General features: G+C 38.0%; 11 protein-coding genes and 1 long non-coding RNA gene across 21 annotated transcripts; 4 read left to right on the forward strand and 8 right to left on the reverse strand.

The window, feature by feature from the left end:
• Positions 1-20,958: 20,958 nt before the first annotated feature.
• Positions 20,959-48,414, reverse strand: LOC124156866 (A disintegrin and metalloproteinase with thrombospondin motifs adt-1-like). The gene is made up of 17 exons (XM_046531357.1): positions 48,216-48,414; positions 46,967-47,151; positions 37,709-37,889; positions 37,204-37,384; positions 35,002-35,048; positions 34,740-34,922; positions 32,036-32,247; positions 31,833-31,882; positions 31,484-31,625; positions 30,767-30,895; positions 28,160-28,322; positions 27,901-27,996; positions 26,367-26,490; positions 24,978-25,081; positions 23,930-24,053; positions 23,626-23,801; positions 20,959-21,613 (listed from the first exon to the last, which is right to left on the reverse strand). Exons 1-17 carry the CDS (start codon positions 48,300-48,302, stop codon positions 21,320-21,322), a joined length of 2,478 nt encoding a protein of 825 aa, XP_046387313.1. The 5' UTR covers positions 48,303-48,414; the 3' UTR covers positions 20,959-21,319.
• Positions 48,415-137,612: 89,198 nt separating this feature from the next.
• On the forward strand, positions 137,613-195,950 carry LOC124157519 (clotting factor B-like). Its single transcript, XM_046532319.1, has 9 exons — positions 137,613-138,116; positions 184,220-184,515; positions 187,093-187,492; positions 189,109-189,209; positions 190,666-190,754; positions 191,966-192,101; positions 192,774-192,912; positions 193,386-193,531; positions 194,291-195,950. Exons 1-9 carry the CDS (start codon positions 137,930-137,932, stop codon positions 194,441-194,443), a joined length of 1,647 nt encoding a protein of 548 aa, XP_046388275.1. The 5' UTR covers positions 137,613-137,929; the 3' UTR covers positions 194,444-195,950.
• A 3,367-nt stretch (positions 195,951-199,317) lies between these two features.
• On the reverse strand, positions 199,318-226,980 carry LOC124157520 (serine/threonine-protein kinase greatwall-like). Its single transcript, XM_046532320.1, has 14 exons — positions 226,829-226,980; positions 226,681-226,736; positions 226,476-226,576; positions 226,160-226,251; positions 225,935-226,056; positions 218,666-218,772; positions 216,458-216,567; positions 214,093-214,246; positions 207,841-208,362; positions 207,446-207,594; positions 206,712-206,907; positions 201,707-201,820; positions 201,382-201,594; positions 199,318-199,636 (listed from the first exon to the last, which is right to left on the reverse strand). The coding sequence occupies exons 1-14, from the start codon at positions 226,928-226,930 to the stop codon at positions 199,590-199,592; spliced, it is 2,085 nt and encodes a 694-aa protein (XP_046388276.1). The 5' UTR covers positions 226,931-226,980; the 3' UTR covers positions 199,318-199,589.
• Positions 226,981-234,657: 7,677 nt separating this feature from the next.
• Positions 234,658-246,114, reverse strand: LOC124158143 (kinesin-like protein KIF21A). The gene is made up of 5 exons (XM_046533327.1): positions 246,080-246,114; positions 245,308-245,428; positions 242,403-242,576; positions 239,793-239,998; positions 234,658-238,736 (listed from the first exon to the last, which is right to left on the reverse strand). Exons 1-5 carry the CDS (start codon positions 246,112-246,114, stop codon positions 238,652-238,654), a joined length of 621 nt encoding a protein of 206 aa, XP_046389283.1. The 3' UTR covers positions 234,658-238,651.
• Positions 246,115-251,441: 5,327 nt separating this feature from the next.
• On the reverse strand, positions 251,442-252,491 carry LOC124156867 (serine/threonine-protein kinase greatwall-like). The gene is made up of 5 exons (XM_046531358.1): positions 252,340-252,491; positions 252,192-252,247; positions 251,987-252,087; positions 251,671-251,762; positions 251,442-251,567 (listed from the first exon to the last, which is right to left on the reverse strand). The coding sequence occupies exons 1-5, from the start codon at positions 252,439-252,441 to the stop codon at positions 251,442-251,444; spliced, it is 477 nt and encodes a 158-aa protein (XP_046387314.1). The 5' UTR covers positions 252,442-252,491.
• Positions 252,492-256,021: 3,530 nt separating this feature from the next.
• LOC124157521 (kinesin-like protein KIF21A) lies at positions 256,022-418,231 on the reverse strand. 7 transcript variants are annotated; one of them, XM_046532323.1, is made up of 29 exons: positions 418,129-418,231; positions 417,743-418,042; positions 328,465-328,687; positions 327,628-327,870; positions 326,505-326,819; positions 325,968-326,126; positions 325,109-325,217; positions 324,823-325,025; positions 324,433-324,622; positions 323,950-324,129; positions 323,028-323,336; positions 320,869-321,033; positions 319,894-320,115; positions 318,573-318,796; positions 311,006-311,270; positions 301,948-302,074; positions 300,683-300,887; positions 299,307-299,471; positions 297,807-297,979; positions 296,251-296,499; positions 280,121-280,369; positions 277,208-277,373; positions 275,115-275,220; positions 274,283-274,469; positions 271,181-271,345; positions 270,819-270,939; positions 267,914-268,087; positions 265,304-265,509; positions 260,169-264,247 (listed from the first exon to the last, which is right to left on the reverse strand). In XM_046532323.1, exons 2-29 carry the CDS (start codon positions 417,778-417,780, stop codon positions 264,163-264,165), a joined length of 5,223 nt encoding a protein of 1,740 aa, XP_046388279.1. In that variant the 5' UTR covers positions 417,781-418,042; positions 418,129-418,231; the 3' UTR covers positions 260,169-264,162. The 7 variants fall into 7 exon arrangements, with proteins under 7 accessions (XP_046388282.1, XP_046388279.1, XP_046388280.1 ...); XM_046532324.1 differs by having other exon boundaries at positions 417,743-418,061; positions 418,129-418,215; XM_046532326.1 differs by lacking the exon at positions 260,169-264,247 and adding an exon at positions 256,022-256,544 and having other exon boundaries at positions 417,743-418,208.
• Positions 418,232-428,618: 10,387 nt separating this feature from the next.
• On the forward strand, positions 428,619-441,670 carry LOC124157522 (trans-1,2-dihydrobenzene-1,2-diol dehydrogenase-like). 3 transcript variants are annotated; one of them, XM_046532329.1, is made up of 6 exons: positions 428,619-428,726; positions 428,988-429,205; positions 429,345-429,636; positions 429,764-430,013; positions 436,846-436,996; positions 439,662-441,670. In XM_046532329.1, the coding sequence occupies exons 2-6, from the start codon at positions 429,004-429,006 to the stop codon at positions 439,763-439,765; spliced, it is 999 nt and encodes a 332-aa protein (XP_046388285.1). In that variant the 5' UTR covers positions 428,619-428,726; positions 428,988-429,003; the 3' UTR covers positions 439,766-441,670. The 3 variants fall into 3 exon arrangements, with proteins under 3 accessions (XP_046388285.1, XP_046388286.1, XP_046388287.1); XM_046532330.1 differs by lacking the exon at positions 428,619-428,726 and adding an exon at positions 428,764-428,778; XM_046532331.1 differs by lacking the exon at positions 428,619-428,726 and adding an exon at positions 428,875-428,891.
• A 2,352-nt stretch (positions 441,671-444,022) lies between these two features.
• Positions 444,023-759,304, reverse strand: LOC124157523 (voltage-dependent calcium channel subunit alpha-2/delta-3). The gene is made up of 29 exons (XM_046532332.1): positions 758,667-759,304; positions 539,756-539,837; positions 538,495-538,605; positions 511,675-511,756; positions 511,471-511,614; positions 505,397-505,528; positions 504,563-504,828; positions 503,307-503,417; positions 501,865-502,057; positions 498,623-498,759; positions 497,258-497,350; positions 497,007-497,087; positions 496,328-496,402; positions 494,521-494,541; positions 491,886-492,005; positions 491,096-491,167; positions 490,637-490,778; positions 486,178-486,223; positions 485,913-486,058; positions 480,402-480,443; positions 477,272-477,365; positions 466,307-466,450; positions 465,037-465,170; positions 464,710-464,858; positions 464,208-464,474; positions 461,174-461,297; positions 458,989-459,463; positions 453,487-453,787; positions 444,023-449,393 (listed from the first exon to the last, which is right to left on the reverse strand). Exons 1-29 carry the CDS (start codon positions 758,759-758,761, stop codon positions 449,274-449,276), a joined length of 3,999 nt encoding a protein of 1,332 aa, XP_046388288.1. The 5' UTR covers positions 758,762-759,304; the 3' UTR covers positions 444,023-449,273.
• Positions 506,361-690,430, forward strand: LOC124157525. Its single transcript, XR_006864609.1, has 3 exons — positions 506,361-506,516; positions 507,135-507,245; positions 690,285-690,430. It is a non-coding gene; the product is annotated as an uncharacterized LOC124157525 (long non-coding RNA).
• Positions 759,305-766,810: 7,506 nt separating the features above from the next.
• On the reverse strand, positions 766,811-811,273 carry LOC124157526 (exosome RNA helicase MTR4). 2 transcript variants are annotated; one of them, XM_046532334.1, is made up of 17 exons: positions 811,074-811,273; positions 810,900-811,001; positions 803,931-804,179; positions 803,555-803,729; positions 803,129-803,443; positions 801,690-801,942; positions 797,504-797,635; positions 796,191-796,351; positions 795,830-796,106; positions 789,274-789,446; positions 787,713-787,873; positions 784,497-784,662; positions 782,777-782,965; positions 779,497-779,660; positions 774,405-774,567; positions 774,073-774,235; positions 766,811-767,574 (listed from the first exon to the last, which is right to left on the reverse strand). In XM_046532334.1, the coding sequence occupies exons 1-17, from the start codon at positions 811,175-811,177 to the stop codon at positions 767,417-767,419; spliced, it is 3,105 nt and encodes a 1,034-aa protein (XP_046388290.1). In that variant the 5' UTR covers positions 811,178-811,273; the 3' UTR covers positions 766,811-767,416. The 2 variants fall into 2 exon arrangements, with proteins under 2 accessions (XP_046388290.1, XP_046388289.1); XM_046532333.1 differs by having other exon boundaries at positions 784,497-784,665.
• A 3,921-nt stretch (positions 811,274-815,194) lies between these two features.
• LOC124157527 (integral membrane protein GPR155) lies at positions 815,195-857,634 on the forward strand. Its single transcript, XM_046532336.1, has 16 exons — positions 815,195-816,518; positions 816,736-816,855; positions 818,439-818,608; positions 824,343-824,653; positions 828,384-828,505; positions 829,968-830,133; positions 834,792-834,947; positions 835,042-835,125; positions 835,560-835,786; positions 837,478-837,620; positions 838,855-839,037; positions 842,623-842,716; positions 846,082-846,403; positions 849,074-849,234; positions 852,667-852,807; positions 856,102-857,634. The coding sequence occupies exons 1-16, from the start codon at positions 816,415-816,417 to the stop codon at positions 856,385-856,387; spliced, it is 2,790 nt and encodes a 929-aa protein (XP_046388292.1). The 5' UTR covers positions 815,195-816,414; the 3' UTR covers positions 856,388-857,634.
• A 37,379-nt stretch (positions 857,635-895,013) lies between these two features.
• Positions 895,014-1,070,412, reverse strand: LOC124158144 (inhibin beta chain-like). Its single transcript, XM_046533328.1, has 4 exons — positions 1,067,530-1,070,412; positions 904,085-904,428; positions 899,836-900,716; positions 895,014-898,774 (listed from the first exon to the last, which is right to left on the reverse strand). Exons 1-3 carry the CDS (start codon positions 1,068,119-1,068,121, stop codon positions 899,949-899,951), a joined length of 1,704 nt encoding a protein of 567 aa, XP_046389284.1. The 5' UTR covers positions 1,068,122-1,070,412; the 3' UTR covers positions 895,014-898,774; positions 899,836-899,948.
• Between the last annotated feature and the right edge of the window lie 83,021 nt (positions 1,070,413-1,153,433).

Here is a 1,153,433-nt window from a genome sequence, read left to right on the forward strand (position 1 = left end):
GGGAATTAACGCGGCTGAGCGAAATTGATGTTGTCGGGGAGCTACTCTGACAGTAAGCTTATGTCTGAACTATTGACATTGGGTGTGGATACGAATAAGAACATTTTTGCAACACAAATTAGAATAGACAATTTCCCTAAGAGACGTATATGACTTTATAGGATTTTACCTAATCATTAATGTCATTAGTACCTACCTATTCGTGGAATTATGGAGGCAATTTCATATTAATATGGCGAGGTCTATACAACCAAAAATGGTTCCTACCCATTTCACCATATTCATGACTGGTGAACTTGAATTTATCATAGGAAGTGTGTTCGGATAGAGTATTTCATAAAAATAGAGATTGAGGACAAAACTGACGCGTTATTTCATTAAAAGCAGATAAATCTCCATCAAATCTAATGATAGCTTCATGGCTTAGGTCTTGATGCTTCAATAAAAAACGTGGTGTTATAATTGAATTCGCTAGAGACCGCAAGAAATACACTCTGGATGCGTTTTTTTTGGCAACCCTCCCATGCTCACAAATACATTAAAAGCTAACGAATAAATCGGACATTAATACGAAGCGTAATAAGGCAATTTTTATCCCCACATACGATAAAGACATAAAAGAAAACTTCTTCCAAAGAGAACTTCTAATGGTAACTCTGATCCATTAAGCTACCAATGTTACACCCAATGAACTACGACTCGGTGAGGTTATAGGACCACGATGTAATGAGGTTCGCCACAATTGAGAAAATCGGAGGAAAGAAAAGAGACGTGGGTTTTTGCGTTTATCATTGAAGTGCTCTAAGGAAATAACTCAATTTTGTAACGTCCATTACCCTAAGTTGAACAACTACCCATGATAGCCATATCTTACCATCAAAAATATTGCCGACTTTGCAGTAAAATGTTATAAACGAAATCAACAAGAGTAAAATAAATATATTTGAAGAGTAGTCGACTTTAAGTAGCGGTGAGAATAAAATGAAGTACTTCCATCTAATAAACGAGCGGCGATTTTATTTACACTGGTACATACATATTTTTATTATGAAGGTGCGAAAGCCTTTAAGATTGTTTCAAGACAGAAAAAATTTAGTTTCTAATACCATCTCACAAAAACCAGAAGCTGCGATTACAGACAAATAGACAGATATTTGAGGTGTAAAAATATAATATCGTTTAATGATATCAATCGTGATATTTATTAATTTTTATCGGAACGCTCCCCTATAAGAGTAAATAGCATAATTTTTACTTGCAATATTTGCCTTGAATGATAGAGATAAGTGGTAAAACGAGCAATTTTTCTAGGCATTGAGACTTCCCCTACAAGTTCTATGCAGGGTAAACCCCTGATAGCGAAGACTAACTAAACTTATCAACCAGATTTAGTTAAAGAGCAGGCGGTATCAACTCTCTTCCGCCGGCACCGTCTGAAACGGAGCCGAGGTTTCAAAAAGGTGAAAATACGGATTAAGAAGGCAAGGTAACCAGTTGTAGGTTGTGCATTCTAATTTAATGAGGGGCGAAAAACTAAAACGAGCCGACAATATGCACGATGCAACCCCAGGGTTAAATTATATACATCTGTGATGCAAATGAGCGTGTTTGAAACAAAGAAAACCATTCCATCACCGGTGAAGCGCAGCATTTCTCATCGGTGGGATTGTGTTTCAAGGAACACTGACGATAAATTCGCACTAAACTTAGGCATCTTGTTACCCTCATTACATTAATGATAAGATAACGAATCCCAAATCGTCTTCTAGTTAACAGAGTAGATCATTTGGAGATAAAGCGAAAGGAAAACTGGTTACTATGATCACTGGGCTTAAAAAGGCCCACTTCCAGAGATTCAGAAACCATGGCGTGACCATGGAGAACGAAGGAACATTTACACATTTCCTTTGTGTGGAAATTCCGAGTTAGATTTCCCAAAGGAGAGCATTTTCGTTTTCTCCCATAATTTCCGGCCATCAGGCCCCAATTAAAGATTTCGAGGCGCAAAAAATGGCGCTTAAAATCGTGCAATAGCAAAGGTAAACACCGAATCGCGCCCAGGATATTTAGATTTAACAGATAATTTTCGAAGTCTTTAAAGACTCAATCCCAATTACGGTAGATTATTTATGGCACAAAGTCTATCGTACGCCTTATTCTAATACCCATCTCACCATCCTTGCATTGGCATCTTAGTTTAAGAAAAAAATGATCACAAATGCCTCCATGTAAATATTTGCAAACGTATTTATATTAACAGAGGTGATAGATATAGAGAGGTAGGAACTGAAAGATTTATGCCGAGGTGTGCGAAATTGCAAAACATATTTAACGAATGAATCAAGAAAAGATTGCCAGCAAACTTGAACAGAATAATTTCCTCTCGGAGGAATTTGCTTCCCCTTGTCCAAAATCCACACCTAGAAAGCAACAAGGATCCTAAGAAAAATATAAAAGAAAACAGTAATTGTATTCAATTAAAAAATTCCCTTTTGAAGACCTTACTTGCCTACCTACGCTTGGATGGAAGCAATTACATATAGGTACATAGAATAAAAATGAAGTACCTACGTTCTTATGTAGCAGGTGAACCGTCAAATCTGAAACAGATGGCTTTTATTCGCTCGCAAGTTCAGGATTTACTGAAAATGCTACTAAAATATTTGCTTTGAGACACCGAAATTATCATCAAGAGCAGTGATGGCATTGAGTTCAGTGTTCATTTCCCCATTACTTGTTACCGTCAGATTCTGAACATACAAGTTGATAGTGTAATTCATTCTGTCAAAAAGATCACGGCAGAAAATACGTATTGTGTAAGTAATTCCCTGAAAATTTGTACTGGGCGTGAAATCCTGGGCTCCCAAACTAAGCACGATAGCGAAAATGTATAGTATAAACATTTATAGTAATGAAAGCGTTAAAGACTACAAATCGCTAGTCCGGGAATGATGAACCCATAAATCATGCAAGTAGCCGTATTATTGAGAAAAATATTTTTAAGATAAAAAGGTAAGGTAATCCCTATCATTTAAAAATGTACTTCCAAGATACTTCCATTTCAATACTTCCATCTGTGACATTGTACTCCAGTAATGCAAGATTTTGATGAGCGGGAGACCATGAGTGACCCGAGTTCACGTTTATGTATTATTTTGTAACTTTTACCACTGATTCCTCAAATGATCACTAAACAGCTGCATGAAAATGATCTCACACTCAAAAACGAAACAAAATGATGTAAGTATATACTGAAAACTGTCAATGCATAAAATATTTATGTGTGTAGTAAAACACAAGCATTCCATATAGCTCCTCATACTCTTTCCATAGATTGATTTGTAACTGTCCACCACTTTTCTATGGCCTGTTTCAGCCATTTCAACTGAGTATTAGAACGGTATCCTTCACTATACACTCTATATACATCGACCTTCAGCGAATATGTTTCCAACCGCCTTCCTTTCTGGGCAAGTTTCATCATCTAATCACGGTTTTCAAGGCGTTACTCACATTTATTCGAACCTCTAATGTATATGTAAAGATAACACTTTCATTATTTCATTAGGTACATTGATCAAGAGAAATATCATTCCCATCCTCAGAAGCACATAATCATGAGTTGCTAGGCTCATCTATAGTAGATGATGTTTAATTTTGAAAAATGAAACTATTTTATAATTTTATGGAACTATTTCCAATAAAATCAAACAAAGGAAATATAAATTATTCACTATAAGAGGAGATGGAATCATCAATTAACTAAAAGAATATTTCAGAATGAAAATATTAAATGAAAACCATGAGATGAGCTTCGGCAGACATTTCGGCTTGATGATCATGGGACCCTGGCAAATCATTTTCTCTTTTAGCCCAAATCAAAGCGAGCCGAGTGCTTTTTAGTCCAGATGCATAAGGAGATTTCCGAGTTCCTCAACTATTTCATAAGCGAGGGAATCTTTCATATCGTTACGCTTTTTTACCTTCCACATCTATGTTTCCACACCGCTGATATTTCCCACGGCACTTTACCTGGTTCTGTATTCACTACTCCAACGTTTCAAGAGTATTATTGTGAGATGGGATATTTTCCTCGATTGCATTTTTCATCTTTCCATTCAAAAGCTTGTTAGCCCTATCAATAGCAAATGACTCATACAACATTACAGGAATGGCTACGTCATTAATTAGATATTTTCTGAGAGTAAGAAAATTATTGTTCAGTTGAATTCAATAGGGTAGTTTCCTTCATCAAAGAAAACGAAAGGCATTGATTGCGATTCGTTACCCACCATCAGTGTATTCATAATATATAAATTATTTCGTTTTAGAAATACCGGTTTAGACGAATGACAATGGTCCATTTTTATCCCCATTTGAAAAGGGCCAGATTGGCGCCCATGCGATGCCACTCCACGTGACGTCACAGGGACCTAGTTTCTATAGGAGATATGTACATCTTCTGAGGTTACCAATGCATGCATTAGGCGCAGAGCTCAGGGAAACATGTCTCAATAATCACTTATTAAAACTGGCTAAGGTCGGAAAGTTTTCCTCGTTCGATAAGGTATTAATAATCCTTATTTAAGCCAAGCGCTACCAGCCAGCAGGGTACTCAGCTACCCGCTAGCAGCCTGCGACGTATCAGCGCTAAGCCTCGCCTCAAGGTCACCTCACCGGGCTGGAGGGGGAACCAGAAATACGACGTACGGAGAGATTTCCCGGCATTCATACTTACGCGTCGTGTTTTCGCGCGCTTGAAAATTTTCACTTTTCATTCAATCGCGAAAAATAGATATCGTCATTTAAAAATCTAAAAGCGTGAAATACGTACTCCAGGAGTAATAATCTTTCGATTTAGGCAATAAAAAAATTATAGGACACCACCCTATTGATTCGGCTTTTACTTTGTGAAAATCCATGTTGAAATGAAAATACACAACCTTGGTAACTTTTCACCGGAAAATTATTTATTGGTACGACGCGTTTCAACGCATTTCGACGCTGTGCACCAAGGTATTCGAGCGTACTTGAGAATGACGCCTCAGCGTCGAAACGCGTCGTACCAATAAATAATTTTCCAGTGAAAAGTTACCAAGGTTGTGTATTTTAATTATTGTTCAGTCTCATTTCACTGTGATGACTTACATTAACAGCCTCCTGATTGCCTAATGTGGCCTAAATGAGGAAGAAGCCAGGGAGGTCATCGTTGAATTGCTCCACTCATTTAATGGACCCAATTTTTACATTTAAAGGTGAAGGTGAAAGAATTACGTTTCAATTTGGAAAAACCTGTAAGTATGAAGGTCTTTTGCGACTAATACAAAGATTTTAACCTTAAACGATCTCCGGATATTGCCTGAACTAAAGGTCATGAGTTTGAATGTCACAAAAAAGGCACCAGGTGCAAAATTGTGTCCCAATCATGTCAAATTCGGGTGAATTAGTGAATTTACCAAGGCCTCAAACAGCAAATAAAACCCAAAATATTCAACAAAGATGTTTCCACCCCGTCGAAAATTTGATGATAATACGTCTGTTTATCAATTCCTCTTTCACAGTAAATTTAACCCCACATCATTAAAATTTATCTAAAAAAAACCTTGCCAATGTCTATAAGCAGAAAAGCGAAAGCTCGTTTGCCACTTTGGTATTACGAGAACTCTAAAATTATAATATTGTAAAAATACTTCCACGTGTGATATTGTTCTCCAGTAATGCTACGTTTTGATGAACGGGAGACTATGAGTGACATGAGTTAATGCTAATGTATCAGTTTTTAACTGTTACCTATGAACGTTATCACAATTACTCTAGTTCAAGTGAGTTGAATTGAAGTAAGTTTCCCAAATGGAACTCTAACTCAAACTCAACTTTTATCTGAGATCTAAACCTCCGAGTTAGAGTGCGGACTCAAGATTGAGTCAGGCGCTGGAATAGGGCCCCATATACATATAATACATCCACAAACATGTTCGCTAATCGCTAAAATAATCTGCAGTAATTATAAATTTATGGTCAATGCCACTCCAGATTTACATTTTTATTCGAAAAAATGCGCTCAAATGGTATACACTACCTGGCCGAAGCACTGAGGCCTTAAGCTTAAAGCAATAAGCTTACTATGGAGCACCAAGGTATTCGAGTTATACCAGTTCTGGGGTGATGAATTTTACAGCACTTGAATTTGACAGCAAATATGATTCCTTCAGATTTTACGTGATTTTCTTGAGATTCCATGATTTTTAACCACGATTTTACGGAAGAGTTGGCCACCTTGATAGCATTAAGAATCCCTTATGTCTGGCATCACTTTATTGTTGTCCAGTTCCGTCTCCAGAGTTGAAAATGCTGGAATTCAACTGAAAATAGGTTATCGTTCATAGTATGGTATTTTAGGGAGGCGACCGACAGCCGAGGTCATTTGCGCTATAAGGAAAGGAGTAGGTAAGGAAGTGTGGAGAGAAACTCGGCGTCGGAATTAGCCTGCTCTTAACGAAATGCGCCAAGGGGACCACGGCCTAACGTCCTATCCGACGGACGGCGGGGTGCGCTTGAAATTTTCTTCACACAACATTCAAGCAGAGATCCGGCAGTCTCTGAAAATTCTCTGCTACCGCTGGGATTTGAACCCGAGCCCGCCGGGTGGGAAGCCAACACTCTAGTCACCACGCCAACCCGATCCCCTCCGTTCTCGAAATTAGCTTTCTCTTGTAAAAATATATCAATTGGACCACAAATTAACGTCCCATCCGACGGACTGTACGCTGAACTGGAAGTGCTTCCCTCGAAACACAAAAAAAAGGGATCGACCGCTTTAGAAATATCTTTAGTACCACCGGTAGTTGAACCCAGACCTTCCAGGTGGGATGCCAACTTACTAGCCCCTGCACTGACCCAAACTAACTCGATTCTCATTAGCCTACATTCAAGTAACTTATGTACAGTAAAAACAAATCTTTTGAAAAATCTCTGTCACTATTTTTTGCAAGTGGCAAGCAGTTGGGTTGTCATCTAGTACCAGAGATGAACATAACGATTCAATTGGGCTTTGGTAAACGTAAACCTAGTAGCATTCAATAAAAAGGCAGTCATTTTACACACCAAAACTTCAGAAATGTTTTAATGAAAGATCTGTATTGCAGGTACTTCAACCTCTGACCACTGAGCGTAAACAAGTGGTTAAGCGAGCTGGTAATCATGGGTAGAAATGGAAATCGAATCGACGTCTCATCAATATTGATACAGCATCGCTAACCTGGTCGCTGGAATAAAAAATATACTCCAATACAGTTGCGTGAAGATGAGAATCGTGGATTAGCCACATTTCACGAGGATCCAAAAGATAAATATACATTATTCATAATTATATCGTCTAACTATTATCATTTTATTATCTGGATTATTGTTTCAATTGATAGCAAAATATACCGTTTACAGTAAATTTTGGCTTTCGGGAAATACTTAAAAGGTATTAACTCAGAGATAAACTATTTGGAATAATATCATTGCATTTTCACAGCCGAGCGTCTAATGCACGGGGAAATAGCTCGTAGTCCAAATGGCGGCAAAATATTTCAACAAAAACAGAACAACTTCAATTCTTCGAGACGAAACTTGGAAAAATACTATCTTAATCGTGAATTCGACAAATATCGAGGAAGATAGCAGCGCTTATGGATAATCATTGGTATGATCAAAGCTATTAAAATTTTCATTATGCTTTGGAATGTCCATAAGCTGTCAACATTGGTATTCTGTCTGCGCTGGATGGTGATTTCACGTATTGGTCTTCGTGAAAACTAAGTAAGCCAAGATAAAAGGATGCATCACTCCTGCTCAAATAGTCTTTTTTCTCAACCTACGAAGTATCCTCAATGTGGATGATTTGCTGAGTAAACTCATCCACCTAGTCCCAACTACCGATAAACTCTCTGTGGATGAGTTTGGGAGACTGTAAATGTTTCTTTATTAATAACTGATGTAACCATTAATTACTTAATTTATTTTAAATCCCATTTAATTCAATATCAATGCTAGTTATGTAATTATGCAGGAAAAAATATTTAGAGCAAAGTTAAGAGTGCAGAAATGACTGTTTAAAACTCTGGTAGCTGAACCGAATTTCATCCACGCGGTAACCATATCTTATGTCAAGTTAAGAGTCCTGCTCGACCAGTCTTTTTCCTTGACCTAATACTTGTTTAAAATTTACGTTATCATTTTTAAGATTTCAGGGGGCATAGAGTAAACTATTATCAACATTTGCTCGAACGCTAAAAATGGAAATTTTACCCCAGTATAATATCGGTGGTGAAATTTACAGGTAAATGCCAAGAGTTTAAAATCTCTGTAACGTGAAAATTTCGCGATGATGGCGTAAGTCTCGAACGATTAAGAGACCACGCAAAAAGACAAAACGCGACCGGTTAAGCGGCAGTGATCTTCCCTCGTAAGTTGCAACATGGGAATCCCGTGTTTTCGAACCACCGCACCGCTGTAACCACATGCCCACAATCTGATGGGCGATGAATTTATTCTAATCAACTGGTTCCTTTTGTTTTAGCCGAAAGCGAAATCGTGCAGTCACCCTGAACGCACCCCCCGTACACTGTCGCTCTCAAACACTCAATTTACATGCGGCCCACTTCCGGTGGCGTCGCTTCCGCCTCCTGGAGGCGGTCGACCCGTGGCCACGGATGGCTGAGCGCGAACTGATGGCGGAGACACGAAGCGAGGACTCCGATTCAGGAAGGAGAGGAAGTGGAAGCGCTCGTCGGGCAGGGCCGACACATCCATCTACCAACTGCCGGTGCTTGCGGCCTACGCAGCATCTTAGAACGCCCATTTATAACCTCCGAGAGAGGAAAGACGTAATGGGGAAGGAAATGCGGGACCTGGGATCCGCACGTTAATGCACTTTCTGCGGTCGGGCTAACAATAGGGTATGCTACGACACTGTTCATTCTCAACAAAGTGGGACCCGGAGAAGAGATTACGAAGCGGTAAGGCCTCACAGGAAATATTCATTAAAGAGCGCGCATAATAGCAGCGCGGCAACCAGCGCGCACCAACGGTGCTACCATTGAAACCCCAACTATCCTCATTGTTACGAGAAATAGTTATCAAATTGTATACTTGTAAATAGATGTTTTTAGATTCCCGGTGGAGGGGACCGTCTAGTCGTTTTCGTCACAAGGAATGATAAAAGTGTGGAGAGAAATCCGATGTCGACATTAGTCTGATCTTGACTACATAGTGTAACAATGGGACCACTGATTAACGTCCCATTCGACGGACTGTGTGCTGCGCTCTTAGAATAAGATATTGTTAAATTTTGATAATGTTAACTCTCTGTACCATGATTATTTCGCTATGATGGCGTAAAATGGAGATTAGTGAGTACTCAATCGGATGGAAATAAAAAAATTAATGACCATTATGAACAATATGAAAACCAACGCTACTGCTGTATTCAGCAATTCATACTCATCAGATTCATTGTGTGATCGCAGATTTTGCTTTTTCTATCCTAGAACCTTGCGCAGAAGACAATGGGCACTCTTATAGATATTTATTCTTATGAGAAAGCAATCAAACATCACTGTTTTGAACTATCGATCTCAAGGGTAATTGGATAAGAAAATTGGCCGAGGAAAGCCTCGAATAAGTTATATATAACAGGCGATGGTAGATAATGACGGAAGAAACATGTAATATGAATTTAATGAGGTGATAGGAGAGTTCATTGAAGGGCTATTTTAGACCAATGTCAACATTTTTGAACGGTGATAATGATTTTATTTCCTCTGGAGTTTAAGTCTTGAATAGACTGATCGTAGCCAACGCAAAGAAATGCACAGGGGAAAAAGGCATAATGTTAACTTTACACAGTATTTTATGAAGGATACATAAGGATACAAATGAGTAAATAGTAGTAAAATACAGTGATTTGATACTTTCCCGGCGAATTACATTGGTACCTAAACTTCTCACGGGATTCCCACCGTATTAAAAGCTCAATTTCTGGCGACGCTTAGAGTTCCGACTCGGGACTAATCCTCAGGGCTGCTAAATTTCTTTTTATTTAACGACAAATTTATTTAATTAACGAAATTCAGCAGTTCCGAGAACAAGCCCCAAGTAAGAACTCGATACCTGGGTAGAAATTGAATTTTTAACCCGGTGGGAATCCCGAGAGAAGTTTACCCAAATAAATAATATTAACGTCCCATTCGAGTGCTTCAATCATAGGATAAGATACAGAAAAAATTAAACATTTTTCTCTCTTTACCATGATAATTTCGAGATGATGGCATCAGTGATAAATGAAGATTAGTGAGTAGGTATTCAATTAGATGGAAATAAAAAATTCAAAACCATGCTAAAAACTTTGAATAAACCTACGCTATCGTTGTAGCCAGCGTATCAGACTCATCAGATCCATTACGTGGTCGGGGTAATGATAAGCAATAATAATAACTACCCATGTGCAAAATGCAAAACAGATTAATATAAATCAAATGATAAAATTAGAGCATCACGAGCAAACAGGAGGTTCACCATCGTGATGTGGAAGGAAAATACGATCAGACTTGACGGAGACTCCACCGAAGGCCATTAATCCCATCCGCCCCTTTCAAGACGCAATTGAGATGGGGAAGACGGGGAGAGAAACCGATCCGCACTGGAACTTCGAGAGGGAAATTTAAAGACCGAGAGAGTCAGAAAGAGAGATGCTAGCGGCGGGGGTGGGGGAGGTCAAACATTGAGTGAGCGGAGAACGGAGAAATACGAATGTCGAGGCAGGGGGAGGAGGTGAGAGGTGGGGGAGAGGGGTCGGCAGAAAGAAGAAGATGATTTTCGAGGCGTGGGAAGGAGGGGTATGGCCCGAAAGAAAGGAAAAGGATGTCGGGAGAAAGTGCCTCTTCTCCCAGAGTGGATTACACTTGCACCTTTCGCCGCAGATGTGTTGTTTTTGCTTTCTTCGTGAGGAGGAGGATGGGGGTTTGATGAGCAGCGAGAGTTGTTGGCGGCAGGGTATTTGCGTTTGCTTATGGGCACGCGGTAACCATATGGGAAAGTGCTTATGGACAGTGACGTTGTCGGCCAAGGATGTACATCGCGTTTTGCTAGCAATTTCCTTACGCAACGTTTATCTTGCGATCAAAGCAACTTGATGACGGGCTAGGTGAATGTGAATACAGAATAATGAATGGGATTCTTGAATTTATTCCTCGAAAAATCACGCGTAAATAAAATTCTACGAACATTATTGCAGAAAATAATTTCGCAAAGTTTTGAAATGTCATTTATGTATGTGTATAATGTTTGTCAATATTACGGAGAGATACACTCAAAATAATGAAAATAACAGGAGACCTTCATGAGCATGGGAGAAGTGCTGATCGCAGATTAATTCTTTGAACAGTTCATTACTAGGTATATCCTAAAGTGTGTATCACTCATTAAAAAAACATAAAAATTAACTTATTTGGAATGGTAACAAGGTGTTCATTACATGTCGTTGCATGCCACGTTGAACATATGAGTGGCGTATGAGATGATAAAGTGAAATAATAAAAAGTACTCAAGTACAATAAAAATATTGAAATAATTAAATCTAAGCATCATCAGCATTCGTAATCGAATTGCCTGTTCAATCAAATACTCCAACGCTCAAAATCAGGTTCATAAATATCGGAAAGAGATTGAGAAGTTCTCTAACAATTTCACTATTCGATTATAATTTTGAGTGAAGTACGTAATTGCAATAATTAGGAGATGGAGCATCTGTTAAAATCGAGAATATAATTAAAACTCCATGCGTTGAAAATTATCTTTATATGAAAGGAGCATACATGCTCGTTCAATCCTATAAACCAGATTTTCCACCTTAGCAAGAGAGAGTAATCAACACCGCTATCTTGGAGAAATTGCCCCAATCGAACGCATTTGGAACATACAGTGCTAAAAAATTCCATTAAGGTACGCAAATTACTTTGATACTTTAAAATCCTTGATTGATCATGATATTCATGGGCAACTTTCCCTCCGGGTGCTCTTTGGATTCAGAAGACGATAATTACGAATAAAAAAGTTTTTGGCTCCGGAATCCTCCGCACTCGAGACTCACTCTCACACATTGCAAATGAGCAATTATTGACTTTTGACAGGAGAGAAAGTGGGAACAAAATATTTGATTTCTGAATCTTTCTCCTGCAGCGTGTGGAAAATTCGGAACCAACAAACTTACTCTTTTTACCGAAGGGAAAATAAACACAAAAATCTTCATAAAACACACAAGAAAATCTAAAACAATAAAGAGTTGTCGGGACTTCTATTACATTCAGCCGATGATAAGCAATCGCAAAGCAACTTTTATCGACGAATTCATAACGGGAGAATTAAAATTTCCTCATCGACTAATCTGAAGTCCAATATTTCAATACCCTACTTTAGCAGTCCGAAAAATGCTGATGGACTTTGAATGTTGACGAGTACCGGTTACACAACTGTTTTACAGAGCAGCGGACACCGAATGCATTGTGTACTCGTCCCGTTGTGCCACTTAATTGATTTCGATATTTATCAGAAGGATTTGCGCACATGGTATATTGCGCCGATAATGAAGGACATATCGGAAGATCGGTCTGAGAAAAATGAACAATTTCAGAATAAAAATTCTTAAAAAAAACTCTCGATTTTAAACCAATTAAAGACTTTCACCCCACTATTCTAATACCACTACAGAAAACTTAGCATGTAATAAAGGCACTTCGGATTACAATTAACTCCATTTCGACAACGTAAACACAAGCAGAAAAAGAATCAAAGGACGCAAAAAATGAATAAAATAGAGGCGCATTGTCTGTTGTGAACATTTCTTTTATCAGACGCAGTCACAACTGAGAAACACAAGACAAAATATGCTCTCACACTGACACAATTAAAATGTTTTCCTACCTTCCATGCTGACGATATTAGCAAAATGAAATTATAAAAATCTCAGCCTGTTTGAGTAATGTTAGAAACATACACACAGACAATGGTGCAGCTAGGAAACGACTCTGGGGAGGTTTCAAAAACATAAATCGAAAATAATTCTATCGTGATCACTACAATTCAAGTGGAGATACTCTACAAAACAGAAATATTTAGTGGTAATATTAAATAAATAGGTATAATGTTATTTTAAAAATAGACTTTTTAGTAAGTACTACTAACTTCCTGGATTGACTTTGCTGGAAGGGGACAAAACTCTCTCACCTCCGTCGCTGTATCCAAGGCCACAGTAATTATTGTAATGCTCCACCTCCACCTTTTATGAACGGCAGTCAATCTAATTTTGAAGACGGCTATAAAAAGCACCCAAAAACCCTCACCTGAATTCACCGATTTCGAAACAACTTCCACTTCATTGATTATGGCAGTCATCTTCTTCTCTATAACGTTATTACCAGATCTTCTTCGTATAGTTTATGCTACGAAAAACCACAGACTGTGCCACCAAAGAGCTTAGAGTCTAATTCCCATAGATACCATTTAGCCACTAAATGAAAGACAGTTTCAAGAGAAACTCACTCCAAGTACTTGCGCTCACGATGTTGGACCCCGCTAGCGTCACTAATAATTGAATGCAGACATGGGTGGACGGTTAATTAATGCAAACATCCATAAACGACGGCTAATACAAATACGATTTCAAGTGACAACAAAATGGTAAACACACGCGTAATCAACGGTTTTCTCACAACTTTTTTAATAAAGAATAAAAGAAAAAACACTCACTGATTTACTCACTCTACCTTAGTGGGCACTTAAGCCATAACAGTTAGAGCGCTTTCACGAAATACATACACTCAAGTGGTGTTGCTAGTGTTTCAAATTGATAACAATTAGTACTTTCAAATAACCAATAAAAATACAATTGGATAGGATAGTCAGATGATACACTCCTGGTTCACGGAGATAACTATTTCACTGGGATTATCTTGGTTCATAAAACGACTATATGATAAAAGTGACGAAATAATTTAACTGCAAAGATACGGGAGACATAAAATTAAATTATAGGAAACCACGTGGCATAAATGAAGGTAAATATTGTCAGATGTATAAAACATGAATCTTGCAGTCTTGCCAAAAAAAATAATAAAATGCCTTCGAACGAATCCCTCTTGTCACCCGACTAATTACAACATATCATGCCAATACTAAAGTATATTTACTCCATATAGGTTATCTGCTGCGAACTATGACGAAAAATGCAATATCAGACAGCCTTTTCATCAGCAAGTAGTATGGTGCGCTGTTGAGAGAAATATTCAGGGATAATTTGGAGAAACTTAGTGGGTTAGAAAGTGGTAAATGAGTTTATGGAAGTGATATTGTAAGATTACGACTTGAGCCGCGTATCAGAACTAACAAGGCCACATGTAAATATATTAGTGACGCAAAATTGAGTGCAATTGTAACGCATTTCCAATTAACTTCAAGAAAAATTTCATCGTCATATGCAGGAAAAAATGTCGGGAGGATTTTTAGGGGAGGGCATACATTCAAGGGAGGTTTATTTGGAGGAGTAACTCTTTTAAGATCGTTTCTCTAGAGCATCTCGGGGGAAAAGGCAGTTGCATTAAGCCCTAAGCTGAAAACGGCTATGATTTGCCGGCCTCGGTGGCGGCGGGGTAACGTTCTCGCCTGCCAAACAAGAGGTCGCGGGTTCGAGTCCCGCCTGGGTAGTTTCCCCGGTCCAGGGCATGGTCGTTTGTGTACGTATTCTTGTTACATTTGTTGAACACCCCGGTGTAAAATGGCCAATAAGAGCTGTATCCGGTAGTTTGAGAATAAAAATTTAAAAATTTCATCACCTTCCAATACGGCTAAATGAGGCGTGAAAAAAAACAGTATTACGGTTACAATGATATATACCTCTATCGGCTACGAAGAAAACCAAGAGCAACAATTAATAACCACGAACAATGTGCATTTGAAAAAGTTTAATGAAAAATCACATTCTTATTTGATCCGTGCTTACTTTCTGCCAATGATCCACAGGAAGTAAAAAAAAACCATACCGGAGTAGTGAAATTGAAAGTTCGAATTACATTAGTAAGAAAGATAGCTACATTTCAACTTGAGAGCAAGAATTCATGAAATTAGAGAAATGGTTTTAATATATCACAGCCAAGGGCGTACCCAGGATCATAACTAGGGGTGGCAAGCCGTGGTCTAGGGGGAGGTGTAAGCCAAGTTGTGACATTTTAGCATGGAAAAGGCGAATGAAACCAACATTTTAAGAAAATTATTACAGCGCTTTATTAGTTTATGAGATTATTTCCTTGAAAAAATAGTTTTATTTTAGTTACTTAGTTATATCTTATACTAATACATATCATTTTTCGTGGGTTTAAAGAAAATTTGTTGAATACTTTCGTCTCAATTCAGTACTGACTTTTCTTAAAGACTTTGTGATTTTTGCTTCACGAGGAGGGGGGGGGGGGGGGAAGCTGCCCCTCACTGGGTACGCCCATGCACTGAGCGATAGTGGCAAGAGTTAGGCAGAACGCACAGTCGGATTAGGGGAGGGGGGAGAGCGAACCCCCGTAATTTCTGGAGAAATTGGAAAGATAACAATTTTCAAGGTGGCTGTCCAATTTAAGTTTTAGTTTCATCAGATTAACAAACGATTTGTAACATTGTTGAAATAATTATTTTTTTAAATGCTAAAATTTGATATGATTGATGAATATATAAAAGCCACTTGCTTACGTATGCCAGACTTCAGACGCACTGTTGCTGAGAGGTATTGCATGCCACCTAGTCGCGACGGTAAGTAATGAACTCTCCCCGAACCCTTTCTCCCAAAACAACGACCTTGATCCGGCCCCGCCAGAAGGATGGGCAAACCATTCATTTCTATTTGAATCTTCTGCACCACAAAAAATCACCCACGATACCAAGAGAACTGCAAACCCTTTCACTGATCTTAGAGTTTGGGGGTTTGTCATGCAAGTTTTTATTAAAAACTTTATGAACGATATCACTTTATCGTAAAATACATCTAAACAGTTAGAATTATGCAAAGATAGCTAAATTAACACCTATCGGTGCATTCACTCCTACGTCACGTCAACATGCTATTGAACTTCAAAATTCACTCGAATATTTCATTGATCCAAGAATATTCCATTGATCAAATTCGATTCTTCGAAATTTTGATTTCATTATTTTGCGGGTAAAAGAATTACATGACACCTGCCCTTGACATACAGTTCAGCGCAGTATCTCGCACACTCTCCTTGCCCACTTCGTCTAATGAAAACTACAAAAAAAGGAAACAAATGGATATTATTTTTTATGAATGATATTTAAATTTGCTCTATACATGTAAAAAGTGTCATTTGCTTCTACGAATATAGTTAGTTATTTTAGAATTACATATGATTAATTTCCCCATCATCGTTGCATGAATAAAATATCAAGTTGAGGAACACGCCAAAGGAAACATTCAATTTAATGCATTTTTCGCAACGAGTCTTATTTTGGCATCTTGTGACTCATTTGAAATCTGGCACCACTACTTGGCACTTTTTCCTAAAAAACTATGTCAAGTTACATCATACCTTACAGCCAATGGGGTCGCATATAGAGGGGTGAATATAGGAGAGGGTGCGTAAATTTTGGAAAGCACAATCTTACAACGCAAAATTGCATCTTCAATGAATGCACAATGTTGGGATACTAGTTGGCTCAGTAATTCAGGAAAATGTATGATATCGTATCTGCTTCGTTGGAAACGTTTGACATTCATATTTAACAGCACAAAACTTAGCTTTAATTGCTAAAAATAATCTATTCATTTATTTTTCACGTCTTTCCCTTCTACAGAGGCAAACTCTCTCGCAGAATAGCGACACAAAAGGGTGGATCATTCTATCTAAATTCACTGCAGTTTTGAGTGAAGACAACGCTCATTTGCCAAAACAAACTTTCATCGAAATAAAAAGTGCCGTCGAAGAAAGAAATTCCAGAAAATTTACCAATTTTTGTGGAAACAACGAAGTTGTGTGTTGTCTCGTACTTACAATTAGTGGTCGAGTTTGAAGTTTTCACCTCTAGCTACCTTATAAGAAGAATTCCCGAGTATCGTATGAGCGAGTTACATATCTACTCATTATTATTCTGCGTGAAAAACGAAAAGTAATGCCGAGGCAATCAATCGCTTATAGTTATAAACATCAAGGGAAAATATAATGTGGGTCCTTTGCCCCCCTTATATTGACCCCAGATGTTTGAAATTTTTTAATGTTTGATTTAAATTTGAATTAACCTACACGCTCAATATCTACCAAAGATATTATCTAAGTGAGATGCTGATGAAAACGTTGACATAATATTTTCGAAGAAGGTAAACAAGAGTCATCGATATGTGTCGAGAAGTTTTCAACAGATGTGCCCAGACCGAAAACCACGCCTAGTTCATTTCTTTTTAAATCGAGGCATAGGAAAAACGAATTCAACTTGGTTGAAGTGTGGAGAATAAAAGCATTTAAAATTATAAATGAGGCCAAAACTATGAAAATTGAATAAAAAGTACGATGCTCTAGGTACGTACGTATGATGACGTACGTACACAGCACAAGTTTCCTAACTTCCGGCATGCTACCTGGAGTGCCACAGCACTCTGGTACCTTTCGTGCATAAGCATACTTGTATTTTAAGTCCCATGACTACATGGTGACGTTCTCCACATCTGTGTCTATTTCAAATATCCTGTAACAATTGCAGATGATCTTTCTAATGAGGGAAAATGAAAATTATTATCGAATCTGATTTGTTGGCAAACGAAACGATCGTATCCCGGATCATCCGTAGACGAGACCACGCGACAGATTTCTTAATATAAATAATCGATAGCTCAGAGATACGTGATGATAAGAGTGCAACTTAATCTGAATAACTCTACAAAAAGAAAACGTGTTGTATGTAATTTGACTGGACTTGACTGTTACCACGAAGTATCTAACCGGATGAATCGACAGAAGATTATAGTTGGAAATAGTCAATTAAGAAGTACGTCAGTAAAAAGTTTAACACGACGCAGGAATTAAGATAATTATTCTCATGTTATTGTAACGTAATTATTCGTGGATCAGGAAAATGTAATGCGTACACCGGAAAGCATTTCTCACACGTTCGGGCGACAGTGTAGTGAGCGGAAATTCCAAATTAATTAGAGCCACTTACCACGTCTCAGGAAAGATCGACGCGTTACACAACCTAAAGGGGAATAGAGGAAAGTGATAAATTTCCTCCGCCTGTAAGTAGACCATCGGTATTGCATACTTTCAAGGAATTGCGTTCTCTTATACCGTTAATTGATCGGACATGTTTGCAAAAACATGTGAATTGCCGCTAATTTATTCGATTTTTTTCATATGCATGATGAGCTTAGAAAAATACATTTCAATAAAAGATATCTATATTCTAAAAATGTTTAAAATATCCATGAAATAATTGCAGCAGCCTATTTTGTAATACATTCATTCATTCATTTTCTGAATTATGTTTTCCGTCATATTATGAGTTATGACTTCTTTACTTCCTGTGCATATTTTGCACCCATTCCATTAAAAAGTTCTTGATTGGCAGAGAGAAAAAGAATAAGAAAAGGGGGAGGATAAGAAAGGGATAGTAGATATAAGTGCTGGGGGAGTGGGGATTGACCAGTTGTTAGGCTATGGAAGTGATAGGTGGATGCATCAACGAACAGCAAATCAAAACGACCGACTACAAAGGTTCTCCTGCATAGGCAATTCGATTTCATGAGATGATGGAGTGAAATTTAATTATTAATAATATGTTCAAGGATTACTTTTGCATTATTGCACATTTCCATATTGGAGTCCACATGAAATAGAAATAAAATATTTTTTTACCACATTATAGGGAAACAAAGGAAGATATAGTTTGAAAATTTCAACTGAATTTTCATAAAAGTATATATATATATGAGTTAAGGGAAATAAAAAGTTGTAGTATAAGCATTTAAAAAAGTAATACAATACCAAATTAAAATTTCAATAAAACCTTTTAGATATGAGTATTGAGGATAATTTCATTTCTGTAAATATTAGGAGCATGAGTACAATATATTTAGCTCGATGAGTGATTAAAATAAAGATAACAAAGCGGCCAAAGTCTTGATAAATTCCCCACCAGGAATGAAAAAAATATGCAATGGCATGTCGTACTATTCAATACCCAAATAAAAAGGCCCAAATGTGTTGAAATCACCAAAATTTGAATGAAAATTGAGAATGAGAAAAAAAATACAATCAATGATGGTGTATAGGTTTGCTATGGTAAACATTCACGAATATTTGGAAGTTACGCAACTTTTGCCCCTGAATAGACGCAACACAACACACAAAATGGTATTTAGAGGCGAAGTATTTTCAAGGTATGTAGGCGATGAATGAGCTAACATAAATTTATTCATGATGAAATATGTGCAAATAGCTAATCCATGATTATCAGTATGCAATACTGACTCTCAAAAACCATAAATTCTTACGTAACATCCTTCAGAATTCAAACCGAGTCACCAGTGACGAGACAAATGAGAACAAGTGAGTATATCCTAAACTTTTATTAATTACTAGCCGGCCACCCGGCGCTGCTCGTGAGGGATAGTACCCAAAGAATTCGGAAACCTTTAACTTGGAATTCATGGCCATATGGCAGTATTTTAGGTAAAGGAACAAAGCAGGGATGAGATGGTATATATATATAACAGCAAATAATGAAAAAGTGATTTCTGTGTACCGCGCCCTGAATAAGCTTATACCCCGCTTCTAAACATTGATCTTTAGGTGTGTCGGTTCGTGCTTAGACCAAAAACGTCGTATGAAGACATACTTCAGCAAAAAGGGTTGCCATTTTCCCATTTATCAAGAGGTGTCAAGAGGTGTGCCTACCCAATAGGATGTCCAACCACAGAAGTTGTATGACGTAAGGTAACAAACGGTAATAAGCAAACGACACAATGGACACAGGAGCATGGAGCACTACAGGCTTTGGAAGCATGAGATGCACCTAATATTTCCTAATTTTGGTGTCAATTCCTGCAGTCTTATGGAAATGTATAGTAGGCAGATAAACAGACATCCTCTTTTGTAAATATAGATAAATTTATTATAAAGAATTAAATAATAGTCCTGGATACTGAGAATCTCAGCAAACTTTGAACATAAAAGGTATTGCTCATCTAAGAGATATGATCATAGGAAATAATGATCGATCTTATCTTGAAAGGCTAAGGGAGGTACTCATATTTTCAAATTATGATGAAAACAATGAGCAACTTTTTGCAATCTAATTATGTTCAACACCACTCTTGTATTTTTGAGCCAAACAGTCAAAGATATTCACAGCCCATAAAGATGTTATTCGTAGCAAAGACAATATTATACCTTTCAATTTTTCTGAAAAAAACAAAATCATCACTTACATGAGAGATAAAAATATCAAATCAAAACATGACTTATGATTTTAATGCAATGATTATAGAGAGAATAAATGTATCAGCTCTACTAGCTCAAATAAAATGCATGAATAATGCATAAATCGTATAATTACTTGACTCACCAGCCTTGGATGGAATATATAGAAGACAGAAGGAAATGGAAACAACTTGCATACAGTGTTGTATAAAATTGCATATTATGATCAAGATGGATCAATGATAGCCACAATGATGCACATTGTAATGTTCCTCTTTTCATATAAATCTATTTGATCTCCAACTACTGCACAAAGATTTTTTCACAAACACTTTTATTACCTAATATTTTAATTTATTTACAAAATCATTTCAGATGTACCAGGTTTAAACTCTTTCATAGAGCTTGATGAGTATATATTGAAAAAGGTTGCCATTTTTTTACAAAAAATGAGAAAAATTTCATCATTGTTATGAGTCATTTTCATTTCATTGGTAATAGACGAAAAAATCCAGTGAACAGAGAGGGAAACTTGCAATTGATCTTTCTAAATATTTATCATTCAATTCTGAATCAAATAGATAGAACTATAACAACAAGCAGTGACTTAAAAAAGAATAGATTAATGTTCTCAATTCAAAGTGATATCTTACAAAAAAGCATGCCTTAATGTCACAAGTATGGCTGATATAAAAGCAATGACATTACATTCTTAATACATATAAAAATAAAAAAGTATAAAAATGTACTAGCAAATTGTAAATTCAAAATTATTGAATTTTGCAGAGTTGTAAAAATGTTAAAACAAGTTAATTATATTCTTCTTCAGTTAAGAAATAATCAAGAGATTCCTTAGGAATTTCCCTGTAGTCCTTGTCTTCAACCCAGTCATCAGATGGATGCTTGGTTTTTTCTGGAAGTAGAGCTGTCAGTAGTGGCTTCCCATCTGGTCCAAGGCTTAGGTATTGAAGAAGTTGGTTGCTATGACCCTCATCAGTGGAATTGAGATTTCCTGCAGCATTTTGGGCTGGCAGTAATGAGTCCTCATCCTCCTTTGCCAACTTGGTGGTGACAAATGACATACTCTTGCCCAGGCGAAAGTTCTGGTCAGAATATTTCCAAAAGGAAATCCAGTCATAGGGAAAATAGGCTTGGAAAGGCACATACATGCAGGTTCTGCTTTCCCACAGGTTATATCAACTCATTCACTGAATAGAACTTCTTCAACAAAATTATCATAACATAACCACAAATTTTACCTCATCCAGTGAGTCAAATTTTGCATTTGTAGGAAACAATTCAGCAACATAAAGATAGATGCTAATTATGTAGCCTGAATATTTTAGATATGAATGAAATTATTGTGCGCCTCTTTGATAAAATGTGAGAAATCAGTGAATAGGCTGACAAGAGTAGACTCAGGTAGGTAATAAACAAAAAGAGAGTGATCATGCATCAACGTACACCATTATCTAAATAATGTTTCATAAGCTCAGTAAAAGTTCCCTGAACCCTGTTTCCCAGAAAGGGGTGGTCTGGCCAGGTTGGTTGGCCGGATATCGCCAAGGGCCCAAGCATAGGGGGCCCCTGCAACACTCACATCTAGCATATATGAATGGTGCAATGAAATAAAACTCAAATTACTTGAACCAAATTTTTTTTGCAATTACAAAATTCTACTTTTTCATAAGTTGCTTTATCTACAACATACTTTGTGTAAAAAGATTATATATAAGATAAAAATAAGGTATTAGAAGAAAACAGAGAATCTGATGCTTTTTTGAAAGGGTTATTTTGAAAAGGTTATTTCAGAGGTTTTTTTATTTCAGAGCAGTTTCAAGAAACAAATTAACTAAATAGATGATAGAACCAAAATATATTATACATTTTTATAAGCTGTGAAATTCTAACTCTTCTTCTTTTCTTACAAAATTGATATTTTTCATTCACTTTTATCCAGTTTTTAAGGGCCAGAATAAGGTCAAAATACATTTCTGGGCATGCAATTTCCATAAAATTTTCCAGGGGAGGACCCCCCAATCCTCTGGTAATGAGGGCCCCAATACAAGCTCCAACCAAGGGCCCCCAATCACCCCAGACCACCCCTGTTCCCAGAGCATGACTTCAAAATCAGAACCCTTGTTTGCTGAATGCAATTTGATGTTTCACATTCTCATGGCCTATTGTAACTTTGGATAGATGATTAGGTAAATAGCATCACAAAAAATACTTCCTCCGATGAAGACTTGAGAAAAATAACATGACATTTGATAAGCATCACTGCAGTGATGCTTATCATATCACACAAGAATTGCATTTAATTATTAACCTATAACTTCCTGATAATTTCTTTTTTACTCCACTCCTATATGAGATTTCACTAACAGTATTTGAGGAGCAGTCCAAAATTATTCACTTCCATGTAAAAGATTTCAGAGTATAAAATATTTTTTTCCATATAACTAGCTCCTATCTGATTTCCGCTTGATTTGAAGGGCATCAATGCAGAGTGATAATAATTGGAGTTTGCATTAATGGCTATATAGCTTGAACACAAAATACTCAGCTTCTATGGCAGCATGAAAACTTTTTCTAGTCATTGAGATTTCAAGTAGGTACTAAATAATAAAAACATCTCAAATGTTTTCAAAGAATAACAAGTCAATGCAATTTAATTCAATGGCAAGACAAAGATGGACTAATACATAATACAGTTGAGGACCTCAAATCCAGAAAGCTTGGGACCGAAGGGCTTCTGGATTTCTGGTTTTTCTGGATTTCTGGTCTTCATAGCATATTTAGTAAATTAATTAATTAATACATGTGCTCAGGCTCTTGTACTTGATATTTGATATCCTTATGTGTCCCTGACAAGGTTCTTAGCGTATGTCCATAGTGTGTGCTAACTTCCTACTCATCCCAGAACAAGGCTTGGAGAGTGGTGCCACGAGGTGGCAAGTCAAAACACTATACAGAGGAATTTTCAAATGTTCTGGATTTCGGGTATTCCGGGTTTCGGGATTCTGGATTTGAGGTCCTCAACTGTATTATGAATAATTTTATAATAGGGCTATCAAAAATTTACTCAAAGACAACATGGGATATATGTACTTACTTCAGGTAAACAGTGATGGTTAATACAGAAATAATCTGATTTCCCATCATTGTGACACCAAGTCCCATCAGGAAAGTATGGATTCACTCCCAAATCATTCAGATCTAGTCTAGGAGTGTAATATGATCCTGTGTCTTTCCGACGGCAAAAAATAGCGCACGACATCCACAGCCGTCCTGTTGAAATGAGAATGATAATTTAATGAATTGATACACTCAATCAAGTTGAGTACAAATGCCTAAAGATAAACACTTCCAAGGATATTAAAACTTGCTTTAATTATTATTAACCTCTATTTACAAACCTTCTTCATAGGGAGCTTGTAGTCCTTTTCCCTCAGGATCCAACGTTTTCAGGAGTTCACTGAACTTCTTGCACCTTCGAGATGCATGTTCCACAACAGGCATTCGGCTGCCCTTCTTGCAGAGCTAAAGATTAAGAGAGATTTTTTGGTATAGTTATCCAATTTAGATCTGTATTGTAGTAATTATGTTAACTAATTTACCATTGATTCATGCTGGTGTGAAAATGAAGGTGCCTATTTTACCATTAATACAAGTAGTGACACTTCCAAAATTTCTGAAAAATTGGGAGAGCAGGTAAAATTGTAAGGGGACTCTCCAATAAAAGTTTTGGTACCCTTGCTTATGAAGCAATGTTTAAAAATAATTGCCGAATATCTAAAAACCACTTGTACACATATGTCAGATCTCTGATGCATTACTGCTCGGAGATATTGCATACCACCAAGGCATTGCAGAAGGCAGGTAATGAATAAATCCTTCCACAATACAAGAACTTATGTCCATCCCTATTTAAGGTGGGCAAAAAGCTCCCAATATACCATTTCTGTTTAACTTAAAATTTCCAGGAACAAAAATACAAGCTCTGATTCTTTATTCTGAATCTGCAGCACACCACTAATTCATTGGGTACAATCTATCACTAGTTAATTCACTCTATCATGCATGAAGATGGGTACTTCCAATGGAGATAAATAGGAGCTATCACTACATATATATTTATGGTGAAATAGGCACCTTCATTTTCACACAAGCATATTTATATACCAATCAATACTTAATTAGTTAACTTAATTTTCTATGAGCTATACAGCTATTACAAACACCTGAACTTATAAAAGTAAGTAATACAAGTAACTAACCTTATCATCACTATTATAATCCATTTTCGGGTGTACGTCTGAGTGCTTAATATTTGTCTCAACGTTTTCCTGACGACGTTCCCAGTAAGTGGAATGAAACGTTGAGACAAATATTAAGCATGCAGACGTACACCCGAAAATGGATTATAATAGTGCATCTAATCGCTGCGAAAACCTTAAAACTAACCTTATCATCCTTGCAAGTTGCTACATCAAAACTTGGGCCATCGCAACCATCATCAGAATTTACTGGTTTAGGGTTGTCACAAGTTCTGTACCGTTCTTGAAATCCTGAAAATATGTTTCCACAATATTGAGCATTTCTTGGATGGAGAGACTATTAAGAATATTTTTTCTTATTGTACAATTATATTGAGACAAGCCAAATTATGGAACTTTCAGATAAGAATGGATTCAGATGATAAGCTTTTCATCAATAAGTTGAGGTGCTAAATTTACCAATTTAAAGTTCAGTTCATTCCAACAGCTTTCGTACCCATAGTACTTAGTACATAATTAAGTATAAAAACTTTGACAATATAGAATGCATAATGATTCCTAGCAATAAATATCACAATCTTGTCAGGGGAAATCTTTTAACTGAGCTCTGAGATTAAAAAATTATGTCATCCTATCAATATGGGTCAGGAGGAAAGGGATACAAAGTGCATTTAAAAAATACAGAATGATTAGCCAATTTTATTCTATATCTGGCCTCAGCAGGCTCCTATGAACAAATTTTAGCACTGGAACACAGGAGCATTCATTTTGACCACAACATTTCATGCACCGTCCAACTTCTCTCTTCTACTATTTTAGCATTTCCTGTATCAAGATAACCAAACATGCATTTAAATCAAATTGAGTCTTTAATTAACACCAAAAATACAGTGCCATTGCCTTTGTCCTGCTGAGTGTGGAAATCAATTTTTTTTGCTTCAAAAACAGCAAAATTCAAAGTTTAAGCCACATGGCACTTTCCTTATTTGCCTACAAAAACATAAATAAAGAATAATGTCCTCAGCATCTATCAAATGCAGTGAAAATGTCAGGGTAGGCATCCTAGCTCTGTTGAAAAGTTTCTATGTCATAGTGTTAGATTGAGACTGAATAAACCTTTTCTAAATTGAAAAATAAGCATGTATGTAAGCAACCTGGCCTTTCTTGAGTGCTGCTTCAAAGAGTACTTCAAATCATACAGAGTGCATGAGACAACTGTGGTGGATGTTAAAGATTGGGGCCCTACTATTAGGGTCTGCCACCTTGTTGAGGTTGCTGCCCTAGGCCTCTAGGAAGGCCGCCAATTTTGAAATACCTTTGAACCTGCAAATTTGAAGCATGGGAAAAGCGCTATATATGGACAGAGACTGCAGGCCATAAAAGAGCAGTTCTTCTGTCAATCAAACTCGATAATACATTGTGAGTGAGACTTCCTCCAACCATCGCCAACGTGGATATAACTCTATCAGTTAGCATCGCAATATAAACATGGCATGGTCAATGCGATGAGAGGTTTATACATCACCTCCAACAACCAATTCATCAAAAATATAAAATCAAGAATTCCATACTACACCTTTGGACTTCTCAATGCATCCTGAGGAACAACCAGAGGACTTCCAATCGCTCCAACCACCTTTCATTGGCTTTATTGGTTTCGCTGAAGCTTTTGCCTTCAAACAATTACCACCTTGGCATGCCTAAAAATGAAACCACAAAGTATAGATATCCACAAAAATCAGGTATTCATATTTGACATCTCTCACAAAGATTTGTATATACAAAACTAAAAAAAAGATGAACTAGGTCAAGTCGTCTTTTTCCAAGGTGAATGAATCTCAAGACTGCACTAACCAAACAAGATGTTGATGCCTCAAGTCCACACTGCGACACAGCAGACAGAGGTGGTGCTCACTAAGCCACTGTCTTGTTCTAAGCAGGGCTTTGGAAAATATCTGTCACAGAACAGTGACTAACATAAGAGGGGTTTCTTCCCCGAAAGTGGCTCAATAAGCACCACCTCTGTCTCCTTTGCCACAGTGTGGACTTGAGTGACGTCAACACTTTGTTCGGATAATCCAGTCTTAAATTTGCTTTGGAAGAAGATAGATGGCTTGGTGGTGTAACTGGTAGCAAACCTGACTGGCCATCTGGAGATCTGGATTCGAATCCTGGCTAAGCCAAATGATTCTTTTATGACGATTTTCATCCTTGGTGTACATAACTTTGCAACTGAGTGTGTGGCAGCATACAAAGTTGCTCGCTCTATGAAATGTATTCAATAATGCAAGATCGGCTAAATGAGGAAACCTTTTTGTCAATCAATACACACTTTGACAAAACTGGGAATATTTTGTCTTTCTTGAGGCATATTTACTCAATCAGGAGCTAAGCCATCATCTTAAAAATTCAGATTACATAAGGTACATACACTATTTTCAATAAATATATGCCAGTACTTCAAATACAGAGATTTTAACACCTGAGAAAATACAGATGTAACACTTTTAAATTTTAGATACAGAGAAATATTTTTTTTGCTCTGTATCCTAAAATATTTGAGACGATAGCACAAATTAAGATAATATAATGTATGCATCTTCAGCAGACCCCCTCCCTCTAATGTGTGCAGTCTGCATAGAGCAAATTTCATATCAGATTTTGAATGTATTTTGGAGTAGAGAAAATTTGAACCCAAATTCAGAGAAGTTGAAGAGTTGCATTTTGTGAGAAATGTGTCGCAGAAGGGAAAAAACAATCCAATGGGGCTGTAGGAGTAACTATTGTGATGCTTGAAGTTACCGCTGAAACAAAATACCCCACACCATTTTTTTTGTTTTGGTATGAGCCCGTATGGTGGTGCCCTCTGGTAGTTGTTTTTTCTCCCCCGCACATGTGCTCATGTTCTTGTGTGTAATGGTGTAATTCCTGCCAAATAAAGTGATTTCTCATATCACGTGCTTCTATGTTATCACTAAAGTGTGAATAAACAACAGTAACTAGGTGCTATAGATTTCAGCTAATGATGACATTCCTAAAAACCTTTATTTAACACATCAAGACTTAAGAAGAAGACCAATAGATTGATAAGTTGTCATTCAAATACACACCTTTCCATTTCCACAGACAGTTCCCTCCAGAGCTGGGCCAGCATAATAAAATCCAGAGCGATGTGGTGTCTTACACTTCAGGTTTTGACATATTTCCTGGATGTAAAAATTTTGAGGAATTAGCAACAACAATTCCAGTGACAATACTGGAAAAATTAAACTGACAGCACTCGAATACAAGAACGTGAGCATAAAATTTTCATTGCTGCATGTTGTTTCATTGATGCATTTTGTTTCTAATCTCTAATAAAGTTCGCACCTCCAAATTATTAGTCTGTACAGTAGCATCTCTATCTCTCAGCAGAAACTGGCACTGCTTCCTAGATCCCCAAATTGCACCTGGGTTTCCGTTGAATCTTCCATCATGGTCAAGATCAGGGGTCATAGCTTTTGTTGGAAGGTCATTCAGACATTTAGCCCACCTAAAAACAGATTTTATGTCTAATTAAGGAAATGCCTCCATGAAATAAACATGTAGTGCGCATCCATTTGTAAGATTCATTATTTTAGGTAAAAGTAAAGCTGCCTTCAACCATGGTGAACTCTTCTGCTGCAGCTCACTCTCCATAAACCTACTTATCACATATATACAGAAATAAACAAGAGGCAAAATTTTGAGATAACATCCACCTTTTCCGATTTCAAATTTATAAAGAGTGATAAATTAATACAAGGAAAATATAATGAATCAAATAGGAAATTAACTTTTCAAACTTGATGTATAAACTCAAAGCACTGCTACAAATATACACTTGTTGTCAGTAATCAATGGTGAATACATAAATAAAAAAATTGGGAGAGGAGGTAAGACCAATGTTAAGTTTAGTGATCAAAATCACGTTTAGTAATTTCAAATAAGCACACCTTATGATATACTTTTATTTTAAAAAAGTGAAATTTAAAAATTTCGGGATATTATTATCGCCCATGCCAATAGTGGGACAACAGATGTATTCATCCATCCTTCCCATTCCTGTACCCCAATCTTCCCCTCCGACAAGTTTGGAGGAGCCTAGTCAGCACTTGTTCTCTCTCAATCCAATTTAAATCCTCAATATTGCTGCAATGCATAGTGGTAAACAGCTTTTCCAATTACATATTCATAGTTATCATCTCTTGCCTGATAAAGACTGAAGGGTTGGATGACCTGCGTTAGGCTTCCTATACATTTGCCCCTGCCAGGCACCTAGGGTAGAGACCTCTGACAGGTGGTGGTTGATTAATGAATAAAAGAGTATAAAAGAGTAATATAGTATTAGTGTCATTTATGGTACATAAACCTTTGCAGAAGCTTACCTCTGTGTAGTTGGTTGGTAATATTTCCTCAGTCCAAAGTCTTTTCTTCACTAAGGATAGTGCAACTGATATGTAGCTTGGTAGTACAACAAGTAACATAACTTACAATTGGAACATCCAGGTTTGGATTTATCAAGTCAAAAACCTTGTTGGCAGAAATTTCCTCCCTTGAGTGATGTATTTTTGATTGCTGTAATGCACCTAGTATATGATTGCACCCTCCCTCGCTTTTCAATATCCTCCCCCACCAGGGGCGCAGCCAGGAATTAAGGGTGGGGAGGGGTTTAAGTGCTACTAATACCGGGGTGTGTGGGGTATGGAATACCCACCATGATAAGCGGCAGGTGCGAGATTAATAAATTGCCAAATTTTAAGATAAATGGTTCAAAATGGTGATGTTTACGGCTTTCTGAAGGATATCTTATTAATCCTTTCACTATTCTATTAGTAATATCAATCCAATTTAGTAAAATGGATTTAACTTAAAAATTTCTCTGAGCTCTGGGGGGGGGGATTTTATCCCCCAAAACCCCCCCCTCGCTGCGCCACTGTCCCCCACCACTGTACTCCTGACATGCAGCTTCATGTAGTCAGCAGCAAAGGTGAATAAACATGTGACCCAAAATCTTCCTTAACTCAGATTTATTACCTTCCTCCTTGCAAGTTGAACGATAAAATGTGAAACTTTCGTCATCTACCTTAGCACCCATGAATATTACTAGTGATGGGCATTGTGCAAACGTTAAGATAGATATAATAGTCAAATAATGCCTTTGTCAATTTTGGTGCCACAAAATTTCTATTATTTACATTAGTAACAAAATAATTTTTTTTTTTGTTTCTTTGTTCTATATTTTCCGAAAAAATTGGTGGTTGGGTGAATTGCTTGTTTGAATCGTTGTAGATATTGCACTACAAGTGCGTTCCGGAACTGCTAATTTTGCCATGATATCACCGGCAGAAGGACTCTGTGTGACTCTCCTCCATAATTCCCCTCACTCATTTAGCATCCTGTTCTAATCTACAGGTTCCATACCTATTTTAGAATATTTAAAAGTGAAAATTCCATTACTTTTCAGGATATATATTTAGGGCCACTTTTCAAACTCAACATTCCATTTACATAATTTGTCTCCTCCATTCATTTATCTACCCCTCATCCCCAAAGCTATTGACTCTTTGAAGTCTCACAGTGCAAGAATCACATTGTTGTGTACCGTGTGCCAGGGGCACAGCTATGAATTAAGGCTGGGGGGGTTTAGGTGCAACTAATACCAGGGTGTGTGGGGGTATGGAATACCCACCAGGATAAGCGGTAGGTGCGAGATTAATAAATTGCGGAATTTTAAGATTAATGGTTCAAAATGGTGAGTTTTACGGCATCTCTGAGGGATATTTTATCAATCCTTACACTATTCTAACAAAAGGGTCACACCATCACTATAGGTGACTATATTCAAAGTCTATGGTTTGTATGTAAGTGTACGGTTTGAACCGAGAGTTCTTATCATAAAAAATAAAGTAAGAGCATAAAAATGGTTCTCAATTCCTCCATTCAAATGACAGTTACCCGAGATTGGCCATCACATCCGCACTGCAGGTAGACCATGTAGTTTCCCCTTGCGTTCCTCTGGAGGGAGACATAACATATCCTTCCTTTGGGCAGGAATTTTGAGTGCTGTCATGGTGCATTCCCAGGCTTCAGAGATAAAAGTTTAAAACTAAGTAAGTAAACACACAAAATACATTAACCCTCTCCATATTATACATTTTGATTTGCATTAAGAAATAATTTCAGTATGTATTTGAATGTCTCACCAATTCAGTGACACAAACATAAGAGGTTTTCCTTTGAAAATTATTCATAAATTTTCTTTCAATTTTAAAATAGAAGGAAAACCAAATAAAAATTACTTTTAAATATGTAATAATGTATGATTAAAATTTGTTTGCTATTTATCACTGGTAAAATTTCATCAAAAAATTATCTGGGTAAAGCGGAGTGCATTATAGCCATTATCCAGGGTTTGAAATTGATTAAAAGAGTATTTTCAAAGAGACTGTGTGAAATTTCACTATTAACTCTTGTCTTATTTCTAGATAACGATGTGGCTAAGAATAGGAGTTTGAAGTTTGTATTAATGGCCTTGATAAAAAAGTGTGCTCTTGATTTTAGAGTATGTCCATGACAACCTTACACATATGTAATGAAAAAAGATATTTCATGTGCATGTTGTTTATACCAAAGAAGAAGGAAATTTATAGAAACTTTTAGGATATGACTTACTTGTGTCCGATTTCATGGGCCATAACATAGACTGCAGTAAAGCCAGCGGATGGGTACGGTTTACCGAAAGAATTAGTTGTGCCTAGCTCTCCAATGACACAGTTGTATTTATCGGAGCATATGCCACCAACTGTTGCCAAGCCTGATTAAAAAAATATGATTAATAAGTTAATCATATTTCACGCTTTTGCATAATTTACGACTCTTATTTCACTTTAAAATCACCATATGAACATTCAATGAAAAACATCGTGAGCTGAGTATTTAAAGAATGAATTATTGGAAAGTCCAAGGGCTATATAGTATATTAAGCAAACCTATTAGTTGAAAAATATTTGAAAGACATTACCCATAGTGACACCACTCTTTCTTCCTCCTTCAATGGCATAGAAATCCAACCTGAAAGAGTTAAACAGATGCTCTTTAAAGTCCAATGAGCACAGAGTTCTTAATTTAAAAACAAGCTTAGAAAACATAAGCTTAGTTCTGAAAATTATACACAAAAGGTAAAAATCTAAGGCTAAAACACTGATAACGAAACATGTGGCGTACCCAGAAACTAGAAGGCCAATATCCCAATGATCTGGATTTGTGTCACCCTTGGGATTTCTTCGAGATGCATATGCACAGAAATTATCCAGCAAACTTCCTCTTTCACCATCCAATGGAACTGCTGAGGGTTGACGAGTCATTAATTCAAGTAGCACTATCACTATATCCAAAGATTTTGGCCCCAGGCTGGGATGGCGATATAAAGCTTGAATCTAAAAAGAAAAAAATAAACAGGATAAAAAAATCCCCCCAAAATTACCTGAAAAAATAACTGACAAATAATCTTTACTTGTTTTCCAGGAATTTATTTATGTATAAACTTTGTTGGAATGCTGCAGTTTGGCTATTGACTAAATTTTCTGGTATTCAAGCCCTCACTGAAAGTGATAACAATCAACATGAATACAAATTCTGTGAATACACAGAAATAGTATTGAAAAGATTAAAGATAAACATATCAGAACCATGACCATGATACACTCATGGGTTTGGAGTCATGCATCAACCAAATTATCCATTAGGTAGGGGTAGCATTCAAAACACCTACAGCGGGTAACAAGGAGGAAGGGGTTCATTCAATGCAATAAAGCTCTTATTACATGCCTGTTGACATGGGCTACTTAGGGGTCATGCATACACCATATCACCATTAAGGTAAAATTTGCTATGAAAATTTCATTCAGTTCCACCGAGATTCAAACCTACATGTCTTGATTGTGAGCCAGGTAAGTCAGATAATTCTTTCATGGCAAATTTTTAGTGTATGCATTCTCCCATGCACGTCACTGAGTACAAAGTCACTTGTTACATGCAGTGCTTTGGAAAAATGTTCATTGCCGTTAGGTTTTTCTCTTAGACACTGGGTCAGAAAGCACAACCTTCAATGTCTATAGCCAGGGCCGGCCTTAGGGCGGGGCGACCGGGGCGACCGCTTTGGGGGGCCCAACTGCGTGATGGTATCATAACGGCATAATTACGAAGTCTGAATTTGGGAGGGGAACACATACTTAGCCAGAGAGTGGTAGGGATTCAAAATGCTCGAGTTTGTAGATATAGAGTTTAATATTTTAAGTGAAGGGCCCCGCACTGAAGGTTCGCCCCTAGCCCCGCATCTGCTAGGGCCGGTCCTGTCTATAGCACAGTGCAGACTGGAGACATTAGCACCATGTTTGGTAAACTTAGGCTGAAGTTTGCCTCGGAGGCATAAGTGGTAGCATATTGTACTAATACCGAAATTGCACCAGTTAAAACTACTAAGCTTATTGATATTAGGTAATACTGCTGTAATAGCTGGAAAAATTAAGATATTTTATCTATATTTATGCCCAGTAACAGTACAGGATTTATACATAAGACTAGCAGTGACCCACCCACATGCACTGCACTCAGGTTGACATTGCTGGGCTACTGACTGTTAACTTGTTGCTTGTCAATGCCTAATCATGAGAATCATGACCCAATTGTGAGAAATGGTCATAGGGAGTTTGAGGGACATGGAATTAATTGTGGTAATGCAGTGCTAGGCTCTCCTTTGCAAGAGTTTTGCAAACTTGAACTACTGCTGTGGGGAGACGGGAATTGATTGTGGCTTGCCACTCCCGTTGTACATCTCCCGTTTTGTGGGCAGGCTGTTTTTGGTCTGTTTTTGCATGTTTTTTTGCCCATAACTTTACGCAATGTTGGGCCACACCTCTGGGACCAAGTATAAAATGCGTGTGCAGAGATTCTGCATAGAACGCAAACTATGCGATGTATTTTCAAAAGCATGCATCATGTCATGCAAGTACAAAGTTACTCATCTCTTTAATCATACCTACGGGTGAGAATTTTTCATTTTCATTAAATGCCACCAGACGACTTGGACTCCAGCCACTAATTATCTTGCTGCCGCTGTGATGTGGTGAATGTCTGTTGCCCAAGCATTGCTCTATCTTTCATTGGCAGACTGCATTTTACTTTCACATTCAATGCAAGCAGACCACTTTGACTCCAATCCACAAATTCACTTCCTGCCATTCTCAACACTTGCCATCGTGGCTGTGAGGCAGGGGGCCATGAAGTTTATGTTCAACGTAGACAGACTGACATGCTACAAACTTAATATATATAGATACTAACACTATAACTTAGGGCCCTCACTTCCTTAGAGAAAAAAAAAGTTATCTAGGTGAACATTGGCCTTATGCATTAGTAATATAATGAGAAATCATAAAAAATTCAAGGTAAATATTTATTATTTCACTATCAATTAACTTCTTCATTATATTTCAGCTTAACTCTATAAATACCTAGCAAATCATGGGTGAAACTGTTAGATAATATCTGGACTTTTTAAGGGTCCCATATCTCACATAGCTTAAGTCCAAATACTTGATGAATGCTTGGTGATTTTGCTATCCCATCACCTCCCTAGCCTTTTCCTAGGATGCTTCCCGACTCCTCCTTTCCTAATCTCCTCCATTTTTACGACTCCACCCTTCTTCTCCTCAAAGCAACTAGTTTTTTAATGGAATGGGAGGGACATATTAAGAGAAAGAATGATCCTGGGACCAAAGTTAAAATTGCAAATAAAATGACCAAAAATGGATTATCTGTCATTTATAATCATCCATTTGAGGGTATCTTTTTATATGGTGGGGTAGTTGAAGTTGTACTTTATGCATATGCATTCAGGCTTTTCTTAAGGTTAAATCAGATTACTTACCCCATTCATGTATGCCAACAGCATATCAATTATCTGCTTGTCATCATTGCCCATGAAAGGTGAAAACATTTTATAACCAGCTTGATCAAAAAATACAGCTGTTTCCATAGTGTACTTGTCCAATTTATTTGAGGCCCTTCGTACTCTTCTCTTCATCCTCATATTGTTGTGAAATATATCATCCTAAAAAATAAATTTTGAAAACTCACTTTACCTTGACAGAAGATCTTTCATCTGAAATAATATATTTTTTAGTACTTACCTCTCTTGCTGCTTCATCATCTGATTCAATGGTTTCAATGAAGTTAACTGGAAAACAAAAATATCAATCTCACTACACATCAATAACAGAAAAATAGGAATCCACTTGTAGTCAGGAGAGAAATATTATAAAGAAAAAGAGCTCAATGAGGCAGTACCCAGAGTACCTAGATCCTAACTTAAGGATTTAGTTTACATACTTCCTGTCAATGGTAGAATTATGAAAGAAGTACATACCAACAATTATTTGCCAAAATGAATGTCTTATATAATGAGATTTAGCAGACAAGAAGCTAATGAGAGATAACATATAAAAAGAGACAATGATAAATGAAGAGCAAACTTAGTGCATGTCCACAGTAATTTTATTTGGTACGACGCGTTTCAGCGACCTTACTTCGCTATCATCAGGTACAAAATGCCATATTTTCATCAAGAAGTCATATATATATACAATCATGCAAATGGGAGGGGTATATTTATGAGTCGGCAGAAGTGGGAGAGGGGTTGGGGGGTAAAGGATGGGGGAAGGGGGTGGGGAGGTGGTTGGGATACGTAAGGATTTGGGGTTCGGTTGAAGGTTTGAGCTGTTAGCCCTCCCCCCTCTCAAACCTTCAACCGAACCCCAAATCCTTAAGTATCCCAACCACCTCCCCACCCCCTTCCCCCATCCTTTACCCCCTAACCCCTCTCCCACTTCCGCCGACTCATAAATATACCCCTCCCATTTGCATGATTGTATATATATATGACTTCTTGATGAAATTATGGCATTTTGTACCTGATGATAGCGAGGTAAGGTCGCTGAAACGCGTCGTACCAAATAAAATTACTGTGGACATGCACTAAGTTTGCTCTTCATTTATCATTGTATCATTATGTTCCACAACATCTCGCCGAGCACCGTTGAATACATCTATAAAAAGAGAGGTTTTATAGGGAACTCCTCTGAGTCTCATTAAATTGTAAAATCACTGTCCTTTAACAAGAATGCTAAATTCTCTGCTTCACATCCGCTCATATGATATTCAGGATACACATGGATGCAAATGAATACAGGACTAAAACCACAGCAGAAATTTCTTACTATTAAGTTTTAATTGTATCAAATATATTTAACAGATATTTTTTAAATATGGAATTTATCAAAAAAGGATAAAACTTCAATCTTCAGTCAGTATTTTTGAGGTATCAAAGAAAAATGCTGTCCCAAATAGACAAATGACATCCAAAGTGTTTTATTCATCTCTTTACTTCTGTAACTTTAAGCATAGTTTACGTCCTGAGGTAGTTTGTCTAATTGAAGTCAAACTGTATCTCAAGTTACAAGAAAAAAAATGAGCAGACATGTACATTCTAGGAGAGATTTCAATATTACTAAGCAGAAACAATATTTTTCTAAATGCTGAATTGAATTTTTTTGCTTTGAATCTTCAGAGCATTCTGCATTAACCCTGATATATGATACAACCTCTATTTCCAATGAGCGAGAAATGTTTAGAGCTATTTATTTTTGGTGGGTTGAACATCCATCTTCAATTGCTTTCACCGAGATGATTGCTTAAAAATGTTTTCAATTACATCCCTTTATACCCATGTGAGAGAAAAAGAAATCTCACAGAAAGGGGTCCCATGAAAAAAGTAAATGAGGAACCTTTTATAAGCGACTGTGTATATATTTTTTAAAGGATAGGCTGCAGGAGCTGGAGCATTGTTATGGCAGGGACAGCCCCAGGTGTTTAGTGTCTTCAAGCTGCACTTTCATTCATGTGAAGCACATATACCCCTCAGATATTTGACTTCTATTTCAAGTCTTGCTCTACCAAAGCCATCAACAAAAGAAGAACAGGGTCTGATTCGCCTCAAGAGAGATAAAAAGGGAAGTTCTGGACCACAAGTTATTCTTGAATATCAGACGTTCAAAAGATGGCGTTAAAAAGCTCATCTCATAAAAAAGATCTCAAGGGTACCTACATTACAACTTCTTAAAGCTGACATACTAATATACTGACTCGGAATGGTTGTACTTAATAATCATTATGAGGAAGAATTCCAACTATAAGAGTGCTATACAGAAAAATTATGATGAAGTAAACCTCTGAGTCTCCTCTTGTATGATCATTACAGCAATAGGAACCCTTTACAAATACTTCGTGAACTAGAATTGTGCCGTCAAATTTGACAAATTGAGAGGAATACTCACCAGCATCACTGGCAAGAGCTCCTTCCACAATGTCCAGAGGAGCACGTCTTATTATATGAGGAGTGAGGTCTCTCCCCTCGTGATCTTTCCTCTCTTCATCTCCCAAATCAAGGAAAGGATGTAAACGAGGCGCAAGTGGATGAATCTCCAGTGTTTCATTTCTCAACACCACAAAGCCATTCTGAAAATACATTATTCTTTAAAATTGATGATTTGGCCACATGCTCCTTAAGCATACTTCTACAATAATACACTGAATAATTAGGCGAATTATATTCAAAGGGCTGTTGTTAACATAGTAGAACGTCAAACAATATGTACCACTCCAATTAGAATAAGTATATACGTATCTGAAAAAAGAAAAAAAAATCAAGCTATTGATAATGGGAACATTTATTTAGTTTAAGTATTTTTATGAAGCTTCCCTAATCCTAGAATTTCAGAGGAATAAAGTTCATGTGATACATCATATTGAATAACGTCCGAATTGTAAAATATAACTCACCACAAAGTTTTCCTGACATAAGCTTATGGCTGCTGTAGAGTGATGGTCACGGTGTAAATAATGACAACTTGGCATACCTCGCTCATAATCAAAATTTTCCAATCCATCTTCATCATTTTTGACCACTTTGAAATTCGGTGATAGGAGATTCTTGTTTTGTCTTAGCCGCAAAGAAATTTTCCTAGATAAACAAAATAGAGAAAGAAAATCAATTATATATCTTATAGATGGCAAAATAACATTAAATTCTCATTAAATAAATCATTAAATGTATTAAAGCACTCTTACTAATCGCTATGGTGTTGTTTTGGGTATCAGAAGTCTCAGTATGACTGAATAATTTTCGATTTTATTCCCTTATACCCTGTGAAAATTCACCCTACTAAAGTTACAAGTAGTAACGGCATTTAGGGAAAAAAATAAAATACATACTAGGGGCTCGTTAACATAATTATCCTCTAAGTACTTAAGTTCTTTAAGGAATGAAATATGGTACAAAGTATCAGCTAGAGAACCAGATAGGAGATGGTTGCAATGCTAGCTTCTCATCACGAAGGACTGGAAACGCATCTTAAAAAATATTAGCGTTGAAAACCTTTGATTTCTTTTCATCCTTGCTCGCAGCCCCATTTGATGACTCCTCAATCAAACTCTCTTGCCCTTATGGCCGCCAATGAAATCATTTTTTTTAAGATGACAATTAATTTGATCGAAATGTATTTCTTCGAAAAATCATCGGATATGAAAACTCCTTCACTTTCATTTCTACATAGGTTGCTATCGACTATTAGGCATTGGGGGAAATTAAAAGCAGAGGGGTACCGCGGTAAAATGGCGCCCAGGACAAGCACATGGCTGGTACTATTGTTTTCAAAAGTATGTAGACACCCCATAGTCCCACTTAACTGATGGAGCCGGGTCGTGAAAACTTGTGAGGCTGGCACATAAAGCGACCTGCATCCCTCACTCGTATGCCACCAAGAGCCGACGAGGACGCAGGTGGACGCGACCTAGCAACCGAAGCTGGAGTCAAACTGCAGGAACGTAAGCCCAATCAGAATTAAGATTAGCGGATGGAATGTACTGGGTTAACTCACGTCCACACACAATTTGAGCCGTCTGAGTGTTTTCTTTCGGGCTCCGTGATTTATGGCTTTCTTTAGATTCATATCTGGACTCACCGTTTATATCTTACCAATACGTCGCTCCGCGGCCGATTAGGTCTATACTGTGCGCGGTAGTTGCGGTGAAGTTCTGAGAAGGTTCGAATCCGAAATTATATATTTTTTTTTCACTTTATAAAGGAGACATCCTGAACATCAAAATAATCTATGCAGATGACTCAAGAAAAAGTAAGTGCTGAATTTTTTAAACGACTGAAGTTATTAAAATAATGACTTAATCAACGCTAACTCATATCAAAAACAGGATCATTCACGGTGAAGAAATAATCAGGGGAGGTAAGAATAGTTGCAGCTTCGTGTCTTTTCGGCTAATTACTATCAAAACTTATTAGAACGAAACGTATTTAACATGTGTAATCTACATGCATTTCGAAAATATACGAGCTATGGAAGCTTATAGAGATTTGTGTATTTTTTCAATGCAATAAAACATACGCGGAAAGTCCAAATAACTGAGGGTGGAGCATTTATAGGAGGACAAAAGTTTGAGTTTTCAAAGAAAAAGCATTTACCTCGTTTCGAAGTTTCGGAGGCATTTCAAGCGAGAACAGTGATATTCTAAGAAAGCGTGACGAGTGTGGCATTTGACGTTTCCCAAATAAAATCAATGAATAGTCCTCCATTGGCAGGATTTAAAAGATCTGAAAGTGGAAGATATGATAGCGGTGAAATATTCACCAGCCAATTCATCATCAAGATCGGAAAATGTGATGAAGGCTTGTTTATGAAAAACTGAAGCTTGAATCACTACGTCAAAGTTGCTTCGCCATACGTGTAGGTAACGTCCTACTCGATCCATAATTTTTAAAATGTTCTTAAAAATCTGGAGCATATAAATTAAGTGTTCAAGAAAAATCGTTTTCATTGGTAACTGCAAAGTTCATCCAAAAAAATATTTGCGTTGCCATTGCTCTGTAACTAAGAAGTTTTCAACCCCATGTTTCTGGACAAAAAATGCTTTAAATTTTCTTCCCTACCATCTCTTGAAGTATTGTAGATTCCTTCTATAACACCCATATTAAGGCTCCCGGATACCTAGTCCAAAAACTACGCTGCAGACGTCTGGGCAGATTCGTCTGACGCCTCTGTTATTCTATGCACATAACATTTGAATGCATATTTACGAAGAAGAAAGGTCGATATTTGAAAAGATTATCGTAATTTTTCATTTCTCGTTTTTCACGCTGCAATATTGACCACGGAAAAACACGAAATTCGGTAAAATTGGCTACCTGCTACGGCGTGTATAATGACGGAACCCAAAATTTTTTACAGTCTTTATAAACTTTAATCCTTTATCTTCATATTAATCCATACCATTTTAATGCAGTCCTCATAGAAGCGGCAATAAATCAATCTATGCGAACCTTTGCACGCTATTTTTGCGCTCTCCACGGCGGCGACATTCTCCCGTTCACATCGCCCTCAGCCACTGAGCGAGTCTCATCGTGGCAGTGGAAGGGGACAACGCTTGCATGGAGTCTCTTGCCTTCAGTTCGCCGGCAGCCGCCGAGCTGCCGGGTATGGCGGGAGAGAATGCTGTGTCATTGCTCTTTGCCGCGTGAGGGTCGCTCTTGTATGTGTGATGCGATCTTCGGAGCCGAATGTTAATCTTGTCCAACAACACGCTCAAGGACATGAATTGTTTCACGGTAGGAGCGCAGAACGCCACGTACTATTTAACAGTACATGACCTTATTGCCAAAATACTGTCTTACCATGATGATTTTTCCCTGAATCTTTTGTTCCGATGTAATTACAAAAAAAACATATCAATACAACCAAGATGCATTTCCCACATTGCATGCGAGGAGATATACTTCGTACATTTGCTATCGGTAATGCCGGTTTATTCTCAGCGAGGAGGATTGCTACAAATGACCCTGGTCAGTTTATATCCGCTTCAGTACTGCATTTTACTCTGATACATCAGTTCATTTCGAGATTAAAAGTTTCCTCTCATCGGTGCAATCTTCCTTGCCATAATTTTATACGAAAAATAAGATCAATTACATTAATTCTGCTAAAAATGAAAGATTAGCTTTATATTTATGAGTCTCGAATGTTTATTTTTAAGAAATTCATTAGTTTAAATGCCTAAAATTATGTAACAAATATAATTCTTGATAGCTCGAGTCACGTCATAGATTACGCATCGTGTACCAGCGTGCAGATTTACATCCGTGTGTTCTATCACCGAAATTTTCAATTTTTTGTAATTGAAGTTTTTTATAACGTGCAAGTCAAGAACTCATGGACAACTTGTACTATGCATGATGCATGGAAACATGTTTGCTTAATTCATAAAAAACTTGCTAATTCTAAATTGGTAATTGTAATAAAAAATGCTAATTCTGCGGTGCATGCATTTGTCAATTGCCAGGAAAATATGTAAGACATCGGTCTCTTACAACCCACGCTTGCACTCTACGGTCCCTAAAATAGAATTTTTCTTTGCTTCTTTTTTGTCTATTTGATCAATTGAGACGGAAACTTAGATGAGTAAGTTATAATGCAAAAGATATGGCAGCATTTTCGAATTCGTAATTCCTACATACAGGGTAATGGTCTAATTTTTCTGTGGAATGAGTGTCGTTTTTTGGAAACTTAAAAATAGATAAAATATTTTAGGACTAGTTTTGGGTCTCTCATCATTTTAAACTTAAACAGAATATCATATCGCACACTATTTAATTGATTCAGGGATCCATAATTTTTTAAAGAGGTAACAGGATGCACGAATGAGGAAAGAATTCCGCACTCGCGTCATCGCAATCCACGCAACACCGCATATTTTGCAGCATAAAAATGAGATAATTTGATTCTCATCTTCCCACTGTCCTATTCGTCTCTCGTCAATCCTTAGACCCTTGGTTATTACTACTATTGGAAACTATTGAACCGCTCGTTCACATCACTGGGCCTTAGGTCGTAGGCGGCGGAAGACTGACTTGATGTTTGTGTGTTCATTGATGTTGCCACTTGGTCTTCCACCTCTGGCAGCCCTTCCTTACTCTAGAATTTTATTTATACGCTATTATTATTAATAAAACATGTGCACCTTCCCATACACAATTTCGTCGATTTACCTGCGAAGCCAATATTTGCAGTAAATACGCCGCAAAAAGCATCTTTTTTAACGCTATATTTTTTTTACTCACGTCTCGAACTGAAAGCTTTGGTTGAATAAGTAATCGTCTCCAGAATCTCCCGAAGAACAAAGGAACATATTCACCAATAAAATAACTTTTTAACAATTTTATCAATTTACTTTTCATGCGTGAATAGATTATGTGAACATTCACGCCCATTCTAACATTGGCAACAACGTCCTCCAACGATACACCGCCTGAAAGTAGCCAAAATGATTGAGTCCGTCGTGCATCGATACTTATTAGTCAATTTATCTGTAGCATTTTATAAAAGTAAAATAGTAAAAAAAATTATAAAATTAATTTTTTGCGATATATATGTTATGCTTCGTTAGTTTTTACCAGAAAGACTTCTGCCGGGAATTGCATTTGAAAAGGGATTTAAAAGTTTTCTTTACAGAGTAGCGCCATGCAAATTGCATTAACATATGAAAAAATATGATATAAGAGTGAAAAGCAAAGAAAAGAAAGCATATTTTTTTCATGAAGAAAGCATTGGTGAAGTGGTATAGCACCCTTGTCCGAAACTTATTTTATTGCTGGCACTGATAACTCAACATTTTTATATATCTCACAGCGAGCATCATTGTAATATATGGTAATGAACAAATTGATAATATTAACAGTGACTCCAGAGATGCTACAAATACAGATCTAGAAGATACTCCGCAAACCAACAAAACAAAATCTGACGCAGAAATTGCCCATATGGTGCTGGTAGAATTTATGCCACCTCCCATCCAACATAAATATTGTGGTGGATATATGTTATGGTAGAGAGAAAATTTAACTTCAAAAGTAGCTTCAGTATTAATTGGGAAGCTGAGTAAGACAACGGTAAATCCGGTAAGCGGTATGGATTCTGGTTGTAGAGTTTGAGGAACGACCCACCGACTTAGTAGCAGTTCAAGTCTACAAGTCCGCTATCATTCGTATGGAGATAGAAGTAGACGAGGTAATAATAAGTGAAATGCCTGGTTTAAAAAAACCAAGTAATGATGGGGAAGTATAACGCCTCAGTCGGGGAGGGAGGAAGGGCTGGGAAATAGGAGATTTTGGGTTAGGAAACGCGAAACGAGCGGGAAGAGAAATCAAAAAAATATTGTAGGAGAAACAAGTTATTCGTCACAAAGACCTAGTCCAATTATCCTAAAGTGCAAAAGTCCACCAGGAAGAGTCCAAGGGATACGGAGATACATCAGAAAGACCACATAATAGTATAACAGATGTAAAGGAATGGCGAAAAATATATCGCATTCTCCCTAAGGTGAACGAAACGAAACCTAATATTCAAAAGACTCGTAAAATAATAAAGGTGAGGAAATAGAACGTTGAAACTTTAATGGGAATGTGAGGATAGATTACTAGAAATCTCTGGAGATTCGTATGACAAAGAAAACTTGGATAACGAAGGAAATTAAAAAAGAAATGGTGGTGATAAGGAAGTGGAAGAACGTAGACACAGTACAGGGAAAATTCTAAGTAAAAATAATCATCTATTACGGTGAGAAACTAAGAAGGGAGAAAGAATTGGTGGAAAACAAGGAGAGACACTGCGAGGAAATGGAAAAGATTCAGAAGTAACGAGAGGTAAACGCGTTGTACGTCAAGGTGAAGTCGCTATCTGGCGGCAAAAGAGGACAAGCCATGTCAAAAATTAATGCTAAAAATGGAAGAATGCTAACTGAGCAAATCGAAGTTCAGAGTAGATGGATGGGGAAAGAGGAGGATCTGCATGGCATCGGAAACAGGCAGGAAAGATTTAACATGTAGAAGAAGCAGTGGTGTGGCATAATCTTGAGCCAAGGAAGAGGCCGCTTCTAAGACATGGAAATCAAGGGAGCTCTCCCTGATATGACCATCGTCTCCCTGATTTCGCGACAATGGAAAATAAGGCAAAGTGGTAATGAGAATATTAAAGAGAAGAATAGAGAAAAGGACTATCGATTACTTGGGCGAAGATCAGTTTGTATTCAGAAAAGGTAAGTAAAGATGTTGTTGAAGTTTATTCGGGATTGCCACCGGATAAGGTTCTCCATCTCTGCCGACGTTTCGATGGCCGGGTCGTCCATCGTCATCAAGCCCTGATGACGATGGACGACTCGGCCATCGAAACGTCGGCAGAGATGGAGAACCTTATCCGGTGGCAATCCCGAATAAACTTCAACAACATCATACGCCGGGAAAACCTCAGATCTTTCTTCGGTATGTAAAGATGCTATTGCGGTTATGAGATCGCTCGTGAAGAGGAACCTAAGCTATAATCAGGTTGTGTTTGCCTTATTCGTGGATTTTGAAAAAGTATTTCATAGAGTGGACTGGACAAAATTATGGATATTCTCAAGAAAATAGGCGTCAATTGGAGGGATAGGCGACTCATTTGTAATCTTCATTTGGCCAATACTGCGCAAGTGAAGATAGCGGACGGAGAAACTGGGAGGGCAAGCTTTGCCCGAGTAGCCTTGTAGATAGTGAACAGTCTTGCCTTACTAGGCAAGACTGTTCACTATCTCCATTGTTTTCTGGAGTATATGCTGAGGTGGTGGCAAGAGAAGCGTGGGATGAGGTGGGAACTGAAGTAAAAGTGGGAGGAATGATGTAAAATCAGTAAGGTTCACGGACGATCAGGCGTTGATTAGCCAGTCAGCGAGAGGGCTGAAGAGTATAGTGGATGCATTACTCAAGAAATGCGATGAATATGGCATGAGGATTACTCACAAGAAGACTAAAGTCATAATTAAGTTAACCAAATTTCCAGGAAATATAAAATTATCCACGCAACGCTTTACTCCCTCCGAAGTAAATGTTACCATAGAGTAAGAATATATACTTACTCTATGATGTTACCCAAAATTTATTAAAACAATTAATAATGTGTTAGTACAATCATAATTAAACTACTTGATAACCTTCTGGGGAGGGGTATTAAAGTTCGAGCAAATGGGTGCTGATTCTCCAAAAAGCAATAGATTGATTGCTATAAAATATAATTTGAACCGTCCTTCCCTATATTTGTAGATTTACAGTTCTCCCTTTACGTCATCATTACCTTTTCTAAGTATTCAAAATTTTCTACCCCATACGAGGATATAAACCTAAAGAAGAAGCTGAAACCAATGCATTAAATTTAAATCTATAAAAATTTATATTTTGCCGACGCGTAATTTTTCCGTTCAAACGCTCATTTATCTATGTAAGACGAAATTGTTTTCTTGATGGTCAGAAATTATAAGAGGATCAAATAGTTTAACATATTTTTTAAAGATTAAATAAGTGGTAACTTATTGTAGAAAATCCAAATAAATTAATTTGTTGATAGTGCGTTTAATGCTCAATATATTTTTTTTTGCACGGCAGGCTGAGATTTAACAAAAATTGCTATTTTTTCGAGCATTTATTATGTTTCGTATCTGGTCTCAGCTTACTAATTTTTTCAATTCGTATTGTCATTTGTCTTGAGGTATCCTACAGGCAAGACCTAAATGGGATTCCTACTTCATCCTAATTTATTTGAAATGTGCTTTTAATGATAATTCCACGGATAAATAAAAATAAATTGGTCAATTTATTATTTATGCGGTTCGTAAAGATTCACGAGCTACGATTGAGACACAAGATAAAAGTAAATGGACAAGAACGGAGAAAGTGAAGCGGACGGAGACGAAGAAGAACGACGAAGTGTAGGACATAGCAAGGGAGGCGAGAAAACTGTGTTACAGGAAAGAATGTTGGGTAAGTGAGAGATAGAAAGGAAATAAGAGATTTGATGGAAAGGAATTTCATAGTGAATTGAAGAGGAAATCCATGATAGGAGGAAGTACAGCCAGAATGTTTAGTAAATACTCATTACAAACCTACCTTAATCGGTAGGTTACTTTAGTAATTATATATAAATTTGGACACATTTTTGTACGGATTATATTTATGAAATTTTTATAAGTGCCTAAAATACCATAGCATGCGCCTTCGTCATCCCTAACGTCCAGTTGCAGCCTTCAGGAAGAAGAAATTTCCTCCCGAGATTCTACACTTGATGATTACTGTGAAATCCGATAAGGAAATATTTATCTGAAGCGAAGATCAAAAGTTTCTTTGAAATCCAGGGGAAACAGAATACTCCACGAAATATACGAAATAATATATAAACGCATTGTATATTTTTCTTTTGTACTCCACGTGGATTTAAGAAAAAAATTAGATGGACAAGGCTTTATGGGAAAACCTCATGGACGAGAAGTTAAAAACATTTTACCGTCTTCCAGAAATACTTAAATTGGAAAAACTAAGAAATTAATATTTTTATGTATCGGGAGTTACGTTTTTCATTGAAAACGAAATCTCTAAAACATTTTGACGGGTTGAAACACCATGAAGAACAAACGATATTCTCAAAAAATGTCAAGGAATAATAAAACTGTACCTTTCAATTCTCACTTGCCGGATTTTCTCGCTACTACATGAGATTGCTTTAATTAGTAACCAAATCAATTATTAAAATTTTTTTGAATACTTCCGGGTTTTTGGAGACGAAATCTCACCAATCTCTGTGCTCTACACTTCCGTAAATAATATCCATTTCCCAATCTCGAAGACCACCGTGTTGCCTTGAGATTCGTCTACTTCCATGCGGCGCAGAGGCTGAGCACGGTGACACTCGGCTGTTCAACAGTCGCAAACCCGAGCGAGAAGGTTCCCAAAATTTCAGTCATCTAAACCCCATCCCCTCCACATCGCCTCCCCTCCCTTCCCTAAGCACTGCCCCCCTATGTTCCCTGCCTCGAGACCAAGGTCACTTGCTAGTCGGCTAGGCTCGCTAGCCACTAGGCCGAGTTTTTGAGGGGTGGGGGGAAAGATCCACAACTCGAAAGTGGCCGATGTACCCGGGAGCCTTAATGCTATTCTTTGAAGAGAAACTTTCTGACCTGCCCAAGGCGTCGAAGTCATAGAGTAGTTCTTCTTCCTCCCCATTCCCGTCTTCGCTATCTGCTAACACAACCAGTGGTCTCCCCAGCAGGATGACTTCATAGTCCGGCACGAAACCACCTCTCGGTTGTAGCTCCCCAAAGTAGTACCTGTGCTCCTCGTCGCTCATCAGCTCGTGCAGACGCTGTGAAAAGCAAATTCAGTTGGTTTCACCGCTCACAAATCAAATAACTACTCGTCAATGGCGTACCAGAACGACTTCGCATTAATGCGGGCTTCTTAAACACTGGAGAATACACACGAGGAGTTTTGGAATACCGTAGAATTTGCTGGAACTAGCACGCGTAGAGAAAGCAGTTAGGAAAAGGAGATTGAGCGAAATTTGAACTAACTTCAACCCTAGAACATATAAACATGATTTGACCATTTAAAAGTCACACCAAACTGATGTATATATCTTCCCTCAGAGCACATATTAATCATGACATTAATTTTAATTGACGGCCAATAGTTTTTAGAACTATCGATAGATATTGCGATCCTTCTTTGCTTTAGAATGTTATTCAGAGAAATTTGAACTTCGTCCAGCAATAGTTACGTGAAGTCGAGTAACACCGTTTAACTTTTCCGTAATTTAGCAGACGATTTTCTTCAGTATATATTGAGCTACAAAGTCACGCCAAAATTCGCCAAGTTAACCTCGTTAACAAGAGCATGAGTTGACCTAAACTCGAAGTTCAGGCATTGAGAAGAGCATCTACTTTTTTTATAACTAAGAGCGTTTACAACAACTTCAAGCGGCTCAGCGTAACCATTAATAATTGAGAAAAATTCAACTTTCTCTTAACTCTAGATAACGAATAGGGAAGAAGTGTCCCAGCCCTATCTGAATCAATAAAGACACTCAAGTAAAAACTCTAATTATGGCTTTATTATTAGTACACAATATGAGAGCTGTGACTGAGGAATATTAAACTTGTCGGTCTCGGTCATAGCAAGTTAAAGTACACCAGGAGTACGAGGCTGATGAGGGAAAGTTCTCTATTTCCCATATAGCTCCTTTGACCGGTCGTACACAATACACTATCCTGTCCACAAGCTCTTCGCCAGCGAATGGCAACCAAGTTCTGCGGTACACCTAGCCGCGGAGGACACTAGCGAGGAGCAGTCGGTTTATCCAGTGCGCCATTGACCAGCCAGTGACAGCGAACACTAGACCACAATCCAACGCCTCTCGGAATAAATCACCTTGGGGTATCCCCTCAAGTAGCTGCATTCCATCGATCCAAGGAAGCAAGCAGCGGAAAACACTAATAAAACCACGGCTATAGCCATGGTTGGTTCTGTGGATGGGCTCGCCGGTAGAACTCTGGTCAGGATGGTGCCACGGGGTATTTCTGCGTTCGTTCACTTCCTCAGGCTCACCAGTGCACCTAAAAGAGGTGCCTCGAGGTAGTATCCATATATACCCTCATCAATACGCGGCCCCGCCTTCTTCTTTATTCTCACGCGGCCGTGAATTAGTTATCATATGCTGGCGGTACCTCGACGAGTCCCCCTCATGCGATGGGACGCCTGCGGCACCTGGGTTCACGGTCGACGAACTCCAGGTTAAACCTCCCCGCGTCTCAATCGGATGGCGATTGTGACAGAAAAATGAGTTCGTGTCGATGACAGGAGTGCTGCCGAAAATAAAATAATTGGTGAGGTGGATTGGGGTATTGACGCCAATCGGGTTATGATATTAACTTCTTAAATGAACATCAATTCGCGATAGCTCCAACTGTTGTGAGGGTGTTACATGTGGATTTTACTAAAACCACAGAGTATTGTCATGTCACAGGCTAACGTTCGATATTTGTTCGCTGCTGCGAAAAGCTAAACGCTGCTGTGTTGGCTTGGCAAGTTAAATTAGAATGATGGAAATCACACCATCTTGAAAAAAAATTCCTGCGATTGAAATTCACTGATAATAATTGAAGCATTGACATGGGAAAGATGGTAAAAGTCACTAAATGTGAATTTTACAGGAGACGAAAGAAAAAGGTTTGCCAACAATGTGAAGCTTATACAGTAGAACCTCGGATAACGGCCACAATCCGTTCTAGAAATCTGGCCGTTATCCGGATGTTCGCTATTTTCCCCATAAGAAATAAAGGAAATATATATTAGTGTACACATTTCGTCAATCGTAGCAACTAATATATTGTACAAATTGACATTCAACCTTGTCCATGTCTTTGGCATGTGTATGTACTACCTTTTCCATGCAAAAACGAAATTCCAATTTTCCTGACTTTCTACCTTTCCCATGTTAACGCTTCATTTAATGATCAATTTTTCAATTGTAGTTGTGGACTTAGGTAATAAATCGCTTTTCCAAGGTTTGCGTAGTGGCTCAATTTGCCAATTTGCCGAGAGCTTGGGTACGATAAACCCAGAATTCATCCATTTGCCAAAACGAGTACAACTCCCTAACATGTTGTAAGAAATTTAGTTTCATGGTAAAATCATAGCTCCTTTTATAGGTAATGGAGGGTATGAGTAGTTTTTTATATTTTAAAAATATTCTGATTATTGTAAAAATGTGCTGCTATAGCTTCGAATGTCCTAAAAAAAAGATCGTGGCGTTGCCAAAAGTTGCTTTAAGGACGAGGGTCGGGTTCTGGCTTCCCCCAGCGCTGCTCATTTGTCATCTCCTCGGGACGCGAGGCATTGACCTTGCGAGAATACACCCGCTTGATTCTCGTCTTATCAACCGCTGAATTTCCGTGAGATTTTGTATCTGCTCATGTTTTTTTCGAGGGAAAGTGTCAATTTTTCGCGTGCCGCTGCGGGCATTTCTCGCGAGACGAGAAGGCAGGAGTTTAAGGGTCAGAGACACTTTCTCGGCAGATAAGTATGTGACGCTAGGATGTCGCAGGTGTTCGCGCGAATCGACAATCGAGCGCCATTCCAATTAGCATTTGGTCCGCCGGCCCGCCTTCTTGTCCCCTGCAATTCATCCGGAAACGAATCGCGAGACCAAGTATACGATGAATACCTACGGGTGCACAATATGATAATTACATGTGTTCACGCATGCGAATATACTCAGATTGCCATTTCCTCGAGAGTCGGCGAGGACGTTCCCCCTCTCCGAACCAAAGCTAACACTTATTTCCATTTTTTCATAAATAATAATTTAAAAAAATACCGATTTAATATTTGGGATTCAATCAAAGGAATGTTGCATGCCACGCACATTTTATTCAGGGCAAATGCATTTTTTAATCGGCACATTTTTTCGCGGTTTGAACCGACCGATGCTATACAAGCGTAGACTGTATGAGAGCTATACCAATTTACTCAACAAGTATTTTGATTCCGAGTTCAGAATTTGTTAGCAAATAACTCAAATGACAGTATAGTGAGCTATTCACGTTTACCTTGATGGCTATCACCCGCCTTGTAATACCACTTTGGGGAATGACGTTCTATTCTATATTTCTATTCCAGCCGATATTATTTTCGTATGCGTCTTCTAACCTTCTTTGTGGCATATTATATAATCCGAAATTCTCTTCCACTCAAAGATTTAATACTTTATAATATATTACATCATCAGCTAGACAACTAAAATCTTCATCTTGCCTTGTCAAGCTAGAGAGTGTAATAATCAACGGTCAATACAAATAATACTTACGGACCAACGACGTCAGACTCCATTATATAAGTTTTTTTTCGCCATCAAAATTGAAAATGAGGACGAAAAAGCGATTGTTTTCTTATTAAAAAGATGAATCTAGGTTGTCAATGACTCAAATCAAATTTATCTCCACAAGTAAGGAATACATTTACTTCATACATGTTAGGTGAATGCTCGAGCAATCATGGATGTACCCACGGAAATAGGAATTAACTCCATTGAGAGATGGACCAATCTCATTGCATGACTCAGAGTTGACAATAGAAGTAAATAAAATAAATCCGGTAAGAGTCACGGGTAAGCCGACAAAGAATTTATTGCACCTGGCGAAAGAGACTTTTGGAAGAGCTAAGAAGAAGGGATTATGCATGGATGAAATGACAGCGGAGAAAAAAATAGTCCATGATATAAAATTGAAATATTTATTTATTGAATATAACTTTTGTAGTTAGATGAGACTAGACAGATTAAAGGAAAATGGGTGACTGGGGCAGACCCGTAATTTTTGGAAATTTTGAAAATCTTTAAGTTGGCTCTCAAATGAAAAATTTTATTCCATCTGCTTCAGAAAAAAAATATTATCGATTAATATTTAAAAGCCACTTGTCAACGCATATCAGACCTCGGACGCATTATTGTTGAGAGTTATTGTATACTACCAATTAATGAACCGTCCTCTCGAAAACAACGACTTTAATCCGTCCCTGGATGAGGCCATATGCAAAGGTATTTTAGCAGTACTCCTCTTATTCTCCTAATGACAGTAGCGAGTTAGCACATAGTGTTCATGTTATCATTCTAGGCTACAAGTTACTTTATTACAAAATTCACCACATAATATTAGGCTCTTCTGCTTGGTAATATTAATTTATTGAATAAACATTAGTAATGATAAATTTAAACGCACAAATACAAGCCAGTCAAAATTTTAAGGACATTTAGGAAAAAAGAGCCGATAATGAATTTGCATGTGGTCGGAAACACTTAAAATACTATTTGAATATTATAATTAGTATGCAAATGATTTAAAAAAAATAAAGAATGAGTCCGTCGAAGACAGTTTAACGATTGCATTTCAGATTTTATTTCAACTTTGTGGCCATAAAAAGCCATCGGAGACTTTAACGACAAGGTAAGGGAGGTCCCCGAAATATTTTTTCGCTTCGGTACGAGTGCAGGCGAGGTATTCGCCTCATGAATTTACGAGCGGCTGAAATAAAAGAGAATTCTCTCCAGCCTGCCCATAATAAAGCACATGCAGGTGCTCGGCGAGCAGACGCCTGTCATTCGGGTCGAGGGGGTTGGTTGGAAAGAAAGGAGGCGACTGTACGGAAATTGGTTTTGATGGAAGATTACTGGTAGAAGCTCACACTTCTATGATTCGTGATGGATGACTTTCTGTCACAGACGAAATCACCCAATTAAGATTTCCTCCATCCCCCATAAATTTCGACTCTTGTTTTTGGGACTTGTTCTTTCGCATGGTCTACGACCGCGACAGGTGACTCGCATACGAATCTTTATAAAGCCCACATTCGCCAAAAAAACGCAATATCAGGGTGACAAAAAAATCTATCTCCACCTGGGTATTGCAAAAGATAACATATTGTCATTGGATAGACAAACTATTCCTCACCGGTAAGACAAGAGGGTTTTAGTCAGTAAAATTTACAGAGGTCAACCAGATTCTAAAACTGTTTTTTTAGCCCAAATTCACAAAAAAACAAATATCAGGTTAATAAAACAATCCATCTTCACCAGGGCATTGCAAAAGGGAACAAGATACTGGATAATATTCCGTACCCTTAATAGAAGAGGATTTTTGAGTTAATAACATTTACAGAGGCCAGCCACATTCTAAACCTGTTCTTTTTTATCAGTCAAGAGGAAACGAGGAGATGAAAAACATGTAAAACGACTCATAATTAATATTAAATTAAGGATATTTTTATTAGTTTTTTGATATTAATAAAGAAAGTTTTGTTCCGGAGGCCAGTAAGTTTGTCATTGTACAATTCTCAAATAAAATAATGACTGAAGTTTTCCATATAGGCATTGTCAACAGTTGCAATGCTTTTTCGTCATCCGTTCTGATAAATGTAATTAAAACAAACACCTAAGTGAGCTATTAATTTTTTGAACACCCAAAGGAAAGCGCCGGGCAGAAAATTAAGGAAGCATGAAAATTGAATACGTCCTACTGATAACAATTTTCAAAAAATACATTTCAACAGAAACTAACAAGTCTGATCGACTGATGCAAAAATTTCTTAAGCCGCTCCAAGATCCTTCATCACTCATAAACTTTACGTTTCAACCCAAAGATGTTTAGATGGGTGTATCCCAGCATTGATATAGCCATAGGAGTGTGAGTGCGCCACGTGGGAAAATAGGGAAGGATAGGTGGAAAGAAAGTTGGCATGGACATTTGCCTACTCTTAATGGAAGGTGTCAAGCGGACATCAGGTTAGCGTCCCTTTCATCGGACGGAGAGCTATTCCAATGATTGTCCTCCACACCAAAGTGACACAACACCAAAGCAGGGATCTGTATACTTAGGAAAATAATTAAAAAAGAGAAGCTCTTTTCCAGATTTTATTTAACATACAACGTGTCTCGACTCAAGTTATCGTTAGATGCTAAACAAATATTTGAGAAGAAAACAAAAATCTAGGAGCTGGGGAACTAATGATAAGTAGAGAGAAATGGGAAGGGAACGAGAGTAGCATAGGCTGCCAGTCTCTACATGTACATGTACATAATACCCTGCGAGCTACCTCTAGGATGTTTGGCAGGGATCAATCTCCAGTATGCAAGAGGATTCCCACACGCACATCACACGGACATAAAAATGTTACGCATACTAACAAATTATACTTCCACATCCATGCAAAGGCAAAACTCGCCTACAAGTCATGAAGGCAATCTGCCAATAAAGCTAAAACACAAAAAAATGCTATTAGAAATACTAAGAAAATTCAGAATTATGCATTAAGGAATACTTAAGTCATTAGGCTACACTACAAGTCAATCTATTTATAAGTTCTAAGTTCTACCGCTGCTGTTATGGTCTCTTATTGATCGTAGGAAAAATGCAATTTTGAATCTATCAGTTCTACAGTCTATCTCTCTTAATTTATCAATGTGATCTAATCTAGCGTAGTATGTTGGCGTTCGTAAGATATGGCTAACTAAGTCGGAAAATACTCTGCTCTTGAAATTACGTAATAGGTGTAGTCTATTTTTTCTATTTTTTTTCTCTGAGAAGAGGGAGGAAAAATAAACGGCTGGTGTGTAACATAAATTTGAGGCAAAGTGCTTCAAGTTTTTGGATGCCTTCCGCTGTATCAAGCCTGAATTCGTAGACGTTAATTATAAAAGTCTCAGTCGTCGCCAGGATTTGAACTCCCGACCCCGCGCTCACAGGGGAGGAAGCCAACCAACCAACCCGATCCCAGAATGAAATTAAGATTCACAAGAGGCAGCAGGAACGGACCGCGAGGCATTACAGATAGGCTGAACAAAAACAGTGGCTCCGTTAATGCGCGAGGGAGCAAAAATCCCCTTCTAAAAACCGTTTAGCATCTCAAGAGAACGCAAGCGTGACTTTTTCGCTCCACAAAGTAAGTGCGACCGTTACGAGGGAGTGGCGTCGATTGGGGGGGGGGGGGGCGGGGGTGCAAAAAGGGACTGAGGTGGGGGTTGGGGAGGGGGCGACTCATTAACGACAAAAAGAACGACCTGTGGTGAGGCGAAGTTCGAGTTCGCCGGTCCCATCGCTAGTGCCACGTGTGAAGGTCATTTGACAAGGAGCTTTTCCATGCAAATTATTACGCGCCCAAAAATGTGCAATCAAAACAATGTCGTGAGAATGAGAAGGTTGCGCGAATGCATGAATGGTTGCAAGGGGTACAGATTTTACATCCTTCCGTGTCTTAAAAATTGGCGTTAGGAGTCGATAGAAAAAGATCTCATGGTCTAAGTTCTGAGTAAATGGCTAAAGTTTTAACATTCCCTGCTACTACTGCATCCACTGGCTAAAATACTTATCCACCTGTACCGTAAGATGTGAAGGGATAATTTTTGACAGAAAGGGTTACTTATATCACTGTCTATTCCTTGTGCCTTATCTATGAGACCAGGGAAGATACAATTCATCAGAGAAAACGGTAGGCAGCGTATCATCATCCTAATGAAATCAGAGTTTCAAATGCGAATAATTGTCTGGCGTCACACAGGAATCCCTACACTCAATAAAATATTACGGTATCCTGACAACATAAAAAAGGTTTGCCCTAAACTTAGGTTAAACAGCGTTTGAAATATGGTGACTACCGTGGTTCAATGAAATATTTTCTCTATCAAGACCATTTTGCGTGTTGCAATCTTTGGTTTGCTGAAGGAATATTCTCTTGGAACTAATTTTAAGAGCAAAGAAGTGGGGTATATCAAGGAGTTCATTTTGACGCTTGGTTCATCCTGGTCCGTTTGTGTAACACAGCTATTACGCACTAAGGGCGGTCTGGCCAGGTCGCCTGGTAGCCGATTTCTGAGGGCCCTGAGCTTAGGGGGCCCCCACAACGTTCGCGTTTATGGTGAAGCGTATTTGAAAGGTGTAATAAAAAAAGACTGAGATTACTTCAATCAAAGTTTCATTGCAATTATTAAAGTCTACGTTTTCATTAAGTAGTTGCTTCACTTACAACATACTGAGTGTAATAATGTTTTGTGAAAAAATAAATAAAATAAAGGTGTCAGAAAATATAAGATATCCTGATGCTTTTTGACAGGGTCATTCGAAAGAGTAATTTTAAAGTTTTTTTTTTTAATTTAAGGGCAGTTTCAAGGAAAAAAATCACTGAGTAGAGTAACAGAACCATAATGCATCATTAAATTTTATAAGCTGTGAAATTCTCACTTTTCATCGTATTTTTTTCTCTCGAAATTGCTATCTTTATTAACTTCGATGTACTTTATAAGAGCCAGAATAGCGTCAAAATCCATTTCCGGGCATTCCATTTCGTAAAACTTTTCGTAGGAGGACCCTGAAAATCTCGGGAAGGAGGACTACATTACGAGCCCCAGCCGAGGGCCCCTAATCACCCCAGACCGCCCCTGCTTACACAGAATCGATTGCGGACCACCTGAGACTTCTAGATTACGCACTTAGCACAGATTGTTTGACCAGTTAATAAATTTTCAGTGAGCCACAAGGATACCATTTTTCGAACAGCAATATAATTCCTCATTCAATAGAAACGATAAAATAAGATTGAAATACTTCACCGAATGAGAGGCATAGAGATGTATTTTTTTCTGCTAACAACAAAGGATCGTAATAAAACTTCACCACATAAAAAATAAAACAAATGAACTCCTAAAATTTTAATATTTAAAGTAAATATTTTAACAATATGTACTCTTCTTCAGGCTAAAGCTAGCGACTTAACACCTCTCCCCAAGAGCCTACCGAGGCCACTTTCTGTGGCGTAGATGCCTAGATAAAGCTTAACTGCTGCCTCCAAGATCTGCGTGACCTTGCGTTCGACTGAGTGGCGATCTAGAGCGCGGGTCTAAATTTTATTTGTTAGCACGCAATAGATGAGAAGTCCACTCTTCCTATTCCAAGGCAGAATCATTTCCTTCCCTTCAAAAGACATGCTGCTTCGTTGCCAGATGGCTATTTCTGCACTGGCGCCACTCTAGATACCTCCGCGAAAAAAGAAAAGTTTCGAACCCATTTATTAGTAGCCGGAAACCCACTCTGCTGAAATCACAGGGGAAATTAAGCACGTTTTGATGCCAGGCCATTTCTCCGAAATGACTCGGATCGAGGGCGCAAAGGCGTGATTTGTGGCGCCTAAGAGAATGCTGTCAAAGTGAAAACAATCACAGGTAAGGAAACCGAAGAACGTTTGAATGATCAGGGGGTAATAATGGAGATTTAAGGTTTATAAACATCACGAAATCATTAAAGGATTAAAAAAATTAGGCAATTTCTGCTTTCGGTAGGATGACAAGAGGATTTTACCAACCAATATTTTAGATCGCGGAGATGTAATGGATAATTGAATCTTACGAATAAGATGTAAATTTTGGAAAAACCTACTCACACCAAACTGATTCATCGTAAACATCATGAAAGGAATGTTGGAATAACTCGCAGAAAAGTTTCTCATAGCGCAGATGAAACATTGACTGTCCCCGCAATTTTTGGTTTACATGCTGTACCACATACCGCAACGAAAATCTATGAAAAATATAAGGATAGATGGAATGAAAGCTGCAGCTACACGAACCTCCACAAAAATTTCCAAGACAATGAGTTCTATTAATAAAAGCATCACTCACGCTTAGCAGGAAATACTAAGTCAATAAGGCTTCTCTATTCATTTGAAATTATCGACGCTATGAGATAATATGCATGCTGCTTTTAGATAGCAATTATTAATGTAATATAATATTTCAACCTCCACAACATTCAATCAAAAACACCAATCAAATCCAATAAACAACATTCTACCGAAGATGCAATAAGTGGGATAACAAAAATATTTTTCCAAACCAAATGAAACAATATGTAAATTTCAAGTACCCAGAAATAGAATGATGCAATAACGGTTGGTATGACCCACGGTGGCAATAACAAGCGAACCATTTAATGATGTCGTTGACCTTTTCGACAAAGGTATGCACCGAGGAGCAAATGAGAAGTAATTTTTCTAGCTTGCGGTCAGAAGGTAGTGTCAAGGTAATCTTAATGCAACGGTGATGTAGAGAATAATGGCCACTCAACCGAGTAAATAACGAGCTGTAAGTGACTTTCAAGTTTTCAGTACGGGAATTATTCCCTCTCAGCAGAATATTTGTGCTGCGGAAGAATTTTTAACACAAAACCAACTTGTTATTCGCAAGAAATACCAATGCATTAACAAGAGTAGGCTCATTAAACAGAGAATCGTTCGAAAAATTAATCTTGACAGAACGCTTCAGCTCATTAGCTAATGAATACGACGTTAATGCATGGTTCAGTCCGGCTTTTATGAAATACAATTGGAACAGAAGAACAGCTGGGCACTGCGTAGCTTTCGAGCACGCAGTATGCGGATACTTGAACGATGTTCTTTTCTTATTTGACAAGAAATATTTTTAAAAGTGAAGGCATTTATGAATTAATACACCTTTTGCGATTTTCCAATCTCTGGAAAATCCTATTTAAAGACATGATAGAGCCCTTACTCTGGGAGACTCAACGTGATGAGAATGAAATAAAATACAAAGCTGCTACATAAACTATTGAAAAACACACCAAACAAAATAATGATCGCAGGCTGTCCCAGCGTATTGTATCGTGGAAGGTTATTAGGGATTTCCACCGTGTCAGATTCTCCATCACGGCCGACGTTTCGATAAACAAGTGGTCCATCGAAATTTCGGCCGTGATGGAAAACCTGGCTCGGTGGAAATTCCGAATAATCTTCCAGGACGTGTAGCAAAAATTTTAAGAATTCGTTTTCGATATAATCAGAAATGCAATTACATTTTTACGTAGGAAGAAGGAGTATTTTCTTTCCAACTAATTATTAGTCTGCGAGAAAGAAGAGAAGGAATAAAATTTGTAGTCAAATGCATAAAAATATTATGCTGAAAGTAGAAAAAAATCAGAAATGTGGGGAAGGAGAAAGGATGACACAGAGAAGTGGAAATAAAAACGAAATTTATTAGCCAAAGAAGATACATACATCGTGAGGTTTAACGGCACGTTTTTACTACCGACTATCGCTTCAGATAGCATATCGTCGCTCTAATAACCTAGAGCTAACTAGATTTAAAATGAACCACAAAAATTTTGTTCAGCGTAAATATCGAATACCGTAGCGACTGGTCTTACGTAACACTAGAAAATGACATAATAATACTAGAAATTTTATCGGTAAAGAACTTCGATTTGTTTTTTGAATAAACTACCTGTTTACGGTACATTTCCAAGATTCAATTCATTCATTCATCGATCAAGTAAAATAGTGCCCATACGATAACAGAACATGACATAATTCTAACGATATTTCATATCGATTAAAAAGGAAATAAGTAGGATGACGAGGCAATATAACGTTTCGTAGGATAAGCTAAGTTTAATCTTCCTTGGTGGTCACGGTTTTCGGCTATGACTTCTCCCTCAATTCGTATGCTACGCCTGTTTCGCCTGATAAAAGGTGTAATTTTATTTTTGTTTATGGCCAGACGTTAATGGATAAGGGATTCAAAAACATGCGTTTCATTGGAAAAAAGAAAAAGACAGCCTTAAACCTCAAAGGGCATCAACAAGTTTTAGGGAGGTGATAATGTATACCTATCTGCAATGAATAATGGTGAAGATTCAATACAAGAGTAAAAAAAATAATCAAACAGAAAAATAACATTATAAAACCAGCTCATTTCTGAGTACCCCTACTGTAACGTGTTATTATACAGAAAATATACATTAATAGCCATGGGTATAAAGTTTTCCTGGATCGGGAATCGAACTAAAAGCCGAAGCTACTCTGGAATTCTGAAAACTCTCTGGTTTATGGTATTAACGTCATAAAGAAATGACCATTCCATTGCCATATAATAGGCAATAATGGAATATGTTTTTTTGTGACTCATAATGGCTCCAATGCAAAATTTGAACTAAATCGTTAAATTTCGATTTGACAAATGAGATGAAGTGTCATTTCATAGTCACAAACAAACCCATTTCGTGCTTCCGGAAACATCCTAAATCCGACACCTTTGAAAAATATTATTCATTTACGAGGGAGTGCTCAATAGTTAGCCGATTGCAAATTTTTGGCTAGAATTTAATATTCTAATTTCATTTAATTTTTTATAATTTTAAGAGGAATAATCGATTTGAATCGGTGATTATAAAAAAAACTTGAGATTAAATTTGTAAGTTAGATAAAGTTTTACAATACGATTGAATGTATTTTAACAGCCATATGCAATGGACTAATACCATGTAAGGGATTCCGCAGCTACTGGCTTCCTATAAAATGTGTCGTTTTGCCACAGAAGGAAATGACCTTATTCCAATATTCATAATGATGCTCAAAGCGAAAAATGTCTATTATTAGTAACGTAGATTAATATAGACTTCAATATCGCATGAAGGCTGTAAATTAAAAATGAAATTTATCAGAGCATTACGAAAGCAGTGGTGAAGTTTTCTGGCTCAATGGACCGAGAATATGAGACCGACCACCCCTGCGGGCATTCATAAAACATCGCGCTCCAGGTGCACCCGAAAATTGCGTCTCTCGGCTCTAAAGGTGGCCACATAATATAAGAGCGGATTTATCGACGCCGAACATGCAAGGACGTCCATCCCTTGTCCGAAATTCTTGAAAAATACTGGTCCAAGCCCTGGAGTGAGTTGTATGAGCAAAAAGAGCGCAGGCTGGCGAAAACGTGTGGGTAACTTGGAGGCGTGTAGGAGTCGAGGAAGGAAGAAAAAGCAATATGAAGGATTAAGAAGAGATGGTTGATTAAGGGATCTTCTATGTAAAACACGTCGAACATTATTTTATTTATAACAGTAATTCTTAGTAGGTATATACACAATTTTTCTCTGTGACAATTTTGATGTGCAACCTCCGAAATCGCATAACAATCTTCAAACTGTAGGAAAATACTGAGAATTAAATGGAAATAATTTATGCCACTATCCTGTATACAATCAAAACCATTGCGAAATTCCTCTCAAAATCATTGCTGCCAAATTTGTTTCATTTCACAAATAGGTGCGGCTATCTGCTCCGCAAGTTGGAATGAGATCATTAAAATATGTATTAAATTTATATTATTTAAATGACATGTTTTCATGAGCACATTAGGTAGGGCAACGTTCTTGCAAAGAGCAGTATCGATTAATATAGTCAATTTCGGAATAAATGAATTGATTATTTCGTTTCACCGGTGAAAATTGCGGAGGAGATTCACGAATTGATAGCATGTAGTAATGGAACCCGAATAAAAGATGAGTAGGGGAATGTACGCAGATGGAAGTAAGTACCTATTATAAAAGGAGATAAACTTTTATTAGTATTGACTGGGGCACGTAAGGATGTGGAATAAATGTCATCGTCACGTACTTCCATGGTAAAAACGTTTGCCACGGGTCTAGGTATGTGAATAGGGAAAGTAATTGCGGTTGACAAATGAAAAAGAAATTAATGGTGAATGTAGGAGACGAGGTAAAGAGAGCCAGAAAGGTAACTTCAGTGGTGTCCGGTTTAGAACAGTTTTTAATGAGGAGGGTGACACATGGTTACTCTACCCACAAGTGTATTTGGCAACTGAAAGAGCAGTTATAAAAAGTGTAGCTGGTTTTCTATCCACGATTTTGCTTGTAATTCCACAAATAAAGTAAACATTCTGTCTCAATGATGACGCCAGGGCGTTGAAATCGTAGAAAATTTGAAGACCGTAGAACATTAATATAATGAATTGCAGACTTAAAGAGAGTTTTATGAAAGTTGTAGTACCGATGAAATGCAGGCAAGATGTTTAGGCGGGATAAGCATACAATAACGAGGCACAAGATGTAATTGTGAACTTCGCCCAACTGCCCAACTTCGAATCCAAACACTGGGGTATTAGCTTTGATGACTCATAGGCTATCCGCATGTATAACGGCTGGATAGTTGTGATTAGATAAATGAAAATATGATCAAGTAGTCACAAAATAATAAGAATAGTATTAGCCTAGCGTGCAGAGCTTCTGATTTACGTTACAAGGTTCACACCAAGGAGATCCTCTGTGAAATTCTCAGTGGATACGATCAAGGAAAATCTCCCGTAGTGCTACGTGGTCCAGGGAGAGGAACTGGGCTCCTACACGGGATACTAGAAATACTTTTGCCTCAGGTGTAGTCCGGTTCGAGGTCCACCCCCCAAAAAAACAATCTTCAGGTTGGTAGAAACGAGTAATTTAAGGATTTAGTTGCTCTCGAAAGATAATAGGCACGCTCGCTCTGAGGTACCCTACGCCAATTACGGAGAAATTACATCAATGACAGGTGAAATGAAAAGTGAGGTCTTCCACAAGTGAATAGTAAAGGTATAGCGACAAGTAGATAAAGATCTTAATCCTGGTTGAGTTCTACCCTAAATAACTCCAACCATCAGGCTGAACCAATAAGCAAGCGAACCAGTAATATGTTGCTCTAGTGATATGATAAAGACGCTCGCCCTAAGGCAGCCCAAAGGTGGAGAAATCACATCTACCCCCATTGAAACGAAAAGTGAGATCTTCTTCAAGTGAACAGTTGAGGCTTGAGCTACTCGAGACATAAATTATAATTCCACGTCGGGCTCTACCCTAAACTATCCAAGCCAACCAAATAAACCTCACCAAATCCAAATATTGGCTTCTACTGAGGGACCACCTTTACGCCTATAATGCTAAAATTTGTTACGATGAATTATGTCGATTGTTTCTTAAAACAGTCTCAATCTAATTGCCGGTTTTATAGTGTCTGGATAGCGCTGACAATAAGATGATAAAGCCTTCCAGTTTGCCTGGCGATGACTAAAATTTCTGGTTAGCATGAAGTCTGATCTTATACAGAAGCTAACCGGAACTTTCAACCTTGATGAAGTAAAAGGCTGTTTTCATCTTATGGTTAGCGTTAACCATAGCGTGAAGGATTGAATCACTCAGTGAAGAAGAATTTTGATATCCAATAGATACTAGTGTCCTATTGATAGACACTTTCCCAAATGTGGAGGGATTACATCGACTAGCGCTTTCACGGAAGGTGGGGTCTTCTTCAAGTGAGCAGGATTCGACAAAAGGAACCACAGAGAGAAGGAGGAAAGGGATGTGGATGGTGTGGGTGGGGTTATGGGGGTGGGGGAGGTAGTAACAGGAGGTTGGTGTGGGAAGGGCCGGATTTGGATTTGGGCATCTTGTGTGTCGGCGGGAGGGGCCTGCCTATACTCCTCTCCGCCGCTGTGGTTAAATGTCAAGGACAAACCCGGGACTGCTGCTGCCGCCGCCGAGACGGACCAGGGCCGCGCTCCACGCCCCGGCCAACACCCACGCACGAAAGAGAACTTCCCGAAGACAAGTCAGCAAACGTCCATCCGAAGGGTAGGAGAGACAGACCGGGCCGCGCCCCATCGAAAATCCGCGCGAGGTGTAGTGTCCCTCGGGGACTTTGGAAACGGAATATTTGAGCTCAAGCTTCAGTGAGTATGCACAGCAGATGCAAAGCTAATGGAATCATAGTGGGTACTCTAGCCCATTATTTTATAGTATTACATCGTGTTTAGACTATTTTCTAGATGTAGGAGCGCGGTGACCAACGGCCGTTAGCGACTGAACCTATCAGTCACTCGGGAGTCTACTGGCAGCTAGACTCCCACGCTCCCAAAACCACTTAATGAATCTTCTGCTGGGAAATTTAGGAAAAAAATGCGTTTTTCCTGCTTTCTTGTTAACATAAAATAGCTGCTTATGGTCTCATCAATAATAAATGTTCTGTTTAAAGTATTTGAAGTGTTCTCAGTCTCTGATCGTGAGATTTGTATTCAGCGGCCTTCAATTTCTTACTTTACCAATATAGTTCCTTCAGTTTTGTAATGTTTTTCTGTCTTCTGTTTTTCTTTCTCCGTATCAAGTTCTTCTCTAGGTCTTCTTCAAGAGACTTTTCCTTCAAATTTTCCCTCGGACACATTTATCACAAAAATACCATATATTATGACAAATCCTATCCACCTAGTCCTTCCTTGGTTTATGGTTCCTACGAGTTCTCTTTCTTCTCCCATTCTTAGGTCAACCTCCTCGTTTCCTACCCTTTCCGTCCATTTGATCTTCAGCACTCGCATGCAGTAATATGTCTCAAAGGCTACAAGTGTTTTCTGGTCACCTTCTCCGATTGTCTTTACAAATAATTCGTGTACTTGATGAGAGTATACTTAAAATAACACAATAACTACATATTTGCAGTGGTATGCTATAATTACCATGTATTAAATCAGTTCACCGACACTGATCTATTTTTCTTACCAAGTCTAGAATCATCCTCTACATAATTCATCACCCTGTATCGCCTACTTCGGGTAATGCCGCGAGACTCAGAAGGGTGTATGTATTTTTACTTGTGTCTTAAGTGTCAATCAATAGCGCATTCAGGATAGTAAAATTCTCCTTCACGAAGTGCTCCAATCCTTCGTAGACTTAGTAGTGAGAGACTGTTTCATAAAAACATGGAAAAATTGGAACAAATTTCAGCATTAAAGGCGTAAAAGTGGCCCTGAGTAAAAGACAATTTTAGACTGGCAAAAATACCAGACTGGTCTCTCGTTCTAGCCCCCCTAATCACGTTTAGACAATTATGGAGATATAAGTTTGCGGCAACAAACGACCGTTTCCACTTCTCCAATTCAGTCATTTGGGAAAGCAATGGTAGCTGGAGTCCCAGTGCCCAAGCTTCCAAACCACTTTAATGACACTTCTGCAAGGAAATATAGGAAATTCTTCGTTTTTCCTGCTTTCTTGTACACATAAAATGGCTGATTATGCTTATATCAACAATCAATGTTCCGTTAAAAATATTTTGGGTGCTCTTAGACTTTCATACTACCACTGATATGAAGCGCATGTCTAATTTGATACGCGATTAATAATCATGCCAAGCTCAAGGAAAAAAAGTTCAAAATGTTGATTAAAGTATTGAATTACTTCGTATAAAAAAGGAATTTCCTCGTTTCCGCCATATAGCTCGTTTGAAATTCCCTGGTAATTCGGTGGAAGAGACGACAGAGAAAGGGAGAGAAATGACATTCAAATAATATTACATGAGTAGATCAAGTCCCTAAACTGAAGCAGGTATTTTTAAGTCACATTTAAAAAAACACGCATAATCAATCACATTTTAAAACATTTTCCAAACAAAACCAACGGGAAAAAATTGGGTATTATTCAGGGGCTAAGTCTAAAAATGGGAAATTTGCTAAAATTTATCCATTATTTTGAAAAATCACCTCCTGCATTCGACGTTGGTAAACTTCTGGTCGCGGAGAGTAGGTATGCTCGGGAACACTGCATCCGGATATCGAGGACATTATTAAGGACTTTGTAACTCAAGGTAGGTATTTTGACCTTCAGCAAATCTGTGGATGATAATAATAAGATGGCTAAAACTGCATAACTTTGAATACCACCGAGAAGGAATCATTTAATTTTTCTAAATATTTCTCTCAATATTGCCTCTCAATATATTACAAATCATAGGCTTTCTGTACTATTATTAATATTCACATCTCTCTTAACTACAATTATAATTTAGATAGAGTGCAAAAAATGACCATGATTTTGCTATCTTCCTAATCATTTATTATTTAACCTCTTTCCAGCTCATCTATGGAGTCATGGCAAACATTTTCCAGACATTCCTTAATATTCGTCACCATCTCAAAATTCTGCTGAGTTCAATATTTCCAAGTCTCAATACTTAATGGCGCCGCGGCGACAGTTTTCTTCCATAATAGGGATGCAACCCCATCGCTGATATCTGAGACTGAGAATTCTATCTGTCAAAACGTTTAATGCAAAGCACATCTGTGAAAACCTTTCATTCTTTCTCTATAGTTTTTTTTTCGAGTGGCTCGTTTCTGAATATATAACATTCATGGGCCTATTCCAACACTCGCGGCAACAGGGAATATATCATTTCGAATTAAGCGACGATTAATTTGGGAGGAAGAAAAGACTTCAGATGAAAAATTTGAATTGGGAGCTTTTTTTCATCCAGATAAAGTTGAGACAGTGGCGCGTGAAGTCCCTTTTATTAGGAGTTAGCTTTTCTGGATATGCGTCCTAATTTTCTCTGGTAACGTCTTTACTTCAAAATTTCTACCAGAGCAGAAGCCCTTATTTATACTTGTCTTCCGCATTTAATCAAAAAGCTGTAAGTGGAGGCTAACACATCATACTTCGTTTCTAATTTCCACCGGTGGACCGATTTGAAATTTCTAAATTAGTAAGTAACACAGTTTCCAAATATTTAGTCATTATACTACGATATTTTGAGGAACTGAAGTAAATCAATAGTACTGATTACCAGCAGCATTCAAGAAAAGAAACTGTTATTTGGGAAGCAATGATTATTGTACGGATAGAAATGAGGATTTCGTACAAATTTATGCCAATGAGAAGTCTTTGCGGCACATCGAAACAACCCTTAAAAATTCCATCGATAAAATTCCATTAACGCTGCATTATAGATTTAAATAGCATATTTTCAAATATTTGATAAGAAACCATTGCAAAACCTTTGCATGAAAAAGGCGTTGACTAATTACAATCTCATCTTAAAAATATTGCGCAAAAAATGATAAAAAAGCAAAATAATAATAGTTTTTATTTCAAATTTTTTATTTCATATTTAAATTAAGTTTCTAACGTAAAACATCCTCATTTTCTAATCATCCAAAAAAAATTTCTATCTAAAAAAAATGATGAAAACTCAAAAATTTTCCCAAATAAAGTAAATTCTTTGACGCCCCGAAAGATCTTTCATCTCTCGCAGTTAAATTGTTAATATGCCAAGTGGCTCCTCAAGGTTCCTCGAGAGTTGAGTATTTTTTCTTCGCTGTCTTCCTTGAGGCATATCGTCATTTTTCTTTTGCGTAGTTCCCATTTATCCTCTGATCCGCCCTTTGATATCCACACTCGGCCAATTACTAATGCTCTTACTTCAGTCGTCTTTTTCAGCTCGCCATATCCGTGACTTATAATGGAACATTGACATTTATAAATACCCAAGGCTCTCCTCTTTGCTAACTGTATTTATTTTAAACGAAATATTCAATCATTCTCTACTTTTATGAATAGTTTATTTTTACACCAAGGTCATCATCAACTATTTGTATATAAGAAGATGGTTCTTTCAATTATTAGTAAAAATAGAATTACAAGATTGATGTATGCAATTAAAAAGAGGCTGATGAAGGATTTAATTTAAAGTTTTGCTTGTGGCCATTCTCCTTTTTTCCTGCTTGCTGTCTTCGCTGAGTAAGTATGAGGTTAGTAAATAACTTTTATTTTACGGTTATTTATTTTGATTAGTACAGGTTAATGCTCGCCACTATATAAAATAATGTTACAGGCACAGCAAAAGTAAGAAAAAAAACATTTCGGGAAATGGAAAACAGAAAGATGAACAACAAATAAATGAAGGTATTGTTCACTATTCCAAATTCATCGTAAATAAATAGGACATTCTTCCACTTCAATTTCTCTTCTTAAAAAATTAGTATAACCACCTTCTTTAGAGGATGAACCACTCATTCAATTGCATTTGATTTTTTAAAATTTTATTATGGTTGTTATTTGTTTTACTCTTTTTTCGAAGTAGTAAATATTGTTTTTTCAATAGCTTGGAGTATGTTATGCAAGCGTGATTATTAAGGGGACCCTTTTTAAGTTAAACTATCACAAGTTTATTGTTGTTATATTACTATCACGAAAAAATAAGAGATAAACGTAGTTTTTCATTATATTTAGAATTTTTTCAATACCGTGCTGAATTTGATTTACTTTCATTGCATTAAACTGATTTTTAATGGTATAGCAAAAAATTTGTATCCCAATCATCTGATTAAGGATGACTTGGTATCCCTAAGATCTGCTCCGCGTCATAGGTAAGTGCTACGAAAATTGATAAAATAGATATCAGTGACTCATACTTCCCAAAGGTGGTGGACGATAAAGAGCCCATTAATTCGCTTAATCCTGGCGTGAATGAGATAAAAATAGTTATGATTTAAATCGCGGCCTCTTACGTCACACCAGGAGGCAATGATCTCAAGGGTTATGAGGGTCCCTTTCCCCTCTCTCTCTTTCCTCCTAACCGGATTTATTTCGGCGGAGGAGGTGGAAAAAGAAGAGCCAGCGTCCTGCTCCAGAGGGAAGAGGTATTTCCATGGCCTTAAGAGGACGCCACACTCACGTTCTAGCGGTCAATTTTGTATTACTTATCCTGCCATATTAATTGCCTTAAAATGCTGCTATTTCCTTGGAATTTGCAGAGTATAATAAAGTACACTCTATTATTTACATTTGCATTCATTTCAAACAAAGACATTTTTATCTCTGAGAAATTAATGAAATAAAGCTTCACCTTTGAGTCAAGTTTTCGTTTCCTTTCTTCGTGGTCACTGATTTAGTTACCAAAATTTTGATGGCTACCTCAGCCATCGACTAAAGGATGCTATGGTAAAGTTGAGGGAGTCTTATTCAAAGAATTCATGATCGATGAATAAGTTATAAAAATGATATTTAATTGCTATTAATCAATTAGCCACTGCTGAATTTTGATCGCCAGCTAACTTTGGTGGGCTTAGATATTAAGGTTTGTATTTTAAAAGACAATGTCACAAACAGAAATTTTTCCACGGATAAAATTTTGAGGTGAAAGTTTCATCTTTCAGATGAAGATTGATGAATTGATTGATACAAACACTGAAAATTTCAAGATAATGCCGTTAATTTTTAACAAGCAGCAATCGTTGGGAAAAAAGATTAATATTCGAACGGGGAGGAACCCCTCTCTCCAGTGGTAATATATTAAGAGAGAGCAGCTGTTAGGGATGGCTAGAAATACGAAGAAGATCAAAATGGATGGGAGATGTAAAAAAAAGAATGGCAGGTCTACGATACCGCCAGCGAACCAATTAGATCTTGATGTGCTATTTGTCCGAAAAGTCAGAAATTAAGTTTGCAGAAAGAGGAAGGGCTGAAAGAATATAAAATAATAAACTTTCTGCCTTTGCATTGGGAATGATGCACTACGCGCAAGAACATCCTTCCATGTTACATTATAAGCCTGTCATCATGCATCAAATTAACTTCTAAAGCCTTCTTTTTATACAGTTGAGTTAAGACCTTTTCTCCTGTAGTTTTGATTAGCTCTGCTGGAATGTCATATATTCCTGGGGCCTTATTCTTTCACAGGTCTATTGCAGCGTCCAATTCCGATCTTAAGATGGTCGCTCTAATGTCATCCTTTTCTACTTCATTTTCCTCTTAGATAATTTTTTAGCTAAGTTTGCTTCCGTTGCATAATTCCTCCAGGTATTCCTTCCATCTCTCGGCTTTGTCTTCGTTATCAATTGAAATATTTCCATACTTGTTCCTAATGGTATTACATCTTGTGCTTCGTTCCTTGAAATGGTTCCTCACTGTTCTACAGACCGCTTCCAATTTTCCTTGTACGAGATTATTTTCCCTCGCATATGTTCCTCATCCACGCTCCTCTGGCTTTCCTCGCTTTGCGGAAAATCTTGTTCTTTATTCTCTTGTAGCAAGCCTGTCCTTCCTCAGTATTCATATTCTAATACTTCTTTCGTTCTTCAATGAGGTCAAGGACTTCATCCGTGACCCATTTTCTTAACACATTTTATTCTCTCTAGAACTTCTCTAGCAGCCTCCTGAAGCCCACTTTTGATATTTTTCCAGCAATTCTCCACTGATTTCTCAGTCTAATCTAATCCTATCTTGCTTTCCCCTTCTTCTTTAAAGACCTGTTGACAGAGGGGTAGCCAGGAATTTTGTTCGGACGGGGTGGGGGTTCAAAACCAGGAAGATAAACTTTTGAGAAACAGGGTACTAAGTTGAGGGTTTTAAATTAATTTTAACACTTTTCATAATCTAAAAAACTTCATTTGCCAAAGAAATCTTTTGTAAGTTCATGATTTTTCAATATTTTGTTTTCTACTATGAAGGAAAGCAATTGTTTTTTCATATTTAAGGGGGTGCGGACCCCTGGGCTTCCCCCCTCGCTAAGCCACTGCTTGTTGATTTTTTGGCTCCTTTTATACCTTCTTCGCAATAATTTAATACCCAGGGAAATTGAAAATCACCTGTTTACTATGCCTATCCAAATAAGTATAAATTCCTTAAAATCTAACGTTAACATTTATTGTTGTCAGTATCATGAACATCTATCGATTTCTGTCGAAAAATCCCATATCAAGATTGGAAACAAGGGTGGCACTGCAATTTTCCCGTCACATTAGTACACTCTCCATTATCAGATAAATAGTTATTGAAATATATTTTTATAGCCCAAAATTTGAGGTTCGATTTCTCGGTTTTCCCAATAGATTCCCTAACTTAAAGGTCGTAAAATGATAAATTCAGCTGCAACCATCTTGTCCTCGAAAAGAACTACTCGCGAAGACGCTAAAAAGAGAAATCGATGACATGAATAGCACTCAGCCAGCTGCAGAACACTCCACTATCGCTTTTGTCAAGTGGAATTATTTGTTACCCGATCGGATGCTTCATAACAATGCACGTTTTACAGCAAAAGGAAAAGCTGGTACACGGTCGAGAAGATTTTATCTACCAGAGATGGGGAAATATACGTTACTTTACTACTGGTGGACTCAAAGAAAACATTCTCACCTGTTTTCGCGAATCGAAGGCATTACCTATATTGTGAGACATATTTCAGGTTATTGAGTATTGTATTATGATGACTTTGAATAGCTTCACCAAGCCTTCAATGATATGCTTCAAAGATAAGCGAGAACAAGAACACGTATCCTGTTCGAGAAGGTGAACAGGAATACAAAACTCACGGAACGCCAGTAAATTCTCCAGCCCCCACTTGCAGCCGATAATCTGCGGTTAGCATTTCGGACCACTCTCGAATATGGGATTCGTACCAAGTACTGATGACATTAAAATACTCAATGTCACCCATAACTCAACTCATTGCCCTCAACTTAACTATTGTCTGTTACAACAACAAAGAATATCTGACTGGTGCATCCTTAATTCAATGTCTCAAATTATAAAAATATAATGTTACCTCTTTCAATCATAAGAAATCACCCACTTTCTTCAACTACTCCCAGGTGAAGTTGTGCCCAAAACATCTGTCATTTTTGAATATTTGTCTTTTGGTAACCTTTATTTCTCCGGAATATGATTTGATGCTTTCCTGGCGTATTATGTGGGTAAGCTCTTCTCGGGATTCCCACCGGGTTAATTTATCCATAACGGCCAACGTTTCAAGCTCCGCCTCGGGGCTCATCCTCAGGGCTCAATGTTAACAAAAAAATAAAACAACATTCAGCCCTGAGGATGACCCCCAGTCAGAGCTTGAAACGTTGGCCGTTATAGGTAAATTAACCCGGTGGGATTCCCGAGAAGAGTTTACCCACATCTTTTCTCGGTTGTCACCAAGTCTATTCGCGTGTACGGAGAAGATTTTATCCATCATGGAAGTGGAAATATACGTTACTATTGGTGGACTTAAAGAAAACATTGCCACTAGAATTAAAATAAGATATTCAAATGTTAAAACATTTACATATATCATTAGTTCGTCCTATTTTGGAATATGACTCCTTGAATTTGTATCCAAATTATAAAAAATCATGTAAATGGTATTAAAAGGGTCCAAAAGAGCTTTCTTAGAATTGTAAATTTTTATGTTGGCTTCTCTGCGTATGATGTACGACACTGAGACAATGGAAATACTAACTTTATATCCACTACATGTTGGAATTCAGTGAAATAAATTGATATTATTTAACATATCATGTGATAAAATAATAATTTTTCCATCACTGCTTTAATTAATAGCATTAAAAATCACATTTCCTTCCATTATAAGTACTAAATTATGCTACATAAAATACTACAGGAGAAATTTTACTTTCAATTCCCCAACAACAAGCTTTTCTCAACTATATAAATCTTTGATAACAAATTTTTACATATATAGCGTCACTATAGCTATTTTTAATAACTTAAACTTAAAATGAAAGAATGAACCAATCAACATTTTATACGTAAAACATCATATGAATAATTCATCATGTAAATATCTTTACAGTATAAGAATAATGATAATCCTGATCATGTGCCATTTTAATTGTACAATTAATTCTTGACATGCTTTTTAATATTATTCATCGTCTTCTACAATAATAAAAGTATCACTTTTAAATGGAATTATTCCCGTATTGAAAAATATTATGATTATAAACTCACAAAATATCTCATAAATTACCAGTGTCGCATTGATTCAATATATGTGGTAAACTACTTTTGTACAACTCAGATTTACTGAGATAAGATCGACCACGATAGCTTAAGCATATAATCGGGGGATCATTTGAGCCATGAAATTTTTAATCGTCATGCAGACCTTTTTCATGTAACTGTAACCTCTTATGCCACGAAAATGATGCAAAGGGAAATATTTTTGTGATATAATAGAATTTAATGGTAGTAATATAAGGTGAGCAATTGGATATAAATCAGGTAGAAAAATTGTAAAAGATTCTTTTCAAGAAAGTGATTCTTAAAAATGAAATTATCTTATCTATCACTATCAGAATCTATTATCGACAAAAAAGTTTATTAGCTTCAGAAAAAATGGTAGCGTCGTTTATTTTTCCTGTAACTTGGCCTAGATAAAAATTTCGAAGGAAGTGCATCGTAATTTCGGGCATCTAGTTTGATTCCGAGTCAGACAAATGATTGTCATAAGATAAATTGCCACGTATGCCAAGGTTGTGTTTTTATTCATTGACCTTACTATTAAAAATATTTGTTTTTTTTTATTTTCTGATAGGTTCATACCACATTGACTCCTAGTTATATTGTCAAAAATTTCATTATGTTAGAAGCAAATAGCAGCGTTCACATCTCCCGTAAAAATAGATACAATGGTAAACCTCGCTTTTGGTAGCAGCGGTCTATATCAATTCATTAGAAATTTGGATTTTAATAAATTATTTCCATGTCTCATAATATACAGAACCAAATCTCAAGAATGAACGTCGAACAGTCTTTGAAATTATTCTCATCGATCGAAAATGAGGAGATTTCAACGCCCGAAGCGTTCTATAGCTCTTAAGAACTGTTCCGAACAAAACGTCGGATTAGTGTGGACTTACAGTACCTAGCCCATAGATAGCTCAATGAACTCAACTTGCAAAATTTCTATTGATTCTATAAATTTTCATATCTATCGTGATTAATAGGTCATATTTCAAATTAGATGAACTTTTCTGAACATCAAGTAAACATGATTATCGTTGAGAGCGTTCCAAGTATCTATAAAGGTGGATGTTGGATGTCATCCTGATGATACGATGCGTGATAGCTTACAGATTTCAGCTAAACATTTTGGGTCTCAAAGAGGACCCAACTCCATAATTAGACGAAAATAATAAATTTACTGGCACGCACTAATTTTAAGGCTAAGCCAAACGCTGATGTCATAGAGAGAAATCGTGTCCTCAACGTTTTCACACATTATTTCTTTCCGTTAGTTTGCACATTTTAGCTATGTAATCATCCTTTTACCTCTAAGTCTTTTACAATCATTTGGCGATCAGAGCATATTTTTAATATCAACTCGTGAAGATTCTTCGTACACACGAGCACTTTCAGCGAGCAACAAAAAAGTATACCACTCGCTACTCCGAGGTTCTCCGGAACATTTGTTAGAATGAACTCGCCGAACCACAGTATAGGATTTCAGGGGTGGAAATTCAAGCACTCTTCAAGCCACTGAATAGGGTATCTAATTTTAAGTCGAAAAAATATTCATCTTAGCACTGTAAAATCATTCGGCTGTTATAATTCAAGCTAAGAACCTCAACTCATCGTTTGCTCTTGCTGTGCAGTAAATGCGCCATAACAACTCAGTTTTAGAAATATGCATAGAAAGTAATATTAAAAAATTTATTGGGATACTTAAAATATATAATGGGGGATAAAATGAGAAAATCTTATGAAACCAGGCTGAGAAACAGCCTAAATATCGCAAATACCACACTGAGAATGACATTCAAAATTTCTCGAAGAAATGCATTCCAATAAGCACTGATCGCATATTTTTTTTCAGTGAGGGGTATTTGCATTGGCCGGAGTTCCTTGCCGATGTGGCGTCGCAGTTATATCCCAGGAAATGCGGTAATTTGCGAGACAGACAAATACAGTAAAGGCCCTCGCACTGCAGTTCACGGCCTCAACAAGTGGAATTATTAGGAAGACGTATTCTCATTCATAACAACTCATTTTTAGAAATATGTATAGAAAGTAATATTAAAAAATTTACTGGAGTACTTATGGTATACAATGGAGGATACGCAACCTGGTACAGAACTTTAGGCATATTTTTATTGCCTTTCAAAACGTAGGTATGTTAAATTTACGTAAATAAGGTCAAGTAAAGTAAATAGTAAATAATAGTAAATTCTAAGGATCCAATATGACCCAAGCATGATAACAGACTAACTGAGCGACAAAAGATACGCAGCTGAAGCAAGGAAATTTGAAGCACAAGAACACACCCAATCACAATGATAAACAATCACTATCATAACTTAATCTCAAAATTATGTAAAATAAATATTTCACGGTTGATGTTTTCATCTACATGCGTTGGTGACTTTAGCCCAATTTTATCTTTCACGAAATCTGAATTTATCATCGTGGCAAGAAATGACAAGCTTGCTGCAATTTGGCATCTAACCTACCGTAACACAACGGAAAATCGAAATTTAGGAATGACTAAGTGGCCAATTATATACAAAATTGGGGTAAAACATTTCGGTTTAACCGATGAATAATCACTTAAAATCATAAAATAGGGGCTTTTTGGCACGACTCCTGCACTGAATCGATCATTTGAGTTCATCCGGCATTCCAGTCCGCAGTAGGGGGCGCCACTGCCCGCGTTCACCATCGGAGCACAATACCCTTCTTTGCATAGAACTCTCATTCAGATTCTTCGCCGTTACATTTCCTAAACGAGTTATCGCCTTATACCCATACGGTGAGGATATTATAGGGATTAAGATGAAGATGAGGGCAAATATGTGAAAAGTGAATATGAATATTTAAGTGGTGAGTTGATTGGTGACAAGAGTGAGAGTATAACAACTATTGAAAAAACTGGCGGCAGAAGCGCTGCAATGATTAATTAGTACGATTAGTCTCCATTCCAAATTCTGGGGATTAAAACTTGAAAAAGTTATTGATTAATATCAACAAAGATTCAGGAAATATGCCGGCTATTGTAGCTATATGACACAGGAAGAGTAAAAATTACAGCTGTCTTGGCCTAAAAAAACCGATTCACATTTAAGAAAAATATTTCAATCTCTATTTATAAATTCATAAAATATCAACCAAGGGAGCACTTCCGACGTTTTTCCCTCCATCAATCCCCGATGCAAATCTCAAAATAATTTTCGTGCGTGTCTATGTGGCAACTATTAGAAATAAGGGTAACTTCTAGTTAATAGCTGCAATAACATAATAAAAGATCGACCCTCACCGATTTAAAGTGGCTTTAAACGTTGCAACTCATGCATCAGCCTGCACAGATCTTGTCGGAAAAGTGAACATTTATATTGCTTCCAATATTCAAGCTCAGTCACCTTGCATAAAATTTAATTGGAACTATCGTAAATGTGGCATCAAAACCCTCGAGCTATGGAAATTTTGGGGTATACGACTCGGGCATGACTAAGAAGAGTAGGGCGTGAGCGCGAAGTTCAGTGATTCAGTGCAACGGTTATCGGAGAGAAGAGGAGCGGAATAAGGGTCCATAAAAAGAATGACCAGCAGAGGTACGGAAGGGCTTGGAATTCTGAAATGGTGACTGATGCGCTAGGATGAGTTATTGCGGGAATAAAGTGAACGAATGAAGGCAGGGCAACTGAGGCTGGCGATGCACGCTTAGACGACGGACACACGAATGACTCACCGCGAGTTGACTGAATTTTAAATTTTCTCATTGGCGAACATAGAGGTAACACTCACCATTACTCGAGAAAATTGGACCTTCATTACAAACTTATATACGCTTATCGATCTCAAAATGTAATTGAGAAATTGCGAGTCGGATCATTTAATACCCTTACATTATCTCTAAGCGACTTTAGAATTCTCATCAGAAATCCGAAATTTAATGGGATATTTTCAAAGTGGACCCTCTTCTACAAAAAATATTTTTTCGAATGTGCTGGAGAGAGAATTTACCGGAAACAAAATTGATAGGTCCGGAGGTGATAACCTGCATGGAGCATTGCATGTAAATGGGGAGATTGCTGTACAACCATGAAAGTGAATTTAGGATTTTATGCTGCTCAGGTTCACATATACAGTGTATTATAACTTCCGAGCCCACTAAAAACCAATATCTCGGGAAAAAATTACGTTACATTTATCAGTTTGTGCATTAACCTCAGTTTAGTGTGGGATTGAATATTTGTTTTGTTATTATAATCTTGTTTATTAACATTGTAAAATTCAGCAGAGTATTAATTTATTTCATACGGCAGGCAGTGCCCTAATAAGAAATCATCATGCAACTTAATGAAAATTTTCGGCGATTAGGTCGCCGAATTTTTTCTACCCCCGCAAAAAATCTACTTCTGAATCACGAAGATTTAAAAGCTGCAAAATTTGCATCATAGGCATTATTTCACTGCCAACGTAAAGTTAAAACCAAAATAAAATTTGTTGAAACAAAGACGCTTTCATTACCTTTGTAACATGCCGAGGAGAACAGCCGAAATCGACAGGTATCCGCGAAAAAAATATGTACTCCACGTCGTATCATCAAAAAGACACACATCACGTATGAGTGCGAACGCCATTTTTACGATCCATTACCCGAAAAAGTAAATAGTACACAGCCGCCATGGAGTCATGCAAGAGATAGCCGAAATAATATCATGCCTGCATCATGCGGTGGAAAAAATGAGGGGTCGAGGGTGTTAAAGGGTTAATGAGAGAGGTGGGGAGGCTCGAGGAGAGGCACGGTGGGATGGAAGGGGGACTAAAAGGGGAGGTAGGGGGTGGGGAAGCCGTGCTGAAGTCACTGACGGAGGGGATGGGGACAGGTCTGCACCGCGTCGTGGGTCTTTGACCCCGCAGCGCTGGAGGCGTTGAGCTTATCCACACACATGGTTTTCGCGCGTGTGTCGGTTTGCACGGGTGTGCTACGCGAATGTGTGTGTTCTCGGGATGTGTGAAGTGGGAGGGGAAGGGGTCTTTTTTCGGCGGGAGGGTTGGGGGATCTCCTGTAAAGGATACGAAGAAGGGGGTGGGGAGGTGAAGGGGATGGGGCGGGCGAATGGCCCTGCCAATGTGAGCCGCATCCCTTTGTTTTATCTTTTCTTATTTTTTTTCGAGAACGCGTGAGGGCCTGTGGAAGAAGGGAGGGGAATCCTATATATCTTCCTACCTCCATCCCTCCCCCCATCGCATGCTTCTTCTTATACTTTTCCTACCTTGGCCGCGAAAAATAAAACTGCAAGAGAGATTTTTGTGGAGGAGAGAGAGATGGGAAGACTTCTGTGTTTAGGAGATGAGAAGTCCTCCCTATCACAGTTCCTTTAACTCGTTTTCCAATTCTACTGCCTCTCTTATCTTCCTCCAATTCCTAATTCTCTTCGGCTTTGAAAATATTTTCCTTCTGGTTTCCTATCGATTTGTACACCACTGAATCACCTAATGGAGTTAGGCTTTACTTCGTAGTATTAGATAATAGACATTGTGCTGAAGTCGACAAAAAGATTTATGAAATACCCTCCAGGTGCAATAAGGCGGCGATATGCAGATAAAAAATTGAAGATGACTACAAATTACATTCTTTGATTAAATTAAGATTTTTATGACCCACGTCTTTCTGTATTCTTTCTTCTTCTTATATATAATCATAGAGTAAGTATATACTTACCCTGCGATATAATCCATTTCTCTTCGTCATCATTAGAATTGCATTTTAATCAATTTTATACCAGTCTCTTGTCCTTAACACTAACAGCAAACGTTTTTACTTTCTATTTCTGTAGTTTTTTCTGTTCCATTTCTAGCAACCTTTGGGGATGTATCCCGCATCAGGCCTGTATATGTTTCTAACTCGCTATGCTCGCTGGGGGGGCTCTGCCCCCCCTAGGCCCCCCCGAAAAAGGCCTACGGCCTGTTATGCTCGTTGTGGGAGGTCTTACACTTTTTGTTTGCTACTTGTTACTTAAGGATCGTTTACTTTAAAGCTGGCTAGCTTAGGTATAAGCGATATTTCCACTTTCACGTAAAACGAGCGCATGGTACGTAGGCTACAACATGAATGTATATATTTATAAAGAGAAAAGTTTTTCTGAGGGGCTAAAAAAGTAAAATAAATTTCTACGAGTTTCTTTAACTTATTCAATTCAAATACAAAAAACGTTGAGACCACGTTCCACTGCAACACCCAATGCATACGTAATATCATAGCATAACGACTTTACGATTTACAATGAAAAACACGTTTATTAATTATTTTCCACAAAACTCAACCAAATTCTTATATCATATACGAATAAGATGTAACAGCTGTTCCCCGCTTCGTAAGCGAATTACGTAGGGACTGAATATCAATATCTAGAAACAAATGCGCCTTAGCATGAATTGGGGCTAGTATGACGAATTTTATCGAAATATTATTGATCCTGATCGCGAATGATTTCACTTCAGAAATACCTCTATTTAAAGTTTTAATGAATCGGGATACACAAATATCTCAGCTTTAATATCCAACGCAATGCGCAATAAATCTGGTGAGTAACGGATCACAGCCTTTGGTGTACAAGACATTGTGAATGTCAAGATTTCGATAATTTTCACAGTTGAATAACTTAGTCACTCAAGGAAACGTGATTTTCGCAAGACAAATAATTGAATAAGAAATACCTTTATTTGCACTTATCTTCCATATTGTATTATTCACTGCCTATTCACTCCTGCAGCTCACGGATAACAATACATATTTAAAGCTGGAAAGTAATTCATTGATTGGGTGATTGACACAAATTAGTAGCCCAAACTGTGATAGGTGTGGGTATATGGAATATTGGACGTAAAAGTAAAAAAAAATTGATCGGGAGGAAAAATCTGAAAAGTTGAAAAAGTCGATTAGTTTTCGAGATATATCGACTTGAATTAACATAGGAGCCTTATGGGACTACGACTTTTTCGCATTTATTTTGTACTTTAAAACTTCCGAGGAACATGATATTCAATGGACATGGACTAGATTTTTTGGTCTATTTTTTGGTGTGGTTGTCATAGCGACGAATTGATATTTAGTATTTTTTATTACTGTTTGAATGCTCTCAATGCTTTTCTTATGGGAAAACTTTGGGAATTTTTTGACCAACTTCCAATAATCGTACGACAAATTCCTTTGCCAAAAAGTTAGATAATTCTTTGGTTAATTTTTTGGCTATCTTAAAATTTTCGTACGTCGATACAATTCCGAGGAATAAACGATTTCGATTTAACATTGTCGTGATGGGCGAATTTTCAAACTCGGATTTCAGCCTTGAGACATGTGCCATATGAAAATTTGGACTCTTTAGGAAAAACCGTTAGAGGGTTCTCCGAACCCTCACGTTTGAGATCACTTTCTCCGTATCCCTCTTGGGTTATTCATAATTAAATTCCGAAAAATGTCCTGCACGCGAAAAATCATTGTCGCCATTTTTTTGTGGAGCATGCAATCTTGAATATCTTAGCAACCGTTTAAGCTAGAGAAATGAAATTTTCAAAGTAATACTTTTATCAAAATGGTCAACTTTTGCAATGATGACCATTTCGCTCGATCGATTCATGTGCGAGTTATATCGATACCAATCTCCTTGGTTACGCTTAAATCGCTAATAACTTTTTTCTTAATCAAGGCATGAATAGGAAAGTCATATATAATACTACTGTTAATGTATTTTCTTCGACAAAAGTTAAATCAAGCGAATCGAGCGATTACAGTCGAAGTTATAATCGATAAAAGGTTGCATTCGATTGAGCCATTTTTCAGACCTATTTACATAGTTACGGGGATAAAAATTATAAAAATATGTAAGGGAAGAAATGAATTATGCGTACACATAAATTATTTAGATGAGGATTGTTTCCTAACGAAGATATATCAATATGAATTTATATCTTTTTGTATTAGGTCCCCGTAAGAAATACACGCATCGCCCTATATACGTCACCAATATAAGAACATAGGCGAAATTTTGAAAGCGGGGATAGTAGAGAAGAGAGGGATAATGTATGGCCATCGCATGGAGGGGTTATCAATAGGATGCGAATTTTTCAATACAGGTGGCAGTATAGTCGAATGTACGATACGATTTTTATAGCAAATACGGAAATTGGCATAAAATGATAAGTGTATACGTTGGACCAATGAAATTTAGTGAATTGGTACATCATGGTATTCCTCACAATGCGCAATGGAAACATGTTTTGTATATAGTCTCACGCTCGATATATATCGAATCTACTTTTTCTTAAAATATATCAAATTGCTATAGTATTTAGGATTTTACATCTAAGGACATAGTAGACAAGGAAATACATAGTAAATACCCATATCCCTGAAATTAAACCAAAAACATTGCGAATTTCAAAGTGCAGATGTCAGTATGATCGAAAAGTCGATTCGATTATTATAGCAAATACGTTAATTGGCATAACTTCAATTGTGTTTCCGTTGGACCAATGAAATTTGGTGAATGGGTACATCTTTGTATTCCTCACAATGCCCAATGGAAATTTGTTTTGTATGTAGTCTCACGCTCGATATATATCGAATATAATTTTTATTAAAATATATCGAATTGCTATAACACATAGGACATATTTGACCTGGTATTATATAGTGGATACCCATAGACTGTAAGTTAAACCAAAAGCAACGCGGATTTTAAAGTACAGATGTCAGTATGATCGAAGAATCGATTCGATTATTGTAGCAAATACGCAAATTGGCATAACTGGATTAGTATATACGTTGGACCAATGAAAATTGGTGAATGGATACATCTTGGTATTCCTCACATTTCCCAATGAAAATATGTTTTGCATGTAGTCTCACATTCGATATATATCGAATCTGCTTTTTCACAATTCATATCGAATAGCTATAACATATAGGATTTTACACCCATGGGCATTCTTGACCAGGAATTATATAGTAGATGACCATAGACTGGATATAAAAAAAATGTCATTGCGGATTTTACATTACAGATGTCAGTATAATCGAAAGATCGAATCGATTATTGTAGCAAATACGCAAATTGGCATAACTGGATTAGTATATACGTTGGACCAATAAAAATTGGTGAATGGGTACATCTTGGTATTCCTCACATTGCCCAATGGAAATATGTTTTGCATGTAGTCTCACATTCGATACATATCGAATCTGCTTTTTCACAAATTATATCGAATAGCTATGACATTTAGGATTTTACACCCATGGGCATTGGTGACCAGGAATTATATAGTAGATGACCATAGACTGGATATAAAAAAAATGTCATTGCGGATTTTACATTACAGATGTCAGTATAATCGAAAGATCGAATCGATTATTGTAGCAAATACGCAAATTGGCATAACTGGATTAGTATATACGTTGGACCAATGAAAATTGGTGAATGGATACATCTTGGTATTCCTCACATTTCCCAATGGAAATATGTTTTGCATGTAGTCTCACATTCGATACATATCGAATCTTCTTTTTCACAAATTATATCGAATAGCTATATTATTTAGGATTTTACACCCACGGGCATTGTTGACCAGCAATTATATAGAAGATGACCATAGCGTGGAAATAAAATCAATATCGTTGCGGATTTTACAGTGCAGATGTCAGTATAATCGAAAGATCGATTCGATAGTTATAGCAAATGCTGAAATTAGCATATTTTGATTAGTATATACGTTGCACCAATGACATTTTGTGAATGGGTACATCTTGGGATTCCTCACAATGCCCAATTGAAATATTGTTTGTGTTTAGTCTCACGTTCGATATATATCGAATCTACTTTTTCTTAAAATATGTCGAATTGCTATAACATATAGGATTTTACATCCAAGGACTTAGTTGACCAGGAAATATAGAGAAGATTTCTATTAACTGGAATTAAAATCTACGGCATTGCGGATATTACAGTGCAGATAGCAGTTTTATCGAAAGATCGATTCGATAATTGTAGCAAATACGCGAATTGGCATAACATGATCAGTATTTACGTTGGACCAATGAAAATTGGTGAATGGGTAAATCTTGGTCTTCCTCGCAATGCCCAATGGAAATATGCTTTGCGTGTAGTCTCACGATCTATATATATTGAATATGCTTTTTCTTAAAATATATCGAATCGTTATTACATACAGGATTTTCTATCCACGTACATAGTTGACCAGGAATTTTAGGGTTGATGATCGAAGACTGGAACAGGATTGCGAATTTTCAATACACGTGTCAGTATACTTGATAATTCGATACGATAATGATAGCAAATATACCAAAGCTATTTTTTTCAAATTGGAATATCTTGAGAATAACTATTTTTTAGTACCAAAGAAATTTGGGGAATCGTTACAATTTAGTATTTTACACACTGCATTATGGACATATGTTTTGCGAGTGGTACATCTTTATATATTTATCAAAGGAATCTGCGTTTCATTTTCAAGTTTCGCTTATCACAACGCTTTTGGACTTGAAAAATAACCACAAAATCATCACTGTCTTGAAATTTTAAAAACCTTATTCCAATTATGTCTCAGTGCTAAACTTAGCCTATTCAAATAATGAAGTATCCGTCAAATAAAATCATATTGAAAATAACAAATAATTTTAAAAGTAAACAATTAAGTTACTTACCCTTTCAAAAACCGGCAGGGAAAATTTGGAATATTTTTAATACTTATGGACCCATTACTCGACAACACGTGACACAACAATGTTCCCACCCTCCTAATTACCCGCTTGAAGAATTCAAGCACCCAATCGACTCGTTGTACATTAAAAAGGAAATTAACGGAAAAAAGAACGTGAACAAAAATAAAAAGTTATCACCATTACAAAACACGATAATAAAATCATTTTTACCAACCTATATTATGTAAGACTTGTTTAAAAGTCTTTCTACTACAATCGTGTATCGCCAACAAGATATGAACTATAGTCAACAGCACGAATCATATTTCTAATATGGCATTTAGAGCACTTGTTAACTTTGAAATTAATAACCACCACACTCTCGACGTAATATACCAAAAGCAACAACTAATTTCTTACCTTACATTTCTCCGCTTTTGATTTGAATGCGCTTTGATTTAAACAGATGTTTGTTCTTGAGGAAAGAAGACGCAAAGAAATAGACACTTCAATTATTACTTTCTTAATTTCCTACCTTATATTTATCAGTTTTTCGTTTCATTTCCTTTATCTTCTTTCCCAATTTAGCTCCTCTTGTTTGCATAAACAAATATGTTGCTATGATTGTCCGTTTGTATGACTGCCGCGCCGCCATTGGAATTTGGTGGCCATTTTTTGAACTAATCCCTATACTCACTTTTAATTGAATAGACGGATAAATAATTGTAAATTTAGTGTTTTCATAATTTTTCCTGGGGTTTCAGACAATTTTAGAGGGGGTCTTCATTAGACTTTTTGCCGTATCTCGTCTCGTTCACCCCAAACATTTGTATACGTGAATGAATGAATGAGTGGTCGTAAGTGGTCTTTATAGTAGATAGATAGATTCTAATTTTATTTCTTAGTTTCCCGCCAGCCCTGCTGCTACAACTTATTCATTAAATACGCTAGTCCCTTAAGAGAAAATGCCATTCATTCATCTCTTATTCTACTAATTTCTCATTATTTCTGTTTCTTCTTCACTGCGTATATTTTTCTTCTTAAATATTTTTCCATTCCCAAACTCACGTCCCATTAAGCTTAATTTACTTTCTCAATCGCATTTCTACACCTTTCATTTCTTATATTCTTCGCGATCCTTGCGTCTGTCATTACGATGTATACCTTCCACCCACGAATTTTTCTACCATTAATCACGATTTCTAGCTATCTGTAGCATTTTAGAACTCTAAATCTCTTTTGCTACTTTAGAAATCCTAACTTACTGATCTCTGTTTCTCTCCATCATGCACTCCACCTTAATTATTATCGTTTTTTAGCTTTCTTTTCGCTGAAATTCGTATACTATAATATTGTTCTCCGTTTTCGTCGTACTTTTTACAACAGTTTAATTTTTGTAAAGATTCCCAACATTATTATTTCAAATTGCCCAAAAATGTACTTTTTTCTCTCGTAATTCTCTTTGTTTCTTCTATACTTTGTGCATGTTTCCCCTGGATATTGGGTCGGTACGAAGGCTAGAGCTTATGCTTCTCATTCTAGTTCGACTCCCAAGAAGTCGTGCAGATTTTACATAGGCAGCTTCATACTTGCTTGGGCACCGTTTGCAAGGAAAGTCATCACTACTCCTTCATCCGTTGCGTCGGATGATACGTTAAATTATGGTCCTCGTGTTGCCTCACCATTCCTTCATGATGCAAATTACCACAAATACACGTTTACCGATATCAACAGTATATCCTCAATTATACGGAAACATAATCCACTCCGAAAGCAAAATCTAGCTATTTCACTTCGAATCAACTGGTCCTTAAAATTTCACTGCCAATCATTCCATCCATTCTCTTTGGTCTCCACAAGAGAGGACGTGAAAGACAGAACACATATGAGAAGTGGTAGGTGCTGTGGGGGCGAGGAGAGAGAGCGTGGGTAACACCTAAACGAAAGAAAGAGATGGATTGTGACGGGTAAGATACAAAGGATCACTTTGAGGAACTTCTCACTTGGAGAGGCTAACGTGGTTTTGCAGAATTGCTGAGGCACCTCACTCACAGTTCTCTTCAGCGATTGAAGGGAGATGGATGACACCCGAGGAGCCATTGTGTCGCGGAAATACCGCATATACCCATATACCACTTGCCCTCGAGTAAGACGCCCACCTTGTTTTTTGAGCAATGGGTTTTGGAAACAAATAATTTAGAAAAAAATATGTGCAAGATAAAGTATATCATAAAATGAATAACGACAGAATTTTTATTATTATCATTATACCATTTTCCTTTGAAAATAGCGGAGCCATGTGATTGGTTTCGGGAACAGAGGGCGGGCCCGCGGGGATATACTCTAGAGACCAAGGGCCCAAAATGGAGACCTATTCGACCGCGATATCAATAGGCGGGAGGAGAGAGGATTAAAATGAGGCGCCGCAGAACGACGCCTTCTAGGGTACGGGTATGGGTGAAAGGGTATGAGATGGGAGAATCTCGACGCGATGAAGGCGTATGAAGTAATGAAGGCGATGTGATCTACCACCAGCGAAACCGAATTTGGTGTAGGTACTTGAAAAATGGAAGATTATTTTAAGGCCTGATTGCAAGGTACTTACACGAGCTACCCAAAAATCTTAAGTTGGGTCCATCCTGAGGAAATTGATTAATGCAACCCCTTCGTTCACTTTATAATCGGCTTTCAAAAATGTCCGCAGCATAGAGATGAGCTTAGAACGATCCATTTATTCCCAATGTTTGAAATAGGGTAGGAATATTTTAACTAATGCAATACAACTTATGAATTCGTTAGATTATAAACATTCAAAATACATTTTTCGGTTGAAAACATTACTTTATGAATTTTCCCGTGAAATTCAGATCGCTCTACCGTCTACGTCGTAATTGACGACTTTAGTAGACCAATTCATATGCGTTGTGAATGACACCACGTAAGAGGCCGACGGGAGAATCTTCTAAAGGAACGTGGTAGCCTAGTGGGTTTGAAAATCCTGGAAGCGCTCAGTTACCTTGGGTAAGGAACTGGTCACCTTACACCGAGTGTGCGAAAATCACACATGTGGCTTCTTCCGAGGTGAGATCTATCCTCACGTACCAAAACCAGCCTCCAGGTGGAACCTATTAGTGAAAAGGAGAATCCTCTATTGTAATATTCGTAGTCCCCACATTTTTTTCACAGTTGTATGAAGATATTGACCACAAATAATTTAAAAAAGACCTGTTAAAAGATATAATAATAAAAATTTATTCATAATATTTATTTTTCTGGCATAACTAGAGGAAGTTAACAACAGCTCCCATCACACAGTGCTGGATTTCAATCCGAAGTTGTATCAACCCACTCATTCGTCGACCCTACGCCCACGTACAATTTTCAAGGACCAAGCATCCATCACATTAAGACAAAATTTATGCCGGTATGCATAATATACTCCTTTATAAATTAGGGAGAAGAAGAAAGAACTTTAAAATATTTTTTTTCAGCTTCTGTTTCCCAAAACAAATTATAATATGGTGCGTTAAAATGCTCCCTAAGGCATTCAACCAACTACGTTCGTTATGATGTTTGCAAAATAGTACTTACTAGTTAAATTCTTTCTGTGGAGATTCATCCACATTTGGCAACCAAGGGCCCACTCCAAAAATCCATAAATTATTAAAATTAGAAAAGATGTGAATAGTTGATAATTTCCTTAATGACATTATTATAACCGACTAAATAAACAGTAAAAAAACGACATTTCCTGAAAGAAAAAATTACGTCTTATTCCATGAGTCCCAGTTTATAACGAGGCGAAAATGAACAAAATGTGACGTTTTTAATGGATAAGCGAGGAAAATTCAATTTTACAAAACCTTAAAATTTTACCCAGACTTATAAAGAGCTTGAACTAGAGATAAGAAATATACCTCTTAGTATTTTATGCAATCGTATGCAATAGTCGCACTTCAAAATTGACGCAATTTTTCAATACTATCTTCTGTCCTGTTCGGAGTTCACAAATCTTGAATGAACAATTGATAAAAACTTACTCGCCCATGAGGTATCTAATACCAAATTCGCGGTGGATGAGTCACCGTTCCAGGATGGTGTCATTAAGAATATTAAAGATTGAATGAATGTGAAGTAAGAAACCCATTATTGAAAGCGTTGAAAATAAAACAAAATCGTCAAGAACATTAGTTGTTTCATTGGATCTACATTTAAAATATAATAAATTAAAATTAAAACGACAGCTTTCATTACACATTATAATATTTGCCGGCGCAATAATCGCGATTTGTGTGCTTCGCCTAGCTTTTGTATGATCCTTAATTTAGCAGATCAGATTGAAAAATGAATATAAAAACGGATGTAAACAAATTTAAGAATAACAGATGGAATTTCAATGGAGCTTTTGCCTTTTATTCAGCCGAAGGGACAGACTGAACGATTTAAGTTAGGCTGACAGTGTGAAAAATTTTTCTTCGAGCATTGAAGTCTCCGTATTCAAGCTCTTGCATTTTTATTTCATATGACTTGAAATTCAACAAAGTTACTTCCTCGCTCCGTGGGAAACCTGCATGAGAAGCAAACTCGATTGAGCGAGTGTAGCTAGCACGTTAATTTTGCGGAGCATCGTCATTGCATATTCATTTGATGTGTTCATCACCACTCACCCCTAACGCTGTTAAGCGGAACGAATTGAATAACGCAGGGTACCTACCCATTTCATGTCCACGGAAAATTCTTCGAGTGACGTGAGAATTATTGAGCATGCTATCTCAGTTGACTCTAAAACTTGATTATTGCTCAATTAAGGTTAAACCCCAGTCGTAATAAATCGTTTGAAAAAAAAATTTCCCAAGCGATACAGCCTTCCTTCCAATTTTATCCCGCATTTTTGCTATTCCCAAAATTAATACTCTTCCAACATTTCCAATTGTTAATACCTAATCCAAGCATAAATCACACAAATAATTATTTCATACGCCTTTAAGAAGGGAATGAATTCAACTGTGAACAACTCGTTGCATTCTTGAAAGTAATTTTCATTATATTGTATAATTTGTGTGAAAATTAAATGTAGGAATGAATATAAAAATGTGTGGCTGTCAACTTACTGATCATGTTTAGAAATTTAATACACAGTTCTCGATAAATTTCGCACTTATCAATCATTATTCTATCGTCAGGTGCTGACATTGTATCTTCTGAATATTATGACCGTTTCCAAAGGTATGAGGTTCTTCATGAATACAAATATAAATTCATATCCCAGCTAACGAATCAATTGTCAATGTAAGACATCTCCTTCAAGAAAAGCAGAGCGTTTTAAATGCTTCCAGTAGAACTTTAGGGCATCATAAGTCACGGTGTGTCTGCATTCATAGCTGTAAGGTAAAGGGTTCCTTAAGTAGCAAGAATAAATGCCTCATTACTCCTCTCCCAAAGTTACAACTAAGGATTCAATAACGTAACGATATTGCGAGTCACACAATGCATTGCCTAAGTGTACGAAATGGTACCAGCTATTCATCAAAACGATGATGACTCACAATAATAACTTTCAAATATTTTCATTTGCCACATCCTTATGCCAAGCATATCCTCCAGAGGCCCAATTTGAAAGCATGGCTATGAATCAAACATTCGTGCTGTGACCAAAAAATATAATTTTTACTTTCACCCTTTTCAAAATATAGCGGGATCGGTGGCGTTGGGATTCCATCACGATCACAAATTGAGGCCGCGTCAGCTCACATGCTTAGGATTTTGGCACATATTTTACGACCGGATGCTACACCCTGTGCCAACTCAATTCACCATTCTCGCGGCGGTAGTCGGGACCTTATCGAAATTCCCGTCGAGAGAAATAAAAAAGATGTAGAGGTGTTTAACCGGGAAGGAGGGAAAAACAAATCCATCGGAATCATCGACAAAGCAGACAACAACTCCCATGGGCGATGAGATGATAATCACATAAAAGCGACGAAAAAGAGGCGATACTCTGACTCATCCGCATTCATATTCAGTAGATTGAGCGTTTCCTCCAATTTGAACCGTTTTCCTTTCCCGTTCTCCTGCCGACACTGCCACCGCCCAAGCACTCAGCTGTTTCACTGAAACGTTGAGTTTTAAATCGTCCATAGAGCACCCGCATATGAAGCAGAATACTCTTTACTCTCACGCCTAAGTTTTGCGTTGTGGATTTTCTTCACGGTTTATTCACCTTTGAGTTCTTTCCAAAATTTAAATAATGAATTTAACCGATGTGAGCCATTTTTCTCTCCTCATATCCCTCACATCGAAAATAATAATTGATAAGATATAAAGAATTCAGCAAACAAACTGTGCCACACTCAATTAAATTTTACGCGCTTCACAGGTTATTTTTGTTTCCCTACACTGATTTTATGCCCTTCATCCTTCCTGCAGCCTAACAGCGTTCAATTCCTTTCATTTCCCTGTAATTGTTTCCAATATTCCTCTTTCATTCCGCTAGTACAAAATTCATTGGCGAAACAGGCGCTAAATCCGATCAGACTGTCTTTCGAGCTCGAGGCTTCTGATGGGTCTCAGGTTCAAATCTAGGGTAAAATATTTTGAGGCTTACTAAAAACATCCTCGAGATAGCTCAAGGAAACAAATAGCTCACCAATCGTGGAGGCTTCGCTGTGACAGTGTGACACTTCTTTGGCTTTACGCTATGAAATACGCGTAGTGCATCATCAAAAGCATTCATAATTTATGTAAAAAAAACTCACACGTAGAGAGAAAAAAATGCTTGAAAATTATAAACTAGTGTACATAGCTGATAACACATGATATTTCCACCTTGGCGAAAAGGATATGCGTATATGTTCTGATAAGCAGAACAGCCAGCTGTTCTTGGGCAATTTAAGAGGAGTTGGATGCTTATTTGGTTGAGAGTTTATCACAAGGATTTCTGGGCAGCTTTTTAAACTAAAAAAGAAGGGAAAACATGGAAGGATTAGCGCTAATAAAAATGTAATTTATTTCACAAATGGAAGAAGAAAAGCGGCTATTAAAATCAACATATCTTATGAGTTTCAAATATTACTCCTTTCCATTGACAATCTCCAACTTCTTCGTACCTTGGTAGAATATGATCCTTGTAGATCTTCCTGTAGACGCACGGCTCATGGGACTTTTCCCTCAATTTTTTGAAGAAAGCGATACCCTATCTTTTCAAGTGATTTTCTTAGTTTATTGTCAAATAAAAATTTCTCCAAGTTCACTCTGTTTTGATTGAAATATATCAGTGATTAAGATAGCTTCACCTTGCCTCAAGGAATTATTTTGGCTGGTTAGAGAACTTATACCGATTGTGATTTTCCAAGTCACTCTCGTGAGTGTAGGCAGGGTTTAAATGGCTAACCGTCATCATATTTACTTTTTTCGTCAGCCATTCAGAAATGTGACAAAACTCATTCATTTGCATTATATTTGCTGATATATTCTAAGAGGACGAAAAGTTTGTATTTCGCGGATTATATATAAAAAGACCATTTTTGAGACATATTCAGGTACTAATTTGATGGAGTTAAATGAATAATGTTGGTACGCTTACTATCGGTGGGAATGGGCTAAAAAGGAGGGAATGCGCTATCTACTTTACTTAATACAGTTCACTCACATATGAGAAAGTTAACTTTTTCCTCTAACTATTCATTTAGTGAATGTTAGGGACTTCCCCGGAGTTTCTGGAGTGGCAAAGATTGATTGTGTGTCAAAATGTTAACTCACGGAAAAGGATTAACTCACGAGGAAAAGAGATATGAACCCAGTTCGACTACAAGAATTTGCACTCTTGGTCACATATTTCTCTCACTAAGTGCGTGCACGTTGCTTGACGGCGATCCTAACAGAGCGATCAAGGAAAACGGTGAACTTATCCTTTGATGTGACTCATTCGCTGCTGGGAAAACCTATATCCTCCCAGACTTCCTGCTCGTGACACTTCGCTCACTTCGAACTCTCCTCAGTGCGAAAAGGATTTTATAGACGAGGAATTGAAATATCTGAGTTTCTTTGGAGAATCGTTTGGGAATCAATTGGATGGCATGGAGAAAGATAAAAGCTTTCCAACTCACATAAATAAATGACATACGCTAAGCCCGTTGTACTCGTTATCAAAGAAAAATTTTACTCAGAACAAGGATGCTCGGGTCTTCCGATTGTCGATCAGGTATGCAGCCATCACTCACTCACCAGTAATTCAACCCGAAGTTTAGGTTGGATAAGTTAGGGTAGAGCTCACCCCATATCCATCAAAAATTCATCACTTTTGAAAAAGCTATACATCTTTAGAGTGAATAATTTGAATGTGACTGCGTCTGTTTTAAGTAATACGTTCAAGTAATACTTTATTGTACATATTTTATTGGCATTGCAACTAATCTTACAAGCAGCAGACACCTTTGAGAGAGACATGAAAGAAAAAGAGGTAAACGACAATAACGAAACTGGGCTTCTCATCTTTAGTCAACGGAAATAATTAGCAATATTCGCAGTAGTGCCGTAGCAATATTATCACATTTATAATTCTTCCACGAATTACACCAAGACTGAATAGATAAGAATTTCGTAAAGTTTTGACGAATTTTGGGCGAGACGCATCGTTAATTTAATAATTATTAAATCTAAGTAATATACTTGGCCGTGTTAGGAAGAATTAATATAATTCAGTCCTTTGCTTAAAATAAATCAATAATTTGAAATTTGAAGGCGGTGAGTTCATCAACAGTTTTAAATAAATTATCTACGTAACCTAATTTTGATTAAAAATTGAAACAAAGTACCATCTCACAAAAGCGAGACCGAAATGATAACTTTTTCATTCATTTAAAATTAATCCACAGGCAAAATCTATCTTTCACGGGTTTGCGAAAATATGCCAGATTCGATAGATTTTTTAAATCACGATTATCTGTGATTAGGGTAAAACGAAATTATTACCGTGATCTATATGAGGAGAGCACGAGTTCTTAAAATTTAATTTAAAATGAATAACGTGAAAGATTTCCTGAGATTCTAAAATCAATACATAACAAATTCTTTGACAAATATGTAGACTGAGAAATAATATATGCAATTGGGCTGGTTGAGTACAGGGAAGATAGGTTAGACCTGGGTACGGAGTACATTTAAGTCCCAGGTTCATCGTTTCAAAGACACGCTGGCAATTATAATTGAAAACATTGGAAATTTTTGTAAAAAAAATTGGTATTGTTAGATTTGGATACAGACAACAGGTTTTTGGAGTGCCTATAGCTCGTTTTCCTCGTGAAATAAACTGCTACAATACCATTGGTTGTTAAAGTAACAAGATACGAAGATTATTATTTGAGGCTAGTGATTTAACTCTTTGCACCCATGCGTCATTTATAAATGACGCGACGAATTCAATCCATAATTGAGGCCTCAATTGAGTTAGGACAGAAAGACAAAATTGATTCAAAGGATAAAATTTGTTTAGCGAAGTACTTAAGAACTCTTTATTATCGTATTATTAGGCATTTATCATTGCTTTCGATCACCGGAAGTTCCCACCTTCCACTATGATTTATGTTTGCATGTGATTTGATTATTCAACTATCTTCGAGATTTTTTTAATTACCCACATTTCCAACAGGTTTGTGATTTGATCCTTTTCATCAACCACAACAATACAGAACAGATTAAAGATTTTTCCATTCCGGTATCAAATTTAAATTAAATGAAAATTTAATCAATCAAATTTGTCGTTAAATGAAAAAAATCGAGTTTCTTGCAAACGTTATCATAAAAAATATCCGATATTAATTTAAATACTTCATGGTTATCTTTTCTAATATCTTATTCTTTTCTAACTTATAGCTCGTAATGTATTTTTACGAAGAAGCGCTGATGAGTGTAGTTATCATATTGGAAATAATTTCAAAGCCCCCCAGAGTCATTTTGCAGCCACGGTTCACGCACCAAGAAAAAATTAAAATTCACCTACGCATACTTTGAGTCTAAAATTTTTTTACTTTAATAGTGACGTCAGAATAAACGTTTGCGAATGAATTTGATTAACTGAGTTGAATAAAAGCCGAATACCCAAGGAATACATGAATAATACTTGAATTCTGTACAGCATAATTCCACCCTACTTCGTTTCATCAACATCAATAGTTTCATTTCACTGATAAAATTCTTCTAATCAGAACCCCAGAATTGAATTCAGGGAAATCTTTATAAAGACATATTTTCATTAATTACGAAAATCTCAATTAGGCAAGCCTTCTTCCACGTCCTCATCAAATGCCTGTGCCTCTGCCATTCCATCACGTTTGATCGCTTCATCAAAGCACCGGTTGCAAGGTACAAAAGGTGCCAGTGATTTCTCTCAATCTCGTCTGGTGATTATTTTGCCCATGTCGTGTATTCCACAATTACCTGATTTTTATCCACCAATTTGGGCGAAGCGTATTAGACGATTAGGTAGGTGAAATTACCAAATACACCCTTCTTCCGCCTAAAATTCAGGTAATACGAGTGTAATGATTGGTGGTTGGGAGCAGTACTTAAAAAAGAATTATTTTCAGGGAGCGATTTCTCGGAAACCTTAAGATTTTAATCAAGTGTTGAATGATATGATTAATTTTGTCTGAATTTTTCAAAAATAGGTATTCATTCTCTTTTTAAAAATTCGACGCTGTAATATCCGTTAACTTCTTCTTTGATTCGTAAAAAAATGATAAGAACATGGTTTAGTAATATCTGCATGCTCGATGAGGCCCAATTTTTCAGAGAGAGGCTTCTAATTCTTCTTAATTACTTACTGCAATGCCATATTCTCTCTAATGTGCAAAAAAACTGGCGTTAGTTGAATGAAAAAATCGAGTTTCTTGTAAACGTTATCATAAAAAATATCTCATATTAATTGAAATACCTTATAGTTACATTTTCTAATATCTTTTTTTTAATATCATAGCTCGTAATGTATGTTTACGAAGATGCACTATTTAGTGCAGTTATGATTTTGGAAAAAATTTCAAAGCCTCACAGGATCATTTTGTGGCCACGCTTCTTATAGATCACTAAGAAAAAAATTAAATTCACCTACGCATATTTTGAGCCTAAAAATTTTTACTCTTTTATAAGCAAATATTTTTTTCAACCACAATGCCGCATGAAGATCATAGTCGAGATAGAGAATCAGGTCGCGACAGAGCACTAAATATAAAGGACAGGCAAACTCGCCAAATCATTGGGTATCTATTTAAAGTAAGGAAAGAAGTTGGCTTGGTGCGTTTGAGATAAATAAATTTGAACTTCGGTCGCTGCTTTACAGCGTCAGAGGCTGTTTGAGCTCCCACTCCTGCAAGAGCATAAGAAGAGACCAAGTCGAAGGCCACGCGTGCTTGGTTGCCAAACGACCTAACTTGAATTCGCCAACCAGCATCGGCGAACCGTACACATGTACTGTATTCCGTATTGGTACTTTGATGTTAACGAACACGGTGCAAACCAGTGCAAGAAAAATTTGATTAAAGGAATTCATAACGGTTCAACAATTTAGGCTTCAATTGGTGGACGTTAGACATATTTAAATAAATAAAAGATCGTAGCACTTTTCCACAAGAATTTTTCATGCGTACAACGCATTCTTGTGGAAAATTTCTACGATCTTTTATTTATTATAATATGAATTCATAACGACTTATCAAAAGGTTGATAGAGCAAATAAATCCAGGAAATAAATATCTGCTTTGATTCTATATCAAGATAAAATTGCGAACGGCAGCTCAATAGTTTCATTAAATTTTAATTCATTCATGTCCTTAATTACGCTTCATTCTAATATGTTTTTTCATCCTAAGCAATCATTGAATGTAACAGCCAGTGCTAGCTAACGAAATCTAATGAGTATTTAATGGACTCTTCGATTGCTATTGGATTATTTTTCAAGTTAATTTTAAGTTTTAACAGAGGCGAATCATAGACATACGGGTGGCAAAATTGAACCCGAGGAAAAAGCATTTCTCTCAACCGTTTGCATTTTTCAACAGAGCGTAAAATCATAAAAATTATTATAATAAAATTTATGATAATTCCCATATGAATGATTAATTATGCATTCATCATCTTAATCAGTCAACAATCGTACGACTGGTTTGACGCACCTCTCCAATCAACTCTCCTATCTGCCAGTATTTTCATAGTGACGTAACTCTTCCCTTTTACATCCTTAATAACCTGTTCTATGTAACTCATTCGGGGCCTTCCCATGCCCTTCTTCCGGCACATCTGTTCTCGGCGATTGTCTTCATCATGCCATCATGTCTCATGAAGAGGCCAACTAAGTTGTCCCGTCTTCATCTTACACTTTTTAGTCGACTTAAGACTTTTTACTCCCAAAATTCTTAACGCATCCTCATTACTTAACGGTTGATCTATTTTATCTTCATAATTTTTTGTTAGCACCATATTTTGAATGCTTCGTGACTTATCTACCGTCAAATCCTGGCTCCCATACAGAAACATGCTCCATATGTAACATCTGATGAATTATTTTCTTACTTCTATCTTGTTCTATGCTTATATTCTCAGTTGCAAGTAGATTTTTCTTTTTTAGAATGCCCTCTACGCCTATGCTACCATACTGACCGATTCTTTGTCGGATTATTCTTTATGGTCGTTCCTTAAAGTCGATTATATAATTTGTAGAGCACCCGAGTTTCCAACTCACCAGCAGTACAAATCAACATGAATAAAGAGGATCTAATCTTCAACAGTTTCGGGCGGGATCTCCGTGGCTCTCTCGCGTGTTACAGAAGCTGTTGACCCCTTCCCGCCCAATCCTTCTTCCCCGCCCACACTGGAGTGCCTGACAAAAATGACAGTCGCCAAGCGGAATAGCGGACGCGTGAGTGAGAAACTGCGCATCTCATCCGTGATGACGAGTGCGAAGGGGGGCGATTTTCTCGTGACGCCGACAGCCTTGGGGATTTGAGAAGCCCGCGACCTGTCCTCCTGCGGTCCGAACAGAGCGGCTCCACCCACCCACCATCGCCGCCCCCCCCCCGCCGCCGCCGTCGTACCCACCACGCCCGTCCGTCCCAACACTCGAAGACGTCCATCCGGATTGATACCATCTCCATCGTGTGCCCCAGTGATTCGCCCGTTTCTCGGTTGGTAGGTTTAAGACGGGACCACGGCCCACGGATGTAACGAGAAAAGTCACAGTCGAAATCTTCTCTCAAGATTACGCTGTAATATACACACGTTTATGCGATATGTGGACTTCGAAGCAAAATAGAGCGTTCGCTAACCAATCGCAATGGACCCTCTCCACTGTTAACTTAATATGCGTACATGAGTAACATCTGTAAAGTAGTGGGAAATGTCTATTTCACTTTATTACGGCAGCAATATTCTTCAATAATGAACATTTTTCTAACCTTAGATTAATATATAATCAACTCTCCATACTATGTATGTTTGTTTGGATGATACTTTCCGTTCAGATTTTCTCGGATGGTGGGTTTAAGACGGACCAATGGCCCACGAATTTAGCGAGACAAGCCACAGCCGAAATGTCATCTCAAAGTACATAGGCGTACTTTCCTCACATTTACGAGAGATGTTGACTTCGCAACAAAATAGATCGGTCGCTACCTATCCGCACTGGATCCTATCTAAAATGAAATTGTTAAGCTAAAATGAGTAATATCTTTTGAGAACTGAGTGATAACTATTTCAGTTTATTACAACAACATACTTTAAAAAAAAGAGAAAATACATAAAATTTGATATTGTTACATAATTTGTTTCAATGTCTCATTTCATACAATTTCTGTGTAACTGAATAAAATGTGTCTGTTAGTTTCTGTGTGTTACTTTTGGAAAAGGGTAAGGATATTTTTTCGATACATTTTACGGTGTAAATACATACTCTACTCAATGCCGAAATTCATACAATCGACATGGCACATATTAATCGCCTTTTTTCTTCTGACTGTACTGTAATTTTGAACCAATGGGTTAAAAGATACCAGGTTCTTATCAAAGCTATTATAATTATTAGTTATTCTTAGCCAGGCCGCCGCATTAGTTTGACAAGATACTAACAGCAAACACGTCAGTATCGAGGAAGGTGAACTTGTGCCGCTGTTTTATCTACGACGGAACCAGCCACAAAAATCCACATAAATAAGAACGTTTCCTCGTTGCTTTAATTGATGGCGAAATTGGTTTCAGGTACTCAAAATCTTAGTATTGGCAGTATTTGTACAAGTTTTTGTTGATTTTCAGGATTATTATTCATCAGTGGAATTTTTTGCACAATACAAATGTAGAACACCGAAAAAGGGTGAGTGAGAGTTTTAGTTGCCTTGAAAAAGTATGAGCCCACAAAAATAAAATTCAATGACTGAAAGTTTTATTTTTATGGGCAATTCTTAGGCCTTCATTAATAGAATAACATTCCATGTTTTCATGGCTATGATATTCAGGGACTACTTTTGCAAGAAAAGAGTAGGTAACCAATTCATTTTCATTAGGCATGGAAATTATCACAACCATTTTTGACCAGCAACTGACTAGATCAAGGCAATACAGTTCCTTCACTTTATATTTTATGGAACACATGTATTACAATCTGGGCTCAGTTCAAATTGAATAACTGTTGCAACCATAAGATTTTTTTTGAGGTAATCACGCATTTCGGCTATTGGGAGGATACTCGACAAACTCATTGAAGGAAATGTAAAGAATGTTCCAACATAGGTCTACCAAAGTATCATAGTACCTATCAAAGAACAGGACTCCTTGCTAAGAAAACAATCGATAGGAAAAAATGGATATTTTTTCATGTGCCTTTGTTTTTTACGTATTCATGGAAAATTTTGAGGATATTTAAGAAAAATTTATTTACTCGGCTAGTTCCAAAAAAAAAACGACTAATATTCCATAGACTTCATGTAGACTACATTTTCTTCCATTATTTCCAACGGAAGAAAGACGCCAAGAGTAATCTAATTAGCAATAAATAATCCAAGAGCTCGTTAATTATATATCAAACGTGTCAATTTTCTTTATCGATAAATCAATAAATACCACCTGCTTCCATTGCTAATATTTTTAACGTCAATAAGAGACCAAAAATAATATAATACGCAATAAATAATCCAAAGGCTCATCAATGCGAACAGGCTCTTTTACACCTATTTGTTTTAAACAATCATCCACTTAGATCTTACGATATTTGTTAATTAAAATATTTATTTATATACATAAGAAGTTATTGTCTAGGTATCTATTTCTTAACGTGACTGTCACAATTGATGGACTGTTTTTATTTATAAAGATTACTCAGAAGTCATCGGTAGTCCACAAACCACAGCATGATTTAAAATAGTATTAAACTGTTTCCATCACAATACTTGATGAAAGAGAAAGCCTCTTTCGTGACATAAATTTGGCAATGTGGTTTGAAAGAGCGGCAGGTTACACAAGCATCTGATTGAAACAAAGAGTGTGTTGACGCCAATGGAAATGAGAGTAAGTCCTCAACAGGAAAATGGCCGCCTTACCGGATCGCAAGAGGACATTTGGCAAACATGAGGTTCGAGGACACCCTCTGCCGACGTGGGCATCTTGAGGTGCAAGAAAAGCGTCCAATCGCCAGCAAACGAAATCGAGGTTTATTCGAGCGTTCAGTTTGACGCAGCCTTATTGCGAAAATCCGTTGACCGGATTATCCTACGACTGCAATTACACCTTTCCACACGGAATCAAATGACGCCGTTTCTTTTTTAAAAATTTAAAAGTGAAAGGTTTCACAACCAAGAGAATACTTTCTGATCAATCTACGGATTGAAGAACTTAGCGAAGGAGAATACGTAAAGAAAATGAGTAAAATTGGAAATTGCAATATTTCCACCGAGTATTGTTTTGACACTACGCGTTTCGTTGTTAAAAACAACATTATCAAGTGTAACATAAGTCTTAAGAGTTCATCCTTATCTTAGAGTCTTAGTACTTGAAGGGATGGGGTAAGGTGGAGATGTTACACTTGATAAGGTTGTTTGTAACAACGAAACGCGTAGTGTCAAAAAAATAAAACTCAGTGGATATATTGAAATGTCCAATTTTACTAATATTAAGAACTTCCACCATATCGTGCCTCACATCATACAAGGTAAAGTAAATTATAGTGGAAATGGGGAAGGAAAATTTAAGGCTTGTAATCTTTAAAAAATAAATACGGGTACGTAAATTTTACAAAAAGAAAAACTTATAGGAATGGTTGATGGAATATAATGATGACGAAATGTGAAAAAAATCATATACTTGCTCCAATTTTAATTCTTCCAAAAGTAAAATGAAGCGACCAGTTTATATGATAAAAACACCACTTTCCTTGGTTTGCGATGAAGAAAGTTGACATTGACTTTCCACCGAATAAAAAAAAAACAATTTATTTTTCACAAAATATTCATATGATTCATTCCTTCTTAACTTGTAATTCCACGCATTCATACGACTTTAGGCAAATTCTATCTAATGATCCTTTAAAATAAACAGATATTTAGGAAATGTTAATTGCAAGTATGTGAATTTTTATGCAATAAAACTGAGGTAGTAATTTAATTAAGATAAAAATTCTGTAATTGGTTCCTTTTTATTCCGCTTCATGTGATGTTTTATCCAGTATTCGTCGGTATCCAGTATCCAGTATGATACACCGTACACTATCTCTATTTCTCGCTCGAGAGAGAATGAAAAATGAGCATAATTATAATATGGAAAACTGGTGCAGTCATAGAGAACACGTACCAATAAAAAAAATATATTTTTTTAACGATATGTCCACCGTCAGCCAGGCCGTATATTATTTAAAAAAAACTCCATGAAATCCTGAGCAGCATACACTGAAATGAAAAATGTACCTACATGACCTCATGGTAAGGAATACACCCGGATTTTAGAAACAGAAACGGTTTTTGTTAACCCTGAGCACAAACCTTGGCTAACATTAAGTGTATTGTCGGCGATATTCCAACTGTCTTCAAAGGCGGGCAAAACCTATAATTCATGTGCGGTTATAATTTAAATTTCAAGGTAAGAGCGGTTTACCGAGGTAATCAGGTAATACCTGGAGAACGTTCTGAGTCAACAAGGGGTGTTTGGCAGCATAACGAACGGCTATGGTTGACGTTACCACCTGAGGCATTGAAGTTGAGATATTGCGGTGAAGCACATTCTAGAAGACATGATTGTGACGAAAAATGCCCCAATGCGAAACCCAAGATGAAAAATGCCGCTTATGAAGTCATAGCTCGCTATAAAACGGGCATTACTCTGAAAATGGTGAGCTATTACAGAAAAATAGAGATTTTTGCAAATGATAAATCGATTCTCGGAAAATTACTCATAACTAGTCGACTCTAAACGCCTCCATTCATGAACGATAAAATCTTTATGGAAAAAAATCATTGAGGAAATAATTCTAGGCTTTTACTCATGCGCTGATATCAAACATGGTTCCCAACCAGACCCCGCGGCGACATAATACCACGTGTTATGATAGTATCGGAAGGAGTATATCTTTGGGAGACTTCATGCAATATTCACTTTGTATTTCATTCATATTTTCCTCCCTGACGGGTTCACTATCACTAGATAGGCATTTTTTCTAATTAATACAAGAGTAAAGTAGTGCAACTGTACGTCTGTGAAGGCATATCGCTGAATATTCCATTTTTATTTCTTTAAATATATCTTTGAAAATAATTCAAAATGAATTGAATATTGTTCCTATAACAATTGCATTCGGTGAATTTGGGGAAAGGAAGAGAATAGAGGAATAATATTTTAAATTCGCTAGCCTATTGAAAATTTTGCAAAAAATCGCACGTTTTAATTGCCCATAATGCAGCAGGTAATGCAGCGTTAAATGCTAAAGACTGGTTTTTAAATCCAGTTTTATATCCTGTACTACTAACTTAAATATAAAAATTCAATAAAAATATGTTAAATTTCTATAACAGATTTATCATGCGGAACAGCAAAAACTCAATGAAGCTAAGAAATTAAAACATTCGTAATAGAAGGTAGTTGCACTTTTCCAAAATTATTTTAATGCGTACGACGCATTTCGACTCACACTCTCTTGCACAAGATTAGTCCTTTGTTTGCTACCAGATAATGGCTATGTGAGAATAAACGCATCGTACGCATTGAAATAACTGTGGAAAAGTGCAACTACCTTTTATTTCACTATGTCGGATTTGCACTATATCACGCCGGAATGGGTTGAATTTAAAACATTTATATCATTATCCAAGACTTTAACCCACTGGGAGATCAAGATCCTCTTTAGCAGTAGATAGTAAAACCCAAAAAAAAAATAGATTAATAAACTGAAATAATGGAAACATTTGTCATTCCCAAATATTTAGCCGGCTTCTTTCTCGACTAAACAGTCATATTTGTATATTAATCTATACGGTTCGCTTCCGTTTCATCCCAATACGCATAATCACATAATATAAGAGCCTTATAAGAATGCCGTTTACGCTCCGCGACCCGTAATAATGCCTTAATTATTAATTTGCGAGTCCACCACTCCCAAAAGGGGGGAAGGGGGACTCCTCCGATCTGGGATGGAGTAGAGTGGCGAGAAACGACGAGAGAGGAGAGGACCTGGGCTAAATCAGGCCTTCCCCATTATCCATCTCTCTCCGAGCTCCAAGACTCTCATACCCCCGCGAAAAAACAGACTGGGGCACCGCCCCTCCTTGAAGACTCCCAACACCCATCCCCCTCTCAAACCGCCAGGGGCAGATCTCGGAGGGCGTGGTGGACGTTTGGGATGGCGAAGGAGGGTGGGGAGGTGACTGGAGGCTGCGATGAGGTGGAGTGAGAGAGTGTGGGGGGGGGGGGAGAGAGGAAGGGGAGGGACAGGGCAGTCAGTATAGGGTGGGGGGGGAGAAGGGTAGATCTGGGGGAGGAGTGGGAAGGTAGGCAAGCTGCCAAGTTCAGGGCCGTTCAAGCATGAACTTATTGTCGAATGCCAAGGTCAGTGAGCGTCCATGAGCTGGAGATGGGGGGGTGGGGTGTCGGAGGAGGGGTGGATGGGAGTGAGAGAGGGGGTGGGGGGAAGAAAGAAGAGATGGGCAAATGGTGATGAGGAGGTGGGGGTTTAGGGCTGTTGGAGGAGGGAAACGTAGAAAGATGGATGTATGCACGAAAAAGAAGAACGGGGGATAGAAAATTTTCCGAGGGGGGGGTAAGGAAATAGTAATTGCTTCGGGAACACAGAACAACCGACGCTAAAAACCAATAGCTGATGGTTTCCCGCAGCGGGAAGAGCCAACTCATTCGCCACGGTAGTGAATTAATAGAATCAAGGGAAACATTCCTGCGGGTCTTGGGTGAGGGAGCACACGCCCAAGTCAATTGAGGGATTGGATGCGATTATTGTTTTAGAGGCTATATTTTTTCTCCGCTTCGATGGGAAACATTGAGTAACACTACGGGCCTGAATGAGCGACGCCTTACCATAATTTATCCAACAAACGATCCGCAGAACTACAGAGGTATCGTGGTCTGCTGAACACTCACTCAGCTAAGTCAACGCATCTACAAACTTGGTGATACTTACACCGATCTATAAGAAATGTCAAATCATCGGGGATGTTTCCGAAAAGCGTTACGCAACATAAAAACAAAATATATTAGGGCTGGCGGTTCACATTCTTCTCTCTGTTTTCCGGCCTAATTAAGTTATATTTTCGAAGAAATTCCACAAACGAACCCAATTTTATTATAAATTCATTCCAGATATTTGGAATCATGTGGGAAAAATCATCGGACTCTCAAGCAAACGACAGGGGAATTTTCCCTAAATCAGACAACTTGAAATGGAATGGCCCAAGTGAAAGAAAAACTCGATTTTTACCTGTGTGTGCCAGGACGATGTTTATATTATAGCTAGAGACATAGTAAACTAGAGGAAAATATGATGTCCAAGAGCTAAATCAAACTGTGACGGTGTCTCAATAAAATAAATATCTGAATATGTGGTAACAAAATACACTAAATTGATGAACCGCAGCACGGTAAATTATAGGTAGAATACGTTGAGTCTTGGAGAGAAAATTAGAACTGAACCACTGATACGAAGTTTTTTTTCGATCATTCATATAAATCCACAATTCATAAAATTACGGACAGCACGGTCCACTCTTCTATAATTACAATTAATTTTTTACGTTAGCGACTGTCCTCATACAACCAATTCACCTCGATTTGTGCTAGGATGATTCCTTCAATCACTGAGTGAAATAAAATCCCTTTAAAAATATCGGTGAATGATACAAGAAAATAAGTAAAATTATCATCATCATCATCGCTGGTCAACAATCTTAAGATCGGGATGATTCAGCTCTTCACTTAATTCTCCTGTCAGCTAATCTTTTCACACCTACGTATTTCTTCTCTTTCACATCCTTCTTTACCTGTTTCATAAATATTTTTCGAGTTCTCCCATTTCCGTTCTTGTCATCTACTGGTCCCGTGAAAGTTGTCTTCATCAGGCCACCAGGTATTAAGATATGACCGGTAAGAGAGTTCCGCCTTCTTATCAATGTTTTCACGAGGCTTCTCTTCTATCCAACTCTTCTTTGGACTTTATCAATACTTGCTCGGTCGACCAGTAGAATCATAATATTAAAATGGTAGTAGTGAAAATAAATAGAGGTACATACATCATGATCGTTTAAAGGACACTGATGGGAATGAAAGGATCTTAGAGTACATAGAAAATCGTCTTTTTTACTATAGGCCATTTCATGTGTCTATAATTGAATACATAAGTCATAAAAGGTAAAATTCATACTATTAGCAGAAGCATAATTAATATTACCATTCGGTAAAACATGTCATCGCGGGATTCATGGAGACGGAATTCTGTCGAGTGGTCAAAACGAATATAAATGTAACTCTTTTCCTTAAGTTATATCATGGGGCACTTCAGCCAGCTCCGATAAAAGACATAATAAGCACCCAGACTGTGTAATATTTTTCGAAATTGAAAATTGGCTTCGATACACAATCAACTCTACAATTCTGACGTACAAAACTATGCAGAACGAGTCATTCATCGCATTGATGAATGTATCGCGTAATCTCACTGTTCTCCATGGTTACACTCTACGTCTCCTAATTCCTCTAAGCAAACTTTATCCATCGAAGAAAAGTAAAGCAAGTAAATAATACATTACCTCAAGGTGGGGAAAATTTTTTAACGGGCACCGCCCGTTGAATATATATAAACAACAGCGATTTTCAGCTTTTCCGCAAGCGACAAAATTTGCAGTGCCAAAACCTAAGATCACGTGATGGTTATGATGAGTCTGATTGGCTGACTACGACAATAGCGCTTGTTTTATGCTGTATATTTCCATTGGAAATTTGGTTTTCACTATAGTGCATGCTCATGAAGAGGGATAAACATTGGGATTTTAAAAAATTAATAATAAATTTTTAAGTATTTAATTCACTAATATTTTCCCATATCCCATCATAATATTTGATGTAAGGTAATTTCCCGATGAAAAGATTGGGTGAAGACATGGAGAATTTGAAGAAGATATGGAAAATATAAGGTGTGAACCGCGAGAGATCATCACCAATTATTTTAAAGTGGGAGATTTCAATTTTGGCCTCCGTTTTTGGTTACTGCAAAGCCACCATGGGTGATCTTGTTCATATTTAATCCTAACTGCCACCCGAAAATATACTGGAATTGAAGATATAATGTTGTTTAACTCATTTTATCATAGGAAATTTGAATATTATACCCATTAGACTAGGTCCAAGGAGTCATTTGCGTCGTTGTCAGAGAAGAAGACACATTAAAAGGCTTGTTTGTACGGAGAACTGGCCACGGAAGTGAATTAAATGGCTGTCGCAACCTTTTTTTATGCGCTAACCTTATACCAAATGACCCAGCGCACTCATTACTCACGAATGACTGAGTCAGGAGGGGATTCACTTTCCCGTCCTCATTATACCTCATGTCCGCCTACTTTCTCCCGAGATATGCCCTGAGCGCTTCCGCTCGCGACTCGAAGGCGATTAAAGGTAAATTTAAAGTAGTAAACCAATTCATTCGATTGTGTACTTGAATTAATGTTTGTTAGCAGAAGCTTCAGTTCCTTAGGGTCTGATAAGTTCCGTTCACGGCAGCTTATCTTGACGTAGATTGACTTGACATTTTTGGGGTGATTTGCTCTAAGGAAGTTAAACATGCTCAATTAGTAGAAGGCATGATATACGGTAGAGGCGATCAAATACTAAGGTCATGGCACCATAAGGAAGGGTAGGGTAAGACAGACGGAGAGAATCCCGGAAAGAGTGACGTCAAGGCAAAGTTGGCAGTGCCCGAACGCACTTTCCTTAACTTTTTTTAGAAGTGAAATATTAATGTGTGTTTTTTTAATTGCAAGTTATTTTGTAACAATTGTTTTCGTTTTGGCTACGCATGAATATATCATAAATTTTTAAGCAACAAAATTATTAAAAGTGTTATTTGACAATTATGTCTTTCGTTAACCAGCGCCGGAACGGCGTTCCGGTACCATGGCACCCATGCCCTGATCTTAAAGAAAGACGCAAAGGGGACCACGGTCCCACCCGACTGACGGAGTGCTGTACTTGAAGTGCCCTCCTCAAAGCACTCAAGCAGAGATAGGGTAGTCTCTGAAAAATATCTGCCACAGCCGGGAATAGAACCCAGACCCACTGAGTGGGAAGCTAGTATTCCGACCACCACACCAACTGGATCCCTAAAGTGGTAGTAGTGGAAGAAAAAGGCCTTTTTGAGAATAGAGGCCTTTTTGAAAGGTGGTCCTACCGGAGAATGCGTGACATATCATGATGGAGAGTGTGATTGATGAGGAAGTACTACGAAGAGCTGATAATGTGCAATATCTGTTGAACACAATGAAAAAGAGACGCAAGAACGGGATAAGCCATTGTATAGGAAATGAGGACTGTTAGGAACCATTGTGGAGGGCTCATATCAAGACTAAAATGCGAGAGGTAGTTCCAGAAATTGCCAAAATATAAAATTGACACTTTCTCCGAAAGCTCAGAGGGACTTCTACTAATTTCATGTTTCACACAACTTACAATTTTATATTATCTTTTTTTCTTAGCTAAACCTCTTTTAATTAATGATTAAATAATTCCTGGAGTATAGGTCATATAAACATGACCTATACTCCACGAATTATTTTTTACAATTTTATTAAAATAATAAGAGCTGACTTTACTTTTAATAACACCGCCTAATTAACCGTACTTCTTCGTCGTAACGACTACGGTCTCCTAAAACTCAAATAGAACAACTAAATTGTCGAAATCATTAATATTGGGAATAAACCCGACATAGAAAAACAACTGAAGGTAATAAAGATTTTTTTTAAATATCGAGCACGATCAAAGCAACACATTTTAGCAAAAAATGATGAATGGATTGCACACTATCTAAAATACTTAGGAACACGGAAGAATCAGTATTAGCTTATGGGAAAAGTAGAGTCCCTTTTTTTGTTGCTTATATCATTAATGTCCATTACAAGAAGCTGAAATAACTTACGATGCATTATATACATAACAGATGGCCGTACGTGTATGCAACTCACAATCAGTAAGAGTTGGAGCGCCCAGACGGCTCAGGATATCAAGCAGAATTTCACAAATTCTAATAAATTAATCACTTCTCTAAATTACTTTATTCGAAATGGACATTGCTGAAGAATAGTCAGAGGAAAGTGGAAACAGAAATTAGTTACGATGCCAAGATAAATGGGCGGTCCAAAATTGAGGCATATGAATGCATAATTGTAACCTGTGAAAAGAAAAATTACTTGCGAATGAAAGAGCAAATTCGGAGTTGAAGGGACATTTGATGGCGTAAATCTGACTCCATGCATAGCAGAAAGTTTAAAAATGGAAAAGCGTTAGTAATTCGCACACGTATCGCAAAATTCAAAGTTACGTCATTAGAATTCCAGTTCGCAACATCACTACGGCACTAAAATATCAGCATGTATTCGAACTCTTCCATCCAAAAAGGAATATAGTACTAGAATCTATTTTATCATCAATTCGCAAGACGATCTGTTAGAAAGTATGGACTGGAAAAAGAGAGTACTGAATAAAATCGGTAAGTGGGAAGGGAACGTCCAAATCGGGCTCAACCCGATATGGGAGCGAAATTTTTCTTTTTACGGGAAAGTCTGACCAATAATTTCTCTCATGCTGACAGGTTAAAGAAATTACTATATATTTATAGTATCTTTATAATGCAGACGTAACATATTTTAAAGCCTCCCAAGCCATGGATACTCAGGCGGGACTCTAAACCTAATGCTCCTTGCACATTAAACCGCACGGGGCTTTTTCTAATAGTCCACTGAAGAAGTGTACGAGACCTTTCACATTGTACGGTTTAAACACGGGCACGGGTTTTAGCCGCATTGTTGCCGTCCGGTGCCACTGGGGCCACACGGCAACCGTATCGTCTTTCTGCTTAGTGATCCACGTAAACAAATGCACACTGATTAAGGATTTCCCTCTAGGAACGAGGTGGCTCAGGGAGATAAAATAGGCACCTAAACTACCATGTGTGACATCCACATCCTACACGCCTGTGGCTTAGTCTGGGGTAAGCTCCGTCCTTACCTATCCCAACTAACCTTTGGTTTGAATCACTGAGTAAGTGGGTGAACCTACTCCTACAGGTTGGGGATGGTAGTAACCCCAACCCACAAAAATGTGCTGTTACGAAACCATTTAAGAAGCCTGAGAATACAGATGGATAGGGGAGTCCAAATCCCATATCGTATCGTAGCGCCGAGGAAGTAGAGGCAAGAATGATTCAACAAACATACGCTGCTAATTTAAAGTTCTTATACGAACGAGAATCGTTCATTCATCTGTTCTTTTACAAAAACTGAGTATTTTATCCCGCAACTTATGCAAATGCGGGGTATTTAAGAAGAGGCCTCCTGGCAGGTCATTTTTTATGATCCATTGTTTATAAAAAAAGCTTGAGGTATCTTCTTCTAATTTTCATGGTATATAGAGTAGACCTTCGCCAGTATTTGCATCTAATTCAAATTTGAACGACTTTTCTTAGTAATTTTTCTGAGGGAAAATTTTAATTTTTGATTAGGATCTAAATTCTCTAAGGACAACTTTAAGATCTTAGCGTACGTTTTAAACAAGCAATACACCACGGAAAAAGACAAAACACCACCGGTCGAGTGGAATTGATACACTTCTTCAGATATAATCTTTCCGAATACTTTAGAAGAATTCCACCATGGCCTTATGATGACAAAGAAACTATACTGCATAGTCTACAGACTGTCCCAATAATCGAGTGTAATTTGTGGTCTCTAATTTTAGGCACTCAAAGTTGTGCGAAATTTGATTTCGCCTTATAGGGTTTCAGTGTTAAAAATTTCGAGATAGAATGAAGTCTGAATGTTTTTGTGAAAATGTAATTTCCTATCTAACGATCGCACTCTCATTGTTCTATCAGCTCTGGCGGATTTCACATACACGAGTTTTTCATAATATTTCGGTATAAGAGCCAAAAAAAGCGCGATTTTCTCCTTTTCAATACAGGAACAGCAGGTGGGACTACCGTTTGCCGCTCTTGTGATTATATGTTCCAGCGTATGACCTCACGGGGAACCAGCTCATACATAATGTGTTGGCGCTGAGCGGTTGGACTACGAAATTACGCCACAGCCGAATAAGTGAAGGTCGAGCCAAAATATTTGGTCCCATAAAAAAAAGATGCAGGTTGAAAATATCTTTTCGGCTTCCTTCGGAGGGCGACATTTGCGAATGGGCCGCCAATGTTTATATTTAACTTGGCCTTGAAGAGTGGACGACCGTGTATCACGAAACTCCTTTCGTAGGATTATACGTCAATGTCGGGGTGGCTCTTTTTTCCTTTCTTCAGACTGCTAACGTATGCATCAATGAGTTCGCTTTATACATCACCATTAAATTATCAACTTTTCATTTTTCACAATACCGAAGGCGATGACAAGACTTTGGTCTTCTCTCGAAGGCAGAAGGAATTCCAAATAGCATTTACGTAATTGGTGTTGGAATTTTTGAGATGGCGGCAAAAAGACCTGGCTTTTCACTTCTGTAACAGCAATCTGAAACAGAATTTTCTTAAAATTGTTAATTAACTTAATATGAAAAACAATGGATACGATTAGATGTTTATGTTTAATTTACGCTAAAAGCTTTCCGTGTTGTGCTAAAATTAAAATTTATCATTACTGCCTAGCTTTTATTTGGATGCTGGAATGAATAATTTATGATAAACAGCATTAAATATATAAGATTGTTCAATATAATTCGCACTGCAACGGTTTCGTGGGCTCTTAGTTGCTAAGCACTCAAGTTTAAAGGCTATATTTTCCACGCTAAAAAAATAGACCAGCTAAAATTTTGCATGGTTGTTCACCGATCAAACCCTTTCTATTATCGATGCATCTTAGGAAAGCCAATTTTTATAAATTATTGGTAACTAAACGCATGTAAAGGCAATTTTTACCCTTTTGGGGAGAAATTCAGTCACAAATAAGGCGGAATATGAATTCATTAGAAGCAATTCGGGAAAACCAGTTTTCGTTTCGCTTCGAACCAAGTTAGAAAATTGCAAGTAAAATATGTACCAAAAGAAGTACAAAATATGTAGGTCAAACGCTGCAATACTCTACGACGGGAAACTTTGGCGTGCATCAAATAACGCCTTTCAGATTCATGAATTCATGGATGTGTAATACCGTGATATCATCCTCAGGGGTGCGTTATTCCTCGCAAGAGGGTAAAAGGCATTTAATTAGAGAATATTCGGGAACGAGTTTTAGATAAGGTAAAGATACAATGAAGTATTTTTGTAGGTACTTGATAACAGACTACAACAGGTTATTTAATGTAGTGGTCTCTCATTGAAAAATGGGTCACAATTCATTCCTGCGCCAATAATGCGGGTAGTACGAGAATTTACCAGAACCATTCGCTGGAAAAGCCTTATCTTTCTAAAAGCGAAGGCAGGGTGTTGTTCCTGATTTGTTTGAGTTAATCCCGCCCATAGAATGATTTTGTATGTCTTTTGTTTGTTTCATTGAATTGTGGGTAAAAAGAATGAGAATAAATGTTAACTCGGAGGACTAACTGTAAGAATTTTATTTCGGAAGTGAACCGAAATTTAAAACGTAAAAGTAATGCTAGAGAGGATTATAGCGTCGTATTCTAACACAGGGCAATTTTGTATTTAATTTTGCAGATTTGAGGTATTTCCCGTTAAACCTGTATTCAAAAAATAATGATTCCGCAGAAATGGTAAATCGAGCAGGATTGTATACAATCTGCACCCCAGAATTTGCTGGGAATGTCATCTCATGAGAATTGGCCTCTACACCTTTCTACATTTGAATGTAGGACACAAGAGAAGCATACTCAGTATCGGTAAAGTTAAATAATTACAACCAAGAACAACTTAAAAGGTATCCTCGATATACTCATCATGTGATCTCGGGGTTTGAAAGCTGATTCATTGGTGAAAATTAAAGTAACGATTTTTATAGACTAGAATAAGATACAAGCATGAATTTCCTTAGGTTGACTAGATAAACGTCCCTTACACAACTATCCACAATCACACAAATCTATATAAATCTGAAAATAATAAACCTTCCAATTAATACCACCATTCGAGTCACTTTAATTATCAGTATTAATAAATATAGAGATGAGAAGAGCGTGGGAGGGGCTCGGCTATCGGATGGACCACTCCTCTCGTTCCGCCTGCAGGATTTTCCTCCTTCAGCCCGCCTTCCCAAAAATCTTCGCCCCACTTGCTCGAAAAGGCCCACACTCCCTATCTATCGCACATCTCCCTCTTCACAGCCTTGGGCCCACCCTAATTCAACGTTTGCAATAACGAGGAAGCTCATAAATCGAACAGAAACCTTTTAGCAATATACCGATCTCTCCATAAACCGCCGAGGATGGGAGGCACCACATCCACCCTTACCACAAAGCCGTCACCTGGCTCGGGCAAGGAGGACGCAGAAGGCATCGCCTACGGCTGGTACTTATTCCCCTCACCACTCGTTTTTTCGGGGAAGATGCGCGGGGCTTATTGCAACTGGCCCGAGGAAATAGACGAGGAATATTACAGCATTATAAGGTTTCTTGGGTGAATATCTATTTTTTATACCACTTATTTTTCAAATAGCATGGGTTTCGATGAAAAATCATCATTAATTGGTCTAAATTATTAGCTATTTAATACATATTATTTAGCTTATTATTAACGTCTGATGATGATGATTATCTATCGAAACCTTTGTTAAAAAAATAAGTGGTATGACTAATATATATCTATATTATCATAAAATGGAATAGCATATGGTTTAACATGAATTAGAAAATTTTATTTATGCATTTTATAAATGACCATGCAATGTTCGCAAAGATATATCATTCCCAGGATCGTTATGTAAGAGTTCAAAGAAAAAGCTATTGAAGAGAATAGTGCTTTACGGTGTGGAAACGAAAGGAGGACGAGAAAAGATTGAACGCGTTCGAGATGTTCGTGGAGTAGGATGGAGAAGGTGACGTGGACGGAGAGGAAGTACGACGAGATGCTAGACATGTTGGGTGACGATAAGGCGATTCTGGATGATTACGAAGGAGAAGGAGACGGAGGGTTTGGGTTTTTAGAAACTCAGTTGAGCTGGAGTAGTTGTGGTTACGTTCAGTGGTAAAATTTACGAAATGATACATTTCCTTTAACTGTTGTCATTCTTGATCTCCCGCTACTCAAAATATTTACATGAGATACATTTCATTGAAGATACGTGAGGCGACGCCGGCGGACATCTTGGGACCTGGCGTCTCAATTGGAGTTGGGACGCAACAACAGTGGAGCATAGTTGTGACTCGGTCGAGGTCTCTTCACACCAATCGAGTCGAGTTTGAGTCCAGATCAAGACTTGAATAACGTTCTGGAATACAGCCTTAAGTATCAAAAGGCTCATGAATCATGTGATACTCTCTCCTTCACCCGTCTCAGCAGTAGGAGTTTGTCTTGCCTTCTTCACGTCCATACTTCTGATCTCCCCCTACGCCTTCCTTCCTTGCCCGGCTCCACCATCCACCCTTCCTTCCCACTGTGAAATCAAGGGCCGACGGCGAGGTCAACCGCTCTCTGTCAGGGTGGCAAATAAAAAGCGACTGGGGATAATGTGCTAATGGGGGCCCATTCGCTCTCGAGTGCAGGGCAGCACGGGGATTTTCGGATGGTCATCCGGGACTGGCTACGTGCTCAACTTTAAAAATTCTTTTGCGGACACTCGCATTCACTCCTTCGGTCGATACAATTATCATGGAGACTTGAGCGTGCTACAAAAAATATTTCGTGTCATACATTGTAATACGAGGCGGGTTTTTTAAGTAAGTACCGTTTTGAAATATTTAAGAAAACAGCAAAATTTTAGTAAAAATTTTATTTTCACATAAAAGCCTACTCTTTAATTAAACTACTTTTCCACACAATTCCAGTTTTCCACATAATTTCTCTTATTATATCGAGCAACAAGCTTTTATTTTCCGTCGTCATAGAAAATTGCAGCCTGAGTTGAAAGCCACTGCAAAATCCTTACAGAGCTACAAAGACTAAATAATTTTGAAACCGCATCATATTTCAAGATTTGAGAGAAGCAATAAAATAAGATACAATCATACTTTACGAAACGCATAAGAATAGAGGTTTGTTTTTTTTTTACGGATAACAAAGGACAGTAGGCAAAAAAAGGGCCAAAATATTTCCAACGCACACATAAACTTAAAATTTTAAAATTATTTTATGCAACATCCACTCTCAGGTTTAAGGCTGGTGTCCTAACTCACCGGTAAACGCCAGTGGCGGATACATATGGGGGGCGAAGGGGGTGCGCGCCACCCCTCATATGAGGTTTCCCGCATTGCTGAACATTGCAGAACCACAATTGTAACTTTTTTGTATCATAAGATAGCATTGTCTCGTATATGCCTAAAATCAGTTTAAATAAAACTATATTAAATTTAGCATGTAACTTGATTATTTTTAGTTACGACAAAAATATAGGTAGCTCAAAATATCTATTTCGCCCCCCACTTGAGTTTTTTCTGTATCCGTTACCGGTAAACGCTGTCTGGGACAGCTTGCAGGTAATGCACGGCGGTAGCCTAGAGGGAAAAGCGTTAGTGGTCAAAGCATCGACTACTTAGCCATAACGCTAGGACTCGAATCTCGGTACAAATAATTATTTTATAAATGACCTTAGACCAGCCAGCGTAGAATATTTACGAAGCCAATCGATAGAGAAAAATAGTAATTATCCCACGGAGGAAATATCATTCGCCTTCACCTGTACTCTCTTCCTTTCTGGAGGGTGGTATCCCCTAAAAAGAATACTAAAACCAATTAAGCTACCGAGGAAAAGCAGCCATCAAAATCCACTCAGGGAAAGTTCTCCTTCATAGCTAAATTGGTTAACTAGCTGCAAATTCATGGTATCCTGATTTAGGGCTGATCCGAATGATTTTTCTCTCAATAATATTTTCCCCACGTGTTCAAGCTACTTCGATTCCAAAATTTGATATTTAGATGAGGGCGGAAGTGTGGAGCCAAATTTAGCAGAGCAATGTCATTAAGAGACGAGAATGTAACTCAGCTCACTTGCCTTGTGTGCGTGAAAATTCAGTGTACTGAGACTTCACTGTAAATATGTGCAAAGTGTTTTAATTTAGCGGAAATAAAGGTGTGAATTAAATTTTGGGAATATTTGAACTCAGTAACAGCCGCTGCTTTTTTTTGTAAATGAGATGTTTGATGGAGCTGTTTTCCGTGAGGTGAGCATAGCGCTAGTTGTGGTGTTGCGTCCAGTCGTTATGCCTATCCGGAGTGTTTTCCAACGAGCGTTTTTAAATTTAAAATATGAAACTCCTTTAATCCATGAGTCCATATCTCAAAGTTCCTTGCCGTGTTGATGTATCGATCACTCTCATTCCATATGATGGTGAAATACATTGGTTAAAACGTCGCCCCTTATTAGCCTTTCCCAGTGCCTAAGACGAAAACGTTTTACAAATATTATTCGCCGGAAAAGGAATCGGTATTTTATAAATCACTTGAATTCCTAGCTACTAAAACCTCCTAAAAGTGCTTTCTCCACAAGCTTGTATTGCTGCATGATTTTAGGCAATGCATTAGGGGGATTCCTTTCTTTTTGGAGCTCGAATTTAAATTTCAAATTGAAACTTACAAAAATATGCTTGGAACCCACATAGCTAACTTTAGAAAGCTTAAGAAATAGCTAAATTTCATCAGACGCGTTGCTTCTTCAAATAATATCCTTGCATGGTTTTCATTTTTCGATGCCAGTGCTTATTTTATTGCTACTATAGCAAATTTTAAGATTCATACAATCTGTATAGCGTATTTGAAAAAAAAAATACAAAAACTTCACGACATGACTAGGGAAATATTCGTACATGTTTAAATAGTGTTGCAAACCCAAGATTGGCACACTGCAGCCCTCCATTTCTCTCTAACTCGAGATAGTTCTCTCACCTCCCCGAGTCTCATCTTCCCCGTATCTGTCCTAGGTACTTGTCTTGCTTGTACATTGGTCTTCTTCTGGGGATTTGTCCAATAGTTTTTCCATCCATGTTGTTTCCCATGCTCATGGGAAGTAGAAAACTCAAAATTTCACTTTATTCACGAATAGCTTCATGAAGCGCTAAAAAATCGTCGACGCGTCGAGATCCAGCGTTTAAAGCATCCACAGAGATTGGTTGAAGAAAAAAATATATCACTTTTTCGACACTATTTATTTTGGCACCAAAGTAAAACTCATCGAAAAAGTGCTATCTCGTTTTCTTTAACCAACATTTATTCTTTCCACTACAATCAAAACCCACGTAAAGGTTAATATTCGAAAAGGAGTTATTTTTGTTGGTCAGATATGGTGGAGAGAGACCTTGGGCAGGGAGTTCGTGATAGATATGGAGAGACGAAAAAGATCAAACGACTCTAAACCCTTAGCAACACGCGCCCGCGAGGGTAGCGCCAGTGCACGCTTGCGGTTTTTTCGCCGCACTTTAATATTTTTGGTTTTCCTAGATATACATTAAATTCTTATGGTATTTTAACGCTATTTCCGAAATTGGGATAACTTCTAGTGTTAAAATCACTTTACATATTACTCTCTTTCAAGTTTAAAGTATACCGGGACTAGCCGCAGTGATAACTTTTACGGGAGTCACCCGCAATGCACAATCGTGCGAAAGATCCACAGAGAAAAAAAATCATCCGCCTCGCCAAATATCATCACCAATCCCGGTCAAGGCGGATGATTTTTTCTCTGTGGATCTTTCGCATTATTTTCTTTCATTTATTAACAAAATGAAGCATATAAATATGCAAATTTCTTCATAAATACTTTGAATAATTTTTCTTAAGGAATTGCAGACGATAATGCTCTTAGTCAAGGAAAAGGTGCAGAAATAGAATACCAAAGTGTGCCACCAGTGATCTATTCACAGTAAACGCGCTATTTCGATTTTTCGAAAAATACAGCAAAATACCCGCTGAGTGTGTGACTGAGGGTTAAGGACGACAGTTCTCCATGCTCTTTTTTCCACTCAACATGTCTCTCCTTGCCTCCTCTTTCTGTTTTCTGCATCCTCATCTTCCAGTGGATACCGCTCCATGGCAATATCTCGCTCAGTAAGCCTGAATAATACGACCATTTTTTCCGTCCCCTATGAGAGATAGTGATGCTAAAAAATCAAGCCTGAATCACAAGATCATTCTTTCCACCCCTTTCGAGAAATAGCTCCAGTGATCGTTCCAATGATGGTGGAAAATAACCGTTTCACGCGATCATTTTCCGGGACAGCTCCAGGGATGGAAATCCCATCTTTTTTTCCATTATTCGGCACGTCCCTTTTTGTGACGCTGGAACCATCGATGGCACGATATTTCACCCAATCAGAAAATTTTTCAAATGGGAGATGCAAATTTAGAACAGAGCAGTGTCCAAGTAAATTGAGACTTTCAAGATGACAGCGTACCTATGTTTTCAATGAGAAATTCGTCGTGAAAAAATACCGCTTCAGTGAGAGGTTTCCGTTACCATAAGGATCTCCATCGTACTTCTCAGCATGGCGCACGTCCCTTAAAACTTCAATCAGATATTTAGATCTCAGATATCGTAAACAGAAAAAAACACGCCGCGTTTAGCTCATGATAGAATACGAATTCGAAAGAACTGAAGGGACAGCGAAAATTATGCAAAGAAGGTGGATATGGATGGTTAGGGGAAAACAATCGCTTATTACCTAAAATGAAAGCTATCATATCCTTGGTATCTGAAAATCTCCGGAGCTCTCATTAAGAGGGAGAGACGCGTGTAAATCGTGTGATTCAGTCCGTGCCGAAGAAGCGTCATTTGAACTCCCTTTCCACTAGTTCAACCAACATGCTATTGATATCTCCCACATCCTACTCAAAGATCTTGAAACAATCCTGTTTTTTACTCCCTCGCCCAAGTCCCTTACCTCGATCGCCGTATTATATAAAACGATCGTTCGGCTGACCTTGCGAGAAGAGATTCGAACGGTCGTTTTCGAGAATGCCAACCTCACACGTTGTAACTTCAAACGGAATAAGAAGTTACGGCTTCATCGGGATTGTGGTTTAACTAGTAGTGCGGAAGACTCAGCAAATGAACTTGATTCCTCCAATTTATACGTTCAAGCAATGAACATGGAAAAAAGAGCAGGAAGAAAATGCCCTTTTATGTTTAGTTCAGGAGTCATTGTTTTAAGCATTGCACCAATTTTTCAATTAGTGCGGCCAGAAATCGACAAGAATTAGGAATTGTTTTCAAAGTTCTAATAAGAATGTTTTGTTTCATGAGTAACTTAAAATGTATACTAAGAGTAATTATAAGAATCAGGCAAGTCCCAAGTAGTTTCCCACAAAGATGTTTTTATTAGGTAGCGTCTAAGAAATATGCTTTGCAAATTGGCTTAAATGCAAGTTGTCTACTATAAATCAATCATGCAAGGGAAATTATGAATTAAGTTAACTCATCCTTTTATACGTCCAAGATACAAATCGTCAAATTCAGATTGATTTTGACATGATTTTAATTAAATCTGCAGTATGAAAGACTCAGAAATTAAATTTATTGCCAAACATTAATACATCAAAGTGACATAGATTGAAATAAAGGGTGACAGGAAAATGGACTTTTATAGCAAGCTTCATTTAAGAATTACTGCTATTTGTTCGGTTCCATTTATCATGAGCGTCTAGCAATGACGAATGGTTTACGGATTTTTTTGAAGTTATAAAACAAGCATATTGTATAATGAGTCACTTAAAATGTATGATGACGAATCAGGTACATAGAACAGTAATTTTTTCAGTAGGTAGTATGTTTGCATTTGACAAGTAAAGTCAAAAAAAGACGATATTCCGACCGTTTCACAAACAAACGGTCAATTATATCATGCAAAAGGGTCTCATAAACCCATTGTACTCATCCTTCCATCCATGAAAGTTACATATTGTCATCACCTAACTACAAAGTTACTACATAATTTTTTATTTCGACGTTTTTCCTCGACAGCAGTAAGCTTAGTAATTTAGTAGCGCACCTTATACATGAGTCCTGAATAAAAAGTCAAACCAGATATTTTTCTCCTCTTCGAATTTCTCACATTATAATTTCTAAACAATGAATAATTTTCTGAAAATTTGGATTTTTCTACCGCAATAATACGTCTATTGCGAATTTTATAGATTATTTTTAGCCTTAGAAAACTTAAGACTGCCACAATGCCCGCCCTCTACACATGTTAAAACATCAAAGGAAGTAGCGGTACGTCGATGCAAAGTAACTATCCTTTTCAAATGAATTTGAAGGACAAGCCAGTATAATCTATGCACTGAGACACTTAAGATACAAACTAAGTGAATTTAAAAAAGAAGTTTTCGGAATGCCACTGGCTATGCGATTTATACGAGGAATACGTATAGCAGGAACGAGGAAAACTCGATTACCTCTCACTCAGTTCCCACGCTCCTGAAGACAAAGAGCGTGTACACAAGAAAGAGGGCAGAAAACTTCCATTTGCTTTCTTCCTATGACTTTTTCACCACCTATCTGATCTTTGCCACTCGATTGAAACGACCCAATTGAACCACGTAGTGGCACCGTTACATCAAGGACTGAGAACCAGGACAAAAACCCCGGCTACATCTCGACCTTAATCGAATGACGCAATATCGGAAAGACATAAGTCAGAGCGAAACATATAATTGAGAGAAAAAAAACATACCTCACAGATTTCGCGAGGAGGAAAAATCAAAGAGGCTCAGACGGAAGCGAGGCATCGGAGAGGGTTAAAAGACGCACAGGCTTTGGTTAGCATGCCAGTCCAGGGCGTGGCTGTGCAGCATCAGCAGATATTCTGCCCCATTCGACTTCCCTTTCATCCTCCCCCTCGACATTTCCTTCAGACCGCCCGCCCCCTTATCCAACCCTTTCTCAGGCCTGAGGACCCCTCCCCAACCCGCAGACTAAAGCCCTCCCCACACGGCCATAACACGAGCCCTCACACGCAAGGCGACCTCCCCACCCGAAATTCGGCCAACACGTGAGACAGCCAACGCCTTTTTCTTTCGAAGATCTGCCCACGACACCAGCGGAAGAGAAAGAGTGCCCCGCTTATAGAGGTAGGTGCCACTAAGGAAGTAAAAGTTATTTTAAACTAGATGACATGGTGGACTTCGTATCACCGTTATCAATGCGTTCATATTATATAGACATGCGTTATATACGCAAAAATTAATTGCTGTTCGTTCGTCCGGCAAAAACTCGAAAATGGCTACACCGATTTGGCTAATTTTGGTTTTAACATTGATAATCTTATCATTGTGTTACAGATATTTATGCCAACAAATAAGAATTAACCTACATTTTTTTTCGGTCAGCACCGTTATGGTAAAATACCTTGTAAGTGGACATGATATTGTCCTCAGGGATGCCGACTTCCAAAAAATATTGGGAGGGCCCAAACCGGGGATCTTGCCCCACGAAATTTTATAAGTAGTAAGTTTTAAGTTTCCTAAGCATTTTAGAAGAGTCATATGATCAACATTAGAACCATGATAAGTCGAATCTTGATATCTGGACACTACGGGGAAAATCGACAAGCCTGACACATTTTTTACTCACACCCATATGAGCAGAATGTCCTCCTGCACCAAAATGTTTATAAGCGTATGCAACAAACTATTTTAATATAAGTACTATTAAATTACGTCAATAGCATTAATTACAAGTTAACCGATACAAATTATATAATTGTCTTTTTTTAACCCCGCTGTCGATGGAGCATACGTAGGCGTAAGAGAGGCTCATTAAAAGTTCAGTCATCGATTGCCAATAATTTGTGAGTAATTAAGGAAAGTTACATTTTTCTCTAGTAATACTGTTTTATTCATTCATTGCATTGCACTTCTAAAATTAGTAAATTGCAATATTCCATATCTCCCTTCCTCAGATTCACTTTTCCCGACTACTTCCTTAATTGCAGCCTTTAACGCCTCCTCAAATTACGTTATTACTACTCGCGATGGTAATGTAAACTGAGAACATATGGGGATGGCAACGCTTAACACATATTGACCATTTCTTGCTCTTAAAAGTCGAATTCCGTTTCCTCTGCGGTGGGTATAGGAGGCACAGGGAGAGGGCGGCGTCTCAAGGACGCTCTCCTTCTCCTTTGATGCACGCGACTGTTGACTTCGGCTCACGCGATCTCTGCAAAGGCGTTTTCGCATCTCCCAAATGAGCGCGTAATTCGTGCCTAACGGAGATGAGACGGAAATGCCTCTTCGAGGGGAATATTTTCAGGAATGACTCCCATCGCTGCGAGGTGAAGAGTGTACATTCTCACCATTTTAACGCACACTGCCAAGTCCATAGAGTAAGAATTTCGTATCTATATGCTATAAACCCCACTTCCGACCACTAAATTACTGACTAACTGACTGATGCATGTAAATGTTTGGGGTGAACGAGACTAGATACGGCAAAAGTGATAAATCGACCCCCACTAAACCTAAGTAAAAATGGTAGAAACGCTAATTTTTCTATATATTTCACTTTTTTCAACGGCCTCTTCGCCTCAAATTTTTGGGGTTATTTGGAGGTCAAAAAATTGATGATAATGAGAAATTTGAACACCGCGGTTACGCTTATTAATGGCACCAAGGTCATTGCGACAGCATTAGTCCACACCTCGTAACAGTCGGAAAGCCTGGAGGCCAAGAACTGTTTAGTATTCCTAGGATTCAATTTGAGTCGTTAAGATATCACCGAAAAATACGATCCTTTAGGAACAATCGGTGACAAAAATTGTAAGAACTGGGAGTGGCCAAAAAACGCCGCAGGATTTTCCGGGAGGGTCTGGGCGGGGAAGGGGCAGAGCCCTCCCAAAGAGTAAAAGCGAGTTTTAAATAAAAGCGAAGCCCTAATGCTACCCAGATTAAGGAGAGAAACGTTATCTAGTATCACTACAAGGGATAAGAAATATTTGATCAGTACTCCCCACCCAAGCAGCATCATATGTCAATTTTATACCTAAGAGGTATGCATTTTAGATCTCTTTAACGTATCCATCCATTAGGAGATATTAAAGTGATATGAATCAAATATCACATTGGATATTAAAATTTTATGGTATTTCGCATTATGAGAAGCTTATGTAAAAAACCAGGGCATCAAAATTTAATATCACTGCTGTTGGTAAAAAAATATAAACCTGGTGACGTAATAGTACCGGGCCAAAAGTAGGCTAGCGAATATTTTTCATAGCAGCGCGCCAAAAGAGTTTGTAGAAATTTAAAATAAAATGACTCCTTCTCTTTAGAATTCAAGTGGTACCTAAGCTTTTATATAAACAAGGTATCACCAAGGGTTGCCTATTTTAGATCAAAAATAATTAATTGGTAAGTATCCTTTTGATAACAAATTGTGTAATAATTTTCAATAAATAAAGGATATCACCAATTATATCTTTTTGACATAAAATGATAAGAAAACGATATCACTGTATTGCTTGAGATAACTCTAGCCGAATAATAATGAAGAACAAATTTGTAAGTTCTCCTGAGTTTAAAGTCAAGACGGTTGGATATCCATATAATTGCCACACCATGCAAGTTCAGATGGCCCGAAATGGGAAGATCTTCCTATTCCACAGCTAATACAACATTGTTGTGAACATGAGGGGAGCATCGGTGGCGGGCTCTGAAGATAGCCCAGGGTTCCAGGGGCGAACGAGGGGTTCGGAATCTGTTGGTTCCGGTGATTGAGTTTATGGAGAGGAGAGATTTGGAATTCTAGAGCCTAAGTATTTGCCGTCAATCTCGTCTTACTCTTGTTTTATTTTAATGAATTAAACTACAATAAATATTTAAATATCTGACTCCAACTTTTGATTCTAACTATTAGATTCCAAGCGTTGATATTTCCATGCGAATTCCAATTCTATGATTTGGAGAAAAATTCTGTCGTATCCGAAAAAAAGTCAAAGAATCTTGATTGAAAAAAGTATTGTGAAGGGATTTATCATCGACAATTATATACCATCTACCTCTTTTCTAATTACGGAAAATATTTTCCGAGGAAAAGATAATAAGAAAAGGTCAATTCTCCTAAGGAAATATGTAAATTAAAAGTATTCGGTTACCTTTGAACAATACGTCAGTCATCTAGAAGAATTCGGAAACAAGCTTGTTCTACTTCCATAACGATGAATGGCATCATAGAGAAAGTTTAAGTACTGGAGGCACATTTGATGATTTGATAATACATTTGATGATTTGAGTGAACGATCTATATTGTATTAAGCACTAGTTTTTTAAAATCATTTTTTTAATGCTCTGTACACTTGATCCATTTGAGGTCCCTATAAGTCCACTATAATATTTACAATGCCTCGAACAGGAAAATTATAACGAAGATCAATAATTGTAAGTGATATTCACTTGGTTGTTCACTGAATACTAGCTTCTACTAAATACTTAACTCAAGGCCGTGATTAACTCAATCCAGAGATTCAATTGCTGAAAGCATATTAAGCAAAGACGCGCATCAAATGACTATTATTTCGGAATCCTGAGACTCTTTAGTGTAATAGTAGACTCATGATATGATAATTAAGAAGAATATCACCTATGTTTGACAAACATTTATTTTACAATACGAGGCACGTAAACAGTTTAGAATCTGAATGCATGATTCAACTAATGAAATTATTTTTAATTTAATAGTATCTCGAATGTAATTAATTAAATAATCATTGGGGTAAAATCATTACGGAGGCTTCCACCGTGATTAAATTGATGATTAGTTTCCGGGTTAATTCCGCGTCGACTCATTTTTTATAATTGACAGTTTTGGGCGCGTCCTCGGGTCCAAATGATCTGCATAGCTGCAATTCTTTATTTATAAGGCTAGTCAGGGAGGAAACTACACCTCCTTACCACAGTCCAAGGAAATGGATACGATCGAGAACTGATTCAGAAAATCGCTCGTAAGGAAGAAGAAAAATGACTTGAGGCCTTGGATAATGCAAAAGGCAAAGGCACATGCTCTCTTGCCACATGTCTAAGGAACTTCGGAGAGAATCGCAAGAGTTCTCGCCAAACACGACGTTTTGACGAGATACAAAAGCTTAAAGAAGACCTCTGATTTCCTCCAGAGTGAAAAAGATCATCACCCATCTGATATTTATGAAGAAGTGTATGAAGTATCGTGTACCTGTGGCCAATCATAGAACGGGCAAACATCTAGATCCCTTAAATGCGGAACAGATGAACATCGTAAGGCAACCGAAAAGAAAAATTTTCGACTTTCTGCCGTTGCGGAGCATGCATGGTCGGAACCTGGGTACGTCATACTATTCCAAGAATCAAAAATCATCGCCAAAGAAAACAATTATTTATCTCGGCTAAGGGAGGCGATAGAAATAGAGAATCATGAAAAGACCTTCAATAGGGAGGACGGCTATCCTTTAGCTTCCAACAGCTCTTCCAACAATGGAATTCAAACCGAGCAAATCAGCGCGCGCCTGACGAACCTTAGATATAAAGAACTGCAGCTCTTCAGATCGTTTGGACCAGAAGACGGGAGCTGGAACGCGCCCGAAACTGTCGTCCACCAAAAATGAGTGAACCCGGAAACCAATCATCAATAATTGGGGTAATTGCAAAATTAGGTAGGTAGTAATTACCAATCTGCATTAGGGTAAATGCAATACGGCGCGTAATTGCTATAGTTGATTAAAAAGTTTAAAACCAATAACTGGCAGCATCAGATTAGAATAAAATGAAAATTAAACTACCAAATTTGTGGGAGTAAAAATGAACTAAGCAATTAATTAGCATAAAAATATTAGAGTTTAAGTTAAAAGAGAAAATTTTCGATACGATTTCTGGTGATAAGTGGCCGATTATAAAATGTGGGTCTTATCAGTAAATGAAATCATGCAAAAAATCTCTAATGCAGCTGAGTGTAAAAATATTGGAAAATGATCATATTTGAAAAAACTATCAATAGTTTGATAATATAATTATAAAAAGCATGGATAATAAGGTGACCTCTGCCATGACTCGCAGTATCACCAAATAATGACTCAACATTTCGTCATTCTTAACGGATATTTGAAGTTGTTGATGAAAATAATTACGGGAAAAAGGGCATTTTTAATTCCTCAGTGATTGATCTTTGGCAATAATTTCTTCTGAAAATTTCAATACGATGCAACTTCATGTAAATCTCTTGGATTTTTTTGAAAGCCTCCGCTGTAAGAGGAATAATTTTGATTGACTTCTTCCCTGAATTCAAGGTTCCAGGGACTTCGTAAAATGACGTAAGGTTAAACAGCGAGGGTAGGCAACTCTCACAGCAATGATATTTTCCATGGTTATAACACGAAAGGATGCGATTAAGTTTTCACAGTAGGGAATTACCTCAACGGCTTTGACCGCAAAATTTGACGGCAATCGGATATTTTCGAATCCTTCTCGAAGGTAGGATGAAAAAAAGAAGCTAGGTATTCTCAAGACTGCCACCGAACCGGAGTGCGTCAATCTTTTGCGGTTGCGAAACTCGCTTGACCGCAACTCAGTTGAGGAGATAAACGAAATTTACTTTCCTTGCCTTAACAAAAATCTCTAACACAAAAATCTCTCAATAAATTAACAACTTCACGCAAAAAATATCCAACTGGGGCACTTATACTGACAAAATACCTATCAGAAAAATATTACAACATACTGAGTCCGGTGGCCTAGGGGGTAGAGCGTTAGGCTGCTGAATTCAAATAGTTAAGTACATAAATCGCAATACTTAATTTATATATATTGCAATAGAAATTAATTGTAGTTCGTCTACCACAGAGAGTCCCATAAACTGCTTTCACACCAAATCACATCCATTTTGATAAGCTAACAACTGACTATAATCCAAACCTTCGCTTCACTAAAGCCATTATGACGACTTAAGGCACACAATACTCTATCATCTATTAACACATGAATGAGAGCAAGGAATATATTGTATTCCGTATTTATAGGAATTAAAATAAAACTTATGGCTTTGGACTCTTTAGCAGTGAAACATGGTTTTTGACGAATGCGATACTCTAATACGTGCATATTAATAATGCAGTACCTAGGTTTCACGGTTGGCACGTCATTAATAAGATGATGATGGACCACGTCGAAACGTACATTAATATGTGGAATTACAATATTTTTTACTTTTCATTGTGTGAAGTCGATTTTATGAAGCCACGCCCGAGGCTAGGAACTATAAAATACGTGGGTTGAAAATTATAGGATTTCAAAAACATGAAAATTTCCATGGGTATTCATGATTGTAAAAAAGGACGATGAGTTGTTCAATAATATAATGATTGAAATGAAGCTGAGGAAGTAGATTCACTGAAAGCAGAACGGTTTGGAAACTGTACCGAGATATGCAGGGTATGAGATGAATAATTGACGGGAAAGCACTGAGTTTGGCAACTAGAGGGAGAAGAAAAATAGAATTGAGGATTCTCGTATTCCCATTGATTTATTCCAAAAATTGAGCGCCTGTTTAAAAGGCCTGAGGTAAATTTTTAAATAAACGACAAACGAGTGAAATCATCGCAATCCACTCCACAGTTTTATTTATTCTGATAAAAGTTTGCGTCACGGTAATGTGAAACTTTTTCATACAGGAATATGCCTGCTTTCGTCCAACTATCAACCATCTTTAGAACGAATCTTGTTTGAATTACAAAAAAGATCATGCCATGTTACCCTACGCAGTAGCCAAAAATTGCTAACTGATGAATGACTAACGGTCTTATTTAATTATATTGGAAAATGCTAATAACCAACTAAGGAATTTTTAAGGAAATAACTGTGGCTAACTGGATATCTTTATGGAATCAAACGTGAGTGAATTGCTAAGAGCGAAAATTCCCTGGAGGTAAAATTCGCAATTCAGGCGAGCCAAATGACTTTTTTCTGGGTAGAATTTTGGAACTCAGCAATCTAAGAAGATGAATTTGACGGCATAAATCACTGACTTTCGCTTTCATGGCCAAAAAATTTAAAAACAACATATTACCAAAACTTAGTTTACGTAAATCAATACGAGCGATACTTTCAAAAATTAAATATATTTCTCATTGGGTGAATTAAATGATAACTGCTGAATATAAAACGAGAGTTCAAGAATAAAATAAAAAATAACAGCCTTAAAAGGTTTGATTCCCCACATAGTGAAGAGGAAAAATTCTTGAAAAGCGAGATTTATCATCAACGGCGGTAAGACAAGTCATAAATACCCAAGAAACAGTAGTGTGTCTTGAAGACTTCGAATGTATTCCATTCTTTTTTATTCCATTATCTGCCTCTGCCGTCTCGTTTAATTTAATTAGAGAGCCATGTTTGCCATTCGCAACTGACTTCGGATTCAATCAATTCACTTGAATGCAAGGCATTCCACAACTCATCTCCACTTTCCCAACATCCATCCTCTCGTGTCAAACCAACAATTCCAACTTCACGCAAGCTTTTAATGTCCACTCTTTATCCCCGTTTACTTTTTGCACGATCACCTTACAAGATCTACTCGTATTATTTTCCATCGTTTTTCCCCAGTTGATGCATTAAAAATTCCCCGTTCACTGCAACCATGTAGGGAGCAACCTCGTTAACCTCACTATATTCGTTCAGCTCGCCTGAAGCCTTATTACCACTTCATCTAATTTAAGTCTCTCGTCCCAAGCGCATTCCACTGACGCATTATATTCTTTGATTCAGAGGTAAATGGTCTGTTCTTATGGTCTCGTAGTAAGCACTTTACTCGGCCATTATCCTCCATCCATGCAATGAACCCTTTTCCCATTCAGGATGAGGAACCATCGTGTACTGAGCTAGAGAGGATCATCTTAATCGCCTCATTTTCTGTTCCTCTCAGAGTTCTTTATAGTAAAAACGCTTCCTGAGCGCTGCCTTTGTTTTTCCACGCCATTATATGGATGTAAAGGCTACCGCACTTCCCTCGACTCAAATCCTATTTTTTCTTATACCGATAAATTTAACCCTACACAGCGGAGGGTAAAAATGATGTCGCTTATTAAATCCGAGTGTGAAATAATCTCATTAATACGCAATTAATTATATTATTACGCTAATTTTGAATACAAATGGAGGGAGTAAACACAGAGAAAATATTTTTTTTAATTCCAGGAACAAAAATATGATGGAAAACATTCATCTAATTAAAATATAAATTGAAAAATGAGTAAGAATACAATTTAACTCTCTATATCCATTAAAAAAATTAAAAACCATCGATAAGGAACATGTTGGAGACGAGAATAAAGTTTGCCCCTGAAGTACATAGTATTTTTGTATCGATTTTCTTGCGGAAAAAAGGTTTTTACGCTACAAGTAGACTATTATTTATGCAACTAAAGTTACTAGAAACTATGAGAAAATATTCTGAAAAAACAGAAAGTTATTCCCTGATGAGAGCTAAAAGGCATGATTACTTCGACTTCCCCATCGTGTTTGCAGTTTCTATTCATGGAATTAACTTGATGCACAATCCAAATTCGCAATCAAACCAGCTATGGAATCAATTTTCTTCATAATTGAGAGTATTTCCTCTTTATCGAAGTATAATACTTATTTTAAAATGACGTCAGCAATTCTGAAGCAATAGGCCGTGGCGGCGGGGATAAGTTCTCGCCTGCCATACCAAATGTCGCGGGTTCGAGTGTGATCGTCTGTTGTTGATTGTTAAAACTCCCGATGTAAAGGCCTCATTGTGCTACTTCGGTGTTAATGAGATTAATAAAATAAAATTATTATTTCTAGCGCATGGTCTCGTTATGGTAGCATAAAAAAATAATGGAATGACGTAAACCATAGAGACGCTAAGGTGACTACATAGATGAACCCCAGTCCGTACCGTAAAAGCTTAACTTACGTCGCAACTTAGGGCGCGTATGTTGATCGGTTTTCAAAAATTTACGCAGCGCGGTTATGAGTGCTATGCAATTTATTTATTTTCCACATTTGTCATAGAGTATTTTCATTGGCGAAGGTTGGAGTTATTAATTTATGGATTCGATAGATCTTATCATCTCGAACATGGATTTCGGTTTACAACCCTAAATACAGGCAGTGAAGATTTCTCACACCGAGTAAGGGACATAGATATTTTCGCTTCTTCTTCAAGCACCTTCAAAAGATATGTGAGAAGTAATGTTTCTTGAATGTTTACCTTTTTTATAATGTCATATCTGTATTCTTATTTTTAAAAATTCCCATTCATTTATTACTATTACTATGATATTTTTATTTTAAAGCTCTCCATTATACCCTTGATGTGTCTTTTTTTTTTACTAATAATCAAGTACTTGTAATCAATGTACATACATAGGGTTTTCTTTCAACCCGTTAAATAAATATATTATTATTATATCTTCTTTCATCGTTTCGATGTGCAACTCACTCGTCGCTTTCAGGTGTCTTTCCGTTGTAATCTCGCGTATAAACACAGAGGCACGAACGGAATGACGATGGATTCCTGAATACCCTAGGGACGAAGGGCGAATGGCACATCGAAACGTTGAAAGGACCTATGGAGGACCTAACTCGGGGTGAAACCCGAGAAATCTTCACTAATATTGTTCACCGGAGAAAAACAGACATTGCATAGCCCTTAATATAAATCATTTACCCGTGAAATTCGTTGAGTCGTTGATATCGCGTATCGCTGTAAGCTTAACTTCCGTATGAGACGTAAAATAGAGGGGAGAGCACTGGGTTTGGAAACAAGATCATATTGTGTTTACTTAACGCAGTAACTAAAGATTACTAACGGATGCAGTGACCAACGGTCTTCCTTAGCTACATTAGCCAACACTTATAACCAAAGAGGGATTATTTAGGGAAACACATTTGGAATAGCTAACTGGGTATCTTTGAAAAATCACCCGTAAGTGCATTGCCATGAGGGAAAATTCTCTAAACGCAGAAAATTCAATCTGGTGAGTAAAATGAATTTTTCCTCGATGGAAATTTGGAATTTAGTAAGCTACGGAGATGACTTTGATAGCAAGCATTCCTGGCTTCCGTTTTCAAGGCCAGATAATTTTTTTTAAATGCAGCAAAAAAACTTGCTCTTAACGTAAATCATAACGGATGATACTTTTTAAAAATTAAATGAAACTCTGCTGCTTAGTTTCCCCTCAAGTTTTTCATTTCCAAACTCTTTCTTCCTCCTCTAAACGACAAAAAATGATCATGGCATGCGGAAAAAATTCACCTGTGTTTTCTTCTCTCTCTGACCAATGGTCCATGTCTTTCCGAAATCACAAAAATTAGTCCTCATTAAAGTACCCGCCACGACGCGTCTTCAGCCGAAAATGAGGCGGTTAGACTGGCGCCATGCGTCGCGGGCCGAATTTTTTCTCCGAATCCAACGCATTGAAATACGTTTCGGATTTTGTAAATAGAGCTTTCGCTGAAGGAGGAAATCGTGAATTCAGGTCGGAAACAGATAGAAGAGAATGCCACGACTAATCATATACTGAAATTATTGGGGTCGCAATTCCATTTATTCAACCATTTTCAACTGACAAGGAGGTAAACAGTTTTCATTTGCAAATATACTCATATAAGATTTGTTATAAGGCGTGGTTATCCAAATTAAAGGCAGCTTCAACGAGTTCAGCAGAGAATCAATAACTTAGGTAAAGAAAGTGTTAATAAAAATTAGCGAAAATTCAAATTATAAATGCAATAAATTTTACTCCAATTTCCAATCAATCATTAGAATACAGACCTAATAATTTTGAAATCAAGCCGTATCTATTAGAAAACAAATAGAATTATAAAAATGGAAACATTTTACGCTATATTCTTCCCAAATAAAATAAAAAAGGAATAAAAGTTCAATAAAAAGTATATGGTGGCTGGCAACAAAGAAAAGCGTTTACATATATTTCGATCCACAAATTGTGAATTGAGATCATTTTCAATAAAACCAAAAGGTAAAAAATGCGATACGAAGCAGCTATAATTTCCAATGTAATTATATTTCCAACTACAAGAAAATTTAAATACAATTATGGAGCAATATTAGTTTTAGTTCAAATAAAAAACGCCAGCTGGCTAAATAAAAGAAAACTATACCCTAAAGATTTTTGCAATGGAGGGAAGGTGCTCGACTCACTCTGAAAAAGGGCATAGAAATCCGTAACACCTTTTCTAGCAATAGTAATATGAACTCTTTAAATATATTGAAAAGCTTAACAATTTTTTCGCGACAAATGATTCACAAAATCTCAATATAGCTCTATGTGATGTAGATATTTATTGACGTATTCTCGGTATTTTAAATTTATAACGAAAAGACTGTATCTTATTGTTAGGAAAAAACAATCATCATATTACTAATCAACGAATTGAAGTCAAATATTTTGAAATTAAGTCAGGCATAAGTTGTCACGGCTCAAATACCAATTCTAAGGACCTGAGGTAAAGAGCTTAAGAGGTAAAGAATTCTAAGGACCTGAGGTACTTGATAGCAATTCGTGCGTGGAAAAATGTACCGCGAAGGCTATTCAAAGACAGCTGTACCTCGAATAACCGCAGAAAAATGAAAATGCGAATGGAATGTATAGCGAACCTTTTTAAGCCAGTGATTTATTTTTCCTCCCACCCAGATCTGTAAGCAATGACTTCTTCACCAGCAATGGCCCCGAGTGCATTTATCTGCAATGAAAACCCATTGCCGCTGCTCCTTGACGGACTGGCATTAGATTCAAAATTTCAATAACACGGCTATTTAAAAGGAATTATAAAAGAATATGAATTACTATGATGGATACGCACGAAATGCTGCGTTGGAAATCTTAAAGCACCTACGATTAATATTGAACAAAATGAAAGGTATCATTGATAACAACTCACCTGGATGCGAAGTAGTTGGATTTTTTAATATTATATTTCCAACTACAAGGCAATTTAAATACAATTATAGAGCGATATTACTTTTCATATGATATGCAACACATTAAAATATGTAAAGCGTAAAACGCAACGGATACATATAACTAGTATTGAACAATTTAAAAGAAGTCATTTGTAACAACCCAAAAGCCATTATCATGTCAATCAGAATGTTCTCAAGAGCTCCATAAAATATTTCCTCAATTACATGGTTAAACAATAGGGTGAAATTCTAAACAGGCTGTGACGATGAAAAATCTAATTATCGGAAATCGAGGGATCCGGGTTCGAATCCCGGTCAAGGCGAATGATTTTTTCTCTGTGGATTTTTCGCACAATTGTGCATTGCGGGTGACTCCCGTAAAGTTATCACCGTGGCTAGTCCCGGTATACTTAAATTCGTCAAGAGAGAACACCCCTTGTGTTCAAAGTTCGGGCTTTACCCTCCGGCTGTGGCGCCATGCGCACGATTTGGACTGCTCGTCGCATAATATGCTCGGCAGTCCATACCACCATGTCCGGTATAGTCCACAAATTTCCACAGGGAAGAATGACGCCTCGGTAGCTTAACTGGCTAAAGCACTCGGCCGGAAATCGAGGGATCCGGGTTCGAATCCCGGTCAAGGCGAATGATTTTTTCTCTGTGGATTTTTCGCACAATTGTGCATTGCGGGTGACTCCCGTAAAGTTATCACCGTGGCTAGTCCCGGTATACTTAAATGCATGCTCGTTAATTACCAACGAACATAGATCGAAATTTCATAATCATTCAAAATTACATGAACAAGCAAATCATCACTCTTAAGACCGCGTAAAATAAAATAAGTCTATGATATCCCCGTTGGTGAGAGAGAATCCAAGTGAAGGGAATGTATTTATAAACATAGACTGACTATTATTTTCGTGTTTAATTTATGGAACCTGCACGATAAGTCTTCACATGTCTATTGGCGAACGCCGACATAGGAAACAACAAATTTTGATTTAAAAACCTCGTGAATCACTGTAGATGGGCGACATTAATAAATGCACACGGATCAAAACGCTGGAACATATTCATATCACTGGCGCTAGGCTAAGAACCGGATCCAGAAACCACACGGACGCAGTCACATAGAACACATGCTCTCTCCCTCCGAGCCAGCCCATCAAAGGCCGGGGTCATCTCTCCAGCGCCGACTGCCAATTTTCACGGCCACCCGGAAAAAAATTCGTCCTTCGCCTCCACGGGACTGCCTTTTCGATTTATTTTGCCATGGCTCTGATCCCTCGATCTTACGGAATTCCTCAAGTATTGCTCTATCACCATTGCAGTTATGATCTAATTTTAGAACACATGAATTCACAATTCATCATCACAGTCTTATCAATTTAGCTTATATTGGTTGAAAAATCAAAATTACCAAAGGTACTGAGAAGAAAAAATGAAGAGTTGGTATGATAGAAATGCAAATATTGGTGTAACTGCTAAGTATATACAAAATAGGTCCACATATTTCGCCAAGAACCTTCATTTTTTCAGCGAGTTATTCAACGGTAAAAAGGGAAAAGTTCACTTTCGAGAAGTTTGTCTGGGTCATATACTTTTATTGAAGACGGAAAAAAACTTGCGCAGACGACAAAATTCAATCGGATTTGGTGTGGAATGGATGTGGGACAACGGTAATAAGATGAGTCATGCCTTTTTTAAAGTGGCAACGGTTCTGGTTAGCTCGATAAAGTGCGATTCATGGGGAAACACTTTGAACGTCATCTCACCGTAGACTATAAATATTTTCGCAAATCGTTTTACAATTGTTTTTTTATTTCATTTCACCAGCATTCAAAAAGAAAGTACATATGTCGTGTTTTTAAAAGTCTCTTACAAAATGCACCAGGCATTTGAAGGCTCGGAGAATTTTAGATCAATGATACGTTTTAATTTCTGAACATGCAAATATCTATCATAAAATCTTTATATAAGACTGAATTTAATAACAATAAAGAGTCATTCAGAAATCGACAAATGGCATGGTAAATGAGTTTTCAACACAAATAACAGCCATGAATACAAGAAATTTAATTAAATTTACAGGGCCGCTCTACATTTGGAATGTGCAATGACAAGATGTAACCACCATATAATACGGATGAGACATTATTTGAATTTTCAAGGCATAGAGTTTATATTACTATTTATACTTTAAATTTACATGAAAATAAGAGACGAATACAATTTTTTTCCTGCATCCGAATAAAATTTCCACATGAATAAATCTGCGTAATCTCAATATATACAAACAAATATGGAGTGCTACTTTCTGGAAGCGACATAAAGACCTAGAAACTTTTCTTTCCTTCCCTGAGATTCTTATTTCAGATATAATTTTATAAAGATTTTTCATTTGAAGCCGCATTTGTATGAAACACAAATATCTTTTTCTCATTTTTTGTACTTCCATGTTCTAAATGTACGTAAATAGCCATGGAACATTGTGAGAAGGACAGAAAGCCCGTTTATAAATATTAAAGTGAATTGAAAAATATCCGCAAAACTATCAGAGACAAGGATGAAAATCGGCAGCCAAATCCCGAGCTGGCGAGGAAATTCGCCAAGACCTCTTAGAATACATCCACTCGCGAGGGCCTCAGTTATACGATCTCCATTCTTCTCCCGCCGAGGGATCACGGACAATGGAGCGCTCTCTCCGGCGCGAAGGGCGTGTATTTTTTTTCCGTTTGCTCAAGGGGTGGGGTGGTCGGGTGGTAAAACAGGGAGTTTGGAGGTGGGGTCCAGGGAGGTTGTAAGGGGAGGAGGAAGGCGAAGAGGAGGAGGAGGAGGTCGGCCAAAGAGGTGATCCTCGAATTCGTTCCTTCACCTCGCGACCAAAGTCGAGGCCCCGCCCATGCAATTCCTCACCCCTTCCCCCACAAAACAAGTGGTCCTCCTCCCAACAACCCCCATCTACGTCCCACTTCATCCAACAGCCTCTGCCGGCTCCTCTCTTTTTTCTCTCTCTCTCTATCTCTCCTCCTTCCTCCTCCTTCCACCGCGTATCCAAACAAACCTGCTCGCTTCTCGGAACCGAAAAAAACTAATCTTTTCGTATCATCACCGAAGAACTGCGCTCATAGTTGGGAGAATCAACAAATTATCTTATTAGATTTAAAGCTAGACTTCGTAGAAATTACACAGTTAAAGACGACCATTACTCTTACGATAAAGTAAGAAATTTAAGTTAAAATTAAAGCCTTACGCTTATATTTGAGAGAACTGAAAAAATATGTTAAAATATTAGAGTTAATCTTTGAAGATAAATACAGATAAAGTTGAAAATTACTTCTATAAAATTTGACAGCATTGAAATAACATATTAACCGACTAGAGTTTAATATTTCGACAAATTAAACATTTAAAGCTATCAATTAATTAATTTCGAAAAGGTAACTAATTTAAGCTAAAAATGAAAGTTTGTAAGTATTGCCTTTAAAATAACTTTATCTAGTTACCATTTCTGGACAGGTTTTTCTCAAAATATAGTAACTTATGGTTACATCATCTTCGAGCATTACTCTGGGACCTACATCATTCATGGCATTATTGGATGTTATGGATGGATCGATTAGGATGCATGAATATTCTGTGAAACGAAAGGAACTACTCAAATTTTCCTGAAACCTCTTGAAAAACTTTGCGGCTTAATCCGACCACGTTGGCTTATGAACCATTAATATATATATCAAAGAACGCTAATTGAGCTTTAATACCTCTTAAAACTGAAGATTAAACGAAATTATTGGATAAAATTTTAAAAATCAATTGAATTTTTAGATCAAAGGAAACTTTATCGTTAATTTTTTTTCATCCCCAGTACGACTACACACAGCTGTAAAACTCCACCGGTTTACTAATTTCCTCATATTTTCCCAAAGGATTTCCATATCCAGTATTATTCCTCCCTTTTATCTCTAATGGGGAAACGTCTACCTCCTAAAAGATTATTAATCGCCATCCCGTGAAAGAGAGAGGGCCAGCAGAAGGATTTCACGCTATGGCACTTCCTGAGTCCCGAAATTTTTCCGCGAGCGACTCGAATCCGATGATTTCCGGCCATTACACGGGGTATTCCAGACGCAAATTGAAAAGCATGGCGAATTGCGGCAACACACGATGACGATCGAGACAAAACTCGAGGTATGGGCAAAGTGGTTTGGTCATTAAACAAGAAGATGAGCATTTCCATAAATGTTTCAAAGGGAAGTTTTATAGTTGCTTGCAGTATAATTTGTAGTCACCGATGCGGTTAGATACGTAATTTGATTTAGAATAAATGGAGTCTCACATTTTATCACCTGTTTCACCGGGAGCAATAGAGGGTTTTGTAAGAACCGATGAACTAAGAAAATTAACCAATGCAATGGAAATAATATTAATCCGCGGGCATGTTACGGAAGCTATAAAAAATCTAAACTGTATTAAGTTATAAGAATTTAACATGAATATCGATTGTGATGTGATTTGATTAAGGCTAAATATATTTATAAAACGATTGGGAGAGGATCACAACATAAGGTAATTAAAATAATTGTACCCTAAACTGGTATGTGTATAAATGTCTATACATGCTCGACTCAATGCCTAAAGAATAGATAGTCATGAATCTATAAATAATTGAAGCCCTCTCTTAGGGCGGGAAATAATTACAACAAAATTTTACCGGATCGAAGAATAAGAGTTTCGGTAAGAGGAATAGTGCCTCATTTAATTTAGTTTTTTTTATCATTACTAAGTCCTGCATGTCATTAGTCAAATCTCACATGAATTCTGAGCAAATTGAACAGATGGCATAGCTAAATACCAATCGGAGGAGGGTGTACTAGAAAATTGTCCCATTCTCCATTTCTGTTATTATACCTCCAGGAACTGGCGGCACGAAGAGAAGACCAAGGTCACCAGATATCGTTTATGGAAGAGCCAATGCAAAATAAAAATCATAGGCTCAATCAAATTGAAAGTGATTGATTTAAAGAAAAGTATTGCTTACCATTAGAGTTAATGGAATGAAACCTAATAACATAGAAGTAGACAATGACTTATTGCTATATTTTACTTACAAGCTCACGTTATACCCGAAGCATAGTTATTTATGATAAACAGTCTGTTAAACGATGCTATCGATATAACTATCAAAAACTCTAGATCAATGGAATAAAGGAGAGGGACTTTTTTAATAAACGAAAAGGATAGAGGAATTAGGCTTACCAACCGCCTTGTAAAAATTCCTATTGGTCAAAGAACACAACCCGAAGAGTTTGGTAACTAAAACTTTTATAAATACTTAAATTTGTAATTACACAGTATTCTATGATAAGGCTAGTAGTTTTAGGTAAAAATACTGAAGACGGCACGGAGAAAGAATCGATTTTTTTAATATTTTGTTTTTCCAGTGAATGATAGGCATTAAAGTTTGGGGCCAATTAAAGAGAAATATAAGGCAATGATTAGAAAATTTCATTAGGAAAATTTTTGGACGGGTGAATGCCTTACTGTTCATGAAGGCCCCGCCCCTTCCCCAAGGACCGACCCCAAATAATAGATGATAGGAAACCCCCGTGAACTCCACCAGCCCCCAGGGTGCGATCTCATCAAATTCTATACAGTCAAAATTTCTTTGATTGCCCCTCAGAATGAAGCATATCGTAGCCGTAAGAGATAGTTAAATTACACAGCAATAAAATGCTACAAACAGGCTTGCGAAGCATACTTCACTTATAAAATGAGATTATTCCGGAGAAGCAATGAAATCAAGGGAAGGAATACTCTTTAGATTACTCTCTCCCTGTTTGAAATTGAAATATTTGTTTGGCAAGGGTTTGGCCTTTCAAATAGAAATGTAGGGAAATAGTTCTACGCATTACAAATTCTATGCATCCATATTTCGGTCATCGTAACAGAAATTGCATTACCTGGCAATTGTTTTATGACACCAGCCCAAATTACTGTCCAGCTCATTCCATTTTTAGCCACTCCATGATCAAATTACTTTCATGACTGCTAGAAAAATTGGATGACCAACCTACCAGAAGTAAATTCAAAAATATTGATAAAATTTAAGTCGGTAAAAGACTATGGATGGCCGTATGGAATCACACCAATTGTAGAATACGGCCTAGGGTCATTGGAAAAATGGTATTGGGTTCGCATTCATTATTAGTAGGTATTCCCGTCTAGTCGGAAGGAATCACGAATCGGAGTGTTTCTTAAGGCAAGGATTTGGAGTAGCGATACCCAGGAAGTGAATATGGAGCAGCTATACTCACAATTGTCCTGGTGTACCACCAAGGATTTAGTAAATATTTTGGGATGAGATGAATATTTTATAATTAGAAATGAATACTACCACAGTGACTTCAGCCTTTCATATTATTTATTGCCCTTTATTTTTCCTTTCCGGGTTTAATTGGATCAAAAATGTACATGGAAGTATACCATGAGGAGATAAGTGGGCAACCACAAGGTCGCGAATTCGTATATCATCTTTAGCCACGTATCCACGCATTCATTATCGATGGGTATATTAAAACCAAGCTATTGAGTTAGACTTAGCAAAAGTCTACATTTATTGCTCACCAAAAATCTATCCTTAATCCATTACATTAATCGCAAAAAATACTGGACAGTTAGTATTTAGCATATCCATGTCCTTATCTTTAGCTTAACACGATGAAAGCGCGATTCCCCATATCAGTAGGCCTTTGCTAGCAATAAATCACATTTTATGACATAAGGGAACGAAATTGACTCGTAGCACCCAGAAACCCACGAACATTATCCGCGGAGGCAGAGCTGGGGTGCTGAACAGTTAGGCAAGGTCTAGATTTCGATCCTCAACTCAGGGAAGAAGAAGAAGAAGAAGATGATAAATGGCTGATCACACGATGAGGAAGAAGTGGGACCTCACTCACTTAGGGGATAGAAACAAGGGCATGGGGCGGATTTTTTTGGCAAGAGTGGGAGAGGTCCTGAGGGCTCAAGAAGAGGAGAGAGAGATAGAGAGACGGAGAAAGATTTGGAGGCGGTTGAGAAGGAGGTGGAAGAGCATGGAAAACCGGAGAGGGGCGTAGGAGGAGACCTGCAAAGTAGACACCGCTGAGGAGAAAGGAGGGGGAGAGTGGGAGGTGGATAGTCTGGAGTGGGAAGGGGATGAGTTGAGGGAAGGAGGGAGGTGGCAAAGGAGGATGAGAGGAAGAAGAAGATGGTCGGAGAGATGGAAGGAGGAGGGATGGAGAGACTTGGAATTATAACGGAGGGCCCCTACGGAGAAAGAACTAGAGGAGTGAGAAAGGGGGGAAAGTGACCGGTGGAGTGGGGGGATGGAGGGGAAAGTGCGGAGAGGGGGTAGAGCGGGGGAGGTCGCAAAACGTTTATAAAAGGCACCACGGCACTATCTTTGGCAGTCAGAGCCGATCCGGTCGCGGAGAAGATAAGACGGTGTTTTTTATAAGTACTAGTACTTCGTCGCCAGGGGAACAGACGGAAAGGTGGGCGGTTTTGGATCGGGACGAAGCCCGTTTGCTGAGCCACACACACAGTGTATCCCATCTATCCTTCGGAACAAAAAACGACCGGCGAGCGACCTCTCGAGTTGTGATTGATTGACCCGAAAGGTGGTGACTTCAACGTCCGTCGTAAAGGTGCTGTGCTGTTCTTTTTTCAAAGCTGTGATAGGCAAAAGAGTGCGAGGCAGCGTGACACCAATGGACCATGGCCCGCCGGGAGCACAACGTGCCTTGGACTAGATACCCTAGCAGGTTCCCTCCTCCTCGACTTCTGCTGCTGATATCTTTGCCCCTCGTCATTGCCATCCTCCCCTGCCTCACCTCGGCCGATCTCGACAAGAAGGCGCCCGTGTACCGAACCTACGAGACGGACGATGCTGTGATCATTGAACGTAAGTAAGAGACTTAGAAGATATGCGTTGCAAGTGTGGAGGGAGTCATTGACCGTGGTCGATTCATAAGAATTTCCCCGTGGAAATAATACGAGTTTCGCGCAAGAAGCAAACATCTTACGCGACAATTTTCAATTTCTTTATGACCTGTGCTATGCTGTATCATGGTATAGGAGCATGGACAAAGATAGATAGTGTTACATAATGGTGGTTATATTGATATGCATCGATATAAAATTTGCTACTCATTCCTAAATTAATCAATAGACATCAGAATATTACAAGCAGGCAAAAATGGATCCAAAAAATACTGAGAAGGAAGGTTTGAACCTAAGATAAAATTTGGGACTGGTTATTTTAGCTATCATATACGTATTAAGGATATTGACAGTCATATTCTCAAGGAGTTTGGGAGGTTACACGGCCAACCTGTGGTTTTGAAAAGATAAGCAGTCAATCTTATTGCAAATTGGAATTAATCATGCATGTGCAAATGAAAATACCAATCCATTTGGATCTATACTATTTATCCATAATCCATATAAATCTAATTTTGATCCAAAACGCAATATTTTGTAAATAGTACTTCAAATTTATCTAATTTAAATAGCATATCAATTAAAGTTTGGAGCACATTAGCTTAAAGTTTGGAGAGCAAATTAATATTCGTTATCAAAGCGGCTTTTCGCTGTAATTGCAAATGTATATCTTTAAGGATTGTGTGATGATATATTTACGGAATATCAGTATCAATAAGGAAAGATATAGCAAAGCAAATCGTAAATTAAGCCAGCGTAATAGAATATTCTCAAAGTAGATGCTCTTTGTTTCGCAAAAAGTCCATCTAAATATCATAATAAATACGAGAAGTAGAGCGTAATGGGGAGAGAATGAATTAAAACGAAAATGAAAAATGAAATGAAAAAAAATGATTGATAATAAAATGGAGTAGTGCCGTACGAACAGTGCAATTGGGTTTTTGTTCCGGTAAATTCTGAGAGCTGAAAAATATTTCATGAAGTGTAATCGAAATAGCCAACAATAAAATGATGGTAGTGATCAGCAATTAGGCACTCAAAAAATTAATTTAAGGCAAAGATAAGATTTATGACCGCAGCCCTCAAATACTGCCCAGCCACCTCAATGGTCCTATAGTTATTATATCCGTATAATGTTTTACTCTTTTATGTATTCCCCTCAATATCCCATCGCGCAGAAAAATAAATGGAGAAATATCGAGGCGGGAGGTAACTATCCACATTTTATCGAATTATTCATTCAATAATCAATCGCTCTCGAATCAACAAATGCATTGCATTCAAAGGAAATTCCTAGATAATAAATATTAAGCCAATCTACCTCACGCGACTTGAAAAATCCTTCGAGGTCTCGTGGGCCATGGCGAAATGTATGTAGGTATCTTTCGCACCGTCGGCCTTGGCACGTCTTGTTTTTGGCAGAGGACTGCATTTCGATACCGATTCCAAGAGGGCAGCAGAATGTACAACGCACAACGAAATGTGGAAAGAATCACGCACAGCCCGATTTCAGCATCCGATCAACATCTTGGCCATTTTAGCGATGCATCATCTTAAGTCTACGTCTTCCCCAAGAACGAGCTCGGGATTAGTTCCGAAATAACTAATGGATCTCCCTGGATTAATATGTAAATTTTGATATTAATCTCACTAAGTGCATTTAAATTGGCAAAATCAAAAGTAAGCTTTCGCTTTCAAAGTTATCATAGTATTTTTTAAGTTGATGCATTCCTCCTAGCCAGTCTATATCGTGAGTCTTCAAAATATTCCTCCCCTTTTAATATGATCAAAACTGACTTAAACATTTCAGGCTTGGTATAAAACCTTGTTAAACGGTGAAAAAACTTTGCTTTGAAATTCAAAAAATTACTGCAATGGACATGAATTTAATGTAGACTGAAATCAAAACCGAGTTTCATTGGCACCTAATCCAGCGGATTTTAAAATTTGATCTTAATTCATTCTCAGCTGGATTTTTTAATTCGTGTTTAGTCTGAATTTAACCAATAATTTTATAGTTAGCGAAATGAAAAAGTTTACCTTTACTGTGACGCTTTAGCTCATGCCTTTTACAGTGAAGAATTTTTCCATCCTTGTGCACAAGTTCGCATATATGATGAATTAAGACAGGATAGTTTTGATTAGTATGGTTTATTCGTCAGAATCCTCATCGCTATTCATAGAATATACGCTGGTGCATGAATAATACCTATTTAAATTCTTCATCAAAATATTATGCTGTTAAGAATATTCCAATTAATAAATAAATATTTTTCCTTATTTCAATCTTCATTTACCAGTTCATTAGGAGACAAGGAGTCATTAATACCATGGCATATCATAATTTTACTCCAAATTACGGATCTAATACAGGAAAACGAGTTTGATAATACAAGACAAAAGCAAAAACTTAGCAACACAAAACATCACACATTTACATGAGATCGTCTGCACATCACGTGCGATGAAATCATTTTCCGGAAATACTCGCACTAACTGGTAAAGGTCATTAACCGGCTGAGCACTTTCAATGGAGGTGACCATATCATCTCCTCTTCGAATACATTAGGTGAGAACAAATCTCTTAGAATTCAGCACGCTTACTGAACACTCAGTTACGACTGGTTTAGAAGGAGAAAAAAATCCTGAGGAAAAGAAAATACGAGTGTTTCCACTCGGGAATGCGACCGGGTTATAAGCGTCAACATCATCGTCTCCATCTTCAGCCAGAAGTTTTCCTTCCATTCATTTCATTTTCCATCCATACCACTCTGCGTGAGTGATCTCACTGAACGTCAACGAGCTACAAACACCAGGGAAGATATCCATCGAGGAAGACGGAAATTTTTGGCTTTTGCGCCATTCAATATAGGCAGGTAGGTTGCTTTCATGAATGAAGTAATTACCAAGAGAAACCAAGATTATATTTTCGCTGGCCTACTCGAGGCAAGAAGGTCAAGCGAGATATCATCTCGGAAGAGCCATTTGCCAGTCATTTGTTTGGCTCTTACGTTCGAATAAAGGCTATGAAGCACCTGGTACCACCATGAAGGAACAAAGAAGTATCAATTATGAATTTGAATTGAAATACAGAAATACATTAAATTCTCAATGTTCTAGAAGGAGAGAATAAATAGCATGTAAACGACGATAAGTTTATGTTACATTAATCAATATTTACATATTAATCGTGATCTTTTGGATAGTAGTAACTTAGTGCTGTGCATCATGAAAGGCCGAGATGAAGTTGGAGAACCTGAACCGGTGGAATACCCGAGTAACCTTCCACGATTATATACGCTGGGAAAGAATGAGACCATTCTAGTACTATGCAGTCGAATTTTGTTCTACATTGAGTACAAAATTATTTACAAATGGAAAATGTTATTTATCACGTACAACATCGCGATTTACGAAGAAGGTAAACCAGGATTCAAGTCAAAGTGATAGTTTTGTCAAGTAAATATCGTTTAGGAATAATATATATAAATAGAAACCAGGTGTCTGTTTCAGCCGATTTTCCAATGAAGCCCCCGAGTTGACCTCAGTTTCAAGTTCACGCGACAACTGTACCTGAAATTGCTTCTACATCAACCCTACACAAGTCAGTTGTTTCACTAGTAAACACATTTGCCCGCAGGTATTCTAGCCAGGGCTGTATGGAAGGGGATTCCAGGCACCACACTAACCAGATCCCGCCAACCGCCAATGGAGCGCACGAAGAATCCTCATTGGGGAAGTGAATCAGGGGAAACAGTCTGAATGGGAGGTGGGGAAGGAGAGAGAGCTCCACCAGAGGAGGAGGGGGGCAGAGGCGGGACGGGAGGGAGGGAAGGGTTGAAAGCAGGTTGGCTGTGTTGTTTACCACATGCATCACATATCTGCTCGTGTGAGGCATCGGTTGTAACCTTGGTCAAATGTCAATATCCTCCGGTGAAGCGGAGCGGGCACCCTCTCGGCTAGAAGAAACCCCCCGGGGGATACCTGGGGAGCGGGGTCTTGGGCGGCGAGGGTGTGTAGCCAGGGGGGCGGCGGAGGAGGTGAAGATGCCGAGACCTCCTCTGCAGTCGCCGCGGTGTACACCCTCCTCACCTAGAGGCAAGGCGGGAGGAGGCAGGGGGATGCCGCACTCCACGGCTACTTGATTCCACACGGCTCGCGCTCCCCGGGTCATTGTCCTCATCACGAAAGGAAACACACAGACTACTACGACACCACTCCTCCATGACTGTATTTTTTCGCCAAAGCTTTTAATGAACTCATCCGCTTAGAGTTCATGAATAGTACTAATGGCTGCAAAACCAGCTTCAAGCACTAAAACGTTTTAAAAATGGCAAAGTTTTCTCGGAAATATTTCAACGCGATCAAGCACTGAGGGGCTGGATGCGCGTTATTTTTAGAGGAGCTCATAGATGCAGGCTTCTTCGAATCGCACTGGTTGAGTTTTCTAAGAAGCAAGAGTTTTTTTTCCACATATTTCAAAAATAAGAACGAACATCAAGTTTGCATGAAACCTAGATCGTGGATACCGGAATGAAATCAAGCATTGCCGAATTCCAAGCTGTGATAAATCCAAAGACGTGATACTGGATTAGTAGACCATAATAAAATTTGATATGAAAGTTTCACATACTTGCGATTAGGCAAAGACAAATGTAATTGCGTACTTTGTTAATTATTTTCAGAGAAAAAAAAAAAACACCTTCAAGAGGCGATTTAAGCAGGTAGTAATAGTTCAGTCGATGGCCATTCATGTTTGCAATTTATCTAACTGCATCGATTGAAGGAAGAATGATTGGAGGTGTAAATATTAATACAGAAATTCGAGAGAAGGTCTGTATGCAATGAAATTATGCTGGAAGAAGAGAAAATTTGAGCTCATAAAATTTTGTTGCTACTGCAATTATTTTAGAGCAATGTAATCTAGGGAATGAGTAATAAAAAGTAGCAAAAATTATACTCTAAAGTAATTAAACCAAAGATTGTTTTGCTATATGTCTCTCTAAATCCTCGCCAGCTAAATATTTTATTTTATATAAGTCATTGATTTGACGTGCTTCAAACACGCCAATGTATCCATCCTTATTCTTACAGTTAATTTTTGCCATCTATTAGCCCTTCGAAAAATCTGTCTCGAAGCTTTTATGCTATAAAATACTTGCAATAATTGGTTTTCCCATTAAAATTAAGTAATTACTGCAAAGACATCCCTAGTCACAAGAACTTGAAATTTTTAATAAGAATTTCGACAGTTGCAAACAAAGGATGTTTCAATGGAAATCATATGGTTAAAATTAAAAATAGTAAACTTGGATTAGGAGAGAGACAGAAATAAAATTTAATAAATAAAGGTTGGGTGTAACATTTCGCATTGCGCGAGATTAATTTCGGTCACATTTTCCATTGAAATCAAGTGTAATCCAATTTGAAACGTTTGAGTCGCAAGTTATCACAATATCATTGAGTAACTTACCACCTAATTGCAGCCATGCACCATTATTTTTTCGTACGAAATCTTTTTTCTGTGTCTTACAGAAGTTTTCATTCTTTAAGGCACAGAAAATGTATTTCTGGTGTCAGCAGCTAAAAACAGATTACGGAAGATAATTATTTTTAAAGGAGATTATTCTATGACGGGTAATTTGAAAAAATAAAAATCTAATTCCTTCCTATATATAATTTATTTTTAAAGGCGAAAGTCTGCATTCATAGAATTTCCATCAAAAGATGTAACAAGTTTTCATTCTTTGCATCATTCTTTTCAAAGACTCACAATTGTATGGGAGAGATTTGAAATAAGGGCCAGAATAAATATATATTATCCTAATCCATGCAAACATCAGTGAATTTCCAAAGAAAAAATAGAATAAAAGGCGATTGGAAAATGCAATAGGAAGTTTTTTTAATTTTTTTATGCAATTTTAAAAGTAATGCACCTGTAAAGTGGAAGGATAAGATGAGGGGAGGAAATAGGAGGCAACGAATAAGTCAAAAAATTTCGTGCGATTGATAGTTAACATATTTTTACGTTTTTTAATAAAGATGCATTTTCTAAACTAAATCATCACTTCATTTTTGATGAGCGCTTCAAATAGAGCATTTATTTCTGTTCCGCCGAAACTGACTTTTACTCGAGCCTTATCTATAGCCTTATATATATATATATCATGTTACTAAACTTACGAGACAAAACGTAGAAGTAATTACCTTCAAAGCACACAGAAAAGTTTTTCAGGTACTTAGTGCATTATAAAAAATGTCTTGAATTAGGCTTAAGAAAAAAATTATCTTATAGAGCTAGATTCTTTATTTTTTAACCTCTTATGCTCTAAGCTCAGTTATAACATGATACCACTGATAAGTACGATAATCAGGCAATCAAGAGGAAATTTGTATCTAAAGATATGAAGACGATGCGACATAATAGCATTTATGGAAAGACATATCAGGGTGCCAGATAACCATAACAGGTTGGAACCAACAAGGGTTTACCACTGAAGGACTAGGACAAACATGAGACCAAGAATACTCGAGATGAATGCAATGTAACCATTTACATGCATAACACCTTTGGATTGGACTCATTGGAACAATTAAGTAATTACATGTATCGCAAAACTCCTTCAAATGCACCAAATAATAACAGGTAATCCTCTAACGTGTCAATTGATTGAAAACAATAACATATCCTTCGCTGGGAATCATTGCAAATATGCAATAGAATAAGAGAGATTCGCCATGGATAGCATTTATTGATTAAAAGTAGCTAAAACTTGGGTAAAATTATTCAATCCTTATGACAAGAAAGGCACTTTCGAAGTGAAATCCTAAATATGGGTGGATTACGTGATGAAAGCTCTCAAACGCCAAGTAAACACTGGAATCTACCGCTAAGGTGACCTCTATTTTTGGCACCTTTCTCGCCCGAATTGAATTCCGAATATCTTATACCTTCTGGAGATACTGAACCATGTGCCTGAAACATACGGCTGTGTACCGGTGCAAATAGCCGTGTGTCCTACACATGCACAAAATGACACCTTGACACTAATGTAATATGAAATTTAGAGCTTGGGGCAAGCAGACATACAAGTTCGCTTCGCAAGCAACAGCCGTGGCTAGCAACCAAATCAGAATAAAGAAGCCAGGTTATTTTTTTGTTAACACCTTAGAGAGAGTGAAAAGAAGGATGGATGACGCGCAGAGCAGAAGAGATCGCGACGAGAATAATAAAAATATGTACACAAACGAAAGAAATAAAAGAAACCGAGACTCGTGGACGGATAGCACGCGAGGCGTATAATGTATGCCGAAGAGCCAGGACGTGTGGAAAATGAGGAGGGGGCGCGCACGGGAGGCGATGCTCTTCTGCGAGTGGCGAAGGACACGCCGCGGAGGGTGAGGCGGGCGCGTGATGGATCGCGGGGGGAGACTCCTTAAAGGAATCGAGTCGCCCGCGCGCGCCAACGAGCTCGACGTCGCTGGCCGCCGCCGTACGCACGCTTCCGAGGCGACGAAATGCGAGAGTGCGCATGTCCAACGTATTCTCTTACGCATGTGCGAGCGGGCCGCAAACGCTACTGGCTCTTGTGGCGGACTGGAAGAATTGAAAAGATGGCAATCTTTGAGGTGGCTCTACAATTAACACTTATTCAGCGGAGAAATTCACGGGATATGCACCGCGTCTGTCCATCTTCGTAGATGACAGTTTCGCCGGAAATGTAGCGGGCTTCTTCTGACACACGCGGTGCATATCCCGTAAACCTCTCCGCTGAATCTTCACCACACCGCGAAAGCCCATTAAATATTGTTATTGCCAGCCTCGGTAGCTCAGGGTTAACGTACTCGCCTGCTAACCCATAGGTTACGGGTTCGTTGGGGACATCACTTCTAAGGGCTTGGATTTACGTAAATGTCAAACAAGCTAAAGGTAAGAGTCCTAACTCCATATGTTGAATAAACACTGGTGTATTTCACCAAATTAATTAACAATATTTAAAAATAAATAATAAAAATCGGGAATAAACTTGTCTATCCATATCATACCTCATGTACTAAGAGTTAGTGCGTACCTCCAAGGCGTCGCGGCCGCGCCGCGGTATATAATGAACGCCCACCTCCCCCAAAACAACGACCTTAATCCCCTGGGGTCCAAGGGAGAGTCTATGGGGTTTGTACATCATAACTCAAAGTAAACCGGAGTAAATTTAAACAGGTTCACATAAACGGCTTCTGCGCAGGTGACCAAGAGGGAAATGGCAAAATTAGAGGGCACGTGAGATGGGTATGACTGGCTGTCTGCGTTGATAGTGTTTGTTTTCATACTGTTTGTTTCCATTGAAAACTCTATTTCCCCTTATTTAAATACTCACAAATAGTAGGTAGCTTTTGATCGGTCTCCTGCTTGAGTAATATTTTTTCGTTTGGGAACACCACAAAAAAATAGGATAAAAACACCGTTAGGATAAATATAGGAGAAAGGTAGTCCAATCGATACACCTGGATATCAAGATTTCCTTCCACCTTGAAAAAACTCATCTTCCTCACAATTATTAGGCTCTAATAAAATGTATTCATAAGGGCTTCATATGCTGACCATTTCAATTCTCCCTTTCGATACTGAAGTTGTGGTTTTAATATTTGCTTCAGCTTTTGGCTAATGCGCAGCCAACTTGAGCGCTCTTCTGTTTATTTACTCTGATGGAGAGAAGGGTAGGCAAAAGGAGGGCCCGTAGCATAGAATTCTTTTGAGAGCGAGCGAAACACTCATTTCGGTATAAATGCAACTGAATTGAACGAAAGCTCGAGGAACACGGTTAATGGAACTAAGCACCCTCTCTTGTACCGTCCAATATTATAGCAGTGGACAGTAGATTATTCTTCATTTCTACTGATACAGGAGAATTCGATGCGCTCAAACAGATAACTAGAATTATTAGAATCTCTCTGATTTTGTATTCGAAAACAATACTTGTATCTTTGGACTTGGATGAATTCCAGACCATAATATTACGGAATTTCTACGAATCCGTGCACAATATACAATAGTCTGATGACTAACTCAATCAGAATTAGACCTGCAGATCGCCGAGTAATTATCCTAGTGTCTATGGGATTAAATTGGATTATTTCAGCTTTAATCAATGGAAAATCACTGACACATCGAATATTTCGTCAGGCACGTCTATCTCCAAGAAGAAAGCCACAGTTATTATCGATAAGTGTTGGAGGCTACTAAGGTTACATTGACCCATTCATCAGACCGTGAAAAGAAATTATCATCTGGACGGTTGATCTGTATCCATCTTGAGGCATATTTCCTGTTTGAAAGGTAACACATACCACGAAAACATGAGACAAAAACACCGTTACGATAAACAGATGGTAAACGGCGTCCAATCAACACACCAAGATATCAAAACCTCCTTCAACCATTATAAAACTCTTCCCTCCTATACACTAAATAAATCTATTTCAAAAATTCCATTCCAAAATAATGAATTGATGAAAACATCATTCAGCACTACTCTCTGGAGTGAGAAGTGCCATTCCTGACGTACCTGCTAAAAAAAATAAAGCCGCATCAGGTCAAACACGTGAATGGCCCCGAAAATCTTTTTACTTTTGCAAGTGTAGACGTTGAAAGGATTCGCAACTTATACTCCAGGAGAGCATATTAATCAACCCAAGAGACAGGCAGGCATTGTGGGTATCAACTGAATACATCATAACGGTTTTCACAAAAGCCACCGAGTAACGCGCGAAAGATGGTGCCGCAACGGTAGACGGATGCTGCAGACGACAACAAGTCTCCAGTCCGCTTGAAACATGGATGGAGGTTAATAGCATCTGGGTTTGAGCACAAAAAAGCGGCACACCTCGAAAGCACTCTTCCTTTACTTTTTATGGTTTTCATCTCACAATCAGTAGGGACTGTCTCAAAGAGTTATAGTATAAAAATCCCTTGCGTCAGCAGAATGCTTGCTCTATTGAAAGTAGGTTGTACATGAACGTAATAAGATTTTCAGAATTTTATCCGGTTTGAGATACATCATGACCACTACTAGGAGAGAACAAACGATCCGAGCACTAAGATGCAATACCACTCATTATCAGCAAACTGCTACTCTAAAAAAGTGTTTAGTGCAGGTGATCACAGAAATCCCCGTGAGAGACCATCATCATGACTTTTAAGGATTTTTTGAATTAAGGTATGAAACGCTATCTCTCTGGGAAAAATGTTTTTGACACAATATCAACACAAAGCTAATGAAGAAACCCTCAAATGTATGGAAATTTCTAATTCAAAAGAGAAAAAAAGGTGGCAATAGAAAGCCTAAATTTGCTAAATAATGTAGATACATCTAAATGAACTATTCACCATGGCATGCTGACACAATCAAGCAAACCATTGCAGCAGTCATGTCATTACTTGCGTTTTTTATCATTGACGAGAGTAGCTTTGATTTGAACCTCTTGGATGTAGACAAATACATAATGTAAGATTTACAAGCAAGGAGTGATATCCTGAAGCAGTTTTATATCTGATAAGCAGAGAAACATTACCAAATCACATTTTTATGTTCACGACAAGCGATACATTAACAGGTTGAATGAACGACTGAACTTGAAATCTGGGAATAACGGTTGATTGCTGAAAAAAAAACACGCAAAAAAAGATTAGCTGATGAAGTAATTTAGTCAATGGGTTTCCAAAAGAATCCGTCCAACGTGTGTTTCACTTCCTCATATGGAGACCTCGGCTTTCATTTCTCACGATTTCCAATTTCGTAATCCCATCGGCCGAAGCCGCCGAGGCAATAAACTTGAAAACGGATGAAATTTCAAGTTCAAATTTTTTCACGATACCTAAGCACGCCAAGTCATCAACCAGCCAAGGCCACCCGGGTAGCTATGCTAACGAATGGACTTTGAAGTTCAGATGAATTCCATAAGGCCCTTAAATACCCGCGACGGAGCATAAATTAATTAGCTCCCGACGTAACTTTAAAATTTCCCTAAAGAGATGAGGGTATTCAAATGAGGGAATTCAATTATTTCCATCATCAAGATAATAAATCGCGAGTCTGCGTTTACGTAATCGTAAATTTCACGGCTGACATCCTCATTTAGGCGAAGACGATATAATGAATAAAGAAAAAGAATCTCTTCTTTTACCCGACGTTATCCAAACAAAAGTTTCCTGAATAAAGTATGATTTCTTCCTCCCTTTCCAAAATGATTAGGAAATTATATCGTTTTAAAATATCTTTAAAAAATCCTGATTACAGTACAATCCTGAACCGTTCACTAAAGTGCTTGACGAGGATACCATAAAGAGATGCTGAGAAGCAAAAGAAGAATTACCTCCTTTTCAGAATTTTTATTGTCTAAAATAATTGAGCATATGCGGTATATTTTTTCTCTGATTTCATTTAATTAATTGAGTTTGGAGTCTCATCTCAATATTTATTCCCCGCTATAAATCGAACACTCATGCTAGCAGAAAAGGATCAGTCTCGTCTCTCCATAGGTAGCCAACCAGAGATCTGGACGTTGGCATTGATTAGAGTTGATTTTCCTTTGGCAGGTCATTGACTTGAAACAATTCTACTCAACAAAGAGGTGCATGAAAAGTGGATAGATGAAGGAAGCCAACGATTCCTTGATCCAGGAATCCCTCGCCTCATAATAGTGTACGCAATAAATTGTTTGCAAACAAACACGCCCCGAGTGACCTCAAACGTCTAGTTAGCGGCGCAAAACGGAGAAGACGTCGACCGCATTCATTTTTTTATTCGCGCGCACATCCAACCGCCGTGTTACGGCTTTTGGACTTTTTCTCGTTCATCGGAATCTCGTCGTGTTAACCCATGGATCGAGTTCTAACTGGCCAACAGGGGGAAGGGTTACCTTGGGGAGGGGGAATAGGGGAGAAGGAGGTGGACACAGACAACCACACGCACAGGAGGGAGCCAATGACCTTGAAGGGAGGAAGAGATGGAGGAAAAGAATAGAAGGAAGAAGGGGTAACACGTAGATGAATGCGCGGGGCTGAAATGAGGACAGCGAACTGGGTATTCGGACAGGAATGAGATCGCAGACATAGCGATGCGCAAAAAATTTGAAGTGATGAGAATGATGAAAATCAAGGATAAGTGATGAAATGAAATTTCCTTCGATTACTGCTGAAGACAATGTAATAATTGAGGAATGTTTCAAGACTGAGACTTAGCCAAGGAGGAGCTTTAGGGGCTACAGCAACTCCCTGAATGCTGCATCACTCGACTAGCCTTCTTTCCTGAAGTATTACTGGTTAAAAACTTAAGCTGTCATCTTGATATTTAGCTGTATCTCACATTGGAGAGTGATACCTCAGTATTATCTTAGATGCAAAATGTTCATATTTACGATACAGGCAAATGTTGACACGGGTGCACTCTATACACCCTGAAATTTTCAAGATAACTGCTTAAACACGAATAATACAAGGTTATCATAATAATAATGCGGTTTCAGTATATCATAGGAAGATAGTAGGGATAGGGTGGCAGAGCTCTTTCATAGACTACCCGATCTTGCTGAAGTGCCTTGAGAAGGGCACTTCGAATGCAGCACTCCGTCCGTCGCATCGGATGTGTGGCCCTTGGCGCCTTCCGTTATAACTAGGCTAATGTCGACGCCGGGTTTTTCTCTTGCCGAGCGACTAAGGGTGCAGGTATTGAAATATATAAATTAAGTAAAAAACTGTTCGACACGACGAATTCGAAAAATAAAAAAAACTTATACCGTAAGTGGTCTGTTTTCATTTAAACCATGTTCAAAGCCGCATTATTCTTTAATGATAACCTTGTATAAAACGATATACGCTCAATTGAGTTGGAGTTATTCGTCTCATTAGGGTTTGTCAAAAATATCGAGCACGATTTATATAAATACAGAGGGAATAAAAAGTCAATTACTGTATAATCACTCGTCAATATTGCAGCGTGAAAAACGAGAAATTAAAATTTGCAGCACTTTTCAATAATATCAATGTTTATTCTTCGTACATGAGCAATTAAATGTTACGTGGGTAGCATGGTAGAGGCCTCAGACGAATCCGCCCAGAGGACTGCAGCGTAGTTTTTGGCCGAGGAACCCGGGAGCCTTAGAACTTTCATACGTTCATCCTTTTGCAACTGTGGCGTAATTACACAACAGCAACAAAATACCTCAGGTCAAGTGGGATTGATGCGCTCTCTTAATAGGGCTGATCGTAGAAACGAAGTAAATCCCATTTTTATGTAAAAAAAAACGGTTGCCTGTTTGAGGGGGATAGGGAAAGGTAGTCGTTGATTCAAATCAAGTGGGCGTCTCAGCACCTGTTGAGTTTCGCCGACATGGGTATCCCATTGTTGTGCACCGAAGGCATGATGCTGAAAGGGGTCACACGGCACCCAACCAGACCAAGAAAAAAGAACGCGCAGTGTGGCTCGTCCTGAAGCGAAGTTTTAAGGCCGTTTTACACGGTACACGGAATTGCGCAATCTGACGTACGTGCGAAGGCGCAATCAAAATTGCGTCGTGTAAAGCGGCGAATTGCTAGAACTCATGCGAGAATGCGTGTATGCGAGACGGCAAAATAGCCCCTGTTCTAATTTCGTTCATGCATTCGCGCAATTCCGCGCCATTTTAGAAATTAATGCAGCTCAAACCTGCGCAATTCCGTGTACCGTGTAAAACGGTCTTTAGGAGGAGAGGCGAATATTCGCCGCCTTTTTTTCCGACGCGGAACGCTAAATAACGGCAGAGACGACTTAGCAGACGATATGGCGTGTGCGAAGACAGAAAGAATGAAATGGGACACCATCGAATACCTCCATTCCTAGCGAAGGAAATGATTTCTGCGCCTTCCTCAAGAAAAAAAGGACTGTGACCCCTACCCAAAGGGACGGCATAGAGGAGGCCTCAGTAAGTACCGTAGAAGCTTGATTTTTATTGCCACTTAGTGAGCATTTTAATCTGTTTTCAAAAATCACCGCAGGTCAGCGATGAGTGAAGAGCGATCCATTTATTCTAAATATTTATAGCATAATATTTACAATTATGAGTATAACTAACTATATACATCAAGGATGAAATTCGCCAAGAAAACTAATTTGGCTTAGCCGGGATTCGAATCCGGATCTCCCGATTGACAATACGGAATGCTACCAGTTAAACCACCAAGCCTACCCACAGGTGGCATACCTGACTGCCAATTGGGAGATTCGGGTTCGAATCTCGGCCAAGTTACATGATTGTTTTCATGGCGAATTACATCCTTGGCATAAAATACTTTGAATTTGAGCGAGTATCTGTGTGGCGTATATAACTTTGGTGGGGAAAAGCATTGAAAATTTATGACTAGGATAGATCACATCATAACGACTAAGATTGCCGGTCAACTGCCCGAATTATAGCTCATTTCTACGTGACATTCGGATCGCTCTGCCCGTCAGCGACTCTTGTAAACCCATTCAAATGCGCGACGGGTGACCTCGTATTTAGAGGCCGAGAGGAGAACCCTCTATTGTAATATTCGTGCCCCCACCCATCCACGAGGGATATGAATTCATTTAACCTACTCCGAAGGCGGGTCCTCCCTAAGGGCGGTGCCAACGGAGCGAAGAAGAACTCAGAAATAAACAAGTACGGGTCAGCTGGTGCTCCGAAACGCCGATGACCCAGGTGCCATATTCAAGGAAGGCTCACCGACAACGGAAGGCAAAATGGTTTAGATCCCTACAAAGTCACCGAGTGTAAATTATCAAAAGAAGGCAGTTTTGGTTTTAAGCTTAAAGGATAACAATATTTGACAATTTTCACTGAAGCATTAAAGTATCGATGCAATCCAACAATTAATAGTCATATATTGTTCACGGCTTGCATCATGTAATTTCTAAACAAAAATGTAGGTAAAACTAAGTATTCAACTGTAGTAACCAAGAAGATAATAAAATTGAAAATATTGGAATTGCTGGACATTCATGCACTTCGTTACACGCTTTGTTTATGCCCGCATTATTATTACATTCCGTCGGAAATGATTAATTTTGAATTCTATTAAGAAAATGAGAACTTCATATTAGCGTAAATAACTAAAGATACAATGGTGGTCAGAGATCAAAGAATATAGTAATGTATGCTATTTATTCATAGCGTCGCCGTAATTCACTGGTGTACTCGCTATTTACTGTGTCGTTAGAGTTAAAAAATATTCGTAAAGAACGCAGCCGACGAAATGATAATTGTTATGCAGCATAAGTCCACGGGTTAGGAAAAAGAGGTAAAAGGAATTTCTGCGACATAACAATTCAAAACATTCGCCGCGTACCTCCATCGCCCGTGCTTCCAGCCTAACGGGATCTAATCGCCAATCGACTGACTGACTGACTCTCTTTCCATCACGCGACTGGAAAAAATTAACAAACACAAACGCAATGGAGGAAACTATCGTGGAATGGAACCTACCTCACGTGCTGAGGAGTCGCTGCCTCTCGTCCTCAGATGACGGGACTCTTCATCTGCCGATCTGATGGGAGAGGAGTGGGGAGGAAGACCCTTCCTCGCCGCACTTACTCCCGCAGTCTCCTCTTTTCCAAGGAATTGTCACCACGAAGAGTCACACTCAATTCTTCGGCTCGCAATGAAAGACGCAATCTAAGGGGAAGGAAACGAATCATGGTAGTCGGGAAATATTTTTATGGCAGAGGCGAATAGGATTAGCTGCATTCAAAATTATTATACAAAAATACTTTTCTAAGGGTAAATATCCGCGTATACCGTAATTAGATATTAAGCGATAAAAATACGTGGAAATTTACCCGAAAAAGAAGTTCTTTTCGTCACCAATGGTCCGCGAAACTTTCATCACCTAGCATAATATTGTAGCAACTTTGTTTCTTTCTCACTCGACCTTAATTTTAACTATAATCAAGGACCAACTAAATTATTACGACCAAAGCTCAGTTGACGAATATAAGATGACTCATTTAAATCTCTGTCAAGCATACTCATTCACTCGACAATAAACCCGCCTACTTCAATTTCAGAAATAATTGCAGGCCTTAGAATAGCAAAAACGAAAGTAATATACACTTAGGAGATTTAAAAAATTAACAGCGAATACACTATGGACCCACCTATAGCAGAAAGACGTCAAAGGCATTCCGATACGCCTACTCGCCTAAAAGAAGGTGACGCTATTCTAAGTATTTCCTGTGAGAAAGCTTGAGGCGCCCGACTTCTGGCACGAAAAAATGCTAACATAGTGGCCTAGCGTTCATTCACCTTTCCTTCTCCATTCCGTACTTAATAATTGACAGTCGCAAACACCTTTCAATTTTGAGCATTGGATGAAATTTGAATTTCGTCCCGTAATATTTTAAGAGAAAAAGCCTGCAGAAAAATTAAGCTTATAATACAATTAATACGGTCTTGAGTGGCGTTCGTTTATAGAGCGATATTATATCCAGTTGAGTATATTTTCAAATCATAAGATGTAATACTCGCAAGACCTCACCAATAATTTAATTTGACGCTTTTTATTTATTCGATATAGTTTATTTTTCGACATGGATATGAAGTAGCTGCACACGCATATCTTCACATTCCAAAATCTAGCTCGATACGCAACCAATCAGAGGAAAAAAATATGAATATTAATAATGCATTCGAAGAAGAAAAGGCTGTGCCTCAGCCAAACGTAATGCTATAACAATGAATAATTGTACTCCAGTGCCCAAAACGATTCCTATGAAAATTCTATAGCGCAATGAGCGAATTATTTCCATATTCCGTATTGAGACTCTCCAGACCAATAATACATCGGATCCGTTACCTAGCTCTAAGGTTGTTGAGGGAAGTATAATAACATTAAATACATGAATGCTTGACACATAAAGGGCTTGAAACAAAATTCTGCCCACTTTAAGCCTAAGCTTGTGTATTTACCATTGCCTAAGGCATTAAGGTTGTACGTTACCATTTTCATAAGAACAACGAGGAAAAATGTTTACAGTCCACGCATGAGCGCCGAGAAGTCCATTTTGTAGCAACAGGTTTATGTGTTTAAAACAATCCCTCCAATTTCATCACGCGCACATTAGCGTGCCTCTTACCATGCATCTTAAAATCGGTAGTGGCCAGTAAACAACCTATCGTTCACTGATATGCCTTAAAAGAAATTTATTTTAGATTTTATCATTTCTTATTTTTTAATCATAGGACTGAGCTTTAGGGAATTAAATACAAATAAACGACATTTGAGATGCGGATTATTCCCATCTATGCACCTCCTAAGAAGGAATTTTTGGTGGTAAGACGTGCTTTCGTAGGTTAAATAAAATACGATACCTCAGCAAACCGTTTTTATGCTAAGTCCCAGTAATGGACTAATTTTTCTACTATTTTTAATGGAATGGAGTAATGGAGAACATGATGAATCTATAGCGTAGAAGTACAGTTCATATACTAAATTTTACTCTAAACTCTATTACGTAAATTAAGACTATACTTTATCACGTTATTGATCACTTGACTAATTGTGATCAAAAAATTGTAGTATACCTTTTGACTGGAAAAGAAACTTTCTCAGTCAAGCTCAAAGGCTGGATATCTGAGAATTCCGCAGTATCTAGACTTGAAACAAAAGCTATCCTGGTTCAGCTGGATCATTTTTTCACCATGAAAGAAACTCATTATTCACCAAAAAAATTATAGGTTATGTGCCGACATTTGATGGGTGAACGCGAATGTAGGGTTTCGAGAAGAAATGACGGCTAAATTGCCTTTAACACACGGGAAACTGAAACCTGTTTATCACCACATAATATTCACTCGTGACATGGAAATTAAAATTCCAGAGAGCCATTGAAAGGTGAGAATCGACGTAGAAGAAGCATTGTAAAAGAATGAAGAACTATACTCAACCTTCTACATATCATAGAAGTATAACTGAGAAGCAGAATATTTCTGCATACATTCGTCCCTAATTCAGATTCATTTATACCGATATTATACTTCACCTGAAACAATTTTTACAACAAAAGATGACTAGTAGAAATGGATACAAAATGAAAATTTCATCAATCTTTATTGGAAAATCTTCATAACGGCTTCAGATCACCCTGACAGTACGAGCATACGGCACAAGACACTTAATTACTACCTGTTACAAAAATATTATATTAAGAAGTAAACAGAGAAATATGTATTGTATGTAAACGTATTTCCTGCCCATTTGAAGTATGAGTCCTTATCCTAATACCCAGTAAGAACGTCAACCATCTTGTTGCTGCCAGTAATATCCCATCAAGTCGTTGTTCGAAAAACTGAATGCATACTGTTTTTTTATCCAAACGCTTTATTTAAATTAATAAAGTGGCTGAATTCTAAATGTCTAACGCTCTGAACGGATACGAATTGAAAGAATTATTCTCTGAGAGATAATGAGATCTGGAAACAATTACGCGCCTAAAATGATGAATGATTGACGCACTGCTAACAAAATAAACTGTGGAGTGAAAAGGATATACCTATCTTACTCGTAAACGCACGATTAGTATACGGGCCAGTATGCGCAGAGCAGATGCGTGTCTACTATCATCAACATAGCATTCAAAGATTTTAAGGAAAAATATTTCCGAAATTTCCCAAGTTCGTACCTTAATCTACGGAAAGATCATTTTAAAAATAATAGGTGATTTGCTTAATAACATGCGCGTCACCACGGGGCTCCTTAAAGCCTAAACCAAGACTAAAGCCGAGGGCATATCAGCCCCTCTAATGACGGATTATGTTGATACATTTCTATCCGAATCTGCTGGACGAACTGAACGCTAGGCATCCAGTCTCTCTCATGGAGACCTTCCACAGGGAGTTTTAACACCCCTACTTATTAGTCCTCTTTGGACCTTTGGATTCGTGAGGGTGAAGGGAGCGCGAGATAGAGGCGACAGGCAGATGGCTATTCGGAGGCCCTTTTGCGGGAAGGGGTGGGGATGGTTGGTAACGATGGATGTTTGGGGAGGGGGAGGCAGTATGGTGAGAAAAGGGGGGCGGTCAGTAATACAAGGGAGTGGGAGGAGGTTGTTCCGCCCTCGGTCCAAGGTCGTCTGCCCGTGGGATGATGCGCGGGAGTTGTTCGGTCCACGCCAAAGAGGAGGAGGAGGAGGAGGTGGGTGGGGAATTTGCGGAAGGCAGAAGGGAGTGGCAAGTGAGGCGAGATGAAACTCCGAAGGGTGGGGAAGAGGCGGCGACACGCCACTCGCTGAGCATCAGCGGTGCTGTTTGTAGTGAGCTGGACGGGCCACTTCTCAACGGACTGGCCCGATGGAAGGAAAATGAGATGTTAGATAGTTATTATCTGACGATCCTGTCGCTGGTCCGCTTACCCCCTGGAATCCTAGAAGGCGTTGCCGGTGTTTAGGTTTTTCCAGGGACCGGTCCAGCAGAAATTTTACGCGCACTCATACCCTGAGTGGTGAAAAAACTAATCGGGTGGGACTCAAACCCGCGAAACCCCGCGCACTTTACCCCGTCGCCACGCACCATGGCCAACAAAAATTCTACAGAAACAGTTATGAATTCAAAACATGGACAAAACTAAGAGAAAGTAACTCACTCACAGGACTTCAATCCCAAAATTGGATCTACATCCGTTTATCCTACTTCCAAGCTACTTCCTTCGGTTTCCTGATTATCTTTGTGCCCTTCTCTTTGTACCAAGTGCTTATCTCTGGGTCCTCCTCATGGAAATGTCGTTCAATTTTTTCCTCTATTTTACTCCTTAATAAATTGCTATCTATGTCTTATGATATGGCCTATCCACCGATCACCTCCTTTGCGTATAGTGCTCCACAATTCCCTTTTTTCTCCTATTCTTAGATACCCCTCGTTTCTCACCCTACTTGTCCATTTGATCTCCAGCATCCGCTGCCAGCAGGAGGTGTCGAAGGTTTCAAGTTTTTTTTTATCGTCGGCACGAGTAGATGGTAGAGAAACATAAAATGCTATACTCAACGGTGGCGCGGGGCTCGAATGATGCTTGTAACACTGAAAATTCAAGCTACGTCCGTAGCTCAGTGGTCTGAGCAGCCACTCGGGAAGCGCAAGGTTCACAGTTTCATTTTTGGGGAAGGTATTTTCAAGCGTTTTCGTCCATTATTCCATTTCCAAACCACCATTGCGTCCAGCGTTCTGGATATAAATATTTTCCCTTTAACTACATTTATATCTTTACTTTGATACCTTATATAGGTTAGGATGTTTTTTATATTTGCATTTTCACCAATGACGACCAAGTATAAATAAGATATATGTATAGGTATATAGAATCAGCTGATCAGCTCACCATTAGACGCACTCACTACTTCAACCTGAAGGTCAGAGCTCATCGCAGACTATGCCATGGGCGAGATAATTTCACTCACACACAAGTTTTTTTCATAGGTCGCTTGCGCCGTGAGGAAATTGGCTCGAAAATTTAAAGGATCCACCCTGGAGCTGAACCCAGTACCAAGCAGCTAAGCATTCCATAGGTCACCACGCTCCGTATGATAGGTATTCAAACCCTAGAATAGCTTTCGGTGTATGTGGTTGAACATACATATAAAACAACAGCAGAAGGTCGCCTGCAATATCGGAGTGAAGGCGACGGAGGCTTCACAATATATTAATGCAGATGTACATAACTATGCTCTTGTTCACAGTTCTTACTCGTCAATATCGTGTCGACCGCAGAAATGGATTAAGGTAGTTTTTTGTGTGTAGGAGTAACTAATTTCCAGAACGCCTGAAGAATATGCAATACCACTCTATTAATGATGTTCTGAAGGATCTCGGTCGAAAAATCAAAAGAGGCAAAAGGTATCAGCGTAGCCTTCTGAACTAGGGAAATTAATATTATGTCGAAGAACCCCGTGAATACTTTAATATCAGAGTATAGAAGAGGAAAGTTGAACTTATACCATGTGTTGTTGGTCATTTATTTACATTGATTGAGAATGCAATTAACCGAAGAAAATTATTCTGAAAATATTAAAACTGCATCTGATTTGAAAATCTTTAGTAGGTCACAAAAAATCAGGTCATGTAGGCATAGGTAAGACAGTTAGGATACAAGGCAGAAGAATGTGATCCCTAATGTTTGCTCTAACAATGTATCAACATTCAAAAGATATTTTCAATATAGAAAAACCCTTCCCGAATACTGACATTGAACCCTCAAGGTCTCGACCAATTCGCTGCACAAGATTCTCGCAACATCTAAGGAGGATATACATCCGGTCCAAGGTTTTCTTCTGCAGCCACGCCCCTCCTTCCCCTTTGTCATACTTACTTTACTTTCCCTCTCTTCGAGCAGGGAAAAGTTCCGCCTCCATAAGCGAATGGATCCAGAGGACACGCAATGGCCTCAATTTCTCCTCCAAGCGAGTCACCAGCGAGCACAGTAGTCGGACGTCAAGTGCCAGCAATGGCAGAATGGTAGCTCGGCATATCCAGAAGCGAAACCAAAAGGGTATAGGCGGTCTGGCTCGATGTAAGACAGAGATGAATATACGTTCTTCCTTCCTGCAGCACATACGTTCCTGGATTTGACCCGGAATACATTTTCAAGCTGTAAGTCTTTCACACCGTAAGAAATATAAACAAGGTAAATTGTTGGTATGATTGGGATAATAAGACAGTGTTTTGGGTGAATAAATGAGTCGAAATACAAAATATAAGTATAGCACGCCGCATCTTTTCTTTAAAGAAGCTATAAAAGGAACTGAATTATCGATGCAGCACATAGGAAACAAGTACTCAACTAAATATGACTTCCAATGGTAGTTGATTATTCTTTCATATTAATATGTACCCACTCTAATTCTTCTTTTGGTGATTTTACGAATATCCTTTTGCAAATCTTTTGTTTTTCTGATTAAAAGAACCAATTATTGATATTTTCCAGCAATAAAAATTCAAAATATAACTAACTTATCAGTATATAGCGACGATTGGAGCACTATCGCTAAAACGGTCGTATTTATAAGATCGATATGCCTTAGTTCACGATTTTTTGTCAAGGATAATCACATGACAGCATTAAATTATTTACAAAAATAAAATAATAATTTTAAAAATATAAAAATATTATAAATTCATTGACTGGAATCTTCACCCATCTTTCACGTCAGTTCATCATGAAGATTAGTTTATAAGCGGATCCCAAAGAGCACGTTCGGTGAAATTTAAAAAAAAATGGGAGCCTAATATCTTGATGAATTAAGAGGGAAATATCCAACTGGAAAGATTTTTTGCTAGGAATGAACTGAATATCTAAAAAAGAAGATGAGGATAAAATTAAAAGCATATTGGCAAATGATGACCATCTGTTCACAAAACGTGGAAACTGTGTAATGCTAGCGGCTAATCTTTATGGAACCACGAAACAGGAAAAAAACGCGCTTAGTCAATTTGCTTTTCCTAGAGGAAACAGATTATTAGGCAAGATGTTATCCTATGTTGAGGTCAAGTGGCTAAAAATGTCGTATATAGCAGTTTCTTTCCTCCATGAAGGATATAAAGACATCCATGATGGTACGCAGTCGCATTACGTTTATCACTTTTTAATGGACAGATAAAGTTCAATTTCACTCGACTTCCCACAACGAAAGCAAGCAAAAAGTTTAACGATGGCTCTGCATTCAATTTACCAAGGATTGGTTATTATTCATTTGCTTTCTACACGATGCCTTTTTAATATAGGTAGGCAGAGTACCTTCAAATGTACATGGCAGCGGAATATATTTTGCGCACACGATGAATTCGAATTAATGACTTAAGAATAGAAAACTAACATCGCTATATCCGGAGTAGTTTTACATGATTATAAGACCGTGGGAGATATTCCGAAAACCCGAGAAAGCGTGGACGGCTAGAGTAAGATTACTTAGCTAAATACCTAAGGGTACTGTATTCAAATTTAGGTCGAAGCCGTTGGCCACCCCTAAAAAATTCTCACAGCGTGAGGTGGTCAAGAGAGTTTGCCGGCCTCGGTGGCGGCGGGGTAATGTCCTCGCCTGCCAAACAAGAGGTCGCGGGTTCGAGTCCCGCCTGGGTAGTACTCCCCGATCCAGGGCATGGCTGCTCGTGTACGTTTAATTGTTACATTTGATTAATACCCCGGTATAAAATGGCCAATAAAAGCTGTATCCGGTGGTTTGAGATTAAAAAAAAGAACGATATGGCCACCATTCCCTGAATGTGTGAATCCTGAACGTATGTGGCTTAATTCGGGGCGAGCTTTATTCTCACCGATTTAATTCTACCTTGAGATTTAAGCAGTAGTGAGTGAGTAAGGAGAAAACAACACAGATCTCGACCAAAGGTCACTCGCGAGTCCCAAACCATTAGTTATAATAAAAATCTATGAAACCATTTATGCTTTCGTCTACGGTTTTAAGCTCATCGGCAATAACGGTCATACTGAGGAGTACGATCGAAATAATCTGTAAGCAAACGATGCCACGAGAAGGCCACGTGTTCCAGTCCGAAAGGAGAATTCGCTCTCTTGTGAGATGTGTGTGAGACACCGGGCGCTCTCAAAAGGCCGCACCGAACAGCTAATAAATCCAAGCCCCACGCTTCCCAGGACGTAAAGGGTGGAGCCAGATGAGTGATACACGTGTGAGAGGAAACCGGAGGGTTGGCGTGCAAAAGGACGTAGAGTCCGTCGCTTAACGGGACGGTCGAAGGGAAGTGGCCGGCAGCCGCCGACGACGACAAAGCTCAGAGATCGCAAAAATCACTTTTTGTAAACATCGACAACGGTGAAAAAAAATCCGCACACCGCGACAGTTTAAAAACGTGTAATATTCAGTCGCTATTTGCGAATGAGTTCGCGAATCCAAGACCAACCATAATTCGATCAATGTCTTCAGCTAGAATGCAAACAACCCTTATTTCGTTCCAGGAACACTATAAAACCGTACTCATGACCTATGATAGCAGCAACGTTAATAGATTTTATCTTGGGTGAGGGAAATAACAATTAAGGTTAGGTTAAGAAAGTTAAAATGAGGACACACCATGATACTTTGATTTGAAACATGTGCGAAATTTAAGAAAAGGTAGAACGATAATCCTAGTAGAGTGATGGGAGGTACTACAAAGCTCTATGTGTCGGGCGATATAAAGTTATATTAAAACTTATTCTCATTTCGGTAGGGGCCAGCACTCTCTCCCCCATTCATACTCCCCTCTATGATATGCATTAATGCGTGAAAGTAAGGAGCAAATGGTGCCGTGAAATCATCGATTATCAATTTTTTTCGCTACAAAATCCGAGAATCAATCTTCCAACAATTAAACGTGAATGACACATTGAATCGAACCCATTTTTATCAACGAAGTAATATGCCAAAAAGTTAGCGAAAAATCGGAATAGCTCATTTATTCAATCACAATAACGTCCATCAAAAATGAGTCACAAAAATGCAGCCTTTTGTCTTGGTTACTCTCTATCACAGCCCCTCGTGTTTTAATAACTTGTCAGAAAGAAAATGAAAATAAAGACAGAAAAATCACGAAAGATGACAGAAAATGGAAATAGTAAATTGAATGAAAAAAACTGGAGACTTCTATTATATTGGTTCTCTTTTAGAGAGACGAGTTCTGTTTAGAATGCAGATGTGTCTGATATATGTAATCGCTACAAAGGAATCCGTGCTCGATTTTTCAGATGCACTACGTAGATATTTAAACATAAAGTATCGAGAATAAGGAATCGTCAGTGGAAGTGGATACAACTAGGAATCACAAGTACAAGAAATTGCTAGAAGTAGTGCAAACGGGCAGGAATCGCGAGTGCAAAGTAATCGCAACTCAGTAAGTGATGATGGAATCTACCAAGACCATTTGTATTCGATACAGAAAAGTAATCGTTTAGCCAATGTGTAGTGTGGAATGAGGACAGAGAAGAAGGCAAGAGGACGAAGCCTAGGCCCTCTCCGATGGATTAGGTGATGAACTCAGAGGCGGAGGGCCGGGGAAGGGAGGGAGATAAAGAGGATCGTGTCCCAGCATCACTATCTGGGAGCCGAAGTCGTTTTGGTTTGGTAGGAGAGAGGGGGCAAAGATTGCAGAGTGAAGTGGCAGGGTTGTTTCGGAGAGGGATGGCACGGGCGGCTGCTGGGTAAAGGGGGTAGGGAGGCGAGGAATGGGTTCGTTAACCTCTCGAGGCACTCTTGTGCAAAATGGAGGTGGGCCAAAAGTATCCGAAATGAGCGGGGAGGAAGGGAGCTGGAGGAGGTGTGGGATGCGAGGTCGCGGAGAACTTCCCAACTGCCGTGGCAGTCGTGGATGCTGTCGGCCCATCACATCTCTTCTTTTTGCTGAGCGAGGTCTCTTCTTTTTTTGCGAATCTCGCGGTCGCAAGGAAAAAATGAGCAGGAAATGCCAGTATAAGATCTTCCCAATTTTATTGAAATTTCAATTATGATGGGATAGATATTAATTTCGATTAGACGAAATGTGCTTGCATGAAAGAGATCATACACTGGTAAGTAATGGCTAAATGATAGAATGTGAATATTAAGGCATTCTGCTGGTCCACACACGTTTCACAAACTTTGTCCGTGTATATGTATCATAGAATAATAATTTATGGCTAAAAGCAAAATTATTAAACTGAAATTTTTTCGTGCATTTCATTTAATGGTCAGATTTAAATCAACAATTCAGCGAAAAAAGGTAAAATAATGGCTTGAAATGCTGATTATTAGTTTCGAAGTATAAAACTGCTAACCATTAATTTGTATAACTTCGTAGAATATGGCCTTTAATATCGCCTTTTTCACGGCCACAGGTTCCATTGGTACCCAAACTAAGGAACTATTACGAGAATCGATCCAGTCAAAATTATATTCAAGGTCAAACAAAGCGACTAAAAACCGCTTATGCCCAAATAATTGGAACATGTTATACAAAATATATTGTGAGCGCATGAGAAATAAAAGGCGTAGATCAAAACTAGGAATGTTATCGTTAATGGCTTCATATAACGTACATAGCAGACGGATATACCGATGAATATTTTAATGACGCAATTTCGTACACGAGGAAGAGACACCGTTCGTCACTCGTTTCTGTGGTCTTCAATAGTTACAATCAAGCATGAATACAAATCGGAAAGCAGCCGAGAAATCTGAAACCTATTACGAAATATAAATTGATAAATATTCATAAATTCATCACTAATTACTCTAGATATACGTAATATCCTTGCCTAAAATTGAAAATTTCATCTGAGAAACCTATCCAGAAACCAGGAAGAAAATACCAAAAGATTATATTGGTAGGAATCTATGGCAATATCCCAGGATAGCTTCTAGAAGGTCGACTAAAATTTTACCGTGTTTTTTACAGGGTAAAATGATTCATGGCAGACGTTACGATGCTCACTTGGATCACTATATGCGTCGAATTATTTTAAATAGAAGAGAACCCGAGAGGAATTTCTTCGGATAATTCGCCAAAAAAGCTTACGATCTCATTTTCTGATGGTCATAAAATTACCACTTAGGTGCTTGATAAGCATTTTAAATGAAGACCTTTGAGGTCGACTACACCTCCATACGATGAAAATACGAAAAGCGTCTCTGAAGCTTCTTACAGTCCGTTGGGAAAAATGCCCATAACTTCAGGTACAACAGCCAAAAGCTGATTAATGTAGATAATTATTGGTTGCCCTACTCTGCTCCACCAAATGTAACCACTCCAGACGAGGAAGTACGTCATATCCAGACTTGACAAAACCAACACACTTAATGGTTAGCGTATCCTGAACGCTGTCGTCCAACATACCCATAAGCGCACCTTCAGCATATACGGGAGCTTCTACCGCTACCTCATCCAGCTGCCTCCATCTTTAAAGTCGAGGGCTAAAATAGGAATCTGACTGTCATGGGAGAGCAAATACATTTTTTTCCTTACTTTTGCAGTAGTTCGAATGGCATACATTCCATTCCTTCGTCTTATCAGTTTTTGTGACCTAAGCAGAATAAATTGCTGATGTGCGAAATGAGGACCTTACTATACTAGAATATAACTTACCATACTTAAAATAACATTGGACTCATTATTCCCACCCGAATGGTCCAATTTTTCCGGGGGTAATAATTAGCTAAAACTCAAACTATCATCTTGAAATTTTTCAAGGTATATAGAGTTGACTCCTCCAAAATTTGATTTTATATCTTTCTTTTCTCAGAGGGAAATTTTCTACACTTGAGATACAGATAAGTGTTGACATAGGTATATTCCATCTACCTGAAAATTTCAAGATGATAGCATAAGTTTCAAATAAATAATATATCAGGAAAAAGACAAAATACGACCGATAAAGCGATAGAGGCTCGTCCTCGTGTTTCATAATCGCCAGCAAATTTTGAGCAAAAGGCAGCGTAGCAATTCTTGAGAATATATTTGTTGAAATTAATTTAAAAGACTAGCCATGGGGTTTTTGTCGCCATCAAGATGAAATATATACCTCCTCTTTTATCATACCATAAAGTCTAATAAAATAAAAAAACACGACTGCCTGTCCTTCGAAGATAGTAAAATCTAAGCCAAGGACGACGAAAACACTTGCGGCACCATAAATATTCTTAGTTTTTATTAGTCGTGTAGACTATCTAGTAGACTCCGTGCGATCTACAATCATGCAAGCCATATGTGAGTTGAAAGAAGCATACCACTAAGGATGAAAAAAATACAACATATGTTCACTTCCGGTCAGAACTAGCGTAAACTCTCCGTAACATAATACCTATACATCGCACGTAAGCATTATAAGTAAACTGTGAGTTTGTTTGTCAAAAGGGCCTGCTGTTGAGTTACTTAGATAGAAGTAGGTACATTCCCCAGCGCTCAAAACATAACACTTTTTTTGGGTAGTTCTGTAGTGTTAAACTTTTATTGCAAAAAAATTCCAGAGAATGTGGTAACGCCAAAGCAGGTGGACAAAGGAGTGAAAAAATAATGGGATGTTTTAAACTTATTGTCAGAATGGAGTACTAAATATCGTCAAACGCTGTGTACAATTTGGTGAGGAATATAATGGAGGGAAAAAATGAAGGAAACGTCCCCCGAGGAAGACCAAGACGAAATTTGATGATTTGAAGACCAAGATGAAAGAGAAAAGACTGATAAAGAAGTGCACAAGGAAGAATAACATCAGGGAACTGATGGAACAAGCCCGAGAAAAAGAGAAACGGAGGGCTTCGCTATACCAATCGTAGGATTGCAATACTGAGAACATTCCGTGAAACTTCATTTAAGGTGCACATAAGATCACACTGAGGTGCGACACAATTTTTAAGATAGTGTAACATCAATGCCTAAGGAATGTGGTCCTTCATCTTCTCTATGATCTTGAAGTTTGCTCCTCTATCTCAACACTAACAGAATTCAACGCGACCACCGCCTTGCTCACACCGATTAATACATTTGAGAGCTAAGAAACGTTCGCTTTGGATGAGCATCCACTAGGAGAATCAAAACGTCATCACGCATTTTTGATCGCTGATTTGATGCAGTGTTAGCGAAACTGCAACAGGAAGAGATACGTAGCACCCATTTGCCTCTGGAGACTTCAACGCATGTTCGCAGTATGTGAGTCATCCTCGACCGTAACGGCACACATCTATCCAACTAATGTGGCAGCAAACGAGATGCCTTGGACACCGCATAGAGGGGAATACAAATGCGAAACGCCGCTGTCTGAAGATCTTGATCTCGATCGCACGCTAAATGGAGCGGAGAAAGGTGAATAGCGATAGGGTGAAGGCGATAGGTCCCAACGCGGGCAGTACCACGCGATTGAGGCGATAGCATTGCTCGGCAAGTGTTAAGGAGGAAAGCGCGGGCTCAGATGTGCTGTGGAGTACTGGCACAAGGATCCTGGATGTTGGTAGGAAAAAATATTTATGCGATGAGACATTACGTGACACTAGCTCTGATAATATCATTGTATCGGAGTATAGTAAACCCTACGGTGAACTATCATAGCAAAGATAAACCGGTTAAAGTTTGAGATTTAAAACTAAAATAACGAATAGATCGGCGTTACATTTCTCATTCTGGTTTTTAACAGTGCGAGGAGCTTAGGAGTATTCCTAATTTGAACCACGTTCCATAAGACCTACCATTACCTTGACTCTTCACATCCGAGAATAAATCTCCACAATCAAGGGTAAACTCGAATTAATTCACAAGGATAAGACGATAAGTTTCTACATCGCTGCCAAAAGTAAATGGCTGCTTTTAATTCATCACACAACAGAGTGCACTGTCAAAGAAATAAAAGTAAACCGTTTTCCATTACATGTGCTCCACACAGAATTCGAAGCAGCTGAATTCATCTCACATGAGATGAATATAACTAAATGAGCAAATATAATGAAATTGAACGAAGTTCCCACCGAATCAGCCACATTATTAAAAAGTGTTGCCAGTGAAAAAGCATTATAACTGAGTTACTGTATGGAATAGGATGAAAATCCTCCCCAAACTATGGTGCTGGCCAGGGTTAGACTTATTCTTAACCAGCTACCGTTTCCATGTATCACTCGTTGTAATTTATTGCTTTACGATGGGAATTTTCGAGACTCTTGTTTAAAATCAAGACAGCTATTACGAAATCATGAAATTATCGGAAAACAAAAAGTGACAATTAGCGTATAATTCAACCACGAAAACGATAGGCTATCTCAAAGCACTGGCACACTGTTGTGACACGAATCGTGAAACTGATGCTATATATAAATACCGAATTTTCCAACCCAAAAGCATTTTAATACAATATTAACTAACCAGTTCCCATTAACTTAGGTGAGACGTAGGCATAAAAACACCAGTCATTTGAAGGGAAATAAATGGAATCTTAATATCCCTGTCCATACGGACAAGCGGAGTGTCGCAGCTGAAATCTGCGAACCCGTTCCTCTTCGATATGTATCTCTCTCTTTCTCTTTTTACAGTTTTCATTTTGCATACCTTCCTGCCTATAGCGAATGCTCCCCTTCGAAACGAGAACGTGGCGAAACAGTAGATCGAAACACGTAGGAGAAGGGAGAGGGGGCGAGGGAGCTGGAGGTAGTTGACCTCTTCAAGGCTGTATTTCAGCGAACATCCCAGCGGTCTGAACCCTCCACGAAAAATTCGTCCTTCTTTCTTCGCGACAATTCATTCTCAGCGATCTGGTTGAAAAAAAATAACGTCACTGCCAACGCCCAAATTGGATTTTCGATTGGCATAATCCCGGCACAAAATGAGCAAAACAAACACGCTGAGATTGAAGATGTTTCAGACAACGTTTCCGCTAACCAAATCGGCTCAAAACAAACGGGTTTGGATATATTTTGATAAGGTTTTTGATCGCGAGGCAAAGCACGCATGTAGACGCTCATCCCCGATTTGGTATGCCGACGTGATGGTCCATTTAGTCTCTCCCGGATAATAAATCTTTCACTTCAGTCGCTTATAACATAAGGTCGATAATATATTGCGCTTCCACTGCCTAATTTCAACCAACTCTGACGTGATTTAGAAACAAAACCGTTATTAAACGATTTAAGTTTTTCCTGGTGAATACTTCTGACAAATATTTCTCGGGTTTGCATCCAAGTTAAAGCTTTTATGTAAGCCGACGTTTCGGACGTCGGCTTACATAAAAGCTTTAACCTGGATGCAAACCCGAGAAATATTTGTCAAAACCGTTATTGATTAAAAAGCAACCCGACATCAATCCCAGAACTATGGTGAGTAAGATTCTGTGCATTTTCTGCAATTTAATTGGCCATTTAAACAAACGACTGCCAACAGAAGGATTGGAGCCATCTATGTTCAAATGGATTTTTCTCAACAAGAACAAGATATGGTACCGAATCGCTCAAATATTAGAAAATGATGAATCCGCTTGAAATAGTGTATACTAGTTAGCGTGCTGTATTAATTATTAATTAATTAATTAATAATTATGCTGCTGAGGATAATAGTATTCTATAGAGAGTCAACAAAAATATTGTTGGCATTTTTCCATAATTTTACTATAGCAATAATCCAGAAAAAACTATCTCCAAAAAAGTCCTAACTTACAGGAAGGGTGAAAGGTAATTCCATCGTTTCCAAAGCATGGTATTTTACCATTTAACTATTTATAATCATTGAATTCCCTAATGACTAAAATTTCTGAGCGCACCTCTCAACTACAAAGCGAATGTGCAAAATACGAATGTAAATTGACCATAATTCAAAGGATTCGAGAAGGGTACTGATTCATTCAACAGCCAAATTTCAAAGGACGAATTTTTCAGAAATAATATCCATATTAACAACCTGGCACTCAATTTCATTAAACAATTATTCAAACAAAATATTTATACATCGCATAAAAACGCCCATACTAGGCCAGGAAAAGAAGCTCAAAAAAGAGCAAAACCTTGCAATTTTTTCAAACTGAATCGATTTGCATAAAAATTTGGGATTAGGCTAATCTTAAATCCAATTCAAAATCTACATAAAGCCGATGGGCGCTTTTTATTTTTTAGAGGTGGCATACACTAACATTATTTCGTATTTCCAAAATTTATGGTGTTATTTTAAAAATTAGAGCAGTATTTACGAAATTGTAGAAATGTGTTTTCACTTTTTGCTCCAATTTTTGCAAAATTAAGGATTTTTAATTAATCAAACTTGTATGATTAATTCATAGTACCTTAATAAAGAGAACTGTTAAAGGAAAACGATCAATTTTAGTTAGGGTGGTGATTAGATTGTTGTTTGCACTAATTTTTTTCGTAGAAAAAAGTAGGGACTGACCTTATTTTTATCATAAGTTGCTCAATTCTCGTGCTGAAGACTTTTTATGTTTGTTAAGAAAGGAATTTAAAAATGAAACCTAGGCTTTTCTCGAAAAATGCATATGAATGCATATGCTATTTGACATTGGATCTCTAAAATTTACGTTTCAAAAACAAAATCTATCCATTAAGAAGCCGTATCTAGGTTCTTATTGGTTGTCATGGGAACATTTTAAAAATATTTCTTTGTTGTTTTGTGAGCGACAATTTTGCAATTCACGGTTTCTTTTATTAATGCGTATTTTTCAAGTTATTTGCGAAAAACCGATTTAAAACGTTGATTTTTTTTCGTCAAAAACAGTAGCTTTTAATTGCAAATAACTCGAAAAATACTAAATTTACGAAAAAATGTAATGAAAACTTTTTGCTTACAATTAGAATTAATTTGTCCATCGATTTCTATGGTCAAAATATTATAAAATTTCCACCCCCGAGATGAGGTGGAAACCACCACCAGGGTAAAAGCGCACGTCGGAATGATATAGATTTTGATTGTTGGTCTATTCCCTACCTTCCGTCAAAATTTCACGTAAATCGATGCAACTTGAGAGAATTTCAAGCCAAAGTGCTTCATTTCCTGGACTATTAGAAAATGATAATGTCTCATCTTTAAGAACGATAATTTTTCCAGAAAAAGCAAAAAATTAGAAAATGATAATAATAAAGACGGCTACGCGCCGCACAGAGGTCCTCTTATATTTAGCTGAAAGGAAAATACGAAGCGAATCACCAAGATAGTAATTTTTCGTCCAATTATGCGATAATTGCGAATAATTTTTCTCATCTCTTTAATCTCATTTCTTGGCGCCACAATGTCGATAAATGATTTTAAGACGTAGAGCATTCATCACAGTTCAACCACAATTACCATGAGAAATTACGCCGTAGCGTTCATAAAGGGCATTTACTGCGAAGGAAACTCTTACGGCAATTACGATTGAGAGGTTTAATGCGAAATAATATTCGGTAGTAAATTTTTCTCCTACTCATTTAATTTTTTATCTTATAAGTATTAACATATGTTGCTTTTATATGATTTCTATGCTATTTTTAGAGAAATCCATTTGAAATCATAAAAAATTACAACTTGCTAAAAAGTCGCCCAATATACTGTTATCAGTTATGAAAAGAAACCCCATAATGAATTTGGGTTTCAACTATGACGGCTTTACCTAACTCTAACAGAAGTGATTTAATGAAAAAAATGTTCTGAATTCCAATCACGAGAATGCTGTGTACACTTCCTTCTTGGAATCAAATCAAACTTTCCGAGTCCAAAAAACGGTATTCTAAGAAACGTGCCCACTTATCTAACGAGATTTTATTTCACATAGTGGATGCGTCAAGACAATGGTTGGCAGTAGAAAACTCATTGCCATATCTGAGACTAAAGAGCTCTCAATGAATATTTGCGTAATGACATTACTCCGAAGACTTAGTTTGCGACCAGAAATCCGTTGAAATCGCTGTTAATAGGATGCATCAATCTGTAAATATGTTTTATGTCATTTAACCTAATAAATACGACGGGGAAATATGCAAGAATAAATGGTGATATAATGGGTTTCACTGGGGGAAAGCAAAAACTCTTTGATGGCCTTGAAAACATATCTTCCATGACTCTGGGAGAGAAATATCTATTTTAGGAATTATTATTCAGTTTTTAGGCTGGTCTTCATTAATAAAATGCAATATTTTGGAGAATACTACGGCACTTTCTTACATAAAAAATTGTACGAGTGGTGGCAGCGCACTTGATGCCGTTCTCTCGATTCACAATTGCTAATACTTTCTAAAATATTTCGAGAGTCCACCGCCAGTTGCGAACAAACCTTGTTCCGCAAAATTCAAAAACGCTATAGATAATATAAATTATGAAAATTTACAATCCATACAAACAAAACTATGACAATAATCAGAGTGGAGAACATCATTTGGCGGTAAAACTACACAGAATGGGATGAATGACAACATTTCTATCAGAGTTTTGGTAAAAATACTAGGTAAAGCGAACAAAATGACGGATATTTGCTGCTAAAAGCGCCTGACACGAAATTACTATCCTGTAGATGTATCAATGAGGTACACCGTCATTCGTCGATAAAAATTACAAGAAAAGAATTCAAGGTAATAAGAGAAAAAAATATCTAGTGGGTTTAATATTTGTTCTCATATAAAATTAAAAAAAAATAGTTTTAAAATCATTAGACCTGGCACAAAAAATACCACTGCTAGGTATTTTTCCATATCATTTGGTTCAAATACCTTAGGGCTCAGCCCGCTTTCTTCAGTAACTGTACCTAAAAAATATTATTCTCTAAACTCATATTTTTGCTCATCCTTTATTGCCCGATTCACCCTCACGTACGGATCATAATTCATGAGGCAGAGCGACCTTTAGGAATTGGTAGCGCAGCCGGAAAGTGGTTCTGAAGGTATTTACGCAGATTAATGAAAAATATTTATGATCACATTACCTATAGTGGAGCTTATTTAATAAAACTACAACTTATGATATGACCATATTAATAAAATAAATGGAAACTCAGTCAACCATCAGTCAGATTATCAACACAGAGGTTGCTTTGATATGGGGGTAGATGTGGGCAGAACTCACTTTGGACTAAACCTCAGTCGTTTGAATTACTCACAATCAAGGTAGGAGGGGGCAGTTCCTTTCTCTAACCCACCTCACACCGTGAGGATATATTTTGGGGGTGTCAGAAGGCTTCATTCGAATTCGAGCCCCGAACCCTAGGATCAGTAGGGAAACGATCAATCCAAAACGCTTCTCAAATGCCATCAATACAAGTTTAAAAAAAAGTATATTACACAATTTTATAATACGAATTGTAGTTGGCATCTCTCCTTGAAATGTTATTATGGTATTAATTCCATAATTAAGGGCGTAAATGTGAGAAGGCACAAAAGGCCCGGACACCGCTCGAAATGAGTAATTGTTTTAGCGATTAAGCTGTATTATCCCACCGCTTGGAGATGCGTAATAGTATATAACAATCCAACAATCAGTTTAATCGTGCGTCGTAACATTTTTTAAAGTCACGTGTATTTTAAACATAAAGTATTATCACACATTCAGAGATTCAACCCTTACATTGGTTTTGGATATGTGTGGACAGAGTTCACCCCTTCGACAGAATCGCATACGTTACTGCGGAAATTCCGAATGGACTGGTAGCGTGAATAGATTGTACCTTTGGCTGGGGCCAAGATCAATCATAGGTTATCATACATTAAGTATTCCACCAGTTTAGGTAGGTTTACCGCTAATTACTCGCTCCATCCAAATCTTATGTCTCTTCCGTATCTCCAGAATTTTTCTCTTCCCATTTAGCTCCTTTCCCTGAGCCACCTCGAACCTCGAGGATTTTCGTCTCAGGGTGTCGGTCGTCTTCACCCGCAATTTCATCCTGAGACCATCCGATCAGCATCCCAACATTCTAACCACTGGGCTACCCAAAACATCATCCACTCTATAAAATAAAATACAAATTTCGTTTAACAATGCAGAAATTTATTTTCACCGTAGGTTTATACTGAAATAGCCTTAATTATAATGGCTTGGTATCCGTAGACGTTTGTCTTCTAAATCCACCTGGTTCTTTGAAAAATGTATAACTTAAGGCCTCTGGCGGAAGTAGTTAATATTACCCGATTTTCAGCTAATTGCGCATCTGATGCCCGCATCTCAGTCCACACCTTTCTAAAGCTAAGGAAAAGTGAGAGAATAAGTGCCCCTCGGAAAGTTGTCTCCTTAGGATATGTACGGCGGGCAGTCGCCACCAGGGAAAACATTTGGGGGGGAGGGGAATACAGCCCCCACCCTGGCTAAGTGCCTGGACGAGTCCGTGATTGTAATTGCTCAACCCCATCTTAGCTTGACCTTGTTCCCTCTTGCCCCGAAAGGTGTAACACGCTACTGCCCAGAATTACCTCGCCGGGGCCCCCGTTTAGTTCAACAGACAAACACGCGCACACCTACTTGCTAGAAGCAGAACCTTTTTCCCCCATAGACATGTTGAAGAGAAAGAGCGCCAATGGCAGGGCGCGGGAGGGCGTGCGACCGAGCGTTAGTGACTTGTTCGGCGGCGGTAGCGACACCACAAGGTCGACGGCTCTTGAGAGCATTCACACTGGAGAGTGGAGTGGGCCGGAGGGGCAAGGGCGAGCTATGGATGCAAAGAGACGACAATTCACCACGACCGAGGCGGAGGAGACACTTTGGAGAGCTCTGCGGACATGCTCGACATGCCATTTCAGCTCCGCAACAAGAGATCAAGTCTTGGCCGGAGTAGGGGACTCTCGTCCTTCGGCAGAATCGCATACGTTACTGCGGAAATTCCGAATGGGCCGGTAGCGTGAATACCTTTGGCTGGGGCCAAGATCAATCATAGGTTATTATACATTAAGTATTCCACCAGTTGAGGTAGGTTTACTGCTAATTACTCGCTCCATCCAAACCTTGTGTTTCCTCCGTATCTCCAGAATTTTTCTCTTCGCGCCCTCCATGACTATAACTTCGCCGTTCTTCTTATCCGTCCACATTAACTTCCTCTTCCACAACCACATCTCGAAGGCCTCCATTCTTTTCTTGTTCAATCTAAGGTTAAGTTAAGTATGTTTAAACAAGGACACCTCATCAATATTAATGGCTTTTGGGGTAACCAGCGTCAAGATTTTAAAATGGCAAACGTTTCCTCTCCTATGCCGTGGACCTCATCAGGGCCAATGGCCTGATGAGGTCTTCTGTATAGGAGAGGAAACGTTGGCCATTTTAGAATCTTGAAGCGGGTTACCTCAAAAACCATTAATATTGACGAACATGGACAACGAAAGTTTAAAGTCAATTACGACCTCAGCACCTTTCGTGCTTCACAAACTATTCCGAGAATCAGTATCTTACAGGACACACAAAGAAAATTTCACACTCAATAAATCCTGCAAAATTCATGAAGGAATTCCTTGAGGAAAGAGACGAGATTCACTAGTTAAAACGAAAACAAACCGAGTGAGACCTTGAGCGCTCGGTGGCAGCACGTTTTTTCCTTTGTAAGTGCCGCTAATTCGAAATTATCGTGCAGAAAAAATCAAAGGCGACCAAGCAGAAGCACGCATTCGAGTTTGTATAGTACCAATGAGTCGGGGATAGTGAGCAATGACTCGCAGGTTAGACGGAGGAACGCGATTAGTTCGGTGCTGTTGCATCTATAATGATGCCGCCAGAAATTACCATGAAGATATATATGGGCATAAAAACAAAACTAAATGTGACTAAGGCAACTCCTTCCCTTTGTTATTCGGAGATGTAAACGCGACTGCCATTTTCAAGCGCTAGAGCAAAGTTGACGACTCATTTAGTCGACAGCTGCAAAGTAACGACATCAGTTTAATGCTTAAGCGTGCACATGTCCACGGAAGCTTCAGCTTCGATAACATTAAATGAAATACTTATCGACAGTCAGTAGGGATATTCATGAAGCTAAAATACGGGGAATGACACTTGAACATGTAGCTGACCATATTCGTCCATAATAGAGCTACCTACACAAATGCGGTCTATGTCACAATTTTTAGATTATTTTCTCAAAAACAGACAAACCCGCAAGGCTGAGGCGAAAGTGCGTGCGTGAAAAGTAAATGTTGTATTCTTTGAACAATAGACATTTATTTGTTTCCCGAAAAAATGGTATAACTTTAACCACTCTAGGTGTTTCTAATTTATAAAAGAAAGATGATACCAGTCTTCCTTTTTGTATACCAACCAAATATTTTGGATAGGATAAGCGATGAAGTGTAATGGTAGTATTAAAAATCCACATTAAGGACAGATTCGAATCTATAGCCTCCAATACATCAAAACTATGATAAGAAATTAAATTTTTCAATATTCTTCGGAAAATTGGCCACAATTTTGAGTGAACCGAAAATTGATTTTTAACATTTGCTTTCTTGCCGGAAGTTGATGTTTCATCCCTAGCTTTTCACTAGGGATGAAACATCAACTTCCTATAATATTGAAAAACACAACCCTAACTCGAATCCTTGTGCTGCATTTACCATTAGAATCTTAGGCGATATAAGCCAGTTCATTATTGGTGGATTCAATTAAAATTAGTGATCATATTTCAAGCAACTATCTATACCCTCCAAAAACAAAAAGGTATTAAACCGATTTATTAGTTGTTGCTGAAAAGTTCCATAAAATTTTTGAGGAAGAGAAAATATATTTGTTTCAGAAACAAACTTTCTAAAGTTGTATCTTTAGTTAGCTCCCCGTGTCTCATTCTTATTAAAAACGAGGAAGTTTTTACATTACCATTGCATATTTTCCTTCTCATCGCCAGATCAGTTAGTCAAAAAGCCACACGATACTGGAAGAAATAAAGTTTCCCACGGACAAAACTTCCCCGGCACGGATAATTCGATTCAGAGAAGAATCTTATTAGGAGATAGATAGGGGCCCTGTTTTTTTTCTGATACGAAAAGTATACTCAAGTATGGTAAGTATTACTTGTCATACTTACCAAAATGCACACATTACCATCGCACGTAATGTATGTAAGATGAAGCACTGCAGTACTATTATCAGTACTTTCAATAACATGCAGCCATAAACACTGAATATTCTTTACGAAAATTAGATCTAACGCTAGCGTTCAAGATGAAAATCTAGCACACTTTCCACAACAATATTCCCGTCCCTTCCCCACACCTTTTCAACAGGGGCCAGGTAACGGTTCCCCATAACTGAATTTGACACGTTCATTCCATAAGTTGAGTCCTTACTTCACGGAATAGTTTTCAAGAGGTCTAGGATGTTACTTTCACCGTGGTTGCAAATGCAAACGAAACCTCAGCAGGAGGTCCAAGTATGATAATTCTAGAGGCGAGCCCTCGTATCTTCTTGGCACCTAGCCAGATCATTAAAACTCGCCAGCCTTGATGCATTGGTCGATTAACCATTGCCCGTAGAGAAGTGTGAGAGAATAAAATTTCAAACAATGGTGTGAGCCTTGCTTCACCCAGACGTCAACTATGTCATCATTTGAAATAGAGTTCATGCATAAGACATCAACCCCAAGATAAAAATTCAAAATATGTTATTAAACGATAGGATAACTCGACGTAGTGTTCTTCATGAGGAACCATAATTCGTGTTTTGCATCCATGATTAACAACCCCAATTTTGGCATAATTTCGAGCTACTAACGTTTATAACGATTGAAATTTCAGTTTAGAGTTAATTTTCAATCCATGAGCGCATGAAGATGTGAAAATAATACATTTTCTCGCTGGTGTGCATTTTCTTAATGGAGGTATGATGACCTAACTTGACGTAACTTTTTTACCTTGACTAACATCGTTAAAAATGTATTAAGGCACACTGGATATCGACAATGCCAATGCATTTTCCTGCCTATTTCTATGCAATTCCAACAAAATAATTCTATTAAATTCTATGAGGCATTTGAAACAAAAATTGTCATAAGACGAGATTCTTTAGTAGCATTTAAAAATATTTTAAACCTAGAAATGAATTTTTACGTTCCTGAGTTCAAAAATAAATTACGTCATCAGTCAGCTGATACAGTACCGAAGATTAGAATCAATGCAATGGAAGATGTGGTGAAATTTTTAGTTTTCAATAGATCAGTACAACTTAGCCTAAAACGTGAAAATATGTTGAACTGAAAATAATTATATTAATGTTTAAAATCAAATATGAAATTCAATCGAAGACCCACAAAATTAAGCTAAGAAAAAAGATGTGGTTTTTTTCTTTCCCAAAACAGTCTTATGCTCTCAATATAAAGGCTAGGCTAGCGGCAAAATAACTCCTCGGAGAAGCGAACCCGAGCCCCACGGCCAGAGATCCGCTACTCTCTGGAATACACCACATTTTGAAGATGAGAAGCGAAAAACCTAACCGCACTAAAAATTATTTATTGGCGAGTGATCGCTCCCGACTAGATCTCGTCTGGGTTTCATGGGAATTAAATGGAGGCCGAGGGCTAATGGGAGAGGGGATTGGTGGCAGAAATTACGGCCGAGATTGGGGAGATGGTGTTGGGGGAGACGCCACCTGGGGGGTGGAAGGGTCGAGGTCCTCCGTTGGGGCCCTTGCCTCTCCACGAGGTCGTTCAACCTCCTCTTGGTGCGGCGGTTGAGTAGCTTCTTTATTCCACCTCGCCTTATGCTCCTCCTCACTCCGTTTCACTACCCCCATCTCCAACGGTGGCCAACCCTCCACATCTCCGCTCAACACCCAGTGCCACTGGAACTTAAGGAAGATCGTGAGAGAAATTATGCTCTTCTACACACTACTCCGCAAGCCGCCACAATAGGCGCGTGGCGTGAGGATGTATTCATCCAGCTCGAGCAATCATTTTCAATGACGCTGAAAACGTACGCCATCTTTTTCAAAGTTTCACAGCATGCATGGTCAATCGTTTTCAGCATTCGCCTCCATCCCAAATTTGACCTTCCATTTTACCTTTTAAATTTAAATTAATTTCTCACAATCAATTATTTAGTATTTGAGATAAAGTCAACTGTTGAATAAGGTGTACTGTGATTACTCTGAAAATCTCAAGATGATAACATAATTTTTACGCAAGTAATCCGTCTCCATAACTGACCGGTATATAGGCTGGTATGCGTTCTCTTACGAGGATACAAAAAAGAAGAAAACAATCTGGTTCGCGTTGTGAGTTGTTTGACTGCCTGAGTTCAGCTTGATTTGGAATTTATTTAGTCGTACTCTGTTCCGGGGAGAAAGGAACTCCTCTGCCTAACCTTTCGGCAAAATCGCTCTCTCATTGTATCGTTTCTGCCGGGCGAGGAAGAATGAAGAGGCTCTAAGATAATGTTCTCCGTGACGCTCTGACATAGATCTGTTCTTAATTGCTCAATCAATTTAATCCCAGCCCATAGCCTCCGAGCTAATACCCTAATTCATGCAAAAGCGGTGAAACGCTCTACCTTCGTAGCAGTTTTTGGCGAATCGTGCAGCTTTCCTTCGCATATAAGTTAACGTAAATTTTACGAAATTTCAAAAGATCTAGCTTTAATCAATCGACCTACGGCCGCTAAAATTGGATTTCCGGGCTAAAATATTTGAAAGTACGGTGGATCTTATGGCAATACTTGTTTAATCACAGGAAAAATGTTGATTGACAAAAATGTGTGAAGAAAACTGACATAATATTCGCCAAACTATAAGGATTGTGATAATACTAAAACTTTGGCTCGCCACCGTACCAATTTTTGAGCTATTAGCCAAAGAATTCTATGGTTGGAGTCCACACGCGTTAGCTACGTAAAAATGGCGGCGCGGCCGGCTCAAATAGCTGGAAAAGTATTGAAACATTAGGGCTGAATTATCCGCATACAGTGTACACTAATGTTGCCTATTAACCTCGATGGTTTTCGACTATCACGGAAAAAAATGTTACAATATCGCGCGCGAAAATTATTTGTTAAAGATGTCACAATCACAAATATGCGCATTACATGGCGTATTAATCACGCTCGACGATTCTAATTTCGGGACGAACTACTTATTAAAAAAACTTCATCCATCGTTTAAACGATTTCAGGTAAGTGCAGCAGATTTTAGTCGATGGAAATTTTCGTTCATTGATGATAATTGCTTTGACTACTCGTCGCTCGCAGAAATCAAAAAGAAGGCACTTCATTTTTTTATCTTAGATATTTCACCATTTTAGATAGATCACTCCATTTCGACCGGTCCTTTTTCTAGACCTCTGGTATAAAGGTTGGCATTCGTCAGAGAAAATACAATCCCTTTCTTCCTTACAAGCGCTCACACACAAGTTATACAATGCACACTCGATCAAATCTTTTTCAACTAATCGAGTAATAATAAATATATTCAAACGATGGAAATTCCCAAAACCGAAAAAATTACAAAACCTTGAGTGTTTTTTTAATATGAGGAGATTATCCGTGATCAAATTACATACAAACCTATGGAAATCGAAAACTCTCCAAGCGAATGGCTGAGCGAAGAGGCCTGACCCGTATTTGAACCCACAAACCTCCAATCATTGGCATCACAAGCCACGTTCGAAGGCCAAAAGTTGACAACTTTCTCGAGAGTGGGTATTGTCAGATTTCGACCACAGCGGATCACGTCGAAAATGTTGATTCTTGTGAAAGGATTGCTTTGCGTGATTTTTGGGACGCAACGAAAAATCCCGTTTCAGTGCATTGCCTCAAAGGTGAAACTGGGTCGTCACTCATCCTGCTGTCTTAAAAGTGTAAGTGATGATATTTCACGATTCACGATTACCGTAACCATCGAAAGATCCAAGAAACGAAATCATGTAAAAATACATTTATCAAAGGACGCTGTCATCGGTCATTCGATTAGTAGGATGCATATGAATATTCCTCTTCCCAATGAGCCGCGTCTTCGAGTATTCTTCAAAGAGCGACTAACATCAAACCCTCGACCATAAAAGTCGCTGAAGTTACAAAGATTAAATAACCCTTCCAATGCAAGAAAAAAGAACATGAGGAAGCTAAAAAATAAAATGCACACTATAAACAAAAAATAATTAAAATCTTTCCCATCAATTATTGTCAGGATTTCTAAACCATACAAAAAATATCCTAGTCTATTGATCTTTCCCGAAATTGATATTTCTTACGGAATATAAATAACCTTCTGGAAAAAAAAACTTCAAAAAAGGGGAGTAGGTTTTCGGTTAGTTACGAAAAAAAGCAAAGATTTTTCAAACATCCATAATACTTTTTAAATTATTACTTGCAATGGAGATTTTAAAAAAATAATTTGTCAATAAACTCATTAAAATTAGTCTTTAAGAGCAAAAAAATAACAAAAGTCCAATATCCACTGAAATCTTATCTTCCAAAATTTTTCCTCCCTTCCCAAAACTTAGTTCAAAATATTTTCCGAGATTGTTACAAGAGGCTCCATCCATTAAGCTGATAAATTGAGAATATTAAAAAAAAAACGTACCTGGTTATCATGCACTGAAGATGGAGCTTCAGCAGTGTATAGTAAAACTAAAATAACATGGAAGAAACAAATTTCCTCGGTTGAGATGATTCAGAATCTTTATAACCCATCACAATAATTATACGACTTCCCAGTTATCAACTGATTATATATTATGGTCCGAAACGTATACCGTTTAGCGCTTTATATCTTTTCAAATTTTAAGCATTTTCAACGACGTCTTCAAGTATCACGAATGTATCCAAATCATAGTTTTTTTTAATAGTGGACACAAAATGATATTTAAATTAATTTTGGCTTACTAAATAATTTTAAATTGAACACAATAATTTGAAGAACGTATTTTCTCTGCCATTTACGTGCCCTCTCTATCTCCCCAGTTATGGATAAAATCACAGAAATATAAAAAATAGTAGCTCAGGATCCAATAAGGACTGATATTTCGGGATAAAATACATTCCAGCGCAAATTCATTTAGTTACTTAGATAAATGTAATGAAAATATGGCGTGATACTCGACTGAGTGATATCAAATTAAGGGAGAGTGCTATTCACCTCGTGATTTTATTAATTGCATTTATGATATTAAGGGAAAGCTGAGTCGACAAAAATAACTATGCAAGCAGTAAAATATAATCCTCGATAATTTTCCATGATTTTATAAAACTTTTATCCTTCGGTTAGAATATATAGAAACTGGAAGAATACAGAAAAACTTTGCGAATTAAATCTTCATAGATCGCCATAAGAAATTCGTCACCATAACTTCCGTCCCTATAGGTACACCGAGCATAACTCACTCCAACGAAAACATAGCACAACAAACACCGACCTAAAATAAATAGTAGAGCCATGGTTGAAACATCACATCCTGTTCGTATCATCTCAAGTCAACAGTCGTGAGAATACTTCCAAAAAAAGAAGCTGTAAGATGGATTCGATTAAGAGCGCTGGTTTTGGTATTATTGTAAACATTTTAAAATGGATATTTAATCAATGAGATATTCATAACTGAGCTTCATTAACCACCACCAAATATATCAGTTGTTCACGAAGAATAATGACGAAAATTTCCAACATTATGTAACTTTCAACCAATGACTTCCAGTGAATTCGCTCGATTAGATTTACATGGCTTACTGGTCCGACTCGCATGTTACATGATTACTAGTAAGATTTTGCTTGAAAAATTTACGAGCGGAGGAAGTAAATTATGATATATTTATATTTTTAGAGCAATTACAATTCCGTATATTAACATCATTCGCGGTATCGGAGTTACGTTGGAGCTTTTTGGGGAGATCAGGAAAATGAAGACTAAATTATTTTCTGTATCCACGTTATACGCCATTAAACGTCTTTACTATCGTCAGGTAGCGCGAGGTTTAAAGTCAAAGATAAGCTCCATACTATTCCCGCCACTGATTCACATTAAGACCAGGGCGCATCGCTTTCATTACCTCCTCCTCATATCCGTGGCCGTATTAGGAGGGACCTCACTCGCCAGCAGATTCGACGGCCAAAAGAAACAATGACTCATTCCTTGGCGCAAACTGTAACGGAATCACAAATGAAGTCACACACGCCTCTACTCTCTCTCTCCTTCGACATTGTTAGTAGGTGGCGCCTGGGAGGCTCGCAGCCTGAGATGCAGCGTGCATGGCGGGCTGGCGGACAGTCGCGGCGCCCAGACGAGCGATAGACCACGACCGTGCGAAAGAGGACAGCGTTAGAGCCGCATGTCGGGCCCGACGTGAAGGAATCGGCCGACCCGTCGTTCCGCGCGAATGGTTTCTCGGTTCCGAGAACAGTGAGAGTGCTCGCTTCACCGTCGAGAATCCGACGGCCGAAAATCAACATTCGATTCTCATCTAACTTTATACGGGAGTGGGGAAAGCTCATCGGAAATATTAACTATAATGTTCCAGGTGGCTGCTTAGTAACCAAAAGCTAAGGCCAACTGATACTCCCAACTTCAACATTATTATGGGAAACGGAAAAACTAGCTCTTGAAATGCGAATGAATGGATTTTATTGAAATCCTGATATTTATCCACCTTTGTGAGCATTAAATTTTACGGAAAGAAACTCGCCGTAGTCAGTCTATAGCAGATCCGTCCAAGTGTGCTGGAATATTGCCATTTCAATCTTGGTCGCAAGTGCAAAAGCCTAAAAGCCCTCTTGTTTATGCTTACTCCGAGAGTAAATGACGAAGATAGGAACGTTTTTTACGGAATACTATCCAGGGTTAGCTGGACTATTGGTTTGAGGGTTCAGCTTTGGATACGTTGATCACGTATTTTAGTCTGTACGTCACAACGATTCAAATTAAAATATTCATGGTCCATTAGGTGCCCAAAATGTATTGCTAACTGTAAGTAGCTGACAAGGGAAAATAATTGGTTGCCCATACTAATTGTATAGTATACATTGGATTTGTTTAAGGACCTCTCATAGAGAAAGCAAAGGCAATGGACATAAATTAAGTATAAAAGCAATGATTTATATGGTCCAGGTGGCTGCTGATATGTCACTTATGCCACTATTGGTATGAGGCCTAATTTTAATGCTCAAGGAGAGATAGAGAAGATCAAATCCATGAAACCGTTGCCACACATTCAGAAACTTTGAGATTACCAATGATAAATTTACAGTACAGGCAAAATTTCTCCATCAAAAATAATATCTAAAAAATCAATCTCATGCTGGTTGACGTTAATGATGAGAAATACAGTACCCATCAGGAGAGGGATCTGGAGGTTCCTGCCCCAAAAAATTTCAACGGGGATGTGGACTAAAGTGAAGCTCCTCCAAAATGAACACCCTCATCCCCCATGTACCATTAATAATTTTTGCAAAATTGATTACTTTTAGTATATTTTGAATATTTAGTTGTGGTGTAAGAAACAATATTTATATGTAGTTATTTTAGCAATGTTCCTCACAAAATCAGTACCAGTGAGAAAAAATCTAGAGGTGCACTTACCTTATTCCAGAGGGAGTAATGGTGAGCAATTAAAATGCAGAATGGCTTTTGAGACAAACCTCTTTTCATGTGAATTATTAATGGCCAAATAAAACACTAATAATCTGTATTTTTTTCAGTGGTGGAAGACAGTGTTCGAGAAGATAAGAAGAATAGGAAGGAGAGGTCAGTAGGAATTTTGGAGCTGGACAATGGAGTGGAAAGAGAAATCAGTGCTCTTAGCCAAGGATCATCATGGAGCATTGGACAAGCTTTACAAATTGGACCCTGTTTTAGTAGTAAGGGACAGCTTGGAAGATGCACAAGTTTTAGGCAATGCTATCCTTACTTCAAGCTACCAGACTTGAACAACTGGGAGACATGGATCCTAGGAATGTATGACACTTGCAGTTATTTTTCAGCTAATGGTAGACAGGTAAGAGAAAATAAATTACAAACATGCTGCAATAACTCTGTGTCACCTGAGCAGGTTTTGCAGCCAACTAATGCCCTTTCTGAAAGTTCGACAAAATGCTTCCACCATTATTTCAATATCAACATCTTTAAGTAAGGTATTAATCAGCAATGTGATACTGTAAAGAGCATTAAAATATATTGACTAATGAGTCATTGAATGAAAATGTTAAATTTAAATAAGAAGGCTCAACCCAACAAAATAGAGGCATCAGAAGAGTAAATAAAATCTTCCTGGGTACCCTTAAAGGACCTTGATTAAATGATTACAGTACCATGAAGGACGGTGAAAATTAGGATTAGTGGCCTACTCATATCCACAAAGTCAAACAAACAAAAGTCATTCCATCTCATTACATAAAATGATTGTCCCTTTGGATCTCAGATTTGGTTTAAAAATTTAGGACAAAATCAACTCCAAAAAATCCCTAAGACTACTTTCATGTGATTTATTTCCATTTCCATTCCACTGAAAAATATTTTTAAAACATCTTTAGCGTGACTCATACTTTTTCCTATGTCTCTACCATTGTTGCCATGGACCTACAGATGCTTCCTCATTTTGAAGTATTCATAATACTGACTTTGAAATGTTTAATTACATTGATTAAACTGTAGTAATTTCACTGCTTTATGGCATAATTTGGAACAAACCACAAATGTACCAAATATGCAACAAAGAGTAAAATAGTATTTCAGTTCCTTTACTTTACATTGCTATAAAAAGTAATTCCTGCAGCTATATAAGTAGTAAATGTGAATATCTAACAAAAAGGCATGCCAATCAATTTATGTCATCTCTTTTTTTAAATATTAATGATAAAACATTTGTAAATGGCTTCTCAAATGCTGTATCTCAGAATTGGCCAGAAAATTTTTCATATAAATGTTCTGAATATTAAATTCAATAGTTATTCATTTGCATATTTAAATTGAATTTTTTCTTTAAATATGCTATTGAATTACAAGAATGGTTTAAAAGTATGCATTGAAGCTATAGCCATGAAGACATAAACCTTTTGGCATTCAATGCACTTAAATTTTGAGAATGATGCAATATCATTAAAGTACATCATCATATAAGTAGATGTAAAAATATGACACCAACAGTACTTTTCTCTGTTTTCTACCCTAATCCACTGTGCTTTTCTCTCATAAACAATGCCTCCACCCCATGAAAACTTAGATTTTACACCTAAACATTTCCTCCCTCTGCTCAAATGTATCCAATGTAAAATACATAGTAAAAAGAAACATATTGAATTGATAAGAACCCATTATCGCTCCTCCATTGGAAGAGTTTGTTAAAATAGAAAGTGTCCACATTATGATCTTAAAAAAAGGCTTAGATAACCAGCTCCTACAACCCATTCTAGGACATTGGAGGACTTTTTTTTTCAAAATATTTCCATAATACATTCAACTTATAAATGAATGTCTGGAAAAAATAATTAAAGAGTCGCAATAGAAACTCTTGCTTTATCTATCATCATTTACATTGTATTCATTGAGATCAGATGTTATAAAAAAGTTAACATTCCTTTTCCATTTATGCTCTTTTGTCAGTAGCCTAGTGCTCTACCTGCTGACTATATATGAGTAAGACTGTATAGGTTTTACTTTTACGGGACAAAATGATTCATCTCCCATCATGAAGCATTACCATTAGGCATATTCAGCCATACTGAGTGATTGGCTCAGCTCTTGGAGCAAGTGAGTTATGTGTAGGCCATGGAACTAACAGACCCTCTCACAGAATGATCATAATGTTATGATCTACTTATCACTGAGAAAAAGTGGCTGAAAGCAACAATTATTAACAAAAAATGCTAAAATTTTAGTAGAAAAATCATCTGAAAATGCTCACCTGCTCTTAGCAAATTGGAAGTCCTGGATATCAGAATTCAGAGTAGCACAAAGGACATCCATGATATTAACTGCTTATTGTTTTGGGAGGCCAAAGTTTACAGGACTTCCCTTGATCAGCATGCATTTTGGCATAACAGGGAAGAGAAGGAAGGAAAATGTTTTAGAACAAGGCAACTGTCACATAGATGTTGCTGGCCAATATTCACATTTAACATACTTTAGATACACTTGTTGTACCCTTGATGTCCATCAAAGATGATGACTAAGGTAATAAGGGATTCAATACAAGCACAACTAGTACTAATCTGAGTTTAAACACTCAAGTCATGGTGGGCTATGCATAGCAAGGCAAAGGTATGACTGGCTTGATAGTCACTTCAGTTTAATTATTGAAAGTCTTGAATTTCATAATTCATACTGGCACAAATGACTTCCATGGTACTAGATGCTTATTATGTTTTGGGAGGCCAGAGTCTGCAAGACTTCCCTTGATCAGCATGCATTTTGCAAGAAGGCCTGGTGTCTTATTGACATGGCAGTATAATGGGAGTCGTAGGAGAGGGAAGAATATCTGGTATGACTTTTCATGGTGGAGTGCCTTTTCATGTACATAACTACATACTCATTATTCTTTATGGAGACTATCAGTGACTAAAAAATTGCTTTCCAGATGTTTGGAGTCTGCTGCACCAACCCCACCTTCTCCACTCCGAGACCCACTCAGCCACCACGTCCAACAAAACCTCCAAAACCAGCAGAAGAGAAACCACCCGCTCCACCAACAACAACGCAGCTTGGACCATACCCAGGAGGCAATCCAGTTCCACCCAACTGGCCACCCCCAATCCCCACTCACCCCCCTGATCACACCATCCCTCCTCTTCCAACACACCCTCCTTCTCCTGGTTGGCCAAGGCCCCCTGCTGCTGTGACTACCACCACCACGCAGAGACCGACTACCTCATGGACCACCACCAGACCAACGACCCAGAGGCCTTCATACCCAGGATGGCCCCCAACTACAAAGCCTATCACGACAATCACAACCACGACACAACAAGCTCCTGTGGGTAAGTCTCAGAAGTCAGATGGTCAGTTCAACTGTATTAACCACGAACTGGAGGAATAGTATGATGAATTAAATTAAACTTTTAGTTAAAATACACCTTTTTATATAGAGGACTGTAAAAAAAGTATTGCTGAATTCATTTCATCAGATAAATCACATATGTTCACATTCTCCCACTAGCAAAAATATTCTGCTTCACCTGGCTCCAGCAGAAGGTAATGTTCCAGAAAACATTTAGGGGTTATTCACAACAGAGGAGCTTTTTTAGAACATCTGTTGAGACTGTATCTTTAAAAAATTTCAGGGGCTTGAACATTGATTTCCTCACTGTCTAAGGTATTGTTTCATTCAGGTAACTACTGTAATAACAGTGGTCAAACAAGATGGCTGAATTTAAAAGTGCTTTGCACCACTGCAGTATTTTTCTATTTTACCTAACAATAAGTGTAAATAGTGCCAGTGATTAGTATGGAACAGCCTACTCAAAAGAAAATGAATATGAAGCACACCCTCGCTTTACAATGGGTACAACTTCATCACGATTTGACACGCGTTCTGAGCTGATTGTGCACTCCCATATTAAAATTTAAAACTTCACCCATTTTGTTCCCAATTGCACATACATATGCTATACACACTTAAATTTTTTACGAAACAAATTTTTGAGCATAGCAATATTTGCTGATTCTTGTGGCTAATTCCTCATCTGGAAATAATGCTGGATCGATATACAATGGAATTAGCTTAACAATTGGTCCCCTGGAGCATATTAAGATAGTAAAGTAAGTTCAACAGTAATTTAAAGAAAATAATTATCTAAAATAAATCAATTCCACGAATTTAAAATATTCAACTTGACAATGAAAGACAATCACAACATTAAAAGTCTATATAAGATGTAAAAACCCAAACTTCAGATAATGAATCCTTAGAATTGGAAAGTTGGACCACATAGGGACAGCATTTTTAGCACCATGGTGTCTTCAGCTCAGAGAATATAAATGTTATGCTCATTATAGAAATAGATATTATAATTACATATCGATAGCCAAGTTCTAACAATGCGTATCTCAAATTCGGCTGGTTTGAGACAGGTATCTTAAAATGAGTGTAATAACATTAAAAAATAAAATACTAACAAAAAACAACTCTTTGTTTGAAAATTCATGCTGCTTTTTCAGTTTTATGAACTTTTGATTTTTAATTTCAGTGTACAAATAAAAAAATAATCGTTTTTTTTCTCTCCTGAAAAGTTGCTATTTTTGAGATATGTGTTATTAGAACTTAGCAATCGATATAGATATTTTCTGGTTGAGTAAATAATAGCTTTCAAAACAACTACCTTGAATTCCTTGCTTTAAGCTCCAAGATTCGAAAAAACTATCCAACATCCGGAAATAATATATAGCCATGGGTCTGATATAGGAATATGAGATAGGAGGAAAAAGTTTTACTTTAAGTTTAATTACTCTCCTCCATCTGGTATTCATTGCTTTTGAATAAACAGAATTTCTACAGCCATACTGATGTCTGCCATCAGCTCAGTGACCAAATGCATACATTCAGTTGAAATTATCATACAGTTAAAGGCACCTCACCTGTTTTTTTCATCAACAGTTCCCATTCAAGTTGCAAATTGTGGAGCCAAGAATGGATCTCCTGATCAAGAGAGGATAGTCGGAGGACAACCTGCTGACTTGGGAGAATGGCCATGGATTGTGAGTACACCTCATTACCTACATGTGATTTAAAATGTTTTATGAATACGATTGAAAGAATATACTTGAATCTTGAATTTTAAACGTTGAAACCCCGTAAGGCCAAATGAAAATTTGCTGTTGGACCCACATTATAGGGTCTTGAGGTCGAAATTTAAAAATTTGGGACTAAATTTCTTCAAAAAGTCAGTGATACTTATTTACATTTTCAATAGTCTGATATTTATACACAACTGCTAATCAGTGTCAGCAGAAAATCAATCAATTTATTAAACTTCACAATCTTCTGCAACAAAACTACTATACCCCTTCTCAATGCTCCCAGGAAGGTTTTTCAAAGCATGATAGATGAAATGATAACTTATGCTTCAATACATAAATATGGAGGCACTTTCTCGACTCTATCTCTCGCAAGTAGCCAATTTTCGTCTGATCTAGTTGCAGTGACCATTGTTTTCCTCAGAATACTAATTGCAAAACGGGGATTTGAGCTATACAGCCTCAAAGATGTAGCAAAGGAAAAAACTCAAATGACTATATAAAAAGCTTTCAGCCTTGCATTGGAAGTGCTTCCTTTTTCCTTCAGCACCAAAATATGTATTTGCCTTATTCCTCGTCCCCTTGCTGATCACTGACCATGCTCTCTTCAGAGCTATTTTCTCCCAGAAGTGTGAAGCCGTCTGTGGGTGAGTGAATGTGTGTGACTAGTTACATATTGAGTACGTATCTGCAAACCACTGGGTATCCTTAGCAGGCCTTTTCCTGTGAAGATTACCGGTATTATGGAACAAGAAGCCTTAGTTGAGGTCCCTACAGCCCTCACAAAGGATCTTGATTTGTTTGTGTGAGTGAGCGTGTGTGAATTTGGCTATTCCAGTTGAGAGGTTGGAGTTTGGTCCCTGCGGTGAAATTCTTCCTTCAATCACACCAACACAGTGAAAAGTTTATTACAAGGTGGACGAGCTTTGGGAGATTTTTATAAGGCCATTTGAATTTTTCACTTTGCTTCAGCTTACTGTGATCCAAATTTATCATCCGTTCATTAATCAGTGCAGAATTCATGGAGAAAATGAAACCTGATGATTCATTGCAGTATTTCAACTATAAATTTTTCACTGGTAGAATTAGCAATTAAAGCTGATGTCATTAAAAATGATACCCACCTGGCTATGACCAGTTTGGATATAACCGGCAGCATTTGCATTTGATTATAAATATTTAATTGAAAAATGTGCTACTACATCAGATAGGTTGATTTTGGATATAAATGCCAACTTCATCCCCAAAGACTATTGAAGCAATGAGCACTTTCAGTAAAACTTAATTGGATAAGAAATTTAACTTAGAGTAAAAAATTGGGTAATATTTACTGTTGATAAAAACATATTTTTGTATCGAAATTCTTACACTCTTAACTGTTCACTAAATAATCTGTGACGTCTCAATCTCTTTACAGGCAGCATTGTTTAATGGAGGACGACAGTTCTGCGGAGGCTCCCTCATTGATAGCACACACATTCTCTCTGCTGCACATTGCATCGCTCAGTAAGTTAATATGCAACAAGTAATAATTTGTAAAACAGATGAATGTAAAAATGAAATGATGTATTTGGAACAGTGCTTCCGAAAACATTGCTCACAGAATCCCCGGATATACATTTTCACCTCCAAAGAAATGTGTTAAGATGAATGGGAATGCCTAAGTATAAATTCATTAAACAATTCCTAAAATTTCATTAAAATGTCACTGAAAAATGCATTTCATAAATTACTCTAGGCTAATACAATGGCATGTGCCCCATATTCATACCCAGTGAGAAATGGGTGATGGAATCCACATTGACTTGTGGATATATGGTGGTGGTGGATATTGAGTGGTTGGACCCACGTGGAATCCACGTTGATTTCAAGTGGATTTGTGGTGATTAGCATAAAATGTTTAACAGAATTTCTAATTTGTGGAACTTAACGCTCTGGTGACATTGCGTCATTTATCATCCTGAAACCATGCTAGTTATGTGAAAATGTATCGCACATTCTATTTATATATAATTCGTGGAAAGGCAGCCATGAGAGCACACGAAAAATTGTAGACATGAAATGTCTATTTCCAGTGTACAAGTAACTTAAACCGATGAAAGTGCGATGTAGACCATGAATATATTCAATCCCAGTGAGCACTGGGTGGTGGCATCATCGTGGAATCCACCACAAATCAACGTTAAATCCACCGCAAATCAACGTGGAATCCACATTGATTTCAAGCGGATCTATGGTGATTAGTATAAAATATTTAACGGAATTTCTAATTCGTGGAACTTAACTCTCTGGTGACATTGCATCATTTATCATCCTCAAATCACACTAGTTATGTGAAAATGCATCGCACATTCTATTTATATGTAATTCATGGAAAGGCAGGATTAGTATTATGTGTAAAATAGAATCAGCAGGTTTTCAAGCATTTGCATAATAGGCGGATTTTATTTTTATACCCGCTACACTAGCTCCTGCTGGATCACCAATTATTTTTTCATCAAAATGGGGGCAAATGATGTACAGCATGACACAGAAACTTAGAAAATTCTAAGAAGATTAAATTAATCAAGAATTGATTACCTGCCTCTTTCAATAATCTGCTTGAGCCTTCTGCTCCACTACGATTGATTATATCATAGCTCTACCACACAAACATAATTTTGGCTTGATGTTAAGTGTTAGTGTAAGTATCCTACTCATCAAACTTTCCCTTCCAGTATGAGTTCCTGGGATGTATCTCGCCTTACAGTTCGATTGGGTGATCACAATATAAGGACTGATACTGAAACACGTCACATTGAGAAGAAGGTAAAACGACTGGTCCGGCACAGAGGTTTTGACTCTCGAACACTAGTAAGTATTTTTAAGCCATACAAAACTACATCTATAAATATATTAGAACAATATATTAAACTACATTAAAGCATTGCTTACTTGTTTCCTTTTAATCAAAGTTAAATATCATATTTGCATATTTTGTGATACAATGTATGAAATAGAGAAAATTGTCAGCTGTTCAAAACCCTTTAATTGTGGTTTCAATTCACCTATGTATTTTGCTGAGAAGTATTCACCATTATACACTGCTGAACCATGACATGCTAATACGTAGCAGGCATTCATTAACCCTTTTAGTGCGGCAGGCTTTTGTCGCCTGGGCGAAAAGTGCGGCGGGGCCGAAATATTGGCTCTTACATAGTACATTATTTAATTAACAATAACGTATTACATAGATACATTTTATTTTGGTAAACATAAAAATATTTTGTCAATATTCACCATGTTAACCTCAATAATTAAAAGAAACCGCTTATGGGTATGTCATAAAATAGCTTTGTGTTGTTTTTTTCCTATAGTTGCTACATTTTATGAAAATACCCTCTATACCCCAGAGAGAAGGATAGTACTAAGAGGATTACAAGTAAATTCAGATGATTTTTATCACACATGTACTATTATTCCATTTAGGAACAAGTTAGAAAATCCAAAAATAAAAATCTTAATGATACCTTACTTTTCTTCCAGTATAACGACATTGCTATCCTAACACTGGACTCACCAGTTACCTTTACCCGCAATGTAAAACCAATCTGCTTACCAAGTGGAAGTGCACTATATGCCGGACAGACTGCTACAGTCATTGGATGGGGAAGTTTGAGAGAAAGTAAGTCACTGATGTATTGTTCAGTTATATAGAAAGGAAAAGATAAACCCTACAATGTAAAAGAGAATTAATATTTTGTTTTAAAGTCCACTTCTTTCTTTCAAATTTATTTCAAGGTGAGAATTTGTTGCCTGTTAACTGCGGCATTTTTGTGCATATGCCATGTGGATGCTTTATAAATAAAACAAAACATTAGCTAGCAAGTCTGTTAATGATTTGGACCAAGCCCTCAACAACTATACAAAATTAATAGTCATTATAAATACTGTTTTCAAACTTATTTTGACATATAATATAATAATAAATATGTACAGCCATTTAATGTCGCATTACAATAAAGATAATGATAAGGGAATAGCAATCCTAAATTTATTGAGCGAGTTATATCTCATGATTACCGCATGTCAATTGTCAAAAAAGAAGTTAGGGAACTTAGAAAATCTACATGTATTGCTAATAAAAAAATGTTACAGGTGGTCCTCAGCCTGCTGTTCTGCAAGAAGTTCACATCCCTATTTGGACAAATAAGGAATGTAAACAGAAGTATGGAAATGCTGCCCCTGGTGGAATAGTGGAACATTTTCTGTGTGCTGGAGAAGCCTCAATGGATTCTTGCAGTGTAAGCCTCCCTTAAAGCCATTACAAATTCTATTTCTATCATTCATAACTAATATAAATGAACACATAAGAAAAAACACCCAGAATTATGAAAGCTTTCACCTGCATCATAATTCAAAAGATATTCTTGATACAAATCCCCCAAGGCACTATTACCTAAAATTTGAACGCAGCAAAGTTCACGAATGGATAAGGTAAATGATCAAACAAAACAAAGAAAGGGTCAGCAAACCGATAAATCATGAAATTGGTATGATGAATACAAAATCTTCAAGCCTTTACTTCAAGCCACTTAGATAAATATATCCTACATGAAGTATAAACTACTATCCAAGCAGTCATTGGTGTAAAGAGACATCTATATGAATATCAGTGCCCTTTTCAGAAACTCCCCTGATTTATCAAAGTTTCCACAAGATTCTAAAATCTCAACCAAGTTTCTAGCAATTTCTTGTAATGATAACATGTTATCTCGAGTAAAACATAATATAAAATGTCATCGCATGATTTCAACCATGAAAGCGGTATTTTAATTAGAAGAGGGTACTCCATTCCTGGTATTATAAAGAAATGACTCTGAAGAATATCTCCACCATAAATACATCCATTACCTTATTATTTCCAAATTCATAATTTTCCCACCCATTATCCATGTTAAAACATGACTTCACAAGTCATAAAAAGAAAGATTATTTTATTATTGTTTTTACCCAACAAATATTATAATAATTAACCAAATATGTATGCTGATTTTTCACAGGGTGATAGTGGAGGGCCACTGATGGTAAATTCAGGACAATGGACTCAGGTAGGCATTGTGAGCTGGGGAATAGGATGTGGCAAAGGACAATATCCAGGTGTCTATACCAGGGTTACCCACTTCTTGCCATGGATAATGAAGAATTTGAAGTAAGAAAGCTGTGATTGAATAAAGAACATTTTTGGTGATATGGAGTCGGTTCAAAAGGAGGTGAAGTGAATCAAGTCAATCTAATGGACCAATCAGTTGACGTGAGATGAGTTGTCCATTTTATATCTTTGAAAAATCAAGATTAAACCATCAACCTAATGATGGAGGATGCTTCTGTGGACCAAAATTTGTAGAATAATAAGTCTGCAGTGGACTAGAAAACCATCAAATGTCACTCAAAAGAGATTTTCTCTTCATTAATGGATGGATGTGGAAGGAGAAATGCTTAAAAACAATTGATAAAAGTTCTCTTCCATGAGAGTGCACAAAACATCTGCACTGAAAGGTGAGCAATGTATCTGTAGATATAAATGATATGGAAATAACTACAAAGGACTGGGATGTGACATTCACATCACATGGGCACAAGCTCCAGGTGACATTTTAGAAAATTGCAGCACAGGTGAACCAAATTGAGGTGTTAGGGGTTTGCAAGTTTTCTATCTACTCATAAATAGTAGCAGTTCCTTACAATTCATGAAGCATCATTGAATACCTGTGACTTTTTTTAAGAGAAATTAGGTGAAGAGACAAATCAAAACTAAGAATAAGTGCCATTGCGGTAAATTTAGCCACTTGAGAGCTTAACCTGAAGTGACTCTGGTAAATATAAGAAATAAGCCTTAGAACATTTCAAAATACATTGTAAAGCTATTTTTTTCCAAATTACAAAATTTCACATTATTGCATCAAGAAATCATTTAAATAAACAGGCAGCTTTATCAAGCCTCAGCTTTTCTTCGTTGCTGCCACTTTAAAAATGCCTGTTGTCTTGTGATTGGAAAAATGTTAAGATAGATGGTTAACCATTCAAATAACCAAATTTAAATAACCATTATATATTTTCAAAAAATTGAATTTAGAATAGCATAAGATCCACTCCAGGAGAACAGTTAAAGTTGCAGCTCTAAGTCACCTTAGCAAATAAAAAATTACCTCAAATACAGTAATATCAGATGTTTTACCTTCTGCTTGGATATCAAGGTACATAAAAATGTACTTTATATATTGCTCAATAAAAATACACATGGAGACCATTGAAAAAATATCTTCACTGAAATGTCAATTCACAGTAGCAAACGGGGTCACAGAGGCAACATAATGCAATTCTGTTAAATGGTGTAAAGCCACAAGTCTTTGTCCATAAATTCATACAATGAAGTATTTTTTTCCATTTTGATAAGTGCCACTATAGACAAAGGAGTTGTTTATTGCAGATACTTTGCCATCTCTGGCTCATATTTTGGTTTCTTGAGTTTCAAAAGAATCGAAGGTGAAAAAATAAGCTTATGTATCCTACCTCAAATGACATTCCATTTCTTCAAGATCTAAGTTTTAATATTGCTTTCTATGTGACAAAATCAAGCATCTGATATCTTCAAAAGATTTGGGATGGATTCTTCTCCGCAAAAGGAGAAAAATGCAATAAAATTTAACTTATTAAAAACTACTCGTATGCTATCATCATTTCTGCCATAAAGAGTTAGACTTCTTGTAACCATTTGTTAACTTTGAAAATAGTTGAACAGATTCCATCAACCTATCATGAAGACTAACTAAAGCATTAAATTCTTTAGAGATGAAAATTATATCATCATGTATCACAACTTGTGGAAATTTTTATACCACAAAAATTGGTAATTTCCTACAAATAAGATTATGGCATAATTATAAGACAGAATAGTGTTTTGGCAGCATTTGAGACAAAAAATTTCACCTATCTTACATCACTTGAAATTCCTTGAATTTTTTCATTATTCTTAGTCCTATGTTTAGATATTCCATGCACAAAATGAAAAAATGAAACCCCAGGTTACTATCACATCATCATCAAAGGCACCTTTCAGATAGACAAGATTGGAACAAGGAGTACTTTAGGATACTTCTAATGAAGAGCAAGATAAAGGTAATCAGAGTCTTGATTTGGCTTGGTACAGTAAAATAACGCAACTGATACCACTATTTGCCCTCAATAGGCAAGTTATGAGCACAAGTTGTATACAACTCTGGCACATGACAGCTGGTTATTAGCATAGAGATAGGTTGACCATTGAGCCACTAGATTGGGAGCCTTTAACCTCTGCAGTGAACCAAGCAAGCTAACAAGTAAAAATTGGTAAGCTACTTCATAGGTAGGCAGAGCCATTTTGATCAACATTATTTCAAATGCAGCAAGATCTGATAAGATGAAAGTAATGCTTGTAAAGGTCACAGAGGATGGATTGAACAACCAAAACAAATTTCACTCTGTTATGTGAAAAAGTCATTAACCTCAACATAAGAAGATGAATTAAGTGCTTTGAAACAATGAAAAAAAAGTCTTCCACTCATTACAGTCAAGTCAACTAACTATAATTTTTTTCCTACCTGAAAGCCATACAGACTGTAGATACATATTGAGGGAAAATTAAGATAGACATCTAATATAAACAATAGTTTGAGGCACCAAATTAGGGTAGAGAGACTGAATAATTCAAACCATATATTTTTAAGTTAACATTTTTTCTAACTACATACATATTTGACTTAACTGTACTGCCATTTTGATGTAACAAATGGCATTTGATCATTTCTAATTACTCAAAAATTAGTCCAACGACAAACCTAAGCTTGATTTTTTTATGGTAGCAATTTTATGATAAGTACATACATACATATGTCTCAGTTTTTTGTCAAGGTGACATATGCATTATAAAATCAACCAACACTTTTCTTATTCTTGAGCAAGAATGAACATAAGAAGTTTGATAATGAATTACTTCATGCACTGACACTTTTTTACTTAAAAATTTCAATCCATACGAATGGCTACATGTCATTTTCAAAAGATAGGCTCACCTAAGCCTGAATGAACTACACACCAAGTACAGTGCAACTTCCTTAAAATGAGACCCAACGGTGCTCAAATAAACTCTCACTATAGCAAATTGCCGCTTTACCAGAAGTGGAGCAAATAAGAGCCAATAAACCCATTGTCAACACATATAGGAACAAGATTAGTGCGGCGAGGGAGTCATTTCTATCCGATACACTTAAGCATAAATCCAGATGAAAGGCAATGTTTTTTGTAGCATCACTAAATTTCTTCACCGTAATAATGAACTAGCCATTCAATATAAGTGCCGTACTAAACAAAAACCATGCTAAGGATTGCTTCGTCAACATTATCCAAATCACAACTGACAAAGCCATTTTTCGAAGTAAGTTGTGCATTCATGTGATCAATCTCTTATTTTGATATTTTCCATTGAAAACTCAAACTATTGCTGATGTAACAACATCACGATTATTTGATGCGTATGTTAATTGTTCCTGTACATTTCGCAGAAGTTGTGTGTTAAAACGAATTGCATTTGTTCCTGCAGACGAAAAAGGTGGAAGGTGATAGAACAATCCCGCCTCGGAAACCTTTTCTATCATGCATTGTAATATTTTCATTATCTACACTAAAGAGTCTGTGAGACATTCCTAATGAAGTGATTAAATTTGCCTATGTTTCAAAAAAGTTCTATTTTGAGTGTTAAGCCCACGACGTTATTGAAAGGATACATAGATTGTATCCACAGTACTGCAATAAAAACGATTCGAATTAAAATTGGTAATACATATAAGAAAAGATATCAACTTGATATTATTTTATGAAAAATATATTGCAGATATTACGTTGATGTCTCTTAAGTAAAACAAAAGCAAGCAGCAAGAAACTGCAACTAATATAACACACATGGATAAGATCTGCAACAAAAAAATGAAAAAGAATACACATCTGATGGACCCTTAGGCCAACAAAACCTGCAAGCATGAATTTATTGATTTAATATTCTCAATGATGACTGCGAAAAATAAAAAAGAATGCAAAATTTTTTTTATTAAATAAACTAAAGGCGCAGCATCAGCTTTTCACGTACGTCATCGTTAACAGCACTGTCGACTGCTCTCTGCTGCCCGAGGTACAAAAGATCTAAAATTTGTGAATGTAAACGCCACAGTATTTTCACCGATATGAACAACTGATTTATCGAACAATGATATACTACATGAATTTCAGACTGAGCACTCCATATTAACTTCATTTCTAACAGATCGCCAGCAATTACAGAGATTAGTGACTCTTGGTGAAGATTTTCCGTCAATGGAAACTCTCGCTATGGTGAGTGCCAACACCTCAAGGGCCTCGTAAAAACATATGTATTTTTTACATGCTAATCATAGGGTCAATTGACGGTGCTTCGGCTATCTCTCGTAATGGTGGGATGCTCGCAATAGCCTGTACTCGCTTTAACGCGGTTCCACTGTATTTTATGAAAAATTAATAAAGTGTGAAAGAGTATCGATCATAGATAACGCTAGCTATTGTAACATAAATCCACAAAGTAACACCTGGCACCATCAGTTATAATTTTCAAAAGAGCCTGTAACAAAATGTGACTTTCAAATGCAATTTCCAGGTAATCTAACAAATTAAGCTCTTTTCTGGTCCTCTGTCAATGAAATGATAGATCAAATATTGAAATTTTCGTGAAAGTGCTTCATTTCTCAATGCAATTAAAAGAATAATTAATTGAGCAACATCATGATCATCTGACAACAATAATTGGATCTCAACATAGGTAACAGTGAAAAACGAATCTCTGTGAGTGAGAAATATTTACCAAAGCCTGAATACAATAGTAAGAATACAAGAAATATCAAACAGAAGAACCAAAATAAAGTATCTTCTTCAAAACTTAAAAAAAAAATGTTTATATCAATATAGGTATTAATTAAAATAAGAAATGCAATTATTTTTTTAATGATTTAAGATAAAATAATTATCTGAGAATTATAAAATGGAAAGATTCATAGATATGCATCTTTTCAAAGAATGCATTTCAACATCTAAAAAATATGTATAAAAAATGTGAAATCTGCATGGATTAACGGAAAAATAGATGAGAAACCAAGACACATAAATTAGAAGAAATAAAGACATGTATTCTTAATTTACATATAATGCCTCAACATTGGTAAAAAAAACAAATTCACGACCACACACAATTAATGCTAAGGCATTTAGAATTTTGTTTTACAGGAATAAGTTCTAGAATTTTTACATATCACAGCTTGACATATTAAGGTGCTGAAGAATGTTGCGAGCTGTAATTAGAATAAAAAAATAAAAATGAGGAATATGGATAAATCTCCTGAACAACAAAATAAAAAATCATATTTAATAGAACCGATAAAATTAAAGCAAATACACAAGCACTCAATGCTGTTCTCAGGAAATCTCATTAAATACTTGAAACATACTATGCTATGACCACAAAAGAAGAAATAAGCACTGAAAAAATCATTAAATTTGACCTGGATTTTACCAGAACTTGACCCACAATCAGGAGATTGTTGAACAAATCTTGAGAAAGTCCTATGAATTTTTCACAGTAAATTTCTTCATTTGACATTTAAATTAGCATATGTATATGTTTATGAATAGGGAAAGAAGTTGTTAATTATACATAAATTGCTCTACATAATTTTTAACTTCTACATAATTAAAGTAACCTTCATGGAGTAACACATGCTGAATGTCCCTTCCGAAATAAGTATAAAAAAAACTAATAAAGCAGAAGCGTCAAAAAGATTCAATTGCAAATTTTTCAGAGAAAAAAAGATTCCAATGACTTTTCATTCAAGGTCACATTACAAGAGAGTCAATAAAAATTTCAAAATAAAACTTAAATTGCATGATTTCACCCCAACAGAAAGAAGTTTCTCAACTAGCCAGTAAATCAAAGTGATACATTTTGATACTCAACTATTTGTCATAAAGTTAATATCACTCAGATTACGCAAAAAATACCTATACATACCGTAAATTTAACGAAAATTAATGCAATCAAATCATTCTCTTACCAATGCAAGGACTCAGAAAAAGGTAGCATTGGAAAAGTTAAAACAATTCAAGTAATTTCATTCAAGAGCACATTATTAAAATCTTTCAGGAAAACACTGCTATTAATCCGATGCATAGTAAATATGTAACCAGCAAAGAACATTTTCGAGCCAGCAGAAGTCAGATTGACATCCCAACTTTACCACAGCCGCCAACCTTTAGTTAGAGTTCATTCTGATGTCAATAGGAATTAATTAACCTGGCAAAATCTATTTTAATCTAACTCACATCAAGAGTGACTAGCTAAGAGTGACACCATTTGAAACCATTTTAACTTTCACATGTAACAAACTGATGTCATTTGACGCAAAAAATTTCTTGTGGGTATTAGCTACCAAGCAAATTTTAAAATAACACACTATACAACAACGAAATTACAAATTTTAGTGATTTTAAGGTACATTATAAAACAGGAATTTAAAGAGAAATCAAAATCATCAGAATATGAATAGCATCACCATTAAATCTTATTGAGTAGCACATAAACATTTTCCTTTTACTCTTCTTAACAATGTAGAGAGAGATAGGGATTTTATGGAACATTAACTCAAGCAGTAGCAGTAGCAGCATAAAAATTGTGAAATAAAGTGACATAGCACCAAGTTGGTGATACCCCATGGCACCCAGGCAGTACTCCAACAATATGCCCGCCTCACCGCTTGACTACAGCAATGTACGGCATGTTCAATCACAATATTATCTTTTTGCTGTACCTCTAGTGTTCTCTCCTTACATTATTTCACATTTCCATGATTTCCAGGGCTAAATTACATTTTCCTGACAGTATGAACCCATGATCATTACAGTGCCACTTGTTTTTCCAAAAAAATGAGAAAGGGGATTCAAAGAAAAATTAAAAAAATATTATTTTTGTCCATATAAGGGTATTCTTATGGACACACATAATAAATAATACTTTTGATGATATATTATTATACCACAATACCTTGAAAGTATACTGTATCAGTTTCATCACCAGGCTCTGGAATGAAAGGTGCTGTCGAATCCTTCAAAGTATCCCAAGAAATTTTGTGAAAGAGTTTCATCTCTTTCACGCCAGCAGCTTTAGGTCTTATTTCAGGATCCAATGTCAGTAAGGCAAAAATTGCTTCTACCATTTCATCAGATAGCGCCTCATCTCCCTCAGGCCATTCCAGCCCTTGAATAAAAAAAAATCAGTAAAATCCACATGTTTTATGATACCTTTAGAAAGCATCTGAACAAATTAAATGAAGTACAACCAGGCATAAAAGATAAATGAATTTTCTCACTTCTCTGAAGTATATTATCAAAAACAGCCTCAGGGGTTTCATCATTGAAAGGAGGGATTCCAGTGGCAAACTCATACAAGCACACTCCAAGTGCCCACCAGTCAACTGCTGGTCCTGAAAGCAAAGAGGAAGAGACTTAATTCAGAAAATCCTTTTACTATTTGACTGGTCATCATATGGCAGCTGCAGGTATGGGCTGGAATAAATTTGTGAATTCCATGATGTCCATCACTAAACTCAACAAACTTAAGTCAAATATGGGTATTATATATTAGTATCCGAAATATACTTGCATAGTTCTATTCGTGTACGTTATGGCTGATCTGGGGTAGGTAAAGCATGTGGGGGTGAGCAAAGGGAAAGTTTCTTAGCATGTGACCCTTTGCCAACACAATGAGAGCAGGCATAGCTTAGGGCATAGGAAATTCTCTAGCTCTCAGACCTATAACCTGTAACATGCTCAACACCATGACTCTGCAAGCAGTGTCGCCAAACCAGTCGGCTAATTAATTCCTGGAGCTCTGTGAAAGGGATTATCCTCAATGCCTTCAACAGGATTTAGAATGTTGTCCCAGCACCAGAAAGGTTTTCTTGTAATTAGGGATGGACCTATCCAGGATTTTTTTTGGACCCGGATCCAGATCGGAGCCGGATCTTCGGATATTTTCGGATCCAAATGCATTTTCAATGGCCTGCTATACAACGAAGTTATTATTCATGTTTATTTTGGGTGCATAAAATCAGAGGAATGCTTTTTAGATTTACATACACATTTTAATACTTTTACTCATTAAAAATCATTTTTATAAGCTTTCAAATTATTTAAAAAAACGATAAAATCTTTACACGCTCAGGATCTAAACTGTTATGGTTGCATTTGGAAATGAAAAAAATTTTCAATCTTTGGATAAACCAATGACTGAATTTTAATATTCCTCACATAAGTTTCCCCCAAATTTTGTAACTTTCTCATAACATACTGACTTGTGTTCCACCTGCAAATGCTTCAGTTGCGGTAAGGTGGATTTTGCACTTCTTTGCGATAGTTTCAATTCAAAGTGCATGCAAATGATTCTCTTTATATCAATAAAAATGTTTCCACACAATGAATGACATTTTTATCGGTATATCATGAAATTAATTTGCAACTGCACAATCTACCACACAATTAACAATGTTTAGAACAACATTAGAGTCACGTGCGACAAGTTGCGGGAACAGAACAAGACGATCGCTCAGTGAGAGGAAGGGGTGGGCAGCAGAAGCGCATAGAGGATAAGCGGAGGGGAGGGAGCACGCTCACCCCATCTTACAAGCAATGAGGCTATGAATGAGGGAGTCAAGGATAAACACGCTACATCTTGCTATTTTGTGACGTCGCTGTTTTCAAAGCGAAGCCTGGCGAGATATGTGATTTATACAGTTGGCGTTTCCAGGGCGTATCTTTTTTTTTAACAGTACTGATGCTACGCCTGCTTCTTTGAAAATAGTGCTGTTTGGGCAATGTTGAATATTGGTATAGTCTTGTAACTACTAAAAAAATTTAGTTTCAATCAATCTGAGCTTAAAAAACCTAAATATGTTAGAAATGTGACGCATTTGGTCTCATTCTTTTTTAATCTCGTGAACGTTATCCAATTGCCAGAAACTATCAGGACATCTTTGGCTCCAGTAAGTCACTCATCAAGCATTTCTTCTCCAGAAACGGAGAATTGAAGCAGGTAAGATGAAAAAGGTCAGCGGGTAAGATAAAAGAAGATGAAAGAGGGTGAGATGGGGTAGGAATGAAACATGCTTCCATTGTTCTTATGTAAATTGATATTTTTCTTTGAAGATAGTGATTTATGAACTGTGTGGTCTCAGAAAGGAAAAAAAAATATCATAGGAATGGGGTGATGGGGGGCCGAAGGTTTGTTTCTTCTAATCTGTGGTTTCTAATTCTTTTGACGTGGTTGTTATCCTATGGCGTTGAGATTCTCCCGATGGTTGTTCAATCTCTTTGTAAGATTCACACTGTGTGCCTAACATATTTTGCCATAAAAATTCCCGCAACTGAAAATCTGTTGCGTAACCCCTACGAGAGCTTTTAAACATAATGGTTTTTGAGTAGGGCAAGCATCGCAGTGCAACCGCATATGGAAAAGTTGGATCGGAACTCTTTCCACTCCCTCATTTGGGACACAGCATTCACTGAAGCATAAATTTAAAATTTTGGATCTAGATCCGATGCCTTCAGCGAATTTGGATCCAAAGTATCCGATAAAGGGCAATATCCACAGATATTTGAATCCGAGGTATCCGATCTGACCATCCCTACTTGTAATTGATCAGAATAATTCCAACCGGTAAGCAAGGTCTCATGTGGGTCATTCCAACTAATGCTGATGGAATTAGAATTTTGGTGTGCTCCAACTGATCAGAAGAAATTCATCCAGTTATCCACAGGTGGACTTATTTCACTGAGGAGAGACTAATCAGAATGGGGGTTCCAAATGGATACACATGACATATGCAATTTTTAGTTACAAAAGTAAAATTTTTAAAAACCAATAGTGATAGAGATACCCCTTGAGCATTTTACTAAAAGTAAATATGAATTTAAGCGAGCAAAGTGTAATTATTTTTACATATTAGAAATTTTTCTGCCAAGACAAGAAATTAACAAAGAATAAGTGATCAACGACTTGGCTCCATTCATGCCAGAACCATTGGTATCATCATCATTAAACAAGGTTGGTAAATTTACATCACTTTCCTAATTGCATTATGCTTGTTTACTAGCTTTGATACCTATATAGCTCAAGCAAATAATCTAATGAAGGCAGATTTCCTTCACTCATAATAAAAATACAGTTGACAACAAAGCACATCATGTTAATGTGTAGAGAGGGTAAGGATGAGGACTAAAAAATCATTTTACATTGCATTGAACCTGGGAAAGGGTGCGCGGGGTGTATATCACTCCATGCTTCTTCATTTAATAAGAATAATTATTAGTATCAATTTAATTCGGTGGACCTATTTAGATTAGAACAAGGCATAACTATGTATATCATTCCAAGGAGAGAGAAAAAAATATTTTCTTTCCGGTGTCGATGACACCCCTCACAACTTCTTATGCTACATTTTGCCGTGTGCCCTCTCCTGGGCTAAAGAACCATTACCGAATACCATGTTGCGGACACAGAATTATTGGTATCATTTTCTAGTAATTGACCTTACCCATTGATTAATTAGTTGCAGCGTGTACAATGTGAACTGTTCCCTACTCCCTACTAGTCTGATTCCAGAGTTTGATCAGTGAAATTGTGACAGAGAGATGACTTTTGGTGTCTCAATGTATTTTAGGCTGCTCAAAACAAAACTGAGGTTTTAACATTTTCCTTCATATATAATCTCTACCTCTTGTCATATATGAGAACCTTAATGACACCGCAATTTGTGTATACTCTGAAACAAAAATTTGGTAACATTTTTATAAAATTATTTCAGGCTTGATTTAGTTGAAGTTTAGGTGAACAAATGAATGAAGGCTGATAGCAGAAAACCTTATCGATGAATCCATCAAGACATGAAAACATAGAGCAAAAATAGCTGTTTTCTGCTATCGGCCTTCATTAATTTGTTCACCCAAAATGTTTCCCCCTCCCACTCCCATCACGCCAATTCCTTATGCCCCCACCTGCTACCTTGACCTGGGTATAAATACTGACAAGGGGAGACCACGTTCCTTGCTCCGCATTTTTCAATGCCATATTTTTTATGGCCTTCAGAATGGTGAATACATCTCTGAACTAGAAGTGGTCACTCTGCATAATTTATACACCACGGGTGACGGGTTCCTCTTGCTGATCTAAAAAAATTAGCTACAACACCTCGAACTTTGAGATCTCGCAATATAGACAGTCAAAGTACATTGTAGGAATACACGAGACCATTCTAGCCCAGAATGTGCGTACAATGTTGAAATCCTTGGTTTTCGAAGATTGACGTATTTTATATGCCAGCTCGCCCGGTCCAGAGTTATCAACTTTTATTTTATCCTATTTGTTAATTGAAATTATATTGTGTAATGGTTCTTTTAGCACATAGGTACTGTGTATGTAAACTCCCTTTGGAGTGAAGTGAATTACAAGTGTTCGAGAGATGTGGCATTTTATATTTGTTTGTGTTCTTATTAATTATGTCTGTACGCATATTGTTGCTCATTGCGAGCCTTTAATGGTATATGCTCTCGTAAGAGTGTTTTTCATTCTTAATGTGGAAGTAGATCAGTATTAGCAAAGAAAAAAAACAACATTTCCGCGCACACAAACCCTTGCTAGTGTAGTCGTCGTTTCTCCGTGTATAAAACGACACTGCTTAAATACCTAAACTCCATTATGATGATCAAAAAAATTGTCTCATGTCTATGCTTGCTGCAATCAAAATTAATGAAGAACTTAACGCCGTATGATCGCAATGAAGACACCTTATCCGTCTGCTAAAGGGTGCGATATTTTGGAATTATATACAGCTTGTTAAAAGCACTGCATGAAAATTAATTAATTACAGCCAAACTAAGGCCCATTCAACAGAACCACTACTAGTTCAGAGATGTGTTCACCATTCCGAAGGCTATAAAAAATACGGCATTGAAAAAGGCGGAGCAAAGTACGTGGTCTCCCCTTATGAGAGAGTGTTGCTTGTATCACCATGAAAATGACAGAATGTGTTGAAACTATGGTCGGTTGTTGAGTGTTGAATTAAAAACTGTGGAAATTACCATTTGCGTTCTTCATTTTGGTATCATTTGGTTTTTTTCAAATTCCGCATTTTTTCAGTTAACCAAGTTGATTCATCGGAATTTGATGAGGATGAATTATTCAGTTAAAGAAAGCACTAGAATAGGTGAATAATTTAACTTAGAGCATGATTGATGGCCCAGACCTTAATTAATACAAATAATTATTGCTAGTCATAATTTTAGAATTTCTCTATGACAGGATTAGTAAAAGCCATTTACCATGCCCTTGTCGAAGTAGAAGCTCGGGTGCCAAGTAATCTGGTGTCCCCAGAATCCGATGGTCACTCATTGAAGAGGCCTTCCGGCCTCTTCGCACTGACTTTGGGGTTTTGAAGGGATGGTCACTTCGAGGCTGAGGAGTACTGGGCACCCAGGTATCCATGACTTCTGAAGAGCTCATTAGCTTTTCTTCACACTTGAGGCGAAAAGTACACAACATTTTAAATGATTTTGCCATTCATTGTCCTTTCAAATCCATTATAAAATACACAAGGTAAGTAGCACCTTCCCATAAATATAAACAAAGCTAATGAACAAATCCATGTACTTGTACAAACTTGAGATTGTATGCAACGACATAGATGCATTAACAAACTTGAGATTTTTTGTGACAAAATACAGAAATACTTTCCAGCCAGAAATTGCATCAACTGTTAAATGTTGCATCTAAAATAATAAGAAAAAATGAAGACAAGCTTAACTGCATGTGCTGGGCCTTTGAGCCTCGATTTGTATCTATTAGCAGAGATTATGAAGAGTTGATTGTACATACTTTGTATACCATAATTGAATTAATCAACTTGCTTCATATCAGGATGTACATAATTTACATTAGAAAACCCAAGCTTTATCACATCACCATCTAAGATAAGGAATAATGTTACTGAAGAAAACAGACATCTGCCTCAAGGGAAAAAAATCAAGTCCCAAAAATTCAAAGGTACATATCTTACCAAGCTATGTGATGCAGGAGACTTGGGTGTCTCAAAGCGTGTTGTTTTTATAACAGAGGTAGTTTTACTAGATAAGAGCTGAGCCCTGCAGGTGCTTGTAGTTGAGAGAGGTGTGGTTATTTGCTTCATCAATACATGAGATGAAGAATCTAAAAACAATAGAATGTGTGGAAAACAAAACAGAGAGTAAATGAAAGGAAAAAAAGGAAGAATTTAGCAGGTACTCAACTCAAAAAGTAGCAACAAATTTTCAAAGAGCTAGTAGCAAAAAGCAATTTTTTTAAATTATAGGTAAGAGTATCTAAATTCAAAAATATTTTGAAACTATTTTATAATTGATAACGGAATACTAATAAAAAATTTGGTTAAAGAACAACGGATTCAAAGATACCCACCATTTCCTTCCAAATGTTCTTCAGCACCAACCAGAGAAGAAACAGATGCATCCAACACACTAATCTCTTCCATTTCCCCACCACCATTACCACCAGCATGACAATCGAACAGTAACTGCTCAGGACTCCTCTTGATATCTTTCCTTTTACAAGAATCACTAATGTCTAAACTATCAATATCTGTAGTCAAACCACTGTGGCAAGATCTATATGAAACTTCATTAGAAACTGGTGATATTCCTGGTGGAGAGTGTAAAGATGCCATTTGAAGAAAATTCCTCTTCCTTTTCAGTCCTGGTAATCCATCTGAAGAGCTAGTATTAGCGTCAATTTCAGATAGAGGCTGGGTAACATTGAGAAACGTATCTTGAGGGACATCCTGACATGTGTGAAATGAGTCTGAGTCTGAAACAGGCGTAACAGATTGTGCATTTTCCTTTAGCTGTGGCGTAACCATTACTTCAGTTGCTCTTGACACCTCAGGGGAGAAAACACTGTCATTCGAATATGCAGACCCCATTCCTATAACGTGAAACCATACAAATAGTTAATGAAAGTATTGCATAAAAGCCTTAATAACCAATTTTAATTCACATCCACAGAAAAATCCATGTCAAAAATCAATCCATAAAATAGTACATACATACATACAATGGATAAATTAAATTTGTTTAACTTGTAACTTTCACACAGCAATGAGTCATTTTTGCCTTTGATAATAAATTCATTATTTAACCCAGACTCTATGCCATCTCAAAGTGTATGCTCAACAAAACATAACTTATGTACAGCAATTTACCACTAGTCTGCCTTGTAATGCAGGGTGGCCTTCCACTCCTCTCTTGGAACAGGTTTTCTCAACCTAAGGTTTCAATCACAGATCATTAGGAAGGATTAAAAAACTTGAAGAATATCTACTTGTGAAAAGGGATTAACATATTTGTATATATTAAACAAAGTCGAAAATCGTGATAGTTACACCATTTATAACTCAAGAATAGCTGTACCGATTTTGATGATGTTTGTTTTTTTTATTTTTCTCAGCTAAGGATAACAGAATAAACATTAAAAAATAGTAAAAGTACATGAAAAAAATTGATCTTCATCTTAGGGTTATTTTTTGTAGTTGGTAACACTGCAAAAGCTATCAAGTTGGTCAAAAATAGAAGATTCGATTTGCTTTTACCAATTTAATGCCTGAACTTCTTAATAATATTTAAAAAATCCCAGTAGTTAATACAGTTTAAAATATTAAAATAACATTAATATCATTTAATTAAAGCTAAGCACAGCTCAAATTGAGTTGTCAATTAACGCATCTTTACCATGCAAGTAAACAAATCTTCAAGCAATTGTTGACTAACAGTAATGGCCATGAACCTTTCGATGAATCAAGCGGATTGATTTCTTTTCCTTGGAATTTTTACAATTTCTTATTATAAAAAAATGAGCTAATCAACAGTGTTCCCGAACATGATTTATAACCACAAAATTCACAAATGGTTGATTGAGCAAACAATTTTGGCAACTAAAAATGAAGACGTGGATGACTTTAACTTTGTAATTCAGAATGAAATTGTTGGTACTCTGTATTCACTCAAATCTATTGACTGTGAAACAAACAAAGATGAAGTCACCAGAGATCAATCTAAAATTTTGTACTTCTTGGATGTTACTGGCTTACCACCATACAATTTACAGCTGAAGGTTGGCTCAATGGTCATGATGCTTTGAAACCTAAACCAGCCAAAACTATGCAATGGAACACATTTGGTGATTAAAAACTAATAATCAATGTGATTCACGTCACTACTCTCAAAGGGAATATCAAAGATGAGGAAGTTCTCATTCCGAGGATTCCCAAACTGATATGCCTTTAAGTTAAAACTAATTCAATTTCTGTGGCATTCGCGATGACAATTATCAAGTCACAAGGTGAGTGCTTGAGCTCTGAATCTAGAAACGCCATGTTCTTCTCATGATCAAATATATGTTGTATGTTTACGTGTTGGTAAAACATCCGATTTATTTTTTCTTCCCCCCGATTACAAACCAAAAACTGGTATATCAGAAGGTACTTGACTCATGTGAATAAAGCCAAATGTGTAGGATAGACTGGGGCACGTTTACTTATTGAGAACTGGGGCAGGTTTACACAGTGCACTTTTCTGAACTGAGTTATATCTAGCATGCCACAAGTCATAACATATTAATACTATTCTCCAGGGGCTATTTTCACAAGATATTGAGCATCAGTCAAGCATCGGTCCAGCATTGTGTAAACTTGCCACAAGAATGGGGAAAGACTTAGACCTAAAAACATTCTTTTACAATTAAAAATGAAAATGGGCCAACAACAGAATTCATAAAATTTTGGCTTAATTAACTGCTTAACAAAACCACAATGTCTGAAATTTCCTAAGTTAAGACACTAAAATTGATGATGGTAAGAGCTCACTGAATGAAAATATAGGTGATTGCATTTCAAGGAATAAAATAAACCGTTGTCATTCATGCGTCACCCATCATAAAACTGCAAATTTCCTAAGATAGATTTCAAGTAATTTTAGGTGTGCAGTGCGCACAACATAAACGTTGACCCACTGCCATTCCATTCCTAATGGGGAACTTGCATGATTTTTTTTTATTTCACAGGCGGACAGAAAATTATTTTCTGAATATAACAAAGAAAACCGCATGTAAATCTGAGTTTTCCTTCGCGAGATATTTATTGATAAATATAACGAATTTTAAAGCGCGGGAAAAACTCCCTCACCCCCCAAGCCACTGCCGACGAAGCCTCGATGACGTCAAAGGTGCCTAAACATCACGCGAAGCTATTGTTGTGATTGTTTGTAATAGTTGCCAGCAGTTGTGAGAGCTTCGTTTGTTAGACGTGTTGATTATTTTATATTTAAAGATAAATATCCGACGATAGAGGCTTGGAGGCCCTCATATTTTGCATTATTTATAATATTAATATCTGAGTAAGGGCATAAAATATAAAACTGGAGCAGTTAAACCAAAAATTTTATAATACCTAAATAACATCGCTGTAGGAGTCTGAGCCACGGCCATTGGAAGGGGGATACGTTAATTGTAAGTTGGTGTTATCGACGGCATATCATTCATGTAAGTATGTAATTAGAACGATTTTGATGTTTACTAATGTCCGCTTAGCTTTGATATACAATAACTTCATCCGTTTATTCGTAGGTACCGGAGAATTCGTCGTTTAGGACTGTCTGTGCTTGTATTATGGGGTGAATTCCAGTCAATGTAACTTTTGCTCGCTGATTGGAGACATCTAGGAACATTTTTGTGCCAAAAGTGTTATTTTCAACGTGACATCTCCCGTTAAGCTACTGCTAATAATCACAGTGCCAGTGGTTGTAATGCACAAAGTTTGACGAGGTTGAAAAATATCGGCCAAGAGTTATCAGTGTTCCATTGTGATTGAATTGTAAAAAGTGCTATTACGCTATCGATAAATGTCTAACAGTAGTGTGAAAATTGTCAGTGGCGTGCTAATCTCCGTTGTTCACCGTAGATATGACATTTCACGATCACGCTATTGAAATAAAACCTGTGGGTGAAGTTTGTTATTCCATTATTTCAACGAATAGTAGTGAGAAAAGTCACCTGTGTCACTTGTGTGGGCTAATTTAAGGGTTTAATTCAGTGAATAAATAGTTGTTTTCATCATAACGAGTTCTGTTATTGTTGTACGTGATGAATATAAGAATGTGACAGTGACATCCAGTTTTTGATAAGAGTATTTGCCTATTTCCCACTATATTTTTATGGTATATGCTAGTATATTGTTTATGGATTTACCTATATTATTGAAATAGGTTGTAGCTTGTGTGTGTGTTGGCAGCGGAACCGATTCGCGATCTCACATGTGGATTGTGTGCAGACTGTTTTGCTGTGAATTCGTACCGTAGGACGGATAGGACTACCTTCTCCGCTAATCCGGCGTTGCCAAATTCAACAGCACAGCTAACGATCGTTATCCTCCAGTATTACAGGTTTCTTTTACAACTCGATTTGCCGCCGACGTATAGCAATAATTTGTCTCAACAAAGTCCATGAGGGTCGTGGCATCAATTTTTGGTGTCCTAAAAAAAGGCTGGTGTCCTAACACCCCATGCCACACGCCTTTTAGGCGGCTTGCGGGGTATTATGTACACGTAGATGAATTTCAGGTGTACTATTCGAACGAGTGGCAACGTTATCATCCATTTTTCTGATAACTAAAACACACAAAGTGAAACGCTTGCACTTCATCATCCCGATGCCGCATTATTAATATCCCAAGTAATAATCTAGGCACAATAGCAATAGGAAAACTTGCCCAAGAATAACAGAACAAAATAAAGTGACGATGAGCGGCTAAATACTCCCTCAAAACAAATTTTACACCATGCGCTCAGCGTATTTCCCTACTCCCTACAGTTGTTTAGGCACCTATGACGTCACGCCTGGCCTCGGCAACGCTCGGGTGTCTTCGTGCAGTGGTCGGCTCTGAGAAATTTTTCTCGATTTAAATGCAATTTTTTTATTTCTTTTGATGTTGAATGGAGAAACTGAAGGTATTTTTGCGAGCTAATGTATCCATTTGACTTATTCAAAATAGTTTTTAGAGCAATCTACGACCCATGCAAGTTCCTCATTAAGTATGGAAAGTTCAATAAATAGACATCGTATGTTGATACTGTGAATGCTGTTGCGAGAATTCACCACATTTAGATATTCCAAGTCCCATGATGAAATATTTTTTAAAAGAAAATGGCAAATTAGTTGAATATGTAGTTCTCGTAGGATCAGGGTAAAGACAGCCAAGCTCTGAGATGGCAATTAAACCACTTAGATAGCCATATTTTCAATTATGCAACTTAAAAAAATTATATTTTTAAAAACTCCGGTAAACCTTCTTATCTAAGATGCTTCTGTTATTCAGATTTCTAGATTATTGATCTTCAACAAGTAAATGAAAATGCTACCTACTATAACAACAATTAACTTTATTCTTAATGCACACATTCTCGGAAAGCATGCAGGCATTTATTAGAAAATGACAATTATTTTCACCCATCATGGCTATTTGAGGAAAGACAATACATAATAGGAAAGGTGATGAAGAGAATTAATAGGTAGAAAAGAAAAAACAGATAGAAGCCACAGATAGATGATGAGATAGGTAATAAATAGAGTAATTATTGGAGTTGAATATCCATGAATGAAAAAAGTGCTGGTTTCTTAAAAATGAAAGGAAGAGAACATTTTACCACTTCACAGAATATTCTCCCATTTCACTTTCAAAGAATTAGGTACTTCCAGATTAGAAGTTGAATTTATCCAGAATACATACATGCAAATAGCCAAAACGATATGAAAACGGAGTAAATATATAATTTATGCTACAAATCTGCATGAAGCAATGCATTGGAAATTTTCAAGTTGCCACATCGTAAAAATGGATAATCCGCAGAAAATATAAATTTAATCTGCCTTTATGAACATACACACATGTATGTGGTGCATTCAAGTTCTAAGGCCTCTAATTTTTTTCTATGTGGCTACTCACCCAAAACTATGAGACTGGTGTTACGTCTCGACATAATCTCCCAGTAAACGTACACATTAACGTACACATATCGACACCGTGATTCCATGGCCGCGGTGAAGGTTTTTTATGGGACTGTTTTGACCACAGGAAAATCGCCTTGATGGTTTTGGTTTGTTGTCACTAGATGTCCTGCCTTGATGGACGCCTTTCGTCACATCCATAACTCCATCACTTCATGTCTTCTTTAACTGTCGATGGTGATAAAATGTTTCACACCATGATAAGGCAGAAAAAGAATGATTGCACGCTGCTCATATCAGGAAAACGTCACCATTTCCAGTATCCGAAACAGTTCTCATCCTAGACGCTGCCGAAAGAGTCCAGTCAGTCCTACAGTTCAGCCATTTCTGCCACGTACTGACAAAAAAGTGCACGCTCGTTTAAAAAAAACACATATGTTTCTATTTGTTTCCAGTCTGGAGAAAAGCAATTGGAGGCCTTGGAACTTGAATGCACCTCGTACATAATGGCAGATTTTGAGTTCTTTTCTGTAATTACAATTCACTAATTCCATTTTTCTACCACATGTGTTTCCATTAAATAATTCTGATAATCAATTACTTTGAGACTACTGCGTATTAAAATTATCAATCACTACATGAAGAAAAATATCTATTTACCTATCATTTCTTTAGAATCGTTGAAGGGCTGATTGGAAGCCAGTCCTGAAAATGAAAAGCAGGAGTTTTTGGAAAATTGAAACCTTCCTTTTGGAGTGCTGCTATCCCTCCGATTTGGCTGGCAACTGCTAACTATGGGTACGCGACTTGCACTCTGAAATAAATTATGAAGGTTGATTTAAAATATATAATACATTCAACACTCACAACAATGCTTGCTCAAGAAAATCATAAATATATTAAGAGATGGCAGTAATAATAATTTTCATAGGGGAGACAAGGAAGGACTAGGACACATTTTGGAATACAATTTTTGTGAAAAAATTATCGGCTTGAATCAATTTTTTTTGCAATCCTTTTTTGCCTTGACCCTTAAAAATTCCACAGAACATTCTTCGATAAATTAGAATAGGTGAGCACTGTGGAACTTAGAATGTTCTGAACATATGACATTTGTCCCAGTCCTCCCTTATTCCAGGAGGAATGGGATGGTTAAGTGGGAGGAATTGGTACTTTAATTAGGAATTGGTTAAGTGAATACTAATTGGTACGTAAAAATGTTTGAGTTTGTGCCAAGTAACTGCCATTTACAGGAAGAGTTAATTTTCTTCTTTTACTCAATGAAAATAGTGACTGAAGTGCATCTAGAGCTCCAAAAAGTTTTCAAAGATGCTGCTCAAAGTGAAACAACATGCCGCGATTGGTTCTGTCACTTTAAAGATGGTCATTTCAACGTCGAAGACCGTCTGTATGAGGGAAGAACAAATTCCTTCGAATATGCTACGGAGGCAATGTTTGATGAAGATCCATCTCAAACTCAAGCAGAGCTTGCCGATGCATTAGGAGGATGCGTTATGGAACAGCAAGGAACTCTAGTTCCTTATGACTCGAAAAAGTGATTCCACAGCATGAAAACGCCTGACCTCACATTACCAAACCCGTTAAAACCTACCTCGAAACGCTTACATGGGAAGTCCTTACCCACCCACCATATTTCCCAGAGATTGCCCAGTCTAATTATTACTTGTTCTGTTGGATGACACATGGTCTGGTCAGCAGTTTCATATGACAGAATCAAAAAAATGGCTTGATTCATGGATAGTCTCAAAAGATGAACACTTACATTAGAAGCTCTGCCATAATGATAGGCAAAAGTTGTAGCTAGCAATGTACAATACTTCGAATGATTTATTACAACAATTTCTTCACTATTAAGTTGAATTTTCATTTTTTTTTAAATTGTGGGAACATAGTTGAGCACCTAATATAATTTTGAAAGGTCTGCTTAGTGACAATAAAAGTGTTGATTATCAAATGTTTTTGTATCACCATTTTAGCTAGCATAAATCAATTCTGTAAACTTTAATTTTCATCCTCGCATACAAACATGTGTCAAATCATATGCATTTCATTAATCGGGATTAAATAATGATGCATAAGCTGTCTGCCATATTGTTCAATATACCTTGTTTGAGAGCTAAATGGACAAGAATTGTTCTTTGTGTGGTGCGAATGCAACAACACTCCCAAATAAACCTTTCCTGTCAAATATTTCCCTATCCCTGCACTTGGTCAAGCTGTCATTTTCATTTTGCTGAACTCAGAATCTCATCACATTGAGAGTTACTGTGGCGGAGCTCTTAATTTCAAGCACCGTCACCAAGGCCAGCCACCTGGCCGAGGTCGTTGCCTTGGGACCCTGAGTTCCCTGCTGTCGCCACCAGGGTACGCGGAACCGAGCATCAGGAAGGCACCGCGAGAGAGAGACGCTGACGTAATGCCAACGGAGAAGGACTATCGCACGTGAGACATTGAGCTAGTGAATCGCTTACCATCGCAATAAACGTGATCGAATTTACTTTCTTAAAAAGAGGTTAATTACCGGAATACCCCATAACCCCTTCAGTTACCAATATCGAGAATCTGCCAACCTTAAAGTAAAATCTTCTGTCATGGTAAGTCATTTGACATGGCAGTCAGTCAGGTGAGTTATTTACTAAGTATGTATGATTCTTACGGCCTTCTACCAAGTGACCAATGTTGAACCGTTACCATAAATTATAAACATTTCTAAGCATCAAGCTGAAAGAATGTGTTTCTTAGTTTATGAAAGCATTCCATTGATCAGTCTTCACTTTACTGAAAGCCAATGATGATCATAGATCCCTAAAATTATTAATCTCAGGTGATTAAAAACTTTAATCAAGATAGCTAAATAGAGAAATTAAAAACCATCCCACCAAATTAAATCAGAATTACCAGATCACCAAAACAAGGCATTTTTCACAAAATTTAAAATGTACTGCATATTCAAAAGAATTAATAAAATAGAAGTTATAAGAAATACTGCTTCCATAAAACTCACAAATGAAAGGTGAGAGGTGAGAGATAGTAACTGCCCTGGAGTCCTCTTCATTAATTCTTTTTCCAGCTTGTTTTGTGGTGTTTCTGTCACAAGATCTGCTATTTCTAGGTCTGAAATGCACAGTAAATTCTTTTAGCCCTTAAATAAAAGCAACTGAGTCATATAAGCACATTGAAGATATAGTTATTTAAATGAGGCATAATTTAACACAAGTTTATATATGTATCACCCCAATTACATACAACCAAGAAACCTGTACGGTCAAAAGAAAAAATTCCCGTTAAGACACTCCAGTTGGCTATACTTCAGGCTCAGTGGCTGATCTATGGGGGAGACTAAGAGGGTTTTAGCCCCTCCCATTGGGTCAACACATACACTAGATAAAATCAAAATTTTTGGAGTTTACCACTCAGAGAAAAAGTATTTTTTGTTACACATATTTTTCAGTATATTTACCTTTTTTAACAAATTAAAATACAAATTAGTTTTTAACTTACAGTCTATTAGAAGTATCAGAAACCCCATACAGTATTCATAAATCTACTAGAGGTGGGTTTATTTGGACGAACCGTTCACTTTGAGCCTGTTCAGTATAAAGAACAGTCCAAAATATCAGTTAATGACCTACAGTGAGGGGAAATCAGGTCGAAAATACTGTTTATCAGGCGTTTAGAGAATATGAAAGCTTAGTTTGGTATCATATGGTTTGCGCAGCATGTTATGATAATTTCAAGCAAATTCTGTCCCGGACTTTACATTGGTTATCCCTGTCCAGAAAAATATATGCTGTAGTATAAGCCAGAATTAATATTTATCAACTCAGCGTCTGAAGTCACGTATTTAGCACCAGAAAAGTTATTAAATACTCCTCTTATGAGCAACTTAGACTTTTATCTACAGCTAACTGTTCTTTATAAATATTTTTAGAATAACATCATTTGTGAGTACATATCTCTTTTAGACTCCTCTGTAAAATATTATATTTTTCTCCTCATTACAGCCTAAATCAGGTATCTATCCACTCAAACAATGCAATCAACAGGCAATAATAGCATGCGTAAGACAGTGAGAAACAATAAGTTTCATTGCCAAATTAGCACTTTTGGTAGAATGTAAAAAAAATAGTAAAATTTTACAGCCATGGAATTCTGTAACATATTTAAGCATTGAACATGGGAAACAAAGGAAGAGTTAACGTTTCAAGGGGTATTTATGAGCAATGAAGCTAAGTGGTAGCAATATAGTACATAAAATATCGCGACATGAAAAACCTTTTGTCATCAAATGGAATTGCTGTAGATAACATATTTTTTCATTCCTTCAAAAATGATGCATATATGCCTCTACAGACTTCCTCTAGAAGAGTACAAAGTCCTTCCCCTTTGATGTCTAGTAACACTACAAACAAGTAATTTGGGGACAGTTTGAGCCAAATTTTTGTTTCCCAAAATCATCACTTCAGACCTCTTAAAGCTATGCAGGATAAAATATAGATTAACCCAGTTAAATTTTAATATCATCACGAATAATTTAATAACAAAATAGTGGATATAACATGATTTAACAATTTCTGTATAACTTTTCGAATTGCTGAAACAGAGTTTTGCATTGATATGGCCAATCAAAATAAAGTTTTAACCTAATGTTTAAATTAACTTTTAACCATAGTAAAAATGACGAACAGATTACCGACCCATGAATCGACCATGAACCTGAACCATCGCATCCTGTTCATCTAACACAAATGTTCAAATGAACACGAAATCAAAATGAACATGAGATCCCAAATGAACCTTTCTAACCAGAAAGCCCAATTATGACATTTTTTTTAAATAGCTTCGAGGAATATTAACTTAAAAAGTTTAATGTGACAAATTTGCAAAGTATTTGCGTAAGTCTGAAGGATTAATTTTTTGATAGATATCAAGGAGGGTGACACGGTACTTTTACGGCATCAGTATGAATCTAAAACCCCAAGCACATATTTTGCCCTAACATATATACATGCACATACACATTTATAGCATTAAAGCCCCTTGTCACAATACCATAGCAAATAGAAAAAATAAGCTGAAACCACCAATGATTTTAGAACATATTAAACATTATCAATAGATTTATAGGATAAAACTTATGAGGATAATGTTCAACAGCCACACAATAAAGGAAGTGTTTATAATATTATTACTCACACAATACTCAACTCACCTCGATGAATGTTAGTATCACAAAGTCCAAAATCAGTCAGTTTGACATGTCCTCTTGCAGATAAAAGCATGTTGTCTGGCTTTATGTCACGGTGAACTATTCCATGCCTAGGGTAAGAAATGCAAGATGACAGAAGACCACAGTAATGGGTAATTAAACAAGTTAAACAGCAGATTTAAATTTTCAACCCTATTCACAACAACTCAACTTAGTTTATCCTCAGAGCACCTACGAGCGAAATTTTTCATCAATCACTGTAATTAATTGTACAACTACCATCTATTCTAGAGAAATTTGGGCAGAACAATAGACGCCATCCTTATGAAGGGTGTGACTTCTGATGGATTCAAGATACAAAATGAGCTAATTTTGCAGGAACTTTTTTTAAAGTTCAAATTTAGCCAATTTTGACTATTTATTTACGCATTGTAATCCTAACAAATATGAACATAGTCTATAATCACCAATCCTATGATTGACTTGACATAGCTCTCCACCAAGTGTCTTATCCATTTATATTTTAACACCAACATCATTCTTCTGCTTTCATCCTCCATCTCCTGCTCTCTCTATCTCACCATATTTTTCAATATCTCACAATTTTTCATTAGCATTGACTCTGTTACGTACATTGTATGGATTGGTGCCGATACTCTTTGAATTGATTCCTCTTTGGTAAATAATTCCAATTCAACATATGATTGCATTCACTTTGCGATCAGTCCTTAATTTTGTAAAGTGAGGGTTATATTTCTTTTGTAAATTTGACATAGAATGCTAATTTTGCTTTACCATGAAGAAAGACACTACCATAAAAAGTGCATGTATTTGAAATGTTTTGCTCAATAACTGGCATAAGCTTCATAGCGTGGCGACAGTATTAGGGATCGCTTAGGGATTATTGAGGAAGGTCATCATTACATATGCTGGAACGGGTTGGAAGGGGTGCTAATCCACCTGTTTTGACGGGAGCTTACACGAAGTAATACATTTTCTCTTGAAAATGAAAAGGAGACTTGTGTATACTCTTTTGTACATGTCTCTAGAGGACAAGGAAATGACAAACAAAGAATAAAATGTAACCCAACATAGAAAAAAATTCGTTATTCATAGAGACAATGTATGTACTCTGCGTGCAAGAAATGAAAATGGGAAGAGAAAATGTTCAATTGTATTTGGCTCAACTATGTGGAAATTAATACACGAAAATAAAAAGGAGACTTCGTTGCTTTCCACAGATTTATTTCGTACGTACGACATGTGTTGAACGATAGAGGTCATTATCAAGTACAAAAATTTTGAATTTTAAGCAAACATATATAGGTACTCTTTGAAGAGGTTGGGGGAAAGAGTGGAAGGAGTGGGTGTCAGGAGGGGGGGAGGGGAAGGTACTGGGTTGGAAACCCCTAGTGGGGGTCCCTACACCGTCCTCCAACGGTTGTTTTCTCAATACACCCCCCTCCCACTTGGAGTTTCCAACCCAGCACCTTCCCCTCCCCCCCCTGACACCCACTCCTTCCACTCTTTCCCCACACCCCTTCAAAGAGTACATATGTTTGCTTAAAATTCGAAATTTTTGTACTTGATAATGACCTCTATCGTTCAAAACATGTCGTACGGACGAAATAAATCTGTGGAAAGCAACTAAGTCTCCTTTTTATTTTCGTGTATTAATTTCCACATAGTTGAGCCTAATACAATTGAACATTTTCTCTTCCCATTTTCGTTTCTTGCACGCAGAGTACATACATTGTCTCTATGAATAACGAATTTTTTTCTATGTTGGGTTACATTTTATTCTTCGTTTGTCATTTCTTCGTCCTCTATAGACATGTACAAAAGAGTATACACATGTTTCATAGTCTAGTCATTTTGCTATCGAGCTCTTCTCATGTTGCATTACCTTCCTGCACTGTGATTGAGACGTGAAGATATCATTCCCGCTACGATTTGAAGACTGCATTTTATATGGTATTTAGCGATTTTTTTATTATTACTGCTATTTATCCTAGTGGTTATTTATTTCACTTTTGAGTACTTATGTAAACCGCTTCATTTTCCCTAGTCCGCTCATTCTTGAAGTAAGAAGACTGCTGTCGTCAGTTCCCTACTTCCAATGACTGCTGGAGCTTGAACATATTGTATTTCAAGGTACCTTTTCTGCATAACGCATTTTCTCAACGGTAAACTAGTTTTTTATTTTTATTTCATAAAACCAGAGCCGTGTTCAATCACAAAATATTTGCCTGTTTTTTTCCTTGGCAGGATGTCAAGCATTAGTGAAAAGGAAATACAAAGAATTTTATAAAATTCTTCAGATGAAGAAATCGATGGTGTTCCTGATATTCCCAATTAATCTTCAGACTCTGAAAGTGACCATGAAAGTGAGGCATCAGAACAAAGCGACTGTGAATAATGTACGAGCACTGGTGAAGAGTTTTCAGCTGGTGAAGAGTATGTGAGTAAGGTAGGAACTACAGTGCAACCTCGATAAAACGACACCCCACAGTGCACCAATAAACACTCGCTATAGCGAATTGTCGCTTTACTGGAGGTGGAGCAAATAATAGCCAATATACCTGTTGCGAACAGTTATACAGGAACAGGAGTGGTGTGGCGACAGATAAATTTCTATCCGATAAACGTAAGTATAAATCCAGACGAAAGGTGATGTTTTTTTGCATCACTAAATTTCCTTACTCAAACAACGACTTACTATTCAAACTATTTATAAGCCCCGCACTGAATTAATATCATGCAAAGCATTGTTTTGTCAATCATTATGCCAATGCACAACCGATGAAGCCATTTTTCTATGCACTTAATTAGTGCATTTACGTTATCAATCTATTATTTTGGTATTTCCCACTGAAAATTCCAAAATTAACTAATAAAACTGTATCGCGGTTATTTAATGCCTCAAATGTTTCCATTGGTGTATGTTTATTGTTCCTGTACATTAAGTGGCAGTGAAGTGAAATAACGTATTGCATTTGTTTCTGCAGTCGAAAACGGTGGAAGGTTGTACAACGTTCCTGCCTTGGAAGACTTTTTCTATCAGTTAATGTAATATCTTAATTATCTACGGTAAAAAGTTTGCTAAGCTTGAAAAATGATGTGATTAAAATTGCCGTTGTTAAAAAAAGTTCCTTTTTGAGTGTTACCCTCGCGACGTATTTGAAATAATACACCGAGTTTACCACGGCACTGCAAACGAGAGTCAGTTTTTCTGTGAGTTCTTCCAGCGGCCACCAGGGGATGCTCGGCTATCCACGTGACAGAAGAGAGCGCCAGTACGACTCCGAGCACTGTCGCGAATAGTTCACCCTTGTGAATCCGCAACGGAGAATAAATACGTCCATCCAGACAATTCACGCTCGCTAAGGCGCACTACATACCTTTAGAGGCATCATTGCAAGAAATACCTCGTACTGCAAGGATTTTGTCGGGGAGTAGTATGTAAAAAAAGTTCCGTTTCGTCTATGTTATATCACGTGGGGAATACTCCTTAAGATACTTATGATCGGAGTCCTTTCTTCCACGACTTCGGGTTTACACCGCAGGCATCACCAGCAATTATGAGGGGAGATAACGCCACCACATAAATTTGAGACTGAGCACTCCATTAACTTCATTTCTAACAGATCGCTAGCAATTACAGAGATTAAGGAGTCTTGATGTAAGTTTTTCCGGCGGTGAAACCCTCGCTATGGCGAGAGCCAACACCAAAAGGGCCTCGTAAAAATGAATTTTTTAAAACGCTTATTATAGGGTCAATTGACGGTGCATCGGCTATCTCTCGTAATAGCGGGGGTGTCGCTATAGCCAGTACTCGCTTTAACGAGGTTCCACTGCACTTGGTCATCTATTCCTCCCCGCACCGGACGTATCCGAGCCCATAATATAATCAAAGGGTCCATGGGTAAAGTGTTACACCCCGCAAAATTGAAAATGGAGAGCCTAACTGGGATATGTACACTATTTATAAATGACACTACTGTAAAATATACAAACATGGAGATGGAACACACTCGCAGAATTTCTGGTCAGGAAAATGCAGCTCAATGGAAACCATGTGACAGGCAAGAGATGTACGCTTTTTTTGGATTGTTACTACCTGCTGGCCATTTGAAATCCAATTTTTCTAATTACGAATCTCTATGGGAAAAATTATACGGGCCACCAATCTTTCGTGCTACAATGGGGCTAAAGAAATTAAAAATTTTTTTACGTTTCTTGCGTTTTGATGATAAAGGGACGCGTGTAGAGCGCACAAAAAATGATAAATTGGCTCCCATCCGTGACATATGGAATGAGATAAATGACAACCAAAAAAAGTATTATGTTACAGGCGAAAATTTTACAGTAGATGAGCAATTAGTTCCATTTTGAGGGAGGTGTCCTTTCGGACAATATATACCGTCAAAGCCAGACAAATACAGTAAGAAAATTTCGTGGATTTGTGATTCTAAAAATTATTATCCCTTACTTAGTATTCCATACTTGGGTAAAGGTGATAAACGAGCTTGTAATTTGGCCTTGTCTGTAGTTCTATCCTTGACAGAAACTTTCAAAGGGAGTCATAGAAATATTACTTGTGACAACTGTTTCACTGACCTTGAACTGGCTCAGACACTTCTATCGAGTGGATTAACTTTAGTGGGGACAGTTAGAAAGAATAAGAAATTTCCGCCACCTGCATTTCTTCCAAACAGATCTAGACCAGAACATTCAGCACTATTTGGTTTTAGAGAGAATGCGGCATTAGTTTCTTTTGTTCCGAAAAAAATAAGAGTGTGATACTTCTTTCCACAATGCACCATTCTGGTGAAATTAGTCAGAATGGGAAACCAGAAATAATCACGTACTACGTTGAAACAAAGGGAGGAGTAGATTCATTGGACCAACTTGTTCACGAATATACGTGCAAAAGAAAAACTAATCGCTGGCCATTCGCATACCTAATGAATGGATTAGATATATGTGGAGTAGCGGCATACGTAATATGGTGCACACTCAATCCAGATCGGAATAAAAATAAGCTCAATAAGAGGTGAATATTCATCCTTAGCCTTGCAGAAGGACTAATAAAACCACAAATCCAATCACGCTCATTGAAAGGTCTCCAACGACCTACACAAGCAGCAATTGGGGTTTTTTATGCCGAGGTAGAAAATAATTCAACCAATGAAACACCAAGGAAGAAAAAGAGATGTTTCATGTGCCCAACAGCAAAAGGTAGAATGCAAAGACAATTTTGTCATGTAAGCTGTAGGCATGTTTGTAGCGAACACAGTAGAAAAAGTGTTGTTTGCATGAAATGTAAAAAGTAATGTGCATTTGACAAATATTTGGTTTGAATTGTCAATATATTGTAAAATAATCACTATGTACATGTGACTATAAATATTTTGTGTTTTCATGTTGTGAAAACAGAAAGAATTAGTCAAAAGAGTCTACTGTGCTCGCTGTTTGACTATGTATGAAATTAATAAGTAATGTAAAACTTTTGTTAAACAAAAAATAATAAATTTTATGTTAAATGATTCTATAGTGCACAATACATACAAATTGATGTGAAAAGTAATATTTTTCAATGTTTAATAGTTTAAATTAAAAGCATAAGTTAAAAGAGTCCATTGGACTCACCTTGCCCGATTACGTCAGAAAAATATGTTGCCCGTATTAGGGTTAATCTATTTATGCCAAAGGTCTCAAAAATTCAAAATTTACTCTGATTCTTACACTTTGTAAGTATAAATACTTACAAAAGCAATATCTGAAAGAAAAAACCATTCATCACATCCTAATCGTTTATCATGTGTTCCAAAAATGGAACAACAAGCAAATGCAATACCGTAATGAACTCAATTATGAAAAACTATCATTTCGATTCATACATTAATTAAATCACCATTAAGAGTGATAGTTTGACAAAAACTTATTTTATGAGGATTCATTTCATTTTTTACATTAGTAAGTGGTATTTCTGAGACAGTACATAGAGTAAGTTTACTTTTTTTGCTTTACATATCATTGATTATCTGGGATGAAAATCATGAGACAAAGTCTTGAGGACTTAGGGATCAAGGCATGAATATATTAATAATGAATCTAAGAGACGATCTCTCCTTACTGCCAGGCTCAGCAGTAATACCATATGTATTGATATAGTGAAAAGACCCATGGAAACAAGATTCAAGAGGGTCTTGGACCCTCATCTGGCTTACTTCATGAAGTTTCTTAGTATTTTGCTATAATAATTACCAGCAGAGCAACAGTAGGCTTGATTACATTTCTTACCCATCAATAATCTGCTATCTGTCACCATCTCCTCATACACACAATCTTGATTAAAGTTAGTCGAGTGACTTGTCTTTTCTTTCTATTCTTTTGAGAAGAATGAATGATCTGCTGCTTAGGAATGACTCAGACACTAGGTGAAACAATAGCCACAACACCATCCATCCAATATGCCATCTAAAAACATTACTGCCTTTTCTCTCTCTACTCACTGCCAGATGGCTCACTAAATGAGATTTTACAACAAGCACAATACTTGTTATTAAGTAAATGAACAATAGTTAGTATTTTCCTCGATTCTTATTAATAAACTCCTTCACAAAGTGCAAAAAACCGAGTTACCACTCAGTGAAGTCATGGCAAAATTAGCAGTGCTGGAACGCACTTTCCTTAACATTTTTTAGCAGTGAAATATTATTGTGCATGTTTTTTGTTATAAGTTATTATTTACATTTTATTGCAAAAATTTGTTTTAGTTACGTAAGTATATAATAGAAATTTTGAGGCAACAAAATTGATTAAAGTGTTACTTGACTATCATGTCTTATTTTAACCAGTGCCGGAACGGCATTCCGGCACCATGACACCATTGTTACCAACACCATAACCGGGGAATCAAATAAATGTAAACCCCATAAACAATAAAGGGTGCTTTCCAATCGCGTATCTGCACTGATCTGTTTTAAACTGTTTAGCTCAGAGCGTGTTCCAATCGCAGGTGTGACGTCATCTGCACTAAACAGATGGGAACACATCCTGCACCATTGTTCGTCTGCGCTAATGTGTTTCAATCTGTTGCGATGTGAGCTAATCTGCGCAAGGTGATTGAAAAGCACCCAAACTTAGGACACTAAGCTTGATCCATATGTTAGCTTAATTCATCAGCAAATTCTTAAGTTTTATTCATGACTTAGAATCATTATGCATAAAAAAACTCTTGACTCTATAAATAATCAAATTCCTTACCTATGGAGATACTCGAGTGCCAATGCCACTTCTGCAGCATAAAATGTCGCCATTGACTCTTCAAAATATCCTGAATTACTTAGAAGTGATTTTAAATCACCACCAACCATGTATTCCATGACCTGAAATGGGCACATACTTAGCAAAACAGGGAATACAAAACACCTCGCAACCCATTAGGGTTCCATACGTGCAAAGTGAAAAAAATCTAAAGAATATACTTACCAGATAAATACAAGTATCTGTTTGAAGTGAATAGAACAACTGCACACAAAATGGACTTCTCGCCAAAGCCAGAGCATTCCTCTCGGTGACCACTACCATCGACAAGAATAAAATTAATGCCAGACCAAAAATGTGGATTCAGGGAGAGTTAACTAACACATAGGAGTAGTGGTAAATCATACACATTAAGAATTCACTTTTTCAACGAACTGATACACGTAATACAAGATGTGTGCTCTCTAGTTAATTATTCAAGCTCGGACCAATTCATGAACACGGTGTTAGATAATGTTGGACGAATACAACCATTGCTTACCATGACTGACCATATTCTTCTTTATCATGTCTGATTTTCGCATCATTTTTATTGCATACAACTTCTTTGGATTGGTCTTTTTACTTCCCAAAAACACCTTCCTGAAAACATGAGAACGTGCTGTAAACATAACATGCCGGCAAACACTACGTACCCCACTTTGGGGCATAAAATAACTAAACATTAAATGGGAACCCACACTTACCCATAAGCTCCCCGACTTATTGGCTTTATTATGGTGAAATCATTGATATCAGGAGGCTAGAACAAAAATTTGTAGCAATAAGAATTCAAAACGTCAACGGTCAACACATTACATCGACAGATATATTATTCATAGGACACATAACTACCTTGGCAGGTTTCTTGGCTGACAGAAACAAAGTACTATAAATAGAATTCTCCGTGCCAGTTGCTTGATTAACTCGGGCATCACCGACGTCTTCTTCCATCATTTACTTTCATTTCCCACGTTTGTTTCGAAATTAAAATATCGATGTATGTCGATCCTCGAAAGTCGATATCTGAGGTGGCAACTATCGATTGATCGAATACATTGATACTTGTGAAACGTAACGCGGGTAATTTGAATACCAATTTTGGCGTTCATCTTTGTATTTCTTCGTGGGATTATCCAAGTTAACCTTTTCCCTACGGAGGCCGTGTTTTCATGGCTTGAACGGAACTCTAGCGTTCATATTAACGGATTTCATCATCACCTAGAACAAATTTTGGAGACGCTAAGGTTAGATGTATAATTGTTATTTTTAAACCTTACCAGCAAATTTATAGGAGTGATATTGTAATGATTTGCATCTAAAGATATTCGTTAATCTGTTAGCCACATTCTAAGTGTACATTTGTGGTGAAATTCGATAAAATATCCGATTTAACTCCTATGAAAAAAATCCCTTGTAATGTAATTAAATATGATTCTCTCAGTTCTTTGTCGTGAGCCAAAATTACAGTGACTATTTTTAATAACCTCTTTTCAACCTTTGGATACAAACGTATTACAAATGAATTTCACTATGAATGCTAATTAATGCATATCCTAAAAATTCGTAAATTTAATGTACAAATAAGGAATGTTTTACGTAGACACATGTTGTGAGAAGCATTCCATACCATTGCAGGAGAGAGAACTGCTCTACCCAGGTAAACTCCCATATCTTGGTTCTCTGGTCAGGTTACATTAAGGTGGTCTGCCCTGTTCACCTTACAGGCTTACTTCGGGACAAATTAGAGCATTAATGCTTTCTTGGAAAAACTTATCACTCTTCAACTGGCACATCCAAGAGTAGATTGGTGCAAGTAGCCTCCTACTGAAATATGTGGAAGAAAATAACCTCACTCTTCTTGGAATAACTCATTTTCTTCTCAAAATTTTCTTGGCGTGTATTCAAATTTAGCCATTAACTCTCTGTATGCATTCTGCTACCTATACAAGGGATGGTTTCTGTAGAAGCCTGCTGTGCGATGCAACCCATACCATGAATGGAAAGAGAACTGCTCTACCCAGGTAATTACTCAGGATCCATTAAGGTGGTCTGCCCTGAGCACCTCACAGGCTTACTTCATGACACATAAGCGCATTACTGTTTTCTTGGAGAAACTTATTACTCTCCAACTGGCACACCCAAGAGTAGATTGCTGCAAGTATCCTACTATCCCAGGTGTTTTGTATTTTTTCTTATTTTGTGCGTAATATGAACTAATATTTATCTAAGTGAAATTGCTTTGTAAATATAATTTAGCCATTTCAAACAACAAATTTGTAAGATTAAAGTAGTTTTATGAGAATTTTTTGGGAAATTATTCTTCTAAAAAAAATTTGAAATGTTTCATTCTCATGTTTTCAGATAACTCGTGGAGAGCAGACGCAAATGAGGAGAGTGTGGATTTGGGCATCATGGATCTAAAATATGTTTATATCATAAATCGTAAATACCTTGAAGTATGCTAGGAACATTGAAAGATTTCATTCCCTTTAAAGTATTTGTTGGTCTATGATATAATGCCCTTTTGCTGAAAACCCTGAAAATAACTGTAGAACTTTGTTTAAAAGTTCTATAGGCATTGCAAAATGAAAGGTATACATTGATGAACTTAAATTTTGCAGCAATAGTAACAATTAAAAAAAAAATTAAAATCGCACTAGTAACAATAAACTGACTGCAAAAGTACACCGTGATGGGCTGCCTTCGGGAAAATGGTCGAGGATTATATTTGTCCAGTTGCCAAGGGTCCGGCACTCCTCTATGAAAGGTCGTTAAGTGGAGGAAGCGACTACCTGGACAATTCCTCGCCGAGAAACAATTCCATACAGGGAGAAAAAGAAATGCTCAAAGCCTTCGTACAGCCAAAAGCAACTTCCCGTGAAGGAGCCGAGCGAAAGGGTTAAGCATTCACTGACTTTTATGAACATGAGATTTTATAAAATGGAGAAAAATTACTATATTTATTTAATTTTATTGAGTTTCACTATCACTGTATCACAAATATCAACTGATACATTATGTACTCATAAACAGAATAAAATGTTGTATAGATGCAGTATAACAGGTACCTACATTATCTGCTGAAAACATGTTCTAAAACTGCCTACACAGTGAAATTCAATCATCATTTCATTATACTTACCTTAGCATGTCATTATGACGGAAACTTTGAAAATTATCTTTCCATCAGAAATTACTTACCTTCCGCTTAAGCATAAAACCATAGCTAGTAGCAAGGAATTCTTTTTTTAAATTTATCCCTGCTACAGGCAATTGGGGATTTACTTAATTTTTTGCAGGTATTTGTCATATGCATGCATCAATGCAGATCATGCATTGCGGGCTTAAATTTGGTACTTTGAGTATTGAGCCACTTTTCCTCCTTCCCCTAAATCCCCCCAAGTAGGCATTGAAGTTTCCTCAAATATTGCTTTCTGTTCTTTGAGGCACATATTCTTGAGAAACTTCTTGTATCCTTACAACATAATTTCCCTTATTCCAAGTTATTTGGAAACAATGAACCAGCTACACTGTCACATTCGTTCACAAAAAAATCTTTAGACCTGTCAAAAACTTTTCCCTGATATCAAAGGAATGATAATAAGATAATTTTTCATTATGGCCTCCATATAGTTAAGCAATTTTTGAAGACCATTCATAGGTTTCAGCAAACAGCCACCCTGGTAAAACTTTGAGATAAGCAGAGCATGTCCTTCAGAAGAATGAAACAATTTTACGTGGACGCCAAGATAATGCCTTTGCAAATTTTTATAGCTGAAGTCATTTGAAACTTAAATGATAATAAAAATAATTTATTGATCCGAAAAACACTGTACAAAATAATTCATTAAGTAAGCACATAGGACACGTAGGAAAAATTATAAAAAATATGTGTAATGTTTAAGTCATCATTAATACTATTAAAACACCTCATGATCAGGAATTTTCGTAAATTTCTCTTAAATCCACTAAGTCTGTCCTCTTGTTTTATATTAGCTGTTAAGTGGTTATGTAGTTTAATGCACATATTTAGATGACTCCTCTTTCATTATTCTTAACAGTCTGAGATATTTCTTTTTCACATAAATTACAGAATAATATAAATAAAGATGGCACTGCCTACAGCTTTAATCTCAGAAACAGTGGTCGGCAGTGAGCTCTATAGTGTACTTAAAAAGTAGTTCTTTTTTGGATTATGAAAACACTGTTTAAGAATGACGTTGATCCCCACAAGGCTATTCCCTAGGATATATGTGTATGTCTCAAAATATTTTATCAAATATATATCAAAAATATTTTAAATCGAACCCTTAAGAAGAATGAGTTCAGCAATAACTGAAACTGAGGCAAAATCAATCGCCTTCAACCTAGGCCAAGGTTCAGCAAACTTTCTTGCCTACAGATGGTATGTTCAAACTGGTATATCTATCATGTTTGAATACATAAATATTTTAAGCATTTTGAAATTTACAGTTATACAGCCATATATTTTGCTGCTTTAATACTGCAGGGATGAATGATAATTCATGACAAATATTTTATAATAAGCTTTATTATCCAAAGGATAAACACTACATTGCACGAATGTGCAATGTGCCTGAGGATTAATTCTATATATATTTACAAATTATTTGCACCGAGATTCGATTGATGTAAACAGACAAATAAATACTATAAAACGATCTGTACATAACAATACATATCAAGGTTTAAGATCATAGCACACATCAACTGATAAAAAGAAACACAAAAACCACATTCGCTAAAAGATCATTCATCACAAAATACAAACACATCACACGTGACTACCGAGTAGTTACCCGAGCACAAAATAAAAATACCATAAGGTTTTTAAAACTTCAAAAAATATAGTTCATGAGCATGGCAGGAATGAATTGATCCCCTTTCAATAATAAAAAAATCTCTGTCAGGAATCAAGATCGAAGGTACCATGATGTATAAATGTAACTTAAGCTTTCTTCTTTCATCATCGAATGCTGTCTTCTGGTGACAGATCATAACGTCCTCTGGATTTCCAAATTCCAACGGTACCAAGGCTATTTAGGATTTGAGAAAAGAAAATGCATTAGCACATCATTTATCTAAAAAAATTTACGTGCAAAACAAAATGATAAGAGAAAACCAAGACGAGATATTCAAAATGCATTCATGCAAAAAATATCAATACATAATATCAAAACTTTATATTTAAAAGTGAATACTGTAAATCATTATCAAAAGAAAGATTTTCACCAAAATCATGGGTGGATAAACATGCAATACATCACAAATGCTGTCTTAAGGTAAGAAAATCATGAATGTTGAAAACAGAATTAACACCACTAAACTGCTGAAATAAAATTACAAAAATTGAAAAACTAAACCATAGCAGTAAATCACTTTGATGGGTTTACGTTAGAACACCAGGGCAGCCAGCAGAAACAGAAAATGAAACAAAAATATCTGATCACATGATGACTGTCAAATTTTTCACCAAATTGACAGAGGTGTTCATCGACTACTGGATGAACAGTGGTGAAACAAAAGAAAAATAATATTAAAGATAGCATTAACTCATAAATGTGTACATAAATAAAAGAGCCTAGTAATACCTTTGATGACCTGAAAATTTATCACAGGATACAAGCACAACGAAGCAAAGTTGGCAATTATTAAATTAATGCAAAAGAATTCAATATAGCAACATAAGGTTTCAAGTAAAACTGAGCGACAATAGCAGCAAGTTTTTCAAAGGAAACCCTGAAACATCAAGCTGTGTATTACAACAAATGCACAAATAATTACTAAGCAGTAAAGGAGCAAATATGTGTAAGGAAATAAACATAATAAACATAATGCATGATGCAAGGCAGTGTTTAAAATAGTTAATTCACTGGTGCAGATGAGCTCCTAGCACAATTAATGTTTTTAAGGAAGCAAAGTAATCTGAGTATGAAACACAATAATGACTGATTAAGTAACTTAAAAATCATCAACTGCATAGAGCATACTAAGTCATAAATTCACTTAATGAGTCCATAATGGAATTAAATTTAATAATAAAATTAATTAATACCAAAATTAGCCACCCCAATAACTCCTCAAGTACTTCAGAGATTTTATAATTCACGAAAATGCAACCCTCATTTGCTCATTGAGATGACCAAAAGTACACAGGAAATAAATAGTTATCATAAAGAAATAAAATAAAAAGGACATGTAGTACAATAAATGAAGGCTCTAAATGGAAGAATTTTGATTGTGCTTCATGCACATTAGTGCAACATACAGGCGTGTGAAGCAGCATTAGCCTCAAAATTTAGCTTCTAGCATAAATTGAACAACAATAAGGAATAAAAAATTTTCATACCATTTTATCACAAAGCTGCAGGATGATTATTCATTGTCTTCTTCACACTAACATTTAAAATAATTAAATGGTGCACTAGCATAACCGAGTCATTCCGTTCAGATTAAAAAAAAATTGGAAAGAAAAACCAAATGCATAGACACTCTGTTGACTGATGTCCATTCATTATAACAAATCAAAGAAAATCAAGCTCGTGCCATACGCTGAAGTCCACTTGGATTTATCAAGATATACAAGTACATGACTCCCCAAAAATTCACTTGAAATATCATTAATACACTTTTTATATGAATCTTCTATAGTTTGAGAATTTATTTTGGAAACTTTGAGTTCACTCCTATTTAAATAAATACATACAGTGTGGCTGGTATATAAGTATGTACTATAAAATACAGCAGCCTCCCGATTATCTGGCTGTGGTATATCCGTGTTGCGGATTATCTGCGCATGATTTTCACGCTCGCTCAATTTTTTCAGTGATCTTAAAAGAAAAAAAATCAGACAAAAACTCATCGGAATCACAGCATTAATTCTAGGATACACCGGGCTTATTATATGTGTTAGAATCCCCTTCGTAAAACGGAAGCGATCATGTGCTAGCTGTATTCACGGGAGCCAGTTTTCGAGCAGTGGTTTTGAAGCATTCGTACAAACCACTTTTCTGTATTCATGATCACACAGCCACGGATGTGTGGTTTTGGAAACCAGGCCTTACATGGAGCATTAATAATACGAGTGCAACCATGTTATCGCCACTGAAAAGATCGCAAACTGGCAAAGAAATCTCTCAATGAGTCCGGGAAGCACTCTTAAATAACCGAATAACTGCATAAATAATTATATATGGTTTGTTTTACGTAAAAATATGAACATTACAAAACATTTAAGAGAAAGTTTGGATTATCCGTGTTTTCTTATTATCCGTGCTGTCTCTCCCCATCATTAGCCCAAATAATTGTACAGTGGAACCTCGTTAAAGCGAGTACGGGCTATAGCGACACTCCCGATATTACGAGAGATAGCCGATGCACCGTCAATTGACCCTATAATAGGCATGTTAAAAAATTCGTTTTTACGAGACCCTTTCGGTGTTGGCTCTCGCCATAGCGAGGGTTTCACCGCCGGAAGACTTTCATCAAGACTCCTTAACCTCTGTAATTGCTAGCGATCTGTTAGAAATGAAGTCAATGGAGTGCTCAGTCTCAAATTTATGTGGTAAACTGTCGTTCGATAAATATAGTGATTGACGAAACAATGCTTTGCATGATTTTTATTCAGTGCGGCGCTTATAAATTGTTTGAATAGTTAGTCGTTATTTGAGTAAGGAAATTTAGTGATGCAAAAAAACATCGCCTTTCGTCTGGATTTATGCTTACGTTTATCGGATAGATGTTTATCTGTCGCCGCACCTCTCCTGTTCATGTATATCTGTTCGCAACAGGTATATTGGCTATTATTTGCTCCACCTCCGGTAAAGCAACAATTCGCTATAGCGAGTGTTTATTAGTGCACCGTGGGGTGTCGTTATATCGAGGTTGCACTGTATATTGTAGCCCGAGTGTATTGTATATAACTAATCCCTAGATGTGATTGGCCAATGCCTCAGGCACTTACATTGAATTTTTAAGTATACATCCAGATTCTTATATAACACAGTATGTATGATATAAATAACAATAAATTAATACAGTTAATATAGAATCATCTTTTTCAATACCTACTTATATACCAGCCACACTGTATTGAAACTATGTTAAGTCCACACAACTTTACTTGATAAGTCTCAACCAGTTTCCAAACTCATGTGTCATTCTCAAAAGGAAATTCTCTTTTTGAAAATGAAATTTTTTTTCTTTGCTCTAGAGAATGACATGTTAGGTTTGAAACTGGTTGAAGTTTAACACACAAAGTTGTGTGGAATTTACCAAGTTTCAATTCATTCCCTTAGCCATTATTAACACAACAGAAAACATTTTGTGATCAAATCAAATAACACATGTCCGTAAATATTAACGTGCATCACTATTCCTCAGCAAATTATTTGGTATCCCTTGCTCAGGATTCTTAATAGATGGTCTTCATCAAATGAAAATGAAGCAGAAAATATTTACGAACTTTTTGACTGAAAAATTTAAAGCAATCATGAAAATAAATGTGTATAAACTGTAAACTGGAGAATATAATGAATAATAAGTTTTCTGGAATTGAAGAATTATACTGCAACTACATAAACATGATAGGGATTCACCTGAATCAGGGGAAAAGTAAAGAATAATTCAACAACTGTAAAGATTTAAATAACTAATAATCATATGATACTCTAGCAATAATATCATTGCTATTATAATTTATTTAAGAAGAATTTTCAACAAAATATAAACAAATAAGACCAAATTACTTATATAAGGCTCATATCAATACAAACTCTGAACATAAGTTCTACATACGTAGAATATTCCAGTCTCTGATAACCAAATCACACTCGTTATTTGTTATTGTGATACATTTTGTATTTACATGCATCAAATATGCATCTGAGTCTGCTGCATTTAAAATTTTGGCAAAATTAATGCCAAAAATTGATTTACTGGCAATTTCCAAGATAAAATATCACCTATCAATTGAATACTATTTGTCCAACCACCAACTTCCCCAAATCTGTTTATAAATGAGAATGAATCGCCTGCATTATATCAAATAATGCTGTAACTTGAAATTTTGTCAACTTGAGACCCACTTCAAATTTTGCAAGACTGTTTTCTCACAGATAACAGCACCAGAAAAGTATCTAAGGACATATAACATGTCTAGAGATTGTTCATGTTTCCAAAAATTATTTGGAAGAAATACCTTGATTCATATCAATTCACTTCACTACCAACATTACTGCACTCTTAAATCTGTTGTTTCGTTTTACCTCCAACGTTGTAGGCCTAGCCATATAGCCATCCAGTACATACGAGTCATAATGAGATAGTAACAAGAGTATTTCAAGAACAGCTACATATTGTCAAGGTTCATTACAAATTAGAAATAATACATGGTTCCACAGTAATGCAAATAACACAGCCTTATTCTGAGGGTATTATATTTTAATCTGTATGAGTTATCACAAAAACATGACCCTTTGGTTGACCAAGTCAAGAAATGCCAACAAATGAATGATAAAGATTCATGATAACAAAGGGTAACAAATTATGTAGAGAGGTTCATTTTGCCAATTTTTTCTTGCAGCAAATTGTACTACCAAGCAAAAGCTGCCACCCCATACTGAACAAAATGGTATTTTTTATGAGAAAGAACATAAGTATTTTTATGCACAGACACCTCTGCAATGATGGCAATGAATCCAAATCAGTTTACTTTAATTCCAGTTTGGATTTCAATTCAGCATGAATAATTTCAGGCAATGACACGGTTCCCACAGTCTATATCCTAAAAGTTTCAAGATTAAAATAAAATTCAAGGAGGAAAATACATATTTGTGAAGAGTAAACATCACAGTTATTTGAACTCTTTAAGCAATAAAATTAGGTACCTATATTTTTATGAATTTGTCAAATGTACTAACTTAAAAAAAAACATTTCTTAGGTTGTGAAAATAGTAGCTTTATCAAGTTTCAAGATTGGTGAATGTACTATGTTCACATGTTGAATTGGAATCAAGTTACAGAATTCCTTAACCATCTCTCAAGAGATGCTCAATGTCATACTTGCCTCAAAATTGTAATTTCTAGGACAAAAGCTCTAAATCCAAAATTGGTACTTGATTTTAGTAAATAGACACGGGGCACAAAATCGCACTGAAAGTGATCCTAAAAATACATTATGAACATGGGACCCTCAGAATTATAGGCCTTTGTAAAAAAATCCAATTGGTTAGGCTATGATAAATTAGTTGCATTGCAATTGTATTACATATCAGCATTAGGAATTTACATTAAAGTATCCAAAATATCTCAGTAAACAATGACAGATTTTGCAAATGTTTAACCTAACAGAACTGGTTTCCTTTCCATTTAACACTAGAAATTCTCCGGGCAAAATAAAACAGAATCATCATATCCTACTCATCTGTCTTCATAATTATGTACACTACAACCCTCATTTTTCATTAAATGAGTAGTTTTTCCTGTCCTGAGTCCAGTCCAACCATATTTTTTTAATGAACACCAACTCCAAGAGTCAGATCTCATAAAGCGTTAGGATTTTACAATCCAAAAACTAGCATAAAACATAAAATAACTTTCATTACCTTCCAAATGCAGTTAAAATAAAATTATAATGGGATCAAAATTTTGAATGAATGAAATCACAGAGACAGTAGTAATAGTGAAGCTCAATGATACCATCCCTTGACTTCTCTTCAAACATGCCATTTATCTCACTAGATATCCTACTACTGCCAAGCCTTTCTGGTTTAACAGGATAGATCAGCAATCCAACCTTGCTTTAATTTATCTACTAGGTGTTTATATACCAAAGTAGAAATTCTGAGAAAAAAATTGTCAATTAAAAAAAATAAGATTCCAAGTTTTTCAAGTTCCAGGCCATTTGACTACCAAATAATGACTGAATACAGATGAATTGCCCAGTTAAACTCCCACCACTATCCACATAACTTAAAACAGTTCTTAAAATTTCTTAAATTTCAGCTGTAATGGGGAACAACTGGTTTATGAGTAAATTATTCATAGAATAAATTGAGTAAACAATTCAAAACCATTTGATTTTTCAGGAGGAGAAAATATTTTTCATTCCTCAGATATATAGACAATTAAATCATGGCCATTCCCAATACTAATTATAACAATTAGCATCGTCAGGGCCATGGTACCAATGATGATTAATTTAAGTTTGTGTCAAACCAATAAGAAAAACTTTGCACACTTCCACACGATATTTTTTAATGACTGTGGTTTCGTCAAACTGTCAACATCGTCAGACAAAACTATGGTCAAAAAGTAAAATAATCCTATGGAAATAGGCGAAGGTTTTCCTGTTGGTTCGACATAAATAATAGATTCCATAAAGTAATGACAGATGTCATCCAATTGGTTAATTTAAGTCTGGTTCACGTCTGAAATACTAAAAAATATTCCCACGGTATTTCCTGCAAAAGAATTCACCTGACTGACAAGCTACGAGACCAACAGATGTCATTTAGGACAACTAGTAGAGCAGTAATTCTTGAAAATATATAGAATTAGAAATATTGGTTTCAAGTAAAAGTATTCAACCTACTGTTTTGCAGTCATTCCAAGAAAAAGTAACAATGCAGTGTCAAGTGTAAACAAAATTCATCTACCGGACCACATTAACCCTGGAATTACTTTTGTACTTGCTTAATTTAATGTAGTTAACATGCAAAAATATTATATTTATTTCACAAGATAATATGGATATGCGATGAGATACTTCAATATCCACACCTGTAAAAGATTTTCTAAAACAAATTCCTTGATGACAAAAACCACACCTTACGTTGTAAATGTACCTACTACTCATTGTGCAAACCAACGCCACAATTTTTGATATTTTTTATTTCAGTTCCTTATCATTCTAACAACCAGTTTGAATTACCATGAATTCAGCCTCCAACAGGCCAATTAAACTTAACAGGAGAACTATTAAATTAACATACATTATTGAACATACATGCATTGATACTTAACATATAATGTGAGATCATTAACAAGCACCAAATTTTAAAACCACCAGTCTTAATCACCATAAAAAATTCGACTCCAAATCACATTATTATCCCTTCCGGTCTCTTTGCAACAATTCAACATGAAAGATAAGGGAAAATAGCAAAAAAAGAAATTTCAATGCTGCAAAGAATTTCACTTGGGATTTAAAAAATGAAACATGTATTCACAACAAGAAAAATTGGCATCACATCACTCTAAAAAAATGCACACAACACACCCATACATACAAAAAACTATGTGTTGTTAACTCCTGAAAAAACTTAAATGCAAACGCAAATATCCCTTCACAGAAGTGACAATTATCAACATATTTTTTTACTCTTTTACAGCGATTTATATACAATATAATACACCAATCTCACAATGAAGTCAGGAAATAACACAGCCTGATGCAGACAAGAATGCAGAAGAGTAGCATCGAAATCAAGGCAAACATCATTGGGAGAGAGGAAATTTGCACAAGCTGATTGCACACTAATGGGCATTAACTTTGGGTTTTGCGGACGCGGTAAAGGGATCAATGAAGGGTTATACTTCAAAGTAACTTCACTTGGGACTCCACCATGACCCTCTCCGCTCCCGCCCGTGTCCTCAGAGGGATAGCTCAAATACCCTCCCGGTGGACATGGTCATGGCATTGTATTGAGGTGACTTCCACACTTTCACTTCCCCAGTGCTGAAAAACCACACAAGTATCCAGGATGAAGGGAGGAGCGGGTAACAAGCGCAAAGTGAGAAATGAATTGGGAGCTAAAAGAAGAAGTCTACGGATGATAATCACCAAAAGATATCCTCACTTGGAAAAGTGCAGATGAAATGGATAACAGATTGACTGAGCATATTGACTTTAAAAGTGCACCTCCCATTATAATAAAGATAGTGAAGCATATCTGCCGATTAAATGGTTCAATACCTACGGTAAATTCCACCACAACCATGTCTGTACACAATATCATTTTGATGGCGTAACAGAACATTGACAGACTAGCAGAAAACATTTGTAATATTAAGAGATGATTAAATTGCTGCTTGTACTATGAAAAGTTAAGGGGATTACTTTTGATCAAACATGGTCATTTAACTGATACAGGAACAGATCCAGACATAAGGTTTTTGAGGGAAAGAGTAACTTCCAGGAATAGCCATTTTGAGTGGATAGGGGGAGTCAATGGATTCAATTCCACCACCAAGTTTTAGGGGTACAGTCTGAAGAGAACCTCTTGAAAACTATAAATACTGTTAATATATATCTTATTGAGCGACATCAGGGCTTGAGACTGACCCCCTCAAGTGAAAACACCCCACCCAAATCTATCCCTCTCCCAAATGATCCCCCTAAATATTTTCTTCTTATACAGTATAAATTGACAATACCATTAGGTTTATTTCTGAATTGACTCATAGTATATGAAGACATTGTTGCATTCTAATGATAAAATAATATAAAATTTCATCCTATTATCTTAGAGCCCATGCACATTTTTGTGCATAATTCAGAAAAATCTAAAATCAACAACAGTAACATCACCATGATTCAATGCAATAGGAATATTAGTTTCAGCAGTGGTACTATTGAATCCAGCACCGCTAAGTAAAAAGATTTCCTGTAAATTATGTATAAGAGTGCCACCACCATCAACATGATAAAACTCATCCGTTAACTTCTGGGGACAGTAGTTTCATTGTGATCATGAATTTGAGAATTAGAAGGAATACTAAAAAGAGAACTTACTTGCAAGCAGTGAAGACATGAGATGCATTTGTAGCCAAGGCATTAATTGGAGATGAATGAGCTTGCATTTCACCAAGCAAGTGGCATGTTTCCGAAGACCATAATCTCACCACCCCGGATCGACAGCCAGACAAAAGCATTTGTCCCCCTCCTCCTGGCATGAAGGTAAGCCCACAGACCCAGTCCTTGTGGGCATTATTCACAGACTAGAAAGATTCAAATAAAGAGAGTTGATACATTAGCTGAAATTATTTCCAAAATATCACCAAACGGTAGTACCAATTTATTAATAAAAATTCATTCCATTCCAACACAACTAAGATAGAATATGAAAAATATATGCTGAGTGATTGGCGGTTTACTGTCAAAAGGCCTGAGTAACGCGTGAAAAAATATGGATAAATTGAGGCCAAGAAGTCCCTGCCATGGTATGCACTAGGAATCATGAGGAATGACGTCTGTGCACAAGGATATCTATTATGGAAGTCTCATCATCTGCATTACTGGGAGAAAGGTGGTATGACACCACCTAAAAATAAGGATGAGGAAGTATGAGTGTAAGTGAATTAGCAGACTAATAATCTCCCATCTCAAGAAATATGTAATTGATATAAAATGCTATTGAATAATTATGGAACAAGGAATGAGTTTCCACATGCTAACACTTGGTACAAACATTTAAAATTAGTTTGGACTTAATGGTTAGTATTATCAAAGTTCTCTTGAAACTCTATAGGGTTATTGTCACATACTATATAGGCCTATGTGATACTGTATATACTTTGTTTCTGTATACATAATTAAAATTTTCTCCACTGTAAATCTTTAGCTCGCTTCATTTTAAATTACTGAAATTATTAGTTTTTCCTCATGTGTAGCAGAGTAATGAGGTCACTAATCGCAATGAAAGAAGAAATAAGTCCTTAATTCAATTTTTATAGCACCCTACGTATTATTTAGTTCCACTGCCATTCAATGATTTCTGTTTAACTCACTTTGTTAACAAAGCACTTTTTGTCATTTTTCTCTTCTAAAGTTTTACAAGAATATGTCACTCATAACACCCATGCCCTATTATACCTTCGCTAACCTGATCTATTCTCCCTCTTTCACCCATGCCTAACAGGATTATTTTATTAAAGTATACCGGGACTAGCCACGGTGATAACTTTTTACGGAGTCACCCGCAATGCACAAATAGTGCGAAAAATCCACAGAGGAAAAATCATTCGCCTTGACCGGGATTCGAACCCGGATCCCTCGATTTCCGGCCGAGTGCTTTAGCCAGTTAAGCTACCGAGGCGTCATTCTCCCCTGTGGAAATTTGTGGACTATACCGGACAAGGTGGTCCACAAATTTCCACAGGGGAGAATGACGCCTCGGTAGCTTAACTGGCTAAAGCACTCGGCCGGAAATCGAGGGATCCGGGTTCGAATCCCGGTCAAGGCGAATGAGGATTATTTTATTAATTAATACGGTGCAAAAGATGCAGAGACAGCATGACATACCTCAGTAAAAACAGACTATACATAAATTACTTGTCTGCAGTCACTATATCTTTCCCCTTCATTATAATGAATCGTCAAATCAAATATATTGTTAGATAAGGTTTTGAAGTTGATACTCAAGATAATTAGGGGAAAATACAAGAATTCAAAATCCAAATGGATCTAAGATGTGACTAAATTTTCAACAGTTGAGAAGAAAACTATTTTTACACGAAAATAATTTTCCAAGGTATATTTCCTTGCTCCAAATGGGCTAAGTGAAACTGAGGCCAATTATTCTAATACAATTCTCTTGCCACTGGAAAGAGGCTATTTTACTAGTCCCATGACAAAGCAAATAGACTCTCTCTAATTCTACAGTTCCATATTCCCGACATGCCACTTGAATCTCGACAAAGAGGAATCCATGTAATTTGCAATGCATGGCCAAGTCTTCAATTTATTTAGCAGAGATCTTTTTTGTACTGTTACTATCATTTTTTTAGTCAGTAAGTAATAAATAAAATGTATTTAAGAATTCTTCAGATACTCCTGTTAGTCTTATGTCTGCTACACAGTACAGCAAACCTGCAGTCTGCTCATAAGGGCCGAGTCAAGCCATTTCCGCGGAGCATTAGCAGTGCATGTACCAGTCTCTGACTTTGCAATAAAGAGTCATAAGAACAACTGTGTCCTACTGTTGACAAATATAATAAGGAGAATTTTTATTAACAGTGGGGGAGAGTTTCAGCAGGTGAAGACAAATGAAATTACTCTGCAAAAAAGTAAGTTTCCCTTACAAAGCATACTTTGAAAGTATTGCCAGATTATAGATGTTCCCAGATCAGGGGTGCTCAATGGTAAGAAATTTCCATCATCACCTTGGCCATAACTAAATGAACACTTAACTATATTTGATTAAAATGAAACCACAGGTGCTAAAGACATCCATTAATTATAATACTTCACTTCTCCTTGAAATATTTCTGAGTAAAAGACTGAAGTAGAATTTCAGTTACCCTTTTGATTGACTATGATCACGAATTGCAAAATGCAAAGAATAACATGGAAAATTTTCAAAGAAAACAAAAGATAAATAGTATGCAATTGTCATTTACAAACCTGGACCAACTCCTCTTTCGAGAGATCCCACTTTTTGATGGCCATGTCTCTTGATCCTGAGAAGAGCATATCTCCATGCAATGCGAGAGCTTGAATACCATCATAGTGAGGTGGTTCAAGATTTACTTTTGGATTATAATTGTTCATACTTCCTCGGCCATTAACTTCGAACACCTGAATGGAATGAAAAATTTGTACATAAAGAAACAGAAGGAATTCCATTCCAAAAATAAATTCTCCACATAGGGTAAAGGGTGAATAAATACTTGCAATTAATTACAATCTTATTTAGCCTGGCAACATGAGGCAGCATAAAATTCACTTATGCTGCCTCAAGGTTCTCTGTGAACTAGGAGATTATCAGGACATGACACTTCAAATTCATTAACCACAAAAAGGAAACAAGGCAGTAAAATAAAGTTCAATAAAATGGAGTAATGCTATGCTTGCGAGGCTGCCTCACTGGTCATGATAGACTATTACTGTCTACTCTGTGGACTCCTCTGTTTTCAGTCCTAATCCATGTTCACTTTACTTATTTTTTTATAAAGTACAAAATTAAAATGATAGCTCATTCAATGGTCAAATAATTTTTTACCATTGTACGAGCTATCAGTCAGCAAGTTTGAGATAACACACTTCCAAACTTTTCTACCATCACCATACTTGAGAAACTTGGGAAAAAAGATTCCAAGATTCCTGATTTTTCATTATTTCATTTTATTTTCTAATTCCCATGATTTCACTTTACTTTTTATTTTCCGCAAAAAAGAAATTAAATTTCACCGATCTGTAATAACAGCTCATTATCTTGCAAAAACAACTGACAGAAAGACATAAAAATGAAGGCCACAACATTATCATTATGAAGAAAATATCAGTTGCACCACAGCTACATATAACTACTTGTGAAAACACTAATGAGAGTTGTGTTTCAAAGAAGTCTTGGCTTATTCCCACAATTGAAACTAGGTTTAAATTACAATATGTAAGTAGTCAGAACTTAATACATTAGACTCTCATAATTACAAAGTTTACAGGGACTGAAAAACAAAAGGTTCGTAATAATGAAGTTCGTTAGAACATTTCTTTTAGGAATGAAATTGACGAGAGGTGAATCTGAAATGACAATAGCTTCTTATCATTTATACAAGAATAAGCATTAATTTCACTCTCTAGAATTTTTTGCAACTAAGGAGCTTTATCAAAAAGTAATAACTTACAATATTCTCATTTCGCTTTGAAGTCATCTGCTTGAACAGTGATCTTAGGGAAAACAAATTACAACTGCCTAGCTCTTGCCCTCTATAACTTCTGAGTTATTTCTCTCACATCACTTAAATTCTGAGTGTTATGCATGCATGTCATTTTGCATATTATATCCACGTTTCATAACTCTACACCTTATACATCAGTCACAACAACAGTTTCCACATTTTTTACTGTCTAAGTATGGAATTCCAGGGGAAAAGAGCGACTATAACTTCTGAGTTATTCCATTTACATCACTGTTATTCTGAATGTAATACACACACGTCATATTGTATATTATTCCCAAATAATAGAACTCTATGATGCATATCTCAGCCACAACAAGAGTTTTAACGTTTTCTTACTGTCTGAAAATTGAATTCCAAAGGAAAACAGCAACTATAACCTCTGAGTTATACCTTCCACAAAACATAAATTCCGAGTGTAATTCACACAAGTGATTTTGCATATTATATCCTTATTACAAAACTCTATGACAAAAACATCAGTCACAACAACAGTTTCCACGTATTTTAATGTCTGTAAACGGAATTCCAAGGGAAAAGAGCGACTATAACATTTGAGCTATACCTCTCACATTACTGATATTCCGAGTGTAAAACAATCACTTCATTTTGTATATTATATCCAAATTTTAGAACTCTATTAGAAATTACTTTCACTAACTCATCATAGGTATTCCCATTTTCAAGACCATCTGGCATCTACAACATTCATGCGAGAAAAAAACCCCTTGGCTGCTGCATGATGCAATTGAGGGTTGATAGCTTCCCAAATACAGTTAGTCCTTGACATACGTAAAAGATGCGTTCCAAAACCTTGTTTGTAAGTTGATAGACCTATGCAAATCAAAATGGTTGATTATCCAGCAGAATGCAACACTGCATTACAATTGAGTATTAACTCACAATTGCGACAAACTGATCTAGTGCATTCGTTGTGGCTGGAGCCAAAAAAATTCACCGACCACAGAAGGAAGAGCAGGAAAAATGCTGAACAGTTCCTGCCTTCACAACGGATTATTTAATACGTTGTTCAGACTGTGCCCAAAAGTGCAAGTTCCTCTACGCCTTACCGCGGCCAACTCTCAAGGTGCCAAATTTGAAATTTCGGGCTCATTTGAATTCTTCCAATGTTAATATCTCCGAAAGTTCATAATCGGATGTTCATAGAAAGTGGACTTACTGTGTGGCCAATTTTTGAGTGGTAACGAGTGGGTCACATGAATGCCTTTCCCTATCTCTAGAACTTTGAGATAAAGTTCTTTCTGAAACCACCAGGACCCAGACTGAGGTTTGTAATTTTGCAATAACGAAAATTTTGTAATAACATTTCTTTTACAACAGATTGTATTAGCCTTGTCCTCGGGACCAACCTTTGTAAAAATGAGAACTTTGTAATAAGGTTGCTCATATTAACGATAGTCTACTGTACAACTGAAAACTAATAATAAAATATGGCCTTTTTTTTACAAACATGATATCATAACAAAAGAGTAAAATAATTGTGACTTGGAGACAATGCCAATAATTTCCTTAAAAAAGAAATCACTAAGTATCAAAACAACTTTCTTCAAGATATGCAGATCACTTTCATGGATCTCAACAAACTTCAGGGGTTTTTTAATACTCACTTTAATATAGTGATCTTTAGAACCAGTAACCACAATATCTTCTTCTTCAGATATTTTTCCTACTGCAAGGCACATTATAGCTGCTTGATGTCCACCTGTTAATTTTGCTGTAGCTGCAAACCTGTTAAGAAAAATTATTGGTTAAGATATACAATAAAAAAGGTAGGGATTTCATGAGAAAAGAGTAAAAAGCTCAAGTACGTAAGAATTCTCTTTATAAGGATATCATAAAAACAGTAAATCGATACGTAGGATGAATGCACCTAAAATGAATCCTAGTGGGGGTCCCTACACCGTCCTCCAACGGTTGTTTTCTCAATACACCCCCCTCCCACTTGGAGTTTCCAACCCAGCACCTTCCCCTCCCCCCCCTGACACCCACTCCTTCCACTCTTTCCCCACACCCCTTCAAAGAGTACATATGTTTGCTTAAAATTCGAAATTTTTGTACTTGATAATGACCTCTATCGTTCAAAACATGTCGTACGGACGAAATAAATCTGTGGAAAGCAACTAAGTCTCCTTTTTATTTTCGTGTATTAATTTCCACATAGTTGAGCCTAATACAATTGAACATTTTCTCTTCCCATTTTCGTTTCTTGCACGCAGAGTACATACATTGTCTCTATGAATAACGAATTTTTTTCTATGTTGGGTTACATTTTATTCTTCGTTTGTCATTTCTTCGTCCTCTATAGACATGTACAAAAGAGTATACACATGTTTCATAGTCTAGTCATTTTGCTATCGAGCTCTTCTCATGTTGCATTACCTTCCTGCACTGTGATTGAGACGTGAAGATATCATTCCCGCTACGATTTGAAGACTGCATTTTATATGGTATTTAGCGATTTTTTTATTATTACTGCTATTTATCCTAGTGGTTATTTATTTCACTTTTGAGTACTTATGTAAACCGCTTCATTTTCCCTAGTCCGCTCATTCTTGAAGTAAGAAGACTGCTGTCGTCAGTTCCCTACTTCCAATGACTGCTGGAGCTTGAACATATTGTATTTCAAGGTACCTTTTCTGCATAACGCATTTTCTCAACGGTAAACTAGTTTTTTATTTTTATTTCATAAAACCAGAGCCGTGTTCAATCACAAAATATTTGCCTGTTTTTTTCCTTGGCAGGATGTCAAGCATTAGTGAAAAGGAAATACAAAGAATTTTATAAAATTCTTCAGATGAAGAAATCGATGGTGTTCCTGATATTCCCAATTAATCTTCAGACTCTGAAAGTGACCATGAAAGTGAGGCATCAGAACAAAGCGACTGTGAATAATGTACGAGCACTGGTGAAGAGTTTTCAGCTGGTGAAGAGTATGTGAGTAAGGTAGGAACTACAGTGCAACCTCGATAAAACGACACCCCACAGTGCACCAATAAACACTCGCTATAGCGAATTGTCGCTTTACTGGAGGTGGAGCAAATAATAGCCAATATACCTGTTGCGAACAGTTATACAGGAACAGGAGTGGTGTGGCGACAGATAAATTTCTATCCGATAAACGTAAGTATAAATCCAGACGAAAGGTGATGTTTTTTTGCATCACTAAATTTCCTTACTCAAACAACGACTTACTATTCAAACTATTTATAAGCCCCGCACTGAATTAATATCATGCAAAGCATTGTTTTGTCAATCATTATGCCAATGCACAACCGATGAAGCCATTTTTCTATGCACTTAATTAGTGCATTTACGTTATCAATCTATTATTTTGGTATTTCCCACTGAAAATTCCAAAATTAACTAATAAAACTGTATCGCGGTTATTTAATGCCTCAAATGTTTCCATTGGTGTATGTTTATTGTTCCTGTACATTAAGTGGCAGTGAAGTGAAATAACGTATTGCATTTGTTTCTGCAGTCGAAAACGGTGGAAGGTTGTACAACGTTCCTGCCTTGGAAGACTTTTTCTATCAGTTAATGTAATATCTTAATTATCTACGGTAAAAAGTTTGCTAAGCTTGAAAAATGATGTGATTAAAATTGCCGTTGTTAAAAAAAGTTCCTTTTTGAGTGTTACCCTCGCGACGTATTTGAAATAATACACCGAGTTTACCACGGCACTGCAAACGAGAGTCAGTTTTTCTGTGAGTTCTTCCAGCGGCCACCAGGGGATGCTCGGCTATCCACGTGACAGAAGAGAGCGCCAGTACGACTCCGAGCACTGTCGCGAATAGTTCACCCTTGTGAATCCGCAACGGAGAATAAATACGTCCATCCAGACAATTCACGCTCGCTAAGGCGCACTACATACCTTTAGAGGCATCATTGCAAGAAATACCTCGTACTGCAAGGATTTTGTCGGGGAGTAGTATGTAAAAAAAGTTCCGTTTCGTCTATGTTATATCACGTGGGGAATACTCCTTAAGATACTTATGATCGGAGTCCTTTCTTCCACGACTTCGGGTTTACACCGCAGGCATCACCAGCAATTATGAGGGGAGATAACGCCACCACATAAATTTGAGACTGAGCACTCCATTAACTTCATTTCTAACAGATCGCTAGCAATTACAGAGATTAAGGAGTCTTGATGTAAGTTTTTCCGGCGGTGAAACCCTCGCTATGGCGAGAGCCAACACCAAAAGGGCCTCGTAAAAATGAATTTTTTAAAACGCTTATTATAGGGTCAATTGACGGTGCATCGGCTATCTCTCGTAATAGCGGGGGTGTCGCTATAGCCAGTACTCGCTTTAACGAGGTTCCACTGCACTTGGTCATCTATTCCTCCCCGCACCGGACGTATCCGAGCCCATAATATAATCAAAGGGTCCATGGGTAAAGTGTTACACCCCGCAAAATTGAAAATGGAGAGCCTAACTGGGATATGTACACTATTTATAAATGACACTACTGTAAAATATACAAACATGGAGATGGAACACACTCGCAGAATTTCTGGTCAGGAAAATGCAGCTCAATGGAAACCATGTGACAGGCAAGAGATGTACGCTTTTTTTGGATTGTTACTACCTGCTGGCCATTTGAAATCCAATTTTTCTAATTACGAATCTCTATGGGAAAAATTATACGGGCCACCAATCTTTCGTGCTACAATGGGGCTAAAGAAATTAAAAATTTTTTTACGTTTCTTGCGTTTTGATGATAAAGGGACGCGTGTAGAGCGCACAAAAAATGATAAATTGGCTCCCATCCGTGACATATGGAATGAGATAAATGACAACCAAAAAAAGTATTATGTTACAGGCGAAAATTTTACAGTAGATGAGCAATTAGTTCCATTTTGAGGGAGGTGTCCTTTCGGACAATATATACCGTCAAAGCCAGACAAATACAGTAAGAAAATTTCGTGGATTTGTGATTCTAAAAATTATTATCCCTTACTTAGTATTCCATACTTGGGTAAAGGTGATAAACGAGCTTGTAATTTGGCCTCGTCTGTAGTTCTATCCTTGACAGAAACTTTCAAAGGGAGTCATAGAAATATTACTTGTGACAACTGTTTCACTGACCTTGAACTGGCTCAGACACTTCTATCGAGTGGATTAACTTTAGTGGGGACAGTTAGAAAGAATAAGAAATTTCCGCCACCTGCATTTCTTCCAAACAGATCTAGACCAGAACATTCAGCACTATTTGGTTTTAGAGAGAATGCGGCATTAGTTTCTTTTGTTCCGAAAAAAATAAGAGTGTGATACTTCTTTCCACAATGCACCATTCTGGTGAAATTAGTCAGAATGGGAAACCAGAAATAATCACGTACTACGTTGAAACAAAGGGAGGAGTAGATTCATTGGACCAACTTGTTCACGAATATACGTGCAAAAGAAAAACTAATCGCTGGCCATTCGCATACCTAATGAATGGATTAGATATATGTGGAGTAGCGGCATACGTAATATGGTGCACACTCAATCCAGATCGGAATAAAAATAAGCTCAATAAGAGGTGAATATTCATCCTTAGCCTTGCAGAAGGACTAATAAAACCACAAATCCAATCACGCTCATTGAAAGGTCTCCAACGACCTACACAAGCAGCAATTGGGGTTTTTTATGCCGAGGTAGAAAATAATTCAACCAATGAAACACCAAGGAAGAAAAAGAGATGTTTCATGTGCCCAACAGCAAAAGGTAGAATGCAAAGACAATTTTGTCATGTAAGCTGTAGGCATGTTTGTAGCGAACACAGTAGAAAAAGTGTTGTTTGCATGAAATGTAAAAAGTAATGTGCATTTGACAAATATTTGGTTTGAATTGTCAATATATTGTAAAATAATCACTATGTACATGTGACTATAAATATTTTGTGTTTTCATGTTGTGAAAACAGAAAGAATTAGTCAAAAGAGTCTACTGTGCTCGCTGTTTGACTATGTATGAAATTAATAAGTAATGTAAAACTTTTGTTAAACAAAAAATAATAAATTTTATGTTAAATGATTCTATAGTGCACAATACATACAAATTGATGTGAAAAGTAATATTTTTCAATGTTTAATAGTTTAAATTAAAAGCATAAGTTAAAAGAGTCCATTGGACTCACCTTGCCCGATTACGTCAGAAAAATATGTTGCCCGTATTAGGGTTAATCTATTTATGCCAAAGGTCTCAAAAATTCAAAATTTACTCTGATTCTTACACTTTGTAAGTATAAATACTTACAAAAGCAATATCTGAAAGAAAAAACCATTCATCACATCCTAATCGTTTATCATGTGTTCCAAAAATGGAACAACAAGCAAATGCAATACCGTAATGAACTCAATTATGAAAAACTATCATTTCGATTCATACATTAATTAAATCACCATTAAGAGTGATAGTTTGACAAAAACTTATTTTATGAGGATTCATTTCATTTTTTACATTAGTAAGTGGTATTTCTGAGACAGTACATAGAGTAAGTTTACTTTTTTTGCTTTACATATCATTGATTATCTGGGATGAAAATCATGAGACAAAGTCTTGAGGACTTAGGGATCAAGGCATGAATATATTAATAATGAATCTAAGAGACGATCTCTCCTTACTGCCAGGCTCAGCAGTAATACCATATGTATTGATATAGTGAAAAGACCCATGGAAACAAGATTCAAGAGGGTCTTGGACCCTCATCTGGCTTACTTCATGAAGTTTCTTAGTATTTTGCTATAATAATTACCAGCAGAGCAACAGTAGGCTTGATTACATTTCTTACCCATCAATAATCTGCTATCTGTCACCATCTCCTCATACACACAATCTTGATTAAAGTTAGTCGAGTGACTTGTCTTTTCTTTCTATTCTTTTGAGAAGAATGAATGATCTGCTGCTTAGGAATGACTCAGACACTAGGTGAAACAATAGCCACAACACCATCCATCCAATATGCCATCTAAAAACATTACTGCCTTTTCTCTCTCTACTCACTGCCAGATGGCTCACTAAATGAGATTTTACAACAAGCACAATACTTGTTATTAAGTAAATGAACAATAGTTAGTATTTTCCTCGATTCTTATTAATAAACTCCTTCACAAAGTGCAAAAAACCGAGTTACCACTCAGTGAAGTCATGGCAAAATTAGCAGTGCTGGAACGCACTTTCCTTAACATTTTTTAGCAGTGAAATATTATTGTGCATGTTTTTTGTTATAAGTTATTATTTACATTTTATTGCAAAAATTTGTTTTAGTTACGTAAGTATATAATAGAAATTTTGAGGCAACAAAATTGATTAAAGTGTTACTTGACTATCATGTCTTATTTTAACCAGTGCCGGAACGGCATTCCGGCACCATGACACCATTGTTACCAACACCATAACCGGGGAATCAAATAAATGTAAACCCCATAAACAATAAAGGGTGCTTTCCAATCGCGTATCTGCACTGATCTGTTTTAAACTGTTTAGCTCAGAGCGTGTTCCAATCGCAGGTGTGACGTCATCTGCACTAAACAGATGGGAACACATCCTGCACCATTGTTCGTCTGCGCTAATGTGTTTCAATCTGTTGCGATGTGAGCTAATCTGCGCAAGGTGATTGAAAAGCACCCAAACTTAGGACACTAAGCTTGATCCATATGTTAGCTTAATTCATCAGCAAATTCTTAAGTTTTATTCATGACTTAGAATCATTATGCATAAAAAAACTCTTGACTCTATAAATAATCAAATTCCTTACCTATGGAGATACTCGAGTGCCAATGCCACTTCTGCAGCATAAAATGTCGCCATTGACTCTTCAAAATATCCTGAATTACTTAGAAGTGATTTTAAATCACCACCAACCATGTATTCCATGACCTGAAATGGGCACATACTTAGCAAAACAGGGAATACAAAACACCTCGCAACCCATTAGGGTTCCATACGTGCAAAGTGAAAAAAATCTAAAGAATATACTTACCAGATAAATACAAGTATCTGTTTGAAGTGAATAGAACAACTGCACACAAAATGGACTTCTCGCCAAAGCCAGAGCATTCCTCTCGGTGACCACTACCATCGACAAGAATAAAATTAATGCCAGACCAAAAATGTGGATTCAGGGAGAGTTAACTAACACATAGGAGTAGTGGTAAATCATACACATTAAGAATTCACTTTTTCAACGAACTGATACACGTAATACAAGATGTGTGCTCTCTAGTTAATTATTCAAGCTCGGACCAATTCATGAACACGGTGTTAGATAATGTTGGACGAATACAACCATTGCTTACCATGACTGACCATATTCTTCTTTATCATGTCTGATTTTCGCATCATTTTTATTGCATACAACTTCTTTGGATTGGTCTTTTTACTTCCCAAAAACACCTTCCTGAAAACATGAGAACGTGCTGTAAACATAACATGCCGGCAAACACTACGTACCCCACTTTGGGGCATAAAATAACTAAACATTAAATGGGAACCCACACTTACCCATAAGCTCCCCGACTTATTGGCTTTATTATGGTGAAATCATTGATATCAGGAGGCTAGAACAAAAATTTGTAGCAATAAGAATTCAAAACGTCAACGGTCAACACATTACATCGACAGATATATTATTCATAGGACACATAACTACCTTGGCAGGTTTCTTGGCTGACAGAAACAAAGTACTATAAATAGAATTCTCCGTGCCAGTTGCTTGATTAACTCGGGCATCACCGACGTCTTCTTCCATCATTTACTTTCATTTCCCACGTTTGTTTCGAAATTAAAATATCGATGTATGTCGATCCTCGAAAGTCGATATCTGAGGTGGCAACTATCGATTGATCGAATACATTGATACTTGTGAAACGTAACGCGGGTAATTTGAATACCAATTTTGGCGTTCATCTTTGTATTTCTTCGTGGGATTATCCAAGTTAACCTTTTCCCTACGGAGGCCGTGTTTTCATGGCTTGAACGGAACTCTAGCGTTCATATTAACGGATTTCATCATCACCTAGAACAAATTTTGGAGACGCTAAGGTTAGATGTATAATTGTTATTTTTAAACCTTACCAGCAAATTTATAGGAGTGATATTGTAATGATTTGCATCTAAAGATATTCGTTAATCTGTTAGCCACATTCTAAGTGTACATTTGTGGTGAAATTCGATAAAATATCCGATTTAACTCCTATGAAAAAAATCCCTTGTAATGTAATTAAATATGATTCTCTCAGTTCTTTGTCGTGAGCCAAAATTACAGTGACTATTTTTAATAACCTCTTTTCAACCTTTGGATACAAACGTATTACAAATGAATTTCACTATGAATGCTAATTAATGCATATCCTAAAAATTCGTAAATTTAATGTACAAATAAGGAATGTTTTACGTAGACACATGTTGTGAGAAGCATTCCATACCATTGCAGGAGAGAGAACTGCTCTACCCAGGTAAACTCCCATATCTTGGTTCTCTGGTCAGGTTACATTAAGGTGGTCTGCCCTGTTCACCTTACAGGCTTACTTCGGGACAAATTAGAGCATTAATGCTTTCTTGGAAAAACTTATCACTCTTCAACTGGCACATCCAAGAGTAGATTGGTGCAAGTAGCCTCCTACTGAAATATGTGGAAGAAAATAACCTCACTCTTCTTGGAATAACTCATTTTCTTCTCAAAATTTTCTTGGCGTGTATTCAAATTTAGCCATTAACTCTCTGTATGCATTCTGCTACCTATACAAGGGATGGTTTCTGTAGAAGCCTGCTGTGCGATGCAACCCATACCATGAATGGAAAGAGAACTGCTCTACCCAGGTAATTACTCAGGATCCATTAAGGTGGTCTGCCCTGAGCACCTCACAGGCTTACTTCATGACACATAAGCGCATTACTGTTTTCTTGGAGAAACTTATTACTCTCCAACTGGCACACCCAAGAGTAGATTGCTGCAAGTATCCTACTATCCCAGGTGTTTTGTATTTTTTCTTATTTTGTGCGTAATATGAACTAATATTTATCTAAGTGAAATTGCTTTGTAAATATAATTTAGCCATTTCAAACAACAAATTTGTAAGATTAAAGTAGTTTTATGAGAATTTTTTGGGAAATTATTCTTCTAAAAAAAATTTGAAATGTTTCATTCTCATGTTTTCAGATAACTCGTGGAGAGCAGACGCAAATGAGGAGAGTGTGGATTTGGGCATCATGGATCTAAAATATGTTTATATCATAAATCGTAAATACCTTGAAGTATGCTAGGAACATTGAAAGATTTCATTCCCTTTAAAGTATTTGTTGGTCTATGATATAATGCCCTTTTGCTGAAAACCCTGAAAATAACTGTAGAACTTTGTTTAAAAGTTCTATAGGCATTGCAAAATGAAAGGTATACATTGATGAACTTAAATTTTGCAGCAATAGTAACAATTAAAAAAAAAATTAAAATCGCACTAGTAACAATAAACTGACTGCAAAAGTACACCGTGATGGGCTGCCTTCGGGAAAATGGTCGAGGATTATATTTGTCCAGTTGCCAAGGGTCCGGCACTCCTCTATGAAAGGTCGTTAAGTGGAGGAAGCGACTACCTGGACAATTCCTCGCCGAGAAACAATTCCATACAGGGAGAAAAAGAAATGCTCAAAGCCTTCGTACAGCCAAAAGCAACTTCCCGTGAAGGAGCCGAGCGAAAGGGTTAAGCATTCACTGACTTTTATGAACATGAGATTTTATAAAATGGAGAAAAATTACTATATTTATTTAATTTTATTGAGTTTCACTATCACTGTATCACAAATATCAACTGATACATTATGTACTCATAAACAGAATAAAATGTTGTATAGATGCAGTATAACAGGTACCTACATTATCTGCTGAAAACATGTTCTAAAACTGCCTACACAGTGAAATTCAATCATCATTTCATTATACTTACCTTAGCATGTCATTATGACGGAAACTTTGAAAATTATCTTTCCATCAGAAATTACTTACCTTCCGCTTAAGCATAAAACCATAGCTAGTAGCAAGGAATTCTTTTTTTAAATTTATCCCTGCTACAGGCAATTGGGGATTTACTTAATTTTTTGCAGGTATTTGTCATATGCATGCATCAATGCAGATCATGCATTGCGGGCTTAAATTTGGTACTTTGAGTATTGAGCCACTTTTCCTCCTTCCCCTAAATCCCCCCAAGTAGGCATTGAAGTTTCCTCAAATATTGCTTTCTGTTCTTTGAGGCACATATTCTTGAGAAACTTCTTGTATCCTTACAACATAATTTCCCTTATTCCAAGTTATTTGGAAACAATGAACCAGCTACACTGTCACATTCGTTCACAAAAAAATCTTTAGACCTGTCAAAAACTTTTCCCTGATATCAAAGGAATGATAATAAGATAATTTTTCATTATGGCCTCCATATAGTTAAGCAATTTTTGAAGACCATTCATAGGTTTCAGCAAACAGCCACCCTGGTAAAACTTTGAGATAAGCAGAGCATGTCCTTCAGAAGAATGAAACAATTTTACGTGGACGCCAAGATAATGCCTTTGCAAATTTTTATAGCTGAAGTCATTTGAAACTTAAATGATAATAAAAATAATTTATTGATCCGAAAAACACTGTACAAAATAATTCATTAAGTAAGCACATAGGACACGTAGGAAAAATTATAAAAAATATGTGTAATGTTTAAGTCATCATTAATACTATTAAAACACCTCATGATCAGGAATTTTCGTAAATTTCTCTTAAATCCACTAAGTCTGTCCTCTTGTTTTATATTAGCTGTTAAGTGGTTATGTAGTTTAATGCACATATTTAGATGACTCCTCTTTCATTATTCTTAACAGTCTGAGATATTTCTTTTTCACATAAATTACAGAATAATATAAATAAAGATGGCACTGCCTACAGCTTTAATCTCAGAAACAGTGGTCGGCAGTGAGCTCTATAGTGTACTTAAAAAGTAGTTCTTTTTTGGATTATGAAAACACTGTTTAAGAATGACGTTGATCCCCACAAGGCTATTCCCTAGGATATATGTGTATGTCTCAAAATATTTTATCAAATATATATCAAAAATATTTTAAATCGAACCCTTAAGAAGAATGAGTTCAGCAATAACTGAAACTGAGGCAAAATCAATCGCCTTCAACCTAGGCCAAGGTTCAGCAAACTTTCTTGCCTACAGATGGTATGTTCAAACTGGTATATCTATCATGTTTGAATACATAAATATTTTAAGCATTTTGAAATTTACAGTTATACAGCCATATATTTTGCTGCTTTAATACTGCAGGGATGAATGATAATTCATGACAAATATTTTATAATAAGCTTTATTATCCAAAGGATAAACACTACATTGCACGAATGTGCAATGTGCCTGAGGATTAATTCTATATATATTTACAAATTATTTGCACCGAGATTCGATTGATGTAAACAGACAAATAAATACTATAAAACGATCTGTACATAACAATACATATCAAGGTTTAAGATCATAGCACACATCAACTGATAAAAAGAAACACAAAAACCACATTCGCTAAAAGATCATTCATCACAAAATACAAACACATCACACGTGACTACCGAGTAGTTACCCGAGCACAAAATAAAAATACCATAAGGTTTTTAAAACTTCAAAAAATATAGTTCATGAGCATGGCAGGAATGAATTGATCCCCTTTCAATAATAAAAAAATCTCTGTCAGGAATCAAGATCGAAGGTACCATGATGTATAAATGTAACTTAAGCTTTCTTCTTTCATCATCGAATGCTGTCTTCTGGTGACAGATCATAACGTCCTCTGGATTTCCAAATTCCAACGGTACCAAGGCTATTTAGGATTTGAGAAAAGAAAATGCATTAGCACATCATTTATCTAAAAAAATTTACGTGCAAAACAAAATGATAAGAGAAAACCAAGACGAGATATTCAAAATGCATTCATGCAAAAAATATCAATACATAATATCAAAACTTTATATTTAAAAGTGAATACTGTAAATCATTATCAAAAGAAAGATTTTCACCAAAATCATGGGTGGATAAACATGCAATACATCACAAATGCTGTCTTAAGGTAAGAAAATCATGAATGTTGAAAACAGAATTAACACCACTAAACTGCTGAAATAAAATTACAAAAATTGAAAAACTAAACCATAGCAGTAAATCACTTTGATGGGTTTACGTTAGAACACCAGGGCAGCCAGCAGAAACAGAAAATGAAACAAAAATATCTGATCACATGATGACTGTCAAATTTTTCACCAAATTGACAGAGGTGTTCATCGACTACTGGATGAACAGTGGTGAAACAAAAGAAAAATAATATTAAAGATAGCATTAACTCATAAATGTGTACATAAATAAAAGAGCCTAGTAATACCTTTGATGACCTGAAAATTTATCACAGGATACAAGCACAACGAAGCAAAGTTGGCAATTATTAAATTAATGCAAAAGAATTCAATATAGCAACATAAGGTTTCAAGTAAAACTGAGCGACAATAGCAGCAAGTTTTTCAAAGGAAACCCTGAAACATCAAGCTGTGTATTACAACAAATGCACAAATAATTACTAAGCAGTAAAGGAGCAAATATGTGTAAGGAAATAAACATAATAAACATAATGCATGATGCAAGGCAGTGTTTAAAATAGTTAATTCACTGGTGCAGATGAGCTCCTAGCACAATTAATGTTTTTAAGGAAGCAAAGTAATCTGAGTATGAAACACAATAATGACTGATTAAGTAACTTAAAAATCATCAACTGCATAGAGCATACTAAGTCATAAATTCACTTAATGAGTCCATAATGGAATTAAATTTAATAATAAAATTAATTAATACCAAAATTAGCCACCCCAATAACTCCTCAAGTACTTCAGAGATTTTATAATTCACGAAAATGCAACCCTCATTTGCTCATTGAGATGACCAAAAGTACACAGGAAATAAATAGTTATCATAAAGAAATAAAATAAAAAGGACATGTAGTACAATAAATGAAGGCTCTAAATGGAAGAATTTTGATTGTGCTTCATGCACATTAGTGCAACATACAGGCGTGTGAAGCAGCATTAGCCTCAAAATTTAGCTTCTAGCATAAATTGAACAACAATAAGGAATAAAAAATTTTCATACCATTTTATCACAAAGCTGCAGGATGATTATTCATTGTCTTCTTCACACTAACATTTAAAATAATTAAATGGTGCACTAGCATAACCGAGTCATTCCGTTCAGATTAAAAAAAAATTGGAAAGAAAAACCAAATGCATAGACACTCTGTTGACTGATGTCCATTCATTATAACAAATCAAAGAAAATCAAGCTCGTGCCATACGCTGAAGTCCACTTGGATTTATCAAGATATACAAGTACATGACTCCCCAAAAATTCACTTGAAATATCATTAATACACTTTTTATATGAATCTTCTATAGTTTGAGAATTTATTTTGGAAACTTTGAGTTCACTCCTATTTAAATAAATACATACAGTGTGGCTGGTATATAAGTATGTACTATAAAATACAGCAGCCTCCCGATTATCTGGCTGTGGTATATCCGTGTTGCGGATTATCTGCGCATGATTTTCACGCTCGCTCAATTTTTTCAGTGATCTTAAAAGAAAAAAAATCAGACAAAAACTCATCGGAATCACAGCATTAATTCTAGGATACACCGGGCTTATTATATGTGTTAGAATCCCCTTCGTAAAACGGAAGCGATCATGTGCTAGCTGTATTCACGGGAGCCAGTTTTCGAGCAGTGGTTTTGAAGCATTCGTACAAACCACTTTTCTGTATTCATGATCACACAGCCACGGATGTGTGGTTTTGGAAACCAGGCCTTACATGGAGCATTAATAATACGAGTGCAACCATGTTATCGCCACTGAAAAGATCGCAAACTGGCAAAGAAATCTCTCAATGAGTCCGGGAAGCACTCTTAAATAACCGAATAACTGCATAAATAATTATATATGGTTTGTTTTACGTAAAAATATGAACATTACAAAACATTTAAGAGAAAGTTTGGATTATCCGTGTTTTCTTATTATCCGTGCTGTCTCTCCCCATCATTAGCCCAAATAATTGTACAGTGGAACCTCGTTAAAGCGAGTACGGGCTATAGCGACACTCCCGATATTACGAGAGATAGCCGATGCACCGTCAATTGACCCTATAATAGGCATGTTAAAAAATTCGTTTTTACGAGACCCTTTCGGTGTTGGCTCTCGCCATAGCGAGGGTTTCACCGCCGGAAGACTTTCATCAAGACTCCTTAACCTCTGTAATTGCTAGCGATCTGTTAGAAATGAAGTCAATGGAGTGCTCAGTCTCAAATTTATGTGGTAAACTGTCGTTCGATAAATATAGTGATTGACGAAACAATGCTTTGCATGATTTTTATTCAGTGCGGCGCTTATAAATTGTTTGAATAGTTAGTCGTTATTTGAGTAAGGAAATTTAGTGATGCAAAAAAACATCGCCTTTCGTCTGGATTTATGCTTACGTTTATCGGATAGATGTTTATCTGTCGCCGCACCTCTCCTGTTCATGTATATCTGTTCGCAACAGGTATATTGGCTATTATTTGCTCCACCTCCGGTAAAGCAACAATTCGCTATAGCGAGTGTTTATTAGTGCACCGTGGGGTGTCGTTATATCGAGGTTGCACTGTATATTGTAGCCCGAGTGTATTGTATATAACTAATCCCTAGATGTGATTGGCCAATGCCTCAGGCACTTACATTGAATTTTTAAGTATACATCCAGATTCTTATATAACACAGTATGTATGATATAAATAACAATAAATTAATACAGTTAATATAGAATCATCTTTTTCAATACCTACTTATATACCAGCCACACTGTATTGAAACTATGTTAAGTCCACACAACTTTACTTGATAAGTCTCAACCAGTTTCCAAACTCATGTGTCATTCTCAAAAGGAAATTCTCTTTTTGAAAATGAAATTTTTTTTCTTTGCTCTAGAGAATGACATGTTAGGTTTGAAACTGGTTGAAGTTTAACACACAAAGTTGTGTGGAATTTACCAAGTTTCAATTCATTCCCTTAGCCATTATTAACACAACAGAAAACATTTTGTGATCAAATCAAATAACACATGTCCGTAAATATTAACGTGCATCACTATTCCTCAGCAAATTATTTGGTATCCCTTGCTCAGGATTCTTAATAGATGGTCTTCATCAAATGAAAATGAAGCAGAAAATATTTACGAACTTTTTGACTGAAAAATTTAAAGCAATCATGAAAATAAATGTGTATAAACTGTAAACTGGAGAATATAATGAATAATAAGTTTTCTGGAATTGAAGAATTATACTGCAACTACATAAACATGATAGGGATTCACCTGAATCAGGGGAAAAGTAAAGAATAATTCAACAACTGTAAAGATTTAAATAACTAATAATCATATGATACTCTAGCAATAATATCATTGCTATTATAATTTATTTAAGAAGAATTTTCAACAAAATATAAACAAATAAGACCAAATTACTTATATAAGGCTCATATCAATACAAACTCTGAACATAAGTTCTACATACGTAGAATATTCCAGTCTCTGATAACCAAATCACACTCGTTATTTGTTATTGTGATACATTTTGTATTTACATGCATCAAATATGCATCTGAGTCTGCTGCATTTAAAATTTTGGCAAAATTAATGCCAAAAATTGATTTACTGGCAATTTCCAAGATAAAATATCACCTATCAATTGAATACTATTTGTCCAACCACCAACTTCCCCAAATCTGTTTATAAATGAGAATGAATCGCCTGCATTATATCAAATAATGCTGTAACTTGAAATTTTGTCAACTTGAGACCCACTTCAAATTTTGCAAGACTGTTTTCTCACAGATAACAGCACCAGAAAAGTATCTAAGGACATATAACATGTCTAGAGATTGTTCATGTTTCCAAAAATTATTTGGAAGAAATACCTTGATTCATATCAATTCACTTCACTACCAACATTACTGCACTCTTAAATCTGTTGTTTCGTTTTACCTCCAACGTTGTAGGCCTAGCCATATAGCCATCCAGTACATACGAGTCATAATGAGATAGTAACAAGAGTATTTCAAGAACAGCTACATATTGTCAAGGTTCATTACAAATTAGAAATAATACATGGTTCCACAGTAATGCAAATAACACAGCCTTATTCTGAGGGTATTATATTTTAATCTGTATGAGTTATCACAAAAACATGACCCTTTGGTTGACCAAGTCAAGAAATGCCAACAAATGAATGATAAAGATTCATGATAACAAAGGGTAACAAATTATGTAGAGAGGTTCATTTTGCCAATTTTTTCTTGCAGCAAATTGTACTACCAAGCAAAAGCTGCCACCCCATACTGAACAAAATGGTATTTTTTATGAGAAAGAACATAAGTATTTTTATGCACAGACACCTCTGCAATGATGGCAATGAATCCAAATCAGTTTACTTTAATTCCAGTTTGGATTTCAATTCAGCATGAATAATTTCAGGCAATGACACGGTTCCCACAGTCTATATCCTAAAAGTTTCAAGATTAAAATAAAATTCAAGGAGGAAAATACATATTTGTGAAGAGTAAACATCACAGTTATTTGAACTCTTTAAGCAATAAAATTAGGTACCTATATTTTTATGAATTTGTCAAATGTACTAACTTAAAAAAAAACATTTCTTAGGTTGTGAAAATAGTAGCTTTATCAAGTTTCAAGATTGGTGAATGTACTATGTTCACATGTTGAATTGGAATCAAGTTACAGAATTCCTTAACCATCTCTCAAGAGATGCTCAATGTCATACTTGCCTCAAAATTGTAATTTCTAGGACAAAAGCTCTAAATCCAAAATTGGTACTTGATTTTAGTAAATAGACACGGGGCACAAAATCGCACTGAAAGTGATCCTAAAAATACATTATGAACATGGGACCCTCAGAATTATAGGCCTTTGTAAAAAAATCCAATTGGTTAGGCTATGATAAATTAGTTGCATTGCAATTGTATTACATATCAGCATTAGGAATTTACATTAAAGTATCCAAAATATCTCAGTAAACAATGACAGATTTTGCAAATGTTTAACCTAACAGAACTGGTTTCCTTTCCATTTAACACTAGAAATTCTCCGGGCAAAATAAAACAGAATCATCATATCCTACTCATCTGTCTTCATAATTATGTACACTACAACCCTCATTTTTCATTAAATGAGTAGTTTTTCCTGTCCTGAGTCCAGTCCAACCATATTTTTTTAATGAACACCAACTCCAAGAGTCAGATCTCATAAAGCGTTAGGATTTTACAATCCAAAAACTAGCATAAAACATAAAATAACTTTCATTACCTTCCAAATGCAGTTAAAATAAAATTATAATGGGATCAAAATTTTGAATGAATGAAATCACAGAGACAGTAGTAATAGTGAAGCTCAATGATACCATCCCTTGACTTCTCTTCAAACATGCCATTTATCTCACTAGATATCCTACTACTGCCAAGCCTTTCTGGTTTAACAGGATAGATCAGCAATCCAACCTTGCTTTAATTTATCTACTAGGTGTTTATATACCAAAGTAGAAATTCTGAGAAAAAAATTGTCAATTAAAAAAAATAAGATTCCAAGTTTTTCAAGTTCCAGGCCATTTGACTACCAAATAATGACTGAATACAGATGAATTGCCCAGTTAAACTCCCACCACTATCCACATAACTTAAAACAGTTCTTAAAATTTCTTAAATTTCAGCTGTAATGGGGAACAACTGGTTTATGAGTAAATTATTCATAGAATAAATTGAGTAAACAATTCAAAACCATTTGATTTTTCAGGAGGAGAAAATATTTTTCATTCCTCAGATATATAGACAATTAAATCATGGCCATTCCCAATACTAATTATAACAATTAGCATCGTCAGGGCCATGGTACCAATGATGATTAATTTAAGTTTGTGTCAAACCAATAAGAAAAACTTTGCACACTTCCACACGATATTTTTTAATGACTGTGGTTTCGTCAAACTGTCAACATCGTCAGACAAAACTATGGTCAAAAAGTAAAATAATCCTATGGAAATAGGCGAAGGTTTTCCTGTTGGTTCGACATAAATAATAGATTCCATAAAGTAATGACAGATGTCATCCAATTGGTTAATTTAAGTCTGGTTCACGTCTGAAATACTAAAAAATATTCCCACGGTATTTCCTGCAAAAGAATTCACCTGACTGACAAGCTACGAGACCAACAGATGTCATTTAGGACAACTAGTAGAGCAGTAATTCTTGAAAATATATAGAATTAGAAATATTGGTTTCAAGTAAAAGTATTCAACCTACTGTTTTGCAGTCATTCCAAGAAAAAGTAACAATGCAGTGTCAAGTGTAAACAAAATTCATCTACCGGACCACATTAACCCTGGAATTACTTTTGTACTTGCTTAATTTAATGTAGTTAACATGCAAAAATATTATATTTATTTCACAAGATAATATGGATATGCGATGAGATACTTCAATATCCACACCTGTAAAAGATTTTCTAAAACAAATTCCTTGATGACAAAAACCACACCTTACGTTGTAAATGTACCTACTACTCATTGTGCAAACCAACGCCACAATTTTTGATATTTTTTATTTCAGTTCCTTATCATTCTAACAACCAGTTTGAATTACCATGAATTCAGCCTCCAACAGGCCAATTAAACTTAACAGGAGAACTATTAAATTAACATACATTATTGAACATACATGCATTGATACTTAACATATAATGTGAGATCATTAACAAGCACCAAATTTTAAAACCACCAGTCTTAATCACCATAAAAAATTCGACTCCAAATCACATTATTATCCCTTCCGGTCTCTTTGCAACAATTCAACATGAAAGATAAGGGAAAATAGCAAAAAAAGAAATTTCAATGCTGCAAAGAATTTCACTTGGGATTTAAAAAATGAAACATGTATTCACAACAAGAAAAATTGGCATCACATCACTCTAAAAAAATGCACACAACACACCCATACATACAAAAAACTATGTGTTGTTAACTCCTGAAAAAACTTAAATGCAAACGCAAATATCCCTTCACAGAAGTGACAATTATCAACATATTTTTTTACTCTTTTACAGCGATTTATATACAATATAATACACCAATCTCACAATGAAGTCAGGAAATAACACAGCCTGATGCAGACAAGAATGCAGAAGAGTAGCATCGAAATCAAGGCAAACATCATTGGGAGAGAGGAAATTTGCACAAGCTGATTGCACACTAATGGGCATTAACTTTGGGTTTTGCGGACGCGGTAAAGGGATCAATGAAGGGTTATACTTCAAAGTAACTTCACTTGGGACTCCACCATGACCCTCTCCGCTCCCGCCCGTGTCCTCAGAGGGATAGCTCAAATACCCTCCCGGTGGACATGGTCATGGCATTGTATTGAGGTGACTTCCACACTTTCACTTCCCCAGTGCTGAAAAACCACACAAGTATCCAGGATGAAGGGAGGAGCGGGTAACAAGCGCAAAGTGAGAAATGAATTGGGAGCTAAAAGAAGAAGTCTACGGATGATAATCACCAAAAGATATCCTCACTTGGAAAAGTGCAGATGAAATGGATAACAGATTGACTGAGCATATTGACTTTAAAAGTGCACCTCCCATTATAATAAAGATAGTGAAGCATATCTGCCGATTAAATGGTTCAATACCTACGGTAAATTCCACCACAACCATGTCTGTACACAATATCATTTTGATGGCGTAACAGAACATTGACAGACTAGCAGAAAACATTTGTAATATTAAGAGATGATTAAATTGCTGCTTGTACTATGAAAAGTTAAGGGGATTACTTTTGATCAAACATGGTCATTTAACTGATACAGGAACAGATCCAGACATAAGGTTTTTGAGGGAAAGAGTAACTTCCAGGAATAGCCATTTTGAGTGGATAGGGGGAGTCAATGGATTCAATTCCACCACCAAGTTTTAGGGGTACAGTCTGAAGAGAACCTCTTGAAAACTATAAATACTGTTAATATATATCTTATTGAGCGACATCAGGGCTTGAGACTGACCCCCTCAAGTGAAAACACCCCACCCAAATCTATCCCTCTCCCAAATGATCCCCCTAAATATTTTCTTCTTATACAGTATAAATTGACAATACCATTAGGTTTATTTCTGAATTGACTCATAGTATATGAAGACATTGTTGCATTCTAATGATAAAATAATATAAAATTTCATCCTATTATCTTAGAGCCCATGCACATTTTTGTGCATAATTCAGAAAAATCTAAAATCAACAACAGTAACATCACCATGATTCAATGCAATAGGAATATTAGTTTCAGCAGTGGTACTATTGAATCCAGCACCGCTAAGTAAAAAGATTTCCTGTAAATTATGTATAAGAGTGCCACCACCATCAACATGATAAAACTCATCCGTTAACTTCTGGGGACAGTAGTTTCATTGTGATCATGAATTTGAGAATTAGAAGGAATACTAAAAAGAGAACTTACTTGCAAGCAGTGAAGACATGAGATGCATTTGTAGCCAAGGCATTAATTGGAGATGAATGAGCTTGCATTTCACCAAGCAAGTGGCATGTTTCCGAAGACCATAATCTCACCACCCCGGATCGACAGCCAGACAAAAGCATTTGTCCCCCTCCTCCTGGCATGAAGGTAAGCCCACAGACCCAGTCCTTGTGGGCATTATTCACAGACTAGAAAGATTCAAATAAAGAGAGTTGATACATTAGCTGAAATTATTTCCAAAATATCACCAAACGGTAGTACCAATTTATTAATAAAAATTCATTCCATTCCAACACAACTAAGATAGAATATGAAAAATATATGCTGAGTGATTGGCGGTTTACTGTCAAAAGGCCTGAGTAACGCGTGAAAAAATATGGATAAATTGAGGCCAAGAAGTCCCTGCCATGGTATGCACTAGGAATCATGAGGAATGACGTCTGTGCACAAGGATATCTATTATGGAAGTCTCATCATCTGCATTACTGGGAGAAAGGTGGTATGACACCACCTAAAAATAAGGATGAGGAAGTATGAGTGTAAGTGAATTAGCAGACTAATAATCTCCCATCTCAAGAAATATGTAATTGATATAAAATGCTATTGAATAATTATGGAACAAGGAATGAGTTTCCACATGCTAACACTTGGTACAAACATTTAAAATTAGTTTGGACTTAATGGTTAGTATTATCAAAGTTCTCTTGAAACTCTATAGGGTTATTGTCACATACTATATAGGCCTATGTGATACTGTATATACTTTGTTTCTGTATACATAATTAAAATTTTCTCCACTGTAAATCTTTAGCTCGCTTCATTTTAAATTACTGAAATTATTAGTTTTTCCTCATGTGTAGCAGAGTAATGAGGTCACTAATCGCAATGAAAGAAGAAATAAGTCCTTAATTCAATTTTTATAGCACCCTACGTATTATTTAGTTCCACTGCCATTCAATGATTTCTGTTTAACTCACTTTGTTAACAAAGCACTTTTTGTCATTTTTCTCTTCTAAAGTTTTACAAGAATATGTCACTCATAACACCCATGCCCTATTATACCTTCGCTAACCTGATCTATTCTCCCTCTTTCACCCATGCCTAACAGGATTATTTTATTAAAGTATACCGGGACTAGCCACGGTGATAACTTTTTACGGAGTCACCCGCAATGCACAAATAGTGCGAAAAATCCACAGAGGAAAAATCATTCGCCTTGACCGGGATTCGAACCCGGATCCCTCGATTTCCGGCCGAGTGCTTTAGCCAGTTAAGCTACCGAGGCGTCATTCTCCCCTGTGGAAATTTGTGGACTATACCGGACAAGGTGGTCCACAAATTTCCACAGGGGAGAATGATGCCTCGGTAGCTTAACTGGCTAAAGCACTCGGCCGGAAATCGAGGGATCCGGGTTCGAATCCCGGTCAAGGCGAATGAGGATTATTTTATTAATTAATACGGTGCAAAAGATGCAGAGACAGCATGACATACCTCAGTAAAAACAGACTATACATAAATTACTTGTCTGCAGTCACTATATCTTTCCCCTTCATTATAATGAATCGTCAAATCAAATATATTGTTAGATAAGGTTTTGAAGTTGATACTCAAGATAATTAGGGGAAAATACAAGAATTCAAAATCCAAATGGATCTAAGATGTGACTAAATTTTCAACAGTTGAGAAGAAAACTATTTTTACACGAAAATAATTTTCCAAGGTATATTTCCTTGCTCCAAATGGGCTAAGTGAAACTGAGGCCAATTATTCTAATACAATTCTCTTGCCACTGGAAAGAGGCTATTTTACTAGTCCCATGACAAAGCAAATAGACTCTCTCTAATTCTACAGTTCCATATTCCCGACATGCCACTTGAATCTCGACAAAGAGGAATCCATGTAATTTGCAATGCATGGCCAAGTCTTCAATTTATTTAGCAGAGATCTTTTTTGTACTGTTACTATCATTTTTTTAGTCAGTAAGTAATAAATAAAATGTATTTAAGAATTCTTCAGATACTCCTGTTAGTCTTATGTCTGCTACACAGTACAGCAAACCTGCAGTCTGCTCATAAGGGCCGAGTCAAGCCATTTCCGCGGAGCATTAGCAGTGCATGTACCAGTCTCTGACTTTGCAATAAAGAGTCATAAGAACAACTGTGTCCTACTGTTGACAAATATAATAAGGAGAATTTTTATTAACAGTGGGGGAGAGTTTCAGCAGGTGAAGACAAATGAAATTACTCTGCAAAAAAGTAAGTTTCCCTTACAAAGCATACTTTGAAAGTATTGCCAGATTATAGATGTTCCCAGATCAGGGGTGCTCAATGGTAAGAAATTTCCATCATCACCTTGGCCATAACTAAATGAACACTTAACTATATTTGATTAAAATGAAACCACAGGTGCTAAAGACATCCATTAATTATAATACTTCACTTCTCCTTGAAATATTTCTGAGTAAAAGACTGAAGTAGAATTTCAGTTACCCTTTTGATTGACTATGATCACGAATTGCAAAATGCAAAGAATAACATGGAAAATTTTCAAAGAAAACAAAAGATAAATAGTATGCAATTGTCATTTACAAACCTGGACCAACTCCTCTTTCGAGAGATCCCACTTTTTGATGGCCATGTCTCTTGATCCTGAGAAGAGCATATCTCCATGCAATGCGAGAGCTTGAATACCATCATAGTGAGGTGGTTCAAGATTTACTTTTGGATTATAATTGTTCATACTTCCTCGGCCATTAACTTCGAACACCTGAATGGAATGAAAAATTTGTACATAAAGAAACAGAAGGAATTCCATTCCAAAAATAAATTCTCCACATAGGGTAAAGGGTGAATAAATACTTGCAATTAATTACAATCTTATTTAGCCTGGCAACATGAGGCAGCATAAAATTCACTTATGCTGCCTCAAGGTTCTCTGTGAACTAGGAGATTATCAGGACATGACACTTCAAATTCATTAACCACAAAAAGGAAACAAGGCAGTAAAATAAAGTTCAATAAAATGGAGTAATGCTATGCTTGCGAGGCTGCCTCACTGGTCATGATAGACTATTACTGTCTACTCTGTGGACTCCTCTGTTTTCAGTCCTAATCCATGTTCACTTTACTTATTTTTTTATAAAGTACAAAATTAAAATGATAGCTCATTCAATGGTCAAATAATTTTTTACCATTGTACGAGCTATCAGTCAGCAAGTTTGAGATAACACACTTCCAAACTTTTCTACCATCACCATACTTGAGAAACTTGGGAAAAAAGATTCCAAGATTCCTGATTTTTCATTATTTCATTTTATTTTCTAATTCCCATGATTTCACTTTACTTTTTATTTTCCGCAAAAAAGAAATTAAATTTCACCGATCTGTAATAACAGCTCATTATCTTGCAAAAACAACTGACAGAAAGACATAAAAATGAAGGCCACAACATTATCATTATGAAGAAAATATCAGTTGCACCACAGCTACATATAACTACTTGTGAAAACACTAATGAGAGTTGTGTTTCAAAGAAGTCTTGGCTTATTCCCACAATTGAAACTAGGTTTAAATTACAATATGTAAGTAGTCAGAACTTAATACATTAGACTCTCATAATTACAAAGTTTACAGGGACTGAAAAACAAAAGGTTCGTAATAATGAAGTTCGTTAGAACATTTCTTTTAGGAATGAAATTGACGAGAGGTGAATCTGAAATGACAATAGCTTCTTATCATTTATACAAGAATAAGCATTAATTTCACTCTCTAGAATTTTTTGCAACTAAGGAGCTTTATCAAAAAGTAATAACTTACAATATTCTCATTTCGCTTTGAAGTCATCTGCTTGAACAGTGATCTTAGGGAAAACAAATTACAACTGCCTAGCTCTTGCCCTCTATAACTTCTGAGTTATTTCTCTCACATCACTTAAATTCTGAGTGTTATGCATGCATGTCATTTTGCATATTATATCCACGTTTCATAACTCTACACCTTATACATCAGTCACAACAACAGTTTCCACATTTTTTACTGTCTAAGTATGGAATTCCAGGGGAAAAGAGCGACTATAACTTCTGAGTTATTCCATTTACATCACTGTTATTCTGAATGTAATACACACACGTCATATTGTATATTATTCCCAAATAATAGAACTCTATGATGCATATCTCAGCCACAACAAGAGTTTTAACGTTTTCTTACTGTCTGAAAATTGAATTCCAAAGGAAAACAGCAACTATAACCTCTGAGTTATACCTTCCACAAAACATAAATTCCGAGTGTAATTCACACAAGTGATTTTGCATATTATATCCTTATTACAAAACTCTATGACAAAAACATCAGTCACAACAACAGTTTCCACGTATTTTAATGTCTGTAAACGGAATTCCAAGGGAAAAGAGCGACTATAACATTTGAGCTATACCTCTCACATTACTGATATTCCGAGTGTAAAACAATCACTTCATTTTGTATATTATATCCAAATTTTAGAACTCTATTAGAAATTACTTTCACTAACTCATCATAGGTATTCCCATTTTCAAGACCATCTGGCATCTACAACATTCATGCGAGAAAAAAACCCCTTGGCTGCTGCATGATGCAATTGAGGGTTGATAGCTTCCCAAATACAGTTAGTCCTTGACATACGTAAAAGATGCGTTCCAAAACCTTGTTTGTAAGTTGATAGACCTATGCAAATCAAAATGGTTGATTATCCAGCAGAATGCAACACTGCATTACAATTGAGTATTAACTCACAATTGCGACAAACTGATCTAGTGCATTCGTTGTGGCTGGAGCCAAAAAAATTCACCGACCACAGAAGGAAGAGCAGGAAAAATGCTGAACAGTTCCTGCCTTCACAACGGATTATTTAATACGTTGTTCAGACTGTGCCCAAAAGTGCAAGTTCCTCTACGCCTTACCGCGGCCAACTCTCAAGGTGCCAAATTTGAAATTTCGGGCTCATTTGAATTCTTCCAATGTTAATATCTCCGAAAGTTCATAATCGGATGTTCATAGAAAGTGGACTTACTGTGTGGCCAATTTTTGAGTGGTAACGAGTGGGTCACATGAATGCCTTTCCCTATCTCTAGAACTTTGAGATAAAGTTCTTTCTGAAACCACCAGGACCCAGACTGAGGTTTGTAATTTTGCAATAACGAAAATTTTGTAATAACATTTCTTTTACAACAGATTGTATTAGCCTTGTCCTCGGGACCAACCTTTGTAAAAATGAGAACTTTGTAATAAGGTTGCTCATATTAACGATAGTCTACTGTACAACTGAAAACTAATAATAAAATATGGCCTTTTTTTTACAAACATGATATCATAACAAAAGAGTAAAATAATTGTGACTTGGAGACAATGCCAATAATTTCCTTAAAAAAGAAATCACTAAGTATCAAAACAACTTTCTTCAAGATATGCAGATCACTTTCATGGATCTCAACAAACTTCAGGGGTTTTTTAATACTCACTTTAATATAGTGATCTTTAGAACCAGTAACCACAATATCTTCTTCTTCAGATATTTTTCCTACTGCAAGGCACATTATAGCTGCTTGATGTCCACCTGTTAATTTTGCTGTAGCTGCAAACCTGTTAAGAAAAATTATTGGTTAAGATATACAATAAAAAAGGTAGGGATTTCATGAGAAAAGAGTAAAAAGCTCAAGTACGTAAGAATTCTCTTTATAAGGATATCATAAAAACAGTAAATCGATACGTAGGATGAATGCACCTAAAATGAATCATTGCAAGCATTCTATTACAAGGATAGTATGAAGGTGTAATCCTCACTAACTAGCAACAATAATTCCTGCAAAAGGCAATTACTCACTTCCTGAGGTCCCAAACACGAACTTTGTCTCCACCAGCTGTATACAAGGTAGTACCATTAGGATTAAGAGCAACATCATTCAAATGAACTTCTCCAGCTGGCAATGATAAGGTCCTGGATGGTGTATTGAGAACTACTGGTCCATTTTGACCTATTCCAGATGATCTATAAATAAATAAACCACAATAAAATAAACCAGACCATTATTATTACAGTCAATTGAGAATGAATGTAAAAAAATATCTCAATTCTGCAGAGCTTCTACCATCTGTCCTGAAAGCCAAAACAAATAAAAGAGAGAATATGCATGATAACTTATTTCTAATACCAAGTCTAAAATGGGCATAAACTATAAAGCAGATGCAAGAAGCTGTTAAATATTTCTTATCTCCAATTGGAATCAAGGCTGTGGGAAAAAATTCGAAATTGAGGAACAGACAGACTGTTGAATAATAACATCATGCCTTGTCAACAGGACTTTTTGTTATGACCACTTTTTTCATTTGGCAGTTTCCTGAGATGTTGTTTATTATATCCATTCTAAACTCCCAATGTATTTATCTAGAATTCTTAAAACACCTGCAAATAATTTTTCAGTGCTAAAAACCAGATTGAATGACATCAAGCACAAGTATCATCTACTTGCAGCATTCAATAATGTCATTATTCTCAGGGGCTATTAAACATTAATCTTTTACATTCAATAATATAAAATGAAACCATTTTCTCAGTTAATAAATTTTCATTTCTCCATAAAATTATTAAATTTAATATAACCATGCCTGGCTCACATTTTTCATGTCTTGGATGTAAGGATACTGTCAACTGCAATATCTAACACCCTCATTTTGGCATATTTCTTACACCAATAGGGTATTTTCCTTCATCAAAGAAAACGAAAGGCATTGATTGCGATTCGTTATAATTAGTGTATTCATAATACAGTGGAAGCCCGGTTTTGCAAGTACGGCTTTTTACGAGAATCCCGTTTTTGCGAATGTTCTGAATGCCATAAAAAATACAGCATTGAAAAAGGTGGAGCAAGGTACGTGGTCTCCCCTTGTGAGTATTAGAAACTGCAAGAAATAGGTGCCTTTGTGGGAAATATCTTCAACCACCGCATCATGCCGTATTTCAGTCAACATTTCGGCCAATATTCCTAACTGATGGATTTACTGACTAACATTCGAAAACTGTACAAAACTGATATTACTGTCTTAACATATTCCCAAAATTATAAAAAAACTTCCACCACATACCAAATACATTGATTCCGACTAGTTGTGCTGTTTTAACAGATTTATTCGGCAATCAAAAAATATAAGAACGTGAATAAAATCTCCGAAACTGGAGGAAAAAATATTTTATATGATTGAAAATACCACGTTTCTTTCTTTATATATGTTGAAACTCAACCAGAATGTGCCTGATAATGACTCGTTACCTGTTTAATTTCGTTAAATACCACGGATACAAAAGAAAAACTGTAAGTACGAATGATTATGTGACTTTGGTGGGTTAATTCAACACCTTCGGATGCAACGAGTGCTAGTTTTTACGAGTGATTCCCGAGGGATTATGAGCACTCGTAAAACTGGGCTTCTACTGTATACAAATTATTTAGATTTAGAAATCCCAGTTTAGACAAGTGCTAATGGTCAATTCTAACCTCATTTGAAAAAGGGCAGATTGGTGCCCATGCAATGCCACTCCACGTGACGTCACAGGGACCTAGATGCTATTTGAGTAGTCAGGAGTTTTACATCATCTAAGATTACCAATGCATGCATGAGGCATAGAGCTCAGGGAAACATTTCTTAATGATCACTTATTAAAATTGCCTATGGTCGGAAAGTTTCATTCATTTGGATATTAGGGTATTAAACCTTTCACTGCTGTTCAATCTCCGAAAACCTTCTCCTCACATGCAGCGAAAAGATCAAAATGCCTTTAGTTGGGCCATGGGGCAGGTACTTACAGGATGGGCGTAGTACACCCTCGTAGGGTTGCTAATCCGGTACCCTTTCCTTGACGAGCTCACCATCACCAGCCCCTCTCTTCAACCCTCCAAGCGCGGGGTCTCCCTCCAGAAAAGTCACCGCTCTGACTGCAATTCGAAAAATCAAGCAATCAATCTGATCATAAAAAAATGATTGTTTGCATTGCACTCCTGCCAATCAAGCATTCAAGTACGTCTTTGAACTTGTTTCTGTGATGAAGAATAACGATTTTACTAACTTTGCTAAAAACGTGGCTGCGGATCTCCGGAAATTGGCCATTATAGCAAAGTTAACAAAATCGATATTTCTCATCGCAGAAATACGGTTCCAAGATGTCTTTGATTGCCTGATTGGCAAGAGTGCAATGTAAACAATCATTTTTTGATGATCGGATTGATTGATAGATTTTCAAAATGCAGTCAGAGCCGTCACTTTTGGGGAGGGAGGCCCCCCGCTCAGAGGGTCGAATAGAGGGGCCAGCGAGGGTGAGCTCGCCAAGGAAAGGGTCCCAGATATTAGGGATACTTTGAAGTGCTTCGGTGAAAGTGCATGCCTGGGAGGAAGAAAAAGTACGTCCACAGCAGTCTGCCGTGCGAACGTACCAGGTACATTCACAGCAGTGAAAGGGTTAGTAATCCTTAATTAAGCCATGTGCCAACTGCTAGCAGCCTCCATTGTAGCGGTGCTCATAGCCTCGCACCAAGGTGGACTCACAAGACGGCAGTCGGAACCAGAATGACATCACACAGGCTTTTCCCAGCATTCATACTTAGCCGTCGCGTTTTTGCATGCTGGAAAATTTTCACTTTTCATTTAATAGCAAAAAATAGATATCGTCATTTAAAAATCTAAACCACCCTATTGAACATAATGAATTGACACAAAGTAATTTTGTTTACATTGGTTTTTTATGATGCTTTTTTTTATGCTAGCAGAGGGAGGTTAGGAATGTTGATGGGACCTTACTAGTAATGTGATAGGAGAAAAACGTTAGACAGCCAGGCAATTGAGCCTCTTCATACTGATATCCTGAGTACCCGAAAATGGTATTTGTAGATAAAAAATATGACTATATCCATGAACTACTAAAGGCAATACTCACAGTAATGTTTTGATGCATCTGGACTGTGGACTCAAACGAAGATCCCACACTTTAACATAGGCTGCAGAAACAGAAAATACCAGTCGACTTGGTTCATTGTACCGCACAACAACTACATTATTTGGATGACCAGAGAGGGATTCAATTTCTTCCCCTCTTCTTAAGTCCCACACTTTAACCGTGCGATCTAAAGAAAATAAATAAATATATTATTAACAGAAAACACAAATTCAAAGAGGAAATATGTAATATGGTTAAATGATACCAAAGATTTGTATCCTTAATTTCAATCCATATTGACATGAGATTTTAATCATATGGTTGGTAATGGCAATGATAGAAACACACATAGATGGAGGAAGCATAAGGAAAATTAGTTTATAAAACGACCTTAATATAAATAAATTTGAACTTATGAGACTGATTTTTAACCTCTAAAACTTAATATAAAAATATAGGATATTTAATTTATAATGATTCCAAGGCCGCATAATATTTACAAGCACTGGCTGACAAAATAACTTCATCACAAAGTGTGTAGAAAGTATACTTGTATAGATTTAGAAATTCTCTCTCATCATTGGATACCAAAGGAAATGGCTGATTTTTGTCACTCTTTAAAGTTTATATGATAAAGGTTACTGAAATTACTATGAATTTCTATACACACAACAGATGCGAGTGTGATGTATTAAAATTAGGATGATGTGACAGTAAATTGAGAGCTTTTCTTCCAAGATGCAAACAACAGTCTCTTTCTTTCTCTACTGATTAAAATTTTTGCCAGATTTAAAAAAGATGGTGAAGAGAGAGAGAAAAATTCTATAATTACCTTTGGAAGCAGTAAATAATAAATCATCTGTAGCACAAACTGATAAAACTGGCTTGGAATGCCCTTCAGCAATATGAGTGCATATTAAAGGTGCTTTGGGTGTTGCCTGAAATAGTAAATATTACATTTGTGAGTGATTGAGACCAGATGCAACAGCAAGATGAAAAATTAGTATATTTTAGAATTGATAGTGTGTACCTAAATTTGTAATTTTTTCCAGAAAATTATTAGATAAAATCACTACTGCCTTATAATATGTGAGCAATAAATACTGAAGATGAAATTATTTGAATTCCAGAATGAAGAAATCATGATTTTGCATCTGACAAACATATCAATAAAGTTGTTGAAATGACACATTGCAATATTTCCACTTGAAATATTGCAATGTGTCATTTCAACAATATTACGAACTTCCACCACATCGTGCCTAACATCATACAAGATATCAATAAAGGGCTAAAAATAAAAAACTTAAAAAAACATTGATAATTAAAACGTAAGACTGATTTATACAGTAATATTATCATTTACCTTTGTAATGATTGAAGTCGCTATCCCAAGAATTTGTAATAAAGATTCAAACAATGATCCACCCAAGCATGCTACTGCACTTAGAATAATAAGAAAACCCTTTTAAAGGAATTTTTAGATGTGCCAAATGCAAAGACAATTCCTCAAGTGACATGCCTCCGAGAGCAAAATTGTGTCTTTAAGTTATTAAGTCTTTATGGTTTTTTTACCAAAAGATCACAAATACAGAGGTGACATGGAAGGACTGAGTGGCTTTGTTAGAAAAAATTGTTTAAATTGAAACAAACTTTGGAGATGTGAGCTAAATTACTATCAGATAATTATGCACTCCCACATACTAAAATTTAGTTATCTCCAAGATAATGACTACAGGCAGTTTTTAAAGCCACAATAATCAAGTTCACTTGATGACGTATGACAATGATCTCATATGACAATGTACCGTCGGATTCAAAAGTATTGCAACGAATGAAGTGGCGCCACTTTCGCCGTAGTTTGGAATCCATTTTGGTATTTTCTCTTGTACCTGTGGGAGAGAAATTTGAGCAATCCCTACCTCCCACAGTATTTTTATTACAACATCATTAAAGGGAAATGTACGTATATTTGCAATGTTTAATGCCACATAAATTGTGCAGCTCATGCTATATGATAAATCCACCCCAGAACTTCAATTTACTTTCTCTCGGTAATTATACGATCCATCAAAGTATATTTTCCTACAATTACGCTACGCTACCTACGCTTTCATTATGAGCTTTCTCAATTCATGAAACAGAATGAACCAGTCTTCTAGTGTCACAAAATCGAACTGAATTTTAACAGGCAGTGGCTTTATTTGCTGTGATATTCCAGTGGATATTTTATATGTATGTTATGTTTGCTATCTCTCATCCAAAAACTCAGCGTAGGTAGCATAGCGTAATTGTAGGAAAATATACTTAGACGGATCGGATAATTTATGAAAGAAAGTAAATTGAAGCTCTGGGGATGGATTTATTATACAGCATGAGCAGCACAATTTATGCGGTATTAAATATTGCAAATATCCGCCATACATTTCCTTTAATGATGCTGTAATAAAAATACTGCAGGAGAAGGGAATGTTGTTTAAATTTCCATCCTACAGGTACAATGGAATACACTGAAACTCAGTTTCCAAACTGTGGCAGTGATTCATTCGTTGCAATACTTTTGAATCCGACTGTACAAACTACATTCAACAGAGTAGACTCTAGTGGTCATCACCAAGTTAATGACTTTAGTACTATTATTGCCATTCGAAACATTATGCTCATTTTTTTAAACTATGCATAGACCACTAGATGCCTCCCACTTTCGATGTAGTTCTTAAATTGTAACATGTGACCATTGTCCTTTCCTCATCAAGTTAACCCAAAATCAAGTTGTCTTGAGTAATCAACCTTTTCAAAAACACCTCATGCTAAAGCCAATGTAATCTTCAAACTTTATTGTTCTAGCAAGACACATGTATACATGTACTTAATACCATACGTACATCAATTAATGGAATTGTTTAGAAAGCATCAGATACTCACTCTTCCTTGATAAAGAGTAATCACGCCTTGACCAGGAAGATGCTCACTGCCAACTGTTGTACCAGAGGTAAGCCTTGAGAAAACATTCTCCTCTCGACTAATTTGTCTTCGATATCCCGGAGGAGAGTTAGGGGGAGTTGAGTCCAACCCCTGCTCCCTGGGATCACTCAATATACATTACCATTGCCGGCCAAAAGTGGAAGATTTATTGATATGAGGTAAATGAGTAAGGGATTGATGGAAAAATAAACAGTCCCATCATGCAAAGGCAGGGAGAGATAACAATGAAAGGCAGAAGTAAAAATAAGATGTATGAAAGGAATGTAATCACACCAAGGAATAAAACACAAATCATTAATGAAGTTGAGTAAAAAGAATTGAGGGGTTTGCAGAGAATAATTTTAGAAAAAAAATACAGGAAAGTGAAAGGGTAAAGTGTATGCCGGCATTCAGTTAGGTGGCCAGGGTGCATGGAAAAGAGGATACAAATTACAAGTTAGTTTGTTAATGAATTAGATATTATTCATCAATATCATGCACTACTAGACATTCTGTTATATATATATTTCTAAAAATAACAGCCAATCACATATTTTATCATTAAAAATGTACATCTAAGAAAATAACGATATTTTTTAAGCTCCTCAGCAAGGTGAATTGCAACATCTCTAATTTAAACTCCCTGAAGTCACAAAAAGAGCAAAACAAATATTCAAAAATTTAAAATGAAAATCAAATGACCATGCAATAAAACAATGCATCAAAAAGCCACTCCAACACAGTTATGAAATTCTGACATGACTTGCCTGAGACCCAAAGCTGAACTCTGGAAGAATATAGATAGAATATATTCCCATTATAAAAAGTGGAATTCTTAGGCACAAACAATGTCTTTCAAGTGAAAATAATTGGCTATCATTTTTACAAATTGTATGAACCTATTATATCAATTAACAAAATGAATAATGGATAATATTGATTTAGGTTTCATGGAAACTTGTACAGCAAAAATGAAAATATTACCACATGTTATTCACCACAGAAGTATCAAGGCTTTACTTCATGAAAAGACTGGAAATCAGCAATGAAGTACCTCTGAGGTAATCAATTTGATCAAATGGAGAACTTAAATTTATGGCTTTAACTCTCCATGCTGACAAAAAAAGTTTAATATTTACTGCAAATATGACAATAAAATGCTGTCAAATGATTCTCAGCATACACAAAGCAAGGCCTAATTAACATGTGAATTAGAGAAATTATTTCATTAAAGTATTCTTAAGTTAAATGAAGAAATTGAGAGAAAACAATCTTTATTTATAGTACCATCATTTTCAGAAAGACTTCATTCCAATAACAGCTAATAATTTTCACTATTTAACATTCAAGTTGAAAAGAATAAAATAGTACTGACAAGTGAAAAACTTAATTATTTTAACAAATATTTGATACTGGTATGAGTTATTTTTGTGGCAATAAAAGCAGCAGAGCTAATAATCAAGGCACACCACAGTACAAAAAATGTTTTAAAATTTAGCAGCCATTTAAGCAAAAATTATTGCTGCAAAAATTTTCTGTCATTCATTGGCTATGTTCATAACAAATACATTTGCATCATATTCTGGTTGCCTTAGAATGGAAAGAAGGGTCTTCAATTGACACCTCCTAAATATTTCAACGATATCATCATTTTTCTGGTTAAGGTGGATTGATTACTAGACAGAAAAGTTTCTTGATGAAGGCAATACCACATTTAGATTAATACGGTTGGCTTATGAACATTTTTAACACCAAATGATCCTTACTTGTTTTAGTGAGTTTAATTTTTCCAATATTAAACATGTATTGGACTTGTTGGAGGGATATTAGATTCTATTTTGTTGGCAGTTAAAATGTGAAAGTAATACTTTTAGGCAATAAAAATGTTGATCAATATTATTAGCCATTGACAATTTGTGTACAGATACCACGGCCAATAGATTAAGCCAATAGGGTGTCATTTTGCAACTTTTTTCTTGAGTTGAACTGTAATACTCGGCAAAAAGTTTCCTAATCTAATATTATCTTCTCTCGGATTTTTTATGCTTTCAAAATTTCTACAAAAATAAAAGATATGGTCATTTCAATACATACTAACATCTAATACATAACATGCCAGTTATACGGAAAATTCATATCATATTGGCAAATACATAAAATGATCCTTGCTGTGCATTGAGCAACCTCTAAGTGAGGATTGGACTTATTCTTTTTCATCACATTTTGCTTTAAATTATCCCATTAATTTTTCCAGCCACTACCAATTTTCACATTCCTTAAGATTTCCCATATTAGAGATATTCACCCCAGAGAGTTAAAAGGAAGATGAGACTACCTAGTTCCAATCTCACCCAATAAAGACGAATTATTATTATTATTATATATTATTACCACTCTGACTCATTTCAACCATTTGCTTTAATGATTACTAATGAATTGAATGCAAAAAGTCTTTATCATATAATTCAAATCCAAACTAGAGAATTTTCTGCTGGTTGTCTACTGCATACAAGGACAATCTAAGGTGATACCGATACCGCATAAAGCCATGTAATTGATGCAAAAAAATTGGCCAAAATTCCGGAAAATTTAAGTTAAAATGTAAGGGTTCACCATGATTGATGCTTTGGTACCTAAAAATATGGCCAATATGGCTGAAAAAATATTCCTATTTTTTTTCCTGCAGAATTTCAAAATTTTTCATAGGACATCTTATGTTGGTCAAATACTAATTCCATCATATATATACACAGCTTAGCAACTTTTACCGAAAATTAAATTCACTTCAAGGAAAAATTGGCAAAACAGAACACCTTATCTAACCACTAGCAGTAAAGATTCATGGTAAGTGCATCTCACCCCGACCCCACTTACATGGAGCCGGGTCTTCCACCAAGGCTTGAGTAACCACCCGACCCAGCAGGCAATGAGGAAGCATTGGCAGAAGCTGACATACTGGGCCCAAGGTTGCGACGAGCCAAGCGAGGCGAGGTAGTAGCGAGGTGAGCTTGGGTCTGATCATAGGTTCGTCGACCCAAGAAAGGTGATGGTCTAGGCTGGGCAACAGTTGTGGACTGTCCTCCATCACCCACCCCTATGCCGCCCACCCTGTTTCCAAGTGTTCTGAAGGCAAGGGATGGAAGTGATAAATATTGTGGAATAATGACAAAGGGTATATTTCATTGTAATACACTACAACCAAGTTAGCATCAATGCAAACACTTTTCCAAGACATTAGAGCATGCAATCCTGAAATGCAAATTAGTAATGGTAAAAAAGCATTTTGTTCTTAAGCTTAATTTTGTGTTTAAATAAGAGAGATTAAGAGGGAAGGTTTCTATACAAGGAGTCATCAAGGGAATAATTTGTGGAGGTTGATGAATGAACACGTCATTTTATGAAACAAATCAGCATAAGAATTTCTCCCTATGAAGGGTCGTTCCTTTCCAAGGAAATGTGCCCCCTCTCCTTCCACTATGTCCACTTATCCTTGCATTTTCTTACACTGACATAAAATTTAAGATAACATTTGGGAGAATAAGATTTGCACAGTGAAAAAAAAACACACTTTAATAGGCAACATTATGGTATGTGAACAATTTTCTTAAAAAATAAATAAATTCTTGAATTCACTTCTTTTCCATTATGTAACATAGCTAAAAGCATTCCAGGTACTTGGCAAAGTTTTTTTGCACCACCAAAATGAAGACTTCAAATCCCATACTCATCAGGGTAATCTATTAAAGTAGACTTGAATCAATCTCCATCGTGGTAGGCTATAGACCTTACCCCAGAGTCATATTGTGTATTGTCCAAAACCTGGGTAAAGGGGGAGGGATCCTATTACATAAGAAATGCATGTACTTCAGCAATCATTTCCTTTGAATATTTTGAACTATTCAATTGGAACTATATTCCAAATTGAATGTAGACTTTCCCGTGGATTAGGACAAGAATAGAAAAACAATTATTAATCCTCTTTCGGAATTCTCTCTGACTCACAAAGAACCTCAGGTTATGAATTGATTTAAAATGACTGAAGACATCTTTGCCGTCAAATCTGGACTTTAATTCTGACTGAAATTTTTCATCTCCAAGGTGTAAAATTAAAAAAATAGAGTGAACCTTTTTTGTGCAGACGTATTTTCTGTACTTTACTTTAAGTTCTGAAATTTCATCTATTATCACAAATGAAAAAACGACTTCGTTTTCTTCCACTAATTTATTTTCACGGTACGGCATGTTTCGACCTTGAGCGGTCATTTACGAGTACAAAGATTTGTCAAAAGTCGGGTAAATTTATACCAGGAAGGGACTTGGGGAGGTTGGAGGGGGAAGAGGGTGTTAGGAGGGGGGGGGGGTAATGGGTGGCGGTTATGGTGAGGGATGGGAAAACCACTGCGAGGACAGTGTTGATGACTATATGCAAAAGGGTCATTAGTAAAGGATTAGGGTGGATGTGGGTTATCAGTAGGTGTGGGGTTGAGTGGGAGGTTAGGGTTTTTACGTCCTTCAGTGTAGTTTAGAGATACTTTTAGGAGGGGGGAAAACCTTTCAAATAGGATGTCGTTGAGTAAGGGACATTTTCCCATATTCTTCCTTATTTCAAGCTCTTCTTTCTTGTCCATCTTTTTTCCTTTGTTCTCGAAGTGAAGAATCTCCGGTATGAAGTCGCTTACATGTTCTTCTTCCCAAAGATGTTTTGCGAAGTGGGACTGTGAAATATTGCAGTACCGGTAACATCTTTCATGTTCTTTAATTCTGCTCTCGAATGCACGTCCGGTCTGTCCCACATAAGCCGCTTCACAGTCGTTGCACTTTAATTTGTAGATATCTACAAATCTATCTACTATCTACTATCTACAAATTAAAGTGCAACGACTGTGAAGCGGCTTATGTGGGACAGACCGGACGCGCATTCGAGAGCAGAATTAAAGAACATGAAAGATGTTACCGGTACTGCAATATTTCACAGTCCCACTTCGCAAAACATCTTTGGGAAGAAGAACATGTAAGCGACTTCATACCAGAGATTCTTCACTTCGAGAACAAAGGAAAAAAGATGGACAAGAAAGAAGAGCTTGAAATAAGGAAGAATATGGGAAAATGTCCCTTACTCAACGACATCCTATTTGAAAGGTTTTCCCCCCTCCTAAAAGTATCTCTAAACTACACTGAAGGACGTAAAAACCCTAACCTCCCACTCAACCCCACACCTACTGATAACCCACATCCACCCTAATCCTTTACTAATGACCCTTTTGCATATAGTCATCAACACTGTCCTCACAGTGGTTTTCCCATCCCTCACCATAACCGCCACCCATTACCCCCCCCCCCCCCCCTCCTAACACCCTCTTCCCCCTCCAACCTCCCCAAGTCCCTTCCTGGTATAAATTTACCCGACTTTTGACAAATCTTTGTACTCGTAAATGACCGCTCAAGGTCGAAACATGTCGTACCGTGAAAATAAATTAGTGGAAGAAAACGAAGTCGTTTTTTCATTTGTGAACTTTAACTTCCACAAAGTTGAGCCTGACACCATTGAACGTATTCATCTATTATATAAACTTGGACAATGTTTGTTTTGTTTACCAGCTGAAATTATGAGGGAAATCTGACAAGGAGGTCATAGGTTACTAAAAAGAAGGTGGAATATACATTTTTATGATTATCTTAAGCCTTTGAATCTACTGAAAAAGCATTTATTGAAGAATACTGACACAGATAACACCCAATAATGTCCAATATGATTCTACAAAGAAAAATAATGGTCGGAAAACCATAATATATCCTTTGTGAGAAATATTAAAAATTCATGAAATTATGTTATTCAATATTATGAAGTTCCAAGGTTTTGGTCCCAATGACTTTGTTTTATCACGAGTTAACTAAACATATACATGAGGTATATTCATTAAAGCATATAATTACATAAAAAAGAAGATATCACGTAGCAAATTAATTATTCTAATTATTAAAAAAAATATTCACTATTAATTTCAACCATAAACTTTGAAAATCTAAGCAAAGTTTGGTTAGAATATATATATTATATATTTCTAGTGAGGTACCATTCAATAATCATTAAAATTGAATTAATTAAATGACAATTCACAATTATCCAAGGCTCTGAAATTACATGAGTTATCTAGCATCACTTCAAAATAGGGGTGGACGGGTCAAAATTTTAAGGTTCGGGTCGGGTCGGGTATTTTTTTTGACCCTCGGGTCGGGTCGGGTCTCGGGTCGGGTCGTATCCAATAATTTGATCATAATTTTTTTCTTGAAGCAGAAATGTCAAAAAATATGTTTATGAAGGCCAATAAAAGGAAATAAAAATAAACAATCTATACCTAAATGGTAGATTAGTTTAAGTGTATTCACTCAAAACAGAAATGCAAATGCATATCTGAAACAGACTACTACAAAAATAACACAAATAAATAAAATACTAAGTTGGATAATGAGGTCAAGGTAAAACAAACATCTTCCTGTATTTCCTGTAAATATATCCCAAAGTCAATTCTTCCAGTGCACTCAATTTCAGATAGGCTATTATTAAACTCAGTGGCCCATATTACAAATGTTTAAAATCAATGACAAATATACACAAGAAATATTTTGTTTCCATAAATGTGTTACTCTTTAATTACAAAAGGTTAAAGAAACCAAAAACTCAGTCTTAAAAAAATAGAATGATAACTGATGAAAGCTAATAACAATTATCACTATCCATTAATATTTGCCTTATAATAATGACTTATGTCTAGTTATTTACTATTAATTACACAATCTATAAATTATTAGTTTTTTGCCAGAAGTGAAAAATATTAAACCTATTTTTTTTACACTAATAATACAAAGGATGAAAGTAACATGAACAAATGAAGTAGTCCTTCGTGTAAATATAATCTGGAAATAAAAATTTGAGTTTTAACACTTCAAAAACAACAGCATTCCTGTCTTCTAAAAGTTTATTATACATCCAAACTTTTTAAATTTTGGTGTAAGAACACTAATGGTCACTAAGAAACATATCTAAACTTAGAATGGAAGGAGCTTAATATTTGTGTTGTTGCTAGTACTAATCTTTCATATTCATTACGTGATTTTTCGCTTGCCGTTGGATTTTTCAGCATGATTCAAATAAAAATGAATGCATGTACATACTGAGGTCAGTGAAAACTAATTTCATGTAATAGCATAGATATTGTGTCATTGTTGCTAACATATATTTCAACATGAAATATTTTCATACAACCGTTCTGTAAATGCACATTTTAATTATTTTATTTACTGTATACCCTGGTGAAAATGAACTGTTCACGAACCGTTCAAGAAGCATTAAACGAAGTGTTCGGAACCTGTTCACTAAGTGTTCATTAACTGTTCGGGAACCGTTCACGGACTGTATTTTGGCCCATTGAACTGTGACGAACCGTTCCAATAAGTTGTTCAGCAGGCGTTTCCCAGCTGTTCATGAGGTGTTCAGCTGTTCATGAGGTGTTCAGCTGTTCATGGAGTGTTCTGTAACCGTACAGGAAGTGTTGAACGATGTGTTCAGAACCTGTTCCCTAAGTGTTCATGAACTATTATTGAACCGCTCACGGACTGTATTTTGGCCCATTGAACCGTGACGTACCGTTCCAGTAAGCTGTTCAGCAGGCGTTTCCCAGGTGTTCATGAGGTGTTTTCAGATGTTCGTGAAGCATTCTTTTAACTGTACAGGAAGCGTTTACCATAATACCAATGATGATTAACATCTCGAAGTGTAGGTCTGACAATAATAATTGTGTAAATAACAATTGTGAGAATAATATGCAAAATTGTTTACTAACATTTCGATATATTCCTTATACCTTATTCTGGGCTATGAATGATAATGGTTACATTAAATTGATACATGAATAGGCAAGGGCGAATCCAGGATATTTTTCTGGGAGGGGCAAATGGGTGTGACAGGCGAACAGTCTTCTCATATTTGAGATTTAGAGGGTAACAATATGCATAGAAAAATTACTGTACAATATGTTTTCTTTATCTTAACAAGATACTTATTAATATAAAATTATGGAAATGATTGAGACTCCCAATTAAACAAAAAGAATACTAAAAATCTTGTCGATTTTTCAAGCGTCTAGGGGGGGGGGGCACGTGCCCCTCCCCCCTAAATCAGCCTATGCATAAAGGAATGAAAGGTTATTACAATGTTTTGTTACAGTAAAAGAATATATGTAAATAGAATTCAATTTTACATACATAATATGCCAAAATTCTTGTCTCTTCTTTTACATTTGTGTACAATTGAATTCTTTCTATATTTTTTGTGACCTACAATCCAAGACATTAATCATCATTGGTGTAATTGTAAACACTTCCTGTAAAGTTAAAAGAATGTGTCATGAACATCTGAAAACACCTCATGAACAGCAGGAAAATACCCCATGAATAGCTTATTTGAACAGTTTGCAACGCTTCAATGGGCAAAAATTCACTCCAAGAACGTTCCCCAACAGTTCAAGAACACTTCTGCTACAGTTTCTGAACATTTCGTGTCACACTTTTGGAATGGTTCTTGAACAATTTATTTTCACCAGGTATGCAACCTTTATCATTCATAACAATTGTATATCATTCTCAGACCTATACACCAAGACATTAATCATCATTAAATAATTGAGGTCAAGAAAAAGAAATCCATTTAATAATACCAGTGCTTGATCAGGAAGCTGTGGTAGATATGTTTACAAACTGTAGCTAGGCTGAACTGAAGTGTTGCATACCAATGAAACTAAACTGTTCAGGAAGAGCTCTCAAGTCTTGGGGAATTAAGATTTTCAATCTTCTGGGGTTATTTGCAGTACTTTTAGTTATTGCACAAGCTCAGGATTGCATTTGAAAGTCACACATTCACCACTTTATTTACTTTGCTCACATTATTGCTGTAAATGCATAGCAACCTCAAAACATTTGTACTTATATATTTACACTTTTATTAAAACTTTCAATGTAAATATATATTACCCTCATTATACCAATTTGGCAATTCTTGCGTATTTCACCAATAACTCAGCATAAACATTCACTCACAGTTAGCATTTTTGAATTTTTGAACATATTAGCTCTAATTTTAAATGTCTTCCATTATAATGCTCTCATTCATGTTTCTTTTAATTCATGCTTATCATTTATGCAAAATAGTGAATCATGAATAGCATTAATTAAATTTTACATTTAGTAACTGTGGAAGAAATGGGTTGGGCTATTGAATTTAATAATCTGTTCAGAAAGCGTTCTTGGCCAACTGTGCTGAAGCCGTGCACATGACGTTCCATTCATGGGCCGTTTGTGGGTACCAGGTTAGAGCGTGTGAACAATTCCCAAACACTTCATAAACGGCCTAGGAAATTTGTCAAGTTCTAAGTCAATATCTGATCCTAATTTTGCTTAGAAAATTATGAACACAATGATGGTTGTTTTCCTTAATTCGTGGTGATATGTTAATGATCATCAGTTAAGTAAATTAGTGAATCATGGCTAAATTATTTCATTTAGTAACTGTGGAGGAGATGTGCAGAACTAAAATATCTGTTCAGGAAGCGTTCATCTCCAACTGTGCAGGAGCCGTGCACAAGGCGTTCCATTCATGGGCCGTTCATGGGTACCAGGTTAGAGCATGCGAACAATTCCCAAACACCTCATGAACGGCCCAGGAAATTTTTCAAGTTTTAAGTCAATATCTGATCCTAATTTTGCATAGCAAATTATGAACACAATGATGGTAGTTTTCCTTATGATCAATTATGTAAAATAGTGAATCATGGATAAATTATTTCATTTAGTAGTTGTGGAGGAGATGTGCAGAACTAAAATATGTGTTCATGGAGCATTCAGGAAGCGTTCATGTCCAACTGTGCAGGAGCCGTGCACAAGGCTTTCCGTTCATGGGCCGTTCGTGGGTACCAGGTTAGAGCGTGCGAACAATTCCCAAACACTTCATGAACGGCCCAGAAAATTTGTGAACCGTTTGCACAGTACGTGCACAGCTTACGAACAGTTAAGCGAACAGTTCATTTTCACCAGGGTATACTTAACCTCAACCCGTTTCGACGCCACACTCACGTCATTCTAAGGACGTCTGGCAATAAAAATTGTAAAGCAAGGTCTTAACTATACAATTCTCTTGAGGGTGCGGGGACATGGGAAGGAGAACGTTCTAGAAGGGTTCAGGGTGCACTTGGGATTCGTTGGGAGAGTAAACTGGAAGAAAGGGCAAAGAAAGTCGGATATTCAGGAATATGGTTCCTATTAGCTAAAAAAAAGTCTGTACCCCAATGTACACCGCATGGTTCCGATTGGTTTTATGGCCATAAATCTCTGTAAAGGCCAATCTTAACTGCCACACACACTACTCCACCCATTTCCGCTCTCTTCCCCGCACCGTAACCTTGCAAATATTCCTTGCTCTCTCCTTTCTCTTCCAGTTTGTTCACCCAGGGCACTCCAATTGCACCAAGAACCCCACAGAGCGCTCTCCATTAATTCGAAGAAATCCTTTCATTTACAACTGCAGCACATCAGGTTTCTTTCCAGACCTGTTAAAACGACTGGACTATGACGTTAAAACCGGCCGAGACAATTAAAAACTGGAAGATTGATAAACGTGGGTTTATTTAAGTAATTTTAGCAGTGATCATGATTGGCTGATTGAAGTAATGGGTTAAATAATCTTCCAGTAAGTCGACGTGTCGACAGTAATTTGGTTTCGTTTTTTATGCTTTCCGTATGGAAAATTAAATACACCGAACCCTTCTGGAGTTTTGTAAACAAGGGGAGTGGAACGCGTTTGGGCAGGGGTAACATCAAGAGTTGTTATATGAACGGGTAGATGGAAGGAAAATACTCGTTCCGTATTCTAGACTTCGCAGATAGCCGCTTAAAATAGGCAAAAATGGAAAGCATGGCTATTTTTATAAACTTATCCTCACATATATAATTTTAATGAACTTATAAGTTTTTATAAAAATAAATGAACTTAAAAATTTTTATAAAAATAAAGCTGTTAATATTGATTCCACTCCAGCCAAAAACAATCCTTTTAAATCAATGTTAAACATTTCTAAGATATCAGCTGCTGAGATAAAGTCGTAGTCGCATTGACAACAGCATTGGCATCTGCAACGGCCTTTTAAGAACAGGTCGGGAGTCTCCTTCATCTATGTCTCCGTAAACTAAAAGAATGATATAAATATCATCATTTACCTTCACAAACCTTAATGAGGTTAGTAGGGATGGGTCGAATAGTAGATTTCTCGAATTCGAATATCAAATCATTGCTCGAATATTCGAATACCTCGAATTTAGAATACCTCGAATACTAAACGATGAATGTGAAAATGTTTGACTAGGTCGCTTATGCAGCAGGAAACCCAAGATTTTGGCGAGTAATTGTGACTGCCTTTAAAGGATTCAAACAGGAATTTAGCTGATTAATGGAATATTTTAATTTTATATAAACAATAGGGTAGTTTCCTTCATTAAAGGAAATGAAAGGCATTGATTGTGATTTGTTACCCACCTTTGGTGTATTCATAATATACAAATTATTTGGTTCTAGAAATACCGGTTTAGACCAATGGCAATGGCCAATTTTATCCTCATTTGAAAAAGGCCAGATTGGCACCCATGTAATGCCACTCCAGTTGACATCACAGTGACCTATTTTCTACACGAGAGGATAGGAGTTTACATCGTCTAAGGTTACCAATGCATGCATGAGGCACAAAGATCAGGGAAACATGTCTTAATAATCACTTATTAAAACTGGCTGTGGTCCGAAAGTTTTCTTCGCTTGATAAGGTATTAATAATCCTTATTTTAGCCAAGCGCTACCAGCTAGCATGGTACTCGGCTACCTGCTAGCATCCTGCGTCGTGTTAGCGCTCAGAGCCTCGCCCCAAGGTCACCTCACTCGCGGCAGCGGGAAGCAGAACGACGTCACGCGGAGTTTTTCCCGGCATTCATACTTACCCGTCGCGTTTTCGCGCGCTTGAAAATTTTCACTTTTAATTTAATCGCGAAAAATAGATATCGTCTTATAAAAATCTAGAATCGTTAAATACGTACTCCAGGAGTATTAATATTTCGATTGAGGCTATAAAAAATAATAGGAGAGCACCGCATTTGAGCATTACGCCAAAATGCTAAGCCTCCGTCGTCTTTCTTCGTCTTTCCGGCATTTATTTTCCTGCGTAAAATGCTTAAATAAAGTCAGAAATATGTCTTGTTTGGTCTTATTCTTTTTTAAATTACGCGCTTATTACTAATATTTCAATCCAATAAAAGCGTAATATCTATTGGCAAATGGAAGGAAATCCAGGTGGCAGCACTAAGTTAGGTGTCATGGCCGAATAGGGAGGATCGCCCACTTTAGTACGTTTGTTTGTGTGGAACGATAACCTGCGAATACCCGAGTTTTATGTTCTTATTGAAAGCGTCATTGTTCTTATTGACAATTGCATCTGGAAGGGAATCCAGGTGACAGCACTAAATTAGGTGTCATGGCCGAATATTGAGGATCGGATGCATTAGTACGCTTGTTCGTGTGAAACGTTAGCCGGCCAGCACTATACCGTTTAGCCGAATATCAATGGGATTATGATGAAAAACTTATAAGGAAAAGTTCATGAGCAACAAATTGTGCGGTGTTTATGATTGCACCGACCAGTGTGAGACAAAAGCTATCTCTCTACATAGATTCCGCAACACCCCTAATTTGGGAAAGAAGTGGGAGCACGTCATGAGAATGGGCAAGAGTGAGCTAGCATGCTAGTTTTATTTAAGAAAAAACAAGAATGGGTCATAGAGAAACATATGAAGGCATGACACCTTCATTGTATCATTTAATGCCTACTTAAAAATTGTTCGCGTAAGTATGGAGGTGTCAGAGGATGAGATGCAGACGGAAAGAAGGTTGAACAAACTTGCAATAACTATCAATGAATTTTCAGATATCCAATAAGCCAGGAAAGTTAAGGTTGGGGAAATGATTCGAATCGCGACAACTGAGAATTATATGAATATTCCCGGCCGACTACCCACCAATTGCCGGGACTAAGTCTGCTTGAGACAAGTAATTTCTCCCAAAGTCGCACAAACTTTTCGCAGGCGATCCCCCCCACGATCGCCGGGACATCTTCCGCCCGGGGGCGGGTCAAAACCGGGTCGGCCCTTAAAACATCTGTCCCTTTCTCATTCAATAACTAGGCCCTGCTCTTCCGAATACGATGCGGTGCGAAACCCCGACGTTTCTAAGGCCTGCGTGCTTCGTTGGGTTAAAGGATTTCTCGAGTCGCTTAGCCCAAATGGCCAAAATTCCGGGGCCGAGGCACGGAGACCCTCGCGCGACCCGTCTCGCCACTTCCCCATCGATCCTCGCTAGCCGGTGAGAGTCGAGTGACTCCACATAGCAGTCAAAACGCCAATGCAAGGGGAATTCCACGCACGACCACACCGACGTCGAATTCCCTTAAGAAGAATAGATTATTGAGAACGGATGGCTTATGTGAGTAGATGCCTATCATATTGTTTGATGATTTTAATAATGATATATCTCTTGTAATGATGGTGGATAAAATCGTCAAACAATACACACGAAAACGGAAAAAGAAGCGTCAATTTTCTTCTGAAAAGCTTTTATCTCGTGTGACATGCCATTAATAACGCTTGTTTGTATGCTAAAGCCCATTGCAAGAACCAAATACTCCAACAGTGCTTCAACCATGACAGGTTACAGCATTCCACCTCATAGCCCTCAACGAGGGACCTCTTGATGTCTCTATTGAACTCCAAAACGTCAGATGTGGAGAAAATTACTTCATCCATTATTCACAACTGAGATTTACCATATACATCAGTATTCGCTTCACAAAATTGCTGAAAACACATCCGTTTCGCACACCGCTAGGCTGTAGCATTAGTAAACAAACCGGCCGATCCTCCATGTCTCATTTCTGAAATTGGCCACCAGATGTCAGCTACTTTGATTCCTGTTGCCAATAGCCGAAAGTCATTGTTAGACAACTTTTGGGCTAGTAGATGACTCATGCAGCAGTTGACCTCCAGAAATGGGGAACTTCGAAGCAGGTAAGCAGAAAAAGGCCAGTGGGTGAGTAGAGGGGGGGCGTGAGACAAGTATTTATTTTTCTCGTGTAACTTGATATTTTTTTCGAAGCTAAGGCCTTCGTAATAAGATCCCTGCGTGAGCTGGGACCTTATGTTTGATTTCGGAGAAGAGGAAATCGTCGGAGGGGGTGGGGCGAATGCTGAATGGAGGGGGAAAGCAGATCGTGGGAAATGCGCCAATGTCACTATCCCACGGCACTGATGAGTTCCTCCCTATGGTAGTTTCATCTCCTGAGGAAGAAGGGTGAAACGCGATTCTATTTTTTTACGGTAACTTGATATTTTTTCGAAGCTGAGGTCTTCGTAATACGATCCCTGGGCAAGCCGGGACCTTTTGTTTGATTTCGGAGAAGAGGAAATCGTCGGAGGGGGTGGGGCGAACGCTGAATTGAGGTGGATAGCGGATCGTGGGAAATGCGCCAATGTCACTATCCCACGGCACTGAGCTTCTCCTGATGGGGGACACCTGGGATTTTCGGATTTTTTTCACCCGATCAATTTCGGTTCCCCACGTTGAACTCTATTCACCGCTCTAACCCGCGAATTTGATGTAGTTCGTCAGCTTGCCTAAAACGGCGCTGCATGCACTAAACGACTAGAATTCTCCTCATTTTTTCGAGTCAACTACCAACGACGTGCGAGCGACAGTGTATGACGCGAAATTAAAAGTACATATTCGAGACGGCACCTTTGGCATAAATATTCCAGATCTCGAATATCGAATACTTTCTAGTATTCGAGGTATTCGAGTATTCGCGGATACTATTCGCACATCTCTAGGGGTTAGGCTTTAAAAACTTTTCAGCCTAACCTGGTGCCTAGCCGAGAAGTTTTATTCGTTACCGCAGGTGCTAAAATGGATAAGAAATGGAATATATGCCGTATCCCATTTGTCAAGTTATTATCGATCGGAAAGAAATAATATTTCAGCCCAATAACGCATATATGTATAATGTTCAGCTGAAAATATGGAAGTCAATACCAATCACCCGTGAATATTTCTTTATAGTCCCTACTATTTCATAGTTCAGTGACGGAGTCAGACTGAAACGTAATTGGGCCGGCAGTCGTCACGACTGCCTGTCGCCACTCCTCGCTACTGCGTAGATATTAGAAACTACTTTCTGCCTTTAGCGCCCTTAATTGATGCTAGCCTTCTAATGTCAGCTAGTTCTGATTATTGCATTCTAATATAAAATAATGTCTAACTTTAACGTTACTTAGGTTTTCTTAAGATCGCCATTTACATAGAAAATATTCGCTGGCTTGTATTTTACGACTTTTAACGCCATAAAATGTATGAAATATGTTATATTTTGAGAGCGCTGTCACAAATGATGGCCATAATCAATTTAAAATGTTGCTGGGGACAATAGAAGTTATAAAAAAGAAAAGTGAAATGTTTTTCGCGATGGATAAAATTCTCGCGATTTTCGACCCGACCCGATTTTGACCCGAGATTTGAAACGGCCCGACCCGAAGGTCGGGTCAGGACGATGACCCGACCCGACCCGAAAATTTCGGGGCCCCGTCGACCCCTACTTCAAAACAAGTCTATGGAGGTTCAAAACAAATTATGCAATGACCTACAAATATAGCAAATTAATTTTTCATTAACAGTGGTATAAAAAGAGTCATATTACAAAATTGTATGAAATGGAATGAAGGCATTCAAGCCAATATTAGTCTCTAGATCAGTTCTTCTAATGTAGACAAAATAATGACCTAATGATTGAAAAACATGTTGCCCCTAATAACAGCACACTCCCGATCATCAGGCTGCGGTTTATTCATGTTGCGGCTTATCTGTGCATGAGTTTTACGCTTCTTTGATGTTTTCCGCGATCTTTATAAAAAATTAATTGGACGCAAAACCACTGTGATATTTGCATGTCAATGCAAGGCTAGACCGGGCTTATTATTGCCATTAGATTCCTCTTCGTAAAAGGGAATTATTTTACTTACTTTTTGGCAAGAAATGCTTCAAGTTTACTTGAACGTCTGCTCTAGCATGCAGATGACGATCAGCGGTGGGGAAAAAAATCTTGATTAATTTTAGAAGATTCCTCAATGGTTAGCCAATCGCAAATTAAGATGAATGTTGCCTACAATCAATAAATATTTATATTCCATATTGAAAATATGCAATTATTACCATGGCCTTGTACTCTGTTGAATACGGCCCGAAGGAACTGGAGACTTAGTCGCACTCAAACATATTAATGCCGAGACTATTCAAAGTCAAACTGTAGAGGAAGGGAATAGAAGAAGTGAAGGCAGCAGTGGAAGTGGAAGTAGAGAATGCATAATTCATAGCGAGGCACTCGCCTGCGCAGAAAAATTGCCCAAAGTCCTGGTTTCGTATAACTGCTGCTGTGTGATGGGGTGATTGCGCGGCCATTACCTTCACGGAAGGTCCTTTTTCATGTTATCTAAACAGTGCAATCACGATTGCATTCAATGATAACAGAACTGCGTCCCGCATTAATTGCATACCGCGCTACTTGCGCGAGATGCGAGTATGCAGCGTGGTGCCTGAAATTGTAGTTTCCGACGTCGCTCAGCGGTTTTGAAGCATTTCTGCAAAGCAATTTTCTGAATCTGTGATCTCATAGGGACGGGTGCGAGGTTTTCGGAAACCAGGTATAACATGGAGCAGTATAGGAATACGAGTACAATCACATTTTCGCCACTAAACAGATCGCGGTCAGGAGAAGATAGCCGTGAATGATTCTGGAAAACAATCTAAAATAGCAGACAATGTGCATAAATAATAGTAAATTGTTTGATTTACATGAATTATGAAAACTACATGGAATTTAAGTGAAAGTTTGGATTATTTGTGCTTTCCGATTATTCGTGCCGCCTCTCCCCATCATTAGCCCGGATAATCGGGAGTATGCTGTATGATTCATACTCAGCTGGACCACAAAATAATCAACAAGGATTAAGAGAAGAATAGCAATTATATAAAGCAGATTAATAGATAAATGCACTCTTAATGAGCCCTTACAGCAGTCTACCATTATAAAATACAGTAGAACCGCAATATGACAAACAGAACAAGATCAAAATTTTGCAATACGATCAATTTTGCGAGGTTCACATGACATTCAGATTAGGGAAGCTTCGTTACAACAATATTTCACAATTAAGGATGTGAACCTGTCTTAATGACTGAACATGTTCATCATGAACAACCAATACATTTATGATTTTTTAATCATTTACGAGTCATTCAGAAGAATGAGTTCAGCACTAATGAATTAAGTCCACTTCATTTAAACTTAAATTAAAAGATATGACATAAATGAAATTTTGATGAATAAATATAAACTTCAAAACATGCCACAAAATCATCAAGTATCGATTGAATAAAATTTTAGCTTTCACATAGTAAATTTCACCATGATAAATTCGCTACTTAGTTGGTCCCAGGAATTTCATAGTATAATGACAGTTCTTCACTAACACTTTTGCTTACCTTTCCGCTGACCGTAGGGAACAGTAATTCACTAGTCTAAAAGCCCTTATTTTGCTGATTTTTTTCCCTTATTCATCCTAGATACAGTTGTAAATATGAATTAGACGCATGAGTTAAAAAAACAATTTCAATTTTTAAGAGCTCTGTTTGCCTGAGTGAAAGAGAAGTTGAATTTTTTAATGTCTTCAACAATGAACATAGGGGGTATAAATTCAAGACTTAACTGAATACCTGAGTAAAATTTGAAACCATGTTTCATATGGAATAATCTAAAAATATGCTATCATAAGTAAATAAAGTAATAAAGTGTAATAATCACCCATCATGCAAAAAGGTTACCACTACATCACTAACAGATAAAGCCAATTTTTTATCAATGAGTTTATCTAAGAACTAATGCGGTTAAATTCAGCTATACTAAATGTAGAAATTTTCATTTATTCCTTCAAACATCTTCAATAAGATTCAAGAGAAGGAATATTTAAGAATTGTTTCTGTGCACCCTAATATTAAACCTCACTGTGGATGACATGTAAATAAAGTTCTGTATGAATCATCCTTCAAAGTCCTGTAGATACATTCACAAACTGAACACTAACAAATATGTACAAAACATAAATATAACCGTTCCTAATATTATTTTAAACTGTAGTAACAAACAGTTAAAACTGATACTTGCTCACAAAATCACACATTAAATGGAAATATCCTCTTCAGAACTTAAATATAAAAGCCAAACACAGTAACACCCTAAAATTAGGATGCAGAATAGTGTCTTTCAGAACACACCCTTTAAAACACTAGATTTGGAATGACCCAGAGGCCTAAACCTGAAAAGCAACAGGAAGTATTCAAAACATTTAACTTATTAATCCTAAAACCACTAGAACAAGATGAATTTGGAATATGATATGTTTAGAAAAACAATGAATGCCAAAAGCATGTAGAATTGAATCTTTCAAAGTTTAAGGTAAAACAATAATTAGATCAGTGTCACTTGCATGATGCAGAAAGAAATTTTGATGAAAACTTCGAAAAAATTAGAAAGTGTCACTTGGATTATGTAGACTTGAATATCTTCATTTGAAGCAACTTATAAAATGCAATATGTAATAAATAACGGAAAGATAAATTTAAAAAAGTGAACAAAAAATTGCCATTAAAGAGGCATGGTAATGGACATAACTTTAAAATTTACAAGTTTTGGAGCTAACTTTTAAATATTGTTAAGTTATTTCATGATGCCCCAAGTTATTTCATCATAATCAACAGCATATTAGGTACAGTACTTCAAAAAAAAGACTAAATTCATTAAAAAACTATAGGTACTCACTTAAGAGAACCTGGAGCACTAGGAACACGAGTCAGGGATCCTTTCTGGGAAGCGTCATCTTCACTAACACTTTTCACATCACCACATTCAGAGTCTTCTCCAGATACTTCCCGATTTTCACCACGGTTTTGATTTGGATACAGCAATTCACTTGGCAATGCTGTTCTCCGACGGGCCTTAGCGGTCAAAGCAGTACTAGAGGGAGGAGGTGGGGGGCCCATGATGGAGAAGGATGGATTGCTGGCAGCTCTGAAATTATTTTTAGGCACAGTCAATACATACACATTTATATACATACTTAGATGTACTACATTCAAGCATCAATTCTTATTGCATTATGGTAAACCCCAATTATCTGCAAAATAATGGGTAGAGGAGTCACAAAGAATATGAGAACAGGGATAATGTAAACTTTAACTCTTATATCTTTAAGTATCCATTATGATTGCATTAACAGAAGAACTTCAGTCAAAAAATTCTAGGGACCCAAAAAGCAGCGACTTCGTCACTGTGGACTTAGCAATTGCAAAGTTAATATTTTTTCACCAAATTTTTTATGACACCATAGCTTGTAATATATGATTCAGAGATGTGGAAAAAATTCTTTGATGATGTTGCATTTTTCTGAATAACCAGGAAATTATGATGAAAGAATTATAAATACAACGATCATTCACAAAGAAAACATTCTATCAATGTTTGAAGAGGCTCACACCCATTCTTTACCCTCAATGGTGTAAAAATGTTATTTCCATGACAGAAACTTGTCTATTGGCTGTATTATTCATTGAAAATAGTGTACACACATATTAATATGAAGCATGTGGCACCACACCAGTGTACACTCCATTTGCATATAAATCGATAACTTGTAAATGGCAACTGAAATTTGAGCTCTAGGAAATCAAAAGCGCAAAACTATGATTAAACATAAATTTTTATATCTAGTACAGTATAAATGTTGGTAGTCTCACGATTTAATACGGCAGACATATAAATTGCACAACTGAAACAGCTGCCTTACGTCTGAGTCCCCTCCCACTCCACTTATCGCATGAAACCCTTAGGGAGAGTTACTGCCACTCCCATTATCGTTTTGTAGCACAGCGACACTGCCAAAGGAGCCGACAGGGAGACTTAAAGTGAAAGAAGCAATGAACTTCTGCAGAAGAGGATTGAATTGTCGTGAAAGAGGCATTGAGCCATGAAGCACTTTCAGAAAGTTTGCTCTTTTGCCGTGCTCTGTTCGCAGAGTGCTCAATGTCAACAACTTCCAGCATGACTTGCAGAACCAAAATATTTTATATGGCCAAAGGTGCTCCACCATGCCGGATGTAGATGGGCACCTTAGCATCCATAAAAGTTATCCAGCCCACAGTTTGACACCGGCTACTGTGCAATCCTATGTGCTTCAGTACATCCATTTAGACCCACAAGTGAATTTACTGATGAAGTGTTGAGGTACGTTTAGGAATATTGGAAATTTTTTATAAACCTAAAATACAAAGCACTAAGCAAATATGCAGCTCTGCCAATTGAATTACGAGGTCACCCACCTTTCAGGTGATGCTGATCTAGATGAAGCATTTGACGAGTAAGTAGGAGATGTTCCTTCTTTATCATCACCTGCCCCGCTTTCAATGCCTTCCAAACGCACAAACACATCCCACTGTTCTTGGGTCAGCACATGCTGCAACAGCTCATTCTGCACAGCAGAAGTTTTCTTTTCCTGAAATAGAAATTGAAATTAAATAATTGCCACATAATAATTTCCAAAAAAAATTAAATCTAACGTATCCTGAAAGCTTCTGAATATAAAGGACACTCTTTTCCAAGTTAGACATCCCAAGGACAGTGCTCTAATCAGTTAACTCAAACACATATCTGTGCATTACCAAGATAAAAATAATTTGTAGAGCATTAAATGCTATCATTGTACATATTTATATCGATACCCTGCTTCCTTATTTTTTAACAGAGGGGTTACTAAAATTCCCAGATTTATTCAAACTCAACATGTACGCTAAAAGTAAAAATAAGATGTGGCAGTGACGGTAAGTATTTTAAGCAGCATGTGCCAGCATTCACTCGGCTAATCTCTTTGATGCAAATTGGTCATTAATGACACAAACCAGTTCTAAGAATAAATGTGCAACGCTAAGATTAATATCAAGTATGCATCCAAGTGCTGAGCATGTTCTGAAAATTCACTATCTTATTTTCAGCACACACGCCATTGACACTACATTGTAGACTAGTTTTCTGCTTCAGAGCACAGACGTGCATCTCTAATTATGGCCGACTATTTTTTCAATTATCTAGAATGAATGACAACATGTATTTGCTAAACATTCATCTTCACACACAATGGAAAATAGGTATAGTAGTGTTGAATACTGTACTTATCTGAATACAGTCCCCCCTTTTTTTCCAAAAATGCCCGAGGTACAAGTAAAGGGGGGGGACTATATTCTTATGCATTTTAAAAAATTTTTCCCAAAATTGAAGCCTCAAAATTAGGGATTACAATATTTGGAGGGGGACTACATTCAGACAAATAGGGTATTAACCTGATAACAAAGTAAGTAAAATCATGATATGAAATGAATTTTAACAGTTTTAGATATCCATCCGAATGACATGTTAGGAATCCGAATCAAGTACCAAAGATTCATCCAAATATGATGAGTCAAAAATCACCGAACAACTTCAGCAGCATTGAGGATTTTTCCATATTTTTTACTACCTTCCCTGAAATTCTACTACTTCGCAGATAAATTAGAATTGCCTCACTTATTAAGCTTCCCATGTTTTCAAGAAGAGTTGCCACCCTATGTGAAGTACAAGAATTGCACAAAAAATCCACAGAGGAAAACTCATTCGCCTTCACAGGGATGGCCTTCCTCCTGAAACATCCCCGCTGGTCAAGGCAAATGAGATTTCCCCTGTGGATTTTTCACACAATTTGTGCATTGCGGGTGACTCCGTAAAAGTTATCACCGTGGCTAGTCTCCGTATACTTAAATACAAGAATTACTTCTATTGCGACTACTTACCTGAGTAAGCTGAGCCTCCATCTCCTTAATATTAGATTCTTTTTGTGATACAGCACATGTTTGATTCACAGTCATATTAAAAAGTTTTTCAATGATGTATCGAGCTTCATCTAAATCTTGCAATGATGAGACAAAGGTAGTTACATCTGCAGGGGCGGCTTCCTCCTGAAAATAGAAATTATTGGTATCTATGGATTAATATTAATATGGAATAATTATATGAAGGCCATTCAAAATTATTTCACCCAGGATAATGTAAAAACATCACAATTAGAATATTGAAAAGCTGGAAGTGACTTAGAGTTCATTTCAAATATCTTTGCAACTGAGAGGCAGGCCCAAGTTTTTCAGTGGAGGGTGGAGGGCAGGCAACTTCCTGCAAGTAACCAAAATGCAACACACAGAGCCTCCAAGAAGTTGTAGTTTTCACACCTCCGTGGTGTACACCTCATAAGTTAACTGTGCTGCCAAGTGGGAAGAGGGTTTTTAAGACAGTCTTTCCTTTCCATTCACTGACAGTCTTTCACTCACTGACAATTCAGAGATCACAAAAAAAACTCTCAAAATCACTGTACGTATTGAGGAAGCTAAGCTTTCTAATCCCCCCAGAACATCTCAAGTCCATTTACTATGCTCTTTTCAACAGTCACTTGAGTTATGGGCTAGAGATCTGGGGTAATGCCCCAGCTACAAAATCTGTTTTTCTGTTACAGAAAAAAGCCATAAGAATAATAACTCATTTTCCCTCAACCGAACATTGTAGGCCATTATTCAGGAAACTGAAAATATTGACTCTACAGTCTGTATGTATATAGAGTACTAGTGCATACGAAAGACAATCTCCAGTCTTTTACAATTAGATCCGACATACATGACCACGACACTAGAAGAAATAATCACCTATTTGCAGGTCAAATGAGACTAAATATAACACAAAATTCCTTTGCAAACATGGGCATTAAGCTCTTCAATCATTTACCTGAGTCTGCAAGAGGAAGCAACAGTACAAAATTCAAATCTGTAGTACACTCCTGGCTAGCATCTAAATCGCTGCACTCCGTGAATGAGTTTTTTACTCAGGCAGCAGATATGGTTTTCTGAATAATCCTGTCTTTATTTAAGTTGCAAATTGTTATTATATATGTATGTACAATGAACTGACGAGGTAAAGTGTAACTATTTACTTAACGACCAATAAATCTATTATTATTATTATGAGAAAACATGGCAACGTCCACCCCTAGAGTGGCAAGTCCCTCCTCCTGCCACTCCAATCATTCCGAGCTTGCACGACTGGGCTAGTCATGAAGATATTTGAAAAAGGTCATAGTAGGTAAACTTAATGTCACAAAAAGTATGAGCAAAAAATGGCATACCTTAGCAACTTCCATTTGCATTATATTTGTCTGGCATTCTTTTATGCTTTCTTGGACATAATCTATGTTAGCTCTCAAACCTTCAATTTGTTCTTCCAAGTCAGCTAGGACACTCTCCTCTGTATTATGAGACATCACAGCTTGATTGTGCTTGCGAAGCGCATGCTCCAAAGAGTGACCAAGGTGATCTCGACGCTGCAAAAGTCTGCAAAGACAAAAAAATGCATGACTTTAATTATAAAATAAATGAATTAGAGCTATTAGATAATACAGATTTCCTTGTGGTCATAATATAGGAAAATGAATTATTTATGTTATTTTATTCCTCTAGAATACAAATAAATCAACATTATGAAGGCATTCTTTGCATACATACCCTAATTTCATTACCACAAGGATTTATACTACACTGAAATGCATACACCCATACCTCGCATAGCACAAGGGATGCATTCCATGGATTCTTTGCGCTAATTGAATTTGCATTGAGACCATTGTAACATGGGTAAGATAGGGACACATTCCCAGTAGCATAGTTGTTGGGTATCGTATTTCCTATAAACCATCCTGCTTTTTCCTGGATGTTAGCCCACCTGCTCGAAAGGTGGGAATTTCAAAAGCACACAAAAATTTATTTTAACGAGAAAAACATCTTTTAATGCGTGCCTACTATCTTTAAAGATTTATTAAACAATGAATGTTTATATAAACAAAGTCTTCCAAGGCCTAATAGGAATATATGTATGGTGTACAGAAAATTCAATACCCAAGACTTATGTTACCAGGAACGCATCCCTATTTTCCCCATGTTAAAATGGTCTCGAATAATGCAAATTTGATTAGTACAAAACCCCATGGAATGCATCCCTTGTGCTAAGTAAGGCATGGGTGTATTGATAAAATCAGATGAATGAGCTTCTTTTTCTACATTTGCACATAATTTAATCGCCTATTTTATACATATGACTCCGAAGCTATTCTGCACTGCAAATTTAAGAACAGAAGATTGATGAGACAAGAAATTTTGACACAGTATGTTTATTTGAGATGATTCTTAAATGAAACATTCATACAAGCTTCATTATTACAAACCTCCGGTATTTCGGTCCCATAAACTTCGTAATAACAAGAGTCTACTTATTAGCAGGCACCACTGTCCAGGCTATACATCTAACCCATCACCAATGTGTTGACTTTATTGCTGATACAACTTAAAATGTCTATTTCTGGTTTATATGTTAATGATGTGGACATATTTACACTACCTTTCCATTTCCATTTCCAAAGCAGATACAGCTTGCTTCCCAAGAGCGATCTGAGAAATACTTTTCTCCATAGCCTGCCATTTCTGCTTTGCAGCCTTAGGAGAGAAGGACTTGGCGGTTGATGCCACTGCAATAAAAGGTAATATAAATATGAGATAAGTAACCAGCTTCAAGAGTGGAATCATATCATTCTACATGAAAAACAGCATGAAAAATGAAAACATGTCGTACCTCCATATTTTTCAAACATTAAATATCATTATATCTTTTCATGAAAAACTAACATTCTGTATGACATTAATTACATATGTATCGAAAAACAAACGTTTTTAGAGGAACATTAATGCATACCACTAAGAATAGATGACTATGATTTAAAACATAACCTGCATATGTACCCTGAACTTTTGTACTTAAAGGAATGCATGTTGTGAAGTACAGCCTCAATAATCCGTCATTCGATATAAGTACCATGTTAAGGGGAGAAGTATTCATCTGAATGGGATATTATAATAGCTAGAGTACCACAAGCATCAACACTAGGGCCATTTCTGTTTTAACATACATATTAAAGACCTATCTCACAGCATAAACATTGATTTACTATTATATTATATGACAAAACAGCAGAACACACCAAAAAATCCATCAATAACCTAGCGCAGTCAGCTATTGAGACAATGCATTAGTTAAATGAATGGGTTACTTCTAATGCCTTGAGAATCAGAACATAAAAACAGTACAGTAACAGCCCAGAAGTAAGTATGCCTCAATACCTCACCTAATTCACTTTAACACTTAAAAAATCAATACGACTTTACGGAAAAAATATATGAAGCAATGCCCTGAAGCATACATAAACTATCAAAATTTCTTGAGAAAATACGAAGTTCTTTAAATTTAAGGGAAAAAATAGATAAATCCACAAATTGGCGAAGCCATAACAAGAAGCTTGATTAACTTGAATGAAAAAATCAATAGAGTAATAATAATAGTTCCTGAAATTTTCAACAGTGCTTGCTAACAGGATAAGTATCACTTAAGGAGGAGATGAGGTTCCATTAAAAGGTCATGAAAAATATGGGGATATTTTCAATAGCTCAGTTGTAAGTCAGACACATACATTGCCCAACTTCACCTTGTCTAAAGAGCAAGTAAGTGAGTAAAACAGCAAATTTTGGATTTGCATACTACAGAATTTGCAATATATTCAGTGTGCAAAACAAGCAAAAGGCATTGTGATCATGCTTAAACAGTGCATGAGATCTTTATTAATGTTTCATTAGTAATACCTGGAAGCACCACGAATGCAAAATTTTTTTCAGGGACGGCAAGAATATCCAAATATTTCCAGTCACCTTCTCCAACCTCTTTGACAACACCACCATCTAGCAAGGCTTCCGAAAGTTTTCTTCTCATACCTATCAGGTAATTTTCAAATGTGGAATAACTAAGGTAGAGTAAATAAGAACAGACCTTTCTGACAGCCCATCTTTTATGATTTAAATATGGCAATGCCTCTGGCATCCTGCAATATCAATTCTCATCTACCTATATCTTATTTGGGCTTCCCTATTTCAAAATGCAAATTGAAGAGTCTGAAAAATCTGTAAAATACTAATTACTTGCCTTTTAATATGTCTTCCACATGCAATAATGGTCAAGATTTGTTTTATTCAGGTATTCAGTGACTTTAAAACATGGAAAAAACTATATTGATAATGTTACAATATTTTACTTTAATTTTAATAAATGAAAATTACATTATCATAAGACTTATCACAGAAATCTGATCAGTCATGCCCCATAGAGCATGCAAGGATTTCAAATACATGTACAACAAAAAACATCATCCTCCAAGATAATAATAACACCACTATCCTGACTAAAAGACACTAGTCCTCTAACCATTATTTATTTCACAACATACTCAAAGGAAATCTTATTGAGCCAATAACAATATGAGTTTACAACAAGAATTAATGGACAATCAAAAGCACCTTGCCCTGGCTGGGAGTTCCTGGATTGCAAATTCATGACATGTTGATATTATTTCTTTGAAGCTATCACCTATTGTTAACGCAGTCTTTATTTACAAATACCATTTGCCTTTTCATGTCCTATCCAAGGTATCGTTTTCTCAAAATAATAATTAGTAAATCATGTTCCTGATGAATACTATCTCACCACTATTGTTCTCAAAAAATTATGCCATACACAAATAATACATTATTTGTACAGTCTCTTCTTCAAAAGTCAGCCTAAAATCATAACTTGCACTTGGCTTCAATCACGTAATAAATCAATTTGTTCAATATTACTCAAATGAAAGTCTTTCTTTGATTTGCCATTGGTGTTGCTTTCAATACCTAAGACCGTACTTAAAAATGTTTTCATTTACAATCGGGGTACTCCTCCAAGTATGTAAACTCTACCAAAATGACATGAAAACAGAAAAATCTAAAAAGAAAAAAAATATTTGTGGTAATGCACTCAAGCAAACTGTGCTCAGGTGACCACATGTACAAGAAGGGAAAAATTGGTGGAGAGTTTTTGGAATTAGAGACTTAAGTAATCAGAAGGAAATTGCCTATTTGAAATATTTTACAGAAGCCAATGGTGTAAACAAGAAAAATTTGCCAATCCATATCGATGTTACAGATGTCATTTCGTCTTACGTGACTTAATATCTCCTTCAAGATGTTTAGCCTTAAAATTTTTAATTTCAACAAAAACAAAAAATTAAATTTATTCACACTTTACACTCATTCTGCTGAATGTGAAGCTTGGTTGCTATTGTAGGAGCGCAAAGTTTATTTTGGCCAACAGCCATATTTTATCTTTCTGTGACTGACAAGGAGACTTTGCCTAACTGATGTCAAGAAAGAAGATGAGACCCTTTTTATTTGAAAGTAGACAGTTAGGTAGGAATACTGCTGAAGGGTTTTGTCCAAATACGCCCGGGTTTGAGAGAAAAAAGCATTTAAAAATTTAAAAATACGGTCACGTTCAATTTAATTAAAAAATTTCGCCCAATTGTTTAAAGGTCGATTTGGCCCAGTGGTACCGTATCGCGCTTACATTTTGAAAGTCCAGGGTTCGAGGCTCGGAATGAGTAATTTTTTTCCAGTCTGCCACTTTCCTCATTTTTTGTACTTTGTTCCATCTTCTTCAGATTTGTTGATTTCAGACGTTACACGTTTTTTTACTAGACTGCTTTTTTAGAATAAGCCTTAAATTGACATTCATGTCGCTAGCTTACCTTGCTTCGAATTATTCTTTCCGTTGCCGAGATTCATCCAAAAAGGAGTGATATAACTCTGATGCTGATACGTCGTAGTAAATGGAACTCGTTTCCGAAGCAAAAGATTTTAAACATACCGACTTCGAAGAGTTTCCCAGGTCCCTACTACGAGTAGAGTTTTACCTGTCTACCTCTATGATCAATTTTGAGTACTCCAAGTGCTAAACGTTGTTCTTCTTACATTTATTGCTGTTAATTAGTCTGTTTTTAACTTGGTAATTGTTAGAAATGTTTTATATGCTAAATTTTCAGAATGAAGTGAGAATCGTTACTCATTATAGCTCTCGCCGTCGAATGGACCCCGACTATTGTTTGGTGGGCGGCAGGTACGCGGCTATTTTTGGGCTAATCAGCGGTGCCTTAATCGATTAAGAGATCTCTTACCCGCCGTCTCTGTTTGGACAAACTATAGGACGAATTTTATTTTAACACGTGCTAATCCAAACTGGCGGTCGAAGTTCCGTCTTAATTTTTTTATTGAATTATTCAATTTACGTATCCTTTTTTGATAGGATATTGATCGTATTTTCCTATCTTTGGCATTAGTTTGAGCCTAAACCTTCATCAGTTGACATCCGAAGGCAGAAGTTTGGAATAAGGGCTTCATAATTTAGTTTACCGTGCGAAATAAGTATTTTACCTGTGTATACAATGGAATCAGATCCAATCCCTGGGCCTTCTAGTGGCAGTGCCGTAGACGATTGTTATTCAACGTCAAAACATGCTTTTAGCAAAGATGATTTAACGGGAGCTGTTCGTCATTTTGAATGTAGGCATATTTTAATGATGTAAATAATGCTATTTGTAGCAAAAGATATTCGTGGTCCATTATTTTTAATAGTATTTATTATTGAATGCAAATATTTTATCACATTACAGACACTTTGCGTGGGATGCAGGCTATTAACGACCCTAAAAACGCTTCTGTCACGCGATGCTCCAAACTAATCGGAGATGAAGTTGTTGGGAGTTTTTTGGATATTTTGAATGAGTTCAAGTTTGAAGAAGTAGAGGAGCCGTTTAGTGCCGGTGAATCTGACGATCTCCTAGTGCCGGATGATGTAACAGGAATTTTAGGCGAAGAAAGGTCCAGTGATGACTCATCGCCAGATGGGTATACGATCGCTTTGTGGAAGCCAGAAACATGAATGAGGCGGTGATGACCCGGTCTTTACAGGAATGGGCCATTTCCGCGTCGTTTCAGCACATATCGCAAGAGTTTGAATTCTCTGCGAGTGCTTCATGGGTGGCATCTTTTAAGAGGAGACACTGAATTGTACAACGCAAAATAACGAAATACGTGTCTACAAGGGAGCATGCTTCAATCGAAGAAATCTTGCAATCAGGAATGAAGTTTCAGAAGCAAGCAAGAAGCCTGATTTCCAATTATAATAAGGATTTCGTAATAAACACAGATCAGACCGGGTGTGCGTACAGGGTTGATATGAAGAGGACGCTCTCTAACAAAGGAGACAAAATTGTTAAGGTGGCTCTTGGGAGCGTGAGGAAAATGACACACTCATATACAGCGCAGTACGCAATTACTGCATCAGGAAAGCTGCTTCCTAAAGCTTTTTTTGTGCATGCAGGAACCTGGAGGTGATTTTGGTCCGCGAGAGTGTGTGAAAGTGTGAAGAAAATGGAGAATGAATTTGGAAACGTTTCCGTTGTGTGTTCCAAGTCTGGAAAACTTACAACTGCGTTGTATATTAAGTTTTTAAAAAATGTTCTCCAGCCATACGTTAAAAACAATACATTTTTATTGCTTATCGATTCCTGGGGGGCCAAACTAATGCTGCCATTTACGATGAACTATTTATCGACGAGGAAGGAGAACCGTTATGCAGCATAAAAATTATACCACCGAAGTGCACAAACGTATGCCAGCCGTGCGATGTATACTTTTACAGACAGATAAAACAGTTTATTGCACGAATCAAGAACTGCACCTTCCTTCTTCAAGGGCAAAGGGAGATTTCCTCACGTGAGGATGGAATAAAAATTCATTCCATTGTTCATCATCAATTGTCCTCGCCAGCATTCAATAATATGCTTAGGTATGCTTGGTATGCGTCAAAGTTAGTAGAAAATAGAAGTGTTTTCAAGAACTTACGGGAAATATGTTTCCCTGAAGACTTAAGAAAACGCAAGTGCAAATGTTCAGGTAGCAGTTTTATTAAATGTTCATGGTGCTTTTCAATTTTGTGCTTTTCTTGTTTTTTTGATGCATATCATCCGAGTTCATGTAAAGGGGAAATTAATAAATAAAAAAGGAAAAATTGGAAATGGCACTGCCAATATCAGTAATATTCAATTCCTTTATTCTGGTGCCCTATATTACTGAGGTATTTCCTAAAATAAATGGTCCTGTATACGGCAACAATTCCTCGCGGGGTTATACCTTATGGTCTCATGAAAGGGAGGGAAAACTGAATGATATCGTGCTGCAGAGAAAAGCACAAGGAAGTAGCAGAAAGTGGGAGTCTAGGTAGGCCATGGAAAAAGAAAACGGAAGGGATGAACCGACAAACCAATCTAAAAATGATACGATCGTATGGACATCGACTTAAAGCGTTGCGGGCCATGAACCAATTTCAAGTTAGCCTAGTAGTATTATCCAGCTAATAAAAAGTTCATATGTGCCAACAACTCCTTCCCCAGTTTATACAGTTTGTTTGAAAGCTCTTTCCCGCTAAATACGCAGAAAGAAGGAGACTGATATTGAGGGGAGGGTTAGTTAGGGGGAGCATACCTCGCCTACCGATCGGTTAGGGAAGAAGGAATAGGGGATAATGATTGACAGGGTGGTCAAAAATGACTTTTTGGACACTTTACACATTCCGAAAAAAAAATACAGAACTTCAACCTCCTATCCAGTTTATTAAGTGTTAAAAAAACCTTTGTCCTATTCGTTCAGCCCTTCAACTATCCAAGTGTAAAGAACAAAATTTATTTTCAAAATCCTACCTGCCGCCCACCAAACAATAGTCGGGGTCCATTCGACGGCGAGAGCTATAATGAGTAACGATTCTCACTTCATTCTGAAAATTTAGCATATAAAACATTTCTAACAATTACCAAGTTAAAAACAGACTAATTAACAGCAATAAATGTAAGAAGAACAACGTTTAGCACTTGGAGTACTCAAAATTGATCATAGAGGTAGACAGGTAAAACTCTACTCGTAGTAGGGACCTGGGAAACTCTTCGAAGTCGGTATGTTTAAAATCTTTTGCTTCGGAAACGAGTTCCCTTTACTACGACGTATCAGCATCAGAGTTATATCACTCCTTTTTGGATGAATCTCGGCAACGGAAAGAATAATTCGAAGCAAGGTAAGCTAGCGACATGAATGTCAATTTAAGGCTTATTCTAAAAAAGCAGTCTAGTAAAAAAACGTGTAACGTCTGAAATCAACAAATCTGAAGAAGATGGAACAAAGTACAAAAAATGAAGAAAGTGGCAGACTGGAAAAAAATTACTCATTCCGAGCCTCGAACCCTGGACTTTCAAAATGTAAGCGCGATACGGTACCACTGGGCCAAATCGACCTTTAAACAATTGGGCGAAATTTTTTAATTAAATTGAACGTGACCGTATTTTTAAATTTTTAAATGCTTTTTTCTCTCAAACCCGGGCGTATTTGGACAAAACCCTTCAGCAGTATTCCTACCTAACTGTCTACTTTCAAATAAAAAGGGTCTCATCTTCTTTCTTGACATCAGTTAGGCAAAGTCTCCTTGTGAGCTGTACTGAGCGAGGGTTTCTCCCTCTCAGAAAAATGGCAGACCGCTCTCACCGAGCGTGTCCTGAGTGCACATATTGCTTGAAGTAAAGCCAATAGCATTGATTATTTATTCGGATTAACTTACAAAATATCTAATGAATGTAATAAAAACAATGTACAAATGACATCAAATCATTTTTGAATTAATTTTAATACCATTATATTTATCCCAAAAAGACAATGAAGCACTATGTATTTCAATTTCACTCACTTCTGATGTATAATACTATTAGGAGCATTAATAAGGCGTGTGTGTAAGTGAAAGCTTGCCAGCCAGCAATGTTATATTTATTCTCTTGGAAATCAATGGATTCATATTCTATACCACCACAAAGGTTAGCAGAAATAGAGTGGAACTGATTCTTGATAAAAGCAATCTTCAACAACATAAGACGACATGCGATACTGGAGTCCTCATTTATTTACTTTAGAGGTAACATCTACATGATACTCAAAAATGAAAGAGCATATGGTATATTCTCATGTCCTGTGTTGAAGACATAAAGAATACTTTGAATGATAAGACAACAGCCTCACTGATCCATGAGGGTTTTTTCCTAACCAACATCAGTAAAAAGGATCTTACACAGTATAATAAGTTTAATATAATAAATGAAAATTTCCGTAAATTCACCAGAATTTTAAATTATGAAATGGACTAATTTGGTGCACGTCAAAATTCTACAATGAATTTCAGGCAAATAGCTGTAGTGCAACAAGGTGTGATACTCCTAACTGACAAAATAGTACGATAAAGCACCAATCATCTATCATCCAAATAGCAATTCATTGGATTTTCCAACAATCAATTCTTTATCCACTTCCCCAAACCCTTTCTTATATTCCTCCATTCTCATTTTCCGACCCTGGCCTTCCCATTATAGCAGCAAGTACTGGAAATGATCATGAATGGATTATCCAATTTTTTCACTCTTTGTGATTTCCTCTACATTGCCAAATATAATAGGAACTTTACTGCATAAAACTTAAGAAATGAAGTGCATAATGGAGAGTGATTTTTTTCAAGTAAAATAAAATAATGATAATTAACTCTTGGTGAAATAGAGTACAAATTCTACGTGTTTATGATTAGTAATCCACATATTCTACGGAAATACAAAGGAATTAATTCAAAGGATGATTAAAATTTTAAGCAAGTCGTTCTAAAAGCAGTAAAATTCTAGCTCCTATCACACTAAGAACTTTAAAAAGATTAGTTTAAAGTATGCCGGGACTAGCCGCAATAGTAACTTTTACGGGAGTCACTTGCAATGTACAAACGTGCGAAAGATCCACAGAGAAAAAATCATCCGCCTTGACCGGGATTCGAACCCGGATCTCCCGATTTCCGGTCAAGTGCTTTAAGCTACCGAGGTGTCATTCTTCTATGTGGATATTTGCGGACACTACCGGACAAGGTGTTGCTGGACTGCTGGGCATATGATGCCACAAGCAGTCCAAAGCGCCGCAGCCGGAGAGCTGGCCCGGACTAAGAACACAAAGAGGTGTTTGCTCTTGACTAGTTTAAAGTATACCGGGACTAGCCGCGGTGATAACTTTTAAGGGAGTCACCCGGAATGCACAAACGTGTGCAGGGAAGAATGATGCCTCGATAGCTTAACTGGCTAAAGCACTCGACCGGAAATCGGCGTATCTGGGTTCGAATCCCGGTCAAGGCGGATGATTTTTTCTCTGTGGATCTTTCGCACTTTGAAAAGATGTCACAAAGGTCTATCTTCCAATTCTGGGAGGAAAATTAAGAGGAGGAATGGAAAAGAATCAGTCTAAATGTGATGGAAATCTGTTATATGTAAGTCAAAAATGTAAATCACAGATAACTTTCCAGGTAAAGTTTTTACCACAACAACCAAAATTGAGTTATTAAATATTCTAGGTAGAAAGTTACCAGTGTTTTTAATTTTTGACCTGCTTTGCCATTTATGACTACAATTGGTAGTATAACTTACCATTCTTCACCCTTAGATGGCCAGCAGCACGAGCACTAAGGACCCCAGTAGCTCCTCGAGCAGCTCGTTGTTTCCGTAATGCTGACACTTCTTCATTCCTTCGTTTGAGCACAGCCTCCTTTGCTCGTTTGTCAGCTTCTAGACTCCTAATTTTGTTTTCGTTACGCCTGGTTTCCTTGCGCAACTGAGCAATTTCTTTAGCTCGCCTAAGGTCAGATTCCTTATGGCGTGTAAGTTCCTCCTTCATCTTGTTCACAAGCTTAACCTACAAGAAAATAGAAGAAGAGCATATCAGTACATCACTTCCCGAAATGAAAATCAGCAACAATTCCCCCAAAAAAAATTCTAGGGATGTGCGAGTAGTACCTTTTGATCTCAAGTCAAATATCGAGTCGAGTTGTAAACTACTTGCGAGTGTCGAGTCGTGTCGAGTTTTTTAACTTAATTTCTGGACTTGGCAATTGATAATGCATGCACAACATATTCTCACTTTTACAATTCCCCTCCGAATTTTATCTCCTCAATGCTTAGCCTTATGTAAAAAGGAAAAGGTGATGAGGAAAGTTGATGGTATTTTTATAAGAATTAAGAGATGAAAGGAAATTAAGGCATCTTAAACAGTTCCATAAGCCAATTGAAATGAATTAATCTCTAGTAATACATCAGACTCCCGATTATCCCGCTGCCGTATATCCGTGTTGCAGATTTACTGTGCATGATTTTCACTCTCGCTCAATATTTTCTGCGATCTTTAAAAAAAATTAAATCAGACGCAAAAGCACTGGAATTACTGTATATTAATACTAGTGTCATCAACTGGCTGTTCGAAATGGTCCGGCAGGTGCTGCCCCTCTGGGGGACGCCGAGGAACTCGGACGGTCGAGCCAGTAAGGAGGGTGACGCGCAGTCAGTCGCGCGGAATGTGTGTAGAGAGACGGTGCGAGTTTTGTTAATGGAGTATCACTCGAGTGCTGTAATAATCCTTGCTACCTCTGTTATTAAACCACTACCTCACAGTTCAGAAGTGGGATCGACCAGCGAGCTGCGGTGGAGTTGTTCGTGCACATCCAGCCATCAATAGATAGAACATCAAAAACCCCAGTGCAGACTGAGTAAGGTGAGAGAGTGTGGTTCTAGTGTAGCAATGACCAGTCCGACGAATGCGTCGTGGGATGGCGAGTGTCGCGTAGGTAGCTTCAACGGGGTCCATTCTGCGGAAGGAAGGGACGCGACTGAATTGGCGGGAACATGTCGAGAGCAGGAGAGCGAGGCCGGCGTGGCCAGGGAGCATAGTGAGATGCACCGAGAGGCTACCGCTAAGTGGGTTCTGCCTGCGTCGACGCCGTTTGCCGCGAGAGACAAGGCTAGGGAGGATATACAGGCAAGAGGACCCAGTGAGCAACCGCGCGAGGCTACTGTCGTGTGGCCTACTAAGGGCAGAGAACCGTCGTTGGGAAATTGGCGGTATCCTGTCGGAGAGAGTAGCGTCCTTAGAAGCGCAGCGGAGAGGGAACAAGCGCTTTTGCAACACGAGAGAAAATTGTTAGAGAGAGAAAGGAAACTTCTAGAACGTGAACGAGATCTTTTAAATGGGCAATCGTTAGTTCTTGATAAAAGTATGGTGGGTTATCGAGAAATAGCAGAGCAATTATTGCCGGAGTTTGAACCTTCGCTAACCCTGGGGTTCACGGCGGTACAGTGGGTCAGGCGAGTAGAGAGCATTGCATCAGCCTACGGATGGGACGAGTCGATGTTGTTAGCCCAATCCGTTAGTAAGTTACGCGGAGCGGCGAAACTATGGTTGAATAGCGTAGCCGAGGAAGTACACTCTTGGGAGGCGTTCAAAAAAGGACTATTATATTGTTTCCCATCAGTGGAGGACCAAGCCGACGTGCACTTGAGTCTTACAAAGAGAAGAATGCAGCGTGGCGAGACGCATGAGTCATATGTTTACGCGATGAAGACTATCGCTAGGCGTGGTGAAGTAAATGAAGCCTCCCTTATCAAGTACAGTGGAACCTCGTTAAAGCGAGTACGGGCTATAGCGACACCCCCGCTATTACGAGAGATAGCCGATGCACCGTCAATTGACCCTATAATAGGCGTGTAAAAAAATTCGTTTTTTACGGCAACCTTTCGGTGTTGGCTCTCGCCATAGCGAGGGTTTCACCGCCGGAAGACTTTCATCAAGACTCCTTAACCTCTGTAATTGCTAGCGATCTGTTAGGAATGAAGTTAATGGAGTGTTCAGTCTCAAATTTATGTGGTAAACTGTCGTTCGATAAATAAGTAGTTAATTTTGGTGAAAATATTGTGGCATTAGCATTCGCGAATGCTTCATCTTCTTTTGTTCCTCGGGCGGCAGAAAGCAGTCGGCAGCATACCCGCACGTCCGTGAGTTGCGTGAATAGAAAGCATTTGATGGCAGTCACCATGGCCAAAAAACACCAAACACGTCTAAGCGAGAAAATAAAAATAAAGGAGTAATATGAGAGTGTCGAAATTAATTTATCTTCCTATTCGCTCTGCAAAATTAAAAAAAACAAAAGCGCCCAAGGAATGCAGACGATGAAGAGTAATAAGAAGCTTTGTTCGGGTGGTTTTGCCCACTCAAATCTGCGGGAACTTCTGAGGAAGGGGCTACGCCTAAGCCTAAAGCGGAGTATTTCAGGGATAGATTGCGAATCGAGAATTTTAAGAGTGCGGAAGGTTGATTATACTAATGCGAAGCACCAAAGCGTTATCTCCCCTCATAATTGCTGGTGATGCCTGCGGTGTGAACCCGAAGTCGTGGAAGAAAGGACTCCGATCATAAGTATCTTTAGAAGTATTCCCCGCGTCATATAACATAGACGAAACGGAACTTTTTTACATACAACTCCCCGACAAAACCCTTGCAGTATGAGGTATTTCTTGCAATGAGGCCTCTAAAGGTAGGTAGTGTGCTTTAGCGATGATTTAGGATGTACGAAGCAATGATACTCAGCGTGAATTGTCCGGATGGACGTATTTATTCTCCGTTGCGGATTTACAAGGGTGAACTATTCGCGTCAGTGGTCGGAGTCGTACTGGCGCTCTCTTTTGTCACGTGGGTAGCCGAGCATCCCCTGGTGGCCACTGGAAGAACTCACAGAACAACTAACTCTCGTTTGCAGTGCCGTGGTAAACTCGGTGTATTATTTCAAATACGTCGCGAGCGTAACACTCAAAAAGAAACTTTTATTCAACGACGGCAATTTTAATCACATCATTTTTCAAGCTTAGCAAACTTTTTACCGTAGATGATAAAGATATTACATTATCTGATAGAAAAAGTCTTCCAAGGCGGGAACGTTATACAACCTTCCACCGTTTTCGCCTGTAGAAACAAATGTAATGCGTTATTTCACTTCACTGCCGCTTAACGTACAGAAACAATAAACATACACCAATGGAAACATTTGAGGCATTAAATAACCGCGATACTGTTTTATCAGTTAATTTTTGAATTTTCAGCGGAAAATACCAAAATAATAGAATGATCAGGTAAATGAACTAATTAAGTGCATAGAAAAATGGCTTCGTCGGTTTTGCATTGGCATAATGATTGACGAAACAATGCTTTGCATGATTTTTATTCAGTGCGGCGCTTATAAATTGTTTGAGTAGTTAGTCGTTGTTTGAGTAAGGACATTTAGTGATGCAAAAAAACATCGCCTTTCGTCTGGATTTATGCTTACGTTTATCGGATAGATGTTTATCTGTCGCCGCACCACTCCTGTTCCTGTATATCTGTTCGCAACAGGTATATTGGCTATTATTTGCTCCACCTCCGGTAAGGCGACAATTCGCTATAGCGAGTGTTTATTAGTGCACCGTGGGGTGTCGTTATATCGAGGTTGCACTGTACATTCTAAATGGCATGTGGGATAAGGAACTAGTGAAGCTGCTGACTATGTGTGACTTTGAAGATGTAGAAGGACTATTACGCAAGATAAGACGATACGAGAGTGTCACTGATAGGGCCAAATTGGGAGATAGGGCAAACTTTCACAATCGACCTCCTGTGACCATTGACAAAAGGGCTGAAGTCAAGGAAGTGAGGGGCGAAAGGACGCATACCCAGGGTGTTTGTTTCAATTGTGGAAAAGAGGGGCACCTCGCTAGGGAGTGCCGAGTAGCTGCCCGTGAGAGAGTTTGTTACCGGTGCAAGCAGACGGGACATATGCAGAAAGATTGTTTGCAGGCAACACCGAGAACGACCCAGAATGAGAAAAAGTGGAACGTTAGGAAAATCACTAGACCCAATTGCATCATAAAGGACGAGTACCACAAGTGGATAGAGATAAACGACGACAGGGTGGTTGGCTTCGTTGATTTAGGAAGCGATGTTGTCACCCTGAGAAGAGACGTTGCACAAGAACTAGGAGTCGAATATGAGGCGAGCCAGAAGCGTTTAGTTGGGTTTGGATCAAGGGGTTGTGAAGCTATTGGCACGAAACGAATGATCTTGAAAGTAGACGATGTGAATGTGGAAGTAGAGGTTTTAATTGTCCCAGAAAATTCTCAGGAGGATGCTATCATTGTAGGGCGGAGTGCCTTAGACCAACCAGGAATTCGGGTCGAAAAGGAGTTTGGGAGACTCACCATTTCCAGAGAAAACGCCGACCTTAGTGAAAGAAAGAATTCTCAAGTGCGGAAGGTGGAAGAGGAGTCACGGATCCAGAAAGACGAGATCCACATGAACGAGAACCTGACGACGCAAGACGAAGGGGCACTATGCGACCTCGTAAATAAATTCAGGGGATGTTTTGCTAAAAACTTAAGCGAGTTAGGCAAGGCGAACTTCACCAGCATCAGCATTGACTTGAATGACGACAAACCCGTGACGTCACGTCCGTATCGCCTGCCTTACGCAAAAAGAGAGAGCATGCAAAAGGCGGTAGAACCTGAGATGGTGGACTCAAAAATATTCACCACCAGAATTCAGCAGGAGGATTGGCTGTTGACCATGCAGCTGCAAGATCCGAGTCTCCAGAAAATACATGCGACATTGAAAAAGCCAGCACAGACAAACGAGGATAAGCAAGTGCACACTGATTATGTAGTAAGAGACCATCGAATATGTCGAAGAGTGGAGGGGGGAAGTCGTTGGGTGGTCCCAAGAGATGCGATTTGGAGAATCATAAAGGGGAGCCATGATGACATGGGACATTACGGAGAAGAAAAGACTCTGGAACACCTGCGAAGATATTTCTGGTTCCCGAGGATGAGACAAAGGATAAAGAGATATATCGCAGCCTGTATCGAATGCGCGTACCACAAGAGACCAGGCGGGAAAAGGGAAGGAATACTGTACCCAACTAAGCGCGAGGGTACGCCTTTTCATACCGTTAACATAGATCACCTAGGACCGTTCCCTCGTAGCAAAAGAGGCAGTGAATACATCCTCGCGTACCAAGACAATTTTACGAAGTTCATAGTACTACGAGCTGTGAAAAACACGAGGTCAAAACCAGTCTGTGAGGCCTTGAGTGAGATAGTTAGCTTGTTTGGTTGTCCGGACCGTATCATCTCGGATAGAGGAACGGCATATACGTCGAGAGAATTTGAGGAATTTTGCGAGGGGCATCAGATAAAACACATCAAGAACGCCACTGCAACGCCTAGGGCAAATGGACAAGTAGAGAGATCAAACGCCATAATTACTCGAGCTATCACTACGATGAATTCAACGGAGGATGGAAGTGATTGGGATGGGCGCTTGAAAGACATTCAATTTGCCATGAACTCGATGAAGAACAAGACGGTGGGAGCCAGTCCACATGAACTGTTGTTTGCGTACCGCCCGCGGAATGCGTTAAGGAACCGAGTTGTAGTGACATTGCAGGAAGATGAACATGAAGTGAGCAAAGAAGTGATAGAGGAGGTTAGGAAGGAAGCTTTAGGCAGGATGGTAACATGTCAGGAGAGGCAGAAGAAAAGGTTTGACGAAGCTCACAAGGAGCCAAGAAAATACGTGCGGGGAGAGTTAGTGTTAGTCGAGCGAGAAGCCCAGGCGACGGGAACGTCTCGAAAGCTAGCACCCAAATTTAAGGGACCATACAGGGTGGAGAAGGTATTCCCCAGGGATAGATATTTGCTGACAGACATCCCAGGAGCAGCCAGAACCCAGAGGAGGTTTCATTCGGTCTTTTGTGCAGATCGAATGAAACCATGGTGCCAACCCCCACCAGACTACGACCCCGATGCTGTAGAAGAAGATGACAACCCACCCCCATGCAGCCCCGGAGACCAGGGAGCCCACGAGCAGATCCAAGAGGACCCCGATGCTGTAGAAGAAGATGACAACCCACCCCCATGCAGCCCCGGAGACCAGGGAGCCCACGAGCAGATCCAAGAGGACCCCGATGCTGTAGAAGAAGATGACAACCCACCCCCATGCAGCCCCGGAGACCAGGGAGCCCACGAGCAGATCCAAGAGGACCCCGATGCTGTAGAAGAAGATGACAACCCACCCCCATGCAGCCTCGGAGACCAGGGAGCCAACGAGCCGATTCAAGAGGAATCCGATGCTGTAGAAGAAGAGGTCAGCCAACCGCAAGAGCGGGCCGAGGACGGCCCTGAAATCAGGAAAGGCCGACTGTCATCAACTGGCTGTTCGAAATGGTCCGGCAGGTGCTGCCCCTCTGGGGGACGCCGAGGAACTCGGACGGTCGAGCCAGTAAGGAGGGTGACGCGCAGTCAGTCGCGCGGAATGTGTGTAGAGAGACGGTGCGAGTTTTGTTAATGGAGTATCACTCGAGTGCTGTAATAATCCTTGCTACCTCTGTTATTAAACCACTACCTCACACTAGGATACACCGGGCTTATTATTTCAATTAGAATCCCCTCAGTAAAATGGAAGCGATCGCTCGCTAGCTGCATTCACAGTAGCTCCGTGTTCCTGTTTTCTAAGCGTAGCAGTGCGCAATCGCGCTCCGTGATCACGGACCCACGTCCTGCAGCAGTTGCAACCCAGGCAACGTGTGCAAGATTTTTGTTCTTGGGAAAGGATGTTTTATTCAATGATTTTTTTAACTGCCTTTAACAAAAAAATAGATCTTTTTACTGACTTTATAAACTGAATTTTGGTCCATTTTTACATCGCTAAGTGAAGCTTTTATTTACCATAATCTAGGAGCCCTACAAATAATGTAATATTCAATATGCATATAATAAAAAACAAAAGACTTGCGGTGCTCCACGTGTGCAAGTTTTATATAATCGAGGGTGACGGTTGCATCAGGATTTAGGAGTCGTATTGATGTAGATTGACTTGCAAAGTGTTCAGCATATTTTTTAAAATTTTCATTTTTACTAAAAATTTGTGAAAAAATGCACATTCAGTAATGAAGTACATATTCGAGTGAGATGCTCTGAAAAAATTTAAGTATTCGTGTTCGATGTACGAATACGAGAAAAATGCTATTTGACCCATCTCTAATTTTTATTTCTCTTAACAAATGCCATCATGTCCTGGAGATATGCAAAGACATCAATGCTGAAAGGTGGAATATATTCTTCAGGTATGCAGATAAAAACTCACCTTAGCTCGCTTCATTTCAGTCAAATCTGTCCTCAATTGACGCATTTGAGTTTCATAGTGTGTTTGATTCCTTAACAGCCGAGCATGCTCTTTTTTGGCAGCTTGCAACCTCTGAAGCTCTTTCTTCATATCTGTTAAACGTTTCTCATACTCCTCCTTTACTTTCTTCACTTTATCAGCCCCTGCACTGCCAGCAGAAAGGCTTTGGTTGGCACCACTTCCACCTGTTCAGCAAAGTAATTTCTTGATCAAAAGTACCTTTCCAGAAAAATCTTCTCGGGATTGCTCGTGGGTTAGATTATTTAAGAGCGCCGAAGTTTCGGGTACCGACTCGCTACCCATTCTCACGGCTACTAGCATGAGCTAGTAGCCGTGGTGGCTCATGCTAGTAGCCGTGAGAATGGGTAGCGAGTCGGTACCCGAAACGTCGGCGCTCTTAAATAATCTAACCCGCGCGCAATCCCGAGAAGATTTTTCTAAAGTTATTCGCCGGGAAAGTGTAAAATCATACATACCTTTCCAGAGATTAGTTTGAAATAAGTGAAACAGTATAGCTAATAATCGATGAAAATTTTTAACGAACTCTGTCCTTCAAAATAAATGAAAACCTCACTATGTACTATTGAATAATATTTGAAGCAGCATCAAAGAGACAATTAAGGAGACCGCAAATCATACATTACAAGAGATAACTAAAGCACATGTTATTTTCCTAAGTACAAGAGGCAAAGACTAAAAATTCAGCCACTGTCAAAATCATGCGGTTTTTGGGCAAGTACTAATCTTTCAGTTGGGATGCCATAGTTTCAAGCACCAAATGTCACTGAATAATGAGTCCATCCATTTTAAGTTTGAAAATGAGTCCTGAAAGAGATCTCTTTTACAATGCTAACCATGCACTTTTCATTCATGATACCAATTATTTTCATACGTAAACACAGGTTAAATTCTATGGTTAACACAATAATTTAACAAATCACTGTTAAACTAATATTGCACTGAATCTTTGGACACTAAGGTTATATAGAAGAAAGAAGTTTCAACCATGATCAGTGGCATTTCTCAGCCAGGACTACATTTACTTGCAATTTTCAAATATCGTTAAATAAAATGAGACAAAAAATATACTCGAAACAGAGGCTTCCATGAGGCTTTCAGTTGGGGCTAACTCTGGTGGATTACTGATTTACTGAAAATTCTACATGAAAAAATGAACTGAGGCAGAGGTAAAACAAATTCACTAGAGTCTGATCAACAAGACATATTATTAACTTATCAAGCACAACAGTTTCTAACAAATAATGATAATGATGAGGCATACCAGTGATAGAAGCCAGCACCTTATCCCGTTCTTCCTGGGTATCCTGAATTCGCCTCTGCAACTGAGTTAATTTATCCTCATAATGGGCTCTCATAGACTGCAATCGTCGTTGTGATAATTCAAGCTCCTCAATCAGTTTCTGTTTGATATTTATCTCAGATGTCAGTTCAGCCAATTCCATGCCATATTGAGCATTGACTTCCTCTGGTGTACCACCATCTTCTAAAATCGAACAGTGAAAAAGGACTTCAATTTACTTCAAACTAATGTTAAAGCACAAAGGAACAACAACATAGAGTATTACGCACATAAAAATTACCTACACACTCAAAATTCACTACATTCCTTCATACATTGAAATAGCAATAAAACAATATATAAATTATGAAGTGGTACAAAGGGTCATACGAAGGATTTAGAGACAAATTTAAAGATTAGATTCATATGCACATATCTGTAAATACAAAAAAAGACACACACAAATTATCCAATAGAAATTTTAAGGGAAGAAATTTTAAGTGCCATAATAATTCCAACAAGTACATTATATAACACAAAATTACACTTTGAGTCACATTTTACTGATGTATTCCACATTCAATGAGGAGATATTCTTAGCCACAATAAGAAACTGAAATACAAATTATTTATTTTTATTCAAGCTACAAGAAATGACATTAACAAATATAATGCTTCATTAACCGAGATTCACAGAAAAAAAAATTGATTTATGGTTAGAATTTAAACTACTGCATTGATTTCATACACTTTAATGAACATTTTTTCAAGAGTCAAATGAATTACAATGGCACTTAACACTCCTTACATTAGTAGGGATGTAAGTGGTCCTGTCAAGGAAGAACTAATAACAAGGCATGTATGCCAAGTGCACAGATTCATGCATGGATGGAAAATTCTACCACTTGAGGTACACAAATGCAAGCAATCCTCACCGTGAGAGGCATGCTTCCTTACCTTTTTCTTCTGAATCCGTTTCACTTTCACTCTCATCCCCTCCTCCTTGGTTAGATTGGTGGTTGGAACAAGAATGACAGGAATTCAGACACAGACATGTTTTCAACACTTCTTTATCATTTTCAACAATTAAATTTCTCTCACTTCCATTCTCTTCTATAGTCCCTATCCAAACAATTCAGTCATATTCAATCAAATATCAATCAACAGCCTAATGCCTTTTATTTTTGCAAATGCAACATGCCACAAGCATTACCAATCCATTAAAAAGAAGATATGATCATGCACGAGTATTCGATGCAATCTTTTCAATTAATACCTTGAAAATATAAGTACGTATGTCTAAAAATAGATACCACTTGCATAAAATATTAAACATCCTGTTAATAAATCTTCCATTAATAATTTATGAAGCAAAATTCAAGAATCTAACCAAAACTTGGCCACAACAATGTAAAACTGCCCGAATATGACCTATAGAGAAGGGATGCACTTTATACTTGACTGTTTAGTGAAATATAGGCATGTGATGGATTACTGGCAAAAGGTTCAGAAAGCCACAAAAGACCACAAAATTTTTGAAAATATCAAAGGAGGGAATCTAAAAATAAAAAGGAGGGAAAATATCAATGGGAATTTGATTTTATTATTCTTGAATAGCAGAACATGCTTTCCATAACTTCGAGCGACTAATGGATAATCTCAAAACATAATTAATCTCTCCGTATCGAGTACTTAAAAGACTTTAATAGTGTTAATGATCATCTTTAGATAATTGAGTAATAATTATAATTTATACTCCTTTATTATAGCAAAATAGTCAATGAGAATTACTCAAAAGCAAGCAGGGAAATAACCACTTTTGGTGATATAAGTGGATTACAACAACTTATAACTGCCCATAATGATACCTCCGCTGCAAAAACGCTCAGCAGTTGCCCACGGAATCAAATCCACTCATCTAGTAGCCCAACAATACGAATCCGCTCAGCTGGCAGTGTCCGGAGCATAAGCGCTCATCTCTTATTCTCCAAGCTTGGAGGTGAGCGTATTGTTTCTTGCTTGGAGTGATTCGTATTGATGGGCTACTAGATGAGCAGATTTGATTCGGAGGGCAATTGTTGAGCATTTTTTGCAGTGGAGGTATCAATAATACACATTAGAATAAATGCTATACCAAATTCCCTAAGAAAAGATTGAATATTTCGGATAATTGTTCTGACTGCTGAGAACTACGGTTCTATCATATGACACACAAAAAATTCTGCATGCAGTAATGGAGGGTAGTAACTTTCCCCATCCCTTAACCCAAATGGGGAAGGAAGTAGCTTAAGAGCCTTTATCAGGTATTATGTCTGACATCCTCTGTGTTTGACAGACAATGCAGCAAGACAGTAAAATATGTCCCACGTGAATAAAAAATGTGGAAAAGTGAATTTATGCCCAAAATGGATTCTTTGAATGAAATTATAGCCTCATTAGAGAAATGGGGACAAACAGAAAGAAATTCAAAATTCAAAAGTAAAATTTCTGCATTTCTTCTCATGGATAAATGGGATGGGGTAATCCAATCAAAAATAAATTTGCAATCCCTTTAGAAATTCAAACGATGAAGGGATAAGGGAAATTGTGATGAAAGACAATTTTCCTCCCAAATATTCCTTCATAGTTTTTGATCTATAAACTGAGAAAACACAATCACCCAATGAGTTAGTGACATCTTCTGCCTTGACAGTTCCTTTTCAATAACTTGTTCAGGAAGAACTCCTTGAGAGAAAAAATCATGATGTAAGCATCAATGAATCATGTCAGAGATAAGGCAGTTAATTTTCCACCGTAAATAGCTCGAAAAGTAGGCGACACATTGAAAAATGGAAAAAAGTGTCTTTTCATTTTGCAAACTAAAACAATCAATAGTTTAAAAAATTGTTGAACAAGCACATTCTCTGATTTTTCCTGGATTGCAAGGATTTTCTGGTTGGTAAACACCACTCTGGAATTTGGGCTTGTAGTCTTCCATAGCATTCTGGATCTCTCCATCTTCCGAGTTTTTGCTGCGTTCTTTGTCAGCAGATGGAGAAATCCATGAAACCACATTGGAATAAAATTCTTCCCCAGCCACCATACACCTCTGATTACAACAAAATTGGCACACTCACCTCTTTCCTCTGAGTCGCTCTCCCCACTCTCATCTTCCCCTTTGTCGCCATCCTCCTCCCCCTCTCCCTCTTCCCCCCTCTCCTCCACGGCACCTTTCTCCTCGTTGCCATCCTCGCTCATGCCGTTGCCATTCCTCCCACTCTCCTCCCCACCCTCTTCATCACCTCCTGCACCCACTCCAACACTGCGACTCCTCTTGGTTTTGTACTGTTGCTTCAGCTGCTGCATGTCACGCTTCACCTCCATTTTTGCCTTCTCTAGCAGTTCACCAACACTGGGCATTTCACCAAAGGATATGTCATATCCACCTGTAGAAAAAAAATGACTCCCTAATAATTCATATCGATCACAAGGATTCTCATGTAAGGTGTGGTAAGACTACCAGGACAATTTAAGCAAAGCTGTTACGTATTACAGTATATTCTTATTTTACAACTACATACTTTCAAGTAAGACCTCATGGGATTTATTCAAACTGTTGTCTGATAATTCACTTGAACAACATTTTCTGCCCTATGAAAATTAGAACTACCAATTCCCTGAGCCAAAAAGCTAAAATCATCTATTTAAAGACAGCTTTTACTTTTTCGTGACTCATGCTTCGTTCTAATTTATGTCTCAACATAAAGCATACATGGACTAAAAAAACTTTGGCCAATTCAAAGACTAAATGTTTCTTCAAGAATAATGGCATTTGCATGTAGCTTGCAACCATCAAAACTCAAGATGAGACAAATTCAAATGTTTGAGTAACTTCAGAAAAATTGATAGCAAAAGAATTAAGTACACATAGAACTCCATTCTTTAATACACACCTACATTGTCCTACAAGCACAGCTACATTAAAGCCACAAGCAGAAAAAATGCCAGTGCTCATCATCTAAATACATTCGTCAAATTCCAAGATATGCATTAACTTACCAGACATTGCAACATGTGGACTAGCGCCAAAATTTCGTGCACCACTAGTGGGTGATCGCACATTTGCAGCATTTTTACGAAGTTGTTGGCAAGTAAATTCTGATTCTAAAAGCTTAGCACGTAATTCTTCTATCTCTTTAACATAACCTTGGATCATTTCAGAAACATCTGAATCAGCACCTGCAATAGTAAAAGAATACAAACACATTAAGAATGCAACTTTAAATTACCTAAGTAATTTTCTTATTTACAAACACCAATATTTTTTAATTGCATGGATAGAAATAAAAAATATTATTCATCTCTGAATAATATAGAATTATCACCCTACCATATGAATTAAAAAAAGGAAGAACAATTTTGATTCAAGAGGCAAAACTAGAGTAAGAACGATGGTGATTTTCATCTTTACAAACGTTTTATTTTAGCTACTACTTCAATAAAATAATTTCTGAAAGAAAATTAATCATTCAAATCTCTTACCACTATTAATCCAGCTTCCAGCAGCTTTTTCTGCCAATATTTGAGTGTTTCTGCTGCTTAGTGTATCAATGGTTTCTTGCATAGCCTTAATTCTCATCCTGAGATTATTATTTTCATTTTGCAACATGTTATTTTCATAAAACATATCATTAACAGTCTCCGTTCCATCTTCTCCAACAACTCTCTTACCCTGATAAATAGGAAAGTGCAATGTACATGCATTTAATTTGTTCATAAATTACATAATTTTAAATAACTTATTAACTGTATGATTTCACACTAATCATACATGATATTTCAATTAATTTAATCATAAAAACAAGAAAAAGTAATTACAGTACGTGCAGCTAATTAGAAATTCCTAATAAAATGAATGCAAAAAATAATAACCTGTTTGTATTCCATAAGTTCCAATTGTAGAAGTTGAATTTCTTGTCGCAAAAGGCATATGGTGCGAGAAGACTTATCTTGATTAATTGTGACACGATTCTTAATATTACGTGCACGATTAGCATATTTAAGCGTATTCAGAGTTTCCATGAAATCTCGGTCAGAAGGAGAGACACATGCAATCATCACAGTCCTGCTATTACCTGAAATATTCATTGATACATAAATCAATTAGTGATCTGGAATGTATTTATGAACAGCGTGATCTAAGAAAGAGATAACTTACCTCCTAGGGAATCTTGTAATAACCTAGTTAGCTTAGAGTCCCGGTAAGGAACATGTAAAGCTCTTTTTGATTTATCTCCAAGAGCAGATATCACATTGCCAAGAGCAAGCTGTTAAAAAAAAGTCAGAATTTTACATCAACAAGTTATTTTTACAAATATTATCAACAAAATGACATCACAATGGCATAAATCTGTCAACACCACTACAGTGATTCATTTGCAACAATTCTACAAGGTTTATTTACTCCAAGGGTGAAATTTACCATGAAAATATTATTCGCTTAATCCAGGGTTCGAAGCTGGATCTTCCGCCAGTCAGATATGCTACCAATTACACTGGCAAACAATTGCTATGTATCATGTAGCGTATTGACCTTAGCTATCTAGTTAATCAGATTACTCATACACACGGGAGTAAGATAATGACTAAGGCATGACACAAAGCAAAACAAAATACTTCACCCCAGGAATACAACTTTTTTGCATTCACCAAATTACAGAATATAATCAAGATATGAACTTCATACAATTTGTTACTGTTTATAAAAATATTATTGAAAATCAAGTGTTTCCAGTGGCGCTCACTCAATAAAGGAATAGAGTAATATTTACTAATACATGGTATCTAAACATAAATTTACCCATAAGAGAATATATTGTATTATGTGGGATTCGTAGAATTCCCACCAGGTGAGCTGTTCTATTAGAGCCGACGTTTCAATGACTCACTCTGCCTTCGTCCTCAGGACGTTGAGTGGCTAAGTGGTAGAAAAACTCACCTGGTGGAAATCCTGCGAAGCATTCATCTACATCGTGCGCCAGGACAGCACCAAATATTATATATTAGATAATCCTTACCAAACCACAGTTAATGGAAATGCCTTCCCTTGCCCGTTCACCCGTAGCTCCAGTGCGCTTCAGTCTTTCAGATCCCGCCAAATCCACAAAATGGAATTTAGCCGTTAACGTTTCAAATTCCTTAGTAGGTTGGTTTCCTGAAACAACATCCACAGCCATCTGAAAGGAAGTTAGAGCCAATTCATTAACCATGTAGTAGAGATAAGTATGAAACAGTATTATCATTGGATAACAAGCAATACTACAAATGTAACAAATAGCAAGTGAGAAAGGATTGTATTACGAATACATGTTTTCTATCTTCTGCGATATACATCTGTGTAAAACTTCACTCAAACCTCTTACCCAGATTCCAAGAGATTTAAAAATATATTGATAATTTCAGTAAAAGATATCAGAATTATATAACTTTGCAAATGAATGATTCTGTCAACATCTTAAAAAAAAAAAAAAAAATTCACGTCAACATTATCATCTAAGTTCTCAAAATTACAGAAAACTAACATTCAACACGGGCTATTCATTTTTATGTCTTACCTCTCCATTTTCCTCATTTTCATTAGTTTCTCGGACCATTCTTTGCTGCTTAACGTGAAGGGTAAATATGGCATGAGATCTAGAAGACTGCGTATTCATTTGAGTACTAGCTGTTGTTCTGGACAAAGCACCTAACCTAAGGCATTGCAGAGCTTCTTCTGCAGATCGTACAGCCCGCATTGTCACCCCAACCACATAGATACCACCCATAGCATCTTCGTGGATTCTAATTCCACCACCCATCTTATGATGACCCTGGGGAGGTATCACAGCTACAGCAGGTGCTAATGCCGGTCCATTGCCTAAGGCAGCTCCCTGCACACATGGAGAATATAACACACAAATTACTAACAATAACACCAAGTAATATATATTATAATAATAACCATTATCATCTTTAAAAAAGTTAGAGTTGCAATGGGTTTTCTGAATTTTATTCAAAGAACTACAACAACACTCCTCAGTTTAAATGGTATCAGTTAATTAATAAAAAATAAGTTACTCCTAGTTAATTAATACAAAAAGAGCATTTCCCCACTCACGATCAATTATGTAACGATGTACTACCTTCAGTGCCAGAGCTTACAAAACTCACCAAAATATTTACAAGCAAGCTCAATTTTCTGAACATAGTAACAAGGATATTATTTAGGGAGTATAGCAATTTCTCAAATAATTTGAAAATTAAATTTTCCATCAAAATTTCATTTACTATGTTTCTTGTTGTCTTTCATGCTGTATTAAACATGAACTCTCTTTATGCAATACCTAATGAGCATTCAAAATCACTCAGAGAACATACTTTTGGAAGAAAGCAAATACCCTTTCCCATTTAACATGGACCATTTTCAACACAGACATGTAATTATATATATTAATATGGTACATTTAATATTCTCCCAAAAAGGTAGACTGAGAATTATGCATATAAAATTGAAACATCAACTGGGAGCATTTCAAGTGTATATTGCTACCTACACAAACAAGACCCTTGGGGTTAAAGCAAAATACAAAATATAGCTTACCAGAATGATTTAGCATCAAGGAATCAATAACCTTTGTAATTTTAGATGGATCAGAGAGCATCATAACTTTTTCTAGCAGTAAAAGAAAATATCCTCACCTTGAGAGCAGCAGATTCCCTAACTGGATCAAAGAGATCAATAACTTCTTCATTATACAATTCCATAAACTGAGCAACAACACTGAACTCAGGAGCAGGGTCACCAGCTTCAACAGCCTTGTTGGCTCTTTGCTTGATACCATCAAACAAATGACGAATAGCACGAGGAATGATTCCCACTTGATCATCAGGCAGAGCTACATCAAATCCTGTGCCCATTGTATACGTCTTCCCAGAGCCAGTCTGAAAATTGAGTTAAAGGAATGACACATATGATTAACAGCACATAAATACACTACACATATATGAATGAATTGTTCTAATGCCGAGTTCAAGACAATTACAGAAGAGAAACATAACAACAACTTCCAAAATTTGGTCATAGGAGTCTCTCTCATCAATATATATAATTCATTAATGTAAAATGCAGAACAGGAATCTAAGGGATATTTCTACTTCACTTTCTTCTCCACCCAATATAGTGAAAAAAAGGATAATAATGATTTAATTCTATAATAAAAATGTATTTACCAAGTATATAAACAAAAAGAATGAATAAATGCAATTGAGAGGCACTATTTTCTTTGCTCATCATTCAAATCCAAGATACTTCAAAAGGATAAAATCACAACATACAATATTTTTCCTGGTTTTCTCTTTCTCATTGTAGTTAAAACATCATGGCATTAAACATATTCATGTGGTACCCAGCATTGCTCATTTTAGCCCATTTAACATATGAAACAGGAATGGGTTTTAATTTTTCACATTCCTACCAAGGATGTGGTAGTAGGCATTACTTACTAACAAAGCTTAGTTTCAAATGAAAGAGCATACCTGACCATAGGCAAGTACTGTGGCATTGTAACCATCCAGAGATCCATCCACTAATGGAGCAACACATGTATGGTATAGGCTTTCTTGGTCAGCATCCATATTAAAAACATAGTCATATGTAAAAGCTTTATCTGAGCCAAGACAGACCTGTGGCTCCCCAGGTGTTACAGCAGTGCATACTCGGCACATATCAATCACTTCCCTTGCTATCTGTGGTCGGATTCTGAAATAGAAAAGAAAATATTGAAGTATAAAAACACATTCAATTTAGCTGGTCTTGTAGTTTACAGAATCTAAGAACCTAGCCCAATTAAAAGAAATAATCAATTACATTTGAAGTCATTCGGTAATCTTATTGAATTCATATCAGAGGAATTATAAGGCGCACATTTGAGCCATAGAAAAAAAACGTAAAGTGAAAGCCTGTTTCTTGAAGCTTGAATTGAAAACTTAATGTTAATATACAGGGTGTGCCTTGGTAGAATGCTCTAAAGGCTTTCAGGCAAGACAATATTATTCCAACATTTTATATTTTATTTCAAAATTTAGAATTCCACGTAAATATCAACAATGTTCCGTGATGTCTTTTGTAGTAAGAACTCATAATTTCTATTATGGAGATATAGTAAAGGAGTGCTCTACAGTGAGCATCATCTCAAAATAATTTTTTGTGATGCAATTGGTCCTGTGATTGTTTCATTTATATTTTAGTAAAGGTTTCCTCCTGCTCTGCAACTGGCTGCGCCAGCCTTTTTGGGGGAAATTTTCAACAGAAAACAGCAGAGCCAAAAACATTAGGCATCGAACATTCAAGTTAAATCCCTGAGCCACCTAATTCTTTTTTAAGCCCTGTCAGTTAAAAAACTGTATCGTGAGGATTTAAGAGGGGGATATCTGAACACATGGACCAGATTTGAACCCAGGACCCTCGATTCGCACGCCACTGCACTAACAGTGACTTCACCGTGCCCCCTAACCCTACAGTGCCAGCAGAAATTCCTCCAACTTCGCCGCATCGTGATAGTTTTCAATCCACCGTCCGTCGATTCCTCCAAAGACACGGGTGGGTGAGCATGTGGTAGCAGGTGGGCGGGCGGGAAAGGCGAAACCCGGTTGGAAACAAGTGATGGGGAACTGCCCCTTCGCGCGCGCGCCGACTATGAGGAAGTACGTCTGGACGGGCGGTCGCGGAAACGAAGCGCATAAGAAGAGAAGGGGTTCACGTCGGGAGTTTGAGCGGGACAGCACTCGGGCGTCTCCTCCCTCCGCGACCAGAGTAAGCGGAGACGAGAGCCGAGAGGGTGAGTGTAAACAAGCAGAACAGGCATGGGAGTGGCGATTAAAAGTAATCGTTAACACTGTAATTAACTGTTAATATTGATGGATACCTTATATAAACGTTCACTATTGACTAATAACAGTTTGAATAAGGGATTAGCAACCTTTTCATTCCTCCGAACTGTATATTCGAATAGGCATGTCACTTCGGATCGAACTTATATTTGGCAAGACAAATGGATGAAAATTACAGCAAATAAAATATTATCACAATATTTTCCCGAAATATTTTTCATTGAAATATTTCGGGTGGGCTTTACTACTGTGGTGCATACTTTTCACATGAAATCTCCCTTTTTAAAGCATTAAATTATAGTTATCTATTACTACCGCGGACCACATGCAACTAATTACGGGGTTTCATAGGACCCGCGGGCCGGGTAGTCAACCATGGTTTACCTTTCTAATGAACAGACAAAATTGACTCAAATTAGTTTTAAAAGTTACTTTTTCGTGGCTACCGGCTTATCACCACTCAGGCGCAAAGCTTCCATCAGTTTTAGAGCACCAAAGAACCTTCTAAAAACGCATTTGCCGAGACGCGTCTAAACGGTCACGACCAAAACGCTAAAATAAAAAATTGTGCCATGAAAATACAATGCGAAAAATAAACAACGAAGACGAAGAAACTCAAATTTTTTTATTAGACTAAGCTTCATAGTTACGAAAAACCTACCTAAAAGAAACTTATTAGGTAGGTTTTTCGTACTTTTACTTAAGTAACTTTTTATTTTAATGTAATCACTTTAAGAGGACGCATCACTTCCTCTCCACCGGTCGTATTACGACTTTTTGCTCGACGAATTCCTCATTATAAACTTATGTCAAAATGTTCGGGCTACACCTGCATTTACCTGAATCTAAAAAACAAAAATTTTGCACGTGAGAAAATACCAGGTATGATTTTTAAATTTAGAATACAGGAAAATGTTAACAGGGGACGATTCTATGCATCCTAAAAATTACAAGATAATACCGTGCAATTTAAACTGCTAATCCGTTAGGAAAAAATGCTGGTCAAGAGGAAGCGATGCATCCTCTTAACTAAGTAACTCATCTTCCGAGAACAACTTCAAATTGGATCAAGATAACATTGGTTAATACATTAAACTGGATAATGACATACAAACAAGAAGAGATTTTTGTCTAAATTGAAAAGAATTTGCATTAATGAATTTTTGGGACAAGAAAACTAACAGAAAAATTTGCAATTTAATGGCTCATTCTAAATGGGTGATTTTTCCTTTTAATTGTAATCTTATAAATTGTGATTTTCATTTTTTACTTTTTAATTCTATAATATTTTTTTAATTCAAACACATTTTTTGTCCACACATCCAGGGGGAATATAAAAAACAGCAAAAAATTATAATCGAATAGGGGAAAAAATATTTTAATATTGTGTGAACTGTATTACTGGTCTGGTTGTGATAATTTGGTGCTGAAAAACGTGCACACCTTGCATCAACTATAATTATCATATTTACAAAAATAGTTTAATTTCATTGATAACTTTGCCAACTATGGGTGGAGGAGAAGGAGAACGGACGGTTGGCTGACAAGAGGGGGTGGATGTGGCGGTGGCTGAAACAAAACTCCGAGGAGGGGTCGTTCACAGGAAGTCGCCCTTGTTAGCGCTTGGGAAACCTGAAAGGATATACTTGAGACGCAACAGGCGTCGCCCCTTCCGCATGACACATCCATTGCGAAAAAACATGAATGGAGAAACGGACACCGTTACAACCCTACACGGTGGATACGCTTTAGTTACCCCCGCTGCCAATTAGACCTGCCAATCGCCCTACCGCGAACGAACGCTCCGCAACGTTTTCATTTCCTCCGGGTTCATTCCAACGGGCAGGAGACAGCTGTAAGCCGAGACGTCTAAGGAAGCTATTGGCAACTCGAAGTATGCACTCCTCCTGAAGGATATCAAGATTTGACGCGGAAATATTCGCAGATGTCGGCAGACGCAGAACTTGCGCCTGTAGTTCTGTGCACTGTACTGGTATATAAGGCACAGTTAATAGAGAGTACTAAATATTCAGCAAAAAGCCCTCTCGGGATTCTAACCGGCTGACCTGTTAGTAGTCCCTGGTTACTGGTGTTCTAGACGTCCACTCGCTGATGATGGAAAGCGAGTAGCTATCCGAAACGTTAGCAACCATGGAGCATGTCACCCAGAGGAAATTCCAAGACGTCTTACTACACATAATTCATCGGGAAAGCATCCGAACCTTCATTTAATATTTTAATTACGCTATCTATTACGTCTTGAAAATTACAGGCTGTATAGAGTGTACTTATGTTAAGCTTAAGCTGCATCTCAAGCAAAACAAAATTGTGAAAATACATAAGCAGGGGCAGATAAAGGATTTCTTTCTGAGGGGGGCACAAGGAAGGCCGTATTCAGGATTTTGTTGGGGGGGGGGGGCACAAGGATACCCCGTAATACAAAACGAACGCAATGATAACGGGACCGAATTAAAAATCCTGCATATTTTGTAAGGGTCTGGGGGGAGGGCACGTGCCCCCGTGCCCCCTCCTTAGATCCGCCTATGTACATAAGTAAAACTTTCAAAATTGACATAAAGTCAAACTTTAACACGGGTCTACTTAATAAACATTGAATATTTCACGATGATAGTTAAAGCTTTAAAGATCACTAAAGAAAGACTGGTCGAGCGAGAGTGATGCGAACTCTTCAATGAGATATTTCTTTTGAAAGACGTTTGAACACGGCGCACGCCACTATTGAAAATCGAAACGGCTCATTAGTCATTACACCCTCACGGGCTATTTGGACGCTGGCAGCCAAGGATAATGTCATGGATCGACGGCACAAAAAGGCAGAGGGAGTCTTCTCTCGTATTCCGCCCGAAGCTTTTCGTCATTCCCTTAATCCCCTTTACCTTCTGACCTCAAATAACCACTAAATAGCCACGATAAAGTGTATCGCGGGAAGTGATTAAATAGGATGAAACAGCGGACTGTAATGTGTGCGGCGGGTGGCATTTTGTTAGGATAAAATAATAGAGATCAAAAGCCACAACCTGTATACATACATAGTACTACAGTGACATGTTGACTAACAAAAATATTGGATTCGCAGGTAAAAATAAACGGTAATGATGGTGTAAAGATAACCATTAGTATCAAATTAATATTGAGGAGAGGGTGCGGAAAATGACGGCTCTATTTCAAAAGTATGCTCAAAATAAGTTCCGGGAGAACATTACGGATGCCAAAAGGGTGGTTAAAATGAAACACACAAAGTGGTACGCACCTTCGCATACGTAATAATTAGACCGCCAAAACATAAATGCGTTTATCGTAATAAGCAAGGAAAACAATTGATAAAGGAAAATGTCTACCAGATTATGAAATAATGACTCTTTGATGGAAGAACTGAGACATTAGTAGTCAGTATCCTTAGCAGAGCATATTGGCCTTAATACTTCAAGCACTCAAAATGTTAAATAAGAGCATAGCATCTGGCAACCGTATTAATGCAAATAATGAGAGATTGTGAAATTCTCCAGAGCCATGATCATGCCTCATAAATTCCGCATGACGACGACATAGAATTAGGCCTCACCGGCACACAACCTGCATTTCACTGGAAAGAGGCATTGAGTCATCTGCAAAAAAACCTGGACGGTATTCAATGGTTAGTTTTCAACGCGAGGAATAATTTTGCCTTTTGATATCACTTCCGAGTGGAAGTAGTCCAGTCATTTCTTTTCGGCACATTACACTCACCTTCACCGAGTATATTTTCATGCACCAATTATCGTTAGGTTCGACCCTGCTATCAATCACGAGGTTATGTGAAATGAAGGCACACCGTTACTCTCATCACATTCTGGCAAGCAAAAATATATAGCAGTTAAAATGAACCTTTAAAAAAAACTGGCAATTAAGGTACAGGCCCGGGCAGAAATGCTTTAATTTTCGTTAAAAATGTGATCATTACGCGAGCTTTTAACAACAGCAATTGCTTAAATGACTGTTAGTTGGAGTGCATGCGAACGATAACGGAAAATAAGGGATTACTTCACTAGCAGATTCAAAAGTGCCAATTTTGGATTCCGTGGGGAGAAAATACAACTTAGCAGATGAATTTACCGTTAATGCAGCAGGAAATCCCTGAATCAGGTGAGAATCAGTGTCTGTGTCCAAACAGTTAAGGAGACAGTCAAGGATACCTAGCAAGAAATGGAAAGTAGGTCTGACGGGACGAGAGACTGCTAAGCGCTGGTGCCACTTGCCGCAGCGAGCCAATGTTTACGCGACGAGACGGTGGAAAAATGAGGTCTTCCACGTAAAATCGTGTAAAGAAACGAAATGAGCGTTTTCGAGGTAGAGGTGATACATTAATTTTCCAGCTTAAAATTCATCAAGGGCGTCCGCAAAAATTCCATTATAATCAACATAAAAATCATATTAGGTGAGAATATGCGCTCTCCACTACAGATAACTGCATTTCCAGCAGAATTTATCGTATAGAACTGCAGTCAAATGGCTTTAAATGCATATTCACTTTAATATGAGCGATTTAAAAAAGAAGCGCTACAATCACGTCATGCATTAGTTGAAATAAAAAGAAATGAACAATACTAAGTAAGAAACTCGAAGAAGAGTTACTTATTAAAAGTGACTTTCGATTCAAAAATCGATTATTAAGTTACCAAAAATGCATGTATAAGATAAATACGCACCAAAAGACTTTTATTTTCGAAGTTGTCTCAAAATATTCTAAACTTAAGGCACAACATGTTATGCATAGAGAAGCGGATAAAATAAACAATGACTAAGGAATGCAAGATCACTAAGCACCCCCTCGGAGTAAATTCGGAAATGATATTTTGCCTCGGATGAAAAGAGTCACGAATGGGACCTAAGTACTCAGTAGTACTTAGGTTCCGAATACCAAGTGGCGATATAGCATGAGAAAACATAAGTAGGTCAGTTATTGCTGAAAGAGCGAATGCAATTCCGCGAAATGCTATTTTAATTGACGTCATGCTGCTACACGCCGAATGGTATAACTCCAACAAACGATGCACACTCCGCCCGTGGGAAAAGGGTTCATTTGCCTCGTGATGACCTCTCCTTGAGATCTTTCAAGTCCTCGATGGAAGAAAGAGTAATGAGAGGGTTCGGTGCGCCATTAACCACCCATATCACACGCCAGAGCCAAAGGTAATACCTGAGGGTGTTCTTGATGCAAACGCCAAAAAGGCCCAGAAAAATCGATTCCACACGTTCCTTTGAACCCAGGAAGTGAGGGAATAATGTTATTTGGTAAGATACGCGGTAAAAGAGAGGAGCTTCCCATTGCCTAAGGCGGGAACAGACTACAAGAGGTAAATGAGCATCTTATTTATGAAAAAAGCATTTTAAGAAACTGAAGGTGATTTTCAAACAATGGGTTACTATACGAGATTGAGGAAGATGATACGGATGAAGTAGGTCGTCCAGGAAGACCACTAACAGAGGTTAAATATAAAGACGCTTTTAATGAAAAAATGACCGAAGTATAGATTACAAACTCATTCTATTCTCGCCTTGACCAGAGAGCTGTGAAAAGAAAGTGAGCAAGGCATTGATTAAATAAAATTATTAATTGCAATAAAAATGAAATATAATACAAATTAAGCGATCAAGGAGAAGTAAATTGAGTAAATATCTTCATAGAACCTATATTTACACTGACAGCTGATAAATACGCCTAGCTTCAAGAATTAAATACATTTTTTCCTAATATACCAAGTTTTACCCTACTATCTACGATAAATTGTTATCTGCGTGCAATTAAGGGTTTACGGTGGACTCACTTCAATAACTACATGATAATAACTACAATAAGAGGAAAACAGGGAATAAGTAGATACCATTCCACTGCCAAGCGATGGGGTACGGAAGAACAAATCAATTCCCACCTTTGCACAAATTAAACGAATCAACTGACAGTGTAAGACATCAGATCCACATTGCATTTCTTATCATCTGCGTCAGAATACTTGAAAAGATATAACTGAACAGTTACACCATCATTTCAACGATGCAAGAAACCCATCCTTCCTCAGCCCTCCTCAAAAATGAGGAAATATTTTGCCGTTTAAGCTGTCTAATGTCCACCGCAAGGAGCAATTGTAGTACTTACCCAATCTAATAGTACTATCGTACATCCTTGATTTTTTTTAATTTCACATATATTTTAAATAGGAAACATAATGAAATATCCTTCTTTGACTTATTGTGGAGTCGTGATACTAAACCTATCCTTACATCGAACTTGGCCCAGCAAAAATTTCATACACAAACACTACCCTAAAGATGACATATAAAACACCACATGCATCGCTTAAATATATGATACACATTTAATAGTAACCAATACATTTTAAAACCTACGGAATAGAAATGACTAATTGTTTTTCCAGAAAATTACCAATCCTTGATACACAAATGAATCACGAAAGGAAAAATACGTAGTCTTGCCTCACAATGAAAAGGGGAAGGTGAATATTTTACAATGATGGTTCTGATCCGAACGCCACGATACCACGCGATGTCCCTAGAGATAAGGCTGTAATATCCCATGAAATTCCGCCTCCTCTTGATTGTAAGTACATATCTGCGCTAGACCACGAATGAAACGAGAATGGCGTTCATCCATTCTTCAGGACTTGCTCGTCTGCCAAGTCCGCGAGTGGAAGACTCAACCGCCGTGCCTTCAGATATACCCTTCCTGTCTCGTACTCATTCATTAGTCTACCCTCAAGAGTAATATGGAACACGAACACGTGTCTATAATCAACAAACCCGCCTAAATTCAACCAACGATAGACACTTAAGAGCCTCATATTTTGACAATAATTTGGGTATGAATGCATATAAACCTCACATTATAAACCGCATTTATTAAAATTCTATTTTATTCTTTCAAATTTGTGACGAAGCATGTGCCACAAATCCCATTATTCAAACATTATCTCATCACCGCTCCTAATTATCGCAGCAAAATGACTGAATCCTCATTTTGAAGCTTAGCTTGTGCTTAAGACGTCGAATCTCAAATAGCATGCTAACTGTTAATATTGCTAGCAGTGTTGTAAAAAAATGGTACGAAGATACCTGCACTACTTTGATGCTTTATTTTTAGCAAGAGGGAGCCACACTCATTAAAATCCCAGGAGTAATCAGCGCAAGGATTTCACATCAGAACCGCAGCGCTATTCAGCTCTATCCCAGGATTTCTCTGGGTTGTTATTGTCACGTGACCTTGAGCTACAACACTTCTACTATACACCACACTGTTGACGCTTGTGAATCATGGGAATGCATGAAATCTAGGGGAAAAATGGGGATTACATGGAATAAGGATGACTCTTTCTCCTTTTCGGAAATTCGGCTGCGTCGTACCAGGCCGTGGACGACTTGCAAAATTACACAGCTAAAATTATTGACTTTTATCTGGATTCGAACCGGAATGATAGGGCGAGAGCGCCAAGAGCCGTAACTAATCATCCTAACTTGGTTTACTTTAAGGTTCCACCGCTATTTGGTCCACGGTTTGGTTTTTAAAATTCGTGGACAAATTTTTTTCGTCGAGAATTTTGTGTATCACTAATATACTCAGCACTGGGATATCGCCGATTCAGATTGCGCAAGAGGCCATTCTCATCCATGGGAATGAAAAACGCATGCAAAACCTTAGATTAAATGCAGGAAAAGAATTTCCACTTTCATCAAGCCTTCAAAATACTTCACAGTAGCATCCACGATTTATCAAAACGAATTAGGAAGATGTTGACAGAAAAAATGAGTTGCGAGCCTTTACCGTCAACGATACTTTGTTTAGATGGCATATTTCTTAAATTATATTTCTACCAGACTCGACTTCAAGAAACGAGTTCTTTTATTATTTAGCAATTATCAAATATATAACATAAGTAACAACTAATACTTGGGCCTAATACTTAGCATCCTATTCCAAAATTTCCGCTTTTAATTACCTAAAAAAAGAAGTTGATATACTCCCTCTAATCATCCGTTCCTGAAACCTATAAGTATGAAAACAAGAACTATCAAATGTAAGCGATCATTGACACGTTGCTAACTGGAATGGCTAAAAAATTCTTGAATTTAATCCGAGCATTATGAGAAGAGGGTCAATACAACGGGGATGATATGTCATATACATTAACCGTCATGAAGATTAATAATAGTTTCATACATATATCTGATACAGACAGTTTCGGTTTCAGTACGGCAAAAACACAGATTTCAACATCTTTCGTAATTTTATCCGGCACAATCAAATTTGAGAAGAGGACCGTCGGGTTTTAAATAAATATCCATGGATTACATAAAATATGACATCAGCTCCCAGTTTGGACTTTCAACAGATTCTATAGCGTTAAGGGGACGACTATTTACTCCAGACAAAGACGCTGATTCAATCGAAATTTCTCCCCACCATGAACAAAACCCTTGCTTGCGACGAGAACCAAAACGGGTTGCAACGATCAATATGCCTACATAGTGGCAGACTGAAAAATTTGTTGGTATAGCGAGGGCACCATTATAGGAGAGGAAATCAACCACTTACCTCTTGGTGTACAATCAAATATCCAAGCTAACAGGTGGCAAAATGGTGAATGAAAGAAGATGAAACGCGAATATTCGTCAAAAATAACACATAATTGAATGAAATCAGGCCCAAATTTCCATCGCAGTTTTTTTCAAACCAGAAATAGAAACTTTTCTCAGCTGATGTCAATAAATGCTATTGGCTTTTTAGATGACGAGGCATTTGCCATTTTTCGTCGAAGGTAACAATTAATGTAGGTCCATGGCGTTCTTTAATTATAAACGGAAAGCGAAGGCAGCAGCTTTTAAGGAAAATGTGATGAACAGAAACTAATGTATTTTGCTAAAAAAATGTCATACTCCCGTCTAAATAAATATTTTAAGATGATTTTATAACATTGCACACAGCATGGTGGGCACTGGTTTTTCGTAAGGTCAAAATAGGAAGTGATGGAAACAGGTATATCGATAGTGATGAAAGATCATAGCGTTTTTCTATTTTTAATTTGAAGTCAAATAAACCAACAATCCAACCATAATAAACCATCCGACGAAAATAAACCAATTTTCGAATGTGCGGCCAAAACCGACGTTAGAAACTGATATTACTATGACGCTGCGGATGTAAGAAGGTACCACTGCTCTTTAGCATCCACGCTTTTTTTAGTGCATACTATAAAGACAAAAGACATCGCAATTATCTCCCATGGTTTGATTTGGGAAAGAATCTATCTACTCATACAGTCTAACCACTATCCTCATATGCAATCCAGTGAGAATTAACTAATTATTATTAATTCTAATTAGTTTTCTTGGGAGAAATAACCCAATACCACACCCGGTGGGAATTCCGAGAAATTTTTCAACAATACATACTAGGAATGAAAATTCCAGCTTTTAATAAAATCAATTTTTAAGGTTTTTATCAATTTAATTTTTTCTATTTTTCATAATAACACTTAAGTTGGGGTTTCTATGTTGGCCTCGGCTTTTGGTTACTGCGAAGCCACCGTAAGCACTCTTAATTAGATTTACACTGAGATCCAGATAATTTCATCCTCCATGATTCCAACTGACTCATTTCCCTGCAAGGGTCACCTAGCAATTGAGGACCGTGAGGTGAGGCACCCAAGGCGCATGGTACTCATCTTTCCTCTGAGTACACTCGATTTCGGTACCACAGATGAATCACGAGCATAAGGACAAGGAAATCGATCCGAGATATCGAAGAGAGCGCGAGACAAAAGCTCTCTGTAATGGGCGGGGAATAAGGAGAGCGTGCGGTTACTGCACCCAAAACAATCCTCCTCGAGGTCTCGCGACCGTTCCTCCACTCTGGGGCAAGGACCCGCGGTTATGGTGAGAGGGGTTTCTCATAGCCCACGCAGCTCAAAACAAAATCTAGACGCCTATCGCATCCTCCGGAATGGATGGAGAGGAGGGACAGAGAAAAATTACAGGGAGCGGGAGACGGCTTATGACGGCGGATTGGTGGGAGGTAAAGGGGAGAGAGGGTACGGAAGATTGCCGAGCACGGGAGAGTCGTTCGAGGGAAGGGAAAGACTGGTGGGTTGCCGGCTGAAGCACTAGTGTGTGTGTGTGTGTGTGAATGTGTATTCTGCGGCCCACACTGTTGGGAGCGCACGAGACACTCCCAAAGCCCACGCCTACCAGCTCCCCAAGCGAGAATCCAACCCACGCCTACTTGCATGCGCTCGTGGCCCAGCCACGATCCGACCGACACCTCCCTACTAGTAGATGCTCGAGGTGAGCCACTGCAGCGGTCCCATGCCTCGAGATGCACCAAATGTCATCCACTGACCCCACACCAGTGACGTTGAGCGAAACGATTTTGTGCACGCTCGGTGCATCGTGAAATTTCTGCTGCACGGCCCTCTTAAATCCCAGGAATTAAGATGACGAATGAATTCAACTGAAAAACAAGAGATGGAGTCGAATATGCTCCCAGTAATAAAAGATGGATTTTGGATAATAACCCTTTCATAGGAGCGTAAAATCCTAGGGAATGCAGCGCATAGCTACTAACTGGAGAGTCAAATGTTTACATTCCGGATGCAAAAATTCACACTCCTGCGACTTGGTCTGGAGCATGGATATGCCTGGAGTAAGCTCTACCATCATCTTATTCATACCAACCTCATTACACCTGGTTGATTCATTGAATGTGTGAGTGAATATAATATTATTTTCATACTTCTAATTTCGATGTGTTCATCATCATCTTCCGATATTGGAGAGTCCCTGAGGATACGTCGAGAGTCGAAACCCGTTGTATGAAAAAACAATAAAATGGAAATTAACTATAAAATATTTCACCATTGTTTCAAGCTGATAATTCTCCGCCAGAGATTAAAATGAAACTACCTCTGATTAGTTTTAATTTTAATTATTATTTTGTTGCGCTTCCCTCTGCTTATTTAAATGTTGTACGTGTGGTAATGGGGATTTAAAATGTTAGTTTTGACAACTGAAAATTACTTAAAGTATGTTCTCTCCTTTGACCGGTCTTAGTGGGCGCTTCATCAGCTTAACTATTAAAATTTAAATGGTAACAGAAAAAAAGAGCCTCGTGGGATACCTCGGGTGCCCGAGGGATTGCAGGTGATATTTTTTAAAGAAAAAGCTCAGACCAAATTTCCCGCTTTACTCTTCAAACTTTACGTACTGAGAAACTTAAAAAGAAAGGAGAGATATTAAAAGCGCTGATACGTTTGAGTAGTACAGATTTGATTTGCAGGTGAAGTACATATCTTTTACGCTCGATAATAATGGGTAATTATATTTTACAAGGGACCGAAGGAAGAATTGGATGGATGAGGAAGATACTTAGTGAAGATCCATCATGAAATATGAAGTTAAACACTTTGCAATTTCTACATAAAAATTCATTTAACTACAGTCGACATGTTTCTCAGCACTGCAGCATTATCAAAACTCAGTCAGAGCAGTCTTGATAATGCTGCAGTGCTGAGAAACATGTCGACTGTAGTTTAATGAATTTTTATGTGGAAAGTGCAAAGTTTTTCACTTTTTATCACCGAAGGCACTATCATACAGTGGGTTCTAATAGATACAATTAATATACGATAGAAAATATTCAAAATGCTAACGCAGTAGAGTTACCAGTTATTTTACTCGTACGTAACACGTTTTCACCTTCATTAGGCTTAAAAAAATAAAAAAACGAAGTCTTTGAAAACGAACCAAGCCCAATGAAGAATTTGTTATTAAAATGAGCTTTATTCAGTCAATGACTTCAGAAAACTTTATTTAGCGATCCAACCACTCTAATAAGCCGACATCATAGACCCCGCTTATTACGGCCGTCTCCGAAACTCTGGGTTCGTGCGGATACATAGCAAGCAATCAATCATCCAGATACACCAAAACTAGTTATATCGAATCGATTTGCGACTGTTTTGAAAAGTACGTCAGTCTGTCCCACGCTCTTTGACGCCCACAGCGCTCTACAAACCGGATACGAAGAAAGTTTCGGAAGCGGTCACACAGAGCAAAGCAAGTTTCTTAACGAAACCAATAAATCCTAACTCCACAGGTACAAATGGAATTCAAAAGAATTCAACAATGATGATTTTGTTTCAGCTCAATACCCTCATTAAACACTTGTTACGAGCCTTTATTAAATGCCATATAAGAAGCCTCGTTGAAAATGTGAACATATTGCTGCCTATGTGGGAAATGGGCCCTTGCGAGCTGGGATTCGGACAACATACCGAAGGATCCCGGGTTCTGACTTTTTACGATGCGATTTTCGAGTTCCAAAACTTTGTGTTGAATCGAAGGTGTCCAGGGAAAATATAAATCTAGTTTCCCCAGAATGTGTGGAATCTACGAGCCTTAGCCCAAAACAATCTTTTGGACAACACAATGAGTAAGACTGCAATCGAAAGGTGGAGCCATGCGACCTTACAAAGCAACCTGCGATAGTTTTCGATTCTTTCTCAACCCTTCCTTCTCCTTCGAGGTATGCACGACATTTGCACTCTCTTCTCATGAACGTTAAATAAAAAATCTGAAATACTATGATAGATGTTGCGTTGCCGCAGTGAGTCGACGCAAGTTTCGCCATCGCCTCCTTTGATCCAAGCTCTCCGAACCCCTAATTACTGACCGCATGAAATCAGAAGTACGACTATACCTAAGAACACTCGGAAAAAATACCAAACATAATCCCACAGCAATAGTCCATGAGAAATTTCCCACCGTAAAACATCCTCTCCGATTGTTCTTACCGTATGGATGCTCTCATTTAGCCATTAAGAGTTTCGCGATCGATGATGTTGCAAGTGAAGCAAATTAAATTTCAGAGCAGCGTTTTGAGGAGAACGGAGACACGAAAGGCATGGCAAACGCCCAATCATCGATTGCGATGACGCTGTCATCGTAACTTTAATGGCTTGCATCCATACTCAGCTTGCATTCTGATTGCATCCGACGCGAAACTAGCGGCGCACCAAGAGTAAAACTCAGAAGCGCGAACTTAAGTTCCCAGAGTCGACCACCAGCTATCGCGTTCGAAACTCCGATCCAAAATCCGTTCCAAAATAGAAAAAGAAGCTACACCGAAGGGCTGCATGGCCCAAACATCAGATTTGCAGAGTAAAAAGAGCAGCAGGTCCTAGAGAGCCTGGGAATAAATTGAAAATGGTGAGACACTCGTAGCCTAGAACTAATTCCGTGGGGCGGAGTTAACATTAATGAAGATTTAAAAGATTTCTACGGCATAAAAACGCTAAGGTTTTAACGTTGCATTCATTTTTATTGAAAAAAATGAACCCATGTACGCCAAAGCTGGAATCGGATTTTTAAAACAAAATTCGTTAGCACAACTGAATCGAGGATGTCACAACAACAACACAAACAAAAATATAAAAACAAATTTCTAATATTTTTATAAACTGCAAGGGTGAAACTGAGTTAACAACAAGTTATATTAAAAAATAACAGAGTTCAAATTAAATTCACGAAACGCCTCCCTTTCAAGGAACAGGCACCACTCCAGAAATGAGATTTCCTTAACGGACGAAGAGAGCTTTCTCAAGGACGAAACAAGTATTGTTATCATTCTGCGAGATTAAATCCCGTATCCCAAAGAGGAGTCGACTGAACCCTCATTTCCATCAAGGATGATGCATTAAAGCTCACGTCATTATCTCGGACTTGATCGCGTCCGGTTGTGCGATTGTCTCTAGGCGAGGAAGTGAGTAGTGGAAGCAGAAAGCAGCTAGGGGAAGGAGGAGGCATTCCAAGGCTTTCGATTCGCACACCCACATCTCTTGAAAACGTAACTGTCGCACGAGTCGGTCGTGGCAACAGCAAATCCCACAATCACTAAATCCTGCTATTATTTGCCAATTTTATAATGCATTGTTAAAATTTCACGGAGTTTGAGAAGAATTTGAAGTATTCTTCTGTTTATTTCCTCTTATCTTTACGCTAACTTCAGCCTAGGACAACAGATTTCGACAACTTGAGAAGCACTACGATTAAACAATATCAAAGGTTCCCTACGAAAAACGTCCCAACAACAAACTGCCACTCATAACACGAGAAGTAGAAACTTCATCAAGTTAGAACCAGAGAGATTAATACTTGTAATCTTTGGAAAGTCGTGTCCAGAAATTAAGACATAATAATATTACATTGGTAGATACGTCACAGAAATGAATTTTTATCGAATCTACTAAGCGAGTACTCAAATGTAGTAATTGAAATAACCTGGGAGAAGCAAAATTTTATGCAAAGGAAAAAAAATACTCCAGAGCATCATTTCGGTATCAGGCTTGCTTGAAAAAAGTCACTTTGGTAAATCAAACATGGTTCGAAGAGGGAAATTTTGAAACGACACCTGCAGCAATCATTGACCGTTTCACATCAATTTTTGCAAAAATGCGAAAATATTTTTACAAGCAAGCAGCAAAGAGAAGATTTTTCCATCTAAGTATGAGAAAAAAATCCTAGCAGTAAGTTACTCCCATTCTTTATTGAAGAAACAGACTCATCGATCTTTGATTATTCATAGAGCAGATTGCCAAAAAAGTAAGTCCCACGTACGATGCCTGGCGTGCAATTTTAAAAAGAGTTACAAGAAACCTCTGCTGTAAGAGGCGGCTTCATACTTCCCACAGCCATTCTTTTCGAAGAGTCACGTTCCTCCCCTTCCCACTTGTACCGTCCACTTGAGGCGACTCCTCATCGCTCAGTGCGAAGATGCCCTCGAGACAAGCGAGCTCAAAATCGCGTACTCACTATGAAATAAAGTCTGCGTAGCTGCCGTACCCTTGCGGGTATAGGTGACAAGAGGGTGCAGCAGTCGCACTCACACGTAAAACGCGCGTAAGTCAAGGTCGTCTTCTTGGCACAACCAGCTTTAAGGCGAACGAAGACATTTCTAATGAACTACGAGGGTCGTTCAATAAGTCCTTAGATTTTCCGAGAGATTGCACGCTTGATTAGTCAGCTGTTAGAGTTTCAGCAGTTCTCATGTCATAGTTTCCTTAACGTTGGCGATTGTAGTGAACAACTTTCATATGTTTAACAAAAATGGATAAAAGTGAGTTTCGTGCGGTGATCAAAAAGTAGTTTTTAAAATAGTTAGCGCCGAAAGAAATCAAAGCTGAGCTGTATGATGTTCACTTCACATCTGTTCATGTTTTTGCAACTATTTACAATTGGATAAATGAATTTAAGCGTGGCCGTACATCCAAAAAAATATAAACATGGTTCCGGACGCCCTGTGGAAGTGTCTACCCCCGAAATGATTGACAAAAACCACGATATGGTTTTAAGTGACAGACAAATCAAAGTGTGCGATACAGTTGAGGCCACAGGCATATCGCAACTTACAATCTCTCTAAGTTTGCACGAAAAATTGGGTGTGAAAGAAATCTCGGCAATATGGCTGCCGCGTTTGCCCGCAGTAGAGAATAAACGAAATCGTGTGGTCAACTCCGAGGCTGTTTTAGCGCCTTCACGCCACAATCCTGAGGATGTTCCAAGTCAACACACAGCCGTTGACGAAATATGGATTCATCACTACACAACAGAGACAAAAACAGTCAAAACAATGGAATTCTGAAGGTGAACAGGCTCCAAAGTCGGCGAAGATGATCAAATGGGGCGGTCAGGTCACGGCAACGACATTTTGGGATGCATGCGGAATAATCTACATCGGTTACTATGGAAAGAGAAAAGCGATAACAGGAGAGTATAATTCCTCGTTATTGGACCGGTTAATGGTAGAAATTAAGAAAAGCGTGCTCGTTTGAAAGAGAAAAAAGTTCCTTTTTCAAATAGACAATGCACAGTTGCACATCTACGCAGTTGTATTGGCTAAAATTACGGAATTAATCATCTATTTTTAACAAAACTTTCCGTATGCACAAGATTTGACCGCCAATAACTTTCTTTAGTGGACAAACGTTTACATCTGAGGAGTAGGTCATAGCCCAAAATAATGCCTATTTTGTGGAGATCCCGAAATTCAACTTTTTGACGACTTAAAATACTTGGTAAATACCAATAAAAATTATAGAGCTGAAAGAAGAAAGCTGAAAAATATATTAAAAATTACCCAAAATAAATTGTTTTTTTACCTTTTTCTAAAGACTGAACGACCCTCGCACCAATCAGACTACTTTTATTTTCCTAGACTAATCCCACACTTTACGATTCATTGCTCCCGATCGAGGAGGATGATTGTTGCAATAACAATTCTTTTCGCACAATTTCGAGAATAATACGTGTTATTGTCTTGAGAGTGATAATAAGACAATATGTATACATATTCGTTCTAAGGAGTGATGCTTACTCATGGTGGTCACTGATTTATCAGTCTGAATTTCCCCGACTTTTCCAGCATTTTCAGAGTACGTTCCAAGTTTTCCAGAATAATTAATAACGAATATAATTCCTGTAATAATTAATAAAAATTTAATTCAAGGCGGATAAATAAAAGCCTCAAGTCAAATTATGTAAAATCTGGACATAAAAAAGACATTTTACCATTATGAAGCACCACCTAGGCGAAATACTGAAACAGAGATACTATAACATTGAGCATAAGCGAATGAGGAAAAAGCATCATCTGATTTATAGAGCCAATATGATTTTTCCAGATTAATTGTGTTATAATCCGTGACTTTCCAAGTTTTCAAAAAGGGTGGTCATCCTTTTATAGCTTTAATTTTCAAGAAAGGAATTTCCGTCGGGGTTCTCATGTCTCCGAATTATGGAAGAAGGTTGAGTAGATTAGACCCTCTTTCGAAGAGAAGTTGTAGTAGAGGTTTCCGGATATAAAAAAAATCCTACCCGGATATGAACATTGTACTTAGTAAACAATAAAGCCTCTGGCTGTTCTAAAAAGAATTATACCAGATTCATATTCTTAACCATACCCTCCCTTGTTGCCCTCATATTCTCAGAGAAAAATGGCCTGTTCGCCATCGCTGAATTATAGCAATCAATGAAAAGTGAGAAGGAAAGTATATTTCCTTACACATGGACTAAATTTCTTTTTTGGCCGTACTTCAACCATCGGAAAAGCGCTAAACAAGTTATCACACGACCATAATTCATGGTAAATAAATCATTACTATTTTTATTTCTCCTACCACCGAAAACAGCATATAAGTATTGGCCTTTTATATCAGGGTTTAACAAGTTAACAATTTTATGCGCATGAACAACCATGCCCTGGATAGGAAAAACCTATCTAGGCGGGTTCGAGACCCGCGACCTCTTAATTGGGAGGAGAGATTTAACCCGCGCCACCGAGGCTGGCAAATGACGTTTTCACATGTGAATTGTACGATTTGACAGAGAGAAAAATATTTATTACTCAGGACAAGCTCCTTTACGATATTCTTGAAGCTAGGTAACGGCAGCGGAAAATGTGAAGGCATACAATCGCCTTCGAATGAGCATCGACAAATGGATCATCCGTCACTGCTCATTTGTGACCTTGCGAACCCACTTGGAGCAATGAAATGATGAGGCCAACCAAGCCATCGGAAGGACAACAAAAGATGAATTATGGCCATACGTTTCTGCCTGATGCCTAGTCCAAACATGCGTACATTATAAGAGGTGAGGTAAGCCTATGCGAATCCAAGATCATTATAATTCATGCAACTAATCATTATGCTGTGCACTTCACCACGACGCCAGAGAATCGGCACCGGCAGCCTCGGATATCGCTTGATGAGCACTCAATTTCTCACAACAGTACTTGACTACGATGGGAATGAGCAGCAGTGACTTATCCACGAATCAGCATTTAAAAAGTACAGCAGACATGCAGAGCTAATTTCAGACGTGGGAATGCACTTGAGGATATTAGACTTCACAACGTAATTCTTCCCCTACTTAGGTATTACTACGGGAACTAATGCCGGACTCAAGGCTAAAAGAAAACGGTCTTAAATTGCAAAGGTAAACGAATTTGGTTATCGTCCCATCATCTCCGACGCAGTTATGAGTATCAATGGTTAATAGGGTTAGTCACAATCAAGAAAATGAGTCTCGGTGATAATTTCATGCGGGCGCACAGAGTAGTCGCCCTCAATCTAAAGGTAAGAGTGCTAGTTCTCGCTGTAAGTGAGTGGGAAGCGAAGAGAAACAATGTGGAGCGACGTCGTTCCCACTAGGCCGCAAGGGATTCAATTCTTTCTGCGTCGGTAAATTTCCGACATTAATGACTAAAATCTGTGATACGGCCGCACGGAATTCACATCAAAATGTTTCTGAGAAAAATTGGAATCCAACTATTAAACCCATAATGTTAAGAGGTGAGTACCCCCGAAATAAAATTAGGCGAAAATAAGGTGTCAGCCATCTTGCTACCAATAAATTATTATCCATATTTACCAACAAACTGACGGCAAGTTCGAGGAAATGATAAGAAAAAAATCACAGGAAGTAAACAATGTATAAATCTTTTAACTTCTCACGGAAATTGAAAGAGCATCTGTTTATAAATATAAATTAGAACTATTAGTGCTGGCCTCGGCATAGAAATAGAATAAGTTAGAACGCCAGGCTCGGTGGTTGTGGGGTAAAGTCATTTCATGCCAAACCGTAGGTCGTGGGTTCGAATACCGCCTGGCTGGGTGGTCCTTGTCCAGGGCATGGTTGTTTGTGTCGTACTTTGTTAATTCCTCCGTTTTAAAGGCCTCTATGTGCTATTTACCGGGAAGTTGGAAATAAATAAATAAATTGGAGCTCCAGGAGAAACAAAAACATAAGACTCTATGAAATATAAATAACTGGTATAGCACTGAATGAAGTGCTAACCCTAAGATATGCATTGATCTCCATTATAGTAGGAATCTCACATATCTCTTGATTCCAGTCAAAATATAGTTTTCGACAAAATAAATCTTTAAAACTCAAAGAATCTTTATCCTTAAGGTGTCTCACTATCCCTCACTCGCTAGAAAAAAATCACACCCTCTAATAAAAGAGAAGATAATTGTCGAACACTTCAAATACTGGAGATGCTTACTATTAAGTAACTCTGGGAGTGATCCGTATTGCTCTTACTTGGTGATGATAGTAGATACAAAATATGATAGGCACATAAAACTCCGCACAGTTTGAAACTACCTGTCAGTGATCTATTTATTTCGATCGTTAACCCTAATTTCAAGGCAACACTGACGAAAATGCGAGAACAATGCCATATTTGTGGCAAAGTACAAATTACCGAATTCGAGTCGAAAGTTTGATCAAGAATTACATCGTTCCTATGGTCTTATATAGATGATCTACGTTGAAATATTCTACATTAACTATATTTCACCCTGTTTAGAGTTTTTAAAAATGCTGATTAATGGGATAAGCTTTGACGTCTTTCACTCATACATTTACGAACTGATAAGGCTTTTACCACTGCCGCTTATTCTGATAAGTTAATTTGTAAGTACCCACGCAAGAAAAAGCATGAACTATCGTTATATGCCAGTTTATAGAACATCTTAAGGGGCAACAAAGTAGCCGCCCATGACGTTCGCAATCGCTTTGGAAAAAGAAATATAACTAAGCTCGCTGAGAAAATATATTATCTTTAGCAGCTTCCAACAGGGTCCAGAAAGAGAATCTCGCAGGTATGACAACGGGAAACTTGGGAGGCGCATCGCTCACTTCTTAAGGGCATTTCAACCGTGCGGAAGCTCTCTCGCGAAAACCTTCAGAAAGTGCGAAACTTTTCCTAACACCAGGGGAGAAATTTCAGCGCATCCAAAAGAAATTTATAGTAAAGAAAAAAAAAGAGAAAACTTCATACACACGCAGGTAACTACGTTCGAGGACGTTGCTCCACGTGAAACAAAAGAATTTCCGGCATGGATCGCAAGAAAACTTAGTTTCCAAATGGCCTATTCTGAAATACTTTACAACAGACCAGCAATAGTGAGGAACATAATTGAAGTAATTTAATGTATAATATGAATCATTGTTGATCTAATAATAAGCGAGAAAATAAGAAGAATATCACTTAAACACACAGTTAACCGACCTAGATTTCAACAGTTAAACCGTAATTATTAATTTTTATGAATTTCCACTTTGTTAATTAAATACTCACCATGGTTTCAACTGATTTCAGTCATCCGCGAGCTCTAAAATGAATGAAATGAGTTGATACCATAGCCGGTTTTTTATTAAATACAGTGAAAATTTCTGAAGTTGGTCTCTTATTTTTATCGTTTTGTATTTCAACAAAATAAGTACGAAGCTTTTAATTTCATTAGTAATTACTAAGGTCCATACAGCTCCATGGTAATCAGTTAAAACATGTGTCGGTTTAACAAAAATATTCTATCAATTATTTTGAAGGTTTATTTTAACTCACAATCAGTGAAATTATTCCCAAATGAAAGTGAAATCCCACAGAATATGGCCTACTAATCTACCCTTTATAAACTTGCTCTATCGGGTCAAATAGGAGTCGGTAAGCCGGAAGCTGTGGAAACATAACATTATGACCTTAACAGATATATTTTATTACTTTCACGATTAAAATATCAATAGTGCTTAAAGAAGGAGTAAAACTTAGTTCAAATATTACTTAGTGTAATACTTAATTTCAGGTTTAAAATATGTCATTTAGGGAGAGAGAAATTTAATGAAGTAAAAGTGACATTAATTCAGTCTAGTCAGGCCAAAATTTGTACAGGATGGAAGTATTTGACATCTCAAATGAGATTTCAGCATAGAAAAAAGAAAGGTACGGACGAAAACACTACTTTCTGAAATTGCACCTAGCATAATGAAAAGGTGGCAATATTGCTCAAGCATAAATGAGCTTGGAAACCACTACCGTGCCAACAAAACTAACCACCACCATACTACTTTCACTGACATAAGTTAACATGAAATATACCATTTAAAAACCCTCTAAATCTAAAAAAAATACATTGTACGATTATAAATGGATGTGTCGTGATTATAAAAATACATCACGATATACTATCGAGATTATAATCAAATATCTTCAACTATAGCATGGCAGCTCCTTAAAAATTACATCGGCTGCATCGTAGCACGTGACCCGAAAGAATCTCCGTGCATAAATATTACCGTCGGTAAAAAAAATCAAAACGATACCGCGGATCTTCCGAAATGAATTCACACACAGCGAAGCGCGAACGTACGACCTACGGGCGTTCCTATCACTCCCTTCGCTCGCCCACGGAATAAAATAAGGAAGAGAACGACACGATTAAAAAAAATGAAACGTAATTCGCCGCGGAGAGAGAAATTGGTGGGCAGAAGAAATGGCAAGCTGTGGAATGGGAAGAGGAGAGGAAGTGGGACATGACTTCGGGAGACGGAAAGAATAGGCAGCCTTTACACGGTACTCTCAAGCGGAGGAGGAGACGGGAAGAACGAAGCAGAGTGTCCAGGAAAGTTTACAGCGTTAATCAGTATCATAGAAGAGAAATGTACTCGCAACAGTCACCTTTTCCAAAATGTAAATGTTACCTGCAGTTCACATATTTACATCTGAAAGAGATCGTTACCTTCTGTTTACTGACGCACTCAACAAGCTTACGTATACCAAAAATGTGTACGCCTAAGATCATCCATTATAATTATATCACTACTTACACAGCGAATTAATGTATTCGTTATTAAGGTGTTCTATGCAAAATACAAAATATTCTCGTGCACTAACTTCCAAGGAATTTTTCCATATGTTTTGCGAAACATAACAGTGACAGTAGATTGTGCAAGCAACTAAACTAATTCATTTTTTAAACTGTAATTGGTACACATAACTGAGAACAAATTTTTAAGATGGTCTATACCTAAATCGTGTTGCTTTTAACTGGTCCTTGACCGTAATAGTCGAGGGAGTTACAGCTTGAACCATCTCTGATTTCAGGCTACAGGTAATTTTTTAGTGTTTGTTAGTTTTAACGCAGCGTCTACGCCAAAAACGTTTTAAGTAGGCAAAATTTTATCCAATACAACTGTATCATTGGTAAAACATGGAATTGCAGATAAAATACATTTTTATAGTAAATACTACTGTCGCTAACATACTCTCTTTCAAAAAAAGCATAAATACATCATTGTGCATTTAACCTCTCCGTTATACAAACAGCTACAGAAGATGAGGTTGGAGATAGAACAAAGAACGAGGACTGGTGCGACGAACGCAAAAGGAAGAGGAGAGGTAGGGGAGAGCGAGAGAATCTTCGCCTTTTCGAGGGGGCGGGGGGCGCCTGGCGCACAGGTGGAACCCGAAAAGACAACGTCATCCGCACGCTCTTGTGGGAGAGCAGCTCTTTGTGACTCCATAAGGGCGTGAGAGTCGGACGGCGACGCAGCCATAAGCGGTTCCTTTGATTTGTGACCATCAATCCATTACGTCACGAGGGGGCCGAGCGAGTTCAAAGGGATATTGACATGGCTGAAAAATAAAATGAACTGTACGTAAACCTTCATTGCCCATGAGAAAGCGTAGTTACTTGGTCTTATTCCGTAAAAAATATCATTACTTTACGCATCTAGCGTTTACGTTTATTGGGCTTGAAGGGGTCGAAGTTAAAGCGAAAAAGAAAGAGAAGGAGAGATATATTTAAATTTCTATCTGCAGAAACAGAAAAAAAGTTTAAGAGTTATTAAAAGAACTAATCAAGCAAACTGACAGTATAAAACTCAAAGGATGCGGCACAAAATTTATTGCATCAACCTCGGCTCACCAAAAACAGTAATTTACTTCGAAAAAATATTTCATTCGACTATTTACTGCCGGAACACTATCTATATTAAGAAACAAATTACTTAATGATATGAATAAAAATAAAACAAAGCCTTCCATTCAATAATACCGTGGTAAAGAGGAAATTGTAAAATCTATTGGAGATAATGCACAAGCATTAATGTAAGTAATCATTCACTTGGCTTAAAAACTTCTTTATAGAAACTACTCGTGAGTCATGCCCTACGGAAAGGAGTGTTTACGAAACCAAGCGAAAAATCAATGTTTTTTTTCCTTCGGTTTAGGTGTTGAATACCAGAAGAAAACCTGCCATGAAGACGAACTTCGGTCCGCTGACGATCGCAAATATTCACGTAAAAATTAAAGCTTGATATTGACAAAAACATTGCAACCTGAAGTCCACAAATTGAGAGAATGGTGACGGGGAGAGTTTCTCACCGATTAAATACTGAAAATAAAAAAAATAAGTACAGAAACATAGTGTAAGCAAGTCCATATCATAAAAGCATATTTAAATATGAAAATATTTATTAAAAACTTATCAGAGCAAGTGCGGACTGACTATACTTATAAAAATTTAGTTCAGCAGGGATAAAGCAAGATGTTCTCATCTATAGCTACATTTACTCAACGAATGGATCTAAGAAAAGAGGATCACTTCAATAATGAATTAAACGAAGCCGACGAAAACCACAAATTACCTACGTGGGAAAACTCAGAATTTACTCACGGCTGTTGTTGTGTGCTTTAGCCAAATGTTTGGGATTTTTTTTACTGATTTTCCAAGGTGTACAATGAATGTGCCGCTAAAATTTAACCTTCGAATTCAAGTCAAAATTGACTAAGCAAACTCGTATCTTTGTAAATACAGATCTCTCGCCAAAAAGCGATAAGACAACACTACCATGATGAACTCAACCCGAGAACTTGATTCAAAACTATCTGAAAAAACCGCATTTAGTGCAGTTTTAGGACAAAAATTTTGTGGTATTAGAATATGTATAATAATCAACTAATAATGATTACGTGGGCCCAGCTATCCGGGTTAAAGTCACCGTAACCCTAGGACTTGCAGGATGTAAAGCTGTAAATGAGCCATCACAGGCAAATCTCTATGCCACCAGTAGCGAAGCGAATCCGTAAAGAGATAACCAAGAAAGTATGGAAGTTATTTTTTTCTTATTTTCTCCTTTAAATATGGATGACCTCCTTTTAACGATTAAATCGCCAAATATAGATTCAGAGAGATTTTAACGGAGAATAATAATGAACCTTACACACGTAAGGTAGATTTTAACAGCTTCATCCACGAGAGGCTACTTCATCCTAAATTATTAATATACTATATTATTTATATTTTTACTATATTAAGGAGTCACGTCTACGATCGCCATGAATTTTATTATTATTATTATTATTATTATTATTATTAAAATTGTTACAAGTAGGCATTTAGCCTGGTGGTAACAAGTACATATGATGAAAAAAAAAACAATAGAAAACATTTGAAAAAACAATAGAAAACATTATACAAAGCCCTTGATCCCTACTTCTTCAGCCGCTTTTTAAAACTATGTAAATTTTTCGGGAAGGACTCAAATAGTTCTGCTGGTAGGTCGTTCCAGTCCCTTATGGTCCTATTCAAGAAGGAGAACTGCTTCGCATTTGTCCTTTGTGATCAGCACTGAACTGGTGATAATTTTTTCCAACAAAGCTGGGTTTTGATATGTCCTTCCCAAATTCTTTCCATGCTTTTCCCCCACTCATTATTTTAAATATGCCACATGATCAAGCCATTAGTTCCAAGTTGCTTTTTGCTCCCTTACCGACATAATAATAATAATATGTGACAGAAACTAATATGATTGGCTACCTACGACTAATACCAACAGATTCAGGAGTTATGAAGTGGAACGCATCCATTGATGCTTAACTTCCAATGTTAACATTACAGCAGAAGTGCCAAGCTAAATTTTCGGAAAATAGGAAAATGAGTTTCATTGAAGTGCCATGAATCTCAATACCCCAATTTTTATAAATATTGAGATATCTTGTCCAACTGAAGTCCACAGCTAAGAGCAACGTAAATTTCACACTCAATCCTTGCGTGTATGATTATTACGTAGGTTTCCGCGGTGATTAAATTGATGATTGGTTTCCGGGTTATTTCCACGTCGACTCACTTTTGGCGGACGACAGTTTCGGGCGCGTTCCAGCTCGGACCCGAAGACGGGACCCGGAGCGCGCCCTAAACTATCGTCCGCCAAAAATGAGTCGACGCGGAATTAACCCGGAAATCAATCACCACTTGCGTATATGATCTACAGCTATCTATGCAAGGCATTTCTTATTTTTTTCATTGTCAGTTATAGGACACACTGACTAGGTAATAGTTTAATACAAATGCATACCTTATTAATTGAAAATGATAACCCATCTTCATAAATTCCGTATAAGTATTATGACCACGTACTGCACAGGTACAACCGAGAATAACGTCAGCCCGAAAATAGGTCTTGGCGTCAGGTCACTTCTGTGTCAGAAGTGACCTGAAGACGCCAGCAGGATGGCTGGAGAAACTGTCGTCACCTATGGACAACTCAACGCGGAGGAACGCCCGGATGCCCAGACTCTCAATTTACATTGCTTCCGAGGTAGTGGCTAAATCCGTAACCACTTCTCTTAAGGCCGTTTTACACGGTACACGGAATTGCGCAGACTAGAGCTGCATTAATTTCTAAAATGGCGTGGAATTGCGCGAATGCATGAACGAAATTAGAACAGGGGCTATTTTGCCGTCTCGCATCCACGCATTCTCGCATGGGTTCTAGCAATTCACCGCTTTACACGACGCAATTTTGATTGCGCCTTCACACGTACGTCAGACTGCGCAATTCCGTGTACCGTGTAAAACGGCCTTTAAGTCCGCGCGGAGCGATGTCTGTCGTCAACGTCAGAACAACCTCACTCGGATGATGAGCAAGATTCGACGCCCACATTCGTACATCCAAATTACAAGGAATAACGTACGGTCATTTTATTCCAAGAAGCATACATCTTCGTCAAGAACCCATAAGAATCACACATATGCCACATACTACCATAAAAACTATTCTATTAGAATATCCCGTTCAGATGTTCAATGGCCACGTCAGCTTTGTATCTGAACATTTCTCATAATCATAATAGACATACTGAATAACACAAGCATTGAAACTCGTCCCAGAAAAAACATGCAATTCTGATCCCACACGTGACCTTCTAAAGACGACTGACTTCAAGGTGGTTCCTCAAATCCGGTAACCAGCTGGAACATGGATAATTGCATTCTTAGTTTGGATAACTCGCTATAATCCTAATGCAATAGAGTTGAAATCTTACAAATAGAGCATGCCAACTCGGGAATAATAAATGAGGTCATGCAACCATATTGGATTCCCAACAGACATATATGTCTCTAGCCACTGCACGCAAACTTGAGGGAAGGGGTTTACCACAAACCAGGCAGTTTTGTAATGAAATTTTCTCAATTGCCAGACTATAAACTAATAATTAGGGAGACTCAGTCTCACTATGTAAAATATAAAACTCTATTTAGAATGCATTATATATCCACTTCATTTCAAACGCCATCACCTAAAACTTGAAAGTAATCAAAAATTGAACAAAAAATAGGACCGTGAAACAATTATCGAATTTGGCGGACAGGTCAAATCAAGCCCGCAGGCCGTCGGTTGAGAATCGCTGCTTTTTGGCGCGCAAGGCTTCCGAAATGAGGGACGAAGGAAATTTCAAGAGTTAGAAGGTCGCAAAATGGGTTTCCTTATGCGGAGAAAGAAACGTCGGTTACCCAGGGATCCCCGATGCTCCCACTACTCTAGCAAAGAAAGGGGACGCGGATAACGGTTTAGAAATTTGAAATACAAAATGATACGGAGATGCCACCAGAAAATATAAAGACGATGGGTGCTGCATGATGCTAACGGACGAGGTATCAAGTGACGAAGAGTGGCGAGTCGAGGGCAGTGACGTCTCCGCCTCACTATCCGCAGAATGGTCAACTGAAGGTCAACAAGCCGGCGGTGCAACCGAAGAATTCAAATGATCTCGGGCGCGAAAACCGACGCGACGCATGGTAGACGTTACGTCTCCCTGGGCGATCGTCGCACTGGGAAGGCTACAACGATCGAGTTTCCTTTTCATGGCATCACCCTATCCCTTGCATGAAAATGGATTTAACAACTACTGCAATTAGGGGATCACTATCAAAGAAATCAGATTTTGCTTGCTTATACTATCCACACCTTCTCCGCTAGGAGAACCTTCCGGAACAGAAACATACATACACATAATTATAGAGTGGACTTTTGCTAATTACACAGGAGGAATTGAAAATCACTAGCGATATCTAGATTAGTAATTATTTTTCTTATCGTTATTGAATGATATCATTGGTATTCGATGCGCTGAAGCATCAGCACAGTCGAGTTGAGAGTGAGAGGTTGTGGTTGATTTAATTTACCAAGAACAATAGAAAAAATGTCCAAAAATATATAATTCAATTGAAGTCGTTTCAATATTATTATTAAAACAAATACATATTAAAATTTGCGAGATAATTGACAAATAATTGCGCTAAAGTGCCGCACAGCAAATAAATACATGGTTAGAAACGTAAATTTTCTAGGAGTTCGTAGGCGACATTTTATGGAGAAAGGCTGTGACTGATCCTAAGGAAAAACGACTGGTAGGCGGACTAAACGATAAATTTATCACGCTAACTGCGGCGGGTTTCCTGGCCTATTTATTTGCATTCTCGGCCTCCTAGTCGTTCTATCTTTCAACCACCTTCGCGACCCAACGGGCTCGATCTCCCTCTATCACTCTTCCTTCCAAGCTTTCTGTCCGACTCGACCGACGTTTTTCGTGTTCAAGATCGTGGAAGAGTTAAGGGTGTGAAACAACAGGAACGGATCCATAAAGCGAACTCCTTTTCGGGTTGAATGATCGATTCGCTCCGAGATTAATCGCTAACGCGCAGATTGCGGAATGAAAGTACAGAGCTGCTCGCATCATGCGAACCAAGGGGTATCATTTCATAGCACAATGAAATCCAATTGAATTCACTAAGTGACGGTACACCTTAAAGCAATGCGTAGCATAAGCTCACTACAAAGATCTCCTATGGGTTATAAGACAACCGCATATACATTTCTCATTTTGACGGGCAATTTACTGATTTGTCTCAGATGGAGACTGGCCCGATCCAAAGATATGCCTTAAGAGACTGACTATTAGGCTCCCTACCACTGCCCCACAGACCGTGGGCTCGGATTCAGCCAAGGGCAAGCAATATTCATCAGGTACCAATATAGCACTGGTTCCTGGAATACCTCGAACACTTAACCTCGACCAATATCAAAATACTGTCCCAATAGATATGATTCATGGAAGGCAATGGCACAAAAATTAATCCTTCTTATTAACTTCAAAATCAACTTCGCTTAGAAAACGGTATTTTTAATAATTCCCATTTTACTTACAACAGACGCCAAGGTTATGAAAATAGGCAATAGAAGACCGATGGCAATCCTGCATCAATCAGCTAGTACAATCGCCTCTGTATATTTCTGCCATCAGAAAGTTATACGTAAGAAAGCTCTCAGTTGTAGGAGGAACCCTCTTATTGCTTAATAAGTTATACTTGGATACAATAGAAAAAGGATCTAACGAAACGACTCATAATTACAACAAAAAAACTATAACCGCTCACAGATTTTGTCCAGTGGATAAAAAGCCAAAAGCCTCTCGGTCTCTTCATTTCACAATCAGAAAAGAATATTGCCGATGCTGCAAGGTAAAATTTCATTTTTGTTCAACTTTTGAAGTCAGTAACTATTCCTTATCAAGCTTTAGACGATACAAAAATCTAATGGAGCAAATGTCCTCAATTTCTGACATCATACTACAAAAACAAATACCACTTAAGACGTAAAATAGGAATGTAATGGGAAACGAAAGCAATCTTACTGTTACATCGACGAAAATAATTAAGATATGGTCATAAAGGACTCAAAAAGCGTGAACGAAAGTGACCGAAAACGCAGGGGACCAGACTTCATGGTATTTTTTCGCCCAAAAGGTAAACCGAAATACATCAATTCTTTCGCCCACAGTTACAAAAATCAATTAACCCAAATACATACAAAAACTCACTCGATACAGCATTTTTATTGACAAAACAAAAATAATTCCGTGGCCGGAAGCGAGACCCCTACTTAAAAGACGCAGGTCAACTAACTGGGCCATCGCCAGGCACACATCTGCGCCGCCGTGGAAAATCGCGTGCGTTTAATCAGACGAAAAAAATGCTCCCTTCAAATCTTAATCTTCCCTCGCCATGCCTCGGCGCAACTTTTATTCGAGTTCAAGTGGGGGCAGGAAAAGGAGGGCGAAGTCACTGGGCAGATATCTACCTATACAGTCTCTCCCATCAATTCCACACTTCCCTCTCATAACCCAATACTCCAGTAGGTTACTTAAAGTCTTCCCACACCATGTCATGGTCTTCGACTGTGGGATTGCCCTATGAAATTTCCGCCGGAAGAGAGCGACAGCTAGGATCTTCCGCGGTCTGATAAAAAATGTAGCATTTTCTCGCCCTTTTAAAGCCCAGCTATGGGATGGAACAGATGGAGGCGTTCAAGTGGGCGCTAAACGCGCCTTCGAGCGTCGCATATTTTTCTGCCCACCTAGCTCCAGGCATTCAGCCATGGTGAGTGGGCCAGGTGAACTAGTATGCACAATACTTAAAGATGCAAGATGACACCTCCAGGAAGAACTAGTTCAACATCAAACGCGATGAAACTAATCACACCATACCGACTGCAGACATTCAATTAATTATGGAACAGAAATGTGAAATTAATTTTAACCACACATGGTTCCCACCAGAACTGAAATATAAAATTCATCCATTAAACAATTTTTTCCAGGTTTTCACGGTCTAGATGTCGTCAAATTCACGGTTTTTAGATAAACTGTTTTAGGCAGAAATATTGATCGCGTAACGATCATCGGCCGCAGGTCGACTAAAAATTTTACAAACGCGACAGTCGCCGTGACTGCAAACGCAGCAATGGAAGTGCTATCTCTCCTGACGTTGCTAGCAAAATTCAGCTCCGGCTTAAGTTTGTGAGCAGGAAAATGGAGGGACCAGGGTGCCAGGGAAATTAAGATGTGTCCGAATTTTCGCCAGGGTTAATGAACATTTTGGTTCCCAGTCTTCCGGCTTTGGTACAGGCTTAAGGTCAATGTGTCATCACGGCACGCGGACCAACAATTGCGCTTAGAACATACACGTGCAGATACATGCGTGGACAGTGTCTGCGCATGACTGACCTTCAAACATGATCGGCATTTCTATTTTTCTTTTGCTCTTTCAATCGTAGTTCTATAATCAAGTTTGAGAGATTTTTAAGGTTAAATGACGAAATTCACGGCTTATTCACGGTTTTAAGGTTTTCACGGTTGAGTGGGAACCCCGCCACAACGGGCCCGAGTCAATACACGAATTTTCCGACGGAAGAAATAGGTTACAGAAATCCCAACAGTAAACCGTCCGAGGTGATGACAATAATCGCAATACCGAAAGCAGAAATTAATTGAGGATGGAGAAAAAATGCAATCTATAACGCAAGAAAACTCGAATGATCCAAGGAACTTCCAGATAGAAAAAACGAGAAATCGAAGCAAGGTGAAATTTTGAAGGAGCAAAAAAGAACTAATTTCCTATTGTAAAGTTTTATAATTAAGGTACGGCCTTAATACTTATTTGGATGATACTGGGGAAATAAAAATTGAGATTAATAATTAAAAGTATAAGAGAAAGTGAGACTAGTTTAGAGGATTCATTAAACCTTCCATGGATCAAATGATCTTTGAAAAACACTGACTGACATTTGACCCGATCGCAATTTTCACATTTAAACATGATTTCAAATCGGTTTGGAAAGATCATTATGAAAGGCTTACAAGCAAATTAAGTTAATATTAACAGCTAAATGCCCAGCACTGAAAAGCACCAGAATAGATTCCGAGAGAATGTAGAGTAACAGGCGGAAATCTTAAATACTAGGAACATCAACGAGTCAGATATGAAGTAAGTGCTCCAAATTTTACTTTAAAATGTATGTATTGCTCTTCCGCGGGTTAGGGTCCATACAGGTTAATTAGGAAGCCCACTATCACCTCATACACTTTAGTCCCTAAAGGCATCTGTAGGGCAAGCATGAGGGGCCCCGCATCGTCTGTGACCCCAAACTTGCAATGCCATTGAATTCTGATATTTCCTGCACCCTTATCAGAGTGCGCGTCTGAGTCACACAACTTTCACTCCATGGCCTTCATTTCGGAAAGGTAAATACATCTTTGTGCGATGTCTGGCTAAGAAAAACGAGCCACAAGTGCCAAACATAACAGAATCATAAAATCCTTCGCCGTTACTCATTGTTTCGCATAACGCCGCGATAATATTACGTGAAAGATATATCTACAAGCTAAAAAAATTAACAAAAAACTAAGTGATTAGAATTGGAATGAAAAACGTAATTAATGAAACAAACGACAATTTATATTGAAGTAATTCGGCTTAAAAATTCAGACTGAAATACAAAATCAGTTGATGCCACTGGAACCGAGCACTACATGGCGAGAAAAGCTACCTGCCAAAAATGTCCAAAGACTATCCAGGAATCGACACTGCGAACGACTAATACATCGAATTTAAGAGCCAATCCTCTAATCACCAGCTTACGACGAACAAAATTAAACGCTCAACGGATGCGGTAATACTTTTGAGGTTTATTTCTCTAGCGAAACTCTTCAACGACAAGCCTATAAAATCATAGAATTAAATCCTACAGGAAATTCGAGATGTAAGATAACGCAAGGCCCAACGCGACTGGAATCGGCATGAACCTTGAGAAGCCGAAAATATTCCATAAATTATTACGACCTAACCGTTACACCGACAGCTGATATTACAGCCTGCTCCATTGAAATATGATGTCCCTTTCCGGCATTGGCGAAAGCACAATTCCAATTAAGGATGGACCTATCTAGGACAGACAGGATAGAGGATCGAGGGGTATACGTAATTAAGACGAGCACGGAGGGAGAAAATGCGCTTTAAATGGCTGGATGGTTCAATGATACATCTCCGCTGGATGACAACATCTGGAAAACGGAATACTCATTATATATAAACTTTTCTCGGGATTCCGCGATGTTAAGATTATGTAATAGCGCCGAAAAAAAGAGAATAGTTTATATATTCTGTTCGCCGGGCAAGTGTAAAATCTGGATACTCACTGTTAAAAGAAACAACACAGTGAGGGCGACTGCACAGTTACTTAAGGCAAATGGATTTGTAACTAGGTTGTTAAAAGCGATCATTTTCGAGTAAGTACGGCAACAAATACAATTAGGCACCAAAGAAATGAAGTTCAGCTGAAAACCACTCTCAGAACAGATGATTACCTGTGGTTGAAATAGCGATGAGTACGATTCCAGCGGACTTTTAATTCAAGAGGTATAACGAGAGGCAGAAAATATAAATTTATAGCTAATTACGAAGAAAATGTACTCTCTTTACGACGAGAACCTTGATTTCTTTTTCTATCTATTACCAGAACATTACATGGCCGTTTCACGGGGTGGCGTGACTTGATTGCTAACGAATCACTCGTTCCCCACCTAGCGAAACTCTTCAACGATATTTTTGAGCATTAAAAATTGTTTCCGACGTAATTCTTATCCTTCCCCACCAAATGGATTAGATAGCGCTACACATTGAGGCAGTTCAATAGATATTTCATTCTTATAATGTGAACTTTACTGTATTGAGTAAGGTCGTGAGGATACATAACACTAATACGAGGGAGCGTAGTGGAGTAGGAAGGGTAGGTCGTTGGGCTAGTGATCAATGGGTTGCGGTTTCTAATCTCCTTGCCTTGGAACTGCCCCAAATGAAAATTCTCGCCGAGCGAGGTGTTCCATGGGTAAGAACTCCTTACCCTGAAATTCACACGCTTGTGACGCAGACCGGGATAAGTTCTATCATCATAAACACCAATTTCGACCAAATTTATATTTGTCAGATTAAAAGAATGCTCTCCATCAAAACATTCGATAACAACGAAAATAATACGCGCAAGTTATGACACACAATACATCGTGCTTTAACAAAAGCCAATTGGGAAGTCCATGCCTCTTCCAAGCGTCTGGTAGGAATTCGGAACTCGTAAACCTTGAAACATATTTGAAGAAGAAGTTTCTCTAGCTGGCCATCAACGATACCAGGGAAATTCGTTTTGTTGCCGTTTTTAGATAATTTAATAGTACATAAAGACTATCACGTAAAGAATTTTGAGGTTTTTCACTGGATTAGTTTCCAGAACAGTTTACATATGACGAATGCTCTCTCATCATCCAGAAACTAATTTAAAGAAAATATCCAAGAAAGGCTGGCATAAAAATAAGGGAAGACGAAGGCATCCACTCGTATTTCAAGGCTACGAAAAAATTTATTTGTAGGTCCCTGATTGGTGGCCTCCCCGCACTGCGGCTGAACGCACTATTGCGTGACGTTAAGTAAAGGACTCGATACACACGCACATATGCATAACCGAAAAATGTAACCATATCCAATGGAAACTTCGAACCTTCTCGGGTAATATAAACACCAAGAGGAGACCGAAGTTGCGACAAAGGTCGGGGTCACGGGCCCACAAACGCCTTCACACGCAAGGGACCGCCGAGAAGGATTCAACACCCACAATGGAGCCTTGATACCGCCGGCATATTTGAATCTGGATGATACGCCCATTTTTTCTGCTCCTTTTATGATGTTTATACACTATTCACTCCCTCTAGACCGGGTTTTTCTCGCCAAGAGTAACGCAGTTAAAAATTACGCTATAGTCTTCAAATTTTCAAGGTATGTAGACTATAGCCCCGACAACATTTTTCTGTATCTCCAATTTGAAATTTTCACCTAAAACTTTTCTCGGATGTAAACTTATAGCAAGAAATACTAGTATATATTTACATTTAAAAATTTTTCATATGCTTATCAAGGTGATAGCATAAGTGTTAAACGAGTATTTAGTCGGGAAAAAACAGGACAACTACACGACGATAAAAACAACGACACGAACAGTCGAGAGTGCGTGATGCGTCACCTTAAGGGATAAATCAAATGGTCGCACACTCGCTCACATGCACATTCAACCCGGAGTTTGGTTTGGATGGATGAGGGTGGAACTACCCTCAAAATAAGCCGCAGGCGCATGTATTTCTCGTATTCAGGGTAGACAACCAGTTCTTTCCCTATTAAGAGGAGTGATTATTTTTTGGGCGCGTACGTTCGCTTCAGCCAGGATTTGAATCCAAGACCCTTCGATATGAAGCCTATACCTCTAACCATTAAGCCGGAAGGCTTCCCAATGGTCACATAAAATAAATTATTTTACGCGAACACTTTCAGGAATGCTTGGTATATTCACAGCTTTTTCCATCATTAACACTTTTTCTCAGCCTCTGGAGACGCATCGGCTACCGTTATGCCATAGGCCAATCAGATCTAACGGTCACGAAAATCGTAAGGGAATACTGGAACTGTGAAAAAGATCTGGGCAAGAATATGTTTTAAACAACCATACTGTTGCATAATATACCAGTAAATCTGGGATGATTTGATAATAAATTTAGGGATTTGACGCTAGAAGTGTAGGTTCACAAGGGAAAATTATTCGAGGCTTAAATAAAAAGAGGCAAATAACTTAGAAATTTTCCATCTTTCGCCAGTCATTACGGACCAATCTTAGGCAAATTAGCACAATACCTATGTAAGAGGGAAAACTTTAGTTTTGAATACAATAAATTAAACTTATTTTCTTTGCCAGTAATAATTCTAAATTTTATTGATCTACTTACGTGAAAAGAGTTCGAAAGAAAGGAAATAAGATGAAAAATTTCGGTTTCAAGAATAAAAACCAAGTCATCCTATCTAAAAAGATCATTACACAAAAATAGATAGCTTAAAAGGAGTACTTAAGGAGCAACAAAAATACTACCCTACACTTTATGACTACAAGCTGCTCCTTGGAACACCGCAGATAACATTACACTGCCACCGATGTTTTCGCAACTCTTAACTCGATACACCCAACTTGATTTTTTTTATATTCCCTCTCCAGAGGCTAAGAACCACAGAGAAACGCCGCCGAGCCGTCTGGCAGAAACGCTGGCATGCTATCTCTTGCATAACAAGACTAAGGATGGGCTTCGCAAACACACCACTTCCATTGGCAACAAAAAAGGGAAATCAAAGGAAACCTGCGACCTCTGGGCGCTGTTTAGAATAAAGAGAGACGAGAAAGTGCAATTGTTGTTACCAAACTATAGTCACAGGGAGGAGGTAATGCAACACGCACGTTAAGAATAACAATTGCGTGGCACACACAAGAGAAGCATCACCCAACAAGTTCGACAAGCTTTTCGGACAGGCTGCCGCGTAATGAAGTGAAATATTTTCAAGCATATTCGAGCGAAAAAAACTGCTAACATTCAAGAAAAAAATAGCATTTCTAAATTAAAACATAAAAAATATACCCCGCGCACTTTTTTTACCAGGGATACTAAAGGGATTCGTACACCACAGTTCGGGAATAGCTGGAATGGCATTATGATTTTTCCACTCTACTCAACCAAATCCCAAAAAGTTGCTTGACGGCCAAAAAGAGAAGAGTTACCTAACAATGTTCAAACATACAATATTCATTAATATTAGAATGAATAATATAATATATGAAATGCACGAATGATACATATCAAATTAATCGATAGAGAGAGAAATGAGAAAGACTTAAGAGGATTAGGAGACAGAGAAATCTTATGACATGGGGTATCATAATCTGCCAAATCATGAGACATGATTGCATGATAGAGAAACTTATCGAAAGGCAAATTTAAGGGAAGATTGGTTGAGTAATTTCTCATAAAAGATATAGAGACCAAGCGATTAAGGATGTTAAGGAAAACAAAACGTTAACAAGAAAAGATAAGCTCATAGGAAAATCGAGAGGAGACCTGCATCAAACCAATTTTAGAATATGACTACTGATACACAAAAAATGAAATTTACATTAAATATAAAATACCAGTGTTCCAAAAGAAGAGAACACGCTTTAAACTATATTAGAAGATGCTTATTAATCTCTAAATGAAGGAAACTTAATAATTAAGTGTGACTGCAAAAGATGGTATCACGTTAAGAATTACAATCAGTGTAGCATAAAAACAGAAATGATAGCTGACGCCAAACTCTTCAACGGTTGGAACAAGGAAAGTGAGGCAATATTTCTATTTCTTACTGCGCCAAGATATATGATAATATTCAAGGGGAACGTAGCTGTGGATAGTCAAGGAAAGGCATAATATAAGATGTGATGTAAGAAGACACGACATCATCAAGATTCCCCAAAGCACGTAAGCGACGGAGAGGAAAAAAAATAAATTTTCAAGGAGAAAACGGCACGATACAGGCACGCAGGCACATATTTACAAAAAATTCCGATCGTTATAACTTACAAGGAATTCACTCATCAAAGGTGTGTTATTAAGTGCAGCCCTTAGTAATTATACCATCAGAGACACGTTCAAAACTATGCATTGAGCAAGTTTATACTGGTGTTACGCCAGTAGAACCGTTAATGATTCAAGAAATATAAAACTCCAAAAACGTATTTCCGACAGAAAAAAAAAACAAAATACAGCATGCGAAGGCGACAAAAAAGTCAGAAATTAACCAAAGCGCACAACAATTACAACTTTACAATTCATTAAGTTTGAAGATGAGAAAATTACTAATTTGACGGAAGTTGTAAACATCTAAAGTAAGGTAAGTTGTAAACGTTAAAGGTGAGTTGCAAACGCACTAAAACATCAACATTACTTAATCTGAACAGCATCTTGGCAGAAGCAGATCGTGCAATTTTTTAATAATTGGAATGCACTGATACAAAATATAGTATTTCAACGTAAGTGTATTTGAATAAAACTAAGTATAAAGACTAATTAATTAATTCTTGAAATTCTGAAAACTTGAGGATTGAAGGAGAATGTAATATTCCCTTGGCAAAGTAGTTAGTGTGATCACTCTATAAAAGAAAACCAGCTAAAAGGAAAATAAGTAAGATCAAACCATTGCATCGGTTAGGTACTCAAAGACCACCTAGGAAATACACTGCCTTCTTACATAAAGATAATTTAAAACTATCCACTCAACAATCATTCCTGAAACCTTTTTCCATGTGTACTATCTAGTCAAGTAGTCTACTATTCATTCGAGCAGGACCAAAAAATTTAGAATATTACCATGCGTAGAAATAGAAGAAAAAAATTCTTAGCGAATCATCATAATTTTTTTGCTTGATTTCTTTCAAAAATTAAAAATAAACCTGACTAAAAATGTCTAAATTAACCGAAAGTTTTTATGGCTGGAATCAATTCCAGCTGCTCATCGCTTAAATTACGAAGAGTTTAATCAATCAACTAATGACCTCATGTAAACTTTAGAGATGGTCAGAAGAAAAAGTAGACGAATTTTCAAGGTAACGTACCTACCCATATCAAATTTAGAATACTATAAAAATCCAAGAAGGAAACAAATCAAAACAGGTTTCTAGTTATGCGCAGTGCCAATGAATAAAAAGCATACTTCTATGTCTGCCAGAGTGTTAAGGCAAGCAGTAATTACTTAGTACCTTGCTTTCATATTCATGGAGTATTCTCCGTGATGTTATTGTTTTTTTTTAGCCTCTAGGCTATGTTAAGATCCATGTTTATGTAAGGTGTGACAGTGATCGATACCATTCCACACAGTGAACTTCGACCTAAAACTTACTTATGGAATCCTGCCAAACGCCTTGGAAAGATTTCGTGACGAAATAAAATTACATCCTTTCGTAATGCCCAACGATTTCTTTACGACAGCTACCCAGCCGTCATCTTAAGTCGCGCATATAAACGAATCCATTATTGAAAGCGCAGTAAAAAGAGATAAGAGCCCACCTCCTCATGTCAATTGCGCGACAAATCATAAGACTTGACTCCGAGGCGCAATCTGTTCCGGTATAATTAAGAAGACTGTATTTGATTTTAAATGTTTTAAATAATTCTCTTTTTTACTTAGGAATTTATTATGTAAACGTGAAAAGTCACTGATCAAAGTACATTAACATACACATATAATCTTTCACGTATTAAATCTAGAATGATAAAAGAGAATTACATAAATTGGACATTGCAATATTTCCACTGGGTTCATATTTATGATACATAGAATATATATTATTTATTTATAATATACACACTATTTCAATGTCCAATTTTACTAATATTAAGAACTTCCACCACAACGTGCCTCACATCATACAATTTAAAATGCCTATCAAAATAAATTAGAACCAATTACAGGAGTTTAACTATCCAGAGTCTCACTTTCGTCGGTATCATCCATCGGCGACGCCATCACTCATTCACGTCCACACCATTCGTAAAGCACCTCTAAAATCTTCCTTAAACATTCTCAAGGCAAGCCTTTCCTAATTTATTCAGGAATGAAAACACCTCAAATGAAATATACACGTTGGAAATTCTATAATTTGGTTATAACTTGAACATCACGACGTAAGTAACTTTCACTCATGATTTTCACGCGGAGGAATGAACATGAAATTTAACTTGTCACCTTCCCTCTACCCCCCAAGCAACACAGGCAAAAATTGCGCGAGTAAGTCACCGAGAGGGGGAACTATTACAAACGATGACCATATAAGAGGAAGACACGCGATTGATGTCTCCTTGAAAATCGCAGCCCTTTATTTACCCTTGAGAATGGCACGAAACTAGCCACACAGGAGAAAGGGGTGCGGCAAACGAATTCCGGTCAATAAATATGAGTCTATACGCAACCTTTCCAGAAACCAGTCGGGCACAGGGTCAAGATCGAAGATGAAACCGCAAAATTCACGAGCAGAGAAGGTGACTCCAGGGATAAAACAGGTGTAGGAAAAAGAAGGCCGGAGGGATATTTAGGCAAGGACGGAGGAAAAGAAGGTTTTTGGGTATAGAGGAAGGGAACGTTGAGGTGGCCGAATTGACTTCGATCCACACCAAAGATTCGACTCCTGCGGTCAGACTCGTGATTACGACTCATTCGTTATCCTTGCATGCGATCTCGGAAACAAATTAACCAAACGAGGTTGAACTTAAATGCCAAGTCCATTAACTTATTTTTACCACTTCACTTTTGGTCAAACATTTAAGTTTTTTAACTCGGCAAGCCATTATGCCGCAGCTGTGCCATCGTTATCATATCAAAAGGTTTAAGTGCCCACAAACTCGTTTATGCAGAATGATCATTCCTGCCACAAAGTTCCCAAGGTAATCAGATTGACTCACAATAGAACCCAAGTTCAGCGTTTTATTAGAGTATGATTTATTTTGTTTAATAATTTAAGCAATTTTTAGGGTGGCAAGAAGCTAGGTATTCTGAATGGCCATCAAGTCTTGCCAACTAGTGGTCAGGTGAAAGTGTGAAGCTTGCAGCAATTATTCGTATCAGTCATTACTTACGGGAAATTTCCATCCTTTTGAAAAAAATATCAATTACTGAAATATTCCCGCCAAAAATCATTCCGTATATAACAGCAATGCATAGTGTCTCCTATATCGCTAAATAGGATACAGTAGATCAATAATATATTATAGGGAGTCTGATATCTTGAAGCAGAGTTGGCACCGTAAATTAGGACCTAGTAGGGATTCGAATAAGTCGCAGTCAAGACATTTTCTGATACGCATTCGCTATCTCATTTTTATTCAACAACTCCCTCTTGACACTTCAGTATTCTTTTAAGTGTCTTCATATCTGGAGCAGAATTATAACCAAACTATGAGCTATAACTATGAAATATAACATGCGCACGTGCGACACCACCCACTTTCAGGTTTCGCTGAGCACTAAACGACGCCAATTACAAATTATGCTACGCACACCCGCCAAATACATTAATAGCGTATAGCGAGGCTCACTCATTACTTCAACCTAAAGGTTAGTTCGGATAGGAGAGGGTGGAGCTCACCCGAGACCATTAGTGCGTGAACGTCAGACATTCAAGGAGGGAGGCAGAATTTCCTTTACCAGCGCCGCTATGATGAGTTTTTCTTTTGGCCGCCCGAATACTTCAACGGGATTAGAACATAACACCCTTCGACGAGTGGGCAAACCCCCTGTACCCACTAAAACCAATTAAACCGGTACAATGCATAAATGCCATAGAAACGCTTCTGGACAAATGACTACTCGATGCAACAGACAGCTCAAGGCTGGCTGAAGTGGATGGGGACGCCAAGTTTACCTGACGTACCGACGAGACCTGCAGCGCCCACTGGAGGCAGAGGGTCGCCCAGGAGACACTGCCCACACTTTACGCTCATGTTATTGTTGTGATTGTGGGCGAGCCGGTAGGTGTGGAATGAGCGGGGTGAAGGGAGCCGATGGAGAGCATGCATGCACGTGGGCGGTGCAAAAAGTCAAGGAGCGAAAGGAAGGCTACGACAACTCACGACTTTAACCAGTAGTTGTGCAAAATATCATAGGACATCAGAGGCAAAGAAAGGTGTTCTTCAACTGGAGGATAATCAGGGAAATTGCAGAATGACGCTGTAGTCATAAGCCCACGCGGGTGCCTGAGAGTGAAAACACCTTACTGAGAGATGTCTCTGGAAAAAATCCTTTTTCTCGACCTGAATGTGAAACCCCATGTCCTCATTACCTGTCTGGTTACAATGAGAACCAGGATATTAACTGGTATCCAGTTTCAAGACTCCCTCAATAATTATAAAGAGTGGATCGTTGTCTTGATTATAGACCGAAAATACTAAACCTTGAAGAAGACTCGATGGAGTCCGCTTATAAGTAGCTAAACTGCTTGAGACGACAAGTAAGCAATATCATTTGCGACAATTAGGATTTGGATAGATCACTTGCTTGATTTTTTTGGAGAGAGGAACAGAGCTGGGAGCAAACGCGCCGGCGTTATTCTATACTTAAAGAAAAAATGAAATTCAAGCACGAAGGTAGGCGATGAAAAAATTCAACTAGCAGAGGAAGGCTTCCGATATATGACCAATAAAACACTCAGTGGTGCAAACCAAGAGAGGACATCAGAAGCAAAAAAGAGCTTTCGTAAACTTGAATACACCCCGAGGAAAATACTAAAATGACGCGGTAAGAAGGTAGACGCTTACGCATCTACACGACAAGACACCTTGTAGGGAAATTCATCAAAAAAATGATGAAAGCTTGTTTTGAAATAAAGCTTCTTATCTTTCTTGAAAAAGAGCTTTTCTTCATCTATCCCATGAATTCTCTATCGTAAGATATAACCCTCTTGTCTTAAATCCAACACAAACGCTAAACATTTAACATCCCAGGTATCGCAGTATAGCATAGCAGGTATAGCAGTGGCGCAGTTGGTTTCAAATGTTTGATTAGCCAATGTTGAGCAAAAAATCGTTGATCTCGACAGAGATTTGATCCCGAACCTCCTGATCATTGGCCAAGCTATCGAAAACGTAGGATTTTCATTGATTTCAAGGTTTTGTTGAAGAGCAGCATATTGTTGTTCATAGTCAATGTTATCCCAGGATAAACGAGCTAATTAAGTATGCAGAGGAGCCAAGAGAGCCCGCATAGAGTGGCTATGTGATCGGTGAGCGGGTTCATTTGCGCCAATAAAGAGAGTCCTATACATACGCATTTGTAGGATATTTTGGAGGGAGGAAAAAATCGTGGAGAAAACGTGTTGCCTTTACACTACACTTAAAAAAGGGGTCAAGGAAAAACAGGTTGACGCTCCATCCCAAGGTCATCGCGCAGCGCTAAATAGTGTTCACCGCCTAGCCCCCAGGTAGTTATCGGAATTTCAACAGAAATTACCGAAACTTCCAGGAATTTAACCAGGGGTAAGGATGGATCATTTTATTCCCACGTGTGCTATTTATTTTGAACGTGCAAAGATAGATTGTAGTCACTATGATTCTAAAAAAAACTAAAGACGACTTTTAAAAGTTTTTAATACACCTTTATTATGTTTGGCATACACGAGTATTTTCTTTACTTTAAATGAGTAATATTTTGAGAAGGATGGGAGGTTCAGGAGTAATTGAATGATGTTACCATATAAGCCCTTCCCAGAAGCAATTCTATTATTACAAATAACCCGATGTAAAAAAGGAAAATATCCGAACTTGCAGTGGTATTATCACCAAGAGCTCGGCTGTTGAATAAGAGTTAGGCGACAAATTATGTCTCCTTCAAATGAGTCTCGCACCGGTTGTTAACATAGCCATTCAATAATTAATATGTTCCAAATCATGCTTCTCATAAAGACAATCCAAAGCCTAAAAGTTACTAAGATCAGCCAGAAAGCGCAATAACGCAAGACGAAAATGTGCGAAAATATAGTGCTGCATAAGTATGTAGATATAAACGCATTAGTTTCTAAGCACAGTTTCCTCTAGCGTATAAAGGAGCGAGTATGTTAATACAAACCTGCACGATTTATTAAGAAATGACAAGCACGAAGACGCGAGAACAAGACGGAGACATGCCGATAGATACAAATACACCGTCCTCCCATGAGTGACAAACGAATTCACTACACCACGAGCAGATATTTTCCTCAACTTCTTTCTTCCAACATTTCTCAACCCTCCACTTTCAACGTTGACGTCCAAACGCCGACTCAAAAGGTGGTATTTTCATCTACTACAGAACTAACCAGACACCCAAATCTCACTGATAACAGTACGCCTGCGTGGAACGAGGAGTCAAGGTAGAGGAATGAAGCAGAAGTGGAAGGAAGTTACTTGAGGTGTTGCCGGGTTCATTACGGATTCCCATCGGCGCGGCACGTATGGGGGGTGGGGTGAGACGCCTGTGCTGCGGGGGTGGAAGGATTCGAGTCGGTGGGAGGGGGAACGGGAGGAAGGCGTGGAGATCGTATCTAGGGGCGGATGAACCCAGTTCCGCCGACGCCGCCTCGTGCGCTGATGGGGCCCGCAGGGAAACGCTCACTGCCGTGACGCGTGATGAGTGACTAGGAAGAGCGGAGACGCTTCGAAGGAATTTTAAAAATGGGGGACCGAGGGGAAAAACATGGGACGTGGGTGGATTAAATGGTAGGGCTGCTGCAGGCTTTAACTGACTCCTTCCGCCCGACTGCAGAATAATACCTTTTAAAGGGCCCCTTTTTTCGTTATTCTCCTTGCATTGACAAAGTGACATTAGTGTTTCAGTCTTCTCTGAGACGATATACAATTATTTCAAAATGATAGCACACTGAAGCAGTTGGGTAAAAGTAATTTATTACACCTATAGAGGAATTACCAGAGGTCCGTGACATAATTATGGACCTCTGAGGAGCATATATCACCTTATAATAGTAATGCCATAAAAATAATTTAATTTATGAATGTTGGGTTCACTTAAGAAAGTATAGAGATTATTTAGGCGACAGGAACCAGGTATATTGACGTTGTGCAGACTCATACTAGTCATTTATTGATTTATATTTTGGAATTTTATAACCCGCTAGGGGTGACCTCAAACAATACTTCACAATTTGTAGGTGCAATCGCGAAAAAGGTATACAATGATTATTCTAGATGGATTAATAACTGGCGTTTGAAAACTAAAATTTAAAGCCCGGACAACCCATAGGAAGACGAAAGCCGATCTCAAGTCTTTTGCGCATTCATTACAGCATGAAAGTTACCTGCAATACATTCGCAAAAGTTTACATACAGATATCAAATGAAATTTCCTGCCAATAATCATAACATTATTTCGACAGAATGATATTATAACCACGTATCGCACAATTTTTCAGCAAGAAACGTAATAATAGGACATATATATGGAAAATATCTGATTACCGACGACTTATGAGAAGATCGAAAATATTGGACTTTAAAGACATATTTTATATGCTCAATGAACCGTGATAAATTTGAATAAAGGAAAAAAAAACTTAAAATAAAGATAACGATGAATGAATAAGGATGAACATATAAGAGGAAGAACGGATTATCTTTTGGAAATAAAGGAGTAAAACTTTGTCAGGTCCACTATTATATTAATATGGGCACGACCCGGGTTTTGTAACGTAGTTAAATCTTCAGTAAACTACGTTAAAGATGTAACTACGTTACAAATATAATAGTGAACCTGACAAAGTTTTACTCCTTTATTTTCAATAAGGAGAGGTTTCACAAAGTCAAGCCTGAAGTTCTCACAATCAGTTATATTTTGGATTATCTTTTCCTTAATGCGGATATGCAAGTGTGTGTATGTAAATATTTTTATTTATGGCCGAAGAAAACGACTACAGATCTCGATGTCGTTTTAGCTACAGTTACGCTAAGATAAAGGTGAATCTCGACAGGTGAGTCATGACAAAAACTAGGATAAGCCAACGGTTACGGTGAAAGAGTTTTGAGGGACTAGCCGACAATTCCAACCCTTGGGCCAATCATCAAGATATAAAAACAAAAGATCTGACAAATCGATACAGCACACAACCCCATCAAGCAATTTCTTGATGGATCGAGGAGTACATCCTCGGCCCCTTTTGGTGGTTTTTCTCCTCGAAACCAATGATTAAATTGATGGAACAACCACCTCCTTGACCTGGTTAGTTCACCTCCGAAGGCTCATTTTTTCACTACAATGTAATCGGCTTCCTTTATAACCATCAAATCAGAGCTAGGGGCAAAAAAATAAAGTTTCAATACGAAGGTAGGTTGAGCAGTATCTAAAATCTATTCCATAATCACCATGATTTTCCACTGAGGACAGTCAAATCATTAGAAATAGACTAAAATTAATCTAGGCAATGTGCGATCATTGACAAGTTTTAATACGATTTTTTTAACGCTGATTATAGGGATGGAATTCAGGGGATAAAATTCCCTAAAAATGCAAAATGTCGTTCTCCTCTAGGTAAAACTGGGTTGGAAACTCTATACCTTGTTTTCACGGTCACGGTAATGCGGTGATATGGCTAAGCCACTTCTCACTCCGCCCATTCTATCTGAAACTATGTGTAACACGAGGATCGCCATAATCCGCCCGTGAGAAGAGTACACAAAAAGAGATATCATGCATCCAAAACCCCTTGAATACGTGCTGGACACTATGTTCTACCACTCCTCTTCAGACCCACGGATTGAGAGGTAATACTGAGTATCTTTGGGAGTTGAGCAAGCGTACGTTTAATGAAAAAAGGAATTTAAGGTAGTCTTAGGAATAAGTGAGCAAAATTGGAGTACATCAGCAGGAGAAGATATCTATGTCGAGTGGCAATGGCCAAAAGAAGCAGGAACTTCAAATGGGAAGAGATTTCTATAAATTTCAAAATAAGTGGTGGCTGCAGAGCTTTACGGTCTCAACGATGAGAAATCTCTTCCCACGGCGACGAATTGACCTATTCTCATAAATAAAATCCAAATAGGCCCCCGTAAACACACCCAAAGATTATTCTAGACAATATTTTAGTCGGGCGTTGTCCGTCATGACAAATAGTATCGCAAAAGAGCGTAGGAATGGAAACTGAATGAATCTTGATCACCAATATTACCCATGCCCCATTCAAAAAATGAGGATTAACTGGTCAATAATGCCCACGAGATTCAAAACATTGTCAGGTAGTTTAATAGTGAATGACTACATGTCCCATACTCATTTCGGGGCTCCACACAATATATTCCGAGACACAAGAAACTGGTATCCATACTTAATACGTAAGGACTACCATTTTAATTAAAACGTAACGCCTTTACATATCAAAAATTCCGCTTCCGCATTTCCCGACGTTTCTAATCACGCGAGTTTTACCACGGGTTCTCCAAAAACAAAATTATTCCCCATATTAACAAGTAGAAACTTTCCATATACCAGCATATCAAATAGGAATAGTAGAACCATCTCTGGAGTAAACATTCGAAACCCACAACTTCATAAGGGATTGACATATCACATGTCTCCAGGTGTGTCAAGGCCACAGGTAGCTTTGTTTACTACCTACATTCAAAACCAGTTCCATAGCAATCCCAATCGGCACAGTCAGTATAACGTATAGGATTCTTAACGCCAGTTGTACTAGGATCGCGGTAAATACGTGGAATGAGGAATTTGATGCGAAAGTAGGAGGACATACCTAATGAGCTCTACACATTACACAAGGTCATTTAAGTGACAGTGGGGCCCCGTAAAACACGGCATTTACAGTTAATGAGTCATGGCTATAAATTACGCAAGTGTTCCTTCGATAAAGAAAACAAAAAAAACTATGAACTCAATATCCAGTAACTAACAGGCTCGTTCGCCAGTTTTATTTCACTGTTGATTGCGATAGAGCTTGAAAAATAAAGAGTCAGTCATTTAGAGTCAGTAAGAGCGTTTTATTCCTCGATCCATCACCTGCTTCTCGAACTATCAGAGACGAAAAATCGACGGCCTTAACCCTTCCGCGGATGAGCTGATGACGTCACGAGCTCATGCGCAGTGGTTGGCCGCCTATATACTACCCCTCGGCCTTGCTCAAACAAATTAGAATTCGACGTTTCATTCTGAAATTCTGCATCCCTCGCATTTTAGTCTTTGTCAATAACGCAAATGTATCGTCCATAGCACATAAGCAAAACGTAAAAAATGTTCACTAAAGTCAAAAGGAAAAACGAGAACATCCAACCGTGAAACATGAGCAACGAGGGCAAGATTTGCCAATCTTCAAAATGCTCATCCATGCGGAACAGTTATGAAGAAACCAGTTCCCACGTCAAGTATAAAATTAGACTTTAATGTCTCCAAGGTTAATGATTCGCCTCGTTTTACGTGATAACTACCCAACGGAAACTTTTCAGAAAAGAAAACGTACGTCGAAAGAAGATTTTTTATAATATGAGTCAAAGATGTTCTGATTTGAGGAAGAATTCAAAAAATAACCACGCAAACGACACAAGAACCCGGCATTCTTTAAAAAAAAATTCAAAGCCATTCCAAGACGAAGCAACCGGGAGGACGATACATTAACCTTAGTTTCACTTCAACCCGACGGAGGGAAGTGATTAAATTTCTGGTGTTCCTAAACATCCACTTCCGTAAGCAGGCATTAACGAGGATCGTGAGAACACGCCCGCGCAGCCCGTGAAAAATCTTCTTTCGAAATGTCTTCCGGATAACAGCCTGTTACCAGAATACATTTCACACGGTTATCCAGGCCCTAATTAAGGACATGCACTGCTTCTTTTCGTGCGTCGCGGAAGGTTATGACGCGAGGTTCGGAATTTAATAGAACATGTGAAGCTAATGAGGATGCTTGAGATAGTTCAAATAATTGATATTTCAACCTCTTTCAGGGACGGGCATAAAAAAATAAAAAGAGCAGTTAAGTGAAATTCGAGTACAGAGGATATATTTATATGAAATTATACATAAAGGATAGAAATATTGGTTGGAATGGAAAATTACGAGGTTCATCTGAATAAATAAAAAAATATTAACTTTTTACGGTTGGAGCAAGAAGCTGAAGAGCTCCGAGAGACCTGAAAATATAATAATATCATTTAAACTACACTAAATATAGAAGGTGAGCTGTTTCGTTTATGTTTAGGGATAAAGAATGCTAAGACTACTAGGGATAAAGAAGAATACTAGAATGAGAAGTGTACAGAGGGGATCGAATAAGTGGGCATTGGCAAGGACAACGAAGTAATAGACTGCAACAGATTCAAATCGACAGTATGAGTAGCCCTGGTACCAGTCATTTCCTCTGCCATATTTACTGCAGATCATAGTGCGACTAATTTGAAAACGATATAGCCCTAAGATGTGTAAAAATATGTCATTCACCTATATTCGATAAATAAGAAACCATAATTCCATTCTTAAGACATCCCATTGCAGAAATTTAACAAGCTCGATGAGTTTAGAAAAAGATGACGTAAAAATGTAATCAATGAAGCATAGAATTTAGTCCGCATATAACACGTGATAAAAGTCAATAATTACTACCAATCAACTGATATGGAGTAGGCACTGTTTGTCATTTTATTCGAAGCGTCAAAATTCAAAGTACAATACAAAGTTATTTAAAGTTAGATACGTAATAGCTGAGTATCATTTCAGCCACACCAAAGAAATTGCTACTGGGTGAAAAGGAGAATCTGGTAAGTTAATTTAATTACGCACATATTTGAAGCAAGACTAAGACGATTTTGAGAAAAGGGAATCTCGAAAGCACTCGACTTGCTGGTATATAATTCTCTTAAAGAAAATACTACTTTTTGAAAATAATTAGAGAATAAGTATTGTTAAGATAGCAGAATTGTGCGTTAAACGTGACATAAGAGAGAGGAGGACAAATAAGAGATTATTCACACACCTGTCTCTCACTTTACGATTAGCTATACCTTCACCTATCCAAACCAACCTCCGGGTTATATAACCTGAAATATACGAGACACAGAGAGACAACGAAGATATTTAAGGGCAACTTTTTCTGGCAATTGTCATGAGAGCATGGAGAAATATCCCATTATGCAATCATGATAAACAAGTCGACGATAAACCGCCACAATTATAACATCGGCAGTGATGTCGATTGCAGTTGCAATTTAACGCAATCCGGTGCGGCGGTGCGTGAGGGAGTTGATCGCTGGCTTTCCCCGTCGATTCGCTAGTTAAAGGGACTCGGTGGCCTCGTGATATGCACTCGAATACCCTCGGGGATCCAACAACGGTACACACAAATGTAAATCGTGTCCCAGCCGGCTACAGAACCGGGGCTGCCTCACTGGATTAAGATGGATTTCCACGGTAGGGAAACAGACGTGATTGTTGTTGAGAAATTATAACTCAAACACCATTAAAGGGAACGCTCAATCACAGCCGTACAGTTCCCTGAATCGCACCGCGATATCAGTTTTGTACCACGAAAGACGTGACGCATCAAAATAAATCAAGTACGCTGTGACACCACGTCAACAGTCATACCTTATACTGCCATTAATCCACTATTAATATCATGTCTATCACTCTTTTGGCTAGCGAAAATCACATGAATCTTTAGACGATACAATGGTGCTACATTCTTGCAGTTCCAAGACTTCACTACCTAACGTCACCATCCTACATTTATGCGTAAGTATTTAATTTCAATTATTAAGTTCGCTGACATAGCTTTCTTTCCACTTTGTGGCAAAGAAATTTCAGTTCCTTCCGAATACATTTCTATAGTTTACACAATCAAAAGCATTTCATAGGGCATAAACATGAAATAACGAATAGTGACGCCTCTAAATTATGTCTACAGTATTCTGAGTTTGATAATTAGAAATGGTGAATAGGTAAAAATTGGAAACCCTTCAAATAAAAAGCGGTGTAAGACCACACCTGGGAAAATCTAGGTTTCTAAGCATGCACATTTTTAAAATCTTAGCTCTTCTTATTCTTAAAACGCTTAGCTCGAAACATTTATCATGCAAATCCTCGAATAGAAAATGCAATTGAAACAAAATGATGCACGTGTTACAAAAAGATTCGATAGCACACGAATTGGTATTTATCAATGATAATACTTGACGGCACCGCTGTATCGGAAATAGTGTAACCTACAATTCCATGTAACAAATCATAATGTTATAAGATGAGTCACATTTCCCAGGTGATCGATAACTGCATCTGACATCGCATGAATCTCTCACTCGAATCGAGGGACATCGCTCGGCAACGACATGGGAAGACGACAGAGAGTAATTGCGGTAAAGGTACATGGATTAAGTTCATGTGGAAGACGAAGGGGGTCGACGAGAAATGAAAAGACGGAGAGATGCTGGGGGAAGAAAACACAGCTGGTAAGGAGGAAGCGAGGGCGTGGGAAATACGTTTTAAAGGAAGTGAAGGCGAGGGTGAACGTGGCGATGAATGGAGGGAGATAGGACGATGGTTGGAGGACATGGGAAAAGACATGGCAGCGACAGAGAGTATAAGACTAGGAGAGTGTGACCTTACATTAAGCCACGTTCCCACAACTGGGGAAATATAGGTTCCAAAAGGTATAATAATCCAGCTAATTACAAAACTTTATTCGACTGACAAACCTGACAAAACTTTATTCGTATGAATATCATTTATTTATTGGTTTTTATTGTTTTCCCAACAACATAATTACAGACACGCATACAATGCATGACATGAGGCACGATGAGGTGGACATCCTCACTACTGATTAGATTTTACAATATTTCTGCAGAATGTATTTCCGCATGACGCGTTTCGTTTTTTTTCAAGTGCCTAAAGAGCGTTGTAGGGACAAATAATACGTTTTGAGCCAATACGTAAAAAAATATATTCTACCAAAAAAATGCCCCATAAAATTTCCCAGTGGTATGTAATTTTCAATGCCCATAGAGAGCGGTACTGTCTTATTACCGACATTATTTCAGAGCATAAACCGATTAAGTAAATTTGAAGAGCTAGTTTCGAACAAAATCCAACAAGTCCAACGCGATTTTTATGTCATTTTAAATATTATGGCTTAAATTCATTCCACTAACTGAACAGAAAAACTCCAAAACTGTGGCATTTAGACCTTCCCCGATTCCTCTCAATTCGAGAGGTGTACGTAACTTCATTCTAAGAACACAAAATTGATCGTTTCTACATTATTTTTCCGGACGATTTTTAGGAAAAGAGGATGGAAGTTCCGGGGGTATGCTACGAACTTGAAATTCGACAAGAGAGCCACGAAACGGGAAGGGAGGGGCGCTGACTCGGGTGCACTCGGGAGGGTCTATTGCATGACTGATGGTGATATACGCCATCATGGAAGGGGAGGGCTGATGGGAAACGGCTTAATGGAATGGGGTGTTGGAGGCTATGGGGAAAGTACGGGATTGTTTATTCAACCACGGGCCGAGTCATTAAGGGAATGCGCCCGTGAGAAATGAAAAAGTCTGAAACACGGCGCCTAACACGTCCTTTACCCAATCTAAATCTTCTCCATGAATGGCTATTGCTTCGCCAAACCTATTTCGAGGGAGGCAGAATCCATTACATTCGCCATTCACTGCAGCAGAATTGAACATCGGCATTCCACGGTCAACGTGAAAACCACCAACATTCGTTGATATAAATGCGACAGCAAAGAAATAGAATCATGCCACTGGGTGTGTCGTAAAAAAATTCAAATAATAATACATTACATCTCTGGGTTAAATTCAAACAACAAAGGCTTCAATCTGCTGCCAAAAAGTCGTTGGGAGTGATTGAGACAAATTACTTACACAGCAGTGATGCAGAGATAACTGTAGCGCAGGACTTGTTCATGTGCCAGTGGGAATAGATCACGCATCAAGTTACCCAAAGCCCACAAGCATTGAACGTGAATTGAATGTTCAAGAGTGAAATATTCGTTAGGGACTGTTTAAAGATCACTCCTGACTAACTCACTAACAATAAGTCTCTGCTACACAAGTCAGAAAACATTTTGACTCAGAAAATATTAAGTGTTGATTTCAGCAACGGTGAAGTATAGCAACGACTACAGCAGAACAATAAAACCATCGGAATATATACTTTCCGAAACGAAAATAACAACAAATAACGCTAAACCCACCACTAAGCCGATGTGCGTACTTTCTCCGCGAAAACCATGCCGAATCTTGCTACGGGATAAAGTTACTCACGACTGCTCTAATTGCAGAGAGGTAGGTAGAACGGCAAGATACCATAAGAAATCAACCACGACAAAAACGTTCATGATTCCTTAGCCGTGTTTGGAAGTGACGAGGAGAAAGTTTTAAGGAGTTCGTAACGATTTCAGCCAATAGAGTTCATAAAACGTGCAATACTGGAGCAAAAAGAGACCGACAATCCGTTTAGTGGATCAATGAAACACTTCATATTTTCAAAGGCCAGAACAAATCCTCCCAAGAACTCAAGACGTTCTTTTCATACCGTATGAAAATAAACTTACTATTGTTCATAATTACGTAAGTCACTATAAAAAAGGAAAATTTACACGTGCGAATGGGTTGGCAAAGTCCTGAACTATCAAGATAGTAGATAATAACAAAAATCGAGAATAAATTTCTAAAAAAAAAGCAATTGAGGCCAGGGAGAGCCATCGATATTTTATACTCACATGAGAACGAAGTATCTAAATAATTATATCGTAATTAAGCGTCCACGGAATAATCGAAGGAAGAAAACTAATGTTACTAGCATGATGCCTTCATTAATTCTAACGAAAACATAGTTCACAATATATCCACAGTTCTTCAGCCAGCAGACAAGCACGATGACCTATTGCAATAATTGGATTAATAATGAAGATCTTAAGATAAGATAAGACATCAGCCATGCACGCAACCAAAACTGTATGCATGGCAACATTCTCTTTAACACAATCTATGTGAGATATGTGTGTGTGTGTGATGTAAGACACGGTAGAATTTTTCTTTCGCGCAGGAATCATTGAATCTCACAACTTTCATACAACATGAGTACCAAAAGAATAACAATAATGTCCTCTACCTATTGCTCGGACACCTGGTCTTCACAACTGCGATGGTACATTGAGAAATACGGAAAATAATCCCTTAAGAGGCATATTATACGAAGAAAAACGTAATGCAACTCATTCTCGCATACATTGCATCGTGAATGTTACGAAACGAATAAAACTCCCAAGCGATATGTCAGCAATGACGGCGTACACCAGGAATGTCTGGTAATGTATCCGCAGCAAGCAATTAAGGGAATACGTGGCGCGTGTCATCGATCGCGACTTCGGTGGGAATTACTAAAATCTTGATACGCAGAAAAAGTTACGGGGCAAAAATTATAATTTAACGCATGCCATCCTAAGTCAGGAAAAGAAGAAAAAAGCTGTAATAGACTGGTAACATTCACTACACAAGAACTAGCTTCAAATTAACCACTACCATCTATCACGTGATACTTTTTAAACAATATAATCCCAATCTACCGATTGAGACCTTATCATGTTCTTATTTCATTGGAAGTTACTCAGAATCTACTTATTTTCAATCACAATTGAAAATTGACTAATAAATATGGGGGTGACGTCAGTAGATATGGATGAGTTTTTTTTCCAGCACTTAAATAATTTTATCAAACATAACTGATGATTATGAAAGTTATACCGCATCGGAACCAGAACCAGAGACCAAGGAGTTATCAACCAGGATCGTATTAAATACGCTAACACGGTCGACTTGGATGATTTTATAACGTGGCCCGCTTAACTGCAACAGGCACCAAAATGTTTTTGCCCAACAATTATGATGGAGGGAAAAACTGAAGGAGTTCGGAGAAAGCCCACATTAGTTCCTGCGCGGCGGCGAACGTCTCACGCCAATTAAACAGAAATGATGCGATGAAAATTACAAGGAGGCGAAAGCAGCGCGATCGGAAAATGCGATGGACGACGAAGATTTGCATTTCCCCCACAGGAGATTTTCTTTCCCGAAAAGAAGTTTCTTTTTCGGCCAAAAGGAGACTTTCACCCGCCATAGGCTACGGTCGTCTTAGCAAACAGAGATGGCATAGCGAAGAGCATTGAACGACCATTTTTTTATTGGTGGTCGACCCCGGCTTTCGGACGCCGGGCGACCTCTAACGAGGTCATCGCAACTTAATAAGATGAATGAACTTCTCCTTCGTCGTCCTGGCCAAATGATGACTTTAAGGACGCGAATTTAATGACGCCCACGCTTGTGTGTGATGATATGTTCAGGACTCTCGCAGAGAGAGAAAATGAAATAAATGAAATGAGACTGATTTTAAGTAAACGTTTTCAACGTTTTATTTAGACAAAAATTGAGCTCTTCAAAAGGCATGAGCCACTGGGTTGTAAAATATTTATGCTAAATCGCCCGAGTACCATAAAAACACGACCTTGGTTCAGCTAGGACTGCGCTCGAACCAGCAACCTGGCAAAGTCACACAAAGTAATTATAAGGACCAAGTAAAATGAGGTGAAGATTAAATTCCTAACTAACATTTAAAAAATCCGATATTCAAACGTGCCTTCCTTTGTTTACTATAAGATATGCCAAGCGATGAATTATTTCCTCAGTAGTTGCACCATACCTGATCAGAGTATGCTCTTAAACTTATTACAATTTTCCACTGCTTCTTCCTTTTCAATCAACCAAGGCCACTTTTATCGTAAAAACCTACGTGACGGATTTCACCAGGAAATAAGACCTAGTTACCGATGTGATATATAGAAAACCCATTTTTCACCTTTTAATTTATTTTCCTTATCCCCCAAACAAATTTCACGGCGTAGTCCATCTTTTTTTTTAACGCATAGCTATGGGACGATGACCAAACCCATAACGTAGATAGACACGCGCAATTAACCATTCGTGAATTGAAAACGCGAACTTCTAAGCAGCAGAGGATTTAAGACAATTTACTATTAGAAACGAATAATTAAGAACATTACTGTAAGCAGCATGCTGAGCTACGCATACTCACACAACTCTCTCTATTCTCACACGACTCCCACACATCTCAGTCTATGAATCAACCACCATCTCTCGACAAGGATAGATCCGGAAACCTTCTTTCCAGTGATCCTTTAGACCACTTCCGCACATCGCCTTATGTCTTACATCTTATCGAAATACACGAATAACGGCAGACACGGAATAAAGTTGTCCAAACCACGTCATCGTTTTATTCCAACGGGCTCATATTAAATGTCGACAGGAAATACAAAAACCGCAAGAGATAGGGATTAAACAACCGCAAATAATATAACGAGACGTCGTATCACTGCTATCGTTAGTGGAAATCCGAAAGCTTGATTGATAAAAAAAAAAGTTATTTCCACTTGAAAGGGAGAATTAAATTTTTTTAAATAATCCGTCATATCTAATGATTCTAAATAAATGTCTAGAGGTAAAAGTAGCCCAAATACGCTGTGATAGTAACCTAGATATTCCGTCATCCACCCTGATACAGAAACAGCAATACGATAACTCGAATATTAATGACTCGATAATTTTGACAGGAAAATTCATTATCGACCTTGACGACACGCAGCCAAGTCTTCCCAGCATATAACAGGATGATACATGAACTTGAATACTACGCAGAACAGTGACATCATCATCCGCGATAGGTATAAAAGCAACTCCTTAGGTGCGCCAGAATGATGAATGCAAGGGCAAAGGCAATGGATTTTCTCCGCAGTTTCAGCGGGGCCATTAGCAGAAAAACCCCCACCTAGACGAGGATAAATTGTTTCTTTGCACGACTCGAACCCATGCCATATGTTGACAGTAATTTCAATCTACGCTTCATACACTCCCATTGCAGGTAGATTTATGGGAAATCTACGTTCACATAGAACCATAATTTTATAAACCATTTATGAGGATAGTGGCAACACCAAACTGAATTAAATCGCTTTGAAATTAAATCTACGATAAAATTTAAGAATTTTATTCAGAATTCATAATTGTCACCATAAGTATTTAAATTCTAGCGCTAAGGTTTAATTTCATCTCCAGAGGCAAATAAAATATCGAAAAAATGGAAGTGTTAATGGAGAGAAACAGCCTACAAAATAAAATAAAACGATCATATTATTCAGACCCCCTTGGACAATAAATATCCAGCATAAAACAAAATTATTGATTAGAACGCGAAGATCCAGTCGGCACGAAGCGGCGCAATATCCAGAGAGAATTCAAGGGACCTGAAAACATATTTCATACTTGCGAACAAAGCGGACAAATTGGCCAACCGCACTCACTCTCAGGCGAGGCACCTTCCCCACGAAAACAGCTCCGCAATGTATCGCATTGCAGACTCATACACACGGTGCACCAAGCGAAGGAGAGAAAATAACATTATTATTTTGCGGCGCGGAGTTGAATCTCTCAGATCATCGAAGTGCATCGCGCCACGGGTCGTATTGCAGGCGTCGGGAATCTTAACGGAGAGGCAGGTGGTGTGGTAACTTGAATCCGGGAGACGGAGTGGATCGAACCGGCAGGCCGACTCCGGGGGCATTGCACGTGGAATGTGATGTTACAGCGGAGGGATGTTTAAATATATGGCCAAACAAACCCTAAGAAATCCTCCGTGCCTTAACGCTTCTATCCCCTCAACAAACTCCGATGCAGCTCTTCATTAAAGCGAAACACACAGCTGAAATCTTCGTCCAACTTGAAATAAACAACGACGTATCTAAATACTGATAAGTTCCAGCACAGTCATAATTTCTTTAAAATGAGTATACCACAGATATTAAGGCGTTTGACCTATTTAATCTCAGACGCTGGAAAGTTAAACCCAATAATCTGACAAAAAATTAGCAACGATAGAGACTTGGAAAGATAAAAAAAACCGTAAACATCACTACGATCTTCCCGATAAGTCAAAACTAAAAGATGTTAGAGCTTTAGGTTGATGGTAAAATCTTCCGTGAAGTTAGAACAAACTCAGCGAATTTTGTTGAAAATGAGTTTAGATGCGTAATATTTCGAGAATATTTTGTGGATTCGACATGCCCTGATTTCCGATTAGCCATTTCAATAGGATAAATATTTATAGATAATTCTTAGAGATAGAAATTTTCCAAGATCAGAAGAGGTTGGACACCTATTTCACAAGAATCCTACTGCACATCGAAATTTCTCATACTGAGTAAAACCTAGGCGTTTTAAAGATAATTGCTACGCGATGAGTGTAGGACCAAAATTAAAAAAACGATCATTTAGAGAAATGTATGGCACGGAAAAAACTTAAATTAGTCAAGATAAATCAAAACTTTTTCATAAGAATTACGTTTTTGGACATTTCAAACTCTATTGGTAGTTCCAAGATGGAATCAATATGTTGTCAGAATCAGAAAATAAGGCACAAGGTCCTTATGCTTGGTTAATATCTGAAAAAGACGTCTCCTCAGACGCTCCTTTTCCAAGCCGCTCAGTATATCGGTGGAAGTATGCGTATAACAGAATATTTCAATTCGTTGTTCTTTTCACTGCCGAATTATGACCCCGAAATCCCTAACTAAACCTACAATGTAGAAATAAATAACATCAATATACTATTTTTCTTTCATTTTCATAAGCTGTAAACTTGCGTAAGTCCTAGTTTAAAGGTTTCCCGTTTTCCCATACCGTCAGTATGAGAATAATTTAGAGCGCAGAATAAGAAACTGAAACATAATACGCGAGATCCAGTATCAAATTCAGAGCCTTAAAAAATACTATCATCATTATTATCATACGAAAGCATGCCTCCAACATACACTGTTTACGTCAAAGGCAGTTTTGGGCTAGTTCGGGGTACATCAACAGCTACGCCAGAGGAGAATAATACAAAAAATTATCTACGCTTAACTAATTTCCTTCACAAGCAAAGGGTTTTCTAGCTTATAAACCGAGTAGGTACTAATAAAAATTATTATTTCAATAGAGAGGCTTGGAGTAGGCTTCCACATCATCAAAAGACATTATCCAAATCACAGTCCCTCGCCGACCACTACACCCAGAGGCGGAGTTAACACCTAATAGGCTTTACAAAATTAAAGATCGTACTTGCGATTGCGGAACGTGAACATTATGCGTGAGACCGTTCAGAAAAAAAATCTCAAGCAGCTGCGAGTAAATTGACGTCGGACCTATTTTTTGTTCCTTTTCGCCTCCCCTTGATTGCCAAAAAGTCATCCTCTTACGGCAATAGAGCCACTGGAGGGTTTTCTCAAGATTTAGCGACCATATGGCGAGACGAAATCAAATTGACCTGCCCAAAAGTTTTTACTTACAAAAAATGGATTGTTTGAAAACGGAGTGAATACCAAAATGTAATCATGATTGCTTTAGAAACCACTAAAAGACGCATTTCGAAGGCCAGATTACGTCGATTGCAATATGAAGGCCGTTACGCAAATAAAAATCACACATGAGAGTAAACATTGAAGTCAGGGGAAAGGCTGTAGATAAACCAGGCCGCGAAATGAAAGGTGCCGAGCGGGAAAGCGGCTTAGGCGGGAATCATCAAAGAGAGGTGCCACGAGCGAAAGACCGAGTGGCCGTCAAAGGTGAGGATGGAACCGGATTACGCAGCGATTCAAATCGTCGTACGGCTTAGCCTCCCTTCGCGAGTCGCACCTAAATTGCTACCTACGCTCATTTCCTGTAAGAGAAAAAAACGGTGCTATTCCATGGCACAAGCAGCGAGCCGAAAAAGTGAGGCAATTTTCTCAAATACTATAGAAACTGTTCTCAATCTTGACTTTAGAAGTATTTCCCATGACATGGAATACTGATGAAATTACATACATTCCGCTCGCCATATTCAAAGAAGTCTCAACCCGCATTTCACAGACTAATCGCACCAGGAATGTGATAACTCGCACCGCTGAAGATCTCAAATAGATTTGTACAAGCCCATACACTGCTTACACCTCATCTATGTTCCGGCGAGCTGTATTCATAATTCTTAGTACACAACGAAAGCCTGACGCGACCCTTTCAGAAACGAGCGCCCCTTCAGACAGTACGGAGTGAACTGTAAAACGAACACAGTTGACTGGAGCATTAGACGAGGGAAAGCAAAGCAAAAAACTTCCCCAGGACGTTCCATGGTTCAGTGCATTCTCGCCGACGCAGACAGGGATAATAGACAACCTTGAGAATAAATAAAAACAGTATCTAGCAGACACTATTCCACGACCAAGGGGGGCGCAAGGAATACCTTATTCGACTCACCACCCTAGGCTGCCTCACAGGATTTAGTTAGGGAAGGGTTAGGGGTCTCAATGCATGTTCTCAGACTGAAGCCCTCACCTCGCGGCCAGATGTACGTAAACCGACGTCTTTTTAAAAGGCTTTCGCTCTGAATTCCAGACGCAGGGGGACGGTTGAAATCGAGGGCATCCAGCGGAATGTACCAACGAATCCATGGAGTCTGCAGCAAATATTATTTAATTATCACAAGACGGAGTGCCACGAAGATGAGGCTATAAACTTAACGATTTGTATCAACGATAATTTACAATACACGGTTTTCGTACAAGTAACCTGGTGAATCGTAACTAAAAGTACTTCATGAACGAGGCGACTTCAAATAAGACATCGGCGGAAACGAACTCTGTTGCGTCATGAATACCTATCATCGCGGTAATGATTAACTTATTTTATTTAGGAGTAATCAGGAATAAGTTTTTACAATAGATGCAAGGGCCAGTATTCTTTAAAGATATTGTGGTAATTACAAAATTAAGGCAACAAATTTAAGCACTGTACTATTTCCATAATCAAACTCATTATTTAATCAGCTAAAATAATTAACAGCTTTTTTAAATTTAAGGTAGTTGGGCCGCAGGAAACTGTTACAGGGATAACACGCGGCCGGATGACCGCCGACGTCAGCTCTACAAGACTGATAATTAATGCACGTGAGAAATCACCTTGTCATTGATATACTCGCAACCGTAATAATAATATCACATAACGACACAATTATTGAGGGTATTCAAAAGAGAGCTGATTAGATTATCAATTTACATCCAAAATAAATGAAAGGCAAACGAATCGGTAGTTTTATCAATTGATGGGAAATTAATTCAAACTGTTAATCCGATCGAGGAAATCGAGTCTAAAAGGAAGCGTTGCGTAACATGCGCTAACACCGAATATGCATCTTATGGATGTGAGGAAACACTTGAGGCGACGACAGAATCTCCTTTCGTTGACATTCCCAGGTGCTAAACCGAAGGAGACATAGATGCTAATTCCTCCCATATTATCCCCTCGACGTCAAGCGTTAAGTCACCACACGTGTGTCCATAAAACACCAATTCATAAGGCTGGGAGAAATAATGCTACCTTTCTCCCGGCTTCCTAAGATAGAGAACAGCGTCCTTCCAGAGAATTAATGCACGTTCAGGCGGACAGTTAAGGATAATTACAAAACGATTTACAACGAGTACAGAACGTTTTCCTACAGATAAAACACCCATAGCCACAGATGCGATGCTCCATTCATTAATTTACATTAAAATATCCTTTCACTAAAAGGATACTACTAAATACTACTTAGTTACTACATCGCACTTTCTTCCACAACTAGTAAAAAATAACGTCATTCATCATTTAAATAGAAACTAATCTTTAAACTGATTACGTTTAAACTTGTAGACGCGAAGATGTATAATTGATACCGCATTCAGACACTGAAGCGTCAAATAAAACATTTTCCTGGAGCTAAGAGTAAATGTTTTATGGCAATTAAGCGACCAGCTTAAACGTACACCTTCGCGAATATTCGCGAAGGTGTACGTTTCGCCTAACTCCTGGCTACTCAATTAATTTTGAACACTGATGTAGAATATACGGGAGAGAATTCTAAAATATATGCATCACAGAAAATATAGTACAATACATCCTTGACGTAGCTAAGAATCGAACTTTCGTGTTCCAAATGTTTACATATCTACTTGAAAGCTCCAATAATTACGGAGAATTAAAAGAAAACTAACATTTTACGATTATGAAAAATATGAATTGTACAAAATAATTCGGAACATGAGAAAACTAGATGATCGCGACAAAAAAATTATTCGAAAAAATACAAGTAACACACATTATCGTAGTTACTTCAACAAGAGTTAACCTAGACCCTGATATAGTCCATTGATCGAGATATGTCATCTATGAATTTACGGTAGGTGAAGTTGGTAAAAGTTATTCACGGATATCAGAGCCGTGATGAAGGTTTTACAGTTGCCGCTACGGCTTTAGCATTCCAATTAATCCTTGAAGTTATCTAATAAATACCCTCTGAGATTTGTATTCTATTAATATCCTGCAAAAGTTTTATGTGGAACACCACAGCCGAAATTAGCACGAAATTCGCACCCGTCGCCGAAATAAGAGGGTGCGGCCTCGCGTCACGATCGTTCAAGGCCGCGGAAACGTGAACGGCAATGCTGCACCGTCAAAATGCATGTGTGGGTGGGAAGCACTCAATGGGTACGTAATCCATTAGAAGATCTCGGGAAAGTCTTTAGCGTGAATGGCAAATAGCCAAGAAGACACGAAAGAACCTTTGGTTAAAGGAGTCGTTCTTTAGACCAGTTACACACGTCACTCCTTTCATTGGAAACTTGATTCCTCAACAGCTATCAGCGATATTATTTTACTGTGACATATGACGCAAAAGAATTAAGACTAATGCCATAAAACAATTAAAATGAAAATCACATTAGTCTTAGGGGACAAACTACAAAGTCCACTGACTACATTCAATAGCAAATTGGAACTGCACGAAGATTCTAAGATAAACTACGACAATAAGAGACTGTATATTCGCGAAGAAAGATGTTCCTGCAAGTCCCAACAAATAATAGGCGTATTAAATCGAAACAATATGGATAATTAGGATATTTTGCCCCCGTATTTTTTCACAGCAAACTAGGGTAACATAACTTGGTTGTTACACAAAGATGGAGAGGGTGATACCAAAAATTCTAAATTTTGATAATAAAACAACACATAAAAATTACTGTATAATGTTGTATATTCAGGTCAGGTAGTAAAGTGCATTTGTACAAAAATGTTCAAAATGTAACTCGTAACGACACAAAATAGAATTTCGAGTGAAAATCATTCTTTACAAAGATCCAAGCCTTTAAAACTATATTCTACACATTCACAACAATAAGTGAACCTAAATACGAAGTAGTTCAAATCTCGAAGTTTTAATCAACTCAAACCTTCGCATTATCAACTATCACGTACGTGCCTACGACGCGAAAGGCCCAAGCAGAGTCCCCGAGAGACAACTCAAAAAATGAAAAAGAATACCTAAAGGTTGTTTTGTTTTGAGTCTAAAGCACAACATAAACGTCATACTATTAGCTAAGTCCGAAAAAGGTCATTTAAAGAAGAGAGTAAGCACAGTGAATCAAAAGAACCGACCTCTCAGTTAAAGAACCTACAAAGTACTAATATTTAAGCAAGCACAGAAAAAAATACTACGTCTCAAAAAGCATCACGCTGAGTAAACATCGGAGGCGGGTGAGAATTTTGAGGGAACGCTGCTCACAAAAAAAACATGAAAGGGAGAAAAATGTCAAAAAGAGCGACCGTGAATGGCCTTTCCATTACGGATGATTTAATGGTGTTAACAACTCGAGGTAGATAGCGAAGTTAAAGAAGAGCCGCCACGAATGAGATAACCTTGCGCTTCAAAACATTTCGTATCTTCACATTGAACACGAGCAAAAAATCGTACGGCAATGCTAACTCGAAGTCAGCAGGATAGTTTCCTCGCTAACATGAAATTAATACAATTGCATTAGGGAAATAATTTAAGAGTATTATCAATTAACGATCACACAACACTTAGCATTGTATAAACTGCTGTGTGCCTGAGGAGCAGACTTAAATTGAAAAATCACCGTTAAAAATAATTCTACCACATTTGTACAAGAACCATGAAGTACGACTTAATTCGTTCATCGATAGTTCCTCATTATGAGGGAATAATCAACCACACCACCAATACGACCGTTCTCAATAGAATAGAGAGACATGCGGCGATTTACAGCATACACATACCAATTCATTAAATCACAACACAAACTAAATTAAATGGTTAAATCTGATTCGGTACGATGTAAATTTTCATATATAAGTGCCCCTTACTCTGTTCACTGTGAAAGTGATATACAAAGATAGAAATTATCCAAATTTATTTTATTCTCAATAACAAATCTCTATTATGAAACAACGAGAGACATTTGAGCCCCTAAAAGATCTCACACAATCAAGAATTAATCACACTACTGCTCAAAAAAGAGAGACTGTTGCAGTTTCTGGATCAGAAGATGTATACCTATTGTTGCTACACCTTACCATCTGAACAAGGGCATTGATTTTGAAAAAGAAACTACGTGGTGAATAATTCCACCACATTAGTACAAATTTCTGCAAAAATTATAAACAAGGTATATAGGGGTGTTTACTTCCGGTTCTGATTATAAAGTGAAAAATTACACCGTAAAAAATAACTATCACGCTACCACGAGTTCGATACAACAATCATCGCCAGAATTTACTGCCGACGAGAAGTTTAGGGCCAGTAAAAGGAAATTTTATAACTTGTTTTGAAAGGCGTCAGTCTTCGAATAAAGAAAAATTTTCAAGCCCTATTGCTTTCCTATATTTTACGAATGAAAATTAGTGTATCATAAAATAACACTACAATTCTTTTAATAATATTCAACACATTAATTAATGTGACTCGAGCACAGATAAATCGGTAATTAGTTTAGCTACATAGAAAGTAACTGAAGTGAGTGGTCAAAGAACTGACGATAGTATCCCCTTTAAGACGGAGATGCTCTTTAAAGTAAAACTGCTGTCATACCTACAACGAAAAGAGTTTACCATTGCTGTCCCAAAGGTGCCAATGTCAAATGAAGCTAAATCATTAAAATCTAACACCGTAAGTGGGATGAAGCATTTTCCAATCATGATGGAGGAACTTATTTCGCCGAAAACAGTTCCGGGAATGAAAACGAAGACCTTTGCATTTGACAATAGTTAAAATATCCACAAGACTTCAAAAGCTTTACTCATATCTTGATCGCTGACATTGGCTATTCCGTTAAATTCATGCCCTAATCGAAGGATCCATAATCACCAATAATATTCTTAATATTTTAGTCTTAAAAAATAGAAAATATCCAACGTCCCCTGAAAGCAACTGACTTTGAGCGAAACAAATCATCCGGCGTTCGCCAGTAATTTTCAACACAGGATAACTGTATGATAGCATCAACAAAGTACGCAATGTAATATCAGTGACTCTAGAAAGGGACATTCTGAAAAGAAAATATGCGACGGGAACCTTTGAGACAATGTGACAAATTTCCGACGTTTTCCACTTAATTTTTTAAAACGCACTACATATTATTTATTATATCACTACTAGACTATAATCTATTTATTTATACGCCCCCAAAAAAATCACCTACACCCACTAATCAACAACACAGTTGAAAGGAATTTAGGAGTGAACTCTCGATTGGAAAATGGTACCTCAGGCAACAACCTGCCCCAAGAACAAGCTAAGTGAGGCCAATACGTTATCCATCTCATTTCCCGCACTTACAAGCAGCCTCGAGCACCTAATAGCAATAGACTCATTACTCTCATCAATATGAGCCCAGAAAGAGACCTCTCCGACCTAAAATTTAACACTGGAAGGCGTCAAAACGTCAGGCCGTGGGATAAAAATAAAGGAACAAACAAATTCCTCGAAGCGACTGAGATGCTAATTAAATGAGCGCAGAGAAAGAAAACGAAAATTGCTACGGGAGCAAAGAGGTAAAAAAAAATAAAAGCAGAATTTGACCTGCGGGAGTTGGGAAGGAGACAAAAGACATTTGGTAGGAAGGCTCTCGAGGGAGGAAACGGCGGCATTGTAGGGGGAAAAATGGGCCGGCGAAGGGAGTAAGGAGAGAGGAGGGATGGCTGGAGACGGAGGGAGTCTGCGCGATGCAGGGGATCGGCTTCGCAGGGTCGATGGGGGATGCCGTCGTCTGGTCGGCACGCTCTGGGGCTGTAAGGAACCGTGTGTGCATAGGCAGGCAGGGCGAGGGATAAGAGATTACGCACGCCTACAAACCCTTTGAGAGGCATGCTCATTCACTGGACGGTGGCGGACAATCCGATTCGCTCCGAATCCTTCCCTCACAAGCGTCGAAAGGTTAAATCTCAACGGAACCAGGCGATGAACAAGCAGCCTCCCTTTAGTAAACGTTTGTGTTTCCTTAATTAAGAAATTAAAGTTATCGCTCCAATGGTTCCGCCTCTCATATCGCATGAATGATTACTTCAAGCGATATAGAAGATCACAGCACTAAAATATAATTTCCATGCCATGTAAAATCTGTCGTACAACAGTTGACATCCGAAAATATATCAATGAGTACAAATTCTTAATTATTACCAGCACAACTGATATTGAGAGCAATCATAAAAGAGATGAAATTCGATGGAACTCAAAATCTTCCATCTAGTAACTTTCAACGTAGAGAGGATGCACTTTAATTGTGCCACAACTAATGCTGCACGAGAGTACATATCTGCCATAAATTCAACTCAACTCATCTATTCGCATACTGCGTACGACTCAAGAGATCGAATAAGGGAATACTCAACATTTTTCCGACATAAGATGTGAACGCCTCTTCCGCCAACATATGACAACAAGTAAACATCTCAATATAACCTTTGGCATCCAAAACCTGTGTTGTTGGTGTTGACATTTACACACAGACCACCTCGAGACACGATCAATATCTAAATTGACTCCCGACTCGAGATAACTTCGAAATTAAGATTATCTCAAGGCAATCTAACTATGAAGAAAACAAGGTTTCACTCATAGGGTCAAGTGACCGATTAAAGATAAATGAAATTAAGCGTTGCCTTCATAATAAAACTTCATCAGCCAGACACGTTGTAAACAGGGCAGAAATCTGGTAAAATACTTCGAATGATTCACAAGCCATCCTCAAAATTCATTTTAAGAACTAATATTTTAAAATGCATAATAAGGTTTGGTCTGCAGAATAATGCCCAGACCTAATTCGTTCTTTCACAGTGGGTTCTCGAAAACGTGGAAAGAGTAAAATAGTCTTTAACTTTTCACGAAAAATACAGCAAAAAGATGAAATATTGAAATACCTCAATTAGCGAGATAAGAAATCAGTTGCATCGCATGTTTGACATGCTTATGAAGTTTCTTCTTAAGGAACCAAGAGAGGAATTCACCAGGTACCATATGTTATGATTTTGGGGAAATAAAAATAATCTGGTTAAAACGTTTCCCAGTTCTTCATATTACCGACCAAAGTTTCAAAGTGTTCTACAGGCATTATCATGGCATAGAAAAGCGATGGATTGTCGTATGTACCTTCATGATGACTGCAGAATATTTGAAAATACGAGAGATATTATTCAAAACTGTGAAACTTCATTGAATTCAATATTTTATTTAATCCACATGAATTTTAACAAAGTTAGGCCAGTATCAAGTCAAATTATCATTACATTGCAGCGTTATAATTGATGACCATGATTTGGATAAAATAATGCTTCCCAAAAAAACTTCCCATCTAGCATTGTCACATGCCTTCGATATTTGTCAATGGGAGGCTGTCGTCAGATGACCGAAGAAAAATCTTAAATCCTCACGTTTCTACCAGTAGTAATAACACCAGGCGACTCACAACACACGCGTCTACGTCATGTGAAAAAGAAGAGATGCTGGATAAAGCGGTGTCGTCACAGACCCGTCTGTTGATTGACTCGCCTAGAAAGCAAATAGGCAAACCTACGTCCGTGGGCCTAGAATGCCTCTCTTAGGAATAAATGGGAAAGCAAAACCGGCTCGCCTCCAACCTCTTCAGCATTCGGTCATCGCCAACGTAATATCAGGATAACAACCATATAAAGAAAACCCGAAATACGGCACCGAAAATGCTAAGATCGAAAACATTTTCTACGTCGATGTATAAAAGCAAATTTTAGCATCAAGATCGCCTCTACTTCGATATTAATATTAAAAAAACGATTTTATGTGCATTGAAATTGACTCATACGTAAAAGATCAACATCAAAGAAACTTATAAGCATAAAAAGAATAGAAGTATAACATTATCGAACACGTAGTCGTCACAATATAGAGGGCTGGGAAAAAATAATTTTGACTCAAGTTCCTCAAGGTGTAAAACTTCAATATCATTAGCTTCGATTCAACCTTCCACATCAAGAATGTTTTTATTCACAAACATGCACGAAACCGATTACTGAAAATTAAAATGGTTAAGCTAATGTTCATAATCGATGGACATTATGATTTTTAACTTCTAATATCCGAAGTCCCACCATAAATATTTTAAAATTACCCTTACACACGATTCCCAATGCGTATGAATAAGACTTACGTTCGCTTGCGGATTTAAATGAAAAATGTACGACAATTTAACGAAGGAACTGTTTTTTACAAAAATAAACGTCAAATGATGAAAAATTGTAGATAGTGACCATGATGCGCGAGCTAATAAACACGGCACAGTTTCGCGACGGTTTCGTCAGAAATGGGAGATGTTCCTAAACCGATCGTTATAAATTTAAGAAAGAAATTTAGAGTAAGTTTATCACACTCCTTGCGTTTAGAATTCATTTCAAATGAAATGAAATGGATAAAAATCAAAAGCATGCATCATGCATACACGCAGCTAAAAATTGACTCAAAATATTTATAATACCTTCCCATTATGTCTGCTCATGCATTCTGTTGAATCACGAGCACCCGAATGCATACAGATGCACAAGGGAACAACGGAGCACTTTAGTGAATAATTTTCTCCATTCATAACGCTCCCTAATGGACCCAAGGCCGCATCTCATGCCTCCTTTCACTATAGTCCCGCGAAATCGTATCTGAATGACTTCCATCTCTGCGGCGTGAGCAAAAAGATGTCTAACAACGTCGCACTCACAGCTGAAGAATGACCATGAGCGTTGAACGCAGCTTGGCAAAGAGAAGTAAGCGAAACTGGCTCCAGTGAGTAACATCGAAACATCCAGACATATCTTCGTAAATAAGCTGGGCAAGAAAATTCCAAGGAGTTATGCCAAAACGAGAATGACCAAGTAGAAGATACTTTGAAGTAATGAAATCCTGGAGTGAAGATCTTTCGTTAACAATTGAATTCCAGCCAAGATCCGGAAGCCATAAAATTACTTTAAGTTTACCATGCGTCCTCTTCCGTGTGACGCGTACAACATTGGAGGGAGTTATTCTCAATAAGAAATGAGAATTTGCAAGGAAAAATTTCACTTCTAGGAAAAGTTTTATTCTCCTCAAATTTCCATTACTCGTGGATCTATGAAGTCGTGATATACATTACGACGGACTCTAAATGAAGGAAACATGTTTTTTCAAGGCAAAGGGAAAATGGGCACTTTTCCAAATGAAAACTCTCTCAGCATATGTTTGCAAGAAATACATTACGATTCCTGGCCTTCTCATATTCAATTATGAAGAAAATCCAATAATCCAGTTTTGCCATCTGATAATGCAACGGTGGGAAATCGGAAGGTCAAGTATTATTTGAGGAATTGACTATCTGTTTGAAACATATGCATTACCCTATGTAAGAATAAGATTATCGATTTATAAAATTTACTACCGAAAATTACGAGGTATTTCATTAAGTTCACCCATCGCAGCGACTATAAAATGGAGCGTTGAAAAATTCATGGAGCTAAAAACCCACCGGCATAGGGGAAACATGTCCGATCCTAAAATTTCATTTTTACTAAATGGTTCAAAACCACCATACAGAGCAAAAGCGTACTACAGAGAAATAAACGTCTCTTCTCCAGCTAGCAAACGCCAGAAACTCTTCATCGCCATCCCGTAGCCGTAAACCGTCCGCTTCGGACTTTACTTCGAGTCTTGGACCACAACCATTGTTCCGCGGCGGAACGCTCCAATAAATCAAAGAACCCCACCTGGTATTTATGCCACCATAACTCTCCATCGCATCGAAGAACCTCCCTATATGAACTGCGCCCCGCAGTACGTCCCTCAAGGCCTGCGATTAGGAAAACGCAGGCACATAACGCGATCTTCTCCCCGGGTTAACCTGTAGTGAAGAGGTGGGCGATACAACGCAGGGAGAAGGGGAGTGGGAGATACCTTACAGGTCCGCGAGGGATGGGTAGACAAGGAGGAGGAAGTGGGAGGGGACGAGAGTAGTAAGAGGGCACTTAAGAAAGAAAAAAAAATACGCGACGAAAACAACACACGCCCCAAGTTACGCAAGCCAAGTTCCTCTCCCTGGCGAAAAAACCGAACGCATTCGCGCTCTCCCGCAGCAAAAACACGCCGTGTGGACACCTGGACGCTTCCGACCCTATTGACGAGTCTAATTTCCGAGAAATTCTCCGCTGGTGCGGGTGGATCGAAGATTTTTCGATAAAGAAACAGGCGAGATAGGACCGGAGGGGGAGATGATGGGTCCCGAGCGTCTTATATGCCGTCGACGGCGAACTTGCTGGCCGACCGGATGGTTCTCTGACACGGTTTCGGAATCTGAAACAAGGATATCGGGAGAAAAAATTCTTTGCGCGAGCCGAGCTCTTGAACGCGAGAAATGACTAGGAATTTAATTCAGCCTCCCAAAGGAGGACTCCCATTGTCTCACGTCGAGGTTATGGAAGAAAAAAAAGAGAACAGTAAATGGTAGTGAATATAAAGGTACCTTATATTTTAAGTGCAACGCGGAGAGGAAAATAGATTTTAAAAATTCCAGCTTCTTATAAAAATTGCGCACCTTTCCTCTTAAGACGTAATTCATCAATAATAGACTAATAATAACACTTGTGTTTTCCAACATTTTCAAGGTAACTATTACGTTCGGTATACATCAAGAATTGAGGAGGAAAAAATCTTTAACTCGAGGTATACGACTTATATGGGCAAGAGAGATACAGATTTGTACCAGCTACAATTTATCAATAAGGTCAATGAAAAAGGCAACTGAAAGAAAGCGTGAGAGGATAAAAAAGGCATTTAATCTCACACTATTTCATAAGAATAGAAGGGGTTGTAAATGAAGGACAAATTAAATAGTAGGTTAATATATGAAATAATTATACAATTAAAATAACATAATAAAATTGAGCCTTAACCCATCGGCGATAAATAGGTACTTGAAATTAACGGGAGAAGTACAACTGGAATTAACTAGAATACTAAAAAAAACATAGGAATGCCAACATCATCAGTTCTTTACATGGTATATAGAAAATTTTGTTTCATCTTTACGCACTTAGCATGAAAATGGTTATAGGTGTCTATGGGTGAATTTCGTGGAATTCTCTAAACAGTGGAATAGGTGTCGATAAAATGATTTCCATTGGGTTTGTTTATTTCACAAACACGTTTGAAAAGAAATGTTAAAGAGAGCACAGAAATAATCGTCACAAATTACAATATACTTAACAAGAAGGATTCTTTAAGTAGGATAATTGAAAACAGTCGACTTCAATTCAAATTGGATGGCGACATAAAACCGTAAAATCTTGAACGAAAAATAAAACTACCATACTAAGCCTACAAAAGGGCATGCAAGCAAGGTATATTTATTGAATTTGTATCTCTTCTTTAAGTCATAGTAAACCGGGCTGACATAAACACCCAAAAGTAGAATCTAAAAAATTCTACATTCATAGACTACTCGTCTGATTAGCTACGTTATATTTTCGCTCAGTCACTGAAACGAACTAGCGGAATGACTGATATAGTATGCAACTGCATAATGCGAATTTTTATTAAACTATATCAAATCCAAAAATTGCATTAAAAAGTTACAGCAAAGAAGGGCTTCCAGAAGGAAAAAAGTAGCTGGCTGATTAGAACAGACACATGTATAACCAGGACAAATTCGAAAATTCAAGCAACAAAACACGATCGGATAAGTGGACTCATCAGTCATAATGAAAACGCAATCAACGAGAAATGGGGGATGAGTGTGTGAAATATTTCTCCGAAATCCTCGAGTTCATCGCGGCCGCCTTCTTCCAAGACAACGTGAGGGCAATGAAAGCATTGGATTAAAAAAACTTAATGAATCGTCCGAAAATGAGAAAGTGAAGGAGAGTCGAAATCTCAAGCGTTTGGGTCGGCTACGAAGTGTCCCCCACGCTGGCTTAAAAAGGGTCAAGAGCACACACTTCTAGGTGACGTGAAATCCGAATACCTTGGTCTGTGGGGCCCGCGTCACGATTCTCACGGCTCACAACGCTGGAAAACGGCCACACGCGTTTATGCATGTTAACGAAACCGAGGAGATATGAGAATATAAAATAACGCGGGGAGGTCATTCATGCGAGAGGAAGAAATTGAATCCCTCAAGACGAAACTCACGAAATCGAGGGAGCACGATAGCCAGAAAAATAACAGGAATGACTTCTTTGAACAAATGCGGGCCGAAGCTTAAATGGATACAATACTAGATGGAAAGAGTGGACTCCGATAATAATAATTGAATTTCGAAGTTCGAAGGAAAATGTTTCCGCTATATTACATACAGAAAATTTTTATCGCCAAGTTAACAAACAGAAACCTTACAACTAAGTTAAAAAATGAGAAAGATTAAAAATTCGGTGGAATGGTTCTGACGCTGGAGAGCATAAAATCAGTTTAACATCAAATCAGCTTATAAAACACTAAATGAGTTTGGACGCACAGGAACCACTTGGATTATTGCATTCACAGACAAGCATCTAGAGAACCTCATATATTATATTACGACGACTTCAAATCTATAAAGAAAATAAAACCAGAGGAAGAATTATATATTATCCTAGCTCACCATAAAACCACATTCGTAGACGATTCTACACAGCGGGTACTTTAAATATATTTTAGGGGAGTAAAAATATTTGTATGTTATCGTAGACGAATACCTACGGCTCGAAAAAAAGTTTCCAAGCACCTGGAGGCGAATGAAAGGGGAATGATACAGATGAGCAACGCGAATAGTAGAATATCTCCCAACAAAATGTATCCAGGTATAAAGCATTCAACAAGAGACCAATTTCCATTCAATTATCATGCCCCATTAAAAGGATGAAGCACAACTCGCCATGCCTATCACCAGCCATCTTTTACTTCAATTTTCATCAATACCTCGTCGAAGATACTTGAGGATCTTCCATGAAATAACTCGGCTCTCTACCTCGGGGATAAACCTCTATGGGCTCGATATCCACATATGGCAACCAGTTTCGCGAAAGAAGGTAGCGATAGCTTCCCACTGGGATCGGGAAGACGTATGAAAACGCATAAAGTGTATTGGGGAGAAGATCGCGCCGTAGACTCAGAACTCTCAGCGGGGCCTTTTTCAAGAAAAAGCTACCGGTATCTCTCCATAAAATATCGCCTAACCGTAACCCAAGGACAAGAAGATCTAAAAAAGAACTACCCAACTTAATTATTCCCACGTATAGCTACTAAAGGATTTGGCGCGACGGTAGTTGTCGGTGCCAGCACGGAAAAATGGATAAAAAGTCGAAACATTTTCCGCTGTAAAATATGAAAGAATATCTAAAATTATCAAATGGGGAAAGAAACACTCCAATGGCCGTAACAAGGGACCTCGTCACAGGTACATATAAACAAAACACTGTGTGGTATGCTGGAACGGGAAAATTCGCAGCAGTGACCAACCCCAGCCTTTTTTTTCGTCACTCAACCTTGTTGAAGTGAAGCTTTGTCCTCAGTTGCGTTGAGAAGGGAATCTTGGATTCCGAAACCGGTACGCTTTTCCCGTCCAGGTGGCAGTTCCATCGCTCAGTTTTGAGCATATTCTCCCGGAGTTTATACCCACGGAGTAAGTGTTGCTTGTGTGATTGTGTGTGTGTGTGTTTCTTAACTTGAGCAACCTTAGCGAGGCCCCCCAAAACCCTCGCGAAGGTTCCTTCATAGTTAAGCGAGTGATTGGTTTCAACGTGAGCAGCCTTAGCGAGTTCCCACAACCCTCGCGAAGGTTTCTACACTGTTGATCGTGTGTTAGTGAAGGGTTTCCGGTTGAGAGGCTGGGGTTGGTCACTGCTGCGAATTTTCCCGTTCCAGCATACCACACAGTGTTTTGTTTATATGTACCTGTGACGAGGTCCCTTGTTACGGCCATTGGAGTGTTTCTTTCCCCATTTGACCTTGAGGCCGTAGAGCTCAACTTTTTATCTATCTAAAATTATACTTAGCTTCACAAAACGATTAGCTTCTTATCTGGTCAATGCAATTTATCATAACTACCTTCAGCTCTTAACACAATAAAACAGGCAACATGAATATTTCAATCACATTATCCAATGGAAAACTGTTGGTTTGCTTTCCTACTCTTAGCTTATGCTCTTTAATGCAGATGGAAGTATGGACAACAATAAAAATACATGCGAAATTGAAAAATAAAGTTACAAAACACTTCAAAAAGGATAGCCGGGCGAGGAAAACATGCCCTCTTTCAAATTGTTGCTTGAATAATTTCGTAATATTAAGATACACAGGTTTTATATTTCTTCGGAAAATCTCCGAATTCATGCGACCGCTGTTCACCAGGAAATTCCACAGGACGTCGAAAGAAATAGGGTAATTAAGTATCGAGGATATAAGTTGCACCCGCCACGCTACAAAAATACACGTTGAAAATCCATTGTGGCAAAATTTTCAAGTGAAAAGAAAGCTATACATCAAAACACACTACCAGGCACAAATATGAGTCTAAGAGAGAAATCAATATCAGCTACGCCTGTGATGCGATAAATTCAAAGCCCAATTGATACAACTCCTTATAAAACTAAGATGAAAAAACCAGAAGAAAACAAAACACCTTCAGCATTCAAGATCAATCGTGAATGACTCGTCCCCCAAACACTTCTTGGAATACGAGTAGCTGTCACCAAGTATTATGACCACGCCAGAGACAAATTGAATGCCTTGCCGAATCTAGTAGCCATAGCCATTTGCAAAGTTCGATTCGCAGAAAGGATGGGATACTCCCAGAAGGCCACCATAAACTGCGGTTCCACAAAATATACGTCCTTACGCCGAATGCACAACGTTCGCACAACTATGAATCATCATTTTCCTGCGTAAATTTCCAGGGAGAGGTAACGAGTGTCTCCAGCTGCGCCGCGTGGGATATTAAGAGAAATTTCATCAGCAATCCCAACCTGTCAGCACCCGGCAGTTATCGCTCTCAAGTTTGCGAATCGCTGACGACTTCCTACTCCCAAGTGTTTTGGATATTTTCACACCAAAGCTTTGTGAATTAATCCAAAAGGGTTCGGAGAGTTTCCAAATGTAGGCCAAAGACTCAACCGAGCTACCTTTCACATTCTCCATCGCTACCTAATGCACCTTTTTATCTTATCTCCACTGAGTTCAATAGGGTGGTAGCCATTTTCCAAAATATCGATCGGGGTATAAATATACCATTGGCAACAGAAGTCGACTCGGGTATAATTTGAGGTGTCTATATACAAAACTAACATCGCAAATATATAAACGATACATATTCTTGCATATAAATATAAAATGGTGATCTGTTATACGACGATACAACATCTTCACTTTTACCCTATCCAAATAAAAAACCAGAGAGGATTATTCTTTTACGTCCATTAGAGATTCCTTCAGAGAAGGGCACCGAATGCAGACTCCTCGCATTGGATTTCGTGAACTAAAGAATTCTAGCAACGACCCCAAATCTTACGATCCTTTTCACGCAAAAGTAATTTTTCGAGCGACCAGATTCAACAACGCAGTTGAGGAAAGATAATAACTTATGAGTAACTTTTTTCCGCACTTTTTGTGACATTATTAAATAAGTACACACCCAAAACAATTAACCAAATAATTAATACATTTAATAATCCGAGATTATAAAATTTAGTTTTTCCAGAGAATAATCCGAGTTTACTAAAAATTAATGAGAAAATAAAGTCCATGGATAAAATAAATTGAATAAAATAAAACGAAAGCCATCACGGGAATACAAAGGTTCAGCGCTAAAAAGGTAAGGAGACGCCAATGAGTTCTGAAGAGCAAGCATTTATCAAAATACCTCCACGCGTGACATGATGGCTTAGGAAAATAATGTAAGTAATACAAATTATCGTGTCAATCCCAGAAAATATACCTCTGTGCAATGCGAATCCGTCCTCAATAAAATATGGACACCCCGGTGGTCACCTCAGAAACGGCGAACTAGCTATCACAAAACAAACAAAATTTTACATAGAATGCCAACCAGACGGGAAAGTCACAAATAAAAAAATGAGTGTGATGTAATAGTTATTAATCGAAAACTTATAAAATTGAAAAACCAAAACCTAAGCCAGTAATTGGGGAAAAAATTCCCTAAAAATATACCCAAAATCCGCTCCACCTCTCATTTATACAGTTGCTTTCATTTATTTCATGCATTACGCGACATCCAACTCAAACCGATGACATAAAAAACTTAGTCGTGTCCCATACAAAACGAGCACAGTTAATAGCCAACATTAGCACCCAGTATGTTTCACATTTTCAGACAATTGATACCGATGATAGCCGAAATGGAACCAACTAAATCAATGTAATTTAGAATAATAAGATATCATGAGAAAGAAAATATAATCCCTAACAAATCAACGTCATTTTCACAAATAATCGATGGAATAAACGTTAGGAACTGTCATCGCAAACGAAATGATACAAGGCCGCATCATCCATTTAAGGATCGACACCGCAGGACACAACTCATGGATCCTTGGCGAGATCATGAAGGCTCTAACTCTCAAACGGGAATAAACTTTTCAGCAACACTGGCGGGCCTCACGGGAAAGAGGGGAGTTTAATTATGAAGGTCAGCGCCACCACTTGCGGCAGCCCGAATCCAGAACGGGGACTGTGCCGGAGATGGGAGAATTGGCGAGAGCGGAGACCGCCGCCATTGAAGGCTTTAAAAACCCCTGGCGAATCGCGACGAGGGAGCCCCAGTCTCCAGAACTCTCCTCTTGGCCGGTGTCCAAAAAAACAGTCGGAGAAGAGGATCGAAGGGAAGTTGTAAGGGAAGGTGTTGTCGGAGGGGAAGCAAGTACCGGAGGGAAACGGCGGCGGGCCAGGGGAGTCCTTGAAGGGCTTTGATAGGAGGCAGCCAAGCCACCCCCAATACCAAAGACCCAGCCGCCCCTGCCGGCTTGAAAGGGGCAATGCCAGTTTCCCAGAGGCTCAAAATAGGTCTTTCTTACATTTAATTTGTGATTATTTTTTTAAATTGTGCTCCGCAATTGGTGGTAGTGACAATAATTCGATCGTTATCTCCATACGCGTTTCATCGTAAATATAAGTGTGAAGTGCATCATTAATACATAAATTCAATGCTGGTATGTACCACGATACGAGCTCTGAAATATTCGATCATATACTACTTTAACTAACTTATTTCTATGAATTTAAAGAAAAAGCCCTTCTTGCGTTCAATTGAAATTATCCCCCCATTGAATTCCCTTCATCAACTGCAGCACTACTGCCTCCCCCGACAAACGACCCGGGTGAATACGATCGGATGAGGGAGGGATATGAAGCACAAAAAACAAGAGAAGACCCGAGAGTTCCTTGCGGATGCGATAATTATTTCGCATCGAATGCTTTATTAAGAGAAAAAATTTAGAAGTGAGCTTCCGTAATTACAGCGAGGTGAGAGAATGGATTAAATGATTTGATACAATAGGCGATGCGTATTTCATCATAATGCTTATTTTTTCGAGCGAATTTTTAATTACTTCACTATAAAACGATCACATAGACCGGCACCTCGCCTTCCATTCTGGACATCATTTTCACATTTTTTATTGTGTGAGCATAATTAGAAAGTAAATGTATAAAAGTTAGCACATTGATGATTCATAAAATGGACCTTTGGATATAAAAATAAGTTTTAAAAATTCGATTCCCTCGCAAACATAAACATTTGATAATGACACTCTCAAGAAATTAATCTTAAAAACCCTTTCAATCATACCAAAAAGCTAAGGTTTTTGGCTCAATTTCGCAGAACTGCCGCACTACTAATTAGTAACTAAAAATGGAAGATTCCGCCGGAACGCGGACTTCCCAAAATGGTTTTGAAAATAATTATTATCATTAAGAAACATTAAACTACAACCATTATAGTTGATGGCAACCAAGTTCACCTTTAAAACTTAAAAAAATATTGCCATCGAATATACTAGGCCAAAATTTAACCATACTCGGAGAAGTTGGCATTTCTGTTCAGTAAAATCCTTTCTTACGGTGTGTGGAATACGGTGTGAGGGGATAAACAAAGCCCAATTTTAACTAATATGAATTTTAACAAATGATAATCCCAAGATTAAGAAGGAATGTTTACGACGGATCATGCACCACATTACGTGGCAGATGGTTATAGGACCACTGCGAATAGCTTTAAGCTAACGAAGAAAGGTTCCCCGGTTCAAATCCTGGTGAAGCCTTAGAACAACCCGACAGGCTTCCTTGTACCCCAAATTTAGTAGTAAATAGCATATGGGTAAACGCATATGTCCCGCTAATCAGGATGTACTCCCACTACAATTCCATGCAATATTTCTACCCTATAACCATTAAAAAAAAACATATGCACTTCAGCCCTTGAGAGGGTTACAAGTCACAAGCACGGATCCCAAGAGTCACTCTAACTACCTCGCGTAAAATATAGGCAACACACACAGTTCGTTCGATGAAGTACCTTTTCAGGGTCCCCACTCTAGCTATATTATAAAATTCACAGTTTTTTCATGTTTTCATGGTTTAAATGCCGTAAAATTCACGGTCTGTTGGTAAGCCATTATAGGCAAAAATATTTATCACGTCAGAATCACCGGCCCCACGTTAACTAAAAATTTATCAAACACGACAGTCACCGTGAATGCAAACGCAGCAATTTAAGTTCTAGCTCTTATGACTTCATCTAACGTTAGCAAAATTCAGGGCCGGCTAAAGGTCGTGAGTGGGAAAATGGAGGGAGCAGGGTGATAGGGAAGTGAAGAAGTGTCTTATTTTTCGCCGGAGTTAATGAACACTTTGGTTACCAGTCTTCCAATCACAGGCTTAAATTCTATTCGTCGTCATGGTACGCGGACCAATAACTGCGCTTCGAGCATACGTGTGCAGAAAAATACGCGGACTGTCTGCGCGTGACTGACTATGAAACATGATGGACACATCGATTTTTCTTTTAATCTGTCAATCGCAGTTCTACAATCAATTTTGAGAGATTTGTAAGGTCCAATCACGAAATTCACGGCTGTTTCCCGGTTATTAGATTTTCACGGTTGAGTGGGAGCCCTGGCATTGAATCAGGTAGCTTTCCTTTGTATTTCATGACTACGTTAGGCCACTCCTCGGATGCGTATCCGAGAAGCGGCCTGACGAGTGCTAAACAGCACCCCTTCGTTTTCGTCCGAAAACCTTCCCACAGCACGCTCGACTTACCCTACCTTGTTCAGGACTCAGCCACAAATATTTCTTCTGTGCGTTCCACATGATCGCTACTCCCAAATATTCGTCAGCTCCAACCACAGCATATACGTAAGGTTTGACGTTCTACGTAATAAATGCATTACAGTGCGGTCCAATGAGGAATATCATACAACTGTTGTCAGCCTTGATTGATCGCGCTACGTGAAACTAACACCGCGATGCAATACCTAGATTTGAATGTGACACGGTTTGGAATGAGGAATAACAGGAAGAAAATAGGGTGACAGGAGACAAATGGAAAGGGGGATTTAAAGGAGCAGTTCGTTTTCCATATAGTGGAGGGGTCGTCACCCCTCTATGGGTTGAAGTAAGAGGTGGGATAGGGGTGCTTCGTTGGCAAGAGGAGGATCAAATGAAAGGGAGAACAATGGTGAGAGGGAATTCAAGAGCACTGAGATCAATTTAAAAGACGGCACACCACCAGTGCAAGCGTTGAGGACGCGGTGAACTCACGCGCCGCCCTGTTACCCACCCCCCGGGGTGACGAGTTCGGAGGGAGGTGCGCATGAAAGAGAATTGATGATGAAGGTTCGTCCGCAAGCCTACATTTGCGCATTTATGTCTGCATTGCATCTCCGACCAGCAGCGATTAGCGATGTAATTACAAATTAGAAGTAAGGTATGATGCCAGAGGACTTTGTTTATTTACCTACCTACAGGTATCATTGTCCTAAACTAGTTAAACCACAACGGAATTCCGTACGTCCCTATTATGTACTTAAACGACGCAACACACAATAGAGGACTATGCAGCGGCTTAACTAAATTACTCACAAATCACACATGGAGAAAAATTCACCTAGTCACGGACCGGAAGCGCGATCTCCAGAATCCCTTTCGGTCGCCGAAGGAAAGAACAGAGCAGTAAGCGCGAACTGAGGGGTGAATGCGAATGGCAAAATAAAAAGCTATATAAAATGATTGTAGTGTTCTCGTGATCAAGTTATCCACACAGGAGGACATTAAAGTCTATCTCTTAAATGAACAACAAAATCGGAGTATTAGGAGAGTGTGTTAATTCCAACATTGATTCGATACATACATAACACACTCGCACATGAAGCAAACCTTAGTGCAACTCTTTCACCTCGAGGAAGTTGATAAACATGTTGAATAACGTCAAGCTAGCAGTAGTAACACATTTGGGGAGAAATACATTGATGCCTGAGAATGCGAGCTGAAATTTTATTAGAAAAAACTCTTTGAAATAACTTGTGGGATAAAAATAATCGATGATTGCATTCTCCACAAGAGGCTGTTTCTAAATTTAAGAAAGAATTCTCTTGACCTAAATTTTCTTTTGAAACAAATATATATTTTTTTAAATAATGAGCATCATGCCAAAAAATAACCGATGGACTTTCGTTGAGGTGAATCCGGTAAAAAGGGAAGCAAAATCAGGCTCATTCATTAGAATCCTAAAAATTCGTCAAGGTCATAGTGAACAAAAATGTACAAAATATTTTCTCATCCTATAGGTCAATTAAGGTACATTCAAGAAAATTTTACAAACTAATTTTAGCGCGGAGCATCTCCAACGACAATGGGAGAGTAACCGATGTAATTAAGGATCTGATTTGTTAATATGAGCGGATCTCGTCAACTTGTCCAGATTAACTTCACCATATGATTACCTCGGCAACTCTCTTCGCCCAATAAGTTACTCGGCGATTTAAAATTTCAACTCGAAAGGTAACTGCGACTCCAAGACAGACGTAATACACTGCATCCAAAACCACGGGAATATGGGAAAAACCTACAGAAGTTATAGTGCCCTGGGTAAAGTTAATTTTGGTTTACTCAAGCTGCAGATATTCATACTTTCTGATGGCAAAGCAATACACTTGTGAAGGAGGGCACGGATCCTCAACGGTAAAATTCATCAAGAAATACGTCCGTCAAACAAAATCATTTCACTGGAAAACGAATCGGGAACCAAAATTCCCACGCATGTAAGCTCAGACTAGAAGGAAGTTGCGCGGAAAACTTTTTCACCATGATCTTCAAAGAACATGAAATATTAGTGACAGTGGCCCCGAAAAGCATGCTTAATTAAAAATGAGTTCAAAGATTATTTTCCCCAAAAACTTACAATGACGCTTGAAATCATCCCAGGGAAATTGGCTCGATAAATTAGCACGTTGACTATTTTTATAATGAGTCTTCGTTCAGTTTTAAATATACATCAAAAACTGCCTTTAAAGGGTATGCATGTGAAACCAATATAAAACAGGAAAAATTGAGTTTTTACCCTCTTCATATTCCAGGGATTCATTGTTATATTAGATTTTTAAAAAACATTTTTAGCGAAAAATACATGAATTTTTAAATTCGTCTATAAAGATGTGAGGCACAAGAAAAATGAAAGGAGAATATAAGGTTTCGAAAACCAGCAATACAAATGAATGACGTCAACATTTTACTATATATTACTACAACCATTAATTTTCGACTCTTTGAGTTGGCAACCAGTTGTTACCCCGGCATCGGCTTAGGAGTACCGTGTAGTAGCAGAGGAAAAAGCGCACCAACCCGAATGTTATTCTACGTCATTGCGCTTAGGTGATCTGGGGCGACACCCACGGGATCAAGGAAGGAAAGACCCAGTGAGTGCGGACGGAATTTGCCGCAGCGCATCAGCGATGGATTTTGCGGCTACCCAGGAAAAAGTGAGACCAGGTAATAATGGTTACAGTCCACAAACTATTTGTCCATCATCGACTTTGACATACTTCTCGAAATCTAACTGGAAAATAAAAACGTTGGCTCTAGGATAAGTGTAACTTATATAGACTCATGTGTAAACAATCATTGAGGAGTTCAGTCATATTGTTCAGAGACAACAGATCCTTAAAAAACAGGAAAAATTGTGCATTTCGTCTTTTCCCCGTATTTATCATGATTGAAATACCTCTTTAAAGGCCTGGTTACACGATACATTAACACGAACGGGTTAATGTCTAATTGTAAATGTATGAACGCGTGAATGAACACGAAAATGTACCGCGTAACCACCCAACTTGTGCGAATGCATGAACGGAAAATAGAACCTGTTCTAATTTGGTTCATGCATTCATGCATATTCCGTTCCGGTCCACCAAAAATCATTCACGCAAACGTACATTAACTTGTACGTGTTAATATACCGTGTAACCAGGCCTAAATATATTTCTGCGAAAAATAGAAATTGATGGGGGAAATATGGTTATGAAAACCGGCGAGACAAATACATGGTGTCAATAAATATCAGACTTGGTGTCAAAATACGGGGGGATATGAACGTCATCAGAAAATAAGCAATCAAGCACTCGCCAAAAATTATTAAGAGCTAAAAATCGACATTGACTGAATGGAGTGCGCTTGATGTTTAAAAATATGACTCCTAGTTAATGTATAACTCCCTACATGACTACCTACTGGAAATATATCTCATTGCATTAGGGAAAATAAATTTCACGTGAGAAACGGTAACAGCAACGAGCGACATCCAATCTTTCCGGGGTCTACGGGTGGATCAGTCGAGCGAATAGGGTGCTTGTCGATATAATTTTCTCAGTCACTTGTGGGAGTTCCCTCAAAACAATTTCCCACTCATGCTGCGAGAAACCGACAGCAAATCGGTGGATCTAAGAATTTTCCAAGGAATAGCGCAATACGGGCGCATAAACACATGCCTGGGAACTGCGGAAGGGACCTCAGGCCAGTTACCGGCGAGTTGTGAAGCTTGCACAAGGCGGGAAGAGCTAAATGGAGTGAGTCGCCCATTTAAGGTACTCGGCAAGTGGAAGTCGGCAAGAATGAAGGCAAACGTATACCTGTTCCGGCAACTCCAAGGTGAAAAAGTGAAGAAACTACTTCCAACCGAACGACGGAGAGACATAAACCTTAGCGCTAGAATGATTACGTAAAGTGATCGAATTAATGCCTATTATTCCTAGGAGCCGAGCTGGGTTCTTAGTAATTTAGTAAAATCTACGCCGGGCACGGGTCGGGCTCTAAACGCGGGTTCAAATCTGCGTGAAGCCACTGGACACCTCCGAATACATATCCTCGAATCGTAGGGAAAGAAACTGTCCGCAGCCCATTACAATAAAAATGTGTTATTCACACGAAAATTGCTTCGTTCTGGGAGAAATCTACCCTCACCTATCCAAATAATCCTTCCAGTCTAGACACTGAGTGAGTTATACCTGTAGACGCACAAAGATCATAGATGATTACCTGAGGAGATTCCCGAAAGCTGTGATCGTTTGCACACATATTGCTGGGGAATACAAACGGTTGGCAGAGTAGAAGGGCAAAAGCACGAAAGGGCCAAGCTTGATGTCTACACAGGAAATAACAAAGCGCGCTCGACGTCACTAAGTAAAAGACTTCAACTCCTGGGATTAATTACCGGAATTGATAGGAAAATATCAATAAGCTGAACACAGTCGGCTGTTAATCAGGAATATGAAATCGCCGCACAAAAAATTACAAAAGGTAGACGGAACTAGTTCTCAAAAATCCTAAAAAACCGAGAACACAAGAAATTAACAGAATAAATCAATCGGCATGGATTACTAGTTTCCAAGTTCAAGTCGGGGTAAATACTTGTCACCTAACCAAGAATAGATGACAATTACATCGATCCCAAATCCACTGCGTCTCTTAAAATTTCGTGACTGCCATGAGCCCACTGCAAATATAACGCGAGTATTATTTCTTTCTTTGTCTACCGTTAGTCTCCAAATTTCTACCACTACAAAAATAAAACGCGCTAGAACTTCGATGTGGAGGAAACTGAATACCAAGCCAGCCACTGAACAGTAGACGCGATATTTGATTTGGGATCGACGTTTGTTTACATGGTGCTGATTACACTAAGCCAATGAACCCGCGTGGACACTGTATTAGGAACATTTTGTCCGTCCACGAATATACCGCAAGAACCGCAGAACTATCGACCAGACGAAAGGTCAATCACACATGCCCTCGCATTTACGGCAATGATATTAAGACAGACAGGCAAATGGTTCATTAACAGAGGATATTGGGGGGGGGGGGTGTGACGCGATTAAATTTGAGGAGGAAAACTTAAAGGGCCACTGTACAAAAAATGTCATATCGACACGAATTTTGGCAATGAGTGAAAAACATCTTATTATCAACATGACAGGTGCAATAGTTACACCTCGAGTTATAATTCATTATGAATAAAACCAAATTTTTAATGAGTTCATCATATTGTGCCACGATTCTTTGGAAGACAATTGCAGTCCACTACATCATACTCCTTCGATTATATCTTATAAATAGTAGACTGACACAAGCGAACTGACAAGGGGTTTCATCAATAACAAGAAATTAGAACCTTAAAGAGGAAGCTGATGACAGCAGTCTAGAGTGAGAAATTAATGACCGAAATCGACCATGACTATGCCAGATAGTAGAATCTAAATAATGAGCATAAAATACTTAAGCACAGCGACATTCACACTGTAGACTAAACCCTCTCTAAATCCCTGACAATGTGAAGACGCCTAGGCAAATAAATACTTACAAAATATCACAGTGAAGGAGCGGAGAAGCAGATCTGCAGAACGGGCATTAGAGATTCAAATAGCAGCATGAAATAGGCTTGCTGATAAAGGCTGTGCCTGATAATAGAAAATTTTCAAACTCTCTACAAGATATACTGAAATTCATCGGACGCGACACAGCTGAGCTGAAAATCTGAGAAACAAGTTATGCTGTGGAGAAGCTGAAATCAAGACTCTTCGTTTAAGAATTAAAAAGAAACCGTAAGACCTTTTGATAACGAAATAAAATGCGTTTCTAAAAAGTCGTTCATAAGAATTAAGCCATAAATGCTAAAATATTCCTCATTTAATTAAAAGACAAGTAATAGCTGCAACTTCAATTAAATAATATGCATTACGCATGTAAGAAATCCCGTCACATGGCCCACAAGATACGATATTATAACTGAACACCATAGTACTCGACATAACCCACACAGCACAAAGTGAATAATATGCACATAATATTCAAATATTATGCGAATATTATGCCACCACAATGGTATAAAACGCGCATATTATGTACATAATATGTGCATATAAATGGTATAATGTCCTCATAAATTGCGGTATTATGCGCATAATATGCGGAATATATGCAGTGATGGAATGGCATAATATGCACATAATATTCAAATATTATGCGAATATTATGCCACCACAATGGTATAAAACGCGCATATTATGTACATAATATGTGCATATAAATGGTATAATGTCCTCATAAATTGCGGTATTATGCGCATAATATGCGGAATATATGCAGTGATGGAATGGCATAATATTTGCATATATACGGAATATATGCACCTTTTATGTACATAAAAGGTGCATATAAATCGTATAATGTCCTCATATATTCCGTATATATGCAAACATTATGCCATTCCATCAGTGCATATATTCCGCATATTATGCGCATAATATCGCAATTTATGAGGACATTATGCCATTTATATGCACATATTATGTACATAATATGCACAAGTTATACCATTGATGTGGCTATATATATGCACATATTATACCCATATATGCCATTTATATGCACCTTTTATGTACATATTATACCATGGATGTGGCCTAAAATATATGCGCATATTATGCCCATATATACCATTTATATGCTCCTTTTATGTACATATTATGCACGATTTATACCATTGATGTGGCTATATATATGCACATATTATACCCATATATATATGCACCTTTTATGTACATATTATGCACAATTTATACCATGGATGTGGCCTAAAAAATATATGCGCATATTATACCATTTATATGCTCCTTTTAGGCACGATTTATACCATTGATGTGGCTAAATATACGCACATATTATACCCATATATACCATTAGTATGCACCTTTAGGTACATGTTATGTACATTTTATACCATATCTACGAACCTTTTATGCATATTTTATACCGTTGATGCGTGATAACATGCAGTTGCATAATATTCGAAAATTACATGAATAAAAATTGATTTCTGGAAACGAGGAGAAATTTAATGAATCATTCATGTAGACACAGCATAGGTACATTGCACTAAAACAAGGCACAATCCTTCATCGTTGTATCACAAATATACAAATATTCAGTTAGGAGTCCTATATCATCGCAAATTTGGTTTAAATATCATGTGAATGACATCTAATGACAAACATTCGCCCTTCCATAATCGTTACTCATGAAATTGCGATTAGAAAGTACAAAGTATGTCACACGAATTCACAATCACAACACTCGCGATGATTCCTTCCATGACATCCGCATGGTTGAACATCTACGGTCTTTTCTTAGCGAATGTATTAAAAATGGTCCAAAATGTGATTCCAAGCCACAAAGAGGTCTTCTAATCGTATAATTATCTCTGTGTTAGTCATAGAGTTGTGGCGAGCAATCACGCAAACGATGTAAGCAAGCCGTTCTTGAAAATGCACTCCGAAACAATAAAGATAATATTGTCATTAATAATCACAAACTAAAATAATTATATGCATATATGATCAAGTACGTGATATCTTCAGGGCGAAAGTGCAGCTCACAACCTGGTTCAGTACTTAAGTGCCAAAACTTCGTCTTTCCTTGGAATAGCCTCCCTTCACTTTTCAAGCTGGGACTCTGACTGAAAAAGTACCGTCATAAGATATACATTTAGGTAATTAAAAAATTAATTAAAGTACTGGGAATAACACTCAAAATTAGGAGCTGATAATTTCAGATTTGCTTTCTACCCTATGACAAACGACAACGACTCACGTACGTGTACTTACTTTGATTTTAAATAAAGTCCTGTTCTTCATACCATGAAGCTTATTATTCCTTATCGTATATGCGTTACCAGAATAGTACTGTGACATAAATTAGTTCCGTAAACCCATCTTTTCCTCTTTAATATTAGATTTTTCAATAGACGTTCAATTCTCCCAACTACGGCAATATGGCTACGGCAACAACTAACAACAATGAACAACAACACAACGGCCATGGACAACGGCAATATGGCTACCAAGCTGCGTACCTCGCCAGACCGGAATATGCCGGTGTGTAAAATAAAAAAATAATAATAATTGTGGAGTATTCTGCGAACGATACGAAATTGTTAGTGATATATTAAAACATAAGTTTTCACATTTTTTGATACAGAGGATGTATGATCATCGATTTTTACGGATACAACCACAGTTTACGGCGGCATAATATTTAAATATAATGTGCATATTATTCGCATATTATGTGCATAATCGACGGAATATTATTTGCATATTATGCCTATCCATTTATGCAACTTTTATACTGAATAGGATTTTTGAGTTTGCTGGGTGGCCATAGATTTATGATTCTTATATGAATCATAATTAATGATAAAATGTTACTAACAACGAAATAATATACATACAATGTCAATATTATTAATAGTTTACGGCGGCATAATATTTAAATATAATGTGCATATTATTCGCATATTATGTGCATAATCGACGGAATATTATTTGCATATTATGCCTATCCATTTATGCAACTTTTATACTGAATAGGATTTTTGAGTTTGCTGGGTGGCCGTTAATTAATGATTCTTATAAGAATCATAATTAATGATAAAATGTTACTAACAATGAAATAATATACATACAATGTCAATATTATTAATAGTTTACGGCGGCATAATATTTAAATATAATGTGCATATTATTCGCATATTATGTGCATAATCGACGGAATATTATTTGCATATTATGCCTATCCATTTATGCAACTTTTATACTGAATAGGATTTTTGAGTTTGCTGGGTGGCTGTTGATTTATGATTCTTATATGAATCATAATTAACGATGGGATGTTACTAACAATGTAATAATATACATATTATGTCAATATTATAGTAATAGTTTACGGCGGCATAATATTTAAATATTATGTGCATATTATTCGCATAATATGTGCATAATCGACGGAATATTATTTGCATATTATACCTATCCATTTATGCAACTTTTATACGGTATAAATTTTGAGTGTGCTGTGTGGGAAGAGTCGATATCAAAATAAATTAAATATCTAATTATATAAACAGCTATCAACACTGGAATACATAAGCAGGGTGTATCACCTAATGTCCAAGAAATTTCGAGCAGGCACCAATATAAGAAGACAATGTAATTAATCTACTATCATAGCACCAACCGACATTAGAATCGAGAAAATTATTGGATACTCCGAATTAAATTATTCCGCATTCACGCATAGAATAAACTATAGTAGGATGAGTACAACTGACACTAGAACAGATTCAATTATTCAGGAAAGATTAAATAAAATTTCCAAGAAAATAACACATATCGCCACATTTTGCCGTACCAAGCAAAAGCCAGTTGCAAGGATTTAGCACATTTAACACAGGTCGTTTAATAATTTACGCCAAGCAAAAATTGTAAATAAGGATATCAGTTGGTTCTAGGGTTGTTGATCAGAGCTTGTAGAAGGGTTCGGAATATGATGTATACAAATCTGGCACAGCGTAATACTACACCAACATATTGAAGCATATTGTAATCATTGTAAACGTCAACAAACACCGAGGGTAGGCGTTAACAAGATAATAAATTTAAACATCCACTTACCTAACCGCCACTCTCACTGATGAGTCGTCGTCTGCCATTATTTAGATGTTTCCTTTGTAAACACAAGTGATACAACTACTTCATTCAATAATTATGAAGGATTGAGACGTAGAAGCACAGTTGAAATAAACACGATAGATTCCAGATTCCTTTCCGCAACATAAATCACTGCAAGATGTCTTCTAGCGATGTTTCAACATGAGAACACAACTTTTCAAATTAACGAAAACATTGGCTGACTGGTTATACTCCCAGCAACCAAACGAAAGAGACGGGGGCATTTCATGCCTGCATATGTTCCTGAAATTAACGAAACTCCCTATAAAGATGTTTAGCGCCTAATATTATTCGTACTTTTTCAAACCACGTGCATTTTGAATCCTTACCGTTGACGGAGTGCCGGTAAACTGCCAGACACATCTGACCAATCTGACAAAATATCGTTACGTCGTTCGAGGAATACGAGGATTGTGAGAACTGCGGGAGGGGAAGAGGCAAAGGAGCCAACCACGACCAACCGCCCAAGAGATCGAATTTGAAATGAATTTGAGTGGGTGCTGCCATCTCTTGAGTATAGGGTATAACCTCTTACTGCCTTAAAATGTCATGAGAGGGTTAAAGGCGCCTTTATACGGATGTCATTATTTCGGGTCCACGATGTTTACGAAGCTAGTGGTGAATGATTCTCTTAAAATATACGCTAAAAAAACATCAGAAATTTAAATTTTTAATAAACCATTACAAAAAATCGTCTGTCTGTCAAAAAACTCATAAAGTTCTGAATTTAACATTTATGATTTCTTAATCAAAATATGATAATTTTTTGTCAAACCCCTTTTTGAAAAACGGTCATTTTCAAAGTAACATATAGTTTTTTATTACATTGAACAGCCATATTATGTTAAAAATTTCCTTTTAATTGCCAATACCGTGAAATACGTACAGTGAAATTTATCAAAATGGATCATAAAAATGGAGTAGAATAGTACATTAACTTACATGTATTGGCAATATAACCAAAATGTAGTTTTATACAAAAAAGCACCTTTTAAGAAACATTCTCCAAATAAGAGGTGGAGCAGAGAATGAAGCTTGCTCCCCTACACTAAATTTTATGTAATTTACAAGCCTGTGGCTTGTGTGAAGTGGCTCCATGGAATACTCACTTATCTCATAATATGCATATTCTCACTCATCAACATAACCTTTGAATAAAAATACTGAGTGCAAAATATTTTTTTCTAGCTTTTAAACTCACTTTGCTTTAGTCTCCATTGCGAAATTCTTCAGATGCTATAGTTGAGCTTGATTTGATGAATTTGTGCTAGATGGTTGACATGGTGGGAAGAAGTATTGACACACAGGCGTAGTAGATGTATGCGATTGGAGAATCGTCAGCAGATTATCAAAGTGAGCCATAGACAATATGCTTTAACCTTAATTGTACCTTAATCAATGATATTGCATATTCACAGAATATGTTCAAAAATATTTTTTTTAAAAGAATATCACACATATTATGAGGACATTTATAACCACATTAATTGAAAAAACATTTTTCTGCCAAAATAGAGTGCTAGGCTTTGGAATCAAAGTCACTATTTATAAAGCTAATTAGTACCTTTGGTATAATGATGTTAAATGATTTTTGGATGAACCTCGGGCAAGTATTGTTAGAAGTAAGAGTACTTGAAACATATTTTAATAGTGTCAGTAGATCCAGAAATAAATATATATAGCCTTCCTGATCTAAAAAATGGTACATATTACCATCCAATTGTGGGACCAGGATTTATTTTAACCCTTTCGCTGCTACAAGCGGGAATACCCGCAAAAAACATTATGGTTATTGCCTGCGACATGCGGGGAGATTCCACGACTTTCAAAAAACTTTTCCTTTCAACATGACATGCGGGTAAATATCTACGTTTTCAAAAAACCCTCCCTTCGGTCGTAGGTGCTGTCATCTGCTCGAAATTCTAGCGGAACTACGTCCATTCGTGCGACGACATTCAGCGACGTCAAATGAATGATTCAATTCATTTTTTTCTGGATAATAGGCAAAATAATGGAACCGATGAAAAATCTATTGAAACAGCAAAAGGGTTAAACACCCTTAGTCATATGGCAATTTTTCACCCATCTCCATGATTGTTCTTGTTTCTGTCTCTGCATAATTAAAGAGAGAAATTTTGAGAAAAAGGAGGATGCATAAAAATACCAGTGAATAATATACACCAGTCTATTAATTGTTTATGATATCTCCAGTAATCCATTTAGGCAGTGATGTAGTGAGTGGGGAGGACCGGGGGGTCCGAACCCCACCCCTCCCAAAATATTTAAAAAAACAATTACTTTCCTTCATAAAAGGAAATAACATATTGAAAAATCATTAATTTACAAAAGATTACTTTGAAAAATGAAGTTTTTTCGATTATGAATAGAGTTAAAATTAGTTTTAAACCCTCTACTTGGAATCCTGTTTTTCAAATATTCTCTCAACCTCGTTTTGGACATCCCTCCCCCTCCCTGAACAAAATTCCTGGCTATGTTACTGCATACATATAGGCTTCTGCCCTCTGTAATGTACTTTTATTCTTGCAACCATGCAAAAAATAGTTTTACTAGCTCTCCCAACACTTTACTGGTGCTCTGTGTGTCATTTATACCACTTTTAGCAGGTGCTACTTTACATCAATTAGTGCTGATATTTCTATTAATTCATTAAATGGCTTTTAATTTTGGAACCTCTGCTTAGAGGTGTCATGAAGTTTGTGGAAATGTTAAGGGATGCATTCCTGAAAGCAGAGTTAATTTTGATTCTTGAAATTTCTTTATCTGCAGTGCCAAATAAAATAGCAAAAGAGAATTTATAAGGCACTGGTGCTGTTAGGTCAAACGGGATGGAGCACTGCGAAGTTCATTTAAGCAAGTGTGAATATGAAATGGAGGGGTTCAGATGAGTTATTTGTACAGAAAGAATGGAAAATCATGAGGTAAAAATAGCAGCATCATAAACATAATGTTTAATTAATACCAAGCCTCTCCCATGCAGGAATTCTCCCTTGTTGTTGACAAAAACAGGGAAAATCAAAGTCTCAACCACTTTTATTTGAATGGGTTGATGGCATTGTTATGTAAACCAGTCTTTTAAACAATGGGTCTAGAAAAAATTATATCTATGATAATTTTGAGCAATCTTTCTGTAATGGATAGCTATAAGGTAAGAAATTTTTGGATTTTAAGACTTTCATGTGGTAGCACATAGCATGCTATAGCATATTCAATAGTACTGTAATGGTAGAGCCTTATAATAGAGGACTTCTAGAATGTTCACCTGCAGTAGTGAGCCTAATAAGAGGTGGCTACCCTGCATTTATCCTCTTTCCCTCTTCCAGTCCCGTTGGCAGGAGATCATCGAGCATGGCACTAGCTTATAGCAACGTGAAAAACTTAGATATCGTCTTCTGATGGGTCACATTACAGTGCAAATCAAATAATGCAGAATTGGCTCATAAGCATAGTTTTGAGAAGGTCAGGTGGAGCCTGCCTCCCTAATGGTAATTTTTCTTAAAAAAGTACAAAACCTGTAGAAAAGCCACAACATTTTAGTCTTTAATAGTACTTAAAATTCTGTTTTCAGTGGGTAATTTAAACAAATTTTTCATGGAAGGGACCCCGTTTCACTGGGGGATATACCTTAGCCCCTAAACCCTGGCAGGATTTTTGCCCCGCCCCCTACATAAAACTCTGAACTGGATTGGCCTCACTAGTGAGCATGTTTACCATACACCTACATAAACAGTGCACTGTCTATGTAGGTGTATGGTAAAGATGGCGGATACATATCAGGGACACAGGGGGTACGCACCCCCCTTGCGGGGCCAACTTCATTGCTGAACCACAAATGTAACTTTTTTATTTCATAGGATGGCATTTTCTTGTGTATGTGTATAATCAGTTAAAATAAAACTTTCTTAAACTTTGCATGTAAATTGATTATTTTTCATTACGATAAAAGTATAGGTAGCTCAAAATATCATCTTTTGCGCGCCCCCCCCCCCTCCCTTGAGTGTTTTCTGCATCCGCTACTGTGCATAGATGTAATCAAAATAATGTTATTCCAGATCCTGCCTATCCTAGGATGAAAACACTTATTGTGGATGTCAAGATATTCAGGGATATATCAGTTGTCCAAGTTGGTGGTGGCAGGATGAAGCTTCATGCATGTCCTGCTCTTGAACGATTACTGGAAATATTCATTTTTTAGGTTCACTGTCTCCATGTGTGGGTGGAATTTTTTCCCTGGTAATAGGGTCTTCCGCCACCTGGTGACCTCGGGTAGTAACCTCAACCAGGTGGCACATCCAAGTGCCAATCAATCTTGAAACTCCTCCACATTATTCAAAGAATATAACCACAACATGAGTGGAATTCATCAAATCGATCTAAAGCTGAGCTACCTATCAAATTTCAATCTTTGGAAAAAATTGTACATTGTAAAATATATTCTGGTCTTATAAGGAGTCTACAAAAAGCATTTTAATTAAATTCTAAAACCATATATGACAAGTCTTCACTTAACATTCACCATCAGGTGGCAAGGACATAATTGTTAAAACACAGCAGTGTACCTCAGCTGGTCATTCACAATAGGGAAATTGCATACTTTTTATAAACAGTATGCTGATATACTACAGTAAACACTTAGTACCGCAATATACTTTTTTCCGCTTAAAATTCAGTTTTTACCCTAGAAAATGACTCCCAAAAGTCTCCCGAGTTTCGCGGGCTAAAAAATACCTCCCCCACTAATCTTTGGCCGTGACGTCATAGTTCAGTACGAGTCCAAGATCCAAGCCCAGTAACTGCAGGTTTGGAAGAGCCACGTTGCGTTTAAAGGAGAACATGGCTGAAATAAGGAAAAATTACAAGTGGTGCATTGTTCCTCTGTGCAATAACATCCCAGAAAAAATTTTCGTCTGCATTCCCACGGAGGAAATTAGAAGAAAAGCCTCGATGCATGCCGTCTGTCGGGATGAGCGATGATGATGTCGGAAAAATAAGAGTATAATAAACGGAATGATAAACCCGTGTGCTATGTGAGCGAAGATAACTTTAATATTAATAATATATCCATATTTCATTGACTGAATAACTTGAAACTGAGATTTTTCGATAATTCGGCCGCCGTAGAATAAAAACTCAACTTCACAACAAAAATCGAGATAGGTGTTTCTCGATGGTTATGATGGACTCAAATTATTTATGGCACTTGTTCAATTTCAGTTACGGAAGGACATAGAAAATTCCATGATGTTTAAAATCAAGAGAGGAAATATGAAAATACAGAGCAACATTGATCCTCATGCATTCGAGTGCCAGCCAAGAAGACAGCGTTTTCTTCTACTGTCGGCGTCAAAATGATGTGCCGCAGTACTTTGCAAATTTATACCCTGGCTTCACTGCATGCTATAATAATGAACTATATGTCATTTTAAAGGAAATTTTTACCTAAATTCTGATTTATTTTATTACAAAAAAATTGAAAAATGTATATAGACACGGCCAGTGCAATATAAATGACTCCGCGCACCGAAAAATTAGCCGTTTTGTCAACTTCATGAACTTTGCAACTCAACCTAAGGAAAACTACTACGTCTACAGCATTCATCTTCCGCATTAATTTACACTCGTCAGTGCCGATTAATAAAATGGCTTTTGGGTATTTTTAGAACTTATATTTTGTTATAAATTAATGAAAATATTTAAACATCGTCTTGTCCCAAAGATAAAGGAAGTTGTAGATGGAAAAAGAATGGAATCCAGAGGTGGTCACAAAAAATGAATCGCAGCATTCTTTGATTTTATTCTACGCCGGCTTGCTTTTCAGAAAAAGTTGAGTCACAATGAGGAATGTTCCGCGGCCCTTGATTTGGAAACTGTGGAGATAGAGGAAGACGTGTGGATCAGCAATTTCCATTTAGTTGGTTGTCAGGATAAACCAAGGATCCATTTAAAGGTTGTTAGGCTATCGTATAAAGATAGGACTGATGTGCACCACAGGGGAAATGGGATGTTTGAGGGAAAGTCAAACCCAAAGTTGTCCAAAGAATGTGCAGTTCTATGTTGCTCTTTCCCAGTTAAAACCAAATAGAAATTGGATTGGAATGATATTTTCACCACGGGTTCCAGTGATAGTGAGAGTGCAGGTGATCATGGTCATCGTCGAAGGTCATCCCTCTAGGATTTCCGATACGGAATTTTTAAGTGACAACCGATCGCAATGACGATGAGCTCGCCTTTAGAGTAGGTTTCAGATATATCGTAAGAAAAGCTCCCAAAATGTATTAAAGACTCTGTTTGGAAAATATTCAAATTTTAATGTTACTTTAGGAAGGCCTTCCAATTACAAAAGTAACTTATTAACACCTGAAGACGTTGTATTTATTATATTAATCAAAATGCGATTAACCGATTCTTTCTGCAGAATAGGAAGTGGTTTCGGGGTTTTGAGTTACAAGATGGTAGATTGTGTTGGAAGTTCGTCTATATTATCGCTACTAAATTGAAACATTAATAGTCTGGCTTCCTCAGAGCTTCCTGTCGCCCTCCAGGCAAGGTATTTTTAAGTTGAAAGTATCATCGACAGCTTCGAGGTGGAAATAAGTTCACCGTAATAAGCCGTAAACTCTCTACCGGACTGCCAAAAGAATACACATTTCACATGAGTATACGCTTTCGCCAATGTTATACGCAAGTCTCACTTTGTTATGAACTATAAAACATTTCAGATGCACATCGGTTGGTTCCTTTAAAGGTTCCTTAATTAATTGCGACGATGTTTCCCGGGCGACCACCATATCGAATTCCCATCGTAAAAAATGCCCCAGATATGATACGCTAAATTTTTTTCGCGTATAGAAGCCGATATTCACTTTTAACATTGTTTCTTATGGGATATATGTTTCGATTAACGTCATTTCGTTAATCGTCACATTTTTCAGGAACGTTAAACGAGGACTCACTGTACTGGAACTAAGAAATGCCTCACAACCAAGCCGTCGCTTGTGTCCAAATGCCTATGCTGCTTCCTTCGCTTCCTCGTACTGAACTATGACGTCAATTTGCCGCTAGCCAATCATCGGGCGTTTTCGAGTCCCACTCGTATTTGAAAATTCTCTTGAACTTTAATGAATAAAATATCGCTAACGACATCAAAAAGTAATAAAACCTTTTCACTGTGAAACGCAAACATGTATTTCTACATGATTTTGGAGCTCACAACTGTTTCTGAAATGTATGCAAGTTCCCTATTATCCTAAAAATGCAGAAGAATACCAGATGAAATTAATGTTCTCACAATGAAACAACATACGATGAGGGGTCCCAACTGTCAAAAGTAGATGCCAAATGAGTTTCATGAAAAAGATCAAGTTCCACTTCATGGTAATAGGTTTGTATAGCATCATATAGACATTTAAAAATTTTATCCTTTGCTGGTCATTTTGCAGTACTTTTTCCCATTTTAACTAGGCACATACAGGACTTTTCAAATTATGAAATTATTTTTGCCTGTATTATACTCTTCATTATTTTTCAATTCACCAGTGTAAAAACAGACATCATTCCACATGTTGCACTCTTCCACTGACAGTGTGTTCGGGGGTCCCAGGGCGGGCCCCCGCAAAGGATACGCTCTCGAGGACCGGGAACCAAGTCAGAGACTTATACGCCCGAGCCTCTCGAGAGGGGGAGGACAGATAGGAACAAAGGATTAGAGGCATCGCCGCGATTAGAGCCCGACGACGCCTCCAGGGAAAGGACGGGGAAGGAAGGACGGGACGAGGAATCCTGCACCGTCACAAAGGCGGGCAGGTCCTACTATTAGCGAAACCAAGCAATATGCAATTAATATGCTACCAATTCTAGTAGATTTTCCTATGAGGAAGGAAAATCTATCGATCGAATCGGTAGATTCTTCCACTGACAGTAATTTCCAAAGAAAAAATTGGCATTGCATTGAGTAACAACAAGACTTACCTTATAACCAATTGGGGCCTGATGTCGGGTGGAGCCGACGGAAATTTTCGAATGCATAACACCTGACGTCGGGTATAGCTGTCATGGAGTTTTCAGCACAAACTAGCAGACTTCGGCTCTGGCCAACACGAGAGAAGGAAAGTGACCACTGAGGTAGCAATTGTCTGATGCATTCAGGCTCGGCCTGGGACCCAGCTTAGCGAGTCCTCAGGGCCACTCCCCATGCAATAAAGCCCGACCCTTTCACTCATTTATGATCATCCTCACTGCAAAAATCCATTGCGAAGTGGTTATATTGCCAATAGTTTTTTCAATTATATATTTTGTTGCATACTACAATTTTTTTTACTTTGAATGAATTCTTCGTTTCCTTCTGTGTGATAAGTGATATTTAAATGAAATTTTGGCATTAAAAATAATGGACTTCCGGACTTATGGCCTTATTACCTTTTATTTACTAACTTTATTATTATTAACACTAGAAATCCATTTTAAATTCTACAATACTTAAAAAATGTGACTATATCTTTCAGAAGAATTAATTATTGAAAACCAAATATTATGTTTGTTTGAAAAAAACACTGATGACACAATAAGTTGACTGTGGATTCAAGCTATGGCAGGGTTAGAGGATGTAGTACAGTGGCCGGGATAAGGGACAGGGGCCCCGTTGAGCTGGGTCCCAAACCTGAGGGATGAATTAATACCCAGGCAACTCACCCCCAAAAAAGAGCTCTGTACAGAGAGGTTTAAAATATTCTCATGCTACTCGTAGCATGTAAAATGTTTTCAAATTGTAGGTGCTGGCAGGAAACGGTTAATTTGAATATTTTCACAATATATTTTAAGAAAATTTTGCATTATTTAATCTTTGGGTCCCAACCAAACAACCAATAGGTCTTTTAGAAGACAGACTTGATTTTAATAGAACATGACAACAGACAAAAATAAAATATGCATACATATCTATCATAACATATAGTTCTCAGTCATTATTGTAAATATTAATTTAAAAATTATTCGGTGGTGGTGGGATAACAGAATGAGAAAGTTTTTCTAGACTATGTGATACATAGCAGAATGGATAAGGGTATCAGAATATCATATTTACCTGAAGAAGTTGCGCACCTTTTCTCCAGAAATGCCAGTGAAAGAAAGAAAGGGAGCCGGTGAGAGGCTTACATTAATATGGATAGGATATGATAGGATATCCTCCAAATTTTAATGTAAGTCATGTACCATTTTCCCTCAAATTCTTTTCATTTATTTCTTCAGAGTGTAGCATTGAAACTTGGAAACTTTTGCAGGAATTTCATTTTAAACATTAGTTAACCTTATTAATCGCCGTAATGTACATTTATTGATTTAGCAACGAATCACGAGTTCCTGTATTAGACTGCACTCAAAAAGCGCTATAGCTATAGGAAAATATATATATCCTATAGGAAGGTTTTTTTTTCATCATGAACCGGGCCAAAAATGGGGGTGCACAGGATACCCAAGGGTGTGGCTTACACGAGTAAATACGGTAAATGAATAGGTCAAAGAAATTAGGTACTGAAATAAAGACAACGCTGAGGCAAATTTTAGCCTGGAAGTTCAAAGTTACACAGAGAGTTGGGGAAGGGTATGATGGGCAATTTACCCTACGCCTCCAAATACAGAAGGCCTCAAGGAGGTCATAACCCTGAGCCCTGAGGATGATTAAGCAAGGAGACAATTTTACCAGCAGGAGAATTAAAAAAACTTTCTATTATTTTGAATGAATTATGGGTTATAATTTTGACTATATTTACGAAGATTTCGTTATTTCACTAAGAGGATTATTTCTTTCTTAGAAAAAATGTACTCTCACGTTCATGGGCGTACCTAGAATCAAAACTAGGGGGAGGGGCAAAAACTAGCCGTGGTCGTTTAAGTTGTAACTTTTTGCACAGAAAAGGTTAATGAAACCAAAATTTTAAGGAAATTATATGACAGCAATTCATTAGTTTTTATAATTATTTGCTTGGAAAAGTAATTATTTTTATTTTAGTTTCATTTCTGATAATAATATCATTTTTATTCAAAAGGAAACTTTATTCATAACTTTTGTTTTGAAATAAATTTATTTTCGCTCCTATATGGGGGGGGGGGGGGGGGCAGTTGTCCCGCTGGGTACGCCCATGCTCACGTATTCAAAGTATTTTGAAAATTAATTATAAACTGACAATATTTTTAGAACTCGGTTTCAACACTTTTTCTCCCATCAATAGCATAAGTTACTTGCTAAGTTCAACACAGAACTCAGCGAAATGTAATGCTGAATTGTTTTGAGAAACTCAAGAAATAGCTCCACCAATAACATCTCTATTACTTTTTCGAACTTGGAGAGATCTAATTCGCTGCTGCTTCCGGAATTTCGAAATTGTTTTGGCGTAGTAAAAGAAATTGCTATTCCTTTCGGCATATTATAAATCTGCTGGGATTACAAAAATTCCAGTTGAAACCTATTCCCGTTTATCTCGAGTATCCCCATGGGTAACTGTGACTATATTTACTATCATAAAGTTTTTCACTCACCTCCCGTTTTCAATTTCGCTCTGTTCTTTCAAAAAAGATATCTGCAACCGCGTCCAAATTCTAACATATATTATAAAATTTCAAACATAGGCGATTTATCTCTATCCTCAGTCATTCGCATTAAATTTACATTCTACTAACCGAAAATCTCGAGAAAAATTGAAAAAAAACGAATAAGTTTATCCTAAATCAGCAAAAAATGCATTTCATGCCGTTAGTCCGCTGAAGCAAAACAACAAAAGACGCGCCATAAGCTCTCAATGCAGCTATGAAAAATTTATCCTGCGCTGCTAAACAATAATATAACGGTATTGATAGAGCAAAGGGGAATGACTTTATTTTAAAATTCTTTCTCAATCGGTGACGGATCCCTAACTCTGTACGTAACAAATATATTGTTTTCTTTCTAAGAGTTATTTGTATGGAAACCCGTAAGTACAATAAGGAAGTTGCCCGCAGCCACGTTTAATTGTGTGAGATAATGCGGATGCCGTGAGATGGCGATATCGAAACACGTTATCACGGCATAGTTCATTAGTTTTTTATACTGTAGTCGAACTGATATGGAAGTAGTCGGTTCTAGTTAAAGATATATACTTGGCCAGCCTCTATCATTTTGTTTTGTGATTCCACCTTTCAGAAAACTTTACGTGGAAATGGCCACTAGGTGGGGAATAGCTAGTGCCGGGAAGATAAGTCATGACTTTGTTACTGCTTTATCCACTCTCTCAACCGACGAACACCAAGTTGTTGCAGTTGCTGCAAGAGATTTGGATCGGGCGAAGGAATTTGCTGCTCGGCATCGAATACCGACGGCTTACGGATCCTATGATAAATTGGCCAAAGATCCCAATGTTGGTATGTTTTTGTCATAAGTTTATGCGGCCTTTGCTCGGAAAATTTCTTAAGCAATGTAAATATGTTTTCTATTTTCCTATGATGGGTATCATAGGTGTGTTTATTAGCATACGCATTTAATTTTATGTTTATTTCACAGAGGTTGTCTATGTGGGCAGTATCAATCCCCATCATAAAGCAGTGTCTCTAGCAATGTTAGCGGCAGGGAAGCATGTTTTGTGTGAGAAACCTTTGTGTATGAATGAAAGAGAGACAAGAGAGCTTGTGAATGAAGCCCGTGAAAGAAAGGTTTTCCTAATGGAAGCTGTCTGGAGTAGATGCCTTCCTGCGTACGAATGCCTTAAAAAGGAACTTGAACTTGGTGTTATTGGAGAAGCCTTGCAAGTGGTAGTAACGTTCGGTGTCAAGCTGGACAACGTAGACAGAGTGTGGTGAGTAATTCTTGTATTTTTTTGCTGTCCCTGTAGTACATTGTCAGTTTCCTTGTTTTCAAGGAGTCGATACTAATTATGTGGTTTGAACATACCTTCTTCCTTGTTTCATTTTGTGATCAATAAGGATGAAAGAACTTGGTGGGGGGACCACTCTTGATATTGGAATTTATTGCCTGCAATTGGCCATGTTGGTATTTGGATCAAAGACACCTTGCAGCGTTAAAGCTGTCGGCCACCTCAATGCAAATGGTGTAGATGAAAGTACAAGTGTAGTGATAACCTATCCTCGCGGGCAAACTGCGACTTTAGTGACTCATGCACGAGTTGAATTACCCAACGAAGCCCTGGTGGTTGGCACCAAAGGAAGTATGAAGGTAGGTGATTTAAAAAAATTTCTTTGGTTGTTCATCTTAACCCTATTGTAATAACGTTATTTTTTGAGTAAATATGTTTCAAATAAAGGTGTAGTTGAGACTATTGCTATGGTTTAAAGTCTTGTTGTGATATATTCTGGTGACTTTAAACAATCCTTTAAACTCATATTATAGTAAGGTATCATCAGTGTTTTATCTGAAAGCTATTTTGGACGTAAAACTGATGAATGGGTGCACTCGTATTTGTCAGGCTTGAAAAAGGAAACAGCTAGCAGAAATATTGCTACCCATGAAATGTTTGTGCGATGTTGTCAATGTTCACTCCCTTCAACGTCATCTGTTCAAATTTACATCCTCTCTAAATAAATCCTCCATACATTTTTTCTGGCTATGGCCATTGACTGGAAAGATATGCCACCTACTGTTTGAAGAAACAGTTGCTCTCTTTTTGGGTTGAATAAGTTTGTTCACATTTTAAGTTCATGCTTGAAACATTAGGTGTCAACCTGGAACATCTGTTCAAGGTGTCTGGTATATAATTTTCTCCTATCTTCTATTGATAGCATGTTGATTTGCTATCATATTTCAGGAATCAAGTTATCTCCATGAAATTACTGTTGACATAACGTGGTCCTTTTTTCATGTGGATCCTATTCTTTGATTTACCTGGCTTAGGTTGACCTAATCAGCATGATGATTTTTGCATGGCACCTTGGCTAAACAGTAGATTTCCTGTAGTAATAGGGATTTTTATTTCATTAAGACCTTGCAGACATGGGCGCAGCTAAGAATTAAGGTTTGGGGGGTTTTTAGGAGAAACTAATACTTTGGGGTGTTGGGGTATTGCATACCTGCCAGGGTGGTAAGTGGGAGTTGTGGGGGCCCTCCTCCAGAAAATTTTAAGATTAATGGTTCAAAATGACTAGTTTTGCCGCTTCATGAGAGATATTTGAGTAATCCTGTAATCCTAACACTATTCTATAAGTAAAATGGATTAAACTTAAACATTTCTCTGAGCTCAGGGGGGGGTTTTATCCCCCAAAGCCCCCCTCGATGTGCCACTGCTTGCAGATGTATGTAATGGTGTGCACAATACCTGGGACTAGGCATGTGAATTTCCTTTACTCGGGGGACAAGTCCTCTCAGTGGCATTCCTTGGATATTAGAGCATACTTTGTTATGAGTTTTCTACAGCTTCTCATGGGATTTGAACACAGGACCCTTCAGTCAGTAGCCAAGTGCCCAACCCACTAGGCCATCACACTTCTTTCATATCCTCTATAATGCCTTAAAATTTATTATGCTTTTCCATAAGTGACACCAAATCTTGCTTTTTCAAAGCTCAGTGTGCCTCTTTTTTTGGGTGAAATGAAAGTATGTACTGGATAATAATTTTACTGAGTAACAGAAGCCCAGGGCTTACGACAGAATAAGTGATTCATATCTGTATTGCATACAGGGAGGACTTGCATTTAATCATAAAATATCTTGCTCACAATAGAATCTACTACTCACTCTGTTCCCTAGTGAATATCTTATTTTGTGTAAGTGATCCACATTTACACGTCTTGCATTGTTTTGAGCATAGCCTGAAATTTCATACATCTACTTTTTGGTCTTTTAGAGACTAATGGTTACTGAGCCATTAAAGCTCATAGAAGGATCATCTTAGTGCTCAAACTGCTCTATCTAAGACACCAATTGAACAGACAACAATTAATTTATATGTCACCTGGAGGGCAAGTCTGTAACTCTCTTCTCTCCCGAAAATGGGAGAAAGGAGATTCGTGAAGCGCCTGCGCGAGAGTAGTTGCCCGCCCCAAGTCTCTAGGGCGCCCCGCCGGAGAAAGGAGACTATTTGTCGCCTGGGAGAGTACTAGTCTCCCGACCCAAGTCCGTAAGCCCCCTCAAGCGCCTTTGGCGCCCCAGACGGGCGCTTCAGTTATGTCCCCCTCAAGAGCCCGAGGTATCTCTTTCTCCCATGGAGAAAGTGCGTATCTCGACAGTGTTTTGTTGTATTTTCTCAATATGGCGCGTTTTCTTTCAAATCATAGAATATTATTGCTCGTATATGAGGTGCATTTAAGAGAAGTGGGGCAATTAACACCAGTGAGAAATTGTTGCGGAATATTAATAAACCGTTTGAGGAGAGGGAGGAAGATTTCCGGCCGCATTAGCGAAGAAGGTTGTCCTATCCGTCCTTCGATGGTCCGATTCTCTTCCTCCTGAAAATCCATCACCAACGCTTAGCTGGAGAGCCTCAACAGCAGGCAAAAACACCGCAATCCTATGATATAACAATTATCTGTAGCTCTGAATTCTTTTCGTGTAAGTAGCGGGTTTTAGAAAGCTAATGCTAATTCAGAGAGCGCAAGAAACGCACTTTAAATAATGAAAAATAACTTCTAAACAAGTCCTACCTATGAAAAGCAATAGATAGTTAATGAAACACAAGACATGCCCTTATTGTTAAAAGAACTTATTCCATGACAATGTAACAGAGTTTCACTATTTCATTGGTTTCACGAATACGACTGCTCAGCAAAACCGTGTGCACACACATATGAGATCGCGAATCGGTTCCGCTGTCAACACATACAGAAGCTATAAATGTACTTCAATAATAAATGAATATCCACAAACTAAGTACTAGCATACACACCGTAAATATAAAGTGAGACATAGGCAAATAAAATAAAAAAACTGGAAATCACTTCCACTCTTTTATTCATCACGAACAACTTACAATCACTAAGCTCGTTATGATAAAAACAACTATTAATTCACTGATTTAAAGCCAGAAATTAGCCCACGAAAGAGGCACAGGTGACTTTTCTCACTTTTATTCGTTAATACACTAGAAAAAGTGACTTCACACACAGCTTTGATCTTGATAGCTTGATCGTGAAATGTCAATGTACCTATACGATGAACAACGGAGGTGAACACGCCACTGACAATGTTTACATTGCTGTCAGACATTAATCGATATGGTAATAACACTGCTTACAATTCAATCACGATGGAGCACTGATAATTACAACTCTTAGCCGATATTTTTCAACCTTTCCAAACTTTGTTCATTGCAACCACTGGCACTGTGATTATCAGCAGAAGATTTACGGGAGTTGTCACATTGACATTAACACAATTTTGGCACAAAAGATGTTTGCACAAATCTGCAAGCAGCGAGCAAAAGCTGTATTCACATTTGAAATATACTTTTCAACTTTGGTGAGGTTGTAATTGATACGAAATGAAGAATTTACATGGTGACAAGCAACATTTACCGGCAATTGGATTTAGCCTTGCAACCGCTTGCAAGCGAGGAATCACTGCGCGCGGTCAAAAAAGTAGTCCCGACTTTAGTAAGTCATAATGAGGTTATTATACATTCAATAGAGAAAATATTTGCATGGCTGAGTTTGAAATAAAATTAAAAACGTTTTAAAATTGCACACGGTTAATTTTTCGATAAATCAAGCTCCAATATCAGATTCGCCTTAGAAATTTTTCATACTACTCATCGGAGCGAGTTTTCTCCCATCCGAACGGGAGAAACAGTTCTCTCTACCGAGTTACGAACTTGGGTCGGGAGACAATTTTGGGCGAGAACTCTCTCTCCCATACGAGGCGCCCCAAGTTACCGACTTGCCCTCCTGGAGGAATTATTGTAATTAAGAGGAAAAGAAATGCATTGACCAATTCTTCCTCTGTGAGTTCAGTTGGTAGCTTTTTTATCCACAGAATTTAGTTTAGAGCATTTTTTTGCTGTGACTACTAAAGAAAGCACAAAGACCTCCAAATGCCTTATCTTTGTCCTTATTGTGACTTATCTCTACATGATAGAGATTTATGCTTTGCTGTCAATTTTATTGGTCAAAAAATATCTTCTTCAAAGTCTTCAAATTGGTGTCCAGATGGATCATTTAGCTAATTAATGATCTTCTCAGGAATTAGACTGCAACAGTAGGTTATGAGATTTCATTGGCAGGATCATGTTTATTGAAATCTTGCTGGAAATTGAAAACAGTGGAATAAGAAGAAATGTAAATAATATCCCTCTGGCTCTATGTATGTGTTTGGGAGTTCTGTCATATTACTGGAGAGAGTATATCCTTATAAAACAGGAAAAAATGGGTTTTTCCTCTTTTCCACATCATGATCTAAATTTCTCTGCTATATTTTTATTTTTTTCTTGAAAAAAGAGGGATAGAACCTTATCTAGTTATATCCTATGGTATTAGATACAGGAGAAATGAATGAAGAAAATATGATAAAGAAACTTGGCAAAACAAGTGCGGCATCTATAATTTTCACATTGAGTAACAAAATATTTGTGGTTTTGTACGCCAATGGAAAATGAATCGGAGCCCTCCCAAAATTAAAAAAATGAAAAGGTGATTCATGAGCCAAAATTATTAAAAGTACTACTTATCAGAGATGGATTAAGATTGCTCTTATGGGGTTCACTACTTTCCACAACGACTATTTAGTATGAAATATCTCTTAGCGATAATACCCCTGCATATATTAAAGTGGCTTTCAGATATCCTGTTATTATTAAAAAAAATTTTTTTTGACCTGGCGAAATAAATCTTTCATTGGAGAACCACCTTAATGATCACCATCTTTCCTATTTTTCCTAGAATTACGGGGGATGGTCGCCCACCACACACAAATATGCCACTGCAAGTAATAACCCAATGACCAGATCTGGTTTGCAAAGTGTACTAAAAGCAAGACTCCCAGTTGATAATTGTGTATATCCTCAATTCTTCTCTTGGAACGATTTTCACAAAAAATCATCAGAAAACATGATTCAGCAAATGTGCAACATCCTCATGTAAAAGACCATGAAGATGGGTTGTGTTTCAGGAAGATGTTCATTCCCATGTTTCTGTTCCTTGCAAGATCTATTGCTCGGACGAAGAGTAAAAATATTGAGATTGGGTTGACAAACTTCCGTTGTTTGTATGTCTTTGATGGTTTTGTAAAGCTGAGTTAATGTCTTCTCCCCTGCATTTTTAATTAGTTCTTTGGATGCATTTTTGCTCCAACAAATTCCTATCTTAAAATTTAGGCTCCCAATTCATCCTTCTCTACATTGCTTTCCTCTTAGGTTACTTTCATGCTTACATTTTTCTGTTGTTCAACCCTTTCATGCATTCATATCATTCCTTCATGGTTATCACATCATCTTCATGGTTAAACATCAAACATGGTCTTCATGGTCAGGTCTACTTTTCCCCATTTCAGGGAAAAGTAGATCTGGGTTTTAATAGATCGTTTTGCATGTTCTTTAAAAGTCTCCTAGTCTCACTGTCGTAATCAAGTGATCAAAGGAGAAAGAATTCTTTAGATTATCAAATTTGATATAGGTAAATATCCAGTTCAAAATGTAAGGTGTTACTGGCAAAATCCATGTTCTGTATTTGCATCTGCTGTGGTCGTTATTAAATTTACTTAAACCTTTCGAGGCGGCAGAGTTTTCGTCTTAGCATGACTGCTGTACTGAGCCCCAAGAGACTCTTCTATCTCGTGGTACGGAGCATTTTTGGAGGGCATTCGTTAAGAAGGGTCTCACTGAACCTTTTTGGACCCCACCACGCAGGGACTTCGCATTATCTCGGACTCCGAGAGTAGTTGTGCTCCCTCTTTTCCGGGTTGACGACCATACCTGCGGCATTGGTTTGCGGTCAACTTATGTATTGCTTATATGTATTTAGCAAATGGATAATTGTTGCTTTCACGTAAATTGCAGACGATGAATTGAATTCCTCATTTTTATCTGAACATTGTCAAAATTTTAAGCTAAGTTCTAACGCCATTATTAACGCATTCAATGCAGCAACAATTTCCATGTTGATGTTTATACATAACTCGAGATATAAGTTAATATTTATCGTAGATTTTCATTTAAAAATTGTAAACGCTGCTCAAAAGACAAATAATTCAATTATTAGTTTATTTTTCTTGAGAAATGAACAAATATTTATTTCGAAACCTGACTGGATAAACAATTGAATGACCGCCGACCCATACCTGGACGAGGGGTCCGGGTACCTGCTCCCGGGTTCCGAGGGTAAATCCTAAACCCCGCAGGGTTGGGTCCCGAAACAAAGACGTCGTATACCCTTGACCTTCTTAAAAGGGGGAGAGCTAGATAAAGTATATGTATGGTTTTCCTTCTCCTGGCTAGCAAAATCTCACACGTAAATATACGGCCGTCGTCTCCCGGGTCAGGAAACGTCCACACGTATATATACGTGTATAGTAGGGAAAAGGTTAAGGGTCAAACTTCCTGTTTTACATGGTGCAAGTAATCGTGCAATCTGATGTATATACGAAGGTGCAGTCAAAATTGCATCATGAAAAGTGGTGTAGTGCTAGAACATATGCTAGGATGCAATTATGCAAGATGGCAAAATAGCCCTTACTCTAATTTTGAGCTTGCATTCTCACAATTTCAACTCATGTTTTCAGTGCTAATTTACACAATGATGTGCCCTGTGTAAAACAGCCTTAATCATGTTTGAAGTATTCATATGATGTCGTAACATCCTCTGTAAAATATAAGTAAACAAGTAACTTTAGAGTTTGGTGAGACTTCTATTCTTTTAATTCAAACTAAGTTGCATTAGGTTACCTTTGATTTCTTAGAAACTGTTGTGAGAGGGTAAATATAGTATCAACAATTTACTGCAGTATGCTAAAATATGAGGTATATTTTTAAACATTATTATTGTACAATATCTAATTATGTACTGTCCAAATAAGGTCTAACTAATCTTAATGTGTCTTTTATATTATGCATCCTATTCTTTTTCAGTTATCTAGTCCATTTTGGTCTCCTACAAACCTTAGGACACCTGAAAAGACCAGGGATTTCTATTTGCCTTCTGCATCCCAGCCATTCAATTTCATGAACAGTGCTGGTCTTCGCTATGAGGCTATGGAGGTGCGCCGTTGTTTACAGCAAGGTTAGTAATTGCATCAGAAACTGCTTGAAGGTATATTCATCGTGCCAATTAGAGATTTATTTTACTCAAATTATCTTCATATTTTCTTAAGGTCATTAAAATTTTGATGTATGTATTTTATATTTGTAAATTTTGGAAAAGCATTTTCCAACCTATTATACCCGTGACCTGCATTTTCATATAAAAGTGATTGAACAGGTATCCTTTGGTTAACACATTCACTTTGAAGACAATGTATGGGTGCACAGCAGTGTAGATACAATTTCCAAAATTACAAAATCAAAGTTGCAATGTTACAATATTCACAGTATTCATCAGATAAGGCCTTTGATGACTTTTTCTCGTTTTCCATCTTGAAGAAATGGCTTGGGGGACAAATATTTACGTCTGACCTGGAGTTCATCTCCCAAACATATGTCTTTTTTAGGAGATTGCAAAGTTATACTTTTTAGATGGCTTAAGGTGTTTAAAAAAATGCTTACATAAACTTATAGAGTTGAAAGTAAACGATGTTGAAAGGTATTAGGTGTGCAACTAAGTCCCCGCTGTTTGTTAACAGATGGCTCTAGCAGTGATTACTGGTTGATTTTGACTTATCGGAAACCTCACAAATTAAGTTTCTTGATTGAAGCTTTCGCGGCCCATGATGATTAAAAATAAGTCACATACGGGTGTATGCCGCGTGTTGTGATGGAGATAGCCCCGACGTTTCGCGACCGACTGCTGGTCACTTTTTCAAGGGAATAATGAAATTATTGAATGAAATTATTCCCTTGAAAAAGTGACCAGCAGTCGGTCGCGAAACGTCGGGGCTATCTCCATCACGACACGCGGCATACACCCATATGTGACTTATTTTTAGTCACAAATCAAGCTTAGAAATTTGGTAAATAAATCGCTTGACAACAATGGCAAGTTTTTTTAGTGTAATATCCTTATTGTTGCGTAAAAATGTCCAAGTTTGTGCCAGGTAACCGTCATTTGCAGGGAGTGTTTATTTTCTTCTTTCATTCGAAGAAAACAGCGGCTGAAGTGCATCGAGTGCATCAAAAAGTTTAAGGAGATGCTATTCTAAGTGAAACAACGTGCCGTGATTGCTTCTGTTGCTTCAAAGATGGTAATTCCAATGTTGACGTGAAGGAAGACCAAAAACCTTTGAAGACGCAGAATTGGAGGCATTGCTCGATGAAGATGAGTACCAAACTCAAGAAGAGCTTGCTTATGCATTAGGAGTTACCCACCAATCCATTTCCAAGCGATTGAATGCGTTGGCATTTATGCAAAAGCAAGGAACTTGGATTCCTTATGATTCTAAGTGATTGTACAGCAAGACAACGCTTGACCCCGCGTTGCAAAACCCGTTAAAACCTACCTGTAAACGCTCAAATGGGAAGTCCTAACCCTCCCGCTGTATTCTCCAGATATTACGCCGTCCGATTATTTCTTGTTCTGTTATATGGCACATGGTCTGGCTGATCTGCAGTTGCGTTCATATGAAGACACCAAAAAATGGCATGATTTGTGGGAGAGCCTCTAAAAATGAACACTTATACCATTACAGTATTGGCCTCCGCCACAATGATGGGAAAAAGTTGTGGCCAGTGATGGAAAATACTTCGAATGGTTCATTTATAACCATTTTTTCACGATAAAGTTGTATTTTCGTTCAAAAAACAGCGAGAACTTAGTCGCGCACCTGATAAAAAAAACTGACCCATAATAATTTATTTTCTACCTTTTTCTAAAGAATTATTGAACCGCCATCGTAATTATTGAAAACCATTAGTCTGATAATTTTTTTGTTACAAATTATGTACCTCTCTTTCAACTTCTAATAATAAAGGGATGCCTTGCAGAGGCCTGACAATTTTTATATGTGTGGTAACTTCTTTTAGGGAATCAAAACCCCAAGTTGCTCCTATGGCTGATGGTGGCCCCACAATATATTTTGTTGTCCCATTTGAATCAGCAAGCAAACACATATTTCAAGGCTTCCCACTGAGATGCAGATATCTTCTTAGTCCATTCATCTGATATCATATTGGGAGATTGTGCATAATAATAATAAACTAAAGTATTATTGATAATATAACTTTTCTTACTCCAGTTCAATCATTTATGAGATGAAATTGGGTGTAGAGAGTTGTGCTCCTACTATTTAATACCTACTTAATTTTTTAGCCAAGGAAGTTGGGTAAGACATTCTGAAATTGCTAGCTAATTGATGCTTTGTTGTTTTCTACTGTGTTATATCATTTAAATGTTGACTTAAGGGTATAAGTGGGATTATTAGTTTTGTGGTCCAGCTCTTATGCGTTTGCGTCCTGAAGGAGCTTCTTGTTTGAAAGAGGAAATATTTTGCCAGTGACTCACGCATTTTAGGGGTCATTTAGTCCTAACCACATTTAATTAATTTAGATGTCTAATTTTTAGTTACTTAGAGTAACTTGATGGGATTCAGATTATCTAAATAAATATAAGGTGCCAAACACTACTGTAGTTGTTCTAATGACTGCAGCCTTGAAATTCTTATGTATGTACGGAGGTTTATTACAAATTTTTGAAAAATTACTTGGAGATTATTACCAATAGGTTTGAAGAATAGGCTCAGGAAAAACTGGAATTGTGTTGTTTTAATTTAAATTTTCTAATAAATTTCTTTCAGGACTTCTTGAAAGCCCAAAGATGACTCTTAATGATTCCATCAAGTTGGCATCTTTGATGGATGAGGTGAGGAGACAAGTTGGAGTGGTTTACCCTCAAGACTAATGCATTTATGGTCTGAAATTGTTATTTTCTTTATAATCAACATGAAATTTTGTATTCCTTCATCTTTATAATGGACTGTTATGACGTAATTTTTAACATACTTGTATTGTTACATATTTTTTATTTTAGTTGCTTTAGCAAGTGAATTGAGTTTTAAAAAAACACTTGCATCAACTTTGCTTATTAAAAATAAGGCAAATTGTTGATCATAAATGATAGTAAGTAAAATGCTACCAAAACTGCCTAGATATTTCCAATTCCTAATTCAAAACATTCTAATAAATGGCGTAGAGCACTGCTTACTGTTACTGAGCCACACAAAATGGCATTTTCACATTGATTTGCAAAATTGGTTATTTCACTGATTTGATATTGGCCATTAATCTGTGTGTTGATATTTTTACCTTTATATCTCTAGCTGTTCATTAGTATTATTCTTGGTAGCATGCGTAAAAAGTAGGAATGATGTTAGTGATTATTTTTGTTGATTCATGAAATGAAGAATTTGCCTAGTCTTATGATAATGTTAGGGAAATTCTTTTTTATATTGTTGGGAATTAAATGCATTTAAATATGAAAATGTTCCTTTTATAAGTATGTAACTATTAATATTTTATAAATAAGAAAAAGTTTACCTTTGTTAGTAATATTTTTTCGTGGTTGATTCGATTTATAAAATTAAATAAGACATTGAATCAGTGGGAATGCTTTATGAGTCCTCTTCATTTTTATAACAATTGTCAAAGTTAATTGAATGATCTTCACTTGAAAACAGTGTGTAATTGGGTGAAGTGGAAAATCATGTTAGGTTGAAAAATGGCACAAAAATTTAGTTTTTTTGCTCCTGTGAAAAGAGGTGTTTGAATATAGATGAAGAATTTTGACTTGGTGGAGAAAATGAAGATTGGTTCATAAGGGTGACTGCAACTTTTGGGTGATATGTCAATTTTAATTGCTGTTGTTAAAAAACATTTTCAAATGAGGAATAACTTAAAGTTTTTTACTGTTACATTTGTAGCTTTTTTCAATGAAATAATGTCCGATGAAATTTCAAGGTCTATATTATTTTTGTTTGAATATATTTCTCCTTTATCATCACTAAATTGTGTCCTTAAAGAAACATTCCTAACTATTGAACTGAGCTTAAAAGCACTGATTTGTACATAGTATCAACTTGTGGCATGCTCACTTTGAGATAATTAAACGCTCACTTATAAGTGAATTATCTTGGCATCAGCAGTCTGCCATATTGGTGAGGCATAATAGGCAATGATAGTTTTTTCTCTTTCTGCCAATCGCACTTCACTTAAGAGTATATTTACTATAAATTATGAGGTTTTTGTGGAATAATAATTTCTTATTAGCAGTGGAATGTGATATGTTTTATTGCAAACTCCTGACATGTGATGAAAAAAGGTCTAAATTTTCAAACTTTCAGAAGGGCATGTCTATGATAATTGATTTGTGTAATGAAGAGTTCTTGGGGAAGAGAACTCTGTTTAATGCAAGCCAGTCAGGAGTTGGTCGTAATGGTGTGGTTAAAATTCATGCCAATCTTCCATGGGTAAATTGGAACATAACTATGTAACTGTGCCTGAGTGGTTAAGTTTGAGTATAATCTGGTACAATTGTTACTGGTCTACTTAAGTTTGCCGAGCCAAAACGCACTGATTTGCACTGTAATGATTCATAGAATCTTTTGTTGATGGTAGTTAGTAGTTCCTACGTTTTAAACGAGAGAGTGAAAAATGCCTGCTTTAATGAAGATGAGTCTTTCTTTGTGCAAAAGCTGTTAAGTTTTCATGGAAAAATTGATAAGTCTAGTTCTTGCCTTACTATGTCAAGAAGATTCTTGATATTGCATCACTGCCAAGTGATACAAAATAAATACAAAAATAAAATGTCCATGAGTCTTTATTTTTTCCTTTTGATTTATGAAACCCTAACTGTGTAGATAATGTGGGATTTGGCATCATACATCAATTGAATGCTTAACGATTGAGATTATTCTAGGAATAACTGCAAACTAACCAGCAGTGTACCTTTACAGAGTCACCCATAAATGCTCGTAAAAAGTGATCATTCGTGAGAGGAAAATTATTTCCCTTGGTGGGGACTCCTGGATCTCCTGAATTTTCAGCAGGTGCTATACCGATTTAACTACATTGGCACATTCTTCCCGTGCAGAGTTTTGTTGTCTTCAAAGGAAAAGATGGTTTATGCTGCCAGACATGCAATGCCACAGGACAAGTTAGTGAAAGTAGCACCACAGCTCCAAGACTGGAGCCAAAACTTTGAATGGCCCCAAGTCAAAGGAATAAATCCAAGGCCAGAAGATGGCCAAGGTATATATAAAGCCACGGGCTGTTGTGAGTGTCTACTAACTAGCCATTGATAGATAATATCTATGGTGAATGCCATATGGTTCAAAGTTACGGCTTTCTCTGTAAACTGATATATTATTTTCTGATCTGTCTCACTCAATTTTTTTCTTGTTTTGGAAATGATTTGGTATGTATCATAACCACATAGTATTGCGATTTACTTCTGTACCAAAGGAAGCATACTATTTATGCTACATGTCCAAATGCATTGCTCTCAGGTTTACATTAAGGTTTGATGTTACATAATTGCAGACATTTTGCCGTGATGGACAAACCTCATGGGAAGGGAAGGTTCTCAGATGAAAAAGTGGAAGAGGTGCAATTCCACTCTCATTATGCTGCACCTCGAATATGCAGCGAGCATATGGGATTTGGCTGAAAGATTGAACCCTTTCTCGTCGAATGCTGCACACATGTGGCAAGGATTTTCTTCGCATAAGAATGAAAGGTGCACATGAGAGGCATCAACTTTCTGATTCAATTCACGAAAGCCACATACCGTATTTGTCTGAATATATTCCCCCCTTTTTTCCGAAAATGCCCATGGTAAAAGTGAAGGGGAGACTATATTCAAACCCATTTTAAAATTTTTTTCCTGAAACTCAAGCCTCAAAATTAGGGGGGCGGGGGACTGTATTCGGAGAAATACGGTATATGTATACGGCGTGGGGTGGAGGAAAGTGACCGCCGTGGACACAATAGCCCCAGCTGTGGTCGCCCCTCGAGACCCAACTTAGAGCGATTCCAGGCCCTTCCTCAGGCACACAGATCAACCTTTTCTTATCCCCTCCGTGTGGTCACCTATTGCTATTTTCAGTGTTTTTCAAAAAAAATATTTGTTGCTTATCTTACAAGTCTAAAGTAAGAAATTCTTTTTTCGCTTATCACATGGAAATTTCAAATGGAGTTATAGCATCAATGTCAATGGAGCTCAGTCCAAGGGCATACCCAGCATCAAAACTAGAGGGGGGGGGGGGTGCAAGCCATGGCCATTCAAGTCTTAACATTTTTGCATTGAAAAGTTGAATTAAACCAACATTTTAAGAAAATTATAACCGGGCTTAGTTAATATATAAAATTATTTGCTTGATAAAAAATATTTTAGCTACATGTCATACTCTAATATCAACCATGGGTTGAAAGAAAATTTGTTGAAAACTTTCGTTTCAATCAAGTGCTGATTTTCCATAAAAACTTTTGTGGTTTTTTTCTTCAAGGAGGGGGCAGTTGCCCCCACGTGCCCCCCACTGGTTACGCCCAAGGTTCAGTCCAGTTTCAAATCAGTCAAAATGGAATAGAAATATACTAAATCCATCAATATGTATGAACTTTGTTGAAATTTCTCCACGCTGAGAAAAACACAGGGAATTCGTTTGATATGTTGAAAAATCAATGGGAACAAATATTGTTTTATATAAAACATTTCATTCGGTTGACATTGGACTTGCAATGTGAAGGAGTGTTTTAATCCTTCTAGGGTCTCCCAGGACTCTGTCGCTCTTCGGCTGATAACTATGACATGCTTAGTGAGGCAGAAAGTTTCACTGCCGGTCATTATGACCAGTGCAGAGGTCATCATGTTAGTAAGAGCAAAATAAGGGGTGAAAGCTGATAAAGCAGCTTACTTTATAGTTGGACTTCGTATTATTTTTGCATTATTAGGGTATTAAAAAGTTGTAAAGCTGTTAGTATAATTAGGTGCATGTAAAGTAAAATGCTTTATATTTACTGAATATTTTCTTGAAAATGAAGTTTCCTTCGTAATGCCATGAATTTTTTTTGAACCACTGCTGTTGGATGGTACACCAAATCATGTACAGAAAAGGTTCAATTGTGAAAGAGATAGGCACAGGTAATGTAAAAGGACATGCACTGCAGTACAAATGCATTTTGTTTATTGGGATAGACATGGGTAGTAGTTACAAGAATGCACAAATGCTTAAAAAAAAATAAACATCACAATGCCCATGTCATTTTTCTTATATTTGTTTGTAATTAAGCCCATTAACACACAAATGACAAAAATCATATGAAAACAGTGGACAGCTATCTGCCAGCACTTTAGACAAAGATGTAAAGAGATGTATATATTTATATATGTTATTGAGAGTACAAAAGTAATGGGAAGTGAAATTTCAAGATGAACTTCCTTGTCAACAATGACTCATAAAATAGGAGTCTAGTAGCTAGAGGGGACAAATTGCTATCTACATTGTTAGGGCATGTATATATTCATATTTTTCATAATCTACAAACAACAGCAATCATCAACATCATAATCTGCATAAAATCTACAACCCAACATGTTAATTGGGCATATTTTTGGGGGTGAGTCAAGAGGTGTTGGAGGGAGAAAGTTTTATCTTAGGTAGCCGACTGCATCATGGAGTTGGCAGGTAAATGTTGCAAAAGTAGAAGAGGGGAAAAAACTGCTGCTTACAAATTAATTAACATTCATTTTCAGCACAACCAGCTCAGAATTGAAAGTTTGATATGAACTATTTTGAAAATTGCATTCACAAACAACCTCTACATCTCTTTAAAATGCTTGATTCCATTGATTCAATGACACAGGCTAATGACAAGAGATGCCTGTCTGGTATAAAAACAACAGTTCATAAAATTTTAAACAAAACATTGAAAACTTAAATATTCACCATAAAGTGTGACTAACCAGAAATGCTACCCTGACACAAGTATAACCTTCAATTAACATTTTACAGGATTTTTGATATAACATAGACGATTAAATTGCAGTCATCAATAGCTACAGGGAAGCATATTTTTCAATCCCAACATACCTCTTGCCATATAAAACACTTTAACAATTTCAACTAGTGCCATCAACAATATTTAAGTATTCAAGATTGAGTGATAATGTACACATTTTTGCCATGAGTTGAAAACTCAAATCTTTTAGTTAACTGTAATAGAAGTGATGAGGCTTTCAATAGCAATTAGTCTTAACATTAAGCATGTTGAGTTTGAAGAGGTCACAAATGCATTCAGATTCACTCCCACTCTTACAAATCACTGTAGCCATAAAATGGTGAACAGAATCAAGCCACAAGTAATAATATACTTGAACTTGATCTTGATTACACATTGAAGTTCATGACAACAATGAGCACATAGGCAAATTTTCATTTTTGCTACCTTTCACTCAAAGAGACATACAATATGGGGATGTATAAAATTTTCACGTGCATACAGACGTACAAATGCTTGCATTTACAGAAAAAAAGTGTTCTCAAGCGGAAAACAACATTGGACACTCTCATATTATTTCAAACATCTTATGTAAAACAATCCTCATTAAAACATTTATTAGATTGAGTCAAACTATTGTCAATTACTCCTTCAATTCAGCATTTATATTTTGAAATCACTCTGACTAATGAGAGGGAGAGACGATTAGGAAGTATTAAGTGACCAATGAATGAACTTAAATGACACAAATGAAAAAAAGGAAACTGGGTAACAATGATATGTCTTTTGACTCAATCATTTTCAATGAAAATAATCTACCATAAAAACACCACAATACATTGCATTTACCAGTTTATCAAAAGCAACTGAAATTTTAAGCCATAAAACTCTCATCACCAATGCCACCAAGGAGACTATCTCTTTAGAAACCTCCTTAATTAAAGAGTAAATAAACCGGCATGAAATATATATTTATGCTATGCTTGGACGTGTAATATATGAAGTAGATAGGGAATAATTATTTAAATTATAATTTTCTAAAAGCCTTAAATATTTCAATGTTATAGGAGGGATATCAATGAGGTAAGATCACTATTTGTGTATGATAATGATGAATGATTACGATGATTTATTTGTCAAAAAATGACTTAGGATCCATGCTCCTTAAAACTACACAGAAAATGATGCCACATTTAAATGTTAAAATGAAAAATCAAGCAACACTTTGCTCTAATATTGGCATCATGTCCTCATGTAGGAGTAAAAAAATGTAAAAATAAAAGAACAGAGGGAGATATATAAGAGACAGATGCTGTATTGGGGGACTTAAAGAGCACCGTGGGTTGAAGCTTTACCCCTCCTTCACACTGCAGACCCACCCATTAAAGTTCACCTCCACTTCTTTTACCTACTTATTTATAATCACCTTCGCTGACCACTTCCCCATGCCCATTAAATTTTTTTCTTCTTTGGGCCAAGCATCAAAGCTTATATGATACCAAAATAAATTATTTAATTGTAACTGCACCTCATCCCTCTGTTGCATTTTTTTTAAATTCTTACTCACCCTATGATATGATAGCCCTATTGCTGCCTATTGCATACACACTAAAATGTCTGATTTACCTCTCTTAACTTTATTTTAATAATATTTTGGTTGAATTGGAAGACTCATGTTTTGCAGTTACCCCATGAAAAGACATAGGCTCACATATAAGGCATTCCCAACCTGCACACCAGTATTTTACGTTTTTCAATTTTTAAAAATCTTTCCCTCCTCTTTCTCCTTCACCGAGTTGGTGCAATTGGCTACCCCAAGCCACCGCCAATAAAATCTGCTTTATGTCACATTGTAAGCACATATTGGATCATGTACACCTGGCAGTGGAAGACCAGGATCATTAGTAAAGCAATGTTTTCCATTCACTATACACTTGCACTTTGCAGATCTCCTCTTTTCCCACTCAATTTTAACTCACACTTATTTCCCAAAAATATGTTATGTTAATCAGGGAAATATGCACGATAAAAGTGGTTGGGAATAGGGAACCGAGGTGGTTATCATTCGCAATCATAATGCTGGAGCATTTGGAGCTTACGTTCCCCCTCTTGTACATTTCAAACCATCATAATAGAGTGACGCTTACTCTCATATATCTTTGTACTAGTACAAGCACCGCCCGTTATTTTTTAGTGGCTCATATTCGTTTCAACCATAAAAAATCTCATGAGACAAAAGACATTTTTGGCGAATGTTATACCTAATTAAATTTTGACAGTTGTAATCACAATTGCCAGTTTATGCAGATTTAAGGGAGAGTTAGATAGAGAGATAGATATGGGGAAATATCGCATTAAAGCTATCTCTTTTGCAAGTTCTTATTTACGCAAAAATTACAAAAAATAGTAAAATAACGCATTCACTCCTAAGATATGTCATTCACACAACGCACAAGAATCACACATTTATTAAAATACCCAAACATCAAAGCCAGGATTTGAGTCGCTCCTTTAGGCCAGGGGTGAAATTTGTGAAAATAAGAAAATTTTTCCATGATAATTTGTGCAGTTTACTTTGAAAATTGTGAGGTAGGCATTATTATCATTGATATAGGCTTCTCACAATTGTTATTTCTCAAGTATTTTGCACAATTTAACACATCTGAACCATAGAGTAGGTAAATTAGTGGAACCCACAACACATCAGAGTGCCTTGAGATATGTTCTGCCAAACTGGCTGGACCTTCCTCATTTGAACTCACTTTGATACAGGAGATCCATTTTACTGAATTGAAATGTAGAAAACATTGGTTTTTGATACTTATGATTATGTATTGATCTCATTTTTGTTCAGCCAAATTAATCACTGAAGCTTACCTCTTATTGCAGGCTCCCCATTCCAGATTAATGTTTAACATCACAAAAAATCATTCTATTACATACAGGTTACAATTGATAGGTACATATATGTTTCTTCCACACATCTGACATAAACATCAAAACATTTAAAAAAGATTTTTATTTATTGAAGATTTTTTGCCTTTCAAAGAATATATATCCAAAGCTTTCTTCATTGCCTCCATCAAAAATTCTTGCAATGGATTTAAATAAATAGTTTTGGAACTGTTAATTATGATGCTTAAACGTTTAAATAAAATGGCACAATATTAGACACTAATGGAGCAAATTCCGAGATAACCATCCTCAGTTTTTCTCTATGCTAATGGCACAATAAACCCAGTGTCTTTCCCATAAACTTGCTCTTCAGCAAAACCATTGTGTAACGTGAGCATGGCTAGAAATGCTAGAAATGAATATTTGAAAATTATTGTGGATGAAGATTAGAGCTGAGGATTTACTTTCACTTAATATTCATCCCATTAAAGGTCAGATCAGAAAATATTGATTATCTACAGAAAAGGAACAAGCCAATTCGTTTGAGGGTGAGTATATAAAAAAGAGACAGGGAATGGTGATGGCCAGTTGAAAAGGATTATTCCAAAATTACTCGCTGAATGTCTACGACAAAATATTTTAGGTCCCGTATACTCATCACTTGCCAACTGCTGGCTTGAAGTGAAATGCCTTTACATTCTTCTTATTCTATGAAAGCAACTATCATAGTGCTTTAGAGCTTCCCAAGCACTTAACCCCAATCTCTTCTCTTGATCTGCCCAAAATCTTGAAATAATTTACATGCATTCACCCATAAATAAAATTTCTGAACGCTCACCTTTACCAATGACACAATATTTTAGATAACCCCTTATCTTTCAACTGTTCCCTAGCATCCTCTTAAGCATCCTAAAAATTCCAATTTATGATGGTTGTGCATAGTGCATGAAAAAAGTTTTGATTGCACAGTCTTCAGTTGTAATATATCCATGCTTCCATAATTTTGTTTTCCAAAACAATGTGTTTACATAGAAATAAAACTCCTAGAAGGGTTGCCAATAATGCTTCAAATGATGAATAACAACCGGTAGAGGGTCAAAGGGAGATTATGTCACAAGTAAACACCCAAACACTCACACATCATCCCCATTCCTCAGTATGAGGAATATATCCAAAACACAACATGAAAACTATAACTGATGTTGTGTTTTTTTCATTTTCCCAATACTAACCTAAACTGGTGGCTTTTTTTCATCAAGTTTACAGATAACTTTTCCATTCTGAGGCATTCTTTCACGCTAATTTGTAATTACCATTCAAAAAGTTCCTGCCAAGTCAAAGTCACTCTTTGCAGCCTTTGTAGGAGGTGCCAACAACACAAAATGGCACACTAAAAAGCCAGCAATGTTTTGCACCATTGTAATAATACCATCAAAACAGTCATTACCACCTCATTTTCATTACTTGAATAATGATTCCATGTGTATTACGCATACCCATGCACCATACTAATGAGTCCTTTAAGAGGATATACTCGCCCAGTAATGAATTACGGCACTCCAAATGGTTAGGAGAGCTGGTAACAAAGCAACTGTTGACTTCAGGCAACCACTGCCACCACAGAGGCGAATTTCACTCTCCTGGAAAGAAAACAAGATTAATGTACCATGCACTATGCTGATTATGTACTTTTTAATGCTAATCACATTTGAGAAGGCTCCCCAAGTTGAGATAAAATCATAAGTATACAGTTGTTTTTCATAATAATGTAAAACGAGGTAAATTTATGTAATAAAATTTCAGAGAGATACGACTCCTTTTTGGTAATTTCAAAAAAAAATCCACTAATTTTTTCTACTAATTTTAACAAAGTTCATTATGAATATTTAAACTCTAGTATATGATGGTAACATGAAAAAAGTGATTTGATCTATCATGGCCAATAATTATCTGCAATATAATATTATACATACATACATACATATATATATATTCTAGCTGACCCGGCGAACTTCGTACCGCCTAACATTCAATGAACTTATAGTTTAGTTGCACAATTTATAAATAAAGAGCGGCTGTATCGTTTTAATCATATTTGATTTATTATAAATTAAATGAGAAAATATTGATGAAATAAAAATTATACGCATTCAGTTGCTGGCTATTTGTGTTATTAACCATAAAAAAATGTTTTTAGGTCTAAGTCCGTAGCGTAAACTTGGCTCGTTCACGGGGTGGGTTAACGCAACGCTAGACCAATGCTTCACTGATGCTCAAAATAGTGGAAGAAAAGCCCCTATGAAGCAGCATTCGTATCAAATGACTTTAGGCGCGCCAGTTATAGTATCTCTGTTTGGAAAAAATGCACTGCGTAAACGTGCTGCATGCGTAAACGCACCACGGTGTGCCCTACACATTCGGGTTTAATGTCTCGTGTCAAGCGCCTTCTGATAAACAACAGTTTTTGTTTTGTTATCAGGCGCAAGATAAAGCGAATGAAGCTAAATAAAAATAGCGAAGTGAAGCAGTGACGCAGCGAGGGGAGTTTTAGGGGGTTAAAACCCCCCAAGAGCTCAGAGAACTTTTTTATAAAAACTTTTGTTACTAATATTAGGGGGACGGATGGGTAACAAACAAAACATATTTAACTATTCACACAGCCGCAAAACCCACTATTTTGAACCGTTTATCTTAAAAAATATCTGGGGGAGGGCCCCCACACCTCTCGCTTACCTTGGCGAGTTTTCTATACCCTACAGACCCGCCAGTATTAGCTGCGCCTATCCTTAATTCCTAGCTGCGCCCTTGAAGCGAAGGAAGTAATGCAGCAGATGGTTTACCGACTCGTAAACATACCACATACTGTTTACCATGAGAAAATCATGGGTTTTCACTGACACATGAGAACAAACATCACAAAAACTGAAAGACTGACCATGCGATTTGTTAATCGTTATCACGAATGCAACACGAATTGGAAATTGAATACGTTTAAGCTCAAAAGGGCATATAAGTTGGAATCATGGAACCTTCGGATTGAGAACTTCCTCATCTTTGAATTTTCCTTTGAGTATAGTGGCGTGAATCACTTTCATTATCAGTTTTTTTAATAACCAAACACGTTCCGTTGGATAGTTTTGGTTGGTTTAGGTTTCGAAAGATCATGAACACAGAGCCTACCTTTAGCTGTAAATCGCACCGTGGTAAGCCAGGTGCGTCCAATGACTTTAAATATTCAGATAGAGTTAGTGACTTGTTTGTGATAGGTTTAGTGATTAGTTGGTGACTTCGTCTTTGTTTATTACAAAGTTAAAAGATTTGAATTCATGCAGAGTACACAGACATTACTGATAATCAACAATTGCTTGGAGATTTGTTTACACACACGGTAGTTATGTGTTTGTTTACAACTCAATTCGAGCTGAGCTTACCTCTAATTCAATTATTTTAATACTCTTCTAATTTTACTTTAATATTTTTAACATGTTTGAACATTAAAATTTTTTTAAATATTGTTGAAAAAATCAGTCAATGCATTCGTAAAAACGAAAAAAAAAAAAATCTTATTTTTTGACCGTATTAACAATCAACTCCTAAAAACATATCTCTAACAATAAGATAAAGTTGAATTTTTTTTGTGAACTTTTCCTATTTTTTAATGTCCTATACGTTATCCGGGGCTGAGACGAATCCAAAGAGCCTAATGTCACTAAAATCGGTGCAGCCGTTCTCGAGTTATAAGTGTTCTAACTAACACGTTTTTCGACTTTCTTATATATATATTTTCGACTTTCTTATATATATATTTTCGACTTTCTTATATATATATTTTCGACTTTCTTATATATATATATATATATGTATATATATAAATGATGATTTTCAAACAAAGAGGATTTTTCTTCACCATAACTGCTAACAATTAGAGCATAAACAAAATACTCTAAAAGCTTAATGAAGCCCATAGAATTTGGCATGAATTTCTTAAGAAGTGAAAAGCCGCAGAACCACATAAGTGAAAAGACAGAATCTTCCTTGATTTTGAATCTTTTGTTTTACAGATATAAGGACAAGCATAGCACAATTACCTGCATAAGACCACATGATAAATGCCAGCGATCGGAAAGACTAATTATAAGTGTTATTAGAGTATTAGATCCTGCTTAAAATGTATCAATGTGTATATTATTTAAGCATTGCCATAGTTTTTTTGTTGAAAAAATGATACAAAATGAAGAAAAAAATCAATAAATCCTGAAATGGTAAAGGAAAAAAATTCATAAAATTATTTTCCTTTACCATTCAGTTCATGACGACATCTTTCTACCGTCAACACATTACGTGAACTGTTGACTAAGCATTATTTGGAAGAGGAGGTTATATAATTACAGTAAACCTTATCCAGTAAATTAAATCATGTATAGATTTACAAAGAATTGTATTGGATATTGATAACAAACATCAGCTGGACGCATGATTTGGCCAAACGTTGGTGGTGGTAGTGTTTCCCACCCACTTCATTAACTATGATCAATACTTGATATATGCATGAAAGATCTTCAGTATTCAGGAATGTAAGGTCCAAATTGTAAGGGATGGAATGGTGGTTGCAGCACACCCAGGATAACTGACACCCACCAAGCTTGAGTGAGGGATAGGTGAGAAATGTATTCTGCCACGGTAATGCATATTTCGTAAAACATATATAGCCCCAATTTTAACCCATAATTCATAAACTAATGATATTTAGTCTCATACACTGAACCACTAAGTTTGTAAAATGTAAGAAAATTTGGATGATAATGGGTATATATTTAAGCAAAAATTTCTTATTCATAAATTTAAATTAACAGTCAATTACTGATAGGCACTTTCTCTTGTTAGACAGTGAAAGGAAAATTATGATCAACTATTTCTGGCTGATTGTGGAAAGAGTGGATCAGGGAGATGTTGACATTCAAAACTCAAAGGTTTAAACTGATAAACCTTTGAGTTTTGATCACTGATCATGCACCTAAATTCTCCCTTCCAAAGTAGGACGTCATCATGAAGTTATAATGATACTCTCCTGGGGTATATAAATAGCTGACCCCTGCTGGCTGGGTCCAAACATCAGGTATCAAAATAGCTGACAAGGTTGGTTTTGTCAGTCAGAGTAGTGGCAAAGGGTGTCTTTGGCCTGCACAAGGAAATTTTGAGTACCTTGGGGATCTAGCAGGGGTAAAAAAAGAATTTCGAGAGTTTCTACTCTGTGCTGATATTTTAACATCTTTGCCACAGTTATTTGCAGTCATTCCATTGAAAATGCATGGTGTTTAGAATCATATTTAATGCTGCATTTGTTCTTGCAATACATTTGATGAATCATCTGGTAACCACAGTGTACTTGAGTTGGATCCCCACTGTTTCATTTTGGGACAGTGATCCCATATTGAATACATATACATATGTACTCTTGTATCACAGGATACTTCCTGGAGTATATAAATAGCTCACCCCTGCTGGCTGGGTCCAAACATTAGGCATCAAAATAGCTGACAGGGTTGGTTTTGTCAGTCAGAGTAGTGGCAAAGGGTGCATGATCCCTTTGATATCCATGATAGTACATATCACCTTTCTCATTCAAGTCAGAATCTTCTCCTCCTCCTTTCATGTTTTATGAAGATCATCTATCATGTCTAATGCATACTGGCTGATACATAATGAATCTGAAAGTGCCTCTTAAAAACTTACCTCTGGGTGATAATTCATACACTTTGGTGGCCTTCTCCGGTAGAGGGCATCTTTAGGCCTGGGGCAGTGGTTACCACCAGAGCCTCCATTGGCCGGACTGGACGCAGGTGGTGTGGAGGGAGATGAGGATGGTGATAGCGCTTCATTTCCACTTGCACCCGTGGCACCACTCACACTCGTTGCAGCACCTGGCACCACTTCACGAGGAACTATGCTGAGAAGCTTACTTCCACAAGGACAAAGTGTGTCCACCACAAGGAGGATTAAATTGCTGTGAGGGATCTTCTGGACACTGAAAGGCCTGCAGTTGAGAAAATTCATTTAGCAACAACATTTTTTATTAATGCGTACCAAATATAATCACAAAATACAGCTCAAAGGAAAATTTTCCCACAAAGTCAAATCCTACATCACATAATTTATGGAGTTAGGTTGTGAATACTATGTAATACTCTTATACACAAAATTTCTTACTATATACACATAAATGCTTTCTAAGCCTGATGCATGACTGAAACTAGGCTTTATGTTCTTCCAGGAATTCCAACAAATGTTACCACGATAGATTAATTAATATCATCAGGGATTTACAAATAAATATAAATCTTACTAAGATGTTCGATTAATTACTGTAACACCAATAGGTCTATTCTTACACTTTTTCTTTTAGCAATTTCATGGTTGGGAAAGATTGGCAACCCATATTGAAATTATTTATATATTTGTAAACAATATAGGTATAATGCTTTAAGTAACATATATTTTCTAAATTGATGTCTTTAGATGTCTTTAGCCAGGAATCTTGTCTCAAAGTTTCAAAACTTCAACATAAATGTCATATATGTATATGGTGGTCAAATTTAAGGTAAACTAATGAAAAATTTTCCATAATATTCTAAACTATTACAAGTATTTTATTTGGCATCCTCCGCAGCAAAAAATGCCTAAGAGAGCAACTTCCCCTCACCCAGTCTCATGCCACTGAACTCAGAGAAACTGATCCAGCCTGAGAATACATAATGGGCAATGCGTATTCTGAAGGAAAATTACTAGATGGAAATATTTAACCATAGAAGAATTTCCACACTTTTTGGCCTTATTTTTCGTACAAGAATTATCACAATTACCTCTGATTATTGAAAAGCTCATCCTTCATATGACTTGCATTGCTTCAGGAGAGAGAAGTCATGTGATCAATTCATGTCAATTCACCAAGCCCTTCAAATCAATGAGCACCTATCTACTTTCTCTGACGCTAATACCCCTCTGACTGACTGATAATTCAAAATTAGCCCCATTATAGACGCATTCAAGGAAACAATGGATAAAGTAGTGACCCCCTCATGTGACCTGAGTTTGAAAGAGCCTATGGTTCCAATGGCTTGTGCTGGGATATAGAGCATATATGAGGGGAAAGTGCCACAGGTACGCAATAAAGATGTAAATGTTGACGGAAGTAAAGGGTTTGTCGCTGCAAGTCCTCAAATACCAAGCATCTTCCAACTCAGAAGTGACTGGAAAAGGACATTTGGAGAAGATGGTAAATAAATGATGCAGCATCATTTTGACTGTGACCAATCCTTTTATGTGGATAACTTTAATAACAGTGTAGCCAGTTCTAGATTCCATCCAAATGGGAAAACTAACATGATGGGGACACTGAGGAGAGGCAAGAAAGGTACTCCTCTTTTGGTGCTCTGCCAGAAATTAAAGAAAGGTGAGGTGGTGGAGGCCTTTTCTGAGGATGAAATTTGTATCCTAAGGTGGAAGGATAAGAGGGAAGTGCGGATGATCAGCACTGAATTCAGTGCAAAAAAATTATTAAATCCATGAAAAGACATGGGTGCACCCCAAAAAATCCTCACGCGGTAGTTGAATACAGTAATTACAATTGTGGCATCGATCATTGGAATCAAATGATGTCTTTCCTTCCCATTGAATCCACCTACTGAACTTACTGTTACTGAACCTTTATTTTTTATTCGCAAAAATATTTGGAAAATTCCTCTCATCAACTTTCAAATTCAAATTATAGAATCTCTTTTGACAATATCTATACTTTCGACTCCTTTGAATAGACCGTCATTTTAGCCCGCCTCATCCAAAACCAAGGGCTTATCAGGACATTTCCCCGATTATATGACAAACACAAAAAACAGAAAAGACGAAAACAGAAGAGATGTAGGCAGTGCTTCAAGAAGAATGTCTGCCAGGACACATCATATTATAGCCCCAACTGCCTGGCTGGGCCTCGATTGTGTCTTTAGTGTTTCCAGAAGTATCACAAGAATTTGTTATCCTGAAAATTATTTACCCAGGGGGACAATGTTTTTTAAAAATGCGCGCCTTTTATGTTTTCTATTTAAATTTGTTTCTTTTTAAAAATGATATTATTTGATGCATAGTGATTAGGAAATGAAAAATTCTTCTTTGTATGCTAGTCAATTTCTGATTTGTAAAACAATATCTTTCATTGCAATAATTCTTTGTTTATACGATACAAATTTTCCTTTTTATTTATAAACCTATTTATGCCATTATAAAATCTTGTCGAGAGGATATCATATCATTCAGTGGCATTTTCCATCACAGGGAACAACACTTTTGCAAGAAATATTGGTAATACTCGCAATACTTACTTTAGTGCAATAAAACATTCAAAATCGCATTTAAATGTATCATATCCAGATTTAAAAAGTTAATATTAGCTGCATTATTACATATTTTCATTAGTTTTTTCCAGAAAGTGATTACGTGTGAACGGGTTGTCGCTGGAGTACTGACACAGAGCAAAGAAATATAGGAAACATATAGGTGTGTTGCGGGAAGATATCCCAAATTTTACAGGATACTTAGAAAATTTTAATTTCAAATTTTTAACAGATGAAGTGTTATTATTATTATAGTATTCGGGTTACTTTTGGAAAAAAATAGGGGAAAGCATGTACCCAGCATCACAACGCATAAGATAACGTCGTTAAAATAATAATAAAAAATACAAATTTTTGCCAAAATGTCAGCCACAGGGCATTTTCTCTGGAAAACGGTCAGTACGGAATGTGATAAGTTTCAAAGCAAAATGCCAGACAGCCAACAAACCAATTTGAAAAAAAAATCACTTATACATACATTATCATTATAACAGCAGACATCTTTCACCAAGCATTACAATGTGAGTATGTAAAAGGAAAAATGAGTCAAGATACTATGCATCAGTCTTATTATCAATACTTTTTCCAGAATATCTCTGACAAGCCAGTCATGACTCAAATGGTACCTAATGTTACGTATTTTCTTCTTAAATGTTCATTATACTTTGATGATACAAAAATTAACATACAATTGTCTCTCATGTAATAAATTAAACCTCAGCAGGATGACCTTCAGTTGCATGGCTTTCTCAGATGAATGGTCTAAGTGGGTTTGCCCAGCGTAAATATGTGCAATTCAATGGGAAATCACTCTCAAGTGTACGACTTTCAGTTCTACACCTTTCCCAGCACAGATGCGCGATACCTAAAATCTGCAGACAGAAATGTTGCATTTCCCATGGAGTGGACTGTCTTAAGTTTCAAGCTTACAGCCATCAATCAAGGATTATTAACTTAAGCAGCCTAACCCCATCCTTATATTTCAATCATAATTTATTTAATTATATTTCACATTTACTGATTTGGAGTAGAATATATTTTGTGGTGTTGTATGAGAGATATACACAATTTATTTAAGGGATAAACAAGGATTTAATTATATTTATTTTATCAAAAAGTGAAAATTCTTTTTTTTTCATTTACCCTAAATAAGCACGCAAACAATGTTTCTTTTATTTCTTATCTTTGAAGCACTATCATTTCCACCTACCTCTTAATCTCAAGTAAAGCTATTTACACTATCTCATAAGGAATGAAGTACCTCCACCAAGTCACTTAAAAAGTAAATGTGTATGTAAGTTGCAGTATTTTCAATATATTCATACAGCATAAAATAAAAAAAGAAATTATTCATAAGTAGAAAAATTGAAATCCAGGAGCAAAAAGCACATGCATAATACACTATGGAATTATGATACATGAATAAAGATAAATTGATTATGATTCCTCCATTTAGTCAAAGAAAAATTTATGTCCTGGGTTTCAGCATCCCATACTATCCTCCAGAACAAGGTATGAAGATGCAAGGATGGAAAATATGGAGCTGGAGGAGACATGTGCCCACTCTAAGAAAAATAAAAGCAGCACCATGCAAAAGTGAAACACATATACGGATTGTTGGCCACATTAAATAAAAACCTCTGGCCTGAAGGGTGGATTTCAGGAACAAATGCATTGGGAGACAAACCCTTAATAACTATGGGCATTTCAGTGATAAAAATGATGGCTTTAACTTTCAGCATAGAAAAAATGGAATTTACAGCATGGTTGATGAAAGTTTTACAGATTTACTATGCCACTGAATTGACAGATTATTAACAGTGTATGCAACCCACACACCACCAAAGCCCTTCCTGATGCAAATTTCTAGCTATGTTATTACTAACTGCCTCTATAAAAAAAAACATCAAAATATCACTGTATATAGTTACTCATGAATCCGTATCCCATTTATAATCACGGATATACTTTTTGTGTCAGAAACCCGAAATAGCCATTAACTGAAAATGGCCAGGGATACCAAAACCTAGGTGGAGTCACTTAGACTAAAGGCGTGGAATCATGTCCAAGTAGTTATTAATTATTCATCACATTCCCTATGCTTTGACTTTAAGATTCTACTTCATTTAATATCTGATAGAAATTGTGCTAAAATTGACACATTATTCCCATTAAGTCTTTCTTGAAACTGCACTGAAATTTGGATAGAAACACATGATACCATGATTTACAATTGAGTTTCGTGAGATATCAAACATAAAAGAGATATCAATGAAAATTTGTTCAGGGGAAATAAAGTTTTCCATACTCTGGTTTCAAAATATAGATCGACTGAACATTATAAAGCCTAAAACATACTTTTAACAAAGTCAAAAGGAAAAATGTTTAACTTAATTTAAACAAGAAATTTAACTTTTAACCATTTAACTAACAACCAGCATGCCAATTTGAGTACAAATATTATATGAATTAACATTTTTTACACTGAGGTTTCACTCCTTAAAACCATTTAATGAATATAGTGAAGAAAACGCAAGAGCACTAATCGATTAAAAATATCTTTTACACACAAAAACATTGGCCCTGGCTACTTTGATGGATTAATATGAAAATGTAACCTTTAATCAATAAAATCTAGTAATCAACCTTAGTGGTAAAGTTTTAAATTTAAGTTCGGTAGAAAATATTACTTTCCCATAATTATTTTCTGTTTTCCGAGGTATTCATTGAATTTCTAGATTAAACAAAATTCATAGACTAACTAAATTCGTTCCAGAGAATGGCTACCCTGGAAATAAAGTGTAAGACTAAAAGGATATTTAGATACATGAATTTAAGCTCCTTCATTCACCTTTCACATCCGGTCACATGGCAATTGGTTAACTTCCCCTTCAGTGGATTAAACAACCCACTTGTGTTGAGCCTCTCAGGTTGCAGAATATAAAGGTCAGTTCTCTTGTTGCACGGCCTTGCATCACTCATTGGTCCATCGTAGGTTTGCGTCAGATGAGGCCACTTCCTGGGGTAATGCTGACTGCCCCAACGCCCACCAGAGGATCCACTACCCCACCCTCCACTTTCCCTCCAGGGGGTGCTGCGGTTAACGGTAAGGGGGGTTGGACTTGGGGGTGGTGGTGGAGGTGGAGGCAGGGCAGCTGGTGGAGGCGGAGGGGGCAGGGCTGAACTGCCCCCGCCACCACCAGTGCTCTCCACCTCCTCTTCCTCCCCTCCTGCTCCAGTGTCCTCGTCATCTTCATCCTCTTCATCTTCCTCCGCCTCGCCTTCCTCATCCTCATCATAGGATTCATAGTCTTCCTCTGGCAAGTCTTTGGGAAACGAGAAATGGAAAAACATAACATGTACGCACTATGGGTTAAAAATGTTTCTCAACAAATAGAGTGGCACCACATATGCTGGTAGTCTATAATTGATTGCCTCTATTGCTGAATGTTATTCCATGGCCAAGCTCATGAAGATCGAAAAATAAAACACTACAATGTCATATAAAATTCAACGTGATATTTGAAGTCCACCCCTTAAGGAAAAACAAGTAATAAACAAATAATTTAAACTAAACAAATTTTTACCCTGTATTTTGAATGAAAAGTAAACAAGCGAACTTGTTACTATGATACCCTGCTACTTAAACTTATCGAATACCCACCATAGAAGGACGATAAGTGAGCTGCAGAGAGAATTTTGACATCAAACAAATTGTTTCACCTTACACCAATTTAGGTAAGTTGATTAACTACATTACAAAAGCCTACAGTTAAACATCCATATGTTGTTACAGTTTTAAATTTTAATTAGTGCAAGGAGACTTAAGAGGAACATACTATGCGATAATGAAGCCTTTCACACCCCTAAACAAAAATTCTAAAGTGTAAGATGGCCAAGATAACAAGCCCTCCATGAGTGTGAATTTCCCATACTAGTGGAATAATCCTGGATGAGCTTAGCCCCAGTCAACTTATAATAAACCTTTGGGTTGAAACTCTTTCTGATTAATAAATAATGTACTTATAAAATTGAAGACATTGAAAAAGGTTGGTAAAAGAATAAATTGTATAAATACTACATAAATTTTATTAAAACTCAAGCCTTATTTTCATCAGGCACATGTCGATGCACATCCAAATCCAGTTTTAATCAAATTTAAGAATAAAGAATGTGCTCGTAAAAGTTAATCATATTTCTGCCTCTTAAGATGAAATGCCAAAAAATGAACCTTGAAAAAGTAATAAATTTAAAAAATTGTGGGTAAAGGGTACAGCTACTAATCCAGGTGCCAAACCATTTTTAATGTATGGTCATTTTTAAAGAAGAAATTTCTCACAGAAAGTCTGATCAGAGCATCATGGAGCATGATTATGCACACTCAAAGATTATCACGACACATATTATGCACCCAGCAATTTTAGAGGATTCTACACTGCAACACTCAAACAAGAATCAACTTTGGAGCATTCATTTCTTCCATTATAGAAGGTTCAGATGGTAAATTCACTCGTAGTTTGTGAGGATAGCTATCTTTATTAATGTTTTCCTGGTAAACTTTTGAGCATAGGAATAATAACAATAATTAAAGATCTAAGTATGAGTACACAGCAGCGGATCCAGTATAGGGAAAAGGGGGAGGGGGCTAGATGGGGAGCTTGAGGGGTAACTTCCCAGCAGTAGTGAGTAGTGGGGGTCTGAAAAATTTCACCATTTCATCTATAGCAAATTGGATACCCCAGATGGGGACTATAGCCTCTCTGGATCAATCACTGTGAGTACATGAAAATTTTAAACCAACACACTATGAAAAAGAATCTGCTCATTGCAGATTTGGAATTAGATAATTTTGCTACATGGATATTCCCACATTCTAAGCCATTGAAGTTTCATGACATATTTTTAGCTCTTAGAATCCACTCTCACAAGCAATAAAATGCACAGGAAGAAAGCTTGCAATAAATAATAATATTCACTGTCAATTATGTAAAGAGAGATGCATGCTGTTCAGGATAATTTTTAATTGGAAAGCTCACCACTAATATCATCACCAGTAGGTTGAGCTTCAGTCGTATAAGAATTCCAAAGTTGAGGTAGTCCTGTGTAAAGAGCAAGCCATGACAGCCGGGAGACCGTCCAACTCACTACTCCATGGAATGACTGGAAAGAATAATTGAGATATTTATGAAAATTTTATTAACTATGAGTGATGATGGATAACTTTGCACTGCAAGCAATAATTGCAGATGAGAAAAATTTCAATCAAATGTACAGTTTATTCACAATAACATGGCTGGTGACCATTTGCAAGGAGAGAAAAAATGGTAAGGGATAGGGCAAATTTGTGTGGTTAATGGTAAATGAATAAAACAAAATTTTTATTTAATTTGTTACAAAATGATCTTCCAAAAAGTAAACTTGCCAACGATCGAAGGTATCTGGTGGGTTTTATTCAGAGTTGATATACTATAGTTAACTATTGATTTAAAATGGCTCATCCATGGAATCCCGCTAAGTAAATGCCGCATGCTCAATAGAAGGGATTACACCACCAAATATTTTGTCTGGTTTATAAAGCAATGGGTGTAAGAAAGGCTCTCACCAAATTTTACCATTGAGCGCAGAATAATTTCGCCCCTAGAGCAGTTTAAAGTTTCAACTTGAATTCCGCGACAAAAACTTATTTCTCGGGCGACGCCATGTTGATGACGTGTGAACATCATGATATCTGCATTGCTTGCATAAGGAGTGCATTGTCTCGTACGTTAATTCGAGTATAAGTAAATACTAGATAAAACGGAGAATTTTAAATGAGTGGGAGGAAACCTTATGTATATTTTTGTGTGCCGAGATGTGAATTTACCTCTCGTTAAACGCCAGAAAAATATTTTTTGTGGTGCCAAACAACCCATACCGGGGAAGGCGGTGGTGCGACGCTGCATGGAGACTGCATATTCCTTCAGAAATAGGCTGTTATAGAATGTGTGAGGGCCATTATTAATATAAATCTCTTCTGCTTCTCAAAGAGATTTAGTTTCCATTGCTCCTTATGTTGTCTTTGACCACACATCGCAAAAAATTCGTATGTGCTTAAATATATACGCACTTAACGGAAAATTTTCCTTTTTAATTGCAAATATATCATTCTGCTTCAATTTATGTTGGATATAATGATTATTTCGTGTGCATTTACTGCATATTTGCCCTGGTGTTCACTCTTTGTTTCTATCTTGCGCATTAAAAGCCAACCTTTGCAACGGAAAAGGTCTTCGACGCTAACCTGGTGATGTATCAAATAGTACAAACTAATACATGATAATCTCAAATTTGTACTCCAGGAACACTACGATATCGAATTAATCACAATAAAGAGAAATAAGCACATTTGACTCCCGGTGCCGCCATGTCTATAAATAGAAGAACAAATAGTTAATAATAAACGCGGATAACTTTGCAAATCTTACAACAAAACAGAGAAACCGGAGGCAAATACTTACTGAATGAATACTAGCAATTAGTTTGAACTAGCATTTATCGGAAAAAAATAATTGACAAATAATAAATTATGTGAGACTCCTTTTGCCAGACTTCAAACTGTACGTTAATGCTAACGACAGGATTTTATCCACCATTTTTCTCTTAATTTTAAAATTTCGCATCGGCAACAATAAAAGCATAATATCAAATACAGCGAAATTACGATTATAAGAAACCTGTTAATAAGTAGGAAAAGGAGCTGAAAGAATTATGAGAGACAGTCCCGACCCCTCAATCTTCACTACCAGAGCTCAAAGCGTTGCTCACTAGGCCACTGCCGCGGCGACCCGTTACATGGCAAAAACTATATAATAGTTACTTTAACCACTAAGGGTAAAAACCGGTGCAAGTATGCAGTAAATGCTCACGAAATAATCATTACACCCTAAATAAATAGAAGCGGAATGATAAATTTGCAGTATAAAATAATTTGTCTCTTTGTGTGCATGTAGATATATAATCACAAGAGGAATGTCAGCGGAGTGCAGCAGATAACTACGAAAGGATTATAGGATAGTAAATTTCCTTGAGAAGCAGAAGTGGTGCCACAAACTTTGTCCTAAAACTTTTGAAAGTGACTGTACGTGTAACTCTGATGTAAATATAAGTGAACTTACGGATTATTTCATGTAAAAATCCCCATCTCTGAGTTACTCTTTCATTTTGATAAAAATTCTTTACCATTTTTCATAGTACGTAACTGACTTGAACATTTATCAGGAAAATAGGTGGACCAAAGCGAGACCTCTGCTTTGAAAAAAATGCTATTCCAACGAAATTTGAATGCTAATCCTAAAAGAAACGGAGAGAACCCCGAATTTCCTCCCTTCAGAGGGCAAGAAAACAGCTTTAACTATAGCACATTTGTTCATTTATTTCACAATTTACATCCGGAAACTAAAAACCAGTAATAAGTAAAGGATTTTATGATGGTATGCCCACAAGTTAAAACATCCACGATAATTGCCGTGATTACTGTCTCTTTGAAAAGTGTAAACATTTCATCTTAAGAAGTTTCATTTCAAAGAAATGATTGTTTTTTAGACAAAAAATTGTCCACAGTCCCTGTTAATAATGTCAGTACACTTCTGGTATCTGCTAGAACAAAATTAACATTGTGTTTCGCCATGACGATAAACTTTTGGCTACTATTTCCACGAACGCAGTGTGTTTACGGCTTCTTCAAGCATTACTCTCGCGACATTCATGAGGTTCACACGTCACGCGGCGTCAGCCAATAGAAATACGTTCCGCGCCGTGGGCGTGGCCGAAGCTCCTAGCGGACTTTCAAAGCTACTTATCTCGGTTAAAAATCGAATTTGAGCCCTAAAATTTGGCGTGTGTGTTTTTCATTCATATCTTTTTGGTTTTAAATAACGAAAACCAATTTTTAATTTTGCCCCTATGCCCTTGCCCCCCTCCTATTACCTATCTGAGTTAACATTTACACAGCCTCACGATTAAGGGCTGAGTGTTAGCCAAGTTATTATGAATAAGCTGTTGAACTGTTGGTGCCACCAAAAATTTACTTACAAAGCCATGAAAAGGAGTGACACGACATGCCGAATCGCTGAATGGTGAGTGGTCATCTGTGCAAGCTCCTTGGTGGTCCCAAACACTTACTTTCCGATATATTCTATCCTGAACTAGGGAGTCCATGATTGTACCATCAATTTCACCAAAGAACTTTCCAGTATGCGATGCTTCTTCTGAGATGATCACAAAACCATTGCTGTCCAGTACATAGCAGTCTAATTCTTCTGACGCACAGGTTTTGCGGCACCCTAAGGGACCTAAGCACTAAAAAGAACATTTCAAGGTAATTTTATCACTCAGTTTCAAAGAATATGTACAAATGTAAATGAGATTTAAAATTGAGCTTCATCATTACAAGATCATCTAGGTAGAAAGAAAGAGGATCTCCAACAGAAATCAGCGCAGTTATCATTAAGATGGGAATTTTTATACGCAGAAAGTGATCAAATAACTTAAATAAAGCCCTCAAGTGGCTAAAACACGTCAAACTTCAACTTACTGTTGATGTTATGTTGAGGAACTGCGACGCTAGAGCTGAATGTCTGAACTGTAGGCCCACAACTGCTGCTGGGGCACGATAACCTTTATGGTCCACAAAGACAGCATGAGTTGCAGTTACCAAAGTCTTATGAACATAATTTGGGTCCCCTGTATTTGAAAAATAGGTAAGTGAATTCACTGTGCAATAGATAAGTGTATTAAAAAATTCTGTCAATCACTCAACACTGAAGTTATTACACTTCTATTTCTGATAGTAAAGGGAAATACATACAATGGAAAACAGCCATAAATAATGAAGATAAAATTGTTTAAACCATAGAAATACCTGACATGATTGCATCCCCAGCTTCAAAATCAACAGTAAAAACAAAACTATCAGGCTCCACCCCATACTGCTCCACAGCACGTTTATACCATACTTCATCAATTGCTCGCCTATTACTCTCCCCAAAGTGGCTCCTGCAATTGCAAATAATGAATCACAAAAAATATTAATTAGTTAACACTGATTATGATATATGAAAATGAATGAATAAATCAGTTTTCAACTGTATTTAAAAATTAAACAAAATTATTGGTACAAAATATACATTAGATATTATTTTATTACTCAATCAATTACAAATTTAAATCAGCAAAACAATTTACATATGACAATCAACTAATGACTGGATTCATATTAATTAGCGGTTGAAGCAGGAAAATATAATAGAAAAAACATAACAGACTGGCAACAAAAATGGAGTGGTGATATACTAACTTTATTTTGTATGATTGAAATTATTATAAAAAAATAGAAGTATCAACTAAGAAAAAAGTGCCGAAACACTTTCCTTTAAAAAAAAACTTTCCTTTTTTTAAATAAACCTTGCTATTGAAGTATTTTCAATTCTTACAACAGCTCAATATTTCAAACTGTAAAAGGAGGAGACAACAGCAAGTGATAATTCATAAAACAGATAATTAGTATCCAGATAGTCAAGAGTTGACTATAAGAGATTAACACAATAAAAAGACTGTCATTCCAGTTCACAGAACCCTCTAATGTTTCAACTAGTAACAATCCTTAAGCATCATAATTATCTAAGATATTAGATGTCTACATTAGTATCGTCATACGATATCTACTTTCAGCATTGAGACCAGTCAACATTTAAAGAATCCGAGGACTGAAAGGTAGGGGATACTTTCTTATTTTAGTACAGACTTCCACAAGGTTTTGGCTGAGAAGATTTAATTTTTCAATGCATATACCCATAATTGAAATAAATTTATTAACATTTCCATTCCAGCTGACCTCCACTTGACCAGTGCGCCAACAATTTTTAATGGTGGCGAATGTCACAGGACATTTTGCCGTTTTATATACATAAAGTCACTGAAATAATATTTGAAAAAAATTACTGCCCAGATTATTTCCTTATATCATTGAATGAATTTTGATCAGAAGACTCCCTTCTTTTTCGGGCATAATAATGCATCTTCCATTTTATGATGAGAGTCATGTTATGAACAGCCTTATGGAACAGATGGACCTTGGGAAAGTCCAACTCTATTGTATTACCTACTCCATCCAATTATTCATATTTACTTACGAAGCACTATCTGGAGCCTCCTCAACATTTGAAGGAGGAGTCCCACTCCTTGCTGAATTACTTTCTTTATGATCCACCCACCTCAAAAGACCACTTCGAGTAGCAATGAAAGACCTTGTCACACCAAACATCTGGTAGCCTTGTCTGTAATGATAAAGTTTCGGTGTGGGTTGGAGCAATGGGCGATTTAAGGTTAATAAGGTGGAGGGGCCAATTTAGGGGAAATTTACGGTTCATGGGTTATACCAAGGTTCAGAGGTTAGGAGCCCAGGAATGGAAGTGAAATTAGATATTAATTTCACCTCATTGTACAATCCTTGATAAATTTCTCAAGGAAATAAGAAAATCAGATAAATATTCAGAAAATTGATTTTTTAGATAGCAGAATAAAATGCCACATTTTTTGTAATTAGTGAAATCATAAATTAATCCATACATGCATCAAAAATATAAAGATGATGCAGGTTTATCTTCCAACTTGATAAATATTTGAGAAAAAATGATTCATTGAATAAAGTGGCATGTATTTTAACAACATAATCATTCATCAAATTGTATTCAAATTTAATTCAAAATAAACACATAGCTGGCCTTTTCATGAAAAATAAGGAAGCTCATATATAGGAATCCACCAGGAAAGATGTGATTGATCCTCTGAAGAGACAATGCTGCTATCTGCAAAAAGAAGAAAAGTTATAATCAAATGAGCATTATCTTAATATCCCATAACTAGTTAAGTCAGCATGTAAGAAAAGTTTCAATAATTAAAAAAAATGATCCTTGAGTTCTGAAGGCAGAAAATAGAAAACAGTGTTAATAGGCCCATGTGCTTGCAAAAGAGAAAAATATATGAATTAGCATCCATATGAGCAGACAGCCAGCAACCTGGAATGAAACTTAGGCATAAAAATGCAAACAAAATCATTAAATGATCATGAAAAGGCCAACAACCTAAAAAAAGAATTAACACTGGCTGTAAATATTTCAAGAATTTGATTGATAGAATATATTTTTGTAAGTTAATTTCCTAGTAAGTAATTTTCATGTTTCATATTTAACTTGATAGTTGAAACTATTTTATTTAGACATAAGCAAAAGAATTTATAGCTGAATTGCAATTAGACAGAATTTCGAAAACATTTTGACGTCTCATAAAAACTCAATGCATATGCTTCAGCATTAGGTCAAGTGAGCCAGGCAGTAGATCACACACCTAAAGCATTTTAAGCCCTTGAGGTGTTGGAATTAAAGTTTGCAAATAAATATTAAACATTGTGCGAGTTCTGCCAAAACATAGACCGTGAATAACATAGAACAGCTACACACAAAAAAACAATATGCAGTCCGTGTACTTTACCTGTGCAACAGAGCCATCAGCGTGGCTATTGGGCTTATAGTACAAAACAGGAGTCACAGTTAGTGAAAGTCAATTAATGTGCAAAAGTGATACATTTATTAGTAATAAAATTTAAAGGTGCAAATTATGCTAGAAATCAATCCAAGTCCCCAATAAATTTATGCTCAGCTGAAGGTTCCTATTATCATACACTCAAAACCAAGAACTTAATAATCCAATGCATAATTTTTAAGAGGTTTGATTACAATTCAATAGCTACCAATAAATACAAAAGAATTGTTCATATTATGTACATTGAGATGACAATATCCACTGAGGGTGATATCAGCCACAAAATGTAGCCCTTTCAGTTTAATCATTTGCCATGACTCCATGGAATATCCAAATTTTAATCACAATCTGATGAAATAGCAGGATATAGTTTAAAATCTACAGCATAAATGATAACACACTGATGTGGAATTAAAAAGTATTTGGTAAGCAAATGTATTTTAGATCTTTAGAAAAAAGACAATCCCCAAAAATTGAGACCACCGGATTAGCTGAGATGACTGTTTAAGAATAGAAGTGGGAGGATACAAGTGGCGCCAAATAAATGGCAAAGATATTGAAAAGATTAATGGAACTGAAGAGAATCGAATTACAGGATCAATTAAAACATCACAGGATAGCAATTGGAAAATTTTGAATATCGACAAAGGCTGAAAGCAATGTTATGGGGGAAAGGATAGAAGAGCAGAACCACAAGTTTGAGATGCATTAATAAATATTAGAATGGAATGGGGCACAAGCAATGCTACAGGGAATGAGGGAAGAAGAAAAGGGATATGAAATGCACAGAAAATTAGCAAAGGACTGGCAGGTATAGCAGAAAAAAGAGATAACATGTACATATGCATATGTATGAAAATGCCAACAGAATGAGGGGAAATGGAGAAAAGGCTTTGAAGTCCAAACGATACAAACTGAGGAATGGCAAAAATTCATTCGAGAGGAGATCAAGAAGTTGAGAAAGAAAGCGATGGTTAATGATGACATAATTAGAGGAATGATGCAAAGAATCCTCATCTAGATAGAAAAAAATGAAGAAATGGTGAAGCAGCAATTGTCCAAATATAGGACGGAAGGAACATCCACGAATAAACACTGAGAGAAGTGGTGGAAAATCAACGATTGACAGAAACTCCAAAATCCATGGTCCAAATCAAGATGCTCGACTTTTCTAGACAGAGAAGTTGAACATCAATGTGCTACAGCCAGGAAATAAAAGAAAATATGAAGATCCACCAACTATCTGGAACAGACATGATGAAGAGAGCCTAACACGGGATGAAAGGGCAAACTGAAGAATGGTTTGAGGCAATGGACTATCTACATACATGATTCCACACTCATTCCAAGAGATGTTCCAAAATTGATATTGAGGCTGTTATAAATGGAAATAGAGGAATGATGGGTATCGGAAAATAGAATCAGGTGGAGAGATCAAACAGAGAGAAAAACATTACGTAAAGGATTAGCCATTTTTCAAGAAATGACTACAGATTAACCAGTGGTGTACCTTTTGGGAGTCACCCAAGAGTAAAGACATTAAACTCTAGAAATAAAAGTCATTTGCCTTGACCAGGATGTGAACCAGGGCCTAGTTATTGTTTCATTAATATTTCCATTGTATTGATATCCTTATTTATTAGGGGTTGTTTTTTCCTACAGAGCTGATCTAGATGATTCAGTACTGTTGATTTATTCAACAAGTACAGTTACATTTAAATGGGAGGAATGTTGACATGAATCTACCTAAGAGTTGAGATGATGGAAGGAAAAATAGAGCGAGGGATATGATTGAATGAATTGATTTTGGAATGCCTAACGAGAAATCTTCAAAGAGAATAACATCTAATCCCAGCATTTCAACTACAAATAAAGGCCTTCAACAAGAAGGAGAATCATTACATGCTAACCAATGAAGAGCAAAGTCATTGGACAAAGTATCTGATGCTAGAATTTAGGTGGAAGGAGGAAGAGATCATGAGTTAAGGCAAATGGAAACTTCCAGATGGCAGATGGCAGGCTCTGAGATTTGAATATTCAACCAAATTCATAAATATGAGATTGAACCATTCTTTTAAGTATACCAGGACTAGCCTTGGTGAAAAATTTACGGAGTCGCCCGCAAATGCACAACTGTGTGAAAATTCCACAAAGAAAAAATTATTTTCCGCGACCAGGATTCAAGTTTTCCTGAATATACACAATTACTTATACCACTCATTTTTTTATCAGAGCACGACCTGGGTTTCGATGAATTATCATCATCTCCAGGCCTGAAACTCCAGGAAAACTTATAATGGAATACCACAAAGAAAAGCAAGAGTTAGTGAATTTTACCAGGATTCAAACTCAGATCCCTCGATTTCTGGTCAAGTACTTTAGCCAGTTAAGCTACCGAGGTATCTTTCCCCTCGGTGGAAATTTATGGACTACACTAGACAAGATGGAATCATTGTCTGGAATAGTCCACAAATTTCCACAGAGGAGAAAGATGCCTCGGTAGCTTACTTGACCGGAAATCGGGGGAATTGGTTTGGAATCCTGGTCAAAGTGAATGATTTTTTCTCTATGGAATTTTTAAATGAGATTGAACCATTTGCTGATGAGCTGTTCCACTTGTGAAGTTTGTATAGAAGGATTCAGATCAATATGACTCGAATAGTAAACATTTGTCAATTACATAATATGCACATTTCTTTCAATATAAAATAGATACATTTCATAGATACATGGGAATTGCCGAAGAGGGCAGTTGCCCTCTAAGTTCAAGTTTGTAGACATCTTTCAATGACAGGATACAACACACAGTATTCAGCCCCGTGGAGAATTATAATATCAAATCTGGCAATTCTCATTTATACATACAAAAAAATTTTACATAGATAATGGACTATTCAGTCCAACATGAAAAAAAAATCCAAAAATAAGAGAGATGGAAGAAAATTTGAAGAAATTTTGCAATGTTAAGAGCATCATTATATTGCATTTAAATTATCACCTCGGTAACTAACTATCCTAACGTAAACTTACCGAAGTATCCAAGAAGCTGCAAGGAAATATCATGTACTGGGTGGAAAAATATTCTATGCATATGAAAAGTTCTCGACTTATACCCAGAGGCTATAGAAACTTAAATTACAACACAGATTTTGTAACAAATCACTCTATACCTCTTTGCAACACCAAAATAAAAGGTCATCAACAAACAGTTGTATTCATTATCTCTTGGAAAGGTTGTGATGCCAAGAAATGAAAGTTAAATGTTTCCAAATAGTTGAGAATTGTACATTAGGCCGGCCCTTATTTTTCAGAATTGCGAAAAGTTATGTTTTCCTAGCGGTGAATTCTTCTCGGGTTTCCATCCGGGTGAGCTCCATCTCCATCGCTGCCGACGTTTCGATAGAATCCTTTTCTATCGTCATCAGGGCCGATGATGCCAGTAGGAAAATGCCAGGTTTATATATCCTCGGTCGTTATGTTGGGTCGTTCTGATTGGCGGAGAAAGAGTGCGCTTTTCCCGCCACTTTCAAAATCGGGTTCCATGCCTTACTTAAGTTGAAACCCTCGTCTCTGTTGAAGTTTTTCTTGGAGAGTCATATTTCAATTGCCTCCTTGGTGAGACGATCCCAGTAGCTGCTGGAGTGGCAGAGCATTTTGGTGTTTTCCCAGCGAATCGCGTGGTCGAGATTGATGGCGTGCTCCGCAACCGCCGATTTCGATGGTTGGCACAGCCGGAGATGACGCTTATGCTCTTTGATTCGGGTCTCGATCGTTCTTCCCGTTTCACCGATATACTCCTCACCACACTCGCATGGTATGCTGTAGACACCAGGCATTTTCAGTCCTGCAGGGTCTTTGGCACGGACTAAGACTTGTCTTAGTTTTTTGTGAGGCAGATGCACTGTCCGTATGCTGTGTTTATGAAGAATGCGCGAAATCTTGCCGGATACCGTAGAGACGTACGGCAGGTATGCGTTGGCCACCGGTTTCCGCTCTTCTTCATGTGTCTTCCTTTTTCCTTCAAAGGCCCTTTTCAGGGCCATGGAGATTTCTCTCGAGCTATAACCATTTCCACGGAATGTCTTCTTCAGATGTCCGAGTTCTGCAGGAAGGCTTTGTTGGTCGGAAATGACTTTGGCTCTATGTAATAAAGATGAAAGAACCGCTGATCGTTGTGCTGGATGGTGGTGACTTCTTGCGTTTAAGTATAAGTCGGTGTGAGTCGACTTTCTATAAACCTTATGGCTCAAACTCCCATCTTCTTTCCTTTCACCAACAAAGCCTTCCTGCAGAACTCGGACATCTGAAGAAGACATTCCGTGGAAATGGTTATAGCTCGAGAGAAATCTCCATGGCCCTGAAAAGGGCCTTTGAAGGAAAAAGGAAGACACATGAAGAAGAGCGGAAACCGGTGGCCAACGCATACCTGCCGTACGTCTCTACGGTATCCGGCAAGATTTCGCGCATTCTTCATAAACACAGCATACGGACAGTGCATCTGCCTCACAAAAAACTAAGACAAGTCTTAGTCCGTGCCAAAGACCCTGCAGGACTGAAAATGCCTGGTGTCTACAGCATACCATGCGAGTGTGGTGAGGAGTATATCGGTGAAACGGGAAGAACGATCGAGACCCGAATCAAAGAGCATAAGCGTCATCTCCGGCTGTGCCAACCATCGAAATCGGCGGTTGCGGAGCACGCCATCAATCTCGACCACGCGATTCGCTGGGAAAACACCAAAATGCTCTGCCACTCCAGCAGCTACTGGGATCGTCTCACCAAGGAGGCAATTGAAATATGACTCTCCAAGAAAAACTTCAACAGAGACGAGGGTTTCAACTTAAGTAAGGCATGGAACCCGATTTTGAAAGTGGCGGGAAAAGCGCACTCTTTCTCCGCCAATCAGAACGACCCAACATAACGACCGAGGATATATAAACCTGGCATTTTCCTACTGGCATCATCGGCCCTGATGACGATAGAAAAGGATTCTATCGAAACGTCGGCAGCGATGGAGATGGAGCTCACCCGGATGGAAACCCGAGAAGAATTCACCGCCATAATACGCCGGGAAAAAGTGAAATCTATGTTTTCCTATTCTCAAAATGATCCAAATGAGATTTGTTTTCACGTGTTAAAATTTGGTTACTTTAAAATAACGGCAACCCGTGCCCCAAGGGCCCTAAGTACTAAGGACCCTCAATGGAGTTTTTTGGGGTCGAAAAAGGGCTATTTCTATGTAAAACGTAAAAGTAAAGCCCTTTAGGGCCAATTTTCTGTTTGTTTCAACGTATCTCTAAGCGTTTAGGAGATATCGTCCGTCGTAATGCAATCCCCCCCAGGGCGCCACCCCGCACCGCTGAGTCGTTTGCCGAGGGAGGGGAGGGGGTTGAGGGGAAGTCTCTAGTAAGTGGTGCGGGACATACATAGTTACACATTTCTTCAGATTTCAGCACCAGCTAAGATGTAATTGAGAGACTTCCTCACTTTTTCAACTTTCATCATGGCTTCCAATGAATAAACTGGAAAGCATATACATACATATATCAGGAAATCAACCGCAGAAATAGAGGAAGAGGAGAATTTGTTTTGAGGGTTTCCTACTGCATGGGATAATTAACTTAGAACCAAAACGACAATCTATTAAAAGAGTTCGGTATATGGAAGGAAAATATAAGTTATGATGACATCATTACAATTCCGGGTCATTCATTCATTCAGGAAACAAGGCTCATCCAAGGGAAAAATTGCTCACAAGAGTTTAAACAACAATAAACCTCTTGACGTCAATGAGCAAGGCATAGGAGTCAAACAAAACATTGAACAAAAGACTTCTAGAAGAGAATTTTGAACGCAAAGAAGCTGCAACAGCCATGTACATAAAATTCCACCATTCACGACATTTTCTAGGAGCTGCTTAATCTGAATCCTACTGACATATGTAACCATTTATCAATACTTATTTGAGAAACCATTAATTGATCATTGATAATTAGGGACTCTGAAATTTTGTGGTTTTTCAGGAATTTTCTCATAAAAGCATGGTTGGTATTTTGCAATTTAAAGCTGAAATAGTTTTAAATTTACCATTTTATTGTTCATTAAATTGGACAAAATTTTGTGAATATCTTTTTATTTTTAAAATTCAATTTTTTTAAAGCTGTTACCATGATTTTTTAAGTTTTTTTTAAAGACTTTAATTCCAAAGACTTTCCACCTAAACTGTTAATAATGGGTCATTATCCTTGGGTATGCAAAAAGAGGATAAACTATGGAATTCACTGACTAATTTTGGTGACTCTATAGATGCCTTCTTTATGAAAGAAAGTCACAGCACAGCAATTCGATGCCAATGGTCGAGGATAAGACACTGGAGTGTCACCGAAATCGCGGGGAGCTTAAAAGAACAGCTAATATTTCTGTATGATAGGGCACACAATTTGTTCTGAATGAAATTTTAGCAAAAATAACTCATGCATACTGTAAGAGTCATTTTGAATATGATGCAACCTCAACAGCACGGCAGGTAGGTTCCTATAAAAGAGAAGCCTCAAGGCAGATACATATTTCCCATTCTCAGTATTTCTGGATGAAATAGTGTCACCACTTGTCTCCGGTTCAATCGGAGGTACTGCTAATCACAAAAAATCATAATGCAGAAAAGTGACAGCATATTTAACTACTATTTAGTTGCTACAGCTGTTAACTAGATATCTTTTTCTTTTAACTCCTGCTTATGAAATTCGGGCTCAATTACAAAATTTACCTGCAGTCAGTATTATTTTTTACAGCTTTTCATCAACCAATTTTCATCACTTTTCATGGCCCCTACACGTTATGATTTGAATTCCCAGTACTAAGAAAATTTGCCATTGGCAAACCATACATACTTACAGGCTGGATGGCTATATATTTATTACTTTTCAGGGTCCTACACGTGATACTTCGAACAAGCAATACTAAGGGAATTTTTCATACACAACCCATACATCACCATACCCAAGGTAACAGGTTGGGTGGGTGTCGACTCAAATTTGTGATGGCCAATATTTAGGATATATCTCTATAGGTAGAGTATTTCGTGATCTATCAATGAAGGTCAGATTGAATAACCTTGCTAATTATTTGATGTCTCTAATATGATTCTTCACAATTTTTAAACGAGAAATATCTAAATATGTTTTTCACCACCAAAGCATGAAATTTGCTATTTTTACCCTTTTTTTCTCAGGTTTATTTACCACTTCTCAGCGTCTTCTATTGATAAACAATTGGGAGATATTTCATAGTCAATCATCAACTGATCATTACCATGACTCTGTCACCGCCAATCAAATAAGCTTAATACCAGTTGAACAATTAAAAGAAGTCAGCTGATTATCAACAAACGACCGTAAAAATAAATTTTCCTAACAAAATTAAAAAAGGCCAAAATCTGTCTCTCTGTAATCTATGCAAACAAAATCTGTCATACTGTAATAGATGCATACAAAAACCCTCATTTTTGCATTCTAACAGCAAGTTAACTTATAAATAACAGAATATTACATAATATACCAGTTAATACCATTATTGCACTTACTTCCTTACAGCTAGAGACAAACCTTAAAGGAACAAAATCTGCAGCCTATTAAAATACCTGACACAAAGAACAACTTAATACATTCAACATGCCACGACAGGATTTCCCACAGCTTTTGTCCTATCAGGTGACTGCACTGATGGAAATCCCTGTCATTGTCTTATAAACCAAAAGTGGATTAAGTTTCAGTCACTGGATATGTCATTCATAAACATTGACATATGCTAAGTGTTAAGGGATCAAACACATCCCCTATGAAAAAATTGTATAAACCCGTATAAAATTTGTATATTGTGTATTTTACAATTGCCATGACAATGTATAACAATGTACACAAATTTTATACAGGTTTATACAATTTTTTCATAGGGGATGTGATTATCACGACAGGGTTGATCTCAGATTAAAATCATTACTATTGATCAACATTTTTTTCACTCTATATCAATATGTACATACAATCAAGCAAACCTCAAAAAACAGTAAAAATACCAATGGTTTGAAGAATGTTTTTTAAAGGCATTTGATAACAGGAACCTTATCATTAACTGAGCAAATATGTAGATTCATTATGCAGGTACATACTCTTAAATTTTCAAAACAAATTCAGATAAGGGATCATTTAAAAAAATGAGTCCACTTTCACGGAAGAGCATGAAATAAAAATCCTTGCTTAAGCATTAAATTGAGAACACAAATGTTATAAAAACATGTCTTTCACATTTGAAAGATCAAATGAAGTGATAAGACTGACGTGGGGACTAGCATTGCGATGTGATAAACCAAAAACTGGAATTATCGTGATAGCATGCATTATAACTGGTTAAATATCTTTAAACTTATAGTACAATGACTCATGCAAGTAGTGCCTATATAATGTGCAGGTGCATAATCCAATTATGTGATGGTGGGAACAACAAAAGTGCACCATATCTACTTTATATCCTGCAGTTACATCAACTCTCTTTCTCATCTTGTTACACATAAACATTACAATAATTGAATACTATAGGTCCAGGTTCTCTTCACCACCTTGGTTGAAACCAGGGGTGGATTTATAGCAATAGTAAGGGGTCTGCAGCACCCTCAATTGGGTCAAAAGTTGCACTAGGTACATTAATTTTTCAATTTCTGGAAACCTCCTGAAATCCTTTACCCCAGGGAGACCCAGCCCCCCCAGGATGAGTCACAGAAAATATTTAATCTTAATACACAACATTTAAAATGCTATGGAAACATGTCAATAACTGAGCCCATTATGAGGAGTAACATTTTTTTCAATCTCACAACAGGTTTCACTCATTTCACTTTCCAGCCATTTGAACAACAGTATTTCAAATCTTGAATGCTCTGGTATAGAATTGTACTTAGAGAAGGCAACCGGCAGCTGAGGTCATTTGAGCCATGAGAGAAGGGTATTATCATAATAATTAATTAAATATGCGCTTTTGAGCAAAACATATAAAATACAATTACCATGAATTAAGTAAGCCACCTTAAGAATGTAGTATCTTATGATGATGAAATGTGCAAGAACCAGATAGCAGCACAAATTTATTCAAGAAAACCACATGTAGAGCGAATCCTTATGATATTCAGTCAACAAAGAAACTAATAAAATTCAGATGTTAAGACCACAAGAATTTCCTCATAAAATTGCCTCTAGGAGTTACTTAAGAATTAACCTGATCCATGACTCCATGTTCAAAGCAAAAAAATGCAGTATAATAGGCTTAGTGAGAGGAGGCAGGATATGGCAGGAAAAGGAGTTGATATAAAAGCAGGATAATTAGAAAGTGCTTTCCAAGTGCATTGAAATATTTCTTGATTCATATCTGCATGTGACTTTTATGCATAATGCTTTGGTGATTTTGATGCCAGTAGCATAGCTTAATTTTTTTAGAAAAATGCATCATAATGCTTGGTGCCATAACTGGATTAGATGGGAATGTCTGAGTTACATTAATCAACTCACTGCTTGTCCTCCTTGACTGGCTTTGCAACATTCCTCTCAAGACCATCGGTTACCAATGCATCGAATACCAATGACTGCAGCAGTGTCTTGTCACCTAAATGGATGAGAACATTTAAGTATTTATCAATTTGGATATAACATAAAAATATGATAACACATAAATGCAAGCTTACTTGTATGATATCAGATTTTACCACTCATTTAGGAAGTGAGGCTGCCTAGTGGGTAGAGTGCCAAGCCACTGATCATAGGGTATTGGGTTTAAATCCTGGGGGAAGCCTTCGGACACCCACAGACAAAATTCCTCAAAGAGTGAGGTGGCCCAGGGCAAGGAGCTGTACTCCCTCCCCAGAATGTGTGAAATTTACATGCTTATGGCTTAGTTCGGGGTGAGCTCTACTCCCAACCAACCTTTGGGTTGAAGCACAAAGTGAGTGAGATAACATGTCTAATAATTATAATTGATCAGATTCTCTTCCCAGAATTGTGAAAGCACATGATTTAAAAATCGCGAGTGAACAGAATGAATTTGAAAGCAACAAAACCAAGGATATAAATAGTGGATTGAATAGTGACATAAAATTTTCAGGAGAATTATTAGACTCTTACCCAATCGATATGCTGGATATATAAGGAAAGGACATTTTCCGATAATGAACACTATGGCTATTCATCTGCCACACAAGATGATAATTGAGGCCCCTACAGTAACTTCAACTAAATTATAATTCAATGCACATCATTTATCATCATCCTCTTAAATTTTCATTAAAAAATTCTCCTAAAGCAATCTTTCATTAAATGTTTAATATACAATTAAATTTTCACCAAGAATTCAACCTACATTAGAGGTTCCGTTGAAGTACATACTAAATATGTCAGTATGACAAGGTATTTCAGCTTCAATGTTATTAGGTGAAGTGAGACCAACAACGAAAATACATTTGGGTTGCTCAATTTATAAATTTAGAAATTTACTTCATAAATTTCTATGAGACAAAAATTACATTAATAAGTTATTCATATTCATATAGTTAAATAATATGTCATCATCATCACTGGTCAACAATCCTAGGATTGGTTTGACGCAGCTCTCCACTCAGTTCTCCTATCAGCTAATCTTTTCACACCTACGTATTTCTTCTCTTTCACATCCTTCTTTACTTGTTCCATATATTTTGTTCGAGGTCTTCCTTTTCCGTTCTTGCCTTCCAATTGTCCTTCGACGATTGTCTTCATCAGGCCATCATGTCTCAAGATGTGGCCTATAAGGTTGTTCCGTCTTCTTGTTAAGGTTTTCATGAGGCTTCTCTTCTCTCCTACTCTTCTTAGGACTTCCTCGTTACTAACTCGGTCGATCCATTTGATCTTCATCATTCTTCTGTATCACCACATTTTGAAGGCCTCTATCCTTGCTGTCTCCGCTGCGGTCATTGTCCATGCCTCACTTCCGTAGAGGAGCATACTCCAAACGTAGGTTCTTATAAAGTGTTTCTTTACTTCCATATTTAAGTTTCCCGCTGTAAGCAGGTCTCTCTTTTGGTGAAATGCTCTCTTCGCCTGAGCTATTCTGCTGATAATTTCTTTCTTACTTCTCCCGTCACTAGTTATCTTGCTTCCCAAATAACCGAATTCATCCACCTCTATCAGTTTTTGCTTCCCTATTTTAATTTTGTCTTGACTTCTTCTCTTCTGCTGCATACTAATACCTTTGTTTTCTTCGTGCTTATTTTCAGTTGATATTCACCCATTATCCTACCCATATTAACCAGAATATTTTTCAAATCCTTCTCTGTTTCTGCTATAACGGCTATGTCATCAGCAAATCTTAGCATGCTAATTTTATCTCCATGGATATTCACTCCCAATGCCTTTTCTTTGATTTCCTTAATGGCTTTCTCAATGTAAACGTTGAAAATTACGGGTGACAATGTACAGCCTTGTCGCACTCCTTTCTTAATTCTTGCTTCTTCACAGCTGGGCATAAACTTTGGATGATTCTTCTGTCATTGTAAAGAACCCCAATTTATTGAAGGATTCCAAGCATTATGCTCCAATCCTTATTGTCAAATGCCTTCTCTAAGTCCACGAACGCAACGAACGTTGGCTTGTTCTTTTCCATTCTCTTCTCTATGAGCAGTCTAAGGGCCAATGTTGCTTCCCTTCTGCCTTTGTTTTTTCTGAATCCAAATTGGTCCTCATCCAAATACTCTTCTGCTCTTCGTTCTATTCTTCTATAGATGATCCTTGTCAGTATCTTCAACGCATGTGTAGTTAGGTTTATGGTCCTAAAATCTTCGCAGTTCTCCGCTCTTTTCTTCTTAGGAATAGGGCTTATAACATTCCTATCGAAGTCCTTTGGTATCTCACCTATCGAATACAATTCACTAATGATTTTGTACAGCTGGTTCAATGTCTTCTCTCCTGAACTTTTAATTAGCTCTGCAGGAATATCATCAATGCCAGATGCTTTTTATATCCTGAGGTCTCTAACAGCCGCATCAAATTCTGATCTTAAAATTGTAGCTCCCATGTCACCGGCATCCTCTTCCCTCTCGTTTTCGATAGTATTCGTTCTTAGGCTGCTTCCTTTGTACAAATCTTCCAGATATGTATTCCTTCCATCTCTTCCCTTTGTCTTTGTTTTCAATCATTAGTTCTAAACAATATGTACTAAAGTAATATTTTTTCCAATACACAATAGCAAAATTTTCCAGTGTGAATGTGGATGAATACTATGAGGTGAAGCCTTAAGTTCTAGATTGCCAAGTAGATGGCCTAATTTTTTAACCTTTGATATGGAAGTTTACGGAGGAATGAGTGAAGGAGAACAATATTTATCACTAAAGCTATGCGCTTTTAGTGACCCAAAATAATGTAACAGTTCAGTTCATCTATACTTGTAATAAAAACTGTAATTCAGACAATAAATTATGCCTACAACGTTCAAGAAAAATTTCTTTGTAGTTTAAACTACAATTATGGAAATAAACATTGTTGAGCTGAACTAAGGTGTTACCACATTTGATGATAATTTGGTGCCAAAATTATCACTAATGAAGTTAGAAGGGTTAACTTCAACCAGTGTTTTGATATATATATGCCATTGATTAGCACTGTTTATACTCACAGTAGTAAGAATCCCTTTCCATCTTCTTCGGTGGGTTGAGTCCTAAAAAAAAAAAAACATTTTTAGAAAGTTCCATTGGATACAACATATACTCGGAGGAGACTCTTCGCTGCTGCGCGTCTTGCGAAGAAAGAAAAGGGATACAAATATTTATGGCTAAGGCATGGGACAATACTCATGAGGAAGAAGGAGAATGATCAAGTAATCACTCTGAAATCCTCTGATGACCTGGAGAAACTGTAAGCATTCTGTGAGTGAGTTATGTATGTCTTCAACCTATCTTTACTAACAAAATGCAGAGTACTGTTAATGATAGTGAATTCAATGGTGGCAGGTTCCTTGTCTTGCATCAAAATATAAGAAGTCTAAGAGCTAATTTTGATAAATTTGTATTTCAACTAATTAATCTCGATATAAAACCCGCTGTAATTGTTTTGACAGAAATTTGGGTCAATGACACTGAAGTATCTATGTATCAAATAACTGGCTATCGGAGTTTTGATGTGTGTAACAATAACTATAGGGCTGGAGGAGTTATTGCATATGTAGCAGATACTTATGAGTGTTCTTCTATTGATCTGGGTGAATTAAAAACTGCTGATATGGTTAAAATATCAGTAGGGATAAATGATTCCTCTTGGATAAGCATTATTGGTGTATATAGACTTAATTTTAATCCTGTTGAACATTTTTTGAGTGAATTGGAGAATGTATTAACCATCTCTAGTGAGAGGAATCTAATTGTAATTGGTGATATTAATTTATGTATATTACAACCCAACGATATTTCCTTTGAATATCAAACCCTTATGGCTAGTCATGGACTGGACCAGCTCATTCGAGTACCAACTAGAATTAGCAAAACGGGTAGTACATGTATAGATCACATTTTTTGCAGAAGTAGAGATAACTATAAGTATGAGGGAAGAGCGGACGATTGGGGTTTAACAGACCATCATGCTGTATCATGTTCTTTAAATATTAATGTACCCATTAATATATACGAACGAGTTTATCGAAGCCATTGCCGGATAAACTTTAACCATCTAAATAATAGTTTGCTAAGATGTGACTGGAATGATGTTTATTCACAACAAAATGTCAATGAAGCCTATGAAATATTTATAAATAAATTGAAATGCTACATTGAAAAAGCTGAATACGTGTCAGACAGTAACAGATCGGGAGGAATGAAGAGGCCATGGATGACTTACGCTTTGTGCGGGAGAATTTCTAGGCGAAATTTTCTGTATAAAAAAATGAGGAAACACCCTGAAAATGAAAAGCTAAATAGGTACTACGCATCGTACACGCAAAGATTAGAATATGATATTAAAAAGCGCAAAGAAAAGTATTACAGGGACCTATTTGATAGTAATGTCAATAATACCGCTGCTCAATGGCGCATTTTAGATTCACTCACGGGAGGAAAGCAAGGAAATGAGAATTGTGTAAAAATTAGAACTAGTAATGGTATCGTTGTCACTAAGTGCCAGGACATTGTAAACGAATTTAGTTCACATTATGGTAAAGTAATTCAAGAATTGACCCAGAACAATTATTTTGAAAGTAATACGAATAAATACAAAGAAATATTCCCAACCTCCAATTCAATTGACTCGCTGTTTTTTGTTCCTACTGATGCGAAAGAAATTAGCAGCATTATTAAGGAATTAAAGTCTAAAAAATCTAAAGGTGTTGATAATATTTCCACACAAGTTATAAAAGAAGTAAATGCAAATATTTCGGAGGTCCTTGCCCATATTGCTAATCTAAGTATGTATACTGGAATATTTCCTAAACAATTAAAAACTGCAATAGTGATACCAATTTTTAAAAAAGGTGATAAAATGAACGTAAATAATTACAGACCAATATCCCTATTATCTGTATTTGCTAAAATAATAGAAAAAGTTGTTAAAGTCAGACTTCTTAAATTTCTAAATCAGCATAGTTTTTTCAATAAAAACCAATTTGGATTTATGAGTGGTAAGAGTACAGAGGATGCATTATTAAAATTCTGTTCAGAGCTGAACGACGGACTGAATAAGAACTGTAGAGTTGCTGGCTTATTTGTAGACATTACCAAAGCCTTCGACTCCATTAATCATAACATACTAATGAATCGATTATGGGAAGCGGGTATACGTGGCACCGCATATGATTGGTTTCAAAGTTATCTTTGTGATCGAGATCAATGTGTGCGTCTCAAAAATTGCTACAGTGAAAAGATTCGACTTACCTGTGGTGTCCCACAGGGTTCTGTGTTGGGACCCATACTGTTTTTAATATATGTAAACAATTTATGTGCTGGCAGGTTTAAAGGTCAATTAACGTCATTCGCAGATGACACTGCACTAAGTTACTCTGTTAATAGTGTTGATGATCTATATGAACACATACAAAGTGATCTATTAACACTCAATATGTGGTTTTCGGCTAATTATATGTTGTTAAGTGAAAAAACGAAATATATTATGTTTAGCATGAGTAAATCTACCTCAAACAAAAGTAAACTATACTATCAATGTGCAAATTGTATAAAAGATAATGTTACTTCCTGTGATAAATGTATTTTGATCGAACAGGTTAGTCACATAAAATATTTAGGTATATATTTTGACCAAAATTGTAAATGGAAGTCTCACATAAATAAATTAAAATCAGAAATGATTACTATTGTAAGAAAATTCTACTTCCTCAGATACATATGCCCTGAATCAGTGTTAAAAATGGTATATTATGCTCTCGTTAATTCAAGATTGCAATACGGAATAGCCTGCTGGGGTGGAGCATATTTTATCAACATTAAACCATTGATAGTGGCGCAAAAAAGGGTTATCAGGGTTATAACACGATCGTATAGGAAAAGCCACTCATTTCCTCTATTCAAAAAATTAGATGTCCTCCCACTAAGGCATTTATTCATTTATAAAGTCCTTAGAATATTCTATAACCGTAGTGGTGAAAAGGCCCGACCACAAAACTATGACATTAGAGCTTGGAGAAACTTCCATATACCTAGGCCGACGACCGAAATTTATCGACAGTCATACAATTACTTAGGGCCTAAATTGTTTAGCATGTTGCCGAGTAATGTAGCAAACTCGGAAAAAAGATGGGGATTTAAATCCGCAGTTAAAAAATGGCTTATGATGTGTGAGGAAGTAGAGTTTCTACTAAGAAAGGTGGGTTAAAAAGTTTACAATAAAAGGTATATTGTATATTCTATGTATGTAATTATGCGTTTATATAAGAAAAATAAGAAAAATAGTTATCCTTGTCCAAATATTTGAAATACGTTTTGTAATAATGAATGCAATCGGCAATAGAACAAATAACTGAATACAAAGAAATTTTACTTCTCATGTGTGCTAGCACCAGACCTATGTAAAAAGTTTATGATGGTAGCCCCAAAACTACTAAAAGGGGTACCTATATATTCCAAAATATTTAAGTATGTTCTAAAATGTAATATTTGATTGTAAATGGAATAAATTATATATTATTATTATTATATTATATACAGAAGAAGTCAATGATAACAAATACAGTACATAGCCAGGCTAGCACTATGGCAAGTAATTTTTTTTGTGCTAGTTAACCAATGTAGAAACGCTTACGGAAATCATCCATAAACAATGACTACATTGCTAATGTACCCATTGCTAATGGATGCTCACTCAATGTGAATGGAAGCTCATTATAGTGCTTGTGTTTGCACTAGTGACCCTATTTCACTAAGGATTTCGTCCAGGATGCATGATACTCAGGATAATCTTATACTAAACTTCAACTGCAGGATGGTTGTAAGCTTATTTCACCAAGGTAAGGCATCATTGCAGCAGGCAAATGAAACCTCATATTCTTCTCTCCAATTTACTGATATCATCAACCATTTAAATCTGGATTTCCTAGCCTGAAGACGGCCAGAAAGCTAGATGCAGATGAAAGCAATATTACACCTGAATGTCCAGCATTGTAGCATTGTAGCTCACAGAATCACATGAGGTTCCTGTGGCGATTATCCATGATACTTTTAGGCCTTCTTCCATGCATCCTCAAAAATAATGAATGGCAAACTCTTAACTATAGCCTGGATGCGGTCCTTATCTGTTGGCTTTTGACCTTCGCAACTGCCCAGATAGGTATGGTGGCAGCCAATCACTAGGCTTGCAGCTTCGTGCCTTCTTTGCATACAAAACAATTTTGCATATTGGATTTTTGCATAGCACGGATTGCCTAAAAAATACTCAGTGACCATTGAAAGGAATGTCACTCAGCAATGCCTTGAGAATCACACAGTGAGGTAGTACATATATGAAAAATTCTTTTACATGTTACACATTGAATAAAAGAGGCATACTACATTTGCATGCTTAATTTCTGCCGTCATCACCTACACAGAGTGATCGATATCCCAGTGAAAATACATCAAATTTTGTTTTTTTAAAAATATTATACTTGAGGTCAATTTTTTAACGAAGAAAAACAAAAAATTAAGGATTGAGAGAAAAGAAGGCTTAAACCAATAATAAAAAAATAGAACTTTGATGGTACATTGCCATCATTGTCAACTTGAAGGTTTACTGTGCCAAAGTGAAACACTACTGATAGGCATGGGCGCAGCTAAGAATTAAGGCTAGGGGGGTTTTAGGCGCAACTAATACTTCGGGTTGTGGGGTATTGCATACCCGCCAGGGTAAGTTGGAGTTGCAGGGGCCCTCCTCCAGAAAATTTTAAAATTAATGGTTCAAAATGACTAGTTTTACCGCTTTATGAGAGATATTTGATTAATCCTAACACTATTCAATAACTAATACTAATCCATTAAGTAAAATGAATTAAACTTAAGAATTTCTCTGAGCTCTGGGGGGGGTTTTATCCACCAAAAGCCCCCCTTGCTGCGCCACTGCTGATTGGAACAGTGTTAATGGAAGAGTAAGTGTATTCAGTATATATTAATTACACTGAGATATGAGATAAGAGAGAAAGCATTAAGATGAATAATATTGACAATGCTTGGATATTGAAAGTAATGAGAAAAAATCTCCAATTTTATTTAAATTCCTCTTTCTATGGATGGAATAATGATATACATATTCCTAAAAACACTTAAGTGAACCAACAGTAAACTTGTTCATAGCACACCATACAACCTTGATATCATTCAGAATATTAATAGTCTGAAGTCAAAAAATTGAAGAGGGTCATGATTTTCTCTTCTCGAGAAAGAATTGTTTTTCATTCCATCAATTTAATCTTTTGATTCAACAATGATAATATTGATTGAAATGTATTTAACACTTTATTTCAAGTACAGCAAGTCCTCTAATTCTTACTTTCAACAATGGAAGTGCATAAAATACAGCACCAGAAAAATTCAATACTGCACTGACTACAGCAAAAATTTTATTCTGACCCTTCACAATAATTATGCTGCAAAATTAATTTTTTTAGATAAACTTAGGGAGGCTAAACATAACTATTTGAAGACACAGGTAACTTTACCTCGTTCCTTTTCATGCTGAGGCGATCTTGGTCGCACAGACATCCACTTCCAACCAGGTTTTCTGGTTCTGGCAATGAAGTGAATGACCTGCTCTTCAGGAGTATGGAACACATGCTCAGATTCATGGTTATACTCACAATAAACCCTGCAAAAATAAAGGAAGAAAGAAACTTAGAAAAGGCTGCATGTTTGTTTACAGCTTTTAACATATAAATATATTTGTATGGTTCAGAGAGTCAATTACCCTTATAATAAATAACTTACCAATCAGGGTGAACTTTCCAGTTGGAGCCCTCAAAGTATTCTGACACTGAAACAAAGAGTAACAGCTATAACTTAATAAGATATTGATTGTATTACACATATCTATGCTCAATAAATTATCCATTCTGATGAATGGCAGACCACAAGTGTAAACATTGGGAACTTTGATGACCTCAAATCAACTTATCACTAAAACAGATAGCACAGAACAATAATTTTCCCACATTTGAAATACCCTCATTATATAGCTTTGATTTTAACTTTTTATCTCTTCTATTCAACAGATATGCAAGTGGGAAATCCAGTACAGGTGGCCTAGTTTCCAGTTTAACCCGTCAACGCCCTCGGGTGCCATATGGCACCGCAGTGCAGTGCCGAGCCCAAGCTCATACAATGTAATTAATGTGTGATTCTTAGCATACATTTCAGTTCGCATACTTAGTAGAAAGTTCATTCTCTTATTAAATCAGTGTAAATTGTGTTTCTCACCACCTCGGGTCGTCCTATCGGTTTCTGAGTAAAAGGCTTTTCTCCAGATCCGTGAGTTATGGGTACTCGATCGAAGTAAGTGCATTTTTTTGCATATAATTATTAGACCGTTTACAATTTATACCGTGATGTTTTCGTGATTTGTAAATTACAAACTAACACTTATAAACGAATAAGCAGTATCAGGTGATGCTAAGTTGATATATGAGAAGTTTATACCAATGGTCATATTTTGCTCTTGATTGTGATTTTCATCTTCATATTTCAACATGATGCAATTATCTTCACAGAAATAGGTACTGAACCTTTTGAAAATATAAATTAGCTCTTCTCAAAGCTTATTTTTGTACTAAATTTTGTGAAATAATATTTAAATTATCAAAATATTGACTCTCATATTTCCTCCGGCGTTGATTTGCAGTTGTTTCCATGGTTTCTGGGTTCCACTGCATGGGATTTATTGGTGGATTGATTACACTCTGGGTTAATTTAATGGTTATGATTCTTAAATAATTATCTTTCAAAATGATTTGAATACCTACTTAGTCTCTTTCATTTCTTACACTATGCCCTTTTTAGTGTATCTGTACTGATAATGCTGCATTCATGCTTAAAACGACATGATATTTATATTTGCAGAAAATATTCTAATAAAGTGTTCAATAATAAAAAAATTCTTCAATTACTGATGCCATGTCACTGTCTCCAATATAATATTTATATTTTGTTCACTTAGGAATTTAACTCTTCGAGAGGTTTTAGACCTCCCAGGGGAAGAAGTGAAAAACATCCAACAAATATTTGCCGAGCCACCAGATAGCGCTGTTTTGACTGACGAGGATTCAGGGGATGAAGACGGTGGATTGGTTGACAACTTATCTGGATGTCAGCTTGGAGCTAAAGTAGAGATTCAGTATTAAAAGGAGGTGAAAATGATGACGAAGAATTAGATGAACAAAGTGGCCACAATATCTCAACAATCCAGGGGGACTCTGGTGAACCTGTTGCCGGATCGTCGTGCAATTTGAAAAGAAAAAGAGCGCTGGATCTTAAAAAACAGAGTGAGGAAATGGGTGGAGATGTATCTATCTGCAGCTTGAAAAATAAGAATGAAAAATCTAAATTTTCACGGCAGAAAATCACGATATCAACAGTGCAGGGTCATTCTTCCAAAGCACTGACTGTTCAGACCTCCAGAATTTAAATGCTGTGAGTACGTTTGAACTCTTTTTTGATGAAGAAGTTATAAAGTTTTTAGTCTCTGAGAGCAATAATTATGCTCTCTTCTGTAATTGCCCTTCACCGAATATTTCTATTGAAGAGGTGAAATTATTTTTGGGAATTTCAATTCTCTCCGGCTATAATGAGGTTCCTGACAAGTGCAATTACCGGCAGGAAGTGGGAGACATGCGGAACGATTTTGCATGCAATGCGATGCGAAGGAACCGTTTCCTGGAAATCAAACGCTTTTTACATTGTGCGGACAACAATGCTTCTTATCACACTGATAAATATTGGAAGTTGAGACCTCTGATGAGCCTTTTGCAGGAACCAGTGGCGGATACAGAAAAAACTCAAGGGGGGGCGCAACATATCTTGAGTTGTCTTTACTTTTATCGTAATAAAAGATGATCAAGTCACAGGCAAAGTATATGAAAATTTTATTTAAAGTGATTATAAACATGTAAAAGACAATGCCATCTTATGATATAAAAAGTTACAATTGTGGTTTTGCAATGTTCGGCAATACAGGCGGACCCGCAAGGGGGGGGCGCGCGCCCCCTGCGCCCCCCATCTGTATCCGCCACTGGCAGGAACGAATTAGGGAACAATATAGACCTGAGCAAAATATGGCCTAAGACGAGAGTATGGTGGCATACTACGGATCCCATGGATGTAAACAACTTATAAGAGGTAAGCCTATTAGATTTGGCTACAAGATGTGGTGCTTAAACAGTGCCTCTGGATACCTTATTGACTTTGAGGCATACCAGGGGAAAAGACATAATGGAAATGAAGTATACGAAAAGCGGTGCGGAAAAGCAACAGCTCCAATGTTATAAATTTTGGTCAACCTCAGAAAGGATGCACGGAACCTGCCATATATTTTCTTTGACAACCTTTTTACAGGTAGGCAGTATCTTTGTTAGTCTGATAAAATTATGTTTTTATCTGGTTAGCCCGAGGGGAAGGAAATAAGTTTTGTTCTTTCTTTTGTTCAAGGAATGAACCTCCTGATTGAGCTGAAGAGTAGGAGCTATAGTGGCACCGGTACACTCCGAAGCAATAGATTGCCGAAAGACAGTAACCTCACCCTGAAATCCATTTTTCAAAAGAAGCCACGGGGAAGTTACTAGTGCAGTTATGATGAGGGAAAAGCTATAATCCTCGTTCAATGGGTGGACAACGGGGTTGTAATGGGTGCATCAACACGCTACGGAGTGAACCCTGTAACTAGTGTAGCAAGGTATTTGAGTGGTGCCAAAAAAAAATTTCTGTGCCACCACCAAAACAATTTGAAGTGTACAATGTGAACATGGGAGGTACCAACCTCATGGACCGAGGCATAAATTGTTACAGGGTGGGTGTGCGCCATAAGAAATGGTGGTGGCCAATTTTTACATGGTTGTTGGATGTCTGTGTACACAACACTTGGGTTTTAATGCGTAAATCAGGAGTGGAAATATCGCAACTAGAGGTAAGAAGTCTTAATGTTCAAATATATCTAGGTAAATACGAAACTAGCTCATATCAGGGACAATGAATAGGAAAAAATGCTGGACGCCATACGTCAGATATTCTATGACACGATGGCAGAAACAACCTAGTTATTCCTACTGCAAAGGGAAGTAGGAGGAGATGTGCTGGGGATTATTGCATGTCACAAACAAGATCCCAGTGTAAAAAATGCAATGTTGGCCTTTGTGTACAATGCTTCGCTTCTTACCATTCCAAATCCAATGCATAATAAATAAAAATAAATAGAGGTTTTGCCATAGCTGAGGACTATTGACTCTTCCCAAAATACCTTTAGCAGCAAAGAGACCCCGCTAACGCCCAGTGGTGCCATATGGCACCAGCATGTAACTCTGGTTCTATTTAATATTTCGGGTCAAAATTTTAGGAGCATTCTTTATTGCTTTTATGTATCACATTTTTTCATTTTATAAAAATGAACGATGGTTGATTAAAAAAAAAACTTTGGGCAGGTTAACAGTCCCTTCCAAATGTATACTACATCGCAATACACAGGTGAGATGATGGTTGCCTACATGTAGGATAGTACAAATAAAATACAGATCCATGCTTTTCGGTAGTTACAATTGGATTGAGACCAGGCCCGTGCTGGGCCACTGGGACGTATCCCGGTGCACCCTCCAGCCTGGATATCTTTGGTGCCCTCCTGATCCAAAACTGACAAAATATTCAGTCAGAATACCAAAATTGAGCAGTTAACTTGATTTCAATGATGTTTCATTTAACAGAATACATAATAAACACCGTCTTGAATAAACAAAATAATAATTTAAATTATTATAATTCGATCAGGTAAGATTCAATATAATCTCAAGAGTGCAAGGATTAAAATTTCAAAATTAATTTATTATATTCCACACCCCCAGTAGTCCTCCCTCAGCATAGTGCTGGTGCCCTCTGGCCACGGCCATCTACTGCCCTAAGGACGGGTCCAGCATAGGCCTGATTGAGACCCTGGGTGGATATAAAAGTAATCGATTTTTTACCCTGACCTCAAGAAGGGGGAGGTAGGAGGAAGGAAAAAGGAAGTAGACACTACTGGACCTCTTGGGTAGGGATTGTGACGGAATGGAAAACGATGGAGGAATGCAGTGCAGTCATTAGGGTGACATGGGCTACTGGATTTATGGTTCCTAGAGAAATAGAAGTTCATCCTATGAAGAAAATGATCCAGAGATTTAGATCACTTTAGCTACAAAACACTAGAACTTACCATTAACAAAGCTGTGCTTTATCTCTTCCTCTCCTTGGACTTCAAAAATTCCATAATTATCAGGCAGTGCAACTCCTAGAGTAAATGGAGTGCCCTCAATTGGATGATAAAAATACTTCTGTCTTCTAGTTGTTACACGTTTCTGAAATGTTAAGAGCCTCACTTAGTGAAATATTAACATGGAATACATAAAGCACAAACTTTAAGAAAATAAGGGTAGACTAGATGTTGATTGCAGTTAATATAATTGGCATAAAGACTCATAAAAGATTTAATATATTTTTTAACTAAATAAATAATATTTCTTTAATTAATGGCTGTTTCTCCGAAAATAATAATTTACACAACTTTACCCAAAATGCTGTATCTAACCAAAACACATGCAAAATTATGGATAGGAATGTTTTCACAATTTCAATATAATACATTCAATTGAGGCAGAGTTGGTTAACTTCTTACCATGCCATCACAGTGCACCTTGACATTCAGCTCTGTTTCACCCTCTTTTTGGTCAATCATTTCATGCCGCATCTAAAACACCAAAACATGGAGTGATTTTAACAACTAAAAATGTTAAATAAATACAGGTTTGATTACTGAAAGTCATGGCACAGGTATGTAAGTTATAATTTTCATATCTATCTAAACCTAGAATGCATTTTAAGAGGAATAACAATACCAGAACATATATTTTACTTTGAGATAGGTAAATGAGAATTTACGGAAAAAAAACCCTTGCGATATATTTGCACCATAAAAGTAGAAAAAAAGACATAAAAGTATTTAAATAATAGAATACTTTGGCAAAATTTTTCATATTTCCATCAAAAACATTTCATAATCAAGGGTAAAATGTATCGAACTGGTTGCTTCCTAACATTGATCCTAATATTAGCGTAATAAAGTCTTCAAAACTGACAAAGTGTGGAAAACTCCACATTTCAAGAACAATGCCTGAATTAGAATTTTAATGAAATACATACTTCCACGATAAAAAAATGGCCAAATTTTTCATTTCTCAAAATTCATTCGTGATGCCATATATTTCAGATAAATATTCAACTTCTGTTGCATAAATTATAACTTGTCAAATGATTATGTAAACTTCATATTGAAACAACAGCAATTATGCCCTAGGGTTATCATTATGAATATTTTTAATTAAGGCTAAAAAATCAAAATTATTCATGACTACTTTATTAACATTTGTACAACAGAAGGAAGTAATGCAACAAGAATTTGTACTCACGTCCAGAAGGAGAGAATTATTTTCACGGGCTCCACTTTTATCACCTTCATAACTAACTTTATTATCAATAAGCTCAACTTCAGTTATATCTACAGGTGATGGCTCTGGTCTCAAAGAATTCTGTAAAAAAAAAGAAATCAGTTTTAAAAAAAGCATAAAATTATTACACAAAAATCTTAAAAGTTAGAACAATGAATTAATTTAAATTAAGAATGCCCCAAACTTATTACAGATGTTAATAGCCCAATGAAATAAATAACAGAAACTGTAATAAATTTATTCTAATTATAAAGCTATAGGAAATTAAGAGCCATCAGTTGACCAAGAGAGAGTAACATACTGTATTTGCATGAATCTATGATGAATACGATTCTAAGATGACCCCCTCTTTTGGAACTCAACTAGGGAAAAAATTTTTTAGAAAAAATATTTGTTAGACGAATACTTGTGCCTATACATTTATTCTATTTGCATTTTTATATTTATGTTTGTTGTTGCTTTTGTTTTTTATGTTCATTATCTTTTGTTTATCTTCTGGTTGTGGTTTGCTTTGAATATATCCACGATGGGAGTTTTGAGGTTGCAACTCCAATAAATATAGTAAATTTCTATATTATTTCAGTTACCTTGGCACCAAAATATTGAGGAATTAATATTAACGATAGACGTAGCAGAATGCTACTCCTACCCCACAGTTGCGAGCACTGCCACTAGAGTCCATCACCTTTAACATTATTGCTTGCTGCGATGCCGATGCGAGATTGCTTGATGTGCTCGGCTAAATGATAATACCCTCCTATGACCTGAAAGTCATGCTTATGACCTTGTTACCACCAAGATGCAGCTGAGAGCTTGGAGAGGATACGAAAGTCAGTAGTCAGCAAAAGATTACATAAAGCCTGCCACCACGGTCATCGTGAGAGAGAGCTCCAGACCAAAGAGTCATTTTTACTACCTGCAGAGTAATTGGGCGATTGATACAACAGGCCAAAGGTATTTATTGTTGTTTTATACCAAAGTGGCCATAAACCAATACTCCCAACAAAAGAAATAAATGATAAATTACTTAAGAATTAAGTTTATCAAAATTTGTGCTCGAAAATGCTCTCCTTGTTGCTACACACGAGAAAATCTTAATCGAATCTTGTCTACAGCATCTAACATTATATTCCGAAACACCAAATACTCTTCCAGCTGCAGAATTGGAATTTTTCTCTGCAAATAATGTAACTTTTCTTATGAAAGAAGCAGTGTAATGACTTCTTTTCAGTGCCATTGTAATAATCTGAAAGGCGTGGGATCACAACTGAATCAATCTCTCTCTAATCAGAGGCAAAAAATGTTGCCTTCTTGCCGTTGCCCTGAGACAAATGCCACGACTTTGTAGTAGTCTATTCCGCGATGGCACTGAGGCTTTAACGTTACAATTTTGGTAATTTGTAACCAGTCACACGAACATTTTGTGAGTTGATCAAGCTTTAACTTGAACAGAGCTGAATGAACCCAGGGCAAAGCAGGTGAACTCACGGACACGGCGACTCACCGCATCTTTACCTGCTGCCAAAAAAAATAAAATGTTTTTTTTTACTTAAACACAAAATTAAGTAAGCTAAATTACTGTTCAGTTATTTTTAATGTTGGTTTTTGTTGTATGGCTATCAGGTGGCAAACTCAAGTATCCATAATTTTTTTTGGATGTAGATTATGCAACTCAATTGAAGTTGGGAATTTTGCATCCAATTGTAAGACGAACTCTCTTTTCTACAGGAGAAGGGAAGGAAAAAAACATCATCTTAGATTCATGCAAATACGGTAAATAATTTGGTCGCTTTGCATGAAAATGAGTTAGAGAATAATATTTTATAATCCTGAGGTTGGTAACATCCTCATAACAATAGGCAGTTGGTATGCATTAAACACAAAAAAGTTGGTAAAAAACCTGGTGAAACAATGTACAAGAATAGTGAATAGTGAAAAGTGAAATGAGGAAAGGAGAGAGTTTGATTGAGCAGATGTGCCCGCCAAAAAGGGGGGTGAAAGAGAAAAAAAAGTTATGAGGAAGAGAATGGGAGATGAGAAACAGGATGCAAAGGTAAAAGCGAGAAAAGGAGTTTGGGGGAGAAGGAGAGCAGATGAAAGGCACACAAGGCAAGCACGGATGTGAAGGAGAGCTCCTGCTCAACTTAGAGAGGGGAGATTCTGAGGCTAGCAAGGATATCGAAGCCGATAAACGTTACCAGATGATGATAAGTCCAAAAAGGATCTGAGATTTTTTCATACAAAATTATAAAAATTGACTCCTATTCTTGCCAAATTATCCATGAATATTTTGATCAGTAAATAAATATATGTATTTACTTATTGCTTTAAATTGGGCTCAATCTTATCTTCGAAAAAATTAAATTTATGTACGTGAATGAATAAGATAATTAGCGTTTGTTTTTTGGACTTTAAATGTCTTGCCCATGATTTCTGTTAATGGGTTGTCATTGAAAGACTGTTTATAAGGTAGGATTAATTAAGGTAACCAGTTTGAGGGTGACAATGTACATAACTTAATAAGCCAATGGACAAGTTTTTAAAGTTAGATTGCAACATCTAATTATCATTCTTAATTCAATGTGATCAAGCCTACCTGTTTATTGCTTCCTCCAACCTGAAAAAACAATAATTTTAAATATTAGTATAACATTACGGTCAGAAAATTTTGATAGGTAAACAACAAGGATAAAAATTAGAAATAAGATAACTTTTTTTTCCCAAATTTGAATATTGACCTGATGTGCTAAATTGTACCAAGAATATCCATTTCATATAATAATTTAATGCCCCAAACTAGGTATCTCAGAACTCTTAATAAAATAAAATAAAAATTTTTCTTTTATTTTTTCTAATGAATAATGTATTTCATTCCGTACACCGATATATTTAGAGACATTGATGTGGTAGATGGAGATTGATGGAGATTAATAGCAAAATATATATTTGGACAAATCATGCACCTAACAGCAAATACTGACAAAATTTCAAAGTTATATATTAGATAAGCTAATATTTAATTTCTTCCTCGACCACTGAATTCCACAAATAATTCATTATTAAAACTTTAATTAAAACGTTAATAAAAAGTCATGTATGATCTTTAAATGTAATTTTCATATCACAGATGCACAATTATTGTCTTATTAGTCGTGATAAACTTATTACTTCCTATAGACTTAGGAGTGAAATAGGATGAAGGAGAAGCAATTTACAAAATCATACACACAACAGGTTAAAAGACATGGATTTGATATATAAAGCTGCAACAAAAAGAACTAGCCATATATTTTTAAATATAAATAAAGTCATATTACTCCCAATTAATTGTGTATGAGTGTCATCCTTCTTAAGCGCTCCACAATCTTTATAAAAAATAAAACTGGGTGCAAAAACACCAAGTTTATCATATTTTAATGCAAAGACATATAAGGCTTATTATTCCATTAGAATTGCCTTCCTATACATAAATTATTTTTTTCCCTTGCTGTCAAGGAATGTGTGAAGTTTACATGGACGTCTGGTTTAGGATTACAAAATACAAATGGAAAAAAACTCTTGATTAATTTTGGAAGATTTCTTCCTTGGATAACTAATCCTGAGGTAATAAAATGTCATATATGATCTTTAAATGTAATTTTCACATAAAAAATGCACAATTATGCCTCGCATTAATAATCAACAATTATATCCTCACAAGCGGTTGAACACAGCACAAAGAAACCAAATTTTTTTGGTCGCATGAAGGCATAAATGGTCCCAAGATATCATTTGTCCTCCAACTTTCACAAAGTGGTGATTACTGAAAATGAGCCAGGCTTCTAACATACAGGTACGACAGATAAGGATATTGTTTATGCTGTGATCACTCAAGATCAAATGGGAGAGGGAAGGGAGTGTGGAAGAAAAGACAGAGACGGAAGTGGATGCTGACATAATGGGAGTAGTAATCGCATGAGTCATAGCCAGCTGCACACCTGTGTAGACAGTTTGCTTGGATCTATGGAGCATTGGGAATATAGATAAAATGAAGTTATCACAGCTAAAAAGGTCTCTGGTCATGTGAAGAGAGCTCTCAATTAAAGAAATCTAAAATAACAGACTATGTGAATAAATATAATTAAATACTTTTATTTGGTATTTGATAGATTTGAGAATTTATTATAAATGTTATAAGAAATAAAAATGAAAGTTTGGATTTTCCATGTTTTCTAATTATTCGTGCCTCCTCTCCCCACCACTAGTTGGGATAATTGGGAGTTTACTGTTTTGCACATGAGAGGCAATTTATTAACGACTATAACACTGTAATCATCGTTAGATTGTTGGCACTATGGTGGCAAAATTTGTTTTTCGTCCCTAAATGTTTAAAACCAATGGAAATGTTTGTAAATTTTACTTACAAATGGCCTTAAATCTGGATGGTAGAGAACATGGCCATTGTTGTCCACAATGAAGGAGTATCCATTGACACCAAGCTAAAAAGGAAATAATAGAAGGGATGTCACAATATTCCTTTGGTATTTTAAAAGAAAAAACAATACCCAAAAAATTCAAATACTGCTATAAATATTAAGGCTGACACATAATACAAAGTTTTGGCTTTCACTGGCCTTGAATTTCTGAATCAGAAAAAAGGGTGAGGCAAGGATCTGTTGGATCACATCGTATTGGTCGATCATGCATTCTTTCGCAACATGTTATTTAAACTCTTTTACTTGGCAAATAAAATTATGGAGACGATCTTAAGTTTTTTTTACAGAGCTTTCCTGCTTATTTACAACATTTATCAAATTATTTTCATTCACTTCTTGTGATTGTTAATTTAAATTTTCCATTACTTCAGATGGTAAGAGTTCACCTTTGGAACCAACTATCAAGAACCGAGGACTGGACTGGTACTAAGAACCGAAAGGATTTAAGAACCGACTCATCCTTAGTTTTAATCAGACAAAAGCGATGGAAAATTTCTTTGTACTTGATATAATACAAATATGAACAAACTATACATCCAATATAGATAGAAAAATGTACCTTCTCTATCAAATACCGCAAAAATGTTTATATGAACCTATGCTTTACCTTGTAAGGAGGAACTAGCTTCTTAATCTGCTGAATTGGCACATCTATTCCCACAACACCAAGCAAGTTAGCAACCCGTACCTGTTGAGGAATACATAGATTTAAAAAAAAATGAAATTGGTAGGTCACAATAAGATTGTTAAGGTAGATAGCTAGATCCAAATGAGATCCACATTCATCAAAATTGAACTTAGGAAGACATAATTTTTTAACTAAATTTGCAAGATATTCACACAAAAAAGATGACTTACTGAGTAGTTGCGACGGTCGAAAATAGGTGTGGAAACAGTGGTCATTAACTGGTATTCAGGACAGCTGCCACCAGCAGATCTTACACACCCACTCTGCACGAAGACAATAAAATGTAAAATATGCACAATCAATGAAGGAGATATAAAAGAGCAGTAATGTTTTGCATCATATGTGTCTTTAACTAAGTTATTGCTATTTTCAACATCATTACAACTAGGGATGGATGGATCCAGACACGGACTGGATCATTGATTTCACTTAATGCACTACTCCCTCAAACGTCGATCCAAAATTTCTCTCCCAGTAATCCTATCATTTAAGATATCCAGATATGTCTCGTATCACTTGCAGAAAAAGATGTTAGCATACTTTTCTTATGGATTGCGCGACATATGGACATAAGAGGGAATGAAAGAGCGGACACTGCTTCAAAGGATGCCTTGACCAATGGCTGTTCATCAACGTCTTTGGTGCTGGTGTTTGATCTTAGATCATTGCTGTGAGTGCCAGTTTTGAAGAAATGGGAAGACATGTGGACCAGTTGAAGTAGTAATAAACTGAGTCCAATTAAACTAGTAAAACCATCTTGGCCCTTCTAAGTCAGAAGAAGCAGGACACTGATGGAGCCGCGCTGCTTCACCTGACACCAGTCCCTGTCATTAGTCTGGTGCATAATAGCACAAAGTGACATAGCTGAGATCAAAGTTTGAAGTGTAATAACATGGGGCGCACAAAAAATGTTAAATTATTTAACTAGCTCTCATAATGAAATCATCATCATAATCTCATTTCATAAAACTGCAGCTAACTCCTTCACTCATGGGAGCATTTTCACACAACATATTAATTAAAGCAATACATATCAGAGTAAATTTTGCTAAACAAGAAAATTTTGCTCCATTGTCATGTAATTGCAGTTCACAAAAATTTGGTGCCTCCACCAATTTGGTAATGATGAAAAATGCCAGATTGATATTTTTTTCAGTGGATTTGGATCTGATTTCAATATCCGGTGGGAAATAATATCAGCAAATATTTGGATCTGACATATCCTATCCGACCTTCCCATTACAATATTTAAATTCCATTAGGATCACAGTCAATAAATGATTTTCACACAAGTGGTAACAAAACATGCTTTTAAGAGAATTCCAAAGAAGTTTCCCTCAAAAAATGTAGGAAGATAGCAAAAATTCATTCAAGAAGAAAAGGAATTCCCAGAGTTACCGTATCCATGTCATACCTCAATTCAGAAATACATGTACTCATTCATAATATCTGTCCCTAAATTTAATAAAACGACTTCATTGACATTCAGATACTTTTGTATTTTCATAATTTCATTAGAATTAAAAACTACTCACCTTGGTATCAGCATAAACAGGACTCCACTGAATAGGGTGGTCATTCTGATACATAACCATGGGGCGAGCCATCACTTCAATGTATTGCAAAACCTTATTTCTCACTTCATGGGTGGCACCAATTTGAACAAAGTAACCTGTTACAAAAAGAAGCAAAATGAAAATAATGAGTTTCTTGCCTAAATGAAATTACTTTTTACCTAAATCAAATGCACACTACTATTGACACAAAAATGAATAATAAAATACACATACAAAGAAAAATAGCAATATTTCCAACATAAGTACAAATTCAACATTATATTTTTTAAACTACACAGCACTTTTGAGGTTCTTCCAATAATTAAATACAGCTATTAATAAAAAGAGTTTAGCAGCCCTCTTTGGAAGCTGTTCACAGAGAACTGGCAAAGCAATACAGAAATAATTTGTCTATCAGCAAGGAGGACCCTAAAGTACATATATGCCTGACCTAAAATAAGTATCATTCCATTTTTTAGACTACATAGCTATTTACTTCAAATTATCGATTTCTGCCTATAGATCAACACACTATCATTATTTACACGTAAATGCACAACTAGCTCGAAGTGCTAATTGTTTTAATTAAGCTTTTCCAGGTGAATAACTTGAATGAACTGCTCTTGAGTTTCTAAATGGGTCAGCATCAGTGGCGGATATGGATGTTCAGGAGGCGTGCCCCCCCTTGCAGGCCCGCCCGTATTGCTAAACATCGCAGAACCACAATTATAACTTTTTTTATATCATAAGATGGCTTTGTCTTGTATATGTGTGTAATGAATTTAACTAACATTTTCTTAAACTCTGCATGTGACTCGATTATTTTTTATTAGTAAAAAAGTAAAGGTAACTCAAGATATCTTTTGCACCCCCCTCGAGTTTTTTATGTATCTGCTACTGGTCAGCATGCTGTTGTCCGACATCATGATCATCATCTTCCCAGAGGATGTTGGGAAAGTATCCCAACGAAATTTCGGCCAACATCAATCGGACACTGACCTAGTTGGAAAGCCAAGAGCAGTTCATTCACACAACTAGCTTCTTAATTGCTGGAATTTGGCAATTTTGACATTATAATTTAATGAAAAAGTTTAATTTATATAATTTAACATCGTAATGGAAAAGAGCAGTAGCCTTGAGGGTACAGCACTTGGCTACTGAAAAAAGGGTCCCATGTTCAAATCCTTAGTTTAACTTTTGAGCTCCCTCCACTAAAATCGTCATAAAACAGGTCGGCCCTGGGAGAGGAAATGCACCCAATACCCTGAATGAGTGACATACACCTGACTAAAGGTTGCTCTGAGATGGGGTCTATCCTCACCAAACCAAACCTACCTTCAGATTGTAATGCAAGTGAGTAAACCTCTCTCTAAATTTTTCTTTGGTTCTTTCCAAGCTCTCTGAGAAAGTCACAGCAAAAACAAAGAATTCCATGATAATTCAGATTCTTCCACATTACTGAAAATTCTGTGGCTTATTTCACAGTTCTATAAGGATGAGCACACAATAAGGTCGCTTATATGAGAAGAGAAAAAATTTAACGCGTAATAATATCAGGTTTCTGATTACCACAATTATGTGCTTAAAATTTAAAGTATGATTATTTGGATACATATCAAATACATTTACGATCAATATTACTGACCTTCCACAATATATTCAATACAGTTGGCTAGCACAGTCATGATTCTAGGTTTTTCATCTTATTTTCTCTCTACACACATTTCTGGTCAATGTTTCATAAAGTACTAGTATATGATACCTTAAAACAAGTTCATGGGTGGGGTCGATCTAATGGGCCTAAAAAATCACAAAATTGACAGAAAGGCAAAGATTAATTTCTACTTGCAAATATTTTTTGATATGTTGGGTATTGCTGTAAATAACGCTATTTATTCACAAAGCTATATAAAAGCTAGAATCTTGAGCATAAGGCCACTTTGCCTCTCCAATACAAGTTTATTTTAGCAAGGTTCTCTATCGGAAACCATTCCAATATGAAGAGAGGTGTTTTGGCTGATCCTGTCCGTAGTATTAGGAACAGCATGAACAGAAGTTATTAAAAATGCCTAGATGAAAGAGGTGTGCTGAATATGCAAAAAATGACAAACATTAAAAACTGAATAACTAATATGTGTGGAATATACCAGGTTTATTTGTGTTTCACAACAGGATGCATTGTCATCACCATTCGTAGGACTTCAGTCATACGAAAAGAATTACATGTAGTATCTTTCATTTTTTGACATAGTTGTTTATAATTAATTTTTATGGATAAAGTATGTTTCTCATTGATAGCAGTTGAAACAATATACAGTAAAATTTTATCATGATCGACGTTGATGGATGCTCTGAAAAAATTGGAAATTTTTCTGTTATATTAGTTTAATTATTATTTTTATAAATTTATCGACATGCCATACGTTACCATATGCATGGAACTTTAAAATTTTTAAATGAGATTTAAAAAATACCTTTAAACAATATTCATTGGCCCAATAAATAGCAATAAAACACACCATAATCAGCACCTGTGATTTTCTTATGCTGAATGAATTTTACCCTTACCTGAGAAGACTGGGAAGTCTGGGACATATTTGTCCCAAACTGTATCTCAGACACTTAGAGAGATATCACTTTTATTTAAACGTTTTTGGAATCCACGCATCAATACATATTAACCTAAAAATGTATATTGTTTTGCAATTTAATGGCTGCAATCCTTATGGACCTTAAAGGGTTAAAATTGCTACTTAACGCGTTGCGAGAATTCTCGTCATTTTTTCCCAAACATTCCGGACGATTAACGAAGATTCTCATCATTTAGGTGCGTCAACGTAAACAATTTTAAAGCATACCGCGAGCGAATTCGTATTGTACGCTTTAAAATTGTTTAGGTTGACGCGCCTAAACGATGAGAATCTTCGTCATCCGTCTGGAACGTTCGGGAAAAAAATGACGAGAACACTCGCCATCCGTACACAACGTGTTAATTTGGAATCTGAGTTATGCTTTTCTACAAATTTTACACCTACACCATTGAAAAAATTACACTTTCAATTTTTGAGATGGGGAATGAAAGGAAAAGGAGAATAGAGGCAGTTTGGAAAGAAAAAGTTAGGGAGCATTAAGGGGACTGGCTAATCGACAGTTAATCCAATAGATGGATAATTGAATGATGGATATGGTTGAAGCTCAACTGAAATAGTATAAAAACTAACCCTTGTTGGCACAAGCCATCCAATTGAGATCAGGAGCATTCACAGCATCTTTGCCCACCAAGTATGTAAACACTCGGACAGGCATGTGAGGCCAATTGTACTGCTTGAATATCTCCCGGAAACTATGAGGTGCACCATCAGTGATGATCATGATTGCCTGATTGCACTGGGATCCTTGTCCTGTGCGATTGTACTGGAAAAAAGAAACAGCCCTTGATGATTCATAACTTGAAATTAATTCTGAGGTAACAACATTTTCTATGACGGGGCCTATATATGTCACTACATATCAACGGGACCAATAAAATATTTATTATTTATTGTTTGCTATGGTTACAAGAAAACCATAGGCAATGCTTTATTACAAGACGGAGAGGTATTAGCCAAAAGTAACTGTGAGATTCAATCTTGGCACTACTAGATCACATTTTCATGAGAGACTTTTCCAAATAATTAAATTTTTAAGCATGCATTTCTTCAGCTACTTCAGCGTGATGTGCTATTTTTCAACCAGCAAGAGCAAAACCATGAAGTTTAGGCAATAATCAATTGCATTCATTTCATTAAAGGAACAAATACAGTACACTCCCGATTATCCGCGCTAATGTGGTGGAGAGATGGCACGAATAACCGGAAAACACGGATAATCAAAACTTTCTCTTAACTGTCTTGTAATGTTCATAATTTACGTATAACAAACAATATACTACTATTTATGCAGTTATTCTGTTATTTAAGAGTGCTTCCTGGACTCATTGAGAACTTTCTTCGCCAGCTCACGATCTTTTTAGCGGCGATAACATGGTTGTACTCGTATTATTAATGCTCCGTGTAAGGCCTGGTTTCCAAAACCACACATCCCAGATTGTGTGATCATGGATACAGAAAAGTGGTTTGCACGAATGCTTCAAAACCACTGCTCTACATTGGAAACTACACCGTAAGGCACCACGCCACGTAGTCGCGTCTTGCACAAGTAACCAAGTTGCAACTGCTGCGCGACGTATATCCATGATCAGGGACCGCGGTCGCGCACAGCGAGGCTTGGAAAACAGGAGCACAGTGCTCCCATGAATGCAGCTAGCGCGTGATCGCTTCCGTTTTACGAAGGGGATTCTATTGCAAATAATAAGCCCTGTGTATCCTAGAATTAATGCCGTAATTCCGATGATTTTTCGCCCATTTTTTTTTCTTAAAAAATATAGCGGAAAAAATTGAAAGAGAGTGAAAATCATGCACTGATAATCCGAAAACTGGATAAACCACACCCGGATAATCGGGAGTCTGCTGTAAAAAAATCAAAGATGAACTAGTTATTTTTATTTTAATAATTAAAGAAATGATGTTGGTATTCTACAGAGCAAAATATCTTAGTACAACATTAAAATACGTAACTATTTGGGATTTAATGAAGAATGATGCATTATATCAGGGATACTTACCTTATGAAGGAGTTCAAACGCTGTGATCAAGGCTGACGAAAAATTGGCGATATTTTCTGGTTTGATATTATCTAAAGCATTCCTTAGTTCTCGTATATTGGCTCTACTTCCCTAAAAGGAGTAATGATAGCCAGATTAGAGAATCATTCTTCAAAATACTTATACATTAAAACTTTCACCAAAAGATACAGATAGGACCTTCCCTTAACAGTGATCTCACAGGACCATTAATGAAGAGAATCCGGTGGTAATATGCACTACTAATTCATAGAAAGAAAAAGTGAAGGAAAATTCAATATTAATCTTATAAAAAGAAGGGTTTATTTAAGACTTGAAAGCCTAGAGGTTGCCACCTTAGCATAAGATTCTCCTCCTATTAGACGGCTATTCAACTCAGATGAAATACAAGAATGTATCTGGACTTAATTGTTTACTTTATTCGCATCCTTGTTATTCCTTAGATCAGAGTGACAGTTTGCTACAAATTTTTTCGTTAAAAATTAAAGCTATTGTAATACTGCACAAGACAAATAGGAATAGGACAGAAGCTGTTAATGATATCAATAACTTTTCCACACTCCTATTCAGGAGAATAAAGTATTTCTAATTTTCACAGCCAATAATTCATACGATCCACATTATTATTCAAACGCTGTCAGACGACACAAAAAAAGTCTACACATTATATAAATATAAAATAATGAATTTATTTCCTTTCCAAATTCATTGATTTCTATATTCCATAATGATGATGTCAATGTCAATCTGTTAAAGGAAAACGCTGAATTTGAGAACTCAAATTTTTCTTCATTATATACATAACATGCTGCCTCAGTACTTACTAAAGGAAAGACATATTTTAAGTTAAACGTAAATGAATGCAGGAAATAAAATATTTGTATCGCCATTGAAAATTTTTAACTAATACACATATAAAAATTTGTACATGCATTCATGCCTTAAATACTACATGTTCTAGAATTATACTTTTCTTAACCAATGCTTATTAGTATGTATCATAACATGACAATGTCCTTAAAATTTAATTTGAAACGATTAGAATTATCATGATAACCAATATAATAAGAAGATGACTTTAACTTTTAAAATATAAGGAGTTTATGGAGCTTAATAAGTTATGAGCAGAAGTAGAACACATTCAAGCTGATATACATCCCTTGATTGAGAAATATAATGGGCAGGACGTTGATATTATGAGGTAAAAATGAGATTGTACAAGATTATTAAATAGTTACCTGAACCAGCATGTCCTTAAAGCATGGAACAATACTCTCAGTGGTGTCTGCAAAGCGAAGTATGTTCACAAAGTCATCAGCTCCCAGTGTGTCAAGGATTGCCGATGCAGTTGTTCGTGCAAGTTCCCTGCGAGAGCCACTCATTGACCCAGAGGCATCAAAAAGGATGACCAAATCTTTGGGACTAGTGGCTGCAGAAAGGTACCACTGTGATGTTCTGAAGTCCTCATCTGTACTGGACACTGAGCCTGTTGGCCATTTGCTTGCTGCAAATGAATAAGCCATGACATAATTTTTAAGGAAATAAGAATAAAAAATAGAAGCACATTGCATGGTCAAAACAAAGAACAAATACGAAGTTCAAATTTTTTTCATTTGTTCTGCAACGAATGACAACAGCGGATATGTTATACTTTGCAGGGATTTTCAAAGGTTCCTGAGTAAATCAATGGTATGTAGCCCATATCTCTGTTTTGATGAAGTGCTAATCACAAATAGGGAAGCTACCAAAGTCATATATCTACAAAGCTTAAATGCAAAAGGTGAAAAATTTTCCTTTAGTAAGCATATTGAATATGTGGAAATACTGTGGATTCTGGAGGATGATTCCAATCATCTGGAGGCATTTAAAAATAAAAATGTTCTAGCTTATGGCATAATTAAATCTGATCAAGCATAATATATCCTTCTATGGTCAATTTAAATGATACATAGTACACAGAAGAGGAGCAATGATGATAATACGCATCACTATTTATAAATACAGAAATTTTGCCAAGGGATTAAAGTCATAATCATAATCCTGGGTGAAAGATAAGCAAGAACAGAACCAACCTGGATAGCGCCTAAGAAATCCATGGGCACTTCCAAAATACTGCCAGGTAAGCGTAGGATCAAGCTCATAGTTTCCAATGAATACCTGGTCAAGATATTCTGACCATTTGATAGCATTTCTCACGTCAGCGGCTGTAAAGGGGAAAAGAAAGAATCCAAATTAAATAAGTAGCATCTAAAAATAATAAAAATTAGAAAATTGTTATTTAGCCCTAAATAAAGAGCGCCCTAGTTCGGGGTGATCACTGCAAGTGACTTGCGCGTGAGTCAGACAATTTAATGACTTAATGAATACTTCTTCATTGCAAAGCATTTTGAGGCATTAGTCGAGAGAGATGGATGAACACACCATACTATAGAAAGTTATACGACACTAAATACCAAGATAACAGAATTTTGGAGAAAAGTACACAAAACACGAGCCTGAAGGTGACATGGCGACAAAAAAATACAAAATTTAAACAAAGAATCGAAGAATAGGCAGGTCTAACATTATCACTATAACAACAAAGTCATAACGTTCGTTCGTAGGTTTCAGTGGCGTTAAATAGATGAAGGCAGCATTATGACAACTATATTGACTTCACCTTGATAATTAGTATGGCCCTTAGATAGGGACCGTGAATAGAAAAACTCAGCCTACCCAACCTCCTGCTACCTACCTCCGAAAAGGTTCACAATCGTAGTTACCCTAGACCACTAGCTGTTCCTCCTGAATATTCGATTCTCATTGAACTAAACATGGTCATTTGCTACAACCTCCAGCAAAGAATAAGGTTGATACACAATAGTAAAATACCACATATATTTGCCATTCTTGAGTCGTGGCGCCAAACAATTGACTATCGAAAAGTACCTTTCGCCATGAAATCGTTTTCTATTGGCTCATTGGTTTATTTAAACCATTTAAACTATCGACTGTCGAGGGTAATCGAGTTGCGAGATTGAAGTGAGACGGTAAAAATCATTAAGTCTGAAGACAATTCTACTGGGGTTAATATTCAAGTTATTGTTGTACTATCCCTGTATCAGTAGCGCTTTAATTAAGGACAAATGGCTTTAATGTAAGGAAGCGCTTGGATCTTTCCTTTTTAAGGATGACGTCTCACTACACACCAAGGTATCTTGTTCCTCCAACCACCTTTTTTTTGAGAATGTCGTTTTTGAGATATAGAACTATGGTGATAGCCAGAGGTAGTAACGGGAATGGTATATTAGCTAGCCCTCATTAATTAGCTGCTTTACATTGCATCAGGTGAAATTTGATACATTACTAAAAATTATGACTATATGTCGATTTCTCGGTCAGTGGTCACGTTCACGTGAAACTAACCGGCGGAAATCATCCTGCTGAATACCTCATCGATACTCGCCGTTGAGTCGGCGTGTTGTGACTATTTATGGGCATTACTGTTACCGGTTGATCGTGCGAGTAACTGTTGAGTTTGACTCAGCTGCAGCATTGGCTGAACGCGACCACTGCTTGAGCATTTAACGCTGCGTACGTATTTATATGGCCGCCGGTATTTTAAAAGGAGCTGGTAGGCTTCCTTTTTTAAATTGTCGCGGCGCATTAGATTTGCGTGGTGGGAGAGAGAGAAACGGTACTTTAGTCGCTCCTATATCTCAGATTGGGGGTTCGCTTTGAATAGCTTGTCGTCTCTAGAGGGACTTCCTTACCTGAGAAGAAATTGTGACAGTAGCGTTTATACTTATTAGTCTTTTTACTCTTACATAGGCTTCAGAAAAAGAAGAGTTCCAAATGATGCATCAGAGCTGGCCTATCGGGACATCACACCGAGTGGTCAAGTGGCGCTTGGAGGCAGTCGCGTTCAGCCGACTGAAGGTGGTACGTATTTTCTGCGTAACACTCCATGGTTATTCTCCGTTAAGTCAAGATTGGCCAAAATATTGTGATTTCTTGCATCAGTAAGATGGGAGGCATAAAGATGTACTCCGCTTCCGGAGTATCAGTGGGTTATGCCCAGCCACTCATCGGAAGTGTAGCCATATCATGACGAGTGGCAGTGCCGCGCTGAAGTACTCCTACGAACGGCAAGTGTGACGTATGTACTGTTTTAGGTACATATAAAGTTTCAGTTAAGTAAGAAACTATGATACGGTCCGTTTTTCCATTTTTCAAGACGAGAATAATTTTAGATCTGGGGTCAGCTACCACCGGCTCAATGTGGCCCCCGATCTTGTGTGTGGCGGCTCGATGGAGTATTAGCTGTTGATTACTTCAAACTGTTTAAGGTTTTCGCCTGAATTACTGCGATTAGTAGATCTGGGATTCCCTTCCTTGCTCAAAGCGTCTGTACCGGAAGATTTCTGCTTCGTCTTCAAATCACCCGGCCCCATGCATTTCTGTGTCTAGCGAACTGCTTCTCAAGTAATAAATTACCGTGGTAATAATGATTATCCGTTCTTGAATTGTCACCATGGATTAACCCTTAGAGTGCGGGAACGTTTTCATACGTTTTGCACGCTGACTGCGGCATTTACCCAAAATTTTTATTGCAACTTGGATATCTTGCACTTGGACAATTTCAATCACCATAAGGATCGCTTAGGGGCATAATTCTGCAAGACCTGCCCTCGTGGCAGGGGGTGCCTCCCGCAGAAGGGGTGTCCCTTGTGTAAAGGCTTGCAGCTAAAATCGTGAACTCCCGCAGCCCAAGGGTGAAATGGGGCAGACGGGCATGGGAGGGGTGGGGTAAAAAGCCTCAATTTCATCATTATCCCAAATGTATCTATGTGACCCCCCCACCTCCCGGTTTAAATTTTTAACGCCCACTAGTCGCCTTGGGGTTTCCAAACCACGGCGTAATATTCAGAGGAGCTCTATGAACTTTTGGTAAAGAAACAATATTTGGCCCCTCACAATTAAAAAAAAATCTGCGATCGGTTCACTTTGCGGAGTCTCTCGCTAGTATAAGAAGTTCCAAACAAATTTTGGAGATAACTTCCCTCCCCTTCAAATTTCCCTAATGCTTTAACCCGAAGGTTTGTTTGGGTTGGTGAGTGTAGAGCTCACTCTGGTCTAAACCCATGTCGCGTGAATTCCACACATTAAAGGTTGGAAAGTTAACGCGAAAAAGCACCCAGGCTTACAGTCGTTTTAATATTGTAACGGGCGGTCATTGCGTTAATATAGTGGTGTATCTGACTGAATCCAGATTAATTAATGGTAGTTTTGGTAAGCAATCCTTCTGAATTATTAATTAGAATTATTTCACCTAACAGTAACCAAAAATATAGCTGCTTAGATTTGAAAGAATTTAACGGCTTTCACACCTTATGAAACAGTTCACACCCAGTAAACAACGACGAACTTTTTGATAAACCATTTGATTTGAAGAAGTACTTTATTTTTTTATTTTATTAAATTTTCACGAAACGAAATTTACTTAGAATCACTTAAGCATACACTCCTTCAAAGATAATCGCTCTGTGTTCCACTGTGCTGCCACTTTCACCGTGCCAGTGGGATGCTGAATCGCATGAAATCAGCCTCACTTTTGCTTCGTAGGCAGAGAGATTGGAACCAACTCGAGGAAAGCGATGAAGTTCGTTAGGTTCGACGCCTTTGACCTTTCTCACTTACAATTAGTTCTGCGTGTACTATATTACTTTTATGCAAAAAGCTACATGTTGGTGTGCCTACTTACAGTGAAATTGGAATCATCAAACTCAAAACTATTAAAATGGTAAAATTATTTTTTTTCGCGGAAGGTTGCTTTTGCCGTAATTTTCACCGCTGTGCGGCGCTAGAATATAAATTAACAAATATTCCTTCGGACTCATCGACTTCTTCGCCAACTTTCCACTAAAAATTTGCGAAATTTAAATTCTGATCGCTTTTTTTTTTTAACACCAAGCTCTTTTTCAAAGACTATCTATTGGTATTTACATATAAATCTGCCGCGGTACAATGCTATCGATGGCGACGCATTTAATTGTTCAAACAGGTCTAGTTTTCCATGTAATTGGCTGACATAAGTAATTAATGGTAAACTTTCCAGATAACTGAGCCGGTAAACTCAGGTGCTCTAATCATGCCAGAGATTTCACTGCAAACGTCGGTCGCAATATGTGTTAAACGGCGCTGCGATTCCTGCCGTGCGGGCGGGAAGCTGAGTCACATTAAATCAGCCTTGCTTACGCTGCGTCGGTAGAGCGATTGGAACCAACGGCAACGTGAGGAAAGCGATGAAGGTCGTAAGAGACGATGCTTATGGCCTTTCTCTCTTAGTTCTGCGCTGATTACCTTGCTTTTGTGCAAAAGTGCATTCGACTGAATTTTATGTGAAGTATTCACCGCATTGTCAGTGTTAAGACGGTGGTGACTGCCCTCGTTTCACAAAATTCCTCGAATTTTTCCTTTTTCAATCCTAATTTCGGAATATTTTTTAACAGTTTTGGATTGAGTACACCAAAGGATGAAATTTACACCCGTGCGCGTGACTTCGTACAAAGTCAATTGTTACTGCAGTTTTGGATTTTTTTACAGTTGTTCTCTCGGTGCTTTCGGTGTAATTGAAGCTTCACCTAATATTCATAATGTTTCAGTTACTCTCTCGCTCGATACATTTCAGATGCATACGTAGGTTATTCTATTTTTTTCGTTGATTACTTACATTTTTTCGTGAAAAAGCTTGCTGATTATGGCTGCGATGAATGCTAATTTTTCACCCAATGGAAGCAATTAGAGTGAATGTATAAATTTGAACTTTTTTTCGAAGGATGCTAGAAGTAAATATGTATTTTGATGGCTTTAAGACTTGTTGTTTGGTGTGAAATTAGCGAAAAGTATTCCCGCTCTTTCAGATAAAAGGTGATCAACTATTTTGGCCGAACGAAAAGAAAAAGCTCTAAAAACTCGTCTCTCAGAAGAATCCACTCGCCCGCCCGTTTGCCCTAACATCATCGGTTTGAAAGCGATGGCAGTGAGAACTATGTACTGCATGGAGGCGTAGTATGCTCAATACTTTCAGCCATGTGGTATTTGTGGTAAATGGTTACCTAGCTTAGACGTACCACAGGTCTCAGCTATTCTTACTTCCGAAATATCTCACATTATAAATTATTGGGATTTGTTATCCTCTCTCTCTGATTTTGTTGCAAAGTTATTGCTTTAAGAAGTGGTCAGCGGTTTAAATTCGGTTTTTGCGCTGGCTTTCGTACCCTTCCCCTGACATTTTGCCTTTAGACAATCATGCAACCTGCGTCTACACTGTACCACAATGGCGTCATGAAATGGTCGCCTAGGCCTTGAGCGCGAGATCTGGTCTGTATGTTCCCCGTGGTCTTGCATTGCTCTGTTTTCCACCTCGGAGTAGATGTAAACAGATCGCTCAGGGTTGCAACGTTGTAGTTAAATGCTGAGGACAACATTGAAATCCTCATCTTCAACATTATTATAGGAATTGGGAAAATTTAGTGAATTAAGTATCTGTAAATAGGTGTTATTAAAATCCTATTTCTTTCCTTCAACGTGATATTTCAAATTAAAAGGAAACAAAATTTTCAATCGAAAACACTTGCAAACAAACGCTGTTTTCGGAATCAGCAAATCAGTGATCTTCCCTGACACAAAGAGGTTCTAAAGTTTTTGCTTTCCGACTTTATTTTTTATTTTTAACTTGTAAGAGATTGACTGAATGAGGAAGATTTTTTCCCTCTTAGCTCATATGTCTCTTCCACCTACCGTATTTTCAAATGTTTTGGGTCCGAATGATTCCGGCTCAGCAGTACTCAATGCATAAACTGTTATGCACCGAAACGTAAACCAACGTATTTAATGCAAACATGATTTTTAAACACAATCCCACGAAAACTTCCGATTTATTAATACTTGTAATAAATGTTATAATGAGGGATCATGTTTTACCAAATATAAAAACACGATGACAAAAAAACTTTCTATCCATATACGACTCTCAAATTGATTGTAAATAATACCCAAATTTCTCTGAGATGTGCCGGAACTCCGTTCCGGCCGAAATTAAGAACAGAAGCTCAGGGATGACCCCATTCAGGGTCGACATTCAAGTGATCTAATGGCCACTCACCTTTCTCGTGCACTCCGGATGGCAGGAGTACACAACTGAAGTTGGAGTTGACTGCGAGGTAGCCAAAGTGTGGGTCGAGGAAGAGGTTGATGTCGCCTTCGTCCCCACGGCCTCCCCCGCCGTCCCCGTCACCGCCATCCCCGCCTCTGCCCTCCCCCTGCCCGCCACCGCCGGAATCCGCGCCTCCGTAGTAGTCGCTCAAGCGGCGGGAGTTGACGTAATTTAAGGACGAGTGGCGGTCGAACTTGTGGGCCAGGGCGGCTTGCTCGGCTTGCTCCATCAGTCTCTGCGAGGACAAAGAAAATTAGGGCATGAGCGCAAGGAATTAACATGCATAGAAATGGGCATAAAATTCTTTGTTCCAAGAAAGGGTTTATTGTTATTATATGAATTCCTCTATTCTCGGCTTAATGTGCCGGTTCCGTAGCCATTTAGCTTTTCAATAAATGGCAAGATTGCTACATTCGTTATGGTTGTAATGCTAATGGTCACTGTTTAGGAATTTTTTAAAGGTACGGGTCGTGAAAAGTAATATTATAATAGAAGTTACATGTACACACATAATTAATGATAGTTGCAACTTACTTAAGTTTCTAATGAATGTTTTTGGTATTATTTTAGTACATGATATTTCGATTTGCCGTATTGCGACCGAATTAATTTTTCATCTTTGTTTTACTTCTTACGTTGAGTCTTTGTACTTCTCTCATAAGTAAAAAAAGTATATTACAATCGATTGAGTACATTCTAGCGATTTGTTTAGGAAATGAAAATTTCAAGGTAAGCTCAAAGTATGCATGTATTTCAATCAAAGGTGCAATGTATTTCAATACAACGAGTTTGATAACTATAGTATTACTAAAATGTGCCTCATCTGAAGCTGCTGTTAGAAAGCTCATCACCTTTTGATTTGAAAGCCTGTTCATTGTTTAATTTTGCAAAAAAAATATAATTGGCATCCAGTGTTCAAACTTATTACATATATTATGGAAATCCCAAGCTCTATCTTTTTCTTTAGTGTAAACATAATGCTAACTTCCTTTTTGGACAACCTTCTACACCATTCACATTATCGCTGATAAATGAAAACTTGAAATACGTGCCATATGAAAACTACGTTGTCAGTACAGGCGAAGGCATTCGCTCCAAAATGTCGAGGATTCATCATCCTCACGTTTTGTTATTCATATCCCGATCGTCCATCCCACTGGTTGGCTGGCGTAGGAAAACGATTCGATAATCAAAGCTATGGTTATTTTTTGAGCGACAAATGTTTAATTTTGTGGCTGCCAGGTAATTTTTAAATTTGGCTAAAAATCATAATTGATATCCCGCGTCCGAAATTTTTATTTGTTTTATGGAAATCCAAATCTTTTATTATCCGCTTGTTTTTCTATAGTATAATCTTGATGCTAACTTCCTTTTTGGGTAGGTAACCTTTTGCACCATTTACATTATCACTCATTCAAAAAAACCTTGAATATAACCGTGCTATATAAAAACCACGTTGACAGTACAAGCAAACGCATTCGCTCCAAAATATCGAGGATTCTTTTTTTCCTCGCATTTTTTTTTATTCAAATCCGGATCGTCCATCCCATTGGTTGGCTGGCGCAGGAAAACGATTCGATAATCAATGCTATGGTTATTTTTTGAGCGACAAATCTTTAATTTTGTGGCAGCGTGGCAATACGGTCGACGAGCCGGGAGAGACGGCGAGAGGGGAGGCGAGGGAACTAACGAGCGAGGCGGGTAAGGGGGCGTGGCGGATCGGATGGAGGAGGAAAAAAAAACAGAAAAAAAATAGCGGGAGAGGAACGAGCGTCGTCCATAGTACGGCCTTTGATGTTCCCCAAGATTTTTCATTAATGGTGTCGTTGCTTCGACCGGCGCCTTCAATGAACACCAGCGAGGAGACGGGCGGGAGGGGAATCGATCGGATGTCTCCACGGTACCATGCCGCACTCCGCCTCGCCGACCACCACCAAGGCTGCCTTAGATCACGTTGTACGTAAGCACATACCTAAGCTCCTAGGTGTAATTCAGCGTCGTAGCATTTGGTCCCAAATTATACCCACGCAATAGAAGTCACTCGGAAAATATTTGTTACTTAAATTATTAGTGTCAAATTACAGCTTTTTATTGCTTGCACTACAGTAAACATAGTGGCCCTTGTACGTACAATTTCTCTCATAGCGTAACATTCGTCGTGTTAAAACAATGTTTTAATAGGTCACTAATTCTCATTTTAATGCGGAAAATATTTTTACCAATCGCGTTCATTTCGCTTGTCACCATACTCTAGTATTTAATATTGATTGTATAGATTCATTGATCATTTAAATAGTAGATATATAGCATGGGAAAAATATTTGTCGAAAAATTAAAACTATCATGAGACGACATGAGGAACTTACCCTGTACCATTAGCATCACGAGCCTCATAGACCTCTCCGCGCATGCGCAACTCGAAACAAGTAGCTTAAAACCATGCCACATATATGGGCTCTTCAGGTGAAAATATTAACGGTATGACGTCAGTGGTATCGGTTGCTGTTGGGGCCACCTGGATCAATGGTAAAGAGAATGAGGGAGTGTTTCTGTTGCCGCATATGAATGAAGACTAGATTTGGATTGTTCTTTTAACATGAATGTACATTTGACAAACAAAGCCATAATGCCCTTGGACATGATAGAAGCTGAAGTATACATTTGACGCGGACACCCGGACTTCTTAAAGTAATTTTGTGTACGGCTGATATTTACATGCAACATTCGCAATCTTTTTTGTTATAAACTTTTATTTTCATACGGAAAAAATGCTTTCATTTCCATTCCAATTTGTTCAATTTTTATGAATTCGATGTGAAATTCCCTAATATCGTATTAACATTGACTTGAGATAATAAAATATAATGCTAGCTGACATAAATAGTGCTTTTCTATTCTGTTAATCTCATACCATAATCTTCAATTTCAACTTACTCGATTAGAGTTGCCCATGCAACATGCATTTATATGGTCTGAGTAGAGCTTCATACAGTCCCATAAGTGGTGACGGTATCATATGACTCAGCAGGTCTGGAGAAAACTCGTAAACATTTGGATATCTTGATGTTTGCTTGAGCAAATAATAACCGATGTCTTTCTGAAAGACACGGAATAATTCATAGAGCCGCGTTATATTTTCAGGCCTGATAGAAACAATAAAATGAGAGAGATATTTTTGCGAACGGATAGGTAGCGGAATTAGTTTTTCCACCGAATTATGAGCACTTGAATATTTGCTAGATTCAACTATGGAACTAACTAACTTTCCTAAAATGCTCGCATAATTTTTCAACAGTATTCTCGTGACGGTTTACGGCAGGTGTAGTAACATCTTTATTACTTTATTATTAATATTATATCATATTATTAATATTAATTTCATAGATTCGTCGATCATGTGAACAGAAAATTTATTGCATTGAAAAATTATTTTTCCAAAATTAAAAATATTATTAGGGGCCGTGAGAAGCTTGCCTTAACTATTTACAGTGGCAGTCAACTCTCTCAGAACGCGCACCTAATTTTTAAGAAGTATTCTCGTACCGGTTTACGGCTGGTGTCCTAACACCTCCCGCCACACGTTTATCGAGGCGTCTTGTGGGGTGGTGTGCAAATTGTTTCTGGTTTGGACGATTATTTTGCCTTAGTTATGTTTCTACTGCTTAGTGATCGAGGGACTCCACGATACCGTCGCACCATTCTCTACACACCATATCGTCGACTACCACTGCGGCTGCTGCCTCCTGGCGGGGCTAGCGCAGACTTCTTGCCCCCACCTCTTCCCCTCCCGGGTCCACTCTCACAACCACCGTTTTCTTCTCTCATAACCTCCTCACCCCCGCCTTCCCTACCCCTGCTCCGGGAGAAAATTTAGACCCGTTGGTTATCGCAGAGGTCAGGCATAATAAGAAGAAATATATCACGGGGCAAAATGAGGGTAAGGAATGGGAGGGAAGAGTTGTGGGTGGAGGAGGGTCGTCTCGGGAGGAAGGGAGAGTGAAAAATACCCCTGCGAAAAAGACGCTCCCCATCTCACCCCACTCAGCCGACGGCTTCCCTCACCCCTCGCCCTTTTCTTCTACCTCGATCCTCCCCCAGAGCGCCTGAAAAATATTTCTTTTTTAAATTTCTTTATTTTTACCCTTAACCTCTCCTCGCACATACCCCACTCCTTCCACTCAGTTCCTCATCTACGAAGTGTGACACCCACCACCATGGCCTTCTGATATCCCCCATCCCCCGCCTTCATTTTTTTTCTTTAAATCCATCTTTTTTCGATTTTCTTCGTTCTGTTAAATATTTTACAAGGTCCAATATCCCAAACTTTAATCTTGCGAATCGCGATCCTGTGCTGTAACTATCCCGGGGTATCTTCGCGAATGATGGGAAAAATAGCGTCGATTGTTTTCTGAGGATTGCTCTATATAAAAAGCTGACGTTTTCTCTGACCCCCTCAGTGCCTCGTGAGGGTGATTTACTGAGTGAGAGGAGTGGAAAACATTTTGAAAAAGATATACTCCGGGGAAAATGATGAAATTAATTTTGTTTTTGCAGTAATAGTAAATTACTAATCATGACGCGCATTTATGAATTGAGTGGTAATGGATGAGGTCGTGCCGGTCGTATAAGCCAATTGTCACTTTAAGCAAGGCATTTAGTCTTGGTGGCCATTTTTTGCGTTCCATGTTGCAAATGAAATACTGTCATTGAATTAACCAATGAACACAAAGCTGTTAATTGAGGTCGTAGCTGCTTTGGACGATTACCTCCGAGGCTGTGACTGAAAATCTATAATCACAGCATTCGTTGACTGTATTGCATTTTTCTCAGGCGATAGACTATGGTATTCATGCTGTTTTTTACGCTTGGTTCTCCAGATATTTAGATTGATCTGTCAACGTTACGTGTTCATGGGATACAGCATTTTACTTGTAATAAATCGCTACGCCAACCGAGGCTGTGAATGACAAAGATTCAATTTGAATGGATCTCAATGGATTTTGAGTGAAATTTTTTTTGATTGTCCCCTTGGATTTAATAATTGAAATTTATAACTTTTTACATTGTTTGATTTAAAAATTGGAAAATATCGATGAATTCTATTATTTTTCAACATCACCTAGATACTTTTTTTTTGCCACAAATCTGACTAGAATCATTAATTAGTTCTAAGTCAATATTTACCCTTAAAACACTTAAGGTTTTCCGAATGATGAGAATGTGTTTGAATGTTAAAAGGGATAATGTTAGAGTCCAAGATTTTGTAACGCTTTGCCACAATTTGCTCGAAATAAGGCGATGAACACACTAAATGTCGCCTCAAGAGAAGGTTTTTTTTCACACTTGACGGAAATATATTGCTGGTCCCTGAGCCACCCTTAAAGTTGGTCCTTCGTCTCCTTTTCTCTTCCCAACCGTCCGTCTTTTATTCGATTTATCCATTTACTTCCTTTATCCCCTTTCTTCCTTCCTTTTGCCCACGTCACCGAAAGAATCTTCAATTTTCTCCATCCTCTGGACACTAGATCACCCAACCAGAAGTCACCATTGTCTAATTTCTTTCTCATTCATCTTATTCCCATGTCCTTTCTTTTATTAATTTTACTTCGTATTTTCAAGTAGAAGATACGAAAGGTGTTAGTGTATGTCATTTTTCATGACATGATCGTATTTACATTACATCTTCATGCACTGACTCTGGCAATATCTCTTTAATTTCGATGGTTAAGTTCCTTTCTCTGTCGTTATCATTTCAGCCTAGCGTAATACAGCTGCATTTTTTATGCGAGATCCTCGCCGCAATCCATCTAACAAGGAGCATTCCTTTCCTCGTACATATTGACTTTAGCAATTATTAATTTTATTTGGAATAAAAGAATGTTACCGAAAATTTAACTTCTAGCATAAGAATTTTTAAGAAATTTAATTAATTTTCGGTTTGAAAACACTATGAAAATCATAATTACCGAAATAGACTTAAACTTTGATAACTTCATCTACTAATTGGTGAGATAGTGCATTTAGAGTCCATTTCAGCGTGTGTTCAGTGGAATTTGCGATGGTCGTTCACTGAATTAAGAATGCTTTATCTGCTTGTATGTCTCATGGAAATATTTTCAGTCTACGGGTAGGTAGCCTTAAAATTGATTGGGGATTTTTAATAGATTTATGACGAATATGACGGTGAAGATCAATCAATCAGGTAAAAGGATTTATTTACCTTGCGGTATAGAAATTGAATGGTTCATTTTAGTAGGTGGTCGGGAAGGAGGGATAATGTAGATAGGACACGCTTCATGTGTAACTCAGGGAAATACATAACATGGGTGTAATGCTTGTTGGAATGGATTCCGTCTTGGGCCAGTTAAAAAAAACGGTCGTGCGACTAGAGATTTATGAGCAGTGTTTCCAATTGCTGTAATAATAGGAACATTCAAGTTTTATTTAGCAACGCTAATTTTGGCAGAAAGATGGAATTTATGGAGAAATTAATGTAATTTATGTCTCAAAGATGCACATAAAGTGGCTATAAGCCGTATATGTAGGAATAAACTATAAACTAGAGCTTGTTTTTTTCAGGAAGAAATTTCAAGTTATTTAAATATTTTTCGCTCTAATATTCGTTGAATTCTATTGATCCTGCGAATTATGATCGTTCGTGTTCATCATGCGACAAAATGTTTAGGAATTGATATCTTGGCATAAACGATTTATTGATGTTATATAATCTTATTACCAAACTTTTCCTTCCTTTGCAAGCAACGTCGTTTTACTGTAATAATCACTGGATTGCATACTATGTGTTGTTTATTTCCGCAAGGTATACGTCAGTTAATACATATTTATATAAGACTTGGGTTGAAGAACTCGTTTTAATATAGCTAGTTTTGTATCTTGGAGACTTAGATCTCCCTTGTTCAATAAGTTCAGATTTAATATCGCTAGCTTCGGAGCTTTGAGACTTATCTACCTAGTTCAGTCCTTAGCAGCCGTCACATTTGATGTAGCTCAGGAGGATGTGGTGGCCGAAGTACTCTTCACGTCTGATTGAGGACGGACGTGATATCCAAATTTAGGTATCGAAAAGAATTCTTCTCCCTCGAAAGAGAGGCTTGTCTCCAGCTTAGCTCAAAAACTCCTGGTGGGACTTTTCCGTTAGAGTTTCGAGTGGTTTGAGGGAGTGATACGGGAGAGGGAGTGGGGTGCAAAGAGATCCTAAATATCCTCCGCTTGCGCGTATTGGCAGGCTCTTTTTGATTTATATTTTTTCCTGCACCGCCGAAGCTAACCGTTCCAAGACTGCTCTGTAGAGAGAGATAGACTACTCCGTAGACTTCAGTTCGAGGCGGTTCCTTCACCTCTGCCTATGACTCACGGATACTATGGCGCCCTCATGTCTCGAGAATTTTAAGAGAGAGTGGTGTAAGTAGAAGATTGGAGAGTAGCGATTGGAGTTGAACCTAATAATTAATTTTTGTGATTTTTTTACCGGAGAAGTTTTTGTAGGAGACTGAAAATAGCATTTGTACAGTTCCAACAAGTATATCTTTCTGCATTATTGTCCGTGACTTTCTTAGTATGAAATCGTTTCACGCTTGACGTGGTGGAAATTCGATGTATCGACGATAAAATATAAACGACAAATGGTTATTTCCACACTTTAATATAAAACTCCACTACAGACCATGGTTTCGGCACTCCGGACCTTAATAATGACAGAGTGTCGACACTATGGTCGGTGGTGGAGTTATTCATTAAAGTGTCGAAATTACTATTTGTTGTTAACATTTTATCATGGATGTATATTTTATCACGTAATTTTCTTTTCTGTTCAATTCATAAATTTCCAATTGCTCTGTTAAACTAATTATACGTGAAAATTCTGTAATTAATTAATAGCAATCGCTCATAGTATAATTAGTTCCATCTTATTATTTTCTGAATTCTCATAGGTTGATACGAAGGAAAGCTATATAGAAATTTTTTATCGGGATAAAGTTGGTTAATGCTGACAGGGTTCATGAGCTAATTTTAGAGTTATTTTAAGCAGCAACTGATTACTAGTAATTTTAATAACATGGTGATTTCATAACAATCAGTTTATAGCTGCTCTTTCTTCGTTAATTTTGTGAAACGCAAAGAAAAATGTTTAAAACGCTTGCGCATTTTTCTTCATTCGGAACATATTTTTAATGCATAGAAAATTTGATTATCCCAGAAGACCTTAGAGTGTGTTGTCAAAAGTCAGCACGCATTTATACCGAAGTAACTCTTATCATGCAGATGTGGTTAACTATTTTTAGCCACGCTCTTTTCCATGTGAATAAAAGAATCGTTTGATGCTGCGTTTTAATGAAAGATTTTATTATTAATCGGTACCCAGTCCTTGCATTTATGAGAATTTATTACGTGTGATAGAGGAACACATTGCTATGTAAAAATTTTAGACGTATTTTCCACAATGTTGAATTAAAAAAAAGTTGAATATGGTGATTTTGAATTTTTATACGAAGTTAGATTGTATACATAACATTCATCTTGCTCTTGCTTTAATGAGAAATACTTAAATGTTTTATTTCCGGTTGGTTAAGGCGTATTCTGTATTGTAAGACGTGATTTTTCGTAATGAAACAGTATAAGAAGTGATTATTGCTAAGGCACATGTTGAGTTTTGACTCTGAGTAAGTTTACATACCTAATATGCATCCAGTCTTTGCATTAGGAGTAATACTCTCATATTTTTTCCACTCGTACGGGGAGTATGTTGTTCAGTAAAAATTTCTGATGCGCCCTTTTTTAACGGAATGGGTGCGGGTTGGGACAGAACCTTTGGGTTCAGGCGGGGACAGATAGGGTTGGCACTGTCCGAGGGGTGGATTGCAAGGGCAAGGGGTTGAGATGGGGTGAACCAGGGTCACTTAATTCCCTGCAAGCCTTCCTTACATCCGCCATCTGTCTCATACCACTACCCGAGACCCCCCCCCCCAACCTCTTTTCCTTCCCTCGCCACCCCTTATCTGCATATCCCGCCGTGAAGTTCCGGCCTGAAGTTATTTCATTCTTTCCTCTCGGCCTGTATCTGCCATGCTGCTTGAGTGTCCTCACCACCTTCTTCCCCCCCCCTCCCCCAACTCACGAGCTCATCTCTCCACCCCCCACCGCCAGGTTTCTCCTTTCAGACATTTTGCGACATTCTCTCTCTTAGAGGCTTTTTTCTCTTCATTCCTTCTCTCTCTCTTTCTCTCTCCAGGCGAACTTTTCAACTTCACCGTCTAACCAATCTCTCCTCACACCAACCTCCAGAGCTCAGTTCTTCTCTTTCCTCACAGATCTTCCACCTTCTTGTGACTATCTGCTTTTCATTATCTCAAGATTCAACTCGGAATAAATGATTCTGAGAATTACTGAGAATTAGTGTGGGCAAGCTACTAGCTTTTACTAGGTTTGTATTTTTTCCGATTTTTTTCCGTGCAGAATGGCGCAAGGTGTTTGTGGACGCAAAATCCAGGAATTAGAGATAAATATGTTCTCATGCGTAAGAATTAGCGTTGCAGTGCGTGCATATCGGTTTCATCCTCGGTAAAGATTAGCTTCAGCTGATATTAGCTGGCGCCAAAAATATAGCATAATGATAATTCTCATTACCTACATAGCTAAAGAGTCGCTAATTTCTACTCTATCTTTTGTTAGCAACCCAATATAATTCCTGCAATGAACGCCCAGAAAATTAGTTCTCGTGAAGAGAGTCTGCACTGCCTCCGGATATACATGTGTTCCAATACGAATAACATTTTGGAATAACACTGAAATACGGTTTTATGCCTATAATTTATTTCAAGGCATTTTCTAGATGTTCTCATAATTCATCATTATTACCTCTTGTCTTTTTTAAGTGGAGTAAGTGTGCAATAAACTTGAATAAGACCTCGTAGTTTATTTCATCGTAAATTGATAGCTAAAAGTTGACAAAATTAATCATTACGAATCGGCTTCGGAAACAATGATATGACTTGGAGATATTTTTGATAATATTTTTTCTTCCGTCGTCTGAGAGAATTAAAAATTGCGAGGTGTGAAATCTAGAATACAGGAACAAGATTTTGTAGAAATTGAGCGGGTGAATCCTTGCCAAAATTCTTATAAAACACTAGTCAGTATTTGGTACGCGTTTGTGGCATTACGTATTACTGTAAAATAACTCATAGTTCTTGAATATAAAACCTGCATCTCGTTATTAAAAATAATTTATATATTGAACGCCGTAATTTTGGTTCCGTTTTCCTGAATGACTGATTGGGTTTTCCTAGAATATTACCCTCCATTGAAAATAGAAATTCTCTAATTTCAGCTCTTAGCCGTGTTGCAACTCGAAGTATCACATTAAATATTTCGTTACGTTGGATAAATTCATTTGTAGGAGAGAATGATACTTCTTCTAACTTAAAGAGATCCCTTATTATTGCTATTAATTCCTGTTTCTCGGAAGTTTCTGTGCGAAATTCGGGAGGCCATTCTTAAATTTTTGTTTCTGCTGCAAGAGTAATTGATTTCAAATGGAGTAAAATCATTAACTAAAAATTGAAATAATATTTAACTTCATAAGCCGAGCTCAAATCCAGTACACGCTTATGTCTTTCTTATTTTCCGCCTGTATTAAAAATTTCTAGGGCGAGCGAATAACATTTTGGTTTAACATGGTGGTGTTTTTGACCATTATTGATCACTGGAATTATGTGCATTTATTATTTAATCAGATTGTTGTCTAACCTCCGTAGTTTACTTTTCGCACTGTTAATCCACCCACCGATGTCTGTATGCTAGCTAGGATTGAATGCATGTGGCTTTAAACTTTTAAGAATTGAATAAGTATATTTATATTCATATAAATATATAGCATACATGCATCTACGGTTATTCATAGAAACGAATACATCGCAAATTTTTCCTCGTTAAATTCAAAATGATGGAGACAAGATGAATAGGATCTGCCCGCTAATGAAGTTGGTATGCAGCTGATAATTTTTTTAGTAGAAAGATATGAACTATATCGAGCGGTGTGGTTCTCTGTTTTCTACAGCTAATAATGTCCATTAAATGCGCTCTCTTTTTACCGGCACAGAATGAATGATACAGTATTAACCCGAAAAAAATCCCAACATAATGCCAAGTTAAGTTCTTTTTATCACAGCTTGCTTTGGTAAGAAAAAGGTGGGGTCTATTATAAATTTGAAAAAGCCGCTGTGAGGTTTTTAACTAGCATTTAAGGTCAAGAAAAGAGTGGCATATTCGTTGTTTTCCGGTAGTTTTAGATTGTTTTCCTCGTTCTAGCTACAGAGGCCAAAAACTTTAGGACATGTTCTGCATTAACGAGCTCTGTGAATTACTGTATTGCATTTAATTTTAATCATTAAATACAATAATAACTGACTTTGTATTCTTTACAACCTCCGCACCTCAATTTCTTCTTACAGCGAACTAATTGAACTCATGGTCTGCAATGCGTATTTTTGCTTCGTGAGCATCAGAGGCTAACGCGCTTTACGGGTATGCAACACATGACGACACTTGTGTTAGCTTTGGTATCTAATCACTAGGCGTTTTTACAGTGTCCCATTTTTCCAATGGCTTTCCAACAAAGATAATATTACATCTACATCCTATCTACATCACTATTAATCACTATCTACACATAATGAAATGGTCTACATTACGAATCGTGCGTATTATGTTAGCACTGCAGCACTAAATTAAATCTACCACCCAAATCAAAAATATTGAATCGGAGGAAGAATTGAAAAAAGAATACTGGGTTATGTAGCAAATCTCCGACGACGGGAAACTTCTTTTTTCTCATTTTTTTCTTCCCATATTCCTTCTCCATCGCTGCCGGGAAGTTTCCTATACTTTCATTAGTAATTCCGCCGTGATCTTGGAGAGATCAACATGGATTAAAAGTATTTGGAGCGGGCTTGGAGCAGCGGGGGTGGAAGGAGGGAGTTATGCAAGGGGCGGGAAAAAGAGGTTCGATAAAAAAGCGACGTGAGGGGGTAGGAGGAGTAGAGGTCCGACGCGTGGAGTGTTTTTTTTTTTGGGAGGGGGTTGGCATGGGGGTGCTAATGGGACCCATCCGTTGGAAATCTCCGCACGCCACGAGGGAGTTGGGGGAGGCATTGGCGGGGAAAAACGTTGGGCCCAAGGATTGGGTGTGGGAGGAGATAAATGAAAAAAGGGCTCAGGGTGTGGTTATTTCTAGGGCTTGAAAGGGGTAGGATACTCATGTTAGTGAGTTTCGGAGGTGATCCGATGGAGGAAGGTGTATTTTGGGGACCCTAGGAGAAGGGTGGTGTGAGAATAAAGTAGTTGTGAGAATTGGTGGGAGGGGGTGAAGCATGAACAAAACAGAAATGTCGTTTGTGAAGATATACGAATAATCAACTCCGAAATAGGGAGAGAAAAACCGATAAAATAGAAAAAATTCCAGGCCCTGAGGGAGGATTTATTCAGTCAGATTTTTAGTTACGATTAATCGCCTTTTTCTATCATATGTTGTTACTTTACAAATTAATGTATTTTCAATTATTTAATCAACAATTTGGATGGCATGAATGATTTCCCCATGTGTCAGCAAAGCTATTGGCCTCTAAGATTCCATCATGAATTTTCTAGCGGAGGAAATGATCAATATCGATGGACTACAAGCAGTTGGGTGCGATGGAACTGCGGTTAACACCGGAAGCCATGCCGGAGTAATCAGGAGAATGGGAATGGCCCTATGAAGACCTTTGCATTGGTTTGTTTGCCTGCTTCATTGCAATGAACGTCCGTTGAGCACCGTCATAAGAACTGATGGCCCTGGCAAAATTTGTTATCGAAGTTTACGCTACAATGCGGTTTTCAATAAAATTGAGACCACATTGCACGGAAGGCCCGAAGCATATTATGAACATGATTTTTCTTATGAAATATATGGATAGAGACATCAAGTTACGCCTCTACTCTAGAATTCAGGGAAATGTAATTTTGCTCACCCAGAGAATATTCTGCTTGCAATGCTAGCCGATAAACGCAGGCAAATTCGTACAATGGCCATCACAAAGACATTGAAATCGAGAGAAACTCAGCGGGAGGAATTGAGGAAATTCGAAATTCCAAAGCTAAACTTCGATGCTCAAAATTATATCGACTTGGTTGACTGGGAAGCAATTGAGGTAAATCAAGCACCATTAGTAGCTGGGATGACAAACAAAGACTTGGAAGACCTTGTTACGGAAAGAGCTGTATTAGAAGTACATTCTTTTCCCTGTCCCTTACAAGCAGTTGAAAGGATGGTACAAATGATAACATTGGCATCAAAATCCGTGTGCAGTACAGAACGCAGGCATGGATGGGCATTGTAATGCATAAGAGACAGAGAAATTCAGCCGAAATTCGAAAAATCACAATATACTTTTGTCAGAGTAATTGATGTGCTTACACAATCGTGTCCTTTGAAAGGTTGGCTGGGGGGACACGGGTGGTAGCCACTTCCTCGTGGTGAGTTCTGGGTAGTTTCTTCACGAAACTAGCAGGGAGCTACTTAGTGAAATGCTTGGTGTTCAGGTTCTGTTCTTCCTCCTTGGCTGAATTACTTGTTGAAAATAGCTCCACAGGTACATTATTCGTCATTATGATTGATGTTAATTTAAAATAATTTACCTTATGATCACTTTTTGTGGGATTATTTACTACCCTTTGATGATTTATTTGCTAAAAACTTAAATTCAATCGTAATAAATATTATTTTATCTGCGATTTAGCCCCCAAAATGGAATTTTAGAAACGTAGGCAAAAATAAGTTGTGTTGTGCGGGTGGTCCATTCTACAATTTTGTTGTTAATTCTTAGACGTTGTTTTGACCATAGATTTTGTCAAATAAACTTCAAATTTCATTTTTATAAATTATAAACATGTATACACTCTTAAATATTATTCATTATCCCACGTTTAAAACAAAATTCGTTTTCATAGCCGTTCGATTCTGAAATCAGCCTGATTTTTCGCTAAAAAAATTTAAACTTTAGAGCTCGGACGGTAGTGGTTAATATCATCCGATTTGAAAAAAATTGTGCACGAGATCCTTATATCATTTTCAACTTTCCCGCATAGGGCAAATTTAATCAGGAAAATAAACCTTTTTTTCGGCCCACCCTATTGGGCATATCTGTTATGGGATTAATTTAGTGAAAGGGGTTGATGATGAAGAGATTAACGCGAAAAGGAAAAGAGTAGGTGAATATTGGACATTGGTGTTGGGAGGGAGATGCATGGTGCTAGAATTGGAAGAAATAATGAAAGGGTCACGAGGTAATGTGTATCCATTTCGAATATAGTTGAGCAGCTTAATTGAAGAACATGTGGTATGAAAATATTTATTTGAGGCTACAATTTAATTAGCTGGAAGTGGTTTTAATGAATAAAGTATATAAAATTCACTTGAGGTGCTGTGACGTTGTAAATTTTGGCCTTACTTTTAAGGTCCAAGCCTGTTTATGTACTTTATTTTTTCGTACTCCACCGAAAAGAGCACTCTTATGGCGTTTTTCATAGGGTTTTTTCCAACAAGTTAACTATTAAAGGTACACAAATATTCATTCTCTGGATAGGGGCGAAATATCCAGGAGGGGCTCGAACCTGCGACCTCTTGTTTGGCCGGGAACTACTTCACCCTGCTGGCACCGAGGCCGACACTTGGTTTTTATTTGTTATGATAATTTTCCATTGAAGATAATAGTTGAAAATAAAATCATAGGTCAAAAGATGACATTCATCGTTATCATTCGGAGTTGGAAACATTAATCGTGACGATAATGTTATGTATTTGAAAACAGAAGGTGTGCCACTCTAGTCTTGTGTTTCTCCTGCAATTTTAGTGAAGGCATACATTCCAAGCTATTTTCACACACGTAACAGTCAATATCTTGGTCCATATTTCTTATGCCCCTTGAAAGTGTCTCAAAGTTCTCTTTATGTTCTCAATATGAGCAATATTCCTTATATTATGGAGCCTCACAAATTATTAGGATTTAACAATATGTGGTCGGTAGATTGAGTGTTTATTTGGCTTATTTTTTTATGATCGATATTTTTAAATACCTACAATTTGCACTTATAATGGTTTGTTTATTTCTAAAATATTCCTGTTTGTTTATTAAATTTATGAGTTTTGGATTTTCCAAATTCCAGGAAATTTCAATTACTCGCTCTGAAGTACTCATTGAGATGCCATACACTTTGATGGTTTAGTAAATTACGATAACTACCAATTTTAACATGATAACTTACGCACTGTGTATGGGAGTTTAATTCTGAGATGAAAATAAATAACTTTTTCCTTTGTATCAGTTGAAAAATAATAAATGCAGATTTATCAGAGTAAATTGATGTGTCATGAAATAACTATTTCTTTTTATTTAATGCGAATAGATCCATTTGAAAATTGAATTTTCTCTCATGTTGATATAATGTAAAAGAAATAGTAATAGCCGCCAATATTTTTTGCTTCGCGACATAATTTAAATGCCGGAAAACTTTTGTCTTCTGATTTGATTGTTTCGTTTATATCATTCGTGGAACTGTAGGCACTTAATTTTACTTTACCTCAATGATGATTCCATATTTTTTATATTCAGTAATAGAAATCACTCTCTTTTTCTCCTAAAAATTTCTGAACATAAAAATAGAAGATTGCTTAGACGCTGTGACAGTGGAAGCACTTTTCATGCCCCTTAGAATTTTCTGATTTATTTTGGTGATCAGTTGATATGTGGAGTTATTCAGAAAAATAAAACTTTGGTGACACAATCATCTTTTGTACGTTCACAAATGAGGAGAAAGGATAGAATAGTAATTTGCGTTGAAAAAATACCCCCATTTCGCGATTTGAAATTTCCGCGAGGAATTGGGTCAGGCGGTGGGGACGAGCTATTGAGACGCGCAGAGGGGCCTCCCATGTGCTCACCAAGCGACCTATTTGGCTGGCCCGTCGTCGCCCATGCATTAGGCAGTTCGAGCCCCCAACGACCCACTGGGGGGCCGGAGTTCTTGAAACTCAAGCTGTTCCCTTGAGTGCACCACCCTGTGGGCGTTGAGGAAGGTGCGGAGTGGGGAGAAAGATGCTGGGGGGACACGGTATTTTGGGGTTGAGGGATTTCAGAGTGAAGAGACGTAGAGTACTCGGGCCTTGTGGAAAGGTAGAGTTTGTTGCGGGAATCTCGAGAGGAATTGTCCGTAGTTGAGGCCTTACGAATGCGATATTTTCGAAATGCCGTGCATCGATTTTGGACCGCTGGGTTCTTTGAGAAATAAAATTTACTTCGTGCGAAATAATTTTTCCAGTGGTTTTTTATGACATGCGACACAGAAAGCTCTTCATTTAGTGGGCAATTTTTTTTTTTTTTGCGTGATCGATATGATTCACGATCGTCGTTGTGCTGCTGAGGTCTTTCAAGTCAATGGGACGAATAGTGCAATGCTTTAAGCACCAATAAGCGGGGAAATGAAGAAATAGTGGCTGTTACTTAAAGCTTGTCATCCAAGAATCATATGTTTCTCAATGACTATCCTAAATTTTCAATTGTGATACAGCATATACAATCGTTCCAATATTCGCAATGGCTCAAGAGATTGTACGGAAGTAAAAATGTAGCGTTCGTAAAATGGAATGCAAGGATCGGCACGACATACCATGGTCAATCTCTAAAAAACGTATATTTTCTACAGTCAATATTTGAAAAAAATTAATTTTTGCTTTTATGAGAAACAAAATTGTGTAATTATAGTTTATCAATAATAAAATATAATGACGTAAGTGGCGGAGATCGTTAGCATTATTTACACTTTTTTGAAATTTTTACTTTTATGCTGTCTACGGACATCATACATATGTCCACGGACACAGCAGAAGAGGAATATTGTGTTTACTCTCGAGAAAAAGCTTGTTTTATTTGTCTTTGTACATTATGTAACTATTCATAGTGTATCATCATATCCGTTACCATCTGTCATGTCCATGGACTTTGGAGTTCCAGAACATGATGTTTACGGACATGATGTCCACAAAGATTACGATTTGCTTTAAATTAAGTTATAGTTGGGACTGACAATAGGTTAGGACACTGTCCTTACTACATTAAAATTGCTTTTTATAGCTGTAAAAGAAATCTCAATTGTAATTAGTAAAATATTTTACTTTTACTAATTTTTACTTGTCCACGGGCATTACTGATGATCTTGGCTCTTTCAAAAAACTAAAGTAAATTTTTTCTTCCAGCGTTAAAATATTCACCAAACCAAGTATAAACTCAAAAAACCAAAAATCGCTGACAATTTCCTTCTCTACACACTGGTTGTTCAGGGCTGCCGCCATCTCCTATGAATAATTCCCCCTTTTCCCTGTGTGTCCACGGACATTGCCTTTTTGGGTAGGGCAGCAGCACGAATTTTTTTTTTAATTTATTTTAAATATTATGAAATAAAAGAAACCCAAAAAGCCTATTTTTGAATTTTATACTGCTGTAACTTGCTTAATGAAATATTTTATATTAAGTTAATTAGCAAAGGTTATTTATTCAATAAACACCTCTTTGAAAACATAAGTGGGATTCTCCACGGACATGACGAATCATATTCTGTGGATATTAAATTTTGGGAATATAATTTTTTTATTTAATGATTTGTCACTACAATTAGTAAAAGGGCACATAAAATAATATTCCAGTTTAGGCAGTCCATGAACATAATTCAGTACGATAATGGGAGAATGACCCACCTACGATGTTACGATCAAATGTATTTATAATTATTACAACATTCATAGTGACTCAAGAGATTGAGGGGGAAAACATTTGTAGTAATCATAATATATATGGAGATTGTTTGATTGTCTTTAGTGATCTCTACTTTCAATGAACAGTGCACCGTACAATATCGTCTTGGAAAAATTTAATGCTGCTCCACTATTGGATACCAGGCCCCGCACGATGTACCTATGATGTTACGATCTTAAAAATGAGAATTTTCTGGGATGGATCAAGTTTTTTACAGCAACAAATCGATATCGCAATGCGAAAATGAAATTTCGAGTTAGACGCAGGTCTCAGGGAAGTAGGAGCGGTGTGGGGAGGGTTAGGGGTGGGTGCACTAGACGTCTACTGAGATGCTGGAGGGTGGGGGGTGGGTGGTGTAGGCCTATGAAGGGGTGCGAGAGGATGCCTTGGGGTGGGAAAAGGAGAGGTAAGAAGCGATCGATGGCGACTGGGCGAAGGGGGAGGGGTTTTAAAGGGGCGGCTGAGGTCGAGGGGCAGATATTCAAAGATGGCGAGGGAGGGGTAATACGTATGTACCTACTGTACAAGATCTAGTACTCTCTCGGCGCGTGCTATCGGTATAGGGTCTACGGGGTCTCCATCGTATGAATTGGTTCTTTTATGTCGACGTTTCGATGATCGAATCGTCTTCACTGATGGTAATTGCGCGGAAATAGCTAAATCTTAGCTAGCACTCTCTTCAGTGAACACGTGTACCCCTAGTGTGTGTCACGTAATGTTGGACATTTAAGCATCGATTTGTCTCGGAGAAAAAAATTAGGGACGTATCAAAATGAAATGCAATGTATTAAACTATTTTTGAGAATAGTCACCTATGAAAGGTGACTGCGCTTCTACTAAATGATTCTTGTGACACCCAAATGCACAATAATATTGCTCCATTTTGCCAATCGCACGCAAGCCTCGTGACACAATACCCACGTTGCCGTTGAAACATTCGAAGTCTGTTGGAACCAAAATAGAGACATCACTTATCCTTTATTTCTATCCTTACTCTAATGTTGAAGATGTTTTAGTACGCAATTCCTGCGATAACATCGGCGTTTTTAAATTATATGAGTGCTATTTATTCATGGTGCGTAGAACTCTCATTGAAATTTATTTTACTCTGTATTGAAGTATTGTCATCGTAGGTAATGACCTCTTCGGTCACAATTCTATGCCTAAAAATCGACCCCGGTCGCTCGTGGTGTCAGGAATCCACCCCGTGGTTGGCGTGGCGGTCACATTGTTTTAATCTGACCATGTTATCATGCTGGTCTCCACCCACCGTGGGTCCGGGTTCAAATCTTGACAGTTGCGAAGATTTTTCAGAGACTGTCAGAGCCTTGTATGATAGCTTAATAGCCCTTCAAGTTTAGTACTCCGTCAGATAGGACGTTAAGCCGAGGTTTATGTGGCGCCTTTCGGTATGAGTAGGCTAATTTTGACGCCGGATTTCTCCCCCTTTCCTTCCTACTCTTTCCTCCTGGCGCGAATGAATTATATATTGGTCACCTCCTTCACGAAACGTCGCCGGAAAATGATCAAGTAACTCGTCAAGAATCCTGCAGCCCTTCACCGATGAAAAATACGTATGGTTGTGGATTAGTAACATGAATAGCAAGGTTATTTTCCATTTTTGAGATTGAAATTTATAATGCTAACGTTTTCTGTTGATACCCATACCATACTACGAGTTGACACACTGGTGAGTGTGAGTGATATAATTTATTGAAGGTATGAATCGAATGATGGTTTATGGGTTTATGGTAGAAAATAAGGAAAGTAGAACGGTTTTAGTATTAGAATTCCATATTTTATTAGAAAAATCTTCTACTAACCCGGTAACTTACTAGTGAGTGAATTTATTCTAGCAATATTTAGGAAACCTTTTCGAGAACGAAGCTTCGGACTTGTAGTGAAATCTATCTTACATGCTTTTGGTTGTTGTCGGCTCACATCAATGTAATCATCACCACGTCTCCACTTTAAATTTTGTCGAAGACTTAACGTCCCGAAAGTGTAGTCTTGATATATGAAGATGTTGATCAGTAACGAAACCATGGTCGAACAAAATAAATCACCTCATGGAAAAAGTTAAGTTTTTATTCAACTCCAAAGATAATTTTAATGCGTTTTCATGTCATTTTCATTCCTGAAACAGTACATTTGAATTCTTCTTTTAAAAAATTGCATTATTTTGAAAACACATCTGCAAATGGTTTTTTACTAATCACTATTCATGGTGATACTAATTGATTATAGCGCACATTTTATAGCTTTGTGAGCTGCTTTTTTGTTGTGTGCGGAACTGAAGCGTGGAAATAATAGTTATTGTTATAGTTGAGATTTTAGAATTTTCGGTCCATAATTAAAAAAAAAATTAGGAAAAAACGTTTCAATTGTATTTGCGCTTCTATTATTCATCAATGGGTATTCAGTTAATGGCGAGTTATTTAGAAATTTAGACGATATACACATATATTTTATGACGATTTTGAGGAAATTCCCATGGATTTTAGGTTTAATTTGAGGATAATTGTCAATTCCTATATTATTTTGATGCTAGAACAATACAATCAATATAATTTGCCTCATTTGGATTATCGTAGAATGCATATATTACACGGATGACAGTGGTAAGAAGAAGTCGAGTAGAACATTAGTCGATTAGGCCAAGTCTCTCATTTCCTATTCGGTAGCAAAAATCAGGATACCTTTTATTTATAACTATAGGCAATTAGGCTAATGTTAAAGTTTCAAGATTACGAATTAATGATGAGGACGACATTTAGAAAGCGAGAAGAATGGTCTTTGTTGCCTTAAAGGTCACGTTGGCGACCGAGTGTTGCGATTAAAAATTCACTCAGAGGTTGTTGACTTTTCCGAAGTCGAGGTGTAGTTCGCCCTTGTTATTTCTAGTAACAATCAAGAGAGAGAACAGATGTAAGGTCGCAACAGGTCTAATTACACGGTCTAGATAAAACCAAAATGGTATGGTTTTTCAGGAATGATTTCATTTTAATTTTGCCTCTATTATGTCTTTCTTTTCCATTGGGCATTAAGCATGTAGATGCTCGTGTGGGAATCGTATTTGTACCTTTACCCTAAGAGTAAACATATGTGAGAGATAATCGGCTACTGCGCATGGTACCTAGATCTGATCGGCGCGGCATGAAAAGAGGGTTTATTTTCATGCTGTTTATTTAGATTTTAAATTTAATTATAGTAAAATAAAATGCTCATGTTGAGGGAGATGTATCATTTAATAACATTTTATATGCGTTTTATTTTCTCACTTTTTCCATTTCTCATGATAATAGAGTGTTGGCTGCAGCTTTGGCTGACTGCGCAGCAGGAATTATTGGGTATATTTATTCGGGGTGGTAAAACAGGGTGCGCTGTAATAATAATCCTTAATATGTGTTGACTAGGTGATAATTCTTACTATCGAAAGACAATTCGTAGTAATTTTGCGTTTAAATACCTCACATTCATTTAACTTCTCAAAATTTATCGGGGTTATTTAGACAAATATTCTTATTGATTGAAAATTTATAAATTCCTTATTCTGTGGGTTTCTTTTCGGATATCTTGTTTGAAGGTGTAGGTCCTCTTTTTGTGATAATTTTTTTCATCTTCGCAGAGAATGCTATTTTACAATGACTTGGTGTTGGAATGATTAAGTAAAAACGTTATATTACTCATTTTACATCTCCTATTGGTGATGTAAATCATCGAGAAACAATTTCACAATTGATGCGTGGTTTGTGCTGTAATTGAGGGAATATGCCCTTAATTGGCCTGGTTATTGATAATTCGAGGTACTCCAAGTTATGTTGTGTGCATACATTAAGTAAAAATGATGTAACAATAATGTCAAATGAAAATTAGCTGGTAAGATAAATCTACCACCAATTAGATGCTTACCGATGCGAATGAAATCAAAGCTGACCGCGGAAAAATATTGCGTGTCCCAGTCCTCATTTATGATGGAGGCCGCACTATCTGTCGCGGAAAGCGTCCAGGTGAACGGCGAGACTAGAGCGAAGGAGGAAGAAAGAGATGTAGCAAACCAATCCTCGGATTGATGACTTGTGACGATGACCTTAAAAGCCGGGCGTGAACGCGCGCGTGTGGAGAGGCAGTACGTGAGGAGGAGAGCAAGAAACGGTCGGTGGAGGGGTAGGTAAGAGACAAAAGGCGCGTTGGATAAATTGTGGAAGTCTCTCTTGCGTCGGGGATAAAAGCCGCGGGTGAGAGAATAGGTGAGTGCATGTGTTTGTACGTGTGGCGAGAGAAAGAGGGAAGATGCGGAAGAGATAGAACTCGCTGGAAAGAGTCGCGAGAGGCGTCTCTCTCTTTCACACCGGTTGAGCCCCGTTGAGTTTTTTGACGGAGTGGAAAGGCGTGCTTGGCGCTTGCTGCTGGCGCGACATTGGTTTCAACCGTTAGCCTCGTAAGGGATAGGGGAGTGGGTATGGGTTCGCCGGAGCGACTCGGAGAGTGGGAGATGTTGTGCCAACGAGGAGTGTATGGGCGGAAGCCTATGTGGTGGGGAAAATAAGTCGTGAGTCGAGGGATGTATGGGATGATAGTTATGGGTTGATGCTCTCCGTAACCTTTCAGTTTGACTCATCTGCGAATTAAACGTTTTTAACGCGCGCGATGAGGGTTTTCTGGTTTTGTCTCTTGTTTAGCTTTCCGTACGCTTTAGCCACGATGGAGCAGGTATTCAAGTGAATAGGAGGTCACCAGCAGACGGTCAAACCCGTCTCTTTTCAAGGAGAAAAGAGAAGAATTTTTCGGTTGTGTACCGAAATTAACGGGACTCACATTTATTCTAACACAAATGAGCGATGGTGGAGAAATTTATTTTCATGGTCAATAAATTTGAACTAGTTCTAGGAAACATTTTTTCTTGTGTAATGTAAAACAAGTATTATAATGTTTTTACAGAATCATTTCAATACCAAGTCATTGATAAATTGTATCCATCAAAAAGATAGAAAATGTTATCACAAAAATTGTAATAACCTTAAAACAAGACATCATGGAAGAAAGATAAAGAAAAGAAAGGAAATTTTTCTTTTTCATTTTGAGAAAAAAGTTTTTGTAACGTAATATATATTTCTAAATTTCCTTGATAGCATTAACTTAAAAATGCGTGACGGTTACGTTGAGATATCTCTGTCAGCCTGTTTTGATTCCCCTAATCATAATCTTAATTACCTTTTGAAGCCAATTTAGTATTATTATTTATATTTAATGCTCCCGCTCGACTACAGTTTTACTTATAGTCTCAGAAGATTGTAGGTATCGGCTAATTAATTATTCAGGTATTTTTTGCCGCGGTTAACACCTTGCACAACTTAATCAATGGGATATTCCGAAAAACTACGAAAGAGTTTCATAATTTACAATATTTCGATCCTTTTCCTATCCGATACTTTGTAGTAACTAATTTTTTTCCAAGATATAATAAAAATCGTGACGAATTATTAATTGCAAGTAGAGGGGTCTAATTATGTCGATCGTAATTTCAATATGGAGGTCATTTTTATCCGAGTAATTAATTTAAATCCTCTGATAAAACCAATTACAGAGTTGATATCAAGGAGAGAGAACCAATTAATTTTGATTAAAAGGATAATTATCTTGTAAATTTAGATGAATATGCATTTTGCGCGCGTGAAAAGGAATTGCGTGGTAATATTGGTAACATTATTAATTTAATCGTAATGACAGCAGAAGTCTATTTTGACATTGCTATTAACATATACTATTTACATTTGGATATAAACCTGTTGGATTGTTTTTGAAATAATTTGTTCTTGAAAATATGCTACTTAGTGAGTAATAATTAGTGAGGTAATTGTGCAATATTCCTCCTTCCCTTGGTCGGTATAGCCTTTAATTTAAACACCACATGTAGCTTTAAAAGTGCGAATCGCTTGGTGACTTGGGAAGCGGTTATAATGATGAATGTGTGTGACATTACGACGTCATTTTATTCGCCTCAATTGAAAATCCCATGCCATTTATTCAGGGCCCACGGTGGCCCTCTAATCTCGAGTACAATGAGCATGGTTTTGTAATTGCCCATCGCATATGACTCGTGCGTTGCTCCCGGGAGTTGAGCGTAAATAACTTTGGTGGAGCACTCACCAGGGGGCAGTTCTCGTGCGTCCGACGAGAGGACTTTGGAAGGCGTTGAGGTCGAGGCGAGAGGAAAAATTAACAAGTCCCCCTCGAGAGACAGTCGCAAGTGGCTAGGAGAAAAAATATGGAAAAGGGAGGCGAAGTTCAGAGCGACTGTCCAGACGGGAAACTATACTCCCCTGGAGTTTCTCTTGGGAATGGTCGGAATAGGCTGCTGGTGGTCGTACAGAAAGGGTCATGTGGTCGCGCTGAAGACTTGGGTTGCCAACTTTCCTATTTATTTACAGCTGAAATGTATGTAGTAGTTGTTTTATTATGATGTAATGTCATTCCTCTGTAGATTTGCCAAGAGTATGCATCTTTCTCTCTTCAACTGTCGTAATTTATCCTCATATCGCTACGAATTACTCGCTTAGAACATACGTTCTCCCCTTTACATTATTCAGGGTCGGTATGAGGAGTAGACCTTTCCTAACATTCGCCTATGTCTCAAAAATGAATATTATATCTGAGAAAATTTTAATGTTAAAATTTCAAATTTTGAATACATGAAAATGTTGGTTTGGGTCCATTCTGTGTGCCATATTTCTACATTATTACGTAAGTTTTAAATTGGCAATTCGTGGCGAAAAATATCCGGTGGAGTTCGTGCCATGAGTACTTTGAATCGGTATCTAATGTGTTGATGTATTTTAATTTTTGTTTGTGTAGTCAATGTTTAAGGGCATTAAAGTCCCAGAATGCGAAGTCATTTCTGTTTTAGTATTTTATTCGGTTGCTACCATGTGCATAAAATTATTTTCTTTATATATCAATACAATAAGCGCTTTTACAGCTAATAATTTAAACTTTGGTTAAATACTTATCTTCTTTGAATGCCATTAAGTGTAAACAGAATGATTAACTTTCCGTTATCTGCTCGATAAAATGCCATGTTTCCTGTTTAAATTGTTTTAAATCCCCGAATATTCGTTATTCAAAAGTCGGCAACTCCATTTAATGTTTTCGGGTTAACTAAGTGGATTAAAGAAAGGGGAGGTAAAAGTTCACTTTTACGTTCCATTTAATTCTTTTTTCCTTACCATATTTTCGAGAATGCATTAGAAAAGTACAAGTTACATAGTATTGTCTTGTCTGGATTAAAGTATTCCTGAATTTCCAATACAGAATAAGCCAACAAATACGTGATGGTTGAATTGAGATATTTTAATTTTTGAGGACAAATTACCGAAAGAAATTTATCCCGCCGAGGCTTAAATTTCTCACATAATTAACTAAACCTATATAAGCTTGGGACAAGAACGGTTTCCCTCCCATTCTCTTGAAAACGCTCCTAGTTGGAGGAGTGAAACGTCTAGCAGATAATTTTACCTACGCAGCGGTTCCCGAAAGCAACCACCAACATTAACTAAACTATACTTGACGGTTCAATTCCAAAGATATTTTTTAAAAAGAATTTCGTCACGCGTCAATTTAATCGCAGTGACAGCAAAAAGTCTGTTTTTATTTCACCAACTAGAGTATAAATAACCTTTTGAAATGGAATATACAAAGCAAATTTTAATTTCCTCTTGGCCGCCGTGGATGGGACATTCGCCGGCGGGGCTGTGCGAGTAACAACGGGGAGAGTTACCCCGGCGTCGTCTCGGGAGGAACTCAAGGATCTCCTCACCCATTCTCTCCATCTACTCTCCACCCTCACCCCCGCGCCTCCAACCTACGAGAATGATCCCTGGCGCTTCCACGAGTATGTTCGGGATCGCTCAACTGGTCTCCCACGTGCTCGATTCCACTCGTACAACCCGGTTGTATCCATCCTCTTCGCTTCCCCTTCTCGAAACTCAGTCGCTAATACGACAGCGTAGCTTTTTCCAGCGAGTCGACAAAAAGATATCCACGGTGAACCTGACCAACGCCCAAGTCTCATGAAGTCTTCAGAAATTCTTTCGTGGAATGCTACTGAATGGAATGCTACTGAATTTGGCGTTGCTTTTTTTCACGAATCCGTTGACCGGAGCCCTGCATTGATACGCGAAAATTTTCGAGTGCTGTGGCTTTCATGTAAAATTTTCTCCTTGGTGCACATAAGGAACAGCTTGCTCTCGGCAGCCTTGTTGCTTATGTTGGATTCTTGGGTTTTTCGCCCACATTGCCTTCTTTTCAGAGATTGTAATGGTGGCATTACTCCTCATTTTCTAAGCTGATTGAATACTTTTTTCGTCTGGAGCTGTAACAAAATTGATTCAATGAGGGATAACCAGTCGCTAATGAGGTAATAAGACTCTTCAATTGGACACCATTTTGATTATATCAATCAAGAAGTATAATTTTTCACCACAAAAAGTCAAATAACTAGTATTGACTAAATTTAAAGAATCAGATACTTGCAACTTGCTTAAAAATCACTAGTATTATTTTAAATTGAAAAACTTATCTGAAAATTTCTGTTGATTTGAATGCATCCATGGCTATCGGTAAAATTACTTATTCCAAACATCACTCTCCTAGCGTAGTTTTCAGGGAAATCCGTTTTTCATCTCGAAGTAGCTTAAGATTAATGTAGCTAAAATAAGGGATACGGGGTGCTTACCAACACTGCAGCGGTATTCCTGAGTATTATTTCGATTTTCGAAATTTGAACCAAAAATTTTACATCACTTGGGATAATTTTTGCTATCATTTAAGGAGGAGTGTGAAGTAAGAAAAATAGGTTTAAGGATAGTTAAAGATAAAAATAGCAAAAAGTGAATGGGTTCATCGACCGTGGAGGAAGATCAATCTTAGTCATTTTCTTTCGCTTTAATGTTGCGTCATTTTTGATCTGGCGTTTGAAAGCGTTTAGGACTTACTTTTTTGGACGGCGAGGAATATAAATCCTTTCCCATGGTGATAGGTTGAGCTTTGGGGTACTCATTTGAACATTCGGGTAAAGGAAACGAAGAAAGAAAGTAGATGAGGTACTTACCGTTAATGCGCTCATTTTGATTTCCATCATATTTTTCACTTCCTGGGCCATTTCCCGAATCATGAGCAATCCATCTTTCCTTGAAACTTGCGTCTCCTGCTCTTGGTATTTCTGGAAAGAAAGAGCCATTGGAAACAATTCAATGGATTTTTGGAAGCGCATTTATCCTGATTTGTTTGTCATATTTTTCCATTCAATCATTTTAACGATCAGAGAACTAGCAGTTGTAAGAACTGGAGACAATGAATGCGAAATATTATTATAACATTTATGTGAAAGAATTGTTGATAAAAAAAGTTGCACCAAAGTGAGAAGTTAAAAAAAGTTTAAGTTTAAAAACTGTGATCGAGGTGTTAACACTTGTCGGCATTGGCTTGGTTTCAATCCCACGATATTTCGTTTAGAGTAACGATAATATAAAAGATGTATCATAAACAACTCCAATAATATGGTTAAAATTGTTTTTTGAAGTTGATGCTCAGAATTATCGCATTAAAAGATAGCTCAAATTTGAATTTTAGTGATCATACTGGTTTATAATTTGATGAAGAGTTATCTCATCGAAATAGGTTTAGAACCGAGAACTCCAGTTAGATTGCTATCATGAAATAAATCCTCTACTTTTATGGGATCACCGGATTGGGCATGATTACATTGTATTCGAGGAAACCTGTGCTGATGGAAGTTAATAAAGGATTTTACAACTTAGCCACGTTTTTGTTAGACTGTTCAAAATATAAAACTGTGATTCATAAATGGTCTCATAAAATGCAGCTATGTTTTAAAAATGTTTTTAAGATGGGATTTGCCTCGATAAAATTTAGTTAGCACTCTCTATTATTTATGTACAACTTACCTTTGCTTAACCTGTAAGCTATTATGTGTAATTGAGTGTGAGGAAAATTTAAGAGTGGTTTCTGGGGTAATTGAATATCTCCCTGCCGTACTGAGGAAATTAAAACCTCAGAAAATAAGGCGAGCTTTCTCAGTCTGGAAAGTATTCGGTTTTGCAGGTCTTAAGCGTTTTTCCTGAGACAAATGTGTCAACAGTAAATTTCGCGGGAAAGTGTTAATGGAAATGAGCTGGAAATAAATCCGATTTCACGCAACTTGAACTTCGCGGTTATGGATGTAAGTTAGGCGAACACTAACAAACGAAACTTGGTGCTGAAACAAGTCTGGTTCCTATTGATATACGATTCTCTGGCCAATGAAAGGAGGCCCGCCTCCGCCATTCGTCGTGAATTAGTACTATACTCACCCTCTGTATCTTGTTCATCTTCGTAAACTGCCTGCCAAACTCCCAGAGGTCGACGCCAAACTTGAGGGCCCAGTTTTTGACTCTGGAAAGAGAAAAAAACGGAATGAGTTACAAATAACTCAAAATACTTAAGAAAGAACATTCATGCAAATGCTGAAGCATAAAAAAATGCTCATGAGCTTCAAGATGGTTGGAATGCATTTAAATTTTTTTTGATCGCAAATTTTACCATCGTATAGAGTATGTAACGCGTCAACCTAGCTTTTATTAGATGCTGGGGAAAGGAAATAATGACACTGACAAACTGCATAATTAGCTTTAGATATATTCGTTTTGATTGATGTTTAATAAAATTAAAAGAGTATCCCTGTATGGAAAATTCGAGGAAAGAACTTTTAGTTTCTCTAAACCCACATAATGATCTATATTTGATCTTATCTCTTTAATTATACCGCTGCATTTTTACTTTAGCACACCACATATAACGCTGAGTATATTGTTTGTCAGACTTCATAATATTTAGCATGATGGTAGATTATAAGTGTTGTTTTTTTATTTTAATTACCTCTTGGGGTACCAACTCTTGCATATTTGCACGTGGTGGCTAGTAATAGATACCATCGAGCTACGTTAGAAAACGAGAACATCTCGTAGAAATTAAATCAATTCCTGGTTATGCTTTATCGGCCAATTTAGATTATTATGTCTGAGCGTAGAATACCTCTCATGGTGAACAATCAATTATCCTCTAAATAGGGAAGGTGGATAGGTAGGAGGTAGGGAAGGTAGCTGGTAGGTTTGAAGTGGACGGTATAGTTTTGAAGGTAAAATGGGATGGAAGAATTTGGGATAAAATAATTCTCAGAAAAAATTAATTTTTGGGAGCCGAAATCCATGAGAGTACCTATAAATTATATTTTAGGGTTACTGTTTAGGATGTGATTAATATTCTTCCTCCATCTTATTAATCCTCATGTCTAATTTTAGAACCGTAATATTCCCAAATATTGTACTTTGTGTCAACACTTCAAATCTATGACATTCGCATAATGAAGAGGGTTGCAATTGAGCAGGAAAGGTTAACGTTCTTAATTTATTCGCAATAATATCTGCGTACTTGAAAATATTTCATAAATGCCCGTTTCTGTGTTATTATCTACGTACTATCCCGCAAGCCGAGTTGATGAGCGTGTGGCGTGTTCGGATGCCAGCTGTTAACACGAAAGAGAATCCATATTATTAGAGCTTAACACATTCACTGCTGGGCTAAATTTCTTTAGTCTCCCCGATGGCTGAAATGTTTTATTTCTTTAATATTCTCTTTTTGACATTTAGAAACTATATCTAAATACCTTTTTGCATTTTGGACATTGTTTATAAAAAAAAACGACTTGCGACACAGTGTCGACTGCCGCCGTAAGAAAGCCCCTCGAATAGGTTTTGCTTATGCAGTCCCGCAAAACACGGGAATTCCTGCTTGTTCACATTCGCTATGGTGTACTGTATTTGTGGCAGGTTTTGTATCCATCCAGTTTCCTAAGAATTTGTATACGGGCTCAATAGTTATAGATTATTTTAGTGCGAGTCATTTTTATGCTTGCGCAAGCATTCGAAAGTGGCATACGATCACGTGTGCGTAGATCAACGCCAAGAGCGCGTCATAGTTTTTTGGGTACACGCAGAATATATCTCATAAAACAACAAGAATTCACTAGTGTATAGCTTAAAAATAGTTAATCTAAGTAACTCGCACACATACAACCAAATAAAAATTGATACATGAAATATAAATTACTGCAAAAAAGCGTAAAATGTAAAAAAATCCATTTTCTCGGTTGGATTTTCCAAATAATGTTACTTTGTCAGATTCTCTCTTTATTCATGTCAGATCAATAAGTTAAGTTTATTGTAAACGATAGGTATATATTTGAGATCCAAATCAATTTTTCAGTAACATTACACATTTTTTACCATCCATTACTTTTGGACATTGAAACCAAGTAGACTTTCCAGAAACATAAATATTTATTTCAACATCCTTATGAACACTTTTTTACAAGAGAAAAACATATAATCATAAATTACAAATAGGTAAGATATTTTTTACAAAGAGCAATATGTAATAATATCAGTACAGTCTTTCATTTATAACCATGAAATCGTTCAAAACAGCTTTCAAGACATAATCCTGGTTTGCCTGGACATAGATCGCAGTAATAGTTCGACTCTATTCGCATGTTTGCATTTTTACATATAACACATCTCTTTCTTATTTTTCTATTTTTTTCATTTCGGGGAACTTCTTTCGGAACATGGATGTTTTTTGACTTGGGATTTTCTTCCCAAGATTCAAGAGGTGGCCGATGTTGATAAATTAGTGATTGAATCACACTATCCCGATTTTGCAAAAGAGTCAATTTTTCATTATTGCTGAAAATATTGTACAGTATAAAGGCATTGTTCAGTATAACGTGGAATATGTGAACGCCAACTTTGGCATACCAGCGAAGAGTTTTTCTTTCACAGGGGTAGTATGCTAATAATTGGTCACATCGGTCGACCCCTCCCATAAACTCGTTATAATTTAGGACAGCCTCAGGTTTTTGAGTAACCTTACCAGAGCGGGATTTGTGTTCAGACATACGGGCGCCAAACTCTGAGGACACAATTAGAACGTCACGTTTGTCCCGCCATTTGAGAACACAGATGCCATTATTAGAGTAAGTTGCTTCTACATTACCAGGCTTCAACTTTTTTTGCACTATATCTGATGGGTTACCTTTCCGGTTCGCCTTCAAGGTTCCTGTTACGTATGTTTTACGATCAAGACAGTAAGCTGTTAGACCAACCCCAGAATAATAGTTATTCATATATATTGCATGGCCTACATCTAAGTGATCTTTTATAAGGTGTTTCACGACCTTTTCAACATGGCCAATTCCACCTACTACCTTATCAGCAGAACCACAATATATTCTCAATTTCAACAATAGACCGTTAGGCTGTGTCAACATGTATAGTTTGATACCAAATTTGTGCCTCTTATTCTGGATATATTGCCTGAAGAAAAGGCGTCCCCGCCATAACAACATTGACTCATCTAGGCTCAACTCTTTAGAGGGATAATAAATGTCTGACATTCTTTGATGAAATAACTCCACCAATGGGTTGATTTTGAAAAGTGGGTCTGACGGTTTAGGTTCACCTTGCTGAGGATTTCTCGCAAAATGAAGAGTTCTAAGAATAAGTAAAAATTTGTCGCGCCCCATGGCATTTCGGAAAAGGGGAAAGTTATACACCGAATTTTTCATCCAATAATGTGCAAAACTGGGTACATGAATATGACCAGAAAGATAAAGCAAACCCAAGAAAACCTCTAAATCATCACGGTTGATGTCTTTCCATCCATTTATGCGAGCTTTAGGTGAAACATTCTTAGATGACAAATTTTGTGCCTGCAAATTTGTCTGCTGCAATATTAAATCGAATATTTGATCAGAAAATAACAAATAAAAATAATCTAGAGGTTTATTTCCTTGAGGAATTATTTTCAACCCAGAATTTCCTGAAAAAGGAATTTGTGCGGAAGGATGCGCGTTTTGACACCAAGTCGATATTGATGGTTGCCCTGCTGCAGCTGGTGGTACATTTACAACAGATGCACCGTGATTTTGGGACACTTGACTCCCGGGAGATGGTATGGCTGGTCGGCTAGCTGACATCGCGGTTGTTACGGCAATAGATGGAGTTGCATTTGGAAAAAAATCAACATCACCTGCCTCTTCTTCATCATCATCACCTTCCTCATCTTCATCGGTGCATTCCACTGGGCTGGATTCCGAGTCAGAATTGAGATCCTCTTCCCTGTCAGAATTCTGCAACGCATCGAGTAGCTCCTCGTCTGTCCACTGCTTTTTGACCGGCACACGGGATTTTGTTTTCTTAGGTGAAGGCGATCCAAACAGCAGGCCACTGGATGTAGGTCCAGGCGACGTCAGTGAAGAGGAAGTGCCACGAACAACGGGGGATGGCTCGCCAGAAAAGTTCAAGGAATTAGATAAATGCCGTTTGACGCCGTATTTTGGTTGATCCATGTCTAAAAAAATCATTGAAAAATAATCCAATGTAATGAATCCTTAATTCAATGAGTGCAAATATACAGAATAATACTTCATTATTACTCGTTGCAAAAAGATATCATGTTATCCTATATAAGTTTATCAAATCACACCAAATATTTATAAAAAAATAAGTAGAACTTACCGTTGAAAAAGTGGACTGAGCAGAAAAGAAAAAACAAGACGACTGCCGCCGGTAATATCCTTCGGTCTTGACGGGATCATAGCAAACACTGAACTAAATTTTTCTCCTTGGCAAAAGGAACCGGGCCTTTGAAGGTGGGGTACACTACATTGACACATTATGTATCGATGTCCAGAAAACACCTCCACGAAAAAAATGTAGACATTGTGTGTAAAGCCGTTATAAGATACGAAAATGTTACACGATACGGGCAAGAAAGATGAAATTAAATACAAATTAATTTCTACCAAGTGAAATGAATCTAAATAAAATGCATGCGGTGAAAAAATTCCGAAAAAAAATTCAGGAGCCAATGAACCCACCTTACAAATTGAGTATCTTGGCCGGCAACAAAAAACTCTAAACTCACGGCGGAAACCACCGGAACTATCTGTCGACCTTTCTGAGGGCTGACAATGCATCGGAAAGAAATTCGCTTCAAGCGAAACCAATATGGGCACTAAAAATGTAAAGCAGTCAACAGCGACGCACTGTCGACGCCCGCCGGCAGAAACAAACTTGCCACGCGACACAGTGTCGCACGCCGCAGTGAACGTGTTAAGGTAAGCTTTGAAAGAGTTTTGTGTATAGCCATTTGGTGTTATTTCTATAGCGAATTTTTTTCCTTTAGCGTTTGCGTATAATATATTCCTCTTAAGTTCTTATGTTACGCAGAAATTTGGTGCCTTTAAATAGCTAACACGGAGTTATGATAAAATATTAACAGTGAATGGTAATTTCCATATTTTAATGTATAACTCCTCCACCAATCACGTTTTTTACACTACGTCATTTTAAAAGCACCTCATATGGAATTATATATTTAAGTGTGGAAATTACCATTTGTTGTTTATATTCTATCTTGGATATATCGCATTTCCACCCCGTTAAGCCTGATACGATTTAATGTGGACTTACTTTTGATTGCGCTTATTTTAACTTATTTCAGATGACCCCAATACCGTAAAGGTTAGAGAGTAAGATTAGGAAGTTCTAATAATGCTTCGCGAGCTAGGGTAATGAATGGATAGGTGCAGACGGAGTATGAGGGAAGAGAGAGAGAGAGCGAACAAATGAAGTGCTTTCTGCGCAAATAGTTAGCGGAGAGAAACAACACGGTACAAGTTCGTGTCGGTGAGTTAGTACTAGTCATAGCCTTGGTGGTGTGGGAAGGGTTGAGCCGTTAGGGGATTGCGGGAGAGGCGAGAGGTGGCGTGGGCGGCGCGGTGCGGGCGTTGTGTGAGAGTGAGTGGATGTAGGCGAGGACTAGTTCGCTACAGTTTGCGAGAGAAATGTGTTTGGGAGCGTGGAAATCCAAATGTACAACCTCTTCCCCTCCCTTCTAGGTTCCCGTATACGTGATGCCCTGGCAAGAGCGGCGTCGTGCTCCGCAGCCGGTCGTATAGATCACTCCGTCGCGACGTAGGCAGTCATAATCGGCTGGAAAATTAGTAATCATCTCGCTCTGTGCCAGATCGGTTTTGTCTGAAGTGGTATAATTTCAACGGTTTTACATCGAGCGGATTTGGAGCGCGAGCCGGCTCGTGTAAACTGGAGCGAATTATTAGGGAGTTCATCGCCTCAGTTGGGGATTTATTCGCACTGGAGGGCGCTTTGTTGGAGTGGAGACGTAGCGCTGAAAGAATAAACTGCATAAGGGTTGCTTCTCAGATGAAATAAATCACCTTAGGTTTTTCATTTTTCGAAGTAAAATATAGTGGCTGAAATCAAGAGTCACTCAAGTTTTTAGGTCACTGATATCTTTTAGAAAATAAACTATCGTAGCATTTTAGGATTACGATGAATATTAAATTACCTCTAGGTATTAAAATTGTCATCATGGAAATCAGTCAGTTGTAGATTTTCTATTTTGTCCATTATGGCTCTACTTTTAAGTCACGTTTGAAGTGCCTCGAATATATTTTCATTAAATAATGATAAATTTGAATCTGATGAGTTTTTTTTCCATTTTCGATTTCTTTTCACCACTTAAAATGTTAATTTCAAAATAATTATTTTAACCTTATGAACAAATCACTGTAGTTTTGTCGATAACCGCTTTCAAACCACCTCCCAAGTTACAATTTTCAGGTTTTAAAAGCTATCATTGAGGGTTTTGGTTCATATTTGGAATCCAAACTTTATATTTTGAGCATTTATCCACCAAAAATCCGAAGAGGGTTCTTGCGTCGAATCAATGTGTAGCACAAAATCTTTTTGACTAGTGGTTTACCGTCACACGTATACATTACTAGTCCGTCCATTAAATCAAAACATCACATTGATGCAATTTGGCATGAATGCATGATGCATGAATTTTAAACACTTGCGAATGAAGCTGCATAACTGTGGTAATGTTGGTGAAATGGAATCCTAAGGGGAAAAACTTGTGTCATTGAATTTCCTGTTAAAAATTGATCGAGGCCATTTGAGGATAATGCCGAGTCCAAGAAACCTTTCTTATTACTTTTACTATGTTATTATAAGTTATATATGTTACACATTTGGGATTGTTAAGTCACAGAAATGCTTTAGACTTTCTCTCTAGGTTAAACGAAATAATCCCGCGATCTCTGTGGAACAATCAGTGAAAATTTTTGCAGGCTTTGCGAGTAGGATTCGAGATTAGAGTGTAGATTATTTATCAGAAAGAGTTTCGTCGCAGAAATGTAATTTTACACTCTTGGTTACAATTGATAATTGCTCTCTAAATTGGAATTGAATTGTAATTATTTCTAGTAAAACTTTGTCTTTGAATGCATTTTACTGAATTTCCATGTGAGAGATCAAGTGCAAGCTCCTTCGCACCAATGCTATTTATTTGTGATATTATACGGTTTTTACTCGCATTTGAGGTCGCTCATTGTGAGTTATCGCGCAGGTGCTGCACCCGTATCATGATGTAGATATGCGTGTTGGCGGTGCGTTATTAACGTGGAAATTAGGGAACAAATATGTAATACTTTATAATAATACTTTATAAATGTGGCACATATAAACTTTGTTTAGAGAATTTTGTTTTATATTTAGAGATTACATTTAAATACCATATGAAATACGCTACCTACCGTAGTAAAATATTTCCATTCCTCAAGCATGATCGATAAAATACACTTTAAATATTAAGTTCATACGATCTTGAGTATTTCAGCACGGCTGTTTGAGGTAGATTTACCGGAATCGAAACTTGGCGAAGGTGCACTTAAAGGAGCAAAAATTCAGGTGAAATCTACCTCAAAAATCCGTGCTGAAATACTCAAGATCGTATGTACTTAATATTTGAAAGTATATTTTATCGATCATGCTTGAAGAAATGCTTGTTATACTTTTATGTTTTTTTTTCAAGCAGTAGAAACAATCCAAGTAAGATTAAATTTTAATCCACATGAACCAAGATCCTTTCCCTGCTTTAAGAAAGCCAGTACAGAATATCCTTTTGTCAGAATATCAGGTGTTCTGTCAAAATGTCATATGAGATGGTTGTTCTTAGTCATAGGTGAAGTCGAACTAAGATTCACTTGATAATTGGCGGTTGGTTCTACTGGGCTACAATGGGTATTGAGCCTCCTCCTCCCACATTATTTTAGTCTCCTGTTGAAATCTAGGTGATAATGTAATATTTCGAAGGCTCTGTAATATTTCGAAGGCTGCGCAGACCTCAACGCTATCCACATTTTTTCAATGTCTTTGGCAATGGATGCATATAACTCACAATAATTACCTTACTAAAATGAATGTCTTTAACAAATTTGTATTTTATGCCTACATGTTTGAGTTGTTTATCTTGCCAAAGTTAAATAGATATCATACTGTCTAACGAAATCACATTGCTCATGAATTGATGGTAAGGTTATCGGTGTAAATTTCAACAATCCCTGACCGTGGCCACTCATCTTCTCGTTGCTGTAACTGAAACGCACGGCCGTGATATTTAAAAATCCTCTTCACACGCGTCTGTTTCGAAGTCGGGCGCTCATCGTGCGCATATTTCTCGGGTTGCCGGTGGACCCGCTCGCAGCTCTCGGCGTCGGTAGCAACTCTCCTCGAGGGCGGATGTATCTCTGGCGATAATCTCTTGACGAACATTTAATTAGGCAAACTAGGGAAGGTTTCTTCCCTCTCTTCCCATGCCGCTCCGTGGAAGAAAGTGCGCATCGTTGATAATCGGGAAGGAGAGAACCACGGTGGAAATCGCGAATTCGTTTAGGACGTGGAACTCTGGAGTGCTTTAAGGCGATCAATAAGCGAGGGAGGCTTGGTACGGAAGAGTAAAAAAAGGAAGCAAATACGAGAGAGGAATGCTGGAGAGGTGGAATTGTGGGGGGATGGGGTTGAGAGGGGGTTAGAGAGAAAGCCAGACGCTGGAGGAAAGAGAAAAGATACGTATACGGTGGATATTATATGTTGTGACTATGTAAGTTTTCTCTCAGCGGATGGTATAGGCGTAATAATACCGGAATGTGTTGCACATACATGCGGGTTATGTGATTTTATGTACTTTATGCGCAATAAAAAATAATGACACACGTAAGGGCATTGGCCTTTCGCGATGGAAACCACGGTTCTCGTTCGATCGCCGAAGTATCATTGGGCCTGGCTCGAGTTGAGATGTGTGACGGACCAATTCGCCCCGGGTGATGATATCCACGCCTGCTTGATGTTAGCGTGAATTGCATTGGCCGTACTGCTGAGTGAACTGCCAAATAATTGAACTGATATTAAAGGTGTCCGATTGCACAAAATCTTTTATCCAATCTACTGTACGTAGTCGCGTCATGTCAAAACTATAAAATTTATAATCTCTATGTTAGAGACAGGGATGTGTTATGATTGTATGAGAGATAGTACCCAAATACTTTGGTTGATTGAAAAAAGATTCAACATCCTAGCACTAGGCCAAAGCTTATAACAATTTTTTTTCGGTTTCTTAAAAATGTTGTTTTTCTGTAAAAACTAGTTTGTTACTTGAAGCATGATAATACTGATTGGTCACACAAATTATTTTACGATTGCGTTAGAGCATAAATATGACGTTATTTATATGCGTATGACATCATGCTGTAAGCCTTCAGTAATAGATTGCTATCAGTTTTATATAACCGTACGAATTTGTGATAGTGTGTACAGTGTTTACCCTATTTTTATTGCGACCCTCGATCGACTGTTAACATATTCAGCATTGAAATCAATTCAAAAGGGATGAATTAGCAACAGAGCCATATTTTGCCTCTCGCCGGGGTATGGCAAAATGCTGCAAAATACCTATTCGTACTCATGCTTACCTATGTTTCGATATGAGACCGATTGAATATTAGCTTATTATGGATTGCCAACAGATTTCCTCTGCATTATTCACTTTCCAAAAGTGTTGTTTACTAGCAGAAAACACGTGGCAGTGTATACTGACTAGGTATCCCAGATAGAGAGTTAAGCGTAAACCACTATTTTTTTTCATTCGTCGTAATTACACATTAATTTGTTTATCGAAAGCTAATAATCCTAAAAACGGATCACGTGTTGTTAAAATTAATCACATTTTGATTAACGTTGCTTTTTATATAATTTTGTAATTATTGTGCAAACTATATTCATGCGTGAATTGGTGCTGAATGCTTTTATTTGTACCTATCGATCTTCCTCAGGTTTATTTAACGCTTACGCCAGATTGCTCACGCTACTTTACTTTTAAAACTCTTACCGTATTTGGTTTATGTTGTGTACATTTTTGTGTATAATAAGTCTTATTTAGGTAAAGTTTGGTTCACAAGACCATACGCGCCAGAATTTTTCGTATTTATTGAGTAATCTTCCATAATTTATTGAAAGCTAATAATTTAGGCTAGTTAAACGAGGGATTTGGCAGATTATCAACAATACGATTGCGCAATCACATCCATTTTGAGGATAATTGTTTCAAACAATTAAAATCTCAGATTTTCACCCGTCCATAATTATTTGATGCCCACAAAAATACAAAGTATTGAATAAAATGTCGAAAAGACTGGGTACCCAAGAAAAACCGTTTTCATAGTAACTGAAAATTGTATCAAAAAATATTTTGCGTTGCCATAGCTCAGTGACTAAGGAGTTGCGAGCCCATGTTTATAAATACGTATATTCTTAAAATTGTCTCCCTTACCTCCTCCTGAAGTATTACAGATTCTTCCTGAAACACCCTGTATTGTGGCGACACCATTGAGTTTATGGTAGCGAACGTAATGAGCATAAAGATTGCCTGGAATAATCACTGGACTTGTGCGTGAAAAAATTATCATGTGATTCGGGCTGAAGTTCTTTCCTTCCTATCGATTGATCTTCCACGGATTTACTGAAAACTGGTGACTTAATTGTCAACAACGGTAGTGTATGTATCAACGGAGTCCCTCTGCGGAGACTCTCAGAAAACGGATAGCGGTTATGTCGTGGAGTGGCGAAAGAGATTTGACGTGAAGGGAAGGTTAAAATGGGTGAGTCGAGGGATGGGTTCTCTCTCTCTCGTCGGACTTAAGAGGGTGTGGCGAACTTCCTCCCACGGTGGTGGTGTGTGTTGAGAGGGAGAAAGAGAGCGAAGCGGATGAGGCTAAAGGTGGGAGAGGCCAGGCCGAGGGGTTAAGGGGATGGGAGGCGGAAAACTCAGTGATTGTGTGTGTTTGAGAGTAGGTAGGGGATGTGGGGTAGCAGCTGAGAGAATGGGAGAGTGCAAAGGAAAAGGTTGACGGGGGAAGATGTCTCGGATAAAACGGCCCGAATATCTGATACGACCTCAACTCAACCCACCTATCTTCTTCTTCTCCGCTGCACAATCCTCCTGCCCCTCCCTATACCTCCTCCCCCTTACCAGCGTTCCATCCCGATGCACTCTCCCCCGCCCCTTGTTCCCTATCTCCTCCTCGCAACACTACTCTCCGCGCAACCTCAAAATCCCTCACATTACGTACTACTTCCTCCTACTTTTCCCCGACCCCGCGTACTTCGGATAACCACTCCAGCCTCCCTCTCTCTCTCTCTCTCTCTTCTCGTCTTGGATTCACTTTGTCTCTTCCTCACGCTGTTCCGCGCGCGTTTTCTGATTCCCTCCGCGTTTTATTATTCCTATTTCATTTTTTTGTGACGGTTGTTGCCATTTCCGCAAGGGGAAAACACTCCCAGCATTTCGTTCGTTTGGATGCAGTCATTATCTTTTAGCGATTTGTTTATAACTACGGGGATAGCGAGTAATGTGATTGCCTCGTTCCGGGTTTAATTCCAGCGTTTACAGAAATTAAGTTCATATTCTGGACCATAATTGCTTATGGGCACTTATTATATCATGCCTGTGTACAAGAGTACGCAATAATTTTGAAAGGGTATGGTTTGCAATGGTGGTTAAACTGCTGGTTGACAACCCCGTGAGTTCGGAGAAAATTTAAATTATGGCAGAATAGCTTCAGAGGAATCAAGACCGATCCCTGCTTGAGTTTTATGTTGAGCGCTGCTGAAGTATAGCATCCCGTCCGTCGAATGGGACGTTAGGTTGACCACCTTTTATACCTTTCGTTAAGACCAGGCTCATAGCAATGGCGAGTTTCTCTTCATCCTTCCTCCCCTCCCATTCCTCATCGTAAAAATTAACTGCACTGTCGGTTAACTAACAATTGGACGTGAGATAATAATAAAGCCGATATCTTGAAGACGCTGTCATCTATACGGTTGTGCAATGGACTCTCAATCAGACGATAATTCATTAAAATTCGGGTGAAATCTCTCGACATTAACATGCACGAATAAATTGTAGTTACTAAAGCTTTTGTGTTCTCAGGAGTGAAAAATAAATCTAATCGCGGATTTTCGGGATCCATGGCTAATACGCTAAGCGTGTGGAATATAGGTTTACTTGCGGTTGAGGAATTTCATCATTCCCGACTTCCAGCCCCTCGTATTTTCCGATTCCGCTCGTGTTACCTCTTTTCGTGTTATTTTTATCATCATTTGCCTTCCGAGAGTGGGAGAGAGAGAAAAGAAATCCAGCATTTTCTTTTTTCACGCGCTTGTTCCGAGCGTCGCACGACGCGGCGTCGGAAATGTTGGAAGGGGTTCAACATTCAATGCACGCGGGGTTCTCCAAAGTGGGACGGTGACCGCACGCGGGGTATTACTAGGCATTTTTTAAAATCCGCACGGGATTAATTTTTTCAAAGGCGATTGAACGACTAATTATTTTCTCTTCGCCGCTCTGGTGACATTCCGTTCTTCCCTGTGGTGAGTGCACGGCGGGAGCAGGATGCCGCACCAAAGCGGAACCATGAAAAAGGGGAACTGGAAATTGCTCGAAAGCATAGACTTCATTCGATACGAGCCATGAAGCAAGACGAGAGATTCTCTAGAACACTCAGAACTATGTTTCCAAGAGGAATGCTGGATCAGTATTATTGGTTAATTTCGGGAGGAGTAGTGAAACTGAATTATTGGTTGATATTAGCGGTTATTAGAACAGTATTTACAAAGTAATTCACCAGAACCTTACTAATGTGGTCATAGAGTCAGAAAGAAGCATCATCAGAGTGATTTTCTTAGTATAGTTTTACGCATAATGATGAGCGGTACCCATAATTATACGATTAGGGTTGTTATGTTCTAATGAGTAATATGCTATACTTAATGGAATAAATGCTCCCCTTGCAAATTATTTGAACCAAGCGTTGTGGATTTCAATCTGTACGATCCTTATGAAAGCCTAACTTCATTAAAAACTGATCTTAACTTGAAGTAGTGACTCAGTCATGTAGAGAATTGTATACGCAATAAATGTTTAGCCTCAGACTATATTTTCACTGAAAACTAAGGACATTTCTTAGAAAATCGAAGTTGGAATTATTTCCACAAGGTAAAATATATACAATTTTTGATAAGATTGCATGATTATTGTGGCATGGTAGCATTGAAGTACTGCATTGGGAACTACATAGCAGGTTCGATTATGAAACATCCTAGAATTCTGAATTTTTTGCGTATAATCTCAAGTGATCTTTGTAGGAACGGAACTGTTTTTCCTACCATGAATGTGAAAATATCACTCCCCTGCCAATTTAAACAAAGGGAAATTTACCCGCGTCTGCATTCTGTCGACAGAGAGCAGGGTGATGGAGCGAAGGTTAGCTTTGAGTAGGAAGAGTTAAATTTCGGTTGCTATCATATGCTAGACTGTAGACAATTCCATTCCGGAAGTAATTGATTTTTAGCTATTTGGTAATATTGGGGTGGTCAGTCATGAAAAATTCCGTAAAAGATTTATCGTGTGAACTAAATTTATCGTACGGTGGATTGCGAGCGAAAATTGTCCGGTGATTTTAACAATTGATGGAAGGATAAAATATTTTCTCGAAGAATTTTACCTTTTTTCACGAGTGTATAGTAACGTTTTCGAAGTAATATTAGATTCAGGATAAATATACAACTTACAGCTCGAAAACATATTTGTATGTGAATAAAATTAGTTTCTTTGTACTCGGAGACATCATACAAAGAAACAACAGAATAAGCTAATCAATAAAAATGACATAAAAATGTTGCCTTATTTTCATTATGTTAATACTTTTTAGTTCTGTTGTTAGTCATTTTTTTTGGAGAAAAAGCGAGAGTAAAAGTGTGAATCAGCCTGGTCTCCGCTGTTTCCACCTCATGCATGCAGAATCGCATGATGTGGCATCATATTTCAATGTTCAAGATACGAGGGAAATGCTTTTAATCAAAATTAATATGTAGATACTAGATATTTTTCTTGACTATTTTTTGTGAGTAGCAGTACGTTTTTACGATTTTGCTCTGATGTAATGTTTTTCCTCAACCTGGATAAAGGACTAAGAATTCTCGATCCATTGAAAAATGAATGACGAGGTATTTCATGCTGAAATAGGGAGTGATTAGTTCACACCGTTTTATCATTTCGGCATGCCTTTGAAGCCACAGTAGCTTAGTTTGTTTTTACTTCCTCTAGTCCGGGATGTTCCTGCAAGTTCTATTTCAGGATTCCGAATCATCTGCATGATCCAATCCTATGCTAATTGTGGTATTTGGCGGGCGCTAAGGGGAGGGGATATATGTACCTGTACGGGACCGCGGCGACCTCACTTGGTGGAGAAGAATGCGACCACGGGATTGTCCCATCGTCGTCTCGGGACACCCACAATCATTTGGACGTCTCTATTCTTTTAATTCCGGAGGTCCCCCTCCTCTAACCCCTCCCACCCGTCCGACCCATCCCACCCACCCAACCACCCCCACCTCCTCACCCCCGCAGAGATGTGGGTCACGCTGAAAGCCAATCCGGTGCGTCCGCCATTGGGATAATCGATGCCGATAGCGCCTTACTCTTGGGAAGAGGTGGTCCCGAAAGATAAGTGGGAAAGGTTACAGGCCGGACAGAGGAAGGAAAAAGAAGTGTCGAAGGGGTGACCCCTCGGAGGGGAAGAGGTTGTATTGCTTAGATTGCTTGAGCAATGGAGAATGGATATCTTAAAGAATTTCACGGATGGCATCATATTAGAACCCCATTACATATCCAGGTTTGACTGAAACGATAAATTAAGATAGATATTTTACCGAACGGGTAGGTATGGGAATTCGTTTTCCCCCTCACTACAAAGGACTTGAAGAAATGCTAGGCGTGATTTCGTTGGAGCATTTCCTTTTTATGTGTAAACGGCTTGGTGTCCTGACACCCCCCGCCGCACGCTTATCGAGGCAGCTTGCGGGGTAGTATGTAGATATATTCATGCACCCACATGGGTGGAATTTGTACGTAGCGCGATTACAGAACCTGAATCCGTGTTCGAATCCCGGCAGTATTAGACACCTGCTTTTGCATCCGGTACTTGTATTCCGAATGAGTGTAGAGTCATAATGATTCGGTCGTGAAGTTTCATTGATAGTGTTAGTCCAACTTTTTTTTGCGTTGTTTGCTTCAAAATGAACATCATTAAAATACGTTTCTCCACTCTGTAATTGTATCCTGCTATCTAGTTACAGTGTAGGTTGGCAGTTGTATTTTAGCACAGTTGTGTAACTTGGTCCCTAGTTCAAATCATGGCCTTGTAGGTGACTTCCTCTTCCGTTGAATGTAACGTTCAGTATTTTTGCTCCATAAGAGTGTATTTTTGTTGGTCCGGACTCAGTTTTTATTGCATTAAGAAACATGCTTCCTCTTGAAATCCTATTAGGAAATTAATCTTAAAAATACTGCCATTACTGAATTACTGGAAAAAACAGAAATTATTGAGATCAATTATCTGAATAAAAATAAAAGATGAGCATTTTTCTTGATGTGGCTTCTTATGAAACTTTTTGAAAATTGCTTAAAGTTATGAAATTTATTTTCGATAATTATTAGGTAGATATATTTATGGGAAGTGATAAAAAACCATCATTTTGCAATCCCTTTGTAAACACCGGAGTCACCATTACAATTTATGCATTTCGGTCTATCTATGCTGAGTTCCTCTACGTAGAACCTAAAATCGTGAAGATAAATGATAATGATAATTTGAGTTCATCGCCATTTCTCCAATCATTGGATGGCTGAGGTGTTCCCTGGAAAAATAAACACATTTTCCAGGCATTCATCACCGGCGAAGTTTACAGCATTCCCATGTTCTTCAAGCCGCTGCTCATACCTGGGTGCAAACTTTTGGAGTCGAGACACACTCGGACGCAGGCCTGCTCACTACCAGCAGACAGACAGACAGTGGCAACGAGCTCCGTCGTGTCTCACTCCTTTCCCTGACCAATTCACTTTCGTCCTATTCCGAACAGTGAGGGAAAAGGACCCTCAAATCCAGCCTTCTTTACGGGACACAACAGTTACTCGGACTTCTTCCCCCGCCTCTGACGCAATGGCTAATGGAGCCGTTATGCGCAGTGCCTGCCCACTCGTCCTCCCCCCAAAAACACATATACGAGCGCTCCGTTTCCAAATCAAGTCATTATACCATAAAATTCGGGATTTTTTTTTGCCGAGTGAAATAAATATTATAATAGGTTAATAATTAGCATGTTTTCAATTCATTCTAAGAATTATTTCGTCTGCTCAAATCGATTTATGAATTTTCCGGCGTAGTCTTTAGGAAAATTCCATAATAGTAAGCATGAGTGCCATTCCCAAAGCGTTAGTGTAATCTGGCGATTTCTTTTTATAATTAATTATCACCAAAAATGACCTTCTGCATACGATTGTAAGCTTCTGAAAATTATAAATGTCTCATGTTGTTCCCATATTGCCAATATATGCCGACATTTTGGATTACATTTAGCGGTAACTAAACTTCATCGCATGATCATCAAATTGTCTATCACTCCTTAACTAACCGCTTTATCGAAGCAGTATAGCTTAGTGTCTAAAGGAAGATGTATTTCATATATTCATGCGATTAGACGTATCAGTCCAAAGGTGTTTTATTGCCTATAAATAAGTTCTTGGAGTATGCTTTTAAGTTCAGAATATCATGCAAATTTACGTAATTGCAACCGGTAATATCGCACTAAAATAAACCTACCTGATTCATCTTACCCAACCGTTTAATTCAAATTCGACTGAAATAATTGAGAATAACTAATTTGCTGAATGAAAATAAAAGACGAGAAATGATTACATTGATGAAGTTTGGTTTCGATACATATCACTACCCTTGCAACCATTCTTATATGTTTTAAATTAATTAGCGAAATGTTTGGATGTATTAAGAATATCGTTATTATAAGGTTACGTAAAAAAACCTCAGGTTGGGCAGAATCACAGAACACACTAAAAAAAGATAAAAAACACTCACAGTAAGTACTAAATTTTCGGTGGCGTATTACCACCTTCCTCAGAGTTAGGTAGGAGACTTTAGGTAAAGGATAGCAGAGGGAAGGGGAAATAGTCGGGAGGTAGGGTCCAAAGAGGGTAAAAGGGGGGTAAAGAGTGTGCTGAGGCAATTAAGGGATTATCGGTTGATATTTAAGCCGGGAGGAAGAAATGCTTTGAATAGCCATATGTAAGTTAATTCAATGGAATTAAGTTTGAGTGGGTGGTCTGTGGGGGGAAGGGAGGCTAAAACTGATACATTGTATTATAAGGTTTATATTTTATAGGATTTCAAGCCAAAGATGGAAAAACTATTTATCCGAAAGAGAGTAGCATTCGTAATTTCATTTTCAGCGTGTTGAGACGAGAGCCGTTTAGGTCTGAGCAACTTTGCAGTGCCCCTTGCGCTCACATATATATTCCACAGAAAGTGAGTTATGGGTACTCCTCTCTCCATTTTTTAGGAAGTATGGAACTGGTGCTGCCTTCTTTTTGTTTGTGAAAAAGTAACTCGCAGACCATCGGTTTTAACGCCGAAGTTTTCGCCCGTTTTTCCGCCCAAGAACTCTCCTTCCTGTGATACAGTACTTCCTCGAAATCTCCCCTTATCCCCTCTGTCTTTCCAACTCAGGTCTTTCTTGTTGCGGATTTGGATCGGTTATATCCTCTCTACTATTACAAAGCCAACACGACGGCTTAATGCATTGTTTCCACCTACGACTCGACGTCTCCCTCGGGTACCGCATTCGGTTTGCTCTAAAAGGGTGCCAAAAGTTTTTCGAGTGCATCGAAGTCTTTTTTTCGTCGGAAATTGATTCCAAAAAAGATATTTTTCACCTCGAGCATAACACAGAGCTTGCATCTGGACCTCACCTGAAAGTGTAGATTCATGTGGATGTTGTTTTTTTTAATATTAGATACCTTTTGTAAAAAAGTAAGCTAGTAAGGAGTTAGGACCTCCATTTATTTCCCCATTATACAATGATTGTTCTGGAAATTGCAATTTCGTGGGGGCTTGTTAAGTCTGCTGTTTTTTTCGTGAACTGATTTCAATCGAGGGAAGTTAATGGTGATTTTAATCTCATGAAATATCAAAAAATTACGTGATGGTTATCAAATGACTGCCCTGGGATTTTCTGTTGCTCGATTTAGAGTTTGTATAACTCATTCCACATCGAATTATCTTTACGATTGCATTATCAATCAACGCAATCGATACAGGGACTCAAGTAAGTGAATTTTTCCTACCGGTATGAGATACGCTGTTTTACTATAGGATATGTGTTCCAGCGTTACGAAGAGGGAAAAAATCGTGCCTCTGGACTATTTTTTTTCGGAGCATGGCTAATGCTTGCTAGAAAATGAGGATTAGGATTTGATGAAAATGCTCAACCACTTGAAGTGTTGAATGTTCTGTCGATATACTATTTTTCATTAAAAATAAATGCTTAATCATTGTAACTGTGTTATGTCAATTCTGGTAGTTAAACTGTGATAGAATTTGATCTCATCCGATTCTTATCTCGACCTCATTCATGTAGATTTAGTGTACTGTGAGGCGCGTTTTCACGGAGGTGTTCTGTTCACAACATAAGAAATTTATCTTCCTTTCCTTTTTAATAATTCATGTTATCTTACAAAACAGTTGAACGATGAATTTATTCATTCACGAATAGTTTCATGTTCGTGATGAGAAATATTTTCGCCGTATGCGTAAATTTGAAACGTATAACAGCCTTTTTGAAATAAATTATTTTTCTCCATTCAAAGCACCTCATCTGTTACTCAACAGGCTAATATTTTTACCCAATATTTAGCTATATTTTGTTTTTTTATAATTATATTTCTTGTTCATTCTCCACGATGATACTAAGGTCTAAATAGGAAAGGGCGGACGGGTGAATTCCGAATTCGCTCGTGAGCTCACTCCGAAAGAGATAGCAATTGACGTGAAGTGTGGTGGTTCATTAGGCAGAGCCCTATCATTCCTATGTTATGTACGATGCGTATTCAAATTATCTACCCCGGGCCCAGTATGGAGGATTTGCTTTTCCTGAGAGGTCTTCTCAGTCCTACAGGTCATGACCCTCCTCTACCCGTTGCGAAGCAGCGGGTTCCCTTTCGGGGAATCGATGAAAAGATAGTCCTTCCTAGACCTTCGATGGAATTAACTACGTTTTGTATGGTGGGACGGGGGCAGTGGAGCTGGCAGAGCTTAGGGCTTTCTCGTACCGGAGAGAGAGGCGACTGAAGGGAGGGAGATCGGGGCGCGGAAGAGAGAATGCACGTTGATGGGAGGGACGTGAGTTTCGTCGAGGAGAGACTAAGATGTGTGCAAATGAGGTCCCAATTAACTGGTGCACAATAGCGCGGGTCGATCTGACCCGGGATAGGGAAAGGGATCTCTCCAAACACACGGGGGAAATGGGTTGCAGGGCGAGTGGGAGGGGAAGCTTTGGGGAACACTAGTTTCCTTGCGCTTCCTCATGCCGGCCTGTTGAGGAATGAAAGGTCAACTCGGGGAAGTGGAAGGACGATAGAGGGAAGGGCTGTAGGTAAAAAAGGAATTGACGGAAGTCGAGGATCTTTAACGGAGAGCAAGCAGGTGAAGTGGTCGAATGAATGAATGCCGTACTCTCTAGGGCTAGTTTTTGGTGGTAAAATCATGATTACAGTCGTCTGACGGAACATCATGGTCTCGTAGGAACGGTTTTTTGCACGAGAGCTTATCGCATGTTTGCAACGCAATATTCTTCCTTGCCTAAATGAATGGTTTCGTCGTTCAGTTGAGGAACAGTATCTCCCTCCGTTTTATAGCAATTTTATGTGTAATAGATCATAAGCTCAGTACAGTATTTGAAATTGAAGTGGCATATTGCATCAGAGGCAGTGAATGATGATCTCCTAATATTTCAAACCTCTTTCTGTTTTAGCTATAAATTCTATCACGATTTGGAAAAGACGAACTTCTAGTTGTTTTCTTTAACTGTGATCAGTAGTTCAATCAGTTTTTCGCTTTATAGCGAAAATAATTCAGTCTTTTATTCGTGGCTGTTTATGCGTGAATATACGTGCGATTTATTTTTCTTTGTCGTGCCAAATATCTCTATCTGCTTGTAATTGTCACAGATAAGTAGATGTTTAAAAGTTCGTGCGGCCATGTATTATTCATTTAAATCACACTTGTGAGTCCTAATTCGTGACACCAAAATGGGCTTATATTACAACAGGAAAGTGAAATAATAATAAGTGAGCCTCAAGCATTCCTCAAATGGTTAATGTTTTTGGAGCCAATAATCTTCAGCCCCAAGTAAAGCGATGGTTTGAGAAATGTATTGAAGCATATAGGATTTGTTTTATTAATTAATTACTTCCGTTCATTCATTTTCGAACCGTGAACTGCTAATCGTAATTTTATATTATTATTCGCCTCATTGAAATTAAGGTTCACTTCGTTGAAGTGCTGAAGTCGCTGAGAAGTCAAATCCGCGAGTGAAATATCTTTAGTATTGAAAAATAAATGTAAGGTAATCACTTTATAACTTATATGATATCGTAAATCCATAACCATAATTTTGGTCCGTGTATATTGAAGTACCTAGCCTACAATTCTTCCTAATTCCTCAGAATGTAATCACGAAAAAAACATGCTCTTTTGCCGTACGCTGAGTGGGAGCCAACGCGATTATCAGAACTGGCTTATCGCAGACTGAATGCCTCAGCTAATGCACGAGGAAGGTATTTTGGTTTGACATTCCTTGATCAATCGCAGTAAATGAGAAGATGCTTTTATTGGTGATCCAAGCTGAAAGCATACGAGCATAATCCTGTGAGATCCGTGGGTGATAGCATGCTTCTGTTCGTCAATGTCCTGGAAGTTCCCGTACTAATTGGACCGTATTTTTGACTCGGCGCGTTGTTGGATGTGCAAATAAGCTATGCCCTAGTGTTAGAGGTTACCTGTTCCCTACCGTTCCCTCAGGCTATTTGATCAAGGCATCGCAAGTTTCAGGCAGCGGTGGAGTCCTTTTCGGGAGTTGGTTTTGAGACCTCGAGGGCAAACCGCATTCCAATGTTCCCCCTTCTGTGCCTTCGATTGCTCTGGGTTGTTCTGGGGGTAAGTTTGATACCTAACTCTCGTTCCGCGATGTTTTTTTGGTATAGGGGAGACTTTGCGGCTATTAATGCGTTACAGACTACATTTAGAACGATGAGGCAACTTAAAATTCCGTTTAGGTGTTTGTTTTATAGAAAATTATAGCATATAAACTGTGGCAGTAATTTTGACGTTAAGTAATTTAAACGTTAAGTATAAAGTTCTATGTGGTGATATTAATGGCAAAATCTTAGATAATCTATAAGAGTTGTACATATAAGGAAAGGAATACGTTCAGCTTGTAATTAACTGAATAGGTTTTATTGTTGATGGCGATGGTAAAATGGCGAGTACCATTATACTCGCTAGGAATTTATGGAATAGGAAATAAAACAAATAACTAATTTCATCATCGTTAATGAGAGAGTTTTTGAGAGTGTTTTTTAAAATCCACTTATCCGTCATATCTCTGGGGCTAAAATAAAATCAATCATCATTGTTTTATCGTCTATTTATTGTGTTCATGCCGATATATCCGTATTAGCTTTCTAAATATTTTCATGCAATTCTTTCCAAGGCTGTAAACACTTATTTTATTAAAATTAAAATTAAAGAAGCCCCAGAATAAGCGTGTATTCTACATAAGTAATTTACCGCACGAGAATGATCAATATTTTCTTTAGGACAGTTACGTTTGACTTTATTCTTTTACAAGGGTTTCTTCAGGTAACGAATCAAAGGAAGAGAGTGATAATTTTTACGAAGGCCGACAGTTAAAGGCGATGGTGTGGAAGAGCGAGCAAAATAGCGATGTAGTGAAGGCAATCAAAAAGACTACCATGGCATTTTTACGGCATCGAAGATTCATTGCTCTGGGTCGGTGGGGCTCAGAAGGAAGTTCTCGGGACCACGTGGGAAAAGTTTATGAGATTGCGGAGGTGAGAGATTTTTTTCTTTCAAGAAGAAAAGAGGTGAGGTCAGGGTCAATGTTTAACATGGAAAAGTGTGTTTTTAAAATTTAGTTTCGACTCTGCAAATGTGTCAACATTTGATAATCACAGCCGTAGCATAGAGTAAAACAAATCAGTAGAAAGTGTTTATGAAAGTCTTTGTGTTCTTATAAACTGAATTTACTGAGAGGACTTCATTATATAATTCTTACACCGGTGTTCGTTAAAAATTATTTCAGAATGATTTCAATTAGAACACAAATTCCAATATTTTCAATAACTATTTTAATCACTTCGTAAATTATTAAGATCCCGGATGTAGCCATTAATATCTTTAATATATAACGCTAGCATAAGGTGATTGGTATCCAAAATGCTCTCTTCGAAAATATATATTTTTACTCCAGCAGACGAAAGATAAATTTGAGATTAGAAAATGGTGTTGAAACGAAAGAATCTCAAGGGCTTCGAATTATCTGCATGTGTAGTAAAATAAATTAATGAAATAATCTCAGAAGTTTTTACAATCATAGCTAATTCAATGTTGAAAACTGGAGCGTTCCCAAGTCAATTATTTACTGACGTCATCTCACCAATCTAAAAGATTGGTTATAAACTGGATTCCAATCACTGCAAGGCATTATCACTATTGCCAGTTTTTTTTAGATTAGAATGTCAAAAATTTGATAAAGAAAATCGTTTTAAATAATTTTCTTAGTTTTTTTTCGTATTATCTCATTGTTAATCACTAATCAATAATAGATTTGATTTTCTCAATGCTAAGTTCGTGTAGGATGCCACTAAGAAAATGTTTTAAACTTTTCGAGGTAAGAATTGTGGCTACAAAATTGGGTAATACTTAAATGAATGAAATTTAGACAAAGTTCTCTGGAAAAATTTAGACAAAGTTCTCCACCTTTCATATTTTATAACAAAAAAGTTATGGTATTTTCAACTGATAGTTTTTATTCTCTTTTCTAAGGTAGTTGTTCTCAGAGATGCATTCAAAACGTCTTTATGGAAGTCTTGCGAAAATTCCATGGAAATATGATAAAGTGAACAACCTTTGAATTTTTTCCAGCCTAAGGCTTATATTTTAGTTACAGGAGACGTAATAGTTATTTATCAAAGATGCATCAATTAAATTTATTCAAATATTTTTATCCTCACCTTCTAGAAGTTTTCGTTACAATTAGTATTTTTCTCGCGACGATTTCGTCAATCATCTCTTCAGAAACTTCCACTGTGGTTCAGTTTCCAAATGCCCTGGATATCTGAGGGACGCTTTGTACCATAGGTACGAGTTGCAAAGCATTAGGACGAGTTTTTAGCCGAATTTCATTATTACTCTAGGTCTGTGACGCTTTCGGAAGATTACTGAGATCAATATTATCGCAATTGTTTCTTCGAAATTTATGAATTTTACATATCATCTTATGCTTTCCTCTTTCAAATAACATAATTTTCATAAATCTTTGTCCTCCTCGCTTTCTAAAATAAAGAAAATCCAGTTTCATAATACTCTCCAAATCTGTTGTGTGTGATCTATCGTGCGTACGAGTTGTAAAACTGTCAGTCGAAACCATATGTGGTCTAGTTGTATGAAGCATTTATGGGATTAAAGGAGTCATATTCAAGTTTTGTCTCCATAAATTAACCAATTAACGTGTTTCCATCCCCAGTTTCTAAAACATTTATTGACTTGGAGTTTTTCCCCCGCTGCTCAAGTTGCCAATTTTTTTAAAGAATGCAATGCTAGGGCGTCTCAATTCCGCACTATTTATGTTTGCAATCATGGGTTCGATGTCAAGCTTCATCATCAGGTGCAAACACAAGGTAAAAAAAATGTGAATGACTGAAAGTTTAGTAATGCTATGGGTTTTCCCGTAAGAGCAAATGCAAACGCATACAACTATTTCTGCTCAAGGAACAAAAATACTAATACACCTGGCACAATTCTATTTGCAACAAAAAGCAAAAATAATACAGTGAAGCAAATATTACCCCAAGTGATCAATGGGAACATACCTACAGAAACGAGCAAGAGGAAGAAAAAAAAACATAAAAAATACAAGGTAAAAAATTGCCATTTAAAAAAGTTTTTCGTAGTAAATACCATCAAGTAATGGTGAGACAACTACGATAATTTTCTCTTCAGGAACTTCCACTTCGGCTAATGTTTCAATTCCCCTCGTAATTTGGGTGGTGTGATATAGGTTATGGAAATACTCCCCAGTGAAACGGGATCTCCGAGGCACTTTCGTGGAAAATTTATTGAAATTAGTCTCTGGAAACAGTGCTACCGAAAACTTAAGTATTTTGGCACTTTCATATTTACACTTTTTTCGGACAAATAACCATTTAAGTTGGGGTGCCAAGTTACCCCCGCTCCCCCAAAACTCCACCCATAATGCCACTTCGCTTAAGTTTTCAATTCCCCTCGAAATTTGGGTGGTATGATAGCCCATGCGTACGAGTACGTGTGCTTACGAGTTGCAAAGGCGAGAGGACGATGCCGTCTGCACGCTGAGGGATCAGGAGAGTGGAGAGCGTCACGCGCGAGGGAGCGAAACGGCGGGGCGGGGGGCGTGGAAGGCGTAATGGCGGCGCTAACGGCCGGCCCGCGGCGATACGATCATCGCGACGGTGGCGGTGGTGGGGCCATCTCCGCCTCCCCCCCCCCCCCCACCGACGACACCCCACGTGATTCCGAATGACGCCACTTGGCTACGCCGAACCCCTCGATTCCGCCCTCCAAACCTAGCGAGCACAGGCGAGCCTTTGCGCACCGCGATTTTCATTGAAATACGAGGATCCATTTGAGTTAGCCAATTTTCGCTGGATTTTCGTGATTTCTTTCAGAGAATTGTAATTCATTTTCGCGTATCTAGGGTCCAATTCTTGTTACCATAAATTGTTTTTTATAGTACAGTCATAGTGAGTAGATTGCGTCATAATGCTGAAGCGATTTGATCTCTGCAAAAAAATGCATGCGTAGTAAGAGTTTGACTAATAAGAATTTCTTGCGGGTATAAAGCGTATATGACAGTTACTCGCACTCGTGCAATACGTTTTTTATGCTTCATAACATGTGATACATGCGCGCGATATTCGAATACTGGTTTTCATATCTCGAAACTTGTAATGTTAGTGTTAAAATATTAGTAGATTGAGAAATTGATTGAAGAACTGTGTCAAACTGATTTCCGGTTTGATGACTCATGATGTTGGTAATTTCGAAAGTTTTAGATTTTTAACGCGCGAATCAATTCCTGGATCCCACACATTTGGTAATTTTTGTCGATTCTGCGGTTCAACTTGCGGTTTTGTTGGGAACTGAGTAACTATGTTCAATGATAATTCTCAGCTATATTATATTTTGCTATTTTCCAGAAAGCCTATTCCTTATACCTTATTCCTCTCTTATTTTCCAACTTTTCGGTGATTCATTTTAATGTTTTAGAACAATATGTATTTGGCACTATTTGTGATAAGTTTCTCGATTACCAGAGCACTCTGGGAGATAACAATTTTAGCCATAATTCTTCACTGTCTGCCGGAATTGTACAATAGTACAGGCAAAAGTATTTAGCTTTATTTCACGAGAAATTTTCCAATTCATTGACATAATAACTAAGATTTCCTCAAGCAACAATACTTCAAGCACTATTTTCTTAAGATCACCAGAGATGATCTGATTGGTCGTAGAAATCCAGTATTTTATTTGTTTAACATGCTTTTTCTTAATTCTCATAATACCGCGTAATATTTATCGCTAAGAATCTGTGAACCTCAGGGGCTGCTTGCGTACAGCGCTCATATTTTTCTTTGTTACATGATAAATTCATGGATTCGAGGGTCGAACTGCTAATTTTTTTCTGGAATATTTCGTACATTTCATTTATAATGGAGTTTTATTCGTTAAGTCTATTTTAGACCCTAGAGAATAGCAAATTTTACATGTTATTATGATTGAAGGGGTTTTCAAAGATCAGGAGACCATGGGAGATCGCGCGGGGAAAGAAATGGCCTATCCGTTTTTATTGTGGAGAACAGTAGCGGGGGTGTGGAGGAAAAAACATGAAGCAAGAAAAGTATGCTCTTCTGAATAAAGTGTGGGTATGGGCCCCGGTATTGGCTTCGGAGCACGGCAGGGAAGGGATGCAGAACCTATAGTGTGGAATGCGGGGTGTGGGAATGGCGGGGCCAGAACACGGCAGGGAAGCAGGGATGGGTGTTGCGAGGGTTTTGGGAAGAAGAAAGCGAACGACGACGGAGAATGATGTGGGACGTGAGGTTCAATGGCGGCAATGCGAAGGGAAAGGGCCTCGTTGCGAATGGAGATTGATTCCGAGGGTGTGAGGTGATGTGGATCTATTCGGGCCCGAGCCTCCCCACCCTGTTCTGCATCTCATTGCCGAAATCAAAGGAAGCATAGGGCCCACAGTTACGTATCTCCTCCCAGTAATTGGGATGATTTTGCTAGGCTGGTACCGTTGAATCTACGGTGAGCCGAGTGGCAGATTTCGATTATTTTTGTAAGGAGCAGTGCTTTTTCAACGTATGCAAACAATTGAAGTTTTTAGAGTCCACTGGGTCCATCGATCTGGGATTTTTGTTAATATCACTCACTGATTGTGTTTTTTCCAAAGTTTCGAATCGTCCATTGAAACGACGGAAGAAATTGACTGAATGACTCGGTGGTGAATCCGTATAGTATGAAAATTAGGATACTATTGGCTCAACTGATGCAAGTAGAAAAAATATTAGCTGTGGCATAGCTATTGATTGCGGTTTCGTGCCTCTAATATTCTTATAAACTCAGAATTGATGATCCTATTGAGTGTATAAGGTACGAGTATTTTCCCGTTGTGGTGATTTGCATGCGTATATCACATTAGCTACGATCAAGTGAACAAATTGATAATATTATGTGGTCTACTAATCCTAATGAGAGAGTTTTATGTGCTCCTTTTAGTGTCACGTTTTCGAATGTCAACTCCAAGGCTTCATCTTGCCGTTGGGTCTCTGGAATTAAGTCAGTCTTCATGTCAAGTAAGAATTAAGTACATTTTTGCTCTAATTATTTAGCGCAGGTCGCTCTTCTAATATTGTGATAGCAAGATATCAATATCAATTATCAAGCTCAGAAACTGAATCGACGTTGCGTTACTTGTCAGTATCCCACTGATGGTTATCAACTGAATACGAAAACCATGTCTTAATTCGCTAAATAACGTATTAATGAGTGAAAAAACGTTTTTATACATGCCTCTAACTAATTGGAGTGGAGTTTGTCGACGCATATTTTTGATAGCAATCATAAAGTGTATTAGTTAGAGAACTCCACCATTAAAACGCGTCGAACATTATTTTTAATTCAAAAGTCAAAGAGGTTATCAAAGCACAAAAATGTATTCATTTGACAAGGACTGGCGTATGATTATCTGCAGCATACTAACAAGATCGTTCAGGTTAAGACAGTAAACTACAAAAAATTGAATGCATGAGCGGAGTAACTAAAATAGATTAGTATCAACAAGGCAAAGGCGATAGAATTGAACTTTTCATCCCCTTGCTCGGCAACATAGAGTAGAAGGATAGCTTGCGCCGGGAAAAATGTTACACGTTTCTGAATGATGGGCGCAGGATTTGGCGGCGAATGGAATAGAAAAGAAATAAGATTACCTCCTCCGGAAAGAAGGGATCCTCGGAGACACTCGGTATTCAGCCAAGCTGCGTGAGGTCCATTCATTGCATACCAAAGACCACCTCGCATTACATGGAGAAATGATGCGCTCACGTTAGCTCTCGAAATAAATTCAACTGTAGTTCATGTCAGTAACACAATAAAACGTTCAGTGATGATCATTATGTTTCCTGATTGAAGTAATACTTTTTCATTTTCTACCTTAGCACTCTCGTACTTTTTTTTACCAGCGTTTTAACCTGCCGTAACTATTTAAAGGCCATTAATGCCTATTGCAATCAGGTTTAATTTATAAAAAACTAATGATTTATGGAAATTAGACCGAAAAGATGAAAGTGATATGCTAATTCATAACCTTTCCGACCTGATTTTTTTATGCAGTTCCCAGAATCAGCATTTCATCCCTTGTTTCAAAGATGATATTAAATGAATTTATAAATGAACCCTATCGAGTTAATGCATTTTTTCACAATGAATGTGGGAATATTACTAAGATACATATGGTATGTGGTGCATAATTAAAACCTGCACGGTGGAATAACATTTCGCATTATTTTAGCTTCACATTCGTCCGTATCTCCTTTTCCATAGTGTTACGCAACACCTACAAGAGATTTAATTTCTATGTTGTAGTGTAGTTTTTAATTGGTATAAAAATATTAATTAGCCTCTAAGCCAAGCTTTTGATCTCCCGCTAAAAGGAGAAAAGAGAAAGAGGTAATTCTCGTATGTTTGCTTGGAGAAGTTAGGGATGACAGTGTTGAAAATAACACTGTGAAGGTTTCGAGGTGAAAGAAGAGATGGAGAGAGGGAATGTAAGAGGAGAAACTTGTGGAGATTACAAGAAGCAGGAATGAAAATCATTAAATTTAATGCCTTTTAGTGACTTTTTTTTGTAAACTTTACATGGGATTCCCCAGTTTTGTCGATACAATTCTTAGCTGAAAACAATAATTATATTTTATTTACTCTACACATTTTTTAAATTAAGTTTCAGCGTGTGTTGATTAAATGATGTGTTTATATCAATCCATATTGAGATTATTCATGATGAATACCTAGCTCGTTTATGTGCAAAATTTAACTAATATTAATATATCGTATTATATCGCGATAGAAGAAGTGCTAGAGTGTGATACCGAAGCGATAATGTACATTTGCAATGAGACTTCCGGATTTGTTAGTGTATTAAACAGTTCGCGGTTTTTTTACATGCTCCCTTAACCCTGGGCATCACTTTATCCCCGCTCCGTGGCAGAAAGAGAAAAGCCATGGGTTGTGGTTTTGGACGACAGGGGATGTTGTAGGGCGCGTGTGATACAGGATCCGACATGGCGAAGGAGAAGAAGAAAGGGAGAGAAAGAGAGGGTAAGAGTGGGAGGAGGAGGAGGAGGAAAGACGGTGTGGATGTCGCAAACACGCTAGGAATACAACTTGGAATCGATACGTTAGCAGAGGAGTAGTAGTGGGGGTGGTGGTGGAGGTGGAATAGGAGGAGGAGGAGTCGAGAGAGAGGCGACGTGATTTTTCGGGGAGGGAGAGGAGTGGTGGCTGGTGGCTGCATTGGGGGCAGTGGGAAGGGTGTGGCGGGGGAGGGAGGAATGGGGTTGTTGGGTGGGTGGCACACGAGGGGGAGAGAGGGAAGGTTGTTGTGCTACGGGTGTGGGAGGCTTGCGAAGGAGAGTTAAGGTGGGGTGGTAGGGGTTGGGAGGTCGGCCCAGATGACTCTTGACGCAGAAGAAAGGGGAGCTGGAAGGGAGTTGGAAGAAGAAAAGTGTGATACAGGGAGAAGGGGTGGGTGAAGGTGGAGAAAGGGATGTGGCAGTGATAAAAAAAGGGCCAAGGGAAGGGAGAAAGGGTATATATATGTGTGTGTGCGAGTGAGTGGGGTATGGTTAGGGAGGGGATTAGGGTGTAGGGTTCGGGTGGAACCAGCCTGGGGGATGGGGAGGAACTGCTGGTCAGCCGAAATAAGTAGCCGAAAGGTTGAGGAGCTCTGGGTGCATGGGGGAAGGATCAGGGAGGGTGGGGAAAGGCAGCTAAAGGAATTACAGCGGCTGTGCGCTCGAGAAATAATAATCTGAAAAAAATTCTAAGTATCGCGGGCAGGAAAAATACGTGTACATATGTGTGTCTGGAAAACATGGGGAGAAAAGCATGTTTGGAAAGATTTGAACGAGGTTAGAAGTCGTTAGGACCGAGCAACAATTGGGAGGTGGAGATTAATGTCATAGAGTTGGAAAAATATTGCCGTTTTTGTCACAGAAAGCTGGAATATTAGTGAAGATTGATGTATATTTTTTCAAATGTTCCATGTTGTTATAGTGTATGAAGTTGTAAGCTAACTTTCTCTCATGAGCATTAGTTAGAAACATCTTACGACTTTCTTACCAATCAATACTCGTAGAGTTGACCGAATGGGTGAATGTTCGAATTATTCGAATTTACAAATTTGTATGCGTTTGATTCTTTTTTGAGCTCTTAGACATTATTTTGTTATGTGACGGCTCAAAAAGTAGTAAGTACATGTAATTATATGCCGATACAAGATTTTTTCAAAAAAATTACGCTATGATGCACCTTAGATCCATTTTGGCCACAGTTGTAATTTTACTCTCGTTGTAATTCACATTTTTACCATACCTATACAAGAGCATTATGTGAGAGCGTGTGTATATTTGTGGTTTTTAATGCGATATTTTGGAATTGAAATTAAAGGTTAAGTCAACAGTTATCTATAAAATGGAGATTTTTAAAAGTTTTGTGAAGCAAGATTTTCTTTGTTTTTCTGCGCAACCTTTTCAAGTTAAGTCGCCGAGGCGTCCTTATGACCTGAGATTTTTTGGTGGCTGTTCCACCCTCATTTCTAAATTGAAGTTGTCTCTCTAACGTGGGCTCGGTGGTTATTTGTCACAGTATTTAGCCCCATATTCTCGGCGTATATCCACACGTCAACATCATGAATTAGTCCAGTTAATCGAGCCTATTTCGTTCCGTCCACTTTTTTTTGCGAAAATTGACTACGCGTTTTGATTAGATACCAAAAGGATTAGATACTAGAAAACTGGAGCGTTGAGATTTCTTTCGGTAACTGTGGAGGAAGGTGAAGAACTCTTAAAGTGTTTGAGAAATTTAAACGTGCTATAATTTTGGGTGTTAATCCCGTGAAAAATTGCAATCAATACTTTCGTGTGTGAAAATGGTTTACCAGTATATTTTCTGACCATATATTTCCTGATATATTTCTGTTGAAAACGTTCGTTTTACTTCTTTCTCGAAAATAAAATATATAAAGAAGCATTCAAATATGTGAGAAATTTCATGGGATGGAGGAATTAAATCGTATTAATGCATCTTGTTATCTCCCACTGACGGGTACCTATCGTTCCTTATATCCAGCATATTATCTGGAAAAACTGCTTTTACCGCGAGAGCTTGGGGTATGATTCGCTTGCTTCCTCAGCCCTACCTGTGACTGAAAATTCCTCAACATAAGTGAGAGAGAACCCGAGTTTCATTGGGAGCTTTCAACCGTCTGGTTTGCGGATTACTAAAGAAATAATGGATACAGGAGCGTTACGTGGTGAAACGTACCTTATAATCCCACGCGGAGGTAGCCGAAATGGACAATAGCGCACTTCCAGTACGCTGGACAAACGGGATCACCCGTGTAATGAATTGGAGGTACAATCCTCAAAATAATTCTAGCGAAAAAGGATGAAGGTTCTTCGGGTTTCTTAATGTTGATTTTTCGCCCGCGAAACATATAGATCCCTTGCACTTTTGATTAAGAAAAAATCTAAGAAGAGGGAAAGCTGTATTGTATTTTTATCTAGCCAAAGTTAGAGGAACTTTTCAATGCTTGAAAAGAAAATTTCGCAAGATCATTCTCAGTGGTTCAACCCGAAATTTTGCTTGTATAGGTGAGGGTAGAGTTAGACTAAGACCCAGGCTTGCATTATTTTGAGATTGGGGCCAATTTTCTTTCCCTGGCTCACCTCGTTCTGAGAGGATATTTTTAGAGTGATCAATTTATTGTTTAGTACTTTTATGGTGTTTACAATAAAATTAGGGAGGTTAATTTTTTCCTAAAGCATCCTTGTTTTTAGCCGCAAATTGGGTTTACGTATGATAAGGAGTGTATGAGTTTGCTGTATGTTAGCGGATTTTTCTCCGATGGCCAGATGAAGTGGTCGACATGATGGCATTAAAAAATCGAGGTAAAATTAAAAAAAAAAAATACTTCAAAACTTTTGAACATGTGTTGAAGTGAAATAAATGTTATAAAATGAATTGTTCTATTAATTAATTTAGAGGGTGAAGAAAGTATCTTTGGCTTGGAACGGATTCTTTCATCTTACTTTATGGCGAAAGCGCAATAAAATAGACCAACATTAACTATGGGATTTTTGACCTTTTATTAACTGATCTCTGTCATTATTTGCTTTGATTTGCTATAGTTACGAGAGATATATAATGTGCCACTCTCGAGTAATATTTTTAGCGGAATCCTGTACTAATCAAAGCGGGTGAGTCACGGATTATGGTCATCGTAGGTTTTCCATTAAAATTGCTTAAAACTTGGTCTAGAACGTGCGTCATGTATCGAGGAGAGAAAGAGAACTATCGTAGGGTCGTATCGTATATATGGGTACTTCACGAGCGCATCAAATGGGAAAGGAAGCCCGTCTGGTTGTGAAACGGCTGAAATGAATGCTACAATGAGGACACTGATGAGGTGACCTGCCCGGTAGCTTTCGATAGCTATCGATTGCGATAAAACCAATAAAGATGTCTTCAACTTTATATGGCGGGCTTGATTAATCTTCTCCCAAGACATCACTTCTTCTTAGAGTTATTTTCTTTTTGTTGTACGTGCCATTTCCTCCTTTTGGCTAATTCTTTTCCAATCGAACTGGATAGAACGGCCAACGAGATGATTCGGCGAATCTAAAGACAAGAAGGAAGATGGCGAGGATAAACGACTTCTCTTCGGACGTTAACGGAGCGATCCATTAGAGTTACATCGAATCGATTTTTACTAGGTCTCTGATTTATTTGGTAACCATGGAAAAGTATTTGCCATAATTCGCTGAATCTGCCCAGTGGAGCAGAACTTGGGGAAACAACTTCGACTGTGAAGTAAGCCTGTACAGTGCTCATATTTGGCAGCCTATAGAATTTCCTCGTTAATTTTCGTATGATGGGTCGGTTTTGAATCAAAATTGGTCAAAAATTTTCGCTTTATTGGTACAAATTAATTTTCTTGGTTTGAGTTACTGTATCTCCCACTGAGCTTTTAATCTAGGATGCAAAGGGGAAGTGATGGTAATCAACTGTCTCTATAGAGTTAGGTTTGACACCATAATGAACTGATAAGGGTTGATACTCTGAGTAATTCAACTTCCTTTACTCACTGTTTTGCATAAAAACAACTTCAAACTCCATTTTATAAAAGCAATTAGCGCGGTAGTTTCGACGGTATCTGCATGTAACTGAAAGTGACTCTCTGTCGATAATCGTCGATTTCATCGATAATTTTTATTGAAAAGCCTAAGAAATTTTACCAGAAAAATTTTCGATGTGCAGAATTTGAATGTTTTTCCGTTACTAATTAGTTAGCATGCAGATAAAAACGCAAAATTTCCTGTTTTTTCTCTTTTTCTTCTCTGTTTACTGGTAAACGTATTACTTAACATAGCAGATGTCACCGTCTGAACGTTAAAAGTGTATTATGGCGAGAATATAGTCAATGAGCCCATTTGATTTTTCCCTCCATAAGTATTATTATTTAAGTATTACTTTGGAGAAAAGTCGAAGAGATGAAATATTTCTAAATTTAACTTTTATACGAGATCTAGCCGCCTAAAAATTAGTCCTGGACTAGGGTGGGTAACTGGATGGTGGTGAGCTTCTTTGATTTTTCTCTCACCGAAAGGGAATGCGTAATTGGTTACGCGTTCACGAGCTGCACGGACAGGAATCGTGATCATGGAGCATCCCGAAGGCCACAGGTAGTAGCTGAGGAACAAAAGAGATGGCGCATTTGCACAAGTAACGGGGGACTTTCTCTTTCTCCTTCCCACACCCTTCCGATACCTCCCGCTCAAAACAACAACGTGTCTCATAATCCGCGCGGTCCATGGGCTCCGCGCCCCTTCAGCCGGCCTTGGGAGTCCGGGACGGCGGACATGGATGCGAGACTGCGCGGGATTTTTGGGAGGGGCAAGGTGTGTGTGCTTGTGTGTGGGAGGAAAATAGGGATGGACAGGTAGAGATGTAGACGCCGCCACTATCATGGTGCTGTATGGTGTACGTGTGTGTGGTGCGGTCGTGAGGACTGGAAGGAGGAGGTTAAGGGTGGAGAAAGGAGGAGGGACTCTGAGGGTTGGGCCAACGGGAAAAATTTCAGGGTTGTGGACGGGTTTAAGAGGGACTCGGAGCAGGGGTAGGAGTTGCACGAGGTGGCAGCGGCTAATATAATCTCAGGCTATTTAAACGCGCCTATGGGCCGGTACCACAAAATAACTTAAAAGTTTGCTAATTAAAAATATAAAGAACAACTTAGCCTTGATGGCGGCAGGGTAGAGTATTCACCAGCCAAACCGAAAGTCGCGGGTTCAAGGCCCGCCTGGGTAGGTAGCCCCTATCCAGGAGATCGGTGTTTGTGTTTTTTCATTGTTAATTATTGAATATTACCCGTCGTAAAATGCCACATCTGTGTGTTTTCGGGGCGAATGGATAATAAAATAAAAATAAAATAACTAACGCAAGCATATGCAATTAGTCATTGGCTTTTCAGGCTAATAAAATTTTGGCATGATTGAAAGTACTTCCTATGCACTTGATTATTTAGTATAAAAAGACGTGGGCTAGAATATTAAAGTAATTCAGTGGTAATTTATAAATTCACATCGATTCATCGTAAGCGATTATTATTCTTCTAAATGTCTGCCTCTGATTCCGCTGTGGCAGAAACGGCACCTGTAAAAACTCTAGGGGGGGCGCAAAATATATTTTGAGCTACATATACTTTTATCGTAATGAAAAATAATCAAATTAAATGCAAAATTTAAGATAGTTTTATTCAAACTGATTATACGCATATACAAGCAATAACTTATGATATAAAAAAGTTTCAATGGTGGTTCTGTCATGTTCGGCAACGCGGACAGCAGCAAGGGGGACGCGCGCCCCCTGCGCCCCCCATATGTATTCGCCACTGCGCGGTGGCCACACACGCCTTCATTAGTACTCAGACTAGAGTACGTATAATCGTGCTAACACTCGTCCGCCCTTTCGCCGTAGGTGTAACGTCCGGGGGTGGGGTGCGCTAGTAATGTGCTCGGAGTAGAATTTCACGGAGATGGGGAGAGGGGCAAGGTAGTGTGGGAGAGGTACGGTCGCTTGGAGTGAAAGTACGGAAGGGGTAGTAAAAGGTATTAATTAGAAGAGAAAGTCTTGGATCACCTTAATCGTGCTGTGGTGAAAATGACCATGGCTGTCTTTTTGTCGCGATTAGGTAGTTATATTGTATAGGTTAAATTATATTTTTTACCAATACTTACAATTAGTGGATATCCTAGAAAATGTAAAAATGTTGCTTATTTTATTTAAAAGATTTAAAGGCCAATTTATATATGAAGATAGGTAATTAATAATGCCGTTTTTCATAATTCTTGTTTTGTATTACTTATGCCGTTGCTATTTCGCTGCTTTCGAATGCATGAATTTAATATGACGTTTGCACTCTGCGGTTTTGCTTTTCGCTGGAGCGTGTAGTAATTTTTAATGTAGTGAAGGATATTAATATAGTTAAAGCTTTCAGAGCTGTGTACTTTTGTAATGTATTTTAACTGTCTATCTAATTTTAAATTTGCATGCAACGGATTACAGGCACTAACCAATATTTGGCAGACTAAAATATTTTGTCTTTGTCATCTCTAAAAATGTCTGTAGTTAGCTGAGAGATCATTTCAGCCTGAGTGTGCTTGTGCAGGAATAGTATGCAATTAAAAAAACAATATCAATACTAAATTCGATGAGAAATAATTTGAGATAAATAGCACAAAATCGAAAATAATGTTTTGCCCCAATTATTATCACTTCTTCTTCTCGATCACTTGATACCTCAAGAGAGAGGTGGAGAACTTAGAGCCGGAGAAGTAAGGTGGGTAGGGTTTTTCTTTTGTGTCACTTTACGGAGGGATGAAATGTGTGGGAAAAAAGGAGGCGGTGAGATGGCCGATCCGCTCGAAATTTTTCTGGAAGGGAAGGAATTAGTTAGAGGGAAGGAATTGAGCCCACTGTGGGAGGAAAGTGAGACGGGACGAGTAGGAAAGCAGAAGATAATAGGAGTTTTCCCCGTTTTCAATAGGCTTACATTTTTTTCGTGGAATTTCTCGGGGGCCGCATTCAAAATTTTGTTAAAACCGGGAAACTTTTACGCAAGTTGTCAGTCGGGATTGGAGAGAAAGCGTTGGGTGTTGTGGCTTGGAGGGTGGGGGTTTTGAGGGCTTGAAAGTGAGAGGGGGAGAAAATTTTTATTGTTTTGGAAAAAAGAGGAGTGTTATTGTTAAGAGATGGAGACGGGGAAGGATGGAAGACTTCCGGAGAGTGGGTAAGCGTGAGATGGCAGGAGCGGGGGTGGAGCGCCTGAATGAGCTTTTTGACGGCGATGAATGTGTTGGGGAGAACCTAGCGGAATGGTGGTAGAACCGCATTAATTTTTCGGCCGTGTTTAATTTAATATTTCCCACAGTGTCGTCGTGAAATTCGAAAGGAATGGCGGATGGTGGGGAAGTTCTCTTACGCGGATGTCTTGGAGCGTAATTCCATTCTTTACAGTTTCACTGGGCCCAGAGAGGATTTGTTTTGTTCACGATGCTTTAAAGAGAGACCGGCTACTTCCCTCGAGTCCGGTAGATGGAATTGGAGCCCTACCTAATTACGCAGAAAAATGAAAAATATGCTTCTGTTGAGGAAATATGAGGCAATGCGTTCAGAATTATTCGTTTATTCTACGCATATTGATTATTGTCGCTTAAGCAATAATTAGACCATTTAGTTGACGCTACTGTTAAATTTTCGTTTATAACAAGGAAGTTCCTCTGTAGAATTTTGTATCGTACCAATATCACTACAAAAAGGTTTCCGTTGATTTACCCCGTTTTAATAAAATCGCGTAACTTATAACGATCTTATTCTTCAATATATTTTTAGATGTTACTCGGCGCAACGGATTATGCGTGGGACTACAAATCAGAATATCTCAGTTTCGAATACTGGCTCTGTCATCAATTTTTCCTTATATTGTTTGTGGTTTTTACAAGATGGTTTTTTGTATCCTCCATTGCTTTAGCCTTTGCTATTTCACATTCATTTATTCGAAGCTTGGGGTAACCTACTAAGCTTCACTTTTATAAAATATAATGAGAAAATAGTGCTAAAAATAAAAAATACACCTAAAATACGCGTTTTTATATAAACTAAACTTTTTTAATCAAGGAAATTAAATTTTTTCAAGTATTTTTTTTTAATTTTCGTGGGTCGAATGATGAGATAGAAGCGGAATGCAGTAGACTCTCCTCTCCAATCGGATGTTTAGATTAGGGATTAAACGCGGCCGTCTCGCCGAGGAAAGTTGTGTCGCTGGCCTAATTCCACCCCGTCTGTGTGAACGCTGGAAATACGACGGGATACTCGGAATCGTTCGAATGTGATGAAGAAAATGTTATTTTCCCCATCGACCAACCAGCCGTAGAAATCACATGATTGCGGAACCGTCCCGAAGGGATTAAAGGTGACGTGATTCACTTCCAGGGGGAGTGAAGTCGGAAGTCAAAATCGTCGATTGTGAAATGGAAGGAAGCAGGATGGCCAACCACTCGGAACATCATGGAAAATCGAGATAAACCAGGGAATTCTTTCGAGTTCCCGGGAGTACAGTCTCAAAAGGGTCTTTCCATGTGCACCCTAACCGATCCTGTACGATTCCTTTCAAAATTGGTAACGGATCAAAAGATCTCAATTTCGAATTCTGGCACTGTCGTCAATTTTTCCTTATATTTTTCATAAGATGGTTTAGCGCGTATTCCATCGGTTTATACCTTGCTCTTACACAATTTTTTCTATGCTACGGTTTTTGGCCTAATACACGTCACATTTATGAAATAAAGTTGAGAAGATAATACAAAAAATATTGTTAGTTTCACTTCGTGATTCCCTTCTTGGGGGATTATTGGTGAAACTGAAAACCGCCGATTGTGGCATGGGAGGAAGCAGGATGACCGATCACTTGGAAAATTATGGAAAATCGGGATAACCCAGGGAATTTTCTTGAGTTAACGGAAGTATGTTTTCAAAAGGGCCGTTCCAATTCAATGCCACATGTCACCATAACCGATCCTTTGCGATTACTTTTAAATATGCCATTTAGGGAACATTGTAAGTATGTATCCATAAATCTAGATACTTCCCAGCAAGCTGCCTCAGTAAGCGTTTTAGGACACCAGCTTTTACTAGTAAGAAGTTTTCGCCATTAGAAGACCATTAGAAGTTTTTGATAGCATTTTATAAAAATCCCTTTTTTCAGCAGAGAAACAAAGTCTCTAACCTATCTACTCTGAAAAGTATCCTAGAATTCTTTTTTGTTTCCACTTACATCGCGATAACTGGCAGGCATAGCATTCAAAGTCATGAGTCGTCCAGGGCCTCCGGCAAAAGGGCAAACTGACGGCTAATCGAAGCGCTTGGCTCAAAGCTTCTGTAGTTTAAAAATGGTGCGTTTACGATCTAAAAGTCATTAGCAATTTTGGTCCCAACCGCCGCAGTTATCCGGAGTTAAAATTTCGTAACACAATTTTTCTCCACCCTGTATACTCAGGAAATGCAGGAAAATCTCGGGAATTTCATTTCTCCGATTGACCAGGCGGGAGTGGGCGACGAAGTTGGACCAATGGGTGGGCGATGATAAGAGGGGTGGTGGGGGTATGAGAATGGAGAAGGGTCGGCGTCCCGGAAGTGGCCTGGAACGTTGCAGAAGCAGATTGATCGGTTGCGGTTTCGGAGGGAAGCAACAGGGGGTGAGTGTGGGGACTCGGGTTCGTGGGTAAAGGGAGTGAGCGGCCTCATCTATACAGTGAGAGGTGAAAGTAGTGATTGGATTAAGATAGTGCCACAGAGTATTCGTTTGGTAGTAAAGGGAGCGACTGTCCTTGCTAAAAGAGTCTTTGGAGAGATCATCGCATGGAATTTGCACCCTTGGTCCCTTTTGCCCCTATATTTTTCTGCTTCCTTTACGAGGGCAAATAGTTTGCTTAAACCTCTTAACCACCTACTTGGAGTAGCAGTGGTGAGAAATGCCAAAGATATTGAAATAAAATGTAACATCTTACAGAAAAAAATTCTGTTAACTCATTTTTCTGAGCAAAAATTTTAATATATTCTTTATCTATTAATTCAAAAATACTTTTCGAGTAAAATACATTGTGGAGTGATATATTTTCACACAAAGTCACTATTTTCTGGGATCTGGTGGAGGAAACCTTGATTATTGGTTCGGAAATCACTCATCATGTTATGGGTTATGAGACTGGTAAAGTTAAACAACGAAATCGAAATATTTACCAGGGAATGTTTTTTAAAATCAAAATTCGTCCTTTAAACATTACGCTACAATGAATCACGATTGTACTACGAGAGGCTAAATGTATTAGATTGATAAATGTATTAGATTAATCTTCGAAAATTCGCAGAATCCTCGATTACGTTCGATTTTTACAGAAATAAGAAAATCCAAATGTATAATCAGTATGCTGTGGGTGACGTGTTCGTACATTAGATGGTGGATATATGCCCGATATTTTTAGAGGATTTGGTGCTTGTTCTAATATAAAATACAATTTCACCTTCATGGAGCCAAAATTTAGCCCAAACGTAAGGCTCGGTTTAAAACCCCTCGCATAGTCCAAATTTATTCATGTATACGGAATGGGTACGCTATCAGAAAAATGCATAAATAAAGACTTTCATACGCATAATTAGTCCCCTGAGATACAACGTTAAGATGACTTCCCTGTCAACCATAATGCCGGATTTTTCCTCGCCAGTGGATGTGCTACAATCTAGCAACATTGTTATGTAATTTCATTTGATGAGTTAGAAATTATGATTCCTGTTTTCTAAAAAGGAAAAATTTAATGTGATAAAGTTTTTCTTACATATTCTTCTTGCCCTACGTGGTAATGTGGTACTAATTCTGGGGTAATACGAAAGGTGTTAAAATTGAAGCCTCGCAGTTTCGCCAGAATGTTCCGAAGCTAGTGATTTGGAAATCCAAGATTCTACGTATAATTTAATGTTCTTTTGGAATTACTAAAGCAGAGGATTGGAATTGAATTATCGCCTCTCCGGGATTTTCGCTTCAATACCGATCTATCCAGCTGGATTAATTTCGAATGAAGATTATTCAGCGATGGAGGAAAGAGTATGTGAGCGTGTATTTGATTGAAAAATCTACGTTAAGCATCTTGCATAGTGTGGGAGAGAGGAAAGTACGGGTTTGACCCATGCGTCAGAATTTAGGATAATATCCGTTCTTAGAAAAAGAGGGAACGTTGATCCAAAATCGATTTCATCGGAAGTTTGTAATAGCGTTGAAAAAAACGATGAATGAAAATTTCCGACGCTAATTAGAAGCCCAATCGGTGAGCCACCGCTGAGCTGGATGTGATGAATTTGCAAAGCATTATCACCCAAACTGGATGATGAGATAAAAAGGGATATAAATGAGAAATTGTCGGTAGAAGTCCCTACACGATATTTTAAATTCAATGGAAGAGATTGATGTACATCTTTTCACCACGTAGAAATTCCAAATCCCGGTATACTTTATTTTTATTTGACTCATTTATTGCCTAGGGAATATCTTGGTCACTATTTATGGAAGAAAATAATTCCGCTGTGGCCTTATAAAACTTTTTACTTTACTTTCCCCTCTAATTAAATTTTAAAATATTATCGGGATCGCTTCCATTGGTTTATCTACGATGTGTTTTAATTGATTTTTATTCAAATTGATATAAACGAGAAAAACCTTTAGCGTGGAATAATTCTCTTGATAACGCTCCCAGTAGGAGAAGTGAAACGTTGAGTGAAAATGCTACGTATGCAGCAATACCCGAGAACCTCCTCAAGCATAAATAATGTTAACGGATAGGTCGACGAAAAAAATTAATTTTTGAGGGAAGATGTTAGGTTTAATGTGATTCTACCAATGAAAAAAAAATGAAATTTGTAATGTCTGCCGTAAATACGAATGAATATCTCTGTTGTAGTGCTATATGCTAGGGAATTGTTTGTTGCATTGTATATCCAAAAGTGTGCCCACGTGGTATGTTAAGCTGACCGAATGAATGTCCTTCTTAAAGCAAATATTTTCCTAGTTATGAATGTGAATACCTTCTCAGTTCTGCATTTAAATAAAACCTTATAATAAGTCAAATGATAGCATAATAATAAAATTATGCAATCGTAATGCTGACAGGTAGCATCCTTATTTGATTTATTTTGGGATATGGTGTTTATTCTATGATGGTGACCCCACACCGTTCAAAGGGTCCTGCATAAAAGTGAATAGAAACGACCAGTAATTCGTCTGGAAATCGAATGAAAACATGGCCGTTCGAGCGGGAGTGATGTGTACTATCAAAACTTGGAGGCAGAATCTGGCGCGTTTTTTTCGACTTTCTCGCTTCGATGTTATCCGGTATGGCGTTGTCGTTTGAGGAGGTGACCAACGCGTAAGGTCATTCGCGCACTAAGGGATGGGTAGGGTAAGAAGGGTAGAGAGAAACCCGGTTTCGGCATAAGCCTGCTCGTGAGGAAAGTTGCTAAGGGTACCACGGTTGAATGACATTCGTTGGATAAAGTGGCACACGGACAGACTTCCAGATTTCGGACGGACGGGGAATTCGCATTAATAACTAGAAAAATTATTGCTTTAGAGGGAAAATATCGGTCAGCTTCACATATCACACAGGCTCACTTTTGAGAAAACAATACAACAAAAGTTTCTATAGCAAACAGCTCCATGACTGAAGTTTAAATTCAAAACGAAGTATATCCCTTTATCAGAGACATCAACATTTACGAGATAAGGGCATGAAACATCAACATTTTTGAGACAACGACGTGTGAATTTTCTGAAGTGCCCTTTGCGAAGTATTCAAGCGGGGATAGGGAAATCTCTGTAAATATCTGCCACCGCCGAGATTTGATTTCGAAACCTCGGGGTGGTAAACCAGCATTCTAGCTATCATACTAACCTAATCCCCAATGTGATCCGAAGAAGCGACGACACGGAATGCGTCGCGTCGGGGGAGGTAAACGTTTCGACCTCGCAGTCCATCGCGATACCCCTCCGTCTTCCCACCCTCTCCCTCCACCAAAATAAATATAAAAACAACAAAACGGGGGATCCGCCTACCCGCGTGGCACGACTGCCGAAAAACCCCGAAAAACTCCTCAAACCCAGAGTGGAGTGGTGTGGCGTTGGAATGACTGCGAAGGGGGTTTTGAATGAGAGTGAGGGGGAGAAATACAATGACAGAGAACCCTATGTTCCGTTGGTTCATAAATCTCCAAGTTTACGGCCGTTAAGCCATCCATACCACTCATCCCTCCCATTCCCCCGCCTCCGGCCTACTCTTTCATACTCTCCGCCATTTGCGCGATTTCCGAGGGGTGGATCGGGAGTGGAATAGGCAGGGAGCGTGGCCAGGGAGGGGTTCGGTGTTGAGGAATAGAAGTGAGAGGGAGAGATGTTGGAGGTGGGGTAGTTCGGTGCGAGGGATGTGGAAGAAGGTTTTTAACGGTTGGGAAGGGGGCAGTTTCTATAAGGGCAGGAGGTGTTGGAGTTTATCGGAGGGGAAAATTTCCTGACGGATCAAAGAAGGAAAAGTGGATGGCGCCTTGGACCGCGAAAGTGATGCCATTTTTTTTATCTAATGAACGAGGGACTGGAGCTAGTTATATCTCTAATTAAATAAACAGAAGTTGTTGTAAACCATATTCATAACCTTATATATGATTTACTTCGAGGTAATATTTATTTACTTGAATATGTTACTGATTTTAATTCCGAAAAAAATAAAGAAAAGATGAGCACCTCGAATCATGTAATATCGCATAAAGTGTAGTCTAATGTGAATTATTTCTATTTAATGCTTGTTTGTATCAATTGTTATTGCTTCGCTTTACTCCATATGTGAAGATAAAAAAGCTTTCGCGTTATTAGATATTGCTAGATAGATGAGGGTCTACTCCTTGTGACTGGTTGACTTCGAGATGCTGCCTTGTCGGAATTAATACTTATTGGTATATTGTTTCCTTCGTGGCATTTGTAAGCAAAATTCAGTGAGTGAAACTTTGTGATACCTGTCTTGTACCGGTTTATACCGTATGGTAAATTATGCGGTGCGTCTGGCGATAGTTTAAACATTTCTCTGAATTACGCCGCCATTTTATTCTATTATATGAAATCCCGTATGACGTTTTAAGTACCATATCCTTTTAGACAGTATTCACGATTTATATACCCAGAAGTTGAATAAAATAAGTTTCAGTAGTCGGGTGGACAATGTAGGGCTTTAAAAAATGGAAAACAAAGGACATAATTCTCGCTTAGCTGTGCGTTGGAATTAGATTTGTTGCGGAGAATTGCAGGAGGAATGCAGTTGGTAAATTTATCACTATAGAACGGTATGAAAAGTAGGACTGGAGGGAAGCGAATGTTTGATATCATGAGCGCAATAGGTGACAATAATCCAGGCTCTCGCTAAATTTGATTTTAGATGAATGCATATTTAGTGAAGATATGTTGTGCTGAATGATTTTAGCTAATAAAAAAGGGCCAACATGAAGATGAAAAACGAGATTGAAAGGTTTAAAGTACACGTGACCTTGGTCAGAAATATAAGAAAAATAAGAAATATCTTCTTTTACGCTCCTTATCTTCCCAATTAGACCGTTTAAGAATAGTTTGAAGTATCAATATCCATTATATTAATTTTTTGAGCCAGTTTTAGGAGATAAAGCAACAATAAACGGTGTTTGAACGTGCGAGACGAATGAAGAGTACTTAAGAAGTTGATTATATATTTTCTGAAGGTTTTAAAATTGTGAGAATAACGCGAACAAGTCATAAAGGCCGTTTTACACGGAGCACGTAATTATGCATTTTAGAACAACATTTATTTCTCACATGGTTGGTATTAATTGCGCCATCATCATAGGTTGGATGAGGTAGCGTGGTATGGCACGCGAGGTAGGAGTGACTTGGAACGCGATGGTGGGACTTTGTAGCTTGGTGGGTGGAGCGTTTGTCTGCTTACCGAGTGGTCCCGGGTTCGAATCGGATAATTAATAATGTCGATTGGAAACGTTCAAACACAATCCTAAATCGGGTATTTGAAATATATTTCTAACCTGCCACGTGAATGGCAGTGAAATTAAGAGTAATTGTTAAAGGAAAAAAATGACTTGTACCGGAAATCGAAATAATCGCTGATTCAATTGCTGTGGGAATCAAGAACATGTACAGTGGTTGACGCAATTCTCTGATAAACCAAAGGTCCGTGGTACAATTACCCTTCCATGTTAATTTTTCCGTCATCATCACTGGTCAACAATGCTAAGGTTGGTTTGACGCGGCTCAGTTCTCCTATCAGCTAGTCTTTTCACACCTAAGTACTTCTTTTCTTTCTCATCCTTCTTTACCTGATCGATATATTTCATTGGAGGTCCTCCTTTTCCGTTTTGGCCATCTACTTGTTTTCGACGATTGTCTTCATCGGGTCATCATGTCTCAAGATATGGTTTTTACGGTCGTTCCATTTTATGATCAAGACTTTCATGAGACTTCTCTTCTCTCCTATAGCAATTCCAATCAAATAGCAATTATTCTAAATAGGGTAGGTAAAGTACAGATAATTTCTCAGAACGTACCAATCAATTGCTAGCGTACTAAGTAGTAATGATGATCCCTTCTCCTGTTCCCTCCACTCTCTCTATTTTCCCTTTCTCTCTCTCTCTCTCTCTCCACCCTTTTGGTTCCGTCGTCCGAACCCAAACCCTACCCCCACCTCATCCCTTCACGGTAACAACACTGCCCTGACCCCGCATCCCTCTCACTCCTTCCGTCCCAAACTCACACTCCTGCCCTCTTCTCTTTGCAGATCGGTTTGAATTCGGGTAAAATCGTAGGTGAGGTGGAAAAGGGGTCTGGGTGGTCTCCCTCCCCCCTTCTATCGTCCCTCCAGGAAATGGTGGCATAAGCGTATTTGTGAGGGGTTTTGTGGAGGCTCGGCTGGTCGGGAGAGCTGGGGAAATATTCCTTTCCGCCCTGCATGGTCAATATCTCTTTCCGAATCTGATTTTGAGCACTGATTTCTGTAGCGGGATGGTTTCTGAAATGTTCTCTCTCCTGTGTGTTGGTCCGGGCCTCTGGTCTGGGATTTCGTTGGTACCAAGGGCTTTTCCCAACTTGCTGGCTAAGATTAGCATGTCAATGCAGGGACCTATCTGAAGCTGGGTACGACGCAGGAAAGGCATGAGGGGATTGATTGTAGTGATAGTTCAGCTCATGTACTCGTTATGCTAATATTTTTTCCTTTAATTCACCAGGTATATTGTTACCAAGAAAATTTTACCCTTTTTAAAATTACATTTCCCATCCTCTGAATGTTATATGCCACTGACCATTTATGGACTATTTTCTTCTTCCATTTCCATTAAAGTTTAATAATCTTTTTATATACTTATTGTAATCCTAATCTCTATCGCGCAAACAATTAATTGGAATGTAATCTGCATGGATAAAAATTCATCTTATGAAAGTCTTTCCAGAGTACCGGGGAATTACATTTTATTCTGAACGTTGCGCTAAATTTTCTGATTTTTTTAAAAAGTATTCAATGTGAGTATAAAGTTATTTTTAGAGGTTCTGACTTAATACGACGATCTCTCTGTTCTAAAAAAACATTGAATTTATTATCACCTGTGTTAACATGCTTTACAATTGTCTGCTGCTCTGGTTATTGTCTTTTAATCACTGACTTCTTTCTAGCTATTCACCCATAATATCCGCAAGTTATCCGCAAATATAGTCTATTTGGATAAAATACGTTAACTTGCTAAGATAGAGCTGATCGACTAATTATCCCATGAATTTAGTAGAATCTGTATTGATTTTTTTTAACAAATGAGTCTGTTAAATTCCACATGCTATAAGAGGGTGCAAGAAAAATGGAAGCACAGACTTCCCAATTTACGTGTCTAGAAACGTTCAATTTGAGCTATCGCAATCTTTTACTTCACCTTCCTGGCCAAAATTTATAATTGACAGAAAATTAATCATTTATTTAGCTTTTTCTCCTATTTCCCTCTATTTGGTATAGAAATGAATGCCATAGAAAGAAAGTGGTTGACAAATGGGAGCCAGCAGGACTAAAAAGCCTGCAATAAAATGGTTTTGTGACCGGGAAAGGGGGAAAATAGCGAACAAGGGAGAGAGGATAATAAATGGAGAATGGAGAAACCCGTGGTGCGGAGCTTTTTTCGTATTCATCAGACGATACGAGGAGGGATTGAGACGAGATGGATGGCGATGGAATGGGAAGAGAAAAAACTGAAATGAGGCAATTGATAATTCTCCTTTCCACCCAATCCATTCCTAATATCAAGATTATCCTTAAAAATAATTACTCAAGATCGGAGATATTCTTTTCGTCATCATTCATTTGACAATAAAATAAAATTTGTTTATTTATCATTTTTGATATTAGCAATAGATTAATTTATGCATTTACAGCCTTGTCAATTAAATAAATATCTCCTTTAAAATAAGAGTGTAATGCTCATGAAGGGGTGGGCATATTTTTACGCATTAAATATTTTTATGGCGATTGTTTTTAGTGTGCAACTGCTGTCTTCTTATGGTGAGGGGAAGGTTTAGCTTGTTCTCCTTAATTATAATAGATTTTTGCGCATCGTGATCTACTAGGCAACAAAGGAAACTGTGGAATTTCATGTAGCTGTTAGAAAATGCCTTGAAAGAAAATTCCTGAGATTCCCATGGGGGTGTTTGCAGAAGATGATGGATTCCGATAAAAATTCTTCAGAATTTCCTTCCTATAATCACAAAGAAAGAAATGTGCTTTGTTTTTTTGCGTTCATGAAGATAATTTTATGGTGCCATGTTCGGGTTAAACTGGTCCCCGGTTGTTAAATTGAAGTACTTCTATAATGGAGGAATAGCTACGGAGTATTTTTGTGGGGATAGCGAATCTATCGTTTTTCACAATCAAATAGCATGATAGTAAAGCGTAAATGGTAAATGCTGTATGTAGCTAAGTGTCTTATTGCCAATTATAAACCTTTCAAATATTATATTTTTCCCAGGATAAGTATATATCGCATACTTTGCGACATGGAATTAGGAAATCAGAATACCCCTTTTCCTTTTTGTCTTCCTCCTTTTATTTCTCCTGTACGCGTGAATTATCCAAATTAGTGAGAGAAGAGTTAGGTGTTAGTGAACGATTTGACTGTGGGGTCACGGTGAAGTTTTTGTGTCAGTGAAGGAGTTATAATTTCTATCGCAAGGGTCACCAAGTACATGATATCGTATTTTGCAGAGAGAATAAATACCATGAGTCGCATAACATCGTATAACAAATAGGAGAGTTGGCTTTTACGATATCTGATCTACGTAATGGTCATAGTTAGCATAAAATAGTAGCCGTAGGCTATTTTAATCAAGATGAGTAAAAATTTTAATAGATATTACCATCCAAATTATGGTTTTACTATAAAAATAATTTCAAATCAATATTGTGACTTTGTTATTCCCTCACTACATGCATTTGGATTCATTCTTCGCTTATGAATTGTACACAGGATACGTACCATAAGTACAGCAAACGACTGTGTATCTAAATGAAACGATTTTCTACTATTTCTATTATTACTAGTATTGCCTGTACCGTATCTAGCGCAGTACCTGTGCTATAATTATTCAGAGAAGGAGAAAAAAGAGAGATAAGTCATTCTTGCGTTCTGTTTCACGCAAATCGTCATATCGAAGCGCTCAAAGCCACCCCATTCCGCGTAATGTGGCGATTCTGTGCGAGTACTGGACGATGCCATACGCACCGAGCGTAATGAGAGCTCCAGCCGCGTCCCACTGGGAGTCCGATGCATCCGGGCAGTTTTGTTTTGTGCTTTCCATTTCCGTCCTGGGGTTGCGGGCAATGGTAACGATTGCCACTCTGTGTCGCTTTTCCATTTGTTGAAAAAAACTTACCACTACTGTGAGTGGGTAACCCTTCGCTTGGGAGTCAGCTATTATGAATCTATACTCAGAAAGGGATCGGTTTGACCAATCTTCGACAGTTTCGTTCAGGACGCGTTAAGATTTATAGAAAAAAAATCCAATTTTGGTGTATTCATTGACATATTTTGTGCGGTTTGATGCAGCTTTAATAGGGCGTAGCAGTAGAAAGTAACTTATTTCGCACAGTCGGGTGTTTCAAACACTTCTTCATAACATTGATTAACAGTCGCTGATAGATTTTATAATTTTAAAACTCTTCTTAATAATGGTTATGTTAATAACACAGCGAAGTAATAATTTCAGTTGCATTGGATGTGAGAGTCCAACTGTGTCAGTCATTCGCCTATAAGAGGACTAGTGGGTAGTTTGGTGTGTTGGAGTTATTATTTAGGGCTAGGAATTGTCGTGATAAGAAGATTTCGCAAGGAAAGTTGGAGTGAAATCCGACATCTTATAGTCGAGAGTGACTCAGCGTCACCAATGTACTCTCATGCTGTCAAATGGTTGAAATTTCGCCAAGGATGAGGGGCTAAAAATAAAGTTATCGTGATTCCCTAGTAAACGGCAATTTTTTGAGGCCTCGGTTAAACAATAATGACTCTAGTTCGTATTTATAGTCGTCTCCATAGAAGGCTTCCAAAACACTTCTCGTCTCCAATCGAATCCTCTTACTATCACTAATAAATGTCCTGCGTGAAGAAAAAAATGATTTCTTTTTCGTAGGAGAGGCAATATTCGTGTCAGATTGTTTATTTATCTTAAATGAAATCCTGTTGAAACTATTATTACCATGGTCCTATCACAACTCTCTCTCACTCCAAACTGCATACAGAGACTCATCACCCATTTCCCCTTGCTTGCCAAGGAGTAAGTATTCCTCCGCAGTAGTCCTATATAAGTCTTGGATTGCAGGTAGGCTGGGTTCGGGGCTGGTTTCGGGTGCTTGTTTCGGATGCTGGTTTCCGGATGCAGGTTTTCCGGAGGCAGGATTTTCCGGAGACAGGATTTTGCGAGGCAGGGCCTTTGAGGAAGGGCCTTTGCGCGAAAATCTTTTGCGCGAAAAACCTTAGCGCGAAAAGTCCTTAGCGGGAGAAGTTCTGCGGATAAGTTCGGAGGAAGTTCGGTGGAATTTCTGGGGGGGGGTACCAGAAATTTTGGGGGGGGGGGGCACTAAAAAATGCCACACTATCATCATGGCAACTGCATGTTTAGCGCATCATTTCGGCAGCTTTACAATGCGCTATAAGTGAATTGGATGTTCAACGATGTTGCGAGGGCGTATTCAAGCGGTCGAATCGAAGAAGGGAACGCTTACAGGCTAAGGACGGGGCGAAGGGTGAGGTTACGTGGGTGGAAAACGGGGCAGAAGGAACGAAACGGGCCAGAAGGGCCTGGTGCAGAAGACGCCGAGGGGGCGAAGCCATTCCACATAAACTCCGTTTCCCAATGCCCCCCCCCCCCCCCAGAAGCCTCCTCCTCTACCTCTACCCCGTATAGCCTCCACACGAGAAATATTATTCTTATCACCCTGATCCCCGTTTTTCTCCCCTCCACGTTCCTCTTGTTGCTTTGTCCCCGATCCCCTTGTCCTCCGTAAGGAACCCGTTACGTGCCTTCTTCTTTGCCACAGCTCCCCTAGCCCTGAAATTCCCGCACCCATCCCAATTACCCTGGGTATATTCCTCTGAAATTCTGCCCACAAAACGAATCCTTCTTCCAAAAATATCCGCGCCACTGCTGCTTGTTTTAAAGTACGTAGCACTTCGATGGGCGTTTTTAGCGAGCATAGTGAATTTGATGCATTTATATGAGGTATTTTGATTGAAAAGATTCCTGGAAAGTGAAATTAATTTTCAATCTCACTTACAGCAATCTTACCTCTCAAAAAAACTGCCGATGGAAAGAAATTGTTTCCGCTCTGGTACTGGCAACTAGCAACTGTCAGTTAAGCAACACCTTACATTCCCGAGCCATGCGTCCTCCACGCCAATAAACATGACGACTTTCAAGTTCCTTCGCATAGCGCCTCGTATTTCTTAGGAAACTGCCTCCAGTTATTATGAAACACATATTTGCGTTCTAATAAATACAAAGACGTTTATGGTCTTACAATTTGTCTCAATCCTCTCACCGCTCTCTGTACCAGTATGTGCTCTTTTTCTCTTTCATATCTTTCAGCAAACCACACCTGATAGCGGTGTTTATTAGTAATTCACTATTTGATTGCTTGATGGGAGGGGGACGACGAAGGGAAGTTGAGGGTTTACGTACTACATTTTTGGCCTCGAAGGAAAGAGGTGGAATTCGGGTAGTGCACGAAACTTTTTTACATTTCTGCTTGAATTAATAGCCTTTTTATACGACTTTGGTCCGGTGTGGAATAAATCATCTGGCGTTTACGGAAGGCAACGTACAGCAGCTGTAATTTGCATCATGTGAGTACTACGATAAGGAAATACGGATATAAAATTGTTCTTGTTTGAGGATATAACCGGTAAAATGTACCAAAAAGAACGCAGTTTATATATATTGACAAAGAACTGAGTAAGCGAAAGTGTTAATCACGCAGCACCATTGCCATCTGTGTCCCAATCAAGTAGGTAATTAAAACTTGAAAACAAACCCAGCAACAGCTTGTAATTAAGGCGAATTTTCTGGATTAAGCAGACGGAAAATTTACCTCTCTTTCATAAGCGCTTTTCGTGTAGAGTAACCTGCGACCACATTGTTTTAGGATGAATGCGGTTAAGATAAGACACTAGCTAACGATGCATTTCCCTATTAACATTTCTGTCTAAAATTCATCCTTACTGATTGTGAGCGCAAACAGCACGATTTTTATTCGTTGCTCTCTTCTTCAGGTTATTAATTCCTACATTAGCAACCGTATTTAAAGCGCAAAACCACTTGGTAGGCAACTGTATCTGAATAAAATTCTGAAATCTGAAAAAGGCGATATTATGGCTGTAATAACAGTCAAAATTTAGAGATTATTGTATGGCCTTTTACTGAGAGATCCAAGCATCGAGTTCACCTTGCTTTGGGCTTGTTGACTTAGGAGGAGGCCTGTCAGAGGTTGATGGCGATCTCAGAAAATATCTTTCGCTTTCAATGTAATTTCCAATACTCGCAATTGTCAGTAATTAGTATGCATAAATGTATCTGTGAAAGGCATCAGCAACTAACAATTTTCGGAATAAGGGATGAAATAAATCTTCTTTACTATTCATATTTCATGGAGCGCACTTCAAATCGAATATTGTTTGGGTCAGTTCATGAGAATAGCTCAATACTACCGTTGCTAGTAGCGTCAATAGATAATTGCGTAACTTTTGCTGAATTCATATTTTCTAAATCAAGTTTTCAAACCGTTTGAACAACTAATACTCCGGTTCTATATTATTTATTTCCGTTTTATTTATTGTTTCATTAATCCTTTGTCTTTCCCACGTTCATGAATTGCGGCACACCCTCTATCTTGCATTTTTGATGCCTAGTACCTCTCTTTGCGGGCTCCATTACATTCAGCCTTAATTTTCTCTTTGCACCCCTTCTTTTCTCACGAGCCATTACTCTTTTATCCATATAATTAATTGGTTATTATAGTCTTATTTGGTCTCTCCTTAAACGGAAGGAAAAGGAGGAGCGTTTATTCTGCGTGTGCCCGTTTCTACAACTTCTATTCCTTGTAATTTCATATCGAACTTACCCTTACCTCTAAACCTTTGCGGCATGTTCTTCTCAGAACGCACTATTTCCATTGCAATTAGCCAGTCTCTATGCTTATCCTCTTTTGAAGAAATTTCACAAGCATTTCCTGGGTAAATATTATCAACTCTACTAACATATAATTAGCTCACTGTATTTGATTGTACCGAATTCAGCATAGATGACTACCACCGATTATTCAGAAGTTTGAATGCTCTTCCTCCTTATGAGAAGGTAGCCAGTAGGCGGTCATTGTCTGTTAAGCCTCTCAAAGGCATAAGGCCCACTTCGCCATTTTCCATGTGGTTTCCAGGAAAGACCTTCAGCCCCAGAAGGGCTTTCAGGCGCCAGAGAATAGGGATGCCTCGATGAAGCGAAGCTTGACGTGGACGCTTTTGACTTTTCTTGGTCTCTTGTTTGTTTCCAATCCACTGGCCCAGCGCGTTCAAAGGGGCAGTTTTAACGCCGCACGGAGAAATGGTGGCCTCCCGGAAAACTGCTTCCGGATTAGTTTCCTCAGGGTTTCGGGTTCAGCTTTCTTTTGTCTGTCGTATTCTCATTCATATACTACGGAAACTGTGACTGATTAAATGTTTGTTCTATTAATCTTCTTATTTTAATTAGATGCTATAACGTACTTATGCAATCATTGAGTTATAAAACTATTTTAATCAAAGGTCACTGTCGTGGGACGCATTATAAATGCCGAAGTAAAATGGCATACAAAATAGCTCCTGTCAGGCCCGTTCCGACCCTCCAAGCATAACTGGCTCCCATGTATATTAAAAGTGAGTATTCGATTGAAAAAATATTGCATTTTTAAGCGAAAGACTGTCGTCTAGGATCCAAGTAATGTATCTTCCATGTAACTTTTATCGTTTGTATATAAATCGACCATATCTCGTGAGGGAAACGCGACACGTGGGACTAGGCTTCCGGGCGCGTGGTGCTGTTATGGCACGCACACTGAAAACAATTGAATGCTGATCGCTATGCACCGCTTACGGGAGCAGTTGAAGCCAGGCTGCAGCAAGTTCCGACATTCCAAACATGGTCGACTTCCATTTATATTAAATGCGAAGAAATATGCTAAATTCGATCGGAAGAAGAGTCCATTTTGACGTGAAAAACTGTCGTCTGGGAATCAAGTAATTCATCTTCCAAGTCGCAACCTTATTCAAAATACATGAGCCGATAAAAAAGCTTCCAAATTGTGCGATTTACCGGGAATTTAAATGGAGCCCGATTCTAGAGGTCCTCCTCAAGGTGGCCACAAGCGTAATTTCTTGGCATCAATTTGGGAAGTCGATCGTTTACAGTTCCTTGAATTAGATATGCATACCCATACCGCAACCCTCGCTTAACCATGTTCCCTAGCTTTCTGGGGGTGACGCCACTGATTCTCTCCTACAACGGGAGGTTTGCTGGTCCCTTCTGCGTCGGGCATCTTCAGTACGTTCGGGGACGAGATATCCGAACGGATTAGAGGGGGCCCCGTGGCGAGATCTTAACGTTCGAAACCGGATCAAGCCTCGCTGTGTGCTGTTTGTCTCAAGCGTCCGCCCGTCACGCCCTCCAACCACCTCTTCCTCTTCACCTTCCTTTGCTCCGGAACCTCCCACCCTATCTTCCCTCTCCACAGTTCCACATAGCCCGTTCTCAGTTCTCTCTTTCTCTTGCCCACTCGCGGACCTCTCTTTCTCTCCCTCTCTCACTCTTTCCCCCAGCTGCCTTCCTTCCCAGACTTGCGTCCTCTCGCCTAGGGTCGGGAGACTGCGATGTATCGACCGCGATGCTCGATACTCGCAGTATACCATCCATGTTTGTCTCCGAAATACTACTGCTACTCAGCATTCGAAGTGCTGATTTGGAACAATTTTATTATTCCAGGATGACGGCTTATTTTTTTTATGCAAGTTTCTCCGCATAATTCAAAAGGCCGGTGGTTTTTGAGGCGAAAAAACTGTCTAATGCATTTCGAATACACTCGCCTTCCTTTCCAGACTTGTGTCCTCTCGCCTAAGGCCGGGAGACTGCGATGTATCGACCGCGATGCTCGATACTCGCGGCATACCATGTTTGTCTCCGAAATACTACTGCTACTCAGCATTCGATGTGCTGCTTTGGAAGAATTTTGTTATTTTTTTACTTTTTGCACCCAAGTCGCTCTGCATAATTTCGAACGCAGGGTATCTTTTGTAAAATATTCTCGGGTTTGGCTCCTATTCGGGCAAAAACGGTACCAAAAATGATAAAATAATTTGTGAATTATCCGCCGGGGAAGCCTACAATTTTTAGCCGGGTAGCAATTGTTTTTAGAAGGTGCTGTGTGAAAATGCATACGCTCTACCCAGAATTTGATTTGCAGCGATTAATGGCAATCTACGTTCAGTTTGTGAACCCTGTGTCTTCTCTGAAAATACGGTATTGAATAGCTAAGACTAGAGCTAAAACTAGACCAGTGTATAAATGGTGCACGACTTCGTAACGGGATGGATCAATTTTAAAAAATAAATATCGCGTGATACAAAATGGTTATATGAATTGTGATTATGCAAGTAGTGAATGCAAATTATTATCAATGTTATATAAACGGAAAAATATTAGTTATTGTGGCAGGCAAGACAATTCGAACTAATTGAACGTGATAAAATGCGTTCGTTGGTCCATTGGGTACATTGGCCGTGGAGGATAAGGGTTTATTATATGAAGATGTATCAGTGAAGTTGCTGAATGGCGAAGTAAAATTACTCATGTGAATCATTGCGTAACCTTCAGATGCGTGGTGGAGAACCAGGGGTCTAATGGCTACTAAATTTTCTTCCGTAGAAAAAAATCAAAACAAAGGGTGCCATCAGTGATAGCTGAGCCACACACTTTCATAATGTGTGGATATTTATGTGGAGAGAAACGTTACGGAGCAGATCAAGGACACGATGTTTTCAAAAATATGTGGAGTGTTTCTCTGTATTGATATAAATGTAGGGATATTTAAATTAACGACTAAATAGAAAAAAAAATTCTGTGGAGAGCTGTGAAAATGCAGTTTCGTTGCAGTGATGACAAGCTTTAAGTTTTATGGCAGCGTTATTGGTCCTTTTATGGCCACGTACGATTTGAGTTTTATATTTCTAAGAATCCTTCAGATATTCGTGATGCCATTTATAGGACCTATGGTTGAGTTCATCATCCTCTGAAGAAATTGTTGCTCTTCAGAATTACATTACAATAAATAATTTACTGAAGTTAGAAGACTCAAGTAAAATAAGGAAGTATGATCCGTTTTATTATTTCATAGATATTATGACATACTGTATCAACAACATTCTATACAAACGTTTGTTGGCGGAGTGAAAACCCTCGCTGGCTAATACTGGGGTTGCGGGTTTGGATTCCGCCTAAATCTTTCAAAGTATGAGAAATTCTGCCGGCGCGGTCCCTGGGAAACTTTGACGCAGTCTACGCCTCCAAGGATTTCAGAGGAAAACGAGTCTCGGACCGAGTCGTCTGATTAAATATTAAACCATCAACGATATTTAGTTTCAGTTGGAGATATAAGGACTTGACTTGTTGATTTTATCAGAAGTAAAACGAAGCTGTCAACTGACGGTGGGTTGATAGGAGAGAGGTACTCCTTAAGAGCCATTCCATACTGTAGTCTAAGCAAGCCCACTCAAGAAAGAAGCAAATCATTATGTATCAACGGGCGCTAGCCTCATAGGTGATATATGATGTACTTTACACGGTGTAACAAGATGTGAAAATGCGGGTAAATTTTGAAATACATAAATAAAATTCACTAATTCATGTTTTTTCGGTACCCTTCATTATTTGGGATAACGAGCATCCCCGGTCATAGCATAGACCTCCCTCTCCCCTAATCTGATTTGGAGCATATCTCGTACCTGGCGATGCAGCATTCACATCGTAGCGCGATGCGGAGTGAAATCCAAGAATCGCATGCCCCTACAATTTCCTCCCTCAAAAGGGCCCGCCTCCCACTGCGTCCCCTAACCACCACACACCCCCCTTAGGGCCCCTTTCCCTCGCAACACCCGGGGCGGCGCGACGGGGAAGGTTCAGGGTTCTCTCTAGGTAGCGCGATGGGGGGAGGGTTTGGGGGACAAGGAAGAAGAAGGGGGTGGGGTGGGTGTAAGAGAAGGGGCGCCAGCAATCGATGATTCAATCTGGAGAGCCGGGACGAGGGGGGCGGGAGGGGAATAAGAAGGTGGGGATGAATCTGAGAGGGGTGGGAAGGTTTTTGGGGGAAGAACGCGAAATGAAGATGCGTTAGAGGATAGGGCGAATGATTGGAGAGAGAGAGAGAGAGAGAGCGAGACCGGGGGATTTTGCGAAGGATATGAATGAAAGAGTAGGCCACTTAAAAGAGGATGCATTAGTATTCCCCAAACAAGTTTTTCCGTGAGGGAATGCTCCTTCATTTTTTGGTGTAGCGATCATCCCTGATTACATCAGAGTTTTACCAACTACCTCCGGTCTCACCTAATCTCAATCGGAGCATATAGTTATATTTATAGGGGTTACCTTTTATACGATATCAGTGGAGATATATTTCTGCGCCGAGAGTATTTCAAGTGTTGTATCCTATTTTTGGATATGAAAGGCACAAATTCCATAGCGTAATCTCCTATTTGTTATACTCAGGCGGTATATTTTCTCGGGTGTAAAAATGCACATATGCGTAAGTAGATAGGGCGAATGGTTGGAGAGAGGGAGAGAATGGGGTATTTCGCGAAGGATATAAGCCAAAGAGTACTCACTTAAGAGGACGCATCAGTCCGCTCCACCGTTCTTGTTTGCTTGCGTATTACTATTTTTAAATGCATTCTATCATTCTTAAATTTTCTGGGTATGGTATTTTGGAGGATGTGACCGACAGCTGTGGTTGTTTGCGCAATGAGGGAAGTGTGTGGAAGGAAATTGGAGAGAAACCTAGCGTCGGCATTAGCTTGCTCTTAATGGAAGTCGCCACCGATATCACAGCTTAACGTCCCATTCGACAGATGGCGTGTTGAGCTTGAATTGTGCTCCACACAAGACTCAAGCATGGGTCGGGCAATCTTTAAAAATTCTCTGCCACCCGGTTGGAAATATAATGTCGTTCTAGGATGACATTCTCCATGTTGCTCTGGAAGATATTATGTATAGATTTCATATGAAGGTATTCTACGTTATTATATACAGTATGACTGTACAGAGTGATAATTGAATGAAGAAGAGATGGTAAATCAGCAGGAACATTGAAGTTAGAGACTGTAGAGGAAGGAAGAGGAACTTGTTTGAAGGTTGGAGCTAGGAGGATAGTTTATCCTCCAAAAAGAGTGGGTGGATTTCTTCGAAGTCTAAAGGGGAGGGCACAAGTCTGAGAGAAAATAAACTAGTGAGCAGTTGCTGAATGTGAGGATGGAAGAGAGCGGTTGTAGAAGTTTTACTTCCAAGTAGAGAGGCATAACTTGATCTGAGACAAAGGAATTTCGAGCAAGTTTCGGATCAAAGTTTTGACCAAGAGACTGGCGAAAACATGAATGCGGAACTTGGTACGACAGAAATTGTAGCCCAGGGATTTCTTTTCGGTTCCCAATGCAAACGGTCTCAGGAGGTTGGTAAATTTTGAAGTCTCCTCAGGATTATGAAAAAAATGATTAAATATCGCGAAAAGTAATTCACGACGAGAGATGATAAAAAACCTCCTCTAATTGCGATTTTTTAATCGAATTAATTTGTATTCCCTAGTATATATGACAGTTCTATTGACCAGCAGGATTTGTTCCACATCCAATGAAGAGCCTTAGACTAAAGTATAACACGAATGAAGTTTATAAATTCCTTTGATAAAAGCTCATTTACCGTGGCAAGGGTCAATATAAGGATAACTACATTTTTCCAAGAGACGCGAGTCTTCATAGCGTAACTAATTAAGTTTTTAAGGATTATAACTAAAGTCCAAGTCAGGGGTTCTTATTTTCTTATATGGACCTTCACCCTTCTGAGTATAAAAAATATTGAATCTGTGAAGGTTGTGACCACTCTCTGACTGCAGTTGTTGCAAAAAAATATTGGTTTGTTTTGTAATTTCATGGTCTGGTGTGGAATGTTTCGATGAAATAATAACTCACGTTAAAACGTGGTCCCGTTGTCGCCTGTGGTCAAAAGGAAGCTAGCGTCGACGTCGGGTTTGCTTCCACCCTTCCTTCCCTATCCTTCCCCGCAAATGACCCTAGCGGTCCGTGGCCCCCTCCACTTCCATATAATACAATTCTATAGTCAGAATGTGGCCCGAGTTCATGTCCCGCCGATTTTCAGACGCTGCCTACATGAGTGATGTGTGGAGGACACTTCAAGCGCAAGACTCAATCCGTCGGATAGGACGTTAAGCCGCGGTCCAAATTGCGCCTTTCGTCAGGAGTAGGCAAACGTTTACGCCGGGTTTCTCTCCACCCTTCCCCTTCTATTCCCATGGCGAAAATGATCTTATCGGTCTGTCACCTCCTCCATATACCTTACCATATCATAAAGAAAGGAGGAGAATTGTAAACGTGTAGGAAGGAAAATATGAAGACAGGAATAGAAAGAGGGAGACATAGGAGACGAGGTGGGGGGGGGGGCCTTTTTAGTGCCGCAAAATTACATTTGAACGCCTGAACAGAACGCTTGTATTGACTCCGGCAGGAAGCGGTGGGAGAGGTGATGGGAAAGATAAGGCGTGAGGTGGAGAGGGGTCTGAAAGGGTTGTGAGAGGCAAGGAAGGAAAAAGAGGAGTGGAGGAGGAAGAATGGATGAGGGAAGGGGAGGAGAACGTTGGGTGGGAGGAGGAGGAGGAAAAGAGAACAAAGATGTTTATTTGGAACTCCTCTTAAACTCAATATACTTTCTCTCTTCTTGTTCCTCCTTTCACGGGCGCCTTCACTTCATCGCTCCGCCTCCTCCTTCAAGCCATCCACGCGGAACTTCTCTTCCTTCCTCATCCTTTTCCCCCTCGAGAGAAAAAAGCGCTTCAAACGAGTGAAATCAGGAAGGATGTTGTGATTGTCGGGGCGACCTCTCCCCTGGTTCCTCCGCATCTTCTTCTCGCGGATGCTTATAGTTGAGATGTGAAGGAAAGGTTGGGAGCGAGTGAATTACATAGAGGAGGTATTAGTCTGCCTTGTTGAAGCTTGATTTTTTTTCGCGACTTCGCTCACTTTCTATTTCATCCATTTAATCTAAATAATTTGCCAGCCTCAGTGGTGGCGGGAGAAAGTCCACCCTAATAAACAAGAGGTCGCGGGTTTGAGTTCCGCCTGGGTAGGATTGCCCCTATCCAAGGTATGGTTGTTCATCCTCGTGTAATTGTTAACCTGTTGAAAAACCCTGATGTTATGAAAGGCCAAGATGCTGTTTCCGGTGGTATGAGAATAAATAAATAAATGTTTACTGCATAGTATTTACATATTTAAAATACTTGCACTGGTCTAAACTTTGTGCTAACAAAGCGATTTGTTGGTTGAACAGAGCAGATTTTCTAAACGTACGCATAAAATCTTACGCATACTCTTTGAGTGGAATAATATGCTTATATGCAGAAAATTCAACCGTGTATGCAGTGGACAGTGAACTCAGTCCCTGAAAACCATAGGTGTAAAACAACTTGGTTATGCCAGTCGTTGTTGAAATTGCTTGATTAATAAGGCAAAGCATTAAGAAGTATGTAGTTTTAGAAGTATATAGAAGTAGAAGTATATAGTTTTTAACGAGAAAATAGAAAAATATTACAAATAGCAAAAATACGCATTTTCCCGTTGAATTCCCGATACATAAAATGGTATAACGAGAACGATTCTCCATGCTGTCATGCAGAGGACGATCGTTACAGAGGTGACAATAAGGCGGACTATCATGAGTGTCCAGTCCTTATTATCGATGTCCCGAAACAAGTTTCCGGACAAATATTTCCCAAAATGTCCGAGGAATTATATATGGGTATAGAAATCAAAGTGCACTAAAAACATTCAAAACTATATTAACAACGAATCATATTTGTAGAAGAGGATTAAATATTTTGCTTCCAATATTGAAAGAACTTCGTAACTCACTTCAGTGAACATCTCGGACAAGTCCCGCGACCTGTCTTCGGGCAAAGTCTGGTGGCAGTGTAAACACACCTTTAAGGTGGGCATTGTTTTTTCTTTTAAGCAGCCCCCCAATTCGAGGACCTCGTTTTTTCACCTCTTCCCGCTTCAATAGCCTCGGTGACTCTGGGAATTCTTTCGTTTTCTGCGGAGGAAAAACAAAAACAGGAAAAAAAGGTGCGAAAGGGTTTGGAAGGCATCGCGATTAAAAAAGGAAAAGAGGCGAGGAAGAGAGGTGGAGAGTGAGCGTCGAGAGGAAAAGGGGAGATTAAAACGTTGAGGGATAAAAATTTGATGAGGAGATTAAAGAGAAACAGCTGGAAGGGTGGGGGTGGAATGGAATCTCGTGTGTACGAGAAAGCGAGCTTTAGGGACGGGGGATGGCGGATGTGTTTGTAGAAAACGACCAGAGGGCGATTATAATGCGAGGAGGTCCCACGAAAGAAATTATGATGATGCTCGTCTCTTTTTGGGGGCTTCGTGTCGGAACGGTGGGAGGAGAAGGCGTTGGAGTCTTGTGGATGGCGAGGAAAGGGGTAAGTGGCCGGGGGAGGGAGTGAAAATCAGCCAGTGGCGTGAAGAGAGAAAGAGGGAAAAGGATAGGCAACAATAATGTCTTTATTTTAAGCAACGAAATAGGGTGTCTTTAAGTCACTTTTTCCTCATCACCCCATGTCTTATGGTGGGATAAAATTTACATGCATAAAACAAAGGCTCTAAATCATGGTGGCAGTTATAAGAACATTTAAAAGATTTGTACCCAAAGAATACAGTCGATGCGAATTTAAAACGATAAATATGCATGTGAAATGTTCTATGGATAAAATATAAATTGTATATCCATTATAAACCATATTACGTGTACAAATATAATTTGGGTAAAAAAATATAGATACAATGTTTCGAGTGAAAGCCTGGCAGTGATGCGGAGGAGAGAGAGAAGGATAGGCAAAATGCCTTCATTTTACGGGACGACATTATAAATCTTCGAAGCTCCTCTTTCTCATAGCATATGTCTCATGGCAATCATAAAGGCAGTTTTAAGGATATTAAAAGATTTTTGGCTTAATAATTGAGTCAAATTGGCCTTAAAACCAAACTACAGTACGCTCAATGTACAAAATTTAGGCAAAGAATGTATAAAAGATATTTCATTAAAGATTATTAAATGCTATTATGTAATTCATAACTATTACATTCGAGTTAAGAGATGAAAGTGCACTGAGAAAATTCAAAACTAGATTTCCAACGAAGTTTTCCGTATTTGTAAGTCAATTTCAATTTTTTTGCAAAAATTGATAAATCTTCGCTGCTCGCGTAGTATTTTAAATGAACCTCAGAGAAAAAGAAACTCAATTCACGAAACACTGGTGCAGTCAAGGCATCTGACTCATTTCCTTGAGAGATATACTATTTCAAACCGTATACGTGTGTGTGTATGCTACGTGGAAATATCTTCGTACGTTTAGATAGAAATAAAAGGAAAAGATGGAGTGTCGTGGTGGGAGAAATGCTATTCGTTAGGACGGGAAAGACGGCACGGGAGGGGAAGGGGTAACGGGGAGGGATAATCGAGGTGGTTTATTCGGAGAATTTTTTGGACGGGGGGTCGCAAACGAGGGAGAAGGCGGTGAAGGAGTGTAGATTAGCGGGTCAAGAGGAAGACGGGTGCGGGGGGCATGGAGGGAGGGAGAGATTGTGGGTTGGGAGAGTGAATGAAGAGGTAGATTAAGGGGAGCTGTATGCGAAAGTAGAAAGATATGGGGACAGAAGTTAATTGGGAGAGGGGAGGGGCCGGGAGCTGCTTGGGGGGTGGAGGTTGAAGAATTAGGGGCATACGCGGGAAGGAGTTGGGGGTGTCAAAGTGGGAGGAGGTGGGAAAGGTTCGAGGACAAATGGCTGGTTTCTTTGCCCTTTTCGTTTTATTATTTTTTCAAGGCACCCTAAACAGCGAGCAGAAACTGCTTGCACGGCTCTTTAGATGTTGAAGATGGTGATTCGTATTCTCCGAGCCGGGCGTATTTTAAAAGTGCAATGATGATGTAGTAGGAGTAGCAAAGTTATTTCTCCATATTCCGTGAAACCTTTGCATCTGTTGGAGATGCACAAATTTTCTAAAAGTGGTGTCAGATTGAGTACTGAAACGTCAGCCAGCAGGGATTACTTAATCCGATGAAGAATATAAGAACATTTTCTCCGGGTCATTCATAGGAAAAATAAATGTTCTTACTTCATGTGATTTGCAAAACTCTTGTCTGGCGGAGTAATTCACGATCTATATATTTTTTCAAGGCGCCCTAATAGCAAGACCTGATGGTTAACCCGAGAAGATTCTTAGTGGTGTAATTAATCGTGGTCATTGAATGGTTTGATTTATTGTGTTCCTTGCAATTTAAATCTCTACTCACAAAAAGAGTACGATTATTTGAGCGCTAATTTATAAAATTTATATTTAAAACTCGGTTGCTCTAATGATTTATCTTGTAGGTTATGTGACCACTTATATTTTGAATGGCTTCAACATCTGTTTTCAAATAGAAAATTTTCCTTACTAGCATTAGTATTAGGATGTAACTGACGGAATATTTTACTGAACACGGATTGTATTTAAACGTGAGCATTTCACGGTTACATTTGAAATTATAATTTTAGTATTTTTATCATTTCAAGTTTTAGGATGCTAGCCACTGGCTTAAATTTGTTTCATTTTACCCACCTAATTAAGGCCAAAATGACACTTCGAGAATACCAACGATATCTGATAAAATAAGCTTGCAAAGCTATAAAATAGAGCACAATGGAAGTCTTTTTGCCAGGATAATCTTTATCACTGTAAGATCCACTTTTTTGCTCAGTGAACGCTAACTCTTGGAGAAATGTATTCAGGGGTCAGGGGGTATATTTTTTTAATCGTACAGCCATTCTTGAAAATCTCTCAATATTAGCACTCTTTGTTTAAATTATAACTTGAGTTCTATTAACTGTTTTGGTAGAAGGATGTGTCAGTGTACGAAAACGACATGATAGTAAAGCGTGTGCGAAATTTCATCTACAAAATGGGCACCAATTAGAATTAATGATAATTTATCACTTTACACATTTTAGAACCCCCCTGGCGTTAGAGTTCTACATATTAAAAGTAAATCCAATGGTTCTGTTAGTATTGGACTGCAATATGTGATTCTTCATCGAGTAATGTAAAATATTCAGTAAACTTCAGTATTCTACTTCTATAGTCTGGCAGGAATATTTTCAGAAAAATATCTAAGTCTCTTTCGGTGTAAAATGAAAAACCTGCTCCTTAGTTGGTATTTCTGTGTATTTCTCTAATATTATAATATAATATATTCGTAGCCTGAAATCTTTTTATGTAAATTATATTATCCAGAAGATCCTGCATGCAATTATTTTTGTTCATTTTTAAACACAATTGTCGTGAACAGAAACCTCTTTCAGCTATGTGTTTAAAAATACGTTTAATTTTCGCCGTTTCTAATAGAAACAGACATATATATTCGCGTATATTTGGGCATTTTTAATTTATAACCTGAGAAGGAGACTCAAGCAAAAGAATAAATCATAAGGAGTGAATTCCATCACTAGGAAGCATTCAGGATATCCACAAAAGGGTCAGATGACGTGAAAGTCACATTTGAATGGCGGAGTGCAGATGCTTGTACTTCCTGGGGCGGGAGGAAAGAGTGGAGTGCAGGACAGAGAGCTAAAAATATAGGCACTTCAGAGGGTTGAACCCGGGCTTCGTGGATGAAAGTCTTCTTCGCGGTGGGATCCATTCTCAGCCACTTAGTGTGCGCTCGAGTTTTAATTTAAGGAGTTTTGTTGTAGCGGGATGGAATATACGGCACGATACTCACTGAATAAGCAGGTATTCCGGAATACTTCGAATTCTGAAAAAGGTGAGAGGGGAAAAATGGTTTCTTAGGTGAATATCCATTATTTATACCACTTATTTTTAAATTTATGGTCTGATGATGATTGTTCATGGAAACCCGGGTCGCTTAATTTAAAAAAGAGGTTGTGTAACTATAGAAATTTATTCCGGATACCTTAAAATGGAATACCACATAGTTAAATATAAGTTAGTGAATTTATTTATGGGAAAAATGAATCACGAACTTGCTTTCTCATAAGTTTATAATATGAAAACGCCGAAGTTTCCTCCCACCTTTCATAAGTAGATGACTTCCTTAGAGTTACGGCTCATTACCGTGCTCAGAGAGGTTTTATTGAGGGAGGGAATCGGTCACCGAAGTATGAACAACAACGAAGTGCGCGAGACACATGCACCACTCCGAGGAGTAGCTGAGAAGCGGTGACCCGTTCGGCCGGATTTCATGACGTCATCAGCTTATCTGCGAAAGGGTTGTGACCGTCGATTATTCTCCGCGAATAGCTGGAAAAGTAAGCGGCGGCTCGAAAATTGGAAAAATATGTGCCTCTTTATTTTAACTGTTTCACAGTGGGAAACTGTGAAAAATTATGAAAGAGCCCATTTTCATGGGTTGATTCTTGGCCATCTTTCAATTTAATGGTGAAAAAGCGTTACTTTCGGCTACGCCTCTTGGTATAATAAGCTCCAGTGATGCTGCGTAACTCTGGCTAAGTCCGAGGGCGAAGGAGTGGAGCTGATTAGCGGTGGAATTACTAGGAACAAGTGGAACGAGTTAGGAGGAGCCGGGGGACGCGACGTCAACCAGATCAACTTCTGCGATAAGATGGGAGCCCTCTGTGGATCACCAAAATCGAGATAGCGTATGAGATGGAGGGAGGTCTGTTAAGAGCAGTAGTGAAATGGGATTAAGTGCAATTAAGATAAGATTCACCTCTTACTTAATTGCTTTTTCGCCTCAACCATGATAATCAATGAACATCCGGGCCTTGTGTATAGGTTTATTTCTGCCTCTTCTTAAGTTAATTCACCTGGTCTAGGTGGTTTCTATCGTATACTGAAAATGAAGAATCCTCGGTTCATCAGAAATTGTATTCCATAGTGTCGTCCATTTTAACTTCCTAGAAACCTCCAATCAAGCTCTAATCAGCTTATAAATTCTCAAGTCAAGAGTTCCATTTTGTTTCCTTTTATAATCATTTAATACACCTTTAAATATGGATGTTAATTGATGATTAGTTTCATAGATGAGTTTTATTTACCATTCACTAATCTACCGTTTTTCATTTGAAAAAGTGAACTCTGGTGTTCTAATGTACATATTGATTATATTAGATCTGATACTTTTAACTCTATTACTATTACTGTTAATTTGATAAAATAGAATGAGATTCTACGTTTTTGATGCATTGCACATATTCATAATCGTTGGCTGACATTGTGGTTGAATGGATTCCATTTTACTTCTACGACTTGGTATATTTTTTCATTTAATATTGGATCATCGCATTAAATACTTTAGAACTGAACATTAATAAATTCCATATTTTATCGTGATTGAAATCATGCATACGTTTCATTGTAAAAGCTGCTCTAGCATTTTCACTCCTTTTGGTTGTAAAAAAGGGGACTTACAAGGGCTTTTTCTTGGAGTTCTCTCTCACTCTTTCAAATTAGAATTTTTCCTCAGCCGACCTTTTTCATCGTATTTTCGATTCATACTGGAGCCACTTCTCTTCTTCCCTTGTAGCACTGCGGGATGTCTTCCAAAGTAGCTGCTCGAATTTCGATGCTCGCATCCCATCGAAACAGCTCGTGGAAATCAGCGAGACTGAGACAGTAGCCCGTCTTAACGTACTACCATCCGGGATCGTTTCGGGGGCCGCCGAGTCGAAACTCCCAAGCCCTAGATAAAAACTGCGGATCGCGGGATCATGGATTATCTTTTATATTTCTCTCTCTATCTCCCTCATATTTCGGATCATCTATACGGACGGCCTGTCTGCGTGGTAATGGAGACGTTTCTTTACTCTTGATAAAAAAAACAAAAGAGGAACGGAAAGAAGAAAGGAAAAAGGAATTTTGAAGGGGAACCGGATGCGTTGTTGAACTCGCCAGAGTTATGAAATGAAAAACGCAATCGATCACGGCCAGCGACCGGCGTTAATTTTTTTTGCACACACTTTTTTTATTCCCCTTCGAAGAGGGTCAAATCGTGGATATGCAACGTGAATAGGATTTTACTGTCGGGAGGAAATGAATAACTGCACGGCGCGGTGAAATTTAAGGTCTTAGCGAGCGTGCGGCGGCATGAAGTCCCCGCGGAAAATGATAAAAAAAAGACATTGGATGACAACATTTACACGGTGGAACTATTATTCTTTTCCTCGTTTCGCGTATTTTTTCACTCGTGGAAAAACGAAATGATAAAGGTAAAAGCCACGTGGAAAAAGAGAGACCACTGATGGAAACGAAATTAGGACGCGAACTGCGGGAAGAGGATTCCTCCTTCTGGAGGCGATCATGAGGAATTTTGGGAAAGTATTTCTTCCGTTGTAGGAGACCAGCAGTGACCTTAATTGGCATAAACAATTATTACCGTTTGTGTAGTTGAATTAAGGTTTAGTTTTCAAGAATAGGGAATGAAATATCCTTTTAAAAACTAGCATTTTAAAAATAATTGAAGGCGTCGGTTATGTCCTCAGTGCAAAGTAGGAAACAAATAACATTATTGGGAGTGTGTTTGAAAATATTCTCAAAGTGATTGAATGATTGTATTCTTGGCACTCGCTGAAAGGTGTCGGTTATTTAGCTTAAAGATTAATTATTTCAGAAAATGATAATTGCACACTTTCGTTCAACCTTAATTATTTAATGCCCTTAAAAATCTACAGCACTAAATATGTCTATAAGGATTGTTACCCTAGAAAAACCGTTTTCATGTTAACTAAGGAGTGTATCCAAAAAAAAATTGCGTTACCATAGCTCAGTAAGGAGGGGCAATCCCATATTTATGGCCAAAAAAATGCTGAAAATTGTCTCCCCTAACACATCCTGAAGTATTGCAGATTCCTCCTGAAATACCCTGTATGTACCTATAAATGTCCTTTCCTTCCTTGTTAAATATAATTTTAAGTTAATTCCGTTTGCACCTATGCGGAACGTACGATAATTTTATACAATTTGAAAGTAATCGGTGATCCTGCTTGAAGAAACATCATTAATCCATTTGAAAGCCGCATTATCTGGCCGAGAAAGGTACTTTGCACAAAACAGGATCTCCAAAAAAGTTTTCAAACATATTTAAGTGCTCTTCCTTGCATCGGAGGATTGGAACCAAATTCCTGCTACAACGATGAGAGAGAGTCAATGTGAAAGTTTCCGTATTCATCTTATCCTAAGTTGCCTAAAATCCTTTCTTTACTTAATATCTCAGCTAATTTCATCCTGATATAGGAAATGGAAGTGCTTGCTCATTGTCAGTGGAGGTTGCCTTACATGTTGGTAAATGGAACTGAGAAATTATTCAGCTTGCTTGTCCTATCGAGTAATTAGACGACGACTCATTTCCCCCCGACCAAACTTTTTTGTCACAGCTTTACATAATTTAAGTATACCGGGACTAGCCACGGTGATAACTTGTCGGGAGTCACCCTCAGTGCACAAATTGTGCGAAAAATCCAGAGTAAAAATCATTCGCCTTGACAGGGAGTGTACCTATTGAGTTTTCTACTGTCTAAATTTTTCTGTTTGTCACTTTTTCCGAATTTCCCTCGATATTTTCTCCTAAAATTCTGGATGCGCGTGGAAACGTCGCTGCGGCTGATGAAATTATGGCAGGTATCTTCTCACCGATTAGACGGGAAAACGGGGATAACAGACTAAAATAGAGAGGTCTTGTCTCTATACCTTAAACAATTCAAGATGATAGTTTAAGTTTTAAACAAACTTTTAAGGCCTGACTACACCTTACTTTTACACGTACAAGTGAATGTATCAATGAATGGATGCGCGAATAAACACATGCACCGTGTAACCACCTAAATTGTATGAGTGCATGAACAGAAATACAAACTCTTCTAAATTGGTCCGTACGTTCGTACGTGTTCAGTTTTGGTCCACTAAAATTCGTCATACAATTAGACATTATCTCGCATGGGTTAATGTATCGTATAACCCATACCTTAAGAACTAAAGTAGGCAAAAGGAAACTGTGATGGCGTAAGTCGCTCGATTGGTGGCGGCGGTGGGACAAATTCCTTGAAATTCCGAGGTAAGCGTAGTCGCTGAATGCATCGCCATTCAAAAGTCACTCCGATAACGGCAATTTCGATGGAATAAATTCAGTGACAACTATTTGAATGTCGATTTACATGTCCCTCCTTCCGTCGTGGACTTCGTGTATCCTCGGGGATGGTTTGAAAAAGAGAGAGAAGAAGAGAGAGTGACGAACGGTCTCTGCTCTTCGAGTGAGTTCGACAGAGGCCGCGAAGTGGAGGGCGGAGAGTCAAATGAGGCAGCCATTGGAAGGGATATTCCGTTTGCTTTATGACGAGCGACAAGAATTTTTGACAATCGAAACAAGGTCTCGGACGGAGGACGAAAAGAAAAAAAAAGGAAAAGGAAAAAAAAGAAAGCGGGGCGTAATAAATGCGCAAATCGTTTCTGTGGCAGGGGGTGGGGATTTGCCTCGGTGATGATTCAGGGAGGGGTTGGGGGTGGATGAGCGATTTGAAAGGAGATGGGGAGTGGGGGAGCTGTGCGTTGTATAAGGGGTGTGGGTTGGGGAAGTTAGGGGTGGAATTAGGAGAGGAAGGAGTGGGGGGAGGAGGGATGGTTCGCCGTACATGGGCTCCCGCTCTGCTCGCACCAACCGGGACAGCACAACAAGCGATACACGATCATTCGCAAGCCCGTTCTAGATTGCTACACCCTTCATTCGCAGCGATCCGTGGAAGATACTCTGGGAGCGATATGCAGCCGGATACGGATACCCTCCGACCCAAAAAAAGCCACCCTCCTATAATAAATCTGTGCACGCGAACGTAGACGTTGAATCTTCGACCCTGGATCAGAGATCATCTCAAATTTCCTACTCGGATGATGCCAAATAATAAGCTTCTAGAGTTCAAAGACCCGTGGCAGTCGCTACGATGCCAAAATTGCTCTAAATAGTCGGCTTTGGGTATACGTGCTTCTTTAGAGGTTTGTTATTATCTTGAGGACAGCTGAAGTAACATATTCGTATCACTTATTTTCCTTGTATTAATCTACCATACATTAACAAAAAGGCGTGAGCTTGCAAAGACCAGGAGTGTCTAGAGACACTGGTGGCAATACCTCGAAGATCTTAGAGAGGAGACGAACATACTTCGTAAAAATGAAAAAGTAGCTGATAGTAGAATTGAGTGGAGAGCTGTTTAAACCAATATCAGGACTGTCAACCTATGATCATGAGGAGCCGTAGTTGAATTCCTTTATTCGAGATAATTCAATCGACCTCATCAGGTGATCCTCCAGAACGATTTTTAATTTGCTTGGAATTGAGTGGGAAGCTGCGTCATACCAATTCTAGTATTGTTGACTGATGGCTCCGTCACTCAGTAGTTCAACCTGCTGTTTGGCAATGATTGGTGAGAGAGGAATTCACCTGAAACTAAGCCACAGGTGAATTGATTTCGCAAATTCAGATAGGGGGCAGTGCCTTTCCCTGAGACACCTCGCTTGTTGAGGATTTTTGTTTGTGGCATCCGAAGGCTTCTCTCGGGGTCCTCCAATCAATTGCCCAACACTACCCATTTGACTACTACCCTTCCCCTGATTACTGATGATGAATTTGACGGTGAATTCTTGATGTATTTCTATTCTTCATGGGTCGAAGGCCAATTTCGCATTCAACAAGAAAAACTACCTCTTCGCCGTCAGCAAAATTTACTTTTAGAGGAGGAAATTAGTAGTGAGGATTTCCGAATGCAGCTTCCTAATGTACGATTGTAAGGCCTGGACATATGGAAAGAGATTGCGGGTATTTGAAGTATTGTGTTACAGGAAAATACTGAAAATACCCTGTATGGCAAGAGTCACGCTCGGGGTGGTGTCTAAAAGGATACGGAATATACGATGTCTAATTACAATGCTAAATAAGAGTTGGAACACCTGGATTGGCCATATACTCCGACGTGAAACCCTGGTCCAAGCCATACTGGAAGGTAATAATAATAATAATAATAATAATAATAATTTGTCTTTATTATACAAGCGAATTTAGGACAGCATTGTCCTCTCTTACAATTAACTTGTTAGACATTCACAAACATCCATGCCCTGGATGGTGGTCAAACCACCCAGGCGGGATTCGAACCCGCGACCTCAAGGTTAGCAGTCGGGGACTTTACCCCGGCGCCACCGAGGCCGGCAAAGGTACTATGGAAGGAAAAAGCATAAGGGCCTAGACTAGAGTTCATGGGACACTTGGTGAAGGACCTTGGATGCCAATCGTACAAAGAAGTAAAATGTTAAAATAAAATGAATTAAGTTACAATCCCACGATTGTTCTGCGACAACCTCTCACTTTATAGGGTCTTAGGCCAATCTTTTTACTTCTTATAAATTAATTAAAGTTCTACGGCCGTTAAACTGTTGAAAGACAATGAATTCTCAAGGCCGTACTTTTTACTAGGAATTCATTTTTTTTCAACTTTTTAACGGCCGTGGAACGGTCATTAATGTATAAGAAGTTAAAGGATTGACCCAAGACTCTTTAAGTGGGAGGCTATGGGAGACCAATCCTGGTATTGTAACCAGAGAATTAGATGCGCCCTAGAATACTCTTCACCTTACCTTGCGTTCTCTCATCCCCGCTCTCCCTTCCCATTCATCTCCTTCCACTCCCTTGTAGCGCCCCCGACCACGCAGAGGGCGCGCGGGGGCACACACGACTCCGGGTATCGAACCCGGAGTTTTTTTTCGGTGGTCGATGGAGCAGACGCCCTACCCGACCCGCGCGCCGCCATAACGCGATCCTCGCCCCACGCCGCCCGGGCCACCGCACACCGCCATCGCTGCCACCGTCACGGTCACCACGGACGGGAACTCCCCACTTCGGTCACCCCACTCTCCATTTTTCAACGCACGGTGATGATCGTGGCGTCTATGGTTTCTAAAATTACGCATTTGCGTACATTGCATGGTGTGGTTACGGCTCGAAGTAATAGGCTCGTTTTCATTTCTTATTGCTGTCGATTGCGATAGATTTGAAACACATCGAGATCCGTATGATTTAAGACTTTCCCGGCCAATGCAATAAATAAACTTCGCGGGTTTGCGCGCAGGTCGGAAAAATTAAGCTCTGACCCGCGCGCAAATCTAAGAGAAGTTTATTCATAGAGGCCTGTATATTCACGTTTTTCGATCCGTTGCCTACTTCTCTAGCTATTCACGGCGAAACATCAAAGGGCTTACCTATAAATTCCAAATGGAAATATCTGCCTTTTATTTTGGAGACCGTTCTACTCAAGCTTAAAAACATATATTGAGATAACCTAGTGGTCGGTGATGCGATGCCCATAGGTCATAAATGTAAAATTCTTAACACTCAATTTCTTATCAAATTCCGTGTTTAAAATGAAAACTGTGTTTCGAAAGAGCTGCATTTTTCTATTTCCCACTCCTACTGAAGCTCAATTTTATTACTTCTCATCAATGGACATAAGCTCATACAAACAATAGGTTTATTTGCGGAAATCATAGGTTGTGGCTAACCACGCGTTCTCATTTTTGAGGGAGGGAACAGTTGTAGGACCGGTGCGCCGCGGCGGCGTGTAAGGACTTGGTGGACTTGATTTTAGTGGAGATAATTTTTGGCAAAATAGCGACCTCGTTGGAAGACCTTTAGGTTTGTTTTGTCTTTTCTTTTGGTTTTGTTTGTCGTCCTGCACCGTGCCTATGACTGCTTTTATTCGCCTTATCAGTTGCTTGGAGTGGAAACATGGAATACGGTCTCTTTATTCCCATTTGGGGAACTTCGTTGTAGCAACCGCGTACCCGTTGCAGCAGTAATCTTATCTTAATCCTTTCTGCTGTCTGCGTACTAACACTAAGGAGGTTGCAGCTGTTCTGCTGCCGTGATGCCGTCAAAGAAACTCGGGTGCATCGTCCAAATGAATTAACTTCTTCTCGTGGACTACCCTACTTAAGGAAAAAAAAAAATTCTATTTTTTCTACTTTTTGGCATAATTCCTCTGAGATTTGAAATAAAAAAACTCAATCGCTAGTATTTGGAGCCGAGTAGAAATATTTAATTTCGTGGTCTGTGGCATAGATAAGTCAGCGTTACTGGCCAATTAAGAAATATACAGATATATTTTCTCATATCCCTATCAATGAAACTCCTGATTTATTTCAATGATTGTACGAATAAAAAAACCGAAGATGATCTCATGATTCCCGCATACTTTGATAGGATAACGAAGCTAGATGAAATAGATGGTTTTATTTTCAAGAAAACGGAGTATAGTGACCGAAATAGTAGATATGAGGTAGTCAAGGCTATTTGAGAGAATGATTGCGTCATCATCGTTAAGTCAACAATATTGAAATTGATTTTACGCAGCTCTCTATTCCACTCTCATATAAGCTAGGTTTTAATGTACATCCCAAATAACTTGTCGTATGTAACTCATTTGGGGCCGTCCCTTGCCCTTCTTCCTATCCACCTGTCCTTCGTTGCTTTTTTTCATCAACCATTTTTTTTCATGTTGCTGCCTACTGAGTAGTGCTGTCTTCTTTTTAACGTTTTTAGAAGACCACTCTTTACTCCCACTCTTCTTACCACTACCTTATTACTTACTTGGACAATCCATTTCATCTTCAAAATTCTTCGCTCGCGCTTCATTTCCAATGCTTCCACTTTCGAATGATTACGTTCTCAGTTTATTATCCTTTCATTCATCTACGAAATGAACGTGGAGTGGAGTTTTTAAGGGTGATATGAGTGGTTAAAAAGGATTTGAATAAGGTGTACAGTGGAGAAGAAATATGCGTATTGGGTTCGCTGGGGCTAATTTGGAGCATATCAACTGCTCTAAAATTTGTAACGAGGTGAACGTGGGGCATTCCTTTGACTCAGTCATTCATCACCCACGTTTGCCACAGTATCGCAGTCTACCATTCTCTAATTTCATTTCCCTCTAGAATGAATATTTTCATCTCCCTCGTATTTACATCGCTTAGCCTTGTCGCCGTCCTGTTTTCCCCCGATTTTTCCTCCCTTAATTCTTTCTGGGCTCCGACAAGAGACAAAGCGATATAGGCATCAGTGTGAAACCTTTTGGAACCCTTGTGTCGAAGGCCGACCTAATCGATATTCATCAGCTGTCGCGTTAGGACGCAGCAGACAATTCAGACTCATTGAAGCCGACGAAGCGGCATGAATGTGGACGTGCTTTTCATTGAAAACTTTTTAAGACCAAAGTGATTTTTTCGCCATCATTAAAAGAATTAAATTATGCCTAACTCCCACGTTGCCCTAAGTCATATATATTTTGTAGACGTCAAGTATTCCGATGGTTGTTGATTATCATGAAATCCAGGTTGGTTTACCGATGTTTTTTTCTCTGGGAATTTAAAAAAATAGGAGCATGTGAGAATCCCAATCTCTTAATGCTTGCTAATGTTTGGGAATAAATTTGAATTTTGCAGCGACAGTTCATTCATACTTTGTAAAAAGTTAAGTTTCATCAGATTCGCGACATCCAAAAACATTGACAATTTCTAGTAGGTGAATCGACTTTGGTTGGTTTAGCAATTAAATAAAGCTATCTTCTCTGTTAAAAAAGGATGTACACATCGTATGTGGTAGCTCCTCAATATCTTCCTCATCACATTAGGGCTACAATGGAAGCGATAAATGGATTGCTGTTTCAATTGCGACTATATGTGTAGTTTTTGATAACTTCCAAAGCGAGTTTTTTTGTAGTCTGAGGCTAAAACTAAGGATAAAACCTCTCTAATGTATGAATCGATGTATTTGTTATTTCAGGTTAGCTACTCAAGTTTGCCACTCCGTTTTTTACTGAGAAAATTGCAGAATTTCGATTATGAATGATAGAAAGTTGTTGCGATGTCTCCTAAGAATTATTCATCATTCAATATATCGAAAGTGGATCAGAGAACTTTTGCAGATAACGAACAATCCTTCCCATTCTGCAGGTAGCGAATGCAATCTATCGCAGAGTACATTAGTTTCCATACCGTGTAGATTTTATGTAGATGTAAATATGCCACTCGAAAAGAAAGTTAATTTTATCTACAAAAGCCTCGCACTCCGAGGATTTAATGTTTGGGGTTTTAGAGGGCTTCGCAAGGGAATTGAGCCCAGGACCTATCGGTAGCCCATCGGTTCACCCTGTTGGCTACTTCGCTCGCCTAATTTCATTAGCATTCGGATATTCCTTTCAACGTAGAATCTTTTAAATGGAGGATTTCAGGATTTCCCGGTGCATCGATAGTAGGAAGAATCAGTATGTTTCTCACCAGGTCCATGCGTTGATTTGTACTGGCGCTGTCGCTTTAAAGACGATGACACACTACGTCCTCGAAACGTTGGCCCAAATCAGCCTTTGGAACTGATGGGAAACCCAGGAACTCTTTCTCGTGTCAAGATTTAATTTACGTTTGTGACATTAATTATGAATTAGAATATGAGTTTTTCCCGGCGCATGGCTTGAAGGAATAATTCTCCAGGTTCCCATTGGGTGTGGTTTTTGGTAATTGGTCTCTACGTTTCGAAAGATGAGTCTACCATCGTCTTCAGCAGTAGAATGTGAAGCCAAATTTTTGTCGATATTTTATATATTTATATCCTCGAGTTCCTTGGTTGTTTCTTTCTCGATTTTTGTTTTCCTATATAGTGATTGATTATGCTATTCCACGTATTGCTTAATTGGAAACCTTTGTATCTATTGATTTTCTGATTTCTTCTAGGTCAATTTCAACCGCTTCTTTTACAATGTGATCCTAACAATTATCCGTGCGCCATAATACCTTCGTATTTTTGAAATTCATTATATGGCCGAGGTCCTGGCATGGCTGCTACCGCTGATTTCAGTGGGTAAAACAAGAATTTGGGTCCACATTCTACCCCTGAAGACGATGGCAGACTCAGCCTTCGAAACTTTTGGACCAATTATCCAAAACCACACCCCGTGTGACACTTGAGAGTTATTCCTTCAAGTGTATATAAGATTTTAAAAATTTTAATTTGAATGGCAATCTTTGATAATGAAGTCAATTGCATCACATTCAGCTCACCTGGCAGAAAGATGCCGACCACGATTCGCTGCAATAGTTAGTTTTGCTTTCCCAATAACTCATCCCACTACCTTTAGAATGGTTAAACGACTTAGTGATAACCTGTCATCCCGCCTCTGTTCGTGGGTCTGGACCACGTTTTTCATCCTCCCAGGACTTCCAGAATCCTTCCTCTAACATCTCCCCTCCTTCCCCGTTTCCTCTTTCCCTTGTTCCAATTACTACGAGAGCGTTGAACGACTCGTCGAAGAGCAGGCGGTTCTTATTGTTTGCACGTAGCGCGCGCACTAATATGGCCCGAATTGATGGGGCGGGGTGGGAATATTTACCCCAGCCTTTTTGCTGCGAGTTACTTCAAACGTGGCGGAGTGGTCGTCTAGGAAGGAGTTGCGTGGAGGCTGTGAATGGTTTGCGATGGATGCTCTTAGCTATATTCCAGTTTTAGCATTGTAAAGTGACCTTTTGGGCATAGTGCGAGACGCAAAGAAAAATCTAGAAAGTAATGATAGGGCAGGGAAAGAAAGGGCAAATTTTAAGGAAAATAAGGAAAAAAATGTTAGGCAAATTATGTAGAAAATATTTTAAGGCTTTTCCTTTATTTCAGCCTCCAATGTTATATCGGCAAGTCTTCCCAATCCTCGTGGTTTCACTTTTGGCTTCTCTCTGCGTTTTTGAGCACTCTGTTTATACGAACTCTGGTGATACACCCACTATGAATAATGTAATAGCTTTTTTGAATTGGAATGGTAGTATTATTATTTCGAGCGAAAATATCATTCCCGTCAAATTTAGGACTCGCATAGCAGAATTAATCGTGCATTTCAGTTTGATTGGATCTATTTTTAAGATTTACATTTGCTAACCTTTTCTCATTTTCTATTCTAAAAGCGGTATGATTGGGTGCTTTTGCGTGCTTTTATCGTTATCTGTTAGTTTAAGTGCTCTGTTTACACTTACTCTAATGTAATTCAATTGAAATTTAACGCTTTTTGCGTTAACTCGAAGATGAAAAGGTATCGTAGTTGTGATCTTTATTACATGAAGACTAAATCCGCGCTCTAATGGCTCTAGTACTTAAAGCCTCGACGAAATTTGCGTAAAAATGAAGGTAAAAAGGCTTTGCATACGTGCACCGTAAAATACATGGATTAAAAAAGGAATAGCGCTTATCTCATATAATTTTCATGAATTCTACTCCATAGGTAGTGGTGGAATTTGGAGGAGGCGACCGACAGCTGAGGTACCTGCGCCATGAGGGAAGGTTAGGGAAGGATGGATGGAGAAAAACCCGGCGTCGGCATTAGCCTGCTCTTAACGAAAGGCGCCAAGGGGACCACGGCTTAACGTCCCATCCGATGGACGGAGTGATGTGCTTGAAATGTCCTCCACGTAGCATTAAAGAGGGATCGGGCAGTCTCTGAAAATTCTCTGCCACCGCCGGGATTTGAATCCGAGCCCACGGGCTTGGGAAGCCAACACTTTAGCCACCACACCAACCCGATCCCCCTAGCGAGGTTTCAATGCTTTTGCGTCATCTTTAGTTATGCGCTAAAACGTCGAAAACAAGTTTTTTCCAGTATTAATAAATTGGGCATGTAAGATACCGTCTTATCATTAATTAGCTAGCATGTTTCACAACATATAGAGTTGTTTCAGGCTTAATCTGTTGTAATTACAGCATATTCATAAAATAAAAGCAGCTGAAAAGTTTTCACATATGTTTAATGACACTTTAAAATCATGAATATGTTCTACAACATCTCGAGTGTAAAAGCATTTTTGTCGTTGAACTCATGCTGAAAATGGCTACCTGTGCCTTATACACAGAGGGAACTGAAGGGTATTAAGTTCGCAGGGGGAGAGAGAGAGAAATACAGAAGAAGAAGGGCCCTTGAGTCTCTCGTTAAATGAGTGCGTTTGCATGTTAAAAGTGTCGACTGAAAGGAGAGGGGTGTGGGTGTGCAGCTCCTTCCTCCGCTTCCGAGTCGGGTGCGGAGAGAATGACGCGTTCCTTCCGTCCGAAGCGGGGTGCGGCGCGAGGGAAGGGAGCCGTGGAAGTCGGGCATCTAATGCACGACGCGGAAAAACGGAAGGTTTTCTTTTATTTTTTTTTAATTCCTCGTTTTCAAGTAAGAGAGCTAAGAGTAGCACGTTCGCTTGCACACATTCAGAATACGGAGGGTGGCGGATGCGAAGAGGCCTTCTCGACGTCTCTCCTGAATTATAATTAAGAATTTAAGGAAGAATTCGACTACAGAGATCTTGAAAGTTTATCCCAGTGCCAATGAGCGCGTAAAAATGGTAAGCTCTGTTGGTTCACTGAAGTACCTTATGTTATCATGCAGGGGCGGACATAAGGGCTCCTTTCTGAGACTGTTGCTGGCATCTGAAACCATATTTCCAGCAATTTGAAGTGATTATTTATCTCATTTCCATTTTAGGCATACGAATTGGCTGATTTATTGACTGAGTGGGACTTTATTCTTTCTGCATCAGATTGTACACTTGATATTCGAAAATGGTTGAGAAACAGTGGATGCAAAACGATGGGTTAAGCTAGCTTCTTTGACTCATGGCTGAGTTTTGGTTAATAAGTAAAACTAATTTTCTGCCTCATCTATCCGTTAATTTATTCTCTCAAAGAAATAGTTGTAAATAGAAATAGTTTACGAACCTTTCCGCAATGAAAGGAAAGAATTTGATTAGTTAAGGTGAATAAATTGTCTCCATATTTGCAGAACTTATGAGTTTTCGTTTGCACACCTACATGGAAATAGTTTTTCCTAGTGTTTCATGCAGTAGTTTCGGTCGTCCACCTTTGACTGTTAAACTCTTAACGAAGGAATCACTAGTTTCCGTGAATACATCATCCAGGACCCAATATTTGTGCTGCGCATGAGGCGACTCATTGGCGTATAGTTATCTCTATGCGGTACATTGTGGTATATAGAGCTGGTTAAAATTGAATTAAAATGAATCAGTCAAATTTCGTATAATTTTTAACAAGTATTATGCATTTTCCATCCATATGTTTCCTTTCCCTGGTAAAATATATACGAGGTGATTGCTTAAAACGAATCGGTCAGTCCTCAGTGGGATACATTTTTCTATATGTAGAGGGTACCCGCATGTTTAATAGGACATTTTGCTGTAGGTATAGGGTATCTGTAGGTATGACAAATAGGTTTGGAAGGGTTCTCTTCTGCAGCTTCAAGCTTAAAAACGGAGTATCACCTTTGATGTCAAACATTTACTCCATTAATATCTCGAGGCGAGAGATGCTCCTTGTTTTCTGATGAAATCGACGGAATAACCTGCAATCCATGTTACTATCCCTCCCACACCTCCTTTCACCCCCTTCTTTGACCAGCCAGGCGCTAATTTGCTCCCTCTTGTGCGCAACTCCCATCCGGCTCTCTTCAAATGTGAAAGGAACAGAGGGACTTAGAATTTTGCTGTACTATTATCCTAAATGGGGTTTTCAATTTCGAGGTGTAACAATGATACGCAGAACAACAATTTTGCGGACTCTTATTTTAATATAATTAAATTTTTCGAGCATGCTAAGGAAAGTGTGAGCAGTGTTTCAACAGATGGATGGATTCAGACATTCCAAGCCACTGTTGATGGTAAACGCCTTATGAGTTTAATCATTGGTGTATTCATTTTCGTGCTAAAATTCAAGGTGGCTGATAATCATGTGGATAAAACACTGTGCGGACTCATTAATGTGCGTACCGAGGCATAATTTTCCAATCCAATTTTAAGTGCATGATAAAGCGGAGAGTTCGCAGTAGTAACTGAGCGTGTAATTAATGCAAGTGTTGACATGAGCTAACGTTAGCTTTTGGTGGAAGATGGTTAGGAAAAGTGAAGAAAGAGAAATTTAGCAGAATCAGGAAAAGACAGTAATTAAGTTATTTTATAATATAATCAATTGAAACAAAACGAGAAGAAACTGGTTGTTCAGAATATTGTTGCCCAAGAGGTGAAAAGTCTCAAATATTATTATACTTTGAATAGTAAAATAGATGTTGACAATAGGAATGAAGCGTCTAAATGAATGGTAACACATTACTTTTCATGTAAGCTTCGAAAGGTCCCCGTTGGCCATCCCATCTTGCTCACTCTTATCCTCCAGGTAGGCGTAGTATGAAATTCTGCCTATTAGAATGGTCTTATAACTAAACTTAGTGTTAAACCTTCTTATGAAACTTAATATTAAACCTTCTACTTTTCACTAGCTCATTTTCTTACTCTTTATTTTTTAGCTATATTTTTCGGTACTTCATGCCAAACGTTTGAGAACCATGACTATGACGCTGAGTCGTTAAAACTACAGTAGGTGTAGAATGAAAATCTGTGGAATACAAAAGTATTATCGAATTCAAAACAGGATTAAATTCCCCGAATAATTTTTAAATTGACTTAATATTTAATCAATATTTAATAATTAAAATTATAGGTATTTCTAGAAAATAGCACTGAGCTGGCGAAACGTGGGTCTTTCATTATTTAAGTAAGTGTGGACATTATTAATGTGTTTCATTGCGAAATTTAGTGTTTTATGAATAAAAATGTGGATGTGAATGAAAGAGGAGAAGGAGGAGTCGACCTATAGCTGAGGGTACCTGCGCCATGAGGGAAGGTTAGGGAAGGAAGGGTGGAGTGAAACCCGGCGTCGGCATTGGCCTGCTCTTCACGAAAAGGGCCAAGGGGATTACGGCTCAACGTCCCATCCGACGGACGGTGTGTTGCGCTTGAATTGTCCTCCACATAACATTCAAGCAGGGATCAGGCACACTCTGAAAATTCCCTGCCACAGCAGGGATTTGAATCCGAGCCCAAGGGGTTGGGAAGCTAACAGTCTTGCCACCATACCAACCCTACCGTCAATAGAAGAATGAATTGGGGCAGTTTGAGATGTTGATACGGAGTAGAGTGAAGGAGGGGATGAATAGAGAGGAGGAGGAAATGCTAAACATGATTGGTGAGGAGAGGGAACTTCTTGAGAAGACGAGAATAGAAAAGGGTGTGGATAGAGAGCAGAGGAGGGGATAGATGATATGTTAAAAACTGCAGTAGAGATATGATTGTGAGATAAGCAGGAAAAGAGAAGGGAGAGAACAGAATAAATGGATAGAATGAATTGTTACAGGACTTACGTCGTGTCAAAGAGAAAAAATTGTATGGAAAGGTAGGAGGCCCGTTTTTTTTGTATTCCGAATGAAAATGACCGCATTCGGATAGCTGTTGGATCTTTAAATGGATTGTTCAATGAGCATTGGATTTGTCGAAGCAATAACGATGACACGATTGAAATTAATCCTTCCCGTGGAATAAGTGAGCCCTTTAAGTGAACCGTTACTCGCGCGCCGTAGTCGGTTACTTTTTGAACTCCCAAAGACTTAATTGGCTAATTCTGCGACGTCATCTGAATTTGAGCTCAAACTCGGAAATGGAGAAAAACTCCCCAGCGTGGTAAATGTAATTGTCCATGTCGATAACCCCAACCAGGAGGATACCTAAGATAGTCGCCGTAAATAAATTCATTTTACGAATACAAAACCGCTTGATGCGCGCGGAGGAGGGTGCGAAGATAAGATAAGAGTGTAAAAGTAAAGGGTTTGTGTTAAATTAAAAAATAATATTCAGATGCAAAATAAACTTTTAGAAGCTTCGGCTAGAGGACTTGTTACTTAAAAAGATTGTCTTCACAAATAACTACATATAAATTAGCTTCATCAATGAAAAGAAATTAAATGTAACGTGAGCTCGGCAGATCGAGTGACGAGTGGGCCCTAATGAAGGGACGCGCCGAGCAGAGCATGTGGGACATCGGCACGTGGTGTCGAGCGCGTGAAAAAAGCGACAAATTCTCCCACGTCCCGAAAGGAGCAATACCTTTTCTTAATGCGAACTTCCTAGGCACGTATGGCACACGTTTTTTCTCAGGGAAGGAAGGAGATGGGGTATGAGGACGGGAGTGGGGGTTGCCTGGATATATAGGGCAGGCAGTGGTGAGGGGGAGGAGGAGGCAATCGATTTCCAAGGCAGTGGAACGTAGACATTTGGTTCCGCCCCCTAACGCCTATGCCACAGCTGGGAGGAGTTTTAGGTGTGCGGGAGGGTGTGGAGTGGACTACGCCTGGTGGGGGTGCAGCGACAGTCATGGGGGAATATACTATATGAGTGGGGGTAGTTCTTATGTTTTCAATTGTTTATTGGGTTGGTGGGGTTAGTGTGTTGGCTTCCCATCCCGTCGCCCCGGGTTCAAATCCCACCGGTGGCAGAGAATTTTAAGAGACCCCCGATCCCCACGTGAGTGATGTGTGGAGGAAACTTCAAGCGTAACACTCCGTCCGTCGCATGGGACGTTATGCCGTGGTCCCCCATACCCCTTTCTTTTGGAATAGGCATTGGCCGACGCCGGATTTCTCTCCTCACTTCCTTCCCTACCCTTTCCTGTGGCGCAGCTAACTTAACCTGTCGATCGCTACTCCAAATACCATAACATATGATTCTTAATCAGAATGAGGTCGTTCACTTGATATCACGATTCATCCAAAATATTTCGGTGTAGGGATGGAAAGCGTAAGGTGAAAAATAATCTTCCTATTTTAGTCAATCTCTCAAAAATTTCAAATAAAAATGATGAAAGCTGCCACCCTCTCTTCGTGTTCTGGTGTTGTCATTAGTGTTCTGGTTCATTCGCTCATACAAGACGAACTTTTCTCTGAGGGAACGAATCGCTCACAAGAGTGTAAACATCAACCAGCCACGCCGCGAGGCTTATGCACAAAGCCGAGAAGTAGATGAGAAATGATGAATCATTCATCATGAGCTCGTAATGTCATCAAATTATCCGAGTTAAAGCCATCAATTTGTCGCAGTAAATACATTGAGAACTAGAAAAAGAAACGAAAACGGATAAATACATGTCTTATCATTTTTCAAGAAATCCAGATATTCAATTATAATAAATCTGAAATAAAAATTTTAACACATATATTTCATCGAAGTCTATGACCAAATTTGACAACTGGAATGATATCTTTCAGAATACCAGTTTAGTATCAAAACAAGGTCAATAATTCACGTACGTTAAGATATTAAAAAGTATTAAAAACAAAGAAATTTGTGGACGTTATAGGATCCATGCTTTGATTTTCTCATGCCTAACAGTTTTGTCTGATTTCTTGATATTTCCGAACAGTGTCCTAAATTTTATTGAGAGTAGCTTGTATCCAACCGTCATGCAGAATAGACTTGTGCTTCCCCGGCGTATCGATTGAATGAAATTCTCTCGGGTCTTCCACCAGGTGAGTTTCTATCATCGCTGCCTTCCTGGTGGCGACCAGCGAGTTGCTGATCGAAACGCCGTGGAGCAACCCATTCGTTGGAAGACACGAGAACATTTCGTTCAACTTTGACGTATGATCTAAATGATATAGAAAACCCTGAATAACTTTTCGTATGGAAGTTGCCATGGAGGAAACAATAACGAGAGTTGTTGTTGATTTTGGCGGTGTAAGAAAAAGAACACGAAAGTTTGCAATTTTGTACGTCAAATCTTATGAGGAAAATGAAGAAAGAATCATAAATTTAAGTTGTGATATGAAAAATGATTCAATCGCTGCATTACGACAACCTTGTCCTCATATTATGTGAAAAAACATGTTTAACCCCGTAGCCGTAACGTAGGTAATTTTTGAGCAAGGAAAACGCTTCATGGAACAGTCTTCTGTCCCCCCTCGCAGTAGGGACGCACAAGTGAGCTTATAGGGAGGGGACAGTTTTCCATTACCCCTCCCCAACGTCCCCTCACCCCTTCTCTCAACTGTCCTATACCCCATTCGCCCTTGCTTCCCCCCTCGACCACACTCCCCTAATCCAGCCTCGCCGCAAATCCATCTTTGCTCTCCTCTTCCTTCACTCCAACTTAACCATTCAATCCTTCCCAAATCATCTATCCCCTTCCTTTTTGTTATCGTTTCTGTTGCCTCTAACTTGGTCTCCTCTTCATTTCCCCCTTCCTACCCGAAACCATCTTTCCTCTTCATTATCTTCCTTCCGCATCTTCCTCATTTCTTTCTGCTCGCAAGATCTTTAGCACCGAAATTTTTTCGCTACCCATAAGATGTGAGTCATTTAAAAAGGAGAATTCAACTCAAGAAATACTTACTACATATAATCTTGGGTTGATATTGTCAGTTAAAATTTTATGGAGGACGAAAACTAACGTTGACGAATTCATTCTTTTTGAGATTGTTCAGTAAAATTTTTCTGTACGATATTTTAACTCTGTCATTCTCAAGGTTGAGGTACGGTTGTGCCATGTTACAATAAACGCTAACTAGGTATTATAGAACTGGTCTATATAGTCAATTTTCTTGCTTAATATTTACTTATTATCTCTCCGTGATTGTCTCGGTATTCATGTTTATTGATCAAGCTCTTATCAAGCATTGGATTCATTGCGAATTAGTAATCTCAGTTGCATAATATATTCAGAGACTCTTTATGATGTCCCAAAAAGTTACGCCGAATATCTCGCTTTTTCGATGAACTTGCGTTATAAGCTTGAAGGTACCATTTATTATTGACTTATCTTGTTTGGTCTTTTCTATCCCGCAGCCATTAGCTGTTCTATGGAGAAGAGGTTTATTTCAAGAAGCCTTCATGTTCGCTGACTGTAATTCAGGAAGCCGCTTATGTTATCATCATGTTAAAGTAGAATTTGCCTCTTTAAAGATTCTAGACTTAATCCGATTGAAGGTTTTTATGGCTAAATGCATTGTGCAATGGATGAAGATGAATGAGAGTCATCCTAAGTCATTACTAATTGAATTAAATCGTTTTATTGGCTCTGCAAGTTAATGGAATAAAGGTGCACTCGGTGGTAACAGCGAATTTTTCCATTTTCTGCTTACTCCACTACATGATATCACCGTATCTTAATCATTAGTAATATATTTTCTGATTTTTACTCTGTAAGAGTGAAATTAATTCTCCAGAGATTCTATTTGAGCATTATACGTTTAGGAATAATCGTTGACCAATTGTGCACGGATGCGCGGGAAGAATAGCTTGCTTTATGTACGAGTTCTAGCCTGTTCAGGTTTATTCCATGTACCTATAAATGCCGCAGTGTTCTTCTCAGTTTCTCAATCCCCAGCTCTTGCATCGTGACGGAGCGAGGACATCTAGCCTTTTGCGTCGGGGCCACCCTTTCTTATCTTTACCAATCTTCCACGGTTTGATCTTCCTCTCCAACCCACATTCTGGGGGGTCTTCTGTCGCCTGCTCAAAAATTAATTCTTTCGCACTCCCTTACCCCCATAGTTCTGAATCCAATTTATTCGCTGCTGTGAAGGCGAATTCGCCTTCCCAGCAGCGAAGTTCGAGTTCCTAAAATAGGCTTTCGATCTGTTTAAAAATTTCTCATTTCATATTGCTATTCTTGAAAATAAGTAACTACCTGCTGGTTTATTTTGCAATGAATAGGTACTGTTATTGGACTTAAAAAGATATCGCCAGTGGCCATCATTAAGTTACTTCCGTTCAAATTTTTTTGCTTCTATATTTGATTTGAAAAGTTGCATTCATACTTTTTGTAATTATTTTACATTTTATTCATTTCCTTCTTTGTCACAATTCTTGAATGCATTATGTTCCGCTATGTACCACAAATGAGGTATGAAATCTGGCGATAGGTTTTAACGCTACGTTGGCGTGTATTCGCTGGAAATTAGTCATTTCCTTGCTTATAACTATATTTTTCTGCAACTCTTGCGTAAATCATCATTTACACGGAGCAGCCGCTTCCATTTTGTAATTTCCTGTAGCGTTATGCTCTCAGAGGGGTACTCCGAGCGTCGAAGAAGTCTTGACATCCTCGCTCCACAGTCTCAAACTCTGGCCGGGATAATGAAGGCAATTACTCATCAATTCCCTTCTTCCTTTCTTGCCCTCCCTTTGTGTCCTGGACCTATCATTTCCTCTTCCCCCTGTCTCTCCGTGTTCCCTTTCACTCCGCCGCTCACTTCAGCTCTTAAGAGGGGAAAGAACGCTGTGCCACGTTCCTAAGTTCCTTTCAAGAAAAACGACACTGAATGCGCGCAACTTAATATTTAAATGGATAAACATATTTTGGAACTGAAGCGGTAGGGAACGTAATATGAGCGCAAATATTGTTTGTTAGTTAATTAGGTTCGGAAGGAAAAGGATATTAGGAAAATATATAAATAGAGCTTCCTAACTTTAAAGTTAAAATTGTAATATTTTGACTCTATAATATATTTGGGTATTTCTTTAAAAAAAAATATTGGTTATTATTTGGGCGTCCCAATTATCATGACGGACTATGATATCCATTGTATTACATTTGTAAATTCATACCAATAAGGGCTGTGAGGGCGTGGTTGCATGTTAGTAAGAACGATCGGCTACTGATCAAGGGGCCCTGAGTTCTAAATCGGTTTTATTATTTGGACTCTTACTAGCACAAATCCTGGCAGTCTGAGGTGGCGCTCTAAAGGAATCAACCCATTATTTTCCGATTTCAGTTACTACTCTCCTCTTCATTCTTACAGTTTCTTCTTACTCGCATACTTTCACAATTGCCTTCATGATGCTTGGACTAGTTATATTATCATCACTACTACCATAGCTTTGCTATTCAAAACAAATACTTCTTTGTAACTCTTTATGTATACATAAAAATTTCGGCTTGTATTAGACTTACTCCGAAGTTAAAATTGCTGTTTAAGTACAGAGCATATACATTAATCAGTGAAAATATTTTTCACCAACACTTTTTCTGATGTTTGGGTGAACTCTGGTGGACATTACTATTCAAATTACGTAGTTTGAATTAATGGACAGCATGAGTTTGCTAATAAGTCAACAGGTAGTATGGTCGGGCACTTAAGATGCATTTTAATTATAAATATTATTTGCCATCTTCAATACGGTATTAACTTCTACCTGAAACCTACACTTTTTACGTCAAGACAAGCATCACCATAAGAGCCCATAGAAAATGCAAATTCAAGGAAATGTATCATGAGAAGCCTAATTTATAATATCAGCCGTTCGTCAAGAATGGATACAAGAGTTTATTTCATCAAAGTGGCATTGATTTAGTCCTTCGGTAGAACTGCCCTGAAACATAAAAAAAGCATTATTTTTTGCTCATTGATTCTCTAATTTTGAGAGTCATCTACCCAATCGATTTTCTCATTTGCCTCTAGTGAAAGGATGCCGTGGAACTGAAAGTGGGGCGACATTATATGCATAGGTCGCCTCCTTCATTTTTTGAATGAGCTTCCAACACTTCGAGTGCTTTGAACGCCTAGAAATTATTAGAGTAAATTGAGATTGCCGCATGTGAAGTTTATCTCTCTCTTTTTGTACGCTACCTAAGAAATGTAGACAATGTCATGCAGATACCCCAGGTGAAGCTAAGAAATTGCACATCCAGACATCTAGTGAAAAACCTCCATTTTGATACATGGATAATTGCGCCTTGTGCGCCTCGCACTTTGTGCATAGCGAAGCTAAAACTTGTCGGAAAGGGCAAGTGGGTGTCTGGGAAACTCGGACGTAAAAATAATTCAAGGATTGCTTAAGTCATAGACAGATATGCGACGCTCCACACTACTCATTTAAAGACCTTTTTCTCGGGATTTCCATCGGCGTCAGACCGTTCTTACTGTTCAATGTTTCGATGAAGGACTCGTACATCTTCTTCAGGGCTTAAATTACGTTTAAACTCCGATATTGGCTGCCACAGGAGTAGATAGTCACAAAAATAGTCCTTAACAACCATTACTTCGACAAGCACTTGTACTGCACTTTAAAGAAGAGGTTACTGATACCCCCACTTCAAATGAAGCCAAGACAATCCGCCCCTGGCCATCTTGAGAAGGACCTCCAGGGTTGCGGTTCGTTTTGATACATGCGCAATCGCGAATCTTCGAAGTTTTTTTCTCGGCTCATAAATTTCGGATGAGGTTGCAACTAGAAATAGAAATTACTTGAATACCTGACGTCAGTTTTCACGCTAAAAAGCCATATTCTTCCAATCGAATTTGGCTGATTTCCACATTAAAAATACATGAGAGTCGGTCATGTTTGGAGGGTTGGAACGATCTTTAGCCTGGCTTCAATAACTCTTGTGCGGGGTGCATAACGATCAGCGCTAAATTGTTTTCTATTTAGTGTGCGTGCCTGAACAGCAAGAAGCGCCCGGCAGCTTAGTCCCACGTGTCGCGCTTCCCTTGTGTGAGGTGTACAAGTGTTAGACAAATGATAAAGATTCACTTTAATTCCGGCGTGATTCTTTGGAAATTGTTAATATTTGTCATTGTTAAATCACTTGGTCTTATTTCCACACTCTTTTATTTCCACCAAACTAAGTTTTACCACTTGAAAATAGCATCATACGCTGAAATAAAATAGTGTGGAAACAAGACAAATGTTGAATATTTGACGAAGCTTTCTTCCTCTCTCTCTCTCTCCTCCCATCATGAGCTGTGTCCTTCCTTCCCTTCGCCTGTTTCTGCCCTCATTTCTTTCACTCTCTCGAGCCACTCCCTTCGGATTCGTTTGGAAATTCTTTCTATCTTTCATATCTACGTATCCATCCCTTTTCTTCTCTTTCCATTCCCATGAATTATGTAGATAAACTACTGAACCGTTCCTACTATATTGGCAATTTTGGTCATTAATATTCGCTTGATAAATTTACCTGTTTTCCGGAAGGTATCATCTTCCGTTAGGGTTTAATCAAAAAGCTTTGTTGTGATCCTGGGTGAAAACTTGGGACATCTTCACACAAAAATCCTCGAAGTGCAAGGTGGCATTGGGAGGAATTGTCTCCCCTACTCTGACTGTGTGAAAATGTCACGGCCTAGTCTGGGTCTCACCGATCCAAGTCAACCTTCGGGTTGAATGCCTGAGGGAGTTACTACTACAGAATTACCTCTGTCAAGCACATATTGAGGGAAGAGGTTGTTTGTCTATAAATTTCCTCCAAGAACTTGATTAGTGACTCCGAATGCTGAAACATCCGAATATTTCATTAAAAGATTGATGTGAGTGCATAAAGGCAAACAAGACAAATGTCTATTTATTGTTGTTAAAGGTGATGGGAACTTTCTTGGAGGTTAGAGTCTAGTCTCGTGAAGCATTCACTTATTTATTCCCAATGATGTGTACTGAATAACGTTGTACCCTTCCTTCCTTTCGCCCGCTTTTTCAGTTTCTTGTTTCCCTACCTCCAGCCACTCCCTTCAAATATGTCTGGGAATCCTTTCAATATTTCATACGCCCCGTTTCCCCGTCTTTCATCACCAGTTGTTAACTCTCCAACTCTTCCTCTACCTCTCGTTCATCCCATATTCGATCTCTTGAATTTATTAGTTTAGACACTGCAGCGCTCTTATGTATGAGGTGATTTCAGTCGGTATTTGCATTTTTGGCGATAGATAATCCCCGAGAACTTCAGCAACAATATTTTTGAAATTAATATTCGCCTGGAATAATGCTACAGAGAGTATTATATATGTGTAAAGATTTTTTATAATATCATTTGTACTGGTTAAGAAAAACAAAAAAAATCAATTTTTATCCTCGTAAATTGCCATGGGAGAATTTCCCCGGACCGGGAAATGATCCACGGACCGGCTTCGGGGGCTCGGCGCAAACCATTGTGATACCGTTATCTTGCCATGGGAATTCTGGAATCTGGATAGCGTAGTGGATTCCCATGGCAATACCGGGATAGCGTAGTGGTCTGCGCAGTGACTCGGAAAGTCATAGGTACGTTATTCGATTTCCGGTTCAGGTGAATTTTTTCCCATTGCACTTTATATTAATTTCTCCGTCGTGCACGCGGCAGGACTGAATTATTTCGCATAATTTCCCCTGCTGTTGTTGGACGTGATGAGCCTTCTTATGCAGAATACCTCACAGCTTTCAGAACTTCTACCCTCGCTCTTGTTTACGCTTTGTAATTTTTACAAGCGTCAATAATCAATGTAGTCTATAGGGGTTTTGCAATGGGTTAGTGTGTTACCCCTGCTAAAGATTTCATTGTTAAGTCGTTAATCATCGTCAGGACTGACGTTGAGGACTCATTATTCCCGCTCAACCTGAGTCGTATTTTGTTCTTATTTTGTTCTTTTTTGTGACTTATTAATTGTTTCAAACCGTGAAGCAATCATTCTGAAATTTCGAGGATACAAAGTTCATCTTTGTGAACATCTGTCCGTTTCTCAATTATAAATAGTTTATATTCGAAAAACTACTGCGATCATAATTTCATATTCGAGATGCCAGCACGCTAATGCTGACAAGGAACTTTTCTGTTTACTCTGAACCTTTCTATGTAAGTATAAGTATTCTTTCCCAGTATAAGTTTAAAACAAATAATACAACTCGGAAAATCAACGTTCGAGCATAATAGATGCAGCGTATTTAGCCGGTTTTTAAGTTAAATTAAACATTTCAATATTTCCTATGAATTTAATTGATCTCTACGCACATCGTTGTTACAACAACATTCTCAAGTGAATAATTTGCAGTCATGTTCTTCCTTATACATACCCTACTGCTGAAGGAGATAGGGTAAAGAAGGAAGGGTTTGGGTTCCTCATACCCCCTCTCCTTTAGCAGAAGGACATGTTAAAGGAAGAACTTGGCTGAAAATTATGCACTTGAAAATGTTGTTGTAATAACGGTACGCGTCGTGCTCAAATAAATTGTTTCATTCAATTAACATTAATAACTTCCACCACGTCATGTCACATATCATACAAGATTCTAGTATCGTTGGACAACCATCCAGTATACTCGCGACATATTGGTTGAAATGAATCTATTAGAGATCTGGTGGAAAACCTGCTTAGCCCTCACTGATAGAGAACGCTGATAAAGCACTAGATCTGGTATCAGGATCAAGACTAGCACTAGATCTGGTATCAAGATACGAATAACGTTGGACGACCACCCAGGTGATTGTTTTTTCCAAAAATCTCTTTATTTTTTGTCTACAAATGTCAGTTTTTGATCTCACTTCTTCCAGCATCTCTTCGTTTTCTTCCCAACGTATCCCCCTCTTCTTTTTATTAACAACTCTCAGAAATCATTAAGTAACAGTATTTAATTATCAAGCGTTACAATCGCCTGAAATGAATCTATTAGATACCTGATGGAAAAACCTCTCGGTCTTCCCTGATAGAACACGCTGGTAAAGCATTAGATCTGGCATCAAAAATTTTTGGCTTTCCCTTTCTTCCCGTCCTGCATTCCAGCCAACCCTCTTCCCTTTCCGATATATTTTCTCCGACTCTCTCTCTCTCCGCTTTCCCTCTCCATTTCGCTTTTTTTCTCTCTCTTACTCCTTCTCCTCCTCTCGCTTATAACTTTCTCCTCCTTTCCCTTCTTCTTCACCTCCCCTCCTCCGAACCCCTTCCTCCTTCCCCCCTACCTCCCCTCTCCCTCCGCGCACACCAGCTTATCGATCGATTCTGCCAGGTCACCGCTCCCTCGGTCCCCTTTGCCTCACCCTCCCTAACCCACCAGCCCCTCCCCGCGGAGCCCTTGCCTGGTCCAGCACCAGGATGCTGCCAGCCTCCGCTCGCTCGCTGCTGACTAGCTGCTCTGCTACCGCTCTGCCTGCCGCTCGGCCGTGGCTCGGTGTGCTGGTCCCCTGCTCCGCTCCCCTAGCTTCCTACACGCAGCTATCTTTCTCTGTGCTTCGGGACTGATGAGTTGCACGTAGGAGTCGCCAGTGTGAGCACGGTGCACAGTTTCGGCAGGGTTTTCCTTCAATATTCCATCAGAAATCGTCCTCTAAGGATCGGTGAGAAAACCATTGAAAATTTGGGACGCTTCTAGTAGCGATAGCCGGAGAAACTATGGCGTCGATGTATTCGGGGTTCGATTCCCGAGAGAATAAGGCTACACTTTATTTGTAGGGTTTCGGTGGTGCGATTTATTTTTATTGATCATCGTCCAATGTCAAAATGTAAAATGAGGAATATTATTTATGACAGCCGTTTAACTATTCGGACAGTCACAATAATAAAAATCTTATGACAAAAACTCCTGTAAAATAACACCTGGTGGTAAAAAAAATGTCCAATTTGATCTCAACGTTAGAAAACGAGGTCTCTAACCCATCATTTCCAAGGGCTGCTAACAATCCGGACACATCGTTCACTAACATACCACTTCAATCGTCTCTCAGTATTTCGCTCTTTTAGTTCTGATTAGGTTAAGTTACTGCTCACCCCAGGCTAATTTGACGTTAACATTTCACACATTCAGGGTAAGGTAGACAGTTCCTTTCCCTGCATCCCTATGCACCAAATGTTTTTGAATACTAGATGGAATGGCATAGAATGCTCTTGCTTGTGGCCTGTAAAGACAAGTTATGAGACATTTTGGTTAGTTTCTGATTATCTGCTCATGATTGACCCAATACCTAGTCTTTATTCCTGGACACATGTGGCCATAATCAACCATAGAAGTTTGTCTTATGCACTGTTTGACCATGCAAAGGTGTAATCGTTGCATCGACTTATTTACTTCACAGAATAATTTTGTTAAATGATTTGATTATGTAACGTATTTTTAGTACATAAAATATTGTCCAGCAAAAATTTATAAATATTTTGCTAGTCAGGTTAGCTATAGTGTATTTTCCTAATCTATGAAAATTGTGGCTTTCTGAATCGGAATTGATTCATCCATAATGTCATTAGACCAAAAACTTGCTTTCGTAAGCGTTTTAATTGAGGTTGTAGTTTGGTCGGTGTAGGTTTTTTTCGCCATGCGTGTAAAATCTTTTTCTATGCCAATTTAAAACCCTTTTATAGTCTAAATAATTTGTCCAAAACATCCATTATTGGACTAAAAATATCCTTCGCAACTTTTTTGATTGAAAGAGGGGTAGTTAGGTTAGAGGTAGGATTTACGCTAGAAAATCCTTTTACTGTGGCTAATTCTAAATTCTTTCACAGCCATCACCAATATGAGTCGTCCAAAATTTTCATTGCTCGACCAAACATTTACTTTTGAAAGTGTTTAAGAGTGTTATATAAATGAAGCGGCTGAGTCTTTCAGGAGTCGTAATCGAAAAAATCCTTTCATTGGATAATATTTAATTTTTCCTTTACCATATTTGATGTTATTTCCCCAAAATATCAAACTAGGGATGTTCCGCTTGTCATGATGACATAAAACTTTAGTAGAACGGGGTAGATCTAAGGGTAAAGCATTGCTTATGGTCTCTCTGACATACTCTGACATCTAGCTGAGTCTCCCGACAGTATCTTACCGAGGTCACATCTACTTAACTGGAGAATGAATTGTATTGAAAAGATTAAATTGCTTGGCCATGTATCTATCTGGGATATTCAAATTTCCTACATTTATGTAGTTAATAAAACTACTGTTTAACTGTCGCTTAATCGAAGTAATTGCGACGATATTTGTATTTTGGCGATTAACATTGGCTCAAGAGTACTGAATTAATCGTAAATTCAGAATACGCATTATTTGCCGTGTTTACCTTGAAATGATTGACTTTTGTAAGGAATCAAAAAAAAAACGTTCTCCTAATTCTACCGGATGCGATTAGTACTCCAACGCATAATCATGCCCTCTTTTCTTGATTTTTCCTGTGCTCTTGCTTGTGAATTTTACATGTAATGAAGCACTTAGGTTGGTTTCAGATTATATGCGTACGATTGGAATCATTATCTAGTCTCTATTTCTGGACCTTGGTGGCCATAATCAACTCTAGGAGTTCGTCTAATGCCTCATTTCATCATGCATATGTGTAGCTACTCACTTGCTCCGAATAATATACTTCAAAGAGTAATTTATGAATTTATTTAGTCATGTAACGTATTCTTCACTGCATCAAATATTATTAGCAAATATTTTAACGAATTTATAGGTTCGTAGTTGGTTTATCCCATTCCCATAATAGCAACTCAAAGATGATTTTTTTCTTGTGAAATTATTATTCCCATTAAAGAAAGGTAATGGAACATGCGGTTACCACAGTTCACCCTAAAGGCAAACAGAATTAGAATGCTAAGAGGCAGTGTGTGGGATGGTTTGTTTTTCACAAAATTAAAATCTATGTAAAATCTATGCTTTTCTATCGCTAGAGTAAGAGGTGTCAAGATCACCGATGATAGGTAGTATAACACATATAGTACTATGAATTTGATGCACCTACTGCCGGGAATGTCTTTTCTCCCCTCGCTGAGAAATAATTAATGAACTATAGCGCTGGGAACGGAGACTGTATCTACCGTCGAAGGGCACGGATGGTTCTCATTGAAGTCTCTGTAATAGATACGTGGAGTAACAAAAAGAGCGGGGCTGATTTTTTTCCGAAAGAAATAAAATGTCATCCGGGAAGAAGTTCTTTTTTTGCCCATCACCAGTGGTACCGTTCCTCGCCGCTCTCGTCGCTGATGACATCGAAGTGTGGTTGGGGAGGCTTACGGAGTTAGTTGGAGGGGGAGGGGTACCGCCACCCCATCACCTCTCCACCCATCCGCTCAGAAATCTTCCCTGAACCCCTTAACCCTATTTTCCATCCCTCCCGGTCTTTCTCTTTCACTTAAGACCTCTCTCTCTCCTCTCTGCCTCCATCGCCCACCTCTCTCTCTCCTTCGTCAACATCTGCCCTCTCCTAGGTCGGTGAGACACCCCTGTGAAAATTTGGGACGCGTCTAGTGGCGATGTCCAGGGAAAGGACGGCGTCTATGTGACCGAGGTTCCATTTCCGACAGGATAAGACTTTACATTCAGAATTTCGGTGGTGCGATTTATTTTTTAACCGTCATTCAATTTGAAAACAAAACCTGGTGAGGAAAAACTCATCAAAGTTCCTCTAATCTGAGATTTCAAGGTAATTAAATGAGTACTCTACCAGTCCTATCGATAACTACTCTACTCATCCAAAAAAATCCTAGTGTTGAGAAACTCGTCCAAGTTGGTATAACCTGCGATTTATGGGTTGGCAAATCAGCACTCTACCAATCATTACTCTGCCCAATAATTGTGAAAATACCTAGTGGTAAAAAAAACATCCAAATTGGTTTAACCTGCGATCTCAAGTTTATCAAATGAGTACTCTACCAGTCCTACCTGTGATTACTCTACTCATCCGATTAAAAGAAAAGCCTTGTGTTGAAAAACTCACCCATATTGATCTAACCTGCTATTTCAAGGTAATCAAGTGAGCACTAAGGGTAGCTAAAAATCCGGAGACATTATTCACTAACCTAGCATTTCAGCTCTCACCTTGTACTTCCTTCTCTCATCTCTGATTAGGTATCGATAGAGCTCACTCCAGGATATTTTAAAGTCATTAGTAGTTCACACATTCAGAGTACGATAGAGTCCCTTTCTCTGAATCCACCGAAGATTTTTATTTTGAGCATCTAAAGGCTTCACCGAGATTTGTATTAAGATAAGTAGGCAACCGCTCGAACTGCAGATTCACCACACCCCCTTGAGATATCATAGTCCACTCAATTTTCCTCCATTTTAGCTCTGCGCAAAATGATTTGTCCGTAGGTAATTATGAGAGTATTACAACTAACATTCCTGTTTTTTTTAAATTCAAGCGTCAAAATTTACTGTCTGTGTTCTCATTTTTACATCTTGACTCGGGAAAAATCCAGAAACCAGCTCTTACTACATAAGCTATAATCTCTCAGGATTCCAACCGAGAGAATTAGTTGGTAAACAGATAAAATAGATATATTTTTGAATTAGCTATCATGTTATTCTGAAAGTGGGAAAGTGTCCGAGAAGTAGCATGAAATATAAATGGTGAATATATATCAGTGGGAAGTAAAAACCAAATTGTGCGTTGGAAATTAATAGAAAATAACTTTGGAATATGGTGTATTACGAAGAGAAAGAAAATGGATCAATGAGGCTTTGCAGAACTTTTAAATTCATTAATTCATATTAATCTTCGCACGCCTCGCATATTATTGGTGCAGTAGAAACAAACGTGTTTACGGGAATGAGAGTGCTACATAGAATTTGCTACGTACATTTTTATGAAAATTCCAATGCTTATAATTCATTTTATAAAAATAATATTAGTTTTATTATTCAGCAAAATTCTGATTCTATTTTGGTGTAGCCTTTAGCGAAGTCATCGATATTATATAATGTGCTGGACTCATATTGAACTATCATTTCGAAGAAGGGAGAGAGTATTTTAGATTGACTTCCTTAGTTTTATGTAGCCATTTCAATGGAATTGTATTAATGATAAATTAGCCTGCCTCGTAACCTAGCGGAGACTCAGAAAAATGTGATATATGGCTGCAACTCTGAATTGCATAAGCCTGGAATATCTATTCAGAATGCTTATCTTTTCATCATCTAAAAGCTAGTTTGTAAGGTTTTTAAAGCCCTCGTCTTACTACTCTTAGAGCGTCGTTCCAGTGCTTTCAATGAAACATTCCAAGCTGTTTCTCGACGCATTGATTTTTGTAATTAAATTCCTAATCTCCACCTTGAAATGAGGGATCGATAATTTCTTAGCCCCAAGGGGTTTCATCCTCCAGCTTGCGATTCTACGCGTGATTTTCCCTTTTCAGCGAAATAAATGCTCCTCCCGCCCTCGTGCCTAGGTGACTACAACAGTGAGAGTAGTTAAAAGCTGGCTAAGGTGATAAGATCCTGTTTCGACCAATAAGGCGCCTATTCAGCGTTGATGATCAGAACTGTTAATCCCGAGTGAATAAAGACGGGGCAAAGAAAAAATATTGTGAATAAAATTTCCATAAAAATTACTGAACTTTCGCCAAAAATTTTAATCTTTTATATAAATTCATAATAAATGCATTGAATAATTCATATAAAAATCTATTTGCACCTAAGCAATATAGATTCATTGTTACTTGTTTATTCCTTGCATATTTGTTCCTTGCATGATAAAAAAATGATAATATGCATAAAACCTACCACAAGAGACCGATAAATTTAGATTTTATATGTATAGGAATTTTTAGTTCTTGAATAACAAAATCCATCATTATTTGCTCATGTATTACGTGCGTTTGCATTTTTTAATTTTAATTGCGACAGAAAGCAGCATTTTTTCGGAATTTTTATAGACTGGAATGTTTAATAACATTTTGCTGCAATGTAATGCGAAGGAGATCTAGATATCTTACAGTTTGCATACCACATAGAAGTCAGAATTCATCAAGCATCCAATTTTCATATACGTAAAGAAATTATGAAAACAAATATTCCAGCTGTTTTTCGAAGTGTATTATGCGCAGCAGTAATCTAGATGGGAAAGCTTAAGAGAGAGTCTTCCCGGAGACCACGCTAGTCCCTGGTTTACTTCAAAAGGATAATCTCAAGAAGCATACGGATTTCTTGATTGTGCGTTTCCTTACCCTCCCAAGTTTATGGAACACAGTATTAACCCAGGTTTTATAAATCATTGCCTCGATAAAAAAAAACCATTAAAAGTACTCTTTTAAAGTGAAAGCGCCAAAATATTTTTAAAATTATTTTTAACTTTTACATTTGTTATTTTTCGTTTGAGATACTGTGGAAATATTTTCAGTCCATTGCTTTGTATTGCCTTAAAACTTTTCGATGAGGTGTACAGATTTAAAAATTTAAGGTGTCGTATTTTCCGGCTGCATCCCTAAAAAAATTTAATTTAAATTTTAACCATGTAATATTGCTTTTAAAAACGCCCTCTTATATCCTCATAAAGATGGTGATTGAGCCTAGAAGTCGATGAATAACGCTCAAAAAATATTTTCATATATCCCAACTTCTGGATTTTTTTGTTTGAAACCAAATTGTCTACACCATCGTACGAATTCTTTACTTATCAGGAGAGTTTTAAATTTTACTTAGAATTTAATGTTGGAATAAGCGTGCCAGACCTATTCATTACAATAGCGGAGTTTCAATGGCATTGTACTTTAGGGTCTGAGCTGTGAGCTGTTAACGTGGAAAATAAAGAGATGGATATAATGCAGGATCGTTGTGTACTTATAGTTAAAAAATAAGAAGTGTACTTCAGGATTGAATGGATGAATGTGACATAGGTGAATAGACTTGTTAATTTAACTGGAAAGAAGTAAACTCAAGGTGAGGCTATGATCGAAATAGTACTTCTAACATATTGAGTGTCTCTTGGATTCCATGGCCGATATTTATTTCTTTTGTTTCCATGCACGAACTATGGGCTTTCATCTTATACCAATAGTGGAAAATGAGTATTATTTGCTCGAGTAACGTCGTATTTATCTTTTGTCTATGAAAAAATAAATAACTTTTACTCCACATGACAGATTTAAACTACGGCAGACAGATTCCACTTTTACGGTAAAAATTCATCCGACTATTCGTGTACATTTCTTGCGGAATGGTTGGGATTGAAATATTTTCCCTACCGTCTCAGACCTATTTTAACGCTTTAAATATTCATTTCTTTCATTGACGCAATTGGTGTGACATTATTATTCAATTATTCTGCATAAATATTCTAATTTAAAAGTGCCTACGCCCTCGCGCAGAAAAAGGAGGTAAATGTCGTTTTAAGAAGGGAAGGGAACATGTAACTCATTGGAAATAGTGTATTTTCTTCAAATTAATTTTAAAAGGTACGGTATGGTATTTGGAGGATGCGAACGACGGCTGATGTCATTTGCGTCATTAGGGAAGGGTAGGGCAAGAAGGCTGGAGAGCAACCCGACGTCGCCGTTAGTCTGCTGTTAAGGAAAGGCGCCAAAGGGACCACGGTTTAACGTCACAATCCACGGGCCGAATGCTGTACTTCAAATTACCTTCATTAAGCACTCAAGAAGGGAAAGGCCAGTGTCTGCAAAATCTCTGCCGAAGCCGGGATTTGAACCCGAACCCAATGGGTGGGAAGTCAACTATCTAGCCGCTACACCAACCCGATCCTCCCTTATCGAGCGGTGGTGGCGATACAAGGCGGAAAAAAGGGGTTGAAATTGTTTCTTTTATCAACCTCTAGATGAAATTATTTAAGACAAAATACCTGGTGGAAGGTTTTCTCTCAGATCAGAGATATTTGATCTCAGGCAGAAAAAAACTATAAGGCTCCTATTTCCGTTAATTCTCAGCATAAGATTTCTGACTGCGTTACGATAAATGAGCTGATCTATCCTTAAAGATTTTCTAATCTATAGTATAAAATCCCCCTTTAATTTCCATCAAACATAAATTATACCAAGAGTGAACGCTTATTTATGAAGAAAAATTATTTATACCCTACGGTATTTATTACTTTATAAAAACTAACAAAATAATTACCTGGGAAACGGTCGCGAAAGCGTGTATTATTTTTTTATTGCTTTGCATGAATGACGGTTATTTAATATTCCCTGGCCATAAACTTGGTTTTAGTTTACTTCCGCCTCTGGAATGAAATGTCTCTGTACAATCGCAATGTTACGCGTTCGGATAAAAAACATTTGACTTCTTATGACTTATTGATTTCTTATATTCCAATATATAGAAAACATGATGAGGTGACTGACTGTTCAGGAACATTATTTGTTAGTACACAGTGGTCAGCTTTATTTTTACTTTTCATTTTCTTTCTTCTTAAAATAAGTTTCATGTGAAATGCCCTGAACTTATTTAACGTTATGAAAGATCTAAGATTTTTTCGGCGAATAAACTGGAGGAAGAGTTCTCGGGTTACCAGCCGGGTCCAAGGGTTTTTCAGCCTTCGAAACGTCAGTGCTGAAAAACCCTTGGACCCGGCTCGTAACCCGAGAACTCTTCCTCCAGTCCTTTAACGTACTTGACTAAGTCGAATTTTATAGTCCCATGTACACCATTTTCGATGTCAGAATCGCTCTTCTACCTTTTTCAACTCAGAAAACTCTCATCGCGCAAAGGATGGAAAAAAATCAGGGGTGGATGATAATATCAAGTGTTATTTTAATCATACTGCAGTCGAACTGAAATATTTTGAAATTGGTACTTTGTAATATCCGAAATAAAATATATTGGCATCAAGGTAGCTCTACTATCTTAATTTCATCAACTGCTGACTAACTTCTTCGAGCTTTATGACACAAATTTTAGAGATCTGATAATATCTGATGTGAATTAACTAGGGCTTGCCACCATTGCCAATAATTTTGGCGTTTTGCCTGGTATTTGAATCGAAGTCATTGTTTTTCGTGCCCGCTGAAACATTTATATTGGAAGTATATATGTTGAAAACAAATTTAATGGATACTAACTTTCCGGAAAAATAAATTTTTAAGGCTTCATATATTAAATTAATCAATATACACAATGAAATTTAACAGGATATAGGTATTTTTCGTACTGGACCATCATCATTATTTTTTCTAATACTCCTCGGTAAAGTATGGTATCTTTAATGAGTACCTCTCATTCTTGTCACTTACCCCTCCCAGAAACTCTGCCTCTAAAATTGGCCCGATCCCATACGACCCCTCCGGATACAGAATTATGTGTTGCTTTTTTCTCATTTTCACTTTCCAAGAGCAAAAATAACGCGAGAATCTCCCATTTCCCCTTCACCCCTCCAATCTCACTCCTTTTCAAGCCATGAGGCTGTTTGCGAGGACGACGGCCACTTGTCTTACTTTATCTCTCCTCACGATAGAGGGCTCACAAGTGGAACACTTGGCCGCACCCTGACACAAACACCGAAACCATTTCCCTCCCGTCCTCTCGGCGTTCGCCCACCAGGAAACCCCGTTTGCAAACCTCTTTTGCCCTCCAAAGGACCCCCACGGCTTTGGCCTAGTCTTCAGCCCACCTCCTCCACCTACTCCTCGACCCCTTAAAGTGAGGCGAGGGGGTGGGTAATGGGCTAAAAAAAAGGTTAGGGTAAGGTCCCCTTGAACCTCATCATCCTATTCTGCTCTCTCTCTCTCCCACAATTCCCTCTACCCCCACCTCCGACTCCACCGGGGCCGGATATAGGCACCCCATAACCAATCCCCCCGTAATCAACGTCATCAACATCCCGGCTCACCTCTTCCCTCCGGGCGAAAAACAAGACTCCTCCGCCGGCAAGGGTCCCTTAAACCAGGCTAGCCACTAAGTAACTAGAATAAAATTCCAGACCTTTTCCGGGTTTTCTTAGTACTTCTTCATTTTTTCGGTTACTCCCAGATGTGTTTTATGCATCATCAGTAGAAACTTTAAAATCTGAATCATTTAAAATACAAAATTATCGGGAAGGAGACAAACATTTATTTTACTTTATTCCCAAGCCACCGAATATAGCTCATTTGGCCATTTTAATTGGGTTATTCACCAAATTTAACAATTAAACGTACTCGAACAACCATGCCCTGGATAGGGGAAACCCATTCCAGGCGGGAATTGAACCCGCAGCCTTTTGATTGGCGGGCGAGGACTTTACCAAGCCACCACCGAGGCGAGCGGGTATTTAATATTAAACACTGTCAACCCAATAATTTATTGGAGGTTATTTTCTATATTTACGAGATCATCTGCACAATATTTCAAAATACATTGTTGGAACCCTTTTTGGGATGTAAAATAATATATATTGCGGGTAACACAATTTCGTGGTGATATGCAGGGGGCTTGAGGACAGTCGAAATTCAGAGTGATTCCGAATACGCAAGGCACTCGGGAGGATGATGTTTTTGAAACTTTCCAAAGATTTGAAGATATCCAATGAAGTAAACTAGCTCTCTAGGTTTTGACGAAACACAAAATAGTAACATAAGTTCTTCATTTCATTTCCTGTATCAATATTAGGAAATTTTCCCTTCTTCGCATACAATTTTTCGTTGGACCATGACTACTTGATTCATAATAACTATTAAATATGCCTTTCGCGTTTGTTTTTAAAACAATGTTTTTTCATTATAGCCGGTATCGTTCTATGTTAAAATGTAATTGCAATGCGTAAAATGTAGTTATATAATTTTTACAGGATTTTGAGTGAACTTATATGTATTAACTTTTTTCTCTTTTACTGACTTGATACTTGTTTCACTTAAGTCACCTTGAAAGTTTTAGTAGATTGAGGAAGAACCTTTGTCTATTTTCACCAGCAACTTAGGTATGACATTTTTAGCACGGAGAAAATATTACCTAACTCAAAATTTTTTTTATTGTCATAGATGAAAATTTTTCGTCATTATTTTTTCCGAGGTTAAATTTTCATTTTTGAAAAGTACTTATTATGCATGCTCAGAAAAATGTAGGGGACAGAATTAATTCTAAAATAGATTTTTGCTACGGAATAACCGATCCAACGGGAGCGATGCGTCCTCAGACAATTCACGGATTTTCCCCGACAGCATCATATTCCTGGATTTTCCCAACCTCCCCGAGAGGGTGGCCACCCTGTCCTTAAAACGCGCTGATGGGAGGGCGCCTCCCCCTCGGTCGCTGCATGGGAAATTGCAGTTAGGGCTGTGGGCTGGGTGGGTTGGGCACAAGGTTTCCGACACGCCCCCTTAGACGACAAGGATAAGTATGACGTAGCTCGACGCGCCCCGGGGTGAGTATTTCCAGCTGCCCCCGCACCCTCGTGAACTCCCCGAGTCCCACGCCGCCGTCACTGGAAAACATTTTGGAACGGAGACTGCGGTTACATTGCTGCACGGTATGTGTCTGTCTGTGTTGCCAAAATGGCATTTATTAGGGTCCGTGGTAGAAATAGCTTGCATGGCAAGTACCAGTCTGGTCCCATAGGAGGCCTCGTTTTTTACATTGATGCTGCAACCGCGTCATTACAATCGTAGAAACAGTAAAATCAGTTTTATCGTTACATGGCATCATCATGATCACATCATGAATCATCAATCTGAAGATTGGATTGGCGCGGCTCTCCACTTAATTTTCCCTTTATCTCATCTTTCATACTAGCATTATTCTTCTGCTTGGCATTCTTCATCACCCGCTCCTAAGATTCCCTATGCTATTCTTCCACTTTACTTGCCCTTCACCAATTTTTTCATCCCACCACAGTTACTCATGAAATGGTCGGGGTAGTTTTTCCTTTTTTTCCCCAAGATTTTTAAGAGACTTATGTTCCATTGTTCTTAAAAAAAATTTCATGGCTCACACATTTATAAATTTTATTTTCATCATTCCATTAAATGACGGAGGAGCTAAAATTAAAATTATACAATTGTGACCGCTAGTGGCTATACCTTGGGGATGGTTGTGGATAGATCAAGGTGGAGGTAACCGCATACGAATTAGGAGCTCCAGACGTGTGAATGTCACATATTTCGGGTTGAGGGACCAATTTTTTTTATCTTTGCACTGCGATTTCTGTTTGTAATTGACAAAGGCTTCATCTGGGATTTTAACCTGGAGCCCTTCGGTCAGCATGATATCATCTTATCCCCTAAGCTACCATAACCCCTGGCGTGCGTGAACTTCCGTGAAATGACTGAACTTGAAGATACACTTCGACTGAAAAAAGCTGGCAACTGAATTAAACAAATTTTTGCTGGGGAAGTTTGTTTGAGTAATTTATTGCTAGAGTTGGGTTTTGCTGTAAATAATTTTTATTTTTAAGGTTTTGGTATGCTCAAAATAGCTTCTTTACTATTTCCAAAGTCACTGTCCTTGGAAACACAATCCAACGATAGTCCGCAAACTGTAAGTTAATCTATTAAAATGGATACAACATACCCGAGATAATTTATTCCTTAGCCTTAAAAAACTTCCATAAACCATCTTTGATATTGTGCTCATAAATATAGGACTCTGTTGTATGCCCTTCAAGAACTCTGTAAATGAAAATTTACATAGGAATAGCTACTTGACGTGATTTATTTATAGTAGTTATCATTCTTTGCTACTCTTATTATCCTGGGTGATATACGACTATCAACGCAATTAAGTCTTAAAAGTTGCCTACGTTTCTAGGATGATATCCGAAACCAGTATACCGGGAAATAGCGTATTATGGAATTAACGTGATTCCCTTTGAACACCAGCCGACTGTTTTGCAACGCGAGTTGCCAACCAGTGGCAAACGTGTGTGGACTTGTGTACAACGTGGCAGACTTTAGTGCTACTGGTTTCGGATGAATTTATGATTACTTCACATGAGCAACCCGAGTCTTCGCATGTGTGCTTATAACTTCCGTTGCGGGTATTTGCAGCCGGATTTCCTGTGTGAGTGACACTTGTGACATTTCCTTTTTAGACTTTTATACTTTGCCAGAGGATGCATGATTTTCGGATTTGATGATTAAGTAATTAATATTCCAAAAATTGTGACTTCGAGCTCGTTCTATGTCGCATTTCTGGTTTGACTTTTTGATTTGTAGATTGTATTTTTTTAATTCTACTTATATTTAATTCAGCATTATCGTATAATGTTGTGGCTATCATGAATGGAAACTCGTCAAGTCGGATATCGAGGTTGAAGTCTTACTCAGCTAATTTTTAAGTGGAATATATTTTATTTGTGTGGCCCTATTGAATTATGAGATTATTGTAAATATTTTTAAACATTGAATTTTGCGTATGAATGAGGACGCTTTCAAAAAAATAAATGTATTTTCTTACAAATCTGGTGACCTATGATTCTGGAACACCTGTTTGTATGACTACTCGGAATTGAGTCGTTTAGCGCATCAAGCGTATCCTTTCGTTGTCAAATTTTATTTCACGTGCAAACTCGCGACTAGGGTTCAAAAGTACCTATCATCATATTCATTTGTAAAATTAGGACGCAAAGTGAAGGTAATTGGTCGAGTCAACTGGGTGAGCATCTAAATAATTCATTTGATTTTCTACCATTCGTTGAGTTATTGTTGGCCTTTTAAGTCCTTCGGCTTGTTGCCAACAAGGTAGCGAAATATTTGGAAGATGTTAAATTGATCGCTATAGCCTTAATCCATGGAGATTTATATACTTTTATAAAAATCTGTTTTATATACTTTTATAAAAATCTGTTCTAACTTTTAGGACAATTATTTCGTATCGGAATCCAATGAGGAAGCAACATCCCTTGTTCGGTTCATGAAATAGGAGTTTAATAAATGACGTAAAATAGTATGAGAGTAACCAATGCCAAAAACTGCCTTTGTTTCCTATTCTTAATCGGAATTTGAATTGAGCAATTTAAAAGATGGAGGAAGGCTATTTTGGGCGCTTAGAAATGACAAAAAAATTAGACTAGTTAATAACCTAGACACACAATGAGTTCATCATAGGTGTTTGTACATTTTATTTATCCCGTTGATTCAGTGCAATTGAATTGAGAAATAAAAGGAGTAATAATTCAGTACCTTCGTTCACATTCAATGGATTAAAACATGAATAAGCGATACAATGCACCACCTCTTGATTGATTCTAATGAAGAACTGCAATCAACGAATCTCTGATGATGATTCTTCAGTGTGATGCTGCTCTCCACTTTAAAAGCCATTTCTAATCAGCCTTCTGTTCTCCTAGCTACCACGCTTTACTAGTCCCTATTATCTATTTTTTCCTTAATTTCCACTACTCTTCTTGGATATGCACTCTTAAGCCTAGTGATTGAACGTCTCCTCAGCCTTATCAAGAACACCAATAAAAATGTCCTGCCCCATCCATCACTGCTATATCCTTAAATCGCAACTTTTCTCATTATTTCTTCCTGCACACGTATCCGAAAAGTCCCCAATCATGCCCCAACCACTTCCTCTCTCTCCTCCGGGGACCATTTAGGAAGTGATACCAGTAATAACTTAATGCTCTTCGGACCCGTCCCACTCAAAATATAAGGGTGAGGGCCATCCGATTCCATTTCTACCTACCTCGCTCTCTTAATTTTTTCGTTCCCTCCGCTACTCCTTCCCCTAAAACTATTCCCCGTTCGACCCCATCCCGGTGACGGATAAAGAGGGTGGGGAAGGGTCCCCCCCACAAGTGCAAGAGAATATTTTTTTTGCCAGGACCGATACTTTGAAAATTATAAACCGAGCATCATCCATGTATGAATTCTGCCGGTCTCGGTGGCAGCGGGTTTACTTCCTCGCCTGCTAAACCGAAGGTCGCGGGTTCGAGTCCCGCCTAGTTACGTTTCCCCTATCCAGGGCATGGATGATCATGTCCGTTTGTTTGCTATTAAAATCCCGTTTTAATGGCCAAATAGCACTAGTTCAAATGGTGTGGCAGTAGATAAATAAAATAAAAAAACTGCTGTTAAAAATTACCAACCCTTTATTGAAATTTATTATATAATTATGTTCGGGAAGTTCACTCGGCTTTACCCCCAAATTTTGGGGATAAGAGGAAGTTTGAACCCCTTGACCTCCCCACTCGCTACGGCCGTTCATGGAAGTCCCCCCTCCCAAAATATATGCCTGGATCCGTCCCTGCCCCGTCCTCTCCTTATTCCTTCGTGCTCTGATCACAAGTATAGTCGTTGAATGTGGGTTAAGGGGAACACTTTCGCGCTGATTGACATTTTCGCGCCGCCCTACTGTTTCGTGGGGGCAAAGATGTTGGTGGCTGGGTAGTGGGAAGGAAAAGGAAGGAAAAGTGAGTACGGGAGATGGATTTTACGGTGGAGTGGGAGATGGGGAGTTGGTGGGAAAGGAGGGCAGCGATCGATGACTTCGGATGGATTGTAAAATAGGAAAGGTACAGGAAGGGGAGCGAGGGAAGAGTTACATGTGGGGAGGTACGGAAGGCTCGGGGGTTGAAGGAGGAAGCACCGGTGAACGCCCAGTGCGATAATATTTTTTTGTTCGCGATTGCAATGGGGAATTGAGGCATAGTGAGCGACGCGGAAGTATCCTTGGCGTTGCATTCGATCAATTTCTGGTGGTTTTAGATCACTAATTCTTAAAAATGAAGGTTTTCTCCTAAGTGGAAGAAAGTGGGCACCAAGATTAGCCCCTGTCCGACACTAATAGTAGTTAGCCTGGACCTGCGAAGGACTTCCTATTGTTAAACATGACGAGAGAAATACATATATTTTTCAGTGGAGGAAAGGTTTCTCGTTTAGTGGTGGTTCTACCGAATAGTGAATACTTTTCTGGAGCGGGAATTACTTTTGATGGTTTTTTATTATGCTTCCAGTTTTTTGAAAACAGGTGGATATTAATTTGACGTTGAAAAAATAGGTTGGCATACGATTTTTATCTTTTTCAGGTTACGTTATTACCTTTCGGCATGCTGCAATATATTTAACCATACATTAAACTGTTCTGAATTATTTCATTTTTACATATTCGTATTTGCGTAACTTTAACCATATCTATTTCTGGGTTACTCCCCGCGGAATATGAAGTGTTAGGTTACAGTGGACGGAATTGAGAGCTGCGCCATACTTAAATATACCACCCCTTTGATTATGGTATTCAAAGTAATAATCATCGTATTAAATCATGAATGCTAGAGATTTTCTCCGTTGTAAACGAGCGCTCTTCAATTAAACAATTTATCATTTTATTCTCACCTGAAACTATGTTGATCACGCGTTAGTATAATTTTGTAAACGTAGTGTAGAGGGCACCCAAACACTGAGGTTTTGCCGTTAGCTGAAGTAAAAAAATGGGGCTAAATGTTGCAAGGTGATTTGTTTCGAGGCTCATTTGTAAATAATTTACAATTGAGAATAATTATATCCAGTGAATTATATCCTCCTCGACATATTTATATCCTTTCACTGAAGCCAATTGTTTCATTTTTTATTTATTAAAGCTCCTATATTATAAGTACCTCAATATATTGCTGAAACTTAATAGGTTTTTCGATTGAATATGTGAAGCATAAAAGGCATTTGCAGATATTGCTATATTTTATTCTCGAATATATTCTCTCGCAAGAGACCCGCTTGAAACTTAAATTTAATTTCCACAATGAACAAAATGATGATCAAATGACTTGCGTGGAATTTTTATTCCAGATGACGTGGATGTTAGATCCAAAACTCTTTTTTGGTAAACAATGAGTTCAGGGGACTAATTATAAATTTCCACCCCTCGACCCAACGATTCGAGGCAATCAGTTGATCCCCGTAATTATGTCCGATTCTAGACTTCCAGAACGGGATCCCCCGCGTGAGAATCCCTTCGAGAAGAAGGGAGGCTGGGATGAGTATTCGGAAATGGCGGACGCAGGAGTAGAAGATGAGGCCCCATTCCTCGCTATATATCGCCGGCGAGATGGGATTTTTTAAATGAGAACCCCACCACTTATTAATTTTATCCCTTTTGCTGCTGGGTCAACGAGGTGATAATAGAGAGCAGATAGAAAGGATAGCCAGGAAGTATGAGACGGACCGAGATTGTTGGAGGGAGAGGAGACAAAACATTAATGAAGTTTCTGCTCGGGCCCCGTAATTCGAGGAGTTTCGTTCAGCGAGAAGAAATTCTGAAAAAGAGGCGATTCTGGGTATGGCCTTCGGTAGAGGAGGAGTTTTTCTGCGAGCCTTGTGAATTTTAAAACACCTAGTGCTTCAACGGCGGATATGTTTTGCTTTTTCTCCCGCTCTCAGTGGAGACAGCCCGCAAGCCCGAGTGAATACCGTCATTTCCAACTTCTTTGTAATACAATGGAATAGTGTCGAGTACCGTGGAGTTTTTGAGGTTTAATTTTGCTTGGTTTTCAACTCCAGACTATGTTAATGCCGATTTTTTCGTCACACTAGTCTTGACATGACCTAAGGAAATTGTGATTTTAGGGATAAGCTTTGCTTTTATGTGTGCTTGGAAAATTGTAATTTACCTTAAAACCTCTCGCTATTTCCCTTGGTTTATTATTACAATAATTAGCCTACTGAGGCGAGGTCGACTTTGAATATATATTTTTACTTTTTATGGATATTGATTTTCATTTGAAACAAAGGTTTTTTAACACTCGTATCTAAAGCCGTTTATTTTGTAAGATACGTAATCTCCCCTCATTTTTTTCACAGCCTTTAGAGAAATTCATGAAGAATGGCAGTCTTTTTATTGTTAAATGATAAATGGACGTGAAGGCGCATTGGCTGGATGCATTTGTTTGTTGAGTCAGGTAATATTATAGTGTAAAGTGATAATTGGCGCCTACGATTGAACGAATGCACTAAAGCAATTCAGAAAAATAGCTCCTCTTTAACTTGGAGAAGTAAGGAATTTAAAAAATAATCTAGCTAACATACCCTCCTATATCCCTAGTGTAAGTATTTAAAGCAATTCTTGGCGGAGTGTAATAGAAAAGGTATTATTGTAATATTGAATATCGAAACAGGAATGCATTATTGTGGGCGGTCATACAATGGGAAAAGTATCAACTTTCCAGATTTTATGTTGGTATAATTAAAGTATAAAAAGGACAAAATTGTGAATTGTACCAGTAAATGAATCTTGTGCCACAGTAGCAGAATATCAATGATTGTACCTCTTTAGTATTGATTTTTGACCGGAAATGAATAATGATAAAAATTTCAATTTTCGCCAAATATTTAATAATGTGTAAAATGATTACCTCTCATTAGAATTAACTTGACCTTCGTTAAAACGTATGGTATCAAATTTTAAGGATATGATCATTGCTTATTAGCCTTTACCTCCCCCATTTCACCTTTATTTATTAATTCTAAATGTCATGAACGCAGATAATTCCTTTATGAAGGCAAACTCCCGCTTTGATTATTAGCGTGTACAATGAAACTCGATTGTTCAATTTTTATTGTCGTTGAGTACTAATACGCTACTCGTTCAGTGGGCATGAAACATAGAAAATGGCTGGATTGAGTATAAGAGTTTCCCTTTATGAAAATGACAGCAGTGAAGGAAAAGAAAAGGTGTGGTTCCTCTTTTTGTTCGTTTTAAATAAAAAAATTTCGTTTTCCATACTTAGGTCCGTTTATTTTTCGTGTTCTGTTGTAATCATGCCCGAGCGATATCACAGAGAAGATATTCAAAGTGTGCTAATTTTCAAAATTCTTGCGGCGCAAATTGTGATTCTGGTTGATATGGTGCTGTTGTGGCTGTTTCATCAGTGCTTTGAATGTGTCTAACTGCTTTTTCTGACTTTATTGTGGTCTACTTTGACTAAAGATTCTTTTTCAAGGACGCAGTGTTGAATAAAAAATCTGTATTATCCTCATCGATTCCTTTAATGTTTAATATTTTTGAGGTAATGGCCTCAAAATGTCGTGGGAAATTAATTGTCTGCTCATGATGGATCATGAAATTTCTTTTATGTGAAATTCACCTAGTTTGTACATATCACCGTGGAGCACATAGTAGTAGTCCTTATACTGTAAAATTGTTTTATATTACATATTTCTTAGAAAAAGAGCGGAATATAATATTTTGATTCAATACTATGATGTAAAGGAAGGTAAAAATTCCCCGGTTCGCCATCGGGTCATTGGCTGCATGCCTCCCGACGTTTCGAAGAACGATCCAGAAGATCTCCTGAGGATGAAGAAGAAGTCAGTTTTCGAAACGCCGGGAGACATGGAGCCAATTACCCAATGGAGAACCCGACAATCCTTACCTGATACGCAGGAAAAATCTAGCTCTTACAATACTGTGATGTCCTTAATGTGAGCTGCTATTCGAATACGTTTTCATTCGCGAGATTGGTACCGTGAATTAATTTAGCGCTAGTCCCATTTCCCCCCGCTAACTTTTTCTCCCTTTCGGCACGATGACTGCCTGTTCCAATCTCCAGCGTTAGACGCTTCTAGCGTGGAGGATCCCTTGAAAACCCAACCCATTCAAAATCTCTCCTCGCACTCCTATCGAACCACTTTTCCCCTCCCCAAAACCACTCTCCTGCTCCTCACGGAGAGCCCCTCATAACGTTTTGAGACCTTTGCCAAAAGGTATGGGAAGCGCAGAAAGAAAGAAAGAATCAAAAAATCCTAAAAATGAGATGAGGAAAAAATTGGCGGGAGGAGTGAACAAGGGCGGTGAGTTGGAGGTGGGAGGAAGAGTTATCCCAGAAACTTTCTTATTAACGAATACCTTCGAGACAGGTTACGTCCGTATATTTCATATCCTCCCACCGTGTGTCGGTTTTTGAGGATGGAAATTAAGTTCCATCGTGCTTTTTAAGTATTCTCGAGGCCATTTCTCCGCTCCGAAAAACCCTTTTTCCCCAACCCCCCTCCGACCGATCTTCCGTTCTCCCTGGGCCTGTTTCGGCTTCTTTCACATTGCCATCGCCCGTTTGCCACCGTTCTTGTTACTAGGAATGCCGAATGAGGCGGTGGCTATGTGAATATTGGGCAAGTAGCGATACAGAAGGAAGGATGGGGATAACTGGATGGTACGGGCGATGACGAGCGATTTAGTTTCAAAATTATAACTGTGCAAAGGAGCTGTAAGGCCAAAAATAAATCCCTAAAAATCGATTTTCGCCACTCACTCTTTTGGACAAAATTTGAATCTTTCTGTTGCTGTATTTTATTTCATTTGCCTTGCACATGAACAATGAAAGCATATGCAGCGCCCAGCCTATAGTATGCCGATATCCTCATGAAAGGATTTATAGAAATATTAAATAGATCACCAGAGAAAGTAAGAAGAACGAGAAAATTTACGTAGTTACAACTTCGTAACTAAATTGCGATGAAGCACGGTATTTGATATGGCGCATTCTTCGTTCAACTTTTCTCTGATTGATAAGTAAGCAAATGCATGGATGTTGCTGTGTTTTAGTGGATTCCATATCGTGAGCTTAACATCTTAATGATATCGCATTTGTATCGGGGAAATTGATCCCAAATGAAGCGTTGATGTATTGAAGTTCAAAAGAACCTTGGACCCGGGTTTACAATCCGTCTGGTTCGTAACAAAAACCTGCTCTAACGTTTGGATGCTTGCAACTGCCAATCTATGCCATTGTTCAACCCTTTAACAATGTACAAAATATTATTGTCTATTAGTCCCTGACTTACTCTTGTTAGGGGCTGTAACATATCGAGGCGATAATGCATAGAGGTGAATTTCGACGAGCATGCGTAAGTAATTAATCATGCACTAGGTTTTCTGTTTTTCCTGCGCACATTTTTCTCTGCTTTTGTCAGATTTCCAGTGGAGCAATAAGCTAACTTTTCATTTCGGAAAATAATAAAAGGAAAAATAATAATGAAGATCATGAAGAAAATTAAAATGCGTCCTATAATCGGGTGAGACGAGAAAAGGGTTTGCCTCCCTGCTGTTTCATTGACATCACCACCGGCAGGACATTCTCCGCATCTCCTTTCCTTCCACAGGGCTTTCCTTTCAACTCCATGCATCGTTTTACTCCTCTTGGCCGTTAGTCTGCATCGTATCCACGCTGAAACCATTCTCCACCTATTCTATTCTATTCTCTTTCTCTCATTCTCTTCTATTTCGTACTTCTTTCCCTTAAAGTAAGTATACGGGAAGTTATTAAAATTTCGCAGCATTGGTTCGTCAAGGTCCTTCCTGCTTCCACGCTGGTTCTGAGAAAAAAGATTTTACTGCTTGTTTTTTTATGACAAAGTTAGTCAAATTTGGCATTATCGGATTGCTAGTTCTTTCTGTCCTCCAAATTTCTAGGAATGTCAGTTTTTCAACAAAACCAGGGGTCTCCATTTTTACATTCATTGACGAGGTAGAACCTTCTGAGGCCAATGAACTGTCTAAAATCCTATTTACACGGTACATCAACACGTATGGGTTAATGTCTAAATATATGAATGCGAGAATGAACGCCAAAATGCGCCGTGTAACCGCCCAACTTGTGCAAATGTATGCACAGAAAACAAAACCTGTTCTAATTTGGTTCACGCATTCGTACATGTTCCGTTCCGGTCCACAAAAATCATTCATGCAAACGGACATTAACTCGTACGTGTTAATGTATCGTGTAAACAGGCCTTAAGGCTCTGTCACATTCCATTATTGCTTAAATTTTCCAAACTCCTTTGCTCGCATGCATCCTTGATCCTTAATGTCGACCACATTAGCATTTATTTATTTATTTGATACTTCCCAGCCTCATTTTTTCTGTTAATCGCAAACGTTACAGCTGGTAGCTGCTTCAATATATAGAAATTAAATATCAAGATTTTCAACAGCCAATACTCGATAACTCGCTTCGCAGGAATCATTTAACTTGACCTGTCGTTTTACCCAGATCACTAGATAGTTATGTAACTACGTATACCGCTAACTGTGTTAACCCTTTCATAAATTCTTTCGGAAGGTATTTAACAGAAGCGTAGCCATGATGTTGCACACAATTTTTATAATATAATAATATTCTTTATATTATGGCAAATTAATCATGTATAACAAGTGTCTGTTTCCAGGTTTCTTATTCTTCTCCATGGCTACTATCTTTAAATATTTTACTATTTTGAAAATTTAAGTCGTAATTTGAATGATACAGGGCTTGAGCTCGCAAAATATATGTATCATCATTTTTATAGTCTTATACGTCATGCAAAGCCTGGCATACATATCGGCAGATCTGGGTGCGAATCCCAAGAAAACTGAGCTACTTATTCACAGTGAAGTTCTTCCTTGGTTATTCATACCTTTGAATCCGTGCATGTGACTGCGTGACAACAGTGCGCTTCAGCCTTAGGGCCGTATTAAATATCGAACAGTACGGAAGGAACTGGCGGCACAGTCAAGGTACAAAGATGATAGAATCAAAACATCAATTTTGTTTATAATAGTTTTTCTCTTACACGTGCACTTATACGTGCCGTGCTTCAGCTTAAATTGTGTTCACTATCTTTCCTAATCCTTCACAAGTGTGACGCGGGATGCGGTGCTAATTTTTCGTTCTGCTGATCCACCGGCATTCATTATTATTTATATTCCCCACTTCGTTTCTTCGCATGCATTCATACACCTCGTGAAAAATAATATCATTCATCTACTCATTCGGTTTTTCGTCGTCTCTTTTTTTCCAGGGACTCACTCTCTCTGCTGCTAACGAATTCAAAAATTTCTCTCCCCTTCCTTATCCTCGACAAATGCTGTACTGAGATTTCATTCTATCTGTTGCTCCACTGGCTTTAATTATAGCTCGTTTTTTCTTGCTTCCTTTCGTCGCTTGCATCCTCTCTCCTCGTGAAATAAAATATAGTTTCCCTGCTTCTTCACTCCTCAGACCCGTTCTTCAAGGCTCACTCCGTTCGGCTAACAGCTTCAATGCAGTTTCAAAAATTTTGTCTCCCGAGGACAAAGGTGCGGAAAGGCTCTTTTGATATTTTTTGGGAAAGTACTTAAACCCCTTTACTGAATCTCTCTCCACCTTTTCCTCTTTCCTCACCGTGTGGAAAAAAAACAATTACTCCGTTCTCTCCGTTGCCAAAAGAAATCCCTCAACGACTCCTGTCCCTTCATTTCCTGATTTTATTTTCCCTCCTATTTTGGCTTTTTTGATGATTTCAAATTTGTAGGATTTAAAAAGTTCCTTTTCATTTTGGTTAAAATTGTGGCGACCCGTCATTTGTCAGCTAAGGAAATAATTTTGTGATGGGGTCGTGCTCTGTTTTGTGGATTAATTTCTGTACTAATTAAAAAAATACAAATTTGAATAATTTTGGAAAAATGAAACTTTCCAGTTCGACTCCAATAGCTGTCTTCTTTTTATATTTTTCTGATAAAAATATTATTTCCTGCTGAAACAGATGAATAATTGGTGCATGATAATTGATCGCTCTATTTTAATAGCTGGGAAATCGTGTGACTTTAAATGTCATTTATCATGTCATCTATTTCAGATCAGGTTGCGACTTGGAATATAAATTACTTGGAGTAAATTAGGATTGCAATGTTATGAATGAATGGCATCGAGGTGGGGAACTGGGAATCAGCATGCCATAGAAGCATCGCCACAACTCGGGAATTAAATCTTTGACGCAAGCCATATTACCAGGATTATTTTGGAGTCCGTTCTCTTACATCGCCATGTCCATTTTCAAGCATTTGCGCATTATCAATTGGCGTCGTAGCGTTACGTATTCGGAGAACCGAAAGCCACTCGTTCTCGCATGTGGGCGAGAGTGGTGGGTGGTAATGGCCGTCGAATGGGTACATTCATGCCTCTCCTTCTTTCACTAGGCTCCTCACTCTTAGTGTGGGCCGTTGTGCATAGCGAAGCGCATAAACGTTGGAAAAGGGCAAGGGGCGTCAGGCTGGGACTCGGACGTAAAAAATATTCTGGGGTTGCCTAAGTCAGGAGGGAGATAGGGTGTGCAGGCGGTACCCCCTTTTTTGGGAAACGGATATGCGACGTCCCATTTAAAGACCTTTTTTTCGGGATTTCCATCAGGTCAGGCTGTCCATAGTGGTCAACGTTTCGACTGACCCTCATGGTTTAAGTTGCGTACACTCTGATATAGGCTCCCACTACAGTCGTTTTTTTTATCGACTATTACGCTCGACGCATAAAGGGAGACTGTGTACTGAACTGTAAAACAAAGAATGCTGATACACCCTTTAAGCCAAAAAATTGCGATTTTACATGTTTCAAATATTTAAAGAATCAATGTGTCCACATTTAAAACTATTTGACCAAACCTAACAGTGATTGTGACTGCACCTATTCAAAGTTAGCATATGTCCATGTTGAACCAACAAAAAAATGTTACTTTCCACTGGACGATTTATTACAAAATCATGTCTTCGTCGAACAGCCGACATCATCGGGTGAGCAATCAATAGAATAATGTCTAAAAATAGCTAAACTGATCAAGAGCCGTTTAACCAATTTAAGGACTTCAGTCTTTTAAGTGCAATCTTGTTGCTCACCTGATGAAATCGACTGCTCAACGAAACCGTGGGCGTGGAAGTTTTTTTTCATTTTGGCTCAACTTGAGTTATAGATTCGACAAAGTTACGCCAGATACGATCTTACTAGTAATAAAAAAAACCGTATTCGCCACTGTGTAAAATAATTACAGAGGGTGAAAGTGGAACTCCGCCGTGTGTGACGGAGTGAGTGTGTAGGCGTTGAGCGGGCCGGATAGAGATTGAGAGTGGGTGAAATAAGATAGTGCAGTGGTTGTGGGAGGTTTGTTTAGTCGGGTTGAGATGAGTGTGGGGTAATGCTCTCGCGGGTGGGAGTTACGGGATGACACGAGGGCGTGTTATGAGGCGGGGGCGGGGCTTGCAGTCCCACCTTTAGCCGCGCATATGGGCGGAGGGGAGGGTTTGAGGGGGGGAAGGAAAAGGTGGCGGGAAGGAGGATTTGGGAAGAGAAACGGAGAGGGGGGAGAGGATGTGGGAGAGAAGGCGGTGTAGGCCAAGCAAGGGGGTGGAGGCGCAGGTTGGTGGGGTCGCATTGTTCATTGTGTTCTCCCCCTCCGCGCGGATTCCCTTTCTTTTCGTCCTTCTTTTCGTCGTATCTTATCCTTTAACTCCCTCCCTCGCCGGCAGAGGGCTCGTAAAAACGGCGCCGCCGCAGAAGGAGTTTTTGAGGCGGTGGAGCAGTGATGTAGTGGAGACTCAAAAAAGGAAAGAAGAAAAAGGGTTTTTATTTCGGCTTTTTATTCCGACGTCTACGGGTAGGGGAGTGAAAGGGAGGTATCGAAAGGTGAGGGGATTGGAAGAGTTAGAAAGCGAAGGAACAGTGGCTGGGTAGGGGGCATTTGGGAGTGAGTCGATGGTAGGGGGAATTGATTTGGGAAAATTTTTGCGGAATAATGTTTTGCGGAATTGTAAGGTTATTAGTGATTGATGAGAAAGCTAGAACTGAATGGGGTCGTTCGCTTCGTGGAACAGTCGACATCGTCAGGTGAGCAATCAATAGATCAGTGTTAAACAATGAGTAGCAAAGATGTGAAAAATGAAGAAACACAATTTATTTAAATTACCCGGCTGATAGTAGAAAGAGATAAGTGATGACGGAAAAAAGTTTTCTTATTCAGCCATTTTCTGATAGCCTCAAAATGAAATGCAAAAGTAGCAGCCCCTTTTTCATGAGTTTATGACGTCATTTAAGTTCAGGTTCATTAAGTTGCTCAGACACACCCAATCCTTGACGGATGAAGACGCTCACTGTAGTGTTTATAACAACGGACCTCGTGAGTTGGATACGCGAGGCCAAAGAGTAGCATAGAAACGGTGAGTAGCGAGTTAGCTACGTCATAAAATTATCTGCGAAAGGGTTGAGCTCGTCCATTTTTCGCAGCGAATGTATCTGGAAGTAGGCGACGGATAGAAAAGCGGAAAATATGTCTCTTTTTTACACGCTTAATTTAAATCCAATGTTTCGAAGGCCAAAACCCCTTTTTAATCGTGATATTTCTAAATCAAGCGTATGTTAATATTAAAAAGTTCTCTATCCATTCCTGCCGACTTGAAATAGTGTAACATTTAAGCATACCCATTAATTGCTATCTAGTCCCATTAAAAAGAAAAGCAATCCATTTGGTTTCTAGCTTAACAGCTATTCGGTTTCCTGTCTAATATACTGCGCATTCGCAGAATGAACTAGAGGACTCGAATGCAAAGTGCATATTTGTTTTTTAATGAGTGTTCATTTTTTTAATGGAGCTCATAATAAATAGAGTCATAAATTTTACCAATGAAGTCTGCAGCTGTTACTTACTCTACACATTTATTATAACTCCAGGATTTACATATGGTTTCACATGATTTTAGGCTTAATTCTAACTCCTGGTTCTTTGAGCTATTCCTTTTCTTGAAATGTTTCGGGAAACAATTTCCATATCTGTAATTAATGATCTAGTAGTCGTTATTCATTGCGGCGATTTATTTTTCTCTGTCTTAATTTTCAGAATAGATCTCGTCGCATTATTCGTATGTATCGTGTGTTATGCACTTATACTGGCTGAAATTTCGTGTATTAATTATTAAGACCTCTTAATAAAAACAGGAGTGCTGGTGGCTGGATTTTTATTCCTTTTATCCTCTTTTATTTTAATGCAATGAAGTTCCTTTAACCCCACCTTTTTTCTGAGTCTTATCGTGAGTTTAAATTACGTAAGATGGAAATGAAAAATATGATAGAATGACGGTATCAATGCAAATATGTTTTAATCCGATCGCCAAAATTGCCACGCTTGTATATTAAGGACACTAAGTAATAAAATGTTCAGTTAAATATGAAAATTTAGGGATGTGAATGTTAAGGAAATAAACATAGGCCTAAATTTTATCATTAAATCGTAAATGTAGCTTGTAGAAGTCCGCGGTGGTCACTATATACTCAATTAACTCAATTATTACTCAAAAAATTTTTTATTCCAACACATAATTATAAACTATCACCTTGTTAAGGAGAAAGTCTTATCACGCCTCAAACAATTTAGAGATCGGCGGAATGAATTTGATGAATTTTAATTCGGTTCCGCTTAACGTTTTGTAATACAACAAAAAAGCCTTTAATAGAATAAACGAAAGATAAACCATTCGTCAGAGGGTGTCAGAGGGAGGCTTAGTAGGTTGAGCGGTAAACTACAGCTTGAAGTGTCACTGTTTAAAATTCTGGTGAAGCCTTTTAGTCTCCCAGCAAGAACCCTCGTGGTTTAAAATGGTCCGGGGAAAATATTTGGCCCAGATTTACTGAATATGTAATATTTGCACGCCTTTGGTGAATGCCGGGATAGGTCTGACTTCACCTATACAAGCCATCTTCGTGCTGAAGCATTAAGCTAGTGAAGTCAGACCTATAAAAACGAACAATAAGATACGAGGGAAAGTAATATCTTCGACTATTGTACCCCCTGTGGAAATAGTTTGGGAAAAATGGGGTAAAATCTGATGGATAGGGTCAGGAGGGAACCTTATTGTTAGAATAAAGACCCGTGACCTGTCTCTAGATGGTGAATATTTTTTGCAATTATTTGCATTTTTGCCTAGATTAATTATTAGAGTATTTTTTTTAAAATAGTTGTTTTCGGCAGAGCCTAGGAATATTTTCGTCGGATTTATCGATGTTATCATAATAAATGAGTGAGGTATTACTCCATGCAAAAAATTACATTTCAATAGTAGATGTTGAGTAATTTTAGGTTGCCTTGAAGGAGATCCTGTTTAAGGCTACCTTGAAATAATAATACATTATGATTTTTCTTAAAGATACATATAGCTCGTGTACTGATACCATGATTATCTCCTAACAGTGTAAGTGCGCACCTTAAAGCCACTTACTAAAAGTTTACTTATAACTCATCTACTTCAATTATTTAAAATAATGTTTTCTCTAGTCTCTCTTTTTTGAGAAGCCATAAAAAAGGTTATCTAAATTGGATTAGTGGAAAATCGTAAGGTTTGGTTTTACTTGAGAAAATTGCAATCTTGGTTTTTGTCCCGTCGTCGGCTCCATAGTGTCATATTTTTTAACGCCTGTCCCTGGGCGGCGGCTTCTTCGCATTCCTCCCTTAAAAATAGCCCCTGGAGTAGCACTTGGCCGGTGGTAAATCAAGGGATGCGTGGGGAGAAGAAGTGGGGTTGTGAGGTACGGCGTCAGATTTTTTGGGGCGAACGAAGGCTCTTGACTGTGTCTCTCTGCCAAGGGCATGATCCAGGAGAAATGCATAAAAGGTTGGTGAGCGGAGAGAGAAGACTCTTCTGGGGTGGCAGCGTTATGTTTACGTTGGAAAGTATATTTTCACTTGAATTTCGAATTATCTTATACTTAGATTGTTTTGCCTGGACAGCTAAATACTGGCCTTGGAAATAATCGTTTGGGGAGACGTAACTGCTGAAGGAAATTACGATTGAAGCAAAAAGAATTATTCTTACGTCGTATTGCGACGGTTTAGCTGTGAAGCGACTGATTAGGCAAAGATAGGTATTTGATTTGAAGACCTCTGATGATAATAGCGAGACGCAGTTAACCTATTTATTTATTAGGGATAGCTGGCAGTGTGACTTTGAAATAGGAGTATTGATACTCTCCCGTAAGTAATGGATTTCCCTCTCAATTTTTTTTCCTATTCAGGTCATCATTTCACGAGATATAGCATAATTTCAGTCTCTGTTTAAAAATCGTAGTCCTGGCGGGGAAGAGAGAGCCATTCTGTATTTCCGGATGAGGACTCAAACTCAGATGACGTCACAGATTTATCCAAGTAATAGTATTGTTTAGAAATGCAATAGGAGACAGCGCGAATGCGGCGCACGAGTAACGGCTCACATCCTTTCCACTCAATTCCATCGAGAAAGTGTTCACTTCCACGGGAACGATTCATTTTCATCGTGCGATGGTTGTTTCCTTGAGAAAGGAATGACTCATTTAACGGTCTACTAGAAGATCCAACGGTTCTCCGAATGTTGTCGTTTTCATTAGGAAATACAGAATATCACCCTAGACGTAGACGTGTTCCTTGAAAGGACAAATCCCTCTCTGTCGACCGATTGAATTTTTCTTTTTGGCGACGCCTTACTCCTTTAAAACAATCATCATCATCTAGAAATTATCAGAGCATGTACACGAACAATAGACCTTTGTTAACATTTTCCTTTTACTCAAATATAAATTTTTTTATCGGAGAACATTTTGAGGTAAAATTTTCAAATTTAAGGTACAGTCAAAAGTTGAACAAGATCGACTTAATATAGCCTGAAATTTTAAGATGATAACATAAATTTTTAGCGTGTTATCTTTCAGCAAAGACGACCGTACGAGCGAGAGAGATGCGTCCTCAAAATAACTCAGAGCGTTTTTTACATGTATCATGCATCACTAAAATTTACATTTTTTTACCTTTCAAAAACTTTTTTCTGTCGTAATAATTCACATTCACAAATTGAGACATCATTAATCAAAGAAAACTACGTTAAAATCATCAGACTTCATGACTTGGTTAATTTTACAACATTGCAGGCCGTTGTAACAACGCCAAAATACTCGGTAATGAAATCTTTGAGAATGTTATCCTTCGTGACTTAATAGTTCCTCTATGAAGACCATACCCGTGTCAGGAACCAATAAATTGGCTGTTATGAATCTCAACCCGAGAAAAGTTCCTTAACGCTCTCGTCAGGAAATGATTGCGGAGGAATTTTGCGAAGCGCCCAAGGCATTGGATGAGAGCTTATTATGACATCGGCAACTTTATATGCCCAGCTCTTTGCAAAGATAAATTTCGAATTCACCTCCGATATCTTGAAATATGGTTATCGAATTAAGAAATAGATAATACCGGTATACTTATTTTTTTTAACTCAGTAACATCCGGAATAAAGGAAATCCGGACATTGTTTACGGGTAATTTATTAAATATTTTCAGTAAAGTTTCCCTCTGTACCTCCTGCCTCTCCACCTCCCCTCTTTATCAGCGTTTTCACTGACGCTATCTCTCCCCTTGTAGCTATTTATGGCTTTTTTTCCGCTCACAAGGGACAGGGATGAGAAACTGAAAAAATGGAGTTATTTTCATTTTTTTGTAGAATGGAAAGCGTTTTTCGGCATTTTTTGATGGTAAAAAATGAAAAGCGTTTCCCACGACTTTGAAACCAGACCACTTTGGTAAAAATGTCCACCCCCGCTCTCCTCCACCCCCACCCTATACCCCCCCTATTTGCCTTCCCGTGCTGAACCCTGCCTTCACCCACCCCCCTTCACCTTACTTCCCTTATTTTCCGCCTAATTCCCCCTCACGAGGGGTCTTTCTCCTTTAAATCCTCTGACGGGGAAGCATGGACATGGTTGTATCGTAACAAATCAGGGAAGTCACTCGAGAACTCGCAACGCTCTTTTACGATTTTTTTCTAAGTTTTTTTTTTTTTTACGAGACGCCATAGAGACCTTTCGTATTTCCCTGGGAATTGAACCCGTGTGCCTCATGCGATAGTTTTGCCTTCAACAAACATTATCATCCTTTAGTCATACCAAAATGAGGGCTGGTAAATAATTCGTGAAGTTGGCATTTAATTCTCAAAATGAAACCAGAGAAGACATCGGAGAGGTGTGGAAAGTGGTAGATCAAACAGAGCAGAGTCAGTCACTGTAGGGCGCACTTCGGATGTAGAGGCTCTCTTACGCTCAAAAACGGAAGTAAACTTCCTATCAATGAATAGAGATGGCTGAATTTTTGTCAGTGAACTTGAGCAACAACAATATGTTATGTATTTGTTTCATTGGAAGTATTAAGATTCCTTTGATTCCCGCTTTCTTAGGCTACGATGAGAAATTTACAGTAAAATGAAAAATTTAGTGCACGGCGCCTAAGATTAAAATTAGTTTATGGCCCGCTTAGACTTCGCTAACGGCAACCATACGTCTCATACTAAACTTATCTTTACTTAAATAAATAATCACGATCTTTTATTACTTCAAGTTACTAATGTAATTGTAATTAAATGGTGAGTCTAACGAACGTTTGCGTTTCTTGCGTGCGCAAGAGTAGCTTGGTAGGTTAGGTTATGATTTATTTACACCCCATAATTTCATTATTAATATTACTTTACAATCTTAAGATTTGTTTGTAACAGTTTCTATCGTATTAAATCATCGCATCTACGTCTCATATAAACTTTAAAATGCACGAAACATTACCAAGCTTCCTTTAAAGTTGGTCGAATACCTAAAACGCTGATTCACCGATCTAAACAAAAAGTCGTTGTTTATTATTTATTCCTCAAGAACGTAATCTTTTTTATTGATTTGGCGCGCTTTTTGCCAGTAGGTATTTTTTGCAGTGCGCCTCTATTCTGGTTTTTCGTCTCCGTTCCCCGCGTATCTCGTTAACGAGATGGAAATTTATCGAAAAGTAGATAAGCTATCCTCACGCATCTTTCGAGCGAAAAAAAGAAATACGGCGAAGAAGAGTAATGGTCTCTAGTCACGATTTGCGACCGTGCTATACCGCAGGCGCTCTTTTCGCTGAAATATATTTGAATTTAAGCGACACCCTATCGTTCTATTTGGGGTCCATTAACTTCTTTTTTTTTAAATGGCCAATTAAACATTTCGGGCCCTTTTTTATGGGCTTGGGGCGAGAAAATTACCGCCCAGTCGACACCTTGACACACCCCTAGGGTGTAAGGTGAGACGGAGGTGTATCGGTCCGATTGATCAGAAAGTCCGGAAAAATTGTGTTTAAAGATTCGAAGCCACTGGAGGCCGAGTATACGTCTTTTATTCCACAATCCTTCTTTCGAATTTTTTGGGAACACCTCTAGGCCGTGTGAATCACGGAGCGAAAATATTTACGGCCGAAAGTACAAGGGTTGAGTTGAAAGGGATAGGATGATGGCCGAGTGTATCTGTCGCTGCTGTTGGGAGGATTCATCTTAATTTGCGGCTATCGTGCAGGAAAAATATGGAAGATGATCCCTAATTAAATTTTACGGGACTTGAATGGTGGAAAATGCAGAAGCAGTCACCTAACATTTGGTTATGCCTAAATTTTTATCCACCCTCGTATTTGAGCTGAATGAAACAATTAGTTAAGTTATTTCCATAATCGACAATGGGACTCGAGAAAGGGAAGAGATAAAATGTGTGATCAAATTGCGTTTTCTATTATCTTACCATTAGCGAAAGAATCTGAAGAATCACAATCCATGGCCCCATAGAATGTGGTTAAATCTCCTACCCGGTACCCCTCCAGGGATCTTATTTATGCGTAAAATCTGCTGTATATACCACCGAAACAATAATGGTTACTCGATTTTTAACCCAGAACCATGGTATTTACGTAATTTTCATTGCCATATCTTGATGAAATGTAGGAATCCCAATAAAAATACTGGACTCGCTTGAGCTAGAGTAACTATGGCAAGGTTCAGTGGTAAATTAGCAATAAAATACATGTTCCTAAACTCATGGTCTCCCGATCATCAAAAACTGGCATTTAATGGGGACAATATCACACTTTTAAGCATTTTTACGAGTGATAACTCATATTAAAAACGAGAAGCGACGACGGAGGACCTCTTGGACTTGGGACCAACTTTTAGTTTGAACTCAACTGATCAACTTTGGCTGCTCAATTAGCAGTATATTCTGAGTAAGTTTCGGGACTCACGTGAGTTCTCGTGATACCAGCGTGTCAACCGAGTCGAGCTTGAGTCAGGATCAAGACTTGAGTTACGTTCTGGATTATGGTTCTGAGAACAGCGCTCTCATCAGGATAGTACTGGGACTGTGGTTGTCAGGTTGGTGTCCAGAATTTCGGAGGCCTAGGCTGCTAATTGGCGATGGATTTGATGCTGCGATATGACCACCTGCGGGGCTTATGAGTAATGGTGATCACTTCATTGAATCAGATTTCCTAAACTAAAAGAGGAACGGGGGGAAGAAACGGCGTGAGAGAATGCGTAATTTTGGCAACGGGGAAGTAATGATGCGCGAGTCTCGTAGGAAAAGACTGCAGGAGTGGGGGCGGAACCAAATATCACCCGCGGACAAAACAAGGGTGGAAATAGTTAAAGAATTTTTAGCACAATGGTGGACTTTCTCAACGAGATGTATTTTTAGTACTTATCGCTTACATATTGTGAGAACTTTATGACAGTTCCTCCAAAAAATGTTTAAAAGATTGGGATCTGTATCAAATCAGGCTAAACCTGTCACGCATTCTATGAATGAAGATTTTTGAGAAACGATCACCCAGAGGCACAGGAATCAGTGCAGCCAAAAATCTGAACCGTATGCATATCGAATTCACAAGATCAGAGAATAAGCCTTAACAATAGAATTAATTGAAAATACTGCAATCTAGCTTAAGAGATTAGATGTTTCCTATTTGAATAAGTGATGTTCCACTGTTTTCCATTATATTTTTAACGGATGATGTCATGTGTTTCATATCGTAGTTTTGCAGTTGAATCAGAGCTTGGCAGCAATACAAGAATGTCATTCAAACGTGTGATCATATAAGTTTTTCGTGTTAATTTTTATGCATATGGAAATTGAAACTACCACTCTGAAACATTAACTCTCAGAGAAACCACAACATGAATTTTTTGGAGTATTGTGACATGTTTAAACCTCCGTACCAATTTTATGCATCGTATATTATTAAAAGTCAGTATAGCTGTATTGGAAGGTTTATTTCTAATCTGTAAATATTTAGGCCGCATGTGCTATTATGGGATTAAAAAATCAATTCATGGAAAATACTTGTGTTTCTTTAGTTTGATGTATAAGTATATCATTGAGAATCCTAACAAGCCCAAGCCCAAATGAAGATGATGATCCGCAAAGAGGATGTAGCTACAGTAAGGTACCATTCCTAAGCACTTAAGGTTTAATATATTTTTCATCGAGATTGTAATTGATAATTACGAACACTTACGCTTTCATGAGTGCAATCCGTCGCGTCGCTTTGAAAGAAACATATGTACCGTGCGCAATTCTATCTCAGCTCCACTACAGAAGAACCCGATTCTTCCTCCGAGGTAAACCGACTCCATATTTGTCTCGGATCTTCTCCCTCGTCACGTTCTCAACCTCCTCTTCCTCTTAACGCTAACCGTCTCCTCCCCTCTTCCTAATTACCTCCATACTCTCAACTACCCCCCAATGTGTAGGTGGAAATAACCTTAGATGTCTTGCGCTCCCAAACAATAACTGCTCCCCGGAAGTTTGCGGCAACTGCTTAATGCAAACCTTCCCATCCTTTTATCCTCCTCCCCCGATCCCCGGCTCCGGTTGCACGAGATGGGTCCCGAAGTTGCGGCCTCGCGAAGGGGAGCACTCAACTGTTCTTCCTCGCGACACCCAACCCATCCGAAACACTATGGTCTTCCGCTACCCTTTCTCCCTGCCTCAACTGATGACAAGAGTAGCATATTTTACTCTCTCTCGCTCAGAAGTTGTCAAGCAGCGACGAGTTCACGAACGTCACGTTAAGGATGCGTCAAACGCGGAAAGAGTCTCGTCCAGGTTGCAACGTCCCTATTTTTAGTAACTATGTCATGTGCATCAGTGTTGCAATGTTTATGTAAATTATTTATTGAGTGGGTGAAGATGGTTGATTTTTATTTTAAATGATACTGATTTTTGTGCTTCTTTTTCTTCCCGGACGATTCTACCTGAAACTCTGGTAAGCGTTGTCTGTGCTCAGGTTTTCCAGGGAGCGAATCAACAGAAAATTGCAAACAAACCGCTTGCGGCGAACAACTCACTCATTCATGATTCCAACAAATTTTTAATCGGTATAACCTCTACTAAAACAGCTTAGAGAACAACGTATTTGAATAGAGATAACAACGCTGTCGTTAACCGGGGGTAGTTCATCTGTAGAATACGTCATAAAGTTACAGTATGCTATGGGCTAGTAAAAACTGCTTTTCCTTCGTTCGCAAAAGATGATTTGAGTTCCAGAGGTAGTATGATAAATGCTTGGAACGAAGATCAATTTCACCAATAATTCCCTACATTTACAGTATTTTAGAGCGTTTTTTTATCACGTAACCGCTACGTCTGTCGTTTCTTCTTCTATTCCTTTAGAATTAAGAGTCGTGAGTATTCGCCGTATCTTTTCGAATATTTACAGAGGTCATCTCATGAGCCTTTAAAATTCTGATTTTGAGGAATTGTATTTCCCTATTTAATTGAATTTTTATGCTTAATAGGAATAGCGTAACTGATTGGAGGAAAATCTTCAACTAACTGGTAATGTTAGTTGCAGTGCATCTGTGGTATACTACTAAATTTTAGATGATTGGTAACATTCGAAGTTTCAAGTTTCGCAGCTTAACAATCATTATTTCATGTGGTACAGGGGATGTTTCTTGTAGCTAGTCAAATATGTGTCTCTTTTCATAGGGTGGGTAGACCACTGTATGTTGCAAATCCGGAGGAAGGTGAGGCTTATTTATGCATCTTCATCAAATGGCTAATTCACATTAATTTGTAAAAATAATAATAGTTCCTCTAATTATCTCAGATAATCCCAATCACTATCATTTCAATATTGACGAAACGCACCTACAACCACCCAGTCCCTGGATACTCCAGTGGAACTCGAACCCGCGAACTTTGGTGTAATAGGTGAGGACTTATCCTTGCCGCCATCGAAGCTAGCAAACTTGAAGTTAATATGATGCGAAAATTCCACGGAAGAAAAATCATCCACCTTTTCCTGGGGTTGAAGAATTTTCAAAATTCATACCGAGTGCTTCAACAATTTAGTCTAGTCTGCTTGAATATTTCTTAAAATTTTGGCATCTAATGATAGCCTACTGAATTATAAATTATATTTTCTATGTGAACATAGCCACCAACATAAAAACGAACATTGTGATACAATTCAATTATTACCTAAGTATTTATTTAACTGAGTATTTAGCTCTATTGATGAAATGTCATTCTTATTATATTCTCATCCAAAGTATGATGTGTATAATTTTTATTTTCTCTTATTTCTTGCAAATTTGCCTTTCGTACTGTTTCACTAACCGTTACTCTCCTCCTTCATTCTATTTACCAAATTCTGACTTAATTACAAGCGTCCTGACAGGTCTACCCTAAAAGTTTCCATCCTCTCTCTCCGTTTCCGTTTCCGTAAATATCTGTTTAGGGAGTAATATACATTATTATTAGCACTGTTGATAGCGATTCGTGGGACGAGACGAGGCTAGTGGAAAAGATGAGAGGGAGTAGTGAGAGAGAGAGAAAGTGAGAGAGAAGAAGAGAGGAGTTGGACTAGACCCCTGCGCCGCCCTCGCGGCGGGCAGAGTTACTTGCCCAATCGATAGAGGGCAGCAAAGGCGGCTGCGTCCTCTCCTTTTACTTTATATCTTCTCACACTCACAAACACTTGCATGCAGGGTCTCACCTCTCATGCCCTCACCATCCCTCAAATCTCATCCTGCGGACCAAGAAACCAACCCAATAGTGTTAAGCGTAACTTTGTGGGACTCCATTTTCGTATGATGAATACAACTTCGTAGGCATGTTCTTCGGAGTTCTTCATTACCACTGTACTGAACACCTCAACACTGAGTACCCTATCGGGCTGCCCTTTGCAGAACGTCGATTATGAAATTAAAATTTACTTTGTACGTACTACATTGACAATTTATTACCGGCGCTAGTATCGATAAAATATTATCAAGTGTCGGACAATCGTTGTTAGTAAATTTTTGCTGAACGTACGAAGTGAATTTTATTTTCCTCTTACTGATTCAAAGTGATAATTACTGTATAGTAATAAAACTGGGTTGGTGGAATTATAAAATGAAAGCGGATAATATTTTACCAAATAAACTACCTCCCCTCCTCATCCTCCAATGCGTTTCGACTTTATGACCTTTCCAGAATCATCAAAGTAATGGTCTTAATGTTCTGCCATCTTACGTGCCAACTTAAAAAATATGTGTACGTTTAATTTCTATATCTTCATTAGCAATATAGGCGGCTTTCTCTATCAATCTCGAGTAATGATAGAGGACAATTTAATATTTGTAAAAGAACATTGCTAAGTTTTGTATAAGAACTTTTTAAATAAGAACTTTGCTAATTACCTGCAAAACGAAGATGCCTGTCTTGACATGATACAATGCGAAATAATTAGTGCTGAACGAGAGTACAAAAGCTAATCTTTTGGCTTAGTTTTATTTTATTATTCGCTTGTTGATAATGATTTTTTGTCTATTATCTCGATATGTTAAGTTGTATTAAATCCCACCGGTGTTTCTCTAACCCATTTTTCTATGTGAACAGTCGCTTAATACACACTATTTTATTATTTCACAAATCATTTTACCTAAAATTTAAAACTTCTCTGCGGTCATTTACAAAAAAGAAACCAATCTCTTCTATTTTCGTTTCCTCATTTTATTATACTGCATAAAGCACTCAAGTTTCCCCTTCGACACGGTCCCTGATAATTATTCGCTTGTTACGTGGGCCACTGAGAGCTACGGCGTAACGAGCAAGACATCAGTGCTTGTTAAACGCTTGCGATTGTTTGTGTGCCACAGTCGGTGCTTAGACGCAGTGGATGTGATGTAACCTTATTTTCTCTCCCTCTATACCCCTGTATCACTTCAAACGTCTCCCTCCCGACATGGCTTGATCCTCCGCACCACGTCTTTCTCGTCTCTTCTCCTCCATTTCCTTCGTTAATTTGTGGGGAATCCTTAGCGTGGAGAAATATACATCATCCAGCGTGTTCCTCCCACCTATTTCAAGCCCGCCCCATGCTCCTGGGACACTCCACCCCTTCTAAGGGTTTTGCACCCCTTCGCTGACGAGCCCCGGCCTCTCTTGCCATCCCTCCCCGTCTCTCATGCCACGCTCATTTCCTCCCGCCGACACCCGCGGCGCTCACGTAGCCCGTCACTCTTCTTCCGCCTCGTCCTCCCCCCCGCACAAACCGCCTCGAAAACCCTGAAATTTTTTCTCCGGAGACCCTTCACCCCCTCGGAACCACCATATCCCTCGCGTCTCGTTCTCTCTCCTTGTCCGTCTTCCGCTGTTGCTTCACTTGAGTGTATGTATGTATGAGTGAGGAGGAGACCGACCACCTTGTTTCTGAAGACGTCCTCTGCCCACCTTACTCATCTCTCCCGTGACCCCTTCTCCTCGACCCCTTCTTTTTCTCCTTGGCCTCTTCCATCTGCGATACCGCTTGTTCAAGGTCAATAACTCTCTTTTCTCAAGGAATGGTTCCAAGGAGGAAGATGTTAATTACCGAGGGTTAATTAACCTCTATTAGGTATTTACTCGATAGTATAATTTTCATTATACCATCGAGTTTCATGATATGGCCGATTATATTGTCGCTTCTGTTACCTAAGGTTTTCAAAAGGCTGTTTTATCGTCAGGAAGTGAATGCCTGCTTGAGAGACTTATAATTGAACCCTTCCACCCCATTAATTTCAATCACTAGCAGTTATCCTACCTGACCTCTGTGCCTGATTGAATTTGTGTCCAAAAAACGTGAGGGTGTTTAATTGCTATCAGGTTCTCCACCTCGCGAGATGATAAGCCGCAGTATGCATGTATGGATTAGTCTGTCATTTCCTTTAGAACCAAAAGGAAAGATTTTTTCGCAAAAATTCCATGGAGAAAAAATCATTTGCCTCGGCCAGGATTGAAACCAGGTATGTATTGGGGAGCTTGGTATCCTAGTGAGTTGAGCGCCTAAATGCTGATAGAAGGACCCCGCGTTCAAATCCCGGGTGAAGCCTGCGGACATCCCCATTACAAAATACTCAAATTTTGATATTGACTCAAAATAGACGCGGTACAACGAGACATCACTGGAGTCCCAACTCAAATTGAGTTGCCAAGTTCCAAGATGTACGCCGCCATCGTTTTACGTTTTTTAAATGTGTTTTGTTTTGTTTCTTTGTTTTGTTGTCTTTCTTAAATATACTTACAAGTGCAATTGTGTAATATTGTACTCCAGTAATGCCAGTAATGGACTGGAGAACATTAATGAAAATACTTTAGGCAAATGCATTTTTTTTTAAATTTTTAAATCGATCTAACTCCAGTGAGTTGCCCTGAAGTTCGTTTCTAAAATAAGAGCAGTAACTCATATTCAAGTTGAGTTAAAGTTAAGTTTGAGTTAGGCTCGAAATCGCAATTATTTAAAATAATAATGTGGTTGGAATGGAAGAATAAGATAAGACGAAGACAAAGTGCTGTATTCCTGAACCTGACTCAATCTTGCGTCCAAACTCTACCTCTACCTCTCACTTCAGATTCGAGTCAGGTTGAGTTTGAGTTAGAGTGAGAGGTAGAGGTAGAGGTAGAGTGAAGACTCAAGATTATGAATACAACACCTTTTCTTCGTCTTTCTCTCTCTCATATCTCATCTTTCCCGTCAAACCACATAATTATTTTAATAAATTGGGATTTCGAGTGAACGACTAGATTCCACCCTACCTCGCGTCTGCCATCTGTGACCGCTCCCCTCTCTCTAACCTTATATGGCCTCTTCCGTCCGCAGCGATGCTCGCTCAAGGTCGAAAACTCCTCTTTCTTCCCAGGAGGATGCCTCCTCTCCTGTGGACCCTTCTTTGCCCCCATGCTCTTGCCCTCAAAATGATTATTCGCCAAGCTCAACCCACTATTCTCCCGATCGCTAATCGTATCGTTTCCACGGCTCACCCTCCGAATGAGCAGTGATGGTCGTTACTTTTCATTAATTTACATGTTTTTGTTCTTTCTCAATCTTATTGCCGGCTCGGCCGGCAATAAGATTGAGAGAGAACTACAACTGGCAACTATCGTCGGCCAATCCTGAAAAACTACCTCGCCAACAATATAAATTCTCTACTGGCTCCCAATTCTATTTACACTTGTATTTTCGCGGTCGGCAATGGGATGGAGTGAAGATAATGAGATCAGCTGTGTTTTGTCCAATATTTTGAAGAATAAAGGAGAAATGGCGATGAGTTATCATTATATGCGAATGAATATGGACGTGAGTTTCAAAACAAATGAAAAATTATTTTCTTTGGAAAACACGCATACATTTTTATTCCATTGTCCTATAGAGAATATAACGTATGATCTTCATTGCTTTCTCCCCATGGCTTCTCCGTTCTCCAATTTAACTTAGATCCTTCCATTCGAAATTGTCTTTTTTCCTTTAATCAAATATACCTTCACTACACTAAACAAGACTTGAACCGCTCCTTGTCTCTGTTACTCTCGTCTTGTATTACTAAAGACAAAAATATTTGCTTAGTCTGTGATGATTCGTAATAGCAGGCATCCCTCCTAGCCTCACCAAAAGTACCCAATCGAATGTATACTCCTTACAGTTTCTCATTAGATGCATTAATTGTTGTCGTTCTTCTCCCTTTTTATGTTCACGTTGAACACGTTGTCAAATTCTGTAAAAAAAACAAGGAATGCCTTTGGCTGATTTTCGTAAAGAAAACCATATGATTGAATTGAACCTAATCGGTGTCTTCAAGCTGTCATCTGCTGTGGAATACAAGGAAAAGGCTAGTGATTCCGTAACGCAATGTGATTTGTGGGGTGATTCATTAAAATGTCGTTTAAATGCTTTGGCAGCATGAATTGTAGAAAAACAGTGCGAAAAACGATAGACGACTGCATAGACCGAAGACAAAGCTTGATGCAATGATATGAAAAAATTTCCTAAAGTTTTACACCCGTGCATCACATACATGGGAGCTACGCTCTAGACTGAGAAAATTATTTAGTAATATCTCCGTAAATATTATAAATAATTGACCTGTAGTGACTTTCTGATAGTGCTTTGAAGAAAAGAGGAAGTATTCTATGCGTGTCTCATATATACACTCAATGTGTACAGAATCAGAGAGAGAAGTTGATGTAGGAGGAGTTATGATGGGCGCTATAAATAATTAGCAGGTGGCAGGTGGGATTTTATATTTTCATTTTGATTTTTGGTGACTATTTGATTTATTGTATCCTTTAATGATAGTTAATCATTTTTTTACCTTATCCTGTCACAATAGTAATATTTGTTGACCGCTGGTGATGGCCTATCACGCGAAGCCAATGGAACGTTGGAGATTGATAAATTTAAGTTATGTATCATGGCGAAGAGTTAGGAATTCGTTGCGCTTACTTGAGCAGAGTAAAATGCCATATCATACCCGCTTGAGATGGAAATATTCTACCTTAGTCAGGCCATCCTATATCTTACATCACATTCCTGTTTATGCATTCCGCGTGTCAGGCGGAAACTCTAGCAGCAATTACCTTTTCACCCTTCACTATGCTCTTCGGTGAGTGAAATGCGTTGGCTACGAAAGATATTATCCCCGCTCAAATGGTTCTATCTATCAGTCCAGCGATTGTAAGGTCGGTATGGATTTTTGGGATTACGTCATCGGTTCCCGAACTGAGAGAAGCGTAGTGGAGGTGGGGTTCTAGACCCACTCTGGGGGAGAGCTCTAGGAAGGGGAAGGAAGGGTACAAGGTTCTTTATAGTATCCTAAGTTTCTTACAGGGCTTGAGGGACACCTCAGCGAAACAGGGAAGAGTTTCTTAAAGGTCCGCGGATGCATGGAAGGATTCTATTGGTTGATTCATCATAGGGAATTGAAATTTAATTCCAGAATCGAATTTCGATTAATCGACTTTCGATTTTGGCTTTCGAAATCGATTTTATAATAATGCGATTTTTTTTCCATGTTAATCGAAAAATCGGAAGCGTAAAGTAATATTAAATGGTAAAGTTATTTATTTCTAATAAAGTTATTTATTACTATTATTATTATTAATAGTAAAGTTATGTATTATTATAAATATTTTTAATAGTAAAGTAATTTTATGCTGAAATACGGATGTGTTGTTGAAAAAAAGGAAAAAATTGGGCTAATAGAAGCACTAGGGATAAGAACAGAATACAAATAACTTTATTAATACAGTATATTATCTTAGCCACGGTAGTAGCACGCGGTTTTCATGTTACGCGATAGCAAGCAGGGCGGGGAAGTATGCAGCTAAACAAACATTACGAGATAATGCAACGGTCATGTGTTCGATACTTACGAAAAACTAAATGCATTGCAAACATTGAAGCTGATTTGTAAGTTATGGAACTAAAATAAATTACGGAGGTAATGCGAATTTGGCTATTTTCTGTTATGAAGGTAGGCATTTTATTTTTACTTCTCAGTCATCATCCGCATTTTGGCAGTTGATATGCAATTAAAAATATAATGTTCTCAACGCATATTTTGAGCTCAAAGGCTTTTAACAGGTATTGTTTATTTTTTCCTAACTTTCAAGGCTCACAATGAGGAAAAAATAGACCAAGTAACCTGACCAAGCTAGCAGGTGGGTTGGCGAAATATTGCTATGATATTGAAATAAACGCGGAATGAATCCCGAACAAAGAAATAGTTAGTAGTGGATCCGCGGAAGCCCACTCGTTACACCTTCATATACTTAACTCGTCTAATCGTGATGATGGCGGACGTAAGGGAAATGCTGATGCTGCGGCATCAGAATCACTTTTCATGTTCATTACTCGGGATTATCTTGAAATTCACTGTTTAACGCTCCCTTGATTTTTGGCACACTATCATAAACCTCAATCTGGTCCTTACTCAGATTAATGATACAGTGTTAGTACACCTACCGGGTGTCAAGCTCAGGTGACACTTTGAGGACATAGCGGGGGTTATATTTTTAATAGTTTGCTTGCTAAAATACTGCCAAATAGCTCCTGTTGGAGCCATGACTGATGAAAAGGACGGCTGTTGTGGGCTTTTTCCAAATTCGATGTATCAACAAAAAAAAAACTCTCCGTACATGCCACACAACGCAATTGAAATTCATCGACCACAGTTTCACCTTCTCCTAAAGGCATTTTTCAGACCTTGAAAATTCCCACGGAGCAGGTGAAACTGTGGTCGGTGCTGTACATTTTAACCCAATGTTGCTTCTAAGTAACATCAAAAATGCGTCCATTTTAAGCTATATTCAGGGAAGAATTAAACCACGGTCCGAACAACGATTTATGGACCACGGTCCAGCAACCTGGCACGCGCCCCATATTTCCAGTGCCCTCCGCACTGCTGTGTGGAGTACGAGAGTGGAATACGCGCAACTCTCTCATCCCCACAATCCCTTCATCTCCCCCGCAAGATAAACTCTTCCCTCCCGCCGCCGCCGCACGGCCCGCCGTCGCCATATCCTTTGGCCGAGAGCGGGAGCCCAGTGGCCCACACAAAGCTCACCTTTTCATTCCCCTGCTCCTCCTTGGCATGTGCTCCGCTCCGCACCCCGCACCCGCCCGCTCCTGGGGAGAAACCACCTTGGGCGTCCCCACCTCTCCCACCGGTGTACACGCCATCGGAGATCCTCGGAAAAGGGCCCTCCAGACTCCTTCCTTGGAGGAGGAGGAAAGGGAATGGCAGGAGGGTGTTCTACCTACCTATCCACCTACCTCTCTCTCTATCTCGCCGTGTGTTTGTGCGTGCGGTTCCTTTTTTTCTTACGGTGCGGAAGGAAGCTGATGTCGGGGAGTGGGATGGGCCACGCAAGAAACACGCGGTCGAGGCCTCTTTCAAGGGAGCGGACGGGGTAAGGGGTTTTGTGAATAAGGATATGGAGGGTGGAGAAGAGGGCGTGTAGGAACATGTAGGGGTTCGGGGTAACGTTTTAGCCGGGGCTAGTCGGAGGAGGAAAGGGGTTTTTGGTGCTTGGAATGAGCGTATCTTTAAAGGGGGTGGCGGCGTCCGTGGGAGCTCAAAGAGGATGGAATTCGGGCAGCACAGGAATTAGGCTATCGCCGGTGGTGGCGAGGGGATGAAAAGGTAGGGGGGTGGGGAAGGAAGGGAGGAGAAATGGGGGAGGGGGAAGGGAGGGGTTAGGGGGAATGGATACTCAGGGTCTGTTGTGGAAGGGGCGACTCTCTCTCTCTTCCCTCTGGTGCAGTTTGTATGAGCTCGGTGAAGGGGTCGGAGGAGGGAGGGATGATGGGGAGCCGGGATTGGTGGAAATGATTAAGTGCGCGCGATATGTGGGAATGAAGCGTCCGTAAATGGCGTCAAGATGTTTTCCTAATGAATATTTGACCCCTTTTATTCTCCATCTTTTCGTTCGCCCCAGACTTCGCCTTTCTCTCCCCCTTTCAGTATCGTCTTATGATTTCCATGACCCGTTACCACGGGGAATGAAGAACCTTTTTAAAATATGATTTATTTTTTTATGAATGCAGTGTTTTTCTGTATCGTGCTATTGAAATGCATGTGTGGCATATTCTTTATCCCTCTATTCATTTCTGTGGCAGAACATGTGTTTTTCTTGGGGATTTTGCTTAAAGCCTTTTTGCACTCACTTCATGTATTTCATGCCATTTATCACGAAATATTTACTAAATTTCTCTTGAAACAACCTACAATTAATGAAAATACAATTTGTTTTCCAATCATCATTGCGAGTTGTAGGAAGGTAGTTTATTGGACTACTTACTAGAAACACAAGAAACTTTTTTTTAGGTAAACTTGGTTCGTTAGTTTTTCTAGTAATAAGTGACTAAGGTATGCATATTATTACCATCATATTTTAAAAATTCTTTGATAAATATTTTCTAATTCTAACGTATAAGCTTTGGAGAACATTTCACTCATACTAATATGAATTCTTACTGCTGTTAAACATTTACCATTGGGCTATTTATTGTGGAAACTAAAATCTCTGGCATTTGAAAGTGCATGATAATTTTGTAGACAGCTTTTCCTGTATCTGGAAATTGATCTACACGTTAGCAAGAAACTAGTCGGTCAAATTTTAAAATATGTCACTCTATGTCCACAACCTACAACAGGTTTGCGCTTGATTTTCAAGTATATTTATTAAAATAAAATAATTATTGGGTTTGTATTGATGATTTTTCTTTCCCCCTATGTCCTTAAAATATTTCAAAGTTTCGTGATTCAATTGGATCACCTATTTACATACTGTAGATTCTTATTTTCACTACGATTTACAATGTCAGCGTGAATTAGGATGATGGGAATAGTGTAAACTATAATTAAAATATAATTTACTAATTTGATATATTTTCATTGTGTAATAACCGGATTTAACTCACTCCACATAGGGGACTCTCTCATCATAATTGTACTACCCTGTAATTACCGGTAAGGATATTTCCTATAAATATACTTGTCGCTGGAGTTACTTTCAGTCTTTCTGTGGAGAACTTTGATTTTATATTTTAATTACAAAATAAAAACCACCCATCATATTTCTGAGGGTCCGTTTTTCCTTTGACGCGTTTACACTGGAAGGAAAATCTATTCCATTAGCTCTCTTTTGCCAGCGGTGGCTTTTCAGTGAGGCTTTCGGTTTAGGAGAAAGAGAATACGATAGAAAAGCATTTTGGAAGCACTGGTGATGGGTTTTGAGGGGAAAGAGCTGTGGGTATGAAGATAAAAGGAAGGATGCGGAGGAGAATCATAAAGTGATGGAAAAATCCATAAATATTATATTTTATGCTCGATTTAGTCATGCTTTCATAAAATTTAAGCCAACATTGGTTAACCGTAGGATGAGATTAATTTTTGGTCTAAATTTCAAACTTCATATTGCAGGAAGGCGAAACCCGCGAGAAAATTTTTTTCCAAGTAGCAGAATAGCCATTACGTGAGCATTTTCCTGGGTTCCTATATAAAAGACATAGTTTACGTTATATTCCATATTTTGTTTCCATTTTAGATAAACGGGTTTATCTGTAATACTGTTTTAAAAATTATACATTTTCCCATCGGAGAAATGGCAACAAATTCTTTTCTAATTCACAATTAGTTTGATAATACCGACCTATAGGTATTATGTCATGCGTTCATTACTTTATATTACCCTGATATTACTAGAATTTAGAGCCTTAAAGTGTTATGCTTACGAATCAAATTGATGCTGGGCAGTCAATTTCTCAATTGCATAGAAATATTTGAGTTCTAGACACAGCGAAATATATTGCTTGAGAAATTGGATTTGTTATCCCTGGAATGTCGCATCATATTTTTAACCATAATTTATGATAAGGCACTCAATTGAAGGTGTTTATATTTGGTCAGGTAATAGCTCTTAAAGATGATTCTCGACCTTTTCACTTCGTGGAAATTCATCGTAATAATAAACAAACACCCGTAGTAATGTATCCCACTAACTTATTGACTCAACCAGTGTCAACGTTTGCTCGTCATTTTCAAGAGCTGTCTCAGAAAATGACGTGTTAACGACGTCATTTTCTGAGACAGCTCTTGAAAATGACGTGCAAACGTTGAAACCGGTTGAATTGATGAATGAGTGTGGAAAATCAGTACGTCTGTTTGCATCTTATAACACGTATAATGACTGACAATAATAATAACATGGGATGTAAGAGTAAGCAGTTTAAAAACGTTTTTCATCAAAACGCATGTATGAATTTTCGTTAATTAGTAGGTACGCGAGTTGATGAGAAAGGAAAAAATTTTTGTTTTAGAACGATATTGCATGATGGGCGTTTAAAAATGTTTATAAAATGTGTTTGACGAGGAAATGATTTTTTCCCTGCTGATCATACGTATCCTGCACAATCGCATCCCCTTCTGTTTATTCCACGCCCGCTTTTCATCTTCAGGCCTCCTCATTTTCCTCCTCGAAACTCGCACCCGGCTCCTTTCCTTACCATTCATTTTCTGTACCGTTCTCAAAGGCTTTTCCTTGCATTTCGTAGCACTTAGGGCTCTCTCTGCGGGAAGCATCCGCGAGGCCGAATGCGATGGAGAGAGTTGCGACTGTGCGAGGTGTCGGCCGGATACGACAATACCGGAAAAGTTCGTTACATTAAAAAAGGTCTCGAATTCAAATAATTCTATGAGTGCGGTGGATTTAATTTTTTTGCCTGACTGTTCTGTTTCACGATCCTCATTTTTCTCTGAAATTGATGTACTTTGTATCTCTGACGTAATATTCTAATTTGATAATTTAATAATTCTTTTTCCTTCGGCTTGTAAATGAAAAAGAGGATTTTAAGTTTCCGTTGGTTCAAACTCGGGAATAATTGAGGTTTGTGTAGATCTTCCATTGATATCATCTCATCTCGAATTTTATAAAGGTGAGTGTTAAAGACTGTAGTACACTGAAGTTGTTAATTTTTTCATTGTTTGTGGTTTGTCATAGTTTAGATTTATTCTTTTGCAATTACAAGTTATATTTCAGAGATAGTACAATGTTTTGTTACCTTGGACACTCCAGAACCCTCGCTTGGTTTTTAAATTACAATGATACTTGATCGCATTCTAAATTAGGCCAATAAGATTCTAATTTTAGTGGAATTAAAATTGTGCCGTCGATAAGATTTATCTCCACGTTGACATGGTTCGATATTTTAAAAATTTCTCTGTATTTAGCATATTTGTAAAATCTTCCCCTGAGTATTATAAATCAGTATCATTTTTGAATGGTTTATTAGTTTTCATGTCAGCCATAGTAGTCACTGAAGAATTGTTTACAGTTAATCCTCAATGCGATGTTTTTAGTGCAGGGCATGAGATTATTTTTTGGCTCCTAGGATGAGAAATTAAAGCAAATTGGAATGGAATCTACAATTTGTTTAACTTTTGCAATTAAGGCGAATAAAGTTATTTTCTTCGTTGATTTCCAGGTGCCCTTCCGTAACATCATTGTTTCTCTTGGTTAGAACACTACCCACAGTCAGTGGCGGATCCAGGATAGGGACAAGGGGGGGCTAAGTCGGGGGTAACCTCCCAGAAGTATTGCGGGTCCGAACAAAATTACCGTTCTATCTAGTGGTAATTGGATATTCAAGGGGGGGCTATTGCTCCCTCACCCCCCCCCCCCCATAGATCCTCCACTGCTCTCATAAGAGTTAGCGCGCAGGATATGAGAATAAATCAATGACATTCAAAAATGCAGACAGACACAAAAAATGCAAAATTAGAGGTTCTTTGACTTGTGCGCCGCATTGGTTATCGTTAAGGCGTGACTTATGAGGATATCGTTAAAAGGTAATGGATGTCATTCATGCCTGAATCGGGAAAGAGATGTTCGGAATGTATAAGATGTCACCATGTTTTTGATGGTATAACTTGTATCTACTGATATTGTGATCAAAGCAGGCGCGTTCTTAACATTCAGAAGTCTCTCTTTCTGCCTCACACGACCTATACGCATTACTCGTCTTGCATACTCCTCCAACCCTCAAGAGTAAGCATAAAAAATTCAAAAACGTTCTTTTTGGATACGCATGGCACCAAAGTAAAAAAAAGTCAGACATCTCACGATAGGTCGGATTGGCTGAACATATCGATAAAAATTTGTTTTCGTGTTATTTGATTGTGTTGGGAAGGTTATTACCATTAAATTTATTACTCGCCAGTAAGGAACAGTATAAGGCATTTGATAAAATTTATTTATAAGTATCTCATTTGCTAACACCTTCCATTTCTCATTGTAGTACTGAAGGCGGGGATTCATTGTTAGCTTCTGGTTTTGGTTACTGCGCATACACCTTGAGCACTCTTGTATAAATTTACCCCGAGACCAACCTCTTTGGTTCAAATGTAGACACGGAGGGAGGATGGATTTTTGAGGGCGAAGGCTTAGGGCTCTGGACGTGGAAGAGGAGAAGGGAAAACTACTGCAACTGATTCGCGTGTGGAAAGCATGAAATATATAAAAGGCCGCGCGTTGAAGTGACAACGGGGAAGCTTGGAATAAATGCAGTCAAAATATACGGTCGGCAATAACAGCAACAAAACATCTCAACCGTTCTGGTCCTTGGCGGTTTGTATGGGCGTGAAAGGGTGGTATAAAGATTCAGAAGGAGAGATGTTTAAATCAGGAAGAGACGGAGACAAAGGAGACGAAGACGAGTAGAAATGGGGTAAATGTAGGTGGGAAGTGAGGAAGGATTAAATAGGGCGTGAGGGTCTAGGAGATTATCCCACTCTCTTGATGAATTAATTGCAGTCTGCAAGGTTTTTATACTGTTTTTTATCGAGTCCCGTTCTTTATCTTGTGCTAAATGCAACGTGACTTCGAAACCACTCGAATTAAATGATATTAAGTTATGCCTTTTTAGATCTGTTCTTCACACTTATTGATGAATACCTAGCTATGAAGCGAATTTGCTTGTGATTGGGAAACTGGTAATTTTGAGTCTCTTTTTGCTCTTAATTCAGCCGTTATAATTTTAATTCGTGGTGTGGAAAACGAAGTTCCTTTCTATTAATCGTTAATAGATTTATCTCTTTACTTTCTATCTATTATAAAGAATTTCCTTTGTCGAATTCACCGGAATATTTCCGCTCTCATGAGAACCAAATCGTAGGGTTAGTTGAGATGGGAAGGTCACGGCGATAGCATTATTGTTTACAATAAACATAAATATAAACAGAAAAAGACAAGTGTGCAAGTGATAACGAATTAGTTTCCGAAATACTACTGAATATGAAGGCAAATTTGTTGAGAAAACTTGAAATTTTTCCCGCGATGAGAAAGCTCTCCCCTAAACTATAAGACTTATGTCAGACCTAACATGAAGGTGACATCGTCAGACTTACCATTTGTCAGTTTCCTTTGTGTATGTTATCATGAGTGGCAAACAGGTGAGGCTTAAAAAGTAATCGTGAATAATCCTCCTTTCGTGAATTGGTTCCATTTCACTAGAAATCCATTGTCTGTTCTGGCCGTCAGAGAAAAAAAATCGTATATTCAGGACAATGCCGTGATGACTACCCCAGCCTTAGGAAATCGCATGAATCTGCGAGTAGCAATCCGTGCAGTCTCCGGTGCTATTTATATCCTCGTCTCCATATTACGCATTTGATTCGTCTATGTCTTCACGAAGCTCTCTCCAGGAAATCACATCTCCTCCGAAGCCCTAGTTCTCTACGCGTAATACATTACTCGCGGAGAAAATGGAGTAGGTAATATGTTCCCAAACGACGAAGGTATTTTAGCTTTCCAGAAATCTCATAGGTCATAGGTTAAGCCGTTGGAAGTTCATTTCCCACCAAATATCTGTATCTCAAATGTTGGGACTCACCCATTTCATTCTTCTATGATCATGGCTCGTATTTTCTTACCTCTCTACTGCCCGTGAGTTCTAGTCCTTCCCTCAATGACCGGGTTAAACCTACGAGCTAATGAACTGAAACTGTAATAACGTCACCACTCATGAAAATGGCGGCTAACTTTCGTGCTTTTTTATTTTCAGCTTGTGATAGAGTGGCTGAATGAGGAAGATTTTTTTCGTGGTAACTAATCTTTCATATTTCATTGAATTGCGCTATCAGGTCTTAGTAATCGGCTCAATTTTGGTCAGTGAATTTTATCGTCGGTGGAATTTGCCGGTCGCTTAATTTTCAGCGAGAGGATTTGGCCGTGTAAACTCATGAATCGAAGGTTCGTTTCGGATGGCAGCGATGGCCCAAACCACCGAATGAAGATGTGTGGTCGTGGTCGTAAGAGGGCGAGGACGACGTCGAAAGTATTGGCATGCGGGAGCGCTTTGTTGTCCGTATCCTTCCTTTCTCCCTTCTTCTCCTCTCGACTCGTTCTCTATGCTCAACAGCGCAACAAATTAGTGCGTATTCACCCGAATGATTACTGTCTTTAGGTTACCAGGAAAGCTCTCGGAAATGTTTAAAACGTTAGAAAACCTCAAAGGCCAAAGTTAGTCATGGTAATTCTAGGGCATCGTTGTAGGTATCTCACATCATCTTAGCCCTCCCGCCAGCTTTATTACTGAGTTATCGATTGTATTCCTGACGAAAATCATTAGTCAATTAGAGACTTCGGTTATTTATACTCGACGATTTCAGAGTATTCAACTAAATCCTCTTAAAAATTTTATCAACGAAGCTGTAAACGTTTTGTACCACATTTGAAAATACCGTTGCAATGCTTACATTGAAAACCTAAGGGGTAGCAAGAAGATATATCTTTAGTGATTTCAGAGATCCTCATTGAAATCCTTCATCAATCGCCTATTTCGAAGCCTCTACAAATCCTGTTGAAAACCCTTTCATAGAATTTATAAATCCTAAACAATCCAATTTGAGGCACAGCAAAAAAACCTACGCAAGTCTTTTGAAAACCTCTTGAAAACCCTTATGTGATGAAACTTGTTCTCCAAATCAAAACGATTGAGGTTTGAATCATCTATTCGATCTCTAAATAAAACATTTCAGAACCCTCCTGAAAATTACTAATGTTCGTTTGGGATATGAACATGCCGATTTCGACTGCGTAGTTTTGTTGGCAATGGAATTATTATTTCCCAAGGAAATCCCGCTGCTGTAGCATATGCACAATTTATTACTTCCACTCACAATGGAAGTTACGTTTAAAATGACTGTCTTGTTTAGACTCCTTCGCACCATGATCAACAGAATCATCCGATAGATGCCCACCGACTGCGTGAGGTCCAAAATTGAATGCGAGAAGGGAGTGAGTCGCCGGTTAAAATGGCGGATGGACCCGAGAGAACTGCGAGAGAGTCGGGCGGGCAGACTCAGCTGTCCAAATCGACCCACCCTCACGCCCACATCGCTCCAGCTCCAGCCTTTTCCCCCTCGCCTATCCCCCCTACCACCAACTGTCCCAGCGTTCCACACTGCTTCCGCTCTCCCCCATTGCTACCAATAGTCGTCTCTTTCCCTCTCTCTTGTCCAATCCTTTTCTGCTTTCATCTCTTTACGACTCGTTGTCGATCCTTCATCCGTGCGTGCCAACGCAACAAATTAGCGCGTGTTCTCTTCACTGATTACTGCCAGTAGGTTACCAGGGTCGCCGTTTCTGAAGGGTTTGGGAGGTTAAAAACCCTCCAGATCCACCAAAGTTGGTCATGGTGATTCTAGGGATTTATGGAAAATTTGTATTGTAAAATGATGTTATAACTGAACCTTACTTATTCTTGTTTAGTAATTCCTTTAGTGCCAACGCAGCTAATTAGCGCGTGTTCGTCCCGCTGATAACTGCCAGTAGGGTTACCTGGGGCGCTGTTTCCTAAGGGTTTTGAAGGTTAGAACTTCAGAGTCAAAGTCTGTCATGGTAATTATTGGACTTGTTGAAAATTAAAAAAATATGAATCTTCAACTCCTTTTACCCACAACATCTTGAGTTTTTTTCGCATGGTCCCTTTGGAATGAGCTCAAAGATTAATACTTGTCCTCGGAACGACGGTATTTGTGTGAGAAAGCCAATATGGCCCAAAATTTGGCAATTGTACATCATTTCCCTTAGTTGAATACCTTTTAGCATCTATAATTATACTAGCTCATCACTTTGTAATCTACAGCTTTTCCAATTCTCTATAATGACTCGCACTCACTGTCAGCTTTGTCGTTGTTTAAAGTCTTTGTGCTTGACTTTGTGTGAATGAAGCGCCAGTTTAATTCATTGTCTCTCGAGACTTTCAAATGCTTTGATAGTGCTCGTAAGTGGCAGTTGCAATTATTAGTATTGCGGCAGTTTAAGCAGTCTCCCAAAAGGAAGATTCAGGCCTCCATTTTATTCTCACGACGACTGTCAAGTCTTTCCGTTTTGCCACGACTGGCAATGAGAGCTTGGAAATGCAGTGATTTGTAGCTGGTGCAGATAACTTTGATCTCTCTTTCACAGCGCCTTTCTTCTGCTTTTACTATTTAGTTGCTCCTTCTGAGAAAGAGGTTACTATTTTTACATATTCATGTCCAGTTCTATGAAAGTATGATACTGACTGGTATTATGCAATAAAAAATCAACGTAAAACGTGTTGTTCCGCGAAAATTTCACGAGAAACCTCTTATAGTGTTAAATCCGTTTGGATCTTGAAACGAAAAAAAACTCCTTAATTTCATCTATTTGACTTGTAGTCTGTGAATGAGAATTAGAACATAGGAAAATATTAGTATTAATTTTTCTCGTAATGAGCAAAATTTGTATCAATAACCTCTTGCAGTCATAATTTTCGTTATAATTAGCTCTCTAGTGCTCGATTTTTAATTTATTAAATTCGGTTTTCGAATTTTCTCAAAATAACTCCGAGGAGGTAACTCTTATTTCGATTTGTTAATGCGTACGCCAATTTTAATAGATCGGCAGCTACATTTCTTGAGCATATTCGAGTGAAATAATATCGAAAGTTGGTAATATTATGCAATAAATATAATAAATAATTTGCTAAATAGCTAATGGAAAGTGATTTATTTCCTAGCGGCGGACATGTACGTTTCTTACGAGGCTGAGAAATTCTGTACGAGGAAATTTTATTGAGGCAGCTGCTACCCTAAAACCCCGCCAATGGATATGGCAAGCAATCTATGAAATGTTTTCCTTGCATGCTAACAAAGAGTGCGCTTATCTCCCGCTCGACATGTCTATTTTGGTGTCGCATTACTCGTTTAAGATATGAGCATTGCGTTAAATTTACTAAAAATAAATGTTAAATTTTCAGGGCAGACTGAGTAGCCACTGGTAAAAATTTTCCTGCATCTCAAATTTGAAACTTTTACTTCGTTATTTTCTTATTTTTATGTTTTTTGTTTCCAATTCTGTCTAATACTGACCAAGGTCTATTCCATTTACCGTGAAATTTTCAATATGATAACCTACGCTTTAAATTAGTAATAGGTTGACTTACTAGACCAAATGTGACTAAACGAGAGGGAGTAATACCTATTCTAAAGGGATTTTATTACTATTTAATTGCTATTTTTTATTCTTTTGCATGAATGAGCAAACATAAAAGACTTCAAGTCTCATAGATAAATAGACTCCACCGAGATTTGAGCATTTTGACCAGCGACGGGATTTGGGCTTTATTTTTTGATTAATTTGCTAATTCCTGGAAAATTTCAACTTAATTTGAAAAAAGTAACTTAATAGTAACGTTTCGTCTTCACAAACTCTATTCCCATAAAAAATAACAGAATATCCTTATATATTCTTAGATAATCCTTATCCTTAGATAATATTTGCCAAAGTTAGCGGATGTAACATTTTCTCTTGGAATTTCATACTACTATTTGTAGATCTTTGTTATGTTCTCCTCTGTAATTAATATTAAAAATCCCTTCCTTCATGAAGTTGTGGTATCTTTCGAGAATACACTCTTAGAGTAGACGGCTAATTATATGAAAACTTAACGTGCTATTATATTGAAAACAAATGATATACTTGGGAATAAAAATTTGTAGACCTCGCGACGAAGTGGGCGGATATTTCGGAGGGTTGTTCACCTAAAGCGTGGTAACACGTGCTAGAGAAGGAAGTTACTTTATTCCAAGGCGACCCACATTAACCCCTTTTCGCCGCGGTTCCCCCGTCGCCCTGCAAACCAGTTGCAGAAGTGGAAACAAAGGGAAACACTCAGAATGAGAACTCATTCCCAAGCAGGGGATTGGGGGAGTATGTTGGTATTTAGGGCGTAACTCGTGCTGAAATGGTGGGGAAGATAACATGAGGCAACGACGCCAAATGGTATCACTGCTCATTTCACGAATTGCTCCTCGGAGGCCAAATGTTCTCGTGAGCCTTTCTCTGAACAATGTGCGCTTCCACTGAGTTATTGGTAAATAAATCACACAGAATGGTGTTATACCATAATGATTGGGCAAAATATAAATATTCTCAAAAATGTTGTTTTCCCTTCCTAATAGGGGACGGGAAGAACTAAGAGCATCTATTTGTTTTAGATTAAGGAGTAACGCAAAAATATCGTCTGTAAATCGATAATTGAAATCTGAAGCCATTTGGATGCTGATTTTAGTAAAATAATGGAGAAGTTTCATTGCCCACGAATTATTCACGTAATTACTCTTTTATATTAATGTGTATCGAAATATCCTCATGGCTGCACTAGCAAGTTTTTGCGTTCTCAAAGCGTATTCGCGATTTGATTTCTATCACGGGAAAGGCTACTGTGAAGAGAACATAGAGCAAAACTATTTGCTCGTATCTTAATGGAGTTTCTGCGCCAACTACGTCATTTTAAAAAATAACTCAACATTAACTTTTCTCGTACATTGCATACAAGTGCTTTTCCCATATAAGCAATTGCATACTTCCTGTTATCTGCATAAGTTAGCGGACGTTGCAATTTCTCTTGGAATTTCATACTACTGTTTTCAAAGCTTTCTTATCTTCCTTCCGTAATTTGTATTCAAAATACCCTCCTTAATAAAATTTATCCCTCCTTACTCCCATTTCTGTTTGACTGATACACCGTGCCTCGTGTAAAATATAAATGATTATATGTGCGGAAAATATACCTTCTGGTAACTGAAATCTTACTTGTTTTGCTCAGCAACATTGATGAAACACTTTTTTGCCTATTTCCATTCCATGTCTCCTGGTTTTGATTCCCCATAGTAACGGAGATTTCAAAATACCATCATTGTTTCTGGAAATTTGTGCCGCGCCGAGTACTTGAATCCAGGCCCTCGGCGATAAATGCAAGTTTTCTGATCACCATTCACAACGAAACCGATCCTCTCCATATCCTTCGGTCTTAGAATTTAAATCTTCTGTTTCTAGCTTTTTGGGCGCTCTTTTCTTTCCGAAAAAGAACTCATTCCCCACTTAATTTTTTACCTTTGGGAGAAGAGGAAGAAAGCGAGGAATTGGGCCAAGTGAGCTTAATGATCGGTAATCTTTGGTAAAGGGCCTCGGGTCTGGCACAGAAGTGTTTGGTAATGGTAAAAACCTGGTTCAGTGTGAGGTTGAAAAGGGTTCCCCAAGGATGACCAACGAGTCACGTCGTCAGAGGGTTATAAAGTAAATAATTGTGTCCATTAGAATTTGGAGTAGTTCTTTGAAGCCTTTGGAATGGGTAGAATCGAGCTAATAATGAGTTAATCTTAGACTTAGGGTTAAACTTAGACTAATTAGACTAACGTTCTTTTCAAAATAGAAGTATGTTTTTATGAAATGAGCAATACTTAACTTTTTACTTCTCCCTTAATCATGAAAAGTCAAGCTACACTATTACCCACAGTCCGTCACTGAATGAATCTTTCACTTGGAGTAGCTTTCAGCCGTATTTATTTAATAACTAGATGACCCGGTGAACTTCGTATCACCTTCGTATCTTATCTATGTAGATATAAATCCATTTCAGATAGTTCTTATCGCTAAAACTTGGAAAAGGCTAAACAGATTTGGCTAATTTTGGTTATAAAATATCTATGGAAGTCAAACATTTTATGCTCATCCCGTCTTTCAAACACGTTTATCTAATACATGTGTTACAGACTATTATATCAACAAATAAGTACCTACCTACATTTTATCGGTCAGTATAGTTTGTGGCCAATCACTATTAAATGGGATTATTAAATAAAACTTCCTTACAATTCAAAAGAATATAATATCTTCATCTATTTTAAATACAACACAGTTACAATACAGTTAATAAATTTAATGCTTTCTGGCAAAGAATATTTTTTTCGACGTGTAAATATAGAAATATGACGAATCATTTGAAAACAAATGTCATATTTTTTAGGCCTATAAGGGTTTGGAATCATTTTAAATTCCAGAAACTAATGAATGTAATGGATCTGGTGGTAGCACCAATTGCGGCAATTTTACTTTTACACCAGCACAACATAATCCAGTAGATTCACCGCTGTATCTTAACGCCCTACAATAGTGACTAATGATGTTCATTTCCCCAACTGCTACTGATTAATCGGCACAATAATCTAAAACCTGATCGTAGTAGAATGCTACTCGTTCCAGGATCACAGGAGCAGTGCGATTCGATCTATTGATTTCATTCTGTCATGCTCACTGCTGTTGTGTTTGATGTTCACGAATTCGTTGCATTCTAAGCCTATCCGCTTCATTTTCAGCCACTCTTTAACGCAATTCTGCCATACCAACACTACCATTATTATTACTACTATTATTCTCTCTCTCTCGCTGGTCATGAGTACGGTTAGCACCTAAGGTAGCTCGTCGGCCATTTGATTGAATACTATGACCAAACGGTTAGTAACAAAGTTAGCCTAAAGTAAGTGAAAAATGTTTTCGCGCGCTAAATTTGTGAATAACTAATGTCAAATGAACTGTATAACGGCTAAATCAAATTATTTGTTTTGTCAATAAACTGAGAAATTGATGTCAACCTACGTAAAAAATAGGAAGGGACGTAAAGGGGACAGTATGCCAAAAACGCCAAATTTCAGCATTTTTATGAATGTTATTTCAAAATTCACCGTCAATCACGTATAAAACGAAAATCGATTGCAAGAATAAGAATTTGTATTTATTTTTCTTTTCAAAGGTATATGTTTCAATATCATATTCAATATGTGACCATTATCACTGATTTAAATGTGTAAAGAAAAAAAGGTTTGCAGGTATTGACAACGAACTTAACATGTATCTCTTATGTAAATGGGTGAGGGCCCATTCCAAGGCCTCATGGGCCCTGTATAATGATATTCTCACCTTTTTAACCTTCCCTGGACTTTCACGAACATTGTAAAACCAAAATTAGCCAAATCGGTCAAATTTTTATTATATAGGCTATAATAATTGGATTATTGGTGGAAACCCTTATCAAAATAACTTGAATGCTAAAAATAATTTTAGTATCAGAAGATAAATCCTGCTAGTGGAGAGGGAGAATGGAGTGGTTCTCAATCATTCAGTATTTCTGAATCAAAACAGGAATTAGCGGAGTATAAGTAATCCGTATAGATAAGTTTCCAATTTTCAGAAAGATAGCATCAAATACTGAAAAAATAGGCACATATACAGAGATTTGTGTTATTTTTCTGGATTTTTACGAAATAGATGAGGATTTTGAACAATATGACGACAGAAATTTAACTAAGCATCTATTCTCTATGATATGTGCTGGTTCAAGGTGTATGTCCACATATGGAACCACTGAGTAATATGTCCAGAGTTATCTAATAAATTGTTTTATCCATCTGTAATGGTGCATGGTATGTAAAGTATCGTTGACAACATTTGAAATGAAATATATTGTTTTCCTGCTGATGTTGATGGTGGTTCTAGAGACAAGAAGTTGATATTGACGGTATTTTTTGCATTCCGAGTTCCTTAAAGCATTCATTTTTCATTTCGAGTGTATGTGAACCTTGTGAAATTACATCCTCGGAGTCTGTTATAATATCTAAGCGAACCGACCTCAGGATATTCGGAAGTGTTGATGTTGGAAGCGTCGATCATTGAGAAACTTTCCTTCATTATTTCCCCATCGCTAGGTATTCTTCTCCCTCACACTGTTTCTCATTCAGTCTTCTCGGAGAAAAGAGAAAAAAATAAAACTTTAAAAAAATATAAACCCACTTCCTTTGTTCGCGACTCCATTGCCCCATTGTTGCCATCTAGTTGACTCCATGGGGGACGTGAGATTTATGTGAAACAGGAATAAACGAAAACATTTGGGGTCTCATTTTTTTGAGCGCATTAAAAGGGTTTTCTTTTCTTTCGTAGTGGGGCGTAATTAGGGAGGGAAACATGAACTTTTAGGACCCTAATTAGCGTGCTCGCCCATCATGGAATCGAATGTCCCCCTACTTTTTTCCTCCATTTATTTAAATGGGTGTCACCGTAAATATAGTCCGAATGTTAGTGTTTCAAACCATTTTTTGACAAAAAATTTGTATTATTCAATATAAACTACAAGTTTGTCATTTTTTTCTATCATATTTATTTTCATCCACCACAATATAATTTACATTTCTTCGAGTAAATTACATGGACATGAGAGTCTAATATTATGTGATTTGCTTAAACTGCCTTTGAATTACAGATCTTCAGTTTATATTCATTAATATATATTTGTGCTTTTCCAATCAAATATTTTTAACTTAAATATTTACAATTTTTTTCATCGCTAAGCGGGATCATCAGTTAACTTTTGCATACCTTGCGATCATAATATGATCATCAGGTACATATGTAAATGTACCTAATGATTACGCTTAGCGGTGATGCATTGTACAAATATTGGAGTTAAGTGGGGAAATCCAGATTTATAAATAACATCCACGAACTAGGACCTGACGTTGCGAATCGTATACTCTTTAGTTTAGTTTTTTTATTTTTTATTATTGCAATATGTACTAAATATCATTTATTTGTAACCAGTTCGCAAATAATGTACTGGGAGGAGCATAGTGGCCTCGTGAACAGAACGTTTGGCTGTATTGAGCGATGTGTTACGGAATCAAAGCTTGTGCTTAACCCCTACAGAAATCCTAAAGATATAAGGTAGCCCACGGAAAGGTATTGCTTAGGCTTGTTTTTAAAATATTTTTTCTCGGATTTTCGATTTCATCCTTGTTAAATATACTATGGCGAGTAGAATCTCTGTGTTACTAAATCAAGTCAATTTTTAAACTAATTAGTAGTCGCTCAAGAGCACTGAATTTAATAAAAACTCATTTAAAATTCGACGAATGAGTGAGTACATGTTTGAGGGGTTGAACAAAAACTGGCGTCTTAAAGGGCCAAAATTCTCTCCGATTTTTCGTTCAAGCAACTTGTTCATTGGAAAAACATAACTGTCGCTGCATTTGAGCGACCTCATATTGTTCAGCTATGGACTTGATAAGTTAACCATATAGATCCTAATCCCTATTGCATATTTGAAGAGGTTGAAATCGAAAATCTGAGAAAAATTAGAAAATAAGCAACTTCCTTGTGTGTTCCATTCACTTTCCTGTGGCTTAGTTTAGGATGAGCCCAAGCCTAATGCATCTAACCAACCTTCGGGTTGACACAGTGAGTGAGTGGTTATACAACTTGTGTGAGAAACGTAGCGGTAACTATTTCCTTCTTTTCTTGCAGATAAACATTCTTAAAAGAGCGGATGCGTGAATAGTTAGCAGTTGTTCGCAGAAACCTTTGGCACCTGTGGCGGACCAATACGTGGGATCTCCATCTACATCCTTCATCAACAATCGAGACTGGATCAGCAAGGGAAAATTCCACATCGAATGGTAAGTATTATCTTTTACCTCAACCACATTGCCTTTTACGATAATGCTCAGGGGCATTGTCGCTTGCCTTCCAGGTGCATATATTTTTTACCATGAATTTAATTTCGTAGTTGCCTGAGTTTATAATTATGTGTAAGATTGAAATAGTTTGGTGGATTTGGAATCTGTTTCAATGATGAAGTAGGCGAATGCGAGGTCAAATATAGAATGAGGTCTTATGTAAGTGCGGAAAACATCTTCCTATTACTTATTAAGTGTATCTAAAACAGTTACTGATGATTTGAAATTTCGCCGGCTGTCTATTGATTTTTCATTTGTGTTCATATTCAGCGTGTATTAGCTGTCTGCAACCAGCCCTAACTGTGGTGACAACATAATATTAAGCTTTTATTGCTTTTTAGATCCTGTTTACCACACTGTAATATAATTTTTTTTAATTAAACAAATATGGGCAAACATATTAAGGTGAGTATGAGCAACCAGAATAACAAAAATAACGATAAACTTCAGCCATTAAAGTCGCCATCTTAAATACTAAAAATACTCTCAGCGACTGAGTTCAAAAAAAGAGTTCAATATATATCTTCGTAACAGCAAGTTTCCTAGACTTCATTATTCGATGCACAGGAAGGAATGCTCGCAAAATAAACATCAAAGAAAAAGGCATATGAGGTGTGTTCCTAAAATAACGGGAACTAATTTTTTAAATTACTCGCAAGTTTGTAGAGTTCGAATGTCAATTGTTTGTTATGTTGGTGTACATACCCCTTGAAGTGTGATAAAAATTTCAGCTGTATTCATTATTTACTTTGTCCGAAGCAGCCGCTTAGGTTAGACGTGTTTTTATGAGCTCGGCAATATCTGGCTCACACTTCACTGCTTGTTCGTGGTTTTTGGCGGAAAAATATGCTGTAAGTTTGCCCATACGTCCATATTCGCCAGATATGGCTCCGTGTGACTTTTATCTATTTCCTAAAATAAAAAGACCCTTAAATGTTCGTCGTTTTACAAGTATAGATGTCATTAAAAGGAGTCGACCAGAGAGGTAAAGGCTATCCCAAAGATTGAGTTTGGGAAGTGTTTTGAGGATTGGAAGAAGCGCTGGCACTACCACATAATGTCTAATGGGAACTATTTTGAAGGCGATATCATTAATGTAGACGAATACTTTTAAAATAATATATTTTTCACTGAAATTCCTGTTATTTTCTGAACACCCCTTGTATAAGTTGCAACATCACGGATTCGTAAAATTCTTAAAACTATGCTCATCATCATCACCATCACTGGTCAACAATCCTAAGATTAGTTTTAAGCAGTTCTCCACTCTATTTTCCTATCAGCTAATCTTTTCACACATACTTATTTCTTATCTTTCTTATCTTTCTTTACCCGTTCCATATATTTTTTTCGGAGCCTTCCTTTTCAGTTCTTGCCATCTACTTGGCCCTCGATTGTTTTCATCAGGTCATCAAGATATGGCCTAATAGGTTGTTCCAACTTCTAATCAAGGTTTTGATGAGGCTTCTCTTATCTCCTACTCTTTATAGGATTTCTTAGGACTATGTTAAAAAAACATATTTAAGTAGCAAATAATTATAAAGTGTCGATTTGAAAGTCCGTTTATTGGTACTCCGCATTAGGTTATGAGTGCAGGGGAGAAGAAAGAAGGGAGGTGCTCCAAGGTGGAGGGAAGGAAGGTCGTGGGGAGTTTTCGGGGCAAAGGAGAAGCGGAGTAAGGAGGGGAGTGCGGAGGGGACCCACTTGCACGAAGATATAAAGCCATAAGAAAAGATTTACGCGCTAATATGAGAGTTGAGTCGGGTGGAGTGGGAGGGAGGAGAGAGAGGAGGCGGGGGTGGCACTGGGGAGAGGAACCAGGGGGGAAGGGGAGGGGGAAGAGAGGATGTTTGGATAAGGAGGGGAAGTAAGGGAATGGAGGGGGATGCCGGGATAGGTGACTGGGGCAGGGGGGTGGGATGGATAGCGGTAGGAGGGGCAGAGTGCAAAGATCAATGTGAGGGAGAAGGGGGATAGCGGATTGTGGAAGACAGGGTTTGGGATGGTGTGAGATGAGATGTATAAGGGATTGAGTAGGGGAGTAGAAGACGCGATAATGCGCACAAGATGGGGGGGGGAAAGAAGGGTGCCGGAGGACGTTTAAGGGGCGTGTGGGGGTGGTTGTAAGAGGGTCAGGGCGGTGTTGGGGGTATATGCGCACCAGGGAACACAGAAAACGGGGGAAGCTCTCCGGTTTGTGTGTTTGCGCGTGTGTGTGTTTGTATCGTTTCGCGCCCGAAACCTATTTGATTTGTAGGGCGATGCGCAGATATTTCGTACGTGGTGGCGCTAGCTCTTCGCATTCCCTCCACGCAGGGAGACGCGCAACAGTGCTCTTTTGTTTTTTTTTCTCTGGTACCGATCCCTCCCGTGGGGTGGCAGGGAGAGAAGGAATCGCTCCGGCACGTCGGCCATTTGTCGCAATTAGCAAACGTGTGGAAGTGGCTGTTATCGGGTCAATGATCCCCTCCGATGGTGCAATAACCGTTGCCTTTGTGAAAGCGGTCGTCCGTGCGTAGTCCACGCACCCTTTTATATGGGGATCCTTTGAACCATAGGGATGTGTACCCTCTTGCCCTCGATTCCATTTATTAGGCTTGAAAGGATGTCAGCGCGATGGAAGAGCATTCACGAGCGATTGCGGAGTGAATGGTATAGAAAAAGTCTGTCTTATTTGAATGGAGTCTTAATTTGGGTAAAGACTCTGTTATTTCTACGAAAAATTTCGACAGCTTTGTTCTCATTTAAGCTGTTAGCTATGTATCTCATTTAATGACCATTTTCTGATCAGGAAATATTTTTTGTTAGTAGAAAATATATTTTTCAATCCAAATCTTTTTATTACAATAAACACTCCCCTCGCTGGTGGTTATATCAACCTATGCGTTTGTTCCCGGTCTTTCGTCGCTAAGGGTTAGCTGGCAATAGATAAGAGGATGGAGTAACAATCGTAGCGGCATGTGCTTATGTCTTCGCTATCCACGAGTCAGCAACCTCTAAAAAGAACAGGAATGAACACAATAGCAATGTTTGAATAGGCGAATATATGACCACGTACTAGATGTCGAACCATAGGCTATGTTTTGGAATCCCGCATTTAGAGTTAAAATATCAATTATTAAATATTTATGGAAATGTACTGCTCGAAAATTATCGTTTGCTTCAATTAAATCGTTTTTATGCCAATCAAATTTGAAGCATAAAACTTGTGGGTTTTTCGACGAAATGTGTGAAATCTACAGCGGTAATTGATGACGATTGCGAGAGAGATTAATTTGTTAGAAAACTAACGAGATGCCTTTGATGTACGAGATGTCTTCGGATTATTCAAATGATGTGTGGCCAAAAATGGTCTCAAGGGATAATTTGGTCTCTCTCTGGTATTGACCAGCTGGAATTGATTTTTTCTGCATTTGCGCTTCAAAATATAAATTACATGCAATAATATTTACACTACGATGATGATGAGGTATTTCGATAGAAGAACGAACTTCGTTTATAGACCTATTATTTAACCCGTTCATAAACCCTCGCTACAAAGCAATGTTTGATGTGGTATTTGAAGAGGCATCAAAAGGATTGAAGGAGAAGTGTTAACTCTGTGTCCTATTCCAGAATTCCCTCTTCATACTCTTACGGTATCATTGAAAATACCAGTATAATAGTAATGTATTATATTTTTCCTGTAATCCTCTATGTTGCTTGAATCCAAAGATCTACTTACTTCTTGCTGTCATGAAACAATAATGACACAATAATTCATGCATCATATTTTACCCTACCATCACCATGGAGGACTAAAAGTTAAAATCAGGAATTGATTCACCTAAATAATGCATTCTATTCACTCACATCATTCACTCATCGTTATGTGCATCTCTCCCTTACCTACTTCATGGGAGAAGACCACCTAATACTGAAATCTTTCTTTACCGCTTGACGTTCGTGCTTTGCATGGTGAACTTCAAAGACGTTTTTCACGGATAAAGAACTAAGTATCCTTCTGGAGCATTTTTTGGCCACACAGCATGTGACACAACCACAGTCATCATTATGAGTGTTCACATTGGGAAGTTAATTATTAACTAAAGCTAATGAAATTTATATCTGATTCTAAAGAAGAATATTGAAAATAATAATAATAATAATGATAATTTTATTTTCCTAAATGATTGATTTTAAACGCAGCGATATTGATTGAGAAAAATCATTTGATATTTTTATTTTCTGTTCTTCCAAACCACCAATACTGTAGTCACCTCTTGGATATTCACGTTAATTTAAATTTATTAAGGAAATTGAGCAATTATTCTGTTGTTTTTTGGCTGGAAAACGTATTCTGATTTATGTATATAAAATAAATTCAGTCTGATTTCAATAAAGGATTCATATCAGAGATATTTGAATCATGATTAGTAAAACATCGGCCGTCCATATTCCAATGGTTAACAATCGGAGGACATGGGAGCTTGAACACTGACCGACCTCGCACCGGCACCGGTAAAATGCCGGTTGCCGGCCATTGCCACTGAGGATCACCGGTGCCGGCACAACAACCGAGCAAGTAATCGTTTCACCGGTTAAAATCCGGTGTGTTTGCAAGCAGCGTAATGTGATATTGTTGAAAATACCGGTTTATAGTATTGCAAGATATTTTCCCATTGCAGGATTTTCCCTCTTCTTACTCTAGTGGTAACCTTGATAATGATAGCATATAATAATAATACGAATCGAGATATTTTGTTAGGTTAAGCTGTCTTCTCCTCGCAGCGATGAAATTCTTATTCGAAATGGGTAACGGATTTTTGTCTCCTTGGCTTTCAATTTCGAGGCCGGATATTTTCCATTGTCTTCATCCACCGTCTCAAAGCGCTCCTTCATCGCAGTCTCACTCTCTCTCTCTAAGATTTACAGATCTCTCTCTCTTTGGGCGCGTTATCGAACCGTGGCGCCCTCCGGCCCTTACCCCCTTTTGTCTACACGGGCCCGCTCTTTGGCGTGTGCCATCGTCTACGTCATCACTCCTCCTCCTCATCTCGAAATCTGAACTCTACTCGACACCCACAACTCAAATTATTTTTTTTCAATACCCTCAACCTTCGAAATGAGCACTGTTTCATTCATGAGGAGGGATTTTGACTGCAGGCATGTGGGACAATTGCTTGAGTGAATGTTAAGGTTTGGCCTACACAAGTTTGTGCATAGGCCTTTTGCGAACGTTTCGTGAAATTTATATGTCATAATAAGGCCTTGGAATTTCTTCCGAAATTCCATTAAAACAACCATTTTGTTATTCACGAATTATGTAGCAACAGTGGGTGGATCAGGGCCTGGTTTAGATGAAAAAAGGGCCCTAGGCTATTCCAGTGGTGAGGCTCTTTCACCTCCCTGCAGTTCGTAAAGTAAGTTCGTAAATTTCATGAGAGATAATAAAATACATCATCACTATGATATGCACCAATATATTAAATGAAAGCTGTAGTAATTGGTACTAACTTTTATAAAAAATGAATAAGTGTTCGCTATTTTTAGAATAGTGTAATTTTTATATTGCTAGCCATATAAAAATTACACTATACTAAAAACAGCAAATCCTCTAAAACCTCCATCTAATCCATCGTCCTAAAACTAATACAACGTATTTACTGTGATGAATACAGTCAATGAAAAATATGCACGAAAATATTGCAGTTAAAGAAGAAAACATAAATTCCGTCAAAGTGCATATTCATATTAGGAATAACGATGATAGAAAAGATGAAAATCCACGAAAATAGTACAAAATAGTAATTTAGTGTGCGACAAGATGTAAGATGAGATTCACTCAACACCTTATGTCCTGTGGATCCAAATTGTTTCCTAACGAATTGAGTCTTATTCTCTTGAACAAAATTTGACTATCTATTTGTTGTATGTTTTCTATGGTCGTGCACTTGAATATCGTGGCAATATGCATTGACTTCATTCCAGGATGCTATTACCCACACGGAAGATTGGGAATAGAATAGAAGAAAAAGCAAGGAGGGCGAGAAAATTTGCATAGTTATAATATCTATACTTCAAGGCGATGGAGCACGGTATTTGAAAAGACGTTTACTCCGCAGTGGTCTTTAACGATTTAAAGGTTAACAAATGTATTTGTTATCAAGTCACCCTGCTCCTTATGCGTGGCCTTGGAGTAACATGTAACAATAGAGAAAATCGAGTTACGTGCAAGAGCATTGGAGGGGCCACTCCAGTTGCTTGGACATTTTTTTGGCCCATAGTTAAAACACTGAAGGTGATATGGTAACTTTGAAGCCCGGGTCGATATGATATTTATATTTGCGATAAAATGAACCTCATTATACCATTATGGAAAAATTTCATTCCATCTCGCCACAATCCTCGGATTTTACGAGGGAGGTTTTCTTCAACCTCTGTTCGCTCATCAAAAATACCATACAAGCGACAGGCGGGTACTGCGCAGATAGGGAAATTGCGCGTTCTCCGCACCACATGTTCAAGTCATTTCTGATCGTAAGTTGTTAGCTTAATATTAGTAGCATTCTCATTAACTACATTGCCTCAATTAATTCTCCCGCCAAGTGTGTACTACGGAGAGACAGACTGAAAACTCGCCGAATGGCATCAGCGTTGACATGTCTTGACCTTAATACCGATAAAAGAGATTTTTTAATGCACTGTGGCTTGAGTGTGAAACGTTACGTCCATTCCCATTCAAAACAAAAGAAGAGACATGCTGGCTTCTGGAAGTGTTCTGATCAATGACAACGACCGTCATCTCAGCGCTGATGCAGCCCAACTGCTCCGTGAGAAAGTTCAGTCGGACATTTTAGATCACCCGCCGTGCAAAACCGACATGGTGTCGTGTGACTTCCATCTTTACGCTGAAATGAAGAAGTGGCTAGGGAGGGAAGAGTTTTCAAACGGGCGATGAGCTCCGGGTTAAATTCGTAGGAGGTCATTGACGGCAACATCCTATGAAGAAGGTATAGTAAAGCTTGCCCACATGCACGACAAAATCCTCAATCACCGAGGCGATTAAACCAAAAGGATACCACAAGTATGCTCAAAATTAAAATTGAAATAATTTTTAATCGATCACTTCGTCTTCTGTTCATGACCCATCGGAAGTTGAAAAAAACGACCCTCATATATAAAGGTTTATTCTAAATGATGGACCTATTTTCAAAAATAATTCATTTTCATTTATTATTACATTTATTAAATTGAATTGACAACACATTATGAAAAACACTTTCAAACTTCCTCTTTTTATTGGTATAAAGCTCGTTAATTTTGTATATATACTTGAATAAATACGACTTTTATAAATGGAATAATCATTTAGAATAACCCTGTGTTTTACCATTATACCTTGCTGCCAACCTTGGCGCCTGTTCTCGTTTATAATGAAACCTCGTTCGTCCTCAGATACGCAACCCTGATTGCTTCTCGATGATTCTCTTGTTCGAATTTTTGCGAAAAGTGAACATGGGTCACAAGAAAACTTGGGACTTCACTCAATAGTTATATAACCAGAATAGACCCCATGGCCGGAGTGAATGCACCTACAACATCCCTCCAGCAGTGATCCCACGGCAAAGAGCACCTTGCCTCCGCGATGCTACCGCACGGAATGAGTGTACACTATTTTCTTACGGTGCAAAAAAAACTCTCGCTGCCTCATTCGCTTTGTCGGGGTGGCATCTCTCGCATTATCTCTCTCCTTCTATCTCTCTCTCTCTCCCTCTCTCTCTGGGCGGGAAGAGCATAAAACGTAGGGATATCTTTTTGCACCCCCCTCTCTTTCCTCGGGAGAGTTTTCAAGGTCAAATCCAGGGCGGAGAGAGATTGAATTTATGTTGCCTGGGTTGAACCCGAGCGCCGGGGTCTCCCCAGAAATCAAGAGACTGTCGCTTCCACTAGCTAAGGGGCTCAAGGGTCCGCCTCCTCCCCTCGCAGGGATCTCTCTCTCCCCTCCCCTTTCGTTACATCTCTCGGGCCAATCTCTCCCGCGCGTCCCCAATCCTTCTTGCCTCCCACACCGAAGGGTGGGACTCTTCTCTCGCGAAAGGAAAAGTCAGACGTGGTGAAAGTACGATGGTTTCGTCCCGAGAAGAGCAGTTTGGATCCGGCACGATATTTCAAAATCATAACACGGTCGTATCGTGGTAGGTACCCAAGGTTTTTTTTTAACTTGGGCTTTTCAACATTTTTCCATGGCTCGCTCAGGTTATTTCGCGTCGTCTAGCACTGAATTTAGCATTAGCGTAGATAAGAGGGTTCCAGATAGAAGGAGGGGGTAAGAATGCCCGTTAGGCCCCCAGGAAAATTTGTCATATCGGAAATCTGCCGGCCACATTTCACACAGCGCTAGAATCGTGCGCTTGCAACCGAGCCATTGTAGGGTGGCGCGCTATTTGGCCCCGTTCACACTACTACTAACTGGCAGCAAGTCGAGGTACCCGAGTTTGAGGTGTTGTATTTATGTGAATACTTGATCGGCTTTAATGAAAAAACTGGAAATGAAGGAAATTGATTTATACCTTTCCTTAACATCAAAAGAAACTTATCCTTACATTAACTATGAGATTCAACGGTGTCAGATGAAATTTTTGGAACATGTTACGAGGATTAGTAAATAAAAGATTTATCAATGCCCAACTAGACTTTTAATTGAGTAAAACGCGTTTCAACACTTCTCCGTCATCATCAGGTACACTCCTGATTGAGTGAACGTGATGATGACTGAGAAGTCTTTATACACTTCGTAAGAAAATTCTATATTATTCCGTAAATATCGCTTTTATGCTGATGGTCGACCATTATTTTCTTACCACCTGCGTCTCTTATATGGTGTGATTGGCTTAGGAATACACATGAGGTAGATATGAGAATATATTATTTTAATTTGGAAGTGTATGAAGTTTTGTTATTACTCAGCATTTTACGATTGCCTGGTGGAGTAATTTGAAGTATTGCTGATTGGCTAATAAGAGATTGGACCGCAAATCCCAACTGAGGAAAATTAGTTGTTTTAGGCACATTTTCTTCTTTTGTATTCATAATGTTAGAAGAATTAGAGAGTTTTGGTGTAATTAATTACTTATGTAAACGTAGTATGATTTTAGAAATTTATCTTTACTCTACAAAATGACACAATATTTGCTCATTATTAGTGATTAACCGACTTTCACCTCAAACTATGCTTAGTAAAACTTACTAAAATTTTCATACATTTAATACATACTAAATGACTCCCCTTCGCCCTGCAGAATTGAGCCATTAATTAAATACATGTATTCTTGTGTACGCGAGAGAAATATTTACGTGAAGTAAAAGAGAAGTTCTCGCACAACTTTATCTATTTCAGTAATGAGCTCTGTCCTTATACCTGGTAATTTCTCTGATATTTTCTTCAGCTTATGATCTTATGGGTACATAATTCGTTCGAATAAGGCGAAAAAAGAACCACTTTCCCCAGAGAATCAACCCTGAAGGTCGTCTACGGATTAAAATTGCTGATCTTGGCAGTCTGCCGTGCTCCCTGTCGAATTTTATCTGGGGAATATACCGCTCCTCCCTTGCCGAGTCTGCTTATTTTGAAAAAGATGCGTATCCCACTCTCGGGAAAAAATATGGGGTTGGCTTTGTATCTGAGCAAATCCTCGCGGGAAACAGAAAGAGATGAAGGGAGAGAGTGAAAGTGAATAAAATTTTTACTCGTTTCATTCTTTGCCGCCGCTCTGAAGTTTTGCGTTGGCGAGATATCTTCCAAGGAAAATTTTTACGATACTGAGAAAAAAGGGAGCATTTTTGCCAGTCGATACTCCGAGTAGCTTTTGGTTAACTTTCCAGATATTTCTCGTATTCCCGATATTTTCTTGATGTTGCGCATTCCTTTAAAATAAGGCTAGCGTGAAGGCAGTAGTCCTCAATATGATGGTGTTCCTTTATTAAACCATATTATTTTGTTCCTGTATTTCTACATTAACCTGATGTTATGAAAGTTATAACAATAAGAGCATGCTACGCTTTGCGAAAGTTAGCGGTTAACATATAGAGTCGTATAAAATCTCCATACCCATCCTCAATACAATAATTTATTCTTCGATAAATATCGCTTTCAATGGTATTGCTTTCTTACTATTTGCGTCACTTGTATGGATTATTTGGCGTAAGAATATGCATGAGATAATTTTCATTTATTTGAAGCGTATAAAGATATATTATTCCGTAGAATTTTACGACGTTTAACTTTTTCTAATTCCCTCAAGATTCAATAGCCGGAATGCACATGAAATGGCAGCCATTTTCTTGGGTTTTTCATGAAATCGGAAGTTCGCAATATCATGAATTGTGGAACATGGCTTCTTTTTGGAAATTTAACGATCCTATAAGGCTTGTAAAAGGATTTTTTTCAAAGGTGATATTATCTTCATGTTCATTACTCCCTTAGCGATTGATCTAACGGCTAAATGGTAATTAGCTTAAGAAACGTAGTGCTAGCAAACAGTCATGTAGTTAAAATGAATAAAGTCCTCATAGTTTTTACATATTACTTCTAACTAAATGCTTTTGTGTCACATATTTTCAAATGTTACCTTATGGGCTAAGATGTTAAGAATATGTAATGCTTTAAAAAATTGTACTTTTTGCATGCACATTTCTGTTTTAAAGTTAACAATTCATCCATTACGCAATTAGCTCTATTATTCTAGACTTTTGAAATTAAATGTCTGATGCCTCTTAATACATTTAGGCTGCAACAACTAGAAGTACGCGTACTTACCCATGGAGATTGTAGATAATTTTGCTTATAATCCTGATAAAAGTAGAAATAACCCAGCAACCAAATCGTTTCACTTACCTGAAAGAAAGAGATAAAATTATTAATATTTTCATTGCAGCATAAAAATGTTGAACAAATATTGTTATCTATATACTAAATTCTATGTTCTTAAAAATATTTAGAAATGTGGAAGATAGTTCGTGTGATTACTCAGAAGGCAAATTTATTTTCCTGCAATCTTGAAACTACATGATTGACTTTGAGAAAATTCGTAATTTTATGACTTATTTTTTATTAATGGATGAGGGCGATACATCGTGGAATTTGCGTACGTCAAACGAGTTAAATGAAAATAATTTGTTACCTATCCACTCAGCTTCATTATTATCCCGATCGATTTCAACGACAACGCTTCATTTTCTAGGGAAACTCCTGGCCCGAAAATAATTTGTGATGGTCTCCAGAATGGTGGTGCATTAAGTAACCGTTATTTTATACCTGTGAAACGTTATGTTTATATCTAATGCCAAAAAATTCCAACATTTTTACCCTTTACACTCTTTTTCTTCATACCTATAGCTTTCTTTTGCATTTGACTACATCTCAACTCTTCTCTCGAAGTGAAAATTAGACCGAGAAATCCTCAAACTGGAACGTTCCAAATGTATTAAATAATTAATATATCAATACACCGCCAATTTATGAGCAGCGAGAATCACGCTGTAAGGGAAACGAGGTCTAGGTTCACTGCCGTCATTGCATTTATAAGTTTAAAAAATTCGCGAAGAGTTTGATTACCATAGGTCGTGAATTACACCAAGAATAGCATGCCATCAAAAAGGAAACTTATTATCTTGTTGACCAATGAAGGCGGTCCTAACTTTGCCAAGGTAATGTTTCCCCCGTAGCTAGTAGGACATTTTATTCTCGGGTTTACATTCGGGCTAATTGATTTATCACTGGCATGATTCGGCAGTTCACATTCGTTGCCGTTTAAACAAAATTCCTCCGAAGGTGAATCGAATCATTATTCTTAGGCGTACCAGAGGACAACGCTAAGCAAGTTCCTTATTTTTCATGACAACTTTCCCGGAAAGCGTCTAGTTCATGGTTTTTTTCCGATGGCAATTAATGTGGATTTTAGCGCTTCTCACGCATGAGTTTAGAAATAAATAATATGTTTCGACAGCTCACTCTTTTACCTTCTTGTAGAAGAATAGAAGGAGAGGCTGTTAGGTAAAGAGGCTACTTTTCCGATATTTTTAATATTAAACCGAATAATCTCTCAAATAATGATATTTGGTGTTGTCCCTATATGAGAGGTTCCATTTTGTTTTCAAATGCTCTTTATTCGGGTATCAATCCAATACAAATTGCGGATTGGCGCGTAATAACTTGACTCCCGTCCATCTCGGCAGAACTCGCTCCTTCCCCTCGATCCCAACATATTACCTTACTTGCTGTCTTTCGGTATCGATCTGTTGCCGCTGAATTAATGACCGTGCTCCCGCCTATCCCTCAGTAATTAATGCCCTTTTCGGTTTCCTCCCTTTAGAGCTGCAGCCACCCTCGCTGCCGTCCCTCCGATAACATTTCCCAATCATTCATGTCTTGGACGTCGTTTCCCCCTTTCGCCTCCTCACTGCGGCTGCCTTATTAAGGGTCCCCACCGAAAGGGACATCCCCCCTTCCTGTCCGCCTCTCCAGCATCCAGGAAGGCGCCGCCCATCCGATGACCATTTGTCGAAAGGCTTATCCTCCGTTATATCACCTCCTCAGCACGGAATGGGCATGTGTAATGAATTTCTGTCGCTGAAGCTGACGTCTTTAGGTGAAAGTTTTGCTAAAATGTATTTCACCCTAATGATTATCCGCCAAATTATTCTGTAGTGATGCGTAAAATTCGTGAAATATTTGAGTAAACATGTAATACTCAATTGTTGGCGTTTTTATTGTGCTTAATCACGAAGACGGGTCCGCCGTTTCTCCGAAAATTAGCGAACGTGAGTTTTTGCCGTAGCTTACGTGTGTTGTATCCTGCTCTCTCTACCTCAGAGTTGTAACTTCTGCTTTCCTCAATTGCACTATATGAGATTTTAGGTGTTAAATCCTACTTTAAGCAAAACATTGCAAAATGCTCAGTTGTAAGTTTGCAGGAACAATGTCATTTAATCATTCCCACAATTATTTTCAACTTAGATACTTATAGAGTACAACCTCATACTTCTAAGGCTATAATGTTGACCCCAGATGACACATCCAGAACTAAGGTGATCACGTGCAGTGATGCAGGCTATCGGTGAAGCAATGATAAGAAAAGTTGTACAACCCAGACGGCGGACTTTCGGCAACGTAAGAAAATACTAGATAGTGCCTCCATTTTATTTCAAATTTCTCGCAGATAACACTATCGCTCTCATGCATTTGAACTTCAGCATTGTTCCCATTTAAATCAGATTATGTTTTTGTGAACAATGCTCGATAAGACGATTCATACCCGCTTGTCCAATACAATTTTGTCTTGATTTTATCATTTAAAGTATATTATATCACCTTGAAAGTTTCAGGAATATTGAGTGGCCTTCACCATAATTATGTGAATCGGAAGTATGAACATTTTACCACAGTCGCACGCACCATAAAAATTAGCTTTGGTTCTTACCGAGATTTTTAATATTTATACCTGGACGACGGTTTGGCACCTTGTGCTATTGTCAGGTTTACATTATGGGTCATGATTCCCGTATAAAATATTCACAACCATACGTGGTGGAAAGGGAAGTAGGGGAGAGGTTAATATTCTAATTTCTTCAGAATTAGTTTATGAAAGAGACTAGTTTATGAATTAAGTCTGGTAGAGGTTAGGAAAAGGGGATTATAGGAATTTAATGTATTTGAAAGGGTAATGGCCAAGCGACTTATCTCTGACACCGTCGGGATGTTAGGTGGTTTCGAATGAGAAGTAAGGTTGAGGGGATCCTAGTGTCGTAACGCTGTTACAATACACTGCAGTTTATATGAAGTTAAGCTTTTGTAAAAATAAGCTTGAGAATATGAATCACTCCAATAAGGACATAACCGGCTATGAAGCACCGGAAGTCGCCGCCCGCCGCAGACCATTTGCTGCAGGACTTTTCCTCCATTAAGTTATTTCCTCAGCGCGGATGAGGTAGCTCCCTTCTGTCACTGTTGCTGGTGTCCTAAGGAAAACATTTTTCTTACTTACTCTTACCCCTGGGGCCATTGCAAACCAAGTCTTTGGTCGCGCCAAAAAATTGTCTCCAAGGCCTCCTATCCTCTGCTTGCGTTCATCTTTCTCAAATATTCTCGTCCTTGTCCTTCCATCTCAATCTTGATCGCCATGTTGATCTCTTTCATTGAAGTGATCCTTCCAATCCTCTCTTTTTCATCTAGTTTTCATCCTCTCTCAGCACATGGCTCAGCCATCTTAGTCTCTTGCGTTTGACAATTCCTTGTCTGTTACACAGCACTCTTCATTCTGTTTATTTTTATCCGTCATGTGCTGTCTTCTAGGATAAGGCCAAATAATCTTACTAATATCCTATTCAAAGAAGTCACAAAAGAAACTTTTTAAAAATTAATGTTAAATTAAAGAAGGCTTTTCTTTAATGAATGCTATTCTGATAATATATATATATATGTAAGTTTTAAACAGGGAATGCCACTGAGTGAGTTTTAAACTAAGTATACGTTAGGAAACCAAGACAAAATACGACTGCTCCAGCGGAAGTGATGCGTCTTCTCTGAAGTAGGGACATATCTGCAGATGAACACTACCCGAGGCGTAAGGACCACCCGTCCAGGGGTGACAAAGGTTCGCAAGCGAATATATCATCGGCTTCCACATCTACGTGTACGGTATAGTTTTTGGTTGGGGCGACTGACAATTGAGGTTATTTGCGCCATAAGATTGGCGGGAAAGAGTTGAGAGTAACTCGGATTCTGCATTAACCGGCTGTTAACGAGAGGCGCCTAGGAGACCATGACTTAACGTCCCATTCGACGTACGGGGTTATGTACTTGAAGTACCCTTCACAAAGCACTCTTGGAGGGAATTGGATAGTCTCTGAAGAATCTTTGCCACTGCCGGAATTTGAGCCCGGGACCACTGGGTAAGAACCAGCACTCAAGCCACCACACCAACTTGGTCCCCATGGGAGAGTATTCTAAAGAGATTATAATAAAATGGAGACGTAATATAGTGTTTTCTTAGGATGTTTAAAGTCCGTCATCTGGGTGATGTAACTTTTACTATCATCCCTTCAGCGATGGCCTGCATCACTGCAGCCGTTTACCTTAGTCCCACGTTCGCCGTCAAAGTCTACATTCGAGCCTAGGTTCTGAAATAAGTGCCCGAGATAACAAAAAAATAGAATTGGTTAAATTACTTTGTTTCATTGAGCGTACGACCGAGCAGCCTGTACTGCTCTATTTTGTACAATGCAGTTACGACTTAGAACGGCCAGGAGTTGAGCAGGAGTGATGCGTTTTCTCTTAAGATGGTATGCATCTGCAGATGGACGCCACCCGAAGCGTCTGCTGCGCACCCCAGAGGGGTGACAGAGGTTCGCCGGCTAAAATGTCATCGGCTTCCACCTCTGTGCGGGTCCCTAAATCGCCATCCGATTGCCTTCCCCTCACACCCTCCACGCCATCCCCTTTACTTGCACGAGTGACCGCGCGCATCAAAGAGTGAGGAGGGGAGGGAGGCAAATTACCCTCTCGGACACCCACGCCTGGCGCTTCCGCGTCGGCGGGAGGACGTCACAGCCGGGGAGGTGGGCGGCAGCAGATATTGTGTGTGGGCGGCATGGAAATGTTTAGCAGGGTGTGGTTGGGAAGAAAAGGTGGGCGGGGGATTTACGACGAGACCGACAGGGAGACGGCCTCGGAGGGTTACGGGAGACGGAGACGGGGGTGGGAGGAGCAGGAAAGTGTAGGAATGGTGCGCTCGACCGGAGTTCGGTGACCTCTATGACGAGACGGGATTAGGGGTAGAATGGAGGGGTAGGATTCTGTATTTTTCTAATTCACCTCGTGGGAAAAGACTTGCATAGCATATCTATGTATCATAACATTTATATTTGCGGATATCAAGTCATGCAAGCTGCTCCAAATCGTGTGTTATTTTTGTCTCTAATTTTAGGCACTTAAAGTCGCTTAAACTATGGTGAAAATTAGCTCGCATAACATAAAATGTAGTATGTTTTTTATGTATTCTAAATTTTACAGTTTTTATACTTTTACCTCATTGTGTAGGTCCTAAAGCAAAATTTTAAGTTCCCTCGTAGGGTTTCTATGTGGATTTTTGTGCGCGTTTAATTATTAATATTTAACAGAAACTCCTATGTAAAGGCCAAAAATTGCTGTTTTTGGAGGTGTGAAAATAAATTTAAATTTAAAAAATATAAAATTCTAGACAGAAAAAGTCTGAATTTCTTGGTAAAAATCTAATTTCTCAGGCGTTTTGGATTTGAAAAAACAATGAAGCTAATTTAATTTTTTTATCCAACCGTGAGACTTAAGTGGGAAGAGATTTGCATGGCTTATCTTCATATCGTCAAATGTATATTTGAGGATATCAAGTCATGGAGGATGCTCCAAATCGTGTGCCATTTGTCGCACCTAATTTTACGCACTTTAAGGCCTGCGTTTGTGGTGAAATCTAGCTCGTACATCAGAAATGGTAGTATTTTTTATGAAAATCAATTTTTTTTATATGTTAGCCCTTTGAACTCAAAATGTGTGTCCTAACGCATGAAACATTTGAAAAAAGCTAACCATAACACTTGTAGGGTGACAGTGGTGGTCACCATCAAGGTCTAAAGGTTGGTGATAGTGAAACTTGGCAATCACGATGTCAAAGCGTAGGTTTTTAAAGGTGCCAAAGTCAATGGTAGAGCCTAGATACGCGTATTGCCAACTTTTTCACCTTCAGGGATCTTCCGTGGGTCAAATGTATCTGAGGTATGTTCCGCACCATCTGGACTATCAGAAAAGGATATTTGTGTTTCTGTTTCTGCATAAATTAGGATCATCCTCAAATGTATAGTATAATTTGTATACCTTAAACCTTAAGCAGTTTTTCTTGCATATTCTGATAGCTGTGACTAAAGTAGCCTTATTCATTTTGATCAGAAAATATAGTGGGTTTGCCTTACTTAGATGTTACTTCGTGAATATAAATAAAATTTTTAAATTGACTGATAATGCCCACATCAGCTTCCGCGGGAAATTCATTTTTCATCCATTTTTCTCCTGTATCTTCCTTCGTGATTATGAAATTCACATATCCGAAACTAAAGAGCGTTTTCATTTTACCTGAAGGCTGGATGAGTCTCGATTTTATCTCGTCTGAATTATTTCCCAGAAAATATTTAAGGCACGCAAACTGAGAATTATGCAACAGAACATACTTTCATGTGAAGCAAATAGCCTATATTCAAGGTATTAGTTTCATGGAAGTTTATTTATTATTCTCTGAGTGAACCATTATAGGTTACATCTGTTGTTTTGAAATTTTCGGCTATTAAATTGCATTGTTTTGTATAACCCGTTTTCCCAATAATATCGTTGAGAATTCCTAAAAATGTGTATATATATTCGTCCTTCGCTTAATTAGTAGGAATCTTACGTTCGTAAGCTTTATTTATTATCGGGTGGTAAATTTGAACGCAGACTTTATTTCCAATGTTTGCGGATTGTGAAATTCATGAATCAAGAATGTACAAATCGATAAACAACTTTCACTCCATATTTTCGGTGCTTTTCTTACCTTAGCATATTTTTATAGTTATGGTTGAGTATTGGTACTGTACTCCTACATTGGCAGTAAGTTTTGGTGCTTCCGTATTACGATGGTTTTATCTCATTCTTGGGGATGTAGTGAGGGGCGCACTCAAGCCTTATTGGTCCGCAAACTCTCGGAGTGAAAGCATTACATGCCTGAAGGGCGTTCGTGGTATCCCTTTAAACCGTTTAAAGCCCATTTATGGAGGGGGAATCTTTTTTTCAAGAATATTTTCATCAAAGCAAAGCAGGCCTCACAGCACTGCCCCACTCACCACCCTTGACCGCTCTCAGTACAACGATGCCAGTGAGTTTTAAAATTTTAATCCGTACTGCTATCAGTTTACTCTATTACTAGTGGAAAATCCATTCAGAGGAGTGACAAAAACTCCTGAGGCGTGTTTCTACGAAGAATTAAACTATTTTCCTTGTCAATGTGATAGAGATAAAGACACCTTTTTAAACTCCTCAGCGTCGTAGTTAGTTTAATGTAGGTTTCAATTAGTTGTAAAGTAAACTATCAAAGTAGTAAGACGGAGTATCTACGAAGGTATTATTCAGAATTAAAATAAGAAATTGGACTTCTTTGCAATAATACAGCAGTTTTATGTCCATGCACGATTTCATGTAAAATATTACAACCAGTGCGAATACCCGCCCAAATACAAACGAATCCAGGTGGTTCTTAGCTTGAAGCCAGATAGTATATATTCTAGATAAAAATTTTATTCTTTAAATGTTTGAGTGATCCAATTTTCTTTTCTGTAAGCTCTTCATTTCCTTAACCGTTGAATCGATATAGTCCAGTGTATTTTCAAGCTATATTTTGTATTTATTTTTTTAAGGGAAAGACTTCATAATCTATGATAATATGTCGTGCAATATCAGTTTTAACTCGATATAGGTGATATGATTGTTCGATGCATGGAAATAGAGGTCTTTGAAGATTTAATCACTGCTGTATGAAGCTTTGAGGTTCAGATTAGGGGTGTCAGTTCCTTTTTGCTGGACACCGAATTAACGAAGTCTTGTTTTTGAGGAAATTGGGCCTCAAGGATTTTCATCTTGAGATATAAAGAGACTTATTTCAGACTTGAGCCACAGACTGTTGGGTTTTCTACCCTACGCTCTACCCTTTGGACCCCAAAGAAGCTGCTTCGTTGAAGCAGAACCAGTATTTTCACTATTCTGTTGTCCGTCGTCCGACTGTATTAGGTGCTCATATGTTTAAATGAAATTGTGTCGCTGTTTTTGATCTTTTGATTCCAACCAGCGTGTGTCAATTTGGGCGGGACGCCAATGGGCACACAGAGACTCAAGAGAATTAGTTTGTTTTCAGCGAATCACCAAAAGTCACTCTTGAGTCGATCGATTGTAAAGAACCCATTTTTGCGGAAAAATTCAGGGTCCCACAACCAGATAGTGACTTATTTTTGCAAAATTATATATACACATAGAATACCTAGTATATTTACTAGTAGACATTGCCAATTTCGTCATATATAAAGTTGTTATCCATCTTATAAATAACAACTGACATAAAAAATGGCAATTGCTGGTGGTGGCGGACTCAAGCAGCTTCTTATATGCATGGAAATTTATGTTTGCTAAAATTTTTCACTATCTGATTTTTGCACCACACTTTAGGCACATATCGTATCAAAGTGAAGTCGCCGAATAGAACTTAGTGTGAAATTGCTCATCGGTAAAAACAGCTGTGCTCATTTCTTCCTATGGTATGACATTTTTTCCATCGTATCGAGACGAATAATCATTGCCCCGGCCCATAGCGCTGCTCGCTGGCACGATGTACGAGAGAGGCATGGCGGAGGGCGTAATGGCGTCGTAGGCGGGCGACACACTAGGGAAAGTGTGACGTCAGTAGTAGTAATATTGAGCGTAACGAGCGCAGGAGGTTCGCTCTCGTGCCTATTTTTCTCTCAAGGCCAGAAACAACAACGCTTTGGATTCGCAATCGGCCAAAAATTTGGAGCGATCTCTTTTATATTTAAAAAATGAATTCTGAAATTATTTTGACTGGGAGAGAACGCAAGAGAGGAAGAGGCATTTTTATATCTCGTTCTATTATAACGTGAACGCCAAGAGTTGTAAACATTTTCATGAGATGATATAAAGAGGAATGAGGAAAAGTTAGGAATGGTTATCGAAGAGAGCTATCTTCAAGAGTAGGTACGTAGAAGGTTGTTACGGTTGTTGGAACAGCCTGTGAGGAAAATATATGGTGAATGACTGTGGGGCATTGGGTTAGTAGGCTTTGGGTGAGAGAAAGTTATGGATTGAATGAAGAGAGGTGGTTCACCTTTCTTATGCAGATCTGTATACGGAATTTATCATAGCGTAATATTCAACCTTCGTTTATCAGACTCTAATGGAAACGTCTACAACGCTTGAATTCTCATGTTGATGGGTTATATTATTAGCTTCATTTGTTTCTTCAGTTTGAATGTACTATATGGGACTAACCGACCCGGTGAACTTCGTGCCGCCTAATAATCAATTAAAATTTAGTTACACCATCAATAAATCAAGAGGGACTGTACTGATTTTTTAACTTATTGTAATAAATATAGAAAAATCATTTCTAATATCTAATTTTTATGTCTTAACTAAGGAAGTTTTGACGTTGCAGGTTTATGAAGCAGTTAATAAAGTCCAAATTTTATGCATTCAGTTGTTGGCCTATTAGTTTTTCTAACTGTAAAAAATGATACTTTTAGGCCCAAGTTCATGTAATGCTAGACCGATGCTTGATTAACGCTCGTGGAAATTACCCCCTGGGGTGCAGCATTAATATGTCATGACTTGTGGCGCGCTTGTTATAACTCGGTTCGGATGAGAGCACTACCTAAATGTGCCCCGGTCTACCCTACATATTCTCTTGATTTAAGTACTTTCTGATGCACACCTGTGTTTGTTTATTTATCAGATGAGATAAATAAAGCGGATAGTTTACCAACACGTGAACATGTCACACATATTTGACCATAAGAAAAACTTCGGTTTTTTTTTATTCAGACCACAAACACTCATCTTCCGATTTGTTAATCATCATCGCGAATGCAACAAGACTTGAAAATTGAATTCGTTTTAACTCAAAGGGCATATCGGTTGGGATCATGGAAATCCTCGGAATGCAAACTACCTCATCTCTGAATTATCCTTTGATTGTAGTCGCATGGATCTTATTGATTATCAGATTGTTTAATCACCAAAAGTGTTCCATTACATACTTTTGATTGATTTAGGTTTTGAAGCATCATGGCCACCGAGCCAACCTTCAGCTGTAATTCATGGGGTGGTAAGGCATATCCAAAAAGTTTAAAAATTCAAATGGATAGTTGGTCACTTCGTCTGCGTTTGTTACAAAATTCAACATATTTGAGTATATGAAGAGTAAATACGATTTGTTTCTGAATTACGAAGTATAAGTCATCCATATCTTCGCTCTTAGCCGTCAAAATCGCTCCCTCATTCAACCATTTGTGATTTTTGTGGTTATCAATCATGCTCGGGAACACTTTTCTGATGAGCTCAAATTTCGTGAAAAGAATTTGCAAAAATTCCGAGGAAATGAAATCAATCTGCTCGATTTGTCGGTAGAAATACGGCCATTACCGTTAGTCAACCATTGCTTGGAGATTTGTTTACTTACATGGTAGAGATGCGTTAATTGACAACTCTGGTCGAGTTGTACATAGCCACGTTTAGCTCGAATTAAATTAATTTAATATATTTTTAATATTTATAATGTTTGTTAACGATTAAAATGTTATTATTGTTGTTACGAAGCTCAGTCATTTTATTGGTAAAAACAAAACAGTTCATCTAGTTTTGACCGACTTGGCAGCTTGTTCAATGTTAGGTACCATCTCCTAAAAGAATACCCTTAAGATCAAGATTAATTTTTTCACGAACTTTTGCTATTTTTCAATGTTTATTCTGTTATCCGGGGCAGAGACGATTCCAAAAAACTAAATAAATATCATTAAAATCGATACAGCCGGTCTCGAGATATAAATGGTGTAACTGATACGATGTACTACTTTTTTATATTTTTATAGACAAAATATAGTCGTATTTGGGAGCTTTAGGTGCCTTATCCCTTTTTCGCCTCGATTTTATTGGGTTACAGCCAAAAAGATTCCTTAAAATTATCCTAGAAACTAACTCGCATGTATTGACCACGCGTAAGCCTGACTCTGCTACACCTGTTCTAAACTTCCCTATTCATTAATGCTCCTTAAACAGTTTAAACTATAGTATTGACAGTACTTGTTAATCACAAGTAATTTAATTTTTCTATATCAAGAAAATGGCTGATTATTTTCCCCTTTCTTCATCTACTAAGTTTTTAATTCTAGTAAACGCGCCACGATTGTATGATTGGCTTTTTGGCACCCTCTCTGTTGTTATTACTGTCCACCTTCCGAACGTAATACGAGAAAAAAATAATTTCCAGCACCGGACGCTTAAATTACTTCATTTTTCCGGTATAAGATCCAAGATTATTCCAGCGAATACCTTGTTTTTGTGAATTCCTCACTGATATACCATCGGTTCCAAGTGCATATGCGTTCAATCTTCTGGAATACCCACTTGCATAAATTGAATACTTTTTGCCTCAATTTTGTGGTAATACATGACTGGTTTATAAACTTTGTTCACAATTTTGATTAGAAATTGACTTAAATGGACGACCGGTTTCATCCAACAGTGACCATCAAGCACCCATTAAAGATCCTAACGTCAAAGGAAATTTCAGATATACTGGTGGTCTTAGGTTTAAAATGCGTTAATGAGTGGAAAACCATCCCATAAATTCAAGGTTGATGATTATTCATCAGCCCCAAATATGTTCGAAAAGACCCCCGACGTTACGTCCGCTTCCATCATTCTTAATTTCACTCTGTGGGAAACTTAATGGGATGAATATACTTGCACTGAATGTATTTGGCCAATTGGATGTTGAAAAAAAATTGGCAGAAAGCAGAAGTTGGAAGAGTGTGTAAATATAGCAGCAGGGCGCCCTTCTTCTCCGCCTGTCATCCTATCCTAATTTTGTTCTTCCCCTTTGTGTCTCCGTATTCTATATTACTGGAAACCTTGACCACTTGTGTGGCAGGCAAGGACTTTACCCCGCCGCCTCCGAGACCGGCAAAGAGAATTTTCGTTCACAGTTTTTCAAGTAAATCACTTGTTGATAACCGCGCCGGGGTAAGTCTTACACTGTTTAACTTGATTCCAACACCTTCTCCTCACCAGAGTAGTGACTTTGGTACCTAGCTTTGTCTCATGGAATCTCTTAAGTGTATCTTCTCCGACATTTTTTCCTGATTGGAGTTCTTGCCATCACTGGGTTATTCTCCTAACAGAATTCCTCACAACTTTCTCCTTTCTCGCTCCGCAATCCTAGCCCGATCTCTCCTACTGAGCTCATTCTGTGAACTGAATTAAAATACAAAGGAAAGATGCACGATTCGTAAAAACTGTTATAGGCGTACAGAAAATGCTACAAAAGATGTTAAACGAATTTGGCTGAGAGCAGCTAGACACTCGGAGACTGCACGCTAGGCTTAGATTGCTCGAGCAATTGAGAATGGATGTTTTTCCGAGCAACACGGTAAACATCTTATTGGAGCCCTACTATATTTTCAGTATATACAGGAGCGATAAATTAAGAGAGATATTTTTCCGAACGGATAGGAATGAGAATTCGTATTTCCCTTGTACGATAAAGCGCTTTAATTATAACCAGGCGTAATTTCGTTAAAGCATTTACTTTTTATTTGTAAACGGCTGGTGTCCTAATCCTAACAACTCCCGCCACACGCCTATTGAGGCGGCTTGCGGAGTAGTATGTAGGTGTAGATGTTTCGTGTTACCATATTTTCCCTATCCGATGACTACATATCAATCCCCCATTACTATCCAGTTTTCCAAGGGGGTGGAAGGGAGTTAAATCATAATGAACGGAAAAAATTGTGAGGACTGGCGTGGATTTTGAACATTGGAGGGTGCTCGGTGGTGAATATAACGTGGAATGGCGGCGTGGAGTGTGTGTGAGAATACGGGGGAGGCAAGCGTCCGTACGCATATACATCATAGAGGCGATTGGGGGACGCAGTTAAAAAAAATATACGTACGCGATAGCGAGTCACCCCGACCGTCAGGTGAAAGCGAAACAGCCGTATATCATTAGCAACCTGCCATCTGAGAGGAATGCGTCAAAGCTTAGCGAGAGTGTAGCTTTAAAAAAAACCTCAAAGGGGAATGCGTGCTAGCGACCTGCGGAGTTTTAGTCTCGACGCGCAGGCGTGTCGCGAGGGGAGAAAATGAACTGGTCCCTGAATGCATAAAATATTTGATATTTGTATGTGCGTACGCGAATGGAGTGCATTAAGAGCGTCTCTAAAGCTTTTTTAGGGTTAAAAGTTTTTTAATAATCCCAACTATAGTTTGAATGTCGTTTCCATGCAAGTTGATAATCGATTTGTCGTTGAATGGGGACCATAGACTTCTTTAGCGCAGTCGTGGTTTTCAACGATTTAGGGAAGGTGGGTGTTTACGGAAACGAATTTGTTTTCTTCCAAAGCTGTTGAAAGGCGTAAGTGGCGTGTTCTATCTGTTAAATCTAATTTTTCGATTGTATTCAATTTTATTAAATACGCGAAACTATGTATTTTGCTATTTAAGTAAATGAAAGGTCGTAGCACTTTTCCACAAGAATTTTTAATGCGTACAACGCGTTTCGGCTCACTGAGCCATCATGAACTTATGTATTTTGCCTTTAGATAGTTGCAATTTTTCTCTTGAAAAATTGTAATACATTCTTATATCTGCTTACTATAAAAGCGTTAACTTGTATTCTTTTATTTGAGTTATTAAATATTTTAATATTCTTATGTTCTTTGGAGAGGGTGTAAGTATTAGCGGTAATGGATATAAATGGATTGTTATTAATGTGATCTTTTATTTTTAATTTGATGAACGTTGATTTAAATTGACAGAGACTAACATTTGACAGAAAAATCTACCATTTATCACTTTTATATTATTGTTTCATACTTACGTATTAAATAAGTTCCCGCAATATTTACATATATTTCTGGTTTTATTAGGACTCTAAGTTACGACCCTGTTGCATCTGTATCTACGATTAGTATAGATTCTGAAGCGTAGTAACTTTTTCCATTCAGTTTTTTAATCATAAGATGGTTCATAACAGTGATTCCAAACTTTTAAGAGCCACCGCTCCACTAGTTAGTATAGTATATCCCTCTATTTTCTAATTCGTTACATTTTTTTCTGTGCGTTCGTATTGATATTGGAAGTTCATAGGCTTTGTAGCAGCTTTTTGAAACAAAACACCCAACTGCTAATTGTAAGATTTGTTTCATAATGTCTTTTGTGTGTAATAGCTGTAGTCTTATGTGTAAATAGATACGCACCTTCAGACATTTTACCAATAAGGCAGTAGGTCCCAACATCAACCCAATGCACATAGTAACGCTGTTTATATTTTCACCTGAGAATCACATTCGTGAATTGGTTTTCAGATAGTTCTTTTTTCGGGTTACGCATGCGCAGCGCGACTTTTATCTATATGATGCTCATACTTGAGAGCAGGCTCCTCATGACTTCAAATGAAACATTTTTACGTTGTGACCAATATTTTGCCGTAGAACGCATAGTTTTTTCACCCCCTGCAGTGCAGTGACGCCACCTAGATATAGGGGGAAGAGTTAGCGAGAGCTGGTTTAAAAAATGCAACTTCTCCATTATCTCGAATGCTCAGTAACATTTGTGTATCTTTGCGTGAAACTATTCTGTAATGAGCTACTATTCTCAGAAAAACCGAACTGATTCATTTTTACGCGACATTATCCAAGTGTAACTCTTAATGAAAGAAGTGAATAAAGCAGAGAATGAACCAGGCTTGTTTTAGATTGATATATATTATTAGTGTAAAACTTTAATACGTTCAATATCAGTTCAACTTTCAGATGAAGATTCAAATGTAATTGACAAATCTTTTTTCTTTGAGACTTCAAAATCCTTGAATAATTACATTTCAATTACAGATATCTATCAACTATCCTACTTTGTTTATACAACTGCTGTACACACCAAAGATTTGGACTGTCTCGTCCCAATGAGCACGAAAAGCGGAGCCGTCTCTCTGTGACAATAACTTGAAGAGCATTAGCGGCTGCTGTTAATGGATGGCTTCATGAGATTGCGTCGGAATTATCACTTCAGCGAGCGATAACACTAAAGTAGTTAAATGCCAACGCTCTTTTTTATACGACCTCGTAAGTCTGATGTATCAGAGAATTGATCTATCGGTAGTGGGGTGAACTTAAGAGAGACTTCCACCCCTGATAAAAGTTATATGCATTCGATATGCACCGGTGGCACACATTCCCTGAGCAATTGAAGAGCTGTGCTCATTTTCAAGTCCACGGTTTCGTTTTCTCGTGGTAGTGTACGAATTTGAAATCAATTATTCGCAGATTTAACCTGTTAGGCGTTCATTTTCAGAATCCTTCTCTGCCTTTCAGTGTTTTTACCGATGGTGGTAAAAATTCAGTAACACTTACTCACTTTTTGAAAGACGTGAATTCACGCCAATCTACTTATTTGAATAAAAGCTTGTTAAGATATAAATTTCATTTTTTAATCTCTTTAGATAACTAATATTATCAATTCAGTAACTCCAGTAATACTCCAGTAACACTCCAGTAACAGTAAGTAGCAACTCCAGCCGCCCTTTAGATGTGTAGTCTAAAGGGCGGCTGGAGTTGCTACTTAATGCACGAATATTGAATATAGAATAGAATAGAGAATCTCCTTTTGCAATATTCGTGCCGTGAATCATGGAAGGAGACATCTTTAGTTAAAAATAACCTGCATATAATATAGTATTGAGAAGTAAATTCCGGAAAAGACATCGATGCGGCTGAGAAGCAAATAAACCCGATTTCACCGCCTTCTGTGAGACAGCTGGCTGTTAGTTCCTCAGGATAATAAAAGATGGCGAAGAGTACGTATTATTTTTTCTATTAATTCCCCAATCTAATGAAGCTAATTCTTTTGCTAAGTGCTAAATTCAAATCCATGAAGATTTATTTCTAATCGCATAATTACAGGACACATAACTCCGTTCTATGCGAGATCTTTCCATACATTCGTGTCGCAATGTCCCTCAGTGGTGAGAACGAACGAGTGTGTAGGATTACAATCCGTCGAACGGGGCCGCAGTTTTGGAGAGATAAAGTCTCAGCCGGTTCACTCGGGGCCGGGGATGATCGAGACGATCCCCTCTCGAATGGTAGGGGGAGGTGCGCAGTTAAATGGGCCTGCCCACATCCTGGGCCCGGTGAATGCCCTCTCTTTCTCTCTCTCTCTCTGCTGACCGGCTGGACGGGGAGGGTTGGGGGCGGGAAATCACGGGGAAACCATCCGAGAAGCCCCCCAGACGCCCTCTCCGAGTTAATTGCATCGGGGAAATGAACAGGGCGGGAATCGTAATCTGTGAGACAGTCGAAAATCATTACTACGAACACGACTCGCCTTCTCTCGTGCGCTGTCCGATCGGAGGGGATTAGTTGAGATTGTAGTACCTAGGGTGGTTCTTCCTTGTAGTCTGCATGTATGTACAACTTATGCGCGAGCCGAATGGCTGCGCTGGATCTGTTTTCCCATAAGATAAATTCACGGAATAGGGGAATGTCATTCTGAAGTAGCGATGGAAAAATGTCCGTCGAAATCGATTTTTCAAGCAATAGATTTTTATTGGAAATGAAAAGTTTGATCTAAAAAAACCGAAATTTGAACCAAGAGATCGAGTAATCGAAAAAGTCGACTGTTCTTTGAAATATAAGTTTGTGTAGGAACATCTTTATTTTTTCCTCGAAAAACACTCAAAATACACATTTAAGTAGAAAAAATCTACTCAAAATGTATGCTCGAATAATTTGAGAAAAATCAAGCGAAATGGTCGAGATCAAAATATAAAAATCGAGTTTGATGGAAGCTCGAAGATTATTGCTCGATCTCAATCACCTCGATCTCTGACTATCAAAACTGGATTAGGTATATATATTGATAGAAATCGAGTTTTCCATCCTTAGAACTATGGTAGACAAGGAATATAATAAAAGAATGAATTTACGAGAGAGTAAAAAGAAAATGATTTAGCACTGTAGATCTTATTTTGAGGAAGTTTCCTACGGCCTTAATAAAACGATACCCTACTACTTATTAAAACTCTAGGTATCAAAATTTTTCAATTTTTCTTATAATTGCCACTCTCGGCATATATTCACAGTTCTGATCGGTTATTCATGTTGTTATTTTATAATCATGGATAATTATTAATTTTTTTTTAGTCCGAGACTTGATAACTCGGAAAGGATCGAGAAATCTCAAGGAATAAACTTGATTTTATCTTCAGTAAAAAAAATTCACCTGTGGATGACGTAACGTAGCTGGACCTATCTTTCGATCTGCACACATGGAATTCAAATTTTCACTCTTGATTACTGAAATTTAACGATTAATCAAATGTAACGATTACTCGCACTCATAACGGTATAAAGTACAAGTAAAAATTACTTCTTACAAAATTAATCGATTACGAATAAAAATTTCCTAAATGTAATCGCTAATGTTTAATGCATGCGTAGAAGCAAAAGTAGCACTGAATTTACTCTGAGCGATCAGCCCCCCTCCCCCTCCCCTGTGAACCCTCCCCTCTTCTCGAAACGTTTTTCTGGCTGATGCCTTTGTCGCTGGTGTAGCCTTTTTGTCGGCTTGTACCCAACTTTTTACTGGTCTTATTTGTGGCAATTATGTAATTAACCCTTTCTAACCCAGAACTGCTTCTGGGAGAAATCAAATTTCAAGACTTCTCATTTTTTTAAAGTGAAAATTTTCTACTCAATCGTAATAACTGTGTGAGATACACATATCACCATTAAACATTACAGCACAAAAGAACGCGTAGTTTCAATCTTTCCTGAAGAGAGCTTAAAATTTATACATTTTTAATATTACTTAGAAGCAACGTTGTGTCATAATGTGTTAACTCCGTGCATGCCTGCATTTTCGCTTTGTAATGACTTCCTGCCCGCCTGAGGATTTTCCACATTCATTCGTCAAAGCAGTCATGAATAATGATGTGAAGGCAGAATGGAAGACGAGGAAGATAGAGCAAGACAAGTGCGGGGCGTGGAAGGCCTCATTGACGACTGCCTTAATATAAATGTCTATTTCTGGGCCAAACGCACTCTCTCACTTCTCAGATGGTTTGCGTCACTCCTATTCGTGCTATTTGAAGCTCTCTCTCTCTTAAAGAAAGATTGCTCAGCGAGCGGGATATCCTGGAAGAAAGATTTAGTCCTCTTTCGCTTAGAGTAAATTCAGCGCTATTTTTGCTTCTGCTCATGCGATCGAGATTGAAATGGAAAAATCCTAAATGCCGTGATGAGCTTAGCAAAAAATTGAAATTTTTACCTCTTTCTTGCTTAGTACAAAAATTACAGCCATTATTATGCACTAGACGCAGTGGTTCCCAACCGGTGTGCCGCGGCACTAAGGGGTGCCGCGAGATCTTTTGAGGGTGCCGCCAAAATTTCACATTACATATTTGTATCGTAATACTATTTTTTTTATTTAGGCAGAATCAGTGTAAACAGTATTCTCATATCATCTAGGACTAGGTATAAGGTGTTGTTGCATGCAAACTCTCGAAATGAAACAAATAAATAAATAATATGAAAAAAGCTACGGAGATTTTAAATATCTATTTCCTTATAAGGGTGCCGGTAACTTTTGAAAGGCTTTCCAAGGGTGCCTCAAACAAGAAAAGGTTGGGAACCACTGCACTAGAGACTAATTTTTAACAAAATAAGATGAATTTTGTACTTATAATATCTCAGACGATTTTCACTACTCAAATCTGAAAATTACCCTCATTTTTGCATTGCTGATTTTGTCCATCATACCAAGTTTCTTAAAAATTGGTGGTTATGAAAAAATATTGATCCAAAAATCATAGGAAGACGGATTTCAAAAACCTTTCCCAGTTGAGTATTTGCGTGCGCGAAGGTGATTTCATTAAAATTTATTGCAGTGGGTGGTTAGTGATTTCAAAAGGTCTACATGAAAATATTCAGATTATTTAAAACATAGTTAGTTTTTACTTTTAATTTTAATTGTTTTCACATCGTTAACATTACTGCCTAAACGTTCACCCAGTTTTTCGGATCGTGACGTCATCTTATATATGCTCCACTCGCCAGCTTATTCATTGTAAGGTGTAGATAAAATACTCCACACACGTTGAAATGATTTTCACAGTAGCTCAAATGCGATGATAGAGATGGCATCGTCTTGAAATACTGTCGAGCGACAACTATCCACTTTCTTTTAAATACGAGATTGACATGAGATGAGACTTTTCATGAGACATGGAGGTCGTGTGTTTCAGTGCAATTGCAATTTCTTAGATTTTAATGGTTAAAAATAAATTACCGGTATCTTTTATTGGCGTACTATTTTCAAGATAGCATTTTAGGCTGTTAAATTTTTTTTTATCCCCGTTTCCCATAAGTGAGCAAATTTTCTATTTAATTTTCGTTTACCCTTCCTCTTAAATCGCTGGTTTCCTATTATTCCTTCACGGTGACCGCGAGTGTTAGATACAATCATGTGATTTCAGATAGTTCTCAGTCTGGGAGATTTCGCTCCCAATTCTGGGGTACGGAGCTGGAATATTAAGCCTAACTTCATTTTTCGAATTCGTATTGTTCTTCCTACTTTGATCTCCTCCTGCGTCGCTACCCTCTATCCCCGATCTCCATTCTCATTCCGTCCATATTGACACGTTTGCGGGGGAAAATACAAATTATGCTATTTAAAAGTAAATTAGGATAGTAGATTTTCCTATGAGTATTGTTCTGCATCTGTAAACAGTGAATTAGCAACAGAGATACACCTCTTAAGTTATGTTTTCAAAAGTTCTCTGCCAGTTCAGTATATATTAAACTGCAACTGATGCAGATAGAGATTCCATTACTCTTAGATTCGTATTACGAAACTGCAACTGTGAGATTTGCATGAGATTGCGAGTAACCAATTTGGACCTTTTCATTCTGACGCTACTCCTCAGCGTACTCTACTTTTTGCCTTTTATATTCAATATCTTCTCTACCTCCTAGTTGCAATAACGTTGATATCTCAACACTCATTTCTACTTCATTCCCCTATTTCATTTCAACCTTAGCTATTTCCCTCATCATTGGTCTCCGAATCATGTCATCACGGTGGCCAGCCTTGTGATTTCATCCGTTTTCAGCTGGAGATATTTCGTTCTCATTTCCAGAACACGGAGCCATAATATTAAACCGGATTTGATCTTCCACCTCCTATCGCTCTTCTTACTTCCCCCCAAATTAACTACTATTTAACCCCCTTCTCCACTCTCATTGCATCTACGATTACACGCGTATATGCGAATTTTAAAATTGTGCTATTTTAAAATGAAATATAATATGAATTTAGTTATCCTCTACCCATAATTCTATATTCGTATGCAGAGATGAAGCAAAAAGGCTGAACCTCCAAGTTATGTTTGATAGACTCTCTATTTATTCATTTAGGCATTTCATTGCAACTGATGACCATCTCTTAAAACGGACATCAACGGCCTTCCCCCGATTGCATTTCAGTATTATCTCCCTCCTCCATCGTTGGTCTCTTCAGTAAGTCAATGGCTCTTCCCCAAGGTGGGTTTTGACGTATAATAGTAGAGCTCACCACAGACCAAGTCACACGCTTGTGAATTTCATACATTCAGGTAGGGGACCAGCTCTTTTCCATGGGCCACCACTTAACGACAATTTTTTCGGGATTTCATCCGAAATGTGAACCCATTCGATCAGCACCTCAGAGCTCTACCCTCTGATTCACCACGATCTCTTGTTTTACGAACCATTGCTGTTCTTATGGGAGTCAAAAATTTAACATTAATTTAGTGTAAATATATTTTTTGTTTGGGGGTACCAGAAGGCTTAAGCAAGGATTTGAACCAGATACCTTTCAGTGATCAGGCAAGCAATAGCGGCCTCGTTGGCGCCGGGGTATCGTCCCCGACTTCCAACCTAGAGGTCTTGGTATTTACCGTCATCCAGAGCATGGATGTATGTAATTGTCAAACAAGTTAATTTTAAGAGAGGACTATCTAGTCCTAAATTCGCTTGTGATAAATAAATACGACATTATCATTAAGCTCTCTACCCGCTAGCCTACCCAAATCCCACCGTTGGCTTCTTAACCTCTTGATTCAGCCAGCCTCCTCCAGATTTCAGCCAGTTTTCAGCCCGGGATATTTCGTTCCCATTTCTAGGGCACCGAATATCGAGCTGGACTTTATTTTTCCACCTCGTATCGGTCTTCTTCCTTTGATCTCCTCCACCCCGCACTCACACGTCCCCTGCTCTCTAACCCCGTTCTCCACTCTCACTCCGTTCACGTTTTTGCTTTTATATCACTTTCTCTCTCCTTCACTGCTTGCACCTCCTTCCATTCCACGCCATCTCCCCACCCACCCCAACCCTCGTCCATATGCCACCTCTGCCTCATACCCCACCCTCACTCTTCCCTCTCTTCCTTCCCTCTTGATCGAACAACTCCCGGCGGGGCATCCCGCGAACTCTCTCCCCTATCCCTCCGCAAAACCACTCCCCCCCCTTCCCTATCCACCCCCTGCGCCCGGATCCAGAATCCTTCTCCCTCCCCCCTTAGCCTTTCCATTTCCCTTCCCGAGGACCCGACTCAACCAAGGCACGCAGGGGTACCCTCACTCCCCTCTCCCCGACCTACGTTGGGCCTGGGGGGAAAGAGGGTGCCGAGAACCCCTCCCCTTTTCTCCTCCCTTCCCCTCCACGGCTTCACTTCCCCTCCTCCCTCGGCACGCGTTCGATATCCTCGCCTTACAAAACTGCAGCCCTTCCTCCCTCCCGCTTTTCCTCCAAAAAAAAGCTCTCCGGTGGTCCTCCTCTCCCCTGCCACTGCCTCTACGTCTCTCTCTCTCTCTCTCTCTCTCTCTCTCTCTCCCTATCTTTTCCTCTCTTTTGCTCCTGTTATACTAGCCCCGTGATGCCGCTACTCACGGTCGGTCGCTGAGATCTAACCATTGCGCACCCTTTCTACGCATCTTTTCTCGTGACGTCAACTGGTGAGCACGGAGGGGTGGGATGACGCGGGAAATTCTATCATTTAAACCAGTATTTCTCATATTTTACCACAATAATTTGTCTGCATTGTATGCCAAACCTCAGTATTGTCATCCAGCTTATTAGGTGCCTCTAACTTTCATGTTATAGTCCATAAGATGAACGATATTTACGAGCCGAGTATACCTGCGGCCATATTTTTGAAAGAGGGATTTTCACCCATTTTTTCCGTTAAGGTGTGTGGCAGTGTGTCCAAAAAGACGTTTCAAGCAAATGTGCAACGACCTACCTTGTGCAATAGTGTAATAACCAGCTTTGTATATGTAACTAGATAAATCGCATACCCTCTCTCCTCTAACAATGCTGAATATCAAGCACATTGATAAATTTCCACCGAATTTATTATCCGCCTCTCTCCCCTCTATTTATATTTCATTCTCAATAATGCTAATTATACGATTACTAATTACCCTGCATGTCACACCGTTGGCCTCTGAAAAGCCTTTACGCCATCTGTGAAAACTAAGAGGAAGGAGTTGAATTGGAGAACTTTGTTGTATTTTGGGTGCGGCAAAGTTTTAGAATGAGTTTTTTTATTTATAATTTAAGTTAATTAAAGCACTAAATAGTTCGTCCACTGATATGACGCAATCTAACCTTCAGTGTGACTGCAGTAGACTATTCTGGGTAACTGTCCTCTCTGCATTCCTGTTTTCGTGTTCGAATCTCAGTGCAGTCATTTTTAAATGGCGTATTCTATCTCTTTAACGCACCCGTAAACATATCTTAATATGGATATCATATCAAATATATCTTTAATGGGTTGACATTGGAAGGAAAGTCCCATAGTTTAGACTTAGAAACAAATAGTTGGGGAATGTGATGAAGGATACCAGGAGGAAGGAAAGGGACTAGAAATGGCCAAGGAGAAATTATGGGTTTCAGTATATCAGTCCTAGGATTGTAATGCAGTGTATGAAAATTGAAACTGCATTCGAAGCCCGAACAATCTTAATCCTTATTTTCTCTGAGCATGTGGTTTATTTTTCTTCCCTTTACAGTTTCCCGCTACCAGACATTAGAATATACTCTCCTATTTATCTTTTTTAGTACTCGTATAATTTTCTCTCCTCTCTTCTTCCCCCTCGACTGATATCATTGCATTTCACCCGTACTCGCGAGCGCCAACTTGTCTTGTTCACTCTCTAATGTGTATATCTGTTCCACAAATCCTAGACGTGTGTCTCAATATGAGGGTTGGTTCAAAATAGTATTCACGTCATACCATGCATCATGCATGTAAAAAATGCGTCTTTACTCGAAGGTTTTGCCGAATAAGGCACTTGAGTATTTTTTCGTCACAAATCATGGGAGATCGATTTGATTCACTGACTTCCCAGCGAGAAGGAGCTGATTTTCGTTTCCAATAGCAGAAGTTTTCTGTTCTTTTTGCACTTTATTCATGTGACTACATAGAATTTTCCGAGTGTAGCATTGGGACAAGTCTCTACGAATACTCGGTGTGGCTGTTTGTGAGAAAATGCTTAAGAAAGTGCTTAAAATTTGACTAAAAGTATGCAGCTTATTGTAATGGCTCTCAAGTGGTTTTGCGCTTATTAGTATTGCTAGATATTTTCAATGTAAAAATAATGATGTTTCTGTTATAGTTTCATAATAGTTCAATACACCTTGCTCCTCAACAGTAATGTCGTAAATACCTACATTGTTAATCTCTATAGTCTCCTGTTTGTTAAAATAAGGCCATTCTTTTGCATCGATTTTTTTATTTTAAAACTTGTCAATTTTTTAAATTTAAAATAAGTTTGCGCTATCGCCACAGAATAGAATGTGCTGTAACTTCAAAACCTGGGTAATTCCTCCCATTACGTTTTCGTAAAAACTCACCTCAACGGTGCATAGGGTTCACTTCAAGTAGATGACCAATTGCAATAAAGTTTTCTCGGGTTTCGCTCCGAGTCAGGTCCTCCATGTCTCCTTTCAACGTTTCGATGGGCGAGTTGCTCATCTAAAAGTTGGAAGGAGGACCTGACCCAGTGCGAAACCCGAGAAAACTTTACTGTAATTGTTCGCCGGGCGAAAACCAAAAATTATATCAGATGACCAATTGTATGAAGCCTGCCAAAACTGAATGGGCCAGTATTATAAAGGCAATGCAAATGGAGATTATTTATCAATCCAATTCATTGGGTCGAAGCACTTGATTAAATGTTTTAAAGGATTTCTAAACTAATTCGGACTTATTGTCATCCTACTCGCACAGTATTCAGAATACTATGACAACATTGTGGAAGTTACCTGTTCCGAAGGCCTTAAAGTAATGCCTTTTTATTTATTCTTGTAATAAATTCGTAATTCTGTCATTAGAAAAATCGACCATACAATCAAAAAAAGTTGTAAATATATCATTACAGGCATTTACAATTTTCTTTCTGTGTATCTTGTACCATTATCCGGGCTTTACTCCCCATCCATATTTTATATTTACCTCTTCCAGACGGTCGTCCGGGAGAAATATGAACAGACGCGGTGTAAATCCCGGAAAAGCTACATTTTTTAGTACATTAACCCGCATAAGCCTTCAAAAGGATTGTTTTATCACTATTTTTAAACTTTTTCGATTTGTTCACTGTCTACAATACAGGAGGTCTCTGTTACGTTCCTTGGTGAACTCTCTCACCACATCTGGAGTGATGGATCCTTCCTCTCTCATTTCCATTCTGGCTCCATCAGCAACCTATTATGTCCTTAATTTGGGGACGTCATGGTCTCCTTGCTCCGAAAGCGGAGATAACGATTTAATTATCGTGGCGGAAACCGACGCATTAATCTAGTGGGTCCCAGACACATTTAAAAAATCCACAAAGTAAAAGGAGTTAACGAGATATGAATCTTTGGCGTATGGTACAGCGGTTCTCAAATCCAGAATAGCTATCATTCTTCGGGTTCAAATAATGACGCTGTCTACATATTCTAAGAACTGTGGTATCATTTTCTATTTTGACGACAGACTGGACGGAGCAGATGCGTGATTCAATCTGTCCTCCACTCCTACGGTGTTATTAGTGATTTAATTCATTTGGATTGTGAACGCAGTGATTGTACTGCCGAAGAACGGGGAAGAAGTTTGCTCCCATCCTCATAGTTCATACGTATGAATTAATTTAGTTCGTGGTTGCGAGTTCATTTTATATCTCCCCGTAAATAAGATTTTTTAACATGACTCTAAATAGCTTAAGAAATCTGTGTAGCCATCTACACAATGGTATTTATTGTGTAGATATTGTAATAATATTTATTGATGTGATATTTTAGTGTAACGCAATGCATGAATTAATAATGAAATATATATTTGATTATGATCACTTCTTAAGGTCAATACATTGCCCTAAAATTGCGGTAATAGCATTCATATTACGAGACTAACAGCCTATGTGTGTGCTTTCGGACTAGCCTTGAACTACCACACATCCTGGAGGTGGCGCACAAGGGATGATGGAGATGCATTGTAGTGACCAGGGGCTTTAATATCGGTTCCTGAATTGGGTTCCCTTTCTATTTATTTGGTGGAAGAAGAGCCGTAAAATGAGTTACACTAATTCTAATTTCTTGAACAAAGCAGCTCAGCTGAGTCATCAGAAAACTCCAGGCTGCTAACAGATAATTAGTGGCTGCCCTTCAGTATGCTTCCGCTTTAATGCTTGTATTCGCTTAGCAAATGCTATTTTATGGCTTCAAAATATTCTTTTTTAACGCACAGTGAATGAATCGATATGCATTTCACTCTCAGTCTCTGCATTCTGAATGTGTAGGTTGATTTTTCTCTGCATGGTGCCGTAAAATTACTAACTCTGTGAAATGCAGCCACATACAAAAGAGGGCTAAGAGGTGTCAGAGAAGTGAGATTTTAACCGAGATAATTACATTTTTCTCGGCAAAATCTTTGCACCAATATAATAATTCAGGTCTCATCCAGCTTCTTTGCTAATTTACTTACATTACCTACATACTCAATATACGGTCTCAGGAATGTCAGAGGATTACGTACTTTTTATTTTTTTCTATCGCTTAACAAGGAAAATTTTAAATACGCATAAGACACAATGAACAAGAGTATGATATGCTCGCATTATAGTCAATCGACGTCAACTGAGCCCGCATGCCAGAATGCACCTCGTTCGGTCAGTTTTCGATGAGATGAAGATATTATTTCCATAAGATGATGAGTGTCCTGTGTTCATTCCGTAATGCGGGTCATCAGGGAGTGCAAACAGAATTCGGTGCAAATTAACTTCCTCACTGCTCTTGTCGTCGAATTGTTCGCGCGGACGAACTCTTGAGCCAGTAACGCTTCATCGATCATGCGATTTATATTCATGCATGGAGGTGACGGGGTGAAATTTGGTGGGCCATTTGTATCCGTGTCAGACAGGTTGGCTGGTTGGTTACTCGTGGTGACCACGGATAATAAGGGTAATTTGCAAATCAGATAGGTATCTGCGTCATTGTTTTAAGGGGTAGTATTTCTGCCTACTTACATATTTCAAATATGTGTCCCTAAAGCAAAGTGTTAATGCTGAGAATTGGCCACTTTATATTGGCGTTATTTTATTCCGTGATATCGTCAATTTCGCCGTACAGAGCCATTTTTTCCCGTTGACTGGAATCGTTGGGTACCGAAAAAACGGGAGACAATAAATTATTAAGCATATTTTATACTGATTTGATAATTCTTCTTGTTGTATGTATTTTAAAATAATATTTTTAGAATGAATAATATTTAAATGAATTATGAATTTAGCAATTTTTGTTTACGCTGTTCTTGATAACGACTTTTGCACTACTACATCCTTTTGAGTATTCAATTTTCCTTATCCATAATAGTATTTTTTGGACACAATTGATGAAAGCCTACAATTATATACTTATTTTATCATTGCAATTACCGCCGCCCAACCACCGTGACGTCAATTTATTAGCATTACCATCAATTGTACTTTAATCAATAAGACTTCCAACAGTGTGCTAGCGAACATGAATTGGGCAATTTAGAACGAGGCTAAAAGAAATGCAGCTACGGAAACGACTCCGAGGCGATATGCTCGGGGATCGGAACGTTGCGGAGGGAGGGAAAGGGGAGAGGTATGAGGGTGGAGGTAGGTTACCGGTGGTGGGTGGGCACGAAGGGGGGTGATGGGTTGGGTAGGGAGGGGTATAAAGGAATGAGCGAAAAATTCCCCCTTCCCCTCTGCCCCCGTGTGGAACCGAGCTTTATGATTCTGTTTTCCCCATCTTACTTTGGCTTCCATTTGAAAACAAATTTCCCGATCTTACCGCAGGTTCCTGTATGTCTCCCTCGCTTTACCCCCCCTTCCAAACCGCACGGTCTGCCCTGCTTTCTCCGCATCCTAGCACCCCCCATCCCCCACCTCCATTCCCCCAAAGAATAATAAATCCACGCCGTGGCCCCTCTTCCTGCGTCCCACTGACTCTATCAACCTCCTCTCCCGAGGTTCAATAGGAAAACATTTCCTACCGCGATATCCCACGTGAAAATGTATTCTCTCCGTGAACATATTGATTTTTAATGTGTAGTTTCGTCCTTTTGACTATTCGATCGTGGTGGGTTGTTGGCGAGGACTATGTGAAAGGAGTGGGGGAGGGAGCGAATCACCCCTTTTGTATCCTCATTTCGGGTAGCTCTGTAAGTTTTTGGTGTTCATTCGAGTGCGAGCGGTATTTCACGTGTATTTTCTTCCTCCAATGATTAACTCGGTTCTAGTGTGTGCATGCCAGATTGCGAAATGAGCAGCATTTGTCGGATTTGTACAGCTAGCACTATATTGGAAATGGTGTCGTAAAAAAAGTGAGAAAGAAAGCCGTATTTTCTTCTTTTTATTCATAAATTAAAACTATTTTCACAGAAAATTACAAGTTTTTTTAGAGGAAGTCCATATTAGATCCTTTATTGGGACGCTTATATCATCAAATTGCCCATTTAGGAATTTAGATCCGTTTGTATTGAGTTGAATATCTTCAGGGAGGTAAAATAAAAATGTAATGACCCTAATGAATTATTTTAATAATAATGCCTTTCAAAAAACTCTAGTCACAATAATTTGAATATTAGACTCTTGATAATGATATCTAATCATTTATTTTCCTTAAAATGTCTATTTCGTTTAAAAGTTTGTTGAAACATTTCCATCCCTTATTGCGTTACTTTCATTATTATTGGTTAACAGCAGGTAAAACATTGAATTAAACTAATGCCATTGCCGAAAAATTGCCATCCTCTGCAAATGAGTTTTAAATGAAAATTGTACTGTATTAAGTGAATCATCTATGGAACAAGTGCTCTCGTAACAGATAGACGTACAATAAAAATTGAGATTGGAAAAAATAGGTGCCGATGCCTCATAAATGGTAAGTAGATTATAATATCTCATAAATAAATTCAATTAATTTGCTGTAATTGATCATGTTATTGGTGAATTTTGGAAAACCCTTTTTTAAATTTATTCTTGCATGTAAATATTTAGTTATTTTAATGTTTTCAGAATGCACGCTGAGATATGGCCATAACATTATCTTATGTCCATATAGAGTTCACTGAAAACACGGCGCATCAATATAGTTGCGCGATCTTGGAACTCGGAGTAGGCTATCATGTTTGACTCACCGCTTCGAACGCCTAAATATCCTCCGAAAATCTCAAGTTCCTCTCATTACCTCCGTTCCTTGCGTCCAATTGACGCCCGACCTCCGTGGGTTGTACCAGAGGCTTCTAGAGAATGCGCTATGATGATATTAAACTATTTCATTACCGGAGGACTGCCTCCGGTACGCAGTATTAGCGTATACTCATTTTTTTCGCTGCCGACGGCGCCCACCTCTAGTTTATGCACTTCTGACGCTTTCGTCTTGCGTCAATAGCGCGGTTATATATTTCGTGGCGACGGAGAGACTTCGTTATATCCTGTCACTCGGTGGTCGGAAAACAAGGGAGCTGTCGACGCTCAGATGTCCTTTTACCTCCCCGCACCCTGTGGAGGCCCTGAAAACCCCTCCCTCGCCCAATTCCACTCATGTCTGGCACCCCTCTTCTCCTCCCCAACAGGGCTCATCTCAGACCTGTCCGCTCTCCTCTTGGCAGACAAGGGCTAGGTACGCCCCTCCCCTCCCCTTCAGCCCCCCTCCTAGGCACTCTCCCTCTCTCCTCTTATCCATCCTTTCCGCCCTTCAACTCTGCTATCATCCACTCTTCCTCCTCTTCCCCGCCCGTTGCAGTATATACTAAGAACGATTCCAGTCATGACGATACTCGAGTGCAGTAGAGCGCCGATTATCCGTCGTTCCATAGTTGATAGGATAATCGGTGTCTACGTCAATTCTTCCACAACTGTCTAAAGTACCTCTAAGTTTATTTCATTACAACTGCACTATTTCATTAAGTTAAACTTGCATTAGAATTTACACCTACCGTCTACCCCACCGGTTTATTTTACCTTTATTCCTCAATTAAAAATGAGTAATTCAATGAAAAAGATTAAAAATATGAGTAAAATACTTGGCTCAGAAACATAGTTCAAAACTACTGCAAAACTCAAAGCACTGCATGAAACGAGTGACTTTGTTAGCAGTCACTAGCACGAGTGCAAAGTTTAATACATCAAAGGAAGAAGTTCGCCATGAAAACATAATTGCCATAGCCAAGATTCGAACTCGGATCTTCCGATTGCCGGTCAGGCATGTTAGCCAGTGACACCACTAAGTCATTTTCTCAGAGCCAACTTCGGGAAAAAATGAAATGAAACTCAGATTTAACTGTGGTGTAACTGGCTAACACGCCTGGCCGATAATCGGTATATCCGGTTTAGAATCCCGACTAAGTCAAATATTTTTTCATGGCGAACTTCATTCTATGGTTTATTTACTGGAAAACTGTTGATGATTAGATTACCAATCCCATCGATTACCAATTGGTGTTTGGCACTGCATTCTTTCAGGTACGATTCTATTTAAGCTGTCTTTATATTTAAGGAATACCATTTTCCTAATGCGTCTAAAGTTGAAAACCATTGATATGTCTGGAATTTTTCATAATTATTGGTGGATTATGACTCTATTTTTGACCAGCGCAAAAAGTTCAATGCTATAATAATTCTGCAATGATAGCGGGACTGTGCAGTAATTTTTTAGTTTGAATTGATTGTTATTATATCTACTATCCATGGCACACTTTTCGTGATTCGAGAAAATAAATCTATCATTGGAAAGTTCTCTTAATTCAATCTCATGATTTTTTTTATAGTTAACTTTGTCGATTCGCCGCACAGAAAGAGGCATGTAGTTATGATGCTCCAGCAGGCTCTTATCAGGCACATACCACTTATCGATTTGTTTCTCTGTAAAAAATATTGTTCACCGTGCGAATGGCAGCGTGGGACTCACAGCGCTTGGTTCCTCACAATCCATCCTAGTGGAATACAAAATAGCGCAACATGCACAATAAAATGCATTATTAGCAATTATTATTATTTTTAATCAGTGATTATCATTGTATCATCAATTATATATTTATATTTTTATTAAGATAACTATTACCTATATTTTTTATTAAATCGGTGGTACAGGAAAAAATAAATGTTCTATATTATGTATAAATTATTTTACAATGCTTATGCAAAGTTTCATATTCCTAGCTCATAATTAATCTTTCGAAGTTTTGGCCAGCTTTTTTTTCAATCTCAGCCTGCTCTGCTTCGTCTGCTTCTTTTGCCGGGTGTTTTACCCCCATGAGTCTCCTGTTGTTTGACGGCGAATCATCCATGGCCCATCCTCGCGTGCCAACGGGAAATGATACGAGAGCCGAGGAGGCTGACGCACCCCCATGATCAGATATATTTTAATAATGGGGCGGAGTGGGGGTGCGGTCTAGGGAGAGAGGGCGATAAGGTAGCGGACGGAATGGAGCCTTCAAATTGAGGGAGATAGATGGTCGTGGGAGGTGCTCTCAGTTTAAGAGTTCACGCGTGACGAGGGTGAAGTCTCAGGGATCTTCTTGAAAGTCCTTCCTTCGTAATCGTGGGGTAAACACGCTCGCACTTTCCCTTTATCGTTAGGTGATGCGGATTTTCATGGCCGCGTCGAAATATCTCTCTCGTTCTCACTCGCTTAAAAGATAACCACGATCGGACGATAAAAGTGGTTCACGACCCATTTTTTTCAGATAAAATGTATTAGTGGTGCGTTATGATCGCGAGGAAAAATTCAGTTTCACTTATAGCGCATTTCATTTCGCCCGTGGCGTATTTCCTGAATTTTAGTTTTCATTTTGATTAATATATTTTCAGTGCGAATTATGCTATAGCTCAAAATTCTATGAGGACTTTTCGACATTCACACACTTATTTATGTTATCGATGCCCAACCATATCACAATACGAGGGATATTCGTTCCTTCTATTTAGTTTTAAAAAAATAGTTTTATTATTAGTAACAGAGCTTGGAACCATTCTAAGTTCCGTATTGCACTGAAAATGTTTTTATAAATGATATTCTTTAAAATATTATCAACAAAGATCTTTGTTAGTTAATACGTCTTCGTTTATAATACATTTTTTTTAAATTTATTTTATAATATTTAACGGGTTGGCATCACTTTTTGTAAAAGAAGTTGATGACGTGTTCTGAATTACAGGTTATTGAGGATTTTATTGATGAAATGGCGGCAAAATACACTTGACCCGTTGGTACAACAAAAACTGTTGATTTCCAAATAATAATTCCATGAATATTTGTACAACCCAAAACTTGCAGATTATAATAATAGAAAAAAATACAAGAATTTTATCAAACATTGCAGATTCTATAATTCATGATGCATTATTATAACGAGCAACTTCTTCAAGTACGAATATGTTAATTAGTATTTATCCTCAATTGACATAACTAATTACTTCTATATCACCTGCTAAGCAATGTTTATGGTGAAAATAATTTTTTACCTTGTATGATTTTATTGTGCTTGCTAGAGTGTCTCAGTCTTGGCTGAAGGTAATCAATCGCTTTTGAGCCGATTTGTGGTATTTTTATTACCGGGTGCAAAACTGAAGGATCAATTCTAGAAATCTGTTCAAAGATTCCGAAAATTTGTCATCGGTCCTCTATGCTCAACAAGCCACTGTACCAACCTTAGTATGAATTTTCTTAAAGAATTAGTCCCAGTAAAATATCGTTATGAGATAAAACTGTCGAATACCCAATATAAATAAAAGCGATGAATGAGCGATTTCCTCGACGTACCTAAAGCTTTATTTTCAATCGAATAGCTGAGTGTTAAGTCAGTTTAAATATCGGGGGTATTATTTTTCTGCCACATATACACACTGTTTTCCATGACAACTTGGGGAGGGGCATCGGATATCCGAAGATAAGTGATTTTCACAGCCCCATCGTGCATGCATTCCGTGGACCTAATAAAATACGAAGGAAAGCTGCGCGATTCGTCAAAAACTGCTACGGGCCTACAGAAAGTGTTACACAGATATTAAGCGAATTAGGTAGGGAGCCGCTAGAGACTCGATGGCTAGGCTTAGGTTGCTTGAGCAATTGAGAATGGATATTTTTGCAACATGAAGAACATCATATCAGAACCCCACTACATTTACAGGGCTGACACAAACGTTAAATTAAGAGAGATATTTTCCCGAACGGATAGGTATGGGAGTTCGTTTTCCCCCCGCACGATAGAAGACTTTAATAAATGCTTGACGTAATTTCGTTAGAGCAGTTGCTTTATGTGTAAACGGCTGGTGTCTTAACACTCACACCTCTTGAGGCGGTTTATGTGGTATGTAGATGTAGATCTTTTGGGCATAGCCGAGGCAAAGTGCTCCCTATTTGTCTCCCTGGGGTTCTCAATGACAGCTTGGGTGCGATCAGTGCTGAGTATTCTGATGCCCCGTTCACACTACCATCATTCTCAACCAGCGTAAGATGGCGTCAGAACCAGCGTGCGTTCACACTTACCATGGTTAGATACTGGCGACATCTGATGAGTGGTAAAGTAATTCCAAGTGAAAAATTAATTGACAAGAGCGAATAACCTGTTGGAAGGAAGTAGAGAATGTGCAGGGCAAAGTTCTTGTGTTAATTGCAATGATTTTCAACGTATGTGCATATTATGAGCTGCTTATGAATTAAATATTGCATTCCAGCGTCGTCGAGCATTGTTCCTTGCTACGTAGAAGTTAATTCAGATGTTTTCGTCCAACTAATCATTTCATCGATAGCGTGGTTTGCATTTTTCTTCTGATCTATTGAATACGAATTAAAGCTACTATTAGTGATAATTAGGTTGATATCAACAACATATACTACTGCTTACCCTTGATTCGGATGTGTTGACAAATCATTGATGTAGGTGAAGAAAAGAGGACCTAATCTTGAGACTTAAGCCTCAATTGAGGCACACTTGTGGTGATTTGGGGTTGAGATACACTTGTCGCTGCATTACAGTCTTAATAATTATTTTTTTCTGATTTTGACAAAGGACATGATCCAATGTGATGCTATGCCATAAATTAAAACTATTTTACTTCAATTAAATGGTGATAAGTTGTAGAAATGTGACTGGATTGTTGAAATGAAACTTATGAAATAAGAGAGAGAACGTGGTATTTTTTGTGAGATGTAGTATCACCCGACTTTGCTAACTTTATTTTCTATAGTTATATCTGACTAGCAGTTAGCCTGATATTTTATATTGATATGGGAGGAACTTTTGTTCAAGGATGAACATAAGTGATCTTTTTCAAAATGGGACAAAGAACTCTTACCAAAAACATTAAAATTATTGTGACCATCGGATTTTTATTAAGGTAGTTTCGTGCATTTTATATAATTCTAGCAAAATGTTTATAGAGATAATTCAATATGTCCGTAACAATACACTGCGAGCTAACGGATAATTCACTATGAGCTATAGTTATATCGCACAACTTACATCAGGTTTAAAATCTCAAAATATACAACAAATTACGGAATGAATTTATAACACTTTCCTCAGAATTAATTCTGATAATATAGTTAAACAATAACGGCCGTCTCCTTTTCGAATGCTTTACTTTCTGTTTTCTTTCCTCCTATCCGACCTTGTTGCTACTTCACCTTCCTCTTTTTCTAACCAGCTTTTAACCAACTTGCGTTCACACACGCATAAACTACCGCCAAACGTGGTCGGAAAACGGTGGTCAGAATCCCAACCACGGTTAACGGTAACTTGCGTTTACACCTCGTTTTGCAACCATGGTCGGGGCTAACCGGCGTAAAAAGAGCGTAGTGTGAACGGGGCATGACTGGGAGTGAAGCCAGGGATACGACGACGCGACGTGCTCCCTTCCGTCTTAATGCTCTCACATCTATTGGTCGTCAGTGGGTGGGTCAGTTGCTCATACTGCTCCCTCTCCATCGCCTCTAGACACAAAGTACGATTTCGAAATAAATGTTAGCCAAGACCGACTTTAGTACTGCTATTCACTTATTGTTAGTAAAAGATTCAACCCAAAGGTTGGTTTGCATGGGTGGGGAAGATTTAACCCCAAACCAAGTCGCGGGCGCGTGAATTTCACACATTTTACAATAGGGGGGCCAGTCCTTTCTCTGGGCTCCCTCGAACTTCGAGGATTTTGGGGCGTCTGAAGGCTTCACCCAGAATTTGAACCCGGGACCCCTCGATCAACAGCCATGCTCTCTACCCACCAAGCTTTTATGCTCCTAGTAGTATAATTGGAAATAGATTTTTTTAGCAAATGGATTACAATTAGGCCAATAGCTTTTAAAATGTATTAATGGGCATTCCATTAATTTTGATGTATAACGTAGATAGCTGTTACGTTATTAAATCTTCACAGATATACGGATGGTTGAAACAAAGTCTATTTTTCTATCATAATAATACGAATAATATTTCAAGAATGAACATATATAAGTGATTCAACTGGTTCACAATTTGTTTTAAGAAAATGAGAGTAGAAATTTGTTTGTTTCAATAATGCATATCTTTGGAGTATAAATTCTAAAAGTGGTTATTTACATTTTTGGATTCGAAAAATTCAAGTACTAATGAAAATTGCGCAAAGAATTTTAACACAGAGAAGAGTGATTTCACATCAAACCCTTTTCAAGTTTGAGGGATACGAGGGCTCTAAGACTCAATTTTTCACTCTCAATCCCGGCTGACAACATATTTACATGTAAGGGTGCAGAATTAAGTCCTGGGAAATCAACCATATATTAGAACGTTAAGAAGGTCAAACAATTACGAGTGTGTAAACGTACCCTGTGAGTAAACGTGATCCAGTCTTTTCCACTTTTTGGCAGGAATCCGAGTATGGATCTCTTCCCTTGCAGTTATGGGACATAAAAACCAGCATTCAAAATGACAGCATGGAAGGTTGTGTGTTTGAATGACGTCGCATCTAAGAAGTGCTTTGTTCAGCACCTTTGTTGTGACACGCGATGTTCGTAAATTAATTTTTCGAGGAAGCCCCTTCCGTCCATTCATGTTCGCTTCATCACATCGAACATCAGCGTGAAACGTCTTTCTCTTCCATGATTAAGCGACCAAGGATAAAATTGAGTGCTCGGAGGAGGTCGTTCTCCATTTGTGGGGCTGAAATAGTGATTCGGTGCCATCGCCGGAATGATGGGAGTCAGGCGGTGCCATGTCACGTTTCCCGGCTCTTGATAGCCCAAACCTTTTAAGTTCCAAAAACATCGCGGCAACAATTTCCTGGTTTTGCCATCCCTTTCAACTCAGAGCTGGAAATAAGTTCCTGACTTGTGATCGCATTCTAATGGAAATGGTTTCTCAATTTGCGACACCAAAAGGGAAGAAAGCATATTTTCCTCACTTTTCTTCATGAACAGAGTAATTTCAGGCTTAACCTGGTGGAATTTAAACGTATTCAATAATAGTTATTGAGGATTTCCCACGAAGACTTTACTATAACTTCCCACGAAGACTTAACTTTCACTTAACTCTCTTTACAAGTTCAACTTCTTCATTTATGACATCGTTATTGGCAAAATTATAGAAATCATCCAATACGTTTCACAAGGGAAAAACCATGTCTTGATAGAAAAAATTATAGTATTCATATTCAATCGAAATTAGAAATTCCGTCATGTCTTTTGCATAATGTTCTGAATTTCGATAGAGGAGATATTATAAGTTTCCTGGCTACCGTAAAATCTCTTTTGTAAGGAAAAATCACGTCTTTTAAGTAAAAAATACGGTTTTCATCTACGCTACTCGAACGAGGTTCTTTCAATAAGTCCTTAGAATCTCCGAGATATTTCTCTCTTGGTATCAAAAATTATTGTTAACCAGAAAGATCGCTCGCGATAAGTCAGCTATGTCCATCCCATAGATTCATTTCCGTTGTCAATTGAGGTAAACAACTTTCATTTGTTTTTAGAAATGAAGAAAATTTAGTTTCGTTCGGTGAACGAACACGTGATTGTAAAGGGTTAACGCCGAAATAAATCAAACATGAGTTGCTTTGGAATGCTGGACTCATATTTAGGTTAACAAAGCAGCCGCCTTGAGCGTTCTCATATATATATATATATTTACTCTAACCATAGATTTTTTCCTTCAGGGTGAAAACTATGATTTTTTCTCTAATTCTCATTATCTAACGCCCAATGTGGCTGCTTAGTAACCTAACGCTGAGTACAGCAATGAAACCCGCTATTTATTTCAACGCCACTTCGGAACAATTTCTATGGAAAATGGCAAAGGTAAGCATGGGATACCTATCCTCTATATCATTTCTACTGTATAGATACCTTTTTCTCAACTTATACGCAACCAAACTCTACAAATGAGGTACCAAAATGCACAGAATTTATCAGAGAACATGCGACGGCATATCTTACTTCCTAATTATTGCTATTGTTTCCTAAAATTGATTTAAAAATAATAATAATCGATTTTAAAAAATCGATTCCGGCAAGATTGTCCTCATCCCAAGAATACAGTTAACGCCGTCGGAACCCACCATGCCTTTTAACTTGACTCGCAGACAATTTCCCATTAAGGTTTCCTATGCGATGACTTTTAACAAGGCTCAGGGTCAGACTTTGCAAAGAGCTGGCTTATTCCTGCCTGACCCTGTATTTTCTCATGACCAACTTTATGTAGCATTCTCTGGGGTAAGATCTTTTCAAAATATTTTTGTAAATATTAAGGAAAGCGCTAAACAAGTAGTAACAGAGGATAGTGTAATTACGTCCAATGTTATGTTTAAAGAGGTCCTCTGACCTAAATTTGTACATGAAAATTCCAATTAAATTTGAACATAAGACCCTGCCTTTTTTTCTACATTTTAAAATTAGAAACGCTCCTATCCCTCTGAGGACCTGCATTGAAAAGAGCGGGGGAAGCCCGCTGGGAGCGGGCGCATCACGCTCGTATAAATATATTTTTATAGCTATTGAATACGTGTTTATAATAAAATGCCACTCCTGCTATCATTCTCATCATACTACGGTTTTCCCTCCATGAAGAAAACTAAGAAAGAAGAAAACCATTGATTAGAGTAAATATATTCTTCTTGTAGCCAGAAAAAACGGAATCGTCCCACTCCATTCTTTCTGTCGCTACATTTCCATCACTTTAGACGAGCGAGAACATGCATTCCCGCTGTGTCTGCAACGTTTTGCGCTATTGTGCCGTTTGATCCCGCCCGTTCTCCTCATAAATCTACGCCGAAGACTACAGGTGCCGAAATGTGTTGTACCACCGTCGTTATGCTTTTTTCTCCTTTGCATGGGAACTCGGGGGCGAACCTCCGCCGCCGTCTCCCGCCATCTCCGAGATGGTGCAAAATGCTCACGCGACGCACTTCAATCAGAGTGGTCATCACGGGCGGGCGGTAATCGCCGTGAAAAGGCGCGGCGAGCTGGAAGTGAGCGAGGTGACGCCAAGCTCCGTACCCCCTTCCTTCCTTGCATTCGTCCATCTCCATAATTGAGGTGGACCGGGCTGAAATTGAAAGGCTTGAACTCTTCACACACCGTGCGGCACGGGGGAATTTAGAAGTTCAAAATGACTAAGAATTGTGCTCATAATTAGATTTTAGTCCCGTCGTGGAATAGAATTCTTGTTCACTATTATGTACGCGGTTGAATGAAGGTTGAAGGTTGAATTTTCAAGGAGGAGTGATGCGAAAAAGTGGAATATTTGACCGAAAGAGTACTTTTGCGTAGCTTCCAGAATACCTTTTTATTCTAAGGATTTATTTTAATGTAATTTACTGTCTCTGGAGTGACCTCCTGGAATGGTTTCATCATGGAAATTTTATTCCACATAAAAACTTCTGAAGGCCGAAATTTCATGGAGGACAAAAGTGAAAAGGTGGAATATTTGACGAACAGAATTCTTTTTCGCTGTTCCCAGAATACCTTTTTACACTAAGGAATTATTTTTATGTAATTTATGGTTTCTAATGTGACTTCCTGCAATGGTTTCATCATGTAAATAGGGATGCTAACTTTGTTAGTCCACGTGAAAACCTCATTCAAGCAGCCCATTTTTCATGATATTCCGTCGTCTACATGAATTATTTTGAGGAAATATTCGTCCTATACCGAAGTAATTTATAAATTGTGATGTATGTCAACTTATTTTTGTGGTAAAATGTTTTTACTCTCAACGTAAATGGAAATTCATATTTTGAACTTTTTTTGAAGACGGTATTTTTCTGACGAAAGGACTTTTTTCAAATCAGAATCCATATTTTGAGGAACAAGAAACACAATACATTTTTATAATTGATTTCAGGGAAATTTTTTGCTTTTTTGAACTTAAACAGGGGAAATCGCGTCGCTGAAAAGGAAAAAAAATGGTTCTTAATTTACTAAATCTGATAAAAAGTAATAAAAAATGGATGATATTTTGGTCAGCAATTTTCCGTAATACGCTAAAAATATTCTTATTCTCTTCACTAGAAAAATGTATTCTTTTATTGATTTCCTTCATTTTTCAGCCTTCATTCGGTTCTACGATATTACAACCAGTAAAATAAACATCACCACCCCAAGTGTGCGGTATTCGCCTTCCATTCAATACCCATTGGTTGCTATTTTGGCTTTACGTATTTCAACCCATGTTTCATCCTACATTGAGATTACTTAGATGTTTAGCTAGTGACGTATATTTGCTCTCGACACTGCAGAAATTCTATTTTACTATGGATTTAACGTTCATAATTAATAAAATTCCTTTGAATAAAACGGCTAGCAGTATGAATGACTGAGGTGGGACTTGGGGTCTATTTTCGTTCTGCAAATCAAATGATATTCAGAGATAGTTGCCCGTTACGCTTAAATTATGTTTACATTTGCAAGAATTCCAACGAGAAAGCCAACGAACTTAACGTAGGTCATTTTGCTTGAGAATATCTGGGATTCGTCACGAACAATAACATCTTCTACTGCGAATCAATCTGATCCTACTCCCAATGCAATGTAACCGTTTCGTAACACAAATTATCCCTTCTTCAGTGGGCTTACCCGGAGGCCGCGGGTTCGAATCACGCCTGGGTAAGTTTTTCGCCTCCCAGGACTAGGATTGGTGCGCATGTCAGACAGTTTAAGTCTACTGAAGATTTAAAGTCCTGATTTCGCTAGACGAATAAAGACAAGATTGTTATTAATTACGGGATACAGTAGGTGAAACATAGAGTGTATAGTTGAAATGAAAAAAAAAGAACTTTTAAATTTTCCTTACATAATTTTATTCGACTGGTTTCTTCGCCATGCGTTATCATCAAGCCATCTGAATGCCCCGCGACGTAACCGGTTCATTAAAATTTTGTATGGGAAGTTTACTAACAAGAAGACATCGCGAGAGTGATGTTCGAGATTTGAACGACGATATTATATTATATTATATAAAACTATACGCAAAATATATTTAAAAAGTATCTCGGCTTCATTCTCCATAGGCTCGGGTTCATGAGATAATCGCAAGTAAGGATTTCGCGCGGTATCACTCCGTTAGATGAAATCAATAAAATATACTGAAAATAATAATTACTAATGTAATTGACTTAAATATAAGGAATTTGGCATGAAACAACGATTCCCTCCATAAAGTGGAATACCTTACTTCAACATTTATCAAAGCATATAATCATATAATACGCTATTCTTCTACGCTATTCTTCTTAATACGCTATACGCTGGGACACATGCCATTAATGAGCATTTAAAATCAATAAAAGTCTACTGAAGATTTAAATTTATTGGGAAGTTCCGAGGAATTTAAGAGGGCAACCGTCGCACTGTAATAAACATTCATTTCACTCTTTACCGTCTAGAGGTAGTCCAACGAACAATTGAATCCCTCGGTACTCATAGAGGTATTCACGGATCTTCGAAATTCAAACTAATTTCGATAACGCGCTGAGTCCTTGTAAGGTTTTTATTCATTTTAACATGCTGAAATTACGTAATGTGTACGTGGAGCGTATTCCTTGTTCCCACGAATAGAACAGATGGGAGCAAGATGAAGGGAGGAATCAAAAGGAAAGCGGAAGGTTGGAGGAAGAGCGAAGCGGACAATGAGAGGAATAAGAAGCCCGTGCTTAGGCTCTTTACAGAGATAAACACGTCTGGACCATTTAAGAGGAGATGGAGGTGGACCTGGAGGGAATGGGGAGGGGAAGTTTTGCCTCTGGAGGGGCGTTGCAGAGCACGCTATGTTCTTCTGGATGGCAAAGGAGAAAAGACGCCTCCTCCCCACGTTTCCCCCTCACACTCAGACCCTTCCCTTTGATCTCACGTGCAGCATTAATCGTCGAATGAGAAGGAGAGCAGGGAAGGCAAGAGTGCCGAGACCGGAAGCGTCAGGGGACGCGTTAAGGGTGTAGAATCCGGTGAGGGCGACTTTGATTGCATCAAATGTGGAGGTTGGGTCAAAAGCGCCATATAGTAGTGATTTCAGTTTTTCGTGTTGACAAGATTCCAAACTCAAATTTTCTTCGTCAACGATTGATGCAGATGATTTAAATCAAGCTAGAATGCTTCGATTGTGTGGAATTTGGTGGTTTTGATTGCGTCAAATTGCGGCGTTTGGTCAAATGCGTCCTATAGTGGTGATTTCCATATTTTAGTGACAGGATTTTAAAATAAAATTTTACATCGTTGACAAGGGAGGCATATGACTTAAATCAAGCTTTGATGGGTAAATATTACTTTCGGTTCGCATCCAATATATTTACGTGATTTGCTTCCTGGTTTTCATTCAAATTTAGGGTACTCGTTGAGGAGACTTCATTTTGAAGCGGTTCGTACATTTCGGATGAGGAATAATTTATGCATATCCAAATATTTTAGTTCTCATTTCTGATTTTGCGGTTTTGCGAGCATGAGTTGTGGTTGAGCACTCTTTCGCCAGCCATTCTAAAATTAAAACTTTTTACTCATAGGTATCGGCTACACTGTGGTGGAGATTGAGAACTTATTTGAATACCGACGCATAATAAATTATTATAATTAATCTTTTAAGTTAATTTTAGGGGAAATATGCTTACAATTTGCAATTTCAATGTTGTGAACGAATTATCCTACGTAAATATGATATACGTATATTATTGATGGAAGATGGCAAAGCCATCCACGGTTTCGAGGACAACATACAATAATTATTTTGTAAATAAGCTCTATTTTCTCATTCGTGTAGCAATTATCTTTCGCTCATGATAGTAAAATAAAACATTTCACATCCTGGGTTCGTAGTGACTTACGTTCACTTGAAAGCAAATGAAATTTCAGCCTCTCATGAATCCATAGCATTGCTAATTTCTTGACTGCATCTTGGCAGAGTTTTTATTGTTTTATAACCTATTTAATAAATTCTAATGGATTTGTTGGCCTTTTCTTCGTTCCAGCTCTTGAATGTGACGCCATGGCTACCAAGAATATTAAGTCACCGTGACAAATGCATGACATGTATGCTAGCGTTGCAAATGACTCTTCCTTGAAAGGGCATTTTGGTCATTAAATTCCCTTTGATCCGCCATCGGAATGAGTGAACTCTTTAAGCTCACCACTTATTCAGTAAACTCGGCGACTCTCTTTCCCTTATGCAAGCGGCCTTAAAACAATCTAATAACGAGAGAGGGTGTTTTGGGGAAGGGAATCCAGTTAAGTGGCGACGAAACGTTATAAGTGAGTTTGGAAAATCCACTTTCAAAGTTTGCTGATCCTGAAATGGGATTTATGTTGACTAATGGCTTGAATAACTGAGGGAGTTTAAAGACTTATTTAAGTATACCGGGACTAGCCACGGTGGTAACTTTTACGGAGTCACCCGCAATGCACAAATTGTGCGAAAAATCCACAGAGGAAAAATCATTTTTATCAACGGAAAGAGGAAAAATCATCAAAATTTCCACAGGAGAGAATGACGCCTCGGTAGATTAACTGGCTAAAGCACTCGGCCGGAAATCGAGGGATCCGGGTTCGTATCCCGGTCAAGGCGAATGATTTTTCCTCTGTGGATTTTTCGCACGGAGTTTAAAGAGTTATAATAGAGGGCTGTGAAGTTGAATCAGTGTTCAGTACTCGGCTGGAATAGTAACTGATGTTTGCTTCCTCCTTGAGGTGTACGTTTGTTTTTGAGGTATCGAGATGCACCATAAGCATGACGGTACGAGCTATGTAATAAACGTGTACCTACTTTGAATTGGCACCATGACCTATAATTTTTCTACGGACTTGACCAAGTTATGTGCCCGTGAACTGTGAGGAGAAGTGGAAAATCTGTTACTGGCAAGGGGAGGATTATGTCTGAAGGTGACCGATATTTATGTTCCTAATTTATCTTATTTAGCGTAAGAATTAGTATTTGGATTTGATAACATACGTCAGGTGCAGTCAAGAGTTTCTTGGCAATGGCACCAAAGTGTTGAAATCTCTTAAAGTTTGTAAAGAGCACGACTTTTAATAAAAAAATTTCCCTGCATAATATGTATACAGGTTGTCGTGAAAGCTCAACTATTTTTTCATTTGATAGGAAATTTTATTTCGTGTAACTTTTGCTTGATGCACTCATTTGATAAAAATGATGGTGCATATTATGATTCCGTACCCAAGGTGTGTCGGTGGTTATGGTCCTCTTCAATGTTATTTCACGCACGAATTATTGTTTGGATTTGATCACACATATGTCATTTGCAGTCAACATTTCCTTGGAAATAGCCCTGATATGTTGAAACCTAGAGGGTAGTAAAACCATTATGGAATAGTAAAGTCTATTTTGATAAGTACAGTCCTCATTAATTTATAAATTACGTATCGGTAGAAAACTGTAATCTGAGTTGATCGATAGCGAGTCATCTAAGGAAGAGATAAGTGGGTCAACGCCTTAATAACTAATTTCAATTTCAGCAACCCTCGGCGGTAAAATTTACGGAAAACACATCGAAAAGAATCGTCACGCGAGGAACGCTACTGGACGGACGAAGAGCCAGGGTGAGGTCGGAGTGATTTAGGGTTGGAGAGTAGCGCGAGGGGGTTGGGGTTTATTTGAGAATGGGGAAGAAACCAGATTTCCTCCTCCTGGCCCTGGAGTTGTTTGTTTACGAAAAATCCACTGGTTGATCCGCCCCATTTTCTTTGAGGGGTAAAAGAGGGAGTCCGAAATGTGGTGAGCTGTCGTGAGTCCTTGGCTACCGGGAAAAGAATTATTGTTTCTTTTGAATGTGGTAGGGATAAGGATTTCGGAGTGTTTAAAAAAAGACTTAACATTTGATCAGAGGAACTTCTATCACTGTAAAGGTCAACAAAGAAAGTTCTCAGGCGGCTTATTTTGTTCTGAGACCGCAGGACGAAAACACTGAGGAAGGCAAATGGTACGCGTGGCCTTGGAGAATAATTTAGCGATACCATTCTGCGCTCGGGTTTTTTTTGGGCTCCCTGCCTGAAATATAATTGATTTTAACTTCTCCCAGCAATAGCTGGAATTCATGATAACACAATAAATCATATAATCAATAGTTTCACACGTCACTTGGAACACTCGCTACACTTTAATAAAGACACTTTGTGAATTTCCCTTTGTAATTTCGACATTTATGAGGTGGCAGCTGGCTATAACGAAAATATTTAAGTACATCAAAGTCATTCATACCTGACATGGCCAAATTCTCGCTATTTGTATTGAACATATTATGTTCATGTACGACTTTCTATAGAGTGACTACGATGTATATTGTTTCTTGATCTTGCTAGTTAAATTTATCTTCATTCCAGAAGCTTCAAATAAATTTCTCAGGGCTGCTTTTATAGTGCCTAGTTAGCGTTGACCGGAACATGATTCTGTCGTAATTTTATCTTAAACATATTTGAAAGTTAATGCAATGAAAATTAGTTATGGATAATGGCTATTTAAACAGGTGACCTCAAGTTGAAGACGTAGTTAGTTCTGTTTTTATGCTCCAGAAAAACTTAACTAGACGTTATAAATCCGGCCCATAGTATTTTCTGCGTGCTCCTTCAAACACTGTCTTCAGCATTTCATCCCCCTCGACTACCCAACTATTTTCACCACTCCTGAACCACGATTTTTCTCTCCGCACTCTTCATGCTAAGCACCACACGGTCATTATTCGTTCGATACGCTGCACTTCCTTCCTCACTCATCGATTTCATGTTCAGTCGGCTCAAGTTCTTTTTTTTTTCTCAGCGCCAATGTTTCCATCATGCAACCGCGTCGTACATGCATTTTATCGGAAAATTCTTTACAGCCTAACAATTTTTCTTGACTGCAATTTTATTACATTTTTAGCAGATGATACGAATACTATAATTGAAAATAAAGATGCACCATCGGAGTCAATAGATATTTTTTCAGACTTAAGGAAGGTGGGAATAAACACGAGAAAGCGAGGCGACGGCGGAGAATGTTTAATAAATATGAAATGGTATCAAAATTTAGGCCATGGTTTTATACCCAAAGGTGAAGAATTTTTTACTAGGTGCCATGAATATCACGAACTTTCGACGATTTAGTGCTATTTTTGGCTACATAAATAGTAAAATACCTCTTAGTAAAAACCAAACTTGGATAGAAATAATAGGTTCATTTCCTTTCCTTTGACAATTTATCCTTTAATTAACACTTATGCCAGTATTTTAGCTAAATAATGCGATATTTACATGTTTATATCGTGTTTTGACCTCAGTTACTGTAATTAGTTATTTCATCAAAAATTAGGTAGCCGGATGAATTGCTTCGTCCAATTTTTTAAATTTACTGTCGTCTAGGTATATTGAAGAGGAAATTTTAACAAAAACGATGTTTGCTTACTTTCTCTGTCGAACTCCCTTAAGTTGCTTCGCCGTAAAGAAAATTATGATACATGTCGTCGATATTAGACAGTCATTGACATAGTAGCAAGAGTAGTGTGGGTGGTTATTCCAAATCGCTCTCGATTTCTCCCTCCCAACTCATTACAACAACGTCTTTAAATATGAGATGAGTTTGACTCGCTCTTCAATGAAGACAATATTAATTATTTCGTTGCTACTAAATACAGAGTATCTAGCATAGGGTTGGTGGCTATTCCAAATCGTTCTGGATTTCTCCCGCACAAGTCATTGCGACAAGGTTTCGTAGTTTTGAGGCGTTTTTGAGTCGCCCTTCAATGAAGACAGTATTTATTTATGTCTTTGCTACAATAGTATATGATAGAAGTATTTTGCTAAGGAGTAGCAAGTGTGGAGTAGGTGGTTATTCTAAATAGTTCTGGATTTCTCCCGCCCAAGTCATTGCGATAACGTATCGTAGTTATGAGGCGTGTTATTTCTGCTTCTGATTGGAGGTAGTACGTACGTATGTGAGAGAGGGAGAATGAATCCCGCTGGGCCATGTCGGCTTCGTGTGTGCGATGAAAATTCTGTGCGCTCAACTCGGAATTGGAGCATAAGGGAAAAAAATAAGCGGGTGAAGGAAACTAAACTACTCCGCCTATGGGGTAGCCTCCACCTTTTTCTTCATTCATTTCGCGGTGCTACTCATTAATTTACTCGACTTTTTTTTAAGCTCTCACGACCGCCGCTGTGCCGCGCGGCCATAGAGCGCGGAGCGTTCGCGCCATCTATCGCCAGGGAATCAATTACTCAAGTAAGAAAGGTTTTTTTATTTAAGTCCTCTCATATACTCACGCGGCCGCAGTTGATCGGATTTCTCGAACCCCGCCGAACTTGCGAGTTATTAAATTTGCTAATTAAAAGTATAAAACTTCCGTAAAAGTTACACAGTGGGGATGAAACTGCAGTGGATAGTGGCTATATGATCCCATATTATTCTCCTCTAAATTTTTCTCCAATACCACTCTTTCGACTCATTTTTTTAGATTTTCTTGTACGTAAGTATAGAGCCGAATAACCGGATCTTTGGATAAAATTACATTACCAGACATTGGTAGAAGTCACAACCATACGTCCTTTATTTATAAAAATAATGTTTTTCAGTTTCACTTAATATATGAATATATTATGTGAAACTGAAGAACTATAAATGAACGAGAGAAAATTACTTTGTACAAATTTTAAAACTGTAAGTAATAAATAACAATTGAAAGTGGTCCGTTGGATTTAAATTTTACAATGCGTGCAGTTTCAGCCGCGACACTTAATTTTATATTTATCTTAAAATCTTCGTTATTTTGTAGAATAAATCCCGATCACTCAGCACTCGGGCCCTATTGTGAAGCTTTCATGCGCCATTTATTAGAGCGACACATTTCTTGTGAAAAGTCTTTTCATGTATACGTTTTTAAAATGGAACATATTTACCGAGTTCGGATAGCAAATTTGAACATTAGACTTGTTGGTCATCTACGTGCTGGTTCTGAGTTGATGCCCATGAGTGGAGGTCCATGGGGCCGGAGATCAGCCGATGCATTGGCCATTACGTTGTCTTCCCTGATGGATTGTTTACTGTGGAGATTCCCAATGGCGTCGGGTCTCTGAAAAGTCAATACTCTACTACGCTTACAACGCCCGCCAGATAGTACTACTACTATTACTACTCCTACTACGGAACACCTGCTTGCGTTCCGTTTCAATGAACTCAATGCGTCCGAACGTTGCATTTTGCAACCCTGTATACTTTAAAAAGAAAAGGAGGAAATTTAATAACTACGTGTCATGCGGAGATACTGTACTTTCGCGAAACCATACTTGAAGGCACAGAATAAGCTCTCTAGTTTTATCCAACACATAAATATAGTTACTAGGTGAGAAAATAACAAAGTAAATAGTAATCAGTCAAACTAGTCAATTGGATATAAAATTTGCAATACATGTAATTATGCCTGTTATCTTCTTGCAGGCATTAATAGCATTATTATATTTTGCATTTTGAAAGCACTTGCGTATTTTTGGGATTGATTTTTTTCTAAACTGTTGACGCTGTGACAAAAGAAAATATATGGCTGGTGAAATTATGTTAGAATTTTTACGTTTCATAAATTCAATTTCACTGCTCTTTGTGCGGAATTTGTGGCCATTATATATAATTAACGTATTTATGTTTCTGTTACGACGTTAGTGCGCTAGTGACTCAAATAACAGACTGGTGTCGTCCGAGCTTTTATGTTCCAAATGACCCTCACATTAGGGCGCATCTTTGTCAGTTTTGGTATGTTAGAATTGTATTTTGACTTTTCTAGTGTTCTAGTGGAAGGCCATTAAGGAATAAAACCAAGAGTTATATTATGAAATTGCGAACTGTCTCATTTTTATCCTGTACTTAGATGTAATAATAAAATAGAAGACATCTTCATGAACCCAAATCATATTAAATGTGCCCACACAGCTTTTCTCGTGTACAGTTTCAGTAATTTTTCTTTACATACCTTCCTCTTTGTGTCACATGTGTCTAAAACATTTTATTATTGTATTCTTTGGTTTTACCATCAGGTCTTTTGAAGGCCACGTTCATTCCCCGTCGTTAGATGATGACTATTGGCTAATTGATAATTGTCCTCGAACGTTATAGTGATTTGACTTACTCTGAGTATTAGCTTCGACAGAAATTGGGCCGCTGATGAAACCAAATTGAACCAGCCGCTGAATGGTGTAATTTTATGACTACAAGGAGGCCTCTAGAGCATATTTTGCATCACAGCCAGGAAAAGTTAATGCTTGTAAGTGTAGCCATGGCTTTCGATCTTGGTTTGTGATGTGTAGATAAAGTGACTTGCGTCGGGGAACTGACCGCTAATGTGTCTGTGTTAATCGAGCTGATTGTATAACAACAACAGAAAAAACATGCGAAACATGAAAAAATATTATCTACTATATCTTTCATGGAAAGCTGAGATTATTTTTTTTTTGAAACAGTGAACGTTTTGGATACAAATTATAGTGCACCAACCCACTTTCCTTGGATTTTTAATGCATGGAGCCTATGAATGTACGCAAACTAGAACCATGACTACGAAGATATGGAAAAAATTTTTAAACTTTCTTTCGTGGTATTTAAAGCCTGATAATTATATATCAAAGCAATTTTGCACTATAGCAATTCCGTACGTTAGCGGCATAATGAGTTTTTGCGGCGAAAATTCACCAAAGGCCTTTGGAAAAGTCTGAAGAGGTTTAATTATTATTACAGTATTCTATAGACATTTTACTGGTTAAGGTAGGCTTGCATGGAGTAATTAAGAAGTATATTATGTCAGTCTCCCCTTCCGTCATGGACTTCCCTCGTCGATTCACTATAAGACCTACTCCCTTTCGTTATATCGAAAAATCCTATAGTCTTCCTTCCTCTCCCTCGTTTACCCAGAGGTTAAGTAAAGAAATTCAAACTTAACAGATATAAAAAGTTGGGGAGTACATAGTTCGCTATCAAACTAAAAAGATGAAATGATTGTGTCACATTAGTTACTTAAATCAGAGCAGTTAAACCTATGATTAGAATTCGGAGAGAACTAATATTGCCATTATTTATTTTGTAGCTCATGTAGTCCATAAAAAAACACTGTCAAACAGTATTAACAGAAATTCAGACTTTTAATATGATGTTGAGGCAGACTTTATGGCGTTAGGCGTAACTTTATTGAATTCCATGAAAATGTGTTAAATTCCATTAAAATAATTTAGGGTATTCCTCAGAATTTTATGATTATTTTATCGGCATTTAAATTGGGAAATATGTTAAAATTCTGTAGAGCGTTATAAATTTTATCATTTTATTTAGTGGCATACATGGTCCTCATAAAAATCCTTTTGCTTCTCAATTTTGTCTATCTCCTAAAAATCTCTAAAATGACTATGTGTCTCGGTATTTACTAGGTTGATGTGTTAGAACTGTCATATCGTCATAACGACGGATAAAGAGAAACACATATTCCTTAAATGTTGAACTACAAAGTGAGGTGATTCTTCCATATTTTGTAAACTCATTTGTATATTAATATCCTGGCTCATCACAATTTGTAATGAATTTTTTTCTTTTTCTTGTAAGGAGCATATGATTTGAAAAAAATACTATATATTGACTTCATCAAAAATGAAAAAAACATATACATTCAGTAATTCCAAGCTCTCAATCTTTATTGGTAAATAAACGTCAATGCCTCATTTTGCATTATCTCCCAAAGTAATGAAATTAAAAACTATCCTCAAAGGCTCACCCCGCTTTTCCTCATTTCATGTGTACCAATGCGTAAGATAGAGTGTACCAGACTTGGAAATGGTACTATGTATCGAAACTGAGAGTCAAAACATATTGCCATAAAAAGTAGAAAATTGAATTTTATTCACCGTCAGAAACCTTTCTTGGCTCAATATTAAAAAATTATCCTCCTCGTCTCTTAACCATGTCGGCTAAGAAGGTTAAACTCAAAACTCAAAATCCGAGCCAGTTGTATCCAGTTTGGAGGGGAGGTTTGCAGTTGGGGTGGCGATGGAAACTAGTCCTCAAAAAACTCGCCTTATTCCAGTAGACGAGGAGTGTGGTAAGGGGATGAGATAGAGTCATAAGAACACGCGTAAACAGCATTTAAGAGTAACGACCCGGCGAGAAGTTTGGGCCGCCGCCCGCTGCGCCAGGGAGTTGACAAGGGAGGGCCCGAAGGAGTGTCTTTAAGGGCATGGGGAGGAAGGGGTGGTTGACTCCTGCTCGAGGAGGCGGGGAGGAAATTAGGCAGATGGGAAAGCGAAGAGATGATGACAGTGAGAAGGAAGAGAGAGAGAGAGACGAGTTTGAGAAGCGAGGGGAAGAGTAGAAAGAGTCGCATGAGCAAGGATTGCGTTTCTAACCAGAAGCCTGGGTTGTAGGATGGTCCTAAGGGGTTGTTCGTTCAGGTCCGAAATCGATATTCATTTTAAAGGCCAGTTTTTATTTCAAAAATTTAAATAAATTTAAAGTTGATTCAGTGTCTTGAAGAATAGGTCTTGAAAAATTTTAAGTGCAAATTTTTGCCAAAGTTTCGGTATATTTATACACCTTCATTTTTTCAACGAATTGGATTTGCTTATGTTTCTTTGTCAATAAACAAATCCAATTCATTGCAACAAAGACCCGATGAAGGTGCAAAAAATTTACCGAAATCTTGGCAAAAATTTGCATTTCAAATTCTTCCAGACCTACCCTCCAAGACATTGTCTCAACATTAAGCATAAAGGTCAAGGAAAAAAGCTTAATAAAATCAAATTAAGTACAGCACGAATTAATAACATTCACAGCTTAGGGGCTTGTATAGAAGAAAAACATTGCGAATGCCATTTATTGTTATCATTGAGTACTAACCGTAAACTGCCGCACACGTATCAAAATTGAGTTAAATGGTTTTTTAGCTGCTTCGGTGTCTTTTACGGAGTTTAATTCTCCATTCCTTGTTGTATCCGAGTTATTTTTCATCCAAAGATGTCTTCTTCTATTATTCACGGTTTGAATTAACAAATCACGGGTCACAAGTGCATTAAAACACGTAAACAGATAACCACGACGCTGCGCGTTTCCAAAATATCACGCTAATTTTCTAATTTCAACAGGTTTAGGGTTTTTTTCTGGACGCCATTGGCGTAAAGGTACAATAATCCCAAGCTAAGTTCCTCCTATATGTAATCAATTTGGTCTTTAAATCGGCCTTAAGAATACGGTTCAGGAATGGAATAGATCAGTTAAAGCGGAAAAATAATCTTCCCCGTTCAGCTCTTACAAGCTAAAAATAACGAACAGCTATCTCTATACAAGTTTAAAATGACAAAATACGGAAAATGCTGCCTACCTTTCCATGATTTGGCGACGTCGTTAGAGTTCTGGTTCATTTACTCATTCAGAATGAACTTTTCACTGAGGGAAGGAATCACTCACGAGAACGAACACCAGCGAAACACGCGTGAAACCTGCACAAGTCCGAGGAGTAAATGAGAAGGGGTGACGCACTCGACATGAGCTAGTAACGTCATCAAATTGTCCGTGAAAGGGTTGATACCGTCGATTTTTCGCCGCCATTTGGCCGACAAGTTGGCAAACGGTCGACGTACAGAAAAATGCGAGTCTATTTATTTTTCAAGCACAGTCATAAATAAGTATCAGGTTAATTTGCATTTAAGTGTTCCTACAAAACTATTTATTCCAAGCAAACTTCTTTTGGTGGGCTTGGGACGAAGTTGGGTGCGATCATGATGCATTGAAAAATTCTGTTGCCTTTCAGGCTCAAAATTATGGTGATTACAAATTGCCTGTCATATATTCCAAAGATGATCCAACCACATGAAAAAATCTGAGAATGTAAAAGTTTCTATTATGTCTTAATAGGTATGCATCTATTATGAAATACACATCAATGCTAAATAACTAGCCCCGAATCAGAAGTCTAAATGAAAATGCTTCAAGAATTCTTACAAGAGTGATATGCGGAGGAAACAATTATATCATATATTACATGATATTATTTGAGGGGAGTCACTCATCATTATGAATTACAATACATACAGCTTTACGTCGTAAGAGGTATAAAAATATTTTTTAGGAATAATCGAAAAATTATAAACGTTACACATTGAATCAGGCGTCTTTTAACAGTGATACAAATAATATTTTTACAAAAACTTACAATTTTAGAATATTACTGTGAAACTAACGATAGCCTTATTAATATTGAATTTAATCACTTTTCATGTAATGATAATGAGGTGACGTAGAAGAATAAATGAGGTCTTCATTCTTTCCTCACGATTCCTAAAAAGAAGGGTAATTCATCCATCAACAAACTGTTGGTTCTGTAAAGAATGCATGTCCACACCAGCGGTGTTTAACCCCTCTATGACTGTGCCATCAAAACTTCCAAAAAGAGCTGGGTGGGTAACTCGGGTACCCAATCATTTTTTTCAAGATAATGAAGTTTTTTATTTCGCTTACAATTAGTATTTTTTATTGTGCATTCTCAATAGAGGTGATCTGAATTTATTTTTTATCTGCACCCAGTGCTACACATATCGATAAATAAATATCCCTACTGAAGGAGAAAAATATCAAGATCAGTGCGCAAATTGAGAAAAAAGAATCAAAATATTAAAAAGGTATATTATAATTTTAGCGAATGGCTGAAAGTCTCAATTTTTTCTTATAACGTTATTGAGAAAAGTCCCAAGGATGCTGTGAGCCGCAGTTGAGGTTGGTCAGAATTTCAGCATGAGATGTTTCGGGACAGAATGCGTGCCTCAAAAGAAAGAAATAATTACAGTTTGAATTTATCAATCTCATTCTGAAGGTCTGTGATATTGGATGGATAAATATTTATGAGAATTAACAAAGACTGAGTTGAGTTGAGGGAAAATTGAAGAAGAAACAAAAGCAACGGCAACACTGGAAGGAGATGATTGTCACGAGGAAGTAGCGAGTTGAAACGTTCGCGTGTGTATGTACTATTACACTCTGTGGTTCGAAGTCAAATGTAATATAAAAAATGAATGCTAGGATGAAGTAAATTTTCAATGCCCGGAGGTGAAGAAGAAACTCAAAGATTTTAAGTTAGGATAAGGTGAGGAACAACAAAGAGCTATAGTAGCCAAAGGACTCAATGGGACCACTCAAGCAAAAGAAGAATATGGCCTACAGAGAAAACACTAGTGTATTACTTCGGAAAAAAATAATTTTGAAAGAAGAGGAGGACCTCCCCAAAAATATTAGACGAATAAAATGTGCGAGTAATTAGTATGAATGACAGGAAACCGAACCAGCGTTGGTTTTATAGAGTGGAAGCTTCATTGAACCAATTTTAAGCCAGAGAGACTTATTCTAGCGAGCCGCCCATACTTAAAAATGAGTGAAAAATTGAGGCCTAGCCATGCGGATTTTTTTCTCGTGGTTTCTATGAAAAGACTGACGAAAAGAGGCTAAAATAATGGAGGAATTCCTACCATAAAGACCGAAAAATATTTATTATCCACGCGAGGGAACTCCAGCAACGGGGGCAAGGCAGAAAAAAAAAACAACGAGAGGAGCGAAGGGAGAGGGAATAAAGTCTTTTGAATTTAAACATCAAACGGCACAAATACTGGAGTAATACGCAAATCCCCCGGGGATAAAGCTTTTGAAAATTCCATGAATCGTAAAAAATATCCTTCCATAGTGAGATATTTTGTGTAAGGAACTACTACGAAATTAAAGACTGCACCACCGTAGAAATGAAAAAAGTTTTCAAAACTCAACGAAGGTGACCTGATAAAAAAAGCATTGTTCATATAGCTTACTTTCTCATTTCCTTATGAGGCTGTTAGCTACTGGATTTTAACTTAAAACAGAAATTATCTGACGGATAATATCTTATTTTAACCGCAAGACCATCAGTAGTTCCCATTAAAATGATTTTACTTATAAAATTTGGATTATATCGGAGAAATAAGAACTGATAACGCTTTAAAATATTATATCTAAATCCAAATTACCAGATTCACTCCATGTTGAAAGTATTTTTTATGTAATGTTTCATTTTTATAGAGAACCTATATAATAATGCCTATTACGACATTTTTGGTACATATCAATTCGCACCTTATTTCTTAACCATATTTTGATGATTTCACTAGGAACATGCATTAATTAATTTTAGCAGTGCTCATGATTGCTGTATGGTTTATTATTTCTTCCCCAAAAGTATCGATCAATGGAAATTACACTATGAATATGTTAGGATAAGATTTAAGAAAATTATTGACTTTTGTAATCCACCATTATAACGAAATTTCAAGGGAAAATGTATGCTTCACTCTCATTTCTGTTCAGTAATATGTACATGAGATGCTGAGGTGTACAGCATTGTTTTGGTTCTATTTTGTATAATCGTCCACCAATAATTTTTTTTATCCTATAACAGTGCGGAAAGCAATTTTTTGAACGAATTAGAATACTGCTCAGGATTTAAATGAGAAAATTATTGTCGGTACAAAGCTGTTTTACATAGTGCTATGTAAGTAGTTACGTAACGCTGGGAGTTTTATATGCTATGATTATGCATGCGACATCAATGTTGCGAATTAATGAAAGATTAGCCTTAGCTTGGCTAGTGTAAAAGAATAAGAAGAACTTATGAGTACTTAACCATATCAGCATTGGAACGCGGGGATTATTCATCAAAGAATCGATTGGAGAATTGTTTTACATTGTTCCAACACGTGATCATCCAGGGGAACGGAAAGTCTAAATTTTGAGGCTATAGTAAAATTGACTTGACGGAAAGATGCAAGACAAGGCAGGGAAAATGGAAAAAGTATTCAGGTAAGTCTGGATAAAGTAAGTCTGGACTCGGTAAAATAGATTTTTTGTTCTTTCTTCCACCACTTTTCCGATCCTCACGACTAAGATTATGCAAAGTTTTTGTCATAAGAAAGCTCATAATATTTTCTTAGCGAACATATTTGACGGGAAAAATGAGAGGTGCAACCACTGTGTTAGGTTTTAGGATCATGTAGCATGAGATGGAAAGAAAAAATGGAAACGAAAGGCTATAGCCCTATGCCCAGCTGAAAAAAGCAGGAAAGAACAAGGGTACGTGGCTATCACAACAAGGGAATTCCTTCAGAACTCTTTTATTTATCATTACTCAAGCATATTTACTGAGCTCTTCAAAATGGGAATGGGTAAGCCGAAAATGAATCCATTATTTTTTCGTAATTCTGTGTCTTATCTTATGATTGGGAGTTTCAAACAAAGGATTTTATTCATTCATTCCAAGAATATGGATGATGAATACTCAGATTACAAATAAACGGTCTTCACATTTTAAAATAATGGGTGAAAAGAGTGAGTGTAATAAGAGTGATATGAGTGAAATATATTCATAAAGGCCTACGGTTTTAGTAAGAATAATTTCATTCCCTTGTTAATTAATTACTGACGGTTAGTTGAACATAATATATCCGGGTTGTACTTCATACATACAGATGTAATTTTTTCACTACCAATGTAGGGAAACCGTCTAGATAAGCGCTCATATATATCTCCATTGAAAATTCCAGATTTTTGCCGAAATAAGCGTTAATAACGCCTATTTTATAAACTTTCCCCATGATTGAAAGCGGTTCTGCATTGCATCTCTGCGTCAGGTTCATTCCACTGTGTCATGAAAAACAAAAACAGTAATCATGTTTCATTAATCTTAATTTACGTGAGCATTTATCTTTAACAGGTCCGCTAGAGTGGAGGCAAGATTTCGGTGAGCGGAGTTGTTCAGGGGAATCCGGTGATATCGACCGAGCACAAGCTGCATGAGGGCCAATTTCATTGCGCCGACAGCGGTCCAGAGGGAAAGCCCATCTCTCTCTCGGCCCATATTATTTCGGATGCAAAACTCCGCTTCCAGGTGGAAGGAATGGCAGTAATATCAAACAATTATGATTAGGGGGAACCCTGTTCTCTTGCATTTATACCCGATTGTAATTGTGTGCAAGGCGGAGGACGCTGTGACATTGATAAACGAAGCCTGCAAATGGTGCTTTTCAATGTCCTTTTGCGAGCAAGAGGTGGACAGCTAGTAGGTCTTGTACTAGCTTTCCGCCATAAGAGTCCGAGTTTGAGGGAATTCCATGGACCGAATCTGATCCCAATTTGGTGAGGACGTAAGACGCAATACATTGGCTAGCGGACCTTTTAGTCCTCTACGACTCTCAGAGAAAAAGTAGTGAAACGCATACAGCGAATTATGCGTGGATTTTCTTTATCCTTATTTCAAGGAAATTGCGAATTTCGTACAATATAAACTTAAAATGACACCGGTTTCAATGCTATGCATCGTTAGTCGGTGGTGATGTATGATGCAATACGTCGAAACCGGTCATTATAAAGTTTGCATTGTGGCAAATTGACAATCTTGCTATTTAGTTATGGGCTAACAGAGTACGTAATCATTGGCTGTTGGGCCCATTCCTCATTCCGTAAATCACGCATTTGCCCTTTTCTAACCATTTACATATTTTGAGTGAGGGGAAAGCAAGCTAAGGTTTCTGTCACCTGCATCCAATTATCAAATAAGCATTGGCGCTTCGGGTAGATTCCAAAAAAGCAGACGAGTAATTGAAGAATTACGTGGATGTAAGGCTCATTCGCGCACAGAAGGTGACGCTAGAGAGGGGAAAGCGGTTGAAGAGGGTAGGGCAAGAGGGGTAGGGGATTCTCTCGGAGTCCTCATGGAAAACCAACTCTCCCCTCCTCTTGTCTATCCACCCGCACATGCTTAACCTACCACGGCCTCAATCTTTAGGCCTTCTTGTTCTTCAAAATATGAACCTTCCTTTTGGGTTATGTTTAGACCGCTCCATATAATTTCAATCATGAAAAACTCGATCAAGGAGGACTTAGCTGCGTATTTTAAAACTCAAGCACCTCGAAAGCAGCAGTTTAGTCCCCACTAATCGACTCTTTTCGCTGAGAAACATCTCGAGCGATCCAAACACATCCTCCTAAGGTTTACCATATTCTGTAGACCATTCTGAGCCCCATAAGATCCACAACATGAGGACAGTATGAGGGAGATCCTAAGCGAGAAAAGATCGATCTAAGAGGATTAATTGTGTCGTTAAAAGCGCGTTTATTCTTGAACGCAGCAGCTCGTCCTCCAAGATCAGCCTTTTTCAGGTCGGAATTTTCTCCTGGAGTGTAGACGCAACCAACATAGTTGTGCCTATTCTGTAGAGCAATGGCGTAATTATATTCCCTATATAAGAATGGATGATAGATACTCACTCGTTGTGCGGGATGTCCTCATCCTGCTCGAGCGTGTATGGGACAAAGGCGGTGAGCAGGAGAGCCGCGAGGGCTGTCCACCGCGAGAGCACCATCCTCCCGGGGCGCGCCGGCCGCCACCCCCGGCGGCCTCCCTTCCTCCCGCCCGGCACCACTTCCGCGACCAAAAGCCACACCACCGTGTCACAGCGACAACACCACCACTACCTCCAGCATCCTTCCCCTCACCACGGGGACCAAAAGAACCTTGGGGAGAAAAAAGCTACTTCTACGGCGTTGTCGCGTCTTTGGCTTCCGGGCACCTTCACGGGACGGGTCGGCCAAAGACGTAGAGGTATATGTGTATCCTTCTAATGTCCCTCACCCAAGGTACAGACTCCTTCCACACTGTGTCGTCTACAGTCCCAGCGGGAGATCCCGCGGGTCAGTGGGAAACACCGGTTGTCGTTCAAAGGGTTTTCCACCCTTGTTGGTCTCGGGAGTAACTTGGTTTTTTCGTGCAGGGACGGAGGTTGGTGGGTTGGCCGGTTTTACGGTGGGGCAAAGTCGCGGAACGCGGTCGCTCGGGCTCTTGGTGGAGGCGGAGACCACCGCTCTTGATGCGGGGCTGAAGAGGCGGCGAAGAGTCAGCGGGGGGGGGGGGGGGGGGATTTTGCGTGCGCACGTCACAGGGGACTTGGCGACGAGGTAGGGACCTTTGCGAAACCAAACTGCGACAGTGCGTGTCTGTCGTGATGGCTGCACCACTGTGGGTAGGATCCACCACCACACCACAGGGTTCCTCCGAGGGAGATGCGTCAGCAGTTGTTCTCTTCAATTCTTCTGGTGCGGCATAACCGATCCAGCCGGTGGTATCCGATCCGCTCGGGCGATGCTGCGCGTGGCGTCCTGGATTTTTGGCGGGATACGTCGAGACGTCTCACCCGACGGAGGGAACTCGATGGGTCTCCTGCGGAGCCACGGGTTTCGAGGAGCCGCGGCGGTTGTTAAGCGGAGGTTTCGGTGCTGTACAAGAGGGGGATTTGATTACGCTTTTTTGCAAATCAGGCGAGAAATATCAGTGTGTCGCGGACAAATACGCCGAAGTTGCCGCCCGGCGTGAGGGCCCTCCTTTATCTCTACTCCTCTCTTCCCTTCTCTCGTACGTCCGCGAGAGGGGGCGAGGAGTCGAGGAGGGATATAGGGGGGAAGGGAGGCGGGGGTGGGGCGTAGGGGAGGGGGATGCGAGCGGAGGAGGGGAGGGGACCCCCCTCCTCGTGTGATGTCTCGTACTACTAGTCGTCGGCGTGGGCACGCCGTCAGATGCCTCCAGTGCACGCGCATCCGGGGAAGGGGGGTGCGGCGGGGTGGTGCAGTTAGTGTGTCGCTCAAATCTCGGATATCAAGTAAAGTCTGAATGGATAATCAAGGGGGTTCGTTTATATGAGTGCCAGATATTGCACTGCCCATTAATTTATTAAAACTTCATCATTTACATGCACCATTTTTACATTATCCTGACAATCATTTAATATTTTTCATAATTGTTTCACTTATCATTATATAATTATTTTCATAATGTGTCACCAATTTTAACAAATTCTGGTCGACATGGGGATATTTCCTCCTCTCCTCCAAAAATATGTTTTTTTATTTTATGCGCTGCTTTATTGCGGATTATAATGGATAATTTTAAATGTCGATTTATCTTCTCTCCTCAAGTCTCCTGCTAATAATTAGATATAGTGACGGTCAGTCGAGTCACTCTAGAAATTCATTATCAAATATCTCTACCATTGCTATGTGTTGTCATTATTTAGCTGTATTTATGATCACTTAGGTATCTTTATTTTTTATAATTGTTGATGCGTTGATACGTAATCTGAGGATAACGCGCTTAAGCGTCACGTTGGAACACATTCATGGTCAGATTTCAATAAATTACTGGACAGTATAAAATCTTTTTCCCATTTATATAACACATATCCCGGACTAATGATGACCAGAAATAGAAACGGTTGAGTATCTTTAGAATCATGTAGACTAAAAAAAGTGCTTCAATGCTTTAATATTCAGTCCGTCTAAATTCTAAAAAGCTCCTCTCTGATTATCGATTTAATCGAGGTTCAAAGCTGTAGCTAGTAATATGTTCATATAAAAATCAGTCGATTCTAAAATATTCGAACGCTCTTGATTCAATAAATAACCGAAAACAATCTCAGGGGAACGCCTCTGAGCGCAATGATGAAGGTTGTAATTCCATGACGCTGGGTTTTTACTCGCAAATTGGACTCCGTCAACGTGGAAATAAATCATGTCGACAGATGGGCAGTAACATGCCTTGAAAATGAAAGACAAGTCGTTTTCCAAAACTTCGGCCTAAACAACTGCATTAACCTGGTGCAGAGCCCGAGAAATATACCTAAAAATTATGTCGAACTTAATGAATTTCCTGAAAAATATTGCGAAAATAATAAACTCACAATCGACCAATTTTTTACAAATGGAGGAATGAGTACCCTGCGAATGAGTACCATCGCGAATACTCTGTGTATCTTTGCGCACCTTGGTTCACCAAACAGAAAAATTACTATCAGGGACTAGCGATTCGAGTCCCTCGCTGTTTTTTCACTATTTTCAGAGTACACCGCTTCCGCAGTTTTTCGAAGAAATATCATTTCTACGCCGTCATTCATTACGATACACGACGTTTTGTCATCGTAACCTAAATAACTTCCGACTGTTGCTCGAGAGATTCGGTGTTTGCAGAGGCTGCAACGTCACACCCTTTCAATTTGGGGCCCATTTTGAATAAGATCAAGTCGGTATTCCCCTCTCGGGCAATAATGATCCAGATTCAAGCACCCCAGTGGGAGTGGCTGTAGGCACGGCAGACCCAGAGCGATTGCTACATTCACACCCGCGCGTGGGCCTGCTTTATACCCCTTCTGCACCCTGAATGGTTCCCCTGGGGAGTTGCTACCCCTGCACCTCACTTAAGAGGATGGAGAATGGAATAGAATGAGAGGAAAGGGAGTGGAGAGAATGCCATTTTCAATATTCCGATTGAGAAGTGAGTGGGATGGAACGAAAGAGATGTGTGGCCAAAAAAATATGGGTATCCAAATTTTAAAGATGATTTTTAAAACATGAGTAATCAATTAAATATTTCTGAATGGTTGCATTTTTGAGCGGAAGTTGTATTTACTCATTGATTGTAAGATAATAATATGGATGCGAATTTCTAAACCAATGACTAAATTATTGAAATAAATACTATCAATTTTCTACTATTACATATATTCATGTTTATGCAGTGGGAAAATTGAAAGTATTTATTACAATATGGAAAATTTCCACTCCATCACTCTTGAATATTCGGATTTTATTCATTAACAAAATTGCCGTCATTTACGAAAAAACTCAAAATGAATGTTTAGAGTACGGAGATATTTACTACAGAGTAGAGGGGTTGAAATTGAAAAATCTTCATTGATTCCTCTCGTTAAAATATAACAAAAAATAGATTCCTGAGGGCTGCATGGAGTACAAAAAAATGGATGTGGTGAGAGAGTAGTAGGGGAAGAGGTCGTAGAATATTATTTTTTCTCTGTTTCGCTTCGGATGCTGCAGGAGTAGTGGCATACGCGGTTGTGTGCCAGTTCCCCCCGCCCCCCTCCGCAACCCCCTCTTCGGCACAACCCCTCCTAGGGGGAGAGTGGGGGGACGAGGGGACTATTGCGGAGGGGAGATATTCTCCCTCTCTTCGCGCGGCGAAGGTGGCGTTGCCGGCAGCTGCGACGGTGGCGCCTGCGGCGGCGGGACGGGAGAAATGAAATCGGTAAATGAAAAAGGGTGGGGGGAAACGGGCCATGGGAAGGGACTGAGGGTTTGGGGGGGGCAGGAAATGAAGGGGACAGGGTCCCTGTGTGTGGAATATTCCCTGTACGTAGGTTGGCAAGGGTAGCAGCTCTCACTCTAGGGGATGGAGAGAAAAAAAGCACAGAGCTTTGGTGGGAGGATGGCGGTGAGAATGGGGTATAAAACACTCACTCGATGCAATTCAAATACAAACGAGGGGGGACAGAGGGGTGGTGCCAACGAAGGGAGACGATGGTGGATGAGAGATCGAGGGGAAAAAGTGACTATTCGACGGTGTGTGTGAGACGGAGAAAAAAAACACGAGCGTAATCGTAAAAAAAGCCCGCCAAAACGCACGAATGACTGATTGTACATTATATTATCTTAAATGAACCGCCCTTCCAAGACAGTCCCACTTTCTGACTTCCCGCGTTGTAATTAGCAACTGTCCACGCTTTTCGCGATATCTCACTTGCCGTCGACTTTTTTGGGTAATCATGAAGGTGGATTGATACAATTATGGGTGCACGGGAGGTAACCGAAGGGAGATGGTGTAATCGGGCAGTTCTATCTAATATTTGCTTTGCCTCATGCAACTCGAGCGCCTCCGAAATAACTGCGTTGAGCTCATCTGGTAGATCCAATTGCGCTTCATATGTGGATGGCGCCTCGGAATGGTCAGCTTATGCTTAATGTGCTCTTTATTTTGGAGCAGAGGTGGGTTGATGACTTATTAGTATTATTTGTTCCTTGGGTGTAAAGATAAATCCACGATAATATCAAACGAACCGAAATAAAAGTACAAAATTCAGCCGATTTCTTGTGGTAAATTCCGCTGAAATTTTTGGTCGTTGGATATCACGTGATTTTTTTTACCTCTCAGAACGGAAGAGTTGTCTTTCGGATTATGCAACGGTCATTATCTATCACATGGAAACAACGGGGTGGGTATTACCAAGTTGTTCCTGGCAAACAGCGGTTCTGTATGAGCAGTACTGTTTTTTTAGTAATGGTTAATTCATGTTTTTTATCAATATTTTTTTCATTTGCCTTAAATAAGGTTACTTTAATTTCAGTGATCATAATAGAACGCTTTCGATTAACGTGTGGGAAACCCTCCCACAGTCGTTACCCAGCTGCGTTACTGACGGCTGTTATTTGCTAAAACCTGATTCAGCTCTAATTATAGAAAGAAAGAATTCATGTCTCTCGCCTAGAAAAGAACATGCTTTTCCGTGGGTAAAACTTGAGCTTTTGCTTGCGTCGCATAATTTGGTGCAACACATCAGTATCAGGCTTGAAAAACCTTGGCGATTAGGATGTAGAAAAGGAGGAGCAGAAAGGAGCGATAGCTTCCCTCTGCATCGCGCTGGAATCTAGGAATGGGAAATTTTTCCCCATTTTCCATCTTCGGGGGCATGGTGAACTTACAATTAGAGCATTTGGCTACTGACCGAAGGGTCTCTGATTCAAATCCCAATGGAACCTTTGCACGCCCCTAAATAAATTCGCTGTGCGAGCTGGGCAATTGAAAGGAACTGCTGCAACGCCTAACCTGAATGTGTGATTCACTAATCAGTGGCCAAGTCTAGAGTAAACTTTACCCTCAGCTGAGGTTGGGTGTCTGGAAGAGGCGACTTCAGGCAATCTGGAGGAGGTCATTTGCGCCGTGAGGGATAAGGGTAGGATAGGAAGAGTGGAGAAAAACCCAGCGTTGACCTGCTCTTAACGAAACGCCCCATGGAAACCTTGACTCAACGGAGCCGTACGGGGTGCTGTCCTTGACGTGCCCTCCACAAAGCACTCGAACAGGGATATGACGGTCTCTGAAAATTGTCCATCACCGCAGAGATTTAAACCCGGATCCACAGGATAGGAAGCTTCTTCACTCTTCTCTTCACGCCAACTCTTCAACACATCAACCCGATCCCACTCTACTCTCTCCTATCCAGACTAACCTTCAGGTGAGAGCAACACCCTCTCCGCCCTGCTCTGTAAAGTGCCACCAACTTATTCGCTGCCTTCGAAGGCATGCAGTTGGTTCCGTGGACACCTTTCGTGGTGTTTGGGGATCGTTCCAGTACATTACGGCACGGGGGCGTGGATGAGAAGAAAGATCGGGGGATAGAGTCAGAAACCCACCCCCTTAACTCGGTCCCATCTCCCTACCCCCCGAGGCCGCAATAACCCGCGGCGCGGCGTTGGTAGGGGTTGTTTCTCATACCCCACGCTCATCCAAAACCCCTTCCTCACACCCTGATACCATCTCCCCACCCCATCGGGCATCCCTGTGCATCTGACAGGTTCATTTATTTATTTGTATTTCGTTTCCGAGGGCAATAGTCTCCCTATGGGGAACGGATGCTGCGGAGGGGCGGGTTCTTGTGAATGCTAGGGTACCTACGTGCGTGTGGGTGGACATCAGGGTTTTCAAGAGGGTTTTGCGTTCGTGTCTGCGTCGTGTGAGCGCGAACCAAACCTACATATAGTTCCCGTGGTAGGGAGGAACGTCTGGTTCGGTCCACGCCCCGGCCGACGGAAAAACTACCCTTGCTCCTCCCTTAGCCTTCGTTTCTCTCTCTCTCGACCCTTCCCGCCACGACAGTGGTGTCCTCATCCCCTCCGCGGACAACATTATCGATCCTCAGTTGGCGCCCTTACCCTCTTCCCCGCTCTGGTCCCCCATATATTTCTCCCTTCCCCCCCCTCGCGGAGTGTGGATGGGCTTCCCAGACTCGGGAGGAGGTTCGGCGGGGAGGGAAGGGGTCCCCGCCGCATAGTCAACCACCGCCACCCGCCGCGCTTTCTCCTTCGCGTCGCATAGGAGGCGCGCGCGTCGCCCGCCCGACGCCGCGCCGGCTGGCCGGGAAGGGGCGCTGCTCACCCAGTTGGACGCCGGCGTCGCCCCGTCTGCGGCGACCAGAGGGCCCCATTCCCCGCTCTGCTGCCGAGAACCCAGTTGACGCGTAGACGCGCGTGTCAGCGAATTGACCAGGGAGGACGATTTTCCTCAGGCAAAAATGGGTCACTTGGAGCGCTTTTCTAAATTCAATTAATGCAAAGTTTTTCCCTCAGTCTCGTTTATGTTTAATAACAAAGGGGTGCACCGTAGGAGATGACGTGATGCGCACTATGTAAAAAAATGCGTACAATGCGTACAAAAAATATACTTGGGAAGGTCGCGGATATTAAAACGTTAAATGAAATAAATAAAAGTATCACTTTGATTGATGAATATTTTTACCTTTTACAATGAAGGGTGCACAATACAACTCCTCTAATCTTTTTTTTACAATCATATTTGTCATATTTCATCCTTTCTATCACCCTATTGCTTGCATTAACATTTCGTTTTAAAATTCACAAATCAAAAGTACAGGGGGAATATTCCTGGTACCTTGGCATCTTAAGTTTAGGAGTTAGCAACGCCAGCTTTAATGCTCTTTACCCACCATTGCTGATGCCAATCAGAGTTTCTGCAGGAGCTGAAGTATGAAATGTACCGATAAATCCTGGTTTTCAAGGCCAAAATTTTAAAAAGTCCAGGTTGCTATAGTGTTTTTATGAACCATTGTGCTGTTTTGAACATACTACTGATTATAAATTATTTAAATGAGTCATTCAATAATAATGAACAAAATAAATTAAAAAAACAAAAGCATACCATTTCATTGGGAGTAAGTTACAAAAACAATACAACAAGAAGTTTTCAGAAGACTAACCTGAGAGAGGTTTGGGCTCTCACTCTGTTAAATGCTGTAAATATAACACTGAGTCCCAGAGAAGAAATAGGCCAAGTAATAATGATAAACCCCATTCCAACACCAGTATTGAAAAATAAACTAATTTGCAAGTTGAAATAGTGTAACTTGATGGCAATCTATGTACAAAACTTAGTAAAAATTGGTCCATCATCCCCCAAAGAATATTATGCGTGTTTCACAATGCATGCTCTTGAACAATGAAGGTTTCTCATGTAAATAATTGCCACTTTCAAATGGAAATTTCCCTCTTTAAACTGATATTCACCAATTATTCACAGCAACTTTCCTAGTTCTGAAGATTTACAAAGTTGTAGTACCCTGAGTTCTGAGATTTCATGCATTAATACACAACTATCACATTGGCATCACAAACCTCCAAACATATGATTCCAAAGTAAGACAAAATCCCTCTGCTAATTACTTCACCAAGGATAGGTGTTTTCACCATATTTTTGTCCCTAAATGTCTAACATAAATACTGGGTGATTATATACGTGTATGGATGGACAAATTGCAAGAGGCAAATTAAAAACAAAATCATTAAAATATCAACTCTGTCTTTAGAGTCATGCCATTTCATTTATTTGACCTTACTTTCAGTAACAAAAATGGTATAATTTTACTACATGCATTAATGCTTAATTTTAGGAGAAAGTAAATTCTCAATTTATAAATCAAGCATTAATATAAGTAAACATCATTCCTGGTGCACATTTGTACATTTTCAAAATGGATGTAAATGGCCTAATTGTCATCTATAAACATAGTTCTGTACCTTATTCATAAAATTAATTTCTTCCAATTCATGATCTCCGGCCAAGACACATATTCTCTTCTATTAAACTGCTGAAATTTTAATGGAAACGGAATGATGGCACATTAGAAGAAGATTTTAACAAATGTCATGAATTGATTTGTCACAAGAACAAAGATTGAGGCTCTGGTTAAAGAGACCCAATCATGCCTTACATAATATCATGCATACCAATAGCAGTAAATGGCTGATGCAGCATGATGCATAAGTATTCACATGATCTTCGGAGCACACATTGTCAGCACAACTTTACGTCAGTCCTTTCATTGTACACAACTTGATGCTCTGGTTTAAAAAAAAATACCTTTCAAACTGCTCACTTGACATATCACTCATAAATACAAACTGGCTGCAAATACAATGTCTCTTTTCATCAACTTAATTCCTTCACTGAATTTGTTCTCCAGTTCTGTGTTCCCAATGTTTTTTGCAGCCTGACACAGCTGCCTTAAAACTTCTTCTAGCCTTCTCATACACCTGATGATGTTACCTACAGTGGAATAAAAGTAATGTATAAATGCAGTAAAATCACTGTAAGAGTAATAATAATACACCTACAATATTTTAGAAGATCTTCATTAACATTCATCAAGATTTACTGCACTAGATACACAGGTGAAGATGTCATTTGTAATGATCCAATCCATTTAAAAACTTGGCTACGTCCATTTCATCACCACATAGTCTGAAAAAGAACTGCAGTAGAAGCCCGGTTCAACGAGTGCTCATAATCCCTTGGAAATTAATCGTTAAACCAAGGGCTCGTTGTACCCGAAGGTGTTGAGTAAACCCACCAAAGTCTCAAAATCGTTCATATTTACAGTTTTTCTTTTGTTTCCGTAGTCTTTAACAAAGTTGAACAGGTAAAGAGTCATCATCATGAACAATCTAGTTGACGATCAACATATTTAAAGAAAGAAACAGGGGATTTCCAATTTTATAAAAAAACTGCTTATATGCTGGTGTTGGGATAATGCTCAGAAAGAGCACGAGAATGCAAGTGAAAAGCTTCCTACAGTACAATGAAAGGATAGTTAGGGTAAAGTTCGAGACTAAGCCAGAAGATGCCATAGTGGTACAGGTTTACATGTCTACGACAGACTATGAGAAGGAAGAAGTTGAAAACGTCTACGATGATATCAGGGAAGTAATCAAACAGGTATAGGGTGAAAAAATCTTATTGTTTTAGGTGATTGGAACGCTGTCGTCGGTGAGGACCAGGACTGAAGAATGTCTTGAAAATATGGATTAGGAAATCAAAATGAAAGAGGAGAAAGGCTCCTGGAATTCTCCACAGAACACAAATTAGTGGTTGCCAACACGCTATTTAAGAATCACAAGGGAAGAAGATATACATGGAAAATGCCAGGAGACAAAAGAAGATTTCAACTAGACTATATTTTAGTGAAGCAGAGGTTTAGGACTGTAAAAGCTACCCGGGGGCAGATATCAATAGTGATCATAATCTAGTGATGATGAAATGCCATCTGAAATTCAAGAAATCAGCGAAGAATGCATGGCAATTAGAGAAACTTAAGGAGCCAAAAAATCAGCACGCCTTTAAAGAAGTAGTGGAGAAAAAGATAGGAATAGATCAGACTGAAAAATTAGCAGAGAACAGCTGGACAAATATCAAAAGTGGGCTTCAGGAAGCCGCTAGAGAAGTTCTAGGGAAAAGAAATTGTGCTAAGAAAAAGTCATGGATCACGGATGAAGTCCTAGACCTCCTAGAAGAATGGAGAAAGTATAAGAATACTACTACTGAGGAAGGACAGGCATGCTACAAGAGAATAAAGAACGAGATTTGCCGCAAAGCGAGGAAAGCCAGAGAAGCGTGGATGAGGAACATATGCTAGGACGTTCAAAACAACCTCGTACAAGGGAAAGTTGAAGCGGCCTACAGAATAAAGAGGAACCAGATCAAGGAACGAAGCACAAGATATAACACCATAAGGGACAAGAATGGAAATATTGTAATTGAAAATGAAGACAAAACCGAGAGATGGAAGGAATACCTGGAGGAATGTTATACAACAGAAGCAAACTTAGCTCAAAAAGTATCGAAGAGGAAAGTGAAGTTGAAAAGGATGATATTGGAGCGAGCAGCTTAAGATCAGAATTTGACGATGCAATAAGACACCTGCGAAAGAATAAGGCCCCAGGGGTTGATGACATTCCAGCAGAGCTAATCAGAAGTGCAGGAGAAAAGGCCAAAACTCAACTGTTTAAAGCTATCTGCAATATGTACTCAACAGGAGATTTACCTAGTGACTTCGAGAAGAATACCATCATTCCCATACCTAAAAAGAAGAGAGCAGAGAAGTGCAAAGACTTTAGGACCATAAGCCTGATGACACATGCATCTAAGATTTAGACAATAATCATTTACAGGAGAATAGAACGAAGAGCAGAAGAATTCTTGGATGAGGACCAATTCAGATTTAGGAAAAGCAAGGGCACAAGGGAAGCAATTCTGCTCGTAGAGAAGAGAATGGAGATAAACAAACCGACTTTCATAGCATTTGCCGATTTGGAGAAGGCTTTTGATAACATGGAATGGAATTCAATGCTTAGAATTCTGAACGAAATCGGACTGCTCTACAATGATCGTAGAATTGCTCATAGTTTATATAAAAACCAAGTAGCTGTGATCAAATGTGGACCCAACGGTGCAGAAGCAAGAATAAAAAAGGGGTGAGACAAGGGTGTGCACTTTCCCCTTTAATTTTTAATGTTTACATAGAGGAAGCCATCAATGAAATAAAGGAGAAAGCTTCGGGTGTAAATATCCACAGGGAAAAAATTAGTATGCTTCGATTTGCTGATGACATAGCAGTCATAGCACAGTCAGAGAAGGATTTGAAGAAGACTTTGACAAATATGGAAAGAACAATGGCCAGATATCAGCTGAAAATCAACAAAAAGAAGACTAAGATATTAGTCTGCAGCAAAAAAGAGGAGGCTAATACAAATATTAACCTAGGAAAGCATAAGCTTGAAGAGGTGAAAGAGTTTTCTTACTTGGGAAGCCAAATTACCAACGATGGACGAAGCAAGAAAGAAATAGTCAGTAGAATAGCACAGGCAAAGAGGGCTTTTTACAAAAAGAAGAATCTTCTTACAGCTGAGAATACAAGCATAGAAGTAAGGAAACAATTCATCAGATGCTACATATGGTATATGTTTCTCTGTGGAAGCGAGGCTTGGACGTTGACAGCAGCAGAGAAGTCAAGAGTGGAAGCACTCAAAATGTGGTGCTACCGAAGAATGATGAAGATAATATGGACTGACCGTGTAAGCAACGAGGAAGTGCTAAGAAGAGTGGGAGAAAAGAGAAACCTCCTAAAAACCTTAAGCAGAAGACAGAAGAACTTGGTTGGCCACATTTTGATGCACGACAGCCTGATGAAGACTATCGTAGAAGGTAAGAACAGAAAAGGAAGACCTCGAACAAAATATATGAGCAGAAATACGTCACTATGAAAAGGTTAGCGGATAGAAAAGAGAAATGGAGAGCTGCGTCAAACCGTTCTTAGGATTGTTGATTGATGATGATGATGATAAAAAAATATTAATTTCCCCAGTTTCAGTAATTTTATTCCCATTCTTCCGTTTTTTGACTGCCAAAGAAAGCAGTAAAAGCAGCATAACAATTCAGAATCAATATGTTTGGAATGCAGTGGAAGCTTTTAGATAATTTTGCAAATACACCATGCCGGCAATATCAGTTTTGTCGAGTTTTTGAATGCATAACCAGTACATCAGTTAGTTGGGAAAATTAGCGGAAAGGTTCACTGAAATACAGCATGATTCGGTGGTTGACGATATTTCTCCCCATTGGAAATGTAGTCAGGTTTCACCTTTAACATCGCACTGTTTATGGGCAGTACTGCAGACTTTTGTTGACAAAACCACTTGAATAGTGCCCATTCCTCCTTAATGCAAGGAGCGATTTTTTTCGGCTCCGGCTGCATCACACGCCCAGCTAGATCAGTTTGTAATATCGTGAGTTAGAGCACGATTGTGATGCAATGTTGCATTTTGTAGGATAACTGTACTTCTCAATGCCTGTCATACAGTCCGGCTGATGAGAGTTGCCCGATGACGGCAAAATAGGAAGGGCGGATAACCCTATGCCAGCACGGTTTACAGCCAATTGCTGTCCCCCAACACACCCTCTCCTCGTCTCACAACATTGTCAATGCATAAGGCGCACTGAAATAAGCCTGATCCACCAAAACAAACCCATTCTTCGAATGACCAAAAACAAGTGATTCTTCCTCTGGGTCCTTGACACTCGTCGTCCCTTCCAGCTCCTTTCTTTGCGGAACCCTTTGTAGGCATTTCCTTTTCTTACCTGGCAACCTTGCCCCCTACCCCGACCAGGACCATTCTGTGTGTCATCGGACAACTCTCGGTGGACGTACTGTAGGTTCATCAACTTTCGAACAAGGTCTTGGAACGCATCCAGTTCGTACATCAGACTTAGTGTATTTGGGAAGATATCAACCCTCGATTGTGTCATGCTGCATTCTTCTGATGAGAAACTAAAGATGTGTGAATAGTATCTGCGAATACTCGAATACCTCGAATACTAGAAAGTATTCGATATTGAATAATTATGCTAAAGGTACACTCTCCAATACCTCAAATACTTTGAATTTCACGCCATACACTGTAACACGCACGTCATTGGTAGTTGACTCGAAAAAATATAGAGAACGCTAGTCGTTTAGTGCATGCAGCGCCATAATATGCAAGTTGATGAACTACATCAAATTCGTGGATTAGAAGAGTGAAAAGAGTTCGACGTGGGGAACCGAAAATGATCGGGTGAAAAAATCCGAAAATCCCCGGTTTCCCCCACCAGGAGAACCTCAGTGCCGTGGGATAGAAACTACGTAGCACGATTCCCAACATCCGCTACCCCCCCGATCCATCAGCCCTCGGCCCCACCTCCAACGCTTTCCTCATCTCCAAAATCAAACAAGAGGCCCCAGCTTGCGCAGGGGTTCGTATTATGAACACCATAAATGAAAAGCTTCAAAAGAAAATATCAAGTAACAGGAGAGTAATAGAATCCTGTTTCATTCTTCCCTCTTTTTCCCCCACTGACCTTTTTCCCCCTACCTGCTTTGAAGTTCCCTATTTCTGGAGGTCAACTGCTGCATGAGTCATCTATTAGCCCAAAAGGTGTCTAACAACGACTTTGGGCAATTGATATTACACCTTTATTGGATTGAAATATTAGTAATGTGCGCATAATTTAAAAAAGAATAAGACCAAACGTGACTTATTTCTGACTTCATTTAAGTATTTTACGCAAGGAAATAAATGTCAAATATATACAACGGAGACTTAGCATTCTGGCGAAACTCGATATCCTCGCAGCTGAGCTTCTCGGAAGTTAATGCGTTATTTTTTTCTGAAAACATATATCAAGTTACAATTTATGAGTTATGCTATAAATCTCTATTGTCACAGTCACAGACAAAGGGATATTTTCTCAGATATTTGGTTTCTCCCTGCTAGCAATTCAAATTCATCTGCTATCTCGTGAGAACTTTCAAAGATGGACTGAAAATAATTGAAGAAACTCCGGTGGAGAAGCGTGTGTATTTTGCAAAATGCCTCGGATTGTCCGCTAGCACTTGACAGCAGGAGTGGGGGTAAAACGAACTACCTGTTGAAAACAAGAAGTTGGATGAAGCCGAGTATCAGATGGGCGTGCCGCTGAAATAGCCTTTGGTAGATAAGAATGTATACATCAGACAAAAATCCATCATAGCTGAGTAAATACCGAGACAGCATGGAATCATTTTTTCACAAGGTGGTGTGTTCCCTTAGGATATTTGAAAGAGATGTTAATTGAATCAACTGCATGCCCAAATGGTTACCATAAAATTAAATATTCCATTAATCAGCTAAATTCCTGTTTGAATCCTATAAAGGAAATCACAATTACTCGCCAAAATCTTGGCTTTCCTGCTGCGTAGGCAACCTAGTCAAACATTCCCGCATTCATCGTTTTTTTGTCTATCCTCTTGAAAAACGATAGATCGAGGTTCCACTGTACACCTTATTTACACATTCATCAAGTGAAATAGAACAAGAAACGTGCATTTAATATGCTTTGCGCAATTCTAGTACATATTCGAATATTCGAGCAATGATTTAATATTCAAATTCGATATTCAAGTTCTTCAGAGAAATCTGCTATTCAACCTATCTCTATGAGAAACTAAAACGAATTTTCCTGTTTATATATATTTCCCCATAATTTAATCACATTTATTAAATTCTGTTTTTTCTGATTCTTCCTTAAAGAAACGTTCATACAAACTTCGCTATTACGAACCTCCGGTTTTTAGGTCCCGCAAACTTCGTAATAACCAGAGTCTACTGTAGTTGATGCTTGCTCAGCGGTGCATCGCCCTCAAAAAATGTCTGTCGCAACACCTAGCATACACAGTGGAAGGACCTTTTTGGCCTAGCTAAATCAGATTAATTTTACATGTAAAACATAGGCCGTTTGGCGGCACAAAGACTATCACTCGCTAAAATGCGATTCTCATAAAATGCTGTTCTCGCTAAACCAGGGTTCCACTATAATTCCAAGCTGCATTTCATCCTTTCATACCAATGAAAAATTGTTTTATCAATGGTAGGCGTGTACAGTTAATATCTGCAGGAAGCTAATAGTTTATCAAAAACATTTCCAATGCCATATTGGCACTGCCAATGAATCTCCATTTCCCAAAGAATTGCATTACGCATTCCATTCATAGTGCACCATACATCTCAAATTTATTACGACTATCTCTAATAACTTTGCTGTTTGAAAGACAACCCTGAGGTATAAATTTTGCAGAGTATGAAAGACCACCTTCATTGCAACTTTCATTTTGCATGCAACTGAAAAATGCATCAACCATGATAGTGCAAATATTCTAGGTACCACACATAGTGTTAAATAGGTATTACTTGCCTTCAAAAACTTCTGTCATTTTGCATAGCTGAGCAAAGGAGGCACCTTTACACCACGCAAATACAATATCCATGAGGAAGGGTCGAAATTGATCTACATAGTTGTCTTCATTTATATCCAGCTTTGCTTCTTTGCTAATCTGAGCTATTCTTCTGGCCAAATCCTGGAAAGAATGATAACTAGTTTGGAGAAGAAATGTAAATTGACTTTTTCTAATCTGCATTTCATAGGAAATACATATGTAAATACAAATAGGAAAAATGGTGAAATCATTTGAGCTCACCACTGAAATGGATTCAATAGAAATGAGCTGAATTTGCAGAGCACCTTACCTGCATTTGGCGCAATGCACCAGAGAGTTCTTCAGATATTTTAGGAGCATCATTGCTTTTTTCTTCACACACAAAACAGCTTAGTAGGGCAACAGTCTGAGCAGGATTCAAATTTGTAAACATCCCCTGGAACATCATCTCTGTCATCAGTAATTCATCAGCACTGAAAGGGAAAAATCACAATTATTAAGGGGACACAGGGATTTGTAGTATCAAACATTTTTTAATTTTAACAAGAAATTTAATGACTTAAATATCATTAGGGCACTCAGTACCATTAATCTTTGCAAAGGACATCTCTTATTCATATATATGTATGAAGATATCCCTTCTCCTACAGCCTTGTGCTTCACTCATGTTTCTATCAAATTCACTTGACTACTATCTCCACCCTTCACACTTAAAGCCACAGATAGAGCAGCTTTGTATCCAGCCATTACAACACTAATTATGTCTAAATGAAGCGGATTGTATATGACTTCAGCCATCAAAACTGCCACAAAATCCATTCTAATTCTTCCTTTTTTTAAATCCTCTGGTAGGGTCTGAAGGATTCACCCACGGTTTGAACCAAATACCTGTTGATCAGCAGCACAAAGTGGTCTGGGCCAAAACACTCCTCAATTTTTTTAACCATACAAAAAATCGAACAATGTCAAAAATAACAATATATTTCTTTGCATTACTGTCAAGGAAAGTATATATTTTTGTTCAATGTAGGCTCCTTCATGATGTAAATAACGATTTAATAAACAATGGATGAGACTCTTCGAGTTCTTGAAAATATATGAGATTGCAAACTTAACCTCATAACATCTTACAAAGAGATTGAACGATCATTGGGAGAATCTCAATGCCATAGGATAACAACCACGTCAAAAGAGACTACATCGCAGATTAAAAAGGAGCACCCTAGCCCTTCATCACCCCATTCCTCTGATATTTTTTTTTCTTTCCGAGACAACACAGTCCATGAATCATTATCTTCGAAGGAAAATATCAAGTTACATGAGAACAATTGAAGTGTGTTTCATCTGTACCCCATCTCACCAACTGACCTTTTTCATACTACCTGCTTCAATTCTCTGTTTCTGGAGAAAAAATGCTAGGTGAGTGACTTACTGCACCTGAAGATTTCTCATTAGTTTTCGTCAATTGGATGACATGCACAAGATTTAAAAAAGAATGAGACCAAATGCGTGGAATTTCTAGCACATTTACGTTTTTTTTAAGCTCAAATTGACTGAAACAAATTTTTTTTTGTTACTACAAGATTATACCAATATTCAACATTGTCCTAGCAGCATGATTTTCAAAGAAACAGGCACAGCATAAGTACGTCAAAGAAGAACATATGGCCCAGAAATACCAACTGTATATATCACATTAGGGTGTTGCTTATTTTTTCTCGGATTTTTGTTTTCTACATCTTAAAATATGCTATGGGGTGCAGAATGGATATCCTTAAAATTTCAGCTCAATTGTTTAACATTTAGAAGTCGCTCAAAGAGCATAAATGCAATAACATTAAATTTTCCCGATTTTTTTAAGTAACATCATTTTCAGGGGTAACGCACGATTTTGCAGCCCTTTTGGGCCAAAATTCACTCCATTTTAACATCCGCTCAACAGTTTTCCAGGAATATAATACTTCCCCACGAGCTACAGCAGCGCGTCACACCCCTGACCGCGAGCTGGTCGCTCGCAGGCCACATCACGATCAACTGACATGTCCTGCGCCCCTCACTGCCTTACGCCCCTCGCGCCTTTACAAGCGAAAGTCGGATTAAGAAAGGAGGAGTCGAATACCATGTTGGCGTTTTTCATACCGAGTGTATGCTGTAGTTTATCCTTTACATAAACTACATCACTGTTCTTCGAACCTAATTAATGATAAAAAAAAAGAAATTTTCATTTTAAGAATCCAAAAATATGATAGACTGAGAACCTAAGATGTGAAAGTAGTTAATTAACTCTATTTACGCTGGTCGAATCAATTGAAAATGCTTTAATATGTTCGCTAATCTCCACTCTTCAATGCAGGTGTGAACAATCTCAGCAGTGGCCTGACCACTGGCAGTTCCAGTGATTTATGGAATCTTTAATGTTGTTTTTATTTCATCAATCGGCCATGAGAGCAATAGAACCATTTAATGATGTAATATGCAAAATAATATTTACTTACTTGATTCAACGAATGAGTAAATATTTCCTTTAGTAGACAGTAACCTCTGTTACCACAACATAGCAGCAACAAGAACCGTTGCCGCTCCTCTTGCGCTAATGCCCAAGGCATCAAAGATCAGTGCAATTTGGGGTGTAATTAGGATTTTCCTACCCATCTATCTTCTCTTCTATCTGCTCGTCATATCTTCTCTTCCTATCCACTCGACACGCCGACTTCTCTGACTCCTCACTCTCTATTAAATGCTAGATAAGGATCTAATTATTTGGCAAGAAAACGGCGCGTTATAGCTGTCCTGGTAAAACAAGTCCACCCCAATCAGCCAGTTTACAATGCATTTCATTATGTGCATTTGTCTATGATGTGGGAGATTAGTTTTTTTCGTGCTAACAGAAACTTGAAACTAATAATTGTAAGGAAGTTTTTCAGAAAGAAAAATATTTTGAAAACTCTCTTAGTGCTAACTTAGTATCTTTTGAAGCGGGTATCCTGGTCGCCTCTGTATTTTCAAGAGCACTTTATCCACATCATTTTGAATAACTTCCAGAGCACTTACCGCGGCAATATCAAACAACCAATCCAATTTTTCATTCAATTCCATGTCATTCTTTAGCTGTTGCATACGTCGCCGTCAAAAATAAATCTTGAATTATTACAGCTCACTGCACAGTGCCTCTATTTTATATATTCCACGCATTTCTTGAATAATTTGAATTTTCGACATAATACTCAGGAATGGAACCACGAACCTCATCGTTAGTCTCGTATTTGCACACACTCCCTGTTTCAGGGATAAGTGGTGGTGATAGAACACCTGCAGCACTTCACGAATCAAAGGCAGCTTATTTTTCGCGAAACAAGCGGCTATAGCTGCTGGGACACCGATTAGGAATACTTCAATATATTTGCGCGTGATAAACGACATTGTTTTTATCAATAGCGTCTCAACTCCAAAAATTTACTCTGCACCATTCAAAATCCAACTGCGATGAGGTTAAAGGGGGCGAAACACGCAAAACTCGGGTAAGAAAACATACACATAGTTGTCTCTAAAACATCATTCTCCATGGTTCCATCTATTCTGCTTAATCTCAACGAAAGTCTCATGAATTTATGACAATGTAAAACAATACAGGTAACTCCTCCCTTCTTCCACCGACTCTCGTTAGGGAAGGTGCGAGGAGGGCGAAAGGCAGTGAGGGGGGCAGGACTATCAGTTGATCGTGATGCGGCCTGCAAGCGACCAGCTCGCCGTCAGGGGTGTGACGCGCTGCTGTAGCTCACGGAAAAGTAATGTACTCCTGGAAAACTGTTGAGCGGACGTTAAAATGGAGCGAATTTTGGCCCGAAAGAGCTGCAAAATCGTGCGTTACCCCTGAAAATGATGTTACTTAAAAAAATCGGGAAAATTTAACGTTATTGCATTTATGCTCTTTGAGCGACCTCTAAATGTTAAACAATTGAGCTGAAATTTTTCGGATATCCATTCTGCACCCCATAGCATATTTTAAGAGCCAGAAATCAAAAATGCGAGAATAAATAAAAAATAAGCAACACCCTATATCACATATGTCGCCCAGCTTTGCTTTGAAGGCAGTAACGTCACAAAATAGCAAGATCTATCATGTTCGTCATTGATTCCTTCATTCGTAGTGTTGTTGCTTGAAAGACAGAGGGATAGCACTCCTTCCCCTCCACCTCTCCTTCACGCGCTTCTGCTGCCAGCCCCTTCCTCTTACTGAGCAATCATCTTGTTCTGTTAAAGCAGCTTGTCGCACGTTACGCTAATGTTGTTCTAAACATAGTTAATAGGGTAGTTTCCTTCATCAAAGAAAACAAAAGGCATTGATTGCGATTCGTTACCCACCATTACTGTATTCATAATATACAAATCATTTCGTTTTAGAAGTACTGGTTTAGACGAATGGCAATGGTTCATTTTCATCCTCATTTGAAAAGGGCCAGATTGGCGCCCATGCGATGCCACTCCACGTGACGTCACAGGGACCTAGTTTCTAAACGAGAAGATAAGAGTTATACATCGTCTGAGATTACCAATGCATGCATGAGGCGCAGAGCTCAGGGAAACATTCTTAATAATCACCTATTAAAACTGGGTACGGTCGGAAAGTTTCCTTCGCTTGATAGGGTATTAATAATCCTTATTTTAGCCAAGCGCTACCAGCCAGCAAGGTACTCAGCTACCCGCTAGCAGCCTGCGTCGTATCAGCGCTAAGCCTCGCCTCAAGGTCACCTCACAGGGCAGCAGCGGGAACCAGAAATACGTCACACGGAGAGATTTCCCGGCATTCATACTTACCCGTCGCGTTTTCACGTGCTTGAAAATTTTCACTTTTCATTTAATCACAAAAAATAGATATCGTCATTTAAAAATATAAAAGCGTGAAATACGTACTCCAGGAGTAATAATCTTTCGATTTAGGCAATAAAAAAATAATAGGAAACCACCCTATTGTGTAGGAGATAGCGCTGTTTCAATTTCATTTCATGATATACTGATAAAACTGTCTATCATTGTGTAGAAACATTTTAATTGACATAAAGAGAACCATGTGCATGCATGATGACGTGAATCTATTGAGGAAGTTCAAAATCCTCCTCACCGCAACTGAAGCATTTGTGGGTGGAAATTTTGAGTTAAAACATATCAGCTGTTTTCCTTTTTTGCTTCAGACTCAGACAGAAAAAATGGGCATATAATCGGTGTTTTTGAATCTCTAATTTTTTTCTAAGATTCGTGAATTTGAAGATTTGTAAGTCCAATCTTTAGTTTCAATAGCATTGAAAATTGCTGTGACTCATGAGACTTATGTGAATCAGTGAACCACAGCCAAATCATCACGTATGACACATTGAAAAACACTTGAATGAAATAGCAAAATTTACCTGCTAAGCTCACAAGCCACTCTTCCTTTCATTTCTATCACATCTGCTGCAGTACAATACCCAAGGCGTCTAAGGACACGCTTCCTATGCTTAAGCTCCTCCATTTGAAGGAGGGACTTGGCTTTCTTCAATTCTAATCTGGTAGCCTTTAATTCATTACCAACCTGAAAAAAATAATACAAGATTTCCAGTAGCTAAATTACAATATTTTGAGTTACATACCTAATTAGAAGCTCAAAAACTTGTCTATAAAACCGAAAGGGTGATAAGATACACCAATTACTTCCACAAAAGCAAGGATCAACCTTCATTCTATTATAATTTGAGTGCTTCTATAGAATAACTTTTGTAAAATCACAATTTAAAAATTTTATAATATAATTATACATATTAAAATTGATACAAGTTATTATTTTTAATGATATTTCAATGCTGTAAAACTTAATTATTTAAATTCTTTACATTAAATATTTTGCAACCACTAAGATCTATTATCAGGGGAGCGACAGCCCCATAAGGCCAAAGGGTACAGGTTTCATGACTCCAGGGGCGGAATTCTGTACACGGCTACCGACGATCATCACTTGTACCAACAGAAACGCGATTCGTGGAACGCCTCTACCGACAATCATCGGCACAACTAACAACTTCATGAAGTCGTGTTTTTGTCGGTAGCAAAAGTGACACCCGCATGCGAGGTTAGGTACCTATAACAATCATATTTCTTGTTTCTTTGCATTAAACAATTGAGGCTTCGAAAATGCCATATGATACTTGGCAGCCTGCGAAGAAATTAAAAAGAGTTGATCACTGCTTTGTGAGATATTTACAATGTTTAATTACACTGTGTACTCAATTTCTTACTCCCATTGGTGCGATGAGGCATGTATTCAGAGATTTTGCTCATTTTCTATAGGATTTTTTCTAGCCTAAGTAAATAAGCGTTTATATTCAGGATTCAACAGTTGTCAATGTAAGAATATCAGCAAATTTTGGTGCTTTATGTATCAAAATTTTCTTGTATCGGCAAATTCAATTATTTTTATTAGTTATGTAAAGATGTACATTTTGGAGTGCATCTTCAGCCATTGCTTGTTTACATTGTTTGCCGTAAGTCCACGACTTCAACAAGGAAACCTTTTTGTTGCTTGAAATCACATTTTGGGCCATTTAAAATACATCCGTTAAGAAAAACACCAAGACTACAGGGATTTCATAGAAGGAATCATCGTGAATGTTGAGATTGTAAAGTTTAATGACACCACACTATCCAATGACTATTTCTTTAGTAACGATTATGGACGTGTTAACATTTCCATTTTGATACCATTTGCATGTTACTTCAAATAACTTTGCAATGATATGACTCAGACTAAATATACTGGATCAATGTAAATTTATAGTATACTGCTGAAGGTATGAAGATTTTCCCATGTTTAAATAAAAATGTATGTAGTTTTATGATGAATAATTCATTAAATTTTTCCTTATTTCCAGCAATCAATCTGTTTATTTGCCCCATTCTACAGATGGAATACACGGTACATACCTACTCAGAGCTCTTATGGAATATGGAATCGATACACTGTTATTGAAATATTTTAATATTCCATTAGCTGTGCTTTCACTTGACATTTTGTTCACTTTCTATTTAACTTCAATACCCTTTTTTAGCAGCAGATAATGGTCCTTATAATGAAAAGATGCAGAATTTAGAAGTCATTACAATGCATACCCCCCAGCAGCCGTATTTGTTCCAAGTCTATTAGAATCTACAATGTCTCAAAAAATCGGCCTCAACAGCATTACTACATTTTCTGATTTTTAAGTTACAACCAGCACCTTTGTATCAATGAGATGATTAATTAATATACCGCAGATATGTCACTATGGCTATTATGATGTAAATCTTACTTATTTCATTTTCACTAATTTATCCAGCAAAGAATCCTAGCATGCTATTACATTTTAAAAGAGGTTTACATTTGGAATTAACTTCCATATCTCAACAACAACAGTAGCAACAGTACAGCAACACTGCATCACAATTGTGACGAACTGATCTAGCTGGGCGTGCAACGCATTCGGAGCGAAAAAAACAGCTCACCACAGTAAGGAAGAACAGTTCCTAAATTCACACAGAATTCAATGATACTTTGCCCAGATTGTACCCAAAGTGCGAGTTCCTCTACGCCACACCGCGTAGCATCAGCAAAATTGAAAGGCGCCAAATTCGAAATTTGAAATTTTTCAATGCTCGTATCCCTGAAAGTTCATGAATTGAATGTGCGTAGGAAGAGGACTAACTGTACGTCCAATTTACGAGCCGTTATGAGTGGGTCACCATGACTCCACAGGAATGAAGCATATTATATGATGTTACGTGTACACTGATTAAAGAACCATAACTGACGTTCTTGGGCACAGTACACGAGAAAAACTTAAACTTGGTGTGATAATTAAAATTTAGCGTGGTGTATATCCACATAAATGCTGTTGTTTATTCATGGAACTTCGTAATAAAGTTCATTTTATAACCGCCGGGACCAGGACTGAGATTCGTAATTTCGTAAAAACGAAAATTTTGTAATAACGTTGCTTGGATAGGCCTTTTTGTCAGGACCAACGATTTGCTTCGTAATAACGAGAACTTCATAATAACGTTGTTCGTATTAACGAGTCTACTGCAGCAGATTTTAAACTAGCTTAAGGGAAAAAAACTTTGAATTTCCAGAAGTAAAGGTTCATACCAATCACTTTTTCCTAAAGCTTAAATATATATTGCTAAGGAAAAGCATCGATTACACAGCCCCACTATGCAATACATAAAAAGGTGATTTACCACTCCAAAATGTAAGCCATTATCTGACCCAGATGTATATGGATGTATATCTTCACTGTTAAACTAAAATATACAACTCATTCTTTTCAATTTTGAATTCAAGAACTTTAAAATAAGCAGATGTGCTTACTCTCTCACCCCTTAACTTCCTCGAGGCCCATGGGGACTTAAAAGCTTCATTCGCAACTGCAAATGTTTTGAAGTCTTAATCTAATGGCCATGAATATTATACTAACAATTTCCCAATACTCTGCATGTACAATTCATGGGTACACTAGAAAATAATTAGGAATTTTGGAATTTCATTGCATCAGTGCATGCCATTCTGCTGCAAAGAATACAAAGAATAAGGAAATAACAACTTAAAATTTGAGCATTACCCCCACCTTACATGAATTCAATGACTAATCGTAAAAATTATTGCAGAGATAATCATACCTTCATCTTCCTTGAATACAAGTCATACAAAACACCCAACTTTGGGTCACCATGTAAAGGGTGAGAATACAATCTTTCTTCAAATGCTCTAATTCTTTTGACAATTTCCAAAAATGCATCATCAGTTATCCTCATATCCTTCTCTGGGTCAAGTAGAGGGACTCCCTTGGGAAATCTCTTGTGAACTTCCTAGTAAAAGAAAATAACCACAGTGATTTTTCTGAGGAATTTCTCTTGGAGCAAATCATAATACCCACCAAAAAATTACCAAACCAGCATTTCTATAACACAAGATTTTTACAAAAGAAGAGAAAAGTTTTAAAATATTTTTCTTGTTACCACTTCACTCAAAAATAGAAACTACTCTGATAGAAAAAAGTCATGTCCATAACTTCAATAAAATGTAGAAACTTTTGCAGGGAATTACAATTTACTGTAACAAAAAAGGGACAATTAAGCTGCTCAAAGAATTAACAGTTAGAAAAAATTAATAAAAACTTGAATCAATAGTAAGATGAAAGGAAATTGTTTCCAGATACAACTGAGTCATCTCTAAATTAGGTAGTGGAAATAATGCATATAGGTTAACGAGATATGCACCATGTGTGTCCATCTTAGTAGACAACAGTTTCACTGGCATTGCAGCTGGCTGCTTCAGGTTGATGATTGACTTCATGGACCTGAAGAAGCCAGCTGCAAAGCCGGCATAACTGTCACCTACAAAGATGGAAACACACAGAGCATATCCCATAAAATTCATAACTAATTCTTCACCACACTGCATAAGCAGAAAACAAAGTGAAAACAATATTTTCATTGAAAATACATGTAAGCCTAATTTTAGGCCTTCACATAATTCATACTGCAAGTAGCCATCAACAAAGACTGCCTGGGGGTCTATTCTCTAACTCGAAGCACGGTAGCTTTCTGGCGATGAGATGCTTAATTAAGCTACTATGTAGCTCCCACTTGATTTCTCTAATGCTGAAGCACCGGCGAAAGAGCTAGCAGAAGCTACAGGTAGCTTATTTGGCTCCAACCCGTATTCTCTATAGGCTGTGAAGCTACTAGCACGCCCTAGGGACCCCCGCTTCAGCTAGCTACCATCAAAATACATAGGGAATTCCAATGAACTGCCATGAGCCAAGTGGCACAGGTCGTTAATTTTTTGTTCTATCCCATTAGTATTTTTCTTGGCATGGCTAGCAATGGATTGGTAAAAAAGAAAGGTGCTGATTATATTTGTTGCTATTCGTAATTATTTCCTTTGATGAGGTTGCGAATGCTGCATAAATTATTTGAAGCCTTCAATTATTGTATTCTTTACAAAGTAGTGGGAATGAGTGATAAATTTCATGGCTAAACATGTATGTTTCGGAGTGAACTGTCGATCGAGTTAACTAGTTGATTTCATTACTTGGAGAAGAAAAATGTTGCTTTCAGGCTACTTCCAGTCAGGGAATACGGTTGGTAGCTAGTTCCAAGCTACCAGAACGGAAACTTTGAGTTAGAGAATAGACCCCCAGATCAGGGGAATATTAGTATAATAATAATATTTAATATCAGTTCACTGCACCGTAATACAAACTATCACTAGAAATCAAATGCCGTTTTCATCCAAAGACATGAGAAAACAGGAAGAAGACATTTTAGAATCCACTTACAATGAAACACATTGCGGCATGCGCCTCTAAGAATACAAAAATCGAATGATATCTACCTGAATAGTTTTCAAGACAGACATTCGATTGTCAGCAGGTCGTAAGTCACTTGGAAAATAGAGCCGTACAGAGCTTATTTGGCTGACCAGCTCAAGTAACACAGGAACAACTTCCATCTCTCCTGTTTCACCTTTAGGCGCTGGTCTTGGTTGTACACTTATTCCACTGCTGTAAAGTATTCACATTGTGAGAATGAATACTGATAAATCACAAAAAATATCATCTAGAAACACTAATGAAATTTCAGGTTCCTTCATTTAAGTAAATTGGAGGCTAAATGAGAAATCACTAAAGGTAACTTCCATGAATCCGTTAACCACTAATTGTCAACAAAAGGGTAAATAATCACATTGAAAAGTCATGATATACCAGAAGTTGTGTTATAATTAAACACAGCATTGAAATTCTGCAAAAATACAATCTATTAATTTAATTTTACTGTCGCAAACTTTAGAATCATTCTATTTAAATCCTACCACACCAAAATGAGCAAGAGATAAAATCTGAAACACATCATCATTATTTCATTCCCCTGAGGAAAAACACCTTGTGTAACTTTTCAGCAGTCCTTTCTTGTGTAGTTACCTTTTTTTACCATGCTTGATGGCTCTCGATGTCAACATCTCTCATTCCTTTGATACCAAAACATGGCATTACAACTCTATGAGGTCATGCACTTCATTTCACAAACGACAGTCAGCTACGTCACCAAGCATGGAGGAGGGGACATAGCCTTAAGTGATAGGTATGCTTATCATAAGATCTATCCTTTACCATTCACATAAAATTAGCATTCTCTATCAATATTTTCAACCACAATTGAAGCGATTCCTTAAGAGAAACAAATAAAAATGATCAGGCGATCCAGGATAAAAATTAGTTATTAGGTCAAAAGTTAACCTATCCTTGACCTCAATATTAGGGAGCACACATAAGAAATACTTGTGGATAGCCCTGACGAAGCTTGGATTCAAGCTTTTTTCAGAAGATTTTCCGACCAGAAAGTAAAAGAGAGGGTCTATTTCGTACTTGCTTGGATACACCTTGAATATTAACGGAGCACATGGGATCTGGTGCAGAAAGACTCAGTGCATGAACTTCATAAAATTACAAAGGAAAGCTGTGCGATTCGTTGAAAACTGCTGTGGGCACAAGGAAAGTGTTACACAGAGGTTAAATGAATTAGGTTGAGAGCCACTAGAGACTCTCTGCATGCTACGCTTACTTGAGCAATTAAAAATGGATATCTTTAAGAGCTACACGGAGAACATCTTATTCGAAGCACACTACATTTCCAAGTCCGACAGAAACGATAAATTAGGAGAGATATTTTGCCAAATAGGTAGGTTTGGCAATTCATTTTTCCCTGCACAATAAAGGACTTCAATAAATAATAAGCGTGTGTAAGAGGCGCACCCCTATTTTGAGCATCGAAGCTATAAAGAAAAAAAAATTTGCTGCATCTTTTATCCTATCATGCGGTATTGCAGACGTACGCCTGGGATTTCGACAGTTATCGTAATTTACTCTTTCAATACTAATTGAAAGAGGAAATTTTGAAAACTGCGGTGGTAATAGCAACAAACAGGGAGTAGAAAGAGTTCCAATTCTCTCTTTGCACACGCCGTTGCTCTACGATGCTAGTCCTACTCACGAACAATTTTGTTTAAAAGCTCTCGCAGGAGTATTGCAATAGAATTGCAGCCGTGGAAAATTTTAAGGCAAAACACGAAAGCCACATAGCATGAACCTTCCCAAGAGATTGGACCACAATCGAGGCAATTTCAGTGCCGTAGGATAATAGCCACGTCGTAGATTTAACGGAACCACCCTCGGCCCTCCATCAGCCAATGCCTCTGCCGTTTTTTTCCTTTCTAAGACCCCACAGGAAAATACGAAAATATCAAGTTACAGGGGAACAATGGAAATGTGTTTCATCCCTACCCCATCTCACCAACTGACCTTTTTCGGACTACCAGGTTCAATTCTCCCAGATTCTGGAGGCCAAATGCTATGTGAGTCACCTACTGAGCTCGAAGATATCTCAATATCTTTCAGCAATTGTATGACACGCATGAGATTCTAAATAGAATGGGACCTAACATATATCTGACAGCATTTAAGCTTTTTAAGCTCTAACTGATTGACGCAAAGATTTATCGTTAAAACAAGGCTACTAATATTCAACATATTCCAAACAGCACAATTTCGGAAGAAACAAGCGTAGCATGAGCGCATTCAAACAAGACGAAACGGACAGGAAACTTCAGGCAACGCAAACTGCGTGTATCACATTGCTGCGCCTACGCCCCTTCGCTTTGAAGGCAACGACGTCACATGCAAGATCGGACGTGTTCTTCCCTTGCTCCTTCGCTCATAGCCTCGTAGCTTGAAATATGGAGGGGAGGGAGCGCGCTCCTTCCCACCACTCCTTCAGCGCTCTTCACTTAAAAGTGTTTCCGATTTCTTCTGTCCACCATTTAGTCCAACAATGAACACACTCGTTCGAATTTTTTAAACAGCAGGTTTTGACACCAATATAATTTTCAGTCGCAAAAATCCTCATATTAGCGTCTGAAGATGATTTTTGAAAAATCAGGTCCTCAGCATAATGGAAATTGCTCGGCAAGACAGATGTTGACTATTAACCAGGTATGTCCTTCAAAACTACGCGTTTCTCTACGTTTGATAAGCGATTACTATATGCAGTATAAAAGCCGCGGGATGCCCACTCGTGGCAGTAAATTTAGCGTGCCCTCCGGAGCAAAAAACCCCACGCGATCTTTTCCATGTTCTCCTCAGGGGTACCGACGTGACGGTGCAATGCTTACAAGAAAAGCAAACGGGAGCATTTCAAAAATACGTCACTAAGGGAGAAACTCCCCACCCTGCCGCTTGCTTTTGACCCAGGGTTTCAGATGACTGACTCACGCTGAAAACCAAGGCCACTCAGTTCCCCTTGGACTTGCGACCGGTGAAGGGGAGGGGGAAGATAAGAAGTTTGTGTAAGAGGCGCACCCCCATTGTTGGCTGCAATTTCTGGAAAAAAGGTGCGCCTCTTACACGCGCTTATACGGTACTAGGCATAAATTCATTCCTTTTTATATGTACACGGCTGGTGTCCTAATACCACACGCCTATTAAGGTGGGTTGCAGGGTAGTGTGTAGATGTATATAGTGCCTAATCCAGCTAGATATTTGATTGAGCAACTCACCTGGCACTTGATGAAGGGCCAGTCCCTTTGGCAACATGTAGCAGCACATCTACCACATATGTACATGTTGTAGCACCAGGTCCTCTCCCTTTGCCTTTTTCAATTTTCTTCTTGAAGTTGATCACTATTCCCCAATCAAAATCATCATCTTCATTTTTGACCTGAAACCAGAATATTTTTCTCAATATTTTAGGTGTAAAAAGAAGCAACTACATGCCGATAATATTTCCCATTGGAGTAAAAACCCCATCATTATAATGCATCAGCAATCATTTGCAGGGATAAAATACATACCATTATGTTAACTCAGATATCAAATTTGAAAAAGCCATTCCAATACATGCTGAACATATACTTTGCAAATACATGAATGCTGTTAAAAGGACTTAATTGGCTTTATTGTCAGGCCTGTAGACAGAAAAAAATTTCAGGTAGCTTCATTTAAGACTGCATCTCTCACACTTTTAGGGGGATCTGAACCCCTTTACCCAGGTGGCTACAGCCTCGTACAAAGCATGAATTAGTGCAAAAACTCATGAACTTGGAATTAGATCAATGATTCCAGCAAATACTAGGTAGTCATGACAGAAAACACTTGCTACTAGGTAGAGGGTCAAGGGTTTTGCTGCAATGTGGTTGAATTTAAGTTGAAGGATTTCAAAAATAATTTAAAATACTTAATTAATTATGGTTGATAACTTTTTGAAAAAATGAGCATTGTACTGAGATGAATATCATAAAAATGAGAATACGATCATCAAAAAATTATGCATCTTTTTATTATCAACCCAATTAGATTTGTCCCTGCACTGCAACAAATACTCAGCACTAAATTGCATTTGAAATTTATCTTTCAAAAGCCATGATTTTATGACCTACAAGTGTCTTCAAATATAACTTTCGATTTATTGCCCACCGGCTGAATGATATAGGATATGAATGACATTAAAAAATATCATGGATCTTTATCTGTGTCACAAACACCAATACAAGATGACTGAATCAAAGATGACTGATAAAGCAGATTTTCAGATGGAAGACCTCCTTTACCCAAATGTAATTTAAGGTGCATTGCTAGATCCATGGTCGTTATATACAGGTTGCTAATCTCCTGAAAGCATATATGGCCGCCGACAGTGCAGTTAGTTCCATATTTCCCCTAGTGGCAGCGCGACTGTGCCCAGAGATGTGTTTGAGGGGAGGCATGTGAGGTGTTTGAGAGGTAAAAGCATCCATCAAGGCAACATTCCCGAGCCAGAGATTAGCAACCAGTATATAAGGGCCATGGCTAAATCATATATAATAAACAAAATATGTTGCATCTATATGCATAATTTTGATAATGACTTTTAACCTCCAAACTGATAATAATGACTGAAGACAATGGGTTTTCACATTTTATATCAAAGGTAAAGATTTAGGGAGAGAAGATTTAAAATTATATGAATCATATTAGCACCATTACCTGAGAAAAGTTCGACATCAACATGCAATAAAAGTCTGTTTGCTGTAAAAGCATGGACATACTATCTTGCCTGAATAAAAGTTGAGTTCTATTTACCTTAACCATCCTGCCTGGCTGTAAAAATGGTACAATGTGCTGAGGTTTGGTGATAAATTTTTGAAATTGAGAGCTCAAATTGTCCAACTGCGTTCGAATTCTATAATAAGCTGCCACCTCATCTTCTCTTGGTATCTCAATAGAGTCGTAATCACCCTGAATGGATTTCACCTCTACAAAAATAAACAAAACATCAAATGCATGAAAAACACTATAAAATTTTAAAACAAAATCTGCAGTTGTTATTGCTGTCATCACAGGTAAAATATTTTCAAGATCCTGTTGGTGATTTATTTCTCAAATGTTAAGACTTTGAACCATTATTACAAATTGAAATGTACCATTCTTAGTTTATTTTGCCCATTAGCCGTGCTAATACAGCAAAAATAATGTAAATGCTCTAAGGAAATCTTTGGAGATAATATTTAATACTTTCTACGAAGAATGGGTCAGTTCCACTTTTGTAGGATCCTATTCTTGTTTGGTTTCTCGCATTGGTTTTTGGAACCCATTAACAGTTCTGGTTCTCATAAAAATATTTCATTTTCATCCCATTATTTTTTAAGGCTATTGAAGACTAGATATTTCAGAAAACTTTCTATAGCAACACATCAAGTTTTCTATCAAGTAATAATAAGGTCCTAAATATCACTTAAGTTATAAAACTACACATTAAAAAATTTGCAGTAGTTCTGAAAATTGCTTTTAAGTCTATTCAAATAAACAAACCAGAAAAAGAAAGAAAAAATTGACCTTAGAATAGAATTTGCCAAACTAATCATGTAATAGAGTTGGTTGGTATATTTTTTTTAATTTTGTAACATTACAATTAAGACTGAGCCAAAGTCAGTTGGTGGAATGGTGTAGACATCAGACCAGGTTTAATGAATTTAGGATGGATAGCTGAAGAAGTGGAAGCAAATTTTTATTCACATTTTCAAATTCCTTTTTCAAAGGACTTAACGTCTAATAAAGGCACAGCTGAATTTTTGCTAGAACAGCAATGGATATAAATTCAACTTTTTTTTCATAAATTTATGTTTCAAGACCACATTCTACTCCATTTAATTCAGATCCAATCTTCCACTCTGATGAATCATAGAAAAATTCAGCAGCAGATTTCCCTGGCATCATCTTCCATTCCTTCTTAACAATGTCACATACAGAAACTTAGGGCAACATATGAGGCAAAATAGGCTGAGGATCTACACATGCTTTCTGATCAATAATCACAATTTCATTACATTTGGTTTCCCAGTAAAGATTGCTTGGTTCTTTCAAATATTTATTTTTTTTATTTTATGCGTGCTTATTTAAGTTAGGAGGACTTCCACTCATCATTGTTTGGTCAAAGAATAGCGAATATTGCACTTTATGTAAAATTTGTGGACTTGTGGACCTCATCAATTGTCAAGTGCATTTTCACACATTAGGGAGGACATTGCAAACAAAATCATTTGAGATAGTGAAGACATAATTTTACCAGCTATTGGCTTAATGTGGATTTACAGATTTCCGGCTGCACATGAGAATGCAGTAGATATGGTACACTATCACAAGAAAACAATTCAATTAGCTGCATAAGATGTTTTATGTACTTTCCTCCATGAAATTACTTTTAAATATAGTACCAGTCAAACTTCCTATTACACTTGAGTCACCTAAATTCTTTTACTTAAAGAAGTAAATAATACATTTCCAGGATTTAGTCTGAAGCCTTCATTTTTCAGGGAGGAAAAAAGGAGAAAATTTCACTTCACCTTGACAGTGAGGGTAACTTTAAAGTAGTCTACTGAGGAAAGATTAACTTTTTTCCAGTTTTATGGTAAAACTTTCATGATGAGAAATACATACTCCAGCTAAAATGCAATTATTTTCATAATTATCCTCATTCCATGGAAAACACAGAAAATTTTACATAACTTTTACAATATGCTTTATCATTAGAAATCAAATCTGCTAAAATAAGATTTCAATAAAAGGGACTGGACAACCAGAGAATGCTTAACTAATGTGCTAACTGAAATGCTTTGACAAACAGGCCTAGTCAATATTAGGCCAGTTGGCTTCTAGTGATTTCATTTATAAGGATATCCAAAGTTTTCCACACGAAACCAATGCCCATGCAACACAAGCATCTGAAGACAAAGAAATACAATGACAACAAAAATTAAAAGGAAATTTGCACGTACAAAGATTTTGTTCCCTGAAAACTGATAAAAGAGAAGAATAGTTAAAAGTAGGGATGAGTCGATTCCACTTTTTTTCGATTCCGATTCCAATTTCGATTCCTTCAAATCGATTCCCGATTCTCGATTCCGATTCCATCGATTCTTACTCCTTTTAACAGGTGGGATTTTGATTTATCTGTAGCATTGCTGTCATTAAAATTTAAGAATCGAATGGAATAAAATAACTAGGGATGGACGGATCCAGGATTTTTGGAGCCAGATCTTTCGAATTGGATATTTTCGAATCCAAATGCATTTTCTAATTACTGCCATTAAACAAAGTCATTATTCTAGTTTATTGTGGGTACATACAATCAATGGAATGCTTCTTAGATTTTCATACACATTTTTATATTTTTATAAATTAAAAATTATTTTATTGTTTGTATTTTTATAAATTAAAAATTATTTCAAGTTGTTTTTTAAAAACATCTTTACATACACAGGGCCTCAACTGTTACGCTTGGGTTTGGAAATGAAAATAGGAAAAATCTTAGGATGAACCACTGACCAGTGGCGTAGCTAGAGGAACCCCCTAAATATAAAAACACAATTACTTTCCTTCATAAAAGGGAAAAAAATATTTAAAAATCATGAATTTACAAAAATGAAAAAAAATGAATCTTTGAAAAATGAAGTTTTTCTATTATGAAGGGCGTTAAAATTAGATTGAAACCCTCTCCTTTGTACCCTGCTGTTTAAAAATTTTCCCCCCTGGTTTTGGACCCCCCTTAACAAAATTCCTGGCTACCCCCCTGCCATCGACTATGGTGAGGTGGATTTAGCACATCCTCGCGATAATTTACGCCACAGTGCACGCACACGGCATTCATTGGTTCTCCTTATCTCAATGGAAATGTTTATGCACAATGAAATACATTATTATCGATGTATCATTAAATTGAATTGCAACTGCTCAATTAGCAACACAATTAACAGTATTTAAAACGGCATTATCGTCACGTGCGATGAGGTGCTCAACCGCTCAGCATGAGGAAGGAGTGGGCAGCAGAAGCTCGTAAAGCAGAGGTGGAGGGGAAGCAGCAGTGGCGTAGCCAGGAATTTCAATCGGGGGGGGGGATCCAAAACCAGGGGGGGAAATTTTTGAAAAACCGGGCACTAAATAATGGATTTTAAACTAATTTTAACACTTTTTATAATCGAAAAACTTAATTTGTTAAAGAAAAATTTGGTAAATTCCTGATTTTTCAGTATTTTGTTTTCTTTTGTGAAGGACAATAACTGTGTTTTTATATTTCGGGGGGTGGGGTCCGGACCCTCCCCATGGCTACGCCACTGGGAAGGAGTGCGTAAAGGAGAGGTGGAGAGGAAGGAGCACACTCCCTCCATATTTCAAACAACAAGGCTACAAATGAGGGAGTCGGACGAAGAAGTCAGATCTTGCTTCAGTGACGTCGCGTCGTTGCCTTCAAAGCGAAGCCGGGCGCGCTACGTGATACATGTAGTTGGCGTTTCCGATCCGTCTCTAATTGTTTGAGGGGTTAATGCTGCGCTTGTTTCTTTGAAAATTGTGCTGTTTGGACAATGTTGTATATCAGGAAAGGGTAATTGTAGAATTGTAGATCGAAAAACTGAGTGGCAATCAATTAGAGCTGAAAAGCTATCAAGATATCTTCGGGCCCAGAAAGTAACTCTCCTAGCATTTGTCGTCTAGAAACAGAGAATTGAAGCAGGTAGGCCAAAAAAGGTCAGTTGGTGAGACGAGTTAGGGATGAAACACGCGTCAATTGTTTTCGTGTGATTTGATATTTTCCTTATAAGACAATGATTTTTGATCCATGTGATTTCGGATACGAAAAAAAACAACAGAGGCACGGGCTGATGGACGGCCGAGAGTGGTTTTCTGAAATCCGCGACGTTGTTACTTTTGACGTGGTTCCTTTTTTATTTTCTGGCTGAAAATCCTGGCCATGGCTGAAATTCTACTCGCAACCTCTGCGAGAGCTTTCAAACAAAACGGTTCATGAGTAGGACAAGAATCGCATGCGACGACGCATTCGAAGAGAGAATCGGAACTCTTTCCACCCTGATGGGGTGTTGTATTCACTGAAGCTATTATTTAAAATTTCGGATCCAGATCCGATGTCTTCCGCGACTATCCGATGAAGGGCAATTTCCGCGGATATTTGGATCCGAGGTGTCCGATCCAACAATCCCTAAAAATAATAATAGCCGCGGTGGCTACATTCTCGTTTGGCCTCGGTGGCTAAACAATAATGTAGCGTTCATTGCGTCCATACATACTAGAGCAGCCTGGCGGGTGCGCGGTGCCGGCCGAACGCAACCTGTCGAGTCAGCCCGGAGGCCGCGGCGGCTTATGCCAAGCAAGTATCAACTTCCTCAAGGGTTGCATTGATGAAACTGGGCTATACAAACGCGAATGTGTCTAATTTTTTTATTATTGACGCAGACGCGTGTTAGTCTAAAAAAGTTACACACATAAAAAAACCCGCTCTCAGCGCGTATTTGTAAGAAACTTTTTTTCACAGGAAAACTCGCTCTCTGCATGTTTTTAATATCATCAGACTTCAAATATCATTCGAAAATAAAAAAATATATTTCGATCTATTATACTTAAAAATTGGTGATCCAGATGAATTCTCCGAATGTGATTCATAATCGCAATAATTTGATTTGCCGTGACCAGCGGTTAATAAAAGAACGGAAAACGCATGCATTGCTTCCCGATCCCGAGGTTTCCAATTTTTTTTTCTCTAAGAGTTGCTCATGAACACGCGCCAATTCAGGGTTCGTCGGGTTGTCGCTCTTGCCGACATTTTCATGTTTCCGAGGCCGCTTAGGTATGTTCGTCGCAGTACCCGCGTGCCGGGCGTATCCTCCGCACGGGCAAGGCTGACACCGCGGCCGCTTAGGTATGTGGCAGCATTTATGCCCCAAAATTATAGTCTAGACTAAAAACATTTATCTTCCTGGAATCGATGGAATCGGAATCGACTTTAGGCGATCGATTCTCGATTCCGATTCCGCGCCCGAGAATCGGTGGAATCGAGAATCGACATTTGGAATCGACTCATCCCTAGTTAAAAGAGAAGAAATTCACAAAATAAAATCCTAAGATGCTGAGAAATTTCACAGCTTAGCATCACAGAATACAAAAAAGCAGCCTTAAGCATTTTTGTACCAGCAATGTATTATGAAGTTCATGCACGCACCATACTTCAATTTCCCAGGCTGATCTGTAGTCCCTCACCCAGGAATTTAGTTCAGTTACAACATGCCAAATTGTGCTTTCTCCAGACTTCGCAAGTAAAAGGAAGCACAAACTTTACTAGGTACTTATGAGAATCCTTTGAATGGAAAATGACTATATCGTTGCTACCCAACACGACTGTCAATAGAGTGGGATGGTTATGATTGTCTCATTTGGGGATTCATAGGTAGGTTTTCAACATATTTTTATTCTTAAATATTCAAATAAATTCAGAAGTAAGGAAAGAAAGGGATAGGAACATATGATAGAGAAATGACGAGGACAACGGTGCTGTGGTAGATGGAAAAAGCCAGAAATCAGAGAGTAAAAATGCTACCTCACTGGGACCCAGGTAAATAAATTTATTCTGAAATAGGTTCCCCCCGAAGTATGAACCATAACATGAAACTTCTTTCATCAGAATGATTTGAAGGCTAAAATTGTGAGCTGATCACCAGCTATGCACTTCCACAAAATGGGAGCATCCTAACAACAAAGTGATGGATAGAGTCTATTTCTGGAAGTAAGTCTTTCATCTTTTTCTCAGAACGAATGACAGCAGAATGCCAAACAACAGTGAATGGATGATGAATTCTTCCTCATTTAAAATAAGAATCAACATGCTAACAAAATTTAAATAACAGTTAAATAATAGAGAAAAGCATACTAATTGCAACAACCTGCATTCTCTGTTAAATATAACTTAACTTTATCTTGACCCTTTACCTACCAGCCCATTTTGAGTGGTACATATGTGCCAGGACTGCAAAGGCTGTTTTTATGAAGTATGCAATATTTCAAATTCTTAAATACTTTGAGAACTTCATTCAATTGATACAGTGAGATTATTTCTTAGAATTGAAGATATGTTAAAGGCATTTGACTATGGAAGACTAATGGGGTAAAGGAAGACATGGAAGAATTACAGGGATTATAAAGTTAAAAATAACAATAAAACTACTATTATTATAAATAGTTCCACCAATTTTGCAGAACCACTATCTTGGTCAATAAAATGGTGAAGTGAGCAATAAGATAAGTCATCAAATACTATCATTACTAGAATCATACAAATGCAAAATTGACTACTCACTATCATAAAGGCTGGGTATCGATGCAAAGTTCTGAAATTGGAAAAATGATCTTTCCAACATATACTCTGGATTGATTTCCTCCACTCGTAGTAGATTAAGTACCATGTTGTAAGTCAGATGGAAGGCAGAATTGATTGGATCTGGCAGCCCCCTTACAATTTCTTTTCCCACACTAGATCCCATTTGTTCATCAACCATCAATATTACAATGCCTTTTTCATCAAGACCTCTTCTTCCAGCACGTCCAGACATCTGGATGTACTCCCCAGATGTTAGCTGTAATAGACAATAGAAAATCGCCATAATTCAAGGCATTAAATTCCTTATTAAATGGTATGGAAAGATTGAATTAGCACATACCCATCTAAAGTCTTTGCCATCAAATTTTCGAGCTCCAGTGAAGAGAACAGTCCTTGCAGGCATGTTAAGACCCATTGCAAAGGTTTCTGTCGCAAATAGGGCTTTGATCAATCCCTCAGAGAATAATATTTCAATGGTTTCCTTGAGGATGGGCAACAATCCTTTGAAAAGAAAAATTATCTATGAATTATAGCATTTTCCATTGTAAAAAATCTGCTTGAATAATAATTCATAAGCCTACAGGATGAATTAAAAGTTGCTAAGATCAAAAACCTAGGGCTATAGTAGAGAATTGTGTATATTTATAAGTAAGTGTATTTAAAGATCAATTGCATTACACCAGTTTGTTTCATAATGACATGCAATCAACTTTCACCCAAAGGTTAAACAAGTATCACCATTTGAGCATTTATAAAAATGCATTTTATAAATGCAGTTTTCTGTCAATGAAACGTGCTATTAGTAGAGAAAATATACTTTCAACTTTTCATGGGAATTGTAATTATGTTTTTGGTACAACCTCCTTAATATGATAGTATTTGCTCAGTTTTAGCATAAGTAAAGAAAATTTTAAATAGGCCCATTAAGGATAAAAAATTATCAACACATTAACAACAGTCACAGCATTATTTACACCTTAAAATGAAGAAGTTTGTGCCACTTAAGCTCAAATATTGTTCCTCTATTCCCGTGAATATTTTGGAAAAAAAGGAGGACATAAAGAGACAAATGTAAAGTAAAACTTAATTGAAACTTTATCAAATGACTGTTTGACTAATGCTTCCTTTTCCATGAATTTTCTGTTCCATTTTGTTCTTTACTACAACTGGTATCCAATTGAAATATAATGGAGATCAGTGCCAGTGGTTATGCAGTCATGTTTCCAATTCATTAAATCTTGAATCCATACATTTGAGTAAATCTTAGAATCCATGCCCCATCTCTACCTACCAAGCCTTCCCCCTCCTTCTGTATCGCTACTCACAGCCTGAACTACTTTTTCAGGGATGGCACGCAATTACAAACTTTTATATCTTTCCGTGCCTCCTTTCCATTCAGTAAATTTACTTCTATATTCCATTCTTCTAAGGAAAATACCTTGATTATGCTCAGAAGGGTGTGATTTTCACTATTATACTTAATATTATTTAAACTTGATTTAGTTTATTGCATTAATATTAATTTAGTGTACAAGAATATTCCTTCAGAAAGTGCTCAGCAAGAGCATACTCAATTCAAAATCTTACACAACCTTTATTCTTTCATTTAAAAGATGAGTGATCAACAGTTTCAGGTATTGGATGAAATCATACCTCCGTGATGGATGCCAATACCTCTCCTAAGCAACGGCAAAACATTCTCCACCTGAGGCAGTTGGCGGTCCTCTTCTGATAAGACATCCATAGCATTATTAAATACCTCATCTACCAAGCACTTCTCTTCAGCTGTGAAAAAAAAAATTATCAGAATTTGTAATTCTAGATGCCATGTTGCAGAATTTGTGTTTGAAGGAAACAACAAGACCAAAACACAAAATCATGGTTGATGGATTTTTTTACACGGAGAGTCGGCACACTCTATTTATGAAAAATCAGTAAGCTGAGGATATTGCCTAAAATGCCTATTTTTTTCTTTTACTCAGGAAACCAATTTTATGCGCCTTCTACGGCATGATATACACAAATTCTACATTGAGGCCACTTTCAGATGAAATGACTTTTCAGCAGCCGCCGTTCGCATGAAATTCAGAAGATACGGCTCTATGCAACGTCGTGTGCCGTACAATGAACGGTGGCCGGCAAAAAATCGTTTCGTCTGTAAGTGGTTTCACAATTGAGTCTCGCACATATAAAGTAATTTTTTGCCATATGAGCAAGATGCGTTCCTAAGGCTTGTTTGAAAGTTAATAAACCTATGCAGGTCATCGAAAAGTGTGGTTATCCTACAGAAAGCAACAGTGCATTTCAATATTGAGTTAGCTTACGACCGCTGAGTTTGTTCATGGTGTTGCTCTACTGATGTGTTGAAAAGTTCATTGTTGAGGTTTTAAGAACTGGTGACTGTGAAGCATGCGAATAAGTTGTCGATTAAAGTAACAATTTATGCTACATCGCAGAATACAGAATATATTTTGAACTGACTCACAAGCTACAACAAACTAACGGATGATGCCGACAGAAGTTGGGGGAGTTTCACTATCGATTCTGATGCTAAGCTAACTATAATTGCAGTATGTAAAATGTGCTCCAAGCATATTTCGCGTGGCCCTTCAAAATAAATATCGACCACTACTGTTTTCAGTGAACGCCTGTTCAGTACTGCAGGAGATATTTATGCCAAAAAAAGAATACATAGATTAGACCCAGATGGGGTAAAAATGTTGAATTTTTTTAAATCAAAACCTTGAAAGAGTTCATCTTTGGAGCCGAGAACCAAGGAGGGAGAACCGGACTGGTACCAAGAACAAAAAAAATTTAAGAACCGACTCATCCTTATACGCAACTAATCATAAATTAACACACACAAACTAACTACTCCCATGAAAATGCTATAGATAAATAATAGTTGAACGAAAAAAATTTCTAAGGTAAGATTTTCAACGGATAGATTGAAGGGAAACAATAGCTTTCCAATTGAAGGAAATTAATAATTTACATAGTCGGTCTGGCCAGGTTGGCAATCGCTGAGGGCCCTGAGCTTAGGGGGCCCCCACAACCCTGGCGTCTATCATGAAGCATATATGAAAGGTGTAATTAAAAAGACTCAGATTACTTGAACCAAAGTTTTTTGCAATCATAAAACTTTACATTTTCATTCATTTGCTTAATTTTCAACATACTAAGGGTAAAAAGATCATGTAAAATAAATAAAATAAAGGTGTCACATTAATAAAGAGAACTTGATGATTCTTTTAAAGAGGTTATTTAAGAGGTTATTTTTTAGATCTCATTGCAGTTTCAAGGAACAAATTCATTAAATATATAATAGAACCTGTTGGAAAATATGAATACATAAATTTGGTGATGCATGTATTTCCTATGTATTTGTGATACTGGGTGTATCGATACCTTTGATCGATACTATCGATTGTTAATTGTCGGTGCGGTCTGGTTGGTAACCAGTAAATAAGTTGGTGTTCTTGAAGTTTAACTGTTTCTTCTCTCGCTTGTGTCACGTCGATGACTGTTTAATTAATAAACGCAAAGTCACGCAAAGTCTATACATAAATCATTCAACAGAACCATAATGCATTGCTAAATTTTATAAGCTTTGAAAATCTCACTTTTCTCATTATTTTTTCTTACAAAATTGCTATTTTGTTATTAACTTTTATCTGATTTTTAAAAACCAGAATAGCGTCAAAAGTCATCACCAGGCATGCAATTACCTATTATTATCCGGGGAGGGCACCATCATGAGCCCCATCCGAGTTCCCCCAATCATCCCTGACCACCTCTTCTAATTTCGCTTCATTTATCTTATGATATAGTGACTTTTTATTTAATTAAATTAATTGATACGATCACAATGATCATGAAAGGAGAGAAAGTTTAATATCTTTATTAAAGATCGGACTAATTAAAACCCCTATTAGAAATTAATCTGAATTTAAAAGGTATCATGAAACACTGAGATCTCAAAGCATACTAAGGCACATAGCCTTAAAATAGCCATAGAAAATAAAATATTAATGCTAAGGGGGTAGATCAGAAAATAATGCAAAATAATTATTTTCTCCCCTGGTATAGCAGCTGCAATTTTGAAATTTCACTGTGATATACAGCACACTCCTGATTATCCAGGCTAATGATGGGGAGAGACAGCACGAATAATCGGAAAATATGGATAACCCAAACTTTCACTTCAATGTTTGTAATGTTCATAATTTACGTGAAACAGATAATATATATAATTGTATTATTATTTATGCAGCTATTCTGTTGGTTAAGAGTGATTCCCAGACTCATTCAGAGCTTTCTTTGCCAGTTCGCGATCTTTTTAGCGGCGATAACATGGCTGTACTCGTATTATTAATGCTCCATGTAAGGTCTGGTATCGAAAACCACACATCCATGGCTTTGTGATCACAGATACAGAAAAGTGGTCTGCACAAATGCTTCAAAACCACTGCTCGACGTCAGAAACTACACTGCCGAGCACTACGCCACGTAGTCACCTCTCGCACAAGTTGCCCGGGTTGTAACTGCTGCGGGACATGTATCCATAATCACAGAGCGCGGTCACGCGCTGCTAGGCTTAGAATACAGGAAAATGGTGCTCCCGTGAATGCAGCTAGCGTGCGACCGTTTCCGTTTTACGAAGGGGATTCTGACGGAAATAATAAGCCCGGTGTATCCTAGCATTAATCCAGTAATTACAGTGATTTTGCATCCCATTCTATTTTTTTTATAAATCGCAGAAAATATGGAGCGGGAGTGATAAACCATGCACGGGTAATCCGCAACACGGATATACAGCAGCCGGATAATTGGGAGTCTGCTGTAGTAATAAGTTTCCGCTATAGAGGGTATTTCGTTTTCATGAGCAGCACTAGCGAGAGATACCCGAGCTACGAAATAAATATGACGGGCATGATAATGTTGTCCACGTGTGAAGAGCAGCAAGGTGCAGTTCAATATTTGTGGGCCAAAGGGTATTAACCACGTGAAATTCACTGGGACATGTGTGGCCTGTATGGGGATAACAGTCTGGACTGTAGCAATGTTTCCAGGTGGTGTGGACTTCTTAAAGGGCCTTAGTGATTTGCCATGCTCCGGGCACCCGGTTAAACTTTCGAATCCATAGAATGTTCATGCCATGGAGGCAGCAATCTTGAAGGACCGGTGTTAGAACCTGTGACCCTTATCACAGACGTTCAACATTTCATATGGTGCAGTGTACGCACATTGTTAATGTCACGTTGAAATTCTGCACAGCTAGTGCTCGATGGGACCTAAGAACATGACAGACAACCACAAAGACCAGCAAGTGATGACAAGTTTGGACTTTTACAAGTCTGGAGCACATTCCACCCACACCTGGGTGGGAGGTGCTCCAGAACCATTATACAGACTTGACCTGGCACCGTCTGACTTTCATCTGTTTGGCCCCATGAAAAAAATCCTGGCCAGCCATCACTTTGCAATAAATGCTGAGATGAAATCAGCAGTCTGCTGATGACTATACTGCCAACAAATGGACTTCTAAGAACAGAGCGTATTGAAACTGGTACCACCACGAGTGATACAATTGGTGAATATATAGAAAAGTAGGTCAAAGATGCAAGTTAATTTGTAATTTGTTTGGTTTTGGTACATATTAAACTTTTTGGGGAAAAAATTATTGTGCGTTACTTTCCAATCTGCCCTCGTAGCATTAATACATATTTTCTTCAATGAGCCAAAATAAGATCTTAAAAAAATTTTGAGACAGGATACTTGTACAACATGATTAGGTAATCTGACGCTTCATCACTCAATTTTGGAGAATTCAACCTACCATTGTTAAAATCCAGAGATGCCATTTGCACAGCATATGCTTCACATTCCTTTTTGCTAAAACTAAACACAATTACGGGTGCAAAATTCCTTTCCATTATCATCTTCACAATTTTGAAGCAGTTAGTTTCGTTCCCTGATTTGTTGCCTCCTCCACGACCTTTCCCCAAAATGGCTGTATCCCCTTTGGCAGCATCGCCAGCATTTTGAAGGACTGCCATTGCTGTGTTAAAGTTATCCTCCTTAAATTGACCCTGGAAATAAATTGGAACAATGTATACGAAATAATTTTTATAGGATGTCTTCCACTCAAAAAATACTTACTAACAAGAAAATGATTTTGGTCATTTAGGGAAAACCAGCAGCCCAGAATTTCTTGGGCTTGGGCTCTCTGGTTTTAAAAATTTATCAGGCATTTAACATACATAAGAAGTCTTATGAGGGAAAAAAGAATAACTTTATTTAAATATTTTAACAGCATGTGTATTGGAAATATCAATGCAGGTTTAAATACTATTGAGTCATCATTAGATTCTGTGCACCAGATGAAACACAGGTGCCAAAGTAACCAAGGGATTTCAAAAGACATTTTCAATTTTCCTAATAATGATAGCATTCATAAAGGGCAAAGGGCATAAAACCATATTCCTCTGTTAAAAATACTAATAAGGTTCAGCATTTATAAAGGTGCCACATCAATTAGTAGGAGCAAATAATTAATTATTCCTTAAAGGGGCCTTTTTTCCTACAAGTCGTTAAATCGACTAAAAAATTATTGTAGTCTGTTCTATGCAATATTCTAAATTTCACATCTTCAAGATGCTTTTTTTCTCAATCAAAAGTGCAATCATTTTAGAATTACAGCAGGGGCTATTTTGCCACCTTGCACCCATGCATTCATGCAATTCACGACTTTACACGATACATTTTGAAATGCACATTTGTGTTCCCTTTATGTTGTACAATTAGATGTTCTATAAAACAAGCTTTAGGAATCCCCTTTTTGGATGATTTTCCACCACATTATTTGTATAGTCTAAGTGCATATATTTATACAAGGGCGCCGACTTATAAAAAATATTGGGGGGGCCCATATCGGGGGTCTTGCCCCGGAAAGAGGTTAAATTCAAAGTGTGTATCAGCACCGTAACACTATCATAATTCACACCACTTGTTTTCAGTTAACCTGCTTTCTACCTTATAATTATTTGTTTTCACATATTGTTGAATGTATTTTAAAAGGTAACTATCTTCAAACATGGGAAATAAAAAATACCAATATATTTTTGTGATTTCACAAAGCATAATATAACTTAATTATTATCTTGAATTATTAAGGGGGCTCCGCCCCCCCAAACGAAACTTTGAGGGGGCTCGAGCCCCCTCGGGCCCCATGGAGTCGGCGCCACTGTATTTATATGTTGTAAGACAAATGCTTACTGTTTCATCGACTACCAGATGGATTCCTTCTCCTCCAGCAGGAAATATGTAATGCTGAAGTGGTACTGGTCGGTACTCCGTGTATACCACGTGGCATGGTTGCTTATGAAGGCTAGTTACCCACTCAGCAAATTGTCGAGCATTTGGAATAGTGGCGGAGAGAAAGACATAGTGAACATTGTCTGGCAAGAGAATCAGAGTTTCTTCCCATACATAGCCTCTCTCCTTATCTCTCATATAGTGGATTTCATCAAATATAACCCATCCAACTTCACGCATTACTTCTGATCCTCTATAAAGCATGTTCCTTAAAATCTGCAAAGAGGAATACAATACACTTATCAAAGAAATAATACAACCAACATGATTTCATCAAGTGACAACTATATTATTGAACAAATTGTTAAATCATGTTAATGATCATACCTCAGTAGTCATAATGAGACAACTTGCAGAGGGATTAATGGTAACATCACCAGTAATGAGACCTACATCTTTGAATTCTTCATAAAATTCTCGATATTTTTGATTACTTAGAGCTTTGATTGGAGTAGTATAGATAACCCTCTGTTTTTCTTGAAGGGATACAGCTATTGCATACCTAAAACATTTAACAAGTTAAAAAATAATAAAAGAAAGACCTTCCGTATTACCTAATAGTCTTTTATGAAAAATGAAAAAAATCAATTTGGACACATCAAATGTTACACATTTTTCATATCAATAATAATCATTTTTGACATAATATGCAGTCATAACTTCCCTTCAATCCAATCACAAAAGAAATGATATGTAAACTTACTCAGCCACAACTGTCTTCCCTGCAGAGGTATGGGCAGACACCAGAACTGACTGTGAGTTTTCAATACATAAAATTGCCTCCTTCTGGAAAGGATCAAGCAGAAATGGATACTGTTTTGCTGGTTTTGTTCCTGGAGGGGGTGCCCTTAAAGGCTGGTAATCCATGTCTGGAGGCACTGCTACCTCGTGGGTACATGCTTCCAGAGTTTCCACAGTATGTACTTTAATACGAGACTGAGATTCATCAACACTGCCAAAACAAAATAAATGTATGTTAAAAAAATTCTCTTTAAGACACTTGTACACACAAATGGCTATATTAAACTTTCCACCTATAGGGACAACAGAGAACTATGATAAGTTACCTAATAAAGGATTTTCAACCTCTGACGGCAATATTCCTGCCAAGAAAGGATGAAAGTTAAAGTTTGAAGAATGCCACCAATTTTTTGATCCAAAGGACCACAGTGCATGAAAAACGAAGGGTAAGGTTTACAATGCATAAACCCCAACCATTTCCAGAATGTTAAATAAATGGATAGACAAGAATATTCCTATTCAAGACTCAAATTAAAAACCAATTAGTGGGGTAAGTGAAAATACGATGAGACAAACGTACAGCACAGGTATCAGTGATCCCAGTGTAGTCATTATAAGTGCGACAATGTAGAGAAACATACAATGAAAATAGAAGCAGGCTCAGGGTATAAGAAAAAATACAATATAATTCTAATTGGCAAAGCTCAGTATAACATCTAACATGGAAACTTTCAGGGAATAGAATTGTCAAAGACAGAACAGAAATTGGGTCTCCAAGGTGAAAAATGAACTACAATGATGGTTTTTGTTAAAGAAAAACTTCAGAAATTAATGCTTGGTACCACAAGCATATACCCAAGTAACATTGACCGTTGGGCCTCGGTTGGGGAACCGTAGTCACGGTTGGCTCATTGTGGGTGGATATGCCTACCAAATTCCGCTGTTGGCCCAACGCAGATATTGTTCGTCGGCCCAACGAAACGGTTTATGCTGTTGGCCCAACGGAAATCCCCAACGATGGCCCTACGAAATAGATTATCATTGGGCCACCGTTGGGACATCATACCATTTCCTCAATTTCCGCCATGAGAGCTGCAAACAAAATTCCGACAAGATCTTCAACGTAGAGATGGGTGAAATTCCATTGTAATCGATTTATCGTATCAAATGGTTATCGGATCGGTAGCATCTATTCATTAAAAAATAGGGATGGCATAATCGCTTGCTTTGACAGTCAGTGCTATCGACTATGTGCAGGCAGAATAATTATTTTAAGTTAATTTTTTAAGAATATATTATAAGATAATTTTTGGAAATTATGTATAACTCTTTTTTAAGTAATGTTCTGCTAATTTTCTGGTGTTTTCAGCATGGTATTTGACATAAATGGTTCCAAGAAGCGGAGGCTTCTTTAATGCGACTTGTTAGTATATATATCCCGGAGGGCACATGAAAAATTGTAGACTTATAAGATCTGTCTGTTTCGAGTCTAAACTTAACCGATGGAAGTTCGATATGGGCCGTGAATAAGCACGATGTATACCTCGATTGCATACGTTGCAGGATACGGTTCACATGTTTCCCTAGCAACCTAACAACCAAGACTTGTTTGGTTGTAAGGGCTTTGTCTTTGTGATAGCTGTTAAATAAAATAAGTCGAGTGCTTCTAACAAAAATAAGGCATTGACCTCATTTGGTAAGTCTTACAAAACTGGCATTCCTAAAATCATGTTACCTTAAACAGATAGTTTCGTGGAATTTTAAACTTTTCATCATTAATTTAGATAGATCGATATGTATATTTTTTCAGATTGTGGCATATCTAGTATAAGTGGAAGTTTTAATGAAAACAGTGTTTCAATGGACAAAGTGAGTGATTTAGTCCTCTCTGAAGAGAATGAGATTGAATTTGTATGAGTAAACCTAAATAACAACTGCACAATTATTATTTTATGGAAAATACATCAACTATTATACTCAATCAGTGTTTCTGTGATTCCTATTAATATCCCTAAATCTTGCACTTATTAATCCAATTAAGTAAAATGGACTAAACTTAACAATTTCGTTACTGAAGACCAGAAAATAGGAATTGTGAAGGCAATTGAATCAAATAACTCAGGGGTGTACATCTTGCAGTGTGACATGTTTGAAATTAAGGAGGATTTCTTTGAATTACCTCTTAGAAGTGGTACCATTGGTATATTTGTAGTAAAAAAATTAGTACCTGGATGCAAATTGCAGTCCACCCAGATTTTATCTAAGTGTGTTTTGTTACCCTACAAAGAAGATGGAGAGTTTTTGTGTGTGCCATATTGTAATATGGAAAGGTGCTGTTGAAATTTTCCTAATTTTGTCCTAATAAAAATTGTCCTAATTTGTGAAAATAAAAGTTGGGGACCTTCTGAACTGATATTGATTTTTTGTTTTCCACTTTTAACCACTGTAACCTTACTTTGTCCTATAGCATTGATTGTTAATGTATTTAATTTCATTTTTATTTATAGGGAGTTAAAGGTAAAGATTCTATCTACCGGTATCATATCAAGTGAGAAGGTAAATTAATTTAACTCTCTTTCTATAAAAATGAGAAATGCCAGTAAAATATAGCTTTTGTTGGGAAACGGATGGCAGAATTTAAAAGGGCCAACGGTGTATCCTTGGAGAGGGGTTGGCCTCTGGTTGGGAATACGAAGGCCCGACTGTAATGCTCTGTTGGCCCATCGTTGGTTGGGATACGGTTGGCGAGGTGGCCAAATCATACCATGGGCCAACCGCTGTGTCCCACCATCTGCCAACAGAGGGCCAACCAAAAATGTTACTTGGGTAGAATATGTTTTTCAGGAGGGGAGGTGAAGATGCAAGTTAAGTCCAAGCAACTTTGAATAAACACACTCCATGACATTTTACTTAAAATAAATATGAAATTAAGAAAAGAAATGCACCTGGTTGAACACAATTTTCCATTAACCTGAAAACGATAGTTTTGCATTTTATGTCCAGCATCTATCGAGTCTCACTGAGAAAGTGAGAGACTCACTGCCCTTGAGTCTCCAACATTGGCTAAATGCTGATCTTTTCCCTGTTATCTTTAGTGCGTTCCTCTCCTCTATGATGATATGACTCAAATTTAAAAATAGAATTTTTCGTTACTAGCCCATTATTGAAAATGTATGGAAACGCAGTTTTAACTTATACAAACTGGACAAAATGCAACAATAACCTTTATGTATAGAACAACCTCTACTTTTAGAGAGCATGGTCAGATGATTATAAAATCATCCTTAGCATTGATGAAAATCTCACCGTAAAAGCATTATATTGTATTGGGAGGCTAAATAATAAGTCCAGTATATAATTTCATTAAATACTTTATGATAGTCGTTGGCAGAACCAGTATAAAATTAAGTACTTAGCTACAGTAGACATTCAACCCACACAGCACACTCAAAATTTATACCGTATAAAAGTTGCATAAATGGATAGGTATAATATGCAAATAATATTCCGTCGATTATGCACATATTATGCGAATAATATGCACATAATATTTAAATATTATGCCGCCGTAAACTATTACTATAATATTGACATAATATGTATATTATTACATTGTTAGTAACATCCCATCGTTAATTATGATTCATATAAGAATCATAAATCAACAGCCACCCAGCAAACTCAAAAATCCTATTCAGTATAAAAGTTGCATAAATGGATAGGCATAATATGCAAATAATATTCCGTCGATTATGCACATAATATGCGAATAATATGCACATTATATTTAAATATTATGCCGCCGTAAACTATTAATAATATTGACATTGTATGTATATTATTTCGTTGTTAGTAACATTTTATCATTAATTATGATTCATATAAGAATCATAAATCAACGGCCACCCAGCAAACTCAAAAATCCTATTCAGTATAAAAGTTGCATAAATGGATAGGCATAATATGCAAATAATATTCCGTCGATTATGCACATAATATGCGAATAATATGCACATTATATTTAAATATTATGCCGCCGTAAACTATTAATAATATTGACATTGTATGTATATTATTTCGTTGTTAGTAACATTTTATCATTAATTATGATTCATATAAGAATCATAAATCAACGGCCACCCAGCAAACTCAAAAATCCTATTCAGTATAAAAGTTGCATAAATGGATAGGCATAATATGCAAATAATATTCCGTCGATTATGCACATAATATGCGAATAATATGCACATTATATTTAAATATTATGCCGCCGTAAACTATTAATAATATTGACATTGTATGTATATTATTTCGTTGTTAGTAACATTTTATCATTAATTATGATTCATATAAGAATCATAAATCAACGGCCACCCAGCAAACTCAAAAATCCTATTCAGTATAAAAGTTGCATAAATGGATAGGCATAATATGCAAATAATATTCCGTCGATTATGCACATAATATGCGAATAATATGCACATTATATTTAAATATTATGCCGCCGTAAACTGTGATTGTATCCGTAAAAATCGATGATCATACATCCTCTGTATCAAAAAATGTGAAAACTTATGTTTTAATATATCACTAACAATTTCGTATCGTTCGCAGAATACTCCACAATTATTATTATTTTTTTATTTTACACACCGGCATATTCCGGTCTGGCGAGGTACGCAGCTTGGTAGCCATATTGCCGTTGTCCATGGCCGTTGTGTTGTTGTTCATTGTTGTTAGTTGTTGCCGTAGCCATATTGCCGTAGTTGGGAGAATTGAACGTCTATTGAAAAATCTAATATTAAAGAGGAAAAGATGGGTTTACGGAACTAATTTATGTCACAGTACTATTCTGGTAACGCATATACGATAAGGAATAATAAGCTTCATGGTATGAAGAACAGGACTTTATTTAAAATCAAAGTAAGTACACGTACGTGAGTCGTTGTCGTTTGTCATAGGGTAGAAAGCAAATCTGAAATTATCAGCTCCTAATTTTGAGTGTTATTCCCAGTACTTTAATTAATTTTTTTAATTACCTAAATGTATATCTTATGACGGTACTTTTTCAGTCAGAGTCCCAGCTTGAAAAGTGAAGGGAGGCTATTCCAAGGAAAGACGAAGTTTTGGCACTTAAGTACTGAACCAGGTTGTGAGCTGCACTTTCGCCCTGAAGATATCACGTACTTGATCATATATGCATATAATTATTTTAGTTTGTGATTATTAATGACAATATTATCTTTATTGTTTCGGAGTGCATTTTCAAGAACGGCTTGCTTACATCGTTTGCGTGATTGCTCGCCACAACTCTATGACTAACACAGAGATAATTATACTATTAGAAGACCTCTTTGTGGCTTGGAATCACATTTTGGACCATTTTTAATACATTCGCTAAGAAAAGACCGTAGATGTTCAACCATGCGGATGTCATGGAAGGAATCATCGCGAGTGTTGTGATTGTGAATTCGTGTGACATACTTTGTACTTTCTAATCGCAATTTCATGAGTAACGATTATGGAAGGGCGAATGTTTGTCATTAGATGTCATTCACATGATATTTAAACCAAATTTGCGATGATATAGGACTCCTAACTGAATATTTGTATATTTGTGATACAACGATGAAGGATTGTGCCTTGTTTTAGTGCAATGTACCTATGCTGTGTCTACATGAATGATTCATTAAATTTCTCCTCGTTTCCAGAAATCAATTTTTATTCATGTAATTTTCGAATATTATGCAACTGCATGTTATCACGCATCAACGGTATAAAATATGCATAAAAGGTTCGTAGATATGGTATAAAATGTGCATAACATGTACCTAAAGGTGCATACTAATGGTATATATGGGTATAATATGTGCGTATATTTAGCCACATCAATGGTATAAATCGTGCCTAAAAGGAGCATATAAATGGTATAATATGCGCATATATTTTTTAGGCCACATCCATGGTATAAATTGTGCATAATATGTACATAAAAGGTGCATATATATATGGGTATAATATGTGCATATATATAGCCACATCAATGGTATAAATCGTGCATAATATGTACATAAAAGGAGCATATAAATGGTATATATGGGCATAATATGCGCATATATTTTAGGCCACATCCATGGTATAAATTGTGCATAATATGTACATAAAAGGTGCATATAAATGGCATATATGGGTATAATATGTGCATATATATAGCCACATCAATGGTATAACTTGTGCATATTATGTACATAATATGTGCATATAAATGGCATAATGTCCTCATAAATTGCGATATTATGTGCATAATATGCGGAATATATGCACGGATGGAATGGCATAATGTTTGCATATATACGGAATATATGAGGACATTATACCATTTATATGCACCTTTTATGTACATAAAAGGTGCATATATTCCGTATATATGCAAATATTATGCCATTCCATCACTGCATATATTCCGCATATTATGCACATAATACCGCAATTTATGAGGACATTATACCATTTATATGCACATATTATGTACATAATATGCGCGTTTTATACCATTGTGGTGGCATAATATTCGCATAATATTTGAATATTATGTGCATATTATGCCATTCCATCACTGCATATATTCCGCATATTATGCGCATAATACCGCAATTTATGAGGACATTATACCATTTATATGCACATATTATGTACATAATATGCGCGTTTTATACCATTGTGGTGGCATAATATTCGCATAATATTTGAATATTATGTGCATATTATTCACTTTGTGCTGTGTGGGAAGCAATACCGCAGATACTGCAATTTTAAAGGAGCTTGATGATAAGGATTCCGCAATGTAGTCATAGGGTAATACCTCATTATTTCCCTATCAGAAGAATATTGCACGTGGTACCACATGGAAAAAAGGGAACTCATTACTCACATTACATCGTCCAATGCAGATTCAGTTTTTAACTTTTTGTTGGCCAACTCTTCATCGTCTTCAAGGTCCCGTTTGATGCTGGCAGCAACAGATGGTACATCACTGCAATATGCATGTTAAGTAATTATATGGTCTCAAATGTGTCTAATATTAAATTTCATTTATTGCACCAACTTGCAAACAGATGAGGCAGCATCGTCCTTCTCAGTTTTGAATGTCTTAATGGGAGAAGCTTGCTCCGTAAATACACTGAATAAAGCATCATCAAAATCCGCCATTATTAATAAGATTTAATTGTAAACAGGAGAGTAGGTCGTCGTGGAAATCCACTTTCGGCTCCTCATGTGCGGAGCCAGTGAAGTTGTTAAACATTAATTTCGTAATTCAATTGTCTTGGAGCTGACGCCGCGCAGAATGAATCGAGCACCCGCAGAACGATATGAATTGGCGCGAGATTCATTCATTGATCCATTGCGATCATTGAAGACGATGCGTCGGATTTACGGTCTCTGGAGTCGGATTACACTGTCCCTTCCGTACAGAGAATATTTTATGGCATTGTTAGAAAAAAAACTGAAATTAATAGTGAGATAACTGCAGACGATATGTTTTATCGTGAGGGGAATCCATAATCTCTTCTACGTTTTCAGCCGACGCGATCTACGGGAAGGTTGTCAGAAATGAATTCGATATAAGCGCTAAAATTGGATAAAGACGTACATTAAATTATGAATGGGTAAAAATCTCCATTTTGAAAAAAAGAGGCAGTGAATTTAAACTATACCATTTACAGACTTAACTAGAGGATGAAAAATATAAAAGGGGATGAGGTATTGTTGAAGAAGGAAGTATAGGATCGCAACGCAGAATGATTAAAATAGGAATTACGAGTATTTAGGAATTAAGAAGATCTAAAATGGTGAGGTTGGGAGAATAGACAAATTTAAAGACAAGTTTTGGAGGATAAAATTTCATGGAATCTAACTTTCTGTTCATTGTTATCGAGATGTTCCTTTTGCACGCTCATTGCTATAGAGGTGCCCAAATTTTTCTGCATTAAATTAACAATCTCAATACGGACCAGCATTAATTTTTCAAATGATAGGGTTACCATGTGGGTCCCCTGGGAATTTTTGATTTCTTTATCTGGTTCTCATTGAAAAGGTTTTTGCAACTCTCGGAATCTTTACGCTGATCGTGTCATATTGGTTTCCAGGATATGCTTGTATTATTATTCGTCTTAGCATATTAGTCCTTGCGAAAATCAATCATTTAGTTTAGATATTCAAGTACTCTATTCGATGCATAATATATGTTACGATGATGGTGAACATAATGTTCGTGAACTCTTCTCGGTAATAATCTTATGATTAATTTTGATTTCACCATCTACCGTTGGGCATGAATGATGTTAAAAAACCAACTCATAGGGATAATTTCCCGTCAGAAATAATGAAATAGTTGTATATTTCCAAATTACCTCTATTTGACGGCTTATGCTATGTTCATTTCATCATACGGCCAAAAGTCATTCTAATTCCCAAATTTCATTTTAGTTGTATGCGAAACTTCCTTGAGAAGTAGAAGTGGTGCCACAAAAAATGCCCTAAAACTTTTGAAAGTGTCTCTACGCGTAACTTTGATGTAAATGTAAGTGAACTTATTGATAGTTTCATGTAAATATCCCCGTCTCATAGTTATTCTTTCATTTTTATGACACCTGTTTTGCATTTTTATAGTGCGAAACTGACTTGAAGAATTACCAGGAACATAGGTTGATCAAAGCGAGGCCTCTGCAAATATAAATGCAGTTCCAACGAAATTTGAACGCTAATACTGAAAGAAACGGAGAAAGCCCCGAATTTCCTCCCTTCAAAGGGCAAGCAAACAGGTAGTAGGGGAAAGATATTGATTGCGATGATTTGTTCTTCTATTTTATAATTTACATCCGGAAGCTAAAAAGCAGTAATAAGTAAAAGATTTTACGATGGTTTGTCCACAAATTAAAGCATCCACGATAATAGCCGTGATTACTTTCTTACTCAAAACTGTAAACATTTTATCTTCAAAAAGTTTCATTTCAATGAAATGATTCATTTTGAGATAAAAAAATGTCCAGAGTCTCTGTTGATAATGTCATTACTCCCGCGACATTCATGAGGTTCAGACGTCACGCGGCGTCGGCCAATGGAAATGTATGAGCTCATTCTGAGCTCAATTTCGCGTCGTGGGCGTGGCCGAAGCTTCTAGCGGACTTTTAAAGCTACTTATCGAGGTTAAAAATCGAATTTGAGCTCTGAAAATTGGCCGGTGCGTTTTTCATCCATATTTTTTTGGTTTAAAATAACGAAATCCACGTTTAATTTTGAGTGTTCCCTCCTATTATGTTTAATGAACGGAATAACTTAGTCCATATTTACTTACCAATACAGAGCCGTAAAAAAGCATATTTGTTCCACAGCACAAAAAAGCAGCAATAACTAGCTTCAGAATGAGCTCATAGATCCTTCTCACCTTTACGCATACAACCCCAGTAAGTTGACCATTACACCCAGACGAAATTCGTATAAGGGAATATACATGATTATTAAATATTTGCTATATATGCGCAGATTTAGTAAAGAAAGGTAAAATTGAGCGCAAAAATATTTTTTTATAACCTTGAGTGTCGTTTTTAGCATGGAAATCAGTGGCGTCACCAGAAATTTTGTTCCGGGGGTCCAAAACCGGGGGAAGGGGGGGAATTTTTGAAAAAAGAGTATCAACCAGAGGGTTTTATACTAATTGTAACACTTTTCATAATCGAAAAAACTTCATTTTTCAAAGAAATATTTTGTAAATTCATGATTTTCAATATTTTTTTGTGATACAAAGTGAAAGTGCTTTTATATTTCGGGGGAGGGGGGCTCCGGACCCCCCGGACTCTCCCCCTTCGCTACGCCACTGATGGAAATGTAATTAACGCTCTCTTCCAGAGTCATTGCCATTATTTTTTTGTTAAACATGAAAATTCGTGATAATCTGAAGCAGTTGTTACCGTCTCGCCAACGGCTCAGTCGTAGACGTTTTTCGACTCGATTTCGCGTCGTGGGCGTGGCCGAAGCTTCTAGCGGACTTTTAAAGCTACTTATCGAGGTTAAAAATCGAATTTGAGCTCTGAAAATTGGCCGGTGCGTTTTTCATCCATATTTTTTTGGTTTAAAATAACGAAATCCACGTTTAATTTTGAGTGTTCCCTCCTATTATGTTTAATGAACGGAATAACTTAGTCCATATTTACTTACCAATACAGAGCCGTAAAAAAGCATATTTGTTCCACAGCACAAAAAAGCAGCAATAACTAGCTTCAGAATGAGCTCATAGATCCTTCTCACCTTTACGCATACAACCCCAGTAAGTTGACCATTACACCCAGACGAAATTCGTATAAGGGAATATACATGATTATTAAATATTTGCTATATATGCGCAGATTTAGTAAAGAAAGGTAAAATTGAGCGCAAAAATATTTTTTTATAACCTTGAGTGTCGTTTTTAGCATGGAAATCAGTGGCGTCACCAGAAATTTTGTTCCGGGGGTCCAAAACCGGGGGAAGGGGGGGAATTTTTGAAAAAAGAGTATCAACCAGAGGGTTTTATACTAATTGTAACACTTTTCATAATCGAAAAAACTTCATTTTTCAAAGAAATATTTTGTAAATTCATGATTTTCAATATTTTTTTGTGATACAAAGTGAAAGTGCTTTTATATTTCGGGGGAGGGGGGCTCCGGACCCCCCGGACTCTCCCCCTTCGCTACGCCACTGATGGAAATGTAATTAACGCTCTCTTCCAGAGTCATTGCCATTATTTTTTTGTTAAACATGAAAATTCGTGATAATCTGAAGCAGTTGTTACCGTCTCGCCAACGGCTCAGTCGTAGACGTTTCCAGCTGAATTTTGTGAGTCTTAATTCACGATGTGTTATCAACTTTTTTTTTCTAAATTATTGAGTCCCATTTTACGTTCCGAGGTTACGTCACGAGTGGTTATACGTACCGAGGTGGGTTGGTCGGGGTACCAACCCTTTAAACGCATCTTGATTCATCTATGGATATTATGGATTTCTCTTCATTGTATTCCCAGATGCTGCTAAGAGTTGACTTTACCAAAATTACGAAGTGAAAGGCTATCTTAGTAAACAGAAATGGCATGCATACAATGACAGATTTTTTAAAAGTACCTCTGAAGTCACGTGACCTACTCCCACCCCCGACCCTTTGTGCGCATGCGCAGAAATATAAAATCCTTCGACCACTGTACGACTTTTCAGTTTGTTTACCGCTGAGGGCAATTTTGGGTAATTGAGAACATGGGAAGAGTGGGTGGATTCTGCGGAACCATTGGGCCATAGCATTGGTATTATACCGCACTAATAATTATAGTCTGTCTTTTGCTACAACCCACCATTCTTGAACCGAATCCGACTGTCTTCTGAGATTTATATTTGGCTGAAGATTAAGGGGTGTCACCTAGACTTTCTCCGAGATACAGCATGAATCACAGCCATTATTAGCATTTTAGCCGTTTATTGTGATCATTCCCAAATGTGAGGGCTCTCTGACTCTCTGCCTGAATGAGTGAATGCTCTCTGACTGAATGGTTAAAAAGGATTTTTGTTGGATATAATATATTTCTGTTGCGATCATAAGGCGGAATGGTTGGGCTATATCTACCGAATTTGTGAACGTTTTCTGTCAATGTTCTTCTTCGGAATGGGGGAAAAATGTGAATGACTCGTATTCGTCGGGAATGCGTAATAATGTGCCCCGCAGTTCTCTTAGCAATTTATGTCATGTGAATCATAGAGACCTCTTGGGGATTCATTGTGTTCAATGTTGTTGGCCCTGAGCCCTGAGTTTCGAATCAGCTGTTACGGCCTGCACCAGCGCTCGCTGCGCTGTTGCTGCCAAGTAACCAAGTAACTATCAGTGAAACCGTGACACGGGTAATTGACTCGTGCTATTGACCACAATTTTGTGCTTATTCCTTTTTTTTTGGTGATTCAGCGCTCAGTGTACACGCTGCAAAATTTGAAAGTCTCTTGCTCCAATTACGAGTTATGCGTTCTTGTTGGAAGCAGTTGTAAATGCTATGCGGGTAAAATGTTTTTGTTGTTACCGGTGGGGCCCATAGATAATGTAACTAAAGTCTGTTTAAACGGAATGAAAGGTTAATTTCCCCGAAAGCCTCTCAGAAACTAATGCCGCTGGTATTAAAGAAATGGCTGAATCCCTCGAGGTCATGGCAGCTGAGTTTCTGGGATCATCTCCTTTAATGTACCAGATTACCATCGAAATTAAATTCCTGGATGCCTTGGAATGCTCAATCGATATCGAAGCTGGGGTGAGAGGTTTTCAGTAGTTTCTACCGAGAGATTTCGTGAAGTGCTAAGGATTTACTGGTCTCTGACACAAGTTTTCGGGAAGTGCGCCTGTAATTTCTGGCATATGCTTGTTTAGATATCAGTGCTACTATGTCAGCTACAATGTCAGATCCTGAAATTGCTAATTCAAGTGAGGCTGTGATGGACAACCTTTATCCGGCCTTGCTGGAATGCTTTGCTATAATAATTTGCGGGTAAGTTTCGTGCGTTGTGCTGTAATCGTGGAAAGTTTTCAGAATAGATTTTGTTTTGACGTCTCAAAATTGTGAAACACACAGTTTCAATTTAATCGACGATTAATCATACCAATTCGGTTCGTTGAAAGTAGGCGCTCAAAGGCAATTTTAGCGCTCAATATGTTGTTGTGTCCATCAATGTTTTTGCTCTTTACTGTAATGCTTTTATTTACAGTTACTTAGCCGGGAGACTAAATATCATATCTCAAACTGAGACCAAAGGATTGAATACATTTGTTGGAACATTTTCTCTGCCTGCATTGATTTTCCTGTCTATGGCTCAGTTAGATTTAAGGTAAGCTGGATTGTAGTGAAGTTTAGCTATCCAAATGTTTGCTCTGTCTGTTCAAATTTCCATCTGTCGTTATACTTCATTGAAACACTAATATTCATTGAAGTTGTCATTGTTTGCTTGTTTGTTTTTGTGGGATATCTCTCAGATCCTCTTGGGATAAACCTGTGTTAGTACCCCTAGATAAGATGATGCAGCACTATTTTTGGGATCAGCTCAATGTGGAAAAGGGTTTCATAGTTAGTTAACATTGTGCCACCACCATCATTCCGTACGGATGAACCTTTCATCTCTGATGGTATGTTATTATTTGTGCTAGTTAACACGAGCAATTCAACTAATTTAATAGGTACTATCTGTTTTTGGGTTTGTATCACCAGCTGTTTGACTGCTCTGATGATTTGCATTGTCCCCAAATACACTGGTGCATTATAGATGTTGTTTTAGGTATAAAAATTATGCATTCAACTCATTCCATTGAATTATATTGCCACTGTACATTTAAAAAATGCATTTGTCAATCTAGGGAGACCACTGATGTTGTGGCTGGCTTTGAAGTAGTGTTGACCCTTCCTTTTGGTTACTGCATTCAGTCAGATGGGGAAAGGGGAAAATTCTCTCTCCAGCTGGTCAGGTTTTGACTAGCTTTCACTTCAGTTTCTGGTAAGCAGGGAATGGTTAGCCAGTTTATTTTTTATCCTTGGAGAACAGTTTACATCTGAAAGATAATATTTATTCCTGATGAAATGGTAATAATCATTGTTATGATAGAGACTGGCTGAACTGTAGCACTGAAACAAAATTTCTTTGAAGAGAACCACAGTTTATTGTCTGGTAAATCATACCCAGGAGAGAAGTGAAAATCTGTGCCTGACTTAAGAGCGAGAGCCAAAGATTTATGTCTCAAGGTGTTATTGATATCATTTAAGTGCTGCTATTCTCTTTGATAACTTGAAACTTCAATTGAAGTCTACAATTAAAAAATGATTGCAATGTTATGTGAGTACATTGATATAGTATCATTGATATAGTATAAAACATTATGACAATATGTGGAAATTTTAAACTCATGTGATAAGAATGCTAGAATTTCCACCCCATCTGGGATTCAACATTACTTCATAATGCTTTTCTTTGCAAGGTCACCATTAGTATGTAATTATCTTGTATTATCATAATGTTGATGAAGGACTAATGAGAAAGCTGATGAGTGAATATTTTTACTGTCCATCTATTATTATTTTGCCATTGTCATTTTGCATAATGTTGCATGAAATTAATGTTGGAATTTGATGAATGTTCCCTTGAATCAGTGGTGGAATGAGGGGGAAATTACTGGGACTGGCGACCATCCCCGCTGTAATTTCTGGAAAAATTGAAAAGATGGTAATCTGTTCAGTGGCTCTTCAGTGGAATTTTTTTTGTTTCTCCTGCTTGACAAACAATGTTTAAAAATAATTCATGAATAATTAAATGTCACTTAAGTACCCATATCAGACTATCGACTCATTATTGCTGAGAGGTAATGCATAACATGTTTGATATTCTGTTTAATCAAATTTTTGTCTATTCATCTTTATCAACAGTGCTGTCAACTGGATGTTTCTGCTCTCAGTGCTTGTGGCAAAGAGTATTGTGTTCTTTGCTGTTGCCGTAATAACCCTGTTGGTTGGACGTCCAACGAATTTGGGGAGAGCTGGACTCTTTGCCATATTTTGTACTCAGAGTAATGATTTTGCTATTGGGTATCCAATAGGTAAGCTGTTTTTTCCAAAACACATTTAAAAAATTTTAATGTTGCTGCATTTGTTACTGACTTGTTTTTAATTTATTTTTTTACCGATATACAGAATATCCTGAAATAGATTCCCAGTGGGGAAAGTTTGTGCTGAATTAAGTTTGAAGTACTTCAAAATATGTGCAGAGTTGCATTAATTCACATTGAATGTGCTTAGCACGTACAGAGGTTGTTCCTTCCTTCACTAGCTTTGAAAATGTGCACGGTGAACATTCTAAGCATACGCTCTGAACTAAATTTGGGAACTATGTCAAAGATGGTTGATTTAGTACATTATTTCATTAATTTCCGTGGGTTGCACCATCCAAGATACCAGCAGAGTACAGAAAATACCTTCCAATTTTCGTGAAGTTCAAATATTATTTCATATTCCCCTTCCAATCGTCTACTTAATGTGAGGATGACGTTTGCATGAAAACTAATACCATTATTACTTAGTATCACAAAAATTCTGAATGCGAAGTCTTTAAAGAATTTGGACCTCAAAACTATAAGCTATGTTTTTATTTTGGTAAAAATCTGTTCTTTTTGCTTAGCACAATAATTGAAAAAAGGCAGTAAGATTTAAATCTACTCCAAGCGAAGCTGATGGTACTAAAGACTATGGGCCTTATTCTTAGTCGACCCTTCCTATCCGTCCCTACATAACAAAAGGCCCCTACATGTGTTTCTCAGTCGACCCTACATAAGTGGTGGGGGGTGATTCCATCGTCAAGTTCTCTGAGATGACGTAGATGATGGTGCAGTGCCAATTTTCCACTCTGGTGGCGTAATGAGAACTAACTAGGAAACTGAGAAAAGACGTCCGATAATATCCGGGCGTATTGTTAGGGCAACGGCTCAAGGTAAATAAACAATTGGTGTCGGTACCTTAATTTACGCTACAAATACTCTCATAACGAGCCAAAAGTAGAACCTTATTGTCTTTAAATTACTTCCAAAGCGGTCTGTACATGATAGTAACAACTATGGAGCAAATATGATCATTGACGTGGGAAATTACATTGCATCATCAAGGTTCGTTATTCGCTTTCACCTTCCGTAGTGAAGTTTATTATGTGGCAAATAGTGGCATGAAAATATGTTTTCTTAGGTTATACGTAAACGTAGTATTGGTTTCCCAAAAAGTATACCAAGTGCCAAACGAAAAATATCATTATATATTTGTAGAAACAAGGTGCATGTATACTGCTATATTGTTCTTTTTAGTTCATTCAATTTTATAATTTATTTAACTTGGTGGCTATAATGTGGTAGTATTATTACCTTTCCGCTCTGTTACTGTACATTTTAAAATGGTATGCGTGACCTCTTCTCCCTTAATATCCATTGGAATGTAGATTCTTTAAATTGAAGTGATCAGCAGAAATTATTTGGCCGCCATGTTTTTGTAGGGTGTGGGGCTGGTTCGAGTGCCCTACATCAAGTAGGGCCCGTTCAGTTCCAAAAACGGCCATATGTGGCGTATGTAGGGTGAGATCTGTTTATGTAGGGGCTGATGGTGTATCCAGGGTCGGTTGGCCCTACAGGTTTGACGAAGAATACGGGCCTATGAGTTGGGGTAGTGGTACTACTGGGCATAATGGGTGAAGGTGACTGAAATGGTAGGAGGGGAGGAGGAGGTGAAGAGAGGAAACCTTGTGCTTGGATGAGAACCCCAATTAACCCCTTTACCTCTGGCTACACGTGATGTGAACTAGCATAAGAATCTCGCATCAGCGTAAAAATGAAATAGTTTTAAGTTATATGTGCATTGTGCTAGTTATTTTAATGCTCAACAGATGTTTGATTCTGAGTGACTCAGGGAATTACAGTAGACGCTCGTAATTACGAAGTTCATGGGACCGAAAAACCGGAGGTTCATAATAACAAAGTTCGTATGAACATTTCTTTTAGGAATCATCGAAAAAAACATTGTTTGTCAAAATTTCTTGTCCCTTCAATCTCTCTCTTGCACTTTTAGTAGCAGTGCAAAATAGCTTCAGAGTCAAGTGTATAATATAGGGGATTAAATATTATATAAGCACATTCATTTGAGTGTATCAATAGAAAAATCCGGCATGTCAAAATCGAGGGTAGATATCTTCCCGAATACAGTAAGTTCTCCATGTACGAACATGCATACCTTGAAACCTTGCTTGTAAGTTGGTAAAATTATGCAAGGCATTGGGGAGTGTGGTTATCCTGCAGAATGCAACACTGAATCACAATTGAGCATTCACTCACGATTTTGACGAACTCATCTAGCTGGGGGTGCAATGCAGCCGGAGCCAAAAAAAAATTGCTGTCCACGGGAAGGAAGGACTGGTGAAACGCTGAGCAGTTTGTGACTTCACACCGGATTCAATGATACTTTTTTCAGATTATGCTCAAAGTGTGAGTTCCTCTATGCCACACTTTGGGCCGTATTCTGTATCTCCAAACCGATCGGTGCGGCACCGATTCGTCGGGTGGGACGTCACACCGACTCGTTGTGCGATTCTGTATGCACCTGATCGGTGCGGCACCGACAAGAAAATGGGAGATCATCGGTGGCCTTACCGACACCAAATAGGTGTTGGGACGGCCACCGACTAGTGGGTTTCATGCATTCCCCGGTGCACGTTTTATTTTGTTTTCACCTCGTCATTGAGTAAATAATGAGGTTTTCCACAATTTTATCTCTTTCTCCCCCTTCGAATAGGCCACTATAATTCCCTGTGTCATCATCTATTGATTACCTTGGTATAAATATAAGATATTGGTTAATAAACATGAGGTTTGCCACCATATTATGACTTTCTCTCATTTATGTCATCACTTTCACTCGCTTGGAATAGGATTTATTTCACGCTATCATCATTTATTTTCTCCCTTGACATAAAAAAGATATATTTGATTAAATATGAGTTTTGCCGCAGTGTTATCACTTTATCTCACTCTGAATAGGCAACTATTATTTCACTCGATCATCATTTGGCATTTCTCTCGACATAGAAATAAGATCTTTTTATTTAAATATGAAGTTTGCCGCAGCGGTATCAGTTTCTTTTATTTGTAATAGGCAACTATACTTCATTTTATCGTCAGCCATTGATTCCCTTGACGATAAAAGAAGATATTTGTTAATAAGTATGAGGTTTGCCGCTATATTATCATTTTCTCTCACTTGGAATGCGCAACTTATACATATATATTTCACCCAATCACGATTTCTTTACTTCCCCGTCATTACACTTCTTTTAATTACACCCAGCTCCATATTTTTATAACAATTTCCTTACTTGTTCCTCTAATATAACATTTACATTTGCTTTTGAATCCTACGTTCATGTTCCATGGTATGTGATTTTCGTCTGCTACGGTGTCAATGGCATAACCTTCCGTTGATAACATTTAGATGGAACTTACTTAATGACGACTATATTACCAAATCATGAATAAATAGCAATATACGGAACCAATATATAAAAAAAGAAACTACGATCTCAAGGATAGTTTCAATAATTCATTCCAGCAACAACAATCTCCATCCAATACAAACTATGTTGTGATGCTGTAATCATGGAGAATACATGTAATGTATTAATCATGGTTGTAATATTGTTTCCTTCGATTCTGTAGGTACAGAATTACTACCACACATTATATAAGCATTGTTAACAACTTATCCAATATCGATTATCTTAATCTAACAATAAGTCGTAATTTCCGTAAATAAAAAGGTATAAAACGACAACAACTAACTGTGCCAATGAGACTTCACTTGTTTTTACCCTTCTTTCATTGGTGGAGACACGTTAGATGACTTCTAACTTCGGATATATTTGGATTTTCCCTGTTTGGAAAGGAGGGGAACCGTACCAACTGGTTTGAAACCGACGACCTTACAGAATCGCTGAAAGTGCCGTCGTCTGTACGGAATGATGTCTAGTCGGTGGGCTTGCAAGGGAAACCGATCGGTGCGGTGCCGACAAAATACAGAATACGGCCCCTTGTTGCATTGGCCTACTCGAAAGGAGCCAAATTTGAAATTTCGGGCACGCTTGAATTTTTTTAACGTTCGTTCCTCTGAAAGGTCATAAAACGAATGTGACTAACTGTAATTGACGCTCTTGGGTGCAGTGCATAAGGAGAACTTAAACATAGCGCAATGATTATGATGCAGCATAGAGCATAAAAATGCCGTTAGTGTGTTATAAAATGCCATTAGTTAGTGTACAAACGCCATTGCTTATTGGTGGAACTTCATGCCAAAGTTTACTTTGTAACCCCCAGGACCGGAACTGAGGTTCATAATTTTGTCGTGGAGAAAATTTTGTGATAATGTTTCTTTTAACTGTATATTGGATAGGCCTTTTCATCTGATCAACGATTTACTTCGTAAAAACGAGAACTTTGTAATGAGGTTGTTCGTATTAATGAGAGTCTACTGTATTATTATTGTGAGGTACACCCGACTTCTTTTTGATTAAAGCACACGTTTGTAAAGAAATAGTATCATTGGCGCATACCCAAGATATGGTGCTGCGACCTGGAGAGGTTCTTGTTGACACTGAATTGCATTACTTTCACTCCATCCTTAACTCATGGTGCTTAGAGTTGTGAGCTGAGAAGAGCCCCATGGAACCAGAGTACAAGAGACAAGAGTCGGCTGACTGATCAAGTAGGAACAATGAGTGTGGTTTGATCTTTCTATCGTATGTAAATATCCTCAAACTGGAGAAAATCAATTGTAAAGAACGTTCCAAGTTCCTACTCAAACGTTATTGTAGTCTTTCAAAATGTTGCATGACCTAATTGAAATTTTTCTTCATGCAGTTGCAGTATTTGTGCGGTAATTCTTATTATAGATAGGTAAATATCTCTCTTAAGTTTTAGTAGAATAGCCAAAAACGTTTGGTTCACTGGAGAGACCGATTTGCACTATGTGGTCTGACCTGATAATGTACGAATCATAGATGTGTCGGATGATGATCAGAGTCGCAGGTCGGAGTGTGGTAATTCTTTAGATAGTTTTGTTAATATCATTCGGGAATTGTAGGATGATTATTATGAATGCTTAAAGTTGACACTCAATGAGGATCATTGATAGTGCGTGATACATATGCTATTACTGTCCAAAGTACCACGGCAGATAAAGGTCCACCAGCATGCACATCCTGTGGATAAACTTTGAACCTTCTTGCTGTATGATCTAGCCAGCGGTTGTTCACAATGCATATCCAAAGAACATCCAAAATACCATGTCTGATTAAGGTCCACCGCCATACACTTTCTATGAAACAACTTTGAACCTTCTCGCTGTGTGATCTAACCAAGGGTAATGGGCGAAGCATATCCCATGACGCAACTTTCAACCTTCTTACCGCACAATCCGGCCAAAGGAAGTGCAAGATGAATATCCAATGCATATACTTTGCACTACACCAGGAGAATGTACTTTAAACTCGAATAGTGTACCATTCATTGATTCTTTGGACGTTCATGAAGAACATTCTTTTCACTAAAGATGCTGCTATAGAGAATATTCTTTGCATATATTTTGAACAAACTTTTCCTCTCTGGGTTTTAACCTGCTCTCTATGTTATCCGTGCTTTTGTTAGTACATTATATCAGGGGAAGAATGATTCAGTTGAAAAATAGAATTAGTTTTATTTTAGAATGCTAAAAATGACTGTAAGTATAAAATAGTTTTATTTTTATTTTCAGTGTCTGCCTTGTATTCAAAAAGCCACCCCGAATATTCAGGGTACCTTTATCTGGTGGCCCCTGTTTCACTTGTTGTTTTGAATCCATTGGGATTCATTATGATGGAGATAGATAAGAGGAAGAAGCATCTTGAAAGGATCAGAGAAAGTGGAAATAGCACACCAGCCGAAACATATGGCACTGCTCGTGTAGCTGCTGCTGTAGCACGGAGTATTGCTTTCAATCCTGTGGTGTTTATGACTGCTTTAGGAATCATTGGAAACTTAATCTTTTCTCATAATCCACCTTCTTATGTTGCCGGTATTTTGAAGGTGAGGTATTTACTAAACTATGATTCTTTTTTTTTTTAACTCATATTTTAATTGCTCAACCCCAAGATGTGGGAGTAGTAGTTTTTGATCTCAAGTCGAGTTGAAAACTATTCGCGAATGAGTATGGTAATTTCTGGACCCGGTTACACGACAATTCATGCTCCAACATATTCACATTTTTCCAATCTTATGGTAAGTTTTCTATTCCAAATGCCTAGCTTGATGTAAAAAGGAAAAGATAATGAGGAAAATTGATATTAATTGCGTCAGAAGTAGGAAGTGAATGAAAATTAGTGTCTCTTATACAGTTCCATTAGAACAGTTGAAATGAATTTACCCCTTGTGATATGTCGAAAATTTAATTAATATGTGTACCCAAACAGATTTGGAAGAGCCCTGAGTAATGGCATTTGGACAATTGTAATAAAGAATATGTACGTAAATGAATCATGTAATATTTGATCCTATCAAATTCTCATGCTGAAAAATCAATTGTTCTACATGCTCAGGCAGCAGGTTTTGGTATCTCCATTTTACAGTATTACTGCTTGCAGAAGATTGACTATCGTTATACACTTTTCTGGTTGGAAAAGTACTTTCTAGCTACTATTGCAAGATATAGGAACCTTGGGAATTTTTATTAAAAAATATATCTACAATTTTTATGGGTCTTGAACTGTAATGGAATTTAAGTGGACGAAACGAAGGAACTTGGTTTAAGCTTTGTGGAGAAACTAAATTTTTTCTCTATTTTTTACGTCGTACAGTCAACCTTAGCAACCCTTGTTTTGTAACTTTAAGAAGGAATCTAAATGCAACAAAAGAATGAACATAAAAGGAATTAACATAGGATGCACGTAGTATTCAAAATGCTAAAACCTGACTCCACTTATGACGTCAAACATGGGATTAAACCAGCATTGCCCGCTAAAACATAAAAGTTACATATTTATTTCATAAAAATCTTAAGAATTTTTACATATTCTCTCGACATTTGAGTAAAAAAAGTAGCTTAGGGTATAAAAGTATCGCATAAGAGTGTATGAGTGATACAGCGGTCCACTCCGATTACGTTTGAGTACAAAAATTAGGAGAGGGTATAAAAGTATCGTGTGAGAATGTGTGAGCGATGTAGCGGTCCACTCCGATTACATTTGAGTACAGAAAGTAGGATAGAGTATAAAAGTACCGTATAAGCTTGTGTAAGAGGCGCACACGTGTAAGAGGCGCACCCCTATTTTGAGGATCGAAGCTATAAAGAAAAAAAATTTTGCGACTTTTTTTATCCTATCGTGCGGTGTTGCAGACGTATGCCTGGAATTTCGACAGTTATCGAAATGTCCTCTTTCAGTACTATTTCGAAAAGGAAATTTTGATAACTGCGGCGGCATAAGAGGGAGTAGAAAGAGTTCCGATCCTCTCTTTGCATACGCCATCGCTCTACGTTGCTAGTCCCACTCACGAACAATTTTGTTTAAAAGCTCTCGCAGGAGTATTGCAATAGAATTGCAGCCATGGAAAATTTTAAGGCAAAACACGACAGGCAAATGGCATGAGCTTTCCCAAGAGATTGAACAACAATCGGGGCAATCTCAGCGCCGTAGGATAATAACCACGTCGTAGATTTAAGGCCCCTTGCACACACACCGATTTTGGACGGCCGGTAAAATATCGGCCGTCCACATTCCAATGGTGAACAATGGGAGAGCATTGGAGCTTGCACACGTACCGACCACACGCCGGCACCGGCACAATGCCGGTTAGCTGCCGGCTATTGTCACTGTGGATCGCCGGCGCCGGTTCAAAAATTTAGCAACGTATCGTTTGACCGGTAAAAATCCGGCGTGTGTGCAAGCATCGCTTCGCCGGTAAAATATCGGCCAATATTTTACCGGCCGTCCAAAATCGGTGTGTGTGCAAGGGGCCTAACGGAACTACACTCGGCTCTCCATCAGCTAATGCCTCTGCCGTTTTTTTCCTTTCCGAGACTCCACAGGAAAATAGGAAAATATCAAGTTACAGGGGAACAGTGGAAACGTGTTTCATCCCTACCCCATTCCACAAACTGACCTTTTTCGGTCTACCAGGTTCAATTCCCCGAGTTTCTGGAGGTCAAATGCTACGTGAGTCACCTTCTGAGTTCGAAGATATCTCGATATCTTTCAGCAATTGTATGACACGCACGAGGATTAGACCTAACGCGACGTATATCTTACAGCATTTAAGTTTTTTGAGCTCTAATTGATTGACACAAAGATTTATAGCTAAAATAAGGCTACTAATATTCAACATAGTCCAAACAGCACAATTTCGGAGGAAACAAGCGTAGCATAAGCGCATTCAAACAAGACGAGACGGACTGGAAACTAAGGCAACGCAAACTGCGTAAATCACATTGCTGCGCCTTCGCTTTAAAGGCAACGACGTCACATGCAAGATCCGACGTGTTCTTCCCTTGCTCCTTAGCTCGTAGCTTTAAATACGGAGGGGAGGGAGCCCTCTTCCCCTCGTCCTCTCCTTCAGCGCACTTCACTTACAGCGCATTTCCGATTTCTTCTATCCACCATTAAGTCCAACAATGAGCACACTCGTTCGAATTTTTTCAACCGCAGGTTGTGACACCAATATTACTATATGCAGTATAAATGCCGCGGGATGCCCACTCGTGGCAATGAATTTAGCGTGCGTTCCGGAGCGAATCATCCCGCGCGATCTTTTCAATGTTCACCTCTGGGGTACCGACGTGACGGCGCGATGCTTGCAAGAAATTCAAACAGGAGCATTTTAAAAATACGTCACTAAGGGAGAAACTCCCCTGCCTGCCGCTTGATTTTGACCCAGGGTTTCAGATGACTGACTCACGCTGAAAACCAAGGCCACTCAGTTCCCCTTGAACTTGCAACCGGTGAAGGGGAGGGGGGGAAGATAAGAAGTTTGTGTAAGAGGCGCACCCCCATTTTCGGCTGTAATATCTGGGAAAAAAGGTGCGCCTCTTACACGCGCTTATACGGTATTGCATGAGAGTGTGTGCTGTGGTGCACTCCGAATACACCACTGAGTCGGAAGAAAATTGGTCGACCGCTGCGGTTGCGGAGAGCGGCTGCGGACAAAAAGGTATTTGGCACCGACATGGACTATAAAGTACTACTGTTGGTGACTGCTGCATACATGGCAAGCTGAGACTTTCTGGCCAAGGCATTAGAACCATCAAAATGACTTATCCACTTCAAAGACGATATCATTACATAAGTTCCATGATAGCACCTCCTGTCGGCAGATTTCGGAACTTACAGGCCTTTACAGCTCTATAACAGAATTTACTCGACTCGACTCGTCATTTGTAATGCTACTCAATATACTCGAGTCGAGTATCAATTACTCGACTCCACTTGAATTTTCGATTACATACTTACACATCCCTACAAATGTGTTAGTCTCCTTTTCAAATATCTCTATATTTTGCTGTCTACTGCTGCATACATTTTAATTTTTTGCCTGGTGAACTATCTGATGAGTTTGGAGAAAACAATGAATTTGATTTTTAATTCGAACAACTTGTACGTATTTGATTTAACTCTTTTCTGCTGAAAAATACACCCTCAATTTATGTTGGTCATTAACAAATGGTTGCTGTTTATTTTAAAGTGCTCATTGTTACAAATATGCATCCATATATTTTTGATGGAATAGGATGAGAATTTCATGAAAAATATCTATAATTTTTTATCAGGTACTTGGATCAGCATTTTCAGGTACTGCTTTATTCCTTCTTGGGCTCAGAATGGTGGGAAAGGTCCATACTCTTAAAGGAGCTGCTCTTCTTATACCTGGTGTACTGATAGCTGTTAAGCTGTAAGTCTTTCAATTTTCTTTGAAATTAATGTAAGTACATATATCGGGACTGGCACGGTGACAACTTTACCCTGTGAAATTAACTTGCAATGCTCTGTGCATAGGTTAGAAACAAGTCAAATGTGTAGGTAATAACACAAGCCTAATCACCTGGTGCTTATTGACTCGTCATTAGTAGTGATTGAAATACACCCAAGTCAGCAAAGGGATATGGAATTATGTGCACCTTGAGAATTTACCGTGAATAGCAAGGAAATCAGTAATTCTTTATCATTCTCAAAATTTAATATCTTAGATGAAGCAGTTTTCAATTTCTATCGTAAGACAGTGTATATACCTGTATAATACAGTGGCGTTACGGGAAAATGTATGGTTAATCATCTCTTCTACGTCAGATGAATGCTTTAAAATAGACTTGTATGTATTTTCCATCATGGCTGACATTTGTTTACTTTTTTTTTTTTGATGGAGCAGACATTTTTGATACAAAATTTTCAATGGTAGCGACTTCTAATCACTCCTATTGTACACATTTTATAATATACATATCTGAGTAAACGCATTAGGCATTCAATTGGAGCAGTTGCGATGCCTGTGTAAATAACATTATTCTAACAGTCTTGAGTATAAGCCATAGGGACTCCATGAATGCAATGTTTGTGGCAGTAGCTACAATTTCAAGCAGTCATATTGAATATCAGCTGCACATAGTTTTGGTATAGTCTGCAGAAAGTACTGTAATCAGTCATTGGAGTGTGGATAAGCCAATCAACATCGAAAAATTTGGGTGTGGGATCCTCACCATATCCTTCTTTACTTAAAAGATAATTTCACAATCCTTGCTTAACTGGACTTTTGTCTTGCTGTTATCCTCTGTTTACTCAAGTATGATCCCCTCTTAATCTTCCTCCTGGGATAGTGATCCCGTATTATGGATGGCTAAAGCCACCTAAAGAGTACTGGATATGACCTTGTACTCCAGGATAGTATCCTGGGACTTTTGGATATCTTTCACATTGTGGTGACTGGCATGCAATATTTATTATACATGTACATTATTATGAGCAATTTCCAAGGTTTTTGTTAGCTTAATGCGTTAATGAAATGATTATATTATTTAAAGTATTATAATGGGGTATCTCAAAGCCATATTTCTTGTATTGTTTTGGTGGAAATGGACGGTCTTAGTCAAACTGTGAAAGTAATTAAATCATTCATTCCTCTTACAGCTTATCAATTAAGAAAGATTACAATAAAGTAGGTATACTTGGCCTTGAAACTTTCTTTTTTTGGGCACCTTATGTTATTTATAACAGAAAATATATATTCATCTCAGCATAAGTAGTACCTAATGATGTTTACTTTTAGTAAATAAACAGTAGTTAATAAATAGGGAACGAATATTTTTGTTATATTGTAACAGCAACCCTATATGATTTTTTCTTTTTATTATCTCTCACAGACTAGCTCTTCCTCTAGTTACACGAGAGGTGGTATCTATTCTGCATGCTGGTGTTAATGCCACGGATACTCTAGATTTGAGTACATATGGCTTTCTGTATGGAACCTTCCCTGCTGCTCCTGGTGTTTTTGTCTTCTCCACGCAGTATGCTTTGGATGTAGATTTGGTAAGAAATTTGCTCCCTAATTTTGATAACTGTACTTCAAGCCTTATCTGTTTACTATTCTATGGGCCTTATCCAGAAACCACACTACTGCTGGATACGTCATCAGATAGTGACGTAGCTGCTATGGCGGCCTAGCTCCGCTACGATCACCCCATGCAAAGTCTAGTGAGGTCCAGACCATGCCACTCGCTACAAATACTATGGCTGCCGGATTTTGTCTGATTTTCGTCTTGCATTTATAATTAATAATTATTGATGTTTGAAGGGCTATAAGCTCATGATTACCATTTCTTTTTATATAAAAATTAGGGATGGTCGGATCGTATACCTCGGATCTAAATTTCTGCGGATATTGCCTTTGATCGGATACTTCAGATCCAAATTTGCTGTAGGCATCGGATCTGGATCCGAAATTTTAAATTTATGCTTCAGTGAATGCAGCGTCCCATACAAGGGAGTGGAAAGAGTTCCGATCCTACCTTTGCATGTGCCGTTGCACTGCGATGCTTGTCCTACTCATGAACCATTTTGTTTAAAAGCTCTCGTAGTGGTTATGCAACAGAATTTCAGCTGTGGAAAATTTTACAGTAAAATATGACAGGCCCATAGTGTGACTCTTAAATTATTTATAAAGAGATTGAACAACCATCGGGAGAATCTCAATACCATAGGATAACAACCACGCCAATAGTAACTATGTCGCAGATTTAAAAAAAACCTATGGCCTTCCATCACCCAGTGCCTCTGATTTTTTTTTCCTTTCTGAGGCACACATTCCATAAGTCATTATCTTCAAAGAAAAACATGCGAGAAAAATGAAAGCGTGTTTGAACCATACCCCATCTCACCCTCTGATCTTTTTCATCTTACCTGCTTCAATTACCTGTTTACCTGTTTCTGGAGAGCCAATGCTAGGTGAGTGACTTACTGGACCTGAAGATTTCTCGATAGTATTCGGCTATTGGATGATGTGTATGAGATTCAAAAAAGAATGAGACCAAACACATTGTATTTCTAACATATTTAGGTTTCTTAAGCTCAGATTGATTGAAACAAAGTTTTTTTTAGTTACAACAACACTGTACCAGTATTCAACACTGTCCAAGCATCACAATTTTCAGAGAAACAGGCGTGGCATCAGTACCATCAAACAAGAAGATACGGCCCGGAAACGCCAACTGTATATTAGGGCGGATCGGAAAAATCGATTTTTTTTCAAATCCATCTGGCCCAATGAAAAAAGTTGTGGGACTAATCAAAAATAAGGCTTGAAAATTTTGAGACCATTAGGTGAACCCCTGGCCCTCGCTCGAATGCCATTTTGGGGGGAGGGTCATGATTCGAAAAATTTAATTAGTTATATTTTTTAGTAGTAATTCCCGATAAATGATGTTCAAATCAGTGAGATTCGCGGATGATCAGGCGCTGATTAGCCAGTCAGCGAGGGGGCTTAAGGCTCTAGTGGATGCGTTATACGAGCGTTGCGAGGAGTATGGGATGAGGATTAATCACAAGAAAACTAAGGCAATGCAGTTTTGTAAAGCATCACGAGCGAGGAATGTGAGACTTAAGATAAAGGTGGGTGGTGAAAAACTTGAGCAGGTTGAGCAATTCAACTATTTAGGCAGTACGTTAGAGGAAAACGGATACAGTAGTAAGGACATCAGGAAGAGAATTGCATTTGCGAAGGAGGCGTTCATGAACAGGAAGGAGCTTCTAAGAGGATCGTTATGTAAGAGTTTAAAGAAAAGGTTAGTGAAGAGTTTGATCTGGAGTGTAGCTCTCTACGGTGCGGAAACTTGGACACTGAGCAAAGAAGACGAGAGAAGATTGGAGGCATTCGAGATGTGGGTATGGAGAAGAATGGAGAGGGTGAAAAGGACGGAGAGGAAAAGGAACGACGAAGTGCTGGATATGGTTGGCGAGGAGAGGCAGCTTTTAGATGAGATACGGAGGAGACAGAAGTTATGGATGGAGGGAGTACTCAGCGGGGAGGGGATGTTGAAAAAGGTGTTAGAGGGTAGAATGTTAGGGAAACGAGGGAGGGGAAGGGAAAGAGTAGGATTTTTGGATAGATTGAAGGGGAGTAGGCCTTATAGTGAATTGAAGAAGGCGGTAATGGAAGGAAAGGAAGGCTCCCAGATCACTTCTTGCGTACTCCATGGAAACCTACCTTAATCGGTAGAATACTATAATAATAATAATTCCCGATAGATTTTTACCTGTGCAAGGCATCGAAAAGTGTTGTTATCCTGCAGAATGCAACACTGCATTACAATTTTGCATCAGCTCACGGCCTGCTCAGTTTATGCATGGTGTCGCTGTACCGGGGTGTTGAGCAGTTTATTATTGAGGTTATAATAACTGTGACAGTGAAGCGTGCAAATAAGTTGTCAAATAAAGTAACTATTTAAGCTACATCGCAGGATACAGAATATATTTTGAACTGACTCGCAAGTTACAACAAATTAATGGATGATGTCGTCAGATGTCGGAGTTTCACTATTGATCCATTAGTGCGGCCCTTCAAAATCAACATCAACCACTATTTTTTTCAGTGAATGCCTGTTCAGTGTTTCAGGCAGTATTTCTGCCATAAAAGAATAGATTAGACCCAGATAGGGTAAAAGTGATGAATGTTTTTAAATTAAAACCTGGAAAAAGATCCAGTGGTTGCCTGATGTAATGTGACATATTGGTTGATCATGCATTCTTTAGCAACATTATATCTTAACTTTATTGCTTGGCAAATGAAATTATGTAGACATTCTTAAGTTTTTTTTACACAGCTTTCCTGCTAATTTACATCTATAGTGAAATTATTTTTATTCATTTCTTGTGGTCGTTTATTAAAATTCGCAATAAATTCAGGTAATAAGAGTTCATCCTTGGAACAGAGTATTGAGAACTGATGGAAGAGAACCCGACTGGTACCGAGAACCAAAAAAATTTAAAAACAGACTCATCCCTAGTTAAGAAGAAAATTTTAAATAATGAAATTGCATGAAAATGAACAAAACAACATATATATTGTGCGTTTGGCTCGAAATCATAAGATGATATTCTCCCGGGCTGATTTTTAGGTGCTAATGCTATTCGCCTTTCATTTTTTCTTGCAAAGCAGAGCTGTGAAGGGCAAAATTTGTTGGTGGGGCGGGAGCTCTAGTGGTGTCAATTCAACGCAGAGCTGTAAAGGCACCCCCAATAAATAAATACTCAACAGCACAATTTTGCGATAGGTTATTGAATTTGTGTAATAGAAACTGCAAGGAGTAGGTGACTTTGCGAGAAATATCTTCGATCACTGATTCATGCCGTATTTCAGTGAACGTTTCGGCCAATTTTCCCAACTGATGGATTTACTGGTTAATATTAAAAAACTGGACAAAACTGATATTATCGTCTTAATATATTCCCAGTGTGAAGTAAAAATTGTGGTGTTTAGACTGTTAGGCCGTTTTCACACGCACACCTTACTGGCACCAGCGCCGGATGCAATGCAACCAAATGGAAGCCTATACTGGTAGTCCGCTCTGGCATCATTGCCAGTGCAATCACCGGCACCTTTGAGTGAAACCAGCGATGAACTCGGCAAATCGGAAGCTGGCACCGGCACCAGTTGTCGATTGCAACGTTTCTTTATGTATGCTTTCCCACGTAGTTTTATTTTGCCAGTGCCAGAAGGGAGATGGTTTTCAGTCGTGTCGTTGCTCATGTGTTTCATAGTTCTGTAATCACTCTCATTTGTGGTTCTGTTTTGTTCCCGAAAATCGGCCGTTTTAAAGTATGATATAGCAACCCTGATCGAAGTACTAAGGAGAGAGTAAGCCTTCCCAGTGGGACAAGGGGACTAACTGAAACAACAAAAAGCATGGAGAGAAGCCTGCAAATTTTAAGATGATTTTTTAATGAGAAAGAATAACGTAAAGTGGGAAAGTCAATATTTTATTACAAACTTAAATAATAATCAGCCCACTCAGGACCTACAAGTAGCCTGTTAAACGATCTCTTATGATGACTGCTGTACTTGTCTGTCGGCAACATGGAAATATGTTTACTTCATGCAATAACTTGGTCATGTGTAATGTATATTTCTTCATATCTGCACTCATTTTTCAATCACCCTGCATTATGAAGATCATTTACCCTTCCACCTCTGTCCTTGCCCCTGGAGGCTCTCATTGTGGCAGCGACTTCTATCACTTTTTCCTTCCCTCTCTCCTCTTGAAAAGCTCGGGCTTATAGGCCTCAGACTTGGTTCCCAGGTCTCGAGAGTGTATCCTCGTAGGTCCGCCATGGGTAACCTTTCCAGTGTCACTATGAAAGTGGAAAGTTTTGATGCATATCATACAGAACCTGAGGATGACGGAATTCAATTGGGTATATTTGAAATAATGGCTAGTGAGTGAAAATCCTGGTATATATTTTTAAGGAATGTGTCTATATGTATAGGAAATGACTCTCTTTGTGGGGTATCATCTCTTGTGTCATGATGCCAGTTGGTGATCATACCAGTTTTGAATTTGTATAAAAATTATTTTTTATTATTTAAAGGAATTGTCCCTCAATGGTTCCATGTATTGCTTACCAGTGTCATTGCTTACCTCACATCATCCAATAAACATCGTTGGTTGACACATTTTTCAATCTTTATTTAGATAGCCAGCTCAATGGTAGCATGTACTTTTATATCGGCTCCTCTGATGTTTGTGTCTGCAAAGATGATAACCATAAACAAAATGAACCCTGATGATTATGCGAGTGAGCTGGAATTTTTTACTTTTGATGTTGCAGTTGTTGGCCTCCTATTTGCTGTAAGTATGTTCAGGAAAACAAGAAATTTGTTTTTATGCATTTGCATGTTTGTTCTATATGGTTGAATAGAATCAAAGATTTTTTCTATTACAGATATGGGTGCTAGCTGTATTTGTGCTCAGCAAAAAGTATCGCAGAATTCCTCATAAAATTACTTCATGCCTTGTTATATCCCAGGTGAGAGGAATAATAGCTTGACTTATCTATACATATGAACAGGTTAAGAAACTGGAAATTTGCATTTTAAATCACTTCTTGGCCTAAGTTTGGTGATGGAAGCAAGAACTTAATGTGTTACTCCATTTATTATGATTTGCTCTCCTTTCACTGCCTCAGAATAGTTGAAATAATGTTGTATTTTGAGCCTGACAGTTGTGTAGCATACATATATGCAATTTTAAAAGTTAGAATTACATACTTAATTTTTTATGTGCCAACTTCTGGGAATTTAATGCCATTTTGATTGATTTAAGGATTACAATCAAAAATGTCTTTAAAATAGTACAATGATGCTTACATGTGTAGTTACATAGTAATTTACAGTCACGCAACTTAGTTGTCACCAGAATTTTGACTGTTTTACTTTAAATTTCTTTCTTCTTTTTTTGCAGCTTCTCCTATGCATTGGTGTTGTTGTGTGGTGGTCTTTACCTATTAGTAATGATGGTAGTAAAAGCCATCATTTGGGCACTGCAATTCAGTTTGCATTGGTGGCTTTGGGTTCATATTCATCCCGATTGTGGACTGCATTCCTGGCTGTAACCCTCCTACTTTTGCAGTGTCGCAGCCTATGTTTTGTATTGAAATTACAACCTGTTTTTCTGTTCTTAGGATGGGGGTGAGTGTATAGGTACATGTATCATTTTTAACTTTTAGGATGGTGTTGCCATGAAAAATTAAGGCTTTTGTTAGTTAAGACTTTCTTTATTACATTATAGATTATTAGTGTGAGAATGCACTTTTCTAATTCAGATTTTATTCAATTGGAATAGAAGGGAATATGTAACATTTTGGTCATCTTGTTACATGGAGGTTCTCAGTAAAGAGGTTATCATTGGATGAATTTTCTCCTGAACCTCAGACACTGTATTGGTGGTCATGGAATTTTCTGCTGTCTTTAAAATCGCTATGTTTTTAAATGTCAATTAAATTATTGAATTTTAGCCAAAACACTGAAATATAGTAGTTTTTCAAGCCATCTCTCCTCTTGCTTTAATTTTTGAAGGAATCAGGCTTAGGATAAAAAATAATCATTTCCCATTCTTCATCATTGCCTTTCTTTCATCTTTGGAATATCCAGTGTGCTCAAACAACAGCAGTCCATGGGCAAGTCATATGTAGGCAGACTGGACATTGGAAATCAAAGGATTTTTGTTTTGGATAAGTTTGTAACTCTGAAATGAGTAATTTTAACCCTTAGAGTGTGGGAACGATTTTACACGTTTTGCACGCTGACTGCTGCATTCACCCAAAATTTTTATTGCTTCCTGGATATCTTGAACTTGGGCACTTTCCCTCATCGTAAAGATTGCTAAGGGGTTTAATTATACCAGACCATGGGGTGGCATGGGGTGCCTCCTGCACTGGGGGTCTTTTCTGCTCTGGCTGGCAGCAACATCATGAACTCCTGCAGCCCAAGGGTTAATATCATGTACAGTGGAACCTTGATATCTCGTTTTTTTAGGGGATGGACGAAAAAAACAATGAATGCAGGAATGTTTGGCTAGGTTGCATATGTCCCAGGAAACGTTTTTTTTTTTTTGCTGGTAATAATGATATACATTAAAGGATTCAATCAAGATTTTAGCTAATTACAGGAATTCTAGTACTCTGTTGAAAAATTGCATCATATTGTTTATTCGACTAATATGTATCTCTTTCAAATATCCTTAAGGAAAACGCCATCTCACTAAAAAAAATGTTTGCACTCCACTCGGTATTTGCACTGCTATTATGGATTTCTGTCTGATGTGAAAATGCTGGAACCTTTTGTTCGATTTTGGAGAAAAAAAAAGAAAAAAAAGAGGGGGGGAGGCGAGTGCTAAATGGAGGGGGATAGCGGATCTTGGGAAATGCACTAATGTTACTACCCCATGGCATTGAGCTTCTCTCTATGGTAGTTTCATCTTGTGGGGAAGATTCAAACTATGTGCCTGTCGTTATCAGCCATAAATGACACATTGTATACATTTGGTCTCTTTTTCGTCAAATGATGGATGCGGGAAAATTATGCATTGGGACCGTAATCTCCAAACGATCTATGAGGGAAAACGATACTTAGGGAACGATAGATGCGGGAAAAAATTACATTGCGTGTATGGAACTTTATTTTGCACCAGGAATGGAGAACCCCATTCCCTTGATTTTATTTAATCCCATTCACTTGAGATTGTGGGTGTTTCAACATTGCCATTAAATGATTTCTTTTATGTCTTTGAGTAGATTAATGGATGGTTTGTAATAATGTTATTCCTCGAAGTATTGGCCCTGTGTATTCTTTTTTTAAAATTCAATTTGTGTTTGTTTTAGAGTTCCTGCTGTTGTTGTGGCCATTTTACTAATAGCTGGAAATCCAGTTGTTGCTCCTGACATGCATCGATTAGATCCAAACTTTTTATTTGGTGAAGCCCAAGCTATTGTCTCTGTATTTTTCCTCATCTCTTCATTTGTTGGTAAGTTTGCATGGAAATAATGGATGTATGTTTTTGGTGGTCCCCTCCTGAATATAATACTGCGTTTCAACTCTGTGATATTTATCTGCAAAACCTTTCACCCATCCATTTACTTGGGCAGATCACATTATTAGAGTGAAACCTTGTCGCTCTCTTCCTGGTTAAATTAAATTAATCTAACCTCATAAGCAATCTTTTAATGGTGATACATACACATACATCATAGGCAAAACATTTCAATTTAAAAAATACTGATATTTATTCATTTTCTTATTATTTTTCTTGCAGTCAAGCATATTAAATAATTGTTTACATATTATTGGCATTGTATTGCAGTATTAGAATAAATATCATGTCCAAACATAAATTTAGGTAATTCCAAAGAAATGATTTTGCCCAATTTATTGCATTTAGTTATAGATTTAAGTGTTCCCTAATAATTTTACAATAATGGGGTGGATTTATAAAATTTTGTTTTAAATATCTCAGTTTCTTTTTGTACTTTGTGTTGTGGTAACAGTTAACAGCGTCATTGTTCTTACTAATGTCTGGATTTCCCTTATGGTGCCTTTGGCTTCCTTTTCTCTTTCTCATCTCCAATTGTCTTTCTCGTAACTTCTCATATTTCTCACTTTCTCATTCAAACTTTTTCCCTCCTTTCTTTGTTTCACTTTTCCTATTCTTATCTATTGTTTAGCAGTGTGAAATGCCAACTTTTGGGTGTTTAATTTGGGCAGGATATTTATGGAGGATTTGAGGAGAAGGTTTTGGATACATTGATGAAGAAACTAAAGCTCTTCATGAGATTTATGGATAATATACTTGCCACCTAGCCCCAAGGACCTGAAGAACTTCAAAACTTTCTGATGCAATACAGTGGCAATTGATCCATCCTGGGAAATTTTTTCTTTTTGGTTATTTTTGCTTTGATGAAAGAAAAATAGTTTCTCAGGGTTGAATTATGCCATGTTGATTTATCAGTATTTAAATAGGTGGCTTTGCAGTTCAGAAAAAGCAATTATCACCTGGATTGCCAGCATGCAGAAAACCTCCAGGAGGCTTAATGTTGCTGGCAGGGCACCATTTGCCTATCCCTGAACTCTGCTTGTTATTGAAATCAATTCTTTGTAAATATGTACATGTTTAAAGTGCCTATTCAAGCTATGTTTATTATTTAAATGGTTGTGTTGGCTTGTTAGTCTATTTTTACTAGTTTAATACTTGATTCTTATAGTTACAGTCGGCTGCTTAGTACTCCATCAGAGGTATAAGAGGAGGTATGCAAGGTATCTGTCACTGGCACAAGAAGTAAGCGGTAATGTAGATGGTCAGTCAGGCTCAACCCCTGAGGATAGGAGGTCACCTATGTTTAGGAGAAGTGTGAATGCTGATCCAGCTTTTAGTGGCTCAGAAAATGGTGAGATAATTACCCTCTGTATTTGAAAACTTTCTCAGATTTTATTAGCAATAGTTTCAATGTTGTAATGTTGCAATGTTACAGTGCTTCACATTTATGTGTGCTGGAGTGTTTCTTAGTTTCTTTCAATATCTACGCAATTTTCTTTTACATTATTTCCAAAATTTCTCCTATAATTTGACCATGAGGGAAAAAGATAAGTGTGAGATTCCTGTGTTCAAGATGTGGGTGTGAATGGGGAATGGAGGAGTTGCAATATGCAGGGAGTAATATTAACATAAAGATCTTTGACATGATTGGAGAAGAGAGGATACTAAATCAAAAGATTAAGGGGATTATTGGGAAGTGTTTGAAGGAAGTGAGAGTAAAAGAAATGTAGAAAGATGTAAGGGTAAATGAAAGAGTAAAAGAAAGAAAAGGATAGTAGAAAGATGAAAGGATATTTTTATGTGATTCAATGGGAGGAAGTGAACAGTGTCAATACACAGTATGTTTAAAGAAGCACTAGCATAAAAATCTATATTATCTGAAGATAGAAAAAAAGGTGGTTTAATTCAAATAATGATAATTTTTGTGTAAAAAATGTGTGTGTTTTAAGTTGATTTATATGCATCAATATTTTTACAAATGCAAAAAGGTTTTTTCACGAGCAGAATGGTTGCCTGATGGCCCTACAGTAATTTTTTTCAGCATAAGGTTTTAAATGCCCTGTAAATACTGGTATATCTACGAAGTAGGGATGGTCGGATGGAATACCTTGACTCCAAATATCCATGGATATTGCCCTTAATTGGATACATCCGATCCAAAGTCGTGGAAGATATTGGACCTGGCTCCGAAATTTTAAATTGTGGTTGAGTGAATAGTTTAGCTCTCAGCTAAATTCTAGCTTTAGTAATAAGAGTGGAAAGAGTTCGGATTCTCTCTTCGAATGCACCATCGCACAGCATTGCTTGTCCTACTCATGAACCATTTTGTTTAGAAGCTGTCACAGGGGTTATATAGCTGAATTTCAGCCATGGAAAATAAAAAGGGCAAAATATGACTGGAACATATTGTGGCTTTTCCCAAGAGATAGAACAATCATCGGGGGAATCTCAGCGTCGTAGGATAATAACCGCATCAAAAGTAACTACGTCGCAGATTTCAGAAAACCATCCTCGGCCCTCCCTCAGCACGTGCCTCTGATGTTTTTTTTTGTTTCCTAGATCATACAGACCATTAATCATTGTCTTTGAAGGAAAATATCAAATTACACGTGAAGAATTGAATCATGTTTCATCCCTACCCCATCTTACTGACTTAACTTTTTTGGCCTATCTGCTTCAATTGTCCATTTCTGGAGGACAAATGCTATGTGAGTGACTTTAGGGCACAAAGATGTCTCGATAGCTTTGGCAATTGGATGACATGAACGAGATTTAAAAAAAGAATGAACCAAACACAGTGCATTTCTGATGATATTTTAGTTTATTTCAGCTGTAATTGATTGCTACTAAGTTTTCTAGTTACTAGCAGTGGTGTCATGGTGTTGGAACATGCCGGAATGCCGTTCCGGCACTACACTGGTTAGCTAAAAGCATTATCGTCAAATGCAGTACACTCTCGTTGTTACGAAGTTCACGGGACCGGAAAACCGGAGGTTCATAATAGCGAAGTTTGTATGAACGTTTTTTTTTAGGAATAGCCAAAAGAAAGCAGTATTTAAAGACGCGATTCAATTAAGCGCAAATATATAATAACTGGAAACTCATTTCAGTTTCTCAGTAAACGAATGCGGCATGTTGCAATCGAGGGTTGATATGTTCCCGAATATAGTAAGTCCTCGATGTACGAACTAGATGCGTTCCAAGACCTTGTTCGTAGGTTGATATACCTGCAGTCCGGCCGCCAAGAGTTGTCCGATGACAGGCAGAATGATCTAGGTCGGGGTTGGGGGCAAGGTTACCAGGTAAGAAAGAGAAACGCCTACTTGTAAGCAAAAGGGCCACGTGAAGAGAGGAGCTGGAAGGGACAACGAGCGTGAAGGACCCAAAGGAAGAATCACATGTTTTGGTGATGTGAAGAAAGGGCTTGTTTTGGTGGATCAGACTTATTTCGGTGGTCCATATGCATTTGACAACGTTGTATGACTAAGCAAGGGTATGGGATGCGTTTGGAGTTGGCGATTGGCTGCAAACCGTGCTGGCACAGGGTTTACCGCTCCTCCTATTGTGCTGTCATCGGTCAACTCTCGCCGGCCGGACTGTATGCAAGGAATCGAGCAGTACGGTTATCCTGCAGAATGCAACACAGCATCACAAACTCACGATTGTGATGAAGTGATCTAGGTGGGCATGCGACGCATCTGGAGGCAAAATAAAATAGCTCCCCGCAGTGAGGAAGAACGGGCGAAATGCTGAACAGTTCCTAAATTCAACCCCGGATTCAATGTTACTTTGCTCAGATTGTGCCCAAAGTACGAGTTCCTCTACGCCACACTGCGTAGCATCGGCCAAATCGAAAGGCGCCAAATTCGAAATTTGAAATTTTTGGATGCTCGTATCACTGAAAGTTCGTAAATTGAATGTGCGTAGGTAGAGGACTAACCGTTCGTCCAATTTACGAGCGGTTATGAGTCGGTCACCATGACTTCACAGGAATTAAGGTTATTATATGATGTTGCATGTACACTGAATAAAGAATTGACGCTCTTGAGCATAGTACACGAGATGGATTTAAATGTGGCATGATTATTAAAACTTAGCATGGTGTATATCCACCTAAATACCGTTGATTATTCATGGAACTTTGTAGTAAAGTTCATTTTTTTAACCGCCAGGACTGGGGCTGAGGTTCATAATTTCGTAAAATTCGAAATAGGCATTTTCGTTGGGACCAACAATTTCTTCGTAATAACAAGAACTTCGTAATAACGTTGTTCACATTAATGAGAGTATACTGTAACACTTTTATCAATTTTGTTGCCTCAAAATTTCTAATACAAGATATACATTCGCAACCAAAACAAAATAAAATTGTAATAAAATAAAAAAGTAATTTGTAATTAAGAAAAAAACTAATATTTCACTTATAATAAAGGTTAAGGGAAGTGCATTTTGGCACTGCTAATTTTGCCATGACGTAGCTGGTTACTATTAGACTATACTAATATTCAATATTGTCCGAACAGCACAATTTTCTACTTAACAAGAGTAGCATTAACTCCTCAAACAAGTAGAGATGGACTGGAAACACTAACTGTATAAATCACATAGGAGGAAAATTTGATTACTGTCTAATAATTTGAAAGCTTATAAAAATGATTTTTAATCAATTAAAATATTAAAATATGCGTGAAAATTGAAATAGCATTACTTTAATCATATGTGCCCATATGAAACTTTAATAATTACTTCATTTTATAGCAGGCAATTAAAAATGCTTTTAGATCCGAAAATATCCAAAGATCTGGCATCTGAAATCAAGTATCCAATCTGGATCTAAAAGTGATCCCGGATCCGTCCATCCCTACTACGAAGTATTCCTATTGGCTTTTTGTATTATATTTTAACAAAATTTTGGATTTTCACATTTATTTTACAGGTAATGCAAACCAGAACAGGGTGGTAGATATTGAAGATTTAGGTGGAGGTAGTGCCAAAGCTTTCAGAAGGATATTGAGTGGAGAAAATGGCAGGTAAGCATAAATTTTATGACCTCACTTTTATGGTCTTTTATGACCTCAGAAGTTGATCTTACAAAATTGATTCATTTGAATCAAATGTATGATATGCAGACTGTGATTATCAAACTACTCATTTTGAGGTTCAATTTTTCATGTGTGGTAAAGTTTTGTACTCGTACAGTAAACTCTTAATTATACGAAGCAGGATATTATGATATTTTTATAATACTTAGTGAATTGTGGTCCAGGCGAAAAGCCTTTGGTAAATTCATGGTGCTATTCGATAATACAAAGTTTTAAAAATACACAATAATTTGAAATTACAAACATTGGGTTCGGTCCCGAGGAGCAAAGGGAATTGGTTTATACGAACTATGGCGAAAAATTGGTCAACAAAACTAGATATGTTGGCACAAGTAGCTAAAAAATCTGCGCTTCCGACTGTGGTCCATCAAAAGTGTGAAATCGTAAATGATAGCGCAACTTTGGAGGGAAAGAGTTCGCCTAAAACCTTCGGTGGGAATCAAGGAGAAGTAGGAGTTCCGTAAAAATATCGTGGCTGACACTATTTACCTTCCTACTCAAAAACGTTGTGTCGACAATGCATCATAGGTTAACATTTGAAGAAGGTTGCACGGGGTATTTCTTGCACTCCTACTTAAACCCTACGTAATTGAATCATGCCAAGAAAATGTTACAAGTTCCTAAAATGACTCAAATTTCAACATTTTTGCGGGTAAATAAGCGACCACATGACACCACTTTTGAAATAAACAGTTGGAAATATGAGGAAGGAAAAGAATTAAGTCACTTGATGATAGAGGAAATATTCTTCATTGTAGAGACAATGTTACATTTCGGGAGGGTTAAAGTCGGGAAAAATACAATGTTGTCAACGACAGAGGTGGGCAGAGGTAGTTAGGATATCCCTGATGATATAATACTTTATACACAAGCCTATATTGAGAGTGAAACGGCTCCTCTGTTGCTAATTTGATCGGGGATTTGATGATTCCATGCATTAAGTGGGATTAAAAGATTTTCAATCTGCTTAATATTTTTAAAGATTGAGCCAAAACCTAATGTTAATCTGAAATTATGAGATTTTTTTTTGGTTTTATTAAACTACTAAAAACATGATAAACAAACGTAAATGATGCCAGAAATACGTCATGTTTTAGGCTCATTATTTTATAAATATCATGTAGAATTAAAATTTTGCAATGTTGGTTTTTTTTGTGAACTCTTGAAAATTATACCTTATACCTCTTATAAATTATACCCCTTCTTTAGTTTTCGGGTCCCATGATCCTGACTGATATGCTCTATGAGTTGAAACGAATTCAATTTTCAAGTCGTTTTGCATTTGCAATGACGATTATCAAATCACAAGGTGAGTGATTGTGCTCTGAATCTAGAAACGCCATGTTTTTCTCATGGTCAAATGTATGTTGCATGTTCAGGTGTTGGTAAACCATCTGCTTTATTTGTTCTTCCGGCTGACAACTGAACAAAAACTGTTTCGTGCATCAGAAGGTACTTGACTCAAGTGAATATAGCCGAATGTGTAGGATAGAGTGGGGCACGTTTACGCATTGGGCACTGGGACAGGTTTACGCTGCAGTACACTTTTCCGAACCGAGTCATAGCTAGTGCACCATAAGTCATGACTAGGGACATGCAAAAGGTGGGGTTATTTTATAGCCAAAAGTGGTGTTATTTTTCTACAAAAGCGATGTTATTTTGCCCTGTAATCGGTGTTATCTTAACAGCAAAATAATTGATGTTGATTGAGAGCCATGCTTTCAGTGGCCCACCCATTGCCTTAAATTAAGGATATTATTGACCGGGAATAATTTAAGCAATAATATACATGGAGTATTGACTGAATTCACCTATTTTACATATTTTATCCTTCGCGTATACATATATCTAGCTTACATAGAGAGAAATCACTGTTAAATGTCTGTAATTTCAAATGAATTACTGCTATTGTGATCAAGTTGTCATCTTTTACATTTTTTTTCTTATCTGTTAACACAGTGCTATAGCAGGAAAGAAATCTTTCTCTCTTTTTATTGGCAGAAATTTTTCAGAGGTTCCGCAATCCCTACTTGAGTGGTTTGTGGAGGGCATCTCGAGTACAGCATTCAGTTCATCAGAAGTAATGTTATGCTGTGGTCCTATGGGTACCTCTTGCCTAGAGTAGGGTAATACCAATGCCAGATCTCCCCAACCTTCCCTCATAGTGCAAATGACCTCAGCTGTCGTTTGCATCCTCCAAATACCATACCTTCCATCTATGAAATTTAAAGCTAATTGAAAGAATTCTATGGTTTTGCAATGAGTGAAAATTTTCACCAAATTGTGCGTATTGGCAAACTTCATACTACCCAAAGTGCTTGTCTGCATGTGGTGTCACATAGGCATCACAGATGTCAGGACTTATAATTCATTTCAAAACTTTTGGCATTGTTGGATGTCTGCGTTTACGTGAGTCATCTCCTGCAGCCCAATGTGCCTTTGCAGCCAAGCCTCTTTGCCAAGTCTTGTCACTCAGCCGTCACTCAGCTCAGCCGTATGTGCTCTGCCAGTAGTCGCCTGTCTTCATCTAGCTGTCCTGCAGTAGCCTTGCTGTCTAAGTCAGCGTGTCTTGTAGTAGTCTTCTTATTTCATTGTGTTGAAGTATTGTACCTTGCATTAAGGAATTTGCAATCTCTGCCTTCTCAGCATTCTCTTGTTGTTTGGAAATATAAACAAAACATACATTATCCTATTTTATAAAATAAATGAAATTTCAGAACCCATTGTCAGGTATGAAAAATAACTAAAATAGGCATAAAAAAGGTTCATTCTTGTTCACAATAGAAAGCAAAAATAGAATTGAAAATTTTATCCTACCACAAATAACAGGAAGGTATTCCAATTTAGGTACAGTAGAAATCGATCCTATTATTTGAATCTATTCTTCATTTTGTGTTCCCCCCCCCCCCCCATTCTTTATTGACCGCTAATTAGTAATTGGGCATCCCTTTCCCCAGCAGGACAATGAACTACCTGTGTTTCATGACATCACTTTCTGGAATGCCTGAAAATTGTGCCCTATGTCACCACATATCATAATGCATTGAGGTAGTTGAGGCACTACTAAAGGCATGAGAATTTTATGAGAGTAATACCATTCTACCCCATCTATCCTTGGTCTGCTGCCAGTTGGTCTATGTAGTTCATGTACATATTCCAGTCCTTCCATTCATTAAAATGCGGTTAAAAAAATACACAAATAGGTGAATAAACAGCCATAGTATCCTGCTTCATAAAATTGAGAGTTTTCTGCAGTATTTGATGTCATTAAAAATTGATTTTTGCATTTCTAGGGATGGTGAAATTGGCTCCAGTGGAAACCAGGATCGCCAGGATATATGCTCATCACATTTTGGCTGTCCTCAAGATCGTAGAGAGCACTGTCGGCAACTGGTTGCCAGGCACCATAGGCTGTCAACATGTGCTGAAGAAGATGAAGAGGAACTCATTGATGATGACGAAATGCTTGATGATGTTAGTGAGGTTTTGGAGGACAGCAGGAATTTTCCAGAACCAATATCCTCTGTAAATATTGTAAGCAGTGATGAAAGTGATATTGCACAAACTCTCCGCCATGTAGTAGTTCTCATTCTTCTCTCATGTTCTATGTTTGTGGTGAGTCTATAATTTTTTAATTGCTCTTTTATATTAGTGTAGCATTGAGTGTACATTTTATGTAATTACTGCAAATCATTCATTAAGGATTTTGATACCTTCTAATCGTTAGGATCACTAATCACTTAATATATGTTGTAATTATTTTTTTCAAAATCAAAAGGTCGCCCTCTTTGAATTTCCATTGAAATAAACCTCTTCCCCTCACAAGATGTTTAATCCTCCTTTACCTACTGTGTTAGTTTCTGTATGATATGCATTTTCTGGCAGAAGAAGTCATTTTGGCCTCTAATGAAACTTCAAGTTCTTAAATGGAATTTGTATGTACAGTTGCGGACCACCCAGGAGCCAAAATTTTCCCTAATGGATGCCGAATAGGCAATGCCACTAAACCACGCCCCGTGGCAAGGAATAATAAACACTCGGAGCGTTGAGTGAGAGCCATCTTCCCTGATAGTCAAAATGAGTTGGGAACCCATGGAGGAATATGTTTTGACCCACGATTTTTATGACCTGTCGCTCCAGAACGAGGTGGTATTTCTCCCCCTTCTCTTTCCTCCCCTCCTCTCATCAGTTGCACAAAAATCATTCGGTGCTGTACGGCTAAGAAAAGGGTCGGAAAGTGAAAAAATTGGCTCGCTCATGGATGATTTCTCAAGGACTGGGGTGCCTAATCATTGCGATTCAAAATTACTTTATGCTAAAATTAAGTCTTGAAGTTCTCCAAATTACAAACAATAACATGATTCTTAATCAGTAATTTATGGATTGCAGGGAAACTAAATGCCTCTCTCAGGAGGCCGCTTCATTCTGGCTTATTCAATGTGAAGATATTTTATTTACCGTGCTCTAAAGTGCTTTTTCTATTGATTACATCACGAAGTATATACTCACTCTATTATCATATCTCTATATTTGATATTAATAAAGAGGCATTTCAGATACATGTCTGAGGATTTGTAGTTTAAAATATTGCCTCAATCAACAAAATACTGATTATATTTCTGTGCTAGTAAAATTTTTCTTGCCCTTTCCCAGTGGCTGTGCAAGCAGATAATATATAAAAACCGTAGTTCGAGTAGCAAAAAGGGCGACAATGGCTTTTTGTCCATATTTTTATCACTCTCATACAACATGTAGTGAATGTTATGTGAAAGCATTAAATAAACCAGAACTAGCTTCTGTAATTCTATGTGATACAGTGAATGACAAGGAATTTATTTCCTTTATTATCTGAATCCGTATTTTTAGGGACTCAGGAAAGTAACTCATTTCTCCAACGTGCTATTATAACTTTGGCACCGTGATATATTATTTGTATTTGAGATTTGGGATTGAGAGCTTTCATCCTGGATTTCAACCTGAGATCCTGTCACGTAATCCCATCTTCATCTTAATGTTTTTAGAAGACTTTTCTTTTCTCCCTTTTTTGAAGGACTTCCTCATTACCCATTTGGTTGATCCATCTTATCTCGGTCATTTCTATGTATCCCTGCATTTCAAATACTTACTTTAAGAGAATGCTTCTTTACCGAGAATGCCCTTTTCACCTTTTTTACTGGCTATTTCTTTCTTGCTTTGTCCTTCACTTATTAATACCTTAACCAATACTATGGACATTCAAATAAAATTCATTGAATTTCCCAATTTATATGTCAATTGGACCGTATAAAAAGTGTAAAAGACAATAAATTGTGATGTAGGAAAAGCTTAAAAGAGCTGTAATTGACGAAATGCAAAATATGGAGCAAAAAGCAGTAAAATGTGGAATCCAGTTTTGAAAAAAGGATAACTACTTGTCTTGTTGATGCATATATTATGCTACTGGAAAAAAATGAGAAAATTTGCTGGATTGGATGCCTTAATGCTTATGATGGCATGTTAATGATGTTGCAGCTGTTAGTGATGCTAATGCTGTCCTAAGAGATTTTTCCCACCTCTTGGGGCTTATAGTGGAGAGGAACAATGGCATGATTGGGCTAACCCATTACTGGTTCTAGTTTCTCCTGTTGCCTTTGTGATCATATTTAGTTCCATTTTAAGCAGGAAATACTATGATCTTTGAATAAAATAAGTTAGATGTGTGAGAAAAAGAGGAAAGATATAAGTGTGCATTTTCCAGTTCTGCTGATTACCTACCAATACCTATGCAATCTTGTAATGTAATCGTTGCCCTTAAGAATGAATTCAACATTTCTTATATAGAGGAGTCAAAACATTTGCTAAATTTGGAGTAATATGAGTAAAAATGGCTAATCCAATTAAGGAGACTTGATGGCCTCCTATGCCAGACAGGGATGCCGACTCACAAAAAATATTGGGGCGGCCCAAACCGGGGATCTTGCCCTGGGAAATAGTGAGTTTTAAGTTTTTTAAGCATTTTAGAAGAGTCATGTGATCAGCATTGGAACACTGATAACTCCATTCTTGATATCTGGACACTCCGGGGAAAATCGACAAGCCTGACTCATTTTTTCCTCACACCCGTAACGAATTTTTGAGGGGGTTCGGGAACCATCAGACCCATGGAGTCGGGGCCACTGATGCCAGATGTAGTACATATAGTAATATGTCCCAGGATCTAGTGTGTGGAGATATTGATTTGTGGTTATTCCTTTTTTGATTGTCGCTGGAAATTATGTATTGACTCTTCTATTTGTCATTTTACAGGGTCTCTCTGTGAGCATTTGGACATTAGTAATGGAGCAAACATCTGGCATATATGTGGAACTAACTTTTCTTGATGCAAGTCTGAATTTTGGCCAAAGTATATTTGTCTTTGCTGCATTTGGTCTTGATAGCCATATTATTGTCTCACCATTTTTGAAAAGGTAATACCAATATTGTTTATTTTTTAAAAATAAGTATTGGAATATTTTCATAAGGTATTTATTTTAATATATATTTTGATTGAAAATTTTCTTAAAATGAAACCTCTTAAAAACAAACCCCTGTAGAACAGGGGTCCCCCTACAACAAAAAAATAGGTTCTGATTTTGCTCCCGTATGAATAATGCATTTTTATCCTCCGTAGGATGAACCTTTTGACTGTGGAAAGTTCTGTTGAACGAAAGAATATTTTAGTTCGCTGTATGGTTTTTGGGGATAGTTGTGTCAAAGTTATTTTCAAGATGACGTTTCGTGGCCTTTGCAGGCCATATCTTCAGTTTTATCCCTTTCAACTCCACTATCAGTGAGCTGTCCATTGAGAGCCAAATACTTGCCCAGTTGGTACTTCCCATTTTTAAAAGAGGAGGCTTAATATTTTTTGCAGTTGAGGATCCTTCTTTTAATCCCCTCCAAGGTCAGTCTACCGAAGAACTGAAAAGTGTATCTGACTTGACTTTGATGGTTAGGGAGAGAGCTTATCTCTCTGTTGACCAATATCATGTTACGTCTTAATTTAGATATCACAGATTCTATGTAACGACATGAACATGGCCATAAGAATCAGTTTTGATCAAAGTATATTTATCTGCTGCTGTTTTTACATCAAGATAGAAGGACAATGGAAGTTTGATGCCTGTAGCTCGGTCCATCTCTTAAATCAATTGATAGTAACGAAAAAAATCATTGCACGTTGACAGTTAAATTGATGGGTGTAGAAAATTACATAAAACTGGCAGGAATTCCTTGGTGGCTGACTCCAAAAGTGTAGCACCAGCAAAATTTCTTTTGATGCTATCTTGATGTTGTGCGGTATGTAAACAGTGCTCCAAGCATATTTCTTGCGGCCCTTCAAAATCAACATTGACCTCTACTGTTTTCAGAGAACGCCTGTTCAGTACTGCTGGCAATATTTATGCCAAAAAAAGAATAGATTAGTCCTAGATAGGGTAAAAATGTAGAATTTTTAAAATCAAAACCTGGAGAAAGAACCGGTGTCTGCGGAGAACCGGATTGGTACCAAGAATCGAAAAAATTTAAGAACCGATTCATGGTTAGGTTGTAAGCACTGAATGCTTCTCAGGCTGCTTGGGTTAAAAAAACTCCATCATTGCCAATGCTTCAAGAGCACATTGCTTATCTTCTTCAGGGCAGTTTGATGCAGGGATCAAACAACCAGGCATATTAACGATTGCCGTGGGGACGAGCTGGATGTGATTGGTGGAGCGCCTTATGATTTGGTACCATGATTGGTTAAGGTGGAACCCTTGGTATTGTTTAAAATTTTCTTTTCGACAGCTGGATCTCAATTGCTTTTTGAAGGTTATGAAGGGACTCCATTCCATCTTAAGCTTCATTATGGAGATCAAGAAGGTGGAGAATTAGCCTTTCTCAACATTCTTGTCTGCAAGAGAAAGGTCAGCATACTTGGACTCAAGGTGTACCGCATCCCAATGAACATGAACCAATGTCTGAATGGAAGGAGCCATCACCACCTTGTGCAAAGACTGATGGCACTAGTGTCTCTTATTCATAGAGTGAAGGCCATCTGAGATGAAAAGAATTTGCCAAGAGAATTACATCATTTGAAGTAGACCCTCCTTCTGAACAGGTATGGACAATGAGAAATCTCTACAGCCATTAGAAGGACATTTGGCCAAAATAGGGAAAGTTAGGAAGAGAAGGAAAGCCACAGCATTACTCTCCTATGTTTTCACGGTTTTGTGGAAGATTTCAGGGATACTGGGCATGTGCAATATCATGATTGTCCATCTTCCACTGCAAAAGATTTCAAGCTGACTATTCCACACCAAGGATCTTGCTGGACTCAAGGTTCCGGTAATGTATAGAATCCTGTGCGAGTGCAGAGAAGTGTATGTTGGGAAATTGTGGAGGACCATAGAAACCAGAATGAAGGAGCATCAACGGCACCTCAGCCTGGCATAACCTGAGAAGTCAGTGGATGCAGAGGAGGCCATCAACAACCCCTATGCCATCAAACGGTAAGTTACAAAACCACTCTGCCACACTTGAAGTTTCTGGGAAAGAAAGATGGAGAAAGAAACAATCAAGATTTGGCTGATGAGAAGAAAATTTTTTAACAGAGACCAAGGGTTCCACCTCAGCCAATCATAGAACCCAGTCATTAGGTGCATCCACTAATCACATCTGGCTTGACCCCTGGGCAATCAGTTATACACTGTATTGTTTGATCAGTTCAACAGACGGCGCTGAAGGTGATGAGCAACATACTATTCAAAATGGTGGCAACGATGGAGTTTTTGACTCAAGTGGTAGCCCATGAAAAATTCTGTGTTGGTTTTTGTGTGTTACAGTCGACTCTCATTAATACGATCAACGTTATTACGAAGTCCTCGTTATTACTAAGAAATTCGTTGGTGCCGACGAAAAGGCCTATCCAATCTATAGTTAAAGGAACGTTATAACGAAATTACGAACCTCAGTCCCGTTCCCGGCGGTTACAAAATGAACTTTATTACGAAGTTCCACGAAGAAGCAACGGCATTTAGGTGGATATACACTACACTACGTTATCATCATTGATCTACGTTTTTCTCATCATGTACTGTGCCCAAGACCGTCAATTTTGGTTATTTCTTCAGTAGGATATACCTCAATATGCACGCAACATCATATAATAAGCTTCATTCCTGTTGAATTATGATGACCCACTCATTAACGTTTGTAAATTGGACGTGCAGTTAGTCCTCTTCTTACGCACATTGGATTTACGAACTTTAAGAGGTACGAATGTTCGAAAAATTCAAGCGCGACCGAAATTCCAATTTGGCGCCTTCGGAGTTAGCCGATGCGACACGAGATGGCGTAGTCTGAACAAGGTATCGTTTAATTCCGTTTGAAGTCAGGAACTGTCCAGCGTTTCTCCCATTTTTTTCCGCGGGCTGCGATTTTTTTTCGGCGATTTTGCTAGCTGTATCAGTTCGTCACAATCGCGAGTTAATGCACGATTGTGATGCGTGTTGCATTCTGCAGGATAACCACTCTCTTCGATGCCTTGTACAGATTTATCAACTGACTAGCAAGGTCTCGGAACGCATCTTCTTCGTATATTGTGGACTTGCGCATAACTTAATCGCGTTTATTACAAAATTGATTCTGAAGATTATAAGTGTACAAAAATGATGACAAAGTATGTATTTTTTCTTTCGATGATTCCGAAAAGAAACGTTCATACGAACTTTGTTATTACGAACCTCAGGTTTTTTGTCCTGTGAACTTCGTAATAACGAGAGTCTACTGTGTATGAATATTTTCCTCAAAGTTGAAGTTGAAGCACTGAAATTCCGACAAAAAGATGATTTCCATTGAAGCACTTCTCCCTAATTCTTTTCCAGGTGGCATAAGTGGTGGTATGGAGAGGAGGCTCCTATCCAGAAAGATTGGAGTGAATTGAGTGAAGAGACAAAGGAAGTATGCCTACGATTTTTTAGGCATCACCTTGCCAACTGTCGTCGTGATATCAAAAAGCAAAGGAGGTAAATAATAATTTTTCTATTTGATACTGAGTATGAAATAGAAAACCAAATTCCATAGTTTTAACCCTTTCGAGATGGTAGAGTTCTCTCCTTAGCATGACTGCTGGACTGAGCCCCAAGAGAATTTTCTGTCCCTCCTGTATGGAGTATTTTTGCTGGACATTCGTTAAGAAGGGCCTCGAGGATAATCATACACTCTCAGCACCAACCTTTTTTGACCCTACCTAGTGGGAACTCTATATTATCTCGGACTCCGAGGGTTGTTGGGCTCCCTCCTTTCAGGGTTTATAAACCTATGGGCAACATTGGTTCATAGTCAATCAAGCTTTGTTCATATGAGTTAAATGTATGGATAATTGTTGCTTGAATTTAAATTGCAGACTTTGAATTGAATTCTTTGTTTTATTCTGGGAATTGTCAATTTATGAATGAAGCTCTACCGTTAATATTAATGCATTTAGTGCAGCAACAATTTCCGTGTTGATGTTTATTCTGCAATCGCGATATAAGTTAATGTATATATCGTAGAATTTCGTTTAAAAATTGTAAACCCTGCTCAAAGGACAAAAGAATTCAATTCTTAGTTTATATTTTTGAGAAAGAAACAAATATTTATTTTGAAAACTGACTGAATGAACATTTGAATAACTGTGGTCCGTTATCACAGAGAGGGGTAATATAGGATGAGGGGTTTGGGTACCTGCTCCCGGATTTTGATGGTACGGCATAAGTCCTGCTTTGTTGGGTCCCAAAACTAAGAGTTAGCGAACCCGAGACCATCATAAAAGGAGGAGAGTAAGGAAACGTATACTTTCAGCATTCATTCTCCTGCTTAGAAAAATATCCGACGAAAATTTGTGGCTTTTGTCTCCTGGGTCAAGAACCGACCTGCCATATATTTTCGTCATTCGTACCAAAAGGTTTAATAGTCATTTCCTAAGTGACTGATAATGTGGTCTCCCCACATATTGTTACTTACCTAAGAATTCCACTACCTTTTCCAATTTAATTTCATAACCGAAGTTAAATACTTCCTTGGTTTACTTCTCTTTTGATTTTCCCAGTACAGGCGGTCCTCGACTTTTGTACACTCGACTTTTGTACACTCGACTTTCGTACAATTCGCACTTTCGTACGTTCAAAATTGACACCTTTTATTTAACTTCTGTACGCTAAATTCAGTCTTTCGGACGTTGGTCTGTAATTTTTTTAAATTCCCGCGATGTTTACAGCGCATCCCAACATTCAATTGTTTCAAATGGGTTATATGCAAACAATACGAACGTGTACAATGAAGGGAATCGTTGGTAGTTGACTCTTACCTAGGTGATTTATTTGGGAGAGAGACTGCCTGCTATAGGCTCCTTCATCAAGAGAAAAAGAAAGCCTTCATTGGAGAGATTTTTCAAAAAAGTTGACTAGACATCATCAAATAGCTTTCAATAAAACTAGTAAGATCTTCTTTCTAATTGTGTTTTTTTTTTCGTTTGAGTGCTGTTTAATTCATATCCAGCTTCGGCAATGATATTGTACGAATTATCACCCGAATTCCGTTTGTCTTTTTTCTTTCTTGAATAACATGCGAAATATACGCGATCACGAATGTCACCTGCCAAATGTGTGAAAATTAAAAGGTATCCAGAGTGCGGGTTCAACAATTGCATTTGTTCTTGATATGTCTTTTTATTTATAGTGGACGTAATATGTGGAATGTCAACTTAAACGCCAAGAGGAAGTTTCACTCGATAGCCAACAGAGTTCTTTTTTTTTTAACTTTTATTCACATTTTCTGCGTATTTTCGAAAGAAATTAGATTATTCGAGGAATTTTATTAACATATTATTAAAATTTAGTGAATTGAAATAAAATCCGTGAAAAAAAAGGTTTTAGTACGTATATTCCGCTCTTTTGGAACGTAACCCCTAATTAGTATGGAAGTCAATGGTTCGACTTTCGTACATTCGACTTTCGTACAAGTTTTTGGGAACGCATTGTGTGCGAAAGTCGGGGACTGCCTGTATGATGCTTTTACATTATTGCTATGTGTTTATGTAGCTAATCCACTGCATTTTTCTTTGACTTCTTTTTGTTTTTTCTACTCCTATTATTCTTTGTGCCTCATAACTTGAATTTATATTTGTCCATCCATTTCAGTACCATAGCTATCCAGGGGAATAGTAGATTGGTGAGGGTTATGAAATTAATGGCAGCAAACCCTGCCTAAAACTTTCGGAACATAAAATCTCTGTTGGTTCCCTCCCAAAATATCCCTACCCTCTCTCCAAAAGATTTTTCTGACCATGCCTCTAGTCCATTTGTCCTTTGGCATCCTTCAGTAGCAGTTCTTGATGGCTTCTATTTTTTCTCATATTTTTTCCATTAGTCCATGCTTTCTTCCATTGAGTGCCAGTGCGGTCATTGGGTATTTGGAAATGCCATTCAGTCTTGTGTGAATTTAGAACCTATGATATGGTGTGTAGGAAAGCCACCTTGACACAAGCCAGAGTGCTGAGACTTATTGAGTGTGAAATCGTGCCTTGGAAGCCTATGCTGGCCTCAGCAACTTAAGCATTATGTCCTGGTGTATCAAACTGTTGAATTTTGTGACAGAGTAGTGATTTAAAAAAGTATTTTTGTTCAACATCTTTATTTCACTTGCTATTACGATGGTTGCTATTTATAATTCTGGCCTTGCCAACAATAAGTGTTGTTGGGCAAAATGTATTGTTTGTATTGGAAAGCTGATGTTGTTGAACGTCCTTCTTGATTTTCATCATTGATTGAAATTGATCATTCATTCCTTGAGAATCAAGAGACTTTCTTGGTCTAGCACTGCATTTATATTTTTTGCAGCTATGGATATTTTTTATTATTAGGAGAAGAAATAGCCTAAGAGAATTGTTCCCATCTCCATAAACTCTGCAATATTTTACTCTGAATATGAAAATACCCTAAGAATGTTGTCCCACTTGGAATTTTTACATCATTAGATTTACAAAAAAGTATTTTTTAACAGGAATTGAATTAACATAAAAAATGCAAGTAAATAACAGATATTAAAAAACAAAGAGGCTCAATTGAGGTATGCTCTAAGAGGCATTGGAATACACTCTTTGCATTATGATATGCTATTATAATAACATTTGTATTATCCAATTTAATTATTTAGATTGTCAGTTTTGAGATGATGTCAAAACTTTTTGGCTTTGATTTAATTATGTTACAGATGGGAAGATATGTGTGTAATCATTATGATTATTAAGGTTTAAATTACTATTTTTTTGCTTTAACCAGGACGAGTGGTACAAGCAGTGTGGTGAGTGTTGGTGGGGTAGGCGACAGGTCAGAAGTTGGCTGTGGAAAATTTAAGGGCTGTGACCTTGTAGCGTGGTTGCTTGAGGTAGGACTAGTGCATGACAGAGCGGAAGGGACTCGTTACGGAAATCACCTCTTGGATGGGGGTGTCATTCGTCATGTCGCTGGCCGACATCATTTCCATGATAGATCCTATATCTATCATTTCACCTGTACTTCTTCTCCATACCTTCAGTCTGACTGTGATTCACATCATGAAAGCTAAAGTTTGTAGTTCTCCAGAGTGACTTATTTATTTTATTTTTTCTGTGTGAAAGATTAATTTAAATGTCAACCATATTTTGGTATTCAATTTTTAATATATGCTATTTATATATATTTTATTCCAAATTTTTAAATTTTGCCTTAAATCATATATTTGTATTTCTCGAGCAGAGGAATTCATTCAGTTGTAAACTGATTGATAGAGATGGGGAGGATGTGTAGTTCCTGGTAGTTTCTTATTTTCTCATGTACATAATGTAAATAAAATTTATTCACCTTTGTCATTTTAAGTGCTTGGGAAAAAATATTTATTTTTATGTGCTGAAAACAATTGTCTTTGAAGGTATCTGTTTTGTAATGCTGTCCCATCTGAGAGTAGCACAAATTTATTGTAAATAACTTGAAACGGGTTTTTTTAGAGATAAATGATTTTTAAAAACTTCTGTGATGTAATTTTTACCCTGGCTAATATTAAATTTGCCAAAATTTTAAAGTAAGTTACTATAATTTTTTCTTTCAACCATTGGGCATTCAAATAGAACTGATCCTGTTGTTGTCAATGATCCATTAGTCTCTGTGACATCAATTGATGAAATAATAATTACTGTTTCTACTGTGTTTTTAAAAAGTACTGTTAATTGTAAATATTTGAAGAACACGTTGTGTGTATTTGCAAATCACTCTTGGTTTGCCTTTGTTAATTTGGTGATGCAGTTAAGTTTTACTGTCTGAAACACACTTCTAGTGCTTTTTATTCCTAGGTAAAGTAAAATATTGTTTATTTATAACACAGTATTACTTAAAAAGGTTTTAGATCTCTTTGTAAAATATATGGCAATTGAATTTTATTGCCTACTTCCTATCTCTAATAAGAAGATAGTTAGAGTTGTGCTTGTGGTTGAAAGGTAACTCAAGATGTCTGCGAGATAAAGATTTATTGCCCAATGATATGCTTTATGAGACAGTGGAATCTCATTATTTATCAGAATGTTGTAGGATATATGTTTGTGGTCTTGATGTGTATAAGACTGACTTTGAAGTAAAAAATACTGAAGTTGGCAAACTTGGTTGTTTGCACCATTAAGTGAAAAGACAATTACCTTGCTCTCATACGTATGGCCATGATTTGTGCTTGTTAAGGTCTTTCTGTGTGGTGCAAAACTTTGTACTGAGGGATGAAGATTGTAGCAGAGAATGTACAATCAAGCTTTAAATTAAATGTTGCAGAAATGAATGAATTTGACTTTACAGGATGAGTGTCATTGCATTATTTCTGTTTTTTTTTGTTAAGGCTTAAGGTGAACATTATTCAGGAAATATCAACCATGCATTAAATGATAGTTGTTATATTACTCATAAGTTTTCATCTTTTAGAATAAAAATAAGCTATTTTCTGTGATTATAGTGTGTATAAAGTAAATATGTACCAGAATACAAGATAAAGCCAAAATTTAAACATTAGAGCTTTCATTTTGTGTGTTGATACGTCCGGTTACAACAGAAGCAATGGCTTGGTAGAACTGCATGGTGTATTTCAGAGGTGGTTTCCTCTAACCAATAATTATTTATTATTCTACCATGAAATTTCCTTGGATTTTTGATGAAATTCTGAAATGCATCAGTCCATTTTATCCTCATCCCTTTATTTTCTTTTCAGTCATTCATGCCAGTGTACTAGCATTCATTCAATTTGCCATTTTAAATAACTCAGTTTTCCTCATGCAAGTCTTAAGGTGAGAGATAATTTGTATAAATGACCTACGTAAAGTTCTTAAAAAGAATTGTATTTTTGTAAAATTATTTTTCATTTAGATCTACATCATTTATTGCTGAACTATAGTATCCAGATCTGTGCATTTACTTTTGTCTTTTTTATGTAGTCATGATTTGTAATTCTGTGTGCACAATAATTCCTTTTTTAATTTTTAATGTTGAGATTAGTGTTGATTTTGAAAATTTAATATTTGAAAGCTTGGTTGAAAAATTTAACAATTTATTCATATGGCACCATTGAGCAATCATTATGAGTTTCATTTGATGCAGCTCTCCCCTCAGTTCTCCTCTTAGCTAACTTTATCTTTTCTTAATTGCATATTTTCCCTGATCGATGTATCATTATGTATGTACTTGATTTCATCATTGCCATTCTTCCCACACCCACCCTTGATCTATGTCTTCATTAGAGCATCATGCTTATTGATGAGGTCAAATAAGTTATCCAGTCTCATTGTTTAGCTTTTTTAGAAGATATTTATACTCTCCCTACCTTATATTAAAACTCCCACATTACCAACTCAGTCAATCCATTTGATCTTCATCATTCTTATGTACATATTTCCACATTTCCAGTACCTCCACCCTTTAATCTTCTGCTGCAGTCATCAGCCATACCTTAATTCGATTAGGAAACATTCCAAATGTAGGTTCTGATGACTTCTTATCCTATTTCTTTGCTTTGTAATTGCATTTGTGTGTTGATTCTTCCTTTGCAGAATTCCCTCTTTTTCTTACTCTGCTTTCCAGTAACTTGTATGACTCATTTCACTCATTGCATGATTTTCCTTGTGTAACAATATAAGGATAGAACCATTCATTTTGATTAGCTGCTGTGCTCTAAAAGTCACAATCATACATCTGTTGTTGTGTCACCTAAATTTTTCATGACTTTTAAATTTTCACCATGTCTATTCTACTCTGCTTAAAAATGAACTGTTTTGAGTAAATAAGAAAGCATCATTTTTGCCTTGCTTCCTTACGGACATTTGATGAGGAGCATTTCGCATTATGTGCTGCTGTTCGGAATTAGTGTCCCTTATTGAAATAGCATGCCATTTTCCTATAGTGCCATTCAAATATATATTTTGTATATGGGTCGTGTTTCATACTTCTCAGTGTATTTTTATTCATCTCCTCTTATTTCATTTACCAGCCAAGCATGTAGCCAGAAATTTCCTTCAGTGGTGGGCTCGGGTAGTACATATGTAGGTTGTCTATACTAGTACATAGTTTTTTCCAGTTCCCACAGGTTGGAAAACCATAAATTTAATTTTATACGCTAAAAATTTAGTTTGTATAATGTTTAAATTTATGGGTGTCGTTATTTTGTACTGAAGTGGCTGTAATTATTATGGCTTGGTCTCTGTAGGCATGTGTTTCTGAAATCCGCCTGATTTTTCAAAAGTTTTTGTTACCTTAAGGTCAGTGGCAGTAGCATCTCTTTCCGCGGTTAAGATTTCTCTCTACATTCCTGGTGGCAGCAAGAGTGCCAAAAGACCTTTAGCCCCACTTGATAGATACATTGCCATTTTTCAGTTTTGTGAGAAAGGCATCTTGTTTGGGCCTGTGGGCCCTTTTGCCGTGGAGTTGTGCTCAGATTTTATGAGGCTCGACTTTGTCTCTTGGAGACAAAAAATAAGAAAGGAAAAAAGTTAGGAAAAGAGCATACACCATTTCAAGAGGAAGCAGATGTCTATAGGGCATAAGAGAGTGTCTTTTACAGGGTCCACACTCAAAACTAGAAAGTCGGGGAAAGTTATGGAATTCCTTTGTGTCTGGAAAGTCATGGAATGTTAGTGAAATTGACAAAGTCTGGAAATATTATATATACTGAAAGGCAAGTGTGATTTTTTAACATTCTCAAATGCATAGTTTTCTATGTGTATCAAATCATCATATTATCAAGGTGTCATTCAGCTGGTGTGCTATAGTTGTAAAATATTTATTTTTGAATTGTAAATCTACATTTGTTTTAAGGCTATTATTTTTATATTCTAAGCCACATTTTAATATCTTGTAGGGATGAGGTATTATTATTATTATCATTATTGTATTCTACCTACTAAGGTAGGTTTCCATGGAGTACTTAAGAAGAATTCTGGGAAAATCCATGTCTTCAAGCACTTCCCTCTTCAATTCAGAATAAGGCCTCCCCTTTCATCCTATCTTAAAATCCTATTCTTTTCCTTCCTTTCCCTCGTTTACCCAACATTCTACCCTCTAACACTGTTTTCAACATACCATCCTGGCTAAGTACTCGCTTCTTTCATACCTTCAGTCTCCTCCATATCTAATCGAAAAGCTGCCTCTCCTCATCCACCATGTCCAGCACTTCTTCATTCGTCTTTCTCTCCGTCCACTTCACCTTATCCATCCTTCTCCTCACCCACATCTCGAATGCCTCCAGTCTTCTCTCGTCCTTCTTCCATATTCTCCAAGTTTCCGCACCGTAAAGAGTTACACTCTGGATCAAACTCTTCACTAACCTTTTCTTTAAACTCTTACATTACGACCCTCTCATTTGGGTGGCAAAATGGGTGGCCCTACCGAGAATAATTTAGAAGTAATCCAGTGCAGTTCTATGGGTCTTTTCACTGCGACAAGGTTGTTGCCCCAGGGAAAGGCGTATAAGGATTGATATTCCCTATTTTAAATGTCAGCTAATAATCTTGAAAGCTGCTTAATAAGTCTGGAAAGCCTGGAAAAGTCAGGGATTTGGCATTCTTATGTAAAAGGTCACCCTACTTTACCATAAGTGGGCCAAGTCAGCCAGTTTGGAGAGAGGTTTAAAAAACTTTTTGATTTTGGGTAAGTCAAGATGGAGTGCAGATTGAGGCATCTAAATTTAGGTAGGGAGAGGGTTAATTTAGGTAGTTTGTGATGCATGTAGCCTACCTTGAGGAAAGATATTATAGATATTGGCATAGGCGGATCCAGGGGGGGGGGCACCGGGGCACGTGCCCCCCCCCCAGACCCTTAAAAATATGATATATTTTTAATACGGTCCCATTATAATTTTGTTCGTTTTGTATAACAAGGTATCCTTGTGCCCCCCCCTGAACAAAATCCTGGATACGGCCTTGCTTGTGCCCCTCGCAGGAAGAAATCCTGGATCCGCCCCTGGATATTGGCTCTGTTCACAGCAATACTAGTCTGAATTGAAATTCAAGACTGTGGATATACTGTTTAAGAGAATTTTGTGTTTAGAAAGGTAGCTCACTTCTGTTGGAATAATCGTTAGAAATTCGTTCTTAAATTATGGCCATATCAATGAATATAAATCATAAAGAAATATTCTGGATGTAGGGAAGACATCAAGGCAAAAACTCAAACACAGACCCAGAAATATCAGAGAAAACATTTTCTTAAGATTTTATAAGCAACTCACTCTTTCGTCTATGTTATATCTAAGTTATAAGGCCCAACTTTTACTCTGATAGTTCTTGTAGAGTAGAAGATACAGCCCGGTCACATACTTTAAGGGCCCCCGTGCGCTAGCAACTTTTACAAAGCAACTATTTAGTTGCTTTGAGGAAGTCCCTATGGAACACACGGCAGTTGCGGCAACTAAAAAGTTGCCCGTGCGCGGGGCCACAGTCAATTTCGTGTGTTTCATTTGAACATCCACAGAGCAACTAAATAGTTGCTTTGTAAAAGTTGCCAGTGCGCCGGGGCCCTAACACAACTTGCTTGAAAGTTCAAAAATTCAGTTTTGGTGAAACTTTGTAAATTTACATTTTTTCACAAAAAACGTGGAGCTTTGAGTATTTTGGTAAATAACTAAAAATATTTGTGTAATACAAAATTATATTTAACATAATGTATTTTTTGCAAAAAATAATAATTACCTATTGATTTAACTCACCAGAATTTGAAAAAATGAATGCGATACATTATCAAGATGCTGGTAGATTTCAAACAGTACAAGAAAGAATATGATTGAAGGCATAATTTTGCCAGGAAAATGAGAATGTTAAAAAATCCCATGATATGTTTTCAGGAAAGTAGCCTTGAGGTTATTATACAAAATCAGGATTATCATAGGTGGATCTAGGGGGGACACGTGCCCCCCCCCCCCCCCCAGACCCTTTAAAAATATGCAAGATTTTTAATACGGTCCCGTTATAATTGCGTTCATTTTGTATTACGGGGTATACTTTGCACCCCCCCCCCAGAACAAAATCCTGGATATGGCCTTGCTTGTGTCCCCCCAGAAAGAAATCCTGGATCTGCCCCTTAGGATTATTATGGGGTCATGGAATTCAGTGCCCAGTAATTATTTATGAACACAAAATCACAGAACTATATATCTCGCATATCATTAATTCCAGCATAATGTGACCATAATAACAAAAAGAAATCATTTTACAGCAATTTTCTAATTGTATGCACCCAAATGGAAGAGTTTTTCTGCCAAAAATTATTTTAAAGGCTATTTTTTTTAAACAAATAATAAACAACTATTGCAGTTTAGGTTCTTAGGTTCTAGCTTAGGTTTTTAGGTTATGGCGTTACATGTTTTTCGCTTTATATGCATATCCACATCATTATCCATCCTACTATTTAAAGAGTGAAAGGAATCATTTCATATACATGTATCATAATATTTCAATATTTGAAAAGTGGTTACACTTGAGGGATATCACAAGGTCAGTCCTGATTTTTCAGAATTGATAACACTTAATGTAAATAAGGCTTTCATGGTCTCAAAATGCTAGATATCTTGTTTTCATTCATGAGCTAAAATTTAGTTTTATAATATTAAAGGGGATTTGTATCCTATGTGCAGTGGCGTAGCCAGGGGGGGTCTGGACCCTCCCTTGCTACGCCAATATAAATATAATATATAAATATAAATATTGAAAAATCACGAATTTACAATATGTTTCTTTAACAAATGAAGTCATTTTGAATATGAAAAGTGTTAAAATTAGTTTAAAACCCTCTACTTAGTACCATGTTTTCCAAAAATGTTCACCCCTGGTTTTGGACCCCATCCCCTCCCCGAACGAAAGTCCTGGCTATGCCACTGCCTAAGTGCCTTGACTAAGATTATCCTCTTCCACAATACTTCCTTCATTGATGTTAAACCTTTCTGGCCTGTTCCTGCTGTTGCATAGATACTTTGTAAGATAGAAGGAATATACCTTTCACCTACTCTGAAGTTTGACATGCTCAGTTGGCATTCTTCCTTTCAGCCTCAAATTTTGACATTGCCCTCTTTTTTTGGGTGAGAGCAACTTTACCTGGGCATATAGCATGCCAACATCTCTGTCTTCCTGAAACTTTTCCACTGCATTGCACTATATTTTTCTCCAACCCTCCCTTCCCTTTTTGGTTACTGTCCATAATCGATTATTTCTACTTGATAGTTTTCTCCCTGATAGAAATTTTTGCTCGAGGTGGTTATGATATTGTTTTATTTTCTTCTGTATGTGTTAAATATAAGCAAAATGGTATCTTTGGCTTAATTTTATGGATTTAGTTTTAGAAAATGATGAATACCATCACTTTGAAACTTTTTCCACAATGTAGACTTTTTGTGCCTTGTACCACTCAAAAGTGAAGAAAAGATATGTGAACACTATAAAGAATAGATGCACCAATTTGGCTCATTGTCTATTATTTTTTCTCTATGAATGTGTTAATGCTGCAATTTCTTAATCCGTGAAAACCATTGGTCATATTTTATGGTGTTTCATGTACTTAGATTTTATTCGTATGCTGATATTTTCATATAGCTTTATGATTTACATTTTTAAATATTATTTGCAGATTTACATAAAAGGCTCAAATGCTTCATTTTGAATCAAACAAATATTTTTATCTTCAACTATTATATTTGATGTTCATTTTTATTTTTACGTACGAAACTACCTAAATTATGCTTTGCCATAGATTGATAGATTTAATGCCTCCTCATACATTTGATTGGGTTTTATTATTAATAAGAGTAGCTACTTTAATTTGTTTCTCAAAAAATGTATATTTACTCCAGTGGAAAGACTTTTATATTGAGTTTAAATATAATTAAGTTGTCAAGTAGTGTCCCTACAAGTTGCCTCAAGGTTCTTACTGTTACTTTAGAAAATATATGACATATTTTTATGACCATCATCTTTCATATGTTATATCACCATCAAGTCCGCTTCATTCTTACTTCTTTATGGTACACATTGTTGTTGCTCAGTATCATGTTCAACTCCCGAGTCCTGCCCCTTCAGATATAGGGTAAATAAAGAAAAAATAAGTACTGTAGCATGAATGGTTAATGAATCATGGGAAAAAGCATAGCCACAGCATGCACTGATATGTTATATCACCATCAAGTCCACTTCATTATCCACCTTAAATATCATTACATATTTGTAAATATTTCAGCATGACATACTATCGAATGTTGTCAATATTTCAAATGAGTTAACTTGATGTCACATTGATCTTGGACCCACTCAGTCATTGAGCTATCATCATATTTTATTGACCCAGTATACAGAAGAGAGAGAGGCGAGAATGATAAATTCAATGAGTATTTCTGAAGTGTTCTGATGGGTGCAATCACTTCTCGTCACTGAAGTTACGCTCTGCACTGAGGCCATGCCAATGTTTAGAATTGCTGATGGTACTCTCCTTAAAGGCCCTGGCTCCTAGCCCCCCTTACGAAGATGAGGCTCTATAAATGCCTTATCACCACAAGGCATTTGTGATGGAGCTTGCCTCTAACTTGGAGTAGTATCATTTGAGCAAGTTTTATGATTTTTAATCTATGGCAGTAGGAGAAGACTTTGCTAGTATGACTCATCCAGAATTAGTGCTGCATTTACTAACAATCTGAAGATGTGATAGCACATGTCAACCTCTAATGTCCTCACAAAATACAATATTACAATCCAAATCAAATCCATCTTCTAAAGGTGACACAGTTATAAAATTTTAGAATGCTTCATTATTAAGTGTGGGTGAAAAGGAGTAGTGGTTTCTAGTTAGTAACAATTAATTTTACGAATAGAAATTTTTTAAAAAATCCTCTGGAGTAGAAATTTTGGCTAATTCATGGCAATATTCGAAATAAAGGGTTTATGGAACCACTGTGTTTGCCTTCGGACTTCTCAATTATTTAGTGATGCTAAGGTATGCTTAACTCCCAATGCTTGATGCTAAATTAGTCTATAAATGGGAAATGGTATGAGTAATTATTGGAATCGCATAATTTATCATTTTGTTTTTACTTTTAACAAAATTTTAGTTTTGCAATTCGAAAAAATTTTAGTGATGGGAGAAAATGAAGATCATCTTCGGATTCAACGCTGAAAATTATTCAGATATTAAATTTTGAAGGCTAAAAACAAAGTCTTCCTAGACTTATTTAATTAATTACTTATGAAGTGGGATTTTGGGGTGACGCACATGAAAAACGGAAATTTTCCAAACGTGCGAGGCCAAAAGTTTCATCGGAGAGAAAAATGTTACGGATAAGGAATCTTATGACTATTTTTACCATTTTTTTGCTCTTTCCTGTCATGAAAGGGTCTAGCAGGTTAAGATGGTGAAAAGTGCCCCCAGATATTTTAAAAAATAAAAAAATACACCCTTAAAGTGCATCAAAAATTATGTATTTCCCCAAATTTTCAGGTCTTATCAATGGATAATAACTATAAAAAAATTGAAACACGTGTTTTAGTATTTTAACCATATCTACAGTTTTTATTTTTGTAAAATTGTTTTCTTGATTTTAAAATGTAAATACTACGAGGCATGTTTTTAAAGTAAGTACCGTTTTGACATTAAAAAAAACACAAAGTAAATTTTTTTCAAACATAATTTATTCATTTGAAAGGCCATACTTTACTCTACTTTTCTACATAATTCCCATTACTATTGAGGCATTTATCGTATCTTGGGACCAGCTTTATTATGCCATCGTCAAAGAAGCTTGCCGCCTGATTAGAAAACCACTACTTCACGGTCGTTTTCACTTAGTCATCATCGGAATGGCGCTGACCCGCCAGATGCTTCTTCAAGTGCATAAACAACTTAATTGTTTAATTGTTCCCAGCCAAAAGAAGTGATAAGGTCTTGTATTCGATTTGCTGTGTGTGGACGGGCATTATCGTGGAGCAAAACGACACCTGCACTCAGCATGCCACGCCTTTTGTTTTGAATAGCGCGGCGCAGTTTTTGTAAAGCCGCACAGTACGCTGTTGCATTGATTGTGTCGCCGCAAGCCAAAACATCGACCAGCAAAACACCCTTAATGGCGGGAAAGCGCCATTCCGATGATGACGAAGTGAAAACGACCGTGAAGCAGTGGTTGTCTAATCAGGCGGCAAGCTTCTTTGACGATGGCATACAAAAGCTGGTCCCAAGATACGATAAATGGCTCAATAGTAATGGGAATTATGTAGAAAAGTAAAGTATGGCCTTACAAGTGAATTAATTATTTTTGAAAAAATTTACTTATTGTTTTTTTTAAGTCAAAACGGTACTTACTTTGAAAACATGCCTCGTATTACGTTCTACCATCCTGATTTTTTTTCAAAATTATATTAGAAACCGGTCAACAATAAATGCTATCAACAATCAAATCAAATATACTCCTGTAATACATGCAAATGGCGCAAAGCAGTTATTCGTGTTCAACCAATTTTAAAAATCTGAAAAAATTAGGATTGTACTTTAGGGTAGGGGTTACAACATATATTTTTTCAGCGTGTCAATAGTTTCCTAAAATTTTTAATTTAATTTTGAAAATTTCAAACTTATGTAAAAGTTTAGTTTTCGGTCAAAAAAATTTGAAAAAAATCAGCATGATTGAACGTAATAGTATTTAGATTTTAAAAACAAGAAAACGATTTTACAGAAATAAAAACTGGAGATATGGATAAAAAACTAAAAATCGTGTTTAAATTTTTTTTGGCGTTATTATCCATTGGTAAGACCTGAAACTTTGGGGAAACACATAATTTTGGATGCACTTTAAGCGTGTATTTTTTATTTTTCAAAATATCGGCGGGCACTTTTCACCATCTTGACCTGATAGACCCTTTGTGTGTAAACCTCAGATTCGGATTCAGGGACCCAAGAAACATTATTAGGGGGAGAAATCTGAACTGCTCCTAACCTTTCCTAGCAAGGCCCTATTTGACGAAATATTGACTGGACTAAATAGTGAAGAATCAAAAATTAACCTTGAGAAATCTCTGGAAGTAAGAACAAAACATTTTCGAAAATGTTAGTACATTGTTGATAAATCACGGGCAAAGATATAATGAACAGAATTTTGCGGAAATCGCCGGTGGAGCAAAATTTTCATTTTTCCGTATTGTGATTTAAAAAATCGCTGTTTGGAAATTTACATCTCATGGCAGGGAATAAATGCAAACATTGGCTCATAATAACATGTTAACAAATATGATATCAAGATTAAATTGACGCTCCGTATGATTGCTATCAGTTGATAAATAGTGTCTAAAATATCAAAATTTCGTTGGCAGGCCAAGAACATGGTATTGCCAGTTCTAATTACATTTCAATGCACAAATGAATTGATGGATAAGTACTCGTTAAATTGTTTTGGAGAAAGAAAATTTCGCCTGAAAAAGTAGATCTGGTATTTCATCGGTGTTAAGGAAATTGAACTAAAGATGAGGGTGTTGTAGCGAATACGAGAAAGAGGAGTCTTTCTCGTATTCACTATTTTACAGCCTTGATGACGCTCTTTTGAGATATTTTTGACTAAAATTTTCAGTGGACCAGTTAACTTGATAGCATTTTATAAGTTAAAAAAGACCTTCATTTTTATCAGATTTTATTTCATTAATAATTTTTTTTTTTTCGCATTTTAAGGAAATCCGCAATTTCGGATTGAATATTGTTTAACGAAAGGGAAATTCCATACTGTCCCACTAACAATAGTCAAACTGAGACTGAAATGGAAAGGATCGTATTCCTAATTTCTAGAGAAATGTCAAAAATCCTAAGACTACCTTCTGTTTACATCGGATTTATTGTTAAACAGCTGAGATGAGTGATTTGAAGTGGCGATGAGTAATTGTTATTGCGGTGGTGTTTGTGGTTTGTTTGCTGTGGGACGCATCGGGTGCCTTTTTTTTCCTTTAAATGGATGGACATGATGCGATAATAATTTGAAATGTGTATCTTTTGTAAGAGTTGAAGCCTCAATCAACTCTTCTTCACGCTACGTCCCGATAAATCGTTTTCATTCCTTCGACGACAATAAGCCATTTTCTTCTAACTTTAAAACTATTATCTTCCTACATTATGCTTTAAAAAATTACCTTGACTTTGAAATAAAATCCCTAAAGTTCTCTCATATCCAAAAAACTCTCTTCCGGTGTAATTATATTCAACTAGGCATTTAACTCTAGTCCGATACGATTGCGTGTTTTTCTTTCTCTACGCCGGAAGCTGAATAAGGTCGCCGAGTTGGACGTTTGCATTTTTTTGGAGGTGGCTCGATTGTGAACGCACCTTTGGAGTGTTTGAATTTCAAATGCTCTTACTTGACCCTTGTCTGAGGTTATTATGCTCTAGATCTGTTGCATCGACGAAGAACCGTAGTTCACAGTTGATATTGTTGAAAAAATCATTGTGGATTTAAGCTGATGGGTTTTCTAAAAAGCCTTTTAGACGACAAGACTTCGAAACTCGATTTATCTTGAGTCCCTAACTATCGTTTGTACGTTTAATCCGAGAAGTTCCTTCGGAAAGACTCGTATTCATTGCTATGATCTGAAATTCATTTATATTGCTGCTGGTCGCGGCTGAAGTTCATTTCAGGATCTCATTATGTGCGGGCCTCTCATTTATCATATGTGACCAACCGAATGTCGCAATTGGACTCTCATACGTTGAAATGTGTTTCCTTCCTTGTTCACTTTCTTATGAAGGGGTAAAACAGTTTTTCTGATGTGAGAATATTTTTGTATCTCAATCATCTGTAAATTTGCTTCGTTTTCATGTGACTGCTCACTTAAGAAAGAAGGGTGTTCAGTGTCAGATGTCGGTAGTTTGCCTTAAGTGTTCTTAATCAAATCTGTTTTTTGCTGCTTTGTATATTGATTCTTCGGCTCTTCGTATCTAACAGTACCTATGCACGTCAGTGGCAAATATATATGTGATGTCGATATATATGATATGCTGATGTATTTGGGGAGGGGTTAGGAAAGATTTATGTAAGGTTATGGGTTAAATAATTTTAAATTAGCGCATACATGATATTTTATATCTAAATATATCAAAGAAAAATGTTTACTGTCGGAGTATCACTGCTATGCTCTCGCGCTTGATTCATTGAAGTTGTTCAGTCTACAGTACTTTATTTTTAATTTATTGTACTCATTTTGAGAGGAGGGTAGGACCTCCTCTCACATTCTTCCCGGATGTAGTATAAAGTTCCCTCATATATTTCCTTGGTTGGTTGGAATTTTATCTTTCGATCTATGTTCATTTCGATCGCCTTCCTGGAGAGTCGAACGCGGGTCCAAGTAGAAGCGCTGATGATGCTGATATGCGGGCTCTCCCTTCATCCAAAGCTCCTCAGCAGTTGCCAGGACCTGTCGCGCCCCGGCCCCAAAGGATTTTCCCCGACCCCCACCTCATACTCTCGGTGGACTTGCTTTCTTCATTATTTTCGCGTGTAATTTAGTGTCTTGCAGTGGCGCCGACTCCATGGGGCCTGAGTAGGCCCGAGCCCCCCCAAAAATTCGTTACAGATGTGAGGAAAAAATGTGTCAGGCTCGTCGATTTTCCCCGGAGTGTCCAGATATCGAGATTCGAGTGATAAGGGTTCTAATGTTGATCATACGACTCTTCCAAAATGCTTAAATACTTTAAAATTCACTACTTATAAAATTTACCGGGGCAAGGTCCCCGGTTTGGGCCCCCCAATATTTTTTGTAAGTCGGCACCCCTGCTGTATTGCGCAAACAAGCTTTTATTCTTTCATCAGGGAACCTCATATTATATTTTTACACGTTTATCTGAGTGTTTCTCAAGGACAGTTACCATATTACTGATAACACCACTGATACCGATGAATCCTGATGGTTAAAAATAAATTATCAGTGGGCCACTCAAAGTTATTTAAAATTTTATTTCCCTTTTCGAATTATATGACTTTTTGTAACCTTGGATAATCGAACAAATTCTGTAAACCAATGTATGATCTAGAAATTTGATGTATGTAGGTATTTTTTAAATACCCCAAACATGTGCTACTGTTGATAGAGGGAAATATAGGTATAATACATATACATTCCACCTCAATTCAACAAACCTTAGGGTCTCAGATTTCCATGAAAATTTCTGTACGGGGCTATATCTACTTAAAACTACATACCTTGAGTCCGTTTAGCAAAAAATCATGTTACGTGCATCTTCATTTTTGCAAAAAAAAACGTGTTGAATCATAAATTCATTCTATATCACCACCAAATTGTCTTAGATCTATGGATTATTTTGAACCTCTGAATTAGCGTAAAAAAATGTGCACAAAATTCAAACGTGTAAAAATTCATTTTAAGTAATTTCCTACTATTTATATTTGAAAAAGGGATAACCTAAGAAAACGTTCATTTCGGATAAATATACAAATATGATGTTATTGTTAGTGGCTTACAATTGTTTTCTTAATTTTATGCTGAAAAATCTTTCCCTTAGGAACATTAGATGCTCCAGTGATGCATACCGTAAACCTCAAGCATGAGTTATATGAGCATGGATGCACTCTTTTTTCTTAAAATAATTTTTAGCTTACCTTACATCTCACCAGAAGTCAGATTCACCTGTAAATGAAAATATCAGATACCGATTGTCTTTATTATACAGTTCAAATACAAGTTCAAATCATGTGGTAACGAAGGTGGAAAGGTTGAAACTCGTTATCATACTCAGTTTCAGACCACAGTATTTTAAAGATGGCTTGTGATAATGAATACGGCATTTCCCGCGTCCTTCGTCGACTATCTTCTAATGATGGTTGAAATGAACGATTTAGGAATGGGGAATATGCTAGAGGGACAGAGGCAAGCGGTAGTATGTTAGAGCAGGTCATGCTGAAGATGAGGACGTATTTGTGGGGAGGAAAGTAAGCGGTGGTGGTAGCGATGGGTGGGGGAGGGAAGAAGTAAAAGAAGCCTGGGTAAGGGAGGTGCGGGGAGAAAGTGTCTTTGCTGTCGGGGCGGGGAATGATACGGATGCAAGGTCGTGATGTTGCGGTTGACTTGCCGTGAGTAGCGGGCTTTTACGCTCTCTCTGCCCTCAGCCTGGGCTGTGGTGAACAGGAGGAGAAGTTGAGTTGGTCGGGGGTGGCTCATCGCATCCATTCCGATTTGAGGGACACCCCAACCACACTCCCTTGCATCTACCTTGCCCAGTTCTCGGTGTACTTGAGTCATTTTCTTTGACCGCATGTCGTCGTTATCGGTTTAGGCTGTCGATTAGAAATCTATTGATGAGTTCTGCGGTGGAGATACCTTCATTAATTTTTCAGAGAGAAAGATGTTGACAATTAGACTGGTTGGGCAACGTCGACTTCAAATAAAAGAATAGGGTTCCTAGGATAGTGTTCTGTGCTTCTGTCATAGGATTTTCTGTACATGTCTCGATATCGGTGTTCTATTATTGCTATAACCGCTGTAACGGACGTTAAGAGAAAGGTCTCCCGTAAGTATATCAGCGCTGTGAGTGCTGATAAAATCTTGATAGCCATGCCTATCTCCATATAACTTGGTTCGCCAATTGAGTGAAACCGATTTGGGCTTTTTAATTGTATAATGTATTGCAATTTACATCCAGTATCTATGCATCGGAAAATGTATACTGCTAAAAATAAAGATTTTAGTAATATTTTGGCATAGAAACGAACATCTAGCGCGTTGGTACCGGTAGATGGGAAACAAAAGAATTATTTTGAAATCTCTTAAATAGATAACAACAATCTTTAAGATTTTTGATTGCGCTCGTAAAGTTAAGTAACTGAATAAGTTTTGAGGCTTCCAAAGCGCCCTAATTTGCTATTTTAGGTTGCGAGGCATTGATTTTATTGGTGCATTTATTTCCGAAGCATATTACATATATCAGAAGAATTATTTCTCAGGGCGGGAACCACGAAACCGGGAGCCCTGGTTTCACATTCTGAAATTGACTTCCGCGGTGAGCGAGAGAACCATCATCCCATGACGAGGCACTACTTACCATTTCCTAACTTCTTCTCTGTGGACGGGTGTTGGTTAAGCCGGGCAGATATTTTACTCATGCTTCATCGTGTTGCGTTGAGGTATTCGTATGGGCAGTACGCTCCCCCTGGGCTTTTTTTACACCCTTACCATCTCGTGAACCCGCGTCTTGATTTCCGACGTCAAAGATATTTCTATTTTGATATCCAGCATTTTTAGTCCCAGATTAACCTCATCTACTGCAATTTCTTCCTCTCCATTCTATCTGTCTTACCCATTCGTGTAATTATACATATCATTTGCATATTCTTTTTCACCATTGGAACTTATTTTCAATTTGTTAAAATCCTTCCCATGTGACAATGAAGTAAAACCTTCAGGTCTATTAATTTGAAGTTTATGTCCCATCAGTGACGGATCCAGGATAGGGGCAAGGGGAGGGCTATAAATGGGGATAAAAATTCCAGCAGAAGTGGGGGTCATAAAAAATTACCATTCTATCTAGTGTAAATTGGACACCCGAGGGGAGGGGCTATAGCCCCCTAACCCCCCCCCCCTATAGATCCGCCACCAAGTCCCATGCTATATTAGTTCAGACGAAGCCTACAGAAGTGCTGTATAGTTATAAAGTCCGTTTACACGGTAAATTAACACGTACGAGTTAATGTGTGAATGCACGAACCATTTTGGTGGGACGGAACACGTACGAATGCATGAACCAAATTAGATCAAGGTCTATATTTTATTCATGTATTCGAACAAGTTGCTTTGTTACACAATGCATTTTCATGCTCATTCACGCGTTCATAAATTTAGACATTACCTCGTAGAGGTTATTGCACCGTGCAAACAGGCCTTTATGAATTAAGGGGAATTCAGTGGTATCAATTATTGTATTGGTGAGAAAAAACTTTATCAATAATATTAGGGTAGTCTTCGCTTATAAATGCTATAAAATGTCGATAATTCACCCAGTGTTCACGTTTGTGATTCTTGTATGTGTCCTTGTAATGAGTTACAGAAGTTAAGGTGTTCTAAATTGTTACGAAAGCTCATGAGATCAACAGGTTGCCTTTTTCGGTTCCAGACGAAATGGATAAACCCGTATTCAATGGTTAGTTAAGTCTTTGCAACTGATGTCTTCAATCTTGTCTTTGATTTGTCATTGATTGTCTCATTTTATAGCTCACTCAACTATTAATATATTAGTAAGTGTAAGTAAAATCTATTTTGCACAATTTCATATTATTGTTAAATCTAATGTTTTGAAACTGTTTTTGATCACTTTTCTTGAACAATCTATCCCAGGCTGAAAAGTTTTCTAAATATTTACATATCCACATAACTTTGCCTTTTGTTTTTCCCTCTACCTTATGAAGCTCATGGGAATGCCAGTTTCAGTTTTCGATTCAAGCAAAGCATTTTTTGTTAGTGTATGGTTTTTTTTCGGGATTCAAATCTCTTTGCTGAATGATTGAACCGATGCGACGTCGCTGTGCGGACAATGTTAGACCAAAGAATTAGATGGTATTTTTAAAAATCTGTGGGCGATTTCATATTCCCTTCATTACGAGTTTTTTTTTAGGTAAAAGGTTGGGTTCTTTGTATAAACATGAGCTTAATTCACTTTTACCTCCTAGTTTGAAATCCCCATTTCAATCGAGAATAAATGTTTATTTTTACCTCCAAATGCTGTCCTACGCAAGAGAAGTCAAAGGTTCCCCTTAGAAAGATCCTAGTAATTTCCAATCTCCTAGAAAGCTCCAAGTAAAAATAGTCACATTAATTGATATGCCTCGGTAGAACTATTCTCTTTCGCCTTAATAGACTCAAAGTTACTTTTTCGAGAGTAATTTTCCTGACACGCGTATACTTTTGTATGACATTGCCAACTCACGAATAAAGATTTTTAGGTATGCTTAGGCTTTATTTCTGTCTCATGAGGCTTAGGTGTATGAATATGATAAATTGGTTCTATTTAAATCATCGTTAATTAATTAAAAATTACCTTCAATCAGTGGCGTAACTGTGGGGATCTAATCACTTTGTTCCCCCCCCAAAGCCTCAGAGAAATAAAAAAATGTTGGAAACGATTGTCTTATAGTTGTGACGAATAATAATGGCATCTGCTTAAAGTAAAATTTTAAGTGCCAAAATGATTTGAAATGTATTTCCAGGCATACCATTTTTCAAAAATCTTCCCGGACTCATCGTTGCCTGAGGGAGGGGGGTCGTCCCCCAGACCCTCTCATCCCCTCCCCAAGGCATAGTACTATAGTTACAGCACTGCCTTCAATTATTAGGTTTTCTGCGCGTAAACGTAATAGAGAACAATTTAAAACGCACCAATGCATGAATAAATTGGCTCTCAATATTTATGGTTGAAGTAAAGTTAAACGCGATGTACGCAATACTTTACATTAAATTACGTACTTCATGCACTAACAGAATATCGATACCTCCACTGCACAAACGCTCAACAATCGCCCACGGAATAAAATCCGCTCATCGAGTGGCCCAACAATACGAATGCGCTCAGTTGGCAGCAGCCGAAGCACAAACGCTTATCTCCGAAGCTTGGAGAATTGGAGGTGAACGTTTATGCTCCGGCTACTGCCAGTTGAGCGTATTCGTATCGTTGGGCTACTAGCATGGGCGTACCCAGCGGGGGCCAGGAGGAGGCAGCTGCCTCCTTGGAAGCAAAAGTACATTTATTTCAAGACGAAATTTTTGAATAAACTTTCTTTAAATCCAAGAAAGGTGATATTAGTATTAACATGTAATAAAAGTAAAAATATTTTCTTCCGAGCAAATAATTTAAAATACCTCCTATGAACGCGCTGTCATAATTTTATTGAAATTTTGGTTTCAAAACCTTTTCTGTGTTACGACTTGAACGACCACGGCTTGCCCCTCTTTGGTTTTGTTCCTGGGTACGCCCTTGGCTACTAGATGAGCGGATGTGATTCGGTGGGCGATTGTGGAGAGTTTTTGCAGTGGAGGTATTGATATAAGCGTTTATCCTGAAACTTAAGCAGACATTAACAAATGCGTAAATTTATACTTTTCCGAGACGTGCACAATAATCGGAATAACACGGGAATTATAATTAAAAATAACAAATTTTTTACGTCTATCGAATTCTTGGAATCCTCTTGAATGTTGAATATTTGATGAATCTCACATCTCGCGGAAATTTAAGAGAACGTACACGGAAGATGAATAACTTCTCACACAATAAACCGATATGATAGAGCAAGGAAGTCCATGCATCGCAAATATTCCTTTTGTGCAATACTTAATGTGAGACATTTGCGTGAAAAACGCAATGCTAGTAATGGTATCTTGCGCAAACTTTTCAGCAGTTACCAGGGAAAAATCACACGAAGTTAGTAGGTACCTAAACCAAATAGTTCATGTATTCACACAGTTATCTGGACACAACTTCCCATTTTCACATCCGATACATACTTATGAGAAGACAATAGAGGAATTTTTGCTCAGTTATCGTGAATATTCTAAATTATGTCCACAATATTTCATGTAAGTGCCAAATATGTGTTATTGTAAATGAAGCAGTCGATGAAAAACAAGTGATCAATGGCTTCCGTCAGTTTACTGCTACTACTGTAATACTGCTCCTTTCGACTTGCAGTAGCTGCAGTAGATCGTGTAGTTTTATCATTTCGAAATATGATTATCCCAAAAACCGTATTTCATGTGGTTGTTACCTACCTTAGTTATCACCTGTGAACTACCTTTTTAGTTCTTTTCCGTGAAGAATCGTAGTAAATATTCGTCATAAAAAATCACAGTTAAAATAAAAACAGAATTTTTACATCGGATTTCATAACCCCTAAATTTGTGGAGCCAGGCAAAACTCATGCAACGCCGGTAATTGATTTCAACCCATTTATGGGTTGTGCGAACGTTCGTGTTGCTTTTGTGTTTATTACTAATGGTCGTATCAAAGTCTTGTTGTTGAATGTTATCGTACTTGTAGCGATAGAATTAACTAGCTTATCACTACTTACTCTTTTTCTTTAACTTATTTATTCTTCCTCTTTTCCTTCGTACAAAAGATTACATAAATTTCCGTGTTCTCCCCCTGAAACAAACATAAACAACTTCCCATTATTGGTTCTTTTCCATGACGACTAATTTACGACTAACGAGTTATTAAGGGTTTTCTATTAGGTACATTAAAACATACACGTCAATCATCCCCCCCAAAACCCTCAATAACTAATGGCCAACCCTAGGCCTTAAGTTATACCTAGGTTCGACCGTCGCCGTGACTGCAGGTATTGTTTGTTGGATTCAGATTGACGTTGAATCCAGGGACATCCTCCACCAGGACAGAATGGCCCCTTCGTAGTTTTCCGGGCAATTGTATCGTATGTGACCAGTTTTCCCACAACCAAAACATCTCCTCTGAGATCCAGTTTCTCGAGGAGTAGCGTTTTCTTCTGTTGAAGTCTTAATCTTCGTGTAATCTTCCTCTAGTTTCCTAATGACTTCCCTTAATTCATCAAATGTCTTCGGATTAGCCACTCTCACTAACGGTCTCATTTTATCATTGAGTAATTCAATGATGTTGGGTAAAGCAGTACCACTGTCCTTTTGAGGATTCAATCTTTTAAAAAGTTGGTATTTCTCAGTATTTCTGTATTATAAATGCGCCAGCCCTCATGCCAGTAGGCTGCGTTTCGGTTAAGAATTTCCTATTAACAGCAGACCTTACGCCATCAGAATCGAATCTGAGGCATAATTCCTTACCAAAATCATTCCAATTCAGGCCCAGGCCCTTTATGTTATTCCACCATGTTTCCGCTGGTCCCTTCAGTTGTTGTGCCACCAAATGCACATAAATATTTTCCGGCAGATTCGTCCGTTTAAGTAAGGAATCGGAATTGATCAAAAATACCTTCGGGTCTTCTTCTAATCTACCGCGATACTCTGGTAGGCTTTCCCTAATTACTTTAGGATCAACGGGCAGCAGCCCTACCGAAGTAGCCGATGGAATATTTGCTTAGGAAATCACCATTTTTAAGACTTCATTCTCTAATTTTGATAATCTTTTAAATACATCTTGTTGTAAGCCATCTAATCGCGATGTTTTCTTTTCAAGGTCGGTGTAAAGGTTAAGTTCATTAATTTCTAAGTTAGCAACACTCTGATTAATATCGGTAATCCTCTCATCCAGATTTTCAAATCTAGCACTAAATTTTTCACTTAGTTCTTCAATCCTTGATTCTATTATTTTGGATTGCGATTCAATTTGAAATTTAACATCTTCTTTTAAATCTGATTTCATTTCTTCGATTTGTAATTTAATGTTTCTGGATTGAACCTTCATTTGTTCCGTTAATTTCATGAACATTACACTTACATCTTGTCCTACCTCGTAGTTCTCGTGATCTTCTCCGGATTCAATGAGATCCTGCCGAAGCCGCATTTCCAGATCTCCTTTATTTCCCGTCGTAAGAAGTCCCCGCTAGGCCAGCGCCGTCCTCAGCTGGGCGATCTTCATTTCAGCAATCTTCATGATTCTATATTTCTTCTCCGAGCGCCAACTCCTTGCGCTTCGGTCCTGTCACGGTCGCCAATTATCGTACTTGTAGCGATAGAATTAACTAGCTTATCACTACTTACTCTTTTTCTTTAACTTATTTATTCTTCCTCTTTTCCTTCGTACACAAGATTACATAAATTTCCGTGTTCTCCCCCTAAAACAAACATAAACAACTTCCCATTATTGGTTCTTTTCCATGACGACTAATTTACGACTAACGAGTTATTAAGGGTTTTCTATTACATTAAAACATACACGTCAATGTAAGCAGTGTTTTATGTTTTAGGTGGCTACGATTAGATTCCACATTAGTAACCGACAACTCTATGGTAACCGACATCAATGGTTAATGCGCCATACTGGCAGTTGGCATCGGAACGGTTTCGGGCAGCATTGGTTTCGCAGCACTGTCAGTGAATTTCGGAACGCACCCTGCATCTTCATCATCGCTACATCGGTATTATCATTAGATGTAAAAGTTCTTCATCATGTAATTTTATGATTCAGCAGTCAGTATCAACCGCCGAGAAGCTGTATGTAGATACACAATGGTGTAAGCGTGTAAGTCAAACTCACTTCACCATTATTCCTAAAGAAGTTGGGATTGTGCTGAGGGCTCCCAGTATGTGCTGCTACCTGACGGTCCTAAGTGTAATTATGCCATAAACCATGGTAGATAGACTCATTTGAAGTCGGTTGCCATGGGTATGTCAAAATCAACGGTAGTTGGCTATTTTGGAGTATGTTGCCATGGATATCTCATTATCAACAAAAATTGTCTTACACCAATTCGTTTCTCAGCCATCGGTGTGTATTTGATGAAACAAAATATTGAGGTTTTGCTTTCAATTTGGAACTAAGAGAACTAATTGTAAGTTGAAATCATTTACCGGGAAAAAAGTGAGTATATAAGATAAAGATATGCGGATTTAGTGAAGTTTGTTTAGTAATGTTGTTAACGTTAATGACTCAGGATCCGTAATAGTTTGCATAAATTGTTTCCTCATTGTTTTCACTGTTGTCTAGGTCCAATAAATTATGCTCCATTTGCAATTCTAGATTCAGCCATGTTCCTGGAATTAGCGAAATTAATTGATGCCCGTGTTACACCATTGTAATAGGAGCAAAACTCGACGTCTTAGACGTTATTACGAGTTTTTTTATCGTACCCCCACAACGTTTCAGCCGGTAGCAGTCGGAATTGAAAGTTCTGCACGGCCGTATCGGATGGAATATTGGAGTACGGTAAGATTCTGAAATTTCCAATTTTATTTTTTATCCCGTTTTACTATACGAGAGTGAGTTAAAGTTGGTTTGCCTGGCCTTTTATGGAAATAATTCAAGTTGTTTCTATGCCGTCGCAGAAGACACGGTCCAACTCGAACTGTTCTTCGCTCGGGATGAACTACCCTTCGGTCAGCGTGTGGACCGATTATTGAAAGTTTTCTTTACTTAACTTCTCTAAATTCTCAAGTTACATTTAGACAGCTGGCCTGTCAACCCAATCCGGCATAGTGCACTCCCCAACTACTTACATTTATGTTTAACCTCAGTTGTGGTAACCGGTACCTAATAGTAATTACAGTATATTGTCACAGTCCTTTTTATTTAATGTAACCTGGGAGGTATTAGGGCTATTGATTTGCAGAAATTAATTTTATATTAACCCATGATAAATTCTAATAAAATATATGAATTGTAAAGAACTCTGTTGACTTTAGGACTAATATGCGAGCAGTAAGGAAATAAATCAGATGCAAATCAAGCGATTTTTGTAGATTTTCTCACCCTTATATATGCAATATATTGTCTTATTTTTCTTTCTTTAATGAAAAGTAGCGTCGGAATAATTAAGCTCGGTTTTGAGAAAGTAAAAAAAAAAAAATTAAATTAAAAGTAAAATTTTGCAGAGAATTTTTACATATTTATTTTGTGATATCTTAAGTGTGCTTATTCGTGGGTAAATCAAGTTTTTTTATCTGTATTTATTTACACACAATTTTTTGTTCTGAATATAGATTTTCATCTTATACTTTTCTATGAATTTAGCAAGATGATACTATTGTAGCGAGGGATTTTGTTTGATATTTATTGATTTTCTTTTTATCATCCCAGAATAGAAAGCCAGATTTAATAGGAGGAGCATGTAAAAATATACAAGGGAATTAAAATGGCTCTATGCCCTTGGGTCTCAAACTCACTTCTCTGAGGATGAGTTTGTGGCTAAACTAGAATTCTCTTAATGTTATTCAGCGGTCCCTTGGTGTATTCATGAAAATGTAATTTATTACGGCAATAGTGCAAAAAGTAACATTAGAGCCCCAAAATCGACATTTTAAGTATATGAACAACTGTTCCTATATTAATTGCCTATGGACATGCATTTATAACAAGGAAGTGCGTTCGTAAACGGCGGTAGGTAACTCGGCGGTGTGTGGGGAACCTTCGGTGGCAGAACCTACTATTGCCATGTATCTTAAATTCTCGGAGATTTGTTCCTAAAAACTTAGCGACAAGACTTGACTGCGATCGGTTTTTTTTGCCCAATACAAAAGAAGGGTTTCGTGAGTGTTGCTTAACTTGAATGTCGGAACCTGCCATTGAAAGAATAAATTTAAAACGACATTGGTTTTGAAAAAAATTAATATACCATCTCAAACGACTCAATGGGCTATTTTCAGTGAATTAGAAAAAGAGACTGTAATTGAAAACTAATGCTCTCTTTCTTTAAGATGAAAATACCTCGTCACTTGTTACCCTTTCCTCCCGTTAAAAATCAGCGTGCATCTCGGCTAACATTTCAAATAAATCGATGCAGCCGACACATTTGTTATTCCTGGAAGGTGTTAGGGCTATTGATTTACAGAAATGAATTATATATTAACCTATGATAAATTCTAGTTAAATATATAAATTGTAAAGAATTTTTAGGGAAGAGTTTGGTATCTCGAATTAAGAAAAGGGTCAAGTATTACTAATTGACTTTGTTGGGTCGGAAATATACCACTAATTTGCCAGTTCCGACCTTTAACTAAAGATGTGTGAAAAATAATCTAAATTGGACTAGGAGAAGAATTTTGATATTCTGGAGGAACACTTTTGGCAGGAAACTAGGCCAGTGAATTGGAATTTTTGCGGTGTATTTCTACTTGCTAAAAATTGTTATCTCGCTAGTAACGCGTCTTCGCAGTCAAATCACATCAGAAAATTACATTTTTTCAGGAAGTGTCTACCTTAAGTTTCATTGGAATATTATTAAAACGAGATATGAAGAGTGGCCTTTTCGATAATATGTATTGGTGTAACCGAATAATTATCGGTCTGACCGCAGATTTCCGTAGTTTTATATGTTATAAAAATCCAAATTTTTCTTCTGACTGAGTGATTCAATGCCGTGGTACATCTTCTTCCGCGTTTTCTTTTGAAATTAAGTCATGCCCACCAAACATCATACCTGCCTCACATTCGTCTTTATTCATTTCTTCAGTACCGTGATAGTGTTATCTTCGGGGTAAAAGATATGACTTATATTTTTTTCGTATTATGCAAATGGGATTAGTAGTCACTCCGGCTTAAAAAGTAGCTAGACATACGTGGGGAGGAAATAAAATAAACTTACTGCCGTAAGTATTATACCGCCCACCGAAGCTCCCTCGCCGCCTTAAATATTCTCCTTTCCCGCTGCTCACTTCGCTCATGCTCGTGGTTTGAAACAAAATTATAACTTTTGCCTCAGCCAAATGGTATTTTGTGTCGATTCTCATATCCCTTCTGTGACTTTGCCTTGAATCTTCTCCTGTGATGAGCCTTGGGGGGGTGAGGGTGAGGTCGAAAAGACAGACGGGAGGAATAGTAGAGTTTGGAGAGGGGGAAGGGAAGGCTCCCCCATCCTTCTTCCAACATCGCTTATGCAGGGCCTCGTGCCGGTGGTCCTCTCCACCCCGCCACCCGCACCTTATACGTCTCGTACTAGAGTCGGCGCCGCTTGGCGTTAAATCGGAAGTACTCTTCCCTTCTCTGTTCGCCGACTGAAGCTCTCTCGCTGTCTTGAATATTCTACTTTCCCGCTATTCATTTCGCTCGTGCTCGTCCATTCCCATCCATCCTTTCTCCATATTAATAGTAGGACAATTTTCGTCATCATCATAAGTCATCAATCCGACATTGGTTTGATCCAGTTCTCCACTCCGCTCTCCTGTTTACTAACCGTTTCATATTTACCCATTTTCCTGTGTGTCTAATTGAGGGTCACAATTGAAACAGCTGTAGTAATTTTCCATAGTTTTTTAATCTTTCTCTACCAGTTTAAATGCTTACGCATCATTTTCAACAGCTCTTGAAAATGATGGGTAAGCATTGAAACCGGTTGAGAAAGATTAAAAAAAGTGTGGAAAACTACTACAGTTGTTTCAATTATTACTATATATGGGCTTCCACAAAGTCAATTCGTCGACAATCAGTCCAATTGAGGGTCGTCCTTGGCCTTTCTTCCCGTCCAATTGTCCTTCGACGATTGTGTACGGGGATCGGGTTGGTGTGGTGGCTAGAGTGTTGGCTTCCCACGCGATAGGCTAGGGTTCAAAACCCGGCAGTGGCGGAGAATCAACTCAAAATATCATACCACCATAACACGATTGTGTACATCAGCATGTCATGCCTCATGATGTGGTTGATTAAGTTGTCTCTTATTTTCAGGGGTTTTATAAGGTATTTATTTTCTCCCACTTTTCGTGGCACGTCTTATTTACTTCCTTTGTCAATCCATTTAATCTTCATCATTCTTCCCACGCGTTACTAATGCTTCCTCTCTCACGTTGGTACTATCACAAAATTAAAAAAACATCATTAAATTCCTCTGTTGAGTAATTCAAAGCGTTCAACCCCTATATCAGTTGCTGCGCTAAAACCTATTAATCAGTCAGAAATGTCGTAGGACATCCGTTTAACTAGATCATTTACGTCTATGGACGGGAATATAGACCTCTTATCTTCTCTCTAAGCTCTCATTTTCTCCCAATCATCGTAAAAAAACGATTCCATCTCTTTCACGTTTTATGGCATTTTAATAAGTTTTTCCTTTTAGGCTCTTGTTCTCAATGAAATGTACTTTCCTTTCAGTTTTGTGTTCTCAGAACCCCCGAAATTTTTACTCTTGTGGCAACTACCATCGATTCATACCTGATGAGGAAACCTTTTGCAGAGAGGCCTGTATTCTTTGACACTCCTTTTCTCAATATGCATAGTCGCACTTCATAAAGCTAACCAATTACTAGCGATGACTTAAAATTTTAGTAGTTTTCAGACGAAGTATAGAGCTGATTAAATGAAATGCATGGTTTTCCGATGCGTGTGAATTGATAACAAAATATCAACTTAGGTAATCCGCACATCAACCTAGCCCACATCCGATGCGAATTTCTGCCTGCGAGCTCACTTGGGACAATTTCTAACTAATATAATGGAGAAGCCACGTAATTATTTCTCGGGAATGGAACAATTAAGTGCATCAAACCCTGTAATGGCCACGAAGAGTTCCTACACCTGCAGGCGTAAACGCGATTCAGCGCGAAAATTTTCGCCTTTCTCGCAACTTCGAGTTCGATTAGGCACGGGTAGGAATACTCCGATCTCAATGAAAAATGAAAAAACAGGAGCAATTTCCACAATTTTAAATTTATTGGTACTACCAATAAATTTAAAATTTACTACCAAATTTACTGGTAGTACCAATAAATTTAAAATTGTGGAAATTGCTCCTGCTTTTTCATTTTTCATTATGTCACGTTTCCACTCCATCTCGCCTGAAACCTCGGATTATATTTTTAATCCGATCTCATTAAAATTTTGCATAAGCATATTTTAGAGAAGTTTTAACAAAATTAGGGAGTAAGAGCTCTGAGCAAAGGTTTTTTGTAGTCGGAAAATTAGCAACGTGTGTGCTAATAAGTGAGATATTTCTATAAAACATTCTTTGAAAACAATTGTTATCATGCTTAAAAGAGCTACGAAAACATAAAAAATAATCTTGATAATGGGATATGTGAATTGCATTGCTTATTAATATACTTAAGGTTTTTCATGTACACCTCGAAGAGGATAGCGACCGTTTGCAAACTCAGGAAAAAATGCATGAATACTAAAAATCATTCACATTTAATGCGTAACGTAGAAATGAATCACATCAGAAAGCGTGTTCAATGAATCGAGAAGGGAAAGTGCTTCTTTTTCCGGCCCCTAGAGAAACAGATTATAAGTGATTTTAAGTACCAAAATAAACTCACTTTCTTTTGAAATCAATCGATTCGGCTTTCACTTAATGAAAATTCTTGCTGAATGAAGATACACAGCATTTGTCTGTTCTCACAGATTTTTTATTTGGTACTACGCGTTACCAGGCCAAGGTACTCGAGAATGACGCCTTAACGTCGAATGCGTCGTACCAACTAAATCTGTGACCATTGTCGTACCATAAAAATCTGTGAACATTTGCAAAGTTTGTGTATCTTCATTCAACTTCCTTTTAATGGAGAAATATCAAAGATAGTTCATGCGTCGCGTCGATTTCACTGAATTTTAATGCAAAAGTAGACTAAAAATTTGACATTTTCTGAAAACAATATAAATCTTCTATCAAAGGCGATGAAAGCGGGCAGTGTAAAGGGCCACTGCTGGGCCAATGAGGAATTGAGTGATATCAGAGCATGCTCTTAGCAGGGAAGCTTTTATTTAGTAAAGATTTGTAGTTGAACATGTCGCAGTAAATATCAATGATCACGTTGCCACCCCTTTCTTATCCCTGCTCGCCCTTCATCGCCCACTGCTTGCGGGTGATCATGTGTCATCTTTTAGAATGTGTCTTTTAGCTTTCTCAGAGAACTTTTGGGAATCCACTGGGATGTATCCTGCACCCACGCTCTTGAAGTGAGTCACATTTGGCATGAGTTTTATTCGTAGCTCTCTCAGCGCTGCGGGTGAGATCTTTCCATTAAGATATGGTGCTTTGGGAAGATGGCTTCTGAAGAGCGAAGATTAATCTTTAGAACAATCAAAGTCTGCGTTGTTTATGAACAAAATATCTTTAAAGTAGTTATATAATATGTATTCTTCCTCTTTGAAACCCATCTTTGATAAGATTAAAATATGCCCACAACTTATGCTGGGTGAAATAATCAAGAAGCACTAAATGAATAATAGTAACAACATTTAAAGTTTGTGTGAATAAATTTTCGATGTCCTCTCCACTTTTCTCAGAGGTAGGAATTTGTGTTCTTCCTTTTATTCTTTCGGTGTTACTTGACCGTCTTATCCAACCTGAATTATGCATATATTTTTATAAGCAATAATAATTAATATTTGCAATGATGACAGGATTTACATGACTGAAAACTTTCGGCAACATACATAAACTATATGGTTATGGTTTTTGCTGTACAAGATTGCAACTATGGAGTCTTCCGGTTTTTATTAATTCTATCCGTGAGTGGAACATACTCTACTTCAAAAGTGATATTAACTACCTCTAATACCTGTGAAAAACGGATTCGGAAAATGAACATATACTTGTAGCTGTTATTAAGGAAAATGCTGACGAAAAACCGTGTATTTGCCTCTATACTTTTCAATCAGCACCTTTTCACAAGCTAGTTGAATTGATTGCATGAGACCATTACGCATTGGTAGTGAAAAATTTCTTAAACCTTTTTCATGGTTTTATGAGAGGTAGTTATGAGATTTAGTTTTTTTCTAATTTTTTTAGAAAATATAGTTTTGGGAAAAGAAAACTACAGGCCTGGTTGATTGAGATATCATTAATAAGAGTGTATTATGTAAAATTAGGTCCAATTTAGGTACTTGGGTGATTAATGAAGTGTTATCACGCAGATTGGCTTTTATTATTCTGCGATAATTAAGCATTATAAAAGGGTACCTGTCGGAATTCGAAATCTTTGATTTCTTTTTTTATTCATTGAGAACTTCTAGGTATCTTTTTGACGGCTTTTCACAAGATAAACCTTTCTGAAGAAGAAGATACTGAGTGACTCATTAATAACGTGAAATAAAATCAGCTGGTGAAAAGCTCGTAGCGGCAATAAATAACTGGAGCTAAGCATACCTAACAAATACAGGTTTATCAGATTTAAATAATAACATAGTCACTATTCGTATGTGAACAATTGGGGGTTATTACGAACTTCGAATCAGTTGTAGATATGACCTGTTGTGATATGCGATAAGTGTTCGTAAAAGGCAAGATATTAGTTAATAATACTACGGAAGTCCAACAGAATTTTTTTTTATTAATTAAAATTTGAAAGTATGAAATGACAACATAATTGATGGTTACTATTGGCATAAATTTGATTCCAACCAAATTATGGATTCACTCAGTGACTCAACCGAATTAAAAAATAATATTTTGCGATACAGAAATGCAATCATGAAGAAGTCTTGCAGTAGATATTAATTTCCATCCTCGAGTAGAAATTTATTTATGCTAACAGTGATTGCAACTATCGATAATACTTATGAAAAACGGGTAGGTGTGTTACAGGTATTTTAAAGTTTCTTAAGTATTCAGGTAGCTTTAGAAATTTTTATCTCCAATAGCTCTTTCGAAGAAATAGTGAGTATTGTTTATAATTTCCCAGTAGACAGCAATTTCTTGTTTGTAACACATGAAAATCTCTGAAATGTAATGTTTTTTCGTGGTTCATTTTTAATGAGAGGATAGTATTTTTTCTCCGAATGTACTAAAATGTCAAGTGCGAATCAACCGGGGACAGTTGAACAGTGAAGTTCGTGCTGCAATGTAGTTTCGTGCTTTTATTCTTTCAAATTGGGGAGGCTGTCCTTAGTTCGGAATAATTTCAGCATGTTTCTTTCCGTTTATAATTTTCTGTGCAAGTTTACCTTTCCATCGAGAGCATCTTTATCCTTCTCTTCTTCTCGGTGGTTCGAGGCTCCGTATCTTTGCGGTCCCTTTTGATGAGGTCTTTCTTAAAATTATGCCGGGTTTGGGAGTAGCTTGCTTTTTCCGATTGCTATTTTTACCGTTGTTGATTGCAAGAGTGATATTTTCATTTTTTTCGGTATTCATTTTTTTGCCCTAGGTTCCAGCTGCTGGATTATCAGCGTCGTCCTCTCACCGTCTGTCCGTTCCTTACCTCTCGTCTTCTTGTGTGCAACGCTATCTCTGCATGGGATCTCTCATGTCTTTCATGGACTATATTGTTCTCGTCCACTAAAACACCTTCTACGTCCACCTGCCTGTTCTATCTTATACCTTTTTTGACCTGTGAGGTTACCTATGAGTGCTTTATTAAAGTTTGCCATATGCCATCCTGGCCACAATTTACGAGACCATTGCTTGGTTCAAGTTTCCATTTACCAATTTATCCCGCTCTATTCTCATTATCAGCTTTTTTGATGAGCTTTCTTCATTGTTAATTACAATGAATGCGAAACCGGAGACATTCGACAAGGAAAAATCAGGATACAGATTTTATATTTTTCCTCTTCCTTGATATAGACTGAGGGTACCTCCTCAATACCTTGTTACTTGTATAGTTTTTATAACTTATCAATTCTATCTATCAACCATGAAAAGATACTGGCTTATATGTATCGGTCTTTGAAATCATTGTCAGGGGATGACTTTGGCATGCTAAATTTAATTTAATAATGATGATTTACTTGAAGTGAGTGTGTTTAATTTGAAGTCGGGAAACCTTAGCATTTACGATACAGTTACGTTGACTAGAATTTAGCTTAAGTTTTGTCATATTTTTGTTGGAGTTTTTAGCTCCCCTTTTAGATATTAATAGATATTTTATTATAGCTACCAATAGTTATCGATTGAACCATAAATTTTTATATTTCATTATACTCGTTGTTTGAGATACATTTTTCCATTGAACTCAATATTTTTCATAACTTTGCTCTTATTTAATCTTTTGTAACTTGTGTGAGAATGGACATATGAGACTGTCCTTAAATTAATTTCCCATGAATTCACTCTTAAATTTATTTATGTGGTTTCTCGGAGGCCAATGACATTATTGCGGTTACCATAGGCCTTAACATTGCGAACTCAGCATTTCAAAATGACCAAATTTTTGATCATATTAAAACTTTATTGCCAAATATTATTTGCAAGTCGTTATCTCGAACTACAAACATTTGGCATTGTATGCGATAAGGAGAAGTGATCCTAAAGAGGCAACGTCTCTTTTTGAGAATTTCAGAGAGATATAAAAAAGCGCATACTCGAATGCGTAACAAACGTGTAAGATTGGTATGGGAGGAGGTTGGCTGGATTGGGGCGTGGGGGTGGGAGGCTTAAAGGCCTAAAAAGGAAGACTTGGCTAGTACAACTGAGTTTGTGGAGAGGAATGGAGTAGTCGGAGCCTCTCTGTCCTCTTGCCCCCTCCCACATCCGCCTTTCCTCCTCTCCCTATCCCTTCCCCTTCCCTCTCAACCCTACCCATCCTCCCATCCTGATCGATATCATCGGCGGCTAGTCAGGATGAAGTGGGAGGAAGACCGTTGAGTTTAAGTTCAGACGAGTGGTATCAGCATTGATTCGGACTGCGTCCGAACTCTCTCCCCTGCTATGGGTCAGTTTTTCATCGATACTTTCGGGAATAACAGACATTCCTTTTTTTCGGATTCGACCCCCCGTACCCTTCAAGGGTTTGCTCAGTTCTTAAAACAAGCGTGGAAGGAAATAAAGGTTTTTAATTTTTTTCATTGCCTCGCTCCATCCCTTTCCATTCAGAATCTTTCTTTCTCGTTTGCTCTCTGCCGCCTTCTGTCCCACAAACTTGCGAGCGCGATGTCGGAGTGTCTTTTCCCTTCATCGCTGTCGTATAACTTTTTTTCTTATTGGACTGGGTCTCCTTGATAAGTTCCATTTTACGCATTGTAGACGCACTGTTGACTGCAGACGAGTGCAGAAGCAGTTTGTAAATTTTTTTCGTGTTTCTCCTCCCGTAACTTTCCCCCGTTAATTTTTTCACTCTTGTCCTTCTTGGTAAATTGAGCTACTTTTGTTCATGCATAATTCAAAAATTCTCTTTCTCTGTATCGAGCTAATATCCATTTCTAAATCTTATGGAAAACATTTAAGTTCCTTTAGTTAAGAAAAAATTGTACCAAGCCGCAATGAATCGCTCGTGGAAAACTTTATAAAGTATGCACAATCCACGAAATTTTTATAGGAAACTGTTCTTTTACCAAATTAATGTTGACTAAATGACGATTTTGGGAGAGAGGAGAACCCTTTACGAATAGGCAATACTATCTCTTTCTCTGTCCGTCAAAAAGTCACTCCTTCGCCCATGGTGCATTCAAGCGCAAGTCGATCCCTTACTCCCTGTCGCTTGGATGGTCATCAATATTTTTTTCTTGTATGGGAGTCGTAGTGAAATACGGCGACGATTCCGTGCCCCCATCCCCCGCTCAAAATGCATCAATTTTCTTGATGTACTTTCGGAATGTATCTAGGTTTTTTCCACTCCTCCTCTCCTACGGGACGATGCGGGCGGTTCCGGAAGGGAGAGAGGGTTGAAAAATTCGGAGGAGGGGCGTGGAGGATGATGGGAAAAGTTTCATGGGATGCGGAGGGAGTCACGGGGGTTTGAACCTCGTGGGAATGGAAGCAGACTCTCTGGGAGGTCATGACCGACGGGGGTTGTATCAAGGTGGTTTGGTACGTGGCAGACTGAGGCCCGTGTGTGTGGGTGTTGGTTCCGCGTGGCTTTTTGGAGAGGGTGTATTGCGGCATTGTGTGCAGAGGGTATGGGGTGGTGATGCGGCGGTGGTGAGATGGAGGCGGGTGCGGGAGGAATTGGAGAATGGCGGTGTCGGTGGAGTGAGAGGAGGAGTGGGGAGGCGTATAGGAGTAAGAATGGGAGAATGGGGGAGGAGCAGGAGGAAGGGAAATGGTGGAGCATAAAGGAGGGGGGTGGATAGGGGATGATGGGGTTGGGGAAATGGATAGGGTTTTGGAAGGAATAGTAGGGTGTATGGTGGGGGTTGTGGAAGGTGAAGGGGGTGGGAGAACCGGGAGAGAGATTTTTCAGTTCGACTATATACTCTGTGACCTGGCGCCTTTCCAAAATGTTCCTCATCCCTTGCTCTCCCTTCAAACCCCCACATGCTCCTACTTTGCCACTATTCCCAGTCTCCTCCTACCCTATTCCCATCCCTCCGCCCCATTCCCCTCTTCTCTTTGCCCACTTACACCCTTCTCTTCATCTTCCCCTGCTCCTCCCCTCCCTTCAGACAACCATCCTCCCCTCCTACTACCAACCCATTCACCCCAAATCCGCCTTAAGCCATCCCCCAACTCTCACACATCCAATGCCATTCGGCGCGGTTGTTCCTCGCAAAGCATATCTACCAAGACGGGGTAGCTTTCCTCGACCACCCACTCCTCCACCCTCCGTGGCCTTACCTTTGCCCCCTTTCATTATAATTCATCCTCCATACGTCATCTTATCCTTGATCCTCTCTATCATATCCTTTTCTTTTCATTTCAATTGTTACGGAATTCACTTTATTCTCATGGCCGTTTTTCTATATGGTGTCGTAAAAGTAGTGTTTATCCCGCTACCTGCATACAGAGCTCTTGTACTCCAGTTAACTTTATCCTCATGCCTTTCCTTTACTCTTTAATTCAAACTCATCATCCATTCGTAATCTTCTCCTTCATCTCTGATATCAAAGTCTTTTCTCGCGTCCATTCTTTCGTCATTCACTTTCTTATTTCGTGCATTTTTCGGTGGAACACTCATAAAGTGGCGATTAGCCTGCCACACAGCTCTCTAGTCCTCCTATTTTTCTTATTCCCTGGTCTCACCTTTACTCTTTTTCATTCATTTGCCTGGCGTCATATACTCTTTCATCCCATTTATAATTTCATTTTCGCCTCATTTTCATTAATGTGCAATACACTTTCTTCTTTCTGCAGTTTTTCGCTTTGGCACTAGAAAAGTGAGGTACGAATTGCAATTTACTAACGACTCTCATGTCTTCCTACTCTTAATTACCACGGCCTTTCCTTTACTCTTTTTCTTATTCATTTATCTCCATTTATTTTCTCAATATCTTCTTCATCCTCCGTACAATGACTCCTCGTTTTCATTACTAGAGAATTCAAGGAGGAAATTCCTGCGGCCGCTGTTTCTATGGTTACGTTAAGGAGACGTTTAAGTTTCAGCCTACTCAAAGAAAGTCGTTCCTCCCATCACCTTTTCCTCCACACTCGCCCACCATTTCTACGTATCTATTACTCATTATTATTTCCTAAATCATTGTAATCCCACCAATACTGGTAGCAATTGATCGTTCTGCTTTGAAACTTCCCACGAAACCGAAAATATGTCGCGTTCCCGCCGCAAAGTTTGCCGAGTGATTCGGAGGGTCCATCGGGTCTCGGCATGTAGTCAATGGTCGATTCAGACGCTCATCCAATCGCCATGTCGTCCATTTTTACATTCCCTCCCTTTTCATTTTTTTTAGCATCGCTTAAGCCGTCCACCTCCCTCCACCGACCCATGCTCTATCTCCGTGCCTCAATATGACCAAATATCCTTCCCTCTCCTCCTCCTACCCTGCGTCTCTTCCCCTATCTTCCTCTCCCTCTCTCCTCGGTGTTCGACCATTCTCCACTCGATACCGTTTTGCAATTCCGTCACACCTCAAAAATTTATAAGCAGCCATCTCAGATTTCCTTCTCGCCCTCTTACCCTCTCGGAAACCTTGCCCTCTTACGCCTTCAACCTCTCTCTCTGTATTCCTCCCCGAAATCCCCTTTCCTCGGTCTTTTCCACGCCACTCGCAACCCCCTCCCTCTCTTCATTCCCCACACACACGCACACACCAGCCTTTTGCCCTCACACGCACACACACACGCATCGGTTTTCTCTCTCTCTCCTCGAAAATTCTTGGTGTCTGGGCAACTGGCGCCAGGGTTAGGGCGTTGCGTGTTGTTCCTGCGCCCACTTCCCCCCCATTTTTCCTCCCACTCCCCCTTCCCCCTACTCTCGTCCCCCCTCTCATCTAGGGACATCCCCTCCCCTTCCATCTCGCCACCAGCCCCCTTAGTCCTCCCTCCCCTCTCTTCGTCTCCTTTCCTGCTATTCCCCATGCTTCCCCATTTCATCCACTTCCCTCACATCATACCACCCTTCGGACCCCTTCCCCGCCTTGCACCCTTACTCTCTCTCCATCGCATATCCTCAGACCACTTCCCCCAAGACATCCCTTCATTCTTCCTCGAAACCCCACCCTCTCCTCCTCTGCCCTAGCAAACGCTCCTTTAGCGATAACCCTCTCTCTTTTTCTGTATCCCTCTCCGCGCCCTTTTTATCCTTGCCAATCCATTTCTTTCACCGACTTCTATTTCTTTCCTATCCAGACCTCTCGATCCAATCACTCCTTTATTTCCTCATGTGTGTGCCCTCATGGATTCTTTCTCTCTCATCGCCGTCTGACAACTCTTTCAGTTTTCTCCTCTTTCAGATTTTCCTTCCTTTCACTTAATCCTCCTTCTTTTGCTTATACACCCTTCTCGGTTTACTTAACCTTGGTCCCACGCCTTGGCCTGGTGGGGAAAAATTTCCGCATGCCGCTTCCTCCTCTCAACCTTTTTTGTGTCCATTCCATCCATTGTTTCGCTTCAAGAGGATGAACCCATACGGACTCATCTCCTCGCCATTTCTTCAGGCTACCGCGCGTTTCTCTGAGATTGTCTTTCCTTATATGTATTCTTATCTTTCACTAACTTCGTATTTCCCACCGGGTTTAGTTAAGTTCTATGATCCGATTACGCCATAGTAACTTCGGCCTTCGATAGATGTTCTCTTTAAAGTTTCTGGCCTAAAATATTTCTAGTAATCTGTCTCAGAGGATTGCGCTTAGCAATACCTTCTTCTTGCGCTGATTATTCTGTCTAAAATTAGAATAATTCTTTGTTGTACTACAAAATCATATCTTACTGTAAATCCATGGTCCAGACTGATATAGTTCTAAATAATTTCATTCCTGCAGTATTAATTGTAATTGAATATCTAATTAATGTATTTACTTGAGAAAATCCTATATTTTCCGTAAAAATTTTCTTTTCAATACTCACCTTTATTTATGACATATTAGGTAGTCTTTTGAATGAAGCAAAAAGATCATTAAGTTTTCCCTTTATCTACCCCAACAGCAAATATTTTTTTCCTAGGACTTTCTTTCATAGTTTCCTTCATCTATTCGTTTCCCTTGTTCTTTCATTCGACCATATTTTAGGCGCCCCTATTATTGTCGTGTCTCTCGTCGGTTCTCCCTTACCCTGAGCTGCAACGGAGGGAGAGAGGAATGTCTCTCTTGGCCCTCAACTCCCACACCCCTTCCTCATCCTCCCCTCCCGCGATATTCGTCTTCTTTCTAGAATATCAGTAGGCTATACAACTGCAGCAAACTCTGAATTTTCCCTCTAGACTTCATTTATTTCGTGCTATGCGACAGACTCTTCGAAGGGCTTTAGCATTAACAATGAAAGCTTTAGCGCGTTTGATCGGCAGTAGTTACACGTCTTTCTTGTCGAACAATTTTAATGCGTTGATTGACAGTAGATGTAATGCCCATTTTACGTTTATATTTATTTCCATATTTTAAAAGACCTCAAAAAGGATTGAGGGTCTCTTGAGATATTTATTTAGTTAACCTTGGAGTCTATGGTAAGGATAATGGAGACCCTCATTTCGTATGCACGGATAGCGCTATTGAGTAAGAGGTGTAGTGATATAAATGTAAGATCTAGTTGATTTTAAGTAAGTGAACCCATAGCAGTGATTCTATTCTGCGCGGATATATATGCTACTGTCGGATATTCTAAGTAGAGTAAATTAGTTGTTCATAAATACATTTTTGTTGAAATAACTACGGAATGGTCTATTATTTCAGGCTACCACTGATTCAATTAAAAACACCAAGTTGAAGTGAGAAATCGACAAGTGAATGGTATTCAAGAACAAGTTGTAAAAGTAATGGAACTAAGATTTCGGAAAAATTTAGTTCAATATATTAAAAACTAATACCTCATACTCTTCATTCGCATTCCATTGCTTTACAAAGGACTTTTTTGACACAAAAAGCAGACACCCTTGTAGAACGCTTTTCAATGTATCCCTATTCAAGGTTTTTTTTCAACGTTTCGGAATTACTGTTGTGTATAACGAAGCCATTAAAAAAAGTTCATATCTGGTCGTGAATTCACCCACATACATGTTACACTTTATAACTCCTCGCAATTCTGTAATTTAATATAGGTTCGATCATCCCAACTGTCAAAAGAAGCATTAAATTTGCAGCCGTTGAAATGAAAACAAAACTAGATATGAAAGAATTGGTCTCAGTATTCTAATTTACGGTATCTCTTTCTGTGAGGGTCGAGACAATGGTTGGTCATCACCTATCTTAGTCATGAAGGAGAAAATGGAATTGATTAATTTGTATCCTCTGATTAAAATATCACTTTTATTTTTTGGCACATTTTATGAAGCTATCTAGGCCTTCATATTCTTGCATAAAGCTTGTGTGATAATTGTATGGTGCTCCTTTTCGTGGAAATAATTCAAAATTGCCGAAAGAATATTGGAAATGCTTATATTTTAACTTTTAAAGATGGAATACATATACCTATTCTTGAACGTGTACTTGTAAATTGTCAAAATTCTTAGACAAATTCGGGAAAAAAGGAAAGGATGGAGAATTGGCAGAAACCAGTTGTTCACCAGCGTCGACCTATTTTTTTGTATCATGTCATTAGATCTTTCATTATTGGCATGTTACATAAATAAATTTATTTATCGTAAATTACACTTTATATCCGTAATATTTTGATTTTAGTGATAGAAAATTACCTTGAATACCAGTGATATATAAACGACCAGTTTTGCTTTATTTTTTTTATGTCTGATAATGAATGATTCAACAGCCGTCAGTATCATATGCTTCCATAAGTGAAGGGATTAAGTAGGAAATAACTAGAGACCAGAATTCAAATGGGCAAATGAAACAACATATAATTATCAATATCATTAGTATTAACATTGTCGTGTCCACAATCATGGCTGTCATTGACATAGTAATTTATTTTGTAATAATCTTTTCAATTTTCTTAACACGATCTCAGCACAGATCTTTAAATTGAAAGATACACTGTCACTGTCCCTCGAAGAGGTGCTCAGTCTGCTGTCTATGACAATATCCCGCACGCCAGGCAGTGATAGATGATCACAATCTTTACCCTTTTCTGTCGTATAGGACATTGGGTCGTAATCACAATTTAGCCACTTATTAACACTTTCTCACACTCGCTTCATCACTTAATATGTACAACATCCATCTCAGATTCGAGAAATATTTAGATGATTTAAACGCGTGGATGGTCGTAAGAAAATGAAGAAGAAAAATACAACGAGGATAGTACGGAAAAAAATGTTTCGGATGGGTTTGGCTAGAATAAAAGAATAGAATCCGAGGGATTGTGCGGTAAAATGATATTTTGGGATCCTTAAATCCCTTGATTGTATTAAAATGTTTCCATCATTTTTATCTGGGTATATTAGGAGGTTGAAATCGTATTTTAGCTATGCAATCTAAATCATTACTTAAAGAGCTGTGAGTGAAAAAACTTGTTCTAAGGACTACTGAGTGATACAGGCTATCTAAAAACTATCAACACAAAATTTACATGTTACTATTGCGAGATGTTTTGATGAGAATCTACCAAAAGGTCCCGTCATATGATAAGGAATAGATATATATATGTATATTTATATATACTTATACGTTGCCTCGGCTGAAATTCCTTGTTATGTATCATTACTTTCATTCCATCCATTTAGAGAACATATTTCGTATAATGGAATTTGGGAGAAAATAAACTGTTTTAGTAAAGGTTAAAAATTCAATTCGAACAATCAAATAAGTGAAATAGTTACAAGGATATCATGAATTTGAAGCTAATCTGCAGTTATCCAATAAGGAATCATATAGGCCGAAGGAAACGCAGTCATTTATGATGATGATGATGATGGAGAAAGCGTATGAATAATCTGGGCAGATATTTTAGTAGCCTTATCACATTTTCATCGATAAAGAATGGAATCACATTGGGATCAATAACATCCCGCAAGGCGCCCAGGACCTCATAAAAGTTACAGTCTTTCCGACTAACGGATTTGCCAATTTTCCTCGAGAAAAATTTTCTAGCCAGCACTTTTAGGCAAATATGGGAAATTGTCAAGGGGAGAAGGCCCATGAACAAAACAAATTTCGTCACTTGAAAGCACTCTTTCAGTCATTTGATATATTTATAGGCACTTTTTAGGTGTAAGTTAGCCTTACAATTTAGTACATCAATAATATTACATTAAAGGTTATTTTTTCTTTCATCTTGCTGTTTTTGAAAAACGTTGGTATATTATTGATATTTTTTATAATCATTGAATTTGTATGCTTGACAGTGGTCGGATTCTCATGTGAAAGGAATATTTTTAACTCCTAGGCCACGAAAGTGAAGTGCTGGGTTGAGGTGACTCAGGGATCATTACCGCTTAAAAATTTCCGGTCAGTTCACCTTTTGGACGGTTGATTAAGAGAGTTTTTTGACCGTTATTGGCCCTCTTTTCCAATTTGTTTTTCGAAAGTACGCCGGTGATTCCCGCCATTTTTTATGTAGGAATAACTTAATGTAAAAGCAGATGTTTTTATGAATTATTTTTGCCTGAATTAAGGGAAAAGGTCACATCTAAAATAACTTTAAAGTAAACTAATTACAATCATTATTGGATAGTTTGGGATGATAAAAAAACTTTAGGAAACCCCATGACCGTATCTATCGAGAAATATTTGTGATTATCGTAATTATACTTGAGTATGATAACATTTTTTTACCCAATGAGTGAGGCATAAGATTGTTTCATATTTTTGTAGCTGAAGTTCGTAACTCATTTGAAGATTCCTGTAGTGGAACTGAGGCACCAACTTCATCCGAAACATAAAAGTACAGAAAGAGACATTGCCTTACAGATGTGGAAGCGATGTTTGTTGAAAAAAAAAATAGAAAACTTGTTTTTGTTTTTACTATTTTGTCCAGGAATCACATTCATAACACACCCATTCGCCTTCTTTTTCAAATGTTGGACATTCTCCCACTTACCTTTAAAAATGCACAAGTTTGGGTGTTAATAGTTTCATTTCTTCGTACTCGCTAGCAACTGAAATAACACGCACACTTTTGCTGGTACATACACTCATTCACTCACTCGAAAAAATAAAGTTCTGCCTATTGGGGATATTTTTGTGAACACAAGTGGGCAAACATTGCACAGGGTAAGTTGCATGTTGCGTAATTTACCCGCCACCCTCTCATCAGCCCACTATTCACCACTTCTCTTAATTATCCCAATTAACAACTAACAATTTTTATAATCTTGTTCAATTGAAGTCTTGTAAAAGCCATCATCTTGCAGCCACACTTATCATCTTAAACATCTTCACAGTTGGATGGATATATTCACTTGAAGTTATCATGGATATAAGGCCGTAGCCTGAGGAAAATAGGGCATTAAAAAAAGAGGAATGTCATTGTTAAGTGTCAGAAATGTCAAACGATTCTAAGGCCGCTAATTCACCTTTAAAACTTGTTTGTAGCGGGTTTTCGTTGAATATTAACATCACGTTCTCTTCTGTTTCTCACTGGTGGAATGTTGTGTCATTCATTCAGTCATCTCAGCTGGTTCACCCTATTGCCACCTTTGCCTTCACTGCAATGTCAACAAGTCATGACTCTCCCACCCTTGGGAAAACTTTTCAATATAAAACTATTTCACTAACTTCATTAGTTTGTCTCTTTTTTCTTTTTTATGCTTTATACAAAAAAGCGGGGAATTTAAAACATATTTACACATATTTATGATATAATTCTACTCTTATCTGTTGCGATAACTGTCGTCCATGATTTAGCGAAAATTTGCACAATTTTGAAAATTCACATGCATTCGCTGTTGGATGGCTAAAGTGATAAATATTCAACATAAAGTCATTGAACTTAGGATTTATGACCTTTGAATTGTGGTTGTCCTCATGTCGGATTAATATGCTTTTTTTTGATGGGGTGAATTTACTTTTATTTCTATTTTACAACCGAAAAAAGACAGAAAACATCCGAAAATGGAAAATTATGTATTTTCACGACTCTGACATTTGATAAAAACCGCGGTTATTACTGTAAAATTAAAATGTTGATACAAATGATGAAATCAGGTAATTTATGCTTCAGAACCAATTCAAATATAGTTTAATCGACAAAAATATGCATATGAAGGAGCCATTCACTACGAAAATAATAAGAAAAATTGAGTTTACATTCTTTAAAAGCGGTTAGTATACACTGTGGTCTTAAATTTGTCACATTATAAGGATTCATTCTTTTCTGTGATTGGAATATTTTTGTAAATAATAAAAGGTAACCGAAGACGACGTGTTGTCGCGGCAATGATAACAATAACAATGGGAATGCATAATTTTTTTATGAACTGACGCTGAAATCGTTTTGCTACTTAAGCAACACTTCACACTTTTACCCTTGTAAAAAACTGGAAATCACATTTCTTTGGAGAAAGAGGGAAGAGGGGAAAGCTAATATTTTTCCTTCTCCGCCTCCGTTTAAGAAAGTCTCCATCTTTTTTTTTTTCTTCATCACTTCTTTTATTCATTTTCTTCTTCCCCAGTTTATGGACAGATGAAGAAGTTCGACGCGTTTCTTGATCACAGACAACTAAATTAGAAGAAAATGGTATCAGTTTATTTTTCTTTGAAAAATTTCACTCTCCGTGTAACTGTTAAATGGTATTTCATAGGGAGCGATTAGTGAGGTTTTGGAAAAATAAGCTCGATGCCCTCTGTATACTTATGAGTTTTGCCCGTGTCCGTTTGATAAGATAAGTTTTAGAGGAGTATTAAACTTCTACCAGGATATACCGACAGTCTAGTCAGCGAAACAGTTGTCCCGTTCTAAAAACGTTCACGGATGAATACTCGCAAGCATTCAGAGAGCATAAAGCCGGAGCTGCGGGAGCCGTCTAAACTATTCACACATTCCAGTTCCCTTTCATTCCGAGACCTGTGGGACGCTCTGCGCCTCCGTAGAATACTTGGCTGGAAAGGTGACGGGAAATCAGTCGGAATGCTTTCTATTTTGATTCGAACTTGGCATTTATTCCCATTTTTAGTCTGTAAGGGTTAGCTGCAGCTAACGCCACTCTATCATTAGAAGTAAACAACGTAAGCGCCGGTTTTTTAATGTCTGGTTTGCACTAACCATAAGGTGATACAGCCTTGCACTTAACCTTGTATTGATTAAAAGCTCTGGTTTGCTTGAAGTCTGATTTTCTCCTGAGGCTCAACCGAACTTTTAACTATCCTCAGATAAAGTTAAAGGATGTATCATGTCATAGTTAGCGCTATCAAGCATTATAATGCTGACCCTAATTGTAGCAACCATTAATCAAGCTTGAATATGACGTCACCATTAGGAGGATGCAATGGAAGGGAAACTGGAACGTAGGAATAGTGACATCAAGGTGTTAAGCCGCACAATGGTTAAAATTGGGCACGGATGATAAGTATTTTATTTTCAAGATAGCAGTGCGTTTTTTAAATATTTTATGCTATCAGTAAAAACTCCATGCATGTTAAGGAGAGTTGAATAAGTGATGTATGTACATTTAAAATCACCATCCTAAAAAAATCTTTTTTTAAAGTCTGTGCTTTTTAATTATTTTTTCAGAGGCACTCCACAAGACGACGAACGGGAAGCCCACTCAATGGGATACCAACCTCCGGAACGGGACGGGGATCACCGCGGCCATGGCGGCGACGAGACAACTCGCAGCTAGGACGGAGGCGGCCCAGGGGCCGGGCGGGCTCAACACCTGGGCCGTCGCCCGGCATCACGGGCACCCGCACTCGTCCACCACCATCTTGGGTAAGTCCCTTTTGATGATGTTGAGGTCGGGCCCGAAATAGATGAGGGACATGGAAGAGAATTTGACGGGGGCGCAGCACGGCTGCATGCCCGAGAGTCTCCTGTGGTCCATCCGCCTATACTCCTCAATCACGTGCGTGTGGTAGTTGAGAAACGTGTCGGGCGTCCGGTGCGCACCCCCGCAGTCCCCCCGGCAGTAGTTGGCGTAGTAGCCCCCCGGCGCGATGATCCAGTCCTCCCAGCCGAGCTGTCGGAACGAGACGTAGAAGCGCTGCTTGCAGCACGCCCGGACACCATTGCCGCATTCGAGCGCCCGGCGCCGCGACCGCCGCGTGCCAGCCGACGGGTCCGTCTGCAGCACGAGGAAGGGCCGATGTCCGCTCGCCGCCTCCGCCGAGGAGGAACTCTGCTGGAGCGGGGGCAGGTTGCGATGGGGCGGGGCCGCGGCGGGTGGGAGCTGACCCGCGCGGTGGGGGCTGCCCCCGTGGTGGTGATGGTGGTGCGGGCGGCCCCCCGAGGGGTGCGGCGACGTGGGCTCGAACAGCGCCGCCTCCACCAGGTCCCCGCACCCGGCGCAATCGACGAGCAGTCTCAGCTTCTCTTCCCGCCGTCGGCCACCCTTGGCCCCGGCCACCGAGTACCACTTCTGCACGGCCGCAGTGACGTCAAATTTCTGCCAGCCGAGCGAACTGAGCGTTACCGGTAGCGAAGTGGCCAGCTCAAGGTGGATATTCTGGGGAGACAGTGAATGGAAATCAGGAATAAATTCTTGAATGGTTTGCGTACAGTATTGAGCACTCTCAAAATCATTAATTAGGGTTTCATTATGCTGGAGTGAAAAATGAACTTAGCAAACGAAACAAAAGCATTTCAATGGAGGGAAGAGAACTCTTGAGGTGTTATCTACATGTATCATAAAATAAAAATTAGAAAAACAGTATGCCATTGTTAATTATTCAAAATTACAACCAGAGTGAAAGGAGAGGTGTCCATTCGCAAAAATATATGCTATTTAAAGTAAAAAAGTAGAGGAATGGAAGGGTAAATGTAGTAGAGAATGATTCCGAGAGAATGGATATGTAATACTTAAGTGAGGGTTATTGACCTTTTGACTAAATATTAAGTTACAGCAGCTATTCATTGGTTGTAATCTCTTACGTGAAATAAAAAATGGCGCAAGATTCGATTGCTGCAATAGAAACATTTCAGTGAAAACGTTGCACTAAAAATTTATCTTACTGTAGGAGTGTTACTTTTACTATCACTGAATTTATGGATTTTTATATTCTATTCCTAGACTTTTTGACTCCGTATGAACTCGCTGAAATTAACTTTATGAGGTAACCAACCTTTGGGACAATACAATTCAAAAGACATCAAATTTAGATTTGGTGTTCACTACTCATAACTATAATTTCTTTGGTAAAAATTAATTTTTGTTGTATTTTATCTTTTTCTTGCTATCATATTTATTTCAATGCAGGAAATTTCTTTTCAAGTTTTTGATTGACAATTGTTTCATTTACGCAACCTTTACTACAGGTGTTAATAATATAAGGGAATACCATATTTAATGTTTATATTCGTATATTTAATATTATAATGTATACTGGAATGATTTGGATTTAAATGCACGGAGAAATTTTCGTTTTATTTTTACCAGGAGATTCTCATAAGACACCTTATTTTATATTAAAAACTCCTGAATATTTCGTCAGAAAGGAGGATAATAAAATATTTCGTTAATATTCAAGCTAATGTCCAAGTATACACTTAGGAGGAATTAAAAATGTGGCGCTAGAGAGTGAACTGGTAATTCCTGCCTGATTTATGTAATCCTGTGGAATCTATGTTTGCCAAGCTAGTTTATTGAATGCTTTTTCTCTTCATTCATTTTAATCAGGCGATTTAATTCAAGAAAAACTTTTCGGCCATTTTTCTATCAAATTGCCTGTTTGAAATTACGTGTGGAGGTATGTAAATATTTGACCAATCATTTTTCATCATGCATTTTACATTATGGCTAGTTGCATGAAAATCACTTTTATAGTTTTACACTCTAATTTATATGTAGTTAAGAATGCTAGAAGATCTCCGCAGTTAAGAACTTAAATAGAATATTCAGATTTCTCTTACCAAGCACCGACGTGGCTTCTACAATTGTTACATGGGGCATATCCCTTTTCGGTTTACATTTTCAAAGTCTCCTTCGAGAGTAGAATCTTTTACGTTAAACCCAAACTTATTGGTTTACAATTCATGTTTTATCGTTTTTTTAAAACTTATCAGTGAATGAAATAATCTCCGTGTCGTATGCAGTTATTGGGTATATCTATCCCGTTACTGTTTTAGCAACACTTGCAGAGTTTGAATTAAATCATATCTGAAGGCCAAAAATTTCCGATTTCAGTTTAAAGGTAATCGAGTGAATTCTTTGTGTCGCTTAAGAAACATTGGCCAAGTCATGGAGCCCGTTAACTTCACATTAATGTTGTATATGTTGCCATTATCATTCATTTTTCCCCAAAGAGAGGCATGCTTGGTTTGACCTCTTCACATTGACCCAAATCCAAAAGATAGACAGTATGACGAATTGACTTAAACTCTGAAATGATAGACAGTAATGACGAATGGATAAACTCGGACTTTGGGTTAACCTTCATCTCAGCGTTATAATGTTTTCTTGCTACTCGTGCATTATTATTCAAATTGGGATTAGTGAAAGAAATTCGTAGGAATTGTAACTTGTTAAACCAAGCGCTGCTTATCAGAAAGTTTCGAGGTCATATTCTTGGATTTTTCTGAGACGGATTACTGTTAGTGAAAGTGGACCTGTTAAAAATTATTTTCTATCGAGAGATTGGCGGAGTAAATAAATAAAGAGGAAGATTCGACTTAAATTTTCAAATTTATACTACTATCATAGAAAATGCTTTTATGACATAATTTGGCCGGCTAAGAATTTGTGAAATACACCGCTAACAAAATTAAAGGTTAATTTTAGCTGTCCTGTCTACCACACTTTATCCTGGCAAATGGAATTGGCATGCTACATCCACTAAAAGAAATATGTTTTTGAAGGATGTTAAAATGGAAATAAAGGTAACAACTGCATAAAACGATTTGACCATCGACTTAAATTTATAAGGGGCTGGAATTAGTTTAACTAGGGAAATTCTGTAGTTCATACCCGATCCCATTTCGAGGCTATACCAGAAAGTTATCTCGCTCTAAGTCGGCTCATGAAAGTTATCTAAAAATTTTAGCAGTTGAATTTTTTTCTGAGATATATATAAACCCTCAATTAATTGATTAAGTGCCAGCACCAACTTAGAGTCCATAAAATTTTGAAATCATTGAGAAGAAAGGGAAAAGAAACGAATGTTTTCCTCTTCACGTCTAGGAACCCCGAAACGTGGCTTTAATTCTTGCATTATGAACTGAAATTCACAATATAATATGTATTCATAATAAATATATTATATTGTATACTTATTACCTATGCAAGTTAGTGTTGAAAGAACTGGCCTTTTTTTGAACAACAGGTAGGTGCAGTTCTACTTCGGTTGCGGCGGGGTAAAGTCCTTGACTGCCAAACCGAAGGTCGCGGGTTTTTGTCCCGCCTGGTTAAGTTACCCATATCCAGGGCATGAGCGTGAGTGAATGTCCTTCATTGTTAATTGTTAATTCCCCATTCTAAAGGCCGTAAATGTGCTGTTTAAAGGGTAGTGGAAATAAATTATCCTCGGATTTGAACCTCTTTTAAGTGAAAAGAAATCTTGGTAATTTTTTTCAAGCGTAAAGTTTTGCTTTAAATGACTTCAGTTCTAAGAATATATAATTGAGGTTGATTTTAAATTTTGGTTGAAGAAATCACTCTGCACTATTTTAACCGCTGAAAAGCAGCATTATCCTAGTGATTCTGTTATAAAATATGTCATAAAATGATAATGAAATCACTCAAATATTAAAAACATTGCCAACCCATTTTTATACTGCGGATATATTTATACCCATAACTTTAGATATATCTATATATATACATATTTATTTAAGCATACGTAACAATAAAAATATTGCGACCCGTTCAGAACAACATACCTTACCACTTAAGTGTGTGGTATTGTGGATTTGGCCGTCGTCGTATGGCTGCACCCGGAACACGAACAGCGTGATCTTGCGATCGGGCATTTGGCGGCGGAAGTTCCTTCCCAGGGACGCCCTGAAGTCTACCCTGACCCACAGGGATGCGGACTTGACCCGCAGCTCCCACTCTCCACCCCCACCGCCTCCGCTCCCGCCCCCGCTGCCACCTCCGCTCCCGTAGCCGTAACCTCCTGCCCCGCTGCCCCAGCCGCTGCCCCCACCACCTCCGCCTCCGCCACCGCTGCTTCCCTCTTGGGCGTGGGAGAACTCGAGCAGCGCCTGTCCGTTGAGAGTGTGACCTACCCCAGGGGGAGGGGAACAAGAGAGAGGGCTCATTCCGGCGGTCCACATCACATGTTCAAAAGGTTGGAAAAATGAAGGAGTTTCACCTGTCTAATAGGAGGTGAGAGGTCGGGCAGATGGGGCTCTCAAAGCACATACGAGGCCCCATCCATATGGTTGTCGTCGTTGCCTCGGAGAAGCCTCCACGTGTGAGGGATCTAAATTGGGCAATGATTTAGGCTTTTGTGTCATAATTTCAAGTATGGTAGCGCCATGATCGTGTGTCCTTGACGAGCAACCAGAGCACGTGTCGTTCACATGTGTATTGTTAGATAGTTTAAAATTTCTACCTCTTTGATGCTTCTTGGTGTAATGTTACACCATTTCGTTGCGCTTATACTTTTATGTTTAGCAAATTTTTTCTTTGAGATCATATTAAATGTCGGGAAATCAACGAGAAATTTTCATGAATGCTTTATTCAGTTTGCTGAGATTGCTGCTTTGCTCTCGAAGAAAAGGTAACGTTTTCCTTAAAAATGGTGCTGTCACTTAGCTATATATATATATATAATGATGTCAAAAATTTTTGTGTATTATATTCTGTTCTTATAAATATATGTGTATACTTAAAATTATATTAATGTAAAAAACGCGACCGTAACATTTTTATGTAAAACTACTGTATATCGTTGTCATCTTTGTATTTTATATTGTTCATGTTTTCACTTTCATAGCCCTGAGGATGATTTTACATTAATCAAAACGTTGGCTATAACTTGGTTTCAATTTGACCTAAACTCCATGAAACATCATATAAAGATAATTGAACAAGGTCAAGAATAGAAGAGGAAAAGTAGTAATATACTAATTATATATGTATAACCTTGAATAAACCCTAGAATGATCATAAAGATATCCGGCGACTGACTCGATGTGCCAGCGTCGACGTTTAGAAAGCTTCGTGCTTTCTAGCACTATGTGTGGAATACATAAGTGTGTAATCTGTTGCACATTAATTCCTTGCTACACTAGGACCGGAAAAAATAATCGTCTTGTTGTTTGGTAATTAAGGACTGAAACTTGTGGATTGCAATTGTCCGTTTCCTTTCTCAGCTTAGTGCATGGAAAAATGTCAAAAATTTTAAGATAAGAGAAAGTCTGCAATTTAAATTTACATTTAGACGTGAAATTTAGGGATGTAATTGACTTTTTTGTATTTTCATTCAAGCTTTTAGTTTAATTACGGTATACCTACCTTGTTTTAAGAGAGCTAAAAAACTGATGAAAATTATTTTATCTCAATCTACATTTCTCTCCATGTCAAAACGTGGGTCTTCCATCGTTGCTTACAAAATGACTCCTGAAATTCGTTTTTGGAGTAAGATACGAATGTTTTACTTTTCCAGTTTTTGGCTAGAATATACATCATTAAAAAATTCCTTTGATACTTTAGTATCCCGTTCAATAGTTAAAACCTTCAGAAATTCTGGCTTATCTGATGAAAATGCATTGTGGTACATACTTGGCTTTCAAGGAGAAGGACATTTCACGCTCCAGTTTCTTTAAGTGAAAAATCATCTTAAACTGAATAATTATCAGAATTGTTTGTCTCTTGACAATATATTTCTTGACTGCGCTACAATTATTTCTCATCCATTAACATTTTTGGCAGGACGTAATTTTTTCAGTTGATACAGCTCAGACAGGCATCATGATGATGATTTATTAAAAGTGGATTTAAATTATTTATATTTTTGGTGAATGAAGCTCTGTATTTTTTTCTTTCTTTTATGATAATTTACATCATTCCGTCTTTAAATCCACTCATTCATTCAATAATGAATAATTTTGATGATGTATTATGTTATGATATTTACTATGAACAAAGTTGACAGCATTCGAAGTGTAGTTACAGTTTAGTTTGTAGTTTGTAGTTACAGTGTAGTTTGTAAATCTATCTGCGTACTCCCTGTCTGGAAGCTTTCTTGTAAACTTTGTAAGGGAACACACTCGTATTTTTGGTTGTTTCATCTCCTAACCACATGGATGAGTTTTCAATCTATGTACCTTCCTAAAGTGGCGGTAAATGGAAAAGTATGAGCAATGAGAACTTCAGATCCTTTAATTCTTGAGATGACAGTTCCTTTAATTCTTTGTTATTCAGGTACTTGTTTGCCTAATGTATGAAGAAGAATACCTATTTGTCTGATTCCGGGTATTAGTATTAATGAGAAATAGTTTTTGCTGTGTCATATCATTCCTTCCTCTCTGTATTTATGCCTAATATTTCTAGTGTGATTGCTTCTAATGTTTCGTGCTTTACGCCCCCTCTGTACCCCTCTGTCATCACAGAAATCAGTCATCCGAAGGCGTGAGGGATCATTGCAAGGGATTTATTTTTATTTTATTTTCAATATTTTTCCTTTCACAAAGTAGGGAAGCAATTTTTACGGAACAAGAAAATGTTCAAGGCATAATCCAGTCATGCTCAAAGGTTTTTGTAGTTTGCATTATGTAGTTATCATGATTTTACTACTTAATCGGAGTTCTTTTATCAGCTTGAAAGGCGTATCGGAAAACGGTTTAATGTACATAATTAAGCTCTCAGGCAGTATTTTTACTAATTTTCCACCTTGGAGCTGTCCCTTAAAGGTGCTACCTAAACGCTCCTATATTTAAAATGGAACTCCTAACTACATACATTAAGAGTTATCCTGCGGAAAATGGTAATTTGACATTTCATACCTTAGAATGTGTTGTGGAGGATGTTGTTGTCAAAAGTCCTGGCGTACCATTATTCTATTGAATTGATAAGTGGTTGATATGAAAGTCTACGTTTATTATATTTTCGAATTTGTGCTCAAGATTGTGGCTTACGGCTTTGCTCTCAAAGACGTTTAAATGCAGATCTTGTTTTGGTGTCAGACCTCTTTTGCGAAGGAAGCTTTTAAAAAATACTCGGTTTTGTGATTGATCATTGTTAAGTTTTTTAAGACATGTATATATCGTCGGCTGAAATTAAAAACAGCATATTTCCTGGCCGCCGTCTCCATTTTATCTGCCGATTCACTTTATGTCAGACGTCTTTTCCGTGAAATGGTATTAGATGGTGTGAGTAATTCTCGGTGACTCAATGGCCAAATGACAACGCATCCATTATTCCGCCTAAACGCCGTGAAGTCCACCACATATTGTCAAAAGATCGAGTGATCCAGATCCAGGGAGTGAATGATGAGCATTTATAGTCTTCCCCCGCAATAGACGCCTAATCGTCTGCTTCTCCGAGCGTCACGTCTCCCTTCCCACTCCCCCTATGAAGACCACCACCACCTTCGGAGGCAATTGGCTGGCTCGGGTGGTAGGGGAAAAGGAGAAAGGGTGGGGGACTAGAACAGTCAGATGAGAAAGAGCACTGCCACCGTGGAGACCCATCCGGGAAGCGAAGGAGAGGTGGACGGGCAGAGTGCAAAAGAGTCATTTGGAGATGGAGCCCCCAATAGTGGTGTTGGTGATATGGCTTCAAGGAAGGTTTTTTGAGGGGTCGGCAAAGAGTTGTACGTAAGGTTTTGGGAGAGGGGAGGGTTGGTTACTAGAAGGCCGGAGAGTGTATACGAGTGGTAGGAGGTGGTGCTTCGAGATTCCGAGAGGGTGGAGGGGGAGGGTAAAAGAAGAGAGGGAGTACGAGAAAGAGAGGGGGGAAGTGGTGAGTCTCGAGTCGTCGTCCTTCTCCTAACACTCCATCACCCCTTCCCCCCCTCTTACACCCACCCCCACCCCCTCCTCTCCTACTCCTCCTTCTGGACCGTTCTGTGCCCGCTATCCCCTCGGCACCCGAGTCCACTGCCCTCCTCCATGGCCTTCATGTAATGAAAAGAAGCGTCGTTTATTGACGCCGGGGCGTCGCCGGGGGTCTGGAGGTCGAGTGGCCGTGGGAAGGGAGGGAGAGCGGGCGAGAGAGAGAGATGGAAGAGAAGGAGAGAAGAGACACGCGGAGAGAGAGAGATAGGAGGAGGAGGGTTGTGGCGGAAGGCGTCGAGACGCTAGCCAACCCAGACGGCGGCGGCGGCGTCGGCGGCGACGTCGGCGGCTGCTGTGGCGATGACGGAGAGGAGGACTCGACAAGAGAGAGAGAAAGAGAGGGCGGGATCTCTCTCTTACTCACGGGATGTGTCAGGGGGTGCTGCACTTTCTTTTCTCTCTCTCTCTCGTCCACGGGGAAGGATGGAGAGGTGTGTAGAGGGTGCGAGAGACGGCGTGGAGTGTAAGAGACGGTTTAAGGAGAGGAGACTTGTGCAGAAAGGAAGGGGCATGCTATTTATAAGAAGTTCCCTCCCCGCTGACAACTTTTTCACCTTACATTTTATTTGGTAGCGTTTGCTGTGAATTTCTGTCATTTAATGCGTGGGTTCAAATAACTCTGCTACTTCTGGATGCATTACTGCCATCTCTGGTCAGCAATTCTAAGGCTGCACTGCATGAAACAAGTGACTTTGAACGCAGTCACGCGCACGGGTGCAAAGTTTTATTCTCCCCCTATTGACATTATTCATTGACATTCATTGACAACTTTTTCACCTTACATTATATTTATTAGCGTTTGCTGTGAATTTCTATCGCGTTTGTCATTTAATGCCTGGGATCGAATAAATATGCTACTTCTGGATGTATTATCGACATCACTGGTCAACAATCCTAAGATTAGTTTGTCACAGCTCTCCACTCTACTCTTCTTACAGCTATTCTTTTCACACCGACGTATTTCTTATCTTTCCGGCAAATACGTGACTTACTTTCGTTTCAAGTGGCGTTGTCGGAAATTTTAGTGTGCGCTAATCGGTCAAGGGTACTAGAAAATATTTTTTCTTAATTTTGTTCAATTTCTTTAAACAGTATGGTGCCCTGAACGTTGGAAGTTTCATTTGATTGTGAGGGTTTTCGAAGACAAGACAGTGTGAAATTCCTTCGATGATTGTAAATTTATTTAGTTTTTTCGTATTTCATTTCATCGAAGGTAATTATTTATTTTGCTATAACTATTTCAGGAATCAAGCGCCTCTATCAGCGGAGGTACCTGTACTTACCAAATAAACTAGTCTGTGGTCTATTTAAACTAAAAAGAAACTACAACAGTGAAATTGGATATAGAACGTTTACAGACCTCTGGCATCAAAAGCAAAAGATCATTTTCCCAACATATATCTGCTAATGAAACAATGTTAGTGCCAGAAAATAAAAGTTATCCTAGAATATCACAATCTTCAGTCTGTCCAAACAGTCAATGGGTATTATGTGGACATAATCTAGAATAATTTTTACCACTGTTATAAATTACAATTCAGGTATCACTTTCCACACGGAGGATAGTGGATTCATATGCGTGCAATACTTATTAATATTATGAGATACGGTTCTTAATCTCACAGTTATGCAAGTAGAGATAAATATTTGTTTTCAAATGGTAGATCATACTTGTGCTACTATGTCAATGATTTTGGTTCTGTGCATATCCACTTATTAATAGCTTTATTGATACTTGGAATACTGTTTATATAATTGTAGTTTGATGCTAGAAAAAGTACTTCATATTCGCTTCTAGCTTCGAGTTAAATTGCAATTAACTGTGAACATAAAATTCCTTGAGAAGATAATCTTAAAGGAAGCGGATTTAAAATTTCCAATTAAGAAAAATTGGAAAGAAGATACTTAAATATTCATTAGATAGCACTCTGATATGCTTATGAATCAACTGAAACAAATAATTTCATTGCAACTGAGTCGAATGGTAGAATAAATGTTAGAATATTTTTTCTGAAATCCTTATATAAGTTGAACCTTGAAAGTATGGGTGTACTTGGTTGGTAAATTTAATGCAGCCAATAATGCCTTAAATTTTGACTACAAATGCTGCCAGAATCCTGCGCCATTTCATCGGATAATTAATTAATATATTTAGTAAATGGTAAAATGATTCAACGTAATAAGATTTTTTGTCAGTAATGAATTACTGCTAATATTTCATTTATTTCCGTTTAAATTAGAATACCTCCGTGATGACCAGCTGCCATGGGTAGTTCCATCTACAAGTGCGGATAAGGATGTTAGCTGCTCGGGAAACCTCTGTAAATTCACCGTTTTATTCTGTTTAAAAAAATAAATTTTAAGCTCATTTTGCTTAGGAACTCATCTAAGCATATTATTAGGCGCTCGGTGCGTGAGAGTGTATCCCTTGCAAGAGGCTTAAGACAGCGACCAATCTGTCTCCAATGATGTGCGTGTTGTGCTAACCCTCGCACGCCATCCAAGGAAGGGAAGAGTGGGCAGAGTTATGTCTGGAACTCGAAGAATGGCTCGATGGCTAAGAAAGAGGATGAAAGGTGAAACACCACGAGAGCTGACGTTAAGCAGGGGATGTTGGGAGAGCTCGTCACGGAGAATATTCGTGCCTCTCTGTGGTAGTCATATTGCTAGCTGAGTGGAAGCCATTAAATGTTGCAGTCGTGCTGATAGTGAAGAGTGGATAATTACGGCCGACAGCTTAAATGTAGCGCCTTTGAATGGAAATTAGTCGCGTAGCACTTTTTTTCGAATGGGACATATAGTGTGAAGAAAACATAAAAATGCCTCGCTTGTAAAAACAGCCCACTTCGAATCACTCCTCACGAAGGTCCAGTCCAAGTCCAGGCGCCTTGTTTGAGGGTTTTCAGTTTACACGAGTATATTTATTGAGCATAGGACTTTCCTGGGACGGTACTGAATCCACCATTTGTTGTTTTGTATGTTTATTACTCTACCATATGCCGTTTACTTTTAGCCCCTTCGCTCATTAACGGAGTGTCAACGAGGTAGACGCTTGTGGCCCGCCTGGAAGGAGTAAAGCGAATTCTAGCAATCTCGCACCATTGTTTTAAGTGTAACTGTATTTATGATTTTGCATTTCAGCCGTCACTACGGGAAAGATTAAACGTTTAACGATTATTTTTTACAAGTGAGGCTTAATTTTTCGATCCATTTCTACTTACATACAAACTAAAATACTATTCTGGCGCATGGAATGGAGAAGACCTATTTTAATTTCATTCCTGTTGGCATCACGTTATTTGATATAATTTATAAATAACTTAATATTGATCGTGTCTACGAAAGAAGGAGTACCGTGCTAACCATCGATGTACGGAACATATCGATGGTGCTAACTAGTGTGCAAAGTTCTGAGAATGGATATTTTGATCCAAGATATTAAAGGTTATGAATCAAAATTGGAATATTCTTCTCTGTTATTGAGTTTATGTTTCAGTGGAAATGATTATTAAATTTTACGCAAAAGGCGATATTTTGTAATACATAGATTTTTTAATGCAGTCGATTTTCAATGTTGTAACGTTTTCATATCGTCCTCATGCGCTGTAAGTTAATTGCGTGATTGCGTCTTTTGCCGTAAACTGGTATAATGAGCTACATTTTTCAATAACAGGTGTGATAGAAATTGCATTTGATTTCCTTTTTCTCTTATTAAGTGAGGAAACGTTCTTAAACATCATTTTTCCTTAATTCCGCTACGGCAACGCCTCGCCAATTATGCCTATTTTGACAACAAATGCTGCCAGAATCCTTCGTCATTTCACCGGATAAATATTTAATCTATTAAGTAAATGGTTGAAACCAACCATTATCTGTATTTATCGTCAAAATCATAAAATTTGCACTGGTGCCCCTTGGCGTGGAGGGTCCTCAATTGAAGTATTCTTTTCTCTTCGTAGGAGATCGGTTCATAATGTGACATTCTTAATGGCTCAACTCGCAAATCAACTCGCTATGATGACCAGTCACCAGTATTTCAGCTCTTTAATCAACGAGTCGGTAATATCAATAGCCGTTTCAATTATTTATTCTCTCTATCTCTCTCAAATGGTTGCCGAATGACTATACCCTCGCATCTGATGTCGCGAAGGATTGTGACCAAGCACTCGGCTTGCGCGAGCGCCTGCATCCATAACTGTCCAGCAACCCGTCAGCAGAAGTGGCATGCGGTACGCACATATTCAAGGGGCTCTCTCTTACACTGGGTATATCAAGTGTTTCGATGTGAATACCAGGGTTCTAACGCTTTATGATATTCATTTCACTTAATTTACCGCAATAAGTGATACATAAAACGAAAGACCCACTTATACAGGTTTTTTTGGCGCTGTGCACCCGAGATGTAGACTACTGAACAGAAAGCTTTTTGTGTTTTGGAATTTGCAAAGACGGAATCCTTAGATACTGTGCAACGAGGGTTCCATATTGAGTTCAGCTGTGATCCCCCAGGTGATAACAACATCCGTGCCTTCACTATCAGCTGAACTTTCAGAATAAAGAAACAGGGTTGAAGCAGCTGTTTGAACAATTACTATGCTGGGAAAGAACTCGCATATCGTCTTCACATGTGCCGTGTGACGAATTGTAACTAAGAACTATTCTTTTGATCTTCTGCGGCTTGTTTTTTTTATTCCTTCTGTTTTCGTATATCTCAGTCAGTATGTAAGGTGTAAATATTATTATTTATAGCCATGCATACGCTGAGTTATTATTTATGCTTGCGTAAAAATTAATCTAAAAATGGGTTTAATCACCCAACCGCATTGTCGATGCTCTCTCAAGTTCTTGTTTAATTAACCTCAAAATTAATTGTTTCAGACAATTATAATCGCCTTATTTTCGTACAACCTAAATTATATAATGCCCTTAAATATACAGCCCTATTTGGTTAGTTTAATTTTCAGTGTTTAGGTGGGAGTAGCCTGTTTTTCGGCACTTTCAACTCGCTAGATGCACTAACTCATATTCACTATGCACCAGGTGTATTGTTGTTGTAAAAAGTTTCATTCTGGGCTTAATTAGCTATCGAAATTATTATAAAATCGATAAACCTTGACCTCGAATGACCCTCATTTACCCCATTGCGCCCTTTTTTTACTTTAAAGAAATGCGAAGGGAAAATTATTTATGAAAATCGTTATTTGTTATGATAATCCTAAACCTTTGTTCATCTTTAAACTGCTCTGATAATGGATTGGAAATTTCATTTTGCCCTGGAAACAAGAAAGTCAAGTATAATTCTAGCATTTTTCTTTTCTCAACAACTTTTTCGGTTAACCATCTAATGAGTACACGATTGCCCGAAGACTATTAATACCATTTCACTAAGACTCAGGGATATTGTATAGCATATATTTCACCAATACGAAGTATACTGTACTTCTAGGCTTTTCATTTTAAGGCTATGTACGTGGCTGAATTTTATTCTCATGATCAATACGAACCATTGAAAATGGTGTAATTTTTCAAGTATTTTTCCTCATATCGTGTAAACATTATCTTGTTTCTTGTTTGATAGGTGAAATGAGGAAATTAATAGTTCGATTGTTTGAAATATCAAGTTAGATAACTTCACGATGATTTACGAAAAGACCTATCTCGTATTTACATGTCTCGTAAAGAAGACCTGTGTCTTCTAGGGCTTCGGCATTCTTAATAATGACTGAAGTTTGATTATCGAGGAACCTTCTTGGTGGGAATGAAGAATCGCCATTATCTTCTGTGTTTTTGTATTAGGGGTGCTTAAAATTTGCCATCCGCTGGATTATACGTTAAATTTTAGTGCTATTTGCATTATCCACGCGGAGGAAAATCCAGATGAAGGTTTCAATATCTCTTCAGTCATTCGTATCTGAATGCCTAGTTTCTTACAGCATGCAAGTACATTCACCATGGTACAATTTAATTTTCAATCCCGACTTCAGTTACTGGCATTTTCCTCCAACCCACCTCCCATTTGCGGTGCATGAGACCTAAGTTAATACAATTCGATGTAATGAAGTCCAGCGATTGTTATTTGTGTACTTTCTCACTAAGGACTATTAAATTTATTTGGTTATTAGATGTTAATAATTAGCTTTAGAGCAATATAGTTAACAGCATATTTATCAGAGGGAATTCTGTTTTCGGCTCAAATTAATCTTCTAATTGCACTAATAGTTTTAGATTTGCTTCCAACGAAGTAAAATGCTAATTGTTATGTCCATATTCCATACTATTATTGTTTCTCAGAATTAGAAGCTCAGTGTCGCGCATGTTCAATTGAGTATGAAATTTAATCTTTTAACTCCCTCTGCAACCATTGATATTTCTGACGAGGGTATTTTTAAAAATTACTTTTACGTCGCTATGCTTTTAACAAATTGAACAAGATTAAAAATTTCTGAGCACACTTGACAGACGAGATGCCAACTGTATTTTTCACTGTGCTCTGAATAGAATGTAATAAATGGAAATATAACCATGCAGATATTTGTTTTATGGTGATCACGTGGCATTGCTTGGAGAATGGTTACATTGCAGGATAACGTACGTAATAAGAAATTTAAGTGTTAGAAATGCTGTAGGAAACAATAACTCCCCTATTCTTATTAAAATATTTGTTTTAAAACATATTTAATTTAGCGCTAACTAAATATTGGAGGGCTCTTTAACAGTATTTTTGGAAAGATTTATTTTCTACTTCCGTATATGCTAGTTTGTAAAGAAAGTTTTTTGTCACAGTTAATATTCTTTCCTCCCATCTTATAATATATTGCTTGACCTGATATACATTCAGGTGTAGGGGCGAAAGCTCAAGCTCATTTGATAAAAATGTCAAGGATGGAGAAATACATGCGTTGGAAAAGTATATTGTGTCCATAATTATGGAAGTACATTCTTTTAACTATGCATTCGGATTAACTCGTTTGTTGGTATCGGATACATGAATGGAATGTATACGTTAATACATTATTTTGTATTAAATAGCTAGTGATTTCGTATTGTTCTGGGGGATAAAATTCACTCGAGTATTTTGTTATGTTCATTTTGTGCAATGCTCTAAATTTTTAGCATAGTGCTTTGGCGTGACTATTTTGTGTAAGCCTCATGCAAAAAGAAGATGGTTATGTGCGTTCGTAATATCGCCTCTTTAACGGAAAATTGATATTTGAAGAGCCAATAAAAACATGTATTATTACTTGACATGATATACATTCTGACGTAAGCGAAAGCTCAGGCTCATTTGTGTATCTATTTGTGTGTTTTCTTTGCTCATTTGTGCTCATTTGTGTGTACCTATCCTATGATATTTCGCTAATTGACAGTTATTCTCAATTATTAAATATTCTTAGTTATTAAAAATAAGGAAATAAATATATGTTTGCTGAATTTTAAATGCCTGATCTTACCTTGCTAACCCCAGAAAATAATTAGCTTTTTGCTTATGGTGGAACAGCTTCATCAGGTTGCTTGTGCCAGGTTAAAGGCTATTATTGCACGAATTAATTTTGTTATTTTTATGCTCCTGCGTCTAGTAACAGATACTTATCAATGAACTAGGAACGAGGGGGTGTATTCTACCGATCTTGAGAGAGGAGTCTAGATAGTGATTCATTCTTTTCAAGTTACACGTAAAAATAAGATGAAGTCACATACTGTCGAGGATTTCGAAAGAAGGGGTCGTAATGCATTTTCTTCATTGCTATTTTTCACAAAGAAATATCTTTTCTTTTTATTCTGGAAGCGATTCCTCTAATTTTTTAATGTGGAACTATCATTATTCACTTATAACACTAGTTAACGCCCTCATGTGTTTCCATTTTGCTCCTCTCGCTCAGATGTGTTCCTGAGGGGATATCAATAAAGCATATTCCCGATAATGGCATCCCTTCATGTAATTGACATGCGAAAAATACGACCACCTCAAACAAAGGATTGAAAAAAGAGGAGAAATGTGGAACGTCTCGTTTCCCGGCTCACATTTCGTAATTTTTTTTCTGGCGGCGGCTGATGACCACCGCACAAAAGGTCTAGCTGCGTGACGGGAAATTTTGATTGCTCGACTCCCCCTTGAGCAGCGAAGGTCTAACCTCCTCCCCCTCTTCCTTCCCCCCTTCCTCGTATACATGTCTCTCCCCTTCCCACCATCCATATCCACAATATCGTCGTCTCCTCCCTCCAATTACTGTTAGGTAGGTCGAGAGGGCAGACGGAACGCGTAAACCGGCAACATCGTATATTTCATTCGGTGGAAGTCGGCCAGGATACGCCCATGTGCGGCGAGTCACAAAGGGTGCGCGAATTCAGGCGGGTACACTCTCCTGCCGCCGCCGTCCAGTTGGGTGGAAGCGAGGAGAAAGAGAGGAAAGACGGTATGTGCGGTGCGAGTGGAATGGGCCTGCCATGTCGTCGAAGGGGGCGGAGTCGGTGTGTGAGCAACGCCCGTCTTTATGTAGCCGCTCCGCAATGTTCCCGAGCTACATCATCAAGCGCCGAGGGTGGCTGGGTGCCGCCGCTGCTGCTTCCCATTCTTTTTTCAACCCTCTCCCTCACGATTTCCCCCCCCCCCCCCATCTCAGGGTTTTTCCCTCGCTCTAACCCTTCCCCTTCACCGGCGATTGGATAGGAAGGCCGTCGTCAAACTCGTCTTCTGGGAAAATACTCATTCTTCTCCTTCTACCTTTCGTTTATTTTTTTCGGAAGGCTCATTTCCATAAAAACGATGAGTGGAACGAGTATTTTTTTCCGTTGTGTTTTACAATGTTTTTGCATGTCCCGCGTGCATTTTTTTTTAGCCTCCCTTAGGATCGTTTGGTAGTTCTGTAGCCTTGAAAAAAGTATTGACCCGAAGTTAGGCCACGGTTTTAACGCCAAGGGCAGAATTACGACAAGGCAAACTCATTAAACCACATCTTTGGGACGAAGGTGGTAAATGAGAAGGTATATAGCAAAAATATTGGGGCTAGGAATGATTTTACTATCTTCGTGCCTGTGGCTGGGTATCGAGCTGTCGATGTTTCTTTGACATCCGGTTGTATTTGTACAATTTTTTCAGTTCCTTTGTTTTATTCACGAACAAATTTGCCATAAAATAACCTTGATATTTTGTGAATTCAATGGTGAAGAGAATATAGACATACAAACTTATGTAAGAAGATGGTCTGGTACACTTATTTCGTTAGTTTTGGTTTCGATTGTGTAGTCTTTTAGTAGACTTTAGGCATCTAAATTCTATTTTGTCTTATAAACGCTTGCATAAATATTTTTTCCCGAGCTGACTTTTTTTGAATGAAGACAAGAAAGCATTAGGGAGACGTTCAGCAGTTCGTTCAACCATGGTGGGTCCATTCTACGGTCCTCGGTGAAAAATTTACCCTTCTGTTGAGCCCTCGTTGGAAATCTTCCAAATCGTTCGAATGACGAGAAAGGGATTTTGGGTCGCAACTCTAAGTGGATTTTGCTACAAGAAGGAAACCGCGCTTCTATTAATGTTTTTTGAGTAATGGTATTGGGTTCTTCTAGGCATTGTCTCCTCCACTTTTAATCCATAAATAACCGCGTAAAATAATGAAAAGTAAAGGTTAGTAAAAATATTTCGGAAATTGGTTATCTTGTATGGATTGTGTAAGAAGTAGTACCTGCGCTTCGATGGACGAATTTTATTCCTTCTTATGGTATGACACATATGGTATTTTTTTGCCACAAATTTTTAAAATGAGTATCACGAAATCGATAAATTTATAATTAAAATTATGAAAACCTATTATGACGTTGATTTACATTAAAATATTTAATATTCTTTTTCCATTAAAAATTTAATTTCATTAATTGGCATTAATTATGCGGTTCTCTTATTTTGCGTTACAATATAGTGACGTTGTAATAAATTGACAGGGGCTGTAATTGAGTTGTCAATCACGAAATAAATGTACAAAATACTGTTAGGAAGTCATTTTAAAATAATCGGGATAATCTATTTTTCATATTGTTAAGGTTGTTAACATTTCAATAATTAATTAATACGGAGCAGGAGGTTGTCAGATGAGGTCGTATAATTATTTTCCATTCTTTTTAAAGAAGCTATGTAAAAATTCTAGCTTAGTCCCTGTAACTGGGATAAATAATGCTTGTTTTCAATTGGCGGCATAAAAAATGTTACTACTATCCAATATTTCATTTTCCAAATTCATCTTGTTCAAATTACCGTTGATATTTTGAAAAACTGTCAATCCCAGGAAGAAGCATTCGACAAAGGATTTTTGAAGGTTTCACATCGAATCCGAATCTTTTAAGATTTGAGGAAATGGAAACCACTATGAAGTTTTTTTATAGTTTTGATAGGTGAAGTGCCAGAATACTGCAAAGAGTTACATCTCGTTGTCCTTTAAGGTTTTTCACCAAATTTTCTATTAAGATCGAAGGAGAAAGATTGTGATTGGTTCCGTGAACGGTGATGTTCATAATGATAATCGGATGAATGATACGCCTTTGGGCAAAACATCGTTGCTTGAACCGGTAATGTGGTATATTGGGCGTTTTAATCTCTATCCAGAAATTTTGCCTGTAGAGTTATCCAGTCACCACTTTTTTAGAGTAATTTTACCACTTTATCGCCCATCATTTGAAAAAAATTGTGATAAATCAGAAAACCAAAAATATTTATATATAGTCTTATTCAACATTTTAAGAATATGCTATGAAAATTTTCAATCAGTTATTTCGGTTTAATTTGATCAGTAAATAGTAATCCATATCCTTTAGGCTAATTAATTACTCCTCGTGGCCATAAAAACCTTTGCGGGGGAACGCTTGACTATGCAGTGCCTGTTGTAAACGATCCCTCGAAAATTAAAAAGGGTTTTGGAACATCGCATTGTACTACTGAGTTGTGAAATGTGTTTGAATTAACTACCTTCACTATCGATTTATTCAGGACCGCTATCTCGTTCAAATTGGTGTTCAAGGTTTTATTATACCAATGGTCGTTTTTTTTTAGAAGTACCTAGTCGTTTAAAGTGTATCAGTATCTGGACGCCGACTACTTGATTTATTCTCTCTTGGTGCGAAAGGGTCGGCTGGCGCCGTTGGGCGCCTACTTCTATTATTCCCTCCCTTTTCACGGCAAGTGTTGACTAACTCATATTCGGGGAATGGCCGAATGCTATGCACGTACTGAAAATGAGGGTGCTTATTTTGCGGAAAAGTTTACTGAGAATAAATTTAATGCGGCCAAGTATATGTAATTGATACAATTCTCTGATTGTGTCTCAATGTTTTTTTGAGTCGTTGCGTTGACTGAATTCCTTTCAGATAAAGCAGCATGAGCATTCAATGCAAACAATATAAATAATGTTAGGACAAGTTTTCCTGGATATACACAATTACTTATACCACTAATTTTTTATCAGAGCGCGACCCGGTTTTCAATGAATTATCATCATCTTCAGGCGCAAATTATGATTTGTTTACCCTATTATTTTTACCTAGTTACTTGATGAATTTTAAAACGGACGCCAGAACAGGGGAAAAGGATGGGTTGAAATATTCATTTATAAGAGTACTGTCCTGACTTTCAATTATGTTTGAAATTTCTAACTGCTCCCTAAAGTCCAGTTCACGGGGGTCATTGCAAAATTTTAAAATATTCATTTTAAAATCGCTCCAATATTAAGTGTTTAGCAAAATTCCTTTTTTCCTCTTTGTTATATTTGTAAGCACTTAAAATCTTTCTTCCTGATTTCAAAACTCCTTCCTGTCTGTCCCACGAATACACCATAGCAATCGCTGCATTTCAATGAGTATACTCCACATCTATCCAACTGGTCTATCTGATCCTTACATTTAACGATCAGTCTCCTACATTATGAGCTCATTTTGAATAAGTATTTAGTTGAATTCACGTTTCCATTCGTCGGGTCATTTCGGCAATGTTACGGAACGACTTACTTTTTGAAACCGAAAACGATTCATGTTAATGATCTTGAAAAATCGGGTATTCATTTCTACACTTTTGGCTGCATAGAGCTGCTATGAATCTAATCTTCATTTGAAGAATTTGAATCGTCAACGGGAGTAACATAAACATAACAACTGTCCAGAAAAAATTTTGAAGTAGAATCGATATTTAACTCTTCAATCTAACGTTGATCTAATTAGCATAATACGGAAATTGTGCTTTTTCATCAACGGAACACCTAAATTACGCTGGCCCCTAAAGTGGTTAATCCCGACAAAAATGGGGTCAGACTACATTTTAATATATTTTAAATAAAATAAAATAAATGAAATACATTTTAAATTACGTAATCGAAATGATGATGGTAATAAATTTAATGGTGTAGTCTAGTTAATATTGACTTCAATATTTTATGAATTTCACGTTTTGGTAATCCATATTGTTGTAGGAACAAAAAGTCAAGAATTTTTTAATTTTTTGTCTTTATTGAGACTTAAAATAATGAGAATATGATGGTTATTAGTTTTTCCTCTTCCTCTAAGTACAAAAATACGATATCAATTTTGCCACTAATGACAATTGTTTATGAACTGTTTCAGGAAATAATTCTTCGAAGAGAATCGGGTGTTGCTCGTTCCTGTATATCTTCATTTAGGTGCATGTATGTACCATTCGAATTTCCACCCAATTCAACCTCTAGGTGTAGGTACCATTACTCTAAATATTTTCCCCCTTAATCACTTCTTAACGTGTAGAATTTCAAGCAGCTATGATTAAAATTTCTCGATAAGGGTTATACTACGATCATGATGTAATAAAATTCATGGAGTTTTCTTCTTCATTAATTAATAAGTGGCATCCAAAATTACTAGGAATTAAATAGTGAGGAATCCTCGCTTAGACATGCTCTTCATTCAAATGAGCTGAATTTTAAGGGTGAGATGCACTAAATGTCATGAACGCTTTGAAAATGTGGAAATGTATATTTTCAACAAATAGTATTTCTATTTTTTTAATGGTGGAAAGCCTAAAAGATGCTAATGATGACGATTTAGATATGAGTTGTAGAATTTGGCAACCTGAATTCATGCTTTCTATCTTTCTTGGTATCAGCTTTTTATTGCAATAATTATGCCCAAAAAGCGTTTTTCTCGTGGAAAGAATACTGCAGTCTGGTTTCCCAGTCCTCAAATAAATGCAATTTACCGTCATATAATATTGAAAAACATATCATTTGGCTGCTATTGGGTCACTATTTAATACGGTTTGCTTTCAATGAAATGTAAATATTTTTTTAAAGTTTTGAGATAATGGATGAAGCCTGTGTTTTTAATTGGTTATTATGATGACTTGGAGTCAAGAGTTTTTGAAATCAAAAGCCTTCTTTGCATTTACAGCTGATACATTTTCAGTTATCATATCAACCTGTTGCTGTTTTCCGGTTTTCTCCCACGATTATGTATGTCTTTCGGCAAATATTGTCGTTCGACAACAATGTCGCATACAATTGTGCCAGGAAAATGCATCCATTTTTGTTATGCTTAGACCAGCGTCGCTATACGGGTCGATAATACAATTCGAGTTTTCACATTCGAAATCCAGAAAACATAGCGATGAAAGCTCAATTTGTAATATTGTCAGCCGTTGGCTTACAAATAGACGAATTTTGAATTTTACAATCCAGTTTTACCGTAAGAACATATTTTGGAATCGCCATGAAAATGTTATTGCAAATGTATCCTTTGCGACTATTTATGGATTTGAAAATATAAGGCTTAAGCTTGGGCTTGCACTGTTTTGGATTGAGTTGGTGGTTCGACCTATTAGATGTATTGGTTAGCTGCTTTGTAAGGGAGTTTAGATGTCGAATAAGCGGTCGTGGACAAAAATTGACGGCATTCCGAGTTGGTATGGCACTATCTCTAGCTAAAACAGGCCATCTAAATGGTACATTAAGCCTTTGAAGATGCCATGAGTTGGCGACGGGAGGTCGCCAACAATTATGCTTCTCATCACATGGAGGGAATGGCAGCAGCTCTTTATATACGTGCAGTTTGATACTATTGTACTCGATGCAGTGACAAATGAAAGAATTTGAGAAATCTATTACATGAATTCACTGAAATTCATATCAATTGACTTCAGGAATAAATCATTGGACCGGGAATTGAACCACGGACCCTCTACATCACGTGATATACTCAAATTTTAGAGAAGCATTCCCGGTCCCGCTTCAAAAACTACTCTCCGGTGTATCGTTTAAAGACTGCTTCTTCACTACAGTGGTTTAAAAAAATTGGGAATCGAAACGGCGATTCGAAGAAAAAAAGGAACCGTTAAAACTGTGGACCAGAACTCCTTCCGAACCTTCTCTTGCATCACGTTGAAGAAATTTTGATTATTTTTTTACAGTCAAAAACTGTCTAGTAAAACTGATTTAATATGGGTAAAACTGTCGTAATGAAAGCGCAGGTTCTTAATAAACGACAAGTTTAGTTTATTTTTAGATTATTGATTCTGTGGTGGAAATAAAATCACGTAAATTATATGAAATTGCCGCTGCAATCGGCTGAAAAAGGTTGAAAAACAAACGAATTCGCGAAGCCACCTGCATGATAAGTGCCATGATTTTGCTAATGTTAAAAAATATGGTTATGTTATCAGTGGAACATAGTGTTAAGAGCAATATGCTTAAAGAATTAGAATTGCGCCTCTGATTTTAGGAAAATGAACGGAAAATAATTTTTATGGAATGAAGACCTTTTAAAATAATGTACGTTGGCCCTCCATATGAAAAAGTTGAAAACGATAGCTATATTTCTGTCTGCATCTCTACCTACCCCAGCTGCCAATGTACATTTATATGAAAATTTAAATTATTAACCACCGAAGAACTCCCTCCAAACGAATTAGAACAGCGGCTTTACGTTAACACAGCGAGGCAGATGTGGCATAGTATCTATTTAGCTCTCAAATACCAGCCAAGCTTGACTTCGATTGTATCGAGCTGCAATTATATAACATTTTACAATGATAATTGAAAATGTGTGAGCATATTAACCGCATTAACTGCAATGAATTCATGACGATAAAGATAAACCATAAATGATTATATCATTATAAATAATTCTTTTTTGGTAATATTAAAATGAAAATTATGTGTTAAATTAATTTTTACTGTTATCGTCAATGGTTATCCAGCTTATTCCATAACAATGTTATGGAATTGTAGCTCGGTCAATCGAAGTCAAGCTTGGCTGGTGTCTGAGAGTTAAATAAATACTATGCGACATCTGCCTCGCTGTGTTCACGTAAAGCCGCTGTTCTAATTCGCATGGTGGACAATGAGTTATTTGGTGGTTTATAATTTAAATTGCTTTTGTACATTGTCGATAATTGCTTTAATTAAATCTGTATCAAAATTCTCCTATGTTTCCTCTGTTTCGCGTTGCGAAAGCAGAGAAAATTGCACAAAAAATTCAATTACCAAGGGAAAATGTACCGATCATCAGCAGCCTAGCGATTACAGATAAAGTAATTTCTCGTTAGCTCTTTTTAAATAAATTGCTTTTTCTATCAAGAGGCCTCCCATAGTTTGACTCGTGTGACCTACAGGTTCCGATAAAATGCTTATGCAATGCTTTACTTAAGGCACAATGTTATCTCCGACTCATTGTTTTTAGTAATAGCCCCATTCTTGAGTTTTTCTCTGAGGTAAATAAAAGGTTGCAGAGCTGTAATCACCAGATAATTTACTTCTGAGTGTGCGTGGTAGTATATGGATTTCAACTTATGAATCCGATAGACCCTTAATTCCTTACGTCTAGAGAAAATATTATGTCATATTGTAGTTCTTAATACCCTGGCTGTGGCTCATCTTTTATGGCTACATACGTCTACGAAGTATCGTGGGCAAAAATTTATTTAAAAATATCAAATTAACAGTTATATGTTCTCTGAATTGAACGAGTTTCAACGTGGAATGCAGGTCACTTTTAATAACGTTGTAAACCATTTATTAGGGAACTAGATATTCGGAACTGGAGAACATTCCATTAGTAAAAACGGATTTTTTTAAGTGTTCACCGGAACTAAAATCATGCACTTATAGACATGTCACTACCTACATGCATACCTGTGATACCAATTTTATGGCCTGGAAGATGTCATAAGGTTAGTGCATCACTAAAATAATTATTTGAGTACGGTAGCCATTGGGACATTCGGGAGACTTAGAAAAAATAATTACTATGAAGTTTCGATATAACCAAGTCAATATGTATCACTTATATCGCATCCTCAAATGGCTGTTTATTTTTTTTATTTGGACTAATGGGTGATAATACGATAGTTTCTTCTTCGCAACTGTTCGATTTTTAGCAAATAACTTACGCAAATGCTATTTTAAATTTTAGGCCATCATAGACGACATCCATCAAGGTTTACAACAGAAAAGTTAGGGTATAGAGATTTTGAATTATTATGTTTTAAAGTTAATACCTTTCCAATTATTTGAGCCGTCTGTTTTTCAATTTTCACGCAACTAAAGTGATTTCACTTTAATTACAGCATTTATATGCTATTAACACAAACAGTGCCCCAGTGACCTACCTTAATAGAATTTTTATCAAGATCCTTATGACGAATAGAATATTATGATCTTTTATAAATCTGAAATAAATGTTCTATTAGTAAAATATAGTTTTGCTATGGACAATTACTGCCGTGAGAGGCACTGTAAAAAATGTGGAATTCCAAATGCAATTTTTAGAAAATATAGCTCGCAAATCCTAATTTGTTTGTGATCGTCAGTCGATGAGGTACAATTAATACAAATAATTTTTTGGAATGTTCATGACTCAACTCTTAACTTCTACCTATCGGTACCCATGCTTCGTCTCTCAAGCCAACCTCCCCTTGATACTTATATGTTTCAGGGCAACATCAAATTTAAAGATCCACCATTAAAAAAATGTGTGTATTTTCAGCTCTATAGGAAGATATAAACTACATTTTATGTTTTAAAATTAAATGGTCTATTTGATGCTGCCGTGATAATTATGATGGAGCGATATATGAACACTTTTGAAATAGAGTTCACCTTCCGATAGTGGCTTCCGTGAAGCACAGGTTACCTTGCGTCGGCGTCCTAGATGGACTGCAAGGGCGTAACTCCTAGCACCGTTGAATCTCGGTAAAATTGGAAAAACTGGATAGTGTAGTGGTTCTACATAGGGGCCCGGAAAGTTAAAGGAACATGGTACGCGTCCTGGTTCAGGGGATTTTTCCCATGGCAATTAATGTAAATTTCAACGCCATTCACGAGGCATGATCGAAATAAACCAAAAATCATGAAGTTTATTTTTTCCCAGAAATTGTGTTGTGTTAGAAAGGGAGAAATAGTCGAATAAGAGTACGAAGTGGCCATCGAAGTTATTTTGCATGATTTAATAGTTAAAGGATTGGTCGTAACACGTGATGATTCACCTGTTCTTTTTCGTACCTTCCTAACTTTGCCCCTTTCATTTACCTCGTTTTGGAGTCGCAACAGCTCTCAGCAAGACACAAATTTTTCTGGAAAACACTCAGAAGCTCGGATAAACTCGGCTGCCCACGCACCACTTGTTCTCTCAGAGATATTTAGTGATACACTGAACGCCTTCGCTATTATTTTTCCTGCTCCTCTCGGTTGAAGATTCGCCTTTCTGCTGATATTTTATGGCACCCTTTTAATGGAACTTAAAAGAATTACCATGGTTTTATTTTTTACAGTCCATTCACAAAAGAGGAATATCCATCTGTAGGATAATGGAATATTTTCTTTCGCGTCTGCTGAAAGGGTCGTGTAAATTTTCCTTTTCTTTCCAAGTCGTCCAAAGTTTTATGCCGTAGCCTTTCATCATTTTTGTTTTGGAAGTCAACTGTTATTTGGAAACATACGATTAACTCGACAAGAAGCGTGCAAATAGTGTCAATACGATAAATGTAAGTTGTATAAACAGCATTTAAGTATAAATATAACCTTAGTCACACAATAGCTCCCAACTCCCGGAAAATGTTAAGAGTCAATCTGGCGAGAATGTGCTTCAATTAATTGAGTATAAATAAACAATTTAAATCAGAGAATTATCTTGTATTTAACGAAGTATTTAATTCTACACTGATTAATTCCCGCAGTGTATCAAATTTTACGAAATAATGTCCAAAAGAAAACATGAAATAATATTTTATGCACGGTAAAATGAACACATGGATTGTATATTGTAACTTTCAGATGTTAAGTTATACTTCCGCTTGGGAAAATATTACCATATTGCAAAATTTTCTCTCTGAAATATTTTATCTCAATGTTCCAAAAGTTACTCTCTCTGACGGTCTCGAAATACCGAGTCATTGTAATGGAATTATAGTGGGTGCGAATAAAGATTGGGTCAGGCAAAACAATATCCTCTACTCAGATATTGTTCTGAAAATATTTTGAACTTATCGCATGCTACAACGAACATAACAATATAAAATGTTACTAGCAGTGCTAGAAGTAAATGTTGTCCTCGCGAAACGCCTGCAGCTTCAACTGTTGCAGTCTGATTACAATTGCAAGACAACAGTTTATAATCGTGAACGCTCTATGTTTGTTGAAGGCTATAGATTTGTCTTGATTGCATGGCAGCCTCCACGTTTAAGTGACATCCTTCTGGGTATTTGACGGATATCTTCTGGATAATTGGTTTTTAAAGTTTATTAGGGTTGATCTGTGAATCATTATCATTTCACAAAAATCACATTGTTCTTTTTAATGATGTCTAGAAATGGAAAATAGCAACAGAGTTGACGTATTTTTCAGTTTATTCACTATGACCGCGTGTCAATAAACAATTATGAAACTTAGAAAGTAATTTCCGCGGAATCGTCAATAAAAGGTGCTCAAAGAAAGCTAAATGGAGTATTCATGGAAGTAATGCTTATTGTTGGGACGAAACGGCTACAGCTCCCACTGCAGAACAGTTCTGAATGGAGCTGTTTCGATTGCGCTGTGGTACTGAAGCGGAAGTCTCTCATATGAGTCATTTTAGCAGGAATTATTGTCCCAACAGGTTTTCGGGAAACTATTTCACACGGCTTCTTTTGTGGTTGCGAAACATTTGATAAGAAACGGTTGTGATATTAAGTTACAGAGTAGCTTTTGCATGGCCTGTGCATAGTTATTCATAATGAGACATAGCAGCACATATTTCGTAAATATGGTTGAATAAAAATTAAGTAATCTCTTCAATTTATTCTCGTGGACTAATCTATTTCATTTGAAACAATAGTTTATAATCTGTGTAAATATAATTGAAATTCATTAACAATTATAACATAAATTAGCTATTTTTAATGAAAATAAACCCAACCACTCATCGGTTTGTCTCTGTTTGCTTAAATTCATATTAAGTACTCAACGGCAGCGAATTTCAGGAACAATTGTATATGTTTGCTTACGTGAGATTACATAGCGCGTATCCCATCATTTCACCTGAACTTGTAATTAATGCATGAGTATTATTCGAGTAGGTAGTTAGAAATAATTTGCTTAGATAATACCTAAATAATAGACTTAAGGTGATACTGAAAAGCAAATTATGTATTCGCAGGAAAACGCATCAGGGAAATTCTTTTATGAGGATAATTAAAGGTGCGGGTACTTGAAATGCCGACTGCACTGAAAAAGACGGCACCAAGAGTGTTGTACTAAAACAGCCCGAATTCTCCTTATCCTGGTTTGAGCACTGATTAAGGCGGTCGAGAGTGTTTTTTCTCCGTAAAGAAGGTAACTTGTTGCATATGCCACTTCACGCGTATGGCAACTTCGACATTTCGGTTGTTGAAAAAGCTAAGTTAAGCATCAAGCTCTCATTGGGCGCATTCACGGGGTAGTTAGCGCTCAGAGCGCTCGCTCAGCTTGGGAGCGGACCACTTCGTAGCACATTCTAAGCCTCCCTGAACGGAAAAGTTGAAAGAGCGGTACGCAGGGGAATTTGAATTTTCTAGCAGCACATTTTTGCCCCCCTAGAACTTATATTCGAGCTTCCGCAAATCACTGACGAGTACTCAGGTAGGTAGCGATCGAAAAGACCACCCCGATACACACATCTAATGCATAAATTAAAAAATCCTCGAATCCTCTCGCTAATACTTTTATAAATATTTCGATATTTCACTCTAATACAAAGCAAAGCACTCTGTTACGTGGAAAGTATGTTATGAGATATATTCTTTTTAAGTTCTTAGCGAGGACGGAAGACTGTTGGCCGGAAATTGAGTGAGTAAGATGAAGTTAATCATCATCTTCATTATTAGCAGAAAATAAAGGAAATATTTTAAAAGGGTTTTTCCAAAATATATAGACAAACTATTGCCATCAGTAGAGTCATCTTTTATCCAAAATAGCGAGTGATTTGCCTCATATATCTCTTCCAATTAATGCCTTTTATAGCTGTGATTTTTATATTTTGCTACCCTTCCCACTACCCTTGGCCCTTTAATAGAAATTACTATCAAGCTTTCCCTATGGATATTCCGGTTCTATCGCGTACTTCAATCGTCAGTTGTCTTTTCAGGTGCGTTGAGTGAACATCTTGCGAAGGTAACTACGCAGCAGATAGATCAGAGGATGCCCACAGCTTCGTCTTCACTTTTCTAGCTTCTTTATTTTAGGTTTATCTTAGTTTTGGGTTTTACGGCTATATCCTTAATCAAATTCATCCATTGTCTTAGCGAGTGTGTCGAGTGAACATGAAAGTGACTCTGTCATGGAATTCTTATGAATTTAAGCGGAGGATATCGTTGCTTAGGGATTAGTTCACGCTGAGTACCAGCTTCTTCTAGCACCTCCACCCATTTGGTTCTGGCGAAGAAAGAAATGTTAATCAGATGTGATGGAAAAATGAAAGCCAGGAAAAAATAACAGAAATCTGTGTATTCTACCGTCAAAAACCTAAGCCAAACATTTTACTATGAATCAAAGATAAGGTGCGAAAAAAGATGTTAACGTGGTCTAACGTCATTTTATCGTTAGAGAACTTAGTTTCCCAAGAATTGGTTGCAAGTAATTTGAAGTTCAATTATTAATAAATGAAGTTATTGTACTTGAAGTGGAAGTCGGTGATTTCAAAGTTACCAGATAAATGTGAATCATAAGATAAATGATATGTTCATCGTTTTGTATTTAGTGTGCGATTTTATTGGAAATATTAAGAAAATGCATTAACGGGAAGGTAATCCATGAATTTTATGGGAGACTAATTGACAGGAAAGCAGTCACTGAAAGCTTTACATACATACTGAATCATAGATTTGAAAAAGAACCAAGATTTTTTTTCCGAAAATGAAGCGTTTAAAGGTGTATTTTCCGCTCTCATTAAGGTAGCATTAGGTTCAATAAATTAATTAAAAACGCTTATGTAAGGGATTTCCTCGTGTTAAAATTCAAATATAACCATTTCTACCATAAATATTTTATAATTATGATTTATTTTGCTTTATTAAAAGGATAGACAAATTTATCTGAAAATATAATGAACTTGCCAATGGTCTTTTCAAGTCCTAAGTAAAAGCATGACTCATGTATTTTTGTTTAAAATATTGAAATTAATAGGTACAACTAGAAGATGATCCTTACAGCCAATGATAATGCAAGTTTTCCTTGGACATGATAGCTGATATTATTTTTGCTCAATGCTTATAGCTCCAGTAAATGGATGCAAGTGGAATACTCGTAAAAGCAGTTTCTATACATGTACTTGTGCCAATATCCTAAATATTATGTTACCACCGTGACTACTAATCCTGGCTCTTGCCAATGATGATAATGAGTTAACTCCTTTTGTTTCACATTTTATTACCTTCGCTAGGCCTGCTTGTATTGGTCTGATGATTTCATGAGTTCCGACTGATGTAGTGACTAATTTCTTACCATTCAATGTAACGATTCCGACTAATGTGCCGTATTTCTTTGACGAATTGTACCTATCCATAAATCCCTATGGAAAATAGTTTGATTCCCTAATATATATTTTCTCTCTGGCCTACTCGAATTATAATAAATCTTGGATGAATTTGATTCACTTCTTTGTGATGGCTAACCCTGACCATTTGGAGCACTTCTTTAATTTGGTTGTTGGAGCGTCGATAATCCGACTCCTGACTTAAGCTCCAGATAAGTTTTACAGTGAGCTTAAACATAAAATACAGGCAACAACATATATATATATATATATATATATATATATATATATATATATATATATATATATATATATAAATAATGTAAAGGAACTTCTTCTTGCCCTGGGGTGGGCACACAAAAAAAACTTAGAAATTGACAGAAAAACGAAAAATAAAATAAAAGTGAGGAACTTACGGGGAAAGGTTGTTTTTACAAATTTTCGATGGGACGCAGCCCATCTTTCTCAAGTGAGAAGAGGAGGGAAAGTGAGGAAAGGGCATAAGGAAGGGTGCATGGCAGAGGGCAAATATGGAGGGAGGAAAAACGGTGGACGGGGATTGGTTGTTCTTTCTAATGGGCGCGGTTGATTCCTGGACCAGAAAACGCACGGAAAGCCCATATGCATGCCTGTTCCAAGTCCTTCAGTTCTAGAAGTTCCTTTACATTATTTATAATGCTCGTGTGAGTTTATTTCAAACGTGTGTATACGGCCTGACTGGGACTCGAACCCAGAACCTCCTGGTTGCCGGCCAGGTGCTCTACCAGTTGCGCTACCAGGACGCTTAGATTTACCATGATTTCGGCGGGGGTTTATACACAGGAAACTCCCTTTGCTTTGGCCCACAAGAGTAACCAATAGATGGCACTGGGGCAGCTCACCACTCACCAACGGAAGGAATGGACGAGGACACAAGGATGAAAGGAAAGGTACACACTCACACGATAGCAGGAAAGAGACAGGAACATGCGTTTCGGGGCACGCAGAGCCCAAGTGAAATAAGCCAATATGGCCGATACACTACTTCATTCATTCACACGACGCCTTAAGCGTAAACATACAAATAAATTCACAGGTAAGGAAAGAAAGGGATAGGAACATGGAATAGAAAAAGGACAAGGACAACGGTGCTGTGGTAGGTGGAAAAAAGCCAGAAATCAGAGGGTAAATAAATATATATTACGCATAAAATCTGCCGTTTAATTAAAAGGAGGGTCAAATTACACTTACGGAGATACCTTGCCGATGATGATATCGCTTTTATACAAAATTTGGCTCATGAATGTCATATCTTGCAAATGTAAGTTGAAATCAGGGTTAAAATATGCTAGGTCATGGAGTCTTATTTTTCATCAAAAGTTTGCTCTCAAATCTTTGAGTCCCACTAGGTCCTCATAGATTTCTATAAACTTTACAATTATTCATTATGCTGCGCGCTGAAAGCGACATCGACGACGAACTTATTGAGGAATAATTTTGAATAAGCAAGACGCTGCGAGACTCGAGAAATCCCGGGGGGGGGGGGGGGGAGAGAATGGCGCAAATGTCGTCTAGGTTTCAATGAATGAAAGGGCGGTACCCTTGAAAGCGCTACAAACACGTGATCAATAACTTCTTTGTTTCGTGTAAAGGCGATGTTATGACTGAAAGACGAATCGGAAATGCTGGATTTATTTAAGTATACCGGGACTAGCCACGGTGATAACTTTAACGGAGTCACCCGCAATGCACAAATTGTGCGAAAAATCCGCAGAGGAAAAATCATTCGCCTTGACCGGGATTCGAACCCGGATCCCTCGATTTCCGGCCGAGTGCTTTAGCCAGTTAGTTCCACAAATTTCCACGGGGGAGGATGGCGCCTCGGTAGCTTAACTGGCTAGAGCACTCGGCCGGAAATCGAGGGATCCGGGTTTGAATCCCGGTCAAGGCGAATGATTTTTCCTCTGTGGAAATGTTGGATTTGCTTCTTGCACTAATAGAATAAAATTGCCATGTATAAATGCAGAATAAGTTGTGTAACTCTGAAAACGAAACTCTATTCTCCATGAAACACATATTTAAAAACAAAAACTTGCTGACGGCAATTCAAAACAAAAGATTAGCCATTTAGGAGCATCCACATTCATACTTAAGGATGTATCGCACACCCTGCGAATGCATTTCTCAAGCTCATGCAACCCAGGTTACGCCTATAGGGGCTTGGAGTCCAAGGGTTTATTCTTAATTGAAATATGATTGTAAATCCGATATAATTGGTTGATAAAGACTCTAACACTATACATTTGCTTGGAGAATATCCTAAACTACATGAAGTAAACCTGTGATCGTATTCATTCGTTGAGACGTTGAGGTAGGCGCTTTGACCGAGAGCTCTTTTCGCTGTCAGCATAGCAGAGGTGACCAAGTAGCTTCTAAAATAGCGGAGGGGTTTGCGGTTTATGCTCCGCGTGTGCCCATCTATATGGACAACAGTTTCTCCGGCATTGCAGCTGGCTTCTTCAGTTCGATGATGTCTTCATATCCGATGAATCTTCACCGCACCGCGAGAGCCTGCACAAGGTTCTAAACCCTATCCCGAACTCGAGTCCCAGTGAGCGTTCTTGAAAATTCTTCTGTCAAATATAGAATTGCTGGTATCCAATCCTTTGGTTTACGTAGCACAAATTCTTCAAGTAATGCATATGGCCTTTTCTTATTACAGCCACAGAAAAAAATCTCATTGGGTATAAACGAAATCGAATAATTTATATGATCGAAAATAATATAAGGCCTCACCTCTTCTCTGGTGTCCACTAAACTATGGATAAAACTCGAATATCGCTTCTCAAGAGCCAATCTGAAGCCTATTTTATTCGAGGGGACTCCCATAATAGACTCGTGTAAAGATACAACAAATATTCTGAAAAATCATGAAGCTGATATGTATGAGCAAGGGAAACGCCCGTCGCGTCGCCAGGAAATCAGCCAAAGACGTAAAACGAGATGGACCTAGCAATAGGTATCGGCCATCGTATTGGCCCATGTTGCATATCCGACTTTATCCTTGATTTTGCTCAATCGCGTTTATCCTTGGAAATTATCCAACACATATGGATAAATATTGACCTTGATTATATTAATAAACAAGGTTTGAATAAGGTTTCGTAATATTATTATTCACGGCTATAAGGCAAAGAGTACTGCGGATAAAGTTATTTGAAGTACAATGGCGAATATAAAAAGGTAATGATCATGCATGTGTACACGTTGAATGATGTTGCGGTAGGTGAACAGATAGTTAAGTTAAATACAGAAATCGATACGAAAGCATTGCTTGTTGAAATAGAGAATAGTAGGACGAGATGGATTTAGTTTCAGCTCTTCGATTAACATTTCCACACTTATGTAACTGATCATTAAAAATTTCTCGTCATTGAACATCACTATATGTGGCTTTCCCGGTTGCCCATTATGCCGATAAAAAGTATGTTTTTTTTCTCAGCGTCGTAGTTGGGATGGTTTCAGCATTTCCCGAAATGTGTCTCCTTAGTTAGTAGTTCATATGGTAGAAAGTGCTGAGGGAAAGGCAAAAGATGGGGTGGTTGGAGAAGTTGATTGTTTTTTGGAATTAGTCGCAATAATACAGAGATTATTTTTAGGCAGGTATCCTTGTTAAAATTGATTTTATCTCATCATCACTGGTCAACAATCCTAGGATTGGTTTGACGCAGCTCTCCACTCAGTTCTCCTATCAGCTAATCTTTTCACTCCTACGTATTTCTTCTCTTTCACATCTCTCTTTACTTGTTCCGTATATTTTTTTCGAGGTCTTCCTTTTCCATTCTTGCCTACCACCTGTCCTTCGACGATTGTGTTCATCAGGCCATCATGTCTCAAGATGTGGCCTGTAAGGTTGTTCCGTCTTCTTATTAAGGTTTGTTTTTATCTACCTACTTTATTTCTAATGCCTCCCTGATGAGACTGGGTTTAAACTGTTTTATTTGGGAAACTATTTTCTATCTTATAATTCAATTGCGTGGCCAAGCGCTGCATGAAACTCTCTGTCTGCCAGTTTCAAACTTACTGAATTCTTCAAGGCGCCTTAGCACGGAACAATCTGTTTCGCCTATGAATTTCTTTATACAGTTTTGGCGCGGAACTTTGACGACTACTTCGACTTGTAGTGGAGTTCCATTCGTGGCAGATTTTTAAAGGCGTTTCACCAGCTCATGAGGCGTGAATATTGATCTTGCGTGAAATATGCGGAGGACATTTGTTCCTTGTCAGTCGTTCCTCTTTTGTGAATGACAGGATGTCTCTCGTCTGGTCCTCGAGATTATCTTTTGGGCTCGAAGCTCTTACGATATTCTCTATTATCATTTATTTTATGGCTTGTCCAAATATTATTGTTAAATTACCTAGTACCCTACATTTTAAGGGATCTTCTGAAGGGCCTTTAACACATTAAATAAAAAAAAATCCCTTGAAATTATAAAAATGGAACTTTGTTGGAATGAAGTTTTTGTTTCAATATTTCGCAGTAATTCTTTCAGTACACCTATTTATCATCTCTTACTTTGATTAGGCAGAAGGTGTTTCAACCCTTAACAATTTCATCTATAACTTCCACATGGAATGTCGTTTTCAGGTCCTCATTATAAAATTTTGGGTTCATTTGCATTTTTAATACATATTTTATGTTTGAGACACCCTCTGCTATTCAAAATTTTATTTATAGGCATTACAATCCTTTTTCATTTTAAATTTTTGTAGATTTTTTGGCAGTAACATGATTTATGAATCGTGAATGGCTAGCTGTAAAATCCTGGGACTATGAATAGATAGTAGTATCGTTAAATGTTGATCAAGTTTTAGTTTGGTTCACGTGTCTAATCAAAAGTTATTTTTTGGAGATGTAGCGTAATCTGAACGAGAGCCCTTTGTATTATTTAAGATTTTATGCGAAGAACTTTGGATTGTAGAATCTGAATTTTGTAAATAACATTTAGGCTAAAATGAAACCATTCCACGTTATGAAATATCATTCCAGTCCCTCATAATATTGTGACTACTTTCGACTAAATTACTTAAGATTGGAGTCATATTAATGAAAATCCCTTCTTAATGCTTTTAGAGACTGCGCCCACGTTATACCACCGAAACTGCGACGAGGCGCGTTTGTTTTTCCTGAGTGACGTGGCCGCAGAATTGAGCGGATAATTTTCGGATGAAAATGAGTTCCATCACGCTTTTCACATCCGTGCGAGAGAGAAGGAGTGGTGTATTCACGGGCGTTATTTAAATGGTGTTGCAGCGTGAGTAAAAGCAGCGGGAGTAGAACAAGAGCGAGAGAGATAAGGCAGAAGTTTCTGGAGTGGCGGAAACAATGAGGGATGCGTTTGGAGAAACAAACGATGTACGAGGCGCGGAGGAGACATCCTGAATCGAGGGGAGGGCTATGTAGGAGAGGGGGCAACAACAGCCCTTAAGAATACTTTCCGGTTCCGTGAACCGTGGCGAAATATTTTTCCCCGAGACCACTGTGCCAGCGTCCGTCGTCGACTCGCGAGGGAGGTCTCTGTTAAACGATTCGGTCTTAAACAGTCTTAGCTGCATATACGTCTCGAGTCGCGCAAGGTGCGACTCGTGGTTGCCAGAGAGGCACATGCCTCCTCCTCTCTCGGACCGCTCACTTTTGTGGAGTTCCTGTCTGCCGCGGCGAGAATGGTGGCCGCGGGAGCGAGAGGATGCTATCCGCGCGGAGGAGTAGGAGGGCTGTCGGGTTAAGAGAGAGAGGGGTACTTAAGAAAGGATGAGAGAGACGACGTCGTCTTTAGTGGGTGGGGAAGTGCGGCGTTCCGTCGACGGCCGTTCGGGGTTTGTCCATTGTGTTCCACACGGAGCGTCGAATCGGCGAGAAAAGGAGCGGGAAAGAAAGGGGGGTTGGGGAGTGGCTGGGGCACTCGCTTTAAAAAGTGGGGGAGCGGTAGGCGTGGCGTGGTGGTGTGTTGTCTCGGGGAGGGAGCGGCAGAAGAGGTGGCGATTGGGAGAGGCGTGGAAGGAGCAACCTCCGAGGTGCGGGTGGAGGGGTCCTCGGGCGACGCTGCCGGCGTTCTACCTGCCTCCTCTCTCTCTCTCGCCTCCTTTCTTTCTTTCTCCTTCACTTTTTTCGGCGCCAGGTCGAGAGCGGAGGATTCCTATGAGGGAGGGAGGGAGAGGGGAGTCGCGGGGAGGCGGGAGCGAGCGAGAGTGTTGGGTAGGAGGAGTTGGAGGTCGTCCTCTCGAGGTGTGGGGGAGGAGGGTGTTCACTTTCGTCTGAGAGGAAGGAGAGGTAAGAGTTGTGGGAATAAAGGGGAAAAGCAGATAGAGGTAGGTTGGGAGATCGAGGAGAGCTGGTATAAGGATGTGAATATACTTTATTAGTGAACGAGGGAGAGTGCGCTGCTCCCCAGACGCCGAGGGAAGGGAGATGAGCCAAGAAAAATTCTTGGACGTCCACGGAAAGATGTTGGCGTATAGCGGACGGAAGAAAGCATAGGGCGAAAAAGGGTGAAATAGAGGGAGAGGAAAAAGGATGTAAAGTTGGACGGACAGAAAATAACGTATGAAGGAGAAATGAAGACCGACTCATCTCTTGAGAAAGTAAAGGGGAGGCACCGAAGTTTACCGCTTTCTGCTCGTAATTGCGGGGCATAGATAATTCTGTGGACATATTCTATGGACAATAGCATGGAAGCTATTTTAGTTTTACAAAGTTTTAGTTTCATATAGTTTTAGTTGTATAAAATTGAAATTTTTTTTTGTGAATTTAATTTTGCAAATGGTTTATATTTAGTTATTGCCAGTTTTGTTTAAAAAACTCCAAATATATTGTTTATTCATGACTTTTAATCGTTTGCCTTTCCGTGAGGTCCACGTTACTATTTCCTTGGCAATTCGTAGGTCCTGTTCTGTGGATCTTATCGTGCAACTTACAATTTGTTATTTGTTTGTCGTCCTTGCCGATAGCCAATTAAGGAAGGCCCTGCTTTGTTGCAATTATAACCTGCAACTTATGCCAACATTTTGTGAATCTATAGTTGATAGTCTGAAAAAATAAAGATCGTCATGTGAAGTTTGTGAAATTATTTTCCTATTAATATTAGTCTCAGTGCTGCTTACTATATCCAGGCCTTTTTCCACAATAACGTACTGCGGTTAACACGAATTTTCGTATCATTAATTAACGAAAAGGCTTTAAATGCAGCGACGTTAGTATTCACGTCTCCTAGTCAAATCTAGTCGAATTAAATTAGAAGCAGATCCGTTTTTAGATGCAAAGACAATTATATTATCTATGTTGAAATAGCAAAAAATGGAAAGTCATGTTTTTAAAAACCGAATGTGTTGGTGTATTTATTTATTCAATCAATTCAGGTTTCTCAACAGCGATATTGGCGATAGTCTTTTTCATTACTTGCTCCGTTATTTGAATTTCATAAATGACGTCATTCAAGTGCTAACCGAAAGTGACTCATTTGTGTGTTTACTACCTTCGGTAGTATGATTTTGTCATCTACTTGTGAAGTTATGATGGTTGATTGAATGGATTGTTCCAAATGGAAAAGTATTTCACCACAAACAACTACGTCACCGCGAGCTGTATTGACTTCGAATTGTTGGAAGTTCTTCTCAAGAGAAACTCTCTGAATGTCGCGGGTATTAATAAACTGGAATAGATGTCTTTTACCAATTATGTGTAAGGTCAGATCTTTGTAAGCTGCACTAGATGGTTAGAAAAATGTTTGCATCACAACTAAGTACACTATTTCAATAGGTGCTTCATTCATAGTTGGTTATATTTAATTGCATTTCCCGAGATGATGAAAATATCGCTTTAGACTTTGATCGAATCACGCGATGGTAATAGAAGCGGTTCAGAGGTATTTGTAAGTCCTCATTTTCTATTAACCTCTACTGAAAGATTTCATCGATGAGTTTCCTCAAAGATTTAATTTTTAAGGCCCATTCTGTTGATTCATGCCGGTGAAACATTTTGAAAATAATATTGTCTAGGTTTACCGTAGTCTGTAGGTGTTACCTTTGATAATATGTACGACCCAAAGGGATATTGGTTTATATTTTGAATTAATCATAAATCCGAAGATGAGAGGAAAATTTTATCATAGGAAAAATCGTTTGCCTAGAATTAAAATTCCTAACATGGTAAAGGTTCGGGTGATAATAGTCTGAATACGAAAAAAATCGCTCGGTATGTTGAATTAGTGGAAGTTTATCGAAAAAAGTAGACATCTGCCGATAGTCCGTCTGTGATTGCTCGCATGCGGATTAGCGTGTAGCGATTGGTAAGGAGGTAAAAAAGCGGAATATACCCAAGTGGAATGGATTGATGACATTCATCGACTTGGGCCTGGGAAGAAATTCCATAAGTGATTATTGGTTTATTTTGAATAGCATCTGAACATTAAATTTTTAAGTTTTTTTTTGAGGTCTTATACCTCGTAAAACCTTAACCTCTATCTCACTCACTCAGTATTTAACCCGAAGGTTGGTTTGGATAAATGAAGGCCGAGCTAATCTCAACCTTAATGACAAGGGTGTGAATTTCACACAATCAGGGTGGTAAGGCACGTTCCTCTCCCGGGACTGTTCCCCGTCTTCTTACGATTTTTGTTTGAAGATGTCCTGAGGCTTTATCCAAGATTTTATCCCGACACCCATCGATTAGCAACCCAATACTCTATTCATATGGCTACCAAGCCCTACCCCTTTTTTAAATATCTCTCGTGCAGTTTGAATTTCTTGAGTTTTCAAGGATCGGTTGCCGCCGTCATTTTTTTAGGAAATGCATATTTGGGAGAGAGGTATGATACCCATTTGTCTAAATGTTTTGATTGAATAATGGGAATTAAGGATTGGAGAAATAGAATGCAACTCAGCAATCATGGACTATGTGTTAACTTTTCCGCCTGAATTGAGTTGATTCTGCAGAAAATAATTTCCCAAGATTTAGGCGAAATGTGAATACGGATCTCTCTAGGATGTTTAGCGATTTAATAGTGAAATAAAATAGGGTCAAATGTTCTCCTTCGTCGAGGTGTGAAGTTCTCACCTGGAAAGAGCACTCTTGGATACTCTCGACGAAAAAAACTACGTTATTTTAACAATGTGAAGTGCTTTATATATTAATTTTTAGGTCAAGATTTTTTTCTCGTCGTCGTCATCGAAATGTTGTTTCTAATTGTATGCTAATCCATGCTCCTGCTCGCCACTTCAGTGACGACGAACGAAACAATTAATAAATCCATCCCACTTGCGACACTTATTTTTCCTCATGGCATGGATAAAAAAATAGATGTGAGTGCATTTTGTGACGGTTGCATCGCTGAAGTTGCTACGGTGAAGCCAACGTTGCACAATAAACACGTTTCATACCTGAATTACAATAGAATTCCAGAAATGCCGTCCTCACACGAGGAAAACTTGGTGTAATTCTGGAAGACGCGTCTAGACGGTGTGATTCTTGAGCTAGGCCTAACATGGTCGATCCTCAGCGTCTGGTTTTATTGCATTGTTGGTAAATTATAATTTCTTCAAGTAAAGAAAAGTCTTGAATAGAATGGCAGATACTTTTCTACCTTCGCATTGCAGTGGTTGTATCCTTGTTCTACGTGAATGTGACATGAAAAGTGCGGTAACTAAAACTGAGGTGAAATTAAATGAAGGAATCGCCGATGGTTTTATTTACCTTCTCTTTATATACGCCCATGTACTATAGGTCGAAAACGTTTCCTAAAAAAATGCAGTGGTAACGCATTTTCTTGTAGACGATTTTTATTTATTCATGATTTGATACATTTCCAGCGAATAATATTTATGATTTTTTTCTCGGGCTCGCCGCCGGGTCAGCCGACGCGACGGCTGACCCGTTCGCGACCTTCCTTTGAGTAGCTCTGGTAATGGGCATTGATTTGGAGCCCGAAACCTCGGCTGACTTCAATTTTCTAACCCGGTGATTGACCCGAGAAAACTTTTTAGATTTTTGATTTCTTGCATTCCTCTATGTTACTCCAAGACTGTATCCATGAAGATCGAAATTTGACGACCATAATGTCATTAGTTCTCACGAGATTCATGACGTCTACCGTTTTAGGAAAAACAACTAAAAGAATTTATTGGAAGTGCGAAAAAGTCCTTGGTTAGTATTCTTTACTGAGAGTGAATATAAAGTTATACCTACACCGTGATAGTATGTTTATAAAATTCTTTCGGTATTGCCGCCGGGTTAGAAACTCCATTTCTGCCGACGTTTGGAAATTGACCTTCTTACTGTGGTGTTTATCAATTCCACGATAATATGGCCAATTTCTCCGAAACGTTATTCGACATTCCCGAGTCGGAGCTCGAAACATCAGCCAAAATGGTGGTTTTAAACCCGGTGGAAATCCTGAGACAAGTTTACCCGCATAATGGGGAACATGCATGAAATTATTTCATCTTACTAGTAAGTCTCGCTGCGTAGACAATTTTCTCACGAGTCCAAATATATAAGCCAAAACTCTCATAGTTCTCCACAAACGCCAATAAATACTTATTAAAAGTGCTCGAATATCGCTTGAAATCACGTGACCTGAAACGCCTTCTGACGCCATCGCACGGTGCACCATTCACTTCGCTAAGAGAGTGGAGCGGTAGAGCCTCGATAGCAAGATATCGAAATAAAAATCATCATTGAGCTTTGCAGTAGCTCCTCAAAGGACAGATAGACTTAAGAAGGATTTAAGTAAAACATTTTTAAGTTAACATTTTTAAATATTTCTTTTTTGTCCATTAAGATTAAATAGATCCATTGCTAGCTGAAAATCTATCTTATGTACCTATGAGGAACTTTGATAGTTTTCCCCAATCGGCCGGAGTTGAATCAAATGATCGATAAATAGTAATAAAAAGTATTTGATAGACACAGAAATAAATTTAAAGTACTATTTACGCTGTATTTACTCAAGTTCCTGTTTTTGAACCGAAACCCACTGCAGAAACGAGTGGAAATTTTAGGACTTGCGATGACATGCAGCGAACATTTTTGGCATGACAGTGGCAAATATTGAGTTTACCTTGCAAAAAGCCTCATATTTCTTGTATATTCCTTATTTTTCTCCTTAGTTTAATCGTAATCAGTATTTATTCTCGTTAATAGCCACCTTCATTTATATTTAATCCTACAATGGGTATACTATTAGGTACATTGCCAGAGTTGTTTATGAAGTGAAATGAGTGGTACATCCTAAATTTGGTGGCTATCCGAAAAAAACTGGCAATTCGATAAAACCCTACTGTAACCCTGATTTAAGAGTGTACTTACGTATATAAATATTCCGTTGACAATGTAGATAAAGTATTTAACTCCATTCTGTCGGTCGTAAACCACTTTCTTCTATCAATAATAGAGGAAATTAGAGAAAATAGAGGTACCTTGGCGCCGGGGCACAATGTCCGATTTCACACGTTTTTCTATTGGATATCCATGCTGCAATACACTTATTCCACTAAGCAAATGATGTAGGTGTGCAGCGTGGATCACGTTGTGCAATCAACTTATTTTCATTTAATCTTTCCAATTCTCCCCGAACAATTCTCTTTATTTATTTCAACAACGCCTTGGCAACCCAATATTTTCATAATCTGCGTTTTGACGTTAAGACATCAATTATTTTCGCCAAATTTGCGTTTAAGCCCCGATTTTCTATCCACTGCCTTAGTCTGTCATCAGTGGATACCATGCCGTGACGTCACGCTCCGACGACGTCGTGTTTTCAAGCAGCCGGTGAAGATTAATTTTTAAAGACTCATAACTCGGCTAAAAAACATTATTCTTCCGCGAAATTTTCGGCGAGTACATTTGAGGTTGGGACCTTCTTATTAAAGTACTTTTAAAATATTGTGCATGTTCCCCATTCGCCAGGAAAGCTTAAAATCTTATTTTACCTGCTTCTATGCTACTCTGCTTCGTAAGCAAAGCATGAAAAAACTTATTTTGAACCCATTGTGGAATAAGCATAAGTCAGCTGCAAAGTGTATTTTGATGAAAAAGAACTTGATTCATCTGATACGAGTTTTTGATAAGTAAATCAACGAAATTTCATAATCCTACTTTAAATATTTACGTGCGTTTATTTGCTAAGTTTAGCTAATTTTCCGTCGCCACAGTGGCACGTAGGAATAGTTTATAGCGAGATGACGTTTAATTTTCAACGATAGCGATTGTGACGCCACTCGATTTGTTGGGAAAAATTTCTGATCCATAGTTCAAGTTTTATGTTTTGCTCCGGCGCGGGGAAATTGGCATACTGTCACCGAGATCGCGAGGTTTGTATTGTTTTGGGTTGGGTCGGGGTATGGTGTTTTTATAAATGGCTCTAATTTGTCCTTCTAAATCGTATAAAATCCGAGCGAATAGATAGATATAGACATTTTTGTTTGGGGAGGTCGGACTATGCCGGGGTTGGGGCATGGTGTTTATGTAAAAAACAATGTTTTTCCCTTGTAATTGGTACGAAATTATTTAATTATATTTTATTAATTTATTATGATGGAATTCCAGGTTTTGCTGATGTTTAGCCCTTTTTCTCTGTTGAAGTTATTATAGGTTAATCTTATTTCTATCGCCTCCTTGCGGATTCTATCCCAGAATTCTTTGAAGTGGCAGAGCAGTTTTGTCTCGTCCCATCGGATGGTATATACCTACGATGTATAAAATTTATTATGAGAATATAAAATTTATTTCGACATAGGTTTCGACGGATTGATGTGGTGGCATTGAAACCTAAGTTTTAATAAATTTTATAACCGTGTTACATAGCAAGTATTTATCTCAATATTTCTGTGATATGTTAAAGTCACTCTGAGTGCACAATTACTCATATTTTCTTTCATGCGGCTAATCCGCTTGTTGATTCGATCGTCATTTGTCGTATTTTATGGAAGCCAATGTTAACGATGAACCAATCTCTCGATAAGAGAAGTACCGTATTTTATTTATATAATTGTCACAGCGCATTCATCCACCTTTACTATTGTCTAATAAAATGTTAACTAAGGTAAAAATCCAAATTTGGTGAAGATCAGACAATAATTGTCTTTTCATAATGGGATTACGCTCGCCCCACCCGTCCGCGTCCTTTATGTACGTTTTAAATTTTGAGAGCGTTATGGTGAAAATCGGTAATGGCCTCTTTTTTTATGAAACTTCAGTATGTATTTAAAAAATGTATGGCTACATTTAGGAATTTCTGAGTTTTTGTACATAATTAAGCCACTGACAGGCAGCAAATCATTCAGACTGTTTGATGATTTATGTTGCCTCTTCATATGCTGCAATTCGGAAATAATTTCTGCTGTATAATTAATATTTTTAACTCAAATATTTTGTAAATGTCTAGTGTATCCTTTGACTTAATATGATTCACGATCAGAGATGTGGAATACTGCGAACCTGTCACGCCAAGGATGTTAAAATTCACACTGATTGCCAAAACTCTCCATGACCGGGAATCAAACCGCAGGCATTTGACTTTTCGGGTCACTATGCGGACCACTACTCACATTTTTAAATTGATACTAACTCTAAGTTTGACTGATTTATTTTATCCCGAATACCATTTAATGAACATTGAGATTTATGCTTTAAAGTTGCATGACAGAAAAACGTACTCATTTTCAGTCCTAAAAAAATATAATTCTACGAATTTTTGTCTCCTCAGTTGAAGTATGATTTCAAAATTGTATTCGTTTTAGCTATTCTGAGCAAAGATTTAGAGATTACGAATTTTTCAAAAATGGGAATGGATGACTGATACGATGGTTACGCAAACGGAACCTCAATTATAATCCTTCGCTTTATTCTGAAGCCTTGATTGCCCGATTATTTCCATTTGGAGGTATTCTTGAATTTATTCTCGGGACTAAGATGGAAGGCTGTAATTTGGATCTTGATATGCGCATTTTTTTCATGAAACCCAAAGTTTGGGAAATAAGTAACCTCTACTGTGCTTCGAAGGTTTTTTTTTCACTTGCACCAAGGCATACGTCTTTTGTAATCAAGGTTTAAGAATGACAAAATCCAAGGTTTAATATTTGGGCCGAGAGGAATTACGTAACGAAAATTCTTCACAAGTTATTTGCATAGTTGGACTTCAGCGAATACATTGTTGAAGTGAAATATGGGCATCAACGGACTGATTTCGTACTGACCGAATTTAAATACCATAGTAGACGTGGATGTGGGTTTGAGCTATAGAAGACGATGGACAAGACTTTGACTCACGTATTGCAAGTTTCAATTTATTGCAATAGTTTATTGGGGAACGTCTGCGATTTTCACTTTCAAATTATCCAGTTACAAAGTCAGAAATTTAATTTTTCCGTTTGATAGACTCATGAGTATCACACTTACAGGACCTGTTCAATAAGTTTCGAGACTGGTTCCAAAAATCAAAATTTATTGCAATTATCATAATATTTACTTAATAATCTTCATAATACATTCCTCCTGCATCGATACACTCAGTTGGGCGCGTCTGCCACTCGTCAAAAGCCCGCTGGAAGTCGGTTTCCGGAATACTGTTCAGAGGCTTTGTCGTCGCCGCTTGAACCGCCTCGATGGTGTCGAACCGATATCCTTGATCTCCCTTTTTATTCGCGGAAACAATAAAAAGTCAGGTGGAGCCATGTCGGGGCTGTAGAGGGGTGGGGGATGAGACAAGGTCACCACGCCGATTTTCGATAGCAGCTGCCGCACAACAATTGTACTGTGGCACGGCGCATTGTCATGGTGAAGTTTCCAATTCTTGGCAATGGCTGATTACACGCGCGTTACGCGATGTCGCACCAGCTTCGTGCACATTTCCTCATCGCAAGATCCTCTGTTGTAATTGTGTTGACGGTTACGCCTGGAAGGCCGGTCTCCTCAATGATAAGGGCGATGGTTAAACGCCTGTCAGGGTCCAAAACGTTTATTACTTTGTCCAACTGGGGCCCTATCCACTACGGCAATCTCTCGTGGATGGTTCTCGGAAAGACGTCATAATATCGGAATGAGCTATCCACTAAGGTCTATTTGAACTTTCCGTCACGGAAACCCGTCCGAGAGCGGCCGATGAGAGGGAGGGTGTCGGAAAATGACTTTCTGTTTCTCGGAATCGGAAAGTTATATGCTAGCAGGTAACTTATGGACTATTTTACAGCGAAAATGGTTCTGCAAATTCTGGTAAGAGATAATAATTGAATTTACACAACTAGCACGATATGTGCCCTGAAAGTTATGGGAAATGAATGGTTATGGACGGAGTTGAGAAGTACATAATGTTCAAGACGAAACCAGTTGAAAAAATGTTGTGTTAAGCTAAGTGAATGTATGCTCATCTTAATAAATATTGTTGTTTTAGGTCGCAGCGAAATTAACGTGATATTATTGAAATTTATGGTAAACAAAATTGAAATGCGTTATCAAAATTGAGAATTGTGATTTCTTTTGACCTTACGAATAACTATCGTTGTTGTAAGAGAAAATCAGACCGTAAACGTTTCAAATGTTGTCAACGCCAATGAAATGTAAGATAACAGGGGAATACAGTAGCCAAATGTGAAAAACAGTAAGAGATGTACGCCACGAATTCCTGCAGCAAACGAACTTTCTCGAACAATCAATGATAACCTATCAAAGATTGAATTCACATCGCAGGATGTTTCGAGTACTATGTACATGTACATTGTACATGTTAAACGAAAACCAAGATCCACACGGTGCGAAGTCAAAGCGTTATGTAATCTTCGTCTAAAAACGTCACTAAATACTGATTCCGAAAAGGAGTAAGTCTATGAGGTCCGTTAAAATCCAAAAAGCATAAATTCAAAAGCTAGCCTATCGAAATCCAAATACAATGTCAAAATTCAAAGCAAATTGATAATACAGGGCATTAACGCTTTTCAAATTTCAACCCAAACACCAAAGGCGTGACCCGTATTTCTGCACCCAACTGAAACTGTATGGCAGACATGACGAAATGTAGCTATATCGAAAAATGGAGTGCCAGAGGATAAATTACCCTGGGATAGTCGTCTCCTTAGCATATGCATCGCGGGTAGCTGCGACAAGGGAAAATAGTTTGAAGGGGGTAGAGAGATCGCTGAAGCCCCCTACTCCCCTTCCTGTCTACGTGCTGGTGAGGTGGTGAGGGAAAAAAGGTTGTTGCAAATTACGAATAGTTAAGAGGACTAGCCACAATGGGCTACTTCGACAATTTTAAAAAATTTGAAATACAACGATTTTGCTGGTGGCCAAACCCGGACTTTCCACTATGAAATTTTGGAGCTCTACCTCCTGCTCCTAATACACCCTGGGCGTCACCTGTATTAGAGAACTACTTTGGCCAGTATCCGTAGTGAATTTGATAAAATTCAGTTATTGAGAAAATTATTTCATTACAAAGATTCAGTATTAAAATCAACTTAGGTCATCAGGAAAAATCCATCAAAACATAAAAAGTAATACCAAGGATATAAAGAATTATACCAAGCAAAACACTTGTATGGAAATTCCTCCGAAAAAAACCCATCCGCTACGACTGAGAGTTGAACCCAAATCCCCCGATCGACGCTTTAGCCCCTTGAGCTACCGCGACTTCACAACCTTCACTGGTTTGTGGAATATACATAAAAAGATGGTTTGGACTGCTGAGCTCATTATTTCACAGAGAAAATATCATCCGCCTTGAGTGGGATATGCAATGTTGGGAAAATTGGTCAATATAGTTGCTTGCGACCTAAAACAACAATATTCATTAAAATAAACATTTTTCGCATACCTCCTCCGCTCTCCATTTCCAATAGCATGATTAACAATTGCTAGATGATATTCATTCATAGGCTGCGTGAAGATTCGTCATGCATTCCATGACGTATCCTGTGGTAACTTCGACAATCTCCGCCTCTCCTTCCGATGACAAGGGGAGGGCACGGAATATATCCCGACAAGCATAGCGGATAGCGTCAAAGAGCTTCCGAGTAACGGAGACGGAAACGAAAATTTCTATTTCGAAATCTCGGAAACAAGAAAACGTAATTACTGGATAGGGCTCCTGAGCATCGGTTCGAGCGGTCGTCGGGCGTCCGACGCGGTGCTCGTCTTCGACGAGCTCCCGGTCTTCCTAAAAAATTTTGTGCCACTCAAAAACTCTTGTGCGGCTTTAGGCATCATCCGTATAAGCCTGTTTAATGAGTTCAAGGGTCTCCGACGCGGATTTCCTGAGTTAAATGCAAAACTTCACATTGTATCGTTGCTCGACAGTGGGCTCCATGCTGGGAAACGACGACACCACAAACAATCACACGTCGCAACAATCAACCTGCTGTCTCAATACATGCCGGGAGGCGATTGAACTGAAGTGCACCGGAGTGGTGAGGGACCCCTCTACCGAGGCGACAAGTCGCACCCCCCGACCACCGCATTGTGTAGGCTACAGCGAACCAGTCCCGATACTTATTGAACGGACCCTGTATGAGAATACAAATTTTATTTTATAATTGTTGAAACTTTTCTTTCGCGAGTAGTCCACTTGACGTCCAAATTTGATGGAATTGTCACAAAATCCTGCAATTACATTTCACATGATCCTGTCTAATTTACGTCATCTTCTGTATCGCAGACTTTTTGATCGATTGTTTCCACCAATTGTAAAAGAACAAGCTGTTTGAGAAACCACTCTGATCTCCCGCCCGAGAAAAATTATCTGTGCAATCTATATATGAGACTCGGGGTATATTTTCTGAAATTATCACAATGTACCCTAGGCTGAAACCGAAGGAAGCTTGTGAAATAACACTTTTTGAATGAGCAAGCAAAACTATCTCCGTCTTTAAAGATTGAAACCTTAGTGTAAAATTTTTGATTGGAAGATTTTAACGGATAGTACAATTTAACAAGATCTTTGGTGGGTCTTTATGTCAGTTTTTGTCGTATTTAGCAGTATTTTCTTCGGAATTAACTGCTTTATCATAATCATCATGGGTCAACAATCCTAAAATTGTTTTGACGCAGCTCTCCATTCCGCACTCCTATCCACCTGCATTTTCATATTTCTTCTCTTTTACATCCTTTATAACCTGCCCAGTATAACTCATTCGGTTCCCTTGCCCTTCTCCCAGTCCACCTGTCCTTCTACGATTGTTTTAATCTGCAATCATGCCTCATAATGTGGACAACAAAATTGTCCCGCTTACTCCTTAGGTTTTCAGAAAACTCTTCTTTTCTCCATATGGTCTTAGCATTTCCTCATCACTTACTCGGTTGTTCTATTCTATTTTCATCATTTTTCGATAGCACCACATTAAGAATGCTCTTGACTTCTTTGCTACTGTCAACGTCCAAACCTAGCTCCTATTGAGAACCATAATCCATATGTAGCATATGATGAATTGATTCTTTATCTTTATGCTTGTATTCTCAGTTATACGAAGATTCTTCTTTCTGTAGAGAGCTATCGTTGCCTGCGCTATTATATTAATTCCTTCTTGCTTCGTCCATCGTTTGTTATCGGCTTCCGAAGTACCAAAACTCCTCTACCTCTTCAAGCTTCCTCTTTCTTTGGTACGAGGTTACTATGCACATCCTTATTACTGGCTCGAATTTCGCGATTTTCGGAATAAATTTAAGACAGTCAATTTTGCAAAATTTGTTCAACTTTAGGACCTCGTAAATTATTAACATCTAGAATTAATTGAAAATGTCATGCAATATCCTCGATAAAGTTTAACAACGACAACAATGTAGAGTTGCAAAAGTGAATTTTTTAAAGGTTTGGCCGGCTTTCCGAAGAACGATACTCGCATTTTTACCATGTCGAATTATAGCGTTTAGCAGACTGGCCTCAGAGCTCGGAATTTAATGACTGAATCAAATGCCTACCAAGGATACTGAAGCAAAGATAACGATGAATAGTTATTCAATGTAATGCCAGAATAAAATATTGAAGTGTCTCTAGGAAATATGACATGTTAATAATGGTACCTACAGTGCATCCACTTCAATTGTTGTGGGAATTTAAAATTACTAGGTAGTACTCTTTTTACCTTAACATGCGCTGTTACTCTACAATTTACACTGTTTCATGCATGGATACTATTTAGATTGCATTTTTGGCGCATCAAATCCAATGCTAGCTTAGAGTGATGGATGACATTTTATTTCCCTGGATACCCATTTCAACTTGGGTTTAAAGGGTTTACTTGGGTATGTATACCAAAGCACTGCATAGAGCAGTGACTTTGTAAGCAGTACGCGTGCATAGTTATATGCACCAAGGATGAAATTATTCATGAAAAACAAAAATTCGGCTTAGCCAGGATTCGAACCTGGATCTCCCGATTGCCGGTCAGGTACCATTGTACCATGGTCATTGTACCATTAACATCACTTAGCCATCTTTTTCCTTGGCGAATCTCAGACTGGGTTATTTCATTCTTTGGTGTGTATTACTTTGCACCCGTGCGTGTGACTTCAAAGTCATTTGTCCTCAGCAGTGCTTTGGGAAACGTCCGCGGCGGAATAGTGACTAAGAGGGGTTTATTTTCCGACAGTGGATTAGTAAGCACGACATCCGTCTTCTGTGCCACAGTGTGTACTTAAGACGTCAACACCCAGTCTGAGATTCGCTATGGAAAAGGATGGCTTGGTGGTGTAACTGATAGCATACCTGACTGGCAATCGTGATAGCCGGCTTTGTAAACCGGCTAAGCCAAATGATTTATTTATAATGAATTTTATCCTTGGTGTATTTAATATGTACAGTTACGTGTTTTCAAAGAAACTTTCCTGTACTAAGTTATAAGTTACTGCGATTTTTATTGGTAGAAATTTGGGTGTGACGGTGGAAGGTGAGAGCTGTAGGTACGGAAAATGTGTAGGTTGAAAAAACTTGGAAGACACACTTGAAATAGGGTAAAGAGAAAACTTTATCGATATTTAAGGACGCCTTTAATTGCAAAAGAATGCGTATTGATCGAGAGTATGTTAATTGTTCCCGGTTGGATTTCTATGACGGATCAAATTGGATACACCGGCATATAGAACTATTGGCCATCTTTGAGTTTTTTCCATTATGAGATAGGAAAGAGCCTAATATTAACGGTTAGAGGTGCTCAGAATCCTATAATACTGTATTCGTGGCAATTTATATGGCGTAAGGAACCATTTGGGCTCGATAGTAAACGATAAGGGGGACTCATCCCGCCCGCTCGACCGGTCATTTTTCGCGACGAATTTGCCCATACAAGGAGAGGTTACGAACGTTGACTCTGCGAAATGAATTCTTTATTTTTGTCTGCTGCGGAACGCAAATAAAGATAATAATTTCATAGTTGTTCTGTCCAACTCATCTTTGATTTGCTGTAATTGTTTTTCAAACGTAAAATCAGCCTACCCATTGGCATTGCCCACGCCATTTTGACATCAGAAAAATACTTCAAATGAGTCAAATAAACATTTAAAATATAGTTGTTGAAAAATATTTTGCAATATTCATGACTAGGGGAGAAAAAATAAATTAAATTGTTGCGCCGTGAGCCGGCGATCTTTTGTTTTGGAGTTTTGTATACTATCCACTACCTATGCTAATTGCCTAATATTATCAATTGACAGTGGATATGGTCATTGTAAGATTTTATCATAATTAATTATAATGAAGCAAGACGAGTTAGACCCAGCATCAATTGAGTTACGATCTGTATTTGCCTTCTGCACTAAACAAAAAATGCAGCACTCAAATCGCGGAGTCAACGTTCGTAACCTATCCTTGTTAGTTCAAAACTAACGCAATCATCCTGAAGTTTTCCGAGAGATAGCTCCATTAGCAGCATCGCCAATTCATCCGCCCTTGAAAGCGTTTTTGGCTCGATTCATAGAATTTAGCAAGATCACCTGAATGGATGCCGTTAGTATTTGGACCGGTGCGCCGTCGGACGGATATATCTGGATGAATAGTGGGCGCCGTTAATTTTTGTTTCCAACCCGACGTATGTGAAAAATTCAGGCTAGGTTTGAAGAGCATTGGTTTCTTCGATGTTATTAATGTGATACCTATAGTAGATATGACATAAGGCATTTAATTTGAATAGGACTGGCGGTGTAATGGAAGAGACTGGAGATGGATAAGAGCCACAAGGCTGTAAACGAAATTCTGTGACCCTGATCAATGATTCATGGGCCGCTCAAAGAAGAGGAAATATTTAGTCAGAAGTAGACGCTAACCGATGAATGGACGGGTGAATCTCAAGATGGATATGGGTGGAATTGAGTAAGAGAGGGGGTGTTAGAATATCCTGGGGAACTATAGGGAGAGCGTAACTGAAAGAGAATACGTGATGGGAGACGGGAAAGGAGCCGAAACGCAGGGAACTAAGCTTAGAAACAACGGAGACGGTTTCGCATGACTATTAATGAGCGTCGGTCGGGTTGTGGTGTATGATGGGATGGGAAGGAGCCTAACATTAAAGGATAGCCGTTCTCAGGTTCCTATAATACCGCCTTCGTGGCAATTTATGCGGTTGAAGGAACAATTTGGGTTCGTTAATATGCGTTAAGGGGACTCATCACGTCCGTTCGACTGGCCCTTTTTCATCATGTATTTCTCTTTGTACAAATATTAAACAATCATCTTTAAGTTTTCCAGGTTACATAGAGTCGATCCCTATTAGCATAACACATGCCTATGTCTCAAATTTGAAAATTTTACCCCAGTATGTTATCGTATGGAATATATTTTTATTTAGGATGCAGGTAAATACTGTAACACCTCAGTTCTTTGTGCCCCGAAAATTTCAAGGTGAAGCCGCAAGTTTTAAGCGATTCCTCGTGAAAAAAGGGAAAATACGACGAGGCGAGATTGAGTGATGCGCCATCTTAACTTTGGGTTCAATGGCCTTGTTCAAGTTGGTGGTAACGTTTGAAATCAGATGACCGCTCGGTAATCAGGAAAATAGCGTAGGTAATCCGTTGTTTGCGCAGTAATAGTAGTTGTCGAACAGTATAAAGGAAGTAGGATCAGTCTCTCCACACTAATCTTTTTGACTTGCACGAGGTGGTTGGATGATGATGATTCCTCAGCGAGGCCGCCGTGCTTGCAAAAAAGTATCTTCTCTTCCTCTCGGTAATCTCTGCGGTTTTGTGTCGCGTTGCGCTCTCCATTTCAGTCTTTATTTAGAATTCATCCTAGGATGCGGTTATATTGCTGGGTTTTATCTCTCTCAAACTATCAAGAAAAGTTCATGCGCCTTAAAAGTGACTCAACCGAATTTTCAAATAAATAATAGTCCGCGAAGAAAAAGTCGTTAAATTAAATTTTTTATCCTTTTACTTTTTAAAATTTACTTTTAATCCATGAATTGATCCATTTTATATGATACATAGTTTTTGCTGACTGGAATAGCGGAAAATACGTTTTTCCCACCGCTAAACTTAATAATGCTACAAAAAGGTAAAAGCGTCGTTATCAGGTGCTGTTTAAAACTTGTCTGTGCTAAAACTAGTGGTACAATGAATACTCTATTGATTGAAACAGTTATAATTAATTATTCTATTACTTATTCTTAACGGGGTACCTCAGGGTACGCTTTCATCAATTGAATTTATTAGCTATCGTCTTAAGCGCTATTTTTCATGATGATGAGCGACTCTTAACATTATTCAATGGATGTTGTCTTCTGACTTTGTCCGTTTGACTTACTCCTAAGGGGAGATGATTGAAGTAGCTTCATCGGCATGCCGTCGATCAATGCTAGCAAGCATATCAGCGACCACCTTCGTGGTCCAGTGAAATACGGGTGAAAAAGACTACCGCGGTCAGTTATGCAATGGAAAAAATATGGGAAAGTCTTCCAAGGTTGAATTATTGCTGAGCGGTTGAGAGGCGACCTCCGTTGAATAGCTAGATCATGCAGCTACGCTCGATTGCATAATCCCCACATCAGTACGATTGTGAGGTCAGGCGATACTAGGTGCTTACGATGGCAAATGAAATGGCTGTGCATGTTAGGTGCATTGTTCGAAGTTGTTGGCCTCCAGGTTCTGTCTGACCGTCCTACGCGTCCTATCCAATGACTTTCAAAGACCAAATGTAGAATTACCAGCGAACTCCAAGGAGTTATTACGAAGCCAAACAATGAAAGAATGGTGCCCGATGTTCTGCTAGTCAAGCAACCTTTTACAGCGGAAATATTAAAAAGTTGAATTTTTTCGCGGCGATTGACTCAATCCATATGTGCCTTTTGTTTAAACTTGTTTAACTTTGAATGAATACATTTTATTCCCTGATAAGAAATGAATAATGAGAAGATGAGATTAATTAGAAAAGAATTCACTGGTTGCGCAAAGTATAAGAAACAGTAACTTAATTATTAAGAAATATCGCCATTGGAATCCATTTTCATGTATAAATACCGCGTTATTGTTAATCATTTGTCTCTCCTCTGCTATTCATTTCATAGAAACGAATGATATTATGCAGAAATTGAAATTTCACTTTCCAAATTTCAATCCATGTCTGTGTTGGCCCTTTGTGATTTTATTTTTATTGTCACTGAAATTTCTGACTAAAAAAATCTGCGGTACATCTGCTTGCGGACTAGTTGCGGTATTCAGACACTGTGTAGCTTACTGATATATGATGCACTGAATGGTTGAGGCCTAAAATTTGTAGAAATCCATTATAAGAACAAATAAAAACAAAAAGTTATTTTTTCATAACCTTGTGCTGATACATCTCCAATTGTGACTATCCCATTTTTTTCACTCCTAAAAATTGGTTCGCATTAAATTCTTAGGGCCATAAAAATTATTTTTATCGTCGGTTTTTGCGTTCTGACACTATAGTTACAACGATTGTCGAGGCATTTGATATTGATGACAGTACATGAATTTTTATATTCATTTCTCCTACTTTTATGTTTATTTTCTCCCTAATTAAATATTAAGCTGCAAAATATTAATCTCATTTCCCTCCCAACTTCGTGAGCGTTAATCATTCAACCAATAAAATCTAAATCCCCGATTTTGGATAGTTACTTTCTTGGTATTAAGAAGTTTTAGATCCAAATACAAATGGTTGTAAATTACTTCCCTTCATTTTTATAATTTCCACGTCATATTTGAATACCCAGGGGAACGGTTTATACCTTTCTTATCTAATGAGAATAATACACTTTATCGTTAACTCTCTTCTTGTTTCTCACTCGTCTCATCGTCATTTTTACGGTTGAGTGATGTGACGCTGCGCATATCCATTTTATTGAACAACGATGAACCCAAGTCCATCTTTTTCTTCAGAAGTTATCTTCATTGCCTACATTTCTGTGTGCTTAGATGGGTGACGTAAATTGCTGAAATGCTCTTGGGGATGTTTGGCAAGGATTTGATGTGTCTGGGAAATACAAATGATGGTTTCCTTGGGACTGTGTGTAACATTCTCTTACGTCGCAAGTTCTTGGATTAAGATTTGTAGTTATTTTTTAAATCTTGGAGAGCGTTGTGGAGCCATTGAGTTTTCTGCTATCGTCACTAAACACTATACTTTGCTTCGTTTTTGTAGTTGAAATGAAAAAAATATGAGTAGTGACATTTCATATTTCCCATTATGGACGTAGCGAGAAATTTTATGTGATCGGGCAAGTCATTGATGTCATATAAATTTTCAAAATATTCTGATAATGAATAATGTAGCGTGCGTATCTGTAGAAGTCCATTGCACGTGATATCGATTTTTACAGAAATAATGAAGCCCAATGGCCAGGTGAATGAAATAGGCACAAAATTTAATAATAGTTTTTTAACTCTCTCTTTATCGTTAATATATTAAAATTTTATTTTACTTATGCTTTGGGATTATTCTCATTATTTTTTTTATTACGAGCCTGAAAATGGGACTATTGAATAGTAAGTCATTGGAACTTTGTGTAAGCCATTGAACCTCTTCGCGTACCACAGATCACATAACACCTGTAATTGCTCTCAGGGCTTTAGGTTTGTGTCCTATTTATTGAAAGACGATATATTTTGACTTAATTAAACTTTCAAGACCCAAAAATATGTGCGTTGCAATCTAATGGCGTTATAGGGCTCTTCATGAAGATGAGTAACTGTTCAAATTAGCGTCTTTCGTCCGCTTTCTGGAACAATTAAGTTGACTCATATGGAATGCAAGAAATGCTGCCCGTCACGGTAAGAGAAGACCAAAACCGCAACTGTGGTTATAGGGCTCTCATACACGAAGTCGGAGGTTTCTACTATCGTTGAGAAGTATAGCGTGTTGGCGTAATCGCCCCTCTTGGCGGAATGTATTTTCGGACTCCGCTGACTTTGCTCCTTTATTTCAAACATGCTGCCTTAACTAAAAAAATTCAAAGTAAACTGAATAAACTAAGTGCCATAAAGTATAGGTAGGAAAGTGGGCAGAAGTGAAGGAGTAAATGAACTCGAAGGATAAAAACTCTATTATTCATGCACACTGAGCAATGAAAAATAGAGGCGTGTACCGGGATCCAGAGGTATCATTTTGATTTATGTTTTGATGCGATGTTATTTTGAAGTGAGATTCTTGAAAGGGGTTTTTAAAAACCACTAGTTGTAGTAGTGTCGTAGAAATTTTTGAGACAATAATACTCCATAGTATTTTATTAATTCGCTAAGTCAGCTAGTAAAGATGTGATGATGACGTCACAATAGTTAATTTAATATGTAATATTTAAACTTTTTTCCATTTGCCTTACCTCACCTATGGCTCTGTGCATTACTCCTTTGCAAGCTTTTAACTGCGCATTTAAGATACAATTTTGGAAATTCTGCCAGTGGTATTTCAAGTCTATGATGGCTCATCTATTGTGGATTTAGCATGACTCACTACTATGAAATTCTTCTATTTTGATATTACTCACCAGGACTGCGTGGAGATTACCATCTTAAAATGAGTAATGGATGATATAAAGGAAAAGACCGCCATTCCAAGGTCTAGTAATGTCTATTTGCTTAGTTTACTGAAGCCGTATCTATCAACGTTTTTGGAACAAGCGTTTGTTGGTGAGCATCTTTCATAATTTCTTATTACGTGTAAGATTCAAGAAAATGCGTAATTGAATTGCTTTAGCGGGATGAAAGTAAATGGCGTATCATTACAACTTTACACCTCATATATATTGGTATTGCGCGATAAGTTTGAGTCGCTTGATTTTACTTGCTTTATTGATATGTTAAAACATTTTGTCAATGTTACTTTAACCGTCGGCGTGATAAATAAAGATAATTGAGTGTTAGTTTCAAAATTATATTTTTTCTCCAGTTCTCTTAGTGTCTGAAATTGCGCGTTTTTTTTTCAATTTATGAATGTTTCTTGAGATATTATCGTTAGGTTGCTTACTAGGTCACGAGCTGTAACTTAGTAAACATATATCTGTATTAATCATCGTATATACCGTTCTCTTTTGGCAATTTGCGAAGTCCATACTCGGTCTCGCACGATATCTCCTTGGGTATCCTCCGGAAGGGCGAATAGCCCTTGGGTGTACAGCGTGAGAGGGAGAACTTTTGGTAACGGAAGTGGATTTATAGAGCTATCTTTTCCAACGACCACCAAAAGGAAAGCAAGTTCAGCTGCACATTACGGTGTCCAACTGTTTTTTAATACATTTTGCAATTCCTTATCAGCTGCCGCCGCCCGAGAGAGAGAATTAATGCACTGCATTTTCACCTCGTGAACACCTGCTATGAGCCCGCGAAATGGCGCAAAGAGAATTCTCTCATATACTCATTTAGCCTCTTTCCCTTGCCTCCCTTTCCCACCTGAGGATAAGAGATCACAATGCGATAAAGAGCGGCATTATTTGTGCGGGCGAACGGATGGGTATAAAGAGGAAGGATTCCACTGCCGAGAAGGAGCGAGTCGGAAAAGAAAAACGGAAGAATGGCACAAAAAAGAAGAGAATCGGGAGGGGGAACGGCATCAAAGGGGGTGCAGGATCACAGGAGCAGGGTGTTAATTCGGAAGATACGAGCCTTCTCCAAAGGCGGCGGAGTAGTAGTGTGAAGAGTGGGGTCTTCCCCTCTCGTTTCCCTCCCCTCCCTCTGTTTCCCCTCTTCCCACAGACCTTGGGAGGAGAGTGGGGGAAGGAGTGAAGAGACTGTGGAGGTGTGATGACTGTCGTGTTTAGTGAGAGAGGGGAAGAAGGGAAGAATGACGGCTGGAGAAGGAAGGGAAGCTGATCGGAGAAGTGGGTGGAATGAGAGGAGCCGAAGCGGCGGCGGCAGAGTGCTTTTAAAAGGGTTGCTGGGAGATTCTTTTTCGTGTGCGCGCTGCCGGGAGAGTGGGGGGAGGAGAGCGAGGAGGAGGAATGGTAGGGGGGGGGAGAAGTCGTAGCCGGAGGCGGTCATAGAAAAAGAGAGGGATGGGGGAGACGTGGAAGCGGTGCAGAGAGAAGGGCGAGGTTCGCCGCCCTAATTGCTATTGGTGGGAAAGTGTTGCGGTCTGCGACGGCGCTTCTAAAAAGTGAGCCAGTCGCCGTGTGTGTGTGTGTGAGAGAGAGAGAGAAGCGCCTCTCTCTCTCTCGCTCCCATAAAACGGTCTTTGATTTATGTCAGTTAGGAGTAAAGCGAGCAAATAGTGTTTTGTCCCCGCGGCGCGGCCAGTCGACCGACCGCGCCCTCCCCACTTCGAAAATAAATCTCTCCACCTCCTCCTCCCCGTTTGCTTCCATCGCTCTCATTTAGCCCCGCGGGATATTTCGCTCTTTCCTTCTCTCTCGTGCCTTCTCTCTCTCCTCGTTTTTTCTCTCTCTCTCTCTGCGCGCTCCTTTTCTTTCGTTCGCTTTTCCTTATTCAGCTCGCCCTCTGGTACTTTTTCACGAATTGTTGGGGGGCTTGTTTTGAAACAGGTTCTTTTTTGGAGCCATATGACGGCGTGTTTGCGTAAAACTTCTTTTGATAGTAATTATACACCGGGCGGCTTTTTAAATATAGTGTGGACCTTTGGCTTTTTTACACCCTCGGCATTAGATTTTTCAACTACTTTGCCGTTTAAAAACTGCTGTATAAATGCCTTCTGTTTATTATTTTTATGGGTGAATTTGAGCTTTCTTTGATGCTTTCTTCCTCAAGTCTACCGCAATAGCCTTTTTCGAAAAATGGCATAAACGCTCGGTCATTTAACTGCAATGGGTATGAAGTGCATTTAAGATGCCTTTACAGTGGGTTTTTAAATTTTATAATTATATGCAGGAATAGTCAGAATTGTCAATAGTAAGGGAAAGGACAAGATGTGTTATGGGAGCTATTTATAATCAAATGAGAGCCTGATCGGTTTGACCGATATTCTTCATCAAAATGCTATTGCTTTCACCCTACTTGGCAACGTTTTTGTTGCTTTTGTCCAACGTAATGTCCAAATACGTATGAAAAAGAATTTATGACAAAATTCATATGGGTGGAGTTTTTTTATTTCTATGTCACCGTCATTTAAGTAATTAAATGTGGTATATTAGGAAATATATTACAAGAGACTAACTGATAGTTCTTTTTTAACAGGAGAGATGAATCCTTACGTTTTCTCGTACTACGGTCCTTTTTTTTTAAATAAAATCATCTTATTGGTATGGACGTTATTCTGCATCAAAGATTTGCGGCTTTATTCTTATGGGCGTTTCTTTATTGTAGTAAGTGATGCACATTTCGTACCTGGAAATTGATAATTTTTATTTGATCGCTGGCATCATATCCTTGCTTTTTATTCGACTTTTATAAGTCTAATTACTCCAAATGTATTGACAATACCATTCACGTACTGCTTTGTATGCAATACCGATCGTAATATCAGTCTTTTAAGCCACGAGTCATTCACAATAAAGTAAGAAAGAAGAGATGGAGAGGTAATGAAATGATTGAGAGCCGTAGCCTATTAAAAATCTCGGAAATTAAAGTGCATAATTTTATATTCACAATATGTTTTAGGGAGTTGTGCCAAATTATTAGGTTTTTGTCTTCAAACCTTTTGCGGTAGGTATTTTCTAACTTCTTAAGCGCTAAACAGTTTTTTAGCACTCCTGATTATCAGTTACTATCTCATTTCTATAATGGCTGTAACTTCTCCTGTTCCCTTTAACCTTGATGAGAACATTTTGAAAAATATGTCAGTTTTGGTAATGTTTTAAAGGCAAGGCCCATTTCCACCGGTACCAATTATTTATGTCGTAGCAATACATCTTACTCCGACTCAAACATATTCCGTTCGAGATATTCAGGTAATCTACCATAAATTCTAAAGTGAATCTCACTTTAAGTAATCACGGGTCTAACGTACGATGCGTGCGGTGTCCATCTATCTGTAATGAAAGTTTATATAAAGTGTTTTACCAAGGCAGCGTCAGCTCACGAACCGGTATGTCCCGTCAGTGGTAAATTTGATATTAGATTGGCGATCACTGAAATAGGGGAGAAATAACGGAAAAAACAGAAATCCGCTTTCAATTTGAAATAAATTGGAGAGTCTAAACAGCTTGCTAGGGATACATTTTATTTTGGGAAAAAGGAGCGTCTGAAGCTGCGTCTCTTTTTCCTCATTTGATTGGTGGAGTTTGATACTTTGGTCCCTCGATTAATTCTTTTGAAAATATATTTCGAAGTTCATATATTCACATGCTGACAACGCAATGAAAATATTGACATTTGCGAGACAAGACACACTTAAAATTAATTTATTTTTGGTATCTGTGAATTTCCGTGATTATTTCCATTTTTACACTTTCATGATATCAAAGGAGTTTAGAGCCAACAGAATTGTTTTATCTTGAATTTGTGATATAATCTCGTGAGATTGTAAGTTTTATTACCGTATAATCGGTTCCAATCCATCTATTTAGTTATTTTTAGCGAATCAGCTGCAACACTACGTTGGTACCAGGATAATCGCGTAGTTTATCCATCATCCATATTTATGCACAAGGGGATTTTCTGTTTGAGGCCTTTAAAGTGGAAATGAAAGTGTGATTGATAGCGTTAAAATGGTGGATAACTTTCTCCCTCAACGGGTATTTGTTATTGGGTGAGGCCTTCACGGTTCGCCTATCATTCATTCCAAGCACTTCTCACTTCGTTATGCCTTGCTCAGTAGCATTCTAGAGAATTCGTACCGCATTGAAAGCGGATAACCTTCAAGATTCATTCCCATGGGATCGAATACCAGTTTTCAACCTATCCAAAGCTCTTCTACATTTATGAATGGTAATATTTGCAATCTCTTTTTCCGTCAATGCTCTAAATATCATAATTTGTGCTCTACATGTCTCTTGCATAACCATAATTTTATTTTACATACTTTTTTACGGAGTGATTGAGCAAATGCTTTTTATGTGATGTTTTAACAGTGGTTATGGAATGTATTGTAAATAGTCTAGTAGCTAAATACGAAATAAGTAGTGATAAATCTGCCATGCAAGATTTCAACATTTTTAAGAAAGGATCCAGCCGAATAATTTTTGTTGAGTTACAGATAAGCCCTAGGAGAAATCAATTTTATGTGCTTTATTTGAAAAGTGTAAACATTTATGTAGGTTCTATATTTGAGGAGTTTTAATATCTTTTATTTTTTTCATATACGTTACCGAAACCTTTTTCCTTTTTCTAATTTCTTTTAAAAATATTTGTCACAGAACGTGTAAAATATATTCAGAATAAAAGGTATTTAAAAAAGTTGAATGCGGGTCATTCATTCCATGCAAATTCATCATGCTCCTTACCGCGACCCTCAGCTCTTTAAGTCATTTCAAGGGTAACAATTTAGGGACCCTTGTAACGAAAAATACTAATTTTCAAAGTTTTATCATCAATTAATCAACTAATCAACTAAAAATAACATCAATTAATGACTGGGTTAAAAATGATGATGAGAAATTGGAATGCAGAGGAAATGGAACACCTGCATCAATATTTAAACGACAATAACTCTAGTAATAACAAAGACTACATTTTAGCATACATTTTTGAAAAGTGAAGTAATAGATAGGGCTCCTACATAATGGTAAAAAAAGCTTCTCTTAGCGGTATAAAAATGTGCCAAAATTCAGTATATAAAGTCGGTAACAAGATCCATTTTGTGATAAAGGCGGTAAAAAAAATGTTGAATAAAAAATCCTTTTTCAAGAACAATATTGAACTTTAATCAAGCCAAATACTACTAAGCAACTCATATCAAAGGGGGGAATACTGATCACGAGGTAATGAAAAATATTTAAAACTTCAAACTTAGCTTATCAACTTCCTAATATATAAAGTAATGAACAGTCTACTTATGCTTGCAATTTTATATCATATAACTAATCTCTTCATCCGAAGTTGACCAAGTCCTTACAATATTCTTTAATGTATTCTGCTAATGCATCCCATCTAATGCACCTCGTTAATACAGGAATGGGAACAAGTTGGCAGAATTTTATCCATTAGGGTACTTGTTCCTTAGGTGTGACATGTATTTATGCTTTCTTCAAGAACAAAAGTTTGCATAGTTTGAGCTCCTGAAGTTATGTAGTCCATATATGCTGGTTACTAAGTTGAGCTTGTAGGCCCAAAACTATATATGTACCATGTCTTCATAGAATGGTACCATTAGCACTTTGAAGCCCAAATATTCCTTCGGATGTATATTTTCTGCCGGGGACCTGGGCCAGGGGCCGCATTCTGTATTTCGTCGGTACCGCACCGATCGGTTTCCCTTTCAAGCCCACCGACTGGACGACATTCCGTACCGACAACGGTTTCCGTACCGACGACCGCACTTTCAGCGATTCTGTAAGGTCGTCGGTTTCAATCCAGCCGGTACTGTTCCCCCTCCTACCCAAACAGGGAAAATCCGAATATATCTGAAGTTAGAAGTCATCTAACGTGTCTCCACTAATGAAAGAAGGGTAAAAACAAGTGAAGACTCATTGGCACAGTTTGTTGTCGTCGTTTTAAATGTTTTTATTTGCGGAAATTAAGACTTATTGTTAGATTAAGATAATCGATATTGGATGAGTTGTTAATAATACTTATATAATGTGTGGTAGTAATGCTGTACCTACAGAATCGAAGGAAACAATTTTACAACATCACAATACAGTTTGTATGTGATGAAGATTGTTGTTGCTGGAATGATTTATTGAAACTATCCTTGAGATCGTAGTTTATTTTTTATATATTGGTTCCGTATATTGCTATTTATTCATGATTTGGTAATAATGTTGTCATTAAGTAAGTTCCGTCTAAATGTTATCAACGGAAGGTTATGCCATTGCCACCGTAGCAGACGAAAATCACATACCATGGAACGTGAAAGTAGGATTCAAAAGCAAATGTAAATGTTATATTAGAGGAACAAGTAAGGAAATTGTTATAAAAATATGAAGCTGGGTGTAATTAAAATAAGTGTAATGAGGAGGAAGTAAAGGAATTGTGATTGGGTGAAATACATATGCATAAGTTGCGCATTCCAAGTGAGAGAAAATGATAATATAGCGACAAACGTCATACTTATTAACAAATATCTTCTTTTATCGTCAAGGGAATCAATGGCTGACGATAAAATGAAATATAGTTGCCTATTACAAATGAAAGAAACTGATACCCTTGCGGCAAACTTCATATTTAAATAAAAAGATCTTATTTCTATGTCGAGAGAAACGCCAAATGATGATTGAGTGAAATAATAGTTGCCTATTCAGAGTGAGATAAAGTGATAACATTGCGGAAAAATTCATATTTAATCAAATCAATATAGATGATGACATAGTGAATTATAGTGGCCTATTCGAAGGGGCAGAAAAAGATAACAGTGCAGCAAACCTCATTATTTACTCGGCGATGAGGTGAAAACAAAATAAAACGTACAATGCGCACCGGGGATTCATGAAACCCATTAGTCGGTGGCCGTACCGACATCTTTTTGCTGTCGGTACGGCTACCGACGATCTCGCGTCCTGACGTAAGTGCCGCACCGATCGGGTTCGTACAGAATCGCACGACCGCATGCCGAGAGAAGGTGTGACGTCCCACCCAACGAATCGGTGCCGCACCGATCGGTTTGGAGATACAGAATACGGCCCCAGAGTAGAGCTCAAGCTTTCGTATTTGATTCTGGGGAAATATATTCCCTGCATATTTCTCTGGCCTGAACTATTTAACATCTTTCTATACCTAGCTATCTGGTAATATTGTATGTCAGGTGCTGTTATTTAGTGGCTCCTAAATGCTATTTTCAGATTAGGAAATAATTTTATAAAAAACAATAAAAGCCCAAGTTTTTTTTTGCACCCTGCACATGAAAATACCACGGGCTTCAAACTTTGAGTCAACACTACGTAAATACACCGCTTACTTGAGCCATTAAGTGGCTTTATAATAACAATGAAGATGCATTTCCCAGTTCGCTCAGTAGTTTTCTCGCACTTTATTCTAACTGGCCTATCTTTTACAGCCTCTTTTCCCTCCTAAGAAATCTAACCAGGGCAGTTTTTATTGAGGAAACCTCTTGGAGCAAGATTTTCTACTTTTTCGAGTAGTTTAACAGCATTTATAAATTCTTCTGTTAAATCCTAGTTGAACTTTTCTTTATCTAGCTTGGTTGTCTTTGATTTACCTAAAGAGTCGTTCAGTGAAACCTGTCGTGCCGATGGTCCAGCTTCATGGGACTCCTTGCTTTTGTGAAGAACTGTGGCAGGGTGCTTTTGTCAGGAATCCTCATGATTCAATCAATTCTTGCATTTTAGAATTTGTATAATATTACAGTTTGGTTTTGTCTGTCAAAAACATATTTAAGTGCCTTCATAACATAACATATAACATAAAATCCTTCGCCAGCTTACTCGTAAACACGTCAACTATTTCGGCATTCCAAACGGGTAAAAATCACACTTGGCGATATGACGTTTACTTTTAACCCACGTATTAACTAGTTATCGTTAACAAAAATCAAGACATTTCTCGCAAACGAACTTTGGACACAACGGAGGTCTGCCGGAAAAGGAGCTTCGAAAATTGTTGCGTACGGCGGCCATCTCGAAAAGATCGTTCTGATAACGAATTAAAATCCTCGATCTTAGTTGAAATTATCGCAGCACGTGTGCATTTGATTCCAAATATGCCACCATACCACCTTCTTCGCACGCAGTCAGGGGTTGGGGACTAACAGAGCGCAACAGTAGAAGCCACGGCCGGCCCTCAACGCATTCGCTACGAGGGCGGAGTTATTTTTCGGAACATTCTTTGAGGCTGACTCTAGCCCTAGCACTCGTTGCTGTTGAATTAATCCTTTGTGCTAGGGACGTGTTACTACGAGGTATAAAAGCCAAAACTTGGGTGCCCTACCGAATCGTTCACGCAGTCAGGGAGGGTCGCGTAGCGGCCGGCTCCAATGCGCATCGGGGACTAGCGGTCACTCCTCCTGAATGCACCTGTGTCTTCCACGTAATATCGGCCGCTTTGGGAGCTCTTTTTCATGACACTTGTCGGAACAAGCAATGTTTAGTTGGTTAGAAAAAAGAACTTAATGGCGACGTAGCGATGTCGATGATAACGCTTCGAATAAGATTTTTTGGGATGAGGAAAGGCGGCGGCGTCGAGAGCCCGGTTGTTTAAATTCGAGGCTTCAACTTTATTCGCGGATTTGTTTTTAAAAACAGAAGCGCTTTTTGATTGTTTGAAATTTTAAAATTAGCGAAACGATCAGCAATTCTTTCTAAATCGTGGAAAAAATCGCAGAAAAAGTAAAAAAACATTGAAATTCGCGTAAATATAATATAATATATAATATAATAATAATATAATATAACTTTATTCCATTTACATTCAAATATATTACTGAAAATGTGCCAAAATTCGCGAAAAAATGCTAAATTTAGCGATCGCGCAAATGAAGGAGCACTAGTAATAGTCTTTTAATGATAATTACTGTGGTATTAATGCAAGGCATTTCAAACCAACGCCCATTGACTGTAATGTTTGACCTTGAATAACTGAAAACATTGTATTACCAAAGAATAATTTTTAATGTTCTGGTAACGGCATTACTGTATCCTGTGACAATATCTGTAGGGCAATATTGAAATAAAAGTTGGTTGCACTTTTTCCCAATTATTTTTTGCGTACGTCGCGTTTCGGCTCGCAGACCATGTCTTGATGTCTTGCACCTGATGATGACTGTGTGGGCCGATACGCGTCGAACGCATTAAATAACTGAGGAAAAGTGCAGCTGCCTTTTATGTCAATATGTCGAACTCCCATTATATCGCGTCTGAATCGGTTGAAATTACCTTCAGGGAAAATTAGTGGCATTATCGTGACAAAAATTAAGGTTTGATGAAGTGGAATCGCATTCCAAAATAAAAACTGTGAAATTTTTAAAAATAAGTATTTAAAATGTACCATCTTACATACTTATTTTTTTTAGAGAGAATGCGCTCTGCATTCGCAGATAAAATTATTGCAAAATTAATGATTAATTTTTAAATCATGCGAAAAAGATATGTCCGCATTTTAATGGACTCTTAATTCAATCAGCCAGTTATGTCTCTGGGGCTGTGAGTTGAACAGTATCGAAGGCAGAATCGGAAAACAATTTTGGAGCGGGCTCTTAGCATAGAGGATTTAGGAGAGGGGGTTAGAAAGTACACTTAAAACCGTATCTCTCAAACATGTCGGGGGTTTTGGACCCTTCGATGCCTCCAGCTCGCTCCGGCCTTGACGGTTTCATCAGATAAACATCTTCAAAAAACTCTTAATCAGCTTGTAGCTTAAGGAAAATATTCTATGATCGATAAAATTCCTTCTTCAACTCTTTAATGGTCAGCATTACCATTGGTTTGACCTGTCAAAGCAACCCATTATTTAATTTTCTTCCAATTTTACTATACTTGGTCGTAAAAAAAAAAAATCTGTGAAATTCATCGATGTTTAAGGCTCCTTTCTAAATAGCTTTTAACCTGTTTTAAAACTCCGAGTCCTAAATCCTTTAAGTCCTCAGATGGAGTTGAGAAGGTGGTCTTTCAGTGATTTTGTTTTGAGTTCGGATATTCTCCAGCCATTTCAATTCTATAATAAGTTATTTGGAATGTTTACCTACATCTATTAGTTGTATCTCTCTGTATAAACGTTTTAATATGCAAATAAATTTTTCTGGCCATGAGAAGTAAGTTGGTAAATCCGTTTTTCTCCGTACAGGCAAAGATAATGTGATTATGATCATTGAATCCCAACTCGGGAAGAAGGCAGTTGCGAGTGGGATCACGGAGTCGATGTCAGTCTAATTTGAACTGGTAAATTCTTTCCACAATCGCAGATGTGTTATGAATGCTGTCCCCGCAACCACTTTTAATGTACAGTCAAAAGTAAGGTAAGTTGACATCTATTCAATTGGAATTCTCTCTTTTATTTACCAAATAAAGGGTTTTTATAAAATAATAGTGCAGTTTTCAACAGGTTTGAAAGAGAATTGAATTGTATTGTGTTTTTTATTTTTCTAATTTGTCGTCTAAAAGGTAGGCTAATGTCGACGCCGGATTTCTCTCCTGTCGAACGACTCGGGGCGCACGCATTAAAATTTAAACCATTTTCAAAACCGCACCATTATTTTATGAAAACCCAGTATTTTCGCTAGGCATCTCTTGAAAATGGCCATTAGTTGTGGCGCAATACGATGAGTACGTACCCATCCGTTCAGTTGGCCTTCGATGACTTGAGTTTATTAAGGTGCAAGAGTATTACTTTTCTTCTTCGTCTGTTTATTGGGGTGCAAGGAGGATATAATTTTCCTTCTCATCACCTACGTATTCTGTTTGTAAAAAAAATGTTTAAGGTTTGTTTATCTTTCGCAAGAATTGAGAATTTATTAAAAAACGGTGTCGCATTACATTTTCAAATACGAGGTACGTCCGGAATGTAAGTTCCGTTTTGACATAAAAGAAGTAAAAATCGTGTAAGAGTGGTAGAGTTTTGTGCAATAAATTTCTTTGAAGCACCTGTACTTGTCCTTCTTTTATTTCAGAACGTATCTCACTTTCTGGACGTACCTCGTAACTCGATGTTATTTAACATAAATTGCTGATAAGGAATGTAAAAGCGATAAGGTTAGCTGATAGGAGTGTTTTATGGAAAGCTGCGTTACGAAAATTTAGGAAAATGTTGATTTCCATCCCTGGCTTACAATTGAGTTAAAGATACTTCAATACACTCAAGACATAAAGTGATTCACGAACTCTTGTGATGAGTATAAAGTGAACGAATCTTTTTTTTCATTAATTAGGAAACCCTGAGCAATCTAAGCGTCGCTTTCAGTGCTTAAGCTCCATTCTTCACAAATTGAAGTAATCTTATTATGCAAGTCGAAACTCAATATTTTTTCTTATGGATATAATTTTGGGAAAGTGCGGTGCAATATTTTTCCCAAACGTATCGTTGCCTCTCTACCGAAGTCAAATTTAATAAGCTAAGTCCCCTTTGGTTTTATGCTTCTTTCCGCCGTTTCATGGTTGCAAATGTGGTCAGAAATCCTTTGTACGGTCAAAAAATATTTTGTGAATTTAACGAGTTAAGGAGTTTTAATTATTATTCCTCAAAACTCAAAAAGCAGACGAATATCTTTTTCTGTGCAAGATTACTCATGAATTATTGTTGATATTTTTTTTAACGACGTGTTCGATCAATTTGAAAGATTGAACAATTTAAATGCGTATAGCATATAACTTTTACCGAAACATTTCTGAAAAAAACTAATATTTATCTCTTAATGTGGACATATTATGAAACTTAATAACTCACAAGTAATAATGTCGTATTAGTCTTATACCCCCATAATAATTAGAAATCCAATTTCCAGCATTTGAAACACGTTAAAATAATATTTTTCGTGTCTAATTCTTGAAAAATTTCTGTAATAGCCACATCTATTTCAATTGTGGGTATTTTCGGTTGAAAAAATAGGTGCAGAAGTAAAGCGTTTAATTTCCAACAGTGCATAATGCACTTTTGTTGGAAGTTACTTCTTAACAATATGGCCAGAAAAATTTTGCACGATCCTCTATTGAAAGGAGTGGCATATTGTGATGTTTAAAGTCAAAATGTGGAGTTGAAAAAAAATCAGCGCTTTCTCAACATTGTTTCTAATCAGCTCATTCTCGAATTGTTACTTATAAATAATTATTAGCGTCTGAAACATGCCAAAATTTTAAAAGAAAGGTTGTGCAACCAACCCTGAGTGTAAGGGATAACCAAATCTTGTTATGCTGTTTGGAAATGCTATCTGGAAATTTTCATGTTTTTATCACTAATAGAGAGACTGACGCAATACCCATTTTCCTGCTGTTGATCTTCATATTCATGTAAATGATCTTTAGTATTTAACTCTGCAAAACCTCGATAAAATACATAATTTAGCAAAACCGGAGACATCGTATTGAGAAAAAACCATATGCCATAGCCTATAACCCGAGGGTACAAAAATTTGATTTTTAAGGGATTATATTTTCAAATCATATAAAACTAATGTTCCTTCCCATATTTTGATTATAAGTACTACCTACGACCATCTCAAGTTCCTTTCTAGCCTTAAGGATGTCGGTGCAATTTTACGTTATGATGCCGAAACGATAATTAGTATAAATTTGATATTAATATTTGACTGCAAAGTAAACGTTTTTATTACTCGCTTTGAAATATTTCTTTTTTATACTCTCATCTAAATTGCCACCAATAAAATAAGTGCCGTACGGTTCGATTTCGTAAGTAAAGAGTTATTTTTCCACTCACTTGATGACTGATTACCTGATGATGATTAACAAAATTGAGAGAATTAGCAAGTATTTGTATTTGTCAATGACATAGTACACCTATTATTGGGAAATCGTAATTTTCTAAGTACCAGGCTACTCTTGCAGTACGATTATCTCTTTCACTTGCCACGCCATGCATACGAAATTCGCCTATTGTGAATGCTAATTTTTGTGGTCAAATATTCTTGGCTTCATAATCGATATTTGACTAAACCTTGGAGTTATTCTTCATGACACCATATACATCATATTCACGAAGGCACAAGCCATTCCCCAATTTATTTTTAAGCTGAATAATGCTTCATTCCTGCGGTTAATATCTTCAGCGGAATAGGTTCTTTTTTATCTCCGCGATGATTAATGATTAATTCTCCGTGAGCCGAAAATTCCTATATTTCAGTATGATATAACCTCAGCTTCGAATAAAAATAAAAAAGAATTCCGGCTTCTTGAAAAATGTATCAATATTATCCGTAATGTAAGAAGCATTCAATAACATTATATCTACGCCGAAACTATGATTAGTTTAGTTTATGGAATGGTATATAAAATTAAATTAAATAGAGAACACTGCCACAAATGAATGATTACTTTCAGAAAGTCTGGAAAAAGTCTACCAAAAGTTTGGGAAGGAACATTTTCGATAACTAGCAGGAAAAAATGTAAATGATAATGCAGGTAGTGTAGTTTAGTTTTAGAGCTATTAGTACTCCATGAACTTGTTTCTTAATTTAACAATTTTGAATACTAACCTCAGCGCTAATGGGTGATGAAAGTGGTTAGCTGAAATATTCGATCGATTTGAGCAATGAGGGCTCCTGAAGACGATGAGAAATGTTTTTGATGGTTCAGAAAGTGTATTATTTCATAATCTTCTTCATCTGTACCACGAACATTTTTTTGCGTTAAATACTGCGAGGCCTTGTGTGCATCCAAAAAAAATATAATTTTCAAGGGCTAATATTTCAAATGTAGGTGATTAAATCGATTCACTCCTATTCATTAAATAAACATTGGCATGCTCAAGGTTGTTTTATTGTTTTATAATTTAGCTAAAGTATTACGTTGAATTATTTTAATTCTATCTCCGTTACCAGTTTTAGTTATCCCAGTTTTATTTTTTATTTCCCATTGCTACATTGTCCGTGTTAATGTCCATTTTATTTGTTTGTGACGTTTAGAATTAGGTGCGCTTGTATAAATTATTGTATAAATGATTAGGAAATTAATTATGCATAATCGACGTATACGCTTAATTTTATTAAATGGAGATAGTAAATGAGTAAGTTTGAATTTCTCATTATTTTTCCATGGTTGAAAAATATTTGTGACCCCTGAAAGTGTTCTAAATTATTTCGTTTATATAAGAGCTAGAGATCATTTTTTTATTTAAAATGTGCCACAGAAATTTTTCAGCAATATATATTCTAATATTTTGCGTTTTTGGATTTTCTTAGCCTTTTAGAAAAAGGTGCAAGATTAATTAAACTATGGGAAACTTAGAGTATGTGGAAATCTCTCCCATAAGAAAAGTTGATTAGTATTTGAGCTGTAGTAGATTCGAGCTGAACTTACGTGGCTTGTGCTTGTCTCGCCCTTGCCAGCTTGCGAGGGTATAGGTGTTATTATTATCTGAGTTTCTTAAATGCCCGTTTTTCCTGCAAAAATTAAGCGAGATGAATTAGATATCCGCGTTAAAATTACTGAAATTTTAATCTTAAAAGAAACCTTAAAACTATCGAACATTCGGTAGTTAATAGAAAAAGTGATAATTTGGTGTTCTTCCTTTAATTCTGGAGGTAGGTGTATCAGCGTGAGAATATTCTGCTATCCTCTTTTTCGTACACGTCATACTTATCCATTAAAGGGAATAAAATATTGAAGTAATCATATTGAATACCTCTCATCCAAGGGGGAGTTGGATTATCTCAATTATACCCTAAATGTACCCTTTGGTATCTTATGTAAGGTATTGTTCCCTGGCAACATTGAAGTTACATCATCGAATCTAGTCATTCTACTCAAACCTTTTGTTTAACTGTTCTGCTTATATGTTTGAATGCTTTGGAAAAAAACATTATTACGTTAAGAGTTAGGCTCTAGAACACGTCAACCCTCATTCAAGATGAATTCTAGTTTCATTTAAGTCGAATATTTGTTCTAATTCGTGAGGGTTTCCATAAATCGGGGTCCTGCAGGTGTTTTAATTGCTTTTTGTAGAGATGGCTGAAAAAGAACAGAGCTATTCACTGAAATGAACAGTTTCCTAAAATTCCGTGTTCACTTTTCATGTCTGTGCTTCACGTGCAGCGTATTCGGGCTGGTAGGTATTGTCACCACGACAAATTTTGAACTGCGGCTCAATCACTTGCCTATTCCTGCGAGTGCGTTTTGGTTACAATTGATTGCGGTTTCGAAGCAGACCATCCAAGACCGCCGCATTTGCGTCCTAGACCACCGAGCCTCTTCCCATTGTTCTCTTCCATTATTCACTTCGATTTACCTAGAGTCAGCACGAACGGCGAATGCCAAGACGAAAATGAACACTTAAACTGCCGAACAATTCGTTTTCCCTGGGCATTCATGTTTATCTAGGCGTTAGTTTTCATCTGGGCGTTTGTATTAATTTGTGGTTTGGTTTTAAAACATTTGGCTCTAGTTCTCTACTAATTACTTGTCTGGTCTGCTTCTTCATTATTCAATTTTAATTTGACAACGATGGGGGAGAACTTCGACACCAATACGGCCAGAGGAAGTTATAGGGTAATGAAATATGACTGAAATGAATGTATGAAAATAAAATTTCCGGAGTAATGAAGAAGTAATATTGTCAACCCCGTCGATTATATTTCCTGACCCATATTATTTCACTACATTTTAATGAAATTATATTTTGACTGCTTCATTTAATTGCACATAAACGGCCTCAAAACTTAAATTCTTTTTCATGTAGCTCAACTGGCTAAGGCACTCGATCAGATAACAAAAATATAGGGTTCGAATCTCCCTCAAGGCGAATGATTTTTTTCTCTGTGGAATCTTCGCACAGTGAAATATTAGTTAGAATGTGTATGAAATGGTGCAAAAAATAGTAAGTGTTTCATTTTTGGACTTAATAAAATGGTGCTATAAAAATAACCGAGTACGTGTAAAACAGATAAAAATCTAGCCGCATTATTATCCGTTATTTTAACCTATTTAAGTCGAGCCATTGATAATAATGGACACCATTCAGCCTAATTTAATCATTGTATTTCCTTCCCGCGTACTTTCACTTTTACGGAAAATTTGTTAGACGCTTATGGCATATCATGAAGACCATATAACATCATGGAAGAAGGTCAATGTTCACATTGAAATGAGATAAGCAATGAAAATATGACAGTTTGGATAAACCATTGAGTAAATAATGCAGAGTATCTGTTGTTGCAAAAAAGAATGGGTTTCGCGACTACCTGTATTTTAATTTTTCTAGCTGACCCGGCAAACATCGTATCGCCTAATTATCAATGAACAGTTAAGTTAAACTATTTATAAATCAAGAGAGGCTGTACTGACTTTTGTAATTTTTATTTGTTATAATAAATTAAGAAAAAATTCAATGAAACTTCAAAAATAAGCATTAAAATAGCTGGTTAGAAACTCATTTCTTTCTTCAATCTACATAGGGTAGACCGGGTCTCGCATACGCTGCTTTATTTCAATGAATTTTCCAATTTTTGTCTCAACAGACATTGTGGTTATATGAAGCAGTTAATAAAGTAAAAGTTTTATGCATTCAATTGCTGGCCTTTTTGCTTTTTCAACCGTAAAACAATGTTTTTAGGTCCAAGTCTTGCCCCGCTCTTGGGCCAAGTTTACGCAACGCTACCCCGATGCTTGACTGTCGTTGGATATCTCGTGAAAATAGCCCCTAGAAGCAGAATTAATATGTGGCGCGTAAGATATAACTTGGTTCGGAAAAAAGCACTGCGTAAATCTGCCCCAGTGCCGGATGCGTAAGCATACCTCGGTCTACCCTACACATTCGGCTTTATTCACTTGAGTCAAGTGCTTTCTGATACACCACAGTTTTTGTTTTGTTGTCAGACGGAAGAACAAATAAAGCGGATGGTTTACCAACACGTGAATATTCAACGTATATATGAGAAAAACATGGCGTTTCTAGATTCTGAGCACAAACACTCACCTTGTTATCGCGAATGCAACACGACGTAAAAATTGAATTAGGTTTGACTCAAAGGGCATATCGGTTGGGATCATGGGAATCCTCGGCATGAGAACTTTCTCATCTTTGAATTTTCCATTGAGTATAGTCGAGTGAATCACATTGATTATCAGTTTTTTAATCACTAAACGCGTTCCATTGCATAGTTTTGGTTGTTTAAGGTTTCGAAGCATCGTGAACACCGAACCTGCCTTCAAGTGTAAATTATGCCGTGGTAAGCCACGCACATCCTAGGACTTAAATCAATCAGATGGATAGTTGGTGACATCGTCTTTGTTTGTTACACAGTGGATTCGGGGGTCTCAGGGCGGGCCCCGCAAAGGATACGCTCTCGAGGGCCGGGAACCAAGTTCCGAGACTTATACGCCCGTGCCACTTCGAGAGGGGGAGGACAGAGGAAGGATAAGGATGGGAGGAATCGCCGCGATGAGAGCCCGACGACGACCTCCAAGGGAAGGATAGGAAAGGAAGGGAAGGGACGAGGAATCCCGCACCGTCACAATGGCGGGCGGGCCCTAATAACAGCGAAACCAAGCGTACGCAATTAATATTCTAACAATCTTGGAGGACCATTCTATGAGGAAGAATGATCCAACGATCAAATCGTTAGATTTTGTTTGTTACACAGTCAAAAGATTTGAATTAATGCAGACTGCAAACTATTTGATCCTGATTTACCAAGTAACAGTCATCCACATTTTCGTTCTTAGCCGCCAAAACTGCTCGCTCAATCATCCATTTGTGCTTTTTGTGGTTATCAATCATGCTCGTGAACACTTTGTTGATAAGCTCATCTTTCGATGATACGAAAATGCAAAACTTCCGAGAAAATGAAATCAATCCAATCGATTAGTCGACAAGTACACAGCTATTACTGTTAGTCAACAATAGGTTGGTTTCCTATTATTTTTTAATGCCTAAATCGAAAGATTATTACTCCTGGAGTACGTATTTCACGCTTTTAGATTTTTAAATGACGATATTTATTCTTCGCGATTAAATGAAAAGTGAAAATTTTCAAGCGTGCGAAAACGCGACGGCTAAGTATGATGCTGGGAAAACTCCGTGTGACGTCGATCTGGTTCCCGCTGCCGCAAGTGAGGTGACCTTGGGGCGAGGCTTTGAGCGCTGATATGACGCAGGATGCTAGCAGGTATCAGAGTACCATGCTAGCAGGTAGCGCTTTGCTCAAATAAGGACTATTAATACCTTATCAAACGAAGAAAGCTTTCCGACCTTAGCCAGTGTTAATAGGTGATTATTAAGACATGTTTCCCTGAGCTCTGTGCCTCATGCATGCATTGGTAATCTCAGACGATGTAAAACTCCTATCTACTCGTATAGAAACTAGGTCCCTGTGACGTCACGTGGAGTGGCATCGCGTGGGCGCCAATCTGGCCTTTTTCTAATGAGGATAAAATTTATTGCCATTCGCCTAAACCGGTATTTCTAAAACCAAATAATTAGTATATTATGAATACACTAATGGTGGGTAACGAATCGCAATCAATGCCTTTCGTATTCTTTGATGAAAAAAACTACCCTATTGCTGGGAGATTTGTTTACACACACACGGTAGAGATGTGTTTGTTGACATCTCAATTCGAGCTGGGCTTTGCTTGAATTAAATGATTTTAATATTATTTTAATATTTTAAATATGCTATAACTAATAAAATGTTTTAAATATTGTTAAGAAGCTCAGTCATTAAATTGGTTGAAACAAAACAAATCATATATTGTTGACCAACTTGATAGCTTTTGCAGTGTTGCCAACTCCTAAAAAAATAACCGGAGATCAAGATCAGTTTTTTCGTTAACTTTCACTATGTTTTAATGTTTATTCTGTTGTCCGGGGCTGAGACGAGTCCAAAATACCAAATATCATTAAAATCCCTTCAGCCGTTCCCCAGTTATAAATGACTCCGATGCCGCCAATTCGATGAGACTCTGAAACTCTCCCCAGTAAAGCTCATTGAAGTCACAGTATATCCTACCAGCAAGATTCATCCTACTACTTGGATCAAAAATTAAAACCATTTTTCTGCTTGAGGCTTTCGCAGCGCTGGATTGTATATTCACAACTCTACCTTTCATTGCCGGCACCACAGAAAAGATCAGGAGAATTCTCAAGAGACACGACATGACACTGACATACAGTGCTATGAGGAAGATACTCCAACTTCTTCCTAAATGCAAAGACGCATTCCCTGATTTACAACATGAAGGATTGTTTGAGATCCCATGCAACTGCGGACAAAAATACGTCGGGCAAACTAAAAGAACTATCTCTGTCCGACTGACCGAACACCGAAGGGCTCTCAAAAATAAACATTTTGAGCAATCGGCAGTAGCAGAACATGCGTTCAATAATCCCGGACATAATATCATGATTGAGGAATCAAAGGTCCTGGCAAAAGAACTGTTTCATTTTCCTCGCATCACTCGTGAGGTTATTGAAATCGAATAATCAACAGAAAACTACTATAGATATAATGTACCTGGAAAAGACTTATCCGCAAAATAGAACGCCAAAAATCGATGTCCTCGAAGCTGATTGGTCGAGCCACCAGTAGGCTACCCTGAGGATGGTATATACAGCGGGCCATTTCAATCTATAGACACTCAGACCAGATGTGAAGATATGACCAGCATACGCCACGAAACGTCATCAGAACTCAAGTTCGACACAGCTAACCCGAAAAGCAATGGAGAGAAATTAAAACCATATTGGGAAATATGGAAGCTTGTTTTTTCTGATCGAGTGATCACATTTATCCTCATAGCACTTTTTTTACAAGTTTCACTCGTTTGATAATCTTAATAGTATAGTTTTATTTTTGTCACAGAGGTGAATTTTTTGTCACCTCAATAACCGCATCGCAATAACACCTTTAAATTAGGTAGTTAATCGTATGAGAGTATTATTGCCGTTTCAGTTTAGGATATTTATTCTTCAGCTATTCTTCATTTTAATATACAAGTCGACTTTAAGTTTGGAGGATTTCAAATTATCTTGCTGTTACCATTTGCCGTTCCCATCCCAGTAAATGGTATGGGGTGTTATATTTAGAATGCTATGTTATTGGCTTGATACTACTTTCATGTGACGTTTTGAGGCTTTTGAGCTAAAGTTCAACTTTTAATATTTGAGGGCGGTATTTTTCTATGTTAGAGTTGCTCAATTCATAAGTGTAATTTGAAACTACTCATAGATCTGTGATAAATGGAAATGAATGCTTTTCCCCTCAAAATTTACTTATCGAATTTTATTCCTAATTGTGAGGTGCTTTAGTGCCAAATATGGAAAATATGCCCTTTAATCCTTACATGTACTTGTCATCCTCGGCTACAAATACTTCCCTTACCTATAAGCATGTAGTCAATGTATGTAAAAGGTTATGTATCCTTTTGCTTGGCACCATTTTGCTCGTCGACTATAACTGCTTTCACGCATCAAGACAGAGGATCGTTTGCCATACGGGCCGACCAACAAAGCGCGGAGCCGCCTTCCTTTCCTCCCTTCTCGACAACAGTTTTCTTATGAACCAGCCTTGCTCCACTGTTCTCCTCCGCTTTCATTCTTCTTCCAAGCCCCTTCCGTTTCCCCTATTGCTCGTCTTTCGCGGTCTCTTTCTCTCTCTCCGTTCTCCCCCATACCCTTTCCACATTTCCCCTCCAGCTCTCGGGCTCTGCAACATCAAGCCACTTTAGAGCCGCTAGACGATAGTCATCTGTTATCCGCCGCTTCCCGCCTCGCTATCCACTCCACCAATTACCTTACTCGCCTCGCGTCCGTGTAATTACCACCAGCCCACATTCCCCTTCCCTCCTCTCCCCGCCCCAGCTTCCCAGATACATCCATTCGACTGCGTCACCCACCGAGCCGCAATTATCTCACCAATTCCTATTAATTTCATTGGATCCATAATATTCTTTAAAATCCTACCGATAACAAGACACAAGCGTGATAAATCTATTGTTCTCTCGTTTCCATGTCGATTGCCGGGGTAAATTTTCTTCACCCACAGGCTAATGTGGCATATGCGGTTCATATTTCATTTCTCGCTCCTTGGGTTTCATCATAGGTAGTAAATACTCGACATCTTTGCCTCGAGGCGCAGTTGTGACTTAATGCATTCTAAGTCGAGAATAATAAAATATTACGATTCCAATTAAATGGTTTATGAGGAACTTAACTGCTTCGGCGGAAATGAGTACAAATGACAGTTGTTTCCCTCAAATATTCGTCAAGTTTTTTACGCTCTCTGCTGGCATAACTTCATGGATTTAAGGGTGATGGTACAATTGATTTTACGATTAGATGAGGACTTTATTGTCGGAAATATATTTCAGATGGTAACCATCATATCCATTTATGGACGTCTGGGGATTAGTTGAAAGTTTTTCACCTAACGATGCAATACATTCTGTGTTCAAGCCAAACGCTCACTTTTGCTTAATTAGGTTGGGCATTTTTTTTAAATACGTAACTTTTTTTCTCCATGTGAAACTAGTTTTATTTTTATATTAATTACGGTTTAAAAGTTTCATGATAGTTCGCTATTGTCCTCTTTCTATAAAAATTTGTAAATTTTTATTTGTGGCTCGATTACATTTCTCAACCCTAAAAAAAACCGTGATTCTTGCGAAAATATTATTGTAATTCATCTTCCCGCTGTGGTAGCATCAGTATGATACGAACAAGGATTGTGTGACATAAGCTGTTAATTACTGTCGGCGTCAAAATGATGTGCCGCTGTACTTTACAAAATTATATCTAGACTTCAGTGCATGCCATAATAATGAAAAATACGCCATTTTAAAGGAAATTTTATTCTTAATTCTTATTTATTTTTTTAAATGAAAATTTAAAAAATGTAGATACGCAAGTGCAATAAATGACTCCGCGCACCTTAAAATTAGCCGTTTTGTCAACTTCATGAACTTTGTAACTCAACCTAGGGAAAACCACTACGTCTACAATATTCATACTCCTCAATAAATTTCAAAAAATAATTTATATTAAGCAAATGGCTTTTGCGTATTTTTGGAACGCATATTTTGTTGTACATTAACGAAAATGGTCAAACATTATCTAGTCCTACAGTTTACCCAGTAAGAAAAAATAAAATTGGTTAAAACACTTATTAATTTGAAAATTTTCTATGATCCGAAAATACATCATTTTTATGTATCATATATTGTTGATGGGCATAAAAAAATTCGCCGAAGCGAACGAATGCTTCGTTGCCATGTCTTCCGCGCGAAACTTTGCTTCTTGGTAACCGGCACTGGCCTGGCGCGGCCCCGTTTTGGCAACATGACATTAAAGGATGCTATTGACATTCACAAATATCAATATTTTTTTATAGATTATTGATCATAGAAAAAGTGCAAATAAATTAAGCACTGTTTCTATTAATTTTATTTTTTCTTATAGGGTAAACTGTAGGACTAGATAATGTTTGAACATTTTCGTTGTTGTACAACAAAATGTGCGTTCCAAAAATACGCAAAAGCTATTTCATTAATAAACATTAATGTTTACAAAATTGTGGAGGATGAATGTTGTAGACGTAGTAGTTCTCCCTTGGTTGAGTTACAAAGTTCATGAAGTTGACAAAACGGCTAATTTTATGGTGCGCGGGATCATTTATTGCACTTGCGTGTCTACATTTTTTAAATTTTCATTTAAAAAAATAAATTAGAATTAAGAATAAAATTTCCTTTAAAATGACGTATTATTCATTATTATGGCATGCACTGAAGTCCAGATATAATTTTGCAAAGTACAGCGGCACATCGTTTTGATGCCGACAGTAGTAATGCTACCACTCATTCAGCTGGACATATAGTAAATAAAGTGGATGATTCATTTTTATCAAAGAATACTAAATCTCTTTAATATTCATTTCTACGCGGATTCGTTTCACTTTATTTAGAGACGTGAAATTTATGGTCTTCATGAGCCCTTATCATCGTTTTACTCATATATACGAATTTCCTTCTTAAACGACGATCCCCATGTTTCCTCACTTAACACACTTCTCTTGATCATTCCCTCTTAACCACTCATATTTCTCAAAGTTTAGTAGTTGTCACTCATTTTCTACACGTTTTGCGCAATACTACTTATCCACCTACATTATGTTTACATCATATGCTTAACCATTCATTGCATAACATTAACCTTAGTCACTTTCTGCTTACGCAAATTCACCTACTGCATTATTTTACCAGTGCTGTCGCTAACCACCTCTTCATAGCGTCTCTTTTTTCATTTTTTTGTTTGAGGATGGCCTCTTTGGTAGTGGTGCCTTCGATTCTGGTGATTTCCTGGTCACCCTAGTGGCCATTTCTCAATAATTTCGAAAATTCGTCCGTGTAAAGTGGAATTTTCTGTTTTACTTTGGCTAAAAACGATTTTAATTTTAAACGATGAGAGACATAATATTACGCCTCTCATCATTGTAGTGAAAATGCCTGGCGACATAAAACTACGTCTTCAACCCGCCAACTGTTAATAAAAAGCAAAGAAGATACATTTTATCTTTGTTTATATCTGATTTTCGTAGTGCGTGTCAAAGAACAGCATAGTACATATTCCTAAGATAGTTTTTCTAGCGAAGTAGGTCATATGTTCATGGAATAATCATCGAATTGAAAATAAGTGATCAGGGCAAGGAATCCAGTAACATATTCTTCATCCTTATGTTCATCTGGTGACTATATATAAATATTGTTTTGGTGTAGTACGTAGAAATGGTAGTAAAGAACGGTTTGAATGGTATTTTAATTCAAAGAACTGTGGTAACCCGCTTTGTTTTGGACACAACCTTAGGGAAAAGTTGTTGTTTAAGGATAATCACGTCCCCCAGTTTTATTAAATACGCTTAAAAAATCGTTTTCATGTATGCATGAATGAACGCTGGTGAATGATTTCCCCAATCTCGCTCCAAAAGAACATCTCCCTTTCTTTTCTGCGTGGTGAAGTGGGTCTGAAGTATAGAGACTAAAGTTATCCAGAGGAGTTGTGGAATGTTTCGTCTAACGTCGAATGTTTACCATTAATCTGCCCTCATCCCTTCCACCCATAATCTGGGCCCTTTTTCTGATTACTTTCAAGTCTTGCTCGCCTTCGAGGTCAGCATTCGGGCCAGAGTAAAGGACGCTGTGGTTGATAATTATTTTAGCGTCGAATTACGGTACTGGATTAAACGAAGCCGATCTGTTCAGCGCGAGATTGTGCAAATTGTTTTGCTCTGGAAAAAGTCGACGCGGCAAAATTCTTTCCTAGTGGAGGAGGGGATTTAGGAAAAAAAATTGTTTCCCGGTTGATTCGGTTGGTATCTTATTGTTTAAATAATTTTTAAGGAAACTCTTCGTTTCTGGATGACGTAATTGAATAATAGCTGCACCAATGGATCGTGCCCTGCTTGGGTCATAGGCACATGAGCCACTCAACCACTTTCAGCATATTTTTAAATTCCTTGGTCAAAGGAAAGTGACCTTCTCATAATGCTTCCACCTGGCGATCAACGATGAGTGCGGAGTGGAAGTTGATTCTGAAGAGCGAAACGGGAGAGCTTACTGTGTAAGTCCCCATTCCATAACTACTCCTCAGTGTCCTTGGCGTGCGCTAAATAAGGTCATATTCGGCGTTCAGTCAGAAGGGCCCGAGCTTCGCGAATTGAAATGATCTCCCTCCCTTATCTATATGTTGTAGTTTTTCACTCTCCCTACGGCAGGGCGCTGGCTTAGAGAGGCGGTGTCCGCACGATCTTTAGTGTAGGGGGACTTTTGGAATTATTGTGCTAGGACGGAGAAGGCGATTGGTGCCATTGGTAGATAGTAGGAAACTGAGAGAGCACGTGACCCTGAGGAATGAAAGGTTAGATTCAGAAGAATCGAAGAAGTCGCTGCCTGAACAAGGTTTCCGAAAGCCGCGTCCGCTGTCATGATTTTCGGAATGAGAAGAGATCGCGAATAGCCGGGAATCAGAGCCGTCGCCGACGCAGTTTGATAAGTATACACTCACCACACTTGTCCCATTTTTAGTCACTAGACCTCCGCCGTCTCTAGATGAGGATCTTGTCATTAGTATCCCCAATCTAATCATTTTGATTTTACTTGTTCCCTACTCGTGAGTGAATGCGTGCGTGTATAAATTCTGGTAATATTTTACAAGCGCCTATTTTCACTTTCTTGGCTAGTGTTTGACGAACTTCTGCAATGTCGAAACTTAATTCTCGGTGTTTTGCTAATTTCAATTCAAATTTAATTGTTTTTTCTATAGCTAACGCATCATCACACCGAAGTGGGGAAATGTGATTACTCATTATCAGAGAGACGATGAGGATTTTAGTTACTATTTTTACGATATGTGTACTTTTTAAACTGGAGTAATCGCTAACTACTCATTTCTATTTTGTTTTTACCTTCCGAAGTAGAGTTAAATGGTAAATGAAATCCTATCTAGGACTGTTTCTAATAACACAACATGGCCTAGACAACTCGTTGAATGAGTCATCAGAATACATCGAGAACCCGACGCTCATCCTTCACGAGCTAACCGGCTTAAACCCTTTTCTCCCTTTTTCTCAGTGTACATCTTCAGGTAGGCTTACTTTTTATGCTTTCATTTTTTTATATCATGTCACACCGCTCGCTTGGGGAGCTCGTTTTGGCCCCAAAAACAGTTCTCTCTCCGGCCAGCCTCTTATTTTGTGGCCAAAGCGGAATCCCGATAGTCCCGATAGAATCCCGGTCTACGGCCTTTACATATAGATATAAAATTCGTTTGCATATGCATTCTCGCAGTTTCAATTGCCAATAAAGATTTTCGTTTGTTAAAGGAATGTCATTAACCTCCTGGTCCACTACGATGTGGTGCTCTCTTCGGATGCTTTTGGTGGAAATGAATAAGTTAAATCAGACTTAACAATTACTGCAATCAAAGGTTTTTTTGATAATTTTATATCGGGATTAGCATCCCGGAAGCCGGCTTAAGGAACACTTTGGTAAGTCTTAGTTTACCTCATTTACTTACTTTTCTGGGATCCGGTGAATATTTTCCATCAATAGCCTACAAAGTGGATTCTAAATGAAGCATCCATTGGTTTGCTCCCTAGGTCCTTATCAGGTTATTTGAGGAGAAGATAAAGTAATTTGTGCTATATTGTGCTCATTTGATATAGTTCTTTTCTCAAGAATATGGAGCAGTTGCTTAAACGCTCTTTCCTAACGTAAGGGAAGAACCGATGTCTGCAACGGTCTGGAACATATTTTGTTGAATTTTATTCTAACGCCTCAAACTATTCATATATATTGTAGTTATGTATTCGCTCACAAAATTCTTAATTTGAACGACCATTTACCCCCAAATTTCCGAATTATTTCATTTTTTATAGTTCATTTTTTTAATTTTTTAGGTGTGTTCATCAATTAAATCGAAATACACCCGATATTTTTATACTTCATTTGTCATCCATGTGGTACGGTTTCATTTCCTGAATATTTTTATTTATATGTTTGTTATAAAACACCCAAAATAGTCTGCTTTCTCATTATGATCGGATTTTAACATTTATTCAACGTGTTTATTCCGCTATCGTCTTCCATTAAATGCTTTCTCAAGATTTTATTTATAATAAATTGGGAGCGTTCAATAATATATTCATGTGCTTAAAATTTTATAGTGAAAATTCGCGAAAATTAATTTTATCCGTACCAAAATCTTCACATTTGTCTCTGTCTTATATTAATAACTTCAAAGGTACACTGTTCCCAACCTGCTTTACTCAGTGATTCAACCCGAAGGGGATTTGGATAGGTTTGGACAGAGATCACCCCGATCTAAACCTTAGGCGTTTGAATGCCGCACATTCAGGGTAGGGGGGGAGCTTTCCTTTACCTGGTGCACCTCTGCTCTTTAAGGATTTTGTTCGGGGGTGTCCGAAGGCTTTGATTACTCAGGATTTGACCCTCGATCCCCCTGCGCCTCTCGATCAGCAGCTAAGCGCTCTATCCACTGGGCTACCGCACCTCCGTCCAGCTTATCATTCATATAAATATTTTGTACTCAAGTTGATGATAACACCAAATTAAAAGTTGCATAAACGATAAAGGAAATTCATCAAATGCTCTTTGGCCGTAATTTTAGTTTAGCGATTTCGCGTCATTGAAGGATTTGTTTGAAAAACCAATCTCATGGTAATTATTATTAAAAATATACTTAAATTGATTTACCGCTTAATTGAACGCTTTTTGATAAATCTGACCCACCATGTGCAACTCTTTACTTCAGAGGCAATACTTACGATATTGAGGCCTCTTAAAACGAAATAATATTGTTTACATAACGGACAAATCAAACTTTTTTGCCACCGTACAATGTTTCAGTTCTCGGGGAGCATGGCAGCCCAGTGATTTGAGAGGGGTCCCGGGTTCAAATCCTGGCTGAAGCCTTCGAACACCACTAAAAAATAATTCTCGATGTGCGAGGTGGCCCAGGGAAAGCAACTGGCACCCCTACCCTGAATGTGTGAAATTCACTCGCCTGTGGCTTACTTCGAGGTGAGGTCTACCCTCACCCAAAAATATCGGCCATCTGTTTGAAACACCGAGTGACGCTTATATGCGACGCTCTCAAAAGAATTAAACGCTGAGTGCATATAAAAAAATTAATTTCTCTACGCTACAATAACCTAGAAAAGTGATTTTGAGGCCTCATTTTGATTCATTTACTGTGTATCCTCAGTGTTACTCTAAAGTACGTGTTTTCACATTTATTTCTGAATTACAGATCAATTTATCATCTGTCTCATATAGCTGCTCATAATTACACGTTATGGCACCCTTTCAATATTCACAAACTCGGTGATGTTCACACCCTTGGTGATTCATATTTAATTAATTAACATTAAATTATCATGTGTTTCCTTTTTTTTGGTAATTGCTTAATATGTGAATTCCATCTATTTGTTCTACTGTGAAAAAAATACTTTTTTATCTCTACACCCTTTAATTGAAAACGTTCGGATGACTCGCAATTATCTTTCTCAGAATACACCGTCCAATGACATATTTGTGCTCGTCTACCATCAAGTTGCTATCCAATTAATATGATATATTTATATCCCATTCGTTTTCAATTTTAATATTTTTTAAAGATAAATGAAGTCTTCCACGATGTTGGAAGTTATCGCATATGTATCGTTACGGTCATCCCAGCTGTTATGCTGCACCTAAAAGTGTAGGCTTGTATTCCGTTTATTATACTTTTCTCCATTTGTTCGGCAATATATTTTTAATGACCACTATCGGTATTTTGAGAAGTCGCTTTCTTGTATCCATAATGCATGCATGTTACCTGCATTTATATTTAATTCTGTTACACGTAGACTGGCATTCCGATGATGGCCGATTCTAGAATCCTTGCGTCCCCTATTGCAAGGCAGCCGTCTCAATCCAGGTGGTCTGTTCTTCGTAGATTCATGGACTCATTATTCTGTTGTTTCCGTACACCGAGATTTCATGGGAAAAATAATTGAGGTGGTTTCCCGTCGCCTTCCTCATTAGTCTTAATAATGTGACACCATCGCCCTAAAGGGCCTTCCACTGGGGTCAGGCGCCTTTGCAACCGTACCACGGAAGTGCAGACGCTGTGCAGACTGTTTTCTTTTCTCTCTCTAGCATTCGAGATATCTTGCGTGATTCAGGCATCAGGAAACATCTTCGAGACGTCTCCCCTCTGGCAACGGCGAGCTCTGAATAAAGCGCCAGCCAACCCCTCCAACACGTCAAGGTTTTTTATCCACGGGGAAAGCTCGGCAAACCAGGAGCGTGATCAACGCTTTGCTCGGGGTGAAAAAATGCTTTTTTTTCTTGTTACGTCAGGACTGTGGATCCTTTCCGCGAGAAAATTTCGCTAAGAATTTGATAGCTGATTTTTTATGCTCAAAGGAATGTTCTCAAAGCATTCCAGAACAAAGTGTAGGTTTGCATTTAGAAGGAATGCATTTTCGCTTTCGCGTTTCGAACTAAATTTCAGCTTCATGGTGTGACCACGCACAGCCTTGAAAAACTTCGGTAACTTCTTGTGATGGAAATACATTAAGTATTGAGTGGTGAACTTTCGTTTAGTCTGAGGTATAGGTGCTCATTTTCGTGCACCATTCATCAGGGCATCAAAGCTCAAACGTGGGACGTATGCAAATTGCTATGGTGATCCGCTACAGAGTGATAATGCTTTCCTATCTCTTTCACTTTCTCTTCAAAAGTTAGAATTATGCGTACCTTGGTCCTTTTCGACCCTCGAGAGTCACCTCCGCCTTCCTTTCTATATCGCGCTCAGCCTTTCCCACGTCCGTGCTTCTCCTTATTTTCCACGCCTCGATGTTCGCTGCTTGTTTACCCCCTATTTTTCCTCTCCCCCTGAAAAGTTGCTTACCAAATTTTCGCCTCAATTTCCTCCTCCTTTTATTTCTTGATCACGCTCTCATACTTTTATTTCACTGTTCGCATTTTGCCTCCTATTGATCCATATCATGTTTTGTTTTTTCTATACACACAAGCAATTTTCATGCATATTTTTGTCTCTTTCTTTGCACGCGCTGTCTTTAAGTAATAATCTTACCGGGACATTCGGTTCAAGTCATTAATCAAGTCCATTTGGCCGTATAAGCAACTGACAAACTTTGAAACGCAGGTAACTTGCCAGAAATAAAATATATGGTCATTAACTTAGCCCAAGTAGTTCGAAATACAAAATAAGTAAAATTCATTTATTGTGGTAGTTTTGTCGTGAGCGCCTAGTCGTATGTGTACATTAGAGAATTAAACTACTCCTTAATCCGTTGATTAATTGTTATTCTAACCACTTTCTCATTAATGAAAGTGTTTTTTTGTTCCACCAGATCAATTGTTAGAAGTTTATTTTTCAATGCATGACAAGTATTTGTATTTTTGTTTGAGGTAAACTGTAGTAAGGTATTGGTCTAGGTGATGTATATTTTCAGCATAGGTCATCTTCTATAGCTGGTTTTGCGGAAGCTGACCCATTTCCTCCCATAAAAATGTCTGCTGGCTATTTTGAAAATATTTTGGCGTTTCGCTCCAACGGTTGTCTCAAGTAATCGTTTAAAATGTTTTGGTGATGTATTCATCAATTAGTTTTCTTGGAATGACTCGTGGAAACATGGATACATTGGGTGGTAACGGTGTCAAAAGCTAATTTGATTTTTTTCTAACAGCATTAAAAGGATAAAACCTTCAAGAAAAGCATAATTTTGGATGAAGGAAAGTAAAAATTATTTTTTATATCATCCTACTTTTACTTCTATTATACTTGCTTCTTTTATTACAGGCAGTAGGCATCCATATTGAAATACCGATTTGTACCCGTTTATTTTCAGCTAGTGGGATTGTTTATACAAACTTCAAAAATAAATTAATTAATTAATTGACAAAAAAAGGTTAACAAAACCTTAAGCATCACATTTTTGACAATTTAAAAACAATACAAGGCGCAGTTTTTCATCAAAAGCCTCATTTGTCCAGCACGGTAGGAAGTAACCCCATGGCTACGGTGGACGGAAATGGGATAAATAATGATAATTATCTAGTGAGAGGTCTTTACTATAACAGTAGGGGAATATAAAACGGGACGTCAAATGCCAATATACGATAGATATCAATATTATATTCTTAATAAATATCGTATGCTGAACCCTTGAGAGAATTGATGATGATTGATGGTGGTTTCAATACTCGTGACTGTTGCTATTTCTGAAAAACGGAGCTTAAACTTTAGGCCTTCGTACCTTCTTCCGTATACCGTTAATGGTCAATAATTTTTATTTAATTCTTTCTTCTTGGTATACATCGAAAAATACTCGATATATTATGGTTATTGTTAATTTATTTCGTGTGATTTCGTGCAAATTATGTTTTTACATAAATTAATACGAAGCAGTGGTAACTTCGGGAGCCTTTATCAGTTTTTACAGCCACAGGCAACGAATATTTCAGTTTCCTATCGTCTGCAGCAATATACACTTTCAGTAAAACCATCTATTTTCCTGTATCGTTATTCTATCCGGTATGGTAATGATCTCAAGGCCTCATCGCCGGATTTTAGCCGAAGCTGAATGCGATATACGTCATGTGAATGGTTTTTTAAAAATATATTAAGTGTTTTTGCTTTGCATTACGTGGATTGAATGAAGTTTTCTACGGCTACCCGTCGGATATGTTACAGTATTGTAACATGGGCGGCGGCTAAGGTAGGTTACCAACGAGGTATTAAATAATTGTTGAACGCATTGAGAGGGTCGAGGAAACGTCACATCTTGTTGATGGTATGGAGAGCAATTCAATGAGTCCAGAATTTCAGTCGTTCTGGTTGGATAGAGTAATTTCCAAATTATAATATCACACACCAAGGACTTAATAGTGTGACGATATTTATTCTATCCATTTACTTGTACTCTACAATGTTTCATACATCCGTGGTACATTCATTCGTTATAGTTTTGAAAAAGTATGCCAAATTCTGATAAAGGGGAGAGAACTGCAGATAACTGAAGATCCTCGTGAGACTTTCAAGTTCCCTCACTTGGCAAGCGCCAGACTCTCAGTTTTCCCGTTAGGAATTGTTTGAGATGTGTCTCTCGCTTAATCGAACCGCTTTAGCGCCAGAACTTTGTTTCTTTCTCCCCCCTCTCTCTCAAATCGCATTGTCATGGACTTGATCCAATTCAGGTCCCAGCCATTCATATCTTCCAGTTCACCTCTTGTCTTCATTCTTCTCCATCTCCCCATCATTCTCCTCTGGGCTTTCTTCCGCACTCCAAACATTCGCCGATCCTTTCGCCGCTCTCTGCATTCTTTGTTTCGAATCCCCAGATTCATCCACGGTTTTTAAAAAGCGCTCTTGCCTTGCTCTCACACCCTTTGTTTTCACTCTCTGTCTCTCATAATTTTAAATCATTTTGCTTTTTATTCCCGCAGCTTTTCATCTTCAACTTTAATCCTGCTACTTTTCCGCGTGTTTATCTCCATCTTCCAGTTCCAGTCCATCCTCCTTTTATGCATCTATTTTATTCGCTCTTTAGGAACCCACTTAGCCGTGCTACTATATAATCACCCTTTGCATAAGAATGTATTCCCTCTTGCGATTCCCTCTGTTCATTGCCAAATTAATAAGAGAAGTATGAAGGTGAGGGAGAGGAGACGCATGAGTCCACCATTATTATTGCATATACTCTGTTTTCACCAAATTCCTATGAACGGTCAAAGGGCTTAAGTTTGCATATGGCAACTATTTTAATTAATGCAGAATGTCAAAAATTAATAAATGGGGGGGATTAATTAAAATTGATTAGCCACAGTCAATTTAGAACATGACAGTTATTAAGTTGGAATATTTTGGTTGACCTGGTGGAGCATGTTCTTTCTAATGATGGAAATGGAAATTTTCAGTTTTGTTAAACTTTTTATTCACCAACACAAGACCAGTAACCCTATCATGTTTTAGTGTGATACTACTCTTCCCTAAAAAAGTTTTTTACTGTGGAAAATTGTTATCTCCTTTATTAATGTAATAAGAAAATTGCTCACTTCATGGACTGTATCCTGCTAGTTCTTACCGCGGCTTTTATAGTTCCCGGTTACAATTCCTCATGAGTGATGAATTTGTGTGGCCACGATAAGAATTTATATTGAATGGGCTTGTAAAATGTGTGAATGGCTATGAACTGATGGTAGAGTGTACCATTACTTGGAATGAAAAAAATCATAATGATGGGGCAGGAGAGTGTGAAGCACTTTCAAGGTTAAGTATTTATTTGATACCTGTAAGTAAGTAAAGTTAAAGTTAAGTAAATCTTCCTCGAGTCGTCTCTTTTATCCTATATTCATAGTAGTTCTTTTCATTCACTTCCAGTAATTGTAATTTAGGTATTTATTTCCTCGTGTCCATACCTTAAGGCTAACTTTCCATAGCTATATAACTTCGTTTCACCGCATAAATTTGTTTGGTCAAAAGCACATCATCCCTACCATGAAACCTTTTTGTATGCAATGTTATGTCATTTTATTGATCGTACACGCCTAAAATTTTATGCCGAAATCTGTGAGGAAAGAGCAAACACGCGATAAATTACTCTTATATAATTATGAATGGCACTTATCCCCCACGTGTCACTTTTTCGCTTGAAAAGCCACTTTTGCCTAAGGCACTCACCTTCCATAGCCACTGAGTAGAGCGAATTAAAATGTTTTCCTTTTTTGTTTGGTTTTGATTCTAATTTTACTGGAAGAAAATACTAAAATCTATGCTTTTTTCGGGGGTATGGATGATTTCATAGGCCCCGGTGTGACCAGCTAGAAAATGACTCCAATGGTTAAAAGAAGAGGGGCGAGCGAATGTTTCTCTTCCCTTTCATTGAACGCGACCGGATTTCCTCTTCTAACCCCCATCCTCTCCATTGAGGGAGACATTCGTCGAAGTTCTCCTGTCTTCAGCCCATCCACGCATCTCCGATCGCCGCACACATTGAACACTTCCACCCATTCAGAGAACTCGTGTGCCCTTCGCCCTGCCGTCTCTCCCTCACCTATTCCCTCCCCATCTTCTCTCCTATCCCTTCCATCTCGATATTTCCCTCTTCTTCTCCTCCTTTTCGATTTGCTTCACTTCCAGATTCCTTTTGAATTCTCTCTCTCCTATGCCTTCTCCATCTCCTTTCCTATTTATCGTCCATCTCGATATTTCTCTCGTCTTCCTCTCCTCCTCTTCGATTTGCTTTCCATTCACATTCTTTCTCTATCACGCCCTCTCCGTCTCCTTTCCTATTTCCATTCCACCTCGATCTTTGTCTCTTCTTCTTCTCTTCCTCCTCTCTTTCTACCTTTCTTCTCCAACTCCTCATACCATACCTACTCTCCTTAAATCCTTCCTGCATATTTCATTTCCATTTTCCTTGTTCCCATTTTCCTATTTCCCTTTCCATCTCGATCTCTCTTTTCTATTATTCTTCATTGCTTTACCTTCCACCTTTCCTCTCCTATCCCTACTCCCCCTCCCCACTTTCCTCCTCTCCAACTATCCCTTTTCCATTTTCCCAATTCCAATTTTTCCATTTTTCTACCATTTTGATGCTTCTGTCTTCTTCTAACCTCTACTTACCCCTTTTGTCTCTTTACCCTTCCAACAATTCTTCTTTCTTGCACCTGTCCTATATCCACGTTCCCCGTTCCCCATTTTCCTATTTCCCTTCCATCTCGATCTCTCTCCTCTTTTCCGCTTTGCCTTCCACCTTTCCTCTCCTATCTCTTTCGCCATGCCTCCCCACTCTCCTTCTCTCTTGCGCTCACGAGAGAGCCAGACACGATCGATCTGCCAGTGTGCTGCAAAAACTCGCCTCCCCTTCTTCTTGCACCTTCCCTCCTCCTTTCCATTTCTCTCCCTCTCTTCTCCTCCCTCATCCCCTCTCCACTTCCTCACTCCTGACCCCCCACTCTCCTTCCTCACCCCCTCACCTTCTCAGATTAATTTTTTTTATCCACTCTGGGGTGGGATAACAAAATCCCTTATGCATTGGCCCGTCTGTCAGTTAGCATGTGACCTTTATTTTTTTCATCCCGCTCTCGTATGGGATGCCCGAATGTTTAGGGTCTGGTACGAGCTAAAACTGGTTTTTAGATGTCATTGTTTTAGTTAATTTATTCTGAGCATGCGTAAGTTCATAGTTAAGAGCTTGTTTTGTTTATATTCCCTAAAATTTAATTTTATACTGCGGTTACTATGCTTGAGAGAAATACTGTAACCGTTGATAATTCAGGGAGTTACACAAGTTATTTTAATGTTAGTTTATTGTTGATTATTTATAATTGTTATCAGTAAATTTGAAAGTAAATTAAGAAGCGCATTGAATATTTGTCATTGTTGACCAATGATAATTCAGGAAGGCAGTCGTGTTTTTTTGTCTTACTTTCTCATTAATTATTAATGAATATGATTTGTGAAAATTGAGGAAATATAATTGAAGCGCGCTTCCATTATTCGAATATTTGATAATATTGGTTGTTAAAACAAAAATTTACCCGTAATTTTAAAGGAATAAAATGGCATTATTAGGTTATTTGTTTGATTTGTCCCTCTGAGTTTGTGCATAATATTTGTTTCCGTTTTAATTGCCCGCTCAATTTTCTCTGTTTCGTCCCGACTTTGCTTCGCACCAACTTCCTCTTCCTTCACCTCCTTCGCCACGTCCTTTCCCCCCAACATCCGCACTGCCCCTTCTACCCTGCTCTCCCACGTTTTTGCTTCACGCCTCGTTCCATGCCATCGCCTCGCACCCTGTTTTAACTCAAGATGTCGGTTGGTGCGGCCTCTTTTTTATTTCCTCCTCTCACGTCCCTTCTTTGTTGCTCACGTACGCTTTACGGTCTTGGAGCTTGACACCAACGTATCGGACGAGTGAAATTTTGAGTCGAACACGTAGCGGCGTGTGTGGACTAAGTGGGATCAAAATGTTTTCCCATTGATCTCTTGTGGCACGTGCCCGAGTTTACTTTTCATCAAGAATCGGAACTTATATTTATTTACAGCGTTTTTAATTTCCATGGTTTTGCAATCCTCTTCGTTTTAACCGGGAAAAGTTAGTGCCTTTGATTTAATTTGGAAAGATTTTTCCGCATGCGTGAGGCTTTTTTTGTTTTGCAATGGTATTGTTTTTTATGCTAAATTGATTTGAGATTAAACATTTTTTGAATTTCTCACAATACTTATTACGAAATAAATCAATTGAGGAAAGTTGGCAATCATTTTTAATGATAATAAATATTAAGTAAGGTAAATAATGAAACTAACGCTTAATTAAATTTATCTTTGCAGATATTTTAATCTTATCAAGATTAAAATATCTGCAAATAATGCCGTATCCCGGAAAGTTAGTGCTTTAGCGGCGGTAAAAATAGCATTAAATGGGTTTTGGTTATTTATTAAACTAAAGCTAGAATCTGAAATTTTTTTACCACTATGAAGTGCATAACCACATTAGGTGCATTAACTTCTGAAAATAACCTATGTACACATTTTCAATTTATGGAGTCAATTCCTATGATGATTTTTTATCGTTTTTTAAAGCAAATTATGGGGACTAAAACGCATATGTTATAAATATTCTAGTTCAATTATTATTTTTTCTGATAAATCATTGTACTGAGAGCTAAAATAAAATTCAGCAGCTGGTTGAGGGCTTTCCTTGCTTACATGAGGACTTAATGAGCTCACTTTTCGGTACTTCGGTTCAACTGGGTGTTGCTAAGATTTTCGCTGGTCGATACTGCGAGTGCTGCCTTGCCCTTTTAAGATCGCTGTATAATTTCTATTTCTGACTAGTATTCGGCGCAATGGAATGAAATTTTTTTCATATGATTCTTGACATCTGAATGAATGGACATACCGATTTAATTAACATATTGTTCTTCGTGAAAGTTTTTTTGTTAAAAATAGTCTTGTTTTCAGAACCGCATATTTATGAGGAATTTATTTTGTGCTGGATGTAATTTTACGCAGAAAGAGGGAAATGCAGAACAAATGAAATATAAATACTGAATATGACTTAGTCAGTTAAAAATATGGGAAAACAATGCTGGGAGAAGTTTTAGACTAAAGAGTACGACATTAACAGCCTTAATTTAATGGTGTGAATTATGCGTCTTGATACACGTCATGTTGCCGACTCATTTGAAAGGAATGGCAGTAGTTCCATGAAATTTATATAATTCTAGGAAATCATATCTTTTTTAGTTTTAGTGAGAATGGATATATTTTAAGGATAAGGCTACTTAATATCAATTTACTTTTACTATTGATCATGACAGAATATCAGTTGTTCTATTATATTCTATTACTATACGATTGAAAATTTATAATTATTTTCTATTTTTTCGTGGATTAAAATTACTCCAATATTTTCATGGTCCAATGCTTTTGGAACAAAACGAAATGGTCTTTTGGAAGCCATTCTCATCGTCGTAAAAAACCCAATATCTGTAGATAGAATTTAAATTTAATAATTCCTTTAATTAACCACTCTAAACTTTCAATTATGTATTTTTTTATTCATACACTTTTGGAATTCACAATATCTGAAGTTTTAAAAATAAATATTGTGCGATATTAAATAAAATCTCTAGCGTTAGTCTGTCACTATTTATGTTTGGTTCGAGCAAAAACTAATTTAAACCGCGAAATAAATTGCTTAGAGTATTAAGTAAAAGGCTGTTCGGCTAAATTTGCCTAAAATGTCTTTTTTAACTTTACGTTTGCTATTATATTGATACATCGTTTTGGGAGAAAAACAATCATAGTATGTCTGTGTTATATGCTCCTTGAATTTAAGCTTTTTTAATATTAAAGTAACGGTTGAGTTTCGTTTTATTTATTCGAGCGGTTTTTTCCCAGAAAAATATTGTGTCAAATGAGTACAATAAGTGCGCACTTACGTCTTTTTATAGTATTTGATGGTTAAAAAATAGAATGCCATAGTGTATACATTAAATTGTGTGCAATGACGAATTTTTTCAGTTCCTCATGCTGGTATTAATTAATTAGAAATAAGAAACAATTAATATTTTTCCTAGAAATTACTTAAAAGGTTAGCATTTTTTTATTTTTCACCATCTACTTGCATTTCTGTGAAATTTTAGCCGTAATAATACCGTGAAAATTATAGATTCCAATGAAAGTAAGAGTTCCAAATTCTTAGATAACAACCTTTGATAGGAAATGGATAACCATGAAATTAGGCATGACCTTCCAGTCGGATTTGTCATATGACCCATTTCGTTAGGCCGCGAGTATTGTAACTATATTTTTCCCATCGGATTTCACGTAGTCTCGAATAAAGAGAAAAATGACGGCGAAGAGGAGGAGGCACACACAAAAAGAGGAAAATCCCGAGAGCGCATTAAAAATCAAATAGTGTTTGTGTGCTCGTTGAGCTCCGCGAATTCCGCGTCGGCGGAACGTGTTAACGGGAAGGCTCATCCAGCCATTTGAAGCCGGCAACGCGTTTTAATTCCTCCGATTGCCCTTTCCGCCACCCTTTCTGCGAATACAGCCTTCCCACTCATACACACACTCTCGCTCGCTGCTCTCTCTCTCCCTCTTTCTCTCGCACCCTTGCACAGCACTTGCCGAGCTCGGTCCTTTTTTCACTCCCCGTTCCTTACCAATTTTCACTCTCGTTTCCTCGCCTCTCCGTTTCTCTCTCTCTCGCGCCCTCTTCTTTTTTAAGCCGACCGTCAAACCCTCCTTCTCGTGTCTCCTTTCCTTTTTTCACTCGTGTCCCCCATTCACGCCACTTATCCTCCCAACCACGAGGACATTATCTGAAATTGGCCATCTGACTTACCTTCCGGGACTTTACGACCTCTCACCGACCAATAATCTTCCTCGAATAAGACTCGATTTACTTTTCCTTTACTTTTTAAACTCTTCTCCTCGGCTACTCGTTCTCTTTTCTCTTCAGAATGATTCAGATTTTCATCGGGTGAATAGAAATCTTATTTGCTTTTTTTTTCGGGGTTTTTGCTTGCTTCTCATAGCGTTTTATGTAAAGCAACTATTTCAAATCTGGCGGAAGGACGTCAACTTTTTAGATGTTTTTTTACCTTTTTCATCTCTGAATACTTGAAGCACCCCTTTTTTTCGTGGCTAAAATCTCTCAACACTATTACAAGTACTTATTTCTTTTATTTTCTCTTTATTTATCTCTTAGCAGCTGTTACAAGTGATTCAATATTAGTCTTCCTTGGTGTTTGTTACAATATCCTTTTTCACAATCTTATCTCAAATGCCATTCCTTTTCTTATTCTCTCTCCTCTATCCCTTGGTTTCATAATTCTAAGTTCGCAGAATAATTACTTTTTGTTGAGTTAAATTTGATTAAAGTATTAGATGTGATTTTGGGTTGCTAATGGTTTAGGTACAGGTAAAAGTACTGGATTTGATACGGAAGAAAGTGAATTAGAAATTACATGTTACCCACTGCGACGTTTTTTAATTGGAACATTTTACTAGACAAAAAGTATTTTATTGATCAATATTTTTCAAAATGGCACTCGAATTATAAGTTGTTGCAGGGTTTTACTCCAAATGTATCAGTGGAATAGCTTGTCTTATTACATGGCAGAATAAATAAATATAAATTTGGCGAGGGTGCTGGACGCAGAACGTTTAGAGGCACAGAAAAACCAGGGTAGTACTGGATGAGAAAAGGGTGAAAATTTCATGCTAAGGCTTGAATTCAAGTGATTGAAATCTGCTATGGTGCATAGATTTGATTTACGAAAGTATTCTATTTGATAATTCTAGAATAGACCAGTTTTCATGGGTACTCTAGCGCCATCAGTCTGGGTTGAATGAAAAATATAGTGTTTTGGAAAAGAATAATTTAAAGTCATTAATAGGAAAGAAATTATAATGTGACAAAAAAGGTAATTAATATTCTGGATTATGCGTCGAAGAGTGTAAAAGGAATAATACATAAGGAAAGGGATGGCGATTTTTCTCTAGAAATACGCGATCGATAGAAGTATAGAAAATTAAAGGCAGTAATAGCTTCTTGAAGATAGTGTTATGGTGATAATTATAATGAACATAATATAATAAATAGATGGAATTGTGTTAGGCATAAATTTTGGAGCACCCTGGCTTGAAATTAATGTAAATTATTGATGTGCATTAAATTTAAGAATCTCGTCGAATGATAAGCTAATATCAAAATTTTGTGGAAATCAACTGTAAGAATGCATTTCAAGAAATAGTTCCACAAAGCTGAGCCTACCACTTTTTTTTACCTTTTCACATTAATTCAGTGGATATCGCTAAGTTGGATTCATTTCAAGTGTAAGTAGACGTTGGAGCTTAGGAAATTGAGGAGTGCAAAGGTGTGAAGGCCAAATGTGAAGGCCGAAATTGCCGACGAGGTCATCAGCGTGAGAAATTAAAAAAAAACGAAATAAACGCGTGAAAGGGTGGAAGACTTTAGTTAAAAGAGGAAATGGAAAGGTTAAGGGAATAAGGAGAAAAGAGAGAGGAAGGAGGGAGGGTGGAAGCTGCACGGGTGTGGGGAGCGGTAGGGTGCATCGGGCGCGTAGAGAGTTGGAGAAAGGGCGAGAAACTGCGGAGGGAGGCGAAGGGAAGGAAGTGTTTGCGGGAGAGGCGTTCGGGGAGGCACACGAGGGAGGGGCGCGATGGGATGGGTGTAGTGAATGAAGGACGGGGAGATTGGTCGGGCAAGAAGGAAGGGTTTGGGGCGGAGAGACGAGATGGACGGGGACGGGGGAGGGGCGCGTAATGCGGGCCTCGCGACAGAATGACACTCCCGTGTGTTTGTGTGTTGGGGAAGGTGAGTGGATATGTGCCCCGGGCTAAGTTTAGACACTATGACCGTAGACCGGAGGGTGTGGGAGGGGCGGGCCCTGAGTTTGTGTGTGTTAGCGAGTTAGGCGCGCTGTCCCCTCTCACCCCCTCCATCCCCCACCCCATTCTCTCCCCCCACCCCTCCTGCCCAAGGCGCGGGAGGTGCACGAAGGGGTTTTTGCCGCGGTGTTGGGAAACGGTGGGGTGGGACTTCAAAGGCTTAACTTTCCCCCCCTCCCCTTTGCTCCCTCCCTCCTCTTCGCTGCCCATGCTATTTCCTTCCTCCCACTTTCCCCTTCTCCGAATTCATGTGAAAGGGATGGATTAGGAAAGGTGAAGGCTGTTTAAGGAGTTTGTGATTCTACGGGGAACGGAACAACGTATGCATCACGTGCCTCTTGCTCTCGTAATCCGCATACCGTATCGTAAAAGTCCCGTCGGATTTTTCTCTGTAGTGCATTATCTGACTGAAGAGGGCTAATGTGCTTATTTATTTTGCAAGGTGAGAATAGGTATCCTCTAAGTCACGTAAAATTTACGTCTCCGGAGTAATTAATGGAATTTAATTTAAGAGCATACGTGAACGGAGCAGGGCACAGGCTTTTGGCTTGCTGGGCCAGCTGGGCATTACGGTTTTCATCTAAAGAAGCTTATAGGACGAAATGGGATTTTTTCTTCATAGTTTAAACATTTGGCATGTAACATTTTTGATTGGAATTAACGATTTCGTGATATTCAGAATCCCATAGAGCTAATTATATAATATAGTTTTTTTAATGAGAATAATTACTATAAATTCGCACAATTGAATTTGGAATTTTTAATTGAAATAGTATTATGAACTAATGGATTTGGCTTCAATTCTTTTAACTTGCGATACTCCTATTCAACAGAAAGTATTATTTTTTTATTCGCGCAATGATGGCTAGTACTTTTATCGTAAATATTTTGTATTCAGAAGAAAATTACGGAGGGTTAAAATTAAAAATATAGAGAGTATGTTATGTCCAACTGCCCATATTATTCTTTAAGAAGCAAATCGAAGGTCATACCTCAAGACGCGTATGGTAAAGCTTTACCGCAAACCTGTGACACATCTGAAAGCTTGTGTAACCGCAGCCATCTAATAATATTAGTTTCAACCATGTATCTTCTTGGATCGTTTAGATGCAATTTTTTTTTAGATTTTTTGTATGTAATACACTCATTTAAGTTCCATCTACTCGCGGGGTTGGGTCCTCACTGGCTTGAATGATTTTTGGGGAAGAATAGAAAACTCCAATCTTTGACGTTTTATGATGAAGGAAAGATATATAAGTTTTCGTAAGCGTCGTTTATAACTCATACGAGTTGCTTTTAGCTGTCGTTACTTGTCAAAAACGCTTTTAAAGGGGATATCTGCAAACGGAAGGAGAGTATTAGCTTTGTGACGAAACTTGTTTAATTCAGTTTTAATATTAGTATTTGTAAGCTCGAGTCAACGCTTTTCATAATGTACCATTTTTCGGAAGAAACTTTATTAAAATGAATATTATTTTCATTTAGTATGGAGAATTGATGGCAATAGTAATGGCCATGGCTATCAGTTGTAATGAGATACCAGTAAAATAAAGTTCTATGTCCATAATTCCACCAATGATTTAGTTAAAAGCGAGATATCACTACTCAGCTGTAACACTCTGGTGTGGTAGTTTTATGATAAAATCAACTATTTGAATCAGAAATAAACCCCTACGATTTGTCGATTAGTCTATTTTTACAGAGCCGAATTTCCCTCGTCAATGTAACACATATTATATCACGGATGATTAAAGATAAAATGAAGTGCCGCTGGCTACCCTAGTATAATTATCAATATTATTCATCTTGCTAGGTGGATATCGTTATAGTGGCTTCTTTAATTTTAAGATTTATTTTATGATAAAGGGTTGAAATGTCAGCAGGGTGGAAAAAGTTAATGGCCAATCCAATGCGTACGTACCTATTCAAACGAGAGCATTAAAGTATATTACCTATCCTTTTATCAGGTAGAGGATTAAGACGTGTACCGTTTCCGTATTCAATCGTTTAAACGAGGCTAGTAACAACCGATCAGGTATTCCCGACTAATACCCATACCCACTATCAAAAGCGCTTATTCTTGCGAAATATGCTTGCAATTGCTTGCTAAATTTATGTTTCTTCTATAGTTGTGATCGCTTTCAAATTTGTTCCGTTGATGAATTCTAAGGCAATTTTAAAGTGCAAGTGAATCCCATTATGTTGAAAGAAAATTCAGTTTACGGATTTTTTAGAAACTTTGGTGTTATAAAATTGGCATTTAGTCAGCTTTAAATTCTTTTCTTTTACTTATTTCTGAATTTCATAAATTTTTGGTGGCATAGTTATTCTAAAAAAAAACGAATTACGGCTTTCTGCTTTATGTTCTTGGTAGCGACAGATAGGAAACTCAACTTTTGGTTCGTAGTCTTGAGTTAGCTATATCTCCACGTCTTTCATTCGGGCTATCGAAGGTAGCAGCATCAATCGTATACGTTTCTGTCGACATTTCAGGCAGGCAAACAGGGAGAATACATTTTATTCCCTCTCCTTAACTCCGTTAGGCACTGAGCCCATTAGATTTCTATGATGAGGGAATTCCTGTCCATGCAGAATTCAGAATTTCCCTAATTGACAATTGGATGGGGTGAAATACTCCTTTTTCTGTTGTTGACTTTAATACGGGGATGGAGAGGGAGCGGCAAAGGTGGAATGAGACGGAGGTTAGGCGAGGGGTCAAAAAATTTCAGCGCTCAATTTCTCTCCCCCCTTGTGTCACCAGTTCCTCTTCCCGGAGGGTGTTTATCCTTCGCAGCTCTGACCTCTTCACAAGTCCAGCCCTTTCATCACATCTACTGCTTCTCCTTGCCTTCTCTCCTACATTCTGATTTTCACTTTCCTCTTCATAGTCACTTTTGGGCTCCGTTCTCCGTGTAGTATGAGAAGAGGGAATTCGCCGTTGCGCTGCAGAATCGGAGTCCCGCACGGGCGACGGCAATCGTTGGTAATCCCTTGAAAGCATCACGGAGTGAGCTCTCATAACGCTGCCGATTCTAATCCGTCTCTGTCAAGTCGTTATATATTCCTTCAGTCCTATTAATGGACTCTTTTAAATCTAATTATGTCTCATCAATAGCTATTCTGAGTAGTCGCACATTTACAAATGGAATGGCTTTATGCTCCTAATAAGGAATTCGATGGAAAACACGGTTTTTAACACATTATTCATGGAAAATGGTATATGGCTACACTTTGACTGTAAGAGATAAATAGTGACTTGAATAGGCGAAGAAACTAATTGGGGTAATTCATCGCGAAATCAAGCACTCACGAGAGACTATGAGATTTTTTTTAAACTTATTTGCTTTCATTAACTTGTTTGCAATAGTTCTTTCCTAGGATCTAATTACGAATACGCTTTTCAAAATTCCACCCATTTTGTTTGTTCGTAATCTATTTCCAAAGTTTTGTGTTCAATACATTTGGACTCTGAGACTTGGTCTTGGAGACTTCATTCGGAGAAGAATGTTTTTAACTTTTCTACTACCATAAGGTCTTGTAGATATTATTGACTCCTCAAATTCGAGGTAATTTGATAACCTACACTGCTTACAATATTCTAATAATGAGATTTTGAAAATATTTTTGTGTGCTTAGAAAATAATTATCCAAAAGTTTGTAATAATATATTGCCTTAAGGAGTGAAATATGTTTGAAACGGAGTGTTATCTTTGCTACGTAATGAATAAATATTAAAATGGCTGTACGAAAAGTCCTGAAACAAAGAATACGCCCTTCGTTAGCAAACTGGATCGCTCTCCACCTTTCTACCGACGCACAAGTTGTATATCGTCATCAGGACATCGTTGTCATATCCTGGCTTGTTGGCTTGTGTCATAACCATATGTTGGCTTGAGGTTCTACTCGATATAGAACTTACTACTGTGATCCACTGCTGCCTTTAATTAATCTAAGTTGGGGTCGAATTTCGTCTGGTAATATTTCTACCATTTATGGTATTTGAAAACGGATCCATGTATACCACCCTTGGAAGAATAGGAGTTAGAGAAATAGCTGAAGGAAGGAGAGAAGCCTGCCGTCGGGATTTGCCCAAGACAGCTCTGAGACTACGAATTTACAGCAAGAGTACTATACTGAATATCTGAAAGAATTTCATTTTGCACCCTCTCGTGGTAAAATAATTATCGAGCCAAACCGCCACAACATAAGGTATGAATAAGATGCTTAATAGGATATTGTTTCCCTGGCACTTCGACAAATTGGCAGCGTCTATGTATAGCAAAACGAGTTGGTTGATAATTAAAATCCAATAAATATTATCATAGTCAATGAGTAGCGAAAAAATCTGTCGATTTTTAACTTGAGGCCAGAGTTTAAGGCATTACTGGCAACTGCATTACTTCTTTTCATGTAAAAAGTATGAAATAGGTCCGACAGTTGCCCTGTTTTGGAATATGTTGTATACATGTATATTTCCAATATTCTCTCTAGTTTTTATATGCCGTATAAAAACTGATGGATAAAAATGGCTACGACTTTTTCCGTTTGATTCAACATCAGGCTTATTTCATAGTTTGATTTTCTTTTCAGAAATCCGATAATACTAATACAATTACCCCATTACTAAATGCTCTTTTGTTATAACAATAATTCGTATGGATTAATTATAATTTGTATGGATTTGGATCTTTAAACGCTACTATCAAATAGATAAACATAATCATATGCCAAAATTGTTTTCAAGAGTAAGACCTGGAGTAGAAAAAGAGGAAGAAGTACTCATCCGTTCATGTCACAATTCAGAATTCACGTCAATGTGTCTCGCACAATTCTTTCGAATGAGTAAACAGTGGAAGTCATTTTCTAACGTTCCACTTTGTGGCCTTTCAGGGACCCCAGGCATATTTAACGAAATTATGAAGATATGATGTGTGTTCTTGTAAGTTTGTTCGGTATATCCATCCTCCTGCGTTGACTTAGTGCGACTAGGGTGTCGACCATCGTGTCATCGCTTACAGGACGAAGGAAAATATTCACTGCGGTTGTCTACCTTATTATGGGATGAATAAAAATAGCTGTATGAAAAAATAACAAAACTTCATATGCATTTGCAACTGATGATCTATGTGTAATTGATATGAATCATTTAAGGAACTATGTGTGAAATGAGTAAAGTATAATTCAAAATACTTCTCGTCAGTGATTAATATTGGCTACATATGGCTATCAAGTTTCTTTGTATTCACTTTAGTGTTTCCTTAAATCCAGTTTTAACCCTATTGTTGCACAATGTCAGCGAACATGGATGGAGAATCCGTCATTTCAGAACATTTACGACCGCATTCGCTCCAGGCGACGGGCAGTTAACAAAAATTATCCCTACGCCTTGTCCCACAAAAAAGGCCGCTGGCAGGCAGGATCAAGGAGCAACAGAGGCATTTTTGAATTGGTCAGCTGGAAACTATCCCCCCTCGCTGAACATACGAGCAGTATATTCCGAGTCCATGCCATCCAGAAGTATCCAGTCAAAAACTATGGGCGCGTTATAGGGAAAAATCGTCCCAGGAAACCATTGGAATACGCATTGATCATCAGCTTTGACTTGGACCTTCAAGTCAAAGCTGATAAGTCCTTCAAGGTAGAGGTAGTCCTTCAAGATAGAGGTAGCAAAGGGTAAGTAAATGGGCCACCTATCCTGAATACGTGAAACTCACTCGCTTGTGGCTTAGTCGTGAGTGAAGTTCACCCCAGACTAAGCTAATGATGAGTGATTTAATCTAACGTGTGTTACGCTGATTCCCATGGATAAATTGCTCGAATTACAATCTCGCATGAGTGATACGTTCATTTATTTCTGAAAGCGAGACATTTCAGTTACGCTTTTTGTTTAAATTCAGTTTTTTTTAGATGAGAGATCAACCTCTTAACTATGATTTTTCGTCAGTAAGTAACTCCGATTTTTAGATTCGGGGCTAGACAGGTGGTCCAATAGAACTAGGTATTAGAGTCGTATATTCTATTTGATTGTTTTTTTTATCAATTGCATTAATTATATCGGGGTTATTATTTGTTGTTTTTTGTCCGTTTTTAATTTTTTTCTTTCTATTGACTTATTCGTAAAGCTACCCAATAGTCAATCTACACCCGTAGATATGATGAGATGACACATTTTTTTATGCCTTGTTTTTCTAATTTTGAAGTTGAAATTTTGTTTTAACCCCAGTATACATAGATTTTTCCTGAAAATTAACTCTCTTTTCGTTCTTGCGTGCGTACTCCATTTCATCAATTGCATCGAAAACGATAATTCTGTAATTAATCGTAGCGGGCGTAACTTAGTGGAAATCTATAATCGCAGGAATAGAAGGATAAACAGCTTTGCTATTTCCACGTAGTACGTAGCACATTACTATGTGGAAATAGCAAAGTTGTTCATCCTTCTATTCCTACGATAATTCTTTGTTGTTTTCCATTCTCTTTCTGTCAGCATATCTTACAGAGGGCATAATACTGAATTAAATACAGTGGAGCCGCAACTGATACCATAATGGACCTTGTATTTTTTTGCCTCCACCAGAAGTCCCTTTCCTCATTCGAGCTTATTTCGTTGGAAACTTATTTTTTGTGCTTCCTCTTTGAGTTATTCTCCCTGTTCCTTTATTGCTCCCTATCCTTTAGCCAATTGTGTCGGCAGTAGTGGAAAAGATGTGGAGATGCTGCTTCAGTGAGGGAAGACCTTCTCTCCCACAGGATAAGGGGCTATCCCCCATACTGCGGTGAAACATCAGGCTTGGAAATTCCCCTGAGGAAACCCTTCGTGCGTCTTCTTGTATGCATTACTCATTAAGAGCTGAGATGCCTGCCGTCTTATTTACAAGTGAAACCCTTTCAAAACAGATTACAGTAACGCCAAACTCAATCATTCGGGTTTTTATCTAATTGTAGAACTCATGGAAGGCTTTTGTGAGTTTTATTAAAACGTTAATTATAGGAGCCTGTGGGCTACCTTTGGTTGTGATGAAAGTGTTTGTCGTACAGTTTTCACATCCACTAAAAAGTATTTGACTATCCTTGAACCAATATGAATGAAAAGTGTTTAAGGAGTTTTCAGCCCCAAACATGCATGTACCTGCTACTTTTTGATTAGTGGGATTTTCTTTAGTGGCCCTTAATACAGGCTGTGTGAGCATCCTTTGATGTGAGTTTAGCCATTAGGAACCTATCTATTGATTATTTATGATTGCAGCAAGTAATTACTCTCTGAAATGGTTGTTAACTTCTTTTTATTTGAGACATCTTTTAGAGCTTCCACATAACTGATAATAACTTTACTTAGGCCATAAATGTCTTCACTGCTTATAATGTACAGTTATATTCTAACTAATATTTTTATGTAATGAATAAAAGTAATGCAATCAGCAAAGACAAAATTTAATGCGAGCATTGACTTCATTATTGGCTTTCATCGGCTAATAATAAACAAAATGAACTAGCTCGTTTCACGAGATTGAGGCATTGAATATGCATACACTAAAGCTAAAAAATATAGAATTACGCCCCTAGGCTGTATCATTACAAGTGATTTACTCTCACTAAAGACTGAACAGAGAAGTACCATAACCTGCTATTATCCTATTTTTTCTGTTTCTGACTCGTATATCGTAAGATCTAGAAAATTTGAAAAAAAAGGTGGTTAGGAATACATATCTTCTATTCGGAAATATAAAAGATGCTTTTCTTCAGCAATTCAATGGTAGATGTAAAGATAATTGCTTAGTTAAGAATGAAATAGGTTACCAAGATAAACACGAAGAACGGAGATTGCAATCTCAAGTAACTTATTATTTTCAATTTAGGATAGTATCATTGAAGCACATCATTAGTTATCTTTCTTTATTTTTCTCATATAGGATGAGTTATACCTTACGTACTTCTTCATAATCCTCGGTATCGAGATCCACAGAGATGTGATCGTACAGTAGCAGATATTGAATTTTCTCTCTGCTAAGTAAAATAAGTAAGTGCTCCTTTGGTAAATAAGCAAAATATTTTACCTTACATCATTTAAAGAAAGTTCATCATTCGTTGAAATTAGTAAGGTGAAAGTTTTATATTTCTAATATACTCTAGGTATTTTAAATGCTGCCGACTTGGCCTCAATTCTTTCATGGCCGTGCAAATAGCATTGATTCGCAGAACATTTCCGATTGACCTCACTCAGACTAAAACGTGGAAAAGTTCGATTTCGTCCGTGGGGGAAATATCTCCCTTTAATCGGCTGTTTTTTACCCCAGGAATTCCGAAATAATATTAATTTTGATCCACCTGGGGAGAAGCACCAGAACTCAAAAAGCTGTAGAGACATGAAATGAGAAAAAAAAATCGCGAAGGTATTACGAAACGCCATAGATTCTGCTGACAGGGCATATACAATGCGTGATGTATAAGCCGGGGTGGTACCCTCACAGTCGAAGGTATCCACTCACACAGAAAACCACCCTAATATCGTGGCTTTTCGCGTGCCACGCTTGTCCCCCTACCTGTCCCCCACACCTGCGTCTCTTCCCTTCAGCTCCCATATTCCCGTGCCGCCTAAACTCCCACCCTTGTCCTCAATAACATTTCGCATTTTCCGTATTTATGCGATAAAAGAACTCTGAAGGGCTTCGTTGAAATATATAATGGGTGCAAAAAAAAAGTATCAAGAAAAGAAAGGAAATGGTGATATTTTTACAGCGGTGTTAAGTGAGAGAGGAAAAGAAATACTGTGTGTTCTATGGCATGCAAAAAGTCGCATAGTTAGAGGCTTCGTCGTGCCTGTTTTCGTTCTGCAAGTCGCGTGGTATCAATGGGAAGTCGCCGGTAGCTTTTGCGTACTTTTTGCAAACATTATGTGCCGATTTTATTATATTTTGTTAAACTTATGCGAACTTATGAAATTCAACTCAATGTGTTATTACATTTAAGGCCGTTAGTGTAATGTAGTGTATTATGTTATGTAGTAGAGAAAGTAGTGTAATGTATTAGAGTAATTGACCCTTAATCACAAATAGTAGTTTACTTCAGTACAACTTTCAACTATTCTGAAGTACGTAATAATGGCTGTCTCAAGTTACGATTAGGACTCACCAGGCATTATAATACCAGCTAAATATGAACAAATCAACGAAACGCAATCTCAGCTACGTTGCTTGGAAAATAGCCGAAGAATAGAATTTTCAATATTAAGTGAAATCGATTATTTAAAGCCCCTTTGGATTTGAAGTTTACACCAGGAATTTTTAAGAGGTGTTTAAAGGTTTTTTTTTGTGTGGATAGTTTAAGGTATTTCCTTGGAGGGATAAGTTTCCGTATTTTATCTTGAACGACCAATAATAATACATCTATCAAAGCGAGTACGCAGGGCAGCGAGAAGATACGAAGCACTTCAATACGGAAAAGGGTTTCAGTGGAAAATCGTGTCGATAGAAATATAATAGTATCCCTGAACTATAGTCATGTAAAAGTATGAATTAAAATAGAATTGGTGCCATGCCATTAGTATTCTCTTTTTGCTCGTATTGCCTATTCTCATTTCAAGTAAACACAGGGAAAAAACATGACGTAAACACATGAATATATGCGAGACTGCCTCGGTTAGTGGAGACACAATCCACTTAAGAGGAAACGAGATGATAATTCCGTGGTAATATCACGCGCTATCATACGTGCGCTATTGTACGGCTTAGCATTTAAAGGGAATCCTTTTTACGATCACCATTCACATAGCTATCGTGTCGTTACGGGCTTCAGTTCCCAACCGCTACATGCATCACTTTGTATCCATAAAATGTCCAAAACGAATCAATTATAGGTCGAACAAGTTAAAACTTGGCTTAAGTCTTGATTTCATTGGTAGCTCAGTGAATTCAGCTGAGCGAGGTTAAACAGAGAAAAAATACCACTTTGAGGAATCATCAGAATTCATTTATTGATGTTAATATTGAGATTTAAAGTTCTTAATCTGCAAGTCGCGTGGTATCAATAGGAAGTCACCAGTAGCTTTTGCGTAAGGAAAGATACAAACTCACACGATTGCAGGAAATAGACAGGAACATGCGTTTCGGGGTACGCTGAGCCCAAGTGAAATAAGCCAATATGGCTGATACACTACTTCATTCATTCACACGGCGCCTTAAGCGCAAACGTACAAATGAATTCACAGGTAAGGAAAGAAAGGGATAGGAACATATAATCGAAAAAGGACAAGGACAACGGTGCTGTGGTAGATGGAAAAAAGCCAGAAATCAGATGGTTTTTACCCTCTGATATACATACATTATCGCGTAGTGCGCTTTTCTCAAGATTATATACATGTATAAAACCAGTGATATACAGGGATTTTAGATGGTACAACATTGCCAAAATCCGAAGTGAGTTGATCGATGCACTGTTGTTGAGATAATCCACGTCGAAAGTCATCGCAAATCATCGCGCGAAATTTCTCGCGAGTTAATGCCATTGTTTGGCTGAGATGAAATTTTCAACTTACTGTAAGTAATAGAAATAATGCTCGCACGTAAGACATTTTGAGTACTTATGTTGTCAAAATTTTCAAACGTTACGATGAATATGTCAGATGGTATATAGGAGCACTATTGTTGCCAATTCCGGTTACATAAATAGCAACCCTCATGTATGAGATTAATTTTAATCTCTATCTCTCTGAAAATCTCACCGTGAAAGTGCTGAAGCAATAGTCGGAGTGACTTTAAATGAGTCGCGAAGACATCAGAATTCTAGGAATATTTTGCATTTGTGCTCATGAATTCATGCAATTTTTTCATCAACGTAATATATTGTATACGAAAAGTTGTATTCATGTGATTCGAATCATATGAAGTCAACTTATTTTCAAATAAAATTCTCAGAAGATCTTGGTCATTTCGGCTTGCCGTCTATCCGGACGCGTTTTTGTGTGTATAGTTATTCTTTGTATTTCTTTTAGGCCTCGGTAATTCGCCGTAAATGCAATGCTGTTATGTTAATTATTCTCTGATTCATTCGCCTTGTGATCTTGGTTGTGGCTGTGAATACTCAAAGCATATTTTACCTCCCACCATCTCCAAATATATCACCTTATTCGTTTACATTTAATATCTCAGTATACGTTGCTTTAAAGTATCTCATTTCACCTATCTAAGCATCCCGTTTTCTTTATAAACAACTATTAGACAATGTGTGATTCACAAATTATTGCCCTTGGCCTCCCTTGCTTTCTGATATTTTGTGCAATTAAATAAACATTTTAGCTAAAACTTATCGTGGCCTCATTATATTTCTAGTATTATTGCCGAATCGCTTATACATCTCAATTTGTAATGAATTATAGTTCACAAGAACTTCCCAGAGAAGGTTTGGGAATTTGAAGAATTTGTATGTTATCATTAATTCTGTTAACGATAGGTACTTTCATGCTTAGCGCAATGTTGTTGGAGTTGGAATTTTGATGAATTTACGGTAATTAACTTTATCGTCTAGGCTATAGTTAGAAAAAAATCACCGATTTTAAACGAATGATGGAAAGTTAAGGGCGATTTGCTGTTGCTTGTTATCTTTGAAAACCATGAAACCCGCAGCTCATTTAAATAACTCTTTGTCCCTGTTGTCGACCTCTTTGGCCTATTTTATCCTTCGGGTTGGCATATTTCCTGCCTCAATCAAATCCATAAAGAATTTTCTTCCTTTTTCCTTTCCTGATAGCGGATTATCTTTCCACTATTGATTTTTATGCGATTTATTTACATAACAATTTTAAGCTTACCAATTATGAAAACACATTGGGAAAACATTTTTCACAATTAATAATTATTGCAATCATAACATCAAGAACTTAGTATTCTTAAACACAAAGAAAACCAAAGCAGTTTAGGCCGGCTGAATGTCACATACAAATTTCTGTACAAATTTGACGATTTATATTATTCCTTCAACCTCTTTTTTACCTCCACTTCTTTGGTTACTATTACCACCCCTCATTTTCGTGATTTTCAATACAGTATCTGATGATTTCTTCGACAATATTTCTTTTCATTATATTTAGAAAGGTGGCTTTAGAAAGTTAAGAATGTAGAGTATGTGAACGTGTTATACCAATTACTACCATTATAATTTCTAGGAGAAGAAGATGAATGAAGAAGTCAGCACCACATAAATGGTGTAGCTTTCAGCATATGCTACGTCAGTTTGTCAAAGATAGTGACGAATTAAGTTAAAAAAATACATCAGTTTCGGAGGAACCAGTGATTTCCGAGAGACTTTGTTTGAAAATTTACCTTTTTTCATTCTAATTTACAAAGGCGATAGTCTACTTCATAAAGTTTGAAACGCGTGCCTTGTCAATAGAATAATTGAATTTTATTATATACTGCCCCCTCATTGTAATTATAGTTTATTAAGTAATTAAATTTTTATAAGATAAATATAGTTCATGCATCAACTAATTGGAAGGAATATCATTAAATGGCTTTTTAAACTCATTCAAAAATAAATTCGTGCCACGTTTGGCATAAGCAACTTTTTTCCACGCCATTCTATCCAATTTTGGCACGTAAATCTGGAAAATAGACGACGATCCCCTTTGTTCTAGACGGTCCCATTTCTAGACGAGCGCAGGAGGATAGGAGGTGGGGGTGGGAGAAGGGAGTGAATGTGGCCTCCACACGCTAAATACGCCCCCTTCCCCAAAAAATGCCATTATTTTTCTTTTAATTTGCGAGCCAAGCGTCCAAAAACTGGCAAACCGGGACCGAGAAAGAGGGACTAGAGTGGGATGGGTAGAAAGGAGGAGAAGAAGAAGAATTTGGGAGAGAAAATGCAAAATCGGAGAAAGCATGAATGGGAAGGGAGGGATTTTTGCGAGGATCGGAGCCGGCGATGCTGAGAAGAGGGTATAGTGGCAGGGGGAGAGACTACGCACGACGGGGGTGGTCGGGTACATCGGGAGTTTGTGTGTGGATGTGTGTCTGTGTTTGCCCTTTTGTGTGCGAGAGCGGGACGATGGGCGGTTCTATCTTCGAGAATGGAGAAGGAGGGCGGAATGGGACGGAGTTGTGGTGGAAGGAGGGGTGGTCGCGGTGGTGTCGCTATTGGGAGTGGGGGGTGGAATAACGATGTTCTGGGGTTGGGGTGGTGGGGCGAAGTTGCGGGTGGGTTGAGTGTGTGGCATGGACGTGCTAGCGAGGAGATAGAAGGGGAGGGATGGAGTAGGGCAAATAATCCGTTTTATTCTTTGAGACGCCGGCGCCTATAGCCAGACGACGAGACAGACGCTTCGTCTCCCTTTACCCTCCTCCTCCTTGCCACTGTCCCCCTTCATCGCATTTCCTTCCAGAAGGTGGCCTTGCGGACCTCTCTTTTCTTTTGGTCGGGAGAAGAGTAGGAGAGGAAGGGAGTGAGTCGTGTATAATATATTCCTAGACAAGGCTCTTGCATCAGTATCATTACTTGCATTATTCACTGTTATCTTTAGAAAGAAGGATTGCTACGTAACAAGCATGGCGAATCCTCCTCGGAAATGCAGAATAAGGCTATAGTGGTTCACTTGAGCGCTGATAATTTATCTTAGTCGTGTGCACAGTTAAATTCCATATTTAAAAATTTGCATTTTACTCTACTATCACCTTTTCTACCCTCTACGCATAAAAAATATTGCATAATATTTTAATTATTACTTATAATACAACGAAAACATTTATTTTAACGTATGAATTCAAAGCTCACGTAAATGGTAGTATTTACTGGAAAGATGCCTTCAGTTGTAACTTTCGGAACACCAAAATGGTAACAGAAATAAATCGGTGCTTCAAAGAATATTCGCTAAGTAAAAACTTATTCGGTGACCTCTTTGATGATTTTAGGATTACAAATAATTTTAGCTATCGAAAGAACGCATTGATACTTTTGTTTAATCCCTGGAGATATATAATAAGTATTTAATTTTTCGAGGGTAGAATTATATTAAAATTGATAATTACGTTTATGTGACTTCTAAAGGCAAGATACGTATTAATTTCATTTGAGAAGAAGTTTTTTAATAAAACTAAATACAAGCACAAGGACTAAATAGATTTTGATAAAATTTTTGATTTCGGAGTGAAAGAAAATTGAATAATTTTCGGTTTATTCTAAAATCAAATGAACGTGCGACGAAGGCCAATCTGAATGTACTTCTATGCAGCATGTAAAGCCGAAAAAGTAGGGTCAGTGATATTTTTCTCCGACGGCATAAGAAACACTTCCAAATGAACGAATGTGTAAAATTTATGAATTGGCGATCATTGAATGCAAATTAAGGCACTATCTTATCGAGGTTTTAATGTATAATTAGACTGATTTGTAGCCATACGTTGTTTTTCTGTTATCCTAAAATTTGCTTGTTTACAAATTAGACCTTGGGTTACTTGAAATATGAAGGGGTAATGATTTGAAAGGACAAATTGAAATGCATTAACTATAATGGAAGTAGTATGGTTTCTTGACTACAGAAACATTGCTGGAAATAGATTGAACGCTAAAATGGAGGGGATGCAGAAGTAATGTTTAGAGTGAGAACCAGCACCTGCTGCCTTTTCTCTTTAGCAGCTCGGCATTATTCAAGCTGATTAGATCATTTTAGATGCAGAACATAATATTGTAATTCACACCTAAGAGGTTTCCGAACAAAAAATGTGACGGAGATTCATAAAATAGTTTATATTTGAAGCACTGAATGACCAAATACCTACTTAGTTAACCGTGATATTCAAGTTGCATCAGGAGGAATCTGCAATGCTTCAGGATGTGGTAGGAGAGGCAATTTTAAGGCCGTTTTACACGGTACACGGAATTGCGCAGGTTAGAGCTGCATTAATTTCTAAAATGGTGTGTAATTGCGCGAATGCATGAACGAAATTAGAACAGGGGCTATTTTGCCGTCTCGCATCCACGCATTCTCGCATGTGTTCTAGCAATTCACCGCTTTACACGACGCAATTTTGATTGCGCCTTCACACGTACTGTGCAATTCCGTGTACCGTGTAAAACGGCCTTTAAACGCTTTTTGTCCGAAAACATGGGGTCGCAACTCCTTAGTTACTAAGTTTTGGCAACGCAAACATTTTTTTGGATGCACTTTGCAATTACCATAAAAACAGTTAATTTTTGGGCATCTAGCCTTTTTGGCATTTAATTTATTACTCTGGATATTTAAAGGTTATTAAATAATTAAGATTGGACGAAAATTTGCGATTATATTTATCTAAAACTGATAACCTAAACTGTGTATGTCCGTGTGTTGATACTTGCTCAACGCTCTCGTTTAATTAAGTTCAAAGCTTAATTATTTTACAAAATTTTAATTGCAAATTTTCGTCCAATCTTAATTATTTAATATCCTTAAATCCTCCAGAGTATTAAATAAAATGTCGAAAAGGCTGGATACCTAAGAAAAATCGTTGTCATGGTTACTACAAAGTGCATTAAATAAGATTTGCGTTACCATAGCTCAGTAACTAAGGGATTGCGACCCCATGTTTATAAACAAAAATGCTAATGATTGTCTCCCCTACCACCTCCTGAATACTGCTATATATATAGGTATCTATGTCAGGTGGTGGGGGGAGGGGAGCGGGAGGTTGGAGGAGTATTTTTGGCTAAAATACTTTTGAAAGATTTTTGTAATCCCAAAATAAAATCATAGTTTTAACCAGTTTTGATAACAAAGACGTGAACACCCCTCTTGCTGCGTGGGCATTATTTTGGCCACAACCTACACGAAGATTTATCAGTCGCATTAAATTCAGGCCCGTTGCACACACACCGATTTGAGACGGCCGGTAAAATATCGCCCGATATTTTACCGGTGAAGCGATGCTTGCACACCCCGGAATTTTACCGGCCAAACGATCACATTCTTGTTGAGCCGATAGATGTGAATTCTTCTGGAAAGTGAGAAGGCGCAGCGAGAACTAGAGGAAAACGGCTGATCGGACGGTAACAATCCGGTGAGTGTGCAAGCTGCCATTTGGCCACGTACGCCACTATATAGCCGGCGAACCACAGTGACAATGGCCGGCAGCTAACCGGCATTTTGCCGGTATGCTGCCGGGAGTGGTCGGTACGTGTGCAAGCTCCCATTACCCCCCATTGTTCACCATTGGAATATGGACGGCCGATATTTTACCGGCCGTCCAAAATCGGTGTGTGTGCAAGGGGCCTTACTGTTGCCACCAATGTAACAGTGATGTGATGACTAGCGAAGTAAGTTAGAGCTTCATACCCTAGGCGGGAGAAATATCACACCATCACTTTTTAGATCTAAGTGCAAATTTATTAAAGGAGTTTTTTCATCGAAAATGATTGACAATTAATGAGATATTAGTGACCATTTTCATTTGCCGTCACCTGAATACAGGCGTGAAAACATGAACTTCTGAAGTTCTTCTCAAGTTCATGTTTTCACGCTTGTATTCAGTCTTCACTTCTTCGCAGTTTCAGAGATTGTAAACTGACTGCGGGTGACCTCTGGTGGGCATCTAAAAATTTCTCATGCTCTTTTAATTTATATGGAAATACTTTGTGGAATAAAATCATCTTCTCAATGAAATTTGTTAACTATAAATAATTATTTGTTTGTAGGCATTGAAAATTTTGATTTTCGCCGTCTAATGGCGGACTGTATTTCTCATTTTAAGTAAGTATTTCGAAACTACGAGGGGGGTTTGATAAGGTAGTGACTTTTTAAATATAATATACATTTTTCGGCAAAAAAGTGTTTTATTTCTCTATATAGTCTCCTTTTAGCTCGATACAGTTAGTATAACGTTTTTCCAATTACATTTTGCCTTATAACTACTAGCTTTTATCAAGGCACTCAAAATAAGCGTTCGTTTCAGTGATAACCTCTTGTTTCGACCCAAATCTCTAACCGTTTAGCTAAATCTTCATATTTTGAAACAGAGAGTAGTAGCTGGGAACCAAATCTGAAGAGTTTGCAGGATGAGGTAGCAGTTTGTAGCCTAATTTATGGATTTTGTCCATGATGATTACACATGTGTGCTTTCTTGTTTTGTCTTGATGAAACATAACCTATTTCTTCTTCAAATACGGGCGTTTTTCCTTTTGAATTGATATCGAATCTACCCAAAAGCTACGAATAATATTCTCCAGTGATCGTTTTACCCTTTTCAAAGAATTCTATGAGAACGACACCGCGTGCATCCCAGAAAACTGTGACCATTACATTTTTGGCAGAGTGACCACCTTAGCCTTCTTTTGTTCACGTTCAAACACAGAAACCAATGGCCTTGATTGCTCTTTGGTTCTGGTGTGTTGTGATGGATCCATGTTTCATCCATGGTTAAGAAGCGGCGCAAACACTCGCTCGGATTGCAACTTAAAATCGCCAAACACTCCTTTGAAGTGGTCATACGGTTGTGATTATGCTCGAGTGGGAGCAATCGCGGCACCCATCGTGTGGAGGGATTTTTCATGTCCAAATATCCATTTAAAATGTTATATATACCCGCTCATTTGAGATGCTTACATCATCAGTCATCTCACACACTCATTGTTTGATTGCCCAGTATCATTCCATGTAGGGGCGCAGCTAGAAATTAAGGCTTGGGGGGGTTTAGGCACAACTAATACTAGGGTGTCTGGGGGTGTGGAATACCCGACAGGGTAAGCGGGAGGTGCGGGGGCACTCCTTCAGAAAACTTTCAAGATAAATGGTTCAAAATGGTGATTTTTACGGCTTTCGGATGGATATTTTATTAATATTTACACTATTCTGTAAGTAATATTAATCCAAATAATTAAAATGGATTAAACTTAAAACATTTTTGAGCTCTGCGGGAGGTTTTATCCCCCAAACCCCCCCCCCTCGCTGCGCCACTGATCCCATGGATTTTATCCATGATTTCTAGCGCGACGATCTCTTTCTGGCGTCCTGAAAGTTCGACATCACTTGTGATCATACAACCACTACGGAATACAGTGAATCACTTCCTCATCATTCAAATTGATGGTGAAGAGTTTCCCTAGCATTTAAAAAGTCTTTCCTTGGCCTCAGTGACAGTTGTTTTTCGCTCAAAAAATAATGTTTAGTTAGCACGCGAAAGTCAATTTTTTTCCGTCATTGTTAAAATTCAGAATGTTGTCTATTTTCAATGGCTATCAAACGCAAACTTAACGACAGAACTAGCTCAAAATTTCACAGCTTTCTATTAACAGATGGTAACTAACGGGATGATTGTTGTTTTTATACTATGTGGGAACTTCAAAAAGTCACGGACTTATCAAACAACCCTCGTACAATTTCCGCTTGAATATGAAATCGGCTTGGCTCCCATATTTTTTTGCTGAAGAGTATGTCGTTGTCAAATCGATCATACGGGCAGTTTAGGAACTCTAGAAAGGTGTGACGGAAAACGGTCTACTTCTCGAATATTTGTCTGAATTTCCGTCTGTTTGGATGCCTTAATTCACTTAAAATTCATACTATACGTCTCATTTCCCACTCATATTTACGGATTTAACCATCATAGGTGATGGGAAGTAATCATTTCCCGGCAAATTAATTAAGTCTTCTCAGGATTTTAACCGGATAAATTGGTTTTATATCATCGTGGTTTCAATGGACGACTCTTACATCGTCATTGGGGTGAAAGATTTTCGTCGAACTGTTCCATTATCGCCTACCTACTAAGTTAGGAAACAATGGGTTTTCGCATGGCTATCCATATTTGCCCAAGGAAACATATCTTCGTCATCTTTTTGGAGAATCACTTGAATTCAGTGAAATGAATTGGAAATTGGAGAGAATTGGAATGAATAGGGCGATATGTTTTTCATGTAATTGATAATATTCAATGCCCATTTTTACTGTCTGATGAATTTCAATGTTTCGGTAATATTCGCTGAAATACCAATTTCTGTATTGAATCTATTAGTAAATATGTAACATGCTGAATAGTGTGGCCCGTGGTTTTCCCGCTAGCAGTGTGCGTAAACAAACGTTGGTAATGATACATTCTAATGATTGTCTTAGGAATCATCAGTTGCTCGAGGGCTCATTCATAGATTACCTTCTCACGTCTAGATTAAAGCGTGATCACTTCCCAGGCGAACAAGCAGGTTGAATACCTAGTTTCTCTATTGACTGGGACGGACAATTTTTAATTCGTCTGCCCTCGGCCGGTATCTAACTCTATAAATAACCCTTTCCGGCTAGTTCTCGTCTCGGAGGCATAGTTCGTTCCGTTACCAGAACGACGTCTTTGTCTCACTGAGAGGATAGGTGGGGTGACGGTGGTGGACGATAAAAATGTGAAGACCATCATCCTATGCCCCACTACACCGCGGCAGTTCCCTCTGCACCGTCTTCCCGCCCTCCTTCGCCGTTCGTACCCCTCTCTCGATCACGCCAAGTTTCGAGCCGTTTCAGCCACCGCGGCCGCATGTGCCTGCCTGCCGCGCCGGTCCTTCACACCTGCTTCTCCGGGGGCGAGCGAGCGGTGGTCTGGCCGAGGAGAAGGTAACTCCAGCCCGCCGATGTTGGTCGTCGCACGCCGGCCGGCCGGCCCGCCGGCATTCCTCTCCCACGACACCTTTGCCACTTGGGTCCGGCCTCAACGCTCCCTTTCCCGCCCCCCTCCTCTCCTCCCCCAACCCTGGATTGATTTCAGCGCGGGGGATGGCGGGGGTGGCGGTGGCTTCTTAAGGCTGCATACTTGCTTCGATGAGCGCCTTCACGCCTCTGGAATCTTGCCAAGGTGGTTCGGGCTCGATATTCATATTTCTGATCCTTCTTCATTCCCTATCCTCTTAACTCGACTCTATTGCTTTCTCTCTTTCGTCTCCGCAGCCATTCTACCAGATAAAGAGTAGATACAAGGAGAGTCGTGCCTATAATTAGATCGTTAATTGAAGATCTATATCAGGTTTCCTAGCTTGAAAACTAATTTTACAAGAGTGAAAGTGCACGTTACATTGCATTTTCTTTTTTCATACCGTCAGAAGTCACGCGCTCCTAGTTCGAATTACATGGTGATCCTACATAATACCGTTGCTCACCTCTTAGGCATTTACATGTCAGAAAATATTCGTTTGTTTCTGTCTAGATTTAATTATTTTACTAGCGTCTTTCAATTCTCAGAATATATATTTCTTTTGAGCAACAATTTCCCACATTAGAAACACTGGCTTCCATCTGTTACGAAAGATTAGATCCAGGAATCGCTCTTATCAAAGATTTGGACCAAAACAGCAGGGATTGCAAGTGAAACGAAACGAAAATGTTTTATTTCGACCCGGAGGGAAACGAAAATACGAGGCCTAGGTTAAATTTCGTTTCCGCACGAAATTAAAATCACCAAGAAGTTTAGTTTCAATCCGGGACGAAACATTACTCCCGGGAATGATACTTAATCAATCGAAACTCCGCTTCTCATAGTTAAGTTTCGATCCCAGAATTTGAGTGGAGGGGGATAAGAGGGAATAGTTCCCATTCATTACGTTTGACATCCATGTAGAGAGGCTGAAGCATTAAGCTTAAAAATCGAGTGGCCAGTTTGCTTTCACCGTTCTCTTGTTAGTGGTAAAAATATTAGTGTACCATGCATCTAATGGCGGTAGGCCGAACCTCTACTTGATTCAACCATACTTGGTACTCGGTGTGTGGGTCGAAACTAAACTGTTCGTTGGTAAGGCACGTGGTCCCTCTGGTGCGAAACATTATCTGCGTTTCGTTTCGTCCCTGAATTTTAGTTAAGTTTCCACCCGAAGTAGTTTTGACTCCAATTTCTTTTAGACTCTGAGTTTAGCTCCCAGGGTTTAAATTCATTTCGTTTCGTTTCTACATTTCGCTCCCGGAAACGAAACTATTGAAATTTTACTGGTTTTGACTTTCGTTTAGTTTTACTTGCCATACCTACAAAATAGCTATATTATAATATATTGTCCCCATTGGAAGGCGCGAGACAGGATATAAGTTTAAACGTTAGTGGTTATTTTTCTACTCTCACGCATGCGGATATAGATCGAAAAGAAATGCTAGTTACACTTTATATTAATATCCGTATGCATGACACTGCTAAAATTGGTGATAACTCAATATTTTCACTTACCTAAAGGTTGTGCTTTCGGGTTTATCCACAATCTTAGATATTTATATCTGAATTGTTATTTTTTTAAAGCTACTCAACATGAATCAAAGAACAATATAAGATGCAGGTTGCCGACTTGACCTTTTTGGATATAGTTCGGGCTCTCACTTTTCTTTATAAATGAATGAAAAGGGATGGAAGACATGTGTCCTACGCTTCGGTTGGGAGAAACTTAATCAAGTTTATTTCTCTCCCTCTTTTGGTAAGTATCTGGTCGAAATATTGTGACATACTCCGTCCTTTACCGCTTTCTTTTCTTTAAATACCCATAAATTCCTCAAAATTCTCTAGTTATCTTTTTCCCGACTGGGGTCCATAGAAAAATTTCGGTATTCGCTGTCCCCTATTTCGTTCGTAAATGTCACTGGCGGCATTTCAATTGCTTAACATTTTCAGTATTGAGGTACTCCCTATGTTTCCCTCTCATTCTTTCAAATGGAACTTAGTCCTTCATATTATACGTGCTGGTCGTAGAGTAAAATCTCATGTATGGCTTACGCCTCTGGCTCCCTGCTGTCCTTTTATCGAATTGAACACCTACTTTTTACTCTAAAATACTGTGTTATTTAATGTTTAATCAGTGGTCTTGAAGGCCATAAAATTTTCTCTCTTTGAGATCATATTGATGAGTGGTGATATGGACACTTACATGCGAGAGCAAGTTTATAATTTTTTTATATCCGTCACTGCGTTTCTGGCGAGTAGTCATATTCTCTTAAATTTGCTCGCCAAGTCTCCTAGTTCCCCAGCTCCCCAGGTTTGCGAGGCCTTTTTTCATTATATCACCTGTGATTTTCAGCCTATCAGTATCCAAAAATGTACAGGGATCGCTCTATACGCCTGGAAAGCGTAATTTGGTTCGACTAAAGGTCAACTGAATGATTTACTTTGCCATTATTTACGGCTCGTCGATTAATTATGCATCAAAAAAATAGTCATGATTTGATTGTTCACTTAATTTTTTCTTGTATCTTTACATCTTTGCCGCTGTTATAACTTTCGATGATTTGAAAGCTTGTTTTAGTTTGCTAAAAGTGTTAGTAAATACGAAATACTATCGTCACGGCTCGTATCGAGATCTTGAAAATCTGCGTGCGTTGCGGTAATTGTGCATTAGCCTTGATGCTGGGAAACCACTCAGTAACTGCTTTCGTCGTTTCAGCAAACTCGTTGTTTTGGTACTAACAGTCTCACAGATCTTAATTGAACTTAGAATTGGAAATTCCGCTGAATGATTCCACTGGATGATTATGCGATAAAAATATTTTTTCACACTGAAAATTACAGCATAAGCAGTTTTCTCTAACCTGCATAGTATTAAAAAAATTTCACTTGGAAAATTGGGAAGTAAAATTGCGCTCCAAACGACCCGTAGCCATGTTGGCTGAGCGTGACGTCAGAGTCCAGGTAAACAATACTTTTACGTGGTGCCAATTTAGACTATTTGCCCCAGTTTTAGAAAAACCTATATATCTCTCAGTGCTTTTTTCTCACTACAATTTATTATTTTCATAGCAATACATGTTAATTTCATCATCAGTCATGTGCAAGTTTTATACTGAATAATTAACAGGTTTAAAGACTTTTATTGGAAAATGCAGAACAGTCTTGGCAATTAGCGCTAACTATTTTTTCATTCTCCTTATCTACGGCGATTTCCACAGTGTAAGATCAATGTCCTCATTTTACGTTCTTGTGTTACCTTATCCCCAATAGTGCAAACACAAATTGTTATTCAGTTGAACCTATCCAACCACTGAATCACCGTATGTCTCTCTTCCAGACCTTAAGAATGCTAAATAAATCGGCGTCCAGTGGCGAAGCCAGGGGGAGAGTCCGGGGGGTCCAGACACTCCCCCCAAAAATATAAAAAAACAATTATTTTACTTCATAAAAGAAAAAAACATTGGAGAATCATGAATTAACAAAATATTTATTTGACAAATGAAGTTTTTTCCATTATGAATAGTGTTAAAATTAGATTAAAACCCATTACTTAGTACCCTGTTTTCAAAAAAATTTTCGCCTGGTTTTGGACCCCCCGAACGAAATTCCTGGTTACGCCACAGTCGGCGTCAAATATGTTCCGTTGTATTTATCCAAAATGTTAACTTCACATTTTCCAATGTTGCACCCATTACACATTAAAAACAATGAGTTAGTGACAGTAGATACAAATCAAGCTCTATAGTATTAGCGAACGAGATAGTTGATTTCATTTATATTAGGTTTCAATTTCGCTGCTTCTCAACCCTGCGCCGACGAATATTTATTGCCGGAGAAGGAATTAGTGACCATGAATCAATCTACATTCAGAATGTTCCCAGAATGCGCCTTTACGAAGTCGGAGTCAGCCATTGCGCCGTACGTACACCATGAAATACTTACAAATTTTCACAACTGTTTTTGACACACCCTTCATGTTATGAATCAGTACCGTCGTATTTGTTTGTTATCGTTGTTACTGTTTGTCATTGCCATGGAGCGAATTTGCTTACTCGCATTCTGATGTCACAGGGCGTTCTTGTAGTGCGAAAGAATTCAGTAATTTTTGCGAACTTTGAACCTCTCTAGTAACAAGAATATTGAGAATTATGAAGTCATATTTTGCATACTTTAATAAATTTAACTTATTTATCTAAACATATAAAAATACCCATTTAATAGTATGAGAGCACCCCATTGTAATCGACATAGTTGAATGCCTCTGTCATGGTTATCTAATTCAGCATCGCGGCCATGTGTACGGCCGCTATTAACATCATGCTAATTGTTACAAAATGTTAGCTCAATATGATTTCCTTTAAATTTGGAATAGAATTCCGTAGGATCTCCACTTAAATACATTTATTTAAGAGATCTATTAAATATCAAGTACAACATGCATAGCGGATTTTAAGAGGTGATTTTCGTGAACATTAGTAAAGTAACGATTATACAACTGCTGTTTGATTGTTAGGAATTTTCACGTGGAAGTCGCCATTGCTGAAGGCATTATGTATGCTACTGCCATTTAAAATAAAACGGTAAAACGATATCTACTTATCGTTTGAATTTACTTCATCCATGGTCAAGAGCACAGCAAACTACTGTTAACGTGAAATGAAAGGCGCTTTGGTATAGTTTAAATGGCGTTGAATTTGTGCTATTTTTCCGATGTCAACACCCGATATGAATTGCAAGTGATCTCTTTTTCTATTTCAGTAACGGATATATTTATTTAGGAAATACTAGACCCAACACTAAAATGTTTTACGAGTTATTTTTCTCTTTCAAGCCTTTAAATCTTTCTCCACTACCATTCAGCACTTGTTTTCATTATCCTTTGCATATGTTTTCCGAAAGAATATTTGATGTTTGCATTTTAAAGAATATACATGCATCGCAATGCTCGCGGCTGTGTGCGGAACATTCAGTGTTTAAATTTCGCAAAATTTGCTTAACCGCAACGCGAAATCGGTCCATGCTCTGCTGATCACCGAAAAAAAGGCCATACATCGACCGAGATTTGGTCAAACGAGAGCTGGCGATTCAGGGATTTGATATTAGCTCCCATAAGTGCGTAATGGAGGCAATTAAATTACTAGCCAACCATTGCGCGACCGATGTGTAATTGCAGAGCCGAGCAATTTCGAGGGTATTCCCGGTTTACTGGTTACGGCAAAGTGGACGCGCGTGTATGTGTCTGTGTGTGCGTGAAAACGCGATCTATTTTTTTTTATTCCTCTCCGTCGAAAATGCCAGCTTTGGGTTTGATGCGCGTCGCGGTCGATTTACCCCGCATGCAAGAACACAGAATCATTGAGACGTTAAATTTGGAGTGGAAGGGAAGCGTAGAATTGTGTGTGCCCGGCTTTGTAGTGGGACAGAGTGCCGGGCGGTGGGACTGGTCCAGGCCGGCCAATGTTTCGCGGCTGGAGGAACCGGAGAGGGAGGGGGGTTTGAGGGTGGCTGCTCTGTGCTTTGCCGGTCCAGGAGACGTGGTTTGGGAAGGTCGCGGGTGGCAAAGAGGGGGACGGGGAGTGACCGGAAGGGAAGCTGGGAGGTCGAGGTGGTAGGGATCGGAATATAAAATAGATCAAGAGGATTAGTGTATGTGACGGTAGCTGCGGGTACATGGAGCCATAGGGCCCCGAACGAGGGCTAATTTGTCCTTTTTGTGCTCGGACTGGAAGGGGAATTTCCAGAGTGAATTTCGTTCGGGAAAAGGATGCTTTAAAGGAAACGGTGAAGCTACAGATCGTTTGGAGAAAAGGGAAGCAGCCAGGAGAACGAAATGAAGTAGAAATGGTTGAAAATGTGTGATGAGAGAGAAAATAATGAGGCTTAGGAATGAGGAGCTGTAAAATGACAGAAGTAAACACTATGGCGCATCAAATGTATATTATGTCGCGATCCATTGGCTTCAAACCGTGTCCTGAACCTGAAGAAGTAATCACATCTCTATTACAATGTATGGTTTTAGATCACATTTAGTACCGAAGCAGAGGCGTATTTGTATATATTTTTTAATGGAAATCTAAATGACCCTTAAATAAAATTAGATTGGTGTTGAGAGAAACAAATTACTTTATAAGATGAGAGTTAAATTGTTACAATGAAACGGGTGTATTTTTTTATGCAGTAATACGTCGATGTTTACAATTTCAGCCAGCAAGAGTAGAGAATATTCCCATTACATTGCATGGAGAGTATGGGCAGCCAATTCCAATGAAGCCGTTACTAAAGCTGGGGTCAGGGATTTAGTTTGACGATATTTGAAACTAGAGTGGTGGAAATTATACGGTTCTGGTGCAGTGATGCTGCGTCTGTAATGGCCCGTTTGTTGTTTTTCTGGGTCTGCAATAAAACAGGGTGGTACGAGAGCAAGGCATAAAATTGTGTGCATTACGAGGTTTTTGGTTGCATATACTGTAGTATGAAAAACCTAAAGATTCCCAGACTTTGTTATTGCAAGAAAAGTTGAAAAACCTGAATGTGTCTTTCAGATGTGAATTTTTACAAATAAATGATATTAATTAAGAAATTTTACATTCTAGCTTTGGTAAAAGGATTTCGAACGATAGGGATCTCAATTTGGAGTTCGACAAGAAATATTATGAGCTGCTGTGTGGATAATTTTCTCAGGCCAAGGCGGTGTATGAGCCAGTTTGCGGAAAAATTGGAAAGATAAAATTTTTAATACCTGCCAGACTTGCTAAAATAATGCCAGAAAAATGAATATAATGGAATCGACTGAAATATATGGAGGAATTCACTGTGCAAAACTTTTTGTAGGAGTGAAAACAGTGTGTTGTAAGTAATAATAATTAAAGGTTTAAGTGGACGTGTGACTTAATAAAGATCTTTGGTATTACAAATCTTGAATTTGATAAGATATAATAAAAAATCTGCTGTTTACGTCTATAAGAAAATACGCCGTTAAAACTCTGAACTAATAGAACTTGATAATTATTATTAATTGCTTATTTAGGCCCTGTAAACTTAGCTGCTGCGGATAAGCCAACGAGAAAATCAGGAATAGGTGGTTAGGAATGGTTGTCGGATTTTAGAGGAAGAATTAATTTCGTCGCTCACGGGAAGTTCTGTTAACTTTTATTGGCTTTGTTTCGTTGAGGAATACTTGACCGGAAAATTGCCTTCCTTAATTTTCAGCACCCAAATAATATTCTGTTCAATTACTACCGTTATATACTGTTAGGTATTTTCATTTCTGTTTCGCCCATAACTGTCCAATTTAAGAAATAATTCAAAATATTCATGTTAGCATAATCGTCCGCTTCTGATATGCCGTAAAAGTAACTCCTTAAACTTTTCAAGAATTTTGACTATTTTGTCATGCATTGCTCCTCTGCGCTCTTAACATCCGTCCTCAATTATGAATTTTCCCATTCCTTCCATTCTAAGTAAAGGGCTCATCACACCCTGCGTCCTATAGTCTTATCTATCAGTTTCCTCTCTTACGATATAAATTACCTTCCTATAAGCCTAGCTCTCTGTGAATACACGAAGCCTAGCAAATTCTCTTCAGAACCCACCTCTCGAACCGCCGGACTCTGTACTCTCAACCTCGTATCTCAGTTACTTAATTATCTCGCTATCATACGTACACTCCATATCATATTTTTCGTTAGTTTTTCTTTAGCCTTTCAGTCACTAACCTACGCGTCATCAACCCTGCCCTATTCTGTCTCAATCAACGTCACATGCAGTGTCATACTGCTGGGTCCATCGTTTTCAAGTGCACCATCCAAGAAATTCAACTTCTCAACCTACTTAATTATCCGTCGCCTAAGCAGCTCTCCCTTTGAGTATCTGTTCCTGTAAAGTTATACTAATTTATTTATTTATATTAATATATTAATCCTTTATTTCTTTATTTCAAAAGCTGTAAAGCCTGATCGGTCGCCATTAAAATCTGTTATCTAATTTTAATTCCAATATATGATTCTTTCCAAGCCCTAGTTATCATTCCTAAATTGTGGAATAGTAAAGCAAAGGCATCAACAGAGAAACTCTTCCTACCTTAAGGCCCATACCTCCCGCCATGATTCTCAACCAGCAGTCCAAAATAGCGCTGTCTGAAATGAATTTCGAATCATTCGCTTTCGAATAATTGTTTTGCATTCAAACCGTGCCTGATTTACTTAGATAAAAATTAACTTTCACTTGGTCACTTTTTCTCTCTCAGGAAACTTTGCTCTATCAACGAAAAAGCGTCGCAATTTGATTATATTCTAGGCCTCCTAATTCTAGCGTTCAAATCACCACAACGGTTTCCTTATTTAAGTCTCTATTTCAAAACCCCTGCTTATATTTTGATTGCTTTCTGCTCTATTTTTTCAATTTTATATTTCCTAATCTATTAATTTTTATCATTCAGCTTGACTTATGCTATTCACTAGGGATTTTTTTGCATCTATCGTCAGTTTTCACTGCCAAAAATTGCACATCCCTTACCGAGAAAATCAATAACTATTTCAATGGTTTATATACCATTACTTCGATAAGATGTAACCTGTTTGGAATCACTTCCGTATCTCCTGTACTAAGCATAAGTATGCATTCAGTAGCAAAGGTATTTACAGTGTTTTTTTATGTTTGCTTGTTTGTTGAGAACTCTATTGCCTTTTCCGAGATGCCATTTCTATTTGTAATCCAATTTGTGATCCAAAATTATGTAATCCTTGCCTCTAACCTTTTCTCTCGTCCCAGTTATCTCATAATTACAATTTAAATTCCCAAACAAAAGGTACGATCTCTCTATTTTTTCACTAACTATTTATTCAAGTTGGTCATTTACCCCATGTATTTTTATCCGAAGTTACTTACCGCTTTGTACGTCAGGACAACGGAAAAGTTTTTGAGAATTCGTTTCCCATTATCAGATTTTTTATGTATTGAATCTCTCTCTTAATCACTCCCTCCTTCTACTTGCTACTTACTTACTGACGACTTTCTTCTCCGTGTTCTGAGCTTTTTCTTTATGGCTCCTCACTCTCCGTCTATCAGGCGTCGCATAATCCAGTATATTTATTTCCACGTTAGATTCCGTTTATTAGTTTCACAGAGTCCTTTCCCCATCGTAGTTTAGCGTTCTAAGTACTTTTTTCACTATTTTATTAGTGGAAACAATGGATAGAGAAATAATTTAAAAATTGTGAGAGTTGAAAGTTCGAGTAAAGTATCTTCCTAGTGGTTGAGGGAGAATACTTTTAATAATAGCGTACAAGGTGTGATCAAAAAAAGACCGGACTGATTTTATTCTGCACAAACCGTCCAACGGATCGAAACGAAACAAAGTGTGACATCTTGCAACACATTTGATGATTAAAACGAGAGGTGTTGCGTTTGTTTACGTCAAGTCGTTACTTAGCAGCAGCGGTACGTGTCTTAACCTGTTCGTCGCCGCGTGCAACGGCAGCAATGAAGGAACAGCGTGTGTGCGTGAAATTTTGTTTCAAACTTGGCAAAAGTGCTACGGAGATATTTGGAATGATTCTTTAAGGCTTTATTAATGAAGCTATGAGTCGAAGCAAGTGTTTTGAGAGGTACAGTTGTTTAAAATCGGACAGAACCTCGAAAGATGAAGCTTTCCGCATTGACAGACTCCAACCGTATCAAGTTAGTGAACGATTTGGTGCGGAAAAATCGGAACAAATATTAGGTAGGTAGCCGAAGAAGTAAACATAAGTTTTGGATATTGTCAGACAATTTTAATAGACATTTTGGGCATGACGCGTATCGCATCAAAATTCGTCCCTCGCGATAGCGTTTCCACCACGATAACGTGTCGGCTCACACGCTGATAGTACCAGAGTTTTTCACCAAAACCAGAACTTCCGTGAACTCGCAGCCACCCTACTCTGCAGACGTGGACAGACATTAGACTTCTTTTTGTTTTCATAGCTAAAATGAACCTTGAAAGGGCACTGATTCAACTGTATTGCGGGCATTAAAACTAATTGTACGGCGGATCTGAAGAGGATCTCTAAAGCGGCTTACCATGCAGGGTTCGTGAGCTGGAAGAAACGTTGGCAATGGTTTACCATCATCCAAGGCATATACTTTGATGGTGACAGATTCGATTAAGGTGTATCCATCGAAATAAACAAGTTATAAAATCAGTCCGGTCTTTTTTATCACACCTTGTATTTCAACAATGGAACATCGCAAAGACATAAATAGGTGCATTTTGGGGCGATCATGTTGGACTTGTTTCTGCCTATGGGTTAGAATGCAAAAAAGAGTAGAGAAACCACTTTTATTGAACTTGTACGTAAAGGAGTATGAAAAAAAGGAAGAAATAAAAACATCGAAGGATGTGTGCATTTGGCATGTGTTTTAGTGTTTGATATGATTTCATTCAACCTTCAGGATATTTTTTTGTAATATTGTAGAGCATGTTATTTCAAAGAAACCATAATTTTAGGTTAGCTTACCGTAAGAGTAAATTATAAGAGCATGAAAACTATGCACGTATTTGGGTACAGTTTTGAAGTCAATGGAAAGGCATCGTCACCAGTTAATGTTTTTCCGTGGTCGATGATAATTCGTAAAATATATTACAATGTAATTGTGAATTTGATATGGGTACTATTTTCGAGCCATGATAAATTGATGTCCAAACTGTGACTGTTGTGTTTGCGGAATGGAGATGTTTGAAAAAAGAGCTTCTCATTTGTGAAGGTCATTCGTATCCCTCGCCCAATTTTTTAAATTTGTGATAGGTACTCATATTAATTTTGATAATTTTCTTTGGATTTCCTGAAATTTGGCTTAATCATCACTATATTTATGACGCTTGCCTTTCCCCTTGCAATATCTGTAAGAGGGAAGAGAAAGGCAGCCAGGAATTATTTTACATTTTCACGCAGCTTGGGACCATACGGTATACAATAGAGGGAGTGGTCTGAGGAGCTTGGTTTGCTATTATGAATCATGCTTGGAACAAGCGGGGTCTTCTTATTTTTAGAGTGCGCGTGTTAGCATGATATTCCAAAGGAAAACCACGTTCCACGTTCACATCAATGCCATGAGATACATGCCAACATATTTTTCTCAACTCTTGAATAATGTGGACACTGCTACCATTGTCAGACTCAAGACTGTGATTATTTTAATCGAAACTCATAAAGAATAACTAACTAATATACATGAAAACATATTTAATCATTTTTGGTTTATTTGTACTTATATTTGCTGCGTTTATTTTTATTACTTAAAATCTTTTAAACTTAACAGTATTTATAAATTAGTGCGCAAGCGGAAAAAGATCACATTATTCTGAGTTAAAAAAATACAAAGTTAAAATGAGTAAGAATTGAGTTGCTGCGTTATTCAAAACTCTCGATGTTATTGCCGCAAACCTTGAGTTCATATTACGCCGAAAAAATACCCACTACGCATGTAATGAACTTTAGAAATTTACCCTTTATGAAAGAGTTGAATTCCTCAAGCTTTTCTTAGTTGCGGTACCCCGTGAAACAACGTTAGTGGTAACGCGTAGTATCAGAAAGGTGAAATACTTAAAAATCTATTTCCGGTAAATTGAAAATCAAATGGGTTCTCGTGGACACGAGAGCAGTACTATAGTAGTCCCAACAGGTTATTACTGAGCGCGGTTTATTACACAAAGGTGATATAAATGTCAATCAATAATAAATCACGATTTCACTTTACACATCACTCATGTTTTACTGATACTAACAAACTTGGAATGCTGTAATAGGAAATCTGTAGAAAAAAGTTACAATAGTTTACTCAAGGAAACTTATTTTTCTCGCAGGTTACATTCACAAAACTCATTATGAAAGTAATCACATATGATAGGAATTATGAACGAATTTTTCTTCCAATACAATAACGTTCAATATTTAAGAAAAATAATTTTAAATGTGACTCAAAAACCCCGGAAAGCAATCACTTTCTATGTTACTGCATGGTATAAATTTTACGAAATTTTCATAATATATCGTTCACCTGAAAATGAGCAAAAATAGGTGGAATTTTTAAATGTCTTAAGAAATTTGCTTGTTATTGGGCTTCACTCTCAAGTGCATGCAGTTTTGTGCTCCATGGTATGATTGAGAAGTGAATGTTTTTAATGTGGGGTATGGTCACTACCGTAGCCTTTAAACTTAATTTAATTAAACCTTACTTAGGTAAAAATGATTTTTTTAGGTAGAGATTAATAATTTTTCATTCGGCTTACCCATTTAATTATATTTTAATTGTTTAAAATAATAATAATAATAATATATATTTTTTTTTTTAATCACGAGATGTGGGTCATTGTAAATATTATTTAATTTTTTCCAAACTTTGCCAACGTTTCGGACATTTTATTTGTCCATCCTCAGGGCTTTAAGTCTGATGTTGTTTTTATTTATAAAAAAAAACAACAAAAAATAAAAACAACATCAGACTTAAAGCCCTGAGGATGGACAAATAAAATGTCCGAAACGTTGGCAAAGTTTGGAAAAAATTAAATAATATTTACAATGACCCACATCTCGTGATTAAAAAAAAATATATATATATAATAAGGGGTCGTGAAGCATATAGTTTGAATAATAATAATAATAATATGACCACTCAATATAAAACATTACGTGTTTAATTACTCTTATTTCATACTTGATGTGGTAGTTTTAATAGAGAACGATTTGGATATCTTGATGACTCTCTTTCACTTTTTAACTGGTTAAAATAATTTGGAATTGGAAGTTGATTACCGTGCGCAATGAAATTGAGATAAAATGATTTGATGAGAAATGCTTTTTTGACCAATGAGTGGTTACAATAGTGCTTTTTTACTTCAATTTTAGTATGATGTGGCGCATAGCATAACTGAAAATAAAACTTTCTTATTACGTAACTCTTAATTTAGCGTAAAATACGAATGCTCAATGCTTTCTGGTGTTTCACTTTGTTGCCTTTAGTGACGACAGATTCGCCCAGTTTGATGTGCTTTCTGCCAAATGATTGTCTTGTACAGGCGAATGTTCCATGAAGGAATTCGTCATTTCCCTCATTAGCGCCAATGCCAGCGTAGTAACAATTCGACAAACGCCATTTTTGGCGCTGTTGGACTTCAAATATCTGAAGGCGGCTACTGGAACGTAGGCAAATATTTAAAAAAAATTACATCAGTAAAACACCAGAAAGCCTTGAGTATACATCATCTAATAACTTCAGGGGCTTCAGGCTAAATAATCTCAGGGGCCTTCGCTTAAAAAAATGTTTTCCTTGTCCGCATACACGCCTGCAATTTCTAACTCATTGCGCGAGCAAGGTGTGAGAAATTTATCATTAATCCACACCACACTGCGGACGACTTCTTGTGAACATAATTTTTTCTTTTTCCGCGAATTAATTCCTCGCAATGTTCAGTTCATTTCGCGAACAAATTTGTGAGAGGGAAATGCAGTACTAATCCTCGGCAGCGCAGCGAAAGACTTCGCATTTGGAAACAATGTTTCCCGTTCCATGTATTATTGTCTTTAAATTTCCACTTCATTTCGCGAAAAAAAGGTGTGGGTGGTTGACGTAACTAGATAGAGAAGCGTTTTCATTGTCACGCGAGAATGCAACAAAAAAAAAGAAAATGCTATCTGCGGTTGGACCTCCTTGAGTTGCGAGGGAAACGGGGGTGTGGGGCGTTGGGGGTGGGTGTCGTGGGACAAGGGTGAGCAGCGAAGAAGGGGGGCGGAAGGGATGAATGGAATGGCCGACCGTCGCCTCTTCCACGCTCCCACCCATATCGCGCTGCCTCCGCCCCCGGGGACTTGCAGATGTGGGGGTGTCTGGGAATCGTTATTCACGGCGCCGCCCACCAACATCATCCATCCCCCCAACCACTCGACCCTCCTGCCAAAGTCACCGTGCATTCTCGAATCTCGCTCGCTGCTCGACCTCCCACGCGCGCGTGTGCTGAAAAGCTCGATGCAGTGCAGTCGAGGCCGGCCGCCTTTCGGGTCACTCTCTCGCCGTGCTTTCCAACGGAAAAGCCATCTGGGATCAAGTCGTCATGTTGTCCAAATAATGTCGTCACACAGGGTGTCACTGGGCTGAATCGGAGCACGTGTGACGTGGCTTTCAGTTTTTCAAATGAGTTATACCCAGTTTCTCTTTCCAAGTTTGTAATGCGTTTGCAATGAAAGTGAATTTCAATGGGCTTAAAGGAAATTCCGTTATGATTTTCTGTATGATAATTTAACGTGTACTTGTGTAGTAATTAAACGTATTCGTGGTATCACAATCGTTGACTACCAGGGTGCCCTTAAAGGAACTCCTTAAAAACTCCTAAAATTTGGCTCGGTTTGTGATGAGTTGCTCCTCATGGTATCTTATCTAAATATATGTCATCCATGACGGTTTTTCCTTATCCTTCCATCCATAGTTTATCGAGCTTATTCACGCCATGCGTCCTGACTTCCTCCTCCTGACTTCGCAATGGAAGCAAATTTCATTGGTTTCCAAGGAAATTCCGTTTTGATTATTTGTATGATAATTCAATGAGTTTTTCATTTTAATCTGTTGTCAGTATGGTTTCAACACTCTCCTAAAAAGTGGCTGTAATTAGAAGAAGAACTAACTCTTATGCAAAACTTACCTCTTCTAATTTATCACGCGAAGTTTAAACTGTCCAACGTACGGTCATAAAAGTGAAAATTTCAAACCATTTTTCTACTTATTGGTTGATAGATGTGTGGTTGTCTTGTGTTTATATTATATAATACTACTGAAGATGTTCCTTTAGTACATGGGGGACAGCTGCTTCAAAAAAACCTCGGAATCGCTTACCAATGCTCATTTCATAATAAACGAGGACTACTTGTTGTTGCCGAGTTATGCGGTTGTATTGCTCCAATAGAGTAACTACTAAATAATTCATGCCCTCTCCTCTGTGAATACGCTTCGCTCGTGCGCGCGCTATTGGATACCATTTAGCTAAATCGTTCTCTTGTGGCAATATATACCATATACGATAAGTTTCAATTCGTGTGTCATGACTATTTATGATGATATCGCAAGCAACTAGTAAACGTAAAAGGGAACCATTTTCCAGAGAACTGTTTTTCTGCGAACTTTAACAGATTTGTAATGGGAACGAGTAACTGAGCTACGTAGTGTGTTAACGTTTACGAGAAATTTGGATGTTACATTAGTTACTCAAGGGCTGGTAGTTAATCTTTTCAAGCTGCAAACCGGTAACTTAACAGTACTGGTTCCCCTTTGTAACCCATTCACTATTTTTACCATTGATGGGTTGTGGTTGATGTGCCCGGAACTTATTTGTCCAAACAAAATGATGCCGACACTCTAAAATCAATCTTGCAATCCATTCAAAACTTTCATGGAAAATGGTGGCATTTTGATTCTGGATAGAGGATTTCGGGATTTTATGTCATAAATAGATGGTGATTTAGAGTTCAGTGTGCTGATAACGGCGTTGAAAAGCAAGCGAGCTTAATTAACGACTGAACAGTCGTCTTTCTGAAATCCAGTTTCCACAAAAATCACTCCCTGTGGTGGGTATAAAGGCCTGGTTACACGGTACATTAACACGTACAAGTTAATGTACGTTTGCGTGAATGATTTTGGTGGACCGGAACGGAACATGTACGAATGCATGAACCAAATTAGAACAGGTTCTATTTTCCGTTCATGCATTCGCACAAGTTGGTTGGTTACACGGTGCATTTTCGTGTTCATTCACGCGTACATTTACACATTAACCCGTATGTGTTAATGTATCGTGTAACCAGGCCTTTATAATCGGTATGAGCGTTTCCATTCGTGAGAGGATGAAATGTTCATAAACTGGACTTATAAGGGTGTTATGGAGGGCCAGAACATGGAGAAAACAGGACAAATTGTCCAAGATCGCATTCTATAGTCTTCTTTTTTTCGCGATGTTCCACGGCCTAAAAAAAATTCAGATACACTAGCCGAAAGGTATTTAAAAAAGCCCCCGGAAAATATTTTTCGTCGTTGCCCTCTCAAAAATGTTTTGTGAAAATATGCGTTAGAAATTTTCAAATCGACGCCATTTCTCCTTTTTCCGCTCAACATTGTTGAAAACCATCGGGAATTTTCTCCATTAAATAAGCTTTTAAATGCCGTAAGCCACATTAAAAAATAAGCTTTCTTGACCGAGATATCTCAAAAAGAGTGAAATCGTATTTTCGAGCTAGCCGGCCCTGGTGGGCCTCTAGCGGACTGGAAGTTTGGGGAGGTTAGTCCTATTTGATCCCAAATCGCATGCCCTGGGTACGGAAAAAATCCCGGAGGGGGGACTTTTCACCCTCTTATTCAGCTATGCCCTTTGTAGGTTGCAGATTATATAGACAATGGTAGTGAGAAAAATCGTTTTTAATATAGTTTCCTTTTTTATTTGTTCTTAATGTAAATGAATTTATTTCGCTCTAAAAGTTTTGAACCTGAATTTAAGAAAACTAAATTTGTGCGACTTCTACTACGGATCAATTATTTAAATCTCTTAGGTTTCATTAATGTCAATCGCCATATGGGGAAGTACAGTACCTAAAGTCGATCCTCAATGTATTTGACGCACGCGTCACCGTAGCTGCAGACCTGAAGTTAACGCTTTTGACTCTTCCGTATTTTGACCACCAAAGCATTCAAATGTTTTTAAATGCAGTCTACGTTAGACAATATTGAGCGTCAGTAAAAGGTAGAGTTTCAGAGAGCAAGAAGGTAAAATGAGAAATAACGGGAGTTTGAGTACAGCTGGATGATATTATGTCACCCTCCATAGTTTGAGTTTCCGAAGAATCATCATAAGTCTCCAATCGTAGGATTGGCTTGACGGAGCTCTCCATTTCACTCTCTATCTGCTACCCTTTTCAGAGTGACGTATTTATTATTTTTTCATCCTTAATAACTTTTCCTGTGTTATTCTTTTAGGGTAGTTCTTGCTCTTCTTCCCGTCCATCTGTCCTTCGACGATTGCCTACATCTGGCCATTATGTCGCATGATGTGGCCAAATAAGTTCTCCCGTCTTCTCCTTATTTTTTTAAAGATCTTCAAGGATTTACAATTATCTTTCACCCCCACTCTTTTCCTCTCTTCCTCACTACTTACTCGGTCGATCCATTTTATGATCATCATATTTCGGTAACACCACATTTCGAATGCTTCGTGATTTCTCTGCTGCTGCCAAGGTCCAAGCTTCGCTTCCTTAAAGAAATATTTTCCATTTGTAGCATCAAATAAATGGTTTCCTTACTTCTATGCTTCTATTTTCAGCTGTAAGTAGATTCGTCTTATTTTTGAATGACTAGGCGTGTGGAAGAAAATCACGAGTTTTGGTCATGATCGGGTGGCGTTAAGTGTGGTAGTCGCGTCGTGCGATGGAAGAACCCCAAGTGGCCTCTCCACCGCTCTCCCACTTACCACTCTCTCTTCATTTTATGTCACTCTGGCAGAGTCTGCACGAACTTCGTGTTCCGCGACCTCCCTCCTCAAACCCCTCTTCCCCGATATCAGAGGGCATAGTCTCCACAACACCTGATTCGCCTTCCTTAATCTTCCCCTGTCTTGCAGGCACTGAGAACACGATCCTTAACTTCTACCACCCTCAATACCGACAACGCATCTCTCTCCAGACCAAATTTTAGACCCTAAACACTAAAACGTGCCCTGATATTAGCGTTATTTAAGCAGCAGATTTAAGTAATTTGCTCAGCGCGATGGCAGAAATCCCTTACCTCACCTCATGAAGTCAAGTTTTCTTTATGCTTTTAGTAAAATTTACATTGAATCTCATGCTATTATTAAAAAAATATAGAATGCCTAACTTATGCCGTCATCCTTTGCTAATCGAAAACAATAAACTCAATTTCGATTGGTGAAAAAATATTCGTGAATCAATCATTTTGTACGAAGACTGTTCCTGCTATCATCTCACCTGACAATCATCATCAAGAACACTTGAGTTCATGAAGTTTACTCGTATTCACCAAAATATAGTTTGAATCAAAATCACTGTAAAATATTTTAAATCTGCAATCATTTTTTAAAATTATACTTTAGTGAAATTGACTTAGTCGATGAAGCAAAAAATCTGGCAGTCCATCGACAGATAGTCAATGAATACTAAACTTTTGATTGCAACACGAAATGATACCAAACATTTTTCACTACTCCTTAATTTACCAAGGAGGCTCTAATCGTTGGATGTTCTCATAATTTTCCATATTTTGTATTATTCGTATATTTTCCCTTTTCTGACTTAATACACAAAGTAGGGCTAGATAGGTAGTTGGAGAGTTAAAACAACGAAAATTTGTGTGACGGTCACTTAAATCATCCTTTTTTTCGTGCAGCATAAAACTTAATGCGACGGATTAGTCTGTTTCCTCCTTGATAATAGTCTTTAAAGCCATATTTGTGATATTTCCCTGTGCGAGTAATTTCTCATTCTTCGTGTCCGAAAGCCTAGTATTATTAAGCCAGGCAGATTGATATCAGTATTTCAGTTATTAGCATTGCATTTCCGTTGAATATTGTAATCCGGTTACACTTAAAACTAATGTACTCCTTCTAAGGTTTTTCCGTTCATACATGTATCTTACGTACTTCGCGTTTGATAGGCTAGATGTAAAATACATAAAGAGTAAAATATATTTACATCATGGCATAGGAAAAAATGAACGTTGTATTTTCTTTGAATTTCAGGTTTTTGTCATGCCTATGATTACTTTAACTGTTAGTTTCCTTCCTTACCTTGGTTTTAAATTCAGAATATCTCTCACAAAAACCTACTTCTCGGATAAGATTTCTTTTTCATGCAAACTTCAAAGGTGATTTATACCTAGTGAGTAAAATAGAATGTTTTCTTGCGTGCCTTTTGTACAAACCTACCGTTTTAACGCAATGGACAAAAAATTTAGTGATCTTATACCTGCTTCAACGTAGTTGCATAAAAATTGAAATAATTGTATTCTGCTTCAGTCGTTGGTGTCTTCGAAAATTTTATCTTTCCACTTAGAGTTTATAGCGCCACTTATTAATTCTGATTGCTATGGATAGAGGTTAAGGAAAGGTAATTAGTTACTCACTACTGTTCTGAAGCCGTTTCTCTTGTTTATAAGGCCATTTTCATCAACTGTCAACATCCCAGCAAAGCTCTTCTCTCAATTCTATTGTGAGGTACTATTTTAAAACATACATCTTATGGTGTACATCCTTCATCAACTGCTCCATATATCTCATGTATAGCCCTGATAACGATGAGGGAGTTTATCATTATCTTCCACGTAGTCTGTCTTCCATTGCCGTTGTTTCATCTTACTTAACCTACACCGGTGGTTATAATCAGTATTTATCACAACATCATATCTCATGACGTGGTCAAGCCAGTTGCCGTGTCTTTTTCTCAATATTTTCGAAGTATTTCCCTCCTACTCTTCTTAGGACTTCGACATAGCTTTCACGATCAACCACGATGATTAGGTATGTGATGAATAGAGGTTTGAAATTCACGAGTCCGAGATAGGCATTCATCATATGTAAATAATTAGTTTATATACATTAATTATTTGGTGTACGTAGTTTTGAAATCAACCTAACCTGGAATTCTTCTCATAAGGGGGAAACAAGTTCAGACAATGAGTAAGTTAATTGACGTTTACTAATTATAAATTTAAAACCATTTTGAGTAGATCACTGTAGAGCATATTATTAACCATTGAAAGCTTTCAAATGCATATCGCAATGCCATGTAAGCTCTCGGGAATGAAGTAAATCTCTAATTTAAACCACCGTCCTCACGGTGATGGTCTACTCGCTTCAGATACACGCACTACTTTATCAAGCGCTCGAGTAAATCGGTCCCGACACCTGATTTCGCTCCTTCGCTGTAAATTGCATTTCTACCCCGTAGGTTTCTTGCTCTTAAAAAATTGTTGCCCAGAGTGAATGATCATAATAATGTACTCGCTGCAAGTGGGAAGGACGTCAACGATTTTTAAAAAAATTAAGCTAATACTCATTCATAATTGTTATTTTTATATTTTTTCTTAATTTTCCGTCTCCACATTCGAGCCTCGCTTTCGAAGCATCCATCCACACACGCTCTCACTATCTTTCTCCTGCTCGTCACCCTTTCTCTCCGCGCTCACGATGAACTGTCTCGTCGCGGCTAATGAGACAGATGCGGGCAGATGTGGTGGGGTGGACCAGGGTGGGGACGAGGAGGACTAAAGGCGAGCAGTCTTCCACGTGCAGGAGTTTGAAGGGGGAAGGAAGGGAACGAAGAGAGAGAGAGAGACGCGCGCAGACGGGTTGCACTATTCGTAACTAGCCGAGGTTACTCTCACTCTTCTTTGGCAGGAGAGGAAGAGAGAAGGGGAAAAAAATGATACGGCGAGAGAGTGTGTGAGAGAACTCTTCTCTCACACCTTCAAGCTTCAAGTGGGAAGAGGGGGGACAAGAGGGTCGTTTGTCGTGGACATTATGGCATGGCGAATGGGGAGGAAAAGGTGTGCAGGTGGGGTGGGGGAGGAGGAGGATATGGTGGCATGGGGTTGGGACACGAGATATCATGTCGAGGTGGGTGTGGGGGGGGTGTGAGGTAGGAAGAGGTTTCAGGGTGCACGCATGTCTAGACGGCTGGTTGGTAGGGAGAGAAAGACAGGGAGTGAGGTGCTAGACCATTTAAGGATGGGATAAGGGAGACAGGTCGCGTGGGGAGGGGTATCTTTTTCAAAAGGGAGCTAAGGGTATAGAGAGGGTTCAGAGGGATGGGGTGAAGGTGTTGATGATCAATAGCCGACGGCGAGCTCAAATAAAAAAAAACGTGCATGTGTGCTCATTTGCAAAAAATAACTTAATACATAGTAACATTGTGAGCTCAAAATGGAAACCCGTGCACAAAAGAGTTGCTTAAAAGGCAGAGCAAGCAAACAACACTTGTGTCGTAGATGTTGACGGATTCTTAGATGAACCTAACAGCCATCCTCATCATCGGTCAACATTCCTGTAATTAGTTTGGCGTAGTTATACACGCAGCCATCCCCCTGAACGTATACCTACATTAAATTAGGGCATATAGATTCGCATATGCCTCCTTAGATTCGAGATGAACCCATCCTGGGATATTGAAACTGAAGGCATCATCTTATTCTCTGTTTCATATGAGCCGCTATGAAATTTTCATTTAACCCATTTTTTGCGGCACCTTCATTTCTTGGAGTTATGCCGAAAATTGATTGTATATCGCTTTACCTTGTGTAGACAAGTCTCTCCATCGGGTTTTCTGGATATGAATGTAAAATTAAATATGGCACTTAGCATACTTACATCAATTTAATCCTTACTTTATCTATATCCTGGAGTACTTCTACACATGGTTGCTGAAATATGTTGGTGTCCTTTTATAAAGCAAGTGCTTGAAGGGTTAATGAATATCCCACGTTTTGATTTATATTATTTTTCGTTAAGAAGTTTCCTTGATTCTATTTTTCATCGGAATAATTTTGCAGATGATTGATATTTTGTTATTCGATAAGTGGAAGATAATTTCCAACACCTAAATTATAATTAGTAGATTTAAAACTTTTTGCATAATCGAGAAATCAATATTTTTAATTAAATGCTGAGTGAACGTCACACGAACTGTGAGATTGAGCCATAAGTGCCTCACGCTACGAAAGGAGGTATCTTGATGGAAGCATTTGTCTTATGTTGCGGTACTTTCGAGGAAATACGCTGAAAATAAAATTTAAATTTACTCACACTTTGATCGTTATGATTGGTTTCTGTACCCTAAGGAAACAGACACCAAGAGGAGGAAGGATATTATGATGAGGTAGGAGGGAGCAACGATAAATGAAATCAGAGAAGGAAAAGTGACCGGCAGGCAGCGGGATGGATTAGACTTCTACCACTCTGATTCTAGGAGAGAGAGGATGTTATGTTTCCTGTAAGCTTTTATTTCAATTGCAACAGCGGATCTCACAAGGAACATTTCTCCAAAACTGTCTCCTTTATTCAATCTGGAGCAAATGGTGCTATCTAACTTTGTTTGACGTAATGAAACTCCGTTTTCCTGCAAGGGCGTGGCATGTTGGATTGTTTATTGTGCGTGATGATTATGGTTGTTACTTGATGAGTGGAAGATATGTACCAACACCTAAATTTTAATAAGTAAGTTTAAAACCTTTGCATAATCCGGAAATCAATATATTCAACCAAATGCTGGGCAAACGTCACACTAACAATAATATTGAGTGATAAGTGTCCTGCGTTATGAAAGAAAGTAGCTTGATATAGTGTATTAATATTAATAGAGAATAATTTAATTAAGCATGTAAGAATTTATGCGTGGATATATTGCATTTGGAAATTCGCCCTAGGAGAAGGTTGCGCAGTCATATTTTCGGTTGGTCGGAGATGGAAGGGTTCGGCAGGGAAAAGGTGAGATGGCTGGCTGGAAATTGAAAAGGCAAAGTGACTGGCTGGCAGTGGGATGGAATAAACGCTAAAATTCTAAGAGTGGCAGGTTTTGTGTTGCTTATAATCCGTAGGGGTGTATTCCAAAGACGGCGAAAGCGGATTTTGCGAAGAAAATTTCTCCAAAACAGTCCTTTACTCCATCCGGAGAAAATGGTGCTATCAATACTTGTTTACGTGATGGAACTCTCCCAGGTTGGATCCTCCCACAGCACAGAATGATGCAATGGTTTTTCGTGCTAGATGGTTCAAGCTGGATGCGAGGATAGCTCGCGTTTGGGAAATCGCTATGGGAGAAGGTTGCGGAGGCATTTAATGTCGTTGGTGGGAGGTGGGAAGGTTTGGCAGGGGAAAGAGGAGAAGGCTGGCTGGAGATCGAAAAGGGATGAAATGGTGGGTCGAGGTGTGTGGAGGCCAGGTTGGGAAGGCAGAATATCCTCTGAGAGAGAGAGAGAGATGGAAGTGCGTGGAAGCAGAGGGCGTTGGGGAGGGGAAAAAATGATTTCATCTCGTGACGCCAATTCTCTTCCTCGGCATTCATATTTTATTTCGCTCCTCCGCTTTAGTACGCCAAAGCGAGTAAGCTACCTCACTCTCTCTCTCCCCCACCCCATTTCACGCTCCCTTTCTCTCCTCACCCACCTCGTGGCTCGTCCTTCTACCCACCCCTTCACTCCCCCTACCCCTAACCTCCACTTCCACACTCTTATTTCGAACAAACGAATCCTATATTTTCACGGCTCGCTCCCTCTCTCAACGATGCCTCTTTCACCCTTCGCTTTCATTTGCATATTTTCACGCTTCACTCCACCTCCTTTTTTGGTATCATTTTAATCTTGTACATACACACAGCCTCTGTTAACCAGTAATTAAAACGTTCGCAATTTATGGCAGTCGTGCTTCTTGTCACGGTATGATCTCAAATGGGGTCTGGTGAAAAAAATCGACGCGCTCCAACCAGTGTTTTGACACCGTCGCGATGCATGTTATGAATAAAAACTTATGGTGAAAAAAATGCATTCTGGTGGCATTCTTTGCCACGTAATTGTGTAGTATATGCTACCATGGGTAGAGCACAATTAAGGTCACTGAAATATATTTTTAGTAGCTTCCCTGCCAACTTTCTGTATTAATCCTTATCTATTTTTGTTCATGCATGAGAATGAAGAGGTTAACGTGGCGACTAGACATAACGTGATACTGCTTCACCTTATTGCCTTCAGTGATCATAATATTATTTACCCGGGGTTATGGAATATTATTTTTCTTACGGAATTCTGTGGCGGTGATACGATAAATACATCATTTGCTCATTCAGTCTGCGAAACGTGTTAATACAACACACTGATATCAACCCGAATGGAATTTTTCGCGCGAATTAATTTTCTGATGCTTAATGATGGTTTTAAGTTGCAACTGGTGCAGCACGTTACTCAGTGACGCAGTAGATTTATTTACTGTCTGATTCTGTTTCTCGCTTGCGCTGAAGTAAAATAACGAGTCTTACCATAGATACTCGTAGATGTGACATAACCTAGTACTAGAAATAGATGCCATATGACATACTATTGGTGATTCCAACGATATTAATAATTGAGCTAGTAGCGTTCTTGTAAATGGTGTTTTTTTTATTTTTTCGTTACTATGTAAATACTTTCACGAATGCAATTCAACATTTTTTCAGGGATTTCATTTGGATTTCATATTTTTATAAGCACCATATGCTTTACTTAAAATTGGAGGGTTTTTTTCTCTGACTAGCTCTCATAAAACGTCACTCCATAAATCTATATCTGTGAAATATACTCGAGTTTCCTAATCCCTAAAAGTACTTCGGAAAGAACACCATTATAATTAATTACTTGATTCAGTGTGACTGGTTTTGTTTTTCTCTTTGCTTTATAATTCTAAGACTGAGCCATTATTAAGGGTTGATAATTGTTAATGATTTATAAATAATTGGTTTCGGGAATTTCAGTCTTCAATTTATTACCTGAGAAAATGTGTTAGATTCATTTATCATATTTGAGGTATATTTTAGAGGTCGCCTACACTATTGGAAATAATGTTTGCTCGCAAAAAGCCGTTTTCAGACAAGCAGTTTTGTAATCAGAATTTAAACGTCAAAAGTTCAAAAATTATCTACAAAGTAGAATTCCCTAATGGTATTCACCTAAGATATGAACTCGGACCTAAGTATTCCTCTCACTAGGCCAGCCTGATCGTACACATACATTTTTGAAAACATTTGGTCACTCTCTCGTCAAAAAAATTACGGCCACCACGTTCAAGTTTCTTTTATATTACGAACCCGGCGACGATGGGTTCGGAGGTTATTGGATGGTATCATTAATAATAACAATTAGTTTTTCATTCCTGAAGTCAGATGCGAGGCTTACTGGACAACACTGGACTTTGCGTTAATTCCATTGCGTTTCCATATTTTTGTATTCATCTTGGCGCAATTAAAAGAAACGATGCCTACTTAAATGAAACTTGGGTGTCTGCACGTTATGTTATTGGTATGGTGCCAAAGCTGTTCATCAATACCACGGAATTGTGCCAGTCATATGCTGAAAGAAGATTTGAGTACCCGAGAAACTCCATACTTCCATAAATGTTCAATTTTAAAATCGTAAAATATTTATAATTTCCCAGGTTACATAAGTTATTGCTTACATTATTAGTGAAGTTAATATTTTATTTATCCTACAGATGGTGAAACTTTCTGTCATCGGCTTTGTGTTTCTTCCCTTCATAGAGTTGGATCTGGGATTTTATGGCTATAAATTGTTCTCATTTGCTGGTGTATAGATTATTTGTCCTTCTTATAAAGTTTCTGCAATCAGGAACAGGTCAAAATGCATGAATTTCAGAGCAGATATCAGTATGACTCACTTATCGGTGGATTTATGATACACAAGATGTACAATTCTTACCTTTCGACGAGCTTCGGATATTCTGAACGTTATTAGTACATTTTGTTGAAATACGAGTAGAACCTAGGGACGCAGGATCATAAGAAGGATGAAAAAGAGAAGAAATAGCTAAATAAGAAAAGTTTAGCAGATTGCCGAGCGGAATGGAAAGCTACGTCAAACCATTATGAGGACTGTCGACTCAGGATGATTACGATGACATTCGTTATAGGATATTAATAAAGCAGCATTTACTAGAAACTGGATCTTTTATCTATACCTACATTGCACCTTGTCTTTTTCTTATAACTGTAATTGAAATTTCTGTAGATTATTTTCTAAACTTTCTGTTTGCTTTTACGCCGAGGCATTTAGTTGCTGAAAATTACTCAATCCCCCTGAATATCCTCGTTATTTACATCCCTATGTAAATAACTGAATATGAATGAATGGACGTAGTAAACACCTAATACCACTGCTTTAAATGTTCCCCTGACGATAGTACAAAAACTTCTATACGCGGAGAAAAAATACGGAAGTTATTACATGCTTATATTCTTCATTACTGGGCTTATTCCCTGGTGTTCAATACTTTTGAAGTAGTAATGAGTTGGAAAAAATCGCTGACTCCAAACGAAGAATCGCTGATTTAATATACAAAATTCGTAAAAAACGTAAAAAAAAGGGTGTACCGCTAGGCGACTCGGGAATGGAGCGGCTGAATTTAATTGTAGAATTCGAACGTAATAACATTTTGTTCAAATGGTGTGGTCGATTGGTATGTGATTTCCATCCTATCGGTATGAGTCTGAAGAACTGATTTTCTAGTTTATTTTGTAAAGTAACTCTGTTTCAATAAAATGTGCTTCATAAAACTTTTATTGCGCTTGTTAAGAAACATCAGTTTTGTATTAATACTTCGACCTTCGAATAATACAACTTAGATTTCATTATCAAGAAATGACTCCTCAGGAGACTATTTGTTTTTCATCCTGTCTCTGTGAATGTAATTCAGATCGCAGCACGTATCGTGAAAATCATCCAAATTGTTTAATAGAGAACTGGTTAATTCTTTATTTAGGCCTTTCTTGGTCAGGCGTTTGAGTTTTTGTGTGATGCTTAACACGCATCATGGCCGCCACCCCTATAATCCTCCAAAAATAACGGCTTGGGCATACCGAATATCAAGTTTCTAACTATTTTTGCAAGCGTTATTGTGCAATGAAACATTGGTGGAAAGAGGCTAATACTTCGATTTTTAATATAAAGTCTTGAAGATAGAATTTGTTTTCCTATGTTTGTTTTTTTTGCTACGACATTATCGGCAGAGATATGCAGTATTTACAGTTTTACGGTATATCGGTACGTAGCGATGAATTTTCCTAAGTCTCTGTACCGGTGTGTTCGGTGTTATTTCCTAAATACCGATACCGTGTATAGACGAGGTACTCGTATTATTCTCATTGAAAATTGGTAATTCGAAATTAAGTAATTACGGAGGCTATGGGGTATGATATCAGCTGGTGTGGTTGCTAAAATTCCATTTAGTTTAGGAATAGTATAAGTATATTTTGATTTTTTTACCATTTGCCACGAAACTGTGAACATTTACGACGAAATTCTGCTTTGGCTTTGAAATCAATTAGTGAGGTTTTTCTCATTCAGTAAATATAGAATTCCTTTGAACCAATAACTTTCTAGCAGAATGAAGTACTTGCATTATCTATTCGTTACCAGTTTCTTCAATTTCATTGATAGTTGATAGTTTTACTTCGACTTTAATGAGAAATAAATTAGTATAAAGAAAATTATAATTATTTTTTACATAAAGTGATAATATCGTAATAAATAATGTACAAAATACTTCTAAAATGAATTGTCAAATTTATATTCTTTCTTTATAAACCGTATCGATATGCATGTACACCGGTGATTTCTTTAGCGATTTACATATCGGCCAATCGGTATATTAAAAAATATCGGTTTCCGATGTGTCAATATATAATTATTTACCGCACATCCCCAGTGTACTTTCTTGCTAAAACATCTAGACTTCGAGGTAGGCCTGGTTACGCACCCCTTCATCCATAAAAGGTACAGTCCCTAAACGTCTGTGGGATGTGCAAATCTTCTTTGTTGACTTCTCCGAATGGGAGTGCTTTCTGTGAATGAGTCATTTTTCCATCATGGCAGTAATTTTATACACATTGTTCTTTCGATGCATTCATTTTCTGTTTCATGATAATATCTATTCGGAGGACGATAATTTGTGATTCACTCTATTGTTTGCTTTGTAGCTCAAGGTTTTTCATGCATTAATACCCCTAAAAAAATCAAATTTAGTGGGAATTTTTTTCGTTGAAAATCTTCAGCGTTTCCTCATTTTCGCTTCCCGCCTTGATCATTATAATACTCTGTGTTCTATGTACCAACTGTGCTGAAAATAAAGCAAGAAATTATTCTTCCTGGTTTGGACTTAGGGAATTTTACCATTAATTTTAATGTTTGATTATATTGCTGCATTTGTACGATGCTTATCTTTTCCCCCTCGTCATCCATATGCTCCTTTCTCAAATTCCTTCTCTTACCTTTTCGGTTCTTCTCATTCTTCATCCTTAACAAGTATCAACACTTGACTCTCATGTGTATAAATCCACCTGATTTTTTCCATCATTACCTTTATTAAATATTTTTTATGATAATGATTCAACGACTTGCTCTTTTGGCATCACCGATTTGAAGCTCATTCTATTGATCGCACTTGATCTTTGGTAGCGTTCAGTAAATGTGTTTTCCTCAAAACCTTAAAATTTCGTCCTCACTATTGCGAATATTATTAAAAACTTCCACAATTACAGCTTTGATTCAAGCCTCCAGTTCTCAATGCTTTACTCCTTCATCTTACGATCTGTGAACTCTGATCAGGCAATAATGCTAGCGTTCATTATTTGCGAACGTTTTATAATGATATTGCTTATTGTAAAACCTTATTTATTAAATGCTCTTAGTTTATGTATTCGGTTATAGATGGAGCTAGTTGGTATGTATTTAGGTTTTATTAAGATAACGCTACACTGCAATTAATATACTACATGTAATTACTGTAAGTTGCATTATAATTATAAGGCCTTGTTGAGGGAGTTAACCAACTAATTTTTATGAATGGAGTGATATGGGAGAGTCCAAACTAAACAAACAAAAGTTGAGAAATTTGAGATTTTGGGATGTAATCGAAGCGTGAAATACAATTAACAGATAGCAATATATTCTGTGATTCTGCATCCTACCGTCAAAATCATGTTAAATTTCTCATCACTTCCCCTAACTTTCTCCTTTTACTGCATTTAATTTCATGCAGCGATAATAACTTAAAACATGGGATATTTATTGAAATCGCGATTTCGAGGTGCCTGCAAATAATCTGTTAAAAAAATACATTGGGACTTATCATTGGGGTAACGTTAGCGAAGTCGACCCATTTATTCTATTAGGTATATATAAATAGAAATATTGTGTTAAAGGTAGGCTCACCTGTTGCTTAGAAAAACAAATTGAAAATTATTAGTAACGTTTTTCGCTACATCTCAAGCGGGCCCTTTTACGACATAGGTATTTACTATAGGGAATGATTAACGGTCTTTGTAGACGGAGACATGTCGACAGGTAAAAAATCAAAGAATATTAAAAAGTATTTTCCGTTTTTCTCTTTGATAATTATGATTAAAAAAAAAGTCTCGCTCACTTGAAAAAAATTAAGTGGCAGTTGCCGACGAGCTCGAGGCAAACGAAATGGCATTGTACACATGCAAAAATTTGGAAAATAAGACGACTAGATAGGTGAACTCTTGGTTATTCCAAGTAATTTCATAGAATTTGTCATAAATAGTTATAAATTATTTTAAACCAGCATAAGAATCATATTGTAAATGTAATTCATGTTTAATAATTACAAAAATGTGTCAGATTTATATGTTTTACGGACATTATATATGAGCATAGAACAGAAGTCGGATTGGTAACGTATTGATAGCACAAGTTACTTATTAGCTTATTATAACCAGTAAAATATTTAAGCTTCCTTTCTTGTTTTTATTGAGTGTGTTTTTATAGTGATAGAGCCAGGTTCTCTTGTTATGTGATGATAGAGTCAACGTGTTGTCAATACTTGGAAATATATGATTGGATTTCTTTTAGTTTATAATGATTTAATAAATATTCGTAAAGCTATTAAAAACCATCGCTGTAAACATTGTCGAGTTGACTCATTTTTTTACATTTAAAGTATTGTAAAATCAGAAATTACGCCTCGTATTCAATTGAAACATTTATTACCAAGTAGATTAAAATATTAGATAATACCTAGTTATAAACACATTTTCAGTATTTTAGTGATATGATTGTCCAATTTATAGACACTTGAAGATCGACCGTTTTCCCCTCGCTCTTCGGTGCGGCCATTTTCTGTTTTTCTTCCAATTTTTGTACGGCCATTTCAACTTTAAAATTGAAAACTGGTAAGTTCAAGTACGTGAAGCACTTAAATATTTTAAGAGAACTTATCTTTAGACAAATTTCCACGATGGTGAATGAATTTGGATGTAAATATCCATTACATATCCATGCGTTAAAAATACGATGACGAATTCCGAAAGAATATGGTCTCAACAAGCAACGTTCATCATGATCAAAATTAAAAAATCGATCATCGAGCAAAGAATTTCATTTATGAAAGATTAATCTTAAATCCGTCAATTAGTTAAAATATTGGTCGAGACCTTATCGTAAACAAAAGCCACCATGAGACAGTGAACCAGGAGATCAGCTTTTTTTTATTCCGCGTTCATTATTGAGGACATACCTCGATTATTTTAGTCAGCTAATTAGGGAAGCACTTAATAGTTTTGAGCTATATTTTGCAGTGGATAGTCTACTACTGCTCAAGCTACTGTAAATCCAACGACTCGTTCTGCTTTCGAAACTAGGATATCAAACAAATAATCAGAATAAGTGGCAACGTTCGGAACTACAGTAACTATTGTCAGTACATGCATTCACACTGCTAGTTCGGCCAACCATCGTTAGGACGATCGCTCGGACAATCGTATTCTGAACGAGGCAATACTAGCACAATGGTATTTATAGATATTTAATAAGGGCTACTAAGCTTAGTATGCTACTTTCTTAGTAGCCAGCTCTTAGTCACCCACCTGTATTGTCTAAGGGAGCTACTACATATGGCGGACCGTTGTGGATGATGGACTCCTGTTCTATTTGTATAATCTCACAGATTTTTACGCATTTGTGCCAAAATGGAACACGAAAATCCATTCTTCAAGTAAGGCAGGCACGTATGTAGTGTAATTGTTGACAGAAATTGAGAGGTTTTTTTTACAGCTGCAAGGAAACTACGATGTGCAGTGAATTTGTGCCTATAATGTAAGTGAACACAATTTGTGCATTTAGTGTACTCCTAAGTGAATTGATTGCATATGGACGATGAAGTAAAGAGAGAAGCGACAAGTGAAGTGATTTTTGAGTGTATGAGCTTCGGCAAAACTATTTATTTCTTCCATTCTTACATGAAACTCTTTAATCAACCGTATACATTTCGATCAAAGGTCTGTTTGTCTATCTGTTGCGATGGGGATATGTTTCATATTTGAAGTAGTTGTTTTTTAGGGATGCATCGAACACGTATTAATTTTCATTCGTTTGTGCGCTCATAACTTCTGTTTGATTTTAGTAGCTATTCTGGTCACTTCATCGTGATTTTTCGCCAGTGTTTACATTTCACGCATTTCGTTGCGCTGTTGTTATTGTTTTGATTACGGTACGAATGTAAGTGAGATTCGAAGTTTGTTGATATTACAACTACTGGTTTAGCAATTTGTTTCACGCTATTCATTTCATTTTCTACGCATTGGTAATGTGAAATTACATAAAGTTATTCTAAATCGTAAGTGATGAGTGGGAAGTGGGTTGTGAAGAATCCTTTCGAACGTCAACGAGTGAAAATGCTTTTAGGTTGTGCAGAGTGATTGGAAAACTGATAATCATGCTTTATTAGTGTTACGTTAAAGTTTTTTAAATGAATTGTGAGCCAAGTTTTCCATTGAATCAGCTAATTCGGTGTACCCTGGTTATAAGTATCATCAAGACAGCTATTGAAATGCGCAGTGAAATGTTGTGTGCGTTGTATTGCTATTTGTGAAATGATGAGCAATAAATAAGTACAAAAAGGTAGGTTAATTATGCTTTGTTTATTGCATTAACCACCTCTAGAAAACTATATGCCCTATCTTTCCGCACTTATGCGCTGTCAATATTTGAAAAATTAAAATGTGGCTATTACATTTTAGGAGTTGCAAAAATATATGACAAAATTAATAGTGAAAAATAATCAGTAAATATATCTGAATTGAATTTACATCGATTTATGCATTACGAAGTAAAAATTTCGATGCATTTTGCTGCATTAATTTCTTTTGTTTGATAGTTTTACGAATTTTCTGCGCCGGATGCAGTGATGCCACGAGTAGTCGAATGCAGTGATGTCAAGAGTAGCCTAACGGATTGAACACAAATCGCAACCGAGTATCAGCAGCCGAGCTGGCTAGTAGCATACTAAGTTAGTATGTCTTAGTAGCTCACTCAATAGAATCCATGAATACCATACACTTAGTAGGCGACTTAAAGTTCTTAGTAGCCGACTAAATTAGTCGCCCCACTAGCGTGTTATAGCGGAAATCTATGAATACAGCCGTAAGCCTTTTTTTATTTTAAACATAAACCGCCCTTTAGCGCGATCAAAAATTGTAATTAATTTGTTTTAAAATATAGATTATGACACGAAATTCTCATGAAATGCCTCATGCATTTTTAAAGCTGCTCGTTTTCTTATTTTATGTTCTTATTTTTCTCATCCATTGATATCTATAAGTGATGGATATCAATGAGAAAAGTAAGAAGTCTCTATGAAAGATAAAAAATCATCAGAAATGTGAACAGAGATAAAAGTTCTAAACTTAAATAAGGCATTAGCTACAAATTTTCTCGTCGTGGAATATTAAATGAAAGGGTACCAAATACGTGTCGACTATCTTGATTTTTTTGAGAAAGAGATAAGATATTTCCAGGATCGGTGTGTTGGAAAGATAACGGGTTGCTAAGACCGTCAGAGACATAAGAACGCCGGTATTAATTTCTTTTGTACATATCTGCAAAATCTGTATCTATACTTCTGGCATTCAGGTGAGGCCGAGAAAATGCAAAGTGAAGAAAAAGGAGAGATATCCTGAGGAACAAGGTTGCCCATCCCTTTCTCTCGATTCCTAAGAATCCAGTGTTTAAAATCGGCATTAAAGGAAAAAACTACATTATTAATTCCATTAATTCACTTCTCTTCTTGCTAAGCGTAGGTTTCAATGCATTTTGGTAGCAAAGGGTTAGTGAGGGTTATCAACGTTTAAATATATGTGATGGTATCTTGCACTTCGTGTTTCAAAGCATTGGTGGCCCATTATCTACTTGCTTACCCGCAAGATGCCTCGAAAGACGTGTGGCGATGGTTATAGGACACCGGCCGTTCATATTGGAATAATACGAAAAATTAGGGTGCGTGTTGTGAATCCCAGTCTAAGGTTAGTTCGAAATAGCTCTTATTGAAGTAATTTAATGTTTGGGGGAGAAATGAATTCTTATACCTATCCGTTTGGCAGGTCTCTCTGAATTTATCGTTTTTATCTGTCCTGGAAATATAGTGCGTATCTATGATGATGTTCTCGTATTGCTCTCAAAGATACCCATTCTAAATTGCTCACGCAATTTCAGGCTAGCTCTTAGCCTCCTAGACTCAAGCGATGCCCACCCTAATTTGTCTAAATATGAGGTAACGTTCTAAGTTCGCTCGTTTAAGTTTTGGACGAATCATGTCGCTTTTCTTTATATTTTATGTAAGTAGCTCACAGTTTAAATATTTTTCGCTATAACTCTTATGCTTACCCTAATACGTTGTTAAAAACACCTCTTTCCGTTTTATTTTTTGTTCTTATATTACGAATTTACATCAGAGCAGAAATTATTAGCATAAGTATTATCTATTAATAGATTCAAGTACTTAGAAGTAAGTGTTCAATGAATTTTAGGTTCTTCCATTAGTTTCTCCGTATATAAATTTGCTGTATGTGACTCGAAACCTTTTGGACAAAATAAACTGGATGCAAGAAACAAATAATTATTCAGCAAAATATTCTATTAATCTTTCCAAAAATCATCCCGAATTGATCCAATTTTTTTTACCTTTTCAATGCCTACAAATTTGGGACCATGTAACAAAGAAAAATTTTCTTGCATCGCAAACTAGAAAAAATCAATCTTGACATCGGATGATACTTTTTTGAATCCCCGTTATTTTCAATCTTCACTTAAAATATCACTTTCATTCGTTCTTTTTCCCTATTATGTTTTCGCCCTTTAATATTATTCTCTCAATTTTTTAAATATATATAGGTATCTTTTATGTTTATTTTGAAATCTAAACAGCGTGAGAAGGAAAAATCTATGACTCGTGGAGATTTGCTTAATCAAAAGCTTTAGCGCCGCTCTAGAAGACCGCGAGGCCGCCAGAAAATGCCAGTATTATGCCCTTCCGAATTGGAGCTGCTCAGTAAACTGCCATTTGGGCGGGAGAGCGTCTTTTGTTCCGTAAAGAGGTTCGCGGAAGTAGAAAGAAAGATGAGTGAGCTAAACATGACATGACCAATTGCCTACACTCCACTTAGAAAGGGAACAAGAGGCACTCAAGTTTTATGTTCCTCTGGGTGGGCAATTTGCCATAGTGGAAGCTTCATGTGACACTTCAATGGGCTCTGTATAGTCACCAAAAATATTCCCCTTAAAAAGGTGCGGGTGCAAATAGTAGGGTAGTTAATTAATATAATTGACATAGTGAAATGCCGTAGAATATAATATTTTACATCTTTCAAACGTTTGGAATTCCTCATGTAAGCAATACAATTCTATTTAAGGCGATTATCCGTGTAGTTACGCTATGAGTGGCATTATTACATTTCCAGTTTACTTGCCCTGTAAGAAATTGGATTGATAATTAAAAATCGGGGACTCTTGGTTTTGAAAGTATTCAAACTTTACACATTTATTTTTATACATACCTTTCTTTTAGTTTGCATTTGTTTCTCTCGAAACAGCGTTTCCGAAAATAATAAGTAAAACCCGCCGTCAGTGTAAGGCGATTCTGGTAATCATCATTTTATAATCAAGCTCTCACTTGCAATTAGTATTGCTATAGTTATCGCACACTTTTGCTTATGAGTCAATTAAAATCTTTTTTTTTGAGATTTTCATTTGATTTATCAAATTTTTTTAAAAGTAGCTGGTTGACAATTTGTTTATATTCAGTGGATATGCGATGCTATAAAATAACAAGTATTAACTCTCTTGTTGAAAATCGGGTAATTTTCCTGTAAATAGCCTTCAATCGATAACACCTTAAAAGATAATAAATGTAGCTTGCAGGTAGAATTGAAAACGGATATTGGCTTACTTGGAATAAGTGAGGGAAAAATCGATTTCGAATGCAATCGAAAATCGAGTTTTAGTAGTAAAAGATAGAGGAAATGGAGATCGAGGCATGACATCCGAGTTCAACTCCGAACTCGATTTTTCATCTTCGATCTTGATCATTTCGTTTTATCTCAGCAGCATCACTACCGGCCTATGATAACGTTACCCATTCCTCTTCCTAAAAACCTTACCCGTGGGGGTATGGTTATAATAAATGAGTAACTCTGACCCATTCCGAAATTTTATTGCTGGCTCGAAGAAGGTCAGATATTGGCTACGTAGTGCGCATGTCAATACAAGGGATATTTTGGTGTCATATGATCAAAAGACACCCAGGTTGCAATGGCAGTCACGTAGTAATTTGCTGCCCGTAAGGTTACGTCGATGAACCAAATGCTACGAGTACTAGAATACTACTACATTTGTGGCTACAACTGTGTCAGAATCAACAGGTTACCCTTTTGAGGCGTAATTTAAATTGGGTTGAGTGACATCTTGAGGGCCATTTAGAACGAGGACACATTTTAATATAAAGTGTAATGTATTCTAACCGGTTTTAACCGTAGATTTTTTTTTTTCTCAGCATAGGGTAGTCATCTTTTTCCACCGCTACGCATCGCGTGACGTACGAGTAAAAAATTAAAGCTCAGTCACATAGAAAACTTAAAAAAAAAAACTCTTCCCATCAGCTGATATCGCCACGAGTTTTCACGGTTGAAAAATTCAATGCCACGTTCGCACGACAAGGACAAGCCCCTCAGCGACTGGTCTTAACCGTTTAAGTTATTGATAGATTTCTCGCATTCTCCGCCGGCGAACGGATTTCAAGAGTCAATGGCCGGAGCGTAACATTCTTTTTTTCGCCGCCAAACGACAGGATTGATATTTTTATTTAAAGTAGAAGATTGGCTGACTCGTATGCGCTGGGCATTAATCGATTAATCAATGTAGCAAAACGAGAAGTGGCCAGAATGGAACGATTCTTCGATTCTCTAAAGGGCTGTGAAGAAGGAGTGTTTTTTCGAGCGGGGAGGTGAGGGAAAGAGGTTGGCCAGCGACAGACGGGGCATTGGCCAAGAGGGAAGGGGGGCAGGGATGGCGGGGAGGGGCGGAGGGAAGAGAATGGGAGGCGGAGGAGGTGGACTAAGGTCACATGCCACACACCGCCAGGGACTACCGTCTTCCCGCAACACGCGAGGCGCCCGATCCCACGTTTGAATGGGAGAGAACGAGGGACATCCCCCGTTGAGAGTGGCGAATCTCACTCTGGCGCCTCGGGGTACGGCCAAGGGGACTCAACCTATCCCTTGGAAGCCTAAATTCTGTATCGAATTTGGGCGCATATTAATCGTTATTTTTTATATTCCATAGCGCGTTGAGGAGTCCAGAGCGATCTATTTTTTTCAATATTTTCAATAGACTATTTGCACCGCGAATGTGGGTTTCGGTTTACTCGTAATTATTGTTTATTTCTCCGTGTAAATAGTATCGCACTTAACGTCATTGCTGGGTGTGGCGACATTAGTAAATCCATTTAAATGCGCAGAGGGTGGCAACATATTAAGCATATCAATATTCAGTACCACGAATATTACAATAGAGGAATCATCAGTCGGGTTACACATGTGTTGTCACCCACCGCGCATTTAAATGGGTTTGGATGAGTCGCCACCTGCGTCTTTGATGGGCGGAGCGATGAATTATTTTGGAGAAATAATCTGTTATTAGGGCGGCTGACCGAAATTTGCAATCTCAATGGTGTATTCCATCAAATGAATTGTTTTTCAATGGTACTCCTCACTTTTGTATAACGAGTGTAACTGGGTCGCTCTTTCCTCATCGCAGCGCTGCGGAAATTCCTGAAGAACGATTAAAAGTGGCAACGAAAATCAAGCTCCAACGTGACGGACTAGTGCCTTCTCCATTTTGTCCCCTTGATCAGCACCCTTCCCCGCATAACATATTGTGGGAATAGAATAAAGTTAAAAAAGGTATAATTTTCTCATCCCACCAACCTACTCACCGCTCACACCTTGTCTAGGGTCACTCATGTGGATTACTAGAGGTGCTTTATTTCTTCGTGGGAAAGTCGGGTTAGGTTGGGGTTCGGTTTGTCGCCTCCCTTGTGGTTTTGAGGCAGAACTGCGTATAAATAGATTTCCCCACATTGCGAATCAGTGAATTGAATAGAAAAAAAGGATTGAGGGGGAAGGGGGAAGTGTGCGGTTGGAAGACGAGGTGGAGAGTTTTTGTGTTGTTGGTCGTTGGCTTGAGAGAGGAAGAGGTGCGCGGATTGAGAGAGTTTGGCCGGGGGTGGGGAGGAGAGGTGGCCGTATGTAGGTGGGTGTAAGTCGGAGAGATTGGTGGGGCTGCAAGGGGGCGAGGGAATTCTTCGAATGGGGGCGGGGGGTGGTCGGGGAAGGTATCGTCTGGAGGGAGAAAGAGGCCTCCGCCGCCGCCGCCGACGTCGGGGAATCTCGGGGGTGGCGGAGGCGGCCGTGGTAGTGGTGGCAAACAAGTGCATTCGGACTCAGAGGCGAGTCGGCTGGTTAGTTTGCTTGACTGTTCTTTTTTTATGTAAGCTTATCACTTTGGGTTCCGTGTAAAGGCCATTTACGGTTTTTCAGAGCTATAGAGGCCGCAGCACGAGATGCTGACTTCTTTGTTTCATCTATTACTCGGTGTTCGGGTAGCTTGGTCCCTACCTCCGATATAAATATAGCTATTGTCATAGTTCATTCTAGACTTTTATTGCTAAATTGTTTTTTAAATCCGAGCTGGACTTTGGGTTTCGTGTAAAGCCCATTTACGGTTTTTCAGATTTGTGCAGGACACAGCACAAGATGTTTATATCTTTGTCGCATCCATCGTGTAGGGTTCTTGTAGCACTGTCCCAACTTTGGTAAAAATATAATTATTGCGTTAGTAAATTTTACATATGGGATAGAATAGTGTAGATTTCACGGGAGGAAGACGCGTCATTTTAGTTGGCCATATCATGAAGCACGACGGTCTAATGAAAATTATCGCGTAAGGTCAGGTGGAATGGAAGAACGGCAGAGGTAGGCCACGGATGATATACTGAGAGCAGGTGATGAAGGATGTGGAGCAGAATAATTACTTAGGCGTTTAAAGATTATTTTATGGGAGAATTGAATGGAAGGCAGAGTAAAACCAATCTTAGGAGTGACAACTGTTTATAATGATGAGTTAAGTCAAATCAAAATTTGTTTAATAAGGGTATTATCCTCGAGTGTATTTTCAATCTTGATGAATTCCTGTATTTTGTGGCGAATGGTTTGCAAGATAATACCCAGCTGCTTGGAAACTCAAGAAATTTTCCTACATTATCAAGATTCTTCTTAAAGTAATTAAAAAGTTTACTTTATTTATGAGATAATGTTTTTCACGTAATGTAATATGCGACGTTATTACTGGAATAATGGTATTTTAAAATTCACAGGAAGTTAATTTTAAATTAAAGTAATGACACCGAATCTTAGTTCAATTTGTAATATATCTTTCCTTGATTCAATCAAAATGAAATGTTATCAAAGGTTTGCGTATTTAAAAAAAAGGAATATTAAACGTGTGATGTTAAGGAAAAATCTTATTTTTGAAAATGTGTATAATGTAAGCATTTTTAGAACCCCCTTTCCCTTGTTCGAATGAATTTATGGGTCAATTTTCATCGATGTAATGGATGTTTCCCTAATGAATGTGATAAGAATCCTCCGCTATTGGCAATCATTATTTCTTGGTACCAGAAATAATTAAGTCCTGAAATTGGCACTGTGGATTGTCGTCCTGTGGCAGTGAGAAAGGGCCAGGAGGCGGGAATGGAAGAAATATATTCAACGATAAAGCCGGTTTTCCTTATTTTTTAATCCTTACATTCCGTGGCTGGAGCCGCAGGAATATCAGGGTAGCATAGTTAAGTGGTGGGAGAGGAAATGTGTTTGCGGTTGTTTTGAAAAGGATAAAATTCACGGAAGGATAGAGGCCGAGAAGACAACGAAGTGGGCAATGGATCGAGTGGCTAAAGGAAGTATCCTGAGAATGGCCACGCAATCAGTTTCGATCGTTCGGTGTGTCGAGTGGTTTTTAGTTATCAGAAATGATTAAAAAATTACTCCGTTACAATATTTTCTTAAACATGTACTAACCAAATTTTTTCGCTCGTACAAAATTACAAATTATTGACACTTAATCAATCTTTGGAATTAAGAATCCCCAGAACACCCCAAACACAACCTGCCTAAACGTTCCTTAAACCATTCCTACCTCCCTAGCCCCGATTAACTCCCACCCGATTCCAAATTTATTCTATAACTAATAAAGAGAATAAAAATTTTTTTGAAACCAAAAATACCAGAAATACCCAGGAGACAGCCATTTGGCTGGGACCCATGGCTTGCCGACGATAAGAGATACACACTGCCGACCTGCCTTCCTTCCTGCCTCCGGTTTGTAGTGAGTGTGAGAGAGACAGAGAGGTCGAGAGGATGATAGGAGCTAGGAAAGAGAATGAAACTCTTCTATATCGTGGTTCAAATTTTATTCGACGTGACTATTTTTCTTGCCGTCTCCTTTCTTTCTCTTCACTCTTTTCTCTCTTCCTCCTCTACTTGGCCAATCAATATTCAACGGCTTCGTCGCCAGAAGCCCTGTCGCCGGCAAACCCACCCGCTCTACACCCACCCCCCGTTCGCCGTCCTCCGCCATCCCCCTCCCCCCCTAGACTTTCACGGCTCTTTACCCACACGGCCACCCACACCGCGAGACTGTGGGGAACGGGTGGCGTAAAGAACATGACCATCCCGCTCCTCGGGCAGACACTCATCAATTACTCTCCGTCCCCATCGCTTCAAACCTCCCTACTCCTCTTCATCAAACCCACCGGTTCACCTTCCCGCTCAATCCCGCCCCTTCTTTTACCCATGGCGGGAGAAAAAGGGGCACTTCATCGCTCTCGAGTTATGCTCCATGCGCCTCCTTTTTTATTTATTGGGCCCTTTCCTCTCGACATCTAAAGGAATTGGGCGAAACTGACTTTGTGACTTTCATTCCAAAGTTTTACAGGATAATGAGCCGGTTAGATTCCTTGAAAGATTAATGGAATACCTATTCAGAGGCTATTGAGTTCTTATGTGAGAGCAGGCCGTGGAATGGTAAGCCGATAAATGTTGATACAATTTATGAAGAGTCGATTGACTAACCATAATAGGCTTGTCTTGAGTGTAATTTTGAGTTTTTTTAGTTTGAAATGTGTTTAATAAACTCAATTCTCATTAAACATTTATGTAAAAATATTAATATATTATTATATTAATGTATATCTCATTCCGTCAGCGAACAAAGAGAATAATGAGCTCCTAGAACGGAAAATGGTACTCTACCTGCAATGGGGAACATGCATGAAATTTGTTCATCATGCTAGTAAGTCTCATTGAATAGACAATTTTCTCACGAGTCCAAATATATAAGCCAAAACTCTCCTAGCACTACACAAACGTCATTAAACGCTTATTAAAAGTGATAGAATATGGCTTGATGTCACGTGACCTGAAACGCCTTCTGATGTCATCGCACGGTACACCATTCACTTCGCGAAGAGAGTAGACTCTTGATTGCAATATATCGAAGTAAAAATCATCGACGAGCTTTTTAGTAGTTCCTCAAAGAACAAGTTGACTTAAGAGGGATTTAATAAAGCACAATGCGACAGTTACACTTTTGGTCGACTCCATTATGGCGGCTGATTTTCTGAAAAATATTAATTGCTTCCAAATCACCAAACAATCCCCTTCATTTGTTTCAATAACGCCTGGACAACCCAACATATTCACAATCTGCTGTTTGACGTTAAAACAGCAATTATTTTCGCCATATTTGCATTTGAGCCCCTGTTTAGACCGATTTTCTATCCACTTCCTCAATTTGTCATCAGTGGATACCGTGCCGTGACGTCACGCTCCGATGATGTCGTGTTTTCAAGCAGCCGATGAAGATTAATTTTCAAAGACTCATAACTCAGCTAAAAAACATTATTCATCCGCGAAATTTTCGGCGAGTGTATTTGAGGAAGGCACCTTCTTATTCCAGTTACTAGAAAAAATTGTGCATGTTCCTCATTTGTGGTCAAAAATAATTTATTCTCATAGTTTTTTAATGCTCCTATCAGCCTGCGATAGATACGATGGCCGTATTTTATCGATCTTGAGTTTGGCATAGTTTTTGTTAATTTATCCATTTTAAATTGCAATGTAGAACGGCAGAATTGTATTGAATATGTCACTTTCGCTCCAATAGCTCCGTAGTGCTGAGAAAATTATAAAATATGTTACTGATTACTTTTTTATGTCCTTCCTTTCTCATGAATTTATTTTTGAGTTGTCAAAGATTTTGTATGCATCGAGTAAATATATTTATACATGTTCGAGGTCGATACTATTTAGGTTCAATTGACTTTCTCTACGAAAGTATGAATATATTTATGGTGACCTATATTTCACAATTTTTTCTCTAAGGAGGTGAGCCTTTTCACATAATCTCTATCTTGGAAATATGTTCATGTAACAATCTTTCTAGTTTAATTTAGATGCTATAATTTTGCTATTTAGTGGAAAAATAGACGGCGGTTTATCAAGTTTGTTCCATTTTCTCTAACGCATAATTTTTTTCCTCACTGCACATCATAAGAACCAATGTTCATCTCTCTATCATGGAGGGCTATGTTATAAGTATTTTAACTCTGTGTTAAAATAGTATTTAACTCACTAGATGTGTCATTAATTAAGAAATTCCAAATTCTCTTATTAATCGATATTTTTAGATACAATTATGGATTATTCTTGTAATATAATACTCTTGGATTATTCTAAGCCTAGGTTTTTAAATTTTCAAGTATTTTCTTCAATTATAGTAACAGTAAATAAAGGAAATATGTGACTTTCATTGAGGTGATATAAAATGCGACAGTGTCTTGGGTTTTCACTGAGAAAATGATTTCTTTCATAACCAGAAATGTAGGCTAACTTTCATTTAATTAAAAACCGATTATAAAAAAATGATAGCAAAACATTACAGTGCTTCCATGAGACAAAAAATGTCTTGTACCTGATAATGGCTGGCTATATGCGACGAAACGCGTCATTCGCATTAAATAACAATGGAAAAGTGGAAGATGTATTACAGATCATTAATTGCTTTTGGAGTGCTAATATATGTGCTAGTTTAAATACTTTGCAAGCCTGATTGATGGAAAAGAGCATTTAAAAAGAACTCAATGGGTCGACGAAATAGTGTGACTTTGCACTAACGTTTGGTTAAAATTTTTAAAGTTTCTGGCACAGTCAAAATTAGGCTAATCGCTAACCATTCACTTTTTTGGTCGAGTATTGATTCCCTGCGTTCCATTTAATGGATATCGTATAAATACGAGCCATAAAAGAGATCAAGCAGCCATCCATGTATACCCGCACCCTTCACGTGCTTTCGGTTGCTCGGGTAGATTATCACCCAGCTCTGCGCGAGATTTATGGTGACCCGGAGCGTAACCTACTGAGCCAAGCAGATGCTTACTATGCTCCCATGCTAATACAAACATCTCATTTGGCAATCGAGTACGAATGAGTCCATGGTTACCGTCAGATTAGCACAACGAATCCGTTATTTCCACTGTTCCTCACTTTTTATCAGTGTTTGGATGGGTTTTTTATTTTATTATTTATTTTCATTTATTCCTATACCACCGAATACAGCACATATTGACCATTTTACGTCGGGGTTTTCAACAACTGTGGCTTTCACAAATTAATAATTGATGATAAGCCTGCTACTCCATATAGTATTGTCAGTGGGATTGGAATATCGCTATTTGGGTGAAATGTATAAGGCATTTTAGGTTACAAATTGTCTAATTTGCCTTTACCCTGAAAAAGGCTTTAACGTTGGTGATTTAGTGACTCTTTGATTCATCAAAATTCTTCATAATCTGAGCTAAATTCTAATCTCTCGTCCAAAAAAGAGTAGTAAGGGAACTTTTGTAATCGTAAAATTCAATTTTTCCCCCATAACAGTTTGTGATCAAATTTGAAAACTGATTTTCTGTGTTGGCGTTATTTGCAAAGATCTTATTGATTTTAAGGATTGAATAAATTTCGTTTACTAATCGTTGTGCACGTTTCTTTTGTTGCAAAAACATATTTTGATAGGGAATTTGAAAATATGTTTTAGTACCCTTGGGCCCACAAATTATTCTCAACGGTATATATCAGTAGAGGTGTCTTAGATCACGTAATACATCTTGTTGTAGCCACAAAAATTGAGAAAGTTTGTGCGGTAAATTGTGCTGTTTTCGAGAAAAAGTCTCCATTTCACTGTAAAGTATAAAGGGTCACGCAATTCCCTTCAAAATTTCGGTATATTTGTTGAGTGTTGCGAATGAATATTCTTTCCTGTTTATTATTATGCTTGATTCATATTCCTCTTGTGTTTGGAGCAACTCTCATTTCTCACTTGACGCTTTCTTCCGATTGTGCTTCGTACGCTGCTTAATGTTTCTAAATAGCGAGAAAATTATACGGCTACTGATACTTGGGTTACTGAATTCTAAAATTATACTTTTTGGTGTTGTATGAAATTATATTCTCAATGAAAATTTATATTTAAGAATTCAGCTCCAAATAAACCTCGTTACCCTCCATTAGCTCGATGGTACAGCAGTTAACTTGGTCGATTTCAGACGGCTGTTATATCCTCGTTCCCAGCCTCTATCTTTCAAGTATCCTGCCCAGTTGTTAGTTTCCTGTAGATGTTTCTGAATCACTCATTTTTTTCTCTCTCAGTTCTTGAAACTCGCATACCGATTTTTTTCCTTGCAATTCATTCCAGTTTCCTCCATGGCATCTATAATCAAGGAATATTTTCAGCGGTTATTTTATTAATATATGCACTTTCATATGTCCTTCTATTATTTTTGTTATGATGGTGTCCAAGTACATGAGAGTTCCTGTGTGAAACCCTTTTCTTTTTCACCATATTAGCTGGTTTTGACTTTTTTTACTCTTCACACCATTATCTTTGCTATTATATCAAAATTATTACTATATTATATATTATTATTATATTTCCTTTGGTTCAAACCTTACCCGCCACTCTTTTTCTAGCTTATTTGATTTCGAAAGATACTTATAGGCGTCAAAGCCTGCTTTAAATGACATTCATCAAATTCTGATTCGATTTCCGCTATGCATCTTCACATCAACAACTGATTCTCTGAAGTAAAATCTGATGCTTTCCCGGCGAATATGTTCAAAAAATGCTATTCGGGCTTCCAGCCGGGTGGTCTCCCTCCATTCTGCCGACGTTTCGGAACACGAGTCGGGTTCCATCCTCAGGGCTAATGGTGAGTGGATGAAGTTTGCCAGCTTGTTTACTTTTCAGTTGGTTGTGAGGTCTAAAGTGATTGGCTCGGAGGCAGCCAATCTTATTTTCTTAAGTGCCGGTTTCCATGCATTACTCAGTGAATACCCTGTGTCACGATTGAGGGTGTTAGTTGCCAGCCGGATCTCGATGGATTCCTTAACCAGTCTTTTCCAGAAATCAGTCTCGCGGCATAGAATTTTCACGTCATCCCACTTTACCCTGTGATCGGATTCAATGGCGTGTTCTACAACCGCGGATTTTTCCGGTTGGCAGAGCCTAAGGTGTCTCTTATGTTCTTTTATCCTTGTATTGATAGTTCTCCCCGTTTCCCCCACGTAAACCTGCCCACACTCACAAGGAATTTGGTAGACCCCTGGAGTTTCAAAACCACAAGGATCCTTCGCTTTAAGAAGTAGATCTCTTAGTTTGGAGCATGGTTGGAAAACGGTGTCAATACTTTGTTTTTTGAGGATCCTTGAAATTTTCCCGGACACCGTAGACACATAGGGAATTTTGGCAATAGCGATGGGCTTTGGTCTTTCTTCCTCCTTTAAAGAGCCTAGATTTTTAATGCTCCTTTTTAGGGCCGAGTGTATCTCCTCATTACTGTAGCCATTTTGCTTGAAGGTGGTTTTCAGATGTCTTATCTTTTTGGCTGGCAAACTTCATCCACTCACCATTAGCCCTGAGGATGGAACCCGACTCGTGTTCCGAAACGTCGGCAGAATGGAGGGAGACCACCCGGCTGGAAGCCCGAATAGCATTTTTTGAACTGATTCTCTCTTTCACGCTTATGCGACCAATTATTCTTTTAATTAATAGTAATTATAATTTCAACACGGTATAATTACTGAAACGGGATCAAAAATGAAACTTTTCGCACGCTCAAAAGTTATTACCACGAATAAATAACCGTATTCTATAGTTTGAAAGGCACATCGCTTATTTGCTCGTTTCGGCATACGGCAAAAAAGCTGCCTGCCTTAATTTAGAATAACTATTTATTGAATCGATGTTATTTTGCTGTAAAAAGTAGCGTGATGTATTAGTTCTCATCTTCATCATTTTTTTGCCCTCAGAGAAGTCTTATCTTATGCAACTGAGTTGGAAGAACGAACTGTCATGGACTATAGTGCAATGGTTGTCTCCACCGTAGAATGCTCTAATCAGGTGCCCTTTCATCGAGCTGGAACCAGAACTTTATGAGAGAACGGCCAACGGTCTACGTAAGTTACTCTTTGCTAATAGATATCCATATTTTGGTGGTTCGAATGGTATTGGGAATAATATTTGTTTCCTGGCATTCCTCATTCCAAATTCCTTACGTGCCAAATGAAAAATATGAAAAGATAATCGTCTGATGAAAAAAATGAGGTTCATATGCGTTTCAAATTTAAATCATGTTGTCATTTTTTTGTTTTTAATGTATGAAATCGACTCCCTGAAATAATTTATTTGTGGGTGACTTTGGATTCTCATTTTTGTTGTGCCTTCGACCATTCAGCGTTGAACAGTTTAGGTTTGCCATTTTAAGCGGTTTAAGAGTGGAGGGAATTCATGAATGCATTTCCTTCTTTGCAAGACATTTTTGAAAAACTGTTTGAAAACGTTGTGCTCTAAATTTGAGGATAGCTGTTGCATTAAAGATTTTCTTTCAATTGAGGGCCCGATCACAAAACCTTCTTTTTATGTTTCGGGAATATCTTCAAGGCATTGGAGCCATATCGTGTACATTCTGAGCGTCAAAACTGTGCCAAAGCGTTCTATCTAACGGGAATAATATTGCGGATGACTCATAACGCTATTCTAGGGAGCGATGCGTGTATATTGTGATCCAAAAGTTGAGGACTCGACTCCCTTTTTCGAATGGAATGGCAGAGCGGTGTTTACGTGATGGTGTCGTTTCCGCAACCCGCTTGGGCTGCCTTAAATGGAATGCAATGGAGAGTGGAGGAAGGGAAGGGAAGGGGATGGACTGGGGTGAAGGCGGACTCATTCGATGCTCCCCTATTAGTTAAGACTCCCGCATCCACGAGACACGTCCACTGTACACCCAGAAGACAAATGTTGTCGACAGCAGCTGGAGTAACGGGTGATGCCTCATCCCTTGCGGACCTCCCATTCCTCGCCACTCGTTCCAAAGCCATCCCCCCGACCCCTCTCATCCCCCCTCCCTTTCTCTCAACTACTCTCCTCCCCTCTCCTCGTCCTCCTCCACCTCCCCTCATCCCGATCCGCCGCTCCAGACACCCCTTCCAGCGCCACCCACCCCAACTAGCTTGTTCTCGGCATTGTTCGGGCCAACTCCTCCTCTCTCATAAAAGGACCCACTTCTTCCCGCAGGCCTTTAAACTCGTCTCACGCTTTTCCCTTCGAAACGTACCCTACCAGTTTTGTCGGCTGATTAGGACAAATCAACTCGATCGTGATCTCGCGTTGCAGCGTTTGCTCCGTTCTTTTGTAGCCCATTGTGAGTCTTTCCGTGAAGGCTTTTGCGGGGTGAGTGCTATTTTTTGGTCAATTAGGCTCATCGTCGCTGTATATGAGGTGGATTACACGGCAAATATTGTTAAACCTTCCTTATGAACTGGAATCCTTCGGAATTCATGAGATTCCGAAACATTTATCTGTCTGCCCATTTAATCCATTGATATTCGATGCAATAAACCTGTCTACAGCTATGAGTTATGTAACTGAACTCGGTTCATTGCATCGGAAAATTATTAAACCTTATCAATGAATAATGAGAGTGAAGTTTTATTTTCCAAAAAAATTGGTCTAGAATCCTTTTGAATTGATTATCAAATGCAAAATTTATATAGTATTTGAGTGCATTCACCTGAAGGAGCGACGAATAATATTCCTGATTGTCTGATAACGAAAAATGCAGCTTACTGAGAGCAACATTAGGACGCCTTTTTGGGTCATTCCCTTGCCGTAAATAGGGGTATTTTTATTAGTTTCTCAATTATTTCGTTTTTTTTTTGCATCGGCCCCCTAAAATATTTCCTGCGAAAATTATTTGTCAACCAATTTCGCCAATATTTTTATGTATTGAAATTAGAGTTGAATCGAATTTGTGTTTGATTTTGGAGTAGTGCTAACCAATTTACCCTTTCATTAGGAGGGAGAGTGGCAGTGCACTAGGCCGATGATTGAGGAGTCCCGGGTTCAAATTTCGGGTGAAGCCTTCGGACATTCTCATACTAAATCATAGAAGTAGGAGGTGGCTCAGGGAAAGGAAACGTCTCCTCAACATTGCCTAGAATATGTGAAATTCACACGCCTGTAGCATAGTTCGGGGTGAACACTACCCTCATTCATCCAAACAAACTTTCGGGTTAAATAATTAGTGCTCTCTTATGTTAAGAAAAATTCTCTTTCAGTGGTTTCATCGCATGCGGAAGAGTTACACTATACCCCTGGCTATTATAAAATCTAAGGCACGCGGTTATTCGATAAATAATATGCAAATAATAAAAAATAAGTAAATGCCCCTAAGGGATCATTTTTCTCTTTTCTAGGGCCTAAGTAAGCACTATAGAGTTTTGTCCTTAAATACGATGATAGAACTAACATTAATTACTCTCAATTGGCTTTCAGCGCTGACTGATGTGTTCGGTGTCCGTTAATCTTATATGAGTAACTTGTTATCAAATATCAGTGATGTTTTATGCTCATGTAACCGATCGACAAAATTACGTTGCTTTTGCGAAGAATAGATGCAAAATTCATTTCTAAGCATTTGAATTCCTAATCGGTATAGACGGTGTCATATATGGTGTAATCATATACGATGTAACTTAGATTTGCGTTCTTACATGTGTCCATGTTGAGATTGGGGCTACTTGAAATATGTTTAGAGAGTAAGAACCAATTACCTGCCTTCTTACAAGTACGGAAATATGATTGCAGTGAGAATTAAAAGCATTGGGACTGTCAAAATCGTATGCTAGAAAATACAATCTATTGTGGATATTAATATTGTGTAATTATTTGTATTTTTAACCGAGTATCTCCATTAATTCTTCTAAAAAACTTGTCCATCGCTGTTGCCCCTGGAAGTTCACTTAAGTATAGAATAAAATTTGGGAATAATATCAAAATCTGGAGGGTATATGTTTACTGATAGGGCATAAATTTGAAAGTTATTCAAATCAGTTGAAAGAAACAATTACATGCTCATCGAATTAACATCACATTTCTTTTTCACTCATTTATAAGACCTCCTTTGCCCATTACTCTCTCTCTCTCTTTCCTTTCAGCCTTGAATATCTGATCTTTAAATTAGCTTTCTCGCAAGAACAATGGTATGTACCTCGTTTCGTATTCTTGAATGCTCCATCATCCGTGATAGCATTGGCTGTGCGAACTCAAGGCAGCATAAATACGAAATGAAGCGGCTTCGAAAATGGTATTCAAGAAATTACACAATTCGCTTCCCTTAAGAATTCAGGCAAATCGTATAGGTAAAATTCGGGCAGAAGTGACATTGCTAATAAATTATTCATATCACAGTACTCCCCCTTGTCTGCTGTATAGGAATTGGAAGTGATGTCTGAGATTCTTTACATAGCTTTCTCTGATGGATGAGTCTTTCTCCGTTTGGATGTAAACAATTCAAATAAGTATCATTGGAAAGAAAAGTTGAAATTTTTCCGAGGAAATATATTCTTGAATTGCATACCCCTTTCATGTAATTTCTTTAGTCGGCCATATCAAATGTATATGGTTGGACATCTTGACTGATATATCCTACATTTCAAAAAGAATATTTGTCAAAGACAGAGAACTCAATTTACTTTGAACTTACGCATTTATATCATGGCAGTGGCACTTCAAATATGAATTTATTTATTTTGTTGTAATTTATGCAAATTTGAATAAAATCAACGCGAAAAATTGTAAGTTTTATTAACCGATTGTTTTATTTTTTCTTTACCTTTCCTCCTCTCCTGTGCATGATAGTTTCCTAAAAGGTCATCAGTCAATAGATCAAATATCCTCTCTAGGCACATTGTAGACATATAGCATACAGTGAGCTTAGGGGAAAAAATAGGAAATTTTCTGTAGGAAAGCGTAATTACGCATTCTATTAACAATAAATTCTCGTTGTTTCTGGGAAAATTCTTGCTCTTTTAGTTCAGCACTTATCTTACTATTATTTATGCTTGCATAAAAAAACAATAGGACGAATATGGTTAGAGATTATTCTGTTATTTTAACTGCTCCTTTATAATTTCTTTGCGTTACGTTTTCCATATTTTGTACCTAATGTACTTCCTTAATTCAAATTGGGTAGCTTTTTCTTCAACCCCAAAAGGAAAGCCCATCGTTTAGTAGCTCGTGGATTTTTACGTGTATAGTCAGCAACTATTCGCTTAAGCTCTGATCTAAATATTTGAGTAAAAAAATTTGTTTCTGAATTCATTGTACTGAAACTTATGCAATCCTAGCGTGATCATGACTATCTGATTTCCAATTAAAGAGATGAAAAGTGGATCAAAACTTCTTAAAGCATTTATGCTCCGCTAATTTTCCGTTACTGCGTTTTGGTGATAGTAAATATGTAAATAGCTCTCTATGAATCTTATAGATTGCCGATATGTACTAAAGGTTGATAATCAGTTAGTCAGGGTCTGGTAATGTAACTATGTTTTGAAACTCGAGTCATGCTTTTTTTAAGTATTGAAGTGAACCTAGCAAAGTTTATTCCATAAAGTTAAGTTTATTTTCCATGATAGCAAGATTTCACACAGCTAAGCCTGAAGTCATCACTTATAAATTAGTTAATAGCTGAGATTGTAAAATAAATAAATTGCGATATTTGTTAGTGATTTGTAGCTGTTGCCTTCGAGTGAAATGTTTTGCATTTTTTCGTGCGCCATCATGTATTATTTTTTCATGAAGTATGTAGTTTTTGAAAACCAATTTGTGACATTTCCGTCACTTCTACATTTTCGTGACATTACCTTTGGATTGATCAAATTGAATCATTACGTCTTACTACTACGGATGTAGATTTATGCGTTGATATTAAAATTTTTAGAGCAAAGAAGTAATTTTCTAATACAATCCCTAATTTTGACAACTTCTACTTGTACAATAATTAATTTAATACATGCCTATTTACTTTTCCATACTATTCATTTCCATTTCTATTTTTTTGCGTATAAGTTCTCCGTATTCAAATAAAATAGGAAATAATGGGATAATTGCATGATAATCTACTTAGAACGCTTGGTGCTTGACGTATCTCCGGAAATTTCTACATGAATCCGTCCCATAATTATGAATTCCGTATTCATAAAAAATTGTTTGTCGAACTGTCATTGAAATCGTAAAATAATAGTCATAATATTGTCCTCAACTTGAGATATTTGAGTTTTACGTCCATTTTTATTGAATTATTAGGGCAATTTTGACCTGTTTGCAGTGCAGGATAATTTGTTCTTGTTTGATGAATTTTTTATCCTGAAGTTCCTTTGATCCGCAAGTTCTTGTGTGTTTGCCGAGGCTTAAATGTCCACCAATGTGAGGGGACATCCATCGTTTTGAGTGTATTTCAAATCTATAGGAAGTGTTAAGTAAGTAATAACGAGGGTGAAATTGTTACTCTTTTGCGCACCGCATCTCATTGTACTCACCGGGCTCTGCAAACGTAATGATTTCGGACGTTCTACCGTAAAAGTCGTCTTCAGGCTCCGGAGGTCTGGTCGGGTCCATGAAACCCCGAGTCTCCTCCGCTCGGTAGAGAGTCTCTAGGACGACGGATCGCGGGATGGGGGAGGTCACGTTGGGCTTCGTCTTGAGGCCCAGTTTGCTCAGAATTTGGTGCTTGATGGCCTCTAGCCGCATGCTGTCGGCGTCGACGGCACCGCCTCCCGCACCGCCCTCGCCGCCGCCTGCCGACTCCTCCCCCCCTGGCTCGCTCCTCTTCTGCGGCTGCGCCGGGTGGGCCGCCTGCTGTTGGGCCTGTTGGGGCTGCTGGTGAGAGCCCATGCAGTTGGGACACGGAGGGTGCGCCGGTTGCTGTTGGGGTTGTTGGTTTTGCTGTTGTTGTTGCTGCTGCTGTTGTTGATGGTGGGCCGATGGGTGCTGCCCGTGGTGGTGGTGATGGTGCTGGTGATGGTGCTGGTGGTGTTGGGCGGGTGGCAAATCGAGGGCCGGGAGTAGGAAGAGAGGCCACGCCGACACAGCGAGCACGGTGCCCAGTAGCCACGCGGATGGCCGGGCCATCGCGTCTGTCGGTGGCTAGGCGCCGGCGAGGGATCGCTCTCTCGCCGGTCCCTCTTCTCCGCCCGGCCGGCGTTCCGCGCGAGCGTAGCCACTCCTCCTGGAGTCCAGGCCACCTTCCGACTATCACCCACGCCGCCTCCTCTTCTCTCTCCTCTCCGGGAGAACTCGAGGAAACAATGTGCGGAAACACTAATGGAGACCGATATCCTTCGAAGATTCTTCGATTACCGGAAGCAACAACGAGTTTTGGGGAACTTTCTCGAGAGTTGAGAGCGAGGAACTAGGGATAATGCAGTGATCAGCTGGTACCAAGCAGACCTTCGACTCTTCTTCTTTTACTCAATAACGGAATTTGTGTCTCGGCGATTTTCTCGCATTTATGTATACTTTTATATATATATCACGGCGACTTCCACTAAAACTACGGTTCCGAGGGAGGAGAGCGACTCATTCGTGCGGGGGACGGAAGTTTAGTGTGTGCGGCTGTGTGCCGGGGACAGGGGGGCGGGAGGGGATCACCTCAGCACCCTCTGCTACCTGTAATTACGTCCCGTGGCGGTGTCGACGCATATGACGTCGTTCGCGATCTTGGCTCCAGCCTCAACGTCCATCTCTCTCCTCTTCTTCTAGAGCGAAAGAAGGGGTGGACCACCGATGCTGCGACCTCTTTCCCGGAGGGGTTGTCCACTCCCCTCCGCCCTCACCCCCATCACTCCCCGCGCAAACTCCCTGCTCGTCTTCTCTCTCTCTATACGTCTCTCTTTCTCTCTCCCTTATATTTCCTTCCCTCCTCTCTGTCAATGTCTCTCCTTCTCTCACCTCCCCTCCACACACGCCTCCACACCGTCTGGAATCCGAGACCTGCCTCCTCCTATCCTCCTCCGCCTCCTCCTCCTCCCGTGTACTCTTGTCACCTACTCTTGGGGGGATATCTCGATTGCTGGAGGGCGCGCGAATCCAATCGCCTCGACGGATCGAGCACCCTTAACACACTCTCTCTCTTTCCCTCACTCCGACAGTCCTTCAGCCGCCCGCCCGCCTTCCAAACACACACTGGCGAGGGTGACGTGGTCGCCGCCGCCTTGAGGGCGACGCCGGCTGAGGCGGCGGGGAAGCCCGCTTGGGGATTCGCCGAGACCCCCCTCTCCCACTTCACCGAGTGTTTTGTGGCGCTCACTCGCGCGATCAGCAGTGAGGTGCTCTTCGCTCCCGACACCTCTCGATGACGGTTAGTCTTGGTGATACTCTCTTCTTCAGCCTCCTCCTGCTGCTGTCGCTACCTAAAAAACCAGTCCATAACGGCATCCCGCATCGTTGTCGAGAAAAAATATAACACAGATCGTTGTACGAGTGTGGAAAGTGTTTGAATATTTTTCTATAAATATGACTGCATCCACTTAGTTCTCCCGGGCGAGTCGTGGGTGCGGTCGGGTTTATGCGGAGCGGGCATCCCCGGCATCTTCCGCGGCTTCCTCCGTCCAGTCAACACGTCTCAGCGGCAACGGGCGCGTTAACGAGTCCTCGGTAAAGCAAGACGATCGGCGCCTCCTCGCACGTGATCACGTGCGTGTGAATTCCACTCTCTTCCGCGCGGCTCGTGGCACTTTTTCCACACGACTGCTACAACTACTATTACTACTACTCCTTCCACTCTTGAACGAGGACGGTTGGTCCGTTTTGGCGCGTGCGGGCCACCGACTATTCGTAAACTTCCCACACTCCTCCTCCGCGTATCACGCTCGCGTCGGGAAGATGAGGACCACCGGCCGGAGCGACTCGCCCACGGGTGGGATATCGCGTAAGGGAGCACTTTTCACGCCGCACGTGTCTTCCCGTCCCCCTATCCCTCTCTCTCCCGCCCCCTTTTGACCGGCCGCTGTCTCCTCCTCTCTTGTGTATGTCTGTCTGACTCCTCTCTCGTATCGTCCGCCCCTCCGCGCCCCCCTCACTGCGGAGATCCCCCAGAGAGAGAGAGAGAGAGGGGGTCCGAATCTTCTTCTTCGTGGATCGCTCGGCGCGGGGCACTGGCGTTGACTTCGCCGACTTTTTCCTTCGCTCGCTCGGTGATGGTTTTTTTTCTTCCTCTTTTCGGGAGGGTACCGTGCCGTTCGCCTCGCGAGAAGAAGCGTGTTTTTAAAGGCGTGTGTGATCTCTCCCGATTCCGTCCTCTGCGGGAAGCGAGCGCGCGCCACCTCTGGCTCTCCCCTCTCTTTCTCCTTTCCTCCGCTCTTATTTGTCACTTTCCTCTCTTTCTCTTGCTGGTCGTCGTGGCAGGGTGTTGTCTCGCTCAGCCAGAGCGGCCGACTACTGGCCAGGACGGGGAAAGGGCGCACGGATATGTAGGGCGCCTCTCTTCTTTCCGCCCCCACTCTTCTTCTCTCTCTCTCTCCTCTACCTCCCCGCCTCTGCCACCGTCACCTCTTCCCACCATGCCTTCCGCTCGACACCCACCACGGCAAATCCCCTTCCACCCTCCCGTTTTCAACCCTCTCGGCCACCCTCCCCCGTCTCACGCCACCCTAACCCACCACACCTACGACACCACCACCACCTTCACTTAAAACACAACCACACGCCGCAGACGTTCGCGTCCGTGTCCACCCAGCTCGACCCGCTATTAGGTGTTTTTAATTTTGAGAGGAATACTTGGTGCTTTGCAAGGGAAAACTCGACCTAGGATCGGCCAATGTCGTGACTCGCAAGGCCGTCAAAAATTTGTCCCCGCTTAAATTCCCCCAAAATCTCTGCATCCTTTGGTCCAAAACTTGTTTAATCCCCTTAGCATCGCAGATTTTCGGTATTTTGCAGCGATAAATAAAAACGGATTGCTCCGAAAAGGTATTCGAAGCTTTTTTTGTGCTCTTTTTGACTCTCTCTCATGTCGAATGAAAAGGGGCCGTTATATTTAGAATTTTCTGAAGGGCAACTTGTCCTTAATAATCGAGTCGTTGGTTAGAGCATGCGAGTACGGTCATGTTGAAATCCTGTCTTTGGTTTATTTTCCGACCGCATAGTCGGATCGCCTACCAGGTCCTCACTCCAATTTCAAGAGTATCGACATGAAATCTGAACCCCCGACCCACGTCAACCCCAACGTACTCTCGCCAGAGCCGGGATCATTATTGCCAGCACGCAGCCTGATGGTTACCGCACGAGACTCTGACCCTCGCGTCGCCACGGCTCACCAACCCTTCCACAACGACCAATTGGGAGCGTTCTTACGAAATTACATGCAACAAACTAACGGCACGGTTGAAGGTGAAACATTTAGCCATCCCCAGCCGCATATCAATTGAAATGAAGCTTTGCAATTAAACCCATGAATGTTAATTATTAGCTAGGGACCACCAGTAGCATTAACTGACCAGCCTTCGTTCATATGTTTAAACGTGCGCTTCATTAACTGCGAATATAGGGCACTAAAAGGTCATCAAGCATCGGGCCTTGGTGTATTAAGTCATTAACCGAGTTATGAGAGTGAATTTCATAAATTGTATCAGCCATTTAATAAATTTCTACCCATAAATTTATGCTAACGTAAAATGTTATAGTTAATGTTTATATTTTCTGAATAAGTTATACCCGTTCTCAACCGATATCTTTTTACAGTTTTAATGAAGTCTCATATTGGTATTTATGACCATTTCTTCAGACATTTAGTTGTAACAAAAGGAGTAGTTTTTCAAAACGAGTAGCATATTCTCGTGCATTAAACTCATTTAGTGGACAAATTTTATTATTTGGTATGTAGTCTGAATAAGTGATAAAAACTTCTCTGAAAGTTTTTCAGGCAATCACAGGAGTAATATTTTAACGAATTTATCAAGGGGTTCTTGTTGACTATATTAAGGTAATTTGATTTTCTCAATAATTATATTGTTAGTTTATATTAATTAATAACTTGTTTTTTCTCTCAAAGCGTTTACCGTTCACGTCTTTGGGAAGTGGAATGAGTGAAATGATGAAGAATAACTAAACGTACTTTTAGGGTACGAAGCAAACGTTTTTTTTTTCATTACAGTTCTCTTGCGTTTTGTATTTCTTCTCTTTATGTGCCACAGGTCAAATTATATCATTATTAGGTACATATTCTGGTGAGTTTACCTAGTATTTTTTTCTGGCAGAAATTTTTCAGCATCGCTTAAGCCTAAACTCGTAAACTCAGCTTAACTTGGAGTGCACAAATTCGAACAATATAGCAATTTTAGAATATATTCCTCGCCTCCGAATCCTTCCATGATAAAACTTATTCCCTTCGAATAATAAATACCCAAAAATCTTTTTGTTTTTTTTGCATTTCTTAATCATTAGTCCTAAGAGCCTCTTACATGAATTTCTCCCTTAGTTGAATCACCTTTTCCTCCAAATTTCGATTTTTTTTTTGTATGAAATGGTGAAATCTATCTGAATTCAATGAAAATGCTCCTATGAGGCCTGATTATCAGAAGTAAATGAATGATAAGCTTTCCTTAGTTAAAGCGACTCAATTAAACTAATTCTGATAATGAAATTTAGCAAATTTGAGAAACTACAAAAGTTTATATCCAGATAGTTTCCATGCCCCTTTTATCGCAGTTGAGAGCGAACTGAAGTTATACAACATTTGTCATTTGAGTTCCATTAAATATGTAAGAAGCTTAATTCATAGCTAAATTAATTTAATGAATGATAAGATATGGTTAACCCGACCTCAATTACAAAAATTGTCTGAGATAACTTAGTTTTAATTATGTAATCTTAATGTGAATAATTTCCAGAAAAAGTACATTAAAAAGGATGATTCAATGCGCAGAGGTTTTGCTTAATGTGAAAAAAGTAGAATTTACCTTGGTGGCGTACATTTTTTGGCGGCTTACGGTTCTTAGTGCATGTGCGAGGTAAACTAGTGGAAGGACAAGCCCCCTTTAATGAAAACCCTAATTATCGTTTATATGTCGAGAGACTGATGGACAACAATAATAATTATTGGTTATAGGTTATGAGATTTTCAAACTCCAGAAATTTCCGAAACCCCAGAGTCGCTTTACTGTGCTCGAAATGATTAGGTTCATATTATGAATTTACCCAAATATTAAAATAGGGTTTAAGATCTTACATCGTAATCATTACACTAAGTTGATGTTCTTTTGGCGTAGATAAACTTAAAAGCTGAATTGGATCCATTTTGATGTTAAAAAGATGTTACAAATTTTGTCAATGCATTCAAGTAGTCATGAAATACATAAATTTCATCTTAAATTTAATTTAATTTCATTACCAGAAAAGCCAACAGACCGCAGGTTTTCTGAATTTGAAAGTTATGACAGCAAAGCAAAATTTCTACCGGAAAGTAAAGAAACTGATTGACCGTTAGTGAATTCCAAATTAGTTAATCAATGCTAATGCAGTAACTTGAAAACTGCTCATTTCCTCCGTGTGAATTGTACTTACGAGATAAAAAGGAATATTAGGTCGAGAAGTAAAGGGCAGTCAGATGTACGAGGGCATTTTTTTTCAAGCTCCGATGGGCCATGAACAGAAGAAGAAATGATTGATCAAAAATTGTTTCGTAGCTTAATATTGAGCACACTTGTGGTGTGCTCTGGACATAATCGCCTCTACGATTGAGGAATTGGTCGTGGTTGTGGACAAGCTTTACGATGTTGCCGCCAATCACAGCCAATGAAGTTTGCCTTGGTCCTGAAGTTCATCATTCCTGGTATTTGGAGGAGGCGACCGACAGCTGAGGTCATTTGCGCCATGAGGGTAGGGTATTGAAGGAAGGGTGGAGAGAAACCCGGCGTCGGCATTAGCCTGCTCTTAACGAAAGGCGCCAAGGGGACCACGGCATTAACGTCCCATCCGACGGACGGAGTGTTGCGCTTGAATTGTCCTCCACACAACACTCAAGCAGGGATCGGGCGTTCTCTGAAAATTCTTTGCCACTGCCGGGATTTGAACCCGAGCCCGCGGGGTGGGAAGCCAACACTCTAGCCACCACACCAACCCGATCCCCCTTCATCATTCCTTTTCGCTTCCCTCGTGGCCACATATTCATTTCAGCGTTAAGATTGAAGTCACACGGCGCTAGGTCGGCGTTGCACGGCGGGTGATCGAAAATGTCTCACTGAAATTGATTAAGGAGCGGTTGGGTTGCATCGTCCCTGAGATCGTCCCTATGGGAGGTTTTCTTTCGTTACAATTAATTATATAGTAACGAGAAATATTTATCTTAGATGTATCAAAAGTATTAAAATTCTTTTTACTTGATGAAAATAAGTTCTGCCTGCATTCCTGAGAAGTATTATGAAACGATGTTCGGTCTTAAGTAGCTTTGGGTATGGGATAACAAATGCAGTTAATATTTTTTATTATGTCACTATATCACGAGATGGAGCTATGAGGGAGACTGTATTTCAAGATAATAGAAGATTGAATCTTAGGAAAGAAGGTAAAAGGTAGACAGCACGTAATAATTTCTTAGATTACATGTTTCACCATTGTAACTGTTTTTGCATGGTATATTATATACTCCTTTCCACGATTGATGCCATTATGCGTGTTTTTTAAAAACTGTTTCACGTTTCCCATTAAAGCATAATAAATTTCCGTTTTTTGTGGCTTATTCAACATAAACGCCTTCTTATCATTATGATGTATTCTCCATTAGGGCTTTATCATTTATTTATGCATACATTTATTTACCCACGTACTATACTACAGTATTCCTAGATCATTTAACATTCTTAAAGCAGAATTTTGCTCTTCACAATACAACAATTTAAAAAATCCAAACCTCAAAAAATATGAAATATCGCTGTCTTAATAAAACATATGTAATGAGAAAATGGTGAGGCGTTTCTGTCCATTGCACCCTCATCCAGATGAACTCGAAATGAAGCCATCATGAAATAAGTTAGAAAAGTAAGTGATCTAGAAATTTTTGTGAGTTGTTAGTTCGATATAAAACATGAAAATGATAAATAGTATAACGTTGCTGGTAATGTAATTTCTATACCGTTTTAGAATTTTCCAGTGGCTTTGAAGATTTCCAGCTATGCGAAATTCGTCAAGTTTTCGATTTCCATTGGACCTAAGGCACCGTGATTAAGCGTGCCCACCTTCACAGTCTATTATTTTAACACATATGTGCGACCTATCTAGAGTTAAGCTGTACTTATTTTCCGTCGGTAATTCGTGTGATATCGAATCAGAGTTGAAGTTTTGGAGCTAATGAATCCAATTTTCAAATAGTAGCTGGGGATATGCAAGCAAATATTTCCTAGAAAAATTTTTCCCCCGCCTCTTATTTCATTTTTGAAGACCAGGTTGTGTTTTGGATTCGTGATTCCCGTGGCACGTGGACGGAAAAAAGCACCTAAATCTCGGTCCCTGACGTCCTTTTCTTATTTCGGATGACTTTAAATTCACAGATTGCTCACTGCACTCCGACAATGGCTTGGACGAAAGACACTCGCGTTTAATTGTTCCAGTTCGCCTTGCGCCAGAGCAAATGCTTTATGCCCGACACCACATTTGTCTTTTCCATCGCTGAGTCTGCCTCAATACAATGACCTTTTACACATTACCTCACGCGGCTCACACAATGAAACCGCTTTGACTTAACACCTTCGAAGAAAGTAAAGCAAGAGTCAGGAAGCGGCACGAGAGTGGATTGTGTGTGTACATACATGCATACTCAACGGAATGGCGTGTGCAGTTCGCGCCAGGGAGGCGGGAGGAGTTAGGACTTTACTACGTGTAGGAAAAGATATCGGCTTGCGTGCGCGCATGCTTTACTATCGCCGAAGGCTTGAGAAGGGGAGGAAGGTTGGTTGGAAGTTGGGGGGTGGGGGAGGTGAAGAGAGGTTTTGTTGTGGGACGGATCGTCGTGCTTTGGATGCGAGGGAGGAAGGAGAGTGATTACTTTTGAGGAAAGGGTGCCGTGGGAAGGGAATTGATGGGGGCGTGCGTTTGTGTGAGTGTTGAGCCGAGGATGGTGGAGGGAAATGAAGCTGTGACGGATGGACTGCAGTCGAGGCAGGCAATTGCAAAGCGAGTGGTGCGAGGCGCGATGGGGCAAGGAGCTGCATGAGTAGTCGGGGTGGGGGTCGACTTGGTAGTAGCAGTCGGCGAAGCAGAGCAGATGATAAGAAAAGTTGTAAGTCGGGTCGTATTTCGTAGTTGGTGAGAGGGAAATTGGGAGGGAAGGACCAGAGGAAGGAGAGATAAATGTTTAGTTGATAGCGGAAGGGTTAGTGGATAGAAAGATGAAAGGACAATTTAAATGGTGGAGCAGAAAACTGGGGAAATCTCCAGAGACTGCGTGGACTCATGAGTGTTTCTTGTTTAGAATTTCACGCCATGGTAATCGCGCGTCCTCGTATTCGTTTTTGTGAATTCAAGTATGCTTTATGAGTTGGTAGTAGTGTCTTTTCCTTCCGCGGGATATTTATCTACCTGCTCGATTTACTTAGATTCCCACGAAGCCTATTTAAACGATAATCATTTGAACCTCCGTGCATTTCTTACTACTGGCTTTCAGAAGAAATGGGAGTGCAATAAACGCTTCCGGCTCTCAAAAATTTTATTTCTCAAACATGTTCGTTCTTCTGCCTTGTAAAATTAATTGTATTTTATGGAATCCATTAGTGATTGTCCGTGAACTGTACTTGATAATTTTATCAAATCTTTTCACCTATTAGCTCATTCCCTTCGTGAAAATAACTTTGATATTGGGTCATAAACAGTTATCCATATGAAATGATCGGATTCTATGCCAGATGAATGAACGTGTAAATATATTTCCTGTTTTCATCAGTAGATGAATGGGATGCAATTAGTAGGGATAGTTTAAATATGAGTTTTACTTTCTATCAATTAGAGGCATTAAACGGCCAAAACACTAATTTAAAATTGTCGAGTTATGAAAAAACTTGTCCCATCTACGTAAATTCTGGCTGCTGCAATCTTTAATATTTCATATTTTTTGGCAATCTAATCTAAGATATGATGAAAAGTAGATACCCGCGGCAATTTAGGAGATTTTTAACTATATTTTAATTCTGTTAGGTAAGATATTGTTATACGATGGCATCCCGTAGGCATTATGAGAAAGATACGCTGCTCTATTTTAGAAACTTGTCCATCGAGGCAGACTCGGAAGTAATTCGTGGGCTGAATATCTTCTTGATAAAGCACAGCATGGAAAAAATTACTTTGTACGAAGTGACGCGTACAGGTGCAAAGTTAAATAAACCAAAGTATGAAGTTTGCCTTGAAAAAATATCTGACTTAGCCGGGATTCGAACTCGGATCCGAGATTTGGGTTCGAATCCCGGCTCTCAAAGCGAAGTCAAATATTTTTTTATGGCGAACTTCATCCTGTGGTGTGTTTATCTTCTAGATACTCCTTATGAGACGGCGCATGATAATGAAGAGCACTGAGACATGAATTAGCCTCGTTGTCACTAAGATCTGATCACGCTAGTCTTAGGGAAATTATTAGGGAAGCGAGTTTTAGCGAAATAAGATCTTTAGTCAGGTCATCTGAATAAATAGGTACTCTTTGGTTTTATTATACTGCATTTGCTGCAAATGATATGTGCAGAAGAGAGGTAAAATATTTTTCAAACGCTAGCCGGTTTGGCCGTTATGTCATGACGAATGCTGAATACAGCTGAATAGATTTTGAAACGTCTTATACGGATTATTGAAACTTATTTTAGTTTTGTGGAACTAAAATTTTGATACCCATTGTCAACGTGTATTCTGGAATTTTTTCGTATGCTAAGTGTGATCTCCTGGCTCTCCATTGGATTTAAGCTCACTTTAAGAGTATTTACCAGTTGAGATTATGAGTGAGGAGGTTAAGTAAGGAGGTGGTGCGAATGCGGTAAGAGGAGAGAAGAAAACGTGCTGGGAATTGAAAATCTGCAGATGGCCTCGAAAAATTCGGTATTTTTTCGACGGAATATAGAAAAGCCTCTGAGAGGACTTTGCCTTCGATTTCATGCATGTTGAGGATGAGTTTACTTCGTGAGGTTAATAGCATCTCTTGGTTTAAGTTTCGTCTGGTGATTTTCTTTTGCGGAAGTGACACTCGAATTCAAGTATTTTATATTTGCTTTAAGGCGTAAAATCAGTAACGATGAAAGTTAAAACAATGGTTATTGAGAATTTTGTGATTTTTAGGTATTGTTTGTCATGAATGCATAAGAAATTATCCTTATCTTTCTGAAGATATTGGAATTCCAATTCTACTGAAAGGTATTTTATTGGCTCACAAAAACTGAAACACTTCTGTCCCATACGTCGTACACGACATTGTACATCGCTGGAAATTCAAACGGGACTTTGATGATTCCTGAAGCATATGCGGATAATCCGTTTTTATCATTATTTTGTTAAGTATGTTACCAGCTTAGGTAGGTTTACATGGAGCATTTTGCCGATCTCTGGTCTGTCCCCTCTCCCACCTTCCACTCTTCCAATAACAAAACGTCTTTCATTCTGTTTAAAATCTTATTATCTTCTTTCCCCTCCCTTTCTTACCTAACATTATTCCCTCAAACACTTATTTTAAATGTCATCCCCGTTCAGTACTCTTTCCATCCACACCTTCTGCCACCTTTGTAACTCACATAGAAACTTCCTTTCCTCACCCACCTTGTCCAGAACTTCATCGTTCCTCCTCCTCTTCGCCCACTTCACCCTCTTCGTTCTTCTCCACTGTCTAATCTCGAATGCCTTCAGTATTTTTTCGTTCTCTTTCGTAAGTGCCCAAGTTTCCGCACTGTAAAGCGCTAAGCACTTCACTAACCGTTTCTCCAAACTATTAAATAACTATCCTGTTCTCATCAGCTCTTTACCGTTCGTGAACGCCTCCTTTACTAATGCAGTTCTCTTCCAGATTTTTTTACTTCCGTAACCTAATTCATCTAATGTGCTACCCAAACAATGGAAATGCTCTAACTGCTGATGTTTGTACTCCATCATTTGAATGAAATTATAATCAGAGACACGCAAGCCGTCTTAATTTAATTCTTCTGATCAAGGTCATTTTCGTTTTGCTGTAAGTCAATGGCAAATTGGCGTAGAAGTGTTATTCTGGAATAATGAGATGAACGAAAAGTGAATGAAGGGAATGAAATGGGAAGAGAATGATATTCCCGATACTGGTATTATTATTTCCAAGGTTTAAGGATTAGATCGGTGGTTGGAGATTTCCGAGTAGTTCGCGCAGTATGTCTATGAATGAGATCTCACCGCCTGACATATCACAGCTCTTCATCCCGATGGTGGTTCCAATTCCATCTTATCGGAATACCGGTACCAAGTTTTTCAATTTGTTTTATTCACTGAAAGTTTTAAATGTCGAGCTCTCTGACTTTGTTGGCACGAATTTCTCTTCATTTTAATACCAGCAAAAAGTCGCATACACATGCATATAATGTCCTGTGGGTGACCAAAATTTTTCAGTAGTCTCGAAAAATTAAAATAAACACTATTAAAAAATCAAGTAACAAAAATGAGGATTTTCCACTAAGAATACTATTAACCATTGGCACGATGTCAGCTGAATATTCTATAATATTTATGAGATCTTTTGAGGATCAAAATCCACGTAGCTGTATGCATTAAAATGTAGAGTGTAAACAGCTTTGCATACTTTCGCCGCCTATATACGTATATGGTCGATCTAAGAGAATGGACAAAAATTGACAGTTAAAAAACACAGAAACACATTAAAAAGGGACACTCACAAAAACTAGCAGACGTTTCAACGGGCTGATCCGCTATCTTCGGTGCGGAAGGTGAACTGATTTTATATTATGTCGCTGGAGTTAGGATATTTATATTTATGTCGCTGTGAGTTAATTTGGAGTTTTGGAATGCATCGTCTGGCAACGATGAACTGGTGGGAAATTTAATGAAAGAGCGTTGCGAAATGTAATCACTCGAGTCAGCATGATCTTAATTTGGAGTGCGCGAGCAGCGTTTTATTGGAATACGGTTAACTTCATGACCAGCAGATATGCTCTCCAACGGCATGTTTTAATACCAGTAGATCGCCCAAGTATTCCTCCATCTCGGGCATACTCCGACGTTTGAGTGGGTTGCACCACCTTTGCATGCGTGACTCATGCAGTTGGTCTACGGTTTGACCTTCAGGAGGAAAGAGACTAACGAGGGTATAGCTGCGTAATAGGGGGTGCCCCCCCCCCACGTAGACAGCGCCGCCGTGTGCGAGAGACGGCGCCAGGCAACCTCTTTTTCCTCACTTTTTTATCCTTGGAAACATGGAAGCAGCACTTCAACTATTATCTCCGGCGCAGTTAGTATTCATTACCGAATTCTATCTTCGAGATCAAGTGCCACGTCAAAAAAATGCGTGTCTAACCTTTCGCATCTCGTATCTCGCGTCTTTCTGGAGTAAGAATATTTTTTTCTCTTAAACAATGAGAAAATGGTTTCCGTTTTTCAGTCAGCTGATTAATTTTGCAAAGTTAGAAAATATATTAATATGGTATGGTATTTGGAGGAGGCGACCGACAGCTGAGGTCATTTGCGCCATGAGGGAAAGGTAGGTGAGGAAGGGTGTAGAGAAACCCGGCGTCGGCATTAGCCTGCTCTTAACGAAAGGCACCAAGGGGACCACGGCTTAACGTCCCATCCGACGGACAGAGTGTTGCGCTTGAAATGTCCTCCACACAACAGTCAAGCAGGGATCGGGCAGTCACTGAAAATTCTCTGCCGCTGCCGGGATTAAATATATTAACGCTCCGAGGTTTAAAGAATGCAAAACAGTAAACCATTCCTCCAATTGTAAAAGAAAATGTTAACAAGGTAACGGTCAAAATATTTGGTTGGGGAAATTTTCAGTTTCTGCTGGCCGACCATCTCGCTTCACTCGGACTTCTGGAGTAGTGGTATTTTTTCTCCGACACGATGAGTCATTGATTTCAGTTTTCAGCCAATCGAATAGTTCCACCAAACTGAAATCTATAAATACTAAATTAGTAAAAATAAAATAACTCGGAGATGAAACTTTTCGGCTCCTCGGGTTTGCCTTTCTAAGAGTTTTCAGAACCGAATACGTGATAAACCATCGTTCTGAGAACTCTTTCACGAGTAACGCCGAAAGAGAACTTTTTGGTCAGGGGGCGAATGACGTATTAATTTAATTAATGGAAGTGTACTATCATTTATTTATTGCTTTATTTCTCCTATCTCGGCTTAATCGTGTATCAATATCCTCTGTAGAAATGCAATTGTGTTCGCCTCCTTTTCGATGCAACATTTTTCGTATGCCTATCTGCCGTTGCCGGAGTCTAGAGTATCCATAAAATAATGTTCCCATTCCCTTATTTCTCTCTATTAAATACACATAAATTATGGATAGCGTTGAAGTATTCGATATCAATTATTACGTTGATCGGCGAGCATAAATCGGTATCTGTTTATTCTTCTGACTTGTCAATCCTTTTAACAGTAGATTACAGCAGCTCTCCACGTCTCTACATCTTCTACCATTCTCTTCATTGCCGTAAACCGTCCATATTCTCCATTATCTGCTTCCAATATTCCAGTCTAGGCCTTCCTCTTTATCTCCTCCCTTTAAAAATTCCTTCAATGATTAACTTCAGCCATCCCTCATGTCGAAGTGTATGTTCAATCCATCTATTGCGTCTTCATTTTAAATTTTTCCGCAGGTTTCACTCTTCTTTCACTTTTCTCTCTCTGTCCAACTTATTTTGCACATCCTTCTATAACACCACATCTCAAAAGCCTCTACTCTTTTCTTATGCTCCACAGTCCATGTTTCACTTCCGTACAACCGCACTCTCTACACAAAAGTCTTAACCAACTTTTTGCGCAGCGATATTTTGACTGCGTGGGAAGTGAAGGATTTTCTTTCCCTTCTGTTTATTAGCCGGCATAAAAATCCATGCGGACATCTTCTACCTCTGCGCTCTCTTGACGGACGGCGGTGCCTCATCCCTCCAGACGAACTTAACGAAAGTACCATCCACAGGTGACCAAGGCAATACGAACGCTACTCTCTTCTCGCTGCATTATTGCTATTGCATTAGTATTTTTCCCGTGTTCCGTTTGTGAAGTACCAGTCAGAATAATGTAGTTACTCTGTATTACGTGTATAGTGGTAAACGTCTACTGCTGATTGTTTCTTTCTCCAGCGAGCTATGGGGAAAATGTTCCGGTTTCCTGTGATTTAAGGCCAATTAGTTTATGTGCACAGCATAGTCATTAATGACGAATATCTTCAATTGTTTGCGAGCTAACCTAGTTCAATGATAACTTTGTTTATTCCAGATGATTCCGCAAAGCTGAGCCAAATCAGAAAATTTATTTATTCTACCGTCATCGATGAATTTTTGAAGGTCTTATGATCATCAATATATTATATACTCTCAATGAAAAGTGAAGATTATTCTCTGTGTCTCATTCAAAAAATATCCCCGTCTTCACTCTCTTATATTAACATACTAAACACTTAAATACAAATAATTAGTTTCTTATAGGCTGAATTGGTATCAGCATAGATAATATTAATGCTTGCTCCAAGAACTTAGGGTTATCTTATCTTGACCACATTACAATTACTTTCTCTTGCAGTAAGGTGCCCACTATGGGCGACGAGAGGGTGGTTCAAGGGGGTGTACGTGTTCCCCCGTTGCTTATGAAAACTTTGGGAAATCGATTGTAGCGACTTTTGCAGTAATTTGGTAGTAAAAGTATTTATATAAGGAATACGTTAAAAGTAAGAGCAACTGAAAATTCCTGTTTTAGAAAACTACTATTGTTTTATTACTTAAAAAAAATCTTAATCGCCGCACCTGACAGCGTACCGCCCGTGTGGTGGCACTAAATGCACCCACCTAACAATTAAACGGCGTCCATGGTATCCAGCGACCTTTGAAAACTTTGAAATTCCGGAATAAATCTTGAATTTCTTGTTAAGAGTACGAATTATTCCCTCTCCACCAGTGTTTTACCTGGAGTATTTCTCGTTTGAAACTTTTGCTTTAATCTGAAAAATTTCAGGGTGCATGACGACGGGATGCAACCTGAAATCTTTACTTTTTTTATCGAATGCACTTAGCATATTTAAAAATTTCACTTCAGAAAAATATAAAAAAACGACCGACTTTTTAGGGAGTGATGCGTATACTTAAAGTCGGTGATTTTCATGGGACCCTGATTCAGGATATCCTTATTTCATTATTGGAATCAACTTCGATTGTAAGAAAGCAAGAAAATAATTTTCGGGAATGAGGAGGGTGTTTTGTTTTTTATCAGGGGTACCATATTTATGTAAGAGATGGTGCGAATATGTTTCGTTGGAAACCTCCAATGTGCGAGTACACGCATCATGTAAACATTTCTTTTGAGTATTTCGGCTCTAGATACAAACGAAATTTTCTCCTTGTTATCTCTGTGTACTTTTTTAATAAGGCTTAATGATTTTTATTTGCCCTATGCCTTTATTTTGGCCTTTAGTTATCCTTCTTCTTCACTATTTGTCTTTTTTTATTTCTTCTACTATTTTTACCACTTTTATTGAAGCCTTCTTGTTGTTTGATATTCTTAAAACTCCTGTGTTCAACTACTATACTCACAGCCTAGGAATCAAAGGTTTCTATTGCTTATTTTTGCCTGTTATTGCTTATTTTTTAAATTATTTAATTGCTTTATAACTTTATAAATTTATAGGTCTAGCTATAAAATTCCGCAATCTACATAATTCTTGTAAATATCACATCGGTATTATTATAAATACTAAATTAATATAACTGAGATATTTTAGAAACTTTAGACTTGAAAACCTCGAATTATGCTTGAGTCTTATGATTTTACTGTAGCGGACACCTTGGGTCAGTTAAATATAGCCTTAAGTCAATAACTTATTTGAGTGACGTCGCTAGAAAATAACATACCAGGAACTGTGCATTATTGTCGCTACAATTATTCTTTAACCTGCAGTAACACGATGTGAATTAACTACGGGGCACCTGGAATGAATCCGATAAATCGGGTATAAAGGTGAAATGATATGAGCGCAGAACTTTAGACCGACGTGGACCTGTTTATGACACACGTTACCAACGTAGCGAGCAAGCATGTTCAAATTTAAGCATTACCTTTGCATGGGGAGCTGTCGTACGTTTTAATGATGTACATTTCTGAAGAGACGAAGTAGAGATGTACTGGCAAAAAGAAATGTAGAGGTCTGCGATCCGTGACCCTATTAGTCAAGATCGATATTGGTATGGAGAATGGACCAGTTTAACGGATGTCCTGTGTCAAGGGCTTATTAAGATTCATCTTTTCGTGAAAGGGCGGAAGAAGCGTGAAAGATCGATGCAAATACAGCACCTTTGTCCCTGAGAAGCTCAATTGAATCGCTTTGAAAGCCAAATTCGTTGTGGCAGTGTCAGAATGCTGCGCCACAGATAAAAGAATTAGCAGTTGCCAAGGCTACGTTTCTTCTGGAAGATTTATCTCGTGATGGTGGGTGTCTTTCAAAAAAGGCGCGAACGAGTGCAGTGAAAAATTGCGTAAAATTACATGACGTCAGCTTAATTCTCGTTGCTTATCCTGTAAAATAAAAAGTCTCTTAAGAATCCTTAGGGGTAAAAGAATAATTTTATGAAGTGTACCCCATAATGGTATTTGTATCTTTGAATTGAACTAAAATTTTAGAATAAGTAATTTTCACACCACGAAAGCTTTCGGATTTTTATCAATGCAAAATGTGTTGCATGAAGACAGATGCTTGCAAGAGGATTTTTAATGCGTAAATCAATAAGTGAGAGGGTTGCAGTGGCTAAGAATTTTAAACACCGATTATAAGTATGCATAGGAAAAGGAATGAAATGTTATAGAAACAAAGGCATTGTTCTCTATCAAATTTACGTTACATTTCAATTTTTAATGCTGCATTAATAAAAATATTGAAAAGAATTCCTATCATAGATGCCAAAGGAAGTGTGACACAAAATATTCAGTAACATAGTACTCAGAGCATATTCTTTATAACCTTACGTTGTATATACATTCTAAAATAAAAAAAACTGTAAAGTAAATGCACCGTCTCAAAGAAATTTTTCTCCATTTAGCCTTTTACGACAAAGTTGGAAGTGTCTCAAGAGAGGTTTTCTGCTAGTAAGTCAACAGCACTCTTTAATGTGCTACATTTTGGCTCAAAACACCCATCTGTGTCTCGCACACAGGGTTATTGCATTAATCCAATGAAAATACATCACTATAATCTCAAACGTTATTGTGAGTAATGGTTAGTATTATTAGTTTAACAATTCCATTAAGTAGAATAAAAAATATATTAATCAACGTCACCAGGTGTAATATACGACTAGGTGTAATATATATTTGTTATACCTAATTAATAATAATAATATATCTCGGCGAATAAAAATGGTAAGGGATTCATTGATTTGACAGGAACAGCGAGTGATAATATTAGTAACCTTTTATAGCCCAATCTGCGAAATATCTTACTATTATTACGGTTTTTATTTTTTCTTCAACAAAATTTATATCGGATATAAAAAGAGTTTTGCAACGAAATCGTTAAATATAAACGTATCTTTTATGTTATATAAATCAATGTTATTTATTGCTGTACATACACTATTTTCCAAAATATATCGGCATATGCAACGTTGATAAAATCACGAATCCGTCAGTGTCATTATCATCGGCTCCTTAAGTTGTTAGTGGTATTATAGTTGTATATCAGCAGAGATACTTAACATAAACTTCGATTTTCTATCATTAGCATTCACCTACGGCTCTGATTTACTTCAGCTTTATTGTTAAGTGGTAATGCTTTGAGAAAATGATGAAATCGTTACAGTGGTAGTATAAATAAATTTAACTTGGATAAAACTAAGTCGCTCAGTATCTCGAGAAAAAATAGTAACCAGCTTATTATTTTCCTTTGCTATCGTGTATGTATATCATTAATTGGTTTGCATAAAAAATATCGGGTAATGAAATAAAAAAAATATAAATTCTTCATACTAACCATTTATTTTGATCTCAATGCATATGGAAATTAATACATACCGATCTCGTATAACCATGTACATTCTATTGCCCAAAATAGGCCATTTGATTGGACTAAAATAGGTAGCTAAAGCAAATGAATCGAATGTATGCATTATCGTTGAGCCAAAATCATATTTTAATATTCAGTATTTGATGACTTAAATCCCTCGCCAGTACTTCCAATGAAAAGTTAATTTACAACAGTGAGACATTAATTTACAATCGTTAGTTTGACATTTATTTCTGCGAAATGCTTGATTACATAAAAATGAAAGTAATCAAAGTACAGAAATACATGAAAATAGTCTTTGTTTCGTGAAAAGTCTACCAGTAAGATAAAGAAATAGGGGCAAAAACAATTATTTTAGGAATAATGGGCGCAAAAGACAATTAAGTTTTAATGTAAGATGAATATAATGCTTTTACGTAAAAATAATTTTTTAAACAGTCTAAATGTTAGGATCAACAATGTTTTTCATAATATTATAACGAACGCTATATTTCTCCAGGGCTTACCATGTATTCCGTCGCGAGTTACGTATTCTTCTCCGTATTTGGATTGCGTCCATTTGAATCTTCACCGTAGGTCAACAATCCTAAAGTTGGTTCGACACAGCTCTTCGCTCGGGATTTCTAATAGCTGACCTTCATATGTTTTTTCCTAATTTTCATATGTTTCATCCATCTCATACCTCGGATCGCTAGTAATACATAACTTATTACAGGCCTTTCATTTACTATCGTGAACTCACATATTATTCATGCAGGTGATACGTATTACTGCGAGTGTGTTGCATATCTATTTTATTCATACTTCAATGCATAAATCTGTCTACAAACAATGTTAAATTCAAACAAAAGTTTACGTTGGAGGTTAGCAGCCGGGAAAGGTATGATATCTTTGATCAGAGATAGAATTTTTGCAAACTTGGTGTTTTTTTCTACTTCTTCTCCAGTTTATATTTATTCAACTGAATTTAGTATACCCATGATGGAAATATTTGGAAAATTCAGGCAGAGTAATATGATGCCTGCGCCTTTAATATTTAATTAACAGTATACATATATTATAAGATGTGATAGAAGTTAAGATATCTAGGGGAAACAGTTTTCGGGTAGACTTGTATTAGCTCCTGTTTTAAGCTCCTCTGGTGTTCAAGTTTTAATTGTGCAAGTTTTATTGAAGAATTTTGATAATAGAGTTTTATTTTGTAAAAAAATATGCTCCTGAGGGCTAATAAAACAGATTTAACGCTAACTTCCAAGTCGTAACGTGTCTTTATTCGCAAATGGTAATCATCGGCTCGCGGCCACATGTCGGGTGTGACAGCCGTGGATAGTCTCCCTGACCGCTGAAAATCTTGAGCACCGTGAAACCGCCTTCTGATGAACTTCTCCTCTGATCCCAGTGACTAACTGCATTCGTGTTGACAGCAGATGCTCCATAGACTTTGCACACGCGTTTGTGAATATTTCCCTCAGTTTCTGTCTCTGCAGTGAGAAATTGAATGACGGCACGCTGCTTGTAACGTACATCACCTACGGACGCTATTTTGAAACCGTCCTGCAGCTACGCTATCAATCGAAAGAGCCACAAATTTTGCATGCGCATTCGTGAAATATCAGATAATGCATACGTAACGTTTCGAATCCACACCATTGTTGTCGACTGAGAAAAAAATTGTGGTGCTTTACTTCCTAGGCAACCCTCGTATTTGCATAAAGTGAATGCATTTAATGGGGCACCTTTGTTATTTTAAGATATTTTGGAGCGTACCTCAAAACACCTGAATTTATCCTTTCGGCCTGTTTTTTTATATTGTTATAATGTCGAATTTTCTACAGGGTTTAAGTGTCCTTAGATTGTGATAGATGCCTGGCTGTATCCTCGTCAACACCGTGCCAACCCTATAATTATCATGAATGAAGCTTGATAAATAGGTTTAAAAACAAATAGAATTTGATATCAACGGTAACCTACTTAGTCTTTGTCGGAGCACAACATTACTCAACTTAGATGATCATACGAGAACTGGTGAGTTAGCGATTAGAGTGTGAGCGAACAGAGCCTGGATGAAATTTTTCTTCGTAATGGAGTAAATTATTTTTATTGCTTGCTTCAACCAAGGTCGTAATTCATTAATTATGTGCTACAGAATTAAAAAACTAATTCTTCACTCCCTTGCTAGCGCGAATCGTACTTGGTAATCCACAAACGATACCGTGTGCCTTCTAAGACTATTAGAGTGACAAATGTATCGATAAAATGTTTATTAACGGCCGCACCTTTAGTGATTAAGCTAGTTATTTCAAGCATTTAAACAGCGTAAATCATGAATGGAATAAGCTGAAGTTTATTTACTTACTTGGCTATAGTAGTCTTTTTCGTCATAAAAAATATGTTTCATGTAGTATTCTGGATCATATTTCAATCAGACTTAAATATCAATTATTATGATAATTTTGTGCTGTAAAAATATTTATATTGATGTAGTTTTTTCCCAGTAGTGTAGAAGATCGTGGGATGTGGCCTTCTTTGGCATTCAGACGAATGTATTTAACGTAATTGAAAGCACTTGGTTCAATCTAGTGGTGAAGTTCATAACTATCGTGTAAACAACTATAATTTCAATCATTGTGTGGAAAAAAATATCAAGTATCCGTGCAAATGAAATGAAGATACTGCTTCGATATCCTTTCGTCTTCGATTGTCATTCTTCCCCATGCACGCATTAAAATCTTTTACGAATGAAAATGCGAATATTATATTAATCCTATCAGTAGTTTTTATTTTTGGCTTGTAATTCGTTAAAAAGTTGTCCACGAACTTAAAGGTAAACAAAATAATTGACTCGAGGAAATATTACGAAATTTTGACCATGTCTCAGTTGTTTTAATGGGGCGATGAAAATTAAAACCACTTATTCTCTAGGGAATATCGGCAGTGCCTGTTCTTCATATTGTGAATAATGTATTTGGAAAGAGGATAAGTAAAAAAATAAGCAATTATTTGGTAAACCAAGGTATGTCTCGTTTTTGCGATAACTTTCTCTGAGCATTTGGTGCGTTATTCTCGGTGCGTGGTGGTGTGGAAAACTCTTAAGAAAAATCATTCCGAAAAAAACTTACTCATCAATGACTTCTCCTCCTTGATCACAATTCATTTGCACCTTGAGACAACATACAGATCCAGAAAAAAACATCCCCACCCTCCGATATCCCCCTTTTTATCCCCGAGGTTCGTTGACCTTTTGGGGTGGGATCAGGTTCGAATGCAGGTCGGCATGGGGTAAGGCTAGCAGTGGCGGCGGGCGTGTTCGGTAAGAGGGGTTGGGCCGTGTACGGACGGGGGTAGAAGCGAACGCGGTGGGAGGGTTACGGGGGGGTGGATTTCTGTCGGGTGTGGTTGCCCCGTCGAGGCGGCGCGCGAGACTACACTAAGGGAAGGGGGGCGAGTTTGCGGGGAGGCAAGAGAGAGATCAGACTTACGTGAGGTATCCGAAGGAGGAGGAGGAGGCGGGCCGGACCTCCCGCGGTGTCGAAAATTTTATGGAATTCTATAGTGCATGCATACACACACACTCACTCACACTCTCTCGCAGACACCTCTCTTTCTACCGCCCGGCTCCCCTTCTCTCTCTCCCAGCGGAGAGGAGAGCCAAGGCGGAATTTATTTCCTAGTCGTCGCCTGCCCCATCCCCCGCCTCGTTCCCACTCCTCCTCTCCCTTGTCATGCCCCTTGCGCTTTCGTCCCACGCCCAAGTCTCCGTCCTTGCCACGGCTCCCCCCACCGCACCTCGCCCCTCCCGCACCCCGCCTATCCCTTCGTCGACGTCTCCTCGGGACCTCCTCCTCTCCTTTCTCCGCTTCCCTCTGGAGCAGTTGCTTACCTGCCTACCCGCCCTTAGGTTCTCCTCCATCCATGTTCTCTCCCCCCTCCAACACATGTATCTATGTGCTATTTATGAACTCGGTGCAACTCCGTTATTACGTCTTCAGAGAGTTATGTCTCCATCGTCGAGGGAAGAGAGAAATCTTATTTAGAGAATAGAGCAAGCACCGTATTTTATTATTAAATATGCTTATGAATTTTATAAATATGGCGGCGATTAGGTTCTCCAGTTGACCTCTCGTATGGTATTAGTTACTGAAGGGTACGTCGTTATAAATTATATTTATGATGATATTATAATTTTGAAGGCACATATTTCCTACTTATTCTCTGATACATTTATGTTCAGTCAGTGGTGAATATTGTAGATAATTTGTAGCCCCAACCGTCGAGTGATAAATTGAGAGCTGTGGTGGATTTTAATGCTATGAAGAATCTGAATCATTGACTAGATATATGCATCGAAATACTTGTGAAATTTATGTTGTGAAATTAGAAAGTGATATTTCACATTTATGCATGCTTAGATAAAAAGTCTGACCCTATGCTACTGAATGCCAATAATTTACGAAAATAATTAGAGGGTTATTCAATTCAATTGCTTTCTTAATAGAGCTCTTCATAATTGCGCGCCCGCCCTTAGATTCTCTTCCATTTATCTTCCCTCCCTCCAGCGCATATCTTTGTGCTATTTATGAACTTGGTGCAACTCAGTCATTGCGTCTTTAAAGAGTTGTGTCTATCGTCAAGGGAAGAAAGTACTTATCTTATATTTAGAATTGAGCAAGCGCCGTATTTTATTGTTTAATGTGCTTATAAATTTTATAGTGATGGCAGCGTGTAGCTTCTCCACGTGGTATATCGTAATAGCTCCTGAAGGGGACGTCCTTGTTAATGATAATTATCATGGTATAATTGTAATGAAGGTATATATTTCCCGATTATTCAATAACTCATGCATGTTCGGTACGCGGTAGATTCTCTGGATAATTAGGAGACCCAACCATCATTCTATAAATTGTGAACAGCTGTGATTTTTATGTTACGACCATGAATAATATTAACTCTTTATTGATACATGTAATTTTTAAAATCATTGGACCTTCAATGGTTTCCGTAGATGGTTAGATTGAAGAATTATGAAAATTAATTTACGCTTTCAAACGTGCTTTAACGAAAAATCTGACGAGTTGATCTTGTATGCTAATAATTTTCGAAAACATGCACTTCAGGGAGTTAATCCTTTGAATAAGTTTTTATTAGAGTAGATTTTACTTATATAATTATAATATAATAATATATTACTTGGAGGGATATTGGCGTTCTTGATAGAGAAGTTTTACCTGCTCTCACGCTCATAGATTCTCTCCCATCACTATTGTGTCCTCTCCTCGGTGCCAGCGCATATCTTTGGCGTATTTATGATCATGGTGTGATTCCGTTATTACGTCTTCAGAGAATATTTTCGCTGTCGCCGAGGGAATGGAGCGAGCGTCATATTTTATTATTCGATGTGCTGATTAATTTTGTAGCCATCGAGACTTTTAGGTTCTTCAAATGATCTACCGCTCCTGAAGTGTGCATGTAAATTATGCAGTAAAGTGATAATAATGATCGTATATATTTCTTGCTTATTCTCTAATCCAAGACACTGCACAATAATGTTCGATAGGTGGTAAATTATGTAGATAATTCGGCGATCCAGCCATGTATTTATGTTTGTGATTTATTGTGCTAATAATACCATTTAAAAATGTAATTCTTTACAAATACAGGCAATTTCAAAAGTTGTGTATGTTTCTGTGAATGTCTTTTTACTGAAGAGTTATAAAAGTGAATTTTCGCATGTAAATGTGCTTTTATGAAACCTCTGATGCATTGCCAGTGAGTGCTAATAATTTTCAAAAGTATGCACTTTGGAGGGATATTGGCGTTCTTGATAGAGAAGTTTTACCTGTTCGCCCGCCCTCACATTCTCATCCATGTATCTTTTACCCCATTTCTTCGGCGCCAAAACAAATCTTCGTGCTATTATGAACACTATTGCGTCTGAAGAAAGTTGTATTGGTCTCCCCGAGTGAATCGAGCGAATGCCATATTTTGCTTTACTGCAAGCGTATTAATTTAAAAGCAATAGCGACCATTAGGTTATCCTAGTGAACGGACCCATTTCATTAGATTCCGAAGTGGACACTCTTGTAAATGATGCGGGAAAATGCTTATTATAATAGCGCTTATTTCTTGCTTATTCTTTGGCCTTAATTGTTTCACGAAAATGTTTGGTCTATTGTAAAGTAAATCGCCAGAATGACCCGAAAAGTTAACTATCGATTTATTCCGTTAGCTGTCCTTCGGATACCGTGAAGAATTTCGTTAATTTTTGATAGCCACGGGAATTCAAATAAAAAAACTTGGTAACACATTTTACCAGTGAAGTAAAAATACTGATTTTTCGCGTAAATGTGGGCTCTGGGAATAGGTCTCTGACGCATTGCTGGAGAATGATAATAAATTTCGATAGTATTGACCGTTGTGGGTTTTCATTCCAATTGTTGTCACGCTAGTACTGATTTTATTGCCCACCCTTCTAAGGTTCTCCTCCACCTATCTTATGCTCCATCCTCTGGTACCAATCACTTGTTTGTGCCATTCAATAACTTGGTGCTACTCCGTTATTACTTTTTTAGGGAGTTGTCTATCGCTGAGTCGATTGAATCAAAATGTCGTATTATTTTATTCTATGTTTTTATTAATTTCATTATAAAGCGAAAAATGGGAGCGCTCACTGGCATTTCCAAATTTATAACTTCCTCATCTAGATGTCTTTGTAAATGGTACTATAATGCCACCACAGTGATACCAAAGCTTACTTATGATTATTTCGCATAGTTGTTCGGTCAGTGATTTAGAAGCACCTCTGGAAAACTTATTGTCTTACCCATCGTATAACAGCATATTTCTCATCTTCTCGACGTTGTTTCGCGTTATACATAAATAACGCTAAAGATTTAATAATTTTGCTAAAATATGTCTCCAACAATTTTTTTTCCTCTCTACTATTCATTTTCTTTATTTTTCTATGTTTTCATTTTTAATCGTTCCCTTTTTTATTTTTATATTCCTCTGTAGAAAATGTGCTGTTGTTTTTTAGAAATATTTTTTTAGTTTTGGTGACAAAATCAGTGAGACTTTCAAATGTTCTTTTGCTCATGATTATAATTTTATCGATTTTAATTTGATTCCCAAATCGATTCGAGGGTCGTTTGATAAGTCCGTGTCTTTGTAAATTTCTCGTAGATGCTACAAATACAACAATACTCCCGTTAGTTTCCGTCTATTATTAAACAGCTGTGAAATTTTGAGCTATTTCAGTCGTTTGGTTTACGTTTACAGCCATTTAAATCAGACAACCTTGTGGATTATAACGATAATGGAAAAAGTGAATTTCGTGTGCTAACTTAAGCCTGAATCACACGATCATTTTTTTTTCGTCACGGAAGTGATCACTGTCGCGATCACTGCGCAAAATGATCGTCGCCGGCAATTGTTTTTCGCGATCGCGATGAGGATTCCCATCGCTATTTTTCATTACTCGTCCGGTCGCTTTTTCCGTCGCTAAAACCGTCACTAAAACCACATATCAGCCAATCGGAACGCATTCCACTATGGAGCGATTGCAGCGCAACGTTTGACAACTGTGGGAACGACATAAATAAACAAACACGCTATGTAATTTCGTGATTTGGGTCCTATGACAACGATCTGTGTTATTGGAAATGATGCGAAAAGCGACGGCGGGAGTGACCGTGTGATTCAGAAAAATGATCACAAGAGCGATTGCTTTTCGCGACAGGAAAAGTGATCTCGATAGTGATCACTTTCGCGACGAAAAAAAATGATCGTGTGATTCAGGCTTAAACATTAGTTTTTCGTAAAAAAAAACTGTCACCCAAATGAAGAAAAGACTTGATAAATATTATCGAAACTCTGCGTAATCAATTGCAATGGTGAAGAAGTGGTTTCTGCGGGTACACCTAAAAAGGCTAAGGTGAGAATGTCGGCCAGCAAGGTCATTAATTTTTTGGGATGCACGCATTGCCATTCACATATATTACTTTAAAAAGGGTTAAAAAAATCTCCTGTAAATATTTTTCAGGGCTTTGGAGCAAATTCGATATTGATTTGAAGGAAAAATGTCCACATTTGAAGGAAAAAAAGAATTTTCCGAGGAGACGATGCACGAGTGCACACATGTTTGGTCAAAATGTAAAATTCCAAAAATTAGGCCACGATCTGTTAACCTACCCAGCACAGTCTCCAGATAAAAGCCTCTGCGACTACTTTCCGTTTCCAAATGTGAGGAAATGGCTAGGGGGTAGGAGGTTTGGGTCGAAACAAGAGGCTGTCGCTGAAACGATCCCCTATTTTGAGGGCCTTGTTAAATGCTATGATTCAGAAGAAATTAAAAAATTGGAAAAAAATGGAACTAAATATATCGGGCTAAAAGGAGTCTATGTATAGAAAAAAAAACACTTTTTTGCCGAAAAAATTTTTCTATTAAAAAAGTCACGGATCTATCAAACAACCCTCGCACCTCCTTTCTTATTGATTATCGTCTCCAAATCGAAAGTAATATAGATTATTTTATTTTTTATTTTTTTGTGCAAGAAACAACTTTTTATTAACGATTTCAGTATTTATTTTAATACTTATTGTAATGAGTAAATGAAAGAAACTCCATGCTTTTGTTTTAATAAACTGAAAAATAGCAGATGTAGAATGAAGTTTTGCGTTAAAGGTTTTAAGAGTTGGGAATGATCGCAAAAATCTTTTCAAAGAATAGTGCAGTATGTGTTGCTGAAATTAAGGAAGTGCGAAAATATTAATAATTAATGTTCAAGGTCTGTTTTTTCCCTGCGAGCATATGCAGTGGAGATTTCTCGGCTTTCACACCAGCTTAAATTTTTCATATCTCCTGGATTTTCAACATTAGATTACTGAATCCTGGAGCACGATGAAACGGTGGAAGCAGATACGAAAAATCTTACCAGGTGTGTTGCCCGATTGATATACACTGTTACCATTATTTTCCGTTTTCTTGCGCTGTGAGTCGGTTAGTCATTGCTTTTGAAATGAGGGAGATACTTCTCGATCCCGAGTTCTCAAAAAGGAACGCATTAATATTCGTGCTATTTTTGTTCGTTCGACTTTTTCCCTGCGTCGTCTCACTCCTCTGTTTCCGTAACGCGTGAGCGTGAGGCGCCATTAATATATTTTCCTCCTCCCCGCGGTGTTGTTACGGAGGGGAGCCAATTGAGTTGATCTTGGGAGGGGTGGTAACGGGTTTCAGTGTTCGCCTACGCTTGTCCCTCACACTCACCGGCCGTTTATTGTATCTCAAGTCGTAAACAGTTTACCTTATGTTAGCAATGTAAAATAAAATAGGTCCATCACTAAACGATAACCCGGCACGTGGCTTCATTAAGTTGTCACTCAATGGAAAAATAATAGTGATCAAAGTATTTTTTCTTGCCTCGCTATTAATGCTTGTCAGTTGCATAGGGTTAGAGAATTTCTGAAAATTCTTCCGGAGTAAATTGTGCGTTTAAGTTACATGGGTAACTTCAAAGCAGCATATCACGTTTATAAAAATTAGGAAAATATTTAATAGCTTTTGAGACAAGGTTAAAAGTTACCTGCCGGCTGTTTTCCGGTTTTTAATGTGGCGGATGAAATCTTTTGTATTCATATTATGAGTCTATTAACTAAACCGCTACTGTGTTTGACGTAATATCCTTTCCTATTATGAGTATTTCAAATTATAGCCATGTGTCCTGAGACTATTATAACTTTTTTTTTACTTTCAGCCTATTTCTCAGCATTTCAGCATTTTGCATGATATATTTCTAATGAGTAGGTTTTTTGAGGATGTATTGAGGATTGCACCTTCATAAACCTTTTAGCCTTATCTATAGCATTACAATTCCGTGAAATTTAGTCTTTTCGCGGTTCAAATGATGTCAAAGACCATGTCAGAATTTCTTCATTTTATAATGTAGAGGAAAATATTTCGAAAAATTTTCAATTTAAACTTACTTCAATTTCATTTGAAGCTTTAATCTTAGGCAGCATTATTATGGCACGAAAAATCATTATCACGCCTTATTTCGGCAAACTTTGGCGAGTATATCTGTCATAAGATTTAGACGTCCATCGCTTTTTGACTTAGAAAATTCTTCAAAAAAAACTGAAATGTTTACTTTATCCCCTATACTTAGTGTTTTCATGTCAATATGGTTGCATCACTTTAATCGCATTCATTCTAAACGATTCGTAGACGGACATATCCTCACATACGCTCGCATTAAGTCATGCATTGAATTTGAATGACGAGAAGATATAAATTCGTCCATATGTGTGGAGAATACTTTAGTTGTGTTAAGGGATTGAAAATTCATTTGAAATTTCGTGTACCCGACTTCGGTATCCATGAAGTGATTATCCGTCTGCGAAACGAATCGATAAATAAATATGGAATAAAAATAACTTTGTCTTTATCGCTTCTATCCATGTTCAATGTTGCTGATACTAATAATCGAACTTTACAATGAAAAACGATGGAATTCTCAAAATTATATATTGAATTAAAGATAAGTATTTCGTTGGTGTATAAGATGCCTATGGTCATTACTTAATTTCCCTAAGTGCATGGTTGAATATTAGTTCTATTTCCTGCATAAAAGAGACTTATCCACCACTACTTCGGTATTTTATATTTTCATTAAAAATGACACCCAAATTAACTGGATCGCTCAAATTATGTATAGGTACGCCTCCTAATGTGATTTCTTCTCTACTGGAAAGCTAGAAGTAATTAATAGTTAATTAATAATGAGACAGCGGATCTAATTAAGTCCTTGGAGCCATTTTGATGCTTTGGCTTGGAACTTTTAATGCTTGACCTTGCCAGATTTTTTTCATTTCCTCTACCTGGATAATTGCCCTCTGAGTAACATAACATGAAATCCTTAATAATTTCCATATTAGACGCTCAAAATGTTTTTTTATGTGCTGTTTGAATTTAAACGAAGTAATAACCAATTTTTGATGACCAGTTGGCTGGTTTTAGATGTAAATAATCTCATCTTAAGCTAAAAATTCGTGCTACCCATATCCTTTGCAGTATGATATGGCATAACATTTTTATTTTAATTCCGTTGGGAAACACTTGATATTCCCTTTATCTGAAGGTTGTATATTTTTTAAATATATCGCCTGGAAATACGTGATGGCTTTTTTTACGGAATACATAAGACTGCACCAACCACTGTTTAAGTAATTGTCCTAATTCACAACAGTCTCTCCTTCAATTTATGTTTAGGGGCCACTTTGGGAAATGACCAAAATAAATCTGGGATAATTTTGAGAAAATGTTAAGTTTCAAATTGTTTACTGAGGTAAATGTATCGCTATTGACCAAATGTATCGTTTACTTAACCACTCGAGTTGATTTTAGATCTATCAAACATATGACGAATTTAAACGATTACAGCTGTTATTTGAATCCTATGCACCTAAATAGCTTACAAGCCCTCAATCCTTCGATCTTATACTAAGCGAGAATAGTATTATTTCGGAAAAATTAATTTGAATTAACCCGTACTCGAAGATAAATCCCCCTTTTCCTGGTTATATAGGTAAATAGCTACATCAGAAAGTAGTAATCTTTCGAAGCGAACTTGAGAGGTTGGTTTCCAAAAAATGTTATCCTGTACCGTTGATACTTTACACTTTTAAACTGCGTAGCCGAAATTACAGGCTGAGTATGCATTTGCTAAAATGCTCCTAAGATATTTTTTTGTGATTAGAACGAGTTTTTCAAATTATTACAGATATTATTTTAACATGTTTTAAATATAAAAAATATTTCCACGACTCGACTTCATACGACAAAATAGTTCCATTTTATTTTCCTACGTATTTAACTTGTTTATATTTCTATTTTTAAACTTTAACTGTTCAACTGTCAAACAATTAAATTGAATTTTTTTGTATAAAGAAAGGAGGATTTACTTACCTTTTCATCAACACTTCCTCTTAAGGCAATGGGCAAGTGACAGGAGGGGATTTAAAAACACTATATAATAACTAGTTGTAATATTAGCCGTATTATTTTAATTGGAAAATCAGTTTGGTTAGCCTGCGTCCATGATTTTAGAGGAGATATAGTTGATAATTTGCTACGTCTATTCAATTAGCGTTTTTTCTTTGTGACACGACACGATCTCGTGGACTACCTTTCGTTCGGCTGCTTTCCTTAGACCAATATTGTATAAGTGTCCTCGAAGAATTAATGGAGAATTATTCCAGCTTGGGCATCCCTCGGGGTCGTTGCGATGTGCAAGACTTTCCACAGTAATAGGGTTGTAGACAGGGTTGTAAGTGAAAGGACGGTAAGAGTTGTTGAGAAGATAAAGAGATTGGGATGGAACGTTTAATAAGCGAGAAGGTTATACTGAAAACCCTGATGGGGTAGGATTAAAATTAGTAGTAAGATATTAGGGTTCATGGTGGAACGTAAAGAAATAAACCTAATGGTGAATTGATCAGGGAAGTTAGCGCTTCGAATGATTTGCATACATACAGCATAAATAATGCAATTCATAATACCACCGTTATATTCGTGGAACCTTTTATAGAAACATATTGTGACATCCGTGAGATAATTGACTATTCTACCCGATTTTTTATGTGGAATTGATAATCGATTCTCAAAATAATTAGGGTAAGCCATAAACGAATCGAGGGTAAAAGAGACAACATCAGAAGCCGAGTTGCACAGTTTATTATAACAGCAAAAATAATTATTTTAAAACGTTATTGAAATTCATAAGTAAGAATTATTAAAAGGAGATGAAATTTTATATTTTAGGAAATCTTGAATGAAAAAAAATGACGTATATTGTTACTAATTCGTGTATCTTTATGTGTGTTAAAATAAAATCAAAAAATAAAACCGTGGAAATCGTACAGAGAAACCTTGAGGCCTCTACGGTGTCCTAGGGTTACTTTTTAGTTTTTCCTTAAAATTTTCTACGCACATTTAAGTCCTTTTCAAAAACGATTGATGAGGCTTGTTCCTTTTTATTTGATATAGCTTATTGATGATAACTCAAAATGCCTGTTTAACCATTACTTCTGATGCATTACTACACCGCCGAACGGTAGCGGATCCCCAAGGCAAATCTACTGGCGTCGCTTACTTTGACAAAATCTGTCTTTATGTACAGTTTACAGAGACGCATAAATCTGCATAAGTGGTAGGTATTCAATCTTGAGAGGCATTGTCCCGCCCAAAAAATTGGTAGGTATACCGTCAAAGACTCGTAGCTGAAATGGTCAGAAGCAGCCGTCGGTTAAACCTGGCTTGGGAGTAAGTTGAACTCTTTTTCGCTCTACTTCGGCAGTATTAGCCGTTTTAATATTAATATTGCCATCCGTTTCTCTTTTGTTGTTTTTTTAGGCGGGAAGATAACATGGGCCATTACAGGTTCTCCACAGCCGGGCTTTGTCACCGAGAGCGGCGTTCCTTTTTCCATCTTTAGATTTAATGGCCAGAGATAATGGGTTGCAGGGCGAGTCAAAGGGATCGCATCGGATAAAACGTCTCGTGGGGCAGAGGAGAAGGGGTATGGGGAGATGAGAGAGACGAGAAGGAGGCGGGGAGGAGGAGCAAGCAGTGGAACGGTGAAGAAAAGGTGATTGAGTGAGTGCGTGAGTTAGTTCGCCGCGGAGCCTCCACCCAATAGTTGGCGCCACATCACCCATCCCCCCGGAGACGCCTCACCGCTCTCTTGTCTATTTCTCCTCACTGCGATCCTTCGCCTTTCCACACTCTCTCTCGTGTTGTCCTCTTCTCACGCTGTCGCTTACTTTCGTGTGCGTTGCATCCCGTAGTCCCATAGGGTGGGTTTTTAGATCATAGACTCATAATCATCATGCTGGTTAATAATCATATTATTGGTTTGATTCAGCTTTCCATTCAAATCCCATATCGGCTAATATTTTCATACATACGCATTTCTTTTCTTTCCCATCCTTCATCAACTGTTTGACAAATTATATCCGAGGTTTTCCTTTTCTGTTCTTACCGATCTCTTGTCCCTCAACGATTGTCTTCATCAGGCCATCATGCCTCAAGATATAACCGATTAAGTTGCTCCGCCTTCTGAATAAGGGTTTTATGATGATTCTCTTATCTTTTACTCTCTTAGAACTTTCTCATTGGTCACGTGGTCGATCCATTTGATTTTCATCATTCATCTACATCATGTGATACAGAATGATTTGCAATGTATGCTCTTATTTGTAAAAAAAAATTTTGCCTTTGCCACACACCTTTGCCAACGTTTCTCTCAGCACCTGCATCCTGCCTGGTTAACCGCCTTAGGGATCCTCTCCAGGTCCACCGTGCAATAAGTACAATAAGTAAATGTCCACAACAGAGTCGATTCGTGCCCTTTCAAGGTTGATTTTACCTTTAGAAACAAAAAAAGCCTGATGGAGCCACGTCTGAAGAGTAGGGTGGCCGTGGGATCGCGGAAGTTGTGGTGTTGGCGAAAAACTCTGTCATGATCAGTGTGTGCGACGGCGCGTTATCATGGTGGAAACGCCATCATGAGGGACAAATTTTGATGCGACGCGTATCATTCCCAAAATGTCTATCAAAATTGTCTGACAAGATCCAAAACTAATGTTCACTTCTTCGGCTACCTCCCTAACAAGTAAACGGCAATTTTCCCGGACCAAATCGTTCACCAATTTGACATTTTTGGGGTCTGTCGATGTGGAAGGCCGCCCCGTTAGCGAGCCTTCATCTATCGAGGTTCTGCCCGATTTAAAACGACTGTATTACTCAAAACACTGGCTTCGACTCCTAGCTTCATTAACAAAGGCTTGCTGAACTACGGCTGAATCGTTAAAAATATCTCCGTCGCCTTTTTGCCATATTTGGAACAAAATTTTACTCACACACCCTGTTCCTCTAACCCCTTCATTTCTACCATTAAGAACAAGATATGAACAGGTTAATACACGAACCGTTGCTGCTGCGTAACGACTCGACGCAAACAAACGCAACTCCTCTCGTTTTAGTTGTAAGATATGTCGCAATATGGCGCACTTTCTTTCGTTTCGATCCGTTGTACGGTTTGCGCAGAATGAAATCAGTCCGGTCTTTTTTTTGATCACGCCTTCTACGTACGAATTACGGCTGTACACATCGCAGATAAGCACTTATGTACATTAAAGTAAGTGCTTACCTGCGATGATAATGAGATGCTTCTCCGAGGCTACTGATAAGCCTTTTTTATTCCATATACTCCCTTGGTTGGCTGCACTTGCATTACGGAATACGGGAGAAGTAATAACTTTTTCTATTCCTTTCCAACCGTTATTTCTATAAAAAAAATGACTAAAATGGGTAGAATCATGAATTTCATCATTGAAATTCGAAAAGGTGATCGTATGCTATCGTATCCACTGCAATGCTCGCTTTCACTGATGTTAGAGTCGGTGAATCGATTCAGTATAAAAATAGGTGCAAAAAATCAATTATGTCCAGATGCGAATGTATATCTCATGGTATTTCTATGAGAAGGTGCAGGAATTGAATCATGGTATCAAGAATCGTACTACCCATACTGAAAACATGTAATATATGCGTAGCGATAGAGATATGGTAAATTTATTCGATAAATTTCAAGAATCTACTTATGAGACGTTTGGACTTTTCCATAGCATTTCTCGAGAAAGATAGAATATTTGGATCGATAATATTTTGGTGTAGGAGAGTTGGAAAATGCATTGTAGGGTCCAGTCATGAGTGGTAATACAGTCCTGAGATGGTATTCTGTATATTTCCGTATGTCCCTTTCCCTAGCTAGTTCTTTTGCTGTTCCTTGTGCCCTTCTTTATCTTCCCCTAGTTCTCTTTGAAAAATGCTCAGAAGAAATAGTTATCGGATGACTTATTCTTATGTTTATTCCTCCATTTTATTTCTCATGTCATCACCTTATCTTTTGTTTTGGCTTATCCACCAAATCCTTCTATAGCCTATGGTACTCCAAAGTTCCCTCTCTTCTCCCATTTTAAGGGGCAGATCATCGTTTCTCAACCTCACTCAGTGATTCAATCCGAATATTGCTTGGGATAGGTGAAGGTAGAGTTCACTTTGGACTAAGCCAAAGTTAATTGAATATCACACAATCTAATTTGGGTGACAGTTCTCTTCTCTGGGCCTCTTCGGCTTTCGAGGATTTTATTTGGCGGTGTCTGAAGTTCGCCGAGGATTTGAAACTTGGCCCCACGACGGGACCCATAAACCATGCGCTTACATTATCCGTGAATTTGATCTTCGGCGTCCGCCTCCAGCATCAGGTCTCGTAGGCCTCTACTCTTCTCTGGTCAGATTTTCTGTAGTCCATGTTTCTGATCCCTTGAGAACCCCTGCCCACGCGAATTTTTTCACATTATGTTTCCTTGACTCCAGTTCCTTGTCTCCAGTTCCTTGACTTTTGTCCCTTGTCTCTAGCTTATTTTTCCAGATCCTTGTCTCCAGTAACTCGTTTCCATTTCCTTGTGTCCAATTCCTCGTCTTCAGTGAGGTATAAGATCATTTTTATAGCTATTTCCCACCCCTGCTCCGGCACCTCACACCTTTCCTCTTTCTCTGAACATGCTGACACCGGGCCGTGGATGAGCGAGATGGGAAATGAGTGGAAGGGGCGAATCGGGGGCAGACGCGTCTCTTCGGTGAACGCCCAAAAGAGAACCCAATTTCAAGTCGCTATCCCGACCACACTCCTTTCCCGCTCCGTCAAAAATCCCTTCCCGTCCTCCGTCCCAGCCCACTTTGTTCTCCTCTTCTTATGCTCTCTTTCCTTCGTCTTCCCCCCTCTCGTTTTCGTTCTCACACCCTTTGCCGTTCCTCATGCCCCTTAGTCCAGTCTCCGTGGTCTTCGTTGCTCCCGGCCGCCTCTCATAATGGTCGTCACAGATGTTTATCTTGCACACTCCGAGCCAATTACCGCTTCATAATCTTTTGTAATTAATTACGCTGGCGAATTGGATGTTCAGGGGGCTAACCCTCCGTTAGACCTCTTAATTTCCCGAATAAAAAGAATTTTTTTTCAGTAAGCAGTCAATAGATGCTTTTAAGCTTATTTTCAGTGCTTTAATTCTTTTAATGGCCCATTTTAATTTTACTTAATTTTTCCTTTCACAATAATTTTATTTATCTTTAATCTTTGTTTAAAAATTATTTCTCTACACTTTATTTTTATTGTACGATATCACTGTAGTCTCTGTTATGAAGCTTAAGTTTTACTATGAGCCTTTAGGTAAAAATTTTCCCAGAGAGGGATAATTTTTACCCAATCCATTATTCTTGCATTTCCTGTGAATGAATAATGCTATAATATGCGCAGTGAAGAGATCCTTTCATCAAACAGGGTTTTTTCTTGAAAATATTTTTTTTTCCGGACTTAAATTGTTTGCCATTAAGCAACCTTTGTAGGGCATAATCTGGAATGCTAGGCGGCCCTCTAACAACGATGTATATCCTCATAAATTACCAATTACTCCTGCTCAGTTTAATAATACCCTCTTTTTTCGCTGATAACAGTAACCAGAACTTTCAACTTATAAAATCAACGCCTCTTTCAATGAAGAGGAGATCAATTTACCTATTACCTTTTTAATGAAACCTAAACTCTTGGAGTCTAAGTTAAAATGAAGTGTTTAAATTGGGTATGACTATCTTTGCCTTCATTTTATATGTTAATCTGCTAAATTAAGCATTTCACCGGAAAGCCAATAATTACCTTAGAAGAAGTGGTTCTCAGATTTCGGTTAATAGGCGGCCTCACTAACACGAATTAGAACCTTGGTTACAGCTCGACTCAGAGCGCGTAGCAAAAATGGCATTGATTACTCATTAGTGTCGTCACATTTTTATTTATCCTTTTAACGTGTTCCTAATGATAGTACCCGATCTGTTATCTATCGTAGTTGAGGGAAGAGGTGGAGGTGGGTCGAACGAATGGGGTGGTAGTCGAGGAGGCTCGTGAGGTGTCAAGAAAACTGGGGGATGGGTAAGGGGGACAGGGAAGCGGTTGGTGGGCGTGAAGGTAGTTAAGGGAGATCGGTTAAGTGTGCAAGGGATGGGAGACGGTATAGTTATTCGTGCAGTGTGGTTGGGGGGAGGGGTAGGAATGAGGAAAAAAATAAAATCTTGGGGAGGGATGTGGTGAAATACGCTTGGAATGCGTGGCTCGTAGAGTGCCTTTGGCTGTATGGTGATGTAGTGTTTGATCGTGAAAGGGGGGGACTGCGGGATGGGAGCGTGTGAGAGAGGCGATGGAAGGGAAAGGACGTTTGCCACCTTATATGTTAGTTGGCTGCTCACCTTTCCCCCCTCCTACGGTTTCCCCACCCCTCCACCACGCCCTCCTCCCACAAAACTTCCTTCCTCAGCATCCCGCTCTTTCTCCAATACTCTATCACCGTCGGAATTCTCTTATTGCCGTCTCCTCCTGTCGTGAAATTGAGGCGGAAGCTATTATAGAGACAAGGGCTGTGACAACTGTCGTAATTTCCTTTTATTAAATACTTCTATATTATGATTATAGCAGATATTCATTGGGGTAGGGAATACCGTGTGGAAATAAACACTAAAGTAGCAAAAGCATGCTACGTACGGAATGTCCCAAAGGATCCCACGATTCATAGTCTATGTGAAGAATGGATTCAAGATCTAAATTCGTTTTATATTTCTGGAATTTAAAAAGAGCTATCCACTTTTTCTGTGTGATCGGAACCAAGACGTTTGCCATAGGTACACAGTGCTTCACTCAAGAAATGGTTCACATTTTTTCGTTGCTCATAGCTATGATCGACTAGTTTCACTTAAAATTATTGCCGAAGAAAACTGCGACCGGTTTTTAATGATCCAATATCATACGATCCAACATCTACTTGAGATACATAGTCGCAATTGGTTGCATTGAAATTCTCGAATTTCATGCGAGGCGGGTCACAATGTAGGTACGTATATATTTTTCATTACCTATCTTTGCTTAGATGTCGGGATGAAACGTATTATAAAAGTGTCATGCGCATTAATTTCAAGCGTCATGTTGACGTCGTTTTCTTGTACCGCCAGCTCCTCCGGTTTTATTTTTTTTGAACGATACAAGGTGATAGTAGGGATAAAGTATCTCTTGTGCATAGTTTCATTTGATCTTACCTTGCCTTGGATCGAGTAGAAGTAACGGTTACGCATTCCAATCGAAATAACTGACAAAATGACTTCCTGGTTTTGTTTTAGGTATTTCTCGGGATAGGTTATCGTGGAAGGTTAAGATGGTGAAAGGGTAGAGTCCTCACCTCCTACACCGAAGTCCTAATATTATTACTAGTTCGATCCCCGCATGGGTAGGTTGCTCCTATTTAGAGTGTTAGTGCTTGTCCATCGTTATTGATAGTTAGAATTCTTTGATATAAAGGCCTTAAATGTGCTATTTTCTGGGAGAAGAAGATTATAAGCTATTGTTTTTCTTCTTATAGTTCACATTTTTCTGAAATATGTCTTTTTTACGTTTAATTTAACCTCAAGTATGTGTGAGACTCTGGTCCTTCTTTCCTGAGCATCTGATGCAATATTGATGAAATTTACGTAATTCTTTGGTGGATGCTGCCAAATTACTTAATTTACTTTTTTCTATGTAAATTATGATTGTAATAGCTAATTTTAAAAATTATGTATTAAAAACTTAGCCGATCATTTGTGAGAGCTTTGTCGGAATAAAGAAACACTTATAAAAAGGAAAATTCTCTAAGATTAATGTGCGGAACAGCCCGAGAGAGTGCGCATAGATGGCTGTAACATCTGAAGTTAAAGTTTTCTTTGGGAGAACTTTTAACGCTATCTCTGAAATCTATCAATAAGGTTATGTAAACATAATTTAATTTTAATTGCCTGTTTCATAAATATTACTTTGCCTCCTACTCGGCGCATACGCTTACTTAATTTTTATCGAGCCTTATTGTAGAAATGTAAACATTGCATTTTTTTCATGACGGTGATTAATAGAACTCATTAATTTAATACAGTTTTCATTTAATTTTCGATAAAGTCTCCTCTAATTTTTCTTTATCGACTCACGGGCCACAAACATGGGCTTTCCGTGTTATATTTTCTGTAAATTGCATTTGTAAATCCCATTTTATACAGGTTTTTATAGCAATATATGTGCAAGCATACGATAAATGTTGATTGATGCTGTAAGATTTACGTATCGTCTTTACAAAAACGGCTATGTAAAATTGGTGCTACAGTCGGTAAAAAGGGTAAACCTAAAAATATATGATTGGATTATCCACTTCCACTTTCGAAAATCGTCACTGTTGCCTAATTTTTTAATAAACTTGACGGATATTGTCTCTGATGGCAAAGAAGATTTTAAAAACAGTGTTCGATAAAATGTTTGTTTTTTGTATCGCAGTCGCGAGAATGGCTCAATAAATAATAACTAATATCGAAGCATATTCCCGAAATCATTGGTATAATACTTGGTCCAGAAAAGCCTCAATCGATACAATCTGCATTGGAAAGTGATCTTTCCCACACTTTCTCTCCACGGCTTTCCTTCATCAATCCCTATATACGTCATTATTTCTCCACAGCCTTCAGTATTCCTGCTTTCTCACTCTCGTTTTTCTCCCTCCTCTCTCTCTCTCCCACCTCTTCAATAACTGCGACTCCTTCCCCTTCAATCCCGTCCTTAACTCCACTCCAATGTATCTACGCCTACCCTACCCCTCTTGAGCATGCGACGAAGGGACAGAAATATCTCTCATTCTTTCTTTGCTTCCAATCCCCGCAGAAACAATGTCCCACTCCACGCAGCTTTCCTTTCCTCTTGGTACAATGTGCTTATCTCCACTAATGTATTAACATGTCCTGAGTGTTTGTAGACAATCGTCAGATATGGCCCTTGTCATTTGTATCCAATAGTTTTGCCGTAAAACCTTCAATATCGCTGGAAATTGGTTTGGTTCTAATGAATTAAAAAGCATTTTGAAATCAAATGTGATTGCACTTTTCTACAAAGATTTTATTCGTACGACGCGTTTTGGCTCACAGAGCCATCATCTGGTACAAGATTATCTAAAACGCGTCGTATGAATTTAATCGCCTTCCATTTCAATATGTCGAACTTCCGCTGTATTACGCCTGAATCAGTTGAACTTAAATAGCATTTTTTTTTATTGTTACCTATTATTAAAAAATTGACTTATTCGTTTTCCGTATTAAATTCCTCCACTTTTAGATATTTTCGTCATTTTCGAAATCATTCGATTTATCGTCTGTTTCAGGAGAGGAGGCATTTGTAAAATCATCCTGCTGAATGAAATGTTTATTTAATGCAATTTTATGCCATAAAAATGTCATTCATGTTATTTGTAGCTTCATGCGGTCTTTTGTCATTCTTTTATTGGTTAATATAAAGTTTTTGGATAGAGAGAAAAGTTGAAGATTGAAAACAGCAAACCTAAGAATTTATATCTACATATATTATTTTATTAATAATCCGAAGAAAGATCAATATAAACATCTCCTTCTTCTTCTTAATTTTTATGAGTCTTGGTTTTTGTGTTGTTTTCCTACAAAAACTTTGAATGGCTCTTAAATTTTTTCGATGGAAATTAAAATTGCGTGGTTGCCCGCTCTCATGCAGTTATTATTTTTTGTGCGTACCATGGTATGCTAAAACAGGTACGCTCCCGATTCGCAAAATGCTGTTGGAGCCAAGTTAATTGTCAAGTTTAGGAACTTATGCTTCTGATCACTCGGGCACACTCTTCTATAGAAAAGCGTATTAATTTTGCTAATTTATTTTCTGCAGGCATTTTATGGTTATAATCTTCCTTTTTTGAGAGCCAGAGTCCCCTGAATGGCTATATTGAACACTACTCCGTCACAAGTCGAGTCATCGCATAAGCTTCCACTTTGGGAAAAGCGGCATCCGCCATTGTTCGGCTGAATGCCGCCTCGATGCTTATGGAGAAATCGGCAAACTGTTTTTTGTTTCGTTTGTTGAATGCATGAAGATTTCTGGGCATTCGCGGAGAGTTGAGATGTTTTCTGGAGCCTGTGCGAACTTAACTACTAAAATCTGTAGTTTGACAACTGTTGGAACGTCGGATTACTCGTCGGATAGTATCAAATTGACAGCTGATGGAAAGTGTAAGAACGTAGTCATGATTTATGGGCTGCCAAGGTTGCTACTAAATACGAGGGTTGCCCAGAAAGTAATGCACCATGTCATTTATTTACTGCACACTATGATAATTACACACTCAAAAGAATGATGCTTCGGTTACACACCCTATGTTTTCACGTAATCTCCGTCCCTTTCTGTGGCCGTCAGCCAGCAATAAGCAAGGGCGTATCTATATGCCCTGTTGGTACAAATCTTTTTATGACCACGGAGCCAAATCTACACTGCGTGAATCAACTTCTAGTCGTCCTCAAAATGTCTTCAACGAATAGTATCCTTAAATGCCAAAAATAATGGAAGTCCGACGAAGCCAGGTCAGGGTTGTATTGTGGATGGGGTAACACTGCCCAACCTTGTTTCGCCATGTGTTCAGCAGTCCTCAAACTTGTGTTGGGCCGAGCGTTTTCCTGTTGAATCAAAACATCTCCTGGGCTGGTATGGTGCCGAAGTCGCTGGAAGCAACAATATCCTCTGTTGATTGACCGATTTAGCACCAACTGCCGAGTCTTAATGCGTATTTATCCGCAAATGGCTAAATCAGCTCGCTGCAACATGTCAGTTGTGACAGCCGCGGATGGTCTCCCCGACTGCTGCAAATCTTAGAGCACCACCGAATCACTTTCTGATGTCCTCGTCCTCTGACCCCAGTGACTAACTGTACTCCTGTTGACAGCATATGCTCCATAGACTTAGCAAAAACGTTCCCACAGTTTCTTTCTCTGCATTGAGAAGTTCAATGACGGCACGCTGCTTGTTACGTACATAACTTACAGATGCCATTTGAGAGGGTCCTGCAGGTACGCTATCTGTTGGAAGAGCCTGAAACTGTGCATGCGCATTCATGAAACTTCAGATAATATATACGTAACGTTTCAAATTCGCGCCATTGCTGTTGGCCGAGAAAAAAATTGTGGTGCATTACTTACTTGGCAACCCTCGTATATCAATTAGGGGAGAGTTGCCTAAATCACACCGCTTCCAAAATCGCACCACCATCCTAGAAACCAATTTATTATACTTATACACAATATAAAGGCTGGATTTGGAACTTTCTTCATTTCTAAGCACACCACACTTCAGTTGTTGTCACCGGTGTACTTACAAGTCTGGGGGGAGGATATTAAGAAAGGATGTCTCCTCTGCTATTTTTTTCGTCTTTGCAGAAAATAGTGAAAATAGATAAGTTGTTCCTAGATTTACACAGCTTTAGTTACATATCATATTTTTGAAGTATATTGTGTTTCATTTAGCGCCATTACCAGCGTGGTATGATCACGAGTTTAGGCAGTGGAAATTATTTCATACAAAATGGCGGTCGCTCCCAAATCGCACCATGTCCCTCTGTACGCTTTGGCTTTTTGGTCTTTTATCGAGAGTCAAGAGAAATGGAGGAAGGGAATTCAGGAGAAAAAGAGTATAGCAAATGGACCACTTGGAGACATAAAACCTTCCTTGAATAAATACAGGGAAGGAAAAATTAGAACGTTTTAGGAAATACAAAATTCCGAAAAAGACTTTTCTGCGGAAGTGCCGAGGAGAATTTGGTAGGAGTTTTGTTCGTGGTGTTAATGTTTCAGTTAATGGAAGAGAGACGGCTTTACTGATAGAAGCAGAGCATGACTTAGTTCATGTTACTTTAAAATACGAAGCTTCTTTGGGCTAATGCCAATAGATGTTAGGAAGCGAGCCTTTAAAATTCTTGAAGCCAACACTTATTTAACCAACCCTTTCAACAAGGAGACGAGAATGGTCAGTAAAAAGTGGTGTTATGTATTTCGTACACGCAACCCGAAACTACTTTTTCGGCAGCCGAAGAATATGTCCTTTCATAGAGTCAAAGATATCAACAAAGAGAGTGTCTACTATATTTTTGACACCCTTGGAACGATTGTTAATGACAATATGCTGAACGGTTTTCGTATTTAAAATGGTTGAAACAGCTTTCAAACTGTTTAAAAGATATCACCAAACGCTAAAGCAGAAAAGGGAAGAAGACAGGTTGGGGCGATTTTTCAGCGCAGAGAGAGGTGTCAACACCACTGCTGTATGCTGCATGAACGCTAATGGATTTTATCTAAGAACTCTTTAAAAAAATCTGAAGTGAAAATATGACCTAAGCATAAGCAATCATCCAAAAACCTTGTGAAATTTGTTCCAATTATTTCAGATATTTTTATCTGCCAGAAAAAATACATCTATTAATGATGCCAAAAATATGCCTTATTTTTACTTTTTCGCTCCTTATGTTCTTCGTATTTTAATTTATATGTTTGTTCTGTATAGGGATATAAAAAAATAACCTTAAAAACTTGCCCCTTTGTCTCTAATTGCCGTTGAAACATCAATTTTGGCCTCCGGTGGTGCGATTTAGGAAATCTGAAGAGGAAAATTATAAGTCTGGAAGCCAAGAAGGATATTGTTAATTATAGAATATCAAATGAAACTAATCTATGACGGGATAGAAAAAGCTAACCAAGCAGTTAACTCAAGAAGTATGTACTACAGAAGTCAAAGTAACTACGAAAATTAATGCCCACCGAACATGTTCATGAACAGAATATTAAAATAATCACCCCTGGGAACGAGGAGTTAAACACCTGTTATCGCGGCGGCGGAGACTCCACAAATGGACGACCTCTGGCAGGGAGCCTTTCGGGTACGAAAGCAACTTCACTTGCGAGGGCTAAAGGAGGACGAAAGAGGATGGGGATAGGGGGTGAGGATGTACTTATATATTTCATGAAGCCATTTACCTATTCAGATTTGACGTCCGTGTGGCATTTTATGTGGTGGCCAATCGCGTTTGTGGCATGCGCTCCCACCGCCTCGGCTTCTTTCTCGTTACCTTCCACACTCCTCCGCTGCTCCTTGTTCGTCTTGTCACCCCCTCCCTACACCCTTGGGCCATCCCTTTCCAGGACACCGCTCATAATTACGGCGGCTCTTGCCGCTGAGATGGTGTTTGTGTGTGTGAGGGCGCACAGCGCCCTGTCTGAATACTCATTTCCCTCGTCATGAGTTATGGCTGAGGTCTTCGACGCGCCACACATTATACCCCCACCCTCTCCCTGTCCCTGCCCTCTTTATCATTATTTTTTCTGTTTTTTAAATATTTTTTATTTATTTTCTAAATAACATTGGTGTTCCTTTACTCAACCGTTTATCTTAACTCTTCCCCTCCTCACCCTCATTCCGCTGCCCGCGCGCGAACTGCTGCACGGCGAGACTTCAAAGGCAAAGCGACCGTGTGGAAAGGCTTCAAGTAATGAATTCGACAAATGGAAAGTGTGTTGCGCGTCATGTTGTTTCTCGGCTGGAGTGGGGAGAAAGTAGGATGGTTTGAAATGAGGGGAGAAGAGGGTAATATGTGTGTGAGTGGGGAGAGTTATGCAGAGGGAGATAGGGAGAATGAAGAGGCTGAGAGCTGACTGTGGAAGGGTGGTTAATTGACTGGGTTGCAGTGAAGAGGGTGAATAGAGTTCAAAAAGGACATCATGTACGGTTGGAAGCGTGGAGGGTTTTTTGCGGGTGCTAGAAATATCTCAAATTGGCAGTTTTTTAAGCTGAAAATTAAGATTGCTGGTCGCCTCAAAATGACTAATGTGGCATGGAATTTCACCCTGATTTTTAATAATCTCAGTGAATTCTACGTGTAAATCCATGATCTTAGTTGAGGAACCATCTGATAATATTTCACTGAGTGCTATCTAAATATTTACCTAGTTTCAGGTGTCTTTTAAACGAATGTTTTCTGCATGTTAGTCTTTTGTATAATCATTTAGTTAGATAATGACCTTGATTAAAGAATCTATTGATACCAAAATGCTTACTCTTGTGGATTATATTTTTAATTAATGATGTGATATAGACATTTGATATTTATTTTTTTACCCATGAAATTTGCTAGTTACCATTCTTAACCTACCTTGGTTTAGAATGTATTAAAATATTTACCTACAAAAATATACTTAGTCGACTAATTGCACTTGTGTAATTCATACCATACTATTTGCTCATTACGCTTGCTCGTTCTAATGTAATTACGCATTCGTGCAGTAGTAGTTTATGAGTCGCTTTTCGAGAGACTAATTTACTACGAATATGTGTTTGATTGATTTTAAGCAGAGAAAATGTGCGATATTCGAGACCCTCGAGTTTAAAGGCCTATAATGGCATGTAAAATATTAGCGAACCCACACGTAGACGCTAGATTACCTGGATTACTATGATGATTTCTTAAAATTAATTTGCCCTGTTAGACGTGCTAACATTTTTTATTAGATGCTCTACAGAAGAAAATAAGACGGTATTTGTGGTAGAATTAAATAAATTCAATAAAAGCAGTGGAGCCTACGTAGCAATGAAGGTGGCCACTTCCGGAACAACTTTCTGGTGAAATATTTCATACCTTGAGTGAATGAGGCCGTGGTCGGAAGGAAACTTAATCGCGAAGTGAAACAAAGCCGATCTCTTCCTTCTTCCAACTTCTTTTACACGATCCTCTGGTATGTGGTCGTGAGGTGAACCTCTGCGACTATTTCACCTTCTCCCCTCTCCTTACAAAACGTCTCACTCCTGTGTTCACCGTACTCCGCCCATATTTCTCAACGCCCGTCTACCTTGTGTTCCTAGCGCATCGGTTAAGTCCGTGCCTTTTTTCTCATTCCTGCATATCACTTCATTTGCTCCTCTTAGACGTCTTGTTTCCTCTCTTTTCCCCCTGCAGAAAAACGCGGAGGAATGTTTGAGATCCAGTCACGTACGCTGGTGTTGGGTGCGAAATGAGCTAGTTTTTGTTTTTTTTTTTTGCATTCTTTTATTGGACGCGACCACTTTCCCACATACTTCTGGATTGGAGTCGCCATTGGTTTGGCGTCCTTCGCAAGGACGTTGGATATCGTGACCGTAGTTCTCTTGCCACATTGAGCCGCGGTCATTGTAGCAGATCAGGGCTTCTATTTGACGTAGCTTTTCGCTAAGCAAACAGCCAATTTTCCTCACAAAGATGAAATGATTGCTATTAGGTGAGACATTTTTAGCCGCAGTTACATTTCTTACCGTATTTACGTCAAAGGCTCTCATAATTTTGATTCCCTGCAAAAAATTATAATCTTATCTGTTGCATATCATCGATTTACTAAAATCCAAAATATACCTTTTTTGCTGGGTACCTAGTTTTTCTTTTCAATTTTTTAAATCAATTTAATCGACGCCAATAACTTCCTTTACATTTTATGGGAAGTTGACGTGTTTTTATACCCTCACGTTTGTTGTGAATCTACTGTTATTCTATTATAGAACGTGATCATTGATTAGTGAGTGCAGTTATTGTATTAATATCTGTCTGATATATTATGTTAATTTTAGCTATCCTGTTCGTTACTTATGCATTATATGGGTAGAAGATTATTTCGACTATTTATATGCCTCATCCCTGGCATCAATTGGTTGAAATATTATCATAAGTAACTGGAGTTTGAAATTAATATTTGTTATTGTATTATATATTTATTTTTTTCAAATAATAAAAATTGATTCTATCAAAGCATTTTCGTAAGTTACGTTTTTTTATCATCTTTGTCAGTATTGAATATCGCGCTGTTATAGAACTGAATATGTAAATATTTTGTTGTGATTTCTGCATTTGACACCTAAAGAAAAGCTAGTGAATTTTATGAATATCAGACGTATGTATACCACTAGGATTGTCTAAAAAAGAGAATACTTTGATTTGAGGAATAATCGTCGTTTCTTAAAAAGGCACAACAAATATTTATGCGAAAAGCCACTCAGGCTTAAGTAGGCATATGCAACTTTTGTTCGTACATTATTTGCATATGTTTTAATGCATTATTTTAGGTTGTGTCAGCACAAAGTTTTATGTATCAAACACAAAATAATTATCATCAGGTGATAATATGTCTTTTACATGTCCCAATCAATTAGCTGGCGTCAAGGTTTTCGTTACGTGTGCTGAGTTATGTGTACACTGGTCCCAATCTGATGTAGATATTATTGTTACTGTTGCTTCACAACCTTCCACCACATTTAACTTTAACTTTAATGGGAAATTCTACGTAGTTATAACCTTTTCTTTATTTTCCTCGTAGTGGACTTCACGATGGTGGAGAATCTGCTCTGGTTAGGAAATCTCTCGATGAAGGAGGCTTTATCTTCATAGGTGCACGATTCTATCTGGAAATGGGTGAGTTTCATAATTCCCTGGATGTATTTTCCTTTTTTCATTTTATTTTGTGAAAACCAATGTTTTTGGCAAGTCATTTTTGAAATCTTTCATCTTATAACCCTCACTCAACGGGAGAAAATCTACCCGACTAACTTGTGATTAAGATGTCGTATGCTCAAAAACAATGTTGAACTCGAAAGTTGCCGACTTAAATATACAAAACTAAACCCGAAAAGACGAGAGGCGCTGGCAAAATATTATGCGCAGGTAACATATTATGCAGCACATCCCAGGACCCATGGAAAAGACTGTGATAAATACTTTTTTATTTTAATGTATCCGGTTGTTCAAACAAAACCTTAATCAGTTATTAAAAATGTATATGAATTTAGATTTGGAAATTTTAATCGCGGGAAAACTGCTCAAATAGGTTTTCATCCTTGATTCACAAGTTCCTATATTCTAGTGTCTGTTGCTGAGAATAATACACGCTTATTTTCCTGGCTACTAGTGAGCTATTTAAAGCAGAGAAAGCCATATTTTTCAAAATGTAAACGTCGTTATTATTTCTAAAAAATGTATTAACTAATGTTGTGAGTTGTGATCATGACGCCTTTAGGGTTCATCTATATCATTTTACCTCATCCCATTATTTTTCCATAGTTGAACCGCAGTTTCTGAATGGTAACACTTTTGAACTTATTGTGAAAATCATTTTGGTGCTACTTTTTTTTAAACGTTTATCTTTATTAAGGCTAAATAGTTCAACGGAAGAGGTGAAAGGCGATGAAAGTGTCATTCTATCATACACATTCCTATTTAATTTGTTATTCATTTTCTTATGGCCTCCCGGAGCGGAAATTATTCGCTGTCCTACATTTCTGCTTCCCTTACGGGAAAATGTGCGAAGCTTGCATGCTAGGGAAATTTCCTTGAGGCAAACCCGCCGCAAATGAGTGAACGCGTGGCAAACTATCTTTTTTAATGGATCGCCCTAAGGTCAGCGAAGGCCGCGCTACGGTTCACTTTTCAGCCATAATGTCGACTCTTTTTCTCTTTGTTAACCGAGTACTGGGCAATTACCGGTGAATTTTCCACCAAGAAAGACGGTTATAGACCTGAAAATGAACGCGCCTTGCTGCGAGTAGCTTTTCTTGGTTCTCGACCTCCTTTCCAAGTACTCGTATATGTTTTAGTTAATTCACATGTCTTGCATTTACTTTTTAAAATGTTTACGTTTAACATGGATTGATTGAGGCGATAATCTGTTAAAATATTTGTCTGATTTGTCTGAAGAACTCTTACATTATTCATGGCAAGGGTGCAAGAATTATTTTCAGAAGAACTACGCAGCCGCGTCGTCATACGCAGCCGTATCGAGTCTTTGGAACCGATAGTACAGTAGATTCCGTTTAATGGGTCCACCGGTTACTCGGGGCAGCCGCTTAATTGGGGCAGATCTTGAAGAACAAACCCCAATGGAGGAATATCCCAGAGCATTCTCCGCTTAATTGGGACAGCATGCCGCTTTATTGGGCCATGAGTCGGCGACAAAGACTCTATACTCGCGACAAAATTAAAATTTTATGTTTTCAGAATACTATTTTATGCTATTACTTTTTTAATACTATTTTTTTATATTTTACTCCCTTGATTCACTCTTATTTTTCACAAATGTTCCTATTCTTGCTCTATTCATTCAGCGTCACCCGAGGCTGTGAAAAATATTTTTAACTAAATTGTTATAATTCTTAAAAATGATAATAAATTAACTAAACTAGCGGATTTATTATTCAAGTTAATAGTTTAATAAAATTATGTTTCATTATAAACATTCTTTAGTCTTCTTTCTATCATTTCAACGTTTTCTTATGCCCATATACAGGATAGTTCGCCTAATTGGGGCAAAGTGCACAAGTGCCGATACGCCCCAATTAACCGGAATCTACTGTATTAGATTAAATTATTCTGTTTCATCTTTCTCCACGTAATAATATTCCTGTTTTACCGCTTTTTATCGCATTGAATCGACCTAAGTTAATCGACAAACTTTCCCTATTCATGGTTAGTCATGTTTGCCTCGCCAACCAGTACTGCAGTACTCTCAATCCCTGTCTCTTGTGAATTTATGTATATTTGAGCTAAGAAGTTTGAGACTTTAAATTTACCCTTGTTAATGTCACGATAGAGTCGAGACCGGTTTGTTATCAGATTGTGTCAAAGAATACATATTTCATGTCTACCAATTTGTCTACCTACGTTTTTTAACTGTCCTTAATAAAATAATTATTTCCCTACCTTGAGTGAACTCAAAACTACCCTAAAATATAATTTGCTTTTTTCTGGAATTGTCTGATTCAATGTCCTTTGGTTTTGTGTTTAATTTATCAATGCCTTTTTAAGTGCCAATTTTCTGAGGACTAACAAATAGTAAGAATTGCCCTGCAAATGATAATGATCCTCTCCTTTCGAAGAGGTTAGGCATTGTTTACAAAAGAGAATGTTGGTATTTGGTTCTTACCTGTGCATTTTCTTTTGTGGTTAAAATATTCTGTCATCATTTGGGCAATGCACGCTGATATGGTTAATCATCTTAATGCCCTAAAAATGATGCGGCGAAGGATATTTAATATATGGTTTCAGTACTTATTACCAGCACTCTCTCTATGTTTCTGCTGACCCATTTTTATTTCTGGTGGTGATTTTGGCGTTGGACTAGTAAAAAAATAATTCATTGCGACCATTATATTTTTCTCTGAGAGTTGGCCGAAAAGACCAAGGAGCTTGCGTCGGATTGTGTGACAGGCTGACTCATTATGTGTGGGTGTGATAGACAACCATCCTTGACCGCGGGAGTTTCATTTTTCGGGAAATATATTGCCGTAATCATGGCCTTAATTTGGCAGTGAAGTCTCATGCTTAAAGCACACATTGAATACCATTCCTAGCCTCCATTGGGCGGATTTTTTCATTTCTTTTTTTATTTTGAGACATGAAGGTCAGTCTAAACGTTTTTCAAGAATTTTTGATTCTGTACATATTATTGAATGGAAACGTTAATTCAAAAATTAAAAATTTTGTAATTTTTTATGAGAGCTTATGATCAAACTTAGCCCGAAGGTTTGAGGAACTCACGAAAATCATTTAGGTAATTATTTTCGATGATGCTGGAGAATTCAGGCTGAATTGGTTTAACTATTGCGTAGCTATAAAGTTAGAAATTATACCTACTTATCTCTAGTGTAACTGTTTGTAACGTGTAGATATACGTTGCTTTAGATGATTAATTTGATCATGCTTGTGTCAGCGGTCTCTGCGTGGTTTTGGCCGCGATTTGAGAGACATACACCCGCTTAAAACTATGCTCTCGTGAATTCCAATTATTTTAAAGAGTCATCTGACTTGTTTCTGGCCATGGGATTTAGGTCACGAGTATCGTAATCGAGATTTTATCATCTATGAAGACGCTCTTAACCCAGAATTTTGAAATGTTTTATGTGTACCCGCTAACTATTATTTCGTAATTAGTTCATTTCTTCAAATCATGAAACTTACCATTTAAATTTAATGTATTTTGATGTTTTGTATTTAAATGTAGCAATTTTTCAGAATTATCATCATTTTTCTGTACCCTAGTGAAGCTAAGTTATTTAGAATTATCATTAGTTTGGCTCACCATGTACAACCGGGTGACAAAAGTCCTATATATATAATATCCTGCTGAACAGTGCATTCCTGCCGAGAAATCTCGCTTTATAACGAATCAAAGATTCACCTAACCCTTTTATTTTCATTCATTCTGGATATAAAGCGATGACAAATCACAGCATTTTACAATGTTTTACAATCAAACTAAACTTAGTTTCAACCAAAACTCGGGGGGAGAGAAATATTAACCTTTTTGAGAACACATTTGAGTGGAATACTTCTTTTTTCACCAACACATTGGTGAATAATAATTGGAATCCGGCGACTTTCCCTATTATAAATTTTATTCCTCATACAATAATTTGGAGAGTAGGAGTGATTCTCTTCTACAATAGTTGTAATCTTCCGCTACGTTTAGTGGCATTAGAAGTATAATTTCTTTATATCAAGGGGTAAATTTTATTTTTTTCTAATTCCTGCGGTATCTATGAAATATTCGTGTCTTGTCCTTCCTGTGTCTCCTTACACATCAGTAGTTTACTCTGGCCCGGATTCAACAACGGCTTACCCCACATCACTCCCAACTCTTCACAGAGGTTTACATTCCATTCCGACTAGTTCCACTGGTATCGTTTCTATTTCACGTTCTTTCCATGTCTTGTCTCTCACGTTAAACAGCTTTTGCCTTACTTAAAGTCTCCAAAGTCACCTGTGTGCACCTTCCTCATATTAGCTAAAGCTTTCTGATGGAACCGGCGGGTTGAGACCACGCCCCATTGTGACGTTCCCAAGCTATTGAAACAAAATTTTACTCCCCGAAACTGAGAATAACTTTTTTTTAATTTCTCAAGATTTGGCATTACATACTTTCCTAAAGTGAAGGAAATTAAGCCGATTGGTTAACTCATATGTTTAAGGTGGAAGTGTTGGATACTTTCCATCATGATTGAAAGTTCCACTTAAAAGCTTTTTAATTGTCTTTAATAAAGTCTTTCAGTGGAAACTGCAAAGGATCTTACATCAAGGCATGCCGGCGGGATGTATAATTTTCGATTTACGAATTTTTAGGCCATGAGAAAGTCGGGTAACTAAGGCTGCTAGGTTCCTCATTTGTTTGAAAGCACGATTAGAAGCACTAGATATCTCAATACGATGACATATTACTTTTGACATATACATATACTGGCGACATTCAGTTGATTTTGAATTTTCGCTTGCTGTACTGGAATTTCCCATTTCTGAGAAGGATTTTATGGGAACTACTTGCTCCTTTAAGCAAGCTTCATGTTTTTTTTTAAAGTTCTTTCCAAGTGAGGATAATGGTGTTCCAGTTCCAGTGGAGTTATTTCATTCCATTACGTTATCTACTAACTATTATTACATCAGAATGGGATGATATTTAAAATTTTGTCTTTTTACCTGTTTTGCTATTCTTTTGAATCATATTATAAAAATAAAGCCTTTGTTTGAATATGAAATTCCATATTCCTGATTTCTTTATATTTTGTTGATGACAATGTATGTGGCAATCATTTCCAATGCTATTTTTCTTATAGTATTACGACGGGAACATTTTTTGGTACATGTTTTATTTTCCCCAATACTCTTCATATTCTCTTCCACCACCTCTGTCACAAAATCATACAAGTAAATAGGATTAGTCAACTCGAATTCATGCTTTCAATTTATTTTTGAAGTTCTATCTCTGGATTTTTTATCTCGGACTTTGTAAGTGGTGCAAGGATAATGAAGTTAAACAAAGGCGCGAATCGGATGGAAAGAAATTTTAATTCCAAAGGGCAGCACAAAGGACCAAGATAGAATTGTTCGAGAAAGTCAGGAATGAACTCTATGCATAAATAGAGTTGTCTCCAATAGGTGAATTTCCTCGTCTCAATTCAAAAAACTCTTGAGGGTTAATCAGTTTACTTTGATAAAACTAGGAAATTTTTAAAGAAACTATTTTAAATGAAATTATGTTGGGGATAAACGGTCACGTTAAGTAGCCTTAGCCATACTTTAACATAGTCTAGAGTTCTAATCGTTTTCAATTTTTTTACCTAATGATTGCGGAGGATTGTTCTTACTTTAATTGTTTTATTTTGTTGTGAATGGAATCTGTGATACTTCATTTAATATCTAAGGATAATATATCAGATAAATTCGAAATTTCTAAACAAATTTTTTCTTATTTTCTAAATTTTATTTCCTGTGTATTTTATTTGCGCTCCAAGTTTCATTAATCTTCTTTCATCACGAATTGTAGTATTAGGCGTTATATATACCTTTATTAAGCCTTCATCTCTGTACGTATCCAAAAAATTTGTTACTGACACTGACGTAGTTTATGCAATATAAAAGTATTTGCAGGTACAGATTAAATAACCGAGATAGTCATAATAATATAGGTACTAGGTGACCCGGTGAATTCCGTATCACCTTCGTATTTATCTATTAATACCAAAATCAATTACAGCTAATTCTTCTAGACAAAACTCTCAAATGGCTTATACGATTTGGTTATAAAATATTTTTGGAAGTCCAAACATTTGATATCCGGTCTTTACACCACCTCACGGATTATATAATCATTGTGTTACATATAATTATGTCAACAAATACGTAACTAACTACAATGTTTTCGGTCAGTACAGCTTATGGCCTATCACTATGAAATGCGGTTATTAAATATGACTTCCTTATAATTCAAATGAAAATAAGATCTTCAACTATATTAACTAATACGTAGTTACAATACAGTTCATCAATTTAAAACTGTCTGATAAACAGTACTATTCATGATGACCGAGGCATTACCATTGTCTGCTGGTTAGATGACGATATCAGAAGTGTTTCGTAGGCGGTGAAGAGAAGCACGTTCATCCCTTGTGATGTAGGACTTGGGTAAATCGGCCCTTTTTAGGACAATCGTCACTTCTCCTCTGACTTCCTCGGCTTCTTCATTTGATAGCTTTATGATCTTTTATGATATGATATTCTATCCCACCGATGATGTCAGCGTAGGATATCGTTCTGGGTTCTGGAGCGAAGTTAAGTCCTTTTGACTAGACAGATTGAGATGGCTCGTCTAAGACCTCCACTGAGAGGTTAATAATGGTCCTGGTATAGTCTGGTGGACAGACGTTTTTCTCTGGTGGGAGCAGTTGGTTGAATTTCTTAATTTGCCGTGCCGCGTCCTTGCATAGCTGTAGCTCCCCTTGAGCAGTGGTGATGGCGTCTATGTACTCCCAATCCGTGGGTGCGAGAGAGGCCGCTAGTTGTAGATGCGTAGGATTCAACTTTCTCGCGTTTTCATCTAAGGCTCTTTTCTTGTAGTGTATCCATTCACGAACGAGCGCTCGGCCGGCCCTCTCCGTAATTAGTTGCGCACGGGACGACTTGATTGATGTCCAAACCTTGGCGAAATTAGGTTTGAGCCCTACACCGCACGAGAAAGGTTAGAGAGCTAAGGAGCTTGGCCCTCTCCTTCCTCAGATCTTCGAAGCGCCGGATTGTTCGATGCGTTTCCTCCCCGTAGAGGTGAATGATGAAGGATCTGGTACTTTTCCGGTGAATCTTATTGTTGAAGTCTTCTCGGGATATCAGCAAATCAGCCGGGTCAAGATTGACATTGCTGCCAACGTTTCAATGGCCTTCTCTGCCGTCGTCTTCAGGGCGAATGATGGATACTTCGTGAACAGATGGCCAGCATCTTGGCTATCCTTTTCGACTGCTCAGCGCACATTGGGCTCTTCAGTCGTTGAGTCTTCGAACAGCAATTTCGAGAAAAATCCGGGCATATAGGGTATACCCATTTGGGGCGGTCAAGTCGTCTGTGATTGGTCAGTTTTAGGTTGTCTTCCTCCTCTTCTCTTAGGCATTGTAATTATTTAAGGAAAAGAAAGTTCATGCACGTTTAACGGTAAATTATACTGCTGTAACAGTCTTAAAGTTAAAGATGTACGGTAAACAACGAAAATAGCCTCAAGTAAGCGAAAAAAGATTTCGCGCTCTGAATTTGTGAATTAATAATGACAGATGAACTTTTTAACGGCAAAAGCAAAGGATTTTGTGAATAAACTTCGAAAGAGATGTTAATTATATCAACTATGCTAACGGTCGTCAAGGGAATTGCAAGCGAAAACGCTAAAATTTCAGCATTCTTATGAATGTTTTTTTTCCAAAATCCACCGATTAATACGTGGGAAACGAAAATCGATTGTAAGAATAAAATTTGTTTTTATTTTTCTTTTCAATGGTATAACTTTCAACTGTATCCGACCATTAACACTAATTTAAATGTGTAAAAGAAAAAAGGTCTGCAGGCATTAAGAACGAACTATACATGTATTTCTTAAAAAATGGATCAGGGCCCATTCCAGGGGCTCATGGCCCTGCGGAATAATATTCTCACCTTTTAAACCCCTCCTGGACTTATACGAACATTTAAAAACCAAAATTAGCCAAATCGGTCCTGCCGTTCTCGAGTTTTAGCGAGACTGAGGCAGAGCAATTTATTTTTATTATGTAGACTAGATGACTCGGTGACCTTCGTATCATCTTCTTATCTATATATGTATAGATAAATCAATGGCAATTAGTTCTTTTCGCTAAAACGCGAAACGACTAAAGAATTTGGCTAATTTTGGTGCTAAAATATATGTGGAAGTCAAAACATTTTATGTTTGTCCCGTCTTTCAACCGCTTTATCTAGCCATTTTGTTACAGGTAATTATTTCGACTAATAAGTACGTAATAAGTAAGTACTATTATTTTTATATAGTCCCATTTTTTTTCGGTCAGTACCGATTGTGGCCTATTACTGCTATATGCGCTAATTAAATAAAACTTCCTTTCATTTCGAATGAATATAATATCTTCATTTACATGAAATACAACACAGTTACAATACAGTTCATCAATTTAATACTTTCCTATTGACTATATTTTTCATTTTATCAGTGTCTAAATATACAAAGACGACGAATTTTGTACGTTGGCCAATAAAAGTTTATAATCATTTCCCATTCCAGAAACTAATAGGCGTAATGGGTCTGGTGGTGGTACCAATTGCGTTATTTTATTTTTCCACCAGCACAACATAATCCAGTAGATTCACCACTGTATCTTAACACCTTTCAATATGGAAAAATTATTTTTATTTCCCCAACTGCTACTGATTTATCGGCACAATAATATACAACCCGATCGTAGTTGAATGCTATTTGTTCCAGGATCACAGGAGCACTTCATCTTAATCGATTAATTTCATTGTGTCCTGCTCGCTGTTGTTGTATTTGATGTTCATGAACTCATTGCATTGTAAGCATTATGTTCTAGAGTGACTTGAAATGAAGCTCTCTAGAACATAATTCTGACATACCAATACGACTATTATTATTATTATCTGAGTCCCGCTAGTCATCAGTATGGTTAGCACGCAAAGTAGCTCGTCGCACATTTGATTGAATTTAACAACCTACGTTTGGTCGTCATCTCAATAGAATCGTAAATAATCAACGAGAAAAAAGCTCTTGGGCACTCAGCGGAAAATAGTATCGCTATGTCAAATTGCATAAACGAATGACTCCCTTAACATAAACAATAAGCCAGTAGTAATGAAATTAATCTTAAGTAAGTGAAGAATGTTTTCGCGCACAAAATTTGTGAATTAATAATGACAATTGAACTTCTAAAATACTACATCAAAGCTTTAGTTTTAAGGTTTTCGCAGCGATTAGATGCACTATTATAATTCATTTTCGGGAATACGTCTGTGTATTTAATATTTAACTCAACGTTTCGTTCCACTTACTGGGAACGTCGTCAGGAGAAAGCATCACTACATCAAAGCATTTATTTTGTGAATTAACTTAGAAAGAGGTGTCAGACTACATCAACAATATTGGCTGTCGTCAAGGTGATAGTAAGCCAAAGACGCTAAAATTTCAGCATATTTATGAATTTTTTTCCAAAATTCGTCGTTTAGCACGTGGAAATCGAAAATCAATTCCAAAAATAAGAATTTGTTTTTATTTTTCTTTCCAATGGTATATGTTTCAACTGTATGCAACGATCACCACTAATTTAAATGGGTAAAGGAAATGAGGTCTGCAGGCATCAATACCGAATTTTACATGCTTTTCTTATGGAAATTGGTCAAGGGCCATTCAAGGGCCTCATTAGCCCTGCTTTATCATATTCTCACCGTTTAGACCTTCCTTGGTCGTATGCAAACATTTAAAAACCAAAATTAGCCAAATCGGTCCGGCCGTTCTCAAGTTTTAGCGAGACTAAGGTCGTGCAATTCATTTTTATTATATAGATAAGGATCATTTCTACAACTATAGTAATTCAAGAGTGTACTAGGATATGTTGCAGGATTAGGGAAAAAATTTGATATGTGGGAGAAGTTTCTTCATTATTTTTTATTTTTAGTAAAATACAAATATTTTTTAATAATCGCGATAAAAATACTTAACCATAGCCATTTATACTTGAGAACTAGTAATATTTTTGGAATTTACTGATACTGAAATGATTTATAAAAATAACTAAATATTTTATATATTCAAATGTAAATTCAGACTAATGCAAAAGGTTTTTTAGTTTAAAAAATATTTTTTCTTTTCACATGCGATGCTTCTAGTATAAAGTAATTTTCCAGATAGGAATTTTGAGTAAAAATGAAAGTAAGTATGCAATTTTTACTATAACGTAGAAAGATATTAATAACGCCGAATTTATTGCGAGGTATCCTGATTTTCCTCCGCTGTGATGGCATGTAAAACTGCATCGTTGTAAAAGCTTTCAAAGTAGCCTGTAAACCTTATTTCTTCATAAACCTGTATCTCTATAATCCCTGCACGTTTTCTGCGTTTAAGTACGTCGGTGAAATTTTACTGCCCATCAAATCCACGGCAACAGCTTGTAAATACGTGGACATGTAGAGCCCCAAGTGCTTGTAATACGTGGGAAGAGAGGGAGGGATTTTGCTGGTTTAGAGTATAAAGCCGTCTGAGAGAGTACTTGCAAAACGTCTTGATTTACGACCGCGTTTCGTGTAATGTCTTTTTTTATATATGCCCGCAATTCCCCTACTTCCTCTTTGCCTGCATCGCGTTCAGTGCTGTGGAGGAGTGAGGATCTTCCCACTACCTTCCCTTCACGCAGTTCTCTTTATAGATGTAGGGACACGCTCAGATGGTGCGGGTTCGAGCCCTACCGAACCGGAAGGGGTTCTCCAGTCCTGATGACCGCCCTAACTACTACATTGGGGGAGAGTTGCGGGGCATGGGAGGGAGGATGGAATGTGCAAATGGGAGTGCTCTTCACCCAATCAGAAACGAGCAAACTAAAGCTTTTTACGACGCACCGTATAAGCAAAACGTTCGTCCGCGGCCCAGTGATTTTTTCTTCCCTCAGCGTTCGATGTTTGCTGCAATGCCCTGAGCTCGCACTGCATCCTTAAAAAAGATAAAAGGCTCATTTTAACGGTGTACCCATTCTATTCCCATCGGGAGCATTAGCGAGGAATATCCAAGGTTACATGTCTGTCAAGTGTACGTTTTTCAGTGGTAATTTCATCATAATGCGTTGTAAATGCTGAGGCTATTTTTTATGGCTACTCTATGAAAAGATTGGTCTAGCATTTGTTGCCAATGGCGAAATAATTTAACATAAATATATATTTTTACTTTTTACGTCTTTATAGTCATATCCCATTTATCTAGCTTATCATGACTTGAAAATTGACTCTGTAAACGGTATGAAATGGAAATCTTGACTTTTCAAATTATTTATATCATTTTAAGACGTTTGCTCTATTATTAAGTTTATTGTTATTTTAATTGAGGATTCATTGTCTTGTAAATATTTTCAACATAAGCTATATTTTTTAACCCTTACTTATAGTTGCGTTACAAGTTACTTGTTTCATGCAGTACTTATGATTTGTATTATATACTATTATCCGCGTATAAAATATCTTCTCCTAACCGGTGTTCCTTAAATTAGTTGTTCAACCAGAAACACTTATAAATAGACCAGAAGCATTCCCATTTTATTTTTCTCAAAAATATGATATTCATTGAATGTATTCGGTAAAACTAGCACGGGGTGGTGTTGAATGACGTATAATTGAAACACTGAACACTCATCGTCATGCTTGAATAACGATTTTAATTAATGTAATAATAATATTTTACTCTATTTTTTCTGTAAAGCATAAAATTCTTTATAGTGAGCATTTAATTTTTCCGCGCTCTAATTTGATTTTTTAACTTAAAAAATATGCGCAGAAGCAACTTAGGTTATGAAGCGACGCGCTGAGTTTGTGCTCGACCTTTTGTAATAACTTACTGGGTGTAGCACTTAAGTGACAGCCCTCGCGGCTAGTACAGCTAGAATAATATCCGGAGGTTTACGGGAGGTGGTGAGGAAATACACCCACGAGTATGACCTTCAAAAGCAGCGTAAATCCACGTGTGCACCCCAATTCCGTCCGAAGAAGTAGGTTATGCAATTTGGACTAAAACGTAATTTGTGAAAAGCATTGACCAAAACGTACTTTTATTTTTTTTATTGAACGATTTATGGAATGGATAACCTGTTATATTTTGACAATGATATTTGTGGGAATATAGAGCTACTACAATATTTTCTTAAGAACTATCATGGTGATTCGCTGTCGATATATTTTTCCTTTAGCACTTTTTTTAATTATTAAAGCGTATTAGGTTTTCGCTTAGATGTATTTGAATGAATTATGTTCTTTTTCTTCTTGAATGCGGTTCTGTTAATTTACTGTGGCCTTTTAGCTGTAGATTTTTGCTGCTTTGTTTTTGGCAGAGTAAATTAAATAAATTCATATTTAGAAAGTTTTCTCTCTTTAGGTATATCTATTAAAATGTGAACATCTTCATGTATTGCATAGTTCTCGATTTGTTTATTTATTGTGCAAGTTTGTATGTCGCTTGGGTGTAGAGAGCATTTAAATTCGCAAATTCGAAACCAATTCAAAACAGTCAACGTGCAATGTCTCGGAGAGAATACAAATACTGAGTTACGAACATAACAACAAATAATAATGAATTATAAGGGCGATACCATACCGAAGTCGCAGACGAATCGAGCAACAACATCATAATATTCCTATACTAACCAGCCGAAACATGAAGTAGGCGAAAGCCTCTTTAATTATGATTCTAACTCAGTATTTTTATTTCTAATGAAGCAAGAGTATACATTCATTTCAAACGGGAATTCTGTGAGGATTTGCTTACGTCCTTCTTACTCGACTTGAGAGTTTTATGAAATGAGTTGTAGTTCCACTTATTTCAATTTTGCCCTACACATAAATCGTTTTGCCAACAAAAACATTTCCTAATACCATGTATCCTTCTTAATGCATATAGAGAATATAATTAATGATGCTAAGTAAGTATCCTACATTATCCCCAATTCATCAGAGTTTTATTTAAAAGATTGCAGCTAAATATTATAACTTAATAATTAACGATGTAGCTACGTAGATTTATTATACGCATTCACACTTTTTTAGCAGCGGAACATATTATCAAACAATACCTGTTGAAATCCGAAAATCATTGAAAAAGGAACTTTTAGCAGGAATTTAGTTATCCTCGCCATACTTTGAATACGTGGAAACTAATACATATTTACCGATTGACGGACGTCGGAGAACTCTGTTGTTATTCACGCAACGATTAATTCCGGTCATCTTAACTAATTTCATATTTTACGCGTTTGCTCAGATATTTATATGATGAAACATTTGGAATATCAAAGCTGCCTAGTATCTTATGTCGTAGATATTGTATTAAAAACATCAACTTGAGTCAATAGATGTAAACAAAAGTCCGCCATGTTCACTGAGAGCGACTCCCAGCTCTCTGAAAAGAGCTAAGATCACTCAGAAAGAGCCAAGTTACAAACTTTTTAAAATCTCTCCGAGGAATTACCCTCGATCTTCTCTCCTGCATAAAATGCTACAATGCGTTTTGGGGAATATATTGAACATTAATTACACTTAAATGGAAACGATCAAATCCCGAGACTGAAAAGGATGAAAAAATAACTCACCTTACCTACTGACCCGTTCCCTATATATGAACCATGAAGACTAGTGTTGGATTGCTGCATATACCCTAAAATCATACAGTGTCCGGGCACAATCTTTGTGGAGTGAAAGTGACGCCGCTCGATTCATTGAAAATGATAGTATGTAGGGTAGCCCGGATAACGCATAAGCGGACTTATCACAATGATTTTTCTAATTTTTATGTCTGAAATTAGGAACTTATAGTCATTTTGAGGTTTTTATAAAGAAGTTAATAAAGTCAACATTTTATGCATTCAATTATCATATTTGCGTTTTTAACCGTAAAAAAATGTTTTTAAACACAACCCCCATGCTTGACTGATACTAAATATTTCCCTTGAAAATAGCCCCTAGCAGCTTTACTATGTCATGAATGGTGGCGCGCCAGATATAACGGCTTTATTCACTTGAGTCAAGTACCCTGATATTCTACAGTTTTTTTTTCTTGTCAGACGGAATAACAGATAAAGCATATGGTTTACCAACACGTTAACATGCAAAATATATGAGAAAATATGGCGTTTCAAGATTCAGAGCACAAACGCTCACCTTGTGATTTGATAATCGTCATCGCGAATGCAACGCGACTTGAAAATTGAATTCGTTTTAACTCAAAGAGCATATCGGTTGGGACCATGGGAATCCTCGGAATGACAACTTACTCATATTTGAATTTTCTATTGAGTGAATCGCATTCATTATCAGTTTATTTTAAATCACCAAACGCTTTCCATTACATAATTTTGGTTAGTTCGGGTTTCGAAGCATGGTGAACACCAAACCTACCTTCAACTGTAAATTATGCCGTGGCAACCCACGCACATCTAAGGACTTTGATACTTCAGATGGCTAGTCGGTGACTTCGTCTTTGTTTGTTACACAGTCAATAGATTTGTAGTAATGCAGAATACAAACTATTTGATCCTGATTTACCAAGTTTCGTACACCCACATCCTCGTAGGTAGCCGACAAAATTGCACTCGCAATCAACCATTTGTGCTCTTTGTGGTTATCGATCATATTCGTGAACACTTTATTGATTTTCTCATATTTCGATGATGCGAAATTGCAAAACTTCCGAGGAAATAAAATCAATCCGCTCGAATCGTCGACAGGTACACGGCCATTACTGCTCGTCAACAATTGCTTGGAGATTTGTTTACGCACACGGTAGAGATGTGTTTGTAGACATCTCAATTCAAGCTGGGCTTAGCTTGAGTTAAATGATTTTAATATTAATTTACTATTTTAAATATGTTTTAACCAATGAAATATTTTTAATATTGTTTCGAAGTTCACTCATTAAATTGGCTAAAAGAAAATAAATCATCTATTGTTTACCAACTTGATAGCTTTTGCTGAGTTGCCAACTCCTAAAATAAGAAACCAAAAATAAATTTTTTCGTGAAGTCTTTCCATATTTTAATGTTTATTATGTTATTCGGAGCTGAGACGAATCCAAAAAACTAATCATCATTAAAATCGGTATATGCGTTCTTGAGTTATAAATGGTATAACTAACACGATTCTCGACTTTGTTTTATAAATATAGATAGATTGTTTATTTTCGCTACTCCCGGCATCTAAACATCTTTCCGAGAATAATATCTATGTCAAATTGAAAGTATCTAGTGTGTCATTTTGCTTGCTTGTTTTAATACGATTAGGAAATATAGTTCATACTCAGCCTTTCAATTGTATTTTAATATTTAATTATCATTCAATTAATTAACCAAATGATCATTCAATCCAATGCAATTATCATTCGATTTCAAGTGGCGAGTGATTCCTATTTATTATTAGAGGTGACCAATTTTAATTCAAGCAATTAGTTCCTTTTCTTGCCAAATGTTATTTTATTTCCGCTTTTTTGTCGGTATACATTTTAGAATTTTAAGTAATTGATTGCAGACGGCGTACGTATATTCCATGTTTTCCAAGGGCGCCATCATTTGATTTTGTATTACAATATTTGCAAACTATTTCTCAACCTATTCCATTGTAGCAATGGACCGTTATGTGCTAAATTACATTTATAATATTTTTTATATTTTTGAATTCACATTTACAGACAATATCTTTTTACTTATGGAGGAATATTTTTCAGCACTCCTGTAATTTGATTGACTATTTTCATTTTCCCTGCATCCCGTGAATTTGGATCGTTTTATTGTTTTACGCGCTCGACTTCACTTTCAGGGCATTCCCTAAGGGCGCCTTTCCATCTCCTCTTCCCCTTGGCCTACTGATCCCGGCGTGCCGCTGCCATTGACTCCTTTTCACGCCACATCACTTGCGATCGTACGCGAATCCCTTGTTTCAGAGACCTTTTCCTCCGCGCTATCACCTGGGGCCCTATTCAGTCGATCTAGATAAAAATCTCCTGAATATTCTTCCTCATAGAATAGTCTTCGATTTCTGTAGGAACAGTAAATTCGTTTTCGCTTTTAGTAGCTCGCGACGTCTTCGTGACGGCGCACAGTGGGCTTAAAATGAAACAAACCTGTGCAAACCGGAGGTTTAAACTTCGCATAAATATTCTCAAATAAATTTTGCATAACTTTTCCGATTTATTCTCTCCTGTGCCCTCACATTAAATATATACGTGAGGTAAACGGTGAAATAATTCAGCAAAAAACGACCACATTCGATTATTTCTGAAAATTGCCAATTTTATCATCTCGAAATAGTTTCATAAATTATTTCATTGACAAACTGGTATACCATGCTGACGAACGCTTCTTTCTCTTCCATTTGGAGGGTTTTCAAAGATTTTATTTTTAACTACAGATATATAAAAATGTGGGAGCCTGTTTTCAGCCAATTTGTTTTACATACACGTAGAGAAAAAGTAGATAATTCCGCCAAATTCCGCAAAGTGACGTACCACACCTTTCTAAGAAGCTTCTACAATGTGAACCTGAAGTAAACTCATACTCATAATCCCGAATTTTACATCGCTTTTTCGAGCGTGTGGTCGACTCCGGGTCTGGCCACGGCGTCGAGATTCTCCCGTCCCCATTCCGTTCATATCCTTTCCCGGGAGGCGCCGTCATGCCCACATCGCGGCGATGGTTCCTTTCCTTTTTCTTTCCTCTTTCCTCCCCGTCTTGAGAGTCATGGGCGTAAAATTCCGTGAATCCTAGGTCCTCGACCCTCTAGAACGCATTCCCGTGGGTATCCATCTCCGAATGCTATTGAAATCGGCTATTACGCTCAAGTCGTACGTGTGGTGAGTAGTGTTGCCGCGAGGCTAGAGACTTTCTCGTCTCGTCTCGAAAACGAGACGAGACCTGAAACGAGACCGTTGGGAAGAAATTCGAAACGAGACCACTTTTTGACGAGACGATACCACATCCACGAGACTCTCGAAAGTCTCGAAATAGATATATATGTCCTAAATTGGTATTTGGTATAGCTTTATTCCTAAAACTATGTCCTTCTGTTAAGAGAAGTAACTTTACGTTATTATTAAGTATTAAATTTTAAATGTAATTCAATAATAACTTTTCGATAAATTATTTAACTATAAAAAAAGAATTTTTGCCAAAAGATCAATTTCTCAATACATAAGCGTGACTTCTGGAGCCATATTAGGGAGTGTTGATGGCTGACTACATTTCCTTGTTTCCTGCGATAATAACCTTGGAAAATTCATCCGGCAAAACTTGAACTATTTTCCACAGTGGAAATTTTCAATGCTTACTCCTACGACTAAAATATCTTGAATAATACTCGGATATGTGTAAAGTATCGCTCTCCGACACTTGCAATCCTTCTTATAGTTTGCTTGCCAGGGGAAGTGACCCATTTCAATTACGCAGAGCACATTACCTCGGCAGTAAGACGGATGATATTTGAAATAACTATGTACCTCTTCCTGTATGATATATCTTCCGAGGTTAGTGAGGATATGTTGCATAATATCGCTAAATTGTGTTGAGGATGTTACAATTAAAAAGGATATCTACAATTGACTTTCCTTTGACTTATTTTGCTAGCTAAAGGTTCATTTAATCAAAGGTCCATACTGGGTCATCTGACTGGCTATTCATAAGCCACTCCTCCTAGCTCCATTCATCATATTTTCTCCAGAAACACTAGTTAGGGGAGAGAAATCTTATTTCAGCAGCATGCAGTCCATCTCAAAGGGGCCAGAAACCTCTTTTTAAAAATCTATTTGCGAATTTGTGCGAAATTTCTGTGAGGAAAAATCATTCGCCCTGACCGGGATTTGAACCCAGATCCCTCGATTTGCTGCCTCGTTCTTTAAACTCTCAATGCGTACCCAGTACGCTTCCTGAACTTCTGTATCTAATATTTTTTCTCCGAAAGATATTGTATTTTAAATAAAACTAATTACCCTGATTTTTGAAAAAAAAAATTTCTTTCCAATAAAATATTAATAGCGATTTTATGCCTTCAGGTTCTTTTTAATGTTTCGATGATATTCCGTTTTAAACCAGTGAGTTGACGAATTTGGTCTTGAAAATCAACTTCTTTCTTCAGCTTTACTATCTTGAATACTGCTGCCATTCTGCTTGTGAGACGTTAAGAAGACGTTGAGAAGACGTTAGGAAGCTACTTTAGCTTGATATACGATATCTTCCCAGGGGCGGTCTGGCCAGGTCGGCTGGTCGGCGATCGCCTAGGGCCCCGAACTCAGTGGGCCCCCAGAGTCCTCCGAATCGCCCATAATGTCATAGTGCATAACCCTCATAACGCTATGAGGGAGTTGTATTTAGAACTACCATCAAGAGGACCCCGAGCTTCGGGGGCCCAAACAACGCTCGCGAATATCATGAATCGGCGGGCATGCGCTGGGGCGCTGATCGCGTCTCTTCTCCCTTTCCTGTCCCACGCTTAGGCCAAATACGACGATGATTTCGTGTGAATCCCTCGTGAGATGAGATCTCTCTTGTATGATTTTTTGACAAAGGGTACCGTGGGAATCAGTACCAAGTAGTTCTCCTAGGACTGGATGTAGGGAAGGAAGCGTTGCTGGAGGGGGGAAGCTGCGCGCGCACAGCACAAATATTCTCCATTTTCCCTCACACAGATCGCGAAATCCTTAGTACACCTTAGTAGTTCAGTGCAGTTCAGTGAATGCTGGTTTGGTTAGTGAGAGAGTTTCATCCTCTTTGTTATTTTGAAATGTTAATATGAAACGTGTTTACAGAAGCGGTGCGTAGAAAAGAAATGAGAAGAAGAAAAAACTTTTATGTTAATAATATGTCAAAAAACCTTAGTGATTGGCTGAACAAGAACAGTAGTATCCTGTATCGATTTACTACACATTTAGAGTTTATGTAAAGATTCAGGTACGTTGGAATATTCGTGTTTTCATTTTAATAGTTTAAAAATACCGTCTCGTGACGCGCTTCGAGTCAACTTTCCGTGCGGTTCATTCTTCTCTCAACAATTGCCTTTATTTATTAGTTCGTTTTGTACGCGTATTTTAATTTTTTGTGCGCTTAGTTCTATTTTCAATATGCATATTGCGCCAACGCCTGGTACCACAGGCGGATCTAAGTTTGAACCAAAGGGCGGGGAATTCCCCCCTGCTTATTTGAGATTTTTAAGACTCAAAAACAGCAGTTTTTTGCAAATTATTTGATAAATAAAGACACTACCGTGCACGTGTAGTAGGCCTTTTGTCAATAAAAGTTTTATAGTGGTCATCTACATCTGCATACTACCCCGTAAGCTGCCTCAATAGGAGTGTGGCGGGGAATGTCGGGACACCCGCCGTACTCATATATAAAGGAAATGTTTTAACGAAATTACGCCTGGGATTTATTGAAGTCCTTTGTCGTACGTGGGAGATAACTAATTCCCGCACCTATCCGTTCGCCTAAGTATCTCCTTTATTTTATCGTTTTAGTCGTACCTGGAAATTTATTGGGGTTCTAAAATGATCTCCGTGTCGCTCTTGAAGATATCCATACTCAGTTACTCAAGCTAACTAAGCCTAGCGCGCAGCCTCCAAGTCTCTAGAGGCTCCCAACCCAATTCGTTTAACATCTGTGTAACGCTTTCTCTTCGCCTGTAGCAGTTTTTGACGAGTCGCGAATCTTGGTAGTTTGGAGGGAATGAGGCCTTCAAGAGGAAGGACTCCACGGAAACCTCTGCTGTCTATCTTAAATTTATCTCTGAAATAAAATTATCCAAGAAAGTTAGGAAATTGATCTCCTGAACTATTTTTCTGGATTTTCTGTGGGCACGTTGCTTCTGTTTATTTGACGTATGCATGTTTTCCGTGTTAATATTTCAATCCCCAGCTCATCTGCCACTCGAAGGGAGTTTTCGGGTAGACTGTTGAATTCAAGTTCGGCTTCGCGTCAAATATCAGCAGTATTTAAAGAATGTCGTTGTGTAGAGTTGACATAATTGCTAATTTTGTATTTCTTTCCTTAAGTTTGTAGATGATAGTTGTATTAATACAGTTGTAATTATTTATATTGTCTGTATATTTTACGAGTCCCTGAACACATAATGACTTAAAAGGAAAGCACAAAAAATAATTGAATTATTGATGGGGTCCATTAATATTTGACAGTTACTGATAAAATACTTTTTAGCATCAAATTTTCTCAAATATATATCAAAATCAAAATAAGTTAAAATATTACAAATGTATCCTAATATGTTACCTGTTGTTTTATGCTCTACGCGATTAGCAATAATTGGCCAGCTGAATTATATGGACGAAACAAATCGTTAAACATTATCCTTAAAAAATAGTTTGAGATATGTTCGTTAATTCGGGCTTAAACTTTTCTACAAAATTAGTAAATCAATTTTTACACAAGTTTTTATCTACACTTTAAAACAATAGCCAACGAGTATGGATTAAAGCGACGTAATTGTGACAATATCTATATGCCATGCAAAAATTAATTAGGCATAGTCAACGCATGACAACCAAAAGTCTTTATCTGGCCCCAAAATGTGCTTCGTAATATTTTACATTCTTACTTTTGCTCTTTAAAAGCGTTATTCGAAAAGGTTATTTTAGGGGTTCATTAATTTCAGGGCATTTTTAAGGAGAAAATTCACTAAATAGATAATAGAACCATAAAACATAATTAAATTTTATAAGCTGTGAAGTTCTTCCTTTTCATTATATTTTTTCTTACAAAATTTTATCTTGTTTCTAGAACCAGAATAGCGTCAAAATCCATTACCGATCATGCAAAATCGTAAAATTTTCCGGAGGGGATTGGGGGGGCGGGTGAATTCTCCGCCCCATCACGAACGCCAGCCGAGGGCCCCCAATCACCCCAGACCGCCCCTGGATTCAGTTAAATGCTTCCTCTCTTGAGAGGTTAAACGCTTACTATGTTTCATTGTTTCCTGCGATAATAACCTTAGAAAATTTATCCAGAAAAAATTGGACTATTTTCTTGAGTGGAAATTTTCAGTACTTACTACGACAAAAATATTTTGGATTATACTTGCATATGAATAAAGTATCACCAAGCGGCATTTGCAGTCCTGATTATACTTTGCACGCTATGAGAAAATGATGAGAAAGTGATATTTCCAATTTCGCAGAGCACATCACCTCGGTAGAAAGACGAAAAATAATTGAAATAAGTATGTACCTCTTCCTGCATGATATATCTTTCGAGGTTAGTGAGGGTATTTATCATAATGTCGCTAAATTGTGTTGAAAATGTTACAATAAAAAAGGATAACAACGATTGGTTTTCCTTTGACTTTAATTTCTTTCATTTACCTTTATTTTGCCAAATCAAAATGTCCATTACTGGGTCCATTGACCGACATTTATTCATTAGCCCCTCATTTTAACACCCTTCATCATATTTTCTCCAGAATCAAATGTTAGCGGCAGGTAAACTTATTTCAGAAGCATGCAGTCCATTCTATTAGAGGCCAGAAACCCCTAGGAAAAATCCATTTGCAGAATAGTGAAAATTTCCCGAAAGGAAAAATCATTCACCCAGATCGGGTTTCGAACCCGGATACCTATTTTATTAGCTTAAATGGCTAAATTGGCCTTAATGGCGGCCTATTTCTTTAGCTTAAATGACTAAAGTCAAATAAAAAACTTATGTTAATTAAACTTTTTTAAGTCTGAAAATTATTTTAACAATGTTATTAAAGCGAAAATTATCTCTAATACCAATTACATTATCTATGCGATTATTAATCAAAGGACACTGAATCATATGTCTTCATTATCAAATTTTTGTTCTCATGCTTCTCGTGGAATATTTATTGGATCACGAATAGAACCTCAACTTGCGACTTTAAAAATTTTTAATCGTTATTTGCCTCATTTTCGTATTTATGAATGCGTAGTATAGTTATATTTGTTTGAATCATAATTAGGGATCAACAGTGTTCAGTGGGTATGACGCAGATTTTCACTCAATTCTCCTTTCAGCTAATCAGTCTGTATACTCGGCAGTATTTCTAGTCTTTCACATCTTCATTCATACGGATGAATTTATTTCCATGAAACAAATATCTTCAATATACTACAACATAAAAATTAAACTTAACAACTACGCATTTCTATCTATCTTTTGATAGTTGTAGATAATTATAAACTTCAAAAAGTTAATGCAAATGGCACATTACTCGTGGTGTACGGGAGAGATCAATTTAATTCTTAAAATATTTCGTGTTGAAGTTAGAGGAGTTTAGGAGCGTATAAAATCGTTTCAGGCTTGATTTTGGGAAGTTTGCTATATCCATGATAAATACACAAATTGTAATTTCCACACTATTTTATTTAACACTCAACGACCGACCTTTCAACACTTTGTGTCATTTTCAAGTTTAGGAGGACCTTTTCTCTGGCGTAATCTGTAAATCTTGTAATGTTGTAAAAAATCAATATCAGTATTTATTTTAAGTTTTTGTTTGCTGCCGGTCCCCAAAACAGAACCCAAACGGTGTGGCAAATTACCTTTCCTTGGCCCCCTGTCGTACAGTGTTCACAACCTCATACCCAAACACAAATACCGAGCGTGCTTTTACTCCCCGACCTCCCTAGCTAAAGTGATTTTTAACTCTAAGGACAAGGTGTATCCTGAAGAAAAAAGTGGTGTCTATGCTCTGACATGTGATGAGTGCAGTGGTGTGTACGTCGGTCAAACGGGCCGCAAATTTAAAAATCGTGTTGATGAACACTAAAGAAGTGCTCGTTTGAAAGACTCCAAATCCCATTTTTCTAAGCACCTGTCCGAATCCGGCCACAACAGTGATTTCAATATTTAAATTTTACATGTACATGACAAAAGTTTAAACTGGATATTTTAGAAATTTTAGAAATCATCAAATGCCCTCTTGCACGTAACACCAAAATTTTAAATGATATGACTGTATTCAAATGCTCTAATTTTTTATCTACTGTTTTAAAATCTGACTTCTTCCTTGACAATCCTCTTCCTCCCCTTCCAATTACCCTCGTTACCACCTGACCTTTATCTGGCACCCCCCACCTTTCATACTTTGTGTTTTGACCTTCCAATTCAACCAACAATGCCCAACCCCTCCCTCCTCCTCTTTTAGTCCCCCTCCTCCTTCCCTCACACTATTGTTGGGTATATAAGTGTGGACGTTGTACGCTGTTATAAAAAAATTATTAAAAAAAACTTGATAAAATATGTACAAAAAAAATATAAAACGAACAAAATGCATTTTATGCAACAAAAAAATGATAAAATTGTGTAAAACTCAAAAATAATTGTTTAAAAATCTGAAGTGTCATTTTTGGGCCACTCAGGGCCGTTTCACGGCTTCCGACGCCGTAAGTATGTAGTCTTCTTAACTTTAGAGTGCTTTTGCACATGCTCACTAGAAGCCTGTCTTTCTAATTCTCCTTCACTAACACTGGAAAGGTAACATTGGTCCCTATACACTTGCATCGTCATTTTTCCCCTGCTTACGCACTTCGCGTAAAATCATCACCGCCGAAGAGGTGGTATATATACACACCGGAGGCTGGACGGACTTTGGGTATATAAACCCGTCAAATTTGAGGATCGTCGTCGTCGTCTGTTATAGGCATGGGCGGTACTTGAAAAAGTACCGGTATTTTTGTGATGAGTATTAAAAAGCAATAATAGTACTCTCCCGGTAGTACCGGCGAAAAAATACCGGTATACCGGTACTTTCATAATTGATAAAATATGTTAATAAGTCAAGATTTAACGCTTGTATTGCCCTAATTATCCGGTATTTCGGCAAGTTAGCGTAACATACAGCAAGAATACCCTTAAAAAATCATTAACTGGATTTTTTTACGAAAATGTATCGGAAAAATACATGGAGGATAGATTCTCCAATAGTGAGAAGGGTGATAGCGATGAAGTTTTTAAAGGCAATGATTTTGGTGAATACCATAAAATTTTGGCGTTTTCCTGGCGTATTTGAAGTGTAAAGTATCATGTCCGTGGGTTAAATTATAGCAGGCTTCCGATCAACACAACCATTTATTATCTATAGCACAAGCATCTCACTACACCACGCCACGACCGCCACCATGATGCTCTCTCTGCCACAATCCCTGAACGACTGCATCATGATCCAACCCAAGATGGAGGCGGCGCGAAGCACATGACATAAATATACATACACAACATCCTCCCCCTTTTCAAATAAGAACACAAAGAAAAACAAACAAACATATCACTGTCGTAGCATAGTCAGTTCGTAAAATAACTCTCAAGATAAGGTGGTGGTCTCGTTTCCCGCTTCGGTCGGGAGGTCCTTGCTGATTCTCCTGGATCTGTCATTGGCTGTGTTGCACTACTACCGGTGGCAGCAAGGCCTGTCTGTGCAGTCGAACAATCCTCCCGAGTGCTCTGTCCTGCAGACTCTCTCTCTGGGGCCGGGTCTAATACTAGAGGAGCTAGCTCCTCCCTCCTCCCAGGGTCTCTGCTGTGAATTGGTGCCTGTTGAGGGAACTGAACACTTTTATCAGAACGATATCTTTTTTGCATTTGGTCAGGGTGTCGCCTTTCAACTCTCCCTCCTTCTGACTGCACCTTGAATATCCTTGGACCCTCAATTCCAACAATTATCCCAGGTTTCCAATACCCTTTACCCCCATGGTACTCTTTGAAATAAACTAGATCCCCTAAAGAATATTTGCAAGGTTCATAGTTGTTTCTCTCCTCCCTGTCAGGTGCATTGCTAGGTAGTAAACGGTCTAATAAAGTGGCAATTTTACGACCCATCAGAATGTCACAGGGTGCCTGACCAGTAGCAGGATTAGGCGTTGAATGAAGTGTCAATAAAATGTTTGGGAGCTATCGAGTTCAGCATTGAGTTTAGGCAAGAGAGCGTAAGGCACGGGTCGAGCCCTTTTAAAAACAGGTTTTGCATTGTCTTTTAGATAAATGTGAGCAGGAGGGCCATTATATTTTCCTAAACCCGGTGTGAACATATCAGCAAAATCAGACAGTTCAGGTGGAAGTTTCATAGCAGAGGTCATGGAGTGTACCCCCCCAACCTTAATTTGTAATGGCTCAAACCGTGAGCGACCCAGCAAAGGAGGACCTGAAAAGGCAGCAACTAGGAGCAATAAGTTTGCACACTTCCCATGGTAGGAGGCCTTAATCATGCATTGTCCAAGGACTTTTAGGGCCTTTGCACACTAGGCCACCAAAGTAGCGCCACCATGGAAGCGCCACCACGAAAGGCATTTAGTTAAATGTACAACAGCACACTGGGCCACTCTGGTGGCTTGGTAGCGCTCCTGGAAGCGCGGCCAAAATTGCGGTGGCCCGAGCCCCCGACTTTGCTTGCCACCACGGACGCGCCACCAGCCGAAAAGCATTGAATCATATGGAGCACTGCACACTAGAGCTACTTTGTGGTGACACCAGTAGTTTTATGTTTTGTTTTCTCCAGTGTAACTTGTGATCATGGCGAAACTTGACGTGGAACGTTTTATCCTAGAAGTGAAAACCATGCCAGCGTTGTTGAACATGGGTAGTGAAGTGTACTCGGACAGAGATGAAAAGCGAAAGGGTTGGTTGGAGTTGGTAGAATTATTTATAGAGAAGGAGAATTCTACGGAGGAAGAAAAAAATGAATATTTTAGGTGCATTCTAAACATTACATGAATTAATAAAACGCGTGGCACTTTCAATACAATAATAGTTTATTCGGGATTGCAAAAATTTAAAAATGCATTACATATATGTGCTATTTTCAATGTTAATCATCGTTTCATATTATACATATATTATACATTAACTGTGCTTTGAAATATTAATTTTTTAAACTACTATCTGTAGACTTAACCTCTAGGCTAAGACAGTATTTCTAGATCACTCGGTATTGCCATTCCAAACTGCCATCTGGACTATCAAAGTATTCAGCCAACTTATCTCGAATACTTAGAGCTTCTTTTGTGCTTCTACTCTCATTGTCAACATTTAGATTTTGAAAGCCAACTGCATTCAAGGTTTCCTCAAACTTAAAACCATCTCTACTTCGCACAAAATTGTGAAGTATGTTGCAAGCTTTCACAATATTTTCCGCAAGCAATACATCTACATTCAGTGCGCGATGAAATATTTGCCACTTATTGCTTAACAGCCCAAAAGAAAATTCTATGAGTCTACGCGCTCGTGAATGGCGGTAATTATAAACTTTTTTTCGATTTGTGAGTGATTTCTTTGGGTAAGGACGCATTACATGACTTGACAGGGCAAATGCCTCATCGGCAACAATCAGGTATCGTAACGGTGAAGTAGTATCACCAATTGGTCTTGCTACAGGTAAACTTAACGTATTGCTGTTCAAGGAACTATCTTTGAAAATAGTGCTGTCGCTTTCTTTTCCAAAGCTCCCGACATCGATGAAAGTAAACAAGTAGTTTGCATCGCACAATGTAAGCAGCACAATTGAACAATAATGTTTATAGTTATAGTATCTACATTGAGCCACTATTCCACGGTTTTGTAAGTCGTATATGTTTTCCGTCAAGTGTACCTACACAGTTTGGAAAATTTGTAATTGAGTGAAAGTCTTCTGCAATACACTTCCACTTTTCGGTACTTATATCAGGAATACATTCGTTCTTCATTGTTGCCCATATTTCTCTTGTCACTTCTCTTACGATTTTTCCCACCGTTGATTGTCCCAAGCGATAGTAAATATGTAGTTGAGTTATTGTGATCCCACTTCCCAAGTAACTGAAAAATAATCAAAGAATTAAAATTTAAATTGCTTGACGTATATACATAATTTAACCGTCGAGTGGGCGCGCGTGATATTTTTACACGACCGGGCGCGTGGCGTACTTTGTCCACAATATATGCATTTATATGATAACACTCGATTTTTGTTGAAATTTATCTTTATTTGTGGAAATTAGTCCAAGCTTGTGCATTTATAGGCGATACAGATATAAAGGCACACAGGTGGATCATGACCAGTCGCGCGGCGTAATTTATACGCCACGGGTTTCTGATTCATCTTGCCGATTTAGAAAAATTTGCTACAATGCTTTGTGCTTTAAAAAATCACGCTATAGACAGTCAAAATGATGTATAATAATATACTAGGCCATTCAAGAAAAGCAAAGCGCGAGGTACACGGCCGGTCGCACGGCGTACTTTGTACGCCACGGGTGTCGGTTGAAACGTTTGCCAGCATCAACTAGCGGCAAGTCCTTCAGGACTGCAGCAAACAACTTCTCAGAGGTTCCAGCCACTTCAGAACCAAATGGACCAGCAAAGAAGTTTACTTTCACCTCAATCAAAAAGTGATTTTTCAAATGAATCAACTTATGAATTTACCACTTTGTATTAAAAATATACCACTGTTACTACCCATATTTCTGATACATTTTATTAAACTATGATTATTTTGATTGTGTATTTTTGTTTTGTTTTTACTTACCTCAACGTTACAAGCAACTTTTGTTCTGGCGGTATACAATCTCGGAATCTGGTTGTGGTTCCTGTAATCTTTTCTTTCAACCTTCTGAATAGTTCGTCATAGCTACCAACAGTTATTGTCGCATATGTGTAAAATTTATCCGGGTTGTTTCTGAGGTCCACATAATGAGTAAAAAACACTCATCTTGAACTTCGATCGCGTAAAAACGGGTGTATGCAGTATTTTCTCCTGCATTTTCTCCTTTTATTCCGTAAGTAAAAAAACATAAAAGCGAACCCAAAAGCTTCTTCCACATCCATAACGGTCAATAGGAAACCATGAACTGAGTACCTAAGCGTGGTGGCTGATGCAGTGGCTCGCCACTCCAGGTAACTCGCCACCAAACGCGCTTCCAAAGTAGCGCTTCCATGGTGGCGCCACTTTGGTGGCCTAGTGTGCAAAGGCCCTTAACCTCTGATCAGACCAGGTGCACAGCATTATAGGGGTTGGGGTCAGTTCAATGTGAGCAAATTTACACTCGTACAAGGCGCGACCAATTATGGTGTGGCCCGCCCCACTATCCACTTCCATCAAAACCGGAATATTGTCTAACTCTACCCAAACCTTGATTGGAGGGGGAGCAGCTGAAGAAGGAGTGTGGAACAGCAGCGATTGGAAGTAATCAGATTCAGACTCCACCGATGAAGTTGCTGCAGGAAACTGCGGCTCAAGGTCAGACTCCACTGATGAGGAGACAACGTGCGCCTTTGTTGTCCCAGAAATGGACCCCTGAGGTCCTCGCGGCTGCTGAGGGAGTCGATGCTGGAAGGACCCAGTCGAGCCGCGACGTGGTGCTGCCATCTCCTGGCTGCGGAAATGTGAGGTGCCTGCTGGACCCCGATGATGGGTAGACACCCCCAGGCCTGGCCTGCTCCCTCGCTCGGTTGATGGGCGGCCGGAGCCTTGAAATGCTGACCGGCGTTGCTTCGAATAACATACTTTAGCAATGTGACCTTTTTTATTGCAATGGTGGCATATGGCGTTCTTTACTGGACAGTCATGTTGTTCGGGGGAGCCGCAACGATGGCAGCCTATGCCAGATTCAGGATTAGCCGTGGACATCCTTGAGCGAGTCGAATACGGCCCTTGATAGTTAATGGACGCCGAAGCACTTCCACACGCACCCGATCTATCGGAGGACACCAAAAAAACACTTCCTTGGCCGTTATGCGACCCACCATTCTCTAATTGAGTAATATAACATCTGGCTTGTTCTGCCGCTGTGGCGCGATCAATGGCCACTTTCAAAGTTAGGTCCTCATATTTCAGTGAAAATAACTGTTCTTTTAAATTTAAATTACGCATTCCTCGGAGAACTTGCCGTAACAGAGCGTGATCTAAGTTCTCAAATTTGCACTTGTCTGCCAACTGTCTGAGGTCCGCGAGGAAGTCTTTGAAAGGTTCATTGTGACCCTGAAACCGAGCATCGAACTTATCTCGCTCCACCCAAACACAAGTAGAAGGAATAAAATGGTCTGACAATAATTTCACTAGTTCATCGTATGTTTTCACTCCTGGACGATCAGGCGCACATAGTTTCTTAGCCACAGCGTAAGTGTGGCCACCCGTACACGACAATAGGACCGCACGCTTCTGGTTCGCACTCTCTATATTTTGAGCCTCGAAATAAAATTGACGTTGGTCTTTAAAATCTTCAAAATCCTCTGAATTTCCGGAAAATTGAGGAACCATAACCATTCCCGCGCCTCGCTCTGCCATGATGATTAAATTGAAGAACTAACTAGCCAAATGAACCTTAAGCGCGAACAGCGGCGGCGTGGTCGGATAACGTGGCGTGGCTTACCGGAAATATAATAAAAAATTAGAATATGGCACGCACAACAGGCACTAGGGTAAAAGTAAGCGATAAAAGGCGTGAGCAGAATTAAAACCGAACAGGCCACAAAAGATCACCGAACAGGGCACTAATTATCACCGAACAGGTAAAAGGAGAACTAACACACTCGCTTACTCACGCAACCAAAACTTTAAAGTCATTTTTCATATTCTAATACCTGCACATCCCATCCTCGTCGCCATTTATCATGTCCGTGGGTTAAATAATAGCAGGCTTCCGATCAACACAACCATTTATTATCTATAGCACAAGCTTCTCACTACACCACGCCACGACCGCCACCATGATGCTCTCTCTGCCACAATCCCTGAACGACTGCATCATGATCCAACCCAAGATGGAGGCGGCGCGAAGCACATGACATAAATATACATACACAACATAAAGTTCTCTCGGGAACTCTATCAGATGACTTGTTTTCCTAAAGCCAACGGTTTTTTTCGGACTCGAGACCAACATTAGAACGTCTTCTGCCGAGAACTTATAAGGAAAAGTCTTCTTATTCACAGAGCTTACGTTTCAGTCTGAGATTACCTAGAAAAGGCCCCTCTAATGTTAAGACATTTAATTTTATGATTTTACACAACAAGAATTGGTGTTAGTTATGGCTAAAATACTGCGATCGAATAAAATTTGACGTGTTGGTCGCTGTTCCATTTATTTCAGATAAAGAAATGCATGTGTGGAGTTCGATATAACTTTGACTTTTCTTGCCTTATTTGAGTAAATAAATATCTTCTACATCAATAATGATAACACCTGTCTCGAACTCACAGTTTTCTAAAAGTACCGTTAAACGACGATAAAACAAGAAATAAGCTAAGGAAGGAGGACGCATCTTAATAATTAAGGGGCAAAATTAATTTGGTATTCTTTTGGTGGTGCACTTGATTGGTTGTATGTAAAAAAAACGAGAAACGGATGAACATTTTTTATACATTAAAAAAGTTGATGACTATTGTAAACAAGCTTAGCCTATATCATGATAGTATCACTATTTTTCAGTCTCTTCCTACGTCGATTAACTGTATCAGCGCTTATACCATCAGTTTAAATTAAAATATTCAGATGGTATTTTTTTTAGTGAGCTTAAATACAAGTTGTGCACTTATTGCATAAGTCTGCATCTACATTTTCTTGTCCCTTGTTATGATTTCTTGAGAAATATCCTTGACATTAATTAAATAAACACTTCTTGCTCAAAGTCATTGTGAATTGGTGTTTATTTCTTGGAAATGGCCTTCTTCGCTTGATATATTATCAACACTCAATTATTTAAGTACCTAGCTGGGTAGGTAGTTCATTGATAACACATAAGATGGCAGCGCCCTCGAAGTACAGGTATTTCTAGTACCGATACTCCGGTAGTACCGCTAAAAAAATACTGGCCGGTACTACCGAAGTAGAAAAAAAATAGTACTCGGTACTACCGAATACCGGTATTTTTTGCCCATGCCTACGCTGTTAGTCTTGATAATGACGGTATAAACGTCGAAACTAGTAGACTGTTAAAATAAAAGTTTGTGGAGTAGTACTGAGTTTTGTTTCACCATGAGTATTTATTTTTCCACTGCCATTGCTGCTTTATTAGTTATCCAAATATTTTCCTCAACTTAAATTGCTTTGCGGAATGAGTAATATTGTTAAAAATATTGGCTGTTGCCTTTCAGTCTAAGGACTACAGTTATATTTCCAAATAAATTTATTTATTCAGCGAGGATAGTAAATATTGAAGCCTGCGGTTAAAAGCCATTAAAAAAAATATGGATGAAAATTTCCGCGGGACTTCTGACTCTTATCTGAGGGCCATTTCAATGTAATAAAAAAGCTCATTGTGATTAAATAGCAAAACATTTCATATGATGGTTGCGAAAATGTGTAGTCATTGCCGTCATTTTTTTAGCTCTTCAATAGATGCATTAAAAGGTGCACGTTACGTGAGTATGGTCATGGTATGGGTCTTTTACTCATCTATGGGTCATATGGGTCATTCCTCATTTATTACTGTGATCGTGATGAATGCGAATGAGATCCTTATCCAGTTGATTTCCTGCGTGATATGAAAGATTGGTTTCGTAAAAACTACCACTTTAATACCATTTTATACAGTCATGAAACTTCTTTTGTGCGCATGCTATAGCAGATAAATTATGCTTTCACCTCATTGACCTTCAATATCTATAATATTTTGCTAACATCGTTATGGATCCCGTAGAATGTATGTTAATATTTTTGTATTGATGTGTATGCCTAATCTTATAAATTACTAACAATTTTGAGTTCTTTTTGAACTCATGATCCGTTTAGGTTCTCAATATTTGGATTCATTGAGTTTAGCGTTGTTTTTAAACTTGTAATACTTGTAATAGTATACGTATACTATAAAAATATTTTTAAATGGGATCATTATTTAATGGACCATTTTTAAGCGCCAAAATCGCCGGAGATCGTTGAAATCCCCTCGTTTAGAAGTATTGCTTTAAAATGTTTTGCATGTTAGAAGTATATCATGCATCACAAAGAGTTTTATTGAGGTGTGTCAAGCTAATTGCATAGTGAGTTATTTCGCGAAAGTTAATGAAGAAGATGCGTGGTCACCCATTTGGCGAAAGATTGGGAATAAAATTATTTGGTTACAGTGTAGAGTAAATAATCAACATCGGAAAATAGTTTTTAAAGGTATTACTGGAAAAGTTTTTTTATTGCAATCGCATTGATTTCAATTCGCGGCGAGTCTTTTACTGAAATAGTATTGTGACCAAAATATATATCTTCTTTAGAATTCGATTGTTTCTGTAACCCATAAATGTCTATGAACTACCATTCTAAGCGGTATTTTCAACAGTTTTTATGTGGTACCCAGCACATTGCACCTTATTATGTCGGAGATTTCTGCCTTTTACTTTTTTGATTCCGGAAAATTATGAATTTGCTAATTTGTGGGCCAAATTTTTTCATGAAATTACGGGTCCGAGTTAACGAGCCTATTCATGTTACCTTACCAAGGGGAAACTTTATTTATTCAAATCGTTTATCACATATAGTCGTTATGCAAATTTAGACTGAAAATTTAAACGAAACATTAAATGAGACTGAATACAATTACAATGCAAATACTAAGAAAGAATGAACATACAGGAAAATATTCAATTAGCTGAAAGATGAGACAAGCTTGTGTGATGAAATTGTTGAAAGATAAGTAAAATGGATCCACGGAAGAAGGAGTGAGTTTAGAAGTAAGGAGAAGCGATGTAGAGGTGAGCGATTGGTTAGGGAGTTCCTGAGAATAAGCAGATAGAGTAGGGAGAGTGAGCGGGTGGCTCGGGTTGGTGTTCCAAAATGCAACAGAGAAAGGAGCAGCAAGGGCAGCTATAAGTCGAGTTTGAGGTATTATGAAGTAATTTTTAATCCATTTTAAGTCTAAGTTTTTGTAGGTTTGATAATGAAATTAGACTACATCCGATGCATGTTTGACCTGGAGTTTCTGCAGCGATTCTTTGATGATATCGCATGCTTCTGCGGAGGCGTTCGTTGTCGTGACTGTTTTTCGCCTGAAAATGCCAGCAGGAGAGGCAGTTACCTACAAGGCCGCAACCCTGAAGTCTGGGATACGGTCGTTTCATTCCAACTAGCAACGACTATAAGCTTTGATGCTCGATTTTCTGCAAGAACTTTATTTCGGACTTTTTAAATCAACGCATAAAAATGGGCATACGACCTGGTCGCAGGTAGCCGACAAAATTGCGCAACTCTCAATCAACCATTTGTGCTTTTTGTAGTTATGGATCATATTCGTGAACACTTTATTGATTTTCTCATCTTTCGATGATGCGAAATTGCAAAACTTCCGAGGAAATAAAATCAATCCGCTCGAATCGTCGACAAGTACTCGGCCATTACTGCTCGTCAACAATTGCTTGGAGATTTGTTTACGCACACGGTAGAGATGTGTTTGTAGACATCTCAATGCAAGCTGGGCTTAGCTTGAGTTAAATGATTTTAATATTAATTTACTATTTTAAATATGTTTTAACTAATGAAATATTTTTAAAATTGTTTAGAAGTTCACTCATTAAATTGGCTAAAAGAAAATAAATCATCTATTGTTTACCAACTTGATAGCTTTTGCAGTGTTACCAACTCCTAAAACAATGCCCTTAAGATTAAGATAAATATTTACGTGAACTTTTACTATTTTTAAAAATGTTTATTCTGTTATCCGGGGCTGAGAAGAATCTAAAAATCCAAATATCATCCAAATCGGAGCAGTCGTTCTCGAGTTATAAATGGTATAACTAAAACGATTTTCGATTTTCTTTTACCTATACAGATGAAAGTTGTGTACTTCAATCAGCAACACAATGAAACTATGGGATGAATACAGCTGAAACTCTAACAGCTGACTAGCCTAAGTGCCACTTCTTGGAAAAATTAATTATTGATTCCAAGAGAGCGGTATCTCGTAAATTCTAAGGTCTTATTGAACGACCCACGTAGGTATACATTTGGCGTCTTTACGTGCCGAAAACGATATGCTTTGATAGCCCGGTCAAAATAGACATTGACCCTTGCATAAATTGCCAACAAGCTGAAAATTTGCATGAACCTTAAGGATACCACTCTAATGAAATCCTGAAAAGTCCCCATCGATCCCGTGTGTGCAAAAAATTTTATTCAAGGTCAAAGGTCACAAAAATGGGTTTTTGCCTTTTTTGGCCAAACGGTTAGTTTTATGATAAAAATTGCTCAGACCAAAATTGTAGACCGGAAAATTATCTACAAAATTGTCATTTCACTTTTTTCTCTAAGATTTGCCGTTCCTGAGAAAAAGCCATTCGAATGTTAGCTGAAAGTGTATTCTCCGTAATATGCATGACTATACGATATTGTTGCGCTCTCCGAAAATTATTGGACGCGTAACTCGTATATTGGTTGCTAGCTCTCGCCTGACCATCCGCCAACAATCGGGACAAAGGGTTTAGTTTTAAATATTCCTCTTAGTGAAAGCAAGTGGGTAGTGCTAGAACTATAAGTTAAAGTTTGTGCTATATTTAGTTCTTAGCAAATTTCGGGCACGGCTTCATCTATAAAATAACCTTTGCCTTCAAGTGAAATTGCTACTGCTGATCAAAGACGTTGATTGATGCAAGTGCTGAAAGAAGTGATGAATTCATTAACTACCAAAAAAGCCAAAAACCATTGGCAAAACATGTGCAATGTCGGAAAAACTACACTTGGAGTAGTACTATTGCTTCAGTGAAAGGCATCATGAAGCGGATCAAGCCAGTACATCGAAAGTAAGTCCTCCTCGTACAAGAGCACACGTAAATAACTTAGATTTTTGTTTTAACGGTGGCGGCGGGGCAACGTCCTCGCTTTGCCAAGCAAGAGGTGGCGGGTTCGAGTCCCGCCTGGGTAGGTTTTCCCTTTTCCAGGGCATGGTTGTACGTGTACGATTAATTGTTAAATTTTTTGAATACCCTGATATAAAATGGCCAATATGAGCTGCATTCGATGGTTTGAGAATAAAATAAAAATAAATCAAATAAATTCCTTCAATTGACCTTGAATAAAATTTTTTGCACACACGGGATCGATGGGGACTTTTCAGGATTTCATTAGAGTGGTATCCTTAAGGTTCATGCAAATTTTCAGCTTGTTGGCAATTTATGCAAGGGTACCCCTATTTTTTGGGCTAATTTGACCGGGCTATGATGTCCCTTTTGACGAGTGTTGCAGCGGAAGTCGAAGCGAGCGGGTCATTATGGCCTATCGCAGGTTCGACTTCCGCCTGAGTGGATTGCCCCCGGGGCATGGATGTATATGCGTTTCTATTAACTTAATTTTTAGAAAGGACTGTTTAGTCCTAAATTCGGTTGATAAATAACAAGACTAAACAAAAATAAATATCATAGCTGCGGTTAGAATTGTTATATCCCACTTATTATTCGTTGTGTTTCCGCAGGGTTAAAATAGTTAGCATAGCATGGAGACAAAATCGCTCCCCTGACAGAAGCTGGCATATCAAGATAAAGTGGAGTGCGCGATTGTGCAGCTCTGCCATCGAGCTAGCGGTTGATCTTACTGGCGCGAAGGAAATGGGACGACTCGATTGTATGCATATTATTATTGCGCTAATCATGCACTTTATTGATTGTAATTCTACATCTATGTACTACCTCGCCATCCGCTTCAATAGGCGTATGGCAGGGGATGTTAGGACACCAGCCGTTTACACAATAAATGGAAATGTTATAACGACATTATGCCTATTATTTATTTAAGTCCGTTATCGTGTCGGGAAAAACGAATTCCCTTACCTATCCGTTCGGAAAAATATCTCTGGTAAATCATCGTTTCTTTTCAAATTGGATGTGTACTTGGAATCTAATATGATGTTTTCCGTGTCGCACTTAAAGATATCCATTCTCAATTGCTCAAGATATTTAAGCCTAGCGCCCTATTGATTCTTATCAGATTACCATAATGGTCAGTTTTGGAATTCGTCAATTTAAAATGCCCTCTATTGAGCTCGCCAATTTAAATTAAAGATTCAAAACGTGAATAGTCCTACGCCTATGGAATCGTCACTTTGTTTTACACAAGCGGTAAAATATTAGGTTGATTAACAATGCCTGAAATTTCAAAATATTTACTTTTTATTATTAGTAAATAGTTTAAAATCTAATTCAGAAAATGTTCATGGTTTCTTTAAGGTATTTAGCATGTGTTAATTTTTACGTGAAAAGCACTTGAATGGGATCTTTGATATTCCGAAAAATGAAAACTGTACGAATTATTGACAAGAGTAGGATAAGTTCCTTCTTAAAGTATTCTTTATTAACGCTGACGAAAAACATGGATTCTTTAAAATTGGAAACTGAGTTGAGGCATCTAGGTGCTATGCAAATGCAAAGCCATTTGTAAATGAAGTTACTTTATCTTTAATATTATTTAATACAAGACAACTCACACCCATAATGGCTCGATCGTGGGCTTGAGGACCTCCTATTTTGAGGATATGGATTCCACATTTATTCTCTAATTATTCAGAAGCCCGTATAAGAAGATGGTTCGCTCGAAGATCCTTAAAAATCCATCTGAATTTTATTGAACTATCTGGGATAAAATGATATCCTTCAGAAAAACGTGACAGCATATTCGTGTACGATTTCATGTAGCTCAGTAAGTCAAATAGCTGTACCTAGTCATAATGAGCTCATCAATAGTTTCTAGTTTTTTATAAGCAATTACCATCAATGAATTTTAAAGCTAAGCCATAATCTATAAAACCATGTTGCCCGGGCCTCATTGCATTTTACTCGTCACATACCTAACTATAAGTAGAACTATGTACTCACAGTGGTAATTGGTTAATCTTCTGAAGAAGACTTAAAATGAAACCGTTTCAGAACTAACGTACGGGATACGTATTGTAATGGGTTATTTCACGAATTTATTTAATTATCGATCAGGATAGAGTTTGGAAAGTTTAAAGAGACCCATATCTTTCCGTTTCTCGATCCATTGTCGCCGCATCGGGATATTCACGACGGAAAAAATGTTGGTCTATCCCTTTTTGCAGATAAGATGTTTACGTCACGAGCTCATGGTTGTCGTGTCGCCGCTTTTCGGGTTTTTTCATGGGCTGCGTACAGCTATTTGTTATTTACACCCCTATGAGTGATTCCTGCCTACCAATAAAAGGATCTCCCTGAACGAATAAATGAGCCAGAACTCCAATGACGCCATCAGCTCATGGAATTGGGAGGCAATTTTGGCATTTTCTTACTTTAAACTTACGAAAGAATGGCAAATTAAGGTTGAAAATGATTTCGTCCTAACTCACCTTTCGCTTCTAGGTAAATTTTGTTTATGAAATGCTATTTTGGCTCTGCGTGAACTATGCCATTGTAGCTGCAGCGTAATGATATTTTATAATTAAAAAGTTCGTGTTGCATACGTGACCGACATTATTAAATATCCTTCCCTTATATACTTATCTACTCAAACCGTTTTCGATCAAGTAGATTTTATTGCATCAAGAATTTTCTGAGTCGTAGATACTATAATTAAAATGAGGATTTAATTCGTGTTGGATGTTAGCCGTATCGACTTCTATGAATGTCCAGCAAATTATCCGTTCAAGTTTAAACTTCTTTTACTGGCAATTCCGCGGTTTGTGCTTTATACTCTACGCTAACATTTTTTTGTATTAACTTACTTGGTTCAATTACTAGTCCAAGGGAATTGTTTTTTCATGTCAATTACTGATAATGCCAACATTAGTTTATAAACCATCGGAAAACGTTATAATTTTTTATTTTTTATTCGCCATCCTTAAAATTTTACAAAAATTGGATGTTATCCAATCAACTTTGTAAAATTTTGAATGGATATCCTCCTTATCATGAAAAGAGTATAAAAATATGTAGCAATGGAGGATGAGGCCTAAAGCATGGTATGTTATTCAAAGAATGCAAAGACTGCCGAGAGGTTATATACTATACACGTCTTCTACAATGTGGAATGAACGCTGCATCTGAGTTTGTTGGTTTTTAATAAAAGGCGTCTACATGTCCAATTTGACTTATTGATTATCGCACTTGAGGCATTCTCAGCATATCGTGAAAATAGGGACCCAAATTCGCACACATAGTCTATGCCAATATTACTATCTATAATATTTGACACCGGGTCCTCGAAATAGGAAGTTTACATCGTACAAACCAAACCCGCAAATAAAAGTCACGGTAAGGTCACGATAGCTGGAACTGAATAATACTTATCGCCTTCGTCCCCAGAGGATAATCTATCTAACTTATATACTTAACATAACTATGACTTTATACTAGTCCATAATTATGGTTTTCTTTTAGATAAATATGCATTGAAAATGGAACCATGAGCTGGAATTTCTTTAAACGCTGGTGTATTCGATTATTGGAATTGTCGCCACTGTAGTTGATCTTTTACTCTGAGATATTTGCTGCTTTATTGATGTATAGTAAATTTCATCATTATTTTAATGCATAATTCGCATATTAACACTGACCCTCAGTAATTTTTGGTGAAAAATATTTATTTGCACGTACCCGATACCTTTATCGATAAATACTTTTTCATCATTTGCAAATGGTTCTTAATATGAATGTACCCAATGATGGAAGTTTTATTTACTACTGATGAAATTTACAGCCAATTTTTAATTATTTAATTGAATGAGAGTATAAATAAAAAATTGCCCCTAAGC

This window comes from Ischnura elegans, chromosome 4 (genome assembly GCF_921293095.1).
Source record: "Ischnura elegans chromosome 4, ioIscEleg1.1, whole genome shotgun sequence".
Taxonomy (NCBI): domain Eukaryota; kingdom Metazoa; phylum Arthropoda; class Insecta; order Odonata; family Coenagrionidae; genus Ischnura; species Ischnura elegans.

What these genes read in the sequence shown, in the direction of transcription:
- LOC124157519 (XM_046532319.1), top strand. Translation starts at nt 137,930, where the DNA reads ATGGCCCGCCGGGAGCACAACGTGCCTTGGACTAGATACCCTAGCAGG. An exon ending in GACACAACAAGCTCCTGTGG is followed by an intron (nt 187,493 to 189,108) that starts GTAAGTCTCAGA and finishes TTTCATCAACAG; the next exon opens with TTCCCATTCAAGTTGCAAAT. An exon ending in ATGGGGAAGTTTGAGAGAAA is followed by an intron (nt 192,913 to 193,385) that starts GTAAGTCACTGA and finishes AAAATGTTACAG; the next exon opens with GTGGTCCTCAGCCTGCTGTT.
- LOC124158143 (XM_046533327.1), bottom strand. Translation starts at nt 246,114, where the DNA reads ATGATATCTTCACGTCTCAATCACAGTGCAGGAAG. An exon ending in CTAAAGATCACTATATTAAA is followed by an intron (nt 242,577 to 245,307) that starts GTGAGTATTAAA and finishes CATTCCATTCAG; the next exon opens with GTGTTCGAAGTTAATGGCCG. An exon ending in CGAAAGAGGAGTTGGTCCAG is followed by an intron (nt 239,999 to 242,402) that starts GTTTGTAAATGA and finishes GAATCTTTCTAG; the next exon opens with TCTGTGAATAATGCCCACAA.
- LOC124156867 (XM_046531358.1), bottom strand. Translation starts at nt 252,441, where the DNA reads ATGATGGAAGAAGACGTCGGTGATGCCCGAGTTAATCAAGCAACTGGC. An exon ending in GAAGAATATGGTCAGTCATG is followed by an intron (nt 251,763 to 251,986) that starts GTAAGCAATGGT and finishes TGTCGATGGTAG; the next exon opens with TGGTCACCGAGAGGAATGCT. An exon ending in CAGATACTTGTATTTATCTG is followed by an intron (nt 251,568 to 251,670) that starts GTAAGTATATTC and finishes TGCCCATTTCAG; the next exon opens with GTCATGGAATACATGGTTGG.
- LOC124156866 (XM_046531357.1), bottom strand. Translation starts at nt 48,302, where the DNA reads ATGGCTATAGCCGTGGTTTTATTAGTGTTTTCCGCTGCTTGCTTCCTT. An exon ending in ATGCATTGAGAAGTCCAAAG is followed by an intron (nt 25,082 to 26,366) that starts GTGTAGTATGGA and finishes ACATATTTTCAG; the next exon opens with GATTTCAAGAACGGTACAGA. An exon ending in ACAAGCTCCCTATGAAGAAG is followed by an intron (nt 23,802 to 23,929) that starts GTTTGTAAATAG and finishes TCATTTCAACAG; the next exon opens with GACGGCTGTGGATGTCGTGC.
- LOC124157522 (XM_046532329.1), top strand. Translation starts at nt 429,004, where the DNA reads ATGGCCACTAGGTGGGGAATAGCTAGTGCCGGGAAGATAAGTCATGAC. An exon ending in GGCCAAAGATCCCAATGTTG is followed by an intron (nt 429,206 to 429,344) that starts GTATGTTTTTGT and finishes TTTATTTCACAG; the next exon opens with AGGTTGTCTATGTGGGCAGT. An exon ending in GACAACGTAGACAGAGTGTG is followed by an intron (nt 429,637 to 429,763) that starts GTGAGTAATTCT and finishes GTGATCAATAAG; the next exon opens with GATGAAAGAACTTGGTGGGG.
- LOC124157520 (XM_046532320.1), bottom strand. Translation starts at nt 226,930, where the DNA reads ATGATGGAAGAAGACGTCGGTGATGCCCGAGTTAATCAAGCAACTGGC. An exon ending in ATAAGTCGGGGAGCTTATGG is followed by an intron (nt 226,577 to 226,680) that starts GTAAGTGTGGGT and finishes TCATGTTTTCAG; the next exon opens with GAAGGTGTTTTTGGGAAGTA. An exon ending in GAAGAATATGGTCAGTCATG is followed by an intron (nt 226,252 to 226,475) that starts GTAAGCAATGGT and finishes TGTCGATGGTAG; the next exon opens with TGGTCACCGAGAGGAATGCT.
- LOC124157523 (XM_046532332.1), bottom strand. Translation starts at nt 758,761, where the DNA reads ATGGTGCTCTCGCGGTGGACAGCCCTCGCGGCTCTCCTGCTCACCGCC. An exon ending in TCAAAATGAGCGCATTAACG is followed by an intron (nt 511,757 to 538,494) that starts GTAAGTACCTCA and finishes TTGTCCTCGCAG; the next exon opens with AGACTGATGGAGCAAGCCGA. An exon ending in CATGTGACCGGATGTGAAAG is followed by an intron (nt 453,788 to 458,988) that starts GTGAATGAAGGA and finishes TCTCAACTGCAG; the next exon opens with GCCTTTCAGTGTCCAGAAGA.
- LOC124157527 (XM_046532336.1), top strand. Translation starts at nt 816,415, where the DNA reads ATGTCAGCTACAATGTCAGATCCTGAAATTGCTAATTCAAGTGAGGCT. An exon ending in TTGAGTGGAGAAAATGGCAG is followed by an intron (nt 842,717 to 846,081) that starts GTAAGCATAAAT and finishes TTGCATTTCTAG; the next exon opens with GGATGGTGAAATTGGCTCCA. An exon ending in GATATCAAAAAGCAAAGGAG is followed by an intron (nt 852,808 to 856,101) that starts GTAAATAATAAT and finishes TGCTTTAACCAG; the next exon opens with GACGAGTGGTACAAGCAGTG.
- LOC124157526 (XM_046532333.1), bottom strand. Translation starts at nt 811,177, where the DNA reads ATGGCGGATTTTGATGATGCTTTATTCAGTGTATTTACGGAGCAAGCT. An exon ending in GATACCCAGCCTTTATGATA is followed by an intron (nt 789,447 to 795,829) that starts GTGAGTAGTCAA and finishes TTATTTTTGTAG; the next exon opens with AGGTGAAATCCATTCAGGGT. An exon ending in AATGACAGAAGTTTTTGAAG is followed by an intron (nt 767,575 to 774,072) that starts GCAAGTAATACC and finishes ATTCCACTGTAG; the next exon opens with GTAACATCATCAGGTGTATG.
- LOC124158144 (XM_046533328.1), bottom strand. Translation starts at nt 1,068,121, where the DNA reads ATGGCCCGGCCATCCGCGTGGCTACTGGGCACCGTGCTCGCTGTGTCG. An exon ending in CATTACGTTTGCAGAGCCCG is followed by an intron (nt 904,429 to 1,067,529) that starts GTGAGTACAATG and finishes CCCCTGGGGTAG; the next exon opens with GTCACACTCTCAACGGACAG. An exon ending in CCACACACTTAAGTGGTAAG is followed by an intron (nt 900,717 to 904,084) that starts GTATGTTGTTCT and finishes CTGTCTCCCCAG; the next exon opens with AATATCCACCTTGAGCTGGC.
- LOC124157521 (XM_046532323.1), bottom strand. Translation starts at nt 417,780, where the DNA reads ATGGCAGACGACGACTCATCAGTGAGAGTGGCGGTTAG. An exon ending in GGGAATCTGCTGCTCTCAAG is followed by an intron (nt 326,820 to 327,627) that starts GTGAGGATATTT and finishes CCATGTGTGCAG; the next exon opens with GGAGCTGCCTTAGGCAATGG. An exon ending in AAAATGAGGAAAATGGAGAG is followed by an intron (nt 326,127 to 326,504) that starts GTAAGACATAAA and finishes ACTTCCTTTCAG; the next exon opens with ATGGCTGTGGATGTTGTTTC.